General features: G+C 38.6%; 10 protein-coding genes and 3 long non-coding RNA genes across 37 annotated transcripts; 8 read left to right on the forward strand and 5 right to left on the reverse strand.

Annotated features, from left to right (window-relative positions):
• Positions 1–589: 589 nt before the first annotated feature.
• TNFAIP8L3 (TNF alpha induced protein 8 like 3) lies at positions 590–49,452 on the reverse strand. The gene is made up of 2 exons (XM_054837342.1): positions 49,160–49,452; positions 590–3,603 (listed from the first exon to the last, which is right to left on the reverse strand). Exons 1-2 carry the CDS (start codon positions 49,209–49,211, stop codon positions 3,041–3,043), a joined length of 615 nt encoding a protein of 204 aa, XP_054693317.1. The 5' UTR covers positions 49,212–49,452; the 3' UTR covers positions 590–3,040.
• Positions 49,453–84,886: 35,434 nt separating this feature from the next.
• On the reverse strand, positions 84,887–116,196 carry LOC129210935 (aromatase). Of its 2 annotated transcripts, none has more exons than XM_054837341.1 (10): positions 116,169–116,196; positions 100,209–100,376; positions 98,369–98,519; positions 95,661–95,815; positions 93,598–93,774; positions 92,752–92,866; positions 90,748–90,862; positions 89,941–90,103; positions 88,251–88,492; positions 84,887–85,347 (listed from the first exon to the last, which is right to left on the reverse strand). In XM_054837341.1, exons 2-10 carry the CDS (start codon positions 100,351–100,353, stop codon positions 85,096–85,098), a joined length of 1,515 nt encoding a protein of 504 aa, XP_054693316.1. In that variant the 5' UTR covers positions 100,354–100,376; positions 116,169–116,196; the 3' UTR covers positions 84,887–85,095. The 2 variants fall into 2 exon arrangements, with proteins under 2 accessions (XP_054693316.1, XP_054693315.1); XM_054837340.1 differs by lacking the exon at positions 116,169–116,196 and adding an exon at positions 107,549–107,604.
• Positions 116,197–123,289: 7,093 nt separating this feature from the next.
• GLDN (gliomedin) lies at positions 123,290–147,952 on the forward strand. Of its 5 annotated transcripts, XM_054837339.1 has the most exons (11): positions 123,290–123,308; positions 124,974–125,080; positions 130,420–130,471; positions 132,742–132,759; positions 133,847–133,954; positions 136,150–136,296; positions 136,991–137,116; positions 142,190–142,270; positions 142,352–142,477; positions 143,180–143,330; positions 146,741–147,952. In XM_054837339.1, the coding sequence occupies exons 2-11, from the start codon at positions 125,078–125,080 to the stop codon at positions 147,198–147,200; spliced, it is 1,272 nt and encodes a 423-aa protein (XP_054693314.1). In that variant the 5' UTR covers positions 123,290–123,308; positions 124,974–125,077; the 3' UTR covers positions 147,201–147,952. The 5 variants fall into 5 exon arrangements, with proteins under 5 accessions (XP_054693314.1, XP_054693312.1, XP_054693313.1 ...); XM_054837337.1 differs by lacking the exons at positions 123,290–123,308; positions 124,974–125,080 and adding an exon at positions 125,943–126,031; XM_054837338.1 differs by lacking the exons at positions 123,290–123,308; positions 124,974–125,080 and adding an exon at positions 126,005–126,025.
• A 1,406-nt stretch (positions 147,953–149,358) lies between these two features.
• On the reverse strand, positions 149,359–203,811 carry DMXL2 (Dmx like 2). 3 transcript variants are annotated; one of them, XM_054837320.1, is made up of 44 exons: positions 203,594–203,811; positions 194,668–194,793; positions 192,911–192,982; positions 192,148–192,226; positions 191,367–191,523; positions 190,312–190,378; positions 188,326–188,504; positions 187,433–187,616; positions 186,285–186,459; positions 185,298–185,531; positions 183,908–184,185; positions 183,073–183,766; positions 181,150–181,271; positions 180,013–180,102; positions 178,528–178,645; positions 177,688–177,807; positions 176,985–177,212; positions 174,552–176,231; positions 174,141–174,251; positions 173,204–173,373; positions 171,779–171,876; positions 171,463–171,628; positions 170,246–170,510; positions 168,418–169,514; positions 167,145–167,336; positions 165,462–165,538; positions 164,688–164,818; positions 163,768–164,016; positions 162,035–162,216; positions 161,549–161,679; positions 160,516–160,601; positions 160,078–160,279; positions 159,545–159,662; positions 158,676–158,738; positions 158,194–158,280; positions 157,992–158,113; positions 157,096–157,234; positions 156,432–156,492; positions 156,218–156,345; positions 154,568–154,645; positions 153,887–153,978; positions 153,242–153,294; positions 151,931–152,148; positions 149,359–150,820 (listed from the first exon to the last, which is right to left on the reverse strand). In XM_054837320.1, exons 1-44 carry the CDS (start codon positions 203,678–203,680, stop codon positions 150,611–150,613), a joined length of 9,216 nt encoding a protein of 3,071 aa, XP_054693295.1. In that variant the 5' UTR covers positions 203,681–203,811; the 3' UTR covers positions 149,359–150,610. The 3 variants fall into 3 exon arrangements, with proteins under 3 accessions (XP_054693295.1, XP_054693297.1, XP_054693296.1); XM_054837322.1 differs by lacking the exon at positions 203,594–203,811 and adding an exon at positions 203,372–203,426; XM_054837321.1 differs by lacking the exon at positions 158,676–158,738.
• Positions 161,435–175,987, forward strand: LOC129210940 (uncharacterized). Of its 2 annotated transcripts, XR_008578676.1 has the most exons (6): positions 161,435–161,500; positions 166,017–166,170; positions 167,432–167,499; positions 174,583–174,708; positions 174,849–174,997; positions 175,855–175,987. It is a non-coding gene; the product is annotated as an uncharacterized LOC129210940 (long non-coding RNA). The 2 variants fall into 2 exon arrangements; XR_008578675.1 differs by lacking the exon at positions 161,435–161,500 and having other exon boundaries at positions 165,752–166,170.
• Positions 203,812–203,986: 175 nt separating the features above from the next.
• LOC129210939 (uncharacterized) lies at positions 203,987–651,562 on the forward strand. Of its 2 annotated transcripts, XR_008578673.1 has the most exons (9): positions 203,987–204,127; positions 300,646–301,166; positions 336,891–336,978; positions 461,357–461,449; positions 477,429–477,581; positions 511,198–511,285; positions 607,554–607,665; positions 645,396–645,518; positions 651,127–651,562. It is a non-coding gene; the product is annotated as an uncharacterized LOC129210939 (long non-coding RNA). The 2 variants fall into 2 exon arrangements; XR_008578674.1 differs by lacking the exon at positions 645,396–645,518.
• Positions 651,563–651,821: 259 nt separating this feature from the next.
• SEMA6D (semaphorin 6D) lies at positions 651,822–877,002 on the forward strand. Of its 11 annotated transcripts, none has more exons than XM_054837325.1 (20): positions 651,822–651,891; positions 743,293–743,373; positions 862,047–862,203; positions 862,570–862,681; positions 863,281–863,341; positions 863,457–863,519; positions 863,610–863,711; positions 863,931–864,021; positions 864,299–864,418; positions 864,867–864,955; positions 865,738–865,955; positions 866,064–866,195; positions 866,392–866,547; positions 866,631–866,804; positions 867,553–867,693; positions 867,795–867,872; positions 868,680–868,771; positions 869,116–869,172; positions 870,984–871,151; positions 873,280–877,002. In XM_054837325.1, exons 3-20 carry the CDS (start codon positions 862,095–862,097, stop codon positions 874,581–874,583), a joined length of 3,267 nt encoding a protein of 1,088 aa, XP_054693300.1. In that variant the 5' UTR covers positions 651,822–651,891; positions 743,293–743,373; positions 862,047–862,094; the 3' UTR covers positions 874,584–877,002. The 11 variants fall into 11 exon arrangements, with proteins under 11 accessions (XP_054693300.1, XP_054693299.1, XP_054693304.1 ...); XM_054837324.1 differs by lacking the exon at positions 651,822–651,891 and adding an exon at positions 674,728–674,770; XM_054837327.1 differs by lacking the exons at positions 651,822–651,891; positions 743,293–743,373 and adding exons at positions 845,495–845,510; positions 860,305–860,520.
• Positions 877,003–1,004,233: 127,231 nt separating this feature from the next.
• On the forward strand, positions 1,004,234–1,012,851 carry SLC24A5 (solute carrier family 24 member 5). Of its 2 annotated transcripts, none has more exons than XM_054837560.1 (9): positions 1,004,234–1,004,352; positions 1,004,662–1,004,838; positions 1,006,193–1,006,276; positions 1,006,366–1,006,469; positions 1,006,790–1,006,890; positions 1,007,695–1,007,978; positions 1,008,718–1,008,924; positions 1,011,822–1,011,923; positions 1,012,481–1,012,851. In XM_054837560.1, exons 1-9 carry the CDS (start codon positions 1,004,235–1,004,237, stop codon positions 1,012,801–1,012,803), a joined length of 1,500 nt encoding a protein of 499 aa, XP_054693535.1. In that variant the 5' UTR covers position 1,004,234; the 3' UTR covers positions 1,012,804–1,012,851. The 2 variants fall into 2 exon arrangements, with proteins under 2 accessions (XP_054693535.1, XP_054693537.1); XM_054837562.1 differs by lacking the exon at positions 1,004,234–1,004,352 and adding an exon at positions 1,004,359–1,004,578.
• Positions 1,012,793–1,031,453, reverse strand: MYEF2 (myelin expression factor 2). Of its 2 annotated transcripts, XM_054837565.1 has the most exons (17): positions 1,031,139–1,031,453; positions 1,026,392–1,026,621; positions 1,025,128–1,025,180; positions 1,023,858–1,023,865; positions 1,023,655–1,023,748; positions 1,022,590–1,022,781; positions 1,021,759–1,021,912; positions 1,021,295–1,021,344; positions 1,021,147–1,021,210; positions 1,020,898–1,020,999; positions 1,020,648–1,020,698; positions 1,020,505–1,020,573; positions 1,020,122–1,020,220; positions 1,017,059–1,017,130; positions 1,015,676–1,015,884; positions 1,015,515–1,015,566; positions 1,012,793–1,013,698 (listed from the first exon to the last, which is right to left on the reverse strand). In XM_054837565.1, exons 1-17 carry the CDS (start codon positions 1,031,375–1,031,377, stop codon positions 1,013,535–1,013,537), a joined length of 1,902 nt encoding a protein of 633 aa, XP_054693540.1. In that variant the 5' UTR covers positions 1,031,378–1,031,453; the 3' UTR covers positions 1,012,793–1,013,534. The 2 variants fall into 2 exon arrangements, with proteins under 2 accessions (XP_054693540.1, XP_054693541.1); XM_054837566.1 differs by lacking the exon at positions 1,017,059–1,017,130.
• An 8,175-nt stretch (positions 1,031,454–1,039,628) lies between these two features.
• CTXN2 (cortexin 2) lies at positions 1,039,629–1,045,427 on the forward strand. 2 transcript variants are annotated; one of them, XM_054837564.1, is made up of 3 exons: positions 1,039,629–1,039,835; positions 1,042,625–1,042,677; positions 1,044,510–1,045,427. In XM_054837564.1, exon 3 carries the CDS (start codon positions 1,044,564–1,044,566, stop codon positions 1,044,810–1,044,812), a length of 249 nt encoding a protein of 82 aa, XP_054693539.1. In that variant the 5' UTR covers positions 1,039,629–1,039,835; positions 1,042,625–1,042,677; positions 1,044,510–1,044,563; the 3' UTR covers positions 1,044,813–1,045,427. The 2 variants fall into 2 exon arrangements, with proteins under 2 accessions (XP_054693539.1, XP_054693538.1); XM_054837563.1 differs by lacking the exon at positions 1,042,625–1,042,677 and having other exon boundaries at positions 1,039,633–1,039,835; positions 1,044,510–1,044,966.
• LOC129211038 (uncharacterized) lies at positions 1,040,993–1,050,658 on the reverse strand. Its single transcript, XR_008578723.1, has 4 exons — positions 1,050,561–1,050,658; positions 1,045,424–1,045,591; positions 1,043,414–1,043,480; positions 1,040,993–1,041,658 (listed from the first exon to the last, which is right to left on the reverse strand). It is a non-coding gene; the product is annotated as an uncharacterized LOC129211038 (long non-coding RNA).
• Positions 1,050,659–1,051,363: 705 nt separating this feature from the next.
• SLC12A1 (solute carrier family 12 member 1) lies at positions 1,051,364–1,098,680 on the forward strand. Of its 2 annotated transcripts, none has more exons than XM_054837559.1 (26): positions 1,051,364–1,051,792; positions 1,056,930–1,057,064; positions 1,057,280–1,057,355; positions 1,061,940–1,062,035; positions 1,063,426–1,063,565; positions 1,063,970–1,064,080; positions 1,065,012–1,065,123; positions 1,065,612–1,065,739; positions 1,068,682–1,068,766; positions 1,070,484–1,070,635; positions 1,072,267–1,072,374; positions 1,073,199–1,073,322; positions 1,074,251–1,074,352; positions 1,076,186–1,076,341; positions 1,078,046–1,078,145; positions 1,078,232–1,078,343; positions 1,082,237–1,082,377; positions 1,084,232–1,084,338; positions 1,085,214–1,085,296; positions 1,087,926–1,088,069; positions 1,090,024–1,090,155; positions 1,090,388–1,090,499; positions 1,092,885–1,092,971; positions 1,094,738–1,094,873; positions 1,097,141–1,097,208; positions 1,098,262–1,098,680. In XM_054837559.1, exons 1-26 carry the CDS (start codon positions 1,051,382–1,051,384, stop codon positions 1,098,395–1,098,397), a joined length of 3,294 nt encoding a protein of 1,097 aa, XP_054693534.1. In that variant the 5' UTR covers positions 1,051,364–1,051,381; the 3' UTR covers positions 1,098,398–1,098,680. The 2 variants fall into 2 exon arrangements, with proteins under 2 accessions (XP_054693534.1, XP_054693533.1); XM_054837558.1 differs by lacking the exon at positions 1,061,940–1,062,035 and adding an exon at positions 1,062,668–1,062,763.
• A 7,337-nt stretch (positions 1,098,681–1,106,017) lies between these two features.
• DUT (deoxyuridine triphosphatase) lies at positions 1,106,018–1,116,139 on the forward strand. 2 transcript variants are annotated; one of them, XM_054837511.1, is made up of 7 exons: positions 1,106,018–1,106,269; positions 1,106,833–1,106,995; positions 1,108,495–1,108,586; positions 1,109,719–1,109,763; positions 1,113,975–1,114,049; positions 1,115,021–1,115,091; positions 1,115,557–1,116,139. In XM_054837511.1, exons 2-7 carry the CDS (start codon positions 1,106,835–1,106,837, stop codon positions 1,115,611–1,115,613), a joined length of 501 nt encoding a protein of 166 aa, XP_054693486.1. In that variant the 5' UTR covers positions 1,106,018–1,106,269; positions 1,106,833–1,106,834; the 3' UTR covers positions 1,115,614–1,116,139. The 2 variants fall into 2 exon arrangements, with proteins under 2 accessions (XP_054693486.1, XP_054693485.1); XM_054837510.1 differs by lacking the exon at positions 1,106,018–1,106,269 and adding an exon at positions 1,106,331–1,106,439.
• The last annotated feature ends 24,244 nt before the right edge of the window (positions 1,116,140–1,140,383 follow it).

Below are 1,140,383 nucleotides of genomic sequence, written 5' to 3' on the forward strand. Positions count from 1 at the left end.
CAGGGATTTGAAATCTGTCAGGGATATGTCTTGTCTAACTTAAATCACATTTAGCTAAACCGAGCTAAATACATCATGGAACACTTGCAAGAAGGTGCTTGGTAGAGAGCTAGAGCTCAGCGTGTTCCATCTGCTCTGGCCCTGACACAGGCTGCCTGTCTGTCTTCTGAGCGCCACTCAGGCTGAGCCTGGGCTGAGGCTGGTACCTGAAGGCAAGAAGCTTGTGCCATTTCCTCCACCTGCCTCCTGACAGAGTTCCTGAGCGCACCACTAAACGCATTGAGCCAGCATCATTTGTTAGCTCAAGTGCTTGAGAACTTTCTGGAAAAACACACATTAAATTTGCTGCTGATGCATGTTTATGTTGCGTGTGTCTGATGCAACAGAAACATGGATTTCCGGTTTTCTTTTAAACCCTTAAACCGTCCATCTACCTACTTCCTACCTTCATAAAGTCTGGCCTTCAAAGATCACCAAGGTCGCAGAAGTTGAAGGTGACAAAACTTAGATTACACGAGTTCCCTACTCTTACTGCTTAATTTCAGTTTACATTGGATGGTAGAATAAATAAATCAAAAGGAAACAGAAATGGCAGTACTCACACATTTTTAATCCACAAATATGATAATACATCATATACTTAAGGTGACCTGAACATTGCCCATATTTTAGCAATGTTATTACATACCAAGCTACAAGTACAAAAGTAAACAATGAATATACAGGATATGCAAGTATGAGAAATACTTGAAAACATTCTCTTTCCTTAAGGCTACTCAGATTTATAAATAAAACAACAGATGTTCAGCTGGTGTGTCTAAAATACCAGAATCTGAATATTGATACTTGCAACACACAAAAAGAAAGTCACAGGTACAGGATATCCCTTTCCCTTGAATGTTGAATAATCTTTCCGGCTTTAAAAAAAGACCTTAAATTTGCTTGCCACAAGTGAAACAAACACACGAAATCTGACATGTGTGCACTGGGACAGGAGTGTTGGATACAATAAATACTGTTCAAAAGCATTAACTGACACATACGTGCTTGGGAAAAAACGCAGCTAAGGGTGCATATAAATATGGCTCTGCAAATGGCTGAACTTGCAACCCCAAATGTCGCTGTTTCACTACTGTGCTCTCTTGCAAAGGAATTGTCCACCTTCATTGCTACTAAATACACTTTTTATGGTTAAAGGAAATGGGGAACATTTACATCGTTACACACCGCTCTGGTAATGTCTTGTGCTGCCATTTTTACTGTGCTCCAAAATGAGTTCTGGGAACAAATAAAAATCCATCTAATGCAACCCAAGTGAATACGTGACCCGGGTATGTGTATTTGCAACTGTATAAAGGTGTGATAGCCAATTTTGTTGTTGCAAGAGAAACAATATAGTTATTCTGGGGTGAGGAAAGAGAAGAATAAAATTTCAGTTTTCTCTACTACCATAGTATTTAAGAGTTTACATGAGAAACATAATTTTTTCTTATCCAAAGTAATGAGTGATCAGCCCTGGAAGCTTTCCTTGGAGAGGAATGGCTTTCAAATAGATTTTCTCATCTTTGCCAATTTTCAGGTACATGCATCTCTCTATTATAATACATGTGATATGGAAGCTGTTACCTCCAGATAATGGGACTGTCCGCTATCTGTGTTAGCTATAAAAGGGGATGGTACATGACACTAAGTGTCGGTACATGGAGGTGAGTCTGGAGGATAAGACATAGAGGGCAAGGAGAGGAGAGATTTCCAAATGTAATTCCTTTACTTAGGGTCAGCCAGGGGCAAGGTTCTGCAAGTGGCAAGCTGGTGTATCTGCTCTGCTCCCGTTCTCTCTTAATCCCAACAAAAGTGTACAGAAACCAGTGTTTCTTTGCAAAATGTTTTCAGTTTGAAGACACCATATTTTGTTTAAAAAAGAAAAAAAAAAGTCACTGAAAACATTTTGAACAAAAAAATCATTCACGAAGCTTACCTGAGTCAGTAAGACTGTTCTCTTAAGACTACTGTGGATATACTACACTTGGATGGGGTTCCTTTTTTTTGGTCACACCTCTGTTTTACTGCAGGCACGAATTAACATCATGGCTGAGTATTTTGAGGATAGGGGATGTAAAAGTCGCTTTGTTGCTCCATTGGTGTCTTAGTCCTGCTGCTCTTCACAAGTGCAACTTCAAAATCTTCACAAAGAATATTTTGTTCTGCCAGGCAGAATAATAAGAGCACAAAGAGCAGCACAACCTTCAGCCTAAACTTGTCTGATGTCACCAAATACACAAACCCTGAGTGTAGGGAAACCGATCTACTACTGTATGTAGTTTTCTGGCTACCTTTGAGCTTGAACTGCTGAGCTGCTTTTCAAAATTGAAATGAAACATTCTCTCTGTTATTAGCAGGTATAGAACAGAACTCTAATGAAAATATTGCTTCACAGAGCAGTTCTTTAAATTTTCTCCCACTTCTACTCAGTTTGTTTTATTTGTTATTCCCCTATTAGACTGAAATACCGTGTAAAATCAGAGATGCCTTCTCATACTGATTCCTGATCCTTTCGAGAGGAGTGAGCTTAATCCATTGCAGCCCTGCTTTCTAAGCTTTTTCAGTTAGCGTGGAAATAATAAAGACGTACGCACCAAGGGCCTGGGGGTCAGTTCCGTGCGTTGCTCTTTTACCTTCACCTGTCCATTTTTACATAGCCATGCATTTGAGTTTGCTCTCTTTTCACATGTTCAGCCTTGAACACAAAGCTAGTAAGATCATGGTGTATAGCAATCTGTTTCTGAACAATATATATCAGCAGCCTTGTTCACTCCGCTCCTTGGAAAAGACTGAATTATCTGAACAAAACATTAAAATTGATAGCTTTCTCATTTCAGTTTTCCACTTCATCATGAGCCTGGTGAGCACTTTCTGGCCCCTGCCAGAGACTGGAGCAAGAGACTGGTAGGAAGGAAGCTCGCTTGCTCACCATGGCTCATGAAGGGTGGCCAGTTCTAGAGAGAAGTTTTTGGTTGGTTTCTTGGTTTTGAGCGTGGTTTCAAAGGATCTTCTCGTCGAGTAGTTTGTTGATGCCATCGCAGATCTTTTTGAGGTATGGCCGACAGTCCCCATCAAGACTGTACAGGGCAGTTAGAAACTCCACATCCGCAAAGTGATTGAAGACATGGTTGATGCGCCCGTGGGATCTCGGTGTCAGGTGTCGATCTACTAGTTCGTGCACAAGGTCTTTACATTCATTCAGAAGTTCTGCAAGAACATTTCTGTCAAAAGTGTATTCTACCTCGTAGAAACTGACAATTGTCATGGCAGTTTGGTTCAGCTTCTTCCTGAACTTGTCTACGATTTCCAGCTCTTCCTGGTTGAACTGATTATTTCGATAAAGGATCCCGATTTTTATTGCCACTTTAATCAGGTCTTTCATAATTTTATGGGCTTCCTTTTTGTTTCTTGTGTGTTCCTTTGTTACTTTGTACAGCTCATCAAAGATTTCACTGCTTGTGTCATCGATTAGCATGTTAGCCATGGTTTTGGTTGCCATTTTACTCAGGATCTTTTTCTGGGCTTGCAGGGCAAGATTCTTGGAACTGAAACAGTCAGGACCTGTTTGGGGGTAGACGAGAAGAGGGAAAATGTTACTTTTACTTGGTGAATAATTTTCACAATCAGTGAAGAAAAGTAGTACCTGTGCGCTTAACTGAGACACTGCATGTTTAACTGATCATTACATAGAGTCGTGATTGCAATAACGGGAACATTTCCAACACTATTTCCCGGTATCCTTGGGGCCTCAGACATCCGTGTCAGGTCTTGCTGTCACTGAGGGTTTTTGCTTACAAATTAAGAACAGAATATTCTGTCAGGGAGTACCTACGCTGGGTCTTTGCTAGTCTTTTAATTTTGAAGTTCAATATTAAAGCTTTTTTGGCAGAGAGATCTGTTGAGATGTTGTGCTCAAAACAATAAATAAGTAATCACAGGCAAGCAAAATGAGATAATGACGAATAAATACATGAACGTGACAGAATTATACTTCTGGTCATCAGGGGGCACTGCTGTTTCACGGTTAGACCAAGCAGCCTCTCCTGTAAGGGTTAATAAAGCAGATTCATAAACATGGATTTATTTTGCTTTAATCTCTAGTAATGATGCCTTTCCTGTTTGTGATCAATTTGCAAAATTCTAGAATGTGATTTTTTGTAAAATATTGGTGCTTCAGTGCATGCAGTTCCTGCCAGATGAAAATTCCTGAGCTATTTGCTCTACTCTTCTCAAATAAATATGTTGAATCTTTTACCCAGCTACGGAAGTTCCGCTCGGCATAGCACCTCAGCATGTGGCTGCTCCTGCTGAACTTTATCCAGTGAGCTTCTCTAATTATTGGTAGAGGTAAATTTGACCTTCCTCTGTTTTTCACATTAATGTTGGTTTTTAACTGACCAAAGTAAAGAGAGAGATTTCGTATGAAATGGTCATCCAGTTTAATACTCCAGCAGCGAAGTCTCTGTTGGATCGAAGGACATTTTATCGTTACGGTCCCTCATTTCCCTGGGGATTTGCTCATGCCAAGGAGATGCCCGTCTTTCCCTGCCAGCTGGGAGACCAGAGCCTTGGCTGGTGCGAGGGTGTGGAGGTAACCGTCTCCTTCACCAGCTGCTGGGGAATCAAACCACCGAGAGATTAAAAATAACAATAAAAATCAAAGCTTCCAGTGCCGATTTGATTTTGGAGCCTGAGTGGGTCCTAGGCTGGTTGGGTGAGCTCCGGCGGCCCTTTCCAGCCTTCAGCACACGAATGCTCAGCCGAGACAACCGTGCTGTCGCCCCGCTGCGCAGCCGTCAATCTGTCGGTGTTTGTGGCACAGTCTGATCTGCTCACATTGCCGTGGGTTCACCACAGCCTCTCCTTCCTCTCCGTACTCCCTGCATCCTCGTGTGAGGCAAAAGGGCTGCTGGGTGCCAGTGCTCGCTTCGAATAGTAACACTCTGAATTTAAACAGCCTTCTGTTTAAGTCCTGTTTTTCAAGTTAGCTAGAATATTAAAGTTGTCATCTTTCTTTGTGTGCTACAGCTGTACTACTGAGCAATATGAAAGAGTAACATTTAATTTCAACTGAATCACCACCTGGAGAAAATAATTCAATGTGCTTAAAAGAATTGCCTGTCATTTGGAGAGAAAATTGTGGGGCTGAGCTGCTGACGGGAGGAAACAGAAAAACTGTGATTTAATCTAGTAAATGATAAAACCAGGATGAAAGCATTCTTTCACTTAGCGGTACGTGGGTATATAAATAGTATCTGTGATGAATAATTATGTGCATTTGACACAGTAAAATGGAAGATTAATATTAGCGTCTGCTTCTGTAGTAAGCATTTGCTATTAATCAACTGGACGCAGTTGTTCAGTATCTGATCAAAAACTGAAAATAATTGCAGTAGATTTTCAGAATATTAATTTTACTAACGTTCCTGACACTTCAGCCTCCGTGTCATTGTCCCCAGGTGAGAGCCCAGCTGGGTCCTGCCGTGCTCAGCTCCCCGCTGCAGGGAGAGCTTTGCAGAACCGGTGCAATTCTGTGGCTCGAAGCAAATCCTGCAGTCGTGGCGCACAGAAAGAGGTGCCTAGCAAAGTACCGCGTCCTCCATCGCACGCCCCGTGTCTTTGGGTCACCAGCACATCTGTGGGAAAGCCAGGACCAGCACAACCACCAGCACATTCTCAAACATGCACGCAGCTGCCCTCCCGTCTATGTGATTTCTGAGAGCAAATATTGAATGCTAAATCAGCATGGAAAAGCTTCTAATAAACATCAGAAGTGAGGTTTGGCACAAAAAAAGTGGTTCTGGGGTATGTTCCTATATTCAAAGCCCTGGCTCTCATGCACAAAACTGAACAGAGTGTGATCTTCAAAGATGACACCCCGGGTTTGGTACCTCGAACAACAGTAACGCAGCTCCCAGCAGAAGGAGCAAGCTATGAAACGGGCACTGCAGCCAGGGAGCATCGGCTGAGTTTAACTCAACATTGAGGCTGGGATGTTTTTCCATGGCAAGTCCCACCTGTGGGATCTGCTATTAAACAGATGGGACTGAGCTCTGTCTCATCTTTCTAAAAATAAAATAAATTTGTTATTACATTGGAGCCGCTAGGCTTTTCTGTAGAAGCTGTATTCCCCTTTCCTCTACGTTCCTTTACCAAGCCCTAATGCTATATCCTACTCCTCCTCTCATATCTCTTAATCTCCTCTGTTCAAACCAGGACCCCAGTTCGATGCCTCCTGTTCCTGCTGCGGCCCCCTTCTTCACTTCATGCTCTGTCTCACCGTGGCATCTCTAGCACCTTGGCCGTACCAGCCACGAGTGCTCAGAGCCTTCAGAAACCAGGCAGGTCCAAATGCTTTGTGCGCACTCCTTTCCCCCGCCTCCTTCCACGATTTGTCCTGTGTATTGTAAAATCTGTTAAAGCTGGTAGTTAGTCTCGCCACCGCGACTGCCGCGCTCTCTCCCAGTCAACTGTACCCAACAGCCGAGGTCCCGGTGGGGAAGGGCTGCGTTCTGTGGGGACGCAGGACAAGCTCGTGCGTCTGCGGCATACCGCGGTGCTCTACGTTAAATACGGAAGCGGCAGCCTGCTGCCACAGTCTCTCCACCACGTCAGGAAAGCGCTGAGAAGCTCAGGTGGGAGGACAAGCGGCGCAGCCCAGCTGCACTACCAAGCTGCCAGCCCGGCTGCCGGCATCGACGCTCTGCAGAGCCTCAGCCCGTGGTCTCCAGCTGCCCGAGCGGCCGCCGGTGGGGGCACACAACGCGCGTGCGGTGGGGAGGAGGGACGCAACAGTCGTCAGCCCATTCGTGCAGCCTACCTGATGGCACGGGGGCTCTTTGCAAAGGGCTGTGCTCAGCTTTGCCTAAAATCAGGGGGTGCGCGGTTTTGCAGCAGTGTACGCTGGAAGGAGCGAGAACCCGCATTGATTGTTTGGATTCCTGCCTCCGAAATCACGTAATGCTCAGACTCCAAGGTGATGCCTTGCCTTTCAAAGATCACAAGTGGTTAGCCACATGATTAAACTCAGGCTTTCAGGGGAACTGCAGGTTTACTGTGGCAGTCTTTTCTTACTGCAGCACGTGGCTTGTTACACAAAATACATCTTCGCCTCCTACGTACAGCAAGTCTATTTTCTGCTTTCTTTCGTACAGCAAAACAAATCAGCAACAACATTATAGATGCTATTAGCTTTCAGGAACATTACAGCAAAGCTACAAAAGAAAAACCAACCTCTGAGCATACTTTTTGCAGGGTAATGATTAGCTTCCTTAATAGAAAGTCTGACATCTTAGTTTTTACTGAAGTAAGGACCAGTTCTGCCTCCAGATCTGCTCTCTTCCCTCTCTCTCTCAGTCATTTAAAGACTTGCGATGATAAAAGCTATTAAAAAAGCCCCATGTGATGGGATTAATCCCACAGCAACCTTCTATCCTTCAAAAAGTGCAACTCTTCCGACGTGTATTGCCAGAGCTGCGACACCGCAGAGGGAATGGCGCAGGCCCAGCTGCGGGGGGGACCGAGGGGAGAGGCTCCCCACGCCGGGGAGTCCCGTGGGCAGGGTGCCACACCGCTGCTCCCCACCAGTGACGGCCCAGCCTCTGGCACACGGTGCTGGACACGACAACGATGTCTCACATCCACTAAACTTAATAACAGGATTGCTTAATAACAGAGTTGCTTAATAACAGAAGTGTAGACAAAGTTTGGCAACTCTAGGGAGTGGACGTAAGAGTTTTGTATTTTAAGAGTTTTGGGGGCTAAAATGCAAGAGTGTCTGCAATATTCTTGAAATGCTTTGATTGCAGCTGGCTGTACCAAGTACAGAACGATTAGAACGAAATGCTCGGCAATACCGTTTTTATGTAAATGGCCATTCAGCCGCTCTGTACAAAACACAGGGCGGACCCAGTGAACCAGAACTCGCTCCCACTATGCCCAGGGGAGAGCATGGTCCATGTTTTCTGAAAGCAGTTAAGCGGATATGGAAACAACCCCCCCGAGGGCATGAATCCATTTCCCTCCCAGTTAGCCCCTTCTTAGCCAAAGCCTTACTAAAGTTCTGCCGCCGGGGTATTTTCTCCCCTGGCGAACGGCTGAAAGGCGCGTTGAAGCGAGCTCTGGTGGGAGCGCGGCTCCACAGGTAAAAGTAGACGGAGCAGGATTTAATCTGCAGAGTTTCTGTGTTTGTCCGGTGCGTTTATAATTGCATTAGCAGGCTTGCTTGGAGCGAAGGGATGCAAAGCGATTGCTTTGGCTTTGTCGCACCTGTGGAGCTCCAGCTGGCACTGGGAGTTGTTCCCGGTGCCTGCTGCAGCTGGTACGAGTTAATCAATTACCTCAACCACTGACTTCTTCACCTGGTCTAAAGTGAATCACGCCTGGAGCTGTGTGCCTTATTTCCCCCCTGCTTACTCTGTGAGTGTAACCCCAGCTCCCAGCAGCCGGTGGTGGGCCGTGTTTTCAAGCCGCTGCCAAGCAGTGCACGTGTGGGGGGCACAGAGCTGGCTTGAGAGCGTCTTGGGGAGCGGAGCTGCTGCACGTTAAAGGGTGAAGAGGCTGCAGGAGCCCGCTGCAGCCTGGCAGGACTGGGAGGTGATGGGGTCAGACAAGGCCCTTGCATCTGTGCTGCGGCTGAGCTGTAAGTAAGCAAAGGCCTGAATCTTAACTGCACAAGAGGGAAGTATTTAGGGAAGTAAAGATGATGAAGAGGCTGAAATATTTTTAATACTCCTGAATCCTCAATTTTCAAATGCAGCGCAGCCTCTGCAGCAAAAGCCAGGCTTTAAGGAGTCAGCAAAGCTGCTGGAAACGTGGGCAGCCCTCCAGCTGCGAGCCGCTGCTCAGGCTTGTGGGAGATGGATTAAGCCAAGGAACAGGCACGCTCTCAGAGGCTGCCACAGCGTCAGATAGCTGCGTCGTGAAAATTGTTGTAGGAATGTGCTGGTTTAATGATTTGTGTGACCCAGTTTGAAAGCATCTGTGTATTTTAACCTAGTGACATACCTGCCCCAGAGCCTGCGAATGCCAATGGGAAGGAAGGAGGCAGCCGTATCCTGAAGCTCGTGCAGGGGTTAAATGAGCAGTGGATAGCCGAACGGCTAACCCAGTGCTGCTGCTGGTGTTGATAATTTACTGGGCTGACAGCTTGTTTCATTATAACCTGCGGTTACCTGTAATGTCTCTTTTTCTTGTTATAAATAGCTTATAAAGTATAAATAACCTTTGAGGAAAATAAGAGTGGGAAACTTTCTTGAGCTGTTATGTAAAGCTATAAGGACAAGAAAAAACTAGTGCAGATTTGGAAAGGAGAACATAGAAAAACAAACAAAATCATCTCGTTGCTTAATTTGCAGTATTCGGCCAAAATGTTTGGAGGTAATGAGCTGCAAACTTGTGTGTTTTATTTATCCTTCAAGTATCACTTGCGTGCTATAAGATTGATTAGAAAAGTGAACCGCAGAACTCGGGCTTTCAAAATAGCTCTAAAAGCAGACGGGGGAAAAAAGCGCACTAAAAGCACTTCTCCTGTAGCGTTTTAGCACGGAGCAGCCAGGGAGCCAGCTCTAAGTGTGCGTTTTACTCTTGGACAGCTACGGGATCGCTGCTGAAGAAACATTAAGTGTTTCCAGTAACTTTAAGCCAAGAAATCCAATAGACCAGATGGAATATATCAGCTTTCAGGGAGGGCCAATTCAAACATGTGTAAGCACCAGGGGCCTAGTGCTCAAACTTTTAACACTTCTAAATTGTTTCTATGAACATAAAAGGGTTGCTCATTTCTGTAGTGGAACAGGAGATTACAGACTGATAATTATATGATCCTGGGAGAACGTACCGGTATCCAAACCTCTGAAGACAAAACTTGGATGTGTTGGAAATGGCAGCAGTGGCACTGTACAGAGGGAACACGACTGAATGGAAAAAAGAAAATTACTGTTTTTCCTTTCAGTGCGCTATACGAGCAGCAATCATGCTGCAAACAAGCACTGTCTGGGAATCTAGCGACTGGAGATTCCTCGTGATAGTCTTATTTCAGCAGCTGGCTTGTATTTGGCATTTATTTTACCAGTAATACGTTGTTGGTACGTACTGGAGCGTGCCTTTCAGTACCTGGCAGAGGTGGCGGTAGGCTGGGGAGCCACTTCTGTAAAGAGGAGCGACGCAGAGCGAGCGGTTAAACTGCTGTCCTCACCTCAGCAATGCCTCCAGAGATGACAACCAGGGGAGAGGAGCTCAGCTGTGGTTTCCATCAGCTCTGCTGGAGTTGCCAAGAAAGGGGCTGGCTGAGCTTTTCTCCTGCTACCCCTAGAAGCTGGCTGGGAATTGAACCACCCCGCTGTATTCCCCTCCCACGTGGAAGAGCAGTAGCTGGCACACGGTGTCTGGACAGCAGCACTGTCCCGTGGCCGAAAGCGGCCTGCGGTGTGGAAACCTTTGCTAGAGCTGCCTCGATTATTTGGCACAGCTGACACGGTGCTGTGATTTTGTATGGCTGCTATTTGACATCACAAATGACACGTTACGCTCTGGTCATACCCTGAAAACTCGCATCCAGCTTGTGAGGGAGGAACCTGCTCCCGGACAAAGAGGCTCAGTGAGGACCGTCCCCACGTGCTGTGCCAGAAGCCAGGCAGCGATGGCTTCGCTAGCGACCCAGCCCTCAGGTCCAGCCTGCCGAGCGCGAGCTTGGCATGCGCAAGCAGCGCAGCCACCTCTCTGAAGGTGGCTACCAAAGCTCTTCACTTTTTTGATCCGGTAACGTATATCAGAACCAAAATCTAAGCCAGGCTGCAGCACAGGGAACGGTAGCTTTGAAGAGTGATGTTCAAGTGTTCATCTGAAACTTTGCACCCCCTATTCTGTAGCGTGCAGGGAAGCTCTGTCAAGGCAGCAAACACATCGGGGTAACTTCTGGCAATCGGTGGTGAGTGTCACCAACGCAGAGCTTGCTTACGCAGCACCCCAGGGCACCCACCGGGAGTACAAACGAGGTTTTGCTCTTATTGGGAAGTGCTCAGGTGTTAGGGAAATAAGTCTGTCTGCCAGGAGCGATAGTAAAATACCACGTCATGGTGTTTGGCCTTGGTAAGCTTTGCTATACAACTAGAAGAGGTTTTGATAAACTGACCGCTGTATTTTATAAACAGGTTTCAAGTCTTTCAATGTCAGCTTGTTACGTTGATAGCAAGTGCACAAGGGACTGAATGTCCCTACCCCCAAAAATGCTGCTTCAACTCTGGTCGCCACCGGAAGGTAAAACGCTTGCACGCTGACTGCGAGGCTTTGATTTGCAATAGATGGAGCCATAACAGACCAGGCATTGCCCGGGCTGATCTTTAGGGAATGGCAATGCAGGAGGATTGGTTACTACCTCTTGTGATGACCTACTGATCCTGTTCCTGCATTTTGAGACAGATATTTATAATTATATTGGTGGGTTTTTCTTTAAATGCTAACCTTGGTCAGTAAAAGTCTTCTAGAGTGGAGAAGCATGCTGACATACCCAAAACGCTACAGCAGGATCCTGGGCAAACATGGATAGCTCACAGACCCCCGCAGATAGCGCTTTGGTGGCAACAGGGGACACCTTGAATTGGTTAGGAGTTTTTGGCCTTCAAACTGTCAGTGATTTCCCCCCGTCCCTCCCCCCAGTATATGCTATAGAGCAAATCCTGGGCAGTAGGCGTTGGAGAGTTTAACTTCAGTCTCTGAAACATTTTGTGTTTAATCTCCTTGGTCTTCTCCACAATTACCACATTTTTTTACACCTTCCTTTTAAAGACACTGCATTTAAAAAGAAGGTATCATGGTGAGTATGTAGCAAAACTGTCTAATTAGACAAATAATTATTATCTCTATAGGAAAATTATGCTTGTTTTAATGTCTGGCCATGTTATTTTCACCACAGGACAGTAAGGAGCTCTTTGATATGTGCTGAGGAACTGCTTATTGCTTAGATGGGACAGAGTCTCTGGGGGAGCATCAGACATACCATGAATGATAAAGCAATTATCTTGTTAGGGAAAAAAGCCTCAATAGTTTCTTTAAAAGGACTTGACCACCTTATTCTTCCACACAAAAGTAACAATTACCTAGAAAATAAAGGCTTTTCTTGCCAAAGTATTATCTGCCACTGAGACTGATAAGCCATGAGACATCATTCATCATTTTGTAGCTATCCTGTTTTTATACAGATGCAATTATTGTAGCAACTTCTCTTTGTAGATGATCTGTAGAGCTTGCTTGCAGTGCTACTTTATGATGTTTCCAAACTGATAGATTCTATTTTGAGCAAAAACTTGAAGGTGGGGGGGAAGAAATTGCAAGCACTGAATAATAGAAAATCTAGCCTGTGTTATCTAAGCATGGGAGATACAGGTACACATCCTGGGAGCCAGCAGCTAGAACCACCTCTCTTAAAGCTGCTGAGGCTTTCTGGCTTCAGTACATACAATCCTTCTTGCTCCAGGGAGGTAGTAACAACTCAGTCTCTCCCCTTGCCTCTTTAAAACAAACCACCCCCCCATACACACACAGAAACCAGAGCCAGGACAGACAGTACATGACTATATAGCAGGTTATATGTTATAGCTGTGCTTTAGAACTCACTCGCAGTGGCCCAGCAGCAACGCTCCTGGCTCAGCTTCTGGCTGATTTCCTGGTGTAGGTGGGGGATTGGGTGCCGGGGAGCAGCTATACCCTTTTTCTGATGTTTGAACACCGAAACGGATCCTGGGGGAGTTGAGTCCAAGTTCATGAATGACTTGGATTCTTGATCAGGATGTGTGAACTTTGCTGTGTATTCTTTCATCTGCCCCCCAGCAGGGTGAGGGCAAGAGAGGGGCTAGGGAGGCATTTCTGCTTTCCTGGGCTCAGTGCTTGGTAACGACCCCAGTCAATGCTCCCAGTTATCGGGGGGTGCGGATTTCCCCATGCTTCTGTAGCCCAAACGCTTTCTGTTCCTTCCACAGAAGTCTCTTTAGCACACAGGAGCCAGTCGTTCCCAGCAGGAACGTCGTAATACGCTGTTAGTAAAGCAAGGCCTGCCAATATCAACCCTAAATATTAAACGCAGCCTCCGTGCAATATGTGCTTTACACGGACAAAGTGTGGCTAAGAAACAGGCTATCGGGTACTGGTTTGCTGATTCTCCCCCCCCTTATTTCTCATCCCTTCAGGAAGAAAATTCCAAGGGTTTATTTTTGTGCCTTGAAGTTGCTTGTTGTTGCGGTACACTGCTGTTTCTCCAGAGATATAATGTCCTTGCCTTTTACATAGAGTAATTCTATTTTTGACTCTAATATATTAAGAATGGCATGAAAAATAACCATGTCTATGCTCTAGGGATGTACAAAATTCCATGAGAAAGCAAGCAATCGGCACCCCAAGGATAGCTGGTCTGAAGATGCTGTGAAACCTAAGATGGCATTTCTCTGTAGCTTAGCATAAGGCTGAAAGAAAATGGGGCAAAAAGTATTTCTGCTAAACCAGGTCAAGGTGAATAAACTTGCCAAAACCCCACGACAGGCTGCAGTTGCAGAAGGTGTTGAGCTGCCGCCGCCCAGGAGGGCTCCCCAGCTGCGCTGGGCTGAGCTCTGCCGTGGCCAGAGCGTGAGGACGGGGATTGGAAGCTCCGGCACCGCATCCCTGCAGAACTACACCGGGATCTCTGCAGAGCATGTGGGTCTTCTCTTCACCATCCCCCAGCACGCTGTTCAGATACACCCAAAATAGCCCACCTTGTCCCACGGAGCAGGGGTGATTGGAAGCAAAATTGCAATTCACTCTCCTGTGCTTCTGTCTTGTTTTTTAAAAGCAAAACCCCCTCCCGCTGACGGTACTACCTAGCCTTGTTGCCTGACATGCTCTGAGGCCACGGACACAGTGCCTGTGCCGGATGGGTAGGGGTAACACTGAGCAGTGTGTGTGTATAAAGGAGAAGAGGCCAAGGGAAGGGGGGGTGGAGGGGAAAGGTAGGCTGTTTAAGCTTGGAATTAATTTAAGTTAATAGCATCTGCATATTTAACAATTTTTTTAATGGACTATTGTTTTCCTACCCTGGTATCTGCTTGCTTGACCACTAGGTTTTGAATTAAGAACGCGATGGATAGGAGGGAAATAAAACAATGGCAGAGAACAGGTAGCTCTAGGAAAACATACTGTGGGTCCCTAAATAAAACACCAGAGGAGCTGTTAATTTTCCCAATGAATACCAGCCATGCTTCCAAACTCTGTTTAAACTAGAGAGGAAAATCAAATGAGGGGAAGATGAATAGTGGCAAGAAATGTCTGATAGCAGTTAACTCTCCCAAGCCAGGAGCAGACTAGACTGATCACAACATATTTAAAACTATTAGGAAAAGAAAGTTTAACTTTATGCACGGACTATTGTCTAATTTTATTCTTTGCTTGTTATGTTCTTTAGGGGAGTCAATTAATTAAAAAGTATTTTGAAGATGCTGGTTAGTGGTTACAATTCAGCTGCTAGTCACAAGGCTGTGGAAGATGAGGCTTGTGGGTTACAACACGTTGGGACCTGCTGTTTGGCAGTCAGCAAACAGGGACAGCTCTGGCTATGACACAGCTGGACCATGATGGGACTATCACTAAAGAAAACAAAGGGTGCCAAACCTGCCGCAACATGAGGGCTTGACAGGGCCATAAGGGAGTTTAAAGTGCAGCTCATCCTGTGACTGATTAATGATCTTAAACCCCAAAACAACCAACCAACAAAACAAAAAACCCCAAACCAAAACTCTTCATAGAAGAGATTCTGCAGGTGTAAAGTCAATTACTAACGATATATTCTTCTGAACCCTCACCTTGAGTCATGCCTAGTTATAATATTTTGTATGTCACAGCATCATTACTTACAAGGTATGTGGGTGCTACCTATGTCTGTGTTTTTATAACAGTTTTCACTTCCTACATGAATGCCAAGGCCTGGATTTATAAAGGCACTTAATATATTGCGAAGTGCAGTCCAAAATTTTAATTCCTAGTCTGAGAATATTCAGGAGGGGAAAAAAGGACTACAAAAATCTGGAAAAGTTACTGCAACTTGTGAAGTTTTTTGGGGTAAAGAAAACGCTCCCAATTAATCTGCCGCTTGCCATCCTAGTGGCCCTCCTGGCTGCAGAGCATCCCTTGCTCCCTTTCCCCGTGTCCCGCCCCAGCGTGCGGTGCCTCAGCACGTAGCTGCGCACCGCGTTCTGCTTGCGCCCCGCTGCAGGGCAGAGAGAGTATCAGCCTTTCTGACCCAGGTTTTAAACTATTTTGCTCCGCTTACCATAACAGGTTGCAGGACAGAGGTCCAGGCTCTGCCCGCGCAAACCTGGCAGTGAGGAGGTCATCGCCATTTGGAGCAGTCAGGTTTACTTCGCCCGGCTCCAATTAGCTGATGCTTTGAGCTGCGGCTTTACGGCACGGGCGCAATACCAGATGGGAACGTTGCTTGTGCAAGTCCATAAAAGACCCAAAGGCATCCTCCCTTTCTGAGTAAGAGCTGCTGATAACATCAGTGTCTGAATGGTGCCTGCTCTGGTTTCTTTTAACTCATTTGAAGTATTTTTCTTCTCTCTGCTAAAAGTTTAATGATTTCTTTAGATACTTCTAACAGACAGTCCCACTGTGGCCTTGCTGAAACAAAACCTGCTTGCTGTTTGATTATAACTATCAGAATTGACATTGTAGAAACCATCTTCAATGAGTTAGTTCAATGGTATAGTTATAAATGAACCAATGGTGTTACAAGTTTTAAAAAAACAATTTTATTTTTTTAAATGTCATCTGCTTATCCTGGCTGACAAGCAAATGAGTACATTCTTTTTCTTTGTAGTTTAGGGTTTTTTTCCCCCCTTTTTCAACAGAGAGCAGATTAAGCATGTGCTCTACTGAACTAGCTGCCCACGCACAAACACTGGTGCTCTGCGTATCTTTACGAGGAAAAATCTAAACTTAACGCGTCAATACTGTTGATCCAGAGTGAAATCAATGTCTTGTTTTCAGTCTGAAAGTGCTAGAAAAGTGTTTCTTAACAACTGCAAAGCTGAAACGGAGAATGCAAAAGACGAGTACTTAAAAAGAGAGTCTGCTTATGCCTGTTTGCTGTTCTTCCTAAAAGAGGACAACAGAACTAGAAGAGTCTCCATTTACTTATTGTTTTAAACAATGCTCTACTGTTTGCCTGGTTGTTTAAAAAAAAAAAAAAAATTTTTTTACAGTTGCAGAATATTAGGCTGTGTGGAATCCTTGACTTTTGTTTTGTGTTTTTTTTCTCCCCCCTGCCTCTAGAGAAGGATTAGCTGCTGGGGAGATGGCCAACCCAGATTCTAAATGGAAAACTCCTGACCTAAGGAAAAATTAACACTGGTCAATGCAGCTGGGATTCATTGTGCTTGCCATCTCTTACAAGTTTTTGTGCATCTGATAGGGGATTTATGGGTAGGAAGAAAGCACGTGTTGCCTCAGATGTGATCTATAACCCTGTTTTCCTTTAAGATGAAGCCTGATTTGGACTTTAATATATCCTGTGGGTGATCTGCTTTGCACTGTTCATCTGCAGTGTCAGGTCAAGCATCTGCTCAAGATGTACAAAACACTAAAAAAGGAGTATGTGAAGGCTTCCATCCCCACGAAAAAAGACACAGACTGGTACGTCTCCATCCCACATGAACCAGACCACCTGCTGCATTCTCCATAGCTGTTCTCTGAAGTACCGTCATAAAGACTGACCAGTGTTTACCTAGCATTTTCTTTAATAGAAAGGAATAATTTTTAAACCATGAAAACCTTAGTATAGCCTAATGAAAATATAAGCTGAGTCTTAGAGTAAGAGCAAAAGAGTTTTTCCTGTGGAAGGATACAAAACTCAGTAAGGTGGATTTGCAGGTCAATTCTGTTCCTCCTTGGTTCTAGATCTGCATGAATAACATCTGCCAAAAGTTACCGTGCCTCGTCGTCTTACAGTAATGAAAGAAAAAATCCTGAGGTTTTACTGGAAAAAGGGAGGAGAAACTAGATGACAAATGATGGTCTCCTTGTTATGGGTTTCAACTAAAGTGCCAAGCATGGTGTCAATACTTTCACAGGGATGGAACTGACCCAAGTGGCATAAGTAATATCTTGCAGTCAAAGCTCCTGCAGAGGATAAATGCTAATGAAGAGAATCTGGTTTTGTACTTGTATCTTGTTCGTTGCGTGTATACATACGGCAAAACATATCATGCCACGAGGAATATCCTGATAACAGGGACGCTTGCTCTGTCATCAGGGAGTCTCTAATAACAGTTTAACAGCAGTAGCCGTAACCACCCGCGGTGTAGAAGTTCACTGTAAGTGCAACTCTTTATTTCAGGAAAGCAGAAATGGAAAAGATGCTGGAAAAGTACTGAAAGGGTCAACACAGTTCTTAGGAGGTCTATCTCATTATTCTAAGGCATGTGAATAACAGCAATGTGTTTATACATATATATGTATGTGTCCTCATTATATGATATTGCAGCTATACAGAGTCAGGATTGAATTTGCAGAGGAAAAAATAAAAAAACCCCACTGCCTTTGTTACCTAAAGAAAACCCTGAAAGGACAAGCCTCAACGATAAACACAGATAAGCAGAATGTGCCATCCCTCCTGAGGTTTCAATTCTGTGAAATCTCCGAGAACATATGCACTGAGTTTTTGTGCTGATACCTACATGTGTGCTGAAAGCATCTGGCTGAATATCCAGGATAATGCAGAAATGTTACCTCTGAATGCAGCAGCCACGACAGTCTCTAGAGAGAGACTCCACATCAACTGACTCAGGCCCAGCCTGATGTTTAGAGAAAGAAATGTAGCGCAGCCCACGTGCTGTTATTGCCTCGCTGTTTCAGGTGCCAGCAAAACTGCTGCCTTTATATCTGGTTAATGGTAACAGAATAATAGACAATTCCACAGCTCTGCTATAAAAATAAAAATTGTGCCTGGGAACAAAGATTCATTCCACCAAAACAACTGTTGCTTCTGAAGGTAATTTGGTCAATTTTGCCACTTCTTAATCACGAGCATGAATTTTTAGCATTTGCGGTACATGCTGAAGAAACGGAGCCACCGGCATGCTACTTTTCCTTCTGGAGCCATTCTACGCATAGGCAGCTTCTCGTGGCTGATCAAGAAAGTTTCCAAAGGTGAGTTTAGACCCATCTGATCTCTCCCGGATTTGACGTCGTATTCAAAGAGCGAACACCCTGTGGAGCTTCCTCAGATGGTCTAGCAGTCACCTGAGGGGAAATACTGCTTAGTTTCCCCTTACTGCTTTGTAGGACTTGGTAAGTCCTTCCTTCCTAGAGACCTAATCTTGCATTTCTCAGTCCTGCTCTAAGGCTCTGCTGTGTTCAGTGCTCTTTCTGCCTGAAGAAGTGTGACTAAACTTACTTCTTGCTCAGCTCTCACCAGTCCCGTAGGAACAAACTGGATTCTGCCCAATCTCATGTTTCCCATTCAAGTTTTTCTATGATGGAGAAAAATGTTAATTCCTTTCTTGAAGAGGAACTTGAACAGTTCTGGTCTGTACTGCTGTGTGCAGGCAACCCACCAGAGAGAACTTTGTCAGGCAAGGATGGGCCAGGCCCCTTGGACCTCAATTCTGGTCCGCTTCCCTTTATCAGGAGGGTCTAACAATCCCTATCACGTGCTTGTCTAGAGAAATTACACTACTACGCTCGTGCATTTTGTAGGGTTCAACTTTTCCCGAACCAACATCTATCCGTAGTTCCTGCTCTGTGCTCCTGCAGTTGCCGTAGCGTAACCCAGGGCTGTTCACATCTAATTGTATAAACAATGAGCAGAAAGCAATCACTGCCGCAGAGAGCCTTCAATCTAATGATATATTTCTATGCTTTTAAATGGAGACTGGAGCCTTAAAAAGGAATGACTGTATACCTGCCATTCACTACTATTATTTCATATACCAAAATAATCTCAAGAGTTTCCTATGGGTTTGCACCACAAAGCCTAGAAACAATAATCCAGTGTTTGTGCTCTGAATACAGGTATTGCTATGTTGCTCATAGGGAATAAACTGTTAGCAGGAACATTTAAATAAAGTCCATCATCCAGTTGAATGATACTCTAAAATAAGTCATTTAACTTTTACTAAGTCATTATTAATTTAATGAAACTTCCCAGGATGATTTAAGCTGAAAGGAAATTTTGCAGTCCTCCCCATAGAGACATTGCACATTACGTGTTCAACGTGAAAGATCTGGAACAGGAGCCCTTTTGCTTATTCTTATTTCATTTTAATTAATGCCAATTTGAGCTGCTAGTGTTATGCTATTAAGCTCTGCACTACAATACATTTGAAGCTTCCCTTGGCAAAGCACTGAGCCGAAATTTAACTTGGCTGACCTCACCTTAGTGGAGCCGGTTTTGTTGCCAAACTCAAGGGCTGGCATGATTTTTTTCTTTTTTTTTTCTCCCCCTCCTCCCCAAGTCTATTCAAACAGTTTCTTCTGCAGCAATCTGTGCTCTTCCTCTGGGCTTGATGGTGTTGCTGAGGACCCCTTGGCACAGCGCTAACTAGTCAGGCTTGCCTTTGCCCTTGGGGTGAGCTCGCTCACCTGCCTTTCTGCAGCCCTGGCAGCATCGGGCTCTCTCCAGCTACAGGGATCTCAAGGTTTGTTGTAGGAGCGATGCTACCAGCATCTCCCCATCAGTCAGCTCTCTGTCCTTTCTTCAAGCCTAAAGGCTGAGGATGATTTACCACTCACTGATTTTCAGTATTCTCTCCCCAAATATTAAATGCTCCCATATGTACGGAGAACACACATGCGGAAGCTTTACCCTTCCAGGATGCTTCAATGCAAAATATGCTCGTGATAAAATGGCATTTCCCTACAGCAAATGGGCGCCGCGGTGAGCCTCTCAGACTGGCTTCCCGCTATGGGAAGTCTCATTAAGCGCAGCCCAGCGGTGCTAGTGTAATGTTGCATCAGTTGACACTTATTTGACTTTAATGTATGCAGAAATTGCTTGTGGAAAGCTTTTATTGAAGAAATAAAACTCTAAATGCCAGAACCCTGTCTCTTATATAGTGAGAGACTGCCTAGAAATCCAAGCAGTGTGTTAGAGCTTGCAAGATTTCTGACAAATAGAAACAGTGGCTAAAAAAAAGAAGTCAGCTGTCAACTGCCTACGTTGTGGTCCCATGTTCATGCTCGTGGTTGGCTGATGTATTTTATTCCTGGAACTCGCACATAGGATACATCCTAGGACAGTAACTGAAGAGGGATTTGTATCCAGTTACTTTTGGTTAACTGAGAATATTAATGCTATAAACACGAGTCTATAAATGTGATGATATGCCACAAGAATTTATTCAGGGCAACACTGATTTTCTTAATCTAGATAGCTGTAATAATTATACTGCTTTGTAAACTGGTCAGGCGGCAGCTGATAAATCTCATTAACGTCGTGATGGGTATAGTCCATAAAAATCTAGAGATGCTTGACAATTCTACAGCCATCTGCTTTATTTCTGAATAAAAACCAGACCAACAACATAAAAGCAATTTAGCAATTTCAATATTTAAAAAGTGTATAATTGAATGTCTTAATTTGGATATGCCTGTAATGGCTTCTTCTAGTGTCATTTAATTACTTATTTTACATTTACATATAAAAGATGTTTATTTTAAAAAGCAAACATTATCTAATACTTATAATGTAACGTATTGACAGAAGAATCATTGAAATTCTATGCATTTGGAGGCAGCGCTCTCCTTCGTTTTCTTTGGAAAGAGAAAGTTACAAAAATTTAAATAACTGGCCAAGATGATGTGGTAAGAAAAAGTTATCTAGATAACTTCTCAGATAAACCACAGAAAACAAAAGATTTAGAGAAAACACTTGCTCTTTTTTTCTTTACAAAGGTAAAGAAAACGGTACCTTGTGGAGGAGCGTTTGCTGTATGAGGATCTGCCTCTGAAATACCTGCAGACCCCAAGGCTGCGTATGAACAAGGAGATTTAGGACACCATTCTACCTCCGTTTGCATAGATCAAAATTCTTTTGCTATATTCAGTGTTTCATGAAAGAAAGTATTTACCGATATCAGTGATAATGGCTTAAATTGGTCATGCAACATTATGATGTCATGTATGATGACAGGGAGATTATTTTTCCAAAGATGCTTCCCTACCTTCCATGATGTACTCGGGTTTGACTCCAACCATTTCTCATCCAAACTTAATATCCAGCAGGTGCTCTTTCCTACTTCTTTTAGAGGGAACTTGCTTTTTAAAGGGGATGTATTCCAATCAACTGTATTTTTTTTGAGATTGCCTGCATCACATTTCTCGGACGGTGCAGACTATCTGGTGTTATCATTCTAATTTCCCACAGCTACCGTGCATTGCACGGTGGCTACTGCCTGAATTAATGTCCCGAATTCAAAACGTGTGTCTTTCTCATACTCCTGCTCTCATCCTCCAGACTGGGGACTGGATCAGTAAAAGCAGAGAAGGACTATGTTCTGATTTATTTTAGTTATGTTTATTTTTCACTATGACAACTTCTCAAACAGAGAAAAAGCTGAAATCTTACTATGTCAGTTCTTGCCTCATTCTTCCTTTTTTTTCTTCATAAAATAATTATGTAATTCATCTGGAATATGGGAATATAAATTACTTGTGTCAATGGCTAGATTTAGGAGTGACTTTTAATGGCGTTATCTTTGCTTGAGCTTCAGAAATGAAGAGACAAAAGGCATAGGTCACCAAAGTAGTAAATGAAAAAACAGCTTCAGAGATAGGAATGGAGAAATGTGTGCAGTAGATGATTTAAACCCCCCAAAGTTTTGAAATATTATAGGCTAATTCTACCAAGCTCTCATGATTTATAAGATCTCTGGAACTCTTATTTCTATGTTATTTCTTTGCTGTGATTCTTATCACATATGCTAGTTAATGTGTTTTTGTTAAATATGGGCAACTGTAATCACACTGTTCTTCAGGTCCTGCTTGTGTAATCTTTTCCCCTTTCTTTCTTATACAAGAAAAATGGACTTTCCTTTTCAAATAAAAACCTGTGCCAAAACCAGTTTAGACCTCTGCCAATGTCTAGTATGGTCCAAATGATCAGGGTATAGTTCTATGAAATTTTGATTTTATTTATTTTCCTGATTGTTTGTAGTTATTCATTTGACCTGGACAATCTACAACACATCTCTACTTGGGCGAGGCAAGATTAGATGGAGAGTGTTGAACAACACAGAGTGCATTAGCTGCCCTTTATTGGTTAACAGATGTTTTATATTGCATTAATAGCAGTATCTCCTGTTTTGTTCATCCTCTTTGCAAAACATACCTGGTTTATTTTCTTCAGCAGCAAAGGTGCAAGCTAACCGGACTCTTCCTTCCTCCCTCATTTCTACAGAATAATGTTCTTTCAAATATCTTGTTTTATAGTAATCATTCACTAGACACACAAATACTCCCCTGCTCTCCTCCCTGCTTCAGAATAGGTCTATCTGTGTGCTACTCAACATGCTAGCAGCAATGATGCAGGGCTGGAAAGTGTTCATCAAACACAGGACTACAACTGCGATACTGCGGCTTCAACTCCTCTTGCCCTAGGAATGAGTTGTGCTATCACTCTAGGGGCCAAGGAAAATCTGTGTGGCCAAGGATTGCTTTGGGTAATACTTGTTTAGCAGGAAAGTAGGGGGTAGTAGGAGGTTTCTCAATACGGTGTCTTTCATAAAAGAAGGTATCTTTCACTAGGACCTCCTTATGTCCTTTAAGCACTGCTTGCTTGGTTTCCTCAGGTAAGACATAGTGCCCTGCACAAAATCTAACAACGGGCTTTCTCTGCACTTTCGTGCCTCCGGAGCACCGACACGGCAAAGGAGCCGTTTGTTTTAGTGGTAAGTGATCCCTCCAGAAATGTTAGCATGGGAAACAGACCCAGAGATGCAACCCCCGGGACAGCACGGAACTACAGCACCGAATTCAGAAGGGTCATCGCTTCCCTTTCACAACTACATTTTTCTTTCTCCTGCAATATAAAGAGCGGTATTTTCCAGCAAAAGTGTTTTGTAATTATAGCAATTCCCAGAGCGTCAGTTAGTGCTCGCTGCTGCCATTTGCTGTGGTTTTGGACTTGCAGCTTAAGATGGCCACTGTTGGCTTCGTGTTTCAGACTTAATGTTTACTTGGGGAGGGGAAAATGCTTAGCTAAATTTTATGAGAACAGACATGTTTATGTGGAACCTTTAAAAGATTCAGTGGAAAAAGTTTCCTCTGATTCCTTGCAGAATTTGCAACATTACTTTGCAGCACAGTTAATTAATGAGTTCCAGCGAGTGAAGCTGTTTGGTTTGCTTTCCCTAATTGAGATGTACAGAAATGAGCTGAACGATCTAAGTGGTAAGTGGAGCAAAGTAACGCTTTTGAAGCCCAAACTAACTGCGAGAGGTTAGTTACACCAGCAAAGCCACCTCCGTGTGAAAATGTAAAATCCTCATCCTTTGAACAGGTACAATAATGAGTCTATTCTACTCAGTTAGTCCTGACTAACCCACTGAAGTGGGAAGGAAATGAATGAAAAGCCGTTTCTTTCTCCATCGCCAGCGAACAGCTCTCAAAACAGCGCTTTTCAGCGGTACCCTGATTAGAATGGCTGGCGGCTCAGGGGACTCCCAGTTGCCAGCCTTGGCACCTCGCTGATTTTCAGCACTATTTGTTACTTTTTTTAAACCCAAAGCAAGTTGAAACTAATCAAAACACACTTCTTTAACAGCCAGTGATTTCACAGCCAAGCCCCGCTTCAACTTATTCACGTAAATAGCTTTATCATTTTATATGGTATGTTCTGAGTAAAATGAACAGAGCTTAGTGTGAAATTGAATTGAAAAAAAATCTTTTTTTTTTTTCCTTCCCCTGTCATATCTTTCCAAATGTGTCCTAAATTTTTGCCTGCGCTAAGGTAACCTTGTTCGTGCAATCTGATGTTTAATAGCCATATTGAATAATATCCCAAAGATGAGTCAGAGCCTTGCTGAAATTTGCTCTGAAGTCATAGAAAAACATAACCCCTGAATCAAGAAGAATTTATGGTCTTTCCTATATCTCCTGTCCCAAGGTACAGATCCAGCCTCTGAAACTATCTGCTCGTCTTTAAAATAAGAAGCTAAATCCTCTGGTGGACACTGGCATAGCTCCACCTGCACCGATAAACTGCTACGGTTTTATACCAAGGGAGGGAGCGCTCCCCTCGTCAGATTTATTTTTAATCGATTGACGGAAGAACGATAATCACTCTGCACCTATAGAGACTTAAGACCGGACAAATATTACGGCTGTATCTACTTACATAATTGAGAACAGGGAAATCAAGGAATTATGGGCTATTCCTAGCATTAATATAAGCTGGAAATGTTCTTATTAAGCTATTTTGATGGAAAATGTTGTCTGGTTGAAATATTGTTGGAAATGCACGTATTTTTGATAAAATCCCACGAGATTTCCTGTCAGTGTCCCAGGTTGTCAGACAACCCTTTCTTCCCGTGTCTGCCACTTGCGTTAGCTTTGCTGCATAGCTTTTGGCTGAAAAAGCGAGTTGTTCCTGTTGTGCAATCGAGAACCCAGTGCTCTGCTCCTCTTCAGACTAACAGAGCTGCTGGCACTGACCTTGCTCCTGTAGACTGAATGTCCTTTTGGAAAAACAAACAACAACAAAACAAAAAACCCCCACCAAACCCCTGTGTGTCTGTATGTTCATAAATATGTATATACACACATAATTTTAAAATTTTCTCAGGAAATTTTTCATTCTTAATGACAACACAGCACCACTAGATTTTGCTGATCTTTCAGCAGTGTAAAGACTGCCTTTTAATCAGCTCTAATCTTGCATATGCTTATGTAGATTTCCCTAATGATAATGTAATTTCGTCTCTGCGACACCATAGGACTGACAGTAATAATTGTTTCAGCATTTGTTATTACCTACTGTCCAAAGCCTTTGTCATTTCATAGGATTCCAAATGCATTTATTGGGATACCCTACTTCTAAAATATACAATGGAAAAATTATTGTTGTCATAAAGTGCTCTAAATGTATGAAACGCAAAGGGAACAGCCCCATTTCTCACAAGCTCTGCAGGATTAAATCACATACTTTGGGAGAACTGTTGCTTATTAAGAAATTATTTATCAGTTGAATTATATCACTTCTAAATATATAAAGAGTTGGGATGGCTTCCAACAATAACTAAAGAAGCCAGCTGAGTGATGCTTTCCAATTAAAGCAGGCTGACTTTTTTTTTAACTTCTCAGTGTCCTGTGTTCTTTTTTCTGTTTTTCCATGATTCAAGTAGATGATGTATTAACCTCGTACAACTGAAGTCTCGCACGTCTCCTCTTTGGTATCCTTTCATTTGGTGGTGATCAGTAGGAGTCTCTCTGTAGGTACTCGCTACATGAAAGGTTTCTTTCTTGTCCATATAAGTGCTGCTGGTGATGCTCAAGTTTTTGCTTTTATTTAGGACCAGTTGTTATACAGACCTTCAAAGCTTATAACTTCTGATGGCTCATTTATATTCGTCTTGTTCGTTCTTTGATACTGACCGTGTTAAAAAACCTGCAGAAAACATTGACTTCCATGGTAGCGCCTATGCTGTTCATGTTATATAAGGAGATAGGTGTAACTCCATGACCTAATTTATTAGCAGGGGAATAAAGACAGAGTAATTGAAAATAAAAATTCCGAACAAGAAAATCCGCTAAACCATAAAACATTCCCTCTCCCACTTGTATTGGATGAAACTCAGATGTTTACAGAGAGGCTATGCACCACCGTTCATGTGCTATATAGCACTTGTACCATCTCTCTAGCACTCAGCCCAGATAAGTAAGACCTGGGTGGACATACCCAGACTAGAGCAGCCCATGAAATTTCTCCGAGATGTCAGTGAAAAAGGTAACTAGGAAAACATAGTCAATTATTTGTAAGCTTAAATTTACTATATAAACGTGCTCAACTGATGACAAGTAATCTTAAAAATGAAACAAAATATTGAAAAATCACTGCAGTGGACTATTGGGTGAGTGTTTATTCCTTGGCAGATCAGCCTTCCCATAGCTGGCTATAGTCATCGCTGCTGCAGAGTTCGCTTTGTTCTATGCTAAAGAAGTACGTCTGCTTCACAGTACATAGGGCCTGCCTTTATTGCTGGGGCTGGAAGTTTGCCACTCAAAGAACTGATCAGAATTTCTTATTTTTTCCAGCACTTTGGAATAGATAGCAAGCTCATTTGGGTATCCGGCATATTTGTTTAGCTCTGTTACCCGTTCATCTAGTTACCGATGATCAATTACAAGATTTAAATAAAGGTTTCTCCTCCGTTAGTGCTGGAAGATGAAACCAGATTGTGTTACTTGGAAAAATGATTTACAATGATGGAAATTATTCTTATACAGGACAGAAATAGCCCAACACAAGCGTATTCTGCAGTTGCCAGTTGAAACAGCAGCCTATTTTGTGCTACGCCTTTCACTGATTCATTTCTAGGGTTGCTCTCTAAAAAGAATCTACAGTTAGTGGGTCTGAACTGCTGCTTTCTGTCAAGTGGAAACCGAGTGGCTGTTCCGTAGCCTTTTTCCAAAAGCTCCTTTTGAAAGCCGAAACACTGGAGCACAGAGCTCTGCCAGAGCGCGCCACTGGGGAGGCAGGAATGCAGCCCTCGCTGTGTCTGTACGTCCCGCCAGCTCCTCCCCTTCTGCTACGACAATTCATATGCTGTAACAGCGGCTATCGCTGCTCATGCCGTATGTAGGAGTTTTAGCCAGAAGATTCATGAAGCCAAATCCATTTGTCACGCGTCCGCATCTCCCCCAGCCTCTGTCAGAACTTCCCTGAAACAATGTTCAACAGTACTCGGACTCACAGGCGGGGTGCAGCTTGACACAAGCTGCTTTCCTTCCTACAGAGTGGAATTACCCTGTCCTGCTGCTCCACGTGACCGTATATTAAGGGGCTGGCACTTACAGAATTATCTACTGTTTTCAATAAAGGCTTCTTTAGGTTGGTTTCAGGACCTCAAGTTTTCTGGGCACAGACCTACCTTCTAAACTGATGCTTTTAGGACATTGCGACCATCTCTGCGTGGGAGACAATACTTTGGTAGGTCTTACTGAGGCTGATAGAATTAAGGCAGTGGATGATGTGCCTTGAGTAGGGGGAGGACAGTTTCTGACTGTGTGCAGAATACTTCTGCTTTTCCTTCACATTGTATACGGGCAGCCAGAACCCTGGCTTTTCCCCGTGAATGCAGTTCTTACTCTAAAAGTCCTCAGGAGCAAGCCAGAAGAGAGGTAGTCTGAGGCATTACCCAAAGAGCGCTCACAAGACAGTGGATGAGTCTGTGATTATTATAGTTGAGCTGCTCGAACTCAGGTTTTCACGACTTAATCTCATAAGAGGTAATTTAAAGCCACTGTGCTAGGCACAGGTAGGGCTGTCTGTCCCTCAGGTAACATTCCTTACAATCAAACGAGGCGTTAGATTTGAGAATCGGCAACAAAACTCGCCATCTCGTTGAATTATACCACACTTTGCTACGTTTCCACAATGACGTTCAAAGGGCAATGGCCCACTAAAATACACATTTATGTACTTTAAACACATGCCCTTAAACAGATTTTTGTGGAACGTCCACCGTGCTTTTTAAAACCGTGTTCTCACAAGTCAGCAAGCTTCTGTAAAACTCTTACCAACCACGATCAACCATGGATAGTCTTTTATGGCTAGAACTGAAGATTTTTCTTAATACTATATTATCTGGGGGTAACGGAACACTAAAATAATCCCTGCAAAACTATTCAAATTGCTTGGGGCCAGCGTAAGCCCTTAGCAGTATTTGGACCTTAGGTCCTTACATTGAAGTGTATGTCATGGACATCTTTTTTACCCATGTGAATTTTACAGTCAGAGCTGGAATGGATAGAGGAAGGAGTGGGAGAAGGGAAAGCCTTATCACCCTTCCACCCCCAGTTCTGCTCAATTCATTCATTTTCTTCTGTGCTCGTGGCTGTACAACGTGTCTTCCCCACCCCGGTCAGGGCTGCATCCGACCCTGCCGATCGTACGCTTTAACCTTCCGCTGCCCCTTGGACAACAGCTCGTTATTCAGCTCACTTCCAAAACAGCACTTAGCTGCTCCACAAATGATCAGAGCTTCTCTTTTGGGTCACAGCCAGCGCGGCCTCTGTCAGGCTGTTTATTTACAATACATCTTAAAAGCCCTCTGACATCCCAATCAGTAGTAAAATGAAATAATCATTGATTTCTTACAAGATGTATCAATCTTGATACCATTATGGAGAGGAAGGAAAATAGAGGCTTGAGAAATAATCAGAGTAATAACTTTTGAATCTCCGTCTGGAAATAGCAACACACACGTAGACACACACACACATACACACAACTATACACATGTGGTTAACAAATAAGGATTTTAAACATATTTTCTACATTTTTATAATTTGAAAGCTCTCAAAGCATATTGAACACAAATATCTTTCAGTTTTTGATTGCAGAGTATATCCCGATTAATAAACCATCACCACATAGCATGTTTGCTCTTATAAATAGCCGCTAAAATGAAGGCTGTCCAACAGAGTGGAGATCTAGCCGGTTATTAATGCCAACACTTAGCACCTAGATCCCCTGTGAGAGCCGTTGCTCAGTGAGAACTGAGAAGTCCATTGCATTTGAGTTAGAAAGGTCTTTCTCTTTGGAAAAGACAAAGGAAAAGACACTGAAGCAATTTTTTCTTTTCCTCTCCAAGCAGAAGTTATGAAAATCCTCTCTATATAAAATTGTACAGAGAAAAAAAGGCCTTCACAGCAATCAGTTTCTGACGTATTTAAAATTCCCTTACTTGACTTAGTTAAAAAGTACTATTACTGCTACCACAAATTCGCTAGAAAGATAATGACAGATCTGTCCTGAGCTTCAAATAGCAGGCACTTGTTCATTGTTCTTTCATAATGAAATACCAAATTTTCACTTGTGTTTGGAAATCAAATGACAAAAATCCTTTGACTACAGCTACGTACAACAAAGGCACTAATTAGAAAATTCCCTGGCAAATGACAAAGCCAAAACATATTTTTGTTCAAGACCATGACGTTTAAACCTATTCAGGTAAATAAGAAATGCAGAAGACAAAGGATAATCAGATATATTTGTGTGACCTAAACATTTTTATTCCCAAATAATTTGTAGCAGATTCTTTTTATTTCCATATAAAAAGTATACTTTCAAATTTTCTAAAACTGCCCCCGAAGCATCTTTTACTTCCCACCTTCTCCTAAGCTGTAAACCTCTTCCTGCTGTATATGCTATCCATGTCAGAGAACAATTCCTTTCCCCCCCACCCCAAGTTATCCAATCACATTATCTCTGTCTGCACCCATCAGATTTCACACTCCAGCTGAGAATTTTCATTAAGGTCTGCAAAAGGACAGATTTTGGGACACAGCTAATCATGATTCCTTTATTCCACCCAAGTATTATAAAACATTCTGGGAAATGTAATTTTTCCAAAGCTTTTTGCCATTTGAACATTTTGATTTAGAACAAATCCTCAGTTCTTCAGTTGTGAATTGGATTGTACATTTAAATATAAACTTTATCTCTTCTCATCCTAGGAATCCCACTTCACGCATAGGCTAATTAGCTACAATTTAGAATGGAGTAGGAATGATTACTCTACTGTACTGCTGCTGTTTCTTAGCAACCGTGAAAGATATGGTGAAGGATGTGAGAGATCCAAATAACGTAATTTCTAGATTGAGAACTTCCACCTAGACTAACCTGCTAGTGGGATAGTAAATTAGTTTTAAATTTCCATTTGCCTACTTCAGTGCTATGTTCCTTGCAGGCTCTAACGGTGTGATTTTCACAGTCCAAGATGGCACTTAAGCATTTAAGTTCCGCAGAGCTGATAATACCTGCTAGCTACTCAAAAAACCTTCTAATTTTAATTAGAAAAATATTTTCCTGCTTCCTTCCCACATACTGACTTATGTCTAGCACTATCTCCTCACTTGATGGGAGTTTTACCAAAGTAAAACTGCAAGGTTAGCCCTTGCTTCAGTGTTAAATAATAAAATTTATTTTATTAATAGCAAAATTAGTAATTATGTTTTTCCCCATAATGCTAATAAGTATTTTGAGCATTTAAATTGCTTTACTGTAATCTGAAGATACTTATTTAATATATTAACCAATTTTACACTGCAAGACAAACAATGCTGTCACTGATTTTCAAAAATATTAATAGAATTTTAAAAACAGTCTGACGGCTGAAAGTCCAATAAAAAATCAAATTCCTTTAATACTTGCAGAATCTTTTTATGCCTTGCTATGTAGTCCTACTCTGCAATTGCTACTTGCATATGACATTGTCAATACTGCAAATTTAATTTTTACTCTGGAAGGGATGGAAGATTAGTCTCTACATGTATTTTGCTTTTTGAGTATGGGAATGTCTGAAATGGAAAACCACACAGCAGACTTCAAAGTACCAAAGTGAGGATAAAAATGAATTAATGGTTCAAAGTACCATGAAGCACGTAGTCAGATTTTGGTCTATGGATCTGAGACGCAGAATGTGCAGTCATGGGAGATATACGTGGTAACACTGTTTATTCTCACAGCTTCTGGGGCTGGGAAAGCCCCAGCTGGAAGGGATGGAGGTCTCTGCAGGTATGGATAGTCTCATGGCTAACCTGAGGGTCACAACCCCTACCAGGATGCAAAAGTCCCATGCCTTCACCTCCAGGGTGTAAGATTGCGCTGCAGCCTCTCATAGGAAATGCACCTGGCACAGAATGAGGGAAGAAGAGCAGTGCCAGGATGCACGGCAGTGGGCTGCTAGCCTTTCTGCACCGGGACCTTCCCAAGAGAGAGCCCGGGCTAGAGTGCCTTGCTGCTGCCTCACCCCTAGCACAAGGTGCTCCTCATCAGCAAATCACGGGCTTCACTGCCCACCTGCACCTGGTGCTTCAAGAGGAAGAGAGGTGGGAGGAGGTTGTTATCCACTGCAGGGGAGCGTGGAGGAGAAGGCAGTTGTGGAGAGCTGAAGTGTGGGATGCACAACTTGTAAGGTGGGTGTGTAGCTCCTTAGTACTGCTGGCATGCCCTCTGACTTGGGAGGTCTTGGGGCTGTTACTTGTTGGAGGCTGTGAGAAGTTTTTGTGCTGGTATTATAATGTACTTTGTTCTTCTTGTTTGGGCACGTGCTGTTGTGAGGGGTTGTGTACTAAGCTGGAAGGAGCCTTGGTCTGACTTGGTGGCCATTCTGTGCAGCCTACAACAGTATGCAGGGGCCTGCGTGGAAAATTTCTGCAACTAACTAGCTTTTTCATAGTGCTACAGAGTGCATGTAGGGAGTTTTGTGGTGCTTCTGTGGTGCTCCAGGAGCAGGCATGGGTGGAATGAGGGTTTCTCTAGGTGGTTACTACAGTTTTGTTTCTTTATGTCATGAAACTGAGAATGGATCCAACTGCTTGTGTAAGTTGTTGTTTTTTTTTTTTTCCCCTGTCCTGAAAGAAGCCAATCTAAGCATATGGAAATCTGAAGCTGTAATTTTTTTAGTCATAAACTTACAGTGGTGTCTGGCAGGGCACTTTGCAAAGTCCTGTATGAACCAAGGAGTCAACTCTGCTGGCACTATGTGCCATCAGTCTGTCTGATTGTGTATTTAAAGGACTCCTGTTTACTCTGTGACTTTAATATTAAGGCTAGTTTGGCAGCATCTGAATTCTTGTTTGATTAGGTTGTGTGGCTTCCTGTGTTGTGGTTTGTTTTGTTTGTCTTTTAAAGTAGAGATATTTTTTTTTTTTTAGTAGTCTGAAATAGAGAGGAAACTGTTGGGTTAACCAGTAGAAGCACAGTATGTGCTCCATGCTCAAGTGGTGTTCACAGAAATGGTTCCTGGGCATGCTGTTCTGTGATTTTTAACTGCTTTCTGTTGAGGTAGTTTATTCTCATCTAAGAGGCAGAGGAATGTTTAACTCCTTCAATATTCAAATGAATATCATCAAGGCTTGATTAGTTTATTTCTGGCAGCAGAATAGCTGAACATTATGCCAATTGCTTTCTGTAGTAGTCTTGTTCATGCATTGTATTTCAGTAATCTTGCTCTGATGTGCTTTCCTTGCATAGCCCAGAGTGACTTTGTAGCACTGACAGGAAAAAACCTACTTCCTCCTTGTCTCCATCATGCGATAAAACTTAAGAGAATCTTTCTGTTCACAAGTTCCAAACTTGCTACTCCTGTGGGCTGGCTTGCAGGTAAATGGCAGGCAAGACTATACTTGGTTTGGAGTCCTATGTCTGTAAGACAGCCTGCATCTCTTTCTTCTTCTGTAGTCTGGAGCTGAAGAGAACCTGTTTTCTTAGCCTTGCCATATTTTGAATTCATAAAAACTGAGTGAAAGATTTGGTGGTCCTGGCTATAGACTCAGCAGAGCAACTCAAGATCTGGTGCTCATGGTTTTCAGTTGAGAGACTACCTGGAAGGCTTCTCACCTCCCTTACTGTGCATGGAAACCAAAGCCTGTGGGAGGAAGGGTGAAGTGTCTTAAGTCTTTCCCTTACAGGTCAGGATGAGGCTGGGAGTCAGAGAGGACTCTGGAATACTCCATCTCTTAAGATGTGATGTAAAACCTACCAAACTTTGTTTCTTTTGCCCATTCTTGTAAGTGGAAAAAGTGGTTTTTTTTTTCCCCCCTTTCTTCTTCAGTCTGCTTGGACTTTTCCAGGATAAAGTTACAGCACTCTGAAGAAAGGAGTAAGGCTAACTATAATTCATAGCTTCTAACATGCCTCTTTTTTTGGTTAAAAATCAGATTCTTAAGATAGATGGTCTGTTTAGTCTATCTTGGGTCACTTTAGGAACAGTTCTACTTTTGTAAGACTCTTTTTTTTTTTTTTTTTTTCCTCGCTGCTATATATGGCTTTGTTACAACAAGATTAAAATAAAAAACCCCAGATGTTCAATGTATAAAATTACATTGTCAGGTTTGCCAGAAAGTGTATCTGCTCCTCAGCAACTGCTCTTGGCATTAATTTGCCTCCTGGCCTCACTGCGCTTTTAAGCTGTAAAACAACACGTCATCAGGCTGTAGGCTGGGAGTAGACGGTGTATTTTCAATTGAGCAGAAATCCACCTTCCTTTTTTCCAGGTGTAATTTACACGCCTAAAGTGCTTCTAGTGGGCATTAGGCAAGTTGCATTTACAACTATCTACAGGAGAGTTATATTTTAGTATTATTTAAGGAGGGGGTGAAGTTTGCCATTAGGTGTCAATAATGGCTCGTGGCTATATGATATGTAAATACAAGATACTATTGACAGACTTCCAGGTATAGTTTGCTGATGACTTAGACCAGCTCTTTGTGTGCTTTCAAGGCCAGCTGGCACAGGAGGTGGCTGCACCTGGCTTCTGGAGGAACATTAGCTTCCGGAGAGGCGAGAGCAGTCTATAGGGCAGTGCCTGCTGTAATGCCTGAGGTGGTGCTGGGAGGGATTAATCTGAACTGAATCTAGGGAGATGAGAATGGATCTGATAACATGAGATACAGGCAAGTGGTGCACCCTGATCTCATGGTTTAGCAAATCTATGGTTTTTCAGCTTGCTGCAGATGAGGGATAAGAATAACCAAGTGATTCTCTTTAATTTTTTCAGCTACATCTTTATGAGCCTCTGCAACTGACCTGTCTGCAGTTATGTTTTGGAAATCAATGTTTGTATTAAAAATCACCTGCAGCTTGGTGATTAGGTAACTGATGGATGAACAAGGCTCAGAAGCTCTAAAATTGCAGCCGGCAAAGGTTGTTTGGCTAATGTTAGGATCAGTGGGCTATCTAGGCAATCTACATGGGTATTAACTGAAGTAATGATGCTCTCCAGAAATACTGGAGCTTGTATCTAAAAGGCTATCGATGTTGAAAATGAGATGGAGTTAAGGACTGATTTTTTGGCAAAGGTTATTCTGTCTGCTCACCTAGAAAGCAAGGTTAGGCTACCAGTTTGGTTTGGTGTAGAAAATTGTTTACCTCACCGAACTAAGCTTTGATTTGCTGTATTGTTTCAGTATCATAGAAACATGAGGTTGAAGGAACAAACTTTATCACTAATCTAATCTATTCCTTTCTCTGAGATAAAACTAGCAGGCTAGAAGAGATACTTCTCTAATCTGTTCTTGAAGACCAACACCCCTTTGTAGCTTAATGCACTGCTTGGAACTCTTACATTTCAAAAGATTTTCCTAATGTCAGACTAAATCTCCCTGGCTGCAAATATGCTGAGTGCTTCTTGTTCTGTCTCCAGCAGGTATCGATCCCTGTGTGCATTAACTAACTTTAACAAACTTCTGGTATGTGTGTGTAAAAAAAAAAAAAAAAAAAAAAAAAAAAAAATTGTCCCGTAGTGATCTCATTTCTAGAATAAATAAACTGATTGTGAGAAGAAGAGAAGGAAAATAACATATCTGCCACAGCTGTTTTAATACTAAATTTTCAACCTGTGTTTCTACAGGCAAGATTGCTGGTAGAGCTCTATTCATGAAAGGCTATGCCTCAGATGGACCTGATTTTGGAGTTTGTTGTATTTCAGGCTGGGTTTCATCTGGCTTTCTAGAATTGGAGGTTTAGTGCCAGGTTACTAGATCTTGTCACCTTAGAACAGGATTCATTATTCCTTCTACTAAGGCGTTGCCTGAGATGAAGCAACAGAGGGCAGATGGTTTTAAAGCACAGATTCACACCCTAGACAGCCAGCTTCCTGCAGAAAAGTCTTAACAGACAGGATCAGAAAATGTCCATATTCCTTGGCCTGCACACAAGTGAGCTTGGCAGCAAGCAACCTCTTGAGAAGATTGTGGTGTAGGTGGGTTATGGGTTTTATAAAGTCCACACAGGCTGTTTAATGTGGAAGAACTGAAACTCAGGTTATGAAGAAAATAGTGACTCTATGTGCTGTGAGGAATACTTTTCACTCTGTGACTTGCAGTGGGTTTCTAAGGGAGACTGTGGTTTTAGACCATGGTGTGCGTATCACAGCCATGGAAGAAAGCCTGCGTCCTAACACTTGATCAGGATCTCTTTTTTTTGTGCTTGATCCCACCCCATATTTTGAAAGACTTGTATCAGGAGATATGCCAGCAGTCACGAGCACATTAATTCTGCCAAACTTCTTTTGTTCTGGTAAATTCTCTTTGGGTGAAAGGCTTTCCTCATTTCAGTCAGAGGCTCATGTATTAAAGGAAAGAGCAAAACAAAGCAACACCCAATAGTTTCAAACTGTGGGTTCTATTTTTATTCCAAACATGCTTTTACTGCCAGAGAGCTAGACAGTCAGAATTGGAAGCAAATGGAAAGATGGGGGGCAGGGGGAGGGAACATGAGTGTGTTCTCTTTAGCTGAACTGCTAAAAAATATGAATTTTCTACTTCAGTTTGTAACATTCCTTTACTGGCTTATACGCAGTAGCAGTGCTTATTGAAAAAAAAAAAAATAATTGCAATCATCTGTTTAAGATGACAAAAAGTCAAGTGTTAAGATAAATTAGTTCTCAAACTGCAGCCTTTTAACGAAATACTTCCAAAAGACCACACTGAATGCGTATGTATCTTTCATATTTAAGATGACACATTAACTGCAGAGGTGCAGCTTCTTTCTCAGGGATGGAAGTCTCTCATAATATACCTATTAAAGCACCTGTGGTGACCATGCACTGCATTGATATTAGTATTTATTAGGCTTTAAGAAAGCATCTTGGGGTTCTTACTGCACAAACTCATAGTGAAAGACATTCCTGACCTAAAAATAGTAAAGGTAAACAGACAAAGCAGACCAGGAGTGGGAGGAGAAATAGCCACAACTGAAGTACTTGCTTAAGGCTGTGATTAAGACCCTGCTGTCAGTCCAGTACTTCATCCATCAGATTTTGAAAGGATATCATATGGGAGGCTGCACAAAGAAATTAGACTGATATCTTTACAATATCCTTAAATTTCAAATCCTATTTACTTTGAAATTCAGGAAGATGTTACTTAACAGAAATCTAAAGTGGCAAAGTTGGTTTTAAACAATATACACAATAGATGCCTTTCTCAATGCATTAAATTGGTGGACAAACCATTAATATGGAAGTCCAGGCTTAATATGAATACAGTTTTGCTAGTACATATGACTACTGGGATGTTACATGAAGAAACGAATCCTGCTGCTTTTTAATGATGGAAAAACTGAAGAGAGAGGTGAAACCCTTGGAAAACCTTACTCAGATATTTTCTTTCCATCTTTTTCCAAATGAGTATGTGGAAACATGGTGAAGCTTCTTAAATACTACCATTTTCTGTTACTCTGCATGTATCCATGCCTGTGTACTCTGTTAGAACAGCTCTGAATTACATAAACCCTCAATCAGCATTCCATCTGACATATCTGGGCATATCCTAGGAGTAGCCTCCCTGTACCCGTTAACTGTAGCCATCTAGCATTCCCTCTGTAATGTCTGCTCTGCATGGGTAACTGGGCTATTGCAGAATCGGTCACCCTGCTTTCACTGGCTCAGGCAGTACAGTCCTGAGATTAATTTCTATTTGCTATTTCACTGTAAATTGTTTTAGGCAAGCTAGCTTCTGTTTCCCCCTCACTATTGTGAAGGGTGGGTGGGTGTATATATAAGCTCAAGTGAAAGTAACTTTAAGTACCAATTTTATATGTCTGCATCTATAAACATTTTTTTGTGTGTGTATCTGCTAAAAATGAAACAGAAAATCCCCAACAAGAGAACCTACTCCAACTCCTGGCACAATCCAGGTGTGCTACCCTCAAAGCCTGAGAAACAGCTGCAAAAAGTCAAGATGCAGATTTTTTTCCAGTGTAGCAGCAGCATTGTGTGCAGCTCTCCCTAGGGAGGCAGCTTCCCAGCCATGGTGCTCCCTAGGGGCAACTATGGGGTGGCAGAGATTGATTTATCTCAAATAAGAGTATGCAATTTTGATGGCACAAAAATGTCCCATAATATTCTTTTTTCCCCCGAGCTGTTATTCCACACTGTACCCCTCAAGAGTGTACACCTTCTATGACTTATTCTGGTCTTGATATTTGTTAAAAATATTTTAAACTTATCTTTAAAGATGCCTTACCTACTGATGTGTGTGCACATACCATTCATGGTAACAGGGCATGATCGTTACTAGAGTGAAAAACATGACCCAACAGGATAACGATTTCCATTCTGCAAAACACTGTTCTCTTTACTTACTAAGCTGTTTCTGATGTTCTGTGTATCCTTATGAAGGAAACTGCTTTTTATATTGTTTGTTGTATTTTTGCCTCTCTAGGGATAACGTCAAAGAACGTACTGGAGCCTAAGACTTGAAAGTATTTAGCTTTTCTTCTATATATAGCATTTCCTTACTTAAGGAAAATTACTTTCATCCACTTTACATATGTATAAAAAAGCTTAGTTATATTCAATCATATGCTGTTTGTATAAAAAAATTTCAGCCGAAAAAAAAAAGCTAGACCAAGGCAAGTTTCAAACCAAATGAATTCAAGTAGATAGCTGTAAAACTTTGAGCAACAAAATTGCTGTGAGTTTTATGAGCTTTATGATGTCATGTGTATTTTTATCACTTTGTCATGGTAAAGAAGCCACATTGCTTTAAAAGCAAGCTAAGTACTTATTTAAAGACTTGTTTTCAATCTCTGTAATAACATATGATGTGTAGAGCAGACAGAATTTGTATTTTAGTTATTGATGAAATGACTAAGCATAGGTATCAACTGTCCCTAAATTACAACCCCTATTAAGACGTGTAACTACTGCTTTAATGTCGATAAAAGTGAGGAAAGAAACAAAGTATTCCAGAATTTAACATAATGGCACACATGCTATCTGAATTTCCATCAAATGTGGCTATGGGGAAAAAGGAACTCTACATACATAGAAAAGCTGTTTGAGTAATGAGTATATAATCAAAAAACCTCTCCCAGTCTGTGGTTGCCTGCATTGGTTATTGGTATGTCTAGTCATGCTTTATTTCAGCACTCAGCCCAAGGTATTTCACATGCACCTTTCTACCGCCTTGTCATTGACTGCAGTAACTTCAAGGAAATTAAATTCTCTTCTATGAAAATATGGAAAACATTGAATAATGGTTCTCCCCGCCATCACCCTAAATTCTCTTCCTACACATCACTTGTCTCTGTCTTAATACTGCTCAGCTGTTGCTAAGGCAATATTTTCCTAGAGAAGTTCTAAAAGGTAAATACACAGAGCTCTAAGCAGTGCAAAAGCAACTGTTACTCATCTTCTGCACGTGGACGGGCAAGCATAGGCATGGCTCTTGGGGAATCTGAAAGCTGTACAGACATCTTGGCTGTAAAATCATGTAATACGAGCATGTCACGGCTGTGCTGCACCATGCAAACAGGGAAGGGCTGCAGCAGGGCAGAGCTGTGCTCTCCCTGTCTCTCTCCCTATCTCTTGGGCAGGACTGTGGGTCCTCTTGTGTTCTGGCAGATAGCACACAAGATTGTTGCTGACTGAGGACAAATGAGGTGGGTCTGTCATGTACAGGTAGCGATCCAGAGAGATGCTGTGGTGGAAAATGGGAACTCTGTTTCTAGCCGCCCTGGTGATGCAAGATGAAACCTAGCCGTTGGGGAGCTGCTGGCCCTGCAAAGGGCAGACTCAGCTCTGACTTGAGTTTGATTCAGCTCAGCCAGGTCAGTGGTGGAGTGGAAAGGTGGATGCAGGTGCTGTGTTGGTGTTCTGGTGAACCCGCACCCTCTTGGCAATTCCCCTGCTTCAAGTCCTTTCCCTAAAGCATCCCTTGGTGTATTTCTGTGCTCTCATCCTCGTCTCATTGGCAGAAGAACATTGCAAGAGACATTCTTGTCCTATGTGAAGAAGAGTTTAGTTTCCAGAAGCATCTCTCACCTTCACTGCCTCTTCGCAGCTGTTTAAAGCTCTGCTTGCTTTACAGAGGTTGCGTCTAGGAATCCTCTTACAATATATTTTAATTTAAAATTATGAGAATTTTTAAGAAAACATTGGTAAACTTGAGTGGCAGAGATCTGTATGCCATGGTTCATAGTGATACTTTGCAAAAGGGGCTAGGCCCTATTTTCCTTTATTCCTTGTAATTAAGCTGTGTCACTAGAAAGCAGTGTCCTACTCTGACCTCATTTGATCAGTGACAGTCACAGGCTGCTGTGTCTGGAGAGGAATGCAATTCTCCCCTGGAGCTGCTATTCAAGCCCAATGATTTTATCTTACGGGGGTGAGGATATACTGTTTCTCCAAGTAGATGTTTGTTCAGGAATGCATTCTGGAAATGACAGGGAGGCTCTTGTTATCTGTGGAGATGCTATTATGTTCTCACTTTCTGGCAAATATTGCGTCTACCTGCTTCGGTATGTCAAAATCAAATTAACTTTCCTGTTCTCAACATGCTTTACTAATCAAGATGACACCAATCTCATTTGCAAGCCCACTGTCTGTATTGTTTGTTTGCCAGAGGAGGCAGGTTTGTTCCTCTGGCGAGGCAAGTCTGTTTCTAATACCTCTAATTAGAAAGACAAGACAACATCTTACTCCCATCAGCTTTTCCTCTCATGAAATAGAACTTGACAGCATTTACTCACTTTCATAGTAGCAGAAATCATAAACCCAAGCATATTTGAGAAGAAATGAGTTAATTCTTCCAGTATTGATCTGATTCTTCTTGAGGCTTGCAAAAGAATATTATATTGGCTGTGGCACAGGGGAAATGAGAAGATCAGTTATATGCTAGAAAGATGTGGGTATCTGGAGAAGGAACACAAATTGTTAGCGTAAAAGTGAGGATGTGTAGAAAGAGAAAGAACCAAAAAAGATTCTAGAGGTTAGAAGATAGAGAATATAGCCAAAATCTTGGTATCTGCATTCCTGCAAGGGACTTGGCCTCTTTAGTAGCATGTGGCAGTCAAAGGGAGGGTGCAGGGAGGGCTTTTGACCTTCCTTGCCTTCTGGATGTGCCAGGCCTTTTTTCAAAGCATGAGGCGTTTCTGCATGTCCTCCTAGGGTGCAGTTCCTCTTGATGTAGTCAAAACATCCATTTTTACCAGCACAAGCTGTTGCATGTAGCAGCACAACATTGAAAGTGGCTATTTTCTGGCTCCTCATAACTATGCTTTTAAACACCTAGCAGTGAGTAAAATCAGCACAACTTTCTCTTGAACTTGAAGTGAATGGTACCAACTAGTATAAAAGAAGCCTAGTTCGCAGTTTGGAAATCAGCCTCAAAACTACAGGAGATACTTTGGTCTGGAGGATAAACAGATACCAGCTGATTAACAACTAAGTATTGGGACTGCTCTAAGCTCTCAGGCATCTGATTTAATCCAAATTTTAAAGTTAAATCATGGAATTATGGAGTACACTGGTATTCATCTGTCCTTAAGATGATTTGTTCTTGGCTTTCCATCAATTGTGTGACTTCTGTAAGGGGAAGTGATTTGTGGAGAAATGCCAGTGGTGACTGTTTTGGATGAATATACTGGTCTGGAGTATTTTGGGGGTGGGTTTTTTGTGTGTGTGTGTTGGTTTGGGGTTTTTTTTGAGAGGGACAGGGGCGCAGGCAAGAGTGAAATCTCAGCCATATCTGCCCCAAGGAGATACGGAAATATACTCTTAAAAACAAATACAGGCAAGAGATAAACCAGAGAGACCTCATAGCCAAGGACAGGCTAAACATACAGTAGAGATGAGGTTTAATCACTGAACAAAAACTTCCTCTTCTAGTTATATACAGCCTGGTATATTTAAAGGGCACCAGTTAGTCAAAGTTGGTAAGAATGGGGCAAACTGGCACTCTACAAAGTTTGTGGAAGTGGTCTCTACATATACTTAGGCTTGAACTTTTCATCCCATTCTTAAATCTGTAATCCAAGTCACTATATTTCCTCACTGATTCTTTATCATATTCTAAGAAATCCTGGACTGATTATTTTTGCATCTACTACTAAACATTTCTCCTAACAGTGGAGATCATTAATGAAATAATGGATCAAAATAGTGATGAGTATCAAAATAATGAGACACCAACTATAACTTGCTTTGAAGTGAACATGAATGTTGCTCTTGATACCTCTAACATACTTCCTTCTGACTTCTGGGAGTGAAGGGGAAATGATGCACACACAAAGTTAAAATTAAATGCAAGTAAACAAAACCCGTGGACATTCACCTGGCATAACACTATATGGCACAGGGGCTTTGTTAAAAAGATCATCTGAAAGATGGTGATCTTAGTTAAAAAATAACAACAAACCAGAACTAAAAACCCCCTCACTTTGAAAAGTCTCAAGAAACTTGTATTTGTTTGATCTGCATCTGTGAGTGATTTGATCATGTAAACTATGTGCTCTAAAAGTAAATGGAAAACTATTTGGAAAGGAAACAGTGACACAATAATAGTGTTAATATCTTTCTTCAAAGAGAAAGAGAGAAAATTTAGTTTTTCGTGTAATACAAGCTGTTTGGATAAACAAAGTTAATGCTGGAAGTGAGATGCTCATTGGTGGTAGTGTGGTATTCTGCTAATTTTTACTATTTGTGTTTCAGAAGATTACCTTTCATATTAAACGAGCACCACTAAGAAGACCAAATGGAATGTCTCTGTGGTGAAGTGGTGGTGTTTTTCTAATATCATAGACAGAAATAGTATTCTTGCTTTATTTTTTGTTGTTACATCACATTAGCCAAAACCTGTATCTGTACAGACAGACTGGTCTCTGTGTTCCTCTGTAGGAAGGCTAGACAGAACCAACTGATAAAACTACTTAAACCAGAATCCCTACCAAGGAGGGATTAGTGACTACTGGAAAGGGAGCAGAAGTCCCTTTGCTATCTTCTCAGCTCTTCTCATTAAAGATGGTGGCATCAAAGATCAGAAAAATCACTGGCTAGTAGCCAGTGTCTGAACTCAACTTGGCTTTTCAAGAAGTTGTTTAAGTATTGGGTATAAAGTCATAGTAATTGCAACACATTAGTCTCAATTTCCCATGAGTCTCCTTCAGTTAGACTTGTCGGCCCATAAGATCTCCTCCCATAATCTAACTGGCAGCGAGATTTCTGCAGACAAACAGCAAATAACACTTTTAATTGGGCAAGGCTCCAAACCCAGGTCTTGGCCTGAGGCAGCTGCCCTGAGAGAGGTCCACAAGCAGTCCAACAGCCTGGACAGCTGTGAGTGGTGTACCAGATGTCACAGTAATAGTGAAGAATCTCTGCACCCTGCTCTGGCTGCAGTGTCTATGTCTGTAAATAAACTGAGATGGAACCTGTTGTACATGCGTCGTATTGCCATCTGGATGCAAGCTGAATTCTTTCCCACACTCCAAATGTTGTTTAATTCATACTGGCCACTGCTACCCTCTGTCTCATGCCAGGACACTTTGTGGGAGGCTATCTGGCATGGGCTGAAATGGTGCCAGGAAGTATATTAATAGATAAACAGTTTACAGGATTGTGTACCACTGCTTGGGCCAGCAGCCAGATCCTGCTTAGTTTACTAGAAAAGACAGTGAGTGCTCTTAGAAAGTTACAGGGTTCTACTTTCTCTTGTCACCCCAAGGCTGATGCGGTGGGTAAAATGCAAATACAAAAGGCTTCTCAGGCAGGCCAGGTCTTCTGGAGCTCTTTCTCATCTATCTAGCCTCCTGTTTTCCACTTTTACCTTAGGTTTCTAGCCTTGTTCTTCCATTACCAACAAAATCAGGTGACCTACTATTACTACCATGACTTCTTAGCCTTTGGCGTAGATGAAAATAAAGGATAAAAGATTTATTTCTTCAAATGGCAAGCGTGAGGTTTTTGAGGAGATGTGCTCGTTGCCTCATACAGGTCATCCGCTATTGCCAAAATATCACATCCAATGGAACCCACTCTCATCCCAGGCCTTTAGGTGATGATTGCTGTGTGGCAGGATATTGCTTCATGTTCCTATCTATGAACTTCATCTGGTATCATAAATTCCTGCACCAAGGCTTGTCCATATCCACATATTAGGAAATGCAGAAGCTTTCTGTTTGCTGACTGCTAGCAGAATTGTAATTTCAGGTGGGAACAGCTCAGTTGGAGGCTATGGAGAGCCCCTTACAACCATCACTCACATAAGCATAAAATCAGCCTCCTCTCACCTGGCAAAGTTGTGGCTGGCTTCTGCGTGCTGTTTGTGTGTCTGGGTGGCACTAAAATACCCTTCCCTGAAAGAGAGTAGTTCTGATCAAAAAATATAAAATATTTATGCATTGAAATAGCAGGCACATGAAGGATGTTGTGTTATTGCTACCTGGAAGTCAGAGTCTGCTTTCCCCATGATAACGAGTCCTGAGGCCCCACATTTTCATACCATCCCCTCAAAAGTAGAAAGAAACTATCAAAGCTACTGAAAAGACTGTTACCTCATACACTGTCAGCTATTGTTGCTTAGCAGTCTCATCCACAGCTGCTGCTATTGCACAAGCAGGTGAGCTTGGGCTTCAATCCAGTGCTTCATGAAGTTCATATTTCTACTTGATTTTAAAAAACAGAAGCCTGAACAAGTTGACCTGTTCAACTGTCTCTTCTGCTTGTCCAAGTTTGTCTAGTCAACTTGACAAAAGTGGGATTATTTACAGTCTTTACTATCATCACAGCATGGTTATATTTTTTTGCCTTTCAAAGTTTTTACTTTTTTCAGTTGGACAAGGCTCCCAATCTGACAGCAACTGTGCTAAAGAGGGGTCTGTATGTGAATCAGCAGCCCAGGTGTTTCCTGCAGGGAATAATAAAGAGATTAAAAAAATAAATCCACCCAACCATGCTCTTGGCTCACATGCCTGCCCTAGCTGCTGCTCTTACAGGCAGTGGCTGCCTGCTCATCCTGAAGTGTCTCTTGCCCACTCGGTCTTGGCAGAGAAACTTGGACACGTGGTTGCCTCAGCTTGCAGTGTGATCCAAAAAGCTCTGTAAGGGTTGGAAGCATGGGTTCCCATGACATGCTAGTTCATGTCCGTTGTCCGTCCATATTTTTCAACTAGCTTTGTTTTTCCTTTGTTTTCTAGCAGAAAGGAAGGGGGAGCCCTTTAGTAGACAGGTGCTAGAAAGCCCTTCATTACAGAAGCATCCAGTAGTCTGCACCTTTCACTAAAAATAGTTTTGTGGGGTGTTTTTCTAGCTTCCATACTTATAACATCCTGTTATCTACCACTTCTGCTGGCATGTCTAAAGTCCAATAAGTATTATTGCATATCTGACTTGGACCTTTTTATGCTTTGTTAGATCAAAACCCTCTTTAAACAAACACACAATTATTCCCTGGGGTAAAGTATAGCTTTTGTCATGATAAACATTGTTCAAATAACCAGTGTGATACTGCAAAAAGTTATAAAATGCCTACTTGCACTTTATATCACATAAGCATGTTACTGATGCCTCAAATAATTGAGTTAAATATCTTACAGTACATTCTAATTCATTTTATATTTACAAGAATATATTAGCTCTTGAATGGCATTTAACTCTGTAAAACAGTGATTAAAATATGTAACAGGCTTAAAAGATTAATATCACAAAAGTACAGGCAGGTTATGTAGTATGACAAATAATCTGCAGAAAAAATTATTTGCTAAGCATTGCAAATCAAATAATATTACAGCTCCAGGAAATATTAGTCATGTCTGTCAGGGCTGTTTTACAACAGTGAATAATGTTGTAAAAAACCCCCTTGTTTGTTGTTTTTTATTAAGAATACATTTATTGTCTAGAGTTCAGATAACCCATCAAATAATTTTAAATGCATTAATATTTTTGTGCTAGGAGTTGCAGGGTACTATTGAAGACAATAATAAGACTCCCACTGCCTTATGGGTGCAAGCCTGGTGATAAGGTTGTCGTAATTTTATTCTCCCTGGCATCATACAAAGTTGTAGGATCAACAGTGTTGATGGTTTAAAAAAAAAAAACAACAAACCAAAACCATCCTGTCATCAGTTTAGAGCTCTACTTAAGAGTGCAAGCTGCTCTCTTTCCTGGGCCAAACGTATTTTGACTTCAGTGGGAGGAAAGCCAGAGAAGGGACCAGCAACAGTTTACTATCCAGGATACGTTAAACTTCATTAAAATAGTCTGTATTGTTTCAAAGACCATACAGGCAATTTAGCGTCTAGTTATCATATGCTAATAGTGTAACATAATAGTTCCATTAAAATAAACACGGAAGTCTATGTTCTGACTCAGTAGCTTGTAGAAGGGCTTGAATCAATATTGCATAAAAGCTCTATGGCCAAATTCCTGCCGAGGAACCTAGGACAAGGCACACCAAATGAAGGTCTACCGCCTTCTTTCTCTTGCATGCAGAATCTCTAAATCCACTGCAAAATAACTGCTGTTGGAGATGACCTGGATTTTTGTGAAATCTTACTCTGAAAGATGGCACAGAAGATCATGCTTTCATGTGGTAGGCTGCCTAGGAAAGAGCTGGGAAAAAGTAGTCTATTGCTCTACTGAAGAATTTTTTAAAAAACCAACCTCTCAATAGTTGGACATTAAAAAAAAAATGAGAACAATGTTCTATTTTTAAGATTACCTGTTCGGTTCTCAAAAGCTTATCTGTAGCACAGGAAAAGAAATGTGACTAGTTGCATGTACAATAAAACTCAAGAAATGTCACTGAGGGTAGCGCTAGTAAGCATGTAACTTGTTCCTTTTGCATTAAGAGATATAATTTTTTTCAAAATCATGAAGACCTGTTTAATGCTCTCAATAGGGGTATGTCTCATGAGTAACTTTTTGGGAGAAAAAAAAAAAAAAACAATGACTTTTTGACACTATAGACAACTCAAATGTGAAGCAGTAATGGATGGGTGTGAGGAGGCTGGTGGAAGCCAAGGCTCTGGAGCTGGATATTCTTGTGTACAGAGGTGTGGTGCTTTTTGTTGTTGGTTTTTGGTTTTTTTAAAGTATGCTAACATCTTACACTACTTGCATGTAAGGGGCTTTTTTTTTTTGCACCAGAGAAATATGAAGATGCTATCATGACAACACATTCAGAATAAATACAGAAAAAATACTTCTGCCTCCTTGGAGACTCAGCTTTAAGTGGGCTATTAAAGGAAATGAGGCTTCTGGGATCTCAGAGTAAGACTCCAGCTGGCTCTCGGAAGCCAAGCGTGTGTGCCAGATGGTGGGGGCGTATGAGGTAGCCTCCTGGTCCTGTGCATGTCCCTGTGATTCCCAGGAATGGCACGGGTGCTGTTCCATCGGGACAGAGCAAAAGGCCGAATAAGTATTGCAGGAGTAGTACAAACCCTTGAATGGGATGTGTTTTTAAACATCTGTATTGCATTAGCATCATGGAGCCCTAGTGATAAAGCAAACTGTATCATGCTGGGCTTGAACAATTGGGCAACCTAAGAAGTGGGCAATGGCTACAACGAGTTTTAACGGTGTAAGCTGAAGTTGCCACTTTACAAACTTGTAAGCGTGAAGACTGGTAATGAAAAGAGTAAGCTAAGCATTCAGGTTGGTGTCACTTTCAATACAGAATCCTAGCTGTTGTAAATTCAGTCGCCAAAGTCAGACGTTTGCTAGGACTCCATCCCAAATGCTCCTTCGAGGCATGCCGCTTGCCCTATGAACTGCAGGCAGAATGCCCCTGGTCCCTGGGATCTGTGTGGTGTGGCACCTATCTGAGCAAGGTGATGACTGAATCCCACACTATAACCCCTCAGCTTCTGTGCCCGCACCAGTGACTGACAGCGTGACTACTGAACACCCACGTACAGAGAGATACTGCGCTGTACATATGGCAGAGTACAGAAAAAAGACCAAATGAAATCTAGCAAAAATGTATTTTTTGGAATAGGATGGGGGATACAAACAGCAAGTAATTATCTAATGCAGAAAAGATGATTGCAACTGGTTAAGACAAAAGCACCAAATTTTCACTCTATTCCAAGTTTATTCTACTGCATAGGCATCTGCCACATATGGTCAAAATACCAGATTTTTCTTCTCTCTGATAGTACAAAGAAGGAATAGAGGAGAAGAGAATGATGAACATCAACTCTTGGCAGCTAGCAAGCGATGACATAAAAAGCACTTATGGCAATCTCTTAGTATAGTTATTTTTAATTTCTTTAAAAGAAAATCCTATTCAGTACAGGAGTAAGTTGTTGGCAGGAGCTATATTACATTAATTTGTCTATAAATGTAATGTTTGTAACTTGTGCTTCATGCACTGCTTTGAATATTTGGATGAAAAAGTATAGTTGTGGATGGTCTTCGTTAGTAAGTTCAGCCTAATGGAGCTTTAAGAATATAAAGATCTGTATGACCTGTTGCTAGTCTTATTTCATTCTCTAGATCTCAAGTAAGAAAATACAAAGCAACATATCAAGAGTAAACCCCCCTAATATTAAAAACTTAATTAGATTTAAGACTATGCTATAAAATCCTGGTCTGCTGGGAGACCAGGGAAGATAACTCCTATTTATGTTATGCCCTCCTACTACTGTTCATCACTGCTGTATTAATAGGACAGTTAAAATATTTCACAAAATATCTGGCATTTTTTTCATGTTGTCATTAAAATAGGTTGGTGTCGAAACCTTTCTTTTTGGGAGTATGTGGGTTGTCTGCTGGGATAAAGGACATGTCTAAATTGGACAGATCATGGTGAAAAAGATTTTTCTCAAAGATCTCGTAACATGGTAACTTTCTATTTGGGTTTATTATGAGCACTAGGACAATTTCAGATATCATTCCAATTGTACTTACTTGTGTCTGATGCCGGTTAAATGGCTTCAGAGAAAAGGTGCCTGTGACTTGCACCACAGGAAGTTGGAGGTCAAACAGGTCCCCTCCACTCCTAGTGTGAGTAATCACGCAGTGTCCATCACGTGCCAGCCGTGTGTGTGACACCACTGCAGCCTGCGCTGCTGATGGCAGGGTACCATCACCACCGGCTGAAGATGAGTTAGAAACCCAGAGATGTGCATGGGGAAGAGGGTGGCCTTGACCTGAGGGCAGTCCTCTGCGGACTGACAGTGGGACGCGTGCTGTGCTGGTAGAGCAAACCTACCCTCAAGTATGCTGGATTTCGTGCAAGTTTATTGTCCCTGTTTACTATTTGTGCAGGACAGCCTTTGATTACGGCACATCAGCGATGGTTTGTTTTGTGTAGGACACAGGAATGCAGAGACTTGGAAATGGCAGGAGAGTCTTTTATTTTTTTCTTCTGTGTCATCTAAGAACTATGCAAGCAGCTAGACAGCAGCATTTTAATGTTTTTTTGGTGACAAGTTAGGACTTGAAAACAAAAGCCTAGCAGCCTAAGGGCCCTGCATGCTGGCCTGTGAGGGGAGTCTCCCCTTCTGCACATGGGCTAAGTGCTGTGGTCCTGGAGTGATAGCAAAATAATTTTGCAGCCTCTGGATATATAAAGCACGATGCCTCAGATTCACGCCGATGCTGCTAGTGTAACCGGCTGTCACGTCATGGCTGAACACACTGTTTCGGTCAGCTCTCTCCCCTACCCCGGGCAGCCGGCTAGCCGGCGCAGAGCGGAGCCAGGGGCCGGGCCGCACCCCTCTTGCTCCCGCGGGGTGTCTCTGCCCGAGCAGCCGCCGGAGGAGCCGGTTGCCTCTCGCACCGCCGGCGGGGCGGTTGGCCGGGGCTCGCGCGGGGCGGTTGGCCGGGGCTCGCGCGGGGCGGTTGGCCGGGGCTCGCGCGGGGCGGTTGGCCGGGGCTCGCGCGGGGCGGTTGGCCGGGGCTCGCGCGGGGCGGTTGGCCGGGGCTCGCGCGGGGCGGTTGGCCGGGGCTCGCGCGGGGCGGTTGGGAACCGCTTGCCAGCCGCAAGACCGCGACGCCCTCTCCTCAGCGCCGACCCCCGCAGCCTGCCCTGCCCTGGAGCCACCGCGGAGGGGGAGACCCCTTCCTTCTCGCAGTCGCCCCCCGCCCCCTCGCTCGCGGGGCTAGGCGGCACCGGTCCGTCAGGCAGCAACCCCCCTTACCTGCGGGTGAGACCAGCTCGCCTTCGCTGAGCTCCCCGGAGTCCGAGTCCATGCTGCAGGTACCGGCGCCGGAGAGGGACCGAGGGGCAGCTCGGGGGGCGCAGCGTGCGGCTGGCCGCCGCTGGCAGGAGGAGTGCCCGGAGCCGGGGAGCGGGAGACGGGAGCGAGCGGCGAGCAGAGCCTGCTGCCTCCTCCTCTGTTCCCAGTCCCGGCGCTGGGTCCGCGCCACCACATGCAGCCACCTCGCTTAGTGCCATTGGCTGCAAAGGAGGAGTGGAGACGGGCGGGCTCCGGCGAGGGGAGGAGGGAGCGGGGGCGCGGCGGAGGAACGGTTTCTTCCCCGAGCCTGTTACACAAGTTCGTCTCGCAGCCGGTTGCATCTCCCCAGCCTCCTTGGTTTGGCCGCGGCCTCCGACTGGATGCTGCTGCGGGAAATGGGTCTATGGGGCTGCCCGGCGGTGGCTGGGGTGGCAGCCGGGGCCCGCGGCCGGAGAGCTGTGGCCTCCCTGCTCCGTGGAGGGCTCGAGGCCGCTCCTGAGGCAGAACTTAAGAGCACCAAAAGGGCTGAAATGACAGTCCTTTCTACTGGCTGCCGCCGTGTCTCCTGTTTACTTAGCCTTTTCCTTCTCTTGCGGGCATCTCCCCGACCTTCAGTCATCACCTTGTGTCTTTTCGCTAGCTGTCTCCCCTTAGTGATCAATTTCCTCAAAAATTAGTCATTAGAGTAGTGCAGGCCAACGGGGAAGCATCAGTTCGTATTGGATATTAGTGCCCAGAAGATTATTGGAGGAGTGAATTTTGCTGATGCTTGTTTGCATGTTATTCAGTGGCTCAGGGAGACTGCACTATTTGGTAAATGAAGAAGGTTGTTTTGAACTCTGAGTCTGAAAACTTTCACTTGAACACTGCAGACTTTTGCCTGTGTCCTCAGGCTACTACAGTCCTGAGCCATCCCTTAATTCAGATAGTTGAGGCCACCTGCTCACCTCTGGTGAGGTTAGGTAGATCTTTCTTTCCCTTTGCTTTTACTCCTTTCTACTTTTTCTTGCTGTTACAGACCAAAGATCGCTTTAATTCTAGCACAGAAATCCCAGGAAAGTTGTAGCAAAAATACTTTTCTAACTGGGAACCAAATGTCACCATAAACCAGACTTCATAGATCTGTCTGATCCTTAGATATGTCACATCCGAAGAGCCAGCCAGTGCCTTGAACTGATTACTGCAATCTCTAGCCAGACATTTATGCCTGTAGCTGTAGACCAAAGATATCTTTCTTTAATCTGTAACTCTCTCCCCCAAAGCCATGCAGATCCTCATGTTGCTGGAGAAAGCAATGCCTGGATGTTGCTTTAAAGCTGCATACATGAAGTTACTTATTGTCAGTCAGACTATGCCAAACACTCTTGACAAATGTGAAGACGTTCTCTGTTAGACTTTTTTTTTTAATGTCATTGTATACACTATATATATAAAAAGGATGCTTTCTAAACTTAAAAGGCCCTGTCAAGTTCTTTCTAGTGATGGCTTATCCCGTACAATGCTGAGTGTAAGAACTACAGTAGCAGGAATGAAGCTAGAGTTTGCCTTATGTTGTAGGGTGAATACTAGCATGCTCCCCTGCCTTCAAATCAGGTTGAGCCTGAAGAGATAGAATACCTCAAGCTTTCTGGCCCTGGGAATACACACACTGATATGCTGAATTTGGACAAAATTCTTCAACCTCTGCAGTGAAAAGTTAGGTGTTAAGTAATTTGGCATGTTGCTGTCATAATCTGGGCCTGTACCATTAAGACACTTTTGGTTTTTACTCTATGAAAACAAATTTAGACTTTTGTTTGTAATTGCTTTCATTAAATTTAATGATATTCCAAATACTGCAGATTATAACTCCATAAATTAGTACCATATAAGGAAAAAATCTAAATATAAGTTAATCTATGATTCAATTATGAGGAGCCAATGCAAAATCCAAATGTATGTACACACATTGCACAGACTAACAGAAGACCTGTTGAATCTACAAGCATGATATAAACAACAGATTAAGTCACAAAAGATAATCCCTGATGCCACACCAAGTACAGAATCTGAGAGCTGGAAAGAGTTTAGTCTTTCTGTTTTCATTTGTTTGCTTGTTACCAGCACAGATGCTAGTTAAAAACCCCTCCCCAGTAAGACTACAGCAGTTTGTCTGATAAGAATAGGTTTGAGTGCAATTAACTAATTTTCTGGACTATCTTTAATTGCTTGAAACTCTAAGGGTAATTTCTAACCTGGACAAATTCTAACTTTGTAATGACAATCATGGTAATTAGGTTAGCAAAACCCAAACTTTTTTTTTTTTTTTGCAGGGATGTGTGTACACTGGAACCCTTCCTGTTCCCCCAGCACCAAAGGGGCTGCCTGGTACAGTGTATTCTGGGTCACGTAATGAACTGATACAGTGCAGCTGGGCACATGCTTCCAAGGCAGTCTAGGCACTAGCCTTACCATATTTTCTGTGTGGGCTTTTTTCCTGAGTGCATAACCTATACTATAATTGCAATTAAATATTAAACTTTGAATAGTCACACTTCTCTACCACTGATCACAGTTAATTTGGTAAAAGGATATTTTTCATGATCCTCTGAAAGACAAAAGTATTGGTATGAATAGTTAAAAATGAATCCCACTTTTAATTCTTGTCAGTTTTTTTTATCCTTCTATAACCACAATAATGTTATGATGGAAATGGTGTAACTTAATCAATATTGTATTGCATCAGACTTGTGATATATATATATATAGGGCATTCTCATTACTATGCTGTAATTACTTTATATTCCACAGTAAATGCTGTTTCAAGATTACTTTCCCTCTTTATTGCTGCTAACTGTAAAGCAGTTATTAAAGTTTTCAGCTGTAACAGAATGAGCATATTGTTTCATTTCAAAACATATGGTTAGAATTCAGTTTTTTCCTTCTTAATGTTCTCTGCCCAGCGGACTCCAGCACTTGGTTTAACATGTGACCTGGAAAATTCCATATGCTTAGATCTCTGAACTTCATAGTTTCCACTTGTTACAACACTGGTGCAGAGAAAAACACAAAAGGTTTATTAACAGCAATATATATACTAGCCAGATGCATATTAAATGAAACTCCACATGAAGAAAGTTGACATTTCATGACTTATTTTTTTGCATTCAATACAAATAATGCAATTACATATTCATTGTTACAAGCTAAAGCTCTGTGACTGTTTCCTTTATTACTAGGGCAGATCTAAAGATTGTTGGGATATTTAGAAACTGGACCGTTGTTTTTCTCAAGGCTCAGTTAATACATTTGCCTGCAAATCTCTACAAATATGACTTACCGGGGAGCTGGTAACACAGCCGATTGGAACTGCCCCATGTATTGTGTGTATTCCCAGTCATGTGACACTGTCTGTAGCGGCTACATTGCTGTATGGCTCCTCCATTCACATTTCTACTGCATCTGGTCTTGATCTTCATTCCATATGGAACTTATCTGAAATCCTCCTTTGCCTCCTCATTGTATCTGAGGGCTGGAGATCTGCCTGTGAGAGCTTTTAAGATTCATGCTTTTTCACTGTTCTATCTGCAAATCACGCTTGCATATTCACATAAATACAATTTTATAATAATCTAAGTACTTAAGTAGCCCAGCTACCATAGCATCTAGGTATATTTATCCTTACAGGACTATTGTGAAATGAGGATAATAGTATTTCTCCCTTATAGGGAGAGGGAAATGAGGTACTGAGAAGCTGTGATTTAAAGTCAAATGTGAAGCACAGACTTTCATCTGTATCTCTTGAGCTGTACCTGAACTGTTAGTTTATCGATTTCTGCCAAATAAGATTGGCAAGCTGCCTCTGTGCTTTGCTACTCAAGCTTTCCTCCTTCAAACTGAGCCTTAAAGGCTATCCCAGGAAGCAGACTCTCTTTTCTTTCCATTATTAAATCTAACAGAACCCCCTCTGCACTACCAAGTTGGTGTCTGGCTTAGACTGCAAAGGCATGTGGGTAGGATTACATCTTCTTTTTGTTCTAAATGTAAAAGTGTAAGATGATATTTTTCCTCACAAATATTTTTTAACATAATTTAAATAAGTTCTACCCTAGGATGTACTAATATTGTTGCCTAATATTTTGCTTCACAATTTATGATATTATATATTTTTATATCCAAGTGCAATTGTTACTGAATGTATTAAACAGAGAAGCATCTCCCATAGGCTGATATGTACATCATGAAATGTACTGTAGCAGATTTTAGGGTTTTTTTCCACTTTCTTCCTGGTGTCAGTTTTCTTCATGAAATACATGTACGTACGCTATCCACGCCATTATTGGCAAAATGTGAATAACCAGTATCAAGGATCAGTAGATGCTCTGTCAATAACTTTGTGCCAGGAACTTAGATATTTACTGACGTCTGGAAGCCAGTCATCAGGCATATACATGCTTTGCATGCATTTTTAATACATTTTAGTTACAATAATGCATCTACTGGTGGTCTGTGAACATTCTTCATATTTGATTTAGAATTCAAACAATGAACAAGATGTTTGCATTATTTTATTTCTTACATGCCAGTAGATATTCAAAGATATAGATTTTTGTAGTATCTAATTTAAGCAATGCATGTACATCCTATGTTGGGACCATAAGTATGGAAGAGTATAGTATTTTCTGCCCCCCCCTTTTTTTTTTGTTAAGAAATGTAGGGCATCTGTTCCGAATACCTACCATAGTTTGGACGTATTTTTAGCCATTAGACTTGCTGAGTTGTGTTCTGTCTCTGTCTGGTGTTGACTTTTCCTAAAGAAGAGCTGAGGAAGCAGTTACAGACTGAGACTGCAGCCTGGTACTAGTGCTAGCCTATGCTGTGATGTTTTTGGAATATCAGATTTAAAGGTAGGACTGAGATTTAGGTTCAGTCACCTTGAGGAGCCTTGTAAAGTGCTCTTATGAGATTTTAATCCCAAATGGAATAAAATAGAAAAATAAAACAGGAGAATATTATACGCTTGTGCAACTTACATCATGGTGAACTGCATTACTCTTGGTAGGTTATCAGAAAGGATAATTTTGTCAGAAATTGATATTTGCACCTACTTAAATAGGCTGGGATTGTGGGTTTAATAGCACATGAAAAGTTTAATAACAGTAAGTAATCGGTCTGATCCAAATTCTAACTGCTCATACTAAGAAAGGAAGAAGGAACAATAAACATCTTTTCCCTTGAGCTGATACAACACTGAACAAGGGTGAAAACTTTTAAAGGAGGAGCAGTCAAACTGGGGAGGCAAGCTTGCTAATATGTATGCTTACAGACACAGGAAAACAGCACAGCCAGAGTAGTACCCGCTTTTTGTGTGTTTGGTTTTTTTGTGGTTTTGTTCATGTTGTCGTCCCCCTTCCCCCAAAAGCAGTATCTTATCCTGTTTCCTCTTACCTTATAGAAACAAGACTCCTGTGAGAACTGAATGACATAAATGTTCATGTCTATTTTTTGGCCATGAGGATGATGTTACTTTTTCCATTTACGTAGAGTAGGATTTTGCTTGTATAATAAGATTTGCTGTATTAAACTGTAATTTGAATTGTCTGGGTATCTAATAGTCTTGTACTGCTTTAGTGATATTTGTCTTTTTTTTTTTTTAAGATACTTTACCATTCTTTTTGGGATGATGATTGGTCCTGTGCTTAGGAGGATGCATATCTTGCAAACAAAGTATACAATTTGCTGTAGATTGGCACACTCTTGCATTCATAACTTTGCATTCTAAGCAATTAAATAAAAGCTACCTTCCCAAATTGAAAATGCACCTGTTAATTTGGTTGGAAAGTTCTTTTGAGGAAATTCTGTGTGGAAATTTTACTGGTTAGGCCATGACTGTCACTTGTTTTTATGAGCAGGGAGTCCAGCATTATTATTTTAAAGCCCTAATAAATTAGATACTTATTTTACTTGCAATTTTACATTTCATTACTGGTGGGATACCAATAATACTAAAATATAAGATTGATTAGCCAAAGCATGATCTTTGTTTCTGCTTTCTCTGTTCTGGAGTTGTGAAAATAAACTTAAAAGAATTTTCCTCAAGGGACCACTGTAAAATACAGGATAAAGCAGGGGATTGTCTTTTATTTTGTCCCCATTCTGATCTTGTCTAGAAAAAGGTAGGGGACAGCTACTGGTCAAAACCATTTTCCTGTTTGCCACTGTCTTTGGGAATTGTTTTTAATTCTTGTGGTGGTCACTGAAGTTACTTTAAAATGTCACATTCCTTACTTTCTATATGTTATTGAGTTAATCTCTTCATTATGAGAGTTGATCATCTGTTGGCTACATTTAAGTGACCATGTCTGAGATGCAAGTAAAATACAGGGAAATCAACAACAGATGCTGCTTGTTACTGAGTTGTGTTTCAGCAAGCTTTGAAACAGTTTTCTGCTTCTAGTTTGGAAGATGGGTCATCCTTGTTTTCATTGCTGATTTCAAATTATGTGTAGGAGGAGGATTCCACAACTTCATGCTACTCCTGAGAAAGCAGAGAAAATTTTGTTGCTAGGAAACTATGGAGGACCTATACTGTACTGTCTTTCCAGAATGTTTTATAGATGGTGTCAGTTGTTTCATTAGTGTTTCTAATCCTGTTCTTTATGCAAACATTCACACTTTTTCCTATAGTCACAATGTTTTTTACACACTTATGTATACTAGAAAACAATTCTGTGGTTATTTCTGTATTGTGTTCTTCTAGTTTTCAATGCACAAAAACCAACCCACCAAAACATTTCAGATTGTTGTGTTTTGAAGGCTAATATTTATTCACATGATAACGTTGCCTAGACATCATGAATTATTAGGATATGGTAGATCATGCTTTCCCACAAAAGGCAAATGCTGAGATCCACAGAGTTGTACATCTTACGTAGAATCTTAACACTGTTCAAAATTGATATTATCAGGAAAAGCCTTGAAGCATACAGTGTTTTGTAGCTGCCTAGGTTGCTCCTTTACACTGGGTGCTGTGACTCCCATTTTGCAGCCATAAGATGTATCCGCACATTGGGAACGTGACTGAATTAATGCTGTGGATTTCAGTCCAGGAGTGATGCACCTGTGACTGAAAGAGTGATTCAACAGCTGAGATCAGTCTTAGGATAGAGTTCCTGCTTAAAAAGTGTAGCACCCTTTGGACTAAAGGGAATCATAACCTCTGAGAGGTACTCATAGAGATAGAAAACAATTTTTTTGTGGAGCAATTCACTAACATCCACAGGCTTCGCTTAAATGGCAGAATGTTGATATACTTGTTTGTGGTTTCTGTAAGGCTTAATGTGATTTTCAGAACAGTATGGAAACATCCTCATCTGACATTGCGTGGGCATTACTTCATGGCCATTTCTAAGAGCATGGCAAAAGGCACTCTGCTACCCACCTATCTATAAATAACTAAATATCATCAACCCAGACATAAAATTGCATTTTATGGGTAGTCTTAGGAACATGCAACATAAGCAATTAGATTATATGTAGTCCTATAACAGTCCCAGTAAGGAGAATGAAATTACTTAGAAACGTGCTGTCCAGACCACTTCAGGTGAATTATTTCTCTTGCACACACTGAGGGACTCAGAGTACCTGTAAATACAATATATGAATGACTTGAATTCAACTCGGACAATATGAATTCATCTGTAGATCCTAGAGCCTTTGCTTTTGTATGACTAAATTTTTGGATTGTAGATCTTGGGTCCTCTTTGCAGCTGAAGTAGCTTTTAAAGGCCCTTTTAAATACTGGTGGAATTTTGAAGGAAACCAAAAATGTAAAGGACACTGATAAGTTTCCATAGTCCTTCAGTGATCTCTACAGACTACTTGCCATTGACAACCACTAAGGGAAACCTATCCCAGTACAAGATGTGGCCTTCGAGCCAGGATTTTTTGAAATAAAGCCCTTCCTGCAATCTTGATGGCTGTCTGTCTTTAGGCAGAATCCTGCGTTCAGCTGGCAACTCCTGTTTTTTCCCCAAAAGAAGAATTTGTGTAAAAACTTGAATAAGAATCTTACCAGTTCCCTGTCTTTGCCTGAATAACTTCTAATACAACTAGCTAGTTTCAAAAAGTTAGAAGAGGAAAGCATGTCTCAAAAATGATTCAGTTTCTACAAACTCTGAAAACTGGGTCTCCCCCCCTTTACTCAGCAACTCAACCGGTGTCCCTGCTAAAGGAAAAGCAGGGAAAACTCATTTGTTTGGCAACTGGCAGGATAGTTAACATGCATTAACTCAGATTTAGTTAGTGTATCACATGCTGTCACTTTTAGTAGGCCTTTTGGAAGGTAAATTGTAACTTACACTGGCGTGGGGAAGAAAATAGAAGTGACTTAAGTGCTGAAGGATCCACATCTACAGGAAAGAAGGTACATTAATTTCTGTGTGTATGGAACAACATATTTGAAAGTGGAGTTATATTTGTACTAGAGCAGAAAATCACTGTCGTGACTCAGTATGACCAATCCCATTTTTATTCTGACCAGGAGGCAGTTGATTGAGCAGGAGAAAAAAAACCCCACCAAAACCCAGAAGAAATCCATAATGATGAAAATTGTAATGAGATAAAATAGTAATATGCTTCAATCATTAACCTGGAGAGTCAGGCAGATCAAAAGACTACAAAATGCAGACAATCTAAAAATCATGGTGAGTGTGACTAAGTAAAATGTCTGATCTTTGAGACTATTGATTTTTTTCTTTTTGTTGATTTATGTCAGAAAGTCAAGTTATAAAGTGGTACAAGACATCTGGGGCTCCTCAACTCTGTAGAAGGGCCTGTTATCAGCTGGTAGATGAAATTAATGATGTGAGGAGAAAGGAGATTGGCCAGATTTTTCGAGGCAACATAGTATTCAGCTGGAGCTTGAACTAGTGCACAAATCATAGATGATGAAAATATTACATGAATAGGCATATTCTGTGGCATATTTACCTAATAGCAATTGATGGTATACTTTCAAGCCTTGCTGTGTAAGATTTAAAAAGCCAAGCAGAAACTACTTGTGATTTTTTTGAGGGTTTTTTGTCTTGTAAAAAATAGTACTGGTCATAAAGTGTAGAGAGAAATTATGATAAGGTTATTTCTTAAAGAAAAATGATTTCTGAAAGTATAGAAGACATTGAAAGACAAATGTAAAGTCTGTGCTGTGACGTGGATTGAATATGAAAAAACACATTTTTATCAAACTGTAAAGCAAACCTTTAGAGGCCTTTCAGTATACCACTATTTCACCTGTAAAATGATTCACTGTATCTAAAATCAATGGAGATTTTGAGAGTTCAGTAAAGCTTTCATTTCAGAGATGTAAAAGTGACACAAAGATGACTTAATGTTGTCCAAGTAGGACAACTGAAGTCCTTTTCCTCACACTTCATGTGTTATTCTGTGAGAGCACTGGGAGATATGATCTCTTAGTTTTCATGAATTTGATCAGCTGAGATAAGAAGGAATGGTTTGCTGGGTTGCATTATCATGTCATCATCTAGGTCAGTGGTGGTGAAGCAATAGGGAAGGTCTCAAAACAAGACTTGCTGGGAATTTGCTTGATATCAAGGCTTCTTCGAGTATAGAACTTATTGCTGTTGTGGCTTAACCCAGCAGGCAGCTAAAACAACATCACAGCCATTTGCTCACTGCCCCCCGCAGTGGGATGGGGGAGAGAATAATAAAAAAAAAAAAGGTAAAACTTGTGGGTTGAGATAGCTTAATATGACAGAAAAAGAAGAGAATAATAATAACAAAAGAATATACAAGTGATGCCCAGCACAATTGCTCACCACCTGCAGACCACTGATGCCTATCTAGCTCCTGAGCCACAGTCCAAACCCCTATCCAGCTTCCTCCAAGTTATATACTGAACATGATGCCATATGGTATGGACTATACCTTTGGTCAGTTTGGGTCAGCTGTCCCCTCCCAGTTTCTTGTGCACCACCAGCCTCCTTGCTGGTAAGAAGTTGAAAAGTCCTTGACTTAGTGTAAACATTGCCTAGCAACAACCAAAATATCACTGTGTTATCAACCTTATTGTCATCCTAAATCCAAAACATGGCACTGTACCTGCTACTAGGAAGAAAATTAACTCTTCCAGCTGAAACCAGGACAATTGTGAAGCCCTCAGTCTGGGAGAAACACTGCAGTCTCTTGCATTGGCACCTTCTTTGCAGTTATCAGCTGCATCTAGCTTGTGAATACTGGAGGAGCAGGCAGATTGAGTTGCCTGCATGTGGAATTTAGTGGACTATGCTCCCAGCTCATTTTGCACAATGGTGTAGCTGGGAGGGCAGGACACTGAATCAATCTCAACTCTGCACGTGTCCATGGCAGAGTGCATCCTAGGGAATGGTATTTGCTTAAAACTTGATGAATTCTCACAGCTTCAGTAGGTGAGACTGCTCTTGGGAGGGAGGTATTAGACTAGGACAAGTATTGTAAGACTAGTATTTGCTTATGAAAGTAGAAGAATTCTATCAGCTGTATTGACCACATACTTTGACAGAGAAATCTTGACTGCTGAATCTTGCTTGGGGAATTGTCTTCTCCTACTGATGTCTACGTGGGATGGGAAAAGAAGAGAAATATTTGTTTTTCTGCTGCTACAAGTGTGTGTATGAGGGAAGTGAAGACAACATGATTACTGTTTCTGCTACTTCAAGAAAAAGAAATCTTTATGTGCTTCCTGAAGGGAAGGAAAAATACCTTGAATTTCTGTCTTTCATCACTGTTCCATGCCAAAGAGCTAGAACAGTGTGTGGGATTTCAGGATAGAGCTGCAGTGGGAAACTTAACACTGATATGCTTAAAATCTCAAATTGCTTTCACTGCATGATAGACTCTACTCTTCCACTGCTTTATTTGTGAAAGTTGTACAAGGAAAAGGACCTGGAAGAAACAAGAATATACAATGCATAATATAGCGATGCCACATTTAACTAGCGTAATGTTTATGACTGCTAATCAGTCTGAACAGGCTGTAATAAGAAAAGTACTTAGGATCATAGGATAATTCAGGTTGGAAGGCATCTCAGGAGGTTAACCAGTCAAACCTTCTGCTCAAAGCAGAATTCTGCCAAAGGTTTGCCTTTGTTAAAGACAGAGGATATAACATTTGTCACTGGGGCGTGTTCTCCCTTGGTTTGTTATGCACCTGTAAAATAAATAAATAATAATTAAAAAATTAGCCTACAAGTTAAAGGCAGGGGACAATCACTTCCATCGTCTGCAAGGCAATTTAGTCAAAGATGACAACCTAGCCATTACTATAACAACTGTTTCTACCAAGCATCTTGTCAGATTAAAATTACAATGTCTCATGGATTTGAAGAGAATGCCAAATAAAGATCCAATCATAGGAGGGGCTGAGTATTTCTCATTTTCAGGCAAGCCGATAGAAGTGGAGGCTCAGCATCTCACAGGAAACACAGAGCACCACAAAGGGATTGGATTCTGACAGGGGAACTGAGTGCTGATGTGGAGGATGCTGATGTGGGATGATTTGATCAGCAGCATTTGGAGAAAAGCCCGAAGAAGAGACAGCACCATGTGTTTCAGAATGTGAGAATCCAAGCCTTCTTTCTCTGTGCATGGCTAAGAAGCCCAGTTCTTTACTGAGAACAAAAGTAAACCAACAGATTTCGGATAGTATCGTTGGGTAGGTTATATAATGCTTTCAGCTCTGTATCAACAGTTACAATGAGTAGCAAGCTGAGTCACTGCAGAGATTCATCATGCATATCACAAGCCCAAGGGCAGATCAACTGCTGCAGCAGGTGTTATAATGAAAGAATTTGAAAAATGATAAAAGCCATCACAAAGTCTACAAACTGAAATGCTGCAGGAGAACATCAGGGCACTAAAGCAAACATGCTATTACATTAGATAAAGAAATGTGATAAGGCTACCACCACTTTGAAGGGCAATGAACTGTGGCTGTATCCCATAATAAGAAATTGAGCAGAACAAACACCAATTCTATTAATGAGACCACATGTCCCTAAACGGAGTGTTCAGAGCTTTGTAAGAGTCAGCCAGGTACCATGAAGTTCTAACAGTGTACTGAGAATTTCAAAAGAAGACTCTAAAGTGGTTAGTAGCTGATCTCATTCTGGAGATAAAAATATCTTACCTGTGGTGAAACTGGGCTTGGCTACTCATGTTTTTACTGAAGGACAGTATTCTTTTTTCTATTGAGTTTTAGGAGTTTAAGACTTCTAACGAGCAGTGTTTAACACAGTGAAGGAGGCATGGAGCCTCTGGTGTTGCTGGTACTGCCTCACAGCATCATGCAGTAGAAATGAGGACTGATTCAAATATTCACAGTTGATGCACCATTGCAATCAAATTTTGATGTAAACTACTGGAACTGTTAGGAGAGGTGATTCCTAGTTAACTGATTATGTAACTTTAAAAAATATTTCCAAGTTAAGGATAGATTTAAGTGGTAGAAATGAAAATATAAGAAGTACAAAGACATATACAATTAGGACTACAGAGCATACAATATCATGCTGAACACTAGCCAAACCTACTTTGGGATAGCAGGTTCAGTTTCAGAAATGGACTTTTGTTTAAAGTGAGATGCTCTTAATATTGAGAAATACTATATGAAAAGGCAACCTGACAAAGCATTGGACAAAGCATATGTGGGTTGGATTTAAGCAGTCCATTTGTTGTATCCCTCTCACATGCTATGATAAAATGAATCCTGAAATATCTTGTGTAATGACTCATCTGATATTAAGATGTGTCAGTGTTCATAAACAATGCTGTTCATCTTCTGTGTATATGTGCATGTGTAAGAGGTGTAGGCGGAAGCTGAAGCTTTAGTTGTGATAACTCAGCCTTTATTCAATATTTCTCTTATTTCTGATTTATGAAAAAATTCTTTTCTTTCCTGTGTACTTAGGTGAAGTTTCCAGGGTTCAGTGAGGAGTGTAATATGTTTGTTTCCCAGAACAATCCTGAGATTGTCTTGGATATTTCACTGGTGAAAAAAAAAATCAACCTCCTGTCTCAGGCAGTGATCTGTCAGGTTTTTTTCCCCTCATTTTTTCACTCCCTTTCTTGGTAATCTACTCAAATTAATGAGGAAGTTTCACCTACCCTCTTCTCTGTCAGATTTTACATGATATTATTAAAGTGCTTTTGTAGGTAAATCTTAAGAGAAACATACCTTTTATGAATTTCATATTCTCAAAGTAAGTATTCTTATTTTATCTTGACAGACTATTTGATAAGTCATTGACCAATTAGGATACAATTCAGCATGTTTGTGCAAAAATCATGGGGGAAAAAAACAAATAGTTTTGACAGTGGTTTAGGTCTTGGTTGGTAAATAGGTGAAATAGTCTATTCAACTTTCCGGCGTGTTTTTTTCTTGTTAGGATTTGTTGTCATAACTTTTAGATTCTGTAATTTATAATCTATCAGCTGATAAAATCTCCTTGAATAAAGTATGAAAAAGGTGACTTGTCTTGTAGTAGGACTAAGTTCAGACAGTTCTCACTTTAAATTTTGTATTAGTGACTTGGAAGTTGCATACACTAAGTGTAGCCAGCAGATGGAGGCCTGTACTAGCTGCTTAAAATTGTACTTGTCTGGCTGTCCATGGCAGGCACACTGCAAACTGTCTGAAAGCTGTGGCAATTTTGATGCTTATTTCTTACAAAGTAAGAACCGATGTTTTAAAAGATGGACCCTATTTATAATTATTTGCACTATCTTGCCTTGCCAATGATGTATAGCTCCATTTGTAACTCTTAAACCTTTGTGGATGGTAATGGGGCTTAGAAACCAGGTGATCATTGCAAAGCCAGGATATACACACACACACATACATAAATATTTACTTGTGGGAGTGGAGAGAGGATGACTGCATTTCTTTTTAACATCATGAAAACTCAAAGGTCCATAATAGAAATGTATCTACCAGTCTTGATGCACTGCAATGGTACATGGGCTTTTCTGTCTCTTTTTGGTAATTGTTGACTGGTGTAATTCACCACACTAAATGAGGTTTCCTTATACACCGTATCAGGATATGGCTTGGTAACAGAGACAAGTTGACCTCATATCACTTGAAAAGGGTAGGCCTGCTTCTCCTCTCCTCTTACTCTCTGTAAGTGCTGGCATCTGCTTTTGCCATTATTGTCACATTGCTGTCCAATTTACCTGCCATCTCCTCCAAGAGCCAGTAAAGAGAGTTAAGCTGGCAGAAAAATAGCTTGCCCGAATAAAAGTGAATAGGTTTCTACTGATTTAGTTCCTTGAAAAGTTTAACATGAAATCACACAAGCATCAGTGAGAAAGGGGCAGGCATTTGTGATCAGGGTAAGGCAAAAGAAAGCAGGACCTCCTGTTTTAGTTTTCCATATGCATAAAATGTGCCATCATTATAGCTCAGAATTAATGATAGTTTATGAGGTTGCAGGAGCTCTATAAGTACATATACACCAGTTGTTGCAGTTCTCCTATAATGAAGGGTAACTGTTGACTGCAGACATTGTTCTGGAACTTCTCAAGAACTTGTTACACTTGGTCAAATAGACGCAGTACTTGTTGATATGATAATCCCTTCTTTTAAGGCATGCTCAATCTAGGACTTTCTCTTATATCTTTTTTGTTACCTGCTTACTCCTTGAATGGCTAAAGCAACTTCAATGTGAAAACTTACAGAAACTGTGGTAGCCTAAGCAGTGACAATAGCAGAGAGGGAGAGGCAGTTGTGCCAAGTGTTGGTATGTGAATGGGCCAAGGCTACCATTTTCTTTGCCAGTTTCCACTTTGTTCTGACCCCTTGCACTTCAGAGAATAGGAGCAGCAGCAACAGAGGCAAGCTATGTGTGATCCCCAAGTTTTTCCCTTTCTCTCCTCCACAGTGGGTCTGCTGGATTATCTCCCTGTTTCTTTTCAGCTGGTCAGCCATCCCAGCATGACTTTTCTCTGGCTGCCTACCATCTGCCTGTAGGCTCTCTTCTCCTTTTGTTCCTCTTTAACTCACTCATGTGAGGCACTGAGAGTCTACAGTGAAATGCTAAGCATGCACACTTCTTACTGGTGGTCAGGACAAATGATTGGTTGGAATCAGTTAAGAGAGTTAGCATCTAGAGACAAGGTATCATGACTTGTAAAAAGGACACACCAGCAACGATAGCTCATTTTAAGCCATGTTTTTCATAGTCTTGTAATGGTGTCCTAATGAATATTTATTGTTATTTATGAGACCCTATTTTCAGCAGTTGTGTATTATAGTAACAGCTGACAAAATGTTCATTTTGGTTTGTAATGAAATTGTCTCTGTTTTAGCTGTTTATTATGATGGGGATGTCACTCCCATACCATTGTGTCTGCCATTGTAACACAGCTGGATTATTGGCAGGCTAGCAAGTTTAAAGGCATATCTGATTAGTTTGTTTCTTGTCTGGATGAGGGTCTCTGAGTGGAAATGTTAACTCTTTGCACTGTGCATTTATCTTGTAGCAGAGGTGAACAAAGTCCAGTCAGGTTTGACAGGGTTTTTTAGCATAAGAGAACTCTTCCGAAACTTTCCAAGCTTTTACTTTTAGTAGCAGTCACTAAAATAAAATTCCTTTAGTAGAAGAAATACAAAAGAGCGTTCACTGATAAACTCCATTGAATTAGACTTCTATCAACTTTTAAATCAGTTGGAATAGACTATAATGTAAGTATTGCAGTAAGGAATTCTTGTTAGGTATGTGTCACATGAAAGCTGTGTGGCAAAGTGTAATTTAGTACATTATTTTGAACAATAACCAAGCCCTTGGGTCATGTGCCAGACTTTGTACTTCACCTTTCCTGTATCCCCGCTACACTGAACTGATGAGCGTAGAGGTGTTTGTAATAGAGAGGATTAACACTCATGCTGTACATACATGGTCCAAAGTTCTCAGTTGTCTCATACTCTTCCTCCTTTAGCCCCAACCAGTGTATTAATTCAGTGAACTTACAGGGCCTAGAATACATACCCTAATTTTATACTTGTTAAAAAAATGTATTTGAATCAAATAAAAGCTTTAAACTATTTTTGCTCCAGACATTTAAAAGTAACTTTCTATGTTTTCTTTCAATCATTTCAGACCTAAAAAAACCCCCAAAACAACAAAAAACTACCAACTAATTTTGGGTAAATCTTTCTTATATCAAAATACGTGTCCACAGAGAGTGTTCGTTAGTAATAGGTATTGTACTTGAAAGCCATACCCACTTTAAGCCAACATACTGTGTTGACTTTGCTGCCACATTTTTATCATATCTGACATAATAGTATAAAAGTATGTTTTTATCTTTTGGGGAACTGCTGATAGTGGCTCGAGGCTTTACAACACATAAACCAAGACCTAGTCAAAATGTTTTGTTATTGTTTTCCCTGACTTAAGTTTTAGTACAATTGATGTTAGTCTGGAAACCTTTTTGTACTGTGGGGATTTTTTTAACTATGAAACAAAAAAGCATGGAAACGCTCATTAGAGGCGAGTCTTCAATCTAAGTTTCTGCCAACAGAGACAACAGCTCTAAAGAAACCATTCTTTCCTTTGGGATTACTCTCTCCCTTTTTTCTCAAACAATGCTGTTCTGAGTATGCTCAGTTTAGGCAAATGACATTTTCAGATAAAAAGATACTTTATTAGAAATTAACAACTAGCTCTAACTTAATGCTCTGTGATGGATTAAACCATAAGGTTGTCTTCGCAGTGTTAATTTTGAAGCTTCAGACAAAAGCTGGTTTGGGTTCAATCTCAATTATGTAAACTGAAATTCATTGAAATTTGAGTGGAAAATAAATCTGGATGAGTGATTCAACCTTTGGTCAATCTCCCTCTCACTAAAAACTGAGGATAAATAGGGCTGATTTTGCTCTAGAAAAGTGTACTGCCATTGGGTTTTGGCTCTTAAAAACTTGGAATGATTTGGAGCTGGATCCCACTTGTTGTTCACAAATTCCAAGGACTTAACAGGGAGGAAAGGATCTAGTTGTTCTGTACAACGCAGACCATTAGGTATCTAAGTTTGTCACTGCAGTGCCTATTGCACTACATCTGGTTTCTTCTTACATCCTCAATTTAGAAATAGAAATTCAGCTGTTACCGTAATAAGAGAGCTGTGCTGGCATTTTAATTTTTAAAAAGCACATTCTGGAATACTTAAGTTAAAGCAGGAGCAATCTTTCAAAATGATTGTCCATGTTCCTATAAGAGTATGTAAAAAGTGTTAATAATTTAACACAGCAGACAAGAACAGATGTCCCATGGCAAAGTTTAAATAAAATTGGAAGAAATTAACACCCAGTTTGCTAACGCACAGCAATGGAAACTTTGTTCTACATATGGGGGCTCGAGCTTGGACGCCTACATCCCCTCCCCTTCATTATTGAACAAAGAAGAAAATAGGAACACAATAAAAATAGAAACATAGAAAAAGCTTAATCTATGTGTTCATTTTTATCCTGTAGCAGTTTCATTTGCTGATCCATTTTCTTTGCATAATTACTGATGAATTGAGCTCACCTTTAATCTCTGAAGCACAACTCTTAATTGCACGAATGCAATAAAGGCATGCAACATAATCCTAGTTCCAGAACATTGTTACTTTGATCTTTCCCTGAGCCATTATCTCATTAAAATTGTATCTCTATGAAGTTGTTTGTACTCAGCAAAATTTGAAAAATAGGAAGTTTAGAAAAATGATTTCAGGTTTGACCTGTCCTGTTTCAAGTAGAGATGAGGAAAACTAAGTATCAGACAATAAAGTCCACTGTATAGAGTTCCTGAAAATTTGTGAGTAGTTTTACACATGGTAGCTCTGTAAACTTACAGGTTTTTGCCTTTCTCACAGTTCAGAAACAAATTTATATACATATTTAATATCCAAATCTTTCTAGTTTGATATTGAACTTTCTCAGGTCAGCAATATCACAGCACAGTCCTTAAGACGAGATGCCACAAAAAGCCCTTTTTTTATGTGTAGATCTTTGCTAACTGGTTGACATTTTTATTTTGGTTTTTATACTATGTGTTATTCTGAAGAGACAATGAGCCAGTGACCACTCACAGGTGAGGGCTGTCTTTGAAATGCAGAAGAACTCTCACATACAAATGTTATTCTTTCATGTGAATGAACCAAATATATATTGCTAAATTATTCCCAACTGAGCAATTATTTTACTGCCCAGTAAGGACTGACAGTTGAATTATTATTTTTGGATTCTTTATCAAAGCGACTGAGTATCAGTCATTTTTAGGACTTGCAGAGTCAAGAAAGTGTGATTAATTTTGCTTATCAGAAGAAAGTTATTTACCTATAACAGCCCAGGATAACAATTTTACAGCTTGATCCACACTTTATGGATTGTCTAACTACATGTTAGTCTGAGAAGCTGGCATTTCTGCTGTGTTTGATAGGTGGGAAAATGCTGTGGTAACTTTGGTGTTGTGACTGACTAGCAAAGAAAATCTTCTAAGTAGATTATTCAGAATGCAATTTAAAGCTTTTTCTTCCTTTTAAAAAAAAAAATAGATTTTGGAAAGATTTTGTTCTTTCAACAAAGTTTATTTGAGTCTTACCCTTCAGTGTCTCAAAAACTATGATTGCTTTTGTGAGTGCCAAGCATTAGCTATTGTTCTCTCCCATTCAGAAATCAATGGATCAATTTAATCAATCAATTTAATCCTATGCTTCTGCTTCTCCTTTTCTAATAAAACCTAATTATAAAAAGATGTAATGCTGCTTTTATAGCAGTTGCATTAATTAGACTTTCTCCTGGATATAATTCTGAGCACTTCAGTGCTTTCAGTTTGATAATTCATTACATTCAAGCAGAGCTTGTGGGGCTATGTTTGCATCATTATGTATATTTTACCTTTACCACAAAGAAGTTTCAAATTTTACCCTTTCAGCACTGTTGAATATCTACCTGAAAAAAAGAATTCTTAGAAAGCTTGGTGTGTTGAGTTTTTGGATTATCTGGTCTTCATTTGTCCAGAAACTATCTGCAAATTTCCATTTGTGTGTCTGGTTGGAAGAAATAGATTCAAGGCCCTTCTTTCATTATGCCTGAGTGTTGGGGAAGCACTGTTTGAACAGGGCTTGGAAAAGGATGGATTCAGGCACCCTGAAAGATAGGTGCTGCAGCACTGACCTCTGTATCTTTCTATCCCAATGTGATTTACACCTTGAGTCTTTGGGGGACAGTGGTACTTTTGGCCATCAGGAAGTAATATTTGTGCTATCACTCTCCTTTGTAGCTAATGAAACTGCCCGACTCCCCCCAGTTCAGAACCATGGACAAAGCGTGCTCACACCTGCTTTCCAAATACCTTGTAGATATTAATGTAAAGAATAGGCAGTTAAGTTTACAGGTTTTCACCCAGTGATTTAGCGACGTGAATCCCAAGTCTAGAACAACCACCTACTGTATAATTCATACTAAATTTTTAAGTCCTATTCATTATTATTTTGTACTGATTTTATAGATTAATTTATAAGAGGATTTGAATGTGAATGTGTATTAGTCAAAGACCTGGGCAAGGAAAATATCCTCTTTTTACTTCTAGATGAAGTCCTACTGAAATATTAGTCTGCTCAGTGTATCATGTGCAAATGTCATTTGCACTGAATAAAGCGGCAGTATTTTGCCATTTATGGAGTATTGGAAATACAACAGGCAACTAAGTATTTATTGATCCACTGTCTAACCGTCAGAGACAACCTTAATATAAGCATAAAATGGCTCAAAGCATGATACAATTGTCAGCTTGTTTTTCTGGGAAAGAAAAAAAAAGTGCTGAAGCTTTATGGAGTAGTATATGTATATGGAGTACTGGGAAGAAAAGAGGTGTAATTAGTACAACCTTTAAACAATGATAATATGTACGCTTGATATTGTTTTATGGAGAACAATAGAAAAAAGATAAATTAGCCAGTAAATCTTCACAGCTGCAAGAGTTTTGGATGCTTACAGTGTCCTGTTTTCCTGGAATAACTAGACTGTGCTTAAAAAAAATAAAAATCTATATCATTTGGTAATATGGAGTTCTGAAAGAAGAAACATTTAAAAAAAAAAAAGTCATCAAACTTCCAGTAAAACATCAATACAATTTCAATGAGCCTTTAATTTCAATGAAACTGCACTGGTCTAATGGTTCAATTCCTCATGATCAGTAAAACTTGATGAATTTACCAACTATGTTTTAGTATTTGTCAGTTATGAAAAAAATGCAGTGTTTAGTGTTTGATGACAGGGTTATATTCCCCACTATTGAAACTCTCTTTGATTTTAGGGCAAAATACTTCTATATTATGACAGAAATACATTGACACAGGTGGCAAACAGAGAGAACCTATTAATGGCTATATACTTGTTTCAGCAAGTTTTTCTGTAGTCTAATCAATCAGTTTTGTGTATTTTACTGGTCTTGTCTACTGGATTGTATAGAATTTTACATCTAGTTTGAGTGAACCACATCTGAGAATTGTGAAATGTCACCTATTACTGGCTGCTGTGATGAGACAACTGTCTGAGGTTTGATGTGAGACAAAAGACTTTTGAACTGTCAAACAGAAGCTTTGATGAAAAACAAGGGGAAGGAGTAGAGTCTCTGAAAACTTCTCATCAAGAGACAGACTAGGACCATGCAGTCAAGAGAGGAGGGATTTTTTTTTTTTGAGACATTGTTCCAAAAGGACTCATAGGGGATGTCTTTAATAATTTTGAGAAAAGAACCTTTCACAACTTGCTGTGATGATATAACGGCTCTGACTTTGAGACCTGTACAATATGTCCTATATAATACCTGGTTTTAAGAACTACAGTGTCTGAAATGTCTAAGTGGTAAAAGGGAGAACTTTGATAAGAGGGGAAAGAGAACGCTCCACAAGATTTCCTAGTACTGTTGAAATCTAGCCATTGTCTGCCGGCTGCTAGCTGACTTGAACAAAGCAAAATAATACGTTATGTCCTAGCTATAGACCCTCAGGTTTCTGTGTGTCAACAGTATGTGTTAAGTGGGAAAAGATCCTGATTTCTGAGACTGTAGGTAGGAAAGAGAGAGGTGCATGCTTTTATGAAAAAAAAAAAAAAAAAAAAAAAAAAAAACCCCCAAAACCACAAAAACCAAGGACATCCTTATAGGACTTTTTGATTGCAAAAAATGTAAGTTACTACTGCTTGATTCTTCAGCTGCCTGCTATGCTGGAACCAATCTCATTTGATTAAGATAGTATTTCTGTTCTAGTTTTTATCATTAACAAGCATGGTAAAGCTGTTAAAAAAAAAATTAGAATAAAGCCATACTATTTCCAAAGCATATTATTTAACCTTTATTAATTTGGCATTGGGATGGCTTGTGAAGAGGACCTGTGTGTCCTAGTGATCCAGAGAGCAATGCCTGACCATTTTATAACTTGTAGTAAGGACTACCTTAGACAAGTCAACAACTAGCGAGAAGATGAAAATTAGACTGCTTGTTGCCAAAACTAACAGCTGAGTAACCCATTCCTGGAATAAACTACACTGTTGTCTGTTCCTCCAAGCAACATAGTAGTCATAGTGGAAACTTATTCAGGCTTTATAAGCAGTATTTGGCAGTGCAGGAAATATCTGCAACTTGATATGATGTTTTTTCATTGTTCCTGCACCCTGTCACTCACCAGTGTTCTTATTTTTACAAAACATACAGAGCTTGAGCTAAAGTGTGCAAAAGGGAAAAACTTCTTGTGCCTTCAGTGAGCTTCATGCAACTCCTATTGTAAACAGTATTTAATTATTAAGAACAAGGACCGTTAGAGATAGAATTTATGATCTCTGTTTGTTCTAGCAGAGGTAACTTCTAGTAAGCTTTTGCTTGTATTCAGGAATATGTTTCACATAACATTTTTTTCTCTCCTCAGCTAAAGACGATAACTAGTGCTTCCGTCTCTTTGCTGTGAACATACTGTGTTCGTGTAGGCATGGAGATGAAACATTAATTTGTATAAGAATTGTATTAAGTGGTCACTTTTTCCATGGAAATGTTGTGTTTGTGTTTTGGGTTTTTTTTGTTTTTTGTAAAATATAAGAGCATTTTTACTTCCCCCTCCCCCATGGTAAACATTTTGGAAAGCAGGAACATGACATACTGCTTTACTACTGAATGGCTTTCAATTCTTTCAGTTGTCATACTTGGTGTGTTCTGTGCATCATAACAGTGAAAGATAAGAAAACACTGATATCTGCTGATGTTACTACACCTGATTTCTAGTTTGGAAAGTTTCTCAAAAGCTTTAATGGCTTTAGAATCTCCTGTAGATTTATGCTAGACCATAGTAGTAGAATGATCTATAAAGATGAGGGTAAGAGTATCCTTTTCTAATGTTGTTCTGAAACAATTGTTGCTACTGATCTGCCTGAAATCAGGATGCAGAGTAGCTGAAAGACACTAATTAAAAAAATCTGATACCAAATATTAGTACACACACCCCCCCCAAAAAAAAAAAAAAAGTTGAATGTATTTATCCTGTGATGGCATGGTTACCAGGCTGACCAGATAAAGTAAAATAAACAAAATATGTCATGTACAACACATCAGTGCTGGGAGAAAATGAGCTTTGATGCAGAAAATGTTGTTGTGGTATATTTTTGCTTCCCTATTCTGGAAAAAAAAGAAAAAAGAGAATAATTTGGGACCATATGGGAGACTAACAAAATTGAGTGTCAACAATCCTCTCACATCTATTCCAGATGGTTTAGACTTTCCTTGGAACTGAATGTCTCATGTAAAATTAGCTCCCTGTTTATTCTCAGTTAATAACAGTTGCAAAGGTGAAGAGAAGATTAATCTAGGAGAAAAGACATGAGAACAGCAAGATGTCTTTCTTGTAAAATAGTTAATATTGAAAGATACAATTCCAGTGTATGAGCAGGAGGATATGACTGCTAATAAGCAGTTTGATTTACTACATGTATTCAAACATATGATGGCATGAAAAGAAAAGGAATCTGTCCTAATAAGGAAAAGCTTTGTCTCCTTTCAAAAGGAGGAAAAAAAAAAATATATATTCCTGACTAAAAGGAAAATTCCTGACTGGATTTGGGAACTTTGTGTGATTTCCCATGTTTTTTCCAGTTCTTGATGTCAAATGAACCTTTGTCTTTTACTTGGAGACCTTTATGAGCAGAGTTTGATAATCATGCAGATTTTTTTTCATAACTGCTGACTGAGATTTAGGATGAAATACTTGAACAGGCAGTACTGGACAATATGTACTGATAAAGAAATGCAGATTCATCTAACATTCCATCCTTACAGGCTAAAAAGGGATCCTACATGTGTCTTTGCACTATGCCTGTGGTAAATATTGTGATCCAATGTTACTTTTTTCCTTTTAAAATGAGTAACTCTTCAAAATCCATTTCAACAAACAATTCAAAGCATGTTCTACAGGTGGTTAGATCTATGGGTTTGAATTTGCATAACTGCTTTTACAATAAATTTTGCCTTGTACATAAGCTAGTTGAATTTTTGCTGCACAAATTAAAAAAAGGAACAAAACAAAAACAACAACAAAAAAACCAAAACAAAAGTTCTTAATTTCGTGCTATTCAAAAACTAGAGATTTCATTTCCTCTGACAGAGCAGCAACTGGAACTGAATGAGGTCCAGCATGCAATATTACCACCTTGGAGCAATGCAAAATCAGTCCTGCTCTTTGTTTCTTCTCCCCTCTCACGAATATTATGCATCAAAACTTTTAAAACTTCATATGAAATAATGTTACCTGTTTTGAATTTTCTGTATCTATCTGGCTTGTACTTCAATTACTTTTTTAAGGAAGAGTAAAAACCTGGCTTTTTTGAACTGTGGGGGGTTTTTTTGTATCTTTATGTATTTATTATATGCTGTTGGCAACCTTACTTATTTACACAATTTTAGATATCAAATGAAAATTCCAAAGTTTGAAAGCTGGTGATGAATAAAAGACATGATCATTTATGACCAAAAATTTGGAATTAAAGGTAGATTTGGGTTTTGCATGAGTAAATAAGGCTTCCTTTGTTTCAGGTACAACTATAGTTTCTCCAGTATCTTCTTCCAAAGGCTTAAAACTGCAGAATTGGAGCAAATAAGTGGAGACTTGCATTCAGCTTCAATTCTAGCTATGAAAATACCAAGACACTACTTCCTGGTGTGAAGGAGAGGTCTATAGGAAGATGTACTTGCCTAATAACATGGATATTGTGAGAAAATATCGCTACAGAGTTGAGTGAGAGCATAAGGCTTTCCGGTTGCAAAAGAGTAAACCCATCATATCCTTAATAAAAGTACTGGAAAAACCTCTTTTGGTTAAAATGGGAGCAGGATAAAGTCTGGTTAGGCTTTTGTATTGCTTTTTACTTTTTAAAATTAAATACAGCCAACATGTCTTAGATAATCTGGTTTGCCTGTTGTGAAGCAAAAATCTTTTTGCATCTTTAAAAACGTTTCTTGAGACCTTGCAGGTTTTTCCCACTGTTTTTGTGCAAAATTGAGTGGGAAAGTTCTGTTTTCCAAAAAGTATTTTTGTTGTGAGTGTCTTGACCAAGCATCCTGTGAAGTCTGATGGGATTTTGCCATTGACCGTAATGGGTAAATAAAAAGGTACAACCTTTTATATACATACACGCACTTAATACAATCACCACCCCATAAAAATTAGTCCTTTGATATTCTTTAATAATAACCTAACTATAGTTGTTGTGGACAGCTTTATATCTTGTGTACAAGCATTAGTCTACACAAAAATAGTTATTTTTGTGAGTCATTGTTCTAGGCCCAAAGATACTATGCCTGCTTGGCAAAAACATATTGCTGTTAATATATGAAACCTGCTTTGAAAAGTAATTTAAGCCAGTTTGCAATGATTGCTTCATTCTTTTTGTTTGTCTTTAAAAGGTATTTAATTCTAAAGAGATATTGGAGGCTGGGGATTTAAAATAGATCTGACAGAGCTTGTTCCCTATGTAATTTTAAAAATTCTTGATGTAGCTTCTTTTGTACAGGTAATTTTGAATGCACAACTGGCCTTCCTTTACAGTCTAGATTTATTATCTGATATTTTTACTACTGAGGGATTATTAAACTGAAGATTGTTTGGGAAGAGCATTGTCTAAGCATCGCTCTTGATGGCTATATTTCATCCACATGGTGCTCTGTCATCTTCTAGGGGATAACAGATGGGTTCAAGTGTCCATCCAGTTTGTTCTCAATAGAAGCAATTTCTTTTGCTCAGGAAGTTCAGTGGTTTAGATCTAGCTATCCCATTTTAGTCTTTGCTTCTATTTGGGGTTTGCAAAGACAGTTTCTCTCCCTGGTACGTGACTCCCTAAGAGCTGAATGGAAGACACAACAGTTCTGTTTGCTGAAAACAAATAGTTCTGTGGCACTGGTACTAGGAAAATCTGATTTTATTTCTTCAGCTTTATCTTGTTTAATGAAATGTGATCAGTTCATGTAAGAAGGCTCCATCACATGTCCATTAGACATATTCTGATGTGTGATTAAATAAAGAGGGTTTAGGGTGGGGTTTTTTGTTTGGTGTCCCTTCCCTGTGCCACCGCAGCCCCCCTTCCCCCCCCCCCCCCCGCCCACACACTTATAGCATTTCTCTCTTCTATCTTGCCACATGTTTTAGAAAACTTGTAGGATTGAAAATATTTTAAAAATTTTCTTCCCTTCCTCTTGATTTTTTTTAATGCAAAAGGTTTTTTTGGGAGAGAGCACAGAAATAAAAAGAATGTATTACTGTATAATCCTTATTTCTGGAGTATGCATAGATAAGTGTGGAAAGCTCATTTATAGTAGGTAAAAAAATTCCTTGTTTCTCCACTTCAGTATCCTCCTAGGTTACATACAAATGATGTGATGCTTCAGATTTCTTTTAATAACCTAGCAGGATCATCCTTAGTAAGGGGAAGGCAATTATTTCTCTTCATTAATCTTCTAAGTGTTTATTTTAAAGTAATCGGGTGATTGTATGCTTTAGTCTTGCATAGCTAATACACATCCGTTTCTGCATTTTCTGCAATACCAAAGCTCAAAATTATACTGAAGGATTAGGACATATCTGTGATCATATGGTGATTTCAGAAATGGCAATTAAGAGGTGTTAATTAAATTTTTAGTTTTTGTAGATATATGTTTTAAATGTTAAACAGAGATTAATATAGATGTCTAGCTATTAAAGGAACCTGTAAAAACGTGTCACTGAGCGTTAACCTCAAGTTAAATCTGAGAGTTGAAAAGGTTTAAATATTGGGGTTTTGATTGTTTTATCCACTGGAAATGAATTTGAAGCCAATACCAGGCATGAATGCCTTTATCTTAAATTTCAGAATCTGAACCCATTTTACATGCCAGTCTTAAATCTACTTTCTACTAGAAATTAGCTAGGCTTAAACAGAAAAGCTTGGGTTTTATTGAGTTTTATTTCTTCTCTCAGCAGACCGTTTCAGTGTAATTCAATAGAGAGGGGGGAAAATAAAGCTTGGTAAACTATCATGAATTCCATTGGAAATGGGCTTTACTCCTAAGGGCAACAAAACACCTTTTAAAATCTTCAAAATATGTATTTATTTCTTATCGTGTGTTCTTCTTGATGAACTCTATGGTTTCTTCCATTCACAATGCATTATAATGACTGGGAATGTTTTTGAGGATGGTTACTGGTGCATCGGTAACTCCCTGATTTTTAGAAATTCTCTGCTGCTAAATGAGAGGGCTAAGGAATGAGCTTGAGCACTAGACCTCTTGTTTACCTGTGCTGTAGTAATGTAGTCTGTCCCTTGGCTGTATTTTGTGGACTTTCAACTGGCCTTCTCCAGGACAGAGGGATAGTGTGATAAATACATCTCCTCCAGCATAAAGTATTGTTTTCTCCATTGTGCCAACAGTCTTTGCATCTTTCACATGATCTTGAATTTATCTCAAAGCATGCATTTAAACCCTTTAGTTTTGTGTAGTTTTATGCATTAAAAAAGTACTGCTTTGGAAGGCTGCAGTACAGCACTTGCATTATTTCAGACATTCGTAAGTGTGGGGAAAAAAAGAAATGAAAGGACTTAAATGCCATGTAGTATGTGGTCAAAGTCTCTGCTCTGGAAAGCTTCTCCCTTGATAAATCAGTTAAGCTGTTGTAGCTGTATTTTGTCATGTTACTGCAAAATGGATGGATAAGTAAACGAAAGGTTTCAGAATGCTATAGAAAAAGAATTTATTAGTGTAATGAAATAGCACAATGAAACTGCAGATAGGAAGTAGTTATAAGATACTAAACTACGTATTACAATAGAATGATCGCAAAAGAGAAACAAAACCAAAAAACCCCACAAACATTTGGACTTGGTGCACAAAACCAGATTGTGGCACAAAGTACAGCGTTAAGATTTTGGAATTAAAATACTATGAAAAATAATAATGGTAATGCTTTGCAGATGAGGTAAAGCATAAAATATCTTGTATAGCAGGCTGAAGGAAAACTGTTACTCTAGGATTTATGTTGTACACATGTACTGCTGATTTATTGCTAATCAATTAGAAGAAAAGATGTTTTTGCTATTAATTTTAAAATATATTTAGAATTATTTTTTCCTTGCTCTTGGGAGCTATTGTAACACTTAAACTTCTAAATCCCACTGGCTTTACGTGACGCTTCATTAGACTTGTTCAGAATACTGAAATGAACCCCTGTAAACCACATATTGTAAGTTCTAAAAAGGCTTGGCAAATGAGTGTCACACTTCAGTTTATTTTTTAACTTTTCAAACTGTGGACTAATATGTAAATAGTCATTGGACTCGCAAAGGCTCCATTGCAGCAATATTCATTAAGGGGTTTTACTCTGATCCAAGTCCAGTCTGTGGTATTTCATTTGAAAGACTATGATGTCACAAAGCCACCATGCTAATTAATCAGCCTCATCAGAAGCCAAATGCTGAAGCAGTGTTTTGGATTGTTTTAATCTCCTGTTGCTCTATTCATGCTCTATCCCTACAGGCTGTTCTACAGAGAACTCCTTGAATTCTCAGAAGACAATTGGGAATTTAATCATTTAATAAAAAAAATTAATGTGGAAATGGATTCATGTTAGCAGACTTCAAACAGAAAATTCAATAAGTGGTTTGAAATTTAAGTAGGTCCAATATTAGGCTTTAGGCTGCTCACAAATTGATGATCTGTAGCTTGACAACGTTAAAGAACATGGTGAACTTGGGCTTTCAATAGATTGTAATGTTTGGAGACTATTCCTGCACATCAATACTGCATACTTCATCATTGCCCCCTCTTTCACAAAATATGGTGGGTTGTAGGATATTTTTTTGGTTTGGTGGGGTGGTTTTTTTTGGTTTGGTGTTTTTGGAGTTGTTTTGGTTTTGTTTTGTTTGTTTGTTTTTTACAATTACCTGAACTTGGATTCTATTGTTAGTGGTAGCAGCTAAGTTGCAGAACCTTGGCAGCCTTAAAGTTGAGCTCCTCCACAGGGCTTTTGAGGATGAGCAATTTCCAAAGAGGACAGAGAGCACCCAGGAGAGAATACTCACTAAGGAGTATATCTTCTTTGTCTAGTCTGCATAAACTTCCTCATCTTGTGAATCACAAGCCTCACTATCTCATGCCAATGTTTTGTGCTAGTGTGCTGTATGAAAACCTTTTAACCCTATAAGATGTAGTTCCCCAAAACAATTCATCCTTTGTTGGGTCGTGATACAGTTCCCATGGTGCTTTTCAGAAATGATTGATGATAAATGACTCAAATGTAAGAGAATTTTAACAAGGTTTTGTATTTGCTAGATGACATTCTCCTATTATGGCAAAGAGTTCTACTGTGTAGCTGGAACTGAAAATGAGGAGCTGTCATTCCTTGATATAATTTGAAGTAGCTGTTCAACCAACCAACCAAAAAAAACTTGAGGTCGTTGCACTTGTTATTTTAAGCAGGATACTTGCCAGCAACAAAGGAAAACACAAGGTATAGAGTCAATAATTTACTGGTAACCTAGTTAATAACAAGCAAGCAATGATAAACCACAGCTGGTACATTTTAGCAAGCTGTATACATACCTCTTGAAGTGTTCTCTTTGCATCTTGATTATCTGTGGAGTCCCAAGGTTGATGGCTATTCTTCCCGAAGTGGAGTGTCTCAACAAGACGTTAGTGTCCCCAGTTCTGACAAGGAGGTGTTATTCCTGATGGTGTTCTCATCTTCTTCACGTATATGTTCCCTGGAGCCACACGTTCATGTTTGCGGTAACAGTTGGTTTACCTTCTCTTTTTTCTTTAGTCTGCAACTTTCTGCTATCTCTGAGTTTTACTGTACATTCTAACCAAAGTATTGTCATTTATTATCTATTTCCTGCTCTACTAACCTCTGTTTAAATTGTCAGATCCTATGATTTACAGAGTGTTAGAGAAATATTTACTGTATACATAATTTTATTTACACCATGCATACATCCTCATAGATGCAGACTCTGGCCATATAACCTAGCATAGGCACTTTAACTGGATTATGGTCCCAGTGTCTTGGGGTTTTGACCAAAGATGGTCATCTGAGTAAAGGGGCCCTCAGGCGATTGGTTCCTGACCTACCCAATAAGTTGTTTTTTACTGTAACATTTCTCTGGATTATGGATTTAGCAAGTCAGCTCTGTTTCAAAGACTTAATTAATACTCATAACATGCTTTGAGATCCTTAGGTGAAGTAATACAACAGATTTGATAATGTTTCTGTGGTACGAATTTATCTTTTTTGTATTATCCTTCATGGAAGAAGGAAGACAAGACCAATGAATATAGTTTCATTTGTATTTATACAGCTAAGCTGGTGAAATTTCATTTGAAAACATTTCACTTCACGTCAAACAGAAAAAGATCCACTTGCAGCTGCTTTAGTATTCATTCAGTAGCTGGATCTCATCCTTTTTTGCAAAATTTAATTATGTGCTTTCTGAAATGGAAGTAAGTGGCAATTTTCTTAATGCAGTTAGCACCATACATAATGTTATAATAATACTGATTTATACTCTTCTCATGTCTCTCTTGAACTATTGTTTAACACTGAAAAATATCTTCTAAGATTTGCTGGAATGAAAAAAGGTGAATATAAATACAAATATATATATAGGTGTTAGAAGGTGCAGTTTCTGAATATAGCTGTTTTGATCTATAATTACTTGCCAAGAATCTTTTAATGGCTGCTAAAAGGAGAATGAAATTCAACTCCATCTACATATCATTATAAGGTAAGGATAAATTTATAAAGCATTGAGTGAGAAGCTAATCAGCTCTTCTAAAACTAAAGAGGAATGATTGAAATCTGATGGGAGATATTTTCAGCTCTAATGAGGCTGTGTAATGGAGTTATGCACATTGTGCCAAACATATCCTTTTTTGCAGCTGAGTTGACTGGTCTTGATTTTGACCAGCAATTATTTAACAAATAAGGAGTTATTATGAAGACCTGCTCAATTCTTGGACTGATAAGTTCATAGCTACTGTAGAAGTGTGCTGAGGCTGCATGAAATATTGGGACCTGCATTACTCATTGAAGGATCAATACACAAAAATCAACTTTCCTTCAATGACTCTGTTTCATTGGAGATTCCTGTTCTACTGTGGACTATGGAAGAATGCCATAGAGGCACTAAATTAAATTAAAATACTTAATTATATTTAATATCACATAAAAATATCATATTAAGAGAAAGTGAGTTAGTATAAATGCTTCTAATTAAGCTGAATTATAATTAAAATACCAACAGAGCCTTACAATTTCCCAGAAATCATTTTGAAACTTACTAAGCAGGGCTCTATCAATCTTGATGCCAAATGATACAGATTCCACTCAAGTAGACTGGGAGAACACTTTTAGTTAAAAGGTGATCTTTGAAAATAATGTTCTAATGCCAGTACTAATTGGAATCATGCCAATAAATTCTGTCCGCATTATTGGTGATTAGTTTTCTTTCCACCTCTACACTTTCAATGACTCTAGAATGACTCCACCTCTTCCTAAAGCACTCTTTAATAACTGAATAAGACCACAGGAATCTGTTGGGTTTTAGCTTTTGTATATCAATAGGGACTGCGATAATACATAAGCTGTTGTTGCATGAATAAATTTTCTGTGTGTGCCATCTGCTGGGCCCTGCTCAGAGTGCAGTGTTAACTCATAGATGTTTTCAACTATGTTTGTACCTAAATAGTTATCTGCAGCTAGAGAGATGATAGCAAAAATATGAACAGCATAACATCTCATTTTATGAAAACAGTAGAGTTTTTTTCAGTGACTGTAGCTCACAATATATAATTCTAAACAATTCTGAATGATTTTTTTTTTTAAATAGTGATGCATTTGAATGGAATTATTACCCCAGTAGTGTAGATCTGTGGAATCAAATGCTTGTCTATATTGTAAAATTAAAGGTCTGTTTGAAACCATTGAGGTTACAACTGTATGCAAACCCAGGACTTTTATAGCTCTAACAGTCTTAACCTCTCAAGTCCTAGGTAACTGCTACTTTAAAATGAGTATGTCAGCAGCAAATTCCAATATTAGGTTAGAGAAGGATTTATTTCACCATAGATCAGAGAAGATTTGGTCCGATGTATTACATGTTATCCTCTATCCAATAGTAATACATTCCTTTCTGCTGTAAACTTTTTCAATTGGGATTTTCTTTTAAAGTTAAGAATTTAATTTAATGGGATATTAACTGAGGCTATAACACTGGATTGTATTACAGAATGCAGAAAGGGAACAATCTAATAAAATTGACAATTGTTTATTAATGTTTAAAATTACTAACAGAGCTTGTAAAATTCTAGGCTAAATGTTTTCACTGGGGGCGTCTTGTGGCCAGGTTACTGTCTGAAAAATCTATCCATTTGCAGCTATGTTAAAGACTTCTTGTGATTTTTATTTTTTTGTTTGTGTGGTTTGTGCCATTTACTACCTTCCAGTCTTCTGTCAGCCAACTACAAGAATTACCACTCTGAAAGCTTTCATCTGAAAGTGAAATAAATTAGTTATACAAGCTGAATTTGTTATGCCATCATTATACGTATAGAAAGAGATGAAATTTACTTTGAACTATGTAGTCAGTTTATTTCTTTGCTTTGTTTCATCTTTTATTACTTTAGATACATTTCTCACAGATAGCTGAGTCTTTTGTTTGTATCAAGACAAGCTTTTTTGACATCCACAAATCCCTAGTATCTTAAGAATCAGCAAAACCTACCTCTTCTCCCTTCTTTGAAAGCTTCAGTAAAGTGCATTCCTAGGCAAGCAGTCTTGTATGAACTTAAATGATTATTTCTGCTTTCTTGTTAAAAATCTTTGCAATACTATATCCTCCAAAATCAGTGAGAAATTTGAGTTTAGAACATCCCAGATCTCATCTTGGTATCTAATACTTTAATAATCAGTTCATGCATGCATACACTCTCATACATTTAAGTAATTTTTGTGATTCTCAGATTGGGAAAGCACAATGAAACATGATTTTTTTTTGTGCATACAACTTTTATTTGATTATTTTATTTTCTAACAACATCCACGTTTATGCACTGTGAGCAGCCCATAATCACAGTGATGTATAAAACATAATCTTCAAGTTTGGTCTGTGTTGATGTATTGAACGTTAATGGAATAGTCACTTGATGACAGTAGACTTGATGTGGTTTTAACAGTCACTTAAATTTTTACAGTACCTTGTAATAAAACACTTTAAATCAGAGCTCTGTTTTGTACAATGGCATATATACACTGAAAAGATTTAAACTGTTTATATCCACATTGCAAGCTTTGAAACACTGCTTCACCAATTGCAGTTCTCAAACATATGTGAGTATATGAGGAGAGGAAATAGATCTTGTTGTGCAAATATTCATGCAAATAGACCACTGCATAACAACCATAATAAAGATATAGAGAATGGGGCTCAGATTAACTAACAGCTCAGATAAATTAACAGGTCTGTTGTCCAAATGTGGACAAAATTAAGTACTGTAGAAATATGAGGACCAGAAGCACTGTGTGCAAAGCATATCAGAAAGAATATACTTAAAATACAATGGGAAATAATTCTGCAGGCTTGCTTCCAAAAAGTGAAAAATGAAACTGCTTTATCCCTTCCATAGAATAGTTATGGTAATCATTTTTCTGAAATTCTAGCCTACAAATTCAACAATATATGAAAAATGCATGCTGGTCTGATTTCTTTAATGTATTATATATCTACATGATTTTGTATAATTATTTCAAAATTTGAATGACAAAGGTAATTTATTAATTCCAACCTTGTGGAAAATTGCACTCAGGGAGACACCTATAATTATATGATGGAGAATCAGAGAGTAAATTATCGCTATAAAAATGTTTTTGTGTGTGAAATAAGGGAAGATGCATGCTGTGTATAAAAGTCATTTATTCCCAAGAAAAAAAGACCCTTCAGTGGATATCTTATTATAGTTCTCACACAAATGAGAAAAGCGTGTTCACTGAAGTACCCTTTTTGGTGTTTTACGATATAGAATGAGTAAGAATGGGATTTAATAAGGTTTTTGGTGGTTTTGGTTGGTTGGTTTTTTCTCCCAACAGCTCTAACAATTTCCTAGTTCCAAGGCTACAGAGAATGTAGAAATAGAGGTTACATTAGATATTCCAAAGGTTCATACCACTATGTCACTTCATGACTTAAAAAATAGAAGCCCTATTTCTATACATCTTCAAACACCCAATTTTGCCTGTATTTACAGGTGGTATGGGTTTGCACTTCACTATTGTAATTTTTTGGGTACCATGCAAATGCTATGGAGAAAGCTTTAAAAGTAACCTAGCCACAGTAAACTATTCTGCTTTCAAGTTTGATTTTTTTTTTAAATTACTCTAGAAAATTTGCATGCTGTTTTGAGAAATTACCTAAATGTACAGTTCTTCTTCTTGGCACCAGTCCCAACCTGACCTAATTTATTACCTTTGACTGGAACACACGTTTGTATTTGTTGAACACATGTTTATTTGTCGGGTTTATGCAGTTTTTGTATGCTATTGGATAGATCTTCCTCTGCTGTACCTGCACCTGAGAGCAGTGGTCTGAGGAAAGAGATTAATTAATCTAATTAATTAGATTTTTTTAAAGAAAGGACATAATACAGAAACAATTTTTTCTTTTTACAGTTTAAGTGACTTGGAAGGAAAAGGTTAATATAAAGTCTATTGTACATTGGTTGGTTGGCTTTATCAAGGCACTTTATCCAGAAAACCCCTTTCCTTGGGTTATACAGTATGAAAACTCGAACTTACTGAACACGGAAATTCTCTGTTAAGGAATGTTGTCAGTAAGCCAGGAACATCTTTTTCTTCTTGACCAAACTAAAACTCATCATTAGGCTAGTAGAGATATCAATGAATGTCAAGATTCTACAGATTTCATCAAGAAATTTTAGGTAGTTATATAGCTTTCCTGTTAAGGACTAAGTATAAAACTAAGCTTAATTTATAATTAAAATAAAAATCTGTGTATGCAAAAACCCTTGAAAAATTATTTCTAGAAATCTGCTTGTTACTTCAGAACTTTTCTCCTTTGCCACTATAAAACTCTGAGCTTTTACCCAATGAGACCTCCATCTTACCTTGAGTAGATGAGTGAAGCCCATTTTACTTTAAAAAAAAAAAAAAAGTCTACCTCTTGAGCCAGTGTTTCTCTTCTCTTGTTAAGTCAGTGGGTGTTGAAGCAAGATGCTTGAGAGCAGGATACAGCCCAGTGCTCTTTCAGGAGAAGCAGTAAGAGCTATATGGATAATTAAGGAGGGACTTTCTCCCCTACTGTGGTGTGGGAACGTGGGCAACAACTCCAAATCTTACATTCTGAAGTAGAATTGAGCAACTAAAACCAGATTGAAACAGGATTAGGTACTGCTTAGGCAGCTTAGAATTTGAACTTCTTCATTAAACTTAGGTGAGGTTGGAAATTTCTACAGTTAAATAGATGAGGTGGAGCTGTGAGCATGTGGGGGGTGTGTGTGTCCAGGTGTAATACTAGCAGTAATATTTCATATTAATTACCTCTTTCTCAGCTGCTCATTACTAAGATGTTTACAAATCCCGTGTAGCATACTCTGTAGCAGGATGCTGGTTTTTAAAAACATAGAACAGTTATCTCAACTGTCACATTACCTTGTACTCTGAAAATTACTACCATCAGGAAAATCTATCTGACACTGTCTTTGGTACCTGTTTAATATGATAGCAAAACATGGTAAAGAAAAATGTTTGAATGGCTTCTTGTACAAACATTTTTTTATAATTTATGTTTCCTAAATATTTTAAAGTGATTCATAGTATTAAAACCAACTTTAATATTATTCATTCAGATATTTTCAAAAACAGATAATGAGAGTTTTTGCCATAGTTAAATAGTGCTAGGTCCAACTTTGGGCAGGTGGGGGCAAGGAGCGGAACACACACGTAGTCCTGGGATTACATACACATCAGGCATGTTCTTTTGTTGACCCCCAAACCTCTGAACTTGCACTGTTTGAAAAGCAAGGCATAACTTCATCTGAACTTGGTGGTTTTAAAAAGTAGCCAGGAATCCTGCATATAGTGTGGCATCACCTAGCAACAGGACGGTTTTTTTAATTTTAGTCTTACTTTATTACATTGAAGTTGTGGCCAGAACCTGTTCTGCTGTGCAGGCAGAACAAGTTGTCATCTGAAGCCATAAGTGATCAAACAAAACGTTTTACTCTATCTCTTTACCTGGGAATGATGGGTATTTCTTAGTGGCTGAGAAAGCCCTGCAACTTTAATGCTGATGCTGATCCATTTTAGTCACCCTGATTTTTGTTTGTGTTTCTTCTTGGTGTGAAAACCATCTCCAGCAGAGGCTGCCTTTCTATTGGATGCATGGATAAGTCATTGTTTTTCTGAATGTTGTTAAGGCCTCTTCCTTTCATTGTCTGTACTCTGCACCTTCTCAGAAGAGTCACCAGAATTGCTTTCATCATTACCATGGCAATGAACTTTCCTACACAGCCCCGAGGGCCAAATCCAAATGGTTGGAAGTAGCGTGAAGGAACCTGTACAGAATAACACGAGGAATAAACTTTAAGACAAATTTTTCTTCATAAAAGTAGCCAAAATTGTGATGGAAACCAGTAGTAAATATATTCTGAAAAACTTGTGGAAAGAATCTCTTAGGAGCAATTACTTCTTTCCTTTACACTGAACAACCCTCCCACGCAAATCAGGCCAAAATACAGACACACCTACGGAATGTATGCCATTTTAAATGCTAAGATAGCCAGGAATGTAAAGTTGAATTCTGTGCCTGTATTTCAGTCTGTTCATCCTGTGAACAGAAAATCCAGGGATTTTACCACAAGCTGTGAAATGGAGTGAAGCTTTTGCTCTTCAATATATATTAAAGTTCATTAAAAACTTTTTCAGAAAATATTCATTGCAAAGCTCATAAATGTTGGAGATAGACTGATGCCTTGTCTAAAAATAATCATAAAGCCATACACCTACTACAATTGTCATTAAAAAGCTAATGTTCCTGAGAATTAATTTGTTATAAAATGTAATGTTGAAAATTTTATTTGATATCTAATAGAGAGATAACACTTATAGAATGATTGTCTCCTGTCCTGTCAACTAAAATGTGAAATACAGGATTCTTCTGTTGAAGAATGCACAACTAGTTTCTGCTACTTTTATTGACATTGAATAGATCACTTACCCAAAACAGTCCTAACAGCATGAATAGTTCTGTTAATGAGGTACAAAGGCATTTGTTATGATTATGAAAAAGTAAGTCTGGCTATAAATAAGTTATTTTTCTTCATCTGTCTAGCCGCCTTTTAAAAAAGAATGATATTAGCTCTATTCTGACTTCCTGTTTAACCCAAGAATAGAAAAGCTTGCTTTATGTTAAATTATCTAGAAAAAGTGTCATTTTTTTCTCATTTTAAGACAGAGAAAAATTTCTGTGTTTCAATTTTTTCAAATACACTGAGCAGTAATTTTTGAAAAATGATAGGTAAATACAAGTGTTTGTAATACAGAGCAAGTACAGCAGCTGGCAGTACACCACAATGGCAAATGCACAGCCTGGGAAAATGGATAAATGTTTAGATTCTAACAATGCCATCTTATCATAAATAATGGTGTGGGTTGCTGTTTACTTATGAGAACTGTGTGAAAATTGTGCCTGCTAGAATAATTACGTTGCAAAAGAATGCATCAAGTCAGATAGAAAATGTGTGCTTAAATATTGGGTCAAGGGGAAATATTTTTAGTAGCAAAGTGTACTTACAAGCAAGAAATCCATTTTGGTAGAAATACTTTGAATGAAAATAATGGGTGGTAAAATGGAAACTACTCACAGTGAGTAGTTATTTCAATAAACTTAATCACTAACTCTCTTGAATTTTCTATGACGACTTGGTTTCTTCTTGATGGTTTTAATACTGTGTGCAGAGTTTGCTATGCGTAATCAACCAGCAGTTTAGAAACATTAACCGTGTTGCTTAGTCCTCATTTGTGTGTGTGGCACACATGGTACTCCTAGATTTTTTTGATAGGAAAAGTGTAAAACTTAGAGGCTTGTTTCCTTGAACATTCATACCTTTTGTTTCTTTGTTTTCTTAATATTTCTTCAGCTGTTTTTATTAGTAAGCCCAATTTTGGTGTATTAAAGTAGGTCATCTATTTATTTCTTAAAAACTGAGATTACTGTCTGTGGATGCTTATGTATGCAGCTGCTAACATCTCAAAAGAAAAAAAAATTACCAGGTAATAAAACTATTTCCTAACTTTTTAGTTAAACAAATTGAGAACTATGACAGCTGTAGAAAACATTAACCCTTTAGCTTCAACCCTATTCAACCTTAACATTTGGCAAGCCACTAGAAAATGCATGAGAAAGCTTGCATACCAAGAAAATGTGTGTATCTATGATAACAAGGCTAACACTCTGCAGTTGAGATTTCTTTCATAGAATGCCATCCACTCTTGCATGGCTATGTATTCTAGAGATCTTTCTAATTCCCTCACAATAGTGCTAACCAAGCCTTACTATTTCATATTTTGTGCTCTCTGTCAAATGGGTAGCAGTATCTTCCACTTCCATCTGTGCTGGTTGAGTCAAATGTGCCGTAGAATCAGTCTATTTTCTTTCAATACAGTTTTAATCTCGCCGGGTGATTATTGCTGAACAAATATAATTTTGCAAAACAACTTGATTAATCAGTAATCAGAAAAGCAGAGCTCTAAATGAAAGTAAATAATCTGAAGGATGATTTACAATACTAGGGGATTACAGGTAGGAAAAAAGTTCACATTGTTTTTTGATACAGGACTCGGTAACGTAGACTAATGAAAATTCCGGTTCTTTTGGGAGTTAGAGTATAATTGAAATGCTGTGCTGAACTGGGACTGAATTACTCAACATCTGCAGTACTGAGTTGGTTAAAACTTAGGATTTTCATTTTGGTCTATAAAAGGTGTTTATTTTTACTTAGGAATTAAAAAAGAATAAAATGGGTGGTAGGTTCTCGGTCTCTCGGGAGTTACTATACTGCTTCACCTCTTCAGGGAATCCCCACATGGCCTCAGCTCTGTGTTGTACTGCTTGCATGGCTCTAGCTCCCTAAAGCCTCTTTGTTTTGTCCAGTGTTAGAGGATATAATGGGAACGATGTGTGTCTTTGACAAATTTAATCAGAAATTTTTAATCAAAATTAAAATGTCTGGGGAAAATGTTATCAATATAATTATTTTTTCAAGAGGCACTTTGATAGGAAAGTATGTGCCCAGTTTTAATAATAATAATAGTAATAATAGGATGTATAGCTAACTAGGCACTTAGACAATAAAAAAACCAGTCTTAAGGTCACAAAGTTCTTGATTAACATAAGAGGAAGATACATTGTCAATAAATAATACCCAATTTCCTATAATAAATAAGATAGAAAACTTACATTTTTCTCAAAATTTTCAAGAGAGAACTCATTTGGCTTTGGGAAGAATTCAAGCTTATGCATACGTCCAATATTGAGAATAATGTTTGTCCCCTTTTTCACAGGATAGCCATCAATTACATCATCTTGTAAGGCTTTTCGCATGATCAAGTCCACAACTGGCTGGTATCTCATGCTCTCATAAATGAAATTCTCCACGATTTTTAAGTTTGGCATGTCATCACTCTGTATGTCTCTGTCACCTTGAGGAATAAAACAGATGGTGAAGAAGTTGGTTATGAATTTAATAGCTTCATCATACAAATACCAAAACATTTCTGGAAGATTCTCAGTTCCTGAAATGGTAGGAAGGATCCAAGAGCTTCTAAGGAGTTTTATGTAGCCTTACATATTCAGGAAATCTGGTACATTGTTTATCACCATAAATCCTAGTTTATGAATTTATGATCTTCTCACTTCTTCTTAATACATTATGTGTCTTTGTTCTACTTTCTTGTTAATGATAAAACTCTAAAAGTCCTTCCCTGACTTTTGTATGACTGAGAACAAGAAGAAACAACAAATAAATTTTCTGAGAGCTGACAGCAAACAGAATCTGATAATAGTCTGCAGATGGGAGATAACTTTGTAGGGACCTTAAATTTTCACCAGGTGTTTGGGTTGGCTGGATGTACAGCTGGTCAGGCCCTGCTATGGCCTAACTGTTTAAGTTACCATGCGTAACGTTCTCCCAGCTTGATTCCTTCAGCAGCAGTATCGGCACCATGACATACTGCCAGTGGGAGCCTTATTTTAACTTTGAAGCCACAAGCAGTTCAAGGATTGCAGTGGTAGGCTTTCAAGATAAGACAGCTTTGCTACCCCAGTTGGTCACTTCCTTAAGGAAAAGGCAATAGTATTCTACTGCCTTAGAAATCAAGGCTTTGGGAAAGAAGTAGGCAAGATGAATAAGTGAGTACTCGATTGTCCTGAGGACAGTAAAATAAGGTTTATTAAAAACAGTAAGGGACTTGTTAATCACTTTCCAGTGTTTAACTGACCAGAAGTAAATGTTGAAAAAGAGTTAAATTAATTAATTAATTAAATTAATTAAATTAATTTCTGTATTCGTTCAGCGTCAGGCTTTGATGCCTAGAGAAAGCGAAGAATACGAATTTGGAATATCTTGATTGTGTTTTGAGTAGTTAGTAATTAATACTTAAGAGGAGACCAGTTTGGTATCAAAATGGATGACAGCAGAATATAATTTTAATTTTCTCTAATCTTTCCCTTCTGTAGTCATAGAGAAACTTAGGTTCTTTATATACACAGAGAAATATTGGTGATTAAAAGTATTTGAAATGAGTGTTCCCTTCTGCTATTTCAAGGTAAATGGAAAATAATTTCAATGGAACTTATGAAGTGAGTACTGATTTGCACTGCTGTTGCTAAGGAGTGAATATAGCACGTTCTTTCTAATAGATGGTCAATTCTGATGATTCCTATTTGAATTTATCTTACAAATTGCTCATCTTCTCTCATTTCATCTTGAATAAAATCTTTTACATATAATGGTAGTTCATAAATTTTACAGCAAATGCTTCTGTTAGAAGAAAACACTTAGCATTTTCAGCCTTGAAATAATTGAAATTAGATCACTGCTGAAACAAATTTATATTCTCACATCACTGACTTGGCAGCTCCTGCTTACCCATGACAGTTTCAATTTCTCTCATCATCTCCTCTTCCACTGTGGGGTGCTCTGCAATCAGTATTAGCATAAAGAAGAGAGTCACAGACAGAGTATCAGGAGCAGCAATCATCATTTCTAGCACACACTGGTTCACATTCTCGGCAGTCAGATCCCCTCTGTTCTGAAAAAAAAATTGAAAATTTTTTGGAAAATGTTGATTGTTGACCTCTGATGCCAAGAAAGGTCCTATAGCAGTAGAATGGGAAAGACATAAAACTTCTGTTTTAAACAAAAGTAAAAATCTTGACTGTCTTTCTCTCTCGTATACTAAATGGCATTTATTTTTTGTCTTTTGGAGAAAAGTGGAAAACTCATGTTTGATGGGTGTGTATTATCTTACAAAAAAGCAAGGGTTTGTTCTTAGCTCAGATTCTTATTGATTTATTGCCTTTCCTCACAGAGTTTCTGAGCTGTCAGAGATTATAAAAGATAGGATTTACATAACATTTGAAACCTTTGCAAAGAAAAGGTAACACATCAAGATAAGTACAGGGGTTAGGGAAAGACTGGAGGACATTCAGGGATAGATGCAAGAGTTTTAAGGATGTTGTTTAAGCCATGAAAAAAAATCAGACAAGCACCTATTGCCAAAAATGAACTACCCAATGTTTGAATTGCTGTTAGGGACTCCCTGGAGCACGCTAATTTGTATCCCTTTACGATGACATGACTTTCAGATAGATACATGAAGTTAAAGTTGCAAAGCCTGTGGTGTTAGTGACAGAAGAATGTCAGAAAAGTTGAAGTTAGCCGTATTTTGAGTACCTGTGCAAAAATCAACTGGGATGCAAAATCCATGTGTTCATCCAACTTTTCAACAGTGGAAAGCTTTTGTCGTTTCTGTTCTATTAAGATTTCCATTGCTCCTTTCAGATCCTTGCTGAAAACAGATGAAATCCAACATATTGATAAATATCTGCAGACTTTTAGTATATACTAACATATGATTAGAAATATAGAGATTATACCAATAAAACCATCTAGGAATGACAGAAATTAAATATTCCTAAGGGTGGTTATATGGTTCTCTGCAAAAGCAGTAATAGTAAGGGAAAGTGTTTTTTCTTATTATTTCTTATTAAATAATTGCTTGTTAATTTGGACTGAAATCTTATTCTCTTTCTATAGGATAGACTGAAAAGAATGAAAATATGTCTGTATATCCTATTAATGAATAGAGTTTTTAAAGATTTATTAACATTTCCAAAGAATTTGTGTATTTCCTTCTATTTTATACTGTATTTTATCAGTGAATAAAATGAACTTAGCGAACATGAGGGATAATTGTTAGAAAAATGTAGATAAATGTTAGAAAAATTGTACTAGCTTGAAGGTAGAGTTGATCTAATTTTTTCAGATTTAAATAGTAATACCATGTCAGCAGTTTGTATTTCAGTGGTGGAAAAAAGCAAAGTCCAACAGTTTTCATATTTTTATTTGGGATTTTCAATTAGCTATAGATTTGAAGGAAATTCTTTTTTAAAAGTATTTTGAAAAGTTTTTGAATGAAATTCTCAGGCTTTCCATTTGTGTTTGTTATTGCTGGGATAGAAAATTTGACCAGGTTTTTAGGGGTAAATGCATTTAAAATTTCAAACCTGGTAAAGTTCTCATTATTTATAACAATTTTTTTTTTTAGGCATTAGAAATAGCAAATGGTCCTTTTTGCCAACATTATCAGAAGAGTATCAGAAGTAGTCATATCCTGTGGTGGTTCTTTGCATTGCTTGAAATCCAGCAGTTTTTATATTTTTTTTTTTCAGTAGAAATTAATGAATAAATCTGTTTTAAAAGGATTGCTTTTGAAACATCAATATTTACCTGCAGGGGCTTTCTAGTAATAACTGGGCCACCATGGCTGTCTATTATTAGAATTACAGAATAAAGCACTAATCAGTGCCATAATAAAGCTGGCAATCAAATGTTAGGGAAGGTAAATCTTGTTTCTAGTTCATAAGAGTTGTCAATTACTTATGATGAACCTCCATCTTTCCCATAAAGCCTTTATGTTATATAGTACTATCAAAACAATTTATTACACATGCTTCATAAGTAGTATCAATCCGAATCCAAAATGAAGAAACTGATTGCCAGTTCTATTTATAGCCAGTCCTCTTTTGGCAGAAAACGGCAAATGAGATCATAAACAAAGAAGAGGCTTTTTGTATGTTTGCAGAGAGGAAGACGGCGAAACGTATGTTCTTATTTAGGAAAAAAACCCCACCAAAACCTTGAAATGGATTATCATGCTGAGCACCAAGTTTTAACTAACAAATGAGCTGTTGACTCAAAAATGCACATTGAGGGCACCCATAAATAGAATTATGCTCAGGGGTTACCTCTTCTGGGACGGTGCCATGAATGTAGACAGGTTTTCTTGTTTTGATGAACTGTAGCCTACTATTTGACTGTCCTGGACTAGAGAGCAAATGTAACTTCACCCCATGTGATGGCTTTTCCTTGTCTGTTTGAACTGAACCAGTGATTTCAATTCAGTTTCACAATTGTGCTGGCATTAACTAATATTTTGGCGAGTAAACTAGGACTCAATGGACAAGGGCTTTAAATGATCTGCTACGATCAGCCGCTTGTAGCAACAGTAGCAAATCTTGTTCTGTGGCTACCTTAGGTCTGCAGATAAGGGACTTCAGCCAGCCACCTTTGCAAGTTTCACAATTTACTTTCTAAAAGGCAGAGGAAAATATCAAGGAAGATCTCCTTCTTAGAAAGAATCTTATGCAAATGATTTGTAAAACTGATGATACTTACGCTGCCTCCTCATATTTCTTGCACAGCCAAGAAATCTTAAAAAAAATGTCGGGCTTTAATAAAAGTGCTTGCCAAGCATCAAAGTAGTTCTGAATCTTAAGTACAATGGTGCTTTCTGAAAATAAATGTTAACAAAAAGCAGTATAAAATATAAGCCTCAATAGTCAAATAACACAAATGCTTCAGAAAAAATAATAATATCCTGTTCCCTAGTCCAACTAAGTTAATGGGAATTTGATAAACAGTTGGTTTTAATATGATATTAATATGATAGATAGCATTAGGAAACATTTGTAGCACACTGCAGAAAATGTATAGATCTTTGTAAAAACTCTTGATAGCTAGCTAAAAAGAGATAGTTCTGTGTCAACCAGAGCCAAATAGTCTCCCACAGGAGAGTAGAAGCAGAAGTCTTGCAGCATATTGAGATGGGATAATTTATATATCATGATAATGTTATTTCTGTTATATAGTTTTGAGGATGAATAAATCACAGAAGACTTAAATTGTCTGGTGAACTTTTCAAGGCAATCATTTAGTTTGGTGGAACAATTTCTGGTTCTTACATGCATATAATATTGGGATTGTACCAACTCAGTGCATAAAAATCTCTTTAAACAGTCCTATTTATTAAGGTGTAACAAGCTAAATGTGTATTTTTTGTCATATAAAATTCTCTTTTATAACTAAAATCACTCATAAATCAATTTCAATTAAATATATGGTGGTGTAAGAGTCTGTTCTTGCTCTGTTTTCTGAAATAGAACTGCTAAGTGATGTCAATGATTTTTCTTTGGATATGCACTTTAGATCCATCATAAGGTATAACAATAAAGCTGTTAGTACCGTCCAAAGGGATCCTGAGAAAAAGCTTGTTAGATGTGTCAAGCATGATCCGTCTCATAAGATTCAACACATTAATGTTTCCTACTTCAGTGGTTACTTCCTCTAGTTTGTCCAGGTGATCAATTGTTGATTCAACACAAATTGCTATCATACGCACAAGACCAGGACCAGACAGAGCTGAAATATATGTGTGAAATGATCAAATCATTGATTAACTTTCATACCTTATTTATAACATCAATTGGCAATAATGGTGTCAATAAAATGTAAAACATTATCATGTGAGTGACTGGTATAAAATCATTCTGAAACTTACTGATTTATCATTTTTTGCAAGAAAAATGTAAGCATTTTGAGTTAAAATGGCAACAAACTCAAAGTCTAAACTTTCCTTGCATCCAGCCACTTTGCATCTGACACACATTTTATGCTAGGTTCATACCATGTTAAGAAAAAGTATTTGGCATCATTTGTGTTACCTTTCTGTGTGGGAGGCTATCCATATCCTCATCTGTATTACAGGTGCTGTGGATGTCCTGTCTCGTTCGCTTGCAATGACACTGAGCAGGGAAGATAGCTTGGGGATTCGTGGGAAGGATAACAGGAATTTCTGAAAACATCACTCCTGGGTGCTCTTAAACGGCATGGTAGCTTTGCAGTTAAGCTGCTGGCAACCTGTAGTGTCACTCTGGACATACTGAAGCCTAACCTGGCAGTATGCAATGTGTTAACCTGCTGTAGTCTGTCCACTTATGAACAGTGGAGATAGCATCATGATGGATTTATTGCATTTTAAGAATTCAAAAGCAGTGGTCAGCTCTGTTGCTATGTAATTCAGTCAGATTTTTGATAGGCTCCAACTGGGATAGATTCAGGTAATTTTTCAATGATTTTGGAAGTCTTGCCCTAAGTACTCTGTTTAAATTACTTTTCCATACAAGAATTGCTGTAATTGCCTCAAGGACATTACCAAATATACATTGAGAGGGATTGTGTGTTTGTAATCGCTGTCATAAACTACTGCAGTTGTAGCTGGTGAGAATCTTTTCTGAACTGTTGTCTGTTTGTGAGCAGTGATCACTCTTTCCTGCTAGCTTCCCCAATTACATACAGAGCATGGCATTATATGGTATGGAATATCCATCTGGCCAGTCTGGGTGAGCTGTTCTGGCTGTGCTCTCCCAGCTTCTTGTGCACTTGGCAGGGTGTGGGAAGCTGAAAAGTCCTTGACTTAGTGTAGACACTACAACTACCTAGCAACAACTGAAAACTTCAGTGTGTTATAAACATTATTCTCATACTGACTCCAAAACACAGCACTATACCAGCTACTAGAAAGAAAATTAACTTTATTGCAGCTGAAACCAGGACAACTGTGGAGCTTTCGGAACAAGTATAGCAGTTTTGTTAGGAAGGCTGTAAGATCATCAGAAGTAGCTAATTCTAATGGTATGCAAATACTGAAAACTTTCAATTTGTGGAAATAAGGTGAATCAAAAAATTGCAGACCCACAGAATAGTAACACTGGAGTTTGTTTATGTAATTTCCTATTTGATTTCAACCTAGTGATATTAATTACTTCAGTCTTTTTCTCTGTTACTACATTGATTCCTAGCATATTAAAGGGATTGATAAATAGTTCTACTGTGCAGATGATCTAAGTTAATTTTGAAATGAAAGCTTCCCCCCCTATTAGAACAAGACAGAAAAGTCTTTGAACTCAGTGTAGGCTGGGATGGGAACAGTGAACTATATAATTTATGGAAATGCCAGTTGAGCCAGTGTAAATGCTGGACTTGAAATGTAAAAACATGACTTGTGGGCATCATTTAATTTTGTTTTAATTGGATGAAATTAAGAATCTTCAAAACTACTTCAGGGCCATTTCAAATAATATACCAAGCAGGATAAGCGTGAAAGAACATGTACAATAAAATATTTCTATGGGATATATAGAGAGAACTGGTTTCTGTAGTTTTAAGTATGCAAAGGACAAACAGCACTTCAGAAAAGATAGACTGTGTGCTACATTGATACAGTGTACTAATGTACACTGACTTACCTTTGGTGAAAAAGGGTCGAATTTCTTTCCAGTGTGCTGGGTTGTTATTAAATATGATCCCATTTTCATACATGCCAATGCACTGTAATCCAAGCTTGCTCCCAAATCGAGACACGTAATGCCAATGTTTCATTACATGGAACACACTTGAGGATCTGGGAAAGAAAAAGGGGGAGAAAAAAGTCTAAAACAATAATACTGTTTCATAGATTGTATGTCAGAATAAAAATTCTGTATTTTATAGTTGCTTTGAAGTGCTGACTTGCAGTCTCAATTTAGCAGGAAGTACAATGCTTGACATTAAACATTGTTCCTTTTACATTATCAAAAAACTTGATGATAAATGCCTTCAGAATGTATATTAGAGCAATAATGTATTCAGATTTAAAACTATTTTTCAGCTAAAATGCAAATAGTTATCAAAAGATTTTAATCTGAATAGTACATACATAGAAACGTGTAGATATACAAGATACACTCAGGCAATGACCAATGTCAGATATTTCAGAAGATGAGGTGTAAAATATTTGATAGTTGATAATTTCATCATAATGTGTATTAAATTACAGCTATACTTTTGTAGCTATTTGGTCATTCCCAGACACATACAGAAAGCATAAACATACATGCATCATTTAAAAGTGCAGCATCATAATATGATGATATGTATGGGATAAATATTCCTAAATATAAATGTTAGGGAAATCCCTGATACGTTTAATTCTTTTTACAGTTGACAAGGTTTATTTACGTATGCTGGCGAATAGGTTGTGACCAGCATTACTGCTTTAAGATATAATTTCCTTTAGAGGGAGCAAGCACTTTAGAAATGTTGACATGATGAAAACCTGATCAAATGAAATCCAACAAAAAGAAGTAAAATCGGAACAGAGATTGAAATGAAACAATGTGCTACTTTAGCACGTAGCATACTCTACGGACCAAATCCCAGAATTCTTACATGGCTTAGTTTATTTTTTCAGTCAGGTAAAGTAAATGGAGCCTTTACTAGTGACTTCAGCTGACTTTCAGTTTTCAGTGTAGTTTTGCAATGAGCAAAGGTAAAGCTAACATTCAGATGCTATATGGTACAAAGAGACAAGCATGGATTAAGGATTGGCATAAAAAGAGAGGGGACTGTGTCTGCAGGTCCAATCTTCCAAAAAACTCAGCATATTCTCTCTGTCTGAATTTCCTTAAAGGTTTTTGGCATGTCAAGGAACAACATCTGTATTTTCATGAACACGAAACATGAATGTTGAATTTTGGCAGCTCTCCCCAGGAATGGAAAGGTGCAGGAGGCTCATTTTGTTTCCTTCCATTCCACACATCTACACAGGAGACACATAATAATGCTTTAAGGAAGGATTTTGACATATGACCTTATATAAGCAGATTTTCCTTATGAAACTGTTTAATGAGGTCCTCCAAAAGACAACATCTGTCATAGCCAAGACTGCAAGTCCTTCTCTAAGTGCATTAGCATCACAGTATGATTAGATTTGATGATAAAAATTTGGATGATATTGGTGGAAATAATATATTTTTTTACAGAATTCAGGTTATGTTTAGCTTTGCAGTGAATTTATGATCCACCGAAAACTTTATTCTACTTTTTAAAAAAAAAAAAAAAAAAAAACTATTTCTCTATGTACTGTCAATTGTTTTAAGCAAAAAATTTTTGAAGAAAAGCAATGCATTTTCTGTAAAGTCTGATGCAGCTGTGGAATTGTTTATCAGCACTCCTGATTTTTTTCTAATGAATTGTTAGTACAGAAAGTGGAAGGCAGCAATAAAAGTTCACGGCATTTTACGTTAACAAAACATAGCCCCTTAGCTGATATTTATAACACCTATGTAGGATAGGAATGTAAATAGTTTTCCTGTCATGATTACCTCTTTTTACAGCAGTAAAAAGACAGAGATGAAGCTGACTTGCTTTGTATGGCAAATCCTGTAATAGTCCTCTATACTATGTTATCTTTCAAAAGCTTTTACATAATGAAAGATGAGGTGGATTGATATTGCTAATAAAAAGGTTGTGATTCTTTATTGATTACACATGGTAAATGTTTTACTACTTTATTTTTTTTCATGGCATAACGCATAAGTATCCAGAAGATCCAATGTAAGAAGAAAGCAACCATGAAGTACAACTGGAGCTAATAAAATGATAGACTGCAGTTTAGCATTATGTTTAATACTGTGTATAATCTAAGTCTGTGAGTAATTCCATTAGAGTGGAATTACTCATAATCCTATAACTCTGCATTTGTTTAATTAACTTGCTGAATTGGAGCCATAATCTTCAACCATTACTCTCATTTTTAGGAGAAACAGAAGGACACAGGAAACTAAGATTTGGCTTCATCCTGCATTGCAGTCAGCCTAGGTTCCTGTATAGTGTGTAATCCTAATATTAAATGAAATAGTAAAAAAGATGGTAAACATTTTTTAGGATTGAGCCACAGTGCTTAATCTTCCTTTCCACAAAGAAAATGAGAGAATTCATGGAGACTTCAATAAAAGAGTCTATAAAGAAATGAAAGATTAGAAAAAATGTCAACAGCAGGAAGCAAAAAGGGTTTATGTTAGCATAACTTTTGAAAATAACTTCAATTCTACTTTAGAAAAAAAAAAGTAGCAAAGAGGTTTTAAAAATATGAAAAAACTTGTAATATTATTAATGACAGAAAATAAGGATTTACTTGCTAATTATATATGTTTCTTCACCGCTGATCCAAACTCTCACAAATTCTCCATATGTCTTATTGTAGTAGTTGCAGGCATTACCTACTCCCATCCAGAGAAATCTCCCATGTGAAATGAGGGGACCGATTCCCATACAGTATCCTGGCCCTAAGAAACAGGGTAAAAAAAGTTTGGTCTCAGCAGTGCTCGCTGACAAGAATATACCTCTGAACATTCAAAGGAACTTTTTAACATGACAGTCAAGGTCTGCATGGGGCAGGACATGTATACAATCAGATTCTGGAGTTCTGTCTAGAGAAACTTGCATCTACGTTGTTGAAGCCTCACTTAATATTTATAGAAGCCTATAGCCCATTGAATGTAAATACAACAAATGACATTCATACAAAGAAGCATCTTTGTACAACTTCAAACTGCTGCTTTGAGATTGCTTATGTTTGGAGGGACAATAGCTAGATATCAGAGAAAATAAATGATCTAGAAAAAGTGCATACAGTTTATTAATTTGTGATTTGAACAAATCCTTTGCATGAGTTTTGTGTTGAAGCGTCATAGTAACGCCTACAAAAGATAATATCCTTTTGATGTAATAAAATTAATTACATGTCTCAAGTCATTAATACTAGAGTGAGAAAACAGATATTTAAAGGATTTACTGCTGTGAACTTACAAAAACATGCTTAAGTAGGAGCTAAGAATGGATTAATATGCAGTTAGTCAACAAAGTTTGCAAATCCTTCCACTGTAACTCAGCACCAAATTTCCTTCTTACAAGAAAAAGCAGAAAGTGGAGACAGAAGGAGAGAATTTGCCTTTAATTACTTTTAAGAGGAAGTTTTCTTCTTCAGGGAAAGCTTAATTTCCCCTTTTGTCTGTAAAACATAAATTCTTCTCCATAAACCAAAGCAAATTAAGTACTTAGAAAACTTTTGTATACTCTTTAAAATTGTAAAAGTTGCTTATGGCTTCACTGTTTACTAATAGGAATTGCAAGAACCCAGATTATTTAAATACCCATAAACTTAAAGCATATTAATTTAGTTCTATCTTCTTGTTGATCCAATCCAGCATTCAAACAGAATGCATAACCTTCTGTGAATACTTTTCCCCTGTTCTCTAGCTTTCAAAGAGTTTTAGCATAGTGAAGGATGTTTGGCAAGGATCTTTTCTCAGAATTTCATTCAGGTGCCACTGCATTGGTTTAGAATTACTCCTTTCATACACGTTTGAGATGTGTATGCTGTTCTCATTCATGCAGTAGGTCATTGTCTTGCATCTAATGAAAAATAGGCTGATTCACTAATATCTACCATAAGCCTCCAAAACATTACAGAAGGGGGGCTCTGAAAGGGTAAGCATTTTATGTTGTTCTGTTCTGGAGGGTCTTCAGTGCCAAACATGGAGAGAAAAATTGGTATCCTACTAAAGTCTGAAAAATTTCCCACATAATAATTTGTTTCTAATAAAGACAATTTAGAAAGCTTTAAACTTAAAACATGTAAAAAGTAGAAGTTTATAATGCACATGAAAATATGAACATCTAGAGTTTGTAAAGTGGTATTATATCTTTCTAGCATATTCATAATAAACCAGAAAGCTAAATGTCATATATATATGTATATAGCAAAGACAGGTTAATTATGGAAATTTTGAGGTTGAATAGAGCCAGATTTCTTTTATCAGTTAAATTTAAAACTGTATTATTTACACTGACTCTTAGTAAATTTTGTTGGCATACAGTCATTATTCAGCATTACTTTCTCACTTAAATTTGAGAAACAAACAAAAAAATACTCTGACAGCTTTTAGGTAATACTATAGCTATGGTTAATTTACCTGGTATTGATGAAGTTTCTTCATGATTCCATATTAGAAACAGAAAACACATGAGGATGAGTATGGGCACTGTGGCCACTGGCACCATATCTGGTACAAGGCTGGTGATGTTGTAGTGCATCGGATTCAGAGTTTCCAGTACCATTTTTTCCAAGAGATTCTGCTTGGCTTTAGAGAGAGAGAAAAGGGAAAGAGGCAGAATTTTTCAAAGCTCACAGATCTATTCAGCTTTAGTCAGTACCTCTCAACCCGTTTGTAGGTCTTGTAAATGAGCAATTTAGCTCTTGAGGTAGCCTTATTTTATAATGAGAGTGACTGCCTGGACTGCTTGCCAGGACAAGCTACATCACAAGTCGAAACAGACATGCAGCAGACGTTCTTTTTGCTTGGAAATAACAAAGCTTTTCTGACCTTGATATTGAAGCATAGTTTTGGATACTTTGGCTGACAGACCTCTTATCTCTGACATTGACTTGGCTGGCCACTACTGAGGTTTACTCCTTGCAAATTTCTAACCAAAACACAAGAAATTAAACTTTCAGCATCTGTGGAAGCATTGAATGTGTTCACTCACAAGCTTTTATCTCTGTTCCTTAGCCTTTTTCCTTCCTGCATGCTTGTAGTGCCAGAGTCCCTGAATTTCCAGAATAACTATGTTAGTTTTTCATGATGCAGATAGTGTACCCCAGGTTTTTGTTTAAAACAATGTATTATATCTTTTTTATTGTCAATCTTTGAGTGTAGTATAATGCATTGCATTTCTTTATGGTTCTACTGCTAAATACTTTGGTATGGCATACACTATATTTTTCAAAGAGGATCATGGATTGTCTGGTACCATATTTTACCTCAGGCAGTAACCAGCACTTGGCACAGGAAAGAAAAACCAAGCAAATGGACAGGTCTGTTATGCATAGGGGGAGTAGAAGGCTTCCTTCAAAGTTGTGCGTGCTTTTGACTTCAGCATAAAATATGAGAGGTGATTGTACCTGGGAAGGAAGATGTTATTCTATGAATGAGAACTCACGTAACCACAGAAAAATACTACTTGTATCTGCACAGTAATTTACTAATAAAACACCTTCTTAATCCTGCTCTGACAATAATTAAGAATAGATATGATTTGTTCCTTCCTGCGACAATATTTCAAAACTGAAGGGTGTTTACTTAATAGGAAGCTTTTTCTTACTGTTTACTTTCAGCAAGTGCTTTCTCGCTTATCTTGTGCTTTGGCCTCACATTGAACTGATCTGAAGCAGTCTTATTTTCAGTCAAAGTGGCTCCTCAAGCTTTTAAAACAAACAATTGGTATTTCTTGTATCGAGAAGTTCTTTGCCTTATTTCAATGAGTATGATCCAAGCAAACTTCCAGGATTTGCATTTTTAATGCTTTTTTTATTGCAAAAGCCAATTGGACCATGAAAAATTCACCTTAAAGAATATTTCAGCTAAACTGCTTGTCCTGCTTGTTCCTATTGTATTCTTTAAGAATTGTCCATGAGGTAAATAACTCCTAATAAAAACTCAGCCAAGTAAATTTTGACAGTAAGTAGATACTGAATAGACTGAAGAAGTTTAGAAATGGAACTAAGCTAGAGTGCCGATTGTGCATGAAAGAAGCTTTCACTATTCTTGCTCATTTTGTCTTGAAATCTTCCATAGGTAATTTTCCTTTCCTTGCAGCTGGCTGAGGTATGTGTCTGATCAGAGGGATTTGCTGGTTCTGATTGTTACTTATATGGCAGAGGGGGGACGGGGTTGGGGTAAAAAAGCTTTTAAAATCAAATAGTGGGAGGAAAGAGACTTTTATTATAAGGAAGTGCTTTTGTAACAAAATACATGGATGTGTACAGGCTGCCTGACCTGGCAGTAATGTGGATCTTAACAGCCGGGAAAGCATCTGCCAGCAGAGGGCCCTTCAGATTACTCATCTTTAAATCTTGACTAAAAAGCACTGTGAGAGAATTCTGTTCTGTTAAACGTTTTCTTGCAAAAGGTGGTATGATGATTGATGACAGGGTCCACAGTAAAGAAAAAAGTCCACATATCTAAAGGACAACTGTGGTGACCCCTTTTATTCCAGTTAGAGCTTTCTACCTAATGACTGTGTCAGTAAAAGAGCAAATTATGTATCATGCTATAGAATTGGAGCTGAAAAAATCTGATAATTTTGAGAAGGAGCTCATAGAACTGCCTGAAAACTCTTGAAGAACCATTCCTGAGTGCTGGAATTCTTTCCTCTGTAGTGGTTCATCTGTCAGGAGAGACATGGGGGAAAAAAATCTACTTGTTACAAATCCCCAAACTTTAGTGACCAATATTAGCAGCATCTGAAGCAACTGACCTAGATTTAACTAAACAGTTTGGAAAAATAATTTTTTAAATAGACTGATTTCATACAAAAATAAATCTATTGGCTCATATTAGCCTAGTTAGTCTTTATTTTTCCAGAGAAAAAGGTGTAGTCTTCCTCTCTTTCTAGAAGCTGATTCTACATATTGCCTGTTTTCACTCAATTAAGATTGGTGGTTTCATGCAGACCGTAAAGGTTCAGCCTTCTACATGTAAGTATGCAGATAGCTTTTGTTGTGCACTTCACAACTAGAAGGCTAATGTCTAGCTAGGTTAAGTAGTGCTTTTCTTGTATTTGTTCTGTGAATGCTGAAGGTGCAATAGTCAAGGAGGACAGTGGCTCATAGTGTCTGTACTGGTGTTTTAGTTTGTATCAGGGGTATGCTTCGATAGCAAACCTTCAGATTATTCCCATTCCCATGATTCAGGACTTATCACAGAGCAATCTCAGAGCATGCAAACTGAGGTCTTTTTGAATGAAAATAAATCAGGTAATGGTACGCCAAAGCTATGTCTCATACACACCAGCTTTTAATGGGGATTTAAATAACAAAACCAGTTTAGATCTATATTGAAGTGAACTCCCAATAAATGTGTATAGTGTAGGGAGTGGATCAACACCAACTTTTGTTTTACGGATCTGCTCCAGTTGTACCGCAGAATTTGCCAATGTTGATATAGCCTAAAAGGAACAGAGTACCTTTTTGACAAATAAAATAGTTGTTTTTAATTAGTTTTAGGCACATACCTATCTTGCTGAATTGGGATTATAGCACTTAATGTAGGATGAGAACTGTCTCTGATGCTCAGCTGCATGTCAGATCTCTTTACTAGAACTCATGCTGAAAGAGTTCCATACAAGTGTTTTAACATTGTCTTTAAATTGTGGATTTTATTGCAAGGTCAGAAATGCTTTTCTCAGCTGTTGAATAAGAAGTTATATGTGGAACTACTATAAAATTAGTTGTATTTGGATGGAATCTATTGTAAGAACCACTAAAAAGACTTTTTTTAAACTCAAGAGTGCTTACCATTCCTTGTAAACTGAGCTCTACAATTATTCTGTAATCATCAGATCACATGTTTATTTAGCAGCACACTGGAAATTGGTCCCTGATATTCCATGGTCTCTTCTCATGCTGTAATTCTCTCAGGATGCAATGGGGATGTCACTGAGAGATTTCCGTCATAATTTATCGTTCACCTGATATTGTATTACTCTTGTTGTGACATTTTTTCCTTATTCATTTTTCACTTGCTCTGAATCTGTGCTTTAGTGATCTGATCCTTTGCTCCAGATGACATCTGTCTTATTATAGATGGTTTCATTTGCAGTTACGATGTGCAGAGCAGCCTTATTAAAGTTAGGTCTTTACATTACTCTACTTTTGAAAGCACTCTGGCTTGTTTAGGTCTGTTTCCTACTTTTAATTCAATCCTTTGCAACTCAAAAGAATGATAATTGTGGTAAAATGTGGACATTAGGGAATGAATACACTGCATATAGTTACCTTTTTTAGTCATTTCTAGAGATCGAGTCAGTGGGCTAGAATCTGTGTAGTCGTAGAGGTCTATCACATCTAATTACTATGGAAATGTATTCTAGCAATGTTGAATGATTATTATAGCCTTGTAGAATATCCTATACCGCTTGTTTACTATGAAATCTAATCTAAATGGCACTTATATATTTATCTGTTTTTTAGGTTAGAGGAGGAGGAAGGGGGAAGGCGGAGGTGACAGCTTTGAGCAGAAGCTTGGAAGCAGGAATTTAATAATGACCATCCTGGCAATCTAAAGGGGCTCTTGACAAGTATAGGAGGAGGTAGGAGCCTAATGTGTCAGAGAGCGAGACAGAAATGCAGAACATGTCCATGGTTTTTGTGGTGTTGAAAGAATATGTCTGTACTGTGAGATAAGAAAGATTGTTACGTTTGGTGCCTCTGCTATTATTAGCAATTGTGGTTTTCTTAATTTTAGTGAGCCTTCTTATGACAATGTTACCTTGTTTCACAGCTGAATAGGATCTATCCCTAGAGCATGTATCTGAATTTTTTAAGTTCTGTCGAGTGCCTTCAGTATCACTTCTAAAATGCTGTAAATGCAACTGTAAACAATACTTGGCTTTTCTTATCTGCCTCAGTGGCCATAGAACTCAATTTCCTGTCACCCCTCCCTACTCGAAGTGTACTGTAAATTTGCAGGGTGTAGAGAAATTTTGAGTTGCAGTACTATTGTAAATGCTGACATTCCTGTTGTTTGGAGTCTGTTTGGTCAATTAGTTTTCTGAGTATCTGCTAGTACTAGTATGTGTCTGGGACTTAACAGTCAATGCAGATTGAACTCATTGACAGAGAAACAAATACGTTAAAACCATCATCTATAAATGTAGGACTCTCTTTGAATATTACTATTTGTTTGGATAACTGTAGTAAACGCAATGACTCTTTTCTGTGCCTGTACATGGTGGTTGCAACCTTCATTTTGTGAACTTACCATCTTTGTGCCTGTTGTTCCAGGTCATCTACTTGAGATATCTTTTGGGTTAAATTAGAAGTTGTCACCTATCAAACGAGGTCATTTACTTAAACATTTAGGTATCATGGAGGAGCCATTTGAAGCCACTGTAATGACCTTGGAGCTGTAATTTCTGCAAGGTGATAGTCAAATAGATATCCTACAGGCTGCTCTTCTCCTTGTGATTTATGTAAATGAATCTTTTGGTACAATGGACCAGTAAGTCCTGCTTTTAAACGTTCCAAAGAAGTTACTGGATCCTTTTAGTGATCCTTAATGCCAAAGGTGTGATGTTGCTGACGTAGTAACCAAGTACTCACCAAGATGATAAATTATTGCTGAAATGGTTAAATGAGCTTTTTGTGTTGCTATTGATCATGGAGCTTAGTGAGCTTCCAAAATTAAAGTATTCATAATATACTGTCAGGTTGGTTTGGATGTTGTCTTTGGGACTACCCAGTGAAAATTCTGATATTCTGGAAGTCTTGATTCAAATGTATCCTTCTAGAAATTGCTAGTTACTTTAGATGTCTAAATAGATCTTCAGAGGATGAATATACACATCCTGAAAAATCACTTTCCACTAGAGTGTTAAGCCTTCAAAATAACTAGTCAGTTGTAAAACTACAATTGCCTGTAGTGAGCAAGACTTGGAGTGATAACCTGCTCTGTGTAACTAAAAATTTGGTAGTCATCTCTCTCCTTTCTGGCCAGTGTTCATACTATTTTCTTGTAGCTATTTATACAACATGGATGTGTGAGGCAAGGTACGCTATGTGCTTCCCAAATGACTGTACAATAAGGGTTTCTGCTTTCTGAACAATTTGTAATTATATGGTGATTTTTCTTTCAGAACAATAATGATCCAAAATTAGAATGTGGACTATGCCATCTTCTGAGGTTTTAATTGCAGTCTGATGTATGATTTGGGAAAATAACTCACCAGTTTTAGTACCTTTCACAAAAGGTCTTATTTTGTTGCTTAGGAACCAACATAATGTCCATGAAAAGTACTATCTACATTAGATGGTAAAAGGGTTTAATCTGAAACATACATCTTCTGAAGCAGAATAGGTATGTCAGTTCTTGTAAGACATCAAAAAGAGCTATGGAGATACACAAACTTCTGCAGTATTGCTAAGAATATATTTTACTGCCTGTCTACCTCAGAGTTTCCTTAAAACACCATAAGCTCCAATTAACTCAGAACTATCAAGAAAATTAGTTGTGGATAGACAACTGAAATTTCTAACACACTTTTTATCGGACTTCCTTGTTATGACTATGGCAAAGCAGACCTATGTGAGGAGGGTTTTCTGTATGTAGCTGATATCAGTTTGCTATTACTACTGGGTGGGTGGTTTTGTTTCTAATTTGGTAGATAGAAGTCAGCTCACTCTGCCATAATTATGTCTCTGCTGTAGTACTTTTATTGCTAGCAGGTACTTTGACCAACTTAAGCAAAAAGTTAGTTGACACAGAAGGGAACACTCTGCAAGAAATGTAAATTAAGTTTTTTACTTTTTTTCTGGCTATAAATACCAAGTATTCTATCAAAGTATGTAAATTAATCCTAAAGAAAATTTATTTAGATATTTGAAAAAAAACAAGACTAAGGAAGAATGCATGAGTTCTCAAATAATTGTTCCTGAAAATGACTTTATTAATCAAAAATAACTGTTAAGATGTAGTAGCTTAAAGAAAAATAGCATTTTTTCCACTGCAAGCACCAACTGAGAGAGATCGAGCTATGACAGAATATACAAATTATCTGGGTCAGTTCCAGCCTAGTTCTAACTGATCTTTTTTTAACGTCACTCCTAATCCATTTTTTCCTTGCTATGACAATGATGTTTGGAAATGTTGGCTTGTCCAAATTCACTCACTTTCCAACTAATTCTACATCATCAACAGTTGGCAGTGTCCATTCCATGCTACGTATTCTACCTTAACTTTGTCATGGTACACATCCTTGCATGAAAAGTAGTGCATGGAACAAAATCTACTTTAGAGTAGATAGAATGAAATCAGAGGCCACGGAACAGCGAGCAGGTTTGATTCTTTAATCAGTGGAGCCTGTATCTATAAAACCTAAAAAGTTTTAGTATTTCTTGATGTAATATAAACAGTTTGAAAGGTTGAAGAAGTGAACATTTTCTAAGGATGGCTATTCTGCCAGAACATTTTGCCATTTTTTAAAAAAAGTATTCTACAAAGTTTCAAAATATATAACAGTTATTGTTGTTTTAATACCAAGAATTTGGTTTAAGACCTGCAGATTTTCTACTAAAAAAACTAACCTCTATTTAGACAGTGACAACATATAATTTACACAAACTGAATTACAGTAATACAGATAAAAGCAGCTCCAGAAGGCATACTTCCTACTCAAAAACAAAATAAAAACCCATTTCTGTAATGTCCTTCTCATACTGTTTGAAGAAAAATGCTAGAATGAATTAAAAATTTACCTGTGTCCTCTTGTTACTTCTTGATTTTTACCGGCAAAGAGTGCTATCTTTGTTACTGATGTGCTCCTTTTAAAGATCTGAATAGGCTTTCTGGTGATCACTCTCTGTGGCATCTTTTATGCAGGTGCTTCTTGTTGCTAAGAGATCAGTTGCTTAGAGATGGAAGTTTGTTTTTTGTAATAGATCAGGGGCCATTGCTATTGAAAAGAAAAATTTGTAATTTTACCTCTACAGCTCAATGTATCTGCTGCAAAATAGCCAATGATAGAGATACACATGCCTAATACTGATTAGAATTGTAACTGGAGAATAAAACAGAAAAGTAAACAAAGTTTATAATTATGTTTAGCTCTGAATATCAAGGAAAGAGATTTGTCATTTAACTGGAGGTGCAACTGCAGAAATTATAGTAATTTTTTGCCTAGCATATCTAAGTATATTTTTAATTTCCAACAGAAAGAAAGAAAAGTGCAAAAGTTTTATTCTAAAATTGGGATGCACAAAGTTGTCGATAACCTTTTGTAAGAGACAATCCTGCATTGACCTTGGAGCAATCTTACCGACTATCCTATATATTGTTAAATATACTGTTTCCTTTATATTCCCAGTTGCTTCGATAACTCTTCAGAATTACTATACAAACTAAAGTCTGCTTTCTCTGCTTTATGATGCCTCTCTTTCGCTGTAGCCTTGAGCAACTTGAAGAAACTTAATTTATGAAAATCCAAATGTTTTCAAGAACTGCATTAAGCAATTACAGGAAACATTAAAATAATGACCAAAGATCTATAGGAAAAGGTGATGTTGTTATTAAAAGATGAGACTAACACAGAAGGATAAGGTACTTGTGCCTGTTACTTACTATTTTGAAATACCAACAGAAGTCTGAATTTTATCAATTTCTGATATGGGAAATCCTTAGCTGACTCAGCTGCCTCTTCTATAAATTTACCCCTATGAGTCCAAACTGGCTGTTTTGTGAAATCAGTCAAAATAATCTTTTTTTTGTTTAGTGCTCTCAAGTTTAGAAAATCCAGTCACTCAAGTCTGTTTTCAGCAAGGCTGTGTTATGTCCTCTGGCAGTAAGACACTATACATCCTTGTCTTTCACTGTCGGGCCACAAATATAAAAGATTCCCGTAAAATGTTTTCATTCTTCTGAATTCTCTCAAGGCTTTTAGCATTAGCATTTAAAAGGAATAAATAAAACAAATTAGAGCACTTTTAATAAGAAAACCCATCTAATTGGTAAAAGGGTCTTATATCTAAAGGACTGTGATCTCACTTGGAACAAAAGGTATTTAAGAGTTATGTACAATAGTTCTAGTGATGGAATATTTTTAACTTGGGGAAGGATGGAAGAGGCCTAGAATTTTATTGAATGTGAAATCTCTTTTGAGAACCCTTTCTTAAAGTAAGTAAATAAAGCAGACAGTTTGGGGAGAATAAGGACTGAATTCATGCGGAAATGTTTCTGGCATTACTGCAACCTCATTGAATATACACCAGAAGCCAACAAAATTTCAGTCTGAGAAGTGAACTCTTGTTATTTCTCCATGTGCACATATTCTTATATATCTATTTATTAAGCAGAGACTTATTTACAGTACAAGCAGAAATGGGCAGAATATTAGTGAACAATTCTATTGGGTCGTCCTGTATTTAGAGCTGATCACAATAATGGTTAAAACCTGTTGCATAATGTCTGATGTTCTGAAAGTGTTAATATTAGTTTGTTTTATTTCAAAAAGACATGATAGCTGGTTTTAATTTTTAAGCCTACCTAGAATTTTTGGGGGAAGTCATGCATTAATATTTTTTTGTTTTAACAAGCCAGCTGTATGTTTTTACTGTTTGTAGACTAGGGATACTTACATTCTGGAGGAGCTAGATTTTGAGGCTGGTTTTGGTCCATTTCATGGTATATTTCTTATAGATTGTTAATGTGGACAACTAATATGAATGGCCAGTTCTGAAGCAGATGGATAATTGTTCCATGGATACCAAATTAAGAAAGTTACCATAGAAAGTTTCCAGCTCTTTCACATGATTTGAAATGAGTTTACTGCATTTATTGTTGTTTTGGTTTCAGCTGCTGAGAATAACAGCTTATGCTGAACTTTGCTTACTAGCTTTCTCATGTTTTTCTTTGAGTTCCCCACATAATTTTATCAAAAATCAAACTCTGTATTTGTTGCCACTGCAAACGTATCATTGCTTTTGTGTTCTGCCTAAGATATAAAGGGAAGTTATGATACCTCAAACCCTTGTTGCAGCTGTCACGCACTGACTTTGGAGATGGTATATTGTTTTGTAAGTGTTAGGTCAGGCTGTGGTATTAGAGAGTAATATGGCTATTGGAAAAAGAGCTCTGGGAGGCATTACTTTAATTATTGCTGAATTGCAATTAAAACAAATATTAGCTTAATTTTGAAGCACCTATATCCATAGATATTCTTTATTATACATGCACGCGGTAAGAATAAACTGCTTAACTACTCATATTATTTTTAAAAGCCTCAGAATGAGGAGTTTGGTAAAATAAGAAGTTAATATAAGGAATGCAAAACCAACACAATTTCTTTCTTTGTCAGCATGTGTTGCTTGAGGTTTAGGGGAGTCCAAGAATGATCTGGCCAGTTTCCCACACAAACACGCTTTGATTTCTTGCTCCATGATCATTTATTTAATAAAAAGTACTGATTTCTAAAAATGAAAAATCTGGTAAAGTTTTTGTTGGGGCTCCTTCTTCTGTCACTGTTATGTATCTGCTTATTGAAACAAAGAATTTGTGCATAAATTGTAATTCGGGGCAAGAAGCCAATTGAATTGGTCGTGAGGAAGTCACGAAAGGGATTAAATAATGTGAAAATACTTGTTTATAGTTAAACTAGGTTTTGTCAAGACTGACTTCTGTGGGATATATCTTTAAATCAAATATTATTTCCATATACCAGAGAAAATGTATTTAAGTTCTTTCATGCCAAAGAATTCCTGGAACTTTGTATAATGCAACCAGAATGATTGGACTTGTTGTTCACTACAAAGATCTATGGTTGAATGCTACAAATTCTTCAGAGCCTGTGTAGGCATTCACTGAATTAACAAAGTTCTTTTTTATACCATTAAAAATAAGGCAGGTTTTTTTTCTAAATGTTTTACAATAGACTTTTGAGGAGAAAGGATGCAAAATGCTCCCTGTAGTACCATACAATATTTGAAATCACTCATCTTATGTTTTGTGCATGAATTTTTCTTATGCAGTGCCTTGGAAGGAGCTGGCCTATTTGGCTGTTCTAACATTATACTCAGTGCAGAGATGATCTCCTTTTTTGCCTCCCCAGCAAAGTTTTCTTAACGCTAATTAGAGTTTGGCTTCTCTAGATAATGCCATTTTAAAAAGATCAGCTAAGGGCTCCCATATCATGGGATTGGCTGAAATCCATTTATACTGCCTACAGTTTTTCTTTTACACCTAGCTTTAGAAGATCTGTATTGCTTGCAGTTCTAACACCAGGCTGATCTGGCTATTCTGTTTCTCAAATCTTCACAACTCGCTTTCTAGGGTACATTCCAAAACCCACAAACTTTAGAGGGTGTTGAAAAGTGTAACTTGGACTTGTCATTTGGTCTATTTCAACTAGACACAATGGATTTGTTGTGTGTGGTGATTGCTAGCCAGGTTTATAGAATCTGCCAATTGTAATAAAATAAAAGTAGTCCAACTTGTAAATTAAATAAACAAGGAACGGGCTGAATTCATGCTGTAATCCGCTCTTTCTGCTCTTTCCATCGAGGTCTAGATATTTCCATAACATCTAAGCCAAAACTGCTTTCTGACTTCTATGTTTCTATTTTGCATTTAAACAGGTTAGAAAAAAGCCCAGATCAGCCAAAAAAAGTCAGATAATATACATCTTCGTGTGTGTCTCCTTGAAGAATAAAACTAGTAGAAGAAACAATCCTTCTCGTTTTCTCTGCAATCCCTCAGATAGTCTGCATCCACTATGGCATGGAAAGACCACCATATTGGAATAAGAAGGCAATCCAGAATTTGTTCCCTTTCGCTCCCTGATCTAATGCAGTTGCTCTATACAGTGGTGGGTTCTGTGAAGCAAACACTTCTCCATGTGTGTGGTGATTGCATCATCCTAGAGTGGCCAACTTTTTTCTCAGATAATAGCTGCCCCTGTGTTAAGCAGAACATTGGGCTAGATGACCTACTGAGGGTCCATTTCAACCTTAATTTTTCTGTGATCATATTAATCTGATATCTTTCTGGCAGCATATCTGCTTCTCTGGTTCTAGTCCAACCTGTCTCAACCTTGTAGCAGTGGCTTGGAAATGAAGTGGTTTTTAGATCACATTTTTTCTGTCATCCATAATACAGGACTCTAATTAATCAAGAATTTTGACTACCATCCACTACTTGTTCCTCTTTAACTGACAAAGAGAAAATTTCTGCATAAGCGTACTGTAACACTGCTGAGCTTAGCAGCTAAATATTTGTGGTGGGTGCTACTCTGTTAATACTTTACACATAAAAATCAAAATATCTGAGTATTCTTCCATATGCTTCCACTAGCTACAGGATACTTCCCCAGAATCTCTGCTTGCTGAAAATTCTTTAGAAATGTTTAAAGAGTACCAAAAGAAAGAAAAGCTTTGGGAAAAACTCATTATACCATCAGGTACAAAAGAGTTGATAAGTGCCTCTTGAAATCCTCTCTGCCTATACTGCCTTGAGATAGATACGAGTCTATCTGATATTATCTGATACCTTTGGGGACTTGGGGTTTGGTATTTATGTTTTTGTTGTGGCTTTTTGGTTGATTTTGATTTTGATGGAAAGAGCTTTGTAAAGAAGTTCTATGCGGGCTTGAACACTCAGATCTCTTCAGTAATTTCTTCTATCTGTATGGAACAGATGCAGGAAAGCCAGTAAGCGGTATGGCTGAATGCAGCTTCTTTAGTAGCCATTTGTATACATGTTTTTATTTTCTTAAGAGCTGGTCTCACGTGGTGTTTGCATGCTCTGTGCTTTATTACAACCATTCTTTCCCTGAAAAATACATATGTGTACAGCTGCGCAGGAGACAGTGGGCTAGTTCAGCTTTTCTTTTGAGGGTCATTTTCACCTGTATCAAACCTGTATCACTTTGCTTAAAGGAGGACCTGCACACACCACATTGCAGTTTTGGTGAACAGATATTTTAGTTACCAATAAAAAGATGACATTCACTGTGGCATTGTATTAATACCAAAATGTTAACTGTTACTTCAGAATTGTCTACCTCAGCTGCTATTGCATGAACTGATTACTATTTTGGACTGTACTTTGGAATAGTTTGACTAGTTTTGAAAAGTATTTAAATATCTTACAACCCTTCTGTTAAGGGAGTAGTGATGGAAGTCTTTCAGAAATACTTGTAAAGAAAAAGTGGCTCTTTGCTTGGTAGTAGTTGTCTGTAGGAGGTGGTGATAAACCTATTGTCAGGCCTCCAAAAACATAAATACCTTTCTGAAGCTACAGTATAATGATAAGGAGGTGGTGAGTTGTTTCCCTAGTATTTGATCAGGGCAAGGTGCTAGTCCATGTAAAAATACCAGATTCTGACCTATGAAGGTTATACTGGTTTACTGTTTGACTATCAGATTAATGGATTCTTTTGTTTGAATGAGGAGATAATTTTGACATTTCTTCTAACTTTTGAGAGCTTGACTTTCAATAGTATTTTTTTATATTCCTCATGCTTATGGTGGTTAATGGCAAATTAGCTTTTTCTTAACACTAAACATATGTTGTAATTTAGAAAAGGCCAAAAATTAATGGAAAGCTTTTGAGGAGAAATGGTATGGTAGGAAAGAGAGAGGGGATGCATAATGGAAAGGTTATGCATTTGTACGTAATTACACCACTCTGGTGCCTGTCTACCATTTTTAAAGCATTTTGTTGCAGTACTCTTGCAAAACATAGGAAGGATGTGATAAAATATCTCTCTGTGCTAAGGCATATGTAGGGTATAATGCTGTTGGCTCTGTAGTTACAGTTTTCCCTATATTGAATATAAAAGGCTATATACTCAGAGGAGCACTAAAATGACAGTAAAGTTCAATGGAGTTTCTGCTTGAAATGATGGGATTTTAAGGTTATTATTCTTTATTTAATGATCAAAGGGGTCCTAGGGCTGAATGGATGTATTGGGCTTTGAGATCCTTGAAGAAAACAAAACAATAAAAAGGGGGGGGGGGAAGAGCATTGCAGGTTTATGATGCTATTGCTTTTTGAAATAGGCATTAGATAACTGTTTTTCAGCACTCTCCTCCTATTAAGAGAATTTAAATCTTGTAATAAAATTAAGCTGTATTTTCTTGGTGACTTCCCCCAGAACCCCTCTTCTTGTTCTGTCCACATCAGGTTGGTAGAACAGCAGTAAAAAACTCCTAATGAAAGTCAAAATGGAAGGAGTTAACAATATGGATATTTTTCTCCTATTAATCTGCCTGAACAAGTTCAGATCTTCAGACTATGGTAGACTACACTTGTTAATTCAAGAAGTACTGCTTATTTTGAAGATGGGGACAGTGTGTTCTTGTCACAGGCAGAAGCAGCTGTAATGAAGTATTATAAGAACAGGTCATGGATGTGCTATCCAAAACTAACTCTGTATTAAGTATCTGAGCATCTACAATTTCAGCTTGTTAGCTGTTCAACTTGTTTACGTTTTTTTTTCTTCTCCTGAATTGGTATTGCAGCTGGCAAGAAAAGGGAAGAGGTGTGTGAAGACTTCTTTGTCCTTGATGTGCAGGACTAGTGAGGACTATCTCAGATTTTCTCTCTTTGTCCTTGGATATAAGACTAATTTGAGAGTAGCTCTTTCAGGTGTGGGGAAAGGTGCTTTGAGACACAAACTGTTCCCTTGTCATGGAAAAATGTGCAGGCTATTCAGAGTAGTTTAGGACGAGTCTTCAGATTGCTATAGGCTTCTTTGACAGCTAAATACACTCTCTCTCTTTCTCTCTCTCTCTCTTTCTCCCTCTCTTTTTATCTCAAGTAAGCTCTGCTGCCACAGTTGAGTGACTAACTCTGCAAGTCTTGTGCAGCATTCTCTTATGTGAGGACTGCAATAAAAGTGATGGAGAACTTGAATGTACAGTCACAGAGCCACAGTACGTTCTGTTGAACTTTTAAACTACTTCCCCCATTTTTTCCATTTTAATTTCTTTGAAGTAGTATGTATGCTATACAAGTATTTCTTATTACTGCTTATAAGAACCTCATTTACTCAGGATTTTATCACACTGATTCAATGTTAATATTATATACTTTACATTGTAACCGCTTGAATGCCTGAGCAGTTCATGCCAGTAAATTGATTTGCTCTTTTGCACAACCTAAGGTTTAAAATAATTCTTAATCAGACAGTTGGGAAATGTAAGAGTTGAAAAATCTTTTATTAGAACTTTAATTTCTTATAGTCAACTTTTTAATTTATAAAATGGTAGGCATATATGTAAGAACATATATGATTAAAAGCTCATCTGTGTTACATGAATATAACTAAGCATATATATGTGGGCCCACTGCAATGGATGCAGCCTCCTTTTCTGTAATATGTAGTTTGAGTATATTTTTCTCAACCTGTTGGCAGGACTCAAGGGGTTCTGTCTGTCTTTGAGGGGAAGTTCCCAAAGAGATAACACACAGTGCTGCTAAGTATCTCTTTCTTCCATTATTAAGATTTTTTCCTTACTTCTAGAGGTTGTCTGTTGCTGCTTACCTCTTCAAAAGTTTAAATTGCAAAGCACTATTTTTGTTGCTCAAACTATTCCTACCTGATGGACTTGAGAAAAAACCTCCTCCCTTCCCAAACTCCTATTAGTTTATCCTAGAGAGAACTAAGAAGGCTAGGAGTATCTGCTTCTCTGAGCTTTCTTTGCAATGTAATTCCTTTTTCTTGGTCTGTTTTTAAAGGGGAAAGATAGGATTGCAGTCTTGAAGGAATACTGAGGTGTAGTTTCTTGCTCTTTGACCAGATAATTACTGTGTATTGGCCAGGTGCTGGCACTACTCTCCTACTCCTTGGCATCATTCCAGGTATGGTAGGATGCAATGGGTCCACTAAGGCTGCTGGACTTTCATGTTCTTCTTGTGGGGATGTCTTCAGCAGCTTGAATACACTTGCTCTTTATTGGTGGCCACTTTTAGAAAAATGCTCCAGTATACACTTAATTTTCCCAAGCAAATTTCTGTTATTCAGCCATTATAATGGGAACAGGAGTCCGCTGTACTTTTGTTGTATCACATAGAATTCTTTCTAATGGTCACTTGGATATATTGTGGGATGTTTCAGGCTTTTTTTAACATATAGGGATGCTTTCCATCAAAAGTTCAAAACAAAAATCTTAAACTTTTGCTAAAAGGAAAGTATAACCAAACCTCTGGTGCATATAATCCCAGCCAGTCAAAGCTATCATTCTAAGAGCGCTTACAGAGTGGAACATTTTCAGTGCTGAAGGAGCTACTGGCATTTCCTCGGTAGAATTAAAATACTCAATATAATACTTAAGTTTAGCTTGTAAAGAAGATACACAATAATCAAATGAAAATGCTACTAACCACTTTTAGTTGTTCTGAATCTTCTAAACCGCCTCTTCAAGTGCTGTTGGTTATTTTGCTAATCGTACCGATTTCTCTGTCAAGACAGCCTTGATTGCATAAGCTCTGAAGTGGACAGGGTTCAGAGAAGCCTCTCTGCACCTGCTTTCTAACCATCATACTGCTTGAAGGCATAGCAGGTCTCCAAAAGCATTTTCTGTGCACAGAACTTATTGCTTATATAAGAGGGTTTTCTGAAAAGAGGTTTTTATTTACTGTTATAAATTTGCCTGTACATCAGTCTGAGTTTTGAAGTATTTTGTGACTGATCAGTTTCTCATAAAATGCTGGTTTTTTCCATTTGTGCTGTTTTGGCAAATACAAGAAGCAAATGTTTTGTTTAGGCCCTCTCATGTAAGTGTTTGATGGAATATTATAACTTCATACCATACAACACAGTGCAATAATTCTAATTTTCTGCAGAAGAAGCTTCTGGCAAAGCCAAAATAGTTACATGTGATTATGTACCAAAAGAACCCAAATTGCCCTTTGGTTGTGAGCTCAGAATTCACAAGCTCTGAGGGAATCAAGCATGTGACCCAGAATATATCCCAAATGCTGTGATCTGTAAACATTATTTTAGACTTCAAAGTTATATGAGGTAAGTATGCTTAATCTGGGTCCTTTCTGATAAGCTATGAAATGCAAATAAAGCAGAAGTTATCATAGGCTGCACAGGTAAGACTTCTGAATCATCTGTAATTATGTTTATCAGCTAGTCCTACAAAGAAGATTTTATTGAAATATGTGCATAAACTAGCTTATGCAGGAACAATTCAAAATTTTCCAAGTGACAGTGTTAAAATAACCACACAATAATAAAACTGGAGGTACAGAGGAATCAAATACAAAGGATCAATGTCTGGGGCACTTCTTGTTTGTGGTGCAACTTCTTTTTCTTTCTTCAAGAAAATATCCTTGATAAAAGGCAAGGTATAAAAAAAGAGCTCAGGAAATTAAAAAGTGTGTTTCTGAGAGAAAAATAATTTTTCTTTAGGTTGTATTTATCATTGACACAAAGTTTCAAATCTTAATTTAGAAGTAAGAACGAAAGTGTAAAGAGTGTGTAATTGTATACCATAGTGACAAAAACTGTTGAAGAAGAAAAGGCAAGTTACCGATATGTTTCTGAGAATCATAAACTTACTTTGCAGTGATCTCCACTGAATTATTTCCTGAATGACCTACTAAGTGGCCGTTAAATTAGAAGAGATAATGGCAATGTATATGTAGAAATCAACATAAATTGTGTTGCTGTGCCAGTTGCCTTTATCCTGTAAATAAATCCTTAGTTTATAATCTTTTGTTAAACTTTAAATACATCTATTTTATATCTTGGTTGTTGAGATGCTGAACTAAGAATGGCAAATATACTTAGCTCTCTGGGTCCTCTTTTATGGAAACACTGAATAGCGTAGTATAGGTTACATAGCAAAAAAATGTTAGCTTAAGGCTAAAAGACCATATAGTAAAAAAGACTGTATAGCAGAAAAGTTCAAGCTAAGCTGCCTAAATATTCTGTTGCTGTTGTCTGTAATATAAAATGTACCTGCCAATACAACCTCTTACTGCTATCAAGAGTATTGTTAGATCTGATTATTACTCCCAACCTCTTCCTGCACCTGCAGAAGGTGTAGATGCTCAACACCTTTGAGACTGCAGTCCTATAGCATCCAGTCTGTCATGCACATTTGAAAGTCTGATAAAATTACTCTTTTCTCAAAAGTCTTTCTGACTTGATCTACTTGTTTAGAGAATTACTGGGTTTTTTTAAGTTATGGTTTGTGGCATTTCTTGTCCTTTGTGGTATCTTCAGATCTTTTAATGTGGAGAGAGGAACATAAATTCAGAGAGTGCAATCTGAGGGGGTTCTTCCCAGACGTGGAATGTGCCAAATTGCTTGCTTGTTGACGTGGGCTGTAGCTACAATGCCTGGAAAGGAACTAAGTATTCTGCCAGAGTGCCCCCTCCATCCTGTATTCCCAGAACAATTTGAATGTTGTGTCATAGCCATGTGCCATTTTGAGATCTGCACAGACTTGCACATTTTCTAATCTGCAAATTAAGACATACACAGCTCTGGAACAAAGGTGTTTGGGGGAAGGGGAGGGAATGTGCCCCTTCTTCCCCTTGGAAAAACCTCAGTGCCTTCCACGCTTTCTCCCTAAATAAGGCAAAATAGTCAAAACGCAGTTTCATATGTGTACATTCTATTACTGAGTTCCATGAGCAGCTTTCCTGAAAATTGTGCATCTAGATAATTTATATAAAAAACCCTACTTAAATTTAATCTAATAATTTTGAGGATGTGATTCATCTCGTTCTCAGGTAGAAGTCTGTGTGGTCACTTAATTTTCCTGCCTGTCTGTAAGAGGCACTGAGGTGTCATGGATAAGTTTATTTAAGTTTCCTCTTTACTTAATCCAGTGTAAGGGATTTTTATCCAGGTTATGGGTAGATAAGTAGTTGATAAATATTTGGTTACTAATGGAAACTATAACTTTTCTGGCTGAAGAAGATCCAATTCTAGATTATTAGTAGACTTTAAAGATGAAAATGGCAAGTTAAATTGTTTTAATATAGTTGTTTTTAATGTGATTCTAATGCATGATTTTACCACTATCTTTAATATAGTCTTTCAGTTCCTTTCAGTTCTCTCTGTGTCTTTGAAATTACAATGTGTTTTACTATCAGGACCTCAAATAATATGTTCTGTGGTTTTGACTTGAGTTCATGTATAATGCGTATAGTAATCTACCTAATATGGCTAGCAGTTTTCTTGTGAATGTTCTTCTCCATTTCTAAATTATCCCAGTGCAGTTGGTACATTTCTTTTGCAGCTTCTTTGTGGCTATTATTGTGTTCAGTTTTCTGAAAGTTGTAGATACCTGTAGTAAATTCATTACTTGAAATTTCTTCTGTATGATTTATCAAACAGATTATATAGTGCTATTTCTTTCTCTTGGCTTTATAAACAGTCTTTTGATGTGCATTTATGGTGTGTATAGTGATAAATTAATGTTAAAAGTGCTCAAATAAGCAAAAATAGTTTTAATTCCCTGTGAATCACAATGGTAAATAAAATGAATGACAGAAAGTTGCGGGGAAACAAGCTGGAATATTGTTTGTATTCAATAGTTTCTGAATGAAAATTACCAAGAGATACAGATAGTTTTAATCAGCTCTTTGTTAGATTGCACTGTGTGCAATACCAGCTGTTAAGAAGGATCAATGTACACCCAATATAATGTGGAGAGAAGGAGAAATCTGTGAAGTAGACAGGCAACCTTAATGCTGCTCTACTTTATATCCAGCTATTTTTCTTCCTCCAGTCTGGTATCCTTGGGCCACAGAGACATCTGCACTTTCTTCTTGGATGGATTCCTGGAAAGTGGATGATGTAAGAGAGTTCCCATAGTATACAAACAGAATTTTTCCTGTGTTGCTGGAATAACTTTACCAAAAATTTTCTTTGTTGTTTTGGGTGCCACTCGCAATATAGAGACAATTTAGACTTGATAATTTGTTTGATAAGGAACATTCGGTATTTAATTCCTGGCTTTTTTGGGGTAGTTGAAGAGTGTCCTCCTTTTCCTTTGATTCCTTCCTGAACTGCAGAATCCTTTGCAAAAAGCAAGGACTATTTTTCAAGGGTAGCTATCTGTGGATTTCTCCAATTCTATTAATTGCTTTCAGATTCCAATGGTGTTACAAAGATGTGATAGATCTGTCAAGCTGCTTATCATTTGTCATGTGTTTTGATCAGTTGCTTTTATTCCCATAGTTTAAATTATGAATGGGTATTTGCAGCCATGGTGTTTGAATTGTTCTGTTTGACTTTGCTCCTTCAGTCATCTTTCTCTATGATTCAGCTTTGATTCACCCCCCACCCCCAATATACATATGTGTGTATGTGTGTTGGAGGAATTCTGAGCAGTTTTCTGGGAAAATAGTCTTTAGCTGCCAGTGCCCTAATGATGCATCTCTAATGCATCTTTCTCCAAGATTATTGAATGTTCATTCAAAGACAATGAAACATTCTGCTGATGCCATTGAATAGTACTCTTTGTGCTGCTCTACTTGCATATATTTATGGGGTTTATTTTGAATTTTAAACACCAGCTTGGCTTACCTAGTAAGAAATTGTTTTTCATTGGTTCTTGATTTATGATTTATCATTAAGACTGGATATTCCAAAATAACAGCTGGTACATCCTTTGCTCTGCATAAATGTATTTATTCTTGCAACTCGGTATTACACAGGAATTTCCAGAAATCAGAGGTACTTCTTAAGGTATATGTTGCCGATTTCTTAAGAGGCTTTATATTGTGCCACTGAAATACGCAATGGAAACTTAAAGGGGTTTGGGGTATATCTCCAGCTTTTTCAGACAGTAATTTGTTAAGCATTAGCTACTAGCAATTCCAACTCTTTCCATGCAGAATTTTTATTTGTCTGTAAAATATTGCTTGAAATGATGTTACCCTATCTAATTAAATATTCCTATCATTAATTTCACTTATTCCAGTACTGTTCAATCTGTAACTCTTTTTTTTAAATTGGCTGCTGTTTTGGTAATACTATATGTTTGTTTAGGGCCCATCCATTCCTGCCACAGTATAGCAATGAAAAAATAATTCCACACACGTTTCTTCCTATTAATACCTTTCACCCCAGGTTGATATACAAAACTAATTGCATTAACCTTTCTGCGGTATTCTATAGGAGCAACCAAGGCTTCTTTGATGAAAAAAACCCACCTCCTCTGATTTAAAATGATCAGAATTATACTATTTTCTGTATATTTTATTTTCCTCTAATTCTTAAAAATATTATTTTCCTTGAAAAGCAAGCCTGTGTATCCAATGCACTATAATCTGTGTGGAATATATGTGCAGAAATGGAGTGGGTTGCATTCTGGTGTCTGTCACTGACACAAGCCTGAAGTAATTCTGTGGGGTGAGGTTAATCATGGAGTTTAGTGTAGTCTGAATCACTGTAAGTCTGCTATTGTAGCTGACCTACAGTTATTGCAAAGACATTTCAAACCTACGTATTCCATTTTTTCTGAACATGAATAGACTAGGACCTAATATGAAATTCAAAATCAAGCCTTTCTTTTTGCATGCAGTCAGAAGCCTTTTAGTGTTTTAAAGCTAAGCCTTTGCTATCGAAACAATGTTGGTTTCAGTGCTGATATTGAATTGCAACTGTGATTTGGATGGAGGAACTCTGCAGCTGCTCAGCTGCTAATGTGTCATGTGGTTTGAGCAGTGATAAGAGAGATGAAGAGAAAGGGCATTTATAGCTCTTACTGTGGCTTGCCTTCCTGAGTATATCCAGGCTGAACATAGAGTTGCAACAGTTGTGAGTATCAACTGTTAAAAGGAAACCACAAGAAACATACTGAAAAGCATTAACTGTTCATCAGTTTGAGAGTCCAAAGAATGATCTTCCCCTTCTACTTTTTATGTTTGAAGAGTAGAGTAGACTTGGAATCCTAAAACAAATATATTAAACTGTATTTCCTGAGAAAAAGGGGATTCAATAAAATCTGTCAGTTATCATGGTAGGTTATGATATCTTTAAAAGACCTCTTTTCACGTCAGTTCAGGAGAAGAGACTACCTTCTTTCTAATAGCATTTATACAGATTATAATCTGTATAATCTTTTAATGGCATCATCAGAGGAAGTTTTGTTATTTATCTTATATGAGCATCATCCTCAGCAACTCAGTCCATCTTTCAGCATTAGTTATCCATGAGAAAACAACACGCCAGTCTCCAGTGTGCATTATCACTGAGATAGCTGCCTAAATAGATGAGATTTCAGTAATAACAATTTTTGAAAAGTAAAACATCAGTGGCAGCATTAGTTAAGTGTGACACCATCTGAATACACTCAGCCTCAGAATAATCAAGTGATAGTCTTTATTATACACGTAGTGTGTAATTTGGATACAAAAATACCACTTGTGGTAATGCTATGTTTTATCTCCTAACAATTTATTTCAACTGTACAACTAAGCTAGAAATGTGAAAAGCATAAATGTGATAATGTATCTGCAGTTTGCACATTTATATTGAGAGTTTCTTTCTAGTTCCCATACAACTTTGGCAGATTTATGTCTTTGTATGTCATGCTTCACTGCATGTCTGACACGATGTACGTTTTTGTTAGGACATGCTTTAGAGAAACAAATTCTGAAATGACAGGAAATAATTGAAGTGCTGCTTGCTGGCATTATGCCTACCTGAAAAAAAGACTGATGGATATATGAGATAACAATTTTCTCACACTGGATTAGATTGCTACTGAGCATATTTTTTTTGTCCAGTTGGTAAGGAAATAGCAGTAAGGTTTCCAGAACTTAACAGCATTCCCAAGACTCCATTCTGCTTTGCTGATCACTAGTCTACCATTGGGACCTTTGATTTTCATCATGGAAAAGGAACAGAGCCATTAAGCATGAAGCTGCACTGCAGTTGATGACAAGTGCTGTATGGATGGACCAAAATTTCAGATGTGTTATATAGAGAGAGACAAGAGATCTAGACAGAGACATAGGATTACAGGACAGTAGCAGAGGATGAGAGGATATGGAGACATTTGGATGAAGTGCTGGTTATACAATATGGGGAGAGACAGTAGAAAGCTGGGAAAGGCATGTCCACAGCCCAGTAAGATGGCTGTTTCTGCCACTGGAGCAGCTAATAGGACTTTCTAAGCAGTCTAAGCTTGGGAACTCCTTTGCCACAAAACTGTGCTGTCAGCTGATTCCTGACTTTCAAAAATGGGGCAATTTCTTGACAGAGGTGAAACTCTGTGTCCTAGCAGAATAAGCACAGACTGCCATAGAATCTGTGGTATAAGTAGCAGCTTTGCAGCAATTAACAGCTTGGGGAGGAATCCCACAACTCTGCCAACTAAGCAGGTTCCGTACCACAGTCTTGGATAGGATGTTCATAGTGATCTAATGGCCCATTTTTTTTAATGAGCAATGTTCAATTTCTTTTTGATTATGATGCAGAGAAAATCCTGCAAGAATAGACAGATGGGGAAACAAGAGTGCTGCATTGCTTCTGTTGTACTCCAAATGGTAGCTCGTGATTATTATACTCTTTTTTTACTCAATCATTATGCTCTGAAATGGACAATAAAGATAAAGAATTGCTGTTTGTTATGCTATATGGTCTCTGGAGCGCAGTTCTATTTATGTTCTCAGAAAGAAATCTTTAGTTTGTTTTGATAGATACTTACTAGTTTTATTATAGCTATGAAATTATAAACTAGGCTTGCTTAAGATATAATGTCTCCTGGGAATTTCTATGCAAGGTCATATTTATCTTTTTTTTTTCCTTCACAAGATTAATACTATAAGCAAAACTCAAATATGCACTTCTATGATAAGCTAGGATATCAACTGCAGAGTAAACAATTATTCTTATAATCTTCATTGGCATCAGAAAGACTATTCACATATAAGTAGAATTTTGTGATAGCTTCAGAATAGCCTGCTAAGGCTCAAGGCTTCAGAAGTGATTTTTCTGGAGGTTTTTACATATTTGGTTTTGTTGTTATTCCTTAGAATGTCAATATTTTACTGGTGGAACACGTCCTAAGACTGTTCATTGTGCAAAAAGATATGCATATCTGTATGATGTTAGTAGTCTTACATAAAATAGATTATCTGCAACAATATGGTAAAGAGCTCAAGCAGTAATTTACAATTCAGTGAGGGGTTTTTTTTGTGTGTGTGTATATTTCATTGGAGGCTAATAGTGGGAATATAAACAGAATGAAATAATGAAGTTGCAGTTCTGTCAATGTTTGTGGTTTTGGGGTTTTTTGGGGGTTTTTATTAATAGCCAAATTAAATAGTGTCCTGGTTTCTGTAAATAGAAATTGAGGCATTAGATTCCTGATCTTGTTTTGAAAAATATAGAAAACTGAAAAACTCACTGTGATATGGCAGAAGTTGGGTAGAACAGATCTGAGGTAGTGTAACTGGTTCCTAGACTATAAAGTAGGAAGTATTTGCACGGGTTTTTTTTCCCCAAATCTGTCTGCTGTACAGGGTGAAAAAGGCATTTTGCATACGTTTGCAGTATGCATGAGCTACCAAAGACATCCCCGTTATTCTGTATTACAGTACACACGGGAGTAGACTTTAAAGATTGTGCAGTGATGGTACAGGGCACCCGTTCAGAATTTTGAGAAAGAGATTAGCATTGTTGGGTCAGGTCCAGAGGAGGGCTACAAAGATAGTGTAGAGGACTGGAGCACCTTTCCTATGAGGAAAGGCTGAGAGAGCTGGAGTTGTCCAGCCTGGAGAAGGGAAGGCTCTGCGGAGACCTTACTGCAGCCTTTCAAAACTTAAAGGGGGCTTATAAGAAAGATGGGGATAGACTTTTTAGCAGGGTCTGTAGTGCTAGGACAGGGGGGCAATGGTTTTAATCTAAAAGAGGGGTAGATTCAGACTAGATATTAGGATGAAATTTTTTACAGTGAGGGTGCTTGAGAGACTGGAAGTGGTTGCCCAGAGAAGTGGTAAATGCCCCATCCCTGGAAACATTCAAGGTCAGGTTGGACAGGTCTCTGAGCAACCTGATCTAGTTGAAGACGTCCCTGCTTATCGCAGCGGAGTTGGACTAGATCACCTTTAAAGGTCCCTTCAAACCCAAACCATTCTATGATTCTATGCTGGTGAGCCTTATACCTTTGGATGTATGATGATTTTCTTCTGTCTTGTCTGTCATTACAGGATGAGATGGAATGGTGTTTGTCCCCTCTACTTTCACCCTGCTCTACCTAAATGTATCATGACAGTTTCAAAGGGAGTCTCCAATGTGATGCCTGAGGACACCAATGGTTTTTGCAGTATTTTTTTTTTTATTTCAGAAAGATGAAAACTTTCATATGATGGAGTTATTTTCCTGTCTTGGCTTCTCTACTGTGTTTAACCAACTGCAGCAGAACCTCATATATTAAATTCAAATTTGATTTGACCTAATAGTTCAACCTTCAGTGCACTGTGTGATTAGTCTGAATTGCAGGTCAATGGCATAGTTAGAATGGAGACAAAATGTTGTACCTGATCAGCTGCAGAGATCTGCAGAGAACTGTCACTTTGACAAAGTTAGGATCAAGAACCCTGTCCTGTAGGAAACTTGGCAATTAAAAGCTGTGAATTTCTTGAGATCAATTTGAAGTAGTAACAATGTAAGAAAACACAACTGCTTTGTCTTTAACATGTCAGCTTTTAAAATAACTTTTCTAAAAAATGGCCTCAGTTTAACTTTTATATTCTTAATGAAGTCTTCATATTCAGTGAACTTCTGCTGTTCTTTACAACAGTGAAATTCTGGATAATTCATTTTCTTATCTTTACTAGGAATTAATTGGGAGCATTTTGTTATATTAAAGATATCCCATGTCACAGAGGGGTTAGCAGGAACAATTTTGGAAAAGTCCATGCTGGAACATCTAAGGTGACAGGTGAAGTGTTATTAGTGAATGACATATGTTCTTAAAACAGCAAAGTGCTTGTATGCAGAATGACAGTATATGTATAAGGGAGGGATTTTTACTATGCAGTATCATTTACTGCTTGCATCACAGCTTTGGGGAATGAAGTTAATGAAATCGATACTTGGAAAAAGTCATGTGCAATTTGAGTCCTTTAAAAGTATTCCGTGACTACAGGCAGAGGCAGCTGAAGGCTGTCCCTGGCATTCCCCTCTGGAAATGACTAACAGCAGCTTCCCCGTCCTGCCCGGCTTTGCTGGGAGGGTGCGACGTGTCCCGAGGTGCCAGGTCCAGGTGTGGGAGCGGGGCGGCCGCGGTCCCTGTGCTCGGCGGTGCTCCCTCCGCTCGCCCCCAGCCCCTGCCCCGTCTCTCCTCCGCCCTGCACCTTGTCCCTCCGCTCCGCACCCCGTCCCGCCGCCACTCCCCTCCGCCCAGCCACCGTCCCACGGCACCGAGGAGCATAAATCCCTCCCCGCCGACGGCGGTTCGTCCGTCCCCAGCCAGCCCGCGGTGATGGAAGCGGCGGGCGGCCGGGCGCTGCGGTGGCTGCTGGCCGCCGTCGGGCTGCTGTCGGCGCTCAGCGCCGCCGGGACGCTCTTCCTCTTGGCGCAGTGGCGGGAGCTGGGCGCGGCGCTGCGGGAGCTGGAGGCGGTGCGGCCCGCCGCGGCCAACGGTTCCTTGCGGGACCTGCTGGGCGCCGCTGGCCCCGGCCCGGTGACCCCCGCGGCCGCCCGCAGCAAGCGGAGCCGGCGCGGGGAGCGCGCCCGCGGACACGTGCGCGCCGAGAACGACGAGATGCTCATGATGATGACCTACTCCATGGTGCCGGTAGGGCGGAGGCGCCCGTCCCGGCGGGGCTGGGAGGCGGGCACCGTGTGCGGCTGCCTTCCGCGGGGCCCTGCCCGCGAAAGGTTCCTGCTGGGGCCGGCGCAGAGCCGAGTTCCGGGAGCTGGAGGTCTCGGGGATAGTCGGGCTAAGGCTTGTCCCACCTTCGGCCTGATGAGTCCCCTAGCCGTGCGATGCTGACGTTTTCATTTGCGCGGTGAGGTCTGGCCAGCTCTTGCTGCTGCAGAGTTTATGTTGTGCAAAAATACCAACTTGATGCTTTGAGTAGTATAATACCTAAGGAACTGTAGTTGCCCGCTGTCATCTGTAAATGCTGAGGATCTTTGAGTCGATGGGCTATATGGCTTACAGGTTATGATTGAACTTTTAAAATGATAGTCATGTAGACTAATAGAATGAAGATGTTTTTAAGTAGCATGGATTTAATGAAACTTCAAAAATTTAGTTGCAATAAAAAGTCAGCCTTCTGGCTGCTAAGGTTTCAGATTTTTAAATCTCTGCACCACTAACAGACACCCCCCCCCATGTGTTTTCTGTTCAGCATCTCAACATGAGGTACTGGACATTACTTTGCCATCGCATTGCTTTGAAATTCATCGTGTCCTTTCAGTAAGCTTTAAATTTGAGGTAGTATTTGATGGGTCAGAAGAGGAGAGCTATATGTCGTTTCTCTAGCAAAACTGCATAGATTTTTGCACTTCAGTGTAACGATTATCCTTGTTCAATAAGAACTGGGTTGAAAAATTATATTATAAAAATATAGTTGAAAAATTTTGAATAGATTGAAAAGCTTTTAAGTTCTGAGAAGAAATTCAAGAAAAATATTAATATTGAGGGAACCTGAGTGGAAATTCTGTCCCAGTAAGGATTGCAGGCCTAGGCCAATAAAAAAGCATAACTCAAGCTCTTACTGATGTAACTAATATTACTGGTTCAAAAAATTACTTGTAGAAAATACCCTTTCAGTAATGTTCTGCTGGCATTTTCATTAATAAGCTGTTGCAACGATGATTTTACACTGATAATGCCTCCATTAATATTAGACCTAATGAGATTGTAGAGCATAGGTGTTCATAGCATAGAATTTTGATAATGCAGTTGTTTGGGAGTTTAGAATAATTGATTTATTTATTTATTAGCTAAGGACATTTTAAGTCGTGTGCTTTGAATTTAGAATTTGCAGTACAAGACTTCTGCAATTCAAAGAATGTCTTTTTTTATTGAGAGGCAAAATGGAAAGATATTGGATATTCGATTCTAGTATCTAATTCACTTACCAAAGTAGCAACATTTTTTATTGGACCAGTGGCACGGTGTATATTTTAACAGCATGTGGAGAGACTGTTCACTTGTGCAGCTCCTCCATTTAAATCACTGCTGTGACCACTGCTATGTGTGATGCGCTTCATTTAAATGTATGTATCCTGCAGGGAGTTGCTTGGGGTAATTTGTGTGGTTTTGTTCTTACAAAATTTCCATCAAATATTTTTCATTCTGGCTGTTGCTCAGAAGAGTGTGTAACTGTGTGCAGACCCACTTGCTCAAGGGGAAAAAAGTCCTTAGAATAATTTTCAAGCACCCCCCTTCCACTCCTGCATTTCTGTATTTTGTATCTAATTCTCACTACTGTAATATGAAGACCTGAATACTTTTGTAGCATGTGACAAAGCTTACAGTTGGTGAGATGATCCCTACTACACTGGTGGGCCTGAGAACGATGTTCCAGCCTCTGTTCAATGTGGGCTCTGAATGGCAATTTGCCTGAGAAGGATCTCTCTTGTAGTGAAGGCACAGGTTTCTGCAGGTTGGCACTACAGGTGTCAATATCCTCCTGCTCTACCCAGCTGCTGGTTGGGGGAGATCTCTTGTGGCCAACACTCTTTGAAATGTGGTTCAAGAATCTTTGAAATAACTTTAGGCATCAAAAGTCATACTTTAATAGTATATTTTTGGTTTTGTGCTTTTTGTATATTTATTTATGGATTTGTAAATATATTTATTTTGTAAGAGAATAAAAATAGGAAATTGGCAAATCTGCTGCTGTAGAAAGGCTGATGAGATAGTCCAATAAGTTTGTGAGCAGTAAGTTTGAAAGAGATTTAAAACAGTGCAAGAAGTGGTGGCTTATGGATATCTAATTATCTGAGTAGTTGCTTCATAGTTTAGGTTGTCTTTTTTTTCCTTTTTTTCCCCCTTTCTTCATGAGAAAACTAAGCTTTTAGCATTTAAATAAAATACTGTTATCTGTAGCTTTTCTTCATGGAAAAGGTGATGCTGGTTGATTGGATGACTGGTGTACTCATCTTCCATAGTTAAGCTGGAGGTTCTGTTGTAGGCTATTTGCTGTAACACACTTCTTGAGTGGCATGTCTTTTAATTGTCACCTGAATTGCATTGATTGATAATTGCTACTAAGATAATTGGAGGGCACCAAAGCAAGTTGTAATCACTTCAGCAACCTCAACAAAACCATTTAGATTAAAATGCAGTTTGAATCAGAGCACACATGGGCAATGTGTGTTTCACAAATTACAGGGTAGAAGCCAAGTGTTTTTGAGGGGTGTGAGGGGAAAGAGAACAAACAAATTCTGATATTCAAAACCAGTTTGCACTTCTCAGCTGATTTAGATTGAGTCTAAAACTTCTAAATATAAGAGCTGTTCCAGTACAGTCTGGAATCCAGTAAATTCTCAGTATGTGTCTGACAGAATTGAAATCCATAGTCAAATGTAGTTTGGTTTTGCAGCAAAAAAATACTTGCCATCAAAATAATTGTCCTCTATTCGCATCTGTTAGATTTGTCACTTGAAGCTAATGATACATTAATTTTAAAAATATTGACAGCTGCAAACAACCTTGCTAGGATTAAACATCAGTCTGCCTTTCAGATTGACTTGCACTTGTTCTGTCTTTTGTGACTAGTGCATTCTATTATTTGCAAATAGAGTAACTGTACAAAGATGAATAAGTGTGCAACTCTGGGTAAATGTATTCATAAATTATCATATATTACACAGCCCTGAAATAATAATCTTTTTCTTTTCTAACTGTAAACATCAGACTTTCCCATAAAGAGTTGAAGCACTTCCAGCGCTCATGGTCATAATATTCTCATTTCTGTTGGATGAGTTGCAAAACATTTTAGAGTGGTGACTCTCAGCATGGAGGACGTGTAACATGAATGTTTGCCCAGCCAAAACCCATGTGTTTTGTAAAGATGAGTTTTTAATTGATAAAGTTTAGTCTACTGTAGATTAAAAGCATCTGTATGAATGTCTGTCTCAGCCTAGTTTTTATAAAGTCTGTCATTGTTAGGATGAAGTATTTTGAATGGATGAGGGTCCGTTCCAAATTTGCAGATCTTGGTTATTCTAAGATAAGAAATCGCTTACTTGGAACATAGGTCATCTTTCTCACTGGATATGTCACGTTGAACAGTATCCATCATTTGATATGAATATAAAATAAAATTGAATGTAATTTTTGTTGGCTTTTAATACTTTCCACTAATAAAATCAATGCATAGGCAACCACACATATTTTACAGTAATGTGTGAACTTTAATGCCTAGATGATGTATGGAGTTGTCTGCCCAATATTTTTTTCATATTTTCAGTAAGGTATAAAATGAGTATATTGAACTGATTCCTATGAGACAATCAGTGCCTGAAGAGTTGAATGGTGTCACAATGTTATGGTAGTTCTATATAGTTTATTCTTACAAGCACAGAGTGGACAGTTGTATCTTTGTTTTTGGAATTATTTCTGTGGGCAAAGTAAACTACATACTTTTATGACATGCACTGTTTTCAACTTTACTTTCTTTGCAATATTAGGTCCGAGTGATGGTGGATTTATGTAACAGCACAAAAGGGATATGCTTAACAGGTATGTTTATTGCCTTAAGCATTTTACCTATGTTAGGAATACAGAATTACAGTGTTTTCAAAGAACTTGAGGTCAATGACTGCGTCAAAAATCTATGCTATTTACTCTATCAGAATTCACATATCAATTGAGTTATTAATTTTAAAAAAAAGGTAATAGGTGTTACTTTGGGACTTATCTATAACTTCTTACTGTGAATGCTGGAATTTAAGGAGCTCAGTTGATGTTACTTGGAGCTATTTCTTTCCCATGTAATTTTCATAAGCAAATCTTAGGGATTTGAATGTTTAAAATACTGGTAGAGGTTTAGTCTTGGTATTTTTGTGTATGTCCCCACACTTCAGGGCTAACATGGGATGAACATTAAGGGTGTAGGAACTTGCTTCCATTGTTGTAACAGCTGTGGAGTAGTGGGACTTGAATGAGCAGTGTGTTTGTCTCCTTTGCCTTGGCCCATGGTAACAGGATGTTGAGTTTCACATGTTACCAGTGAGGAGTTGGAACAGCTGATGGCTGGGACAAGAGAAGATGTGAGAAGTTTCTATGTGATGTGGTGAAGAGAATGTCAGGTAGTAGCCAATTTAAGGGTTATGGTCCAGCTTTGAAGTCTGTAACAGACTGAGTCATTTGTTCTTTTTGGAAATGAGATGATTAGAAATAAGGCACTCTTATGAGTTTAAGAAAACACTTCACTTGCTGTCTGGTTTCTGTTTTCAGATGGCTGTAAGGTCCATTTGGCTCAACTGATTTCAACATAAATGAGAATTACCATAGTACACACAAATGTGAAATACTATTACTGAAGTTGTAGATCAGTTCTGACTGCAACTGAGGCTGAACCACAGACAAACTAAAAGTTTGTTTCTTTGGGCTCCAGACTTCAGAATTCATGCCACTTGGTGCCTTCTGCACCTTTTAGCTCTCGTGGCACTATTAAATTTTATCTCTATTACTGGCTTTCTCTGTTATAGGTCTCTGTGACAGTTGCTACTTTTCAAGCACATTTCTTATTTATCTTATGCTTATTATACAGGCATAATAAAGATCCTCAGTTTTTGAGGTGAGGAAGTAATTGAAAGCACTAATGGACATAACATTGTAGCATGGAAAAAATGGTCATTTACTGGAAAATTGGCAGAAAGATGTTAACTGATGTTACTGCCTGTACTGATTAAAAGGGATAATTGCTGTAATGGTATTATAAAATGGTTTTCACTTTACTCATAATGGTTTCTAATTAATGCTGAAAATTGTCATCTTTAGGGAAATCTAGTAATTACTGTTATTTTCTGTTGTAGAGAGTTTTGTTGAAACAAGACGGTGCTTTGTTGGCTGGATAAAAATGTTCATAGAAATAATTTGGTTCTTTGATTGCAACTACCACCTTTCTTTGTATTATCCTAGCCTGCTTTTCTTTTTTTTATGTGTATTTGGGATCACATAAGAAATCTTTTAATAGAAACATTTTCTGGTTTACTCTTGCTTTACTCTTGCCTGCTATGCTTTTTTCTCATTAAGGCCCTATACTTGAACTAAGAGAGAGACAGACAGATTTTATTGTATTACATGTTGCTAAATAACTGAAGCAAGTCCAATTGCTAATACCCCAACCAGGTTCTGTGGGGAGTTTGGTCCAGTCTAGAGAACAATTGAATGTGAAAATCCTGATTGTGATTTAGGCATGGTTAATAGGAATGGCAAGACTTTTCAATTTTTTTTCCTATTTAAATAGTCTGAATCCTGAACTGCAATGAAATTTCCCTGAAACAGAGAAGCATAGCATGTATTTTTAATGTATATTTTAAACAGGTTTTTTAATTGTGACAATCAGTATTGTAAAGCTATTCATCTTGTACTATAACAAGATCTTGGAGAACACTTATGTAAAGGAAATGTAATGATTGTTAGATGCCTTGCATCCATGGCCTTGTAAAGGCACCGAAGCCCCTGACAGTGAGATTACTTTGTAGAGGTCGTTGTTTGTTAAACCTTTATCAATGGAAATTTGCAAAAAGAAAAATTTATGTGGATATGTAATTGCTTTAAAGATACTCTTTCAGTAAGTCTGAGTTTTTGTTAATGCTCAAATAGTTATTTATAATACAAAGCTGTTAAATCCATAGGTGTTCATTTTGACATTTGAGGGGCTTTCCTTCCCTTTGACTGTTCTGATCTAATGTTAATTCAATTTGGAATTGCTTTTTGTTTTCTTGCTAGGTTAAACTCACTATTTCTTCTTTTTTGTGTTCTTTTGCTTGTTCTTGTTGTAGGCCCCCCAGGTCCCCCAGGTAAGATGCTTGAACAATTGCAGTAACGTTTTTCAGTAACTGAAACAGTTGCTGGTACGAAATGTTGAAATGTAGAAACGTACCTTTTATAGCATAGTCTTCCTCTCCTAATTAGAATGAGTGAGTGTTAAATGACTGCCTGCTTTTATAATTTTTGTATTTGGGTCAACTCTTGCCCCTTCTGAGAGGAGGAAGGTTTTAGACATTATACCTTTCTAGTGGAGGGAATAGAACAGTTTCACATTTCCCAAAACATACTTGATCAAAACCAGATGGAATTAAGAGTGTTTAAGTAGCATTTAGCTGAAGACATGAATGTGTATATATAAAAAAACCCTGAGTTAACTGATATTATAATTTATCACTAAAAACATCTCTTTAAAAAATGTTGGTTACTGATTCCACCCTCCCACCTCCCCCATAACTTTTCTTCCTTTCTTATTTAATTCTCTCTTTCTCCTCTCACTCATGTGGTTGCTAGGCTATAGGAATGGTTACTTGCTTTCTGTGCTTCTTTAGCTATGGGTCTACTTAGAGTAATTCGCTGTATCAGAAAAGTATGAGGTTCTTTTTGTTTGTGGGGGTTCAAATGGCGATGAAGAGGGAGTGATGCCTTCTGTATCAACCAGTCATGGTTTGGCACTGCAGTATTCTGGACAAAGTAGGTCAATGCTTTTCTTGTGTTAGATTAGTCCAGCCAATATCATAAGCAACATCAAAGCTCATGTGGCTTGTGAAACATGTTACAGTCGCTGTCAAATTCAGAAATAGGATGGGTTCCACTGTGTTTGTCCCGGAGGTGGAATCCAAAAGGCTGATCTGTGCTGGCTGTAATGCAAAATGTATGCAGTATGCATTTCAGTCAGTTTTCTTATGCTAAGGCTGGGGCAAACAAGCATCTTACCTTTAGGTTTGGTTTCATAGTGGTTTTTTTTTTTTTGTTAGTTGTGGGTGGCTTTTTTTGGTGGCTTTTTTTTTTTTTAGGAGGTTTCTCTATTGGCATGGAAAACATAATGGCCAATTAGTGGATTTTGTATGTCTAAGGAATTAACAGTGAAAATTCATTTATGCTGTTTGGTTTGCTCAGGGCCTCCTGGACTTGACGGACTGCCTGGCTACAATGGATCAGATGGAGTCCCAGGTATACCAGGACAAAAGGGAGAACCAGGAATAAATGGAAAAAGAGGGAAAATAGGTAATTTTTTTTTTGGTGATTGTTTAAAAAAGAAATCCTTTCTTCCTGTTATATTCAGATGTAGTTACTTTCAGACCTTTGTACAGGGAGAAGGGTTTCAATGTTTACAATAAAGTTGCATGCTACAGAATTGGGTAGCATTCATTGTCTTACATTAAGCTTTGGTAGATTATTTCAGACTTACTCCACAGTGAGGAAGATGGTATACATACACCATAGAATATTGCAAATTAAAGCTATTGAATGCATTTAATTGAATCTCAGTATTCTGAACTTGCTAGTAAATACTGTTACTGTAAGAATATTTCCATTCCCTCAGCTTGCCAATATAATGGCCCTTAGACGTCAGATATCTTGAGGAAAAAAAAAAAAAGAGAAAACCACAGTTTGGGGGTGAAAGTTGTAATATGTTACCACAGTTTTGGTTCCAGATTAATAACTACGGCAGGAGCAGTATATTTCCATAGTTTTCTTCTTTTCTATATTGTCCATTTAGGCTGGAAACTCTTGGTAGCTGCTTTTTTTTTTTTTGTGTCAGATAAATTTTGTAATGCAGTAAGGTCTCTAGGTACTATGTTAATGCAGCTGGCACAGAGCAGCTCTGCTAAATAGCCCGTGGGCTGTGTGTAGCCCGCAAGCAATTTTCCATGCTGGTCGAGGAGATTATTTGGCCTAACTTATTGATTTCACCATGACATGTTTCTGTTAAGAAAAGAGAGAACCAGCAGCAGAAGTGCTGTTGTCTCTTAGTGCCAAGCTCATCAGCACATAAGGAAATGGGACAGGGCAAATGCTGGCTATAGAGAACAGATCACTGCGCAGTAGCTGCAATGGCAGGTAGGCAGTTACTGTGCTCCGAGCCTGTAAACCACTGTGAAGTTGTAAAGCAGTAATTGGTTTATCCACTGATGTCTAGCTGATGCACAACAGCTATGTGCAAGCACTGATGGATAATTGGTGCCTTCAAGGCAGAGTGAGAAAGCAGCAGAATGTGCGTGGTAGGAGGGTAAGGAGACAAAAGGGCAACAGAGTGGTAGAATAAGGGGTAAAGAAGAGGAAGGGTATGTGGATGAGTGGACAGGCTGATGTTAGCAGGGTGGTATTTGTAGTGGCCCATCTGTTATTCTGGTTTGTGCACCTATCCATTTGGGCTTGCTGGCAGGTACAAGTGGAACAATTGTCCGCTATATCTTGAGGCGCTAACTGGTCTGTCACTTTAGTATCCTCAATGGATTTTTAAAATTGGAAATGAAAGTGAGAACCCGTCTTCAGAAAGTCAGGTGGCAATTGTGCCAAAGACACGTTTTGGATTTCACCCCAAAACTGTAATTCTATTTCTGATTTCACAAAATCAATTTAAATAGTAAAACTGTAAGTAGAAACCAAGCATTTTCTTCTCAAGTACTAACAAATGTAATTTATTTGAAACCTATGCCTGCAAGAGTACTGACATTTCTATTTGTACAACTGTACAACTTCTCTCCTACAGCAAGAAAATACTAACTGCCACAAAAGTAGAGGGTGCAAGGTTTTGATGTGTCAGTTGTACAAACACACCATTCTTTTCCTTATTGTGAAACTAAATCACACAGGGCAAAGGAAGATCTTGTTAAATATGCTACTTTACTACGCAATCAAGCGCAAAAAGTGTGTGGACTGATCATGCTTTTAACACGTGAAGAGGGAGGATTATAGCAGCCAAGTGAAAATGTTGCTAGATAGCTGTATCTGTGCTCTGTTGGGACAGTGGCAAATGTTATAAGTACAATGTGTGTTGTAATGTTAGTGCGTAATTACTTTAAGAAAAAGTCTAGAGGAACCATGAAAATGCCCTTCTTTAATACCTTACCAATGTGAAATAAATATTTTACTTCACATCTTTCCTTAGTATTCTACTTACCCAGAAATTCTCCAGCCAGTGTAACAAGGCCCAGGTCTGTATGTTTCATGTTCAAAACTCAGAGATCACTAGGTAAAGAATGTATTATTTGCACCAAATGGATTATATGCCATTTCCCTTCATATTAGGTTACAATGTTTTTTGAAATCAGAACAAATTACAGCTACCCAGTTAAATACAGGTGAAAAACACAACTAGAGTGAATATGGTTTGTGTTTAAAAAAAAAAAAAAAGTATTTATTAATGCTTAATACTGGAACAGTGTTCTTGATACTGAAATGCTTTTTATTTCCAGGTGTGCCAGGACCAAAAGGTGATCAAGGACAGAAAGGAGAACCTGGAGAAATGGGTTTACCTGGCAAGGATGGTATGCCAGGAGGAAAAGGTGCAAGAGGAGCAAAGGGTGAAAAGGGGGATGCAAACAATGATGTGGTATTAGAAGGTAGGAAGAAGTGCTCTTAGGAGCTCTCTTGCACTAGTGTACTTGACGTGAAAAAGACATACTCTGCTTCTGAAGCATGAATGTGATCAGCAAGAGTAGGACCAACCAGCATAACCACGTTATCCATAGTGAAGTTTGAGTATAGGTCTGCCCAGGAGATTATGTTCTCTTTTAGTGCAAATCTTCACAAAAACTTGCCTGCTTGAACTTTGGGTTGAGGGGTACGTGAATTCCACCCTTTCCACTACACTTCCAGACAGTGGGTTGATCTCCTACTCTTTCTTGCAGTGTAGTTTTATTTTTCTATTAGAAAAGGAGGGGCAGATTTCCACTCAGGAATACATGAAGCAGCCACAAATATAAGCTGTGTAAAATTATAGCACTGTAGCCTCTGAAATTGAGGCCTTAGAATACAGTAAGTAAAGGGCAACGGTGCTTTCTAACTGGCTAATGTGCCTGTAATCCAGATGGATATATTGCATTGATATCCTACAATTTGTGAAGTTCCATATGGCTCACCTAACAAACAGCATCCCAGTGAGTCTATCCCACCATATTTCTGTACACAGAAACCTCTTAAGAAGAGAGAGGCTGTTTTAGAGATCTCTCTGAGTCCATTGTGTGGACATGTACAGTTCTCTGCAGGTTGCCTGTTGCTTACAGGGCCTGTAGTTGTACTCTGTTTTGTACATAGGTGCAAAAGGTGAACGTGGACCACCAGGGCCCCCTGGACCACCTGGACCCCCAGGGCCTCCAGGAAAACGTAAAGATAAAGGTAAAGCACAGCTTCAGGAGAACATATACAGCAGCAAATGCACAGGTTAGTTCTTTCCACTGTTCCTTTTAGTATTATAAACAGGTTCAAGATTAAACCCATTGCTCTGACTCTCACAAAAGAGTAAGCATGTGTTTAATCAGTAGAACTGCGCAAACCTAATGCTGAGCATGGGCTTAGGTGTTTTGCTGACATATAATTTGGATAAGGCAGCAAGCTATCACCAGTATTATTAATCGTGCTATGCTAACGCTCAGGCAAAGTATTTCCACATGGTGTTTTCTGTTAGATGGATATATTTAGAAAGTAAGAGAAAAGCGGTTGAAATTTTTAGCTTTTAAATGCTGAATTTTAATTTTATGTGTAAATATAACACCTGTTAACTAGGCTACATTTCACTGTCCTACAAAATGAAATTGCCTAGTCATTGGCAGAACTTTTAAAAGCTGGAGGAACACAAAAGGATTCTCTGAGACTTTGTGTTCACTGTAATACGTAAGTTTTGGAGCAAGGTGACCTTGAGTTCTTTTCTTTTGTTGCTATTTATCATTATTGTATCCCAAATGACAGGTGGATCACGAGTGCCTTTTATTTCCTTTACTGTAGCTGTGTTGGTGAGATATATGGCTGACTCTAACACTCAGAAAGGACAAATTAAAGGCAGTAGATTCCCTTCAAACTGTGGCTGCAGGTTACACAGCAGATACTTATCTTTTGGTTCTAACATTATCCAGACTACCAGGTTATAGACCGTTTGCTGAAGTGTAGCAGCTGCTGTACTTTTTTTGTTTAGGTCACCGATTAGGGTGCTGACATAATTAAGAGTTTGCCATGACATCTCTCTGGTGTGATTTTCAAGTGTGCTGGATACCAGTAAATCCTTGTGGATTCAACTTGATATTGTGGCTTGTTGAAAAATTATGTCAGTATTTCATGTCACAACTTCTATTCATGTTTTAGAAGATCTTTTTCTCAACTAGGTTAAAGTTGTCTCTCATAAAATCCATGTGTGTGCGTGCATGTGCCTATGTGTGTGTTTTAATGAGTAAAGCGCTGCCTCTGCTGTGTGGAGCACACATGGAGAAAGCTAGTTGGCAGATATCTCCTCCTCCAGCAGCTGGCTGATTGGAAGTACTCTGCTGTCTCAAACGGTGTATTGTGTAAATACATTGACAGATATAGCGTACTAAGCGTATTTTCCCATGCCTGAAGTTTATATGGATTTAAATATACTAATGATAGCTAAATACTTTGTGGAAGAGAGTGTTAGTGTCAACGTCATACCAAAGACTATATTAATATTCTAAAAACCTATAATAAAGACATTTCTCACTATAGTTTTACAGATATTTATATTTATCATAGAAAAATTCCATTTTAAACTGGATTTTTCAGATAGGCTTGAATTTCTTTTTGCATGTTTGAGTGGGAATAGTTTCTAAGAGGTTAACAGGGACATTGAGACTCTCTGTGAAAGTATTTGCAACTTTTGTAATCAGCTGATTTTCAACAACATTGAAAAGAAAATGTAATCTCTGTGACCTTTGAGCTCTTTAATGTTCTAAACAATTCTGTTTTGAATTAAAAGTATTAAATGAGGGTTTGATTTTTCTAATGCTTTTCAGTGCCAGTTCAGGCTCATGGAGGGAGTGGGTGCAGTTGGGAAGCCTGGTGCTTGGAACTCAAGGATGTTCTTACTCATTTTGTTGTGAAAATCAGCAGCCATGTTTTAAAAGTGTTTCAAGATGGATGTCTGAAGTTGCTGGACATCTGAAAGTTTTGGCCAAAAATGTTATCATACATTCCTGAAAACTCCCTCTCTCAAAAAATCTGGTTTAGAGACTTGCATTTCAAATTGTTTCTGGATGAATGATTTGAAAGGAGAGCGCCTGGAAGAGGAAAGCCTTCTTTTTTTTTTTTTTTTTTTTTTTTTGGCCAGTGCAGAATTAGCAGTAGAAGATGAGAGGAGCTGGCAATTTGGATGCTCAGGAACATGGGTTCTACAAACACTATGGTATTGAGGTAACTGGAAAATTTTGGTTCAAGCAATTAGCTGATTATGGAGAGCAAAGAGAAGCTGGTGCAACAACAGCATTGTATTTCTACCTTACTCTAGCTTGAGAATGGAAGCAAACATTTGGTTTTGGATCTACACACTGTTTCGGATCTGGCTGTTCTTGTCTTTTACCCTGGATGGTATTGCATTCGAGATGGTTGTAGTTTTCAGTCACTGTTGCTAACCCTACAGTTCTGGGATGAATTTTCCTCCCAGCTGAGATGCCTGTTTTCAGGGAGGTCAGAGTGATCCTATTAAAGAATGGCAAAAGATGTCTCAGTTACTAATCTTTCATCTTGCTGGAAAAGAGAGTTATCTGTGATAGTGTTTGGTAAAGTAGGGTTTCTTTTGTAATTGGGAATGTAGTTTCTTGATAGGCATACCGAAAGGGAATAGCACAAGAATTTTGTGCAGCTATTAAGTGTGAAACAAGCAGAGCAATTTGCATGTGTCACCATTAATAGGGTGCTGTGCTATGCTTTTATGTCACCACCATTCTCCACAGTTTGCTGAGATGAAAAATCTTTTTTCATTATTATTATAAATGCTATTAACCAGAAAATATTTAATATTGGGTGGAACATATATCAATTATTTCCGCCTCTTATTTTTAATATAGCATGTAATTGTAACTGTAGTAGCATATAAGAACCTCAGTCAGGAGATTCTGGGTTTTGAAGTATCAGAACGGAGCCCAAAGAGCCTTCTTACAATGGAAAGTAGATAGCTGGAGCAGAAATCTCATCCTATTTGAAATTCAGAAATGCATGAACTGTTGTACAAGATATAATTGGACCATTTACTCAGGTAGCCTCTTCTCAAGTGTTGAAACAGACTGAAGTGCTTTGGAGGATAAGCTGATGGATTTCTGATGGATTTTAAATCCCGGTGTGTAAATGGTAGTTATACTCAAATAACTCTGCAAAGATGAGATCCTCCTCAATGAGCACTTACATTTTATGAGTCAGTAGGCTGTGAGATCTTATTACCAAAATTCAAAGAATAAAACAGCTTTTGTAATTAAATATTCGTGTCCCTTTGAAGAAAAAGAGAATACACATGCTGATTTACAACTGTAATTAACTTATTACATAAGAATACAAGAATAGTTGGTTTAAATTTTGAATCAGGTAAAACTTTATTTCTTTAAGAGAAGAGAATAATTAGTTGGAAGGTCAGGTATATTTTTTCTCAATGGTACCGTTAGCTAATTCTGAAAGAAACAAAACATCCCTGCTCCACGCTCCCTTGCTCCATCCTTCCCACCCTCCCTAGACAGACCAAATCAGTAGTTTTAATGTCTTTTAAACTCCATTAACTCTCAGTGAGAATATTTTATTATAGGAATCAGTAGGATATTTATCTTTTTTGATGGAAAGAAAGAAGTGAAAATTTCACATGAGTGTCTGATTGAAAACTGTCTTTTTAATCTTAGTTGCTTTCTGTTTCATGCAACTGAGTCCTCAGAAGATTGCAAATATTCTCAAATGCAAATAATGTGCTCAGCTTCATTACAAACACTGACCTGGTCCTTGACTATTCTATAGTCTTAGGTGAACTACTGTGTAGGGAACTGCTTGTTTGGTTAACTATCTATTAGACTCAGCCTAGGAAAATGAACTTGTGCATTGGAACTTACAATTTCTGCTGAGTGGGTTCATTTTTTGAGATATTTTGACAATATTTTAAGATCAGAGGCTGGAAAGGGATCGAGAGGGATTGGGTGATTCTAGCTATAGGCATTCATCTTCCCATGGTTGGACTGACTGTTTGTGCCTTACTTTGGAGATACACTGTGATCACTTACAAACTTTCAATGTCATATCACCAAATGTCCTAGATAAATGAGTGGGAGAAATATGTGTTGTTCTTTCTCTGTCTTGGAGTAGTTTCCTTCTGCATGAACAAAGAGAGGATGTAACCTAAAGGAGAAAACAACAATGCAGTATAATCTGTCCTTTCTTTCCTGAATGTCACGCTACCCTTTCAGCATTACTTTATAGTTATTTCATATTTTTATTATCTTTCTCATTTAAACTTCCATCACAGCCCTGTAAATCCCAGAAATATATTGGAAGGCAACAATGAAAATGCATATCCAAAAGAATTTTTAGCCTGCATGTCAGGCAGTGTGAAATGTGTAAAGAGATGAAAGTTAAGAATGGAATTATAAAACAAGGCTACAATGAAATCAGGGTATGTTCAGCAAAGAGCTGAGAACTGCTATCTGATTATTCAGTCTAAGCAAACTGAAATGTGTTGCATTGTTTTAAAGGCAGAAGAGGTATCTGGGCTTATAGAAAAAGGTCCATAAACAATTCATTTTGGCATTGTTTTAACAGTAAATGTTAAGAGAAAACCCAACTAGCTACTCTTTAAATTGTTGAGGGGTGGGGAAAAATGTTTCCAGGTGTTTGTTTCTAACGTGAACCATTTCTATGTGTGTAAGGAATATAGTGTGTAATTTCCCTTAGTCTTTCACATTGCTTCTTTAATGGCAGGGATGACTGACCTGCATTCTTATGTGCTCAGTGTATGTGTTAGTACTTTATTACTGTCTCAGGCACTAGTAGCACGAGCAAAACTTCCAGTGTTGCTTACAGAATACAACCCCTCTGATGGAGTATGTAGATTTGGGCATGAAGCTTTTGAGTTTAGTCATCACTCATTCCCAAGAAAGCATTTTTGGTATTAACTGCTAAATCAGCCAGCTGCCAGCTATCTTGGTTATCTAAAGTTATCTAAGGAAAGGGGCAACTCAGTCTTTCTAAGCAGCTAATCAGAAATTCACAGCTAAGGAATTAAATCTGTTGAGTGAAGTCAGCTACTTCTCAAAGTTGACTGTCTACCTGACAACTTTTAGGAAACAAACCAGCCCTGAACACTTCATTTCCTTGGCAGAAGTGAGAGCAAGTCTTTTTTTAATGTCATTTTTTGACCAGGCCAACCTAAGCTTTTTTCCCAGTTGTCATTCCTTTATTTTAGTGGAGTCACTGATATGCACATCTGTCACATCAAATATAGAAAAATGTCATGTTTTACCCTTTCTCTCTCAACTCTAGGCGAGACGTGTGCTGTACCGAATGATGATACCCTGGCTGGAAAAGCTGAAGACAGAACTCCTGGTCCTTCAAAAAAAGCTGGTAACCCTCTACAGAGCATGACTAACTGCTACTTACTGTTTTAATGTCACAGATAATGGACATGTGCTTTTTCTCTACTAGAATGTGTCATAACATCTGTGGGAAGCCCTGTTCACTTTGTCAGTGTACAGCAAACATTTGGAACTTGGATGCGGGAACCTGCAAATATAAGTGATGAAAGGATTTGGCTTACCATGCATTTTTCAGGTACATTAGTAGTAGTCACTAATCAAAAATAAGTTGCTATACTAATATTGCTTGCTTAATTCCTTTAACCTAAACTAATATTTCTAATCAAGTATGATGGGCTTTTCACCCACATCTTCTTCAGAATATTTTCCATATTACCTGTATAATATTTGACTATACATATGGTTAGACATTTGTAGTATCTTTAGACATTTTCAGAGTCAACATCAGATTTTGAAAATAGTTGAGGATTTTAGTTTTTTTTAACCAATTCAAGTTTAAATGCCTGTTGTTTATGCCTTTTTATTCTTTTCTTTCAACAGTTTCCTATGGCTGTACTTCCATAAATTGTAGCTAGGAGTTCTGCCTTTTCATTTAGCTAGGCATGAAAATGAATCAGATGCTGCATGAACTACATTTAGTGCAGGAAAAATTCCAGGACCTAAGTGGAAAAAGGAAATATTTTCTGTGTATTTACCAACTGTGTTCAGAATTAGGGTCAATCAGGTCAGTGGGAAGCAGGCCCTTGAACACCTCTATAGATGATTTTTTTTTTTTTTTTGGTGTTCATCTCTGGATTATCTTATGTTCCATCAAGTTGAATCACTGTTGAAAACATGAATACAGTTGTTGTCTGTCAGATTTTTGATTGAGATTGACTTTCAGAAGAGATTGAATTCTATGATAGTCCTTTTTTTTCATGTTTTCCCCTTCGTTCAGGAAACTCTATAAAAGAATATGAGAATTCCAATGCCTTGCTGAATGACAGCTACAGGATCATTAACATCACAGGATTCTTTCACGGATGTGGTCATGCAGTACAAAACAATCACCTGTACTATCAGAAGGGAGGAACCAATGTCATTCTGAAGTAAGTCAAACATAGTTGGCTTAAGACAAGTGATGTTGTGGAAGGAGGAGCAATGGGTTAAGTGTGGCAAAGATGAACCTCAGAAAAGCAGACTGCTTTCCTTGTGCCATTTCATGCTTCTCTTTGGTCCTATCTAGAATAGGAAGAATGGAGGAATGGTTCCAAATTCTTTTCAGAACAGAACAACTAATTCTTTCCCATCTATAATGAGAATGTGGGCCACTGGCCTTCCATCTGTGTGTGTGGCTGTGGGAGGAGAGAAACTGGGAGGGTAGTCTAGGTCCATTACTCTGCTGTGACAGTCAGTTCTTTAAGTGTTGTTCAGCTCTATGTCTAAGTGGTTAACTTGAGTAGTTACTACAGGATAGGACAACTGGGCCTCCAGATTAACAAGATGCCATGTGCAGAGCTGACAACAGATTTTTCTTTTGGCTGTCCTGGGGTCCAGCAGGTTTCTGTTATATATCACATTGCTGTGAGCATTCTTGCACTTGGACTCTTTGCTGTGTTCATAATTGCAAGAAAGATATCTGAACAGACTAAGGAATTTGGGGGTCAGGAAAAAGCAATTGATTTAAAAAAATAAGCTGTCCATCTTCCTGCATCAGAGTAAGAATTGGTTCAGCTGCAGTTTGGGGGACACAGATGAGTGATTATATGATTATAGCCCACTCGTGGAACTTGGCTTTCCAGAGCTGCTTGCTGGATGGATGCACATGCTTTGCTCTCAGATAGCGCTGTTCTTGGCTGGTAGGGGTTGAGTTAATGGTGCTAGTGCAGAGGAATGCAATAAGGCACCAGCTGAGGACATGGTGACCTGGTGAACTGCACATTCCATTGTGGAGGAGTGGCTCTGCTGTTTGATTTCCTTGTAATAAGAAGTTCCTACAACTCTTCTAATGCATCTCCCTGAATTGGAACTGGGAATTGCATCTCTATTTGTTGAGCTTCTACTGAGGGCAGAGGCAGACAATACAAATCAAACCCAAAATCTCTTCTTGTGGGAAGAGCCAAAGACAGTCCAAGGGCAAGGGAAAGATTGCATCTGCTTTCAAGTTCTCTTACATGACTCTGATGTTTGAGCCAAGAACATTACTATACTTTGATGTCTATTCCCAAGCAGGTGTGAGTGCTGTCTTCCTGTATTCATTTTGATGCCAAGGAATGTGAGCAAGCTGCTTGGATTCTGTAATACTTATTCTGCCAAAGACAAGCCCACTTTTTGGCAGCCTCCTTTCAATATCCTTAGGGCTTTTTGTTTACACATTTGTAAAAGACAATCTCTGTCTAAGCAATACACAGTGATAGGACAGAAGTTCCTCACTTTTGCATGGGTACAATTAATTGGGAAATGCCTTCACGTAGAGATGAACACAAGGTATTTGTGGAATTTCAAAACCTCTCTAAGAAGTTGCTGGGAGATGGCCTTTCTGGTCAGTTATTCACTCTAATTATTTACCTTCAGCACAGATAGGATGAGGCACTATGAAGTCTGTGACAGTGAAGTCCTTGATTTTGGGCTGCAGGAAAGCTTCTGGGAGTTTTTGTATTGATGTAGTAGAAAGAATAGGTGAGGGCCTGGTTGGTTCATTTTGCAAATGTTGAAAAAAAATACTGAAAAGGAGTTTCCAGTCATATTTAAAAGCTGGTAAAACTAGGTTTGTCTGACCTTTGGCAGGTTTTCTCATGGTCAGATCCCTGACGTTATGATTGCGTCAGTCTTTCTTCCTTTGTTTCATAACATGCTTTCCCATCTCTGTTATTTTTTGTTGACTTCGTTAATCTTAGAGATCAAAGAAGAGTTTGTAGCCTGAGTTCCCAGCAGTTGATGAAAATATTACACTATGTCTTGTCACTTACCTCAAGGTGCCAGAAGATTAAGGAATTTCTGAACCATTTGAAGTTCTAGGTTAGACCGTCCTTGATTCTTGACTGGGAGAGTGGAAGAGAACCTCAGGAGTGAAACATCACTTTTCTGCTTTCTTCAGGATTTTCACATAAAAAAGACGAAAAAGACAGGGTGTTCTGTGGTGTAGATATTGCACATTTCTAATGAATCTTGAGATGTTTTTAATCTTGCTGGCTTTTTAATAGAAAAAAACCCTGAAGAAAATATGCATTTTTATGTGATTATGCCTGCTAAGGGCTGTCCTCTAGTCCTTGCCCTTGCATGAGGTTATTTACAAACATGAAACAACTAACTGGGTTGACACACACATTTCTCTTAAATCTTCTTCAGCCTTGAAGCCTTTTTTTATCGCACATTCATGCTGCTGGAATACGGAGTTGCTGTAGACGTGAATTTTACAAAAGCTGAGGGGAATCATCTAGTTAGTCATTCTGGACATTTCTTAGGACTTTTTTCAGTATATGCTATCACTGCCGCCTCCACAGAAGAATTATCCTTCCAGTATTTTTTTCTTCTATTCTAAGTTCCTGGATCTGAAATGTTCCTGTCATTGAGCCTGTCTTTTCTGAAAACTTTTGTAACTGCAGCAGGTTCCTATATTGAGTAGTCTTTTTCCTCTATTTGAGGAATGGGGCTATACAGTTAGTTAGAAGTCAGACGATGAAATGCACTTCACTGCAGAAGGCATTACTTTAGCAAAGGCAGAGAGAGTATGCTTTATCCTTTAAAGCACTGTGTTATTCAGTGATTAAATGCTAACTGCAAATGTGTCTTGATAGTAGCTGATTACCCTCTTAAAGTAGTAGAGGAACTCAGTTTAGCTGTTCAATGCTGCTGTCCTCAGATTATCATCCTATTAAGGAATTTCAAGGAATAAAAACAATTTTCTACATCAGAGATGAGACATTCAGGCTGTCCTGTTGGAGGCTGGCATGAGGTCAGAATTTTGGCTCTGCAAAAGTAGAATTTTTATTCCTTTGATGCTTACTTGAGCGAATCACTGCATTATCTGAACTGTTGTCAAAGGAGGAACTCTAAGACTAGGTAAACCTGCCCAGAATTCATGCTGGTTTGGTCAATAACATTTTCTGCCTTTGGTTCCCACCTACTAGAAAGCAAACTTCAGTACAGACTTCACTTCACTAGTTTGGGCCTTCATCTGGTATCTAATTCTTTTTCATACCCATTCCTTTTAGTTGCTTCTTTCATCCTAGTGATAATAAAGCTCATAGACTAAATAAAGTAAAACCTACCAAAGCGAGTTCATGCTCTTGGGCGTCTTTTAGATTGGTTATTACTTTGGAATTTTCTCCTACTGTTTTGGAAGGTGCTTTGAGTGCAGTACTTCATCTTAAAAGACATCAGAATGGTCCTTGAATTCAAGTATTTTCAACAATGCTCCTATCAGTAATAGTGCATTCTGAATTGATTCAACCAACCAGTGTGTGTAAAAACAAATTCTTAACACAACATACTGAATACTTGCTTTATCTCATTTCAGACTTGGGCTTGATAAAGCATCGTTGGGCACACTGCTAATCGAAAATGCTTTATATCACGGTCGTAACTACCTCTTTTCTAACTCGAAGACATATTTCAACGTAGCAGTGGATGAGAAGGGTCTTTGGATTATATATGCCTCAAGCACTGATGAAAATATAATAGTAGCACATATTGATGAAGAGACGTTCTCAGTCATTCGACATATCAATACTACATACCCTAAGTCCAAGGCTGGTAATGCATTCATAGCATGTGGCATTATGTATGTTACTGATACTAAGGATACAACAGTAAGTTTTGCTTTTGATTTATTGAAAGAGAAGCAGATTGATGCGAGGTTTGAGTTACGGTCTTCACAGTCTGTTCTTGCTATGCTTTCATACAGTCTAAGAGATAAGAATTTGTATACATGGGAGAATGGGAGCTTAATGGTATACCCTGTATACTTTGGCAGATGAATATATTTTAAAATATCATGTATGGGAGCCGTGTTTGACTGAAGAGGTATTTTAAAGCTATATCATGTACACGTGGGGGTCTCTTGGTATAATTTTCTGTTCACTGATGGTGGTTTGTGAGTGTGCATAAAAGGGAGATCAGGCGTCTTTGTATAAAATCACTGCAGTTATACAGACCATTCTTGTCTTTTTAAAAGAATAGCTGTTCAATATTGCAGCTGGCACACAGTTAGCACAGACTTGTTTTTGTTTTTCCCCTGTTATTCAGCCGATAATTACATCTAATATACATTGATTATTCCATGGTCATGTGCTCAGCAGAGACTATTTATAACTTTCAGTTGCAATCATCTTATCTGCCATCATTTTCTAGTCAGTGATTATGGTCTAGTATAAATGGCTAAATACCGAACTTTTGTGTACAAATACCTTTGTCATTTTCACTTAATGCTTTCCACTGATTCTCTGTGAGCATTTTTTGGACAAAGATACAGAGCTGTTAAAAATAACAGGGATGGAAATAGCTGTTTAAACAGAAAAAAAGCAGGAAGCTTCAAATTTGACAAGTCCAGTGAACTGTTACATAATGAAAAGCAAAATCCAGCCCAAGTACAAGGAAAACGGGAATAATGGCATTATTAAATATTGCATATACATGAAATTGTGTTTAGTAAATGAAGCGTGGGAAGAAAAGTAATGAGGTATAAAATTGAAGCGATGTAAAATTTGCGATTAAAATTCCCTTTTTAACAGCATTTGAGTTGCTTGTGTTGCTGCAGACTCTTCTTTGTCCCTTATTGCCATGTAAACTATACCACTATAATTTATACACTATACTTAATTATTGAAAGGTACATTTCTAAAAAAGATTTTCCCTGTATTCATCTATACAAATCAAATCATAAAATGAAGGGTGTATTTTGCTGCTATTTTTAGAAAAATAAAATATCTGGAGTGGGAATGCACATATTCATCATGGTGCTTACTGACTTAATTTGCTGTTAATCTTAATTCAGAGATTGCCCACTCACATTCAAATTTGAGAGCCAGAGGTGAGAAATAATAGGAACTTTTTGACTTACATTTTGTTGTGGTATTTCAGATTGCTAAATTTAACATTGAAACATAAATTCCTACTGTTGCTTTATGTATCTGTATTCAAAATCCCACTCTCAGAAAACCCCTACCTGAATTTCTAAGCTGCCTGCGTATATTGGTAAAGTTCATGGAGCTCATCCAAATATTTAGAAGCAAAGTGTCACTTCAACAGCTCAGTGCACTTCAGGGTTTAATACCTATATGACATCCAGGCACCATCAATGGGATTAACGAACTTGGGAACATCTGTGCCTGCAGAACCTTGTCTAGCAAATGGGCTGGAAAAACACCTCTGCTGCAGCTGAGCTTCAGTGGGCAATACAGGGGTGATTGGGCCTGGGCTGTACCCTCTCTTCTCAGCATATTTGCTGGTTTCACTAAGGCCAGGATTCAGGCCGTGCATGCTGAGGAGAGAGATGCAGAGGGAAACAAAAAATTGTAATTAGTACTTTGAACTAGTATATACATCAAAACTTTTATACCAAGAGTTCTATCTATACCTATAAAGAGCATGAAACTTCAGTCCAGAGCTATGGTTTTGTGTATATGGGCTTCTTTTGACTTTCAGTTGTTTTTTTCATGGGTTTTTTGGGGGTTTTTTTGTTGTTGTTTTGAAAAAAAATGAATTATGGTACTAATAAAGTAGACTTTTTGGCTACAAAAAAACCCAACTCGGCAATATACTTGGGCAAATACTGTTCAAGCCAGATGTGACAGTTTCTAGATAATGCGCCTATCTTAAATCAGGTTAAATTTCTGAGTGTCGTTGTTGAACCACTCAGATCAATGTCTTGGAGGAGGGCCAGAAAATTCTGCCTCTTCTCAGTGACAGAACTAGGCTGTGTTTCTTGCAGCTGCCTTTGTTGGAGATGAAGAACTAAATTCTGTTAACCTTATGCTTTTCTAGGACAGCTGAAAATAAAATGTTAAATAGTTAATCCTTTTATCTCAGTACAGTCTGAGGTCAAGTTAAAGCTGGCTCAGGCAGTATCCAGTCAGTCCACTGGAGGTTTAGTTAAATCTGTATAAATATAAGGAAGAGTTCTGGAAGGGACTGTTCCATGAAATAAAAGTAATTTATTTAACTTACAAAGGGAAAACTAAACAATGGCATTTACTCTTCTTTCTTTTCATACTTCCCGTACTTCACAGCCTGCAATTTAAAATCACCTTTGGAGAAGGTGCTTTTAATTCTAGTATATTTTACAATACAGCACAGACATCAACATTTTCATTGGAGGAATAAGACAGTTTGTTAACATTTAAATATGCAGATATCTGTTCCCATCTCTTAAGAACATGTTTTTTGTTTACAACAGAAAAATACATCTGACAACAGTAGCTAATTATATTACAAGCAAACAATATCGAACTCTGCATAGTTTATACAATATACTGTGGTAATAATTGAATTACCAGATTTATCCACTAGTTACTAGCTGGCCACATAAAGCCTGACATTCATCTGAAATGCGGCATTATATGTTCCATTGGTATTCTCTTAACAGCTTCATTTAATGAAGTATTTTCTGGACAAATGAATTTCAAAACTAAAAGCTGACTAGAATAATGGATGTCTTCACTACAAACACTTAGTGCTTACAATACATTCCTAAAGTAAAGGCAGGTGTCCAATAGAAAATATAGCTGTCAGAAAGAAAGGAAAATGGTGTGCAAATTAAAAACCATCACATTTAAAAATGTGTTGATGTGCAAGTTACAGTGTAAACTGTGTATTAATACTAACTGGGAAAAAATTCTCAGCATAAAATGATACATGTCCCAGCACGTTCTCGATTGCACATATTCCATGGCATTTGCATCCATTACACCTTCAAATACACTGAGTATCCTTAATTAAAACTAAACTATTTTACAATAAGAAGTTGTTCACATGCTTGAATTAGTGGGAAAAATGGGAATAAAAATCACATCAGAAATGCTTACTGACTTGTAGAGCCACAGTGCTTGTTAAGTGACTGACGAATGTCAGAATCTTTACAATACACTTACTAAATGCAGCTTGTGGGTTACTGAGCAATAACCCCACCTATGACTGACTGTACTGAGTTTAATTCTTTGCTTTTACAATATAGTACATGCATTTCCACCTCAGTGATCCTTATGGGCATACTCAAAATACACCTGTTGTAAAAGTCTGGGTTTTTTTTTTATCTTTTTCCCCATAGTACTTAATGCTGCAGTTACTGCTTTGAAAGGAAGCATTCTGTTTCCTTTCTACAGTGCATATCACCATGATCTTTAGCTACTTAAAGGGACATTATATAAAACCAGGATTAGCTCACATAACGCTACAGAATGTTAAAAATGCCTGAAGGTACATTGAAAGCATTGGGAAGAACCCTCATTTTCAGCGTGCCATCTGCTCCACAGGAGAAGATACGGTTGCCTTGCACAGTTTCAATCTGGGTGACACCAGCACCAATATTTCTGAAGATGGACTGCTTAGCATGTTCATTTTTAAATGAATGAATTAAATTATAGCCAGTCAGTCTCCACACCTGTATCAAAAGAATGACAAAAGGAGATTAAAATTAGGATTTGTATTTTTTCCCTAATGTTTCATATTCCTGGCTGTTCTAAACCCTATTCAGCAAAGATAAAGGGTATTTTTTGTTGTCTGTTAGCAACAATTAGAAGTCCAAGAGTCTTGAGAGGCTCCTGATGATGCATAAGGCTACCTTAATGTGGACCAGCTGGTTGCTCACAGGCTGAAGCTGCCCTGTGTTACCTGATCAGTAGTGCCCCTCCCAGCTTCCCCCTCATGAAAGCTGCAGAAATGCACAGATTGCATTTTTAGCCAAGATGACTATTGTCAGTTTTCCAGCAGCTGGAAATGCCTTTCTACTAAGGAATGCTGCGGAGAGTAAGGTGCATAATGAATAAGCATGCAGAGTGGTAGCACAGCTGTCTGAGCTGTCTGTTGTGTCCTAGGTTGCAGGAGCTCTCATCAAGACCATGCCACGAAGTGTGTGGAGGCACAGAAAGCACCTATTAGTATGCAGCCCTGCTAAAAGGAAAGAAACCGTATTCTCCTTCTCTTTATCACATTCTTGTATTTCCTTCCTTTAGTATTCAGGAAATAAGGTCTTTAAAACAGGGACTGTATTTCTTGGGTTTTGTTTGTTCTTACTGCTATGATATCTCAGTAGCTGTCTGGGGCTACAGCATCAAGAAAAAAAACCAGAACTTGATGTTACAGAAACTTTACATGATGTTGAAGTTATTGAGCGCCCCCTGTATTACAAAGAGAAGTATCCAAAGGCAAAACCAGAACATTGTTAAGAGAGGAAAATAAAGCTAAGGTTTCAGAGTCATGTACTTAGCTTTATCCACTTAAAATTCAGTAACACAACTTTAAAGAGATTGTTTAATCTTCCTTAGCAGGGGAAAAACCCACCTTGCTTTAGAAGGATATTAGTACATTTAAGTTTACATTATAAATGCAAGGCAAGCATCCTATATATCAAATCTAGGTTTGGGTTTTTTGGGTTTGTTTTTGGTTTGTTACTGCATTCATCTGGCTATTTACAGCATGCTGATCAAGATATGTCAATACATTCCTTTAGCTAAATACTCTCCTATACAACTCAGATCCTCTGATACCTTACCTTCATGTTACCTTCTGCTGAGCCTGTAACAAAATAGTCCTCACATGGATCCAGTGCGAGGGCCTTAACAGCTGATTCATGTGCTTGGAAGGTGTAAAGGATTTGCCTCTGTCTGATGTCAAAGATGCAGATATATCCCTTCCTACCTCCAGAAATTAGCAGTTGATGTTTAGGTGCATACTGGAGTACTGTGGCACCGTGATCATGACAAGTGAAGGCTGAAGAAGAAGGATGTCAGAATTTCATAGATTTGAAACTGTAAGTAGCTTTCCATCTTAAAATGCATTTCTTCTATGAATTGTTACATGAATATTTTCTAACTCGACAGATGCATTCCTTCATATGGGTAATGCCATATCAGCTAACAGCTTTTTGCTCTCAAAAATATATATAGCTATATAGATCTAATAAACAAGAAAGCATGATATGCAGTCTAATTTATTGTAGAATACAGGAGCACACCTGAATTTAAAAATTTGACCATATTAAGTTCAATTAAATTCCTGAGTTAAAAAAAAAAATAGTGTAGCTGAACAAAAAATTTAAATATTAATTATCTTATAGATATGTATTATTATATTCTAATTTTCTAACCTATTGTTCATAGGAGCCCTAAGTCAATTTATTTAAAATGAGGCTGAACTGTGCGATCTGCTAGTTTTAAAATATGAATCTTGGAATGTACCTATTGATCACTCAAGTACTGCAGTTGTTTGCAGATGTTTATGATGGTTGAATTTGCTCTTTTAAAAGCCCAGAGCATTATGTTTGGCTTTGTATGTATTAACATAATCAAATTTTGGTTTAGTTCATTACATGAAGATGAAATTATTGAACTGGTCAAATGGACACAAACATCTTTTTAAGAATCCAGTCCAAGTGCTGAAAGACAAGGACAGCAGACAGAAGGAGTTGCTTCTACTATTATCTACAGTTGTCTTTTCCTCTATGCTTCAACAGAGTACTGGATGTATGAATTAAGTGCCAGTTTAAGTGAAAGCCTGCATACACATAAGAGTTCAAAATGCAGCCTTAAATAGTAGCTGTTAATTTTTTTCAGGACTGTATTCAGATATTTCAGGCTTTATTAATACTGTCACAAAGCTAGCTTTGTGTGTATGACCTTCTTTCTTCATACTTTTCTATACAGAGCAGGTTAACATCTTGCTAGAGATTATACATACCAGTTCTGGTGCATGCACACATTTAGACCAGTGCCCCAGTGCAAATTTTTCCCCTTACCCCAAATGCATACACATGCTATATTTCCGTACTCAATGAGAAGTGGAGGTTTTTCACTGCAGTACTTACCATGTATAAGACTGTTACCAGATGAAACCAAAGTGTCCCAGAGGCACACATTTCTGAGGGGGGCAAAAAAAAAAGTCGTTATGACCTGTTGCTAAGTGATTCCTGGGGTGACGTGACACAAAGTGTTCACATTTTATGTCAAAGTCTAGACAGGAGAGCTGAACAAGGAGCCCTTGACTCTCTGCAGTCACTTGAGAGCATATGTAAAGAGTTAAGAGCTTTAATTTTTTCTATGCTCTTTTATGTTTCTTAGTAGAACTATACTTTCTACCTTTAAGATGCATACTAATCCTAGGTTGTACCAAGAAATCATAGAAGTTGCTCTTTTCAGAGAAAAAGAATTATTTTGCCTTTGATGAACATATTTCTTCCCCCAGCAATAGCATCACATCAAACTAGTTGCATTTGGAGTACACCTTGAAAAAAATAGTTAACTGTTGACTACTCCTCACAAAAACTAAATTTGGGAAACAAGCGACTGAAGGAATGCTGTTCAGAGGAATCATCTGGCAAGTTCAAGCTGTAACAAAGCTTAGAACACTGAGCCTTAAAATGTCAGCCCCACATTAATGCACAAGAGCTAGCAAATTAATGGAGATGAATAGGTAGCTTTGGTGAAATTCCTCACTGTTTCTTTAAACACACCTGTTATCATTGGACTGTCCCGATGTCACAACTAGACTTGAAGAGGTTATAAATGCAAAGTCACTTGTGGTTTTACTGTGGCACTGCCAACTCTATTAAAAACAGAACAAACAAAAAAGATGCAATCTTATTAGCTGTAGTCTGCATCAAAAGTTACTATTGCTGTGATGTCACTGATAGCATAACACAAGCAGTCTTTTAAACAGTTTAAAAACTGACAGGCAATGCAGTTTGAAACCTCAAAGAATGGAACAATGGATTAAAAATCCACTATAAAATAAAATGATACTAAAACAAGAGAATTATAAAAAAAATCTACAATATAGTGTATCACAGCCTGATTTTCAAATTAAGCATGGTCTTCATGTACTGTTAAGAAGCAGTGAAAAGAATTGGAGAGGGTATTTTTACTAAGTCTTGGTGTTGTAATTAGTCAGCTCTGATTTTTAATTTAATCAAGGGTAATGCTGAAGTAGTATTTGTAATTACATTGCAACTTATGGTTATTGTACAGTTAGTTCTCCAAAGATGTATCACTGAAACGCTACAGTTGTTCTGATAAAGTATGCCAATTAAAAAGCATTAAAATTGAAAACATCTCAGTGAAACTCTTACACTCTTGGCCTGTCTGAAGTCTCAAAGACTTAACTTTCCTCTATAAAAAGAAATCTGTTTACTTACCAGATAGGGCTTAGGATTGGAGGTGGTTTGGTTTACTTGCCAAATACTTAGAAATCCTTCACCATCAGCAACACCACACTGCAAGGAACAAACTGCATTTATTAGCATAACGTACTGGTTACTGGATGCTTACTTCATGACAGTAAACAGCTGACTTCAGGAAAAAAAAAATCTGAAACACCAAATCATTGCCTGCACATTAAATATCAACAGCAATGACTATCAGGTACAAAAAAAAGTAATTTAGAAGCCAAGTGAGTTCAGTGCTGATTGTTTAATGATTATTTAATGATTGATGCTCTCCTACGTACCCTAACTCTTTTCTGGAAATGGAGGCTTTTTAAGTATGGAAACTTATCTTTCAAATCTTACTGTTAAATGTGAAAGCTTACAGAGGCATCGTTACTCCATGACTCTATCTGAAAATGCTCAGTAAAGAAAGATGCATGACACCATGCCATAAAAGCATGATAAGAATAATTATGGAAGGACTATACTATATCATGAATGGTAAAATGACTGAGTTATATTTGTTAACTAAAATACATAACAATTAATAATGTATATTCTATAAAGCATACCCTACACCTATAAGTATTTTACAAAATGTTTTTAGAAATATTTAGAATTATTTTTTATATTTTTCTCCTTTTCCTCAGGTTTCATGAGTCCTGCCTGAGTGACCTCCATCTGAAGCAGTTGAGACAACTAGTACATCTTAATTTCTTACTTAAAATTGATTCCCATGGGATGTTAAGATTGCAATATCTCAAAATATAATCAAACCACAAACTTTTTAAAGAAGTTTAAATGAGATTTTATGCTACCTGAAAATAGGTATGCTGGGACATACTTCATATTTCCAGCTATTTCTATCCTGTTGCTGACCTTTGTTTTATAGTTATCTTACAGACATGCCCAAACTCCTTGAATTAACTTTTTATGACTTTTAACTGTAATGAAGTTAAATAGTTTGTAAGTAAAACGTAGACAAGCCCTGTTAAAATAACAGAATAGACAACATGAAAAACTTGAAGAGGTGGGTATTCCTCACAATTTCTTTTTGTCCACTCTGTTTTCTGCACCTCACAGAGTCATTTTGTATGGCTCTCTTGTACTCTCTTTCTGCTGTCCGCTGTACTGGAGTATATGTACATTCCTCAACTAACAGGCTGTATTGTATGTATCTTCTAGGTAATGCATTCTGTCAAAACTTTATCTTGGCCAGAATACAAAGTGCGAAGCACTTCTTGAAGACCTGTGCCTAGATTGATACAAGTTTGCTTCTACAAAATAAGTAAGCTCAATATTTTTTTAAAATGTTTAATTTAAAGAAGTCACCACATGGGAACATAGACTTCAGAACAGGGAGAACAAAAAGTCTGAAAATGCGGCAAATGGATATGGGATAGCAGTGTGAAGCTGCCAGAAGAGAAAGGAGAGTAAGGGTCAGCATTTATTGCAAAGTTTCTATAAGCAGCCAGAATGAATGATATGATCTTGCTTATGCCATCATTCTAGGACGTCTTAACAGTTTTGTGTGTCACCTCTTTTAGATGTCACAGCACAACCAAATGTTTCTTTATGAATAAAACAAAATCAAAAAACCAAAAAAAAAACCAAGGGAAAAATCCTAAATGTTGTACTTACCTTATTGCCCTGGGAATTGAAATGCATTCTTGTAACCCTGGCATTCCCAGCCTGCCTGAAGCATACTAATTGCTGTGGCCTTGTCCACTCAAACATTCGAACACTACCATCTTGTGCTCCTGTAAGATCTAAGATTAAAAGATAGAGGTTCATTAATACTACAGTATTTCATAGAAAATTATCTACTCTGTACTAGTAAGTGTGATTCACTTACAATACTGATGGACTGGATGTGAAGCCATTCTCTTGACGTTATTCAGATTTCTTTTAATAAGCTTCATATAAAACAAATAAAAATAACTTTGAAAAAAGACACAAACACACTCTTCAATTTTGTTTATATTACTACATAGTGAGTGTCCCCCAGTTAAAAAAACTGTTAAGATAACATTATTTGCATCGAATTATGTTTAGTTGCAGTATAGTAATTAAAGCCTCTTTATGACAGTTTTCTTAGACATGAAAGTTCAAATAGTATTATCTTCTATTATATAAAGAACTTACACACATGCTGATGTGTATGCTTTTGATATTAGTCCCAACGCAAGAATTTAAAGTTTGGGATTGTTCTGGTTTTGGTGTTGGCTTTGTTTGTTTTGTTTTGTCCCCAGAAAGTCCAGCTCCTATCTCAAAGTTCCCACAAGAAAGAGAAAAACCTGATTGTCCTGTTATTTTCTATGTCTCAATAATTCTGTGCCACAATATACAAGAAAATGCTTAGTTTGGCCTTCTTTTTGGCCAGGTCTTGGTCATTGTAGGCCTTTTCTGTCAACATTGAATTAACAGTATGATGACTAATGCACACTAGGTCTCTCTATTAAATAATACACTAAAAAAAAGTAACAGTGTCCCGAGCTGCACGCAACAAGGCTACTTACCACACCAGCTCCAGTGCTAGTTTGACCACTGCCTAACCATGGCATAGATGAAGATGGTTGTATCTGACTCACTCCAAAAGATGGTGCAGTTGACTGAGTTAGTGTTGTGGTAGAACCACGAAAGTCAATATCATCAGAGCTGTAAAAGAACAGCAGTGTTCTGCTTTAAACTAATGTTTCTTTGCTACCAACACTGTTTGCTTATCTCATTGTCAAGAGCCTAATGGCAGTGGGTGGAGGAAGTGATTCTATAATGAGACTACAAATTGGAAATTGCTGCACTTACATTGTACAAATGCTTTCCACATGCTCCAAAACTATTGGTGTTTAACCTCAACAAATGATCCTAACTGTGGATAGACGCTGAGAATATAAGCTTCTCTTGAAGAATATTGTTGGAATATTCCTGACCTGCATGTCTATATATATATATGTATCTGTTCTGTGCAATGGAGTGTGGTACAGATGAGTGCTTGCTGCAGCTGATACGTTCACAGTTCTCACTCAGCACAATAATGGAGGAGACAGTGATTTAGACTGTTGCATTGTACAACTGGCATCAGCTATCCCAGCTAGCCTCATCACTGCAATGGTGCAACTGCAGTGTTTCTAAGGTAGCACCTCCTTTATTAGCTTAGGCACCATGGGATTTTACTTCACTGTGCAGTGTACGCATGCCCAAAATACTCAGACCCCTCAAAACCTTAGTTTCTCCATGTCTGAAACAGACAGTAATTATTCTTTTGCATTCCCTTACTTCTTTGTAAGGCACTCTGAAACCTGCTGAAGAAGAGTAACTGTTTTTTGTATGATCCACTTGCGCTTACAGAGGTATTATACACGCAGCCTCACAGTAAACCAATGCTCTTAATATAACCACAAAGAAACAATCCTACCTTTTAGACTCTCTGTCATATTCCTCCCCAATCCATATAAACGACTGAGCAGCCAGTAGAGCTGAAATATCAAGTTCTTGAACATCATGTGTAGATGCCAAAACAATGTCATTGCTGTTTGCCTATGCAGCACAAATAGAAAATTTATACTAACTATAATTAAGATCTTTTTATTGCACTTACTGTAGTATTTGAGGCTTACCTTATTAACTGCAAATGCCATTATCATGTCTGATTCTTTGTGAATGATTTTTGCTTTTCCTCCAGGGTAGCCAAGATCTGCTTCAACCTACAAAACATTTATGAGAAATTTCAATTAGTATGAAAATCCATTTTGTAGTGGTACATTCAGACTGCAAAAATCTATACAAAATTCATGCAAGAAAAGTTCAGTGGCCTCAGCATTGTTTAGGAAGCTAAACTTTAGACTTCTCATACTCTTTGGTGTTCTAGAAGCCAAAAGTTATATTTGAGTCTAAGAAACACAAAGTTGTGTGTGCAACACTATTTACAAGGTGTTCACTCATCCCAATTATCAGGACATCCAAAGTTAATTCACTGATTAAAAGCCTGCCACACAGACTACACAGAACATATAGCTTCTGTTAGTCAGGTTAGAGAAAGAAAAGCCAGTTCCACAGAACTTTTAAGAATGTGCTAGAGGTTTGGGAGAAGGGATACTACCTTGTTTTTGTGATCTTCTGCTACGCAGTTTTGTTTGACCTGCTCCACACGATCTTCTACAGACTACATAACATCACACAGTCACAAACACAAAACACATGCACAAACAAATATAAAAAAAGAATGAAACATTCCAAACTAGATTTTAAAGGCCACTCTGTCAGTAAATGATGACAAATGTATTTTTAACTTTTTATAAAAGGCACAGAAACTAAGACAGGAATCTAAACAAACTCACTTAAAATGTAATGCCTCCTAGATGAACACAAAATGTATGATATAGTAAATAAATGGAGGAGTAATACACACACAAACTCCATACTTACAGGAATTCTTAAAGATATTAAATAGTATACTTATTTCCCACGGTACTTATGTGTTGGTTTAAATTTTCAGTTAGAACTCATTACAGTTGTAACTGGTACAATTCGTAAAGCCCCATATTATATATTACTATATAATATTACTTTTATATGTATATAATACTCATGCATATATACATATACACAAAGTAATAGCTCATTTAAATTTCTTTTTCAATATGACACAAGAATATGATATGAATACTCAAATTTATTTACTCATTACAGTTATTGCAAATGTTCTGTTTCTTAATTAGGACAATATTCAAATACATAAAGGTAGGGTGAGATATGTCTTGTCTAAAAATATTTGGTTCAGTTGATATTTCAATAAACAACATGATGGTCATGTTGATTTTAAAAAAAATCCAAACACTGTTAAATGACAGAAAGGAAATTGAAATGCCAACGAAAAAAGGGAAAGAAAAATTAAAAGAAATACTGAAGAGACTGAGGAACAGTTATAATTTAGCTTTCTTTTAAAAATAAGTTACATCCTTTGTTTACCTCACTTTGCTTTCTTTTCTTTGTGAATATGTATCTTATGAAAGTCTCCTGAAGAAGTTCCTGCTTCACAAGAAAATGCCAGAGCCTTTTTGCTGGGAGAGCTGAATAATCCTTTGATCTGGATAAAACAGAAGAAGAAAGAAAAAAAAATAAAAAGAAAAAGCTTCAATGTAATTAAAAGTGGACCAAAAAAAATCTAAAGAAAGACTCTGAATGACTTTACATGAAATTCCAATTTGAAGAAAAAAAAACACAACCAAAGTTTAAGCTCTAATTCGTGCAAGGCAAATATCAAGAAATATTATTTTCCTTTCTTTCTGCAGCTGCGAAAGGTGCAGCAGAATAAGTAAAGGCTGCTGCAGGAGACAGCTGCATAAGAAGGAACAAAGGGACGTGGGCAAGTAGTTTCTGTAAAGCACTAGCTAGAACTAAGATCTAGCTAACCTTCATTTGGCTGTTTAACTTTAGGTGGAAATACTCTTTAGTATTTCTACGATCAAAGAATGTGTTTTTGCTAGGAAAAAAATACTTACTTGAATGGTGTGTTTTCAGGTTCAATCATTGCCTTATTGCGGAGAATAGCTGGGCCTGCACCTAAGCCAAGGTCGCTAGGATAAGTATTGATGTAGTTTGGTGGTGGGCCTTCAAACTGGTCCATTCTGTCTTGAAGAATCTGTTCCCAGTGTTCCAAATTTTTTATTACAGCAATGCCCAATGGTGATGTTACAGGCAGATCTAAACAGAAAAATTAATAAAGTAAGGCTTAGAGGAAAAAAAAAATCATTTAAGTTACAGTGTGTACAAAACCCCAGAATAATACAACTATAAAAAACAATCTTGAAAAGAAATGTACTTCTTAACAATTTTAAAAAATAATGTATTAAATTGTTTAAATTTAAAAATTAAAAAACAAAGTCTGACAGAAAGCCACTTTTACAGAAAACTAAAATGTAAAGCAGAATTTAACGTACCAGTGAATTCCAGACCAGCAATGGGAAAGAAGTTCTTAACATTGTGCAGAACTAATTTTACCATTGTCAGATGTAGAAGAGCCCAGCTGTACAAAAAGAATAGATTTAGTTATGTCAAAACAATGTTAATACAGTTATCTGCAGAATATTTTTCTCATTCTACCAAATACACAGCTTAGAAAACCAGTGTAGATGGTTCACTGAGGTTTACCAGATACATAAAGCTACTTATATATCAACTATGCAATGTAAGGGTGCCTCTGAGGGCACCTTGCTGTAACTGATAGTAGCCCCGTCTCTCTTTTACAAATCCCAGACTATTGTCCTCTTCCTCCAGATAAGAATGTGCATGTGTGAGCCTCTGCAAGACTGAGAATTAAGTACAAGCCCCCTGAAACACCTCCTGACATTCTCCATGAAATCATGATGAATACAGACAAGACATGGCTTGAGTTTGGCATTCATGGCAGAAGCTTTCACACCGAAAGAGTCTCACAGATAGTAAAGACACCAATCCTATACAGCATAGCCGTAAGGACTAATGAGAGACTTGAAGAACATGTAAGAGCCATCATTCTTCTCCATTGTTAAAATGCTGAGGTCATCCACTTTATTTCATATCTTGCAACATTTTATCTTTTAAGTGTTCTATTTAATCTGCCCCTTATTCAGAAACTAAAGATCATGATTGAATCGGTAGTTTAAAATGTCATTCTAGAGCTGGCATTGTGGTACCTCATGTTCTTTGTGTCTTAAAAAACAAAGATAGGGTTTTCCCCCCCCCCCTCCAAAAACCACAAACCACACAGCTTTGACCTCCTGATCCCATTTTTTAGGCAAGTAAATGGGGAACTGTTAACTGTGATGAGAATTTGTGACTTCTGTAATCCCATTGCCACAGTTAAGTCTATCCACAGTACTAAAATTGTTTGACTTCAACTGGATGGTGCAGAGGACCTGTATTTTCTTTAATTTGGAAGCAAAGGTAAGCACATGACATAATTATTCTAAAATAGTGGCAATTTCTGCTAACCTGTAAGAATTGGCATCTTTGTGTTCCTGGATCTGTACATCAGAGAGGAAAGCATCATCCTCTTCGTCATCACTGTGCATGCTTTCATCGGAATCATATATAACACCGCTGTCTGATAAAGGAAGAAATGGCTGCAAAACAATAAAAGTCTGCTATAAAAGCAATTTTCTGATGTCTTAATACTCAACTCTTACTTTAGTTATCACTGTCATAGAGTTTAAATGACAACAACTTAACCTATAAATGTTTCCCTAAAACATAAACAAGTAGCAAGGAGGAAAGTGTTAATCTTGATTATTGGCAAGAGACATGTTTTGAAAGTGAAGAGATAGACTTGTAGGCTCTTCACCTTTTATTACGAAGATAATATTCCACAGCTTACCATGAAGAGCACTCAACATTTTCACAGTATTTTTGTCATTTAAAACTTAACAGAGAAGAAATATGCTTTTATAACTATAACTTATATTTTCCATTTTAAATTACCTTTGCCATAAAATAGTCCCACATGCTAAGTTCTGGAGGAATAAATTTCTCCCTGTAAGAGGGTCTTTCTGCAGGTACAGGTGGTGGTACAGTGCTATCTTTTACTGGTCTTCCTGGCACTAGCATTCTCATATTAAACCGACGGCGATGTTTATCCATTTCTTCTGAGGGAAGAGGTGGTGCTAAATGCAGGTAATTTGGAAAGCTGATATTAATATTGCGTCTTTAGAAATGGCTACATTTTATAATTGAAGCAACTAAAACCATTGTTATTGGTACTAATTTCTACTGATTCAGAAATCAAAGCCAGTCTAAATAAAGTAAGTGTAATCATACAAAAAGTTCACTTATGATTAATTCAATAAATGTGGCATTTATACATTGGATGTATCATCAGAAATACAATTTATTATCTGGATTAAATTCTCAAGAGATGTAGCTTTTAAGTAAAAAGCTTTTAGCTGAAAAATTTCTCAGGAAATGAAGAAGTTTTGAGAAATAAAATAAATAAAATTTCACTAAACTGTAAACTGCACAAGTAACAGTAGTTATTCAAAATATAAGCCAAGGAACTCTTAAGATAGCAAAGAAAATTTGAATAGAGAGACAGGCTTTTTGACAACTGAAGTCTATTTTAAAGTGTTATGATTTAAAATGTCTTAATAGTTATCAAAATACTAATATGGAATATGTTTTTCCAAGTGTTACTGGCCAGGCAACATTGAAGATTACGCTTACTTTATTACAAAGGAGCTAGATATTTAAAAACTTTTTTTTTTAAAAAGCCACTACTAACATTCATCTACACTGCAAGTTTTTACAAACCTTCATTACCATCCTCTGAAACATCAGAAGCTGTAGCAGCTTGTAAGTTAAAGGAAAACAGAATACATCTCAAATGACGACATATATAAGTTATTCATATTAACATCTTGTGAAAATAACTGCCCTAAATGAGTTTAAGTTATTCCATGAATGACAAATATCTTTTGTGCATACTTATAATGGTGCATTGCCTTATTATTGTTTTGGTTTACATTTCAGATATGGAACATCTAATTTTTGTATAATTTTTGAGCCTATCGTCGTTTTGAAAGTCTGTGTGACATGATTTTCAGTATTGTTGCAGTGTGAAGTCTATGACAAATGGTTGTATTTGTCTCTAGAGCCTGAATTCAATCTCCACTTTTGCTTCTCCTCATGTGGTATATTAAGACATACTCATCTCTGCAAAATTCCTGGTCTTAGTTAGAGCTTACATGAACTATTCTTCTGACAGATCAAGTTGATATTTCTTCTCTGTGGTCTTGTGCAAGGTGAAATCATACCTTGCAGTAGAAATTGGTTTCAGAAATACTGTTTCCAAGTTACTGCAGTTGTTAAACAATAACATTCATCTCTCACGTAAAGAAAACCATAGGTATTAAACTGTCTAAAAAATAATGACTGAAAGTCCTGTGAAGTGTTATAAGTAAGCATCTAATAGTAATATTAGCAATATAATAACTGTACAATTTTTATGGCAAATTCAGAATGTGCTGGATGCCTTACAAAGGACAACTGCAAGACTAATCTTTTTCTGCTTTTTAATTAATGTAACAGTTTTCTTGCCAGTAGATACTTAAATTCTGCTTGCTTGGGTTTTGTCTTTAAAAGGAAGGAACTCTGGCCTACTAGCTTACTAAAACGTATAAAATGCAAATCATTAGTATGACTTTTAAAGAACAAAGTACCTGGAATATTTTCTGACTGCCTTCGAGGTTTTACAAGAAGTTTCACTCCTCCACCAAACACAGCAGCCCACATTCGACTGTTCAAAGGATGGGCTGCTAGTCGAAATAATTCATTACATGAATTGGTTGCAAGGGCGTGTATAAGGAGACTCAGGTAGACAGCTACAACAGCTTCACAAAGTAGGATGTTTAACTTTGGTTGATCTTCATCCTGAGCTGAACTTAAGAGATTTATAAGTGAACTCACACCTGCAAAGAGAAAAGAGGAAAAGTTCTATGTTAAATGAGTAGGACTACAAATGGAAAAAAAGGAAATGTTTCACCTCTACATTTTATGTTAAACATATACTGATAGTCAATACTTTTATTCAGATGAAACATACTATTAATATTTTTCTTAAAATCATAAAGATCAAAAATTTTAAAAACTGCCTTAGGTCTGGGACTTCTGCATTGTACTTCTCTGCAAATACAAGTTCAGCTTGCCTGTGAAATTCCTGCACTGTTTCCACAGTTGACCTCAAAATACTAAATTTATGCTAGTACATTGGAGTAGTTGTTTTGATAGCTATACCAAGTAATGCATAAATGTAAGACAGTACTGTAGAACAGCTAACAGAAATAGCTTTGCTAGGGGGTGAGGCAGACTGGAGGAAAATATTAAAGGATGACAAATTATCAGCTTATTGAATTTATCCTGAAGATCATGGTCTCTTCTTCAAGCAAGATGTTTGCCAGATAGAAAGTTTATTTGATACATGAAAAAGTTAAAGGCTGTTATTAATCTGAGAACTAAATCAAAAATATTTATCCATCATTGATCATCCATTGTTTCATCCATCATATTACAGGACAGTGAGATAATTTTGAAATGTGGAGCTGGTCCAGTGGTGCTAAAAGTAATATTATTTTTGTCTCACCAGGCCACTGAGCAGGAGATGAGTTTGGAGTTGCATGCTCTTCAATACTTTCAGTCCTCAGTCTGCGTCGATCACTCAAAAGCAGTCCTTGATAAACCATTCCTGTAAACTGATTTGCTTCTGTTTGACTGCTAAATACAAATTAATTTTTTTCTGATGAGAAAGGATTTTACAATATTTTTGTAATAAAGTACAGTATATACACATGCTTCTCATTTTAATCAGAAAATGCAACATTTAAAATTCTCTAAAACTAAGTCAGGATTTTTATAATTTCATGGTATACAAAATATTTTTATTAAACTTTAAATGCTTCCATGTGGCATTATCAATTTTAACGTGATGTGCATAACTCCAGATATAAAAAATATTTTTCAAAAATTTTAATAATATATTTGTTCCGAAAGACTTTTAAAAAAATGTTTTTACAGCATTCTTTTCCACTTCCAGTTTGGAATATAAACTGCCCGAAACCTGACTTCAGTTAGTCTCCAATGTTTCCCCTGCACCCCTATTCAGCAATGGATGTGCTGTGGAAAACAGCATTCAAATATTTTTCAGAAGCATCCAAAGTGAGAGTGACACCAGACTTACCTATTACTTATTGGAAAAATCTGAATGATTGGTGGTGTTATATCTGTGTAAAATTGATCTGGCATATCAAAGCTAGCAATGTGTAAACTGTATTATAAGTATTTATACCCATACGCAGATATTTAATACCTTACTCCAAATACTCCAAATGTAGGACTGTAAGAAAACTTCTGGTTTTACCTGTAGCTGTGGCTGTCACATAGTGCTTGATAAATGGATGCAGAAAGCGAAGCTGCTAAAGAATGAAGTGTGTACACCTAAAATAAAAAGAGCCAATAAACGATACATAAGTTACATATACAAGGTGAATAAACTACAATTCTTTCTAAACAGCATTGGAAATGTGTTATGCAGGAATGTTCTAGTTTTAAACCAAGTGCAGGAAATAGTAACTGAATGGTACTTTAAGTTAACATACAGGACTTTGAAAATCACAACTGCTTGTTCAAGATCATTTGGTTGCAGTCAAAACTTTCTAATCTTATGTCAAGATAATTAACCTTACTGTAATACAGAACTGTCTCAATGAATGAATATACTGATGGAGTGATTAAGTATGTTTTGTTATAATGAATTTGATAGAATGGTTCCTAGAAGCCGTATTATATTACACCACAGTTCAATGTAACAGTAGTTGCTCAATATGCAGAAAATACTGACGTTTGTGTAATCATTGTATGATTCTTTTATCTATAATCTCTTTTTTACCTCAGTTATGTGCTTATAAATTTCCAGAAGTCTCCAGGAGTAATAAGAATAATACTCTCTAACTGCCTCACAATGCAACAGAAACACTTCAGTTCTTAAACAGAAGAAATTGAAGGATTTCTTGGAATGCCCCGTGAAATCCAGAGTGTGAAGAAAATGGTGCTGTCAAACTGTTAAAAATGTAAACTTTTTTAAACCCACCCTGTGTTCATTTCCATCTTTACCTACCATCTTTCCCTTTAATCAAATGCTAGATGTAGGTTAAAGCTATGAGTTATCTAAATAGTTGTTTTACAGTTAGGAAGTGCCAGCTTTTTCTGAATTCTCTTTTAAAAGAAAATGCATGTGAAGTAGGAATTTTTAGAGTAAGAAAGATGCTTGTTGTAGCATAATGCAGGGTGGAAAAGGAGTCAACTGATACAAGAGAGAAAATGAGATGTAAATGAGCTTTTGGGTTACAGTTTTAGAAACTTAACTGCCTTGCAGTGGGACAACCCATTTAGTTTCCTAATTTTTCCCTACTTTCATTTAGTTAATAGAAATTCAAATTAATGAATATGAATAGATTTAAACATATAAAATAATGATTTAGCTTCTTACTAATTAACTGTGTCATAGTTTGAGGGTCTTTGGCTTTTTTTCCCTCCGTTTCCTGAATTTGAACAGAATTTATTCACCCCAGAGTATGGACGCAGATAAAGTAATTCACCACAATTCCTTAAAAACCAGTACACTTGAGGAAATTCACGCTAGACTAAGTTTTATAGTATCTATATTAATAGAAGGTCATAAAGTAACTTAGTTTCCTATCTCTACTTTCATTAATCTCCCTACAGGATTTGACCAGAATAATAATTAGTTAACTTACATGATCATGTTGTTTTAAGAGCCATGAATTCAGTGGTTTAGTGAACATTCACATTTGGAATGTTTTCTGGAGAATGACCAGAATTTGGATGAAAGGGAACTAACCAGATTCAAAAAGATGTCAGAAAGCAAGTGGTTAATTAGCATTTTCAGTTTGTTGCACTTAAGTCAGTATTGTGGGAAGGGTAAGTGTTGAAAAGTTGGCTCAAACACTGCATTTTATTTTTGCATGCTCACACCCCATTTTATAAAAAAATAATTTAGCACTTTCTGAAAGCTTTTCCTTACCTTGACATCTTCAATATTAGGATGTGGTGGTGATTTCATCTGCACAATAGTGTAAAGAATATCATGGATGTGGTTGTTTAAATACAGCACAGGATTAGCTATCACGGTTTTTGTGGATGCTATGCTTGCAGAAAGCAAAGGTAGTGTTGTGGGTAATGGAAGTGGAGACTGGAGTTGTTTTACAGTAGTTTCCTGTTTAAAAGAAAATATTGTATTTAAAATTATTGCTTTGAAAAAAAAAGGTTTTTAAAAAATTGATAATTTTACATCTTAAATTTTTTTTTCAGGGTTATTTATCCTCTTCCACAGCTGTCTCCTCAGTACAGAAAAGATTTTACTGTGTTTGATGTCAAAAGTAAGTTCTTATTTACTATAATAACATGGATCAGACCTGATAGTCAAGTTTGCTGGAACACTTTTTGATTTGCTGCAGGAAGAGTATTTTTATGTAGTTCATTAGGAAGTGTTGGGTTTGTCTATTAAGAAACACTAACTAAAAATGCACTTGCAGCAGCATGAGTTGACATAATACTCACTGGTCTGAGTTTAATAACAAAAGTTTCAAGTGGAAACGAATAGATTTTTTTAATTATTCTTAAAAATATGTGCTAAGCCTAGTACCACTAAAACAGTTGTTTACTGCTCCTATTTGAAATGTGAGACATCTAGGACTAGAGCAAGTTAAATGACTTGCCCAGTATCAAATTATCTGCTGTAGCTCAGGTTAGTCATTAATATTTCCTGGGGAAAAACAATCTCCTTTTGTATGAAATAAATGTAGAAAATGCCATAACATAGTAAAAGGGAGCATTACCCTGACTGACTTGTTATTACTTGTTGAGCCTTGCAGCGAAGATCCCTTGCATGATTTGCAGAGGTGTAGGGAATGAGATCTTGTCATATTTCAGTAACAGTGCATTTAATGTATTATATAGACACTCAGAATACTGTGATCAAAATTATAATTTCATTGGAAAACACATATATAATGCTGCAACTGTAATAGAAACAGCAACATTTATATTCCAGTTATATGTAGCTTAATCCTCAATGTCCTATAACAGATTCTTAAGAACCAAATAATCAGGATGTAAAAAAGCAGCACACGTAAATACCAAGTTCTTTCTCCAAGAACGTTTAAGTGATCTTGACCATTAGACTGGCAAAACATAAGAAGCATCTATCTATCTAGGCACAAACTTAGGCATTTGACAAAACTGACAGTCCTGAACTGTTCATGCTGGTGAATAGAAATTAGTTGAATTTGTTTTACCTGCTGTGACTCTTGCAGCAAGAACTTCAGTTCCATTCTTACAGAGGCTAAACCACCACCTTGTGCCCCATGAAGACTACAATAACTTAGAAAAACTCTTAGAAGAGCTTGGTTCTTCTGCAGCCACCACTTTCGTCTTTCAGCATGTTCTCGTTTTGCTTGTAATCTACGTCTTTCTATCTGGTGCCGTTCATACGAACCAATATCTGGCTTATCCGTAATATCATCATGATCAAGTAGATCCCCATTTACTTTGGTGTATGTTTTACAATAGTCTTTGCCCCCTGTGTCATGGTTGCATATTGCATGCATAGCAGCAATCTCTTTTTCAAGCCAGTTGTACAGCTGAAATCTGAGCTTTCCTCCATCTACTTCATAGCCTGTAGCCAAAGTCCTCAGTTCAGTCATAAGGATCTTTAAACAGGCTCTGAACTTCAGTTGTTCAGCAATAACATCAACCTCAGTGTCTCCTGCATCAGAAATCTCCCCATGTGGTGTTTGTGAGATGGTGTCTGAAGTTCTCTCATCATCTTCTCCATTCTTAGAATCAGATTTTGAGTTTTTCATCATTATACCAACATCCTTGTCCTCTTCATCTGACCCATTTTTGTCTTCACCCCAATCAAGAGTAAGGGGCTCATCATCAAATGTTACTGCTGGTTGGCTCCAGTCAAATTGTGCTGAAGATTCAACAGTGTTCTCCAAAGCAAAGGAAGTTGAAATTGGCTTTGACCAGTCTATATCACCACTTCCAGCACCATCCCTTAGGGCTTTAGAATCTGAAACACCAACCTGTATTGGAGGACTAGATGAATCTTTCTCTGCAGCTACAGTAGACTTTTTTCTTACTTTTGGAATTTTGGAAAGGACCTCGAGAGCTAGTACAGGGCAGCCTACTTTAAAATGAGCATTTGCAGTAGTGAAGAATAATTTTCTTTCTATAAGATTAATTTTATCAACAAAGCTTTTCTCAGTTTTTAGACCTAAGGTGGCCAGAGTCCCTTCTGGTGAGCTGAAGTATCTTCGGATGAGCAAAGGGTGAGTCCGAAGATAATTGTAGAAACTGAATACCACAGGATTGCACGACTTGACGATAACTAAGGAATTAAACAGATATGAAATCTATTGAAAATGGCTTTAAAATGGTATTATTCTGTTTTGTAGTATTTCCTGCATTACAGAGATTTGTCAAAAAACAAAGACAGTTTTGGGTGTAGTTGCCAAAACAAAATGAAAAAAATTACTTATTCCCCACAAAAAGATTAAAGGTATGAGCTGGATGAGATACTAAACTCCCTCATTTGCCTCACTCTTATATTCCACTCAGGTAAGCCTAAAAAAGCTGAGATGATCAGCCAGGTAGAGATTTCCCCAAGGGACAGAATGTGCCACAGAAACCTATTTAACCACCTGTCACTTAACATTCATCTTAGAAGAGACAGGATAAGAGATCCTGCTAGAACACTGCTAATCCCTAGAAGCAAGAATGACAATTTAAGTCCACTGGAATAAAGACTAGCCAGCATTCAGTGGTAGAGAGGCATTGTAGGGAAGTACCAAACAACAAAGGCCCTCCTGAGCTTATCTGGCAGCAGAACTAAGTTCAGTATTGGGGGTTTGAAGACAAGTCCTTGGAAGAAATGGGAAAAACTTTTTTTTTTTTTTTTAAGAAGTAGATGAAAGTGAGCAGGCCAGTACATAAGCCAATTAATGATTTCAGCATAATGGCATCTCAGGAGAAGGGACTGCGTACATACACAGAAAGTATTTCTCCTTCTCCACTTTGCCTTAATAAGTTTGTTCTATCAGACTAATGTTTTTCCCTTACCTGGGTTTTCATCATCGTCTTTAGGTGTTTGTTCCAATAACGTGTCCAGTGCTCTAGTGTAATCTTTCATTATCCAGTATGCAATGCTTCTCAGAAATGGATCAGAATGCAATTTAGTACAGCTGAACCCTGCTCCGTCCTTATGGCAACCCAAAATCTTTTCATAAAGAATGGAGGTGTATGTGACAGAGGTTTCAAACTCCGATTCATATAAACGAGCAATAACCATAGCCAACTGGATGTCTTCCATTTTCTCAAGGCACACCTACAATAAGAAGTGGGGAAAAGGTGGCTTTATGAGGGAAAGGTAGTTCTTTAAAATAAAAATGAAATAAATAGCAATATATGTTTACAGAACAGATAATTTTTGTTCTCATCATATCTGTTCTTTAAAGTATATATTTATCTTGGGGTCAGAAATGTGCTAAGTGATATATATCTAAGTAACATTTTCTTTCATGTTTGTAAAGAGGTGTACTTTCTTCTATTTCAGGAATTATGATATGCATAGCAGTACATCAGCATGTCAAAAATCAATATGGCAGCAGTAAAGATAAAGATGTTTATTCTACCTAGTAGAATAAACGTAACTCCCAACTTTTATGTTAATACACCCCTTGTAAGATATTCTTCACACTGTCTCATATGCAGAATTTCATCTCTGAGGGAAATTCTTTATGTTCTCAGGTAAAGACAAACATACTGCATAATAGGCAGGATAACTAAAACTTCTCTAATTCCCATTCTCTCCTGAGAGGAACTGCTTAGGTTATGATCCTGCTTACAGCTCTCACCTCCCTTGTGGCAGGCAACATCACAGCTCCACTAAAAAGGGATCCTAGGGCTGTTACAGAACTCTTCTTTTTTTTACTTAATGTTGTAACAATAGGTCATGCAGAATAGCTAGAGGCTGAACAGAGTGCTACAACTTAACTGTGCTGATCAAACAAAGTTTTGCCAGAAGGGTCATGACTGGTATTCCCAAGGGCGGTTCCACTGAGGACTGATGTATCAGAACAATTATTCTGGCCTTCAGATCAGCTTCCAAGCTGCTTTTCACAGTAGTGTGGAGGTAAATGGTATGTCTGCAGGGCACAAGGGGGTCATGTGTGGACATACCACACCATTTGTGCAAACATCAGCAGAGAACAGATGGTAAGGATACAGTTACATAGGTCAAATTAGAAACTGAAACTTAATTTCTCAAAAGTGGGTACCTCTATAGCATCTTTCAGTGAACCTGCTAGCAAGAAAAATGCAGCTGATTGTTCAAAGCGCTGTTTTCCCAACAAAGCAAAAGCGTTTTTTAAAGCAGCTTTGCGCCATCTATCTTCACTGAAGTTGTGGCTGAAAAAGGCAGTCATCTTTTCATCGTGCTGGGACCTACATAAAGAAATGCAATGTATACAACTAATTATTACATAACTTTAGCATACAATCACTTGAACAGCACCACTTTAAACTCTAATCTTGAATGAGTTCTGTTTTGCATTCCTGGTTCAATTAAGAAAACTTAAAGCTAGCAGAACTCACCTAAACAGACCCCACACCACTGCCTTTTTCTTCATAGCAAGGTAAAAAAGTGCAGCATCTAAGGCATCATTGTTCCTCTGGAAAGAAGCTTTTGCAACCTGTAGTAAACAAAACCTACTATTATTACTGAAAAAATAAAGGCTGCATTTAGCACAGTATCATATGCTCTCTGTCAGGAAGGATGGTCTAGGTGCCTATTATTTCTACAAAGCAACAGTAATTTATGTCAGAATGTTTTATTCATATGTGATGGCTCTCATTACATGGTAAATGTTCTTAAGAGTCAGAAAAACAGCACTGCTGCAGGTATTAACCCCTCTCAACCACAGCAGGACATTACAAATGTGCAAATAATCTTTTCTTTAAAAGAGTTACAGTAGGTGGTACTATTAGGTGAAATTCCTCTTGCAATCCATTATTTACATCAGCTAATACAAGCTTTTCTTTAATGAACGCTGTTTGGTTTTTGTATAGGACTCAAAGATGTAATTGTATGTGATTTGGAGTACTAGGATAATTAAGTTTTTCTCTTGGATTCTTTGAGTATCCTGTAACTTTTTTAATGTATTTTTACAACAGATGACTTGGAAATTTAGTAGACTAGTAAGTACTGGTGTTCCACAGACATTTCAGAGATGCATTATTTGTTGTACTTAGAAGTAAAAGCTAGTAATTATTCAAATCCATTAAACTTCAAGATACAAGAAAGGTGAATGAAGTTCTTATTAAAGCAGCATTTAAATCTCATTGGTAGCTATGGGAAACAGTTTTAGATATTATCTCAAAAATATATTGCATTTTATCTGCTATTAGACCTCCCATGAGAAAACTCTGCATGCAAATGAGATTTAGTGTTATTTTGGTTTTACATAATATATGTGCATATTTCTATAAAACTGTAATTTTGTGACTCTTCAGAAGAGTAAAACCTGCATTTATTTGCAGTTCAGATCTTTTATGTTCTATACTACTCCATTATAAATAATACAAAATTTGCAAAAAGACTCTTTATGTAGTTTTTATTGACTAATATTTTTAGATATTTATTTCTTAAATGAAACCCACTACTGAACACAAAGCATAATTCCATGTTTAATTTACAGATATATACTGTCTCATATACCTGAAAACAAGATTCTTCTTAAAATAGAGTACTTAATATGATCTTTAACATACTGTAAAATATGGGGGAGGGAAGTGCTTCAGAAATGGCTTTTCCCTAGATCAATGGTATTATATTTTACTACTGAATAATGAAATTTGTAACCCAGGACTGCTAAGGTCAGTTGGCATAGAAAGAACTAGTTCTGCAGGCTCCTGGCTAGGCTGGAGTACAAAGGAATCTGCTATACACAAGTCACCGTGCGTACCTGTTAAGGCATATCTAACAACAGGTAACTATAATTTGTAAGCAATAATAAGTACCTTCTCAATGCACCGTCGGAGTGTGTTGATATTCCTGACCCACCAACCAATACCCATAGCTCTTAGTTCAGACCACTGTGGGTCTCCCTTCTGGATAGCAGGAATCATATTGATCAACTCCTCCTCAGCCTCAGAATGAAAAGCCCATGCAAAATGGCAGGTGGATAGGCCTAAACAACAATGTAAGATAATAAAATTCAGAAGATTGAGACTTGTTAATAAGCAAATGGATTATGTCAGAGATGCAAGGTGGGATCTCCAACCCAAGAGCTAGGTAGATCTGAGAGAGGCTGTTTCCCTCAACAGGAAGTAGAGCTGCTAAAGGAACAGCTGAAATATCTTTTTGCTCACTAGGGATGTCCTCTCCTCAGTGCTTCTTCCATCATTTTTCAGTATCCCATTCATATCCGTACTAGAGTTATATGGTGAAAGACCGAAGGAAAAATATTCTGTTATTGCAGAGGCAGACCCATCTGGGCCAGAAACCTTTCTGTCTGCTGCTTAGGTGGTAACTGCTTTTCTTTCCTGCATTTCACAATAGCATTTGCTCAGATTGAGCAAGAGAAAAAACCTGCTGTGCTGAAAATAATAAAATAATCTTTAAGGTAAGATAAAGCCATGCTCATGTAAAGCAGTATCTTAATTTCTCCAGCAGAGACAATGAAATATATATACAAACTATATGCTATCTGGTTGGGCAACTTATGCCTCAAACTGAATGGGGCGGAATCTGTTCTAGAGCTATACTGTTTTTGCTCTTCACAGTGCATGCAGGGAAGCCTATACTAAGCCTTTGCAAAATAAAGGCCTTAATGGAATAGCTATAATCTGAAATGAATATGCAGGTAATAGAAATATTGTATTATAAATCAAACATAACCAGGTCCTGTCAGCTTAGGTGGATCAAATGAAAGAAATACTTCGCTTTATGAAATACCTTGGTGAAGCAGCTGAACTCGATACAGAGGTGGGAGTGATGTCAGAAGGCAAGTGTGCAAGCGCATAGCCAACAAATATCGTAAACCACATTCATCTAAGGTATCTCTTCCTGTGAAATATAAAATTTTGACTTTTGAACATGCAGATGACTACAAGAGGCACATATACAACTTATACATTCCTCTCACTGCATATGATGCTTCTAAATTTGCCGAGAACCTGAACTACAAGTTTTTTATTATGTATGAAATATAAGTAGAGATTTATATTAAGTGTTTTTCTTTCTTACTGTATCTAAGCTGAATAACTGATGCTAGCTTTCAGCTTTGTTATCCCAAAATACCCAAAGACTAAGTTTACCTTTGCTAAGAAGAACAGGAATGTTAATTTAATAACGTCAGTTACTAACCTGAGTAATTCTTATCTCTGTTCTCATCTAGTTCAGTGCTTGTCGTGGCCACAGTGTCTGCCAAAGCTACAAGAAACATCTGCTCCAGTCGAGTGAGGCCTGGCAGACTTGAGTGCATCAGGTGGCTTGAAAGAACACTAGCATGTTCTCGGCCAAAGTAAGTTGGACCGTACTGTGACAGATTAATAACTTTGGATTTAGTCTCCCTCTTTTCAGGCTCAAAATCAGTAAAGTCTTCAGTTGTAACAGGCTGAATCTGGAATAGATCTGAGTAGTGATCCTCTGTTTTTCTCTTAGCATGATCTTCAGAGCCCTGAGGTATTTTAGAAGTTTCTTCAGAAACATATGTGGCATCTTGATCTGCAGCAAGCAGCGCATACAGTGGCAGTGGGGGAATTGAGTCTATCTCTGTGTAGTCTCGAGTACCGTCTTTTCCAGCTGTGATGGTATCCTTTGCAGTACTACCACTTACACTAATGGTGCGAGAAAGGTGGCGTTTAGGACCAGTTCCTTCTCCAGCTTCTGTGTCTTTAACTATTGCCACTTCTCCTGCAATACATTTAACTAAATGCGATAGAATGGCTTTGGCTCGGCGAACTTTACCCAGATCCATAAGTTCTAATAACTGGGTTGGATGATACTGGGGTAGAGTAGGTGAAAGAACATGAGCAGCTTCAAAAAGGCCACCATCCTGAATGACAGTTGGAGTGCCAAAAACATCATCCACAATACCTGCCCCATCAATTACACTGGTCTTCTTTGCTATCAAGCTTGTTTTGTGTGGATCTTGTGTTGCTGAGTCTTCAGTAGTAAAAACATCGCTTTCTCCATCACCAAACTTGACAGCGTGTTTCCACTGGGCATAAACATGCATTTCACAGTCCATTCCCACTACCAGTATACCATCTCTCACCCAGGACAGAGAAACAGGCAGTGAAGGAGTGCCATCTACAGATGATACCAAATCAATTGATCTAAGCAACACCCACTTTGACTTTATACCTTGTTTTATGCTACCACCTAGTGGTAAAGTAATGACAGCTACTCCCTCTTTACTGCTAGTTTGATCTGTTACAATTCCTGAAAGTCTTCCGTACATGAAGATGTTGGCGCCAACTCCAACTGTCAATATATGCGAACCATCTTCTTTTGATACCCAGTCTAAATGCACCAAATGCTTGATACTGGGCACCAGGTATTCGTCTTTATTCAAAAAAGCGTCTGATTTACTGTAAACAAATAAATTACTATCTACACTGACCCTTGAATCAAGTACACTTCCAACCTTAACTAAATCATCCAGATGAATTGTCTGTTCCAAAACCCATTCTGATCCTCCTGTAGACTCACATTCAAGTATACAAACATGCATGGAAAATTCTTTGGAAACAAACCCATTATGCTGTACGGGTTGTTTGTATGCTACTGCAAGACGCCCTGTGTAAGAACAGCTAACGGCAACTGGCCTTCCTGCTATGCTCACTGTACTGCTGTTGTCTTCTCCTTCATCATTCATTAGAGGCCATTTTCTCCAATGATATGTTTCCCTTTCTTCATTTTTGCTGTTTAGGTCTGTCTCTACAGTACATCTCCAGAACCGCACTCTGTTGTCTGAACACGATGTTACTATCAAATAAGGTGCAAGGCAGACTGGGTATATTGATGAAGAACTCAGGTGACCTGAAGTTAGAACAAACATATTTACTTTTAGTAATATAAAGCAGAATGCCTGTATGAATAAGGCAGACATAACACTGTCTAACTACTGATAGAGAACTTTGCAACCTGGTATTATTTTTCTAATTTGGAGTTGGGGAAGGGCAAATGTATTAAGACTGATAACAGTCTTGCAGCTTGAACGTTACCAATTACCTGCTTTTCTGGTCGCTATTCAAAGAAGATAAGCTGGAACTGAACTAATTCAAAGAAAGGTTGTTAGAATAATGAAAGGAATACAAAGCCTTAATCAGATGAGATTAAAAAAGTTAAGATTAGGTTCATATAGCCTACCAAAATGAAACCTAAGAAGGGAGGAAAAAAAAAAGAAAAAAAGACAGGAGAAGATACAGAAAGACAGACAAACAGAAGTTATAACTGTATCAGGTAAAAAAAACCCACTATATACCCACCACGTTAATGCTGCTAAATGAACTGCATGTATAAATTGTTCATTAATAAATTAAGACTAGAAGTTAAGTTTCAAACTATTAGAGCAGTAAGCGTCAGGAACAGCTTTCCTGTGGGAACTTGACATATTTATGAAAGGGTAACATGATATGGACACAATGATTTGAGAGCGCCTTTTTAGCCCCGTGTTCCCTGTATCAGTAAATCAGAATGTGATAGGCTGAAAAGATACAATCCTGTAAGTTAGGAGGTAAGTTAGTGGACCAACTGGATAGAAAGAAAAAAAAAAAAAAAGGTTAAATTTACCCGCTGAAGGAGTTGCTCTTATTACTTCTACACCAACAGGGAGATCCAGAGGTTGGCTATACACAAGTCTGGAGCTCAGAATGAGTTTACTAGCAGTCTGAAGATTAGCAATTGATGAAGATCGTGGAATGGGACTTATGCTGGGTGATACATCTGGAGAAGAATCCACAGTCTTTTGCTCAGGTACACTAAGCTTATTCTCTGATGACGTAGCTTCAGCTGGTTTTGCTATGTATAAAAAAAATTGCCAACAGTGTTAAAAAAAATTGTTTATAAGTAAGGACAAGGCATGAATATTCTATGATCAGATTTATTTTTATTAGCAGTGCTTAAGTTACACAGAAAATATTTATTTGACATATGCAGGCTGTGTTAGTTTTATTGCATGCTGTGACCATTCATTTTAAGATACCCATAACATTCTGAAATACTGATAGTTTAAAATAAATAATCCAGTGCTTAAGTACATTACTCACCCTATCAACAATTTTTTATATTGCTATTGGTATAGAATGCAACTAACATTTGTACAGAATCTTATTGCTTCTCTTGCATTGATTAAGTTATTCTGAAGATTCCTCACTTTGAGGCTTTTGCTTAACAAAGGTGACACAATTTGTTTTAAAATAAACCACCAAGCTTTAAATTTTATTTTAAATAATATGAAAGAAAAGTCTGTCTAAAGAAAATTACAGTTACTCACCTAAACAGGCTTGCACAGATTTGAGATGAAGATGCCACATCTGAAGAACAGAGCAGCCATTACTATCTTTTTCAATTACTACTAGGTAGAACTTTTCTGAGAAAGGTGGTGGACGATACCCTGTAATTTAAACGTGTTATCACTATCATGAGTTTACATTCAACAGAAATAATTTTCAATAACAGACTCTCTAAAAATTACTGATACTAAAAAACCCTGGTTTACTCTTCAAAAGAGCAAACAAAATATTCAAACAGTACCATTAATAACATTTTCAAATCAACGTTTTGTTTGCTTATAGCTACAGAAGAATTACAAAAATAAAGAGACTGACTTACAGACAACCTGAGTATCAGTGGCAAATCTAATTTATTAGGTATATTTCCCTTCCCAGTCAGTTGGAACTATTTTGCTAGATTGTAAAGACTTTTCCACCTGTCTGCTTTCTTCCTTTTTATTTTAAAGCTTTAAGTCTACTACCAAATTCCCCAGTTACTTTCTGTTGTATTAACTTGGAAGTCGGATACATTTACCTTATCATCTGGAACTACATATTGATGCAGAAAATACACTTCTGTTTATATATAACATTTAGCGTTTTGAAAAATGGACTTTGTCGTATAAGTTAAAACGTTTCACTCTAAGCAAATTAGAATGCCTTTGTTTAATACCATTACCATGTAAACAACAATTCATGTGAGCAACATGAAACAGCCATTTTACTGAATCCTTTTTAATGAGAATCTGTAGAAAACTAGCATATGCTGACTAGATTTCAGTATTCTTTAAGAATATTTTTGGTACTTAACTTCATTCATATTAGTTATTTTTATGCTATACCTTGTGATGGCTGGAAAAATATCTCAGTTTCTTTCCCTTCCACATCTTCCTTATGTGGTTTGTATCCCAAAATGAAGTCTTCTTGAAAGACATGAAGCAATTGTGTGTTTGAGCCACACTGAAACATTAAGTAATAGTTATGCTTCCAGAACAGTATAGCAATGTTTTGTACTAATGCAATTATTTCTTTTGTGCAGTCTAGCTACTGATGAGGATCACTTTCTTTTATAATGTTGAAAATTATTTTAATGCATCAGAAAAACTAAACATTTTCCTCTTATATTAAGAACAGCATATTCTAGAACCTGTTGTTTGTATATTCAAATAATTTCACTGAGGTCTACCATGCTAGACAAATCCTGTAATAACAGTTTTGCTGCAGTTATTGACAGATGAATTAGTATCTGATTGGGTTTTATTTCTTTAGATCTGGAATGACAGTGGCAAAAAACACTTAGACTTCTATCCCTCTTCAGTGGAAGACATGTCTGCAGTGAATTGTTTGGGAAATCTAAAAAAGGAATGAATTACAGATTTTCCTTCTTTGGGATATCTCAACAGCTGTCCTTCCTGACAGCAACAGATTTCTTTGCAGTGCCTCCACCTCTCTATAAAGGAGGCTGCTGGCAGTAAAATCCTTTCCTGCAGTCAAGGAAAAGTATGTCCCCCAAAGACAGTGATGGCAAAGTTTTCATGTTGCAAAACACCCTCTTTTTCCAGAGCAACATGGAAAGAGAGTATTCCCTGTACTCATCTATAAAAATTCTAGAAAAGTATTTTGTAAATCTGAACTTAAAATCAAAGATCCGATGTGATTAATACTTAAAAGATGTGGAAATTTATTGACAAATAGAGAAATACTTCTTTATATATGTCAAAAACATCAAGATGTCTAATTAAGAAATGGTAAACCTACACTGTTTTCACAAGCTGCTTTCCTAACAGAAAACACCACTGGAACGTGTACGATCAAAATAACTGTGACTAAGAATAAAGTGTAATAATACTATCTCCTCATTGCTTGAATTGTATAGCTGTATTAGTTAACAGATAAAAAGTTGTCTTACAAGACATATATGGCTATGAGTCCTACATTTTGGAATACTTAGGTCTAGTTTTTAGGTTCGGTGTTTTTTTAATGTTGTTCATCTTTTTGTTTGGGTTGGGGGGGGATTGTGATACTTTTTTCCCCCCCTTTAAATTATGACAGTTTATAAACCAGTCTTTACTTAAGTTTTGTTTTCATCAAGATTTATGCTTAGAAAATGTTGTTACACTAACAACAGGCTTTGAGCTCCTAGCAGCTAAAATAAAGTTGTCTAAAATGTTCAAGGTATCTCAACATTCACAAAAATTTAAGGCAGTCATCATCACCATAGAGAAGTGTCATCTCTTTAACCTCTTTCCAATAGATTAGGTTAATTAACAGACAAAGCTAATAAACACCTTTATGTGATACCCTTAAAGAGTTAACCATTTATTTACTTTGTTTGTTATTGCATCAAGTTCAATAATGCATCCTGGTCGAGCAGTAGATTGCTGGCTCACAATGTTAAACACTTCCCCAATAAGTTTCTGAAACAGAGAAAAATGAGAAGAGTTAGTATATTTTTCCTTCAGACAGAAGGAAATTGCAGTCATTTACAATAAACTGATGCTTTAATTTTCCTTGTTGACATAAACCATAACAGACTTCGTCCTGTTGTCATTTTGGCACTATGAATAATGTGTTTATCAAGACATTTGCACTGTTATGAATCTGCAACTATTCATAGGGATAGCACACCAGTTTTTATGGAAACTAAATGCTGTTTATTTAAAGTTTTATCGTTTTATAACATAACTTAGTATCTGTACCTTGAGAAACTCAAAATATACTGCTTCACTTTTGTTTAAAGCTCCAGGTTTTGTCACAACACGTAAAAAAAATAAATCAGTACAGCTTATATATGAACTGAAGGCTCTATTGATTTTTTGCTGGAATGTTCACAATCGTTGCTCCTAGAACAGATTCCTCAGACTGATCTGAATACTGACAGGCTCTATCTTGCAGGATAGTTTATAAAATAACAGAAGAATGGAAAGAAAGATAGATGTGCTTCTTTATACAATAGCAGTGCAAGGCCAGGCTTTACTTTGCTTAAAGTCAAAGAAATAAAAAGAATAAAAAAATTGCTTATTAGAGAAAAACTAGGAGCTAATATTACCCTTAGCAATAACCTGCCAATTTCCTCCTATCCCACCATGTCTGTCCCTCCTCATATATAGATGTAATTTAGGTGGATATCGAAGTCTTGCTCTTCTGTCTTCACCCTCCCACTTGCTCTTGACTCCCCTCTTTTGTGAGAAGACAAAGAAAGAAATCCTGTTTTTCTTTTCCCTACCAGCTACAGGTTGGGGAAACTTGTCAGGGAAATTTTATTTCACTTTTAGTAGTAATAGCTGCATTTCTGTCTGCTAATGTTTACAGACAGGTGAAAAACATGTAATTATGCAAGGTAAGATCCTATACACGGCATGGCAAAAAACTATACAGAACTAAGTGAAGGCAAACCACTGGAAAAAAGTTATCTTAATTAGTTTTATTTTAATTCTTTCAAACCATTGCTACATAAAACTTACAGATGATTCAGGGTCAGATAATTCATCTAGAAGTTTTCGTGCATCTACGACAGCTTGATAGAGTCTCAGGTTTTTGCCATCAGATGCAACAAAGCAAGCACTAGCAGAGTTGCAGTATGTACCTAATAGAAAACACAAAAATTTCATGGTTAAAGAAAAAAATAGCAGTCAAATGGCATCGGACATGATACCATTACAAGCCACTTTTATCTGAATAGGTTTCTAACATAATTTTCATAAAGTACTGGAGCAAAAAACGTAAGTAAATGTGTGCATTAAAACACCATTATTTGAACTTTGAAATAACTCCTTTTCTGCTCATTTATATAACTGAAACTTCTCATAATCTAAGCAGAATACATAAGTGTTTACAAACATTGTTCACACATGCAAAAACCAGTACGTAGTACACCTAAGGGAACGCTGCTGTTCCCTAAAACGGTTATGTTCTCTTCACTGTCACCTCCAAGGAGGTGCTCAGAACTGCTAACTCTAGCTTGCCTAGGTTGTCAGAGACAATTTAGAGCAGGAGGATAAGGTAAACTGTTCAGAAAAGCTATATTAGCTATAGCTTTTTTCCTTGTTTACTGTTTCTTCTTTTATCCTCTTTGGATAAAATTAATCTCTATGAATGTTCCCTTCTACCCTCCAGTTAAAAGTGCAGATATAAAAGTGGAGGGAGAAATATATCTGCAGCAGTGAATAATATATGAAAAACTGTAAGAGAATGTCTTTTTTGCTTCTCTACAGTATATAGAACAGGCTTGACACAAGGTTTTCTATTCTGATATATGTTTTCCTCTTACATTATAAGAGGGAAGCAGAGAGTTATTTGTGTTTAGAAGACTGCGTGGGATTCAGACAGCACAGAATGTTACGATGAGAGCAGAGAAAATTGATTTATTTTGTTTTAAATCAAAGATATGTTATCTATTTATTATGCATATTTAGGATTTTTGAGGTTGTACAACATCTTTGATACCCATTTAATCACTGCAAAGGTCAGACTGGCCTTAGCATAATAAAATGACCTAGCATTATTGGTATAAAATTTAATGTTACTTCCACAGCACACATGACATTTTTAGTATTGTATACAGAGATGACAACTACTACAACAGCATCTTTATGCTAATTCAAAAATAAGTATCTGAGTGGTGGAATAGAGTAACATTTGTGGAGATAAGTTTCCTAATTGCAATAGAAAGCCCTAAAATTAAATACAAAAACTGAAGAATTGTCCTAGGTCGTTATACATCAGATGATATAATGCCTGACCTCTGAAAAAGTACTGCTTGCAGTTCTGTAAAGTAAACGTAGAATATTTTTAAAGAAAGAGACTGTGTTCTAACTGGGCTTTTGTAAACCACTGACAGCCTGAAGAATTTTGGTATTGTTTCAGGATCTTCTAAGCAGAGTTCTTAGCCAGCATGTTAAAAGATTTTGATAGTGTAAATTTTGGCTGAAAACCTTTCCCAATAATTCAGATGTTCAAGTGGTCCAAATACTAGTTCTGTTCAACCCACTGCCTCCTGCAGCTGTATGTGGCCAACAACCCAGATGCCTAAGTCATCAGAACACCTGCATTATTAATACCATGTCAATACAGAGAACACTCAGTGAAGCTGCCTAAAGCACTGAGGAAAGTGTCGTCTTGTTTTTTGTGAGAGTGATGATTGCTTACACAAAGAAGTTACTGAATGTCAGCTGATCCACAGTAACTACAGACACACTCAGATCAAATGAAATGTTTTGAAGTATCTTAGCCTCAAATGAAATAAAAATGCTTAATTTGTGTAATACAAAGAAATTGCTGAAAAGTTAATATAAATATACTCCAAATACAATAATAATTTATTTTAACAAATTAATTATATAACTCACAGTGTTAACTCTATATGGAAACATGCTAAGTATACTCACCAAGGCAATAGCTGGGAATAAGTGTTGGAAGCCAGGCTACGTTAGAGAAAGCGGACGTATGAAGAGAGTTAATTCGAGCCAATTCAGATACTCCTCCAGTGTATGACAGAGGTCCTATAGGATCTACACGCCACAGAATCAGCTCACTATAGATTGCATTTGGGTCATGGAATGTGCGGGTTGCTGCATTTTTAAGTTGCTGTCTAGAAGAACCTTTCACATGTTTAATAGGATCTGTTATTCTGTTTATCCTGTCAGAGTCCCAGGAACTGTCTGATTCAGGAGTTAATAGAGCATTATGATGGGAAGACGTTAGCAGTAACGGTAAAACAGAATGGCAAGCTAGATCATTGAGATGAAAACGATGACCGCAGTACCTAAATTTATGTGATACAGTTAGCACAGTAGTGAAAGCTGACTTATCAGCAAAAGTAACTGCCCACTGATTGAGAGAGCCATCTATATGTTTGGAAATCATCATTACTATGGGAGAAATTATATTCATGTTTGCGCTGTCCTGGGCAAAGCTTGGTCCTTTATTTGCTAGAGTTTTATCTGGGAAGTCCATTGTCTTCTGATGTACAGCATTACTGTCTTTTACAAAGGCAGGGCAAGCATACATCATAATATTCTTGCTAAGGGAACTAGCATCTCCTGATGGAAATGCAACAGGAATCCTAGAAGAAAATGAAACCTAAAAAAGAAAAAAAATTAGAATAAGTTTTAGCTGTTTCACAGGAAGTACTTTAAATTCATACTGATATTCAGATATAAAAGGACACAATGATTGTTGATTAAGATCATAAATAATAAAACTATTTCAAATATACAATACCTGAACTTGTCGAAAGATGCCTGGAGTGTATTCATCTAAATATTTCACATGCCACACCAAAAAGGTACCATCAATAGGATGGATAGTAAAAAGCATATCTGGATTTCTGTTCCATTCAGTTAGGAGCAACTCAATTTTCCGATCTAACAAAACTGTTGGAAGAGGCACGCGTGGGCCTGCTAGTAGAGATGTTTTGGGGCTTCCCTCTCTTTCTCCATCCTCATGTTCTGAAGAGCCTGTACCAGTCCCTGTCTCTGATTCTCTATCTATAGACAAGTCTGCAACAGAAATGAAATGTGACATTTTATCCATTGCAAACATTTCCCTATCAGTTTCTATTCAAAACAACACAATATTTTTTAATCTGCTAATAGTACTATCTGATAAGAACATTCATGCACATTGAGGGTAGAAACAACTTTGGTCTGTCTGTACAAAAATATGAGGCTCTGGCCTTTGACTATTGCTTCTAACTATGCAATACAAGTAGTAATGAATATAACCGTAAAAATCTAGATACTTAGAGTAATGCCCTGCCTAAGATTATTCTGGTCAACTACATAAACCCACATATTTTATATGATTGCTGGTTCTATATTAATGTGTTGGGGTTTTTTATGTAGAAGGTAATCATGAAATATATGGTATGTAATCATTGATGAAGTAGTATGTATTGCATGTTCAGTAAGAATTATCACACACTTAACTACTGCATTGGTAATCTAGATTTGAAGAATCTAAGTATTATAAATGACACAACGTATCATTGGTTTACTGTCACTAATTGGTCTTACTGGTTTCTGTAGACAGATTTTTATTTTTACACATTCTTACTGGCCAACTGACCCTCCCACAGCAATGTAAAGTGTTTCTGGTAAGATATGTTTTCCATCCTTAATTTCAAATATGTGTCTCGTTCCCTTGTGAACAGCTACAGCTGGCATCATCAGGTGAGCTAAGGTTTAACATATAAATCTTACCAGTACTGGAAACAGTGCAGTTGCATTAAAATGGAGCTATATCCAACCCTTCTTAAAGCTTGCCATAAATTAGTATGTCATTACTGACAATCAGATTGTAAGATGAATAGAAAGCAGGTTTTAGTCATAATTTCATAGCTCAGTGGAACATATCCAAAATGGAAATGAAAGACAAAAGCTACCTTTCTTTTCCACTGTGTGTATCACTATTGTGTTTCAACGAAGAGTACCTCATTGAATTTTTCATGCCTACAATTACAGCAGCCAAAATTCCAGTTGTAATTGTGTATTTATTTTAGATTAATGATAAAATGTTGGCACTTATAATTCTTGTGCTAAATAATTTCATTAATTATTGCATTAATGTACTTCAGAATAATTATTGTGCTACGTATCTCAATATTACTAACCATGATCTAATTTCATATGTAAACCTCTCTCTTTTTCTTCCATTTCTTCTTCCTCTTCAACCTCAACATCAAAATCTTGTTCTAGTTGTTGTTCTGAAATTTGTCTTAGATGCTCCATAAATACTTCAATAGAGGATGTAAAATTAAATTCTTTATTATTCAACCAGTGAACTACGAAGCCTCCATTTCCTTCATCTGTATTAAAAGCTGTTCCAGCCAAGACTGATGGAATATCTGTGGACATTTTTAAACACATAAAAAAGCTATATATTAAACTGATATATATATACACACACATATACACAGATTTCTTAAGTCATTTAACTTATTTTAAGTAGAACATAATTCGTGCTTGTAAGATTAGAAAAGGTAAGCTGCAGATCAAGTTTCTTCATGCAATTGTAATAAAGTAAAAATATCTTAACATCAATAAATTTACATGAAAATTTATTCTTATGTGAATGGTAAATGATATTCAACAGTTCTAATTGCTCAGCGTCATATGTTGCAGTGTGCTTGTACAGATTTTTAGGTAAGGCACATGATTGCTCTTTAATCTTCTCCTTGTTTAAAATATTCTACATTATTCTATAAAAAGCAGCTGGTTTTCTGCCAAAATATCTGGTACGGCTCTTTTTCATTCACTATATATTCTGTCGGATGCAAATACTCTATTCATCATATACCATATGCTCCCAAACCCCAATAATCAAATGCCAAACAGACCTGAAATTTAGGTTTGTTTTGATTTCTGATGTACAAAGATGAATTTAATTTGCCTTCAGAAGTGCTGAAGGTATTCAGAATAAATTCAGCCTTATTTGTCTTACAAAACTCTATGCCAAGTAACAGACTTGTGAAATAACAGTCTTCCTACAAATTCCCTGTATTCAATTAGGCAAAGCAAAGAATGTGCATCTCAGCTCCTTTTATTTTTTCATTTTGTGCAAATATATTATTACAGTTTAATAAATGGTTGTATTTCACCTGTATTAGGATTGATGCTTGCTGCTATATGGAAGTGACCAAGTGCATTTGCGTGATGTGAAATGTGACGCTGAACTTCATGAGTACCCTGTTGATCTGGCAGTACATCTGTGTGGGTAACAAGAACTGAAGATCTCCTTTGTCCTTTTCTCATGTTTTTCAAATGGTGAATTGTCTGGTATAGTGATAAAAAATAAATTAAGAAATACTAAAAACTGTAAGGTAAAAATTCACACTTACATAAAGCCTCAACATTTTTAACTTCCTTCTACCTAAGAGGTGAAGACTAATTTCAAAAGGATTATTTTAAATAGATTTCAACAGAGATTAGTAACGCTTATGTACTGGCGAAAGGCAAAGCTCTTCTAACAGTCTTCTGAAAGTTCCTTTAATACCTGCTTCAACAACAACACAGAAGTACAGACTATTTTGTGTAACATTCATAAACAAGATTACAACAATCTAAAAGCAGTATAATTTTATAATGAATTATTTTTGTGTAACTGAAAATTGCTGGGAGCACGTGGAGAGCACAACTGCTTCAACAGCCCAAAGCATACTTAGTTCCACTCTCCCTATTTGTTGGTGGTCATGATCTGCAAAAAGTAAAAACTTGGTCTGATTGTAAAAGTCTACAAATGAGTGGTGGGGTTTGTTCTGTTTTGTTTTCTTGGTTTTATATTGATAAGTTTTCTCTCACTGTAAACTTAATAGACTTGATATAACTGCCACTGAAATTTAAAGCCCCATAATCCCACCTTTTGGAAATGCAACTATCAAATCAGCTAATTAAAAATTAAAAGAGTTTATTTACTGCTTCTACTGTTTTTATAATTACAGACTTTCAGACCAAATCAGAATGAAACCATCACTTACTATTCCACATTAAATATTGTCTCTTCCCATCACTATTAGTTAGCTATACAAAAAGTAGATTGAGGTTTAAGAACATGGAGCTTGGATTCAGAGTTGCAAAGTCTCTGACTTCTTCAGTGTTTAGTAATAGACTTCAAAAAATGATATCAAATAATTCAGACTATTATGCTTATAAGAACTAGATAATACACATCATTAGAGTTCTACATCCTTTAAATATTTAAGTTTTAAAAATCTTGAAATAAATTGACAAAATAAGTATTTACTTGTACCTCTAGTGCATGCTGTATTTTGTCCTTCTGCTTTCCAGATTGAGAGATGGTGCTGCTAATGCTGGAAGTGCTAGTTTCACAGATCTGCTCACCAAGAAGAGTATCTTCTGGTAACAACGTCTCTGCCCACAGCCGACAGATGCCATCAAGACACGATGTGAGTAACACATTACAGACCAAACCCCTAAAAACAGACATATCAAGGTTACTACCCAATGCAATTAAATTAGCTATATGGACTCAGCAGAAATTAGGGGAGTATACAAGTATTTAGCAGTTATTGTTTCATCCAAATTTCTGTCTCTCTCTAACTGAAGATTTTATATCAGTAGTGATTTTTGGCACGCTGATAAACCCATAGATTATTGGCAAAAGTGCATGTGAACATGGAATGGTGATTATTTGATAAATGCAACAGCTTTTAGAAAACTGCAGTTATGAAACTGCCCAAACTATCTGACTTGCTGGACTACGTGAAGAATGCATACGTTTTACTAAATAATGAAAAATTAAATAGAACAACTAGTTAAATACCAGTATATACAACAAGGTGCAGAAAATAGCTTACTAAATGCTAGTAATTTAAACAAATATTTTATTTCCAATGTCATAGCAACATTTGGTGAAGACAAAGCCTTACATCCATGCTTCCTGGCATAACTTGAGAAGGCACTAAAGTTTAAACCATATTTTAAAATAAATCTCACCTATTAACATGCCTATCACTATTGTACTAGGTAATAAAGAAACTTATGGGAAGACGTTGATATGTTTTATTTCTTGAAAGTATAAGCAGAGAAATCTAATCATGTTCTTGATGGCCAAACTAAGTAGAGCGTTAAAAATAATACTTGGTCAAAGGCTTGTTTTTTTAAAAAAGAAAACTTTCGAACCTGGGCATGTACTTGCTAATGTTACGCCATGAAAATCCTGTCACTGCTCGAGGATGCGCCAAATAAACAAATGAGAAGTGGACAACCCCTGAATATTTTTTCTTTTCTTCATTCTCTTGGGGCAGAAGAGATGACTTCCAACCAGTCATAGGATACCAAACCTTTAAGAGGCAGTCATCCTAGGTAAAGCAATAAAAAAAACCATGGGGTTAGCTAGCTGTAACTCAAAATGTCACAAAAAGAAAATCTCAAATAATAAGGAAACTGCTGTTCCTGGTATCTTCCGTGAAAACTTGGTCTGTGGCCCAGAACTATCTGCAGTTTTTCAGACAACCTATTCTGAGACCACTTATTTCATTGATGGTCATCCTGGAATGAGTTACAGGACTGAAGAAATAATCTGCTGACAACACTCCACTCCCATAAGGAATTTTTCTTCCAGTCCAGTTGGCCCCCTACTTTCCTCTTAGTTCTCTATGCATTTTCTGCATAGCACATGTGCATGCTTAAATCCCTTGTCCATTTCCCTGCAAAGCCAGAAGTAGGCTGCACCCTACAATATTAAGATCATCAACAGTCAGTTTCTCCACTGACACAATTCATGCTGTAAGCCCCTGTTGGTTCCCACGTGCAGAAAGCCTGACTTTCGTGGAAAAGTACAGTGAGCACAGGCAGACAGTAGAGGAGCAGATGCATATTACAACCTTCCTCTCCACCAGCACAACCTATGCTGCCTTTCTGGTTTGAGTGGTTGGGTGCCACTGACATAATTAATTGAAATAAAACTGAATCACTGACACAACAATACTACAAATGCTGATAAGTGAGACTGGAGTATGACTATACTGATGTGAGCTAAGGACATTACTAGTACAACAGTACATTGTGCACAGCTGGATGCCACATCCCTGGATTTCAGGACTTGCTGCTGGAGTGGAGATACAGGATAAAGTAAATACATGAATAAATCACAAACCTCTGAGAGTGTAGAAAAAAGATAGTATTTCCTGACAAGCATCAAAAAGTACAGTATCTGACCACAGATTCTGCAAGAAGGAAGTCTGACAGGCAGCCCTGTTAAGAATTATGATCAAAGCTGTGTATTTCATGTAACAACTAATATAGAGCTGTCCTAGAGACAGAAAATGACTTCTGGAACCATCTGCTTCATCTACTTAGTCAAATTCTTAGCTATATAAAAGTATATTCATGGGAAATAGAAATATGGAATGAAGTAAATCTTTTGATAATTTTCTAACCACAATGTTTCTAAATGTAATATTTATTAAGGTGTTGCAAGTATGTTTTTAATCATAAAACAATGCAGATCATGATTTGGTTGTCTTTAGTAAGTGTAAGAATACAAAGGTTCCTAAAATTGATCTCATTGTTCAACCAACATTAAGTGCAAGCAATAAATGCTTACCTATCCAGACCTGAAAACCAAAGGGAATCACTCAAATGATAGGGTGACATTAAAGAGGATTATTAATTGAAAATTTAGCTTCAATAGCAATTTGACAAAAAATATGCCAAATGGAAATAGAAGTTAAGAACTGATAATTGAACCCAAATTTCACTAAATAGAAAATACTTTCTAATTTATCCGCTGAGGTGTGCATATTATACCAGTTTAAATGTGATGTGTTCTATAATAATGATGTAATATTTATCCTCATTATTTCCAACAGAAGTAGAAAAACATGTTTATGCATATCTGAAAGTTCATCTAGGTATACTTTATCTAAAAAAATATATATACACAAGTCTGTACCAATGTCGCTGCATTTCCAGGTTGATTCTCAAGTATTTAGTAAGAGTACACAGCTAAATTCATGAAATTACATGAAAATACAGCTGTATTTAACTTAGCTCAGACTACAATAGAGTATATGGTTCAGGACTATTCTGTATTACTTATTTACTTCTGTCAAACAAATGCAAAACTTTGCAAATGCTTATTTAATTATTCTTTTTTGTCCTTACCTTCCCAGCTGTTGCAAAGTATTCACCATCAGGAGACCATGCCATCAAATGTACTGATACTGCAGTCCTAAAGATCATGAGAATAAAGTTTTAAGTTGTAAGTAAAGTCTATTTATTCTACAGTATTACTCTATGTGTATTCAGTTAAGTATTCTTGTTCATTATTTAAATGAAATATATTAGTATTTTATAGTTGTTGCTTTAAGCATACTTTAGAAATAGCAGAAGCATGAAAACTATTTGCTACGATGAAACAAAATATTTAGTATTTTCACAGTTTTACAAAAAAAAAAGCCCATAAAATAAAGTGGTTTAAGTATGGCAAGCCTAGGCTAGATCTGATGATATCAGAGAAGTGAAGTTTGTCCCACCTGCTCCTCTACTCCCAGTGAAGCCAAGACAAATAGTAGGAAGAAACGAAGGTGAAGATCTTTTAGATAAGTTGTGATACTGTTTTTCTGTGACTACAGCTTATGGGTCAGCTGTCTAAAAGAGGAAAGCAGCCTATATAGTGCTTTGTGGGCACAAAATTGAAAATGGCTTCAAAATAGTCAAGACAAAACAGGTTCATAGGCAGCTGCTTCCCAAGTCTGCATCTATACATATATATGTGTGTGTGTGTGTATATATATATATTTAAATGGCTGATCATGAAGTACTTCCGTAACATGGATCTCAAATAGAACTGGGTAGAAAGAGTTTCAGGACCCTCTTCCTAAGATTTAGGAAGCAGCTCTCATCTTTATCTGCCTGCAACTGCTCCTCTGTTCAGTCTCATCCAATATCTCCGCACTGCTTTCAAAGATGAGAAAACAAGGACAATTTTGATATATTGCCAGTGCTACAGTTTGGGTAAGCCTTTGACTAGGTTATCTGGTGATAGGCCACTTGAAAAAGTGAGGAATTTTTATTTGGAGTAACTTACTTTATTTGAATTTTATAGTATTTTAAGCTGATTTAAAAGCACATTTTAAAATATGGTTTTGGAGAGAAGATAGGGTTGATATATGAGGTGGCATTGCAATTTGTCTTAAAATAAAAATTATCTCACTCACTTGCACTGCCACACACATTTCCAGTCATTTAGAACTGGGAGAACCTTATCATCTTTGAACTGATTGTCAGGATCATCATCTTCATCTTCCTCTACAATGTCACTAGATGGAGGGGCCCACAATTGCAAGAAGTCAGTTGCTGTCAACAGTCTGTTACCTGAAAGTGAGTAATATCACAGCTGTGAAACCAAGATGATGCACGTATGTTGAAAGATTAAGCCTGTCATCATATTTTGTTGAGAATTATTCAAAACAGGTTGAAAACTCAACTTTATATAGTCCTTTTAAAATATGATAAGCTATTCAATCATATTATACAGATGTTTTTATTAAAACATTTTGAATTTATAATATCTTTTAAGAAAGAACATAAAGGGTTTTTTGGTGACTTCAAATGATAAATTGTATTTAATAATGAATGTTGTATATGCTAAATAGCTATTCATATCTCAAATACATATTGTTAGACATCTTATAAATATCTGTGTCCGGGTACACTGCTGACCTTAATTGTGATAAAATTCTATTTAAATTATTATTAGTGGCAATTTAAGCCTGCTAGCAACTTAACATTCTCAAAATACGATCTTGCATAAGAGACTTAAACACTTGGCACAGCTTCTTCACAAATGATAACTGTAGCCTCACATTTTATGCAACACTGCCTGAGAACAGATAATCTAAAATTTCCATATTCATGCTCTCACTTTATTACAATAATTTGTGTTTAAGTTTCCCTAGCTACAGACGATGAACAAATATTTCACAAACTTCACATTACCTTGAGGATCCCATGCCAGGTTGTAAGTCATAGAACTGAGGAAGAATTGCCCAGTTTTAAGCCACTGACACTTTAGTTGCTGTAGTTAAAAAACAGTAAAGGATTAATTCTCACAGCAACAGCAAAATACAAAGGTATTGGTAATTTCTTGCTTTCTCTACAAAATTGCAATTAAGCCTGTTGCAAAAACATTCAGGACCCAGTGGTAGACTGCTGAACCTAGTTTTAATAATTTCTTTAATTGGTTTATAAAAATTAAATGCATCACAGAGTGCTCTGCGAACCAGATCTGGACCTGTCACACATACAAATATGTCTGTAGATTACTTTAAACTAGTTAGATCATACGTTTATAACAACATAAGGGATGGCAGCATAGGTGCAACAAAAATTGTGAAACCTGCTTGAGAACATACTTAATGTTAAAACAAGCTTGGGTACATGTATACAAGTCTAAGTCATATATCTGTACCACAGATCTGACAAGCTCTTCAAGTTAAAGAAACACCAACTTGTCACCTGTCATTCTAGTATGAGATTCAAGAACAAGATCTTGTGAAGTTAGGACAAGTGCAGTCCCCAGTTCGATTCATGCAGTGGAAGATTCTACCCATTCAATTTTATTATGGATGGTGGAAAACGTTTATCCATTAGTCTTTTGCGTGCCAGTGTAATATAATAATAATATACTAATAACTGGCAGACAGAATTTTGCCTCTTAGAAGACCCTAAATCAAATTACAATTGTGAAATACATACTTACACAATTTCTTTTATGAGAATTTATACCAAGCGGTTCAAAAATGCAAACAGCATTTCCATATGATGCTGCAATCTGGAAAAAAAAATTGAAGACACAAAATGTAAGGTTAGGAGATAAGTGTAACCACTCATTAGTATTCCAAAATAGCTAAAGAATTTCCAATACATCTTCCATGTGCCATTGTTCAAGAAAAGTGAAATTGATACAAATGTCATTAATTGTGTTATAGGTATACTTTCTTAAGGAAAGTGCATGTGTGTGTATATATACCTTACATACTTCTGAACAAGCCCATCTTTAAGATTTTTCACAATAAGTAGGGAAAGCATTTTGTTAAGTGGGATAAAGGCTGTCAATCTAATATATTCTTCTGGAGTAACTACTGTTAATGCTCATGTTCTGTCTACTTCATAGCTAACTAATAAATTAATTATTAGTGTCTGTGGGTCTCAGTGTGTTCCCAGATTCCATTTTGTACCACAAAATAATAATTATGAGAAAGAGGAGAAAATGTATTTCTAATTTGAACAGTTAAATACATTTTGAGGGGAGACAAATGGTAAACAGAAAAACTGAAGTACTTACACCACTGAACCCCTCAATTTCCTTCACCCACTTATTTCACAGAAGCCTCCATACACAAAATCATCTTTATTAGGAATTTATCTTGTCATGTTCCTAATACTCATATGCTTATGAGTACTTTTGACTATCTTTAAAATTCCTTTTTCCTCCTTAAAAAGATTTTTAAAAGAAAAACTGTTTAAGTTCTTCCCATTCAGGATCTGGTTTCCTCAATACAGATGTAAAAGTTTCACAACATTCATTATGAAATCTTATTTCCTCTTCAGGGGGAGGGGAGTGGGGGGAAGGTTGCAGCAACACACTCCCAAAGAAAAGAACAGACTGAGTTCAGAGTCCTGAATGCAGAACCACCCAGGGGTTCATGGTAGTCTTGCAGCTAGAATCTCTCTTCCAGTCCTACTGGGATGGCACTGCTGCAGTGCAGGGGTCTCACCAGCTAAACCTGCCTGAAGCCTAAGTAGGGCTTATCAGTACCGCAACCAATTTTTAACTAGCTACTATTAGTAGGCAGTGATAACTGACAAAGAAACTTTGCTCGGTGCACTACCATACCTCATAGAAAGTGTTTTTTTTCTCAGCAATCTAAACTGTCTCTTTAGCATTGTTTAGGGATTAAAAATAGAACCACATAGCCAGTCAAAGAGCCATGCAGTTATGACGGCTCATACTGTAGCACTTCTAAACACATTGAACATGCCTAAGCTTTTCTGAAAAATAAAGTATTTCTAATTCATTACTTTGCAGGACACACACACACGTGTGTGTACATATATGTATACATAAATGATTTATCCATGTCTTCTTTAGCTAGATGAAAGTATACAATAATGGAGACATTAACAATAATTTTAGTACCATTCCAGTTCTGATACTATACTGTAATTAATATATATTTCCACATTTTGAGAGACCTGTTATTGCAGGTCCTGGAAAGGAATAAAAACCATTGTTACAATATGCTTCCTGCTTCCCCTCCCCATACCCCTCCCCCCAAAAAAAAGGAAACAATTCTCTGACAAATGTTACTCAGAAAATTACAGATCAGTAAAAACTGATCTTTGTCATTAAATTAACTCATTAATACCATTAATGTATTATGATGCTGTTTAATTCTTTCAGTTAGAGTATTCAATTTTTTAAAAAATTCTGTACAAATTTATTAAAATCCTTACCCTGCCTTGTCGTTGGGAGCACTCCACACAACTGACCTGGATGTTTCCATGTTTAGCACCGGGAATAATTTGCACACATTCAAAGTCATTTGCCAGAATAACAATGTCACAACCAGAGCCATATGCCTGAAATATTTTAAAAAATAAATACAATTAAAATTTTATTTAAAAACCTAACTGAATCCTTATTAGCCGACTTCTGTTTTTGAGAGAGCTGTGAAAATCTCCATTGAAACAAGATGTTACTATGTAGCAGGTTTATTCCTCACACTTCAATAGCACCGAAGAAGTAACAAGTAAAAACAAAGTAGCAAAGGAGACCTTAAATCTACCAGGGTTGGCAAACAGAAACAGTTAAAAAAACCAAAACCAAACCCCAACCTATTCTAGAAATTAAGCTCTGTGTGTACTTTCACTTTTGTTTGTTTTGTGGTGGTTTTTTAGGTTTAAGTGTTTTTTTGTTTGTGGTTTTTGTTGTTGTTGTTTTGTTTGTTTGTTTTTTCCTCCCCTCACCCCCCCAATTCTTGTTGCCTCTTCGAGCAAGGCAGCCAAGAGCGTACTATTCAGGTGCACTTATTATTGAATTTGCATATAAATTTCATAAATATGCCCCCCCCTTCCCTCTTTTTTTCTTAAGAATATTAAATGATTCTTTTTTTATAACAATACAATTTCTGGGCTTTTCTGAGTTTTTAAGAAGTGCACTACAAGACTGTAAAAAAAAAAAGAAAAAAGATTCATCTTGGATATCTTGTGCAATATACCCTACGGTCTGAATAATTTCTTTAAGAATAAGTTATAGAACAATGATAGCTTGCAGCACTTTTTATCGGCAGGATAAATATGTGTATCTGCCTGCCAACCTTTCACCTGTCCTAGCATGCCAGAATATTCTAAAGAGTTTAATGACTCCGGATGATCTGTTCCACTGAACTCCGACAGTCAGGCATAGAAATCCCTCCCTAGCATCAATCTACCAATAAGCCTTTTTAAAGTAAACAGTTATAGCTAGAAGTCTCTTTCCTTAAAGGAGGTTTTCCACTGATTCCAATACAGCAGGCAGAAATTTTACAACAGCTGAATTAAGCAGAGAGTGCAAGTCCTCAACAGTTAATTTCAGATGGTACAAAATTACTTTGTCATTTTAACTTGTCCCCAGCTCCTTTCATAATAATTTCCAAATCATTGAGTCCTAGCCCTCTCCGTTGAGGTCAATCAGTTTAAAGGCTACCTGTATTATTTCTGAGAAGTGTATGAGAAGTTGCAAGTACTTCTGTAGATTTACAGAATCAGTGCCCATTGATGGGCATGCTAAGATAATGGTGCAAGATAACCACTGTAACTAGAATAGACAATTTAGGTCTCATGACCTTCTATGTCTACTTCTGATCCTCCTGGGAAGGTGCAACAAGTGAGAGTCTGAAGAAAAAGGCTTAATTTAGTGAAAGTACAGTCACTGTTAAAAACAAGAAAGGAACAGCAATACAAGCAGCAAAGCAGAAACTCAGGCCTCAGAAATTAACACACTGTACAACTGCACACACAAAAATGAAAACTGCGTTCAAAACATAGATTGTCTAAAAGATTTCCAAGGTCATATCACAAAAATAAAGTGACACAGTGTTGTCTGAGACCTCAAGCCCACAACCGTTGCTCTGGAAAGCCCTGAGGAACTGATACTGGAGTTACACAATGTAAGCAGGACAGGGAAAAAAACCCAACTGCTAAAAGGTTGTTAGAGGGAGATTATCTATGTAACAGAATATCCTAGCTCCTTGATGACTAGGCTATGCAATTATTAGACCCAGTCTGGAAGAGAATAAGTTATTATCAAAAAAGAATAGGATTATTTCCAGAAATTAAGAGAAAGAAAGTTAAGATTCTAAGTTCTGGCATTGAACAGAAAATCTTTTCTGTTGTTTTCCTATGTTTTATATTGGAATTTGTTGCAAAACAAACTGTGCCAGTGGTGTGGAATGCTGGACAGGCCAGCATGTGTTCACAAATAGGAAGGAAGATGGAGACAAGGATGTGAATGCCTGTAAGTATATGGGAAAATAAAAGCAGGTCCTCTTGTTCCAATAATTTATTCAGAATTCTAGTGCTAACAGGCAATTGATTCTCCTACCATTTGCTTCAAAGGGTGAAAATTAAAACAGCAAAAACCTGAAAGACTCACCTTTTTTCAACAGTCTGCCTCATAACTACTAATACGAACTACTAAAAGACATGATTTAAATTGTTATCTAATACAGTAAAAAAAGGTACTGATCCACCTCCAACAAGGACTTAAACCTTTTGGATACCCTATTTTTTCATTGTTGGTATTGATGACATGTAAATTTCAAACTAAATTAAACATAATTTATCACTAGTTGCAATAATGTTAGCAGGAGACATGGATGTGTGTCTCAGAAATGATATAGGCAAAGGAAAAAACTTTTCAACTTTAATTTCCTTATGCTTACTGTTCTTAAACATGCACAGCTTTATGTCTGTGTATAGTTGATAATGCATGAAACAGAAAATGTTTTATACTTGGGTATGTCTGCTGACACTGTGAGGCCAAAGAATTTAGTGTCTTCCTTTCTTAAACATTTTAGTTTCTCTTCTCTCTTGTCCCCTATCTGCACTTCTTATTATAGAAACAAAGCAGTATTTTCCTGGCTAATTGTACCATTTAGTATATTTTTACAAAGTTAAGTAGAAAGGTGGTTGTGAATTAAAAGGATGGTTTACAGTAGAAAGTTTTTTTCTTAAAGAATCAAGATGTAGAGATTTCTTTCCTAAATGAAATGATCTTATTGTCACTCATATCCTTCCTAGTCTTTGTGTTTGGCACTGCACCAACAAGTGACTCAGCACACCTAAGTGTCCTATGCCAACAGGAAGGATCTAGCCTGTTAGAGACCTTAGTCGGAACACATTCCCAACAGCAGGGTATCTGCCTTCAGCTATAGTTTCTTTGAGCAAATGCTGTCTCTTGGTTCTGGGGTGATTTTCTCAGTGTAGATATTTATTCTGAGAATGTGTCTCATTTCTTGAAAGTGCATCAAAGTATATTTACCTTGAATCTTAAATTTACTTTAAGAAGTACATTTATTATAACCCCACCCTTGAGAAAAGGTGTCCCCTCATTTTAAAACAAGTGTTCACTTTTTCACAATTATAGTCTCCAAATTTCTCAAAACAGAAAAGGTCAATATACTTTTCTGTACTGAAAGATATTTCCATATTTCACATTATACATCTAAATACAAATTTTCCATTTGATTACTTTTATGAGGCTTTTCTAATATACTCAATATATTAATGTGTTTACACTTGAACAGAACATATTTCTATTAAATCCTCTTTTCATTTTGTCCTTTCACTCCATAAGCTGGTAATGCAGTAGAAGCACCCTATGTTGGCAAAGAATAGGGAAGCATCATAATATTTAACATCAGTAGTTCCTTCTTAAGGATTCAGCTGACAACCACTTCAGGGAGGTCATTCATGCCACCACAGGTCTCTCCTGCCAGAATAACAGTGGCCACAATGTTTGTGGCAACAGACCAACGATCTGCATAGCCTGATAAAAGGAATGGAACATTGGTAAGCCATACAAAAAGGAAAGATGGAAAACAAGATGCTGAGATGCTGTAATGGATGAGAACAGCACAGAGGTCTTAGATAAATGCAATTATAAGCAGTCACTGAATAAAACAAGTGCAGTAAAACCCACCCACATGGAGTATATGCCAGCCTCCATTTCTAATGTCACTGATAGCTTCAAAGAGAAAATTAAATGGAGTTACAAAACTGCCAGAATGCAAGGATGACTTGCAGGATCCATAAGCAACTAATAAGCTGTAGTTTGCCGATGTCTGCTCTAACTGTCAAGATCTAGGACCACTGAAATGAACAATGACAAAGCTCTAATTGAACGCAGGAGCATCAGACAGAAGTAGGACATTGTGTCCTACTGTAAGAGTTTATGCTATATCCTTAATTTTCAGATAATACAAAAGCAGCATGTGCATCTCTTTTTCAGCTGCCCACGTTTTCCGGTTTGGTTCTCTGATTTTAATGTTGAGCACTGGAACTAACAGACAGAGAAACAATTATTCCTTCACGTTCTCATCTTGCTTTTTCTTTATATGACTATTTTTCTCTGTATAAAAAAAAAATGATTCTTCTCTTTCTGTAGCCTGGAACTCTTTACAAATTTGGCATAAGTGAAATAGACCAGAAGCGCCCAAGCTCCAGTGCGTACTATTAAGGGTAGAGAGGCATTTCAAGATGGCAAATGATGTGGAAGAAACAGAATCAGCCCACAGTGGTATTAAAAAAAGTAGTAGTAAATAAACATGTAAAATTACATAAATTAATTAAAATCTGGATTAATACCTGAATTAAAGCCTGTATTTGCCTTACAGTACTCCTCCAGCATAACCGCGCTTATCCTTAAGTTTCTGGCCATGGATAGTAAACATGTAATATGCAGAAATTCCTCCACCTTCCTATTAGCGATGAAGACACCTGAGTTCTGAAACATTTCCAAAATCTCATCAATGGACACAACATTTACACTTCCCCCATTCCCTGGCTAAGTACTAGTAGAATTTCATATGCTTAATGCAAACTAGCAAAATAACTGAAAAAAACCCACCCAACCCACTACTAGCCTGTAGGCTTTCCTAAATTGTCATATGAGATGAATTCATGATTAAATACATTTTTACATGTTTCCATTACAGAGCTTCAGAGAAAAAATAACATAGTAAGGATTCAGATGTTAAGTGTCTGTAATCTAGTTCACATAAATATGACACAGTGGAGAACATATATATCTATATAAGCAGGAATAAATAAATGGGAGGGATGTACAAATAAAGGTTTTAGTAATATTTCAAGAAGGATGAAGTAGATGAGAACCCTACACAGCAGAGAAAACCTATTCTCAGTTGCTATATCTTCTGAATGTAACAGTATGGATGAAGATTTTGCTGTTTTCAATGAGGTAAAAAAAGTTTACACGGGTGTGGGAGACTTTCATTTGCAAGAATTTCTGAAATTCACGACACACGCAGTTCCAGGCCAAGTGTCAGTACTGGCATAGAAGATGCTGAGAAGTTTGTCCTTTTCAAAAATTACAAATAATAAATTAAATTTTTTTCACTTCTATCAGAAAAGTTCTTATCTACAGACACCCCTAAAACCTGATATTCTGATTTTTTCATTAATAATGTTTAGAGTTCTATATTTTGTGCATTTAGTGATATCTCTTACAAGAAATATTCATTATCTTCTGTGACACTAGCCAGAGCTTGGATTTTTTTATACTTATAGAATCTAGCCTTTAAGTAATTGACATACCTATGGATTTTATTTTTTTTTTAAACCTAGACTGACCTTAGAAACAGCTACAATCTGTTCAGAGTTTCACAGAGGAAAAACAATCCTGAGCTTGGACAAAGGGCAGAAGTCATATAAACAGAATCAGAACAGCTTGTTGCCTTTATTTGAAACCATCTTATTCCACATCATGGAAAGTCAGGGTGGTAACACACATCCCACTCAGAGTCAGGGTCAGTGACTGAAATTGGCTCAGCGTAAAACAGCTGCTTAACAACAAAAGCTAAGGGAAATCAACCATGGTTTGAAAAACGCAGCTTACTACCTTTAAAAACTTATTAGCCGCCAGTTAGACTATGAGGTTCAAATAACATACCCTCCTTCTGTCTAGGCAGGGTGTGTGCTGTAAGGCCCTTCTGAATAAAGCTCAACTCTGGCCTTCTGTAAACTCATTTGTGAAACATAGTTAACAATATTTGCTGAAATAAGAACATGAAGCAACAGCAAGTTGAATAGTGCACAGAATTATTACCAGAAATGAAAAAAACGGAACTTCTGTCATTTAGTACTTAAACCCTTTGCTTACACAGTGTCCTTTTTGGAGCTCAAACGAAGTGGGGCTGAAGAGAAAACTGGTAGGCCTGGTAGAGAACAGCATTATGAAGCTATTTTTCTTCTAATCACCATTGAAACAATTTTTCCTGTGTATTACCCGCTCTACTAGACTGGGTGCAATACAGCTACAACATCAACAAGCCAGTTTGTTAACCAAACATCTCTGTGCTTCATCCCTTATTTGGGAAATGCTAGATATATGTCAGGATTGCTATGGGTAGGTGTGGGAGCATAGGGAGGAAAGAACACTGTGGGCATTTCAGATAAAGGACTGACAGAACCTTTGTAGCTGACCTACAGCAACTCTTTCTTTGGATTTATTTTGCTTTATGGAGTCACTAATACTTGGGTTTTTAGCAGGTAAAGAACAGTTATTTCTTTTCCCTTTCTTATTCTCAGAATAACTAGATGGCTTTCAGCAAACCTTTAAAAAAGTTGAGGCAGAACATGTTATCATCTTAGCTCTAGCTACACTGACTTGGAAATTAAAAACATACCATTATCCCTAGCAAGGAACAATGTAAACAAGCCAAGAGCAAACCTTAGAGGAAAAGAAGGATGAAGAACCTGAGAATTGCAGTGTCCCTAATCAGGTTGGAAGAAAATGTGTTCCTTCTCTCAGAATCCTAAGATTCCTGGAGTTAGGCATCTAAAGAAAGTTCATCTTAAGAGGATATTTCTCCTACTCAAAAAAAAAAAAAAAAAAGCTCCAGAACTATTAACTAGTAAATACATATATACATGTATTGAAGCCATTATTCTACTTTTAAATGGAGTAACTTGAACATGAGTGATTCATTTCTGCATGCAAAACCGCTGCATTTTCAAGTCCCTGTGATGAATCAGTTGTAGCAATTTTGAGCTAGTTCTCACACATTTTAAACAAATGCCCTAACATCAACCAAAACATAAGCAAGCACATGTGCACACACACAATGGCTCCTCTGCCACAGCCAAACTCCATATGGATTAATATAGTACAGCACATACTGTGTAGATCTCCCTTAACCTCTTGCCTTTTACTGCTCTGCTTCTGCTGTGTTGTGGAGGCTAATGGGTCTGGGGTCTTAAGAGCACGTCTACAGTCAGGCCATGTCACAAATACAGATCATCTCTTGCCTAAACTGCAAATGCTGCTTCAAGATCTGAGTTAAAGTTATGACTCCAAACAGCTTAATGGTTTGGGGGGACAAAGCTATGTCAATACAGTGTTACTGATGTTGACCATCAAATTCAAGGTTAGGCACTAACCTTGAGTGACACCTGCAGTGGATAGTAGACTATGATGCTACTGGGAGTCACACAGGTGACCAATTTCCTAAGAATCTGGATATAAGACCCCAAACTGTTTGCAAGCACATGTTTTTAACTGTACAGTTTACCAGAGGATCAAGGTCTAGAACAGCAGGAAGTAATACCACCAATACAGAGAAAGGAGAAAAAGGGAAGAAGAAGGTTACAACTGTGGAAGTCCAGAAGATACATTTATTAAAACATACTTATCCCTTCAGATCGTTCTTTATTGTGTTATAAAAAAATTGGATGCAGCAGCCAGAGAAGACAGCGACGTCTGTTATATGCAGTTCCATAATTAACATGCTACCAAATGATTCTGCATTTTTTTTTGTAAAATGTAACTTTTGTTCTTGCAAAATTCTTGCATAAACCATAATTATTCATTTTTATGTTATCAAAACTATTATAAGAATTAGCATAAAGTTGTCTTTCATAATACCAGTTGGCTGACTTTTCAAATTGTCACAGTACGAAGAAACACAGTAGAATATGAATAACTGTCAACTTATATAAATATCAAAAGTAACAGAGGTCCCTTTAATAGCAGTATGGCTGCATAGCAGCAGAACAAGGAAAATAAAGACAGACGTGGCACCTTTTATTTCTTAAGACTTTCACGCATTTATTACTGAAATTAGACATCTGTGATAATCTAAAGTAAGGTTTAAATGTTTGACAAGTCTGCTGACAGTTATCTTACACTAAAAATGATGCTCTGTATCATTTAACTTGGAATTGGTTTGTGCATGGGATATAATCTTGTAAATGTTAATACCAAATCTAATGAGACAATTTATTCCCAAATAATAACATACTGATTAGATGACAGTATGCAAAACACTGCAGCAGCTGATTATTCATTAAAATCAGAGAAGCATATCGTAAGCTAAAAAAGTGGAAATTGACATCAGAATAAACAAAAATAGCCCGTGGATGATAAATAGATTTTATTATATAAACTACTGGGCTCCTGAAATTTGCATAGTGTATCTCTTTCCATTTCTTGTCTCTTCCAGTTTAAGAGAACTATTTGACAAATTTGTGTTTTATTAACCACAGTAATTGAAGCCAAACACTCAGCAATAGCAGACAGTGCAATAGACTATTTCTCTTTGAAGGACGACCATGCACACACACACAAAAAGCACCCAGAAAAATCTGGGGATGCACAATATGGGGGTTTCCCTGGCTCCCTGCTCGAATTCAGAGGATCCGCGGGGCACTCGCCAGAGGTGACGGGTGCGTCCGCGGCGCTCAGGCTCCATCTGCAGCCGCAGCCCGGGAAGAGCGAGCAGCAAGACCCCTCCCGCAGGACGTAGCGGACGGCGACGCTCCGCGGCGGGGTCACGCCTGTCTGCTCCCGGCCCGTGCTGCCTGGGAGCACCTCGATGCCCCGGAGAAGCGCTCCCACCTCGCGTCACCCCACCCCACCTATAAATATGCCGGCTCTCACCCACTCGCCTTCACAGCGCCGAGGCCCCGCTCGTAATGCCCGCCAGTATTCCGGCCCAAGGCCCGCGAGCCACCCTGCCCGTACCCCCTCCGCCTCGCAGGTTAATTCCCCCCCAGCCCCTCCCACCGCTCTCCTCAGGCCTACAAAACACCCTCCCCTTCCCCCACCCCGCCCGGCTCAGCCCGGGCGCCCCCGCCTCTCCTCTGGTATCGCCAGCATTACCGTGAAGGGGATGTCCTCAACGCTGCCCACCGAGTAGCAGTTGTCCCCGGGGTTGACGGCGCCGGTGAGCACCTGGTGGAGATGCATGGCGGCCTTCCCCCCACCGCTCTCCTGGGGCCGGCAGCGCCGCGACCGCCGTCTCCGCTGGCACCGAGCGGACGAGACCCGGATGGCTCCGCGCTCCCGCCCGCCTCGCGGGCCGGAGCCCTGCGCGCTGCCGCCGCGAGCTCGCGCGCGAGGGAGGGGGGAGGGAGGGAGGAGGGAGGCGGCGCACGCGCTGGGCAGAGTCTGAATCAGGTGAGGCGCGCGCAGGCACCGCCTCTGCGCGAGCAGCGGCCGTTGTGCGCGCGCCCGCGAGGCAGCTAAAGGGCGGGGGGGGGGGGCAGACAGCCCAGCCGCGAGCCGGCAGCTCCTCACGAGCCGGCAGCCTGAGGCGGGCAGTGTGGCGGGGAAGAGGGGAGCGCTGGGTTTAAAAGAAATGGGAGGGACAGCTCAGGAGCCGTGGGATGCGGTGCGCTCGGCTGACGCCTCGAGGTGAGACGGTGGCAGGGCGCCTCACGGGGGCGGGAGGGAGGAGAAAGAGGAGTTGGGGGGATTTATCTGCTGCTGCAGCGTTCCGGCCGTGAGGCGGACTGGGGAGGCGTGTCTCCCAAATCAGGAGCGGTAAGTATGCGGAGAGGGAAGTGCCTCCCGTCGGAGGAGAGGCTGGGCGCTGCCTCGCTGGCTGGAAGTCCGCAGCTGCACCAGCGAGCCGCGCCAGCACAGCGGGCTGTGAGGGGGTGCCCTCAGCTGGCCAGGTGCTCTGTGCGCCCCAGGTGCGGGCAGTGGGCTGCCGGTCTCACACTTCGGCCTTTTATTAGTTATATATAGTGCTTCTGAGGATGGCTTGAGTTTTTTTCGTTAAGGATCCAGACGTTGGGTCATATCTCAAAGAGCTTAGGAAGCTGTTGAGACTCCCTGAGCGCCCCTCTGGCTGCCAGTGATACTGCCTACAGCGGGTACGTGGAGCCCGCCAGCAGCTGCTGACCAGCGTGCTGGCTGTGCAGCGCATATTTGATCCTTGAGGGCTTCATTTAGTTCTTGATTCGAGAACGGGGCCGTCATTCCAAGTCAGAACTGCTTTGTGTCAGGAGAAGGAGATGATGTTTCAGGGCTGTTCTAAATGTCCATTTACAGGAGATTGGTGAGAAAATTACCAGCACTTGGTACTAAAAGAACAGTATGAGGAGATGAGGCACTGCCTTGTTTGATTAAGGTGTTTAGTTGCATTTTATGCACATTGTGTGACTTCACAGAAAATATGGTGAGGTTTTTGCTGCTTTATTTGTAGTAGCTGTCAAACACAGTTGAAAACAAAAGCCTTTAAATGTACCTATCCTTTTCTGTCTCAGAGGTGTGAAGAAGGTTGGATCCTGAAAGTTGTTTGAAAGGGATACTAAACTCTGAACGGAAAAGGAAAAAAAAACACTCTCTATGTAGTGTGTCATGACACAAGGAGAATTCTCCATTTTCTTGTACTAGGTCAATACAGCAGTCTTGCAGTTGTACCACTGGTGCTAATGATAGAAGCTGCAAAGCTCAATCTTCATTATAGTTTATGGCAGTTTTGCCCCTCAGGACTGCAGGAGTCATCTTGCCTTTTACTGCTTCTTAGAAGTGTACATGTCTTACTGAATAAATGAGTTTACTCGAATGTAGAGGTAAAAGAAGATACAATCAAGTTACCTTTGAATGGAAAAAAAAAAAGTTGTCATCATAACACTTAAGGTTTTATCTACTCCCATGCTTGTTAAAGACAATCTCTTTTAAGGGGAACAGTATCTACAGCTGAAGTGAAAGGGGAAAAAAATGTTTTCATCTTCAGTTGACCTGATTATGTATGAAACAGCTATGAAATGTTCATATGCTTCCACTGATACTTATTATTCCATAACTTTTCTGATTGAAGGCTCTTCCACATTAAAAAAATGCTAACTTACAACTGATTTTTATTTTGGATAAGATTTTTTGAAATGCATGCAACAGGACTTAGAGGCAAAAACCATGTGATGGGTTTATCTGGGTTTTTTGTTGTGGGGTTTTTTTTTTAATGAGTGGAACAAAGTCCAACTAGTGCCTGAAAAGACAGCTAGCTGGCTTTTAAATTGGCACAGGCAGTCAATATTAAGTAGGATAAGAGAACAGTATGATCTAAAGGGAAAAAATTTCCTTTCTTAGATGTTGTAAAGCTATCTGGGTTTGATGGCAAAAAGTCTAAAGTAAAAGCAGAGTACCTGCAGGATCAGTTCAATCTTCCTGGGTAACAGACATGACGAGGGGGAGTTTTGGTTTTCAGCCCAGACTTCTCTTACCTAATCAGAATAAGACTGCCAGTAACTCTTGGGCATGCCAACTGTGAGAAAGACTTCCATCTTATTGCATGGGTTGGTGAGAAACTTTTCTGACTAGTATGGTACTTTAATTCTGCTGGGACTTTGCTGTGGGACTGAGAACGTGTGTTATCCTGAAGCAGGTAAAATTCCTCTTTGAAGTAAAAATAATGTCAAATTATGGGTTTAATAGTAAAATATTTGTGGCTGTGGAAACCTATAGATATGGCTAGCTCTGTGCACAGAGCTTTGAGCAAGAATCATTCTGCAAATATCTGCAGATAATGCCTTCACATTTTTTTGTGAAAACAAATATTTTCACCTGAATTTTGCTGACAGATTGTTTTATTTACCTTAATTGATCCTTCCTTATTAGTGATTTAAATACCTCATATTAAAGTAATTTTCAGTGCATGTATAGGTGATTTCTATGCCCAAGAGCATGAAGCAATCTCTCTCTGTCTCTGTCTCTCTCTCTCTCTCTCTCATATATGTATAAATAATAAAACCTAATTGAAAAACCCAGCAACCAAGGGGCCTTCATCTTAATTTTTCCTTTCATTCCTGATTATCTTGTTGCTTTGTTCAATTACTTTCTTTCCTTTTTAACACTAAGAAAAAGTACCTGCAGTACCTCTGCTGTATCTGTTTCCCCAGGAATTCCCTGCTTTGGCTTGAAGTTAATTTGAGTTCTGGGAGGGGAAGTTCTATTACCTCAGGAGAGTGGCTGCTGTATAGAAGGAAAAGGTTTATTTAATTTATGCTAATAAACTGCAGTTGGAGCTGCCTTAGGTGGAGTTTTAAGAATGTGTTAGGAATGCTGAGGGTACTTTGCTCCTGGCTCTGTCTAGCAGAATGGATTAGATGGCCTCTCAAGACCTTGTCTGCATCATGTATGAGGATGACTGTACTGGTGTGCCCTCTGTTTCTCCAACTACAGGGAAAGGGGAAAAAAACCCCAAACTATACATATTCAAAGGTTGAGACTTTCATCTCTTCTGATGCCTCCAAAAAGAAGGAGGCAAAGGAAAGAGGTCCAAATTTAGAAAACAGACACTGAACTACACAGATGCTATGGAGAAATAGCTTGGTTCCATTTGCTGTAGGAAGAAGTATTTTCACTTGGCAAAAGAAGGTGGTATTATACAAAATAATCAGAGGGAAATACCATGTTTTGATACAGAAACCATGATTATATATATATAAAAAATCTGACATTTTCTAGTTTTGCTTAGCGGTAAAATATAGGAGAAATTTTTGCTTTTGTCAAAAGGTGGAGTGTTTTATGGGAAGGGAGAAAAATCAAAAGACTTTGCTGTGAAACTTGCATAGGGAAGAAATCCTAAAGCACATGCAAAAGTGGTGTGCTGCACACAGCCTAGGGAAAGAAAGCAAGACTCATAGAAGACATCATGCAAGATAAATACCTACACTGGACTGCCTTTTATTTCAAAGGTGAAATGCTGCACTCCAGTCTTGGTATCTTGAAACCTGAAGAACACACCCTGTTTTGACCACTCTGTCAGTTTTCTGTGCTCCTGAAGGCCTTTACCTTTCCTCAGGAAACAGACATCTTCTAGGTATGATGCTTTTACAATTTTGTGAATATTTTCCTTGTGATCCATGATGACTGTCGCAAATCTTCACTGGGTTCTTGAATATATTGTATTTTTCCTTGAAGAAAAGCTAATTGCCTGTTTTTCTCTAGAACTCAAATTCAGCTGTTAACTTATCTTGGAGAAAATTATGTTCTTCAATCCATAAGATGTAACACCTGCTCTCTGCTATTAATTTCTGAAATGTACCTACCTTTGCAATTATTGGTAGAACAAGATTGTCCCCATAACGATCTTAATTTGCAAACTGTTGTGCACTGTGTATTTCTGTCAAAGACATTAATGGCATTCACCTGTGAAGGATGGTGGCTACTTCTTTCTCCTGAGAAGACCTTGCTACAGCACAATTTTTGTCTGGATATTTTTAAAATACCATGTTTGTAGAAACTGATGGTCTTGCTTCCCCAGAGGTATCTAAATGCTGCACACTTCTGGCAGTGCATCGGTGTCTAAACATTTCCCCTGTCTGGACCCTTACTGTCCTGTAATGACACACACTTTGAATTTTAAAGAATAAAAAAATAAAACCCAATAGCATTAAAAATTGCAGCGAAAATGAAACTTCAATGATTCTTTTAAACCACAATCAGGTATTTGTAGAGGAAAGAACTAATGATTAAAAATTCTAATCCATTAAATGGTTGAGTACGGAAAAGGACAGATAGTTTAAACAGCACAGAGTTGAGGCACCTAATTGAATGTGCTGATTTTTTCATGGCTAAGGTGGTGTCTATGTCTAGGAGTGCTATCTCTTAATTCTTTTCAGAAGCTTCAATGCTTTTGTTTTCTTGTCAGTCTGTCTAATCATGATGGAAGTTCCAGACTAGTTGAGGTTTTTTTGGGGCAGAGAGATAGGATTTTTCTAAGAAATGATGGAATAGTTTAGTGATTGTTCAGTTGTAAGTACTTAGATTCTGAGAAAGCAGAGACAGAATAAACATAAATTACTTCTAGTAGTGATATGTGGCATGATGTTGGACTTTAATGACATAGGATTAAGTATTAACTAGTTCCATTGCCTGAATTAATTCTGTGTGCTCTCTGCTAAATGCTTACACTATACAGAATTTCAGTGAAACTTTTAGTGAACAAATGTCTTTAGAATAATTTTCTGAGTGTCTGCATCCTAATATGTGGTAGGAGGCGATGTTGTAATATAAATATTTTTCTTCAGATGGAAGAATTACTACTTCGTACTCTTGCGGTTCTGATCATCTGTGTATCTTGCCTTTCTATATGTCTTTCAAGCATCTGGAAAATAGAATCCCTCCAGTGAAGTCACAAATGACCATGTGCAATTAATTCTAAGTTCATGCTCTTTAAATTCCACTCTAAAGGATGATTTAGTAGAATGACAAATGACTTTATTGTCAATTGCACACAAATAGCTTTCCTGACATATAAACAAGCACTCTGTATCAGACTGAGTGTTCTGATGGCACTAGGTGTATATGAAAGATGTTCTGGGAATTTCCTCTGCTCATCTTTTATTGAGGAAAAAATCCAAAACAAACTCGGATGCGTACTTAGTCGTATGGTGCTGCAGCAAAAATATCAATTCCGCATCTCTCAAAGGCGGACATTTCATCCTTAAGAAGGTAATGAAAGTTGTTGCATGGGGTTATTTAGAGTACAGACTCATACCTGGGAACTGGAGGACATCAGAAGATTCCTATTCTGATGACAGTGTTTTCAGGCACAAATCAGATCTTCAACACCAACCATTTTATAAGCAACACAGGAACAATTCTGCAGTGAAGTCTGAGGAAGACTTGAATGAAAAGCCCTTCAGGAGAGCTTAAGTAAAAATATTTTTGGACTGACATTTGAAAAGCTTGTCATCAGTTTAGGTTTATGTTGCTTTCTTAGTAGCTCTTGTACTGTGTATTTCTTCAGCTTCAAGGTGCCTTGTCACTAATACATACTGACTTTATAAGATAGCTATTATACTTCTAATAAAAAGAATCTGTAAGGGAATAATTTTTCTCTTGTGTTTATTTTCATTTTGCTTTCCATGTAGTACCCTTCTTGAATTTTACTGGCACTTATGTAGACTATTTATAAAACAACATGTACATCTGCGTGTTACATGCTGTGTCATTTTGCCTAACTTACATTCAGATACCTGTAGAAAGTATCCTAAACCAACATATTCTTAAGACTCACTGGCTTTTGGTAAGACCTTAACTACCCTAAGCCTATTGTAATATTATCTATGCTTCAAAAGATTGTAGTATGTGTTTTTAAGTTGTAAGTAAAACCAACCAAGCTTGTAACATTATAGCTGCCACTTTTCCTTCCCTTGAACTGCAGATGTAAATAAACTATGCAATCATTTATGAATTTAGCTGTTGAAAGTCTCTATGAATCTCTTATTTTCTTCTGCTTGCAATATTAAAATCCATTAAACACTATCTTTCAATCTAAAGGTATATTTGCATTTGGTGAGGTAGAAAAGCGGAAACAGTATCCACACTGTTTAATTTTTGTTCTTTATGTTCTCAGCAGAGTTTCTGAAGAGCGTATGTGAGCAACAGCTCATGTAGAGTACCTAGCTGGGTCTTTCCAACTGCCCTCTGGAACATCTTACTAGTTTCTTGACTATACAGGGAATATATTATGAAAAGAGGTGTGTAAAATAAGACAGAATTTGCCCCTTGTGCAGCATGTCACAGTTCAGTGTAATTGATGTACTGTGTGCCAATTGGTGGGGTTTAATTTGGTTTGGTAATTTTTTGAGGCTCTAATTATTAACTCTTAAGTACTCGTATCTGCAGCATAAACTTTGTGACCTTGTTGACACTCAAGCTGAACCATTGTTAATTAACCCAATGGCATCCTCTTATGTTGAGAACAATAGTGCAATGTATGGGCTGTGGCTTAGGCAGTATGAATGTGTTTACTGTGGGTAATTTGGGGACCACAATTATTTAAATTGCTTTATGCATTTCCAGTGAGCCTGTCAGGACAGATATGAATCATACAAAGTGAAGTAAAACAGTTAGCAATAGTCCTTCTTACTGACATAGCTCTGAGGCATCTCTCACCAACTCTGCTTAGTGATTAAATTTATTTTTAAAACTTGAGGGAGGTTTTCATGTCTAATTGACTTCTTAAAAGCTGGGAATACAGAACAGAGCACATAGTTAATAATAGCTGGGACTGTATGAGAGTCTGATATCCACACCCCCCCCCCCCCCCCCCCCATATCAATCAGAGTAAAAAGTTGAAAATGTAAAATCTCCATTTTTTAATAGTTTTTTCTTCCTTTCCCAAACACCTCCACTTCGGATGCCTTGCAGCCCTAAGAAGCAAAGAACTGATATGTTTCTCCAGCTGAAAACTGAATTCATTAGAATCCATTCCATTGAATATTACTCAGCTGGTTTTTATCCATTCTAAAATAGCCTTAGCGAAATAAACTTTAGGAGGTAGTAAGTAACAGTGACACCAATAAGCAGTCTTTTAGTGAGTTACATTTGAGTTACTGGCATTTTCTTAATAAAAGAAAGGTCAAAGTATAATTTTTAGTAATTTTTTTTTTTTTTTAAATAGAGGCATAAGCTCCTGTGTTCAGTGTCAATTGTGAATTGCCTGATTAGGAAAGGGACTGATAAATATTTGCTTGATGTTTGACTCAATGAGTTCTGATGGATGGGACTTCTAGATACTACTTCTGTATATGTACTAGTAGTTGAAATGGCAAGCGGAACGTTTACTCAGAGCACTTAGAGACTTAGAAAAATAGACTGGAACTTTACTTTGCTCTTTTGACAGCGGACATGTAAGGTCTTTAATATATGTCCTGGGGAGCTTGCAGTTGAAGTTGATATCTTGATTTATATTGTTTATATTTATATGGTTTGTTTATTTCGAAGTACTAAAACCCCCTGCAACTGGGTCCTCCAGACACCCTTTTTCACTGAGCCGATTTAGTCATAGAGTATTTTATCTAGAACTGTTGCTGTCCCAATTTCTTTTTCAGGAAGGCCAGAGGGTTGCCATCTTTGCTTGGGGGAGTTAGTGAGCCATAACTGCCATGGAGTTCATTGAACTTCAGCAGAGGTTTCTTGGTTTAACACCTGCTCATAATTTGTGTCCTCAGAAGAGCGTTTGAAAATTTCTTGCAGTAATACATAAAGAGCATTAATATTTAAGGTATATGCATTATATATTTGTAAATTATGTTCTAGAAGTGGCCTCTAAGGAGCATATCTCAAGAGCAAAGTGCTAGCTATGTATTCAGTTGCTAAAATAAATCATGCATCATGTAAGTTTTCTCAGAGGTAGCGGTAGGTTTAAGGATGACATGTGATCTTTGAAGCTCCATGGACCTCATAGTTTTGAACTGGTGACTGACTTCTGTGGGATTTGTATTACTCATAATAAATAACAAAAAACAAGTTACTATTGATAATAAACTAAATATATTTCCCAGAAGATTATACATGGAACTCAGTGCTTTGTACCTTCTCTCCAAAGAATATTTGAGGTCTGTGCAGGTTTCTAACCGTGCAGACCCTCAATGGAGAGACAGTTAAGGGTTGTTGATTCCTACGTCAACACATTGGTAAGGAATGCGTGGATTTTACTCTAGTCTTCAAACTGATCGGCAGAATGCTGCAGTATGTGTTAAAGTGAAATTATATTATAATGTAATATATTATAATAGCACTGAGAATCTCTAGGATTATTTTAGGATGTGAACTGTGTGTTCTGATCTTGCAGACAATTCTGAGATTGTAATAAAGATGTATGCTTATGAAAAACATCCTCTCAGTTCCTACAACTGCAAACAGGATATGAAAAATGAACTCAATGCTAGCCATGATTGATTATGCTATGCAAAGAATTCACTGAAAGTGCACTCTGGTTATCCAGTCATATACTTTATAAGTCAAGATAAAAGGTAAAATTTGGGCCTAAATAAATAAATAATTTTTGTCAGTGACTTGGTTGTGGGAAGAGTTCCAGGTTTTCTTTAATTTGTGTATATTTCTTCAAGGTTTTACTATGCTTTAGTAGCTTGTGCCCCATGCTCCCCTTTCCCCTCCAGTTTCCCTTTCCCTGTCATTTTTTTCCCCTTCCATCTACCCATACTCTTGAATTCCATAACTCAGTTTAATCAAATGCTGAAGTCCCTTGTGCATATTGTGGAAATTCTTGATATGGCAGAGAGGAGAGACTTTAATCAGGCCCCTGTTGATGGAAAAGCTGCAGTGAGAGGCTGACAGTTCATCTTGTTTGGCACAGGAGGAATATGGCTGTCAGTACCTTTGTTTAGGGTAAGGTAGTGATGGTGTTAGAGAAGCTTGATGTCATAAGGGACGTGGCAGGGCAGTAAGAATGGGACTGAGGAAGTGACAGCTTGTGGACAGGCTTTATTTGATCTACCACCCATGTAACACCCCATAGAAAAGGGGTCCTCTAGTGTTACCTGCCAAATGCACGTGGCAGCTGGTTTCTTGACCCGTCTCGGCTTCAGGTTCTTTTTGTGTCTGAATTAAAATGAACAAATTGGGGTTATCTGCTTTTGCCTGAAAAACAGAGGGAAATGTTAATTTTGTAGTTGTTGGAGTGATGAAAAAAGTAGCTGTTTATTGTGTACAATACAAGGAGAAGCTAGGATTAAATACTCATTACCATTGAGTTGAGTGGTATGTGCCAAACACCTCTGACAGCTCAGCAATGCGTACGGTGTTCTGAGGGTGTGCACAGGAGTAAATGAGTTAAATGGTGGTGATATTTGCCAGCAGCGTGATATGGAAATGCTGCCCACTGCATCACACAGATCTGCTACCATCTGTTCACAAAGGTTTGCTGCATTGAGAGGAGCAGAAAAATTGTATAATTTTCCTTATGTTAAAACTTGTGGAAAAACTTGGTTTTGTTTTTTCTCTGAATATTTATTTTCTCTGAATTTGGGTCAAGTCTCTTTATTCTTAATATTTTGAATTTTCCATGGATGTTATAAATTTAAGTAAAGGAGCCTTAGTAACATAAATAATATTTTCTTCTGTATCTGCTGAACATTGATTTTATCATTTGTTTTGTTTTGCTATTCCAGCAAATACATAAACCCAGCAATTAGGGTAGCAGGACAAGCAGTCTGTTATGTGGATCATATGGTATTTTTTAATATCTTATTGATAATGTACCCATAAGGGATCATTTCACAATGACCTCGTAGTCATAGTTATCAGTCTATATTTTGATTTTTATATTTAAGCAGATCAAATAAAATCATCACAACTGCTGCCACATTTGTTACTGATGGATGTTTGTCATTATTCTTGGCCAAACAACCTATTCAAAACAATTTATTTTTCATACAAACTGTGCAGCCCAAGTAAGGCTGTGGGGTGGTCTGTTTGTATAGGGTCTCAGACTACCAGCCTTTAGTATCAGATAGTATATTGTAAAGGTAAGGTCAGCTGGTCTTAAATACAAGTTTTTATTAAGAGGACCAGCTGTGTAATAGCAATTATGAGTAGGACCATTCAGCATCTTTGACAATTTTCCCATCTGCAAATAGCTGTTTGGACACCAGCTGTGCTTTATTACTGAACTGTACTAAAATATCTGATGTACAGCATGTGGGATCGGTAAGCGATATATTCTGATATTCATATTGTCTCCAGTTCTCTCTACCCCAACACCTCTTTGTGCCTCATTAACCTATTCTGGAGTCATCAACTTTCATTTAACTAAAGAATCTGGCAGTGTTTGCTGGTGGTGATCCTCTTTTAGGATCCCTGGAGCAGCAGACATCCATGCTGAACTTCTCTGTCTTCCAACTGCTTTTTACCAGTAGCACCACAGCACACCTCAGCTGTTGCTGCAAGTAGTGAGTTAGGTCAAGCTTGAATTTGGCCTGCTGTGTTGGGTTTGCGTGGCAAGGTTTTGGGGGGGGGGTGCTACAGGGGCGGCTTCTGTGAGAAGCTGCCAGAAGCTTCCCCTGTGTCTGACAGAGCCAATGCCAGCCGGCTCCAAGACGGACCCACCGCTGGCCAAGGCCAAGCCAATCAGCGCCTCTGTGATAACATATTTAAGAAGGGGAAAAAACAAGTTAGGGGAGCTTCTGCAGCCGGAGAGAGGGGTGAGAAGATGTAAGAAACTCTGCAGACACCAAGGTCAGTGCAGAAGGAGGGGGAGGAGGTGCTCCAGGCAGCAGAGCAGAGATCCCCCTGCAGCCCATGGAGGAAGGATGAGGGGGTGTAGAGATTCCACCTGCAGCCCATGGAGGACCCCACACTGGAGCAGGTGGAGGCACCTGAAGGAGGCTGTGGCCCCGTGGGAAGCCCATGCTGGAGCAAGCTCCTGGCAGGACCTGTGGACCCGTGGAGAGAGGAGCCCATGCCAGAGCAGGTTTGCTGGCAGGACTTGTGACCCCGTGGGTGACCCATGCTGGAGCAGTCTGCTCCTGAAGGTCTGTACCCCATGGGAAGGACTCACGCTGGAGAAGTTTGTGAAGGAGTGTCTCCTGTGAGAGGGACTCCATGCTGGAGCAGGGGAAGGATGAGAGGAGTCCTCCCCCTGAGGATGAAGAAGCAGCAGAAACAATGTGTGATGAACTGACCGTAACCCCCGTTCCCCATCCCCCTGTGCCGCTGAGGGTGGAGGAGGTTGAAGCCAGGAGTGAAGTTGAGCCCAGGAAGGTGGGAGGGGTGGGGGGAGGTGTTTTAAGATTTGATTTTATTTCTCATTCCTCTATTCTGTTTTGCTTAGTAATAAATTAGATTAATTTCCTATCTAAGTCCAGTCTGTTTTGCTTGTGACGATAATTAGTGAGTGATCACTCCCTGTCCTTATCTTGACCCATAAGCTTTTAATTATACTTTTTCTCCCCTGTCTAGTGAAGGGGGGGGAGTGATAGAGTGGCTTTGGTGGGCTAGACCCCAGCCAGGGTCTACCCACCACACCTGCTTTGTTTCAAAGATCCAAAGTAACACTGGCAGGCTCAACAGCAGCCAAGTGCTCTCCATTTGGTTCTTGAACTGGGTGCAGTGCCAGCACAAAGATTAATTATTCCTATTATGTCTTGGTCTGAAATAAATAAATAAACATTGAAAAGGAGAGATGGTTCAGCATTGCAAATGACTGGATTATTTGGTCCTGCCATGACCAAGAAATGCAGTAGATATAAATCAGCTACTTTGCAATCTAGTTAGTAATTTATTATAGTTTATACAGCTTAATTTGATGCTTGGGTGCTTAGACCTCTAGCACCAGTGTAAATTTGCCATCTGTGCAGTTGTACTAATGAAGTTAATTTACAGAGCTGGCTGTTGACCAGAATCCCTGTTCTGAAGAAAACACTGAAATGTTTTATTGAAAAAATATAAACCAGAACACCTATGAAGCAGGAATTAAAAAAACTGAAGGAAATGTTGAAGCAATAATTCTCTTAAGTATTTGGGAGTATCAGATACTGAGCTGCCTGAAGTGTGATTTCCCCACCACCACCTAAGGTGGGTAATTTGGGAAACCTGGGAGCTGATGCTGCAAAAGCTCCAGGAGTCCTTTCCAGTTCTGAGACTGAAAGTGACTCTAATAATTTATTTTTTTAATAGGGAAAAGAGGTGTGAGGATTTATGTATTTTGCTATATAGAGCTTAAGGGAATTATCCTGTTGCCTGTGCTTTCGTTCAGTCATTTTACAATTATGTTGACCTGGCTATACAATTTGTATTTTTTTGATGGTAAAAGACATATATGCCATATATAGGAATTGCCAATGCATTTAAAAAAAACATATCTAAAATATGGGTCCACTTCTAAACTTTGGTCTCTTGACTGCTCCAACTTCCAGGGAACAGAGTGGTTGAATGTTGCTGGCTTTTTCTCTCGTTTCCAGCTGAGAGAAACTGAACAGATGGGAGTGGGAGAAAAAATGACAAACTAGTGCAGACAGTGTGATTAATTTGTTGGGTTTTGTGTTTTGTTTTGTTTTTAATTTGGGAGGACAGCGCATGTACTGCAGAAAAGGCAGCAAAAATATACGAGTATGTTTTGAGTGTTGTTCATCCATGCCTGAAAAATTTCTCCACTTGCTATCTGGATATAGTGGGAAGGAAAATAATCTGTGCTACTATCTTTAGAAAGGTTGCATCCATAAGGTAATGCAACCACCAGCATTTCAGAACTCTGCCAGATGGTGTTGGCTATGAGAAAGTTCTGTGATTCATTTGGTAAAATGTTTGTCATGGCAACTGAGGAGATTCAGACTTGTTGTCCAGTCACTGGTAGAAACCACCATTGGTCTCACCAGTTGTGTCACTGGACATAAAGGAACCTTCTCATGATGCTACTTTTCAGTCTGGTTACTTTGCCCAATGAGATGCAATTGTAGATTTTTTTTTTTTTTTGCTTGTAGTTCCATCTGAGGGTTCAGCAGACCTTAAATTTGCTATCTCAAAAACCTGAAATATCTTCTCAAAAATATAAAAATTATTCACTAGATTTTTATTTACCTTGTGTTTATGGTAACCAATCAAAGGAGAAATGAGTTTCATTAAATTCTCTCCTGCCCATTTTGGAACAAGCAATAGGAAGATTCTCCCAGGAATGGGATATCTAGTAGAAAAAACAAAAAGGGGTAGGAGAAGGCTGGAACAATGCTGGAATCTTTTCTTCAAATAACTCTTTGGGGACAAGATCTGCAAGGTGGTATTCTGATGATCTATACTAGCAAAAAAAAATATACCTTTGTATAGCTTTGTCAGTTATGCTGTTCTCAAACATTTACTATTCAGTTTCTAGTTTAGTGTCCCAAAGTTCAAATCTGTCCCTCCTTGCTAGTAATTAGTAAGTAGCAATACTGTGCAATAGATCAGAATAATTTCCCAAGGAATACTCTGGTAGCTGCCTTTGAAAAATGATTAAGCATCCTCAGAGGCAATATCACATAACATGTTATGTTCCAGGAAGGACATATACTGACAGAATGGATGTCTAGAGAGACACAACAGAAGCCTTTCAGACTTTTTATAAGCTTTTATAAGTTAAAGAACATATCTCTGGGGTCATAGACGGTTGCAAACCAACTCCCCCCACCACCCCCCATAAAACTGGAAGAGTACAAAAACCATGGAATATCCAAGGCTATTACAATTTACATTGTCAGAATCACCTGTTTAGGAATAGGGCTTCCTATGTCAAGAAGTGATTATGGAAGAATTCTGCCTTCCTCAGTCTCAAGAGAGAGATAAGATCTTCAGCTTTCTCTAATAGTGCAAGTCAGGCTTTTAGCTCTGTTTTTTTGTTTGTTTGTTTTGGTTTTTGGTCCCGTCCCCCCCCCTGAATTGTGTGGGTTTTGCTGTGGAATTGACAGCTGCCAGAGAACTTTCAGTGACGAAGAAATTTTTCTGAATTTTTCCAGAATATCTTTCTTGATACTTATAATCAAGAAAAGTGTATTTAGAAAGAGCCTGTGCCAAAGAGGTATTTTGGATGTTAGTCAATGTACACCAGCACTGCTTTGCTGTCTTTAACAGATCTATATCTGCTTACACTATTTCAGGATGATTCTGAATCTCATTAAACTGCCAAAAAAAAAAAAAAAAAAAATTCCTTATGCGTACATAGGTATCTCTTCCTTTCAATAAAAACATGAAATACAGATTTTAATATCTAATGAAAAATGTAAGCATGGAGAAAAAATGCAAGATAACTTTGCTAGCTTGTCTGTGCTTTATTTTGACCAGACTGCTTCTGTTCATGTCATTTTGCCAGGTTTCTTGGAGTGATACATGCTGAATGTTAAAGCTGCATAGCACCAGGAAAAAGGAAGCAGTAACATACATGTATTGTGTACATATACACGGTATTGCCTACATATGACCCTATAGAATTGCATGTTAGATATCTGATGTTAAAATTAAATCACAGAATAGTAGAGGAAAGGGAAACAAATGTTCTATCTTCTATCAGTCAGCACAGAGTTTTCACAGAGGGAAGCCTTTATTAAGTAGTACATGATGAGTTTGGAATGATGTATGAAAGAACTGGAGCCACTGATGATGGTATAAAACTTTATACTGAGATGTACCGTTATTAGTGTAGCATTTTTGTATTCCTTACACTTAATGTATTCTAGCAGGATTGTGAAAAAGAAGTAGAAAATTTATTCTTTTTGAATAATAATTTTCAAGAATCAAGGGAATGGGTAATACTCTACTTTTTACTGACTAAAATATCAAAGAGAATAAAAATTAGAATTACTAATGAGAAAAGAAAGTGCTTAAATTGCAAGGATAAACTTGATCTCAGTAGTTTTAGATTTAAAGTGATGCTTTCACAGCTGATCCTTCCAATACAAAAATCAAAAGAACTATTTAGGTATTGCACTTAGAAGACTGAATATTGAATATTGTTCTGCTCTGGCAGAGACTATATCTTTTTTTATAGTGAAAACACTTTAAAAAGGTTGATTTTTGTCCTGAATGACTTATTGTTTGTACATCTCTTTTTAAGTGATTAGAAGGCTGACAACCTGACACTCAACAAACCCTTTCCCTAAACCTGATGAAAGAAAATCTTTTTAATTCATTTGCTTTATTCAGGCTCAAATAGAGCATTGCTTGTGGAAAGTTAATTCACTGGCAGCAAAAAAGGAACTAGTTTATAGAATCTCACCTCTAAACCTCACTTACAGATCAACCACACAGACACACAAAGCACACTGAAAAGTTCTTGTCAGTGCTGGATTTTAGTATCAATTGATTAAAAAATGATAACAAAGGATCTGTTGATTTTTACCATAGGAGCACATTGACTTTTTTGTTCTACTTGACACCAACTAATTAGGTTGGTCTGTTGTCAGAACGACTGCACAAAAACAGTTGCTTTCATGTATTGTTATTCTATGGCAGGATTTCGTTGCTTGCTAAATTGAATCCTATTCAGTTAGAGTTGAAGCAGAGATAGTATTGATTCTTGGGAAAACACGCAGAGCTCCTGAGATTCTCTACTCCCATTTATTCATCTGTTTAAATTTAACGCTGGTCAAAAATATATGGGTATTTTATGAAGGCTTGGGGCTAGCCAAAGCATGCTGAAGTATTTCCACCAGAAAATACATCTAAAGTGCAATGTAACTTGCTGCCTTTTTTTATAGAACATTAGTGACACCCAGTGGTTATATTCGGTTACAGACCAAGACACATTATAAAACTTATTCTAAGCCTTTTTTCCTTGGAAAAACTGGAGCTCAGAGAACCCATGGAAAAACTGTTTGAGGTCCAAGTGCCTTTGTCAGGTATATATTCTGCTTGCACTTTAGGCTCCCAGATTTGAATAAGCTTAAGTGAAGGCAACGAATTAAAAAAAAGACAACCCACTTCAAACCTGTTTTGAAATGGTTCTCGCTTTATCACAGACTTAATGAAAATAGGGAAAGTGGTGTTCTTGTGCTGTAAGGAATGTGCTCCTTTTTCTTCTTTCTTTCTTTCTTTTCCCTACCTCCCCTCTTTATTTCACATTTTAAAATGGCACACTATATGATTTATTCTTCTCTGCTGCTATGGCTTAGGTAACCCTGTACAGAAAGCTGAGTTTACTATTTTATACTACTGTCATTTCATTTTGTACTTTGCTTGTCTTGCTTGGACTTGATTTATTGTTTTGAAAATACATTTAATGATTGATTAATGTTGGCAAGGTGTTTTGAAATTATGGGTCATAAACTATTTATCTTTTTATTATGTCAACTCTTGCCTTATTCACAAGCAAAATCTGCTGCTGAAGTCAGCGAGAATTTTGTCCTACTAAGTTCCTTAGGATAATTTTTTTTTTTTAATTTTATTCAACCTGTATCAAAAGGTAGGTCTGAGCATTTGTCTAAAAACTGAGACTTGGGAATAAATCTCCTAGATATGTATGGTCCCAAGGGTAGTGATTCCAGCAGGGGACATGAAAGGACCAGACAACAAGACTTTATACCCCAGTGGCACAAAGTGCCTTTCTGGGCTTTAGAAAGTTGCAAGAAGAAAGGAAAAGATGAGTTGGGGGGGAAGTTAATCTAATGCATATAGAAACCTGTACAGCTAGGGGGTGATGTAAACCTTAAGCTTCATGTGGAAGATTTGGGTTCAGTTCCTTTTACACATACTTGGGCAAGTTGTATAGCTCTAAATGTCCGGTCTTCACCTGTAAAATGGTGATATCAGTGTGTATTGGGTTTGCATGGCAGGGTTTTGGTAGCGGGGGGTGCTACAGGGGCGGCTTCTGTGAGAAGCTGCCAGAAGCTTCCCCTGTGTCTGACAGAGCCAATGCCAGCCGGCTCCAAGACGGACCCACCGCTGGCCAAGGCCAAGCCAATCAGCGCCTCTGTGATAACATATTTAAGAAGGGGAAAAAACAAGTTAGGGGAGCTTCTGCAGCCGGAGAGAGGGGTGAGAAGATGTAAGAAACTCTGCAGACACCAAGGTCAGTGCAGAAGGAGGGGGAGGAGGTGCTCCAGGCAGCAGAGCAGAGATCCCCCTGCAGCCCATGGAGGAAGGATGAGGGGGTGTAGAGATTCCACCTGCAGCCCATGGAGGACCCCACACTGGAGCAGGTGGAGGCACCTGAAGGAGGCTGCGGCCCCGTGGGAAGCCCATGCTGGAGCAAGCTCCTGGCAGGACCTGTGGACCCGTGGAGAGAGGAGCCCATGCCAGAGCAGGTTTGCTGGCAGGACTTGTGACCCCGTGGGTGACCCATGCTGGAGCAGTCTGCTCCTGAAGGTCTGTACCCCATGGGAAGGACTCACGCTGGAGAAGTTTGTGAAGGAGTGTCTCCTGTGAGAGGGACTCCATGCTGGAGCAGGGGAAGGATGAGAGGAGTCCTCCCCCTGAGGATGAAGAAGCAGCAGAAACAATGTGTGATGAACTGACCGTAACCCCCATTCCCCATCCCCCTGTGCCGCTGAGGGTGGAGGAGGTTGAAGCCAGGAGTGAAGTTGAGCCCAGGAAGGTGGGAGGGGTGGGGGGAGGTGTTTTAAGATTTGATTTTATTTCTCATTCCTCTATTCTGTTTTGCTTAGTAATAAATTAGATTAATTTCCTATCTAAATCCAGTCTGTTTTGCTTGTGACGATAATTAGTGAGTGATCACTCCCTGTCCTTATCTTGACCCATAAGCTTTTAATTATACTTTTTCTCCCCTGTTTAGTGAAGGAGGGGGAGTGATAGAGTGGCTTTGGTGGGCACCTGGCCTCCAGCCAGGGTCAAACCCCCCACAGTGTTTCCGTGTTCTTGAGAATAAATATACTACAGCTTTGTGACAGTATCTTTTATGGGAGCCAGGCCAGTGCAGTATGCAGGTGCTTGATTTGGTGGACCTGAACTGTGCCTTCTCTTTCCCTGAGAAAGGAAAATGAATTTTTCACTGATAGGAAGGGAAAATAAAAAGGCTTTGTGGAGGAGAAAGCCTGTTGGCATTGATTTTAATCATGATAAAATCCTACTACTCTTAGGGAAGACTATAAGACCTCAAGACTTCCTTCAAAGGCAGGCATTGTTTACCAAGCATGGTAAACCCAGCAGTTTTTTATCTCCATTTTAGAAGGAAAGCTTAGCTAGGATGACATACAATCTTATTTCAGTGTCATTGCTTTTGTATGAATTTGTTCAAAACTTTTATGACCTTTATTTCTTAAAATGAAACATCCGTTTTTTTCTTGCCTGGCAGCATCTTTTCAGAAGATGCTAAGGGTAACCTGACAGGGAATGGCTGCACTTTTTCAGCATCTGTTTTCCAAAAGATGCTGTTATTGTGAAGGGGCTGATTTTGACTCTTGGAATGAGCAGCAAAATGAACTGACCATAAACCTGAAAATAGTCACTCAGCCCTCAAAGTTTGTCTCTTGAGCACGTAGCATCTGTGGCCCTTAGTGTCCATTTCTGTGTAATATCAATCAATTTAGAACAGGTAATATTTCCATTCAGATTGGCTAGTACTCTGCTTTATGATCGCAGAAGAGAATCTATGAAATTGAAATGAGACCAGTGTGGGATTGATTTTTCTTATATCTGTCTTACTCTATCAAGACTTGATCTGAAATATTCAAATAGCATGTTTTTTTCAGATGCATGCCTTTAACTACGGAATATATTTATCATATCTCCCAGAGAAATGAATAATACCATGAGGAGCTATTTAATCATGAGCATGGAGATTGCTCTGCAGATTGCTGTGCTCTGACAGTGCCAATCAAGATGGAATAAGAAAAATAATGCTGGGAAACAAGGTGTCACATTCATAGTTACTTACAAAACAGTAAGCATAGCCTGTACTTTCTAAACAACACAAGGAGAAATATGTACAGAAGGGAAGCAACAGCATCTGTTCTTATTAACTAAACTAAGCAATACAAAATTAAAATTATAACTTCTGGTTCTTTGCAATGTCTGATACATCTCACGCTGGGAGTCAGCCTTGTTGAGGAGACTGCAGTTAAGAATATTCTGAAGGAGAGTGAGTTATTTAACCCTCTTTTACATTTAAAGTACTGAGCATATATTCAGTTCAGCTATGAAGCTTGATAGACAGTCACAGACGGCCCCAAACCTCTAAAAACTCATTATCTTAAGCCTATTCTGTGTTTTAGCAGTTCTTACTGGTATAGTTGCACAATATATTTTGTTTTGCTGCCAGATGAAGTCAAGCTGGTATCAGTTGAACTTGTGAAGATGCAGCATGTATATGGTGTATGTGCGTTCCAGTGTGACAACATTAACATAGTTGTAATGAGGCATATTTCTTTCACATAGACATGGCCTTAGGCTACTAGCCTTTAGCTCATAAATATGGGGACTCTTATGCACAATGGGAATTTTAGTGGAAGAGATGGTGCTGTGTGGGAGCCTGCTTAAAGACTAGAGCTAAGTGAATGGAAGAAGATCAAGTGACAGATCAAGTGTAACAGTATGCCTGCACACCTCAGCAAGATGAAGCAGCAATGCTTCACAGTGACAGCTATAGGACTTTTGCTGCTCAGTGTGACATTTCTCAGTGTAACAAAGACAGTCTGTGTTCTGGTTGTCTACAAATCCCATCTGCTTTAGTGACAGGTCTTTCAAGGAAGGACTTTCTAAATGAAATATCTGCCTGTTGTTGTTCACTTGACATCACCAGAAGAACACATGGATATGTGGAAGCCCACCAGTTTTGTGGGCTTAAATGTTTAGCCTTATCCAGTGGTTGAGTACAGGTTTGTACCAAAAGAGTAGAGATGCAAGGCAGAGGTTGGGCTGGAGCACAGCTATTGGTTCAGGTAGTGTAGTTACGCCACTAATGACATTACATGGTTTGCTCTGGCTGATTGTGTGTGCACTTTGTAAGTTTAAGTCAGATTTTAATCTCTCTAAATAAGAGCTTTTCTCAAATCGTGACTGATAAGAAAAATGTCAATAAACTGACACGGGAATTTCTTCTGTTTTTGCATGAAAAACCTACAGCTGAGGACATATATTTAAAATTCTTGGCTAGGTTCAGCTATTTGGAAGAATGGAATGTGGATAAGAGAGACTTTAGGAGACTGAATCTGCACTCATGGAAGCCAATTGTAAGAAATACAGGAACATCAGTGTGAAGAGGAACAAGTGCTAGGAGGAGTAGGCATCTTCAACAGCACCTCTGCAACAGCCACTTTCTCTTTAAAGTAGAAACACATCTGAGCGGCATGGTTCAAGTAATTTTTATAAGGAGTTTGTGGGTTATTTCAAGAATTTGTCAGACTCTACCAGCTAGTCTTAGTCTTAACTAATGAACACTCAGAATATAGTTTTCAAGTCTTGTTATTTTTTTGGTGTACAAATCAGACATAGACACCAGCCAGCAGAGGATGATAAGGTTGGTACCAAGGATCCAATTTTCAAGCAGTTGTATTTTTTCTGTTGAGAAGTGTTTACAGTTTCTTGGCACTAGCAGGTGGATAAGGGAAATGGCTGAGGCAGTGTGGTGGTTTGTTTGGGGTTTATTGCCAAACTGTTCATTTTTGGATAGAGAGAATGTCTGAAAAATTTCGGTCCCAGGGTGTATGTTTCAAAAAATTATGTGTATGAGAAATATGGTATGTAAATAGAATGGGTGGAGTCGTTTTGCTGGGTTGGAGCCAATACAACCCAGTCTTTTTCAAGTTCACTTGAATTCTAAACAGCTCTTTGATTTGGTCTTGAATAGGATATTTGTTATTCCTAATGTTGGACGCAGGAGTTTCCAGTCCTTACTGCAGGACAAAGAAACACATATGTGCATGGAATGTGGTACTTCTATTTGAAACTATTTTTCTTATTACCCTTCTGAATTCAGAAGAGTAAGTCATACTATCAAAGGGCAAGTACAATAACAATTACACCATAGTAAAAGAGGAAGAATGAAAAGCACACAAATCTTGATCAACCTGTTGGCTCACATGTTTTAAAGCAAATATATGTTCATTATTAGAAGTTCATAGTTGCTGAAATTAATAATATTCAACATGAACAATTCAGGAAAAGAATGGGCTAAATTTAGCAAAGTATGTATTTATTACAAATAGCAGTAACTCTAATTTCAGATGAATAGAAACTATTTCCAAACATAATGGTGACTGCCAGAGACTGCTGAAGTATTTCTTTATATTTAATATATATTTCTCAAAATGCATCAGCATGATAGCTGAAAAATTACAGGTTTCTATATATTTTTAAGAAATAGTAGCATTTACAAAACACAGCAGTAAATTCAAGCTAAATATGCCTGTGACGAAATTGAAAATAAAAATCAACTTCAGGAGGTGAAGTAGTCCTTAAAAAAAAAACAAAACCCAACAAACAAACAAACAAACAAAAACCAAACAAAAAACCCCCCCAAAACCCAAAAAAAACCCAAACCAAAAACTCCCACCAAAACCAAAAAATTCCCAAACTGTTCATGAATAGACACTCTCCTACTGGAGTTAATTATTATGTAACAAGCCCTGCTGATGATTCTGAGTTTCTTCCATGCATGATATGGAAAAAAATATGAGATTTTAAATTTAGATTTAGACAGATGCATAGTCAGAGATTTACCTAGCATGGGAATACGAGTTGAGTGCACAGGTACTTTTGTGTAGAAAAATATTTCCAGATTTGAAACTGTAGCATATTCAGCAAAATGATGGCATTTGCAATTAAGGTAACATTTATAAATATTCTGCTATTACGTAACATATATTCAGCAAATAATTTGTCATATTTGTATTGTATTTTAAAATATTTACTGAAACTGTTGAAAAGCACTCATTGATAGGATAAATCCATTAATGTGAAAGAATTTATGGCACGTTCTAACACATTTTACAATGGTATGCATTTACATGGTATACAGCTCAGCAACTTTTTTATATTGGAGCTTGATCCAAAGCCTATTTAAAGAAAAAAAATTGATAGTCATTTGACAGGACAGTGTCTTCTATACTTTAATTTCTGGCATCACCCCAGAAATTATTAAAAGCTCTAAAAATATTGTTTTATGAAAGCTGTAACTGAAATAGAGTGTTTGAATTGAGTATTGTTTGAATGGAAGGGTTGCCACTATAACATTCCCTTGAAAAGATTCATACTTGTAATAGAGTGCTTATATGAGTCTGCTAAATGGATTAAACTGCTAATAACCGATGGATATTATGTCCTCCAAAAAAGAATCCTTGGAAAAAAGAGCCCAAGTCAAAGGAGATCACATGTTTTCTTTTGGTGGTCCCCTGGCCTTGCTTTAAGGTAAAACCCTTTGAGGCAGCCATCTACAGAAAATGTTCAGATTACTTGTGAGTGGATCTGTGCTATTTATGCAAGCTGAAAAAGATTAGTTTGAAGGAAAAGATATAGAAAATGGATTTTTTTTTTTATGACAAAACTCTGGAGCCATATATGGGAAGAAGTTATCAGAAAAAGCAAATCTGAAGTAAGGAAGCATTGAATTGAATTTTATTTTGTCTTTTTTTTAAGTGCTGTACATCATTGGTGGGCTCAGTAAACATGAAGAAAAAGGTTCATGAAAGTTCTTCTGCATTCAGTTCTTGCTGTAATAAGACAGCACAGCAACAAAAAGGATCTTGTTTTTGACAATCTCAAGAGAAGCTTGAGACATAGGATAGGGCAAACATGAAAGCTGCTGGATTGTTACTTCCCACTGAGCATAACCCACAAGATCTGGGTGGTACAGAATTGCAGTCATTCTTGATGCTTTGTTTCCATTTCCTTCCTCACCAGTGCTTACACTGGCTTCACACATTTAGGTGATCATTTCCTTGCTGAGCAATGACAAAGAAAGGACAATAATCAGTGTTGTTCATTTGAAGATGTTGCGCTTTTTTTTTTTTCTTGTGAAAATTGTTAGGTCAGTGTAGCTGACAGACATAGTCAGCACAGTGACTTATTGGGAAATGTAGGCAATGATTAGAGCAGTCACATTTCCCAGGTACTGCTCTAAGTATCCTTTTTTTTTCTTCTGTTGATTTGCATTTTGGTCAAAGATGTATGGCAGTTTAATGCATGCTGACAAAGCACTTAAAATGTTTAATAAATTTTGATTCCCAGAACAAAACTGTAGTGATTTCATTTGAAAAAGGAGACTGCCCTGAAAAGCAGCTATAACAATCTTTTGTGATTGCACTTTAAAGTGGCAGAAAATACTGGATTCTCTTATATTCTTTAAATTAAGACTGTAAAATTCTAACCTTCAAAGTGCTGCAGAGAAATCAGCCAGCTGGGATTCGCTCTGAAACAGCTCTGCTGAAGTATCCCCTACTCAGAGGTTTCTGTTTTTATCATTGGTTGTGCAGCTGTGTGTGAAACTTGCAAGGTAATTTGTTTCCTGATCCTCTCTGGTTTGGTTTCCTTTGCATATTTCTATTGATTTTATCTCAATATTCAGATCTTCTGCATTATTTTTTATGTTCCCCTACCTATTTCTTCTGGTTGTTTCTTGTATACAGTCACTTATATGTCCAAAATTCATCAGTTTGAAACTCATTCTTAAGAACCCTTGCTGAGATTGGAAAAGTAGTAATTGCAAAGATGCTAACTTTCTCTGATGTTCACAGAGACTTCTTGTGGTATTGCCTACGTGTTCTGGGTGGAGCTTGTCAGAAGGCAGTCGTCAGCACTGCTTACCATATGTGCCTTGTGTGGATCAGCAACTTGTAAGGGAAAACTAGTGATTCAGAAATAGTTTAAAATGTAATTTTGTAGTGTTTAATGGTTATTGCTAGACTACAAGCTTTTTCCTTTTAAGGCTTCTGGTGCAGAGATGCGGTATTTTAGCTGGTTTCAGCTGAACAGGATTGCTATGCTAAATACTAGTTGTCATTCATCTGAAGGGTCATAGTAGTCTGTAATAGAAAACTGTCAATGCGTGAACATGGGCTGATGCGTTGACATGAAATAGTCCATACTGTTTAGTTGTTAGCACGCTTGCTGCCATGGTTCATGCCAGCTGGCACTCACTCTGTGTTCACGGGGATAGCACAGGTAGGTGCTGTTCTCAATAGGCAGCACTGATAAAGCTTGGCAGCATGAATGCAGGCTGTGCCATGCTGAAGAGTACGGGTGGTTTTATATGCTAGCATCTTATAGACTGAATAATAGTTGGGGGACACAAAAAGATTTGAGGTCCCAAAGTGGGACAGTTTTGTTGGTTTTATAAATGGTTGCATTACAATAATATGTCCTATAGATGAAACATTATCCTAAATGGACAACTGTGCAAAATTCTTTTGCATTCTAATTCTGCTTATGGATGATCTGGTTTTAATGTCGATATGGGACAATTTTGCATCTGACCATCCAGATGCACTTGATTTGGATAAGGTTTTCAGGTTTATCCCCAGTCCAGAGACTGGGGATTATCACAAGACTTGTGTTGATCCAGCTTGAATTTGCGTCCATCTTTTTTTTTTTTTTTTTTTCCTGAGAAGCAGACAATATTGAGACTAGAGAAAGATGAACATTTTTGCATCATACTTGAAAGTGTTTGTCTCTTAGGGCCATAGGAGCAAGAGTTGTAGCAAGGTCCCTCTGCCCTTTTAACCTCCCAGCAACAAACCCGACAGATGGTGCCCTTTATCTCAGCTGGCTGCATACCAGCTACACATGGGTGCAAACCAAAGAATTTAAATTACTGTAGAGTTGGAAGGATAATACATAATTTTTTTCACAAGAGGAGACACAACACAGGAGGGTTTCTGAATCAGGCCTTGCTGATCAAAAGCAATTCTCAGGATTTCACAGAGTACTACTTTTCCATTTAATAAGATCTTATTTTTTTGACTTGCAAGTAGGCTACTGTTTCACAAAACTCATTACAGTTTGTTCTTTTCAGAAAATGTGTTCAATCATGATGCAATTTAGATAACTAAGCTGAAGACTGTCATCCTAAAGCGTATGATGTAGCTATTAAACAAAATAAATGCCACATTTAAGAAATTGCTTTTTGATGTGGTGTTTGTTCCTTGTCTGATTGTTCTTCTGATGACTTGAGTGGAATTTTGGTAATTGGTTCTTGGGAACACTGGATTGGTTTGAATCTGGATAGGTATCCAACCCAAATGCATCACTGTCTGTCAGTTGTATTTTGGCAGCAGATACTTCCAGCAGCATGGATATGTCTCAAAAAAATTAATTTCTGCATATGTATTTCCTCTGTATAGAGGTTTGTTTGCACACACTTACCCTAGAACCTCCATAATCAAATATGTTAGGGAAACCTCTTTGCAAAGTTAAACAGTGACATGAGTTATGCTAGTTGTGAAATATTTCTGCAGAGCAATGAATTCCACTAGTTCTTCATCTTAGTGGACAGTTTTCTCCAAATTAGCTTGGTTACTTGCTACACTGTTACTGGTTCCAACTATCAGTTTCTACCTAAAGCATTAATTTCAACATTTCCAGAAGCTAAAATTAGTTTATCTTGTACGTATCTATGTGTGGAAGTTTTTTATAAAATAATTGCATATTGACTCATTTTTTCCTCCACTTTGAGAAACGATGGGCTTCTAGAATTTTGTTCAAATATAGCATTCCTTCCCTCCTTTCTGAAGAAAGTGCCTGGAAGGAGACAATATGTGCATTAATCAGGAAAATTCAAGCATGATTATCTTAAAAGTTGTCATCAACTAAGAGTTTAACTGGTAACTGTTATAATCCCTTGACTGCAGATTGCAAGTCACTCACAAAAATGAAGCCCTTATCCAAAGTGAAATTTAATAAATTGAGGCAATGCAGTGGTCATTATAAAAGCACTGAGCTGTGTTTAGGTTAAAGTCTTGACCTCTCCCAGCAGGAGGAGTCAGAGAGGTATGTTATAATAATACTTCATCTTTATGCATTTTTTGATTGTGTAGTAGGATGGGATTTCCAGCAGAGGGAGAAGTATACTGAATTATTGGGAACTGAGCTATAATTTTGCAACCCCTAGTTTAGCAAAGCTATATGCAAAGCTGAAAATTCCCATTACTTTGCTTAGAAGACATACTTATCTGTTCTGACGGATGTTCTTTTGAAATGTCAATATATCTTCCTGCCAAATTTGTTACTAGTAATTTTTATATAATAATCATTTTGGTATTTTTAAAACATAATCAAATAGCTAAGTGCCTGTTTTATAGGTTTTCTTTCCACGTCCATGATAGTCTGGTCTAATAAGTTGCACTTTTCACTGATTGCAGTGATAGCTGTTCCTTAATTCTTAATTAAACTATGTTAAAATATGCTTTAAGGGACATATGTGTGATAACATTGTTTGTCATTATCAGAGTAATCTATGGATAACAGCTGTTTAAAAAAAAAATAAAAGAAAAAAGAGCGTACTCTTTTTTAGAACAGTGTGTCATTTGAAGAGAAATGTGAATGAAGAGTACAGCGTGCTCTGGATGAAGAGCAAATCCCTTGATGTGCCAAACTTGGTATATATGTTTTGTCATCACTGTTCTTCCTTTACTGGCCCCGAATCTGTTCTTTTCCTTGCCCCTTGCTCTGTACGGCACTTTAGCCATATGCTGAGTGCTGCTGATAGTGATTTGTTGGAAATGCATGATTTGAAGTATGTATTTTATTCTGTGGAGCTACTGTACGAAGTCTTTTAGGTGCTATTTTATGAAAGAGTAGTGTCATCCCAAAGACTTTTAAGCAATAGAACATTTTGTTGCAGAACATGATAAATTTTGATCACTGCTGTCTCAGCACTTTCAGCTTTGTTTTAAGAGACTCTCAGAGAGTGAGTGGTGGAGGTTGCTTAAGCTTTAGTGAGGCCACTTTTACTCTCTGTAACAAAATTAACCAATATGGAAATAATTATTCTGCAATAACTAAATACTCTGTCCTTCTTGTGAAAGTGGCCATGTTCAGCAGTGAAACTAACGGCACTGGGAATATTACTGGATAACTTGTCCTCAGAGACCAATTCATGTAAAACTGTCAAATTACACAATGTCAGTGCAAGGTATTGAAGAACACATTACAATGACAAATTAGAAGTGCAAGGTCCTTTGAATAATGTAGTTCCTGTGAAGGTGGAAATTCATTTGAGTGTAGCTCTTGGGACTTCACAGGCTATCTGGGATTTATGGATATGGCAGGTATTTTGCTTTTAGGGTCTGGGGGAGGGGAGCTGTAAGGCTCTTGTTTATATGAGATGGCAATATATCCCACTGCCTCCCTTCTGCAGGAAATTTGCATATAACAATTGTTTAGGTAATTCTTTAACTCACAGAACAAGAATTGGAAATTTAATTTATTGCAATAAGGAATTACTGCAGCTCTATTAGTAGAATCAATGATGTATAGAAAAGGACAGTTATAATTCTAAGCCTTTGCAGGGATATAGCCTGCTTTAGCTGACACTTAGTAGCACTGAGCAAGTATTGGATCTCTGTGAAAGGACACTGAAAACTTTCATAATAAAATGGTATTGGGAACTGGGTCTGAGCAAAATAAGATAAAAAGCTGGATACATGAAAGGATTTAGGATCCCATCCCAAATTGCAGTCCTTAAAAAAAACCTCATTTGCTTCCCAAGCCTGGAACAGCCTGCCAGACATCCAAAGGAATTCAATTTCATCAGTAATGTTTCTTAGGCACCCTTGGTCATGTGTTTGGTTCAGTGTTGTTGATAAAGCAAAGCAGTCTGGTGCCTAACTTCTGAGCCTAGTGGCAATCCATCATTTGGGCCTTTTGAGGCTTATGTCAAGATATGTTCTCAGAATATACGTAGCAGATCATGCTTCTCAGTGTCTCAGAAATATTTTCCTGGATAATAGTTTCCCTAGTGAGTTGGCATTTGCTACACACAAAACAAACTAGGATGAAACTATAGTGCTTTAGTGGAAGTTTAGGCTGTCAGTATCTGCAGTATGACGAATATAATGTACTTTGAAGAGTACAGACATGTCTATGTATGCTTAGGCAGCTTTTTAATTTGGGAAAGTACTCTTTGTCTGTTCCTTTCTCGAAGAAGATGAAACATTGTTGAATATTGTGAATTCGAGTCTTTATTAGCAAGTTTCAGGAGTTTTTCTGAAATGTTTGAGCAGTGTTTATGAAGGCTTTTTTTCCTTAGAAGTCTTCTGGAGTTTAGGAAGAAGTGCCTTTCTCAGAGGTTTAGAGGTGTGTAAAGTGATATGCTTGCTTTATAGAGATGAAGTGTTGGAGGTTTTGGGGAGTTTTTTGGTGTTTGTTTGTTGTTGTTGGCTTTTTTTTAAAAAAAAAAAAGCCTAGATTTCATAATAATGAGCAGAGATTTGCCTTAGCAACATTTAGTTTAGTTTAGTTGATTTTACTTGCTCACACATCTACCTCTATCACTAGAATTGAGTGAAACTCGGAACTTCAGATCTTCACCTGTGTTCTACTGAAATCATGTAAAATGGCCTCTTGCTTGTGACTATTTAATTACAAAGCTGTAATTCTGCTGTGGTTCATTTCACAGCAGACCTGGAGCATCAGAAGATTTAGCCTACTATGACCCAAGTTCTAAGGTTATTGCAAAACCTAAAAATGGGCCAACTTGCATGATTTCTTGCTTTATTATGAATATTTCATGATGAGCTGGTTTGGTTCACTGGTTAGCAAATGGGTTGACAAACAATCCGTGTGTTTTTACATTGGTGAGTTCATCACTGTGACATCTGCAGTGGTATTTGAAAATGTAAGATTATTTGCTGAAACTTGTCTGTGAATTTTTAAGTGCTTGTGCTTTTAGCAGTCTAAAGATATTGATGTAAATTGTTTCTCCGCTTTCATTTCTTGATAGTTTTATGAGCAAAAATGCAAGAGCATCTACTAGCCAAATGTCTCTGCTGAATTATGTAGTTCACAGTGATCCTAAACTCAGCAGCAATGAGGTTGACAGTTTGCTCCTTTGGAGAACTGTCAGCAATGCTGATGAGGCAGCAGCAGGATGCCTTGGCTAAACCATGTATCTCAGTGTGAAGGGTCCTTCAGCCTTCTCCTTTCCTCATGGGAAAAGGCACACTGAACAACATGACACTCTTAAGCAATATTTAGTAAGTGGACCAAGTGAGGGATAGACTATATCAGAGAAGCTTTAAACATTTACACATATACACAGAGTTAATTGAGACCTACCCCGATTATCACTCCAGGAAGTAGGTGCAGTCAAGCCTGGGGGATTGGACACTTGCTCTGACTCATCTCGGTTTAAGGTTATGTTGGCAGCTCAGCACCAATCTATAACTGTTTTACCTTGCACACTCTGCTTCTATGTGGTGATAGATGTATGCATACCAGCTCTGTACCCTTCCTCCTGTTTTGTGGGGTTTTTTGGTGTGGGGTTTTGTTTTTTTTTTTTGGGGGGGGGTGTTTGTTTTTGTTTTGTGTGGTTTTTTTTTTAATATCTAGGTGTCAGCACAGGCTGCTGATCAAATTAGTCCATGCTAGTATCAGTGGTACAACATTCCAGCAGTTTCAGGTATTGTCCTGTCACTTGTTAACCCAGAAATCCTACCAAGGCTCATTATGCTTAGTTTTAGCTTGCGTTGTCCTGTTGGCCATGGCTTGTTACGCTCAAGTCCTCTTTGCATTGTCCGGTCATCCATGGATCACTCAGTAATTCAACTCTTCATGCAGGCAAAACTGCTGTGACATCCTTTGTCAAACAGGAGCAATGTTAAGACTATGTGTAGATATAAGTAGAGGCATGTGGTTGTTTGGGCTGCATTTATTTTCACTGGAAGTAATTAGATACTAGCTTGTAGATTCTGTTGGCAAGACTGAGATCTTCAACCTTAAAGTAACATGTCTATATAGACGTTACTGAGGTAATTCTAGGAAATATGAGTAATTAGTCTCAACAATAGAAACTATATTTATGTAGAAATTATATGTAAATCAAACTTTTATTAAGATGAGGAAAAGATGGGAAAACACAAGAATTTATTTTAGTATAGTACCAGACCAGCAACATCTAAAGGTCAACTGGAGGATGTGTCCAGTAGCAAAATCCCTTTCTCTTTGAATTCTTATTTCAGACAGAAATATATTAGTTTATGTATTGAACCAGCTGAATATCACCTTCAATGTGTGGTCAGTTCATATTATTAATAAAAATGTTGTACAGATTTTTGCATTTTGTGTTCTGTGCTGCAACATTGATTTGCAATATCACTTGTGAAAAGTGGAGTTTTTGTTAGTGGACAAGTAAAAAAAAAAGATAGATGCAAAATTGCTTTAGTCAACAACAGTGTTGTTTCATTTAATTAACCTTTGGAACCCTGCTTAAAATTCTAGATAAATTTAAATATTTGACATAGTATTTTCATTCTTAAGCCATGCAGAATTTTTTTTTTCCTCCTTTGGCCAAAAATATTTGCTCCGTTCATGAATAGTTTTGACTGACTTGAAACTGGGTTTACCAGTGACTCTCTTCCTTTGTGCAGTGAGGTGTTTTTGCTGATTTCACTCAGCCTGCTCAGGAAGAAGGTAGACTCATGCATAGTCAAGCTTGGCTTAAATGCATCTTTGGCAAGGCAGTGCCCTTTAGGACCAGTCCGCACTAGTGTAATTTGAAAGGGAAAGTGAAACAAAAGGAGAAAAGAGTGAAATACAATCATTCTAGGAAAAAATAGGAGGAAAGGAAGCAAGTAAAGGGGAGATGCTATGTGCATTCAGCACTTTTTAGCATGCCTAGTGCTGCCTTAAATATTTGGTAGGCATTGCCAGGAAGTGGAAGTGGCCTGAATGCCTTGGTAATACTCAAAGAAGATAGATAGGCCTGTCTCTCTGAACACCTCTTTTCTTCTCTGACCTCTAAACTTCTATTTAAGCCTGGTCACTTCTGCCAGGGCTTGCTGAGCTCATCACTTGATCGCACACTCTTTCTCCCTCTCTTCCATTACAGCACATCTTCACTAAACCTAGAATAAAATCCTGCTTCATCTGGCTGTACTGAATGTGGTAGCATGCATGACAGGAACCGGTTATGTGTAAAGGTGTGATTGCATTGTCACTTTCTTACCCTAGCATGCTGTGGGAGTGAAAAATAGTGAGGTCATGGTAAGATTTTTATTTTCTTTGTCAGGCATTACCTGGTTTCCTCTGAACTTCCAATCCATTGTCATAACTGTTGTAATAACAATTATTGTCATTTAGTTAATTTGTTTAGTTTTACTGTATCCAGATTTGCAGTTGTGGCTGGGAATGCTGTTGTGCTTTCATTTTGCAAGTCTGCTTTTATATGTTTGGCTTTGCTTTTATTTCTTGCACAATATAGTACAATTTGCAGGTATTTCTGCCTACACTCATGCCGACTGTTGACCAATTAAACTCTGGTAGTTTTATTCTAGTTAGCATCTATACGGTATGTCATATTTCGTGTACTTCATCTGTACATCTAAATCTATATTGTAGTTTGACCTAGAATATTCTTAGGTTATTTGGCTGTTTAATACATGGAGAGATATACTTTCCACCTTGATCTGCTGTGAGTTACAGTACCTGGCATTTGCATTTTGAAGTCTTGGCTAAAAAGGCATAATAACATTTAACCAAATGTCCACCAGTCACATCAGATACTGCTCCGGAAAGGTTACATTTAGCCCTTGGTTTCTCTCTTATCAAGAGACACCAAGATCTCTGACATTGCCAGACTGCCTGACTGCCAATTGGCAGTGCAATCCTATCACCTCAATTCAAGTGAACTTCAATGTGCTTTGTTAATGCTTTGTGCGTTCCCTTCTATTTGAGTAACTGTTATGTAACTGAATTCACATACTGCAGCAATGAAACGCACCCACAGGCACCTCCTTTTAAAAATGCACGTTATAGTAATATATAGTAATTCTGTAAATAATCCCAGCAACAGTTTTCCCCCTCTACTAATCTCTCATTCCTGCTCTCCCAGTGGGAAAGTGGAGGGCTGCAGAATGGGGAAATGTGAATGGTTTCTTGGCCAATGTGGCTGGATGGAAGGGGCTGCCACACCAGCACCCTAGGCTGGCAGTTGAGCGTAAGAGAAGGCATTTAATGGACTCTCCTTGGCTAGAACAGACACTCCCCTGCTCCCTCTGGGGAAGGGCATGGCCTGGATGAAAGCAGTAAGGTCATGCTGGGCTAGAGGACCTTGTAAAGTCCATGTTATTTTGTTCAGGTCTTGTCCTCTGCTCTTGTGTGCTGAGTGATTCTAGGCAGGAGTGCATATGGACTGGAAAGTGCTTATGCCATGTGCTAATCTGGATCTATTATAAACAGCTTCTGGTCTGATTTTATTTGCATTTATGGGCAGTTGGAATCAAAAGAATCTGTTTTGGCATACATACAGCTGTGGTGATCACAACTTGTATTATTTTACCTGAATTCCCTTGAATTACAGCTATGTGGCAGCACAGGGCTCAAGGCAGGCTACATGCTATTTAACCAGTTTTAGTCCATTTTCTTGTGCTAATTCTGCACTTGCACTCAGGCACTTGGCTGTTGCAGAAACTGAACTCTAGGTATCTAGCATGTTACTACATGTGCTGGCTGTAGAATTAGCTCTATGCTAGCCAGGGATATCCTCTATGCTACAGGAATGCTCAGGGTTGAAAGAGTTGAGCACATTTCTAGCTGCTTTTTGCCATCTTGTGTAGGGTAAAACTCTTGGAAGCAAATTGAATCTTGTGCTCATGGGCTTTTGTTGCTGCTGTGAGCAGAACAACTTTCCTTAGCTTCAGTTCAGACTAGAGAAAGATTTTACAGTAAGAGAAAGGTAAGTTTTTCAATAGAATTACTTGGTCAAAATTTTAATGGGATAGTTCACTCTTGCATATAGCTGAATAGCTGTTAAAAGCTGGGAGGTATTACAGTATGGATGAAGTATTTTTGACTGTAAGAACTATGTTAGGGGCAGGCTATCAAGTTGTATTCCTCAAGAAAAAGATCAAGTTAATGAGGAGAAAAGCTAGGCATGATGTCAGTGATAAAAATGTGTTTGCTGGTGCAAAACTTTCTGTATCAGTTACTCTTGCAGGTTTTCTTTTCTTGTGTGTGCTGGATTACCTCTGCACATAGTTTCTTTCTGCAGTTTCTTCATATTAGGCTCAGAAGCTGTGAGCATATTGTACACAGGATAGAAGGAAGGAGATTTCAGGTAAGTTTAACATAAGAGAAACTTTTTTTTGGTGTTTCCATCACTGACCTAACACCTAACTTTTGGTTAGTGAGAAAATTATATCTAATCAGTCGTCTAATGCACTAGCTACCATGTGAAATTGTCCACACCTTGCATATGACAAGATAGACTAATCTAATTTACCTTTGAAGCAGTTGGCTATTGTGATTTAGGTAGAATTGTCTCTGGAGTAATAACTTACTCCCTGGTACTTGTTGCAAAATAAACTCCTATAGTTTCGTATTTTTGAGGGTGCCCACTGCTTGTTCAGCTGAGGGGAAATATCTTTAAATCAAATTTGATTGCTCTTTCTTACGTTTCTTAGCACTTAAAGAATAGAGGAGAAACAAGTGATAAGTGGAGGGAAAAATGTGTGAGAGAGATGAATAAAGATGATGAAAAATGAGAAGTTTGCTTATGACAAATGCATGGACTAGTTATGTCAGTGCTTCAGTTCATTTCTCACTGGCACCACAGAAAGAACAGGTCTCCAGTGGCCTTGACTTTTCTCTTGTGCTTATGTAAAGTTCATAGGCTGGATGCTTAACTAGTGTAAATCAGTATAGTGCTGCTGAAGACAGGAGGCATGGCTGAGGAACTGCTTCGGGAGGAATTATTTTGGTGCATATGTGGTGTAAGCAAGATGAAAATGACAATGTGTGCCTTTATTTAGCTCAAGTCCTTGAGCAAAGGGATGGCCAACAGATGAATAATGTTGCTAGTAGGGCCTTCAGCACTCCTTGGCCTGAAGGACAATCAAAGTGATCAGAAAAGCAGAAATGGGGAAGTAAGAAGCAGGCAATGAATGGGGTAGAATCACTAAGCAAGAAACACTTTGAAGGCAATCAATACCTTAAGGTAAATTACAGTTAATATAAAGGAGCTGTACCTTAGGAAAGTGGGAAATACCTGGCAGTTTACTGTGTTCTTAGTGTGATGGTATTGTCTCTCTGAAGCAGCTGGTCTTTTGCCTACGCAAGAGTTTGTAATGTTCCCCATACAATTATGTATCACAAACCAATTTTCATATAACAAGATCTACATTTCAAGTGCATCTGAAGGGCTAACTGTGCTGTTTGAATGTATTTAAATGATACTTCATCTATAATTTATGTACATCGGATTTGTAAGGTAAGTATTGATTACTATTCTATTGGATGTCAGTTCACTATCTCCAGAGATGCATGGAGCAAAGCAGAGAGCTGGTCCTTCTGTTAGAGCTCTATTAAGCTGTGATGATTTGCAGCCTTGCATACCATGGAAGCTGTGTAAAGTCATGGATCTTTGGACTAGAGCAAGCTGACCTGTGCAGCACGGAGTTTGGCCTCTCTGTGGAAACACTTTGCTGTTTCATTTCACATGTCATAGCCACACAGATCTGTAGGGGAACATTGCTCTGGAAACTCAGTTGTGGTACATACCTGTGTTACTCGAAGATTTTAAATGTGGGCAGCTATTCCTTGGAGGTATCAGAGTGCAGTATATCCCTATAGCAGCCTAGGCAGGTTTATGACCTGGATAAAAATCTATGGTTTTGGTTTTTTTTAAAGAATCATAGCACACACATCCTTTCCATTCGTCTTCCCTTGTTAGTGATAAGATGTGAGATCAACAGTCTTAGATTTTTTCTTCTTTTTTTCTTCAAAGACAGGAAAGGATAAACATCCTCAAGATAGCATTTGTTTAAAAACTTTTTTAAAGCTTATGTGTCTTTAACTGTTATTACTGCTTCTTATTACAGTAGTACTGCAAGGCTTATATGAATATCAGGGATCTAATGTGCAAAACTTTGTATAAACACAAAACGATACTCAGCTGATTAGCTTTAAAGAGTTTACTGTCTGGATAGAATTACAAGTTGACATTGTAGGTGCTCTTTCCCCTAAATAACACAAACCAGCCTGTTGCCAGCTGTATATAATCGATGTGCCCACTATATAGCCATGGCAGGCTACTGCAGTTACAGTTTTCTCTCCATTGTTCTGAGGATAGATCTAAGGAACAAGGTAAGCCTTGAGTGGTCAGGTGTGCCAAAAGTGGAAGGAGGTATTGTGATAGAAATTCTGGATGGTGCAGTAGTTTACCATGTCCCATTATGCCAGGGGCACAAAAATTTTGGATAGCATATTCATACCCTTTAACTAAACTAGATAGAGATCTCTGAACTATGTGAAGCAGGCTTCTTCTGCAGTGGGAAGTTGTGCAGGTGATGCAAGTTTACAGAGCTCAGCAGGACCTGTTACCTTGAGTGCAGTACTGCACTAATGTTCTCTTGTAGAGTGGTACTGAGCTATGCTATGCACAAGTACCTCACAAGTTCCTCACTGCTACAAGTCCATTAAGCAATTTCTCAGACTTAGCTTGGCAAGTAAGAAAAGCAGGTCGTCAGGTATTTGTGAGCAGTTTGTGCCTTTACATAGCTGAATTTTTAGTATCTGTAGTGCTGAGTCATGCAACTTGGTAGCTCAGTACAATCAAAGTTAATTTTGTTTTGCCTCCAGTCTTGACTGCCATCCTGAAAAGAAAGGTTGGATTAAAAAAATTTTTCAAAAAAATATCCAGAGGGAACAAATACCACTGATTAACTTAAGTGAATGAGCATCATTGCACTACCAAAATATACCTCTAAATTGGGTTCTCAGTGCAAGAAATCGAAGGGAAGGACCTTGACAATGACAGATATTTCTCTGTGTCGTTTATTTGCAGACAATGAAGTGGTTGAGGTTTTTTGAGTAATTTGTTTGTTTGTTTTTTGTTATGTTTTGTTTTGTTTTTCTTAAATACCTAAGGAAAGCCTGGGTATTTTTATTCATTTTTATTCACTTATTTATGCTTCAGATATTCAAAGTCAAGATGACTGTTGTTTAAAATGGAACAGAATCAGTGTAAGGAGCTGGGTGTAGGGAAAGAGGGGAAAATGCCTGTTTTCCTTTCATGCCATTTTTGATGTTCGGTTCCCAGATCATTCCCTGCAGCATGCTGGCTAGGACTGGTTTTGTGTTAAAGTTGCTGATCCTCTTCTGTACACCAGGCAGCAGAGCTCATGATCTGGCTTTCTTGGGTCTATTTGAGACCCAAGACTGCAACATTTAAGTTTGCAAATATTAGCCTGTGATATATGTACAGCTAGATAACATGTACACTCAGATCATACTTCTGTCAAAAAATATGTCATGAAACCTTCATAGAAAGAGCCCTAACTTTTTAACTTTGCTCATTTGGTGGCTTCCTAAGACAAAGACATAGTTCATTTCCGTGTTTCAGAAGGATTCTAGGCAAAGGGCAAGCATCCGGGTGTCTCATGTATCCTGACATTGGCATAGAGGACATTAAGTAAAAGAGGAAGGCTGTTTAGGCTATTATAGGGTTATGTACTAAGTCAAAATCTGGCTTCTGAGCTTATGTCCTTTACTGCATCTAGCCCTCCATCTCCTATAAACAGTAATTTATATGCACTGGGACTTGTTACAATTTCTTAATATTTAGTACCTTTTACCTTAGCTAAGAGACTACTGATTTTTTTTTTTTTTTCAGATAGGCCTTCTTTACATCAAATATCTTTTTTTTTTTTTTTTTTTTTTTTACCAGATATGACTGTAAATATATCTGTGTGATGATCAGAGGGCTGGAACACCTCTCCTATGAGGACAGGCTGAGAGAGTTGGGGTGGTTCAGCCTGGAGAAAAGAAGGCTCCAGGGAAACCTTATTGCAGCCTTCCAGTACTTGAAGGGGCCTACAAGAAAGCTGGAGAGGGTTTGTTTACAAGGGTATGGAGTGATAGGACAACAAGGGGTAATGGCCTTAAGGTGAAGGAGGGTAGATTTAGATTAGATGTTAGAAAGCAATTCTTTACTGTGAGGATGGTGAGGCATTGGAACAGGTTGCCCAGAGAAGTTGTGGATGCCCCACCCCTGGAAGTGTTCAGGTTGGATGGGACTTTGGGCAATGTGGTCTAATGAAGGGTGTTCCTGCCCATGGCAGGGGGGGTTGGAACTAGATGATCTTTAACATCCTTTCTAACCCAGGCCATTCTATGATTCTATAAACTAATCAACGATATAGAAATTTTTGTTTCTGGTACATTATACTGAAGTATTGCTGCTTGTTACTGTGATCAACAAAACCTTTATTTCATGCCTGAACAACGACTGGGACAACTCACATGAGAAAATGCTAACATAGTTCTCATTTGTTTGAGATTTGCCCTTGACTTTTTGTTGTACATCTACAGTCAGCATTCTCTGCTTTGAGGAACTCAGGCAAGTGGCTTGTAGAAATCAAAGTTAATTTTTTTTTTTCTCTTTCACACTAAGCTTTTGGGATAATATACCCTGTACTTGTAGAAATCCAGTGAAGAATTTCCCTTTTTGCCATATAAGTTTTATCTGCAGCCTACCTGAGCAAAGATGTATGTTGATAATTTCTGGTATTTCTGCACCAGTAAACACTCTAGTTAATGTTGCAAACAGACTTTCATTATAGCCCTCTTTTTATCCCCACCAACTACATTTTTGAAAAATTCTGCTGTCTCAAAACTGCTGTCATTAGTCTCAGCTCAAAAGTTTTCAGGAAGGTTTCAATTAGATGCAGTCAGCTATTATGCAAGTGGGAGGAGAATACAAAATTTCCATTACTTTTGTTTTGCACATAATAGCTTGAAAACAGTTACATATATACTTAAACTGTGGTGAAACATGATTTGCACATACAGAGCTGTTCATCCTTTCAAAGCTTAGAGTTGGATTTTCTTTCTTCCTATCATAATAATTAAAAACTAAACTAACCTAAAATCCTATCAACTTGTTTTTCCCATGTTTTGGAAGCATTGTTATAGAATGGCAAATGGTTTGTTTTTTCTGTTGTATGGGTGGATTAGAAAGGCATTCAGCTGTTTATCCAACAGACTGTATCTATTGATGATTTTAACTCTTGAGTATACTTTATCAGTGGACACAAAAAAGCACTTATGTTTTTGAATTTCATTTCAAGCAGTATTCCACTGCCAATTGAATGTATTTTTTGTCATGAAATCACATCAGTTTCAAAGAAACATCTCTTAATTCCCTCTCTCTTCAATAGTTTCATTTAAAAATTAAATTTTGTTCCAATATTTTTTGAAAATATTTATGCCACTTTATTTTTTTCGTGCTATCCCATGAAGTTAGTAGTATTGGGACAGGATATTGTATACCTTATTATGTTTTCCATGATTTCCTAACATGTCAGTAGTATTGGCACAGGAGAAAATATACCATTTTAGACTGTACTGGGATATACTATGTCCTGTTACTGACATTTCCTGACAGAGAAACAGACAAGCTGGTGTATTTTTTAATTTTTTTTTTAATTCTTATTGATAGCCATAGTTTAGCACTCACTGAAACATCCTGTAATTAAAATCAAGATCTCACATTTGTATTTGTAATTACAAAATCTGGTATTTTGACAACTGATGGAAAAACAGAAACTGAGCACTCCATGAACTGGAGGGAAAACTGTTTTCAAAACCTTTGTGTTAGGTCATAATCTAAAATTTTGCGACAACTATTTTTCAGAAAAGACTTTCATATTAAACTTTTAGTTTATTTCTGAAGTGGCATTTATTTTCCAGATTTACACTAGTTTGAGAAATCAACCTGTCAAATGTTTCCCTGCCTGTTACAGACAAGCACTGGGCTGTTTCTTCTTTTGCTTTAGGGCTATGAGAAGCAATGCTGTTGGTAGTTTCATGTAACTTATGTTCTATACAGCTTTTAGAGTTTCCTAATGAAATTTAACTCACAAAAATAAAATTGTACTTCATTAATACATTTAAAATTATGCCTTAGTGATCTATGACTTTCAAATGAGTCTGAATTTCAAGTAGAGCTAAACAGAAAGTGTTTTCCAGAGGCAGTATGTTTCTGTAGATTAGACAGTCCACAGCTTCACTGCTGAAATAGCTCCCACATGTTGGGATGGGAGCAGGTGTTTCTCTCTTCACTCAGAGCCACCCAGTTGACATCTGATTTCCAGATGCTCTAAATTACTACCTTATAACTATTTTGTGCAGTCCTGCTCATGTTCTTATCTTTTATTAGCTGGTTTTGGGATATATTAGTTTACTAAACTAATATATGTCCTGAAATATATCTGACAAAATATCTGACCAAAAAAAATGTGATGGATTTGAAATGCGCTCATGCACCTTTGTAAAATTATAGGATGCATATGACCAACTTTACATCAGGCTGCAACTCCGGAAACTTATTTCTGTGGCTACAAATGATTAGACTCATGGGGTGGGCATCTCAGCAGTGCTTATCTACAAGCTTTTAATTTCATCTGTGTGATCAGTACTGTTTAATTTTTCTCCTGATATCCTGTTACTTTTCTAGCTTTCACCTATGTTTGTCCTCTCGTATGTCCCTAATTTCCTTCAATATTCTTGACATCTACAGCAGGTGTCTTTGGCCTGAATGCTCCTCAACACCTGCTGCCTTCTTCCAGATTCCCTTTTAATAAGTATCTCAACTGCTACATATTGGGGGGAAGAAAGGTAATAGTCTACATGTTATGTGAAAAGTTGTGGGATTTTTGGTTTGGTAGATTTTTTGGGGGTTTGTTTGTTTGGTTTGTTTTTTGAGACAAGCTAATCTTCCAGTGAAAGAAAGAACAGATTCCTTTACTTTTTCTCATTTTCACTGCTTTGGGTTTTTTTCTGTGTGTATGTGGAAAAAACCCAATACTTTCATTTTTATCCTACTAAATAAATGGGCAATGACCAATGAGAAATGAGATAAGATGCAGAGAAAAACTCTTATTTTCTTCTGCAGGAATCAAATGTCACTATTATTTTGTGTTGTCTTGTTTAAGAAAAAAAGATGTAAAACATACAGATTTTTGAAATACCTTTTTCCTTTTATTGCAGTAGGTGAAGAAACAAAAGCCTGAAACATTGGTATTCTTCCATGCTTCACCAAAAAAAAAATTAGTTGTGTAACATTGGAAGGATTATACTACCCTGAGATTCTGAATATATAGTTGGTTCTCTGTGAAACTAAAAGATATATTAAAAAAAAAAAGTTACTGCAGTTTCTAGACATGGAAGTAATGTTGGTGTGTCAGTGATGGCCTAGGATTTAAGAAATGCAGTGTTCATAGGGACAGATAAAGTCTTTTATGGTACCAGCTAGAATATTTTCCTTTTGTGTCTGCCTCTTGTAACTGATCTAATAAAAGATAGCTTGTTATTACAAAGCTCATGTCTCTGGACTTAGGCCTTTTTCCAGGTTGTTTTTTTTTCCCACCACCCGCTATTATCAGTGGATTCAACAGATGTCATGAACCCTTTCTCTCGCAGCATTGTTTTTCAGAGAAAGAGCAATGATGACTACTGTTGATTTCAGTGAAAGCTGTGTATGTCCATCACCTCTGAAAAGCAGTTCTGTCCCAGGCTGATCACTTGAGAGTCCGGACCTCGTTCTCCTCAGTTTGAGAATTATTATGACATTTCTCTGTATCGAAAAGCTTCCATCTCAAAGGAAATCCCTCCCCCTCACCTGTGCTACCCTCAAGCTATGAATCTGCCTTTCTCAAATAGAGAATGGGGACAGTGAATCCCAAGGTAAACTTGATCTGAAATTAGTTGTAATGATAGATTTATACAAATAATTGCATCTCTTCTTCAGTTTAGGAGTTTTGACTTCTGGGGCCTTGGGCCTTGAGGGCCATATGCTTTTTGAAACTGGAGTATATACAGAAAAATATTTTTTTTACTTAAGAAATTGTTTTTACATTCTAGTAATTTTTTTTGTTTATTGAAATCTGCAAATGTGCTTTGAATAGTAAATCGCTATTGTGGGCCCAATCCCTTTTCTTTCAAAGTTAGCAGACATGAAATGTTAAGTAGTTTCAACAATCAATGATGAGGGAGAAACTTTAAGGGCCTGTTCCTAAGGGAACATTTTATGGTATACAGGCTTTTTCTTTAAAAAAAAAAAAAAAAAAAAAGGAGAGAGAAAAACAATAGTTTTAGAAAAAGTCAACCTCTCCTCCCCAAACCACAAGTTTCAGCATGCAAGTTGGCCAGGTGGAGATGGACACCTTTTATTTTTATCTGACTCAGCCAGCTCTACAGAAACCTTGTTACAGAATTTTTGGTGTCTCTTATTTTCTCACAGGGAATATTTCCATTCACAACAATATGACATGTGTCAGGTCTGGTATATGTATCATTGCATATGTTCCCTTTTATCTGTTAATAAACCAAGTTCCTGTTTGCCCTGGGAGAAAGTAAGTCTATGAATTTCACACCTTCACTGAAAAAGGTCAATGTAATATTTTTGATAGAGAAGTGCCAGAGTACAGTTGTAGAGACAAAAGGAATGGGAAAAGTATGGGAAATATCTGCTTCATAATAGTGCTGTGGTTTGAGCAATGTCTGACTGGTATCCATGTGCTAAATAAACAATTTGTCTCTTCAGAATGTCTGTAAAGGAGTAACATGGCTGATTTAGTTTGTGAAGCCACTGTGGTTGCTCTACCTTGTCAGCAGAATCCACATGGACATGTAATACTAGGTCATGAATGAAGACTGTTTTCTGAAGGGCCTTGAAGGAAAACAAAACAAAGGAAAAAAACCCAAGAGTGTTTGATTTGCACCCTTGGAAGGTCTAAGCTCTGTGAGATGTAATTTTAAAATATTTCCTATGTTTTCTTTTACGTAGTCTCAATACGTTAGGCTCAGCTAAACGAAGAACTAAATTAAAGCTGTCATTTCAGCTCATAAATAACAGATGTCTCACCCATTTAATTATTTATAGTCTTGAATCTTTCAAAAATGAAAATGGCTATACACATTTTTAATGTAGTTCTTGGTAATTTGCTGCATGAATGATAAGATTCCAGATAATCCCAGCACACAAACATGAAAAATAAAACTTTGACTGACTCGCTTATCTTATGTGACTGCTTCTTCAATCCCCTGTGACTTTTTTTAAATTAAAATTTAAGTGAAATCTAATCACAACAAAATGATGTTCATACACTTGCATTAATAATTTATCTGCTAGAGATCACAGTGCAGGTAGTATGGACATTAGAGATTCATTTGCTGCCTGAAAATCAATGCTTTCTCTTTTTGGTAAGATTCATCTTTTCATCTGTGTGAACTGTGTTTGGATGGATCACGAGCCTGAAATATTAATGTTGAAAGAAATTGAAACTGTGCCAACATTAAAAAACCAACACTCTGCCTGCCTGCCCCCCCCCCCCCCCAACCCCCACTCTCCTATATTCCTTAGTTAATGATAAAATTATGTCACTGGGCTTAATGACTTATTCTCTTTTTATGAACATAGCTAATCTAGTGAAAGATGAACTTATTGGGTTAACAAAGATTCACTGACAGAGCACACAAACCAAATACGCAGTGTGTGAACTGAAAGAGGAAACATATGCATGTGAATGCTGTGATTCATTTTGGAGAAAAGCAATCCCCCAAAAAACCCCACCTATTCCTCTGACGTCCTAAGCAGAACAATTTAAGTTCCTTTATGAGAAATAAAGCGAATCACTGACAGTCCTCACATAAGGAAAAAGTGTTTGGGTTGTCTGGAATCTATGCTATGTGGCCTAAGAATATTTTATTTTAGAGCTGAAGAGGTCAAATATCGTTCCTTGAGTGGAAGAAGGGCTCTTTTGAGGGGGTGGGTAAACTGAGAGAGGCAAAAACTCCAAAATATGATTATGAAGGAATCATATGTATGGTTAGAATAGCATTTGCAGAGCAACTATGGAAAAAAATACCAGTGGGAGTTAGCATCTTGGCAAGTTGCAGGCTGCCAAAAGGATTAGAACAATAACTAAAGAAATTGTATTGCTGTATGGTTCACAGTGTGTTCGGGAAGACAAAATCTGATTATACTCTTTTAGTAAACAGTAGCAATATCCAACACCTGATCATATAATTCTAGTTGAAGCAATCTTTGAGATCCAAATCTTTCAAAAATGCTTGAAGATCAAAATGATTCAATACAGAAGGCTTTGGTAGTTAAGGCAAAATGTTTTATACAAATAAAAAAGGAAACCTGACTCATTACACCAAATCTCTTCCAAAAAGAAATTACTTTTCTACTTCTACTCAGGTACAGCAGCATTTATTAGTTAGGCATTTGTTAACAACCTTTGCAGGCATAAATCAACATAGATCCTTTGAATTAATGGTGTTGCTGTAAATTGTAAAGTTTAAGTCCAGTGTTTTCAAATCAGGAACTGCTCCTTTGAGGGGTGAGAGACTGTACCTGTACTTGGCCTTGAAGGGCTGACTATGAGAAATAACCTGTACCTGCAGCATATTTAAAGGCAGGCATAACTATTTAGCAACTGTTGGGTTACTCTAAAGAGAATTAAAAAAGCACTGTAGCACTGTCTACCTTTTTGGTGGTTGTTCAGGTTAAACACTTTCATATTTGCCAGAAAGAATTGTGCAGTTGCAGTCTCTCATCATGATGCATCTAAGGAAGTGTCCTGAGAAGCTCTGCTTCCGAGGGGACTGTAATCTGTGTTTGTGGGAAGTGTCAGACAAGAAAGCCAGGGTGGAGCTGAGTGGACTTAAGCACCAATGTTTCTGTTGGTAGGAAGACGGGGCTGGACAGTTGGGGGCGGATGGGAAAACAGAACTGCTGTGGCCTTAGAGAAATGGGTAAGACATGTTTCCGACATGTTCCCGACATGTTCAGTAAGGACTTGGGCATATAGGACAGCCAAACTGGCCTCCTTGAGCATCAGAAGCTGCTAGCTATGTGACAGGGAAGAAAAGCAAAAGCAGCAGGCAGTTGGGTGACTACAAAAAATACAACCTGAGTGCTATGAGGAAGGGAGGATTGCCAAGGACAGGAGAAAGATGTCAAGTCAAGGAGCTGAGGAGAGCTGCTGGGCCTGGCTCATTGATGTAAAAGACAGCTTATGTGTTGCATATGAGTGACTGGAATTCCCACATTAACTGATTTAAGACTTCCTTGGTGCTTAATAAGCTGAAGTGATGTTGGTGAATGAATATATAAAAGCACTTTTATGCATGCCAGGTGACAGAGCCAGGAAAATCAATCTCTTGCAAACACCACCCATCCAAACTTGGCTTCCAGCTCTGTGTGTTTTGTAAATATTATGTCAACACAATACTGCATAACAAAGGAAAAAGAATATACTGGCATCCATTTTCTCAGCTGCAGGGAAATCTCGCTGGCTATTGTAATTGGAGAATGACAAATCAGGATTACGAACAGATTTCTGTTCTCAGTTTACACTTCGTAAGGACTGACAAAGGTAAGTAAAACAATGATTTAAAAAAATCTGACTTAAGTTGTGGCAGTGTCCCTTTAATGATGTTTTGCACCAGTGCAGAATTACATATTGCAGGTTTTTACTAGACACTGCCCTTTGCAAACTTTCTGGAAAATATTTTCCATCATTTTGACATTTCATTTAAAATGAAATATAGAAGATATTAGAAATTCATGTTCATGACAGGTATTATTTGTTTGACTTTGAAATATACAGAGAGCACACATTAATGCATGGTGACTGAAGTGTTACAGGGGTGTGCGTCTGCATATTCATGGGGCACTTCTTTACTCCACAAGAAAGCGTTGCAGAATCAGAAGAGGAGTGACCTTTTATAGTACTAAAAATCTGTGTGTGCAACAATGAATAATTTAAAAAAGGGCCAGCTGAAATGACCTTCTTCCCAATATATATACGTGTGTGTGTGTATAACCAAGAAAGAGAATGTTAGTTTTCCTTGCAAAGGTGCACAATTCCACAAGATTTTCTAAGTTGCTTTTGTTTACACATTCAGCACAGAAATTCTTATCCAAGCTGTTATATTCGTATAGGTATATCTATATTTTAGTTATAAGCCTAGGATATGTATTTAGGGTCTTGTACAAACATGCCTGCTATGAGCGCTGCTCCAGACAGGGAGAGCCAGGACCAGAGCACTGTCACTGTATTTGATCTGCAAATCAACTGAAGAGATTTCTCCTTTCCAGTCATCTTTTTGGAGTTCTACTTGAGGAATATGAAGGTGTTACATCTCAGGGCTGGAAAAGAGGTTACTGTAAGTTTATACTGAAGTATAAACTGAGTGCTAATAAGGTGGAAGTTCCTGTTGAATTTTATTTTTTTTTTAAATTCTTTGAGAAAGTTTATTTGATTAGGAGTCCTTTAACATGAGGCAAGTTTTATTTCCTTTGTACTAGAGAGAAAACAGGGACACTGAATGGGATTTTTTTTATTATTAAAATGTACATATGCAGATGTATGATCAGAGCAGTGAATAAGTTGTACAGTTGTTGAAGCCATTATGAGTGCAACAGAGTAGTGATTGACACCTCCTGTTTGTTGACCAGATAAAGATGATAGCCATTTGAATTTGAATTAACAGTTGCCTTCCTTTATGGTTTAACTGTTGTGTGAAGAACCACTCTTCATATTTTTTATGACCCGATCAGCTATTTTACAAATGCAACACACATTGCAGGTGTGATAAGGAAGGCATTTTAATCTCTCTCTCTCTCTTTTTTTTTCATATCAAACATTTCCTAAAGAATATATTATTACTGAGGAATGTTATTTTGATTTATACAAGTTCTGAGGTGGGCTTTGTCAACAATTTGTACTGAACCTTGGGCTCAACTGATTTCTATATTTAACACAGTCACAGACTTTACTATATATTGTAAAGCTTTCATACTTCTGATCTTGAGCTTGCACCTGTGGAGGGTGAAGTGTGCAACATAGCATCTGTAGAATTTATAAAACTGAGAGCTACTAAGTTGGAAGTTTGTTTATACAGATGGAAGAGCCACAAGCTTTCTTCCTTTGGTGAGGTGTTATTACTTTTACCTCCAGAAAGGCCTGAAACTCTGACCTATTGAAGGGGAAATTCTAACTGTAACTGATCAGTGCTGAAAAAACCCTTTTAATTCTGTTTCCCCTTAACTATCAACACTGGAACTTTGCTAGTTCCCCAACAGGTACAAGGTGGTGGTGTTTATATTGGGAATTGACTCAATCTGGTGACACTTCTTGTTCTTTGGTCCTAAAACTTCTATTTAGTTGTAGTGATTGCCATATGTTTAATGATGGCCAGGTTTCATTCTACTTTGCGTACCTGTGTTTCCCTGTGCAATCATTGCAAGTGCACATATCAGAAAATTACCTGTTCTAAGTCAATTATTAACTGCTTATGTGCAATCACTGAATTTATATGTGCAATTGTGCAGTTAGGCAATACTCAAGTTTTAGTAATGTATATAACTTGTTGGCGATGTGCAGCATAGCAAAGAGTGTATATATCTAATGAGAATAACTGATTATATCATTACAAGGATGTAAAATCCTTCTCTAACAGGATTAGTAAGTAGATATCTTTTTAATTGGGATATGCTTCAAATGGCTGATGTAGAAGGGACTGTACTGTACTGGTCTGCTTCCCAGTCTGACTTGTACCATCTGGAACTGATGTCTGTCTTTAGCCCTTACATCATATTTGTAGGGTCCCAGGAACTGCTGAATAAAACAAAGAGATTCAGTAGGGGAGAGACAACCTTACATATATGCATCTGTCTGAGATGTTGGTAGAAAGTCAAAGATAAAAAAATTTATCTCATCAGTGAATTTGCAACTAACATCCGTAGACTAAACCAGTTATTAAATCAATAATCCCTTCTCAGTCTGAAGTGCATAAAACTTGTGTGATTGTATTATTTTGTTCAAATTCAAATAAAATAATTTTCCAACTTCCTTTTGGCATTTTCTCCATAACTTCCAGTTACAATTGTTACAGACCTTACACTTTTGAATGCCAATGCTGGATTGTTTTCTTATGCAAAGTGATCTCTGATCAAGAGCAACTGATTATGTACTCTCTCCACATGCATCAGCACGTTGATTATGTGAAATCTCATGAAGAATTACAGTCAATGCCAATCACTGTCCAGCTGAAGGTCAAATTTTACATTCCTCTACTGATGTCATAGGTTTGTTTTCTATACTAATATATAAACCATGTAAGGAATCCTTGGATACATGTTCTTAACAAAATGTATTTATGCTTTCAACTAGTGTTTTAGCATACAAAAACAGAGCTCTGTTCTTTTTCAGCATGCTATTTCTAGAACGTTTATTGATACTGGAGCAAGGAAACACTAAGAGCAGCCCCAGGGTAAGGAATGTTTAAAACTGAAGAGTGATGCTTAGCTATTATGCCTGATTTGTGCAAAGTCTGCATGTGGGTGCTACAGAGGGGCATATCGATGCTCAGTGCAATTCCCATATTATTGGTCACATTCATTGTTGAATCTGCTTCTGCTATTTTAGCATCTGGATGGTGTCAGCATTGCAGATGATGCTTTGGGGTTTAGTGCTCTGAAAGTCCCAGGAGCACAGCCTGCTGGCTCCAAAGTGGAAAAAAAAAAAAAATATTCAACGTCCTTAGTCGGTGCTGTATCTTTTCCAATTTACTTAATTTACATTTGACGTATCTGATTAATTGCTACCTAGTCATTGCTTTATATTAGGGTCCCCTATGAGGCAGTCGTATATCTGGCAAATCTAGGCAATCAACAAACACTTTAATAAGTTTGATCAATAGAAGGGTATCTTTGAGATTAGACACCAGCTATGGAAATAGCTATGCAGCGTAGTAAGCCAGTCCTAATTCATGAAATGTTTGCCCAGTTAAGCTTGTAGTAAATATAAATCTGCAAGTCCAAAAAATGCAGAATAAACCTCCACCACTAAAATGAAAAGATACTAACAGTATTCATTTCATGTCAGGTCCCTGCACTTAAAGTGTCAAGGCCAGAGATTTTGAGAAGGCGGTTAAGTTATATCATATATGTGATGTCTACATGTAATTTGCAGACAGCTTATCTGATTTTGCTATCAGTTTTCAGAATGCAATATAAGTAGGAGATTAATTTTGCACTTTTTTTTTTTTTTAATAATACTATACTAACTCCACTGTGTCTACATGGTAGAAGTGCAATATTTTCCCTGGCGAAATAGATGTGTTTCTATTTTGCTTTCTGTCCTCAAGTACAGCTGTGTACAATGGGAAGCTCACTTAAAGGGCTAGCTGAAAACAATTTCCTAACAAGATTACATAAGGCTAAATCATCTGTACTCTAAATCATGTGTTTGTATAGGAACGTTCACATTGAAGGCACTGGATGCAAAAGGTAACAACCAGTTTTTGCAGTGGGGTATGATGAATTCAGCAGTTCAGAAAGTAGAGGTGAATAAAGATTGCTATTCATAGTACTGCCATGGTAGCCACACATCTCAGTCAGAAATGGAATTTTGTTTCAGCCTTTGTCTTCCTTAGATGAGATATATATGAAAGAGATTGAAATGACTCGAGTAGTATTTCACTAGCAGATCATTGCCATATGTTTTTGTGTTAGATGCTTTAACGTCGCTAATAAGGAAGAAGTTTGGAGTATTTGAAAGATTTCCTTTGAAATTGCTCTTAATGGAAGAATGGGATTTTATTACTTTTGTATTTTTAGGTAATTTTCACTATGTGCTGGAAGTAAACTTTCAAAGAAAGATAAAAGTAGAGAGGCTTTTTACATTTTGCTTATAATGAAACCTGAAATCCATCTGAAATCTGGTTCACTGCTGCTGTAATATACAGAAATCATAAGCTGGATTTTTTTTTTCCCCCACTCATGGTAGATTTTATTTCTTAGGATTCAAGTATGATTAGAGACCCAGTCATCGATTCCCTTTATTAGAAGGGAAAGTGGTGTATTGTGGGAGAGGTGGAATGTATCTGGAGGTATCCATTCATATTTGGTTATGCATGTTCACAGTACTTGTAATACACCAGTGGTGATGCTCTAATAAATATTTTTCCAACACTCAATAATGGAGGTGAATAGATATTTTGCTGAAAAGTCAATTTCATGAGGAAGGGACACTTCCTTACAAATTCTAGATATGCCAGGTCTTGTGGTGTTACTTAAAGGAGGACATGGTGAGAGAAATAGTTATGTATTTTTTATGGAACCAAAGTCTCCAGAAATATAGACTCTGTTCTGCTTTGGCAACCTTGGCTAGATTAATCCCAAAACTGTTTTCCTGCAGTTTTATAAGTAAATTAGGATTTTGCCAATTGAAAACATTTATACACGTATAGAGGTTTTTCCTGATGTGATAGATGCCAGTGTGATTCTTAGCATTGAACTGATTTTCAGTGAAGAATCCCTTTTCTTGTTAATATTTAATGCTGGTATGAAAGGAAGGCAGAAATAGTATTTCTCCTTTATTAACTTGTATAGTCAAATTGATGCTGTTCTAAGAAAGATGGCTTTTCTCATTTAATTTTTTTTATTTGCATAATTTAGATACAAAACTCAACATGGTAAAAAGTGTGATACCCTAGTGTGGTCTGTTTTGGGACTGCTCTGTCCAGTGTCAGTCAGCAGGACAATTCATATGTCTGTTCGGTCCAGGACTGGTAATTCAGGGTTATGGATTTCTTTCAGATTAACCGTTTCCAGGATTACACTGCACCTAGCCCCAGTATCATAGCTTCATGGTTTGAAACACTACTTTTAAATTCATAATCTTTGTATGGAGCCAGTACTGTTGAAATAATTATTTTCTTGATTGGGGAAATATCCACAGTCATAGCTGGAGGAACTCATATCTTTAGCAAAAACATAAAGAAGAAGAAGAAAAAAAAACCAGAGACACAAAGCATTAAAAAAAAAAAAAAGTTCATTATATGTTTCCATTTTAACTTGAATTGCACATACAATATTTGTGTTGTATCATATTCACATTCACTACAAAATCTAGTGCTCTACCTTGGCCAGAACAAATAAATATATTTTTCTAGGTGAGATTTTGCTAGATGTCCAGTGTTTTTCATTTTTAAATGCATGTAATAAAGTTTGTGGGAAAGTCACATGCTCTCAACTCTTACTATTTTCTTGGAGAGCTGAGAATATTCCTTAACTTTTGTAAGTGAGCCTGCCTGGCTAATAAGGTTGATCTGAGCAAGCTAGATTCATGATACCTCTGCATCCAGGTCTTTAAAAACTCCTCAGCAAGAATCTGCAGTCTCACCCTGAATGAATCTTTTCTGAGTACCCACCCAAAGCAAATGTACAGATTTTTAAGCAGCTCTGTGTTATCTGTGTCTAGCAAGTTCATTGTGTAGGACAGCATTCTCTTTTGTGTCCTCATGCAGTTAGTTTTGTTATTAAGCAATAACATGTGCAAACATGTTTCAGAACAATGTGCCAGACTTTGTCTATAGTTAATTTCTAAATGTCATTCAACAACATTTTTTATGTCTAGACATATTTGGGAGCAGATTAACTCTTATACCATCCAACTTGGTTGTGTAAGTTTTCTTTGGACCCCCTATGATGTTTGTTTATACTTTTCTACAGGATTAAGCAAGTAACAATAAAAATGTTAGGAAAAAAAAATCAAAATATAGAGGTAATAACAGCCTATGCATAATATGCCTGTAAGCAATTCAATAAAACAGTTGCATTGTTCAGAAAGTTATTTCATCAAAAATTATTGGAATTTAAAACTGCTGCTTCTGTACAGTAAATGAGCATGCATATAGCTTGTGACTTCAGAAGTGCACTCATCACTTATACTTAAAAGAAAGTTAGTGCTTATGGCAGATCAAAGGCTCCCATTGACTTTTTTGTATTATCCACAGAAGATGAGTAAGATGAGAAAAACTTCACTAGGTCAGACCAAAGATCTTTCTAGTCCAGCAGCAGATTTTTACAGAAAAAGTATAGAAAGACCCTTTTGAGGAAAGGGTCATTGTATATTCTTGCAACTTGTGCCAATCAATAATGTAAGGACTTCTAAGTCAAAAGTTATATCCTAACCATCGTATCAAATATCCAATGATAGACCTATCCTTCAGGAATTTGTCTAAATCTTTTTGAAGACATTTATAGTTTAGCCTTTGCAACACCTGTGGCACAGATGCAATTTTTCACAGTGCAGTTATGTGTTGTGTGAAGAAATATTTCTTTTGGTATTTTCTGTGCTTGTTACCTGATAATACAGCTACATAGTCCTCTTTGTGCTGCTTGTGCTCATTTCCTTGCACTGCTTCACTGTTAACCAGTCTGGCACTTGCAGGGGGAATAAATGTGGTTTTAGCTGCTGAACCAACAGTGCCTTCCATTTAAGCTTGACTTTCAGCATGGGAGAAGTCTCACTGAGCAACACTTCTTATAGATATACCTGTTGCTGCTGGATTGTGACATTAGTCTTCATCACGATTATTAAGGATGAAGATCTGAAAATTGTGAAAACAATGTCTGTGATTTGCATATTGATCATTATGCATAACTATATCTCATTAAAAATGCTAAGCTGCGTATTTGCACATAAACATTTTGTGATTATTATTCCCCTGGGTCACTTCATTTTGACTGGACAGGTATTCTTCTTAAGCACTGTTTCTTGCAGGTATGTGAGTTTTGCCTCCTGAGGCTTTAGGTCCCCTGAGGTTGCTTTCCCTCACAGGGAAACTTATTTATGGTTACAGTAGTTTTGATGAGTGTTAATGGTATATTTTATATGATGCTTTTCTTTTTTTATCCATAAAACATTTCAGGATAAATTGTTCATAGTTTCAAAGCTCCCTACCCTTCTCCCTCTGCCAGGAAGAGTAGGAGATGAGTCAGTATTTCTCAATAGCAGGTTTGTGTGAACCTGAGAATGAAAGAGAGAGGGTAATGTGTCTGATTCTAGTTCAGCTATTCTGGGCCACCATACAGATTCAAGCAGCCACACAAAATCCTAACTCAAGCCACTTTGGGTTTGACTCAAATCCTTCTAGAGAATGATTTCACAATGTAGATGACATTTAAAGTCATCTTAGTTCTTCCTCAGACTAACCTCCACCCATTCCATGATGTAACCTTCAGTTTGGCCCAGTGTCTCCACCTCAAGACAGGCGGATTCTAGGAATACCTACTTTACAAGTGAAAGCACTCAATATGTGCCAAGAATACTAATATTGAGAGGAGTTGCTATCTCAGTATTTAGCAAGAGGAGGATTATCCATTGAAACAGAAATGTAGATTGTTTTTTATAGGCTCATTGCTGGCTTTAGCATGAATGCCTGCTGCTGTACTTTTCAGAGAGAAGACCTCTGAGGATTCTTATTCCATTGTAGAGCATTAAAAGTGACCTGTAAGTGGGGGTCTAGAAAAATAATGCCATACCAGGAATATGTAGCAAATGCCCTAATTGACAAAGCAGTGTTCATCATAATAATTTAAAACTTTCAATAATTTTTTTTCCCATTCTTTGTGTCATATTGATATGCCCTTGCTTCTAATTCAAAAATGCTTCATTTCTAGCATTCTGTGGATAATACGTGATCGAAGATGTATACAGCCACTGACTTTTGGTATATATTGTTTAAAATTTCAGTTTCATCAAATCTATCTGTGGGTATTCTTTGGGGTTTTTTGTGGGGTTTTTTGGTGGTTTTATTTATTTATTCATTCATTCATTCCATAAATTACTCCATAATCCAGGCATTTTGAGAGATAGTTAAAGTTAACATATATATTACGTTTTGGAAAATAGCAGATAGGAACTGTATAGTACTATTGTGGCAGCATGGAACAAGGAGTGAATTAAAAATGAATTTAAAATTAGTTAATCACTCGGTAACTATGCTTTGCTAGTGGGTCATTTGAAATATTACTTATTTATTTCCATAATAATTTATTAATAAAAATGTTATTTATTTATGACAGATCCATGCATGTGCTAGGCAACTCACAAAATAAGGCTGATATTTACTAAGAAGAGCTTACATGCTTAGATGGGATAAAAATCTCATGGTGATAAATGGCAATGTATCACCTTTAAGTCCTGGATTTTGATGATGGAAAACTCTTGGAAAATGTAGGACAAATGTATTTTTTTCCCTAAACAACATAATGGATTTTTATTGATTTACTTTTGGGTTTCTGCTTTATCACTCTCTTTTTCTACTTGTTCTTATTTGATCTTTTCTGACATTTTCATAATATAATACTTGACTATCATCTTTACAGTATACATTGTGGGGGGCTTATGAAAGATGAGCAGTCATTTTTGTATTTGAAGCTAGAAATGCCTTAAAAAATTGCTAGATATTTTGATGAAAATTGAGTTCAAATGATATATCCAAAATATTGAATGATATATTCAAAATCTTACAACTTTGGGCAAAAATTAAAGAGCTAATGTATTGATATTCCTTTCTGTTCAAAACAAAAAGAAGTTTAAACACTGTGTCAGGTTTTTCCTGGTTTGGATGTGGTTTTTTGGTTTTGGTGGGGTTTTTTTTTTGGGGGGGGGGTGTACTATTGTTTATTTGGGGCAAAGGACTAGAAAAATGGAAGTAAATGCATATGATGTTGATTTCTTTTTATTTCAGTAAATAGTTTTCTTTTTTTATGCCAGCTTTGGTTCAGTGAAGAGAATGCTGTGAGAATATACTTGAACTTTACATATCTGTTGTTTTCAACTGATAAAAAGACTGGGACTGGTAAAATCAGACTTCCCTTCCTGTGGCTCAAGAAATACCCTGTAACATCAGATCTTTATCTTGATCTTTACAAAATTAATTTTTTATGCTTCAAAAATCCCATTAGGAGATGCTGGTTATTTCAAACTAAGGTTCTTAGAAAGAATGTAAGTTATTTTAGAAGCGTTTCTTAAATCTGCAGTACAGCTTTTGGTGAAATCAGAGGGAAATGATAGACACAGGGCAGACTAGTCAGTAGTTTTCCAGTTAGGATACTAAGATACAGGCTCTGGGATCAAATCATATTTTTTCTACCTTGTTTAAAAATGTTTAACCCAGGTCTCCACATTCCAGGCAAATCCGACAACTCTGAGGCTGAGGTCAGTTTCTGTGTTTATAGATGCACTGAAGGAATGATTCATCTGATCTACTCTAAATGTTTACTTTAGGATGAAATGAATTACTAGACTCCATTGACTTTTAACTAGATTTCTATTGATTCTGAAGGGACCCAAGGGTGAATAAGTCTATAGCCTATAACAGAATATTAAAGATATTCTTAGATAGCTTTAATGTGTGACCTGAAAGTCACAAACTGTGAGTTTTACTGTGTAAGAAACATGATGTATTTTAAATCATATAAATCTCCCATTTCCTTCAGGTAGGCACTCATGTAAGTATCCAGGGATGTATTGTATGCATTGAAACATCTTTAATTCAGGAGTGGCCACCTGATGACATATTGATTGAATCAAACCTTACTGTTTCATCCGTCCTATGACCTGCTTCCCAGTATCCTCTAGTCCTGCAATCCTTTTCCATAAGGTAACTGAAATCAAGGTTTTCATGACATGGACGTGCCTGTATGTTTGTAATATAACTGGAAAGCTTGTGCACCTTCATCTATGGAGTGACACAGTGCTTTCTTATATCCTGACAATGTGAGCTACCACATTTGGTCACATAATAGCATGGTCAATTGATGTGGTACCTTCACTTTACTCAGGACAGTTTATAGGAGATTTTGTGACTAGGTCTGGTAGGGAAACAATAGGCATTATTTTGATTTTGGAAGAGGCTGGAGGCTGGAGGTTGCTGAATCAGCATCAAACTGTCCTTTGCTAGATATGTATTCATAATATTGCATTTGTTTGCCCTGTTTTTCATCTGTCATTATGGACAATAGTTGTTATTTGTTTATTCAAATTGCATGATCAAACAAATTTAAGTCAACAGGATCTGCCTTTGTGGTTTTTTTTTTTTTTTTGGTCTTTCCTAAAGTTAAATTGATCAAGAACAAAAAAGATACACAGTTAAATGAAATCTTATTCTAAATGCTTTTGCAAATAGGTATTTGTTTCCCTGACCAAAGTGGTTGCCTGAAGCCCAAGCTAATCATAATCTGAAATAAAACAGTAGTTAGTTCCTTTCTTGCTGAGATGGGAATTCATTAATACTATTAATAGACTTTGCTGCATACTAACCTTACTCTAAAATTATAAACTCTTTTAAATGCTTTCCTTAACCCATGAATGCATGACACAATCTGACTTTAAAGGCATTCTAGTGAAAGAAAATTCTTGTTCACTAGATTATATCTTGTGAACAAGTGACTATAATAAATTGATGTATTGTATATTGTATGACTTTAAACATCTCTACCATTATAAAATGTGTTAGGACCCAAATGGAGAGAAAACAGTGTTAACAGAAAAAGAATAGACTCAGCAATGTCAGAGAAAGAAGCAATATGTATTCTGTGTAGATTTCTTAATATTTGACATAGATTTTGATTGTTTTCTGACACTTATGCAGCTTCTAGCCACCTCACATTATTTACAATGTAACACTTGATAGAGAATTTATATAATAAATGCAATTCATTTAATCATTGACTATGCTAATACCAAAACAAATCTACCTTACAACTCTGAATCGCAAACCCACTGGGATGTATCAATCTATCTCTGCCACAAATTCTCACAGAAAAGATGGACTTTGCAAAGTGCCTTGAATATTAATGAATCAAGCCCTGAATTATATAAAGCTAGAGCAATTGGAAATGAACATCATCCTTGACTGATATAAATCTGCTCAGCCTTAAAAGTCCATTCTCACCAAATAAGAGTTTGAGTCCCTGAACATGGTTTGTGACCTAACATCTCATCTGCTGCATAAAAAAATGAATGTCTTGCCCTCCTGATGCTAAGATGTACTTGTGTATCTTTTCCTGATAATTCCAGTCTTTAAACATTTATACGCAGGTCCAAATCATCTCATTTGGTCTAAAGACTGTGGAATCCTTGCATGGCAATTGCCAAAACCAAGAACTTGTTCTGGTTTTAAACAACACTGGGGAAGTTAAATAGAAAGATAGGGATTCACTGGTCTGGTGTGCTCCTACAGTGTGCTTCAGGGGAGAGTTTGGCATAGAAGGAAAAGAGAGGAAAAACTGCAGCTGCATAGGTCTTTTAAGGTACCAAAGAATAGCAAATGGAAAAGTACATAACAGATTTCTACCTCATCCTCATAAGATGTAAAAATCATTAAATGGCAGCATGATTCAGAATTCTCTGTTATCAAAGCATTCTTCTCTTTCATGTTGGTTCTGTGAACAGAAGTGTTCATTACTGCCAAAATGACAATGGTACCTTTAGACATAACAGGGCTATGTGATGAGCTTGACCAAAGTATGCACAGGGTGAAGGAAACCGCATCCCTCATTACGCACTGAATTTCACACTGCAGAGTTGTTTCCTGATGGTTTCTATCTTCCTTCTTACAATCAGCATAGGGTCATAAGGTTGTTTTTAGAGGTGGTAGTTTGTGAGAGGGATTCATCCTAGTCTTAGAAGAATTTATCTATATTTAAAAACAGCTATCTTAATAATAGTATATAGTTTACTGATGGTGTTCTTGCAGCCATCCTTTTTTCCTTGGTGGTTCATTTTTATGTTAGAATAACAGCCCTGTCTGACATGTAAATTAGATGCAAAGGAAGTAAAGCATAATTTCTGAATTCCTGACTGGCAAGAAGAGTGATAATGCAGTAGGTAAAGAAGTTTCGAGGGCTGTGACATTGAGAGTCTTCTGGGGCCTCTGTCAGTACTTTGCAGTGTTAGCTGACAGGAATGCAAATCTGATTGTCTTAGCCTTTGGTCCTGAATCTGGACAGAACTGGTGGTACGGGAGAATAAAAACAGCCAGCTTCTCTGTGGTTGAGTCATGATAGGATTAAAAAATCTTTGATCCTCCTGCTCTATATAGGGTTTTATATTGCATTCATTCTTGTTCAGTCTGAGTAAATAGAGGACATATACTCACATAGAACATAGACTCCTATCATGGATGACAAAAGTATCTGATAAGTAGATGTGTACTGCTAAAATGCAAGATGTAATTAAAACAAATCTGCCATCACTGAAGTTATACAAGTGCAAAATAGAAGCTGCTGATTTACTTTTTTTACATCATTCATGACCACCAGCTTGCTGTAACAAAGACAGGGGTAAGGGCCAGGATACAGGAAGATAGCATGTTAACAAAGACATTGCAAAAGCCTTTTTCAACCCCCCTTCATCTTTGCAAAGTGCGACTACAAGGCTGGGCTTTGTATTTTTTTTTAGGCAGGTAGGAAAATATTTTGTCAGCAGAGCGTAGAAGTGTTCAGTTGCCCAGTTATCATAAAATTGCCAAGTTGTTCTTTCTGGAAATTCTCTGCTTGTTTTTATCTGCAAGACATGTGTTTTGGACATTTCTGTCAGTGGTCACAAAATCCTGCGGTAACAAGCTCCTTCTCCCTCAAGGCACTCAGAGTTCACAGTAACAAATACCAGTGTAACTCCTCTGAAGACGCTTTTAGAGCTTCCTCCTTTTTAGGTCCTGTACAAGGATAGAAAACCAAAGAAAGCAAGCACTGCTTATCTTTCCTTTCTCACACAAATGAATGACATCTCTAATGTGAGCAGCAAAGGCAATGCTAAAATTATTACAGTTAATCAGTCATTCAATCAGTACTGAAGGAGAGAAGGCAATTCAGAGGAAAAGGAGAAAACAATGTGAGGCTGTCTAGGATGAGGACACATTGGTGGTTCATTGAATGATCTTACCTAAGAATCATATGTGTAGTGGAAATACACCCCACTACATGAGGGACTATCTGCAATTTTCCTGATCAGCAGTTCATCACATAAGGAAGCTGCTAGCTGTTACTGGTTGTTGTATAACCCCTTCAGATTTCCTGCTATGTTCCTTATCATTAATCTTTTGTATTATTATAAAATGAGTTGGTCAGCAAATAAGCTTTGTGGTAGCCTTTTTTTTTTTTTTAAAATAATTTTCTGTGATGTGCTTTTCCCTGACTAATCTGATATTACTGTTAGATTCGCTTTGCTACTGTTACAGGGCAGCTTGGAGCCCACAAGTAAAAAAACTCTTGTGGAAACTAAAAGTTACAGTTCCAGAGTACTATCACATCTCCTTTTGAGCTGAGTGGAAGTTTTGTGGATTTTTTTGTTGTTGTTTTGTTTAAGTTTAGAAATAATTGGTTTGATTTAAATCTTTTTTGTTTATATCACTTTGGTTCTTTCAGTTTGTGTGGTTCCCATTGAGATCTGACTGTGCAGTTTACTGGATCGTTACTGTTTTTATATGAATTCCTTTGTACTTGGCATATCCTAAGGGTACTCCCTCTCTGTAGGAAAGGAACACCCTACAGCATCACAAATGAGATTGCCATTTGCCACCAATTCTTGGATGACTTCCAGTATAGCTTTCTTATCTCAATAGAATTATTTTAGGCTCTGAATCCCAAAACTGAAGTGCCCAGGTAACTCTTTCTTTCAGGATACTGAAATAATAGCTCATTTAGGACTTTAAAATCTGAATCAAACAGTAATATTGTACATATAGATAAATGTCACTTACGTTATTTTTTCAGCAGGAGCCTAAATTCTGCTGAGGTCCTTATTCGTAGTGGCAGTTTCCCTTACTACATCTACACAGCCTGTTAATATGCCTGCCCATGTCTTTGATATCTGAAGTTTCATCCACTTTTAAACACATTATGTAGAAGTCTCCTTTTAAAAGAAGGGGGTGTGTGGTGGGGGTGGTGTCCCAGGAGGTCACAGAGTTTTTCAACATGCAGAGAGAGGATTATGCCTCCAGCTAACTGTCTCATGATGGAATTGCTTGGTCAAGCTTGAAGGGTCACTAAAGTCAGTGGCCTGGATGATCAACATCAGCTGGAGATGTGGCTGAATGGAATGTTTTACAATGCTGCTCTCTCCTGCAAAAATGAGAATGCAGCACATGGGTGTAGCTGAGCAGAAATCCTCTCTTCATTTCTAAATTGACTCTATTTTGTCCATTTGACTTCCTGAGTTAATTCATCCATTGCCTTTGTAACCTAAGTTCTTTCTGCTTTTAAGCCAGATATCATGTGCTGATGGTATTCCCCTTGCACCTCTGCAACAAGTCAGAATGTTAAGTGGGGAAATCAACTTTTTATGCTCATACCCCCTCTCTTTTCCACCCCTTTTATCCACTCCTAGTGGAGTGGATAAAATATTCAGAATATTCAGAAATATTCCAACACATGGCTAAGGACAAAATGTTAGAAGCTCTATGTATCTAGACAGTCATCCAATTTATGAAGGTAGTTCCTGCTTTCCACATTCTCGGTTTCTTCCCTCTGCTGCTTGGAGGTTGGACGACCTGTGTCATGAACTGTATTACACACTGGTGATCTTATTGGTAAGCATTAACCTTAGTCTTTTCTGGTAGTAAGACATCATCTATGCAATACTTCATAATGTGAAGTCAGCTCAGAGCTGTTCTGCAGACACCACTCAATTCATATTTATTTCAGAAACTAGATGTTATTTTTATAAACACAATTTAGACCAAGCTTTTGTAATGCTTGTTCTATATTTTGGAGCCTAATTCTTTGGCCATGTGAGTGTATTTCCTAGATAGTTCTATAATTATGTAATCAGGGTTTGGGAATGCCCTGCAAAAAAATGTGTCAACATATATAAAGGAAGAATGTTAGCTTATTTAAGTTTCACCAGAATCCTAGTAGTAGCTACAGGCAGAGGAAGAGTCTAGTATATAATCTGAAATTGCTTATGACCTTGTTGGGGGAAAGGGGAGAAGGCAAAAGAAAGTGCTTGTTTTTATTAGTTTACAAAAAACAGTCTAGTGTCTACCAAATTAATAACATAATTTCCAAACATCCATAAGATAAAAAAAAAAAAATTGAGCAATGAGACCTCTGATTTTTCTAGATTTTTTCCCCCCAGTGTGTCAGTGTCACCTTCAGTCACTGATTGCAGGAAAAATGCCAGATGCCCAGCAAGTAAATAATGTAGCTCAGGCTGTGACTGTTAATTACAATCAGTACTAAAGAATTTGGTGGAGATGATGATCTTTTCAACCCATGAGGAGAAAAAAAATAAAAGGTTTAGACAAAGAATGTTCAGATAAGGAGAATAAAAGACAAAATCCAAAGACTTTCATCTGTGAAAAATCATTGCAATGAACTTTTTATTATAAAGCACTGAGGGACAAGTGTTAAGGGGTAATTTCCTGAAGGACTGCTCCTGAACTCTAAATTCTTTATGCAGAAGATAGTGCTAAAAGGTAATAATTAATAATTTCCCTTTAAATCTTCCAGGCTTTGCACGAACAAGATTGAGCTGCATAACTCTTGTAGCTAAATCCCATGCAATGTTGAAAATGTAGATGATATCTCCATCAAAAAACTCGGTGCCATGGCAGAAATATTGGAGCCAGTCCCTGTGGGAAAATGGTAGTGATCTAATGGCTGTCAACTGCTATGAGATATTGCTCTCATTTTTGTGTCGTTGCATTACTCCCAGATTTTGGTTACTCTGCAATGTGGTTCATACTTTCTGTTTACTGAGTAGCATTACACAGGAAAATGAAAGTACACTAGTAAAGATATGATGGACCTTTGCTTGAGCAGAACCTTAACTATAGGGTAATCACATTAAGAATGACTGTTTCATGTGACTACCTGAAAGATTGATGTCATGTGACCTCAGAAATGCCAAAAAGCCATAAAACGAAACTGGGGACTTTACTATTATGAACTGTATTTTTTTTCCTTTTAAAGTGGTTGTTTTGTTTTTTACATTCTAAGACAAACATGCAATTTAATATTGTGATTAAAATGTCTGTAAGTAATGTTTCTGACATGTTACTGGCTGTCATCTGTACAGCGACTTTAGCAGAATAATGTAATGCTGGTTTTGTTTGTCAAATGTCTTATTCTGTTAGCAAAAGATAAACCTATTCTTTCCTGTTGCTGGAACTTCACTATCCCTTTGTACACATGAGGAAGGTGGTAGTGTCTCCAGACTGAAAACCTAGAGGTATGGACTTGTTCTCACAAAAAAGTCTTTGTATATTTTACTTTGTTGTTTGAATTAACACGGAGGAGTAATTGCAACTAGCTACTATTCATACATCTGTTTTTACAGATATGAATGCATACCTGGCTATTATGCAGTGCCTAATCTGGTTTTGTTAGGAAGGATCATTTGAAAAGCATGTGCCTTTTGTAAGGACTTTGAGGGGTTAAGCTGAACATTGCTTGTAAGCAGTCTAGGAGCTGCTGAGCTTCAATGTGATATGAATACATGTTTCAGAGGTGACTAAGGCAAAACAGATTAGAGCAGAGGTGCAGATCTAGAACAGCCTAGAAACTTTCTATTGTCTGGTGGAGATCTCTCATGCAACAAAGATTTAATTGGGAATGTCACTTTCAAGAAGAGATTGTTTTAAACTTCTTTAATATGTATGTATTAGACTTAGTAAAAACTGAATATTTGTGAGAATGATGGCTGTTTTTTCTGAACATACCATCCAGCTTTAGTATCACAGGCTACACCAGGGTGTAAGAAGTATAGGGGAATTACTCTTGACAACAACTGGCCATCCTTTCACAAGCAGAATCACATCTGTATAGTCTCTAGAGCTAAGTCGCAGAGCTGAGTAGCACTGTGTACAAAGATCAGAAAGCTGGAAGAGATAATACTTAAATTGGAGGCTGCTGTTTCCTTTACAGGAACAAAACTGTAGGGTTTTTGAACTTAATGAATTCAGATCTCCATCCCAGCAACAAAGTTATAGTAAATCTCAGATGTGGCGTTCCTGTGCCCTGTCATGAGATGGGGACAGTCCTCTGCAAATGATATATTTAGTCTTGTAAATTACATCACCAAATTAGCTGGAAAAGATTGTGCTACTTAAAAAATAGTGCACAGAGTTAATGGATATACAGGCTGAACTTTGGGTCCAGAGGATCTTAAAATCCCTACAAAATGTCAGCTTAATATTAGTGTCTAACTGCTAATTGCTTATTTAGTAGTGAAGTATAACCTTGATTATAGATTTCAGTATTTAAAATGACATAAATGCAAGAGAAATAATAATGGGGCTAGTAATGGTGACTAGACCAGATAACTCGCTAAGGGTAGACATCTTGTCTTGGCGTAGCAGTTAAAATGAGAACAAATTTCCTCACATCACCTCCCAAAACCTTCTTTCCTCTTTGAAACAATTATTAATTTTGTTTCCAGTTGCCATTACATTTCTAGATGTGTATTGTTCTCTTATTTGACATAATATAACTCATATTTATGAAGGAAATACATAATAAAGGTTATTTTTCATGGTCTTTAAGTATGCTAATCTGTTCAACCTTAGTGTATTCTTCTGCCTAGGTACTCACTTCACTTGTAGTATGTTTGAGCTTAGAGGGTTCTAGTTTGAACTGAATTTAATTGTGGTGCACAGCAATGACTTGAGTCTGTGTTGCTGTCCTTAGTGTGCATGGACAGGTGAAAAAGAACATAATAAGAAATTACTGCATATGTAGTGTTTGCATGGTTCCTTAGCTGCCTTCAAACAAAGCTTCTCATCCCATGAAGACTGACTGGCTTCATAGCTCTCTGTCCTTTTCTGCTTGGGATGCTGATAACTATTTTTTACTTTGCTGCTTAAGAGCTAGCGGTCAGCCAGAATTGGTCCATTTGCCATTGTGTGCTCTTGGAGCTGGCACACAGCTGACATTGCTTCATAAATTTAACAGCCACCAAAGGGTGGTCCACTGAGGTTCTGGAAGGTTTTGAAATAAAAGATTGAAGGGAAGCTGTTCTAGAGGTTGTTACAAAAGTGATGATTGAGTAGGGCACAGCACTAATGGGGCTGAGATTCTTGTACAAGAAAGTAAAGCTGGAACTCTAGTAGTCAAAGCACTGAGGTAATTGGTGACCCTCCATCCTACCCCTCATCTGTTTCTGCCAGAGTGCAGCTGCATGCTGCCCTTTACATGAAGCAGATTGCAGGGTACTAGAAGTTGGACCAAGATTCAAAGCTTTGACTATCACAGTGGAAAGCGTTGCCCTGAGTAGACATCCATTTGCTTCTTAAGTGGAATATGCAGTCTGCAAATTTGCATTTGTTCTTTTTTCCAGAGTTCTGGTCTGCAGACATGCTCTCTAATGAAGTGCCATGCGGTATGATGATAGCTTCTGGCACAGTAAGAGAAGAGAGAATTCAGATTGAAGTCATCAAGTAAAAGAAAACAATTTAGTAGAAAATCTTTAATGGCATTTTTTAATTCATTAGAAGGAAAACACTGTATCAGCACTTTTAAAATTGTATTTTTGAAAGGATGGTAGGAAACAGTCTACTATTACTTCTGCAGGTTCTTTCAGAGTAAAGAAAGAACCTCTCTGAGCAGATAAAAGAAGTGTATCTCCGTTGTCTAAAAGTTGTAAAAATATGGGGTTTAAATTTTACAATCAATTTCTCATGCAGTGTTTTGAACAGACAAGAAAGCTTGCAAAAGTAGCATGATTGGTTATGACTTCAAATCTTGAGGACCTGAGACACTGGCTAAAATACTCCTCTGTCTGGAGTTTTATCTGTCCTTTTGGTACCTCCTTCTTTCTTTTCCCTTTAGGCTCTTGTAGGACATCTGCTGAATCTAAGATATCATGTATTTATGAACTATTTAAAATATTTTAAAATAATTATATGTATGCAATGAAAATAATTCAGTCTGAATGTTCATCTCAAGAAAGTTCTGTCAGGTCTTCTGTTTGACAATTTTTCATACTCTGTTCAGAGAATATGTATGGGAAGGTATCCAGCTAATCTGCTCTGGTAAGATTCTGCTCCAGAAAGGAGCATCTTGATTTTGAAGACCTTATGACTTCACAAGCTCTGAAGGGTTCAGCTTCAGTTGGTATGCTTGAGGACCAGGTTGTACTTGGAGCCAAGAAAAAGCTGTAGAGCCATAAGGATTACTCTTCAGTCCTGGCACAACTGAAAACCAGAAGTTATTGCTTGCATTAGCCATACCATATCTGGCTCTTGCCATGTTCACCAGCTTTATCAGCCTAATAAAATGAGAATAAACTCACTCTGCTGCTCAACCATAGCAAGTTAGGCTTTCTGAAAATTCAAAGGTCGTGGTTTTTCATTGCTAGATGGGTAGCTAGTTCTCATTTATGCCTCTGAAAACCTCCTAAAAAGACCTTAGAGCATTTTCAGTTAGACTGCTCCAATATGTTACTTTAAATAAAGTAGAAGATTCAGGTAATGAGGGCTGTAAACCTGTGCAGAGATGCATGATGGTAATTTCAACATACCCACTGGCAGTTTGAGATTGCTTCTATCTTTACCTGTGTACTAAGCCTCATTTCTTTCATAAAAATTAGACCCGCAGATTCCCAATTTGTAGGAACTAAAATAACTAGCTTATGTAAAGTAAAATAACAAACAGCAACTTAATTGGTAATCACTTAGCTGAAGATTACTAATTGTTAATTGTTTTGGGGAAAAGTTTGTCACTGCTTAAAAGACTAATAAAATATAATTTAGAATTTTGAATCACAGGTTGTTTTGAAAAGTTGAACTAAAAATCAGAATATAGATTTGCAAAAAAAAAAAATTCCATTTTTTAAAGCATATCTCTTCTGTAGACAAGTACCCCAATAAAATGGGATTATATCAGTATGGTAAACATTAGAAAGTTTCTGTACTTGCAGAGTAGTGATTTCTGTTCTAAATGGCCAAGACCATTCCCATTGTGTTGAGTGTATTTTTACTTCTGAATTTCATTGTCCTACCTCAAGAATACCTGAAATTGCAGAGGTAAAGGCATTGAAATAAATGTTATTAAAGCACTTTCTGGGCTGCTGGTAAACTGGTTTACATGCAGTGGCTGTGGGGTAAAGTGAAACAGTAATTGACCCCATTGCCCTCTTCTGGTTATTCAAGGTGGAGTAATCTCAGGGGTGCCCCTTCATCTCTATACCATAGTGCCAGATGACTGCAGAGTAATTAAAAGGAATTCAGGTTTAGACTTATAAAGAAAGATTTGTCGCTAGCCACTGGATATCATTGGACTCAATAAAATCAACAAGCTTATAATTAGTCTGAATCATCTAACAGTAACCTAATTTAAAAATGCAAATAATAAAAACATCTACTATAACTTTAAAAAAGTCTTAAAATATTACAGATTCCAGTCACAGAAGAGAGTGCTGATCTTGAAAAGCTTGATGCCAATTATGTGCTTCACTGAATTAAAATGAACTCATGTTATTAATAAAGACTCAAATGATCTAGTCTGCTAGTCCAACCTTTCACCACCTCACACTTTCATTAGAAATGAACTTTTCAATTAAGAACTGTCTTCCAAAACTTGGTACTGAGTTCCAAAATTAAGTTTTCCAGACTGTGATTCAGTCACATTAACTTAAGTAATACAGAACTATCTTGTGAGATTTGACACTGTGACATGTAATTCTCTCATACTGCTTCATGGGTCCTTTCACATTAAGTGATCATCTTGTTCAGGCCATTGACAGTGAAAACTAGATCCAGCTGAGTGGTGAATTTTAGAAGAATAAGGCTCAGAAATAAGCCAGATATATACAAAGCATAACACCTATCAAAGGTAATACTGAAATCTGAAAATTGAAATGCAGCTGTCAGAGCTCTTCTGATGAGTGCCAGAAGCAATGGATAGAATGAAAAATACTAAAGAAAGCTTTGTCCTTTTTTTTTTTTTTGATATTTCAAAGAGCATTTTCTCATTGGAACCTTTTATTCTAATAATCCTTAAGGAAATCCCATTGATTAACTTGTAAATATTTGACATGTGAGACATTTTTGGACTTAGAGGGATGCTTGTGCTGTGTGGAAGACAAATGCAAATGCTGTGAGTGTTGACATGTTTTCACTTTTTACAAAATATTCTTTGGACTTAGCCTTTTTCACTTATTAATTAAAATTTTATCTTGGGTGCAGTTGGCTTCAGAACTCTTGAGAAAATAGGGGTTTTGGGGGACAGGTGGAGACAGGGTATTGGGTATTGGAGTGTGGGTACTAGGTTCAGAGGAATCCTGAGGCTGTGGGGAGTGAGTTCTAAAGACCACAATCTGGAAGCCACTTCATTCGTCAGAGTTCTCAGTGGGATGTAAAATTCCCCAAATAATTTTTCTTCACAGGAGAACCAAGCCAAAGCACAAGTCCATAAACAAGGACTGAAAGAGAATTGATTTTTCTACCTCTTCACTGAATTTTGATCAAGGACGAGAATGTAAACAATTATCCTTACAAAAAGTGTCCCGAATGGCCAAATGTCTCATTGAGTGCCTAGGACAAGAGCCTTCTAAAGCATCTCAGCATCAATAGTGTAGCAGATTGCTTTGGATTTGTTATTGTCCAGTAATAGACTGGAGACTGGAAGAGTCCCTCCAGTAACTTCCAGCTGTGGTGATGAAAATCCCTGGTAATATTATGACATCATTTGTAATATGTTTGGGAGTGGAAATTGTCCCCAATTTTTCTTAATGTGCACAGGATATTTAAAACATAAATAGTTTCTTTGAATGTTTTATTCTGCTCTTGCACCTGTGATGAACTTGAAAGCTTTTGTGAGTCAGATAATCCTTCTCCCACCCCTCCTTTTGCAGGTGTAATTAATTTCTTATTTGCTAATACATTTGCATGGTCTGCTGAACAATTACCTTCTCTATCCCTTACAACTCAATATTTTGGTCCTGAAAATACCTCCAGCTGCTGTAGCAACAATATTTGGCTTAATCTCTGTACTAGTGATACTAACATTTCTGGCAGGTAGGGCCTTGTGGAAAGTTGTGTGAGGCATGTCCACAGAGACCTTATTGCATCCTTCCAGTACCGAAAGGGGGCTACAGGAAAGATGGAGAGGGACTATTTACAGGGGTATGGAGTGACAGGACAAGGGGAAATGGGTTTAAACTAAGAAAGAGTAGATTTAGATTAGATATTAGAAAGAAATTCTTCTCTATGGGGGTGGTGAGACACTGGAACAGGCTGCCCAGAGAAGTTGTGGATGCCCCATCCCTGAAAGTGTTCAAGGCCAAGTTGAAAGGGGCTTTGGGCAACCTGGTCTAGTGGAGGGTGTCCCTGCCCATGGCAGGGGGCTTGGAACTAGATGGTCTTTAAGATCTCTTCCAATCCAAACCATTCTATGATTCTGTGATTCTTTCTTCTGACCCAAATGTTCTGGGCCTCGATCTGTCTTTTCCTCACCCTTCTCCAGTGTCTTTTTCATTCCTCAGGCTCTTCTTCCCAGTCTGTTTCCCTGAAGGACTGGTCCTCTTCCTTTATATTGGACTTTGAGAGCTGCCTCTTCCGTACTGCTTGGACTTAGTAATGAGAGTATTGAAACAGCAGAAAAACCTCTGGCCTTCGTTCAGACTATTAGACTCAGATTTGGCACTAAGCTGCAACTGCAGAGAATGACCTTCTCAGGCCCCTGGAGCATGTCCAGTACAGACAGAAAGGTTGAGAAGTACAGTAGCTGAAGTCCAGGAAGTACTGGCTGTGTGCAAACCATAAGGCTTGCAAGTTGGACGTTTTTGAGTGGCTTTTCATTGAGAGTGCAAAAGGCACAAGATTTCTACTAACTTGCAAGTCCTTGTTTTAAAGCATGGGATTTCTTAAAGAACGATCTTCAGAATTTTTTAACATTTGATTTCTGCTAGCCTTTTTCTTGGGAGCAGCTGCAGTATTTTGAATGAAATTTCCAGGAAAATTCAGGCCAAGGCAGACATATGACACAAATGATCAGAACTTTTTCACTGGTGTAAGTGACTGAAAACAGGATCTTTAGTTGGGACACTACTTCAGCCTTAATTCAATAATATTCTGTCAGGGAAAGTTTTTTCTGTCTTTCTATGGAGGTGTATATTTCTTAATTCTTCTACTTTTAATACCTATTCCTTAAAGCTTGTTATTTTATTAATCTTTGTCATTACTGTTTTAGTACTTCAGCAAACAAGCAGTGACATGAGAACACTTAACATTTGCAGTGAAGTCTAACCATAGATACATTACTCCACTGTAAGTGTATAACTTGTGTTCTTGCTAATGTTTGATACTATTCTTATGTAAAAGAACTAAAAATCCAAGTATAAGTGAATACATTTTTTGAATAAATTTAATCAATGATAAGAATAACATTTTGATTTCTTTGCACTGGAAGTAGATTGAACAACTTCATCTTTCCTAGCATCAGATAAAGGAAGTGAGAATTAAGGTGTACTGAACCTCTTTTTTTATCCCCTCTTGATTCTTCACAGATGTTTTAGCTCAAAGCTGTAGTTGTCAAATTCATGTCCTCTGAAGACATTAAATCAGCCTCAGAATGTTTGTAAGAATTCCATAACTGTAGACACCAGATCAGAGTCTCCTAACCAAGTACGTGGGTCTAAGAACTTACATTCGAAAGTGTTATTAAAAAGTTATGCTGATCTGAGTCATACTCCTCATTGTGTCACAAATTAAATTATTATACTCCTCTCATGGTTCCATATGAAACCCAGTAGAGGAAATTTAGTTATCAGTCCTTTTGAGTAAAAATGATTATTATGTGGGAAGAACTGAACTTAATTCTTAGATTCTTTGTAGAAAAATTGTTCATGTTTGCAAAACAGCAAAATTGATGTGGATCTTTGTGATATTTAACCAAGAATTGCCTTTTTCCCAGGTTCTTTCAACATAGAATTTTCCTGTTGTCTATTTTTCATTAAAAGCAGAAAGGCTGCCAATATTTTTCAGTTATTTCAGACAATGTGGAAGCTTATATTGGAGAAGATGTTTTGATCTGAATTTTAGGTTTGTTTATAGCACCTTGCTTCAGAATTGCCATTTTCATGCTTAGCAAGCTAGTTTGTCTAACACTACGTTAGAAATATTTCTAATGTAACGTTAATCCACTAAATATACAAGGAACCATGGAATTCTTATTATGCATGGAATTTCTTTTAGAGAGGTCCTGGATATCTGTTAGGCATTTAGAAAACTCTGTGCAATATTGTCCGTTGTTTCTGAAATGTTGTGAACACTTGAAATCACTCCTAGATACAGTTGCAATGTAAATATACGTGTACTAGTATACATGAATAGATTTTGCTTTTATGAATGGAGTGCTATGTTTTAAAGCCAATTGTATGCATACCTTAGGCATTCTGTAGGCTGACCTGCACTCTGCTGAAATGACCTTAACATAGGTAATAAAGTTTAGTGCAAGTGACTGAGCATTTCTCAACGTATCATCTGGCAAGTCATTGAACTATAGGAGGGCATGTATGGATTCTGTAATAGTTTGGTATTCTTGTACCAATAAAGAAATTGTTTTCCTAACTTTGTTTCCTTCTTAGAACACAGGCATGATTATTACAAGCCATCAAATATTTAATCTACAACTGTGCTATTTTTTTTTTCAATCTTTATATCCATGCAGGAATGAAAGTATTTTGAATTGATCCATCTCTGGGAAAAAATGTATACATATAACTTATTCTTCTTACACCCCACCCACCCCTCCTTTTTTGGCAAAAAGAAGAAAATAATTCTAAACTCATGGAAATGGTTTTGTACTCTACTTTGCAAAGTGTTCTCTGAGCCTGTAGAAAGCTATCATGTTTGTTTCTACTGTGATAAAAACAAGAGTATACCAAGCTGGTGTGGCATGTGTTGTTCCATGTGTGGCTGTGCAAAACATTCAGTGCTCTATCAGTGTGAAATATGTGAAACACTTTTAGGGAAAGATATTAAATGCAACAAGTTTCTAATTCCTGGTTATAAAGTTTTGAATTTTTTTCTTTTTTCTCTATAACCTTATTTGTCTTTCCCTGGACTTGGAATAACAAGAAGGACTGAGTAAGCACAAAGAATTTGGGGGCATAAGGACTGTAAAATCCTTCCATTTTTAAAGTACAAATTGAAGTTTTGGCAATGGGTCATGGGCCTCTATTCCTAGACACAGCCTTGAGTTTAGACAGGGCTGATAGTGATTAAGATCAGTAACACTTCTTGTCCTCATTTTGTGTAGAACCATCTAATGAAGAACAGATCACCCGGCATTAATTGACACTTGAAGTTTGACTGGGAAGTTTAGGAATGAATGGATGTGGAGGCTGACTGACCTCCCCATAGGGCCCATATAGTTGAGCTTTTTGGTTGGGTTGTATATTGAAGGCAAGGCACACACCTTGTCTACTCTATACTTCCTAAGTGGCTAAATGAAATGTCTTGTCCTCCAGACCTCATGATGGCATTAATTAAAATAAAAAAAAATTCATTGTTTGTCCAGTTATTAGCAAAATCTTGTTCCCCTGCTTTATTAGTTGTTAAATTATGATGACCATTCCCGAAAAGGGGATCTGTTTTATCCCGTATGCGTACTGGGTTTTCCTGTTATCAAAGTGTACCCTAACACCATTTTAAATGGAAGATAAAGACTGAAAAGGAAGCATTGTCCGTTATATTTTTTCCCCAACATCGTGGCATGGTTTTGTAAATGACTGAAGACATTTAGTGATATTTACCACACGTGGAAGAAGAAGTTGGACTTGGGGAAGGATGTTAACAGAGGATGGAGAGCACATAATCATCATAAACTGTTTCATAATTTAATGTTTGTCATTTAGGGGAGTCCATCATATAATTTAATGTCATGCAGACTGAAACAGTGAAAATGTGGCAGTCATCTTCATTAGTGTTTGAGCTTTAATAGCAAGAGGCTGTGCTGACAAATCCTAGATCTCCTAGGAAACTATAGTATGATTCAGTAAAGACTGTCATTCAGTGCAGTCTTGCTTATGGTCTGGTTTTTTTCTGTAGGAAAAACATGTGTCTGGGATGGCTGTGTGAATAAACCCCTTAAGAAAGGACATAGAATGTATTCTATGATTTATTTGCAATTACTTGTAATTAAAAACATTTATTGCAGCATTTACTATATCAAAGGCACTAAACAGAATTGTCTAGGGAAAACTTCATTATTTACAAAAGCTATTTTTGGAGAAGTTTATGGTCAACGACTTTTTTTTTTTTTTTCCTATAGCATTTATGTGAGAAATGAAAATTGGATGTAAAAATTCTAGTATGTCTGTTTTTTCTATCTTTGGCTTTTGACTGTTTAATCATAAAATGACATATGCATTTCTGCTTTTCAGTACATGCCTGAAAGATACAATGTCATGCAAAATGATGACTTGCCATAGCTGGCAGTGTAAAAAGGAGCATGTAAAGTTTGTAGCATCCCCCCTGCTTCCATAGGGAACTGCTTCTGCATACTTAGTTTTTCATTCTTCACTCATAACTCTGAACTGCCAGACTGATTATTTAAATTGTAACTGCCAGTTGATGGGCAGAAGGAAGTAAGTTTATGTGTCCATGTGAATTATTAAATAGCATACCAAGATGTTACCTCATGATATTCTAAACAATTGCCTGAAAATCATGTTGAAAATGGGTCTATTTGCAAGTTTGTAGACATCTATGAATGGTTATTGCTGATAAATTACAAAGAATAATTTACTTGATGAATTACACCTTTTTCTTAGTGAAATATCTTCTAAGACTTGTAGCTTTCTCAAAGTAAGATTATTATTTTTATTTAAGAGGTGTTTGTGTGATTTGAGCTGAGTATGGGTAGTTCCTTACTGCTGTTTTTGTTCTGAGATTGGATATTTATAGATGAAGCGTATATATTGCCATATAAGTTTGAATGGCTGTTTTGTGCAGGACAGGAAGGCCTACCTTTTATTGTGGTGTACGAGTGCACAGGCAAGTCACTCTGAGATAATTTTCTGTTGCTTTGCTATATGGCAAACACCCTTGTGCATGTTCATACCCTGATACACCCAACAGAAAACACAAGATAGATTGCATTTTTTCACTGAGGGATAAGCAGCCTCACCCTTTTATGAGCTAAAAACATGCACAGTTACCATGGAATAATTGATGAAACTTAGCTTTTTCTTCAGTGAAGCGTGCACATGCCTATTGTCTCTCTGATAAACTTGCTTCGCAGTGTAGTACTATCAAGCAGTTATGGAACCAATATGGGAAGGAAAAGTTTCTCCTTAATCTCTGTCAGAGGTTATTTATAGAGCTAAGGGGTATCAGTTCTGGATTTATTTTTGTAATGCCTTGAAGCATGAGGATGCATGCTTTTTATTCAGTTCTCACTAATAAACTTGTATTTCTCCTCATTATCTGTAGAAGTCTAACCTGTCTAGTTTCTGGTATGAATGTTTGAAAGAAGCAAATTAAAAATTCAGTTCCAGTGTTAATTCATGCTGATGAAACTCAATTAATGAATATTCATGTAAAGCAAATACAAGTAAGAAGTAATGTAGTCAAGACAAATGTATTTTAAATTTTTTTTTTTCTTTTTCCTTTTGCAGTATTTATTGTCTCTTTTAGAAATCCCAACAGAATGTATGACTTATCAGAAAATGGATGAATGAGTACCCTCTAGAGGCAGAGTTCAGCTGGGGAAAATTTCAAGTTATGGAGAACAGGTATCAGTGAACATAAACCATACTGCTGTGTAGAGAAGAGAGTTGGGATTACTCCAGGCTCACATAAATACATACAGTAAGTGCAGTTTGAAAGTTAAAGGGGCTCATTTGGGCAGAAAATCTTTGAATATTGTAGCTTTAAACAAAGTCATTTTCATAAGTATTGAATCTGAATCTCAAAGCAAACTTGATCTGCATAAAATTCAGCCAGAGAGTCTCCTAATAAGTTCAAAGTAAGGCTTAATGGAATTGTACCTTGATCCAGAAACCTTTGGCATTTTTGTGGCTAACAGTATTTTAGGAACTATATGGAATTAAAATAAAATCATTGCCAAGGAATTGAACAGTGAGAATTGTGGAATTCTTTGTTATTTGGGAACACTGAAAAACAGGTGTGAAAAATACGGCTGAGTTAAGCTAAGACAGGGATTACTCAGTGTGGGTTTTAGTTTTTAAAATTTATTTAAATAAAAAGAAATTAAACTTTTTTGGGGGGCCAGCTGAAAAATCAACTCAGGTCAGTTCTGTAAAGAAATATGAACATGACACATTTTGGTTGGAACAAGAAATATATTTAAAACCAAAAGATTATATTTAGAAATTTTAGAAATCAATCTTCAGCCTTGTTTTGAAATTTTCCTCTTTTAAATTCTTTGGACTGACACACACTTCTTCAGTCAAGTCACTGTCTACTGTGAGTGTTTCTTTTCCAAATTGGTTTAAGTCTGAACCAGGCTGAACTTTACAGTTAAACCTATGAATCTTTATGATATGAGCTCAATTTTCTGTAGCTAAAGACGTTTGTGGTTTTTCTTGATTGGCATATGTGAGGGGGCAGGTATATTGCTAATAAAAGTTGTACAAAAACTATGCCTTCTCTAGAGCTGTTATTCATACTCAACAGTACAGATCTATGCCTTTCGGCTTGAAAAGCAGTGGCCTATAACCTTGTACTCAGTCAATGGTCTAAAACAACTTTGTGGTCTGTGGTCTTTAAAACTTTTATTTTAAAACTCCAGTGGGACAAAACATCTATTTTCAGCCTCTTGAACACAGTGAACTCAGTCTCTGTTCTCTTTAACTGTTTTTCATCAGGGCTGTTGTGATATCAAACCAGTGAGAGCTCAATGAGATGTGATAAAGTTGCTGAGAGTAGAAAGTGCCAGTTTATTTGATTTTTTTGCAGTATTTCATATCAGAACACTCATTTGAAGGTCTAAGGGATGTTTGTTTTCCATTAGATGCTTGTGTTCTATTTATTTCCTGTGGGATACCTATTTGGTTTTTATAATCTATTTGCATCTGTTATAAAGTGATTATGTATTTAGGGTCTGATTCACGCCAGAGTAAATCAGTAATTATTCTAAAGGTGTCATTGACACTCTGCCAGTGTTAAACTGGCATGTGGTAAGAGTACCAAAAACCCTGTTCTGATAGGTACAGTGGATGATCTGCTGCTTTTTGTTACTGAAGAACCTCAGGCTTTTGTATTGACTTTGTAACAGTCAGATATGTTTGGAAAACTTTTTTTGCCTTGTGGTTACCTATTATAATTAAAAGATAGAGATAACAATGCAGATTATATCTCCTGTGTATGCTCTCCTGTGCAACAGCAACACTGTTAATGGTTTAGATACCTCTAGTGTACAAACATAGGGAGATGCTCTTATAAGGCAGATTTACCTTAGGGTGTCCATTAGCATTTCCCAAAGCAGTTTGTGTCCTTCCTTGTGTGACAGGAGAGATATCGATCAACTGCCTAGCAAGTTAAATGGTTGCAGCTTAATCATGTAAACTTATGCTTTCCCTGGGGATTGTGCGTTCTACTGCTGGGAGTCAATGCTGCAAGATTTCTGTACTCTTGACAGAGAAATCAGTGTCCTGATTTCTGCCAGTCTTCCAGCTGATTTTTCTATACTCTGTACTATAGAGCAGTAGACAATTATGGAATTCTTAAGAGATTTTGTTGCTATATATTTTCTTGCTGCTGTAACTCCTGTAGCCTATACAGGCTTGCCCTTCACCTATTTTATGTTAGCTGTTCTGAGAAGGGAGAGAACCTTCCTACTGCTAAATATGTTATCTGCACAGATGATCTATCTGTGATTTCTGAGGAAAAGTCAAATGAAAACATGTCAGCTTCTCTGTTCTGGAGAAATTATCCCACATTACCTTGGCAGTGCTAATAGTTTACAGTGTTCATGGTCTGTAATGGGCTGTTTCCCTTAAAGGGTTTTGACAGTTTTGCTGAACTTAACGTGTACTCAGCTAAGAGATGATCTTTCTTCACTACATCACTTGCCATTTGAATAGGTCACATTTTGATGACATGTGTTTGATTTCCTGACTGTGAAACTGCTGAATAAATCTTCCTTTATGCTTATATATATCTCAAAATATCCACTGTATTATTCCGAGGGCAAATGCCTTATTATTTGCTGCTGAAATCTATGTAAGAAAGAACACCTCCCTATATTTCTGAAATCCTTTGGTGACATCTGCCATGGTAACTTTACATCCAAAATGAATAATGCAATGGGAAGTGTTTTCATTCCATGGTCTTGTTGAACTGGAGTCTGGCTTTGTGTTAAGACAAAAAAGTGAAGACAGAGTGCTTGGGAGAGGTCTTCAATGGCTTTTTTAAGGTTATGCTATCATGGCTGAGGAAGTGAAAGATCTAATTGATGCATTGGCTTGTTTGACTGCATTATATTCAGGTCTGGAACTGAGCACTTGTTAATGCCATCAATATCAGGTCAAGCTGTACCGGTACCTCTACACCTCTCAAACACAGACCTCCTGAGACATTGCCTCTGAAACTGACTGTTCCTACAATGTAATCTTCCATTTACATATTGGAGGAAATAATATTTAGAAGAAAAAAACCAGCTCGTGCTCAATGGAACTTGCTTATGCTCTACTGACTAGTGGCATCATGATAGTATTTATAGGAATGCAAGGAAGAAATGTTCTTGCTAAGTTTTGCACTGCAGAATGATCTGGGGTTTTCTGCAGGTTTTGGATGTCTCTTACTGCTGTCTTCAGCTAGTAGGTGTTGGTTGTGACAGTGCAGGCCAGCACAATTAAGTGAAGAGCCATCAGCATCATAATGTCTGTTATTTTAACACCTGTGCACCCATACTAGGACCCCTGTATGGAGTTAGAGGCCTGTAAAAGTTTGTACAAAGAGAAAAAAGCAATATGAAAAAAATACATTTAAGAACAACTACTGTCGAGTAAAATTTGTCTAATGGTGGATATAAGGTTAATAGGCTGGCTTGTCACACAGTGTCGCATTTGAAGCCTCCTCCAGAGCTGCAGCAAAGTTGTCTGAAGGTGTCATGACAACACTAAGCTCCAGAGTGGTTCATTTTCTGTTTGCCATTTTGAAGATTATCTTAACTGGATGCCACCATGCTGTGAATGTATATGATCAAAAATAAGAAAAGGTAATGAATATTTTAATGCTCAAGGAAATGTTAATGAACAAGATAATGAAAAAGTTACAGAGAGGAAACTGTTTCCCTGAATTTGTATCTGAACTCCATGCATAGCTCTTTGGCTGTGTCATTGCTTATCCTCCAGCTGGCAAAGTTACTTGTGAATTGTAGTTCTTCGGTTTTGAAATGCATATAAAGTCCATATCCAAACTATTGTGTATGCAAGCAGAGCAGTAGAGCATATCAGCTCCATTGTCTGAGCATCTGACACTGCCCATAAAGTATCTTATGAATATGATGCTAATTCTATTCCACCTCTTGTTTGAACTTATGCAGGGGGATATTGTTAAATTGGGCCTTCAGCCATCAGTGCTCATGATTGAAAAATGGTAACAGACATTCTGTTTATCACTTGTAATACTTGTCCATATGCCATGTGTTAGGCATCAGGTGGAAGCATCCTTATTTCTCTGTATCATAGGAAGAAATACTGTGAATTTCAACCTGGCTATATTCAGAACCCACTGAGTACATTCTTTTGGCCAGAGGGTATCCCATTAAGCAGCATAAGGAAAGTCTCTGGCAATCACTGAAGACTTTTCTTGCTGTAATCCCTGCTGATCTTGGGAATCTGAGGTGGGAACTGAAACCAGATCTTCTTCCGGCTTTGCACAGTTCTGTGACAATGCCTCCAGGGCTGCTAATGTATTAGGGAAAAATTCTGCCAAGCTTTTCACAAAGTAACATTTTCCTTTATAAGTATACCAGCTGGTTTTAATGACAATTGTGAGATACTGTTGCAGAAAGTCAGGGTGGCAGAATCTTACTTTTTTCATGAGTGGCAGCTGAATAACTTCAATTCCAGCTACTTAGAAAGGAACCAGAAATGTCTAAAGCTAGAAAAGAATCAGAAAGTTTTTGCAGATAAATAAAGCACCTGACCTTCCCTTCCACTTTCCTCCATGACACCCCTAATGATCTGGTATTTGCTATGCTGGGCTGATCATCCCTGTGAGCTGATGGGTGAATTGTTTATCCATATGTCCATTCACAGTTCTGCAACTGTGTCAGCTTTGGCACATAAGTAGTCTTGATAGTGTCAGGTTATATGCTCCCTCCTGTTGGGATGTTTTATTCTATATCAGTCTAGCACTTCTGTAGTCATCTTGCTTTACCCTGTCAAATTACATTGGGAAAACTTTAAATGTGGCAAACATTAATTCATGGATGACACTGTTGGTTTTATTATGTGTTTCAGTTTCCACAATTGTCCTGCATCTGAGTGAATGGAATATTTTGATTCTGAAAACGACTAGTGACATTCATGTGTTTGTTTTCATTTCTTCTATGTTTTTGCCACAGCTCACCATTCTTTCGTAACAAAGCTGTCCCCCAGCTTGCTTTTTCATGTTTCAGATCACATAAAGGTGGTGACATTCAAGAGAGAGATAATACATTTGCTTGTTTTTCAGTTTACTAAATGCATCTACCAACATCTCAAGGTGCATAAATTTCAGTAAGTGAAAAAGATAACGGAGAATATTGAGCATATCAGGAACAGCGTTACAGCAATAGAGATCACAAAATCACTTGTACCGTAGCTAATGGGGTGCCCTCCAAATGTGCTGACAAAAGGGCTGTTTTAAGTTCTGCAGCAGTTGCGTTACCACAAGCCATCCTGACTGTGAAGTGACAGCCTCTGTAAACTCTACAGGCAAATGCTCAAAGTGCTAGGGCAAGCTATAGTTACCTACTGCAGTGACTTGCAGCTGCATCCATTGATTTCCTAGTGCACAAATGAGAGATGACATCAGATGAGCTTTGTGCCAGAGACTTGATTAAATTGGTTGCTGTGCCAGACAGAAAGGATTACAATGATGTTAGGGGTTCTAAGAAAACATGCAGCACAAAAGACTAGGCTGTACCTCTGTCAGCTGAACCTGACAGCATTGCTCTGTGAGAAAAACCTTTGAAGGTAAAGACTCTAGTTTGATGTACTTTGTTTACATTAACCTTATGGTTGTTTAAAATCTTTTTTTGGTGCTGCATATGTTTGGATAGAGCAATATGACTGACTTGTAATATTTCAGATCTTACACTGATTTAGCTTCTTATTACATATGCACAATACACCAAGCACACATTCCTTTCTAGGTACTGTAAATTAACTACAGTATATGAATCTCAGCGTGTAATATGATAGCATTTTATTCATGTTGGAAGTAATGATTGTATTATGTACTTCATGCCCAAAGACAAATAGCATGACTTCAGGCAACAGAAATTAACAGTATGAAACATTATTGTTTGTGATGTTGTTGATGTTTTAATTGCTGATCATTAATCTGTGTTCTTCAACTCCAGTGTTGGTGGAATTATAATTAGTCCAGTGTGTTTTGCTGAAATGTAGGAAACAATCAGTCTGCCACTAATGATAGGGCATGTGGGACTCCAAAACTGAGCATCAAGTCAGTACTTCTGTTCCACAGTGCATATATTTTTTTTTTATACTGATATTTCTGGAGAAAATTGTACTTATCGGGAGAATAACTTAAACTAAGGAAAACTTAGAGAACTTGAAATTCAATTTCAAAGAAAACCTTGCGTGTTTTATTTACTTCCATTTAAATGCTAATTACATAATGATGTAGTTACTGAATCATGGTACGATGGAAGAAAACTTTGGACATACATGTTTCTGGAAATGTAAATAATGTCATTGTAGTTGATCCTACGCGTGGCCTTCACTCTCTTGTACGTATGTTTGCCTAGTCAATTAGAAGTATGTATACTCCATTTATTGTGTAACTTTTTTTATTCAGGCAAAGATCAATTTCATCATAAATTGACACCCATATGATAATGCATGTGTACAAGTGCATTCATGAAACTTAAAAACTGTATATGTGTTTCAGGATTACTTACACTGTAGATCCAAATCTAGCTCTGCTCTTGGACCAAGTTCACTTTAAATTTAAGAATAATTTCTGTTCCTTTCTCAGTCTTTTATCTCAGAAAAAAAAGATGACTGATAATGCCAGTCAAAAAAACCTCCAAGCAACACTATATCATATTCTCTTGCATTAATGCAAGAGAAGTCGAAGAACTGCAAGCTAGTTGTACGCTTGTACAACTTGTTCAATGTGGCAGATGTTCACTAGAGTAAATATCTAAGGGTTATAAAGCAGCTTTTATGATTTTACATTGTCTGCAGTGGCAGGGCTTTGCCTCTGTGAGAAAGATGCTCCAGTGAACCAAGATACGACTGCAAACTTCCAAAATTAAGTTGATGTAAATTCAAGTATAGAAGATACTTATTGCATTTTCTGTCAGTTTAGCTGAAACCAACTGGAAACAAGTTTTAGTTAAACAAAAAGAAGAGCCCTTCTGAAGTGACTAATGAGTGTCCCACTGAGGGTTTTGCACACTATAACTACATTGGCTTTGAATGCATTTAGGTCACCCTTATACATTCCACTTTTAAAGAATCTATAATCTGATCTGGCTCTAGATGAAGTCAGTGAGATACTGTCACTACAAAAGAGAGGATTGAATCATTCTTTTAATGAAGCAGGGACTAGTTCTCATTTGGCATAAATCAGTGTTTAAATAATTTATTCTGGCTAAGTATCCATCCCCTTCTGTTTAAAGAATAAATGTATTTCCTAGTTAGCACTGATTCTGTAAAATTCCATTAACCTACTTTCTCCACTAAAAAAAAAAAATAAAATTCAGGTTTAGCACAGAAGCAAAGAAGAGTTTATTCAGAAATTATTTGGTATAATTCTAAAACCAGATGTGGTTTCCACACTAATCTCTATAATCAATGATGACATTCCTATTGCCAGCAGACAGCTGAATGTCAAGCTCTTAATGACTGAGTTTTCAACAAGGCTCCGTTTCAGCTCAGTTTCAGATGCAGTGGTACAGCAAAATTATGAAAGTTTCATGACTGAAGTACATATCTCACTATAGCATTGAATGTCACTTCACTTTGACCATCAGTCTAACTGTGCTAACATTAATGTATGATGAATAACCTGCATGTGTATGAGATTAAGAAATAGATGGTTTAAATTCTGGAATCTACTTTTATAAGATAGTTTAACTACCAAGCTTTAAGGTATGTTCATTTATGATTAGCACCTGGTTCTAAACCAATTTCTAGTAACATATTCTAAATGGGGGCACCTGCTTGGCTAGTGGAATATACCCAACTTTTAAACTTGAACTAAACTGAAGACAGGCTTATACATCTATCCATAAAGAGACAAATAATAATAATAAATCATGGTGACTTAAAACACTCCCAGAACATGGTAAATTTTAGAAAGGACGCTTAGCTTGGCTTTTCTCTGTTTCCAAGCAATGAAAGTTTTATAGCTGAAGTAAGATCATAAAATCATAGAATGGTTTGGGTTGGAAGGGACCTCCAAGACCATTTAGTCCAACTCCCCCTGCCATGGACAGGGTCACCCTCCAATAGATCAGGTTGCCCAAAGCCCCATCCAACCTGGTCTTGAACTCTTCCAGGGGTGAGGCATCCACAATGTCTCTGGCTAACCTGTTCCAGTGCTTCATCACCCTCACAGTAAAGAATTTTTTACCTAATATCTAATCTAAATCTTCTCTCTTTTAGTTTAAAACTATTACTCCTTGTCCTATCACTTCATGCCCTTGTAAACAGCCCCCCTCCAGCTTTCTAGTAGCCCCCATTAGGTACTGGAAGGCTGCAATAAAGGCTCCACAGAGCCTTCTCTTCTCCAGGCTGAAGAACCCCAACTCTCTCAGCCTGTCTTCATAGGAGAGGTGCTCCAGCCCTCTGATCATCTTCGTGGCCTCCTCTGGACTCACTCCAACACTTCCACATCCTTATTATGTTGAGGACCCTAGAGCTGAACACAATACTCCAGGTGGGGTCTCATGAGAGCAGAGTAGAGGGGCAGAATCACCTCCCTTTTCCTGCTGGTCACACTTCTCTTGATGCAGCCTGTACTACAGTTGACCTTCTGGGCTGCAAGCACACATTGCTGGGTCATGTTGAGCTTTTCATCAACCAACACCCCCTAGTCCTTCTCCTCATGTGCTGAATGAATTCAGTGAATACTCTAAAAATCCTCCAAAAGAAAGAGAATTCCTGCCACTTAAGAACCAGCTGTGTGATGAATTTTTATAATACTGATGACTCACAGAAACTCTCAGAAGGGATTTAGTTACAGACAAAGAATTTCATGTGTGAATTTGTTCAAATTCTGATATGTTCTGATGTTGAACTGTCAGAGAGTGTGGAATAAGTAGCATTGACTACTATGTGACATAGGAGTTGTTACAAGTTGCACATTGATGTTAATCCTTCCCAACTGTAAAGCAGGTTGAGACTGGGTAGCTCTTAAAATGAAAATTGATGTTGTAACAAACCTTGACAGATGTATGACTTTCACTGGTATTGTTAAGACAACACTCATTTCAATGATTCATTCAGTGTTATCATGCTGATCATAGGTCCTGCAGAACATCTGCACAACCTAATCAGAATTTCCTTCCTTGTTGAGTACATTTATTGTCTTTATGTGAGATTACCCAGCCCCCGAGTGCTGAGCAGTGGCATTTCTTGGCAGAATGTGCCATTGCTTTTAATAAGATACACTTCAAAGCTTTGTGCCACACCACACTAAACTGCACTCTAAAACAGAATAAATCCTTTCACTTTCATTTCTTTGCTTTTCATTCTTTACACCTTATCTTGGAAGCATTAAAGGCAACCAGTTTTTTGGCTTTCATGCCTGTCTGAAGGTGTAAGTACAACAATGCTGGTGCCAAAATGACTAAAGAATCAGAATCTCCCTGAATGGAGAAAGGGTGGGAGGGAAGCAGGAAAATGAGCAAAGAAGAAGATGAAAGAACAGCACTGAGAAAAAAAACCCTATTTCTTAATTACACTACGAACTTTCTCTTGCAAGTCTTGGATCTCACCCTAATTTAAGTAATTGGCATGTAGCAGTGTGATACAGATGGAATTCAGACACATTCTGTACTGGGCAAAGAGGGTTTAAATTTGCGTTTGCTAGCTAGCTTGCAAAAGAGCTCTCGTTTTGGGGGTTTTTTTTCTCTTTCATTGTGTGCAAAAGGAAGAGTGGGATTACATGGCTGTTAAGAAAGAGAAGTTACATGAATGCAAATATCTGTGTTCCTCTTTAGGCTCAGCTGCCTGAACAATTATGCTCACCATGCATTCAAAAGGAGTTTGAGCTCCTGCAGGAATGTCCCTATGATAAATCCTCAGAATATCTTAGAGACTATTTAGTTGTTTGGGGGAGTTTTTGTCTAGTCTGGAACCAGACAGGAGCTATAGCTATTGAGGGCTAATCTAAATCCATTTAAAATGACTGGAGTGACACTGGATGAAAATCTGGCCTCTTACTCTACTCTGCTTCTTTCTACTCAGTGAATTCTCATCAGTTTTGAGGTTTAAAATGTGAAGGATAATGGGTTTGCAAGACAATTTAGCTTCTATTGGTGGAGAAAAAGGAACATGTGCTAATCAAATGGATCACAAAGGCAAAGTACTTGCTGCTTCCCTACAGATCACAGCTCTCTAAGTCTGATCACCTGGTTCTGGAGACTCTCTTCACACATCCCTTGATCTTTGAGAATACCCAAGATTAGTTCAGTTCAGTTAAAAACAAGGTTGGCACAAGATACTGCCAATGCACTAGAGAAGCCACAAAAACCTGAATGGTTTGACTGAGGTTGATCCAGCTCCTATGCAGAACAGCTGTGTAAGCTCTAGCTGCCTGGAAATATCTGGAGAATGGGGAGTAAAATGAAATCACAAACTGCTACCAGGAAACCAATTCTCGCTATGATGTTTGAGACAAAACTTCAAGCTTCCAATGCAGATCCCAGCTCAGGAAGTACAAAGCTTGCACAAATCTCACTGATTTCAAAATAGACTGGGGGTTCTCAGCACAGCTGTGCATCAGGACATGCCCGTATAGATAGGTTTGAAAGAAAGGAGATTAGCTGCATTTGTTCTCTGTTTCCAGATCTGTAAATCTAGAATGGTAATAGGTCCTGTCTTTCTGTGAGGAAAAAATACTAGCTTCTAAGGGCCAGGGGACTGTATTATCTCTCAAGAAAATAAGTCTGTCTTCACAACAGAGAAAAGCCTGAGGAGTAATAAACAGAAATGGAATTCTTATTCAGAACACTAAGCGGTTTCTCTCAGGGCTTTATCATCCCCTAATTCTTTTGTTCACAGTCTGAGAATCACAGTGAGTGAGCCACACAGCAGCCATTAGGGAGGATGGAAAACCTTGACATTTCCGCCCCCCCCCCCCCCCCAAAAAAAAGGTCAGTTATCCTGACTGTTTCAGGTGTAGATGTGTTCCAATCACATGTAAATAAAATGCAACCAACGGTATGTCGGTGCTGGAATATGCAAAGATTACTCTGCAGTATTAGCTTTAATGTCTTTCTGATATTCATATGGATGTCATTGAAATGCCACTGATTAGCAGGCTGTGGTGGCTTTGAGTCTAAGTTTTGTAACGTGTTCTTGAGTATTTAGGTTTGAATTTTCTGCATGTACCAATTGAAGAGTTCAGAGCCTCAGAGAAGAGCTGATGTATATCTTGAACACTGATATTCAGAGGTGTCTGTATTCTAGTAACAAGGGCCTGTCTTCTGCAAATCAGTATGTCTGTGCTTGCATGGCACTTCAGTCCCATAAGGTTTCTCTCTGTGGTTGCTGCAGTCTGCCTAAATAGGTCAAAGAAGGACATTATGCTGTTAATTGGTGAAAAAGGTGTTTGAAGGCCTTCCTCTGCAGTGTTGTTTATCTTCAGTTCCTATGGGGCAATTATTATTCCAGAGGCAAACGTATACTTAGGTCATCTCTGCCCATGGGTTAAACACAAAAAATGTAATCAAAACCACTGGAGATTTTCCTGGTAAAAGAGGATCATTCTCATATGTGACAGTATCATTTTTCTTCACCTTTCTTTAGAGTTAATGACAATTGGAACACAATGAATCTTTTGAAATAGTAAGGAGTTTAAATATGGGCATGCTATGTCATTTCATCCTGTCACCCAAGCAGGGGGTGAAATGCCAGGAAGTGCACCAAGTCCTTCCCTTGTCAGTTCTTCTGTCTCTGTAAGTGAAGAAAACCTTAGCTTTCTCTTCTCCTCGTGAGTCAGTATCACTCTTTCTTTCTCTGAACATGTTGTTAGATCAAAGGTAGGGGTCATTGGATGGGAGAGCCACTACAGTGCAAGCTCAGCAATGGAGAAAAAGCACAGTAGCATGGCTTCCCTCTGCTCAGTGACCCATCTGCCAGAGGGGAGATCAAGAAACTTGACACATTTGTAGATGTACAAAGCTGTCACCCCTTCTCATTGGGAGCAGTAGCTCTGCTGGAACCTAGTGCAGCTAACCAGATGCTTTAATTAAAACTATGCTAATTTAACAAACTCCAGTTAAGAGGCAGAAAACTGTATGTAAATCATTATAAAGCTTATTTTCTCAGACACTATTCCTTACTAAATGTTTTCTAGACTTTTGTGGTGGAACAGAACCAATGGTGATTAGTGGTGGAGGTCATACATGCTCTGCATAAGTTAAACTTATTTCATAGGTGTAACTATTTATTAGAACTGCAGATAGGCCTAAACTTAATTTGGGTCAGTGAGACACAGACTCAGGTGTACTCTTAAATGTTTTTCTGGGCTGGAGCTGTATATACAACTGAGGTTTTCCTCCTAGTCATGCTGCACAGATTTTTGTAATTCTCTTAAAGGCATCCTGGGTTGGCTTGAACCGAGTTGAACATTTATAGGAAGTAGTTACTGACTCATTTGTAGTATGTTATTGCTGTGTGCCTTTGCTTGGACATCTACAGGTGTAAGTAAAGCTAATCTATTTAAAAGACACCATCTCTTATCATGTGTAAAGTGAGTGTATAACATTTTGTAGGGTGAGTTTATTAGGGTTTGGTGGGGGTTTTTTTTCTGTTTTGTTGCTTTTTTAAATATATATTTTAAACCCTACAGTTCTGAATATAAGCAGGAAGCTGTGAGATGAATAGATGGTGCTTTCTGTGCTTAAAGCTGCATTTCCTGTCATCCTTTCGTGTGTCTGACAGATCTGGTATTTTATGGGGGGAAAAGTTATAATTTTTTTAAAGTTAAGAAAATAAGTCCAATGAATCCTGCTAAAAGGCAGTCTCATGCTGTTGTCATTAATGGCTTCCCCTGAGAAACTGGCAAATTGATAAATTAAGCTTTCCCTCTGTGACAGCCTTTCACACACTCAAGATGTAGTCCTGCTTTCGTCTTCGGCAGCATTAAATCAATCTACTATAGAAATACTTTGCCTTGCTAGCTAGGTACAAAATAAATCTAGAGACTTGGTGCATCAGTTCACTATGTTTACCTCTAAGTCAATCTTTTGGCAATCACAAGAGGCTTAAATTTTGTATTTATGTTGAAATGCATCCCTAATTGAGATGTCTATACTGCTTCAAGCCTCTCTTCTTGAAAATCGATTAATACATATCACGCTAAAACACAGTCTTTTTATTAAGATTCAATTAAGGAAGATATAATGAGGGCAAACTACGTGAAACTTTTAGTATTATACACAGTAGATCTTGAAAGATAGATGCAAATCTCACTTTGAACCTGCTTTCATCTCGTAGTAGTAATAAAAAATACTGTATGGTTCCTGTACTAACAGGCAGCTCATAAATAAAAAAACTAAGCAAACTAAAATACCTTTCCATAAGCAAGAGATGGATTTTAGTTATGTCCCCTGTGAACATGGAAAACTGATATTTCTGTTTCAAACTTTTTTATAAAGGCTGATAACTTATTTCATGAACTATTACCAGACACTACCAAATCATTACCATTTGCCTGCATCTCCTTTTGTTTTTTAATCTCCTCCAACTGCAAAGAATTTTTGTAACAGATGTTTAGCCAAATTGTCTTTTATATAAATACCAAGAGGTAGCGTAGTTTCTCAGCATTGTATATGCTATGTTGCTTTAGTTTCTCAGGATTCTATGTGCTAACAGGAAATCTCTATTGTTTGAGGATAGCAGTAACAGCTGGTACTGACTGGTCTTAGTAGTCTGTTGGCCAGACTGATAAAAAATGTAGTAGATTTGCCTAAGCATTTGTCAAAAAGCTGAACTGAGGCTACAGTATTTAAGAAAGCTGAAAGTAGTGTAGTTGATTATGATGTCGTTAATGTTTTTAGGCAGAACATGGCTGAATTAAACACAGTTTTATATATTATAATCTGGTTTACAGTGTATGTATTATCAATGCAGGCTATAATTAAGTAGAATAAGAAATATCATGAAAAACTTAAAAAAAGAAAATAGGGTAGAAGAAAATTGCATAGGTCCTCCTTACAAAAAAAGAATCTTAAATTATGTAATTGTTGTGGTCTCAATGAATCTGACAGCATCTTTCTTGTTAAATGAAGGGCTCAATTGTTCAGCTCTTCACTATGCTTGTCCTGTCATATTTATAAAGGAAACTAACTTTTTTGTGTCACTTTAAAAAAGATAAATATGATCCTTCTTAGGAATTGAGTAAGATGACTTTTTGTTCCCCATTACTGTTGCTAAGTACTATTATTCTCAAAACACAAAATCTAAAGCAATTGGCAGAATGCCTTCATCTTTATTGATAAATACAATGCATAAAAACAGTGACTCATAACCAGAATAATACTGTTTGTGACAAGTGGTAATGCCAGGGAAATTTGAGCATTGAGATGAATCTTTTCATTTAACTATGTATGTGGCTTTCAGATTCTGTCTTGGCACAAGTTTGATCACTCTGGCCCTCTTTGCTAGTATGGTATGTCAATTTAGTCATATATTGAAATATTTGCAGCATCTAGATGACAACAGGAAAGCATGAGAAACTGAAGTCATATTTTAGCCCCTCAATCTTCATAGATTAATTACTGGCTTGTTTCAATAAGGGAAAGCATATGAGTAATAACTGACAGATCTCCCATCACCTCCATCTTTGCTATCATTCATTGCTGCTTCTAGCAAGTTCATTAACTTCTTTTAGTTCATTATCTTCTCCTTTCCTATGAATCCTTTAGCATTTTAGAAGCCATTAATACACAAAGGATCGCTCTTCTATGTTGGTAACCATGAGCTCTGTGCCAATCACAGGTGGCAATTATACATTATATTCAAGTCACCATTCAATTTCTGAGGTACAGAACTTGACTTTTAATTTAGGAAGTGAAAACCACAGACTTCATCTTCAGTGGAATAAAATACTCAGGAAAATCCTCATAATAATTTGATGTCTTACGAGCTGGTGGAGGCTGAGTAAATTCCAAGAGAGGGAAGGAAGGAGTTATGTTGGAGTGCTACCAGAAAGTTTTGTTATAGATTTTAGAAAATTTAACTAATTTACTCAGGCCCCAATTTGATATTGACCTATTGTTAGAACTCATTTTGACATATCTCCCAGTACCACAAGATTTGGGATCATTTTTAGAGAGATTAATTCAAGCTGTTTGTCTTCTGAAGAGATTATTTCAAATATGATTATGGAAGAGGGACACTTTCCAAGAACATGTGTGTGGCTGCAAAGACAGACGAAATCAGGATTTTGGAGTTCATCATTAAATAAAATTTCAGTTCTCAATTATAATTCCATTTATTTGTTGGATTTAGCTAGACAATAGTCCAAAAAAGAGGTCATTGGGCCTTCCTCCAGCAAGGCGCTTAAACACATTTGTAACTTTAAATACATGAGCAACTGGGTTCAAATCATGACCTTAAGTGTTTTGTTTGACTGGGGATCCATTGATTGCTTTTTGGCACCAATCTCGTTCTTTCTTTAAATGAAGTTAGTCAAGAAATTAGAAGCCTTAGTTCACTTCCTTGTTCAGAGAACAATGCCACATATAGGGCTTTGCTGATGGAGCTTTGGAAGGCTGAGCAAGACTTTTTTTATCTGAAAGAAAACAGCATTGTACATGGCTTCTGTTAATTAGTGCTTCATCTGGCCCCAACCATCATCCCATCAAGAATAACATAGTCATTTAATGTTCTTATTTTCAAATTCAGTACAGCACTTACTCCTTATCCTTTGAGACTTCCTGCAGAGTGTGGATAGCAATCAGTTCTTGTAAGTGTTTCTGGCTGCAGGTGTCAATAGTTTGTTTGATAACTGGGTCCAGGAAGTCATTTTGAGGCAGTGAGTGGCTCTTTACATTTGTAAAAATAATAGCAAAAATGGGCTGTTCTGTACAAGAGAGTGCCATCCTGCCTTGGCCATGTTCCAGATTGTCTGGGGCGGGGCTGCGGTGGTGAGTTATCTCAGGTCATATACAGCAGAGCTTCACGGAGATGAGGAACTATCTCCTATGTTACAGGAAAGGTCATGTAGCCTTCCTTCTGTTCCACATCTCACCACAATGTTGAAATAGCAGGTTTGTTTCAGCTCCTGAGCTCCACCCAGCTTCTACTCTGATAATCATTCCCATAATATCTCCTTTGGTGATTGTAGGGGGCATGATGTAGCTGCTATATTTGTGAAGATCTGCTTGCCTTCCTTTTTTGATATTCCCTCTTTACCTTCCTTTAAACAGCTTTAGTTAATTACCTAAATAGCCCATGTGAATCAGATTAGAGAATTTGAGAAACTTTCCATATGGCAGAATGTCTGGGTTTGTCTTCCAGTAAGATTAGACAGTTTTCCTCTGAATTCTCAATTTTCTGCAAAAAAACATATTTTAAAAAATCCTGGTCCACCTCAGGAATCTTATTTTCAAGAATCCAGCTAAATACAGAAAATTAAACTGAGTTTACATTATTGTTTTTCTTCACTTTCTTTCCTTTTAAGGTAGAATGTTAGTATTCCTCAGCTGCTGTGAGTATATACTGTTTTGTATCCCTTTGCTGCTGCCTCAGCAGCCCAGCATTGCTTTCTGCACAAGTGTGTAGGTGGAACCTATTGGTAGTGATGATTACACCACACACTAGACAGGGTGCAAGACCCTTGTGATAGAAGCAGAGTCAAATTGAAGGATTCATTTTTCTTTGCAGTATACATTGCTGAAGAAGAAAGGTTTTTTTTAGATCTCTTTCTGTTTTGGGATAGATATAGAAAAAATACAATACAGGACAAGTAAAGAACATTTTGCATTGGCAGAACATTAGAATGCTTTGTGTGTGACTTAATATGTCTTTGTTAGTTTTACCATTTCTGGTTCTGAAGCTAAGAATCAAAAAAAGCAGTGTCCTCAAGTTTCATTACAGGAAACTAATTTAATGACCATATATATATATAAAATAATCCTGTGATTATTCCCATTTTTCTGATAGAAGTGCATTTCTTGACAGAAACTACTCATGGCTGTCTCAAGGATCAGCAGGAAATGGATTTGAAGACATAGTATTTGGTCTCAGACACTAAGATGTCAATTGAAAGTCAGGAACCCTTGTGGGAAATGTATCCCAGAGGAAACTTGGAAATTCTGTAATAGCCAATCTTTGTTGCAGATTTCCTGATGAGAATATTTTCTGTTTAGATAGGGAAGATGGTTTCATTGGATTGCTGAAGAATGAGTATAAAGAAGTTTTCCCATGAGAAGGTCACATTTACCTCTTCGAAGTTAAACATATCATTAAAAGGTCTTGGCTGAATCAAGGCTTAAGGAACCCAGATCAGTGACTCCACTTTCACACCTGAATACTTATGAAGCAAAATGTGTGAGACTTCTGAAGCTTTATTCCTAATTTCTCCATTTGGTGGATTGGTTTGCAGATAAATAAATTCTTTTCTCTCTCTCTCTTTTTTTTTTTTTTAAAAATCTGGTAACATCCTCATTGGATATCCCCCCCACCCTGGCTTATTAATGCATTTATTTTTGTGTTTCAATTTATTTTTTATAGATCCAGAAGTGTTTGCCAAAAGTGTTTTCTTAAACAGATAAGTGGGAGGATACAGGACCTAAAGAAGCTGTGTTCACTGAATGTATTTTACAAATGAGTCAAAATAGCACATTTGGAAGACAAGATGGAAAGGGATCAGTGCATTATTGGCCTGAATGGGGACTTAGGCAGACAATAATTACAAATTGTAAAGAGTGGGAGGTAGAGGGCATTGGAACTTTATAATAAAGTTTGATAAGTTGTGTAAAATCATGGCTATAACCCTCTATTTCGGTCAGCAGCTCAGTCATGCTGGACTATGTGGATAATTACCTGCTTCATCAGGCTGTTTTCAGATGGATTGTACACACCTGCCTAAGTTGAAAGTTGGAAATGGTTGATTTTGGCTGGATGCAAGGAAAAACCTTTTCACTTTGAGGACAGTCAAGTATTGGGACAGGTTGCCTGGAAGACTGCATAGTCCCAGATTGTGTGGATTCCTCAGGGGATTTCAAAACTTGACTGGAAAAAGGCCTGGGTAACCTGGTTTGAGCTCATAGTTGACCCTGTTTTCAGCGGCAGATTGGACTACGGCCCTCCTGATGAGGTCCTTTCCAGTCTAAATAAGCCTGTGATACTGATGTTTTGCCTATGCTCACGGTGAAGATGATCTCAGACATGGTTACTTTTCACAAAAAATTTAAAGTCAAAGAAGGAACTCTCAAATCTTGACAAGTAAAATAGGATCATCTGAATTTGTATGCAGAGACCTTAACAAGTGCTTTTTCTTGAAATGTGTTCTGCAATGCCACTGGATCTGTTGAAATGTAGCCTATAAAATAATTGCTGAAACTACCCCAGCACTAAGCCAGAGGACTCAAGTTAGGTTCTAGTACTTACTCAGACGTGGGAAACATTTAAACTGAAGAGATTACTGGAGCTAAGATAATTGTCTTTGGGTAGTGAGATCTTAAGATACTCACAGAGGACTCCGCTAGGTAAGTGAAATTTCCCTGCAATTGCTTGCTTCCATTTGAGCATAGCCAAATCCCTGTTCTGTATGGGAAACTGGCTTGGGGTGGAAAGAAACAAAATAAATAAGAAAGAAAAAAAAATTGGTCTAAAAAAGCATCTTTGGATAAGTTTGATATTTATAAAAATTTTACTTTATTTATTTTCTGGTTGGTTGTGGGGGTGGAATGTAATTGCAGACATTTCAACAATAAGTTGCCATTTAGATTCTGGGTACTAGACCAGCCGTTCAGTCCCACTTCTGCACATCAAATCGGGTGTTAGAAGGGGGCAGTCAATGACATAAACCACTCTGGGCTCTTATGTAGAAGAAACGACAATGGAAAATATTTTTTCTTTTACCCCCTACTCCTCTTCCCTTCATGCTGACTGCTGAGAGGTTTTTAAAAGCCTATCACCATCATGAGCACATGGTTGGGTTTTACCCTTTATCAAGCACAGAGGGGGCAGGCCAGCCTTTTGAAATTTCTCAGCAGTCAGCAAGAATAAAGTGGGCATCCTAGTGGTAGGAGTAATTTTCAGCTTCCTGACAACAATTGGCAGAATGCTGGGAAAAGCTATTAAAAATGAGGTTCGATCACCAAAGTCTATTTTGGCCTATATTTAATGAGATGTGTCAGCTAGAATTTACAATAAGTGGCTAATTGTTAATAATAGACCTGTCTAAGACACTCTGTGACTTCAGCAGATCTGCACAATACAACCCCCATATGTTTGCTAGGTTTTTCTTTATTGGGTATCACGGGTCAACTTATCACTGTAGTGAAGGAACAGAATGTGACAGAACAAAGGCATTGTTAACTTTATAAAAGTTTACCCATTCAATAAGATATGATAAATAAATTACAACAAATAAGTTAAAAAATAAAAATGAAGATGTGACCTGAATGTAGCAGTGGCATTTCATCTCCCTTCCTAATTGTGCTCAGGAGCAAGGCAACAAGTCTGTGGAGAAGGATGTTTGCGTTTAAGGCACTGTGCAGCTTGGTTGCAAAGGGGTTTTTTTTGTTGGTCTGGGCAAGTTACTACATCTCTTTGTGCTTTAGTTTTATATCTGTAGAAGGGAATGACACTTCCTCACCTAGCAAAAGTGGAAGGTACATGCACACTGAAGTGACTGAGAGATAGTCACAAGATTCTATAAAAAGGATTTATGAATTAATACGAACAAATCTAAACCTCACTTAATCTTTTGAATACTACCGTTTTGAAGTCAGCTATGTCTATTAAATTAAACCATGCTCAAACTCCAGAAAAAAACCCCAAAAACATTTAAGAACATTTTGTGCCAACATGTTTGTAGCTTGCTTAAAACTTCAAGTTACAAAGTATCCCTCTGGCCCTCCAGGTACATTAGGCCAGTGCTCAATGCTCTGTCATCCCACTGTAATGTATGGGTGTAGAGGTAGCCAGGACTACTGCACTAAGGCAGTCTCCTGACTGCCACGTTCTCAGGAAATTTGCTGCCTGAGCTATTTAATGCTTCAAATTTGCTTCTAGAAGGTATCCAGAGCTTTGCTTTCCTTTCCTTCTGCCATTGTCCAGTTCAGTAAATTTTTCAGGGAGGCATGATATCTTTCATTAAACTAACTGATGTAGTTGAAGAAAGCAGAAAAACTTTAAGACATAAACATCTTTTTTTGGATTTGAAACAAACCAGGCCTTGCTTAAATCCCTTCACCATCATATAAAAAATGGCGATTGTTTCTGGCTTTGCTTCTTGACAATAATTTTTCTCTCATGAAAACAGAAACTACATATAAAGATTATCCACTTCCCAATTTTCTTTATCAGACTTTTGCTGTTTCTGATAATGAACAAAGCCAGGGAGACTGTTTTCCTCATATGTTTCCAAAATGCATTCCGAGAGTCTAGTGTAGCTTCTATAATCCCTTACATTGTAAGGAATCTTGGAAAATGTGTGAATGATCAATGTATATAGTGAGAATGATCAAATGCAAGCAACAAGAATTGATGTGAATGATGCACTTTATTTCTCATCTTAAAAAAAAAAAAAAATTGGAACTCTTTGTTGTAATGGTTGAAAAACTGATAGAAACTGTATACACTTTTTTAATGATACCTGGTGGAAACAAGGTTACTGGTAGGCACAAGTCTAGCATTGCCTATGTTGAGTAGGCACCCAGACATTAAGGATGCTAGAACATGACCTGCTGTGCGAATGGGCTTATGGTGGGTGTGCATGCTTGAATTGGAAAGTGAGCTTGGGAGATAGATGTCATATCCTTATAGAGAGCTGCACGTTGGAATGGGTCTTGTTAGTTGAGCATGAGGTCCAATATTTCAGTTGTTTTGTTTGTATGGAAGTGGTTTTTCTTGGTAGATTGGGTAATTGAGGACCAATAAGGTTTTATCCCTTCTTTCCACCTTCTCCAGCTACCAGTTTCCTCTTAAAGATGAAGAATTTATAAACATATGAATTGCAGAAGAAAGGAAAAAAATAAGACTTAGAAATTGAAACTGAATGGAAGGTGTCCAGTCTCGGAGCCAGTCTCCCTGAGTCTCACTTGTCAGCTGCTCTCACTGAGTCTAAATGTGTCCCTTTCTGTTGATTTCTCAGAGCATAATGAGATGGGACACAGATGCCTTATTGTGGTCTGCAGAATAAAGTAAAAGACATAGTAGCAGTGCTCCTTCTTTATCTGTTACTCTCCTTGCATGTGATATATTCTGAGGAATTTTTAATACTTTATTTACTTCCTTAATTTTAATTTATTTTATTATCACAGACACCACCTTTTCTCTCTTTCGCCCTTCTTTTCTCTAAGGAAAAAAAAAAAGAAGATTTTGAAAACATCTGAGTAAAATAATCAACCATCCTTCAGGATTAAAATGATAATATTAAATTTGGTTTCTTGGACTATCATCTTGGACTTGTGTATTAAGCATTTTATTTCTTATTGCAGAAACAAATATTTAGTTATTTATTCATGTACCACCTGTCTTTACAAAGTATTTTGTTAGCTTATTAATGTCATTAGAGGAAATATCCAGGAATACCTTACCATCTTTCTGAAAGCATCATTCTCAGCTTCACAATAAATATATTTTTGTAAAGCAGTCTAGATCTCATCCAAGATCACCTTACTTCTTCACTTCCTATGGCATATTTTATTCAATTTGCTCTCGGTTATCATGAAATGTCTGGAACCTCTGAAAGGTGGGAAGGTATTTCCCCTTTTTTTGGGAGAACAGGTTTGATAGATGGCAGTTTGCGGCAGGTAAAGGAGTCATACCAGGAAGCTGTATGCCCACAAATGAAGTAGAGGCAGCAGTGAGGAGCAGCCAGTGATCCCAGAGGAGACTGAGAGAACCTCCTCTGAATTAGAAGGGACTGGGCAGAGTTTTCTGCAACTTAATCACCGAGTTAACTGCAACCATACCTAAAGGGAAAGGATCCAGTAGGAAAGAAAGTTTTATCTGCCTTTCTAGTTATTTTGATATTTTGCTGCTTAAAATATTAATTCAATTAACTTGTAGTTCACTTTCTAAACTCTTTTTTCTTTTTTTTTTTTCTTTCTTTTAAAGTTTAAAAGAGTTGTAGGATTCTTTATTTGCTTGCTGTGTGAGAAAGGTCTACGTGAAGGCTCTGGCTTGTTTAATGCCTTCTGTCAGAAATACCTTCTTGGGAATCTAATGAACCTCTTAACTCCAAGAGCAGACAAATGAAACAATTCTAGCAAAGATAATGGTAGTCCTAAAGAGTTATATTTTTGTAACCTAGCCATTTTTAATGCAGATAGGCAGATGTTCCACAGGGATCTTGGTAGTTTTAGACCCTAATGACTAGATTTATTTTTCAGAAGATCTTTTGTTGTAATAGACTAGGTTATTTGTTGATTTAGCAGTCTGTTCAGCATCACGTCGTGTGGTAGTGAACTAAGCAAATGCATTTGAAATTCATTTAAATGATGTTGCCAGAACAAAGGTTATGTTGTCGGTATTTTGGTAAATTGTAATTTCTGGGATGAAATTTTTTTTTAAAGTTTGTTTCCTGGCAACTAGTGTTGTAACATGCCCCTGCATTGGTGACTAAGCTCATATTGGTTTTTAACTAATTGGAAAAATATTCTAGTGATGCATATGGAGGACATATCCATGGGGTCATTATGGCATAGGGATGAGTCATGAGTCATTAATACTAAGTGATGATAGTCTTCTGAGTTTTCCTTGTCAATTTTTGTCTTGAAGGAGGCAATAGCATACAGTATTCATACAGAAAAATTATTAAATAGAGAGTTTAGATGAGTTTTATTTTTAATTAGGACATTTTAGCATGGAGGATAATGTAAACGTCATTGACTTAAAGGAAAAGATAGTGATTCTCCCTGATAGTGATTTCAAAATGTGTAATCCTTGTATTGCTATCCAGTTATATGAAATTGGGGCACACATTTATTCTAAACTGCTGTGAAGTTGTGGAGGATATCTGGCTAATTTCCTAGTCAAGCATGATTGTGCCTTCAACAAATTTCACAGAACTAATTTAGCCTTCAAAGGCATGAGAGGTTAAAGCTAGGTCAACTGACATCCTTCTTGCACAACAACATGTCTTCAGTTAATTATGTTGCATCTAAATGTGTGTTCTGTGTTGTCATACTGACTAAACTAAGCCTAAAAATACTATAAAAGAAAAGATGTAATTGATGAAGATGAATGCACAGACTGCCAGCATGGCTTATTTAATAGCTTCTTCAAATGTACTAGTGAGAAGTTTCAGCTCAGAGCCTATTGTCCAACGCTGCAGCAGATCTGTCCTACAAGCAAAATCTTCGTGAGTGTTAATAAAGATAATGTTTTTCAGGCAAAGCTCTACTGACACATGTATGAAACCATTAGAATGTATCAATTCACCTTGAGTTAGACATCTACAATAAGAACTGTCTGCAGAATTACTTATTCATTATTTTATGACATCAAATAGATTATAGTGGGAATCATGGAGCTTTTTGTTAGTAATTAATCCAGTACATAGACAGTTCTAAACTATCACAATGCCACATCATTCAAATGATACAGTTGAGCCCTCTAGAAGTAGAAGGTAATGTAATAAATTACATCTAGGTGATGTAAGGAATGATGTAGTGAAATAAAAATATAGGTAATACTATACAGATATATACATAGAATATATAAAGACTTGTACTCTAGACTAATCTTGTGACACTATTGGTTTCTTCTTTGTATGAATCCTGTTCATACTAGTCTGAAGGGGCATAAATACTATAGTATCTACTCAAGAGCATCAGATTAACTGATCTTTCTATTCCTGTTTGTTCTTTAGGAAATATGCTTACAGCAATGATTAAGTCCTTGTTCAGGTTTGCACATGATATGCTTTCATACCAATAAAGTCAGCATGGGCCTGTAAGCCCTGCACAATTTCTGGTTATATAATTGTGCAACCTTATTGCAGCACAGCTGCATATTGTGGGACATGACTCCAGAACTCCTGCGCAGCTAATCCTATAATTCCACCTTTCTATGTTTGCCACCCTGCCTGTAGCTGTATCGTATGTACTGCATTGCCAGCAGTGGTCCTGCTAAGAATTGTTATCCATCTTTGCTTTTCAGATCTGCGCTATCATCCTAATGTCAGCCAGACGAGCATAGCTGCATCCTGGAGAAGTACCTGGAGCAAGCACTGCAAGGCATATGATTCAGCAACTGTGGTTTTCTCACCTGCAAACACACTGGACTATATTGCATTGATAAGATGAGATGAGTATGAATCAGAGGTGTGGGAATTTTCTAGCTAGATCTTGCTGCTGTGAAGAGCTAGAAATTTCTTGTCAGGGCTTCAGATACTCCTGGTTAGAGCCCCAAACAGAGAGTCACCTGCCTGCCTCAACCCTGTTTGCAAAGAAGGTGAATTTTTAGATACGAGGAAATGGAAAAAAAAAGCAAACCAAAATTGAGAAGTCCTGGAATGTAACTGTGGTGATGACCCATGAAAAAACTGGGGTGTCAGGCAACTCTGCATAGGATGCTGTTCCTCTGCGTATTCCTGGAATGAAGTTCAAAAGACTTGTTTAGCAGTGGGTCCAGGGTTGCCCTCACAACAGAAGACTTCGAGTAGCTGGAGCAACAGTTCAGTAAGTATTGCTTAAAATTTCTATTGTTTTATAGGACATTTCTGTATTAAGAACTCTTCTGGTGAATGACTGTTATGCAAGGAGAAATTCTGGCTTCTGAGGGAAAAATTAGCTCAGATTTAGAGCAGAAGCCATATGAGGGGTTTGTTCACAGGCTTCTAGCTATGCCCCTGCCAGGTGCTTGTCAAGATGGCTACCAGCTGTGGGGACTTAGGGCAAGAGCAGGGTATTTGGAAGTACTGGAGCTGTATTTCTAATTATATTGCATGGCCAGGTGTCCTTCAGTGGCTGATATTTTCCAAAAGTGTATTTCTTCTCACCTACTTAAAGTATCTGTGGATCAAAATAGAAGATTCTGGGAAAAAGTTAATTAGGCTAATTTTAACAAGTTATTATTTATTAATATTAATTAACCTAACATTATTTGGAACTTTTAGCTGAATGAAAGCTACTAACTTGCAGAGTTACTAGGTATTTGCTAGTGTGATTCAGTGGAAGCTGTGCTAAGTGCAGGCAGACTGTTCTTGCTGGTGCTCTTTGTAAACACATTCATGGACCACTGGAATATGTGTATCCTTGGTGGATCAGTCACTGTGGAAAAATACCAAGTGCTCTTAAAGAACCTTATCTTACTAAAATGTTTTCCTTCCTCTGCTTCCCATACTTCTATGGGAAGGTATCTAGGACATCAAAAGGCTAACCGAAGTTTTTTGCAAGTAAAAGACCTTTTAAAAAAAATCCAGATAGAAAATTAACCCCCAAATCTACATGAATTCAGACATTGATGGCATAGTAAATGTTCTCCTGCTCCCTGTGGCCTAGTGATTGTGCAAAAGGAGCAAGGATAGCATACCTGAGTGATAGAAATGAGAACTAGTGGCCTTGTAACACAGGCAGTGGGTGTGGAGACAAATGAGTTCTAACACTTCAAAAATGGGAGCTGAGGAAAGCTAAAGGCAAACATAAATAATAATAAATCTACTTAAAAAACCCCCAAACAATACTATATACCTCTTGCAAACTTCATAATTTGTTTTTCAAACTTTAAGAAGTGTCTTTTGTATGTGTAAAAGCATTCCATGGCTAATTTTAATGCACAAGAGGAAATTAATATTTCAACGTAAGTTAATGTCAGGTTGTAGCCTCCAAAACATCAATGTGAGTGCATGTTGCTGAATATAGGTGCAACCACAGCAAAGGAAGGGTACTTTATGTTGCGTCCTCTGTGCCCCATTTTTCTGTGTTTTGTCATATTATCCAAGGAGACAATTATGACATCCTGACAGAAACAAATGCCCGGTTTACAAGTGCCTAATCTGTAAATAACAGCTTTTGCAAATTATTCCCAGACAATTTGAATAACTGAGCAGTTTCCTAGCCACATAACTGCAATATGAGGAATTCCGGAATTAGTTTCATACTAAAACACTTCACTGTGATAGATGTATATTATTTTAAAGATAATTGGCAATAGGAGGCTTTGTCTTTGCAATTTAAAATAGGTGATCTTGTATTCTTTTAGATTTGAGGATTTATCTGACTTAAAATGTGCATTAATATTTTACTTGCTTTTAAAATCCTGGAGCATCTCCTGGGCAGAACAAGGCACAACTACCTCCAGAACAAACTGAAATATAATAATTTCTTCTTTCCTTTCAGAAAAAGGATTTCAATTTCTAGAAGGAACACATAGGGAGTGTTGTGGCATAATTATCCTAATTGGTGTAACACATAAAAAATTTTGCCATACTAAGTCAGCTATTTTAAGGTTGTATTTGTAACCTACCTTTTTTCTTTGGGTTGTTCAGGTATGTTAAAGTTATCTGTTAAGGTAGGCAGTTACAGGATTGACAAAGCCAGACATAAAAAGCAAGAAGTGTCAGACACTACTGTGTAATTGCCCTTACTGTCACAGAAACTGAACAAATTGGGGAATGAATTATACGAAACAGTTGTTAATTTGACTTGGCAAGTGTTATGTGGAAATACATCTTGCAAAATAGGTATTTTCTGGGTGGTCTTATGCATAATTTAACTATTTACATGCAAGTAGATGTTGTTTGAAATTCCATAGATACCATTCATTAGCAGCCACAAACAGATTACTATTGTGCATTAGCACATATTGAACTATTTTTAATTTAACAAAAGTATAAAACCATAAAATAATCTATTAAAAATATTTGTGCACACCTGTGTTTATATGTTTGATTAATGAAAAAGTCTAATGCTTTTCTTTTAAAGTCTCATAGACTAACCAAAGTAAAAGAGATACTTCCTCCTCCAGAGGTGCTTCTAGCACTCATTAGCACTAATATGAATGATATGTAAACATTGAGAGCTGAATGAACCCATCTCCCTGACAAGAGCAAATAGTATACAGAATGCCAGTGCCTCTGTTGACCTTTGCTTCTCTCCAGAAATGTAGCCTGTGCTTGAATTTTGTTTTGAGGTTGTGTCAACACAAAGAAGTGCAGGTGGAAAGCAAGTTAATGCACAGCATAATTACTTCAGTATCATAGAAGATGTGTGAAGTCATTGTCTGTTTTTCTGCTATACCTGCTCTGTGTCGTAGAAATGAACACATACGTATTTTTGGCTGATCTTTTTACTAAATATACAGATTAATTTGTTTTGTGCTTCAGTCCAAAAATAGCCCTGTAAAAAAGTTCTGATAACATAAGTTTTTTGAAACTGTCAAAACAAAGCTCTTATTTTGTTGTTTAGTTGTTTTTTCTCAAAATGTATTTTAACATTTATTACTATTTTAATTTTAATATTTAAATTTATTAAAATAACACAAATATTTATTTTTGGGTGAAATTAAATAGTCATTAAGTTTGTGTAACAGTTTGGTTCACTGAAAAATGTCTGTTTGGATAAACACACAACTTTTATATTAAAAAGAAACCCTCAAATTTTAGAAGTCATAGAGTTAAACAGTATAATAAGAGTAGATCATTGTACTATTCTGGCTTGTATCTTTGAAGACATCCCTGAAACATTGTAGATCAGCTACTTTAGTAAGTGACACCATGGAATTTTCTACATCTGCTGATATTTCTTCTGCCTGAATCATTGGCTTGAGCCAATGATTGAATAAGTGAGAAAGTGAAAATCTTGGATAGTTTAGATCAAGAACCTGCTTTGCCATTGTAGCAGGAGCTGCGTTAACAAGCTACAGATGCTGAGTTAATAAGTGTGTTCATTAAGCAGATGGGTGGTGGGAGTGGTTCTGCCTCTGTATAGGAAGCAAAGAGAGCCCTGGGAAAGACAGATCGCAACAAGGGTGTGCCTGATTGCATCGTTGGTACGTGGTACTACTTGGGATGGAGTAATTTACCAGCATGTAAGCTTTTTTTGAATGTTTTATTAAAATCTTATCTGTGTTTGGTTTTCATGTTGTAATGAGCGTAGTTTGGGGATGTATTTAGGAAACTGTGATAAAATAATTTGAAAACTCTAAAATGTTTCTCAGTGGAAAGACCAAGGACTTAAATGAGCCTAGAGGCTGAATGAGCCTTAAAATTGAAACAATGTATCTAATCTTAATTGAACTCCAGGGAGCTCTGGTAGAACAGATTTTAAGAGGAAACCCTACTGAAGAGAGTAGGGATGGTGAATTCTCATTTGCAACTGAAAGAGAACATGTTAAAAAAGTTCTAGGTGTTGTACCTTGTAAAAGCTCTCCTGCTAATCTCCAGAAGGTCTTCAGCCAGGTGATGAGTCTGAAGATGTGACTGGCTGCCTGAAACCAAAATGTAGGACTTGGGACCTGTAAGAAAGAATCTCTCTTCCTATGACCAATAGTTCCTACCATAAATTGGTGTGTGTCACTATTTCAAGTATCTGCCCATATAACTAAGAAATGATTGTGGTTTTGAAAGCTGAGTAGCATTTCTGTTTCATGTTGGACACTAAAAGCTTTTTATTTTTCTATCTTTGTGTCAGAACTCAGAAATATGATAGCACAAATCTAAGAAGTCATTTAATGGAGATGATCTGTTCAAATACAAACATCTATCACTATAACCTATTTTTCTTTGGTAGGCTTGACAAACTTTTTTTTCATCAAGGGAAAAAAGGTCACTGTGGCAGTACATTTGGTAGGGTCTGTAATAGTTTGTAGAAGCAGTTAAGAGAAATGCTTGAAAAAAATGGTAGGAAACTTATTGAAAGGTATTTACTGAAGTGTTACCATTCTTGAGGCACTGCAGGCAGCTTGTTCCAGGATCTTGATAAGTGGGAGGAAGCTGGTTATCTCTAACCCATGGACATTTGAAAGTATGTGCCTCAAGAAAGGCACATATATAAAAATTCCTGGGTTTTATTGCTTGATTGTTTTGTCACATAAAGGTTTTTTGTTTTGTTGGGGTTTTTCTGTTTTGGGGGTTTTTTGGGTTTTTTTAATGGGAAGGAACAATGCAGAGGCAGAATAAATGGTAGAAGGAAGACACAAGCACATCTTTCAGTAGTAGCATTGCTTTATAGTTAGCAGAAAATGCAAAATCTGTAATCGTGGTAATTATTTAAACTGAGAAGGAAGAAATAAATTTTGCCTTAAGAGACAGCAAATTTCTACCAAAGCATTCGTATTTTGCAAGCTCTTTAGATTGATGTCACTTTGTAATTTATTTGGCTACCACAAGTGATGAGTGAAGCATGGAATGTTTAGTCTGTATTTCCTGATAAAAGTCTTCCCAGGCAGGGAAGGGGCTTTCATTCATCCAAAGAAGGGATGTGATTTTTTAAAACCAAACAAAAAATGTAACTATCAGAACTCAAAGTGTTTGCTTTGATTTGTACATTGTAGTTCCAAATAAAAGACAAAGAACGGCTTTCTCTTTTATAGAGCAAATGGATTTGTAGAACAACAATATTTGTATCAACAGCATGCATTAAATAACCTTAGAGCAGTACTGTATTTCACGCTTTGAATAAGGAAATACAGGTTGGATTCCTTGACTGTGTTCTTAACTCCACTATTCATGTGGCTAAATGCAGTTAGTCACCTCTTTGCTAGTTTCTTCTTAATTCAGAATTGGCCAGTACTGTTCTTAAATTTATGCTGTTGCAAGGCACCAAATATTTTTGCATGATGCTTACTTATTAGATTCATGAGATTCACCTGACTAAATCAAAGATGGTAGAACAGTATACGGGTCTGACAGACTGAAACTGGTTGAGCCTCCCATAGAGAGAGATCTACCCTAAGAACAAGCCTTTTAATGAAAAATAATTTTCTGCTAACTTCAAGACTATAGGACAGCTTCTCTCAGATCATGTAAAACCAGTAATGCAAAATTTATATTCTGCTGTGGAGGGAGAAGTCATACGAATGCTTAGAAATAAGCACAGAGATTAAAAGATACCATCTCTGTAAACTATAATTTAAAGAGCTGCAAGCTGTGTTCTGTAATCAGTGAAATTATAGGCGCACAATTACTGTTTTCTTTATTAAAGCTTATATTTCAATGTACTGTTGCAAATCCATCTTGTACTCCAAACAGTAACAACAACTCATCCAACCTATCAGTACTCATCAGGACAGTATTCAAATTCAGTGCTGTCAAGGTCCTATGGCAGCTTTGTCTGGAAAGACATAAGGACAGGAGCCCTGCAGTGTAAGGGAGCAGGGAGGGAGTCTGTACTCTTCTGGAATGGCAAGTGCACGGGACCGGCTGAGAAGTCACAGAAAAAGTGGGACAGTGCAGAAATCACATTACAGTGTTCAGTGGTTATAAATGGAGACTGTTGTGGCAGGATGTGCAGACACAGTTATTCTTCAATTAGGCTGCAGGCATGCATCTTTTTCCAGGTCTACCTGAAGGGTTGGATATATTTGTTTTCATGGCACAGGTGGAGGAAGTGCCTTAATCTGCTGTAATCAGTGCCAGCTTCAGTAGCTCTAACCATTTTCAGTGGTACATTCAAAGAACTATATGGAGAAAAAAGTTATTGCACCTGGCTGATCATCACAGCCCTCTGCTGCCTCTTCAAAATTGCCTGCAAATCTTTCTATGGTTGTGCTCACAATGTGTTTCCACCAAAGTAAACTTAGCAGACACAGAGACTTTAACCTGTTTGATAAACTGGCTGACCTTACCTGAAGTAAATTAGACAGTTGTTCTGCTGCAAACTGGAAGCAAGTTTATTTGCTCCAGATACACCTGAGAGAGCAGTTCAGTTCACAACCTGAGGAAGTGTATTCCTAAGACAACTTCTTGAAGGACAAAAATCTATGTGGATCAAGCCTTAATATCCAGCACAAATTCTGCCTCAGACTTCTCACAGAAGAATGCCACTCTGGGTGGTGCTGAATAGTATACTACCTTTGAGGGAACTTAGCAAGATCAGAGAGGTTTTGTAATCACTGTCCCAGGCAATCCTTTACTATTGGTCAAGAGATAAGGTACTGAGGCACTTCGGGTAATTAGTTGCAAGATGTCCTGAGTTGAGCAACCAACAAACAAGACATTTAAGGTTAATGAATGCTTCTAAACACTTGGTGGTTTGTCTCCTCCAGAAAGACTGCAAGGCTTGCCAAAGACTGAGGCTGTTCCAGGATGCCTGGCATACACAGCACATGTGGTATTTCCCAAGAATGATGCACACCAGCAACTTGGACTAATGTTGCTTTTACCAAATGCCTATGTGGTTGGATTTTGTTAGCTGCAGTCTTTTAAAAATGCTTTTGAAAACCTGATCTACAGGAGTCAATTAGTGCTTTCAATTTCTCCCGCAGATATTAGTCACTGAATTGTTACTTTAAATTTCCAAACAGGCAACTTGCATTCATATGCTAACTAAATTAGGCGTTAAGGCATGAGAACATACCACTTCTTTCTGCATTGAACTTTCGGGCCTGAGAAATTCTAATGTGCACAAGAATATCTCGGAAGTGCTCCTAACCGCACCCGCTGGGAGAACGGTTAATCAGAGATTCAATCGGCAACAAGTTCTTCTGCCATCACCCTTTGCTTTAGAAGACTCATTTTAACAGGATGGTGGAAGAGTTCCGAGTGTAGTTAAATCTAAGATAAAGCCATATATATATATATTTTAAAGAATTATGCTACAGGTTTAAGGAATCCTAAAAAAGATCCAAATAATTTTACCAGTTTTATTATCGTTCTGCCCTCCAATCCAAATAATCATTTTTGCTTTAGAAAAATTTGTTTCTATTATGATGCAAATGAATGTAGATGTTTGCAGTGTTTGATAGTATTTATCAGTTGATGTACAGTGGGAAGCTTCTAGCTTGTGAATGGCAGCAGTAACAATACTTGGTGTGGCATCAAAGTGCTTGCTGAAGGACTATTATGATATAAATGCAGAATTTGAGATAAAGGGAAGAAGAAAATGCAGATGTGAGTTAAAAATACAGATAGGTTTGCTGCCCTGTCAAGTTTAGCATTGCTGAGTAAAAATGGCTTGCTTTTGCATAATATTCACTTGAAAAGTACGCATTTAGGCAAGTTTTGAAATTTTGGATGTAGTGATAAAGTGCTAGGATCTGTTATCTTGTTCCTGGTTTTGTAAGGATATATTTATTTCTTTGGAAACTACGTTTACACTTAGATGTTGCATTGTCATATTCCATCTCACATTATCTATTACCCTTGTTTGTACTTAAATTAATTTTGCTTGCAGTTTGTGGGATGGTGTTGGTGTTTCTAAATAGTCTGGAGGATGATCTAAATGAGGCTCCCAGAACCGATTAATTCAGACTGCTTACTTTAGCTGTGGAAACAACCCCACCTGATCCCAACTGTCCTGTATCCTAGAATTTAGGTCTGTTTCTCTAGAATGCAACTTGGTTTTTAAGGCTTTCCAAGCTCAGCCTATGTGAATGAAACCTGGTTGATATTTCATTTCATAACAATGCATTCCTCAAGTTCTGATTTTCTGCTTTGAAATGTTTCCATTGTTTCTCATCTTCTTTCATGAAAATTTTCAGATGATAATATTTCTAAAAGTACAATCTGGACCTGTTAAATTATATTTTTGATTTGTGTCAGAAGCATTTTAAAAGATCAGTATGTCATTCATGGTAGTTGCTTTGTGGTCAAGGCAAACATCTGTGCTTTGATTGTGTGCCTATGGAATCTTGTTTGTTTTGATCTTGAATCCTGAGGACATCCCCAAGAGCAAGCAGAAGTGTTGAATGCTAATGAGATTGAGGCCTTAAGTTAATGTCCTTCTCAAGCTCTGTCCTTAAAAATTGTTCTCGGGCTTTTTTGTTTTGTTCCTTGATTTGGTTGTTTCCTTCTCTCCAGCATTTCCTTTGCTCCTCTGTGGGTTTTTCTGTAGATGTAGGTTATTTTCTATTTTTCTTGTTCCTAATCATATACCATCCTTCTTATTTGACTTTATGAAACTGATTTCAGCTAGCTGCAGCATCTGAGGAACACATACATTCCTATTCACTACATGTAAATTATGTGCGCAGGTTGACATAATCAAATGCTCAAATAACAGAATCTCTTATGTAGTGCATATGTAACAATTCAGAAGCATAGGCATATAATATGATCTTTGGCTACCTGCTTTTGTCAGAATGGAGATAATTCAAGTTTGTTCCATTGTGACTGGTTTTAGGTAGAGGCACAAACAGAAAAACTTTTTCTACAAACAGCATTAGAAAAGTACTCAGTTCTGGTGATAGTCAAAGGTTATTGTAATGTATCTTTTTCTATTCAGCTGAAACAATTTGAGGAATGGAGAAAATGCTATACCATTGGAGATTTAATCTAGAGATACCTTAGTTACACTATATAATTTCTCCATGAGTGGAAAAATTGGTTTAATCCAGCAGAAAATGGTGAAACAATGAGTGATTGACAGCTGAATCTAGGCAGATTCAGGTTGGATGCTAAATACATATATAAGGTAGAGGGGGCTATTAACCATTGGAACAGGCAGTTGAAGCTTTGGGGTATGGTGGATATTCCATTGATATTCCCAAAGATTAAAAAACTTGCTTTAATCACATACAAGTTATTTGGCTCAGTGTAGGAATAACTGGGTGAGATTTAATGGTCTGTGATATACACGAGGTCAGCCTGTATGATCTAATGGTTTCTTCTGGCTTTAAATTCCGTGAAGGAGAGTTGTACAAATATATTGCTTCAAGTTCCTGTATATCAAAATAAAGTAACTTTTTATTCTGTGTTTGGTTCAAATTTGAAATGTTTTTGCTTTTTTTTTTAATCCATCTACTACAGGGGCAGCATTGCTCTCAGATTCATATATCTGTAAGATGTGTATTAAACATAGAAGTAGCCTGAGGTCAGTAGCTTTTGATATTTCTTTTGGGCCCTAGTGGTCCATACAGGAGGCATCTGAGACCTTAATAGACTTAACAGGCTTGACCCAAGCATGAAATGTAACTTTTGGCACCAAAGGCTTTACTAGCCAGTGTATCATATAGTTATAAACCTTTTGGTTCACTGCTTATTAACCTATCTATGGGATAAGAAGAGTTTGGGGGGTTTCACTCCCAATACAGTCCCCGTATTATCGAAAGGCCTAATTAATGAGTATATTTACAAATATGGAATAAGCGTTGATAAATTAAAATCATGCACCTTGTAAGGGTGGCTGATCCTTCTCCATTCTTTGCATTAGGAAGCAATAGGAAAGTTAAAATGGACGTCTACCCCTTCTTGCCAAACATAGTGTGCTGTTTGTCACTGAAAGGAAAAACAGTGACTCAAAATATGTCACCACTCAGGTTAAAATTGCTGTAAATTGTTTTTAAGTTTCTCCTCTTGTGTTACCCTGCCTTTTCTTACCTCAAAGTAGGCTATGAAATAACATTTGAATTGCTGCATTTGTACTTTCTCACCCCTTAGCACAGCTTACTTGTTACCTAACTAGATAAGGAAACATTTGCATTACTCTATTATAGCTGTATCGTTATAGTTACAGTAATATAGCTCATGTGAACATACTCTTCTGTATTATGAAGATGAATCCTGAACCCTTCTCAAAGGGAAACTCTGTCAGTATTAGTAATTTGGTATGTATGATTATGCCCATTTCATTATGAAAGTAAGTTTTGCTGAGTGATAAGTTTACTATATCTTTAGTGTTGCTGGCATCCTCATCAGTTCCGCACAGATATTTTGTCCAAGCAAAACATGAAGAACTATTCTAACTTATCTAGGGTTTCCAGGCATTTATTCAGAGTCTGATGTACCGTGATTTGTTGGAGCTAATGCAAAGAGGCAGGACAGCACCAGTGCAATAGTCTAATGCATCCTAGGTAGTTTAATTTTGATGTGCATATGCTATGTCATTAAATACTAGGATCAGATAACTCAGCCTGGGTAATCCTGTAGGAAACTGAATTGTGAGATTAATTCTTCTGCAGAGTGTAGATGGGGGGTTATTGTATATCTGTACTGGGCACAGGAGGGAGGTATTAGGAGGTTAATGATGCTCTAAAAATGCTCACCATGTTCATTCTGCAGAGCAGCTTTGATTTTCTGCACCGCTTTGATCTGAGGATCTCAGTCTAAAAGGTTAGATTTCTGCATGCAGATGTAAACCGAGTTAGGGTTACATTCAAGCTAACTTTACAATGAAGACATATTGTAAATCTCTTTTTATGACTCCTAATAAGAAGAAAAAACTAATTACATATACAGTCTGATTGGGAGACTGAGCTTCTATGTTATCCCACTGCACAGTTTCCCAAAGGGTTACTTTTTGGCTTGGGAAGTAGATAATATAATCTGCTGATAAGTAACAATTATAATGACGGTATTTTGATAGGGACATCTGACCGCTAGCAAATCTGACCTATGAACTAATGTCATAAAAGCTACCATTAAATACCTGCTGGTATTTATTTCTGTGATTAGTATCAAGTATGGGTGTGAACTAGTAATCTGGAGAGAAAATACTTCCTACATCCTTACCAAATTCTTGGTCAATCAAGTGGCCCCTAGCAAAATGGTCTTTAGCTACTTTTAGGTATGTTTTTTTTTTTTTTTTACTAACTTTCTCACTTTGAATGGAATAGACACTCTGACAAAATAATTGGTAGTAATTGTTGTACCAGTGTCAGTTTTAATAAACCATTCAAGTAGAAAATATTTTACAGATCCAGCCATTTCCTATGTGTCACCAGATAAAAATTTCACATCCTTCAGCACCTGGATCCTAAAGCTAGTACTTGTATTTTTCTTTCACGCTGTATTTTTTTCTTGTTAATAATAGAGCTGTCATTTCTAATAAAATATGAAACAACCATCCAGGGAAATAACACCAGTGATAGATAGAGCAGGCTGAAACACTAGACTGAGTGAACACAAATGCTCAATAGCTTGGAATATAATTCTGTCATTAAACGGAACCTGTAGAGGGACGAGGACTGAATGCACTGAGGTGAAAATGCTTTGCGCTTAGGAGACTGATTCAGCTTCTGTTGTGACTGTTCAGGCTGTTGGAGTCAGATCAGGCATCTGAGATTTGAGGGAGTGAAGGAAGAAGTGCTGTCAAAAATCAGGCAGGGTCAGAGTAACCAGAGGAAGAGCCCACAGAAACATGCACCAAAAATGGGTTCTTTTGTCAACATCTCTGCCAAAAGATTCCCTTTATTTGTTACCCACCTTATTGAAGAAAAGGATGTCAAGTCCAATTAGAATACTTGCACACAAAGGGATGGTGGGGAGCTCTATAGCTCTTATTTTTTTCTTTGATATTAGTAATTAAGATCTGAGGCAGAAGGAACAGTGTGGTAGAGACCTGCATGTCTGTATTCTGCTTGTAATAGATGTGACCTATGTAGGAAAGATTTCTTTTGCATGTGGATCCTGGAGGGAGTGTGTTTTCTCTCTCTTTCAGCTCTCCTTAGCAAGGTTTATCCAGGAACTCAAGATATATGCTGCCAGCCACCTGGCAAATTGTTTCTCCTCTCTGTGTTTGCTTCCTCCTTTCCAAAAATGGAAATGAACATGTTTCTTTTCTATTTTTACAAAACACTGTGACAGTTCTGGATGGGACAGTGCATTAGGAGACTTGAGTGTCACTGTTATTGTAAACAATGACATTTCTTTGTCCCCAAATATTGAAGGAAAGTAATTTTTGAGGGGATTCCAAGTGGATAAGAAAAGTAAAACTGCCTATTTAAATGATAATTATGCTCTTCTCATACTCCAAATAACAGCTAAAATGTCTGTGTTTTTCTCATTGAGCAGTCTGGTTGGCTAATGGACGATGTCTATTTGCAGTTAAAGCTATTGCAATGTTGACAATTAAGCATATACGTGGAACAGGGTAATCAGTATGAATGCAGTTTTATCACCAATGTTAATTATCTAATATTTTCTAGCTTACAATAATGTGAAAATTCCTTAGGCATAAATGAAAATGAACCCATCAGTTACAATTTTTCTCAAGATAATGGCTGACAGAACATTTGCTGCCCCGCAAAAAATGGAAGCAAGAGAAAAATTAACAAAATTAACAACTTCGTTGTTCAGGCTGTATAGTAAATAAATGTAGTCATATATTACATGATGTGCATTCTCATTTCCTTATGGGGAGAAATGTCCAAGTTGGTGACTGGAATTACTCATAGACATCTTCCTTTTCAAGTGGTTTGTATGTGCAGCCACTTCTAAAATTTCTAAAGAAAACACTTTTAAAAGCAGCAGAACAAATCCTGGTTTTGCATGTAGATTGTGAATGAGAGCAGAATTGATCTAAAAGCTATTGTCTGCTATAATAATTCTCAGAGATTCACTACATCAGTGCCTAGGAGAGTATGTGCTGCTTTATGTAGAAACAAGGCAAATACTCTCTGGCATGTCTCCTTTATATTCCTGAACAACTTGCCCTTTTCATTTTATTTCTCGTCAGCTGAGGACTAATCTCAGTTACAGTTATTCCAGTCAGACATTCTCAAATGACCTTTAAGTGCTGAGGATTATTTGTTAACCTCCATCCTCCAAACATGAATAAGCATCATCCCTAAGTTAACAGGGAGTGAAAGAAACCATGAATAAGCAATAATTTTCAGGAAAACTAATCTTGGCAGTCTTACAAGCCCTGTGATCAATTTTCATTTTGAAGCTTATCTTCAAATGAAAACTGGAAAGCACTAAATTACTCTCTTTTTTCAAAAAAAGAAAGTTGAGAGTAGCAATGACTTTTTAAAAGCATTCCAGAAACTTAGGGAACGCATAGCTATGGGCTTGCTGAGCTCCAAAGGAAAGTGTAGGACTGTATACACTATGTTGCATGATATAAAAGTTTGGATTTTAATTTTCATAGCTAGTCTTCCTTAAGTATTTAGGTTTCTTGAGCAAACTGCAGGAAATTGGCTTGCTCTCAACAAAAGCCTCAGGCAGTGAGTTCTTTCTGCTCCTCAAACTGATTTTAGGTACCTATGGTATCCTTTAGTTTTCCAGCTCATGAAACTTGCTGGACTGTGTTCTCTGTCTTGTAGGTTAGGGGGTTCAGGTTTATTAAAATGTTTCTTAATATTGACCTTGTATTGTTTAATATAATAGTACCCTATTTTTCTCCAACTGATTTTGGTCTAACACAATCTGTACTGAACTTAAAGAAATGTCTAACTATTTCTCCTCTGAGCAAGCATTAATTAACTAATCAACTTGTTATGGTTCTTAATTTACATAACTGGAAGCCCATTTAAGCTTTAGAGGGCTAGGATTTCAAAGTGCTTGATGTTAATTCAGTTTCTAAGTACAGTAACTTCTCGCTCAATTGCCAAAGTAGTAATATGGTACGATCTGTACATTTTGAGCATAGTAACAAAATAAAAATGGAGGTGGGCTTGAAGGAATTATGCTCTAATTAATTATTACGTTCATGTCTGTAAATTGTGGAAAGTGAGCCCCTGCAAAATAGAAGGAGGGCAAGGGCTTTCTGCATCCTGCCACCAATCCTGGTCCCTGGAAGATAATGTATTATCCTCACTAGAAGAATGCCAGCATGTGCTAAAGCTCACCAAGGAAATCTCATTTCCTTGCCATGGAAATGGATGCTGCTGCTTAACACAGTTTGAACATCCTAATTTTAATGGAGATACTGTCATTGTGTTATAGAACTGCATGGCCTTGGCAGAGCTCTGATGCTAAGGTTGCCTGACATGGAAATGGAGATTTGTTGAAGGTGTTCCTTGCAGTGTGTCTCACTGTGGAGCTTGATTGTTTTAATTCCTTTAATCAAAGTTTTAATCAAGTTATTGTGTGGCCACACTGTGGCTATAATTGCATATATGGATTTGTGTGTGACACATTAAAAATCTTGCAACAAAACCAACAATTTAAAATCTTCCTTTTCATAGAGGAATAGTCTTCTAGCTTTTTGCTGTTAAACAATTGGATGTAGTTGCTTGTAAGTATGTAACTGCTTAGGAAACATTGCTCCTTGGTTCTAGGGAAAGAAATAGAAAAAAATTACAGCTTGCATTAAGCATAGAAAACCAGCAAGTCAGGCAGAACTCTGACTTAAAAACGTTACAAACTTCCAAGTGAGTATGCTGATTGCTTACACGGTGTATGCTGAAGCTTTAATTACATTGTGTGATAAAAGAGCAATATAATGTGTTTATATTTTGTTTAACAACAAACTAGAATTCTTTCTCATAAGGTCTATATCTGAATAATCAGGCATTTCTGTAACGTGGCATTGTTATGCCTGCACATTTCACAAGACTGTGTTCCATTTTCTCTCATATTGAATATGATTGTATTTATACATGCATACATATATTTGATAATCAGGTTTGTTAGACACTTTTAAATGTCTGCCAAAACTAAATATTGCCTCCCAAGAATAGGATGTTTTGGCCCATAATCTTTTTCCTTTCCCTTACCTCATTCCATGTAATATAAAAGAAGTTCAGTCTAGTCTTTCTAATATTTATTCCATTTTCTTTTTTTTTAAAAAAAAGGAAGAACAAACCTCCCAAATTTGTTTCTGCTGTAAAACAGTATTAACAATTCAGTAGAATCAGAAAACACTCTCTGATCGAGTAAACTTTTCATTTTTAACTTTCATGTAAATTGACTCATCTACTGGACATGGAACAGCCTTAACAGATAATCTAGTTGATGTTCCTGTAAATATAGGCTTATTCCCCACAGAACATTTTCTTGTGTTTTATGCCTCCTACCTTTAAATATCTCAAACAGTGGACCACGCTTCCCTCAGAGACTAATTTACAGGCTTAAATATTTAGTAAACAAGTCAGTTGTGGTTATTAATTATTCTTAGTATTATTTGCACTGTGATAGGCAACAGAGCTGCTTCTGCTAGTCAATGTAAAAACGAAACAAAGAGATAGTCCTTGTTTCCCTGAGACAAGTGACCTCTGTAAATCAGTAGCTTTTTTCAATGGTGTGACTGATGCTCAGAAACAGAAGTGCTGTACTGGAAAGATCGTAGCAGACTCTGTGTAGGTCTATCTTGCTATTGTGAGTGAAGACCCTCTGCCTTCTCTGCTGTAACAGGTGCTGCCTGCAGATATTACTCCAGTTTGCCACACCATCTTTGCATATGATAAAATCATGGGTGGGTAGCTCTATGCAACAGTATGCAAGCCTTTCAGGTTTCTGGCACTCTTTTGAATTGTTTTCTCCCCAATATGTTGAATTGTCTTTTCCCACTCTTGTTTCTTTCCTGTAATATTGCTAGGTAACATGCCCATGGCTCCTATGTCAAAAACCTTCAAACTTTTAATTAAGTCAGAGATATTTCCAGCTAATTTCTTGACTCTGTTGCTTTGGAAGCTGCATGACTAGTATCACAGGTTTAAAAAACCCCAAAAACAAAACCAAAAGGAAACAAACCCCCGAACTCCAACAAACAAACTAAAAAACTCCAAACAAAACACACAAAAACCCCCCAAACCACACCAAACATACATAACTGTTTCTACATTTGAATAGTGTCAGGTACATTATAGTGCTATTTTTGGTTGTGGCCTCTGGACAATGATAGTATATAAATTACTTTGCTTAATATTAAGCTTGGAGAGGTTCTGATTTCCATCAGTGTCACTTGGCTAATTATGGGACATGATGGCCAAATGAAGGTAAATAAATATGATTTCTATTGATTAGTTAATATGATTTTATGAAGAGAAATAATGAACCGTTAGTTCTATACAGTGAGTTGCAGTTTTTATCAGAAACTACAAAGTTCAAAGGAGTTGAATTCATGTTGATTTGTTTGTAGGCAGATTGACGTTTCTTCTGTACAGATATCTGTTGCTTAAAGTGCAGAATTTTCCATTACATCAGGGTAAAAAAGCACTGAACAAAAGTAGCTTGGACTGTATTCTTTGAAAAACAGTTCCTTAATCCCTTTTTGAGTTTTCAGCTCATGTTTTAGTCACCAAAACAAATACACCGCTCAATGTTGTAGGCAATGATAACACCAGGGTAAACACAGGAAATGCTTTTATTAATATGATCTAAGCATTTAATTGCCTTCCTTGTAGTTTAATCTTATCTTTACACATTGAAGCAATGCTTATTGTACATTTCTGATCCTCAAAGGACAGCTTTTCATATGGCATTGTGGAATAAGACATTATCACCAGAAACCTGACAGGTCTGTAATGTTGCTTGTCAGCCGAGGGGCTAGAAAGTTTGCTGTAATTATGAAGGAGATGTACAAAAGATCATGGCTTGCAAAAGGCAATGCCGAATACCTTTTTATAATTAAAGAGAAGGGGTAAAGTCAAGATGTGCCATGAGTGCTGGGTTCCTATGAGAAATGAAGTGTCAGAATTCAATAAGCCCCAAAGCAAAGAGTTCACTTTCCAGATGATACATTTACAATCAGGTTAAAATTAAAGAAACAAAGCTTTAAATTCTGAGTGATAAAAGGACTCTAAGAAGTTTAATCCCACATTTTAGGAGCCATATTTATGATAAACCAATTATCTAGAGCAACAGTTCTTGTGTTGTTCAATTTAAACTTACTTTTTCAGATTACAACCACATCTCTGTTCTTGTATATGTAAAGAAACATAAACTGAACTAAGAAAGGAAGCTTGTTTGTTTGGAGTTTTTGTATGGTTTTTTGTTTGGGGTGGTTTTGGTTGTAGGGCTTTGGTTGGTTGGTTGGTTTTTTTACCGCCTATTTTAGTTTCCTCTCTTAAGGCAATTGATGGAACACCCGTAGCCCCTTCTCTGTTGCAGGTCCGGGTTAGGTTTTTGTTGCTTAAATGTGGGTAGTTAGGATTGGAGGTAGTCTAGTATTTCAGATCTAGCTTCATCTATGTTTAGCATGTTAATCTCAATCTTTTTCTGTCTATATCGGGAATATATCTCCTAATATATTTTAGAACTACGCTTGCATTTTTTTGTGGTAGCACCATACTAATGGCTGAATTTCAAAAGTCTTTGTGAGAGACTCCCATAATTACAGAATCTGTTGGGACTTCCTGTCATCCATATGATCTATTTCCATAAACATGGCCAGCATTTTATACCATTTTCCCTTTATTTTTACTACTTCTATTCCTTCTTTTAAAATGTGCTATAAAGCACTGTATGTTGTAGGGGACCCAGAAGAGAGACATGAAAATATGAGGAGACATAAATTATCACTCTGCTATTAGGCAGTACAGCTTGCCTTGGGATGTGCTACTATTTAGGCTGCTAAAGCCAAGAAGCCAGGCTATGTTGTTACACCCATGTATAAACTCTCTTAAAAGACTGTTCTGTTTCAATCTGCCTGGCAAATGGTAATATAGTAGGTAGCGTGAACACAACTACATGCATAAGTCCTGAATTAATATGCTATTATCCACAAAAGTAGTTAAATAACTAAATACAATTTCTCTCTCTCCTTCAAACTTTGATGAAATAAAATGTAAGTATTCATTTCAAATATTGTGAGCATATTTCTTTCAAAACATAATACCTTTCCCAATCCTCTAAGCACCATTTTGCGGTCTGTCTTCGAAATACTGTACTAGGCAGCTAAAAAAATCTTTTCATAGAATGTGAATTATGTATGTCCTGGCCTCTTCATCCATAATTTTCTCGCAAAGGCAAAATTGTATAGCATATTTGTTTTAACTAAAATCTGCTACAGGCCAATATCCTAAATTTAGACCACTGACATAGTATATTTTGACCATGTGTAACTAATTCATTTGACGTAGCAATAAACTTATATTGTCTCAGTACAGAGGCATGTCAGAGAAATTTCTGCAAGGCTTCTGATGTGTGACACTAAATTGCAGAGGGAATCTTGTTTTATCCTTCTGCTATTTTTAACAAATAGTTGAGAATTCGGATATCCTTTTCCATCTTGAATTTTCCAGGGATTATAGGCTTTAAAAGTAAATATAAAGTGCACAGATATCCTTTACATATTACTCTGTCTCCTTGTAGCTGTTGAAACTGGCTAAGTGTTCCCTCGTGTCATTTGTAAGACTAGCAATTTATTGGTTTATTTTGGACTATTCTCTAAATGGTGTACTACATTAATTTTTGCCAGCAGATCTGCAGTTGGACTCCCATTAACTTTCATAGAAGCAAACTATATGAATGAATGCAATTTTAATACCATATAGGCGTATTCCACTTTAACTTTCTCAAGGCCAGTTTCTCCTTTCTCAATTTCATGTGAGCATGGCACTGTTGCTTTTAGTGGAATCACTTCTGATTTTACAGTAGTTGAAAACAGACTTCAGGGTAGAATAATTGACTTGGTAACAATGTAAAACAATAAGCATCTGCTCCAGTCCTTTCTGTGTAGATTTATATATGATAAGGGTGAGCGCTTGGGAAAGGTGAAGACAGTACTAACATTATTGTGTGTGTTTTTCTATATGCCTTCTGCTTGGTTTTTGAACTTGAGGGGTCTATTGGGAAATTTAAGAACTCTTATCAATTACTCTAATAATAAATTCGTCAAGACATAGCTCTTGTAATACTTCGTTCTTGGTTTTGATTCAATTATTTTGACATTACTGAAATGAACCTAGAAATGTTTCTCCACTGGGGAATACAAAGGCAAAAAGAACAACATAATAAAGGAGTCATGCAGAAAGCTTTGTGAAGAGCCAAGTGATTCAAGAAACAGACAGGTGGAATGTTTCTCATTTCCTGCTGTCCCATCTCAATACACCTCAAGAAATGAACCGTATTTTACCATCAGCCTCTTCCATACAACTCTAGCAGTTTTGCTCTGATCAGTGATCCTTTGCCTTTTACTGAGCTGAGCATAAAGGATTTTGAAATGGGGTGAGGGAAAGAAAAGCTGAGGATTTCTTCAGGGACAAATCATTTTTAAAACACTCTGTAGCTTAGAGGATTACTGGATTTATCTGCTTTTCGTACCATTTGATGGAATGTAAAGAGATTTTACTGGAATGAAATAGGTATAATAATGTTAAGAGAAATGTGTATGTTTGGTCACTTCTGAATGTGGGGCTGAAAAGCTTTGCAACTTTTCATAATCTTAATACAATTAAATTGTATTAATGCTACTGTTATTAAGTATCAGTTCCTTGTATTCTGTCCTCTACTTTAGATCACAGCCTTAGTTCAAATCCTGAGTACCTTCATTTAACAGACACATGATACTTATGTGGGAATTAGTTTGCATAACAAAAACAATTATCTGTACTTGTTCTATCTCAGTGGAGAACTCTGAAACTTTTGCTGATGATCTGAAAGACTCCGTGGATGTTTAGATCATATTCTAGTTGTATTGTGCATGGTCCATTACAACTTGGCCTCTTGGAGGAAGGAAAATCTCTGCTCTAGCTCATCTGCATTTCCCATCTTTAGATTGTTGCATGATAACAGGGTATGATGGTACTGTAATTGTGTCACGGGCTTTTATTATGTTAGTGGCAGAATTTCATGCAGTAGTTTCATTTTGAATTATTTGTCCTACGTTTTCAATTGTCTTTTGTTGACTTTATTAGTTAGTTCTGACATAGGCCTGGACTGCTTTGGGCAAGGCTACTGTACTGCTGGCTTTCCTGGACATATCTTCCTTCTTGAAGTGAGAAATCCTGCTAGAATGTTTTTTTCAGTTTGACAATATTTGACGAGGATTTTTGAGAATCTCACAGTATGGTCCATGCTGGTTTTCTGTGGCAGTAGATTAGGAAAAGTCTGGAAACCTTGAAGTTGTCTAGTTTCTGCTCAAATGCCTTCTATTGTTAATGGACAGTAGCTGGTCTGCTCTGAGCACACCCTACAGACCTGCTGTCGCCTTGCTGCGAGTACACCCAGCAAAGCTGTTACTGTTGTGCTGAAGTGAGCTAACCCTGTGGTCTACCTGGGCTGCGTGTGCATGGTAGCTCTGTCATCCTAGATTCATAGCTTTCATTCAACATATACTGCATAATACATGAGCATGACTTTATGTCTAGGGCACTGTGAGTTATTTTATAAACAATTTTTGGTTCTAATGTGCCTTAAAGTGCACAGTTTCACGTATTACATAAAGCTAGTGACTTGCTGGATCCTGTAAAGTGTTAACCTGTATGGGAGAAAAGACAACACTCTTCTCAGGTTTGCTGTTATACTTACATTAGGGTATCTAATATAGTTATTTTATGCCTGAAGATAAATTATTTTTTTATCAGCATACTCTTAATTTTAATTTTTCAAATGAAATAAGAATATATTGGAAACAAACTTAAGATTTCCCACTAGCCTGACTTTATCTCTACAGGTAAGTTGGCCAGGGAAGAAATATCTTTGAATTAACAACCTTAATTGAAAAGATGATACTGTCAGGAGTCTCTAACATAGTGAAAAATCACAAAATTAATGACAAATTTATGTCTGTAGTGAAAAATGCTTCCAATCACAAACCTATTAAGTATAGCTTGGCACTTCTGTCAGGCTGTTCTGTGTAGGTTGGTTGGTTTGGGTTTGTTGGTGTGTTGGGGTTTGGTTGTTTGTTTGTTTTTTATACAGAGTTCAAGCACTGAGCTCTCAAAGAGATAAAATTCTTTCTCTTTTCTATGCACGTCATCTCCATATCAGGATAAGGTCAATTCAAAGACAGCCCAGGGGACCTTGCACTGTGGCTCTGTGTACGTAGAGCTGACCTATTGATAAACAGGAGAGTTTGGTGCTTAGATGGGCCAGTTTGTGGTGATACAAATATTTACTGAGAAGTGGAAATCAAAGCTATACATGAAGAGAGAGCTTTTATTTCTTTTGGAACTTGCTTCTTGTCTTCTTTTGGAAAACTCCATTAGAAGCTTTTCTTCCATGGAGTATACTGATGATGCAGTGGATAAGTCGGATCTGAGTGTACATCTAACCACTGGAGAAACTTATTGTGACTGACAGCTGAGAATTGTTAGAGTGATAGCAAGATATGGTTAGTGTTGTAACAAACCTACAGATCTGCAGCAAATGTAAATAAATACACTTAGGGAGCTGTTATTTCTTCACATATCCATTGTGAGAGGTGCACTTCGCTATTCACCGGTGTGAGGTGTGTGAAGATAACAGAAATCACTGCCAAGGGATGAGAGTAATCTGCTTTTCAGACAGGCAAAGCCTTCACATTTCCTGCTCAATATAAAGAGTAGGTACCCAACGGCCCTGTAGTTGAGACCATTAATACTTCATTCTAGTCATGTTCTGCAGTACATTACATCAGCGACTAAGTGAGTGAATGTAGTTGTATATTTTAGACTTGGCCAATTTCTGGCAAAGTAGCTTAATTCCATATAATTTTCTATTTGTTACTATTACTAATTTGTAATGGTTTTAATTATTTTTCAAATTAAATACAAATACAAATTTTCAAATATTGAAGCTGTTGGATTTTTTTTACGTTCCCTTGAGCCGTACACTTTCCCCAAACCAAATCCTGAGGTAGTAGTTTGCTAATAAGCTCTAATGCCTCTAGACATATCCATGCAATTGTTCCTCATTTTCCTCAAGATACATAGAGCTCCTTTCTTTGAGTAGGACACACTGGAAATAAATGACACATCTCTGTTGTGCCTTGCATGACATCTATCAGGCTGGTTCTATTGGATCAGTCTAATTTCATAGATAATTTCTGACCCACAGATGTGTAAGATCTATATAGCAAATTTGGAGAAATTTCTTTTCATATCCCTCTGATTTGCACTTTCAATCACTTTCTTCTTCCCAGTTATACTTGAAAAAATTAGGATGTTATAGAATCAGAAAGGTAAAGTCAGTTCCCTGACAGATACATAATTATTTTATGCAGGCTCGTTGTGTGTGTGCATGTGGTATAACTTTTTTTTCTCACTGTCTTGCTTCTCACAATGATTTTGATAAAGAAGGTAATTGCAGCCAACACTAAAGAGTCTATAAATTGTTCCAAAGCCAAATCTTGCTGTAAACGAGCTCGTAAGAAGTCAGGAGCTTTGTAGATTATTTCTGTCCTTAGATGTTTGGCTTAATGACTTGTTTCCAATGAACCATTACTTGTGCCTCTGGAGTTCCCATAGAGGAAATTAAGCATTAAATTTTAAGTGGTAATTTTTTTCATTTTCCACCTGCAATTCTAATTGCAACTTTCAAAGTTTGTTTCCAGTGAGAATGGAAACACAGGTTAAACCAGAAAAACTTAAAATTAATGCAACTAAGGATCTTAACTCAGCACTAAGGAGGAGTGGTTAGGACTGAAGCCTCCTGCCTAAAACCAAAAATTAAAACTTCTTTGAGAAGGAATTTTATGCAAGGGTAGCATTTAGAACTCCTTCAGTCCAGCTCAGAGACCAGTTTGCAGCACGCTAATCTAAGGATGAATCCTAACAGTAATCAATGAGGAGGAATTGATAGAGTCACGCTGGAAATCAGGTGCTATGTTGTGCTCCACTGCATATCTTTGACTTGGACCTTGGTATTTGCTTTCTGTCTCCTCTCAAGTTACTTCAGGAACAAGAGGGCAGCAGGCCTGTGCTGCGTGAATTGATCTAGGAGCAGCAGCCTTCTCTGGGCTGTTTTGTTTCCTGGGAGGGGACAGGAACTTGCTCTTGTGTTACATCCTGAATGTACCAAACCAGTGGGGTTCTAGAAGGGTTAAACTTGCTGCAATGTGTGTGATTGCATCCGTGGAAAAAAATGTCAGGAGTAGGTCTGAGTGGCAGAGCAGGGCTATAGTTTGTGACTGAGCATGCTGCTTGAATGTGCATTATGCTTTCATTGGTATATAAGTAGATTTACCAGTGTAAATTACATTAGGATCTGGTTTATTATCTTTCTCACCTGAGATTTCTTCCATTGTTATCACTCAACCAGTTATTCTCGCAGTAACACAGTTCTGTATAAATTATTTTAGGTTGGTTTTTTGTTGTTTGTTTGTTTGTTTCTTACAATGCTTTTGAGCCTTAACTGCTATATCAATAAGATATTTTGCTGACCCTGTACCAAAACAGTTTGGTCTTAGTAAGCTTCTTGAAGACCTGTGTACTACAGCAGGTCTGTAATGGTTAATGGTTGAGTTTGTTAGTTCTCATGATCTGTTACAAAAAGAATCCCTGTTTCTTTGTTCCTTGAAATGAAGATAAACCAGTTCTTGCTACACGGTGGTGTGATGTCAGGATGAGACGATATGCTGGATATTTTAAGTGAGACACTGAGATTTGTTAGGTTACTTTGTTTTGTTTGAGTCTAGAGGATGGGCAAGATGAAGCAGAGATAAGCAGTTCTAAATTCTACTGTTTGCAGTTAGATTCTGTCCTGCAAGAATGCATTTTGGTAGCAAGCACACCCTAATCTGTCATTCCATATGCACTGAACAGGAAACTGGCAATTTTCCTATGTATCTCACTTCAGGTTCACAGAGTACTTTGTAGATGATGGGTGATCCTCATAGCAGCTCTGTAAAACAGGAAATCAAAGGTGCCATTAGTCACATGTCAAGTGGGGAAGTAGGGCCCTGGGGCAACTGATGCTGCAACTGTGAGTTCCATCTAAAGCAGCCTGGCTGAGGTTGTACTTGTTGAGCTTTACCTTCTACAAAGTTCAGTGGTGCTTTTTTTTTTTTTCTCCTCTTCAAGGAAGTAGTGGTTTTCCATTTAATTTTGGTTTCTTTCTTCAGAGTTGGAGGCATTGGAAGGAAGACAAAAATTAAAAGCTAGTTGAAATAAAAGGAAACAAATAATTCAAGCTTTCTTCTGTGACTCTTCTGAGGATGAAATATGTTTGAGGCAGTTCAGGGGTGTAGGGAAAATAAGGGTCCTTTTAAAATCCAGTTTCAAAGTAATCACACTGTTTTTCTTTTTCCTTTCAATAAATCAGCATTATTCCAGCAAACTCTATGCTCCAAACAGTAGGACGCAATCTGCCTTTCCAGAGACATCTAGCAGTTCCCATCCAAGCCTGCACTGGTAAGGCTGCAAGCCCAAGCAATGAGTATTGCTGACGACTAGGCTAAGCGATTCTGTAGATGGAGATTGCTCAAGTAAAAGGAACGGAGATTCACCCTCCATGCCCCGTACACTGTGAGACCATTTGAGACGCTGGTATATCTCAATACTGGCCCAGGGTTCTTTTCTGATTGTTTCTTCTTTTGTTTCCTCCTGTATTAGGTACTGGAGAGGTAATTGAACAAGAGCAAATCTGTCTGAATACAGCATTAGATGCCCTGTTTATAAAAAGATTTTTCCTATTCTCTTTCTTGTTGCACCAATTTCTGGGAGTTTTTGGAAATCTGCAGTTAAAGTGAACTATGTTCACACTTACGGTGTTAATTTTACTATGCATGTCATGTTTGAAAATGTCAGCAGAAAAGACTGAATAATACTTGTTGCGTATAAATCTGAAGTACATAATTGCTCCAGCTGACATGTATGAATGCACTTTCATTATCGTGTCAAGAGGACACTTTGTGCTTGCAAATGAACAATGTTTGGGGTTGGCAATAAAATGGGAAGCACTTGCTTAAATAAAGTTTATTACAGCTTTTTAGAAAAATGTAATTATGAAGTGTTCATACTGAATGAGAACACTGGTTTTGAAGTGTTAAATTTAATATGAAAATGGAGTTATGGTTTAAAGGGGAAGATTACATGGTGTTCAGGGTTTACTAAAGTGAGCACAATACAAATGTGAAACAATGCTATTTGATTTCCATGCCCACAAAATATTCAGTGGGTATGTGAGCTGGTTCCACGAACTAGCCAAGGACTGGCAACCCCCTACACTTTCTTAAATCAGTCCACTTAATTTAGCGACCATAGGTGGAAATACATGTGTAAATGTAGAGACACAATCTGAGACTCCAAGGTAAAGTGTCTAATGCTGCAGTTAAATCTAACCAGCAATACTAACCTTTACCTGCAGAAAAGATTCTCTGGTTAAGAACTAAAAAAACCAAACCCACAACCAAAGAACCAAACAAATTCAAAACCACCAAAAAATGTTATTGAATAATGATGAAATGCAGTAGTACTAAAAGTTTCGTTCAGTATCCATATACTACCTTTTCTTACATGCAGGAAAACTGAGGAAGGGATAGCAAAGCAAGGACTGTTATACTGGGATGTTCGTTAAAAGTTGTTTGGAAATGTGTAGTATTCACTGGTGCTAATGGACCTCTGTCCTGCTGTGTGGCGCTCTGTACATATAACACATTACAGAGAACTAAATAGGGACTTGTGTATCTACCATCCAATAAATAAAATTATTTGAGTTCTAAACATAGTTTTCCAGCTTCATGGGGAATGCATCCAAAACTTCTGTAGATTTCAAGGCATTGGAGGTGGTACTCAAATTTATGAGCTGCTGGCTACCAGCCTTGTGCCTGGTCTATTTATTATACAGAACACAGGAGTTAGGCTATGATTCTGACTTGTGTGTTGCTCTTGGTTTAAATCAAGGACTGTTGAATTATGGTTTGCAATCTCTGGAGAAGCACTGGATGAGTCTCCTGTGTAATCTGTTAATGTCACCTCTGCTGTAGAGTTAGGCAGTGTAGGGGAATGTAGGATATGAAGCACCAGCTGGATGAAGCAAGTAGGAGAGGTGCTGGAGGGTTTACTCTCAGCTGGTGGTGGACATAGCAGTCAGCAGCAGCTGGCAGGACCTGGACATACACCCATCTGGGGGCTGGAGACAGAGTTTAGCCTGGGAAGCTGGAAAATATATTGATTCATCACCTCTACAAGGCACCCTCTGCCAGCAAGGCTGTGATGAAGCCTCTGGCATCAAATGAAAGCTGAAGCCCTGAGGGAGCACAGATGGCAGTATTATTTTTTCAGTGTGATGAATTCCCTCTTGTAGGTACTTTTTGCACACCCTCATGCTAGGAGGAGTGAATCTGATCCACACTGAGTTCAGGAGTTAACAGGAACTTGTTTAATGTCTTCTGCGATTATTCAGTATTTCTATTGTTGTGTAAAGATAAGCTACTACTCTCAAGAGCGTGCTCTCCAAATAAATTTCCCAATTCCATGTTTTCCTATGTTCTTTAAGAGATTTTCAGAAACTCCAGCTATGCTGCTGTGTTTAAAAGAATAGCAGTTGTCCCAGCAGTGAGGTAGATTTTGCACAAAAGAAGTAATAATTCAAGTCATATGAAAGCTTTACTGCCCATTTACAGAGAGAGTTTAGATATATTTCCCTGTAGCTCCTGTAATTTTGTTTGCATTTAAAAAAAAAGTGTAACTTTAGTGTGTCTCCTACTTGTCTACTACTTTTTTTTACTTTAGGAAATAAGAAAAATACAATAAAGCCAGTTTAAAAGTCTTTCTTCCTCTTTTGGACAGGAACTTCTCAATGAAATCTTGTCTGCTCCAGAACTTCCCTCTAATGTGCTTTCTCTGGTTTGATAACCTCGTGGAGGTTTAGAGATGCTCATATAAGTCTTTGCAGGCATAAGGGTTGCCGGAAAAGTGGCACTTGTAATATGAGTGCTGCCATTCAGTGAAGATTCTCATAAGAAAAGATTTCTTGTGATGTCCGTAGAATTGCATATCTGCCAATAGTCTCAAACATGTAGGGTATTGAGGAGTTCTAGAAAGGTAAGATGCCGTGTATAGCTGTATGGGGATCACCCTCTCAGTTTGAAGCTGTTAAACTAACAACGAAGAATTCTGGTTCCTATCTGTGTTTCTTTGTGCCTGCTGTTTCTTTCTGGCATGCCAAAATGTCATTCCCCAGTGAGAGCTGATGGTAGCAAATCAGGAAAATTTGTTTAAAATAACTTTAAAATTATTAATTTTTTTTTCATACTTAATTGCCTTTGCAACTAAAGAGAGGCAGTCCTCTCAGCTAACTTTATTTTCCTTGCTTAATCAAGCAGTGGATGCAGAGACAGAAAATACAATAATCACCTTAATGAAGGTTGGGGTTTGTTACTAAACATATAATCTTTTCCAAGATTAAGTATCTAACTTAAACTGGTTGAAACAAAGCTACGCAGCACTGGCGTGCTCTCTCCACTCTTAACTTGCATCGTATATGTGCAGTGCATTGTCCTTGAGATCTCGGATAATGTTTGTACTATGGGTTTCAAGCATAGTAATGAGAAGTAAAGATAGAGCCACACTTATGTCTCAGTATTATTGGTATTTTTGGAATAGATAGCACTTCTGTAAACTGCTGGGGTTTGTGTGCATTGCCAACTATTGCTTGCTAATTTAAATCAAAAGAGACAGTAGGATTGGCCTTTATTGATGTAGCAATTTCAGATGTGCTATTGTAAGTGTGAGGAACTGGTGCAAAAAAATTCTGTTGACCTCATCATGTTCCTATAGCCTGAAAGGAAAGCTGCCCCCACCCCCAAAATCTGGTTTTCAACTGCTAGACTACTTCTGTTGTTTTATTTTTAATGGATACGGTGGATAAACTTTTAGAAATAAAAAATTATCTTTCATGTGCATACAGATATACCTTCACATACTAATGACTGACTGGGATTTGCGCTGGTGTTGGTGTGAATGCTAGAGGAGGCACATTTGTCTCGGGGGGGGGGGGGGGGGGGAATTAAAAAATAATGGGGGGAGCCGAATTTCACTGGTTCTAAGTGTACAACAGTGGACTTGTGATAGCAGTCTGATGCTAAAGAGCGCCTGTATAAGTTTTTAAAATCATATGATAGACAACTGAGTTTTATTTTTTATTTAAGTAAGAATGAGGTGGTTTGTCTAGCATGAACTGAATGTGCCCCAGATTATATTTTAAAGTTTAATTTTGTTTTTTGTCAGAAGCAGGTCAAACACATATATTCATGGATCTAATGAGATGAGTAGTAATTCTATTGATTTTACTGAACTACAGATTTCTTCATCACATGTGGAGAATTCCTACAGTGGCAGAGAAAATGATGTTATTTTTTCAATAGCTATAAAATATCTTTGTGTTACTACATTTCTGGACACACCACAGGACTGGAAAGAATGTGATGTATCATTTGTTCACGTGATCTGGTTATGCTGAAACATACTGTTAGGTTTCTTACCATAGAACAGCAGTGTAGACTTGGAGAGGAGAAGTTCAGATTAACTTTACAGAGAAGTTGCATGTTGAACTAAATACCACTTTACATTGTGATTTTTATTTGCAACAATAACATGAATCCCGACCTTTTAAGACCACAAAGGACCTTTACATCTAGGCCAGCATTCTCCACAGCCTTATAGATAGACTTTACCTATTGGCACTTGTGGCTAGCTCAGTGGTTTGACTACAGCATACCTATTAGGGCTGAGTTATATCTGGAGGCAAAGGCTTTAACTGATAACTCATGTCATTCTTGGGTGAGGTAGACTAATGTCTAATCTTCCTGTGAAAATTTTGCACTTTTTTTTTAACTTTGACACCATTTTCCCTGCATGTGGTTTTATTATGTTGGTGCCTGTAACTTTAGGTAGTATCATACAGACCCTGGAATTCAGTGTTTATGTTGTTTACGTTTCTATAATTCTCACTTTTTGAGATTGTGACAGCAAATTACAGTGTAGCTTTAGCACTAGACAAACGGCAGACTCAGTGGTAAGTGTTTGGACTTAAGCCTTCATAGAAAACCCACAGTAGCTTTAGGTGGTGCCATTCTTTGTTTCTTAACAGACTGAGGAAAAAAAAACCAAACCAAATCTATTTCTATAAAAAGATTATTACACCATATGTGTTTGTACCAAAAGGCATAAAAGAACATGAACGTATAGCCTCACACTAGATATTGCCCTGTTGTGCACAGGAAAGATTCAAGACTACTCTATTGGAAATATAATAGAGAAAGAATGGCTGCAACACTAGATATTAGCTTAATTATTGTTTGTGTGTTTAATTTTTTTCATTATTAGCCCCTACTGTGCACTCTGCATTTGTGAGAAGAGTGAGAGATTCATGGGATCTTCCTACTAATGAAGAAAGATTACACTTCCTCAAAATTTAGTTAGTTTTCTGCACATACACTTGTATGGAAAATGAAAGGTATCACATACTGTTCCCCACTGACAGAAGACACACAATCTCTATAGACATGTAAATAATCTGTTTATTTCACCTGCAAGAACACATAGGAAAGTATAACAAAATTATAGGTGGTATGCTGTGTGGATTTAATTACAAATTGATTACGGGGTTGCAAAAGAGTTGTTCAATTCTTTATTCTTTTAAAGTGTTATTTTAGATTGTTTTAATAAGTTCTGTCATGACAAAAACAGATATGAAAATGTCAGTCATATCTCAGCTTTTTGCAAAGTCAAATGTGTTTTAAGGTGTTTTAAATGTGAATTCAGCACATTCCTATGCTTGCTCTCACCAATTCGTAATGTTTTAGATAAACCGAAGGAGAGGATGATAAAAAAAGGTTAAAATTAAAGTAGAACCAGTCATGTCCAAACAAGACTGCCTTGAGAAGGGAGCCAGGTAATTGCTATAGTTTCTTCTTAATTCTGTCTCGCATCCAAATTCCAGAGAGAATGAGACCACCGTAATGTCGTTGTTATAGTGTCCACCCTGGCAATTTGATCCCTGAGTAGCTTTTGTCCAGTACCAATGCAGAGTTTGTGCAAAAGGGGATATCTTTCTAATATGGGCTGAAGATGTGGAATAAATATTTTCCTGTGGTTTTTTTCTTTGGTTTTGGGTTGTTTTTTTGTTTTGTTTTGTCTGGGGTTTTTTTTGGGGGGTGGTGTTTCTTTTGTTTTAATTATTCAGGTCTTTTTTGATTAGTTGTTATTTGGCTGAAAATTGAAGAAATGAAACATGCCAGATTTCTGTTCCATCAAGAATATGAAACCATGTAGTTATCAGTTCAGCTTTTCACCATCAAACCACCACAGGAAGCCACTGATTTTAAAAGTGTTAAATTTTAAGATGATGATAAATCCTGTACTGACCAAGCAAAGTGAAGAAATACTTTAATTCCATATATTGGTTCTAATGTTACTCTGGTCAGATGTTTCACAGTTTATTTGTAACCCCAGTTAACCTTGAATATCAACTCCAATATTGCATCACTGGAAGATGTCAGCAGGCATGAAACATGGTGATAGTATTAAGTGAAAATTGAGCTGTGGAATTTGGGCAGAGTGGAGGAACAATGTGGGATGCGCAATGGTTATTGAGATGATCAGAGATAAAGTTAGGTATGAGGCATTAAAGTTTGCTTCAGTAATTGAACAATAAAGAGAGAAAGAGGAGAGAAATGTTTCCCAGATTTCAGCACTGCAGGAAAAGGAGAGGCAAGAGGAAGCAGGTCTACGTGACTGTGTGGATGGATGTAAATAAGGAGTTTTCAGCGTCAGTTTTGGTGTCTATAAACAGGTTGCCAATCATGAGGCTGATGTGCAAGCGGGTAATGTTTGAGATGTACAAGACTGAATAGGACTGGTGAAATATAGAAAGATATATTATTAATATAGAACACTCACTGTACTTTAAAACAACTCCTTGCAACTCCTGTGCAGATTCTCTTTGTTCTGTGCTACCTCTCTAAAGTTGTATCTTGTTTTGAAAGTATAATTGCCTCATTTGACTGTTATCACCAAACTGGCATAATGTGTTTCATAATGTGACATCAGTGACCGTACTGCCAAATTAGAGGGAGTCTGCTTTCCCTATGCCTTAAAGTAAAGGTTTGCATGGTGAACTCATGGCTCTCTGTAGATAGTTTTCTGACTCCCTGACCAGTGGCAATAATTCTCGGTGACAATACAATAATTCGTGATGTTAAAGATTTTGTACAGGAAACTAAGATTACACACTGGCATTTTGAAGCCCAAGGAGATAAAGATTTTAATTTTATTTTAATTTAATTTTATTTTCCCCATCATCTCACCAATTTCTGTCACTGTACTATGCATGGTACTCGTTAGAGAGGCCACCTGGCACGCTGAGAAGAAAGTAAAGGAACTTAGGACATACCTAAAATTGTGAGTGCTATCTATTCATGAAGATGATTATGATGTCTAGTGCAATTTATTCCCACCGTGCCTTAGCTTTTGGAAGATATGTTGACAGTACAAATCTGTGTTGAGGATTTTGATTTAGTAATTTATAATTTATAGAGTATTTGTGGAGCAGAAAGTTGCTTTTCTGGCAAACTAATTAAGAGAAACATCAGAGCGCTAGGAACACAAGAAAGAAAACAAGGAGAAGCTGAGAGGTGAATCTGAAGGCTCCTTTGTGAGCACTAACGTTTTGTTATGGTAAGTTTTATGGAAAATTGTATATTATCAAGGTGAAACATTAGATTCCATGGTAATCATAGGCAAATTTTGAAGAGTTTATTGTAAGGCAGTTTTCTGTTTTAAAACATGCAACATTTTATATCTAAATGGAGTATGGCAAATGCTCAGTCCATTTCTGATTTGGAATTTTGGGACAAAATATGCTTTTACTAACAAACACAGATTGATCAAAGCAAAAGAGTTTTGTGAAAACATATCAGAGCTGTTGAACTTCTGTCTCAATGCAGATTGCTTTCTGTCAGAAACCTGCATGGTTTTCTTGAGGTTTTGTGGAGTGCCAAATAGTCCAGGAATGTTCTTTGCTAATGGAATGGAAACCATTAACAGGAGAAAAATAAAAAAAAAAACCCAAATAACTCCAGTCTTTCTGAAATGAAAAGAGTTACAGTTTATGGAAAATGTCAGAAAAGTCCATTTCATATTCAACTAGCATAAGATCAAGTGTTGAATAATGTTGTGAATCAGAAAATCAGAGATCAGGCTTTTGATCTTTTGTTTATTTATATCTAGAAAAGATGCCCTCTGACTTCCAAACTCCTTACCATTTTCCTAACATTGTTTCATGTAATAATTTCTGTGGCATTTGGGCTCCTCACCTGTTCTCTGCTAACCTAGCTAGAATGATGATTTAAATTTGGTATATTGTGTTTGTTATTTCTGATTAGCTGGGATGTAATCACTCCTTGAACACATCTCATCAAGTGACTCGAGATTGAGTTGCATTTAGCTTGAACAGAGAATAAATCTGTATCTCCAATTTCACTCATTCACTTTGATCATTCTGTTCACCTGAATTCAGTAGTAGTTTGCCAGACTGAAGTATTCTTTCACTTTTGAGTCAAAGGCTGCTCAGCTCATACGGTGATGGAATAAAAATACCAAAGTCTGAAGTAGACATGGGTAGGAATTCTATATGTGTTCACCTCTGAAGTCCCTGGGGTCAGAAAAATGCTTACACTTAGTTGAAGTCATTTTCCCCCCTGTAGGTGTAGAGATCCAAAACTGTTACCTCAGTCTCGCCTCAAATTAACACTAGGAATGAAGCCTTTGACCCTTTATATGTGATTCAGCCTAATGCTTCGCAGTACATAGGGAGCTTTATTCAATCCTGTAAGGAAAAGACTTTAGTTTCTCGTGTCCCATGCCCAGTCAACAATATTTCCTTGTGGTGTAGTCATAGCCAAGCACTTATTAATAATCCTACTACTGGCTATAAGTACAAAAAACCAACTGAACAGTGCCAGGTAAATTTGGTTTACTTGGTACTTTATATTAATGAGGGTGCATAATGGCACAAACCTGTTAATGTTTGACTTGTATTGTTAGCTCTCTTCAGCACTGTGAAAATACTGCCTGATGTTGCATGTGTTTGTTTTAAAAGCATTTTGAAGTTCTAACTGTACAATGATGTTTATCCCTACTAAGGCTTTTGTGTATGAGACTGATTTGTTCTCACCAAATGAATGAACAATTATGTCCTCAAAAGAGGATTTAGAGAGAGATACAGTATTAAAGAAGATTGGAAATAGCACATCGGTAGTGAAGGATATTGAATTACACAAGTTGACTCCCAGAGTGTATTCCTGCATAATGATTTTGGCCATTACAGTGAAATAGTATATTAAGGGAATAAAAGATTGTCAATAAGGTATTTAATCCTCCACTGCTGAACCCAGAATACTTATATTTTACCTTTTAATAGCAAATAAGATACTTCACCTTATCAAACTGCAATAGGTTAGGAGAAAAACTCTGTTCCTTTAGTGTTGTATATCAGCCTTAGGGTGAAGGTGGGGTTAAATTCCTCTGTCTAATGCACATTTGTTCTCATTGTAAAGCTAATCTTGTAATTTCTCACCAGACTGGCAATCTTGGGAGAAATGAGCTAGTACTGAGGTTAAATTACTTCTCACCCTAAAGGAGGCAAAGGATATTCTTGGATGAATGGCTCAGCGTGACACGTTATAGATAACTAAGGTGTTGCATAATACCAAGTCTTGGCTTTTGGCTATGGAAAGAGCTTTAATCCCACTTCTAGTAGCATAACTGTCTGGAAAATAATAAGGCTTTTTGGAATAATTCAGTTTTACTGGTAGTCTTTAAAATCAGACTGTCCCATTTTATGTTGTCTGTTGATTACTGATCTCAGAATTTTCAGTGATGGCTGGAGCCATTAATGCAGTGACTTTCTGGCTGAAGGATGTAGTGTGTTGATTTTTTTGATGAAATGTGCAGTATACTGGAAGTTACTGGTTTTTGATTTATACAACAATAAGTGATAAAATCCCTTTTCTCAACAGAGCAATTGATCTAACATTTTTAAAGCCCTCACATGGATGCTTACAGATTTAAAGACAAGAAACCGTGTAATGCTTTCAGTGATTACTTTAAATTATTCGAATGAATCTAAGAAAATGTAGATAAAACCCACAAATTTGTTTAAAACAGATTTTGCAGTCTGTCTCTAGATTACTGTTTCTTGAAAGCACTGATTCTTCTTTTCTGAAACAGACTAAATTGTATTAAAGTATAGAGCCATAGATGGGGTTAAATAATAATAATCCTTGAATTACTTATTTAATGCCTATTACCCAATTACTTTTATCTTGTAGTAGATTATTTTTTCATTATTTTCACCTGGGCCATGTGAGAATAACAAGAAATTGCTAGCTCAGCAGAAAGCAAGGGTATTAAAATATGAGTGGTTATTAAAAGCCTTAAGAAAGGGAAGTATTTCAAGGAAAAGTCTGGATTAAAAGAAATTAGAGTGCCTATTAAAATTATTAAGATAACACAATTGTGGCTCCATAGTTCAAAAAGTCAAGTGTTTCTTGAGGGCAACATCCCTTCATTTGCCAGTAGTGCAGAATTAAGGGGAGAGATTCACTTTGCTCGGTGCTCTTTGATGTATCTGTGGAAAAATTGGATTAATTCAGCAGGTTTTTTGGACATGTTTTGGTTGGAGATGGAAGACATGGTGCTCAAAATGTCAGTGAATTTAATAGAGAGGCAAGATGAATGGTATACTTAACCAGTGAAATTATAACTTTATAAAATGGGCTGTAGGCTAGTAAGAAGGTCTTACACGGTAGTTGGCAATCACAGATAACAACTTTTGTATAAATGTATAGAAACATCAATTAAAAATAATGGTTTGAGGGATCAGGTAAATTAAGGAGCTGGAACATATCAATGTTGATTTTAATCTCTTGATTAGTGAATCACTTCTGGAAAATCCTTAACTGCAGATATATATTTAAGCTGATAGTATGATCTACAACTATATGTTGATCTGAGACTTTGATACTTATTAAGAAGTTGTAGAAAAAGTAAATACATTGAGGAATGTAGTGTTGAGATGAATTTTGGGGCCAGTAAGGGCCCAGGTGAAAATAAGAGTAATAAGGAACTGAATTTCTGTTAAAACCCAAATAATAATAATTGTACTGAAACGGCAGGAAATTCAGTGAACAAGATAAATAGAAGGCACTTCCAAGAGTGAACCTTACAGTTGCCCAGAAAAAAGACAGAACAACTTACTTTAGACAAGAGAAGAGCTCTCAGTATGAATTTTCAGCAGTAGGAAAGAAATGTCTTTAAAAGAAAAATGGCTGCTCAGTGTATGAGGAAAGAATGTGGTAGGTGAAAGACAGAGAGCTTTTCTGTCCCTTATCCCTTGGTGATCCGCCATTCCCACTGAGGAGAGAAGGGGAGAAAAAAGACAGGGAGGAGGGGAAGCCAGAGAAGGTAAAGGTCAACAACAGATGCATGATTTCTTTCTTTTTATGTATTGACTGACTATGACAGGATTTTCTCCATGATTTGTTTTGTAAAAATCTGTTTCATGATAGTAAATACTGCAATGGTAAATGTTAGAGTAAGTTCCAGTGCAAGTTACAAAATATCATTTACATTTCTGAAATAGGATCATTAACACACAATTTTCCAATCGTATTGAAAGAGTGAAGTAGACTGAGCTTGGGACTTCCAGTCCTTTTTGATTTTTTTAAATTTTTGTAAATATTTTATTTTAATCAGTGCTCTTTCTTTCTGTGTAGGGAAAAGCTGGCTTCTGTGACATCTGTTATAGGAGTGAAGCTATGAATTTCATCCATAACTTCCAACATCTGGGCTTTGTGTAGATGGGTGAGTAGACATCTGAGATAAATGCAGTTAAACTTATTCTTTCTTAATTCCTTTATCTAGGCCATCATACCTATTAATAGAAATGGTTGAAGGACAAATTTTTATTAGATATGGTCAAAGATAAACAATTATAGTAGGATGGTCTTAAAAGGTATTAATAGCAATGATCATAAATCTTGGGAAGGTCAAGAAATTATTATCATCAACAAGAATAGGTCTTATGGAGTTGAGGCCATCATTTGTGTTCTGATTGTTGTTTGTATCATTATGTACTATTAATATAAGGAAGTAAAAGCTCCTTTAGTAGAGTTTCTATCCATTCTGTGTCTTAGCTGCAGAAGTAGGTAACGTGAATAAGCTGCTCGAGTTCTATGTTATCAAACTAATAATCAATTTCATGCTACTTAATAAGGATCTTTTTATACAATTTGCTGGCCTTGTCATGGCATCCAAACACTTTTGTTCTCCTCCAGTTTTTGATAATTCAGGTGATGTTTCTGATTTCTGCCATCTGCGGAAGCAGCACTAGCAGCACAGGGAAATGATAGGGAACCCCCATCACAATGTCTTCAGATACAAGAAGGATCATTAAAGTTAAAACTCCTTCACACCTGCTTTGGATCCATCACCCCTTGAACTGCCTGATATGCTGATGGTGTGGGCAATCCAAATAGCTGCCTTACCCTGAGAGCCAGCAACTCCATTTCCAAAGGAGCCATGTTTTCAGAACAAATCTGTCTCTTGCTCTCTCTAATTTTCAAGAGATTCTTTGTGTCTGTCACTTCCCTGCTACATGTAGATTGTGTGTCAGGGGGCTGACACACAAAAGGCCTCAATCTCTTAAGAAGCTGCCACCAGAACACCTAATAGACTGTCAGTTTGAATGTTTAAACGAGACACAGCAAAGGAGGGAATAATGCTTTTAACAAAAGTGTGGTGGGTAGACTAGAAAAAAACCTCAGCCCCACTGACAAGGCAACTGGAAATGTAGTACTTGTGGTAGAAGGGAGATATTGATGAAGGCATGAGTAACAGGTGAAAAATGGTGCTTAGATTGGGGCTACTAACAGGAAATAGAGAAACATTTGTGGCTGTAGAGAGAAGCAGGTAGGAAATCAGGTTAGGATTAGAATTACATTAAGCAGATTGCCTTTTTGTAGGATGCAGTGTTGTCGTCTCCCCTTGTGATGATTGTTGTTTGAGCAGTATTTTAAAGCTACATCTGTGTATGTAATACAACTTTGTGGATAACTGAGCCCTGCAAATTCCTGTTTGTACATCTTGCAGATATTTTATGCCACTACAGGTAGCGGCATCTTCAAAACTATGCACATGGCATTATCTGGATTAGGGATTCAGAACTTCCTGTATGTCAGCAGCATCTCAGATTGCCTTGCTCATGATTGCAATGAGGAAGGTTAGAAATTGCAGGAAAAGTTTTGTTCTACTTTGTGCAAGTGATATATTTGACCATTGCCACTATGAAAGCATGTTTGCTTTGGTATATGTTCTTTTTCAGTAAGGCCTATTTGTTTAAAGCTGTGGAATCATAATTTAATCCTAATTTTTCGGTTGCCACATACGCCACTTTCTGCCCAGAAATTATAACCAAATACACTTTGATTTTTATTTCTTTTTTTAATGATTGTAACCATAATTAATTAACTCATACTCTGTGCAAATACAGTTTCACACAGCAGTGGATTTTTCTTGGACTCTATGTTTGACTGTTGGTCACTGGTACTAAGAAATTGGTTACATAAATTGCATGTTATCATTTCAGCTTTGTTGGCTGACAGACAGCAGTCAACAGTTACAAGCAGTGGAAAAGTGTTTCTACCATTAGTAGAAAACCACTGTTTAAAAAGAAATGAAAAGTGTGTGGAGGGGGGAAGGTTATCCTCCATGATCTATGGGTACAAACTTTTGTTCCTATGTTTATAGAAAAGTGTGGGGGGGTAAAAAGCATATACAGATCAGAACTACTTGATGTTGAGAATGTGCCACAATTAAATCATATATTGCTTCCTCTTTATATTTACCTTACCTATCTGATGTGGTGTTAACATTGAGAAAGGTATCTAAGCAATCTCTCCCATGTGATTTCTGCATCTCCCCATATCATAATTTGGTATCCAGTTCATTCATAGTATGGAGCAGTTAAAAAAATTTTCCAAATTTCATTGTGCAGGGATGAGTGCTCTATAGATAATTATATAGAAATTGAAATATTTAATTGTATAGAAAAATGCAATATTTAATCTGCATTTAAAAAGGAATATGTCAATACAGAAAGTTTTTAGAGGGTGGCGGTTCCAGAGCTGGAGCCTTATAACAGTCTTCTGGTATTTGTGGCATATTTGAAAGCCTAGTGGGTTTGAAAAATCTATGTGGGCTTCCTTTTTAAAAACTGCTTTGTGTAGTATTACTGAAAACTTATCTGAAGATTGTTTTCTTTCTTTACTGTTTTTTTATATGCATTTGTGAAGTGGAGAGAAATCTAAAATAATTGTTTCTTTAGTCAGAGTAAGGATTGATGAACAGTTCACGTCTTGAAAATTCAATTTGATGGTACCCAGTAGTTCCAAGATGTTCCTTCTTGCCAAGCTGGTAACTTTTGTGTGAATTAGCTTTACATTATTTTTATGATTTTTTTTTTATGGTAAGGTTTCTCTTATTTCATTATTTTACTCTATGAATATAGTCATGAGTGTGTCTTTACTTCTGAAAAATACATATATGCATATATTGTGATCCAAGATGTTTTATAGTATGTGTGAAATAACAGGGAAATATTAGAAATTTTAGAAATATTAGTTTATATTATTTATTATTCATTTATATATTATTATTATTAGTTTATATTATTTAGAAATATTAAGTTTGCATGAGAGCATATAAAGCAAACATTTGTGTTGCTGTAATGTCACATGATTTTTTTTAAATTTCTGTGTCTGATTTCTGTCTCATTATTTGGAAGCCTTTAAAATAACAGGAATTTCAACACACTAAATAATCCTGTAGGATAACCGCCAAAACTTATTTCTACACATGCTACCTCATTATAGCAGCTTTTTCTGATTCTGTTTTGAACGTGTTCACTCACAGGTAGTGCTATTACCTTTAACTCAGTTTAAATGTGCTAGGTACTGTCACAGTTACTACGATGGGCAGTGATCCTGGAAGCAGAAGGTATGCATGAATCTCAGACTTAATGCAAGAGTAGAGAAGCATGGCAGCCATTAGAATTACTGTTAATAAGCAAATATAAGATGATCTATGGAAAAAGAAAACCTTCCAGCATTTTTGTCTACTTTGAACTTTTAAACATTTTCCAGTGTGATGTTAATATTCAAAGTAAATATATCCAAACTGATAATTTCCTTTTCAGCTATCTACTTTCCCATTCTCTGTTCAGAGCAAGAAGTCTAATAAATTCCAGCATTTGCATTTTAGTGTATTAGATGGAAAATAATATGTAATTAAAATATACATATTATATTTTTGTATATAACTCTACAAGGAAAATGCAAGTTATCATCTGTACCTGTGCGGCTTCTGTAATGCCAAACATCAGTGGTGACCAAAGCCTACTTTGCAGTATCCCATCAAGCCATCATCTGGCTTAAGACAGGAGGCAGACACTGTGCTGGTAAAATAACTGCACTAGGTCTGTTCTTTCACTACTTGTTACCAGCATCAGAGAGGTCTGCATTGGCTCTAGAGAAAGTTTTAGTCTTCAAGAATCAATGCATTTCCTCAACTAGAGTAGTCCAGTGCAGCTACAGGAATGGAGGAAAAGTTGTTTTGTTGTGGCAATGGGTTTGTTGTTGAGAGACAAGACAGACAAGTCTGGATACAATAACGTTGCCCTGTTTACTGCTGTTTGCTGTTTATATGATTTGTTTTTAGAGCTTCAAGACTGAAGTGGCACGATGGGAATGCAGACAGAAGCTGTTGGTGGATGTGTTCTCTAATCACTTAAACTTACAAATGTAACCTAAAATCCTGGCAGGGTTCTTTCCTCTAACTTGGTTGCAGACAGGATTTCTGTACAGATGCAATATATGTTAGATCCTAAATATGTGTTTATTAAATGGAAAAATCCAGGTCATGCTCTATTCTGTGCTGTATCCCATTTTCTGGCTATCTAGTTCTGTAAAAAGATTTCTGTGCTTGGAACACTGTTTGGGCTGTGAGCACAGAACATGCATTGTGCACTTGAAAGGATTGTTTTCAGATGTGTGTACTACAGGGCAGCCATTTCAGAAAACATTTGACCTCAGGGGAAAAATTTCTAGAAAGTCAATTAGCATTCACCTGCCACCTCATGGAGTGGCTCTAAACTGTCAAACTTGTTTGAGTGTCTCTTTATACTGCTATGGTTTGATGTGTGCTGGAGAGGAAGAGCCACCCATGTTCTCAATAAATGGCATCACCGGTAGGTCTGCAGAGCTTCCAGTAGGTCCAAGCTTTAGGCTTTTGTCATGCATTCATTTTGGAAACTCTAACCAAAGCCCCTTCTGCTTTCTTCAAGAAAGATGGAAAGAAAAGAGGTCTGTTTCTCACTGAGGCAGTGAAATACCTTTCCAGTGCTTGGATTTATTCCATGATGATTTTCCATAGAAATTGGACTGTTTTTTCAAAAATGAGTGGCCCAAAAAAGAAGCCATTATAAGTCAGTCTCTGTCTCTCTCTTCATTCCTACCCCTGAATGCTTGATCCACTCATGCCTTTGGCTACCTGTTTTGCTGATAACTTGCCAATTAACAGGTGGCAAGTCCCATGTTGCTGGATGTTATTAAATAAACAGTTTTCCAGATGGCCATAATATTACATCTTTAAGTAAAAGTACACAAGCTTGGTGTCAGCATCTTATTTATGGAATGCTTTTGGCTCCTGAACTGCTTGTTGAAATTGTTGTAAGCCATTTGGTCACTGAGAAGTAATTGTGTATTACTGTAGACAACAAGCTGTTTGCATTAATTAGCAATCAAAGCATATTGCCAAATGGGGAATAACATGTCTTTGACATCTCTGCAGATCCTGGTAACTGAAGCAGTGCAAAGCCATGGATTCTCCTTTGCTGCATGTTTATAGTATGAACTTTCAGTCCATCTGCCCATATAGCCATCTGCAAAATCACTAGGGCAACAGCTGGTAGAAATACAATCAAGGGTTGGAGAAACAGCATATGAAGGTACAAGGGAGTTTGTAAAAAGACATTGTCTTTTGCAGTAAAAGTAGCTTTTTGTGAACATTTCACGCAGTTTCCAAAAAGGGAAACACTGTGGATGTTGTCTTGCTTGTAAGCACGCTCTTTTCACAAGTTAAGGAAGAGATGTAGTAAATGTGATCATAAGTAACTTGAACCAGCTTTAGGGAAACAAATAAAGCATGATAGAAGGTCATGTGTTCCTGTTTGCCTTTTTTTGTGTCTGATGACCAGTGAAATCTTTGTTGACAAAGTTTGTCATGATTTGTATGTTTCTAGGAAAAAAAAGAATATTAACTACATAGTACATCCATTTGTCTTTTAAAATCAAATTAAGGTGGCTTTAAGAATTATCTTCCTGGATCTATGCAAAATAAATGCGCATGTCACTGGGAACTGTCGTGCTGCTGTGGTGGTTTGGAGTAATTTTCTGTATGTGTTTTGTAGTGCGAGTGATAAGACCAATTCTGACTCCAGTGCTTTGAAATATTATGGCATTTTAAATTATTGAGTGAAAGAGAATTGAGTGCTAAAATAGTTTGGGGGCCTTTTAAATAGTTTGGGAACTGTGTTTTGTTGCAGTAGCTACCAGAAACCAGCTAGAACAGCAGCACACATATGAACCTAGGTGTGCACATTTGTACCTACCTGGTAAATGTGGTTATTTGAAATCCAGCTGTGCCTGTGTGATTTCTGCCTATTCTTTTGTGTTGTTTAGAGAGCAAAGACACAATGGGAGAGAGGAAGGAAAAATACATTCAAGTGCAGATCAGTGCTTCGCATTTCAACTTTTTTGAAGGAATGCATGTATTGGGAAATGCATGTATTCATTTATGCTATGCTTAAGAATTAAAAATATTTGCTATTAAAATTGCCAGGTTCTCTGAGTTATTAAGCACAATATAATGAACCCTTTGCAGAAAATAACTAGAATGTGATCTATGCCTGCAGAGGAAGCAAAAGAGCAAAACACATTAAAAAATAAATTAAGGTAATGCAAAATAACCTTAGTTCCACTGTAGAGAACTTTATAATTGCACTGATCTTGTTAAGCTGCTCTTACACATTCTGTGCAGAAGTACAGTATGATCATGTGTCATTCAAAATTAGGATCTTTCATATTTAGTGTTTCACACATGAATTTAGTGTGTGCAGGTAGGGACATTTCAATAGATTAAGGTATCTTCTAGGCTGGAACTCTTAACAGCTCCCATCAGGACTCTGGGGGTGTACTTTCATAGTGTTTCTGCGTTTTGGCTTGCCCCCCCCGCCCCAAGATGTACTGCTTGCTTTTTGTTTACTTTCAAATGGCAGTGACTGACGTAATCTTTCAGGATCTTATTCATGCCTGTAGGGTTATACTGGAGGCCAGGACTCCATTCTCTGCTCTAGTGGCTTGCAAGGGAGGGATATGACTGAATTGATTTTGGAATAACTAAAGAAATTTCTGTAACAGGATAAGCCAAGCTAAAGCATCTTCACCAAAAGGTACAAACTCAGCATAACTGTCCAATAAATAAATAACAAAAATTCTCCCTTGCTCTGCTGTCTTTCAGAACAGCCTCTCTTCTAGAATGTTTTTCAAAACTTCAGAGAATTCACAGGCCTTAGCTGTGTGTGGATTTAGTTACAGGTTCAAGACTTGTTACCCTTTCTTAGACAGCTTCTAGGGGAAACTGGTGCCCTGTGTACTCCCAGGGGCAAAAGGCAACTGTGAGCAGAGGAATAGTGTATGATGACGAAGAACATTTAATAGGGGATCATTTAGCAGGGGATTTTCTGCCAATAATGCATACATCTAAAGGAAGAACACAGATAGCTTTCTTGCCTGCTGAGGGAGATGTACAAAGCCATGTATACACCTGTGAAGTTGGACCAAAAGATAAATATGCACGTGAGAGGTAACAGAGTAGCTCATCGTCACAGTGGCTGCAAAATGATAGTAGTAGCTGACAGAAGTGGAAGGCACAAAGGGAGGAGACTGGAGTGGGAAGTGTGGGCAACTTGGATCTCGGTGCTGGCTGGGGGGCTATTGTGTTTGGAGGAGCTGGCATATCCAAGGCTGTCCTTGGATGTGAAGCAGTACGAAGACATTCGTTTACATGTATAGGTAGCCAAATCAAATTAGCAATCCTACCATGATACTACAGACATATATTCGCAAAGACAGGTTGAACTAAGAATGCCATGGTGCCTGGAAAAAAGCACCTCAATCTAGGGCTCAAAAAGAAGTGGGGTTTGGGGATTATTTTTTTTTTAATTGATTGTTTGTTTTTGTTATGTAAAAAATGTTTGCCTTTGATTATTTTGGAAAATGTGTTTAGACACTTTCAGAATGACTTTACTTTTTGTTTGAACGATGACATATGTTAAGATGGAAAAAAAGTGAAATAAATTGATTTTAAAATGCTCAGAAAGTAAGCAAACCAAACTTTTAACTTTGGTCAAAGCAGACGTTTCAGACTGTGTTTCACTAAATATATGACTTTCCTCTTTTTTCTAGAGGTGTGTTTGTTTGCATGAAGGCTGAGTTGTAAAGGGGGAAGGTGTGCCTAAGAATGAAGTTGAGGAGATGCTTTCAGCTTGCCTGGGTTTGCTTACTTGTCAGGAGCAAGTGTTGCTCTGTTACTGAACCTGTTAATTTCATTGTTATGCAGTTCTGCTTTTCCTCAAAAAAACCTCTATCAGATATATTTAGATGTCCTCTTGGATGAAAAGCCACAGAACTAGATAGGAGTGCCCCTGCTAACTCTTGCACTGTGAAGCGGGTGCAATGTTGCATTTGAAACTCGTATGATATTTTAATCTTATATCAGTGTTTTGATTTTATACTAATCTTCTTGGCATTGTTCCTCAGACATGAAGATTTTAGCCTTAAACAATTCATTCAGTAGTTGAGATAATTCATAAAACCAATGGCTGCATACTTTTGTTCCCCTTTAGTTTTTCTCTTGTCGCACTTCATTGCGGTGAAAACAATTTATTTGCTGCTCTTGCTAGGATACGTTGGTCTGGCAGTGGAAATAAGATGTCATTTTCAGTGTCTCATTTGATCATCAACATAGACAGCCATCAACAAAATATTTACATTTTTCAGTGATGATTATGGATGAGGATGCATAAATCAAGGATGCTTTTCATTTTATAAGCTAAATTGATAAAGAGGAATTGAATCTGATGTTTTGTTAGGGCTAGAAAGTACCAAAATTACTCTGTGAACTATAAGCATGGCAATAAACATTGGAAACAGTCAAAATCAAGGCCTTGTTCCCTTATATTAATTTATTTTCACTATTTTTCAGTTAATTCTCACTGGTACCTCCCATTGATGTTACGTGTAAAAGGAAGGTAAAGTGTACCAGCTGTCTTTATATCTAAAACAATACAAATTCTCCATGCTCCAGTAATTTTCCAAAAATTATTAAAATTAATTGTTAAAATAGTGGTGGTCTGCACCACTTGAGCACTGATGTGTGTTTGGTCTTGGTTTGAACTTTTTTTTTCTTATAATCTAAATTTCTGGATTGGGCACATTACTAAAGACTTGCTGATAGGCAAAGTTAACTCTGCTTTTAGTTTCCCAACATTTTTAAAAAGAGTTTAGACACTTTATATATTAGCTCTGTAATTTCCAGTAAGTCTTTTATGTGAGGTCTTCTTCCCTCCTAACTATTTTGAAAACTTTAAGACCAAATGGGTGTTTAGATGTATACTCTCCCAGACATTGAGTTACTAGAAACTTGTAAGAACTTTGGTGATTGCAATGGTATCTACTGCCTTTAAATTCTTATATATGCTTTTATAATTATTTCATGTGTTCTCACAGGTGTTCTAATAGCATCCTTAAAACCCTGGGCTCCTTTTTTAATGAGCTATGAAGACATAATTTCAGAATGGTCAAAAAATACATAACAAAAGAAACTTAAATACCATATATATTAGTCTAAAAAATTCTTTAGGGGTTATTCAGCTACTGTCTCCCATTCAGCAATCCTGTATGCACAGAAACAAACCAGCTGCCTCTCATAAGCCAGCTCAATTTTTTGTTTTCGTGATGGAAGTGCTTTCTGACAATAGAAAAGCAAAGTTTTCAAGCACAGATGTTCGTGTAATTGTGATACAGTACAGTAAACACAGAAAGTATGGAGTGGCCATCCATCGTTTGTCACACTAATCTGTTGGTCTTGCGGGAGGTGTAGAAAAACAAACCAAGCTGGGTAAAAGTAACTAATTCATTTTACACATTAGAAATTACATTAAAAAAAATTACTTTGTTGTTGTTTTAACCTATATTTTGATGCCCAAGTTGACAGTGTTGTGCAGAGAGATGGCTTGAACATAACAGCAGCTACTTGCTTCTGCTGATGGGAGAGCCCAATTAATGTAGTTACACTAGTGTTGAATCCATAAGCGATACGGGACATTATGCAATGTCTTACTCCAGTGTGACTTACTCCAGTAATTCCACTCAGGTGCTCTGTCAACTTTATATACTTATGCAGTGGGCTGAGACTTGTATGGCTTTGGAACAGCTTCATGGATGCAGATGTCTGTCTGCATAAATAGATCCCAGCTTTATTTCCTGAAGTTGTTTTAGTGTTTCTCAGGACAGGCTGTATGCTCCCAGATGCTCTAAAACTTATGCTTTAAGTCAGTATTGTTTTACAGCCCTTCTGAACAGAGATCCTTTTGTACACTGGCAAATTAAAAAGCAAGTACATGGGATCTGGATTTGAATTTGAGATTTCCTGGATCCAACTACATGGTAACACAGAGTGAGCAGAAAACTATATGTTTCTGCGAGTGACAGGCTTGTATACTGTGTGAGATGAAGTATTGAATTTTTTTCAGGCCAGTGAGCTTTTTCATTGATGGGAGGTGTGTGTGTGGAAAACCTGATGTTTTTTCTCTGATCACTTTTCACAAGAATAAAAAAACTCTTTTAATCAGATAAGGAGAAATGGTCTTTTTCAGTTTTGAAACCTTCTACGTTTGATGACATATACTAACTTAGAAAAATTGCTACAGAGCCAGAATGCCAGGATTTATCTGAAATTATGTAGAATTGGTTTCAATATGTTTTTTTTAAAATAAGAGATTATATAAAGGTTTCATTATCTTTAGCTAGGAGCGAGTTACTTCCCACTGCTGGTAATTGTATCTGGCAATTATTGTCAGGGAAATAAAAATTGCCTCCTGTGTCTTTTGGTCACAGCTATGTCTTCCAATATGCCCCCTTAACGTTTCCTTTTTTCAGTCAGAGCATGAAAACACTATGCATAGTATCAGTATGCCTAACATGCATCCGTTTTATAAAGTGTATCATTCATGAGCCACATAGAAACCCAAATTGTTGAAGGGTATAAACACAGAGAAAGCTAATATTCCTTAAGGAAAATAAAATTATTTTCATATAAGACAACTTCTGGCAGGCTACCTTCTGTCCTTCCTGCAGTAAAATAATGGCTTTTGTCACTTGTTTTTAGTTTCAAACTGGCGTGCTGGAAGTATCTATTTCAAAGATGAAGGAAAAGTAAGACAAAAAGAGATTGTTACTTTCCCCGAATCAGTTTGATTTCTGTCATTACAAAACAATACCTTTACAGAAGATGTCTTTCAAAACCAGCCAGCACTGACAGATAAGTTATAGCTGGTCTGATTATTCATGCAGATATCAGCAGGTTATTCCAAGAGGGCTTTATTTCATATTGTTAAAGCTATTCTCTAAAAGAAACAGTAATCTTTTTGATGAGCATGGGGAACAATTTCTTCAATACCAATCCAATTTATTTGGACCCTCTGATTGGTGCTTTCAGCTAGATCTCTAAGCACAATATTAATTATTCATTAAGGTACTTGAAAGGAGAATATTTGCATAGCCATACTGTCAAAATTGATGAGGCTTTGCATATGCACCATAGGAATATCTTTCAACCTAGTGCTAAAACTAGAGATGATACTAATAAAATTTTTTAAAAATTATCTAAAAAGCCAATAATTTGCACTTTCTCATAACCACAGCACATTTATTTTTATAGCACCCACATGTCCTATTGAGAGATCATGAAAATATTCTTCCTACAGCTGGTCATATGGGTATAGAATAAGAAAAAAAAAAAACCCACAACAAAAAACACCTCAAGAACATTTGTATAATAAAAGGTCATAATGGGGATAATAGTAAAAAGGAAGAAAGGTTTTGGGTGAGTGGGAGGAAAGAGTAAGCCTGTCATTTAATATACTTATATCCACTTGGAAACACACAGACTGGTTTTATGGGAAATGGTAGTGTTCCATCAATATATGTATAGGTGGGCAGAGGGTCATCTGGCTACTGAAAGATCGGGATGCTGCTCTTTATGTGTGCGTGTTAAGGTGCAGTTTACTTCTAAAAAGATAAATTAAAAAACCCAAACAAAACCTTCAAACATTTTAAAAAAATAGTAAAAATTTCTGAAAAGATGTCGGCAATCGGGAAAGCTGCAAAGTGGCTGTACTATGACTTGGCTGCAGTTCCCACAGCTCTTTTTCAGATGAGGGAACCAGGCCGGAACATGCTCGAGCTTTTAGTCTTATCTTATTCCTTTCTCCCAGACCTTGGGCTGTGCAGGGGAGAAGCTCTTACTTCACACCACATTGAAACAGAAAGGAGTGACTTGCCTGAGTCTCAAAGTATTTACGTTCACAGTAGCCTTGCTCAGTTACTCTATATGAAACACTGACTGATTCATACTTCCTAGCAGAGAAGGGAAGAATGTTCTGAGTTTTTGAGGAATGGTGTCATAAATTTTGGTAAACATTGAACTAGAATTGGTTGGTTTGCCAAAAAGCAGGCTTAGCAGCCTCTGAAGCAGACAGCTAAAACTCTCTGAGACAAGAGGCATTTTTACTCACAAGGATGTCATAACATTTGTAGAATCATCTTTCAGAATGTGCTGAGGGACATGCAGGAAAAGCCTGACCCCTTGCTAGCTACTACTAAAGGTATTCCTTTTGCTAAAGCAATGTGAGATTTTAGTTTTGTTGCTGAGCTGCCTTTACAGTTACTCTAAAGGAGTTGTACTGCATCTACCTTCCTGGGATCTGACAGCAAATAGTGTTCTGGTCTGTGACCTCGGAAATATCCTGTAGTCAAAGGGAGCATCATAATGGAGATGTGTTCCTTACGTGGCTTACTTCTGCATAAACCTTTATCTTTCAGAGACCCTCTTTCCATATTGATATGAACGGAAGTGGAAGTGATGCATGCATGACACGTTTGAGCCCCAAAGGTTATGTAGTTTTCCTTGTTCAGAATTAAAACACTGGAAACGTCAACAGTGGATCAAGAGCAGCATAGACCCTTTGTGATTTGTTACATATCCACAGCAACTGATATCTGCAGTTTTATTGAGAGTCTCAAGATATTGTGCTTTTAAATAAAACTAAAGGTCTGAACTATAAAATCACATGAATATGTGACTTTCTTGCTTATTTTTAAACAAGCTGAACTTCAAGCCTCATGATAAACCCTCATAATTATTAAAAGCAGAAGAGAGATTGTTTTAAAGTTTATGATTTTTAAGCCAATGCAGATAGATATAGATGGCTGTATTGCAGAAAAAGATTCTTTTACCTGCTTCTGTATGAATTTATATGCACCTCTATGAAGTGTAAACTTTTTTTACTGAAAACCAAAATTATACCAGAAGTCTTTTACTAAATATGAGATGAAAAGTAAGGAAATGTATGCACGATAACTTCAGTGTTTATGCACTATGAATTTATTTTAGAATCTTACTTCAGCCCCGTTTGAAAAATAGAGAATTTGCAATATTAAAACAATTCAAAAACTAGAATATATTACCACAACAATCTCGGGTCGGTTTTAGTACAATTCTATTGCATCTTAACATGTGTGGCTACACTAGAAAACTAATTTTAGTGCAGATCTATGGAGAAACCATTACCATATAAATCAGTTATGCTTTCATTATAAAAATGAACTAAATTAAACAGAAAATAATATGCTTCGGTAATGTTGTAGTTCAGAAGCAAACCCAGAAATTAAAGTAATTCCTAACTGCGTGCTACGGGGTTTTTAAACTCAGCTTTGTCATGTCTTGGGAATTGCAGAGCAAATATATTTGATGATGCATTGATGATGCAAAGTTTGGAAATTTCTTAATATGCCAAGATACAAAAGATCAGAGGCCAGATACTGCAGCAGGTCAACTTTCATTTCAAGTGTTCTTGCTTTTTTTATATGTCTCAAGTTTTCTGCTCATGGATGGAATTTGGATATTCGATTTGCATTGTAACTAAGGGCAATCCAGCATCCCAATCCCTTGAGAGCCTTTGAAAATATGATAATCTTATCTAAAATCTCATTTACTTTGTTTTTACCTTTAACAGTTCTATACACAATCGGAGTATTATTAAAATGCCCTTTAAAGTGAGCCTGACAATATTGGGATTCCAATTCGAAACAAGAGCTGAATATAATGGAAGACATTAGGAAAGAGAGGAGCTGACTGTAATGGATGTTAGAGAAGGTATACATACAATTCCTGTGCTAGAATTGGAAGGCACCTAACAATGGAATTGGAAAAATGCAGTGCTACATTATAAGAGAATATGAATTTCATCAGTATTCATAACATATACTGATATTCTATCAGTGAAACGCTGCTGTAAGCATCAGCCCATTTGCATGCAGAGCAATGCTCTCTTAAATAGGAAAATAAATGAGGAGTTAGTCCTGATATGGGAAATGTTTCAGACTATTTCCTTACATTAAAAATTCAGCAGGCTTGGTATGATTGCTGATTTCAAAATTTTTAAAGATATAACCATAAGATGAAGTAAGTAACCACAAATGAAATCAAAATAAGGAACTTTTGATAATCATTTGGGATTTCATCTGAATGCAGTACTAGACCTAGTATTAGTTGTTATACTGCATGTCCCCTCCGTTTCTCTTTTCTCTCAACATAAAGTCTTTATAAAACATGCCCTGCAAGGTCTTGCAAACAATCCAAAATGTCTTGGATTGCCTCTACTTGGGTTGGGCAGTTCAAACCGCATTTACCTCTCTGATCCACATTGATTAAAACGTACAAACCAGATGTATTTCTGTTGCTTGTACAGATCCTACTGGCTACACACCTATGCTTCCCTGAAAAGAAGCAATTTTCTTAGATATTTCTGCATCCTACTTTGTTTTTCTGTAGATTTTTTTGCGGCTAAAACTTACAGACATCTTGGAGTGTGTGCAGGCATATTAGGGTAAACTCATCCTTAGCTTTTTATTCAGTCAACACTTTAAGATTAACTGCCTATAGTTCAAGGCTCTGCTGATTAAGCTGTGGTTGCTAACACCTTCTAACAGTGTACTTCAAAATTCAAGCTGAGCTTAGCCTGCATGGTTGATTTCATCTATTAAAAGAGCTACAACCGCTACAATTGAAATTGAATCTGACATCAAAAGTCACCCAAATGCCCATTAGGTAATAGAAAAGTGTGAAACAAGTTTACCAGTGAGCGAAAGGCATATGGTTACATACAGATGCTACAGACCTATTCTTTAGCTTTAATAAAACGGTGTCTTAGGACAAAATCCACCACAAGTATCTACAGATGTATGTCTGTAATAATAGTGAGCAGCTATTTCAATGTTCCCATTTGCGGAACAGAAACATTTATAAAACTGGTATAAGTTAACAGAGAAAAGGAATTGGTACACTTTTGCATATTGTTCATTCCACTTAATAGAGTGCACCTAAAGGGTAGTAGATGAATTGAGGACATGAATATTATCCTTTAGCAAGATATTTTTTAGGAAATAATTCAGATTCTGTTGAGAATGTGTCTACTTTTTTAGTATGCTTTTTCCTTAGGAAGATTAAGTAGATAACTTTTTTTATTGATGAGGTTAATGATTGTGTATATGGAATTAAAGAGTTTTAAATTCTGTTATCAATCTAGGCAAGATAAGTATAATTTGACACGAGATTATTTGGGTATTTCTGTACAATTCTATCCTGTATCTCCAAAGCCTACACTCACACCTGGAACCCCAGAAGTGGAAATCTCCACATTTATGGAAATAATGTGAATGTTGGAACATCTCCATGTTTTACAGTTGTGGTTTGGTGAAATGTCAGTGTCCAGAAGAGTAAACATCCTGGATGAAGAGCTTGATCAGGATATTACTACTGGTTTAATTTGTCAGTATGAACCCTAGCCCCAGGTATGCTTCAAATCTAAATTCTCATTTAGGTCTAACTTTCTCTGGATCCATCTCCTTGACTTATCTGACATAACCGCCAAATGTGGCTCAAATGTTTAATGTTTAGAAGTACTTTGATTTGAGGAAAAAAACATGTGAAACTTTAGGAGGAAATACCTGCACTGAGCAGATTTCCTCTTTAAAACAATAAGATTTTCATTTAAATAAACCTGGAAGAAAATATGTCTGGGCAGCCTGTACTTTGCAATTTACACTAAGGATATAGTCGTCGTTATAATTAACAAATATTTAGTAACCAAAGATGAAAGAGTTAACCTCTGCAAATAGCATGGCATATTTTCAGATTTTTGGGACTTGCTGGAAAAAAATGAAAAGTTAAAACAGTTTAGTCTGCAGCTAGAACAGTCAGTGTTTCCTTACAGTTGACCTATACTTTCAAAACTACCCTATTTCTCCTTTCTCTTGGCAGAAGTTGAAGAAAACCACCCATTATTTAACTGAATGTTTAAGAGAGCTTGGTTGTGATCTTTTAAATGAGTTTCTTCATCAGAAGAATCTGACGGAGTTACATACTGAAGCATGTTCCCCTAATAACTTTGCATAATGGTGCTGTTATGATGGTCGCTGCTGCTGTCTGATTCTATCTTGATGTTTTTTCCAAAGCCAGCGCTGCTTTGGAACTTTCAGATAACATTTCCATGGCCAATTGACTTTATACCATGCTGCAGTATCAAGTTAAATAGGTTAATTATTTTCTGCGTTTATTGTTACTGCTTTACAACAAGTACTTATCAGTATTTGAACAGAAGGAACTTAAAAGACACAAACATGGCTAGAAGTCAAAATACGTCTGGCAAGGAGAGGATCTCCAGGAAGGGTTCTCTTGTTTGTAGTACTGACTGGTACTCCCAAATAGAATTTATCTAAAAGTTACCTCTTAATTCATGCTGCTCACTGTCTATTCACTTTGGTAGACATGCAGCATGATGGTGTTTCAAGAGACTATTTTACTGGTTCTCTGCAGTGGTTAGACAGTGTTAGCACTTCTACTATGTATACTTCTCTCCATGCTCCCTTTACAAGTATGCTACTAGGTAATGTTGCAACCTTTCTTTGTCAGGATCATTGCAACCTCCACGAGATTAGTTGCGTACTTTCCTTGGTTACAGGACTATTGGATTGTATAGATTTCGCAAGCCACTAATGCTGACGTAGGTTAATTTTTTAGCTGCTGTGGGAGATTATTTCCTATTCCTTCAATTCATTTTATTCAAGAAAAATGGTTATGATCTTACTGAGCTGCTGTAAATTAGAAGGCATTATGGAGAAACAAATAGGAATTAGAAACAGTTTAATGAGTTTAACAAGATGAGTTTACTGTTAAAATAGTACAACTCAAACGGGAATCATGTGTGCTGTGCATTTTGCAATACATATATATTCTCTTTTAAAATTGTGAGTTGAAATTAATGGATAATTACAAAAAGAGCGGGTTTTATATATATATGCAAATAGCTAGTTGGCATTTAGTTTATTGTCATTTATCATTAAAAGTCTCCCTGTAAAATATTTTGAGGTTTAGCTTTTCCAGTCTTTTCTATTGAAGCTGTTTGATGTTCTATGAATAACAATTTTTGGAGTCAGGTTTCCACTCACCTGCAGCACAGTTGAACTCCCTGAAAGTCTGCACTTCTCTCTGTGGTCCAATAAATATCTTATTAACCTCATCCTCTGAGAGATGGCAGATCTGGGTTTGGTTTCCAACATGAGAAGAAAGGAATCTTTATTTTGTGGGTTTTGGAATTATGGAAAATACAGAAAGGGGTTTGCAAAAGACCTGGCTGCCTAATGGATTTGGCCCTACAGGGAAGTTGGATGGTGGACAACCTAAGCTATGAATACTGTTCTGATCCTTTGGGTGGAAGAAACAATAAGCGACTTAGTATTGAGCAGCCTCAGGTGCTCTGTGCTTGTTCAGTGGCTGAAATTTAAGGGACTTTATTGGCAGAAACTGAAGTAAGTGTGCCTGCAGGGTCTAACATGGGTGTCAAGGGACTAAGTTCAGCTTTTGCACCTAAGTGCTACAGATGATGGTACAGAATGTCACTACTGTGATGCAATGTGATTAGTTGGTAGTGGAAAATTTTTCTAGGTTTATAGCACTTTGTCAGGATTTGGTGGGCACATTACTTTCAGGGGTTTTTTCCTGCATCTTGTCCTAATGCTTCACTTCTGAGTGTGGTATCTGAAAGTGCTGTTGTGGTGCCAGGAGACATTTTATTTCCAGATTCTGTGTTAACATTTCTGGAAATATATTCTGCTAAAGGCAGTAATTAACATACTCGGGCAATCTATTGCATGCATCAGCAAGCTGAAATGGTTTGCTGTATTCATTTCCCTGATTTAATGGGTCTGCCCCAAACCCCTGGAGGATGGTTAAAATAGCTGCCTTTTGATTCTGGCTCTCAGTATTACTCCTTAGTAGACTGACTTTGTGTATCAGTACTGCCTCCTCCTGGATGAATTTAATCTGAGGTAGAAGAAAGGCACATACACAGATAAGTAACGTTGGGAGAACCCAAGGTGTGTGACTGTACGTGGTAACGCATCAGCTGATTTACAGTCAATTACCTCCTCCCTTTCCAGACATGAAGAAGCTGTGTGAGAAGTAAGCCCACCCTCTCATTTTCTTTTGTAGTGTGAGAGCCTGTTCACAGGCATTAATAGATGTGCTTTACATCCATTCTTAGCTTAATCTGCACTTTCTTGTCCATGTATCCACATCGAGAAGCACATATCGATTACCGATGGTCTAAAAATTGCCCAGACAAAAGAAGTAATATTGTATTTATAAATACAACCACTTATAGACAATGTTTTCTGTCTCCTCATGCAGAATACATCCTGCATTGGGAATTCTGAGAAAAGTATGTGGGGTCTGAGTGGGAAACGGGGAACTTCAAAACAAACCTAACCAAGAAGCAAAATAGTTAATGCATAACAATCGTCTTAGTCTGTTTCTGTTCTAAATAAAAACGTTTTATCTTCATTTCTGGGTTCTTTGTAGCTTTACTAATGTTCTTTTGTATAATTTAGTATATTTCCCTTGCCTATAAAAATGTTACGATAAAGTCTCTGATTGTCCACGTATTACAGTGAAAAACGCAGAGGCACGATGTTATATTTTTACATTAACCACTTGCCTTAATGGTCCCCTCTCTGATCCTGCATTGGTTAATTTAAGACTGTGTTGCTAGTGAGACAGGAAATCCTGACCTGTCCTCTCCACCGTCTGTCTCTGGCTGCAGATTCCTGTCTACTTCCCTTGTTCTAGCGTTAGTATTTGTATGGCTGCTCAGTATGTCAAATCAGCACTCTGACAGATTTATTTTTTTTTTCTTATTTGATTTTTGGACTGACCACAGTCAGCTATGATGTTACATCCTGCATGACCTGTATTTAAGTAAGGGCTAAAATTTGTCTTCAACCCATCTACAGGAAATCTGCAGTTGCTTACACCTCATTCTTAATCTACAAGGCAGAGAGAAACCTCCAGGTAGTAGATATCAGCCTTAGTCAACAATCTTCCTCTCCTTCCTTGGTGGGCAGGTTTTAAAGGAAGTGACTCAAGGGGGGCAACCAGAAGGAGATGTAGAAATCTAACCTGGGTAAGACAGGCAAAGAGTTTTTAAAATGGAGAATGCTGGCAGAAAGGACAGCCTGGTTCTTTGTTAGAGATGAGGAATGCATCTCTGAGACTTCATAACTGAGATTAGTGACAAAATTGTGCTGTTGGTTCCTCAAGATTGTTTTTACAGTTCAAGTGCTGTGAAAGCTGGGCCCAATCTCCTAGTTGGAAAGTGCATGAAGCAACTCCACTCCAGAAATATGCCTGTGCCTGGCTGGCTGAGGGGATGATTCATCAAGGTTTGGGAAGCAGCCAGCCTTCATGAGCAGGAAGGACCCCTGTGGTGCACTAACCTGTGACAGTCTGAGTCACTCATTCTAAAAGAAGCAAGAAGAGATACCTTCTTTGCACTTTGCCTTGCTATCCTTCTCCTTTAAATGCAAAACAACATCAGTATCATAACCTCATGTGCTGTGTGAGCTTGGAGAAACTTAGTGTGACTGTGCTGAAACAGCATTCTGAACACATTAGCAGCAACGAATATATTTGGCAGTATACAAGCCCTGATTTGCAACTGAAAGTTGAATTTGTATCTTAAATGTATATTGCTAAGCTCTTTAATGACACGTGCTTACTCATCAAGAGGTTCTATTGTCTTGTGAGACTGTGATGCATCAACTGAGGACATGGCTGGATCTGTAACTCAGCTGTGCTGAGCTTGCTAAAATTATGTTGGTATAAATGAGAGGGGTGGCTTTCACTTGAGGGCAGTCACTTAGTATTCTCACTTCCGGTTTGGTCAGTAGAAGAAATTTTTCACTTTCATAGGAAAACTATGCTTAATAAATTCTCACAATAAATGAAAAATGAAATTTTAATCTCTGCTTCTTACTAAACCAGGTGCACTGAAGGATGATCTGGGTAATTAACAGTGTGTGATACCATGAGTAACACAAATTAAGCTTGCATCACTTTTAATTCTGCACAGAAGGAAGCCCTGATACAGAAGTACAGGATTGTTAAGAAAGTTTGAAGAAACAGTTCCTTTGCTGTTAAATTGCAACTTTTCATAAATCTGTTCTTTCAAAAAAAAAATTGCAAAAGTAAAAATCAAAAGCAGAAAGAACTTTGTGACTAAAAAGATAATCTTGCAGATTGGTCTATCAAACAATCTCTGCCAAGACACTGCATTGTGATAAGAGTCAGACTAACTATATGAAAGAAGCCAGAATTATCTTTTGTTAGAAAAATTAAAAGACAGCAGGGAAAGACAGACTTCTGTGTGGAGATCATTTATAAAGAGAATCTAAAATATTAGAGAAGAGAGTAGGGTAAGCAGAGTTCATGTTCAAACTGTCCTAACTTTTTGTTCCTCAGGGAACTGATGGTGCTGTTCATACTCTGCAAACAATGTTTGGCAATGAGAAAAATCTTGAAGAGCTACAATAGATCACATTACTTTGCAGAAGCTTGCAAATGTTGATAGAGTGTGCACAGGTTAGTTAAAGGGCTTAATGATGACTTCTTTAGCTCAGAGAAATTCCTTCATTAAATCAATGGACACCATTGTAGCAGGTAATGAACAGACTACCAGTCAGAATGTAAATGGGGCAGTTGTTAACTTTAAATTAGCACTTACGTCCAAAGTCAAATGTTGTGCCAGAAATTATTTTGTTGGAATTCTAAAGAAAAAACACTTTAGAAGTTGAATGAATGAAACCCAAGATTGGGGCGTTGGCTACCAAGAGTATAATGAAAGAACTATATGAGGAAGTAAAAAAAAAAAAAAAAAAGGAAATAAAATATTGTAATAGCATCCTATTGACTAAAAATATATATGGAAACAATTGATGAGATCATAACGGCACAGTCTTTGGAACAGAAAGGGACAAGACAATTGACAGAGAGTTTAAAGGCACTTTCAAGAGATAGGGAAGCTTCCACAAGAATATAGGAGCGATCTAGATGAGCCTATTCCACACTTCATTCTTTTAGCAAGGGTGAAAAGATCTTGAAAAGCTCATATATTGAGAATCAAAGGAGGAATAAAAGAAAAGTCTAACTTTGTGGGGAAGACCATTGTGGAAAGTATACCCCATCAATTATCTGAGTGCTGATTAGTGAACATCAGTTTTCACTTTTGCCTCTGAATTGTGTTGTCTTTGATAAAATGAAAGAGTAAAGGGCAACCTTCTGCCTTTTAAGCTAAGATGTCATAGGCTTTTTGTGTAGAAAAATTTGATATGTGCTTTGGCATCTAGTCTTTTTGGAAACCAACCATCAGCACTGTAAAATCCTTATTAGCAGCAAATCATTGGAGAAAGTACTCTTAATTACCTCCATCTCCACAAGTTACTACCATGATACTAGTTCCTTTTCAGCTGAGCTGCATTACAGAAGATATGAAGCTGGAAGATGAAGTATTTATATCTACTTGTTCTTAGAAAAAGACAAATTAGCTATAGATATTTTGCTACGTGTCTCTGCAGCATTTGATACAGACAGCCGTAGGTTCCTGCTATCCTGTCTCAGACATGTGACAAGAAAATGTCTTTCTCATTGTGTTGAATGTGAGTCCTTATAATAGACACGTTCATTGCCAGGATGCCTTAATGCTTAGTCTCTGATTTTTTATTTTTTTTTTAACCAATAGGGTTCTCTTCTTGCTTGGCTACAGATAAAAGATTAAACATTTTTTATGAAGTTTAACCTTCCTCCATATGATGCTCTGACTTCTAGAATAATACATTCTGGAACTATGGCTTGTATTACCTTGGAAGTCTCCCTGTGGTAGGAAAAAATGTTATTACTGATGGACTGGTAATGTCTTTGGCCACATGGATGTGGGCAACACACAGAAACATAAACATTTTCTGAACAACGTGATCATAACTTTGAAGAATGCTCTTTGCCATTAAGACATACAAACCTAATGTTTCCCTATAAATAATCAAAGAAACTTTTATATATATTTCTGTATAATCTTTTTTGTAATATTTGCATACAGACAATGTTTTAGGATTTATATGTAGTCAGGAGATATGGCATCTGTATGAAATCTATATTTACTATAAATTTAAGGTGTGCATCTGAACATCTCTTTCTGTGCATCAGTTGGTATATTTTCTTCATTCATATTAGGGAGGTATTTCAGTTGTGTGATCAAAATTTGCTGAACTGTGGTTTATAGCAGACAATTAACAGCTGTTAAATAGGATTATTGCAGGCTGTTATCTTCACATAGCGTCGATTCAAATGCTAATTTCACACAATTTACTGCTCATAAGGCCACCCTACTGCCAGGTACACTGTACTCATGATGAATGACAAAATATAACTGAAAAGAATATAACCTATTTAAAGTACGTATCAGTAGATTTTATGACCTTCTTTGCAGCTCCTTGACACAGGTAAGAGTTCAAGAGTGGAATGTTACATGTATGAGTAAGAGCTAGAGTCAGGCCTAGCCCAGCAGAGTTGTGAGAAAATGACGTTTCTTAGAGTTTCTTTGGCTGTGATTATAAATACAATTTTTGTGATGAAAGAAAAATCATGCTTTTCAGCCTGGTGGAATAAGAATCATCTTTGAGTTATGTGCGGTGTGTAAATGATGCACATCTGAAGAACTGTAGTTTAAAATTCAACATACATCTTTTTCTTGTGAAGTCAACTATCATTTCCTTCTATCAACCTTTTCCTCCTCTCATATTTCGGATATGGCCAACAGTAGATGCTACACTCTTTCCAGGTTAACTTCAGGATGCAATAATTTTTTAAGCTTTGCTGTTGGGACGATGTCATGGGAAGGTAATATTCCCCTTCCTGCCCTTTACCGTCTATTTCCAGTCAGCCTCTGGCTGGCAGTAGCAGTCATACATATTGATCCAATCTGACAGGAAAATAATGCCTCAGAAAGGCATTTTTGGTGAAGCAGGTTCTCACCTTGTTCTCTATGCAGCCACAAGGCAGTCAACAAGAACGTATAGTGGTTGGACACTGGGATTGCTGTTTTGGAACCATACAGGTTTAGACTGGCCCTTCAGAACCAGCTGGAAAGCTATGCCATTAAGCTGTGATTTCTCATTAAATTTTGTTTCATCTTTACAGATGGTATACGTGGTCCTTTGGTACCCACGCTAAGATCTCAGCAATTGTTCTTTGAATGCTTCTACACAAAGGAGTACTGGGTATTTTAAAGGAGCGTTTGCTAAGCTTATGCAGAAATATATAAACAATTCTTATTCTTACCTCTAATGCTTATGAAGGCAGCAAGATACTTCTTTTAAAAGGTATTTCTCTTAGGTTGGACTTCTGTGCTGTTGTCCCTGTTTGGTAAATTTCTACATTTATAGAGTAGTTAATACTGTCAAATGTCGCATGAGGAGGATTTTAACTACTCTCTGATTAGGAATGAAAGGAGGAAAGAAAAAAGTTTGCCTTGCACTTTCAGTTTTACTGTTGTCTCACAATGTCCGTGGGGAAAATTATCTTTCATATTTAAACAAACAAAAAAGTTTGTATAAAGTAATAAGCTTACTGCTACTACAGTGAAAGGCCATGTAATAAAATAGGATATGTTATATATTCTATTCAGCCTAATTCTTCTTCTGATTAGCAACTTGCAAGGTATGTATCAGATGTTCTATAGGTAAAGTTTAGACTTGGCTTTCTAAGTAAATCCTTGACAATAGTTATAGTAAATGAAAATATTAAACCGAATTTTATTTTCAATAGTCTTGTACAGCCCAGAGAACCACAAAACTACAGCAGTATTCTTTCATGTAATGCTTCTTGGATTCTTCCTAAGTTTTATTTAAGTGGGTAACAACAGGGGAAATTAAAGGCTTATCTCAATGCATAAAATAGTAATAAAAATTGAATGAAGTATCACTGGAAAGTGTCAGACATCTCCAGTTTAAATAAACGTAATCAATCACGTCAGCATGACATTTTCTTCACCACATAGGCAGCAATGGGTTGTTCTTAATTACATCCAGATTTGTAACTTAGGAGAATTAATGACTAAGGGATTAGAGTTGCTATTCAATACTCAGAAAGTCTTATTAGGATAAAGACTTTTTAAGATCTTGTTTTCATATGGGTCGAAATTTATTGTGATCTTGTGGCAGTGTGTCTTCTACTTGTATTACAGTGTTCATCCATTTTCAGTGCAATGGTAAAGTAAAACATATATTGCAGAGTAAAAAAACAGTTGTGTTAAAAAATTACTTTTAAGTAGTCTGTCATTTAGAGGATGTAAATAATCATGGTTTAGGATTGTACCACTTGTTAGGCACAAGAATTAGGTAAATTGTTATTAAACCAATAATTTTCTGATAAAGCCTGTTTTCTATTCATGAAATATCCAAAAGCAGGCTTTGATTTTGATTGTTTTGATTGCTTGTAATTTGAAAACCACTTTCTTCCTTCTGTGGATTGATTGTTAAGTATTTGCTTTATTTAGAAGCTACTTTTTATTTAAAACAAGTGACCAGTTTTCATAAGGCTCACTTATGTTTTGAACAAAAACTCACATCTGTACTCCTGACGAAGCAAACAAATCAAAGTTCAGGTAGAGCTGCATAAAAAATGTTTGGGAACTGACCAGAAGATTGGGGTCCCATTGACTTAGTAGTCTTTTAAATTCCAGCCTTTCTTAATGTGCAAGTCAGACTTTATTACTGGGATAGGCAGATAAGCTCTAGCAGCAAAGACTTGTAGAGAAAATACTGTATGCTTTAGCACCATAAAAGGCTCTAAAACCTTTTTGAACTAATGGAGAAAGTAATAAATACAAATCCACAAAACTTTAGCTGCCTCTTCAATCTGCAAGCAAAGACACCTTTCACTCAAACAAGTAATATAGATACAGTTTCAATAAGCTTATACTCAGTACTAGATACCGTGATTGCTAAGAGCTATGCCATAGGCAAAACAGGCAGGGTGTGAGGAAGTCATCTTTTGATCTTAGCACTAATCAGAACTGCAGCAATATGATTCTATCAGCATGAACTATAAGGCTAATTAGAAACATTACATTGTATGTGTTTGCTTTAGGTGATGTATGGCACAGTACGTTGTGAAAATACTGTAAGAGTATAGAGGCAGAGTGGAGGAACAATGGTGGCAGTGAGGGCATGAGACAAAGCTACTATAATTCTGGATTCATGCGTATTCTTTGACCCATGTAATTTTAAAAACAATAAAGGCTCTTGTTTAAATATGTGATTAATGGGAATGATTAGTGTTTTTCCTTTACTTGGAAATATCTATTTGAAAGTTGTCAGAACAGTGATTATTTCCATATACATGTTCATATGGGTTTGAAAAAAGACAGGGTCATGCTATTGTAATTTTAAAATTAGAAAACGTTCTTTGTTAGAGACACTAAACAGAATCCTTGAAAGAATGCATATTGCATGTTACAGTGATAGCTGGCAGAGGAAAGATTAAGCATGAAATTCTAACTCAGTTGACTTTACTGTCAGAGCTCCTGAGGATTTCAAGGTGGCCAAGATTTTAGTCTGCATACTTCAGAAGTGTCCTGAATCTCAGACTGTTATCACAAATTTAATAGTGGTATTCATATATCCTATTGATGAAGGAAAGCCAAAGACACCATCACTTCTATTTGTATTTGTGATTAAAGCATGTATTGTATAGATGAGTAATTACTGTGATTAATCAATTTATCTTTGTTTCATATACAAATGGTTCTTTTTCTGTGCACGGGAGAGAGTGCAGAATAGAAATTCAAAACAGAAGTGAAATTAAATAAAAAAGGACATGGTATGACTGAAATCATAGAAAAAGTACACCGTAATTTATGAGCAAAGCATCTCTGTGCCAAGTTCTGGGCCATTTGTATTGATATTCATGAATAAAGTGGAATTGATATGGCAGTATAACAATCATGTAATATACACGTTCGGGCTCATGCTTATTTTAGGAACAGCCGATAAAAATAATGGAGTAGTAAAAAAGGTTTTTTTTCTTGGTTAAAGAATTTTAGAATAAGAATATTTGTAAGTGGATTTGTCTGATTTTATGGTGTCTAGGGATGTTGGATAAGGTGGAAATATTTTGTTTAGGAAGAGTTTCCTCTTTACCAGAAATTGTTCTACAGAGCAAAACAAGAGGCATCTGCCACCAACAAGTTCAGAAAGTCTCATCAATGTTCTTTATTTATTGTATCCATGGCTTGTTACACCATGCACAGGTACACAGGCAGAAGTCTCTGTTCCTGTGTGATAACCACACACTGCGTATCCAGACTGTGGCCGTAGTTGCATTGTGCATCATTATACAGTCAAAATTGCAGTGTTCCTTCCCAGTGCTTTGGACGTTGTGTTCAGGACCATTGCATGCTGAAACCATGTAGTGTCTATTGGTACTGGAATAACTCAAGTGATTTTGCTTGTAAGCAAAGGAAGGTGTAACTGTGGAACTTGAAGCTGCAAAATTCTCTTTCACCAATTGTTTTTCATAAGCTATTTAATGTTAAAAAACCAGGGCTTTAAATCACTATAACTTTTAAAAATTGCTCAGAGATGTCTGTCTTCTGACCAATCCTTTAGCTTTTGAAAGCTTAAGCAGAAACCAGGTTTGAATTTGGACTACTAGCTATCATCTCATCAGAATTTAGTATCACTATCATAGCACAAAGAGAAATAATAGAACACCAAGAACTGAAAATAAAAAGAATGCACTGAAACAAGGGAAACATAATTAGTAAGTAGCACTGTGGATTTTTTTCTCCTTTCTGGATCCCTTCACACTCTGTAAAGCAAATGGCATATGAAAGGATCAGCAGTGATTCATATGGCATTGTATGTAGCTGGTTTGAGAGTGCTGGCTGATGTATTTGCTATTTGTGTAGTCAATAGACAGAGTTCTAGGAAGCTTCTAAAGTGATTAAGAGACAAAGAATGATTTGCCTTCTCACTAATGACAATCAGTGTCTTATGTAGCAGCTTCAGAGCTCAGGCAAATGGACTAATCTCATTCGTTCCTTTCAGAGTCTTAATATTAGGTTGTCCAGAAAGTATAAATTATTCTTATGCAGTAAGATCCTGGAAAAAATGAACTAAAATAAGTATTAAAATAACTTTGTTAATGTTAGAAATAGGCAAAAAAATATGAAAGTCCGGAGAGACTGGAAGTTCAGATGTCAGCACCAAAGGACAGAACAAAAATCCCAGTTCTGAATTCTTTCAAATTTTACAAAAATCTGGATCCAAATATTATGATTTGAACCAATCTTCAGCCAGCTGTACAATTGCTTAAATAACCAAGACCAGTCTAGAAATGAACGTCTGTTAAAAAGCCCCACAAAACAAACAAAAAACCCAAACCAAACGAACCCAAAACATTTCTTTTACTTCAGTGAAGCAGAAGTATTTGGTTATGATGTCTGTAAATTTTTAAAATTTTTAACTTTTAGTGTTTTTATATGAATTTTAAATTTTCTGATTTTCAGTGTATCAAATGTTACTACAGGTGGTAATTTTTTCCTATTTTGTCTAATTTGCATCTTTGTAACACTTGAAAGCTAATTCACTGCTTTTAGAGAAAGAGTGACAGGCAGAACAAATTATAGGCTTATTTTTCAAAGATAAAGCAGTTTTGAAAAATTTCACAGTAAGGAAAAAGGAGAGAAAAAATAAGTTTTAACTTTTGGTACATTCAATGAAACCTTTTGGGCAGATCTAGTCAGATAATCTTTGTTTAGTTGTTGCTTTTATGCCCTAGAAATCAGCTTGTCTCTGTGTCTTGGGAGAAAACTCACCCTCAAGTCTTTTTGTATGTCACTCTTGTTCCAGTAGGTGAAATAGCTTTTCGTACTTTCACATGCTTGTATTTCAGTCTTCTCAGAGCGGTTTATGAGAAGCAGAATCTGTGATAAGTAGTTGGCTGGTAAAAAATAAGAAAGGAAAGGCCTAAACCTTGCTTTGAATCTTGAAAACTTAGAAATGTCTCTGTCTCCCAATAGACTGTGCCAAAGCATCAATACTTTGCAAGTAATATTCTACTGCAGACCTCTTCTGAAATTAAAAAGTTATCTGAGGAAGATCAGTGTATTATTGGAAAAAAATATTTTAATAACTGAAACCTCAAAATTGCTTATGATTCAGGCTCAAATTGATAATTTATTAAAAAAATAAATAGATTTAGTAAATGATGGAATGTTCTTTTTTCTAAATGAAATGTTTTATTTTGGGAAAGTTGAAAGCGTTACAACTTTTGTGAAAGACTACAAATCTTTTTGTAGTGGAACTGACTTAAATTTCCCCAAAAGTGAGAATTAGGTAAGGAAAAATGGAAACGGGAGCTTTTATTATCTTAAACCTCATCAGAAGTTCTTCCCAAGAATAAAAAACCACAATGGTGTAGTCAGCCTGAACTTGTTTTTCTTCTAAAAGCCTGCAAGTTTCCTCGCTATTTTAGGGTGACCTGATTTTTCTATTTGTACGTGTAAAAGATGGGGATTCACCCCTGAAACTGAAAACTCATAATTGTAAAGTTCTCACCTTTGTGTGCCCTTGCCCTTTGTTAGGCCACTTGTTTGTCTGTCTGTGGGTCACAGGTGAGTTCCTCTAGAGCATGTGAAACCTTTCAGTGATGTTTTTTCCTTTGAGAAATTAATTATCTTCAAAGCTTCTTGGGATGTTGCCCTGTTCTGTCCAACTGGGAAAACACAGAACATAATCTGACAACTAATTTCCACAGCAAATTATGTGTCTGCTGATCTGCATTACATATTGGAGGGAGACTGCATGAGATTCTGCCCTTTAGGTGGATTGAACTTGTCGTTAATTCGTTGGGTTTTTTTTCTTTTGCTGCAGTGTAATGATAGACCTTGCCTAAAATGATGAAATGCTGGTTCCTGGCCAAAAATTTAAAGCGACATATGTGTATTTTCCACTAGGAAAGTTGATATTAGCTCATTAGCATCTTTCACAGCTGAAATAACACAGTGAGCCAATGTGAATCAAACGTTCCCAGGGGGCTAATTTCCTCCCACTGATTGGAGAGCGATGAAAACAAAGAATAAGAGGTCAGCCTGCATCTAATTTCAAAAAGTGCCCTATTGATGGGGAAAACATCTGAGATCAAAAGACCATCATCCAAGGGTAATCCATACTGATTCTGTTTGTGATAAACAGTGAAATCAACCATTATAATAATATTACTGTTCATTATTATAATGTATCTGATAATTTTCCTATATGGCCTTTTTTTGCACTCTACAAATATGGATTTTGTGTATTGTTACACTTTTATTGATAATTGAGTTGATGAACATCTTGGCAGTTCCTTTGCACCTGGACTGACAATATCCACCATCACCAGAGTCACAACTGTTGGGTTACCTGGCTAACACACACAGGGACTGTCCTCACATTTCAGGTTCCCAAACAGCTTTCTTCCTCCTAAAGCCCAGACCCTCTCTACCATACTGCATTTTTGGTATAGTTCCTCAGCTGCTCAAATGCCTCTGAAATCAGAAAAAAAAAAAAAAAGAAATTAAAGACTAAAATTCAGCACAACAGATGCACAATTGAACGTTGAGATGAATATAGCGTGGGCTCAGAAGTTAACTGTCATCACTCCCCATTGCATTTTTGTCTATTCCATGTGCTGTGCACCTGTGGCTTGCAGACAATGGATTTGATTGCACTATAGAAAACTGGCAGTCAAGTTAAAGCTGCTGCTGCCTGTTGTTCTGTCTTTGTTCTCTCCTGTGAGCTCTTTGCATGCTTTTCTCCTGTTTTGGTTGTTTGGGGTTTTTTTCTTATTTTCGTGCTACCTTTGTGTGGTTTTTTAATTATTATATTAATACCCTTTGCTGCTGCTTTTGAGATACTATAAATGTAGCAAGGAAAAAAACCATGGTTAAGTGAAGGCGTTGTAGAATGTAGATAAAAGAAAATAGATATTCAGCAATCTTTGAAGTACACCGAAATAGGATGAGTGTTGGAGTGACTTGAGACCATCAGGCAGTAGAAATGAATTAACAGCAGACTATCCCCTCCCCCCAGATCCTATCATCAAAATTAAGTGAACACCTGCACTAAATAACATTGAGCTGAACAAGCATGAATATTAAATTCTGATCTTGATTTACTGCTATGTTACTCCAGTTTTATGCTGGCATAAATTCCCTTTAAAGCAATAGAGTTACACGATTAGGAACTAGGAGTAATGTGGTTGTGAATCAAGTTGTTCAGGTTCTTCCCTGTGATGTTAAGTCTTGTTTTGCTTTGGAGTATCAATACAGGTGCCACTTTATGTCTTTTGTGATAGAACATGGTGCTAGACATGCACTGAGGACTGTATGATCTGTGAAAAATATTTTTTGTGAAATTTTCCATTGCTTTGTTTCACAAGACTTCACAATGTTTTCACAAGACTTTTTGGTTTCGTAGTGGCTTATCAGGACTAGAAGCACAATTTCTGTAACAGCTTATTACCAATTGACTTGCTCAATCCACTTGTCTCAGAAAATACCGTCTATGTGACATTTCCTGTGAAAGGGCTGGCCTGGTCCGTGTTGGGCACTGTGCCCTTATACAACCACTTGCGTAAAGTTTTTTGTGGACCATGCTACAGGATTGCAAAGGAACTTGCACAGAATTCAGTACAAAATTAAAACCATAGAGCATGAGGTGTATATGGAGAACTACTCCTGTAGCTCCCGTGTTTTTATTACGTTGTCTTCACAGATCCACCTGCTGCAGGTGTGCTCAGTGTCAAGTCCATGTGCAAAATGGACAGTGTGATCAGTGCTAAATGCTGACTAATGGAAGCATTGAAGTGTAAACAGCTGCCAGATAGTTCTACTTTGTAGGACTAGAACAAAATAATTGCCTCTTGCTTGACAAAGGCTCTTACTCAGCTTGACTAGGCTCAGTGTGCCTGAGAGCCCAGGATGCTCAGTAGGAAAGAAAAGCCCATCTTGGAAAATTGCACAATTCATCATTAGAATTGACAAAATAGTTCTTACAAAATAATTAGCCCAAACCTCCTCTAGAAACTCAAATCAGATGAGTCCAAGTTGTCATATCCAGCCTAGCCACTTGATCTGTGGTACACATTCTATTTTCCTATATTTTCTTCTCTATGATAGAGCTAGGTGTGTTTAAGGAGACAAGTGGTAAAAAATAGGGCTATGTGAATGATGCAAGCAGATAAAGAAAGAGGCATGCAGCTGCAAGTAAAACTGCTACAAGATAAATAAGCTGAGACCCTGACCTCAGTTCCCTGTTTCTTAGGGCTCAATCCAAGAGCTTTTAAAGACTTCCATGGACTTTAGTAGGCATTGGATTAAGCCCTTAATCCTTTATTTTAAAATTGCATTGACCTAGGTGGTTGTTTAGTTTTTCAGGAAATCAGTGTGATTTTTTTTTTATTTTTTTTCTTTTTCCTTCCAGGTGCTGGGTAAATAATTTCATCTTTTCAGGACTCTCAAGACTACCTTATCCTCTTACTGAGCTGTACATCAGTGGTTTCTCAATTTATATAGGTTTTTTGCTATCATGGGTAATTTATAACCAGATAATACTTTCTTAGTTCTGGGAAAGTATGTGTAATACATAGTCATCCTTGAAAGAAACCCTCATTTCCTTTTATAGTTTACTTTTCTGCTACAGTTTGTATTCTAAATTTATTTTTTGTGGAAAAATTTCATATATTATACTTTCTAGATTATTGAGCTAGCTGCCCTACTATTTATTCAAAAGTTGACCAATGAATTCTTGCTGTACTAGTCTGGGGAAATTTTTACTAAACCATCCTGTCAGTAGCATTGAGCTTTGTATTGATATTTCAGATGATAGCAGGCAGAATGTTGCAATAATCAGTCTGCCATGTCTCACTAATCTTCTGTTTGGTATTCCTGTTTTTCACACATACTACTTATTCTGTGTTAAGGTCTTCTGTCAGTGCCTGTTGTTTTATGAGACACAATAAGTTTGTAGGCTAAAAGATACTTTTCCCTCAGATGTTATCCTTGTCTCTACATAGGCAAATGTGTGCCCCTTGTTTCAAAGGCCTTGGAGTTCTCATTTTGATATACAGAAGGTGTCCTAGTAAGATGTAGGAATAAGGGATTGCAGTTTTTAATGTGGAAAATGCAGTGTGAGATTGGTAAAAGTGAATTGAAATTTCAAATTGAAAGTGGAAATAGCATCAGCTGAATAGAAAGTGTCAGAAAGTAAAAAAAAAAAAAAGACATTTTGTTTTGAATATTTTGAAACAAATTAAGATTTTGCTTGAAACAGATTTCGTTTCAAAACTAGGCTTCGAAAAAAGCTAAGTGTGTGAAAATAAAGTGTTACTTTCCTTTTTATTTTATTGTACGCGCGCGCACATGCAAATTTAAGGTATTCCCAACTTTCAATCGTTCTTCAGGCTTACTCTCGAGCTTTTTCAACACTTTCTCTAATAGGAGCATTCAGCAGGTGGCCCAGGTAAATCACCCTTAGCTATTCCTGCTATTGATTATTTAAGCTGTATCAAAAGGGATTAAGGACTTGTATCCAGATTTGTGCAAGGCAGCAAGCAGAAGAGTGGCAGAGTCACTGACCATGTTGTTAAGCCAGAAGATTGTTTATTTTCTAAATACCAACATGTTACCAAAGTGATAAATGTGAGCAGCAAACAATATGAAGACAATCTGTCCTCTAATGAATAGTGTAATGGGTACATAAACAACTGAAGAAAAAAAAATAAATTCTAAGCAGTGATATGTAGTCCCTGTCTACATGTGTGTACTAGTCAGCTGGATATCTGGGGGACTGTAGAGACTGCACACTTTCAAAGAGAACTTTTACTTGTTCTGGGTGTCCACCAGTTCTTTGTTCTGGTTGCCTTCTATATTTTTTATTTTTTTTTATTTGAGGCTGGTAGCTCTTCCATTTACTTCAGCACTTGCTTCTCATCCTCTGGCTGTTACAGTCCTTGCTTTAGTCCTCTTTAAGAAGTCTTAGATTAGGCAGTGGCAGCTTCTCAGCTCATAGTTGGGATTGTTTTGGGATCAGTAATAGATTGCTTATATTCACTGTTGTCTATACAGCTATGGGTTTCTTGTCAGGCAGTTAGGCCTTCATCTTCCAGTCTCATTGACTCTTATGGCTGTACTAGGGAGGAGCAAAGGCAAGATGATCTCCATATCCAAGCTGGGAACTGTAGCAGGAAAGTGTGTACATGAGTGCCTAGATCACTCATTAAACTTCCACATTCATGCCAGTATAGGATCATTCTGAGTTTGTGTCCAGATATTTTGTTTGTCTATGAGATTGGGGTTTGGAAGTAGTATTGGATTGTGTGGTTTTATAATTTTAATAACCAAGCAAAGGATATGGAATATAATGCTTACATAATCAAACTTCTGTTCTTGCCAAAATCAGTGTTTGTCTGAGTGCAGAATAGTAGGAAGTAGTTATAGAGTTCCTTTATGCATTAACAGAAATGTAATTGGGGTCATCTGTGTATCAGCAGTATTCTTTCACCTAGTGAATAATTATCTAAAAGTGGATTTGAAATGACCTAATTCTTTAACAAATACTGACTTTTCACATACTCAGTTATGTGCACTGGTCTGCAGTGGAAGTTTATCCTGGGTCTGGTAGTCATGAGCCAGCTGCTGATAGAGACTGCAGCAATCTGCCACAAAGGTGGGCATTTGTGCTTGAAATGTTACTCATAACCAAGGTATGATCAGAGTTAAAGCAGTAGCTGAAAGTTGGAAAGATGCCAGCTGGTGGGATTTTAATTGAGAAGTTGTTGAGCAGCTTTTGTTGCTACTCTTCATATGCTGTCTGTCTTGTCCGTAAATAAAGGGCCTTACTCCTTGGAGTTGTCAATCCTGAACATTTTCTAAGCACCAGTTTACACATAAACATTTTTTTTTCTCCTAAAGAAAGAGAAGTAGTGAACATAATGGGAACAGCATCGTTGCATAGCAAGTATTTAGCATTTTAATTTCAACAATGCTGATTTAATGAAAATTAGCTCATGCTGCTGGGAACTTTTTATAAGAGTGCCTCCTCCTTGACTGCAGGTGGGTTTCAACTTGCTAGTCTCAAAGCAGACACTAATATAGACTGTCAATTTCTAGTTAAAAGGAAATTGTTATCAGCCCCCTTGATACTTGCTGCCTGACAGATAAACTTCTTCCTCAAAAAGGTTAGCTATACATAACTAAGCAGTAAATACCCCAATGACATATCACAATGGTTTACAAAAAATAGTAAGAGAGGGGAAAGGCACGTACCCTACAATACATTGGAAATTATTTCTTTCTATTAATTTAGATCATGTGAATTTCAACCAATTTTCTGAAGCTTAAATTCACCTTACAGATTAAAAATGCTCTAACCTGCACTGCCAGTTAAGTGAGTGGAAGCTCCCCCTCATTTCCATTTTAGAAGGACTGGGTTGTAGTTTGGTGGCAGTGCACTCTACAGGTGATTTTTACCTTGGAGAGCAGTGTAAGACTTCCTTGTGCCATTGAGTTTCCCCAGATGTGCTATACCAGGCAATAGAAGCTGAGCAGATGAGTTGGAATGCTCTTTGCCTGCTGGCTGCTGCACATCTGAGACATAAGGCTTCTCTCTCTTGGGCTGGCAATGCAGGCTGCATGGGAGCAAAGCAGCCAGTGGAGGAATAGCTGATGATGCAGCTGTTGTGATGCTGACCCAACAATCATTAAGAATACTGTGGGAGAGATGCAGGCAGAGTGCTAGCAGGAAGTCTCTTACTTGTTGGTACTCTCATGCTGTCCAACCGTCTTGGATGAATTGATGTTGCTCTTAGGTCAAATTTAAGAATCCTAGCTTCTCAAGCTATAGGTAGGTAAAATAGGCTTCACTTTACCAGATGTACTGGAGGTGAATTACTTCTTTGGCTTCCTTTTCAAAACTAAAGATGACAGGGTAAATTCACTTGCAGCCTAACCTTGGTGACAGTATACTAATATTGAACTTGGTTGTGTGGCTTACAGTAGATTCTCAGAAGTATGCAACTGTAAGACATGGTCACTGTGAAACAAATATGTGTGTATGGACAAATCTTACACATGGACTTGCATGAACAAATTAGATTTACAGGTTTTACGTGACTTTCAAAAAGCCAGTGGCAAGTATATTTTATAAGGTGTATATATAGACATGAGACCTTCCTATAGTGTATATCAAATACCAAAACTAAAGTCTTCATGAATCATCTGTAGCTAGAGATAGACACATCACTGTTGATAATAAGACAGTGTTTTTCAAGTAGTGTTTTTATATTCTATATTTATTTAAATAGACTAACAGCTTCTAGGAACCAACAGCAATTTGGAGGCAACTGCAAAGATTTCTGGACCTGTAGTAGGTTCTATACTTCAGCCGTGGCAGTGAAGGCTTGCATCTGTGATTATCCTCTGCTCAGAGAATGAATAGTTAGTTCAGAGATTCCATGAACATCAGCAATGTCGTGATTTGACCTTAAGCCATTCCCTGTCCCATTCCCATTGCTGTAGTTGATTAGAAAATATAGGAAAGCCTTGTTGCTATAGTGTTTCCACCAAAGCACTAGAAATGTTGAAATTTGTCCCCAGAATGCCAGACACAGTTGTTTTTACAAATACAAGTGATGGTTTCATTGAGTCTCATCCATTCAGCTGGTAACTGATAACTCACAACTGCATTCAGGCTGGCAGTGCAAAACAGACCAAATGCCAGGATACTTCTGACAGGGAAAAGGGAAAAAAACTGGAGGAAATATGTCTGTTAAACACGTTCTTCAGTGAGACTGCTGCATATTTTTGATACATTATTTAAATGTCTCCTTGACAATGAAATAAAGTAAAAGTTAGAAAGCAGTGATTTTTTTGACAGTTGAAGGGCTTTTAGAGATATATTAAAAATTTTACCAGAATTACATCTTGTAGCTGATCAATGGCACGCAGCTGTGAAACAGTATATTGGAAGACACTAAAGGGACTGTTTAGTCCAAACAGAAACATTGGGTTATTTGTAAAATCTGTAACATGAACTTGCAGTTTTATGGACAAAATGTTTTTAAATAGTTGAAGTCTGCAACAAATCTTTCCTCTAATTTTTCAGATTACAATCTTCTAGTGATGGATAGCTGTCAGTAGTGTATGGGAGCACTATGTGTTCCAGGGAGTGATTAGACTTACATCATTAAGCATTTGGTGTAATTGGAATAGAACATAGACACAGGATAAATGTCTTCTGCTCTGAAAATAAGTATCTTAGCTTCTCATTAATGTTTATTGAAACTGATACTTCTAATGACAAAATGACTGAATGGATTTTTTAAAAACATTTTAAATGCTTTTTCATAGATGAGAAAAATAAACTTTTCCATGAAGGCAGGGTCTACTATGCCAAAGTCAGTTTGGGTAGAAATATTATTCAGCCCTTGAATAAATGGGTGCATGATAGAAATACCTGTTTGGCTGTAACTAATTACAGCGGTTCAGTTGGGTGCTTGCATTTTAATCACAAAATGCCCTCACAGGAGTAAAACCATGAACAGTAGGGAGTTTGCAGAAGTGAGCTAAGGGATGGTGTTCAGTTAGAGAATCTAGAAATGCAGTGATTCACCAACAGTTGATGGCTACCGTCTGTGACAAGAAAAAAAAAAAGCCAAAGAAATAATTCTGAAGCCATAACCATGCTAATATGAAAACAGAATTATCACTGACAGACTGTCTGCCATACTCAGCAACTGTGCAGGGAATCTGGGCTGAGCTCTTCATGTATCAAACAAAGGACAAAACTCTTGCAATGTTTTTGCGCAACTTCTTCCGTTTTCCATCCACTCTATGTCTGAGGAGTCTTTGATGTCAACGTGAATTGCTGAGAAGAATGAAAACACACAGGAAAGCTCATCTCATGGGGTAATCCTCCTAGTGAAGTTAAGGTAAAGTCTCAAATCCTGAAAATCCCACAAAAAAAAGCAAGAAACCAAGCCAGGACCCCATTTAGTCCTTTTAGTCCCAACTCGTTTTTTTCTTTGCTGGCGGGAAATTGTCCACTTTGAGAAGTACACGGTCTCACTGAGATGCTGTATGCAACTAATGTTTCAGTTCTATTCTAAATGTGTTCCGGGCTGCCCAAAGTATTTTATTTACATGGAATGCAGTAGGGTGCTGTTTTGCTATCCCTTAACATTGTAAAATCACATGTTGCTTTGTAAAAAATCAAAACCCAAAAGCTTTTTAGATATTTCAAATCTAGTGTTGTGGCATCTTCTGAAACTGTTTCAATTTCTTTGCTCAAAAATTGACTAGAATGTATTTGAGATGGTCATAGTCAAACTAGTTAGGACTAGAGACATGGCTAAAGTTAAGGTACGTGTGCTGCATGGGATAAAACTGAAGTGCATGCTTCCTGGTGATCCAGGCAGAACATCCACTGAAGTGAACCAGAGAAATGTCACATAAGTTAAGGCAGTAGGTTGCAATTTAGAGAAGGGAGTGCCTTGGTTTGACAAATCTGGAAAAAATATTGCTCTCAGCCTTGGAAACATTGGGTTTACCTAATACATCAGCAAAATTGCAAAATGAGTCTCTGTTGTGGTTTAACCCCAGCTGGCAACTAAGCACCACTGTGGTGGGTTGACCTTGGCTGGAGGCCAGGTGCCCACCAGAGCCGCTCTCTCACTCCCCTCATTCACTAAACAGGGGAGAAAAGGCATAACGAAATGCTTGTAGGTCAAGATAAGGACAGGGAGAGATCACTCACTAATTATCATCACGAGCAAAACAGACCGAACTTAGAGAGGGAATTCATCTAATTTATTACTAGGCAAAACAGAGTAGAGGAATGAGAAAATAAAATCAACTCTTAAAACACTTCCCCCCACCCCTCCCATCTTCCCGGGCTCAACTTCACTCCCGGCTTCAACCTTCCCCCCCCTCAGCGGCACAGGGGGACGGGGAGTGGGGGTTACGGTCAGTTCATCTCACGGTGTTTCTGCTGCTTCTTCATCCTCAGGGGGAGGACACCTCTCATCGTTCCCCTGCTCCAGCATGGAGTCCCTCTCACGGGGTGCAGACCTTCAGGAGCAAACTGCTCCAGCGTGGGCTTCCCACGGGCCGCAGCCTCCTTCAGGTGCCTCCACCTGCTCTGGCGTGGGGTCCTCCACGGGCTGCAGGTGGAATCGCTACACCCCCTCATCCTTCCTCCATGGGCTGCAGGGGGACAGCCTGCTTCACCATGGCCTTCACCACGGGCTGCAGGGGGATCTCTGCTCTGGCGCCTGGAGCTCCTCCTCCCCCTCCTTCTTCACTGACCTTGGTGTCTGTAGAGTTTCTTACATCTTCTCACTCCTCTCTCCGGCTGCAAAAGCAGTCTCTCTAAGTGTTTTTCTTCTTCTTAAATATGTTATCACAGAGGTGCTGATTGGCTTGGCCTTGGCCAGCGGCGGGCCCGTTTTAGAGCCGGCTGGCATTGGCTCTATCAGACACAGGGGGAGCTTCTAGCAGCTTCTCACAGAAGCCACCCCTGTAGCCCCCCCACTACCAAAACCTTGCCATGCAAACCCAACACAACCACACAGCTGCTCTCTCACTCCCCCACGGCAGGTTGGGCGAGAGAATCGGAAAGGTAGAAGTGAGAAAACTCGTGGGTTGAAATAAAGACGGTTTAATAGGTAAAGCAAAAGCCATGTGCACACAAGTGAAGCAAAGCAAGGTATTCATTCACCACTTCCCATCAGCAGCCAGATGTTCAGCCATTCCCAGGAAAGCAGGGCTCCATCATGCATAATGGTTACTTGGGAAAACAAACGCCATCACTCCGAATATCCCCGCTTCCTCCTCTTTCCCCCAGCTTTATATGCTGATCATGACATCGTATAGTATGGAATATCCCTCCGGTCAGTTGGGGTCAGCTGTCCCACCTGTGTCGCCTCCCAGCTCCTTGTTCACCCCCAGCCTTCTCGCTGGTGGGTGGTGCGAGAAGCAGAAAAGGCATTGACTCTGTGTAAGCACTGCTCAGCAGTAATGAAAACATCCTTGTGTTGCCAGCACTGTTTTCAGCACAAGTTCAAAACACAGCCCCATACTAGTTACTGTGAAGAAAATTAACTCTATCCCAGCCAAAACAAGCACAGCCTCCATTAACAAAACTGTTTGCTTTTATTTATAAAATGTGAACAAGTGTATGTGAAGAATATGAGACTATTAGAAGGTAAATTAAATAGGGAGAGGAAGTTAGGTTCATTTATAGGGAGCTCCAGGTTCATTTCCTACCACTTTGAAAATCTAAGTGGGTGACTTGAGGCAGTTTGCTAATCCAGTCACAGTGGGGATGAAAGCAATACCCTGTGTTGCTTTAGACCTCTAAGTTATCTGACTCAGATTCCCTATATTGTCAGTAGAAAGAGACAGGCTTCTGACAGTTCTTCTGTTCTCCTATTAGTAGAATAGTATTGATAGGGTTTTTTCTTCCATCCTTTGCTAATTATCATGGTAAGCTTTATGATAAATGTTGCTTCCTTGCCCTATGGATCCTTAATGTTTGCTATAAATTTTAGATGATACCGTAATAGCAGCAATGAAAATAGTTATTGGTTGGTAGAGCTTTTGCTGTATTTATATAGTTCCGTAGTATCAGCTATGATCAAACCAGAAATGTCTCTCAAGATTTAGTTCTTACCATGTCTTCAGCTGGGGATGTTGGTCATGCTCAGTTCTGTACTTAGCTGCATGTACATACCATAATCTTCAAGAGAGCACAGCAAGAAGAAAACATCACAGTTTTTCTTGCTTAGGACACTAGCAAGAGCTGAAACTTGATATTCACATGTTAACCTTTCTCCCCACCCCCCTTACTCAGTTTCAAGGTACAGGTTGTTAGGTAATTTAAGATCATATGGAGCTTTTGAAAAATGACTTTTAACCTGCCTAATAAGTTAGAATCTGATTTTGTCTAAAATGGCATTTCACAATGTCATAGTATTCCTGAGAGATTCACGTCTCACTGTAATGTTTTACATTAATACTTATGTTTTTCATAATTGTGGCACACTATTATATGCACTTCTGTGAAAGATCATAATTATATGGACAAATTCTCAATTAGCATAATTTTAGTTCAAAGTAATGTGAACTATACTCGTTGTCATCTATGTAAGATGGTTACCCATGAGGTGCTCATGCCCCTTACCCATATGACTACTATTTAGTGTCACCTATAGTTTTCTAATATCCTGTAATATTAGAAAGATCTTGTGGTAGAATAGAATTTAAATAATATATTCCTCTACTAGTGCAAGGAAACAAAGAATCTAATAATATTGGAAGAATGGACATTAGGAGGTTATATGCTCGTATAAAAGGCAGAAATATCTTTAAAACATTCCTCTCAGACCCTTGCTTGGCATTCTTATTTTCAAAAAAATCTGCTTTCTGACATTCTGTGGACTCCACAGGCACAGTCCTGCACTTCATTGTAATTCAGCATTAGAAAGTTTTCTAAAGTTTAAATATGACATGCAATATAAATTGATGACTTTTTGTCCTAGTCCCAGTGGACATGGGAACAGTATTAGCTTCCTGCATGTAATAGGCTCTAATTATATTTGAAGATTACTATCACCTCTCGCCTTAATCTTCTCTTCTCTGGACTAAGTTACACTGTTCTTTCGGTCTTTCTCTGTGACTCATTTTCTGGATCTCTGGTCATCTTTTTTAAGTCTTTCTTTTGTGCCATGTCTTCCTACAGAAATATGGAAAAACCAACTATAATATTTACAGATGAAATCTTAAAAGAAATCTTGACATTGCTACCTATCAGCAGTACTGTGCAAGAGGTGACAAGTATAAAGTATATAAGGAGGAATTTCTAGCAATGTATGCTTAACGTTCATGAGAGAGATTTGGGAAGTGAATCATGCACGCGATGTTAAGGATTTGTCTAAGAATTTGCACAACAAGAGTAAAATACTTCATCTGCTCTGTAATATGAAGTACCTTCTGAAAATGCACTTTGCATTCAAAAGAAATTATTTTCACTGAAAAAGTAGCCCATTTTTAAGCACAAGACTATCTTTTCTGAGTTAATTTTTTGTATCAAATGTAAGGTATTTAACTTTTGCATCTATTTCAAATGAAAAAGTAGCACTGTATTCATATTTCAACTGAGGTGCAATTTGAAGGTGCAAAGTCTTATGAGACCAAATACGTAAAACTGTTTCTGAGACATTCTGTGATCTGTGCACTGTGAATTTTATATTACTTGGTTGCTGTCACTCACTGTTTGTTTGCCCAATAGAAAATAAGTTTGTGGTCTCAGTTCAATGCCCAGGAGACAGATCTGTATTTCTGAAACTGTTACTCCAGTTGCTGAGATCTCTGTGAGTAGGTGGGCCATGCGAACTGAGCTAGTCTGTGGCTCCCAGGAGCAGTAATTCCTGGTAAGTGTAGATATGGATCAGCAGGGGACAGGGGGAAAAAAGTAAATGTTCTTTGGATAAACATAGTCTCTCTTCATGAGGATTTGTAATTTGGGAGTGTTCAAATACAGGAGATTGGTACCAGTACAGTGACACTGTCACATGAAGACTCAAGTGTTACAGAAGTGCTTAAGTGCTTTGTGAGGTTGAATTTGTATTGGCAGAAGGATCCATTAAGATACATATGTTTGTGAAGACTGTTCTTAACGATTTCTTAATGATTGTGTGAACCTCTCTGAACAGAAATTGTACGTATCATGGTAGCAGCTGATCATGAACATGGGACCTCGCAAAGCAAGACACCATACATGGTGCAGCAAGAAACAGTCTCATCTCAAAATGCAAACACTCTGAACACCTCAAAGGCTGAAAGAGGAAATTTAGAGCATAATGAAAGGCTAAATCCACACAGGGACTTGTATGTTCTTTTGCATGAAACCCTCACCTCGAGTAAGGAGTAGTAGGATTCATATGTGCAAGAAGAGACTGAATATAAAGCTTTAGGGAATGTAAAAGAGGAGCAGTGCTGTACTATGGAACAAAGCTTAGCTCTGGGCAAGGCAGAAGTGGCTAGCTATCTCTTCTTAGGTCTGAAACATGATATTTTTTCTAGAGTTAGATGGATAAAGTCAGTTCTCTCATTAAAAAAAACCCACCACACATACCAAGAAGGAAATTTCTAACTCCATTTTAGGAAACTGTCCATTGATACGAGTAGTCACTTGGAAAGGAATATTAGGCCAGGACTTGAATCTCAGTCTCCTCCAGTATGAGGGGGAGTGCCTTAATTGTGAAGTATTTTAGGATGGTATCCTTCAGTATCTTTTTTGAAACCAAGACTGTGGTGTTAATTCGATATTGTCTGCTTTGGGGGAGAGAGGAATAGGAAAAGAGAGAGGCTGAATCTATTAATTAAAACTGTCAGCTGGATGGCAGGAAACTCATATTTACGTTCCTACTCCCATTTATATATATATCTAATGTATTATACATTTATAATGTATGAAATTATGTATAATGAATATATAATGAATGTATGCACACAGCAACATGGGATTCAAAGAAACGCACGCAAAAGCTAATTGTCTGGTAGTTTTAGCATTTTTGTTAGCCTGCAAAAAATACAGGTGTTGCCTGCATTTCTCTTGGGGCTGGAGTCTCTGTGATCTGTAAAAGTCAACCTGCATGGCATCAGTTGGGAAGCAGCTGATTAATCACTGTGTGACCAGACTCATCTGTACCAGCTTGCTTTTTAAATCTGCTTGGCTATAGAAGGCATTCTAGGGTAGGATGACTTGACAGGGTCCCGCTTTGCAATGCGGACGCTCCTTGGGCAGTGCTTGGCCTGCTGGGAGACATGCAGCCAGCTGGGCAGTAGTCCTGAGGACATCTCAAATGGCCTATGGCAGCTTGCATTATTGGGAGGTGCGATAAAATTGTCTCAATGAGTTCTGAGGCACTTCAGATGTAGCCCTTGAAAACTCTGTAAGTTCACTGTTTAGTGACTATGGCACTGTTGTTGGGGGCAGGGGTTATATTTTTGGATAGGTATGAAATTGTTTACCTCCTGAGAAGTTTTAGTAAGGTATGTGGGCTGTTTTTCACAGGCAATCCAACAGGTTTTGTTTATGTTCCCAATAACCAAAAGGAGACATTGATGCTTCCACACTAAATCACTTCTGAGCCCGTGACAGCCGTTTTCTAGTTTTGAAATAATACAGCTAAAAACCGGTCATTGCTCACATACCATCTAATCTTTTCCCATTTGGCAAGAAGCAGAACCATTCTTTATTCCTTTTGAACCTTTTCTAATTCTGCAGGCTTTCACTTAATTTCAAAATGTGTAGATGGCTTTAAAATATTGCAAACTCATGTTCATTTAATTCCAGGACAAACAAGTTTGAAAAATTCATCTGCCTGCACTAATAGAATATAATCCCACGAATATAAATGTTGCTTTGCTTAGAAAATAGAACGGGCATGTAACATATCTAAACTAGGTTAGCTACTTAGTAAAAAAAAAACCCCTGTGCAATCTTGTAAGCTGTATGAAAATGAGAAATGCTGAACCAAGAAGCAATCTGTGTTCACACATCACGTTGTTCTTAATCACGTTAGTATCAAATATGCATTGATGATTTTTGTACTTAAAGCTGCTGCTGCTGTTTATTTTTCAATTTCTTCATTAACGCCAGATTCATACAGCATTAGGCAATAATTTGCTGAGGTACTGGCATATATTTTATTGCAAAAATGTAATCATGCTTGTCAATTATAAAACTGATTGCATTATATGTCCAAGTTACTTTTGCTTCATATCATTTAAAAGAAAAAGAGGGTCTTCAAATCTTCCTGCAGCAGAGTAGCTAAAAAAAAAAATGTTTAAATTATTCATTAGTCACACTAACATTAATAGCATCCAGTGATTGACGAAACTATGTCCTGTAACAATGTGCAATTGTTCGTTACTAAAAAGGATGCAATTCTGAGACATCCGTCACTTGATAAACAAAACTTTATTTGTGTGTCTTTAATCCATGTTTTCAAGTTTCTGCTCTGCTGAAACTCTTGCAATGTGATAAAAAGATTTTACTGTGTATGCTGGGAGTGATGCAGCCACTCCGAAGTGAGGGTCATTGACATGCCTGGTACGTCATTGTGCGTTATGCTGTGTTAGAAAATCCAGTTTATAAAATGTTTTAGGATATTTTCAGTTAATTCAGAAGATGATTTATCAGTTGTTCTTGTGCTACTGTACAAGGCTAACAAGAGGTGAACGTTGAAGCTTTGAGCTTTGTAATGTGAATTCTCAGGAGCGGCATGAGCATTCCCAGTGAAAAACTGGGAATTTTTACTTTGTGAGACTGAATCTCCTGGAAGGCACTTTCAAGGTTATCTACAAGACACCAGTTCTGAGCTCAGGTTTGAATATTGTTTGTAGCCAGGCCTCAGACTACAGCGTTCCTGGTTAGGTAGTGAGTGGGAACGAGGAAAGGGGTAGGTACAGCTAATGGGGGCATTGGAAAGGGAGAAGCAAGTACTGCTGGGGGAAGCCAGTGGTAGAAATAGTCCCTATTTAAATTTGCTGTCTTTATGCAGTAGATTAGTGGCTAAAGTGCAAGAGAACCTACATGTATGTGTATTTGATGTTTTGAATACATTATTGTGGTTTTTTCACCAAAGGGAAAAGCAGGCTGGGGAAGGAGTGAGAGAGAGACTGACCAAGTAAAAGAGCACGGCAGAGTACCTCAGCTGGAAGGGGCCAGAATTGGTGAGAAATCTCATGCTCTGAAGCTGGATAGAAAGTTTGCATGGCAGGTGAGCTGTATACCTGGACTTGGAGAGTGCAACACAGAGCAAAGATTCACAGTGTGAAACAGACAGGTAATATATGTTGGATGTGTCCCAAACCTTGTATGGCTCTAAATAGTCCTGTAAATGATTGCAGCTTAATTTACAAGGAAAACCCTTTATTAGGAGATATCTCAGTCCATGCTGCTATGTTCTAGACCTAGAAAAGCAGCTAGAAATGAAGTATGTGTCACCTTTCTAGGACTCAGCTATAGGTAACTTAGAACTTACGAACTGTATTTTCAATTGCAATTCTCTTTCTCAGAAGACAGTCAAGGAAGAATGGAGGAACAACTTAAACTTGTGAAAGTTTTGCAGAGAAGCATGTGGAGAGGACTTTTGCTCTGCTGACTTTTGGGTCAGCTGCAGACAAGTAGTTTGGCTACCTCTTCCTGAAGACTGAAAAAGGAAGAGCCAGTTATAAGTGAGTGGTTATTATACACATGTTTACACAAAGTGTGGAAATTATATGCTACTTGCAGTCTCATCTTTCCTACTGATAGCTTGCTCCTGGCAAAGCAGATGTTTCTCACAGGGTACTGCTTGGCTGTTTGTAAACAGCTTCTTTCAGAGACGTTCCCAAGAGCATTAACTTTGCTTGTATGCTGGTATCTTTCTCCACTAGTCCTTGTCACCTTTGGTGACCCTAACTGTCGCAAGCCTTATTTGAAAGTTGCATTTCTTCTGAATGCCTGTCTGGTTTAATTATTATAATTAGCTCTGCAGCATGATTTTATTTATAACTCTTTTAAATTATTTCTTGACATATCTATAGTAGTAATGTTTAGTAACTGGCAGTATCACTTTCACTACAACACCAACAGAAACACTTTCTTCTGGAAAAATGTTCAGTATACATTAGGAGGTAGCTGCTTTTGTGGACCTAAAGCAACAGAAAAATAAGGACGTGTCATATCATTATACCAAGACAGTGCAATTAAAGGGGGGAAAATTAAAATTTAAATACAATTTCATGAAACCTATTAAAATCCTTAGATATTTGGGAAGTAGAGTAGGACAGGATTGATTATTATTATTATTTAAATAAAATTTTGAAGTTTCTCTGTGTAGTGGGAATTCTAGGTTTTAGCTAACTTTAACAAGGAGATCTGGATTCTCTTCTAGTTTCATCACTTTTACAACATCCTGCTTAATGTCCTGCTTTCCTTCTGTCTGAAATCAGGATAATACCTCACTGTCTTGCTAGCACAGTGAGACGCTTACTGAGACAGTGAGATATTTTGCTAGGACAGTGAGCAATTTTTTAAATGGGACAAATTAAGCTCTGCAAGTACTTTGAACTTCTCATGTGGAAGCTCCTATTGCAATATGGGCATTGTTTTTCTGAGCAGGTGGGACAGTAGAAAACTAGTTGAATTTTGAAGCTCTTTAGCAAGGAAAACCAGTTCTTAACAACACCTTTACTATCAGCTACTAGTTATAAAACTTGGAACAATAGCCATAATATGGATTTGCTGTAGGACCCTTGACTTTAAGGGTGTATCAAATGATTCTAGCCTTCTGTTCTTGCTGTGTTTATAGTCTCAGAAATAATGGCCTCTGTATTGTTTCCCAAAGTCTATATTAGAACAAAGTGTAATAACATAGGTGCTCAATTCAGAAGGTGGTAAGGCATCAGTGCCTGCAGCATTATTCACAGTATGAACACTATATCTAGTGCTGACTAGATGCTACTATATCACCAAGTGACAGCAAACTTGCTGGACTACAGTTGATCTAAAACACCCTGAACAGAGTCCTACAGGAAAGCACAGGAAATTGTGGTTTGTGATTACTGTTAATCAAGTTTGGGTTAATGATGATCTATATAATTAGATGCAGTATCAGTTACTCTTAGGAGATCAAATATTTTTTTGTTTTTAAGCAGAACTACCTCAGGATAGTTACTGTTAACTATTGTAAGTTTTTGGCTTTTTTTCAGGATAGATTCTCACCATTACTGCGAGAACTGTCTGTCCCTTTAGAGCAATGCCCTCTGCTTAAAATTGTGTCTGATTCCTCCACATTGTTCCAGCATACATCAAAACTCCTTTTGAATATATGTATTTACTTTTTTGGGGGCCCATGAACAAGCCTGTACTATTTTCTAAAACATATATTAGGCTTTAGTTTCCAATGTGGCAAGAAGATATATTTGCTCCCGATTCCTAATTTAGTTCCTCAGTTGAGGGGTGCTGAAGAGAAACAAGTATCGGACCATGTAGAACCCAATCCCTTTCAGCATAGCTTGTTCATTGGGGATAAGGTAGAATCAAATCTAAATGATACAGGCCAAACCAATTCCTGACTGAAGTCCATTAAAATGACTTGAAACCTTGGACCCATGGGACAAGACATGGGATTCCCCATGGCTGGGGAATGAGGAAGCCATTAAGGAGAATTACAAGAAACGGTTGGAGGAGCTATAGGAATGTCTTATATAAGTTAATTGAATGAGGTTGTAGAAACCTTTTTCTTCTGTAGAAAAAATAAATACTCTAAAAAATGACATTTTTAATTTTCTTCAGTAAGAAGCAATTGTTTCTATGTGTGTGTCCCAGTAGTCCCAAAGTCTCTATAGACAGCCAGAAGATTTATATGTGAGTGAAACCCACTGCATCACACACAGGAGCCTGCGAAAGTACAGTAAACATCCTTCAAACAAATTCTCATGTGCCCTGACTACAAAGTAAATGAAAAGCAATACACAGGGTTGGAAAGAAACCACATTTCTAGGTTGGTTTCAATAGACTCTTAGTTTTCCCAGTGTATTAGTACTCACTCTGAGTCTGCTGCATCCTGCTTTCTCCCCCACAACACAGCTGAACTGCACTTTGTCTACCACTGTGACATTTTATGGAAAACCAACATATCAGGAAGGTTTATCTTTAAAACAGTAAAAATAATAACTCTTGGTACTTCTGTGGGGTCTGGTTAATTTAATCTCTTAAAATGTAGTCAATAGAGGCATAAAAATAACTGATTTCTCCCCACGCTAAAGAAGCAGGAAAGAAAGTGGATTAAAGCAGAGTCCAGGGTTAGTTTAAATATCCTGAGCCATACTGTGCAATTGATTTTTGAACAGAAATCCCCATTGAGCTCAGTGGGGATTGCTGCTTAAAAATCGATGGTGCAAAATGACACCCTCAGATTAAGATACAAAGATGGAGGCTTAATTGTGCATTCTTGTTGGGATACGTTCCCCCTATAGAGGGAGTTGCTGCTCTTTTCATTAAGCAATAAATAGTAAAACCTGGAGGAATTTTTGTGCAAGAGGGTTGTTATTCTAACGATATTCCTATTTCAAATCTTACCATCTATTATATTTCACTAGTTTAATTAAAACAGACACAGAGACATAACTCTTAGATTTTAGGTAATGAGAAGAATCTTTATCAGAAACTAGAGGGCACCGTTCAGGCAGAGGGAGTCATAAGAGTGTAGTACACGCTGTAGTACTCTACACAACTAATAGAGTGAGAAACAAACTAAGACTTTTTCTGTGGTGGTTTCTGCAATATGAGTCATTTCATACCCATTAATATATAATATAATATAATATATCTCGGATTCTGTAACAAGCAGCAATTACTTGGCCTGACTTCACAGATGGGGAAATAAAGCACGGCATCGCTGCATGACTTGCCCGTGTTCTCTCAGGAAGAGGGTGGCAGTGGTGGTGGCTGAGAACTGTGTCCCCTTCTCCAGAGGCAGTTACAAAACCCCCTGTCTTCTCCTTGGAGGAATGCATGGCTGGTTTTAAGAAGGACACTTTTCATGTAAGGAATGAAGATAGCCACAGAATACATTTTAGGAAAAGTTAATTGCAACTATTATTGTTAAAAAGATGATGAAAGACCTTTCTGAAAATTATACAATCAAAGAGGGGAAAAGAGGACGCGTTTGAAGAAAAAAGTTCCTGCAAATGGTTGTCAAGCAATGAGATAAAAGCCGACAGTAGAATTCCAGATAGAATTCTTATGACTTTTGCCTATTCTTATTTGACTGTGATTAAGGTAGCAGGAAGCAATGGTACTTTGAATTATTGCTGTAATTCATCTTATTGGTCCATAGGGCAAACAAAATCTTGGTGACTTTTATTTCCATACAAAACGCAGTTCTGGGCGTTACTCAGAAATCTGTTGTGATATTGTTAAGAAAAAAAAAAAGCTTACAGATGCTGAGACAAATTTTAACTTGAGGTTTGTCCTGCTGAAACAGACTGTGTAATCTAACTACTCCTGACTTTTAAAAAAATCCAAACCACTACATTCCTGAAAAGAAATTAAGACAGATTTGATGGGAATCATGCAGTTGTTATAATCTAGTGATGGACACTTTGAGATGTAACTTCACTGATTCTTGCATAGCCTAGTCAGATTTGCTCAGGAATTATTTCCATGAGAAATGTCAATCTTTTTTTCTTAAAAGAAAACATCTCACATGAAAAGATGTCTTTTTGTCTCTGGCTTCTACAACTTGAATGTAAAAACTCAAAATTTTTGTTTCCTGAAAAAAATAGGGGAAGAAAACAGTCATTTTTTTAAAGCAAAACAAAAAAGTAGGTATAGTCAAAATGAAGTGGTTGGGGTTTTTTATTTTTATTTCAGTCTTATCCATACTCTAATGCTTCAAAGCATCTGTAGGGTTCCTATGTTGTTTAATTTATTAATACTAATAAATACATGTCTAAGATTAATTTTTGCTCTGAGGACATGCTGGTGTTTCAAACTAGTACTTTTGTCTGAGATATGACTGTACTGCAGGGAGAAGTTTTTCTATTCTTTGGCTGTATGGTTTTGTTTATGCAATCCTATGTTTTGTATACATTGTTTTTAAGTAGTGATTGAAGAGGAACTCATTCAATGGGAAAAAATGGCTTCTTAACTATGTTTTTGACATTGGCTCTGATGCATCCTGGTTCAGCTTAAGTGAGGCAGCTATTATTTGGCAGGTCTGCATATAGCTCAGCAATGGCTGATGCAGCTGTGCCTGTCTGGCACATAGGTTTTAAATTTTGCAATTGGTGGCTGGCCAATAACAACCAGTTCTGTATGTTTTCTTGCAAATGGGTGGGAGGGAGTGACCCATGGTTGCTGTATATGCAAAGAACAAGCAACAATAGTAGGGCTGTAGCCATATTCACCCTACTGATGGCCTTCAGCATTATAGTGGAAGAGAAGATAAGTAGTCTGGGAATAGGCAGGTGTGAAGGTTGGAATACATGTCTGTTTTCTCTTAATTCCTCATGTAAAGGGTTGCAGTGTTTCTTAGGCTTTTAGCAGCTGACTGAAGAAACTGCAAGATATGATTGTATGTATGTGGGTTTTTTTAAGCATCACTGATTTTTCTAAGGTCTTTTGAAAAGCCAGTTGTTTTCCAGCCAGTTTCCTTACGAAATTGCACAAAATTTCAAGAACAGGAGACTTGTGTATTTTAGGAATTATAGGAGAAGAATCTGAAGAGTTCCAAGGCTATATTGTGATATTATCTACACAATGCATTCTAGATCTGGTGTTTAGGACTATGTAAGTCTGTTGGAGGCTGCTTTTGTCCGGACCAGGCCTTTAGCCATATGTTATTGCCATTATTGTATTTTTTCTGTGCTTCTGTAGGCAACATATTCTCCATTTCCTTTTCATCCTCTTAATACAACCATCTTTTCATCTTACCGAATATCTCATCAGAACATCATTCCTAACAGAAGCATGCAAAATGAAAAAGTAAAATATTATTTAAGTAAGGGATATTGGGCGGTTGCTTCCTCTCAGATGAGATGTGATGACTTGAAGCATGTGCCTGAGACTGCCTCAGTCCAAACATGAAGGTAGACTGTCAGTATATGCCAGAAGGAGGAGCACAACTGTGATGTTGCATGAAATCTTCATCAAGAAACTTGATGAGTTGTCTGTAAGAGGCAGAGAGTCAAAATCTAGGGATCTGGATGCTCCATCTGTCAGCTACAGTTTGTGTGTTAGAGGAAGACATATATTCTTTATGTTTCAAGTGTTGAGCAGTGATTAACTTTTTATTGTTATTTATTGCTGTCTTCAAGCATGGATCAGTGTTTGAAGGTGTGGTGTCTTTTTCTAAACCTTTGTTTTACCGGAGAGAAAAGTTCCTTTAGTGACTTCACTCTGCTTATGTTCATTTTCTTAGCCTTGCTGATGCTTATAAAAAGACATGAAGCTGTGAAAATGCTCTTTTTGAAGTTAATTCCATTCTGAGCCATCATGTCTTTTCAGGATCCTTGGCACTTGAGCCCCAGGTCACAGTGCAGAGATAAAAAATATGTATGTTCATAATTAGCTTATAAATAATGCAGTGTTCTCATTCAGACTTCATCCTTTCAGCATGCCCATGGATTATTGTTCTCTGTGCAGGTTAAATTTCTGAGCACTCTGTGGCCCAATTTTTCTACAAAGTGGTAGGTTAATTCTCCATTACAACACACTCAAAGCCCAAAGAATGCAGTGATGGGGAGTCTGGGTAGGCGTTATGTTTGGTTTTCATTTGTTTTTCTGTCAAGAATTTAACAGCTAAATGATATGGTGCTTGTCTTCAGGTATGGGTTTGTATAGCTGGAGTCTGAACTGTTGATGCAGTTAGGCTCATGCTTCACTCCTCTCTGATCTCAAAGGTTTTATCCTATAGATAGAACTAGATTGAGGTTGTTTGAGGCGGAGATGCGCTAATAGGTAGTTTAATAGAATAAAGAGCATGAAAGGGGTACAGAGTTCACATGAAATATTTGGACATAAAAATGAAAGCACCCTTCTTCCTTCTTCCCTGCAGTTTCTTGGTAAACAACCTCCAAAGCCTCTTAAAACACCTGAAAGGTTAGCCCATTTGAGGGGAAAAGAAAAAAAAAAAACCACCCAACATTTATTGAAAGAATACCTTTTCTTTGACAGATGTTTGCTACTCAGATTTAACAAACCAGAGTATTTTTAATGGCTACTGGCAATTTGCACAGGGAAAGAGAGAGTACATGAGAAAATTTGTCCTAATTACCAGTGTGCTTATATTTTAGTTGAAGAGGTGCTGCTATTGCTCACTGAACATGGATCATGCTGTCATTTTCAATGGGGGTTTCTGTGGCAAAAGGGCGCAGGGTCAGAAAAACTCCTTGATGAAAACACCTAGTTTTTTATTATGCATTCTCCCAAGGGCAAAGTGATTAGCAGGAGGGAGGAAAAAAGAAGAAATGTCCTATCAAAAGCAAGAACTTGTAATCTCTTCCTCTGCCTTCATTCCTCAATACCTCTCACATAATTCTACAGTGGCCTGTTCTCCCTGGAACTCAGTGTCACAGATATCCAGAAGCCATTCAGTAAATACAGGAGTCTTCCTCGTGCTCTAGTGTATTTAAAGAACAGACGACTACCATTGATAGGGGACTGAAAACTAGCAATACTTAAATGCCTTTTATTTTCCTTTTGTAGAGATAGAATGGTGTGAGATCTAGTCTAGAACAGGAATACCACTGCAGCCTCAGACCATTACTTAACATTGAAGAGTTACAGAGAGTGAGTGTGAAGAAATGTAAAACTTCTTGTTAAAATGGAGCGGGGTGGCGGGGGGATGTGACAGGGAAAGGATCCTATCAGCAATATTCTAGTCCTGTTTTATAAGTATCTGAAATAGAACAAATGGTGAAAAATAACCCATAGAATAGTTACCAAAGAATAGTTCGTGGTCAAAATTAAGGAAGTATTGGTTGAAATCCAGTCGCACACTGCGTTGGTTTGGTTTTACTCAGTAAAATGTGATGAATAATGATGTAATGAAAGACCTCAGTGATGGAACAGGGAGTAAGTTTATAAGATTTGCTGGAAGAAAACAATGGTGTAGAAGGAATAGCCAACATTTTGCAGGACAAGATTAACATTCAAAAGCATATTATTCAGTCAAAGAATAGTCTGAAAAGATAGGATGAAATTCAACAGGCATAAATGGTTCTGTGTTATCCCATTTACACAGAAGTAATGAGCAAGACAAATATAAGAGGAGAAACCACTGATTTAGGAGGATTTAAATTTTTTTTCCAGAAAAAAAAGACGGGATTATGAAAGTTTATAAACTGCTCAAGAATCAGGGGTCTTGTACTGTTGCAAAAAAAGATCAAACACAATTCTGGAATGAAAAGAGCATATCTAAACCACACATTTTACTAGCCTTGAATGAAGAGACTATAGCTATACTATACACATTACAAACCTTCTACTGTTCTCCAGTTTGAGGACAAGAAATTTCAGGAAAGATTTGAACAATCATTTATAGAGGGGCTAACGGGAAGCAAAATTTGCCTGAAAACATGAAATGTGAAGAAAGATTTCAAAATTTCAGAATGTTTTTAGGTTGAAGAGAAGTCTGAGGGGGGTGTGATTATAATTATGTACATAAAGATTATTGCAAAATGAGAAAGTTCATGTACGAGTCTGTAGTAACTATAATCTGTAATAGACTTAAATCACAGCAAGAAAGATCTTTAGGGAATGCTTTCTAAAGCAAAGATGATAATGTGCTGTTTGGGGAGTTTTGAAATTTCAGTTGTTGGAGTTCTCTAAGAAAGGGATGGGAAAGTGTTTTAGGAATGATAGAAGTATAACTGATCCTGCCTTGGGCAGTGCAGCGATCAGTGCTGTGCAGTGACCTCTCAAAGCCTCCTGGAGCTCTGTGCTTTTATGTGTTTTTATGTAATTGTACAGTGGAAAGAAGTGTTTTAGCCAGAGCAGCTCATCCATTTCTAAAAGACGATCTGCATTGTTCAGAAAGCATGTAAGTGTCCCATATTTCTGCTATCAGAATTACTAGCGAATGGTTCATTGCACTGTTCAGCATAATCATCTTTGTTTCTGATAAAACATTTCATCTCATAGTTCCTTTGAATTTATTATTATATGATGAAAGACTAGTTTGTGGCACAATTCCCAGATTAGACAGCCCTCAGTAATGGAATTCCTTGAATGTGTGAGTGACACTAACGTATTTGCTGTGTTTGTGTAAATATTCATAGGGAGATTTTTTTTTTGCGTTATCTAGTCTGCACACAGAGTATATTGTGTTTTTGCAGAGATTTCATAGGGATAAAGACTGAATGCTCATGCAGTAGTAAGTGATGGTGAATAAGAAATGGCAACCTTCCACATTCTTTGGTTTGATAGAAAATAAAAGAAAGAAAGAAAGAAAACTTCTTCATTGTTTCAGATTATTTGAGGGCCTTGGTTAAAGTTTATTTAATCTTTTAATTAAGTGACGAACTGCAAACATAAGACAAAAGGTTTCTGTTCTTTCACAGGGCGAATGCGTTCATTAATAAAATCTCCACCGTGGATTAAAGTAAATGCAAATACTGAATTGTTTAGTTGTATAGGGAGGCGTTCAAAGCAGAGTGAAATGAAACTCCTAGTTGAGGTATGGCCATTATTTACTATACAAAACTGCTTCAGATTGCATCATGGACAGGGTCCAGACCTTTCAGTCGTATCTGTTTCTGACCAGTTCATTGCGCTTGTATTTGAATTGAGGTTAAGGTTGCATGTGCATTCACAGGAAGTCCAGATTTTGGTTTGAAATATCTTAAGCAGTGAAAACTAAAGCTTTCCATCACAGTAGACTCTGATTTAAACCTCTCATCTTGAGACACATCAGATGATCAGGGAGGTTTTGGTGGCATAACGTAGTTAGGGGTTTTTTTTGTTGGTTTTTTTTGGGTTTTTTTTGCGAATTATGTGTTGTGTGTCCTGCTGATTATATGGGGGAAAAAACACTATTGGGAGACTTGTAATCTATATCAGATCAGTAGGGAGATGCCAACGTGCTCCTTATGTGCTCCATAGACCAAAGGTCAAATGTTGAACTCCTCTTGGCAGCATGAGTACTTTCCCTGGCTGAGATGGACTGATCATTTCACAGGATACCTAGTTTAGACAGAGTTAAGAACAGTGATATTAGAGGAGGGAAAAAAATAACAAAGCAATACTGGTTAGCCTTTGTGAACAGCAAATGTGGAATAACATGCTGATTCTCTCAGATGATATTTTGCTGTGGAGTTCTTTGATATGTCTTGTTTCCTTAATTGCACTTTTATATTTCTGAAAGGGCTTTCACAGATAGAAACCTCCATAGGAAGTTTATTTTCTTTGGCTATCCTCAAAGGCTCTTTCATCAATTTATTATCACAATAGCAAGATATGCACATACAGTAAATCAATGTAGGTTAACTTTTTAATAGGAAAGGCATTCTACGTTTCTGGCATCAGTCTGTATCTTCTTTCAATTATAATGTCTCTCACTGGGCTAAGCGTTTGTCTGGTAGGTGTGCGTATTGGCGACAACTTAATATTCAAAGGTCAAGCTGCAAAGATCTGGCCAGTGTGATGGCATCTTTGCTCTTTAATAATCAGATGGGATGTCTGTGATGTCTTGAAGTGCTCCTTCTAGGTGGCAGTGTACCACTGCAGTAGTTAATTGCCTGTTAGCTTCTTGGATCAATGTAAAAGAGAGATGTGAAGATTTTTCCAAAGTCTGTTTTCTTATTTCCTCCCAACACAGCTCTATTTGAGCACTTTCCTCTGATTTATCCAAGAATAACCTGAGTATGTGAGAGGAAACTTTAATACTCAATTTAGGTAGCTGCCTAGGAGTTTTCACCCTAGCTGTGGGTGGAGGAAAGCGGGAAATTTTGCCTTCCCTGCGCCAGAGGCTGATGATTATTCACCACACAGGGTCACTGAGAAGAGGTTCTGTAATTTCTCACCCTGAGGTGCCTTGGTGCTGTGCTTCCAGTGGAGTCAGTGATTCGATATAAATCTTCAGCTTTCTCCCATGGGTAGCTGAATTAGTTACTGATCTTTTCTGCAAATGTTTTGGAGCTAAGAGAACCTATATAGGCCTGCTTCCCTGACCACTCATTACTGGGTGGTTTTTTTGGGTTTTTTTGATTCTTCTCTCTTTCCCTCAGATATCAAATTGTGCCATGTGCAGCTACAGAGTCTTTGTTTGTTTGCAGCTGAGAAGCATGCTTACTTGCTGGACTTTTAGGACAGGCTTCACTAAACCACCCCTGACCTTAATGGCCATTAAGGAGGTTATGTTTTAATGCTCAGTCACATGCTATAGGAATAATTTGCATGGATGCAAATTTCCACCACTGTAGATGTTGTGTATAGTCTATGTCCAATGCTTGTATGTGGGGACATGAATGCACCCATTTTAGGTAGATATCCCCCCAAATGGTGTCACATATCTGTACTAGTGTATATAGGCCGTGAGGCTGACTTGTTTTCTAACACACTTCCCTAAGAATCTAAGAACTGTGGGATCCTAACACTGTAAGAATTCTCATCTCTTTCAGTTCTTGTCTTCTTGATGTGAACTTGAATATTGAAATAAGAAAAAAAAAATTAATGAAAGCAGTAAAAAATGTATCCTGGCCTTCCTCTCTTTAAAGATCTTCTTCTGTCACAGTCACAATTCCCAGAAGGCTGAGAACACTGCTTCTCACATCAACTTTCACGCTGTCAATTTTTTTTTTTTTTTTTGGCCATGGTCATGTCATAACATCCAGTGTCAATGTTAACATTGGTTTGGGAGAGTCCCAGTAGCTCACAGCTATTCTACCTCCCAGCAGAATCAAGGAGCTCAGAAGCACAAGAAATGAAGCACTGTGATTTGCTGATTTGGGGATTTATTTCACCACTTCAACATTATGGGGAAAAAAATAATAATTGCCTCAACACATTTTTCATTTTCCCCTTTTCACTGTCAGGATGCTTTGACATACCAAACAACTGGTCAATATCATAATAACAGTTCTTAACAGAATGCCTTTGAATGCCTTTCCATCTTAAATGACCATATCTTTCCAAATACCTGTGACTCAGGGGAGAAGGAGGAATTTGAAGTGAATCCAGTGTATTTATAAGGATGTGCTATACTTATAAAAATAAAGTAACTTTTGGTTATCACTGTGAAACTGATCAAGTACTTTCAGCAAAAGACTTCAGACACATCAGTGTACCTATGTGAAAGCTTTTGAAAAATTAAGGCTGATGTGTTGACAGATGTAATACCTCTAGCTTTTAATCCTTGGTTTCTTTTTTTTTCATTATGAGGGATTCCAGGACATGGGTAGCAGAAGATTAGGTTTATCCAGTAACAATATGAAATCTTGTAATCCCTTGAAAGTTAAAATCTTCCTTGGGCTGGAGAAGGAAACGCTTTATCAATATGTACAGCTAGTGGCCTCTTTAAAGGATAAAAAGCACATCTAGTTTGGGGAAAGAAAAGTTGTGTTTTATTGGCCTAAGGAATTTCAATTTTGAACCTGTGTCTTGATTCATGGAAAAGGCTTAGGTTCTTGTTCCTTTTTTCTCTCCATTAGGTATTATTTCAATTCAGGGGAATATATGGTTTTTTCATCATATATTGCTTCCCATTCATAGCTTGCTAAGAGCTTTACAAGGGTCAATGAATACTATTTAACCCTTCTGCCAGGCACTGACTGGCTGCAATGGGAGACTCTGGAAGTCCTCACTAAATAACAACCCACAAAGATATAAGCACCATCCAGAAACCTAGGAAATTGAATTTAATTGTCTCAGTGTTGTCTAAATGATACTTTTTCACTCACAAGTGATGAATTAATCAAATGAGCTTAAGCAAAAGGAACGTCTTTTGGAGTGCTGGAAACATGAGATCATGTCATGAAGAGCTGACACAAGACAAACACCCCACCCCAACAGCCAGTAGTCTCTCTTCTCCAGTTACTACACACTCATTGGTTGTCTCTGAGAGGGGTGTTGAGTCTCTGTGACCTCAAAAGGCTGGTGAGGGAGGTGGGACCAGACCCTGAATCAGCTGGAGCATGTAGGGAGAGCTAACCTGCATTCCTTCTCAGAGTGGAGCTCAAGCCAGCAGGACTGATGAGTCTCTAAAACAATGTTTCATGAGAGAGATGCTGTAATGAGGTAAAAGAACCTCAGACTGGCTGGGTCAGAGGAAAATAAAAGCTGCTTAAACAGCTTTCCTCCTACCTTCTCTCAGTGAGAGTCCTGTTCTCTGACATTTTGGGGTGATCCGCTTTCTATCCTAAGCTGGAAGCCTTTTGATGTCTGCCTGTAGTGCAACAAACTCCCCAAGAACCCCTGTGGGTCACTAGGGAAAGTATCTTTCTTTCAATCCCCTCAGTTTTGGCCATGTCTGGTCTTTATGGTACATTCTTACCACAGCCTTATTTACTGTATTCCCTACCTCTCTTCTCCGCCTGACCTGCTCTGTGCTCTAGAAGATCTCACAGTGGTCCAACATGCTGAATTTGTCTCTGGGAGGACATACCACATCCTTCCTCTCCCTCTCCTTTCTCAAGGGACAGCAGTCAGTTGAATGTGACTCTTGGTGACCAGCTTAACCTGTTTTTAATAGACCACACAATATTGATACTCTAAATGGCAAATAACCAAAAGGCATAGTGTACATCACCGGAGGCCTCTCCAGACTTTTTCTAAATTCTAGTATTTCTCATTAGCCACTGCCTCTTGTTGTGCCTCTCATTTTTCCCCTTGGTCCCTGTCAGATAAGTTGTTAACTGCTCCTGTTCCTGCTGGCTGTGCACCCTCTTGGCTGCTCCCACTGACTGCATTCATTGCTAGGTTCCCCCCTGCCGTTTTTGCTGTGAGCTGCTTCCAGTCATGCTCTCTGCGTGGCTCTGTCCATCGCTGGGAGGGCAGTCAGTCTGCTTTTCCACAGCACTCATCTGCTGACCCACAACTCGGTTGGCCCCTGAAGGTAGTTCAGTTCTTGTAGAAAAGTGCAGTGCGAAGCAGGAAATGTCCAGACTTCTCGTTGCAAAGCAGAGGCTTTCTGCATGGAGTCTTTCTGATAAATCCTGGGATCCTCGCCATAGTTTATTTGTCACGAAGTTGCAAGGTGCAGTATTAAATTCAACTGACTCCTTCCCATGAAACACATCTGGCAGCTTTGGGGTTTTATGCTTTGCACAATGTGATTACAAATGAAATCATTCATTCAAATTCACAGTTTAGATGTTTCTGACACAAATGCCTCCAAAATGTGGTATAGAAATAGGTAAGGAAAATGCTCCTGTTAGTACTGTTTTCTTTTGTTTCTGCTAAAAGTGTCAAAATGTGTCCTATCCACATCCTCAACCCTTTGGACTTGTTTTTCCTGCTAGCATCCTTCAGTAGAGACAGAAGTGATTTGTCCAATGAATAGAGTCAGTTAACAGCCAAATCCACAAGAGATACCACATCTTAAGACTTTTCAGCGTGTCTTTTTAACTGAAATACTTGGAGGCAGATCTCAGAAGCATTCAACATTTTAATCTGTATAGTAGAAAAATGTAACTAGCAACCATTGCTGCTGGGATCCAACAGCCACACTGTGTATAAAACAAGAACAGTCAGCCATCAATTGTTTGAGAGCAAAATACCTCCCTTTCTGCAGCACAGCACCATATCCCACGTGCCCACAGGCAACAGCCTGCTTATCTGCCTGTTGCTGTTGAAGCAACCTTTATTCTTTATAGAAACCTATATAGAAAATGCTCTGATAGCCTAATTTAGATCTGTTTGCTTTATTGATGTTATCCCATATGCTGACACTATTTATGCAAATGCAGAATGCTGACTGAATTAACTGAAGACTAATGGGGAATCCATTTTTTATGCATTTTTCCACTGAGTAAGAAAACATATATGCAGCTTGATTAGCGAAAAACTAGACTTAATTATTTTCTTTCTAAAATGTGTGGTCTCTTTTTAAAAATATAACTTTACATAACAGTTTCTGAGATAAGTTTCCATCTTAAAATGATCAAGACCAAAAAATAGTAGTACATTTTCTTGGCTTTGCTGTTTACTCAGTACTCAGCCATTGGGGTCAGGAGAGCCAAGGATGTGTAATCCCCTCCATGCAACAATTCCTCTCTTAATTTCTTATAAAGTTTAAACTGAGATTTTTCAGGAAAGCAGGTCAGTCTTAGCACCTTACTATTACAAACATATTTTCTAGAATAGAGGGATTAAAGTATTTACTTCAAACCTAAACTCACCGCAGCAATAAATTTATGTGCACATTAAAACTTAGTTCTCCTTATTCTTGTGGATAAGCATATGGTTACTTTGCTATAACAATGCCTCAGGCCCTGAACTTGCTACTGCATTTTGTGAGTTGAAAGTTTTTTTCACTGTAACTTTCTGAGGAACTAGGGCTTTGGAGAGAAAAAAAACCCCTTAAAAATCCCTTATAACTGGGCTCCTACAAATATAGGTGATGTATATTCTTTTTGGTGTAAGGAGATTCTAAAAGCTGTATAGATACAGTTGTATTTTTTGTATATGTATTTATCATTAAAGGAGCAATAGCTACAGACTGAGAGGTCAGAGAAAATGTCAGCTTACAAAGTGATAGAATTTCTCTCTGGAATCTGGAAGTTTTAATTTGCATCAGTATTCATTATAAGTGTGTGTATAAATACATTTATATGTTTTGGTTTTATGTTTGTCAAAGAAAACAATTCTTTTACTGAATTATAACTGAAATGGAAAAGTTTGGTGGTGTCCTAACACAAATTGCTGAATCTGTCCTTAGAAGTCAGTACTTTTATTTTTTTCCAATCCTGAGTGATTTTTGAGACATTTGGAAATATGAGCCTGATTAATACCTGTTGGAGTCAATAAGAGCCTTTCCAATAACTGCAGTGAGCACTGAAACAATTTCATTTGAATCTCTCTACTTTTCAGCCCATTGCTTCTTTTTTCAATTTAGTGATATAATCTTTCTCAGCTTAGGAAGTGTTACAGTAATAATGAGCCAAGCCTGCAAATGCTTATTTACATATATACCTTCAGACACGTGAACAGTTCTGCAGAGTTCTGGGGGTTATCTGTATGCATTAACATCAGTACATGCACTTTTATTTTTGAAGGATTGAGATCCTAAATACATAAGTGAATCAGGAGAAATTTATTTAGCAACTCCATTGCTTAGATTTCTTCTCTGAGATATGGTCCTAATGGCCAATTCAGAAGAAAATTTCTCAGATAATAACTAGGGAGAAAGGAACACCATACTGCACATCTAAATAAAATGAATTTGCCTAGTGAACCATTCCATGAATCCTCTGAACGTATTTGGAGCAAAACTGAAATTTCAGTATGAACTTCCTGAATCTTTTACCCTGTAAGGCTCTGCCACTTATATTTTTAAAGCTTTATAATTTTTTTTGTGGTTCTATCCTATGTGTTTGAAAAGAATAAACCACTAGGTATACTCCATAATTGCCTCAAAATATTGCTCTATCATTTAAAAAAATAGAAGAATATCTATAGCTCTCACTTCAGGTATTTTTGAATCCTCAAAAATTAGGAGTCATGGTGAGACTGCAACATATACTTGATCTTTACTTTTCTGGGTATGGATACAATACAATTGTTTGGGGTTTTTATGCACTGCCCTTCACATGGAAAAATTATCACCAGAAGAATGGCTTGAGGCTTAGCAGGACTGTGCTACTGACAATATCTCCAAATATATTGTCATCTCAAAATAAATCTTTTCTCCACTTCTTCTTCTGCCAGTCTGGAAATCATTGAGTTGTGTCACTGATTCTGGCCCTAGAACAAAAATTGTAATAAAAGATGTTGAAATTTCTATGGAATAATGATGTCTTTCTCCATCTTTGTCATTGTGATACTATAAACTATACTGCCAGAACCGCTATGCCTTGTGTACTGCTTGAAGTTCTGGCAAACTGGTATTTCCTTGTTTTCAGCTGCAGAGGAAACCCTTGCTTGCTTTAATTTCTTAATTTCTTGTTTCTCAACTGGGCATGCATGATATTATTTTAATATAGATAGTGTGCAATATATGTGTGCATATATATACACACACGTGCACATACTGACATGTATAGTCCTTATAGACCCAATTTCTCTGAAAGCTTCATTTCTCCTCTCAGATTTCCTGTGGTTTATTTTTCCCGTGTGTCTTTTGGGCAGGGAAGGACTCTTGTTATTTCTTTGCACACTGGTATACTTATGTGCTGGGTGGGTAATGACAACAACAATCCATCAGGTCTGTAGTGCAGAGATTTCTGTGCCAACTGCCAGCTTCACCATGTTCAGAAATCATGAGTCAAGCCCCAGAAAAAATTAGAATGGTTTTAAATATTACAATACTTCAGAAAAATTAGACATTTGTGGATCTCTTGCATTGCCTCTGTTTCTCGAGGTATTCAGTGTCGTGTTTTTGTAGCTGCTTCTTGGAACCAAGAGACTTAGCAACATTGTTCCCCAAGTCATTATTAATGATACTTGAGGTTATGTTATATTGATTCCCAACAGTGGAACTATGATGCAAGCATTGCTTACCGTGAACTGAAAATACTGCATGCCTTCCCCTCCTGGGGCCTGCCTTGTAATGTCCTATAATTGCTAGCCCCTGTTCAGCCAAGCGCGCAAGCACATGCTTCATTGCATTGTAGCTCTGCTTAAGTGTTCTCTCATTCAAGCAATTACTGCTACCGTTTAAAATCTTGGCTGTATTTTGGTAGCATACACGTTTTCTAGGCATTTTCCAAATATAGGTGAAAAGGATGTATATATGGCCTTCAAACACTGAAGTCATAAGGCCAAGATTCACAGTTTTCATGTTAAAAAATATTCTTGTCTTAGCTCAGTAGAATAAAGGCAGAGAGCTTTTTTTTCTTTTTTTTTTTTAATTATTTTGCCTTTTTGTAGTTTATCCTAAGCAAATGTTTGAGCATCTGAGACATTTCTATTTTTGGTGAGTAATAGTGTCAGTCTTTTTTGCTTCATTTGCTTTTCATGTAAGATTCTTGCCAGGCAAGAGCAAAATATTCAGGTCTCATTTACATTGAAAATTACTCTCTCATGGTTTAGGGGAAAAGATAGAGTTATTTTTTTCTGACAGGTGTTCTTTTGTTGATGATAGTACATGCAGCTATAAAGTGATGTTCTATAAGGCTTCAGTGCTTTCCGTAACTGCATAGCTAGTCTTTAAAGACTGCAAATGTTAAAGACCTCTTCTCCAGGAGAAAAAATATGAGGCTCTGTCTTTGGGGAAGAAAATGACCTGTGATAGCAGAGTACTTTGATTGCGCAAGTTCAAATCCTTGACAGATTCAATCATATTGGAAATGTATGAAGAAGCTATAGGTGAATTTTGTAACTTTTTCAGGCTGTGTGTCTAAAAATTCAGATGATTATCTGCTACTTCCTGGCCTGTAAGTCTCATGAGAGAAAACTTTAACTGGTTTCACCTCAGCTAGTAATGCAAGAGAATTAGGGTTTCATGTACTTTTTGAAGAGATTTCAATGACTGACTTTGACCAAAATAATTGAAAGTTTTCTAACAGTATTTTAAATCTTGAGCTGTTTCATATCTTGAGTGATGTTTGGTTTGATGGGCTTAAATTTTGAGTTTGGCACATTTATCTGTTCTTTCAGAACGACAGACATTTACATAATTCTTCGTATTCTTAAAACACCATCCTGCCACTGTAGAATTTTTTTCTTCAACAGAATTTCCAAAACTGAAAACTCTACAGAACAAACATATGAAAATATTCAGTGGTAGGAATGCATTCAAGTATCTTTTAGATGATTTTCCTCATGATCATTACAGCATGCTTCACAGCCTCTGGAGTTCTCAAGGGTGTGGTTTTTCCTGGTTGTCAGACCTACATACCAAGAACCAGAAAGCAGGAGACAACAAGGGGTAAGACAAGTTGAAGAACCCCCCCAGTGCACAGAGCTCATCAGGCAGTTCTGAAGCTCTGGAGAACATTGATTGGCATGTACATTGACTTTATGAGTGGGAAAGGTTTGATACTGAGTAACATAGAAAATGTCAGGGAGATCTCTGCCAAATGCAAATCCTTTGGGACTGGGAAAACAGGAGAGGAGATAGAACATGAAGCACTATCTTTATTTGTGCTTTAAAACTGTGAACTTTTGTCACTACCTATTGATTGTAGTGCTTTAAGTTCCCCTGTTGTGCTGTCATCAGCTGCTCACATCTTCCTGTATTATCCTGCTTGTCACATACATCGTTTCATCTCTTCTTGTACTTTTGTCATAAAAGCTACCATGAACTGGACTGAACATGAGCAGTGATCTTGCCAAGCTGTGTGCAGATGACAAGGCCAACTAGTGACAAGCTCTCTTGATTTGGTCCCTGTGCAACACTACTGAAGTTCTGTCTGGAGAAATTTATTGGATCTTAAAATGCTTGAACAGAGGTGATAAGCAGACAGTTGCATCTGGATCCATAAATTGTAAACAAACAATTTTTATTGGGTTCATAAAACTACCACCTTTATGTCAGCTGAAGAAGTAAGCTAATGTGCATTGCTGAAATTAAGAATGGGTAATGATGATTAAAAAAATTACAGTGACTAAGGCTTTGTAGTGATGTGAACTGCTTTGTCCTAGCACATGAAGGAAAATCTTATACCCCAAACTACAACCTTATCTACAACATGTTGTTTTTGAAAGAGAAATGATGTTGCAAATGGGTCTTATCAGCCACCACCAGGCTCCACCAACTTCCTTCATCTGTGTTTAAAAAAACAAAATAGCAAAAACTGAATTAACTCAGAAGCAAAGGGGGCTTCTCTCCTGTAAATGTACTAAAGGGTGGGACAAGGTGCACTTCCAGTGATTTGCAACACTAATCTCTGTTTCAACCATAAATATAATGTCCTTACCTCCTGAGGAACAGGTGCTTTGGACTGTCAGTGGTCTTCAGTGCAGAAGCAAAGGACATGTATGGGATATGAAATCAGATTCATCACACGTTCTATGGAACTATGGTATTTGTCTTACTCAACCTAGTACTTACGGTTTCACTGGGTGATCTGTAATGCCTGTTAAGTTACTGCATCCTTATTCACAGACAACATGTTAAGGTCACTGCATGCTTGGTATTTTCAGGTTTTCTCTGTGTATTGTTTGAAACATTTCCATGCTTTGTTGCTACATAATATATACTAGGAAATTATTAATGATCAGCTAGTTATGGCAAACAGTTGTTTTTTATGCATTATATTCTACCCTATCAATATATTTTATGATGTTCATGTTCTATTACTTCTCTCCAGCTGCTGCTATTGAGGAAAGTGGTACGGCCACTGCATTAAGCCCTTGGGGGAACACTGCAAAGTACTTGAGCAGCTGCAAAATGGAGTGGCATCCACAATACTCAGGCAGTCTTTCTATACATGGGTGACAGGCACTTAATAGATAAAGAGTCTTTAGATAAAATCCTAGAATGAACACTGATAGCTAACACATGGTGGTACTAAGGCAATAAAAAGGACCTGGCAGAATCTCACTGTTGGTTTCCAGTATTTTTATAACAGGCCACAAATGGAAGGTCTTCTGTGAGAGGATTTCACCTGTGGTAAATGTCTTTTCCCACAGTTTGTTCCCATTTTAGTGTCCTGTTTAGAAAGATGAAGTGACATCTTTGTAGAGTTTGATTTCAGGATGGACCAGGCTAGGAGACTGGTACTTACTCTTGTGTCTTCCTGACTGTTATTCTGAGACCTAACTGTTGACCCTTGAGACACTGATATATTTAATTGGATTGTGAAACACGACAGAAGATCATTTTTCAGGCTTTAATCTTGGGGAGTTTCCAATGCGTGTGCAGACAGAGTTGTAATTCTCAGTTGTTCCAGAGGCCTAACAGATTCTAAGATCATTAACATTATGTTCTTTACAGCACAGGGTTTGGCCATAAATTATGTTGGTGTGAGCTTGAATAGAACTTTATGAGCTGAATTCTGCTGAGGCCCTGAGACTTTGCGCTGTTACAGTTGTAAGCAAGGATGCAGGTACTAATTAAAAGGAGAAATTCCAACACCAGTGCAATTTTTCAATAGGTAGTTCAGTAGAATTAAAGCTCCCTCAAATTACTTTTTGCTATCATTCTGTTGTAAGGCACTATAAATTTATTTTTTAATATATTATATTTTTACTTCTGCTTAATTTTGTTTGCTTGTGAAATGATTTTAAGTCATGTGGCTTTTGGTGATACTATGCATTAGTAGAAAAATTTAGGCTCCTAGCTGTTCTGTGAAAAATAGATCATTCCTAGTCATGTTTAGTATTATTATTTCTCTCCTAAGGATGAAGTCTGATTTCAGATTGTTTTTTATAAAGGGTAAGGATTAGTGCCTCCTTATCAGTGTTGCCCATATCCTTGCTCTGTATACTTTATTATAACTGCTAGAAGGTGCTTCTCAAAGACTGAGTTCTGGAGCTGTAAAATCAGACTTCCAAAAGCTGAGGAAAATTGAAATGTCACTCGCTACATGGAGTTTTAGGAGTTAGACTAAGCATTTACCTCAACACAGACCATCCATTCTGATGCCTAGTTTAGAAACTTTCGAAATCAATTTAAAATCTTTTCTTTATAGGTTTCATATCCTTTCAATCTCTCTTTTTTTTTTTATTACTGAATTGCCATGGCCAGAGGGACCTTTGTGAAAGACATTGATTTGTTAGCTGCAGTGACTACTGTTCTTCCTTCTTCTGCTGTACCAGGCACCAAATGGGATGCAGAACTTCACAGTTTGCCAGATGCATTAGGCTGTTGTGCTGTTTGTCAGACAATTCCTCATATCCACAGAACTAGCAACACTCTTCAAGGCCAAATTAGATTTATGTGGAATGGTAGCTGAGCTAGCAGCATTATATACCTCTAAGTGACTGCGTTAATTAGCAACCAAAACATAAATAGTAGCATCTCTGCAAGGAGAATGCTGGCATGCTAACTACATCTGTGGCAAATCAAATTAAGAGAAATCCCATTATCTTGCTTGGGATTCTGCTTTCTACTGACCACATGTTTCAATGTTACTGCAGGCCAGCTACTGCAGAGATATTTCATTACTCTAATATGTTCTCTTAGAACAAAGCACAGAGGTATAAAAACTAAAACTAACCCCTAAGAATGCTACTAAGATTATTATTTACAGTTGAACTAGAGAAATGGATTGTGGTTTTTCCTCTCTGTATTGCTCAAGTGAGATGACAGTCACCAAAACACATGGTATGTTCATAATTTTAATGCTGTTTACATGCTGTCATCATGATAATACCAGTAAGATCTTTCAAAGAAAAATATTTTTAATAGTACTTATAACTTTGTCTTGCTCTGTGGCTTGGTTTTGGCAGTTTATGAACATTCTCATAGGACCTAGGTATATTCATCCACCTATGCATCTCTTATCTTTATAATCTTTCATGATATTCTGCAAAGAGTATAGAAACCTTTACATTTTCAGTTCTATAATTGAGATAAAAGCCTGAGAGTGAAGGACATGCACACAAATAGAAGCACATGTACAAATTTCTTACGTACAATAATCCTGGAGTCAGAGAAAATAAAAGCAAACAAGCATATATTTATGCCTTTGCACCTTTGCTAAGCTAGAATTGTTTGTTATATTTGGGTTGATGGGCAGGATCTGACAATTAAGTTGCATATTTAGCTAGGGTTTGACTTTGACATTTTCCAACAAAGGATAAGAGAATGAGATAGATTTTCAGTATGTAGTATTGCTATTTTAAACATTAAAGATAATGTGATTTTTTTTAAACATTCTAAATTCATTAGAGGCAAAATGTCCTCAGAGGGACATAAGCTCAGGTATCAAGTACTGTGCCTCACTAAATTTTAATTAGGAAAACCTGAAAATAAATCCTGTTGGGTTTTTTTGCAGCCCCTTTCCCCTTTTTGTTAAAGCTTTACCACTGAAAATGAGTCTGATATTTTTATATAAAACAGCAAGTGGTATAATTAAGGACTCTAGTAAACCAACCATATTATTTCAAATATTCTAAGTTTGCAAACTGCTGGGGATACCTTCTTCCACAGAACTTCAATTAAGTTAATGACATATACTTTAGCAATTCCCCTCTGTTCTGATCCAGATTTTAAACTATATTCACATGTGCTATCCTGGCTTTTCACCTCTTTCACTTTTAATTTGAAGGAGAAAAAATATAATGGTTTTAGAAGAGGAATATATTTATACATGAGAAAGCAGACCCTTTCAGCCGTCCTGGTATGGGCTGTGTACTGAACGAGTGTACTAGGTACTCTGTTTTGCTTCTGTCACTTCAACCCCAGTGCGGAGTCAAAGAGCAATGTTGAAAAAAATCTATCATCATGTTTCTCCTGCCATCATGAGTGTTATTCTACTTATTTACCTTTATTTAAAGGCAATATTTCATTTTCACAAAAATACCACATTGAGAACACTAAAACTCATAATACCTGAACAAAACCTCCAGACTTTTGGTGCCAGCTTTCAAGTCTGATTCTGAGGGATTATCCATTAAGAACAAGGAGGTATAATAGCCAGGAGTGTTTGCAAGCTGCTGGTATGCAGCAATCTCTTAGATACTTTGCTATGCTGAGTACTGCACCGTACATGTTATTCAATAGTGTCGTACGTGATACCATTGGAAACGAGCTCTTTTCTTACACTGAATATTTTGTTTCACTTCCTAGGTCCATTTGATATTTAACTTTTGCTTAGATTGCTTATGATAAATAAAAATGGCTGTTACCAACTGTACTGATTATAGCAATTTACCATCACCATTCTAAAAATGAAGAAGTGATCAGTACATGCTGTACCTCTCCAACTGCAGCTTTTGTCAGTGTGGTAAAATGAGTGTGTTCTGCCCCGCTGCATTCATCCCGAAGTGGTGTCTGAACGTCCCGCTCACAGGGCTGTTGGGCATTGCAGCCAAGGGGACTAATTTGATAAGAAATATCCAAGCGATGTGCTTTTGTGTCATGCAATTTGAAACCCTTCCTTTGCAGGGACAGCAAGCCAGGTTTTGGTTGTGGACAGTAACCATATACCACAGACAGTAGTTCTTTTAGTTATTTTGCAGGTTTTGGGCACGTATCCTCTGGTTCTGGAAATTTGCTACCATTCAGGTTTGTTTTGGGGTTTTTTTCTGTAGAACCTTTATTATTGACATGTTATTTCAGAGTCACCTCATACTGCTGTGGGAATATTCAGATGTTGTCTTCAATGAACACAGGTGCAAAAAGTAGATTTTCTTTAAGAATGGCAGGATGCCCTTTTTCTACCTTGATTATCTGTTGATTACAGCAACTCTCTGACAGGCTTTCTCCTTCCATTGTATTTAGAAAAGCTTTTATTGCTAGTTTTTCTGCCTGCAATAAGTTATTCCCTGAAATCTCTCACCTGCTTTAACAATTTTATATTTAACTTGCCAGATTTTAGGCTTTTTTCTTTTTTTGCCATTACAAATGATTTCTGCTTTTTGGATGAATGTTCTTTTACTGCTAATAATTCCCTTACTCTATTAAAATCTGCTAGCTTAATTTGGTAGTCCTTTCAGACTTTAACGCCTGATATACGTTTACTCTGAGACTCTAATACGGTATCTTTAAACAATGTCTGTGCTGTTTGCAAGAATTTTACTTTCAGATGTTCTCATTAAGGAGTCCCCTCTCTGTTATATAACTTTTAAAGGGCTGTAGTGACACAGATGCATATTTTTTTTTTCTTCTTTCTTTTGGCTTTTCCATCTGCAAGGATGCTGAATATGATGGCATTTAGTTGTCATTGCAGAGCTAATTTCCATAGTTAGTTGTGAACCATGGTTTTAACCTCATCATGGCTAAATCAAAAGCTATTTCTCCAAGACTTACACCTAATGGATCAGATTCTTCCTGTCATCAGTACCCCAGGCCCTCTAGACAGATGATGTGTTCTCTGGACCTTGTTTACTCTTTATGGAATATTTGAAAAAAAAAGGCAAAATCCATGCCCATCCTTTCATGGTTTTGGATGGGATGTTTCAAGAGAACGTTCTCAATCTGTGTGTGCTGAAGGTCAACTGAGGTCTATCCTCATCTCAAGCCCTGTTAAAAATTCATCTAAGCACAACACGCTTGTATCAGTTGCTTGACTATTACTAATGTCCCAACTAATCTCACGCGCTAAGCAAGATGCAAGGAACCAGCACCCTACCCGCCACATAGCCACTGCTAGGCCTGAATCACTCACACTTGCAGCAGGATGCTGCGAGCTGCACTGAAGCTGGGAAGCACATCTCCTTGCAGAGCTCCATGCCCAGAGAGAACCCTCGCAGAGGCTATAATCTCTGCTTCTGCAATAGTCAGAGTTCTGCCTGTGCCATGAGTTCTCAGTGCATGAATGTTCATTGACTGTGTGCTCTCCTGGGCTGGAGCAGAGGAAGTGTTCTCCTCGAAGTACCAAGGGGCTGAGGAGAGGGGAACCAGAAAGGTGTATATATTTAAAACAGATCTGTAATGCTTGCTTACATCAGATAATGTGCAGTCTTACGAAGCATTGCTGTAAGTACTAAAAATTATATTCAATATGATGTATGTGTATATATGCAGATTCAGAATAATCAGCCAGGTATCTACAGGAAACCCAGTTTCCCAAGACGAGCCATGAGTACTTTGTAAGTGGCAGGTGTCATAACCTTTGTGCATCTGAACTATGTAAAGGTTAATTATATTCTACTCCACTGCAACTATGGCTACATTCACGGGACTTTGTGCTTAATGCTGCTCTTTAACTAATGTGTCACTGTAGAGATAAATTATATTAATGCAGAACTGAGATTATTCACGTCAATTACAGTAAGTTATTATACTTCAAAAATAGAGATAGGAAAGATATTTGTTATAAATTATTATTAATATAGTACTTTTTGTTTTGCAAATATTTTGATAAATTGTCTTTATTTTCTGATAATGCATTTGGTGGGGTTTTTTTTACTATTTCTTTGCTTGTCTGGCCAGATAATTTTCAGCCTATGAGTTGTGATCAGTAAGCTTAAAGTATTTCTTATTTGCTATTTATCTTTCGTAATGTTATTTCTACAGTTAGAAGAGTAGAACTTTCCAACGATTGAATGAAATGCTTTTAACAAGACTTTTTGTGGGTATGGGCAAATTATTATGTGTACCCAGAGTTGTTTAAGTGTTGTTTGGTATTCATGTTATCCAACTGATTGGACCAAAATTAACACCTTTAAAATTAACTTTCAAACTGTTGGGGGTTTTTTTCTACATACCTTAGAAATTTTTGCTATACATTTTTAGGTTGACTCAGTCTAAAGAAAATGGTAGATCACATAGTCTGATTTCTTAAAGGCATAAACATTTCCTGCTGGTTTTCTGTATTCAATATGAGAGCTTGTTTCAAAAAGGAAGTTGGATGTACTTTTACAGATCTGGCTTTATCAGTTTGAAGTTGTGCATTATCACCTCTACGTTGAGATGACATCATCATGCAGAACACCCTGTGAATTTCCTTGTTAAAATCCTGTAGTAAGGTACTTATATTTGCCACTGCCCTTGGAAACTAGATAGGTGTGGTCACAAAATGAAGAGGTAGAAAAAATAAGTTTTTCCTTCAAAAGTGTTTTGGCTTGGCAGAATTAAGAGGCTCCTTGTAGACTTAAGTGCTGCACTTTGGTACTAAAACCTTGATGGGACCCTGCCAAATTAGAAGCTGCTGCTTTGACATGATCATGTATTAGCACAGGGCAAGAAAACACACAGAATCCAGACCTCTCCCATCACAGGGAACTATGTCGAATTGCTACCTTCGTAAATGTGTAAGCCCTGTCTTACCAAAAGCCTAGCAGTAGCATCAGAAGGCTACCTCAGAATCTCACTGCTCAGAAACAATCTTAGTGTTTACAGCCTAAATTTATTGTGGTTGATTTAATCCTATTTCTTGTTGTGCTAGTCTTGTCTATACTTAAAAATGTCATTTTCCCTCCTAGTGTCCAGGCTGTTTTGTCATTTCTAATAAAACAGGTTCTCCACTGCTCAGGTCATCCTAGAAGCACATCCCTGGGTGCAATCCAGCTTATCTTTCTACTTTAAGGGTGCTCAGAATTGTATACATTGTTTCCAGCTCAGATCTTGGTGGTGTCATTAAAGTTAGCTTTAATGATTCCCTATCTTTACTTAAAATTCTTCTGTTCATGCACCTGGGATTATAGTTGCCTTTCCCACGGCCAAGTCAGAATGCAGATAACACTTCATTTTTTTTGTTCCTATGTCCACTGTCATCAGCTTCAAAGGATGGAGTGCATAGTTTGTCGATTGCTTTGAGATCTTCAGATAAAAGGGAAAATGTGAGCAGAGTTTGTATTACAGCAGGACTTAAGGACAAAGCACTAGTGTTCCTGGAATCTTTTTTCCAAACAATGCAAATTACTATTCATCTTTCTTTTATTGTAGCAACTGTCTTAAAAAACCAAAAACCTACCTGTTTGAGAGTGTATTTTAGTGGCACAATATGGAAAATCAGGAAGGCAAAAGAGCAGCTACCTGTGGAGATAATAACCGTGATCAAAAGAAACTGTACTTGTAGCTAAGGCAGGTGCTATTATTAAGAGTATCTGTGGCTCTGCTTTCCAGAATATCTATACGTGCTTTTCCTTTAGGAAAGGTTCTCTTTTGGTCTTAGCCACTTCATTGATAATTACCAGGCATTCTGTTATGTGATGTGAAATATCAGAGCTCACTCCTGTGATCATGCTGCTACTACAAGTTCATTTGGACACTTATATTACCGCAGACTGGATCATCACTACTGTAAGTTTTCCTATATTAGGGAGAGATACATACATAGACATTGAACAAGCAGCATTGGTTAGCAGAGAGGCAGGGCCTTTGAGCATCTTTTCAGGGAGCAGCTAGTTCATGATTCCGTCCATTTATGATAGGGTCTTCTACCAAAATTTCTCTCTCTGTTTCTGTAGCTGCTTTGAAAGAGTTATTGTTGGTAAGGTCCTTAAGGGTTCATCGTGAATGAGAACGGGGGGCCGGGTCCAAGCCATCTAGTTAGTGCTAAAGAGATTAGCCCTCAGGCATGGTGAATCTGTACTTAGTTATCACACAGCTGCTGGCATTCCAAGTAGCTTGATATCAAACCCTGCACAAGCCATGGCACTTAGGAGAGCAGTAGCTCTCAGGACTCAGAGGTACAGGCTGGTGCTTCTGTTGCAATATTTCTGTTACTGCAGCTGCTGTGGGATCTAAACCAGAACGAAAACCAGACAAGAAACCTCTAATTGGAAGAGACTGCAGTTGCTTTCAGGGTACAAGATTTAGGCTACACTGGAGAACTGATAAGGTAGAATGATGCTGGTGTACTCTTGACCACACTGCAAGTCAAATAGTGCTACAAATTTTGTGTGCTGCTTTATGAGGCAGTTGTTCATTAGTCAGTAACCCTAAAGACCCACTGTTTTCCCTGGGACCCTGGAGTATGCTAAGGAGCAGTGGGTGGTTTTGCTCTTTAAGCATCATCAACAAAATATAGTAGCAGTAGTTACTTCAGGTGGAGCCCCAAAAGCTTTTTTTTCTGGACATGAAGCGTCACATCCAGCAACTTCTGTGTATACCAGGGCGCTTCTGAATCACAGAACCTTGTGAGTGCTACAGTTAAGGGAGGTTTCATTATTATGCATGGCAGTAGTTTGTATTGCTTTAGTTTAAAACATCTGTCTTTTTTGTCTGAACACTTGTGTTTGCTAATACACGAGGAATACGTCCTTCCAGTTTTTCTGTGGTACGTATTGTTCTTATTTTTATATATATATATATTATGTATATAGTTGCTAAAAATACAACCGGTTTAACTGTTAGAAAGAATCCTTTCCAAATGTTAATGAAACTGTTTCTTCTTTGATAAGAAGGTAGTTTTTGCGTGCGTGCACCTTGAAGATCATTAGGAAGCTGCTGCAGTAGTCAGATTTATTCATACCAAAGCGTAGACTTTTTGTGTAGTAATGTTTATGGACGGACTTAAACTCAGAACTTTCCCTGATTCTGTGGTTGGTTTTGTTACATTTCTTGCAGGGTGGTGGTGAGTGTTGCACTGCATGTTATGCCTCCAAACTTAACGGGGTTTGCCCCTCCAATTGCTTCATAGGCTAGTGGACTCCTCATAAGCAAAGAATTGGCTAGAAAGAGCGATGTTTCCCTGTCAGAAAGCTACAATGTCAAACAATATCAAACCCTTTAAGTGTTACTTTGCAAAGACACACCAGAGAGAATGAGGAACATGTAACAACACAGAACAAGGAAGTTGTCAAACTGATACGAATCTTAAGAACTGAAGTTCTTGCCTTACAATGGTACATAAAATCCACAAGATGTACTTTGCCCTGATTTTGGTTGTTATCTACACAGTCTAATTATGAAGGAGCCTGAATTCAGTGCTAACATGACAGCATGAGGAGAATCAGAATCGTCATTCATCCTATTGCCCTGAGGTAACAATTTTGACTTCAGCTTAGTTAGTCCTGCATCCTGTGGTGCAGGAACGGGTTTTTTCAGGATACCTTATGCCAATAGGTTTGGAGTTTCCTCTGCTGTTGTGCTAGAAACACATATTCCTGCTGATCTTTCTGAATGATTATAAACTATGCAGTCAATATAATGCAATATCACCATCTGAAATGTCCTGTATGAGATGAAGGTTGGATGCTATGAATCATTACAGGTCTGTGTATGGAGTAAGCATATGTATAGCCATAACATATTTAATTAGGTGATCTAAATCCCCGGTTCTCCCCTCTAAGTTTTCAAAAATGAATCCACACCTTTTCTGTAGTAGATCAAAACTCATTCACTTTGTTTTGATTTCACACCTGTCAGTTTAGGAGCAATGAAACAGATTTTTGCAAAGATGAGAAGAGGTTGAATGCAGTGAGTTGCTTCTGCTTTCACAAAAATATTAAACTGGCATATTCCCAGTGGACCAAATTCTGATCTTAACTGTTGTGGATTTCAACTAGTACACCACCATTAGTTCTCCTGGATTTACTCCTGTCTTTTACTGGTGTGCATGAGAAAGCTAGACCCTTTCTATATTAGATGTAACTCTGTCGTGGTTGTTTGTGCAATTTAAAATGGCTGAATGGCTGATGGCTCACCATTCATTTGCTGTATCAGGCAATCCAGGATTCTGTGGCATTCTAGTCACGATATGTAACAGAACCCCAAAGACAGATTATGCAGTCACAACGATGAAAATTGATTACTAAGCACTCAATGAGTCATCTGCCTCAGGAAGTAACTACTTCAATCTGTTATTGTCGATGTCCTGATGGGTCAACCAGGACGTGAAAAGGAATTTGCATTAAATTGATTTGAGTGTTTTTTCTGGAAATAACATCACTCAATCAAAGGAAACATTCAGACAGAGCTAGGGAGAACTGACTGAATTTGATTTGGGAAGGCAGAGCAGCAAGGGATGAACAGGCTGATTCAGATAAAAAATATAAATGGGATTTAGAGCACCATAAATCTCACATTACAAAACAAAGAGTTGGAACAATTGTTAACAATTTCTGCAATGCAGATCGGGCTGCACACTTTGGAAATCCTTTATTTGCTTATTGATCTGTGTGTGTACATATGTATATACACACATCACCCAGTTATGTGAATAGCATGTTTATGCAAATATTGTGCTTATATATGCACTCCCCATAACAAATTGCCATCAAGTAATATAGCAATATGGCCAGTTTCCAGTTATCTTGGATGATTTTGCTGTATTGAGCTCGTGTGAAAACTGGAGAGTGGAATGTTTCTCCTCAAATATTTTTTTCTTCTCAGAGCTGAAGACTTTCAGAATGAGCAGCCCACCACTCAATAAAATTCAATAAGTGATGAATCATACTGAAATGTCACTACCTTCTCATCAGTCTTAGTCTTAAAACAATTCATCCTCGCTCTCGTGCTTGTAGTATGGTGTGGGTGTGCTGGCATCTGAAATTGTACTGGGTTTCTGCTATCATGTTATTCCCAATAGCTTTGTATCTTCTTCCAAGATCATTACTTACATCATTTGAGAGTCCAATTAAAATCACATACTTTAAAGAACTCGCTCCTTACCATATACATCGTTTGTGAATTGTTCCCTTATTGATTTTTATACAGTCAGTCTTTATGTCCATTTCAATAAGTTTTACCTGAGTAATGATTTTGTGATTTGGCCTAAGAAATTACAGCAAGATCTTTAAAAAATAAATAAATTATTAGTGACTTGATTTGTTTCAGTTTTTGGCTTTCCACCATGAGGCATTTATAAAGCTGTGATAGCTGAGGGTGGATATTATTATAACTGTTTCAGAGAGTCAGACCTCTCAGAAATGTCTCAAGATGGAACCCTCAAAATTGTGGCATTCACAATCATTGTCACAGTTGAAACACACTGACTTTAATAAATGAGGCTTAACTCTGAAGCAGTGCAAGGGGGAAAAGGACAAAGATTGGAGAGGCATATGCTAACCCACTAGTGAAACCGTACAAGTGCCAGGATGTGCAAACACCAGCTCAGCGTGCTGGATACGGGATGAGCAAAATCTCTCAAAGAATGGAGGAAGGACCACAATCACAATTCTCTCTGTCTAATCTATAAATGTCATCTCCTCCTTTAGTGGACTTAGCCTTATCCTGCCTGTTTCAGACAGGCTCAAAGAAAGCAGAGAAACTGCCCTGTAAGAGAGGGAATTAGGGAGCTGCCAATTATTTCAAGCCAACAGCTCAAAAGACCAAAGTATATCACAGTTCTCATTAGAAACCTGAAAAGCACATAGAAGGTTTTGTTGTGTAAAAGGTTGTACCATCTGTATATGTTACATAATTAAATATCGAGGTTTTCCTGTCCGAGTCATGATGCATATACTGAATATATAGAAATGTGCGTTTTATTGAACAAACCTATGTTACTTTAGCAGTCAGGAGCCTAGGATGTAGCAAGAAGTGATTGTGCTATTGTGAGATAAACCCTCCAGCCATCATATTCACTATTTTTCTGACCAAAACCAAACATACCAATTGGAAAATTTGATGCCTTGATGGCACACGTTGCTATTGAATAAGGAAGAAAAAAGAAAGCATGAACTTAAATATCTTTTCTTGTGTTCTTGCTTTATTTCACTTATCATTTGTTCTGGTAATAGAATAAATATGCTACCTCTACCCTCCCCCGTTCCAAATACATGTGCTTATATTTCTCCTTCAGGCACTTAATTGGTTGATATTGATAAAGATGCAACATTAATAGATTCTTTATATTTTCTCCTGATTTACACATCTGTGAGATTGAGATTGAGTTCCAAGCATGTGCAAATGATGGAGAATTGGAGTTATGTGGTTTTGACAACACTGTGAACATATCCAAGAAGTAATTAAATATTTGGGGATAAATGGAAAGTAATTGTCAAGCTGCTTAAAATGTCTGGTGGGCCACTGATTACTGGGTAGTTCTGAAAAGACTAACATTGCCATTGTTAACTGCCATAGCTGCATTACTTCATTTCCCATAAACTATGACATGTTACATGAGCTGAAGTTCCTCTTTTTAATGGTGTATCCAAATAGCCAGTTCCACAGCGTCTATCAAACCTAAATAGTAGCCATGGCAGGAAGATCCTAGAGAAGGCTTCATAATTTCATTTTGTGCTAAGCGTTTTACCAATTTGTAACTGGAGACAGTGTCTGTCTGGCATTGCGTTACATATGTTAAAAACAGCCTGTGAGCTTAAGAGCCAAATCACTGTATTAACAGTATAATTAATAACCACTTTTGAAATCTTCACCTGCATGGAGTAAATTTGGAAAAACGTAGTAAAAGGAAATCGTAATGATTCTTTCCTACACTGGAGAGTCCAAAAGTGCATCTGCATTAGTGTTTCAGTTTGGCTTAGAAAAAGAATCTCCTGATTGTCCCCATTTAGCATGCTTTGGTTTGCACTGGAAGATGGCCATGGAGTGAACTCAGATTTCACTCCAATGAATCTGGACTGAAAAAGTGTTCCAGAAATGTACCTAATTCACTCCAACTGCTAATGAGCATTAAATCCATGGGACAAGACTAAACCTAGTCCAAAGTAAATCTCTGAAACATGTAATGCAACGTTGAATCCTGGGAACAGCTGTTTTGCTCTACAGAAGCACTTCTGCTGGCCTGCAGGACCTGCTGATTTAGATATATCATGAAGTTGCACAGTAACTTATGTCCCAGTTCATTAAAATCATTAAGCACATATCTAATGTTAACAGTTTTGATGTACAGGGGTTGCTGCTTTAGGTTCCTGGCAAGAATCAGAATGTACAGGAGGCAAAATGAAAAATGCTTGAATTTTAACAGAAAATGACAAGGAGTCAAGGCAGACAGTAATCTAAGGCTGAGCACAAGCTCCAAGATGGAACATAAGCATTGATCAGTTCCTATAAATAACATGGATGAGAGGCCTGAAGTACCTTGAACATAATAAGTAAAACTTTTAAATTATATCCCTGCTCTCAGAAAAAAAAAAAAAAAAAAAAAAAAGTCGATGAAGCCTCTTAATCCAAGAGGTAACATGATCAAAATGAATTTCAGGACAGCTAAGTCAGGGCGCAACATTACAAGTAGTTTGAGTCTGACAGACCGAAATGAAAGTAGGTCAAGCAGGATGGCTGTGGTACAGGGAAGGGAGGTTTGGACCTGGAATTTTGATTTTCCTGCAAGTATTTCCTGAGTTTAAAAATGCTGTTAAGGTTTAGTTTGGTTTGTGGGAGAATTTACAGCTACTCAAATACCCCTGTGAAAGCATTTTTTTCCCCTGCCTTTACCCAAGAGTTCTGATAGACAACAGGATGCTGTAAGAACTATGTGAGAGAGTAAGGAGACAGTGAAGGGCAGGCAGGCTCCGATTCCCTCCTCAGCTACAGTGACGGAAAATGAGATAACTTCTCAAAGTCAAGGAGGTGCACCTCTACCAGCGTAGTCTATGTGAGAAGCAATTCCAAACTGCCTTATAGTCTTGGAGTGCATGCTGTAAAGATCAGTTACCATCTGAAAATTGCAGTCTGCTCTTAGGTAAGACCAAAGTCCTGGAACAAGACAAAGGCAGCTAATAGCCTGTCTTTCCCCAAAACCACTGTGCTGCACTTACAGGTATAACAGAATAGAGGCCTTACGGTATTTTGTTTTAAATCAAACTCTTGTAACTCATTTACTCTGGAGCTCCTTTAAAATTCTATCCAGCCTGTACTTGTGGGAGCATAACTTAAATCATGCACCCCTGCCTGCACACTGTTATTGTGTCAAGCAGGCCAATTAATGCGATAGACTTTCTTAAGGAAGAGGGCATGAAACTTGCAGAGTAACAAATCTATCATGCAAGAATGGGTACTTCAAAATTATGCTCATTTGTATTTATAAGAATTGAGTTGCCCGTGTATAAATAAAGACTGCTAGCTGAAAATTGGACTGATAAATCATAAGAATTAATATTTTTATTTACCATTATTTTTAAAATAAGTAACTGGTTGGGTTAGTGGCTGGCTTCAAAGGAAGCAATTCTTCATTAAAAAAGAGCACTAAGGGTTATTCAGCATGTTCTTTGTGGAAAACATTCTTTCCCAGCTATCTAGACTGAGCCACAAATGAAATTATCCAGAAAAGTCTCGTGCAGCATCTCTGCAGTGATCCCGTCCCATTGAAGGGTCACAATTCTATTAGCATCAGAGTTAAAGAAATTGAAGAAAAGAGAAAATTTGTTTCTACCAAAATTTTAAGCACTGAACAAGTACAAATTGTGGCACTCAATATTGATATGAAGAGCTTGGTAAGGTTTAAACACTAAATTATTCAAAACAAATGAATTTATTGTTCCCTGATATAAGCAATGTAATTAGAAGAGCATAGCCATAACTTTGTAATGGCTAGAGTATGAGCTGGGATAGGATTACTGATTAATTTTAAATTATGTCATTTGAAGCCAGCAAATGGGGGTATTACTTTAAATGGTTTCTGAAATAAAACATGATTTAAATTCTGTCATTAAGTCTGCACAGGTGTTGTCCAGTCAAGTTAATAAAATCATCAACTAGCTGATGCCAATAAGTGAATTGTATTTGTAAGCAGGAAAAAAAAATGGGCTAGAGATATACATTAGGATGAAACAAACTATCGTAAATTTGCTTGTCCTCTTGCTTATGTAAGTACAGCCAACCTTTGAGTAGCAGACGTCCAGTAAGGGCAGGACAAGCATACACTGATGCTTTCCCATAATATTCTCTTAGTCTCCAACAATTTGTGTCTCTGGGCCTTCCTGAAACAGAAGTGTGTCTTTGATGGATACTTCTGCTAGTTTTAGTTATCTGCAGTGAGACTACTTGGAAAACAGAAATGGTCCTATGCTTGTCACATATAAAGGAGGAAGAAGAGAGCTGTCCAGAAACAAGGCAATCAAGTTAGGAATTTTTTTGGCAATTTTAGCTACAACCTCATCGTCTCTTTCAGAAAAACCCATAAGCAGCTCTGAATACGTGAAGCTGAAGTGACTAATAAATAGTCATGTCATAACATCTCTTAAGTTAAGCAGCAACTTCAAGATTCCAGATTTCCAGATTGCCACTTCCATCAGCAAACTAGGTTTTCATGGTCATAGAAACAAAACAAAATGAACTTAAATAACTGAAACAGTGAAGCTCAGTTTTCTGTATTTAGTCTGTAGATACCACGGCTAAGAGAAATAACTAATATTTCCATAAGGTGAGGAATGCTAAATGAGGCTGACCATATTTGAAAACCTAGATGAGAAATGTTTGCTTAGGACTCTCTGAGGTAAAAATCAATGATGACAGAGAGGCCACCATAGGAAAGGCGTATCAGTTATTCTGTGGCTGTCCACTGTCACCCAAAGTGCACACACTGTCCTAAGCACTAGCTAAGTAAAGCTTCTTGGTACCTGGACACACATCAGTACCACTGACTCATCAATCATCTGGAAGCATTGTAGCAGGACCTGCAGTACAACAGAGATGTCCGTAGAGTAAAAATACAGGAGTGAACTAATATTTTTTTTTTTATTTTCCTGTTAAGAAAAGCTCAGGAAACCATACCTGATGTACATTTATGGCTAGCCCGAAATGTCAATGCTTGAAGTTGACTTAAAGAGAAAATAAAATTCCTCTTCAGTTCACGCTCTTTAATTGCCAGGATTTCTGTCCTCATAGACAAATGTAAATCAATTCCCTTTTTCCAGATTGTATCTCATCTTATAGCATCTAGATTTCCCAAAGGCAAGCAGCAGCTTCCCTTAGAGAAAAGATAGTTCAAATGGTACTATTTTAGCATTGCCTGATGAAGCAAAGCTGTCCAATATTTTTCAACCATCGCAAGCAAAAACCAACCAGATTATTTCCATGTACTTATTTACGTTGTCTGTCTTGCTTTGAGAGCATCTCTGATGGGTTCCCCACAATTAGCAATGATTCCATTTTTTACTGATTCTCTTGAATTATTATTTTAATGGATTTTAAAAATTGTTTTGGTTTGGAAGGAGTCTTTTAAGTATTAATCAATATAAATTCCTCAAATTTAATGCAACTGTGTCCCACTGTACCTCTGGCAAAGAGTTTATCTTTCAAGACCTGAATGAGTGAAGTGTCAGTGACAGTTGCAGAAATTACAGGGCTGTGAAGTGTTTTACGGTTTTACATCGCTTTTTCTATCAAAGGGGAAAGTAAGGTGTCTGGAAAGAATTCAGGTCCAAAATCGATAGGTGAAATAAGAAAAGAACACCTGGATAACAGAAGACCCGAGAGAACAAAGCTAATACCCTAACTGCTAATAACTGATTTGTCAGTGCAACTAAAACTGTTTTCAGAAAGGATGAATATTGATGGGAAGACATAGGCAATGAAACATACTGCCCAGATTGTTTTGACCCCAAACCCCCCAATGTCTTTCAGCAGTACAGGCTAAACATTACTGAGAAGCCTTTGACTGTGTGTATTACACTCTACAGGATAGTGTTGCCTGTTAAAGTAGGTTGGAAAGTGTCTGAAAATGAGCTGTAAGAAGACTAAATTTTTATTTCTTTACTAACAACAAATAAAGTTTCCCTTGCACAGCTAACGTGTAAATCTGGTGTTTGTAGGAGCTGCTGTGGATATTCTGCACTAAATTTGGATGCAAAGTAAACAAATATGAATCACCTGCCATACCCTTTATTAGGGAATCAGCTTGAATGTTACAGGTGCTTCAGCCTGGTGTTCAGGTGCAATGAGAGAACCTAATATGTGCAGCTGACACACGCACTGACGTGAATTGAAAACCTGCCACCTGCAGAGTTCAGCTTTTTCTTGGCAGGAGGATTTAGGAGCATAAGAACACAGATGATGCCTCAGACCAAATTCTGGTTTATATTTCCCTTTCATTAGGCCAATATCAATTCTGGTTTATATTTACCTTTCATTAGGCCAATATCAGCTCAAAAAACTCAGGCAAATTATTATGAAATAGTTTACTCATTACCTCAGTCCCAAATAGCTGAAGTTTTTCTTATCAGTTACTCTAAGGCTCTTTTACAGACACATTAAAGTTGTCTGGGTTTTTTGCTATTATGTACTGAGTCACTCTCATGTTCATTGTCTGGTTTTTGTTTTTTTTTTTCCCTACCTTAATGCTGAATTATCAGGTTCAATATTATCTTATGTGTTCCAGAGGCTAAACATGCATTGTATCAAGTACTTTATTTTATCCTTTTTATAGATACTGTCTTTCGATTTTCTGTTTCAGTAGCTCATAGTTTTATAAATTTTTCAGTTCTGTTTCTCCAGGAGGAGGAAGTCTGAAGTTTTAGGCAAGCTAGTTTTGAAGTTATGTTCCCTAAAGTATGGGAAGGATTATCCAAAGCCTCATCATTATCTTACAGTATTGTATTTTTTTAATAACTGACCTGAGGCTGAAAACAGCTAACAATTGCCAAGTTACATGTAAGGAGACAGTTTAATCTACTGGGGAGGCGATTCCAAATTCAACAGGTCACAGTAATTTGCTGTTCATTGTTTCACAGAAAAACTATGAAAAAATTCTTGGAACTACAGAATCGGTCTTAAAGGTCACTTTGTACTTGAGCAAGTAGGGTAAAAAATTATAGATGAATTATGTTTTATAAAAGGTAATAAAGTAGTGCTTGGTACTGGCTTGATTTTACCAGAAATTTTTCATATTAAAAGCTGGAATATCTGGCTCTAGTAAAGATATGGAAGTATTTAATTTACTCTTTTCATACAGAATGAAGTCTGTGCATAGGTTTCTAATGCATTAATTGTATTGTTTTAGAATGATCCAGCAACTTTGGGGGAATACAGATATTCTAGTAAATGAACAAATAGCACAGGAATAGTAGTATTAATAGTGCCATGATAATGACAAAAGAAAAGGCAATATTCATTTGACCTTTCAGAAGAATTGGCTTAAATTGTATTCAAACCTTTCTTACATTAAGTTTTCCCTAACAATTGAGTCTTTTTTGCGTTAAGCGTCCACAGAGATGTCTGCATTTTCCACATCCCTTCAGCAATATTCTGTTCTGGAAACCATATTTTGAAAATAATGCTTTGCTAACAGTTACTGAGTCAGGGAGCAGAAAGTATACCAAAGGGCTTGACTAAGCAAAACTGCCCAGATGGTAAATACACTCTATTATTTTTTTAAGTAAAAGATTAAAATCTCCTGTTGATACTCTATAAAAAGAAAGAGACAAGTTTCTTGAATGATACAGGGGCACGTACTGCTAGGACAAGGAGTAATGGGTTTAAGCCGATGGAGGGGAGACTTAGATTAGATGTTATGAAGAAATTGTTTACTGTGAGGATGGTGAGGCACTGGAACAGGCTGCCCAGAGAAGCTGTGGATGCCCCATCCCTGGAAGTGTTCAAGGCCAGGTTGGATGGGGCTTTGGGCAACCTGGTCTTGTGGAGGGTGTCCCTGCCCATGGCAAGGGGGCTGGAACTAGATGGGCTTTAACCAACCCAGGCCATTCTGTGATTCTATGACACATTTCTGTGAAATACTCATTCCACCTGTGACTTTCAGGGCATACAGAGGTCATTTTCTATATAGAAGAGAGCTGTAAGAGGTCTGTAATAGGAAGAATTGAGATGTTAATGTCACTGCTCAGACTCATGGATACACAAAAGAAGATGCTCACATGTAGTGGGGTAAAAAAAAAAAAAAAGGAGAATAAAACATAAATGTTTTTTTAACAATTTAGGCATCTGCTTAAAAACCATCCTAAAATTGCCTTAATGTGGAATGATTGGCATTTTTCTGTGGTCTTATAATTATAATTTAAAGCTTTCTTATATATTGTCTGTCTGCCTTGCAATTTCATCATGAGCAAGGTTCAAAGGAGGCAAGGCTAGTTAAGCAAAATAGAATTTTGCCAAGGGAAGGCCGGTATAGTGTAGCTATATTTGAGGAGCGTTGATATTCAGTCAGAATATTGGGGGAGGTGAAATGGGGGCTTAAGTCAGTGTCCTATGCTGCTTATCTTAACCACATCAGTAAAAATGGTTTATCTGCTATTTATGAGCTTGCAGGGCTACTTCTTGCAATGATTAATGGAGAGCAGCTTATTCCCTTCCCCTTCCAGCCACTTGTTAAGCATCTGAGGCAGATGAGAGTAAGTTTCTGCAAAGATATGGCTCAGTAAATAACCTCACAGCTTTTGGCCCTTCAGGCTTAGAAATATTGTCTATGAGATTATAAGGTAATCTTAAAAATTAAATACTAATATTTAAGAGTTTTTGTTTTTATGAGGCCTGTGGCTGTACAGCCAGCCTACTTTCTCGGATTATACAGGTTCAGAATTTTCAAAATTATATTCTGGCTGTATGTTGTTACTCATGTTTTACTTTTGAACAGGAGTGCTTGTAGCATTCTCTAGATGGTTAATGAAAAGTCATTATTACATACGAATATCGAGAGTTCGGAAGCTTGCTGTCAACATCTGTATGGAGATAACGGTTATGTTGCTCTTAACATTAATTATTTGGCTATGTTTAATGCACAGGTTTGGATTTGCATAAATTTTGAAGGGATTGGTTTGTGCTGGCAAAATGGTAGAGCAAAGTTAGTCTAGATGTATTAAAATAAATGAAAATTCTGTTATGGCTGTACTTCCGCTTAATGATCTTAGTGTTAATAGAGTGCTATATCAAGTAATGCAACTTAAGTAATGAAATTAGAAAGCAAACTGGTCTTTCCTGGATGATTTCTTAAACATGCTTTCATTTCCCAGTTGCTTCAGCTCAGGTAGTTTATATCTATATAGACCTTGGGGGATGCTTTCCATTTCGGTGAAAAGGGTGTTTTGTTGCAATCAGAAGAGGCAGTAGGAAAAGGCAATGTACCAATGTAGCTAATCTGTCTCTTAGCAGATTTCTTCATGTAACATATGAGGTTGTCAAATCCCCTGTCATGCTTTGGGCTAAAGCAGTTAATAGTTGAGTCTAGACCTATTAAGGTGATGGGGGGTACACCGGATTTCACAGTGCGGCAGTATGAATCCTGAGGGGAGGGCTGGATTTCCAGAGATGCCCAGAGGATATGTTAAACAAAGAAGATGAATAAAGATATCAATATGTTGTTGGCAAGTCAAAGCCCCTTAGCTTTTGTGTTCATTGAAACTTCACAGAAAAATCTCGTTCTAAAGAAGCTCATGTTAACATTGTCTAACTCGGTAAAGGCAGAGTGTGTCCATAATCTGCAGGCTAGTGAGTCTATGACAAACAAGTGTGGTACCAATGCTTTACCTCCCTCTTTTTGGTTGCTGTATAATCAACGGGTATTTATGCAGGTTTGTGAGAGTGCGTTGATCATGTCTAGTAACAAGGTAATTTTGCTAAAGCAAAAGTCGGAGACAAACATTGCAAGTCAGTTAGCTCTACCATTCACAATATGGCTCTGATAAAACAAAAATAATTTAAAGTTCATCTACACCCTTATATTTTAATACAGCATTTTATTGTAGAAGTTATTGACGGAGTTTCAAGTAGCCGGTTAAAATCGAGAGAAAATATTTTTAGCTCTAGTGTGAGTCAATGCAGGGAAAAAATAGATGAGTGCAAAAACTTGCAAATGGGTGAGCTATCAGATGTTCCTGAGGTTTTCTCTTCTCTGTTAGCAGTAACAAATATTTTATCAAGCATTAGAATACCTCTTTAGCAACTCCTGGCAAAAAGTTCTCACTTTAATTTCTTTCTTGGAATAAAGGCAGACTAAAGATTATATGCAGTGGCAATATTAATATTGTTTATATGCCACAGATAAAAATAGACTCCAGTTTATGTTGGTGTATTTATGCATAGAAAGGATTGGGAAAATAGTTTGCCATCTTCTCCATTTATTTATTGAATAGCTATTGTAAGTACAGAGAAGATACATAATTTGATTGAAAATCAATGACTAAATTGCTGAATATTTTTGACAAAAGTTTAAAAATATCTATGGTTCTAAGGTTGTTGTCACATTACTTTAAAAATAGACAATTTTTTAATAGAATATAAATTCTCTTATTAAGGTTTTGATTTCTAGTTTTGAACCACATTTCAAAATGAAGTAAGTACTGTGTGTTTAAAGCCGTCTGCTGTGGTATTCCTGCTGCTAGAAATGATGGGGATATACAAATGAAATGTTGGAAAAGCATTGTTGAAACTATCTCTGTAATCTGGAATTCACAGAATGTGACATATTTCTCCTGAATTATTAGAAAATCTGTGCCATGAGAGAGGGTAATGGCATCTTTCAGATCTCTCTCTATTTTTGTCTTTGCTTTTAATCTAGCTTTGTTCTTCCAGAGCCTTTTAATGTCTTTATTTTCTTGTTGGTTATGAGATAACCCTGGAGTACAGTGGTACTGGGGGTGGGATTCATCTGGCCAAAAGCAGCTGTCCTAAATGAGCTAGTTGTCTAGATTGCCTTTATAGTCAATAGGTGCATTAGGGGCACGGTTTATCTCATTCGGAAGCAGACATCTAAAATAGGTCAGATGAACTGATCCTTTAAAACATGCAGATATTTCCAAGTTGTGCTGTAAAGAGATCCTGGTCTGATTAGCTTAACCATAGATGCCTGCCTGTCTAATGCAAAGTGAAATGAATCTTACCCCTGCTGCCCAGTGATAACTCTGGTATCTTACTCTATGAAACTCTCTTAAAATGAAATTCAGCCTAACGTGGATGGTCAGAACAAGCTATCTAGGGTGTATTGAATTGCAGGGGTTTACTTCTGGCCTTTTGCTAGAATATGAATTTCACTCCTCCTATCTTTTGGCTGGTGGTTGCTACACCTAGAAAAGGTTAATCCACATAGCTTAAGGTTATATTACCTTTAAGAGCTTATTTTTAAACTTTGCAAAGAAATGAGAAATACAGCGATATATTTATTTAGCAATGCATTCTTGTTATCCAAAAAGGATGAGGTACTCTTTCATTTTGTATTCTGTTCTGCACAGATTCTCAATTCTAATCTTCTCTGTGAAAAATGAGATCTCATATGAAGAAAGTGATTAAGTTGTGCTTTTCCTTCATTGTGCTGCCATCCCCTTTAAAATGCCAAAGATTTTTAATGGCATAAATTCCTTGATGCTTATTGTATAAGAATAGTAAAAATACCCAGCTGCAGTGCGATTTGGAGTTTTTCAAGACCTGACTATATACAGTCCAGAAGTATCATTGAACAGTCTTCATTAGAATCACTCAGCAGGCTGAACTTAGGCAACAGACTGTGATTCTTAAATCTTTTTCATCAGTTTAGGACTGTTAGTTTTTTTTAGCTCTCTTCTTTTGGCATCCATCTGTCAGTAACGTTCTCCTTCTGGCTAGCTGAAGTAAAGGACCGTTATCATTTCATAATATGCTAGGACAGAGGGGAAAATTGAGTCTTTAGTACTTATTTTTAATGTATCCTTCAAATCCTTAGTGTTTCTAATAGCCCTTACATCACATGCCAAAGGCATGTATCTTGAGTACTATAATGCAAAGATTATGGAAGTAAAGGGGAGGAACTGGAAGTTTTTACATATATCATAATATAGATAGACATGAGTTGTTCAGGAGGAAAGACAAAGGAAAGTTTGCCTTGTATATCAAAGGGTAGTTATTTAAAAACCAAAACAAAACACAGAAATTGAGGCAAGGAAATGAAGCTATTGGGGAGAAATAGATATAAGGATTAATTATGTAAGGATATTTAGTACACACTGCTCTGATGAGCAGAATGCAGCAAGAGAGAGATCCAGAGATTCCCATCAGGTCTCTTAGTATCTTATATTTCTAGTGATCGAAAGAATAATAAGCCAACGGTGCTGACAATACTGTTGTGCAGTAATGTGAGCCATGAGCTACCCACCTATCTGCTGGAAAGGAATCCAGGTGGCCCAATAGCTGCTTAAAATGTTTTGCTGACAGTTTTCAGACTTTCAGGAGTAAAGAAAGAGTTAAAGGGAAGCTCATGGATTGTGTTGTGACACAAGGTGAACAGGTGAAAATGCAAAAGTGAAAGGTGGAGTGCCTGACAAAGTTTATGAAATATTGATGTTTCTAATACAGAAGAGGACAGAGAGAGGTAAGAAAAAAAAATATTGGACTTAAAGAAGGGATACTTAATATCCTTAGGTTACTGATATGGGTATTGTGTCAGAGGAAGAGAAAAGACATTCAAGAGAACTGGCAGTTCCTGAGAGACTTTCTAGTAAGGCCACAGACACTAGCTATCCTTATGTGAAGGTCAGCTAAATCATGAACTCTTCAAGGACTTATGACTCAAGAAGGAGTTGTATAGAAAGTTGAAAGTAGGTCAAATTGCTAAGAATGACTGTCAAAGAGTTACAAAAGTATGTAGGGAAAATATGAGAAAGGTTAAGAAGAATAATGAACCAACCAACCAGGAGCATAAAATATTAGAAGAAAACACTCTGTATGCCAACAACCAAGAAATCAGTTACTGCACTGCTTAGCAGGGAAGGAGAGATAGTAGCAGACACTGCCCAGAAGGCTGAAATCTACTTTTTGCCTTGGTTTTAATCATGCAATCAAAACTAATATGAAAGAAGTCGTGATAGAACCTAACCTGATCTGTAGACCTTCTATCTAGTAGATATTTTCAAAATATTTAAGCCCACAGATATTTTCTCTAGGGCACTCGGAGCACCAATTAGAAAATCTTGGAGCCATTTGTAATTGTATATGGGAACTTAGAGAGGGTGAATGAGGTTCCAGAAGCCACATGTACAGCTCTAGAGCAACTGTAATTGAAGAGTAGTTATTAATGACTTTGCTGAATAGGAATCAGTGGGGCTTCCAGGCAGGCTGCACAGGGCACTTTTAAGGTTCAGCTGGACGGGGTGTTGGGCCATCTTGTCTAGACGGTGCTTTTGCCTACATGGAGCTTTTGCCAAGAAAGGTTGGACCAGATGATCCTTGAGGTCCCTTCCAACCTGGTATTCTATGATTCTGTGATAGTACATTTATTAAGTTTGCAGATGACACCAAGTGAGGATGAGCTTTCAAACTATCGCAGGATTGGTTGGCTCATTATAATGATGTTAACAAGCTAGAGAAACACTTCAAAAGAAACAAATAAAAGATATAATTAAATACAGTAAAGTGAAAAGTTCTCTTTTCTAGTAGAAATACCATTTAAGTGCAAGAGTGGCAGATTTGTAGAAGATCATCAGGCCTGTACTGACTGAGCATGAGTCAACCGTGTCATATGGTTGTGATAAATGTAAAGTTCGTATTGGGATGTATGAACAGGCAGCTGTATAAAAGGCAGATGAAGAATCTCTTTCACACTATTGAAGATGATCTGCTTGGCAGATATGGATGTTTATTCAACCTCTAGAAATTAGTGGTGTCATTCCCCCCCGCCCCCCATCCTTTCTGTGCTGGGTAAGATGATCCCTAGTAATGATCTTTGGAGAAGCTTTTTGCAGTGCTCCCTGTCTTTAAAGACTGCATAATTACAGATTAGCATCAGTCAGAAAGTAGCGTGTTTAAAGTGTGTTTGGGATGCCTGGTGTTGCTAACTTCGTGTCTCAGAGTTGTTCTTCCTTTCACCTCCTGATACAGCCTTTTCATTAAGTAACAAAAGTATATTTTTTTTTTTTGGTTTTTTTGTTAGATTGAATTGTGCTTTTGAAAAGAGAATGTGGAAGCAAGAAAAATATTCTTAGCTTGCAGGGAAAACTAGGAATTTTAGCCTAATCTTGAAAATAGAGCGCTTTGGAGCTCTTCAGATCTTTCAGCATCTTGGGACTCACCTATCTCTGGCTGCTGTTTGCTGGGTTTGTTACAAGGAGGCTTTTAGCAGGTGAATGCTGCCAATTTACACAGGCAGGCAGGGCATCATTTTGGTTTTATCAATATGGGTGTTGCTGTGTAAAAGCTTCTGTTCCTTTCAGAAACAAAACCCAGACTCAGTCCCAAAACTGTCATATTTCATGTTTTCTTGGTTCTTTAGGCTATTTTCGTTACAAAATTCCTCCAAAGATATTCTGTTATCAAAATTAAATTGCATTTGGTTGTCAACAGGTTAAATCCTGAGGGAGAAACACCAATTGAAAACAGTCTTGTTAAAGCACTGTAGTGGCTCTATACCGTATTTTCTGCTGATTTTACCTACAAGTCGTCAAATGACTTCTTTTATTGTTGTACCTAGCGAATGTTTTAAGTAAAAACCCCTGCCTTTATAGTGATTTTTTTTTTTTTAATTTAATTTGTGTTTATAACTTAACCCTTTAGAGCTCTTGCCCCAGGATGCATATTTTGCTCACAATTCTTTGACTGGCAGAGTGGTAAATGCAAGTGCTTTTCCATTGGAGCAAGACCAAATTACACTTTTATATATTTATTGTCCATCTTTTTTCAGTGGCATAGCTGAAATACAGACAAATATTGAATAAAAGATGTCTTCTGTAAGAATTCTAGTGAAGACTTCAGAATTAAAATAGCATTCTTGGCAACTGTCTTTTCCAGAAAACTATTTTGAGAATGAGTTACTGAGTGATAATTAGATATTGAAATGCACCCAGTTTCACATTTCAGTGCTCCTTTCCAATTAGAATGACATTAGAGTGAAAGTGTAGCTATATAATTGTATGAAGAATAGATCCAATTTTCTCAATGTCACTGCAATATCACCTTTCAGTAGTAACGGCACTGAATGATTACGCATATAATTTAGTAATAGTATTTTATCCATTTCACAGAGAGATTTTTTTAATTTATTTTTTTTTTAAGTGGACATGTGATCAGATTGTAAATGAGCATATTGAGGAGAGGCCATGCTATGTACAAATATGTTAGTGTTAGTGTTACTGCATCCTGAACCGCCGGGAGTAACGTGATACTGTGTTTGCTAACATGCAGCATTTGCAGGCAGAGTACCTCTTAACTGGCTTTTTAATGGTCAAAAAAGCAATTGCAAAAACCTCTTAACCCACAAGTTAAGGAATAGATCTTTACAATTTCTTTTTTGTCTGCTGCTGTGTGTAACTACAAAATGAACTCTGATACAGGTTTAGGATTAAATACTCCCATTAGCCTTGCTGGTTAGCAGGCATTTTGTATGCGTCCTTCCTTCTTGGTCTCTATCATTCCATCTTGCTGCAGAGCAAAGCGGGCTGCAAAATGGATAATCCCTGTGAGAAGGTAGTGCTATAGAACTCAAATCAATCATGCCAAATGCTACTAGAAATATTTCTTATAGGTCATGATCGGAAATTTATCCAGGAATTTGCATTTAAATGCTAGAAGCAGAATGTACAGAAATAAATATATTATGTTTAGGCTTTAAGATACATCCCTTAGGACTATGGGAAAACATGGAGCTCTTTTTAGTTTAACACCATCAATATTAGTACAGCAGTGCCTTGCACAATTGAAACTACATTATCAGATAGATTGGAGGCATCTGAGTGGGTTAAAGTTCATACAGTATGTTTGTTTAGGGGTATTTCCAAGATTTGGATCGTCAGGGATCTTTTGCTTTAACAGCTGGTACGAAAGCGTATTGAGATTTAATTTTGTGCCTAAACTTTTAGATAAGAGTTTTTCACATTTCTGTGATATTTATTCTCTTACTGGTCTCATCTACTTCTCATGCCTTCCTTTTAAATGCATAGATTTACTTAGGGCAGAAACAGTCTCTAATTATGTGCCTGCTAGTTTCTGGAATTGCCACGACCCATCTGACTATGCTCTATCTCAATGTTAATTCTTATTCTTATATTGGATCTCAAATGCCACTAAAATAAGTCAAGTGTGAAGGTTGCCCTGGCTGTACCCCAAATTTCTAAAATAATACTTTGGCCATCCTGCTTATGCTTTATTCATTCAAAACTTCCCTAAAGTCATATCCTGTGTTATCAGTGCAAAACAAATGGACCATTTCTGGTGGTATTTTGATATCCTAAACCAAATTTTAAATTAAAAAAAAAAAAAAAAAAAAAAAAGGACATCTTACAGTTTTAGGCAAGGACTTCAAAAAGTGGCTATTGCACATGTCTGGTAGTTTGTTTTGAAAGGCCTAAGCATGCCTAATGGGTCTTCTGTTGGTAAAATATGCTTGTAAATGATATCTCATTCTTTACTGTAATTATGAATGCAATAAACTAAGAGGATTCTGAAGGATGTTTTCAGAAAATAATAGTCCTTTTTGAGAAACTGAAATAATTAAAAGAAGATAATTCTTAGCTCTAGGGTGTAATGGATATATCACAAACAACAAAATTAGGGGAGGAAAGAAGACTGAATATATGTTTATAAAATACATTTTAAAAATCCAAGGAATTAAAATAAAAATTGACACTCCATTCTAACTACAGATGCTGTTGGTTCTTTTCACGATAGCAGGTTGAGAGCAAAAGATTATTGTCTAACCTGCATGACTTTTCCACCTTTACTATTGTTGACCAGTGATTTGCCTTTTCTATGTATCTGGTTTGGTTTTGGTTTTGGTTTTTTTTTGTTTTTTTTTTTAAATTGTGATCATTACAAAGACGAATTTAATGTAAGCAATTGGAAATAGCAGCAGGGTTCTGACATCATTAATGTTTTGTTTGCTTATCATATTGAGAAATAAAACATTTTCAAAGCACAGTGTACTCAAAGACTGCTATAAATTCCAAAAGAAAATATTTTGATGCCTGGAAATATTCCACCTTGGTGTCAGACAGAAACCTGGCGTATGATTGTGCCAAATTCATATTAAATGCCACAGAGTTACATACTTCAATTTTTATTTTTGTAGTCACTGAAAAATATTGATGGGGCCCTCTTAGAGATTCCTTTGGTTTGTGGGAATAAATTTGCAGTTTTTTCCAACTGGAGCAAGGCTGGTACCTCTAGCAGCATTTGCCTCTTTGGAAATGCTGTGTCAGAGGTGAGGACTTCAAACTGTGTCATTGTGTTGCTGCCAGAAGTAATTCTTGTACTTATCATTCTACACATCCTTGAACTTAGCAGCAAAAGGGACAGATGGCCAGTGATGGGGACTGACTGACTTAAACAAATTGAAACCTCTTAAGGCTATCTGTGTTGATTTGGTTTTTATTGTCATATTTTTTGTCATTTTGGATAGAGATAAGGAATGCAAACCAACTAGAATATACTGATGTATCGTGGGCCACTAGAGTAATGGATTTTACAGTACCTAAATTGTCCTTTATGTAACAAGGGATTTTCCCAGATAACACATAGGTGTGAGTGTGTTATCGTGCTTTGCACACTGCTTTTGTTGTTTGCCGGAGTTAATATGGGCTTGAAAATTCTATTCATCAGTATTTCCCCCCTCAGTGGAGCCTGTCCAAAGTGCTTTACCTTAATGTATTCTAAACATCTGCATTGAAATAATTTATTCATAGGCTGAAATCTCTAATCCCAGTTTGAGGTGCAGAAATGTTTACTTGGTCACTTATACTCTGTTAATCTGGGACAGTGACAGGCAGGTCACACAACGTTGTCCTTTTTCATACAACTTTTTGAACAATGGATTGTTAGTCATTTTATCAAAGAGCTAGAGGTAGCAGTCTGTGTAGATGTATTGAGAATCAGCTAATGGACAGAAAGTACCTGCTCCGACACATTAATTCCCTTCCCTGTCAGCCTGCATCATTGTAGAGTGTGCATGATGGGAAGCAAGGTCCCATCGCACTATGGCACCTGCTGCTTTTCCATCTGCCGAGCGCAATAGCTTCTTTGATTGCCCATTTTTCAGCCTAATGACTTTATTCCTTTTCTCTTTGTAAAGTTTCTACATTTTTATTGTTATTTTAATAGTCATGGTTTGTAGTGTTTTTTTTTTTAATTTCCTCCTCCCTAGTGGGCACTTAGAGTGTTGATAAAAGAATAACTAACAAAATAATATTCCAAACCTGTGCCCAAATTCTGTGTGCCCCAAGTGTTGTGTTTCATAATTTATTCTGATAAAGTTGTCATGGTGATAATGTCTCTTGAGAATGAGTGCCGTGTGCCTGGCTGATTACAGGAAACAGCTCAGATGGTATATAAACTGGTAAATATTGAACCCATGGGCAAGAACGTTAGCTGTATTGTGTCCATTTATTTATTTATTTAATGTAGCTCTGGTCAGCTTGATTATGGAAAGAGTGTGACAATTCATATTTTACTTTTGGTGCGCTTAAATTTATGAAGATGGGAGACAGTCTTTTGTTGGTTTTTTTTAATCCAGTGAAATAAATGTTGGCGGAGTTCCCTGAAATAGCCTTTGAATTCTGTCTAAAGCTGTTGATTTGGCTGGATTAGTCAAAGCAGCAGATCATTATTACATATTGAACATCTGTCAGAAATAGAACTTGCAATTAACAGATGCATCGTCTGTAAGTTGTGGCTTCATATTTGGTGTGAAAGAAGTACCTTTAGGATTTCTGACAAATGCTGATTTTGTTTATTTCAAATATGGAGATAAAAGCCACACTTTTAAATATAATTCTCTTCCATCATGGAGAAAACAGAATAATGTGTTTTTCATTCCAAACACTGATCATGTTAAAATCAAAGCATACTAGTGTACTCCTTGGAGTTCCTCTAGAAAAAAATCTTTTACTGGTGGAGTTCAAAATTACACACTCCAACAGGGAAATTTTAGATTCTGATATGCTTTTTTTTGGTGCCTTTGTTGTGTAGTGTAGTCTTTAGTCTGTATTTAAGAAACACCGGGTAATAGCATGTAATTTTTATACAAATATGCACTATTAGTTACTGGCAATATTTCAGTTCTTCCTTTATGTCTTTTCGCATAGTACTTTTGTTTATTTCTGTTAAGAGGTTTAGAAAGGCATCAACTATATTTAAGTGTTCTGGGTTTGGGGCTGGGGCTCTACCACACCTGACTTCCACTGGAGTTTTTAAAAATAGTTCTCACTTCTAAACTCTACGTATAGGATTTTTCCAATACTCCTAAAGAACTCGGTGAATGAGCTTTAAACAGTGCCCTTTAAACACCTTGTGAAAAACCTCTCCTTACAGATAGAAATTTAAGGCCTGGCAAACATATTTGAAGGATGTATGTAAATGTACTGATCAGCACGGTTTTGAACAAGATCCGTAACTTAGCCAAACCAAGATCAGATTATACAGGGACATGGAACTGGTTGGAGATTCCCCTGAGCAGATGGGAAGTGGTATTAGTGTAGCATTTTAACCAGTGTAGCATGCGTGTGCCAAGAAGAGAACTGCTGGCCAAATCCAGAGGAGCTGGTAGACTTGCAGGTGGTGAGAAGCAGCTTCTGAGAAGGCTTTTCAATAGCAACACACCATTTGCATTGGCAGGAATGTGCAGTCACTAGTTGTGGAGGGGAAGATGGGTCACTCAAGGACACATCTGATGGTAGACCCAGACCTACATCTGCTCTTTGTATGTGTGGAGCAAAACAGAGCAGACAAACAATTTTTCCAGGTAAGCCCTGTCTAGCAGGGCAGCATCAGGGACGCCAAAGACATGGCACTGAAGTCTTTCAAGTCATGTCGATATGAACACAGACTGCAGTACCGCATGATGGACATCTGTAAGAGGCAGCAGCTCCCAGTTTCTAATATGTGCTGAATTCCTAGGAAGGGTCTAAATCTAGATCTTTCTGCAACTTCTGTTAATAGGGACTCCTCTCCTGGTAAGCAATAACTTATTTGTTAATGGAAGATTAATACCGGAGGTCCTGACCCAGTCAGCATCTTGTTTAGCGTGGCTTCTTGCACGAGGTGCATACTGACAAAAGAGAGAGGGGTCTGGAATGCACAAAGTCAGCTGGTCACCATACTATTAGGGGGCCTGTGCATCTCTGTGCACAGTTTTGGTTATGTAGGTCGGATGTCCTGGACTTTAGCCACCTGCCATGCTGCTTCTCTGTGGCTGAGTGACTGAGATGTCACAGCAACCACAGTATTAAGTCACTGAGAAGTGCCTGCAGGAACACAAAACTGATGCAGAGCAGGAGGTGTCTACCCTTGAACTGAAATACCCCTACTGTGTTCAGGACTTGAAGCCACACAGTGCTTTAGGAGATAGATTTGTTTCCACACGACAGGTGGTATCAAGTGTACACATGCTCGTCATTCAGCGTGTGTCCCCACGTACTCCTTCACTCATCTGTTGCGTGCTTTGCGATACATTGAGGCGAGCCAGTTCCTTACTACTGTTATCACGGGCAATTCTGAAACCCTCTTCTAGGCATGGCTGCTGTTATACAGCACAGATGTATCGTACAATTAGCAGAGAGTGCCTTATGTATGACTATTTAGATCAACTGCAAATTCTTTGGCATGCTGTGGCAGGATTATACTGCAGAATTATGTGAGAAGATAATGAAGTAGAGAGGAGGAGCAAGGAACTGAACTCGGGAAATAGAATGCTTCTATGTGAGATGTGACTTCATAAAAGGAATGTGAGGGTTGGCCTTAAAAACTTCAAAGAATTGCTTTTTTTTCTTTCTACTACCCATCTTTTCCTTTGTTTTGAACATGGGTCTGAATAGATTCATTTGTTGACCACTGGCTCTGGCACTGGAAGAGATAGTTGGCAATTCCTATCTGCCCTTCACTGTGCAGGGCAGGATTTTATAGACCTCTCATATCCTTCAGTGTTGTCTCTTTCCCGTGCTGAAGAGGCACAGCCTGCTTTCAGTCATTCCTTGTTGATTCAGGAGACACATCTGACTGTACGTTTCAATTGCAAATTTGTAATCCCTGATTTGAAGAAGAGAAATGCAGTTCGGCACATCGTCATGGAAGGACCTGGCTGTCATTGCTGCAAGCTACATCTCTGTCGTGGAAGGCAGAGCTTCCCAGCCCTGCTGCCGGGAGCCTGAAGGGCTGATGCTCAGGCCCCCTGTTCTTTTGAGCCTTAGTTTATGTTTTGTTTAAATGAATAACTTTCCCTTTTTTTAACCAAAATATTGCCTTCTAATGGATATTTCACTTCTTGCTCTATGACAGAACTATTAATTTCTCCCTAGAAATCTGGAATTTCTATCTTGAAGATACTCCGCTTTTCAACAGTTCTTTCCTAACATTGGTCAGGTCAGTAATCCTTCCAGGACCTGTCAGGTTTTTCACACATTTGGAATTTAACCAAATCCCCTCATCTTTTAGCATTCAAGGGAAGTCATAGCTTCTGGCCTCCCAAGATGTCTGTCACATCTCCTATTGGACTAGGATTTTTCAGTAGGGCCAGGATTTCACCTATATCTATGAAAGAACAAATTGATTCACAGCCCTGAGCTCCTGCACCAGAGGGGAAAATTAACTGCTTCTGCAAGCCATCAAATTGTTATTAAAAAAAAAAAAAACCAAACCCACATGGAAACTTATTATAAAGTCAGTGTGAAAGTATTCAGTCCCTGACACTTCTCTGTTTCTTGTGAGAACTTGGAGTATATTTAGCTCTTTGACAAGGTTATACATTACACCTAAAAAGAAAGGGGAAGGAAACACTCCACACTGCAGACAAAGCCTAGAATTATCTTTAATAGGTGAAAGACAGCCGTGACCCCAGCTCAGTGCTGTGATGGAGAGCTGCCGGTGTGACAGCTCCTTTCTGCACTCTCAGATACAATGAGACAGATGGAAGCAGAGTGGCATTCTACTACTTCCCATTCTGCAGGAATCAGAGAGAGAGTCAAACTTGGAAAAAGCAGAATGAGACACTTTCAAGGTACTTTCAAGTAACTTGAAGCATTTGAATGGCTTGAGTTTCTATGTTATCTGAACACCATTGACAGGAAAATGAGAAAAAGGGGGAAAGCTTCTTTCTACAAATGATTCGGAATCCTGGAGCTCACATTTTTTATTTTTTTGTGCTCAGCTGAAAGTTTGAGAACAGCTCTGTACACATTTGTTCCAGGGAGAAAGGGGCGGGGGGTAAGAGTCACTGAAGATCCAGAAGCTGAATGCAGTAAAAATATACCAAGCCTATCTTCTTTCAGCCCTGAGTTCAGTGGCCCTCAAATAAGACCCCTTCCCAGCTCTCCCAGCCTTTAAATGCATTCTGTTAAAAGTCCTAACCAATAACTGTGCTCAGTAAAACTGAGCTGCCAAACAAGCTAGGCAAGAACACACCCCACCTGCCAAAACAAACCATTTGGATTTTTAAAGACCTGTGGCAACGTTAACATTTATGAGTGCTCAGGTAATGTGCTAATTACAAAGCCATGAAATCAGTTTGGAACAGTTTATTATTTAAAGATCTGTTGACGTTAAAAGCAGTGAAAAAGTTTTTGGGGTTTAAAATTATTTTTAAGCAAAAATTAAACGGCCCTGAACTTATATAAAACTGTGCATCAATCTGATGTGTATGTGATAATATACACCTAAGACATAGTTCGAGTGGCACCTCTCCTGTGGGTTGGTTTATGAGCTGAGGGTCTAGCCCTCTGTAGTTTAAACCCTTTGGTCTTGAAGCTCTTATTTGGTATTTGAATCAATTCGGTTGCTGTTGCAGCTTGCACACATTGTTCCCAGCAAGTTCTAGCAGGTTTTGAATCCCAGAGCAGATGTCCCTTTCCTCTAATAGGACATTTTGATTTTCAGTGGTCATAACAACAAAATGCCCTCCTTGGCCTTCTTGAAGAAAACCTCGATAGGAAAAGCATTTTAATTAAGAAAATATACTAATTAGCTACCACCTGAAGTGACGATAAGAGTTTCACTTCATTAGCGAGGCTGGGTGTGTTTGAAGAAACTCACCTGGCAACAAGGGGACTCATTTTTCAGGCTATTTTCAATATTTCTCTTCCTGCAGGGAGAAAGCAATCTTAATTAAAACCTGTGAAAAGCAGGGCATTTTTAGGTGGTAATTTACAGAAGTTTGAATAAGTCAAAAGAGGAAAAGACACCTTTTGGCAAATGGTGCATATAGATGTCTGCCAGCAAGCTTGCACTTAGCAACAGGAGCTTTTTATAAACCTGAGAGAGGCTGCTGTAGTGCTGGAACTGCAGGGTTCTTCTGAGATGAAGGCTGGGGTCAGGGGTGTTCATGAGCATGTGTCTCCTGACCCAGACAGGGCATTTAAGCCCTTCCATCCCGTACAATTTATAATACGCATTATTTGTGTGCCTGTCAAGAATAATCTGTGTGGCTACAAACCAGAATTTCATGGTCCCCTATGCAGTCTGTGCACCCATCTCAGGGTTATTCTGCCTATTTTCAGTATCTTTCTGCCTTTGCTACCTGTTTCTTCCCCCCGCCCCCCACCATTTTCAGAGATTCTTGAAAGATGGAGAAAAAAAGAAAAGTTTGTTTTCAGTATTTAGTGCTTGATTTTGTGGCCGTTGCTCTTTCAGTCTCTTGCGCTGACACATACAAACCCAGCCTCAGGCACAGCTCAAACACTCGCTATTCAACCATCATGCCTACAATGTGATCACGATGCAGTGTGATCTCATTCTGGGCTATTCTTTCATGTCAATAGCTCCATTTGGCGCCTGCCCCTAGATCAGCTTGAATTTTTTCACTTGTGTGGGTTTCAATGATTTGTGTTTGTGGGATTTCTCTTCCTCCCCCTTTTTGTCAATTAGACAGACTTGATTGTCCTCTCCAGCCAAATGGGCCCATTCAGGTGCATGATGGGGGACTTATGGTCCAAAGTTACCATGTTTTGACAAGCCTCACTGTTGGGTTAGAAGGACTGGCAGCCCTTTCAGGAGGCTTGTTAAGCAGCCTGATTGAAAATTTGCACTATATCGTTAATGCTGGATTAAGGGAGAGTCTTCACTGACTTCCTTTTGCAGATAATGAGGGAGGCACAGGCAAGTGCTGCTGGTCGGGTGGATGCTAAAGGTGGGCATTTAAGGGAAGACTTCTGAACTGACAAGACTGGAGTGCTCAGGAGTGGCTGAGTCAGATTTGACTGCAGGAGAACTAGAATTCCCCTGTGTTCTACCCTACTTAAACCACCTGCAAATCTTTTGATTTAATTGTTCTCTAATAGGACACAGTGATGTTGTAGTTATTTATCACAAACCTTTTCCTCTTTTCATCAGTATTACTTTAAAAATTAATAAAAACAGAGTTGGCTGCAGTTTAGATGTCTGGAAAAAAACATAAATAGGAACATCCTTATCATGTGGGTGACAACTGAGTCAGATTATTTTGGCAATGGTATTTATAGTAAATCTCTTCTCCTTAAATTGTTTAATTAATGCAAACACTGCAAACTGCTGGCCTGATATATTCTCTCCATTTAAAGAAGGGAAAAGGGGAATTTTTTTTTAAACATCAGTCAAATTAATTCAGATGCACAGACACTGAAGAAAAACTAGTGCTGACATTCCTGTATATATTCTGGATTCTGTCTTCAACAAATATCAGCTAGAGCCAAGTAGTGTGGCATATTGGCTCCTAGCCAGCCAACCTTCAATATTTTAAAATCAAGCCATGTATGCATTGTCTGACAGTAGTAGCATACAGCAACACACACCAAGCCCTAATCTTTCCTTCATGGTTCCTGTTGAGGGCACTTACATGATATTTATTGTAAGTGCAAAATCTTACCAGGTTGTAGAGTTGTTCTTGCTTCCAGAAATGTGTTGATGCTTAAACTTCACTACTGATCTGTATTTGAGTGTGATTTAAAAATATTATGCTAAACATTCATCTCTATTTGTAGCACAGAAACTGTAAAGAGTACTCTGAAAGATCCAATATTTAATATTATTAACATCCAAGTTGATGTCTTTCTCTTTTCTCTTTAAGTTCTCTCAAAGTAGACAAGTAGGCTTTTCCCATTTTCCATTTCTGAGAGGATTCCATGTGCACATACTTTTCCTTGTTTAAAGAAACAGGGCTGTCTACTGCAACCTGTCTCCCTCTCAACTGGGCATCAGGTCTGTAGTTTAGATGTGAGCCCAGAGAGTTGATTGTTTCCTGGTATGATGTGTCAAACGCACATTTTACAGGACACATAGATGCAAGGCAGCCGTGCCTGTTAAGTGTCCAATCAGTCTTATTCCAAGATACTCCATCTCAAGCACTTTAGATGTCCTTGCAAGATCAGGATAATATTCACTATGATATCCTGGGAACATAACTTACTAAACATTCACAATAACTAAAATACCTTGAAATGATGCATGTCAGTGATTCTTGGAAGAGCAGAGCCTGTACTTTGTTAAGTAGGCAAGTGCTGTGCCGCTTTACTTCCTTCAAAGGAAGCTGTTATGTACATCCCCATTGCTTAACAAGAATAAATAATAATTTTGCATAATTGCCTAAGTATTATTGACAGGACTGGTTAGATGATACACTATGCCCTTAAATCAGCTGTTTTCACTTAATGGGTAATTGAAATCTTTTACAGCCATAAAATACAAAGCCAGTTTGAAAAAAGCAAGTCACTGAATTTGCTTAGTCTCCACATGAATAATTTTGTTTCACTGAAAATAATACAGCTTTGCTGGAAGCTTATGTTGGAAGTTAGGAGAATATTAGCATAAATTGTCTGAAAAATCTCCCTGCTCTTAACCTTATTTCTTCTCTCTGTTCTTGCCATTTCCACATCTAAGCATAAACTAATATGAGCACAATTTTTCACTATATTAAGTGAAGCAAGGTTTATGAGGAAGGTCAATATCTTTTATTTATATAACTGATATAGTTATGGGAAAATCAGACAGACTTTTTGGCATACAGTTCCTCAGATCATTGGAGATGGTCTTGGGTTCCTGAAATCTGGTCTGTTTTCTTCTAAATATGTCTGTCTAATAAAAAGATATTAAATCTCCCTACATACCTTCTTTGTTTAGATCCTTAGACCATAGCAACAACATTATTATTTTAATACATCATAATTGTATATGAATAATACATTCTAGACAAATTATCTTCAGTTTTCTTGTCGAACATATTCTCTGAAAGCCAGAGAAACTAACAGAATTTATTCTCTTTCAGTGGAAAAACAATGCTGTGTGTTACCTAGATTCCTACCCAACTCTTTTCTCTAGCTAATGACCAGTCTATTTTCCTTTTCTGTGGGAGTCTTCAGAATTTAAATAAAATTTAAGTATCCATTCAGAAAAATCCTAGCTGGGGTGCCTTATGATTCTCCAGCTGGCCAAAACTGTAGGGTTTTATCTCTCATCTCATAAGATCATGGAATTATTTTGGTTGGAAAAGACCTTTAAGATCAAGTCCAACCATTAACCTAGCACTGCCAAGTCAGACTTTATGCCATATTGTATTGTGTCGCAAACCAAAACCCTGTCTGCATTCAGCCAAGATATATTAAAGCTGCAGGTGGCATTGTTTCTGAATGTTTTTTGTTCAGAGATTTCTTAAAGTTTCAACTAACGATGGTAAACAACAGTCAGAGATAATGTGCAGCAAGATTCCAAAAATGTCCAGTGCTTCTCAACTAAAGGGTGGCCAGAGGCAAACCTTGCTTGTCTCCATTGACACAGAGTTGTGCCTTAGGGGTTTTTGTGTCTCTCTGAGAACAACGACTTGGTCTAAAGGAGAAGCTACTCCACGTTTCCACCTCTGAGAGGATGTTCAAAGATAGAGAATAGTAAGTAGCCCAGTTAAAAACACAGGTATTACTAAATTCATAACTGCACTATCATTATAAAGTAATTATATAAAAAATTGAAGTACTTATGCATGTTTAAAGTAAGTTTTTCTTCTTGTTGCACATACATGCTGGAATAAGCATGGTGTAAGCAAAGTGGAATTAATTTTATAGGAAGCCAAGAACTACTTTGTCTGAAAGGGGTGGCACCTTATCACCTGAAACTGATTACTGCAGGGGTCATCATTTTGAGTTGAAGCTGGTGAAGGTGTCTGTATGGGAACAAGAGACAAGAGGAAAGGAGCTCCGTGTCTCAGATCCAAATTGTCAGAGACAGGAGCGGCTGTTCAGCTGGATGTCAAGATATCTTAACTGAATGTGCCAGCCGTGCACATCTTCTCCAACAGTAGTGCTGTGGTGGTTTACTTAGGTAAGATAAGATTTGTAGGGAGAAGGTGTATCATTTATTGAACCGGATTGCCTTGACATCTGCCCCCTTGTACTTTACACCGCCTCCCTTTATGTACAGCATCCTAGCTTGGAAACTCCTAATGTGAAAAATAAAAAAAATACATGGAGTGTGATGGCACAATAGAAAATGGGAAAGTATTTTTTGCCATAACAACTTACAATTATTGGAGGATTTTGACAAAGTCACCCCTCATCACTCTCCTTCCCTGCTTTCAGAGGATTTATCATTATCCCCCCCCCCATCCCCCCAAAAAAAAGAGTGGTTGGAAAGTAGAAAAGTAGAATTCCTCTTCTGAAAAGGAAAGTGAAAGAAAACTGGTGAAACTAGTGTAGTGCAAAAACTGAAATTTTGTTTTGGGATAAATTGAAATGATATTTTCATTCATTCTTATAAAAATTTTTCAGGAAATTCAAAACAATACTGTCTGATTCAACTTTTAAAACCACATTCGGTTATAAAATGTTGTGATAATAATGCTTCAATACTGTAGTATTAATCATAATACATTTTAATATATTTTAATGTTATTTAAATATCAGAAGACTGGACTTCTCTTAATGAAAAGTTTCAGTGATTTGCCAATATGATTCATGACAAACTCTTGTCATGATTCCAAAATTTTTTAACTTACTCTTTTGTGGAAAATCTTTCTGTGTAGAACTTTGACTACCTCTCTCTGCAATGTAATGGACTTCTTACTCCAAGTATTTTTGCAGCGTGTGCTAGTGAAATGGCTTGAGATATATTTGGGGTTTGTTTTCTTTTGGTTTGTTTTTTTGGTTGGTTGTTGGGGTTTTTTACATCTGTGGGGTTTGGGTTAGATCTAGTTTAAAGCCTAGAGAATACTGAAATTATATGGGCTGATTTTCAAATCCTTTTGCATTCAGCAGATTGCTGGTTAGATATTAGTTTTGTTTAGTTTGGTTTTAATTTTGACTCTGTCTGGTTTTAGATTAAATCTCTATATTTAAGATGTCTGCTGCATGCTCAGTGGTTAAGTTGTATGTGAGCTTCCAGGAACACTAAATCCTAATCCAGCAAAAGACATGAGGGCATTTAGAATTAAAACCAAGACCTTTAAGGAATCCAGAAAATACACTGATAATGTTGGACTTTGAAATAAGGCAGATATTTGACCCTAATTTTACCCCATTTCAGTCTACTATTTTTCCTCCTTTAAAGAGGTTTGCTAAGGTTTAGTGAAGGTATCTACCACAGGCTGTTTTATCATCAGTATTGTTCGTATAAGAGCAATGATTTGTTTTCTGATGTCACCATGTTGACTTTTGCTCTTGTCACAGAAATGCTCTAATCATGAAGTCTGACTAAGTGTGGTTTCAATAAAGAGACTTGCTAGTTCTTTGTCTAACAACACTTAGATCATTGGCTGTTGTAAAATGGTTGTGCTGGGACCTAAACCTCAGTGAAGAATGCCAAGTGGTTTTCTTTGTCTGGCTTTTTATCTAATCTGACATTTGCTAACTACCTTTATATGACAATAAGAAGAGTGGCTACCCAAGTGCTATACAATTACATTTTAAAGATTCTACTTTTTATGGTGACTGCTGAAATAAAACTCTCACAGGCAGATGCAGATATATGCTTTGCTATATTTGCCAAAGTCTTTTTATGATGGCAAGGTTACGGTAGTGTGAGCAGCTTCTTGGCGCTCCGTGAGAAGAGACTTGGTGTGTTCTCACCAAGTGTGCCCAGTGTGCATTACCTTCCTCCCATTGCTTCAAGCTTGCCATGGTAATTTCTATTTTTTCTTATACCTAAACCTAAAAGAAATAATGTGGTCATCTCAATGGCAGAGAAAGTGTCATTAAAATAAACACAATTATGACAGATATTGTATCAAAGTTCAGTATGCCAGGGAATTACAAAACATCTAGCTGCTAAATGTGTGTGAACTTCAGGACTTTATGCATCCTTTGAGGGCTCAGATATAAATACAGGATGCTTTTTATTCAAAAAGATGCAACTGGTTGGACTGATTCCTGTAAGTAGGATGCTGTAATTGGGACTTAGATTTAACTGGACAATGCCTCACTAAATTCTATAGGAGAGTATTTTCATGTTTGTAAGAACTGCCTGTGCTGTATAACCATATTATTTGGTGACTGACGGCATCAACTTGGTGAATCAGCTGGATGGTGATTCAGTTCAGGATCACTGCTAATCCACTGATTTTTATTGAACTCAATATCAATTTTGACCTTTGCTTATATCATCTAATTTCAGTTTAGTAAAAGTTTACAGTAGAGAACTGTAGCACTATATTAGATCTTAAGTTTTCTCCTTTTTCAAATCTTAAAAAAAACCTGTGAAAAATAGACAGAACCAGTTACTCTTCCAACATAGCAACTTGAATGAAATCTTCAAGTATCTAAACAAATGAAGTGAGGAATCTGAGCACTACTTGGATTTTTTGTCAAAGGTTATATAATTCGGTATAACTGGGTTATCAGATCAGAGACTTACTGTCCAAATCAAATGTGATAGAAAATGCCTTCTCTGGCCCTAGAGCTAAATCAGAAATGTTTACGCTGTTAGGAGTTTATGAGGGTTTTGGAGGGATGTAAATCAAGTTTACAAAACTTATTTCCTACTGTAATTACTTCATAGAAACAAATGATACAGTACTGCACCTAGGCAACAATGCCAAACTAACAGGGCAGAATAAAGCATGCAAAAGAGAATAACACATAAGAGATAAGTAGTCATAATTTGTTTGCAGGTTTTGTTTCATGATTCTGTAACGTATTTATCAGGAAAAAGCAGAGGGATTTCAAAGGAACTATTCCGGGCACTCCTCCAGAATTAAGTGCAGCTGTTTATGCCTTAAAGTCAATTATTTTTCGTGTTTGTTCTCTAAGCATTCATTATTTGTAGATGCCACAAAACAATCTATGAAGAACTGACAGAACAAACATTATTCCCTGTAGATTTTTTTAAAATATTCATCATATGCTTAAAGTTTGTATAAGGTAATTCTGTGAACTCAGCAGTACTGAAGGTGGAGAGGGCAGCAATGTGTGAATTTAAAGCCTTTTGGCACTATTAAAAATCAAAGTCTTATTTATTTTTAAAATCGCTTGGTTTATGTTTTCCCTTTCCTTCTGGCACATGTTACTGTTGGGATAAATATTAAAATATGGGCTGAGTTAGCATGAATATATTGCACTGTGATCCTTTTCAAAGTAATATTTCAAACGAGGATTTATCTCTGTCACTATAATGGTACTAATATTTTTGTCCATCTGATGCGGGCTTGCCTGCTGCTGGATCCTCACCTTGAGAATTTCGGTTGTAGCTTAATTATTAATAGAGGGCAGATGTGATTCTTAGCTACAATGAAAGAGAGTTTCAATGAAGAATGCTCACAGCAATCATTATGGTTTTCAATTTAGCATTGTGAGCTTTGGGTAGCCTGAGTAAAAGCCCAAGTCATCCTCATTTTTACAAACATTAATCTCAGAAAGTTGTGTTAGATTTATTGCCTGAAATATGTATAAAAATAGCTCAGATGGGTCCCGGTGGGTCCGTACCAGTTAAATAGAATGTACCAACCAAAAAACATTTCAGGTGCCACTAGATAACAAGTCTATATCGCAGCAGTACCTCTCCCTTCAGTGGTTCGAGCAGGATTTCCAGGACTGGTATATCATACCCTCAATATTGGATCTTGTAGGACCGGCTGACTGAATGATGCACATGACAAAAGCTCTCTGTTTTTGTTTCCTGCTGCCTCTAGTTCTGTAAAAGCAGAGAGAAACAGGGGGAATAAACAGTCTAGTTGTGCCTGTTAAAACGTACCACTCTTTGTACTAGGAGAAGAAATATGCAGATACAAGGACCAGAGCCACTAGTGGGACAAGAGCAGCTGTGGCATTGTACAAGAAAAGAAAAGAGGAGAGGGTAGTACAAGAATAAAACCAAAAAAGTTCATGGGGAGAGAAAGAAAAAATGTCCAGTAATAGAGAAACATGTGTAAGAGAACAAGGGGGACAGCAGGGAAAGACCTAGAAAAGACCTGTTTTCTGCTTGACTGCCCTTGTTTTGGATGCAGACTGCTTTCATACAATAAGACGCTGGCATTTAGAAATAGAGTTCAATAGGACTTAAAGGCAGCTTGTATTTGAAAAGCTTTAGCATGAGCCTAGTCCTTCTTTCCTATTCTAATTTTGATTATCCTGACGGAGAGCCTGGTCTTGCTTTTCATTTGGGTATGGGGCAAGCAGAAAATTTTTACTGGGTAATCAGTTCATCAGTAGCACTGAAGGCACCTGATTCAACTTGTATTTTCCAATGTAAATCAGGGAAGATGCAGATGAAATAAAATGAGTGTGAGAAGGGAGTAGTAAGAGCCTGGATCTTTTGCCCCTGTAGAGGCAAAGAATGGGAGTCAGTGTGCTCTTGCCCCGTGCATCTCTGCTAGTGCATAAACCCCCCCCCCCTTTTTTTTTTTTTTGAGAGAGATTGTTTCATATTCAACCCCCTTTCTCATCCTTTAAAGCTATATGTGATGACATCTTCAACCATAATTAACCTCATTCTCTTTCCATTTAAATCAAGGATATAACTTCAGTTCCATGTACAGTCTACCCTCTTTATGTCTAATAGCTGCAGATGGAAATAACAACCAATAAACTTACAATAAATCTTTTCTTATTCCAAAAAATCACAAGCCTCCAGTTTGCTCTCTCAATTGTATGATGCGTTAGTCTTCTGATTCTCTTTTTAAGGGAAGGTTGGGGTTTGCTTTTGAAAGGGTTAGCAAAAGGCTAAATTCCTTGCAAAGATCAATGTGCTGAGCCATACAATGGCCTATTGCAATGACTGACGCTGACCCAGGATATGTAGCACTGGTTCCCAATGCAAACTTTGCCATATCTTGCTACATTAGGCTCTGCTAGATAAGATGATATCTAGGACACATGTGCAAGATGCTTTATTTTGTATCTCTTACTATTAAACTAGATAAAACCAGAAAATGTAGCAAACTGCTAAATAAATGCAGATTGCATGTATTCTAGAGTATTACTCTGTTAGCCACCAGCATATTCAGCTTTGAAAATAAGCTGTTGCACTGGGATAGCAGCTAGCATCCATGGGAATTTTCTTGCTATTGAAACTGGCTTACTTATGTATTGATTAAAATAGTGCTTAAAATAGTGTTTAAGACATTTTGGAAAGATGAGTATTTAGAGGACAGGTTAGTAATTTAACCACCCAGCTTAGTCCTCTCTGTCCCTCACAACTTCCAAAGAAGATAAAGATTCCCATGATATACAAGTCTAAGAAATGTCATTACAGCATTGGCTAATATAAATTACTCGATGCAGCAATGTCAGTGTGAGAATGAGTGATTGCTCTGTAGACAAGTGTTTTCAGGACTCAAAGAGATGCTGGGGGCTGAAGCACCTGCAAAGTGATGGGTCGATTGAGTACTTAGATGCCAGTCTGAGTCTGGTATATACCCAGGAGTCAGAAATGATGTTGCTAGGTAAAGTGAAGTATGACAATAGCACTTGACCTTTGCAGACCAATGGTTAAATCCACTGGAAAGGGTACCATTTACTATAATAATTCTCATTAAAAACGTGTTTCTACTTTTCATCCACTATGAACATTAATGTGAGTGTAAAAATACAGCAAATTAGCACACAATTAAATGTAATTCAGAGCAGGGCCTGTGGGGAGGGCAGTGCTGCTACCTTCTCTCTACCTATAGGATGGAGTTAAATTTGAGTCCTGTTTTGATCTCATAACTATGAACCTATTACCTTTCATAAATGCTGGTTTCATTTAAAAGTAACAGCTTTTGAGGAAAAGAAAAAAGAAAAAACCCCACAAAAATACTATCAATTAATCCAACTGTTTGGTTGAAATAGTAGCTATGTTCATAGAATCATAGAATATCCTGAGTTGGAAGGGACCCATAAGGATCATCGAGTCCAACTCCTGGCTCCACACAGGACCATCCGAATCAGAGCATATGACTGAGAGCGTTCATGCAGCAGAAAAACTGATTTTGTTTTCTGACAACTTGGAAACACAGAGACTATGGGTGTAATTCTGCTTATGCTCTTGTCTCAAATAAGGTATAATCCAAATAGCTTCTATGAATCACATTCTGGCCTCAGTCCACTGAAACTGGAGATATTCAGCAATGTTAGAAGAGCAATTGCAGGTGTATGCTAGTGTAAGTGCAGAATTCAGCCAAGTGGATCAGTAGAACTACAAAAGAAAGTGTAAAAGTGATTAAAATCAGGTTCAGTGTGTAATGCAGTGTTCAGCTAAGCTCATCCCATAGTTTCTATACATAGTCCTGAGGTCCAAAGCACAAAGGATGATGCACAGGATGTCAAACTTAACTCTGAATTTCTTTGATTTGGCTGGCAGGTGTCATGATGACCTGAACATCATTTAAGCTGAAAAGAGGGAGGTTTGTTTATGTGAGTCTCTTGTGGCATTATTGTAGATTATATACAACATTCTACATGTGGAGCAATTTATCTATTTTTATAGAGGTGGTAACATTAATTTTAATGTTAGCCTTTGGTATGACACAGACTTTGTCTTCATTATTCTGAAATATTGTTTGGGAAAAAAAAAAAATAACCACAAATCCATTTATGTTTTCAATTTGCTTTGAACTATTTTTCAACAACTCAGGTCAAGACCTAATTTCTACAGCAATCTTCACTGTGTTTTATTGTTCACCAGCGACCTGTACATGATTAAGGAATCTATGAGGAAAATTCTCTTTTTATTCTTCCTATAACATCTCTTTTCCCAGTGTCCCACTTGCAGTATTTTCTTATTTTTTTAGCATGGGAGCTGGAATAAAATTTGAGGATTAAAAAGGGATGTTATAATTCAGAATTTGCAAGTTCATTTCAACTACCTCCTTTGTAACTTTGCATTTTTTAACTGTCATGGTTTAACCCCCGCTGGTAACTGAGCACCAGGCAGCCGCTTGCTCACCCTTCCCCCACCAGGGGATGAGGAGGAGAATGCAAAAAACCTTGTGGATTGAGATAAATACAGTTTAATAGGATAACAAAGGAAGAGAATAGTAACAGTAATAACAACAACAATAGTAAAATAAATAAAACAAGCAATGCACAAATGCAATTGTTTACCACATAGATTTATTTGGGTGTAGGTTATCAGAGGCTAGGACATGCCATCAAAAGAACACTTTTGGTAGTAGCAGTGTTTCAGGAATGCAGGAATCATAAGTAGTGGTTAAAGCAATTAATATATTTTGGACCCTATTTAAGAGGTTGTTAAGTCCTTGTGGGAAAAGGCATGCCAGTTTTGGCAAAGGCACTAGGCAAAGCAAGGAGGAAGCTGTGCCACATGCAGCCAGGAGCAAGGCACAATGATGCCTTAGGAATGATGGTGCTGGCTGAGACAGCGGGGAGACTCTTCATCACCCTCTGTTTTCCAAGCTCCCAAAGATTTTATATGTTTACAACTTCATGGAGTCAGAATCAGTTTTAGCAGTCTGTGGAACTGAGGCCTTTTTTTTTCTTCCCTCCCTTTCTGAGCTCTTGTTACCCAGTGGTCTTCAGCTAACTTCCATCACTTGCATATCTCAGAGGGCTTATGTTTCAAACAGTGCTCCCAGGCTGATACCTTCTCGAAATTGTGTCTAATGCAAAGGAGTTGGTACCAACACAGCATTTATCAAGGTTAAGATGAAAAATCCCTTCTTGGGATTTCTCTGAGAATACACCAGGTGGTGCCACAGATATTTGCTGAGACAACGTGTAATTACTTTTCTTGTTCTGCCAGAAAAGCTTTAAAAGGCCACATGAGTTCTGCTTTATCACTTCCCCCCCTCTTTTCACTCATACCGCCTGCAACTCACTTGGACTCTGTTCTGGAAATGTCTCTGTGCTCAGTGGATGTGACCCCAATTACTCCTCCTTGCTTTTTTTCTGCTTCTCTTCCCCTCCCTAAATGCAACTTGATTTTCTTATTTAGATTTACATTATGACTAAGAGAAATAAACCCATCCTTCCCAATAACTCGATACATGAATCTGCAATCTGCCATCTGATATGAAACATTTTAAGCTGTATAGAACTGCTCTGTATCTTGGTTAGCTAATCTGTTAATAGAACTGAGTGGACAAGGTTAAAAATAGATCCGCCTCTTAAAGCAACAATAGTTTCATTTTAAATGAAAAAGTAGTTTCTATTGATTCTGCTCTTATCATGCTGGAGCCTTCTGATTCTGTACATGTCTAAATTAATGCAGATAAAAGGTTCTTTTGAATAGTAATGTGTTCTCCACAGTTGCTCCTTGCCTAGCTGATCTTTGGTTGTCATGATGATCTTGTAGGGTCCCTGGCCAGTCTGCCGCTGCTCCTATGCAGTGAAATGTGAAATTGCAGTCTTCTGCACCAGGAGTGTGAATGGCTTGTACTAAAGCAAGCATTGGTGCGTGTAATGGCAATGGCCATGAAAAGGAAGTTTGCAGCAAATCTCCTCATGCACAAGGCATGGGTGAAGGCCATTATAGGGCTGATACTTGGAGTGAAGTTACAAGTTATGTGTAAAAAATATTTTGTCAGACTCAAGGTTGGAGCTGACAGTCATTCTCTTTTAGAAGTTCTTCACCAGATGGGGTGTAGGTCATGTTCATTGCTCACTCCTTGACTAGTGATCTAAATGATCAATTACATATTTTTAATAGTAAAATTGCGTGCATCTAGCCAACTATCTGTGACATCGTCTAATCCAAATGTCATCTATAACAGACTCACCATATGCAGAAATTATTTTAGGACAGAATTACCCTCAAATTGCAAAAGTATTTAGTAAGCACTGGTTTGGATTATCTTATCTAAATGTTATATGTCTCCAAATCATTCTTCTTGAGAAAGTTATTTAAGTTTCAAGATCATTTAAAGCTTCTGATAAATAGCACTCTGTGATGGCAGACAAGATCTGAAAAGACGACTGTCAAAGGGCCATTCTCTTAGCCGTCACAAACCATTTAAGCAAGTTCCCGTATTTCTACCGCTTTCTGGAACTTTACATCTTTTCAAAAAGTGTTTCAAATCAGAGAGAAAAAAAAAAAACAACCCAAATCCCTGCTTTTGACTTTGAATTGCATATTTTTAAGACCACAGTTTTGCTCAGCTAGTTGAGTTCTTAATAAAACTTCCCTGGTAGTCTTTGTGTATGGCATGAGAATAGTTGTATAGTGGTTTTTTCCTCCAGTCTTTTCCCTCTAACTCAGTTTTACTGAGTCCGTTTTTCTTGTGTTATTTACCCTTTTTCTGATCCTTTCCCAGCAATCCCTTCCAAATGGAGCTCAAACCAAGGACAGTTTACTTAGAAATCAAACCTTCAGACTCCTAGTGGTTTTTAACATTAGTTTAAATGAGCTCAAACATCCCTAACAAGAAATATTTTCAAGTGGCATGCAAGCCTTGTGTACTATTTGGCCTGGTGATGAGGACTAAAATAAAGTTTTGAGCCACCATTTAAAAAACTAGCCCTATAACCAAGTCTAGATTCAGCTACACTCAGGATAAGGGGCAGCTGGAGTCTCTGCTGCAGTAAAGAGTGCGAATTAATGGGTCTTAGTCCTGTAGTGAATCCATGCGTGCTTGTAAAAATATAAGCTTATAAACACATGTTGGTAGAAGAGAAGGAAAGAAGCTATTTATGTGCTTAGAATTACATGTGTACATAGCCACTGTGTGTAGCACAGAGGAGATGTCTGTACTGTATCAGTGGCACAGTATATTTGTTTTCCTTGATCTATCTGCTCATTTGGCTGACAGCACAAAGTTAAATACAGGAGTGGTGTTAGGAAAAGGGAGCTGACAACAGAAGAAATATTGAAAGAGAAGGAAGTAACTCTGGGGATGATACCAGTGTCCTTGAGATAAACTGTAGGTGAGATGATAATGTTTGAATGTGATGCTTAATGAAAAGAGATATAATATACACTACCTATTTTAGCATGGAGTATGAAGTTTGTTTAGAGAGGCAAAGAGAGTAAGAGCTGAATTTCTTGTCTCCTGTGCTGCTAGTATCTTTCTCAGATCATACAACCCAAACTAGTTCTTCAAGGAGCATTCCTTTGTCAGCAGAAGTCTCATCTCTCACCTGTCTTCAGGCAGTATCAGTCAGTATTCACCAAGAAATGCCAGTGACCAATCTCTGGGACAGATCTGTTAATATAGTGCAAAAGACTGGGTTCAAAAGAGCACCAAGGCATGAAACTCCGTTGCCAAGGTTTGGGGTTGGTAGCACTTCTCTAAGTGGAGTGTTCAGCAGGGCCGTGGGTCTGAGGCAGCGGCTTCTGTAGCATGTGTGTGCCAGAGATGCTCTCGTCTAAACTTGGGCAGAAGTGGCTAGGTATAGGCCTTTCAGAAGGATGTTGCACGTCCTTGTTCCCTGATTTTGTGTATATTTTCACAGAGAGCATGCCTATTTGGAAGGATTATTCTGAAATTCTGGATGAGGTTCTAGTCACAGGCAGTTGATTTTACTCCGTTAACACCATATAACAAAGTGAGATGCAACAGTTTAATCCAGAGAGAGATCAAATTAATGGAACATGCCACCTGGGATCCCACAAGGGATAATGGGAAGCTAGTGACCCTGTAACTACAGGAGGCTGCTGAAAAAGCCTAAGTAGAGGCCTCTGATATGAAAGGAGCACAACGTGAAGGACCTCAGGTGCAGCATCCCCTCAGTCCTTGCATACAGACATTATGTGCAGTCACAGTAGCAGCAGACACATTGCCACTGCATGTACACAGAGGGGACTCTGGAAATGGGACCTTTTATGTCTTGTCATAGGGAATTTGACTCAGAGGTACTGCTGCAATTATACAGACTCATAGCTTCTTCTTTTGTGAGTTTTCTTATCAGCTTATATGATCCCATTGCAGTATTTTCAATGGATTCTCCGTTTGCTCACAAGGCCAAGAGAAGAAAGGAGAAAACCTTCCTATTCCACACACACTGGTATGTAGATAAAGCCCCACATTCTTCGATCTGATTTTTAAAATTGGAATTTTGCTGCTGTTATAGTTTAGCCTCAGGCTGGTAATTTGGCACTTGCTTCAGTCACTGGGGTCCCTAATTGGAAAAAGTGCAGAACAGAAAAGAGAGTCAGGAGAGGAGGGGTGGGGATGGATCACATTTATACCAAATAACCAAGTCCCCCAGCACACAAATTCAACCAAACTTTAAATATCCATTTTTTTCCCCTGAAGAAAGTAGAAAAGAAACAAAGAGATTAGGCCCTGATGACAGAGCCTCTAGAAAAGTATAAAATCTAATAACACTGACTTTCCATCCAGCCTCTCACAAATGTGTCAGAGGAAAATGTCCCTTGCTAAATACAATGAAAGTTCAGTTGGGCAGGGTTATTTATTTTCTTTTTAACACTGCCCTTCCCACACATATAAGTATACTTGTTCTATCTGTGCACGTATCTACATAGATGATGTCACTGGAATACATAACTCACAGGAGCTCAGTGCAAAAACTAAAGAATTTTCTCAATTTTGGGCCAGTTTTCAAAGCTGAAAAAGAGCCACCCGGTGCCACCTACAAACTTTTTCTCTTGGTGTGGCCAGGAATGTAGGTGGATGTCACTAGGCTTAAACTTCTTTGGAAATTATTAGAAGGCTCTAAGGTTTCCTTTCAGCCTATGAAAGCTGTCTTGTGGAATAAAACACCCCTAGGAGCCCAGCATTGTGTGAACAGCACTTCTGGGATGCAAGGACTGAGGGCAGTCCTGCATCAATGATCTCTCACATTCTGCTCTTCAGATGAGAAGCCTTATGTGGGCTACTAAGGAGCTGTGGGCAAGCAGCCTCTCTGGAGACCTGCGTTGTTGTCCATGTTATTTTGGCTCTGAATTCCTCATCTTCCCAATTTTATGAAGCTGTTGCCATGGTGCAGGAACTGCATCTCTGTGGGTACATATGTATAGATGATACCCCTGCATCTGCATTAGTGAGGGGGGAAATTTGTCCTACAGCATTGCCCAGTGTAGGTTTAAGAGAATGTGTTAGTGTAGTAAATGGGATTTTTATAATATACTGTTGTAAGCAGATGGCTTTAGAATCCAAGTCTGTTGTATTTTTTGTTGTCTGTGTAAGTTTACTTAGAAACTTGTATTAATTGAAAGGAATGCTTTTACTCAGCTAGGAGTTATTGACCACTTTGACAAAAAATGTGCTCTTTACAAAGCTTAAATTACATAATTGTTCAAGAAGGACTAGTACCTCCCATGGCATCTTTAGAGGAAAGAGGCAGTTACTTTAATCAGGACTTCTGACGATGCTGATAACGATAATTCTTTTCTAATGTACTGATATAACTCTCAATTGTTTCATATTAAGCTGAGAAAACGGGAAGAGTTAGAAGATGGTACACATTTTAATAGAAGCAATAATTCTGCTTGAAGGGTTGTCTGAATGCTGTGCTGGGGAAATGAAACCAATAGATCCCATTTTACTGAATATAGCTGTGTAGGAAGAAAAGGTCATAGTCCTGGGCCTAATTCTGTTACTGTTTTAAAGTTGATGTTAGTATTTTTCAATTTATTTTATGGTTTTAAAATGAGGCGAAACATATAGATGTAATAATTACTATAAACTACAAAAGATTTTCTTGGTTTGGATCATATGGTATAAGCTTATTAGCCAGTGTGACTCAGCTGCCTTCTGCTGTCCTCAGTTACGTCAGTTTACACTGGGTAAAGGTCCAGCTCACACTATTTCTTTCCTGCTGATGATTATTTTGTGCTGATGGGCTATTAGCTATTATGGGCTACTCAGCTATCTAACACATGCTGCATTCATACCCAGAAGTCTTCCTAAGTGAGTAGTAACAAGTAACTGCCTTTGAATTTTCATGAGCTAAGCATCATGGGTCAGATTCTCATGTAGTCTAAGGTACCTCTAGATGCTGTGCTATAAAGTGGCCTTACTGTGGATATAAAATAGCCCTAGCCTTTTGAAGAATGATGCCACATGATTTCCCATAGCTCTTTCATTTACCATAAGCACTTCACAGTCTAATCCCATTTTCCTTTATATTGTTTCCTTTTGGGAAGTCTACATGGTGAAATCGTTAACACAGGCCTGTGGCTGGTAACCTCTGAACATCGGAGGAAAGTGATCCCTGCCAAACCTCATTAACACTGTTAGTAAATACTATGTCATCAGGTTGTCATCGCTGTTACAAAATCTGGACTTATTTTAGTGCTGTACCAACTAGTGATGATGTTTAATAAATGATACATTATTGGTCAAACTTCTAGTTGAGGAGATATATACAGCCTTTAGTGTCTTCTAGTGCTCTCCCCCTAATTAAAAAGGAGTCCAGAGCTCAATTACCATTTGTAGAAGATAAGAATTAAAAATACTGTAAAAACCTCAAACTATCATTATTTTCATGCAACTAAAAATCTGTCCAGCTTAGATAATTTGAAGTCATAGGTATGTAAAAATCATGACAGCCAATAACAGGAATGTTTTTGGCTGACAACACCCTGCTCTCTGGCATTGAAATATTTGCCTGTTTTCACTACATAGAACAATCTGAAAGGTTTAAGAGTTAATAGGGTTAATATACCTGGCATGGTGTACGTAATTCCTTAAGGAAGTTCTTCCTCTCCACTCATTCTGAAGTAGTGCTGCTGCATACCTTTCGCCATTTATAAGGCAGCGTTGTCTAATTGTTTTCCGTGTGAACAGAACTCAAGAACTGTTGGCTTCAAATCCCTTGTCTATTCTTAGCCCATTCTGAGTCTTGGGGAAAACTTAGTACCTCAGTTTTACCTCAGAAAAAGTAAGAATAACTAATTAGCCCAATTCACAAGGCTTTGCAAAAATTACTGTATACTTTAAAAAAAAAAAAATTACAATTTAATAGAAGTGCTAAGTGTTCTATAGTAGCATCTACAACAATGCTATAAGCTTCAGTAATAAAAAAAAGCAGATATTAGAACTTGTGTTTTCTATAAACTGAGATGGAGATTATTTTTTAAAAAATATTCCTGTATTTTTCTTTTGGGCTACTTTCTACCCCCATGGGGTTTATGCTCTACAAGTCTATAGTTATACATTACTCCATAGTTATACCACCTACTTTCCCAAGCTTTCTAGGAAACTCTAGTTGAAAAAAAAAAAAAATACCACTACCTTTTCTGTATCTGTTTCTGTGACTAAACAGAGGACTTCATTCTTCTGGAATATTAATCTACTTCATTTCATAAGCATCAAAATGAAATGAATATTTGCAAAGGTCAAGTTACAGTATATGGCAGGAAAAACATGCCAAAAACAATTAAAATTACTAGGGCTGTACAGGAAAGTCACACACACCACATATTGCTTACAGGTGCTCTGTGTGAAGCCCAGTCCAATAAATGTCAGTCCAGTTATTTACACTAGGAGAGTGCCAGTCATGTAAAAAGAAACAGAAGAACAGATGCTTTGTGAGAAACAAACCCAATACAAATAAACTCAAAACTGATTATAAAAAATTCACACTAAACAAGTATTAAAACGCATGTGAACTGCATTTGGGATTCTGCGAATGTTTTGTCTACATTTGGGATTCAGTGAATGATTTGTAAAGCAAAAGGCAAATATTTTTTAGTACTTTGTAAGTCTTTTGAAATCTTGCCTCTACATCTCTTTGAGTTTATTTTATTTTTAATTCCTCTGTCTTTCTCTCCATGTTCTTTGAACTTTGGTTTTTAAAAGGCCAAAATGTCCACAAAAGTATGGTGAAATTTAAGAATTTCATCGGAGAGGAGGAGTGTTGTTTTTTGGGGTTTTTCTTTAAGTGCTGAGGACTAAAGGTTTGGCTTTAGCATGTGTTTTGAAAAGCTTACACACCCCTGACTTTTTGCGAACTATGACTGGCTATAAAATCTGCTGAAAAAAGCAAGTTATGTGGGTTTAGTGTTTATTGTAAACATTTCATGGTTGAAGCTGTTATCACTGACGAGAGAGATCCAGGTTCATCAGCTACCCACGCTTTCCTTCCCTCTTGGCAAGTGTTTTTTGTATGTGCCACAGTCATAGCTGGAGAATCTAGCACAGGTTGAGAACTACTTGAGTATAAGAGTATTACATATTACTTGAGTTTAAGAGTTTGTGACTGTTAGATAAATGGTTACAGTGTCATGTCTTTTATTTTAATTGATGTTGTGCTTCCTATAAGCCAAAGATCTCATAAGAAACTATGGGTTCTTCACTGGTAATGTTTTTAGTAGTCCAATTTCATGCAAGGCACAACCACCTCCAGATATAGGCCTCCTAACTTGATCCAGTCTACAGTGCTGCTGGCTACTTCTGACCTACTGAGATTCCTGAAAAACTGGAATCAAATGCAGCTGAGCTGAACAAATTTTTAAAGGAAAGTTGGATGTGGATTTAATTCTTTTTTTCTTTTATCCAAAATAAATGTAGGAGCCCTAAAGGTTCTGGAATATGTAGACCTCAAGCTTGAAATTTTATACTCATAAAGACTAGTGCAGAGCAAGCAGCAGTAAAACTCACCAGATAAATTGTCTCAACTCTGAGCAGAGACACCACCCTTTTGGGTAAAAAGCTAATGTGTGTTCCTTGCTCATTTAAGCCCCTGCTTTTCTGCTGAAAGGGTCGACAAGGGATTCATTCCCACTAGCAGCTGGGCTGAAGCCACACATTCATTTCATATATGCCACTGAACAGATCTGTGATACTAATGATCTTCATACTCCATGAACTGGAGTTGGATCTGACCCTGTGACCAGGAGGTTAAAGGCTCCAAATCCAATTACCAAACCCCAGAGATACCCAGTCACTTTTGCTTAAACATGATGTCAGCACTGATGAAAACTATACTGAGCTATTGTATTCGGCCAGGTAGGCCAGCAACATGAAGGCGAGTTGCTAGGATATGCCCCTTTCAGACAGCATATTTCATTTCTACTCCTTTTCTAGACACTGCATTCATCTTTCTTCTGAAAGTAGTGTTGAGTAATTAAGAAGGATCCTGTGAACATAAAATATGCAATTCCATCCTTGGCACCATGCAAATGTTAAGTATTTGAAAATACTGGGTGATTTCCAAGTGAAAAATTGACTACTGCACACATTTATTCATGGCCTATCTACGACTGACATTTGATATTCAATACTCACGCTTAGCAGCTGGTTGATGGCACCTCTTGCCAGTCATCTTTTTGCTGGCGCTGCTGTTCTGTCACAGCTGAGAGTGACACATGCACACAGGCGAACAGTGGCTGACAAAATGTAAATGCACAGGGCAAGAACATGGACAGTTCTGCTTCTGAGTCATCCCTGGTGCCCTTCTTCCTCGTTCATGTAGCTGTGTGATGGCAAAGGCCCAGTTTATGTGCAAGACCTGAGTTGTAGGCAAGTTTTGCGATACAGGTGGGCAAGGAGGAGTTTTACTGGAACTAGACTTTGGCTGGCAATTTGGGAAGAGCAGAGGGGGTTAAATAAGGAAAAATAAGAAATTAAGGTTCAGCCATATTTTGCACACAGTTGGGGCTTTTCTTGAGGATCTTTTATAGACCTCTTTTGTTGTTATGATTGCCTGAGGGTTTTGGAGAGAAGGTTCCCTAAAATCAAATAATAAATGTGACCTTACAACTGTTATGACTGAGAAGAAAAATTGTGCAAAATCTTACTGGAGAGCCCAGAACTGAACACAGTACTCCAAATGAAGCCTCACCAGTGCCAAGTAGAGAGAAAGCATCGCCTCCCTTGACCTGCTGGCTGTGCTTTTCTGAATGCAGCCAGAATACTGTTGCAAACTTGCTGAAGGTGCACTCTGCCCCATCGTCCAGGGCATTAATGAAGATATTAGACAGTATTGGCCCCTGAGGGGGCCTTGCTTCCACATGGACTTTGATTGACTGATCACAAGCCTCTAGGCCTGGACATTCAGCCAGTTTTCAGTTGACTTTGGAATTGGAGAGGAATTGAACAAGTGTCTATTGGCTCATGTTAGCTCAGAGTTGAAGGTATTCAGAATCCAATAGCATTTTCCTTTTTCTCAAGGAGGGTTCTTTCTTTAACAAGATGACCTCTCCAGAAGACTATAAAACCAAGAAATAGTAAATTTCTGAACTGCTCTGAGAAATGTGTAATAAATGGCATTGCATTGCTGTTGAGCACTTTCTCTTTGCTGAGAGATACAACATAAATATCAATAATTATAATTTAACTACTGCTGTAAATAGTACTGTATTCAGTTTTGTTTTATAAAATAATTTTAGTCTCTGAGGACATAGGAACAATTTAAGTGTGTTTATGATATTACTGACCATTATTCTGAATGAATTAAGATAAAGGTCTATTCTTCCTTGAGTGAAAATCATTTGGCCAGTTTCTTATCCGGAAAGGTCTTGCAACTGTTGCTACTACTATATATGTTGTATGAAAAGAAAGAAGGACAAAGGAACATTATGTAGAAAGATACGATACAAAGAGAAAAAGGGTAGAGACCAGAAAGAAGGTGTGAAAAGAAGGCAATATTTAAAAAACTTTTTAGCTAAGGAGGGTGATATTTTCCCCCTGAACAAAGGCAGAAGCATAACACTCAGGATGTTTCATGTACTAGTGTTTTCAGAAAAAAGCTCCTTCACTGAATGAGCTCTGCTCCACTGCAAGTGTTTATTTCCACTGCCAATGGACAGCCTCATTTGGCAGATGAACACTACCAGTGGCTAAATACTGCTTTATTTCCTCCATTCCTTCACAACTGAGAACTACAGTGACTGCAGGTAACTAAAATATCAAAGAATGGCAGCTGCAGATATAATGTTAAATGAACTTCTTTCAAATTTATATCTTATTTATCTAAGTGCAAATCTGAAATATTTTACTGTGTTCAAGTCTTGCGAGTCGATGCTATTTTTCATATGCATTTCTTCACTTTGGTCTATGATTGCATAGACCAAGACAAACATAGAATCATAAAATCATACAATCATTTAGGTTGGAAAAGACCTTTAAGATCAGAGAGTCCAACTGTAAACCTAACCCTGCCAAGTCCACCACTAAACCATGTCCCTAAGTGCCACACCTACACCTCTTTTAAATATCTCGTGTTCCTACGAGTTGATCAAAGGCTCACATAGCAGCAAAATTGCAACAAATGTGTACACTGCTTGTCAGAATGGAGTGCTGTGTGATAGGAAAAGCTATTTTAAGCAAAGTAAATACATCTGAAATAAACTATCGCACCTTAGGAACTCTGTGATGGCTGTTTGGAGTGAATATTACACATAGAATAACCTATTCTTACTTAATTTATTCTGTTAAAAAAATAAAAAGCTCTCTTTTGAAAAGGCTCTTTTCTAGACAACCTAGAAGACAAAGTTGATCCTCTATTAATTATTTCCCAGGCAAAACTGGGACCAGATATGCATTTGCAGAAGAGAAAGGGATGAACTTCATATATTGTCTGCACGTATATATTTCCCACTGGGATAGATTTCAAACAAAACAATGAAGAAAAAGAAATATATATATTTGTTTTAAAGAGATAAATGAGGGTGGAGGCTAGAATGGGAGGTGAACATGTCTGAGCTTGGTTTCTTGTTTTGGGAGTTTAATGTTAGATACAGCCTAGAGACTCCTGGGGATTATAAAAAATTGAATTTTTGTGATGAAGGATTTTATGGCATTTCTGAAGTATGAAATGTTCTCAACCATTGCTGCAAGCTCAGGCAAGCTTAACATCACCTCCTCAGCATGATTGGCTATTTCATTATGCAATAGAGAAGAAGTGGAATTTGCTTAAGATTTAAAAAGAAAGCTTCATATGCAAGGGGTAATTTACTAGGATTTAAATGTCTCTAAAGGAAAGATTTAAATCTGTATAGGAAAATATAGGCACATTTTCTCTATTACCATTTCTAACTCTTCATGTATACACTGTAAATCTCAAGAGGAATATGTGCAGGACTTCATTCTGGAGAAATGTACACAGTAGGTTAGTATTTTACTTTTTGCCCATGAGGAAAAATGAAAAGGACACTGTTGCCTTCAAAAGGAATTGTGCTGAATTAATGACTTCAGTGTTCTTCCAAATACTGGTGCAAACAGTGAAAATAGAAAAATATATTTATTTGTTAGATGCCTTCTCTCTAAAGTATAATTTAAAAAAAAAAAATCAATAGTGCCAATGTTCAAACTTCCATCATCAAGTGCCAGCTCTTGTGCCCAACTCCATTTTAATCTGCATGTTGTGGGGCAGTCTCAGCAGGCAAGGCAAGTCTTAATGGGCAAACTGCTCCTGAGATCCATTAGATCTTTTGGGTTGCACTGTGTCTGTTCCAGGCACTTCCAATGAATCTGGTTTGACTAACCGCTACCGAGTACGGCTATCTACTGGTACAGAGAGAAGTACTGCAGTCAGTAACAGAGCCTCATGGTTACTCTAATTTACACCAGATGGACAGGCAAATACACAATTAGCCATGGATCAGGGAAGTACAAGTTTAGCCTAAAGATACTCTCATGCTGTTTATCCTTTGCTATTGCTTCCATTTCTGTACTGGAAAAGACTGGTTTGTGTTATTGGTAGCCTATGTACTTTGCCTTTACAACATATAAAGAAATACGCATTTGAATATGAATTTTCGTACTACTTCCTGGATTGCAGAGTCAAAACAGTCTCCTTTGGCATGTAGATTGCATGAGTTAGGGGGTCACCACTGTTCTTTGTGATAAAGTCATGCTGATGCACAATTAACAAACCTTTCATGCCCAGAACTTTAAACATGTAACAGGTTTACGTGATGAGATCACAGTAAAAGCCACAGCCCCTTTGGTGTGAAATATCAGCATTGGTTATATTAGCAATCCCAAACACAGGTATCTGAGAGTTTAAGAAAAGAAAGACTTCTGTTTGATTAGATGCACACAGAGAAAGGGATGATCTTAGCTGGAAACCAGGATGACTTAAATTGTCTGCAGATGTTGTGGGAACTTTCTGCAGATGATCGGTGATGCCAGATCCCTGAGTAGGGCAGGTATGACTTGCAGGCATAGCTTTTCATAGAAACATGGAATTGTTTAGGTTGGAGAAGACCTTTAAGATCGAGTCCAACTGTTAACCTAATGCTGCCAAGTCCACCACTAAACCATGTCCCTAAGTGCCACATCTACACATCTTTTAAATACCTCCAGGGATGGTGACTCCACCACTTCCCTGGGCAGCCTGTTCCAATGATTGACAGTCCTTTTAGTCAAGAAATTTTTCCTAATATCCTATCTAAACCTCCCCTGGTGCAACTTGAGGTCATTTCCTCTTGCCCTATCATTTGTTACTTGGGAGAAGAGACTGACACCCACCTGGCTACAACCTCCTTTCAGGTAGTTGTGGAGAGCGATAAGGTCTCCCCTCAGCCTTCCTTTCTCCAGGCTAAACAACCCCAGTTCCCTCAGCTGCTCCTCATAAGACTTGCTTCTAGACCTTCACCAGCTTCATTGCTCTTCTTTGGACATGCTCCAGCACCTCAATGTCTTTCTTGAAAGAATGTCTTTCAATTCAGCGTCTTTCTTTCTAGAGAAACATTGAATCGCTGTGAAATAAATGTAGGGGACTTGTGAGATTAAGATTTGAAACCAAGACTGAGAACGTCTTTTTTGTTAATATAAGCAGATTATTTTAGGGGAAAAGAAGGGTGGTTTAGTATGAAATAAAAACCTTGCAGAGGATGATGGAAAAGGCTACAGAATTAGCATAGAAAGCTCACTGAGAAATGAATCTGTAGCTTTTTCTAGTCCCTTCCTCTTCCCTCTTTTGTACACCTGGCTAATGAAAAAGGTTTCTTTTACTCTGTATGAACTGCGGGTTTTAAGGATGTTAATTAAAACTAGTGTTTTGATGCTATTGCACAGGCTACTTAATCAATTAGCTGTATTTGCAAAGCAGTTTTAAGGACTAATTACTGCCAAATAATGTGGGTTTCTTTTATTAACTTTCAGAAACGAAGGACGCCAAGAGGAGAGGAGCCTTGTGTCAGAGCTCAGCAGGCAGTTTCTGATCCTCTCTCATTCTGATTCAACAAGAGCAACCAGGTCAGAGTCCTGACACAGCAGCAGATTTCATGTAAAGCAGGGCAGTTACACACATAATAGCTATTAGGCTTTACGTTTGGAGGTGTGCTTTTTTTTTTTGTCTGTGTGGACTTGGCTTTTGGGTAGGTTAGATGAGACAGCCTGTTCACATTCCTGGGATCATTTGGTTCAGATACTTAAGCCTGTGGTCAGTCGTGTGTCTGATCTGCTGTGGGATCAGCACTCTGCACTAGCGAGGTGGTGGAGCAATGCTCACATGCTGGTGCTGTTGCCCAAGTGGACAAACAGGAGGATTCCTAAGAGGCTCAAAGTACACCATTCCCTGTTCCTCCCACTCAACACTGCTGTTCACCACCCATAGTGGTGACAGACCACAAGAAACAGATTTGACAGGCTCTAGTTATGGTCCATTTTCCTTTCTGGGAAAGGACAATAGAGTTTCATGGTGCATTAAATGCAAACTAATGCACATTGGAGTAGGAAGTATTATTTGTTTAGGTACTAATATCAACACTGCATGATGTCTGACATGAATGGTTTCTGGACAGTCAGGCTATTGAACCATCAACAGAAGTGTTAGAAGCAGAAGTATAATAAGAGTACTGGTGAAAATAATGGAGAAATTGCATGGTAGTTTGTGGCTAAGAGAGGAAAGAAAACCAGGAGACGTATAGTCTAGTCTTGGTTGAATAACATTTATTTGACTTATCCATACTACGCTCACAGAGTGTCTTTCTTGAAAGGAATAAAGTAGAGAGCTCCTAGGAATGTATATGGTGGGCGTCTTTGCAATATAAAGCAAGCAGCTACAGAGAGAAACATTTCAGATCTCAAGAGAGAAGGATGTTGTTATTGTCAGCAGTTCCATACTGTGAAGAGCAAGCAGTAATTCACCAAAGGAGGTATGTTCTTAAACACTTCCCTGAATAGAAATTAAATCATTACATTAAGGCCTAAAGATCCAATCCTGTATTTGGATTCAGCAGAAAGCTGAATAGTACTTTCAGTCCTAAATAGTTGTATTGACTTCAATGGGACTCTTTGGGAGATTTATTTCTAACTTTGGTATAAAAAAAATTGCAGGACTGGACTCCAAGCATGCGAGTGGGGCAGAATGAAGACATTATAATTGTTGTTGGTCCCCTGTTATTCTGGTGTCATCCACAATGGCATGTAGGAAAAGGGGAGGTTTTGGAGAAATCTTAGAAATAGAAAAAATAATTTAAAAGAATGTATTACAGATCTCCCTTTGTCTTCAGTATTATCTATGTAATAAAAAAAAAGGAATATAAAATTGAAGATAGTGTATTCACTTCTCTGCTAAAATATGTTACCTACATGCATAAGTACGTCTGTGTTTCTAGCTCAGGTTTTTAACCTTAACATGCAATTTCTTTTCTTTTGTGAGTTAGGAAGATTAATATCTCTTAGATCCATCTACTGTGCTTGCTAGCCTGTTACCTCTTTTAGAGCATAAAGGAATAAAAGCATAAAAAAATATGAAAAGAGCAATATACCTTGTGGTGGAAATTAAGGTTATGTGTTTACATGTCAATACAGTAAAGGTAGGAAGAACTATTCTAATTAATAGTGTAAAAACTCTCACAGACAGGTAATGGACTAGTTGCAGTGATCTATTACATCCCTTTGCACTATTCCAGCAGCACTAAAGAGCAACTACCTTTACAGAAACACCTGAGGATATCTTTTGAATGCTTGGGTTTTCCTATCCCCTAGACCTTTGCAGTCTTCAGCACAGTAAGTACATACAGGTATCCCCAGACATGTGGCTGGCATACTAGAATTTTAGGTAGCTGTAATTTTGAGCAACTGTGCCCCTTCTCTAAGTTTACCTTGTAGTCTCATTTTAGTAAATCATATCCAGATATGAAAACTGGATAATTTACTTCTGGAAACTTCTCATTTCAGTAATTCTACTGTTTTACATATGGAAGCCCTACTTAGTCCAAGTTTAGAACCCCCTGTTCTTCTATTCATTAATAGTATGCCTGGGGGTGCTGCCTTCTACATGAATATGAACTGTTTCCATTAATGGATATTGTGCATGACAGACAGTAATCAGCAAAAAAATGGTAACTTGAAGTGTTGGTGTTTCTGACATTGCAGTCTGCCTGGCTAAGCATAAACCCACTGCTTGTTTCACCTTAATTGTCCTCTTAAAGAATGACACATTCCCATTTTCATGAAATCCATGCATACCAGATTTCAACCTAAACCACACTTTTTCATACAGGTTACAAAGTCTTAGACACATACTCCCATTGACTACAGCAGTGTGAATTGTGCTCATCTTGGATTTAAGTGCTGCTATTTATAAAAGTCTTGGCACTAGATGTATCCTTCCTTTAAGACAGATGTGAAGCAAAAGTAGATGAATGGATCAGAGAGGGTGTAAAGAGAGGATAGTCCCACAGGCATATGAAAGGCTGGATACGAGGAAATGCACAAGAGACCCTTGCATTGAAACTCAGTTGGTCGTTCCCATCTTATACGAACTTTAAGAGTCCATAAAAACAAGGTTGATATTTGATCTCCTTTTAAATTAGTTTGCTTTGTGAAGGTATCATGCAATACCTTTGCTGAGTAGCATTTCAAAATCCTCAGTGTCTTGGATTTTATACTGCTCCTGGAAAATGAGTATTTAGAACTCTCTTTGTTTCTTTGGAAGCAAAAGGAGTTTTATGTATTTTCAAGTGCTGGTCATCTTTTTTCTCCCTCTGTTTGCTTTGTTTTTTTCTAATGATGATAATAACCATGGTGACTTCTGACAGATATGTTCACAGTAGTTTTTCTTCTCACTTTCTAACTAGAAAAATGAAGTTATTACCTTAGAGTAGGAAAGGGATCTTCCCCTGAATCCTGTTGACTAGAGTTCAAGCAGTAAAAACATTTTAAAGCCCTGAATGCTTTTAATGAAAAAAAAGGGACATGTTGACTTAACATTATGTTTGTAACAGACACTGTTTTGGAAGATATCTCAACTGAACATCATCCAGTGGAAAAATATTTGACAGGTTTTCCAACTTATTTCATGCTTTTGACCTTCCTCAGGGATGTTCCATAATGTCTAACATTTGAATTCTGACCCATTTGTTTGAACAAGTGTCCTTCCTTGGAATTTATTCAGTTAGATTTTTAATCTGGCAATAGTGAAGAGAAAAATCTTTTTAAAATGTCAGGAGATAATGTGATAGGAACAGTACCTGAAATTGCTCCTTAAGATATTTATTTTAAAAGCAGTGTCAACTTGACTAACAAGTAAATACAGAGTGGATGAGGTAAAAAAATTAAATATTTTGAATATTCGGTATAGCATTCTCAGCAGTCCATATGGTTAGCATTTGCCTGTCACTGAATTCATATGCAATAAAAACATAAGGAAGCCCAATGGCAAAAGACTCATCCTGAGATCAGATTAATAAAGACAGGATAGTTGGTAACAACTAGCTTATATCTAATCATAAGACATTTTATTCAGGAAAGGGAAAAAAATCCAGACACTTGCAATTCCCTATTTTCTTTGGTTTCTTTCTTCACAAAGTAACTTGATAAGAAACATGAAACTTTGGGTTCTGATTTCCTCTTCATAGAAAGCCAAAGACTTACTTTGGGAAGAGCTGAATTAATTGTTTGTGTCATTGCCTCACTGGAAAAGAATATGGTTTCTGATAATCTTGTCTTTAATAAAAATAAATTCTTAGTTACTATAGGTAGGAAAACTGGCACTGCAAGTCAAAGCCCAGATGATTTCACTTTATCTGCTTCTAATTGTTTCTACTAAGGTAGCATTAAAAATGTGAACTTGCAAACTGTTGGAATTTTGTTCCAACCTAACGAGCAGCATTAATAGCAGAGCCTCATTTGCATGATCACATGGCTACTGGCAATCTGCATCTTGGAAAACATGGACTCTTAGCAGCCCTAATTAACAGCAAAATGGAGCCGGAAATTAATTGGCATCAAACTAGATGGAGACTAGAACTTGGAGAATAGAACTGTCTTGCAGTCTGGTTCCTGATTCACAAATCTGTATGCACAGCAAATATTTCTTTGTTACCTAGATTAGAATAAGATTTCTACCTGCAGTGTGCATTTTTCTTATCTTTATTTTTTAGAACTTGTTAATAACTTTTTGATATTTAGTAACCTTTAAGCACAGCCACTAATGTTTTATATATTTGATTAAACAGTATGTTATAGCCATAACAGGAAAACTGGCTGGGACTATTTGCTCTTTGTTATTTCCTTAAGTTCTGTTTGGTGTTTTTTTTCTTTCTTGAATGTATGTTAACATTAAGTTCAAGGCAAGGAAAGAAGCGGGAAATATTGTGGTACAATAGTAATGAAGTTCAGATCAAAAAACTGTGACAATTTTAGCAGTTGATTATATATCTAAAGGCAGTGAAGATTAATCTTTATTGTTTACAGAGGCCAAAGATTTATCATGGAAGTGATGTTAATTGGCTCAAACTATTTTCTTGGGACATCTAGAATCTTACTTTCTAACAAACTAAATGCTTCAGAGGCCAAGAAATTTGTCATTTGGCATCTATTTGAAGTATAATTTCCATAGACTTGATTTGTAGCATTTAGATTGTGATGTGGTCTAACATCAGGCACTAGATGAATGCTTGCAGTCAAAAGAGCAAGGGTCTGAGGTTTAGGTGTTACTTTGAGCCAGTGATCAGCAAATCTAACTTGGTTTATGTTTGCTGGCTTTTGATATTTTTCAGATCCATCCATTCCCTAGCCACTTTGGTTGCTTACTGTCACTTCTAATGTAACCTATTAGCCCTGTTCTCACCACTGCAAAAAATTATATTTAGGAGACTGGCATCATTTAATTCAGAAGCAGTTTTAATAAAATTCCTAAAGTGCAACGTTTCTTTTCTGCTTCATAGAAAACCCTGATACTTTTGGGTTTCTTTATGCAAGCACAGTTTGAAATTTAGTAGGAAATGGAACTACTGGGAAATTAGTTGTAAAGATGGTAGTCTAATACAATCTTGTTTTAAAATTTATATTATTTCCAGTGATTAAGTAGAGTTTTAGCATTGCCTGGAGTGCTTCATTCATGGAGAATGATTGAGGAAGTAATTACAGTGAGCTACCTCTTTGACAGTGTCTGCAACCACTATAATTGTGCTACCTGATTAAAATTACATTTACATCCAAGAAAAAAGCTATAGATTGTAGGGAGGAAATACTACAACCCAATCCATATGTTTAGTATAATTTTATCCATGTTAAAAAAATATAGCCATTTATGTATAGTTCTATGAAATATCTCAATGTATTATCTCAATATATCAATATCTCAATATATTTCAACAGAGCTATTAGCTATACCACAATCCCGCCTGTTGTAAGAAAGGAGCTACTAGTTTGAAGCTTATTTTTAAGATGTTTCTCAGATTTTTTAGTCCATCTCATCATCATTAGAAAGCACTAATCTCTTGAAGAAGAGTCAGCTTTTGGGTAGCAGAAGGGAGAAAGGGAGTCAAGATCATTGAAACTAAAAGAAGCAATCCACAAAAATTCTGTAACTTTATCTTCCTCTGCTCACCTGAGCACTGAGAGATACTGCCTTCCTTTTTATTAGGGGCAGAACTAGTACTGATGGTGGTAAGACTCAGCAGTAATCACCCTTTATTTGAATACAGGGATTATTCAAGGCCCAAGAGCAGAGGGGCTTAGCAGGGGAATTGGTGTTCCCCTGCCAGGTTGGTTTGGTGCAGCCACACACTTGCTGAAGAAACAAATGTTACTTCACTCATTTATTTAAATATAAGCAAGCAGGTTTGGATCTAATTCTTGCTTCTGCATGAGAAATGCCTAACCTTATCTATATGTGGGCAAAATGGATATTAAAAAAAAAAAAAAAAAGAAAAAACCTTCTGGGATGTTGAATCATCCAGATTTTCTGTGACTGATGAAATCATCTCTTCCCCGAGCACAAGAACTCTGCTCTCTTGCTGCGTAAATGCTAGATGCAGCCAGGCACCATAATGCAACAATGGGCCATTAAATAAGGCACTTCTAAAAAGGTCATTTTTTTCCAAATCACTATGCTTTCACTGTGGAGAAAATTAATTATAATAAATACAGTGGCCATAAATTTGTTTTTATAACCCTATGTCTTCAATCTAGAATAAATTAGTCATCATCATAACAGGCTGTGATATTGAGATTTATGGTCTAACTGTATCCTCAGTGTTATTTCAGCATTACACCAGGAACGACTTTGATCTAAATGTCTATCCTATGAGTTACAGAAGGTGGGGGGGCCACCTTCTTCCTTTCCATTATTAATCTCACTGTATTGCCTCCATCTAGAAAAAAATCTGTCTTTTTACTGTGGTTGCTCTTACTCTTTCAGCATTCTTCCCACTGTGCTTGTGAACTTTTCCACTATGCCGTGTCATTTTGCCTTTAAGGTGAAGGCCCTATGATAAAAAATTCACATCCCTGAGCTTTCTCTACAAAGTAGTTCAGAAGTAGAAGTATGAGGTGCACTGTTGGACCATACATAGTTGAATTCTTCCTACCTGTCACCTGAAAGAATGTCAGTAGATTCAGTACTTCAGTGCTTGTTTGACAGAAATTTTTGTCCCCTTTTCTTGTATCAAAAAAGCTTTTTACTGATCTTCAAGAGCAGAAGGCAGAAGAAAGATGACCTTCTAACCTGCCTGAAAGCAAACTGCTTTGGACCACTTCGGATTATAGGTGTTAAATTCTCTATGTTTAGCCCTTGTTGTGACTCAGCACCTTGCAGAAGGGAGTCTTTCTACACACACAGGAAAGTAATGAGTGGTTCAGATAGTGGCAAGAAAAACTCAACTTTTTTTTTTTTCCAGAATGGATCGTTCTGGCTAGCTACTGCTATCCTTAGTGAGGAAGAGGATTTACTGTATATTTCCACTGCTTCCTTTTAAGTGCATCTGGTTAGAAAGCAGTATTTCCTATGAACATTTTCAAGAAGAATTGGTTTTTTTCATTATTTTATATTTTTAAAAAATTTAGTTTCTTAAACCAAGTTGGTTTTTTTTTAATTGGGAAATATCTTACAAAACAGAGTTGTTAAGATTTTCTTGTCCATAAAGAGGTTTGAATGGAAGCATTCTATTATCTCTGCTTCTAAAGCATCTGCTTTAATCTACGTTGGTATAGATCTGAACAGCAAAACAGATAATAGGAGAAAATTGCATTTGTACTATTATTATCAATTATATAATGCTAGCTGTCAATTTTGAACAACGTAAAAGAACTTATGGCAATCTGTCTCTAACGGCCCTAAGAAAGAGAAATTTGGTAGTTAAGAATACTGGGTGAAACTCTATAACAATAGTATGACCACTTTGAAGTCATTACAGTGAACTGCAGGAAAATTATTCCATTTTAGATTTCATAATCTGGGTACTACAGTAAGTGTGGATATTACAGAACAATCTTAAATACTTCTTTTTTGCTAATATCCAGATTTTCTGTATAAATCTGTCTTCTCAGCAAAGAATCAGTAGTGCTAAACATCCTTTTAATAATTAATGCACGATTACACCAAAGCAAAAACCATATAGATTTATAGGATTGTTTATTCTAACTTTATGGAAATACTGAGATGATTTATTTTTTCCTTCCTTTGAAAACTTGTGAAACAGTAGGAAGAGTATTTTTGTTTCATAACCTATTTAGCCCAGCCTGCACAACATGCCCAAATCAGCTCTAGCTGAGCATTTTGTTTAACACTTTTACTCTTCTTTCATGATTTTCCTGGGACCTTTGCCACTACATTGATTAATACGTCAGACCAAATGTTGTGAGTGAGACTTTTGCTACCTGAAGTGTGAGACATACTGGCACAAGTTGCAGAAATGAACTTTAAAGTTCACGTTGTTTATTAGGTTTTTTTGTGGAAGTGAAATAGCCAGATGTGGTGGTGGGAAAGACTCATTTGATAAAATTATCCTTCAACCAATGCTGGGCAAAAAGAAAACCTACAGATGAGACCTACTGCTAATATGAATGTTGAGCTTGTCACTGTAAGTCACACAGAACAAAAATCCAATGGGAAGAAGAATCTAAAGTACAGGACTGGCGTTAAGGTCTTTTAATTAAATGTAAAGATTTTTTTCCTCATGGGAAAGGATATAATTAGCTATTTTCTGACAACTCTTTGACCTGCAGATGCTTGCATCAGCAGAGATGTGCACTGAGAAGTACTAGTAGATTATAATTATGAGGTTTTGGGAACCATTAATTATTTATGTGACATCTTGTTTTCTAACTGCTGGGATAATAAGATGGTAAACAAGTTTCAGCATCTTATGTAATAATAAAGCCGTGGTTTAAATTGGTGGTCAAAATCCAGGGCTAGCTTGAGGAAAGCAGCTGACACATGTTCAGTCCACTGTTACCGTCCTTGCAACTGGTACCAACTGTACTCCAAATTAGAAAGCAACCAAAATGAATGTTATGGAGTAATGTAGTGAGGATATGTCTGCATTAACCTTAAGGAGGCCCTAATTAAAGGAATACGGCTGACGCATAACCCTTTATGCTCCTTCTAACTCCAGTAAAGTTAAATCAGAAGCAATTTTGATCCCTGAGCTTTGGGCACCCAAGTCACATTCTAATTCTATCTATTTCAGCAAGTAAGCCTGTTATGTCATTTCAAATTGGCATTCGATACGCTACATGCTAATCTCTTTAGTCTCTATGCTGTAGAGGCAACAGCTAGTGATGTAGGCAGGTGCCAAGAGCTAGATCCTCAGTTGGTGCATGTACCATAAAGCCAGCAGGGAACAGAATGTAGCTGAATAGGTGGAGAAACTAGGGACATGTCCCTCAGCATAACAGGACAGGGTGTTCTCCTTTTTAGGAAACAGAGATTTGCTATGAAACTCATTAATTTTACATATCTTCATGTGTATCCCATCTTAGTAGGTATCAGTAGCCATTTGGCCCCCAACATAACTACGGGGCTCCTACATTCATCCAGTGTGGATTCAGCTATTCTGAATTATTCTTGCAGGAACTGCTGTACAGGAGTGAAAAGCATTATAAAGATTTTGCTCTACAGAAATGAAAACTGTGTTTCATCATCTCAGAACTACTCACTTTTGAGACACAAGAAAGTACAGTACACTCAGAGAATGCCAAAAGGAGATGTATTCCAAAGCAGGATGTCTTCCAAGAAATCAGATGATTAATGTAGCAGAGGTTGCTGTTGATTCCTGTGTATGTTGGAAATGCTTTGAAATGAGCTAGATTTAAGCAGGTACACTAATGGTTTTATTCTAAGTGCTTGAAATAGGAGGTGTTTTGTTTACTGAATAAATTTACAGCTACTGTCATTTTAATCCTGAAAAATTGGTTTGGAAAAGGAACCTGGCCCTTCCGATGTGCGGATATACAGTGTGAAGATGCAATTACAGACTCCTCCTCCTTTCAGCAGGGATAATCTAAAAGTGAAGCCTCTTTTTGGAAGGCTGCTGAAGACAGAAGTTTTACAAGACAAATTTGTTATCTTGTTTTATTCTCAAATGCCTGGGAAAGGGTATTAGAAGTCTCCTCATCTGGATTCCCAATCTAATGAGAGGTTTCAAGCATTCATAATTAAAGTTTCTCTCTATCAAAAAAGAAAGAAAAAAAATGTAGCTGCCATTCAATCTCAAGTATAAAATTAAGCAAAACTACAGCTCTGAAGCTGCAGTGATAGACAACTGCTTAGCTGTTAGAGACATGCTACTCCAAAACAGAAGTCGACTGCCACATCGGTCAGTTTTTGCACAACTGCTGTCTGCTATATCTGCTTCTCTATGGGATCAGTAACTAGAGGCTAGTGGGGAAAAAAAAAAATTTCAAGGCTTTTACCTTCCCCTCACCTTTGCCTGTCCACAACTTTGGATTTTTATAGGGAAGCTATCCTATGGCTGTACTATTCTCTAGTAGTGAGCATGTTACAGGCAACCAAAATAGTAGTATTCAAATCGCGTAGTGAGAACAAATCTATGGATTTTTATGAGCAAACAAATTACTCAAGATATGCTTTTTGCCCAAATACAGAGATTAGTGCAAAACACATATGTATGCGGTTAAGGGATTGTTTTCAATCTCTGCCTAAGGGCCCAGATCGGCACATATTATCTGTGTATGGACATAACCTCCGTTTAATTTGAGAAAGAGCTGTGAAACAGATAACTTTTCAGTTAGATGACTTAGTTTTCATGCATTTGTACTACAGCAATCTTACAGTGTCTGTAAACTTAGGCTAAAGGAATAGGAAGATTAGTAGAAGCAGTTAACTTAGTACTATTGGCTTCTCTATGACCAGGTACAGAACAAAACAAAAAATTCACAAGTCTCTGCTGGGTATTGAGAATAATATATTTTCCTGGCAAAAGTGCCAGGACAAATAAGATCTTAATCTAAATTTGACGATTACATTAGCATTGTAAAACATTTAAAATATTACCTATATGTAATGTTCAAATGGTTTGCAACTCTTTCAGGTTAGGTTTTAATAGATATTCAAATGTGTAGTTTTTACTTGCACAAAAGGCAACCACAAGCAAATTCATGAACATTTGGCAAAAAGGCCAAGATTATCTTTTTCAAATATTCAGAGCATTCATTTAGTCCTAATTTCCATGAGACATTTCCTTAACCAATAAAGGACAAATTCTGAAATGTTGCATTCAAACATAGAACTTTAAATCACTATAGTCTGTTAATTATGTGTTCTTTGTTAGGTAACCTTGCAACCCTGGAAATTTCTTAAGTTTTCAGCGATATGTAGTGAAAATTGCCACACCGTTATGACCCACCATTTGAATGAATACTCATCCCTTGGGACCCTACAACCTCTTTAGTAGCCAAGGTGTTTCTAAATCTGCTGTGTCTGGACGGTTATTGATCACTGTATCTGCCTCCTGATTTATCAGGCATGCATTCATGCCTGCATCACATGCACATCTAATACCGTTTTTAGCCTACAAGCACTGCAGACTTGCTTCTTAGAACCAGTCTTACAGCTCTCTGAATTTGCTACTTGCTTAAACATATTCATCAAACTTCTTTAATAAGAACTGCCAAAGTTCTGTCTTCTAATTTATCTCCTTAAGAGGTCATGTGGCAGAAGGACATCGAACAGAAGCAAAGGAATATTTTAGTGATTTTTTTTTTTTTTTAAATGTAAAATCAGTTCCAGGACTGTGGAAAACAAAAGGCTACTGATCTCAGATCATTGCCATCTGAATTCTGAGTTTGAACTAAATTGTTAGGAGGCAGCCTTGCCAAATTGCTTTGTTGATCTTGCTTTTAAATTTCGTATAACCTCTGTGGCTTGAAGATGTGCTCTTTTTGCAAGGTAACAGCTGTCATTCAGGCAGTTGCTTGTTTCTGCCATGGAAATATCAAACTTCAGCTCTGACAGTGAGTAAAATAAGCATGATGCGAGCACTAAGGGTCTAATTTTCTAGCCTCATTCTTGACTAGGATGCTTGACTAGCAATATAACCAAGCACAAGAATGGGAACTCCTCAACCTTGTGGAGATTCCTTGAGGGGGGAGATTTTTTTTTGTCCAATAGACCATGCACATCCACAGAGGAGCCCTGTGAATGGTGTGCTGAAAGGATAAAAGAACGGCAAGATCTTCTTTAGGCTGCAGTATTAATCATAGAAACAAGAGAAGGTAATAATATCCCTTCCAGATACTAGCCCTCCCCCACAGTTATATGGTTGTGTGAAAGGGTGGACTCTTCAATACAGAGATTTAATTTTCTAACCTTGTTGCTGCATCAGGGAGCCAGCCAGCTTAGCTTTTTTTTTTTTTTTGTGAACAGAGAAGGTACCGGAACAGGTTCCGCTTTACAGTCAGTATCTTTTTTTGACTGTCAGGTCTTTGATAAGAATATTTGCAAAGCAACCAGAAAAATTAAAGTGCACTCTAATACTCTTTACTCATCATTAACTTCTGAAATATTGTTGTGCATTAATTTTAACAGTTACTTTACAAAACCATTTATGAAAAATCTTGGATGCCAGAAAATGATAAAATGTTGTTGGTGTTATACCAGAGCTTCCCTCAAACTGGTTCTTGGTGTGGAACAGCCTATTTCACTCCCTCATACAGCATCCACCCACAGTGCTTTTCTGCTAAAGGGAACAAACAGCTGGAAAACACGCTGTTACTCTGTTTAAAAATCAAGTTAAATTTAGCCAGTTGTCTATGCTCTCAGACAGCTTCAGCTTGAGAACAATAAGGATACAGTACAGGACTGATGCTGGGTTTGAGAAAAAATTTCAAAAGAAAAGAAGCGTTTATTTTTTAAGTGAGTATTTGTAGTAGCTTTCTAATTTTCCCCCTCAAATCATGCCTAGCAGCTGCTGGTACAATGGTAATAAACATATACATCAGCCATTTTGTTGATATACTTTAAAACGCTTTACAAATAGTAACACACTGTTATTCAGAAAACAGAGCCACAAAGAAGCTAAGTGATTTATCTAAAACCTCATTTCATTTCTGAAATATCATTGGCCTTTTCATTGCTATGCCTTTATTGACCACAACAACTTGTGGTCAAGCTGCACAATTTTGGCTTAAGTAAAATTCCATGTTGTATAGGGTCTGCCAGCATATACAAACTGCAGCACCTGTGACTGATGTATAGGGTCAAGAAAGGCCCTCTGTCTCATGTAAGTCTTTATCAGGACAGTAAAACTATGGGGGGGATGCAAGAAAAGCCAAGTGGACTGTGTATTTTACACCTGATGCCTGCTCTGGAAAAGGTCTGTGTATCAGCCTCATTTTAGGGCAATGTCTCCTCTTTTTTTCAGAGCTGGTGGTGTAATGTATATACTAAACAGTGTAGGCTGTTTGTGGGCAGGTGGGTTTTTTCACCCCACATTCTACTTACAATCAGGACATTTGCCAGAGAATTTGCCTTGATTGCAGAAGGCCTAAGAAAACAATAAATCTGAGCAATTCTTCAGTTGCCCTGAAGAGGATACTGCTCTTGGTGATTCTTAGAAGCCCTGTAAGTTAGTAGCTATATGTTTTAGAAGATTTACTCAGGCCAGAAAACTCCCAAATAGCCAAAGTAGCTAGTCATAGCACTAGAGAATCAGAATGAAGACAGTACACTGAGATATATCTAATTTCATTGGGGGGGGGAGGGAAGAAAAAAATGAAATAAATTAGTGCAATATTTAAACCAGAAAATCCCTATAATGACAAATGACAACCCTGTAGCCCGCAAAATCTGCTAATGAAGTGTATGCTGTGGTTGTTATTAAAGCTAAACTTATGATCCATAATTATCTAACCATTAAATGTAAGTGGGGGCTAAACTGGGTATCTGTGTCAGATGATATTTCGGTGCTGTCTGGACTGAGAAAATTACTCATCAAATTTGATTTTTGCTGCCTCCCTTCTCTGATGATCAGCCCCCCTGAGGAGTTTACAGGCATTTAGAAAGATTCCTTCCTTCCTCCCTCCCTTTGTGTCCTTTCTCTTCATTAATTACACTGTAAGCTTTCTTTAAGTTTAATTTGTAGACCTTTAAAAATGGCTTCTGTAGAATAGCTGTGCCGTGCTGAGGTGACTGACCACAGAGCAATTCCGCATTGCCAGAGAAGCATCCCTCCTACTTGTGTGTAATTATCCTTGTCCAGATGAAATTTCCTGAACCTATAGCAGCAATAGTGTAGTTCCCTCCATCAGTCAAGTTTGATTATATGGGTATTTTTGCCAAAGTTACATCAGCTAAAATAAAGTTAAGAAAAAGGCACATTCAACTGACAGAGTAGTTGGCACATTAGAGTTTCTTTTTGATTGATGTATGATAAATTTTTTGTTGTCAAGAAAATTGTTTACACCATTTGACTAATGGGATGGATGGTCTGTTTAGGAGAGAAAATAGACACATATGGCAATGGAAAAAAGCTCTTATTTTGTTGGATTACTGCCCGCATACCAACAAAATGCTGCATGTCTTTAGTTCCAGCCTCAATTGGCTTCCACTGTAGCCAACAAGAGTTGAAAATGGTGAAAGTAGTTATGGCAAGAATGGAGCATTACTCACTGAGACCGACAAACTGCATGAGTACTGTGCATTTTACCTTTATTCCTGCTCTTAGGCGGGGGTGAAGTAAGGTCAATGTATGTTCTGTTAATTCATGCATGGGTCCACAGCCGCTGATTTCTTTTTAGAAGCTACTTTTTTTTTTCTGCTGTTAGCAAATATCCCATTAGCAAAAAAGTCCAGAGCTGACCTTCAGATGATGAGGTTGCAAACGTAAAACCAAAACCCTCTTTCACCAATGTGTGAAAAAAGTGCCATATTAAATACTAATTGCATAATATGAAAGCACTTGCAAGTAACAGGATGGATAGATTTTCTAGGTAGCTCAGTGGTTTACTGGCCTGCTTACTCTAACAAAAATATTGGAAAATAGTGAGGTTTTTCCTCCCTGAATCAGGAAAAACATCAGAGGTTATAACTTGTATTACCTGGCTCAGTGGAAGTGCCAGCTCTTGGCTGATCTCAGCCTTCTTTTAGTAGGGCAAACAGGAGACTGGAGAGGTATCTCACCAATACGGTTATGTTCTGCTGCAGGCTTTTACCTGCTGAGACCTGAGATGGATTGAGAAGGACTCCCTCCACAGGTCACTTAACAGCAGGATAACAATTTTCAGCCAGAGCTAACTGGAGTAGCTCTGAGCAGGCAGCTTGGAGGAGAAACTATCTGCCTGCATTATGTTACACCCTTAAACCATTTGGATTTGTTCTCCAATTTCTGTATAGCAATCATCCAAATTACAGAGCAAAAGGTTTTGTGAATAATGTGAAAAGTACAGCCAGGATTCTTTTAAACATCTAACACTCAATAAAGTATTCATGCTTTCTGGAATGAAGTTGGGCCTCTATATATCATTGATCCTTTATTAATGATTTCATTTTAAATACTGCTATCCTGATTCACAAAGGAAGCATTTTCCGTTTTTTATCGCTCTTCTGTTAAATATCCAAAGGGAGAATTTTCTGCTTACAGAAAAAGTAATTTCACAGATGACCACAATTGCTGAGGGCCAGGTTCAGAAAATTATAATCTTCTCCCCTCTTTCTCTGAAAGTTCCTGTCCTTGTTCATTAGCCATACACAGCAAGAGATGAAGCAAGCTGTATGAAACATTGTAATTGGGTGTCTCCCACTGATGCCACATTAATATGTCATTACACTAATATCTTTTACTGACACACAGTTATGGTTTTCAGAACAGATCTGGAAACCTGACAAGCTGGATATTGTATTTTAAAAGACTAAAATGATTTATACATTTCTTATTTAAAAATTTCTTAACTTGCAGGGTGCCTTAAAATCTGGCTTAGACCCTACCATGTTATCGCATCACTATAGAGAGCAGGTTGCCAAAAATACATGTGGAGCAGTGGGGCATCATGGTAGTAATGCTAATGAGAAGTCCAAGCAAAAATAGTACAAAGACCTCATACTCTAAGCCTGGAAAGCAAGCACCCTATATTCCTTGAACGCGGGCTGTCTACAACGTAACTGCAACATGTACTGCATAGGTATGGACATGACTTCCTTTACATGAGGAGAATACTATTAGAGAAATTTCTCCTTAAAGTCATCAGGCAACACACACTCCTACATGAAGACATAACCCAAAATTCAAGCGCCTTGTGTTAGTCTGTTTGAAGCCTTTCTATCGGTCTTATGAACAAGTGGACCAGAGCTACAGTGTATGAACTGTGACTATGTTAGATTTTTTTTTTCCAGCATGGGAATGCTTGCTTTAAGTCTTATGTTTAGTCGGAAATGGTCTCACAGCAGGCAGTTCAAGGTTTATGCAAGTTGCTCCTTTCTCATAAACAAATCTCAATGGGAAAAGCATTCAAGATAGATTTTTGTCTTTTTTTTCTTTTTTAGATGAATGGCAAATGGAAAACCTCTTTTCAAGTGAATTTGGAGCATGGACACTGTCTTGGGGAGAAGAAAGAAAAAAGAGAGAACTGCAAAGAAAGTTTGAAGAGCCTTGTGCTCCTGAAGGGCTGCCTGCCCTTCCTTTTAGCGGCACATGAGGTGAGTTGTGTGTGAATGATTTTGGCGTATCTTTATGCTGAAGAGCTATGTGTCGCTTAGCAACATTTAGCAGTGTGTAAGCACATGGAAGTTGCCTTTGGTACTTTACATAGCTGTGTCTGCTCTCATCCCAGATTCTGTTAGTAAGATGAAAGGTCCTTCTATGAGTTGATACAGGATCAAGGTGTACAGTGAGAATGGTATAGAGATCAGAAGCTGAGCTCTTTCAAAGCTAAATGGGCCATAGAAAAGACTGCAAGCTAAACAAAATGCAGAGCTAGACTGAAAAACCATGTAAGTGTTCTCTCTCCTTTAAAGTATGAACTGTCTTCGCTGTTGCAACTGCAGCACTGTTTACTTTCATTTCCAGTGACAATAAGAATAAAAATCTATTTAAAGTGTTTAAGGGAGTAAATTGCACATTCAAAAGAAATATTTTTTTGTGAAGAGTAGCATAGACTGGTTATAAAAAGTAAATTGAGTGAACAGAAAACAGATTGAGAAACCAGGTACGAGCTATTCCACTCAGGAAATTTTATCCAGAGACCTGCAGCCTGAAAACATTTGTGTAACTTTAAATTTCTGTTCCAGAGTGTTATGAAGTATAAAGAGATTCTTAGGAGAGGACTTGTTGTCTAACATGGTTGATCTCACTGCATTTTATGCTTTGATGCAGTGCCTGTATGATCAGATTGACTAGCCTGAGGCTCGCTGTTGTAGCAAGTCTGATTTGACATTACAGTAATGTAAATCAGGAACAAGTCCATTCGAGACAGAGGTCTTAAAAAAATCCAGACCATAGTGTGCGAAGTTTATCTTCCCACTTCTGAGTGTTAGGAAATGCTCTGTGAAAGCAAGATCTCAGCGCCGCTGGAGAACAAGCAGAGAGTCTGAATTAACTTCTCTTATGGTGTGACATCCTTGAAGTTAAGGACCATTTCAACTGCGACACTTTTGTATTTCCTTAAATTTTATATTTTCTCTGGTGGCAGGAAGGTAAGAAGAGGCCCTGAGTGCTCTCAAGCCAACAATATAGTAATAATTTGGAGTTGTTCCCAAATCTAAGTCACTAAATCTAGCTTTAGGCTTGATAGCAACACAAGGAAGGTTCTGGGAAATACCTTAGGCAGCTGTAATTCAAAGAAACTCTAAGATACTCTGTATTATATATAGCACTGTGATGGCCCTTTGTAGTCTTAGGGAGCAGAGGAGTATAAGGATTTTAGGATGGCTGCCTTCTAATTATGGTGTGGTGTCCCATAGTAATCATAGTTTACATGAACCTGAGGACTGATGCTGGAGCATAAGCTTTTATATGTCTTCATTCATCCCATAGAAATTTAAAAAATCAAATGAACTTGTAATTCAAATGATGAAGAGAGCCAAAGAGATTATTACCAATGAGGCCAACTGCAACTAATATTGTATTAACCTTGCAAAATACAATTAACAAGTCTTTAACTTTAGGTAAGTATTAAAACTCTGAACTCAGCATTTAAGCTTTTTAAGCTTAGCACTTAAGTGTGTGCTTATTGTGAAGCCTCTGTGTTAGTTTTTTGTGACAGGGCTTAATATGCAAATCAAAGGTCTGTGAAATGGTACTGAAAAAAGATGTCCAGCATAACTGAAATGTAGCTGCAGATACTGTAGTTTGTTTTGCTTCGATTATAAACTCTCAGAGGTAGAGGGCCACTGTTTTATTCTTTATAAAACACCTGGCATGTGTGTTGTGTCCAGTTATGGTTCCTGTGCTCCATTATCATTTAAGAATTAAAAAAAAAAAAAAAATCATGTAAATAATGTAGCTCTGTAGAATTTGCCAATAGAAAAAGCAGCCAGTAAAACTTTTTTCCTGCTTTATATGATAATATATATGTTCTCTTTGCTATTTGGATATAAGAATTTTATAGGGGATATCATTACATATTTAACTGTGTGGATTCACTTCTGTGGTAAAGATGAAAAGCCAAAAAAAATTCTGATTTTTCTTTAATTTCAATCTCTTACTATGGCAGGAGATAATTACATTCTTACAAAATTAAAAGGGAAAATATTTTTATGTAATATTATTCAAGTTGATTCCAAGAAGAAAATTTGCCATTCCAGAATTAAAAATTTACAGTATGTATTGTCTTTCAGACAATTATCAAATATGTAAATTCCAAAGAGATGTTTGACCTGAACTTAGATCTGCTGCATGCATCAAGATTCATTCATTATAAACTAATTTAGGAACAACTAATTGGTGTTCAAGGCATTAATTTCTTTTTGTTGTTTAAATTCAGCTATTTCTGTCTATAGCATAATACATAAGAGGCAATGATCATTGCTTCTTAACTTTTTGTGCAAATAAATTACAAAATTAATTGCTGGTTACACTGAAATTAAGGAGATGTCAGTGTTTCAATTACAAACCTTTATTTTTGGAGGTTTATAAATCAGTTCTAAAAAGTTCTCTCCAAACACGAGAAATAAATTAATTAGCAGACATTGTCTTAGCTGACAAGCATGTTTGTTTACATCTTTAGTGATCTCAGGAGTCTTAACCATTTAACATTTCCTAAGTGCTTTGAGATCCTTGAAGGATGGACTCAATAAAGTGCAAAGTATTATTAGTATTCTGTTTAATTTCATGTTAACAATATATATGCCATTGGCTATTTAAGCCAATTGTGTTTGCTAGATCCCACAATGTATCTATTAGGAAATGTCTCATGGAAATTATTAAAGATTCAGTTGAGATCTGGTGATCGCTTACTTTGACAAGCAGAGGAACTGGCAAGCATCCTTTTAAGGAGCAAGATAAACCACTGCCTCCTTGGAGGAACAAAGAATGGGAAGACAGGATTGCTGTTATATGCACCATGAATTTGGAAAGCCTGGTTAAAAACAGAGGCATCTTTATAGATACCTAGAAGATAAATATATACCTCCGTACACAGATGGAGATGACACACACACGTATATAGTGTCCATCATTTAGACTAGATTCAAACCACTTAAGGAGGTGCCAGTTTCATATCATAATTAAGCTGCTGAATGGGGCTGTTTACTCCCTTTTTTCTCTCCTGTGCCTCCAACTGTGTTCCTAGGCATACTGTTACCTTGGTCTGAATTTGACATGATCATCCTTGCTGGTTCAGGGATGACAGGAAGCAGTTCATTTATTGGAGGGCAGGATTCATTTTCTACAGGTTTAGCTACCTGAACCAGCCCACCGTGGGGCCAGACAAGTACTGGAGCAGTCAGATGAACAGGAAAGGTGTGAAATTAGCTTAGTTCTAATGTCAGATTTTACTGTGGGTTTGGTTGTAGTCCCTCTGTATTTGGTTGTGGGAGCCAGACCCTTCCAAAAAGTAGGCAGGTCTCAGGCTGGTTGCAGGGCCCCTTCTTCACTGACTACAGAGGAAGAATAAGGTGAAAACACTTTTTTAACATAGCCTTCTCCATTTAGCACCTAAAGTTAGATCATTTTCATCTAGGATAAACCAAATCTTGCTTAAATGAAAAGTATGTATTTCCCTTGGGTTTTTTAGGACTTAAGTTAAAGAGGAATATGGCCATTTCTCTTGGGCTTTAAAGCCAAAAATAACATTTAAAATGTTCATCAAGTTTTCTCTGAAACCTATTTAAACATCTGAATAAAAGGAAGAAGATGTATTGTTATTTAGAGCTCCTTGGAGAAACTCCAAGCTTTAATTGCACTTCACTTTCATTTCAGTAAGAATGAATTTGAGTGAAAGTGTCTCTGTCCTGTGGTGCTCTTTCATTCCCCATCTTAGTTCCTGTGGAAACAGTGCACTGGTGCAGCCAAACTCAGCCAGGCGCCCTCCTGCTGTTGATTTAGACAACTCTTTTGGCTCCTAGCTGATTTTCTCTTGTTTTGAGAATAAATTAAAAGCACGTTTGAAAGAAGCAATGTCAATTTTTCTAATTATCTGAGACGCGGGGACAATAAATACCACACAACCTATTAAACAAATATATTCAAGAGAGTTCAGTTTATCCAGACAAATCAACTTTTTACAGGGAATCCAGTGGTTCTCTCTGAGATTTTCAGGCCAGATAATGTGTGCACACTGGATGCAACATGGTTGTTCTGGGTATGTTGGACCTACTGTTTGTGTACGTGCATGCAAAAATGACCTTGTTTCCTAAGAACTTGCTGAACACGTTCTCTGGAGTCCCTCGTGTGCATCAGCTAGCTCTCTGATATCTCCAGATGCCACAACAGCCAAAAATAAATAAATATAAAAACTTTTTTGTTTTCCTTTCAGAAATCATGAGTTGAAAGACAGTTCTGGAGTAACCCAGGCCTGTTTATCTTTTATATGGCTAATGAGAGGTGAACACTTTCTCTGTTTTACATCTAACCACACTTGCTGAGATCTATGGCAGCACACTTAAAACAGTTTCCATGGGAAGGCTGATGGCTGAGTTTATCTTAATTTATGCAACACTTGTTTTCTGAGCTCTACATGTGTTTTGATATAGTGTCAGGAGTTCTTCATCAGCTGAGTAAACGGAGTGCTTGATGTTTCTTGATGCTGTTCTTTTATTCCCAGGCCTGTTGCTACCAGATTTCCTCTTTTCTCCTACAAAGCATAGCAGATTTTCTACTATTTTCAATGTCTTCTGACATATGAGATTTCTTGAAATACAGCTGGTAATTGTATGTGCAGTTACTCACCATAATATCTGCTATTTTTTTTAGTTCTAAACTAAACACACGTTAGAATTTCCTCTGGTGAGACAGTCATGTTTGGGGAATGTTCATGGGATGCTGCATTTTTAAGGCTTACTTTTACTTTACTGATTCTTTTTTTTTTTTCTTTCCCCCCACTTTTGCTTACTGTTTAAGAGTTTTGGGGACAGATTGTTCAACCATTACGTAATTCTGGCAAAGTTAATGACTGTGTTCTTGAAAGTAAGAATGGAAGAACTGGAGAGTAAGTTGGATTGTGATAATGATGAGCCTGGTTGTTTAGTACATATAGGCCACTAAAACGTTGGCCTAAATTTAAACAGACATTAGGAACTGTGGGAACAGACTCTGGAGTCAGAGACTGTGTACTTCGTTATAGTGGATCCTAAATATATGTAAAAACTGCAAAGCAGGGGGAAATTGGACATATCTATATCTGTCATTTTAGCTTATATGAAGAAAGAAGGATTTATATCTTATAAAGAGTGAGATTCTCTTTTCTGAAATTAGTTCATAGCCCCAATTATACTGCATTTGAATTTCACACACTTAAAGCACTTTAAAAGTTTTAAAATCAAGTAAAGGACCTGATGAAAAAATCCATACTGGAAACTTTTGGCTGTTTCAGAAGCATAATCTTTTCTGTATCACTGATAAAAATCATAAACAATAAATTCTACCTCCCTAAATTTAAAAGAAAGTGGTATGATAAGTTATTGTTAAAGCTATAGGTAGTACACATTCTTACTGACAGTGACCTTTATAGTCAACCAAAAAAAAAAATAAAAGGCTCAATTCTTGTATTTATTTTCCTATGTTCTGTAAAAGTTCGGTGAGAAATCTTGCATCTTTCTGCCTGTTGGTATGAGATTGTAGACTTACATGTTTCATGAGAGTAGTAAAGGAATCCAGGGAATATTTCCCATGGTTTTTTAGGGCAGTGTAAATGAGCATGGGGAGTTACCAGGAATGGGGGAATTTCCTTGGGACTTATCTTTGGAGAGGAAGGAGCAATCTATGTTCATTGACCTCTAATTAGCTGGTTTTGTCCAAGGCAGGCTGGTTGGTCTGGTTGCTATTTGTATTTCTGAGCATCTCATCTGGACACAGTCTGCTCAGAGAAGTTTTTTGCATATTTTCATTGTGAGGAAGATAAAGCCTGCAGGCTGCAGGACTTATGATTATCATATTGGCAATTTTTAGTTTTTATTTTAAGCAGTATTGCTCAAGGTATTCTCACACATGTGAGGAAGTATTGATGCTATCGGACCTTAAATACTGTGTGTACAGTTCTCTGCTAACCTCACCCAGGAAAATGAAATCTGGTACAAAGAATGGCTACAGGAATTTGGAAGCCTGCCTTATGAAAAAAAGCTGAAAGCATCTTTGGACTAGGAAAACAAAAGCTGAAAGGGCTTAGATTGCTCTCCCTGACAGTCATGAAGGTTGAACGTGAAGCTCCTAATGAAATTCAATATACATGTCTTTGCATTGAGATGCTGTGAGACTACAGGCTAGCTTAGGTTTATGCAACTCCTAATTTTGCAGTTTGCTCATTACAGCTGAAAGAAAGCCTTCTAAGATGCACCCACACTGTCAGATCCTTTACAGAGATGTTAGTGTGCTGTCAAATTACGAAATATCTTCTGTATGCCTCACAAAATTTGAACTCAAATATATGAAGTGTCAATGTATATAGATCAGATATATTTGATTTTCATTGTGCAGTTGTTTTTCTATTATTTTTTTCTAGTTGCTCTACCTGCTTCAAAACTGGTAATCTCATTCTTGTTCTAACATTCCTAAAGCTTTCTCACTATTAAAACTTGTTTCTAAATGAGATGGGTTTGCTTAAGTTTTATATAAAAAAGATTTTTTTTTAAGTCATGTAATGCCTAATATTTTCATCACCTGTAAATGAAGAAAATTCATCTTTTTGCAAAATCTCAGTGTAGGACTACAAAACTGTAGATGACAGTTCTTTTATAAGCTCTCAATGTATTGTTCAGTTCATCTACATGCAGAGCTGGGGTAGTGGTATTCAAGAAGTATATGCGTGGGCTAATTGGATTTTCCATTTTGTATTACTTCATTGTTAAATATGTGCAGGCTTAAAAGATTCAGGGTAATAAAACTAGTATAATGCTACATGTATATGATTACCTCTGGCTTATCAATGACTTAATCCCAGAGTTAATGCCATTTATTTTTCAGATGTGAGAATGACCCATCATCTATGAAAATATTAAACTGACTCTCACAGTACAATATTGATTGGCAGAACTGGAAGCGTCCTTAAAGATTTTTTTTCCAGTTTGAAAATTAATGCAACAACATCTAGTTGTTTCTGGGTAATATATGGTTTTTCTCCTGTGACGTTGTCAGAACAACAGGGTGGGTGATGGTATAGAAAATATCTTTAAAGTTGTCTTTTTTGTTAAACCCTTTAGTAGCTGAACATTAACAGTAGTTAGGACTTAGGATTCTGTTGTCAGAGCACTGATTTGCCTGATTTCTCTCTCTTAATGACTACAAGATGTTAAGATGCTCAGCACATGCAGGAAAAAACACTAAATATAAAAAAGAAAAATAGACTAGGAGAATTAAGGTAGACTTAGAGATTCAGGTGCTTATTTCCACTGAAATTCAGTATCCCAGTGTTTGGACACCAAAATTCAGTAGAAACCTTTGAAACTGCTTTCTACCTTTTCAGTACTCCCCATTATGAAGGTAGTGGAAAGATTGGTACTGGATATCAGCATAACAAAGAATCTTATTCAGCAGTGAAAAATGAATGGAAAACTGTCAATATGAGAATAGAGCCATTTATTCTGGGTAAAAATTACAGTAGGGCAAAGAAATTGTTTCTGCCTCTAGCATTGTCTAACCAAACATTAGACCTGGAGTCTAGAAACAGACTTGCAGTATTTTCTGCAGCTTCCTGAGTCTTGTCTCCCTAATTTCTTCCTCTTTGAAGGGGAGTTGTTTACTAGTGGTATAATCATAGCTTTGTTTTACTGTGGTAAGGCTGTCAAGTAACACACCAGCAAGAGTCCAGAAAAATCCCCAAAAGGCCACCCAGAGCATTCGTGCAAGTAATCAACAGTGATAAATTTAGCATGAAACATTTGGCCATGTAAACTGCAGACTGAGAACAATGGATTTCTCCAGCTATGATAGGAGGGACTAGCTGCCCCCCTATCCACTAATTATCTGTGAAAATGAGGTTTGGGGGTTGCTAGCAGGATTAATTACTTTGCAACTGCTGCAAATTATGGTGATTTTGAGAAAGTAGCAGTCAAAGAAAATGTCTGTACATGTTTGTTTGCCAAAAATAGCACAGCCAAAACTTGGCCATGTTTTAAAGTTTCAAGCAAAATGTATCCTACCATTTCAGTATAGCTTGAATGCTGAACAGGCTGAAATAGCAATACAAACAGCCTGAGATAGTAAAAGCTCTTAGGAGACACTTGAAGATGTCAAAGCATCTCTCGTTTTCCCCACTAATTTTGTGTGCTTGTGGTAGACAGAGGCCATGACATGGAGCTGGTGTTTTGTCTATGCAGATGCGGTAGTCTTCCACCATTTCCTTGAGATGTGCTAATATGGGGAACAGAGCCAATGGGAGATGAACAGTGAAAATATTACAGAGATTTGCTTCTCAGGGCAGGTTTTTTATGAGAAAAGATAATGTGGGCACACATTCTGTTCTTATATGTGCTGGAAATTTTTTGAGATCGTAGAAAGAATAGAGATAGTATTAATGGTCTCATCGATTATAAATTTTACTCTATCAGTTGAAGCAAAAGCATAGTCATCCCATTTACTGGCTAGAATATGCAACTTCTCCGGAAGATATCTAGCTTTACTAATTCAGGAAAAGGGAAATACTAGAAACAGACCAAGAATTGTTCAGGTCTATATGGGCCTGCTCTTTTGTGGAGGCCGCTAGCCTATAGGTCCCTGCTGTCCGGTGGCAATTTCCAGGTTTTTCTCCTGGATGTGTATCATTGCATAATTATTCTAACTGCTTTTGGGAAAGATTTGTGCAAAGCGTACTCAGTCCTTTGTTTTATAGACAGTCATTATTACAAAATGAACATAGCCTCAGATATTTAGTAAAAGTATATTTTAAAAAACAATTAAACTTGAAGAAGACAAGATGACTGCAAATATTCATAGCTCCCTTAGCGATGATCTTGAAAAATTTCAGCAGTATATCTTTATATTACACTGTACAACCTTTGAGGCAGACATCTCCATCACATGCAGACCACAGTATATTAGCACAGTGAATTCTGCATTAATGACTTTCAAATAGTCCCCAGAACTCATGATATAGCTTGAGCTGTGGGAACAGTTTTCTGTAAGGCTTACTGCCAAATCTTTTGCTTTTGTTATTCTCTTATGAAACTGTGGCAATTTAGCACAAGCCTGTACTAAAAGCTCACATTTTATATACTCACGAAGTGCAAAAATCAATGCATGAGCAGGCAAAGAAAAATTAAAATGCTTGTAGTCTGCAAGAGGGCTACCTGCAAACCCATTTCATCAGTCTGGCTAAGTACCCCAAAGTCAGGAAGCTTATCTGATCCATCTAGATTTCTTGATGATGAAAATCTCACAAAAACAAAGGATTTCTGACACTTCATGATTTCAGTCACTCAGAAAATACCATGAGAAACACTTATGCTTCTTTCATATTGCATATTTTGCTGCCTGCAGACAAATCAGAAAATGAGAACACTGAACAACTCTCAAAAAAGTAACCTTTTTTAAAATCCCTAACATTTTTGCCTTGTGTCTAATGACAAAAATGAAGTAATTATGTTCCTGCTTTTGACACAGTCGACTGATCCCTGCTGAGAAAGAGTGTTCACACTTGCTTGCTTCAATAAGTAAGACATGAAAAGGATGTCAGGAACCAAATTCCAGCCAGGTGTAAATAGGTGTAATTCTACTGAGATTGAGGGAATTTTACCCCAGAGATTTTGAGAGCCTTTCACAGATGCAAATTAAGTGACCCTTCTGGTTCCACATTACAAATGTTTTGTAATGAAAGCAGAATTGGTATGAAACTTCATTATTACGGCAAAGCATTTCATACTGTGACAATGCAGCTCACTTCAACAGAATCAATGCAAGACATTGTCTAAATCAAATGGCAAACACACCTATTCCTGAGGGGGTTTCAACCCTGAGTTTCTCAACTGTGGGATGTTTCCTGATCTGCCTGCCTCCCAATAGGTCCTGAGCTTGTCAATACAAGTTTTTTGGCGTCCTGTCATTTTCCCAAGAGAGATTTAGTCTTTTGCATTCCAACTTTCCATATATACTGTGGTGTTTAAAGAAAGATTTTTCACAAGACATGCTCCAGTGAATAAATAAACAATGACCACACTCAAAGTGTACTCCAGTTCCAGAGGAATTATTGGTTCTGACTATGCTGTCCATGATGTAGGGAAATCTTTGGAACCTCTTCTATCTGAGAATCATTTGTTTACCTGTGCTTAGGTTTCTAATGCAGATCCTGGATTGCAGCAGGATAGAGAACCATAAGAAAAGTATTCATTCACACGTGGTATGCTCCTCTCCACTCATTACCCACCACAAAAGCAAATCCTGGAAACTAACTTCTTGTCCTTTTTCATAAGTGTCTCAGAATATGAAACATTTCTTAAAATGATCCACAATTCAGCTCAACAGATTATCAGCTAAAACAGTCCCCTCGAACTGAAACTAAGCTTTAAACAGAAAAAAGTTCCCAAATTGCATTTCCTTGAAATTGCGTTGCCATTTATGTGTCTCTGCAGGCATTTAATGGTAATAACTTAAAAATATTAACATTTTAATGATATTAAAATGGCAGAATAGCTTGGAGAACAATGCTAAAGCATCCAGAGTCATTGTTACATTTTTACTTTTCAAAGGAAGGTTTAAGCCAGATCCCAAAGTCAAAGAGCCAGAACACCTATGAAAAATGACTCATCGCATTGTGTCCCAAAATAAAGCAGCACGTACTTCATGCGTCCTGATAGAAGTGCATCCTGTAAATTTCCCAGACTAGATTTTTACGTGTACCTTTAAGTCAAAGAAGCACCTGAGCTACTATTTGCTGATCAAAACCAGAGCAAATCTCTGTTTGCAGTTCAGCCACCTCTAATAAGTGGAAGTTTAAAGGGCTTTTGAAAGACTGAACAAAGCACGTGTGGCTAAGACGGAGCACTTGTCAACTCCAGGGAATAATCCAACAGTTGCAAGCCAGAGTCAATCTGTTCCTTGCATGACGGCATAGATACAGCCACAAGCAAAGGCCATTCAATTTACTGAGAAATGTGGAGTCAGCTGTGACCAGATTCAGGGAAATGTGATCTTTTGTGTTTGAGGTACCTGCTAGAAAGAACTTGTGCCATGGCCATATTTAATGCTCCAGATGGCACAGTTTCTCATGAAATGGTGTTGCTACAAGCCCTTCACATTCATCCTGTGACAGACACATTGCTAGGTTATACATCTCCTTCAGTAATGTTTTCTTCAGCCAGAAAAAGGGAGTTTTTAAATGATGCTGAAACTATTAACAAAGAAAGCATAGATGACTATTTCCTATGTTTAATTATGTATAAAAATAATATTACCAAGAACAGATTGCAGAGACAGAAACTCTGGCATTCAGGCTTTGTAGAGCCTGTGTTGTTGTCCAGCTTTAATTCTGTGTACTTCCTCCTCGGGCACATTTTGATTTACGGTAATATTTTAACCACTGGACCTCAGCCACTCTTAGAGCAGTGAATATGAATAGTTGTTCAGTGCTTTGTTCTGTCCTCATGGCTGACAATGTGTCCAGACCCTGCTCTGGAGATAAAATTATTAATTCTCCTATGGGCTTTTTTATGATGCAGATCACCTCGCAAATAAAATTTCAGACCAAATGATTAAAGTTTGGCAGAGTTAAGTGGTATTTGAAAATGGGGTGTTAAAATGGGAAACATCAGCACACTTAACAGTAAGAGGCACTGCCATTCCCACCTGTGTTAAAATTCTGCCTTTGAAATGTATTTAAAGTGACTTCAACTATAGCTGGCTGTTTTGCCCATTCGAGGATAGGTCAGCAGGGGTAACGGAACAGCAGCAGTGTTTAAGGATTGCAAAGAACTAATGTCTAGGGATTGCTCTGAATCAAACTTAAAACTCACATACACATAAAAACATCTACCAGCTAATTCCTAGAGTATTTGGTGAGCTAAAAATGCATGTTTTCAAATGAGTTAGGGCTGGGAAAGTGGCTGTAAAACAGAAGTAATTGTCACACCTTTAAGAAGACACAGGCAGACATATCCTTTGCTGTGAATGCTCATTCAGTGTCATCAAAATGCAAACATATCTACTGTGACTGTGCATAATGAAGATGGTCTAAACATTATCAGTAGTATGTACAGGTGTGTACAATGCCAACTATGAAAAAAAAAATGTATGTTTCATACAAAGCTACATCAATAAATGGAGAGCTTTAGTGCTATGAAGTGAGCCTGCCTGTGTCTAGTCAGAGGAGGGAAGTTAATCCCCCGAATCCAGGGAGACTGTAGTTTAAAAACCAGCCTTCCAAAGTCTTGCTGTTAATGGTGCAGCCTAGACAGAGCACTTAGTTCTCCTGGCTCTTTGTCTGTGATAATTCACCTCCAGAGCAATATTATAGATCAGTCACTCTGAATCAATAATATTTGCATGCACTTATGTGTAGTTCATGCTAAGGAGGGTAAGCCAGAGCTAATCAAGCTGAAACATCATTTGTACACTTGGCAGCTCCCTGCTAACTTTGAACAGTCCAGTACATTAAAGCATAAGGATCAAAAGATCTAGAACTGAAATAGTGAGGACAGCTGATTTTTAAATGGAATGACTATAAAAGTCAAGTGCCTCATGAAAGCGTATGGGTTTCTACAAAGCTAAATGACAGATCTTACTAATACCCAAATGCAGGCAATAAATTACCCACAACCAGCCGATAGTTCTCAGATCTCTCTGACTAACAGCATCTGAACACCTCCCATGTATTTAAAAGCCAAAATAATTCTTTTTTCAGATCGTGTAGGAAGAACAGCTTGATGGATATCTATTATTTGTTTGATCACAAGTGAGAGCAAAGATCAGCCTCTATGCTAATCAGGATTTCCTAGTCTGTGAAGAGATTATTTTTCAGATCAGCTTGATTTATTTTATTTAAGATCCTCATATCAGGATACCAGATCCCTACCCCAAGCTGCACCTATATTTTGTTGCTCCTTGTAAAAACTGGCAGCATCAACAGTGCTTTGCATAAGGGCATCTCGTTAATGAAGTAAAATGCATATGCAGTTATACAGGTCCTAGATTTGGGGGGAGGGGAGATACATTCATTGTGTCTGCATTTATACATGGTACACTTAAAGAGCCTCTCCTTCTTATCACTTGCAGGTATTTATAACTTATTCGTACATAAACTATTTAACCCTTCTGAACCTAATATAAATTTGTTGTCTGTCTGTAGAGAACTCACAGGTTTATCTTTGTATTCCAGACCTATCTCATTCTGCTCAAAATAAAATTGGTCTGTTTTCCTAGCATTGACTTGTAGTTGTCTGGCCATCAGCTTGAACTGAACAGGACTAAACCAGAGCTTTTAATCTTTGTCTCCAAGCTACCTCTCTGTCATGTCCTTCTTTAATCACTATGGACACCACTGCAATCCCGCTTGTTAATTAGGCCAGTAACTGGAGTATCATATTTGTAATGCTTTATGGGTCCTCACAGAAACATCATATCTAAATCTTGCAAAGTTGTTTTTTTGTTTTTGTTTGGGTTTGTTTTGGGGTTTTTGTAGTTGTTGTTGGTTTGGGTTTTTTCCAAATCTTAGATACAGCCTCTCCAATCCTGCCCACACAGCTAAAATGTTCATCCAGAGACACTTCATCTCACATCTTGATTACTGCATTGCCAATGCATTTCACTCAGCCTATATCCTCCTAGAACATTGCTGCCAAGACTATTTTCCTAGCTCGTTGCTTTAACCATATCCTTGCAGGAGAAATGCAGGCAGTGGAGTTTAATTTGGGCAGCACAGAGTTCCCTTATATCTCATTTACACTAAGTAAATGAAGGTACCCTATTGTATTTAGCACTACTTGACTAGTTTCCTTCTCCTAACACACCCAGGACAGTTCGCATTCACTTCCCGCACCTCTAGCTTCCTTCTGCAGGCTGGTTCATGGTGGTTCATCCCTTGGGCTTTTTACATGAGCATCCAACGTGCTTTTCTCTGTTTTATACACAGACAACATGGCCAAAGGGATTTCACAGAGCTGCTTTGTTGTTCTGCTCAAATTTCTAAATTGCTATCACCTGTACAAAAAGAACATGTTGTTAGTGTATGATGCTGCCACTGATCATACCAACAAATATTACTTCCTGAGCATCTTCCTTCACTCTGCCTCTTCATCTCAACTCTTCTTAAACACAGATTGTGTGCTCCCTGAGGCAAAGACTATGTTTGAGACATGGTTAATGGAGTAGAGCAACTACCTGTGACTACTAACTGTAACAACAACAAAAAAACCCAACAATGTACAGGTATATATGTTCCTATTTTGGTGTTCTCTGACTCTGATATGCAAAATATGCAATCTATCATCACATGTATGACAAGCATTAGGTTTATGCGCCATCCAAACCCATCTGCTTCAGTAGTGTTTATAGAATAATGCTTCAGCATTTACACACCTGAAAAATTGAACATTTTCAACATGTATGCTTAGAGGATTGTGCTTACAACTCATGGATACAATACCCATGAATAATAAAGTGTGTGTTTGGACAGGTAGAGAGAAATTTGGAGGGAGAAGAAAACCTCTCTCTATTAGTATGTATACTAGTTCTCTATTTAATGTTTTCAGTATCAGATACAGTAATAGCAATGATTATCAATCTCAAGAAAACTTTTTTTCATTAAGGAGAGGAGAAAAGAGAGACAGAAAACTTAGATCTGTTGCCAGCATTCACTACAATCTTCAGCTAATCTGATCTGGGGAAAAATCCAAAATTAATACTGTCAAACTGAGCAGCAAATGTTGAAAAAGAATCAGGCACTGCAAGAAAATTGATGTGCCAATGAAAATTAGACAGGAAATTCTCACTAAATAAAACCCAGCAGATTACAGGGGCACAAAAAATTAGCTTAGATCATCTAGCCGGTTCATTTTTGTGTAACCATATTAATGGTTTTTTTTTCTTTTTTTACTTGTTATATATATATTTGTGTAGTAAAAAGAAATCTTCTGTATGCTATTTTAACCTTCTGCAAAACATCTCTTCTCTGTTCACTGGAGTCTCAGCCAGATTGGCTTCACCTTACTTGCGAGACTTTCTATGCTGTCTTCTAACTTGTCAGCACTCACTTCTCTTCAGCACCCATTGTTTGCCTTTGTATCTGGGTGTAGACAAAGAGGTTTCAGTTGATTGTTTGCAAGAATATGAAATAAATTTATATTCATCAGAGTAACGGGGTTCCATTTCCAGAGGCTAAGCCAAGGAACAACTGAATTTAGAAGCAGGCTTGTTTGCAGGGTGGCTGCAGCATCAGTCTGTGAGTGGTTATGCACAGCATAGGCACTTTTAGGGTATAGAGTATACGTTATCCCTAGATTGTTCAGACAAGAGCCCAAATACTGGAATGGCGTCTGCAGATTTGGAGATTCTTTTGCCAGCTACAGCTGCCGGGCCTCTCATTTAAGTTGTTAAAACAGATGTGATTAGGTCAAACATTTTTGGCCCAAAAGCTTCACAAATGTAATAATTTGAAAACCAGAAAAAGACTAATCTTCTGTGTCTTCTAACTCTTCTCATGTTTTCTCTTAGATAGCAGCTGCTGCTTTAAGTTGCACACGGCATTATTATTTTTGTTTCCCTGGTTTGACTAATTTCTTTTGGAAATAGATCTCTTAGCTTGTTTTTGGCAAGCAGAATTCTGGCCTGACTGTGGATTTTTCTCTCACTCACTCACGCATACTTTGCTTCCTTTGCTATTTTCTCAGCTTTTTAGCTGCTCCTCTGCCATACTTGCTACAAGCACAGGTGGCTCGTGCATTACCATCAGGCAGTATCTATGGACTAACTCTGTGCTGGTACCTATTTACTGACTATTAACATATTAAATAAAGGCATATTAAGAGATTATTTTGTTGTCAGGGATATGAAAAATAGCTAAAAAAAAATTATTTTCACCCTGTTTCTGTGTGTGTCCGCTAGAACTGTGAGAGGAAGACTGGAACTGTGGTTACTGGCTTTGAACTGAAGAAATACATTTGCTGTATGTAAGCCAAGATCCTTACCAGATGGCAAACCTTTCAGCTGAGATAGATTAGGATAGGTAAGCTGCAGTGTGCAAACTAACTATTGTACTGGCAAGTTTCTGAGCTTTCCTGTTCTGGTTTAACTGATCTCTTGTTTTCTTGGGATATGTATGAGTATGGGTTACAGTGGTGCAGATTTTGGTGTGCCTTGCCAACGATGGAGACAGGAATCCACACAGAATTGTGTACAATTTTCCCTTGGAGGCAGTGCAATGGAAGTTTTTCATCCGTGAGGAGGGACTGCGCCACTGCACCAGTAATTGCTTATCAGTGCAAGGGCATAGGGAGCTTTTCCTGGATACTCTGTCTTAAGTCCTTTACACATGTATTGTGCCAATAGCATCCTACTGTCTCTATTATCTGATAATTATTCAGAAGTTTCTCTTTAATGCCAGAAATTATTCCTCCATAGATTTAGCTACATGCCATTCTCTTCTTCCCAGGCCCATCACTCCATTCCACACAACTTAGAACAACCCTTAGACAAAACTTAACATGAAAAGAAAGTAGAAATCACTAGAGAAAATAATGTCTGTGTTTACAGTCAAAGGACTCCAAAGGAGCAAGAAACAAGTAAGAACCAAAGCCGGATCTCACTGGGATTCACAGAAAGGTTCACCACAATTCTCAATTCTTCTCTCTCCCTCTGGCTCTGGGTAGCAGCAAAGGCAAACATAGCAGGTTTTATTACAGCTGATTATTGTATTAAGCTGATACAACTCAATGGGTCTCATAAAAACAACAACCCCCTCCCCCCCAGGAACAGTATTTTGATTTTTAGAGAGTGGAGTCCCATCTGAGTTCTACTAATGTTTAAATGTTGCAAAAATTTGGGCTCAGATCTGAGTTTTTCATTTGGATGAGCCTGGAATAGCAAGTGAAAGAGATGGATGTAAAAACAAGGAACCTTGCAGCAGCTGTAGATACCCACAGAGTAATGCAGAACAAAGTGGGTTCTGAAAACTCTTTGCCAATCAGGCTCTGAAGTTGCTGTCAAGCTTGGAGAGTGGCAGGAAGAATGGATGGTACCAATACATTTTCTGTTCTTCATTACAAGATGTTTTCCTGAACTGATTACAACCTGGTGGAGCTCCTGGGTAAGTTAATGAATTTAGTAGGGTAGGAAGAATACTGGTGGGGGAGAGGCACAGTTTTTATGTATCCAACTTGAAATATCATAACAGATCTGATTTTCTCAGTCTGAGATTCAGGCCACTGAATCCAGAACAGAACTGGCTGGAAAAGCATATATTTTGCTTAAAGTGTTGTTTTGTGTTAAGCATGTACTTAACTGTTTTCCCAAACTGGTACTTCTCTCAGGTTTTATTAGCACTCTTAGCACCCTAAATAAGATTGGAATAAAGAAAGGAAGCAAAATTTCTCTGACATACGTCAGCTTAATGTCTGTCTTTTTCCCTGAAGAAAGTTATAATGTGGGGTTTTTTTTCAGATCTGCAGAGGAACTGAAGTGATACATGAGCACTTAGCAATAAACATTTTTAATGGAGACCCCTATCCCCAGCTTAATTTCTGCCCTCAGTCATATTGCATTAATCAATACTAGTGATGTTCCTAGCGGTTTCATTGCACCCTGTGAACAATTTTGCTGCTTGGAATTACAGAAACGTGCCGTGAGTGTATTTTGATACTGAGATTTAATAACAGGGGATCCAATATTGATTTTAATGGGAAATTGTTTGCGTATGCGTGCACACATCTGTCTTTTTCTGTGCACCAGTTTCCTGTGCACTGAGTAGTCATGCTCCAGTCCAGCACTTGTGACTGTTAAAATACTGAAAGATTATCAGAATTGGTACAAACCATGACAATAGTGATTTCAGGAAAGTGATTAACTGACTAATATGACCTTGCTTGACTGCAAATTACATACAAGTTCCCCAGATGTCACATTTAGTGTTACTCACACACATGCAATTTCTACTAAGCATTCTTGGCAGTGTGAGTATTCACAAAATTTATCTGTAACGCTATCTGTCAAACAATAGTATTATTCTTTGTTTGGATGGGTTTGGGTCTTAAATCTGGATTTCTGAAGCCAATATTACTAGTTACTCGCAATTCCTTTTCTGAATGAAATGTACCCATGTGTAAACAAGGAAGTGGAACCTTAAACAGGCAAATGAGATCTGCGGGCTTAGAATGGACTTTCTGCTAGTAATATTTACAATTATTCAAAATTGTATAGTTCATTTTGATTTTCAGTGAAATGTACTACTTCATCAACAGCCAGAAAGAGACATGTGTTATTCAAACCCATTTCAAGCTATTTTTAGATGTCTTACATCGGCTGTTAGGATTGCTGGGGAGGTCAGCCCCTGGGAACAGCCTTTGCATGTTGTTTTGCTTTCACCTAAACAGAGCAAAGGCATTGGGCTGTGCATGGGTCCTAACTTGTAGCTGAGCTCCATCAAAACACAAGTGAAAAGTAATTTCATAAAATCTCTAGAATCTATTTCAGTACTGTATTTCAGTGAGCACTTTAAGAGTTTTTTCTCAAATCACACTTCTAACTGCTAAAACAGCACAGAAATGTTTATGTGTACTTATTCACTACTTGTGGTTCAGGAAAAAATATGCTACTGACATTCACAGAAAATTCAGTCTAATTATTTCACAGGCTGATGAGTTGCAGTATTTAAGGAAAGGTTAGGAGTTCTTGAGTTTACATGTAGCCAAATTAAGGAAGAAAATTAAAGTGGTTGGTCAACTTTGATTTTTAATGGTTCATAAATTTCCAGGCTATAAACACACCTTTTTTTTCTTTATTTTTTTTTAAATTGAGAGCAGATTATTCCATGGCATATGGGATCTGAAGGTTCCCATGTGTGTTCTAAAAGTAACTTTCCTTTAAACTATGTACTTTTATTGGGACACTTCCATTCAGTCCTCCAAAGTCCTGCTCACCAATACACATCAGGTCAACACACCCTTTGAGCGTGTCAGGAAAATATCACTGCCTTTCTTTTCCCACTACATGATGACATGAGAGCAGACAAGGAGCACTGTACTGAAGCTGATGATCTTTCACAGGAGTATGGCCTTAGACCTGCTTTCTGTGTAGGTTAATAGAAACCTACTCCTGCAGGTAACTGGCTGTTTATATAAGAGGATTTTTTTGTTGTTATTTAGTAACAAAAACAGACATTTGAAAGCTATATCTGTATAAATTACTACAGACTGCTCCTATAAAAAGTACTTAAATTAAAATATAGCATGGATAACTATATTCTTTAATAGCAATACCTTACATTTATTAAACATGTTTCTAGTTACCAAACCTTTCTGTGACTTTTCTGAGCCATAAGCTTTCAGTAAAAAGGACTACAGCCATAATATATGTACCTCCATCATATGGATGAATTGTTTGTATTCAATTTAAAAACTATTCTAAAAATGATTGCACAATGAGGGTGCATAAATTGCTGGAGTTTGTAGTATCACACTACACATACGCAAGATTTGTAAAGGGGTTATATTCAATATTCATAAAATTAAAGAAAACCTTATTACATCACAGCAGCTCTACTACTATGAAGATAAAGACTGCTGTCTTGAGCAATATTTACAGATGCACCTTTGTACATAGATCGAGAGGATGAGATTAATCCATAGACTTTTGGGTAATACATAGCACAGACTGTCTTCCATGAAAGCAAATTCTGCCATTTTGCATGACGCATATAGAGCAAAACATACGCATCCCTGGGGTCTCAGGTAACACTTGCTCTGTATTTGCCGCTGTTTTGTTGTGGCAGCAGCAGGAGCTGCTACTGAGAGAGGTTTGAATATTGAGTATTGAGTTTGTCCATGCTGGAGAAACCAGAGGCTCGGGAGGGATAGTTGCCACCCAGACAGGACACAGCCAGGCTGTACATGCAGCCCTGGGTCTGGGTACCCAAGGCACCCAGATGGCTGATCACACAGACATGACCAGCATTTTATTGTAAGCTCTATAAAAATAAAGGAATTAAACTCTTCTCCACAACTCTTGTGAATGGCAAAAGGGCTAATGTGTCATTCTTGCAAGTGAATTTAGACCTAGGGAAACATCTTCCAACGATAAAGATAAGTAAGCACTAAAACCGGTTACCTGGGGGTATTGCAGGAAATGGAACATCAGAGGCTTTTAAGATCACATTGGACAAATGACTCTCAGGCACAGCAGAAGATGAGAGGATCCTGTGATTTGGCCTAGGGATGGGATTAGATCACTCTCAGTGTCTTTTGTAGTTTCTTTTCTGTGAGTTCTGGCCCAAGAAAGACAAGCTAGGGTACACCAGCTTGCATTGAGGGCCCATCTCCTCTCCCTTTCCTCTTCTTCACTCCCAGCTCTGCTAAATCAGCATCGGTTTAGTTGGACAGATGCGTATGTACACGTACACAAAAGGGGCAGAAAAGGATTTGGGCTCTCATGTTGTAAAACACAGCTCAGGGAAGTTAAGAGGAGAGCAGCATGCATAATGAGACCGATCATCAGGAGATGAAGCAAATTAGTACTGCTTTGCTTGAAACTCGAGTCAGCAGAGCAGATCCAGAGAGCAGTTGCTGGTCTGCTGCCAGCAGTAAAACAGGCCCCAGTCGGGGTCACCTTTTCTCCCCAGACCCAGAAGCATGTAGAAGAGATGGCCCTCTCCGGGAGCACAAGGAATCACAGAGCATCTGCTCTCCCCCATGCCATCTGGGCCGGGGAAGCGTAATCGGAGGCTGGAGCTGGCACATCAGCTGCTCCCAGCAGTGTCAGGTTGGTGAGGACATCACCACAGCCCTTCCTTCACCTCTGCAAAGCATCCCTGCCCTGTGCTGCGCAGTTACCCCTCCCTCCTCTGCCCACTGTTGCAGCAAGTTTGTGGACATTGGAGCACACAAGGCACAGTCAGAGGAGTGCTTCTGTTCCTACGGCATCTGCGTAAATCGTGGCTGCGCTGCAGGGCAGAGATGTGGTAAATGATAACCCGTGCAATCCCGCTTGGTTATCAGGCAGCCACTTGCTGCTCCAAGGCAGGCCCCAGCCTGGCTCAACTGGCCTTGTCAGGCATAACTGCTTCAGGAAAGATTTCCAGGCCCTCAGGTCATGTTGTATAAAAGTGCAAAAATCAGCTGCAAGATGACTCCTCAGGAGGTGAAACAGCCCTGGCAGGTGACACAGGCTCTGTGAGAGACTCAAAACATCGCAAAGCACCCCTCTCCCCCACCTGTGATGTGGAGTTCAGTCAGTGCCCCTCGGCACTTTCCTCAGGCTGAGGCGGACACTGCCTTTGAAGGACAGACTTTGCCCTCCCAAGCTGTATTCTGGAGGCGGGAAGGGCACTGCCTGCGCCACAGGCAGCTCCTGCTGCCCCAGCACCTCTGCTGGGCCACGATGGTGGCCGCTCTCTCTCTTCTGGAAGGTTCTCAGGGGCCCTTAGGCTCCATCAGGACAACATGGTGACTTGCGCCCCCATAATGTCAGGAAAGTGTGAGGTGCCGCAGGGGGTCCTGAGTCGAGCGAAGCACTGTTGCACCCGGAGGACACATCTCCTCCTGGCCTCTTCTCCTCAGAGGGTTGCCTGATGCAGAGCAGGCTTGAGGTGGCACACAGGCCTCCCCTCCCTGGCATCACCAGCGGGGCTTGGCAGTGTCCCTCCTGATCTGGTGGGGAAGGAATTAATTAAACCCTCCCTTTCCTCTGTCATAACAGCAGATCACAAAGAAATTCTCACAGTGCTGCGGCCATGCTGCATTGTGGCCTGTCCCTGTGCCCCCCAGCCCTGTGGCTTGGCTGTGCAGCACAGGCAGCCTTGTCCAGCAAGGACTGTGCCAGTTGTGTGTTTACCTGCAAGAGTTGGCCATCTCAGGACACCTAACGCAAACGAATAAGGTGTTTTAACAGCAGGAAGGGAAATTTGGGTCAAGGACACAGTGTTAAAGCCCAGAAGTTTGTGGGGGTTTCAGTGAATGAAGAACAGGCCAAATCTTCAGCAAAACAAACTGTGTGCATCTGTCCTCACACTGCTTCGTCACTACTTCAGCAGCATCTGATATGACAAAATACTGTGGAATAAGATGTCCTTGCAGCCTTGCCACCTGCACACTGATCATCCTTGGCATTTCACAAGCTCCAAATACCTCTAAATATTTAGGTACTTGCACAAAGTACTTCTAGAAATGAGCTTCTGCTATCATTGGCACTATCTACCAAAGCAGAATGGGAAAATTCAAAGTCTACACAGGTAAAATTCAAGTTATTAACCTACTGGTTAAGTTTCTTAGAATGAAGAGGAAGGGTGAATTACAGCTAATTCCTTTTTTTTGCAGCTATACCCTTGGCAATATAAGTATCTGCTGAACATCAGTATAAAAATCTATCCCAGTGAGGCCAGGCTGGGATGTTTCAGGATTTCATGCAAATTAAATGAATGTAATTCTTGGTGTGATGCTATTATCTCTAGTCCATTCTTTGTGTTATGTACCTTTTATTTTTCCTAGCAAATCCTACTATTGTTTAGTGTGAACTATTTTTCTTGCTATAATCTGAAGCGATGGCTACCTTGTACCTAATTTGTACATGGCTTTTGTCTCCCCCTTTTTCTTTCTTGATGCCAGGGGGTCTAACATGTGTCATGTTTGTTATCAATTTTTTTTAAAAAATCCCTCTTTCTTTTCACTCCCACAGCATGTAATTCCTATGACTGCTGTGTCATTCCTGTCCTTTAGGTGTCTTGGTAACAAAATCCAAGTGATTGTTTTTCTTGATGAACAGTAAATTCACAGACAGTTGAATATTGAGGAGGTCAAACTCCTACCAGTTTCAGACTGAATTCAGAAAATAGTTTAGGCCAGAAACTGATAAGCATATGGAAAAGCTGAAATGTTTTAAAAGTAGTATTTTTGGATTTTTGGTTTGGGTTTTTGTTTAAAAATTGACACAACTCAAAGTCTAAATAAAGCCTTAAATCACTGCAAAATATTTCATGTTAGGGCTAATGGAATGTTTTATAAGCACCACAAACAATTCTTCTACCCACCCTCATACCCAAAATGAGATATCAATTTGACTGAACTCCATTTTGGGGGGGAAAGTGCCATACATCAAAGCAAAACTGGAACTAGATGATCTTTGAGGTCCCTTCTAACCCAAACCGTTCTACGATTCTATGATTCTAAAACAGAAAAGTCAACTGTGCTTGTAATTCATGTTTGCCAGGTGTTGTGGCTGGGGAGAGGCGGTAAGTCTGTTTTACACCTCAAAGTACCTCCTTAGTCTGCCATTGTCTAGTGTGGTATTACCCAGAGACAGTTGGCCTCGTGTCACAGTTGGCCTCTCTTGCACAGTTATTTCCCTCTGCCTTTCTAGCTATTTTTCCCACACAGCTCTTGTTCTTTCACAGGTACTACTGGTGTCACTTTAATTTTGGTCAACATATTTATCAGTATAACACACCTGTCTTAAGGTCTGATAGATTGTGTAAGTCTATTAATACTGTGTTGCCAAATATACTGTACTGCTTGTCAGCAGTTTTGTATGTGTGAAGATGTTTACACTGGTGCAAAATCAGGATAAAATGAAACTAAGACTGTTAAAGTGGTCACTGTTTTAGTCTTTCTCTCCAGGTAAAGATCCTTAGTGGTGTAATATGGCTGCAATCCATTAGAGTCCAGCTACATGACTATTATGTTAAAGTATATTGAAGTCAGTGGAGTGATGCTGCTGTGCTCTGGCGGAGGATCTGGTCTGCTTTTTGCCATCATTTGCTCTGCTGAGCTGAGTAAATATGGCAATTTCTTGGATTGTCAGTAAAAAGGTCACTTATACTCCTCAATTCCTCCTCGTCCACTCTAATTCAATCATACAGTTCTAACTTTCAAACTTTTTATCTTTAGATTTGACTCTATGGCCAATGAAGGGAAAAAAAGGTCACTGGTACATGTAAAATGTGTACATGTGCACATGGAAAACAAAGGCATTGGTGTTTCTGCTGCCAGTAGCAAACACAGGATGCCGCTGCTGCCTTTGACTTCCTAGTCCAGATGCCTGTGGCCCATGTGTAGTCCAATAAAAAGCTGCCTTCAGATCAACACATAACTTGCAGACAAGACTAAACCTCATGTCTCTACATGGAGAGCCACACTGTCTCTCCAAGGCTCCTTGTATGAGATTCAGTTGCCTAAATATAGGTTTCTAGTTGTGTTTTATGAGCCCTAGATGGAGTTGTTTAGCCTCCAACTCATCCCAGAAATGTGTGGATTTCCCCTGGGTCTTATGCCATATCTGCTAGCTACATCCAGATGTTTTGATTACTCTAGGACATTTAAATGACACTTTTGTTTGAGTTTTTTTTGTCCTTGAATATTAAGTCTTATGTTTTTGCAGGTTTTGGTACAATGTCCCCTCACCTGTCTGTAATATTCCTATCATCCTCACAGCTGCCTACAATCATTCTTGCCCCTGACTTCAAAGCCCATATGTTCTGCAGCTGTCCCGCTGCATTTTCCTTCACTCTCTTTGCGCTCTGTACAGAGGCATATTCCATACAGAGTTGCAGGATACTTTGCAATCTACATCTGGAAGGTACAGAGGAGGAGCACGGCAGGGTTAATCCTTTTCCTCCAGTCCTTATTGAGCAATTAGGCCACTAAAAAAGATCTTGTTTACAGATACTCAAAGAGGCTGTAATTTACTAGGTCTTGTAATAAATTTACATCCATCAGGAGGTAGCCAGAGGCAAGTCTGGAGTTTTAGCAGTGGCTAATTTGCAGCTTCACTCTTGGGACAGGAACAGAATTTTAAAAGTTCCTAATAGTAAAGCAATTTGTTTAAATCCTTAGTCCCAAAAAATGAACACTTGCATTAAAAAAGCTGTCTAAAAGTGAAATTCCTCACTATAGGATCCATCCTTGATATAATTGGAATCATTAACAGAACTGATATAATTTACCCAGCATGCCTTTTTGTGGGTTGTGCCTTTAAATTTGGCAGAGACAAGCAGCTGCAGTTCTCAAAGGGTTGTTACAAAGCTGGTTTCAACACTGTTGCTCCTTTTTGGTAAGACTTTTTGGCTCTCGCTGTGAAATTTTCTATGTTTGGGGCAAAAGTTGATTCCTTCTCACATGGTATTCCTGTAAATACATGGCATACCAGGTACCAACTAATGAATGAGTTATAATTATCTGTGTACCTTTTACAGGAGGTAAATAGCGATGTTTTGTTATTGTGTTTTTAAGGCTTCATCTTGTAAAGCAGTCTTCTCTAGAATTACTATTTTGAATATCTTCTAGCAAATGCTGACTATGTATGGTGTGTCTTAATCCTGTGCACTTTCAGTAGAGGACCTCAAATTGATCTGTTGACTAGAAAGTGGATTTAGTGTCTGATTTGAAGCAGCTGCTTATTCAACTCTGGAACAAGAACAGTAATGACTGAAGGTTGTTATCAGTTGATTGTTTCTGAATGGTTTAAGTGAAATGAGGTTTTGGAGTATCAGTCAATTTTTCCATGTAACACTTGGCACCCTTGCTGGCCTTTGCTAGTGAAGTGTTCAATATACTATAGAAAAGGAACCTCTTAGCTCAGGTGTGAGGTATATCGGTAAGATAAGGATGTGGAGGGGGGAGCTATATTATTGTTGCTTTTATTGTATCTGTTGTTTCTATGCCTAAAGTCCTTTAGCAACCTCAAAGCATCACTCACAAAGACTACATTAACATAAGATATTTACAAACTGAAGAAACTCTGCTTCCAAAGTTGTTTTAGAAGTGTTGCCAATGGTGATACCTAAACAAGGAAGCAACCAGAAGAACAAGAAGCCCAGCTGATTTCAATTTAATTGAAAGTCCCACTGAAAAAGAGGTGGGGGCATAGCTGTTGAAGGGAAAAGGAAAAAATTGGTAGAAAAGCAATGATAGTTGTAAGCTGCTGTGAAACAACACAAACTAAAGAAAATTGCTTTTATATTTTTTTGGTTTGTTTGGGTAGTTTATTGGTTTTATAATGAATCACACAGAAATACAACAGAGAAAACAACAGCAAAGACCTGCAGTGAAATACTGTGGAGATTTATAATGTGGAAATGTGCAAGTGCTCAAATACATTGTCCTATTTTGATTGGAGGTTCATGGCTACAACCTGGCTTATCTCTTTACATCTTACACCAATGGATTTAAGTCTGCATAATACAAAAATGACTGTACGTTTTGCTTGAGCACACTTGCAATCCATCTTGTAAAATAAGAAAAAACCCCACCTTTCTCAGCTATGAGAATACTCAACAGTCTCGTTAATTTTCCCAAGTCTCCAGTGGGACATCGTTTTCTTTTATCTTCTTGCAAATAGCCTATAGAATCATATGCATCTTGTGCTGGTTTGGTATTGAGTGTGCTATAGTTATATATTATTTAACATTTTGGCCAAGTTTTGGTTTCATGAACAATTCATCTTCTGCTGTGCATTTCTGCCCTTGTGATTAATGAAGCTTACAAGCCTTTGATTGCAAAGTGCCCTGGGTTCTCTCCCTTACCTAATCCTGTTTAAGTGCATTTTGGTCTAATTTTTTCTAGTCTTTCCTTTGAGCTAATAATTCTTCTCACAGGTGCTGAATAATGTCTTCGTGTTACATATTGCCATACCAGTGTCCATAGGGAAGCTACAAAGCTCACTGATGCTGTCACACCCTGTATTTATTGTTAGGAATTCTGGTAATGCAAAGTGCCTGGGGCCGAAGGCGCTACAGCTTTTAGTTTATATTTACAGAGATTCTACTAGCTTTTCTGATTTATTGACTTTTGCGATCAGTTTGACAAATGAAGACATACTAAAACTAGAAATTATATTTGCAGTTTCATCATGAACCTTTGCTAGTGTTAGGGTGTTGTATAATAGGCTGTTGTTCAGCTATTCCCCAGTTTCCACAGGAGAAAATAATTAGTGTTTTAAGACTGACCTCATTCGGCTCTTTTTTAATGGACTATGAGAAATATATTTGCATAACTGTCACAGCTCAGAATTTTCAAAGGATTAGTCAGAATAAAATAGACTATGTCTGTATGAAATAACATCTACAGTGAGCCCTTCCTAACCTGTAAAGAATGGTGATGATGTGGGGCTGCTTTTTTTTTTTTTAAGTCCAGATGTGCTTTTTAGGGCTTTTTTTTTTGGTTGCGGGTGTGTGGGTTGGGTTTTTTTGTCTCCTTTTGATAGAGTTCCCCAGTTACCTGAGGCCCAATATGTTTGCTGCCATATAGATTTCCATGAGATTGTTGTTTAGGTTTCTCCCCTTCCAGAATGAAATATCAAGCTGGGGCTAAACTGTAAAAATAGTGTGTAAGCCCAATTAGGATAGATTTCAGCTAGGGCTTATTGGTTAAATGGTAGGAGAGACAGGTCCAGGGTGTACTTCTCTGGAGTGATCTTGTGCATCTCACTTAAAATGGATGAAACTACATTGATCTGTGCATATTGTGAACTAGGTCTGTGCTTTACCCTGACAGCTTCACACGTCTTGATGAGCTGGACTGTCTTCTCTGTGTGAATCGGCTGCAGAGAGCGAGGAGGAGTTCATCTTAATATCATTAGTTGTCAATGTCACTTTGCAGAGTACTAAAATGATAGGGAGTCATCCAGTGACAATTGCATACAATATGATGACCATGCTAAGCGTAGCACTTTGCTACTGCATGTTTTTTGCTTTCCATTCCTTGTTTTTATATCAACACAACACATGTACATGCAAACATGCCCACGCGTTCTTGCACGCACATGCAGTGTACACCTGTTTTATGAAGCTGTAGGAAAGCTACTCAATTGTGGTTTGAAAGTAGGTGGAAATGCATGCATCCACACAAGCATCTCTTAGGAAGATGGGAGTTGCAGCCTTTTCATTTTGTAAGTAAATTTTTACTCACTTTTTTTGAACATTAAAAAAAAAAAAAGAAACCCCATGCCACTGTGTGAGATGATGTTCAGAGCACCACAGACTGTTCTAATGGCTGATTTCAATAATAAAAGACAACAGTGGACTAAAAGGTGCAGTGCAGGAAGCTGAGACACACATTCCTTTCCCCAGAGGGTGTACTTAGCTTTGTGCCTTTGATCACTTGAGAACTATCATTAGAGTGCAAAATGGCAGGCACCGGGAAACATTACGGCAATTATAATGTGATAGTTAAAAAAAAAATCAAAAGTTTGAATTTATTTGAGTGTTTTCTCCCATGAAGCACTGTTCACAGCTGAAGTATAAGATGCTCTAATAGATAAAATATAGAAGCTCCAGTGGGACTACTCTTCAGATATTGACTCCCAAGTTAGCTCTGGTACAGAACAGTCTGTACAGAACAGACTATATTTACAAGTTCAATAAATCTAATCTGTGTATGCACTTTATCATTACTTACTATTTGTACTGCAGTAGCACCTGCAAGCCCTTGTTACTCAGCTAGATCCCACTGTGCTAAGAACTGTACAAACATGGAACAAAAACACCAACCAACCAAACAAAAAAAAACCCCAAAACCCCCATGCTATGGAACAAGAAAAGGCCCAGAAAGCCTTTACATAATGAGGCTGCAACATAGTTGTTGGCACTTGGAAAATCAAAGTATTTGTCTAATACTGTGCAAATCACTATACAAATATTGTTGTAGCTTATTATTACATACTGTTATAGAGTGGGTTTGTATTTTTATTTCTTAGCTCTTAAAGAACAGAGGAATTTAAATGGCAGTGTTTTCTAAAGTTTTTTAGTAGTGCCTTGGCAATACAGAGCCAGACTTTGCTTTGCTGTGACTTCAAAGAAACCACCTTTTCAGTCAGAGGAACTGCTGTTGGTTGGGGCAGCAGGCCAGATGAGTTAACATTTGTATACATTTCTGCTGTGGCCAAATCCTTGGACGTGAAGCTGCCAGCAAAGACAATTTCCACTTTCTCCTTCTCTAGAGGGCTAATAACTCTGTGGTGAATCGTGCCAATTCTAGCAACTAGGGGTATGTGTGTTTGGAGGTGTGAATGGGAACATGAGATAGAGATTTTCACGCAACTTCAAGCTTTAACTTCAGCATTCTGAAAACATATTGTATGGTGTTAAGTAAAAAGGCTAGGTTGCTAATAGAGCAAAATGCAAGACTAATGTAAAACAAGAGGACTGCAGACTCAGAGGTGCCTTGTGCTTTATATATAAACTGTCTAGATAAAACTGGTGCAGGTATGTAACTAATGCAGCAGTCTTGTGTCACCTGTATTGTCCTTGTCTGTAGTGCACAAGATCCAGTAATAAGAACAGCTTTTAAACATGCCTTCTACTACCTCATCACAAGCTGTATTGATTGTGCTCGCATCCTTAACATAAAATACAACAGATAAAGAGAGAATAAGCTAATTGGGAGGTGGGTGGGTGTTTGTTAAAGTTCCAATTGGACACGTATGGAACAAATCTTGTTGTAACGAAGCAAAAGAAAATATTTCAAACAAACCATCTTCTCATCCTCATCAACCAAAACAGGCTGCCCACACAGCCTTGGCATTTCAATTTTCTGCTCATTTTCTTTTGTTCGTATTGGATATGTTGCCTATTTTCCTTAGTTTGTAGATGTCTCACCGATAGGAGCTTGGAGACCAGCAAGCACAGCCCACTTTCAGAAATGGCAATTATAATGAAAAAGGAAAATGTAATAAAATTGTCTACTTGCCCTAGATTCTGCACATTATTCCATCGAGCCTGAATAAGAATTCTTTCTCCTTTTACTGGTCCCCCACCCTGCCTGCCCCTTTCTTTTTGCAGCCACTTAAGCATTATGGTGTTGGTGGCATGTATGGCTGTATAACACTTAATTCCTGGCTTACTTTACCTGACTGAGAAGAATTTCTGCTGTAGAAACAGTTAGCTGGAATGTCTTTGAGTAGTGGTATTCTGTTTGGGTGAAAGACCAGAGGGGTATGTAGTCATTTTTCCACTTTTGTTTTTTTGTGTTGACACTTCTAAATGGCAAATGCATGCAGTTGGTTGGTATATAATGAATTTTAAAAGAGCATATTTTACTGAGGAGAAGAAATCTAGAAAAGAGATCATTAATTGTGGAGGTATTATGCACATCTTACAAGCACCTGATAAAGAAGTAGGAGACTACTGTGTTTTCCAAAGCAATGGACTTTCCAAACCTCAATTGTAATGGCAAGACACTTGATTCTCTTGGCTTTGCTTACCGCCTTCTCTGAACGGGATATGATTCTGTTCTTTGCTTCTGGTAGTGGGAAGCTACATGTGCCCTAGGTTGTGAATGTCTCTTATTCATTTATTTGTGTATTTGTTCCCATTGCCCACAACTTCTGGATGTTTGCCTTTTACACATGAACTGTCTAAGATCCGCAGAGGTCTTTTAAACACTGAGCTTCTGTTTTGGTGTCTAACTTACCATATGCTTCAATGGGGAATTAATTGCCTTCATATCTTTATGGGCCTGGTACTAAATGATTTGCCCAAAGAGACATAGGAAAATATAGTGAGCTATTTCTTCAAGCTGTTATCTCCTAACTGAAGGACTGGATCACACTTCACCACTCACAGTATTATAATAAGTCTTAATTCATTAATGTTTTTGAAAGATCTTGTAAACCTCTTAGGAGCAGAGCTTTGTGAATACAAAATGCTATTTTATTCATGAACTTCTGAAACCTTTTGTACTTGGGATTTTTTTTTTTTAAAAGAGAGACAGAGAATGTAAGAGAAGGCAAAGTTGGACATGTGCATTCTCAGGATTTTCAATGTAATTAAGGAAAGGAAAAAGATAGTAGTAAAACACACAGTATTTTTCATGTGACAGAGGGTAACGGTGAAACTAGACTGGAAAAAAAGAGCTAAGGAAAAGCCATGCTGCAGTGTTACTTATACGAAAATCCAAGTTATTTCAATCTGAAGTATTTTCATGTAGATTGATTTTCGCCTACCAGCTTTTTATGGCCATGAGACCAAAGCATATGGCCAAAGCAGTCTGATAGTTTCCCTCAATCCAGAAAACATAACCTTTGCTATTTGCACCTTCTGTATTGGAATAATTGAAAGAAAAAGAGATAGAAGCTCAGGACTGCTGTTTTTGGAGTACCAGAAGAGGGCAAAATAAAGACAACCATGGGAAAAACCTGCAAAACCAGAGATTATAGAAAAACAGGAACCAATATCAAACATATCCACAATCTTTGGAAGGTGGAGAGGGCATAATCTGAAATCTTGGGAAAGATGGCTTTCCTCAGCATATCCTACTCATAACCTGCGCTTTGAAAACAGTTTCAGTTTTTCAAAAAACAAACTCCTAGGATACTTTCTGTAACACAAAAGGAGACTATAATAGCAGTACCAGCCCAGAATATACTGAGGTGATGCCCTTCCTGAACCACAGCAGGCTACAATATGAAGAATTCATAGGAAAGAATCATAAGTGCAAATGATGCTACCTTGATTCTTTAAAGATATTCATTCTTTAAATCTAATGGGCTATTCTTCAGTATATGGAACTGTGTGATGCAGACTGCTGCAGATTCTCAATTGGAGTACATCAACACTATCTGATTTCATGTGGGAATGCTCATTTGCAGTAACTGTAGATAGGGACTTCACTGTGCAGAGATGAAATTGTGGGATGAAATTCTACCCTGGAGTAATATTTTTCTACACTTTACATTTCAAGAGCCATCAAAAGAGAGTGAACAGTCATAGAGAAAAAAGCCAATCAGAAAAATCAGGTTCAGGTATGAACGCCCCCACCTCACACCCTAGCATTGGCTCATTCATATCTATTACCCTAAGGAAAACTGAGTCACTTCAAGGTCACTTCAGCACATGTAACATACAGACTCCAGATTAAATGCTGGATGGCAGTTTCAGACAAATTGGAGAATGTGCCAATCTGCCAATTGTGCCTTGTCCTTTTCCAAGTTTGGTGTCATTGAGAACAGTTTAGCTTAATTTATTAAAAGCTTTGAGATAGATCACATTGTAGTTTGCTTCCAAAGTTCCAGCACCCGCCTAGAGCGAGCTTCATGCCTGTGCTTGCCTCTTGGATTCACTTATGCCAACAAAGTTGAAGTTAATGTTGTCAGCATCATCATAGAATCAAAAGTAGAGGCAACACATCTTCGCTATACTTTGTAATTTAATCTCTGATGTCTATCAGACATCTCCCTGCATCACTAATCATAGAAAAAAAAAAAATGTTCCTGGTATTGCATGTGAATTATGGCTGCTTTGACTAATAGCCATAATGGCAGAAATAATTTTGACTGAGAAACAAGGTGCTTGTGGTGGGAGCTCTGCCAACATACCAAATCGAGCGGGAGGTCTGAGTGCAGCGTAAACTGGTGTTCCATATGCTCGAGAGACTTTTGGAATCAGCCCAGCCTACATATGTTTCTGTTGGCAAGCTCTTGAATAGAAAGGAAGATATTGTCCTCACCCTACCTAACATACCTCCCACTCATTTGAAATGCTCATTTGCAAATGGAGAGCATGCAAATCTGAGAATGATAATGGCACAAACCTAATCTTACTACAGCTGGATAGGAGAAAAAAAAAATCATTGAATAGATTTTAAACTAGAAAAGGTATTGATGTAAGACATTGGTAAAAAAACATCTGAGATGTTCTCCTATCCATGATCTGTGGAGCAGTAGAATAACTTTTGCTATTTTACTAAAGATCACAGACTTCACTAGCCAGTCCATGGAACTGTAGTTTGCTGGAAGATGCTCTGGTGAACAAAACACTCAAAACAATATCATCTTCCTCTGCTTATCTGATTGCCATGAAAAAGCTATAGTACAAAATGGTCAAAGTTAAGGTGAGAAAGAGGATAAAAAAAATACAGAGAGAGGATTTTAAGCATGTAGAAGAAAGGAAATGGGAGAGAAAGAATCCCTGAATAGAAGGATTTGGAGACATTAAGAAGCAGAGAGGTGAGTAGGGGGAGAAATGATGGATGAAGCTTATTAAGTAAACAGGTTCTCCACTGGGCTGCTGTAATTTGGCATCTACATCGTGAACCAGGTGTAACTGTTCTGTCCTCCTCCCTTTTGAAATTAATTCTCATGTCTCCCAATGTCATTCTTCCTTTTTTCTTCAGTATCACCATCCTCAGTTTTTTCACTTATGTGGATGCCAGGCACCACATAAATGTGTACTCTGGCCTTGCTCTGAAATTCTGCACTTTCCCCTTCACAGAGATAGAGTCTGCATGTAAAAGACCTGTGGGGACAATGGTGGGTAAAGCTTTAATGAGTAATGCTATCTTGACACAAGTGGCACAGATCAGCCACAGAAACATCCTAGATTAAATATTTTGCAAAGGAAGAACTGAGCTGGAATGGCATTTACTCCTTATCAATTCCTAGACAGTCCCCACTGGATGCTTTACCCTTCCAAATGTTTCTGAAATATTAGGTTGTGGCAAGTGATAGACAGCTCTTCTATGGGTCTGGCCCATCACATGCTTCTCTGACACTCATGGTGCAGGTGGCTGGGAAGGAAATAATGGCTATCCACTCTCTCCACAGATATTCCTATCGCTGACACATACCAAGAACTTGATTGCTTCTCCTCTGCTGCTGCCCTACAGCCTTGCTGATGATTTGCAAGGAGATGGTAGGAAGCTTTTCCAGTACATCTGATTTGCAACAGAAACCTTTCTGCTCTTGTAAATATGTTCTTTGAGGCTTTTCAATGCTGACCTCAAGACACTGAATGCGGTTGTATTTCCGCTTTCAGCAACGGTGTTCCCTGCCATAGAAAATTTTCATTATATGTTCTTACTTCCTGATTAGTCTTGTGCCTTGTACCCTTCACAATCCCCTTTCCCCTGCCTTCCTTACATGAGTGTAATTGCTGTTTGCTAAGAGTTTGACAGAGTAAAGTTTGAAGAATTTGGTTCCAAGTTCTCCTTAGTAGTCTTTCTCAAACCTTTAATTTACCCACCTCTTTCCTACATGTCTTTGCACTGATAGGTAGTTAAATAGCAAGAGTAGGAAGAGTTTTGCTGCATAGTTAATGCTTCAAGTTCACAAGCTTCCATTTTTTGATGGTAATTTTGGGTGAATTTAAATGAATGCCCTTTATTTCTGTTGAAAAGAACATCAAAATGTGTAATTTACTAAAAAAACCCAAAAACTCTGTTGTCTTTAAGACAGTGGATATTTTGAGAAAATCTTGTAGTACAGAATTTGATTAACATATGAAAAGAACCCCAACAGAGGGCAATTCCAATTATGAAAGGACTTCAAACACTGTTGTTATTGCAGGTCTAGTGAAACATGAATGTGTGATATATCTTCAGAACTAATGTGACCCACCACATCAGTTTCTTGGGCATAGCAGTAACTCAGCTATTTATCATTGCAGCTCTCCTATGAAATGCAGTTATCAGTATAGCATAAGTGGCAATGTAAGGCACAAAAAGATCAAGGGAGAGGTCTGTAAATATCATGAGTTTCCTTTAGATTTGGATGGTGTGGGGAATAAAGTGATCGTCCAGTCACTGCTGTAAACACACTATCTAGCCTTACCAATATGAATAGTTGTGGTGGAAGACTGATTCAGAGTAGTAACATTAAATGTGTATGTTGTATGTGCTTATGCCATTGGGCTCTGTGCCAGAAGTGCTCAGAGAGGGGGGTGCATTTTGTAAAACACCTTCAATAACACTTAAATTTTCTTTTAACAACTGGAATGAAATGGCCAAAGCTGCATTTACTTGAAACAACTCAAAAATAGTTGTTTAACTGTTTCTTGGGTGGGTTGTCTGTTTTTTTTTTTTTTCGGGGGGGGGGGAAAGGCTGATCATTTTTTTGGTGAAGAATTTTTTTTTAATCTATTTATTCAACCCTGCCATTGGATTGGAATAAAAGAAAAAGTTGGTGCAATTAAAATGGCTCTCAGAAAGCTGCTTCTGTGAGTTTACTGCAGTCAGCAGTGAATCTGGCTTTGAACTGTTTCTAGTGCAATTGCTGTTGCTTTGTTTGGATATATTTTTTTTCTTTTATACCTCTGTAACGTTTAGGAGTTGGAGAAATCTTGGGTTCTTGAGACTGGCCTCTTAATCATAAGATGAGAGTGTGTGTATATATATGCATATGTATACATACACACATGCACACACAGACATATATACATTAAGTCCTCCTACTCACCACTGCCTCTTCCCTCTTTACACTTTGCCCTTGTTTATCCTTTTCTTCAGAAAAACAAAAATTAAACCATTTGGAGCTTTATAACTATTCCACTCAAAAGCAGGCGGCTTTGGCCTGCTGTTCCTCCTCCTACCCACTGCCTGAGACTTCCCATTCTGGGAGTGAGACATGCAAACATATGTCACACAAAAGTGGCATAAATACCATATGCAAACAGATTCTTCTGTGTGGGTGGCAAGTACAAAACCCAGCTTCTGGCACCAAAAAACACCACCCCAGTCCTCTGGACAATTCTAAGGAAGAAAAATTGCATCAGGTGAGGGTAGCATCCAATAAAATGCAGTTCTGTCAGTTTTGCATCCTGAGTAAGACAGAGGGATTCCTGTGGAGTTTGGGGGTTTTCAAACTCCTGAACCATTGCTGAATTTCACAGGGTCTTCAAAACCAGTTCAAATCCATGCTATATTTTCCTTCTTCTTTCCCTGAACTTATAAACCCTTGTGGTTTCCAAGGACAATTCAATGTCAAAGGAAAAAACACTAGCTAATGGGAGAGCTTCATTGAATTGGGATGGAAGGGCAAACAAAAAAAGACACCCTAGGCTGGCACAAGTTTATGGCCTATGTATACATGGGATTTATACTGACAAGCAGACTTATCCCTTCTGGCATGAATCCCAGAAACCACAGTGGCTGGCAAGTCTGCCCAGAAATGGGTTGCACCAATAGCGTGAAATGCCTGTTCCCCCATCTCCTGGGGAGAGCTCAAAACATGATAACTGCTGAGTAACGGGATTTGGCTGCAGAAAGTAAAAATGATGCCCTCCCAAGGAAGATGGTGGGGGGATATTTGCAGTAGCAGATTCAAGCTGTCTAGTCTTTTTCTTAATTTGAAAGTTTTCCTCACTCTACTTTGCTGTTTTTCTCTATGAGCAATTTTCATCCTACCTGCTTATTGCTAATCTGTTTTCACACTTCCTGCCAACACCCCTGCCCCACCCCACCCGGTCTTCAGGCACCCTAAAGTCATAGCCTCTCCTGACCCTGACAACAGCCCTGCTGGGCATTAGCTTTGTACTCCACAACATCAGCAGGTTTAAAATGGATAAATCTTGTTGAGAATGGAAAACTTTATCATGACAGATTTCAGAGTATTTTTTTTTCTCCTTTCTTTCCATGTCCAAATGTATTGTCTGGGTTTATAGCTTCAAATTCCATGTTGATTTCTCAGGGCGTTAAATTTAAAAAACAAAAAAACCCCACCCCTGTACTAAACACTGCAATGGTTGCTAACAATTTTTTTTTTTATCCTCTTTTCAGTGAGATTAGGTAAAAATCACTTTAGAAGTAAAAGTGTGAAATATCATTTTAGTAAGAATATTCAAGTTAGATGTGACATTGTGCCTTCAATGACTATAGTGTCAGCACTCATACTAAAAGAGAGTATCAGGCAACCCCCTCCAGTACACAAAGTGCTAGACTTACTCAGTTGCTCTCACCTCAGTTGAAGTGCCTGCATCTTGCACTGCTTATCTGTAGCTTTGGATTCACTAGATATATGGGTTCAGGAGTAAGAGAAGTGCTGTCATGCTACGCTGCATCTGAGGCTCTCCGAGTGGACCCCTAAACTGAGCAAGACCTGTTTGAAAGATGTGTTTCTCTGGCAAGAAGGCAGCACTGGCGTCCTTCTTCTAGCACCTGGCTATGATTTTCCTCAATCTTTAATTTTGTCACTGTCTTTCTGTAAAAGTGCAGCAACCAGAGTAGCTTCTTATCAGAGGTGAATTTTACAGTGCCACTGATCCTCTTCTGTATGAACTGAGGATCAAGCTGCTTAGGTGTGCAGCTAGAGACTTTGAAGATTTGAATTGCAGACTCTTGCAACTAACATTTTTCTTTCTCCTTCCCCCACGCTCTTCCCACTGCCACAGGTATAACATTTCAAATATTTTTTTCATTAAATAATGTGTTGTTCTTACTTTGTTTAGACTGAAGAAAAATAGTGGGAGGTCTTTTGTCTTTGCTAGATTTTTTTAGTACTCAGTGATATTTCCAAAGTTCAGAAGATAACAAGAAGGTACAATTAATTCTTCCAGAATATGGACAGCTTGGAAATCTCCTGCTGCCCTCTGTCAAGCATGGCACTATGTATTCTATCTTTATTGCTGCCTTCTATTTCAGACCTATCACAGCTGCCTGCCTGCTCCTCTGCAACCACGTGAAGCAACTACAAGTTAAATGTTGCACAGGTGACAATCGTCTTTATTTAAAAGCTTTCAAGTCAGAGCACAGATGACATTTATTTGTAGGATATTAAGAAAAGATATCAGAATTGGGGTAGAGCATGAAGAGTAAGTCAATTTCATCTCAAATGCATAAAGAGACCTGTCTAATCAAGGGGTTGTCTATAGAATGAAAAATGCTGCATGGGGTGGGGGAAGCTGTTAACACTAGGCTGTGCTCCAGATTCTGTTCCTTTCACATAGTGCATACATACAGGCCTTTCAGCAGTTTTATGACTATGAATTTTAAATCTGTGGTCCAGTCCTATGTACTTGGAAAATGCTAGGGTTTTGTTTATTCTCACCTGTCTGCTCTCTTGGTACTCTTTGAACTTACCCGTTGCTAAGAGAAAATAAATTATTTATTTGTGAGCTTCAAGTATGCTGAAGTGAATGGAATCTATATGCAGAAAGTGTCTGAGAGTAGATATTTTCAGAAGAGGTAAAGCTGCTCAGTCAGTTGAAGTCATTCTTGATCCTGTTTTAGGTGATAAAGCAGACCTTAAACCATGTTGAGAGATGCTTACTTCCTAGAAATACTCATTTCGCTCCAAGCTTTTATAGTAAGTCTTGAGTAAAGGAATTGAGCTCTACTATTTCTACCTTGCTTTTTTTATCCATATATCATTACAGGTTTTGATTATTTTTATTTTTTTCCAAACTGATATGCATCTTGAATTTATTTTCACCTTTTGCTTATTTTCTTAAGCAGTTATCAAATACAGCACATCGTTTAAGTCACCTATATTATCTTTTGCCTGAATTGGATGACTTTGGCTCTTCAAATATCTAACATGATTACAAGTGCAGTTTGCTTCCAAGGACCACTGTTCATAAAGTTCCTGCTCTGGTGAATTTTGAAGCACACAAAATAATTCAAATCTAGTGAACAAACAAAAAAAAGGTCAGTTTATGTATGTCATAATCTCTCCTATGAGAAATTATTCCTGGCTGTGTGGAGATGAATGACAACATCCATGAAACTATTCCTCTGAAATTGAGGTAACTTCTCCAAAAGTAATAATTAGATGGTAGCTTTGTTGGGATTGACCTTTTTCTCTTCGGTAATGCAGTCAGGGGATATCTGGAAGAACTTGGCGTGCTAGCTGAATGTTCCAAAGCTGCCGAGTTTCACTTAGAGCTGTGAAAATACCAGAGGGAAGAGCTTCCATCTCCCATTATATTTTCATCAAGTTTTCAGATGCTCCTTGAGTTACGTCTTTCAAAATTTTATTTTTTTTATTTTGCTCTCACTAGTTCCGAATTTGTTCCATCATATAACTTGATGGTTGGAATGAGGTACAAGTCAGGTTTGCCGATGAACTCAGATTTGGAAATTGTGAGACTTGAGAGGAAAAATTGCAGTATAGAGATGAGGTGGGTGTTCCCGAATGGTAGGATGTTGGTCGCTAACCACTGTGCAGGTATCTGGGAATGCAAGCTGACAAACCAGTGAGAAACTGGGAGACTTGTTTCTGTTTGGGGAATTCTTTTTCTTCCTCCCTTCTTATGACTTTTTCTGATAATCAGTTTGGTGGGAACAGTAACATTTCCCCAACAGGACTGTTTTGTTTTATGGAGCTACAGGTTATTGCATGTCCTAGTCCTTATTATGAAGCTGATATTGTAAAATTATTACACAAGTTTAGCTCTAAGTGCCCCTTTCTAGTTTACCTTGGTTTTGAGGCAGTTTGTACTGTAAATTCTTGCCCTTAAATAACAGAACAAAGTCCTTGCTGTTTCAGCTGTTGAATCTTTTTATTCTTCTGTTTCTAGACCTAAACCATTTTGCTCCCTGGGTTAGAATCTAGGCTGCTTAATTTTCAAGCTACTTATCTTAATAGCATCCTTCCTAGGAGATGTATTTATTTCTCTTTAAAAACATATAGATCAGTTTATCTTTGTCAATATAGGATTATATAATGTCTACTTTCCCAAGAACATTAGTCCCAATTTTCCATCACATTATTTATTACACTTACTGTGACTGAGATGACAAGAATAAAATTGTACTGTTAAGCACTACACAAATAGAGAGTAGTGGGTGGTCCTTGCCCCAGTGACAATACTGTCCGTGTGCTGTATGGCTTATTCATTGCTCAGTATCAGCACGGAAAGGCATTCATGCCACGGGATATCTTGGAAGGGGAAAGATTATCACATAAATTGACTCTACTAGGCTATATTTTCTTAGGAAAATGTCTTCATTTTATCAGGCTTGAATAGCTTAGCTGCCAACATTAATTAGCTTCCAGGGGCTTCTTCCTATATTCCACAAACTATGGATAGGGTAGGATTAAGGAATACTTGTTTCTCTGTTGCTTCAAAGGATTCTGCATGTAAATGCAACATAATTCTTCTGTGGTAGGATTTCTACATTTGACTGCCTCATCAGCGTTAATTCTTGTAGTGCTCTGTGCATTGTTCAGCATATGTTAGGGGGTTGTGGGGTTTTTTGTTTGTTTTATCAATAGATGTCCTGAATTGCTCCAGCAATTCTTTCACTTTGATGGGCAACATTTTGCCATACAAGATTACCAAAGGGAACTAGGCAGTGGAGGATTGGTCAGGGGCAGTCTATTTGTTACCTTTTCAGTGATGAGTCAGAGGTACTTTTCCAACAAATCTTATCTACGTTCAGTTTGTTTGCTTTCGAATGCCATTTAATTTCACTTTTTCTTGTCTCTTTTTCTTAAGTACTTATGTCTCTACATCCGTGTTGTTTTAATTGGTGCTGTCTCTTTTGCTTTTCAAAAAGTTTTGTTGGTGGTTTTTGTTTTGGTTTTTTTCTTCTGGAATTATTACTTAGCCCTTTTGTATGCCTGATAGAATATAGATTGTGAATCTATTCCTATTCATATAAATTGCATTTGGATTCCAGTACATGCAATATTTGAAAACTTCTGAAATTTAGAAACCAATAGGTTTAGTTTGAATACACTGCACACACAAAACAAAAGGCATATTTAGTGCCTCCTCTTGAAGCCAGTGGTAGATTTTCTATTGATCTCAAGAGGAGCAGGAGCAAGCATTTAAATGCAATAATTTTGGGTAGCAGATTATGACAGAATATAGAACAAATGACAGGACTGCCATGGAATCATTGCTTAGCTTAAATTTCTAATGAGAAAATACATCAGAAAAACTGTTGTAAGTCTGAAATAATTGTGATCTTTGGGTTTTTGTTCTGTGTGTGTGTTTTTGTTTTAATATAAAGATCCTTGTGATTAAACCTGGTCTATCAGTGCATTATTGCATCTCCTGGCACCACTGAGCAAATAGGCTGACACAGCACAGCTCCCTGCTGACCTCCCAGTAACAGCTGATTGACTTTGCAAGGATTTTTCATTTCAGAAACATTTGCAATTTCCTGAAATGACTCCAAAGAATCACATCATCTTATTTCATATTCACGTTTGTTTGCATCAGCTATTTTGGGGATAGGAGAGGAGGGGATTAAATTGTTTCATATAAATAAGTTGGATGTATTTCATAACAGGCAATGTTCTGACCCTAGCACTATTGTTTCTCTACCCACCTACACTGAAATGAGATTTCATTGTGCTGTCACAGGTTACCTAGAATCCCACCCATTTTATTCATTTTGCTATGAAGAAGTAGCATTTTAACTCACTTTATGCCTATTATTAAGTATTAGCACAGCTGAGAATCAAAAATGATGAAGATGTGAATGTTCACAAGACAAACAATTGCAGTTATTACGAGTTGTCCACCCACAGGCTCAGCAGGTTCTGGAGCAATCAGCTAGGAAATGGAGTATTTCTGGTACACAATCTGCAGCTACTTTGGTTGCTTAGCTTCATTAGAAACTTGTTGAGAAAAGAAATGCAGTAAAAGGACTTTGCTGAGCCCCAGCCTGTTATAACCTATGAAAGACCTTAGAATTTCCCAAATCATGACTAGTTTGATATACTTTCTTCCTCTTTTTCCAGGGAACAAATTGTACAAGACCATGAAAAACACTTTATAATCTGCAATGGGCTTGGGCACAGAGGTGTCCAGTTCAAGTCACAGCTGTCTCTTTCTAAGTGAGAGCTTCCAGAGAAATCCGAAGCACGAGTAAATGCATGTGTGATTTTTTTTTTTTTTTTTTTCTTTATAGGGCAAACTCCACTCTGTTTATCTTCTAATCTCTCCATTGATTCTAATTATTTTTCAAGTTGTGGTTTTGTCCCATACCATGGCTATGATCTCAAAGATTGGTCAGTTTAAGGTATATTGAAAGAAAACCCAACATCACTGTTTCAGGGGGTATGAGACTTAAATAGAAGTTGGTTGCTGCTTCTGCCTCAGCAAGTGATTTCTGTTATCCCTTCCCTCAGTAATGCCACAAATGTAATCCTGGGAGAATTTAGCTAGCTTACATACATTGAATGGAAAATAATATGAGAGAGCATGATTGAGAAAGAGCTTTTTTTGCTTCTCCCTAATGACTCTTAAAATTGAGGCATCCTTGGGGATGTTTTCTCCTGTTCATCACTACAGGCAGTGAATCTTTTTTCTGATCTACTTATCTTTCTTTGGGTGACAAGAGACCTGTCAATTTAAAGGTGCATTTTCTAGCTATAGATGGACCTGTCATCTGACTAGAATTTCTCATGTTGGATTCGGCCTTTCAACCTGAATTTCCAAGCTGAAATAATAGATACGTCATAGTTATGAAATATGGTTGGAACTCCTCAGTTTCTGTAGATGTGAGTGCTGCTGGTAGCCTGGACATAAATGTTTCTTGCTGCAGAAATTCTAGAGGGCTGAGAAGTAGTATTCCATCCTTCATTTGTGGAACTAGCAATTTCTCGATGCCATATCCCATATAATTCCATGCAAAGCACTTGCCATTTGCAAACCTGACAGAAAGTTGGCCCCACACGATCATGGCAGTAAGGAGATCACAATGTCCGTGTACCTGGCTTGGCATGGAGGGACAAAGTTCACGCAGCAGACCGGAAGCAGAAATGAAAACCCGATGGCTTGCTCTAAGGATGGAATGAGACTTACTGCTTAGAGAGGAAATATAGGAGGACTTAAGCTGAAATGTCTTTGCATAAAGAAACCTGACTGTTTATCAGTTTAGAACCTAGCACAATAAATTCCTGCTGTGTACTATTCTTAGACCTGGACTATGACATATTACATTGTAGGCACTAAGAAAATGCAGGTGATAGTAGAACACTGTCTTCTAGTATTCAAAACAAGAAAATTATCTATGGCCATTATAATTATTTTGTATATTATACACATTGCCAGAAGTTATATAAGATATTTTAATAGTCTGGAGTCAGCTAGAGCATGAGAAGAGGCACTTTTAATTTATGATATTAAATCTTTTTTTATTCAGAGTCTATTAAAATTCATGGAATGTTGAAGACGAATCCTGGTGTGCTACAGGTCTGTTCTTACTCTCCCTGACCCCATGTGCCAGACTTAGGGAGCTGGAAAGATTCTCTCCAAAGTGAGCAGGTAAGGGAGCAAATTCTCTGCCCAGACAGTACCCAGATCTTCCCATCTCATAGTGAAGATGCAGAAATGAGAATGGACCTCAGCCTTCCCATTTACATCCAGGCAGCATCCTTTCCCTCACGTAAGCATAAGAGCTGCCTTGTTCAGAGCATGTGATTTGATAACATGGGACTTGGCAGCAGCACCAGCACTAGGAGTTCTTCACACCCCTACCAATGTTGCTTCATCCTCTCATCACACTGGCAGTATTTGCTGGACTGCGCCATTAACTGGAGAAGAGGGCAAGGATTTCATGGAGACCCAGATGGTCAAACCAATACATTTGGCAGGTGAATCAGAATTAATATGTGATTATCATTGTATTAAATCTCAGTAAATCCAGCTTCATGTCAGTTAAACTGACTTTAATTTCATTTTGGTAATGAGTTAGGCAAAAACTGAATTGATGCTTTTTCACATCTGAATGAAAGTCCATACAAGAGTTTGTGGGGGGAACACAATGAAAAAAACCCCAAAAAAACCCCAACTTCCCCCCCAAAAACCCAAACAGTTGTTGAAGGAGTTCTATGGGTAAATTGGACTAAGTCATCTGAGCATCCCCATGTGGATAAACTCAGTAACTTACATCATATCAGCTCATTAGCAGACCATTCCTGTGCTAGTAAGTTATACCCAACCTTACGTGCCACCATAATTGTTTGCCCTGTTGAAGGATAATAGTCTGTCTCTCCCTTCATAGCAGTCTCAGTGTCATTAAGGTCAGGGAGGCAATGATGGCACTGTCACTATCAGCTTTGCTTGGAGGCGCATGATGTGAATCTTACCTGACACAACTCTCCTAATAGCTTTGTTCTTGACAGTGATTTAAAGTTCAAACTGAGCTGGCACTGCAACTGTTCTCAGAGATGCTATTGCACCAAGGCTGAGTTGGAGGGGTGTCCTTGCACCATCCCCCCAGTACTTTAGTTTTAAAACCTAAGAGATTATTTTGCAGATTTAAGCTGTTTCCTAGAAATGGCATGGCTATTCTTTCAGTTGCATTTTGTAAAACTCTCTGCTCAATCTGTTTTCTTTATTCTGCTTCTATTTTGTGGTTTTACTGATGCTACAAGAACCCTATGAAATAATAATAGAGATGCAGACCTGTGATCTAACTAGCTAAATTGTAACCTTTCATTTGTAAACTCTGAGTACTAGATGCAGATTTTCCTGGTCAGATCTTCATATGTGGGTCTCTGGAAGCCAGTGGGATTACGCCGGTTTATACCAGGTGAGGATCCAGTCTTCTCTATTTGAGCTCTTCTTGATATGAGAGTTCACCTCAGTTGCCTGGTCACCTTTTTGGGTTTGGTTGGGGGGAGTTGTTTTCTTTTTTTTGTTGTTTTTAACACATAACTTCTTTATAAAAGATGCTTAGTTCATCCTTGTTAGGGCAAATGCAAAAAGCATCAGTAAACACAGCAAATAATTTACACTAATGAGGGAATGCTTATGTCTTCATTCTAAACAACCATTCAGAAGAGCTTTGCTGGGTAACCGTACTTGAAAGCCAAAGTCCGCTCATTATAGTGCAACTAATCAATGCAGCACATCTTATGATTGTTTTTTTCATAATCTCATGTCTAAAATCAATATTTCATAGTGCAAACAAGTGTGTTGTTTTGGTTTGGGTTTTTTAGTGTGCTATGTTGCAGTTTGGTCAAAAACAATGGCGTAATCTTAAAACCAGAGGGTTGACTCAATTTTACTAAAATAGAGGAACTGGATACAATCTTGAAAACTTAATGGTACTGGTAAAAGTACTGAATTAATAGCTAGGACACGAGAGCTACCTACCAGGATACATAGGAAATCTGGGTCAGAGGATGAGTAAGAATTGAGTAATGGAGAAAAACACTGAAATGTTAGTAATAAAAAAGCTTTTATAGGCAGGAATAGAAATGTGGAGTGTGTTGGGGACAGCTGGATCCTGTGTGCTCCAGTCACCCAAGTTCCAAAAGTGTAATAATTTCTGTGGCTAATTCTAAATACATTATCAACTCTGCATGCACACGTAGAGTGAAGCTCCAACCAAACAGAAGCACTGTTTCCACTGAGCAGCGGGCCAGAGGGGCTTGGGACCTCCTGAAGGTTTAGGAAGATGTTTTGGGATATCTTCCTGTACGTGACTGGCAAAAGGACTGGTGCATAGGGGGAGTAATTTTACACGTCAGGAGAATACAATCCACTGATTAGTCAGATTTTGTGACATCTGTCCAGGATGGAGCTGAAACAGGTCCTGAGACAGTGGACCGCTGAGAAGCAAAACATAAAGCATGGCCTATCCACTGTGGTGGACATGGTCTTAAGTCCCTTCAGGGTGAAACCAGGTCTCCCCTATCCTGGCAAGTGGTCTAACCATAGTGCCAATGAATGGAAAAGGAACAGGACCATCTCCTTCCCTGACTCCTACTCCATCTTTGTAAACAGGTTGTTTTCTGTGCTGGTGTGGCAAGAGGATTCAGGGCTTAGAATGCCAATTTGACACCAGTACCCCTCCAAGGCCGATATCTCTCTTTGTAGACAAGGCAAGATTTAAGACAAGCTCCTTCAAAGCTTATTGTCTGCTCTCAAGCTGTGTTCTGTAGTGGTGTGGGCTTTATGAATTCTACTCTTGTGTAAGTACCCTCTGGAATCATTGCACAGAGAAGCTATGCACATCATCTTGCTCAGATGTTTGTGTTACACCAGGGTCTAAAAGTATTAAGTATTGCCATAGCTGAAGTCTAACCCAGCCTTGTAATGTAAGTGTTCCTGCATTTATGATATAATATCCCAGAACCACAAATAATGGCCACAGCAAAAGAAAGTCTGAAAGAAATAAATTGGCCGGTAATTATTTATAGAGAAAGGCCAGCTGAATATTAATTGGAATCAATGGCAATTACTGTGCTAGGAAGAAACAAATTAAGATTAAATCAATTAAAGGTAATGCCTTGAAGGAAGGACAATGATATTTAATTTAAATTGGTTTAAAGGGTATTTCACACTCTTAAGTTGTTATTTCCAGTAAGACATTTTAAACATTTTACATTAAAAATTGAACTGAATTTTCGCCTCAAAGACAAAGAGTGAAAAGGAATATTGGCAGCTTTTTATTCCAGAAGATGGGTCAGGAATTACATGGAAACCACTTTATCTTAAGGTTCTTTGCAAGATTAAAAAAAACTAAGTGGTTTTGGAAAGGGAGGAAGGTGGGTGTCTAAATGGTAAATAACATACACTGTCTTAAATTGATATATTTTATATTCTGGACACCGTTTATTTTGTTTTTACTGTCCTTAAGTTGGCAATCCAAAAAAAAAAAAAAAAAACCGCATTTCATCAAAGGCCTGCTTGGTTTTTGTGGGTGGTTTTTTTAGTTTGCCTTTTTTTTTTTTTTTTTTTGCCTCTCATGAATGATCTCTTTAGGTACAGTATGTACCAAGGTCTATATAGTCTCTGCATTTTTAATTTGTTATACTTAGAGCTGGAGTTTCTAAAGTTACATAATATTTTTTTTGTTGGTGTTTAGCTTCTAAACATGGAAACCTGGAATACTAGTAGACAAAAATATTAATCTTTCATATTCTTTTTAAAAAGGCTGGGTGGAGATGGGGGGAGGAAGCAAGCTATGAACTAAGTTTTCCATGAGGTTTATAGTATGTCCTGAAAGAGAACCATGTCCTGTAATTGATCATGGGTATGACCAGCTCCAGTCTGGTTTTCAGCATATGGAAAAAAAAAAAGAAAAAGATATTTTCAAAATATATTAACTACTGCCATCCCATGGTCCCTTTGCAGAGATTTTAACACTACCTGCATAAGCAATATAGCATACTCCATATAGTGTGTCTACATCCATAATATGATCTCTTCCCCTGAGCTTTCTGCTTGTACAGATTGAAGGACTGGTCTTCTAGAAATAATTTCAAAGGAAATGTTTCCTGAATGGTATAGGGTGCATGTTGCTTAATATTTTGGGTTCTTTCTCTTTTAATGACAAACCTTCACTCTCATTCCATGAGGGACTATAAAACCAACCTTCCATTCTTTTATACATGGCTTAAAACTTTTTTTACACATATATGCATACAGCACTACTTTCTCCAGCCCCTGTGCTGAGGATGAACACATTGTTTGGAACAATCTATAGCGGATGCCTTAGTGTAAACTATACTGGTTGCAGAGGTTTGACATTGCCTGAAATTCTGATGGGAGAGGGAAGGGAGGAAACTCCCAGCAGAACTTGGTCTGGTTATAAGACCAGGAATTGCAGCAGCTCAACCTTCACTATAGGTTAAGGTGAGTACAGCTGATTGGAGGGCATCTTATACTACCCAGGGCTTTGCCAGATATGGCATTACATGGAGGACATTGGGAACCATTGTCCGAAGGCATGTCAAGTGCATCTTTATCAGACTTATTCTGCATAGTGCATCAATCTTCAGTAAGGTAGTGAGAGCAGTCATTTCACAGAAAAACTGTAATTGCAGATAACCTTTTTCTGAAGCTTTGCATATTCTCTGAAGAGTGCACATTTTTAATGTGTCAGGCCATCTGCTTGGGGCTTCCCAGCAGCTCAGGCTGCTTCATGGCTTGCATTACTTGAAGTTGTTTGTTATAATTTTGCAACTGTCTTGATGTCAGTGTCACACTATAGAGATTTAAAGTTACCTTTCTAGCGAGTTCTGTTATTTCTGATGTTGCCTTCCTTTGCTAGGAAGTTTCCTTCTCTGTGGAACCCCCACTCTCCCTGTCTCTATCTCACCTTAAACCCAGAGAGCCTTCAGCCAAGTATCACCACAGGGTCAAAGGAATACTGTGCATCCTTAACTGACAGATGCTTTGCCTAATGCAGACAAACTGGTGTTTGGGCTATTTGATCAGCTTCAAGACACAGACTGTGCAGATTAGTACCTTATAATTTGTTGTTTATAGCAGTGCAGCAACACTGTATTGGTTTTGGCTACATTCAGGAAAATGGTTTCCTTTTTTATTTGAGAAGGGGGAAGAAAAGCTCGTCACATTTTTTTTTTTTCTTTTTACTTTCCTCCTTTTAGATGAGCTTTAAAAAGATGCTACTTTTCATTTACTTTTCATACAAAGTTTTTTTTTTAGCTAGCTCTGCTTACATATGAAGAAATTAGTTTTGAAAGTTTGAAGGCAGTTTCCTTATTAATTCATGAAATAGAAATGCCATGAATACAGTTGGGAAAGTGACTACTAATTATGTTGTGCTTTGGGGTGAAATCTGTAGAATATCCAAATAAACAATTTAGACTTAAAGAAAGAATGCAGGCTAATTCTGGAGCTCAGAGCAGATTTTGTTCTGGTGCAATCTGTAAGAACTTCACTTAGTTCTTCTGTAGTAGTAAAAAATCTGGTCTTTTTGTAACATCGCATAGTTGGAGGCTTTCCATTTCACTTAAGCTAGACTTTCAGGGATGTAGGTGCCTAAACTTCATTGTTATTGTTGATTTAAGCATTGCTTAATTGCAAGCATATTGTGGTATGAAATCTGTGTGAAAATTGCAGTGACCTTTCTTTTAATAGGTTCAGCAAGGTGTTTATCAAACTTTCTCAGTAAGGAGCAATTAGATAACAAACCATTTCATAGAATAATCTGTCATAAAACTCTTATTGCTATAAGTATTGAAGATTTCCCCATACCTTTGATACAACATTTGCAATAGATTTGAATGGGGTTTGCATTTACTGTGTATAAGAAAAGTGATGTTTACTGCCTCCACAAGCCTCCAGAGAAACATTCTGTGTAGCTCTAATTCAAACTAGACCAGCTGGGCAGATAAATCATAATGTAAAAATACATCATTTCTATTAGAGTATTTCATAGAAATGAACAAAACTAAGTATGCTTCCCTTCGTGAGTTTCCCCTAAAAATGCTGAATTTACTATAATTAGTTTTGTTCTCTACAGAAACCGTCATTTAGTAGTAACACTATTAAACAAGTGAAATACAAATTACAAGTGACATTTATATGATCATAATCACTCCTTCCTGGCTGCCAGGAGTATTTTTTTCAGAGGAACCTGCATTTTTGCAGATGGCATGGAAAAAAAATGAAGCTTGCAGAACACACCATTATTCCTGCGAGGCCGTCAGTTCATTAGTTGAAGCAGCCAAGTCTTGACGAGCTGCAACTGATCAGCAAATGGGAAATGAGCAGGAGTATAAATTCCCAGCAAACTGAATCATTAACATTTGCTGCCTGCATCCTGGAAACACAGTAAATCAAAAGTGTCATGATATATCAAGACAAAATATCATTACTAATTGGGATTAATTTGCTGCTGTGGGATTGCCGACCTTTGCTGAAAGAAAAAGAAAAAAAAGACCAACAAAAAACCCCTGCTCGTTAACTCTTGTTACTTAATTTCTTTTTTTCTTTTTCTTTGAGGATGTAGTAAGATTTCAGGATTCAGGCTCTTCTAAAAAGTACCCTTTCTGTTGCATTTTTTTGTGTTGATGGACAATTAAGGTATTTTCAGTTAAAAAATAACCTTCTTGTGGATGTGTGTGTGTGGAGACAGTGTTAGATAACAAAGATGAAATTTTGTATAACCTTAAGCAATGTTAGATTGACTTTATTTTCAGTTGTGGAATGGAGGAAGATCCACTGTCAGCTTCATTGAGCACTTGTTAGCGTTTCCCAAAATGCTTGTTGATATTTCCAAAAGATTATGAAGAGCTCTCCTCTCAAAGCATGCTGCAGCTGCAAGCCAGCCTTCTGCCTCCCTTCCAAGTGACTGAAGCAGGGAGTCCCCCAGAGGGGCAGCTGAAGCCCGCCATGGTCTTCAACCAACTGCCACAAGAGGCCTGGGGAAACACTCACTGATGGACACAGTCCACTCACCAAAAAGCCAGTCCTCTCCCCCATTGTTTACTGATACACTGGTGTATGAAGTCATGATTTGGGGTTATTTTTAGCTCCTTTGTACTTATACAAGACAGACAAGCTTGGCCTTGAAGGGGAAAGATTGGATTAGACCAGGCTGATAGAAGTTGTGGAAGCATCTTACTTTTCTGAAAAGCTGAGCAAGGGGGTGTGATAGTCATGTGCGGACGAGGTGTTAGGCTGCCCAGTATATGCTAATTGCATAGGAGTATAGTTTGGGTCAAAAATTGGCCCAACCCAATTGACCTTCCTTTTGCATGCTCCATCCCTATGTATGGTAAGGAACTAGGAGCAGGAGAGGAAGAAAAGTGTGGCTAGAAACAGAACAGCATACCTGAGAATGGAGATCTCCTAACCCATCTACTACCGCCACTACATTTCAGATCCGTTTCCCTCCAGTTATCTCTGTTGGCCTACCTGCAAAAAAGAATTAAGGGATTGCTGCAGGCTTGACTGTTCAGATTTCCCACATCCCACTTTCCATCCTCATGCTCATATATCCAGCTCTGGTGCCATCCCTAAAAATGTTCTTATGCTAGTTCTTTCTGAGAAGGTGATGCATAGTCAGTTAAACTGACAAAATAATCCTCTTGCTCTTAACATCATTAGGTGTTTTGGTGCCTGTTTCAATGCAAAGTCACCATATGCTTGAATCCTTCCCTGCTGATGAGTTGCTCCCCAGATCTTCCTTAATATGTCCCCAAGCTCTCACCAAATTGTAGTTAAGCATCTATTTAGTCTGTCAGGTTTATGCATGTTCTTCATTAATTTCTGATGCTTGCCCCTTTATAATGATTTCTTGGCTCTCCTACACAGACTAAATCATTATGTCTCCGTAAATACAGGACAACATGAAGTTATTGTAGAGGTCCATGACTGTAATGGAAGTAGAGAATGGTACAGCTGTAACATTTCTCATGTGATTTAGGTTTCTAATCTTGTAACCCCCTTTTTACTGTCTCATAAACTATATAACACAAACGGGGTTTACCACTTTCATCCACTTCTTTTGGTCTGGGGTCATTAACCTGTGTTTATGTCCAAGAAAGAGGTCATTTTTTTCCTGCTATAAGCAACCTTCTCCTCCCCTCTTTTTTTTTTTTAATAAGTAGGAGGAGAAGGTGCATTGTATGCAGACATCAAACAGGCACATGATAAACTGACAACTGCAGGTTCTTGCGTTGCTGTAAGACAATATAACCGTTCTAGTAACATTGACTGTAATAATCTAAACATCCACACTGACACTAAAAAGGGAAGAGGACAATGGTCTAATAAATAATTAAGAGGAAAAAAAATCATTTGTTCTCTGCATTATGCTCAGAAATAAGCTCGTATTTCAGCTTGAGACATGTTACGACCAAAATTGATAGGCCAAGGTCAGTCTGAGTTTTGCACAGAGCTCTCCTTGAAATAATATTCTTTTGTTCACAGAAAGGGACTAAGCGTAGCTTTGGTGTAAGGCTAATGCCATAACCAGTGGGGCTTGTGTTAGCTAATGTCTGTGTAGGCTCTGACTTGTAATTATGTGGATGTCCTATATCATCACTATCTCCACAATGGTGTATGCAGGAAACAAAAGAACTGCTAGGCTGGAGAAGAGTTCTCCCATGGAAGAAGTCATATTGGGCCAGTACACATGCACTACGGTTTCTTGCAACTACTATAGAGGGGGAATGTTGGCTAGAAATGGAAAGAAATATATGAGAAATATGAGAAGGTACTATGACAATTTGAGGCCACTTATAGTATTTACCTCTTATTTGGCTGTACCTTCAAAGATTGCAAAAGATTTTGGAATGATGTGGGGTCTTTTTCAAGAATTCTGAAGTTGAGTTAGGCCATACTTATGTGATACATTCAGCCAGGAGAAAAAAAACCCAACCAACCAAACAAAAATCCCCCACATTTTTAGGAAAATAAAAGTCTACAAATTAAGTAAGGGGGCGGGGGGGGAAGCAACCTTCTCTGAAATTTGTTGCATATTTAACTGTGCTGTGAATTATATGTTGGGTATGCTGTGTGTTTGGATGACATTGCTGCTCACAGAAGGCAGTGAGCTTATCGATGTAGAAGACAAATATTAAGAAATCCTGTGCTTCTATCAGTGACTAAATGAAAACAAAACAAAACACAACAAAAAAAATCCCCTCATTATGAAGTACTGCATTATACTTATGGCCCAGATCTTGTGGCTCATTTGTTTAATATGTGTATAGGATGGCTTCAGATGCATGATAAACTACCAGCTTGCCTGCTGAGATCAAGCTGACTTTATTAACACCATCATTAAAAGCACATACACAGTATTCCATGAATTCAAAAGAAAGAAGCTGCTTTAATTAGTGCAACCGAGCTTAAAGTTCCAAGTACCTAACTTCAGATTCAGTCACCTGAAGTGTAACAGTATATCAAGAACAGTAAAATGACTTACATGAGATACACAGTCAAACCCTCCAGTGTGCCCTATGATGCTTTTGGGTTCAGATGCACGTAAATAGACACCTATGGATTAGAAAGAATTTCTTAAGTCTCCTCAGTTACAGTTTAACTGAACTGATAGTGTTTAATTACATGTAACACGGATTAAAGTGGATGATTTGTACCATGGTTGTGCCTTCCAGTTTTTCCTCTGGATCACTTAAAATATATATACGTATATGCATATGTATACATTCTCATTGTTTTGAGGAAGTAGGCTATTTAAAATCCTTGTCTGTCATGGACATTCTTCTTCCTTTCACCCAAGCATAGCTATTGACACAAATAATTACTTTTTCAACTGATTTCTGCCATATCAAGCAACAGTAGATGACAGCAGCTGAAAACTGCTCTAGGCTGGGAAGGGTTCTGGCATAGCAAAGCCTTATCTGTCTGCTCTCGCTTTGCCATACTTCAACTTTCAGAAGCTTAGCAATGGATAGATTCATTTTTCAGCATGATGTAGTCACCTTGCTTGTTTGAGCAGCTTGTCATAATGCCCCTAATATGTTAGGATGACTCTTGTTTGCAGAGTAGTTCTACTTGGACCCCTTCAGTCTATGTACTACCTGGATATTCTGGTCTTCAGACTCTGCATTTGCATCATCTTTCCTGTTGATCTCAGTGGCCTCTTGCAACTACCATTATTCACAGGCCAGGGGCTTTTTAAGTCAGTCAGAAATTAAGAATTTATAAACAAACGATCCTTCATGTGTTGGTTTAATGCATCTTCCTTTTCTAACCTGAAGCAGTGCAAAGTTTTACATTGACACCATTCTTGAAAGCTTCATCTCTCAAAATGAGCTGTCTGGTTCCTTGTTTTTAATAAATTGCTAAAAATGGATCAGGAAGTACTGTCTACTCTTAGTGTTCCATGCAGAGGTCTGGCCAGTTTTAATCAGGAATAGTAACCAGTGAGATATGCCATGTGAAAGTGAAGGAGAGTCACAGGGATGAACTCGGATAGACTTTTAACTACCTAGGAAATGTGTCTGTTTATATTTTTCATAAATGAAGAGAAACTCTACTTTGTCATTATGACCTTTGTTATTAAGGAAAAGAGCCCTATAAAAAACCATGGGAATCCAGCTAAATAAACTGAACATTGAAAAGTAACAATGAAAATGCAAGTATTGATGATTGCATAAGATAAATTGAAAGACAGAAACCATGGGGTTTTTTTCCTAATCCTTTGTTGTTAATAAACATTCATGTTTCTACCTATAAGAAGCTTTGGTAAATAGTTTTATCAACAAAATATAAAGATTTTTAAATCCTTGCTCTTTTAACAAAATGACAATGTAAGAAAATACAAAAGGGAAACTTCTCAGAGATTACCAGGTATGTGCATGCATTACAGTATGCAGACAGCAGCCTCCTAGAAATTGAATGAATTCACATTTAGGACTCAGCATATAACTGTGAACGATTATGTGGTTCTATATGGTAAAAATTATTTGGTGCCATATGCAGCATATATCTTGTCTCCTAGCAGAAGGGGAAAAGTCTGTCTTTTTTTCTCCATCACATGATGCAGAGGAAGCTGTGCAAAATTTCAAGTGTTTTCCTGAGCACCACAGTGAGTGCAGCACTGAGTTCCCCAGCTTACTTAAAGATGATGGAATAATTGGCTGAGTACAGAGGAAGACTCCACCGATAATTACATTCACTGAGCAGTGAGCATAAAATGCTTTTGATTTTCTTGGAATGTTTTCTGGAAAAATCTCTCTGAAAAACAAGGAAGAATTCAATCTCCTGCCTAAGATTTTTTCCCTTTGGTTTTTGTGCAGATGAAGAAATGTCAGCTTCCTTAGGAAGATTAGGGTTTGCCCTGCCCTCTGTTACTGGGTTGCGTATGACTCATTTTGTAAATTGTATTCAAAGGAAGGATTCTCCTGGCAATCATTTTGCACCTCCAGCTGTCACCACAAGTACTGTGGAGTCATTCATAAAACAGTTCATGAATGAATATAGGGGGATATCTTCTGTCCCCACATTCATAGCAAATGAGCACCAGGAAATGAAAGCAGGTTCATCTACTGAAACTTCCCAAAGGTTCCCCATGGTGGCATATTCCTTCTATTAGAAAAGAACCAATTCTTTTTTTCCTCTTTATTTACATAAGATGAAGTTTAATTCATAGAGGATATGAAGCTAGGGGCAAAATGAGTGTCTAAGTGTCAGAGTTGATCACATGTTTGTAAATGAATTTTTAATATATTTCAATAACTTTTAAGACTACTTCTGAATACAAGAATGCATTGTTGCACTCGGAAGCCCCATCTGAAAAGTACTGACTGCAAATGCCTGCTAAAAACCACACGTACTGAGTATTTGTCTGACTAGGCTCCTAGATCCAGAGTGTTGCGCTGGTAGATTGATTTTTGCACATTCTCAGCCAAACAAGTGGCTTGACCTTTCTAAGTGCATTTTCCTTCACTTCTCCATTTGGCATACTGTATAAATATATACACCAGTACTCTATATATACACACACATATATATGTATGTGTATATGCGTTTATGCACAGTACCTATTAGTATCTAAGTTGTTGTGTTATTTTATTTGCGATGTATCCTTACAGTCTTAAAGGATATTTCATTGGACTAGTTGAAACTCACTTGAAACCTTGCTTTCTTCCTGTGAAAATACAAAGATGCCATTCATTTTTCCATTGCTTTAGGTCAAAGCTACAACAGAGGAAAAGGGCAGGTGTTAACAAGAGGGAACGTGCTCCAGAGCAAGTAATTTTTTTTACAGTATCTTGTCACAATGCTTTCAACACAGCTATTGTTTCAAGCACAAAGCATTGCCAGGAAGATGCAAGAGATCTGATAATATGTTTTTGGTAGCACTTTTGTTTCTGCAGCTGTATTCCAATTGGAACATTTAAACGTTACAATCAGAAGTAGAAATATTCATTTTCTATAAAGTAATGAGAGGTAATTTTTTTATTGTTAACTACTGAAGGAGTGAGCTAACTTGTTGAAGACATTAGTAATTGCTGGCATTTAAAGCAAACTTCTAAAGTTTTGGCACTGGGTTGAAATTGCGAAGATTTTTAGAAGTAGGCAACTAATTTCATCAAAGCATTTTATGCACACACACACAGACAGTGCTTTCCTATTCAGCGAAGCACTTATGTATGTTAAATGAAATGCATGCTGAAGTGATGATAAGTATATTCTTTTGGTTTTAGGAAAACATAGTGGTGAAAAATGGTGAGGAGGTAGAATGAAGGGGATTTTGGTTGTTGGTTTGGTTTGCTGGTTTTTTTTACTTGTTTGTTGGGTGGGTGTGTGTGTTTTAGTTTGATAAGCAAGGTGGTTTCAAGCCTATAGGCAGTCAACTATATTAGATGAAACTCTTTGAAAAAATCAAATTATAGTTCAGCCTAAACAGCAAAGGCATTTCAGGTCCACATCTCCTGATTTTGAGTAGGAGTTGGCTGAGGGGCTGAATTACTTTGCTGATGTTTAGTCCATAACATAGTAGACTCTTCTGCATTTTGAAAGCTTTGCCTGGAATTTACATTTGCAAATCCTGTTGCACAAGGACTTTGCCAGCAAGTTTCCATTATGTCCAGCAATAACCATATGGCTAAGCCTTACACAATTAGGTGCAAGTTCATATGTTTTTCAACACTGTTATCTGAAGACCTGACATTTCTAATAACTTGTTCAGTGCCATAAGGTCAGGTAATTCTGGTGTTTAGGTAATACATACGGCTCTGTTTCTAAAGGGAAAAAAATCAGGTATGGCATGTTATTAATGGAGCTTCAGCATCCCTAAGTGCTGTGGCTTATCCTAGCAAAGCTGTTGCTGTTTCAGGACCTGCTGCTACTTGTGCTGTGGACCCTCCACTTGCTTTTTAAGCTTCTCTTTCACACTACGTATTGAGGTGAATAGTGGGCTTCAGTAAATTCTTATCCACTAGAAATTGAAGAGACTCCTGGCTTAGAAAAGTCACAGTTGTTTTACCATGTTTTTAACTGAATTTCATTCTCACTGGAGGCACCAAAGGGTGTCTCCTTTGGTTTTTCAAATGAAAACAAACAAAAAAATAAGAAAGGAAGATTAGACTAGCTAATCTGTCCATGGTTGCTGGTGAACATGAAAATATTCATGGTGAATGTACATTTTGAAATGTCAGCTACTTGAAATACTTTACGTATGATTTCAAACTTTTATTTGTATAATTCAGTGACTGTATAATTGGCTCATGATATTAATTTGTATTCATGTCTGATGTCTTGCCATTTAGTTCATTGTTGTCACTGATATCTCTAAGTAAAAAGCAGAAGCTCTGAGTGTAGATGGAAATATTCATTGTGCAGTAGAAGTACATTAATATTACCACAAAAATAGATATTAGCATTGCAGAAGATTCTCCTTCTCTTCAGAAAGTTTAGTGTTGTCCCATTCTTTTGTGTCTTTTTGTTCTATATTGTCCTTACATTAGGTAATAAGACCTCAAAATATTGTGATGGCCTTCAAATGGGATGTAATTTCATACACTACAGAAAATAGTATATGACAATTTTCTCTATATTTTGAGATACTCATATTACATTTCTGCCAACCATAGATCATTTGAGGGACAAATTGCTTTTGCAAATGTATTTAACACTGGATAATATAGACAAGAATGTACTTCTGTTACTCTCTTGGATATGTTTGATCATTCTATCAAATATACGAGCATGCATTTTAAATAGGGCAGAGTCCATAGAATAATTACCTGCTTTTGCAACAATATTGAACTTTCTTCAAAGTCTGGCTTGTGATAGCTACCCAGAACCAAATTAAGACAATTATCCAAGTTCTGAAATTAAAGTTCCTAGCTCAAGTGCTCAAGTAGCTTCACAGAAGTAGAATATTTTAAGTTACTGGTACTAGATGAGTAACTCTTTGGAGAAGAGCTTGTAGGGAAGGCAAGAACAATTCCAAGGGACCAAATATGCCCACACCCACCACTAGGTGCTGTCTGTGAAGAAAGTGGCTCCCAGTTTTTCCATAATGAATGCAAGGAAGGGCATCCAGGAGGGGAGAACTAGAGAATTACTGCTGATTTCTGCAGAAACAAGACATAAAAGGAAAAAACTTAACAGTTATTTCACATTTCCCAATGTGTCAGTGCTGTTAATGCAGAGAGGGCTGTTCTTCAGGCTTTAGAGCAGATAAATCATATATGATTGATAAAAGGGATTTATTTTTAATTTGTTAGAAGGGGTTTTTGTGCCCTGGTGTGCTTTTCATTGAATGTGTTAATTTTTCATTATCACTATATATGTAGCTCTGTTGTACCAAGAGGGAGTATTTTCTACTTTGATTTCTGAGCACATGGGAATGGACAATGATGCTGCTGTTAGTAAACGGGATGTTAAGGATCTGGGTTCCCCAAAGGTGATGTCATTAATGGTGTATCCCAATGGATACAATAGTGACTTGGAAAACCCCCTTCAACAGGGGACTGGTTCTGGCCGATGCTGCTGCACTGGTTGTGCTGTAATTCCAGACAGTCGTATCTGATGTGAATAAATCTCCCTTTATACCCACAGTCCTAGCAGTGTAGGCTGTTAGATATTTATAAATCTTTTATATTTCCCTGGTTAAATGTTCATGATCCAGTATCTTAAAGTAGTGTTCGTTTCTTGTGTTATTTCATTTTCAACATCTTCACAGGGAAGTGAATATTCCTTTTGTATCCATTTATCATGTTTGTAAGGTGATTCCCTTATCTCCCCTGTTCTCTGAGATAAGTATTTTAAAGTGTTGACTTACGCTTACAATTTTGGTCATTGGCTTGACTCAAGGCATGAAAAAGTTTTGATGTGCTGGGAGTCAGACTAAAACCTTAGAGCTTTATACAAACTCACAGTTGAGCTTAATATTTTGGCATATGCTTAAGTATGTTTTTAAGGTGTTTGGGGACGTATATTTAGAAGACGACCATTTCCTAAAGCCTACCAAGGCATGCAGCTAATGCTAAGCCACATGCCTTTGTTATGGTCAGCTCTGTAGTAACAATGTCTGTTCTCACTCATTTTTCACCATATTCTTTGTTGTCTGTCTTGGTGAAAAATGCATCAGGGACTCCAATGGAACCCACTCAGAACAGTTATCATCAATGGCGTCACAGCTGAACTGATAATTACAGTGGAGAACTCTGAACGTTTTAAATAGATATATGTTGCTATGAATTTAAAACTTGTATTTAGCTCTCGTAATTCCCTGAGCTTAGATTTTCTAATGAACTAACACTTAATGTAAAGGATAAATTCTCATCACAAAGCACAACTCATAACTGTTTAAGTTCAGTTTATGGTCTGTTGATTGGCTAAGGCTGAGTTAATTGAAAGTAATTATAAATAGACAATTTGCAAACCGTGAAAAAGAAAATCACAGCGAAAAATTAAGCCTCCATGGTACAATTCAATGACTCTTATGGTTGGAAAAAAGAAACTATAATGCAAACATAATTCCTCAGCTGCAACGTTCTTCCCACTATTATTATTTGAAAAATAAATTCAAACAGATACATCACTTTCTACTGAACAACAGGTCCTGTTGCCACTAAAGCTCACTTCCTTCCTTCCTAGACTTGCCCTAAATGGGATACCACACTCTGCACCCAAAACTACCACTGGAAAAACACAGATTTTATAAGAAATAAAAAAAATTATTTCAGTGTGACTGCATCTAGGGCTTATGTTCTTGTTTATTTCAGGTAACTTTTTGGAATTGCTTATTCAAATGGCAGAGTCTGTTTGGTTAGGAAAGGTGACGAGCACTCATCTCACAGTGCAAGCAGGCTCTGGGTTGTTCTTGAAGAGGCATTTGTCCATCATAGGATTGGGCAATTCAGAGGGAGCAAAGTTGAATGAGAGACGTGGCTTGGCACTGGTTTTGTGCCCAGCTTGAGAGACAGTAGGATCTGGTGGTTATGGTGCTACACTGGAAACCAGTGAATGTGCGGTCTGCTCTGAACCCAGGATGAGACCTGTTGCAAACTGCATAATTTCTCATTCCTTCCCCTTGTCTCAACCTGAAAGCTTTATTTTTTTTAAACTCATCATTAATGGGGCTGTCTTTGTCTTTTGCTATGATATTCTGATACCCATGGCTTGGATTTGGCTGGAGTCTCTGGGAATTGTGCAAAGTAAATAATGCTAGTGGAGAAGATGAAGAGAAGATGACTCTTGTTATCTTCTAGTTGTTTATAAACCTACAGACAGAGCCTCAGTGTGATAGAAACAAACAAACAAAAAAGTATAATTGTATGGGGCAAGTAATCCCCATACCATAAAGGCCTATCTAGATTCCAATACTCACTACAGAAAACAATTCATTATGTAGACATTTACTCTACAAAGTGATTTAAGGGAGCTTTCTACCCACTCAGCTTTTATGTTGACTATCAAAACATGAATATTGATTTTAATTACATAGGACTTCCATGAAATCTCATGGGCACTTGTATTACTACTTTCATCAAAAGCCATCATAAATAGAGAGAAATTTTATTAACAGTGACCACCTACCTGGATGTCTACAGCACTGCATAGTGTCATCTTTTTCCTACAACAAGGATAACTTCCAAATTCATCTATTAGCTTTGATATCACGCAGATCCCAAAGCACTGGCTTATATTGATGGCTGTTCCCAGAAACATCTTCTTCTAAAAGAAACAATATTATTCTACAAGAATAATATAAAAATCTAGGAGCATCTTTTTAAATGCTAGCCTATTAGTCTGACCTTAAAGAAAACAGCTTACATTCAGAAAAGCTCCCTCTGCATATCTGGAATTGCTAGAGATAGAATGAAAAACAATGCATTTTGCAGGCTATGAGACAGGGGGTTTTGCAGATGCATTTGGTTTATATCAGCAGCAAGCCCAGGGACACAGATATTCTGTAGGTGAGATCAGAGCTTTAATTGTAACTGCAGAATACTAATGGAGAACTTTGGGAAGATTTGCAACAGATCCTGAGTTCATGTGAAAGTATTATTTATAGGTTTCCACAACAGAGAGCTCTGCATCACCTTTCCCTTTGTAAAATGTATCCCTGTGTTCCTGACTTGCTATCTTTCCCCTGCTGTCCTCATATGCAAACAAATACAAGCTCCCCAGAAAAAGAATTTTGAACTTTTTAGACCCTGATCAAAACCACACTGTGTAAAATCAGTAAGTTGTATGTATAGCTTGAGAATTTAATTTCTTTTCATCTTTCTTCCTTCTTGCAGCCGGTGGAGGATATGTATAGCCCCTATGTCAACTAGTCATTTAAAGGCAAAAATCCAAATACTGCATTTCTGAATATTTCAAAAGCTTTCTATTATGGACATTCCAAAAAATGAATCTTACAAGTAAATTGCATGGTATGAGGAAATTGTGTAATTGCTGGAGTGTACCAAGACTGATTTTTCAGAAATGCAAATGCTTATCAAAGTCTGAGGATATTTGTATAAGTAAAAGTAAAAATAACGGAAGGAATCTCTCATAGATGATAATTTCATTAATATATTTACCATCTTTGCCTCTTTATGGAATAACTATTGTAAGTTGTTTCATTCAGGCTGGTTGAATTTAGTCTTCTGTTTCATCAAAGCTAGGCTGCTTTTTTATCTTCTGGTAAATATTGTGGCAAGTTCCTCTTTAACAAAGTTTCCTTGGGCAGCTGAAGTTCATGATGAATGGAGTGCCTAAACCTACCGATGTTTGTAATGTATAGCATAGACAATCATTACATGTAGAACTGGTCAAAAATATATTTGGACAGAAGAAATACTTTCTGCAAAACTAATATTTGCAACTTTTTTTTTTTTTTTGGGGGGGGGGGGAGGTAGCATTAATCATTTTGCCTGAAAATGGGGAGTATTTCACTAAGAGCACATTTCTGTTTCCTATGTTACTTTAGAACACGCTAACATTGCAATTAATCTGCACATGACACCTAACAGCAGCTGTGGTTTGTGTAACTCATTCTGGGATCCTGGTGTTGCTTGCTAGTTTACATCTTTCATGATCTACCAAGGTCTGTGCTTCAGCTAATTCATAGCGCATCTTGGGCCCCTAAGGGGGCATGTCTATGCAGCCATGTCAGCATGCTACTGAGCACTTGATTGAGGTTTACCATGCTGAACATGTACGTAACAAATAATCAAGAGCACACTGGCATAGTACTCAAGTATGGGAGAAATAAATTGAAAGAAAAAAAACCTGAGAGATGACTCAGCCATTTAGGCAATATGGGCCTAAGAATTGTCTGAACCATAGTCATTACTGCAGCACACTAAAAAATGCAATTTAACTGTAGTCTAATTTGAAAGGAAACGTCATGCAGTTCCAATCCACACAAAAGCAATCAGCATTTTGGTGTGGCTTTTTTGTTTGTTTGCTCCCCAGAACCTTCTACCCAAGAAAAATGTAGATGATTGAGCATTCTACCCAATTCAAGAGAAAAGCCGTACTAGAATGTTGAAATATACCATAATGCAGAAATTCTTAATTCAACCTCTGTAACAAACATATCCAAAATACGTATTGTTGAACAAGATATATGGCTGCCTTTGGCATTAGTTTGCATCACCAAAACATACATGTTTCAAGATGGAACTATTATTGTTATGAGAAATAAATGAGGACTTTGACAATATCTCACCTTTGTTAAAGTATATAGTGATGTACATTAAAGGATGATAGAGGCATTTTATACCATCTAGAGATTAAAAATGTAGGTTTAAAGCATCAACGTGCAAATAAAGCCATCTAATAGCAAGTAAAATGAGAAAGGTGATAAGAGTGTCATGATTCATGGCATGAGCCAACTGCATTATGAATGATCAATGAACATTATCATCAGAACAATGTCACATTCTTACAGTTACAGTGCATTGTAAATGCAAATATAATTGCTTTGTATATAATGAAATACAAAAGCCACATTTAAATAATAACATTAAGGTTGTGATCCAAACTGGCAAAACCTTCAATAGTCAGCTAAGCTGACATGATCTCATTCTTAACCTTTCCACTGCCGTCAGAACAGAAGTGGGTTTGGAGAAAGTTTGTTTATGAAACATCAGGATTTGCTGATGATACTGGAAATATGTGTTTGTTCATAGTAGATGGGAGGCCAAAACAAATAGATATAATTTCTTCTCCTCTATTTTGAGGTCATCTTATTGATTTTGCAGTTGCTTCTGTGTAGCTAAGAGAAGAGGCGATCCAAGTTATAATACAGTTTATAATGTGGGGGGAAGAAGAGACTGCAAGAATTACAGTGCAGTAACAGAACTAACAGTAAGAGAAATGGTAGCAGACACCAAATGTTGCTGTGTACATCCAGTGAGTTTCTTTGTTTCATTCTTCATACCAGTGCAGACATCATACTGCTAGAAACAGATAAAGTGATATTTCAATTTTTAGTCTATCACTTAAAGTGTGCAATGGTATACAGGAGTATATATACTCTATAATTCATTTCGTTCTGCCACATTACTCCAGTGGAGAGGCAGTAAGGCCTCATGTAAGTTTTCATGTCACCTCTTTAAAAAGCCATTGTACATGTTTCTAATATTAGCCAGTGTAAATAAACTACAACATAGAGAGGGAGATGCAATCAGCTGCACAGAGGCCAGGTGTATTCCATTCCTTTTGTTTAAGGAACATAAAGGAGCAAGGAAAAGAATGCGGATGAAATCTTGGCATCGGTGTAATCAACAGCAAAGCTGATTTTAACGGGATCAGGAATTTGTCTCAACAATCATTCCTGAATGGTACTCTCTTGTGATGGAGTTGCAACATAACTTTGCAAATGTTGATACTGTGGTTTTTTGCATTCCTCAAGTCATTGTGCATTCCTCTTTCCTGGTTTACCCTGGTATTTTGATATAAGCATAAATATCCCATTTAAAGGTAGAACTACATATTTCTTTTAGGAACTCTGGATACTATAATGGCTTACAGTTCCTGGGTTTCTTGACATAGCCAGTTATTATAAAAGGTCAGATTGCCTCAGCTAGTTGAGGACTGGCAGCTGCTGTATTCATAGCATTCAGCAGGAGAATAATGATGTCATACTTCAAAACATGTATTTTGACAGATTGTCCAGGAACTGTGGCATTACAAAGTTCCCATCTGCCATAAATGACTCCAAATACATAAATATCATAAGTTAGTCTCTACTTGTTGCTGTGGATTTTAATAGGAATGTTGTATCAAAATATTATTTTACATGTAAGTGTTTACAAGCCTAGTGAAGGGCCAAAACACTGAATTTATCAAGGATTCTCCCTAATCTTCTGTGCATAAGGGTCTTTAAAAATGAACAAGTTCTATTATCACCTGATACCGTAAGAGAGTCATCAGTGTAATTTTCATGTGCAGTCGGAAACCAGTAGAATGCTGCCTGTTAGAAATATGTTTAATAAAAAAGCAGAGCTGTGATGGCTGGGCTGCCTTTCATGGTATCATTGCAGTATGTTAAATTGTCTAAAAGTCTCCATTAAACTCTGCATGAAAACACTGGACCCTTTTTTTTTTTTTTATTAAAACTTATTGGATTTTCAGCATGTCAATGTCCAAGCTGGAAAAAGTAGTTAAGTTAGAGCAAGGTCTTGCATGAAGATAATACCTCTATCTATAAAGTACAAAGAACATTAAGACTGCATACAGTAATGAAATGCTTGACCCTTTTACTCCTACAGTTTCCTTAAGTTTATAATTCTAACATTAATAAGAGCGTTGTCATTACCAAGTACATTTTATCTCTAGGCAACTTTAGCTTGGTTTAGAATGTAGTCATAAAATATTAGAAAGTTTTCATTCCTATAACTGTGCTCTAATCGTGTGATTTACACATCTCTTAATATGCAATTTCTGTTAATAACACTTCCTTAAATTTGGAAGGTGTGATTCAAAGTTAGTTGTCCATGACGGGGATCTTGCGACGATAAGAGGTATGAAAGTTCCATAAATGCCTCAGTTACATATTCCAAAAAGACTGTGGGATGAAATTGGTAGGTATTTAAAAACCTGACATGGGTTAGGATTGTTTTATGGGACAAAGGCACCAGTTTCTATATCAGAATATTCTAGGAGGATCGGATTCTTCTAGGATGAAACTGTTGAGATACATAGATGTGAGTGTCAATGCTAGAGTTATACTTAAAGACTTAATAACCTACAGAGGATATAGTCAAGGTGTCCGTAAAAAGCAATTACTGCTGATAAATGAAAAAATAACAAGTCTCAGCATATAGAATCATTAGATCTACAAGATGCAAAGCATGGCACCAGAAAGATCTCCTGTGTTTTCAGGTCCTACCACTAGTCAGTCATGTCATGAAATCCATATGTGTATCAAGCTCTACCTTAAAACTAGTGAGGATTCCCATAATCCTGTTATTAGATTGCAATCTAATAGGTTTACTTTTTTTAGCAGTGTTAATCTCCAGTGTATTTACAGAATATTATTATTTCCTTATGTTTCTGATTTGCTAGGTTTTGGTTAAGCCCATGTAGACTTCTCTAAGCTAGCTCTACAACCAGAAGCAGAATAATTTCAGTAGTGTGAAGCCCCAAGTTATTACAGTTCTTCTGCTTTCAGTACCCAAGTGATCACAGTGTTGTGCCAAGATAGGTAATGTGTTTAATGTGGATGATTACACCTAATCAGAGTACATCTTTGTGAAACTTTGTGTGCTATAGATATTATTTATGTCATATTCTCCTTATAATGCACATCATCTGCAGGGGCGTTTTAGGCATTCAGGAACAGACTGTCATCCAGGAATCTCACAGTCAACTGTCCTGATCCTGAGTGAAACTAAACAGTTTCTGTCATACTTCTGGCTGATTCTTGCAGGAACCCAGGAGGATGCAGATTTTTACTCTGGCAATACAAACTGAAGGACAGATGCATAGACAGGCTGAGACATTAGGAATAGAAGCAAAAATAGCTAAGGAAATTATGCACAAATTAACTAAATTTTCTTTAGGGTTTTGAAAGAGACTTTTCAGAGAGCAATTGTATAAAAAATTTTATTTCAGATAAGAAGAGGAAATGTAGCAGAAAGACTAACCGTGGTAGAATTATGTTCAGCTTTTCAGAAGTTATATGACTAAAAACAAAAGTTCTTCATTCATACGTAATATACATCATGTGTCATCATATGTGATCTCTTTCACTCCTAATTGTATTGTGTGATAGATGTGTGTGTGGTGTACATATTGGGTTTGATTACTTCTATTGCACAGTGGCTGAGCTGCAGGCCCCAGTCAGGCAATTTCTGTTCATTTTTTTTTTTCTTTCTGTCAACACCTGTTTCTTTCTACCATTTCTTGCCTTCAAAGATGAAAACTTACATATAAAAAAATAGAAGTTAGGGAAGATAGAATTCAATCAACTCAGTAATTCCCAGTAGCAATAAAACATTTTTGTGATTGTTCTCTCTCTGATATGTACTTCTCACTTAACAAAGATTTTTGCCTGAGAACTTGCTTATCTTTAATAAAGGAGAGGAGAGGGCAGACTGTTCCCCTTCACACCTACTAATTTTCAGTGGCCCTCAGGGGTGAGCTTTGTGCAGTTCCCTGGACTCATAAGGAAAGGTCAACTTTCTGTGAAATCAGAAGACTCACAAAAACTGGGATTACAGTTGCACTAAGTGTAAGCTGTAAGAGGTGCACTTTTGTTACTCTTGTGATTTTGTAGCTTGTGACCAAAAGCCCCATATTTCTGCATGCTTTAGAATCTTATCTGAAACCCATTGGAAGAGCTGTAGGCATCTTGCTGTACCAAGTTCCTCTAGACACTGGCAGGTCACCTACATTTTGCCTCACATTTCATGCCATGTTATTTGTATGATGTGGATTTGATCCTTGGTACATTTATCTAGAAAGAGTTTATATGATAGCATTCTTTTTTTTCCTTTGACGTAAAGACCAAACACCGCAAAGGAAGCATGAGGCAATAATTTTTTTTTCTAGCAAATCCATGGCCAGGGAGGAAACATTTGACTGAATTTAGCATGTGCATCTTAGGAAGACAAAGCAATTTTCAAAGATTGTAGAAATGAGCTTTTATTTAGGATGTAGCTTCTGGGGATGTGTCTAAATGCAAGCTTACACCAACAATTCCATATCCTTTTTCACTGCTTCAGAGCAGTGCATCAAACATGTCTGCCACCTTCTCACCTGCACTAGAGAAACAGATATTGCTGATAGGTTTGTGGGTTGGGTTGGGGTTTTTTTTCCTATTCTACTCATATAGTTTATGTGTGTCATGCTTTACGGTATGTCCTAATGGTTGACTATGGAAGAATCAGTGCAGCAAGCTTTTAAATTATGTATAAACTGCAAAATTGGTCTATACAGCAAAAAGTGTGTGTAAGTGCACAAAGGCAGATATTTGCCATTGACTTCAGAAAGCTTAAACTTTTTTGTGGGTATGGTTTCTTTCAGGGGCTTTGGGTTTTTGTTTTTTGTTTGTTTGGGGGTTTTTGTTTGGTGTTTTTCGGGGGGGGGGGTTGTTTCATCATTGTTGCTTTTTCTTGGCTGGGGGTGAGCAGGAGTTCAGCACGGTGAGCTCAAAATGCCCCTGTAACAGAAAATGCGTTTCAAAATGTGTACCATGAGGAAGAGCATATTGATGCTTCTTCAGGAAAATGCATTTTTCTCCCATCACACACGATCCCCATTCTTCCTTGCTGCTTTTTCTGCTTCATTAGGATGACTTGGCTAGACTCCAAATAAGTTAGCTGTTTGCGGGGCTGGAGAATCCCAGACAGCAAAGTGCTGCAAGGGGAACTATTTGTGAGGTACCATTGGGTCTATCTTACCTTTCTCTGAACCTGTCACCTCCCACTCAAAGGCAGATATTGCAAATTGCCTATTAGTTTTCCCTTCACCATTTCATGCAATGATTCTCTCTCTCTCTTTTGTGTTGTTTTGTTTGTTTTGGTGTTGGGTTTGTGGGGTTGTTGGGGTTTTTTTTACATAGTCCTTGCTACTCAAATGCTGTTTTACTCCTTTCAAGAAGCATTGGGACGTTCTTATTCATCAGATGTTCCAGCACTAGAAATGTCCTTTCTCCCCAGGGCTGGAGGGGGAAAGGTCTTGATGCTGATGTGTGGAGGTACCTGAGAGAGGTAGAAGGGCTGTTCCTCAGTGTCAAATACTAAGGAGAAAAAAATTATTTTAACTATTTTAAGTTCCCTATAAGAGTAGTAGTGCTGCATTTCCACAAGAACCTGTGATTCAGATCGTAAATCTGTAGTACCACTTTATAAATCATTCACAAAATATGCACCATGATTCATTCCTTTCCTTATGGAGAGTATTATGAGAAAATATGAAATAAATGCATTTTTAATAGGGTCTGATAGCAGGAGCATTGTCTCTTCAGGAGAGAACAGAGTACCAAAATAAACCTCTGCTTCCCCATGTGTTAATTAAACTGGCCTACCTCCTTTGTCTCTACTTCCGTTCTAGCTGTTACACTGATAATCGGCTGCTGGGAATTGAAAATGAAATTGGAAGCTAGTGAATGTTGTGAGGGATAGAAGAAACCATGCGTTCACACATAGTGAAGTGAGAGAGGGAAAGAGATGCCATATTCATATTTTTTATAGTCTCTTATGAATTTTTTCTTCCTTTATTTTCCTCTTTTCTTCTTTATTACTATTCCGTATTACTATGAGACAGGCTGTTCTCCTGATGTTCTGGGTTCTGCTGGAATGAAGAGTTTTCACAAAGAAACCGGATTTTAAGCCTAGAGAGATTTGGGTGACTTAAAGTAAACATGACCTCAAAGTATTTACAAGATGTTTATCTAACCTCAGCCTATAAATCTCTCTAGCTTTTACCTATTGCTACCCAAGCTGTGTATTGTGAGCTGCTACACAGACTGTATCTTCTGCTTTATTTGCCTTGGAGTTGGTATCCTAAGGGTCATAGTTTTGTGAATGTGCTTGGGTGATCTAAATGTAATAAACTGCACCCACAGCTATTTATGGCCAAAACTTCCATGGTTTCAGAAATTCAGGCCCCAAAACCTGAGTCAGAGTCTGAAGTACTCTGTCCGTGATCCTGCGTCCCCTTGTGTGTGATGGTTATTTAAACTGAGATAAATTTCAGGTCATGAATCTATACCGTCATTCCATGACAGAGTGAGCGACTCTTATGTTAGAAAGAAATTCTTTACTGTTAGAGTGGTGAGGCACTAGCACAGGTTGCCCAGAGTGGTTGTGGAGGCCCCATCCCTGGAAGTGTTTAAGACCTGCTTGGATGAGGCTTTGGGCAATGTGGTCTAGTGGAGGGCGTCCCTGCCTGCAACAGGTGGGTTGGAACTAGATGATCTTTAAGGTCCCTTCCAACCCAAACCATTCTGTGATTCTATTCCTTGGCATTGTTATTCATCAGATACAAGGGTTGTATCTAAACAGCCATAATTTTGTATAATAGAACTGAAGTTAGTAAAGTAGTGAATTACCAGAGCCTCTACCTCTGAAACCCAGCTGTCTTTGGCATGTATCTAGAAACATAGAAGTATTATCTACTGACAGTATTCTATTTATTATTGCTATCTCTTCATTATGTCAATTATCGTCTGTATTACTCCATCAGATTGCTACATGCCTGACTCTGATATCACATGCTTTCATTATTACTTTTTGCAAAGTATTGAACTTCTAGGAAAAGAAATATTAAATTCTCCCATCCTGTGTTATTTGTGACTTAACTTCCATCCCACATTAAACAGCATTTTACATCCTAACACAGTCCCAAATCTGTATATTTAGTGCCTGATCTAAAGCCTGTTCAAACCCATGAAAGTCTCTGCAGAATTGGGATTCACATAAGGCCTTTAATGCTGCTAAAATATACTACCCGATTGAAGATGTCTCTGAGTGGTAATTACTGAGAAGGAATTGCAGTGACTGAAGGCTGGGCAGAAACACCTGGGGTTCATTTGGAGCTACTGGAATGTTCATTATTTATTGTGGGGAAGGTCTATACTCCCCAAGATACAGGCAGACTTAGATTTCTTGTTTGATGCAGTCTTTGAAATTGTATAGCAGATTTCTGTAAATGGATGAAGTTCTTAATTAAATGAGGAAAAGTATACTGCACTTGGCACAGTGACTGCTGTGCTGTTTTGTGAGCTGCTATATAGAATTGGTTTTATCCTTCCTCAGTTTTGATGCCAGTGTGTCTCAGGCATTTGCAAATAATTTTTCTGTCCCAAAAGTTTCTGAGAAGGAGAGAGAGGATTAGTGAGGTGAGGAGGTTGGTATCTGAGGGGATGCCGAACTGCTATGGAATCATAAGTAAGTACACAGACCAAATATTTCCTCAAAATAATCAGCACTGAAACAGTTAACAGCATGGGGAAGGGGGGACCTCAGGATTTCAGTTAAACAGCATTTGAGACAAACAGACTATTTTCTGCTTCCCAGGGCTATCATTTCAAGCAGTGTGCAGATTATGGAGGAGAAAGCTGAATGAGTTTACATGCAATTCATGTTTTTAAAGTTGCTCTTAGAGCGGCAGTATCTGGAATATGCCAAAAATAAATAAGCAGTTTTATAGAATGATTTTGTGGCAAGGAATGAATTTTGCCCACAAATTCCAGATGGACAGAATGCAGCACTACAACATGGTTAATCCTGGTTTCATTTGCAGTGTTGTCTCCATAGGCCCTGGGATTATGACACAGTGAGTACAAAAGACATTCTTCCATGGCACCGATTTTTCGTCACAGCTGTAAGATACTGGCTTTTATCGTCCTATACCCTGTGGCTTACAAATTAACTCAAAGGAACAGCTATGTAAACATTACAGTTGGAGACTGGGAATGAAGGGATAACCTTGTCAACCCTCTGTGAATGATTTACAGGGTGAGGCAACCTTTAGGAACTTGGGCTAGAAGGGAGTTCAGCCAGCCCAGTCACCTAACACTGTGACAAGGGCAGGTGCTGCTACACCTTCCCTTACAAAAGTTTTGGGAGCAAACTTTCCTTCCTGTCTGTGAGAGAGACTGCAAGACTGAATCGGGCATTGCAATAGCAAAAACCTGCCTTCAGGAAAGATGCCATCCAAATCCCTCGCTCCTTAGGATAAAGCCAATATTTTACATGGTTATCTTGAATTTGTCTCATCAACTTTGCAGAATCTGATTCATCTAAGTTTTTCCTAATTCTGAAGAGATTGATTGATAAAGCGCAGTAAATCTAAGTAGTAAGTAAAATAAATAATTAAATGTGAGGAAAATGCACAAATTCTCAAACAGCTGCAGCCATTGCCCCTTGTCTTTCCAGTGCAACAATTTATTTGCCTGACTGAGAAACCTGCCTTTGAATTCTAAAACAAGTTATAAGAAAGAGGTAAAAGACCTCTAAAACTGGTTTTAATTTCAAAATAGGTGAAAAGCTATTCAGTAAACTCCATTAGAAAACTGATGAAGCAGCTGCTTTGCACAATAGCAGGAATGACTAACTTGAGAAGATGGATGGTATAAGAGAAAACAAACAGTTACCTTATTTTAATCCTGAAGTCTATTTAGCCAAAGTAATTTAAGAACACTAGTCTTAAAAGACTAAAAAAATCCCTGGGAGGTAGCAATGAGTCCATTTTACAGAAGTTATGTCAAGAAGGAGCTAAGGAATTGTGCTGTTCTGTCAGTAAATAGAATTAACTGACAATTGAATTTAAGAGGAACTGGTTTGCAGATACTTATTTAATTCCTCAAAGTTACTCCTTACTGCTAGGCGTGGAGGGTTTTGGTTGCGTTTTTGTTTGTTTTTATTAAAGCTGACTATTTTTGGAGAAAGTATTTATTTTCACGGTGTTTTTGATTGTTTTTTTAATTTGTTTAGGTTGGGTTTTGGGGTTGGTTTGTTTGTTTTGGGTTTTTTAACCTCTCCCAAATTTTTGGAATCCCCTCCACTAAACTTTCCATAAGTGGTCTTTTTTTTTTTTTTTTAAAGAGGTTTTGTATATTCTTATATCTGACTTTTCCATTTCACTGAGACGTAAAGGGGAAAAAAAGAAGTTTTCCTTTTTAAGCACTTCTGTTTCACATCTTTGCATAAAATCAAAAGCAAAAATAGTAAAATTAGAATAAAGCATGTTCCACCCAGCCTACCCTGATGCAATTAATAATTAAGATCAAATGGCTTGTAAAATACCTACCAGCATGATTAAAATGCTATGAAAAGGTTGCTGTAAGAATAATTGCTTTTTGTTTAATGTAACCAAAAAACAAACCCATGGTTCAATATCTTTTGTGTTGTATGTTTTCTGTTTTTAAAATTAATGTGACATAAGGTATTCTTTATGCTAATGTTATAGCTCCTTGGATGAGTTTAACACCATTATCTTTTTTAATGAATAATTCATTCCCTGTTGAAAACTTAACTATATCATTTTTACAGTGTGTAAATGAAACTTTGAAGTGCAATTTAACTTTAAAGAACTTCAGATTGTAGAGAATTCTCGTAAACCACCAAAAAAGTGCTGCGCTAGTAATACTGCCTTGTCCTGAAGTGTAAGCACGTTATGTTGAGCGTGTTTGCAATTTTTAATTTTGTTGCTTCTTTTTAAAAAATCTCAGAAAGGATTCCTGGTTGGTTTTACTTTATTGGCATTTTTATACACTTTCAGTAATATCATCTTTTTGAAAATAAAAATTATTTATAAGCATAGCAAAGCTCATCTCCTCATTGTCCTTAACTATCGAGGAAGAACCACCATGGGAAGGTGGTAAAATGGGAGCAATACTCTTTTTCCCACACGATATCCTACCTTTCTTGTAAGAAAACCTCTAACAGTCAAAGTCCGTGGCACAAGTGAGAGGAAAGACAGATGGATCCTAGGGACTTTTCAGATTTTTTGTTTGTGTCTAATATTCTTTCCTACCTGAGCAGTTATGGGGTTATTTGACTTTCTGTAGTGATCCCTACATGTTAACTGTCACCTTGCGCTTTGTGATTCTGTGCAACTTCCCCATCTCCAGGAAAGCTGGGCTTCGAATCTAAACTTCTTTTCCTCCTTAAAAATGAGATCATTGGGTTTTAGTTAATGGGGGTATGGGAGAAACAAAATGGGGCTTGATATTACTGAAGAATGATCAACCAATTAGTCACGATATTGTAGTGACCCTGAAGGTTGGTCACAGTACCTGATAATTGATTTAAGGTTTTAGGAGGAACATTCTGTTAATAGGTCAGTTCCATACTGTCATCTTAATGTTGGAATATGCGTGTTCATGTTGGTGCATCACACTTCAATTTAATTACAGGTTTTGTGGATTTTATTGCATGTAAGTAAGGTCATATAAATTTTACAATTCTGATATCTGATGAAGAATTTTTCTGATCCATTGAGCTCTTTTTTTTGTTTTTGTTACATGACTGTATCTAAGGAAAGACAGTTAAATGGAATATTTATTTATATCTGTGTAACAATTACTTTTTTCCTGATGCTTATTGTCACCTGTAGTGAGAAATGATTGATTGCTGTGCTTTGATAATAACGTGACTGAATGCAGCACTGCAGGGCTGGGGGATCAGATATGAGTCCTCCTGGGTGAGGACGTAAATGATAAAACGGGACTATTTCAATAGAGGCATTTTCCATGCGCTAATTTCATGCTAAGCCATGCCTATTTTGAAAGTTTTCTGATATCTCTAAATCAACTCTGGAAGCTGGGAATGCATCTTACTGCATAAGTTGTTTTATTCTCAGTGGAAATAATGGCTTCTGGGTACCGGGGAGCAGCATGTGCTCCTTCTTCCTAGGGGAGCACATTATCAGCTTTATTTTTATTATGTCCTTGCAACAGATTTTCATTTTAGACATTTTAAGACTGAGAGCTGCAATATTTTATAAAGCCCCACTTAGCAAGTGTGTTTGTGCTTACTCTTTTTCTCTCTCCCCTCCCCCTTCTTCCTTTCAAGGTCTCAGAGCTTGCAAGTCAAAGGACTCTAAGGAATATTTATCTTAAGTCAGGGAAGAAACTGGCCAAAAAGCAAACAGCTGTACTTAATTATTTTATTTTATTTTATTTATTTATTTATTTATTTATTGTATTTCTTTTCCCTCTGTTAAGGTTTTCTGTATCTTTAACTGATGATGTCCTCAGAGAAAACAGGTGCATGTCCAGATCTGTATTCCTTTACTGCCCTGCCTGCACTTTCCCTAGGCAGGGAGTTCCTCGGACACTTTCCAGGACTCTGAATAGTACAAATATGCAGCACTGTTGTTCTCTGCTAAAGATAAATCATTTGTCAGGTACATTATCCACGGAAAAGAGTGAGATTGGGGCAGGAGGAGTATGAATCATAGCTCTTTGCAAAATATGCTATCCCTCTGAACATATCTGGCTGTGGACAGAAAACAGTATTTCTTCAAATGAAAAATAAATCCTGTAGTATTATAGGCTCCTAACAATGGCAATTCAGCAGTCTTGACTTGGCATCTGGATTGGTGATATTTTTATTTCCATGAGCTATCATTACTGAAAGCTTTGCACTTGTCCATCTGCACATTGTGAAACATGAACATTTCCATTTTCCTCTCAAATCAATCGTTTAATATAAGAAATGCTTTCTGTTTTTCTAACAACTTTGGATTGTAGAAAACATTGAAATAATCAATTTATCCTCCTTTTCAATCCAGAGTTCGTGCTCTTGTCTCCTCTTTTGTGTTCCTTTCTCTGTAAGTCAAATGAAATCCTTTGAAGTTGAGCACACAGAAAAGTTCGGGTTTTACTTTGAATAATACAAGCAGTGATCACCATCAACTATTACATAGGAGATTAGCTTTGTCATTAAGACGTATAATCCCTATAATACTCCTATTCGTCAGGTAACATTTAGATGAAGAAAATGCGTTCAATTTAGTCCATGGTCCTGGCAATTGTTATTAGAATGTTATATAGAACTCAGGTAGGCTGAGTGAGAAAATAATTAGCACACCATTTTTCTCTTTGGCATTATTTAGCTTAAGATGCTCAAATATAATTTACAATCACTCTTAAATAGCTGTGTTTTCATACAATTATTGTGCATTTGCTGGTCTCTAAGTTGTATTTGGGTCTCCCTATTCAGTGGATTTATTGATCTGTGAGGCATCTCAATATTTTCCTCAAACATAAGCTAAGGCAGTACAAATTTATGATTATATAATTCCTTATCTTCAGTTATTGTTTTGATACAAAAAATATGCATTCACTTAAAAATAAAGGTGACATGGTTGCTTTCTGCCAAAGAACTCTGCTTTAATATGGGCTATGTAATATCCTCCTGAAAACTGTAGCAGAATGGTGGTATTCAGTGAGTCAAGGTAAATGCATGTTGATGAAACACATGCACAGAAGGCAGGTTAATGTGAGCTACAGCAGCCAAACAGCAAGACTGTATATAAATTGTTCAGAACAAGATCTGAATTGAGGCACTGTGTAGCCTGGGTAGAAATGAGACTTTTGCATGTATGCTGCCCATCTATCCCTCATAACTTTTGAATTTGCTGGTCAGTTTTAACCAACTCTGAAGAAAGAGTCAAAATCTCAAAGGTCATTAAGTTCTTATATAGGCCCTGAAAATCAGCAGCAAAATAGAACAGGGAGATCCAAAGGATGTTTTCTCCAAAAGTGGCTGGCAGAATTCAGACATTGTAGGTTCTGCTTGGCAGCAGTCAGGTGGCGGCCGTGCTTATTTGTTTTATTGTACGCTCTGCACTCTGTGTATTGGCAAAAGTCTTGAGCAAGTTTGAACCCAGACCTGAACAACAGCAAAACAGTGTAGGGCTGTACATTGCACATAAGCAACCTGATAGTTTTACAAGGAATTTCTCCCAGCTTAAATCACCCTGGAGTTCCAATTAAGTGTGAAAGAATTGCGGGTAAGGAAGAGTGGTGCAACAATAGCAATCCTTGTGACTCAAAATCAACCTGGTTGAATCAAAACTCAGCACTGTTGATTGAGGCATAAGAGGGTTCTATAGAAGATATGAATTTGAGACTGATCTGAAGAACAGAGGGGAGAGAGATCATGTAATTTCATAAACACAGGTAACCAAAAATTGAGGAGACACACACATTTCAACCATCCCCTATACAGAAGTGATCATTCTGAAGTAGGAAGGGAAGGGAGGAGGAGCATCTGTTAAAATGGAAACAAAATAAGAAACTTATTCTCAGGATTTAGGGAGAGTGTAGAAGTTTCATATCTGGTGAGCAGCAAAGAAAAATAAAGTGTCAGTGTTGCCATTTTCCTCATATTTTTGTCTCATGGCTGCTGATGGTATATTGCTGTTTGACTGAATACCTTCTAGCTGAAAAGTGATCTTTCACTGTTGATTTATAAGGAGGAAAGTAATTGAAAAAAAGTTGGCAAGGTGACTCAGTGGATGGGGAGGGATTCATCTGTTATGCTCTGATGCAAGTCCTGGCAGAACTAGTTACATTATCATTATGTTTCTGGTGTCAAACAGCCAGTTTTCAGATTTTCTGACCCAACTGGTATTTTTATTTGTAGAGAGTTATATATGGCTTGTTGATTGAGTTCAACAGCAGGGAAGGCAGCGGTGATCAGTTTTGCCCAAACTGAGAATCATTGCAGTCAACGGGAATTTCTGCAAGAGGTTTCCAGGGACAATCTGCCAGCCAAAAGGCAAAGGCAGAACTTAATTATCATAAAAAATTGCAGCAAACCTAATTAAGCTAGGTTTGTGGAGAGAGATATTGGTTTTAACCACATGAATATCTATTATCTGCAGTCACTAAATATGCTTACAACACAGCCCTCTCTAGCAAATCATGCAGTACCTAGCTAAAATCTATAAGGATTCTCTCTCATGTGCCTCCATATGGTACAAGGTGTTTAATATTAATCCTTAAGACGGCAAGTTTTTGTGACACTTGAAAAATGCTCACATATGCTCATGGTGAGGACCAATATGGCTACAAACGATTTGTGCAGTGTGGATGACACAGCAATCTGCTCTCTCAAACAGTGGTTTTGCAACATAGAAAGATCAGAGAAGCATTTCCTGGGCAAATGCAGAATGCAAAATATTGTTCCTTCAGGAACTGGCATATAGCACACACTGAGAATCCCACATACCCTTCATCACAGGCTCTCTCTGCTAGAAAGGGAAGACAGTAAAATCCCACTGTAATATTTTCATTAAGGCAGATGACAAAAGAGACGATGTGAGCTCAGGCTAATCAGAGAAGACTCTATTGGTGTTGCACAGTCCCAACTAGACTCATCACTGAATGAAGAACTGATTCTTTTCTGCCCATTTTCCTTTTCCCCAGTGAAGATCAGAGCCCCATTGCTATGGGCTTTTCAGTCCTGAGGATTTTACAGATGTGGTAAAACTGGCTCCGTTCTTATGAGCTGTTCTATATTCTATTGTACACAGCCATGAGTCCTTCAAAGAGTGGTTGTCAGCCATTCTTGTGGTGGTTTTCCCAATATATTTGTACTGATCTAGAGAATTACAATCCTATAGCACCTGCCAGTTCATAGGATTCTGACATAGTGTAATATGGATAAAGATGGTCACTGGGGAAACTTTGCTACAGCCTAAATAACACCAAAGATGGAGATTGAGGGCAATAAAACTGAAATTTAAAGAGCTGCTAATTATTTCTGACTTCTGTTTTCCTTAGGACATTTGGAAAGGGGGGAGAGAGGAGAGCTGGAAAAGATAAGTCAACATCACGTTGACCTCATGATTTATAGTTTTTCACATGCATCTGTATTAATGGCTCTGAAAGCCATTGCCCTGTCTGGGAGTCACTAGAGGGCATCAGAGTCTGGTCCAGTCCTAGCAGATTTGCTATGCTGAGAGCTAGGAAGGAGGGGTACTAAAGCTAGCTAGTACTAAAATATTCATGTGACTTTCACAGGTTTTATAGGAGGATGTCTTAGGCTTTTCACATTAAGAAAATTTTCAAGGGTGATTGTTTTCTTCTTTTGTTACACACAACTTTTGGAGATGAGACTCTAAGTCATTCCCAGAGCTATTACTCTTGGCCAAAAAAACCAACAAAATTTTGTGGGCCTAGACTCAAAGAAAATGTTTACAAAGTGGTAATTACTGCTATGTGGTGAAGGAGCTGAAGCTAGCTATCATGTCACACAATGAAAATCCTTCTGTGCGTTGTAACTATGCAAATTGGAGTTAACAAGTCAGCATAGCCCTGTAAAAACTTCTAGTATCTTGAAGACAGGCAGTTTGGATCAAATTGCTTCTATAATAAAATATACATAATATGCTGACCAAATGAAAGATCTACATTGTTTACCCTCTCCCACATACATCGTTGTTTCATTATAAAGATTGCTACCATATCTTCATTCTTCCTTGTCCTCAGATATAAATTCCTATTAAAGACTTACTGAATTTTAATGAGCATATATTTTGCAGTACAGCATTAGAATTTACAGCACAGTTTACAGTATGATACAATTCTGACAATGTAGAGTTATTTCTTTGTAAAATGAACAGTCACATTAAAAAAAATCTTAGCCCCTTAATATAAAATCAGTGTATAAATGTGTGGATGTAGACATCTAAATACAAGATATTGTGTCTGCAGAGAAATATATCTGTCCAAGAGAGGAAGAACTAGAGGCCTTTTTATGGTCTGGCTCCTAAAAAGTCTTAGTACAGGATCATACTTAAAATAGTTCAGCTGGAAGGGACCTACAGTGATCACTTAGTCCAAATGCCTGACTGAATACTTCAGGGCTGACCGAAAGTTAAAGCATATTATTAAGGGCATTGTCCAAATGCCTCTTGAACACCGATAGGCATGTGGCATTGACTGCCTCTCCAGGAAGCCTGTTCCAGTGCTTAACTACCCTCTCAGTAAAGAAATATTTTCTAAAATCTAGTCTGATCCTCCCCTCATGCAGCTTTGAACCATTCCCATACATCCTGTCACTGGATACCAGGAAGAAGACATCAGCACCTCCCTGTCCTCTTCCCTTCCTCAGGAAGCTGCAGAGAGGACTGAGATCGTCCCTCAGCCTTCTTTTCTCCAAACTAGACAAAAGACAAGAAAAAACTTACAGGTGCTCCCAGTAAAAAGCTGCTATATGACAGCATATGTTTAATAAATCACTTGGTCATTTAAATACAGGAGGGGGAAAAAAGCTTATGAGATACAGCAGTGAGAGGCCTGTTACAAGTGTCACCAGAAGTCAGTTATACCTGCTGCTGAGAGCAAATCTGTCCTGTAGTGCTCAAGCTGAATGATGAGATAAGGTGATTTTAGCTTCCTGAAGGATTTTATCTCAACTGAACTCCACCATCTCTGTTAAGACTTTGCCTTAAATACAAGGCCAATATAAACTGCCACTGTCACATTGAAGACAATAGCTGTTAAAAAGGAATCAAAGACCAATTTTTTTAAATTTTTTTTTTTAAAGGAGCTCATGTCATTATATCTGTATTTGCCAAGTAGGAGACTGATATCACAATACAGGCAACCTATGAGGACACATGTGAAAGGCAGTAATTACAGGTTTTTTGAAGACTATCAGGAAAATACATGAAGTGGATGGCAGCCATAATGTTACTAAACATTATGGGCTTTTTTAAAGATACAGTTTTCTAAAAAACCCCACACAATCAACTTCTCAAACTTTAAGGCTAAAATACATGGAGTACAGAGAGAAAGTGGTGACCTTTTTGAGGTATATAAAATTCCAAAGAGATTTGAGAGGATAGATGCTACAAGATGATTTGAACTTGTGTCAAATACAAGAACAAGAGCCCTGAACTAAAGCCAAGAAAGGGTCAAATCCTAAAGGAACGTGAGTAGAGTGTGTCTGTGCACAGAGAATAGCTATGCTGTATTAAAAATAAGAACACGATACGAACAGCCATCGCAAGAAATAGGGTTAGGCAAATATCTAGGGAAAAAACATAATTGTGGGATGTAGCAATTAGCTCCAAACAATGCAGTGATGCTAAGAGGATCTGATGGCTGCTTCTGATTTCATAATTCCCTTGCAGTTTGTCTATTTAGATTAACTATATTTCTGTTAAGCAAGAACTACTCTTCCTGCTAGGCGACATTGCCATATGTGCAATACTGGAAGCAGCAATAGTATGTGTTTGTGCTGCTTAATAAAACATTCACCTTCATATGCATGCTACTGTTCAACAGAACCTATGTATGAGAAATCTCTCTATGCAGAATGTGTTCACAATTGCCACTCCTCAGATGCATTAATTGCTGCATTAGATTTCTTTATTGCAGCTTATTTAACTGAGGTTAAAAACCCCTGCAAATTCTCTACCCCACCCGTATTATGCTGAATGTAGGGAAGAAAACTAGGTAACTCCCTAGGTAACTAGAGAGCTCTTTACAAAGAACTCATTTCCAGTACGCTTCCAGTGACCTTAGAGTTTGTTTAACTTATAATATGATGGCTATCTCCTGTGTCACTCCTACTTCCTTCTTCAGTATCATAGGACCACAGTTCAACTGAACTTTGCCTCGTTTGCTGTCCCCATGTATGAAGTTAGAGATTCCTTCTCCTCATATTCTTCTTGAGATGTGCAAGGGCAGGTTGACAGACTACAGTCCACTTGAGTGCTTTGTTACCTTTGTAACAAATTGTTTATAACACCTATAACAAGTTAAAGTAATTATGAAGATCTCTCAAGAAACACTATAATTTCCAAAGACTGACTGTGCTAATAAAAACACTTTGCAAAACAAATTTCTTTTCAGGGCATAGACTGTCCAGTTTAATGATTAATTTGCACTAAACATCTCATTAATAGTACAGATTGTTTTGCCAATGCTTCTGAACAAATATAATTGGAAAATTTATCAAAAATTCCTTGATGTATTTAGTGCTGCAAAAGACAAATAGAGAAATTAATAGCAATATCTAATGATTTATTTGCATGTTGTGGTGTAGTCTTTTGTGATTGGGATCAGAGCTGTAGATCTGTATAGCTTGCCAGTTCCAGTAGTGGATTTTCTCCCAGCAATGTTTTACCATACCCCATGCTCCTATGTGAAACAACACTTGAACTCAATCTTAGAACTGAAAGATGTTGGTAAAACTCCCATTATCTTGAGGGATGCATAAGTAAGCTGAGTAAAGTGAACTGGTTAGTGCCCAGAGCAGAGCCCTGCTCCTCTAGTAATCTAGTTCAGGAGCCCAGCTCTGACCTGGCCAGCTGTCCAAGCTGTGCTTCTTGCCCTAAAATATGAAATGAGGAGCATCATGCACGCTGGAGTGCCACAGAGGTGGGGGCTAGGATGCTCACCAGAAATCAGAAGTGCTTCTGCATCTGTCCATTTAGATGTAACCAAGAAGCATGAAAAAGCTGACACTTTTTCTTTTCTCGTTTGTCATTGTTTCCAGAGTGCAACTTCCTCAGAGGAGAACTGACATTCCCTGTGTGAACCAGAGCAGGGAATTTAGAAAATTATGTTCTTTTCCTACTTTGTAGACTATATATAAGCAGGTAGCAATGTCTTTGGGTTGATTATATTCATTACTCTACTATTTGAAGAAATAATTGATTGAGGCTTTTAGATATCTGGTACCTTGCTGGAGTTTTGGGGAGGTGGGGTCGGAGGGGGAGATTGGTTTTTGGGTGGGTTTTTTTTTTTTATTTGGGAGTAGTTTTGTGAGTACTCAGCAGTGACTCTTTAGCCTGTAGTATTCGTATCTCATGAGCCAGCAATTAATACTCTTCCTGGATTGCAGAAATTTGAAAATTATTCCATCACAACCTCTAGCTTGCTTTAGTTGATGGTTTATATGGTTTCCGTGAACACTTCTACATGGAACTTTCAACCATTTTTCAGTGACTTTCCATGAAAATAAATTTTAGTTGCTGTTATAATGGGACAAAGCAAACACAGAAGTATCATGAACACAGCTGAGGAGAACTGTTAGCTGTCTTTGTAGAAAAATTATGCCAGCTTCATTCGTAGATACCTCTGTAGCTGGATGTGCTTTATTTTTCTCATTTTAAAGTACCAAACTTTTTAAGGAAATAAGCTTTGTAATAATAGTGTCCTTCTAAGTTTTAAAGATGGACATCTCCAAACCTTCTATGCCTACTATGAAATATATATCAATAAACTATTCCAATGCATGATTGTATATGTACTCACACAAATATATAAATCTATATATTTATATACATAAAGAGAAATGTGAACTGTGACTACCAACAAAATTAAAAAAAAAATCCATCTTATAAACAGAGGAATCCCTTTTAATTCTTAAAAAGACTGAAAAACAATGTTTTCAAATCCTTCATTTGCTCTGGTAACTAAAATGGATATTTTCATGTGTGTGTTTCAAATGCATATGTTCCACACTTCAGTAACCAATGTTACTTGTCAACTGTTAAAATTGCATTGTTTGGTGCCAGCCTGGAACATCCATGCCAATTTTAACAGCAACTTAATATTACTGTTTGATTTTTTTTAATTATTAATAATTTTTTATTTTTTTATTTTCAGAAACTAAAGTAAGTTTAGGTCATAACTCTTACACCCTATTTTGTACAGCTGAATAGCACACATAGTTTTATGTGGAAAGAGCTATTCATGAGCCCTAATTTGTATAAACATCTTAGAGTCTGAGATCTTTTCCTCTAGCTGGGTTTATTAGCTTAGGTGCAGTGTTACACTGATAAGGTGTTACATCAAAAGTCAGCTTGGTAAAAAGTAATGTAGGTACTTGTGCTCTGTGTTGAGTTACACACTACAGATGTGCCCCTAGAAGTTCTAGCGTCCAGCAAAAACCCTTGTGACCTTTGGAAGTGCCTGATTTCTGTTTGCTTTGGTTTCACATCTGCAAATAGGACTAAATATCTTTCTTTGCTGGCTTTTCTAGTTTATGTGTTTCAGGTTCTGTGGGATAGGTATGGTATCTTGGTACATAGCATACAGAACTCCAAAAGACAGCTATCCAGCTTGAGGTCACTGGCTACTATAGTAGGATGTATAATTTTACTCAATAATATACTTAAGAGAAAACAGTAATATTAAGACTTTTGCAGATTGTAACTCTTGGGAAATGTTCTAAAAATAACATGACAGCAATGGCACCAGTTAATCAAGTTGACCTGATATTTTGCAAAGCTGAAGATACACTTCATTATGCCAGAGGACTAATATAAACAGCCTATCTGTTAGTGCAGCCAGCTCAAAGTTCAGAGATTCCAGTTCTGAAGTGACAGCAGTGGGATTCAAGCACATCCAGAAGTGCAGTGTAAATAGAGGTGGATGCTTTGGGCTTACATTTTTTTAACTGTGTTTTTTAACTCAGAGGTAGATAATGTGATGAGAATGCATTCAAGCACCTTTCTTCTGGAGCTATTTAGGATCAGACATTAATCTTAAGAAGATATAAATCTTGTCCAGTAAGTTAGTCAAAATGTCATTTTCTCTTTGTGATCAGTATTAGAAATTTAGGAGATACCTGGGCTGTTAATAAATTTTCTGCACCTCCAACTGGACAGAGGAATAGGATCTCAGCTGCTGTATTAGGTTAACTACTGTAGAGAGCTTTACTAGTTACAAATGTATTATTCTGTATTCCCATTTGGCAACTAGTGCATCTATGCAATTTTCAGATCTTATTCTCCTTGCTAAAGAGCATTCCACATTGAACTTTACCTGCTAGCCAGAGGCCAGCATAGTAGCCTCTTACATCTTCAGCACCACAGCTTAGATATAGAACATGAAGATTCTAAAATCAACGGACTGTCAAAGCTGATGCATGTTAGATGAAGATCTAGCCTTGATGCATTTTCTGACATGGTTTTGACATGTCATTGGACAAATTTTCCAAGTAATTATATTTTGCAGTAGTTGTGCCATAAAGGTGCTGATGACTTTACAAAATAGCTTTTGAAGTTCAGGCATTATCAAAGCAATACTAGAACGACTTTGGCAAATTTATGGTGGTTTATGAACAAGCCAGTCTGTAGTTTTCCTCTTCAGCTAGAGTTTATGAGACCTTATATTGTGTGATATAGAAAGACAGTTTATCCTTAAATCTGCTTCTCACAAGAGCAGATGAGTCCGTATTTATGGATGGGTATATAACTAACTAGTATCCCTGTGTCAGGTTAGGAGTCAGAGACCATCTTAGTGGAATGCCAGAATAGCAACACAAAAAATTTAAGTAGAACCCTCTATCTTGCATGTCAGTAGTGAACTTAGAAACAGAAGTCACGTGGCTGCTTACAGATAAAAGAATACCTCTTGAGAACAGCAACCAATACAACACCAATCCAGGCTGAAGCATGGTATGAGGACAATAAGGGACCCCCTTTTCCTCAGGAAAGTCAGCCAGAAACAGAGAGAGGTCTCTGTTTGCATTAACAAGTCATTAAATACTGATCATCTAACAAAGACTTGTCCATAAAGTGTGTTCATCACTCAGTGACTGAACAAATAATAGTTAATAACAATAAGCTCCTTTCCTTGCTATTTCTAAGTAGCAGTATCAGATTAAAAAAAACAAACCCTGTCTCTTGAAAATCATAAATATACAAAAGAAAACCATTATCTTTAAACTGGAGAGATATTTTTCAGCGTTATCTTAGCTGGCGTTTCTCCAAGTCCTTCACATGATTGGCCTCTCTGAAAAAACAATAACCAAGAGGAGGTGGAGAGAATTCATTCTTTTGAGTAAAACCTAAAAAGGCACTTTTACTTAATTAGAAAAGAGGGAATAATTTTTCCCAAAAAGTAGCAGGTGTCTGGATTTTCTTTAATTTCATCATGCCACCTTCCATGCCTTGATTCTGCTCATTATAAAGATAGAGCTGAAATAGGAATTCAGTGATGACATTTTGGAGATGGACTTTAGTTCTGCTTTTGCAGTCAAGCTGTGTTTGCAAGGCTGAAATTCAATTTGCCTTGCATTTCCTACCAGTATAGGAAAAATAGTGTGAATTCTACATTTTAAAAAACAGGGAATCTTGAACTTAATTGAAATGGAGCGCCATGGGGATTGGCTTCCTCCAGCTTTTGGTGCTGTGACTGCAGGTTTTGCACGTGGTTAAATGACCACACATGAATTGCAGGGGTGAGTGGTCCTTCCAGGACAAATGGATGGCGTTGTAGACCATATTAATACTGTCCATGAAATACATGTTTTGTCATGTGTCTCTGGAGAATTGTGCTGATACCCTCCTTCATTATAGCAGTTACACTGACCCCAGTTGTGACTGTGGTTTTTTCCAGATGTTGATCTGGGAATATAGGACATAAGACAAGTACAAACATACTTAATATTATACCTTTGCTTAAATATGGCGGCACAAGTGAATTATATTATTAATGGGGAGGTGGAGAAAAATGCTGTACATCTTTTAGAGCTACAGTCAAGGCCTTCCAAAGAGACTGTGCATTATTATTGCTTTTGTTACATTTATCTCTCTGGCAGTGTCTTTTTCCAATTGACCAATATACACCTTTCATGTCCATCCTTACCATCCTTCTTATTCCTTTTAGTGAAATACACTCATTAAATCTTTACTTCAGGTGAATCTTTAAACTTATAGCATGAGGGGAAAGAGAGAATATTTCACAGTGGTATTTTATTGCACTTGTTCCTTAAAATGTTCAAGCCTGTAATATTGTTCAGCCTCCAGGTGTAGAACATGAACTCCTGAGGTTGAACAGAATGATTCACTTGTTTCACTATGAATTCAAAGTGGATATGAAGCATAAATCCCCTTTTTCCCTCTGTAATATAGTAGCCATGAACCACAATGTCACGCTGAGTCGATCATAATCTAACACTTCACGCCTCAGCCAACAACTTGATTTGTCAAGAGAACAGGCCTGCAAGCTGCCAATAGCATTGATTCCCATTGGAGAAGAAAGGATAATTAAGCCCTCAGTGAGCTAATTTCTTCTTTCTCTTATAAAAATAACATTTACTTTTATCTTTTAAGTAAATAGAAATGAAGAAATATTACATATGTATAGAATCAGTTAAGTGTTTACTTTCCCTAAATCGCTAGTATGAGTTTTTGTTTTAGTTTTCCATTTCCACCTGGTGAAACATGTCCCGGATCATTTTATTTCGCCATACAATGACACACTGTGCTACATCTCAATTAGGGAAACTGAAGTTACAATTAATTACATGCAATCTGCATGATAACTGGCCTGCAACAGGGTACCACCATTCCTGGGCACAAGTGTGAAGCTGTCTATCCGTGAGCTTGATGATGAGCATGAATAATCCTTGTGTTTTATTGGTATTCTAGTCCATTGCACCAAGGTAATAAACCAAATGTGCTTTGCGTCCTAAACATGGCTTGTGAGTCCTAAACATGCATGAAGGTCAGCACCCATGTTTCCCTTATGGAGGTGTGGTACATGAACAGATCGGGCTGTTATGAGCAAAATTTCCTGTTGTTTCCTGAGGAGAAAGGATGTCTTGATGCTTTGTTTGCACTGCTTGTGAATTTAGCCAACAAGTTGGAGGGCTTTTTTCCATGCAGGGACATACTGATACAAAGAAATATCATACTGGAATGCAGATATTATTTGACTATGCTTATGAATATTTCATTAAAATTGGATTTGGTTCTTGCATTTGTATCGCCAGCGTGCTTGGGAATGTATGAAACACTTACTAGTCCATGCACAGCCTGGATAAACCCATTGATCAGACTGTAATAGATCCTTCAACTACTTTTCATTGTAGCAGAGAGCAGCCAGTATTCATTCATCAGGGCCAAATCATTCCATCCTTCTTACTTGCTAAGTTTTGTGTTTGGCAACGCAACAGAAAAAGAGAAGCACAGACTTTCCAGTCCAATTTCCTATAATCATAACTAATATTGCAGAAGACTCCTACGCTACAGTTGTCCCTGCTTGCTCTAGTCACAAAGCACTCCCTAGCATCCTGAAACAAACTCTGCCCTTACAATAAATGATCAGACTAGCTGTCAAGATGGAAAACAGTTTCTTAACTTCAGTAATACAGAGCAATCTGCATCTCTTTCTTCCACGGCTCGTATGTAATGTAGCTGAAATACTCTCTGCTACAGTATTGTACGATGTTTCAGGGATGGATGTTTCCAAAAGCCTGCTGTGTCAGAGGGAAGGAACTGTTTGTGTCTTTGTCATCTCTGGGCATCACATAGTCCTAAGAGAAGAGAGGTAAAGTGTTCTTTGTATTTCTCCCAGCTCCTCTCCTAGCAGCAGAAAATATAGACCAAGAAAGCACCCTCATTTACAACCTTACAGCAAAGCCCAACTTACTAGCTTCAGCATGTGTTGTGGTTTAACCCCAGCTGGCAACTAAGCACCACACAGCTGCTTGCTCACTCTGACCTGGCAGGATGGGGGAGAGAATCAGAAAGGTAAAAGTGAGAAAACTCATGGGTTGAGATAAAGACAATTTAAAAAAAAAAAAGCAAAAGCAAAAGCCGTGTGTGCAAGCAAAACAAAGCAAGGTATTCATTCACCACTTCCCACGGGCAGGCAGGTGTTCAGCCATTCCCAGGAAAGCAGGGCTCCATCACACATTAACAGTTACTTGGGAAGACAAGCACCATCACTCTGAACATCCCCCCTTCTTCCTTCTTCCCCCAGCTTTATATGCTGAGCATGACATCATATAGTATGGAATATCCCTCTGGTCACTTGGGGTCAGCTGTCCCAGCTGTGTCCCCTCCCAGCTCCTTGTTCACCCCCAGCCTTCTTGCTGGTGGGTGGTGTGAGAAGCAGAAGAGGCATTGACTCTGTGTAAGCACTGCTCAGCAGTAACGAAAACATCCTTGTGTTACCAGCAGTGTTTTCGGTACAAGTCTAAAACATAGCCCCATACTAGCTACTGTGAAGAAAATTAAGGCAAAATCAGCATAGCATGGTTATTAACATTATTTCTGATGGTTTAGGGCTTAATCCTTTACTTCCTACTACACTGAAATTGGATATAGTCACAATATCACATAAATGAATAAGCTTTTGTCCTCCTAGTCATTTCTTGTTTCTTCCTACAACTGTATTTCTTAGCAGCCACTACCTGGTTTCCCTATTACATATTCTATAGTTGCTGGGATACATGCCATTCATAAGTCTCCTGAAACAAACTCTCTTTTGGCATTGATGAAGCTTAATGTGGTCCAGTTGTACTTGTCTTTTTCCAAGTATTTGCTTGGGTTGAATTGCTAAGATACCATGGCTCCACACCTTCTTTTCTTGTCCACTGGTACAGAATGCAAACAGCCTCTCAATACGGCTGCTTTTCCACTGATATGTTATCTATATTTCATTTTTTTCTTTAAAAATAAAAATTTTCCTCAGCAACCCAGCTGCTATTCAGATTAAGCTATATGCAAATCATGACTGGGAAGGGAATTTAAGTGGAAATGTATTTTGACATCTGTTTAAATTTTCTCAGATTTTGTTTGCGGCTAAAAACATTTTTGAAGTCTGTTAAAAAAATCTCCTTTAAGTGTCTGTGTTACTGAGGAAAAGCAACATAAGTTGATGAGAATTTATGAACTGTGACCACCATGTGTTTGACTGGTGTTTGGAAGCTATAAAGTATATTTGTGAATGCTATCTACATGTTGTCAAGTTAGGGTCACTTTATCCTTACAAAACAAATTTTCTAGCACCGTGTCCTTACTCTTTCTATCTGTGTGATGAGCGTGTTGTTTTGGAGAGGGTGGCCTCTTTAATATATAGTTATAAAGTACCTAAGACAGTCTGGCACTGATTTCTGAGTGGTCCTCAAAATGCTAGTGCATATATTGTGTATTGTCCAGCACAAGAGCTTAGTTCCCTGCTGGAAGTGGCTAGATCATTTTATATTATGAATAAATGATAATAGTATGGGATTGAACGACTTCACTTAGTCATCTACATAGAACATGCAATACCTAGATCAACCATAAACATTTGTCATTTTGAGCGATGTACAACATTGTCTGGAGATTACGTACATCAGAGAATGGGAGGAGGAAGAGAAGTCAAAATCCAAACATCTTAATTATTCCCAGTTATATTAAAATCTCCCTGGCAAACTCAGATTTATCCCTGTCTTCTGGTAGTCCTTGTAAGATCTTTGCAGTTCCTTCAGCAACTACGGAAATTAATTTTACTATAACATTAGTAATTTTCTCCAAATTGTGTAGTTACTACTGTAACTGAATAAATGCAAATGTAAAAATGAAAATATTCAATGGTAACCTATGACCGCAAATATACTAGTAATTTTGGTTTAGAAATAGATTTTGTTTTAACTCTCCTGCAACACCCATAGCATATTTCCCTCTTTGGTCTCACATGACACGTTTGAGCATTCAGAACCGGAGAGTCCACATTTCTTGTTTGTCAGGTTTGATTCTATTGTGTCAATAAAGACAATGTTGTCTGATGTTGTTCCATGACAACAAACTCTTGCAAAAAATATGATTTCAAACCACATGGTAGTTAATGTATACCATGCAGTATCTGTGAGATTGCTTACAGCAGATTTTTACCTCTTTATAGTTCTGCATGTAGGAGGCTTTGCGGCAGACAGAAAGAGGTAGCTTTGCAGCTGTTTATGGGAAGTGAGCAGCAGCTTAAGGGGATCTTGATTCCATTTGCTTCAGTAATGTCACCCTGGGTAAGCTACGGGAGGAGTAGCCCAAAACATGTTACAAAAAATTGCATCTGAGAACTGCGATTTCCATTTTGAGTCACTTTACAAAGGATCTGAATATCATGGTGGAAAATCTGATCCTTAGCAACTCTTAGAAGGTATTTTCAAGCAATATATACAAAGTATTTTGCACTAAAACCATCTTTTATGTATGAGTTGACAACTGCAAATGTTGGGTTTGTTTTTCATTTAGCTATCTCTGAATTTTAACTAAGGCAGAGATCAAAACACAGGTGAGTACTCCATAACTCTAGTAAAACAGCATTTAATACTAATCAAGTTCACATCTTGGATAAAGACATTTTGGTTCCCATAATTCATGCGTCTCTCCATAGAAAATAACAGGAACTTGGAAAGATGTGTTAGAATGGGGACAGAGGGTTTTCATCAAATGTGTTTTGCGGCTTGGCTTATTGTGTGTGTAATATCACAGACATTTTTAGGTTTTGTCTTCTGGGGAGAAGCTATATAAGTTTGTTCAGTGCAAAAGTTTAATAAACATTAGTATGCTAGAACAAATTTGAATTACATGGAAGTTACCCTTCAGTGTCTTTGCTTGTTTAATGTGGGTTTAGAAATTATGAAAATATCTGCATTCGCTCAAAGTATCATTTTAGCTAAAATGATATTTCTTCTTTTTCCCTCAAACACGACCACCAGCATTTTGTCATTTAGACAAAGGACAACATGGCATTCTATAACACAACATAACAATATAGTACACATCAATGACACCATATCGACTCCCGTGACATACATCTATAGCATTATTTAAACTTATTTTCACCTGGGAAAACCACTCTTAACTCACATAAAGGACTCCCAATAGACAAAGTGACAGTAAACCTGTAAAAGCTAAATATACTAGAAACTTGAACATCATATTATAAATAATAAGCTAGCTTGTTTGTATCTTACATCAGTTAGCAGTGGTTTTAATCACCAAGGAATGGAAAAGGGCATAGAGTACTGTGAATCTTCCCCTGGTCAGGCAGGGAACATACTTTAGCAAACAGCTAAGTGGATTTGTCTGAAAGATCATGGAAGTGCTGTAACTACAAATACAATGCTAACTTGGATAAGAGATTCTTTGGCTATGAGTATCATGTTTTTGAGTGAGCTCCAGAGAGGAAAGAATAACAGGCCAGAGAAGATACTATGTACCTGAAAAAGTAGAAAGAGTTAAAGCTGGGCATCCATGCCCAGATACACAGTTTCCAAGATTTTCACCATTTTATTTAGATTGCATTTGACTCTTGATTTATGGAGCCTTGAGCAAATATAGGAATACCAGCTAAAGTACTTCACAGAAGGGCCAAAAGCTGAGGAAGTTAGACCTTGGATTGCAGGGCTTGAACACAAAATGTGAATAGCAAATAACACTGCAATGACCAAAGGAGCTAAAGACACAATTCTGGCTGAGCAGTCTGGCCTTAATACAGCAAGACACTTAAACTCATGCTTATCTTTAAGCATGTGAGTAGTGCCATCAAGTTTAAGTAGTCACATGCTTGAATGCTTTGCTAGTTTGAGGCCGGAGTGCTCTGAACCTTGCACGATTAAGCCCTAAACCAGCGGCTTCTCTGTCAAAACTTTAATTCGTTTCTAAAGGCTCTCATCAATTCTTGCAATTCTTTATGCAATTGGATTTGGGGGGAATCTGCTTGAAGTAAGAATGAGTAAGAATTTGTAGGACTGGGCTGTCCAAGAAGAAGCAACACAATGTTTATATATAAAAACAATGCTGCATAACCAGTAACGGTTACAATTTTTCTTCAAAAGGTTCCTGCTGTCACCAAGCAATGTAGGCTTTGTTATTCACAACCATGATGAAAACAATAAGGAGAATTCATATTTAAAAAAAAAAAAAAAAAAAAAAGACATGAGGGGGGTTCTTCTGGTGGTTTGTTGTGGTTTTTTTTTCCAAGTCTGAACGTAAACACTATTATTTTTCTGATTCTTTGGGCTCTTACGACCTTGATTTTAATCCTGTTCATTTATTCTGCCATTGAATCAAAGGGAAGCTAGACCCTATTCTGTGTTGAAATATGATAGTCAGCAGTGCTATCTATTTATGATGACTCTTCGATCAAGTTTGATCACACTGGCCAAGTTTCACTGTTGATTTCAATAGGGTTAGGAGTTCCATACAAGTTTCATTCTATAGCTTTCTAAAATCAGAGCACAGTATATGCATGGAATAACTAGCTAAATCCTTTAGGAGGTTCCATTTGCAGTCTCTCCATTGCGTCTACAATTTTATTTACCTAGAGTAAGCTGGTTTTGCCTCTTAACATGCCTCTGTTCATTCTCTAAATTCTGGAAATCCCTGCAGTACTTCCTGATCTTCTCATGCAGAGTAAATGAAGTTGCTTTGTCTTAACAACAGTATGTCAATATTAATAAACATGTAGCAGAGGAGGAAAAGATGCCAGGGCAAGCCACCCCTAGACACAAGAGCAGAATTCCACCTTTGAGAGCTGGGACTGATCTTTAATAAGATGTCCTCACAAAGCTTATTCATGCCAGGATTATGGCCTGCACAGAGTGATGTATGGTCTTTAAAAATCTACCAGCCATCTACACTCCTGAGCACTCCTGAGACCCTATAGAATACAATTTCCTGGCATATTTTCATGATATTAATACCATGGAGTCAGTATCTCTGAAAATAAGCATTGTGGGCCTCTTTTCCCATAAAAACAGTCAAGATGATTTAACTATGTTCAAAGTTCCACGGAGGACAAGGAAGACATAAAAGTCACACATGGCCCATTTCCTAAACTTTGGAGCAGAAGAAGAGAGACTTTAAATTTAGACAGATAACAATGTTCTCAGTTCCTCTTTTAAATCTTGGTTTATTCCATAGATTCTGCTAGGTGAGTTTGGATTTGCATTGACGTAATTGAAAACAGAGTGTAGAATATAGGTGAAAGGAGGCAAAAAGGGATATGAAAGATGATTCTTAAGTATCTTTTAATAAGGCTCTAATGGAAGGGACTTTGGCTGAACCTTAGAAAGATTATAAGCACCTTCTGTCACAGGAGTATAGCTCTAATATGGCAAAGACTTTGATTCTGGAAGTTATAAATCACGTTAGTCCTTCAGCTCCTGTTTATGTGACTATTCTTTATTTACACAGCATGTGGAGTTTTTAATCTGTTTGGATTTTTCAAACAAGGGGGTGCATCAGGCACTAGAGCTACATTCATACATTTGTGAGAGAATTCTTACAGCCGTAAGAGTCAACTGCAACTTGTTTCTCTGTAATAACATAGATAAATATTGGTAGTAATCAGGGGTTTAGTTCAGTATCAAAATGTGAAGAGACTTCATTTTCAGCAAGATTAATTACAGTATTAATTCAATTAAAAGAACGTTGTGAACAGCTATTGACAATTTTTCCCTTCTCTCTATTAAATACGCTTGAATGGCAAGCCAGATTCTGCTCTCAAACCAGATTTATACCTGAATAACTCCATTGACATCCATGAAATTACTGCTCATTTGAATCAGAGCCAACAAGATCAAATAAAGATTAAAAGCTCTCTTACTAGCAGTTTTATCCTGTATTTGGTGAGCTTATTATTTTATTATGGCTCTATTATAGTAAGCTTGTTTGCCTATTTTATTTTTGGTTTGTGTGCTACAGAGCTAGGGCTGCCTTCCGTTTATCTCTCAGAATAATACCACCGCTGCCCAAGTCCACATACAGACTTGCTCCTGAAAGCAAATTTGCCACATAAAGTATTGCCATCAGAGGTCAGAACAAATACTGCAGATTCATTATTCTGCAAAGTATATGTGGCAAGAGATTACCTCATGGCCTGTGTTTGTACAGTGCTTAGTATACTAGCTCTGTATGCACAAATGGGGGTCCTAAAATTTGTCATAGTCTCCAGAATGACTGCTGATTGTCTAAGGAAAAAAATGCCTTGAATAAAAAAAGCACACATTTCCTAGATTGTAGTAGGGCTTTTGAAATCTGCAAACATGCTGAATTTTGAATCAGGGCAAAAGCCAGGTTTTCCATGAAATAAATCTATTTCATGTCAACGTTATGCAAAATGTTTCTCCCTTTTTCTACAAAAATAGTCAGCAGCCTTTATTTTTCCCTCAGAAATTTTTAGCAAAATATATATGAATCTGGAGGAGAGCAAGTTTGGCAAGGGTAGATTTGCCCAATAAAAACTTTTCTGGTGATTCAAAAGCTCAAGCAGTTTGAATGGTATATGTATAGAACAATCTGAAAGAGGATGTTTAGATATTTCTGGTGACGGTCAAGTGGCTGAAATGGGATGATGTTTCATAATGAATGGCTGCAAGTTTGCATGAGTTTAACTAAAAGGGCGGCTTATATTCTGGTAGTTCTATCCCTAAGACCCATGACTTCTTGTAATGCCATTATTTTTGTCAGGCTATTTTCTGCTTTGATGCAATGAATGATTGCTTTCTAAAGTTCCTTGAGAAAAGTACATGGTTTTCTTTCACAGTTAAATATGTTATACTATTTTCCTCAGACCAGGCATCTCCTTTAATCACATTTGAGAGACAACTGTATTTAAACCAGAGCATCCATATTGATGTTATGCCAACAGATATGTGAAGAAGCTCATCAGATTATCCTACTTTGGTTTTCACGATAAGGTATTACAGGCTACATAGTATCTTTCTGTTTTTCAAGGCAGCATAAAGAACGGAGAAAAAAAACTAAACAGAACTCCCCAATTACAATTTTTGTTGGGAGAGAAAAAAACAGTTGTAATTTAATGTGTTTTTAGAACTACATGCAGTCAGGTCTGGAAAGTGTTTGCGAAAGACAGACCTGGAAGAGAAAAGAAAATGCAACCAAACTTCACTGAGGGGATACAGTTCTTCAGCTGCATGAGGAACCCAGACAGTCATAGCTGGTAGACTGGGCAAAATCTTGGACAGAATTAGTCAAGGGTCTTAGTTATACAAATGAGAGGGGGAGAACAAAATTGTGAAAATAACTACACTTTTTTTCCCTAGATGACAAAATAGAAAAGTTACTGTTTCTATTGAAACACAGACCCCTACTGTGTTGGGTATAATGTGCTTGTATTAGCTTACCTGAATCTTTCAAAAATACAATGCAGTTTTGTGCAGCATTTGTGTAGCAGCCAAAAAATATTTTGAATTTTTCTATTCCTAGCATGCATAGCATTTCACTGAATAGAATAATCCGAAGAGGTATCACTGAAATACATCAAGTACTTTGATTTAATGCTAAAGTTCAAAATCATCTAGTTCCAGTCTCTACTTCTAGACATCATTGCCATCCATTCAAGTGAGGCAATATGATTTGGAGATGATACTGCCACCTTCTCAGTACATCATCTGATTTAGAACAAGTCCTTGAGGTTACAGTGCTGTTGATGTTGCATTTTCACTGATGTCTAATCTAATAGAAAGATCCATCCTACCATGGTTTTTTATTGGAGCTGCAGCTGGTGCATGCACCCAGTGTCATATTCCTGATAGAGACTCATGGATCTACAAGACTACTCTAAATTAAAAGTCACTTGTACATCTCTCCAGGACAATGAGAAAAGAAACAAAAATTCATGTAAAATGGAATGATTAAAAAAAAAAAAAGCTGATCCACCAGGGTCTGCACTCAGCAGCAAAAGTGTATGTTGACCTTAAGTCCACGACATATGGCATCAATTTTACATTGGTATAAAAGGGGTCAGAATCAGGTCCCAGTATATAACAGTGACATAGATTCATTTATGCAAGTTAAAGTTGGGTGTCCTCTAAAATTCTCACAAGAGCAAACTGAATAAGGAAGAGCCTGGGGAGATATTTATTTGATAGGATGTCAAAGTATAAATTTATCACCATTGACTGTGATACCGGAATGGGAGAGGAAAAAGCAGCTCCTTTTTCTACCACCCGCCCCGAGGCAGGAGCATTCTAATCCATTGCCTGCAATAAGGAGAGACCAGGCTTTGCACATAGTTAACTTGATGATGTTTTGATTGTCTAAAGGAAATAGCTTGTTTTGGAAACAGGCTCCAAGAGGCTATTAGCATTTTTAATTACATAGATTCTGTTTAATGCCACCCTATTTCCACTTCTCATTCTTCTCATCCTCTTTATTCCCTTGTGTGGAAATCACATCTCCTTCTGCTCAGATGCCTGGTTTGTGATTGTTAACTCTGCTACTACTGCCCAGAATTACTCTCTGTCCTTGCTCTAAATGTCTTCTAGTTTCTTCAAGGTTTGGTTGAACAAATACATGTCTGCGCAGTGCTTTCATCGAAATGATCTCACAACTCAGCCACATACATACAGATGCATTTATTTTCACTTTCTTCACCATTGTCATCTGCTGTCCAACTAACGTGGTCTCTCAGGAATGAAAATAAAACTCCTGGTTCATTTGTTTTATTCTAAACTTTTGGGCATGCTGTTTGTCCTAGTTCTCTGCTTTCTGTTTAGGCTGCCATTAATGTCCTGTCATTGTGATACCTCATTAGGATTCATTTTTTCAAGCATTGCAACAATGTTGGAAACCAGAAAACAAGGAAGAGTCATTCAGCATATATGGTTGATAAAGCTGCGTTGTTGACATCACTGAGAACTTACCAAATCAATTTAAGAAAAAGGGCAAAAGATTAGGAAAAAAATGGTATGGACTTTCTTCTACATTCTCAGTTCTCTTCGTGTCAGTGGGTATCTCTGAGATGTTTGCTGTCGTGTAGGCATGTTATAACAAGGAATATACCAAATGCTTCTGCAACTAGTAGAGAGGGATTTAGAGTACCACAGGGCACGTGTAGCAATGATGGGAATGGAGCGGGTAGCTGTGCAGTTGTGAACATGTCAGATGAAAACAGAGTTTCTTTTCCTCCCCATTTCCTCTCCAGGCACATGCCCTTCCAACAGGTCAGTGGTGCATTGCTTGCAGTGCATCTGAAAGAAGTACATGTGTCCTGGGTGCTATGTAGAGCTTTGTCTTCTCCTCTGCTTTGAGAGACCATATTCAATTGGGTTTGGATTGTGAGAGAAGCCATGTTCCCAAAATACCACTGATAGAGGGAGTTAGTTCTGAATAATGGGGAGAGATTTAAAAACAAACAAGTAAAAAAATCCCCAACCAAACAAAAAAAGCACTGTTTTTATCTTGTCTCTGCTGTGGTAAATCTTTAGTTGCATTAGTCAGTTATTGGAAATCAAAATAGTTGGTTGTTTCCCCAGTGTTTAAGATGCCAGCTACCAATGAAGGGCATTTTAGGGAAAGTGGCTAATAAAAGAACTGAAAACAGATCAAAGTGGTTAGATGGCAAGAGACAGACAACATACATGACTAGTGATGTTCAGACTGTACTGGGACACAGGTTGTTAACAGTCTGTAAGCATTTGGAAACTGCTGACATCCTTAGAATTAGCAGTCTAAATACCCAAACTCTTAATTTCATGATGAAGGAGTTCTATGAACATGGGTGGGGGGTGGGGGTGGTGTTGTGTATTTTTCTCGGAATTTTTTATTATTCTGGGGTGATCCTATTCTCAAAGTTTTCTGCAAAAGTGCTTGTGCTTCTCATGCGTTCAGTTTACCAACCTCATCAACAAAAGCTGAGAGGTATCAAACTGGGTAAATAGGCAGATGCAACTTAAACTGCCTTCTCTGTGAGCAACCCTGTCAGACTTCCCTTGCCAGCCTTCCCACAGAAGTACACCCCAGTGACACTGTGAGCTTGTGTGTTAATAATAGTCAAAGGAGAAGCCTTTGTTCATACCATAACTGGAAACAGATGTTAGCTGCAGACAGACAGAAAATGAGCAAGAACTGCTCTGCAAGCTGATAATTTGAAGGCTTAGTTTGCTATAGGCATTCATCTGTGTATTGATGGTGATCACTGATTCTGGTCCAATGTTTTACTTGATTTCTGATAATGCAAGGAGAATATGTCAGCATCTGAAAGTGCTTCCAAGCGGTCTTCCAGATGTGGAAATAAATTATGATTAAAATGGCCTGTTTTGATGCTGCAAAAAGCACCTCGAGCCATCCTACATTTCGTAAAGACTTTATTCATCCCGAGTTTGACAATGGAGGCAACATGAGTAAGGAAAAGAAAGGGAGGCAGCTCCATGAAATATTGAGTGTACTGGAATTAGATACCTGTAGTCACATCTAAAAGAAAACGTAAATGAGCATGAGCCTTCAGGAGTCTATTGTTTATAGTGCGTGCCTTATATTTAAAAGGTTCATTTAGATGCAGCAATGGGCCTGTTTTCTGGGTCTGTCTCAAGATGGCAGAGTAAGAATAATTACTCACTTCAAGAAAACAAATGCTATGCAAGAAGATTTCTAGAAGCAAAGGACAAGAATAATAGAAACAGCAGTTTGCCAGGATAAAAACAAACTTGTTCATCTGTATCTAATAAGATTGGTTTAAAATGATACTGTTTCAAATTATAAAGAACTCAAGTGAATACGTGCATACATCTGTTTTCTTTAAGGGGAAATTTGTGATTTAAAATATTCAAAATGCATTCCAAATCTGGATCCCAGGAGTCATTGGCACAAATCACAAAGCATTCGGAAATAGTAATGGGCAAAACTTGGAAGGCTTTCAGTTTGGTTTCAGTTCAGATAAGCCTGCAAGTCTGGAGGTTTGCAGTTGGTGCTGTTAAAAACTTCGCATTCGTGAAAGCTCTGATTCAGCAAAACACTGTATTCAGCAAGTACTTTGAGTTAAGCACAATTTTAATTATTTTGCTAAAAAGGAATAGGCTTTATCAGGTGTTGAAGAGTTTTTTTCCACTGCTGCCCAGGTTACAATGCATTGCAATCTGAAATATCTGTTTCCCTCTCATCTACATCATGAAAGAAATGTAGTTGGATAAAATATACGGATTTTGTTCATTTTTCATTTTTCATTTTATTTTGAGGGAAAAAAATTGCATTCAGGGTTGAATTCTGAAGGCAACTTGCAAAATGATGATACTCTGCAATATTGTAAGGGACCATCAAATATCATTGGATTGAAAGATCTGGGCCAGTGTTTTCTCCTTCATTGGTATGACTCTTATTGGTATTATTATTGGTATGACTCTTATTTTTATTGAAGTATTTCATCTATCTACACTCAAATCTGCCTTCTGCATGATGCAGTTTTAGGGTGCTACTGAGATATGGTCTGTTCTTTGTTGTTGTTATTAGTCTTTTTAAAGAAATCTGGTGGTAACAGTGGTTTAAATATGTTTGAAAAAAATTGTGCCCCTAGGTATCCTGCATTTGTAAACTCAGGAATAAAACTGTCAGTCAAATCACTAGGATATTTTTTTGGCCAAGAGTTGAATTTTCCTTCTTTCCTTGTTTTTAATGTTGGGTAGCTTTATTTAACCTTGAGACTTCAACTTGCTCTTTCAGATCTTGCTCTCTTCTGTGGTTTGTTGTGGTTTTTTTTCCTTCTGATTAATGTTTTCAAAAATAAGTCATGCAACATTGGTGTCGTAACAATTATGTCCTCTCACTTGTCATCTCAGTATAAAAATGTTGCTGCATCTGGGTGAAATTTAGCTCAATAAGCAAGTAATTTTAAAGCCTTCAAAGTGACTTAGTTCCTGACTTGGAGAGCACAAAGTATTTTCAGCATTTGTGCCAGTATAGTTTTTTAAAAACTTTATTAATAGTCAGGAGATATCTCTCTCCTGAGGAGTCAGTGTATTTTAGTTGTAAAATAAATATATATTCATCATCCTTCCTTTAATGGTAAATCTTTTAATTGGACTGTTTATTGAGTATCGTGGTTTTCTTTCTGAGACTAAAGAATGGCTATTAATGTAATACTTAGATTAAAATGTTTAAATATTTAAGATATTCTTCATCAGCATAAAAACTATTATTTTAATTCAGGTGCATCATTAGAAGAAAAATACTTCATGATACTGGAAAATACCATACACCCACAGGAACAATGTCTGCTTAATTACTAAAGAATAATCTCCATCTGGTAGATCTGTCTTCCCAGTTCATTCTAAAATAAGTCTCCAGATAATCTCTGAAACAGTCTCCTTAAACACACTAAGGTTTCTACGGTTATTAGTAGTAATTGTGTTGCATAACCAGGGGAATTTTATTTAGCATGGTGGAGGAAGCAATGCCATTATTAGTTGATTAGTGTGAACAATCTTTGACAATATGTAGTACCAGCTATGGTTTCAACCACTGACACCTCATTATTCTGATTGCAATTTGATTTGCAATGTTAAGAGGCAACAGGAAAAAAGCAATCATCCAAATCTACCTCTATCAGCCAAGAACAATAGGAGGGGGTGTGTGCACTTCACAGTATTCTAGAAATTTCCTTCCCACAAGAAAATAAAACCTACTAATTGACAGATGACTGATACTGTTTAGTAATTAGCACGCATGCTGTGACGTTTCTAACACACTTTATTGTATGTGGGCTTTGCTGTGTCAGGAATTGATAACAAGATTAGAAGTGTATATTATTGTATATGTTACATTCTCCTGAAGTATAAATTATTTAAAGCAAAAGTGGCAGATCTCAAGATGTTACAAATCATTCATTCTTTGATTTGGATTTAGCATTAAATTAAAGCAAAAATCTTTTGGGCCAAGCTCAGCACTCCGCATGGGAATGTGGGTGGCATAAACCCGACGAGCACTAACCTTATCTTGTGGTCATGGGGAGCAGACTTTCTCCCTGTGTCTTAGGGGACAGCAGTGACAGTAACAACAGGAATCTGTAGGGCACTGTGCAAATGGAAGGTATTTTAGTTCACTGGTATTTCTACTAGTATGTTCTCAGGAGTGATTCGCAGGTTATCATCTCTATTAGCAGAACATGATAAAAAAGGCTACTTGTATCTCCTCTGTGGAGGGAAACTGTCTCATAGAAAGAATGGGCCCAGGCTTCTGGTGACTCCAGCATGTGGCTCCTGCAGAAGGGTCAGCAGCTCCCAGAGGTGCTCCTGCGAGTGAGCTCACCTGCCCATGCGGGTGAGGTTATTCAAACACACGTGCATGTCGTCCGACTGTGGTTTCTTGGCTATTTAGGGCAAGGCTTTAATCCTGTGACATCGATAGGTTTGGTGTAGACACACTGTGTGGCACCAGTATCTTTCCCCATGGCATTTGAAAAAAGAAGTATAACAGTTTATGCTGGATACTTGTACTTATGTGTAAGCCCATGGGGCAGGGAGCTCTATGTTTTTCTTGGTTCATTATAGGCAATGTTTCTCACATTAGCTTTCCCCTTAGAAATCCCCTGGGCTGTAGAGGATGTAAAGTGACCTGTTTAGAGCTCAGTGCTCTAAAAGCTGTTCTGAGGTTTTCTTTTAACCCAGGATGACATTTCTGCAAAATGAAAATTCTCAAAAGTCATGCTAATTTTAGGACTACTTTAGTGATTAATAAACGACTCCAATGCTTGTCTTTCCTTCTTCAAAGAGCACTGATTTAAATGCTGTTTAATACTTGTTTAATGTGTTTGCCATCATTTAAACAAGTAATTAGAGCACGTGGTACAATCAGTAGCCAAGCAATTGACTCTTTATTAGAAATCTTGGGGGAAAAGGGGAATGAGGACAAAGTGCTTGTATTGCTGTCTGTACTAATTTGGACTTAAGAAAATTAGCATCTGTTCAACCTATACATATTGGCAGGAGCTACAACTGAGCTGGGAAACAGAGTGGTAACTTAGCATGAGAAGAGATACAGGAACTTTGTCTTCCACTAAGGACAAGGAGACTGTTAAAAGACATAATGTTAAAATGATAAAGCGTGCCTCAACTGTGAAAATTGTTTACTGGGCTAAATTCCCCTCTGTTGTGTAGCAGGAATGTCAAGGAATTCTGTTAAATTAAACAGACTCACTCTGCCCTGAGCTGCCAAAATAAGCCACAGCATCATTTGGATACATCTTGAAATCAGGTAGACCAAAGGCCCTGTTCTCACAAGCGTCTCCTGGATTCATCGGACACCTGTAGGCAGATCATCAAAGCTGTTGCAAGCAGCTGCCTGCCAACAGGCCTGAGTTGCATGCTGAGAGGCCAGGGTTTCTCTGAAAGCAGCATGCACTCTGTCACCTCTGATATCAAGCCAAACTGGATCCTGGCTGAAAACTGATGGTGGTTTTGCATATCCATTGTTGTTACAGAACTGTGTTGAGTAGAGGAGAAGGAAAGGAGCCTGTCAGTGACTTATTCTAGAAGCATCGAGAGTCTCCCCCGCCCCCCGCTGGCCTTTTTTCTACATCTTCAGGATGGTTAGATAATATTTCTGTCAATGGGACACTGTGTGACTGCTTTAGTTTATATTAAAAAAATGGTTTGAGTTCCACTGACAAACTTCATACAATAACCCAGGTTTCTTAATCATTTGGAGCTATTTTTATACTGTGAAAAATTTTTAAGAGTAGCATTTGTGACTGGCTGACAGTGACATACCCATATCCCTGTTCCCTGCTTCTTGTATTTATGGTTATAAATTCTGTTTTAGAAGAAGATACCCCACTCTGTGCATTTCTACAGGATTACTGCACTTCTCGGGTGGTAGAGTACTCTGGCTTCCAGCTTAATACTGCATAATGACACCTGAGGAGTACAGTAATCGCTCATTCACCACTGCCTGGTGTAGCTTATTGCTTAAATACAGTGTATGGATTTAGAAGAATGGAGAAAACAAAACCCGAGCGTGTCTGGGTCCAAACATATAATGCAGTTTACTGGTTGAAATTGATTCAACGCACTCGGATGATGGCACTTGAAAGGCAGCAGGAAGAGGCTCCCATCAATTTGACAGGCAGGAAAGCAAGTAAATGTGGCAGTTTCTGAACTCATGCTCTCCTGCAGATGAGCACAGCCATGCAATAAGGTCTGGGTGACTATCCTGGGACACTTGTGTGCCTCTGGAGTGCTGCAGAGCCCTGTGTACTGAACCCTGGAGGTTAAGTGTAAGTCTTGTAACAATCCTGGTTCTTTTTATTACATTTGAAGAATAGAAATGTAGATTTATTTTTTCTTTCTTTCAATGACATTGAATCCACTTGGGGTCATGCATCCCTTTTTGAAAACTGTTTTTTCTTTGTCGGTGCAGCTTTGCTAACATTTTTATGTTTTTACAATATTGTGGGCTTTAGGGACTCTGGGATTTTGCAAATGTGTACTGCTAGCTGCTGCAAGACAAGAGGGTTGTTTCAGAAAGAGTTTGCTTTCGCAGCTCAGGCCGGTAGAGTGACTTGAAGTGATTAGGCCAATTGCAATTAGAGACTCTGACACTGGAAGTAGTATAGTGACTGTTTAAAAAGAAAAAAAACCAACCACCACCACCACCCCCCCCTCAAAAAAAAAAAAAATCCCCCAAACCAAAGCTCTCAGCAAAATTTCAAGTGAACCGAAGTTCATTTATTGGTTTGGGTGGACCTCGAAACTATGTCAAGGTCTTTGGTTTGGGTTGAAACTAAGCCAAACAAGATTTTACTGTGCGATAACTCTGGCAGTCAGAAAAAATACACGTAGAGACAAACCTCCCATTGTGAGGCCACAACAACCCCCCCCCAAAAAAAAGCTGTATTTGGCTAAAGGCAAGAGCGTGACTTGCTGTAATTCCTCCTTTCCCCCAGCCCATTTCTGTGGCCGTAGCATTTGGGCCTGTTAGCAGCTTTGCTCTCTGCTCCTCGACACTGCCCCATGTTAGCAGCCAGCCTTCAAGGAAGTGGCCACGTTAGCCCTGGCCCAAGCTATAGCCACCTGTGAAGTACAGCACCCACTGATTTATGCCCCTGGGAGGCTGAGCAGGACTTGGGATGGCCATAGATTTCTGCTGACTTTGAGGATGAGTCAAATTTCACTGCCTGTGAGGTCAGTTTTTTTGCAGTTTTGATACTTTTTTCAGACTTTTTATTCTGTGCACATTTTATTACTACAACAGAAATCTGGGCGTGTAGTTGTATTTTTTGCTGGATTTGGGCATGTGTTCCCAGAAACCTGGTAATCAAAGCAATATGGATTTGGGAATGCAGAACATCAGAACTACCAAACATGCTCTGGAATAGAGAATTGTTACTGTATTGTTACATGTATCATTGCTTTTTTTTTTTTTTTTTTTTAATACAAACTACTCTTTTTGTTCAGCTATACAGTGCTTAATCAAATTAAGGGCAAAGGTGAAGTATTGATCACTCATTACTGATCATGTCATTTGCTGATGTTTCGTGAGAATTCAATTACGCATACTAATAAAGCCCACTTGCTATTAGCATGTTCAAGAGGATGTGAAAAAAGGTTCAGCATATTCATCTTTGGAAAGAATAACAAAATGTCTTATCATCAAGAAAGCCCACACTGCAGAGCAGGAGTCAGAGAATGCTACATTTTCTGTTTTGTATGTATAATAAATAGCTGGTTAGGTATGTTACAGCTGAAATGTGAAATGTCACTTTTTATTAATGAAATAGGTAGTGCAGAAGGAGTTATGAAGACTGACTCGCTGGGCGTCCTGAGAGCCTGGCCGTGGGTACTGCTTTTCAGAACAAGTATGATCCAATCGAGGGATGTGCACTGGCTGCAGAATTTGTGATTTGAGGGAAAACACAGGTTTAAACCTTGTGATGAAGAAAGGGAAGAACATAAAAAGAGCTCTTAAGTCAGAAATAAAGGATATAATTCACAGCCCATTGAAATCAGTGGGCATTATCTCATCTCAGTGGGCACTGGATTAGGCCTCAAAAGGGTTGAAGCAACATGGTGTTATTCAAGCAAATTTCCATTAGTAGCAGAGCATGAGAGCTGCAGTGTTCAAAATGAGAGTGCTTTGGAGCGAGCCAAGGCACAGACACCGCCATGTGATCTTGGTCAGAGTCTCCTTCAGTTCATCTTAGCTTGCTCAGAGTTCAGAATAAACCATGCCAGTTCTGACAAGACCCAGCATGGCCAGAGCACAGAGGTGGTCCTGCCCGACTGTTTCTCGGAAGTGAGAATGTCCAAAAGGATTCTCAGTCTTTAAAACCACATTTTATTAGAAAACTAAAGTGATACATGGCAACAGGGGAATTCTTTAAACAGAGACAACTCAGATGTGCTTGGTGAGACAGAGTCAATAAAAGGCTTGCAGGCAAACTTACCCTTAGCCTGCTCTGTCCTTGCCTGGGACAAAAGTGTGAGCCATTTCCTCCGTCTTTGTTTTTCAGCCTATCAACTTTCATTTTGTTTCTGGATTGCAAAAATGCTGCCATATCTTTGGAGAGACCTTTGCAGACCTTTGGATCCCTCAGGAAGTTTTGGTCTAACAAAGACTTCTTCAGGCACTCCTGGGGCTGTGTCCAGCAGTCCCTTCTGCATTTCCCGGGAGTAGTCTTAGTCTGTACTCATATTCAAGGTTTCTTGTGTATTAGTTCTTTCCCTTTCACAGCCTAGCCTGGCCTCTGCTCCAGAAGGATCTCCAAAAGCATGTATTCTCAATTGCTCTTCAGTAAGGTTTACTGCCATCCCTTCCTTCAGACAGGTCATCTTGACCCAGACTGTAACAGGGAGCAAAATTTAAATAGTTTGGTCTTTTTTTCTTCCCAGTCGGTCTTTTTAGCAGAATATACTTCATACAGTGACTAACTGTAGCTTGTGAACAAACAAATCACAAGCCTCAGACTAGGCTTTCCAGTAGATACCTATGTGAAGCATATGTTAGGTGACATGTAATATATGTGACAGGCAGTGGAGAAGTACAATACTGTGTTTCTGTATGCTCCTTGATGTGACATATCCTGTCAGCATAGGCATGTGCGTAAAGAGCCGTTTGTTAGTAGAACCCAGTAATGCGGTTTTCCTGTATTACAAATTACCTTGGTATTATGATGGGAAGCATAGAGCCATTCCCAACTTAGTTATAATCCCCCTTGATGTTCATTTCTGTATTGCAAGTGCTAATAGATTCCACACCCAGCTGTGTCATTACTAGGGTATCATTCGTATGGAAGTGTCTTGCCACAGGTGATCGATGCTGTTGATCCTAATGTCTTTCAAATGTTGAAGCTAAGGAAATGGAATATCTGTGAGAAATTAACTGAGGTGAAATTTCATTTGTTACAAGGTAGATTGTTTTCTGCTCTGGGTAAGTTTATGATGGTTGCAGTGTGTCTTTTATGCATACTGTATGTAAAAGCATACATACAGCATTGATACTGACCAACAGATTAATGCTAAGAGCAATAAAAAAAATACAGTTTCTCTTGGACCTGTTAAGTTGTGTCTGTGCCAGATCTGCCTGCAAGAAGTCTTCTGTAGCCAAATGCCGTCTCAAAGTAATGTGGGCAGCATTGTGTACCATTGCCTTTAGAGTCAGCAGAGCAGTCTTAGATTTACTTCTCAGTGTACTCATTTCAAAAGTGGTATTTCTGCGATTGGCACCAAGATAACAGAAACACAATTGCTTGCTGATGTCAAGACAGCATTCTTAGAAGAACTGCTATGATGAGATGGCAATCTGAGGAAAGAAAGATAATGTCAACAAGTTCGTTGGATCAGAGACCGGGCCAGGTCATGGAGTAATATACTAATCCTAATTACAATCTATGCCACTTTTTGATGAGTTAAAGTTGTCTGCTCTTGAATATGTCATCATATAGGGCATGCATGGCACACAGCTAAGATATTAAGCATGGTACACTTACATAGTTGGCACTGAAACTGAGGATGTACTTTGCTTATGTGAACTTGTAGATTTTCTTCCAGATCAGATAAAAACAAATGAGGAACAATCTTTTGAGGATGTGGGAAGGGAGAAATGAGTTTCACTAGGCTGCATCACTTTCTAAGAGAAAGGAAATAATGAGCTTAAACTGAAATAAATTATTTTTACAACTATCCTGGAGAAAATTTTCAAGTATGCGGAGGGAGTGCAGAGAGCCGAAGCTGCCAGCACTGTCAGTGTTCTGAGAGCTAATATGACTAAATGAGATCAGGTCCCACCTATCAGAGCATCAGGAAGGGTTCAGAGATTGCTTAAGATAAAACAAGTGGCAAAGAAATGAAGTACAGGAGCTTTCTTCTTTTGAGGTACAGTAGGCACACAAATCCCATTATTTTTCTAATAGCATTTTACACAGATCTTTCCTTCACCACTGTCCTGGTTCTGGCAAGGGTAGAGTTAATTTCACAAAGAGCCAGGACAGGTGAGCCAAGCTGGCCGGGGGCTATTCCATACCCTGTGACATCATGCTCACCATAAAGGGGGCCAGTCGGGCAGGGGGGGTTCGGTGTGGCTCTGGGACAGGCTGGGCGTCCGGTCGGTCGGTCGGATCGGTAAATTGTTCTTTGTTATCACCCATTGTGAATATCTGTTATCAGTACTGTTGTTGATTGTTTCCCTCTCCCTTGCTGTCCCAGTAACCTGCCCTTATCCCAACCCTCGAGGCTTTGCCGTTGTTTTTTTCGTTCTCCTCCCCAACCTGCCGGGGGAGGGGTGAGTGAGTAGTGCGTGGCACCCAGCTACCAGCTGGGGCTAAACCACGTCAACCACGTTGAAACTCATTTGAGCTGCTCACACTGTTCAAAAAATGCCCTCTTTGGTTGTCTTGGGTGGGACATCCATCTGATTTACTTTGCTGCATGCGAGTTAGTCAAAAGAATCAGGACAAATGGCTCTTGGTATTTCCTTGGTTTCTTCTCTGTACCTGATGCTATGTTTCTTTTAAAGGAGAGAGTTTAAAAAAAAAAAAAAAGAGGTTTCAGGTCTAAAAGTATGAGAAGAGAATCCACCGTTTCCCCTGTCTTTAATCATTCAGTGTGCTCATAAATATTTCACTGAAAAATAGGGAGAAATTAAGATTGTTTTACAGATGGGTTCAAGCATGTGTTAGGTATTCAAGAGGTTTCAAATGAGATCTAATACATTTAAACGCAATTTTATCCACGTCTTTCTGGTCTGCACCGTACAGCACATTGCCCTGTTCTTCATATGGCCTTATAGGTGAATTAGCAACCATAGAATAATTCTATATGACAAGGCGAAATGATTGGATCCTATGCAAATAGCATGATTTGCATTTCAGTAAGTTTCACAGGTTGTCTTGTACATAGAAACTTTCAGTTGCGAGTCTCAATGTATTTTTAGTCCTTGAAAACCCTTTGGTTACAGCTCAGATTTCCCTTTAAGTGGCAAAATGAGTGCAGTACATTCCGGTTGTGTGTGTAGTTTCCTTTCTTGGAGGACGTATCCTTGTCCTATAACTCAACTCTGCTTGCCAGGTCTAGACAAGATGGCTCTGTTGAAAAGCTGTCACTACAAATTGTCATTGACTTCAGTGGAGGGATGATTTTTTGTCATTTTCATAATGGAATTACAAAGATTTACAGAGTTGCACTGTTCTAGGAGACCCGATAGCTGGACTAGTGTCAGGTCCCTCCATGGGTATGCTCTGAGCTTTGTCACAGTTTTAATAATTGCCATAGTACTTTAAATTAGGATAGAGCACCATATTCCTGTGAAACCATGGAAAACATCTTGAGTTTCAGCTGATGCGTGCTGGTTATTCTTATTCAAATCCTTCCAGAGTGGGAAGGAAAATTTGCAGAGGATTGTGGTATCAGCCAGTTTTACATAGCTAGAAGATCTCTGTGCAAGAAATTAATGGTTTGTGTTAACAAGAGTTACCTAACATCAATTTATTTTAATTTTTCTTTTGGCAAGGAAAAGTGTAAGCAGTCCACAGAGCCAGCTGTAGGCACTCCTGATGTTGCTGGACTGTTTTGACCTCACTTAATTGCGTGTGGGTGAGAACAGAAATGTGTGGAGACAGCACATCCAGTGTTTGGTTTGTTCTGCTGCTTCTTTTAGGGTTCTTTACTGTTTTGCAGTGAAAAGGTCCCTTACTGACAAAAAATCTTTAGTTGCCAAAAAGACTTGGCATAGGAACTGATGAGCTGGTTGCCATACCTGCTCCTCTGAGATGGCTGGATCCCCTAGGAGCAACGGTGTAACTCAGTGAAGTCACATCAGCTGAGAACAGGACATGGCGTGTGACTTCAGTGCCCAGCATGGGGCAAGCCTTTCCTCCTTTCCTCCCTCGCTACAACAGAAGGCCCATGTGTCCCTAGAAAGCGTGCGCTTTTTCTTTCAATTACACTGCTCTGAAGTGTGGAGCTTCTTTTGAAGATAGTCCTAATCTGAGTGCTTTAGTACTGCCTGGTTTTGGGACAAAGTGCACACAGAAATGCGTTCCATTCAAAGTCAGGGGATGAGTTACCTCAGTAAAAACAAGGCACATAAGCGTTGCCACTTCCATGCCAGAAGCCTTTCAGAAATGCCTTCTTGTTATCTGTAGGCGTTGCCACTTGGTCTGCCATGGACAGAGCTGTCAAAAGCCTCAGAGGAACTCTATCAGCACCTTACCAGATTGTCTCAGGATTTCAGTGCTATCGGTTTTGATTAAAGCAGTGTCTTCTGCATTTATTTCCCTAAATGCTTTACTACCCAAAGTAATAAACATAGATAGATGTTCTGGACTTTCTTGTCAAGAACAAAAAAAAATCTGTACAATAAAAGTCCACCTTTTAAATAGAGAAACTGTAAAATAGCTCTACTTCCCAAGTATTATTTAATGGTAATGAAGAGAGCATAAGATGAGCTATATTGGAAAAGCAATAAAGGCCAAGTTGCTGTACATGACATCTAATTTCTGTATCAATTGATTTACCTGCTATTGATATACTACGGTATTTATGTACCCTGCCCCCAAAAATGAAACATTAGGTATGGCAAACTGCTCCTCCTTGCTGAACACCAGTGTAGTTAGAGTCTGTGCTTTTTTGATTACCTTGCTAATAGGATAGTCTAAGCAGCATCTTTTTCCCCTTAATCTGGGAATACCTATAAACAATTAGGGTCATTTGCATAGCTAGCTAAAAAGCCTGGAAGCACATGACAGTAGCTTTGTGGAGAAGCTGTGATAAACCTTGTATTCTGTGAGGGGACTGCATTTCAATTTGTGTGTGCATTTCGAGTAGGGTCCTCAAAAGCACTTGCTCTTGGCCTTGCCCTCACAGAGGTTGCTGCAAGTTGTTAGGTCACCACTAACAACCGCAAAACATCTTTCATCCTTCCCCTGTAAATGGCAGATAGGGAACTGCATGGCTGAGGAGAGTTTTGGTCCTGGGTCACTGGTGAAAACATGATTCAGGTCCTTTGGAACTGACAAGTCATTGCTGTGTGACGGCACTCTGGCAGGTTTTGGTCTCATTCTGTTATCTAATGCGTAGCAAAAGTTGACAAGAAATCCTGCTGAGTGCTACCAGGCAAGTTCTCCTCTTGGCAATCACAGCAAAGAAGCAGAGGTTGAAAAGGAGTGAGTGAGCACGAAGCTTAAATCTCTCTCTCTCTCTGCTAGATTATCACAAAGGTGAAGCCAAGGCATATTACTAGGCAGCATGAGGGCAGCCTGGTTTACTGATGAATCTGCTTTGCAAATTAACAGTGACATCTACTTATCACACTGTCCCACTGATATCCCTCACAGGTACCTTGGTCACTTGCTTTCTAAATGTAAGAAACTTTTTTTTTTTTTCCTCTCACATATTCCCACCTCTGTTACAACAGTACTCAAACTAATTTTTTCTATGAGTTGAAGTTGTATGCTCACAGCAGAGGCAGATACAGTTCTGGTTTAAATGAACAGCATGTCCAGTCACAGAACTTTGACTGTATCACATGGCAGAGAAGTACACAAAGTACAAACTGCTGCACTGGGCGGGGTAACTAAACCCCCTCAGCCTGCCGCAGCGTGTCCAGCATATTCCCGAAATCTGAATCAGGGTATATAACGATGATGTTCTAATCAAAACATACATACTGTTACAGCAAAGGTAGTGGTTGGTTCTAGATGGACCAAAAAGTAAGTATTTCAAAATACCAGCATGTAATTTGTCATCATTAATTTTGAAATCCATGTTCTAAAAGGGGGAAAGCAGGAAGCTCATGTTTCCTGAAGTCAGGAGGCCACTGAACCTAGTTCACTGTAAAAACTTCTACTCTGGCTTTCTAAATCAGCCTGTGAGATAGCTGATTAGACACTGTTACACTGGATCACATCCTCTTCACATGATTGTAAATTTTAGAAACTTACTTTTGGCTAATCAAAAACTTAAGGCTGCAGTAATGAGGGCTTCATTACAAAAGCACAGGTAGATTTTAGCACCGCCTACGCTGTTCAGCATCTGGCACTCACTGAGAAATTATAGGCTGTTGTGTTTAGATGTGTAGATGCTGTGCAATGTTTCATAGCTTACTAAGGATTTTTTTTTTTTTCAGTTCAGGAGAGCAAATATCTTACATTGGCTTGTTCTATCAAATTCAAGCTGACAGTCACTCCATAAGGAACATCCATATTTCCAATATATTTATGATAAAATGTTTCAGACACCACAACCAGAAAATGTAAAATAATTCAGTTAAAAGACAACACAAGTGGGAGGTGTTCCAGCTCTGTGCTGGCAAAGGTTACTGGCAATTATGTATGGACATGCACAGCTAGCAGTGCTGCTGTTCTAATAAAAGGATAAGAAAAGGCCTTTAAATAGCCTGCTATACTTGGATAACCTAAAAAGCTGTAAAAAAACAAAAAACAAAACCCAAAACATTTTTAGAAAAACAATGGATTGAAAATATCAAAGTGAAACACGTGACTGGTTCTGTGCAGAGGCCAAGACTTGGCGCAAGGAACACAAAGCAGCTTTCAGGGTGGCATTCAGCTTTTCTCATGCAGATTTTTTTCCTTATCTGGTGTAAAAATTGCAGACCTTGTCTGCTGTCTCCATACATCCTTTATTTCCTTGCCGGGTACCAGGTGGATCTCATCATGCCTTTACATACATCTTTCCTGCTCAGTGCTGCACTGAATTCCTGCTCCTGTACCTTCATTAGGTATGTTGACAAATATCACTAATTTACAAATGTTTAAAAAAAAAAAAAAAGGATATACTCAAAGCTGATCTGGACAACTATAAATCGTTCAAATTGGCTTTAATTACAGCTGTGTTTTCTAACAGAATAACCATTTTAATGTACTGTGTACTGTAGGTTCAGTTGTATTAGCATAACTTTAACCCTACAGGAATACGCAACACTTTTTTTTTTTCTTTTTTTTTTCCCTTTTTTTTTTTTAATATACCAATAGAGGGAGATACATAGCTCTGACTGTACGGATGTATTGAGGCAGCCCAGTATGTGTGTATGTGTAAGGCCGAGATCCACAAAGGCAACTAAAAAGGGTTGATTTCAATAAAAGCCCAGTGCCTAAATGCTATGGTAGCAACTAAATCATCTATAAAGCTTCTAATCCTGTACAGCACCTGAAAAGTTGTGAAAATCACAAGTGAGAAACAATGGGGGTTTGTGATGGTTTCAGAAAATTGTTACAAAGACGGTTTACGTATCCTTTTGCTATCAACAGCAGACATGCTTTGTGCTCTGTAGCATGTCATCAAATGCTTCAGTTAATTACTCACTAATTATAACACTGTTGAATGGCTACACTGTGGCAACCATATAATTATGGAGCATAAAGTACTGAGCAGTTGCGAGGCTGAGCATATTGACTGATTACAATAAATCCCCTGCTTATTGTTGATATTTTTCACCTGCTTAACAATTGTAATGTTTGCCTATCATACCCTTAAACTCAGAGCAAGATATGAAGTGTTAGTAGCACAAGTTAATTAAAGTTAAAAGCAGGTAAGCCGTGTTGAAATGGTAGTGTATGGTGACAAATGTATGTTGAAACACAAAACCTGGAAGTGGCCCTTCACAGCTGCCAGGGCACAGCATTCCTCTCACACCCACAGTACAACTCCTTCACTCAAAGAGGGAAAAGGAGAAAGGGCCCACTGATGTTTTACAAATACAGTGTGATGAGTCAAAATTTAAGGGCAGCTTACAGAGTCGGGGAGGGAGTTTAACTTCTGTGTGCTTCCAGGCTTCCAACATCACCAGGGGGAGAAGCCATCGAAAGAGCTGCTGGCAACGTTGCCAGCTAATGAGCCCTACAGGGACTCTCCTGGCACGTTGCGGCTGGCTGGAACACCATGTGCCCCCACTTTACCAGCAGGTTCCCCATCTCTGGCTGGCAGGAAGCAGATGATGCACAGCTGGCTCAGGTTATACTTCCCAAACAGTCCCTTACATCACAGGAAATGTCGAATAACCATTTTAGGGTAGTTGCCTAGGCTGGTTTATGCTTGCTGGTACAAAGTATAACTGAAGATCTGCACCTACCCTTTTTTATGTTTAAAGAAAGAAAAAAAATCCAGCCCTGGAACAAGATATTTTTCTCCTTGTGCTTTGCACAAATCATTTTTTCTGGCCCCTCAGAATACACTGATGTTCAGGATCTGGGAAAGTGTATACTAAGCTGTCACTGCCATTCATATTTTACACTGTAGCCAAGAACAAGATACAAAGCTGTTCAGCAAAACACACTAATTAATTAAAACTCAATGAAAGCCGTGCTTGCTCATGCTGCTACAAGTAGTTCTTTGTTCTCAGAATGGAATGGCGAAGCAGGAAATGTCTGATCAAAGAGTTTTCAACTTCATATTTAGGAAAGTGAGTCACTCAACACTTGTGCGGTTCTTCATTCACTAACAATGCCACCTGCCATATAAATATGCACTCAGAGGAAGGCTCAATGATTGTCATGTGCAGAATATCTAAGTGGTACACAGTCAACTTTTCACTCCCAAGGGAATGTGAAGTTCTTTCCACAGTGAAAAACCTTTCTTATAATGTACGCTAGTTCCTTCCCTGTGAATAGAGGTTGACTCTTGGAGTGGCCTTGCCTTTTCTCTATATTTAAGAGCTCTGAAAGTTGACAGGAAGACTACAGCATCTGTATGAGCTATTAGCGTAAAAGGACTGACAGTACACTTTGAAGCTTCTGTCTTTATTGTCAGTGTTCATTATCAAAAAGAATAAAATGTTTTAGCAAGATGTGATAAATTAGTGCCGTATGGAACACTGCAACAATTGGTGGGTCTGGATTTGGACTACACTAGGAAGATAATTGCTGGTGTAATTATACACAGTTCCAGACAGTGGTGTGTATGACCCATGGCCATTTTTATGCCCATACTAAAATGACTAAAATAATAAGCCAGTGATAGAATGTCACCCTGTTCTCCTTTCCAAATCCTCTTAGCATTGTTACAGCCGATAATGCATTTGCAGTCTGTACGTTTTTCTCAGGTTTTTTTGGAAATATTCCATTCCTCAGCCATCATATAAACTTCAGTGTGACAGCCTGGACCTGGAAGAGTTTCAGGACACAACAATTTACTGTTTTCAATGCCTGTTGAGAATGATAGACTGGTAGACTCTTCTGTGGATGATAAATGTAAAGTGCATGGATGTTTGCCAGTATGTTCAGTATATTTAAAAGAGCAGGTTACTAAAAAGAGGACTCCGAAGAGACAGCAAGACTCTTCACTCTTTATGCTTTATCCTACCACAGTTCTTTTTTTTTTTTTTTTTTAATTTATTTTGTGGGTGTGTGTCTGAATTCAGTTATGTAATTTGTATTGTTGCAGCTGGGCCTGATTCTGGCTAGCTGCTATGAATTCTCCAAGATATTCATGCAGCTTTGAGGTTTTTTCTCATTCAAGGCAGCATTTCCTTTGGAATTTCAAAGCAATTTGTTTTTAGGATAATTTTCTTATACTCATTTTCTTGACATCCAGAGAGTGGCACCAGAAAGTTTGACCCCTTTCTCTTCAGTATGTCTCTGAAAAATATGACTCATGGCTTTTAAGACTCCTTTTGTTTTGTGAAGATGTGCCCTTCCGAACATTGTCAAGATGAGGTCAGGTTATCAGCTGGGAAAAAGAGAGGATGAACAGGTTTACCATTCTTATGCCTTCAGATTTTGAGCACCTTTGAAAGGCTAATATGAATCTTGCTTCTCCTCGTCCAAACTGTTTTTGGTCTTTAGAAGCTCTTGCAAATGCAAGTCTTGGGCAGTTTCCTAGTTTTGGGAGCAGGAATTTGTAGGCAAAAAACATTCAGGCTTTGATGTTGCAGAATGAGGTGCAGGGAAATGTGTTTCAGATCATGGAACACAGGGGGAACTGCTGCATTGCCATCCCGCACAGACCCATTGGAGTGCTGGGGATAGTGCCTCCGTTTAGCACAAGGTCAAGTCACACTTGGAAAGCGCCACAGACCAGTATGGGGTCAGTCCAGTACTACTGCAATAAATAGGAGCTTTGTAATTTATTCCCATGTCTTAGCCTCACAACATGCAGTAAGAACAGTAGACCAAAACATTGCTTCTGATTCCTGTTCCATGAAATGTGGATATCAGTCAAGTGTTGTTATGAGCTCTGAAATGTTCAGTAGTCTGAACTTTTACTAATTGTACAATTCAGAGAAGAAGGCTGTTCTTGTCAAGAAAGGAGCCAGAGGCATATGTGATGTAAATCTGCAGTTCCATTGATTTCTGGAGAACCAAACAAGCTTGTACTACATCAAGAAATATGATGGGAAATGATCAACAAATGATGGGAAATGAATCATTTTAACCCCTAAAAAGCCATATTAGCATGCAAAAAATCTCAGTAAAACATATGTGAACCGTGAGCTCATAGATTTGAGCATATGGCTAAGGGTACCCGTGACATAGTTTAGACTCTAAATTATCTAGAAAATAAATGCATAAGAAAGGTGATGGGTAGTTCTGCTACGGGTGCTGGAAGTTCACTAGGGCCCCGCACTTCACTCAGGTCCTCCTCACACTGAAGGTGCAGTTCTAGGGAATGAGAGGAGCTAAAATAGAGGAATGTGGCTCTTTTCAGGTCATGGAAAGGACTGATTTTCTTTGTAAGACTTTTTCCTTTAACTGTGCCAAGGATCATTTGCTGATTTAAAAGAACATTTCCCTCTTTGAAAGGGAACAAACAGCAGCTCTGTTTCATCTGTATCAAGAGGTATAGCAGTGTGCAAGGGTAGCCAGGTGACAAATAGTCAGCCTGCGCCTGAGCACTCCCATTGTTAAATGCGCATGCGGAGCTGAACCCATGTCAGGAGCTGCAGAAAGCAAATGTTTGTTGCACATGCTCTGTTAGTCCCATTATTGGCTTTGTAATGAACAAGCAAAAAGGAGCTGGTTTGTGACATAGCTACTAACACTAACACACAGTGTCATTCATGAAGGAAATTTAATCTTGTGCTTGCAATTTAATTCAAAATTATCTATTAATCATTTTTTCCTCCCCAGATGTTGCCTTTGTACTGAATGCAACTGTATGCACTAGGCTCGGCAGGGCACATGGGCACAGGTAGTGAATGCGGGCAGCAGCCGAGCGGAAGCGGATGGTGCTGACCCTCCGGCATGCAGGGCTCAGTGCCGCACAGAGCTCTGCTGGCAGTTTCAGCAGCCAGCTTCTGTTATTCTTAACGCACTCATCTATCAAACAAGCTGATAATGTTGCAGGAAACTGTAGCTCTCCCAAGTCCATAGCTATAGCTTACCAAATGTGAATTAACTCACAGCTTTCCCCCAACCACCCCTCCCTGGGGGAGGGTGTCTGGCTCCTGACTGCTGGCGCTGTACAGCATTGGGCAGGGGACTCTCATGTCCAGGCAGGGGCACAGAGTTAATGAGCGCAGAGATATGAGCAGAGGTGGTTTTTTCAGGGTAGCAAGGTAAAGGTGGTACTGAGAAAAAGCACTTTTATGATTTTCCCTATCCCAGGCAGCCAGAATATGGGTTGATTTATCCCTGACCTAACAGACACGCTAGCCCTAGCACAGGGACAGACTTGTCTCCAAACTCACAGAAGCTGGCTAGGGCACCTCACCAGGGCTGAACTAGGTCCAGTGTGGAAATTCAAAGCCCAGCTTCACCTGCTGGGAGCTGTGCGCCACATGGAATCCAGCTTAGAGGTTTTTACCAGCTTTTGCCCACTTGTTGGGTGACTGAGGGGGGATAATGTTACAGTTAAAAAGCTCAAAACATATTTCCCCCCGCCCCCCCCAAAAAAAAGCTTTTCAACTTTCTTTTTTGGTGAATTACTTTTTATGAGAACACAAACCTCAGTTAACAAAAGAATAGTTAAACTGGGTGGGTTAGATGAAATAAACTAACTTTTTGCCTCAAACCAAGTGGTTTTTGATTTACCTGGAGTCTTACATTTTCCTTCAGAGAAGAAATGGCATAAAAGGAACTCTCAAATTGTTTTGCTTTGACCTGATCACATTTTTTTCAGCTTTTCCTTTCTTTTATTTTTGTTTTTTGTTCATATGTTTTCCTCTCCAGCGACTCTTCTCTTTCTTCAAAATCACTCTGTGTTTGTATTAGGCTTGTGCCTGGAGTTGGCACAGAGCAAGCAGAGCTGGTTCTTTGACCTGCATTAGGACTTTTTATGCCAAGGGTATTCTTTAATGAGACTTATGTTTGCCCGGTGACCCATCTGTGCTCACTGAGCTGGTACAACAGGGCCTTAGGGTGATGATGAAATAGGCATAGTATGCTATTCCACATCCTCAGCGACTTTTCACCATGTGCATGTCAGATAAAATCCAAACCCAACTCCCCTCTATCCTGAAATTCAGACAACAGAGCTACACTGCAATCATATAATTCTGGTTTTGCATTCTCCTTCGTAAAAAAGCAGGGAGACATACTTCCCTTTAAACTTATCTTCAGTTTGACACTCTAAAAATACTATTTGCTGACTTATGATAAAAGCTTCGGATTTGCTTCTGTCAGGAGGACCTAGGCTAATGACCAAAAGAGACATGAGAGAAATTGCTGTCATTCTGTGCAGTTTTCCTATTGTTCTTTAAATTTACAAATTATTTTTCACATTTCTACCAATGAAAACAATCTCAAACTGGTTGAGACACAACTATGTAAAGAACAGAGCCTCTTACAATAGGAAAGGGGGAAAAACATAATAGATGACTGGGCTGCCTTCTTTCATTTTTTGACCTTTAATTGAAAGATTGAAGATAAGTAGTTCCTGGGAGAAAGCAAAAGGCTGATTCACTTACCCTGTAGCTTTGAGTGAAAAAGCTTCCTGGAAGCCTTACTATATATTATGAATCATCCTCTTGTCATTCCAAGAAGTTCATAGCCAAGTAAAATGTTAGAAATGGATTGATAGTGGAGTGACTGGCAGTAGGGCCTAAGTGAGAGGTTAAAGTTCTCAAGATAATACATTCAGGCATCCCTCAGGACATTTTTGTAAAGCTGATGTTACTGACCTCAGGAATCCTTGTCTCACTGTATTAGGATTCACTGCTCTCTTAGAATAATGTCATTTTGAAAAGTTCACTTGTTTTATATGAAGTTTTAAAAATGAAGACTCTCTCAGTTTTCTTTCAAGGAAATCAGATGGAGTCGTCATCGCTTTATGCTTATGGGATTGTAGAACACGTGGGCTTGACTGATTATCGGTGTGCCATTTCAAACCCTGTAACGTAAATGAGAGTAGCTATAAAACGGGTTTGATCACAGTAAGCACAAAGGAATCAATTATTAAATCCTTGAGGGTGGTACAGTGTACTATGGGTGGAAGAGAACAAGCTTTTGCATCTTTCGAGGAGACAGAACAGGGGTAAGAGTATCAATTCTTCTTGGGATGGGGATCAAGTATTTCGCAGCGTGGCAAGAATTCAATTGACCTTGAAAGTACGTGAGCCCCTTATTCTTTTTCAGAACCACATCCTCTCAGGATGCTCATTAGGACATCTAATCCTCACTGTTGACTATAAGAGTTTGCTATATATTCTTTCTAAAATGCAACTGCTTCCCTTTTTTAAGATACATTTTTAATCAAGATGATAACTCAGTGACCATTTCTTAACCCAACTACCAAACAATTGAGTGCCAGAGAACAGATACTTTTACGGCCTCATCTAAGTGCAAATTAAGGAATGCTACATTTTCTATAGTTGTTCACTTTTAACCAAAGGAGAGGACAGGGAATGAACGCACTTTTTGCTCTGCTGTGTTCTCTTCCATCATGCACATTTGACCAATGTACAATCCTTTCAAATCTGCCCATGACCAGTCCCACTAGCCCTAGTGCTGTGCAATGAGAGATGAGGAAGAACTAGTGCATTGCTACCAGTTTATTCAAAGGGAAACAATACCCAGACATTTTAATGCCTTTCTTAAAGGCTTGGTACTTATGAGTGGCATAATGGTACAACTTCATTGACATGTTCCTAATTTACATAAGAGCTGAAACAGACTGTGAGACGTTTCTTAGATTGACTGAGCAGTAGCATTTAAAATTATTGCAGCTTGGATTCGAAACGAGCACTTCACTGGGGTGAATACGGTACTGAAGAGTGAAGGCTTCTATGCCTTTTTCTGCTGATATTGTTTAGCTGGAGACGGCTTTCTGCAAGACTGGATTACAGGGCAAGAGTGCATTGATTTGCATTCTGAAGGTTATCTTTCCAGTGGAAAAAGGCACAACAGTGTGTGTGGGTTTTTCCAAAGTGAAGATTTTGAGGAAAAATATATGCTAAAATAAAACTAGAGTTGAGGAGAAATAGCACTGTGTGGATTTCTAAACAGTGAACTTTAATACTGCAGGAGTGAGGGGTTTATATTCTGGTTGACTTTTTGTTGTTCCTACTTGTATGCTGGTATGCATCACAATAATGTATTTTCACCCTTGCATTTTGCTTTAGCCATTGACTCATTGACTTGTTTGTTGATAAAAGTCAGCTAAATGAATCCCAGGAGGGGATGACCAGATTTTTGATCACTAATGGTACAGTACCTCGGACCCCTCTATATAGAATGTCATTTGATTTTATTTCTATAGTGAAGAGTTAATATAATATTATCTAAAGTGCTTTTTAGGATTGATTTATATACTCCTACTTCAACATTAATTGGAAAGTATCTATTGTTATCTCTCTAAAGGTCAGCTTCTCCTCTGCTTGCTCACATGAGTAATGTAATTGATTGCAGTGCATCTGCTCATGAGAATAGGGAGATCCTGATTTGACGCCATGTTGAATGGCAATAGCTCCAGTAAGTCTGTATGTAGATATTGAACAATACAACTGCAGAGCAATTCATCTTATCTCATGCATATCTTAGTGTTGTTTCCTTACTTATTTTGTTTGGCTAGAACACTGTTAAGAATAAATTTAGGCCCTTTTGCAAATAATTTCCAAGTGTACTTGTAAGGACATAATCCTGGACAGCCTCAAATCCTTCATCACATGCTCTGTTGCTTGGTCACCATCTGCTTAGAGCAGGGCTGGACAAGTAGTTGGTTGGGTTTTTTTCCAGCTCTCGATACTTCCTTTACTGTGCTAGTTGTACTGTCACAGTAAGGTAACTTGGAAACGGCATTTCTCTATCGCTCAGCATTATGCATGTTGTGTTGTCAAACCTTGGAATTTCAGCTCAATAGAGAAGGACGATTAAGTTTGAAATTTTAAATATAGATATATAAAGAAGTATGCAAAAATATTTTTATTGGAACCAGGTCTTTACCTGTATCCAGACTTTCAAAAATCACTCCTATAATTCTGTCTCCCTGTCATTTTTCTGAAGTGAGTGACATCCATATGCTTGCTTTTGTTCAATTATTTTTGACAGTGTTTATTTCTGACATGTTAACCAATTGCTTGCAGTCACAATTCTCTCAAAGGACTGGAATTAACATTTTAATAAGATATAATCTGTTTCCATTCATAACTTTTGAGTTTTAAATTATAACACATATAATACTTTAGTGCTGAATCATTTGAGGGATTCTACGAAATATAGAGATAATTGAAATGAGGATTTAAACATGGATTATTGAAAGGAGGATTAAATTCAATCTGTGAACAGCTTGAAATGTTTAATGTTAATACAAACACAAAAATTCTGTCAGATTTAGAGTGCAGAGCCTGCTGTTCACTGCAAAGCAAGAAATAGATATATTTTCCTCTAGATTTCAAATACGTTATAACTGTAAAGGGGCAAAAGAAGACTTTATTCACAGATGTGCAACTATAGGAAAAATAAAGTTGAGGGGTTTAGGAAATCTCGTGCCAATTGATAGAGTTCCTTCAATTATACAAAAATAAGGCTAAAAGATACCTCAATATATCTTCTAGTCCATCTTCCTCCTCTAAAGCAAGATGTACAGGATACTTCTGCCAGTCCTGACACATGTTTATGTAACTTCATGCTCCTAACTTCCAATAGTAAGGCTTTTCCAGTCTCTCCGGACAAGCTATTCCCAAGATTTATTATCTTTCATATTAGGAAAAAAATCTTCCTCCTATAATTACCCACAATTACATGCCCTGTTCTTCTGGACCCAAACTTGATTTTGTTCCTCCTGGCAACAGTCATTTGTATGGTTCAAGACTGTAGTGTTCCTCAAATACCCTCTCCCCCCATCATTTCTGTCCTTGGGCAAGCCTACCCAGATTCCTTGTCGTAGATTGTGTTCCCTGTGGGGGTTTCTGGTATAATCCAGGTAGCGCTTGCTTTTTAATTTTTTTGGCTGCATGATACGGTTCACTCACACTCATTTTGTAATAGACTATCTGTCTTTTTTTGCTCTCCTCAGTCCTGCATTTCTGCCTCTGACTGTTCCTGCATAAGCAGGAACAAGTCATTATCTTTGGCCTTAATTAGTTTTATCATCTTTTTTTTCCATACCACTGCTGCAGTTAGTCAAAATCATTTTGATTTCTGTTCCCATTCTCTAGCATACCTGCAGGCCCTCCCTCTTTGGTGTCATGCAAGCTTAGAAAGCATCTCTCCTTGAGAAAACCTTGACTAGAACCAGACCCAGGATAGAGCTCACCTTCTTCCTTAGGTGGTTGTCTTCTTATCCTGTCATTGAAGGAAACAAGATTATTTTTGACACAATTTGTTCTTGCAAAATCCATGTCAGCTGTTACATACCTTCTTGTCATCTTCAGGTGCTTACAAATAATTTTATTACTTCCTTTTTTTCTTCCCTAAAAGCTAAAGTTAAGCTAGCAATCTGATAAATTTTTCCAGCTACTCTTTCCCTCCATTTTTTAGTATTAGGGCTGCATTTATCCTTCTAGTAAACCCTTCTATCTCCAAGTTCCTGTAGATAATCACTTCAGAGATTTCTTCAGCTTGTTCTGTGCATATTTTATGATGAAAATCATCAGGCCTAGACTGCTTGAAATCACCTTAATTGCCTAAATATTCTCTAACCTGTTCACTCCTCCTCTGAGATCTTATCGGTTTTTTGGGATATTTAATGCAGCAGACTCCTACTCATAGTTGACTTATTCCATTAGTTAAAAAGATGTAGACCCCTCTGCCAGGTCCCTGAACATAATGCAGTTTTGCTACAACAGGATTCTGCAGCAGCAATTTCATGTGCCCTACCGTAGCTCTCTAAAGAATCTCTAAGTTGCAGAGCGGAAGGTACCTTGGCTCCAGTGCAGCTGCAGCTGCACGGATCTGCCAGGCCATGGAGTGGCAGGCTTAGCCCAGCCACCGCTGCCACTGCAGCTCAGAGACAGCACTGGTGACAAGACTTCCCTGAAAGTCTGCTCTACTTGTACAGGCAATGCAGTCCTGGCAATGCTGTTACCTTGGAGGGGCTTTCATATGCCTCTGGATAGAAGTGGAATTTTTAACTTAGTTATGTTGCATTATTGCAGTTTCCTCCTGTAACCTGCCTAGTTAGTATCTGATCAGTCTATTAATCATGGATTCATGGCCAGTGGGGATGTGGAGAGGTATCCTAGCCAAATCCCTCTGCAGGGACAAAAATAAAAATTGGAGTATTTCTGGCAGGTGTTTGCCTTATCTATTCTTAAAAGATCTGCAAACCTTCTAAGTAGTTCTTTCAACATCTGACTGTCCTAATAGCTAGGAAGTGTTTGCTTGTATCATCTAAATAATTCTTGTTGCATTGTGAGGCTTTTATTTTTGATCCTGTCCTAGCCTAGTGGAAAAGTAGAGAAGTTCTTATCTTTGTCTCTGTGGCAATCATGTATGTACTGGCAGACTGCTGTTTCATGTCCAGGCAAGGTGGTTCTTCAATTTCCCGTGAAATATCTTTTAAACATGTTGGGGACAGAGAATAGGTTGTTCAGTTCTGGAGCTGGCAGAATATGAAATCATGTATTGATTCTGTTATTAACCTAAAATATATTTGATCAGCTTTTCTCAATTTTCACTGCACAATCCTCTATAATGCTATATTTTATTTTTTATTACATCTTTATATTATCACAGTTACAAGTTTAAACAGGATAGAAACAGAACCTATGGAAAAATCAAATATCAGAGCAAATATTTGATTTTTCTATAGTTTTCAGAAAGCAAAATTTATCCCTAGTGTGAGCAGACACAATTCTTTGGACTTAATGGGGATATGTGGAATTATCATGAATCTGAACTGGCTTTTCACTGCAATATTGGTTACTGTGTATGTGCAGCAGCCACAAATCACCTGCCAGTAATATTCAATGAAAATGTAAAGTATATAAGGACACGTATATGTGGTTCCATGGTAATTTTATTATAATAGAAATTAGACTGAGGCTGTTAGAGTAGTAATAGGTACCAGACTTCTGTTTACATAATTAATTAAACAAACTATATGCATAAACCAATCTGTAGGGCATCAGCATTGTAGGATTTTCCAGACTGTGGGTTAGATAAACTGTTTCATGTTTAACAAGACACATGTGAAGACTTCAAGCTGTGACTGCAAGACACAAGGTCAACCCCTTGTGGAACCAAAAGGAAGAAACAGGATAAACAGAGTTACATCTTGAAATTTATAAATTGATGGAGTGACTTGGGGGGAGGTAGAGAGGAAGAATAGTATCAAAACCCAAGATTATTCAGTGGAAGAAGTAAGAAATAATGATAATGAGAAACCTGGATTAACACCTTCTTATTAAAGATCAGATATTGATCCTTCACCCTGCGAAGGGTGAAACTTGAGTCCAGAAGGCTCAGCCAGAGGAGCTGAGGGCGTGCAGAATGATATTTGCATATGGTTTCATCATGCCACAGTTATAAAACTGAGCACTCTCAGTGGTATCAATGCCTTGCAGAAAACAGTATGCCTCTGAGAAAGAAAGAGGAAGAACACATAACAAAGGTAATGATGGTAGAATATGCTACATCAGCGTCAAATTTGCTAAGGTGTTGCATTTCACTTGGCATGAATTCTATACTGAGGCCAAATTCACTTTGAGAGCAAGTTCCTTCTCTGATACAGAAGGCAGAGTGAAACAATATACAACTATTATTTGTGTGTGCATAATATCTGTGCAAGTATAGTTTGTATTATATTTGACTTTCCATAGCTGCATGGCAGCCTGGCTATACCAGTACACACATGTGCAGAGTGCCTTGCCAGTTAATGCCTGGGCAAAGCATCTGAGGTGGTTTCTAATAAAAATCCATAACTCTCAGAATCATATGCTGCATGAAATCACATGCATTCCAAGGTGTTAAGGCTTAGCAGTAATGTTGGAATTAAAAATGAAAGGTATAAAAAAAGTTGTTCTCACATATAATTAAAGTGAAACTGGAGCTAATTTAAATACTTTTTGTGAAGAGTCAGCATTTGACTTTTTACAAGATACATGTCTTCATGGAGTGATTAGAATGTCTGTAACTTCTTGTTCTGAATTCTGAGTTTTCTTTCCCGTGTTTTCTCTCTGAGTAGTATCAGTCAGACTGTATGATGTGAATTGGATGTTTCTCTTAAAATACAGCATCTCAGGCAGATGCAAGAGATGGCATAAAAGATCTTAGCAATAACTAGCATATGCAAACTCTGCTGGGCCTGAATAGCAGGAGAAACTTATAAGATCCTTTTTGTGACACTATGCAGATAAGAGCATCCCAAAAAACTTGCACATGGGAGATCATCTTTGTGGGGAAAAGGACATAGCCATTGGCATATTTGAGATGATCGAAACCAATGACCAAATGCTTGTTAAAAGTTAGTTATTAATATTTATGCTGAGATTTTCAAAGGAGCCTAAGGGAAATGTATGCTCCTGACTCATTGAAATTCAGAAGGAGCTGAGTGCCTAACTCCCTTAGCTTCTGCTGAAAATCCCAGCCTTAATCTCTGTGTGACAATCTGATTTTGATGTTTTACAAACCATACTCCCAATAATAAGGATATGCTCAGGAAGGTGGGAGAATGCTGTGAGTGCTTATATTTAGTGCCTTTATTTTGACATAATTGTTTAAAGGACTTTAGATGAAAATTTGTAAAGTGAAGCCATTTCCAGCTGAAAGCCTCATACCACAGGCTTCAGTCTGTATTAGTGATGTAAACATATGCATTAAACTTTGTAATGGAATTTATGAAACTTAATGAGCAAATTTTTATTGTGCTCTAATATTATGTTGAAGCTGTTCTTCCTTCTTCGTTTTTCTTTGCCTACAGCTACAAATAAATTTGACATGCCATATTATTATGTTGTCCAAGTTCACTGTAAGTTTATAATGTTACCTAAAACCAGAGCCTTTATTTGAAATTGCTGGCAAAAGTGATTTCGCATCATGCCTTTCCCTCAGAATGATACATAAAATGTACCAAATCATTTGAAAAATAAGTTGATAGCATATTTTTTTATCGTATTTATTTCTAATGTTATTGCAACTGTGAGTCTTCAACTAACCAAGACAGCCCAGTCAGCTTATTTCTTCAAAGACTCACTGTAGCATTGTGAACAAATACAAACAGGTAATGGTAATTTAAAATATCAAATGGTTGCTTTTGGTCAAAGACACTAAGATCTATGCAACTATGCAAATTCAGTCCTTGGTTATACTCCTGCAATCCTACTGTCATCAAGCTGACTGCAGAATTGTAACCAAAAGAAAAAGTTTCACTCCTATTGATGTATCTGCGAGCCTGACTCCATGGTCCCAAACTATTTTATTTGTAAGGTACCCAAGAGTGGAAATAATTTAACATTTCAGCATGTGTTTCAGGTAATTGCCTTTCCAAAAACGAAGTAGCCCACAAAGTCCAGTTCTTTCTGCAGAACTGGAAATTTTGCCAAAGTCGTTACTGTTGAAACAGGTGGAGGATTCCTAGCTGCACCAGCAACCTCCACCTTTAGTAACTTGGCTTCTTCCACGTTACTGTTAGTATAAACTATCAGCTTAAACTGCAGGTGTGCTTGTAGACTCATAGAAATATACTGTAAAAACTAGACTGATTGCTAATCAGTGAACTATTGTAGTTAAGCTACGATGTGTTATAATACTAGAATAGGATCATTTCAGTCTTTCAAATGACAGACAGTATTTTCACGATGATGTTTCTTTTAGCTGAAAGCTGTGTTTTGAACCCCAAGAGCTGTAGCAAAGCAGAGGCAAAATACGTACAATTCACATTAACATTCTGTTAATGTTTAGAGATGTAAATTGTAAGGTAACTAACTATATAGATATAAACACTACACCCAGTGAGAGATGAACCACTTTAGCACTCTTCTTGTACGTGCTGCAGTAGAACAACGGGCCCTAACTCAGGCCCACTAACTCATGGCTCTAGTGCCAAGTATATGATAAATAATATTGGCAATAGCAATATCACGCTTCACTGTCCAGCTGAAACCAGAGGATTCCTTACTTGCTTAAAGAAATATTTACTGAAATAAACCTTAAAGTTAATCTTACTGTATGGCTGAAGAGCTCAATACCTCTCCCCCGGTATTCTTCTAGAGTACGTTCACTGAAGGCAATATGTTACTAGTATAGCTAAGGGTCCACTTGGCTCAGGCTTTCCAGGCATCCCAACCAAGGCTTTGTTTTAACGAGAAAGAATGCTGTGTGTTCTGGGGCTCAGAGCTCAATTAGCTGTGGGATTTTAATATTCTTATGCCTGATCAGGAGTCCAGGTAACAAGCAGAGCTGATTGAACTTCCTTCCATATGAAAATGTAGGAAAAAATAATTAAACTGAAGAAAAATGTCAACTTTTTTTGTTAACTCCAATGCTTCTCCCCCACCCTCTTTGGTTAATTATGAAGCTCTTCTTTTTTAAATTTGAAAGACAAAAAAAAACCCCTAATTATTCCACAATTTCATAGTTCTTCCTTCTTTCTTTTAAACAACTCTAGAAATGTTTTCTTTTAAACAGCTCTAGAAATGAAGCTTTTACTTCCTACTGTGATTTAAGTGTCTCTGCCCAAGGCATGAGAACACAAGATTTAATAGTGACCATAAACGATAACATTGGTTAACTTGGCTTCAGAAGCTTCTTTCAGCTCTTCCTGTTAAGAGAAAATCTTTGCTACTCAAAGATCACATAGTGAAATCTTAGCCCCACTGAAGGCTCTAGGAAACTCAGTTGCACTTAGTGGTAACAGAGTTTATAGTCTATTTTTATCATAAATGTGCCCCTCAAACTGTATCTGTGCAGGTTTGCTTTATAAACTTTTCAAAATCAAACTATTCAACAAGACATTATCCAAATTGTAAAGAACCTGTTAAGCATTGCCAATCCTGTTAACGTCATTGTGATGAACACAAGTGCAGTAGGCCTGACAACAGGCAACAGGGCAAACCTTCTCATCCTAAGCAATTCACAAAAGTGTAAAACAATCTTTTCATCTTTGTTTTGCAAGTGGAATGGCACCTTTGTCTTCAGAAACATGTAAACTGTCACTGCCTGAAACATCACGCTGAGCCTTGTCATGCCCGTTTATATGAGACTGATTGTGTAGTACTAATCTACAGGCTTTGAAACTGCTTCACTTGCTAAATCCAGTTGAAAACTGAAAAGTGCTTGATAAATCCTTGGAGTGCTTTAACTTTGAAGAATTCTTTTGCAACTGAGACAAACAGGATTAGTACATGTGGCCTCCCATAAGGGAGCTCTGGATCTCCCTTTCACTGACAGAGCACCCTTGCCATTTTTCCTCCCATTGACACCTCCTGATCAGAAAGGTAGAGAGATCAACAGGTTTGTAACAGCATCTTTTAGCCTGGCTCTAATAAAGTATCTGTTGAACTCTCTGTGTTACAAGACTGTGATTCAGACCTTTCTAATTTAGCTGTAAAGCCTGTTCTGGGCAACATTTTCTGATAGGAAAGTGTGCTGAAGTCAGTGGAACTCTTTCTAATCAATTCCAGTGGCTCTGGATCAGGTTATAAAATTTTGTCCTGTTGGGGTTTTTTTGTTTGTTTGTTTTGTGTTTTGGTGTTTTGGGTTGTGGGTTTTGTTTTGGATTTTTTTCCATTGAGTTTCCAGCTCCATCACTAAATATGTTCTACTATATATGAAAAAATACAGATAAACCAAAGCTTACATGATCACTGTAATTAAGGGTTTAGAGATTGTTTGGCTCTCATAAGTACTTTAAATGACTATTTTTAAAAAGAAACCTTACAAGCTGCTAAAGGCTAAGCAGTCTGTGTTCCATTTGCATGTATTTTCACCTATGTGCACAAATGGCTTTTACTCTCCTTTTACTGGGAGTACTGGCAACCACCCACCCTTGTTATTCAGAGGAGAAGCAGACTCTCCTCTGGCAGCTGAGACGTGTGAGCAGGATGGAAAAGCAAGGACTTTTACTCACCACTCCTTCCAAACGTGCATGTCATTGTGACCCAGTTTTTAAAAGCAATGGAGAACCATCCTGTATGCTGAACATTGTCCGCAGAGCTGAGAGGGATTTTGCTGTCAGGGAAAATGCCTGGCAGGTTACAGTGCCTGGAAATTTAGCTCATTCATTTTGGAAGTGTTTTAAGTCCATCAAAAAAGAATTCTGTGCTAGGATGTGAAAACACAAGTGACTGAATTGCACAAAAGCCCTGCTCAGCCTCTTCAATGCCTAGGGAGCCTTGGCACCTTTTGAAAGGCTGTCTGCCCATTTTGGTTGGGCTGAGCACTTGCTTCCCCCTGCAGCCATTCTGGAAAGACAGACAAGGTGTTCTTGCACTTGACTGTCCAAAATGAAGACACATGAGCACACAGCGACCATAATGAGTTCAGCTAGTGATAGCCCCTGGTGTGCAAAGGTTGTTCTGGTATTAGTGTGGTTGCTCCCAATCTTTATATAACATTGGAGCAGCTAAAAGCATTGCTCTGGGAAGTGTGAGATTATTCTCTATACCATCTTCAGGCTGAGGAATATCAAAGCCACATTGTCAAAGGAAACGCTACCAGCATCCACACTGTGGGCTCTGTCCAAAGTTGAGGCACCCTTCACCCCTCAGATGGGATCTGGGCCAGTGTATAGAAAGGTTTCATAAGATTAGGCCTGAAGAAACCAGGGGTAAATGAAGTGGGTATAGTTGGGCAGAACACTAACCATGCTGAGAATAGCTCAAGTACCAAAAGCAGTATAGCAATGATGCTTCTCAGCGAAGCTGTTTAATGCTGGTGAAGTGATGCACTGAAGACTCACAGGGAGTGAGCTCAGGTAGCCCTTTGTGGTACCATGCTGTATGGAATAGATATTCGTAGAGAAAGGCGAGACTTCTGAAACAATTTTCTATTTACTATTCCCTACTCCTTCACTTAGGTGTCTTGCACCTCACCTAGTCTTCTGTCTCCAGTGAGTTCCCTTCGTAACTGTGATTAGTGAATTCTTCTACCAGGGTTGAGTGCATTTGTATCTGGGCCTTAGTCTTCTGCTTGTGTCTTGGTTTCTAGCACACAGTGCTTTGTAAATAATGGCAAGTGCTTTGGCTTGCAATGTTTTTCAAATCATGTTTAGCACAGAGGAAAAGCATCTTTGACAGCTCTGCAAACTCAGTCTTGAGATACAATAGACTTACATTGCTGTAGTGTAAAAAGTTAATAGTGTACAGTTTAAAAACTGCCTACCTAGATAGTAACATGACAGGTTTTGAGCAGCTTTAAGCCTCTCTAATGTAAACATTACTAATACCAAAAAATTGTTATTTCAAGCTCTTTTTTTTTTTCTTTTTGTAAGGGGAAGCCCTGCAAAGATGGCAAATGTGTATCTTTTCTGTCACTTCATAGAAAAGCGGCAAAACATACAGAAGAAAAGCCTTTTTCTCTGGCTGATTTCCCAAATGTACTTTGAGTTACCAACCACATTTAAGAGGCTGCTGGAGCTTCTTTGTACAGTGAGAAAGTGCTGAAACAGAAAAAGCATTGAGCAGAATATGCAATGACTTTGTCACAATTATAGGCATCAAACACAGGGTTTTCAGACACAATCCTTTATCCTGCAGATGTTTCAGCTTAGTGTGTTGATCAGCACATTGCCCCAGAAAATTGCCTTACTGATCAAAAAGTGTCTGTGTGTACTCCCCTTGCACATATCTAGCGTGGTCTTTTCAGGACAACTACTAGTTTGAATATACAGGAGCTAGCAAAATTGTGGACAAGCAGTTGAAACATTCCACTGGTGCACCTTCACTCATTAGAAATGCTACATCTATAGTAAGCAAAAATATTCTCCATCACAAGTAACATTCAGCACTTAGGACGTGTATAGGAACGTAACTTTTGCCTCTTTGTTTAATGCTCTCCTTTGGGAAACAAATGCCTTTTGAGATATCAGAAAATGCAAGCTCAGTCATGGTAACATTTAGTTTTCCTTTCAACTTGCTGTATATAAAGTCTGCCAGTCAGTGAGATTTTTTTTTGGTACTGTAGACATGAGGCCAAATCCCTTCCTAGTATTATCTCTTTCACTTAGTTGAAGTCATGTCAAAAGAAAATTTAGTTTTATCTCTGTGTTGTCTTTTTTTTTCTAGAACTGTGGCCGCTATATGAAGTTGGCTAAGTGTTATTTGTTTCTGTGCCAGGATATATCTTTCCTTCTTCACCAAGGTGATCAGTGAATTTGTGCCTTTTCTTTGTCAGATACCCACCTTGTGCCATTTTGCATCTGAGTTTTGAAGATACCGAGGACCAGCTGCTCCTATGAACTTCACTGACAGCTGAAAGGACTCAAGAGTGAGAATCCATCTTATGGGTGAGCACTCAAAAATGGGGTTTCCATTATGTCCTTATAGTGATAAGACTTCAAACCACAGTCTGCTGCCTCCGTCATTCTAATGATTAAAGGCTGAACATTTGGATCTGGGTTCACTCACTTAGCTGTCTGGGCATTTACCTGAGACATCAGGTTGATTGTTCAATGCCCAGAAAGTCACAGCTATAGGGAAGGTTAGGTAGTGGCAGGCAGAATTGTCTATCAGAAGTACCTCTCTTCCTCATTCCCTACCCTCCTCCATGTTGACATCTCAGAATAGGGCCTAACATTAGTGAGAAGACTCTACTTTCATAGCGTGTCAGGGAAAACAGATTTGTGACAAGGAAGCGCAAGGAGGTACACAGGTTAGACCACCGCTTGTGGACCAGGGAACAGACACTTGTGGATCCTTCTCCCCAGTGTCCTCATCTAATGTTCTTCCAACCCAGCTAAGCCAAACCAAAAGGAAAAATAAGGAAGCCAAATATTTCTATGCCTTGCAAAAGGGAAGGGAAGAACAAAGTCTGATTCTTCAACCTGCTGTTTCATAGAGAAGCAACTTGTGGCCGTAATTCCATCTAGTGCTCACCTATTAGTTCTACAAAGCATTTGCACTTTTATTCAGCAATTGGGCTTGGTAAATCTGGCATTCTGCTGTGGACCAGAGGGGAAATTCATTAGAGAAATTGCAAGACTAAAGCCTTTGTACCTCAGAACAAGCCTTTGGTTTTTGTTAATCAGGTACGTTTGTCATTTACACTGATGATAAACATTTGACAAGTAATCAGCTCCAAGAGGAATATGATCTACTGCTGCAATCTAGGTTTGTACTATTAATAACAATAATGATGTTTGGCACCAGTATAGCCAGTGTAAGCAAAGGATAGAATAGAATTCCCAAGCTCTAGCTGGCTGCATGTGGTTTTCCATGTCCTGCTGAGAAAGGTTTGCAAAGGACAGGCCTGTTGGGAAAAAAGGACATGGAAAAACAAGAGCAGAAGGCTTGGTGCAAGTTTGTCATTGTGTTTGAGGATGGATCACTGGGTTTAATAGGATTTCTCCCATTTTATTTCTGTCAGATGGATTTAAGACTGAGCTGTTCAATGTAGTGCTGTGAAAGGGTTGAATTTTTGAAGAGAAATTTGAGTAGGATTCTGAATAAACTGTGTTGAAAATTTTGTCTTCAACTTTTTCTTGCAGAAAATTAAGCACTTGTTGAGGTGATGGTTGGTTTTTGGGGTTTTGTTGGTTGGGGTTTTTTTCTTTTCAAAGAAGGTGTTTGTTTTCCTTCAAAAATAAAGGAGATTTGGTTTCATTAAAAGAATGAAAACCTGCAAATGCTAAACATTTGTTTTGGTTGTAAAAACCCATCCCTTTCCCAGTAATCCAAGTTTAGCTGTTCAAACTTCCAGCATTTTCAGGGAGATGGGAAGGAAGATCCAAGAAAGGAATTTCCAGAAACATTTGGTATCTGTGCACATTTCAAGACCGTCACCCTGTCTTGGCTGTGTATGTGTTTTCCTCTATCACAAAACTGTCTTTTGTCCGAATATATAACTGTTTGCAGTAAAAATAATTCCCACCAGGTCCATTTCTGCACTTCTGGGTAGCTGTTACTTTTTTCTGTTAGTATACAAAGGATCAATACAGTTTCCTTTCTAACTCAGTTATTATGCAAAGAGTCCAGACAAGATTAAGAGCTGTTTGATTGACAGCAGAGCAACTTTGCCATTAAACAAATGTGAATCACTCACATACATGAGAGCCCTTATCCTACTGAACAGGGGCAGGTTTTCACTAACTCGTGCATTGGTGCAGTGTTTCTTTTTTATGGCTGATCGCTTAAGTAGTGCAGCTGAGACCTGCGTGGCCCTGCTAGTGGAACGTGATAGGTCTCAGAGGGCAGCAAAGGTTACATGCCATTTTGATGATTTTATTTGGTTTGATTCCTAGCTTTTCAAAGCTGGAGGCTAGCCCTTTTCTGAAATCTTTCTCATAGCTGCATCATCTCAAAGAACTGTCGCCAACATTTTATTCATATATTTACTTCTTTATAGAAGAACTGTTTTTCTTTCAGGTATACCTGTTTGAAATGAAAATACTATTTTTGTAATGCACTTGAGTGTTTTTCATTTTGCGCAAATACAAAGTTTGGACTCTGTTTTTCATCCTTTCTATTGCAACCTTTGTAATACATTTGATTGATAGATTTTATTACTATGGTTACTCCAATTCTATACAGCAGATTTCATTTGTGAGAGTAGTATCATGCTCTGTCCTCATTCAGCCTACTTTGTTTATTATCATTTATCATGGGTTTTTTTCCCACTGCTTTCCTTGAAAACAAGCTTGCCACAAAATAAGGAGCTTCTCATTTCTTTAAATCCCCTATGTCCTGTACTGCTACCTTACAGAGAGAAGAATCTTATGTACTGAAGTACCAAGAAATTTTACTGGCTGCAAGAGTTCAGAAATCAAAACCGTACAGAGAGCTTCCATCTTATTATGTGGCATTTTTTTCTGTTTTTTCTTTTCTCTTAATTTTTATTTGAAAAGAGATTTTGCAGGGCAAGTCACAGTGATTTACTTGCATGCTGCAGGCTGATTTAGGATGCTTATTCGATCAGTCTGCTTCTAATGACACTAGAAATACTGTAATGGATGGAACATTCCTGGCCTGTTCTAAATTGGATTAGATGGTTTACTAATGTAATACTGGCAAGCCAAATCAGCCTGTGATGCCATGGGGATTAATCTATAGGGAATATTTGATCTCTAATGCCCATGTGCTAGTTGAAGTGCAGGCATATCTTTTGATTTAATAAACCATTTTTATATTTCCCAACGGTACGTGTGTGTTTGAGCAGGATGAGCTAATTGGTAGAATTACCCTTTTTAAATGAAACTTCATAACTTGCTGCTAAATGGAAGAATACTAAGTACTTCAGTCTTAAAAGATTTGGCCGTTGTTTATGCAATTTCTTCTTAATAGCTTAAATGCTGAGGACCACACAAGGATTTGGTGTTCTCTGTTAAGAGACAAAACTAGCGATGCTGATATATCTTGTAAAATACTAATTGTTACTGAACTGAGAAGTCATAAAAGATATGTATCCTTGTAAGCCTAATATACTCGATCTGGTTTTATTCTGGTCATCACATGATTCTTTTAAAAATTAACCCTTGATATATACACATTTACAGATCAATGATCAAATAAATTATTGGTAAATAGGTTGAGAAAAAAGGAAAATCATACAGTGCCATGTTCTTGGGTGCCGCTTGTTAGCACTGTACTGTTTGCTGAGGTGTTCACTGCAGATGTGTCTAACCTTTGGCTGGCAGATGGCTTGTGCAGGTAGCAAACAGAGGCACACAGGGGGGAGAATAAGAGAACTGCAGAATTACAAAGCCAAAAATTCTACTCAGTTTAGGTGTGTGCATCTTCGTGTGCTCGTACTAATTGATAGTTTTCACTAAAATGAATTTTAAATTGCTGCATTATGCTCAAGTAACTTTGCTGTTAAATAAGTCATCCTATACCAGCTGCAATCTGCCGTAACTTTGTGATTGATTTTGATAGCAGCAGAGAAAGTCTTTTGGTGAAATTCATAAGTTAATGCATGTGTGTATATATATGTATGTATGTATGTTTCCCAGGTATAATTGCCTTAATTCGAATAGCCACGACGTAATGTACAGAGACTTGAAATAAAATCTTTCCCCTTCACTTTGCCCTCTGACTTAGGTGCTTCTATGGCTAATATTTCAAACTTCAGTACAGATTATATAAACATGAAACACTACCTACCACAATATGAAAATATGTAATTTTCCCCACCTAATTATGCATGCTGCACATCTAAGAGAGACACATCTTTTGCCTTCCCAGAACTGTGACAGATCCTAAATTGAATATTCTGACTAACACCTGGGTTTGACACCTTACTATATTCCACAACACAGCTAGGATTACAGGATTTCCAGTTATGTTTTGAAGTAAGTACTACATGGAAGCATATGTTTCTAACCTTCTAACATTCACAAAATATCAGACCATAAAATAATTGCATGCTAGTATATAGGAACAAGATTTTAGATCTTTTTAATGGTTTAAAGAATTTATTATTACTAATATTTCTGTCATTCCAAGTCTTTTCACGAGACTTTTACTTTTCATGAGTAAATCTAGTTGAAGAGTGCTTTAAGAAACAGTACTGTAAAACCAATAAGGTTCCTACAATTTTGCCTCAATCCCTTTACCAAGAAGCAGCATAAACAGAAATCGTGAGAGTATTCGCTAGTCTGTATCAGATGTTTTGGATGACTTATGCAATCTCTGTATAGCTAGATATTAAAATGTCAGTCAGTACAATCACCAGTACATCATTCTGCATTAGAGATTGTCTGTTCACCCACTGGGTTGCTGGTAGAGTGGGCTTTCAGGTATTTTGCTTCAAATGATAATCTAACAAATATATCAAACAAAGAAAATCAGACCAGCTTCTCGGCTGTTTTAGGTGGCAAGAGATGTTTGATCTGTTGACTGCCACTGAAACTTGTCCTTCCAAAAAAGTCTCCAAACTTTGCTATATCAGCTGAAGTATTCTTGCTTATTGGAGTTGTCTTATCCTTCATGAGACCAGTTGTCTTCAACTGACATTTAAAATAGAATATTTTTCACTGGTACTGAGTCGTCATGAGTTGTGTACCTCATTCCTTTAGTTTTTTTCAAAGTCTTGCCTCACTATAACATTCTGTATCTCTCTCTCTTACTTGGTGTGTAAGCCAAAATCTCACTATAGGATAGTCTGAGTGTATGAGGAGACATAATGTTAAGGACACGATTGTAGAGATTATTTACTGGGGCTAGGCTGGTCAATCATTACTTTTTTCCAGCAGGGAGCTTTCTGATAGACGTGGACAGCTGTTCTTTGACGTATGCTACTAGCTATAAAACTTTTCCAGCGATGGTAAGACACTTGTGGTAATAAATCAAGTTTGGGAAAACCGGCACGCGTTACTTGTTCTGTTTCTATGCTACTGACGTGAAAGGACACCTTTTCAAATATAATTGCTTGAATTGTACACAGGTATTTCCATGCAAGAACAGAGACTGAGTTTTGCATTTGACCAGAGCTTTACATTTGTTCGTGCATGAACACATGCTGACTGTTCTGTCTTGAGGAAGTATATCTGAGATTTTGATATACTGGAAATTTGACACTGAAGGATATATATCATATCTGACATGTGAGTGTTGCTGTTATGCTGTAAATTTTAGTAGAGTTAGTCAGTTTAGAAGAGGAGTGTAGTTAGAAATAAAGTTATTAGTTAACATTTAGAAAACATGCCAGATGAAATAAATGTGTTTGACTTAACTTTTGAATAATGAAGAACAGCCTAAGTAAAAGAAATGGAGTGATCATAGAATCATAGAATCTTTAAGATTGGAAAAGACCTCTAGGATCATCAAGTCCAACCGTCAACCCAAGACCATCATGTCTACTAGATGATGTCCCAAAGTGCCATGTCTACATGCTTTTTGAACACTTCCAGGGACAATGACTCCACCACCTCTCTGGGGAGCTTGTTCCAATGTCTGACCACCCTTTCAGTGAAGAAATTTTTCCTAATATCCAACCTAAACCTCCCCTGGAGCAATTTGAGGCCATTTCCTCTTGTCCTATCACTTGTTGCTTGGGAGAAGAGACCAATACCCACCTCACCACAACATCCTTTCAGGTAGTTGTAGAGAGCGATAAGGTCTCCCCTCAGCCTCCTCTTCTCCAGACTAAACAACCCCAGTTCCCTCAGCCGTTCCTCATAAGACTTGTGCTCCAGACCCTTCACCAGCTTTGTTGCCCTTCTCTGGACGTGCTCCAGCACCTCAGCGCCCTTCTTGTAGTGAGGGGCCCAAAACTGAACACAGTACTCAAGGTGCGACCTCACCAGAGCCAAGTACAGGGGGACGATCACTTCCCTACTCCTGCTGACCACACTATTCCTGATGCAAGTGATGTTATGCATTGGAATATCTAAATGTATTTTTGCCTATTGGTATACCTCTGCATAGTGCAAACGTACCTGATACTGAGACAGAGTAGAGGGTACACAGCCTTTGTATCATAACTATATGGACTCCCAGGAGTCTGGCTGGTTCTTGATATTTAAAATCTGGTGAAGAAAATTGAAAAACATACCTATATAATTTTTTATCCCATACACAGTGTTTATAAATGTTCAAAGAATGCATTTATTCGGTTCGTCGTGTAGTGATTTGCAAGTAATAATGACTGTGAATGGAACTGAAAATAACAGGGAGAAGTGCTAGAGTAGTTGCAAATGCCCCAATGACATTGAGACCTTGTGCAGTCAATTCAGTGACTGGTACACTTCGGTCTGTATCTAATAACTCCAAAAAGCTGTTATTTTGAGGGCATGTTTTACCACAACTTTAACTTCTGATCATCTAGGTTATGTCAAGCTCAAAATTAAAGATGGCAATGTTTTGGACAATGATAGAGACTTCTTACATTTCTGTTTTGAAACAATAATAATAGCAGTAGAAATAAAGATGTAGCCATTACACAGCTATCTGTATATAGAAGATATATACTTTGAATTTGGGATTCATTTCCCCGCATACTGTCTGAAACATTTTAAAGTCCCTGCTGTAAATCTGTCCCTGCTGTAAATCTATCCCTGCTATTTTCCGCAACTGGAAAATCATGAGAAAGCTGGCTTTGAAACCCTTTCTCACCAGTGTATGCATGTAAGATGTCTGAAATCTCTTCTAACTTTTCTCACTATCAAGCCATATAACTGCTTCCAAAGACACCTGACTTTACTGATGAAGAGCTGTAATAAATTGTTCCAATAAACATTTCTGGAAATGTTCTGATGACACTCCGAGCCACATAAAGGTAGAGTCAGTAAAGAGCAACAAACAAGCAGTACTTCACCATCACTATGATGCCAGCAAGATAAGCACACTGCTCCTGAGAATTTTATGGTATATGTTACCAATCATGCCCTGCCTTGCGCAAGAGAAGAAAAACTGTAGGATGATGATGATGACTTGGAACAGCACAAGAATAATATTCTGGTTTTGTATTCCACCACTTTGTACTCCTTGACTTTCAGAAGCGACCATTTCATAAAAGTCGTATTTGCTTTCCTTTGATTTACAATTATTGAAATTTTAATAAGGATTGTGCAGCAACTCCAGACATCACATATTGTCAGTGAGAAATTATAACTTTATTGCAGCACACACTGACAGCCAACTCATAAAAATGAATGACATTCTATATCATAACATCTCGTAGGCTGTTCAGCATGTTAATAGCTCAATTCATCTTTGTTTAGCATAATGAGGCAGACAGTGTACCAATATTCAACGTGAAAATGAAGATTAAGAAAATTTGAATCAAAGCAAGAAAGTAGCATTTAGCAGAGGTTCAGGCAACATTCAGATAAAAAGTTTCAATTAAAGTACTGTTAGGGAGCCTTTTATCACTGGAGCAAGGCTTTGTTACCAAAGACCTACGCTTACTACAAAAAATGTCTGTTTCCAGCTGTACTTGCCTTTTGAAATGCTACTTCTGAAAGGATCTGTAGTCATTCTCTTGTCCATATAGTACTTTTTTTTTTGGTAGACTCAATTGTGTAAGGTTAGATTGATTTATAACAAGCTATTTTTTCATAGTAGATCAAACTAAAAAAATTGAAGCAATATTTAGGAAAGGGAGTAGACATTTTTAGGACTAACTTAGATGATACTTTATGCTATTCTACAAACAGATAAAAATATTTAGAAGCCAACCTACAAACTGTTGGCATATAAAGCACTGATTACAGCATATAAGTGTCTCTGAAAAGGATATTCATAGATCTACTTCAGTTCCAAGAGATGCAGTTTCAACAGCAATATTTATGATACAGAAGTACTACTTAAAAATATGCTTAAATAAAAGAAAAACAAAACATCATGGCTGATAATGTCAGGTTGCATTACAAATTGATTTTTACTACTTTTATTAACAATTCCCAACGTACCTACCTAAACATGGACGAATCTGTCCATTTACTGTCCCAAATCTGGGAGTATTATTAATCAAAAACTCTGTAGTCACTGAGAGCCCTGATTAAGACACCACTGCAGACTCACTACAGTCGACTATGAACATATTTCTCCATAGTATGAACCTGAATCAACCAACTGTAACTATTTACATGAGTAAAATTATCCAGTAAAATTATGCAGCTGAAGATGCTGCTGCTGGCTTTAATTTTGGCGATGATGAACTCTCACTTTAGATTTGTAAGGACTCCTCCTTCAGCTCTAAACGTATCAGAATTAAATGAAATATAAAGTTTTTGAAAATTCCTAAACCAAAATATTTACTGTTTCTTTTTCAAAATACACATGCTTTGGAAACAGTTTATGGATCTCCATCATCTAGTGCAGTGCCTGAGCCAAATGTAGCTCCCTTGATGTGGAAATACATATTGTATCTGTTGGAAGGGAATGTGTCCCGTGATCTGGATAGAGCACAATAGATTGATATTCCTTCTTGGAACAGGATGGCAGGTTTGATCCTTTATCACTCTGGAGGGGTCTTTCAGTGGAGTCTCTGTGTGAAAAATGTCAGATCAGTAAAATGTTTCATCCATCTCCAAAATATTTGTGATTACCCAACTTAGTTTGGGGTCTACAGTAACCGGTGGTGAAGGTTCTCAGTGCACCAGGGCGACAGTCCCAGCCAGACTACCTGCTACAGAGAGCCCTTTGCTGTTGGAAGTGGCCACAGGTCCAGGACAAAGTGATTTTTTTATTTTTTCCAAATCCCAGTGATAAAGGGGATAACTTAATCTGCAGACTTGTTTTTTACCATTATTCAAACCAAAAAGTGATTTCTTCTGAGTGCTCCCATAACATCTGACACCTACAATGTAGTCAACTGAGGTACATGAAATAACAGTAACATCCTGGAAGCACTACTAAAGACACATCCAATTTTCAGCCAATTTAATTGAATTCTCTATCCTCGTTCCAAGTACAAAGAAATTAGCACTGTATGTTCCAGCTAAAAAAGACGATCCTAGTGATGTATGCTCTCTGTGGAGATCTGTCTACCCAAATTTAATGGTCCTCCTCTGTTTGTCTGAACTGCTTTGGCCACTGCTTTTTTCACCCTTTTGATTTTAAACTGTTATTCCTTCAGCATGCTTTTCAGTTCATGCCATTTGGGTTTTCTATCACTAACCAACTATTCATTCTGATTTGTTACCTAATGGCCTAAGCTGACTCCTGATTTGATTCTTCACTCATTAAGACTTTTCGTTATGGGTGATTTTGAAATGTATGCTGATGCTTTGGAACATCCACTCTTACAAAGGTTTAATAATTTGTTGAATCTCCTCAGTTTTTCACATTATGTTAATTTTCCTTCTTGCAAAATGGGCCATACATTAGAATTGGGTATGTTACTTAATCTTCATCACAGTAATATACTACTCTTTTTTTCCTTCACATTTGTTTCCTCATTGTGGATTAACTGAAGATTTCTCTCCCTTTCCTTGCTTTTCCCGTGGTATTTACCAGCTGCCCAGGGCTCAGTGGTGCTTTTAAATCAATAAGCATGGGGGATGTGTGTGTGTGTGTATATATGTGTGTGTATATATATATATGACCCTGCATGAAGACAGTTGTCAGAGCCAGCCAAAGCCCCCTCCCAGGTCCTTCGCTCTCCTTCTGGTTGTCTCCTCTATGTCTCCTTCCCTCAGCTGTACAGGATTCCTGCTTGCAGTTCCTTTCCCTTCATTCATTTGGTTCAATGTATTGTCAAGCACACAGTGGCCATATTGATATTTATTGCATTTTTTCATTAAATTAAGATTCACTTCTCTCTATTTCTGCAAACAAAAAAGATGAGACTACTTTGCTTTCTTTGGTGGTTTGCCTTAAGTACACTGTATCCATTCCTAAGGTTAATCAACCTTCTGCTGCATATTTCTTTTCACTCAAGGTCAGCTCCTAGCTTGCTAGAATATACCTGCAATTACTTTTAGAATTAAGAAAGCTTGGCTAGTCTGACTAAATGTAGTGAGTTTTAATCCAATCTATACCATTCCTTTTATTTCACTGGCAGTTGAGAAGGTGGTAGTGAAATAGCTTTTGCAGCAGCTTCATATATTTGATTTTATCGGTAAGTCTTAGTTCCCAGATCTGATTGCTCATTGGAAAAACTCAGAAGTAATTCTCTGAAGCTAGTGAGTTTAATTTATCCCTGTGTCATAAGTGAGTTCAGCTTAGGACTGGAGGTCTGATGCAGATAAGTACTACTTTAAAGGTTATCTGGCTTTCTCCAGGGTTTAGGAACTATAGCTGCAGTGAAGAGTAACTGGAATGCAACCACTGTCTGGCAATGTCATGGGAACCAACAAATTTATTGAAGGAGGTGCAGAGCTAGCTGTATACATCAGCTGATGACAGGTAGGGATTGTCTCCCAGGTGATGGAATCACTTCTTACACCTGCAATATGAATGTACCATATACTTCAGCAGATCACAGGCAGGGACTCTCTCCTTGGTTGATGAAATCAGCTCTCACTCTTGCAATACAAATATACCATATAGCGGAAATTATTTGGGCAAAACTAATACACATGGGAGGGCTTCATGTGCTTCATTTGAGGACGATTGCTTTGAATTTATGAGAGTTCAGTGATGTAAATCTGTTTCAGTCTCGGTAAAGTCGTATGGATTGTCTCATTTTGCACCAATTCACAGAGTTCAAACTTCTCAATTGGTAGTGTGCAGCCAAACAATCGCTCTACCTGATATGTCTGTTTTCCTGTTTGCCAAACTACTTTTTTCATGATCCAGGTATCTGTGACCTTTTCCTCTTTGCTTTGGATTTGGACTGGTTTATCAAATTTTGTTTTTCTATCTTCTGTTATTATTTAGCTAATACCATTTGTCTGAGGAATTATTACTGCAACTGCTGAATGCCTTTTGTAGCCAAAACACAAAGGTAACATTATTCATATACATCATTTGTGGTGTCACCTGCATGCAGAAACTACCCAGATATACTTTCCAGTCTTCACAGATCTTGAAAAGCAGTTCAGGTTTTGCATAATTATCTGAAGGATACTTATAGATAGATGGCTTCATATTCCTTTAAACCTAGTGAGTAAAGTAGAGTCAAGCTGCCATTGAATTTCTGGTGTCCGAAAGAGCATTCAGGGTGAAAACAGCAGCTTTCTGCACTTCCCCCCACCCCCCCGGTCAAATATATACCATACGTACTACTAAAGCTATTTGCAGGCAATACGGGCTTTTCAGTTTGGTCTTACATTTCAGTGTTTCAGTGTGCAAATATCTTATAGCTTTATGTCATCTTTTCTAGAAGAAAATCCTCCCACTTCTCTATATAGAGAAGGAAAGGCCTGAATTCCTGTACAATTTGTGTAGTCTGTTCCTGATTACTTGGGTTTAGTGCTATACTGTTTCCAGGTTGTTTTCTTCTTTGATACAACTTCTCAGAGGAATGGAGATTGACAAAGAATGGGAGAAATTAAACAGGCTTTTTATTAACAAAGCTTTTCAAGCACAGAGCCTGCTCTCAGCAGTTCAGCTCAGCATACAGAGGCAGAGAGTAAGAACCGATATCCTACAGAGAGTTGTTGTGCATCTCTTAAAGCACCAGTGCCCCCAACAAACTTTTGAAAAATCATCTGCAAAACAGTAGAAATTCAGACACATCATTAGTAGTATTCTTCTGTAATCTCAGCTTTGAGAACATACATCATGTGATTGGGAGGAAGCACTTGAGCCATCTGGGGTCAGGTCTGCCACTGGTAGTTGGAAGAGAAGAACTGGAGTGTTTAGGTAATAATTAATAGTCAAATAGATGGGATATAGTGGTGCACCAGATACCCTATTTTTTTGTGGAGAAGAAATAAGATAATGACTTTACCAGGATTTCAAAATGTCCACGCCAATACCTGGCATACTTGCTCGTGACCCATGTATGAAATACATTCAGCACTGGAGTAGATGGTCCTAGGAGTGAAATCTCCAGCATGGAGCTTCCAAGAACAGGCTAGAGGAGAATTTATCAGCAGTACTTTAGGCCAAATTCATCTTCCCTTCCAGAAGCAGTTGAATTAGTTGACCTCAGAAGGTCATTTCTAGCACCATTTTATGTCTTTCCATGGTTGTGTTCATTAAAGTATGTAACTGACTTTCGGGATCAGTAAGGATTGTCATTACCTTTCCTATCACTGATACTGTAGCTTTAGGTTAGGGGAACACTTCTTCATCCAAAACTTAACAATACCTTTTGCTACATAGCTTATAAAATCTGATATTCCATTTCTGTCTTTGAGCACAGTGAAAGATTTTTCAAGCTACACAGGACAGCATATAGGATCATCTCAAATTAGCCAGCCCCTTACATTTTAGTTATTTTTAGTGATCCACCAGGTTATTGCATTCATGGTTGAAGTGTGCATAAGAACAATGAATGATTTATACCAGTTGGAGTAATAGCCTTGAAACATTAGCAAGGATAATGTATGAAGCCATACGTCACTTACTTACTTTAACTCTCTTCTTAAAAAAAAAAAAAAAAGGAAAGAAAGCATCTAATAGAGCTATTTTATAAACTGTCCTTCATTGTGTCTGTAACCCTCCTTCCATCCATTCAAGGATATATTTCTAACTCATATTAGACACTTAATATTGTGCTGTTATCCTCAAAAGCATTGGACAAAACTTCAGTTGTGTACCTTACCATTGCCTTGTCTCTTTCTTCCTCTTTCTGTGAGGTCAAAGCTCTTCATGTTTCCATTAAAAAGAACATTTAAATACAGAGGAAATAGGATCTTCTATTTATTTTAAAGATACAATTTTATTTATTTAAGAAAAATCACAAAAACATTTGGCCATGGGTACATGCCGATCAAATATGTCTGTGCTTTAATACAGCATATCCAACAACAAAAAGGGAGGTATAGGATAGTTGCATAAAATCAGTAATAGATGTCCAAACTGAATGTATTTCCTGAAAGAATTTCAGGCTAATTTTCCTGATTTAAAAGCAGCTGGAATGGAACTGAGACCAACTCAATGAATGTCCTTGTCTGTCCATGTCCGTTTCCTCATGTGTAAAACAGAAATAATAATATTTTCCTTCCCAATATGGTGTTACAAATCTCAATTAACATGCTTTCATTGTCTCAGCAATAGCATGCTTTGTTCTGTTGGCCTAAATCCAATATAAAAGCTACACATGGGGAACAGCAGAATTGGACTCTATGGTATTATTAGAGTCCTAATAATCATAACTGCAATCATAGTTAATTTCACTTAGGAATTTAAATTTACAAAATAAAGATATGAAGTCACTATTGTCCACAATCTAAGAAGGGACAATGGGAGAAATGTGAGACTAAACGCTTGCTAAATTATTATCAATTAACAAATGCAAACTCCATCGTGTTGACAAAGCATTAGAGTAGCCTGGAACTATTAAATTATAGTCTTCAAAATGTTTGATAGGTAGACAAAGAAAAAGGCTTTTGTGTGTTAATGCAAAGAAATCTTATGCCGCCCTTTTAAAGATACAGTGAGCACAAGGGCACAATATACTGATCTTCAGATAGGAGTGTTGTTATAAGTCTAGTGTTGTAAAATATGTGCTTTTCATTCATGGCACATATTCAATGTTTCTTCCATATATTTCTAGAGCTAATTTGATTTAAATAACTATTATCTGAATGGAGCATGTCCTACAGACCAGAACAGAATGGATGTTAAATATTGACTTTTCAATTGGAAGGACATATCCATTATCCAACAGGAATTATCCTATCTTAAATGTACCTAAGAAAACAGAATCTAAAAGCTATAGAATTCCTCTTGAAAAGTAACGTTTACTGTATCAGTAATGCTCTTCTGACTCTGCTTTTTTTTTACTTCTGCTGCTGTCAACTATCTGATGTTAGATGCTCTCTTCCCATTATGGCTTATATAATGTCATAGTCTCATTTAAAATTGTTGTGCACAATAAACTGTTCTGATAATTGCTATTAAGGTTTTCTAGAGGTGGCATCACATTTTCTAATTTTCTGATACCAAAAAGATGTCCTTGAAATTTTTTTTTCCTCTTTTTATTTAAAAATTTATAGATTATATGGAACTTGCGTTACCTCAGTAATGAAAGTGCTAATCTATTTTCTTTCTTCTTTTTTAAAGAAAGTTTTCACATGGGACACTTTCAAACCTTGTTAAGCTAGTTCTTTATATCTACTAAATTCCTTCTTGGCATAGCAGACAGAATAGCAAAGGAGAGTGGAAGCCAGTGTTACAACTCCTCACATCCCGAGTTGTGTACAGCCCAAAGTAGGACAAATCACTGAGACCTAATTTATCATAACAGAAATAGACTGCTAGCCTGGTCGGAGGCCTATCAGACCCTACATCTGCTGGCTTCTGTCATTTCCAGTACGTGTCCATTTGCAGACAGTGAATTCAACTATTCCAGCTTTGTCCCTAGCTGTCTCTGTGTTGCAATGCATAGGGGACTCAACCAAGACCAAGGGTTATGTCCATTCTACGTATTTCCTGGCACAAACATATACATGTTTTAGTTTTGCTCCAGTTCTGGTTAATCTTTGGCTGAGGTGATGCTATTTCAACATCACAGTTCGCATTTAGTTCTGATTGGAGAAAAAAATAATGTCTGAGACCAGGTTTCAGCTGGATTTTGATTTGATTCCCAGACTCACTTCTGCTGTAACCACCCAGCTATTGTGTCCATCCTTCTTTCTCTGAACTAATAAATATTTATAAAATAAAAGATTGGCAGTTTTCCCATGTGGCTGATCAGGGTACATACATGGAATATTATCCCTGTTCTACATAATCCAAAGCAGTAGCATAGTCTGGGTCTCATCTGACTGTCTCAGCCACTCAGCTATTTACTATTTGGGTCTTTCCGGCTATTTTTTACGGGACGCACATTCCATACCCAACTTCGGAAATTGTTCTAGTGAAAATATAACCTAGCAAATATCCTTGACCAGGTTTAACCTTCAGCCACAACAGTGACTGAATATTCAGAAACCCCTCTGCTATTGCAAACTGCTGAGGACAGGCATGCCTTACATGATGAGTATAATTTTGTACCCTTGATAAATCCTTTCAGAAGTGCTTTCCTTAAAATCATTGTTTATATCCTACCTTGAATGGGCCTGAGGCTGTGACCTTCTGTTCAGAATCTTTTCTGGAAGAAATTAGAGACTGAAAAATCTAGGTTTGATGAAAAGATGTAGAGCTGAGTCACTTCAGCGAACTGATAGCACTCATGCTTAACAGTCATGTCCCCTGGCATCATATCAGCTTTAGTCAAGTTGGTGTGGGGAGAAGGGGAAGAACCCTTTGGGAGGACGAGTTTTGTAGTTACGTGAACCAGCAGCTATACTTCTGATATCTTAGATATCAGTTTTCAGCTTAGTGGAGCTGAAAGTTTTGGGGTTTTTTTTTTACAGCTTTCCACTCTATGTAGCTTCTTCCTAAGTCATAAAATCTGAGGTACTGTGATATTTAGCCTACTCATGTCCATATAGAGAGCTTATATCTGCACTATCCAATATAAAGGTGGATTTGCATGCCTCCTATTTAAGAAGACACTTGAGGATCCCCACAATAAGGGAGTATAAGAAGAATCATCCGTCGTGTTACTGCTTGAGAAGGTGTAATGCATTTCTTTCCTACATCCAGACATCTTTAAATGCTGATTATGTCTGATTGTCAGCGTGGCCTGTTGTAGCCACAGGTATTGGATCATAATTGAGAACATCCATCAGGTGTCTCTGAATTCTAGCACAGTACTACACCTGATCAAAATTAAAACTGGTAAAAAAAGAAAAATGTGATGGAGATGTTTCCCACTGGAAAGTGCAGATTTAAGTTTACTGGAGCATTTCAGAGTAATCTGTTTGCTTTATCAATATTTTTAATGGTAATAGCAAATCATAGCTTTAAAAACAATGTAAGTAATTTAATTTTTAGTTTGTGTAATAGAATATAATCAATTAAAAGCAAGATCAAAGCAATAATGAAATGAAAAGCATTATTGAGATGAACTGTTTCTACAAAATTATTTGACTTTTCTCTAAAACATTCTTCTAGAATATTTTAATTCTTGGGACCATCGATGTTTTTGACCTTTTTCAGATTCAACAAGAAAGGAAATTTCATAATAGTGATAGATATTTTGCAGAAATTGTACAGTTAAGATCTATGGTAAAGAGCTTTGTTAATATATTTTGAATGACAGTGAAAATTGTGGTGGAAATATCACAAAAAGAGTGAAGCTTTTCAGCACAGTTTGTGATTTTTATGAGTGGCTGCTTTGGGACCAGCTCACTTTCTATAGAGATTTAGCAGCTCTAAGGATGGATGTAAGGTTAGACAGAGGAATCACAGGACTAAGCCAGAGGCAGAAGCAGGAACTGAAGTCAGGGGCTGAACAGGCAGGAGTGGGAGTACAAGATGGATGCAAGAACTAATGCACAGGTGAATTGCAGCTTGAGCAGAAGGCAAGAACGGAGGTGGATTTGAATAGGTTTGTTCCTGTGTGGTGTCAGGAGGTGGGCGCTGCGGGAGCTTCCATGGCAAGAGCCATTATTCTGGCTCCTGCAATCACGACATCCAGCAACAGCAGGAGACAGTCTCTGAATGAACCTGTGTTGACTCCCATCATAGGAGAGTGTCCTTTTTTAGCAAATGTCCTTACATTAAAAGCTACTATGATAGACATGAAATAAATTAAAGGAATTAAGAGGCAGAGTTCCTAGGTTGGGCTACTCTTGATCTTGGAAAGGAAACGGACAAGTTCCTATTCCAGTAGCAGAATGCACTGGAAATAAATTTTAAATAATACTGTAGCAAATAGCAATGAAAAAAAAAAAAAAGTCCTGTAAGGTCACCTGCACTAAAACCCACTATCATAAAAAAAATGTGTTCCACATTTGTGAATAGTAACTCTGTGAAAAGTTTTGCTTTCCTATTCAGAAAAAGCAAGCAACAAGGAAAAGAATGATTCAAAACAACTGCATCCTTACAATTACTTGCAAAACAGTAAAGGATAATCTCAAGACTATTCATTTTGATGATTTTGCCTCTTTGCTAGATTCAGCTGGTTTAAACAAACTCAGGAAAAGGCAGTCATTAATATAAGTTCCTTGTTGATTTTTATGATATTTCTCCCAACGTGCTTGGGTAGTATTGCTAAAATAAACTGTACTTTCAGAAGGTGTCTGATCTCTTCTCCACACTCATCACAGAGCTCCAGAAGGAAAAATTACAGTACGTTTTACTTCAAATCCAATAACATATGTAACTTTGTAATCCACATTGAACTATTTTTACTAGCTAATATAGACACTTCCACCTAGCAACATAGCCAGGAGACCATGGGATTAACACAATTTGGAAAAAAAAGATCTGAACAGCTGGAAAGGGGAAACAGATCCTCACCCCAGGAGAGACTGTGGGACAAGAACTGATTTTTCAGGGACAGTGGAGAGAGGAAGAGAGTTATGCAGTGGCTGTGGCAATTTTCTTTTTTTTTTTTTTTTTTCAAAAAAAAACATTGCTGCATTTCAGTCTCTGTAAAGCAGAAGACTTTTTCAAAGTAGTTGCCGAAACTTTAATCTTGATTTGATTGTGCCTAGGTTTCTTTTATTTGTGAATATTCCAACATCCAGCCTTTGATGTTACCTTTGAGCACAGCCTTATCAGGTCCTGAAAATAGCTTCACAGATGAATTTTTTTTCTATTGTATTAGCCTGGTTTGAAAAGAACCTAATTGACCTGTTGTAATAATAGGTTTGACTTTAAAGTTTGATCCCAGCTTACAAGGGTTTGCATGTCTTGGTTCTGTCTTTTGAACACTTAATCAAGAGACATTTTTCAGCTTCTAAAAGGCTTTTAGCTCATCCACATGTATGGACAGTACCTAATGGACCCTTCCCATTTATTCACTAGTCTCCACAATTGTGAAATGTGATTCTTTTATGTTTTACAACTTCAAAATGCTTTCTATTTTTAGGCCAAAATGAAAAATCCATTTGTCTTATTTAGCTTTTTAAATATTTATTTTATGGTATTTTACATTCTTCGTGCTTTTGCCCTGGGGCATTTGTACAAAACATGCTTTAAAACATGCACAGGCTTGATTTGATTTTTGAGGCTGGCAACAGGAGTCAGGTTTCACTCCTTCTGAAACTGCAGGAAAATGATGGGGCCTTATTAAAGGGACTATTGCATTTACCTGGCAAGGAAAAGGTAAATGATATTGAAAAGAATGACCATGACAGGACTTTAAAAAGAATGGGCTGGATTCTTTTCTGGATCTCTACTGGGTCTGCCAGGTAAGAATCTGGCCCAATATTTTTTCTGTAGTCTGTAACTTGTGTGAGCCATGAAAAGTCAAGCCAACAGCATTTGTTGTCCATACAACTTACTGCCTCAATGGAGAAATATGATGATTTATTACTGCAAGGCAGAAATAGATTCTGTATTTGCAATGTCTCTCCCATTTCCACTCTATAGGCCAGCGTAATAGAACATGTCAGGTCAAAGGAGGGAAATTTTCTTTCCGGAGGAAGGCACTGATTCAACTGTTAAAGCCCAATTCTGCAGGTTGCACTCAAGTGCAGTGGTTCCTGCTCACTTAAACAGGCCTATTGATGAGAACTGGAGCTCTGCACTTTACAGACACTAAGCCGGATCTGAACAACCTGACTCCATGTTTATGCAGTCAAAATTCTCACATCAGTTAATGGGAATTGTGTGAGAACAAGAATTAGTAAAAAGTGAGGATGGCAGGATTTGGACCTGTACCAAACGCCTAGGAGAAGGCTGTGCTTCCTGCCCTCTCAGTTAGAAGTTGGGTGTTGTGAAACAGCCAGTAATGCCAAGACAGTTGGCAAGTGAGCAAGACAGAAATAATAGAATTAAAGGGGAGAAGGATTTTTTGCAATTAAAATTGCATGTACTGGCATTTCTACTATGTGGCAGAGATCCTGCACATTTTACTCCTGAGTAACAAAGAACAGAGCTGTGTATGTCACCATGGAAATGTAAATGGAGCTCCTTTGACAGAGAAATGTATGCCATTCCTTTTTGCTCAAATGAACTGTTAGTAGTGGGATGCAAGAGGAGAATGGGATGTCTGTTACAGAAAAGACATGAAAATGCAATTGTAGTACCTTATTCTCCATTCTGTTATATTTTATTAGGAGTTTAAAAAATACAAGGGGGGGGGGGGAAAGAGTGATTTTTTTTCCTAATTAATTAATACAGTATTTATAGCAGGCAGGATAAAATAGCAATGATCAAACGTGGCAAAGAGCGCAAAGGGGAAAGTATAGAGTTGTACGCTATGCTGCTTCTAGGTGGGCTATCTACCTGCTTATTTAAAAAAAAAAAAAAAAAAAGGCTGGCTATTTATGAATGAAAGGAAATTTGAAAAGGAATGGCCTGCTGTGTTACAACATTATGAAGTTAATTGGAGACATTTTTGTTTCATTTTTATGATCAACAGATGTTTGATGATTTCTGTTCTAATTCTGTCTGCGTCATTCTCTTCTTTCTTGGGGCATGGGTATGTGTAAAGTACAAGGGAAAAAAGATGAGCAGCAACCTATATTGGGAGGTCAAGAACTCATAACTTATCTAGTATTCTGAAGATACCTACTTAGATTTTTGCTATGTGCCACTTGGAACAGATAACTAGGTAAATAACATCAAATATTTTCTGTTTTCTGTGTTGTTGCTTCAACATATGCTTGGGCTTGATTCCACCAAATTCTTCTGAGTTCAACTCCCACAATGACTGTAAGAAGTGAGTCTCTAGTTCATATGTTTGGATATTTGAACTAGAAATGTTTTGGGAGATAAGCAAGGGAGATGGAGTTGCCAAGCTGGTTGCTCTAGAGTCAAAGCATAAAGGCAAAGAAAACAGAGAAAGATTTAAATCCAAACTCTTTATTTACTTTTTTACTCCCTCTGGAATCATGTTTTATAACTGTCATAAGATGAAATAACTTTAAACTCTACAGCAAGCCAATAAACTTTACAGTATCCTGTTTTCCTCTTAGGAATAAGGCCTTGGACAAGGTTTCTGCAGCTCAGAAAGGAAAAACTTTAATGGTATCTATTGTTCACTTAATTTTGCTTATTTTAATTTCTTTCAAACAGAAACCACCCAGTAGCTTCTTTAACCCATCTTCCTGATTGAAGTTAATTCATTCAGAGTAGCAATGATGCCCCACTCAGCTGACGTTTTTAATATGGAATCTTAAATATTCTCAGGGAAGTTTGTCATCAAGATATAGGGTGCTTATCATAAGTTACAGAAGAGATTTTTGAGCAAAGTTAATTGACCGATTAATGGCAATCACAAGCAACCTGAAGATTTTCTAATAACAGAAAAGGTCAGTAAATTAGTAATCACTTCTGAAAGATAACCATAAAGAGTGCCTAGTGACTAAATTGGCTTATTAAAATATGCTCAGGAGTGACCATTACCATACTCTTTATACATTATGAATTAAATTTCAATTTATTTTTTTTTTTAATTTGGAAGAAATTTATGTTTACGAAAATCAGGGAAAATGTAGTGCATTCGAACATAATGATAATCACATCATTTGTGTAGATTTTTTTTTCCCCCTGGAGTACGCTAAGCTGATGCTCTTTGTTTCCTTGGTACTAAAATGCAACTGGTTTTGAAATGAAAGTGACAGCAGTAGCAACACTTCACAGTAATTTGGGACAGAATGTACCCAGCTGACAGCGCAGGATCAGTTTAAGGAGACAGAATATTGTATGGCCAGAGTGAAAACAGTGTTGGGGAAAGGACCGTGGTAGATTGTGTCATCACTTTTCACAAGGTATCTATTTTTCCTTTAAAAATTAATGTTTTCTTTAAAGGTTGGCACTTCACATCTAGTATAATAGTCCTTTAGGATAACTTTAAGGTAGTTGTTTCCCAAGTACCTTCTGAAGGATCCACTACTACTCTCTCCTTTCTGACCACCATGTCTCACAGCCTAGATTTTGTTTTGATTCCTGCTAAATAATAGGATATCACTTGATGTGATAAGAGACTGCAGCTTCCCCTTCTATCTAGGTTCTACTTTGTACTCCTTGCTGTTGTCCTTTGGGCTTGTCTTGATGGAGAAGTTACATGAGGTTGGCTTGTCATGAAATGTTTAACTATATAGAAACTGCAGTACCATGCTATCTTCTTATATTGGCTTCAGCACATTGCTTGCCAATCAGTGCAAAGTTCTGCGCTGAGCTTAATATTCTGGGAAATGTTTCATGATACAAGTTTTTCTGGTCTGCTCCATATTCTGTTTTTCAGGGGTGACTCTGTTGGGTTTTTTCCCTACAGCATATTGTGATATGCTTATGGGGAAGAATAGAAATTCTGGAATGAGACAGAATCAAACAAACAAGTGATTTCCCTCACAAAATCCAGTAGTAGTTAGGAGGTGGGTTTTGACCTGGTATCTGGTAGCTGAAAGAAGTCCTGTGACCATGATGATTTCATGACCAGGTGGATTTGCTGTTGCAGCTTTGTAGGGATGAGGATGCTATGGGGGTGTGGTTATAACAGGAGAAGGAAGAGCAAGTAAGTAAATTTGAAGAGATACATTTGCAGGCCTTTATATGGAACAGTTATAATCAGCTGCTTTTAGAGTAAGTACACCCCAGTTATACTGGCATCCCAAGGGAGCTGCTTTGCCTTGCATTGTGCATGCCAAAATAAAGTATGCTCTTCATCTCAAGTTCTTTTTTATGACACCTACAGTTCAGCATAAAGCACACTACAAAATTAATAGCATTCTGCAGTAATTGTTCTCAACCCAAGGGGTTCAAACAACCCTGGATGCATATAACACCTTAAAATCTCTGTGCTGTTTGAAATGTCTCTGTAGCCTAATTTGGCTACTTAGCTCATAAAACCCCATCTTAACCCAAAACTGAACGAAATGAATAAATGAAACTGATAGCCAGTTTTAACATTGCTTTTCCTGTATCTGTGGCTGCAATAAACATGTTTTCTTTGCAATATAGTTGAATTTTTCACCCATCTGCCCCCACCGTGTGCTGAGTTTTGCAGTAGGAAGTAGAAGAGAGCTGGCATGCATTCAGGAATAGGGCAACAGGCTTGGGAAACAACTCAAGAAGAGGGATGTATAAGCAACAAGTGTGCCTTCTACTTCTAGGATTTGTTACTGCAAGGACATAAAACTTCACAGCATTAGGTTTATGGCACTTTTATGCTATCGCGAGTGACTGGAGAATGAGAGGATTAAAAGACAACAGGCAGAAGGAGAGCTGTAGCTTCTAACTCTTCCCAAAATGGTAATGAAGAGCTGGATACAGAAAAATGCGATTTACATTCCTCCCTGTGCAGTTGATAAGATAATGCAGTTCATTATATTTAATAATAGATCTCCTTCTGTTCCCTAGACTTTTACATGAGGATTTGGTGAACTGCGGCAATCCGCTTCAGCACGCCGAGTTTTCCGCCTGGAGGCGGGGGGCGCCGGCCGGGCCGCGGGCACCGCGGGAGCTGTCCAGGGGCTCGCGGGTGCTGGCCATCCCTCTGCAGGGAGGCGGCAGGGCCGGGTGGGAAACACGCGGGTAGGGACTTATTTCGTTCGTTGCTAACAGTATACAGTAAAAGTTTCTAATACGTCTTGCTGTGGCCTGCTGAAGGAGAGTTTTAGCACAGTTCTTCTTGTCTTCAGCTCTTTTTTTGCCAAAGCTTTTCTGCTTTGGCTCACCACTGAGGTCAGATTTGGATGTCTGATTTTCATTCCTTTTTTACTGAATCTCGTAGGTGCCCTCACTCTCTGGAAAGGACTGATTGTGCAGTTCGCCAAAGAGATAAATTAAACCTAGGGCCTCTAGTGCACACAGAAGCACCTGAAAAACACCAGTTTTAAAGGGGACATGACACTGGTTATATGAACTCAGTTCTGCCTGGAGTCTAAAAAGAACTTCTGGCTATCTAACAGCCTCTGAGGAGAGACAAGAAAATGAATCCATATGAGCCCAGAAATTGCTGTGGGTGCATAGATGCACGGATTTGTGATATAATACAGTGAGAAGACCATCAAAATAAAGTAGGAATGTGTTTTTTTGCTGCCTAGAACAGAGAGATGTTAAATGGTGTTTCTCCTGTTCCAGAAGGATTACTCGCATAGAAATAATATGCCAAAAATAGGGCTTAGGTTGAAAGGATTTTAAGGGTACCAAGGAAAAATCCATCCCCAGCTTTAGGTGAAATAAACCAGTAGTTTCGACATAGTTCCTGGACATTGATGTCATATCACAAACATAAATGGAATTTATACTAGTTGCATTTCAGCTGTCAGATTCACTAGGGAAAAAGTCACTCCCAAACTTAGTTAAGTGCCTGATCCAAAGTGGAGAGCTCTACTGAACCAGTGTGCGCATGGCGTGCAGGTCCCTATGGGCAATCTCACGCTACAGACTTTGACTGTGAATTTGCTCTGCATATAAAGAAAAATGGAGCTTTCAAGGCTGTCAGTCAGGCACCATTCATGAGGAAAGACTTTATTTCAGAAAAGGAGAAAGGAACCTTCCCTGAAAAGACTGGTTTGGAGAGACAAAAAGAGCAGCGAATTTTGTGCATTGTCTGCTAAGCAAGGATATAATAAATGAATCAATGCCATGGCTTTCTGTTAATTGTGGGGAAGGCATCATTATGAGATGAGTCTTAGCAAGGTTTGTGGATTTTTGAAAGTTAATTCCAGTAATGATGATATTCAAAAGAGATAGCAAGATCATTCCCTATATTTCAAAACAGCATTTTCAGCTAAATCTCAGTCTAGGCAGAGCAGGAAAAGGACACAGAGATGAAGAAGAAAATACAGAAATGGAAGAACTCAAGCTAACTCAAAATATGAAAGCTGTCTCTATCAATTTTGATAACAGGGCTCACGCAGACCTCTAAAGTCTCACAGCAAAAAGCAGTAGCATGAAATATATGAGGGTCCAGAACAGTAATGTCCTGGAGAAAAACTGTACAGCAGATTTTTCTAGTGAGCACTGAAGAAAAATTCTAACAGAATCTTTCTAATTTTCTAAAGATTACAGGTTTTGCCATGTTGGTAAACTGGACTTTCAGGACACCTGCTCTGTGTAGAATAGTTGCTATTGTTATTATTGTTGTTGTAATATTATAAATTGTTGTTGTAATAATAAGAAGAAGGAGAAAGGAGGAGAACAGCAGCAGCAGCAACAACAACAACAAACCTGAATTAGTAGTGCTGCTGAAGGTAGACCGAAAAGTTATACTATAATGAATAGAATTTTACTGGATGTTTTCTAGAACATCAGAAAAAAATCATGGATCAGATAAAAATTTCAATTTTCAAAACATCATGTTGCTTCAAAAATAGAGCACAAGTAATTTTCTCTTTGATCTGTTCTCCGATGGGGAATTCCCTACATATGTTGTCTGCCCATCAGCAGGATAAGATGCGGTACAGCACACAGCTCATTTCCCAACTTGTTCTTTCTTAGTACCAGAAACGTAATGTTGGGCACTAGGTTTGCAGGTGTAGACACATCTGTGAAAGACAACCTATTCTACATTTGGAAAGCTAGAAAATTCTCAGTGAAGTAGACAGCTAGAGAGCTTTTCATAGAATAATTATATGAAAAGGTTCCAATTCACCGAATCTTTTTTCCCATATGCGTGAACATCTGGAATAAGGAAGAGCTTTCTCTATGTGTACATATGTAACTAGACAAAATATTATACTGACTTCTGCCTACTAGAAATTGGTATCTCATTTGTTCTATTTAAATTCTCAAGGGATACACTACAGTCAAGAGCTGACAGATACCAAGGATCTACAAACATTTGTGGAGAAGAGCTGAACAAATGCTTAAAAATAATGAAACAAAGAAGTAAGACAGAAGTAAGAATAAACTCGGGACAGTTATATTGTTCAAATGAAGCAAGGTTGAGACACATGGCATTGGTAATATCCTGGTATGCCAGTGAGACACAATACACTGATTCTGTTCTGACTTACATCTGTATATATCTGAGATAATTTATAGCAATCGTTGAAGAATTCTAGATGTGCTTTTTGAGTAAGTTAGACAAGTATTTTCTGTGCTAATCACACTATAAAATTCTAAACCTTCCTATTACAAGTTATTAAAACCCCTCATATTTTTATAGTGCTATTCACAGACAGATGCTAAAGTTGCTACCTTTCACAGGTTTTCAAACTAATTTTCCTGTATAAAAAGGCTAGTGTACTGATTCACAGAGAATCACTAATAAAATAAAAAATACAGCACAGTATTCTTTTTTTGGTACCAGAACTGCATAGCAGTGCTCTTCACAAGAAGGTATTCTTATCTGATAAAAGATTCCACGGCTAAATTCATTCATAAATGAAGATTAAACAATTTTCTTGTATCTCTACTTCTTTCTGGAAGGATCATGGCAGCACTAATGAAGGTTAAGTAGACTGAGGAATGATTTGTAGAATATCTGTGGGAGATCTCAGATACTTGTAGCTTATAGAAAAAGCATTGTAGCACCTACCACATCATCTGTCATGTCAGGTGAAAAAAATCTTTTTTCAATTCTCCAGGCATTTCAAATATAATTATTCTAAATACAATGGGTGAAGAATCCTATTAGTTACAAGTCAAGTGTCCAAACCCATTCTTTTCTCTCCTTATGTTTATTATATTTGGCCGGTTTTTCACCATCACTTTTTAAAGGTACAATTTTGTTGAGTCCTATGTTGCAATAGTAATTGAAACTGGAGCCATAAGAACATGTAAGGCACACAGTGCCCCAAGTCAGACGGCTCTGCATGAGCAGACAGCATGCAAGGAGCCGTCCTCTGCTAAATGCGTGATCCAGGCCCAGTCTGCATCCTTTGGTGTTAAGATCAAGGCAGTGCTAGGACTCTCTTAGCAGACAAAGGAAAGTAAAAAGTTTTGACTTGTCCCTGTACCCATTCATGGACTTGTCCAAACATGGAACTGAGGAAGGGCATGTTGTGGATTGTAAAAGGATTTCAATAGATTTGGAGTCATCCTGTGAGAATTTATGGGACTGGGCATGTTGACCTTACTACAGACTGTATGATGAGTACAGTTAGCTTAGTAGTGAAATGTCTGCAATACCCACAGGAAGGAAATGAATAGCTCATGAGAGCCATCTCTTTGCAAAGACTTGAGTTGAAGGGTGATATCAAAACTATTAATTTTTCTATTTTTGCTGTGGCTGTGAACCTACAAAACTTGTTTTGTCCCATAATGGAAAAATCCCATGACAGACACTAACAAAAGCCTTGACTGTGGATGAAGGAAAGAGATTTACTTATTGCAGAAAAACAGCTATCAGGGAACCAGACTAAAACATGAGACTTGTTTGAATGTGCCTGAAGAAGTTAACCTTGCCTATGTTGCCATCAAGCTGGCAAGGCATAAGTACACTAGGCAAGCACGCATAATGCTTGCCAGACTCAGGAATCTGTGATTATACGCTTTATTTGCACTGCTAATGTATATTGCGTTTTGTTGTTTAAATTAATTTTCTGACCAGTATACACATCTCCCAAATGGGAGAATGCCACAAGTGCTTTAATTCAGGTGGATAGTGTGCACAGTTGTATGCAGGGTTTGACAGTTTCTCAGCAGTTCTGACATTTCTTCCCCAAAGAGACAAAAGGTCTGACAGCTGGGGATGAATGCAATCTGAAAACTCAGAAAGGAAGCATGTCCAGCTAACTGCATATCCATAATAGAGATGCATCTATTTTACGAGCTCTCTGTAGTGTGTGTCCAGACCTCATCCTGAGTGCTTATCTCCAAGCCCTAAATGGGGGAGGGAGGGCTAGTTGTGTTATACATGAGATTTTCATTAAATTAAAGAAAAGCCAATGTTTCTTTTGTCAAGAGCAGGAGTACTTCAACTCTAGAAATTATGGGCCCAAACTTCTAAGAGACTGACTGATGTCTATTCTTTTCACTGTTGGAAAGAAAGTCACAGACACCATACCAGTATCAACTGTTAGGTCAATTTGTGAAGGAAGACACACAAAACCAGTCAAAAAGGGCAGTCCAGCAAATTAAAATCACTGATGCCAAAACAAAATCCTTCAAGCTCAGATGCTAGGCAAAATAGTCACATTGGAAGGCAACATACCATAGCACTCATGCTACCTAACAGACAATTCAAGAGGAATCATATTAAAAACAGGAAAGAGATGCGTAGCAGAAAATAGAAATGTAGCAAAATATGAAAAAATGAAAGCCATATAGCACTACAACAAGAGTGAGAGTTTTAAACGCCAGTGCAGTCTCAGTGCTAACATATGGCTGTGAGAGCTGGAGCTACCCAAAGTGTAAAATCAGACACCCTAAAAAGCAAATGTCTATAAAAGATTCTGATTCTGGATAAATATACTTTTAACCAACATGAAGAGATGAGAAATCAAAATCACCAGCCAGCAGCTTATCTCCATCGGTAGATGCACAGTGTGCACTTCAGATGCCAGGACACAGACACTCACCCAGAGCTGTCAAATGCAAACTGACCAGTGTCACAAAAAAGAGGCCGTGCAAGAAAAGCCTTTGGAAAACCCATTAGCAAGCAGGATGCATTAGCAAGACACTCACAACTCTGTAGGGCACTTGGAAACAGCAGCAAATGGCAGAAGCAGAGAAGACTATTGCTGACCCATTCACTTACATTGGCAAGGAGGTATTAAGCCAGAGAATACAATCATTAAGAGCTACCACATCCTTAGGTCAAAATAGCAAATTTCTCAGTTAATTCCATTGAACAGAATCCTCTGCTAAAACTGAATGGCACTTGCAGCTAATTAAAGCAATCTAATAACGTCTGCATCATTTGTATAATTATTTTCTACAGAGAACAGAACTTGTCAGAAACCTCGAGATGCTTTAATAGTATACAGGAGGTTAGCAGATAAGGGCCGTGGGTTCAGTGTGTCCCCGTTTACTTGGTACATGTATCGTGAAATGCATTGCTCCTCATAGCTATGAGAGACTAGCAATCTATATGAAAAATACCAAATATGACCTTCCCTTTTCACTGTTTTGAAAGTTGGCAGGATAAGAGGACTCTGCTTAGTTCCTGCATGTTTCGGGAGAGAGAATGCCCGTCCTCCACTTGGAGAGCTCTGCTCTCATCATGGCTTCTGCAGGGCTGGCTCTTGGGGAAGCTGTGGCAGTCGGGTGGTGTATAGAGAAGACTGCTGCCTGCAGCAGGATGGATGCTATACCTACTACAGGTTTGGACACCTGGTCCCAGGTTACAGAGAGGATACATAGGCTGTAATCACAAAAGACAGCACTTTCTTTGAATTTGAGTGCCCTTCATCTCTGTACTCCAATGCATTTCCAGTTTCTTCTTTAGATGTACAGAAAGGTATCGGTACAAGGCTCAGTTGCTTTTAGAAGCCATGCTAACCAATTCTGCTTTGGAAGAATTTATTCTGTGAAGTAAATAAATAATTAAACCTGACAAACGTGTTTTTCAAAACTCTGAGGAGCTGCACATCGCCTGCTGGCACTTCTGAGTTTAGAGTGCTGCATATCGAATTGTTTCTGCTCTCCTGTATTTTGCTTCCCTTTCAAAAGCTTTTTCTACTGCAATTTGTAAAACATCTTGTGGGCAATCCTTCTGCTTGCAGCCTTGCCTGTCACATTGCTTTTCCTTCACAAATAGTATAAGGAAATAGAGAATGACTGTCTGGGATGATATAGGTTCTTTTGTTGCTATTACATATGGACAGACTTGTGTTGTAAACTGGTTACCACCTGTTTTCTTCTGAAAATGGAAAAGTAGTTTTCTTCATTCTTACAAAATACATGAAACATCTAATTAATTTTGTTCATATCCACTCATTTACATAATAAATCCTCATAAGATCACATCCCGAAATCTTAGTCAAAATTCTCAGTAATCCATTAAGACTTTGTGTGTGCTTAAAATTAGTATTTTCATTATTTGGAAAGTGGGGGGTTAGTGTCACATCGTGATTGTAAATCCAAGAAATTCTGCAAAGTATTCACACTCAGTTTTGGAGTGACATCACTATTGTATCACTGTGTATGTCCTCTGAGATCAAGTCTCCCAGAACATTTGCTTCTCAAATCTTATGACTTGAATGTTTGGTACCACTGTGTTGTTCCCCTTGCAGATGGGTTGGGCAGGATTGCTTCTAGTCCTTATACATGGTTTTCTTCCAGGGAATTTGGAGTCTGACAAAGGTTGCCCTGTAGAGACCGGGAGGGTGCACTCAACCTCTGGCTCTGCAAAATCAGTGGGATCTGTTGTAGAGGGACTGACGGCTTGTTGATAACTTTTGAATTCTGGAGTTTTCATTCTTTCACTCTCTATCTCCTAACAATGCACAAAACATGAGTAAATAAATTTGCTTCCTTCTGCCCCGTCAAAATATTATAAACTCTTTCTCTAGTGTCTCAATAAATTATTTATCAAACTGAGAGCTATAAGGCATTTGTGCCACAAACACCATTCTTACTGCATTTATTCTTTGATCAGGGAAGTATCAAGTCAACAGCATTCCTATTTTGATTCCACTGGGACAATGAACAGAATGGCCCTGGCAAGTGATTTAGCCCCAAAAGAAGTTGAGGCTTAATTAGAATTGAATTCAAACATTTCAAACTTTCTGTCCTTTCTCAAATCCTTGGCTTTTCATTTAGTTCTGTCAGTCAGTACTTCATTAGGTATGTTCTATTTCCCAGCATCTTGTCATTTATAATAATAGAATACATGGTCATGAATCTGCCTAGAGGAGGTTTAAATAAATCTGTGTACATTTATAAATTCAGGTGAATGTGTAATTCGTAATGTCTTTCACAGTTACATGATAAATAATTGTCATCGACTTCCCTCATTTTTAATTTCAGCGACAAAAGACTTGTTGCCATACATTTGAATAGCAGAGTAACAAGGCACAGCAGAATACAGATGTTTGTTGTGTTTTGTGTTGGGTTTTTTTATGTTGGATATGGAATAAATTTTTACACCTTGCTAAAAGCATTTCTCCATGGATTTTTTAAGGGGAAACTGAATTCTAATTGTGTAAAATATGATGTTTAATTATTCTCTTTAGTCAGTGGCATGCTGGGAATATGAGTCTGAGGGGTGCCGGCCAGAGGAAAGCCTTGAGGAAAGCCTTGAATGGGTGAGCTTTTTCATGTCCAAGGAAACTGGGTGGTGTTGGGAGCAGAGAGGACTGGCTCTGTCATCATTTGCCTGGGGCTGATAACACAGGGAAGTGAGCATCCTCTGGGCAGTGGTCTCTGTTGTAGGTTCTTTGGACTTCAAATGGAACTGGCAGTGCTTCGCACCTTGAAGGACCAAAGAGTAGCCTATGAACTGGAAATCAGACAATTTAGTTAATAATTGGTCACAAAGAAAGTAAAAATATGGGAGAAAAGCAGTTTGGCAGTCAAGGCCAAACACAGAGAGATGGAGTTTAACTGTTTATAGGATCCTCTCTAGGGACTGTGATGGATTATAGAGGAGGCCATATGTGACTGTTAAATTGGCTTCAACAAACCAAAATTATCTGTAGCAAAATTTGATTTTCCATTGAAAATCTATTCTTTTATCTAAAGCACTCAATTTTATTTTCAGATAGAACAAGTGGAAAATAAACTGTCAGTTTTAGAACAGAAAGCTGATTTTTTCAGAGAGTAACTCCTTCCTACATTTTTTTCTGAAACTATTAGTCTCCAATTAAAAAGATTGTCAATAATTAAATATAATCTAACAATTATGCCAATTCTCTTGTTCGTTTAAATTCTGAGGTGGTGCAGTACTGACTGGGTTTGAGTCTTACAACTCTTAAAAAAACTGCTTTGCAAAGAGCAGATAAGATGAGTTTGGTTCTTGCCAAGTGTGGTGGGTTGACCTTGGCTGGAGGCCAGGTGCCCACCAGAGCCGCTCTCTCACTCCCCTCATTCACTAAACAGGGGAGAAAAGGCATAACGAAATGCTTGTAGGTCGAGATAAGGACAGGGAGAGATCACTCGCTAGTTATCGTCACGAGCAAAACAGACCGAACTTAGAGAGGGAATTCATCTAATTTATTACTAGGCAAAACAGAGTAGAGGAATGAGAAAATAAAATCAACTCTTAAAACACCTCCCCCCACCCCTCCCATCTTCCCGGGCTCAACTTCACTCCCGGCTTCAACCTTCCCCCGCCTCAGTGGCACAGGGGGATGGGGAATGGGGGTTACGGTCAGTTCATCTCACGGTGTTTCTGCCGCTTCTTCATCCTCAGGGGGAGGACGCCTCTCATCGTTCCCCTGCTCCAGCATGGAGTCCCTCTCACGGGGTGCAGACCTTCAGGAGCAAACTGCTCCAGCGTGGGCTTCCCACGGGCCGCAGCCTCCTTCAGGTGCCTCCACCTGCTCCGGTGTGGGGTCCTCCACGGGCTGCAGGTGGAATCGCTACACCCCCTCATCCTTCCTCCATGGGCTGCAGGGGGACAGCCTGCTTCACCATGGCCTTCACCACGGGCTGCAGGGGGATCTCTGCTCTGGCGCCTGGAGCTCCTCCTCCCCCTCCTTCTTCACTGACCTTGGTGTCTGCAGAGTTTCTTACATCTTCTCACTCCTCTCTCTGGCTGCAAAAGCTCGCCCTCTCTAAGTGTTTTTCTTCTTCTTAAATATGTTATCACAGAGGCGCTGATTGGCTTGGCCTTGGCCAGCAGCAGGCCCGTCTTAGAGCCGGCTGGCATTGGCTCTATCAGACACAGGGGGAGCTTCTAGCAGCTTCTCACAGAAGCCACCCCTGTAGCCCCCCCGCCACCAAAACCTTGCCACACAAACCCAACACACCAAGTGACTTCTGTTTTCATCAAATTTTACCCCTGTTGGGGGTAAAAGGGCCTGTGGTTTTTAGCTTTATTAGCTCTAGTGGCTAATTCCCTGAGTTTTCCAGCCCACCCACTCCCTCTCCTTCTATGAGATTCTACATCTCAACATTCATTGTAGTGAATTCGTATTATTAATATTCTAACAGCTCAAACAAAGAAATAGGGCCGTATTGTGACAGCTACCAAGACAGTATGTGTCCCAGAGCCATGATGGTCTAAACAGTTTATCTGAAGGAGAAGCACACATGTGAGAGTAGTTCAATGCCAGAGATGCTTGGTAGATCAGTCTGGCTTCACTCTCGAACAAATCAGTCTTGCTCACTGAGTCCCTCCATTCCTGCCAAGAGAATCTGCACAGATCGTGACTTTGGCAGCCATCTTCTGAATTGCCAAGAAAATTAGGAAATGGATGCTAACTAGGGTATTGGAGTGCAAGTAAAGGCCTTTAATATCCCATAATATGTAGCTACCCTAAAGTAATTCCAACAAGGTAACTGGTTAATTGCATATTTCTAACTAAATACTCGTGTAATTTTAAAGGAGTATTTTTCCCAAGGTGGTCATAAATTGCAAAGATAGATAGCATTAGGCAATTATCATTTTGAAAAATAGATGTTGTCACCATTAAAAGTGGGTACTTAGGACATATAATAGTAGTGTCACATTCATCACAGCATCTAAGAGACAGGATGCTTAAATGCAGTGAGAAGGCTGTTAATGCAGAAAGGTTTTAAAACTGCCATCAGATCTCTTGTAGTCAATACTGGTGCTTTACATAAAAATTGCCTGCACTGATGATAAGGTAACTTGTCTGAGCTCAAATCATTGGAGAACAATCAAATATGATAAATGATTGCCAGGTGCTGCCATTTTCAAAGCAGAGACACAAACTTAAGATAATGGAGCTAAGACAATTCACAGAAACTTCAAGAGGGTGACCCCTTCAAGCATTGTGTGATTCTTGATACTCAGTCAATGTAAATGATACCTGATTTTTATAGGCACTAACAGGTTTATTTTCAGTACATCCAAAAACATCTGTCTACATGCAGTAGACACAATCTATACTGAAAAACAGCATATCTAACTCATCCATAATTATTATTTAGAATAGCTACACTCATTACGGAAACTCCCATAAAATATTATCAGACCATCTGTACTGAGCAATTGCTGCTGCTGTTAACTTTGCTCATGGTTGAGGGTGCTCAGCACTGTTGCAAATGATGCCTTAGAGAAGTTCAAATTCAACACATTAGCAGAGTAGGCATTTAAAGTGAAGTATAATTTTGATTTTATAATACAAAATTGTTATGAGTGTTGTATACTTTTATATTCATGAAATTTCCATGAGCTCACATGCAGCAGGGTGAAAATATACCTAATTTTTACAAAAAGAAAGGAAACACCTGTTTGGGGACCAATTATGAACTTCATAGAACTATCAGTCCTAATTACTAAATAGCTACAGGATTCTCATTTAAGCAAAATCAACCATACTTGAAAACTAAACTTAGAATGTAAATGATGCAATCATTCATAATTCATTCTGCCACAGTACACAAAAGCAGAGCCTACAGTAGGCTGTTTTTAAATCTTTTGTGCAAATTAATACAGCCAATACTAGATTTTAAAAAGCTGTTAAGGAGAAATAGGTCTTTTAAGGGTACTATTTTTTATCCAGCATTTTAAAACCAATCTTAAGCTTGAATGCATCTACTTTAAAAGAAAGACTTCACAGAAAAGGCAATATTGTAAGCAGTCTGTCTTTGAGGAGAATGATCTGCCTTTGCTGCTCAACAGAAATATTAGTGGCTTATTAAAGAATGTTGTATTACCATTTGCAAGACCCATACTTACTTGTAACTGGTAAGTTAAATCTTAAATCTGGCAGTAGATAATATCTACTGGCCATACATTAGTGGAATCAATGATCCAAGGTAATCCGAGGATAATTTCTCAGGCAAGCTAACTGAGGGCAAGACCTCAAGATCTCAAATACAGCTACAGCTCTCTTGGGGAAGAAGAGAAGACTCTCAATATCAATCCTTGATTTAGAGGTCTCAGCCTTTTTGCAGGCTAGAATGACCACACAAATTAGTTGTCCAAGCTCAGGCTGAGGTTTGCTGCTGTTACTCTTATCAATGGAAACTCATTATAACAACTGAATATTCATGTTTACGTCAGGTTTATCTGAAATATTTTTTTGTGCTCAAATAAATACCACCCTATTCACGCATAAATATTAAACCCACAGAAAGGTGGTTACTTGGTACAATACATTCCAAAGCAACAATTCTATGTTTTATAGTGTTATTCACTTATCATGTCCAAAGTTTAGCTGGAGCTGGGAAGTTTAATGTGTATGGTATTTTTGTGTACCAGGACTAAATACTTTGTAAGCCACTATTAATCCTATGAGTAGCTTGGGAAAGAATTTGCAGTAAAAAATATATTAATCAAATTTAGTCCTTCTTTCTGTTTGCAAATTGCTCGAACAGATTGTGAGAGCTTCTTATTTGTTTGCCATCATTTATTCTTTATCAAATATTATGGTGAGGAAAACTGAATCTACTGATTGATTGCAAAGTGTTTGTTGATGTTATATATATAAATATAATGTACTCCTGTACATATAATACTTTCATATGCCATCTGTGTGATCCATCATTTCAGAAAATATTATTAAATTCCCTGTGTCTTAACCTTTTTTCAATACAAAATGTTGCACTTCTCCAAAATTGCTTTCCACAGACATTGCTAGCAATAAAACTGTTTTTCTTGTGGATTCTACACTAGGTAACCACTTGGAGTCTGTTTACCTCACAGTGACAGTGTCCAGTCTAGGGTCCATCTCATCCATGCTGGGCTGGCAGCCTCAGTGGTCCATATGTTTACAGCACTCACAAGGATGACTGGATGTATACTATCCTGAAAAATGTCTTTGACATTAAAGCTGATCTAGGACCTTGTGTTTACTCTTGTTTACTCCTGATTGTACAGCTTAAGTCTGGTAATATCACGTATTGCTTCCGTATTTTTAATTTGCACTGGTAAATCACATTAAATGGGGCCTTCTTGCAGATGGTCCCTGTACAAGTACATCTTTGGTTGAAGATAAATGGTAACAAAGGAAGTTCCAGACTGCAGCAAACCATAGATTTTTGTCCCTCCTGTCATATTGAATACCTATATATTCACTCAAGCTTTTACTTGAAGTGAGGTTCGGGAAGAGTTGAATTCCCTAGAGGGTGTGCTGAGATTTTTAATTTAACTCTGATTACTTCAACAAACACAATGCATTTGCATTTGCAGGGAAGGAAAAGCAAAGCTCAAATGAAACTTAATCCTATATTTTTAAAATCTGCAAATTATTTGAACTCTCTTACTGGTCACTTTGGATTTCATTAAAGAATAATGCCATAAAAAAAATAGCAAGCCACAGTATTCCTTCATGATTTAAAAATGTAACATTACAGATAATCGAATGTAATTGTCCAGAGGTTCAAGGAAGTGTTTCTACAGACAATAATTTATATAACAAGAAAGAAAACCCCATTGTCCATTTAGAAGGGTTAAAGGTGAGGAAGTGGGAATATAAACTATGCTATGCAATCAAATTCTTGACATAATTGCATTTGGTTTTGTGTTTTGTGTGCAAAACCCACATAAAATCTTGTGTTCTAAGAGTAGTATTTACTTTAAAGAAATCTTTCTGCACGTGTATTAGAAAACATGAAAGAAACTATGTAAAAGTTCAAGCATTCAGCACATTTAACCATTTATGAGTTGTTTATTAATATTTTATTAACTGTTGCTCAAAAGAACAGGAAAAATGCTGCTCACCAATTCAGAGAAAGTAAGTGATCTTTAGTTTAATGATTTAACATATAAGCTTTACGAAATTATGAAACGTGCTGGTTGCTGTGGTACACATACATTTCTCTGATGGAATAGATGGGAAAGTAACACAATACACCTTGCATTCTTTTGCATTAACATTATCATTCCTTTTGAATCCTTTTGATTCTGTCTGACTTTTTTCTCCTACAGACTTAATTTCCTATCTACACTTTCTTACTGGGTAGTATTCTTTGCTCATAGTAAAAATGCATCCAGCAATTGAATTGCCCCTTTTTGAAAGTGAACAACCTTTTGATGCACTTTTTTAAAGTATCTGTTGCATTTACAGCAGATGAACTGCGATAGATTTTGAAAGACTGTGAAAAAATATTGCTATTTCTGCCAGCAGGAAGTGTTTCATGAATGCAAAAACTGTACAGAAAACAGAGCTCAAATGTTTACCACCTTGTATACAATAAAATATATATCATAACCTCTCCCTAATTTCTGTCTTATTCTACGGGATATTCACTTTCATGAACCATTCATAATAATAATAACTAAAACAAATAGTGGTTGTTATTTTGACTGTGATTGTTTTAAAATGTCAGGTAAGTGTAACAGATTGTGCTGTTTGTGTAGACTGAAACAAGTTCTCAGTAAGGGCATACCACCTAAGTTACTGAAACACATCAAATGATTTGTGTGACTAGAAAACTAAAATCTGATTGTAATCTAAAATATATAAAGTTGGTAGAAAAAAAATCAGAGAGTATGGCATGTAATAGTAAGGACATTTAAATGTATAGACAACTCAGAAGAGAAGAACCTGGGAATGTTACAGATGAATGTGTTAGCTAGGAAAGTCCAACGGCACACCTTTGACAATATGTACAGATCATCGAATTGAACTGAAGAAGATATAAGCATATCCTTAGCACATAAATGAAGATGAAAAATAGGGGTTGTATGGGTGAATCAGTTTGGGAGAAAAATGCTGGAAATAGCACGCAAACAGTAACAAGACATCATTAAAGTTCCTGATAGTTTTCTATTAAAAAGCCAGTTTGCCCCAAAACAGGCATTTCTATTTTTTAGCTGAAAATTTCAGTGGGTACAAATAGAACAATCCCAACAAGTACGTTTCAAAAGGAGAAAATGTTTCACTGGTGGAAAATCTGATCAGGACCAAAAGAAATTACAGAGGGCGTGAATGAAAAAATTCATCATCAAATGAGGATACTGTTACTGAATTTTGGTAGGGTTAAATGAGAAGCCTGAATCTTTTCCATAAAGATGTAGATATATGTATAAAATACCTACCACTAAAACTCATGGATGAACCAAAGATTGGGAGAACACTAACAATGAAGACAGGACATCCACACAAAAATAAAGTAAGTAGCCTGTAGAGCTGCTTTAAAGAAGTGCTTTCCGACAAGCAGATACAAAGTTACTCATCCTGGGATGCAGAAAGCTGGCCAAAATACCTAAGATGAGACCACATCTTTAGAAGACAGCAAACATATATATCCTTCAGATCAAAGTATGTCTTGAAGATATCCAAACAGGCTGTAAACAAGCCAACTCATCACTGCATAAACTAGAGCTATGGCAAAACAGAGTCCTAACCGATCTAATTTATCCTGCCAAGCACTTCGATAAAAACTACCTGGAGTATCTCTGTGATGCACTGCAGTCTATGATACTGATGTACTTATATATTTGTAGATATGACTTCCATATCTAGAAGAGGGGTTTTTTAATGATGGGTTGTGGTTGTTTACTAGACTTTCTTGAAGTTCTGTATAAGCTGCTCTCTTCCTCTAGGCAAGAAGATTGAAATAGGTAATTTTCATCTTCAGAAATCAACCTCAGTTTTCTGCTTCTGTCAAAACTTTGTCAAGGCCTGGAATCTGTACTGGGATTGTGGGTAACTACTGTTTTCTCTGTGTATGTATCCCTTTGCTTTGTACATGTAAAGTAGTCCACATACAGACACAGAAAAGGCTAATTTTTAACTATGTAGCCTAAAATATATTTGCCCCTATTTTCTCTGATTTCTGTGTAGAGTAGAACTATTGGCCTGCAATCATAATGCTAGCACCCAAGTTCTAATTCAGGGCTTCTGTTGTCTAACTTGTCAAAGTGTAGGTATTGCGTCTAACATGGTGAGTACCTTTGCTCTGAGATCTTAGCTGCCACTTCTTTCATGGTTTTCATCAGATAATATTAATGTTTGATGGGTTTATTTAGATGACATGAATCAGTTCGTGTCTGTGCTCATTTGGCTTTGCAATAACAATTGTAGAACAAAACATGTTTGTAGGCTTATTTACCTTTTAAAGATCGCTCAGTTCTTACAGGTATCAAATTCTTTTAAGTTTATCTCTTGAGAAATGCTTTTCCTTGTTGTCTAGTTCGCTAGGGTAGCTGATTTGTCTACTGCAATGGAGTGTTCTCCTTTTTAAAAGTTTGACAATAGACAATTTTGAGAATTTTCCTGGTACCTCTGCACTATCCTGTGGAATTTTGGCAAGAATCTTTTAAACTTTATGTCTAGGCAGGTTTTATTGTAAAACTGGTCATATATCAGCATTTAATATTTGGATTATTATTAAGTGACACTCTTTTAAAACAAGGCAGAGTAGTTAGTGGCCCTTTTACTGGTATTTTATGCCCTGAATATGAAATAAGTTTTGACTTCCAATTTCATACCCTTTTTTAATCTGAAGTATTATCACAAAAATAACAAGCTATTGTGTGTCATTATCTGCTTGGAAACAATTCTGCTATTAATGTCTAGTTACATTCTGCAATCTGAAGCAATTTCATGTGCATTCACTGAGCCTCATTCTCTAGGACTCTAAGTTTGGTATAATCAGAATAATATTTCATGGCAACTTTGCTTAAGGGTACATTATAGTAGTTAAAGGTAAATAAAATGTACATTAGGAAAGAATCAGACCTTTCAATTTTCTTTGAAAAGCTTTGTTATATTCCCTTTTTTAAAGATACTCTGTCTTCTGCTTACTTTACATATTTGGGTTAATGTTGCAACTCTAAGAACTACACAGTTCAGGGTTTTTTTAAATGAAAGCTGAGGGAATAGATATTTAAATTACAGGACTAAGAATTCTGCCATCCCCACATAAAAGTAAGGAGATACTAAAATTTTCTACTTACAGATTAGATCCTCTGTGGGACACCTGTTTCCTGGTTAAAGTAGAGGAGGTTTTGATTGGTTTGTACTATTATTAAGACAAATACACAGGTTCTAAAGCAATGCAAAAACAAGGTCAGCTACATTGTGCAGGAAGAAGATCACATCAAAACCAACATGCAGTGCAGAAAAGATAAAACAGTGCCATGAAAGAAGTTCAGGTAGCAGCACAGGGATGGAGACACAAAGCCTAAATCAGTGTATCTGCAGTAGAGAGAAAGAAAAAAAATGCTTACAAGAGATAGAGAGTCATGGGGCAAACCACTCCACTGCAATAACTAAAAAAAAAAAAAAAAAAAAAAAAAAAGAAGTTTAAACCAGCAGCACCTACAGTGCTTAAGAATATTGAGAATTCCAGGAAGCAAGAAGATATCTGCCATATGACCTTAACTGCTTCACAAACTCTTGATTTCTTGATTTAAATGCTCTGCAGGCAAAAAGGCTGCTATATTTACAGTTGAGCTATTAGATCACAAACCAATTCAATTGCAGCTGAATCATGGGACCAGCTGCAATATGAGCCCCAGAAATATTGATAATATTACAAATATTACACTAGAGGAATGTAGCTCAGAGCTGGTGATATACAGTATATGTACTCTGAGTCTTGTAAGCAAAACCAAGCTGTTAAGAAATCTGTGAAACAAGCAACATTATCTGTTGCAGCCTGTGACAGCTGACAGGCAGGAGTACCTTGCTGAGCAATAGCGTAGCATGAAAAAGAGCAATTTGCTCACCAAGTGCCATCAGAAATACTCCAAACTGAAAGAGGGAGGACAACAGCATCCCAGTATGATGGGGATCATTCACTCTTCCAGCAGTCCAGATAAAGCAATTGAAGAAGGAACGGGAATATCTTCAAAGAAAAGATGATGTTACATCTTCCGAAAGAAGCATAGTGTGGATCTGCCTCCGAACAGTGGTGACAAAGTTCTTTAGTAAACTAGAGATTGTCATTGGCTCAGAAACACTTAATAGTGAAGAATAATGTTGCTCATGAATAGCCTGGGAGGGCCTCTTTCCTGCTTTGCTAACATTCAGGAGTGACCATTTTGTGTTAAATTATACAAGCTCCCCTGTCACCTGACGAACGTTTCTTCATCCTGTGGTAAGTACCTCCAAAAATGAGTAACTATGGATGCTTCCAGGAAGCACTCTAGTTTACACTGAACTTAGTATAAACTGATAGAGATGTTTTGCTGGTGTTAAGATCAGAGCAGATAATAGTTTTATTTTAGGAAATGGAAAGGGCAAGGAAAAAGTTATGCAGTGCATCGAGTTACAGTGACTTCTAACTAAGAAGAGAAATAACACAAGGCTGAATGAAGAAAAGCTGGTGATAAGTTTCCCTACTATGGGCAGTCGATTTCTTTTTCCTCCAAACCCTAAGAAAGGTACGAAGAAAAGTATCACCACAAGAGTTAAAAGCACCTTAACACTCTGGGCTCAGTTTGTTTTCTTGTCAGTGATTTACATCCACATTCCTGTATGCAGGGCAAGTGTCATCCACGAGGCTGCAAAGCAGGGCTCCTCCAGCTTCTTGTGATGGAGCCCTGTTGAACTCCATGTGGAAATAAATGCTGGATGAGAAGTATGAGCAGGACTTCAGTCTGCTGGTTCTAACCTGAGAGAAGACTCTGATCTAATTCCTGCTCCAGTTAATGTTATTTGTACATACTGAAATAGTATTGGCAGGAAAATAATCTTCTCTTTCCTCTTCTTACGCCCCCAAATAGCTTACAACTTAGTAGTTCAACAATGAGAATTCAAATTCACTCAGGTAGAGAACAGAACGAGACCTGGATCTTCTACATGCGTCAAAATTTACCTTGCCTTTAAGATACTAAAAGAAGAAAGTGTGATGAAAATAACTCTGGCCCATTTGTAAATCTTATCCTGAAAATACCCCAAAAAACTATTCAGCAAAGCTAATCCAAATCTGTAACTATTTGAGGGTACTAAATGAAATTGCATCTTTGTTGAATTTAGTGCATGGAAAAAAAATGATTCACCCAGCTTTTATCTACAATTTTGTTTAAAGGGAACTAAGCATAAATTCCAGGCAATTTAATCACTGATATTATAAGACAGACACATGCTCACAACTTGAAACAGAGATATTCTCAAGCAGCAGCAGCAAGAGAGGGGGGAGCATTCTGTTTTCCAGTAATGAATGTTCAATTCAGATCGTTTATGGGACAGTAAGGGAAGTGCAAAGAGTATAGTGATTGACAGTAGAAAGAGATTTCCGCCCCATGCAGTCACGGTGTATTTCTGCAAAGGGGACTATAGGATACAAATACACAAGCTGACCTCCCTCCAGTACATTCAGACAAGAATTGTAATCAGAAAACTGAAGGTGCTACAGTCTAGTGAAATGCCCTGTTCAGACAACGTTACACTGCAGCGAAATGTGAATGATTTGTTGCCAAATGGGAACTTCAGCCAAAGATACCCTCGGTACCCTCAATGCCTTCTGCAGAGTCAGTGGGAATGGCAGCCAAGAGACGGGTGGTGATGGCAGAACAGAGAAAAGGGTCCTCTCTGGCAGTATGGGACCATCGCAACACACAGAAGTTTCTAACACAGCCTGTGCTGAAAGTGATGTGCTCCAAACAGGATTCAGTTTCCTTTCGGATGACTGTAGCGCCTGTGGTGGGTTGACCTTGTCTGGCCGCCAGCCATCCACCCAGCCGCTCTCCCACTCCCCTCCTCAAAAGGACAAGGGAGAAAATAAGATAGAAAATCTTGTGGGTCAAGATAAAGACAGGGAGATCACTTACAAAATACTGTCATGGGCAAAACAGACTTATTTGGGGAAAATTAGTTTAATTTCTTGTCAATTAAAAATAGAGTTGGATAGTGAGAAGCAAGGCCAAAAATACTTCTGTCCCCCACCCCCCAGCTCACTTCAGTGCCTCACCCCCCAACTCTTCTACCTCCTCCCCCTACCCCGAGCTTCTCTGATGGGCTCAGCTGGGGATGATGGGGAGCCAGCTGTGTCTGGCAGGAGCAGCCTCACCCTTTCCCTCTCCTCACAGAGGCTGCCCCTGCAGCCCCCCGCTAGCAAAACCTGGACCTGTAAACCCAGCACAGTCCAGAGGAGGAAGAGGAAGGCTGCACAGGGCAGCTGAGCATGGTAAGCAAAGCCAGCATCGAGGAGGGAGAGGTGCCAGGTGTGCGTGAGCGAGCAGGGCTCTACCCAGCCACAGCACCCACGCAAAGCGCTGCCACCATATCAAGCACAATCCTTCTAGCTGGGTCTGGTTCATGATAGCAATGACAAAGAAATGAAATGCGATTGCAAGACAGTGGCCGACAGTGAGTCCGTTCCCAAAACCAAAGAAAGAACAGGAAGAGTAGGAAGAAATGGGGTTTGGAAACTTGGAAGAAGCCACCAAGAAAAATTAAAGCAGCAACAATGCTGAGGGAAGTCCCCCACCACAAGTAATAACATAGTGACAGACCGAACCAGCACACGTGTTTTTACAGGAGAGAGTGCCCACACAGAGCGAGAAGGGCTGTGGAAAAGACTGTCCCTCAGGTGGGCTCTGGGCTGGCAGGCAGAGCTCAGCAGAACAGCGAATGACAACGGCTGCAGTGCTGCACCTGCACGGGCCACTGAGGTAAAAGGAAGGAGACAAGATTTTGGAGAAGATATTGGAAAGTCAGCCTCCCTGCTTATGGCTGGAAAGCAAGCCGCTGTTGCAGAATCTGAGTAACACGGTTGCCACCAGAGGACTTCCAGCAGAAAAAAAAATTAGTGTATATTAGCATCCTCATCCCTACACAAGTATCACTTTCCTCTCTAGCAATCCCCTTCCTTATTTGTAGAGGAACCTGTACCTGGAGAAGGATGTGATGATTTCCTTAGTACATTATGCTTGAAGATAAGCTGCAGAATAATTTCTCTTCTATATGCTTTAGCTTCCATTTATTTCCAAAGGGAATGTCTAAATTCTGAACTCAGAACTACCCAAATCATCAGTTTAGTGGCTTTTTTGTTTGTTTTTTTTTTTCTTCAGTCAAAAGGATAGTAAAACAAAGACATTCAGACTAGACATTATGTTGCACCTCCCAAAATATGAGATTTTAATAAACAATAGCTGCAAAAAATGAGCTTAAATTTGTATTTCAGTCTCAAATTTAAAGCCAACTATCTCTGATGTTGGCTGAGAAGGAAAGTGTTCTGAAAAGTCATTGTTGCAAAACGTGGAACGACACAAACCAAACCAAACGATTTCTGTTTCGCACCAAGGTCAAAACCTAGGGCTTTTGTTGATGAACTTGGACCCCACTGGGAGTGAACCTGACTTGTCTGCTCTAACTCTGTTGCAGGTGTTAAGAAGGAGCAGCGGCACTTCCCAGCCGGCAGTTCCTCGCCTGGACGGGACCTGCCACTCCTCGGGAGCCAGGTGAGCCGAGGGAAGCAACCCACGTTCACACGTAACGGGAAAGTTCGCCAGGATGCAAAGCAGGAAAAGTAAAACGATTTACTTTTCAGAGGAAAATCTCTGCTTGACGCCTTTCCCCGCAGCTAAGCCAAATGACTTCTTTATTGATTGCTGAAGAGCATTTGCAGTGTCGGCTGGAGCCGGGGCGGGAGCTCGCTCGGGCGGCTGCCGGATTCCCCGAGACGCGGCCGAGCAGCCCGTCAGGGCGCCCCGTTACGGCCGCTGCTCCCCAGCCCCGGGCGAGCAACCACCGGAGGAGCGGGACTGCGTTACAGCCGGGGGGGTGGCGCAAGGGACAAAGGCGGGGGGACAGGAGGAAGGAGAACAAGGAGAGGGGGCACGGAGGAGAGCGGGGATGAGGGAGCGAAAATAAACAGGCCGAACCCCCCCGAGCAGGGAGTGGAGGCGGGGGGGGGGGAGGCCCTGAGGCGGCACGGGGCGGGCGGGCAGGTGCGCGGGGCGGGCGGGGCCGCCCGGCGGACAATGGGGCGCGCGGGGCGGGGGCGGGAGCAGGTGCGGGGCGGGGCGGCGGGGCGGGGCGGGGGGGGTGAAGTGCGGCCGCACGGGGCGGGCCGCCAGCCGCTCGCCGCGGAGTTCGCTGTGCCGCCAGCCGCGCCCGGAGCTGTGCTTTCCCCTGCTGCAGCCCCGAGTAAGTCAGTCTGTCTGTCCGTCCTTCCTTCTCCTGGCCCCGCGGAGTTGCCTCTAGCCGCCCCCTCCCCGCGGTGCAGCTGCCCGGTGCGGAGCCGGGATGCCGGGCGCTGCGCGGAGCCGCGCGGGGCGGGTCTCGTCTCCCGCCCATTGTTTGTGGCGCCCCGAGGCTGAGGGGGGCGCTGGGGGTGAGGTGGGGCGGCTGCGAGCGTCTTCGTGGGTGTTTCCGTGGGTTTTTTCGCGAGACCCGAGCTGAAGGGCTGCTGCGGGTCCGGCCGGCGCCCGCCGCCGGTGGTACGTGTTTCGCCGCCGGGCGCTTCGTGCGTTTTCGAGCTCGGTGCTGCCGGGGCTGCTGTTGCTGTTAATTCTTCTCAGATGTTTCTACTTTCCAATTATTCCCTCAGCTGGAAGCTCAGCCCTTTCTACTCGGTGGGCTGAGGAAATATTTGTTTGTTTATTCCAAATGCTGTTATCCCCTCTCGGTTGCCTCAGAGCAGAGGCGGGCATGCTGTTAAAGGTCTCTCTCTCCGCAGCATTCATGAATCCCCTTTGCCATCATAAAGCATGTGCGTCTAGAGCAGAGTAAATCAGTGAGATGTGAGGCAAACGTATACTCTCTGACTGTGTCTTACTGAACCCAGGCACCTGCAAGCACCCTTTCCTCTTACAAGTCCGTGTCCTGATCATGTTGTTCACTGTGCCCACAAAGGAGTATTTCTTTAGCTGTGCAATGTAGCAACGATTCAAAATATGTCTCATGTAAGAACTGGCACAACTCATGACCCTAAACAGCTTGTGTGCATCGAGTGATGCTCTGTGTTAATCTCGGTGGACCCAACATACCTGGCTGCCTTGAATGCTTTTTGTTTGATGGTCCTTGATGCACTTACGAAGTGCGTCAGTCTGCTGAGGCTTAGAGTTTTCTAGTCCCCTGGAGCAACGCATTCTGTGAACACCTCTGTCTAACGTGGAGTTTCATTTCAAAGGGAAAATCCATGATACGGAACTAGTGTTGTGATTATGGAAAGTGATATGTAATTTCTTTGAAGAAAGAAGAAGAAATCTTGAAGTGATTTATAAAATGGAATATAAGATTTTGCAGAAATAAAATGTTTGCATTATCTATCATCAACATAGTCATTTAATCTTCTGTGCTGTAGAAGCAATTTGTTTTCATTTTCCATTTTTATTGCCCTGTCCATAACGGTTTTCTATTGATTGAATTCCTTTTCTTTCTTATCACTGTGGATGTTGATCCCTAATCCATTTCTTAACAGTATTTGTAACTACAGTTCAGTTTATGCCCTCATCTTAAGGAAAAGAAAAAAAAATCATATAAGCAGTGCCCTTATTAATTTCACAACTTTGAATTCATAGGAGTTATGCAATACTTATCCCTTTGTTTAATTTGTGTTTTCTTTCAAATGTTAATATAACTTGGCCCATTTCAGGCAAGTCTTGATTGAGAAGGTGAAATAAGAATGTATTGGCTGCCTTTAATGATCATTTTAGCTACTCCCATTGTGTGTTCTCCAATTACAATATGATGTGAGTTGTAAGTCTATACATCTCTTCTCCATCCTGGCTTCCTCCCTCCCCCCCTTATATTTTTCCTCTTCACCAAAATATTTAGTAATGAGCAAGCCCATTTTTCACATAACTCAAATTTGGTTAAATACGGCACTAAAATGCACGGGATTACTCTGTGGGTTTTTTCCTTCCCTAAAAAAAAAAAAAAAGAGTGAAGATGTGTGTATGGAAAGGTTTAATAGACAGTGGAGAACCAGAGATTTCTTTCTTTTGGAAAAGAACCCTTACCAATGTTTATTGAATTTGCTTGTCTGCATGAAGAAAAGAACTGTTGTTTTGTTATCTAGCAGCTGTAGGAAGATTGACAGCTACAAATTGCAAATCTATGAAGGATCTGTCCGTGACACAATTTTTAGTTCATTTAGATAGTTATCCTACACATCTTGTCATTTGCAAAATTATATAAACAAGATCAGTAAGTTTGTGGAGAAGATATAAATGCAGTGAATATACTGTAAAGATTTTGAAGCTCTTTGGGATAATTAGCAGAGCATCATCTTGCCTGAAATATGACATTAATACAGTTAATTTAAATTCAAATATAAACACGCCATTGTAAACATTTCACTGTAGAAAAGAAATACATATTTTGAAACATGCTAGCTCTGTCAGAAGAACATTAAGTGTAATGGTCTTTTTGTTAAGATAAAGAGAACATCATTGATGTCGTGGCGTGCTCTGCATTTTTAAACAGAATCTAATGAATTACAAACATTCATTATGCTACAGCAATTGCTGAAACTTCTCAGGACCCCAAAATAGAGAGTTATTTGTATACTGATACTCGCATGTTTTCTGATTATGGTTTGACTGTAAAACCAGAAATAAATAAAAAACTGTCATTCTGAAATGAATTCTCTGCTAGCTCAAAATCTTTTGTTCATCTATATCTTGTAAATATATGTTTAAATACTTCAGTGTGTTCAGGTTATGGAACTTTCTCTTGGGAAGTGTGGGAAAACTACAGGAGGGGGCTGGGAGCAGTGTTTGGGGGATCTTGGAAGAGTTAAGGGCATATAATCTGCTGTGGAAGGTCAGGCTTACGAAATGTCTGAGAAAGAAGATAGCTGAAATTTTCAGAGGTCAAAAAGAGCAATGTGCTAATTTTAAAGGACATCTTGTATAAATATTGCTTAACATGTCAAGATGCAAAAAAATTAAATATTTCTTGGTCTGTGTTTTTTATCTAAATGTTTACTTTAACAATTCACTGTTTCTTAAATATGATATTTGTAACAAAGTTACTGTTCTAATGCAGGTTCATTCCCTGTGGGCTCCGGAATGAGCCGGTGGAAGTGGGCTGTATTTATAGGCCCGAGCCAATTTACAACTTTTGAGTGCCTCAGTTCACGACTATTCCTGGCGCTGCATACTGTGGGCTGTCACTTTCCAAAGATGAATTTCTCTGAAGCATGTGGGTCTTTGGAGTTCAGTTTCATTTTACCTCCTATTTGGTTCCCACACGTGCATGGCAGAGGTGATGGTCATGGTCAGCAGACAGATGACATGGAGCTCATTGCTGCTGTTTGTGTTGACCACCAGCACTGTAGGCTGACATGCTTAGGCTGATTGGCTTGGGTCAGCACGGATAAAACTAGGTGGTTCCTTTGGGGATGTGGGTGGAGTAGGAGGCTGATATCCTCTGCTGTTCACCAAGAATAAGTACTGACAACTTATTACTGAACTTTGCTATTTACAACTGATTTGAATTTATTTTTAAATACTGTCTCTTAATCCTTTATCTTGAGAATTAATTCCTGCCGTGGCACTGTATTTTTAAATTAACTCAAACCCGAGTGGATTCAAAATGCAGGAGACTCTTTTGTAAATGACAGTGTTAATCCATGCTATGCTACAGCTACATTGATTATCCCTGATACTCCAGGTGATTCTTTTTGAATGAATTGCAGTGGGACTGAAGTGGAAATTGCAACGGAGTGTACATCTGCAGGAACTCTAGGTCATAAAACAAGTCCTAGGTTTGATCTGAAGTAATCAAGTATTGTTGATCCTTGAAGGAAGTGCTTAATGCTCATCTCTCTTCCAGGCAAGAAAGCAGTCAGTAAGGATGCCTGTTACACGGGGAGTGAGATTTTAATGGAGAAATGTCTGTGTCTCAAATTATGGTGATGTTGTGGATGATTTAATTGTGAGCTAATGTAAATGGTGTCTAGAAAACCAGACAAATCTTCAAAATGTAATTATAAATCAAAATAAGAGAACAGAAAGATGCAGTATTTTTGAAGGCTGATACCTGGCAGTGTTTCTGGGCTAGAAATAGATGTTATTCTATGAAAGAACTAGGGAGTTCTTTTTTCTGATGGTATAAAACACCTATTTCTTCCCTTGTAAGCTGAAGATCACTTGACTTTATCATACAATTCAGATGTTGAGACAAGCTTTCTTTGGCAAAGAAGAGTCATTGTATTTCTCAGTGTGTTCTGCTCCTGTGGCAGGCCTGCAAATGATGCTATTAGCCAAGGGACTGTTCCTTTAGCTCAAGTAGGAAAGATCTCCACTTGGAAGAGAGGCTTTTGAGTCCTTTCTTCCAGAGTAGGAGGAGTTCCTATCAGTTTTACAGTAGTATTTTTAAGCACTTCAATTATATATTCTTAACTTTGTTTCACTAATGGGAGCTCACCTTTCAGTCTCTCTGACCTTTTTCAGTGAGGTTAGCTTCCACTGAAGCCACCCTGCCTGTTCTGTTAGGTTGTAATTCCCTTTACAAAGTCAACTTTTGCCTTTCTTTATTCTGTCACTTCTGGTTTTGATCATCTTCCCTCAGTTCTCGGAAATATTTTGTATTCATTAATCCTTACCTTTCCCATTGATACACCACTTCTGTCTCCCTTAATCTATCCAAAGAAACCAATTCCTTCTACTCCAACTGCTTGGTTTCCTCACTAGCTCTTAGATCTCTTTACACCTACAACTTTTTCTCCCACTTCAAAGCTAGTCATGACAATGTGACAGCACACATTTTATTTCTCCAGCTGTAGCATGTATCTGTAACTCTAGTATTACGTTTCTGAACTTGAATTTTCATGCCGCTAACACTGCACATGAAGTTGTCCCCGTGAAGACAGTTCATCCTGACAAATAGTATTACTATGGAAATGGGTGATCCATCCATGTTCTGGAAAGCCAGCAGAATTGATGCTTAAGGACTTGCATTCTGTTTGTGTGAGAGCAGAACCATTGTACAGATCATCCAAGAGACATATGCAATCCTAATTTTCCTTGTTAAAAGTTTAGCTGACAAACTGCTGGTAGAATCTATTTGCTCCTAGAACAAAAAGAAGCGGTCTTCTTGAGTTAACAGCCTGTACCCCCTCTCCTTGCTAGTCTTCCAAGGCTCAGAATTCTCTCTTGATCTATTTCCTTCTACTGAGCTTAGGTTTTTTGTCTACAAAATGTATTATAAGGCTCTTTGTGAGAGCCTGGAGTAGAGAGTTCAGTTTTATTGCAGCTGCTCTAGAAAGGAATAGTCTATCCCTGCATTTTCTTCATGGATGGTAGCTTCTTGCTAGCTCATCATGGCAAATATTATTGTAGTTCCAATAGCAGCCAAATTTGCAAAATCTACTTTAAAAATGCTTTAACCACATTTATTTGTTGGTGTGGGGTAAGGAAGAGAGCGAGTTCTTCACATATAATGAGAATGCCCAGTACTGAGTCAGGCATAGCCAACCTGAAAATGTCAGGTTGTAAAGTTCAGCATTTTTGAATTGGGGTTGAGGTGGGAGAGACGCACTTATACATTGCCATTTCAAGCAAGTATTACTTTTTTCACTTTGCCATAATTCAAAGAACAGATGAATGAACCTGTCTAAGGCTGTAAAATTAAAAAGAAAAATCACCTTTGGAAGGAAGGGAAACCAACCATTTCACAAAGCAAAAGATCAAGATGGGACACTTCAGCTATAAATAAGAAATTACACAAACACTATTAGCATGAGAATGTGGGTTTATAGTGCAAAGTTTAATGAAGTGATAAGTCCCTTCTTATTTCTTAAAAAATAAATGGCCTTCTACAATGGGGTTACAGCATCGGTGGGTAAGGGAAGGGCAACTGATGTCATCTACCTGCACTTGTGCAAGGCATTTGACACTGTCCCGCACGACATTCTTGTCTCTAAATTGGAGAGACATGGATTCGATGGATGGACCACTTGGTGGATAAGGAATTGACTGGCTGGTTGCACTCAAAGAATTGTGGTCAACAGCTCAATGTCTAAGTGGAGAACGGTGACGAGTGGTGTTCCTCAGGGGTCAGTACCAGGACTGTCACTGTTCAACATCTTTGTCAGCAACAGGGACAGTGGGATCGAGTGCACCCTCAGCAAGTTTGCCAACGACACCAAGCTGTGTGGTGTGGTCAACACGCTGGAGGGAAGGGATGCCATCCAGAGGGACCTTGACAGGCTGGAGAGGTGGGCCCGTGCGAACCGCATGAAGTTCAACAAGGCCAAGTGCAAGGTCCTGCATGTGGGTTGGGGCCATCCCAAGCACGACTACAGGCTGGGCGGGGAATGGATTGAAAGCAGCCCTGAGGAGAAGGACTTGGGGGTATTGATTGATGAGAAGCTCAACATGAGCAGGCAGTGTGCGCTTGCAGCCCAGAAAGCCAACCGTGTCCTGGGCTGCATCAAAAGAAGTATGTGACCAGCAGGTCGAGGGAGGTGATCCTGCCCCTCTACTCCGCTCTTGTGAGACCCCCTGTGGAGTACTACATCCAGCTCTGGGGGCCCCAGTACAGGAGACACATCAAGCTGTTGGAGAGAGTCCAGAGGAGGGCCACAAAGCTGATCAGAGGGCTGGAGCACCTCTCTTATGAGGACAGGCTGAGAGAGTTGGGATTGTTCAGCCTGGAGAAAAGGCGGCTCCGGGGAGATCTAATTGCGGCTTACCAGTACCTGAAGGGGGCCTACAGGAAAGATGGTGAGGGACTGTTTATCAGGGAGTGTAGTGACAGGACAAGGGGTAATGGGTTTAAGCTGAAGGAGGGTCGATTTAGATGAGATGTTAAACAGAAATTCTTTACTGTGAGGGTGGTGAGGCACTGGAACAGGTTGCCCAGAGCGGTTGTGGAGGCCCCGTCCCTGGAAGTGTTTAAGACCAGGTTGGATGAGGCTTTGGGCAACCTGGTCTAGCGGAGGGTGTCCCTGCCCGCAGCAGGGGGTTGGAACTAGATGATCTTTGAGGTCCCTTCCAATCCAAATCATTCTATGATTCTATAAAAAGTGAAAAATACCAGGATATGAACAGTAGTCACAAAGTCAAGTATCCAAATTTTTTCAAAACAAGAACCTCTGTTCTCTAGACATCTCAAATTAGATCTTTCAATTCCATGATATTTAAAAAAAAATTGTGATATGCCCAGATCAAGAGATCCTTGAATTATCCAATATCCATCCTGGTCTGCATGTCACACACACCCCCCACCCACCCCCCCCAATTTACTGAATATTATTGTGACCCTGCTAGGAGATCAGAAGTTTTAATAGTCAAATCTATTTTCTTACTGTACTTCATAGCTTTTTCAATGATTTTTTTCAGAGTAGCAGTACCACCTGGGTTCCTATTGATACCTTGTAGCAGGTACAACTATTAAAGCTTCTGCAGGTTGGATCCTGCACTGTTGTGCTGGTTACTGAGGAACATGAAATTATTAGTCACATCTGTTAAGCTTGGATTGAGGGCCATTCTCTGCATTTCTATTGTAGAAACAAGATTAGACTTGGTTCTCTGAAGCAGCTTCTGATTGCATTTATCAGTGAAATCTTTCTTCAGTCTTCTGTCTCATTCACTGCAAACTTCTTAGCTTTTACTATCAAAAGCAAAAAGGTTGGGGATTGTATATAAACTTTTTTCTCTCCAGTGATTTGCTGTGCAAGTTTTTCTTATCTTTAGACAAGAGTAAGTAGGCTGAAACTACCAGCAGGCTTGTCACTCCCAGCTTGTGAATGCATAACTACAATATTTTTTTAAATATTGCTTTTATTTTGCTTTGTGTTAATACCTTCCTATGCTGTTAAAAGGTGAAGGGATTGTGTCTGCTTCCTTAGTCTGTGAGCAACATTTGAACTTTTGGATCACCAGGCAGGTTTGTACCACCTGAACTAATGGAACCGTTAAGGAAAATAGTTGGTTCTCCTTGAACTAGTTAGTGGAGAACATGGTACATACTTTGCCAGGTCTACCATTATTCTATCATTTTTCACCAGCAATCTTGGATCCTATTCAGATCTGGAAGAGTATTCAGATTCATTCATCAAAATTCTCATTCTGATGACTGGACATCTCTTTTTCCACACTTACATGTTCTTTGCCCTAGTGCCCCACAAATCTGACCTGGTTTCTCATTCCAGACTTTTCCACTACTCAACTTCATCATCCCAGTTTTGTTTTCCATTGCTAGGCTTCTTCTCTAGACATCTTGCCCAGTCACTGATTTCTTTGAACATTCCCTATCCTCCCCGCCTCCTATACAGGTTCACTGATTTCAGTATTTCTTTATTGCTCTCACTTTCACTTCCCACATGAGAGACAAGTGAGACAATCTCACTTGTCTGCTCTGTAGTATCCTTACTCCTATTCTATTCTGGTAGTGAGACAACTCTTGTTCCCATTTGAAAACTAACAAAACCACACTCTTTCTCCAAGTTACTTGAGGTTGTGAGTATAGAAGCTTTACCTACTCATTGCCTAGGTAGCCAAAGCTGTGCTGGTGCCACCAAATTAAAAAAAAAAAAAAATCTGGGGAGAGTTTTGCCATGTCCCTGAACATGTAAGATAAAATATGTTGAACACATGCTGATTTTCTAGAGAACACAGCTGTTAAACTCTAAACCCCTACAGAAAATTTCGCACACTTATAACGTAGACAAGCTTCTCTTCTTCCACATGAAGAATTTGTCATTTGGACACGTTAGAAATGTTATTGTTTCAATCAAATGTCAAGTTTTTCCACCAAGGCAGGAAAGCCTTCAGATTTTCTCAGGAAAACATGGTTTGTCCATGTTAAAGCATTCCCATTTTCTCTTAACAAACTATATATAGCAAACTGAAATTTTGATGAAGCATTTTATTGAAAAGGCATAAGAAAAAGCTTTTTCTTTCCCCTGTGTAAAATGTCAGCACAGTGACACTTGTGCAAAACGATACCTAGCCGTACTTACAACGACATCCTGTAATAGGAAGTGTTGGGCAGCCTTAGCTAGGCACACAGCTCCATCCTGCCTTTGACACATCACGAGCAGTCTGGAGTGGTTTTTGTTCTGTGTGCACATCCCCAGGACTGCTAGGATGTGCCTGCGCTTGCACTGTGCAGCACTGCATTGATACAAAAGCCAGTTAAGTAAGAAAAACAATGTGAATTAACACAAGCAGGGTGCTCTACTACTAGATCTCCTGCATACCGAGCAGTTCAAGAATTCCCACAAAAGTTCTGTACACAGTATACCTGTGAGCGTCTTTGAGGTTGGAGCTATATACTGTAAAGCAATTACATCTATGGATATACAGCTAGCATGTCTACAAATGTATGGGTGAGAGGGAGAATGTTGGCATCAGAGACTTCGGTAGCGCTCCAACTCAAGATGACTGCGTTACAATTGGAAGAGACATATATGTTGATGGATAGATGCAGAAAGTGAGAGAGATTGGTACGCATCTGCTTGAAAATAAGATGGAGTGAAGAAAAAATGCAGTTAAATCTTAAAGCACTGCAATCTGAGAAGTAACACTGTTCTGTAATCATTTTACCCTGTAGAAATGTTCACATACGTTGTTCAGCTCATTATCTGTGACCGTGGAGTTTCTGAAGATTAATTGCCAAATAGAGATTTACCTTCTTAGGTTTTCGATTGTTTTAAAAAAAAAAAGTTGTTTTACAATTTAATTTTGTATGTGATGAGAGGAAATACATCATTTTCATGGGGCTTTTTCCTTAAATTCTACTTTTACAGTTTAAATATTCTTGTGCATTATTTCAGTGTGCTGTAAGCATCTAACAGACATACTCTTTGAGAAATTGTTGAAAATGTTGTTACCACTTTGCTTTCTGGCAGACAGTCTATAATCCAGTTTGTCAAATGAATTTTCTTGATTGCCTTGCAGCATATGCAAAGTACTTAAAAATGTCATAATTACCTCTCTGAAGAGTTGGGGGGGGGCGGCGGGGGGAGAAAGACATAAAAGAAAACAGGCAAAAATTCAGCTTTCTATTCTTATGTAAGTATAAAGAAAATGGTACTGTTAAAGGCAGTACAAAAGATGTAACAGAAATGTTATAATGAGAGCAATCAAGTCCTTCAAAATGCTGGATAGTGGTTGTACTGTTGCGGGGGGGGGACACGACACACGACACCCACAGATTGCTGTGTAAAACATTGAACGTGTATTTGTTTTTATTCAGCAAGCTAAACTTAAACTATCAAATGTGCTTGCTGTCTGATTTTCACTTGAATATAAATATGAGTTGTCAGTTCTGCAGGACTGTGAAATATGGGGTGCTTGTTAAAGTTGATGGGTGTCCCTCTGCCTCTAAGATCAAAAATAACTTATTTTACTTCTACTGTGATATTTAATGTACTTTAACATGCACGTAAACAATTGTCATCTTTAGCTCTTTAGCATAATTTACAACTTATGCTTTGTTACCTAAACCGAAGCAGGGCAAAAATGTTTTTCTTATTTACTATTATGTTTCAGTTATAGCTGGTCTTAAGATATTGTTTCTTCTATGCTGACTTATATTCTTCTTACCAAAATCATGCTTATAACATTTGTCAGGAATCTGCAGAGGGCAAAGATACAAACTCTTAGCAAACAGACAGAATTTCACAGAGAAGTGAGAAAACACTTTGCAAGATTCATGGTATGAATTAAGCTGCTAGTTGATTAGCTTTTGCAGCTTTTTTTCCAACCACTCAAGAAAGGCCAATGTGTGGTACAATAAATCTAGAGATCTCAGAGGCTGATATTCCTGTATCTTAGCCTCTCGATTTCTAAAATGTCAGTAGTGCTTATAAATCAGAAGATTCTGCTTGGTATTCTGGGCACTGTGCCTTTGTAGCCAGGCTGGAGAGAGCACCATGGTTGTTGCCTTTTGGCTGAAGCCCCCCACGAATTGTCTGGAGAAAAAAATTCTCTTATGTGGGAAAAGACCTTCTCGGCCTGTTGCCAGGAGGTGTCACTACAGCTCAGGAGTAACTATTGTGTCCCTTGAGACACACTTTAATAGTTCCAAGGTTTCACGTAAGTGCTGGTGTCATCAGGTGCAATAATCCACTGCCCTTTATCATATGTCTGAAGAAGGAACGCTGAAATTGTGCAGTCTAGTAATTGATATATAGAAAAGTAAAGAGATGATGCTAGTATGTGCTAAATGTGTTGTGCCTCAAAAATACCCTTACTACATTGATACTGAAATAAGCATGCAATGTGATATGGGCACATCCTTCCTTTGGGGAATTTGTGCTTACACAGAGCTATCTGGTGCAGTCGTTTGTACTCCTTTGGTCCTATTCATCTCTCAGGGTTGTAGCAGAGTCTTGGCAATCACTGATCAAACATCTTACGCTAGAATTAGCATGGCAGGATACCTGTTGAAAACCAGGAGGATGAAAGTGTCAGTCTGAAGGAGAGATGGAGCTGTGAGTAAGTTTGGGAATTATATCCTTAAATGCTACTGGTACCACTCTTTCAAAACAATTTAAATCATTTATTTTAATGCATGATAAGCTTTTTATTCTCAATCAGTTTTGCACAGCATATTATATGTATCTTATACAGCCTGCTAATGAGCTGAAGACTTGTTAATTATATGTGTGTGGAACGGCATAGCTGTTGAATTATGCACATTATTTTTCTTTACGACGAAGCCTTCCTCTTAACTGTATCTATCCTGGTTGAAAATGTACACTTCAAGTTACTGTTACTAACTCCTCTACTGTCAGTGCATTACCATCAATCTTAGGATTTTGGTGGTATGAAGAGCCAATCTGAAAGCTGGAAGAGTTGGCTAGGCAATAAAAAAATATATACTGTTTAAAAGCAGCTTCCTGTGTCGCATAAAACAGCTGTTGGGAATTTTATATACCCTGAAATAAAAGGGGAAAAAAAGGTTTAATAAAGGAGTATAAAATCTGTAATGGTTCACTTCATTTTCTTTCTTCAGCTGTCTGGTTTGTAATTCATTAGTTTTCCTATTTCATATTGTCCTCTTGATGCGGACACACACACCCCAACCCTCAAAAGAACCCACACCCCAACACAAAAACCCCAAACAACCAAAACTGAAGTTATACATGTTATTTACAGCAAAATATTCTATTATACCAGATCAGTGTTGTAAGAATTAGATTCTAAGTAGAGATAGGTGCACTATTTTCTGAATTTATTACCCTTATACAGACTATAAAATGTAATGGTAAAGCTGGTCAGCTGTTTCTTACCTTAGATAATTCCAGAAAGCTACAAAAATTTGCAGTGCTGGTGATGCCAGTTACTTACTAAACAGCATGTTTAACGTAAAGTTGGTGTGTAGTACAGAATTTAAGTCATTGTGTGAAAATAAGATTTCAAAATCCCTGTGTCTTTTACTATGAATTATTCATATTAATGAATACCGATATCTAGCTCAGTATGTGTTGAATGGGGATGATGTTTAATTTACACGTGTGGAGGTCATTCTCATAGATCTAGGGGAAACATGGATGATGAAAGTGAGCTGGTATACCTTTGCTTTTATCAAGAGCTCTAACCTCCATTCATAATTACACTGTGAGGTTGCTATTAAAGTCTGGTTGTGTAGTGCTCTTTACTGTTCTGATCATACGCATATACTATAAGCGTATCTTTTTAAGCCTCTGTTGGTGAAAGATGTGCAAAAGAAGTGAAAACCTGCATGGAAAACTTGCAAAATTACATCAGTTGGATGCTAGGCGTCTCTATCGCTTCTTAGTCTCCCCTTGGTGCTTTCAAGTTTCGTTCTGACATTTAAAGTGGTGATTTTGATTTAGGAGCCTTAAGTGGATGGAGATCAGCTTATGTGAGCAGCTTTCTCAAGTCAGTATCGCACCACCTGTGTCAGAAGGTTCAAATGTTCTGGGGCTTGCTGCTTGAGTATGTGTTCCTTAAGGTGCACGTTGATTTGCTGTGCTCTGTCCTCTTCCCAAGTTGTGGGCCGTGGGATCTGACCCAGGCTGATGAAACACTCCTGCATTTCTGCAGTTGCTGTTGGAGAGCAGAGGTAGTTTAAACCAGGACTTCATAGTTTTCAGTGTGATAGAACTTGAACAATGGCATGATTGCAGCAGGACTGGTAGGCTGAAAGTCTGTCTGAACTGCTTTTCAGCAGTTCAATGCAAACATCGATTCTTTAAAAAAAAAAAATCTCAAAAACTGAAAAACCACAAAACCAAAGACACAAATAAACAAACAAACAAAAAAAACCACCCCACCAAGCCCAAAGAATATCCCAACAAAAAAACTTCTGTTTTCAGTTTAGAAAAAGTTGAGCTTTTTTCCCCTGAAGATAATCATGTAAAAGTGAAAGATTTGTGGAATAGTGGAAATAGGTAGTAAAAAGACATTTTGCTGAAGATTTCTGATACTTTGTGGGGGAGGGAGAAGGTAAGAAAAACAAAGCTCTAATAGTAATATTATATGTGTAATAAAAGGAACCACTGTTTTATTTGATATCTTGTATTTTTGTGTTTATCTGTTTAGATGAGGGAGTTGCATACGTCTAAAATAAGCAGAAGAAAGTCATTAGACCATCTTGATCGCAGGTCGTGGCTACATAAATCAGGATTATCTCCAACAAACAAAGTATTTGTAATATGGTCACTTGAAAACACAACCAGAAATTGTGTGTGCGCACACTCAGATCCCTGTTAGTGAACCTCAGACTGAGGGTCTTCTATGTTTTTCTCTAGTTATTGGGTATTTTTTGTGATTCATAAGCAACTTTAAAAAAAAAAAAAAAGCTGCAGTGTGTCATAGTATGTTCATCTTGGACACGTACTCATGGGGAGAGGAACAAGACCAAAGAAACAAAAAATCCTAAATCAGCTTGACGTCTTCTTCAGTCTGTCTTGTTGTTTATGCAGAGAGCATTCAAGAGATTTCATTTGTTGCGCTAACATCAGCTTGTTCCAAATAAGCCATGAAATGACTATTAGACAGATTATCAGCCTTAATGGATTATATGCATCTTTCATCTTAGGTGCTGCTGCAATATAAACACAATAACAATAATCAGCTTAGTTAAGTTCAAGCAGGTGGTCTAAAGGGAAAAGTGCATTTTTCCCTCCATCTTCAGCAGTGGAACATGTGATTATGTAGACAATAATTAGGGAAATTGCTTAGAAGCATTTTGAAATCTTATGTTCTAGGTAACCAGGGTTGGTTTATTTTTTTGGATATTCTTTTAACCTATTGATTTTATGACATGACGAACTTCAATTTTCTTATTTGCTTTGTAAAGGAGAGTGGTGTATCGTGGTAAAATGGTGGGTGAATTTCCTTTCCTAGCTAGTTGATGACCTTGCAGTCATTCAAGTTTTGTTGTTGAAAACAAATTCTATTTTTTTCCTTTCCCATACACAGTATTGATTTTTCTCTTCTTGCCTTTGAAACATGGTACCTTTGCAAGTAAAGAGACTCTATGACCACTTCCTTCCGTGGCTTGGAAACTGGTAGTAGCACCAGAGCTGAGCTGGTGGCTCTCAGCGGCTGCTTCATGTTCTCCCGTGGGTGGGCTGGCTGTGCAGAGCCGATGGGGTGCTGGGGGTTAATCAGACACATAACATCTTTGTGGGTAAGACTGAGGGCTAGGTCCAAAATAACTTTTAACCACTGCACGTTTCCCAGTAACTTGGCATTTGCCCTTCCATTGCAGACACGTTCAGTTTTCCTCAGGTTGCTAAATGTCTAAATTAGCTTGTTTCTTTGAAATAAATTACTTGCTTAACTGGCTACTTGTAGTAGTGAATGTATATGCCAAGTTCTTAAAGTGGTATTGATACTATACCAAATATTTTTATACCTGGAAATAACTGTAAAACCAAAAAAGGAAAACGGAGCTGTACAACTTCTTGTGGGGATTCAGGGATTGAATGAGTTGGTTTTGAGTGTTTCATTATAGGGCTTAATTAACTGCTTGCCAAACTTAGACTAATGTCAATTGTTCATAAACAATTCAAAGTACAATTTATTGTACTGCCTTGGAGAAAATTCATGTGACCAAGAAAGTGTCTGAGGTAAGCAATCATTTCTGTTGTCATTTAAAAATATTTTCCTTTCTGCAGAATTCCTTTGGGTGTTTTCTATGACTGGTATAGAACCATGATAGCTTTAATCTTGTCAAAAGGTATTGTTATTAAGAACATTTATGGCAAAATGCTATAATATATGTCTACAGAAGTAAATGTGTGAGAGGGGCACATTTTTAAGACTTTGAAATAAAGCCATAGGAGCTATGGCTAACTGGAGATTTTCAAAAAGCCCTTTTCTGTGTGGGTTTGATTTTTGTATTTGTTAGGGTTTTTTGTTGTGTGTTGGGGTTGGGGTTTTTTGTTTGGTTGTTTGGGGGTTTTTTAGCAATGGCTTAAACCTAGCTTAGAAAATGACACAGAAATCCCTTCACCTACAGATCAAAAAAAAATGAGAGGCGTGAGATGCTGTGGTAGAAAGCTCTGCTACAATTGACTGGATGAGTGTTCTGGGGCAGGGAATGGAGGAAGGAATTGGGAAGAGAAGGCAGCCTAAAAGGCTATTGCACAATCTCCATTGAAGCTGGTCTTTCCTGCATATGGCTAAACATTCCTTTTATTACCTTATGTGTTCCGAAGAAAGCTTGTGCAATTTGCATTTCTTGAATACTTGTTCTTCCTACATACAGATAATTTGTCTCCACGTTATGCGGCTTTGTTTGGGACAACACTTAGAAGACTGTTCAAATCTGAATATTAAACTCCCCACAAAATAAGTTTCAAAGTAGGAACCCAGGAAGAATGAATAGTATGTTACAAAAAGCCCCTTCCTATGCCTGAGGTCTCTATAGATGGCAACAAGATTATTTACTATGATATTATGAGCTAATTGATTGATTTCATCTGGCTGAGATGAAAGCACATTTAGGACAGTGCATCTTCAGACTTTTTGTCATGACCTTGTTTTTGATTCTTCTTTATGGATTGTCTAGATAGAGGTGTCAACATGGTGTTATATTGCAGAGAGCACCAATATTTAAGAAATGCAGGGGGAAAAAAATCTTTTTTCCTCATGCTGCGCCACAAATAAATTGCAAGCGGAATGAGCAAGAGACTGATTCCCCTTGAATTGTGGTTGAAGGTGGGCATTCCATCTTTCTGTCTCATGTAAATCCAATTTGGGTTTTTTTGAAAGTGAGATGCTATTTACCCTCATAAAAATCTGTACTAGCTTTCCTCATTGCAATAGGTTTTGCTTATAATAATGCACATCATACTGTATATTTTGCCACAGATTGATCTGCTGGGAACGGAGTGGGAACATACATTAGTGAGACAATGTAAAGATTTCACACTTCCGCCGCTTCTGTAGTGCTTGTGTTCGAGATAAATGACAGACTCCAGGACACCAATTCTGCTCCTCATTTGCACTTTCTCTAGGCACCAGGGAAAAGATTCGGAAGCCTAAACATAAATGCCTAATGCCATTTTAGATGCTTTGGGCACCCGAGACATCTGTCAGGGCTAGCAGGTGTGACAGACAACTTAATGCCTTCTTTAGCAGCAGTTGAAAGCCATGGTGGGATGCCCTCAGGCATCTGAAATAGCACTAGATGCCTGTGTTTAGGTACCTGCATTTCCTTAATGCTCTGTTGTAAAATCAAGTCAGTCAGGTAAAGATGATTTAAACAATTGCATAGGTATGTTTGTATTTAAGAAATTTCTTGGGATAATTTCGTAGTGGAAGTTAGTGATAAAAATTAGACTTAAGCTAAGTTTCCTTTTGTTTCAGTTTAAATTGCTTTAAAAATGGCTTGTCCTACAACCTCTAGGCAAATTTGCAGTTGTGCAACAAGTGAGGGCTTTGTTTTTTTAAATGATCAGTTAGAAAGCTCTAGATAATCACTCATATTAAAGTTGGTATATATCGAACTACTAAAGTTGCTGCTTGTAAGCTAGCTAGTGTCAAATTCACATCACTAGATTCAGGGAGATTTCCAGCAGTTTGGCTAGAAAATGATGGTTTTATCTGACTGGTGCCACTGTAGAGATAAGACTGTCATTTGTCCAGTGTGACGTTGTGACCGGGCAGAGCTGTTGACCAGGGTTACGTGTGGCAGCGATGCTATAGCACCAGCAGTGTCTTGCTTTGCTGTTAAGCGTGCCTTCACGTACCCAGACTGGCCCCTGCATGCTGCTGTGACCCTTCAGCTTTTACCGCAGACAAAAATGCAGGGATTGGGAGAACTGAGATTTGAGTTCTCTCTTGCAGCAGATGAGAAATAAGGAACCTGCCTCTCACCTCAAAGACTGTGCCTTGGACATGCCGTTAGTTTAGAAGCAACGGCAGCATTGCTTACAATGAGGCATTCAGTAGCCAGGTACTAAAGATATTTAAACAGATTCAATACATTCTAAATAACAGTCTTCTGGAAGTGGTAGTTACCCATTGAGCTCTATGATCAAAAAGAATTTTGAGTATTCCACTATTATATTATGTATTTACGTTCTCCGTAGTCAATGTATAGTTAAACAATAAGGCACAACAGGCTTTAATCCCTTTGAAATATAGTCCTGATGTCAGCGGCGTTGTTGGGAATGAGCTGCAGGGTGTGTTACTTTAACTACCTGAGTGGTACAGTGATCTCTTATGAATTCTCATTGCTATTATGAAATGGTAATATAAATAATTAAATAATAAAATCTTCAAGGAGTTGCTCTTCAATTTACAGAGATCTTAACAGAAGTTTGGCATCACTGATAGCTAGTAAGGAAAATTATATTTACGTGCTGCATTCTGAAGATGTTTGCTTCATACATATCAAGTCTAGCATGTGACATGGTCATAGCTACCAGAACTATCAAAACTTCAAAGTATATACACAACTGCAGCCAGTAGTCAAAGTAACTTTTTCTGTACATGCTATACATAAAACATTCTAAGTAAAGCCAAAAATAATATTATTTTTTTTTTAGAAAGATGGAAAACAAATTACATGAATGATCTTATTTTTTTAATAGCACTTGACATTTTCCAGTATGGAACATCTAGTTAAACAGTACATTGTTTGCTCCTCCTGTACTTTGTAATAAAAGTAGGAGCAGACTTCTTGTTTCTTTTTTTGTCTAATATGCAATCACAGTTAGTACAAGATGTTTTTATTTTAAAATATGGAAGTGTATGTATTCATAGGTTTTAACATCTGTTCTTTTCCAATTGTTTTCTTACCAGCTATTCTTAAATATTTCAGAGAAAACCCAAGGGCTTATTAAAATTTTAGTAAGAAATCTTATTTTTTTCAGGGCACACAAGATATTACCTCTAAAGAAATATTAGTGAATTACTTCTTTCCCTTGACTGTAATGATTTTATAATTATACTTTGTCATAAAGGAAATCCATACAGGTTCATTGTTTTTTTCTCTTTTCTGGGTGAAAGCTAGTCTTACTCTGGAATGTAGACAGATGGGAATAAGCATTGTAAGCATCAGTTACGATTATTTCTCTGCGAAAATTAGGGTTTTTTTAATCTTGATTTTATTTTGGGGATGAAAAAAGTCCATACGCATCCCACTGTGTTTTGGTCACTCTCTGTATAACGATAAACTGGAAAACAAGGACGCAGAGTACTTTCATAGGCTGGAAGTGATGACTGCAAAATTGACGTGGAAGAATAATGCTGTATTACGAGCTTTCACAATTAAGAAACAGGCAAGAATGTATTCATTTGTTATACGTTTGTTTTCTTATGGGGTAATATCTTGCCAGATATGTACTTGGGATGAGGCTTTTCTGTTAGGAGCACTGGGATCTTATTGTCATTTTTATTGTGGGGTTGAGCTGTTTCAAATAGTTCTTTTGATTGGTAATTTGCACGTGAATATAAAATATAGATGAAACTTTTGGTTTTTTCCATATAGTGTTGTTTCTGACATTTTAGCTTTTAGTGTTAAAAATCTCATTTTTGTCTTAGGATCGAGTTGCCTGTGTTTTGTGGTAGGCAAAGGAGGCTGGGGAAGGGGGTCCCCTTGTGGAACTGACTGGATAACATCTGTTACCAGCTGCGTGCGATCCTATGAATTCAGTTATTTCTCGTCCTGCTTTTGTACTCTAGGGCTCCAGCATTTCATAAACATGATTTAAACGAATAAAAGCAAAGTAGCCTGAAATACTGTGACTCTCATAAGTGTGAAGAATCCAAGATAGAAATATTAAATATAATGGCAAAGAGAAATGTCTAAAAATGTGCATTGCTAATCCGAAATAATTAAAATAGAACTACAAGTATGCCTTACCCTTGTCAGTAAGCAGCTGACTGAAGTCTAAGGATTTATGTCATCCTTAAATTTATTTATTTAAGCTCCGCTAGACATCCAATACTGTCTTGCTATTTATTTATTTAAACATCTAATCCTCTCAGAGTCCTACTAAACTCTTGGCTGCAAGTTTCTCCAGTAGCAAACTCCCCAAGTCAGTCATGCACTGTGCAAAATACTATCTTCCCTCAATTTTGCATTTTTGCCTTCCAATTTTCTGATATCTCTTCTTTACTCTGTGAGAAATGTCTGACTTAGCTTCTCTGCACAATTTATTGTTCTGCTTAGCTTTATTATATCAGATCTTGTGTATTCATCTCTTATGGAAACTACATATTCCTAGTCTTTAAAGCCTTCTTCCATGCCTCTAGTCATTTTCATTGCCCATCCCTGGACCTTCTCACTGTTTTCTAGTGTTGACTTGTATAATTGCATTATTATATTTTCATTGTTTATTCTATTTCTCTATGTACTAGTACTTTTTCCCCTGCATGTTTGCAGTTCAGATTGAAGCTAATGTGTAAGCAAGCCTATGCGGGAGATAATTCTAGCAAATGGCACTGAACCTCCTTTAAAAATTGGTTTTAAAAAACATCCGTAGCAAGCTCTGATGCCTTTCAGATCTTCCTTGCTCCGTCTTCCTTCTGACTTCAGCCAGGACGCAAAAGCATTACCCTCCAGTGCAAGAGCGGGGAGCTGACTCCTGACTCCTGGCCCCTGGGAGCGTTGCTGGCAAGTTCCCCCCGGTGCAGCATGGCAGCTGTAAGTAAACTGGTGCACTGCCTAGGAGCTGTCAAGAGGAATCTTTCTAATCTGGCTTCTCTGCTGCTTCCTGCTCATAAACCCATTGTGAGCTACCTCAAGGACTTGAAAGTATGGAAAACTGGCACAGGCCAAAAAAAAAAAAAAAAAAATAGTTTTTTCCTTGTTCGTATCTCTCTGCACTGGCTTAACTGCAGAGGTCGTGCAAGAGGAGAGCTGAATAACCCTGTTGACAACAGCTAGTTGTTAAAGCTTGCTTATATTGTCCAGCTGCAGCTAAAGAGCAGTCCACATTGTTCCTTCTGGAGTGCCTTGCCTTGTGTTTGAGCTTATTAATTGGCTATGCTACTTGGTGTTACAATTTACCATGTCTTCTATAGAGCCAGGGCAATTTGTTATGTCACTCTGCCTTCACCTCTTTTTGCTTTGGTAACCACACTCTGGGATACTTAGGAAGGGAAAGACCTAGTAGCACATGTACTGAGGGTCCGGATAGTAAACCAGAAAACTAGTTAGATCATTAAAACTGGTGATCATTAAAATCTGCGTGCTTTCCCCCACTGACTCAATTCACTGGTGGTTTTTTTTGGATTTTGTTTTGGTTTTCCTTCACTCTTTCCAGAACAGCAACATAACATCGGTTGGTCCTGATCCTTTGGTGTAGTTTAGACCTTTCAAATCCTCTCTGAGCTGCGTAAGGAGCAGAATTAATGCTTCTAAAACTTAAAATTCTTTGTGTCTCAGGATGAGAGAAGCCAGATAAGTGGCAGAATTTTATTATAGTGTCTGAGACCTGATTAAAGCCAGCCAAATCTGTGGCTGCAGAAACTCTTTGAGGGTAAGCAGTCAAATTAGTTTTATATGAACCTAAACCCATTTCAGTAAAGCGGAAGTGCTTTTTTGGTTTTTTTTTTTTGTAGCAATTGTGTGTAAAGTGAGTTCAAAATAATTACAAAAAATGGCCACTGTAGCATATATACTGATGCATGTCACATTAACCCTTTAAACCAGTTGAGGGCTATTAAAATTGTTCTCCACTTTCCAAATCTCATATATATTATTCAGGGAGGAAAAAAATGTAAAGGGCAGAAATTTATTAACTATAATTAGCCATAGCTTGCAGTGCTAGCTATTTGCTTTCTTTGAACAAGCCCTAATTCATTTACCCCACACATGACGATATTACAGATGCTGAAGAAACTTATGAGGAACTTGCATATTACTGAGTGCTTGAGTAGAGAGAGGGTTTGAAGCATTTAAAAGAGGAAATGTAAGAGGAGAAAGAAATTCCTGAGGATTTTTACAAATACGTGGGTACAAGCATCCTACACAATTCATCCTGTAGTGTTCTGATGTTGTTTAACTATAGAATGAATAACTTGGCACTCTTCCCAAGAGACATGAGAGTCTGTAAGAAATAATTCTTCTTATGGCATGACGCTGCCCTTTCTAAAATTGATTTTAAGATGCAAGATGCTATACTATACTATATTCCTGCTGTAATGTAAAAATATTAACTGTTGCATCTTCATATTTTGGCAGACGTACTGTTATTCAGCCGTTTCTTTGTATTCAGTATGTGTGCAGCTGTATACACAAACAAGAAAAATCTGATTACTGATTGTGAATAATATGCTACAGGCTTTCTTTTGAGTTTATCATTGCAATATTTATCGAAGTAGGGGACATATAAAAGTGCTGTCAGCCTTTGAGTATAAATCTTCCATACTATGAGTGAGTCTGAACTGTGTTTTATTTTGTACATGTATGTATACCTAGTACCAGGCTCATGGAGAAAAGGATGAAGGTCTTATTTTAAGCACAGAATAAACTCATGCTTCTTCCATATGGCAAGAATGGATGTTATGGGAGAAAAAGGAGCCATATTTGGAGTAGGAGAATAAATATTCTATTCTGCTAACTTAGTGCGCAGAACTGACATTTCTCATGACTACTTGACTCACCACACAAATGGTTTATGTGGTCTACAGGGCCTGCGTAACACATACACTCTGGTAACTGAGGGTGAAAATTCAATGATCAACAGACAACACCAAGGACTGCTTAGAAACGTCACTTTTGCATATGCAGGTCTTGCATTTTTATCAAACTTCCATAGTACTTTTTGATCTGCTAAAGAATTTAGATCCTAGACTAAAATATGGAAATTGTAGTCATGCACTTTGCATGCAATCAATAGGTGCTTTTCAACATTTCCTCTATTGCTGAAAGCAAGTGTGCAGTGTAACACAGTTCTAACCTCTCTGCTTGGAGATTACATTTTGTACAAGCTAGTAAGGAAGCACAGTCATAGAGGAAGGGAGCTGAATACAAAGAGGTTACAGGTGTATTATAAGGTCAGTGGTTATCTGTGCAAAGCACTGTATAGCATCTAGACTATTGCACACTTCGTGTCCTCCTTCAGGAGGAAATTATACGGTAAACATTTAGGTAATGTCTGAAGACAGCAGATCAAAGTCATTATTGACGTAAGCAGATACAATCCCACTGACACATCCATTGTGATCTGTAGTTCTGAGGCTCGGTATAAACTCTAAAAGGAGCTAACAAAGCCGGATGAGCAGAAAGCAGGATGGCATGTGAAATTGATTTTTGACAAGTGAAAAACTGCTCATACTGGAAGAACTTCGTGTACACATTGCTGCTTTCTCTTCACCCTCACGTACAGCAATGCTCCACCATCAGCTTGCTTTCAGGTGATAAATCATTTTGAGGTCTCATCTACTTACTGACTTCTGGTGTATGTGGAATAAGGTAGCAGAATCTATCCCTGGTAAACCTAATTATATCTCTCTGACTGTGAGAAATCATCTCTTTGTCTCAGAAAAGATTGCCTGTATCTAAGACAACCCTGTGAAGCTACAGAAAACCCGTGAGGGAGGGAAGAAAGAAGCTTGCATGCAGAAGCATAACGCTGCCATTTTAAGGAATTTGCCCATCCACTTAAGAAGGAAGGAGATGGGTACTGGTAAGTCTCAATGTTTGTGTCTCCTCCTTGCTCTCACAGTAACTTGGAAATATCCAGATATTGTCAGAAGTCTGTGACCAAATGTGCCTATTCCAAGGAAAGGTTCAGCAAATACGAATTTCGGGAAACTTTAGGTCTTCATTAAAAAAATACTTCACATGCCATAAATCACTTTAATTGTATTTGCTAAATAAATTCTATGCTATTCTATAGCATGTAATATAAAAATCAGAGCTGAGATCTTATCTTTAAGGAGAATGACAAAACTGACTTCAGTTGGGTCTTTTTTCACTCTGAATCTCTAGGGTATTAGAGAGGGAGAAAAATAGCTTCTAGGGAAGAAAAGCCCATACCCAAAGGCAGTACTGAATTTGGAGCTGGTGGTGATCCAGTCTTAGTGTTTTAACAATTGCTAGAGTTCTCTGATACTTTTTCTTCTGTGTTTTCTAGTGATATTTTTTCTTTTTCTAATTTGCCTTTGGCACTGTCAGTGCATTGTATCAAGTGTAGTCTGATGGAATTGTGTAACTTGCATGTTTGTTTATTGACTCAAATTAAAGTTGAGTGAAAATACAACTGCACAGATTAAAACATAGTATCTTAAATTATTAAAATGGAAGTTGGTTTTTTTTTTTTTAATCAAGAGGTAGCTTTGACTTATGCCTCTTCCCTATCTGTCAGTTGTCCTCATGCTCCCACTGTCAGTCATCACATGCATGATCTTTGGTCTACTATTGTGGAAGCAAATTATTACATTCTAGGGATAAAATGAACTGGTTAATATTGTCAAAACACTTTTTCAATTTCTCACATTATGTGCAAATTAAAAGAAATATTTTGCTGAGCACAGCTACTAATAGGAGCTATATTAATAATGAAAGATAATTTAACAGCATGACTGCGCAAGCAGAACAAGCCTTTGAGAAGGTCCGAACTTATGACTGTGACTGAATAAACCCATTAGTTCCTTACACATTTCTGTTCTCATTCCAGGCAATCAAAATGAAAATATGCAACCCTTTATTATGGGCAAGGAAGATGTGCTGTATTCAGAATATCACAGTACATACGTGGTTGCCTATAAAAAATCATGCAAACTGGGAACACCATATTTTTAGATCAAAAAAAAAAAAGCATGTATTCTGTGCTGGATGGTTTGCTTACAGAGCTCCCCTTCCTGATCATGTTTCAGGTGCATCATGCTGAAAATGTTTAACAAATCAGAGTAAATAATTAAAGATGAAGAAAAACATACCATCTTGCTGATTCTGATGCTCAATGGGGAAATGAATAAAACTACCGAAACATTACAGCTTTAGTTGATGAAACTACTCTTGCATTTTTTAAACGTGCTGGTATAACAATGGAGGAGTAGCTCAAATATACAAATATATGCTTGAGAGGTGCTGCTGTGATATATTCATATGCCACTTTTAAAGAAAAGTCTTTGTAGAGAAGTTCTGTCATTAGGCGATAGACCAGCAAGGGTAGATCTTGCTTAAAACCAAAAGAAGCGATGAATTGTTGGGGGCTGGATTTACCATGAACAAGTAAGGGTAGATAAAGGGACCTGTAGCTGGTTCCCTCATTCTTAGTTGTCTATTTCTGACCTGCTTTAACTGAACCAAGGTCCTAAATGACTTAAAACCACTGCATAGTTGGGGGCTGTGATGCTATTCTCTCTCCCAGCTATTTTCTCATAGTGTAACAAGGGGGAGAAGTCTAGCACAGCTCTTCCTTATTGCCGCTTATAGCAATTTTACAAATGAATGGGAAGTCCTCCCTTGAGCTCCCCTGCCACACCAATACTGAAATATCTGATAAAAGTAGTTGCCTGAATACTTGGTAGACATGAATAAATTTGATATGATGGGGAAAGAAAATAGAGAACAAGAAAGATTATTTTAAGGGGAGGAATGAGGTATAGGGGAGCAAAGGAGTCATAAGGAAAAGAGTAAAAAAAGTTTACAACTGAGGAAGAGAAGATAAGGTTATAATGGGGGCAGATGTACTTTTTAAAGAGATAGGAAGAATCCCACAGTGAAACTTGTAAAGTGAAGGAAGGAAAGAAAAAAGAGAAATTGAAAGAGGATGATCATTTAAGCCTCAAACTAATAACTTCTCAACCTCTCCCTCTAAAGCTTCCTTTTAATGTCAAGGAAATTAGAGAATACATCGAAAAGACTTGCTGTGAAAGTGGCTGACAGCAATCAGGAAATTCAGAGTTAATGCTGGCACTATCTCTACTAGCTATTGTACTGCTTTTTTACTGGGGTGGCTTACACTTGTTGTCCTAATCTTTAATACAAGATGTATTGTGCTTCCTATCAGACGCAGGACACAGTACTCAAATTGGTACACCAATTACTTCTCTTATCATTCCCCGTTTAGACTTTGCTTCAGGTACTTTTTAAATAAGAAATTCTGAAATCTTGAAATTAAACCTCTAGTTATTAGACATGATCCTTCAGACCTTGCGTAGGGAGTAACTCCTTTTCATTCTGTGTTTGATAGACACTTCCCCGCATATATAATAGAATGGCCCTGAATGAATTCATATATGCTTTCACCTCGGGGAGAACAACAAGGTTAGGTAGATGACTCTGAGTATGATCCTTTGTCTATTGACATTATTTTTAAACTTTTCTTCCTCCGGCTGTGGCAACGTGTACTAAATAAATGATAAGCATCATAGCTAACAAAGCGCGTGCTAACCATTCGAGCTACAGAGGGTACTTCCCAGGTAGTTGAGAGGGGGGTGTGTGTGTGTGAATTATTTATTTGGGGGAGGGGGCAGGCAGTTGATGCTTTTATCCTGTTGCCAGTTTTCTCAAACAACTGGTATTCAGGTATTCAGCAGTAGAGATGGATAGTATCTAGCAGTATCGTTAACTCAAGCTTATTTAAAAAGAAAAAAAAATTAAAAATCACTACAGTTCAGTATTACAGTGTGTCTGAACCATCAAGCTAAGTATCTTGATCCAAAAATGGGAGAAACTGCTGTTTTTCCAAGCAGCTGTATTGCTGATCCCTTAAGTCCTGTCACAGCAATGTGTCCTGGTAAGATTGGTAATGATAAAAGTGCTAATTTCTTCTCTGAGCAAACAGATATACTAACTGATGAAATACTCAGTAAGACTCTTTCACAGGCCAATTTTGTTGCTTGCTTCCAATAAACAGAAAATAAATAGTCAGGGACATAACCACATATAGCAAACCACTTTTGTTAAAGAAATAAAGTGGCTCAATTCCAGCTTAAACTGTAAAGAGAATATTATCTGTATGCAGGATGTGAGCGTCCTTATTTTTTTATGGGTGCCAAAGCAATTAGTGTAATTTGTTCGCTTGCCGCTTTCAGAGGGAAAGTAGAAGTTTCAGATGAAAGGACGATAGCTGTGTTGTCCTCGTTCTGAAGTTGCTCCATTAAACTGAGAGAAAGCCTGTCAGGAGGGTCACTCGGAGAAAGGAAGCACGTTGACCAGTTCAATCTTATGCTACTGGGAGAGCCAGATACGAAGATGGAGCTCTTTGTCATGCCTGAAATGACTCGGTCCAAGAGGATTGATTATTCCACAGGCTATGCCTTCCATGTTTTATGTTTTCTGCTGTAAATATTTATTACTCTCATATTTTGTTTGTTGTTTCTAAACATAATGAGTTTTTGTAGCGTAAGCAACCTCCCTGCTCTGCCAGCCCAAAAAGAGACAGTGAGTGCAAGGGAAGTGGCAGGAGAAACCCAGCATGCCTATGATGTGACACTTTGTCTAATACATTGCCATGTTATTCCTGCAGAAGTTTGCTAATTAGTCATTAAACTACAGTTATCCCTACAATCTTGTCCAAAATGTCACATGAATAACATTCATTCAGAACAAACAGACAAAGACGATTTTTTTCAAGCTGTCCGCATAATGTTGCATTATTTTATATGGTCCCTTTCAATCTCTGTGCATAGTACGTGCTGTTTTTAGCAAGTGGCATGAACTAGATTTTAAGTGGGGGAAAGAGTCCTAGGACTTAAGTGCTAGAATGACAGACCCGTGTGTGGCCACAGTTGCTATGTAACTTCGTATCCTTCAAGCGCTGATATATTTTACAGTCCTTGCTAGACTGGGTGCAAGATTTGGATGGGGAAGTCACTGCGAAAATACTCTGGGTCAAAAACTCTACCCTGGGTATGCATAGGTTAGAAAGAGATGGCATACGTTTTGCACTGTCTTCTGCTGTACCTTTAAAAAATGTTATTAAAATATTTTATACAGCACTGTAAACAAGTACTGCTTAGGAGGAAAGGGGACATATGTACCAGCCTCGTGACCTAGCTGCAGAGAGACTCAGGCTGTGTAGAGATTCAGTAGCAGATGCATGGTGCTACACTTAATGGAATTTCTCTTTCTGTTTTTAGTGCTATTTTTAACTGAATTAATAGCCAGTTAACTTGCTGCAAGCTACATTTGTAGTCTGCCCTGGGGGACAGACATTTGGAGAGCGCCCAGCATAACCTTTAGAGAGCTGTTAACTATTCTTAATTATTTGGCTGTTACTTAAAAATGTAAGACTTGCTAGACCACTGAAAACCAGCGGGCACCTCTATCTGACTGGGCGTGCAGTGGCCAGCCAGGAGGTGGTTCTCTCCGCAGACAGGTGACCAAGCCTCTGTCAGTGTGAACCAGCTCCAGCTTCACGGCCATTGTCAAAGAACTTCCCCGGTCATCTCAAGAAAGTCTTACATTTGTCACAGCTTTGTGTACCTCTTTTTCTGTGAGAAATTACGTTTGAAGTTCCTGTCTCCCAGTGTGAAGTTCAGCTGTTCCCTCAGTTGTGCCTTTACAGCGCTTGGCTGGGTGGCTACATTTTATGGGTTGAGAATGGAATAACTGCTCGTGTCTGGTTTTTGTTGGTTTTTTAAAACAAAAAAACCCCACACTACCAAAAACCAAACAAACAAAACCCAAAACCAGAAAAAACAACCCACCTCAAAAAATCCAAGCCATCCCCCTCGACTCTCATCAGCTGAGGTAGTTTTTAAGGGGGGTTCTGTATTGTATAGCAGCAAGCAAGTAGTTATTGTCTGCATATCCATTTTTTGTTTTTCAAAAAAGAATGTTGTAAAATGTTAAATGGTGCAGCGAAGAAGCATAGACCTATTTGAGGAGTGGAGAAAATACCTGCACTGAGAGATTTGATGAGCCAAGCCAGCACACTTCATCAAAAGTTCATTAGGAGATAACTTAAGATGTCTAAATTTGTTGTAGGCAGGAAAACAACACACAGAAAGCGTACCTTAATTCAATGAAGAAGCACAAAAAAAAGTTGACATCTGAAAGAGGACTTTTGTGTGTGTTTGGTTGGTGGCTTGTTTGGTTTTTTTAAATAGTGGATCTCGATAACTATTGAAACAAAATATTGACTGATGCAGTAAATTTTGTAGGTTCTGATGATGTTGATTTGGAAGCATATGCTTGAGAAAGTAATTGAAAATAGTGAAGGGATGTTATAATTAAAAAGAAAATCCTAGGCTTAGGTACACTACCTAAGGATTACTTTGTCATGGCCTTGTAGATCACAGTAGAAGAGCCATTATGTTACTCAAAATAAGACCTAGTTTAATTGAAAAGCAGCTATTTTGTTTATTAGACTCATAATTTAATTAAAGGAAGGTCAGATTTAAATAGCTAGTGGTCTTTCTGAGTGTAGACTTTTGTGAGATGAGTAGTAGTACCTCTTAAATGAAAATGAGTCATGAGAATGTGGAAGTCCTAAAATATGGGAAGACCTAAGTGGAATGACTATATAAACTATTTAATGTTCTCTTGGCCTTAGTTATTGAGCAATTGAGAAACATGTCGATAGCAGCCAGAAACTCTTACAGGAGAACCGATGTGATTGAGAAATTGAGACAGATCATCCTAGGGGCAAAGATGGAAAAATCAGCCACTGTTGAGAAGACGTGGGCATGATCAGGTTTATATGGGGAATGTTAATGTGAATGAAATTTTCTTTTTTACAGTAATATTTTGAAGATGATTCCACAAAACTTGGAGGAGTAAGAAACATATTTTTTTCTCTTCTCAGTCTTTTGTCAAGAGGAAACAGGATATTCGTGTCTTAAGTTTATCTGAGCAGCTGTCAAACAATTAAAATTCACAGACAATCTACAGACAAAAGCATTTTAATTGACTCCACGTTGCTGAGTTTGCAATGTAGTGATGTAGTTAGTGCAGTCAATGTTGACAACGTGCTTGGGCAGACAGTAGCTTGCCAGTTCTCTGCTTTCTTGCCTTGTGCTTTTTAGCAGTATCTCGTGGGTACAGCTATGTCAATAATGCCCACGTTTCATCTCCTGAAACAGCTGTTAGTTGCCGATATGCTCATTGTGAATCGCTGGAGATGTTAATGTTACTGTCAGCTGGTGGTCTCTTGCACACCGTGTCTTTCATCCAATGGTGGTGCCATGCTGGACAAATGCTCTCTTGCCTGCCCTTCCCTTCCAGGAAAGCTTTGGTCCAGCAATTCTGCTCATAAAAAGAACTTCGGTAGCTGAATTACATTTTGAGAGAGTCTCTCTGCTAATAGTATTTGTCTGAGAAAATTGAAACTGAAATTTTGTTTTCAAACCTAGCTTGTTCTTTCATTTTTGTTTGACCGATATTCAGGTGAGATAGTGGCCTCTTCATTTGATTTGACCTAAAGAAAAACATTGAGGGCAGCTGTAACTCACATTTTAAGACAAGTTGGATTCTAAAAACTTCTTATGTGAATGATTGACTGTTGTGGTAGGCAGGATCTTTATAGAGATTTTGAGATCTGCTATTGTGGAAAAATTCTGCATTTAATATGTAGTAGTATATGATGAAGTCAATATTTCTTGGTGCTCTCTATGCTAAATGTGGTGTCTGGTAGATAGACATTAGGCCGTATGATTTGCTCTTTTGAAGTTTCAGCATCACCTTCAACAAGAGCAAGATTAGGTCCTTTGTGCATAAGCATTTCACTATTTATCAAAAGGCTTGAGTAGTCATTTGGGCATCTGGCTTCAGCAAGTGGTTATGGAACGAGAGGCTTGCAATGTATTTCCAATATGTCTTTCCAAGGCAGAGTCAATTTGTCGTTAAATGACGTATTATGCTCTTTACACAATTACTTCTGGGCCTCAACCAACAGCCATTAAGTATGTGCAAAAGCTCCCATTGACTTTAATTAGGGCTGGCTTAGTTGCACACTGAAGAAGACTTAATTGCTGTCTGAAGCTAAGACATAACAGTGAGAGGTACTTTATAACTACCAGAGATAAACAGATACTATTAGAATGACTTTATCTGTATGTAAGTAGGAAGTACAATTGTCTGTATAATTCTTCATACTATTTCTATTACCTATTATTTAATAATAAATAAAATAAACTTGCATTTAAACTGTTGAGCAACTACACCATGACTGTACTTTAGTACAACATGAGCAATGCTGTCGTATTACCTGATTTTAATTTTTAGAGATGGAACCCAAAGGCTTTTTTCTTTTTTTTCTTTTGTTTTCGACTGTCTTTGTGTTAAATTTTTTTAAAAAGTAAAATGTATGTAGCTCCAGATACTCCTAAACGTGAACTTTTCATTACTTGCATTATTGCTTTTAATGACACTTTTTTTTTATTAGAAATGTTAAAGAATGGCAATAATTTGCAGTGAAATGGAAGAGACTGGTAATTCAGAGGAGTTCTCCGAGTACTCTGAACTAGGTTTGAGATATACCTTTTGGATACCATAAGGCCTTCCTCAATTAAATTTTATGAGGATGAGGAGACTTTTTCCACAGTATATGACAGTTGAACAGACTGTGGGGTCTTACGCATGTTAAATTCCTGATAACATTAATCAGAATTACATGTGCACGTTCTGAAATGAATAAACCAACTGATATTGCCTCAGATAGCTTTAGATTATTTCCACATTTTATACTCTCACAGAAATGCCTCAAACTTCTGTAAACAGAACCTGTTTCTCCAAAGTTTGCATTCATGTGGAATTGGATGCAACCAAGAAAGGAAAACTAGGTAGTGAATGCAAAGAATAGAGTAGCATGACCAAAGGAAAAAAGCAAGAAAAATTATTTTTGCTGCAGACTTATTAATGACTAAGCTCAGAGAGGGCATAAATCCACCAGTAAGAGAAATGGTGCAAAATGGGATTTTAAGCCCAAATTTTTAGATTAGTGGATGAGAAACTGGATGTGGGATTAAACTTGTATGTGACTTGATTTAGAGTTTTTGGTTGGTAATAATAGTTAGACTTTTGTCACTTGAGTCAAGAGGAGGATAGATATTTTTTTTCCCCTCTTGTTGGTTGAAAGGATCCAGAGCAGGGTATTTTATTTGTGACTTGTTGGGACAGGTATGGTAACCTCACCTCCAAGTGCCAAGAGGTATTCAGAGACCTATTCAACTCTTCAGAGGCCAGATATGGAAGAAGAGCGAGCTCCAAAGGTTGAACCGTAAGGTTCTTGTGAACAACACGCTGAAGAGAATTAGAGATGTAAAGAGATAATCAGGAGAAAACAGGGCCAAGGGAGGGAAGGATATTGAACAGTGTATGATCTGTGCTTTCAAGCCAGGTCTGAGCGTGAAACAGGAGGCTGGAATATTGACTGCTACTGAGCTTTTTGCTAGGAACTGTGTTATACTTCCAGGAAGAGCTGAGTGTATTAGAAGACAAAAGAGCAGGACAGGTGTGACCTATTGGGGAAGACGGTATGAGGAGGGCTGTGAGATTGAGGAGGAAGAGTTACTGGAGCGAAAGGGGGATAAAGTATGAAGAGTGAAAAACTTATGCCTTGTTGATAGGGAAGAGGTAGAAAGCAACAAAGGAAAATCAGCTTATATTTTGCATATACTCTCTGAAGAAATCATTAGATGCACAGCTAAAAGAAGGGAAAAAAGGTTACAAAAGCGAGAAGAAAGGTTTCAAAAGAAATAAGACAAAAATAGCATAGAGAAGTCTAGGATTACAAGCATATCATTCTGCCAGGGCAGACAATGAGAGTATTTTAGCTAGGAAGATGTCAGAGCTGAAGGGCGAAAACATTTATAGAAAAAGATGTCAAGTTGGTCAGTTCTTTCGTGCCAGGAAAGCCCACAGCCACGCATAATAGTAGAGAAAGCAGATGCTGTACATGAACTGGGCCTGTAGGTCCAGGCATTGCTTTTCTTAGGGAAAGAAGAGAGAGTTGTGGTTAGGAGTACAGCCTGGAGAAAATCAGAAGTTCACAGAAAGACTTGAAGAAAAAAGAGGAAAGAGAATTTTTGGAGCAGAAGAGAAGTCAGCATTGTGCATAAGCTGGAAGTCGTTGCACAGACAGGTATGAAACGGGACAACTGGGAAACATTTTGGATATTAAGAAAGACTTGGTAATTTTGTCAGAGCCCTTCCAATTTGGGGACAAGTTGCATGTTAACACATAGACCAAAAGAAATGAAATGTAAAATTTGAGTTGCTTTTATGGGACCAAAAAAGTAGTTGTGTGTTATAGTGAAGGTATATTTATTTAGTACCTTTTGGCTATATAGAATTGCTTTTGGACTGTTTTTAGGATTCTTCATAAAACAAAGACTTATTACATTTACTTGGCAACTGTGGAGTAAGGTAAAAATGAAATAAGCTGTGCTTAGGGGTTTCTTTTCTTGGGTTTTTTTTTTTTTTTTTCCTTTCAAACAGCCTTTGGCAGTTCTCCATCTTTTATTTTAAGCAGATTAGACTCTAAAAACAGTGATTACATTAAACATATTTGGAAACTTTTGATCATGTTTGGCTGTCATGACGTGTAGTTGGAAGTGTCCTGGAGTCCAGTGTTTGACCTAGTTCCCTGTAGGTTTAGCGAATGAGGTCTGCTGCCCGGGTTAGATGTGGCTGCAGTGGCAACTAAGGCACTGAGAGGTGGCACAGTTTCTCTTTCGTTGTGTGACGTGGAGAGCGCAATACTGAGGAGGGTCAATGAGAAGGGAACTGTACTGACTGAATTACTGCTGTTGAGCCTTGCAAACTAAAATAATAGAATTCTAAATAATAGTTAATTTTTGAAATGTCACTCTACTGGGATTTTAAACATGAATGGCTGCATTGATAGGACAAAAAAAAATTATTTCAGGTTTTTTGGGGGGGCTTACTGTGATATCTCAGAATGTTTTTATTCAGCCTCAAGGGAGTCTCATCAAATTTCCCTTTTTCCTTCTTTGTCCCTTTTCCAGTCATTGCAGATTCATGTTCTCTACTCAAAGCAGTTAGCAAGACTATAAACCATGGTTTATGCATGGGGAACGTGCCACTTTTTTTTTATTTTATTTTGTTGGGAGGAAAAAAAGTAATCTCCTTTCATTTGTTTCAGCAGTTCCTTAATTCTGTTCAGCTTTATTTGCTGACAGTAGTTTTGCGCGCTCTGCTCCTGGATGTGATACAGCAGTTCAGTTACACTTTTCCATGCCAATGACTGTAGCTGCTGGTTTCTGCACCCATCCGTGGGGCAGCATCACTCTGAAAAGGGAGCAGGTAGCCTCTTCCAGCAGTACCTGTCTGAAAGGTATTTGCATATTCCTGTTCACGCTCCTTTCTTTTCATGTATACAGATCACATCTTCTGTTTCCCTGTCACTCACAAGAACTTCCTGAATTATGAATTTGTTTGGACTACGCTTTATTTTTCTCCTTGAGAGTGCTGTCCACTTGTCCTAATGTAGTACTTTACTGCTGCAGTTTAACCCGGCAGGCAGCTCAACCAGCCACACAGCCATTTGCTCGCTCCCCCCGCCAGTGGGATGGGGGAAGAGAATCAAAAAATAGTAAACCTTGTGGGCTGAGATAAGATCAGTTTACTAGGACAGAAAAGGAAGGGAATAATAATGATAAAAGAACATACAAAACAAGTGATGCAGAGCACAATTGCTCACCAACTGCTGACCAATGCCCGGCTAGTTCCGAAGCCACAGCACTCCCTGGCCAACTCCCCCCAGTTGATATGCTGAGCATGACATCACATGGTATGGAATATCCCCTGGTCAGTTAGGGGCAGCTGTCCTGGCTGTGCCCGCTCCCAACTTCTTGTGCACCTCCTGCAGAAGGCTCGTGCCTCCTCGCTGGCAGGGCCCGGGAAGCTGAGAAGTCCTTGACTTAATCGTAAACACTGCTTAGCAACAACTAAACATCAGTGTGTTATCAACATTATTTTCATATTAAATCCCAAATACAGGACTGTACCAGTTCCTAGGAAGAAAATTAACTCGATCCCAGCTGAAACCAGGACAGTTAGTTAAAATATTGTCTGGCTGTCAATTCCAGACATTGGTTTTCCAGAGTAATGACCAGATTAGTCACTCTAATATCCAAAAGTACTATACAACCATTTCCACCTGTTATTTTAATGAAGAATTAAGATTTAAAGAGCTTTTGTTTAATTGCTGTGACTGACAGAGTTTTGTATATATAGTGTTCAAACTAATATGCTACCATTTCCAGGAGGTATAGTATTCAATAAATAAAAAGGTTCATATGCTGACCTGCCATCCTTGATGTTAAAACTGGAAAAATAAAGCGAATACTACCTTATAAAGGTAAACCAGTGTTTTCAGAGGAATAAAAGTAGCAGGCAAAGTATGTGCTAACGAGGAATTACCCGAAACATGGTGCTTGGTGGGTACTTCTCAGTGTTGCTACCCATGTCAAAGTATCTCTTTCTGTAGAGCTTTGGATTCCTTATTGAATTTTGAAATATTTTCCATCCTCAATAAACTTTATTCTAGGGCTATGACTTCTCTTTCTGGCAAACTTTGACTATTTCAGCATAGCTTAATTTTGGACACCTATGAGATTCTCCTGAAGGTTTCAATATCACTCTCCTTTTTATTGGAGTCTTTGCTCAAACCTCAGATAAGTTATACATTCTTCTGTTTCATTTGTCATCTTTACCTTCTGACTGAATAGAAATATTTCATCTCTGGTTTGTTGTGGGTTTTCCCCCATTGTATGCAAGACTCAGATTTTTATTTTATTTTTTTTACCAGACTTCCCCTGTCCTGCCTGTGTTGACTGAAGCCTATATACTGCAATGGCTGACTGCTGTCCAGACCTGACCGCTGTCAACCCCTATTTAAAGAAAGCATTCACTTAGCAAAGCAAGCTAGGAACTTCTTTGATGTTAAAAAGCGAAACTTTTGGCAAAGTGCTTTAGGTGAAGAGGTCACTGTTAAGCTGGAATTAAGCAAATGCTTTGTGATCATAAATGTGATCTATGGAGTTACTGGTTTTCTTTGGGTTGTTCCTGAGTCGCTTTCCAAACGCACTAAGGGCAGGCTCAGCATTACTGTTTGCTGCTTCGATGCAAATGCTCATCTTGCATTGGTAAAGTCAAACAGGATCAGTAGTTAGAATTGTTGGGAGAATGCAGCAAATCAGATTTCCAGTTTACTGTGGATTTAATTTGAATTAAATCTAAATAATCTTGCCTTTTTCTTATCTGCCTTAGCAGTTTGATTGTCTTTCAGCAACCTTTAAAAGTATTTTGTGCTTTCCTCTACCCATTTTACTTTGCTGTTAATTTTATTATTATTTTCAAGGCCTCTTTTGAAAAGTTTGTTGTTGCTGTAGAATTGTTTTACTCATGGGTATGTTCTTAAGTTGCACTTTTCCAGGGGAATCTATTTGTCTTCAAACAGAAATATAGCCTCCAATTTGTTTACAAAAGAGAGGAAAATACAATGAACACTTGAGATGTACATACCAGTGGTCAGTTATAAGGACATTTTTGTCAAAGTTGATTTGGTCTGTGCTTAAAAACAATAGTTTGTTTGTTGCTTGTGTATTAGAAATTCTAAAACCTGAGACTTCGGCAAATTGAAAAGCTGCCTGCGATAAGAAAGTAGGTAAAATTGAAGCTAACAGACTTCTGCATGGCTACAATATTTAAATAAAATTGCATTGAGTCTGTTATGCTCCATTCATTATGGCCTGAACCTTTAAATATTTGTGCCTATAAGTAACTGTTTGTTTGACTATTTTTGTCTGTATATTGGCAAGAAAAGATTCTTGCATATTACAAAAGCTTTACAGAATTGTGGTGCGGATCTTGTTACCTTTATCTAAAACTTTTAGTTCTCTGTTCTTTTAAAATATAACATAGTATGTGACCTAGCTTAACACGTGCTAATTGTTTTGGATTCTTGCATTCTTAAGGATTATCTTTTCCAGATACGAGTTACCATCCCTCACCCTGGAAAAGATTTATCACAGAACAAGTTCAAAACTTTGTAACTCAATCTTCTATACGCTTTGTTCTAGATGCTTAAAATGCAAGGGGCAAATATAATGGCAGGCTCACTAAATAATTGCCTCCAGCTCCTGAAGGAAATAATTCTGAAGACTATCGAACTAGAACAAGAATGGGATTGTAGGACTGAATGAACACTTCAGACAGCCTATAATTCAGAAAAGGTACCTGTGAGGAAGGAACAGATGTCATGAAAGGGAGGTGAAAAAACCCAAGGAGTGGTGGGAGTGTGCCACTGAGGAGCTAGGAGAGTGATGAAGTACTTGATTATACCAAAACATTTGAAGGTAGAGCTGTAGTATACCTTAGTAGCATAATGTCTCTATATGTATGCAGCCTTCATACTAAATATTATGTATCACCTATTAAAAGTGAGAGAGCTTATATAATGCCCAGTGGAAATCCATCTAGAAATTCAGGCAGTGAAGAAACAATCATCTGGAAATTGCCTGATCTAAGGGAGATTAAAGAAAAATGTTTTTTCAAAGGAATCGGGATTTGTTTTTCTCTCTACATAGGCCTATTATGCAGGAAAAGAGGTGAACCTCAGTTCCAATAAAGAGTAATAGTCAAGAAGGCTCACACTGGGCTCTTTCTCCTCACCCATTTATCTGCTGGCTGTAACCAGCTGAGCAATGAGTACACAACCAACAAAAAATGTTATCGGCCCAGGACTGTGAATGTTCAGAAACTGACACATTTATTAAAAAATGAAGAAAAGCACTGTCCTTGCAAGCATGCCAGTCACTTCTGGCCTTTAGAGTTTGAAAGGATAAAAGTAACTCATGGCAGTATTGATAGCTGGCTCACGTGGTACCTTAAATGCAAAAGTCTGAAAATCACGTTAGCGGTATCAGTCAGTACACTGTTACACCAATGTAGTGTAAAAGGGAGGTCTGATGTTGAAGGAGGAATGTGTGCAATTAGATTTCTGTTCAACAAGTCTCCCCTCCTGTAGATGTATTTTTCACCCCTCTGCTTTGGAGGGATGGGCAGAAGGGAGACTGTTACGCACTGCTGTCGTTATGCCAGATGATTCTGGGCACGTACACTAGGCTAACCCCGTCTCTCTTCTGTGTGCCTCGGAGTAGTTGCTGGGAGCTGCTTTGCCTCTCCAGGACCACCTGTAAAGCCCTTTCTTCTCAGTTCATGCCATTAGTGACATTGAAGACATTGGCGTTTTTATTGCGTCATTTGGCGATGAAGCAGCAGCTCAGAGTAACTGAGGGCCCTGTGGGTCTGAAAAATTTGGTATTGAGGAGACTGGAGGAAACTAAATTTCCTTCTCTGGTTTAGTTTTCTTTTGAGACCTAGCAAGAAGTGGATGGGGGAGGAAGGTTGGCGAGCAGTTAGGGGCAGGGAGAGATCACCTCGTTAGCTGGTTACATCTGAACGTTTTTGAGGGACAGTAGGTATGAAACCACATGTGGCTGTTGTTAAACAAGTATTTTCCTACATGGAACAATACTTCAGTGATATTCACCACTGAAATTACTGTCTGGATGTGTAAACCTGGATTTCTACAGAGGTTCTGCTCTGCTTTGTTCCATGTTTAGAATTTATTTTTATTATATAAATGGTAATAAACTAAACTAGAAGTAATGGCAAAAATGGATGGTAGGGAATATAATACAGTAGCAGTATGGAAACCTAACATTATTGCCAGTGTTTACCCTCCTGAGCTTTTGATGCTTTAAATGTGCAGCTTTATCATTGCATTAACATAGTTTTCTTACTTCATTCTGAAAAGAGTAGGGAAAAGTTGTCTATGTGCGTTAACATAAAGATAAATATTTAATGTTCTCCATTGAAATGGTTGCTGAAGGTATAGCACATTGTACTGAACTCCAGCCATATATTTCCATGGAAACTATCGATTTATATTGGGGGCTAGGAGGTGATGGTGGCATCTGTTTAAGAAATAATGTCCTTTTTTTGCACACAATTTATGCAGGTAACTTGAAATATGAGCTTGAATAACACGTATGTAAACGTGCCGAAAAACGTTGTATTCTTTTCCCCTCACAACATTCCAAGCAGGTAAAACTTAATCTTGCTTGTGTATCCCAAACTCATGTCAGTGGATTTTGGATGCTTAAAGTATGCAGGGTCAAATCCCCATTTCAGTATACATCTAAATACGAAAATATCAGTTATAATATTAACAGCCCTGACACTAATGGGTGCAAAAACATGACAGACAACAAATTTTCCTTCAGTCTTTTGGTTATATTCTATTTCTTTTAAATCCTATGACTTCATTTCAGGTTACTAATATATTGAAAATGATGGTCAGCATCTGTCTTGTCTCTTACTGCTAATCAAGTTGGACTTGCAAAAGCTTATATTATAAATAAAAAACTCTTGTCAGATCTGAATGGCATCCCTTCCCTCCAGCGTGTCAACCTCACCACGCAGCTTGGTATGGTTGGCAAAACAGAATAATATATTGCTGTGGTAGTATTTTATCAAAATGCAAGACTTGAAATCACTTTTGTTTAACAGATGAGTAAATAGTGCAGTAAATACCTCCACAAACTGTCATTAGGTGTAACTTATAAACCTGTGGCAGACAACTATCCTTACAGATTTTTTTAGCACCTTCCGTTTTCTATTAACAGACATGAACCTAGTAAACTGTAAAGAAGTTGAACTCTGAGGAAGGGGGAGGAAGCTGAAAATACTAAGATGCATATTTTGGGGGGGGGGTTGCCCCTAAGTAGTAATGTGAAATCTAATAAACAGTAAGAAACAGGAGACACTGTAGTAGTACAGTCAAGCTTCACAAGTCATGAGTAATCATCTCAAACACATTGATAGAAACCTTTATTCTTTGCAGTTCTCCAAGATATCTCAGTCTACACAATTCTTTAAGTGATTTTTTAATATGTTAGGGCACTGCTGACTGTCATACTGCGTGTCCATGCAAGGCCAGGAGGGAATGGGGGATGCTCTCCCCTGTAGTCTCGTGGCAGTTACCTAATCAAAGCTACTCTAGCCAACAGAAGTAAGCTCGCAACGGGCGAGACATGGCCAGTGAGGCGTCCTGCCCCGCACAACAGGAGCTCCCTTACAAGGTGAGATAACCCTTTCAGAGCTGCCCGTAACCCGCGGGGAGACTAGGTGCTGTCCTGCCTATCCCATGTTCCGTGGTGTGAGTGTAACAGGTGCCCAGGCTGGGATCTGGGAGGGGGACTGTGTGTGGTGGCAAGATCCCAACTGTCCAGACTAACTCTATTATGTGTAACCATAGAAGTAAAACTTGGCCGTGGCTGGAAACTTATAACAGTTTGTGCCCTCATTTTTTTACTGAGAGATTCATAGAATCATAGAATGGTTTGGGTTGGAAGGGACCTCAAAGATCATCTAGTTCCACCCCCCTGCCATGGACAGGGACACCCTGCAATGTAATCACTGCAATGTATCCTACGTTAAGATTTCCAGCTAAATAACGTTCATAAATACTGTTGGAATTGGTTCAGGGGCAGAATTGGTTGAGCAGTCAACAGTGAAAGGAGAGCCTTGTGCCATGAACCATGAGGGATGAAACTAAATGAAAGCAGTCCCTCAGGTTGCCAGCGTATGAATGGAATTACAGAAGCTGCAAAACAATATTTTTCAACGTAATTATCTTATTTACTTCCAGAGCACAGATTTCTAAGCAGAACTGAATTTAGACAAAATTATTTTTGTTTCTGTGGAAGCAGAGCTGTATTTTAATTTCTAAGAAAGCCAGATATATACTGGTATTGTGGAATCTTAAAGGCTACTTTTATAAAACTAACTACCACTAACACATGAGTATGTAATCTTTGAAGGCTGCATTTACTCAAATTAAAGAACAAATTACACACATCCAGAATTTTATTCAGTGCAGTTTTGATTGCTTTGGGATATTTATCTTTGGCAATAAGAGTAAAGTTGATCAGCATAGCCAAGAAACAACAGGTTTTTCAGTTTTATCAGCAGGAGAGCTTTGTTATGGGCAACAACTTTAAAAATTATCTCCGGAGGTGGGATTAATCTGGGGAAATGAAACTAGTTAAATGGAGATTTAATAAGGTTCAGGTAAATCAAAGACAGGAAATTATTTTATTCTTTCAGATTATGTAGCAGTTTTGCTCTTGTAATATAGAAATGGGAAGAAATATGACTCCTCATCTGAACAACCTTGTATTCTCTAAAAAGGTCTGGTTTTATATTGTGATGTATTAGTTAACAAAAGCAATCATGCAAAAAATAGAGTACATTAATGCTAGCCAGATAACTTCTTATTGTGTACAGCTGTACAGGAAGCAAATACAAAGTTAATGTTTAAATTTATCAGATATTTTCCATTAACTCTCTATTTAACAAATGATCAGCTATTGTACGTAATATCCAATCTCCAGAAGTCTTAATGATCGTGGATGTGCACAGTAAGAGATTAGCATAAAATTAGCACTGATGCAGCTATTAAAGAATCTAGAAAGATTCTGATATCCTGGTACATAAATTGGGATGCAGAAGATATCTAAGCTTTGTCAAAACCCCCAGGCTAGCTGAGTGGAAGCATACTTATGTTCCCCTGGGGTCTAGTCCCCATATTCCTACCCCCTGTTTATTACTTTGTACTAATCTTCACATTCAACAAAATAATTTATAAAGCTGTAGGGGACATGCTCCCAGCTGGTGCATCCTCTAGGATCAAACCTGAAAAAGGATGCATGTTGCTGAGCGAGTCCTGGGCACGGGATACTAAGTGTTTTCATATCCATATCTGCTTTTCTAGCACAATGCATGCGGTGGGGGGCAGCTGGGGGATGTCCTTGTTGGGGGATTTTTGTTTGTTTTGGTTTTTTAAACTTGCAACTTCATGCAACAATCACATTCTATATCATGCCAGATTATCTAATTATATTATGGCTTGATGTTGTCTGGTACTTGCTATAAATCTTTAAAATTTAAGAAGCAAACTAACTATTTTGTGATAACATCCTGTTTTCAGTGATTTCCCTTAACCCTGCTCTTGTCAGAGGGTCACACTGAATTGTAGGTCTTTTCCCTATTTCCTTACTCTACCAAAAGCTTCAATTTTTAAGATATCTAACGGGACTCTCAGGGAGCTAAGCATATTTTTAAAAGAATCTGTTAGCCCTGTAGGGAATATTGTCACCAAAATGAAATATTTCCAAGATGAAGCAAACTCTTTAAATAGTCTGAAATTAATTCTGAATCTTTTCAGCACCAGAGTTTGGGATGATGTGTTTTCTTTCATATTCCTCCCCCATCTCTTCAAACTGGCTCGTTTGTCCCTACTGGATACAACTTCCTGCTACTTGCAAAGCAGTAATTATCCTAATTACGCTTTAGCATTTAAAGCCATCTTCTGGAAGATGATTTACAAGAATTACATAAAAGAGATCTATATACAATGACATACTTGCTTGTTTGGCCTGAAGCGTTTTATGTTTTCCAGCTTAATCGGAATTCTTATGATGAGTAGAGAAGTTCTAATGAGTTTCTGCATGAGTCTGTGCCTGAATGTGTATTCAGAATTGTACTTGGCTAGTTTTTTCTCTATGAACAGCTGAGATGGTTAAGCAATCCTTTATTACTCTGATTTGCTGTAAGGTGTTTATTGTGACCACATGAGATCACAGTTGCCACCAGTGTGCAACAGTTTCCACTAGTTGAAAAGTTAGAAATGAGAAAATACTGAGTGGAAGCTAAAAATAGAATGAAGAACAATGGGCAAATTGATACACTGGTGTGAACCAACCTGTTCATCTTTTTTTCCAAGAGGAGAATTCAAAGAAAATATGAAAATGAGATCATCTACAAAAAACACTGAAGGATTTCTACCTCTGCTTTTTGATATCTCACAGGTGAAGCTTGGAACATAGATTCAGACCTCTTGGTGGTGGGAATGGAAACAGCTGTGTGATTTTTTTTTTTTTATTAAGACACTATGACAGCATTTGGTTCTTTCTATCTGTTTATCAGATATGGTTGTCAGAAGAGCTGAAAATGAGTGGTGGGGCAAGATATGGCAATGACTTGATTTATGCCCGTTTGGAGTTTTGTAGTCATCCTCAAGATTAGTCTCAATTTTGTTCTTCATAGGTATCTTGGAAAGTTGGCCATTGACACATAGGCAACATGCGTAGTAGACTGATACTCCACAATAACATAGCAATGAGAGTCATGACTCGGTGAGCTTGAATCAGTCCTGAAAAGCCCACAGGAACATTACAATATGCCTAATGATTTAAATTAGAAGCCCATTTCAAAACACTCCAGTCGTAAATAGAATGCTTTCAATGCAAAATGTTTTCCAAGTAATTTTCTAAGCTCCCAAACTATAATTCTTATAATATTTCTGAGGTACAGTGCTTATTATGGTGCAGTACTACAAGAAAAGGACAATGTTTAAAAGCTGATTACTCTTCAGAAGTCTAATATGAAAATTTAGAATGCATCCCAATGCCATTTTACTTATTACATCTCTATATACGCTACTAAGAGTATGAAGCATTAACATACAGTAGGTTAATATACATTTAAAACCGATGATAGAATCATTTGGGAGCTTTGCTTCTCATAGCTTTTGCCTCTGCCCCTAAAATAGTGATGGGGAAATGGTTCAGGACAGAAAGTCTGGTGGCTTCTTGTGGTAAGACTGTTATAACAGAAGTGGTTGTAATGAAGAGCAAAGTAATTGAATCATCTACTGTAACATATTCTACTCTCAAAATGTTGAGGTTATGATGATATGCAATCTAGTTCTATAAAACAGTTAAGTATTTTCTTTAGATGAAACAGGATACACTAAGCTGTTCCATTAAGTGAAATGCCCTCCTCAAAGGTCTTACTATGTGTTACTGCTAGCACTGGGGAATGGCTCATAAAAAAAAATAAAAGATTGGCTGATGCTCTCTTAAAATATAACTTTCTTTCAACCATATAATGCCTCAGTTTTTTCTCATTGCCTTTAATAGTGAAAAGGGCATTGCATCTAGTTTTTCACGTGATGCTTATCATCAAATATTAAACCTTTCTTACAGGGCAGATTTTTGAACAGGCATTTTAAGTGAATTTATAGAACTACAAAAATACTTTAGCTGCTGACCAAGCAACTGAAAACTTTCACCTACCTTTCAGTATTGGTTCAAATCCTTCCCGACTATGACCTTAAGTTACTGGATGGGGGCACTTCAGAAACCTTTAGGTGCTGAAGTTGTGGTCTTCACTGAGTTTGACAGCCAGATATTCCCACACCAGGTAAGGATCATACTACTAATTCTCTAATCACATTAATGCCTCTTAATAAAGAAAAGTCTGGAAAGTAATTCAGATGTAAGTGAGCATACAGATTTCACGGATATAGATTTCAAAACATGAGATGGCATCCATATGAGAGGCAAAATGTAAAAGGAGGACCTCTGTCTATAAGAAAACTTAGGAATGGAATGCTAAATTGATTTGGAAAAGGATTAGGTCCTCCAATTAGCATGCAATATTTTTCAAGTCAAATATGACCTCAGAAACTTAGCAACCAAATTGTTTTCCAATTCCTTGCTCTTTATCTTGCTTCAATGCTCATGTATATTATTTGCCTAGGGTGGGTCAAAGTGTCTTGTATAGTGGGAAAAAAAAATAGGCAAAAAGTAATGAATTAAGACTGAAGAAGATTGCATGGCTTAAAGCTTAGCTTAGTGGTCAGCATAATGGAAGGAGCAATGTGATATTGACTAACGCAAAGTAACACACACTAAAATAACTGCAGCTGCTCATAGAGATTACAGGCATGTAAAAAAAGGCCTAGGTATCTTTGTGGAAAGGTTAAATAGATATCCCTTTGAAGTAGAACATGGCGGTCAGGAAAGTTCATAAAGTTGGATAAGCCTAAGGAATGGGATTTTAGAAGATAAATCTGAAAATATTGTAATTCTCTGTTTGGAACCAATTGTTTACCACAGTTTTAAATGTTGTATTAGGTTCTGATCAGCCATTCTTAAAATGATGTTACAAAGAAGATAAGGATTGGTGGATTTCATTGTAGCAAAAAGCTTAGTAGGATTCAAGAAAGGATTAGACATTTCCTTTTAAAATAAGAACATCCATATTTACTACAAATGGGATAAAAACATTTGCAAGAAATATACCCTACAGCTGAAAGACTGAGAAGTCAGCCACTGACTGGAGGTAAATAGAAAGCAATTTCTCTTAGGACAGTTTCTTTGTTGTAGGATTTCTCTTGCATTTACTGAAGCTACTCTAGGAAGTAGCATTGTGGACAAAATATTAGTGGTGTTTAGCGTAGCAAAGGTTGTGTGTAACTCTCTCCCTCCAGTGTATGGAAGATGTACATCTGTGACAGTATTCATTGTGATGAAAAATACATTACCTTGACTGCAGATATCAAAGTTTACATTTAAAGAACAGAAAAATTCAAGCTTGCATTCTTTATTGTAGGGGATTATCAGGACAATCAAAGGAATTCAGAAAAGATCTCACATTTCCCAGTGGGCTTTGAGGTCTCTTGCTGAGGGTTTCAGTGTTACTAGCACTATAGTTGCACATAAATATTAGCAAAGAAAATTCAACAAAAAATAGTATGAATATGAAATCATACAATCTAGATCCTAGTAAGATTTTTTTAAAATTACACCTTTCATTTTTGTAAAGTTTTGCAGAAAATCTTTCCCCTTGTTTCTGTGCTTTGCCACCAATTTTATTTTTTTTAGATTTATTTTAAATTTTTGTATTTATAAAATTTAGGCAGCAGCAAAACTCAAGAGACAAACAAATGCTGTATTGATACTTTTTTTTTACTTGGAACTTTCAGAAATATTTATGCATTTAATTATTCTTATTGAACAAACTATTGAGACAAAGTTTTAAAACTTCTTTATTGTCCTGTGTTTTCCCCACAACCTAACCCCTCATTTTTTAAAGAGACAATTACTGAGTGTGAGCTCGTTTAGTGATGCATGGTTCATCTGCCTGGTCATGTCAGACTACACTTTGTACCCCAGGTGTCTCTCTGTCACCATGCCAGAGCAGTTCAGAGCCACAAGATTTGTTTGCGCTCCAAGTTCCGCTGGCAGAAAGAGCCCTCAGCCCTTCCCTGGACGTGCCAACCTCCACGCGTAGAGACCAGACTGGAGGAGAGGTGGGAAAGCACACATGTGGCTATTCCTAGGTGCTCCTTGGTCCCCATACAAACTTGATGTATTCCAACTTCAGGGTTGAGACCCAGCCAAAAAAGTGTCTTGCTCGCCTTGTGTTTCCACCCCAGCCCCCTTTCACTCAGTACATTTCGCCTAGAAGGTTCCTGCTGTAGAACAGGGAGCTTGTATTCCCATAACTAGTGTTTTCCTTCCCTTTTACAAAATCTTGCTGCATACGGAACCAGAAGGTGGGAAGAAGTGGCATCAGTGAACAGACTATTTCTGCTTGAAACTGTGTGAACCCATTAATAACTGGGCCTCAAAGAAGAAAGTGTAGATACTTTATTTGCTTACACTTTTCCTACTTTCTTCCTGTGACAAACTACCTGCATCAAAGTAGAGATTTTATCACTTAGCATTGCATATGGAGGGAGGGTGACTGCTTAAACAATCTTTTATAGTGTTTTTGTTTATAGTATTTATTCCTATTAAATGAGACCCCCTTTTTTTGCTGAATTAGCTTTCCTGGAAACAATAAGCAATACTTTCTGTCAATCAATTGGCAGGAGGTGTTATTTCCAAGAGTGCTGATTAAGCAACACATGGAACCAGATCCTAGGAATCACTTTAAAAAAAAAAAAAATCATTAAGAACACTTTATGAAGGTTCTTTTGGTGGGTTTGAGTTTTTAAATGAAACATGAGGGGAGGATACAAAGGATGGCAATGCTTGAAAGCATAAGAGAAATAAGATAGGAATTGAGTTGATTTAATTTTTCTTTTCAATTTACTCTTACCTTGTGCAAGTTCTTTTGTCTCAAAAGTTGAAATTTCCCGTTTCCCCCAGAAAGCTGTTTATGGATTCATATTGTTGCTTTTTCTTTTAACAATATTGTCTTTCTGGAAGTCTGTCAGCATCCTGATAATATCACAACTTGACACCCTACTAGAAATCAAGGATGCAGATTTTTTGTAACTTATTTTATTACATGCAAATACACAAGCCCCGTGGAAAAAGAGGCAGCTGCCAATACTACACAGGCACTCCTGTCTTCCAGAAATTTCAGTTCCCAACATTCAGTTTCCAGGAATTGCTTCCAAATATAGAGAACAACACAGAGAATAACTCTTCTATCTGCCACCAATTTTACATTAATAATAATAAAAAAACCGAACCAAACAAAACCAGCCATTTTTCTTTGTAGAAACTAAAAACTTGTTCACACTGTGGAAGAACTCAGACCTATGTATAATGTACTTTTTTAATTCCTTAAGACCGAAATTATGCTCAATGTGATATTAAATGACAGCTGTATGAAGTTGCGCTAGGAAATTGCATCTAAATGATTCAGTCTTGTAGCTAAGCTTATCTTCTTTCAAAGAAACGGGTAGGATCCTGATCTTACAAATTGCTTACTGCTTTGTGCCAACTACGTTTACCTCCTTACCTTTAAAAACACAGCCACGTGTTCTTGTGTTTGCCTTCACATTACACTCCTCAGACATACACCCACGTAAAGCATTTTATCACTCATTTTGGCTTCATGCCATAGCTGCTCAAATAGTTTGAAGTGCTGCTCCATGTTGGCACTGGTCTGTAATCAAGAAAACACTTGAAGGGAGCACAAACCAAGAATTCCCAGGGTGGGAGGGAGATTGTGGCTGTGCCAGGAGCAGGGGACAAGGCTCTCAGTGTGGCAAATTCGGGTTGGTGTTGAAAGCTCTCAGGGGAAGGCAAGATAAATGGAGATATCAGAATCTGCAGCAGGCAAAGGCCATTGAACATAACACCAAAAGAAAGCCTCTTCCACCATTTCTCTATTCTCAGAAATCAGAGGGGTTTGATTCCATGAACTGAGCAGCTGTAGCTGATGAGGCTGTGATTTTTTTTTTTGTGAGAGCAGGCTAAAAACTTGTCATAATCCATACCACATTTGTATTTATTTAGTAGTTTAATGGAGTGGGATAGGACATAAGACTTGCCAGGGTAGGGATGGAAATAGGAACTGTTTTCTCTTTAGCATCATGCTGAAGTGACTTATTGTAGGAGTAAAAATGTGCTGAGCTCTTTGAGGCTTGTGAAATTAAATGTGGTGAGGGCTTTTCTGAAGCTGAAGAGTTTGGAAAATATCAGATTTCTGAAGGTTTTATTTGGACATGGAAACCTTCCACTAAGTAGAGCCTTTAATAGCCAGGAGGGTGACTTCTCTGGAACTGTAAGTTCAGCATACCTGTAGCTGACCTGCAGGGGGGCTTGATACCAGCTGTGTTGAGAAGCACAGGGGTTTAGAACACTGATTTGTGAAGCATTGTGTAGCAGAGCTCCAGATAATGCAAATCCACAGGCCACAACCCCACCTGCTATTCACTCAAGGTGTAATTAGTATGAGTTTGGAAAATCAGCAGTGTATTAGACTTCAAAATGAGGTTGATATAGAGTATTGTCTGTCTATAAAATCAGAGGAAACAAGGAGCATCTTCTGCTGAATAAACATCTGAGGCTTTCATTTTCTGCACTTCTTACAATGTTAATGCCTTTTCCAGGTTTAAATTTGCAGTATCAAATATGTTGCAATTGCCAGAAGTCCAGGCTGTTAAAAAAGTAAATAAAATCAATAAAATACCATAAAATTATGAGTGAACAGGATTTTTTTTTTGAACGGGTTATATGTAATGACTACATTATTTACCCTTGCACAAGAAGACTTACACTGTTCATAGATGAATCATTTCTTTTTCTTTCCTTGGGGGAGAAGAACAATGGATGCTTATTTTTTGTGGAAAAATCAGAACTGTTTCTCGCTCCTTGGGTAAAGAAGAGCTAATGCCAGATTCATGACAGGTTTGGCCTTAAATGGATAAGGACCCTTGGCTTTTTATTGGGAACTGAGGGAGCCCAGAACTAGCCTCCAAACCAGGTCCTGATACTGAGTGATAGATGATTCTGTCTGAAGTGCCTGCAGCTTCTCCTCTGCATTCCCTGCAGCGACAGAGAACACATTAATTTTCTGTAAGTGTATTGCTGCAAATATGACTTTAATGTAATTCTCTGATGTTTGAGTAAAACCCTAATGTCTTCCAGTAATTCTCTTCTATAATCCCGTGTCACTGATGATTGTAGACAGTGACAAATGCCAGACCATGTCTGATTGCTGTTTTCTTTGTCTCCTGCCTCCAGTTACCTTACTGGGTTGGATAATACAATATTCCTTGTTAGGCTGCTCTAAGTTTATTATCCTTCATATAAAAGCAGTACAGGCGCTTGATGGATAGGCGTATCCAACAGTAGATCTAGAGAGCTGCTAACCACCAGGGAAGGGTAGACATGAACCTGGAGGCAGTGACCATTCCAGCTGAAGGTATAAATTAATGTGTACTTGTGGCTTAAATAGGCGTGTTTTTCCCCAAAACCATTACTTTGCAGAAGCTAACCTTTTTCCATTCCTTTCTTCTTTACATACTTGGTACGCAGATATCTTGGTATTGCTTTTCTGCTGCATCACCACGTTTCACTTCCTTTATTTACACTTTCCATTACTGAAATCCAGATCATGACCTATGTGCCTTTCTAGACTTTTGATGTCCCCTTGGTATCCAAAGTTGCCCTTGCATTTCTGTTCTTTCCTGTACATGTGTTTCAATCCTATGCTTTGTCTCCCTTTTATTCAGTGCCTGTCGCTGGCAAAGTAAATGTAGAGGAGGGGCAGATTTGCAATAAGGAAGTTTATCTGCTGTGTTTCTTTTATTTTTTTTAGCATCCCTGCTGGAGAAAAATACTCGAAAGTGCTGCATTTACGGCTTTAAACAGCGTCCCAGATACCAAGAGAACACTCCTGTAGTCACTGATTAGTCTCTACTAGCGTAATTGAATTTGGATTCGTAGGAAATTTTGAAGGCTTTCAGGAATGGTAGTTGGCATTAAATTACTTTGAACATTAGGAATACAAGCAAGTGCAGCTGACCATTTGCCATTATAAAAAGCCTCTATAAGTAGTACAGCATCTGAGAGGCACTACTTTGTGGAAACAACAACAACAAAAAAAAAAATTAAAGGGAACAGATTTTCAAATGCAATTGCCACTAATTTCTTAGCTGCTGGGCAGAAAAATAACTGGAACTAAATTTCTATATGATCTTACTTAAAATTTGAAGTCAGCAGGCACCATGAGTGTATTACTTCAGAGAATTTAATAATAAACACCTTTTTTGATTTTGACCAAAGAAAATAATTTATCTGGCTTAATAAAGAATGCCGTGCATTTTGCTGTCTGTGAAGAGGAAAGAGATACTGTTTAGTTACTGGCTTGTGAAGATTGGGTTTCTTTAATTATTAAAACAGTTTTGCTGTTGGTCTGTAGAATTCTCTGATTCTTCTGTGTGCAGATTGAGCTATCTAAAACAAATTGTTAATGTTGGGGTTTTTTCTATATTGAAGAGGACTCACTGAGTATGCCAAAGTGCATTTAACACATTTAAAAATTGATATTGTCAGAACACCCTTGTTCTCTGCTGGATAGACTTGCATGTTGCCGCACCTTTTCATTTCACATCCTGCTGTAGTTGTGTGATGAGGGAGACGAGAGGGGAAGCATATTGTTCAATGGGCCAAAAGATTTGTATGGAAGATAGCAGGAAAAGCTGAGTTGTCATGTTGCTGAGCTGAGGTGTAGTTCCCCATTAAAGTTGCTTCTAGTTTTTGCAGCAACTTTTTCCAGTAATGCTGCTTTCCCCCCCCTCCCCCCCTCACATCTCTTCTGACCTAAGAATAGGGGCGAGAGAGGGAATTCAGACCAATATTGCCACCAAGTCTATGGCTGTGGTGCCAGAAAAGATGTGGCAAGAAGAGAGCATCAGAGAATACAGAGGGCTAGATGTGCTCTAAAGATATTTAAAACCCTGAGAATGGGGTTCATGCTGTTGGGAGATGACATCTTTTCTGTCAACGGCAATCTCACACCCACACCCCAGAGACAGAGTCAGAAGGGAATACATGAAGGCAGAGCAGCCCTGAACATTGCCAGGTATCACAATGCTTTATGGTGTAAAACTGTTCATAACTCGGAATGCAGTAAAGACTGCAGCTCATTAAGAAAGTGAATGTTTAGAAAGAATGACACTGCTAATCAGATTTCTAGTAAGAAAGGAGTGTTCCCTTACTACTTGTACTGACAAAAGAGGATGCTGTCTCCTTTCCAGAATTCCTATGAATATTTCCAGCTTTATGGCTTCATATTTTAGGGATAGGTGGGGCTCTTATCTAGATAACCCTTTTTTTTTTTTTTCATTGAGAACAGTAGAACTGCAACTTGTTTTGTAAAAGGGAAATGTCTTTTTTTTTTTTTTTCTGTTCTTGTGATGTTTGTCTTGCCATTGTTTTTGTTGTATCACAGTGTCAGGAGATTAAAGAAGTCCATCACCTTGCTGTTTACTGTTATCCTAACAGTGGTCTTGATATCTCTGAATGCCTTTATAGACTGTTTTCTTGGCACAGGACTGCTCCCAGAAAAATGCAACAATCGTGCCATGGTTGAATACAGGTTTCAGTCCCTTAATTTCCATGAGCTGGCAAACAATAGCATTTTGCAAATTGAGATGCATAATTTAATTCAAAGCGTATCTTCTGTAGAATTGACATGTACTGTGTAAGTACTGAAGCTGATAATCTTTCAGAAGACACCTTTAGTGACTCTATGGATGTGTGTATTAATGCTGTCACCATTCTTCTACTGAATAGCATCATTTTATGTATGTAGTCCTATTGCTTTTAATTGAATAATTTTATGATTGGGGAGGGAAACAGCTTTCTTCAGAAGGAGTAAGATGGCAGCATCAAGAACATAGATTAAGCAATGGTGCTTCAGGGAGGAGCATTAGACCTTAATATTCATGTTATTGCCACTGAGATAAGTATCTTAAGCTAAATTCTCAAAGGCTTGCAAAGGGTTTAACCACACATGCCATTCAAATCAAGGGGAGTCACAGAGCTAAAACCCCATGTAATGTTTTGAGAATGTATCTCCTGGGTGTTAATTTCATCATCTAAAATATATAGCATAATGGGATAGTTGCTGCATGAATACAAAGTTTTAAGTCCCTCTAGGGGCTCTGCTAACAGCACAAACCATGAGAGTGTATCTGAGTTGTTTATGAACAGAAGCCGAGTCCCAAGAGTGATACACAGCTATAAATTCACTCCAGTCTCTGCCTATCTATTGTTATTTGTAATAACAGAGAGAGCAGTTTTCCTCTAAAACGACTTCCTTTAAGAGCTTTAACTGAGGAGCTCTGCTTGAAAATCAGTTCTGGTAGCTGAGGAGCTTTGCTGGATGAAAGACTTCATTTTCTCTATCAGTATTTTGTGTATTTTTTCACGTTTTCATTTTGTACTTAACATAGTTATTTAGTCCATTCACATAACTGTGCCACTTACTTGCAAATAACTTTAAGAATGTGTTTTATTTACTGGACCTTATTTGATAATAAATATTCTGTTAATCAAAGAATCATAGACTATGATGTTGGAAGGGACCTCGAGGATCATCTGGTCCAACCTTTAGCCGATTACCTGTTTTGTTAAAATGTACTATTAACACACAAGCTATAATGACATTTTTAAGAGACCTCTTTACACAACCAAAATGTTGTGTTGTGTGTTTTTTCACTAAGAAATAAGAGATGAAAAGCCCAATGAACTTTTGGACAGTTTGGTTGCTTCCTTTTCCTGACAGCAACCCCAGCTTAGGCCCAGTCAAAGCAAAGGAATAACATAGTGGAGAGGACAAATTTGATATTTAGCCTTAAAATTTTCTACAGCAAATTTCTGATAAGAGTTGTTATGAACACAGAACTTTATGTAAGATCTAATTTGTATTAAAATGATCAAATGTTGCTGTAGCTGTCATATAGTGACCTAAATAGTAGCATAGTATTATTTTGTGTTCTATACAGATATAAAAAAAATATATGTAGTCAGTGTGTGACAGAATGCATGAGTGCTGCTTAAATTCATAATGCTGGCTGGCAGGCACTGCTGTGCAGGAAAGAAAGCCATGGTTTACCTTGGGGCTGTGGACAGGGAGCGGGCAACACTAACCAGCTTTGTGACACATCAGATTGATAAATTAAAAAAACAAGGACTCTTAGTAGCAAAGAAAGCTTATAGTACTTGTGACAACACTGATATCTTGAGCTCCTCAGAGAAACAAACAGGATGTTTTACACATTGCTTCTGTCTTTGGTTAGTAAGAGGCCCTGATCTTTGTTCTTACCCTGTGCTGGTTTTGGCTGCTACCTGGAAGAATTTACTACTTCTTGCGTTTTACAATATTTTGGGGAGTTATAGTCCTGATGGGTATGTTTTACTTGATGCATATACAACACTGTGGACGCAGTCTTGTCCAGCATAATTCTTCTGATAAACCATTTGGATCACCAGCAGTTGCTCTCTTGCTCACTTTGTACCCTTTTTGTTTGCTCTTGCTTCGTTGTTTCCTTTCTTTGAAAGGTTACCGAGCAGTATTTTACACACGCTTTGGGTGTGTGAAGAGGTGTCTCCCCAAACAGTCAGAATCAGTACCTCTGGGATGGGAAGGACTGGCTCAGAGTTTCATATCTTTGAGAAGTGTAGCAGGTGAAGGATGAACCCTGAGGCTGCTGGGGCTGAAAAAGGCTGGGTGGCCATGCGTGACAGTCCTGCCTGCCAGAGGTCTGCCAGCCCCTGCCTGCTCGCTCCCGCTGCTGCGTGGGGCTATTTTAGGTTATCGGCCTGCAGAAGAGAATGAGGAGGGTAAATTCCCACTGTACGCTTTTTAAAAAAACCAAAACAAACAAAAACCATAAACAAAACCCAATCCAAACCCTACCAAATCTGCAGCATCTTTTGAATTCGTTAACTGGGCTCATACTGTTTTTTTGTTTGTTGGGGTTTTTTTAGCAAAGAAATATAGTCATTGAGGCCCTGTCATCAGGAAATATAAGAGAGGAGGCTTTAAATTCATTCTACATCAGCAGCAATAAGAAATTGGTGTGTTTTAGAATAGATATGACTGTGTGTGGACTTCAATTTCATCAATAGTAGAGTTTTTGGTAACATATCTCTGCAGTAATTCTTGAACTTCATTTAAGTTATGATTCTGTGAAGTTACTTGTTATCAAAACAAACTTTCTGTTACTGTGAAGCTGCATAGTAGGAAGCAACTCATAAACACTCCTGTTCATGTTTTCTGGCAGTTGGTTTTGAAAACTAACTGGAAAGGGTTCTGTTATCTCTGTGTTATTTCTTAAAGAAATGTTATTCCATTGAAATAAGCAAGTGGGCCTAAAATATGATCTTTTTAAGACCTTATTTTGGATTGCAGTGTTTAGTTTGATGGAGAGAGCTTTTTCTGAAGAGGCTTCTGGGATAGCACCACAGTTGAGTACATGGTGTAGATAGCAGCTCTTTTAAGAGGGTGACTTTATTGCACATGCAGCAGTGCTCTTTCTTTTTTTTTCCCTCCTATGAAGAACAAGGAATAGAAAAAGTATGAAAACAGTAATTGAAAAGGGCAAGTTGGCATAATACACATTGCAGTAAAAAATACATGCAGTGAAGTTTCATATTTATCGAGATATTCAGACTGTGCAAATCAGTAAAGTGAAAAGTGTGGCAGGTTTTTTCTTTAGTCTTTCAGACCAGAATCCTCCTTTGCAAATTCAAAGTGCTTAAGCAACCAGGACAGGAGCTATTCTTTATGTCTTGGCTCCATCTTACCTAAGATCTTACTTTTAAAAATTTTAGTTATTCAAAGGAAGCAGCTCAGACTATTCCATCACCAAAGATACAGTCAGCAAAAAAACCCATTCAAGTCAGCTGAAGTCTTCCCGTTCATTTCAGTGCTTGTTAGATTGGGTTGCATGGCACTTGGCATCTTGCCTTTATCAAACCCCAAAGGCAAGTAAACTTGTAGAAATCACATAATCTTTAAAAGTAATACTTATTTTCAGCTGTGCAGTATTTCTGCTAGTCAGTCTTAATGCTCTATTACTGTGTTCTTACCTGCTGGCTGTTGTAGAGGAAGCCTTGACTGGAGCCCACTATAGAATTTCTAAAATATATACGTCTTGAGTGAAGTCCAGCTCCTTCGTTCCTATGAAACTTACTTTATTTTTTGAAAAAATAAACTATGTGAGACTAAAAACCACTTATGGGTAATGATATTATGTTATAATACAAAATAATCAAAGAGTAAAGTTATCCTTGTTTTTTTCAGTAGCACCATGTTTGGATGAAAGCTGCGTATTTAACAAGAGAGTTAAGAAAGCTGCAGCCTCTCCTGGTACTGAAAGCACAGCAGATGAGAGAGCCTTCCCTGGCTGTGAGCACCCAGCCCCACCACTGCCTGCAGGCAAATGAAAGTCCCAGGTCTGTAGTGTGGGTTAGGAAGGAAGCAGCGTTTTGGCAAACCTGCATCTGGGCTATTCAGTATGGAATGGGCTTTAGCGGTCTTTTCTGTAACCATGAAAACCAGGTTTGTGCTTCTTCTTTAAAAATAAATAAATAACTCTTTCAACATCTTCAGGGCATGAGGGAGGAAGTTTCTGCTCAGTTCCTATAACTCCTGCAAAGTTTGGGAACTGGGCAAAGCAAATAAATTGCATCCTGGGCTTGATGACTGTAAGACCTGTGAAGCCAAAATTGTGCAATTGATGTGTGACACCAAGACTTCATCTCTTAAACCACTGTATTCAGATTTACTTCTCTTAATTTAGGCCATTAGCATAGTGAGAAAGGTTAAGCTGACTATTATGAATAGCAGATCTCAAGAACATGTGTTCCAAAGGCTATTTGAAAGTCTACAAAATGTGGCTTAAAGGAGCCAATTCATAAAATATTATTTGGTCTGTTTCCATGGGGTTCTTGAAGTATTTCCCACTGATAACCATTCTTTGTTTACAGTTTCTAAGACAGTTTTCACTCTCTTGGAGTTCTTCCACAGTCCTTTGTGCTCCTATTTTTAAATTAGCTTTTTATTTCTCCCCACCTTTTTTTTTTTTTTCTTGAAAGAAAATCTGGGAGGAGACAACAGGGAAAAGTTTGCATCTCTCAGCATACAGTGACCTTTGAAAAAAAAATCATGATTACTTTTAATTTAATTTTTTCAAATTTTGTTGGCTATTGCACGATAACCTTTGTTTTGCACAAACAATCTACTGTTTAGTTGGTTAATGAAAACTTCCAATAGAACTCAGTACAGTGACAGTGCAGTGATTGGCATGAAGCAGGAAATGAGATTGTACCGCAGAACTAAAAAGTAGCACAGCATTTGCCAGTATTCAGTCTTCTGGTACATCAAACCTAAAAAATATTGTTCTGCTCTACTGGTCATTTCTTTCACATGACATTAAAACATTAAAGAAGGTAAATGACTCTTCGTGATTTTTGTTTTTTTCTTGAACTGACATAGTAGTGCACATCATTAATAATGTTGATAAAGCTATAATCTAGGTGGATATATAAACAAAATGACAGAGGATTTTTTAGAAATATATCTAAACATAAGAGCTCATTTCTGCAACAGGAACTTGCTCTAAAAGTAAATAGTCTGAGGTATTTCTGTAATTTTGTAACTGACTGAATAGAAAAGTTATGTTTAAGGAAAATGATAGGATTTGTCCAGAAGTATATAAATAATGACTCATAGCATTCAGTGATCTCTGCGATATTTTTATCTCTACTTATACAATCTTTTTAATGTAAAGAAAGTCTCTAATGTGCGATTATACTTTGCATATAAAATACACAAAAAAAAATGCACATCTAAAATTTTTACTTTTAAAAGATCTCTTTTTGCCTTTTTTCTTAATGTTTACCAAAAGGCCACAGAAAGATTGATCCCAAATATGTTATTTCCTGCTTAAGTGTTGACTATTAGGACGTAATGTTATTAACCCAGGAGATATGTCTTGTGTGGTTGTCATCTGATATAAAGGCAGATAGTAGTTATACTTAGAAATGGCTGCCTGCCATTCTGTTTAAAAGAAGAAATTGTGTGATTTTTCTAAAGGGCTTAAAATCCACATTGAACCAACCTCTAAGGCTGGCAGCATCAGTATAGAAAAGAGAAACCAAGTAGGTTTATTTAACAGTTTAATCTGCCTAAAATATGTGTGTCCAATTGTCCATCCCCTTGGAATGAAAATGCTCAGAAAACAGGTTCTGAATTCATTCTGAGTTCATGATCGAGATTCTGCACATCCTTTAAAACCTTTTTAAGCTAAAAAATAGCAGGAATGAAAGCAACGTTTGATCTGATTAAAGATGGCAAAGGTTTAGATTTTCCCATGAAGAGTACTAGAGTCTACCCTGACTTGCTAACTAGTGTTCTATTTTCTCTCCTTTTATGCAGAAATGATCTCAAATATGCGTAAGAGGTGATAAAAAGTAAGTTTGTGATAAGGCAGGCATTTGGAGAGGACAAAATCTCAAGGTTTCTAGTATTAATATTTATACAGAATTGTCTCCCTTGCAATTTCTCTCAATTTTAAGATTTACTGCACTCTTTTTTTTTTTTTTTTTTTTTGCCTCCCTAGTTCTCCTGGAACAAAAGGAAAATCATTTTATTTGTCAGTGATCGTTTTCCCACATTGAACAGTATCTCACTCTGTGAAATTGTCATATTGAAATTAGATTCTAGCCTGAAAAATATGCAGTGAGAGCAAGCCTGGAAAAATCTATTTTTATACTTATTCTAATCAGTTAAAGAAGTATGACTTAATCTGTGATCCATTGATCGTAGGCAGCGCAGTCCATAAGCAACAAATTCACTGTATGATTGTGCTTACAAAAATTAACCCCATTTCTGCAAGTAAGCAAGCTCTGGTGGAAATGGAAGTAATCAATGAATAGTCAAAGCTTAAGCTAATCTTCACTTGACAGTAAATGAAGACTGTTGTATAAAATGATCCAAAGATTTTTGTTACATAGACTACAAAAACAGTGACTTGAAGTATGCCTACTGTTGAAATGTCTAGATAGTGCAATATTATGTGAGAATGAGAAAGAAAAGTCATAAGCTTAAAAATAATTCATTCTTACAGGACACTATTTGACTAAATGCTGATAACTTTCTGGTAAGTTTTTTTTTGATCTATAAGTTTTGGTTACGGTGCTCTATTGGTGTAGTAGTTTGGATACTTCACAATGCCGCTACATTAGCATTTCCGTTCAGAAGCACACTTTTGAAGTGAATCTGCCAGTCATCTCCGTGTGCTTTCATTTGCTGACAGAGCAGCTGTGAGTGCAAACTGAACGTCTTTTCCATGAAACTAACCAGAGGATGCACTGCTGGAGTAGACTTTATGCCTCCTAGCTTCTATTGGGCCATTAGTCCATGGAACCAGACTAGAATGACTCATGTAAAACAACCCAAAATATACAATATGTAGCTATTAAGTTCTCACCACAAACTTCAGTGTCTATAGCTCGAGTTTCCATGATTAGATTGTACTTTCTCTGATTTGGCTTCCATGACTCCAGGTGCACTGTAGATTTTTTTTTTTTCCATGGTTGTCTTCCTTCTTGGAACATGCAGACTACCAGGAAGGCTGTACTGAAAAAACAGCAGACGTAAATTCCCATGGCAGTGTCTGTGAATTGAATACTTAAGGTTTCTTATTTCTCTCTATATAAGGAATTTCTCTATTTATAAGGAATAAGTCAGAAAGTAGGCTTTTATCAGAAAAAAATTTGTTTTGATGAAAATTCAATTTAATAAACAGTTTTGCTGGATCTTTTTTAGCAATCCATTCAGTTATGTGTCAAGTTAGATGGTACTTAAATCCTGTAGTTTCATACTCATTGCACTAACAATAATAGAAAGACTCGGACTTCTGTAGAGTTTCCTTTAACTATCTGAATCTTACTGTGGAAAAAAATTATTTGCATGAATTGTCCTGATTTAGTCAGTTCCCTGGCTTTCATAATGGGGGCATATTTGGTTGCTTGGTTACTCATTTGAGATGACTGTATTTTAGATAATCATTGATGGAAATGTTACCCAGAAGGTGAGTGAGCAGCATGATGCAGATTTTCAACAGGCCACAAATGTAAAAATAAATCTATGCAAGCAGAAGAGGAATTGTAATAGATACCTGTAATTTACGTATTTGCTCACACTCACTGAACACATTTACACACCACTTGTATATGCCACTTTGTTGTTCTTGCATCCTTAATGTAAGAGAAAGTAGAAGTTACAGAATTGGGTGCTTTAGATCAGCAGGAATGGTGATAATGGATACCCTGTAAGATGTTGGCCCAGCAATGTGTGCTTGCAGCCCAGAAAGCCAACGATATCCTGGGCTGCATCAAAAGAAGTGTGACCAGCAGGTTGAGGGGGGTGATTCTGCACCTCTACTCTGCTCTCATGAGACCCCACCTGGAGTATTGCTCCCAGCTCTGGGGTCCCCAGTACAAGAAAGACACGGACCTGTTGGAGTAAGTCCAGAGGAGGCATTAAGATGATCAAAGGGCTGTAGCACCTCTCCTGTGAATGCAGGGTGAAAGAGTTGGGGATGTGCAGCCTGGGGAGCCACCTTATTGTGGCCTTCCAGTACCTAAAGGGGCCTACGAGAAAGCTGGAGGGGGACTGTTTACAAGGGCATGGAGTGATAGGACAAGGGGGAATGGCTTTAAACTGACGGAGAGTGGATTTAGATTAGGTAATAGGTAGAAATTCTTTACTGTGAGGATGGTGAGGCACTGGAACAGGCTGCCCAGAGAAGCTGTGGATGCCCCATCCCTGGAAGTGTTCAAGGCCAGGTTGGATGGGGCTTTGGGCAACCTGGTCTAGTGGAGGGTGTCCCCGCCCATGGCAGGGGGTTGGAACTAGATGGGCTTTAAGGTCCCTTCCAACCCAAACCATTCTGTGATTCTATGTTGAGAGGAGAAATCAAGAAGGCGCATGGAGAGATCAGACTCTTGTAGTTGATTAGAAATCTGTTCATTCTGAGGTTGCAGCAGCTCAACCAATCTTTATTTTGCAAGGAAAAGTTAATTTGTTTATAAAACATGAGGAGTGCAATCTTGAGTATGTGAAACAAAAGATTCATTAAAATGTTTCTGATGAGAGATGCCAGCTGTTTGACATGACATGGGGCAGCAGTTTAAGCCTGCTTAGAAGTGAAGTCATGCTGTATGATACAGTGACATGGAGTTTTTAAATATCTCCCATCGGTTGAATTCTTTTGATTATTTTTTTTAAATTCCAAATTTATTAAACACAGCTGCTAATTTTGTTGTTATGATGGAATTTCCACCGGGATGACTCAAAAGAATTAAGGAGAATGACACAGATGTTCCAGGTCATGTTTTAAACTGCTTCTATTCCATTAAACCTCAGAACACCAGTGTGGTCGGTGCTTACAATAGCGGCTTTTTCTCATAGGCCTGAGTGGATATTCAGACAGCAAAGGAAGCTTCTCTTTAGCTGAATGGAAGTGCTAGAAAAGACAAAGCATGACCAGAAGATGGAAAATTTAAAAGAAAACAAACTCAGAATAAATATGATTGCCTTTAAACCAATCTCAAAAGTTTTAGAAATATCTTCAGATATCTGTATCTGGCCCATTAAATGCCCACTAATATTTAAACATGTTAAACCTCAGATTATTTTAATCTGAAATTGATTTAATTTAATTAATTTTAATTTTTAAGCTGAGATACAGGTATCATTAACTTTTGCCCAGAAATACTTATCATTAATAACTGGAGAGTCAGAATGGCAATTTCCAATGCTTTCATGAGGGCTGACTGTTTATAGTAGGAGCTCTTATGTTTTCCATACAGATCTGAGTCTTACTGTGCTAAGCATTGTGACAATATATAGCATAAGATACTGTTCATTTGAAAGATTTTACCATGTTGTGAAAACTAAAGGCAATTTATAAGCACAATAAACAAAATTGATATAAAAGAGAGAATAGGATACAAATGCTTGTGGTTGTCAGCATTTTTAATTTTTTGAAGGGAGAGATGCCAAAGTGTGAGGAAGAACCCATCCATGACCAGAGGTTAGTATTCTGCAATATTTCCAGAAGATGAAAAAGCTTGTTTTCTTGCAATTCTAAGTATTCAAAAATATACATTATTCCCCAAATTATCAGAATTTTGCTGTTTCTTTCCCTCAAGATACAACTTGTTTGCGTTCCAGCTTTTGAGCTTTTAGGGTATACTCTGATTGTTTTCAAGCTGCTGTCTCATAACTATAACAGCTAATAGTTTCACATTTGGCTTTTTCTTGAGGGGTTTAGGATTTTATTTTTCTTTTTAAGAAAGCAGAGACTCTCATTTAATGACTTGTCTCCAGGATCTTGAGATTTCAAAAAAGAGCTAGATTCTGCAGACCTTGCAGTCAGAAACTGGAATTTAACAATACAGAGTCCAATTATCCCAAAATCCATGAAAAGATATTCTGGAAGAGGATGAAGAGTTGAATTCTGGGGATGGCCTTATGTAATATGATATATGATGTAACAGTATTAGATCAAAACTGGGATATATATTCCTTTGAGCACAAACTTCTTGAACTGTTGCTAATTCAGATGTGTACAGTTTGATTTTGTCACCCACTGGGACTAAGTGATTTCTCGTTAACAGTGTTTGGATAGTTTATGTCTGCATTCCATTTCAAGAAGGAATGAAAACAGAAGGTGGTATAAGTTGGAGTTGAATATAGCCAGCACAATTCATCATCTTCAAATGTGTCTGAATCTGACGTGCTTCTGTTACGATAATCTTTTTTCTTTCTTGTTTAAAACTACTTGTTTATAAACTACTTTCCTCGTCAGCATGCGATACCTTGTTTTCCTGTCAGTCTGTACCAAGTTAAGAAGAGCTTTCTGTCAAAAACACAAGTCTCTAGTCATTAGAAACCCTACTGCCATATAGCAGGCATTTAGTGTTTTAACTGCAATAGTACTTCTGCCTTATGGGTCTTTGTATTGATTTTCCTTGTGGGAAATTTAACCCCATCATTCAAGAGTAAATAGTGGAATCAGCTGTTTACAGAGTGAAAGAACAACTTTTCCAACATTAGAAAGGGCAGCATACATTGTGGCTGGCCTCCTCCTAGTTTTATTGATACAGTTTTGGAGAGCAGTGGCTTTTATGTGCAGATATCGGGTCCAGCAAATAGATGCACTTGTAAAGTCATTTTAACATGCGCTTTGCATTATTACATGAGCTTAAGTATAGATACTCTATTGGGTAGTGCTGCCACTGGGGCAGGTGACAGCCCTACTCCTAGGAAAGAGAGTTTGGTTATAACCGTCTGTGTATGGACAAAGTTAGTGTGTTCATCTTTACTCTTATTTATGATGCAAACTTCTGATGTGTAATTTCTAATCAGTTCTTGTTATCTTATTGTTATTACATAGCTAATCCAGCTCCACAAGCGAGATTTTTTTATTATTATTTTTATTTTTTTCCTTCTCCAAAATATTCGTGGGTTTTCTCTGTTTCTGATAGCAGCTGTAAAATCCTCATTGACCTTAGTAGAAGAAAAGGTGGACTAACATCAAGTGCTTGCTCTTTTCTAAATATACTGTCTTTATGCATCGGTAGAGTGGCAAACTTCTGCAGGGATATAATAGTGATAATCTGCTTACCAAATGAGGAGATATAGAGGACAGCAAATCTGAAATCACATTCTCCATCAAAATTCTGGTCTTGTGGCAAGATTCCTGATTTTGGCAAGTATCTGGAATTTTAAAGGGGGTCCTGAACCTTTTAGTTCAGCAAATTCCCACTGATTATGGTAGGGCTGCTCTTTGCTGGCCCTTCATAGAATTAGGTTGCTCTTATTTTGGTGTTTATGTATTGGACATTACCTGTACACAGGCTTCCAACTTTTAAATATTTTGCCTTTTTGTATTGCAGCAGAACATTCAACAGATATTTATTTTCCATACCAGTGTGGTAACAAACATATGCCATCACATTTTAGTAAGGGAACATTAGTATATTTATATAGAAGTGACATTAGATGGAGCAGTTTTGGTTTAGCAAAAGCACACTTCGCTTTTGCTTTAAACTCTTATCTGATTTTAAAGCCTGAATTTACCCATCATTCAAGTCATCATGGAAGAGACTTTACCTGGGATTTGAGTCCTTTGGGCTGTATAAAAATAGGATTATAGAACATCTGGCTGCACAGTAGGAATATTTCACTCTGAAGTACAAAAATAAAACTACAAAAGATAAAGAGCAAAACATTCCTGGCAAGAAATTATCCTTTTCTATGTTTCTTGTATCAGTCAAGCAGTAGCATCTTAGAGATGGAAGGCAAGGAGACAATAAAAGAAAAATGGACAGAATTAAAGAGCTACATCATATCATTAATACTTCGGCAGTTTTGACAGCCATGAGTAGCAATGAAAACCACTGCTGTTTCAAAGTCTCGGATCAATAGGGAACTCGTCAGGTCCTCAGTTCAAATTCACAGAAAATGAGCATCCCACACTGTTACTGGATGATAATGCAGTTAAGAGCAGAAAATTAAAATGATCAAATGTATTTATGAAATAGTCCTCAAATAATGTATTTTTGCAAGTCTATGACTAGAATTGAGAGGGGTTTAAAATAATTTTTTTTAAAAAAAAAGTCTGACTTTCAGGAGTCATTTGTTCACATCTTCTTTAGTAATTTTCTGTGTCTCAGTTCAAAACCCAAACAGAGCATGTACTGGAACTGAACAAATGTTTTTACTCTCTTATTTCTCTCTTTTGCTAATCACGAAGATATTGCAAAGATCTGTGATCTGCTGTATTTTCATTAACACCTTGTCAATTCAAGAGTAACTTGTCATGACAGTTGTTGATAGCATAAAATAGTAGCTAATGTCTTGGGTATTACTTAAATATTAGTTGTATGGCAATGGAGCAAAGAACCATGTTAATCATTACAAAAATCATTGCTTAATTTCAAGATAAAAAGCCTTATAAAAATAAGAAATATTTTAAACCTTTTAATTAAAGCCTTGAAATACCTATTTGAATTAAATGAGCTGTATTTTTACATCATGAATAAAAAAGTATTTACCAGTAGATGTATTAGATATACAAAGAGATAGCTAGATAATATATTTCATAATTAGGAAGGTATTTTGTGCCTCAGAGTTGCACAAAAATCTGGTCAAGAAAGATGAACCTGCAAATTAAATGTACTTAAGATAATACAGCCTAACAATATTATATAACAAAACCATTGGATATGCAATGATTTAAATAATTTAGTTTAAAAAATGAGCCAATTCAGTTGGGGGGGTGTGTGTGTCAAAAAACACACACACAAAAAAGTACCCTTTGTACTCTTAGATCTATGAAGCTGAGCTCAACAGCCCAGGCTGTAGACATGTTGGCTTGAGACATGAGATAATGCAGGGATTAGCTCCCCGGTATATGCTTTCTTGCCTGTTGGGATAACTATCACCACCTTTAGCTGGTACATGTATTTAAACTTCACATTGGTCATGATATTTCACTCGGTTTTCTGGCTGCTTCTGCTGTCCATATAGCAAAGAGAATGAAATGCTGTAACTCAATCTGATCACACATGGCAGCTCTTTTTGTTGTAGAAGTCTGTATTTTCTATGTTATGGTACTGCAAAAGTGCAGTATTAGATGACCATTTGCTTTGAGTTTGCTAATACTCCAGAGAATATGATCAATTATTACTTCTGGTTTTAAAGGCAAATTCTTCCGGAATCAGGTCCTCTCAGCATTTGTGCCTGTACAGTGCTGGCTGGTTTTACTGATTGTCTGCTTTGAATAAAGGGAGATTAGCAGGCGTGTTTATGTGGTGTTCTTCAGTGCCTTCATTTTTAGTAAGTGGGAAGCTAAAGCTGGGGTCTATCACGTTCCTCTGCTGTTTAATGTCCACTGTCTTCAGGGAAGGAGGAATGTGTTTTGCCATTTTGTGTTGACAGCACTAACATCTAATAAACATTTCAATTAAATAAGTTGAACCAGTCCTGTGTTTATCTGTTATATGGCTGATGACAAGCTTTTGGCTCACAACTGCTTTCGTTTGACAAAATGAGACCCACTGCCTTTAAGAACAGGAATCTCCAGTAGCTGATGTTCAGCTTTTCTGCACTGTTATGTTTGCTGCCTGCCAGCAACTGCCTGGGCATAATTCAGCCTAATAGGAAGGTCTGCCGAGAACATCAGCAGAACCAGTGTTCCTCTGTGCATAGCAATGCTTCAGTATTACAAAGTGAGACTTAGGCAAAATGTCTTGCTCATTTTAGGCAAGCCACCATTATTCCTAAAATAGATGGGCTCTTTTAGAATTATAAGGACATTTATGTAATTTCTTTCAAATTGTTTGACACCTTTACAGTATGTTAAAGACTTTCTAAGGAAAGACAATAATAATTTGTAATAGATGTAATACCTTCTTAGCAAATTTCCTTGCTATATATTTTAATTTTCCATGATGTTTCACCCACACTAGTTAGAGAGCAAAATCTAAAACTGCTGTTGTGATTTTAAATTCTTTTCAGTTGAAGTTGAAAAGGTAGATTTTTCTTCAATACTGAAAGATGGCAATTATCTTGAAACAAGGTTCAGACTGAATCTTGCTGATTATTACAGTGATCAGACTGCATTTTAATGCAAGCATAAAAGTTAGCATATTAGAACACTTATGTCTTAAAACACTCTAAATAAGAAACAGAAAGGTGCCAATTTTTTTAAGATGGGGAGTTTTGATTATTAAGCTTTTTCTTGTTAGAGGCAGTAGAAGTCTTAAATATTTAGTTATTGTACACGTTGGCCTGGATGTGTATGTGCAGATATGTATCACACCAGAAGGGTTTGTGATACATCCATACAGTGATTTTTGCTGTTTTTTTCACTTATTGTCTCTATATTAATTCTATATTAAATATCATTATAATCTTACCTGTTGTAGTACTAAGGACTTGTCTGCCAGGGAAAGCTCTATGGAACAGATGAAAGCACAGCCATTTCCCAGCTGAATGCTCTTGTACCAGTTTAGCTACTCTGTATGAAGGGTATTTACTGTACACAGAAAATTACATGGGATTATCATGCAAGTTGATAATTTACAGTGCGTGAAAATTATTCATTCCACATTAACTATTAGCTACTTAATATGGACAAGTTTTGGATTCTTTTTAGCTATTTATATTACAACAGCTGACAGAAGTCTAACTGGGATTGGTGTGCAAATGACCTAGATAACTGTGTAAAATTGTAGTAAACTCTGATCCTCACTCATAATTGCATTAAAGATAAATAAGTTGTAAAGATAGATGGGATATAAAGATACAAAATGACCTGTTCAGAGGTATACTGGAAGCATGTGAAATATCCAGTAATAGGATTTCGTGTTCTTGTAACGTAGTCCAGCGCTGTGGGCAGGTTCCTCTTTCCTCTAGATACAGACAATGCAGCATGGGCTTGTGTTGTGTACCCACAGCTTTTTGCAATGGCCTTCTGAAAAAATGAGCCTTGTGAAAGCATACTGTCTGCATACCCTTCTACCCTAGTAACTTCTGAACCAATGGGCCAATGTCAGTGAAATTACACAAAGAAGTGGAGAGCTTCAGGATAAGTTAGTTCTCAATTCTTCAGATGGGTAAAAGAGAGGCTCTGTGACACTGAGTGAAAAGCTAAGGAAGGAATTCCTACCCGAGACCGAGACCTCTGTTTCATAACTTATGGGAGGGATCAGTCAGCAGTTGCACCTTACCAGGCAGATAAAAGTTGAAGACACAAATCTGCAGAAAAACAAATTGCCTTAGCTGAATTGCTCAAAACTTCTCTTCATTTTTAAGCAAATTGAATGTATATATTATGGACTGTTTCAGCCAGATCCTTATGCAGCAGCAGCAAAGAAGCCTGGGCAAAGATGCATTTCAGGTGATGCAGGTCCAACTCTCTGTTATCTTGGGGTAGTGACCAGGGCACAGGCTGTACCATTGTAATGTTGCATGTAAGGAGAAGTTTCATCTTTTGGAGTCCATGACAACTCCAAGAAGGGAAACATGTAGCATGTAATAAAAAGGAAAAGGGCACATGGACTTACCTTGAAAATTACTCAAAAGCCAGGTAATCCACCCAAAATTATCAGTCCTGAAGCTCCCATTAAAACAGATGTATATAGCCTTCTAGAATGGAGATGCTGTTCCATATTCCTACAGAGAGGAAAAATTCCCATGATAAGGATATATTAAATAAGTGATCAGCACTGTGGTGAAGTGATCCTGGGACAAATTCTCACCAACATACTGAAGTGCAGTGGAGTTGAATGAACATTTTCTAGGAGAGATAATTTAGAGAACTATAAATTGGAACTGCTCAGTAAAATAACCAAGGAGACTCTTAATGCCCAACTTGTGTTCCTGTATTCATTTTTTCCAGTTTCCGTATTAATCTAGTTAAATGATTATCCCAAAGAACTCTTTTACTCACTTATAGGGAAAAATGTGTGTGACTAAGCAGGTAATAAAAACATGGACTCTGAAGTAGCTTCTTCATGACATCTAAATTATCATTAACAGCTCCACCATTTCTGTTTTAAGTATTTTTCAAGAAAGGCTTTAGCATCATATAACTGTGTTCAATTTATTTATTTCTATCCTCTGCTGTTATTTGCAATTAAATTCTAAAGAGAACAGACATTACTGTTCAAGGGCTGAGTGCTAATCTTGTATTTAAAAGGGTTTTTTTTCCTTGGCAATTGAGTAAGTTCAGCCAGATGTAGGATGCTGTAAAATTTCCAGGGCATTTACTCTATGTCATAGGTTTTGTATAACTCTGCTTTTATGGTTTTTAAACCTAGAAATGACATGTTTTACATCTAAGAAATTGCACAATTCAGGGATATACAGAATGCTAAAAAGATCTTGCTGCAAAGTTGAATACATGTTGCAGTACTGATACTGCAAGTTTGCCAAGTGTTGGGGAAAGATCTGCTTTTATATGAAGTGGGTATCTCAGTCTCTTGTATTATTCTTTCTAATCTCTTCATCAAAACTTTCTGTAGTCATACCAGTGCAATGCTTCCAGCCTGGCTGCGATAACCATCACGGTATATGTGTCTTCCACTGGTCATGTCAGAATCAGTTTATGAATATAGTTACTTCTCTTTCGTCTTTTGTAGAGGCACTATGTTATTATATCTGTGGCCATCCATAACTGTAAGCTGCTGTTTCTAGTTCAGTTGAAGTATCATTAACAGTTATTTTGGAAATGCCTAAAAAGTAGTAAATAAGATGATTCAATCTTTCCTGCAGCCCCTTTACAGTTACAGACTCTTAATCTAACATGGACCTGGGTGGAAAATTTTGAGGGAATTAAGTTTCTGCCAAGAAAGAATTTTTGTCACACACACCCCACCCCCTACCCCACCCCATTTCTAACCAACTTAGATCTGCTAATTTTAGAAGCATTCTGTGGTATTTGTCTGTCTCTTTCTTGAGGCTTTAGCTCTGCAGGGAGTTACTCAATAATAACCATTTCTGAATACTGATTGCAATCTAAACATTTTGCTTAACTTGGAGCATCCCTGAAAGAGTAGGAGCAAGCTATAGGCATCATTTACAGGGGGAGAGAAGACAGTGGTACCATCTTTTATTCTCTGCAGAAGAGAAAGGATGGCCTGGTAGCTTTGAAGTGAAGACAGTAATTTCTCAGAACATCTGGACTCCAGCATCTGATTCTGTGACTAAATGTTTTGTATGGAGACAAGAGTCTTTTAGAGGACAGCTGGAGGGGGGAAAAAAATAATAAAAAAAAAAAGCTCCATTCCTCTGTATTGTCCTAACATTAGGTCTCAGCTTGTTTCTAGGCCCTTTCCCAAGTCAGGCAATAAAGGAATTAAGATGGCTTTTCTCCATCCAGCATGCTTGCCCTGAGCACTAGCCTAAAGAAAATAATGGAAGGAGCCCTGTCTGCACTTCCAGTTTTATGAATGGCACCTAGGCTGTCATGGGAAGCTAGCAAGGCTCTGCCCTACATGCAATGCAAGGACACATCGCCATTCCCAGAAGTGTGTTTTAATTTCTGTGTCTCTGAACAGACCCATACTGGGACAATCCCAGCACAACTGGAACAGTCTGTGGGCTGCATTAGTTGCTTTGGGCTTGCTTTTAGTCCTGGAACTGAGGACTGTCAGGCCTGCTGACTGCCTGCAGGACATGTGAAAGTCGATGGCAGGTTAACAGCTCAGAGCTTTGCAGACCTTCTGCTGTGGTTGGCTAGCCCAGCTGCAGGGCAGCATTGTATTTAGAAGGGGTGCATGAGTATTCATGTGGAAACTCAGCTGATGTCTCTTCTCACAAATATTTATTCTTACTAATGTTGCTAATATTTATGAGAGATATTCTTGTTTAATTCATAAACATAATTGTAAATTGTGAGTGTAGAAATGTCAGCTGATAAAGCTCTCAGCTGAACATGTTTAGGTTGCAAGCAACCTTTTTTTTTCTTGTGAGGAGGTCAGATATGCCGTAATCCTGTTGTTTCAGAAGTGATGCCAGATCCCCAGATAATGTCTGCCCACATGAAATACAAGATGCATCAGAGCAGGATAACAACAAAGTGCAGCAGAGATAAAGAACTGAAGTGGTTTGAAAGGGATATCCAGTATCATTTTCTAAAAGACTAGATAACATTAGCTTCAAGCCAAACACGAAAGATAACAATCTTTTTTTAAGAGGTCACTATGTGTTTAACAGCTGATCAATTCACTACAATACAAAGAATTAGTAGGAGGAAATTAGGAAAAGTAGAGAAGCTTTGTTGACTAATCCATGTTCTTTTTGTGTGCCTTTCTAATTCAGTTCTCCATTTTATACTGCTCTTTACTGTTCTGTTACCTTTATTTCAATATCATTAATTCATTTTGATCTTGAGCACAGTTGGTTGCAAACTGCTGTCTCTGTTACAAATTGATTTGTCCTTTTAAAAAAAAGGGAGACAGACAGAAATGTCAAACTTGTTTCACAACAGAAACATTGCACGTAAGAGTTGGCTCCAACACAGTGTCCACCCAGTGGTTCTATGAATAAGTGTTTATAGATTGTACTGAGCTTTCTAGCCAACTCCTAGTGTCTCCTATAATTGCTACTGTAGGAAACAAAAATGTTCTTCTGCAAAACCAAAGTCTTCATTTGAGCTGTGTAAAGCTATTATTCTACTTTGTGTAGTTTGCTAAAGGACAATAAACTTACGTGTTTAAAGAATACAGAAATATGAGATTAATTCACTGCAGATTTCCTTCTACCTCCAGTGATGGTTGACAATAATGCTCTGGCTTACTTGACTTCTTTTAGGGCCCTTTCTTTTTTTTGGTGTTTTGGCGGGGGTTGGAAGGGGTGGTCCATATGTCGATCTTGGTATTTTCTGAGTTTGAGGTCATCTTTTCCTTTTTTTAAAAATATTCTGGGATTTTTTGGTGAAATTCTTGGTTTTACTCAAAAAAACTTGTTCCTCTCTGTGTCTATATGCATTCTTTCCACTGTTTCTCCTGTTGGTTAAAAAGGTAGAGGAGATTAGTTCAGAACAAATAGAAAAAATAATCAGAGAAAAAACATAACTATATTGACAAAAGTAAGCATTTGCAGTTGGCTAAGTAGTCAGGAACAGCTATAAAATGTCTATCTGAGCCATTAGAAGAATGTGCAAAGCACATACTTGTGTCTAGCATAGAGGATTGTGCAAGTGATGGGGTTTTTTTCATTTGCATTAAGCAGCTGCATGTGAATTGGTCCATATTGCTTTAGCTGATTGATATTAGTAATTGCCCTTTGAATGTATTGACATGGGACATACGCTAATTTTTTCACTAGCTCAAAGTTATAATCTCTGTAAGTAAAACAGTTACTAAATGGTACGCAGACAAGAGTCATTAAAAACTATGAAATATATGCTGCAGAAACTGGCATTATTCTACAGTGTTACTCTGCTACTGATTTTTAAATAAGATGTGTCCTATCTAAACACACAAAATGCTATACAGTAAAAAGAGGGGAAAAAATAAGGAAAAATTGTATACCACCTGCTGATGTGTGAATTGGATAGCAATGCAGGAAATGACATGTGTTAAATTGCTCTGATGATAGAAGGAAGAAAAGTTAGAAAGTAAATGATTTATTTTAAAACACTGAATTAGAACATAGCATGTGTTCAATTTGAAATACAAAAGCTGAATTTAATATAATATTGGCCACTGACATTTAAAGTTTGAACAAATGCAATGGTTCTAAAATTTAGACATGAATTAATACTCAAAGCATACTGCTATAATGGATGCAAAGGATTAAAGATTATACTTTATTAAATTTGAATCAGAATTTTGAAAGCCTTTCAGCCTAAAAGTCCGTTTGTGTAGGAGTATGTGTGCATGGATGAGTGTACTTGTACGTATGAAATACAATGAGATTTTTCTAAAGCTCCATGGATGGTGCACTTGTGTTTTCATATGCCAAGTGTTAGATATAGATCTTTAGATCTTTATGCTATACTTTTTATACACAAGAAAGGCAGAGTTTTAACTTTACCATTTGCATGTGCTATTCAGCACAAAAACTGGAAGGAGAATTCCAGAAGCTAATACTTGGACCTATACTCATTCATGTAATGTGATTCCCTCTATTTATATGATCCTTTAATTGAGACATATCGCTGTGTATCCAAAATGTCAAACTCCTATTTTATATTAGAAATATTAATTGCAAAACTTGGCAGCTTCTGATATCACATTACTAAAGGAGGCAGTCTTGGTTGTAGAAAAACCTCTCTTCAAAATCTGTTTGCTAAAAATTTGTTATGGTGAAATTTTAAGGGGGTTAGTGGGATGACACACAACAAAAACAAAAGTTTAAACCGGGACTTGCTTAGGAAGAATGCACTTAGTGGCCAGAAAGCCCCAAATATTCTTTCAAGAATGAGAGAAGCTTTATCTTAAAGGCTACTCTGACTTGGGTCTGAACTGAAGACTAGATCTAGTAAGAAATTAATAACAAACTTTGTAACAATGGGAAAAAAAATAGTAATCCATATGAAGATGTCGTGAAACAGAAAATTGAAAAGGAAAGTTAGAACTATCAGGAGAAAAGACATAGCTGATATAGCTACAAAAATGGGTAAATTAGGAACAAATCACATCCTAGCTGTAGTTTTGGCCTGTTAGTAGACAAGGGTGGCAAGATCACCAACAAAATGACAAAGTAAAGACTGAAGCGTGCATTTATTATTTATTTTCTGTACTGGGAAAGATGCAGGATAATGTGCTTCAATTAAATGAAGAAAGCAAATAGTTTGAACTCAGTTAGTAAGCAAGGAAAATATTAACCATCATTTAGGTCTAAACAATTTACACAACATCTGTGGATCTGCTATTTGAATGCTCTATCCAGTTCAGAGGTCCAAATTTTTAAGTGATGTTGACAAATCAAAGGTGCTGAAAAGAAAGATGAGGTGATTAAAGTGTTTCCTCTCCATGCGAAAGACTCTTTATTCTGTGTAGTTATTTCATCCAGGAGATAAAATAATAAGAAGAATCATCAGTTGGAAACTGAAACATAATAAATTCAAATGAGAAATCAAACACAAGGTGAACAGTGGTGCTGATTAACCTTGAATAAACCCAAGGGAGTGCAGAGGTTTTCCAGCTCTTGATAGACTGAGGTCAGGTCTAGGTGCCTTTTTGGAAGGTCACACACAAGATTTTAAGCTCAATACTGGAGCAACTAATGAAATGTAATGACCTGTGGTATACAAGAGGTCTCATGAATGCCTCTGACTTTAAAATGTTCAAATTTATTAATCTTGGAGGGGTGAGGGAAGTTGAAACTCTGTATTGGTCCCTATAAGACAGTGGGCCAAAGCCAAGAGCTCAGCCACGAGGCTGAAAGCCTGGTTATGCATGCTGTGTTTGAAGGGAGGCTGGCAGAGGGGCTTGGGGGATGGCAGCACAGGGGCAATGTTGTGCCAAGCTGGCGCTCCAAGGACAATAAGCAGCTGGCATTTTCTGGTGTGATCTTCAGAAGCCTTTCTCTTAGTGGCTGTCCCTCGGGGTAGCTCCTGCTCTCCTCCAACTGCAGCTCTCAGTATGCTGAGGGAGCTGCTCTTCTTATGCATAGTCAGTCGTGGAAAACTTTAAAACACATCTTCCAGCAACACATCATTTCCTGTGGTTGTCCTACTCATGAATTTTTCACGTTGCTCTGCCTTCTCTCTTGCACATTGCTAATCTCTGATCATGCTTCTTTCTCCTCTCTTATTCACTGGAGTCCAGCTTAACTTTAATGTAGAGACCAGCTTGCACTGCTGATCACTGTGCCTTTTTTTTTTTTTTTTGTCCTGAACTGTATGGAAAGACTAGGTCAAGTTGTTACTCTTGTGCTGGCTAGTTATGCTCCGTATGTGACATTCCTCTACAGCTGTTCCAATTATGCCACGTCTTACTTCATTCCTCAGACTGTGTGCGGAGCCAGATTTGCAATAGTCCCTTTTTCCTATGCCTTGTTTTATCCAGACAAGCAGATCTGCCCATCTTTTTAGATGGTAAGTACTGACATATCTGGAGCACTAGTAATCGGGGTTTTTACTGCTGTCAGCAGCTAGTATCATCTAACACTGTTGTGCTGTGCTCCCAGCAATAAGAAAATGAGGAAACCACAGAAATACAGCTGTGTTCCAAGTAACTTGTTTACTACTGTGTATAAACACACATGGGTTTTCTATTTAGATATGCTGTCTCTCTCTCCAGTATTCTCGTAGTTTCTACAGCACATCACAGGAAGAGCACTTTGAATTGTGTAAATAACACTGATTTTTCAGTTCTAGCACATGAAATGATCCAAAGTAAAGATTATTTCTGACAAATCAATATGTATATAAATATATTTTTGCAGGGTTTTTTTAACCCAAAATTAAATGTTTTGAGGCATTTGTACAAAAAAAGTTTGGAAATAAACAGGAATCTTTGACTGGATTCCAGTTCTTCTGGCAAAGTGGTAAAGAAGGTACTCTCCACCCCATTGAGCTGAGTGATTTGATGCTTAACCCACAAAACAGAAGGAAAATGTAGTCAAAGAGACTGTGAAATTCTATTTACACAGATACTGGAAGCAAGTTTGGGATGGGTAGGAGGGGGAATGAATTTTTTTTTTTCTTCTCCTTGGGAGCTTGTATCTGAGAAAGAAACATGGATTGATACTGAGAGAATGCTGTGCTGAGGAATGCATAGACCTCTAAGTATTGCACTCTTAGCATGAGAAAGTGTAAAGGCATTGTAGTAAACGGAAGGAAATGGTAAAGACATGGACGTATAAACAATTGAGAAGCAGGTATACCAAAACAGTAACAATAACAGTGCTGTCCCAGGGAGATGGAAAAGCAAACTGTAATTTTGATACCACCACAAAAATTATTGAAATATTGGCTCCGGAAACAGTGGTGGGTTTGGTTTTTTATAGGTTTTCTGAGTGGGGGGAGAGGGGAGGAAGTACAGAAAATACAAGAAGTTTGTGAATCATTCAAAGGTTAATGTGAGTCCTCTGGTTGTACTGATGCTTTGAAAAAGGTATTACATGTGGAGGCTTTTATTGAAAAGGTGATGAAGTTGTTGATTACCACAAAATGTCTGTGTTTCCTTTTGTTAGTAGTAGAACACATAGGGTCCTGCATCACAATACTCAGCTCAGGAGGGGGCCTGTGCATCTTAATTTTTTTAGTACTGCAATGATCCAGTCTGAGATAGCAATTCATGTTTAGCAATTCTGATTTAATTTACAAATCAGCTAGAATATAATTATTTTCTGATTATACTTTAGATTTTGTGATAAAAGATTGTTTTTGATGTTTACAGGAAGAGGAAAGACTCAGAACTTTTTCTAGTCAACATTTATTTCTAGAAAACTGATTTTTCTGCTAATGCAGAGTAGATGTTGAATTTTTCTGAGTTTTATTTATCCTAATATCAGAATTGATTCCAAGCTGAAGATAGGTAAGGGTTAATGGATTTCTTTTATTACAATTTTAAATCCTAATGCCTACACAATGGACTTCTCTTAATTTGTACTGATGACTGAAATTGCAAATTAGGTAGTAAATATGATTAGAAAAAACACAAAACTATGACTCATAAAGGTCAATGCATGCATAGACAGACACTGCATAAGATTTTGATATTTATTATAAAGCTACTGTATTAGCAAACATGTAAAATCGACTTAGAAGCCATCAGTTTAGCACCATGTTTCTACTTCGAGCAGTTGTTATATTCCTGTACCTCTACTAGTATGTATGTTGTGTGTTTTTTCTCTTGAATACTTGCCAGCAGTATCCCTGAGGGACACATTCAGCCTTATGGACTTTTTGTGTCATACAGGAAATATGGAAGACCAAGCATGCCTCCTGTGTGTTGGCAGCTCTCACCTATTTCCTTGTCCAGGCCTTTTACTGCCTGTGTCAGGAGTCTGAAAACTCCGCTGCTCTACCATGCAACTTCTCTCTCTATCACCATTGATTTCATATATTAAATATACGCAGTTCCTTTTTTTTTTTTTCAATTTGTAAATCTCATTAGGTCTGTGATAGTATGAGCAAGGCCACAAGCCTTGTCCTTTCAAAATGGCTGTACCAATTCAAAGCAGATGCTGTCTGTATCTCTGGGTCTTTGGAGGAACATGTATCCCTGGTGGCTGAATAGCACATTTATCTGCTAGGCAGGCATCATCAGACAAAATACTAGAACTCCCCCACTGGTTTCTCAGGAGTCAAAGGTAAAAGCACAGGCTTATTGTCTTATGAAAAGCCTGCATCTGCTGTGGTGTACCATGCATCAGTATTCCTGAGAAATCTTTATCAGAGGAGGTAAAGAACAGATGGATTTTCAGAGAAAGACACTTCTGAAGTATTCCTCTTCCAGGGCACAATTCCTCTCCTCACACTCTGATCCTACTTCTGTGCCTGTCCCAAACCATTCCTGGGGGCTGGTGCACGCTGCAGTGCTAGGAACTGTCATTGCAGCTCCTGCTTTGAAGCAGTAACCGCTGCTGGCACAAATTCTTGAAATAGCATAGACTCTTACAGCGTTAATTCATCACTGCAATCATATTCCACATGTTAGCCTGCAGAAATGAGAAATCACAACACTGGCAGATGTGTTCCCTCCTCAAAAACATGATTTTGTGCTCTCTTCTGGCTTAGTCTTGCCTATGATGCCAGGGTTGCAAATCCTGGAGTAGCAGATTCATATACTGACCCCGGAACTGATGGTGCTTCCCCAGCCTTGTACACCCTCTCTATCTGCTTACTCAGTCATGGCTGTCTTGAGGATGCCCACGTTCACCAAGAGCAGCGAGTTCCCTGTTGCACTTACAAGTGAACTGGTTTTGACAGCTATCACTGACAAAAAAATATGGAGGGATTGCTACAATGCAGCTTTTTTTTTTTTCCTTCTTTAAACTGTATTTATTGATAGAATCACAGTATGCAGGACAAGAGGCAGCAGTGTTGCTCCCCAGGGGTTTATTCATCTCAATACCTCTAATTCAGCAAAGTTCCCTGACCTGCAAGGTCTTAGGAGACTGTGAAGCCTCTCAAGCTGATGCTGGGTTTGGTGAAAAGCTGGTCCTGTCGCTGTGTGGACAGCTTTATATCTTTCTAATTACCAGTAGTAGAATATGTGTGTGGATAGTCACTCAAGAGTTAGGGCACAACTTGTAATTTCTGCAAGAGGTATTGACGGCATGCATGTAGCTTGGGGTCTTTGGCACATAAAATTCTGCAGTTGAAAATAGAAGTAGGTTGACAGAGGCATTGGTCTTGTATTTCACCCTTTGTGCTCTTGGGGGGGGGGCATGACCCCACCAAAAAAAAAAAAAAACAAAACAACAAACCACAACAACAAAGCACAACCAAGCGAAACCTTGGGGTAAGGCTTGCCAAATGTCTCTGAGTTCCAGTATAAGAGACTTGTGCATGTATATTTAAATAACAGCATGATAAAAGAGTAACTTGTCATTTTAAAGCTTTTCTTCAAGCAAGGAAAAGAGAGAGCCAATTTTAGGGAGATGATTCTTTTATAGCAATAAATATCTGAGTTACCTGAGGCACAAGTTTCCTGTGGTTTGGGTCACTGAAGAAATTTTAATTATACTGCTGAATTGGGTGCAGGTGTGAAGGTGCTGGCAGCTGGGGGCAGCTTCTGTGAGGACAGGGCGAGGCTGCCCCTGCTGGACACAGCCGGTTCCAGCTGGTTCCAACCAGCCCCACCACCCGCCACAGCTAAGCCCATCAGAGAAGCTGGTGGCGCTTCTGTGGAAATGTATTTAAGAGCAGGGAAAACACCACACAAGTGGTGAGGTGTGAGGAAAAAAGTGTGAGGAACAGCCTTGCCAGCACTCAGGTGAGAGAAAAAGCAGGTGGGGGAAGGTGGTTTAGTCTTTGTTTCTTACTATCCAACTATAATTAGCAATGAAGTAATTAATTTTCCCCAAGTTGAGTCTGTTCTGCCTGTGATGGTAAGTGATCTCCCTTATCTCAAACCATGAACCTTTCCATCTTGTTTTCTCCCCTGTCCTGTTGAGGTGGGGGATGAGGGGGGCAGCTGGACAAGGTCAACCCACCACAACTGTTTTGATGTAGGGCTCTAAAATGTTCTTTCCATCAAAATAAATCCATGGTTTCTGCTGACAGGCAAAGAGTGTTCAGGTTTTACAACTTAATTCAAAGCAATGCATGAGGAAAATAAGTACAACTGGAAAATCCTTATGTTTTGGGGTGAGGGATCACAAAGGGAATTGCTGTCTTGGCTAGTGTAGCTGCAGTTTGCACAGAGGAATTGTCATATTGGTTGCAGTCCTGGGGGGGAAATTGCTGTGTTTGGATCTAGGTCTGCTCTGTAAGAAATCAAACCACAGAGTGTCTGGGAATAGCACTGTCAGACAAGCATTTAACAACAGAACTAGCTTTTTTTCTGTGGCATACTTGAAATGGAGTCAGGGACTCCTAGAGATAAAAGCAAAAGCTGTTGCATCTGAAGAGCCACGTTTATGTGCACTAACATATCTTCTCTGTGAATTGGTGCTGAGGGAGGCTTGCAAGACACACTAATGGTTTCCTCCAGCACTCTCCCCTTCTCAAGCCAACTGAGTTCATTGGTCACTCTTCAGCGCAGAAGCTGAGAGGTGGCTTTACTCACAAGGATGAAATTCAACCGAATGGAAATGGAGGCCTCTCTTCACAGAGCCGAACTTAACCCTGCAGAAATAAGAACTTCACAGATAATGCCAAACTTCTTTGATTTTTCAGACTATACAATTGTTATAGAGAAGTAAAGTAGTTAAAAACTGAGGGATGAAACCAGCAAGCTATGGGCATAGCTATTACATAAAAAAGTAGTTAATAGTGTTGCTATGTGCATGAGATTCTTCCTAATGACTCAATAACCTAATCCCATATTTAATAAATATTTTTAAGATTATTACAATGTTGTTGTCACTTACATGCTTCTAATAGCTCCCCAGAAATAGGACAGCTAGTTAGATGAGCAGATATTCCTCAATTAGGCCGCAATTTCATATCACTATTAGAGCTTCTGTGTTGCAGATATTACATATGCAATTTAATCCATGGAACAGGGGAATGCCTAGTCTGCATGTGCTTCCTGTTGATTTGCATGGAAAAAACATAAGGATTAGAGAGAAAACTTTTGGAAATACTTTACCATTCACGCAAGCATCTCAAATTTCTTAATTTATGTATTCTTAATAGATAAACTTGATTAAAATTTTCAATGTAAGACTTTGAATCATATAAACAAGCTGATTTATTACGTACATATTTACATATTTTAGTGACAATGTCAGTGGGCAAAAATATCATCTACATTTGAATATGTTACTCTTAAAATAATGTTCATTTTCAAAAAAGAAGTGGAGTAGTAAGAGACATGGTGTTATAAGGTAGTAGATGCTAGAATACCTTTTATTTCAGTAATGCTAGCCTTTTCCTGTTCCCCTATTTAAAATGGTGGAATTAGATTACTAATGTCCCTCAAAGGATACTTAAACTAATCAGAAAACATCTGAAAGAGCTTCTTTCCTCCCAAAAGGACCTGATAGGGTTGTCTCATCTGCCATGTATTATTTGCAATAGCAGAAAAGCTTCTAGGACTACTTAACGAGAAAGGATAATGGAATCTTATATATTAATGGTCAAAGCCTGAGTAAGAGCTGATGCCCCCTAAAACAAGTTCTGAATATGTCCTTTGGGAAACATTTCCTGCACAGATGGTTTTTTTTTAAATGCATGAGGAAAATGTGCCAGGCAATACCACTTCCAACATTAAGGGGCTCACATGCACCTGTCAGGTAATAAAGGCTAAATCCTGAGACTTGGAGCATCCACAGCTTGTACCACTTTCACTAAAGGCAGAAGGTTTCATTCCAGCTAGATAACCAGATCTGATCTCCTTGTATATGATAAATCACTGCATTCCACTTGGTTACAGCAACATGAGTTTTAATAGGTTTCTTTAACTGAAATAAATTGCTAAACCATAACCAATCCAATTTGCTAGCGAATGCACTGCTCCTCCTTACAGTTTCTAATGGTTAACTTACGAATACAGCTCCCTTTTTCTTAACTTTAATTTGCCTTGTTTCATATTCTAGCAATTAGATCTTGTTGTCCCTTTCTTCATGGTATTAAAGAACCTCTTTGTAACAAGTATTCTCTTGATTATGGTCACTTCTCAATCTTCTTTTGTATAAACTTAACAGATAGAGCTGTTGGAGGCCTAAAACCTTCACTCCAGTCCTCAAAACATTTCTCTGGTTCTCTTTCTGATGAGTTAGGGTTTCTTAACAATGGATTCCTTCTCTTTAAGAGGAAAAATATCTAACTTTCAATACATAATTTTTTGAAAGCAGTCACCTCACTCCCACAGTATAGACTTACCAGAACTGATTATCATTTATGTATAATTTTCATCAGGGAATAGGGTATCAAAACCAAGAATACTTATTCTCATACTGGATGTTTTATGATGTTTGTTCAGTTCTATTCTTTTAAAACCATTTTTAGACCGCAAAAGAACATCAAGATAGCAAAATTAAGCACTCAAAAGCTAATAGATGCCGAAACAAAGGTTGCCTTGTCCTACTCTTCTTCCTCTCCTCCCCTCGTGCACACTTAAACCCTGCTGCTTCTCCTGGCACTAGCTGTCAACACTACCCTAGCTGTAGATCTGGCAGCCAGTTTTACCCAGGCCCCTCACAGGGTGTCCCCAAGAAGGCCTTTCAAGACATCTCAGTGTATATATCTTCAGATTATTTAGTTTCCAAAACCTAATGTATCTCCAATGATATTACACAAATAAGATCTTTCAAAGGTTTTTCATGTAGCCAGGCTTGCATTTTCTTAGGAACAACAAAAGGTACATCCTTAAATACAACTTTACTCAGATGTTCACTACACCAAAACTCTCAAGTCAATAATTGTTAGAAAATGTATTTATATTGTGGCATATTGAAGCAAAGTATTTTCAAAAAAATTCAGCTCTGAACATGAGCCCAGTATAGAAAATTTCTCCTGCTTTCCCAAATACAGGGAGTAATGTGTCAAAAACCTGGATCACTTGACCCTCCCAAACTAACAATCAGCTGCGTATTTGCAGATATAGAACCACAGGCAACAAGAGAATTTTAACACCTGTGAAGTTTAGCATTCTCCAAGTGAACTGACAGCTAAATGAGTTTTTTCAGACTAGGTGTAGACACCACAGTCCTTTATGTATTTTGTCATAAGCATCCTGAAAAAAATCTCAGACATTTACAGAATCAGCCTTGTAATGGAATTCTAGCTGAAAAAGTATGGGTGATTTTAGGTTTTTACAAACCACTTGGCTTCCCACAGCTTCTTAGTCATTCATTTTAATTTCATAGGACAGAGAAAGAATATTCTTCCCAAGGGAAACAGTTGATGGAGTCCCAGATGAAATACATAATTAGAACACCCATAACATATACAGCCTGCTGCTCTTTCACCATTTGTCTACTTCCAAATTGCAATTAGTTAGTAAAGTTATTTTCATTTTTAAAATATTTTCTACATCGTGGTATTAGATTTGTTCTTTCCCCTTTCTTTCATATAAGTTCTAGTACACTGTGGCAGTAGTAGGAGTTATCACGGAACATTTTAAGGAGTGATATCAAGCCATTAGTCCTTATATGCAAACAGCTAGAGTTGCAGAACAGTGACCAGGTTTGTAGTGCAGGACCAAAAAATCATGTAAAGATTCCAAGTTTTAGACAGGGATGTATTTTTATTAATTCTATCAATGTCTTATCCAGTCATTTCCATTACAAATAGGAGTTCTAAATAATTCCAAAATTATTAAGAATTAATATCTGAAAATTGATGAGTGAAATTATGTATTTTATTAGGGGTTTCAGAAAGTATGCTTTTCATTTACTTCTTTAAAACGTATATAACTAATGAAAAGGCTTTACTTGTCCCCTTACTGAATATAACAAATGAGCATCCCCTTACAGATGAAGTCAAGGAAAAGCAATTCTTGGCAGTAGAAATTGGGAAACAATGGAACTGTGCAGAATGCTTCCATTCTATGAAGCCCTCCATGTGTATGACATTAGGCTGCCCCATGCAGAAAGTCCTGTGATGATAAATATAGTTGCGAAGTATGTCCAAAACCATGCTCCTTTGTAATTTGCAGTAGCTGCTAAGATTTTTCTTTTGCAGTTTGTCCTTCAACCTTTCAATGATGGGCTAGGTGAAACATGGCAAACCTCTTTTTTTTTTTTTTTTTTTTTTTTCTTTCAAGTTTTGTTTCCCAGGTCAGCATGTGACACTTCATTTTCACTGCCTTGCATATACATCTGTTTCTCTGTGTAGCAAATCTCAAGATTTACATAAGTAGCTTTCAGCATTCTTGAAGCCACAACAATGTACAAATGTGTTGGAAACTGGTGAACTAAAAATTATATTTGACTGCCCTGTTGTGAATAAAGATTTAAAGGACTGAAAATGTTATTAATGATTTCAGTGTAGCGTCTTCACACTGAAATGATTACGATGATAAGTTGACCTGCTATATTTAAGTTTTGGTCCCTTATTTTTATTATAAGCTTCTCCTGAAGAAGTTTGAATCAGGAAGAATACAATAAAGCAGAGATGTAGTTTGTCTACTGAATTTACCTAGCAGGTAGTTCAAAGGTTTTCAGGAGAAAATCTGAATATGTATGGAGGTAAGACAAGGTGCAGGCTTTTGCTTAGAGCAAAATATAAGTGTCAGCAGAGTTTTAGAAAATATATATATATTTTCTCCTCTATTTTTTTCTTCAATGCTACCATCTTCTGTACAATCGCCACTAAACTGTGTTTTATTTTAATAAGAAAGGTAGCTTAGGATTCTAGGCTGAGTTTCCTAGCCTGATTGCAAATATATAGAGAGAAAGTCTAATAAAAATGAGTTTCAAGGTTCTCAGTTCTGGTCAGGTCCTGGTAGTTTATCCTGATGATTACCCTGTGATTGCCTAGTGTCATTTGAGAGGTCTGACCCATTTGCCACAATTGTGCTACAGCAGTGCGGGTTATGTGCTAGCCTTGGACTTAGCCTGTGATGAACCAGGATATGAGTGTGCATATACAGGTAATTTGGCTCATGTTGCAGCCTGAGATTTTCTGTATACCCCTTTGCTGCTTTGGTTGGGGCAGAAAGAGGAGGATCAGCCACTTCTATTGCTAGTGCTTTCTGTGTCCTCAACTGAACTGCAGTGCCTTCATCCATCTGCAAAAACAGAGCCAAGGTATCCTGTGGGGAGGAAACTGTTGTGAGATATCCCGGACTCCTCTAATGGTTTACTTGCATAAAGGGATTACTCAAGACACTTGATTCACACTTCATATTCGCACATGGAGAAAAAGAACCTTAAAACCATACAGGTGAAGATACAATGTAGCTACCATTAAAGCTTTCTTATTGGGGGAAATATCCACTGCTACCTGATCATGCCATTTGACTGTTTTCCTCCTGCCTTTCCAGCATCTATCTGTTGCTTTTTTTTGTCTGTTCTTTAGAAGGTTAATTTATGAGATGATGCCTTTAATGGTGCTCAGAAGGCATCTGTCACATATGGGACACTACTAGGTATAACACATAATGATGATAATCAGCCCCAGAACTTGATGTGATAGTAAATGTGAAGCCTGTAGATTCCCAGTTCCTCTAAAACCTGTCAGTTATCTTTAATCTTTAAGCAGAAGAGCTGAACTGTAAAAAGAGCTTCATGTGAAAGCTGCAGAACAGAGATGAATGCCTGGCTATTAAAATGAATAGGTGTCTAATATCCAAATTATTTCAAGGATATGAAAAAAAAACCCTGAAAAAAGAACTGTTTACAAGGCCATTTTAGCAAGATTCTCTTATTCAGAGTTGTGGTACTTTATCAGTGCCAAATATACTAAAGCTTTTGCAAATGTGACCCATATTATGATTTTGCTGGTAATTATTTTCAGTTATTTTTTAATTATACATAGTCCTTTACTTAAGCACTTTGTAAAAATAGAGATCTCTGACAAAACTGGAAGGGTACCAGTAAGAATAAATATATTGTTCTGCAAGTTCAGCCTTTATTGTAATGTGCAAACCATTGGATTAAAAGCAGTAAGTATCACAGGTCAACTGCACTCACTAATCACTGCTTCAACAAAAGAGATTGACTTTGTTGCTAGCTGGCTGCAGTAAGAATAGTAAATCACTTCATAGGCTTTACATTTATTCAGTTCACAGCTTGATCACTACTGTTTCACCTTTCCTCTGAAAAACAGTAATGCTCTTCACTTTGTCCAGGAAATAGAAATTGCTCATGGAATCTCCTATTTGTTTTAAGTGAATGAACAATACAGCTTATGCCCACTGGTTCCTGAAATGAAGCGCTGTCATAGCACAGTGGTTGCAATGAATATTAATATTGAGAATTGGGGAGTGGTGGTGGGTTGGTTGGTTGGGGTTTTTTGGTTGTTTTTTTGTTGGGTTTTTTTTTTTTGGTTTTTTTTAGACAGCTTCTTATAGATGATTGTGCTGCTTTATGCATTGCAGTTTCTGTACTTTGTTATCTGTGAAGACTGCCATAATATAACTTTGCAGGTAGAACTGCAGGCAAGCATCTTGTGAAAGACGAGCCTCGTGGGATGCTGATTGCATTACCATGCTAAAGAAAATTGCTGTAACAAAAATGTTTAGCCAAATCTCCGTAGAAAAGGGTAACATTCATTCAAATGCATATTTAAAGGGAATCTTCTGAAATGGAGGAAATACCTAAATATGCCTTTGAAATAGTGAAGTATGTAGACAGAAGGTGAAAAATAAGTGTTCATTGGCATACTATTTTGCTTTCAAGCTGTAGAGTTTTAATTTTATTAAGAATTAAAGTGATGCCCTAAATACTTATTGACACCAATATGTCTTTGTGCCAAAAATAAAAGTCTCTGTCTAGAGGCATGTTTGGAAAGATAGATTTGGAGGAAAAATTGTGCCTACAGCAAAGAACTGCCATGCTGGAACAGTGGGACAGTTTCTGCAGAGAGACATAGAGGTGCAGGCATATTCTTGCTGGAGCAAACACCTTTCTCCATTTACTTCATTGGTTCAGGCTCACGTCTTATAGAAGGAAAAGACTGCCTCAAACGTGAGCTATGTGCAGTTAGGTCTGTTCTGTAGCACCAAGTTTTGTAGCTGCTAGTACATCCTTTTGTAGCCAATCACGAGATAAAAATAAGTTTAAATGCTTTGCTTTGATTGTGGGTGTTTCTTCTCTAGCTCTTAACCTAATAATTTCTGAGTTATAGTTTCAATGTGATTATTATTGTCTAGTTATGTGATCTGTCTTGTAAAGAGGAAGAAATGGCTTTAATTCAGACGTATTCCAGCTCACAAAGTGGATTTTAGAAGGTGCTGAATCCTTGCCTGCATAAATATTTCAGATCCTGTTAACAGCGTAACATACTGCTATTCAACAAGGAAATCAAAGGTTTATGATAGTCCTTTGTAAATCAGTGGAAAGAAAAATGAAAGTACAACAAATACACTGTTAGTTTTGGAAACTCTGGCTTAAATTATGTCACACATACAGTTGCATTTAAATGAGTATGTTCTAGACATGCAATTAAGTTGGTTGTGGTGCAGCTAATGAAATACAAGGATTGGTTTTCACATACATTCTCCTGAGCATTCAAGCTTTAATATATTATTGTGCTTAAGGCAGGGGCTTGAAATACAGTGGGGGTAGGGGGGGGTTGTTATTGCCTGTTAGTCTCAAACATAGGAAAGCATAATATTGCTATAAAATGCTAAGAATATTTTGATACAGAGGTGATAAAAGAAAAGCATTTCAATTAGCTATTATTTTAAATGATAAATTGTAGCATATCACTCTTCTAAAATAAGCAAGTAACAGCCATTCATAAAAGTGTCATGCATCATTGTTATTGAGGTTTTTCATGCTTTTTGAAATCAGCATGCTCTTTACAATTAGCTCTCTAAACTCATTTTTTGAAAATATAGAGGCCCATCCTTTCAAAGTTAGGGTCACTGATTTTGATGTCACAAAACACCTTTTCAAGAGTTTTCCTTTGTAAAGAGGTTTCTCTGCCTTGATATTTTAGTGTAGTTCCAGGATCCTGACTGATTGGCCTATAAGTCACATTAAATTCATATATTAGGTAGTCAGAAGATCTGAACTTTGCATTCTTCTGAAATAGAAGCTAGGGAGAGATGACATCTAAACAAGCTGCATTATTTTGGAAAGGAATAATTCTTGGAGAACTGGTGACAGTTATGTTGTGGAAGAGACTACTAATACTTGAATAGAAAAGAATACAGCTTCAGATAGGTTCAGCTGTATCTGGCCTGGGCTATTAGCTGCTTCATGCTGACAGAAACAGCATAGCAGAGAACTTGGGCATTTTACTACATGTATCTGTAGTAGATGAACCAAATGCTGGAATCATTTTTTTGTGAGAATGAGTAAACATTTTTTATTTATATATCTAGATAGATAGATATGCTTATATTTAAATGGTTTTTAAGAACAATAGGGGACACAAGTGCATAGGATGCTTACAGGTGCGTTATAATGAATATTTAGACTGTGATTTCTACAGTTTCTCAGGGATCATGAATAACTCCAGCCTAATAACAGCATGCCCAAGGAAAGAAAAACATCCTTGGAGGACAGAGGCAGACCTGTGTATTCCTCTGATCTGTGGTCCTAGGGCGTAGGGGTGCTGAGGCAGAGAAGAGCTACTATGTGAAATCCTGTACCTCACTGATGTTGTGACTTTACAGGGGAATCCAGATATTCTCGTTTAAAGTCTGTCTCTGAAAACCACCCCTTTTTCCCTAGAGGGATAATAATTATAGCCAATAAAAACCTTTGTCTAAAGGGAAATGGGGGACTTACTACTCTCTGGGTGGGAAGAAAAAGTAATCTATAAAATGTTCCATGGAAGTGGCTTCCTATCTCTCTTCCAGGCCTTCAGAATATTCCAGTTTAATAATACCTATTATCTGCTTCTACTTCTTCATTTCTTCAACTAATGTGCATTGAAAATGTTCACTTATCCACCTGGGCTCAGTGGAGCTTTATACATCATATGTATTCCTGTTAAAGGCTGAACTTATTTTTATATTACTTCAGGTTTTCAATTAACCTTCCTTCCACGTATTTCGCAGCATTAAGAGCAGTTTAGTGTTAAAAAGAACTCACATCTCCTCACACCTCCTCTCCTCCCCCCATAAAACTTTAAAATGCAGCTTTTCTGTGCTGTATGAAACCTTGCGATATCTGAGTTACATAACCAGTTGATACTGGATTTACATTATTTGTAGGAAATGACACCAGCGGTAATTTTCCAGTGGTTTACTGTTAAATGTAGCTGGTGTTGCTACACTGAGCTGCATTCTTTCTTAGTAAAGCATGGACATCAATTTTATTCAAGGTGGATAGGTAGATGCAGCTTTTTAATGTATATGCATACATCTAAAGAAATAAAAATTATTATGACTTTGGAAAATTCTGTTAAATTCAATGTATTTACATGGAGATAAATGAAGAGTAGATTCATGAAGGAGAGCAAAAATGGTGAGAAATTCCATTCTAAAATCCTATATTTGGTGCTACTGGATTTCTTCTGTTGTGTCACACAAATATCTTAGACTAATCTGATGGATGAGTAGATTAATGAGTATTTTATGGTAATCCATTCAGACAAGTCAACTACAATAAGATGTAAAATTAAGCATTGGGTTCATAGCGAATTTTTAGGGTCAACCATTTGTTACTTTTTCTTATCTCTAAATTTTTGAAAGTGCTTGTCAATGTTTGGTCAAGATTAAGGTTTGCTAAGGCCTCTCTCTTGTGCTTGATACCATCAAGTAGTGACATACTACTTAGCAAGCTGAAGTCAAGGGTGACATCACAGGCACTTGTGATTTGCAATATACATTTCATCTGTAGGGAATCATCAGTGCTGTCCTCTCAGCTAATTGTTCCCCTCTGCATGCACATTTGGATGTCTCTCGTGAGTATCTTTCTTAAAGCTTTTTAACTTAGAATTTTGACTTTTTTCTCATTCTCACTCCTTTAGTCTCAACTCCTGACTTTGCCAAAACAGTGTAAAATTTCATCTGAATCATTAATAAGAAAATATCTTCATCCAAAAAAAATCTATTCTCAGCATCTTACAGTAGTTTACTTTCACTAAGCTTTCTGGACCATAACTGCTCATATTATCCCCAAGCTCTTCCTTGCTTCCCAGGACTATAAATATGCCTTGTATAAATCATAACATTAGCTTTCTCAGACATTGTATCAGTCATTTGTCTGCCAGTGCTTTGAGGGGCTTGCTGCTGCCTCTGCTCAAAACTGTATGTGCTGAAATCCTTCTGCATTACCAGAAGTGTGATAGGATAGCTATCATGCATATTCCTCTCCCTAGAATGGACTTGACCATGAGGAAAATGGAAATTTCAACCCAAATCATCAAATGTTCATGTCCTCACACTTAAGCATGTCCCATGAACATGAAATACTTCATATATTTTTCCTCAAAGTACAAATCGTAGGATTTTTCTGAGATAAAAAGCACAGTGGGACAAATATGCCTGTATCTTTTAGCCAGTTCAGGTGTCATGTCTGAATGTAAACTAGGTATTCAGACGCCTTTTAAGGATCTGCAATCATTTTTGAAGTGCTGCAGCTCCATGGTAAATTGAACTCATCCACATGTCAAGTTCTATTCATCTGACACCATGAGAGTTTTAAATAAAGACCCACTTATGACTTGGTCTAGCAAGGGTGAAAATGCCCAGCAACTTCGTTATTGTCTCTCCTCCCTTGGTCTTCTTGCACAAAAGCAAATGATATACCTGAATTGATTGAAGTCAGCATCTGCTTTCTCTCTGAATCTCTCAAAGCCATCAAGACCACTGTTCTTATAGATACTTTCTCTATTTGTTGCTTTGTGCAACGAGGCATTTCTGGCAGAAATCCTGTGACCTAGCCAACTTCCTCCATGGCACAGTCATTCTTTTTTCCCCCTCTCAGCTCTGTCAGATGCCTAGCTACTATAATTGAAATCTTCACCCACACTGCTAATCTCGTCTTCACCACCTTTGACTCATTCCTCAAAGCCTCTTCTCCTACCACAATTTCTTTCTCTGAGGAGGATCTTGACAATTTCTTCCCAGTGAAAACTGATAAATATATAATATTCATAACTCCTCCTTTCACTTATTGCTCTGTTCCTGAAACAGTCTTATAGCATGTCACGTTATAAAATTTTCCAACTGCTCCTCTTCTCTGCTCACCCACTTTATGCAGTGACCCCATCTTAGCCCTTTTTTCCTCCAATCTGTCTCTTCTTCCTCTTTCTTGCACAATTCAAGCTTGCCTTAGTCTTTCATTTCTTCAAAATGTCCCAGTGTTTACCCCACCTGCCCTTCTAATAAGCTGTCATCCCTGAATGCATGGAGTACACTACAGTCACTGCCATCTAATTCCCACTCTTTGTAATCAACAGGAACTGCTCAAACCAGTCTGTAATAACTTTCTCCAGTTGGAGAATCAGTACTCCACCTTCGACCATGTGAATCTATCAGGTGTTTCAATATATATTTAACTATGATAATCTTACTGTAATCCTTTCCTCTTTTGGCTTCCATGACACTATCCTTTCCTCTATGTGCTCTTTGGTGAATCTGCTTTATCATGTCTCCAGTTGCAGGAGTTTACAGGAAGGTCAGGTTTTTACTTCTCTCCTAGTTTATCCATGAGGTGACTCACATGAAAGCACATACTCAGCTACCATGTTAATGAGGCTGATAGGAACTACGTGGACCTCTGTACTTCTGGCCTGACTCTTCCTACCCAAACTAAAATCTAAGTCTGCTTCTGTGTAAATATTGAAGTGGTATCTCAAACCAACATCATTAAAACACTGGTCCTTACTCTTGCTGCAGAAGCCCTCTCGAGTTACTCTTTCTCATGATGTCTATTAACAACCTATCACCTCATCTGTCACCCAAATTCACTACCTGAGCATTGTCTTCAACTGAAATTTCTCTTTGCCACCTCAAATCCACCTGGCATGTAAAGTCTGACATGTGGTCTCTCCTAGCTATCCATACAGGCTCTTAGATTTCTTGCACTGTAAATTTGTTTTCTCAAATCTTGACAAACATAATCTTACCCAACTCAAATTATGCTGTTAGAAAACTCATTTTCCTAGGTTTCGGTTTGTTTGGTTGGGGTTTTTTTTGACCATATTACTTTCTGACCATAACACTCAGGTGATATTTGACTCTCCTTTTTCTCCTTTAGGCAGCTTATTTGTCCTTTCTCTACTCTGTCTCATCTCTTAGTCAGTATGACAACAGCAGCTTCAACCTCAGTTTGAGTCATGATGTTCATTCTATTTTTCAAGCCAGCACCTTCATGCTTTTTCCCATCAAAACTCTTCAGACACTTCTGCAAAACTGTTTCTTCAAATCTCTCCTCAAAACGTGCCTTTGCCAGGCCGCCTACAAAAAACACTGCTTGTCGTAATGGCTATTATCTTCTCTTTTTCCCCCTCTTATTTCATACTGATCTATTACCTTTTGTCCTTGCTATATAAATTCTAACAATTTTTTTTCCACTGTGCTTTTAGATAGGGTAATGCTGTGAAGTCCTGGTCCATGAGTAGAACTCAGAGGTGCTATGGTAAACAGCACTGAAGAGAACAGTAAAGGCCAGGAGGAATTGAAGTCATGGCTGTATCCCTGCAGAATGGGCCTGGCACACTATTCTAACAGTTAATATTTTTGGCAAAAACACAGATATGGAAACTATGTCTATGGCCAGATGTGCACACAGAGAGCTGCCAAAACAGAGTAGTATACACTGTAAGCTATGCTGTTTTCCCCAATAACGTATGCAGAGATGTTAGTCCTTACCTTGGAAAAAGTGACACACTGCATAAACTCTGGGATCTGTAGCTATGGTTCTGGGGTGATTTAAAGTATTGTGAACTGACGCTTAACCAGCTAAGTCATTCCCTCCAGCACCTTTTTGTTGTAATCTTCCTCCAAAGATATTAAAAATACAGAAACCTTGGCCAGGTTGTAGTTGATCTAATTTATAAAACATTTTCTGGGTATTAAAAGCTAGGGCAATGCACTAGTAGTCTTTAAATTGTGTTAAATATACTGTAAACTCCCAGAAAGAACCTTTCATTGAAGATTATTGTATGAAAATTTGAAGATTAAAGTGTCTTGATTAAAGACTAATGTGAAGTGTACTGGGAAATTGATGTATAAGGAGCTATATGGTATATTAATCGTGCAGTTTTCAAAACTGCCTGAGGGAATTAGACACCCAGTTCTCTTACATGTCTTTGAAAAATCTCACTCTAGGGAATTTGTTGTTATATAGTGAAAATGGTAATATTTTCATTGGGAGCTTGAGTAAAAGAAGAAAGGAGAGATGTGGAGACCCTCTGTATTCATCTAGGGCTTGATTTTAGCTCCTTACAGTTTTTTCCTCTTTTGAGTTTGCTCTGTTATTGTATAGAGGCAACTTGGATTTGAGTGCTACAAGTTCATAAAACTGGTCTGACCCAAGAACACTGCTCCACCTGCCTATGTATTTCTTGTCATCAATTCCATTTCTTCTTTGCTTTCACTTCAAGATAGTTTTCATGTTCTCCTAAACAGAAGTAATTTGAATAATTTTTAAAATAACCATGTAAACCTTAATGAAACAAATGTATACATGTACATATTTGTATTTATAGTATTATATGAATTAATTAAAAGTAAACAGCAAAAATAATTATATGTTATACATGTATTTTGTAAAATAATCCTTTTGCTGAAGTTTTTCTCAGTCATGTTTTTTGTATATAAATTTCAATACTTTAATGCAAGAAACATTCCACATATGGTAGAAATTAGAAGTTTGCTTGTCCCTGAAGTGCTGCAATACAAATAAGCTGTTAAATGCCAACTCTGAATGTTGTTTTTCAGATGTTAAGAGAGATAATCCTGTACTAAAACTATTAGGAGGCAAATTTATTTGAACTTCAAAACCTCTTTGATCTGAAAAGAAAATAAGCTGTGTATGAGTGTATGCTTCATTAATTTGGGGTTAGCCAATTGTGTGCATTTTGTTTGTTTGTTTTTTCCATGAGACATCTTTCTAATGCAGTTTATTAAAACTAATAATGCAATACACTGTTATTTTTCCTGGTAAAATCTGTTGCATTACTTTCATAAAAGGACAGTTTCTCTATAGAAAGTACCCTGTGGGAATCGATAGTCAGGTTCATGTGCGGGTGTGTCGCATTCAAATTATTTTAGCGGTCTTATCATTAAACCTGCAGTAGGCATTTATAAAGTAAGGCTTCCATGGGTAGTGGGAAAGTGTGATTAAAAATAATCATCTGTCTGATGAATATTTTCCTCTGACTTTTGGCAGGATCACTCATCTGAATTTGTGTCAGACTCTGCAGGAACACTGATGCCAGCAATTTAAGGATCTTCACATTCGGTCTCAGTGGTAAGGTCTAAAGTAAACCACATTAAAATATTACTGTTTTCTGTTACACTGAAACTGAATCTGTGTGAAAAATGAAGTATTTCCCCTTGACCAATGGGGAAGGATAGAGAGATATAAGAACATGTATTGATCTACAAGAGATTGAGTTTAGGAGACAAGTTCTGAGCAATTTTCATCAGATTAAAATGAGAAAGGCCATCTTTATTGTCCTCTCTACTAGTGTAACTGCTCTTACAAGGTTTGACATTGTACATTTTGAAGAATGTAACCATTTACAGAAGGATAGTGGGCAGGCTCCAAAGAGAAAGTAAAATGCACAAAAAGGAAATTCATTTGTTTCCTCTTGCTGAAAACTGAGCAATAAGTTGTAAAATTACAAATTATTTTCCCCTCTAATGCTATCTTTCTTGTAACTAGTCTGATTGGTCAAACCGTGAGTCAGATTCTCAAATACTGCTGTGGAGACCTTGTGAAGGGATGTAATCTATCTGCATCTTGAAGCTTGGAATTTCTGCTGCAGAGATAAATTCTCAGCTTTGCTAAAAGAGAAAAGGAAGAGGGAACAGCTAAGTCCCACCATACTTTTGTATCAGTTTGGAATACATTTTCTAGAAAACTGTAGTTGGGTAGTGTGGACTAGTTCTTTAGCAGGAAATCATGTTAGTGTGTAAATGTTCAGCTTTTTGGGGAAGAAAGATGTAATTTTTAGATTATAATATTGTCTGTGATGATATTTTGGTCAAAATTTTTCTCACTGTTATGCTACATACCCCATTAAGTATTTTGGGACCTGGGGAAGTAGGAGGCCAGGGGAGGCATACCACTGCATGCTATACTCCTACACTTAGCGTTGACTAGAGGCAGGATATAGGCAGCCCTTTGACCTCACCCTGTCCAGTCATGCTCATGCTGGTTTTAGATCACTGTGATACAGATGTCAAGTACCACCACTTCCAAGTCCTGCCAATTCCAGGCTACTGAAGTGTGGTTTTGTTTTTTTTTTAATTAGATTACACTGCAAAACCTAGAACTCTTCTAACATGGAAACAAAACCTGCATTCAGCATTCCTCTAGAAATTTATTGTCACTAACCAAGTAGTTCAATAAAATCTCTGCTTTGGTTTAAAGATGTATTCAACAACAATAGCATTCCTATCCAATCATGCTCTTTTCGTACAAAAATGAGCATCATAATGTGTTAGTATGAATCCTCAAGACAGGTTACATTTCATTATTGCTGGGTAACTTTTATAATGTTGGAATGTGTTCCTAATAAAGGACAGTATCTCCCTCAGAGCATACTGTACTAGTAATGCCCTTTATTAGATATAAAAGAATACAGCATTCATATCATGTTACTTTATCACATAACCAAGGTGCAGAACAACAAATTGTCAAGGCAGTTTTGTAAGGAAATAATATGAGCCTAATAACAGTGTTCTAAACTTTTCAAATTGTTGTTTGACACTACTAAATTCTGTACGCATGCTGTAAGTTGGAGAACTGAAAGTCAATGCTGTTCTGACAGACAGAATTCATGGAAGCTAGAAGTGACTGGTACTGAACTACTGGATCTTTTTCCCCTGGAAACAGAAGACACTAATGACCTAGTGAAGGAAAGCAAGAGCGCCTCATTTGTTGTGTCTTAACTAAGGCAAATGAAAAACCATTGTAAGTCATCCAAGGTCTAGCCCTGTGACAAAACTCCCATTCACTTCAGCAGGAGCAACTCGGGTAACAAACATTTAAGCACTAAGAAATATAACTGGTTATAGATAAAGTTCTTTAGAATCTAGGAGAAAAAATTGACCAACTATAAATACATACAGGGAGAGAGAGAGAGAGAAAGTTCCATATTTATGTTATCAGTAAATGTGTAGCATACGCCTAGGAAGGATTAATGACATTCAGGGCATACAGATGACCGGTTCACTTGTTCCACTGCTATGAACTCAAAAAATAGTTCAATATTCAGTACAATTAAAGGAAAAGTGTGTGCATATCCACATGTGTGTTAAAATGAGGAAAAAAGAGAGTGTTACTTCTTACAGCATTTCTTTAATTGACCATCCCTTCACACTTCAGCCTTTATATGTTTTTGTGTTAATACTTTATTATATTTTCTTGAGGCAAGAAAGGTTTTCAATGAGAAGTTGATGAATGTCCATATTAAATCGGATCCCCTTTTTTAATTAAGTTCATCTAAATTTAATTTTGCAATTTTACTTCAGTAAACTCATCTGACTCCAGATGTTGAATGTGCTTTTCCTATTCCTGCTTTCACATAATTGTACCTGTAAAAGATTTATGACTTAGAGAGGCATTTCTGAACACTTTTGAGTGTTTTCAGCATATGTTTCGTGGATGGCTAGTAACATGACCAGTTAGCATCCAAATATACTGCTCTGCACCCAGGCTTTCTTTTAATAGGATGTTACTTTTATTAGCTTGAACTTTAAATAAATAATCAGTTTAAAAGAAACACTGTCAAAGCATTTCAAATTATAGAGGGATATTGCATTGTACAGAAAGTGAAAGAGAAGTCTTCAGAAGCTACAGAATGCCATAAGAAAAAATATAACTAAGAATTACTCACTTTGATTAAAGAAAACCCCAAACGATTTGTGGTTTTTTGGGCCCCCTCCTTTAATTACAACCGTGGTGGTGAATTGTTTGGTGCTGTCAGCATGTTACTTGAACTTTGCAAACATGGGAAATATATACTTAAGTGCTTATTTCAAAATACTTTTACTAATTTTGCTAACATGAGCAATGACTTTGCAGATTAACTATTATCACATATTTTTCATATTCTGTCATGTCTTCTGGATCAGTGTGAATGGCTCTTATTTTAAGAATTACCCAGAATTTGCTCCTTAAATCTGGACATATCTAACAACGTTGTATGTGACACATATGGGGCATTGTATCATGAAGGCTCTGGTTCTCATCAAAGAAACAGATACCCCAATTAAGCTTTCAGACAATATTAAAAAGAAAATAGTCCAATTGTAAACAAGAAGATGGCTGTATTCTTTTTTCTTTCTTCAAAACAAAATCACTTTCAGACTTCTTGCTGATGGAAGCACTTTTGATATATTAATTTGAAATATTTATCCATGCAGTAAAGAAATCAAGTTTTGAACATTTGTGTCAATTCAAGGCTCGTAGGATGCAAACTGCTCTGGGCATGATTGGCAATCTGTCACTCCACATTTGTTTGGAGGTTTCTTCAGAACAAGTAGAATTACCAGTACCAAACATCAGTAATGCTAATATGAATCAACTTCTCTGTTTTCTTCTTTTATATTCCTACAAGCCTCCATAATATAACTTGGCACTTATTAAGGACTTCAAAGAGGTGGTGTTATTCCTGTGGTTCATGTGTTAGGAAAGGGGAGGAGTAAGTGACCCAGTAGGTCCTGTTTGCATGAGACATGTCAGTGTCAAGGAAGGTTGTAAGGCAGTGTCTTTAATGACTTTCTGTAGGCAGTGCAGGAAGTCAGTTGGGGGAACCTCCTCAGTCAGAGCAAGACCGTAAGCCCTGGAAATTTGGCTCTTCTTTTGTGCTCAGATCGTGTCTTTCTAGTGAAAGATGGCCTAATGAAAATCTCACTTCTGTGAGTTAGACTTATGTTCTCATAACATATTTTACTAACTTTATTCTAGTTCATCTGTTTCCTAAAAGGTCTTTTCTCCATTTGTCAATAGAGGGTGCAATTTTGCATCATTTTCATTTCCCCCATAATTCTTAGGGATGCTGGGTTAAAGTAACTGCAATACATAATGCAAAGCAAGTATACACTTATGAAAGTTTTAGCAAAGAGACTCAAGCAGCTTGTTTAATTTCTAGCAAAAGAAAGAAACATAACAATCCTCCATTGGATGAAGTGCTTCTGAGCTTTAAAGGCTTCATGTGGGAGTCTGGATGGGACCCAGAGAAGGAACCACTTTGAAATTACAAAATGACACAGTTTATGTTATTGTTAAATTGTCGAGATTTGCTATATATTTGCTGAGATGGTAACCATACAGGGTGTTTTCAAAGACACTAACTAGAGAAGGGTATGTTAAACCTCCAAAGTCTTAAGAATGCCTAATGACTGCCTGCCAATACAGCTGGATCCTGCTGGGTAATGGGGGAATGCCTACCATGTAAATATAAAGGGGGTTATTTAGGAGACCCAGTGAGCTGTGAATTATTGCCTAGGTTGTCACAAAAAAAAAAGGAAAATGAATTGTGAAAAGGAAAGAACGTGTACTGAGTTCTGAATAGCTTTGTGAGACTTTTTTTGAGATAGACGGAGAAACTTATATACGCTTTCTGCAAAAAGAGATATCTGTTTTATCAGATTGCAGATGTACCAGCCACCTAGATTACTGTGAAAAACCCATTAAAGAAACAAAACTAGGTTATTTTTATGCCTGATAAATGCATGAATCCGAAGAAAATAATATTTGTCTAATAACTGAATTTAAGATCTGTATTGATCCAGCTTCCACTGAAGTCAGTAGGAACATTTCCAATGGGACTTGGGCTGGACTCTTGGGGAGTTAAAGAGTTAAGAGCTGGATTGACAGGAGAGGTAGTAGGGAATACCTTCCAAGCCCAATTGTAATGTGCATCATTAGCACAAAGTAATTGAAATTATAAATTTGGAAATACTTTTTAAGAATTTGTCACTTAATGTGGTAAAGGTCATAATCTGAATCCCAAATGAATACTCTGAAAATCTATACTGTGTACTTCTATAAGGTAACATATACTCAAATATATACAAAAATGGGAAGAAATTATGAAGCTTACCTTTCTGTTCCCCACAGGCACTTCATCACAGACTGAGGCAAAAAATACCTGGGTAGTGGGATCTCAACAGTATGTTGTGTCTATTATAGTAAACTCATACAATCTCTGTATTTTCTGTTCCAGTATATAACAACAGGAACATACTTTCATCTTCTTATCTCTTTAAATGGAGTATGTGAGTTTATAAGTATGGTGGCAGAAAGAGCATAGGAAGTGAAAGTAACTGATGTCAGCTGAATTAGTTTTTACAGCTAGTTCCTTTAAGCAGATCTAGCTGGAAATATTATTGTATTCTTCAAAATTGTAAATGGCTTTTCAAATCAAAGCTTTTTTTAAAAAAAAATCCTACTTTCAGCAGAATAAATAAAATTTTATGCAAACAAACACTGAATAAAAATGGAAGACTAAGACCACAGGACTGCTAAGACCACAGAAAGGAGTATTTTTCGAGGGGTTGGCCTTATTTTTCAATAAAGAAGTTTGAGATTGTATTGCTGAAAGCAAACAGCTGAAATTAACAGGAAAAGTAAGTCTTTTTTCATCCACATTTGGAGGTGGACTAGAATTCTTCAGATCTCTCAGTAATTGTTGGTAAGGACTTTCACTGGTGAGCTGAGTGATTCTGAATTAAATGATTTGTTTTTCAATATGAATAAGATGTTATCAGTCAGCTTACATGTAATCAACTTAAATGCAGTTTTAGAAAGAGATGAACCATGTCAATGTAATTCCCAAGATGAGAAATGAATACCTGATGAACTTCATTCTCGTAAGATAAAAAATAATGCATTACTTTAGCTTTTTTTTTCCTGGTGATTCTGTTAAGTAGCAGTTGTGAGGTGGGTTCTTGTTACACAGAGAATATTCTCCATATAATAGATACACGTACTTACTTTTCTTGTACCATAATTCCATCAGTAGTGAAATATCCCAAACTATCTTAAAGGTTTTACCAATAGAACTCTTTCAGAACACTGAAAATAAATTGAAGATGACAAATTAGGCTAGCCAAAAAGGGAGATTGGGTTTTGAACAAAAACAGTGGTAGTCAAGTGTGAAGTATGGACACATACTTTCAACAATTGCCTTATTTTTGTTAGGTTTCACCTGACAGGTGAATGTGAAACAACAGTCTGAAAGTAAACCCCGCCCTAGAGACGAGGGAGATATTTATGGTACTAAGGCAAAGTGAGGTAGTAGAGAGGATTTGGTGTTAAGCTGAGTTGAATTTCCATCATATAGACTGTGAGATGACAGCACAGAGTCAATGAGATATCTTGGAAGGCACTGCAGTTGTTTGGGTGCCTTCCATGCAGTGTGGGTTAGTCCTTAACTGTAGTGTTAAGAGAAATATAAAAGAAATGGTGTTTGGGAAAGCATATAATATAAAGGTAGGTCAGTAAGAAATTCTGGAGGATGCTATGGTGCTCCATGTCTATGTTACATGTGCAAGAAGGACCTTTTCAAAAATGATTCCCCTTTTTACCATGGTCCAAGCTTATGGTTCACTGGATCTCTGTGATATGGAGTGATGTGATGTTACTGTATCCTATAAAAATGTAATAATTCTTCATTCATGAGAATTAATAATACACTGTACAATAAACTCATTAGCTTTTTTTTTTACTAAATGTTCATAGCTAAAGTGCAAACAATAAATAGTAATTTAAAAAAAACCAAAACAAAACCACAAACCCCTACTGGTCCTCCAATTGTATCTGCTACACGCTAGTGCAGAATTACTAATGAGAACATATTTAAGTATAAATAAATCTTTTATCCTCATTATAACTCCACTGTGTTCCTACAGTGAAGTCATCCACACAGAGCTGCTTATGGGTCGAAAGCCTCAATAGCGTCTTTTATTTATAATAAATATTGCATACTAATGTTAACAATGTCATTGTGTGATGTCTCAATAGAGGATTATGACTTCATGTAATCGGTTAGCTTGATGTCTTTTCTCTCCTGTAATGGAGTCAATTTTCCTTACAAAGGAGATGAGAATCACTTATTCATAAACCTTGTAACAAATATTCTGTGTACATAGTATGTTAATCCAATATTAAGGTAGCACAATGAAGCTCAAAACCAGGAAACAGAGTTAAAGTTCAGTGCTTAATCTTAATTTACCCCTGTTGGGTGCACTGAAATACATTTTAAAGTTAGAATTCCCCCAAAATAGTATTTGAAGTGTGAATTACTGCATTTTCAGGTGTAATTCCACATATAGGTATATGGAATATTCCTGAAATGACTACAAATAACATAATCATAAAAATGATTTTGTGGCACATAGCTAGTGCAAAGAGAGGATAAAATGTATTTATATTAATGAGCAAAGAGTAGAGCAATCTTCCATCATCTACCAGAGACAAACGGCATGTTGGGGAATAGTGGCCCATCTCAAACAGCACTTATGCACATGCTTAACCTCAATTATGGCATCAACAGGACTTCAGTACAATCTTAAACACCAGGGGGAAAAAGGAACTAATGCGTTGGCGTAAAGACTCATATTTATATAATAATGCAAAATATTAAGTAAACTATAGCACAGTCATTTTGATGCATGAATATAGATATCTTGTAATATTAACATAATACGATTGGATGCTTAGCTCCTGAACACCTTCAAAATAATTTATCTGAATGCTCATGAGAGAAGTTCAGGCTAAGATGAAAAGCATAAATCCACCTAACAGCTAACAAATAATTCACATAACTGTCTGAAGACATGTTCAGAATACAGGATTTTCTGATAACTAAAGGGCAGAATATTCCAGCTTTTGTAAAAATACCAGCTCTTATTAATGCAAGTTTGCAACTTAACATGAAAAATAAAATTAAGCAAGAGTTATCCTAAAACAAAACTTAAATAGAACTCAATCCTTTTTAATGGAATAGGACACCTCTGGTAGGAAACAGTTTCAGAACCAATGCTTTCATCCCAGTTTTTCAAATCTGTACAAAAAATACATTTCAATTTTTATCAGCCAGCGCAGGTACTGAAAATACATGGATACTTATGGAGAAAAAGAATGTGTGATATTTGAGAAAGAATTATTTCTCACTTAAACCTATGTCTATATTTTAATCAGAATATCACTTCTAACTGCAGTGTAATCCTGCCTGATTTGTCTGGAGATCTGCAATGTGCTAATATTTTTATCTGTTACAAATGTCATTCAAGAGCTATTATTTCATTTAGTAATTTTAAGAACTGTTAGCTAGATTTTCTTTTTTCTGCCAGTATAAATTTGGAGATATTCCACCTGTGTCAGCAGTCAACTTCACATTTACACCAATGTATTTGTAAAGGATTAAGTGTTTGACCTCTAGTCTATGTTTCCAAAGTGTAACTGCATATTCATAACTTTATTCGGAGTTTCCTTTTATTTTCTTTAGAGTACGTGCTAATTAGGAATAATTTTAAACCACAAAATTATGTGGATTGTGGGGGAATGAACAAAACAGCAGATGTGTGCACGACACCCTCTGGCTGAGAGAGATGATCGGTTTCTGTGTACACAAAGGAAATTGGTCAGGAATCACCTGATATTTTTGCCTGTAGTCACCGGGATGACATGAGCATAGGTTTGAAATGTGCGTGAAATGAGAGGAGCAATGAACAGATGTAGTTTCAGCTTGTTGTTGACAAGGTGGATGTCAACAGGGGCATTGTGCAATGCTTTTGGTGCTCAGGTGGTGTAGATGTGTTTACCTGTGGAATTTGTTACCTCTGTGGTCATAGTTCAGCTAAAAAAAAATCTAGATTTTGTTCAATTAACTCCAAAAAGATGGGCTTCTGTGTCTGTGCAGGGCTCACTGTAGGATTCATGGAGTCTTAAAAATTTCCATTACCTCTGACTTAATTTTGTGTTACTTCACTTCAGCAGGGACTATTCACCTGCTTACAGTCAAGCATGTTGTAAATATCTGCGGGATCAGAGCATTTGAACGTAGCACTTTGGGACACTACATTGTGCTCAGTGCAGGATGGGGTCAGGCATAACAGTATCTTGAGGTTTTGGCATGATGTAAATAAGAAAAATGTGAGGCTCTAAACTTCAGCTAGCTTTTGAATGATCTTAAATATATTTCTAAAACAGGAAAACCACTATTTTGATCTCACTTTCATTACATAAATTCTAAAGAGATTTTCCTTTGAACTTTACGAATATCTGCTGAAATCATGTAAAAGCCCAGCACAAAAGCTGCAGATTTTGAGAATTAAAAATGAGTGAAAACAGGGATTTTTACTGATACCGTATTTCCAGTTTATGGGATGCATTTCTAACTAGACTTCCACCTGTCATAACAAACAAGGGCTGAAACCTTCCCATCTGTGAGGGGATTCCCCATTTGTGCAGGTTCACTCTGGTCATCTTGGTGGACATGAAGAGCCTTGATGAAAAGGCCCGGAGCTCTTGCCCACGGGGTCTTGTCTCTGCTGGAGGTCTGTTTGGGATTGCCCCTTCCCACACTGCAGGACTGTGATATGTGCAGTAGCCATTCTGCCTGGCAGCAGCGTCAGTGCTGGGCTGAGATTACAGCCTGACCGCACAGCTTCTCTTCAGTGAAAGCCATGCATTAAAAGAGTCCTTGTAAACAGATAATTAACTTCATGTTTAATTATATGTCCAAAAAGTGTCTGAAAATTGATGTTCCAAAAATTAAAAATTGAAAACTAATTCAAATTTTTTAGCTGCTCTCACCACACTTATTAGGAAAATCCTCAAAAAAAATTCTCTTGAATAAATAAACATCCACTTACATAAATAAAGGAGCCATATTTAGATTCTAGTTCAACATCCAGGAGAAATTTGGCAAATCTAATGTTTTCAAATCAGTTTGGTATGTGTTATGAGAATAATGTCAGTGGAAAGGTTACCTTTTTTTATCTTTAAAAATGTAAAGGAGAAGGAAGAAAGTTGGCTTTGATAAACAGAAATGCAGTGCTTTAAATAGCTAGAGCAGTGATAAGGCAACGAGCTTCTAAATGAGGCGTGAATTTTTTTTCTTTTCAAACTCCAAATGAAAATTGTGTATTCACCAGAACAGCTTTAAATTTTGTGAAACAGGACAGCTGATATATTTTACAGTTTTGAGCAAGGAAGCAGAGAGTCTTGCCATAATGGAATATGTACTACATCCCTGCAAAGATGACAAATAACAATATCTAAAATGCTTTCACCTTGACCAAAGAAATTCTATAAGATAGAAGTAATTTTGATTTTGCCACAATAAAAGGACATCAGAATTTGGAGTTTGATAAAACTGTTCTGTTGGCTGGGAACTTTGCCTTTCAACTGTGTTTGATGTGATATTCGGTTCATTTTGCCAAAATATTTTATGTCAAGTATTGCTATTGAATCTTTTATGTTGCAGAGATTTTTGTCAACAGACACACAAGTATTGGGTTTTAAGTGGAGGTAATCACTGAACTTGGAGAAGAGAAACACTGGGGGAGTACTTCACTTATACAAACAAACCACCATGCAAGCTTCAACCATTTCTATAATTATTACACTGTTTTCAGAATAGTGTAGGTAAAACACAAAATCTGGCTTCCCCTCTGATCTCTATTCATGTTTAAGTCTTGTAGAACCTATTAGAAGAAACAGATAATTAGAATAGAAAAAGCTATATATTTGTTGCAGCTGCTGGTGTATCAAATCTTTTGAAGTCTACTTTAAGCAATTATATCTGAGCACTTCTTTTGGAAGCGTAAGAAATAACATAGAGCTTTCTAAGATACCATTGTTTTCTGACTCTTTCAATTCTTTGTAAATACTATATATTATTATTATTATTATCATAGATTAAATGTTAATCCGTTTTGCCTTCAAAAAACAAACCTTAAAAGGAAAAAGGATCCCCATATAACAAAGTAGTGCCCTGCCTTTTTTCCCTGTACCCTCCAACGTGTCCAAACCAGTCACATTTTTAAATAATATTTTTAATTGGGGTCCATGGTTTTATTTTACTATTTGATTTACATTGTAAATTTGGGCATCTCTTAAATGCAAAGGTAAATACATATTGCAAAGGTGTGGTTTGGTGTTTTGTTATTACTGTGTACTCAGGTGTATGTAATCACTGAGTGTAGATTAGCCCTGTAATGGGAGCTGCTAATAATTGTAGACATTTGGCAAGTGATCCCTTTCCATACCAGAGAGGAGAAGGAAGGGCCTACTTGTGCATGGAGTAATGTTTATCAGATACTACTGTGGTACTACTGAAACTCTAGCTTATCATTCTTAAAGCAGGATCTACCCTCCATCACCAAAAGCAGTGAGATGTGGTAGTCAACTGTGATTGGGATGTGGGAGAGAAAATCTGTGGCACAATCCAAGATAAGAAATAGATCATAGCCTGACAACAGGGTAGCTCTTGCTACCAGATGAAGCTATAGCTCATAATGAGCTTGTCCTCCTGAACCATAGAGGATAATGTATCTATGCAATTCTGGACTTCTTTCCCCATTCTGCAGAGCCCAGGTCCAACTGGGAGGCACTGGGGCATAAAAGGATGACTGCCATTTTCCATTGCTGACTTTTCAGTTAAAATTATTTGTCTTTGTGTTTCTTATTTTCCATAGTAATCATTACCATAACTTTGTGTCCAATGGCATTTGACTGTGAAAGTGACATCCACGCTAGGGAGTATGTCTAGAAAAGGAGCAATGTGACAACTGTTGCTAAAGTAGCATCTCATCCCTGATGGACTTGTAGCACTGTATCCCAAATAGGGACAAAAACTTACAACATGGACCAAAAAGTCAACATGCTCAGGCCTTGCAGTTTACCATGGTCAACTGCAGGCTATCCCTAGTTTGGTTTTTGAGTAAGGTGGTAAGTGGTCCTGTCTTCCTTAACACCTATCTGATCAGAAGGACCATGGATGGTTGAAGTGCAAGGTGAAATCCCAGCTGTTGTTTAGGAACTGGTGGCGGGGTACAACAAAGCATGCTGATGTTCGTTGCTTTTCTTTTGGTATGCTAACAACTCCTTCATAAAGCTGGTATGCATTAGAGGTGGCTTGGCAATGCAACACAAAAGTCCCAGTATGGATGTCACAAGTAATCTTTCTTCCCAGGTGATGAGAGTTTTACAGGAACTGCTGTAGTGTGGCCTGGCAGCACCCAGAAATACTAGTTTTCCCCACTACTCATTTTGGCTGCTGCTGTTCCTACTTCAGAGAAAGACCCCGACTCATCTGCCTCCCCACTGACAGGAGCTGTGGCTTGTGCGAGCCCTGAAGCTTAAAGAGTATTTCTTTTGAGGGAGCTACCCATGGATTTCTGCATCCTGCATCACTTTGTTGAGCAAAGAACGGCTGTTTGTGTGTCCTGTGTTAAACAGCAGAGGCTACGTATTTTTAAAATACTGGAGAAAAATAGTCCAGTTTACTACTCAGTCTTATAAGTATCTGTTTTGGGGACTGTACAAGGGTGGAAATTAGGAAGAGAATGCAGAAAATATCTGGTTATTTTCTTTACCCAGGAACATTTTCCTCCAGGTCCATGATGTGGTCTTCAAACACTTACTTTAGCCCAACTAGGGAGAATATGGGCTACAGGGGCACAGCATGTGGCCAAGGCTCCTTCAGTTGTCACTGCTGTGGAAGGAAACACTTGTGAATGTAAATCCCTGGATTCAAGTCTTGAGAAGCCAGGAAGGCCTGGGTCTTGCACCCTTGGGAGTCCACAGAAATCAAGGCTTGAGTCTATCACCAAGACCTGATATTGTTATTTTCATTTTTTGTCTGTATCATAACATGCAGATGTCCAGCAGATGCAGCAATGCCATGCTGGCATAGATAGGTAAGGAATATTCTTCTGAACAGAAGTCGAAACAGCTGCTCTGTAATGTCTTTGAGTTACCCTGAAATAAGAGCCAGAGAAAATGCAATGGGTCCCTTGCCTGTAAAGTCCTTCTGAGATTTTAACTTTGCGCACATCAAAAGGTTTTACTCTCCAAAAATTACTACTCAGTTAAGAAGAGGAAAGATGCCCTTTGCTACTTTTGCCTAGAGCCCAATATCTTCCGACATTCCGTAGCAGCTGTGGCAATGCTCTGCATAATGCAAAGAACATCTGGGCTGCCTGCGATTCTGGGAGAGAAGTGTCAAAAGTGTCAGAGACATCCTTGAGCAAAGAAGGATCTTCACTTTTATTACACAGAAGTGTCAAAAACAGCATTATTGAACATCAGGTTGCAATTTGGCACGCAGAATGTAAGTCTGAATAGATGTGACAAAACCCCTTCTAGGAAATTGCTACTTAACATTATTTTTTCATAGTTTCAAATTAGCATTTAAAGAAAAAGAACAAATGGGGAGCAGCTAGGTGTAACCCTGACGATGAAAGATCCTAGCATTCTTTTTTTGTGCTTGCTTCACAACCTCATTGCTGTCCACTGAGTGACTGAGATTGATTAAATCATTGTCATCATTAGTGAAATGGACTGCATTGATCCAGCCTCACTCACAAAGCCAGCCCGTGTGACGCAGCTGATCTGGCATAATTGAAAGTTCCAGCTCCAGAAGGTCACTGAGCTGGACTCAGGACACTAGTTATCATTTTATCATTGGAGCAGGGTCAACTTTCCTGATCAAATACGATGGCTTTGTGTCATACCTTTAATTGCTTTTTCATGGTTTGTGTAGGATAAACCCAGGCTTTCATATTTTGATTGAATTTTTATGGTGGACAGGAGATAATTATCACCTCTTTATGCTAATTTTTTTTAAACTCTGATTAGACCAAAATGTGGGATTGAGCTCTTGTTTCTTACTCAAGTACAATTATACTAAGAAAATCTTCAAATCAGGACAGCAAATGTCTTTAGATGAGGATAGCAGTGTGATACACATCATTAAGAATTTAATATACAAAGGAAAATATGGCAGTAGTTTAAAGTGTATTGGAACAGTGTTGAAGGCAAAGTTACCACACCTCTCTTTTCCCCCTTCCCCTCTTTGTCCATTTTCTGCTGTTCCCCTGGAGCTTGAGTGCTGCAGTCAAGATCTCAGGCTGAACCAAGTTTGAGAACGTGGAGTTAAGTAAACTCAAAGGTCATAGTCAGAGTACAGAGGAGTCACAAAAAACCATGCTGACAGGCATCAAGACTGGGTTGTCAACTTAGTAATGCCAAATATTTCACCTGAAACTCCTCTGAACAGGGTCCAATTCCTGATGAAAAGTTGTGCATTCAGGAAAATGGTCATCAAGCCATTTGCTTCATGCTTTAAGATGGGCATCAAAATCCCACATCATTTTCAAGACGTGGTTTATGTAAGCAGTGCAGTATGAATACACACATGTAAAAACTGTTTCTCAAAAAGAAAACAGTCAAACATTAAAGTGTTTGGAAAAAAATGTTTCTTTATACTTTACAGAATCCAGTGGTCAAAGCTAGGAGTTTAGGTAGGTCTTACAAGCTGTGTAATTGCTTTGTTGGCCCTTTGCTCACAGTGAAATTTGCAGCATATCTTTTATTTCTTTCCCTGTGTTTGCTGTTAAAAAGTCAGTATATCCCAATAGTTCCCATTGCTTCCCATTCCAAGTGCAGGTCAAAATGCCAGCTTTCTAACAGTGAATGTCATGTATAGTTTATCACAGAAAAAAGTACTCGATAAAAATCTCTGCAATAGTTTCTTCTTGCTTTGTTATTCAGATGAGGGGTTTTTTGTGTTTTGGGGATTTGTTGGTTGCTTGAGTTTTTTGGAAGCATGCCTTCTACCAGTGCTAAAGCCAGCAGAAAAGAAAAGGCACCAAAATGCTAGTGTACTGGTAAATAAGGTAAAGGACAGCTGTGGTGCTCTTGTGGGACACTGGTTTGACACAACCTTTTTGTAATGGATTAGTATACCTTAATTTCTGAATTGTTCAAATGTGATTTGTGGGGAAGGATTTCACAAAGCAAGCAGCATAGAATTGTTATGAGTTTGGTGATAGAACATTTTACATAATGAGGAACAAAACAGTGAGTTAAGACAGTTGGCTTATTGAAAGAGTATAAGACATGTAAAAAGCAAATAAATCTTTCTATACAGTTTTAAAAAAAATTTCGTCTTTGGACATATGCATAGAAATAGGCAGTAGACCTATATCAAATACCTAACTCTCTTTTCAATAATGAAGGTTTAATCTAGACCAAAGGGAAATGACAAGCCATAATGCAATGGTTCAGATTGTTTTATGTTTTGTAAGTCTTTCAAAAGTTTCATCCAAGCAGCTTTTAAAACAAAACTTGCAAAGGACAAATCCCACTGGGCTCCTATTTATAGTATCCTAATTTTCAAAGAAAGCAAATCAGGCAACAGTTTTTAACATGAATAATATTGCTCCCAGCATTCTGCCTGCAGCCCACACATTGTGTTTTTTGGCATGATCATGGCAATTAAAAAAAATAAACAGCTCTTTTTAATATTTTTTATACATAATCTATTACAGTCAACGCTGACACAGCTGGCAAAGAAACTCAGTGAAAGGTAAACATTCTGCTCAAAATGTAATATAACATATTGTTGTGTTTGGTTGTAATCTTCCTGAAAGAATATTTTAAAAGTAAGTTTCTTTTTTAAATTTTTTCACAGAATTTCTGATGTATTGGTATCTGATTAAAAAGTAATAAACTTTTAAAGAAATGACATGATACTCGATATTTCAGTCAAAAGCTTATTGAATTTTTAAAAATATTCTAACCAAAAATCAGGAAAGAAAATTAGGTATGATGTTTTATCTTTCAGCAGAATGTAATAGTCTGAGCTAGTAAAATCAATTTCTTTTAATAAAATTCTGTCAAAAGCAGGAAGTTACAAAATAAATTTCTTCAACTATTTAAAAGGAAGAAAACTTCTAACAGAATTAAGATTAGTTTGTGACTTGCTTCAGCAACAACAAAAAATTGTTTAATTCCTTGACTTAATTCCTATAACTATGTATGAAGTGAGATTGTGGAATGATATGTATTTCACCAGAGAAAACATGCGAAGATGTTTCTTTTAGATAAGGGCCATAGGCAGATAATTATTTGTCACATATGTCCAGAAGTCCTCAAGGTACTTTTATTTTCTTTTTTAAAATCATGACTTTGTGTGATTGCTTATGATTAAGGTGCTGCACTTCCAGCAGTTTATTCCCTTGGAGGCAAATGCAGAGGCAGCCAAGCAGAGCTGGGTGCATGCAGGATCCTGGTGCTCTCTGAGCCTCAAGAGGATCCTTAGCAATAGCCAGGTGGTGCCTATGTGTTGCAAAACTCACCTCTGCCTCAAAGTATGCTGGTGTTCACAGGACAACTTTATGGGAAGTGTGCATAAATAAACAAATGCAGAAAGAACTTAGTATAATAATCACTGTGGAAACTTGTGGACATATTATAGCTACATGCACTCCATATTGTGTGACAGCTCAGCAGTTATTGAAAATCCTGATTGATGTTTGCTGGCCTGACATGTAAGAATACAAGATGTGCTGGTTTGTACTAGCTGGGCAATGGAAGAGCTTTCTGTCCCTAGCCACTGAGTGTCCACTGTAAATGGTGTCCCTGTCAGCTTGCCTCTCACACTTCAATTACATTTGAAAGGAATTTTTTAAAAGATACAACGTTTCCTTTTACTGATTACCAGTACATCCTTGGTATTGGGGTGTTCCAGCTCCCAGTTGATTCTGTTTCTCTCAGACTGAATTATATAAAAAGGGCAGGTGTGCTGCAAAATAGGTATCTGCCCTTTTATAATCTAGTAAATAACCCTCTGGGTACAGAGTTGGAGTATATGGATTTGAGTTTACAAAAGCAACTGAATAGTCATTTTTAATGTGTATAACATGAGATGAAGAGAGGCATTTAAAGTTTAGAGCAGCCTTCAGTAGAGAGCAAAATTATCTGGTGAATCCTACTGTTGATCCTGGAATGTGTTTCAGATGTTAGGTGTGGACTTTATATCACCCTCAGGGCAGTTAATAACAGCTAAATGAACATTAACTCTGTCAAAGTCAGTGGAGTTCTATCAGTGTGAATCCAGAGGGATTGTTGTCTTTATGTCTCGTCGCAAAATAAGTTCAAAATAATGGTGCAGCGAAAGCAGTGTAATAGAAATGTTCTGAGGCCTGACTCTCCAGTCATTCTGATCTGTTACGCCAGCACAATTGTGACCCAGAACAACTGTGAACTAAACTTGTCCTCTCTGACTAGGACAAATATAATGCAAAAGATTTTGATGACATAGAGACTTTTTCTAGTGGAAATACCACAATTAAAAGAGGGAGAGAGCTTTTGGGGGGCAGGAGCTAATCCTGGAATTTTTGTCTAACTAGGCTTTTAACAACCTATCCGCTTTCTGTTCATGAAGATGATCATACCTGGCATCATATCATAAAAATAACAAAAGACTAGGAGCATGATATATTTCATGTGAAAATTTAGTTGCCCTAATCTGATCTTCATATAAGGAAAGAGGGGAAGCTTTTCCAGATTCAGGAGGTTTCAGTACAGGCTAAACTGTTAGAATATGAGTATTTGGGGGCATCCCACATCAAGTTTTCTATTAATTCCTTAATCTCAATAGATATGCCCCACACAGCTGTCCCAATGTGCATGTTGGTGGGTTTGAGAAGAGTCATATACTCCTCACTGGGGCCAATGTCTTGCTGTTCTTACTGAGTTTCAGGGCAAGCTCCTTGCCAAATGCAAAACCCAAACATGATGATTAAATAAAGTGGCCTATGCTGTTTCAATCAATTACACTATAAACCCTCCAGGATCAGAACAAATGAAAGTTTCATGTGCCCCTATCTACTATCAGCAGTACATTTGGGTTAGACTTTTGGAGCCATTGATAAATGTTCACTTGCTCTCTACTAGTGTTCTTAGCAGCCCATGTAGGCCGGTACACAGCAAAAGGTCATCTCTAGCTGGAATAGTCCTGATGAGCAGCAGATCATCACCCAAACCTCTTCCCTGAGACTTCCAGTTGAGCAAGTTGAAGCTCCCTGTGGGGCTGTTGGTGTGCACATGCCCATGATGGACAGCAGGCTCTGCATTTCCAGTCTGGCCCAAAGTCAATGGAAAAGGAAGTACAATGCTATGAAAGAATTTAAGTCTTTCGTGATATACAGCACTGTGATTATTATTATGGACCCTCTATTAGTCCCATGTAAAATGAAGTTGCTGATGTTAAACACAAAAATACCTGAGCTAATTTTATGTCCATTCGAAACAAAAGGGGTGGAGAGGGAAGAAAAAGGATCGATGTTTGCTTAATAGAAAAAGATAGCATCTGTAGGGAGAAAATTATAATTCTAAGTTTTTTAAGACTATTACAAAGAATAGAGAATAAAAATAGAGCTGGAAAAAGCAATAAAATCTATAAACATTAATTCATAGCATGCTTTTTTTAAAGTATATGACATTTTTTTCCACAAACCCACTAATAGGGTTCTAAATATGAGTGAGAATAGCAAATTGCTTTTTCCATCTCTGGGATCTATATCTTCACCTCTACACTTGAATAAAAACATTAACCAAGAGGCAGATATTTATTTCTTTTGTTTATGCTCAACTCCAGAAATTTTTCAGCTGAAATCAATAATTAAAATGTTTATTAGCCATTGTATGTGTTAGAAATGCAACTTTGTTAAACACAGATGTATATATATCTCTGATAACTGAGATATTTATGTCCAGATTTTTTATCCAAGTAACAGAATTTTGGAGGAGAGACAATGTATAGCTTCATATTTACTCGGTAGGTACCGTATTCACTAAGGAGATCCATACAATTTGCTATCTTTTAATTTTTCTTTACATAATAGAAAGCAGTAGTTGGTTCTTAAGAAGAAACAGATTCACATAGGGTTTATTTCAAGTGTTATAGCAAGCATGGGGTTTAATGTAAAAGCTTCTAAAAGATCACAGAAGAAATGTACTAAGTGATTGCAGGATGTAGAACTCATGGCACAACCGGAATTTCACTCTTCTGAATGAATATAAGTCTCTGTTTAATCAAAAACTACTTACAATACCTACCCGAGGTTACAAATGTAGTTTTATATATGCATATGGAGCAATACGACTTGGGTGTATATTTGAAAAGAGAAAATGAGACCTTAATATTAAAATATGTGGTTTAGCTTGTAATATCTCTACTATTGTCTATGTATTTCTCTACTGCTGTCCCCAGTGCTTAGGAAAAAGAAGTGTTATTTTAGAAATTTCGTAACGGTTTAGCTGAACACCTTCTCTGTGTCACATGTACAAGGTATCAGCACATGAACCGATTGTTTGAATGCATGTTTTGGATAGAAGAGGGATCATGTGCCCATACGCAGTAATCTGCCATAGAGGGGCAAAGGTTAAATAGACCCACACTTCTGTTCCTCCTCTTCCCGTGGCACTCTGGCCAGGAATGGTTTTATTGCTAAGAAATGAAGACATTGTTCCTGCTTGTTAGGCTCTTGGGATTATAACACTAAATATAGTGAAATAAGCCTAAAGCTTTTGGAAGCTGGGAAGCTTTTCTTCAGATATGCACAGAAATATAAATCTGTTTTTTATTTTTTTCAAAATTCTCTTAACAGTTCCACAATATCACTTACTTTGCTCTGATAGAACAAAATGCAGTTTCCTCTTTTTGCTCCCTTTGAGCGTCCCTAGCTCTGAAGTGGAGCTGCATGTCCAGCTGGCAAGGTGCTGACACAGGAGTGCTGCTGCTCCAGCAGGCTGCTGCTATCCTTTGCATTCAGCAGCAGTCCCTTAGTGAGAGTCAGTCAAGCTCTGCTGGGCTCTTCCTCCCAGCCACAGATCTAAATCCATGAAGCAAAATAGTTCAAAGTACTGTGTTACCCCCTTGCTCTTCTCTTTACACCAGTGGTGCTAGCTTGCAATACTTCATTCTTATGTGCGTCTCCCTTTTTCACTCCATAGCTTTTCTAATAAAATGCCTTAGATTAATGAACATGCGAAATGCTCCTCTTCTCTGAATCTCTTCTCAAAGCAACATCTGCTGCGATACCACAAGAAGTCACTTACGCCCAGGGACAGCAGGAGTTCTGTGACAGACAGAATGAAAGGTGGAGATTTTTGTTAAAACTTTCAGATGATTTTGGAATCATTAAACTGTGAAATAGCTATTTCATTAGCTTACAATTTTTTCTACAAATAAAATTTATTCCTCTTCATCACCCCCTGGTTTTGCTTCTCATAGCTATCTGTTGCATCTTGGTTTAGATGAAAAGTATCTTCTTGCTTACTGACCTAGCACAGTGAAGCCCATAGCAACATCCACATCGCTGCAAATAAGTCAGCCCCCACAAAGAAAGCATAGATAAGCAATACCCTTCTGACTGTGAACAGTCACCAGACATAGGTATTGTTCATACTGCAGTCCAGCATATTTCTTAGGAATTATATTCTGTGGACTGTACTTTAATATGCATTTCTTAGGATAAAGCTATTATCCTATAAGCCAAATTAATTCCACATTTAAAAAGGAAACTAATCATTTGGATTTAAACACTCTGTCCTGTGTTTGCAAAGCAGAGAAAATTGAGTCTAATAGGATACCCGTGATTATATATCTGGTGTAATAAACACTAACAAATTTCTAAGGGCTATCCAGAACTTACAGTAACGTACTCTCTATTATGTTCTCATTTATGGTGCTAATAATACAAACGTAATCCTTACAGCTCTGTGACACAGTGGGCTTCCTCTGAGTTGTGATCAGAACTGGGCCTTGTGTTGGTATTGATACTAACCTGCCAAAGTTTCTGACTGACAAGGAGCCCCTTCAAGTTTTGCAAAGACCGGAGAACTGAAGGTCTGCTGTACTGCAGTCAAAGGCACTTCAGTAGTCAATGGCTCCTTGTGGCAAGCAGTAATGGGTTAAATTTTGTATCCCTCAATTAGCTTCCGGTTAGATTTCGGTAAGCTTCTGGAAGGATAAGTTTTAAATTACGTGTATTTTGTTAGAAACTGAGCACGCCAAAATATGCCCTTCTCTTTGTTTTATTCGCTGTTGCAATTTGGAAATAAGTAGTGAAAATGTTGGCTATTCTGAGACTGATAAAGGATAAGTATCATGGAAGAACAAAGTTGTTATTTCTGTGTGTTTTTCATTTAATTGCCAAGAAGTTTAGCCAGAATGAAGAAAAAAAAAATCATATCCTATGGAGGCTGAGAGATGTGTCATTTTACATCCCCTCCTTTTTTGTCTCAGCTATAAAAAACAGGCTTAGTGTAGTGAGGGAAAGTGCATGGCTAGCAGACTCAGTTGTATTTTTCAGACTACTGGATACCTTGTATGCAGCCTGGCATACAAGCAAAAACATTGCAAAAAAAACCCCTAAACAAACAGACATGCTAACAATAATTCTCAGCTAAAGTAAGAAAGTATATCTGGTGAAACTACAAGATAGGAAGGATACCGAGCTCCTGCTCTGTCAGATGGAGAGAAGATGGGATTTGGATCTACCCTGGCTTTCCAGACTTGACTTGGAAAGTGCAATGCTGCGTGTGAAACAGCCAGTTTGCTGGTGCGTTCCCATGCCATAGTCCCTGTTGACACTATTCAAAAAGGAAGACATTTATTTAAATGAGAATAAGATAGGACCCCAGAAACATGGTCAAATCCCCCTATGTTTTAGTCTATCATCAATATCACAGGAACTCTTTAGGACAAGAAAGTTCTCTTTTTTTTTTTCCCCCCTTTTTTTTTTTTCCTCTTTTTTTTTTTTTTCCTGCCTCAGTACAAAGGTTAATCCTGAACATTGACGCCCAATTTTGAGATACCATAGTAGGGATTAGCTCCTTCCAGCCTAATTTTGTCTAGATTAGCCCACAGGGACCTCTGTGCCCATAGAGCTGGACTGCTTGCTTCTTGTCCAGCAAAACTGTTAAGTTTGCAGATTCTATGGGGGAGGTAGTCCTCATAGGGCACTGGTCAGAACTGGGACTTTTCCGTCTTACAGTAATACAAATAATACATTATGTTAGGAGGCTTTGAAAGAGAAATGTTTGACTCTGTTGAGCAAGTAATGATGTTTGATGTACCTCCAAGGTGGCAGTCAGTGGGTGAGCCTTGCAAAACTCAGCTGCTTCTCTCTCAGCAAGTTTCTGCCTTGTAAACAGTGCCTTTGTTTTCTGTCTGTGTGGGCTCTGATGCCTTAGATTTCCCTTTGATGTATGAATGAACCCAGTGCTTCAAAACAAAATTCAAACTAGAGCTGGAAAAGCATAGAGGGAGAGAAGAAAGATGGGAAAAGGAAAATGTAGTTTTGAATATCCACATTAATAAAGCCGGTGAAATGATCTGTGTTCAGATAGGATGATTGTGTACTTACTGTTTGTGACCATTTGGGGCAGTTGAGGCTTGTGGATATACTTGAGGTTGCACGAGGTGTTTTGTGTTCATTAGCACCTACATGTATGTGAGCAGTGACAACATAAAACGATAAAAATTATGACCACTGACTCAGTGACCACAAACAGTCTGATTTGCATTGACTATTTGACGTGTGCAGTTGTGCAGACAGTGCATGAATGGCAACAGTGAGCTGTCTGTAAGCACCTCAGAGGCAGAACTTTGTTTACACAAAGTGTCTATCAAATCACTCAATGCAGCAACTAATTCAGGTGAAAATAGTAATCTGGTCTTGGACAAACTGCAAGCAGACAAATGGGCCAAAGATTAGGCTGCTGTGACCTCTATATTGGGGGAGCAACCTGGCCTCTCCCAGCAGGGAGAGAGGGTGCTTTTTTCTTTGCACCTGTCCATCCAATGGTTCTTGATCTATAGGGATCCTTTAACTAATTATGGGGTTATCCCATATAGACATGGAAAAGAGGGGATATGCGCTCTCTTGCTATTGCATGTCTGCGTGAGAGAGAGATGAGGCCGTTTCCTGGGTTCAGGGTCTGGCGAGGCCGTGCAGGGCAGGCTGCCCTTCTCCTTTATGTCTCAGAGTTGTGAAACAGAGCCCCGCTAATACTGGCCCTAAGTTTGTCTAGTAAAGTTGTGTGCTATAAGTGGATCAGCCAGTTGGGAGTGGAACTGCAATCCTCAGGGAACCTTTCGTCAAATCTGGTTTGAGTTTCAAGTTGCAGTGAAATATGAAACAAGGTGGGTTTCATGCGGTTTCAGGTTTTGCTGAAAACCTTTCAACCAGCTCTAGTCAGTAGCTGTTGCTCTTTCAGTTTCCTCCCTCTAATGTGTCTCTGGTGTTTCTAGTTGACTGTGCCTCAGATTAAGTGCAGTTAGGAGAAGGGGTGGAAATAAAAGCCTCTAAATGTGACTCAGCACTCTGGGAATTGAGAAAGAGCATGGAGGACGCCCCTTCCTTGTTAAATTCTTCTTTTGGTCCCCCTTCTTGTGGAGTTTTACCAAAACTTCATTTTCGTATGGAGGTTTTTGGACTGCTTAGCTAACTGTGATAATAGCGCTACAGATCACCTCCTAACTGGCTGGGGCAAGTGGAAAAGGAGCCCTGCAGACTCTGTCTGGCAAGTGGACAGGAGACCTGGAGAAGCAGTTGGATTCCCAGCTGGCCCATGGTGCTCACAGCCGGGAAAGCAGTCTGCACGCTGCCTGCCGCAAAGCCGGGAGGCGAGGAGGTGCTCAACTTCCCAGCTGGCAAGGGGAGTGCGGTGCCTGGAGAAGTGGGCTGCTTTCAGTTTGGCTTCACAGGTTGAGCAAGAGGCCAAGAAATGAGGTTCAGTTCCCAGTAGCCTGTCTGGTTCTTGATTTGCTTCCTTTAGTTAAAAGAGGCAGAGAATACTGATGTTGTTTTGCCAGGCACAGGATTGAAGCTGAGTGGCATGGAAGAATAGAGACTTAAATAAGCACAGCTCGCTGTCTCCACTTGCTTTTGTCAGTTCGTGTAACAACCTTGCTGCCAGCAACCTTCCTTACTAAATGGAGGAAAAAACAGAGGTCACTGGGAGGTGATTGTGCACTTCTACGTTTGGTACTGAGGGTTGTTTTAAATTATTACAGAACCATTTATATCGGTAGAAACCCATCATTAGCCTAGCGTATCGATAGTTTAAATATTTAAGAAAAGATTAGTATTTAGTGATTCCTTCCCAAGTATATAGGAAAATATACTTAAGAGTTTGCCTGTTAAAAGGATATTTAAATATACCTCAGGTTTTTTATGTGCAGACAATTCAAGCTTCATCTTCCCCGAAAACATATTTGTAGTATTTTTTTTTTTAATATACAGTAGTTATGAGAACGACAACAATAGATCTTCTGTTAATATGTGGCTAGCTCCATTGTAAAACCTGATTTTTATTCTCTCCCCCTCCCCCCCACCCCATTGCCTGTAGTTACTGCTTTCAAATTTGCGGCCTGTTTTAAAAATTTTCCTGATTTCTGTGCCAGTCTTCACTGGAGTTTGTAATAACACACTGTAATTTAGGCAGCTCTCTGAAGTCCCAAGTGTAAAGTTATCTGTGTAGCGCTTCCATGATCAGAATCCAAGACAGCCCCATTTTCACTGAGTGCAGGATATTAACATTTTAAAATTACTTCAGATCCATGATTCAGTGAAAGCCAGTGGAACCTGAACTTCAGGGCTCTCTGCGCTGCAGGCAGTAACACATCTGTTACCTCACTTGTAACACACTGCTAATAGCCAAGACTGTGGCAGCACATACTTCAGCTGAGAAGCACCCAAAGCCTTTGGAAGGCGTGAGCAGCCTGGGCTGAAGTTTGTGCTGATACAGCTTCCCTCTTGGTATCTGAGTTGGCCAGTGAGTCTTATCCAGTGCATTCACAGGTGCAGCTTTCAGTACATGTCTGGTTCCACAGTAGAGACAGCATGAGTTGCTTTTGAGTTTTACTATAGATTTTTAGCAGATAAAATCCATACATGTACGTAGCCAGGGCTCTTTTTATATTTGAATGTCCTTTTGTAGTAGGCAAACTTTGAAACTAATCTCCCAGTCTCGTCACACCACAGCCAAATCCAGAGCTGTGAATGAACTCACAAATGAAGTGAATTAGTGGAGCACTCCAAATCTATCAGCACATCTTGGGAACCATGTGCATCTAAGGAAATGTCTCCTGGGTGCAACACAGGGTTCCATGAAGGTAATCCAAGCTAGTTCAGGTACTACAAGCAGTATGACCAGCTTTCTCTGGCAGTCCCCCTGGACTCATTAATTGCACTGTATCATGTTATCACTGGTCTGTGGGTCCTGAGTGGGCTACTGGGCCCTCATCTTGGGGGATGAGTCACTGGTGAGGAGCTGTGCATTTATTCATCAAACCCCAGTGTCTTGAAGCAGTTCATTATGGAAAGCTGCTCAACCAGCTAGCATCTTCTGAGCCATGGAGGGTTATTGCAGGGTGCCTCAAAATATAACACTCTATGTGGCTAAGCAGAAACAAAAGAAAGGTAATGACTCATGACTAAGTTATGGATAGAAGGCCCAGGAATAAGGATAAACCATAGTCCAAAACAGGTACTCTCAAGCCTTCACTGAACCTCATCAGTATATTTTTATTGAAACACACAACATCCATGAGGTTCATGAGCAACCTGCCCTTTCAAAGCACTTGTGGTCACCTTTTTTCAGGAGGGCAGCTTCAACGGCAATTGAGGAGAGAAGTATGCATTACCCTATATTCACTCCGGTGGGGGAAACCGGTGTCCTTGCAACACAAACACAGTGCAAGAGATTTCAAGGGAATTTGTTCACCAGGTTCCCACTTTGCACTTTAAGTTGGACTCCCCCATTCCTTTGGGGAAAATGGGTTTGTATAACTCGGCATGTTCTCAGTGCACAGTTCACCTGCATAAGGAAACGTCTATTTGGCCTGCCTTTACTGTCACAAAATTCCACTTTTTCCATAATCAGTTTTAATCATAGTATTTATAAGTTGGTTCATCTTACTTTTTTTTAACAACTGTTGATTGCCACATTATATAGGCAATAACCTATAAACCGGAATTGTTTTACACTCATAAAGGCTTAAAATAGCAAGTCTAATTTGTTTATAAAAAAGTGATAAAAAAAAGACAATGCCCCATGCTGAGACTTTGTACACCACCTTTCATTCTGGAGTACATCTTTATAGCTGTGTTATAAACCCCTCATAAATGGGTTTTGTAGTAAAAGTGCTGACACAACTTTAACTATATAATCTTGAGCAGCAGCAATGCAATAAAAGATCAAACTGTAATGCTAGAATATAAAGAAAGAATCACGATACACAAAAAAGAGCAAAAGGTTTTCAGAAGTAGTGGATCCTAATATGAAGATCCTACATAAGGACAAAAGAAATAATCCGACAAACTCTTAAACCAACCCTCAGAACATTTATCATTTGGCTTTTAGACTGCCTGCCCAAGAGGCACTGGGCTGTTGGTGTACACTGATCAGGTTCAAAGAACTGCTGAAGCTCAGCTCACTCTAGTGGGTTTCTGTTGTCCACTTCTGGCATGAACAGCTGACTATTCATGAACAATAGTTGGTTTGCACTGCACTAAGTAATCAGTAAACTAGGCATCTGAGAGAAATGTGCTCCTGTAAGGGGTCTTTAGTGAGACAAATCCAGTATAAGACATTCCTGCAGTAATGCAGGCTAGTGTCCATCCATGTTCTTGACAGCAGCTAAAACAGCATCCAAGTCAATAGCAGTTGTCTGTGTTATAAGAGAATCCTTCTGGGGTACCATATGCCAAACAAATTTTTACTACTGCCTCACATTTTTCAGATTAAAGGTCTGTTTGAATTGGCAAAGATCGTGATGAAAATTATGAGTTTAGCCAAAGAAAGATATATAGCAATTGCGTATTGTAATTGAAATGGCTGGGGGTCCCTTTTCAAAGCAGTCTGTGTCAAGTCACGTTGTTGTTGTTCAGCTTGGATGTACCTGTAATGTAGTGTACCTCATACAACTGAAAATCAATTTGTTCTCTCTCAAGTCTAAGCTACCTCTCAAATTAAGTCCTATAAAACATTTCAAATAGAACAAAGCAAGCAGGCTGAAATAATATTTCATCTTCTGAAATAAGGATTTGTCAAAGCCAGTTGCATTACATGTGGCCAAGGAGGACACTGCTCATTTGAAAGGCTATTGAGAATCTGAGAGATCATAAGTTCAAGTCCATCTGCTGCAGACTTCATGCATTACTAGCTATTACAGTAGCTTGACAATAATCTCAGCATCATCTTTTATTCCAGTCACAAAGGGCTGTCAAAAACCAAATAGTAAGAATTACTATAAACAGCAATGATTCAGTCTCAATGGCAATGGCTCTCTATATTCTAGCAATGTAATCTATTGCTCTACCCTTAAATTGGATATAGCATATGAAGTCCATCAGCCATGCAGAAAGTGAAAATGTATATTGTCAAGGCCTTTGCTGTCTGGGAAACTGCTGATGAAGAGTCACAAAAGGAGTTTTAAATGCCCTAGAAGAAATTCCAAGTAACATTACAGTCACAAATAGCAAATTTGACAACTCCCTCTGGACTAAGAAACTGCCTTCAAAAGTTTTATATTAGCTTCATGCATCATTGTTATAATTTATTAATGTACAATTTTCAGTTTTTTCAGACTGCATGGCTGGGGAATGGTAACTGTAACTTCTTTTTCATGATAAACAGCTGTTGAAAGATTTGCCAATATTCCCTCCTCTTATAATTCAAAAATGCATGCGTTGCTTTTCATATTTCTGTTTCCCCCAAAGCATAATAAGATACTATATTTATGATTTAATTGATGAAACCTGTTCTCTGTGGATATTACTACATTGTTTAGTTTGCTAATGTGCATATTTGTACCTAATCTATTAAAAATCAGATATCAGGGCTGCATTAGGCCATATACTGGGTGAAAGCCATCTTTAACGCTTTGGCTTTTTCAGTATTCAGTAATTCTCTGGCAATTCCTATTCATCTTTGATTACAATCTAAGGAGCTTGAAAGAAAGAGACAAAATTGATAGGCAGTAAAAATACAGAATTTTGAAAAGGTCACCTGCTAGCAGGATTAAAACTTCGATTCTACCTGCTCATTATAAAGAATGTACCAAACATGAAATGGCATAACATGAATCTGTTCTTCCAGCAGCAATTGGTTTATATGACTAGCAAATGCCATATACCATGCTTACAGCAGTCTCTGTGCAGAGAAGCTTTTGCCCTGGCTGGGTATTGAGTACACCAACAGCTGATGGACATGCTGTTTGAAGGAAGGATGTTTTAGATTGTCCAGCCCCTGTAGCTGCTTAAATTTGCAATGCAGGTCCGTTCCTACCCCCTACAAGTACAGTGTCTGTCTTGCTGTTTTGCGTCAGAGTTTCTTCATGACCCGTAAGACACTATTTCCAGTGCTCACAGTTGTATAGCATGTGCTTGATTTTTTTGTTCATCTCTGTTTAGCATGACAACTGAAAGGCCATGGTGTTGTTTCTATGAAATATGTTTGAATTATAGGATCCTTAATTTAATCATACAATAAAATTCAACACCCGGAGATATTTGCCACATTCCTTCAAAAGGAAAGCATTGTTCAGTTAGAGGCCTGACAAAAATACTTTAAAAGTTAATTAAATGTAATGATCTTAATATTTATTATAGGCTAATTCTTCATTTGATCTTAAGCAACCCTCAGGATAGAGTCAGGTAAATGGGAAGAGAGAAGTCATTAGGGAAAAACTTAGAATTTTCTATTAAATTTCCACCCAGAGTATTGTGAGAGGTAGATAGTGCACGTGTCAGATTATTCCCACTAAACTCAATGACAAAATTCTTGATTTTATTTCATCTTTTGTGTACCAGTTATTATGAACAATCTGGTTTTTAGTAACAGTTATTTGAAATCCTTATCTCTGTGCCTGAAATAGAGTGCTGTAACTGGCAATAGTTGATCCATGGTATAGTGTGATTTAGCTACTGATACAAAAAATATAACACTTTTCTGCTTCCCTGCATCACTGCACATAACACTTTCTGCTTCCTCTTGTGCCTCCCTCAAGGATGGATTCTTGTTTTATTCTTGCAACACCTTACTAGTGTAAGGAAGTTCAGGAGACAGCCCTGAGGATTCTGCATTACAAACCCTGTTTGTATACAAGCTCACGTTGCCCTTAAATATGGAACAAAGTTTATCTCTATTGGAGAAGTGCTAGAGAAGGCAGCTTCAAAAGATCATTGAAGGTGAAATGTAGTCACTGCATAAGGAAATATGCAGTGGGAATGTGTGTGAAATATGAAGAGGGTGGCAAGTATTTTTCATGACTTATGTGCTTGTTTTTAAATAGATTTCATTTCATGATATCATTACAAAAAAACTAGAGGTGGAACATCCTCCACTTTTGGGGTTTGACACTAAGTCATTGTTCTGTAAAAGCAGTTACTTAATATTCCTATCCCCAGGCTGTTCCAGCACATATCATTACAATGATACTGGAGAACAAAGATAGAAGTCATTTTGGCTTCTTTTCTGCCATAAATGAAACAATTCAAAATGTTTCAAAATGTTTGCCCGCTACCCTAGATCATCACAGTAACAGCAACTATCTTAATAATTAGCCAGGGACAGATAAACTAATGGCAGAAGCAAATGTTTGCTGTGTAGGCATTTAGGCAATGGTACTAGTAAGTTATGATAAAATAATGTTATGTTTTGTTTTCGTGGCACTGGCCTCAGGAATTGCTGTGCACCCTGCCACTCCATCCTCTACCTGCTCATTCATCCTAGTGCACTAGGTCTACTCATTTGGCATATACAGCCAACACATGCTGGCATTTCTGGCCAGAGTTCATGTTCTATTTACACTGACCCAAATTTGAGGTAATCCCGTTGATTTTACTGGCCCAACAGTGATTTAAACTGAATGAATCTTCCAGAAGTTTATCTTCACATCAGGGACTTGGCAATGTTGTAAAAAATCCTTAGAATTTATCTAGATGTTGCATCCATTAACGCTGTGTCAGGGACCCAGCAAGTTTTGGTTTTACTGAGAGATTAAAGTGAGTAAGTGGGAGAGAGAAAATACTATTTCAATTTTATTATGACTTCTTGGAGACTGTGTCTTTGGTGAGGACTACCCAAATCTGAACATAGCATGGAGATCATAAAGGGTTTTAATTGTGTCACTGTGAAGCATCCTAGTCAGAAACGGGATTCTTCTGACACTCCAGCTATGTAAGAAATCAGTATTTTTGTTTTCTTGAGGATATGGGTAAATCAGAGAGAAGCCAGTAAAGATGCACAACTGAATTAGGACAGTTTGGCGTTTTGTTTTCCACATGTTCTGGCTGTTTATTGTCTTGGATTTCCTCACTTCCTTTCTTTCTAGCATATGTTACTACTTTAGAGAGACAGGAAGCAGTCTGCTTTGATATGAGCTCCATTCTGTCTTTATTTTAGAAATTGCTACATCACCAGTGGTTACCAAAGAAATTAAGGCCATAATCTGTTCACAATTGCAAGTTAGGTAAAATGACTGAAATTATTCATGTAAAAGAAAGTGGGTTTGGCCCTATAATAAAGTAATAAAAAATAAAAGGAAGTGATAGGGAGATTCAGATATTTAGATGACCATCTGGAATTTTTATCTATAGGAGTAAAAAAAACCCAGTTGCATCAAATCTATTGTAGTGAAAATAGGATGAGAATCTGAGCTCAACTGACATGAATTCTGTAATCTGTTACTCCTTTACTGTTGAAGGAACATCTGACCCTGCCACCTTATTTTACCTCCCACCACCCTCCACCCACTTACCAAGTCAGGCAATGCATAGCTCACACCTCCACCTAACTGCAGATACAGAATATGTCAGGAATACCCTTAGTGCATTTCTGAAACCCTTTTGTTAAGTATCTGTCACTCTTTAATAAATGTATCCTTCTCTTATCATCGCAAATCAAATAATTAAGTGGAATAATTGGTATTGTGACAATGCTTTTATTTAAATATTTTAAAAAGATATTTAGTGCTTTAAAGTTCTCCTTTGGTTCACTCCATGTTCTTCTTCGCCCTCTCGCTAAAATCACTTTTGTTGCTTACTCTTCATTTATTTTCTTCTCATCTACAGTACTCGACCTCCTTACTGTCATCCTCATGTCTTCATCCACTTCACTTTGATGGTTACTGCTGCTCCATATAGACTGCCTGTGCTATGGGCCAAGTAGTCAGAGCTTCTACATTTTGGCAGTGTAAGTGTGCGTATTTACAGTGTGCTCCTTGGGAAGACCAGGATGAACTGTATTATTTGTCACAGGCAGAACTGGGCATCTTTTGATCAAAGGTTAGCTGGGTGTCCACCCTTACAGGGTATTTGAAAGCAGCGGAAGGATTTACATCAAACATGCAGGCACTCTCAAATAATAATAGTTGTAGGGGAGATGAGTTTTCTCAGACAATTCCTTCTTCCATTCAGCTTCTCAGTCCTGCCTGATTGAAGTCTAGCCACCCATATGGTATGAAGATGTCTGGCTGGGCATAGCTGCACACAGCTGGAAATTGGTTCATCTTTTCTCACCTACTTTCCAGAAGTTTCATGCTGATAATGAATAACCTGGGAAGAATCCTGGACCAGGTGAGGGCTTTGAAGGTCAAGAAACAGATGCTCAGGAGGAGCCCTCATTAAATACAAATGGAGCAAAACTTTTCAATTAATTAAATTAAAAACCCATATAAACATCAGGGACTAATTAATGGTGCAAGAAGCACAATAACTGCCTCTTTGCACATGTGACACAGAGTACAACCACACTGCTCACAGCATTATAGCCAAGATCCTATTCAATTAATCCAGCGTTCACTAGGAAGCCTTAGAATAGTCCCTGCTCTTAGATTTCCACATTAAGAATTTTATTTGTTTGGAGTAGGCAGCTGAACCTATATGCATCTTTGGGCCTTTTTTTAAGCTTTGTAGCAATCCTACAGACAAGATAGAGACTGACCATGCCACTGGTAGGAGGACTGGAGAGTGACTCACTGTTTTATTTCTAGTTTGGTAATGTATCATTTTTCCCCCACCTGCACTAGGGTGCCATTGCAAGCAGCTGAAATGATTGCCTGAATGAACAGGCTGATGTCAGATTTCCAGAGCTAATTCATGAAAATCTGCAGTGTAGTCTTGGTTCTGAGGCACGAATCATGCAAGAGAAAATATGATCTCTCTCTTAACAGAATGATTATTTGAAGAACTATGATCCAGAAAAGAATATCACCCAGTTACCCAGCTATAGGTCTGTCTTCGGTTACACCCCATGGTCTCCCCACCATGTAGGCAAAAAGCTGTGAGCCAGTAAGTGTGATTTCAAAAGCTGTATGATTTTAGAGCGCTTTGTTCCTTTCCCTGTGGTTTTATTCTAGGTGAGTGCACATGAGCAATTACAATTCTTTCTGCAGATAATTGGCATTAATGGTATTCTTAGTTGTAATTATGAAACAGCACTTTGACTGCTCGTACAATGGCTGTAGGTACAGTGGTGTCAAGAATCCTCTAATGTGGCTCTAAAGCAATTCTTTCAAGCTAAACTTTCATGATTGCTATGCCTTTACATCATTTTCCCATTTTCTACCCTGTAAAAGAAAAGGAAGCATCCACTGGACTGTGGTCTTAGTCATTCACAGAGTAAAAAATATTTGTTCATCTTAAATGAATGTAGCTCTTATATTGGTTTACAGTATACATTACTCTGACTGTAACTGCTTTACTACATTTCAAATGCCTATTTCAGTAGGTATGAATCACAGAAAGTACTGACAACTTGTTAGAATTGGGCCTATAAACAATGCTTTGGTTTTAACCAGGCCTTTGGAGGAGAAGATACAAATAATATAAAGTGAAAACCCTTTATATTTCTTTCTCAACTTACCCTGAATAATGCCCAAACTAATATCACTTCTTATTATTTCCAGTTGTTTTACACAAAGGCTGTTATATTTAAGGCCAGAATATGTGCAGCATATGTTAAGCTATTTATAGATTTACAATTACCTCATCAGACAGAATCAGGCAGATGGTAAACATTACTACTAGGCATAAGTACATTTAGAATCAGACATTTAAATAAATTCAGATCTGTCGCAAGCTTATTTAAAGGGTTTTATCTCTTAAGCCATTTGAGGTGTCTGGTTCTGCTGAGTATATTTGTATCACATTCAGATATCAGGCTGTATGACCAACAGCCTATAGATAGCTGTAGAAGTTGGATGACATTAATTCTTGTTTTTTGAACCTGACACAGGCAATTGAACTAGTAAGCCAAGTTAATTTGAGAATAAAGAGAATAAAACTTTTAGATTGAAAATGACAATGGCTGATTTCTTTTATGGTGTTGAAAGAATATACATGCTTCAGGGAACATCAATTGGTCTCTCTCTAAAGCTGAAAGACTTCATATAGAGATTAAAAAACTGACAAAGATACATGCCAGAAGGCCAAATTATAATCTTTCAACTTCAAAACCCCAGGCTATGGTGGCTTTTCACATGAATCTTACAGAAGAACAAAAATAAGAGTTCAAACTAGATCTGAGAATTGAGTGAGCACTTTAGTTGAATGTGATTAAAGTTCCTTCGGACTGTTTAAAAACATCTTTGGGTTCTTCAAAATTGTTATTTTTAGTCAATTTAAAATATATGTGCAGTTAAATGGTGTTGACAAATGAAACCAAGCAGTCAGAAGAGCAGAGTTTGTCATTTGAATTGAGCTACCTGGGTTTGGGGATTTTTTTTTTTTTTTAACTGTCAGGGCTCATTTTCTGCATTTCTCAAAAATTTCTCACCTGATGCACCGTGATACAAACCTGTTAACCTGTTTTTTCTTCAGATGGCAGGGAAAGAATGCAATGATCCAAATTCTCCCTTTTATTACCACAGTGCTGATCCAGAGCAATGCAATGAAAGCCAAAGCAATTCCTTCAGAACAGCTGCATTGTGGCTGGAAACAGAATTTGGTCTGAGGTCTCTTCAAGGCACAGTCTGGCCCAGGGGCCCAAAAATAGAAACCAGAAGAAATATGAAATAATGTATTGAGAAATCCAGTACTGGGAGAATGGAAAAAGGTTTGCACAACCTCCACAAAACAGTTCATGCAGGTGTGCTGTGTCCATCTGTGCTACCACAGATAGTCATCTTCGTCTGCCTCAGATAATATATTTCATGCTGGTAGCTGATCTGTAAAATGGCTATCCACTAGGATGTGCCCATGGGCTGGAAGTATACCCAAATGAACATTTAAATCTCCTGGCCTTTCTAGATACCTTCTAGGTTTTTCCAGTGCTGGACTTCACTGTTAAGTTCAGGATGTGCTCCACTCTCTGCTTGAGGGGGAATGCTTGTACTTGTCTTACTTCAAGTATTTTCTGGGAGTCTAGTTACTTTTCAAAAGGCCCTACTGGTATCCCAGAATTATTAGCCACAGAGTAATTCTGCATACCTAGAAGAAAAGTAACAGCGATGTATTTGCAACTGTTTCTGAAATGATTATTGTAATTTGCTATCATAATTGCCACATAACTGCTAGGGTATTGGATTTTTTTTTTCACTTTGCCATGTAACTGTATTCCAGAACCTAAGCTTTTTCTATAAGTCTAAACCTTTAGCTTTTACAGTTGAAAAGCAAATCTATGTGAATGTGTAAGAAGATAGTGAGCACTGTGGTGATTGTACAGGAGTTGGTTTGAGAAGGGTGATGAGAAAGAGGAGCATGACTGGAGCCACCGATCTGCGATGCAGCAGTCTCTGTATCTCTGCACCTTACTGTGGATACCTGCAGAACATTATCATTAACAATCATATAGAATCATAGAACAGTCCGGGTTGAAAGGGGCTTTGAAAGATCATCTGGTCCAACCTTTTGTGGGAAAGAGAGCCTAGATAAGATCTTCTAGCACCCTGTCCAATCACATCTTAAAAACCTCCAGTGGCAGGGACATTATCACGTGCTGGGCAGATTGTTCCCATGAATGATTGCTCTCACTATAAAAGATATATTTCTTATATCAAGATTAAATGTATTTGTATTATGTATTGATAAAAACTGCACTGGACACAAAGCCATCCTAGACACCCTGTGGACTTACACATTTAACACCAGATACATACTACCATCACTCTTTCTGCACATTATGAGACAGCAAACAAGGTATCTTTATTTGGTCCATGAGTGCGTTAAATCCTCCACAAAATTGAGTCTGAATACAAATAATCTTCATACTGCAGCAAGTGATAAATATAAATTGTTTGTCCAGCACTGTCATATCTATCAAACTCTATTGTTAAAAATACCAAGCAGAGTTAGTGTGGAACACACTAATGTATTTAGATGCTATGCTTGGTTCCATTAAAGGACTTGCAGGTCTGTCTTTGGATATATAGAATTGTCTGGGAGCTTTAAACCGTTTTATTCCATACAGCATTAACATGCTAAACCTAATCTCTGCTGCCAAAGATGAAGAGTGAACATAACTCTCTTATTGCAGGTGGCTCAATCCTCATTTCTTCTTGTTTGAAATTCACTCTGGTCTTATATGCTGTACTTTGAAACTTCCCCTTCTTCTTCCATTGCCTTTTTAATAACTGAATCCATATCAGGAGAGGCAAAAAACAAATTAATGAAACTTCTATAGATAAAAAAACCTAATAAGCTTACCTTCAAAAAAGCTGCCTGATAGCACAGATAAATCATGGAGAAATAGAAAGCATAGTGTAGTCTAGCTAATCATAAATGGATTAATACTGCATGTAGTCAAACCCTAAATATTTGGTTTAGTGATCACAGTAAAATGCAATTACTACTACTGCAGTTTGTTACTATAGAATCAATAGGATCACCGTGCTAATATGCAGAAAGCTTTGAGAGATGTAGTTTAGATGCTACGTTTTGTAGCAGCCAAGTTATTTCCTATAAGAATGCTGCTTTTCCTTTGCTGGTAAGGAAGATCTTGCTAAATAACTAAACTATCATTTCTTTCTTCATGTAAATATAATTTAGAAAAAGCTGGTCAGTAATACGTAGTCTTGCCTTAGTAGTCAAAATAATTGCTAAAAGTTAATAATTTAGGTCCTTGATGTGTTTAGCCTGTTTCTTATGAGTTGCTTTAATTTGTTTTTATATAGTTAAGAGCAGGCTACTTTGATCTGAGATTGTTCTATTTCATTCAGTATCTTTAACTTCTAATGAGTGTAATTTTAGTGATAAAAGTGGCTCCTAGCCAAAATGTTGTATCAAAGTCTTTATAAGGAAATAAAGGAATTCACTGTTTGTGAAGAGAGCTAATCTTAGGGGGGTTTATGAATCTGGAAGAGAAAAGGGGGAAGCTACTCTAGTTGTCAGTAAACTGGCAAGGGCTGTTTTATCTGAGCTTCTGAATAAGAACTCTGAAGAGTACAGAAAGGAAACTTTCTGTTTATAGATTCAGAAGTTTTCTGAGGAATTCAGAAAAACTATTCATGGAGAAATTGAAGGAAACATTTGTATTTTATCAAGTAATTATAAATACTTAGACTAGTGTGGTGTCTGGATTATATTCAATACAATATAGTTTTGAAGCGTCCAAAACCAGTAACTGTTTTCAAAGGAGTTCAGCTCACTTCTAGGTCCTTAAGTGAGTGGAAAGTTTGGAAATCTGGCCAGTGGTGTCACACTGAGAACTTCAAGTGGCTAAATGCTTTGAAAAGTCTGTCCTTAATCTTGTGCCAAATGGGAGGTGAGCCCTTTTGATAATTTGGCCCAGGGTTTTGTAGTTAAAAGTTTAGTTGCAAGTACATTTGGAAAAGTGGCCTTTAATGAATTTCATAAACTTATTTCCTAAGTTTTCTCTATTACCAAATGCAGTGAGGAGAACAGGAAATCTTCTCTAATGCTAAGATTTAAAACTATGGATGTTGAAAAAAAGTTGTGTTTCTTTTCAGTTTTTCTTACAAGATACACACTGGAAATGAACTGTTCCAGTGGGGGCAGCAGTAAGATGCTGTGGAATCATTTTCAAAAAGTGTACATTACTTTCTGAACTTCAAGGAAAACTACTTTTTTCACAATTATGCTGGCTCCATGCAGAGCATAAAGCATAAATCAGGAAAAGAGCTTGCATATTTCGTATGTCAGCTGCAAACATGTGCAAGAACAATTTACAGAAATTCTGGGACACGAAGCCAGAAAATATACCTTTTGCCTCCAGCAAAAGTGTTTGATTCTAAATGAAAATTGGTAAGAAGAAATGAAGGAACAAAAGAGCTACGAGCAATCTTTTCGCACTGTCTGCCACAGAATCTAGGGAAAGTCCCTGGAGATACAAAAAGATATTGCATATCTTTGCACTATGCACAGCCTTTTGGTTGTTGCTGCTGAAATTCTTGTTGCTATCTTTTTGCCAAAAAAGGTCTTGTACAGTAAAAGTGACTTACTGCTCCCCTACTCACCAAAAGTAAGATTGCTTGACGTTAGCAGAAGAAAGCTGGTGCTGTGCCATATAGGCGCCTCACATATGAATTACATTGTATGTATGTGATACAACATAGATGACACAATGCTAGCTTTGTGCTGAAAAATGTAACATGGCATCCACATCAATTTTTAGCAAAAAAAGCCTGATGCCATTTCATTTTCAAATGTAATAAGTCATTGTGCAGGTGCAAACCAAATGTTTTTAGTGATAAGCAAACCTGCCCTAGTTTTCAAGGCTGAATGGTAACTTTTAAGATTAACAGCAAGGCTATCTCCTGAATATATTTCTATTTATCTTGATATTTCACTGATGATATTGGAGTTATCAAAAAAGGGAAATATTCAGCCTGCCATAAGGAAAAATATGTGACAGGAACATGTCTTCCAACAGAGAGATTTCACAGCTGAGAAAAGTTGAGCACAGTTCCCAGAGGCATGGCTTCTTTTCAGAGGCCTGTAGACTATAAGACTACTGCTTCATGTCCCAGTAAGCTGCACATGCAGCAATAAATTTAGCCCTAGGATGGGTGATTCTGTTAATTGGGATTGGCAGGCACAATGGGGCTATGATCACAGTCACATTAAAATGATGCATACTGACTAGGCTGAAAAAACACCCACATTAGGACAACCCTCTAGTGACATTCCTCATTTTTAAGGATATCTGAGAGGACACCAGTAAATGTATTCCTATGTTTCCATCACAATTACTAAATAAGCTAATTAGAAATATTAAATGTAGGCTATTTGATTACTAGAGATTTAACAGCACCTGCAAATAATTGTATGAATAGAGGCATGTGTTAGCCTGTCATATGTATGCAGTAAACAGTAACCAGGAACTTTGCATGCAGTATGCAATCACTGAATTTTAACTGGAGAAGGAATTAACGGCTATATTTAAAATGGTCATCAAGGAAAACATAGACTGGTTTGGGAGCCCGTATTTTACATACTTTGTTCCATGAGGAAACCTGAAATGTCCTGATGGTTAGACATCAGGATAGGCTTCCACGTGAGAGTTTTTCCACTGCATTTTAATTTAAAACTCATGTTACTGGGTGACACCACAAGCAGATGTATCTGTAGAATTTCTGAAAGGGTGGAAATTGCAATAGCAAGGGCACAACTGTGTGCTGCTTCAGGAGAGGGGGAGGTGGAAGTCTTTGAAGCTAGCCTTGCCTGTGGAAACACTGCACATGAGGCCCACTCTGAGGCTCAAAGCAAACCACAGTTTGATATTTGAAAAATGCATGTTTCACTAAACAGAAATCCAAACTCTATACTAATACATCTTGCTCAAAAAAATACGATTCACAGAGATAAACAGATCAGTGCCATTTCAGCATTATTACTTGACAAGTGCAGAAATTTGCAGAGCAAGTGGTAAGTGATGGAAAGTTCTGCCTCTCTGGGAATCTGCATTACAGCAGGCCCCTTGCTGCATGATCACACAGTGACTCAACGTACTGCGCAATACTTGTTCTTACTCTTACTCCACTCTTTAAGGGAAAGGGTCAGCACCTTTTGTAACTTTCAGTTACCCATAAAATTAGTATTATGTGACCGTGGCAGCAACCAGGGCTTCGTGAACAGTCCACCACTGCACATCTGACTTTTCACACCATCTGATGAGCTGGCCACAAGATAGGCCCCAATGTCAGCTGGTACGTGCAGGTAGCCACAGCTGTACACTCTCACAGGGTACAGGTGTCATTCTGGGATTAAAGATGCGTCAGGGTAACAAGGCTGGCAGCTAAGGGTGTAGTGTGTACATAGCCTCAAAGGCCATCTGTCACCAAAGCTGTGCAGGACCCAGGATCCTTCAGCAGTCTCTCTGTCAAGCCCAGGCTCCTACAGTTCTTCCCACTCCAATGTGGCCACAAGCAGGGAAGGACCTTGGCTTCTGTAACACAACATGAATGTCCTAATGTTCTTTTTAGGATTGCAATTGCACCACAGAATCAATTAGACCGCATTGTAAATTAATCTTATGCCTAATTTCAAGCACATGAGTAATCCTGGTGAAGATTTAAGTGCTTTGCAGAACTGGGGTCTTAAAGAGGTTTGTTTTTCTGGGAAAGTTTCCGCTGTTTCATCTATGAAGTTAGCTAGATTCACTGATGTGAGAACAATGGAGCAACTATAACTTATTCCAAGTAAGGACAGCAGTGTATAGTGCACAATCACAATGTGATCTTTAAACACCAAAGTGATTATGTCAGGGGCTAAAAATCAAGATGTTCCCATCTCTCCCTCTCCCAAAGAAGATAATTCAAAAGAAGCTGAATGTTTTTGCTTCTGCCTTTCTCCAGGCTATGGCCAAGCATGAAAAATTTTAGCATAAAAGCTTTTCGAAGGTGTTTTAGAATGTGCGAAGTGACAAGGTAGAATGAAAGTGTTGTCTCAGCCTTAACTCTCAAGTCTTATTGAGTTACATCTTGAATTTCTTTTTAATTTCTGTTAACTATAAAGTGTCAATGTTAGAGCTTTAAATTTTAAATAAAATGTTTGGTTTGACATATTTAATAAGATCTCATATCAACAGCCTGTCTGAATTGTTAATAGTTACCATAGCAACTTCACAATTTTTCTCTCTATCATTATTTGCAGGCTTTGGTCACATCATTTTAAAAGTTTGGTTTCTGTGATAGCATAGCTTAGTTGCAAATTTATTCACACCATTCTTTTTTTTTAAAGGGCTACCCATTTCTTTCTCTCTTTAGAAGTGTCAAAGTTCCTAGCAGTTAAAAGCAAACTTGCTTTTAACTTGTAAAGGCAGTGGCTAAAATAGAGCTTGGGGACTAAGCGAGAAAAGAGCTGAGTTCATGGTTGATAACTAGCTAGCAGTTAACTTTGATAACCTTGAAAACATCCCAAGTTTGGACTGGCTGATTATCCGGTTTAGGCTTTAATGTCTGTAGATTTCAATTTTCCATCTATAAATAGTTAAGAAACGGATAACTCTTTGTATGCATAACTGTGTGGGTTTTTTTCCTCTCTGCTCACTGTTTTGTATGTTAAACTGGATATTTCATAGAAAAAAACCTGTCTTCTGTATGAAGGGACAGCACCCACTTCAGGTGGTCTTCACTTCAACCTCCTCTCTGGGTCCCTCTCTAGGTTCTCCATCTATCAGTCCAAGGTCCAACTACCCAAGATAACTTTGGGGGTTTTTTTCTCTCCATGACGTTTCATGGCAGTTGAGATAATTTTTGATACTTTTGTCACAGGTGATTGAAGGGGGGAGATTTTGCAATCATTAAAAACCACACTTGAAGCTGTTTTGCTAAACTACTGTTGCCTCAGGATAGTTGGTTTTTGTCATCTGAGAGACTTCCAGTTCGTTGACCTTTATGGCATGTGTCATAGTTAAGATTTCTTTATCTGAGTTTTTTTTTAAAAAAAAGGTGTAGGTGAAGGTGGTGGTTCTTTTGTTTTGATTTTTTTTTTTTTGGTGGGATATTATTGGTAGTCATAATGCATTGATTGAATAAGGAAGGGTTTAATAATTAATCTGTGAGATTCACAAATTTTTTTTTGGACACATGCCAACTGTGAATGGATGGCTGTAACTAAAAGGAAATATGTGAAGCAAATAAATGGCACAGTCAGTAAGCTTTGCTTGTTATTTCACCTCAAATGATCCTTTCTTTGGCTCTGTTCCACTCCTTGAGGTGACAGCACACTCAATCCCTTTAGTTCTTATATTTTTCAAACCCTACACGCCCCCAAATGTGTTAGTACTTACATCTAAGTAATAGAGCTCTATATACATACTGCTTCTAGTGTGTCCCACAAAATCCCTCTGTATTAATTTACTCTTGCCTTTTATTCTGTGTCCTTTCATCTATGCCTACCATCTTCTAATAATGACCTCAACATTCATCCACCTCTTATCTACTCCATCCACTTCTCTCCCAAATATTTTTGTGCTTTTAAACAAAATGATCACAACACAGATAAAGTCGTCAGCTCAGTCACATGGGCAATCTTATTCTAATGATCCAAGATTTTCTACACAGATTTGACTTAGCAATGTTTAACCATTTTTATAAGTAGCAATGTATGAAGTCCATAAATGGTTATAAATGCATCATATTTTCTTTTTAATTTTTCTCTACACATTTGTCTACATGGCAATCTCTTGTTTGTGAGTCTTAAGGTAGGATTAAATCTTTTAATAAGCAATTGCCTGGCACATTGTGTCTTCCCTGAGACACAGAATTAGTAAGAAATATAAATATTATCAAGGCACCTTCTCTGCTATATACAGTAGGAATTTTTTTTAAATGCTCCTAAGAGCATTTGAAGGCAACTCGAATGTCTTGCATTAAATGTTGTACCTGTTAGCACGTGTCACAATAAACTTTCATTGCCTAGCTGTTTTTTATTGGCCTCCCACTGACACATTAGACAAAACCAGAATGAGTCCCACTTTACCAAGATTATCAGGATTGAAAGAATAGTCAGGTACTGCCTCTTAGAAGGGTATGGTGCTGGACGGGAAAAAGCCGGAGCAACCTTGAGCTGCATTGCCTGTTGCTCGCTGATTCTGTTCCTCCCCTGGCAGAAGTCCATCTCAGCATCATTGCAATCTACCAGTGGGTGCTGCTATGGACACGGGCAGAAAAGAGCCAAGTGTGAGATAGAGAAAAGGCAAAGACAAAAAAAGGGAAACCCTTGACCGAAACAAAGAGCAAAAATGTGATGGGTGCTATGGGTACTAATGGAACAGCTCTACAATTTCAGTTTAAGTCCTGTCACAAACAAGGTTTTCTACTGCTCTTCCCAAAGTGTTGAAAAAAACTCTAGTCTTTAAATAGCTAAATGTTACATCTGCAAATCATCTGTGGAAATAATCCATCTGTATTTTAAAATGGAGAAGTATTACCCTCATATGTTTCAAGAGCTCAGGCTTTAAACTGTTTTACTCTACAGCTGTATTCTCCTAGTCCTCCAAAAGAACAGCCAAGAGTGAAATGAGACAAATGAACTCGAGTTTGGTTTGCATGTATTTTGTAAAGTGCTGCTCTGAGTGTAGACACGGAAGAGTATCTGAATATTTTAACAGATCTGATCTTCTTCCTGAATATCTTCATTCTTACAGCTGCTTTCCCTTTAAAATCCTCACATAGGAAATACTTTCCATGTCCTTTGAAATCTGTTTCCTTCTGCACCCTCACTTACAAGCCCTTTAAGGGATTTGTTGGTTAAAAGACTACTCAGTAATTACTTTTGTTGCTACAATACTGTGATAGATGAGACTGTATGTAGCTCCCATACAGATTTACCACAGAAAAGTACTGTATTCGAGGACATTTGAAGATGGTTTTCCGAGTGTAAAATCCCACAGAGCTCCATGTATCAAGTCTTGTAATTTCATGTCTTAAAATAGCTTTGACAAAAAAAAAAAATTGACGTAAATCAGCTGGCCTGCACCACACAGGACAGGACTATCAACAGTCTGTTCTCCCCTGCCCTCATGTAAAAATATAAAGACAGGGCTAGATTAGCAAGAGCAGTCTCAGCTGCAGACACTGGCTATGCAGAAGCCATAGAAATGGGCTGAGCAATTAGAGAGAGCTGCCTGGGAGCCACCAGTTGCCTTTAGCTGGCCCATGCCCCCATGCCAGTGGGCCCAGGTGGGGTGTGGCAGGCAGAGCCTCCGGGCACGCTTGGCCCGCTGCCCTTTCCCAAAAGCTACTGTGCCGTGCCAGCCCTGTTGTCCTATACAGTGTCACTGGCTAGATATGACATTTTGCACATGAGGTCACAGCAAAGTGCTGGGAGAACCTAATGGCAGTGGGATGGGTTTGTGGGGGTGGGTGGAAAGGGTGAGGATAGCCTGCGGATTGTCTCTTGTTTAGATCTGCCTGCATTGCAGTCATTTCTTTGAGTGATAAAGAGAAAAAAGTTCACATGTTGCAATTGCAACTCATCCATATATCCAAACTCCTCCATAATACTATCATCCCAGTGCCAGCAGCATCCAGGGCTTCCCAACGGTGACTTTGCAGGCAACAGTCGTTTAAATGCTAACATCTTGCTAGTGCTGGTGCTGCCTTTGGGCTTCTCTAACTTTTCCCCGGGGGACTAACCCAGTGCACAGCTAGTGCTGGATCTGAGGAGCTCAAACATGGTATGAAGCAATGTGTGCAGGTATGCAGGCATGCACGACCTACCAGCAGGCTGCACGGTGCGTCACAGCATGGCACAGCACTGGGTGCCTGCTGGCTGTGTCCGGACAGCTCTGCACCCGGCTCTGTGAACTGTCCCGAGGGCGTAGCTGTAGGGTCTCCACCATGCAGATGGGGCTGCCAGTTCCCGCTGCACTTCAGTCTATTTTGATCTGAAATTGATTAGTGGTTTGGTTTTGGGGGTTTTGTTTGTGTGGTTTTTTTCAAAAAAGTGTAGGAAATCAATTTGCAAATTAAGGTAAATCAAGCTGGCCTGCTACATTATCCATCATTTTGTGAATAAAGTGGACGTGTATTGATTTACATTGTATCTTCTGGTAGCTCTTGGCAACTCAAAACTCTATATGTGACTGGATAGTAGGTGTCCTGTTCTTGAGGACATAAGTTCTCCTTTAGGCTTTCATATCTTGTTGTGTTGTTGATTGCCTTCTGTCACATCCCTTCATGTTACATCAATTCCTGTGCCAATGTGGCTGAAGGTCAGCAAAATAATATTACATAGTGGTAAAACTAGAAGGCAAATACGCCTGTCTTTGGATGAAATATTGTGCCTACTTTCAGCTCAGATAGTGAACAGTCAATCCCAGTTTAAGGCAGATAGTTAGGATTCTGTTATCTGCTAAAAGTGGGTAATTTTCTCTAACCTTGAACCATCCATGGAAACTGAATACCTGTCCTCTCTAATTGGTGCACTGCAGATGTGGCCAGTAGTTTTGTACATTTTTTCCCCATCAGAAAAGGTAAAGGAAAAATAGCTACTGCATAACAATAATCATTCTACCTCCTATCCTCAGCTTCCTAGGAAGGGACTGAGCACATGTGCAGTACAGCCCAGGCAGTATGAAGAAGCCTTAGTGTAAAGGAGGGGAATCTATGCCTTTCTGCCAGCGAAAGAACAGGAAACGGGGCAGAACGGTTATCATAAATGCATGCTGGAAATGGAAAACAGTTTGCAATGATGCTTCCACCATTAGGCCACATTCAGGAGCAATCTATAACACAAAAGTCATTTTGGATGATTGCTTACTTCTTATTTTTGTGCTGTGTGTACATTAGCCAGAATTTTTAATGTGCGCGTGATGGGTTCTTTGGGGTTGGGTTGTTTTCTTTGTGCTCTTGCTTTGTTTTGGGGAGGGAAGGCATTTGCTTGTTTGTTTGGTGTGGCCAGGACTTTGAAGTAATGCAAACAAGTCTAATGGACTTGGTGGTAGTACACATAGGTCCCCATGGGGAGCCCCCTAGCCCAACAACATCTAACACCACGCCTTCAGGAGTCAGACTATTTTTTAAACTTAGTAAAATCTAATTTCAACCCTTTTTTCCCCTCAGCCAAAACAGACTTCACAGAAACCCCCTCACTCCACATGCAGTACCTTAGCCTTTATAGGAACCACCTGACCACTTCCCACCTTGATCTGATAATTGAAAAGAGCTGGCTGGCCCCAAGCCCTGTGGCTCTTTATGAGGCAGACCACCCCAATACACATGCCTTTTCCTCAAAACAACATACTGGTTTTGGAGGTAAAGAAACTTTTAAATGAAAGATGGCAAGCACTATAAAAAATACCAAGCTCCAAAAACATGTATGTATTTTTAGAAGCTGTAAGATCTTCAGATGTTTTTTGGAAAGCTGATATACACAGCATCTGTGTATATGCATCCATGTACGTACAGGCACAACTGCTTTACTACACTGGTCAGGTTCCTGTGAGGAAACATAAGGTAAAAAAAGCAGGAATTGTATAATCCTCCTGGTGTTTCAGACATATAGATGTGAATCTGCTCATCTCTTTCCATTTTGTACGTCGTGAAAGTGTTCAGAGAGAGTCCAAATGATGAAAATTTGATGACGTTTCCCACACATTCCCTCTGTTTCTGACTCTTTTTAGCACTGTCTTTCACAGCACCAATATGGATTGGGAATGCTGGTTTTAGGTCCTAAGAGCACAATGTCACCTTTCTTTTTTTAACCTAGTGATTTTCCCATTTCAGCCTTAGTGTTCTCCTCTTTGTATGGACTTTCATCCCTACAAGGGAGGAAAGAGAAGCAAGCTATAATTTCTGTATATGATTTGTAAAAAAGAAACATCCACAGTTAGAAAACTCAGAGGGTTCTGATCCTGGTAATACTCTTCTAGAATACCCAGGAATCCAAGAAAAGAACAGTTTTAACAAGGCCATTTGCTAAATCTAAGAAAAAAGAAAAGACAACTAAAAGAGAACATTGAAAAGTCAGTTAAAGTCAGTTCCAAAGCGCAAAGAAGATAGGAGGTCAGTAGTCAACAAAATGACATTTTGACTGTAAAGAGTCTTTATTGCACCTTGCTCCTGTATCACATGAGGAATGATAAGGGCTCTTTTTAGTGGGAATGTCATCTTTGCTTCTCTCTCTCTCCTTTTTTCACCTTGTTTTAAGTGCCTCTCTGCTGTGATTCTTCCATGGAGGGGCCTTGAGTTGTTCATGATTACTAGCTGATATAACTTTGCCTTGCATCATTTCTTTTATGGATTTTGAATCTAGAACACCTTTGAGGCTATGTGTGAAAATTGAAACATTTTTCCCATACTTGTTCCCCTTTTCCAGTAATCTAATATTGCATAAGGCCTTATGAAGGTATCACAGAGCAGACTTCGTCAAGGTGTCTGTATAACAGTAGTATTTGCTAAGAACAAACTTGTAAGACAGCAAGCAGGAATGTGACAGAAATCCCCAGATAACCCATACTGGGACATCGTGGTTCTTTTTGCTGGCAAAGTCAACAATAGCCAGTTGTTAGTTGTTCCTTTTTTTTTTTTTTCTTCCCCTAAAGGAAATTAAATGTAAAAGATATGTTAGCACAGCCTTAAAGCTGAGATTTAGACATGTTTTCCAGTGTTATGATTCCCACAGCAATTGTAATTTGACTTCACTGCACATTCTACTGTAAGGCATAAAAATTAACATCACACTGTATACAGCAGAATATATTACCATAGCACTCTGTGAAATACTGTAGCAATTTGAGAACAGCATTAGGTTGTGTCTACTCCAAGCTCTTGAATGAGTCTGTAACTTTAAGCATTAATATAGAAGTTATTTTGTTTTGACGTATGTTTATAGTCCACAGTCCCAGGTTAGCAAGGTTTTGTACTTGACATGTAACTTGCAGCACATGATTTTCAATTTTTGGTTTCTTAGGGATTACTCAAGTGCTTAAAATCACGTGCTAGCTTAACTACCACCTTCCTGAGACTAAGGCCATTTTTACTCAGGGGATATTTGAGCAGCTGCTTATATCTTTTGAATCTTTCACTTCTCAAACAAACATTCCTGTCCTTGGTGACACTTTTTTTATTATGTTTAAAAATTAATTTTAATAAAGCTTGAGGAAAAATGGTTCATTGTTTTTGAGAATGAGGTGAAGCAAAAAGGTCCCTTTTCTCATTATAAAAATTGCATGACTGTTATTGAACAACCCAAAAGCTACAGTGGTTGGGCTAGGAAGCCTAAATTTGGCAGGAAGACAGGTGTTTGGGGGAAGAGGTGCCTTCCACTGTTCCAGTAAAAATTTATTTTGCTTTGCTGAGCACTTGGAAACCATTGCTCACTCACACTTGGTAGTCCTTTAACAGCAGCCTTCTTTCTCTGCTGATGTTCCAAAAGCAAATGGGCTCCATGGCTAGTGAACGACGAGTCGATTAATGACTTAGGGAAAATATGATAAATTTATGTACTGGAAGAAGTAGAGATGCATATCATTGCACCCACTTTTACTACTTCTTCAGCTCTTCCTTCCACACTTAATCTACTGTGGCATCAAAACTTATGCTAAGTATGATTTTACACTATATAACCACACCTGGCATGTTGCTCCCACGGTATATATTATTGCAGAGTGACAGTTTCTTGAGATTTAAGCCACTACTGTACTGCTCTAACAGACTGAACTTAAAAGTACTTTTTTATTCTGCATCAGTAAACTGTGTGGTAACTCAGAAGCACAGATATGGTTGTACGCAGTTTGTAGACCAGTTAATGATTTTGTACTTGGTACGCAAGATATGGAAGCTCAGGTTTTTAGAGCAGAGCTTATTACTGCAGCATGTGGAGCCAGCTGGTGCTCTGCTGAGAGGACTGCTGGTTTCTGCATCTTTTATTGTCATGGAATACATACTGTAGCTAGAAACACCTCTGCCTGGACTAGCTTCATTTATTTTTTTGGCCTTTTCATCCTTGAAGTGTATGACTATCCTGGGGAATGTGCACATACAGCAACTAAGACAGCTGTACACGTAACACTTAGTTGTTAGTCATACTGTCTGTTTCTGGTAGTACCGGTAGTGACTGAGCCATGCCAGGCCAGCAGTCTCACTAATCCTCTAAAGGGTTTTCCTCTGCCTGTGTGACATGGATCAGCCTCCTGAGGCAGCATGATGCTCACAGCCTCGCTGGGACAGCCCATGGCCTCAGTGATTCTGAGGACACGGAGAGAGCACAGCCTTTGTGAAACCCACTGCCAGCTGTTTTGTGGTTATAACCTCACGTGGGCCTAGTTGCGAAGACCAAAGATGAAGGAAGGAGCACAAGTGTTTCTACAGAGAATGTTATTACTGTAGATTCAGGACCATAACCCCGAAAACACAAAGTGTGGAAATTGTTGGGTCTTGGAACAAGATGACATGAACTTTTTCCCTTTTGCAAAAGCAGCTTCCTCTGTAATGTTCACCAGAAAACAAATAATTGAAATATTTCTTCATACATTGTTTAGGAAATTAGAGCATTTAATATTAAAATAGTGAAGGGAAAAATTAACAGTTTTCAGTTAGATTTCTCCACAAAAATGAGGAGGAACAGGCAAAGGGTTTCAGCACCAGTATTTTAGTCCCCCAATGAAGCTATAGACTGCAGAGTTCATGAACAGATGAACAAATAGTGCTTTTCCACAATGGAATACAATGTTTTTGGAATTACAATAGCATATGAATTTAATATCTCTAAGAATAACACATTTTCATTACTGGGTGGATATAGAAAATGTGGGTTTTTCAGAAATGGCTGAGAACTTAACGTAGTAGAAAAGAACAGGCTCAGAAGGATGTTTGTAGAGCTACAGGAAGTTTCGTCTGGAGACTTCCCAGAGCTTGCTCCTGACAATAGTGGTAAATATGATATGATTAAATAGATGCCAGTTTGAACCCTGTTGAGGCTGATAAAGGTATATAATTATTGTGATTTGGGTTGTTCACAATCTTATCTGCAGCAGGCAACCCCCAGCCTCATGTGCCAAACATCTGTTTAAAGAGCCAGGTGCTCCAAGGGCTTCCAGTGCTCACTGCTGGGGATGAGCTGAGCACGTAATGAAAAGCTTTCCAAGGAAGCTCTTGCTGTGGCACCCATATAGCAAAGACAGGAAGGCTCTGGATTCTGCTCAGCTTTCTAGGGGACAAAATCAGACGAGGTAATTGTAGTCAGGCAAAATAGTTGTGGGTCCTTATGAAAATAGTTTACAGCTTTAAACTCATTTTTTCTAACTATTCTGCAGTCTCTTATATCTGCATCAACTGACAGAAAATTGTTCAATTACGACATCCTAGATGAGATTAGTAATCCAGTTCTGAAGTTGTTTTAAGCAAGGAGTTGCCACATGATCTAAGAAAAAAAAACCAACTGGTGACATTTATACTTTTATCATGGATTTTTGCACATTTCTGATGTTCAAATTATTGTTCCCCTTTCCAAACTAGTATCAGGAAATCATGACCAATAACATTACCCAAAAAGTCATGTGGAGTTAAAATTGCATCTCCACCATGTCTCAAGGAAAGCTAATGAACCAGAGTCTTTTGGCCATGTGCATCAGTTCTGTTACAAGCCAAAGTACTTGCAGGCATCTACTATTAATGTACTTCTGTGGGTTAGGTATTAAACTCAAGTAGTACCTCTGCATTGTGGGTTTGAGTCTTTTCTGTAGAAGCTTTTTTGACATCACTTCTAATTTGAAGGGATTCCATCTGGAAGATTTCTTCTAGCAGCATTTATACTGTAAGTCAATGTTTATTCTGTGGTGTGCTAAAATGCGTTGGTATATACAGATTTTTCTAATTTGTATTTCTTAGTAGTGTTGGAAGTGCAGTGAGTGGGGCAGACTAGGAATCATTAGATTTAGGGAGTCTTCAATATTCAGACCCCTGAATAAACAGCTGCACTCTTCAGCAGATTATTGTAATAATAAATACAGTTTTATGGAACATCTGTGCCCAAAGGCCTCTTCAAAAGCACATTTAAAATGTTAGTGTACTGCAATCTCTTCTGCTTCTCATCACATTGCTTTAGCTGAATTGGGAAAGAACTGCCCACAAAATAGTCCTGCCAATAATCAGAGTTTACAGGGACAATGGTAAGGTAAGAGAATAATGGATGAAATATATATGATTACAGAAAATTCTTGGTTTCCATCTAAACAACACTTTATCAATGTAAACTGTCCAAAAATATTGCTAATGTAGGCTTAAGGTTGCTATGTAATGCCCTTGCCTTGCTGAGAGCAGGACAGCTGGCTGGAGAGCAAGCAGGACAAGGGAACTGATCTTTCCCTTCTACTTGGCATTTCTGAGACTGCGTCCGGAATATTGCAGCTAGTTTTGGGGTGCCTGAGGACAGCAGAGAGTCCAATGGAGAGTCACTAAGACAGGTGCTGGAACATACAACGTATGAAGGAGCTAGGTTTGTTTAACCTGGAGAAGGGAAATCTCAGAGGGATATAATCAATCTTTCACTACCTAAAAAGGGGGTTACAGAAAAGATGGAGCCTGATCCTTCTTGGAAGTGCACAGTGAAAATACAAGAAGCTATAAATACAAGTTGCAACAAGAGAAATTTTAGTTGGACTTAAGGAACTAATTTTTCACAGTGAGAGCAGTGCAGCAGGGAGCAGGCTGCCCGGAGAGGCTGTAGAATCTCTGTGCTTGGAGGTTTTTAACACACAGCTGGACAAATCCTTGAGAAACACAATCCAACTTTGAAGTTAGACTTGCTTGGAACAAGAGTTTGGCCTAGATGATGATCTGCAGTGGTCCCTTCTAACCTCAATTTTTCTTTTCTGTATTTCAATTCAGTTAAGATACAAACTGACTCTCTTAGCTGTACCTTATCTGATGTTCCCTAAAGTGGCAAGACTCCCCACAAATTGGTCAATAAACGAAGTGTCAAAAATTAAACAAAAGGAAACAGCATGAATAATCACCATTGCATATGTTGTCTTGAATGCCTGTATTATCTGCACACAGTCCAGGGTTTTGTGTACCTAGCTGGGAGCTGTGTGACCAGAATATGAAGACTGAGGTATTCCTATCTTGAAGGAGTACACTTCAAGGTTGAGTCCATGGTGTCAGTAGAGGTGCACAGGATTTTTTTCACCAGGAGACTGGCCATGTTGGAGAATGGTTTCCCTTGGGCTTCGCAAAGGGAAAGGTGGAAGGCAGGATGAGACTGATGAGAGGATAACAGCCTGTGAGTCCAGGGTGATGTGAAGGGAGCAGGCTCGGCATTTGAGCATATGTAGTTCTGACTACCTGCAGCTGGGATTTGATTTAGTAAGGAGATGTTAGACTTTATTCCATAGTACTTCTGCTACATAGTACATGGTAAATGTTTATTAATTCCATAGTCTTATTCTAAATGTTATGATAGAGATTTAAGTAACAGGGAACAGTTAAGAAATATAATTCTTTATTGCCTTATGTCCAAGATTTAAGTTTAGAAGTACATGATACTCTGTGAGAACTTGTGGCACATTAAGGAGCCTTAACTCTGTTGTAATGATGATTTGGGGTAGTAAATATAAAAGAAAGATGTAGGGGGGTACTTCAAACCTATCGGTCATGCCCAACTTTATTCATACTGCTATCTCTTCTGCTGCTGTAAATTAGATTCTTTATAGTTTTATCATGCTTCAGATTGCACTTGTGCAGCTTTCTTCTATGCATATAAGGATGTAAATATTTCATTTTCTTTGAGACTTTGCTGCTGATTAACTACCTACCAGCTAATTTGTTTTAATCTTGACTTCTAAAAATATTTTATGGCAAGAATAGCTTGGTGGAATAGTGCAACCTATCAAAGTTTTTGGTTCATAGCAACATTTACTGACTTTTCATTACTATTTTTGTGCTACACCGACGTTAGTAACATAATCACAGAGCAAACTTAACATCACTAGAATAAACCATGCCAACCATCATACTTGAGAATGAGAATTAAAGAAGAATGCATATAATAAGAAGTGGTTTTCTAGCAATCAGTTTTAACTGACAGTAGGGGATGTTGCCTGCTTTCAAACGTCATGTCCAACAATGAAGTATAACATCAAAATATTTTGAAATTGTCATTGCTAAAATAAAGTATTTCTGATCAGCAGTGAAAGGTGTGCCTGCAATTCATGATGCATATGCCCAAGCTAGTATCAAGCTAACCAGATATAATGTAAACCCAAAAGGGGCTCCAAACCCAGCCAGGGATTTGTTCCACTGCTAAATATCTCCCTAAGGTGCCACAACACTATTGTTGGAAATGCCTGTACCCTAAGCAATGTCATATGTGGTTTGTTACATTAAGACCAGTTTACACAGTTTGTCGGGAAAAATAAAGATAAATATATTATGATAATGCATCTACATTGACAACATTTTTAATTGAGTGATGTTTGTTTTAATCAAAATATTCATGATTTGTGACGTCTTTGGGATTAAAAAAGGTAATCATAATTAAGGCTGGATGCACCAGATCCCAACTGATCATAACAGTATACCTTGTAACCTTACTGAAATAAATGCATAGGGCTCTCATTCTGGTCTGGTAGCCTTTGACACTGGCCTTGCACCAGGATAAATAGCTGCAGTGGCAGGGAGGTGGTAAGTTAGTCTCCCGGTATTTTTTGATGGACTGTAGTTATATAGGGCCATTAAATCAATTAGCTCAACAACCTCTAATTCACTGAAACATCCGTTACTTTACAACATAGCTAGGTGAAACTTTTGCTTAAAATGTTTAGTGTTCAGTTAGCTACTTGATCCCTAATAAACAGGGATCCCTATAGCTACCTAGGGATCCCTATTACCCTAATAAACAGTAAATCCCTAATAAAGTAATCACAATGCGGTATGCACAAGGAGGAAAAACACTGCCTTCATAAACACAGCAGAGAAAGAACCGAGATATCTAGAACTATTAGTCTGTGGAAGAATTTGGGGGATGTGGTGTTGGGTTTTCTTAAAAAACACAGCATGTCCCATGTGGCAGCCTGGCTTTTAGAAAGCAGTATTGTACCTTCCACCGCAGGATACAATATTTTCAAACATTCAGATGAAAGCAAACAGGGTCTGAGGATCTGCTGTCTCACTTACAAAATCAGCTATAGACATGTAGATAAGCTTGTGCTTAAATACGAAGGCATGCCTGCTGTCTCATTAAGTATAGCTAGTATAAGCACTGCATTAACAGACTAATGCACAGCAGAATGCCAAATGGAGTCTAATCAGAGTGGATTCCAATTTATAGAGGAGATGAGCCAGCAACTTGAGGTTGCCCTCATCAAAGAGTGCTGATATTGTCGTTAAATCTTATTTACTCATCTCTGACATTAAACTATAATCTGAACTATGTCGTTTTCTCTGTTTTTGTGAAGGGAATCAGATATGGTTTGAAGGTACTTACCAGTTTTAATTGTGCTTCCTTGCTGAAAACTGAGCTTATGAACCTCTGATCATAAAACAAAAAGCAGTGGCTCTAGGAACGGGTAAAGCTTTCTGCTTTAACTGCATAGTTAATGCACTATGTTGCAATTAACACAAGGTACATGTATGTGTGCACACTATTTACATATATTAAAAAGTATGCATGAAAAGGAAATGTCTATAAGCAGAGTGCTGGAAAGGACCAAAAATGCGACACCCATCTCAGACTTTATTTTTGTCCTGGTGTAGTATTGTCGGTCACCCAAATTTGTCAGTTCATAAATGGTCCCTGTACCCACAGCTACTGAGAGCACAGAATACCTCTTAATGGGTCACGACAGGCTGTCAGTTTTCCAGTAGGAAAACTTGATTAATCTCTTTTTACATGGCATATTATGTTTGCATTAGCATGAGCTGTTAGGCAGGCTATGTTGTTATTGCCCTCTTGAGCTATTACTCAACGATATATTTAGTGCATTTTACATGCAAACTTTTACGACTTGAGGTTTACCTTTCGTTGAAAAGGTCATGAGTTCATTTCCCAGTGAGAATGACTTTTCAACCCACTTACCTGAAATACAGTGTTGCCATTTTTAGCTGCACTGCCATGTTCATTCCACCGGAGAGAAAAACATCTTGGAAGAGCACTTAGAAATAAAACAAAGAGCTGACCTTATCATATTCTGCTTTGTAGGGGCTTACCTGGTATCTGTGTAAATGGTCCCTATAGCCACAGCTATTGAGAGCACAGAATACCTCCTAATGGGTCGCGACAGGCTGTCAAATTTCCAGTAGGATGCTAATTGATTATACAGCTTTCAGACTCACAATATGTTCATCCAAAGCCCAGCATTCTACCTTTTTGCATTGAATGCTTTTCAGCCACACCGTGCTGGTTTTTATGGTTTCAGAGCCAGAAAACAAATGGAGGTGCATTTCAGGATTTTTAAAAAGTATATATTATTTGAACTTAAATTATGTGTTTTTACAGTCAGCTACTGTGAAACTAATTATAAGGAATCTGTGTGCATTCAGTTCTGCTTCTTTAAACATGCAAATAGCTCCCTTGTCATTATTACGGTTCAGTGAATAGGAACAGGGGTAAGGAAAGAGTTCAGCTATTGATTTTTGTGGGGCAAGAACTTCACTACAGAGTTCTCACTTTTCTGACTTGGGTGGAAATTTTGTAAGACCATGACAGTAATTATTCTTATCTCTGCTACATCAGTAATGTTTAAACCTGGGCTTCAGGTTCCATAACTGCAAAATGGGGCGATGATCTATGCATCCTGCTGCGGAGGTCTTAGGAATGATGGGTGATTTTTGCATACGTGCTAGTGGTTACTACTCGGGTGAACAAGTTAAGCAGGATACTTAATTACTCAATGAGAAAAGGCAAACTTTTGTATTCTCTGACTAGCTATTTTTTCAGTAGTGTCATGCCAATGCTATCCCTCACTGTATACAATCAAAAGATGCTGCAAATTAAACACAATCATCATAGCAGCCACAATGAACTGAATTCAATTTGCATGTTTTACTGAGAATTTCTTCTGGGGATTTTTCTTTTCAGCAGCATCTAACTATCATTAATTCCACAGATCTGCTATGGACCGGAGTGCATGCAGAATTATTACTGGTCTCTAATAGGGGAGCAGGCAATGGGAACTAAAGCCTATCCCTGGCTGAGATCCCACACCACGGGTCTGGTCCCTCAGCTGACCCTATGCATTTTTCAAGTGTTGGGTTTTCCAGTGTGAATTTGTTCAAATCAGAATGGGAATTACTGACCCAGTAATACCCATTATTGGGAATTAATTGAGAAGCTTCAGTCATGCTAGAGAGAGAACTGGTACTGCAGAATATCCTGGTTTGCCTGCCTGGACAAAGCCTTTCATAAAAAAAAATGCATATATTTTAAAATCTCTCTCATCAGCTATGTATTTGTAGTGTTGGCTGTCACATTTCTTGTAGCACGAAAGGATGTGGCACCCGTATTTTCTCCATCAGGACGTAAAGAGCCTTCCCTGACCCTTTGCACAGGGAGGCAGAGAGCAGTGCAGAACTAGTGGTACCAGAACTAGCTGCCATAGCAGAGAGAAGCTGTCTAGTGTACCTGCTTGCAGGCCAAGGGACAAAAGAGCAGGTTGTCCTAGAAATTAAGGATTTGTAACTGGCTTGTTGATGGCTAACTACCAAAGTATACGAGCACAGGATGAGTTCTGATTTGAAATAGTATAGAAATATTACAGTATACACACACTTAAGGACTAGATTTCTTAGTGACCATTTTTTCTCTGCTTCAAGCTAAAGGAAAGTGAAAGCCTTGTGATAAAAATACAATATAGAACAATAGTTAAACCTGAATAATAAGACCCCGTGGTCTTTCCTGGAATCCATATTACTAAATGTTCTGAGCTTTGTCTTTTGCATCTGTTTACGTCAGCCCTGAGCTATTGCCTGAAGGAAGTCTGATGTGACATGACACAATGCAATGTTCATGTCACCTAGTAACGCACTTTGAAAGGGACTCTGATTTTTGGAATGTGTTATACTTGGAGATTATTAATTGCGATGCTTAGCTGCTGTATTGTTTTGCTGCTAGTCACAGCTGTAACAAAAGCATCCAAGATTTTATGACTAATACAGTTCAGCTTTAAATTTATACATTCTATAAATGCCATAATATTGTTATTTTAATCTGTAAATCAGGTTTGTCATGGGCTATACATTAAAAATGGCTCCTGTGTCCAATATCACTACTAGCAGCCCCAATTTTAGTTGATTTTAAAAGGACTCTTATGCCCTGAGCTCATCATATTCCTGACTTCCACAGAGCAGCCATGCTATGGAAGATCAAGAGGGAAAAATATTTCTGTTAGTGAAACATTTCTTCTTGGCAGGCATTGAAACTTAGCTGGATTTTCAGTTCTATCATTCCCGGGAACCAAGACATCAGTCTTCTTTTTTAAAGCTGAAATAAGTGGGAGTGGTGGGACCAGCCCAAGTAGTTCTGCGCTATTTCATGAAACTCCTTGAGCTCCTCCACAAGGAACTGTAAGGCTGGGGCCATGCCACAAGCATCCCCTTATGCTGGCCAGTTGCAACCCAGCTCCACTCTGAAAGGCCTAAGCCGAGCACTAAGCCCAGAGAAATTAGTTTTATTCTAAGGCTGGCAACAGGACCTCAGCATTGCGCTAACATTGGTATGAAGCCTTGAGACCAGAGCTGGCCTTAGTGCAGCCAGCCTACAGTGTAGAGAGCCTGGTCTGAACAGAGTGGCATTCAACAACAAAAAGAAAAAAAAAACCACCCTTGGTAATTTCATATGAACATGGGGCAGAGGAGAATCAAAAAGGGCAGTACAGGAGCCACATGACACAGAAACCTGCTGTGGCAGAGCTCATAGGCAGAGGATGAAAATTCACCCCCCACTTGTAGGAGCAAGGCCAAGGAGAAGAGATCTGGATACCAAAAGCAGGGAAGCAGGCCAGGGAACACAGGTTAGCTCAGATTTTACAAGCTGCCTTTAAGCGTTGGCACACACAGTGCAGCCACAGGTGGGCTGCCCAACCACAGCAGTTCCCAAGGTGAACAAGTTGGCTGTGTGCTGGGAGATGGGACCCGACAAACTATGACACTGGAGATCTGCAAGAGAGGATGCTGGCAGGAAAGACAACAAATGGGCAGGGGCAGTGTGAGGATGTGTGTTTGCTGGTATTTGATTTGTGTTGTCTGTCCTTAGAGAGTGTGACATCCAGGGGTTGCCGATAACACTTCTTGGTTCCTTGTTTTGGCCCATCATTATCTTGACACTGAGATCAAGCTAAAGAGCAGTAGTTTGAGGCTTCTTGACTTAGTCTGATGTCATTGTATCTGAGAAAGGCAATGGGAAACGTATCACAGTGTGTGATACCTGCACTGAAGGATCAGTACTACCAGAGCTGAGCAAGTGGCTAGTGTTCCTTTTTGCCCTCACATCTAGGTGAATATATCAATAGTTGAGTTTCTTTCATAAGTATTTTAAGATGCTCCTCAATTAATTTTGCATACTATCTGTTCAGAAGAGATTACTTACGAAAACAGGCTCATTCTTGGTGAGTTGGTGTGAATCAAAAGTATTGTTGCTCACAGGTATGAGCTGATCCTATATTTTCAAAACTTTGAGGGAGCCCTGAATTTTGGAAAACTTTAGTCTGTCTTTTTCATTTATTGATGCTACTCCTTTCCCTGTCTTGTCATTAAAGAGCAATTCCACATGGTCAGACCAGTGGCTTTACGTTGTTTGGGTTTTTTTAAAGGAAAAACATACTTTCCAGCTGCTGTTTTTTCAGATAAGAGTTATGCAAATGCCCTCACTCTCCTGCAAAAGGGGATATCAGGAAACAAAAATCAGTGTAATTTCCCTCGATTTCCCACGTTGTACATGGCCTTAGTTACTAGGGAAGAGTTCCACTTAGTTTGATTGTTCCTTCCCTAGAAGCACAAATAAGGTGTTTTGCAGTTGATACCATTCATTTGAGCAGTGAAGCTAATGCTGTTATTCAGGACAAGGGCCCTTCATCACTCGGGCTGAAGGAAGAGTCCTCAGACCCTGGTTCCTCTCCCACACATACTCAAAGCTGGGGCTGGGACAGCAGCAGCAGGACTCCCTGGCAAGGGCTGGCACCAGACCCCCAGGTGCTGCTGCCTGTGCCCATAAGTGTTTCAGTGAGAAGCAGTGGGCATGAGACCACCTTCCTTTCTGCAGGTCATATTAGTTATTTTCCATTCAGGCACTGTTTTCCTGGCTAAAGAAAAAAGTAGGTATTTCTTCCTATATAATTTTGTCGGTTTTCCAATTTAGATATAATTTCATCAGCATTGAATGCAAAAAAGTAGCACCTTTGGGGTAGCCTGTTACTGGGAATGAAACAAAACCCCTGTCCAATGCAGGACAGATTTATATGTTTCAAACTGGAAAAGAACCTGAGTTACCTCTTTGTAACACACTGAAAAATAAAAATCTGTGCATTTTCAGTAGCCTGCATTTGCAAAGGTTCTGATCATAAGATGTGATGGTAATAAAACAGATTGTGCCCTGCCTGTGCACCCAGTTCTCAAATGCTTTATGATTTTTTTGCCTTCTGATGCCAGCATTCCTTAACCTAGAAATCTTTCTCCTCCATCCAGATTTCAGAGCAGGATGTAAGACATCGTAGATACACTATTAACTCTATTTACATAATAATCTCTCCTTGAATGTTTGAGTAAGAAATGTGCAGATTTATTGTGTGGTAGTTACTGCAAAATTTTGAATGGGCACCTGTAGTGTTTGGCCAGAGAAGAGAGTGAGAGAGAGAGCATAAGTGCCAAAAACCCAAATGTGTGCATGCTGGCTCACAGTGTGAGGAAGCATGTAACCTGCTCTGCTCTGCTCTGTAGTCATTATGGTCAAAGCTTGTTCCCTTTGACTTAGGCATAACTAACAAGAGCAAAGTTTGGCCTCTGAACTGCAGAAACCTATGTGTGGTAGTCTTTTTAAAACCCTTTTCATATCTGTATTTGTGGATAATTTTGATATTTTAACACTGTGTATTTCTGTGCTCCATTACTGGAAGATGTGTCTGACCTTAGCCCTCTAATTGTGCAGTAATTAGCATCTAAATACCATGCAGAACTCCCTGCAAATCAACCAATTGGAATATTAATTCTTAATCTAAATATATCCTAAAAAAAATTGTAGAAGTGCAAATTCAGTCAGTAGAAAACTGTTTTCTCTGCATCTGGTATTGCTGTGCAATGGGGTAGTTTGTATTTTGAGTGTATCCATAGACACAGGAGAGTGTCTCTGAAACTGAGTGTGAGAGATCTGATGCCTTCCCCTAGTCTCATGGGTTTAGGCCCAGAGCCCCAGATAGTGTTATTCCATATATACACTCCAAGCAAGAAAATCAAAATGTGCATCAAGTCACATCTTAGATTCCATTATTATTGACAATAGCCATATGGCATATCACAAGTCTTTTTTTGATTTAGTAGAACAGTGGTAGTGGTAGTGATACATTTTATTTAGACAGCTTTGTAACAAGTCATAGTCACGATTACTAATCTCCCAGGATATATCCAAGTAAGGAGTAATTAAAACTAGGACTCCTCATCTCACAGACCGTGGAGAGGTTGGCATGTCCTTCCCACTACCTACCCAAGAGCTAGAGGAGCTCTCACCTGGTGGATGGCCCGGCTCTTCATTCAAAGAATACCATGTCTGCTTTATTTTAGTACCAGCGAGAAAAAAATTAATGATTTTATAAGCAGAGAATTTAAATTCAGCATTTTAGTTTTGATTTTTAAAAAGACAGACTTTTCAACTGTTTGGACTAAAACTATCAAAGATCTTGGAAAGGCAAGGACATGGGGAAAAAAAATTAGCCACAAAGGTGAGTCAACCTCAGAACAGATAGTGCCTAAGGGAATTTTCCACATTGAATGCAAGGTTAATTCAAAAATCTACACTTGAAAATTGAGAGAAAAAACTACAAATGTCACACTGTAAATAAGAATATGCTTTTCTATTTTGGGGACATGTTGCTGTTTTATCAGGAGGCACACCTAATATTCATTACCGTTTATGTAACACCCCCCCACAGCTGTGCAAATACATTGATCTATATGTACATTATGATAATCAGCAAGGTTTGGGAACTTTGGGAACTTTAATAATGTGATTGTATTTAATATATGCAAGACTGAAGTCTATGTCGTCAGTAGCAAAACATGAAATACTATATGAATTAAGAAAAATCCAATAACAAACAGCAGGATGCCCCATGCATACATATCACTGTTGTGGTTATGAGCAAATACAAGACTGTACATGATTAACCACGATTTATTCTTACTATAAACTCAGCAGACGGATGCAGAAGACATAGTATAATTGCATTCACATTTCCTCCCAGAGCTTAGAACCAATAAAAATATGGTAATTTTGTATAACTTAAGACACATTCTTTACCATTTTTAAATAAATAATAGGGTTTTAACATGCTTCCATTGTTTTGCTTTTTCAGTTTCTGAAATAAACTGTGTTTTGAATGCTGATATGTAATGAATTAGAAACAATATTACCTATAGGGACACTGATATTGTTGTAGAGAAAGATTTTCTGAATTAAACTTAGGAACATATAGGGGGTTTATTATATGCAGTCCCAGCTATTTTAACACTTTCTGTTTTATTCACTATTCAGAGTTTTGACTGCAATGGGTTTTTACATCACATTTTGCCATCTCCGGAAAGGATATTTTCAATTGCACAAAAGTGTCTCTGAATAAAGACAAAACAAATATCCAAGCCAAAATCAGCCTCCAGAGCTCAGAAAGTAGATAAAAATTTTGACAGTAATTAAAACTACGGAAACATCAATTGTCTCAGTGTTATTTTAAACTAAACGTTTCTACACAGAGTCCAAAAGTGTAATAAGAGTATATCTAAATATACAGTTAATTGCATCAAAATAGCACATCCATCTGTGAGCTTTGTTCTAAGCTTGCTGAGCGAGTTGGAAATACGGAATGTGATCTGCAAACCAAGCAAGTTACTAAGTAGCTGTGGAAAACTTATCTAAAGAAGTTGGTTTGCTGAAGTTTCCCATTGCAGTTCTCACTGCAGCCGTAATGAAGCAATTTCAGGACGGTTCTCAAATTCAACCTCTGCAACGTAAGTTGTTATATGAACTTGACCCTCTTCCCTCTCCTTTCCCCCTTCCAATTTCATTGAAGATTTTGTCTGCTAGGTAAGGTAAGCACCTCTTGAATATTCATTGCCGTGGCCCAGTGCAGATGAGAAACTTTCATCAGCCATCCATGTCTTTCTGCTGTGACAAAAAGGATCTCTTCACAAGGCACTAGTGTGAGCCTTCTGGAGTCCACAAAGTTACTTTTTTTGTTTGTGTTTGTGAACTGAGAATCCAAACAAATAAAATGGAATGTAGTTGCTGAATACTCAGATCTTTAGCTGGAGAAAGCCAGTTTTTGTCTTTGGTTTTCCAGTCTGATTAATCCTTTTATGAAACTGAAAGCTGCTAACCTCTGTAGCTGGATCACATGGCAGCGCTCTTTTGTCTGCCCCTCTAATGCCGCAGTGCACCTTCAGGAAAGCCTGTTCTTCAGGGAGGGTTAAAGCAGGTTGCCTCCACAGATCACTGTAATGTTATATTTTAATTACGGTTTCCAGTGCACTTCAGACACTCCAGCAGGACTGCCTAATTAAAAAGGTTGTTCAGCTTTCACATAGTATCAATCAACTAGTTCCTGAAAATGTCTTGATCTCATTTTCTGAGATTAAAGTATAAACGAAGGACACTTTGCTCCATTGTTACTAAACTAAAGCACTACCATCTGGTTTGCAAATGTGATATTAACATCTCTGGAAATGTCTGAGGCCCCAACTCAACAAAGCAGTAAGCACATGCTTACCTTTGAATATGTAAGTAGAACCATTTATTTCAAGGGAATCACATGCTTAAGGTTGAATGTATGCCTAGGCATTTTCTTTTAATCGGGATTTCATAGACTCGCTTTGAAATACAATACCAAACTTTTCAAAATAGACAACAGTGAACTAACCTATTCTGTAGCGTTAGGGAAATCATAGCTTAAATGGCTTAAATAAATTGAATATCCCCAATAGCTTGTATCATATAAGGCTCAGTAATAGTGGATGATAAGATAATGTAATTTTAATTCAAAAATCTTCCATAGTGTTTTATAGTTAAACTGTTAAAAAGGTAATTGCAAGTTATATACAGAAAGATGAGTGAAAGAAAATGGCTATAATTGAAAATAATTTTTATCCAGAATATATGATATCCAAACATTTACTTTTAATATCTATTTGAAACAGTGAAATCGTGTTGAGGATTGGTATTATACTAACACTCGAGTGATGTTTTAAGTAGATTCAAACTAGATTTGAGCTGAACTATAAAACTTACCTCTCCCTTTTCCCCTCCCCATTTGCTACATTATTTGGAAAATTCTTACTTGTGAAATAAAAAAAGGGATTATTTCCCCAAAATGTGGGAACAGTTTGTGGATTTGCCACTAGTCCCAAGAGGCAGTACACTGGATCCAAGGGTGTGTGATGATGCAGGAAATCAGTTTAGTTCTCGACACTCAGTTGCTGTAATGGGGAGTTAATGTGCACCTGCCCTTTTCCTGGCACAGGTCTCCCTCCACAGTGGACCTGCTGTGGTGAGTCAAAGCTTTGCCTGCTCTTCCCCAGCCACTGCCCCGTACCATGCAGGCCAGGAGAGGAGTGGCAGAGGCAGTGGCAAGAGTAGCAGCCTCCTGCAAGGACCACTCTTTCTTCCCACTGTAAAGCATTGCATGGAGAGCACATGCATTAGAGACAGATGGTGCTTGCTTTCTCTGCAGTGCCATCACTTGGCACTTTCAAAGGAGAATGTGATGGCTGCATGAATGCAAAACTGTGGATTTCAATACTAGCAACTCAAATTCACCCCTCTGCAAAGAGCAGGAGCAAGACCTCTTTCCCACTAACATACCACTTCAGTTCTGTTGTGATGGCATATGTGTGAGCTTAAGTGGTGCTCAGGGACAGATTTTACTCATAAAATCGTAAGTGGATTTCATTAAACCTATGTGGTCTTTAATATATCAGACATAGTTGAGCCTCGGGAGTTGAAAAAAAAAGAAAAGAGGAGAAAAAGATGTATTGGTTCATTCCCCTCTCCCCCAAACATGAATCATAGGTATTTCTAAATCAGCACTGAAAAATAAGCAAAATTAGAGTAAAAGCTGCATAAAAGCAAGGTGAAGTGGCCTTTCTAGGAAAAATAATAAGTTAATACATGTATGTTAGATGTGGTTTCAAATCAACGATAACATTTTTAAGCCTAATTAAAGAAATATGTAATCCTCCCTCTTTGGAGCCCTCAAGAAAAGCCAAAACGAGTCCATAACCACAAAAGGCTGAGAATTCAGTGAAGCAGAATAGAATATTGTCTTTAAGAGTTTCACTAGTTTTGAAAATAAATGTTTCATCATCCTTTTACCTCAAACACACTTTTTTCCTTTAAGTTACATTCATTTTTGATGTCTTGCAAACCTAAAGCAAAGGCCAAATGCATATAGCTTCCTTAGTTTTTGTCCTTGTTCTTTGAACAAGTTTTTACAGGCATAGCATATGTTTCCATATTACATTGGACTTAAAAAAAATTTAAAGAATTATTCCTATATTTAATGCATGGTTTTGAAAGGAGAGCTTTTTCTTATGAACACTGATATTTTATTAATGTTCTGCACATGAATATTGGAGAAAGTACTGGCAGCTGTAATGCGCTGAATAGCTAGTAACTATTTAAGTTAAAAAACTCTTCTGTGTTTCTACAGTGTGGTTATCTTGAAAAACCACGTAGTGGTAAAGCTTTGTGGATTAATGCCTTTGAATCAGCAAAGCTGCTTCAGATTAACAATTCTTTTAGTTGGTGCCATATTTTTTTATTCTATATAATAACAAACATGATTAGCGCAGAAGTACTATGCTCTCCATAACCTGTTTGTAATTGGGAGAATCTGCCATATGTATTCTACAGTCCAGCTCACAGTGAAGACTGAAGTGTAATTACAGTACAGGCAATCTCATCTCTAGTAATTACAGCTGTCACCATCGATCCAGTTAACCAGGATAGCTAACTCTGCTGAGCCAGAGTTGACAAAGCTTTCTGGCTAAACCTAGATTGCTATATGAGAGATCTTGTTGTGTTCTTGAGACTTTTTAATTGCCAAAACACTGGTTCTTGAAAAAGTAGATAGCAAATATTGCAGATTATGGATTAGGAAGCCACAAGCAAAATCTGATTTCAGTTCATTCTCAGGACTGAAATTTGTAAACGCAACTTGCAAGGCAAAAAATGAAAATGCAAACCAAACCCTTACATAAATAAGCTGGATGTAGAAAGGGGCAGGACTGCTTCTTGATGTACAGATCAGGGATGCACTGGTCCCCACAAGGGTATTACAGTGCAGAGTAAGAGGCATTGCCTGCCAGAGGGCATGTATGCGGTGGCCAGAGAGGGGTGGTACAGGGAGGCCCAAGTGTCTCAGGCCTGTAGCCTTGGGTCTTTTACAGCAAAGGTCTTTTACAGTTGAGCTGCAGTGCTGTGCCAGCATAGCTATACAGTTTCCAGTTTATGTTAGTCTTGCCTTAATCAACAGCATTGAAATGCAGGAGTGTGCCAGCTCAGCTAAGCATCAGACCCAGGATCTCTTGTGTCCTGCTGCAGCCCTCAGAGAAGATGTACATGCCTGTTTGATGCGACACCAACATAGAACCCTTCCAGCTTTGCTGTGCTGTGACTGAGAGCAGAGTCTGGTCTAATCCATGGACAGATACTACCTCTCTCTTCTCTCTCTCTCTGCACACTGATTTCTTAGAGATGATTTTAGGTACTCATCAGAAGTATGCCACCTCAATGCATGTCAGAGTCCTAAAGTGAGGTCTTAAGCTTGGACGGAAAATAAAACCCAGAAGACTTCTCGGTTCTGACCAGGAGAAGAAATATTCCCTCCTGGGCTGCCCCTTCAAAAGCAAATGAGTATTTTACAGAAGTTTAGTAACAAGAGTACAACTTCCTCCACTATACTGCAGTAGAATTGCTTCCGTTTTGTGCTATAACCCAAAGGCAGCTGAAAACTCCCCTATATGCAGCTTGACTAAGCCACTACTATAGATTCTGCTGTATTACAAACCACTTCCTTGCCACCTTCTCGATTGTTGGCACTCCAGATTTAGGACAAGATTGTGACACTTTGTGTAACTAAGTAAGACTTCCTTCACAGGTGTCTGTGGTGAGTTCACTGGGACAACTTGACGTATATAGTACTCTTCTGTGGGGTTAGACTAGATTTTCGGTAACGGAGAAGACTCACGTTCTTTTTGTCAGACACTTTTTCAAACCCAAACTGGACTGCTAAAATATGATGTAACTAGGCTGCCTGACTTTTTGTAAAAACAAGTCATGAAGATGTAAGTGAGCAACAAGATTTAATACTTGCTTCTTTCACAAGACTCCACAGTATTACTACGGTAGGCTAAAGGCTTCAGTGTTACATTTCTGTGCCTCTGGCTTTTTAGCAAAAAATACAGGTTTTGGAGGGGGTGTGTTCTGGTTTCAGAATTTTTCCTGGATTCCAAGAGTATGACTTCACAGAAGGTGTTGAACAAAACAGCAATTTACTGTTTTTCTCACACAGTTTTGTCTACATCTTACTTGACCTTAGCAACACTCCAAAATATGCAAAATGGCCATTATGCCAGTGTTAGCAATGAGAGTGACAACTGTAAACTGTGAAGCTGGAAAGTTCCAAAATAGTTCACCATCAGGCTTAACACGTATCAGGAAACAACTTCTTAAAATGTCACCAGGAGAAACCAGAAGAAAGTGGCAGATCTTACTAAAATTTCTTAACTGCATCCCAGACTGTAGTGATAGCAGGGCAAAAAGTGCTGTAGGTAGGCAGTCGTAATGATGCCTTAGAAAATTTTTTTGGAACACACTGGCTATGGAGAAATTCACCTTTCCATGAACAGACAAAGATATCAATTTATTCAGTGTGCTGTAAGAGAGAATGAATCCACACAACCAAAATCCATGGCATCTTTCGCTCCTCACTAAAGCAATATATGGGTACCTTATGTGCAATACTTTGCTTTTACTTGTATTTATAGCCCCACTGAAGAAAAAAGTCTATTGGATGTACTCACCACGGGACCATATATACTCCAGCATCTGAGCGGGATATAAAATTATCCACCAGATGCAGTGACTGGCTGTGCACTATGCATTCTTCTCTGTCTAATGTCAAAAAAAGTAAAATATAAAAAAAAGAGTTGTGAAGCCATGTCCCATCAATAATACAAGGCATTGTAAAGGGGCCATAAATTGAGAGGACAGCTGGTTGGTTTGGGCTTTGGTTTTGTTTTGTTTCTTTGGTGAACGTGTTTGTCCAAGAAAAATCCTTGCAGTGAATCAGTGTTGTGGTGGTAGCTGGTTTTTAAGAAATGTTTTTTAGCTTTTCTCTGAACAGCAAAACTAGCAGCTGGGTTTAATGAGTAGGTGTTTTAACGTCCATTCAAGTCTTTTAGGTTTTCTACATTTGCATATAGAAGACTTTTAATAAGAAGGACACCTTAGAGGTGTGTTCACTGTCACCTATAATCCGTGCAGTCTTTCCTTCCCCTGTTCAACCCTTTGCTGTATTGCTGCAGTATCTGTCAGTGGGTCTGGAAGTTTTTGGGGAACACTGATTAATCTTACTAGAGGAGGAGAATGGCAGCTGCTAAAGCATAGGAGCTAGTTCTGCTCCCATGGAAGTCAATGGTAAAACTCCCATTGACTAAAGCAGAAATTGAGGCATGCTTAGCACGACAGAATATCCTCTTCCAAATAGAAGAAACAGATGTATGAACTTAGTCCCTTTCTCAGATCACCGTACACAGCACAGTGACAGAATGGGTCAAAAAATCACATGTGAAGGATGCGACAACACAGAGCTGAACACGTGCTTATGTCATACTTTAACCACTGTCTCTTAGAGATCTCCAGAACAGGTCAAATCCAACTGGCTTTATTTCCTCTGCTTTAGGTTGTCTTTGTTTTACATGGGCTAACCCTGTTCAGTGATACGTTTTTCTCATACTTGAGTGTTTACATATGCACCTGCATCTTAGACTTTTTCAGGTACATTCACTGTTCTACATAATGTTAGTAGAGCACAGCTAGCACATTAAACTGCCTCTGCAATACCATGCTCCACTGTGCATGTTTTCTGGCTGTACAGTTTTGTATGCATATTTTATTAATATTCAGAATTAGATCTGTAAACATCTTAACAAATTCGGGGGGGGGGGGGGCAGAAGGAGGAAATGTGATCCAATATCTCTTTGTTCAGGTTTTGATTAGAGAAAAATTCTATGACTTTCCTTTCTCCCAAAATGTAGATCCATAGTCTCTGTGAAAAAATACTGTCTTTCCCTGTTCTGCACAGCTCATTAGCACTTCCCTCTATACACTTATTTCTGGTGCCATTTATTTCTTCTGATATCATATTATGCAAATGTAATACACAGCCTTACTGTATAAATAAGAAGCCTTCCTTAGCACGCACTTCTTTTTTCAAGCTCTACAAAGTGCATTTCACAAGCACAGTTGCTCTAAAACAATTGCACGAATTGGATAACGGATTAAAAATATGTGTGAGAAGAAAATCCCCAAACAGTTAATCTTAAATGTCACAGACTAAAGCAGTTTAATTTCATAAAATGGGACCCCATGTCCTGAAGGCTGGCCAGGAGAACCTTGGAACGTCTTATGTCAGGAGAGGTGAAAATCTTTGCATGTCTAATGGCAGATTTATGGCTAGACAAGCTCTAAGGAAGTCTGTGGTTGTTTTTTGTAATCCTAAACACAGCTGTTTTGTTAATTGGAAAGACCTTTTAATATAACTGAATGGTGGGTGCTTTTCAAGCAACCCAATTCAACAACTACATCCTTGCTTGAAAGCTGAAACAACAATGCTGCTTTTCCCAATAGTGTACATATTTGGAAACAATTGTTTGGGTTTATACATTTACCAGGATGTGTCAAGATCAGAGCTGGATTTTTCTGCTCGTGTCTAGCCTGGAAAAATATATTTAAATGTCAGTCTCAGCTGACGCAAAACATTTTGCCTGACCCGAGACAAAGAACTTTATTTTGTAAGAGGGTTATTTAGATTTTTTTCATCCCCAAAACCAAATGGGTCTGTCAGTTTCAAAATGCAATGTTGTTTTGGAACAATAAGTCAAAATATTTCACCTAGAAAATGTCAATGAATAACATTTATACTTCTCTGATTTTTCTCTTTTGGCCAAACTATTTTACAACATAATCTGACTTTCTGAGTAGTTTAATTCCCTCTGAAACTGAATATCTGTAAATTTTATGTACCCTGAAAACATTTTCAACCTCCTCTAGTTAACATGCAGGCACTGCTACAATTTGCATTAACTTCAGCATCACTCTACAAAGGCATGTCTTTAAGTCGTAAGGTCTCACCAGGCTGCCCACAGGGTATGACTGAGGGCAATTGTTAGAATAGCTTCTCTGCAGCCAGGCAGGATCAGGCCTAGGTTAGGATCTCTTGCTTTCAGAATGCATGTGCCGGCTTGCTCTGTGCCTCTGATCCTGTTATCTCCAGCCAAAGTTTTGTTTTCACTTGTATCTACACATACCTAGGGCCTTATCCTGGAAATTCTTGCTCATACCAGTAAATCTTATTGCCAGGAGATTCCCTTTGAAGGCAAGGCAACTGTTTCCAATATGGCCAGAAGTAGGTGCGGACAGGATCAGGCCTACAATCAATACACAAACACTTGTGCAGTCAAACATTGTATTTGTATATATTAATCACTTATAATGTTAAGGAAGTTGTGCTAGAAAAGCTTATTTTCCCTGAAGATTGTCAGCCTTAATAAGAACTAAGAAACTAGAACAAAGTCATCATGAATTCTAATGTATTTGAACATATGGCCCTAGGACCTGTTATTACCATATCAGTCAGATAAAGGAGTGGGAGAGTGGTTGCAACAGCACAGAAGGAAAAATGTTAACACAGCAAAAGCACTCTCTTAATTTTAAAGAAATAGTCTGTGAATTTAGTTTCCAACTTTAAGAAAGTCTTGTGGGTAGTATAAAGTTCTTACAATATTATTGTTGAAGCATTCCTTTTCTGTTTAAAATTGAGGTTTTTCTGTAAATCTACCTTCAGAGCAAATGAGGGTGTTTGAAATACTGTATTTGCTGGTTGTTCATGGTAGGCTAGGAGAGTAAGTAAAATAATCTCAAGCAGAGAGAGTGAATTCAGGTCAGAGTCCATTTCCAAGGCACATCTAAAAACCTAATCAGTTCATTTAGTCTCTGTCCTCCAGCTCTCAAATGTGTATCAGCATAGGCAAACATACAGTTCCCAGGTCTCCAAACAGCAATCAGCTGATCCTGCCAGTTGCACGTGTGTGTGAGGGAAATGTATGAAACCATTTAATAGTATGTATCTGGGGCAAGAACTGTACCTGATGTTGCTACGACCTTAATGCAAGGTTTAATCAGGTTTACCTGTAACTCAAGATCATCTAGAATTCCAGACCATCTTAGACACGTACAGTGTGACTTTTTTCTGTTAATTCATTGTAGGCATTATGGTATTTGCAGAATTTTTTGAGGAAGCAAAAAAGGCTTTCTAAATGCATTTGATAATTTTGTACAATTTGCCGTAAGTATGGATGCCTGGCAGCAGGTTAGTGAGTCAGGATAAGAGATCTGGTTGAGTTTCATGAATGCAGATGGTGCAGAGCCAGGATGGATGGTAGTCTTGTGATGAACTACTACCACCATGTTCCAAAGCATATTGCACCATCTGGATTGTGATCATTTGAAAATATCTTGGTTTATATTTCATTAAAACATTTCTAAAGCTTGACTTGAGTTTTATACCAATCTTTCTGCTAACTTTACAGTTGAGCAAATATAGAAACATTTGGATAATTGCTTTTAATACTTGCATTAGCTTCCATCAGCTTTTTCTAAAAAGGATTTTTCTTTGACAATATTCCAGTGTCTTCTGTCTTTCATTCCACAGATATCCACATAAATGAGTTTGCTCAAGATAGGTAGAATTTGTCCTGTGTAGAGGGCCATCACAAAGTCTGTATCATTTAAGTACCATGTTTGTTTTTGAAATAAACCTGAAATGACATCTAAATGCAGCTTAAGAGATGCACACGCTTAGAGATGGCCTTCTACACCCAGCTGTGTTTCATCCAACTTTTTAAGTAAAATTCAGGTAGAGCAGAGCAAAGACTGGGTTATTCCCTGATTCACTGGTAAAATTGAGAAACTTGGGGTAATCATTTTGACCGATGACAGTCTCTTTACATAAAGCATACAGTGGCAAAACAGGAATATTTAAGGGGCTTGTACCTATTGGGGAAGAGTGCATTTAGGGTATTAATATTAATAAATTAATATTAATAAAATCTAGTGATAAGACAATTACATTGTACAACCAAGAGCAGACAGCAAGCTGTGTGTTTTTAGTTGTTATCCTGTTATGACATTTTTTTAAGCATTCATACTGTAGCTTCTGCAAAAGAAAGGAGAGGATGAGGCAGGAACCTGGAAAGAGCTGAAGTAGGCCTTGCATTAGAGCTGATTATTCAACAGCTACAGCAGGAAGGAGAGGTGATTTGGTGGAGTCTGGTTCTGGGTTTGCCATGATTGCTGGGGACTGGCGTCTGGCACCACCCTGACTTTTCCAGTGTAGCCACACCTCTCCCTAGAGAACGTAACTTCCGTGCTGAAATATGCTTGTCCAGTCCGTCCTAGCTTTTGTCAACAGGATTTTCAGTCCTATCTTTTGTCAATGGATTTAGGTTTATGTAGTAAGGGATGTGATTTTAGTTTGGGAAAGGAAAATATGAGTTACGTTCTACTATGCTGAGGGTTACGCTGAATGGCTAAGCACTTTCTTCTGTTAAGATTTAGTCCAATAGGATTCACAACAGGCTGAAACCTTGCTCTAGGAAAGACCTTAGGGCTACAAGCCTGTCTTCTTGCTTGTGAGTCAATTTTGCAGTTAAATCTTAGTGCAATGGCCATTGGTTTTGTTGGGCTTTTTTTTCCTCTTTGGTGGCTGCTTTTGTAACATATATTTGTGCCTTCATAATGTTTTAAGGAAAATTTTCTTACTACCCCACAAAAAAAGCAGGCAGACACTTCTGTGGAATGTTGAATATGAACAAGCTTAATACAAAGACTAATTGTCACCTAGTCAAAAGAAAGGGATGGAAGCCTGTGCCTCCATGAAAATTTGTTAACACCTCTTGAGACTTGAATATCCCAAAGACCTGCTAAAAACTCACCACATACAAGTGTAGGACTATTTGCCGAAATGCTTTGCCAAAAGATTTTGAATTATGAATGAAGCAAAACAAGCTATAAACTGTTCACCGGCAGATCACAAACAGAATGAGAGGCTAAATTTGTGCACTATAAATTCACTATAATTTGTTTACTCAGCTTCAGCCAGTTTATAGGTTGTGCTGGAAATCTGCCAGGTCCTGGTACTGCTAAGGCTCAGTAATTCAAGAAGAAACCTCGTTACTGTTTATGATAAGAGGTTCTCAATACTCCTCATGATGGAAAGTCAAATGAAATGAAAGCAGATCTTGATATACTCCATGCTGAATTTCAATACTACTTGTGGGCAATTAGGTCAAAACATCATTATTGGACGTGTGCCACCAATGCAGCCTGTAGGCCAGGCTGAAGGGGTAGTATCATGTGTCACTCATGTCCGGAAAAGAATGATGATATCCACACAGAAGCCACAGAAGCAACAGCCTGATAACACGGAATGGACTGGGATGTTTCCTAGAAAATTATTACAGAGCCACATGACTCAAGAAAACTGTGATCAGAAACTGTTGAGAAATTTCCCTTTATGCCCTTGAATCATGCCTGGTTTCTGCACATGCTGGAGAACAGATTGCGGATAATGCAGCAGAGGGCAGCAATGGAAAATGACCCTTTGAGATTCCAAGCTCAGTGTATTTTGCAAACAATAAACAGGCACAGGGTAAATAAAACATAAAAAGACCAGACCAGAACCAACCCTAAATAGATCCTCTAGGAGTAATCCTACAAAAGCAGAACATACAGGCAATGGTACAATTTAGAAAATGTCAGGGTAAATATCCTTTTCTCCTTATTCTCAGCCTTAAGCAAATCTGCTGCTAAAAGAGTGGGGGTTTTTACTACATACGTCAGGAAAAGGGGTGCCACAAATCAAATTGCCTCTGGGGCACTTGGAAGCCCAGCAGTTCAGTATCATCCTATTGCATGAAAAATACCATGTGGAAAAGACCATTCATTTTCCATTGTCTAAGCAAGAGAAATTAAGAAAGTATATTCATAGCAATGAGGAACAGAAATTCAGTATTTAACCTCCTTGCACAGTAATAATTGAAGAGGGTGTTAACACAGATGACCAGCTGATGCAGCCTCTGTAGCTCTGGTGGTTTTAGTGGCCACTTGCTGAGGAGCAACCCCAGTTTTGTTGTTGTGCCCTTCAAATCCATTATTTTTAATGAGACAGTGTCCCTTGGTTAATTAAAATAAGTTTATTCTAACAATCTGATAAATTTCAATCTGATAAAGTTTCAGAAACACTCCTGTGTCTAAAACCCAGTTTTTTAGGGTTAAACAGTTTTCTGTGAGTCAGCTAAGAGTAATCTCCTGCTACAATCAGAGCTCTGGATAATGGCTATATTTCAGACATACATTATGTGCACTTTAAGCAGATAAGTGTTAGAAAACGAAGTTGAAATAGCCTTCTGTGAACTGTGCTAATACAGAATGGGAAGGATGGTCTAACTGTGAAACTTGAACAAAGGGGAAAAAGAGATCATTGGAAAAACTTAATTCTGAAATGGTAAGTGTGCATGAGGGACACAGGAAGACAGAATTATTACTATGTCCGAGCACTTCATGCCCTGCAGAAGCAAAGAGGGTAATTTGGATCCATTTTCATTTACCAATCATGCCTTTTGAAGTGATGGAGTTTGGCAAGGATGTTTATGACTTGTTTAACAATTACTAAATGAGCCTTTCTGTTTAAAAAAAAATCAAGCTGACTGTGAAACGGACTCACCTTACTCTCAGACATGACTGCTGTTTGATTGTATTAGATTAAATGATGTCTTGAGACTAGCATAGCGCTCAGAGAACTGTCATTTACAGTATTTAACATTTATTCAATGAACAAAGATTATGCTGATCTAGAAAACAGTAAGCAAAAAAAATCCTGGGTGATTATAAAGATAAGCGTACCAGTATTTGATTTGGAGAACTCTGATCTGTCTGCTCTGACATGCAGTAGAGATTTACACTTGTCTCCAAATGTTCTTTTGGAGATATTTACTGTACCTACAGCAGGCTTTGCTGAAACTGCAACCTGAAGGATACATGTAATGCGATTTGAAATCAATAAGACAACTCCAGTGCTTCATTTTAAAGATGAAACTTTATGAATTTTAAACAAATTCTAAGTAAAATGCACTCATGCTGTAAATATTGCATAAATTGTTCCCCAATTTTATCTTGATTGGATCGCAACTTGTTAGCATCAGTATTTCCTATCACATTTGTTTCATAACCATATGAATGACAGAGGCAAATGGTGCTTGTTAAATATATACATTGATTTTTTTTACCTTCTGTTGCTGCTTGAGGTAATCTTAAAATGTATGCCTCACCTTCAAATGTGACAGCTGTTTTGTTTTGTTTCTTTTTAAGAGCTTCAACCCATATTAGATTAGTCAGTCTTTGGTGTTATGCAGAAGCTGTCTGTATTTCAGGCTGCTAAAACAAAGCGTATTTTGTACTTAGCATATTAAAGTCAGCATATTAAAAAATCAAGCACAGTATCATCTTTACAATATAAAACGTGTGAATCATTTATACGTTTTTTGCTGTCAAATGATGTTTGACAATCATCAGATGATAATGAAATGTATAATTAATAATAAAAATGTCAACATCTGTTAGCTTGCTATTACAGACTGATTCTAAGTGTACTACTTGGAATATGTCATCATTAATTAATATTAAAGTCCTTTAAATATAATTTGTTTTCATTAGTTGCTAATTTAGGTAGGTACAAGGCATACAGAGGAGGTTCTATTTTTTCCCTTTGTAAATAACCAAATTTTAAAAATGCTTTTAAAACTGTTAAATTAATGTAAATGTCCTACTAGCAGATGAATCCAGTTAGATGAATGCTTTGTGTTTATCTGTGATTGACTCAGCCTTTGCCTTGCCTTAGCCTGTGCATGGGAGATCCACTGTCTGGGGGAGATGCTTGTTTGCCTGGCCTCCTGCCCACTAACCTCTTCAGTTGTTCTTTCTGCTTTCTTGCTGCCAAAGTAAAATACATTCATGTGCTCGTGCAATTCATAGCTGCAATATGCAGGCCCCTGACCTAATTTTATGCAGTTATACCATGCGTGTTTATAGCCATGAGACACACTCTTGCTCATTGAGGAGAAAAGGTTCTGAGGTCAGGCTCCCCTGGAGGCCTGATGGGCAAGATGGCTTCGATGAACAAAAAAATTCCCCCATGCATTGATACATACATACATACATATACATATATATGTATACATGCACTTATATATGAATGTACATGTGTATATTTAGTACATTAACACTTGCCAAGAGAAGTATTGGACACTTGGAAAATTGTATGGTGAACAAGCAGAGGCTGTTGTAGAGAAGAAATTCCCATTTCTTCTCTCATGCCATCTGTGGGGAAGGTCTCACCTATGGGGCAAACCCTGAGGGACTGCAGAAATGCAACTCTACAGCAAGTCTGCCTATCTTTTAGCATGCAAATTAAAGTCATCCTCCAGTAGTCTGAAAACACCCTGGGGATTTGCAGAGGCCAGCTGAAAGCTGCTAAGCTTCTCAGTAATGGGGGTGAAAACATCTGGCCATGGATGAAGATCTGGCAGAAACATCCCATTCTTCTGGTCACAGCTGAATTGGGAGGCATTTTGTCATTTTTGTGCTTGGAGTTTGTTGGTGGTGTGTGTACCTATAGTCTTTCTCTGCAAAGTTATTAAGTCTATTGAAAACAGCAGAAACAGCAGCTCAACACATAGATGTACTTCATTTTGCTTTATGAAACTGTTATCTAAATATTTGTAATAAATTATAATTGTTTTTAAATATTCCGTACATTTTTGCAACAGTGGATGTTGCAAATTTTCATAGGAACAATGCATACAGCAGAGATTGATTACATTCTTCTTGTCGTGCAAGTAAAGCTGTCCACAAAAAGTGCCCAGTTCTCCATTTTCCACCTGGGAAGGGCTTGAGCTAAAATAAGTGAGAAGCCGTGTTTTTTTCACATCCTTTTTCTCTTCATTAAATTCTTCATATACCATTCTAAGCAGCTCTGCTTTAATGAATGCAATAGAAAGCAACTATTGCTGGTTTAGTGGATTTATAATATAAAATTCACAAGTTAGAATTAACAGATTGTAAAAATACACTAATTATTATAATGAAGAAAAAAAGGAAAACCAGTGTTTATGCTGACCAGAGAGATAAGACAGCTTGCTTCAGTTCACAGTGATGTTAAGGAAATTAAAATCATCAGTGAGGTTTTGTCTGTAATTTAACAAGAAGAGCGATGCCATATTTCAATATGATCTGTAATTGTTCGGTCTCCTATAGTATCTTCTTTTTTGTGGCCTTTTTCCATCTGCAGCAGAAAGAGGCTGATACCTTCTAATATGAAACTTTTCAAGCTAACTCTTCATTCACTTTGATTGGCATGAATTTGGGTGTGCTCCCAGGTGTAGCTGAGCTGGCTGACCTGAGGGAGCAGTAACCTCCAGGAGAGGGAAAGTAATGACCAGTGGTATGGGCTGAGGGCACACATCTCTTCAGCCAGAAGGACTGGGACCTATATGTCTGTAAAATTCCTTCAGTTGAATGTATCAGTCCAAACGCCTGTGGCTGAAGTTAGGTGAGATGAATCACATCACTTGCATTTATCATTCATGTGAAGAGTGACTAATTTCTTCTAACATCACTGGGAGCTGCATGTACACAGCCAAGAGAAGTTTGAGGCCTAAGTAATTTGTAATAGCTTTTGAGAACATTAAAACAAAAAAACCCCAACAATGAAAACAAACAAAAGAAATGGATGCAACAAGCAGGTTGCTCTTAGGCTTTGTTTTAACATGAACAGCTTCTTTGTTGTATGATTTGTATGTGGCAGTAGGATGGAATAATATTTTCAGGCAGGCTGATGGTGTGTTATTAGCAGCAGGCCAGAGGTTTGGAGTTGGTTCCACTCCAGAAGTTTTTAATACTGGATCGTAATTCAGTCCTGGATATAAAGACTGCCTGATTCAATGATTATTGAAGCTATTTACTTTAATGACCTTTGGAGTGGATTTTTTATATGAAAATATGGAGAAGGATTTTTTTTTTTTTCCCCCACATTTAGTTTGGTTTCTTCCATCCTGATTTTTAAAAAAATCACAGTTCTGGGCACAGATTCTCTACTGCCTCCAGTGGTTTATTACAGCCTGCCTGCAAGAAGTTACTGTTTGCTCCAGGCTGCCAGTTGGACTGCTGTGGCAATGCCTCCCTCCTTCTTTTCAGCCAAAGCAAATCCTTGCTATGCAAAATGTGCAGACTTGAAGGGTTAGAGGTGGGAGGTGACTGTTGAAGAAGTTCAGCTGACTGATCAGAGTAAGCCATTACCTCCAGAACCAGAAATGTAAGGATGTCAATGTCTAAGTGAACAGACCAGATACTTACTGAGGATATGTGATTCTCCCTGTGCCAAACACAGTCCCTTTTCCCTTGGTTTCCTCCCTTCCATCACGTTATTCAAGCAGGAGTGGCTTGGTGTGCAGCAGTTGATGTTGGGATGGCTACTGTTCCATTATATGTGTGCTTTTCAAAAAAATGGAGAAACTAAGACTAAAATCTGTAAAATCTCTCGTATTGCTAAATATACTTTTGGCATATTTGATATATTACCCTTTAAACAGTTTAGCCAATAAAACATCCTCATTTCTAATGGAGATGAGCACCCTTTAGCTGACCACATACTTTATGCAGAGGAGATCAATAGTATTTACTGAATTGTGAAAACTGGATAAATACAGTATTCTACAGGCATATTGTGCTGGGACTGCACCCTCATACCACTGAAATAAAAATCAAAATATACTGATTTTAATGGGAACAACTTCTGGCCCTTGAGAAATATAAATAAGGACAAAGCCAAATTTCTTAGGTATTCTTCAAAGAATAAGTATTATAAAACATAACACTATAAAAGAAAAAAAAAGTAATAATATTTCTGCCACAACTGTATTATATTCTATAGCAAGTGGAATATACAAATGCAAATGAAGTATTTTCATTGGCCCGTGTATCCACTTTATCTCACACATACAAGAACTGCATATGCCTAATAATCTGTGCTTTCTTTGTATGAGAGAAACTGTGTATGGTCCAGCTTCTTTCTTGCAGAAGAGAATTTATCCATTGCACTTCCGCCACTATCATTACTACTTGTCTATCAAGTTCCCATCATGAAAAATGCAAGCAAAAGGGACTTTTATTTCTGCATTCTACCTACAGAACTCTGCATCCTCTATCCTTTCCCTAGTCCAGTTAAGATTGTTGTATTGACTATTGTTTATTCAGTGACTGAAATGTAAATAAATCACACTTTCCTTTTGTGCTGTTAATGGTTATAGTGCATCTTTGCAGAGAGTTTTAGCACTTTAGAAGCCAAGGAATAGTTTCTGTGCAGAAAGTGAAGCATTGCTCTTTGAGAATGTATCATTAGCAGTTTGAGGATATGTTATAAAGTATCCATGAGGTCTGAAGGAGAAAACCCATCACATGAGGGACTGTAACGAATATATCAGGTTTCATTTGTGGGTGTTTTGCAAACCACCTCAAATCTCCAGATTCCAGTGTCCTGGCAGTTCCAGAGTTTTTGTATGATTGTTTTATTTTTCTTTTCTGCCACCTCATACTGTTCCAAGATTGTTATTCTCTATTCTCATTCTCATATAACAAAAAAAGTTCAGTATTCAGATGGAATCAACCAAAAGCATGCTTTTACTAAGACTTCTCCAGTTTGTCAAACATTTTGCTAAGGAGACAGACATTCAGGTGGGTAGGGCAAAGTGGGCAGCCATGCCATTAAGAAATCTGCATTGCCTCTTTAATGTCACCTTTGATTAGTGTTTGTAAAATACAAGCCATTTGTAGTTCTATAGCTCTTCCCTGAACATACAGCGATTCCCATCCAATGCTGTAGAATAAAACATACCAATGGACTAGCAGCTAAAAGTAGTAATTTTGAGAATAGCTTCACCCTGCAGATCCTTCTTGTGAGATTTTCGGATCTGGCTTCCCTGGAGGCAGGTTTGCAGCATGATTGTCATTCTCCTGCTAGAAACTATGCAATATTAAAATAAAGGGACCCCTAAATGACCCACTCCCACTCTTGGAATGCCCCATCACCCTATGCCCTTCTCTCCCTCCCAAAGTAGATGTAGCTCATATATTTCTAATGCTGAATGTATTCAAATTGAAGACACCAATTTTCTAGGGCTTTTAGGAATTATCTCTGCTCTGAAAAGAGTCAGATCACATGCTTAAGTGGCAAAGGTTCAGCTATTTTGAGAGATGACACCAAGTCCTACAGAGAGGTGGATGTGAACGCAATCAGGCAAAGAATAGGTACATCAGCGAGGAATGCTAGTGCCAGGTAAAGTTTCTGTCTGGCATCAGCAATGTGTGTTGCCCTGGACTCAAGGAATGAATCTTAATTCATCTGGTAACTGGAAGACCCCTCTCTGATCAAATTTTGAAAACCACAATCCAGTAATAGCTGTATGGGTAGATGAGAGGTTGGATGTGCATTAAAATAAGATTTCCTGAGTGGTTTGATGTTTCATAACAAAAGCAGCAAGTGTAGCAAACCACATCAAACTTGTACAGCCGAACCAATTAAAAACATCAGCAAGTCATCTGTGTACTAAAGTCCCTAAAGGTTAGTGAGGTGAATTTTTTCCCCCTGGGCTTTAAGGACCACCACAAGTTGGAGGAAACTGGTCAATCTTCATAAACAGGACACACACTAAGAATATTTTCTGTACATCTAAGTGGGCATGGCAGCATGGAGCTGAAAGCAGAGGCAGGAATAAGGAGTAAAGAGTGCCAGTATTCATCATTGTGGATTTATTTATTGCTTTGCTAGGCCAATGCATGCCCTTCACGTGAAAGTGGTATTAACTGAGGGAAGTATTCATCATCTCCTTTGTTTGACATAAGATATGAATCTAGTCTAAAGACTGCTTAAAGGAAATTATTTTTGAGGATTAAGTAAAAAACCATCTTGGTTTGGTTTTCATCAAGGCTGCAGTTATGGCTGCAAATAGCTAAGTAGAATACCATTTAATTGGGCTGTAACTGGCAGCACATTATATTCCCCTAGCTCCAAAGCTGTGTCTTGGGCTACTTGCTTATGATTCAGTCACACGCACCTAGCTTATGATGGCTATTCAAAGATCAGATAAAGCAGCTAGCATCACTGTATTTTTTGAGTCTAAACTTTGTGATTACAGTTTTCCTGAGAGAGTAGTATTTTCTATGTAAAGTATACTTTACAATGTATTGGAATTTAACTACAAAGATATACACCTTCATAAGTACAGGCTATTAAAACAATTTACTAGTATGTCAACAAGTACCGATATGTACATAAAAACAGAATAATTTGGTTTGTTTTAATGCACTGAGCCAATCCAGCAGTGTACCGTCAAGTGCTATTGAGAATCACTTTGCACTAACAGGATGACATGACTAGAATCACATTCACTGCACATCTTAGTCCTATTGAATGATCCAGAGTTGAAATGAATGACTGACACTTTGTGAATAAAAGAATAAAGCGATTGTGCCATTCACACTGCACTGAGGGTGAAAATTTGCTTTCATTATATTGGGTATTAAGATTCACTAGAGTTCATTAACGTAGGTGGGAGAATGGGACTCAGTGAATAATTAACAATAACTCATTTATCAGGGAAATTTAGTTTTTCCGTCTGCTTGTAGAAAATCCATAAGCAGATCACAGCTGCTTCAGAAGTGTTTGCTATTCAAACCTATTTTAGAAATAGCTTTTTTTTTTTTCTTTCCAATTCTTAGCAGTTTGGATTGATTGTAATTTGCCTTTGCAGCTATAAGGTTCTTGTTAGCCATGTAGCATTGCTTAGCTATAGTTTGTCATATAGGTGCATGGTTATCTGTCTCCCTCCTAGTTGGATGTGTTTGCCTACTTTTCCAGAGCAAATATCAGCAAGTACACATGCAAATGTAAATTTTTTCTTCACCAGAATCTCTTCAATGACACCGCGAAGGCCATTTACCATGAATGCTGGTGCCAAAAAAATGTGGTTCCTTGAATTTCTATGAAATGTAAACAAAAATTTCTGGTGTACAAGTAAGTCAGTTTGAAATAATGATTATTTTTGCAATATTTCACTTTCTTTACTAGGTTGTATTGATGAGTATTCAAATTTGAAAGAAATTAGATAGACAAAGAAGCCAGTCATCAACAGTAAGTCTGACATGCAACATATGCAATAGATAGCAAACATCTGCATTACAGTTTGCAGTGCTTTGCTCCAAAAGGCATATTTTGAATACAGGGACCGTGATGATATTTTTCACAACACTTTTTTGTGTTTATGGCTCAACTGAAGTAATTTCGCCATTAAGTGCAGTGAGATCAGTATGTTACCCAATACAATTGACCGTTGTCCTTTGTAACGGCCCAGTGCAGAGCATTCTGCAGGCTTCCTCCTTCAAATGATGGGATCCCTCAGGCCACATATTTAGCTTTCCTCTAGTAGTAAGTGCCGGTATCTGGTTTGAGATCAGTGGATTAAAAGCTTTACAGGAGTGCTGAGAATTATTATCATCTTAGTTATCACTATTTTTCAGGAGTATTTCCCAGGAGTGCAGAAACTCTTGGCCTCTAGATTGCAGGGTCAGACAATGCTGAGTGCCTGACACTATAATAATGAGAAAATTCATTCAAATTGAAATAGCGGTAGCCTCCTACTAGTTCTGATAGCACTCAGGTAAAGGAAGAATGTCAGAGGATGCCTGTGGGAAGGGATCAATCTCTAATCAAAAGCCATCCAAAAAGTCAATAAAATTAATTTCTCATTCACAGCTGATAGGGGAAAAGGTGCGTTTACAGTAAAATAGAGATGCTGAATCTCATTAGCAAAAGAGCACACACCTTATACTTAAAAATATATAAAGCTCTCTTCGAATGCCTTTTTAGAGCTCATGTTGCCAATGGTTATGCCTTACCTCTTTTATGTGACAAACATGCCTGCACACCTGGCAAGTAGCGAGCTGTGCTCTTAGGCAGAAGTGGATTGGGTTACAAGGAGGGGGCAGTGCCAGGAAAGTCTCAGGAGGGATGTCTGAATTATATTTTAAGAAGAAAAGCTTCAAATGGAAAGTGTAACCCAATGCCTTCTAAATGTGGAGGCATGCTTAAAGAGCAGTGCTATTTGGTTTCTCTCTACTTTAGAGAAATTTAAATCCTCAGTAAATAAATCCTGCTCTTCAAGTACTGAACAAATGAAAATCACCTGATCAAAATTTAGAGAAGCTCCTGCTGCACTTTCCAAGAGCAGGAGGGATGGGGAAAGAGCCAAATGTGCTGAAGGAGAGCTAAAGCTCAGCCTTTAGCACCAGAGATTACAAGGAGTTTGTCCCTGAGTCAAACTCGGCAGAGCTGGGATAGCCTGGGTGTAAGCTGAGAGCAGAGCCTCACCTTCCTGGAGGAGGATCACAGCCAAAGCCAATGCACTTTCCCATAGTAGAAACAGCTACTTTCAGAATAAGAGTCTTTCTCACTTTGAAGCCTACACGCATGACAAGCATAGGCTTAGTAAAAATAGGCAAGGGGAGAAAGCTGGGAAAACAGAAAACTATTTGAAAATTCTTAAAGCACCTAATGTGTGTGGAAAAATTCTTTCATGCTCTTGTGCAGTTATGACCTCAGGTGTGAGCACAAACACATTCCACTGCAGTGGACGCTGTCAGCATGGGAGAGGAAATAAAACTGTTCCTGCTGATGAAATGCTCTTCTAAAACACTGCTGGCTGGGACGTGTTCTTATTTTTGCTTGAGTATGATCAGATCTGTGGTCAGGGAAATAGCAGGTATGTGGTAGGGCTCGCACAGAGCTGGTCAGCCTCTTTCAACAAACAGCTTGGTTTAGGATTTCTTTTTTTTTTCTGGAAAATGTCAGTCAAGCAAAAACAATCCCAGTCCAGCAATTCAGCTGTGCCTGTTCACTCTGAGGAGTCATTGGTGCAGAGACTCAAACCTGCATCATTGACACCAAAGGTGAATGCTCAAACTTGCTGGACTGTAGAATCCATCTCTTGTTAAGTTTAATGAATAATTAATTATTCCTACAAAATGGAACAGCTCAGGAGTGACAGAGAAATCCTCCTTTCAAGTGACCAGTTCCTAGTAGTTAGAATACATATGTGGGATGTAAAAAAGTTCAGGTTTTGAGTCCTTGCTTTGACCCATTTGGAGCAGACTTGAGACTATGAGGTGGAAAATCCTAACCGTGAAGCTTACTGAATAATTCATTGTCAGGCTTTTTCTCTGCTCTTTTAAACAAAACAAACAAACAAACAAAACCCCCAACAAACAAATCCTGAAGATGTGGTTCCTCCTCATATAGTAGAGGATCATTTGGAATCTCTCAAATATCTGACAGATAGAAAATCTTTTACAGTCCTCTTGTTCTAGGCAGGAGCACAAGTACATAGTTATACTAAGCACAAGTAAGTGCTTCAGGTGCAGGGTAGGAGGAACAAATGCAAGGTCCCATCTTGCAAAAAACATACATCTGGGATAAACTCAGCCTCATGTAGAGGGCTCAGAAAATGGTTTCTGTGCTATTTGCTTCATCTTTAAAGCCAAATAGGGGATTAACTTTTTCACAGCAAGATCTTTTCCCTCCATCTCATGCCCCATTTTACCTTCAATAGCAATCCTCTTCATTATTTTATCTGCTATCACTGTTTCAGGTGAAAGTAGTTGAGGATTAAAACTGGGAAAGACGATGCAGAAGTATATAACAGCACTACAAGGCACTCACAAACTAAACTTATTCTGCATCCTCTTATGGCCCTTAGAGACTATTGAAAGAGGGCCAAAAGAGATCCCACAAGAGAAAGGGGCCTTTAGTGTATTCTTCATGTTTCTCCCACCGATAATTTGGAAGAAATACAGTGTACTTTTGTATGCCCCCAAAGTAAAATTACAGTCAGCTGATGGAACTGTCTCAGCAGCAGCAACGAGAGTCAACTCAGAAAGGCAGGGTTTGTTGCCAAAAAACACAGATTGTTTATAATGAATATAAACAATTACACTGCTGACCAGATTCCCAGTACACTTCCATCCACAGAATATACAAAATACTGCTTTGGCACTGATCTCCCAAATATTTGCCATATATTGAGCATTTTCAATGAATGAAATTCAGTGGAAATGCAACAGAGGGAAATCCATACCACACTGTTCCCCTTCCCCAGAATTTTTTGTTCCACATACTTATTTTTGCCTTTCATATTATAATCCTACATAAGCAAAACACTTCTTGATCCACCATGATCTCTCCCTAATTCTTTGATCCCGTATTGATTTTTCTTGTCTTCTCATGTAACATGTTTAACATTGAGCACAGATAAGAAGACAAGGGGAGATGTTGTGGGAGCAGATAGGATCACATTGCAGCTTCCTCGGTCATGCTGATAAGTCTTGCCATTTTTCTTCTTACTTCTTTCTCTGTCACATCTCGGTGCAGATCTTGACAATGTGACCCGTCTTCCCAGAGCTGAGACCATATGTAAATTGGTGATAGTGCAGAAGAGAGGCTTTCCACTGCAACATCCACGCAAGTGGACTGAGCCTGGACACCACCAAGCATTAATCTGAAAGCAGAAAATTAAGAGGTTTCTAGTGCACTGTAAAAGTTAAACCCTCCTATGGGACAGTATTGGGGGAACAAAAGTATCCACAACAAAGAGAAGCATCTTGCAAAAGAAAACTCCTTTCAGAGGTCTAGTGATAGAAATATATTATGTATGATGTTAACACAGGTAATTTGCAAGAAAGGTCCATAAATCATCATTTCAATGGGTCATGAACTTCAAACTGTGCATTCAGCTCAGCAATTTCATTAGAGCAAAATAACCTTATTTCCATACGAAGAGCAGTCACAGTGCTAATTCTAAAGTAACAAATTGCTCTCTGTTTTAAAACGTATTAGTACTATCACTGACAGATATGGGGGGAGAAAAACCAAGAAAAGTTGGCCTTTCTGTTGTTGTCCACAGAGGGGAAGTTGAAGAATGATGAAGACGGTGGCCCACTCACTGCAATTTTCTCTTGTGTCAAAGGAATGTGTTTTGCTGGCAGAAGATAAGTTGCATTAATTATTACTGGAGTCAAAGGCAAACTCTATGTGTACCAGTTTGGAGCACAACTTCTATCAACTGCTTACAGATTTCAGTACTGTAGTTCCTGAATCATGTTGAGATGCGGACACCTATCAGTCAGTAATAGTCTGTACAATGTCAACTTGAAAAAATAATATTCCTTACCCATAAATGCCTCTGACAAAGTTTTATAAATAATAGACAAGTTGATGTTTCCCAGTTGCTCCGTGTGTAAAATAATCATAGAATCACACAGAATAGCTGAGGCTTGAAGATACCTCTGGACATTGTCTAGTCCAACCCCAATGCTCAGAGCTGGATCAGCCAGAACAGGCTGCCAAGGGACTGTATCCACCTGGGTTTTGAGCATCTCCAAGGATGGAGACTCCGCAACCTCTCTGGGCAACTTGTTCCAGTGTTTGACCATACTCACAATAAAAAAAGGTTTTTCCTTATGTTTAAATGGAATTTCTTGTATTTCTGTTTGTGCCCATTGCCTCTTTTCCTTGGGCATTGCTGAGGAGTCTGGCTTTGTTTTCTTTACATGCCCCTCATCAGGTAATTTATACATACCAGTAAGATCCCCCTGAACCTTCTCTTCTCCAGGCTGAACAAACCCAACTCTCTCCTTGTCTGGCAGATGCTCTGAGACCTTAATCATCTTCTCATTCCTTCACTGGACTCAGTCCAGTAGGTCTATGTCTTCCTTGTACTGGGGACCCCAGCACTGGATACAGCACTCCAGATATGGTCTCATCAGTAAAATACATCTGTTAACTACCATGTCCTTATACTGTATTCCCATATAGTCCCACATATCTTCCTTTTTTTTTTTTCCTTAGAAAACTGCTCTTATCTCCAGAACATTTTTCTTGTAAGAAACAAGAATTGGTGTAGCACAGTTACACAAAAGATAACTTTTCTCTGTGATTTGCTCAAACCACTCCCATCAACTTTATCATGGGTGTTAGGAAGATATCTGATGAGTGAGTTGTGGATTAAAGCTGCATCTGTCTTTCTGGAAAGCTGTATTCCTGATGCTGCCCCATCATCTTGCTGCTACCCCTCTCCTTGCCAACTTCCACCTGCCATCCCATTGGGGCTGGGCAGTCAGCAACAGGCCCTGAAGTTCTGACCTTCATCTCAGCTAAACTCACTCTTAATGTTGAAGAGGTTTCCCAGTTTTCAGTTTTATTGAGTGCAGACCCAGCTGTACACTTACCAAAGCTGACGACACTGACACTGACTTTATCAAAAACAGGACTGGGCATGTGATGATGTGATTAAAGTTTCAGGTGAAGATACAAACTCTCTTGAAAACAATGAACTGTCATACAATATTGAGTGCCAACCAATCAGTCAAGTTACTTTCTTGGGTTCCCTGTAAAACATATGGCCTTTGGTATAGCAAATATGAAAACTAATGATAAAGTATGATACATTTGAGTCTGGCCTTGAAAATCTGCAGCTACTGCAGCTGTGGGCGCCTTACACTATCTGCATCCTGTTTATAAACAGCCAGCACAAAAATGTCATTTTTCTGATTTGAAGCCATTTGCTGTAGCCAAATATGTATTTCATGATAACAAAAGTGTCTTAGCCAGTTAGAATTCATTTCTCTCCTCCTGCAAATAAACAGCAATCACCTCGCCCGTTGGTGGCAGTTGCTCAGTTTGTATATGCAGCTCCATCTCGCTCCTGCTATGAATATGCAGATCTCTCTACTCTCTTTAGTTTCTGAAGTGCTTCTGCTCACCCTGCTTGCTGTAGCTGGCATTTTTGAGCTCTTTGGGTGACAATACCACAGCTTATCACCCTTTGCTGAAGACAAAGATAACTTTAAAATGTATATTAAAGAAAAAAACAATACTATGCCACAAATGAAATAAAGCTGTGTGTTGAATTTTGTGTCTTGGCAAGGGATTTTCAGTGTTAAGAAAGAGCGGTAAGAAAACTCCTCTTGCAGATGGGTGGCTCTTATCTGTAAGGACCAGATCAGACGGTAACTTTGTCCCATGCCAATAAGCCTGGTGGAGTATGTCTCTGTAAACTGCGCCTGAGTAAGGCATTCTCAGAAACTAAGCTTGTTCAATGTATATGCCCAGGCTCTTGCTCTCAATATAATAGTGTGCCTTCACAGCACCAGCTGGTGCTATGCTTTCTATGTTGTTCTGGTTTATTTTTTAGTGAAAGATAGTTTAGCAGACTGCATTAAGTTCCGAAGCTTAAGTTCCAAAGTTTAAGTTCCAAAAAATACATTTGCGTTATTAAGAAAAAGCTGAAGCAACAACTCCTTGTAGGCTTATATGCAGGCTGCATGAGCAGGTTTGTGAAGGGTGTGTACATGCTGATCTTGCAGAGATTTACATCTGCGTGTAAGCTCTCCTCTAGTAGTCCCAGAGAAGCGGTTGTGAACCCACAATATCAGTTAACAAACCATTACTGTGGTTTAAGACATCACTGCTTTACTTTCCCCAGTTACCAGTCCAGTGTCACAAATTTCCCCTCATTTATTCAGCAGAATGGTCTCCAAGACTTCTCCCCGTTTTTCCTCTAAGCTGTCATGAATTTAAAACTACATTGGGTTTAAATAGTTTAAGCAGGTGGTTAAGCCAGCTGCCTGATTTTGTCCAGAGAGCACAGGGAAGAGGCACGTGATCCATTCTGCCGGCAGTTATGGGGCAGCAACGGTTGGCAGAGGGGTGGTAAAAAGCAGCTGGGCCTGGTAATGAGCATCAGCACGCAGAAGGGGATGCGTGTGCTCAGCCTGAGCACCTGGTCCTGCACCAGCCCTGGTGCTGGCAGACTCCTCTGCCCAAGCAGAACCCCAGCAGCTGCCTGGGACAGGTTTGGAAGTCCTCCGGCGTATCTCATCACAGGACTGGAAACTCTGGTCTCAATCAGGAAAACTGCTTAGATCATTAATACTTCCAGTCTACATCAGTGGGCCTTAAATGCATGTTCAAGGCTTAGCCACCTGCAGATGGAAGGGAACACGTCCAGGGAATTTAACTAAGCCACAGGACTTTGCACTGAAGCAGCTACTGAACGCTCACACGGTCCGCTCCATCCACTCCTTGGCGGGACACAGCGTCTGACAAGCAGGTGGTAACAAACAGCTTGAGGAAATCGCTGCATCTGCTTTGTTAAGTGAGCATGTGTCTGAGCCCTGAATCCATCTTTCAATCAAGCTTTTAATAGGAAAATGTAATCCTGAAAATTATATTTCTGAATGGGACCCAGTAAGGAATAGATGGAAACATAGGCATGGTTTAGAGTGAAATCAAACCAAAAAATCAGTCAAAATGCTGTAAAAAGTCACACGGTGCTGAAAGCAATCATAATTGTACCAGTCAATTATGAAACTGTAAGTTGAAGTTTGAAGCTGGTCAATCTCCTGTCTAGGAACAAGTCTGAGTCTAGCTTGAACAAAGAAAATCAGCAATAAACCAAGGAAAAATCACAGGGAGACATGGATCTAGTGTTTACATTGCCATCCCTTTCACTGGGCTATGACAAGAGAGAGACTAGAAAAAAACAAATTGTAAAATACAATCTTGCTATTCCCCTTTCAGGATTGATGAGTAATAAAAGCAATTAGCCAGAAATGTTTTTAAAACTTGTCAAATACATTATTTGACAAATATATTCATAAATCATGTATCTAGTCACAAACTGTGTGAGCTCTGAAAACCACCTCATCATTTTAAAAGAACTTGAAAATCTCATTTCATCCATTGATGAATCACCTGCCCGCATTAGCAATAAACTGGCACAAGCAAGACAGAGACATTTTTATCCTTCACATCATATGAAGTGCATTTCAGGACACTTAACACTTTGCTGAATTTGAGCAAAGGCACAAAAAGGCATGTGTGTGCATGTGTTTTGAGACAATAGATGCATACATGTAGGTTTGAGGCAATTCTCTGCATCTGTGCGAGCTCCCGCTCTGGTTTCTCTGCAGGGATTCTCCTCTGCATAGGGAGCTGTGGAGGCCCATAGGCACAGGCAAAGCTGAATCTCTCCTCTTGAGTGATCCCCAGCCAACCTGCAGCTTCTGAATTGGGAAAAGACCCACTTAGTTCTTTAGGCACGCAGCAAAAGAAATTATTATAGGTCAAACTTTACATTCTTATAAACAGCAACTTTAATCTTAAGTGGTCAGGTAGCTCCATGCAGGCAGCTCATGCAAAGAACCTGTGTCACCTCCAGTAACGCAAATGCTTCACCTTTAGATGAGCGTCCTTCCTCCACCCACCCGGATGGCACTTGTTGAGGTTGAGAAACTCATTGCCCTTTCATTCACCTCTCCCTCTCTTGCTGTAGGCCTTGACAACAGCTGAATTTGATAAAAGTGGGAAGAACTTTAAAATCCATACTTACTTGTTTGTGTAATTGCAAGAGTGTTTGTCCTTCACAGTTAACTGACAGTGGCTTTCAGACCTGGTGGACACTTCATCCGGGAACTATTTTTTGCCTCGTATAGTGCTCATGACAATGCATTGTCACTTAATTAGGCTGAAATTAAGTAAACGGATCAAGTCAGATTCTCCAAGGTTATGGACTCATGTCTGTGTGCTGGACTGTAGTAACTGGTTGCTTTGCACTGCCAAGGGATGTGAATTGTGTGCTTGGTTTGGTACCTACACAGCATGTACAGCCTTGAACTCCTGCGTGCTCCTCAGGGAGTCCCCAAGCTGTGGCCAAACCCAGCTTCACCAGGTACTTCTCCAAAAGAAAAGTTAAATTCCTTGCAGTCTAAAATACAGTCATTCATGATACATACCTGAATCATGGTCAGTTCGTGGTGCGTCTATTATCCATTATCAGTAAGCTGATTATACTTTTGTGTGCTTTTTTGGAATATACTCAGTGATATTTGCAGATGAGCTAGCTGGAAGTATGATGTTTTGGTGAGGGAGAAACAGTTCACAGGGATGCACTGGTTTTCACAAATATTTCAGCTGGAAAAGATTTGGATCAAGGAAGAAGGGAAAGAAAGGAGGAAAAAAGAAAAATATGTCCTTTATTCAAAACTAAATATCTGAAAGCATTGCTTTTGGTGCAGAGCTTAGTGGGAACCCACTACTAAGCCTGAGCAGTTGCTGCAAAATGCAAGTATTGCCTGCTGGATCATTGTCTCCGTTTCACAGACTGAGAATGTTAGGTCTCAGCTGAAAAAGGAACCCAAGTCTTCCCATCTTGAAGTCAAGGTACGCACTCTCTTGCTTTCTCCTGAGCATTGTTCTGGCTCATCTCTGTTAATTCACAAGAAGCTATACTATATATTAATAGACAACTTAGCCTTGGAATTTATTTTGCAGAAGATGTTGTTATTGCCTCATAAACATAGAGCTCCCTTAAATTGTCATCAAAATACATCATCATAAAATTACTGAAGCAATAGAAGAAAAAACCTACAGCACTGCTACACCAAATTCTGCTTCAAGTATTATGCTGCTTTTCTGTGAAATTCACTGGACTTGCAGGGATCTAACAATTTTGACATATTCTCTTACTAATATGGGTAGTCCAAAAGAAACGATGACACTTTTGGCAAAAGATGATTTAATTTCCATGGAACTATGGACCTCAGTCTAATAGGACCATCTTAGCTCTTTTTATATGCAGCCAGCGCTAACTGCTGGTCTTCACTACTTTGCACCTTAGATGATAGACATTTATTTCTGAGTAAAGTAGCTGTAATTTCTATCTGAGTAAAGCAAGGCTCTTGATTGTGGAAGCACTTTCCATGGGTGTTAATGACAAACCCAGGAGATACAGTTAGCCCATTTCAAGGAGGAGGGGAAATGAGACTTTGATTATTGTGATATGTACTGGGTGGATGTTAAAGGCTGTGTGACACTTTGCAGGAGAGGAAATTTTTGGTTTTGCCATGACGCCTCGTTTCACACACTCGGTGTGCAACATGCAACGCAAGCAGGGAGCCGGGCACATGCCGCAGGTGGAAGCATTTCCACAAGGCTTCCTGCACCTCACTTTGTGAAGGGTTTTGGGAGTCTCCCAGATGTGCAGACACAGATGATGTTATGATATGAGCACTGCAATTCTCGGTAAATAAACTGTTGGAAAATGGCAGTACCAAATTAAATGGCAGTAAAGCTTTTGTTGTTTCTGTTTTATGCAGGTTTTAAGACAGAATCTGTGATGAACTGCATTGTGTAAGCTTGCACCAAAATAAAGAGGGTAGCATGGCATATAAATAAGTTTAGCATTAGACTGGTATCTTTTTCAATTTATGACTCACTAACAGAGTTTTACAGAAATTTGATTACAGTTTTACTGCATGGAGGACTCTTTTGCATCTGTTTCACAGATATCCACCTTTTAAATTTTATTTAATTTGTATTGATTTTTCCTGCACTTTCATAAGCAGGCATCACACATCTGAGCACACACAAAAAATGATTACTTAAGTGATGATTTAAAAATAATGGATGTACATTAGCACATGAATGATTAATTCCTTTTTGTGAGTACAAGCATCCAGGCTATGGCTGAGTAAAATATTGATGGTACAGAGGAAATGAGCTGTTTCTTAATTTAGTTTTGTTCTGGTAATGTGTAACTAATGTTGTTTCCTTCTAGCAGTATGCATTTAGTGACCCTTTTAAATTTTAATACTTAGTGATAGCTAAACTAATAGCTTCATGGGACACATAAGAGGGGATTTTGAAAAGATGCAGATATAGTTTACATGCATTAATTTGAGACTCTGTAACACATTTAATACAAATAGGTACTACAGAAGAACCTTGATAAAGTCTCCACACACAGGCTGGCATTCCACTAGAAAGCTGAGGCTTTTTTTGCACAAGAGACATTGAAAGGTGGAGATTTCATTGTCAAATTAGTCTTGTGAGGCTGTGGCATATGAATCCCAGTTCATCAAGGCCTGATGCTCTTGTGATGCCCTTGAGAGTGTGGGGATTTGCAAGACTAGTACAAAATGAGAGCATGGCTTGCTCTTACCAACTGATGCTTGGGCATATGTTTACACTAAATGTAGGGGGACCTGGTCACTGAGATTAACCCTGTGCTGGAATCTTACAGCCCAAGTCAGAGATACCTACATTGTGGTTTCTCACTGTTCCTACAGCTGTTGAGGTGTTTCTGGCAGTTTTTGCCATGACTACAGCATCCTGAAGTGTTTTCCCACATATTTGCTGAGAATGCCACAGTGAGGAGAAAGGCGTTGAAAGACAAGCACTACTCATACGGTCCTGCCCACACCTTCATTGCAGACCATGCCAGGCCAGGCTCACCCAACCAAAACTTCAACCTGGTGCCTGGTCGAGCAGAGCAGTATGGGCTCAAAGTCAAATAGAAACGTTTTAAATACTCTGTAGATGTGGCTGGACAGCAACACATGTAAGGACACAGGTTATGGTAGAGCACAGCTACAGGCTTTGACGTTCTTAGATGGGAATACAACCTTGTTACTCAAGGTTGATATACAGACTGAATCACTGGCACTGCCTACCCACCGCCCATCTGTTAGAATGGCACTTTGCCCACAGACATGGTGACATGCCAGGTTTCATTTGAAGTAGGTGCCTTCTAACAATGGGTTTAGAAAGCAGCCTGTTGAAGACAGCAACTGACACTTCTTTCCTCAATAGGCTATTTTTGGAGTGGGAACACTTGCTGGCAGCAAGTGCAAAGGGCCTAAATCAGCTTCTGTTAGTCAGCTGCAAAAAAAATCTCATTTGCTACAGTAACAGAAGGTTTGGGCTAAAATAAAGTGATTGCTTCCATTTGCACTCGCTGGCCTCACATGGGTATGTTTACTGTGGCTACTTAATCCCACTTTACCAAACTGCATGGCAATTTGCAGGTGAGAAAAGAAAAGGAGGAAGGGGAACCGTGTATTGCTTTTCAGACAAGAAAGGGTGCTTTTTTGTTTAATTTTAAACCATGATCCTTTGATATTTTCCACTGCTGCAATGGATATTATATGGTAATCCTGCCAGGACATTTTATATGTGAGGAAGAGTTTGAGGGTTGGCTCCTTAGGATGACATTTGAAAAATATAGTTCACATTTTTTTCCTTTGGCAACTAAGAGAACAGAGGGATCTTCATGCAGTCCCAACAAAAATCAAAAGACTTTCTGTCATCAGGTCTTTTTGAAAGGGTTTTGAAGATCCTAGAGAAAAACATAGGCTTTGGCTCTGTCAAAAGTCCATGAAGGGGTGTAGATCAGAGAGTAAGTTAACGCACACAGTTCTCCCTGGTGACGTTCTGGATACAGGATGCCTGAAATGTGGGCAGGGTGTAAAACCACATGGCTTTAAGAGCAGCCCAGATGGCCAGCAACCCCAGGAACACATATACACGTGCTATCCTGATCCTTCTAGGAAGGATTTTCAATCTAAATTGTCAGCCTGACATCAGCACTATGACATTACTGATGGGCAGGAGTGATATATGATCTACCTTGCAGACAGCTACTCGCTTGGGTCTGTAGTAAGGAGTAATACGGCCTAACATCCCTCTTCTGACATGTCCAAAACTCACCTGAGGTTGAGTCCTGGCAACGTGTTGTAATGCAATGGGAGTCTGAGCTTGACCGTGGCTCTGACCTGCTCTCAAAAGCACCTGTCACCTGGCTGAGCATTGGAAGGTCTGTTTTCTCCCCCCCTCTGCCTCTACCATCTTCCCCCAACTCCACTCCCTTCTTCACAGCTCTGCCAGGACAAAGCGCTGTCCTACCTGGCAGTGCACTCCGAGCCTGGGGCAGTGCAGGGGGGCTTGCCAGGTGGCAGGGTGCCAGTTAAGCCTTTGCTTCATGCAGCTGGGTCCCCCCCGTACCACATACGGAGACTGTTTCTGTATGGTCTGGCTACACGAGGAGGTGGAGACCTTTCCATCCCTCTCCGTTTTAGTGTTGAGCTCTTGGCCTGATGCACATATATGGCTAATGATGACAGGGAGAGAAAGGACCAACTAGGCATAATCTGCCAGCATCCAAAGTACATATGAGCAAAATAAACAATCATTGAAATTCTTCTGAACACAGGAAGTTATTCAGGCAGCCTCTGAAGTACTCTGATAAAATAGCCAACTCTGAAACAGCTTTTGATAGGAAAGCTGTGAATAACCTGTAGTTATCTTTGGCTACTGGACAGTAGAGACTTTATTATAAAAGCATTTATTTGCTATAACATGGCTGCTAAAATCCTGGCACCTTGTTATGCAGCTAATTAAAAAAGGTCAAATCTATAAAGGGAGCTGGAAAACTTTGGCTGGAGCCACAAGTACTGTTTCTTCCATTGCTTCCCATATAGAGAACCACTTTTCATGCCCACCTCTTATCCACAAAGACACAGAAAAGAGGAGATCTGTAGCTAACAGCCACAACAGCTACGACTGCATCACTCCAAGCAGCAGAGGTAACAGAGCACCCGCAGCAGTCTCTGTGCTTTGCCAAGAATGGAGATGTCATGGCTTACTTTTTTTTTGAACCACGTCAGATAATAGTGTTGGCATTCCTACCTGAGCCTATTTTTCCAAGTCAAGCACTGTCCAGAGGATTTAGTAATAACTTGATGATCACTGGTTGCTTCTTTGTTGTGTATTTTTGCTATGTTAATTCTTCCAGTATGTGCTACAAATAGATTTTGTGGGACAGAATAGGTGCCACTGCTAATTTATGTTGCCTTGGATCTAAAGTGCTTTCTACACTTTTGACCCCCCCACACCCTTCTTCTAGACCAAGCCTCCTCCCTGACAGCTCCTTTGCATGACTGTTTCCTGCATGACTTGTCACAGACAATGGTATTTCCCTAGACTCCGTGGAGCTTTGCATCACTCAAGATTAGTGGGCTGACGTGCACAGTCATACAAGCAGCTGGCAGAATGTGATCAGTGAAACAACGTGGGGGTGAAATGGGCCACCTATCTCATTGTCACCTACTGTCACCTCAAAGTTGAAAATATGTCATCTTGCACTCACCAAAGAAAAGTAGTAAGATGTATCCCAGATCAGTAACATGACAGTGGCTCTCAGACATGGTGCACCATTTCAAATCTTAATAGGCAGGAAGAAGTAGCAGTAACTCCAAAGGATCAAAGCCACCTGGACTTACTTTTCCCTCTTTAGCTTTGCTAATGTAGCATATAGAGAATAATAATTGTTTGTACTCAGTCACCTTCTGTAAGTGGGAATTTTTCTTCTGCACTAACATGCAAAGTGCAGAACAGAGAAAACCAAACCTCTCATGGATGGCTCTGTTATGGCTATTCAGTAGAAAGGATTTTGCAGCCCACAGCTAGCATACAAGAAGGAACACCGAGGTTCACCAATGCTAGAAGTCATTTTTTTCAAACAAACCGTAATATTAGATAAGGCCATATGTGTGGAAAAATAATTAAAGATATTCACCTATGTCACAAGAACAAAATATCCTAGGCTAAAGTCAGAAACTGAGGTGCCAAGGGGCATACACTAAACAGAAACTCAAGTTAACATGCCAAAGGCAGCAACTGCTGTCATTACTGATTGTGTGTGGGCTATGAACTTTCTGTATGTGTCACAGAGGTAAAAGTAAATAGTTTGATTATGTTTCTTCAAACCTAGAGTGAGAATCTACCCTCTTGCTGGATAGGAATGCACTGGAGAAATCTGGTAAGGCATTATTTCAGAGTTCAAGCAGATACAAATTTACAAGCAGTTTGTTTGCCTGTCTATTTTTAGTGATTACTGGTATTAACTATTTTCTAAGCGCTCTCCCTACATCAGCCGCGAATAATGTCTGTCTGATCCTTTACAACTGTTTTACTGTCACCCAAATGAGGCAGGTTTTTGGCTCCTGAGTCAGTGTTAGGCTGGACAGCTGCTTAGCTGTGACAGCCCAAGGAGCTACCTCAGGCTTGCCCAAGGGAAATTCAGACTGTACTAAGAGTCATATTTAAGGCCTTAATCCATGGAGTTAAATTTGGTGGGACAGCGAAGGAGCAAGGTTTATGTGTGCCTGTGTGAGTCTATACATGCACGCATGCCTAATTGCTTGTCTTCTGTAATACTAAAACCTCCACAACTAAAAAATGTCATCAGCTAGTACCTGTGGACTCGCCTTCGTGTAGGATGTGATTGTTGGTACATGAAGCCAAGCTGATTCCTGTTGGATTTTATGGACTCTGGAATGAGTAATGTGATACTAATCTATAGATAAACTAATCTGCTGGTATTTATAACCAGTAAGCAATTGCCTCACTCCTTAACTGCAAGTTTTTGGATGTGACAGTTACAGTGGATAGTAGCTTTACTGTAGCTCTGAGCTGTTTGGGAACCTGTATGATTGGCTAAATTTCTAAGGGAATATTTGATTTACCTTAAAGAAAACATCAATCTTGTCTTTGGTCATTCTTACTGACAGGGAGTAATTTTTCTTCTGGGTCAGCACATAAAACACCTAAAGTCTGAGCCCAGTGAAGTAAATAAAAAGCTAAAATTATCATCTGTTCCCATCCTACATTATCTTGTAATTTACACATAAATAACAGTGAAATAATAGAATGTTTTCAGGCCTGTTCCTGTTCTGAAGGTCACTGGGTCTCCATAGGACAAGGGGGACTCATCACACAGAATCAATTACAGGATTAGATAATCCCCTAAAATGGGACTGAAAAATGATTTTGTGTAACAGAAGTTGCTATACATAATATAAATAGATAACATAAAGTGTCTTATCATCTTGTGATTATATGCCATGAACATAGATTTGTTACTAATATGTCTTTTCATCTGTCTATGCCTGAAAAAGGCAGCACATTTTACTACCAGTGAGGAAAAGTGTAGGTAAACACTGCGGATGGTGAATCTGTACTGACTGAGTAGCAGTATGACAAATGAAATTCTGAAAATTAAAATTGTAGGCTGTGAGGAAGATCGCCTATTAATCTTGGAAGTATGCCATTAAATCTAATTACAGTATTTTGTTGATATTACCTTAGATGTTTGAAATGAATTCCCCATCAAATGATAGGTGATGTGATATAATATACCTAACTGAAATTTTAGAGAAAATGGAGTTTTCTTGCTTTCAGTGATTCCTGAAGACATTTAAAGTGCTGAGGGGAGTCAGCAACACCTACCACCCTGTACCTGGTGCCCTAAGGGGGCACCATGGCAGTGCCTTCAGCTTGGCTTTCCTGTTCCCAGCTCTCTGCCCTATACAGCTGTCCCTCTCTGGGATTTTTTACAAGATTATTCTTTTGCAAGGACCAGGAATTAATCACATTTTACTATTGCAATGATCTTTGCAGGCAAGTGCCATGGCCAGAATTGTTGGCCTGAAAGAGTTGGTTTTTCAAAGTTAAGTTGATGGGGAACTTGCAGGCAGGAAAGACCAGTTTTACAAGACTGTGCCCAGTTATGTTTATTGCTTGAATCCCTTTTATTAGCTTTGACACACAGTCATCCAGATTTCACTCTAAGCACGTTTCAAGTAGTAAAATACACAGGACAACACATTACAAACATTGTGTCTATGTCTTTTCCATCTTTGCTGACGCAGGGTTCTCTCTGCCAGCCCCACAGCCTCAGCAGAGGAGGAATTTCTGGACTTCCACTGCCTCAGGTTCATCTGCGCAGGATCCCACATGATCCCTGCTGGCTGAGCCATGCAGTATACTGCCAAATGATAAAAAAAAGTATTTTTTTCCCAATTATTTTTATTAATTACTGGCACATCTCCTCTACCTCCCCAGAGGTAGATGGGGGAATCAGAGAACCAGCGTATTGAATTTCAGTCAGACTTTTGCCTAAGTAAGAACTAAGAGCAGCAATTAGATTTATCACTTACATATTCAATATAGAGATAGTGTTCTGTATACTTCTCAAGGTAAACTGATGTCAGATAATCATGGGTGGGCATGGAATAGCAGTGTGGACCCATTTCTTACACCAGCCAGAAAGAAAAATGACAAGAGTGGAAGCACATGCAGATGCTGATCCTATAGAGAGCCAGGATAAAGTTGTGAAGTTCGGACACTGTTAGCAGAAAATTATCACTATGCCTTCAAGCAACAGGCATACAACTTCAGATTTCTACACATCCCTCTAAATGAGGAGGCAGATTAGAAAGATATAAAAAAGAGAGAACAATGATGTAAATTGAAGTTTTGACAGTCAGAAATACTTTAAAAACAACTCTCAACACAGTACCCAAGAAGATGCTAAAAGAAAGTGTTGGAACTGTTTTGTATCTTCCTATATTTTACAAATGCTAATCACTTGAAAGTGCCTCCTATAATTTTCTGACAACTGACAAGGGTGAAAAGGGGGGTTCCACATCATTTGGAAAATATGAGAAAATTATTTTCTTTCCTTTAAGCATTATAAAGGACTACACTTACGTGCTACCTGAATTGGATATTATTTACAGGGATAAAATTACAATGTCTTTTCTTAAACTTACCACTCTTGATACAGTACTTGACTTATAACCAATTATTTGCCTGTATCAGCACAACACAGGCTTGTTATATTAGCAATTTGCTATTTTTAGTCTATTGGTGTAAATCATGAGCAACAATGTTCTGAAATGTCTCACTTCTGACTTGTGTTGATACTGCTGCAAGCTCGGGACTCAGAGCAGGAAAATGGTTGGCTCAGTTTTATTGTTTTGCCAGCCAAACACTGGGATTTTCACCTCTATTTCCCCAGGCAACGAGGTTTAGGGTGATTGAACAGAGGTAGGATCCAAATGCACTCCGGGCAGATTAAAGACCCATCTTCTTGGGATCTAAACCATGGGGGATGGGGGCGAATGAGTGGCTACAAATAGGGCAATAACTACAGTAAAGGTTCGTGGAGACTGGATGCTAAAGCCAGGAACAGTAGGCATCCATCTAACAGAGGTGAGCATTAGAAAACAGGTGATTCTGCATTGTGCAGGCTAACAGTGGAATACCGTAATGAGCTATCAGTTTCAGCTTATGTGGCTTTAACCTTCTTCTGGTGATGAGCTGTGAAGCATTATAGCTTGAGCTTCCTATTTATGTTCTTAAAAATCCAAAGGAGAGAATTCTTCACCAATCAATAGGGATGAAAAGCCTGCTTTTCTTGGAAATTGTTCTACATTTATTCACATACTATACATGCCTACCCTGCCCTGTGCAATGGCTCCCCAGATATTGAGAAGGCATGAAGGCACATAAAACCAAAGCTGTATGAAAATAACTTTTCTAGGTTGTTAATAGAAACTAATATTGTCAGGCAGACTAGTATTTACCCCTGCTATGGGAGCATTACTCATTGAATAGCACCTTAAATTGTCCAACTAATTTTATGCACTCATAATAAATAAATTTTATTCTCTTTTATTATCAAACATAATTACAGTCAAGGTAAGTCATAACATCCGCACTTTGCAACTTAGATTTAGGGACAGTGAATATAAAAACTCTGCATGTCTACTTCATTGGAAATTATATATCTGATCCATATTAAATTACCTACCAATTCCTCTATACAATGCCATGCAGTAGGCAGATATCTGTACGCACTGGTGAAATGTAGTGCTTCTTTTAGGAGGAAAAAAGAGAAGGGAGGGGGAAAATATTTAGCTAAAATATAATGACTCTTAGGATATAGCATCATCATCTCCTGGCACTACTGTGATTTGACCATCCTTCTGTAACTGACGTTTGCTGTTTTTATTGGAAGTGACATGGCTTAAATGAACATGTCCTCAAAATACAAGTTTCACATTTCGTTCAGAAGCCATCGTGTCCGTGCATTAGTGTGCTGAGTCACTGATTCAGCTCTGGCACAGGCAGAGGGAAACCATCAATACCATTTTCCTCAGCACTTGGTATTTCCTAGGGATGCACCATTTGAGCAAACTTCCTTGGGCAACCGTGCTCTGAAGGTGGTTTCCCAAACCTGCAAACTGCTGTGCACTGTGTGCACTTGCACTTTCTTACCAAATCACCATGGGGCTGAAGTAGTGATTTTAATGAATGGTTGTGTTTGCTGAAATCAATTCAGCCTTGGTGATAAACCCAATGGAGCCATTCAAGCAGAATGAAATGTCTGGTTTAAACACATATTAGTTTAGTATTATCCACATTTTTATGAAGCAAAACCTCAATTTGTTGTTCTAACAGATGGTGGATCTTTTATCTGTATGTAAATTTTGAATATTTTGCTTACATTTTCAAATTTGTGAACAAGTGTTGCTTAAGTCTGTAAAACACTTAAAGGGTGAAAAGTCCTTTAGACAATAGGAATAATCCATAAGCTATACCTATGAGACAGGGTGAGTGAGTGCTCTCATTACTGGCTAGTACACAGGGACAGTCTTGTCGTCACAGCCAAAGCTGGTCCTCAGGCATTCCTGGCTCTTGGGCTGACACTCAGTCCATTTTATTGTGCCTCTGTACTTTCAGATTCTGCTGATGTGTTTCTTTTACAAATCAATCATTCTAGGGGTAATTAACATTTAAAAGCCAGGTTTCTTTTAATTCCATTAGTATATTTGTGACAAGAAATGTGTTGGCAGAATCCAAAGGTTAAGAGTTACAATGAAGAACAAGTTTTAGGATAAATGAAAGTTAAGGCCTAAAATAGCCTGACAACACCCCATTAATCTGCACACTATTGGCACAATAATGGTCTGTTGTGTCAATGAGGATTTAAGAAGCTTTGCAGCACATGTTACTGATAGTTTATCATATCAATAGGAGCCTGCATATATTTGTGTTTAAAACCTGTGGCTGTGTAATTCCCTGACTGCACACATACTATAAGCGCACATACTTTAAATCCTTACATAAAGTGGTTTGTAGCCATGCAGCAAATTTCAAAACTGTAAGAAATTACCATATTTAAGTGTAGACACAAGATACCAGTCTTGGCTATATCAAGATCCTTCAGAATACTGTACTTCAAACTGAAACCCTTTGCCCTACAGGAATATGATCTGATTCTCAACATTGTCTCATCTGTCTAATTGAAGTAGAAGGAGATTTAAACCATATTAATCTCCCATCCTGATATATGGAAGCCTTGAGTCAGCTTGTGGCTGGGATATATGGTGGGGAAGAAAGGTCCCTTCTCACAAGCAGCCTCTCTCAGAGCAGAGGGGAGAGTGCAGCCACAGCCCAAGCAGATGCCACAGGCTGTGCCACGCCTCCCATGCCCCCCACTGCAGGGATAACCAAGCAGCATTGCTGAGTGATTTCTACATGCCAGTGACAAAAAGGATGTATTGAATGAAAATATGGGTGGCTCTTCTAGGACTGCAGTTTTTCTGGTTGGCACCACCATCAGGCATTTAAACACACAAGCAGCAAATCCCACGTTTGTAATGCCCTGGTGTGGGTAGCTTGCACCTAAGTACCGGTACCCTCTATAAATCCACACAACAGTGGGTCTGCTCCTTCCAGTGAGAAGGCCACAGAGCTGTTCTGTGAATCAAATCCTTCTCTTTGAGGCACTCTAAGCTTTTTTTGTCCTCAGGTTGCAATTTGATTCCTAACCAAGTGAGTAGTCTCTATCATGGCATTTTCATGCACTGTGCAAATTTTGATGATTTTCAGATTAAGGCTTTTCCTGAGAAAAAGAAAATCATGTCCTTACACCTTTAACCAGGCAGCAGCTCCTGGGGTGCAACATAGGCGTGCTGTGTTTTCTGTGAGGAAGCCCATAATGATCTCGCCTTTAGCCTGTCAGCACTAGGAAACATCAGAGACAGCCAGCCAAGGGACTGAGTTGCCAAAAACGTCCTATTCCCATGGCTGAGAGATTTTGTTGGCATCATCTCTAAAGAGAATTTACTATGGGCCAAATCCTGGCACCCTTGCTTAGATGAATCAGTTCTCAAGAGGCAACGCTCCTGCTGCGAATGATGCGTGCGTAAAAACCTGCAGAATCAGCCCAAAATACTGCTAGGGAGTTATCAAGCGCTGTGGGGAACGACCTGCCCAAGGACTTGCTGTGGAGGCAGTGCAGAGCTGAGGGGCAGGAATTTGGGAATTGCACGTGAATGACAGAGACGTTTCCCCAGCAGAAATCTCTAAATCATTTTTACTCAGAATTTTTCTGATTTCCGATAAAACAAGCACAGATGTTACAGTATGGCGAGTAATTTTTTTTTTCTTGTAGGGACATCCAAAATATTTTGTGGCACTTTAAGCCTTAATTAATTTATCTTTCATGTGAAGAAAAATGAATTAGTGACAGCTATTTCCTGGACTTCATTTCTGGGATTAAACCCTTTGTTTGTGGAGTATCTGAGGGGATGGTGGACAGGCACTTAAAAAGATGTCATTTCAAGGACATCCCCCCCCACCGCCCCCACCACACGCGAAGTACTCGTCTGCAAAATTGAGTCTCATTAGCCTGCAAAATTGCATTGCTCGCAATGACTTTTTCTTTCGAAGTAGAAATGAAAATTTCTGTATTAAGAAGCGAAGGTAGCGTCGGCGATGAACAAAACGCGTTCTTGATGGCTTCGTCCCAGCTGTTTACCTCCGCGGCTGCGGAGGCGGAATGGGCAGGGGGTTGGAGGCAGGGGGGCAGGTTTACCGAGGTGCTTTGGGAGGGGTAGAACTACAAGCGAAGTTTACCGGAGCTCCGCGCACGCAGCCACGGCCGGGCCCCTCGGCGGCAACCGCGGGCGGGGGGCCGCGCCCGGCGCTGCCCGCGGCGGGGGAGGGCGGAGGCGGGGGGCCGCGGCCGGGGCGGTGCCGCCCCCGCCCCGCCATGGCGCGGCTCGCCGCGGAGCTCCGCCGCCGGTGGGGGGCCGCGCTCCCGGGTGCGGTGAGAGCCGCGGTGGGGCCGGGCGCGGCAGCGGGAACCGAAAAGTTGGCCGCGACAGTGGCGGAGCGCGAGCCGGCTGCCGCCGCGGGCGCGGTGTTTGCGCGGAGGCGGGGGGTGGAGCGAGGCCGGGCGCGGCGGGACAGCGGGGCGGGCGAAAATAAATACATTAAAGGAAGGGGGGGGAAGGCAGGCGGGAAGGGGTGGGCTTTGCGGGGCGCGCCTCCCCCGCGTTGGCTCGGTACCGAGCGGAGCGCCAGGATGGGGCGCCCGGCGGGGGACAGCGGGCGGAGGAGGCAGCCCCGCCGGCGGGCGGCGGCTGTGGGCAGCGGCGCGGTGGCAGGTACGCGGGGCCGCGGCGGGTGCGCGGCGGCGCTGCCGAGCGGAGCGGGCGGCCGCTGTGGGAGCCGGCGCTGGCCGGAGAGGGGGGAGCCGAAGCGCAGCTGTTCGCTTTATCCCCAGCGAAATCGCCCCGGGGCGCTTAGGGTGAGTTTGGACTGGCGCTGGGTCGAGGGCTGAGCCGGCCCGGCCCCGGGGAATCGGCGCTGCCGGCGGGGCGGTGGCGCGGGCCCCCAGCGAGGCGTGATTTACGGGCTCCCCGGCAGCAGCCCGGCGCTGGGAGGCAGAGGGAGCTGTGTTTCAAGCTCCCCATCAATTATGGATGGCAACAAATACTAGAGTCAGTTCTGAATTATCCCCGTGCAGAGGCAAGGATAGCTCCGCTCCGTCGTCCTCGCCTCCTGGTGAAAACAATGCTCTGCTCAGGTGTAGAGCCGAGAAACTTTTTTTTTTTTTGGGGGGGGGGGGGAAGGAGGGAAGAGGGGGCGTTTCAGCACTGCAGAAACCGATACAGCAGCTTTCAGGGAGTAATTAGAAAGGGTTTAAAGCCTTCTTTATTATTTATAAGCGCTGGATGGAAATGAAAGGTCACACAGATATCTCTAGGTGGATATTATGCCTGTGTTTTAAGGGGTTGTGGGGTGGTTGTGCTGGGTTTTTTATGATTGTCATTGTGTTTTATCTTGTGAGTTGAAAAATGCCATTAAGTGTGCTTTAGGTTGACGTATTGAAAATACTGTAGTTCTGGTGGATATCCCACTTGTTAGCATTAATATAGCTAGTCTTAGATTAGTGTTTTTCTGCCAATCTTTGAGTTGTTTCTTCTGGTCAAGATTATATCTGTATCACAGGCGTTAATTTAAGCAAGATTCAGCCCTTAGTGTGTAAAGTAATATGTATTTATACGTGTGCGTGTGGCTTAGAATACATTTACTTCTGAGCATAGCAGCAGCAATGATGGTTCATAATGCTCACATATGTGGCGCTTGCTGTACAGATGGTATTGTAGCTTATCCGTGTACACACACACACACGCTTCACACGTAATGTGCAGGAATTACAGCAAACTTCCTCCAAAATACTGTTCAGTGCTCTGTAAAAGTATGGCATTTTTCCCCTGGTTATTTCCTTTGGGGAAAAACATGCATCTTTATTGGGATAGCTTTGTATTCTAAGTTTTTAGTTTTTCCTTAATAATTAATAATGTTTATTAATTCACTTAAATATTATTTGAAGGAACAGCTTCCTACTGTCTTAGAGGCTTTTACTGCTGGTCTGTTGCTCTCACATACAAATACTTTCACAGAGAATTTTCTGAGGTTCTCTCCTTTTTCCAAGTCCAACAGGAAGCTCATTGTAAAGCTTTGCAATCACTTTTGTGGCAAAAGAGAATAGATGTTTTTCCTGCTTTATTCACACTATAAAATTCTATGCTCCTCTTTAGTCTACTTAAGTTACTATTCAGTAAATTAAGCTGTACGTAATCATGTTTAATGTAGTAAGTGACAGGCATATTTTGTTATGTTGGCAGATATTGCATAAACATTTACTCTGGCTTAGATAAATAAAAATTGCCAGTTGAGTGCTCTGATTTCTTTTCTATATAATAATGAACTTTAACACTTTTATATTAACTAATATAAAACTCAGCTGTTTTAAAAACAGGAAGGAAAAGTTTGTAGTAAGAATTTATTAGCATTCTGAATTATGTAGCTCAGATTTGTTTTCAAAAGGACAGCCAAAAAATTATAATCCAGAGGCTCTGAACTGGTTTATTTAACCAGCTTCTCACTTTCATCTGCACCTTTAGTTAGAGTGAACAGCTACCTTCCTCCCTCATACCCTGCAGTCTGTCACTACCTGTTGTCATTTATGGTTGAGATGCAACAAAGATAACATCATTTTCTAAACGTGCTTTGTGTGATGCAGGAGTGTGTGCCAGGAATACAGTGATGGCCCTGTCAAAGCTCTACAAACCAGCTGTATGGCTGCGGGTTTTTCCCCCTAGCCTCTCGCGCCCTTTGAGCTGGACCATCTGAACGTTTCTGCATCTTTTGTATGGCTGATCTGAGCCAACTATTAGAGCAGATACTTTAGCCCTTGGAGCCACCGTAATGTTGATGTACACTTAATGAAGAGCACAGATTTAGATAGAATGCTTAATTATATATGCAATTAATTCTGACTAAATGGGTCTTTGATCTGATCGGTCCTGTCATATGAGATATGTGAAGGTAAAGAAAAGTACGTCATAGAAGCTCACTTCAAAGCGTATTTTAGGCATTTGTAATAACATATCTTCTGGTCTTACTACAGTCAGTCACACACAGATTGCAGCTCTTTATTTGTATGGGTTTTAAATTCTTTTAAAAACATCATTGCACTTAACACAAGATTCAGCATCCCTTGAAGTCAGGTGAAGCCCAGTTAGCTGTGCAGAACCTGTATAGAAATGTTGAAATGCTTTGGTTATGCTTCCTTCTGAAAAAAAGAAATTTGAAATCTGAAGTCAAGTGGAGATCATATGTGAATACGGTCAGTTCTCATCAAGTGTCATACAAGTGATATGACAGAGACTATTTTGGTTCTAGTCTGTAAGGCAAAGGAAACAGTTACATCAACAGCTTCTGTGCTCGTATAAGCTTATGTTGAGCTTACTTATGTTGCAGTCTGATATTTTTCAAGGAATAAGTTATGTGTTTGCTTACTGAACAGAGGCGGCAGTGATTGATTACATACTCATGTTAAACATACCTATAATTCCAGTTTGAAAAAAATCAGATATCTTTCCATTGGATAAAGTAATAATTTGGTCTGTGAGTAAGAAAAGATGGAAGGCATATTACTAGTGTTGGGTAGTACAAGTTATTTTCAGTTTTAGCAGCTCTGTATGTAATTAAAACAGTTCAAATGTTGCTTTCATCAAAACTGCTGTTACAACAGATGATCTTCTTTCGTACGCATCAGATAAGCTACTGCAGTTACTGTTAAAATCCATCTAAGCCATTTTATTAAGTTGTTACTTGTTCTGTGAATAGCTGCTAGCCTTGAGTTCAAAAGAAAGTAGGTTCTGATTTGTTCCCATGTCACATGGAAGAGTTGTGCAGTGGAAATCGTATTACTGCCCTGCCGATGCTGTTTTCTGGAGCTCTGTGTGTTGTCTGACATAGCCCGCTTTCTCTTGTTGTGCCTTGACAGTAATTACAGTACAGCTAATATCAGAAGTTTATTCACACAGGAAGAGTGTTGAATTGTCCCACTTCCAAAGTCAAATGTTTGTGTTAACCACAGAGACCAAATCTGTAGTGCACATATGAGTAGTGTTTATTTCCTTAACTTTTCTATTCCATTCGGCTATTGTTAACTAACCTAGATTAGCATTTTAACAACCCTGAAGTGAACTTCTGCCATTCTCCCTGCTTGGACAGTGTGTGTAGACCATCCATCATCCTGTCCTTGGCCACAACAGGCTACTGGCTCCATAACCATTTGGAGCTACACAGAAACCATCTGACTGTGAACAGCACAGCTGGCTACAGCAATTTTTTCTTCCGCACCACTGGCAGCATTGTCTGGCTATGGTAACTAAAGTTAACATCCAGAACGTGAAGTTTCTTTAGTTTTGGAACCCCAGCCCTGCTGCAGCTCAGAGGGCACACCTGCAGACAGGCTACAAAATGGCTGCGAGGAACAAGGCAACCTCTGGACTCTTTCTTTTCAAGGCTCCAGTTTGGGGACAGCAACCTGTTGTTTGGAGTGGGATTACATTAACTCCGTGCTTACTTGAGAGGAAGCTTGCTAGCTGAATCCTGCGCACTCTCAATGTGCAGATTGGGGTGTGCTTTGAAAGCCACCAGCTAAAGAAACAGAAGTTGCTGCTTTAACTTAGCCTCGCAAACTGCCAAAGAGCACAGAAAGAAATGGAGAATTTCGGCTGTGTGTTTCACACATTCTTGTAGAAGCCTTTTTAGTTCCACAGCGGAAACCATGTGATTTCACAGGATCTGTGCCCAGACTCTAATACTTGCTACAGATGCTTTCTTTGGTTTGTTTTGCAGATCTAGGAGTGCAGTAGGAAAGAAGTTGTTACTGGATTTATTGTTTTAATTCTGACATCTGCTATGAATGGCAGGTAACCAGCAGGTGAATGTACTTGTGGCTCTGTGCTAATTTTACTTGTTGAGATTTTTGCATAATTTAAATAAATTGGCCTAGCATGGCTGTCTGTCATGTGTGAGCCACAGCTTTCTTGCTAGAAGACAACCCTTGCTTTTAAGAGCAAAGGAGGTCAAGAGGGTGTTACCAGGCAGGGAGGGGCTGGGTGGAAGTGGAGGAGCAAAGACATGGTGGTGGAAGAGGAGGAGTAAGGAGCTCAAGCAAGCAACATTTGTTCTGTCCAGAATGGTTACAAACCTTGTAAATGAAATCAGTCCCTGGACAGCTTTGATTTATATTCTCGCACAGCTGATTGGCCTTGGTCTGCCTGACCTTGGTAACATTACAGAGGTCGTATTTGTACACAGATACTCTTCTTGCAAAAAGGTTTGTTGTTGCTGTTATTTTTTTTGACCGTTGAATCTAAGAGCCAAATTGTAGCCCTGGTTTCTAATTCGATAGGCATTGAATAAACACAGAATAAAAAGGATGGATCCTGTTCACCACAGTGGATAGCTTAAGAGATGGCAGATGGATACAGTCAGGCAGTGGCCTCTAGAAGCAGGAAAGCCGTGTTGGCCTGTGTAATCAGCAGCTGTGTTAGCGCACAAGCCGCATAAACGTAGCCGAGCTGCATGTTTCGGGGAAAGGGGACACGCTTGTAGGCATCAGAGGCAAAGAAGAGCTTTGAAGAGGGCTTGGGATGGGAATCGGGAGTTAATTGGCAGATGCGTGCTGGGGGGCTCTTCAAGTGCATGAGGGACAGCGGGGAGGCAAACACAGAGGTGCTTGTCTGGAAAGGTAACGAGTGAGCATCAGGGACCAGCATCACAGACTGGCTGCCCACCAGAGGTGGGAGTGAAACCTCAGAAGAGATGAGAGGTGATCAGCTGGTCACTCAGCTCAGCCATTACTGCAATAATAGGCTTTTTTTAACGTGAGCCACATAGTTCCTCTCTCTTATGCCAAATGGTCATGACAGCTGGGGGTCTGCTTTCCTGAGCAGCCGTAAGGTACCAGCTCACACCTCTGGGTCGGACCTTCCTCAGAGCTTTATTGTGGCATGAAACGAAAGGTATTTCCCTCAAGTGCTGCTGCCGTGCTTCCCAGGTGTGTTTGTGGGCGCTGGTGGTGGATAGGGGCTGCAGCAGCTAGGGCACCAACAGAAAGTGTTGCTGCTATTTCTGTGTACATCTGTCATGACAGATGCACTTTGGGGTCAAAAGAAAATTCTCATGTTTGTATTTCAAGCCCTTGTTTATATGTCCCTTCACTTGGGTACCCCCTTCCCACATTGTGTGAATACTTACGTGTCCTATTGGGCTGTGTGACCATCCTGTTTTGGGAAATGACAGAGAAGGAAAATGTGTATTTAACTCACAAAAACCTCAGTGTATAGTTAAGGCAACAGTATTAGAATTTTAGGTGATGTTTGAATGTAGCCCAGTGCTAGTGAGGGAGCTGCGACTCTGCCTGTCAGTGTAATGGTAGTTAAAACCAAGAAGAGCTGTAAGCAGTCTGTATGTTCCCCGAGCAATGTAGCACCCAGGTGCTAAGTATCAGAGTACTGCCTGGTGGGTCAGGGAGGCTCAGTGCCCTGTGGAACAGCTTGAACCAACTGAGCTGGAGAGGGCCCTCTGGCTTAGCGACAGTTGTCCAGGAGCCTGCATTGGCACCCCTTGCAAACACAGCTCTTTTGTGTATTGCCACCTGGAGACAGAGTGCTGAAGAGAAGGGTAAGGATAACAGAGGAAAAGTAGTGGTGTGAAAGCTGTCAACAGTGTGTGAACAATGTCCCCAGGTGTCTCATGAAAGGAGTAATAAGGGGGAAAAAATCATCTTGCAGAGTTGAATGGTTTCTTTCAATTTGCAAACTTCTGCTCTCAGTGACAGTTTCTTTAACCCAGCATGTGTTTATCAAAGATTAACACTGAAAAGCCAGTAATTTGTTTTTGCTCAGTAAATCATATTTTCTTCATAAAGTAAATGCTGTGTGGATATTTTTAGCATTAGGTAGTTTTTTTCCTTAATGATGACCTCAGACAAAAATAATCAAATCCCATGCTTTGGGGATTAATCTGATTCCCTGCAAGGGTTCGGATAGAATTTTTTTTGTCTTGTGTACCACTATACAGGTTTTAGTGTGAGAGTGGATTATGTCTTTTCCTTCCCCTACAGCATCAGGTTTTCATCCTCACCAAAGATATAACAAGCATCGCTTGTGATTGAACAGTAGTCTTATGTGGCAAACTATGCCAACACAAACCTAAATGTATTTGGTGCAGCTGTAGAGGAAAAATAGACCTGCAGACATACATAGTGTGTGGGTCAGATATGATTATTTAGTCACATTCTTACACTGGCCCAATATTACTAGTGATAACACAAGGATTTAGGGAAACATTACAATTGGAGATCTTGGGAGGCTGGTGTGGAGGAGAGAATGGGACAGGCTGTAATGTAAAGCTTTAAAGCCCTAAGTCTCATCCCCTAATTTGCCACAGATTTCCTTGTGACCTTGCTTCAAGCACTTGGAGTTTGTATGTTACTGATTGGAAATTTTTATTTTTTTTATTTACTTTTAAAGGTCACATCCATGGCTTCTCTGTGGCTCACTAGTCAAAATGCCAAAGTAGTGTGATGCAAGTACATCCCTGCCTTAACAGGGTGAATGTTATCATGTGGCAATGTAGCCAAAGTAAAAGACAAAGGGGAGGGAGAGCTGGTGCCCACCTTGGCTGTGTCCTGTTCGAAATGACTGCTGTGTGGGCTTTGCAGGTTGTGTTTGGCCTGTGGAAGGTGGGCAATTCTGTGATGCAGCGAATTCCCCAAACTGATGTGATGCAGCACAGGGACATGCCCAAGCTTGGGACTCAGAGCAGGATAGCCATGGCTGCACCATGGCAGCACCAATCCTGTCTCTAGCCCCAAACTGGCAATAGTATGGGCATGATTTAACCTAACTGCATTTATATTAGTTTAATAACTTCAGCAGATTGTAGGGCAAGGAATCAGCTGGATCAAATCCTGCATTAATACATGTGATTTTTAAATAAATAAAAATAAATTTCTCACCACTATCCCTCTGTGTTCTTGATAAGTCAGGTGCTCCCAGGAGACTCTCAGCACAGGTACCTCTAAAGACATACCTCTGCCCCCCTGACTGTCCCCAGGGTCTCACAGCATGAGCACCACTGTCTCTCCCTCTCCCCTGTGAGTATGTATGTACATACATTTACAAATAAATGCTCGGAGACTACAAAAGCAGTAAATGTAATAATGTGATCCAACTGTTCAGTGCTAGGCTAGAAAGAAGTGTTTTTCTGCCATTATGTGAAAATTTAGCGTGACTGGAACAGAGTCTGCATTTGATTAGGCAATTTAAGAAATGTAAGAGACTTCATACTGTAGGGCAGTGCAGCAAAACAATTGCTCGGAACATGTTCTAAAATTGGCTTGCCTTCACCATCAGACTTCCATGTGTTTCTGTATGACATCTCAAATGAAAATATGAGCAGTCACATGGCAAGTGACTGAATTTTGATATTATGGTAAATAAAGGCACCAGTTTAAACAATTATTCTAAATTCTGAGTAGCCTTTGAGATGGAAAAAACACAAAACCCTCCCTCTATTTACTTTCCAGCCTGGGAAAGACATTTCATAACATAGCCTTTCATTGGCGTAGTTAATCTTTAATGCTTAACAAGTTAATAGTAATCGTTAACTTTGAGCTCAGGCTTCCTCCAGGTTTTCATGCCTGCATTTTGTACGTGTGATTGATTGTGGCCAGGAAAGTGGCAGAGTACATGCTTTGCATATACAAATAGGTAACTGGGTGGCCAGCTACCAGATTTGTCCGTGCAGAAAACCCAAGAGTAGTTAAAAGCACATTGTTCCCCAGTCTCTATAGGCAGTATTCCTGTGGGCAAGGCTGGCTGACTGTTCCAGCTGCAAGAATGGCATACTGACAATACCAGCACAGTACTTGAGATGCTCTGATGTGTTTCTTGCCAGTTGATAGTCTTCTCCTGTCTCTCCCCTGGCATTTTCCAGCAGCCATTTACTTTCTCTTTGAAATGACAGCAGTGGCATCCAGCAGCAGCAGCTCAACCCAGCAGGCCCCATGCTCCAGCAAGGCACAGAGCTGAGATGCTGGAGGGGTGCTTATAGCACGGGAGAGCAGTGGGTGGGAAGAAGTCACTTTCTGGAGTGAGGTTGACCAGCCTGTTGAACAGCAGCTGTGCCCTCTCCACAGTGCAAATCCCTCTTTTACCTCAGCTGTCCTGCTGTTGGGGTGTATTCTTTCCCCCAAACCACCCTTCCATTTCAAACCATCCCATTCACTTCATCCTGTAGGCAAACCCTGACCTCCTGAGCTCCAGCCAGGTCTAAAATGGGCACTGCTTATCTTGGGAATCAGGGCTGGAACACTCCTCAAGATGAAGGCTGCTTTCTCCACTGCTGGGAGACAGCAGGGCTCACAGACAGGAGACCCAGGGGTGCTGCCAGCAATTCCCTATGGCTGTGGCATCAGCTGGACTTGTGCAAGTTGTGCTGGAGACCTTCATTGTGTCTTCACCTGCAAATACTGGTTTATACCTGTCCCAGAGCTGCCTTATCAGATGATGCCTGATGATGCTGAAATGAGTGGCAGTTTTGCTATGTAAATCACGTACTGTAGGCTTGCAGGAAGAATACTTACTTACTTTGCTTATGATGCTCACCCCAGCTAACCCTCCTAGAGGGAGGAAGAGGTAATACTTTGGTCTAGGTTTTAGGCTTTTGCTTGAGGCTAAGGGGGCCAGTTTGGTCGTTTCCAAACCTACATCCAAGCCAATAAGTACTACTGTAAGTAATTAATCTTTGCCATCATGGTTTAAGAGTTCTCTCTAGTTTTCAGGATGAAAGTATTTCAGACTAAAAAAGACTGTTGAAAAGCACCAGACACCTGTGAGACAGCCGTGAGCTGGAGGCACTCGGGAGTTCACCCTGATGAGCCCCAGCTGCTCCCCCCAGCAGGGTGGCATTGCTTTCCTTGGGTTGGGGTCAGGGCAGGAGCAGGAGCCTGTGTTGCCCATGGCCAAGAATTACTGGAGGATCAGTGCTGAGAGTATAGAACAAACCCTGAACATCACTATATTGACATTCTCTGCACCAGTCCTTGGGCACTTTCACAAATAAATTTAGTATTTCCTAGGGCAGTCTCAGTTGGACACGAGCAGCTTGAATTAATAAAATGCAGGCCTGCTGAAACGGTGAATCCAGAGCGCTGCTTAAGTTAAAGTACCTTGCACTTTATCACTGATGGCTCAACCCTGGCAAACTTTCAAGGGGAGCATGTCCTGCAGGAGCTTTGTAAAACAGAGCAGATTTGAGCATAGATGTGAACTGAAATCAAAGGTTGGTTTCAGCTGGAGGACTTTTGTATCACCCTGGTAAAGGAAGGTAGTTAACATTCACTCTCAAAAATTAACTTAAACATAATTGAAGCAATCACTTACAGTTTGCTCAGCATTTTATTTCCTTTCCTGCTGAAACTACCTTGTGTTCAAGTACATTTTTGATCACAGGAGAATTTAGCCCTCAAAGTGCATCTAATCAACCGCTAAACACTTGCATCGTTAAAAGTCACCCTATCCATTTTGCATTCTGTCAGCTCCTTCTAGAGCAAGAAGGGTGTGCTTTCTGTACCATTAAAAGCCTGCAAACAACTGAAGTGTAACTAGCAATACCATAAGCCAATTAAGATGAAAGCTGTGATACTCAGTGGTAGGGTTTCATCACTTTAATATTAAACTATCTTTTTTTACTTAGGCATAGATCAAGAGGTGTTAATGCAGAATCCTTAAAAGAAGTCAAGTATTATCTTAAAATAACAGACCTGTTATTTGCACTTTCATGCTCAATTAATATCACGGCTCCAAATATCCTAAATTTTTTCTTCAGAGCTGCAGATTTTAAAGTTGTTACAGAAAGCAAGGGTGGTTACATACTGCAAGTTTAAATTTGAGTGTACCTTTATAGGACAAAGTTTTTCTTTTATATTTATTCATACAAAATCATGCTGTAAGTTTCTAAAAGGGACTACAAGAATTAAGTATGTTTCTTTTATTATAACCACAAATATTTTCCTGTGTTATTTGATAATTAGCTGAAACAATCTGTCAGCAAACTACACAGTATGGATTTATCACATCATAGACAATCTCTGAGATTTGAATGTACAGTAAACCCCTGTGTCAGGCATTGCCTTCAGGAACTTTACTGAAGTCAGCCTTCATTAGACAAAACGCATTTTTACCAGAATGCTGTTTGAAAAAATGCTGGTCTTATATTTTGGCTTGGATGATACAAAAATGCTGCATTTTCATGTTTTGACTACCAAAACACACTTTGGCCTGGTTTCCCCCCCACACACATGTGGCTCTGCTCTAGAGTTATTTTGTTCTATGCATAGCAGGGATAAGGTGCTATTCTGAGTGAATATTCTGGTGCATCCATGGTTGCCAGTGCATGCATTTCTACAAGTCTAGGGCACCACTGAAGGCAGCCTGTACCACATTCGTCGAGTTTCTTCTAAATGTGTTCTGAATGTCTTCTAATGTTTCTTCTAAATTTCTTCTAAATGTCTTCTAAAAATCTTCTGAAAAGATTGACCTGCTTGACAACCCAAAATTCAGCAACAACCTACCTTTGTGTACTATGTACTAGTGAAGTGCAGCTCCTGCACCAGCACCTTACTGAGATACTCTTCTCTCTGCAGCTGGCTCTAGAAGTTGAACTTCTCCCACCTGGTAGCAGTTATCATCAGCAAGTAAACTCATGTGCAAATCCTTAGCCCCCTAAAGTAGAGTCATTGCCAACATACCTTTTAACTTCATGAAGCCCAGAATTTGAACTATACCCTTTTCAACTAGTGTTTTTCAACCTGCAGTTGGTGAACTATAAGTGATTTGTACATCAAAAGATAATCCCTGAGGCTGGAGTAAACAATATTTTTAACCTTTTTACATTAGCCCTTTGCATCCAATAAAAGGGTGGGGGGGAATGAGTAGGTGCTAAACACAAGTAGTTTCCATTCAGAGACTAACATAACATCTATTTGGTTGCAAGTGAAATCTATGACTTGCTCTAGCCCAGCCAACAGATCTTTGATGTTTGCGTAGTCTTCTGGTTAAAGGGCTTTGAAGCACTGATTTGGCCAACTGCTCGGAGCCCTGAAGCCACTGTGCAAGGATGTGCTGTGACCCTCACCAGGCGGTTGTCTTAAGGGCCAAGATGAGTTGCTGAGTGTTGCACGGGATTTGCTTTGTGCTGTCAGAAAGAGGAACTGAAGTCCAGCCGTAGGCCCCAACAAACTTGTTGAACATCTGTGAACAAGCAGCATTAAAGAATTTTTTTGTTTTGTTTTAATTTTTATCTTATTAGAGTGGCTCAAAATTTCAGAAGGTACCATCTCAGAAATGCACTGGTTATTGCATTTGCACTAATTAGTGCCCTCAGGGAGCCATTTGCATGCAGGAAGGAACAGAGGACAATGGGATTTCCTGATCTGCCAAAGTCTAGTCGCTTGGGATTGTGGGAGACCACATCTCATAAATTGACTAAGCTCAGCATATTACTAATCAATTCTGCCTGTCCCCCCTCAACATTATGGTTAGCACACACCTTCAGGCACAGAGGAGATCCTTGATCTCACCTAACAGCCTGATTTTGCCCTGTGTCTGGTGGAGAAGGAAGATGGTGCAGTCATTTAAGCCTTTTTGTGTTATGTGCCTGTTTTTCAGCTCTCGTTATTAAAACCCTTTTCTCCTCTGCCTCGCAAACTCCAAAAGTGAACTGACTTTTAGGATATATCTTTTGGTCTCACCTATCTTGAACTTCAGCCTGGATTTGCCATACCACACTCCTGTCTGCGCTTAGCATTTTGAGTAGTGTTTATTGTGTAAAGGAGAATTTTAAGGATTTTTTTTTTTTTTTTAGTGCATCAAAGATAGTGCATCAGTCTGGTTTGAAACTATTTGATGTGTTGCTTCTCTCCAGCTGACTGAATGCCCTCTCCTTTCCCCCCTCCTCTTTTACGTGGCAGTGCACGGAAAGATGATTGATGGAGTGTCACCAGTGCGTTGTCAAAGTCTGGAGTAGATTAATGGGCAAGAAACACCAGCCTGTTCCCCTTCACATGTGATTGTTTGAAGGAGGGCTCATATTTTAACAGAAATGATATCCTGCTTCTCTGGATTCCCCCAATCAGGAACTGAAGGATGGGATTCGTATCTGAGATTGAAAGGTGCCAGCCACAAAGAGCCAGTTTATTACTTGGGACAACTACCTGCCTTCCACTTGACCAACGGCACTTGCTCTGAGGCCTGTTGCAGTCAGGCTCCTCTCCTCTTTACTGGTGTGGACTTGTGCCCCCAGTTAACATTTATACCTCTATGTGTTTGTATTTGCAGACACAACTAGTTAGGCATAGACCAAATGGCCAGAAGATCTCTGATCTGTTACTGTCTTTTCCACCTGGGTGGCACTGGCCAGTTTGCCTGTGCTGGCCACGTGTGACCCAGAGCAGCTCAGATCCTTTGAAAAAGCTTTTTTGGTGTTTGGCCTTGGTCACAAATTCAGCCTTGATCTGCGTCTCAATTCCCCAGCTGCAAAACAGGGATAGCAATATGGTAATTTCCAAACATTGCACTTGCCGTGAATTGTTTCCTAGCAGAAATGCTAGGAATGCAATTTATAAGAGAAATTAATCAAAGACTGGTCTGAATCCTGGCTGGGGAAAAATAATCAGACCCAGAGTATGATTGTTTTCTGCATTTTCTTGAAGGTAGACATTGCCAGTATTTCATAATCAGCTATTCTGGTCCAAACAGATACTTCAGCCTTGTTATTTGTAGTCCCCAATAGTGGCCTCTATTGAACGGCTGAATGTGGCAAGAATTAAGTCTTTCACACCAGCCTATCTGTGTCGACCAGAAGCAAACACCTGGCTGTCATAAACCCCAGTTCCAAGGGCTAGATGGAGCCCATTCTTTCTGATTATGCAGGGAACAGCTGTTCTTCCAAGTATATTCTCTTTTCAGTGGTTCTGATCTCAAGCCTGTGTCCAACCAGCTAAAAGGTGCATTTAAATGTATCTTAAAGCAGGTGCCTTTTCATATGTAGATAGAAATCAGAGCTACTGTTCATTTTCTTGTAATATGTTAACAAGCAAAATGAGAAGAAATCTGCACTTTTTACCTGTTTGGTAAGAAGTGATTACCTGTGGTTTGCTGATCCAGTCCAGCTCTCTGTCCGCTTTTCTCTCTTGTCATGACAAAGGTCTGCACTTCATGCAGATGTAGACATTGTCTTTGATAGAGACTTGTGACAGGTGATGTTTAGTTAAAAGAGATTGTTGAACATAACTATTCCCACCATTTATGTTCCCAGAGTTCATCTCTGGAGTATGTTCAGGGGCTTGGAGGTTTTTTGAGGAAGACATAAATGTCAGTTTGTTTCTGCTCTGGATGGAATCTCTAGGGAGACGTATCCTGTGGTTTTACATTTACAAAACTTGTTTTAGGGAGTATGATATACCCCCTGAAATTTGAATCTACTTGAGAGAACTGGTACTCTCTTTGTTCACCTGGCATTTTGGTGATTTCCTTTTTGGTTTTGTGACTAGTTTTAGGTCACAATTGTTGTGGCCAATAAACAGCAAATTGCCTTTGAATCCAGAAGACAGTATCTTTGTAAGGCAGGTTACACTTAAGTTTTGTATTTGTTGCCCCAGTGAATAGACAGGATGCTAGAAGGAAAGAGAGGAAAAAAGAAACTTCCTAATGCGTGCCCATGCTTGATACTGGCAGAACTTGTTCAGTTTGCAGGCTGTGCGCATTTTGCAGCCAGGCCAGGGTCTCCTTGAGGAGAACGGGCCATGAACAGCCTCATCTTCTATGCTAACTAAAGCCTACATGGCTGGGAGAGCTTCTTGCTCTTTGGCAATTTGTACTCATTTGTTCTCCAAGAAAATGAGGCTTTAGGGAGGACTTTTACTAAGCACCTTACAGATGTTACTGTGCACTGACTCAATGTACAGTTTATGTGCCTCCCCTTTCTCTTCTTTCACTGGGACAGCAGTGGGTTGGATATTTGGAGCCTGCTTTTCTTGAAAAGACGACCAAAAAAAAAAAAGGATTGTGTAACCATTCATGATTTGTTACTGTGTCTGGGAGCCACTGTGCTGCAGGACTTTGCTCTAATGGTGCTTTCACAAGAAAGAACTAATTTGACTAACTTTATTAATTCCAGTTTGTTTTAAGTTTGCTGATGAGTAATTTAACGCAAGATGCTTCAGCTGAAGAGGCCATGTCAGGACAAGGAAGAGCAGAGGGAAAGTGCCAGGAATCATTAGTGTTTATTAACCACTGCACTCATCAATCTTGACTAAGAGCACAGCCCATTCGTTCTGGACTGGTGGACTGAGATACAGAAATATCATTAACACTGGAAAATGCTTCTTTTCAGGTCAGTCCGTAATGGACATGCATTCAGATGACACCCCCATCACCAAATATTATCAGCCTTTCCGTTGGTCTGTTCACAGTCCAGCCTGAACCTACAGAGCTCAGCAGCCTTGTGGAAGGAAGAAGCCCTGCCCCTAGCCAGCTGTAGTATCAATTAACAAATACAGTATTTTCATCCCCAGTAAACATTACTGAAAGGTTAAGTGTTGTTATGAAGGGTTTTTTTAATTGCTTTTCAAATTATTAAATGATTAATACTTACGTGCTTTGCTGGATCAGGCCCGGCACTTTGTACTGGCAACGTGCACATCTCACAGCAATTCTTGAAAGATTAAAATGGAAAGGATTCTATTTTTCTGTTTAGACAAAGACTTTAATAACCGATTTCAGCAACTGTGAGGCATTGAGCTGGTGACTCAAAGCTCTGACCTGTGAATTGGGGCTGAATGAATGCCTCCAGAAGGTTGGAGGAGGGAATAGTACTACATTTGCCAGGTTCCTAATGAGAAATATGACCCCTGCCCAGACCACTTGTGGTCATTAAGGATTGCATTTCGCTTTGAGATGTGTTTTCTTGCATCCTACCCAAATTGCAACTTGAGTAGTTACATTCTGCTCACTAAAATATCCCTGCGGTTTAATTGGAGAAGTTATGTTTCCCTTCCCCTCTTAAAAGCTTTGTTGTATAATGCTGTGGTGCTATCATAATATGTGCTGTATAATCTGTAGAGCACACACACATACAAAACCCCACCATCAGAGTCTCTGAAGTTGCTGGCTTTTTACAGTAACAAATAGAATTAGGGTGAAAGCGTCATCTGGGGAACCCAGTTCCACATTGAGTCTCCTGCCACCCTTGCGAAGCATGTCACAAGCACTGTCACATGGCAGAGGCAGCATTTTTGCATTTACTTTGCACATGTGTAAATCACTGCACAAGGCAAAGCATCAAGTATGTGGTCTTGGACATAAGGTCTTTCGCAATGAGCATGCTAGGCTTAGTATGATGATGGCACAGCCTGGAAACAAGCAATAATTTTAAAACGTGGCATGGATGTTCAGACAGATTGTGTGTGTCATGACTTTTTGTGGATAAGATTTAGGTATTTTATGGGGAAAGGGTTTTATTGGATGACATTCAGTGATAGAGGGGATGGAAAGAGATTGCAGTTTAATTAAAATTCTAATCCCAAGTTTGACAATTTTTCATGCCAGGTCAGCAGCCTGCATGTTCTGTTTGTGTTTCCCATGAATTAAATGGGCTGACAGTTGTCAGCTTCTTCAGAAAAGCCTGTAAATCCAGCTAAAAATTAGCAAACATCAATATGTTTCAGAGCAGCTTTGAGTAGGGATATGTCACGCAGCAGTTTTCCATCCATGTACATACAGGAGCCTTTCACAAGCACCAGTTTAGTCCACTGCTGCCAGTGCTCAAATACAAATGGAAAAAACGCTTTTCCTTCAGTAGGAAGTCACAGTTACTGTCCTGTGCTGCTGAAATCTCACTGGCATGTTCCTGTTTTCCAGGTAGTTAAACAGTGTTGCCACAAAGGTAGTACTCATCTTTCACCAGCCATGAGGCTTCCTCTGCTTTGTGCCTCCGTGATGCTAATGAGTCTGTCCCAGTGCCGAGCTGTCAGCTTCCCTGAAGATGAGGACCCTATTAATGTTGTTGACTACCACTGTAAGTAATCTGCAAATGGTGCTAACTGCTAGGGAAAAAGTTTTAATGTGGTTTTTTTTTTTCCTTGGGAAGTTTAAAAAAAAAAAAGTCTGTTTTCTTTCAAATCGAAATGTGTTTACTGGCTTTGTATCTTTAATAGAACAGTTAATCATTTTCTTAAAAAAGCAATCAGAAATACAGCAATAACTTCAGGAAAAAAGAACATTTGCTGACATTAGCCATCTTTTTCTCATTTAAATTCAAGACATTCCTCAAGGAATTTAGTTTAAACCCTTCTACACCTAGTATATACAGCTAATCAATGCCATATATTGATTCTTTAGCTCTATAATCCTGAGTGATGGTGTAGCCCATTTTTACTTGCAGATTCAAGGCAATATCCAGTATTTAGAGGACGCCCTTCAGGCAATGAATCTCAGCACAGACTGGACTTCCAACTGATGTTGAAAATTCGAGACACACTTTATATCGCTGGCAGGTAATTTTCCTCCACTCAGTTCATTAGATTAAAATTCTTTTCTCTTCTGGTTTTGCATTAATGTGTAAAATTCATTTAGAAAAATCTGCAGAATATGATAAAAATTAGAATTGGGGGAGGACTTCCCAGAGAAATATACCGTATCTATGGCCAGTGCATGAAAATTGGATTTGAAGGCTGCAGTTACTGTGGTTATGCTAAAACCAATGATCAAATACTCTTTTCCCTCTTTTATATTACTGCCCTGATAAAACCCTCTCCTGATCATTTTAAACTTCGACTGACACATCAGGGATGTAGGAAGTGAGGATAACACACTTGAATATTTACAGTCTGGATTAGTCTTCCACAGAATGGAAAGGCACAGATGGATAGCCGGACACTGTAGGTGCTGTCTAAGGACTACACCAATAAAAATCAAATCTGCCCCATGTTACCCCTGACCAACCTTCTCCGATTTGTATTAAACACCAAAAATCCATAAGCATTTCATAGAAGTTTCTGGTCTAACAAAACACTCTAAAAATAGATTTAGCTTATCAAAAATAAGGTCAAGGAATTAACGTATTTACTTGTGTCTTTTTACTCTTTGCAAACAGGGACCAAGTTTACACTGTAAACTTAAATGAAGTTCCAAAATCAGAAGTTACTCCAAGCAAGGTGAGTAGATAAAGAGGTGCTGGCAAGGGAGAGTTATTTTCTTTCGTTTTAATTTTTTTAAGATTTTTTTTTGTGGAAAAGAAACCAAATGTTTTTTTCTGGTTTGATTTAACAGAAATTAACATGGAGGTCAAGGCAGCAGGACAGAGAGAACTGTGCTATGAAAGGCAAACATAAAGTAAGTTTAGCACATACTCTATAGAAAAACAACACTAATATTTATTATATATGTGAAGTCTGTGATTAATGCATCGTACTCTCTTTTCAGGATGAATGCCATAACTTCATTAAAGTCTTTGTTCCAAGAAATGATGAGATGGTGTTTGTCTGTGGAACAAATGCATTTAACCCTATGTGCAGATACTATCGGGTAAGAATATTGAAAATGTCATTAATCTGTTCCTGGTTTTGCTTGCACTAATTATGCTATAGCAAATACATCCGGTGTGACTGGAGAGTGCTTCAAGGTGAAATAAAAACAGACAGAAGCCAATGTGCCGAATTAAGTTTTGTGGAAAACCACGTTACATTTTTGTGCCAGTGTACGAAATAGAAATGACACTATCACCCATTTATTTTTCTTCTCTAGCTGAATACCTTAGAGTATGATGGGGAGGAAATTAGTGGTTTGGCAAGATGCCCATTTGATGCCAGACAAACCAATGTCGCCCTCTTTGCTGGTAAGAACCTTTGCTTGTAATGACTCTAAATGATTAATGACACCAAAGGAGCCAGAGAGCTTTTAAAGCAAGCACAGGAAAGCTAAAGGTGTCATGGTGCCCCTGCTCTTAAATTTTTTAAAGGGCCTCCAAAGGATTAGAACCTGACCTGTTAATAAATAGGTTACAGCAATTTGGGGAAGAGTGGCAGTAAAGAAATGGAGAAAAGTACAGGCTAGTCAGAATTCTGTAGATTATTAAAGGCCTCTTAATATCACGTTTTCAACTTCCGTTTTAGATGGAAAATTGTATTCAGCAACAGTAGCAGATTTCCTGGCAAGTGATGCTGTTATTTATCGCAGCATGGGGGATGGATCTGCCCTAAGAACAATAAAGTATGACTCCAAATGGATAAAAGGTAATTTGGGGAAGTATTTTCCCATACACATGGCAAATGTAATTTCAGTGACACAGAGGATTCACAGCCAGCATGCTTTACACATATGCTACAATGTCAGCCTATATGCGGCTTTCAATATAGTAGGATTACTATGAAAAAGCAGTTTAATACAAATAAAGCAAAATTTTTGTTAAAAACATCAATGAATCTGCAGTAACAAAATACCTTAGCTGAAATGCAATTTCTGTGAGGCCTTTTTACAGTCTATTACCCTACATTAAAGACGTCAAGTTCACTTAAGCTCCAGTGCACCCATATTTGAACATCCTAAAGTATCTGGAATACCAGAGCTCATGTTAGCTGGTGTGGACCTGTGGAGGAGCCGCTAAGTCACACAGCGCAGTAGGTGTCGTATGCCAATTGAGTATTTCTTTGAAGTAACCTTCTCCTTTGCTCTTTCTTACAGAACCACACTTCCTCCATGCCATAGAATACGGGAACTATGTTTATTTCTTCTTCCGAGAAATTGCTGTAGAGCACAATAATTTAGGCAAGGTAGGTATCGTCACAGCAAGCTGTCAGGTAGCCAGGAGTCATAGCAGAATGAGATCATCCAAAAACAGCATCAGTAACAGCCACAGTTTACAATATGAAGTGGGGACTAGTACAAAGTTTGCACAGTTTTCCATCATTATAATTTACAGGGAGCAAAAAATAGAGAAATAGAGCAGTGCATTCTTCAACCAAAAGGTTGCTTCTGCTCTCTCTGCCTTGCTGTGAGACAAGCTCCCTACAGGTATCTCTTAGTACTGCTGTTGCCTTAGTGTTGCTGTTGCCTTAACACTTGTGGCAAGTAATGGAAAATCTGAGGGGTTTTTCATGCTTATTAAAGAAACAAAAGAAAACAACACAAAAGAATAGTTTCAAAGAAGTTTCTCTGATATCCCTGGATATTGAATAATTCAGTCATGCCAGTGCAGAGTATAATACTCATGCCTCACCATGGAAGGATATTCTATAATAAATTATTAAATCCTTTACACATGGTTAATTAAAGTCTTTAAATCTCACTAACAATATGATTTTAAAGGGGAAAAGGGTGGGGACAAGCTGCAGAGTTGCATTTGCTTGGTGATACATTAAAATGCCTGTGCACTGCAAGGTAAATACTACTTTCATCCTTTCTGTGCAGATAAATGGCAGCTTCCTGTTAACAGAATTATCTTTGGTGGTTTATTACCAGCACGGAAACAAACACTGTTTTCCTTGCCTCTCTTAAGCCTCTCTCCCTTTTCCTTTTTTTTTTTGTTTTTTTTGTTTGTTTTTGCCCTTCACAGGCTGTGTATTCCCGTGTGGCACGGATCTGCAAAAATGACATGGGGGGTTCCCAAAGAGTCCTGGAGAAACATTGGACATCCTTTCTGAAAGCTCGGCTCAACTGCTCAGTTCCTGGGGATTCTTTCTTCTACTTTGATGTTCTGCAGTCTATCACAGACATAATAGAAATCAATGGAGTCCCCACAGTTGTCGGTGTATTCACCACACAGCTTAACAGGTGAGAGATGAGCAACCTTACATCAAAGGTAGTTCTCTGGTTCTCTCTTACACTAAGATTGGTGCCATTGTAGTCTGAGTTCGTGCAACTATTCTTCTAATTTTACAGCATCCCTGGTTCAGCAGTGTGTGCTTTCAGCATGGATGATATTGAGAAAGTCTTCAAAGGGAGGTTTAAAGAACAAAAGACTCCTGACTCTGTTTGGACAGCTGTACCTGAAGACAAAGTACCAAAGCCAAGGTAAAAGGTTCTTACACATGATGCCATAATATTGTCCTTGTAAAGAGCTACCTTAAATCAGCTGCACTCTTCAGTGTCTTGTCGGATGAAAACCAAAGCAGAGCTTTACATTTCAGCTGTAAGGATGCTCATTAGCAGGCTGCCTTCTGTCATTAACTAAAATACCAAGAGGAAAACAATGTTGTTCTCCTTTCAGACCTGGCTGCTGTGCAAAACACGGCCTAGCAGAGGCTTACAAAACCTCCATTGATTTCCCAGACGAAACACTCTCCTTCATCAAATCTCATCCTTTGATGGATTCGGCCGTTCCTTCAGTCATTGAGGAGCCCTGGTTTACCAAAACACGTGTCAGGTATGACACCATTCAAATATAATGCATGTGAAAAAGAAAACAAGAAAACGCGCTGTTAATGATACGCCTTTTGGTCTTGATAGATACCGATTGACAGCAATTGCTGTAGACCACGCTGCTGGACCCTACCAGAACTACACAGTCATATTTGTTGGCTCCGAAGCAGGAGTAGTACTTAAGATCTTGGCAAAGACCAGGCCTTTTTCTTTGAATGACAGCGTATTACTGGAAGAGATTGAAGCCTATAATCAAGCAAAGTAAGTATTACCAGAACACCTGAGCTCTTCATCTAGCCCTTGGTACCTGGCTAAAAAAAAGTCACTGTAAACGAAACTCGACTCATTATCACCAACATCACCACTTGTTTGTCATTTCACAGTGTTCCTCATGTTGAATAACCTGAAAATATTTGGTCACTTGCCATTTTGCATGGGTTGAGTGAACAGCCTAATTCCACTCTGGTGACGTCAATGATACAGTCTAATTCTTCCGCAAATAGATACACTTCTTCCTGAATACGAAACGTCAGAACTATCTGCTGCTGTTAAAAAGGAATGATGTGAGCTTATCTCGAGGGTTTCTCAGGAGTGACCAATAATGTATAAACTCCATCTAATCATTTTAAACTTGTTTATTCTGGTGCAAAGGATTTGTGGATGGAAGCGTTCCAATTAGACCCTACAGGCGTCCAATACGACACTCCTGTTCTGCTCTGTCAAGATATTTATGCCGAGAGAATAAAGAAAATGGGTTTGGGTTTTTTTCCTACATAGTTCAGCGAAATTGTCACCTAGCTGTAAATAAGAGCCAGTAGCTGGCATTTGATAACCCATAGGTTTGTTTAGAAATCATTCAGCAAAGACTAGTAAGTTACATTTATATACATAAAAGGTCTCTTTTCAGTATCTACACAGACAATACATAAATAAAATGTTTGCAGTGTAAGCAAAGCACAAAGTACTACAGTTACTCAAATAATAGCCTCCCATTATTTTTGCTGAACAGGTGTAATGCTGAGAGCGAGGAGGACAGAAGAGTCATTTCCCTTCAGCTGGATAGAGACCACCATGCTCTGTTCGTGGCGTTCTCCAGCTGCGTCATTAGAATTCCTCTGAGTCGGTGTGAGCGTCACGGGTCATGTAAAAAGTACGGCCCCGTTCCTGAACTCCCCCTTAAAGGAAGGGCACCAACATCTCTTGGGAAGGAAGTAAAAAATGCATGATTTTTTGGGGTTTTTCTCTTGCAAGGGCATGTATTGCTTCACGAGACCCATACTGTGGCTGGTTAGACCACGAGGCATGCGGAAGAGTGACACCAGGCATGCTGTAAGTACTGCTTTTCAGATTAGCCCAACATCTCTACATATGCTTTATAGACCACATGAGCTCATATCCTGCGCCTGTTCCCTTGCACTCAATTAATAAATCTCCATGGTTTTAGGGATGGTTTTTCAGTGTACTGTATATGTAAGAGAACAGGATGCTAAAGTCTGACCTAATTCTGCAATCTCTAGGTGAAGACTTGCTTTCAGTGGGAGTTTTACATGTGTGTGGGAGGACAAGCAGACCTGTAGGAAGAGCAGTTGGAAGCAGGAAGGCAAGAAATTGCTGCCTGCAAACTTGAGCAGCTCGGAGAGGACACTACACAGTATCCCCTCCCAGGCAGGCTCACAGCCGGGGCACAGTCAATTGCAAATACGAAAGCACAAGATTCACAGTGGGAAAAGAGTAAGATTTTACCTCCACGCTGGAGCTGGGGTGATGCATATGCGTACCAAAGGCATTTTGCACAAATCAAGTCTGTAATATGCAGTGCATTAGCAGTGGTATCTTAAAAAGAGGCCTTTGTAGCAGGCCAGTGCAAACTTTAGCATAATTGGATAGTTGTATGTAAACCAAAGAGCACACCCAATTTAGAAGATATGATGAAGTTGCTGAAAAAAGGGATTTTTTTTTGCCTATTTCCTGGCATAAGCACATTATATAGAGTTTTAAAGCCTGGTTATAACTAACTTGCACATTTTTTAAAACAATTCTTCTGGGCCATCCACTCGCTCTTGTATATGTTTCCATTTGCTGCTTCCAGAAAAAGAAAATCACCATTTGTTTCCCTACTAATACTGTTAATTGCAGGTTCTCTTTGTTTGTTTCATACAACCACAGCACCGGAGGATACGTACAAGATGTCGAATACGGCAACACAGCGCAGCTTGGGGACTGCCATGGTAAGGCATAGTCATTGCTGCTCATCTATAATGTCTCAACAGTAGTCTGTGGCCATACCTCACTATGGACGTTAAATTTATGATGAGCTTTTCAGTAACATGATGAACACATCACCAGGCATTACTGTGGATGTTCACAAAGCTGAGCTTTTTGGTCCTGGGTGGCAGAGTTTTGTCTTTCCTTCACCAGTTTACAACTATTTGGGGTCTACAGCAAAGTATTGAAGAATTTAATTTTTGTGAGCAGTAATATTTTAGTTTTTATTTTTCATTACTCAGGTTTGAGATCTTTTGCTTTCTTTTTGTTGCTTTTTACTGATTACTTGTTCCTTTAATTCTTTTAGAAATTTTGCCTACTACAGCTACACCAGATTACAAAATATTTGGCGACCCAACATCTGGTTAGTTTTTTTTAATTTTTTTGAATTAATGACCTTTACTTTCCTTCAGTTCAGCATTTTCAGCCCTTTTTTCCTTCCTTTTGCACAGTTGGCAATCCTCCATTTCTGTGCTTTTACTCATGTTCCCACTGATGGTAAAGATAGTCAGACTCTTCTCACTCAGCACTTCACCCTGTGTAGCCGCATGTTAACAGCTCATTATTTATTGAGACATCTTTTATTAAAGAGCCTGATTAACATAGATGACATCTTCATGCACGAAAGTCCACTAAGCTTTACTCTTTATCCCCAGCCATGCATTTGTGAATGCCCCTATCGGTCATCTCTAGTAGATGAATGGCAGAATTTCATCATCTTCCTCCTTACCTCTCCTTTCCTCTTTTCCTTCTTTCCCAGCAAGCTTTTTGCACAAATACACATTTTCTATAATGTGTATTTTTATATTTTTGAAATGTTTTAAGTAGTTTGTGTTCATGAAAAAATTTAACATCACGAACCGTGTAGCTGAATGAGGACTTGTGTAGACAAAGGTGGCTTAGAAAAAACTTCATGCATTGTTGTCAGATGGACTTTCACATCCTTTTCTCCTTCAGTGATTTTTCTAATAGTGTTTTCACCGTCAGCCCCTGGTGTTCAGGGAGACACGACCCAGTGCACCTCTTTTGAACTCAGAAGCAGAACCTGTGTTGACTTCAACAGGAGCAAGACTTATTTTCCAGTCTTTGCTCCCGGAACTTGGTCTCTGCTTTCAAACCGAGGGCACCTTTCTGACTGACAAATATGAACATATTCCATTTGTATGTTAAATTTGTAAGAGTGCAACAAGAACAAGAACATTATTTCGTGTTTTGGTTTCTGATATTTGCACTTCTATAACTTGACGAGAACTAATGTTTGAGACAAATATTTACCCATAATGTAAGTTAGAGACTCACTTAGGAAAGCAAAACAGAACACAGCTGTGTTACATGGAAATGCTACCTTGCTTGCATGAGTGTTTATCAACTGAATTTTCAAAGTGATATTTTAGGACACAGATACAACTGAACCTTATTTTCAGGTCCTGAATGAGTGTGCTTTCAAAGTCATATTTCAAGCCATAGACATTCATGCCTAAACTTACTGGGACAGTGAACACAAAATACTTGAGTGTGCAAAGTAGACTTTGGATTGTAAACCCAGTTTGATGTGTTTCCTCCTCTTGTGTATTTTCATGTAGGCTATAGTGGTTCTGTTCAGCAAATGTACTACAGAGGAGCCAGAATCTATGCAACATTGTTCCTTAGGAACCATTACAAAATAGAGGTTAAAAACATCCCCACCTGTAGAAATGGCTCATTCAGCAGTTCCTGGTATACCATAGTATCACTAATGGAGCTGATCTGGTTTCTCAAGCGTAACCTGTCATGAGTGTGTATCTTTCCAAGTAACTTGTTTTTTTTCCGAAGATGTTTAAAAGGCAGCTGAGTATGTTGTCTCCAGTGAAGAATATAGCAATTAAGTAAAATAAGTTGTGCTTTTCACCTCCACCAGTTGCTTACTTTAACTTTTGCACTGCTTTCATGTTTGACTTCTCTGGCTTTTTGGCTAGCAGCTGTTGATATTTGAATGTATTTTTTTTGTACTTAAAGTTTTGAACCAATTGATTTTAATCAGCCCTCTGTACTGCTGCAGAGTGTAGGGGGTCACACTTTGCTTTGACATGTAATTCCCATTAACTGCTGTCTCCAGCTATAGCTTAGATGTGCCATGAAACAGTGAGGAAAGCCTGACTGTAATACACATTAATAAAAATTTGTTTGCCACCACAGACATGGAGTTCTCCTCAGCTTCCATTACCACAATGGCAAGTATCCCAGTTATATCACCTAAAGTGATTGGTTCCTGGAAACCTAAAGGGACTGGCTCTCGGAAATTTGTAGTTCAAGATGACCCAAACACTTCTGATTATTCTGATCCATTATCAGGTGTCCCAAAGGGTAAGGCCTTACTAGGGAATACATTGCAGCTGAATGGAAACCTGATAGTCTCAGCATTGTCTAAGGCTTAAATGTAACAGCCATGATTTTTGGGCTATATTTTACACCCATTTCCTGTGAATATGCAGACAGTGCAATCATGTTTTTCATACCTACTTATCTGGTGTACAAAGTGCTGCTTAGAGCTTATAATGGGAAACACAGATAATAAGCTCAGCCTTTTATTCCTGGAGTGGTCCAAAGCTCCCATTAAAATCAGTTGGAGTTCTAGGTGCATTAAAAAAAATTACATTCAAGACTTATCTGCACCTCTGGTGGTTGTTTTCAAATCAGGCTAGTTTGGGTAAGACTATTAGTCCTTGTGAATGGTTGCTTACAAGAGCTTAATGGGGTGGTTTTTTTCCATTTGGTTTGGGGGTGTTGGGTTTTTTTGGGAGGAGGTGGAGAGTGGGAATAGAAAACCACAGCTCCATGACAGATCCATGCCTTAAATAGGACATATCCCAAACTCTGCCTGCCTGCAGCATGTTTCTGAAGAACGGGGATCAGATCTGAGTAAGGATGTGCTGAAGTTTTATTCTGTGGGTACAAGCATCAGTTTACAGATGATCTCAGTACATAGACACACACAGGTTTCAAGCCAAGCACAAAAAGAAACATATTCTGCATGTAATTCATCTCCCTGTAGCCATTCTTTCAGCTAAGTGAACCTTTGATTAGGCTCGTACAGCAACAAAGACTTTAATTCAGTAGGACTATTGCAGTCAACCAAAGAATCTAGAAGCTTCCGATCCCATAACCAAAACTTACCACAAGTCTTCATCAGTACACAGAATAGCCAGGTGACAGACATGTTTGCACAATTCTGTATTTACTGAAAATCTCACCAGCCAAAAACCATTCGTGTTTTATTACCATTCACCAAAACATATCAGGTTTCCTATCAGCCATTATGGCAGTGCATTTGTCATTTTAATTTGGTTACAGTTATTTTCCATTTTGCTTTAAGTTTTTGTTATCATTTGCTCTTGATTCTGAATCACATTTTGTGTTACAGCTACTAGTGAACTTTACTCATGTTTTCTTTCTTCTTCTGCACAGTGCCATTAAAACCTATAACCCTGAACATTAACAATGTTCAAAGGCCTTGCCTCTAACAAAACTGAATCTGTTCCATCCCTCTTGCTCTTTGATTTTAACATCCCTTGGGATAGTTAACAGAATTACTTCCATTAAAAACTAACATTGTCTTAGCTGCAAGATGTCTGTGGTTGCTTTAAAAAAATCTCAAAAAACAAAGGGAGCTTCTTAATACACAAATAAAAAACTAATCCAGTATTCAATTTCTTGGTCTAAGCTAAGTTTTCTAAATTTTACCATTCTCTAATAACTTAACCTTGTGAGTTGTGGGGTTTTTTTAATATTATGCAAGTATTCGTGTTCATTATTGACTAAAAAAAAAAAGAAAAAATAGTGCTCTAATAGAATGACATAATCTTGAACTTCAAAAATTGTACACTTATATAATGCCAGCTGTGCCACTCCAAGGCTAGCAACCTATGGATGCATTAACTTACAAGTTTTGCACCGTATTACATTAATGCAGTTATAACAATGCAGTATGTACGTTATACAGTTTTACACAACATTTGCATAATGCTGTCTCTCTTTTGATACTGATTTATGAGTTGGGCAGAAAATGGAGAGAGAAATCCATCCATGAGTTCTTAATTGCTGTCTGGCCTAGTAGCACCTTCTAACCTCAATTTTCCAGCAGAAATCATTAATGTTAATAACATACAGGCCCCTATTTGTGAACCTTAAAGGAAATTTGGGGACAAATTAAACTGAACATAATATCAAGAGAGAAGCTTCGACAAGCATTCCTCGTTGTCAAAGAAAATGGACAGTCTTTATTTAGACCGATCAATGCTCACAGTCATTTTTATTTATAAAATTATTTGCATTCACCAGTGCTGCGGATCGCATGATCCAACTGAGTCACACTAACACTAGACACAGGGCACTTACAAACACTTAATAGACACTTCCTCGAGGGAGGCTGCCTTCTGAAACGTATCCGTATGAAGTACATGTAGATTTACGATATACTGCATGTCTTTTGCAGGTGTAAGGTGGGAAGTACAATCGGGAGAGTCCAACCAAATGGTACATATGAATGTCCTAATCACTTGTGTCTTTGCCGCTTTTGTCCTGGGAGCCTTTATTGCGGGAGTGGCTGTTTACTGTTACCGGGATATATTTGTACGGAAATCCAGAAAAATACACAAAGATGCAGAATCGGCTCAGTCCTGTACTGACTCCAGTGGGAGCTTTGCTAAACTGAATGGGCTGTTTGATAGTCCCGTCAAGGAATATCAACAAAACATTGATTCACCCAAACTTTACACAAACCTGTTGACTAGCAGAAAGGAGTTGCCACCAAACGGTGATACGAAGTCCATGATGATGGACCACAGGGGCCAGCCTCCAGAATTAGCTGCGCTTCCAACTCCTGAATCTACACCAGTTCTTCAACAAAAGACTCTGCAGGCTATGAAGAGTCAGTCGGACAAAGCGCATAGTAACCTCAATGCTTCACGAAAGGAAACCCCGCTGAAAAGCCCTCAGTTTTTTCCTTCCAGTCCTCCACCTCACTCTCCTCTAAGTCACGGACATATTCCTAGTGCTATCGTTCTGCCCAATGCCACCCATGATTACAATACGTCTTTCTCAAATTCTAATGCGCACAAGGCAGACAAAAAGATGCAACATATTGATCATCCACTTACAAAACCGTCCAGCAAAAGAGACCACAGGAGGTCTGTTGATTCCAGGAACACCCTGAATGATTTTCTGAAACACTTAAATGAAACTACTACTAATCCCAAAGCAATTATGGGAGATATTCAAGTGGCCCACCAGACTTTAATGCTGGATCCAATGGGAAATATGTCTGAGATCCCACCGAAGGTTCCCAACAGGGAGGCGTCTTTATACTCTCCTCCATCAACTCTTCCAAGAAACAGCCCCACAAAACGAGTGGATGTTCCTACCACTCCTGCAGTACCAATGACCTCTTTGGAAAGGCAGAGGGGTTATCACAAAAATTCTTCACAACGGCATTCAATATCTGCCCTTCCTAAAAACTTAAACTCACCAAATGGTGTTTTATTATCCAGACAGCCTAGTATTAATCGTGGGGGGTACATGCCTCCCACGGCAGGCACAAAGATGGACTACATGCAAGGGACGCCTGTCAGCGTTCACCTCCAGCCTTCCTTGTCCAGGCAAAGCAGTTACACGAGCAATGGCACCCTTCCTCGTACAGGAATAAAGCGGACACCCTCCTTAAAACCCGACGTGCCACCAAAACCCTCATTCGTTCCTCAAACAACTTCAGTCAGACCACTGAACAAATACAGTTACTAGGACATGGCTGTGCTAAAAATGAGTGTGGTGTTGACCTGTACAGGTTGTGGGATGATGTTGTGGTAGACACATAAGACAGAGACTCGCTTGTTGTTAAAGAGAACAAAGTGGCCAAAGAAACTGTCTTTACTTCAGCAACATCTGTGTCTTGCCACATGTAGCTATAGCAAGACTTCCTGTACTTGCTAAGAACAAACACAAAAAAAAAAAAAAAAAACAAAAAAAAACAAAGGAAAGTGCTGGTCATTACATTTCTTTTGTTTGGAGCTAAGGAGACATGTAGCACAACGGGGTGGGGGCTACTTTACTGTTCTAACTAGCTTAAAAAAAAGTTCTTGAGAAAAAAAAAATCAGTAAGCAAATACTTGAAAAATGGGTTCCATTTTAGACTGCCATTAAGCGTGGTCCTTCCCATTAAATGTGAACATTTTAATATGTATGCATTCACCTTGCCTCTTGCACAAATGTCAGAAAATGGTAATGTCTCAATGAATATCTGGGTTAATAATCAATTTGCTGGAATTCAGTCTCTGGCCCAACTGTAGCATTATTATTTTTTTCTCTCCATGTGTGTGGCATTTTGTTTGTGCCACAGATAAAGCTGTGCGTGTGTGTGGATGTGCGTGTGTACTGTACACACTAGGATGTACTTAGATTCCCATTGCATCTTCTATGCTATGGAATTGTTTACATTGAGCATGACTGAACAAACAGATGACTCTGCCTTCTGCAGCCCATTGGGTTCAGTTTGGAGACAGCTAAGGACGAACTGCGCATCTCTGCCAGCCTTCTGAATGATACCGCCTTGATGAAATAGTCTCCCAGTGAAAGAGTGCAGATATGTTTAATTCTTCATAACTCTGTTGTGCTGCTATTGATTCAGAGCTGTGCATTTCAAATCTAGTGTTTTGGGCTGGAACGGAGGAGTTTTACTGTGTTTCCACAGTGCCTCCATCCAGTACCTGGCCACTGTGAACTTGAGCCCCTGTACTTCTCATTGAGGGCAGCTAATAATCAATTCACTTGGCAAAGGCCTGTGCAACTGGAGAAGGTTACGTTTTTGTTGCATTTAATAATGCCCTACACGCTGATAGACTCTTTTCAATAAAAAGGAACCATTAATTGGCCTGGCAGAAGCAGTCTGTGAAAACTCAACAGTAGTGCAATCAATTTGTTTTTGTTGTGTAATGTAAGGGGTTTTTTTTTTTCCAAAGTCATGCAGGTAATGACAATATTCTGTAAATAATATGTGTGAGTTTACCTGAATCTGTGCATTTTGTGCCTTATTCATGCAAATGATAAAAGTACTAAAAAAATATGAATCTGTCAAGTGTTCTCACTATAGGACATATCTCCCGAGTGCCAGTTGTAAAACCTCTCAACAGCACCCCCCCCACAAAAAAAAAAAAAAGCTAAAAAGCAAGAATAATTAATGGTAACTAAAGGCAGCCTACAATCCAAGAAGACAGCAGCATTAAATCACCTTACCGTGATAAACATTCCACTCCAGCTCTCCGAAGGATCAAACAGTTATAATGTGAAATCAAATGAGGTTTCTAGGGTAATGGAACACCTGCTAAAGTTGTGTAAGCTATTTAGTAGGTTTTACAGTATCTACTTGCAGCTGATGTTCAACACAGATGGCTATTTTAGCTTGCGAACTACACACTACCACATTGTTTATTGAACATAACTATAGAAATAACTATGGCAGAGGAATATTCATGAATTAGCGGGACAAATAACTGCAGTGGGTTTCAGAGACGGTGGAGATTTATATTATGTGTTCAAAGGGGAGAAAAGGTTACTCACTGAAAACTGGATCTCTGTTACAGAACAAAGAATAGAAGTAGTCATTTTTTTTTTCTTGTAAAGCTGTAAGGGACATTTATTTCCTGAGACCTCTGGATCCAAAAAATCAATGATCTCTCTTCCTAAACACGTCTGTCTTGCAACTAAAACACTACAGATTAATAACTATTAAAAACGGACTCAGTTGTCAAAAGACACAAGCTGATCCGAATTCACTTTCTTTGCAAATATTAATTAATACAGACTTGTGTGAAACCGAAAGATAAATGTATGTGAACCCTGATAACCTCCTGTAACATTGTGCTGCCTTGTAGATGGTAATGTGAGTTCTCTCAGTATTTATGTTGAAATTTCTAACATTCAACCTAGTCCTTATTCTGTTTTAATTTAATAATAAAAGATGCTTTATCCATTTGTGCAAAGGTAAACGCAGATTGTATCTTTTTTAATGGTACGGCATAAAAAAAGTAACCCTTAAATGAAGCTGCTCTATACTATAGAGTACTTTAACATGTATAGATATCTTGTAAACTTGTATTGTGGATGTGTAAATAATACGTTCTTTGGGTTTTTAACACCGCATGTAAAGTCAAAATAAAATATTCCAATGTACTGCGTGGCTAATGTCATTATTAGTGAAGCCAGTGTTAGGTGCATTGTTGTTGGCGTTGCAATAGAGGAAAACTCTGCTTGCCTGTAATAGCTCTGTGAAGAAGGCACAGAGACATCCGCTCATCAGCCTGACAGAGGACTGGCGGGGTGACCGGCGAGACACATCGGTGTCTTTTCATTTTCATCGCAGCCACATGTTGACATGCATGTTCTTGAGGGAGAGTGAGTGTCTGCAGACAACTTTCAGCCTCCTGAGTTAAATATAAAACGTCAAACTAACTGGCATGCAGTGGGAGACGGTAGTACAGAGTCAGGGTTGCCCATATGGCACACCAAGAAGATGCACCAAATTTGCAAATACATCATATATGCCCATATGAAGCCTTTATTGGAGCTTGAGCCAAGTTTCAGCTAGGCTCTGGTTCCTGCAAACCTTTTTTGTTAAGGTTAGGAAAAAAACACAACCCATTTTTTTTTTGTGCAAATACAGTACAGTTGTGAAAAAAGTGTGTTCCTGCTAAAATGTAGTCTACAAAAAGATAGAGATCATTCCTGGCAAAATTAATTGCCAACTTTACATAGCAGGACATTCCTGAATACTTACTAATGCTTAATAATTGAAATTCACATTTCAGGCAGACAGTAAAGCCTAACAGAAATGTACATGCCATATATTCAGCACGTGCCAACATCACACGTAATTTTAAAATAATCAGGGTAATTCAGTATCAAAAAACAAATATATTTTAATTAAAAGCTGATTTTAGATAATGGGTAAAAATTATTTGTTATGAGATTATGCCATCAAGGTATTAATAATTTGAAATTACTGTGCATGTTACAACAATACAATGGCACCTACCTGTATTAAAAAAAAAAAAAAAATCTTCTAAAGGGAAAAGAATCATGGTGCTTAAAAATAAAAAAAAAAATCCTAAAACTATAATGGCTTATCCTGGTTTTGGCTGGGATAATTGTCTTCCTAGCAGCTGGTTAGTGCTGTGGTTTGGATTCAGGATGAGAATAATGTTGATAACACACTGATGGTTTAGTTGTTGCCAAGCAGTCAAGGACTTTTCAGCTTCTCATACTGCCCTGCCAATGGGGGGGGGGGGGGGGGGGGGGGGGGGGGTGCGCGCACACACGCACACGCACACACACAGCCAGGACAGCTGACCCAAACTGGCCACAGGACTGTTCCATCTCATATGATGTCACAGTCTGTATATAACTGAGGATTGGCTGGGAGGTGGCACAGCTCAGGAACTAGCTGAGCATCTGCTCCAGGTGGTGAGCAATTGTGCTGTGCGTCAATTGTTTTTTATATATTATTATCAGCATCATCATCTTCCTTTTCTGTCCTCTTAAACTGTCTTTATCTCAAACCATGAGTTTTCCCTTTTGTTTTCCAATTCTCTCCCCCCCATTCCACTTGGGGGTGGGGGGGTGGGCAGTCAGCAAGCAGCTGTGTGGTTGTTTTAGCTGCCAGCCAGGTTAAACCATGACATGGCTCAATATGTTGGGTTTGGTTTGTTTTGGGGTTGTTTTTTTTTCTCTAGTGCAGAAGCAAATTTAGATTTCTTTTTATTGATGTGGGTTTTTCCTTTGCATGTCACTATATATATAAAATGAAGAGTCAAACACATGGAGCTGTCATATGCTGCAAGCCAGTGATGCTTTGCCACTTTAACTATACCTTTGACATGAAAGCGTCAGCTGGTATGGCTAAAGGTGTTCCCTCTGTGAAGGGGCAGTACCTTTTGAAGCACACCTACTTGAATACTTTTCAGCCAGGCATTAAGGGTCATAATGAGAAATTACAAACAGTTAGTGACATCTATAAATGTGCATCTACAACACAAAAGATGGAATAATTTTATCCAGAAAATATCGGGATTTATTCTATCTATCTAAAAGGTGTCAAGTGACCATTTTCCGCAGGTACTTGTTTTTGTCTGCATTGAACCAGCTTTTGCTTAACTGGAGTGATGTGGTGGCTGGATGTGTCTAGCCAGACAATCGTCACTCCTGACATATACACCACCAGGCTACACAGTGGGTGCAAACACCACAGAATGCTATGAAAACAAATAGTCACCATTTCTGAGAAAAGTAAGTACAAGAACAACTCTCCCTTTCCTAACAGAGAGGGAATGGGGCAGCCAAAGGCTAACCAGCCGTAACAGCTACTTTACTTTTAAATTGCTTTGTCTTTAATGATGATGCCAAGGCAGCCACCTACAGACTCCCCATTCTGAAAGGGAACTGCAACAATAAGGAAAAGCTTAGCAAGACCAGAAATGAAGGCAATTTCAGTTTTTCTCCTCGGATGCTCTCCTGGGTCAATTGGTTGGTTTTTAAGCATCCTAAAGTCTTTGGTGAAGAACAATCTGTACCTACAGCGCTAGTTGATGCGTGTGTGAAGGGTGCTTGATGCTGGCGGGCAGGAATGTGCTTGCAAAGGGAGGTCCCCGGCCCAGAGCTGCGGAGAGGTGCACGCAGTCCTGGTGTGGGCATGTGAAGGCAGAGGAGAGGCTCCCGCTCAACTCTGGCTTCCTTTGTTTTTTCTAGGAAAAAAAAACCCCAAAACATCATTTTGAACAGAACACAGACAAAACAAAAAAAGGGCTGCTGGCCCATAGTAGTGAGATGATTGCAAGAAAACCAATTTGTAAAGCCGTGAGTAGTTATCCGTATGACTGTGCTGCCAGCACAAACCTATGGCCTTTTAAATTGGGGTCTTAAAGCAATCAGAGTAGTTACAAAAATCGGGATGCCGCTGTCTTAATGCCATCTTGCTAATGACTCACTCTGTGACCCTGGGAAGATTATGCAGGGTTTATTCAGTATAATGGATCCTCAGACGGCAGCATTCTTCGCTGGAGTATGTGCAGTTGGTCTGTTTGTAACGGGTTTTTTTTTTCCACTTATGAAGGTTTTCTTATTTTTTTTCCTTCTCCCTCTGTGATTCTGAGCACCAGCAAGGACATTTTGCAGGTAAATAAAGGGAAAGCAAAATCCCTTCCCATCTGGGAAAGGTTAGTATTTGCAGGAGTGGGGAGGAGTTGGCTGGTATTTCCCCAGGTGCCTATTAATTTCATGGGATGGAAAAATATTTTTTTAAAAATTGATCACGACAAAATACCTCATAAATGCAGCATCTGGACTTCAGCTGGGATGTGCAAGCTTTTCATATAAAAAGCAATACCAGGAGACCAACCTACCAAGACTGCATTTGTTCTTCAAATGTCATCATAGCACAGTATGAAAGAGCAAGAAACCAAAGGATTTGGAAGAAAAAGAAGGAGAAAAAAACAAACCCTCCATTAAATATTTAATTAGATTCAGCTTTGCTCAGAAAACTAGAGACTCTCACCATTTTATTCAATCATACTAAAGTGCAACTGGTATGAGGGCCTGACTCCGGACCAGCCATTGCTGCCTGCTTGCAGACATTTTTGTGGACATATTGCATTGGCCTGACACACATCTGAAATTATAATCTGTCCTGAACTCTCGTCTGAGAAACCAGTTCTACTCTGCCTGAAATGAAATTTATTGGAAGCTCTGATTTTATTAGTGCATTCTGAATTCATCCAACGACCTGATTTATGGTCTGCTTGCTTGCTATTTTTTCCTAGATTCCCCACAACTTTTCTGAGCTCTGCTCATTAAAATCGTAACTAGATCCAAGTCTGTGTCCTACAGTGAAGGCTGCTGACCAGAGCAGACATGCCAGAGGGTGACCATGTTTAGGTACAGTTTGAGAATTCGTTGGGCTGCAATGGTGATGCTGCATCCTCTCGGTCAGACTGGTGCCTCTGCCCTTCCTGTCAGCCAGGAAGAGTGTTGCTCAAGCTGCTGTAAGGGTAGGGAAGGAGAACAAAATCTACCATATGGACAAGCTGTCCTGACTGTTTTCAAGAATGGTCCCCATCTGTCAACAAAAAAGGAAGTTTACAACAGGAAAACTTGAATGGCCAAAAAAAAAAACCCCAAACAAGTCCTAAACTGACCTGCACACAGCTTGCTGTCCTTGTTTTGCAAATCACAGGCTGTTTTTCCAGGGCAGAGTCCCACTGACTTGCACAAAAATAAGCAAAGAATAACAGTTCTCCATAGTGGCCCTTCTGCAGGATCATACCTGGCTGTAATAGCTGTTTTGTAACTTTTTCCAGCAGCTGACCTTAAACGTTGGCAAAGGCAGACCATGAGCTAACCCCTTTGCTTCTGTAGCTGTATGACAGCCTTTAACATACGTCTATTCCTGCACAGAAATGGACGGCTGCCTAGTAAGAGAAGAAAGGTGGCAACTGGCTTTTAATTTGGGTCATTTTAAGCATAGGCTTAGTTCTCAAATCTTTGATTTACAATACTGGCCCCACATGAGCAAAAAATAATCAGAAGTAGATGAGAGCAGATGAATCATAAAAGCAATGCACAAGCTAGCTGTACCTTCCCTTTCTGCGCATTGAATATCTATCCGATTACTCTGATTTCCTCAAGAATACACGTTGGTCAATTAACAGCTTGAGATTTTTTTTGTTACGGACTAATGGCAAATTTTTATAATCAGGCCGTGCTGTATAACTGTGAATGGCTATTATTATTATACAGGTTATTGTGCCTGGCCAACGACTAGGTGAGCGAGCAGCGCTCCCAATATTAATGCTGTATGTGAGAATTGATTTCTATGAAAGCTTGTGCATGCAGCTCTGACATTCAGTCTCTGTCACTGTTAGTGTGGGTGAAATACTGACTCCATCGAATGAGATGGCAGAGCTGCATGGGTCCAGGCCTTCACCCTCAATCACTCAGACGTTCCCAGAAAGCAAATGCTAAGGAGGGTGAGCAAGGCCAAAGCAAAATGGGATGCACATCTGCAGGAAAGCATTTGCTATAACAGGATGCAGCCCCAAGATCATCTCTGGCCACGTTTGTTTTATAAGGAGATCAAGGCTTCAGAGTAAGAAAAATGCCTCTGTGGGACCGGTCTGCTTTTTCTGTTTTTGGAGGGTTTTCCAGCAGGTACTGCAATGGGAGCTAAACAGGCTTGCTTAGGCCAGCCAACATTTTATGTGTGGAGTCCTCTTGCCATCCCTGGACCATAGTGTGTGTGTGTTCGTGAGCTTGCCTGGTTTTAAATTCACTAGAAAAGCCCATAATATGTTACACCTAACTGGGATATAAGGCGCCAAATGCCAAGCTCCCAGGCACCAGACAAAAGCTCCATAAAGGCACCCACTGAGCACAGTGAGCTTATCCTGTGGGAGCTGCTTGTGCTGAAAGAAGCAGAAGAGGGTGTCTTGTGGTGTTTGTTTCACTCAAGTAAGGGGTATAAAAATATCAAAATCACAGAATCACAGAATGGCTGAGGTTGGAAGGGACCTCTAAAGATCATCTGGTCCAACCCCCTTGCTCAAGCAGGGCCACCTAGAGCTACTCAAGCATTCAGGAAATCATTGAGTTGAATTCGAACCCTGAACTGAAAGACAGTAAAAAGGATTACTCATCCTTAAAATCCTTGCTAGAAGAACTTTCAGATTAAGCAGGTCTTTTTTGCTTAAAGGTGAAGTCTTCCTTCTACCCAGACTGAGGTGAGTTTGGATATCCGACTACTATTTTTATTGCAGTACTTATTTCTTTTTGACAAGCACAGAGTGCACATCTCAAATAGTCCTTCACTGTTCAGATCCCAGAGGATATCAGCTGATCCTAACGCACAGCGTACCACTCTCCATGCGAGTCTTTCATCTGAAGTGACATCATGATCAAAGGCGAGGTTATATGGAGTGCAACACACTGTGAGAAAGTCACGTGATATTTCAGAGCTGCTTCATTACTGGGATGGATAGTTCAGAAAGTACTTGAAAATGACATTTTACTATACATGATATGTTCTATATTACAAGCATTCCTTGCTAGTTCCTGCAGCTTCAGTTAAACTGCAGTAGTTGGTAAAAGGTTGGATTTTCTCTTCCACAGGAACAAAACTCCAGGTAGAATTTCTCCCCATAGTCTGACGGAGGGGATATGCCTCAAAAGGCTCTAACTACGTAAGTTAGTTCAGGCTAGGAGGGACAAAATATCACATAGGACACAAAGCAAGATCAGTTGCGAAAAATACACTTTTTGTTCATGTTTCAGACTAAAACCGCTTAGAAACCTGTCATCTCAATTTGATGGGGGGAGAAAATGTTTGCCCTGAAACTGGTTGACAGAATGGACAGCTTTATGATGTTGGCTGCTAACAAAATCTTGCACAAATGCCACACAGTTAACAATGTCAGCAGTTTCTATCTAAATCCAGTGCTGGATTTTTTTTTTTTATACTCCTCCTTGTGTTCTCTAAAACATAGTTTCACTTGTCCTGCACAGGACAATAACTAATCTGTCTTGAAGACTCACTTTGGTATTCCAGTGCTCATCTGTTTTTTCACACAAAGTCCTTCCAGTGAAGGCCTCTCTCTGGCTGCTGCTTCATAGGATATTCTAGCCCCCTTCCCCTCCACTTCAGGTGCAAGCTCAAGTCAGGGTCAGAGGAGCCCAGCTTCAAGAAGTCAGACTGCACCTTTGTTATGCCACCCACTCTCACCTCCAAGCTCATCACAGCATGAATGAAGAATCACCTTCAGGGTGGTTCTCTATTAACTCTTTCCTGTTGAGCATGGGCTCCTCCAACCCATCAATATCACATGGGTGTTGACATATGTACCTCTGAAAATTTCCCCAGCTCTCCATCAAACACCCGTAAGTAGTTTGTCCATAACAGGGTCAGGGAGAGCACTGGGGAGACAGACCCACACCAAACCAGGAATCTCACAGCAAGTCTGGAACACCAATAGAAACCAGCAGGAGATACATGTCTGAATACCACTCATGCCTTTGAAAATCCCCTCAGCTGTTAGGCCCATTTAATCCTTACTCTCTGTTCAGACATTAACAGAGACGCCAGCTATGATGTGTGTCATTCACCCTGTAGGCACAGGGCAGAACCATGGCATCTCTGGAAAGCATACCAAATCCCTAATTCGAACCCGAATAAGCTACAGACACCAACTAGCTAATACCCCATGATGAAGACAGGGTTTCAACTGATAACCACAGACCTATGAAGTCCCTGAACTATCCAAAGTTGCAGAATGTGTTTCCATTTGGGGGTTATTTTCCTAGTTGGGCTGCTTTGCTGTTATGGCTGTTGTTTTAAAGTAAAGCAATTCTGGAATACTAATAAGTCTATGTGGATTTTTGTTCCCCAAGAATATTACAAAAATTGACATTAACTCAGTTTATGTCTGATTTAATAAATTTATGCCAGCCAACCAGCAATTTATTTTTTTTAATTAACCCTGGAGGTTAAATGGAAGTTTACTAAAATCAGAATATGTTAAAAGAATAATTTGTCCTGGCTTCTTTTAGGAAGTCTCTCTCTTACCCCAATAATCAGTTCAGCTGCAAAGAGATCAGTAAGGTCTTTCAATTCAATGAGTAGAAGGCATACATTAAAAAGTTGGTAACAAACCTGATAGACTGGAGATGATATTACAGTCTATTATGGGTTTTTTTGACACTAAATCTATCTGCTAAAAATTATTGAGAAAAGGTTACTGCCCATACACTAAAGTTGCCAAATGGAATAATTTGTTAGCGTTGCCTGAGAAGATTTCCTGGCATTTATCCACAAACACAAGTCTTGTCTGTTAAATCCTCATTACAGGAGAAACCAGACTTTTAATCCTGAAACCAAAAATAGCTTCAGAAGCCAACCATTGTTGGGTCTTCCCATCCCGTAAATGGACAAAGTAGGTCATCATTTCCTAGACTACAAAATCCCAGTGAAGAATCCTCCCCTTCCCCATAAGGAGACTCCCAGCCTAACAGCTCACCAGGTATGGTGTGCACAGCCCCAGACACTGCATACACTTCTTGGCCACTTTTTTTAGGCAGCTGTCTCCACGTAGCAACTGAGTTTTGTTAGCCCCAGGACTGGTCACTCAAGACAGTTCAGCACAGGTTACACTTGTGAGCAAAGACTAAATTCAAGGTCGTTTAGTGTCAGTCTCACTGAAGTTCATGGAACAGTATAAAACCCTCCAGTTATACTTTTTGGCTGTAATTATACTGGTAGTTTTAGATCATTAAATATAGCCATCATCATACTTCTATCAATCTCTTAAGCCAAACGTGCAGACTCACAAACAAAAGGAGTGAGTTTTTAAGAAAGCTGAACAGTAGCAGAACTCCATGACAGTGTCCATGGCAGTGCACCAGAGCTTAGCGACGCAGCTCCCAGCGGAGCAGCAAGTGTTTTTACATCCGTTGCAGGAGGCAGAGCTAATGTGCTAGAAGAATTTCATGCTGCAGAATCGCCTCCATGGATTTAAACCCTCAGAGAGAAATATCTTGGTTTATTCCCGTGATATTTCTGTAGAACAGAAATCACCTGGCAAATTACTTCTGGTCATGTTTGGCAGGTACTTACCAACAGTGGTTCAGTTCTCATCACAGTCTCAGTTTTCCTCAGTGGCCCCATTTTGTTCTTGTTAAGTAAACAAGACTAGCACTCAGAAAAGTGTTCAAAGTAAAGCACTTTATATTAGGTGCCTGACTGAAATAAGCATTTCAATTAGATTCATTAAGGAAGTTATTACTTGTTAATTGAATAGCAACAGACTGCTAAGGATCACTTATTGAGGTCTAATAAGTATGTAAGAGCGAAATCTACTCTTCATGTAATTCCATCAGCAATAAACTAGTGTAATTAGCTTCTTACTAACAAACTTAAATTGTGGGGAATGTTGAGGCAGATAATTGGCACTTAGGAAGATACCTATAGTAAGTTAGTGCAGTATCAATTAACATACTTATGAAATGTCAGTTTAAACTCTGAACAAATAGTTGATACCAATGAGCTGTGGGTTACTTGGTTAAATGCTATTTAAATGCTTAAACTTTCATATTCAGAAAAAATTAAACCAAGTCCTCTCACTGCTCTTTTTAAAAATTATTACATATGCCTGATTTCCAGGTGTATAACCTATGGATTACCTGCAATCATCATCAGTAAGGACTCTGGGGCGCTGGCTGTGCACGCTGACACGTGGGTGATTCAAGGACTTGTTTGCCCAGGCTGCTATCTGCTCAGGAGCCTGCTTGCTTCTGACCCCTCACTCCCTCACACCATGTGCAGGTTATTTAGCAACTTATTTTCACAGAATTGTACATTTAAAGAAGTGTGAGTCATCTGAGGACCAGCTAATCCCTAGTCCTTGTGCTTCAGCAGACATCTGAATCTGAGGGACCAAAGTGGTAACTTTTGCCCAGAGGTGACTCACAAAGATCACAGTAGCTCTGGGATTGATTCCTTCCCCAGGAGCTAGTACATATGATACCTTGATACGCCATTTGGACTCCATAACCAACCTGAGCTGCTGGAACAAGGTAAACATCAGTAATTGTCTGGTCAGGACAAGCAGCAACAGAACCAACCTTCATGCCTCTATTCCTGTGATCTTATCACAGCTCCATTTCTTCCTCCAAATATTCTCCAGATGTTCTGGAAAGGCTCTGCCTGCCTGTTTGAAATGGAAATCCCTCTGCTCTCTCTTTGACATAACATGCATTTTGGCTGCAGGAAATGAAACATTTTACAGCAGCACAGAGCTTGTGGAGGACTTCTGTTTGTGCACAGAGCCTGAGCCTTCGCGCCCGACAGAGGCCTTGGGAGCAGCGGTAGGAGAGGAATGTAAGAAACGCACACTTCAGGGAGCAGAGCCAGCCCTTGATGGCAGAAGGGACGGACTGGAGCTTCAGGGAAGGTGTTTGGAGAGGAGGCAGAGGCACAGAGGTGGGATGCTGCCAGGGCAAAAACCAGGCAGGAGAACTGAGGACAGCAGGCGAGAGTCCCCAGCTGGACACACCAGGGTCGGGGCAGACAAGGCAGAAGGGAAGGGGAATACAGGGCTGGGGTCTGAGCCTGGGAGAGAAGGACAGGAGGGTCAGGAAGCGGGAAGCTATTGGCAAGGGCAGTACTTGCCATTTTAAGGGTATCTGTGCAAACCAATTTTAGAAACTTCTATTTTAAAACAGGTTCACCCCTCCCCCTTCCCCACACACAGAAACACACTGATCCATCATGTGGAAATACTCCAGACTCATCTATTTAAAAAAATTGACAGCATATCCCTGTCAGCTAGGAGTGTGATTTTTTTTTCAGCTATGCCAGCAAAAGCCCTAATGTAGACACAGCTGTAATATGAGCGAAAGGGGGGAAAAAAGTTTCTTTTTGCCGATATAGCTTCTTTGGCTCAGGCAACTGATACAAGCTGTATTTTTTCAGGCTTTTTCCCGGTGTAAGCTTCTGCACTCTGAGTGACTGCACTCTCAGTGCAGCTATGCACTAGGTTCAAAAAAGGTGTCCACAAGGCCCTAAATTGCGTTGGAGAAAGCACAGCACCTACCACTGTGAAATCCTGTCAGTGCCTGGAGCTCGAGGTATGGATGCAATAAAAATACAAAATAATAACGAATTCAAAGCCCAACTTTCCTAAGCTCCTGAGTTAACGGCAGCCAAATCCTTCTCGCTTCCCCAACCTTTCTAACAAGCAGCTCCAACCCACTGCAGCGTTGCAGGTAATCAACGTCTGCTTAGAGTAAATCATATCTCAAAACTTAGAGCTGGCTCAGTGTCCAGAAAGCCCTGGGAATTTGAGAAGTATGGAAGGGACTTTTCTGTTCTGTTTGAATGGAACAAAACTTAAGCATTTGGGGGAAAGGCAATCTCAAATAATAAATAATGCAGAAACTCCAACATACCTTTTAAAGCTTCAGTCCCCTTATAATTTAATGTTTGAAATGCTATGCTATTCCTTCAGAAGCCTTTTCTCTCTCCACTGCTGATGATGGTCTGTCTTTCTTAGACACTTGAATAATGTCTGTCTTCCTCTTGTAACATCTTCTTTGACTACTCCTCATGCATAGTAATGCTAATAATCTCGCAGCTTTCAGCGACATTTTTCTTCCTTTAAATGAATGCCTGGTTTTATGCAGGGCTGTTTTGTTCAGCATCTTGTCTCCCGCATGCCTCTTTCACTGTACAGTGTACCTGTGTACATACAAATGTCTATTTACTGCTGCCCATTATGAGCTGTTCATGTTCCATTTAGCAGCATGCAGAAGAATCAGACTAATTGATTACCTATATTGTATAAATTGTAGCAAAGCATAAATAATGCAGTCAAGATGAGCTTGCTATTATGTTGGATATTTTACAAATATATATGTAAGCATAATCCCTCCCAAAAGAACTTATCCCATCATTAACTAGGGACCTTTTGCATGTGAAATGGACTTGATACCTGGCAAATTATACAGTGGATAATACTATGTGCAGTCATGTAGAAGGATATATTTTATATTACCTGACTGCCACTGAGTTTTACAGTTCTTTCCTCAGAGAAGATGAATTCAGATTCTATCACCTCCTAAATGTAATAATGTAAATACGGACAATAAGGTAAGTATTAAGCTCATTTGTCAAGGGAAACTAGGCCATTCATCTCAGGTCATGAAGCAAGAAAGGACAAGAAATGCAAATAGAATCCAAAATGTAACTGTTAGTCCAATCCTGTAACTGGTAGGGACCACACTAATGTGCTTTGTGCTTCTACGTTATTTTTAAGCACCTTCACAGTCATCATTAAATGTTAAAAGGATCTTGTATCTTTTGGAACGGGTGCAGTTGAAGATCCTGGCTGTGTCCAAAGCTTCCTGAAATAGAAATCCTCACGTGTAAATGGCCAATATAGGATTTCAAATGCATTTTATATAAATAATTCTGGTAGGAACCCTGGACTAAAATCATTCTGATGGCTTTGATACAAGTGCACAGTTGGTCTATGAACTTGCAGCCACTGCAAAGAGTAATCACATTAATCTGAACACTATTCCAACGGCAGCTGACAAAGAAATGAACACCAAACTAGTCAGCTCAGGCCCCTCCTGCTTATTTAACCAGTACTCCTGCTGCACTTAATATTATCACTATGGAATCCAGAGAGAACTCTTCTGCTTAAATCCAGTCCTGAAACAAAGTTGTATGCTGCATTCTCAGAAACAGTCACACACTATTAAACATAAGGAAATTATAAGCAAGAGCTTAGACTAAAGGTGAAACATGCAGACACCTTCAGAACATTGAACATGATTAGAGCAGATGCCATCATTCACTTTTCCTTTGAGTTGATTTTAACAAGTAAAGTGTTTTACTTGTCTTTGTTTACTGGGAGAACATAAATACTGCATGAACTGCATCTTTGTGCCAGCTAAGCTTTGTCTACAGGATGGCAGCTCGTTTTAACTATGCTTATACTTTCAAAGCGTTGAAAGCTCAGTGGTTGAGCAGGAACAACTTGGGATGCTATATACATGTGAAATGTGCTTTTCATTAAATAAGTACTTAAGAAAACGTTAAATGTCTCAGCCTGAGATTGCCCACAGATCTGCAGCACGGCTCAACAGGATCTATCTCCAACAAGTATTTCATGAAACACCTGAAGTGCTGTGGGAGCCTACATCCTAGTCTAAATAGCAGCTTCCTAAGGGATTTAGAGCCACCTTTCCCCTGCTAAAGAAAGATGGTAATAGACATCTAGGAAGAGGATCACAAAAGTAATCGGGTCTTTCTGAGGTGCTAATGCACTACTAGGCAATCCAGCAATACCCTGCCTAGGCCTTCTATGTGTTCCAGCTTCCATAATTTTGCCCACAGAAGCCCCTCTCACTTGCATGCCGAGCGGTTGCTCAGAGCCCTGCAGACTCCCTCCAAAGAGCCAGCTGCCTCGTACCTTGCTGTTGTAACACCATACCTCCCAGGCCTGGGATCCTGGTGGAGCCTTCCTGTCATGGGTTTATCGTACTCCAGAAAATACAGCATAGGCTGGCAGTGCTGTGTTAACACTTACAGTGTCTAAGAGCTTTGCAGGGCCACACAGCTAGTTTGGGGAAATTTTATAACTTCACACTTACTCTGGATGCCAGCACAGCTACAGCACTAGGTGGGCTCCTTGTGGATATTCTTGCAGAGCAAACATTGAGTGATGTTGCAGGGGAAGCATCTTGCAGTATTGTGTGCTATTTAGTGGGGAAAGAAAAAAGTCCTGTCCGTACTCTCCCACTAGGCAAGCATAGGGACTTTTGCCAATTCAGCATGAGCTGATCTAAACTTAACTGTTTCAATCTGCCTATGATGGGCTGGTTCTGCCTCCAAAGCTGTAAACTGGCTGGAAACCCATTGTTAGGACCTAGGGATTGAGAGGAAACTGAAACAGTTTCCACTGTTTTTGTGCAAAGCTGGAGCCTGGCTTGTGAAAGAAATGACAGCATAATATCAAAATGTATCTTTTGGTCAGCCCAAGGATGAAGTGCCCTGGGTGCTTCTGCCTTGCTTAAACATCCCAATTCTGATTTCCCATTTCACATGGAAGCAAAACAAGAAAATTATACGCCTAAGTGTGGTTGCTCTGTCTAATACAAACTGGGCTGTGCTCCACAGATTACTGAATGAAATATTAGCATCAAGTACCACCATGTGGTGTGCAACATCTGGGAAAAAAGTTATAGAGCGATTTTCATTATTTTTACAGGAGAAGAGAAAACTGCAAATGGTAGAAGGTATAAGAGAGCATTCTAACAGATTGTACGTTGTCGGGGACTCTCTTTCCAGCTGTGGCAAACCTGATAATAAAACACACAATCACCTCAAAGCTCAAACATCAGCAGAAACAAGGCAGCCCCCATGGAGAGCTTCCGTGCAAGACGGGCTTTCAAAATGGCAGCTCCCCACAGGTAAGAAGCAGTCTGGTTGGAGAAAGTCTGAAAACATTTAAAGGATCAAGGTATAGCCTTGAGTGAGATACTCCTGTTTTTGTTTCTTTGGGGGAGGTTTTCCTTGGTTTGTGCATTAAAGAGAGAGCAGACACTTTACTTATAAGAATATCCTCGATAAGCATATATTCTTAGGAGAATAAAGCAAAGATAATTAGAAAGCAAAAACAAAGGAGACAGGAGGAATTCTAGGGACAAAATGTTCTTGACTGGCTATGGAGAAAAAAAAATCAAGAGCTGCAAAACAGCAGCCCCTGTTATTTGCAAACACGTACCAAGGAGGCTGAGAATAGATCCAATGACAGCTGCAGCCTAATTGATAGGAGACTTGCCTAACAGGTTGTCAGACTGCTGCGTGGCTTCAGTCCAGGCCACGTTGCTGGAGGCGCAATGTTAGAAACACTGACAAACGTTTACTAAAAATAAATAAAAAAATATTCCAGGGCAAAGGGAAATATGGCTCCAAGTGACTACTTGCAAAATTGCATTAGATCTCTAGGAAAGAGGAAAGTAAACGGCAAAACGTGTGAGAGTCCCCCCAGGGCCTGCAGGACAGACGCAGGCAGCCTGCCAAGGCACTCCAGGATTGTGCTGCCTGTCAGGAGCATTGGCTCTGGGTGTGCTGAGAGCAGACCTCCACAGAGGCAACGAAAATAACTACCAGATCAGTAAAGAGCACAATCAAGAATGTTGAGTAGCTGCACAAGAAAATTATATTGGATGTATAGAGATGGATCTGTTTAATGGTAGGAAGGAAACCACAGGGGCAAGTCTTTGAACTCTTCTTTTACTTACCAGGAAAAGGATGTATGGCTTCCTTGACCAGTGGGGATGGGAAGCACTGTGAGAGAGCTGAAAGTGGCTTAGGTACAGCCCTCAGCCCATCCCATGCAACACGCTCACAGCCAGAGAGTCACATTCGGGATTCTTTGAATGTATTCAGCTACATGCTAGGACAGAAGGCTTGAAAGAATCTTTGGTCTTGAGCTCCCAAGTCAGCAATGCATCCAAGCAAGCTGCAGAGCAGACAGGTGAAGAAGAGAAAGCTAAAGCAGAGGGAGGGGGGAAAAAAAAAGGAAGCCATATGGATGAAAGCCTGTTAGGACTGTGAAGACTGCTTTCTTTGAAGGAGATCCAACCTTAGTAAAGCCGAGACTCTATGTGGGAGGGAAATAATCTTCTGAAGGTAACACCTAGCACTATAAGCAGCACATAGGGCAGGACTATTACTGTGCATGTGTGCACAGAGGGACCTTGAGCCATGGGTACACAGTCCCTCTGGATTTACTAGCACTACTAAACAGACAAGTAATAAAGTCAATGCCTGAAGAGAGCCCTTCCACAGGAAGGGGAACAGAGCAGAAAAAAACAGCGCTGGCTGAGCAGTCTTGTCTTCAGCTGCTCTCCAGCTCTCCTCGTTGGCTTAGGGTTGCTGCACTTGACACCCCTCTGTCAATCTCTGGTTAATAGTGAAGATGATCAGCAAAGTAACGCATTCAGAATTCATTCCTAAAAATACTTCATTAATTTCTATAGAAAGGAACTTCAGAACAAGCACTTTCTTTATTTGGTCATACCATGATATTCGTTTCTGTCTCTGAGAATGTCAAAAAAAGTTGTGAAATGTTTTTCAGAAATAAGCGAGTGATTTTACATAACAAATAAACTCATAAACCTCCCTGTCTTTGCATGCTGCAAAACAAAGGCAAAATGCACTGAGGAATCGTTTGCTGCTCTCTTCTTTATGGAAAAGTGACATTAGGTCTTTATGATCCCTGAATTAAAACTCAGAGGGCACTTTTTTTCCACAGCAATGTGCAGAGGTCTAACACAGGGCCACCATGAAAATTAATGGAGCAGCCACATGGCTAACAACTCTCTAGGGTACTTTCAATATATGCTCCTCAGCACGTAGCAAATCTGTGGGTAGATACAGGAGAACAAGAAAATTAATCACAAGCCAGGGCAGTCTGGATGAGGGGAGTTCTTCACAGCCAAGGGTGCTGCTACATGTGTGAGACACTGTCAGAAATGGGTTTCAGAAGTAGGTTTCTGCAGCATTCTCTGAAATCCCAGCCTGCTCATCACAACCTCCCCCTGAAGAGCAACTATTAGCAGCCACTTCTCCTTTATTAGATGAGTTCAGCATCACGGTTTCCAGTATGGGAAACAGGGAGTAACAAACAAGAAATTCAGAGCAAGGATCATGAAACAAAAAGTTACCAATAAAGGGAGCCAAAATTCTCAAGAGGCTTGTGCTTAGTGGATGGATGTGTACATACAAATATCCAGTTTATGCAAGCAGACAGATCAGAAGCCTTCTGATAACTACAGTAGGAGGTCAACCTATTTCCAAGCTTTAAAACCAAGCACCTCTGGACTGTGCACATTCTGAGAGTATCAAATTAAGAAAAATAAATCACTCAAAACTCTGCTACACATTCATAGCCCCGGATCTGGCTTAAACTATTAGTTACCCCATCTCCTATTAACTGTAATGAAAACCCAGTCCCTGGATTACGGGGAGTGTAAAATCCTGTTGAAGGTTAGCCTTCTTCATAAGGCCCAGTACTCAATACAGTTCAAGGTGCTGTGTGGGAGAAAAGGCTGTAGACAGAACCACTATTTTTGTATTGTTTATGAAATAAACTCACTGAAGAGCACACTTGCATCACGTTACTGCAAGAGTAGAATTATGGCTTGTGCTGGAAACTAAGCATCTCAATTTTTCATACAGAAATTTTTTGCCCCCTATAAAAGACCCCAACCCAAACTGGGTGAAATTTTGAAGCATGATCCTCTTATTGACTTTAATAGAAACAGGATTGAGCTCTATAATCAGCTTTTATTTAAGGCAGACATGCTCTTTTGTACTGTGTTTTTGTGAATTCACTAGACCTTAGAAAGCATTAACCTGTTTTGAATTCACAACACTGCTCCTTAAATAGTGGACTCTCACCCAAGAGACTCAGGACACTGAAACACTGACCTCCTGCATCCAGTGATTTTGATCATGAGTTTGCATCCCAGAACTGCAGGTCAGGTTTAGATCTCAGCTCAGTATACGAGTACATAGTGGGAGTGAGGAGTTATTTTCTAGGGCACATGAGTCAAATGTTCCATGCTGATAGAGAAAATGGTATGGTTACTGAATGTAAAGGAGTTGCTGCTTCTTTACTGCCAGCCCACTTCAGCAGAAACCTCTGTAGGAAATAATATAGAATCACTCTCTTACTGAGCAAACCACTGAAAGATCTTGCTTATTGACAGGGAGCGAGAGATGGGAGATAGCAGAGCACAGGAATATTCAAATGCAGTTTGGGCTTTTACAATAAAAACAACTTTCTGCTTTTCAATGGAACAAACTGTACTTAGTCCATTTCCCCAGACAGCAAAATCAGAATTTTTGAAATGCTATAAATTATTCATAACTTGCGTCTGTGTCATCCCAAGAAGCCCATCCAGCCACAGTGTTCAAATTTCAGAAACGATTTGAGCATGTCAGAAGGGGATCCAAAGCCCCACACACCAAGCTACCATAGTGAACATCAGCAAAGTGTATGTCTGAAAGCATTTCATCCCTTGCTGGAGCATAAATCTCAAAGGCTGCAGGCATCTTCAGCAGGGCTTCAGCACCCAAAATTGCGCAGCCATCTTCTGTATAGTTACTTAAACATTCACACACTCACCTGGGCTCCAGCTATGCTGCAACCAACAAGCATTTGATTCACCTTTCAGGTAAAGAAAAGTAGTTCCTACTCTGGTCTCAGTACTATGGTTTGTAATTCATTTATAATTCAAATTCAAGTGATTTGAGTTTCAGTTATCACTATTCAAGGCTGACATACAGCAGGCATTAGGACCATAGGTCAAGGCCATTTGTTGACCATTCCTGATGCTCTCCAACATAGCAACAGAATTGCTCAAGAACGTCCTCTTTGCAATTTGAGAACTGCAATCACCAACTGTGTTCCTTTAGCAGGGTCACACTTTCCTTCTGCTACAACAGTAAAACTCATCTCTGTGGGATACTATCCAGGGCAAGACTGTGCAAAGAACTCCCCAGAGCCACAGTGCCTTACATCCCCACCATCCGTGCCAAGCATATTTCTAGCATTAAAACCAAATCCCAGCACAGATGACAAGAGCAACAAAAAAACTGAATTCCCTACTATAAAAACCCTACACAGCCCTCTGTAGTCCAAGTGACTGTTTTGGGGAGGTAATACATGATACAATTAACTGTTTATGACAGGTAATGATTTCAGGCACTGCTTGGAGGTACATGGAGGAAGGGCAAGAAAGTGATAGAGCAGAGTACTGTTACTATATCCTACAACATCACTAGCACAACACTCTGCCTTTGTCCTTTAGCATTTTTCAGGATCAGCCTCTCAGGTTTTACTAAAAAACACTGACACTTTTTTTACAAAAAAAAGCCCAAATCAAGTCCCCACTCACCATCATAAACATTTCCAGGTACGCACACTTTCTTCTGCCACAGAGGAAGAAGCTCTGTACTACCAAGGACACCAAAAGAAGAGCCCCAGGTGCAGCCCCAACTACAAGGCACTCCAACCAGCAAGCCACCCTCTCCCCGCACCACTGCAATGGCATCAAAGACAACACTGGGCAGTGCTGGATCAGAGCGTTTCTTCATTCGTCTACAGTCCTGTATGCAATGATTAAAAGTTCTATATTGTCCATCAATATTTTGGCACTAACTGCAGGGCTGGAGTCAACAAGCTTTTGTTTGGCTGCTGTTCACCACTCCCCAGTTAGTGTTTTACTAACAGCTGTTTTGTTAAGAAAAAAATTTTTAATCTCTGTCAATTCAAATAAAGACCTTGCTAATCCTCAAAGCCATGGAAAACAGGCAGGTCACAACCATTTTAGGGTAACCTTTTACACTTTAATGCTACCAGGAAGTAATGCTTTACCTGAATTATCCAGCATTAAAACTCTTACTGTTCAAAATGTTCAGCTAGGAACTATCTTACTCACAGGTGCTGCAAAACCAGAGATTGCAGCTTTGCTGCAAAATTTCAAGTGCCACATAGGAAGCTATGTATTAAGCATATGTGCTAAACATCATTTTGTACAACTTAGGTCTCAAAAGACACACCTAACAGCCCATTAATGAACAAGTTGTTACTATTATTTACTGAAAGCAAACACTGTGATATGACACAAAGGGAGGTAAGATGTACTCCTTGACCCAGTAGGTTACAAAGATTCAATCATTTGGCTTCACTGAAGAACTCAAAAGGGCTAATGAAAAAATGACTGACACTTGCTGGAGACCATGCATGGAAAAATTCAGTGGCAAAGAGTGCCTTGGGAAGTTGTAAGGCTGTAAAAACAGAGATGCAACAATGATATTTCTGCTGTAACCTTCAATGCATAGTAATCATAACCAGTTAGACTTAACCTGATAAGAAATACAAGGCACTGGCTAAACAACAAGCCTGAAACTTCGTGAGAAGACAGATGAGCGCTTGCCGATCTGCCTGGTCCAGCTTGCTAGTTTTTAATCTCCTACACTTCTAAGCCTTTATGAAGGCCCAGGTTAACTGACTTTGAGAAGAGTGCTCATGATTTAGGCAGACATCAGTCTGTAGAAGAGCAGTACCAACCACCTAGTTCCCAACAGGATCACCAGCTATTGCTTTTGCTTGGCCTTGTTTCACGGGATCATCATATAAAGGAACAGCACAGAGGGTTAGCAAAGAAAAGATGACCAATAAATCGAGGTCCCTTCTGTATGGCCTTGGCAAAGTTCTCTGCCCCATGTGTGTTTTAGTCTCCCATTGGTAAACAAAAACAACACGATTATGGACCACCACTTTACCACATGAATACATTCCATCATTCTAGATTACAGCAGTAATTTACTATGTATAGTATGACAATTCAGTCATAACTCTCTGAAAATTATGACTATATTTCCCAGAAAGATTCCCAAAGAACAAAAACCTATTGAAATTATTTTCTCCACATGTGTCAATTCACTTAATCCTGTGTACAATTCAGCAAGCTTTAATCCTTCTGCATATTTCCAATTCAGCAATATCACCCTTTTAGCTACTGCATTTGCTCTTAATAGAAATCTTCCCCTGTGGTTCATTTATATTCAAGAGACTATTCAGGTCATCCAGTGCAAATATTTTTGGATCATTGGCATTGTCATTGTCCAGAATCATATTCACTCTATTTCCTCCATTCCCAGAATGAATTTACTAGGTATAGGATGCTGAAAAAAGCTCTTGTTCTCATTCGTCTCATATTTAACCAAAGAAGCAAAACAGAAAATAAATGAAGTCTGATTTGCATGAAATTGTGCATTCTGCGTCCTAGTGTTGAACAAGAGCACAAACATTCTTTGAGTTCTGTCATGTCTAGTTTCTATATTTAATTCCTCTTCTTGTCACGTTCTGTTGAATTAAGGGAATGATACAGTAAGGATTCCAAAACTTAATATTTGCCACTTTATCTGGCTACTAACCCCACCCTAATAATACTACCTTCCTTCTATCTGCAGATGCTGCGTTTGTCTCTCTCAGTACTTACAATCCTTAACAACCAAATCCAATCTGAACTGTTGAAAAATGCACAGAAAGAGGGAAAGGAGGGAAACACATCCTCCCTGTTGGCTTCCCAGCTGAAAGCAGCACTGCATTTGTATTTTGCAGCTCCTGCTTCAGAGGACATCGGTGCCCCTTTGCTCTTGGGTGCACTTTGATCCCCCAGGCTGAGCAGTGCCTTGCTCAGCCACTTCCAAACTCTGCTACAGAGATAGCCCCAGACAAGCCGGTCTCCAGGATCTGCCAAGTGACAGATCAAAGCCAGAAAATTGCTGTTGTTTCCAACACTCTTCCTGCATTTAACACTTTGTGCACTCCCCTCCAGGCACCCAGAGGCCTCTCTGGATCCTCCAAGTAAAACCTGAAGTCCTCTCGGTGGGAGAGGCAGCACCAAACAGACCCCTAAGGGGCCAACAATCAGACGATGTGCCAAGTTATATGAAATTAGCTCCCTTGTTTCTCTTAAAAGAGACAAAGGAAATGAAAGACAAGATCCAAGCAAGGCTGTGTGTACCCCCTATTCCTTATCTGGCCCCTTCTAGCCATTATAGTACTGGAAGCGCTGGAGCCTGCCTTTTAGAGCTCACTCAAGAAGTCAGTGGGAACCTTTCCAACAACTATGTGGCCTTGCTGAAAATTGCTGAGGTTTGGTCTGTGCTCCTTTAAGGCTGCAGCGAGAGTATGAGTGGTGGGACACAAGCTAAACTGAAACTGCTGTTAAAGGGCGGGGGGAGAGAGGGGGAATGACAACTGAATTATTTTCAAAGCTGAGAAAATAATAATTTAAAAAAACCTAAACCTTTCCAAGCTGTTTTTTCAACTTTAAAGAGCAGCTGCAGCTGGAGCGGTGCCAACTGTGCAGACTCACTCAGCAGACACAGGCTGAGCATCACAATAGTTTTCGGTATGGATGGTTTTAAGACCTGAGGAGTTGGAGGGTAGTCAATGTTGCCTTTTCCAGCCCTTTAACTCTCAAGATGCTGCTGTATTTTCAAACCCCTGGCGTAAAGACTCTTTCATGGTCCCAAGCGTGGGCTGAGGAATACCTACTGCCACAAGAAGCACAGGTTTAATCCTAGTACAGCCAGCTCAGCTCTTCATCTTGCACAGACAGATAACTTGAGCACTGCGCAATTCATTGAGCACAGGCTGTTCAGACACAGCATTAAAAATGGAGTGGAATGGCTTTACAGCACTTTTCTAAGTGTAGCAATTTGCTATAGCAGTCCTGGGCTAGACACTCCCCTTCTCTCTGTTCCTTTGTAACATGCTGGATGAGACCATTGCCATGTGGCAAATTTCTGTGACCTATCAGGATGAAAACAGCTGTATAAAGGTAAAATTACAGATAACCACAAATGCCTGCAATCTTCAGATAAAGGCAACACACAGAATACTACAACTTGCTTAAATAATATGCTTGTGATTTAAAAATGCAGCTTCTTTTCACCTGACACTGCTATTCAGATGGACAAACTTTATTCAAAGGCAATCTATTCTTGGGGGGGGGGGGGGTGTCCAAGGTTTTATTTTAAAAATACCTTGCTATGCTTGAGTGTCCTGATATCACAGCTCCTGGACTGAAAGAGGGGTTGCCTGGTACCACTGTCACCCTGGTGTGAGCAAGAATCCTCAAAAACAGCCATACGGGAGGAGCAGCACTGCAAGCCCTGCAGCTAGCACGGCCTTTAGCCGCAGAGGGATTTCAGGGGCGTGTTAATTAAGTCACTCCAAGCAAGGGTAGAGTGACATGATGCTGTGCTGGCACCCAAAGCCTCTTCCACCCTAGCGAACCAGGTATCACTACTACAAGTGCTGCTGGTCTGGTGTGGGCTTCAGTGAAGAGTTGATATATGTTTTCTTACTGCAGTCACACAAACAGGAATAGTATTTCCTCTGCTTGGAAGATGGTGTGGAAACCTCAGCTGCTTTTTCCAGATATGTAGGGAGGAGAGAGACAAGGAGGGGAGTATCTAGAGAGTTTGGCAGAAGTACAGTAAAAGAAAATAAAAGCAAGAGTAGAGTAAAGGAAGCGGGTGTCGAGGCCAAAAGAAGACTGAATGGCACAAACTTGCAAAGACAATGGTCAGTAAACTGAATCAGGTACTGTACGAGTCACTGAAAGGGGAGTGGGAATGTGTTCTAAAACAGTTTTGTGTGGTTAACACATGCAATGCAAGACCCTAAAAGAAGAGAGTCTTCTACAGGTGACATTATTTCCTGATTCCAAGGCAATCAGAAGAGTTCTGCTGGATAGGGCAGCAAGGAAGCAAAGAGGTTAGTAAAGACTGAACAAAGCAAAAGGGCAGTGGGGTGGAAGGAAGGAGATGGATGAGGAAGGGAATATTATTTTGAAGAGCAATACAGTACTTTGCTGGGTCACAGCCAGCCTCTGAATGCACCTTAAACTCTTACTTCCCATTTTCTCCCAGCTGGATAGACAATTGCCTGACTACAGAATTATATTAATCATTTTTATGTCTATGATCTCCAATGCCAGCACAGGAGTGCTGTTAGACAAAGCTATGTCTCACCATAGGCTACAAGAACAGAACAGGACCCCCTTCCCCTCCTGTATTTGAGATCAGTCTCTAAGAAAAGCACAGGAAACATCAGGAATTCCCAAGGATCGATGGGGTAAGATATTCCTATGATTTCAGGCATATATATTGTATTCCTTCCCCAAGCTTTTCATACGCAGCCTGATTTATTAGCCTTAGTCAGCGTTCTGTCTTGTAGATCTGCCAGAAAAGCACAGTGGGATGAAACATCTGGTAAATTTGCTCAAATTCTATTATGAAATATCTTCAATTCAAGTTTCAATGAAAAGTAAACAAGTCATTGTCTTTAAAAAGTGATTCACTTTGCTGTCAGAAAACACTGGCAATCAGCAGTAGGCATTAGTCCTCTTTTCAGGGCTGTCAAGGGAGAATAGCTCCAATTGTGAACCACTCTGGGCCAGGTAGAAGATCATGCAAATCATTGCTAGTTCAGTGAAATTTAACTTGTTCACCAATGTCTGCTGTCTCGTTGCTATGCAGTGACAGTTGCTTACATTTTAAGAGCACCCAGGGAATGCATAGAGAGCATGGGACACAGCAGGCTTGCATCTCCCCTGCAAGGCAGGGTGCTGCAGAGACTCCCAGTTCAGTCAGCACTGAACTGACTCCAGACCTGCGTGCAGTTTAGCAATGTATAGGTACAAGCCTTCTCAGAACTAGCTTGGGGATTTCTAACATAGTACAGCATGGTCCCTTGCAGATGTGACCAAGTGAGAAAACGCAAACTGTGGTGGTAAACAGGTACAGCCTGTTGAGCTACAGTCAAGAAAAGAATGCTCTGTATTATATTTCTCCATGCTGGCTCCAAACTTATGCAAATCCATTGGCCCAAAACTCCCACATTATCCTTCCATGTAGGCCAGGGGCCAGAGGCCATTATTTCAGTCTCTAAATTGGAACACCACCTATAGAGAAGCTGCTCTTAGTTTCTGCAGGTGAATTCCAGCCCTTCTCAATCGCTTGGGCTGTTTGTGGAGAGAGGTGAATGTCCCCCACCAAAGGACTCTTCAGCGGTAATTTAATTTCTACAGAAAGGCATTCCTCTCTTACCATCAGCAGCTTTAATAAGTGGATGTGCTGCAGGAAGAGAATCTATTGGTGGGTCAAACTGCAGCACTTGACTGTATTCATCCACAGGGGATATTTTTTAATTGGTGAGGAGCCCTTATAGAGCCATCTGACTTTCCTGCATACCTGTGGTGCATGGTATATTTGAGACAGATTTAGCTAGAAAAGGACAGATCAAAAAGACGGTGAACACTTTATAGATCATTACAGAAAACAGAACTGCACTAAGAACTAGTCCATCTGTGAAGTGGCAGATACATGCATTTAGGGCAGGTTGTGCACTGAATTATGGTATAGCAGAGAATATGCTTATCTGTGCAATCCACACAACACACTGCCTGCAGTCAACACATTCCTACATGCGCTGGCATGAGCCATTTGAAACTGATTTTCCATTTATACCAGTTCTCATGTTACACCATGCCAGGCTGCTGGAGCTTGGACACTGAATGAAGCAAATCCCTTCCACCCTTTTTGGCTCAGGGTGACTTCAGGACAACACAAAGTACTTGGAGTAAAACAAGATAAGACATAAAGTGAAAAACCAAAGCAATTAGAAGTGCCGTCAGAGTTGGAATTTCTCTGGGAATGTGTGATACAACTGGAGAAGGTTTAAAAAGTGCTGCAATTGGTAATGTGGCTGCCAGAGCAGGGAACTTTTCTTGGGCCAGGGCTAGTCCTGAAGATGACATTTTTCACAGTTCTCATTTAATCTGGGCAAAGAAGGCTGAGTGGAGAGAGGTAATACAGAGACAGGAGCAGAGCTGCAAAGACAAAAGATTAAAACATCTCAGAGACATGTTTAGAAACAGGGTCTGCAAAAGAGGCTTCTGGCAACAGAGAGAAATTTTGGACCAATCTAATAGCAAAGCACCAGTCTCAGTAGTGAGGGGTGCTTCTGAGAAAGCCATTTGAACCTGTCAGGCAGAGGAAGTCAGTCTGTCCAGACCAGACCTGATGGGGAGAGGGCAGTCCTCTTCTGTTGCAGGCAGGAGACAGAATATAAACTATCATGAAAAAAGAGACTGGAAGTGGAAAGGTGCAAGGAACTCATAGCTGGAGCTGACTGAAAAACTACACATCAAGCTATGGACAATGCCTATCATTTGGAGAAGAGGCACAAGAATGTCAAGGAGCTCATTTGAACGAGATCACAGCATGGAAATCACAGTAGTGCCAGAAATAGTGACATCAGCAATGAAAGAACCACCGCAGATAAAAAGTAAATGGGTAAAAACCCCTCCCATTTACCAAGCAGGTCCCTTTGCTAATCCCCACTGTGGGAGGATGTGAACTGCATGCTTGAATAAATAATGAACTGGGAAAGAAAGAATATGCAATAAATAGTACCGTGGAGAAAAGTGTACACCCCAGGGTAAAACATATGCCAAGGCCCTGGTCTCAACAGGGTGAACCAAATGTGGAGGTAGGGAACAGAGCAGCTGGGGGAGCTGTGCAGGGCAGGCTAACCGCTGGGCTGGCAGGCACTTCCAGAGCTCTGCCGGAAAGGAGAGACAAAAGCAGGGAGGAGGAGGAGGAGGGATGAGACAGATAACAAAGCCATTGCAGACTGTCTCTATGGGGAAGAGCCAGGACTGGAGGCACACTGGTCAGCCAGTACGCAAACCAGACAGAAACTTTTTAATTCTCCAGACAAGCGTGTAACTAAAGTCACTGCAAAGTTAACAGAAAATGGGATTAAAATATTACCCATTTCACATTCTAGTGAATTGTGTTTCAAATTAAGGGTTTTTCCCCACAAAAACATTTTCTTGTTTTCTATAAGAAAATACATAGCAACTGCTGCATCTAGCATCACACTGCACTTGAATAATGCATCCTGATCATCACTTTTGGAGGAGGCAGGACTCTATTTGAGCAGACACTAGCTCCCTACCAATGTGTAACACAGATAGAATGCACTTTTGAAATGTTAAAATTAAACAAAGGGTTATTGCCTTGTTCAAGATAACATAATTCCCCTCTGCCAAACAGTGCTAACAGAGCAGATCAGGTCTGTCACCTACTCACCCATTCTGATATGGCAAGGGACAGCTGCAATCACACTGCCCCAGGCAGTCTGCAGGAGCCTCCCTCTCTCTGTTCCTCTTCCTCACCTTTCTGCCCTGTTAGGAAGAAAAGGCCATGAGGTAAACCAGGAGAAAGAGTACAAGCTGTCAGAGGCCTCCTTCCCAGGGCTCCCAGAATTCACTGTGACCCAATGGATCAGCAGAAATCCAACCTCTTCCAGGCTCAGAGACTCCAGGAAAGAGCAGCAGGGAGAAGGAGATAGACACAGGGTGTGGAGCGAATAACTGTGAGAAGGTTGGGTCCAGTGGTGTGGATTTTTTCTGTGGTTCCTGTCGATGTGGAAGCTACCTCCTCACTCCAGTTGTCAGACTGGACTCTTGCAAGCTCCTTTTATTGCTTTGTCTGGCTGCTATCTCAACAGAACATTGTTTTCATTACTTCCCCTATAATGACAGTTTGTTCTAATCAATAAAGCTAACGAATGATCAAGAAAATACAGCAGAGAAGAGAGGAGAAAGCCCTTTTCTACTCTGAATGGACTTTGGCCATCATTGGCAGACTGCTCGGGAGCTCAGCCCCAGCCATGAGAAAGCAACCCCTCAGCCATCCCACACCTTCTACCCTATACTCTCCAGCTCCCTTCGTCATCCTCAGCTTGCACAAGCCTCTGGTATTGCGCTGCCATGAGTAGCAAAAAGATAAGTGGGAGGCAGGATAGAGAACAGAAGGGATGGGCAAGCTGTATTTACTTTCCTCTGTTCCTTGTAAAGCTATCATTGCCTTGCTCTTTGTCATTTTCCCCCTTTCCTCTATGACTTAGAAGCAGGAAGATTTGAACAAGAGGAAAAAAATATTTTAAAACACTTTAGGGATATAATCAATATAAATTAATGGATTTTTTCTTTTTTTTCCCCAGGGAAGCACAGGCTCCACACTTCCTTCTGTCTATTCTTGCAGCCCCAAGCCTTTTGTTCTCTGGCAAAAGCTCCCCATTGAAGTGCATGGCATTTTCTGGGCACTATATCTTCAGTATATTCTTTGCAGCAGTGTAATTTTTTTTGATAGTCACTTGAATAATCAGCAGTCAGTGTGAAAACACAGCATTGTACATTGACACCCCTAACCCCCAGGAAGCAGCAGAAGATGAAGAGGGAAGCCTGCAGTTCTTACTGGCCTCATTTTCTTTCCTTGAGAACTAGCTCTTTCTTTCCTACATACAAGTATCCCACACAGTTAAAGCCAGCCCTAGTTATCTATAGCCAGCTCTTGTTCCAATTCCTAATATCATACAACTGCAGTACAGGTGCTGTTTAGGCTAGTAAAGGAATAACATAGGCTTCTAAAGTTGCCCCAAAATGAGTTGTTTGCACACCAACTCTCTGTGTTCCTGAGCTGAACACCTCCTCTGATGTGGCAGTACTTAAAAAGAGCTGTAAAAATTTTTTATTTACAGATCTAAGTTAATTTGTTAACTGTTGACCACAAGGCTAGTAAAGCAGCTGGCTGGTTTAGGTCCTAACCTTTCAATACCAGGATGTATTTTATAAATAATTTAACAAGACAGAAGAAATTAAGGAAGGAAACATAGAGCCAAGTCTGAAGGAAGGAAAGACTGTTCTCTTATCACAGCTGAAACCATTTACTTTTGTTACATGTAGTTATATTATTTTTTAAGTACTCAGCTTTTTTAATGCTAATTCAAGCTTGCTGTTTCTTGCTGACAGCCAGCCATATGTGACCCCCTGTTCTTTATAAACATTACACACCATGCAAGAAGATTATGCGGTCACAGACAATGGGGTTTTTTCCTTCCTGTAAAACTTAATCCTGTCAGCTTTGTACCACTGGCTTGCTGTGTCCTCTGTCCCCTCCTGCTCTGAACTTCCAGTGTCAAGAGACTTAGACATAAAGGATTTTTCAGTCAGGAGTGTCTCTTACTGGAGGCTCCTTCTGCTTCCTTGTAATTTCAGGCTGTTGTTTCACCCTGTCCTCTTCCAAGAACACAGTTGCTGCCACCAAAAGTTAAAGTGAAAACCAGGAGAGGTGGTATTCTGACCTGAGACCATGTGATGGCCTTCAGAGGGCTTGTGGAAGTACTGTCATCCTGCTTTAGCCTTTCCTACCTCGTAAGCAGGAGCACTTTTGAAGCCCCCATATGATGCTTAATTAGCTGCATTGCTGGAAAGCATGCTTGTGGCCCACTGTGACAGCTTTTAAGAGAATATAGTCACAAAAAGAAGCCATAGTGGCATTTTTATCTCAGGAATTTCCAGCTTTGCTTTCGGGCAAAGTGGTGCAGTTAAATGATGGCTCTACAAGCACATATAGAGGCCTGAGCAGGAGAGACACTGAAGTACTCAGTGAAACAGGATGCTCAGAACTTCAGGCAAGACACTGCACACCAAGCAGAAGCTGACCCAGAAATCATAAGGATAAGGCTTAGGCTGAAACAGAGTGGTGAAACGAGGCCAAATGGGAGCTCTGTTTTACCATAGTCAATAGGTGCACTCTCAGACTCAAAGCAGAACATCTCAGGAGAGAGAGGAAGGAGAAGCAGCTTTTGTGAAATAAAACTCTAAAGGCAAATTGTGGGTTTGCCATGAAAGAATCTGGAGGAGTGACTCGGATAATTGCATTGCTCCAATTTCATTCATAGAGCAGCTAACCCCTAGGAACAAGGGCCACCATATGTCCTTAAGAGCAAGTGCTGTAGTTTAGCTTTAAAGATGATAGCAATTTCACTGAGGACAAGCACCACCAAGGGTCTACTGCTTGCTGAAACACTGCCAATCCTTCTGAAGGTGTTCCCTTTAGATATACAACGCACACCAAGCCTTCACTATTTCCTTTCTGTTAGGTTTGTTACTTGGCCTTGGAAAAGCCAAAAATGGATTGGAGTGTTTTGTGATTCAGCAGATTTAGAGGAATGAAGGCAATCCAGTGAGGTAAATCACTGGGAGAAAGGACACAGAAAGGAATGACTATGCAACTAAAAGGTATGAAACAGGTATTTGAGACAAGAGGTGGACAAGGAATTGCAGGAGTAAAGCTAAAAGAATAAAACTTGACTAGGAAAGGCTAAAAGGAATAGTGGAAAAAGATTTTCAAGGAATAAAGACAAATAAGAATTTTTCAAGTATATAAGAAGCAAAATGTCAGCAGGGCATCTAAGAGAGTGCCAGGGTTATTTAGTAATAGAGGAAAAAGATTGCAGAAAACTGAAATTAAGTCTTTACCAGGTGTTCATAAGGAAGGATGTAGGACTGAGGTAGGAGAATTACTTTTTCCACAAGGGGGGGAAAATACTCAAAGAACTCCAGGTCACAAGTAGAAAGAATAAATAAATTACAGCTCTGCATAGTATAGACAGTTCCCCCCTCTCCCCAGTCATAGATGAGGCAGGGAGGTCTCCTAAGAGTGAATTTTAAATATATTCTGTGAGAATCAGGAGCAGAAAAATGGGTTCCTATCACATTCATCCATTGCACTCATTTGTCCTACATGAGGCAGAAATCTATATAACCTCCCAGTCACAGGTACTGTGAGAGAAGAGATCATCCTCAAGAAACCATCCTTACACTATTTTAGTCTCTCTGATGCTGCAAGGGTCTCTCAGGGAAAGACAGGTTTTGTATGTGCACACAACAGCTCACAGCTGGTCCTGCTTCATAACCCAGAGCTGCTGTGGGAACAACCAACAGCTGAATCCCTTCTCCGTGTTCATAATTCAGGAAGGGATTTCTGGATGTTACAAGGTGGATGAAGCTCACCTACAAGTACAGTCAGTGACTTGCACTGGAGGCATTCACCAGGCAAATAATGAGCAGAATTGAGCTGCAAACAGAAAACCATGAGGAGCAAAGTGAGAAAGGGAGTAGCATCTCTGAAATGACAAAAGCTTCAGGCAAATGGTGGAACTTCATAATCAAAGTCTACCCAATGTTCTCATTCCTTTTTAATTTTTTTTTTTTTAATTTAAGGACAAGATGCACATAAGCACATGACAAGAAAAGGACCTCCTCATGTGTCCTCTCCTTGAAAGAGTTACAAAGTGCTATGGTTGATGTGCTTCTCATCTGGATGCTCGTCCCAAAGGCCAAACATTGCCAAATGGCTGTCAACAGTGTGCACTCTTTGAGCTGCCTACCCATTACCTTGTATTCAATCTCATACATTAGCTTTTGAAAACAAAACCTATGGGCATATGGTTGGAATCAATGTATTATAGAAGCTTGGGGAACACTGAAGTAATAATAATAAATTATTATGAAGTAACTATTATGGATGTATGTATGAAGTATTATTACTAAGAAGTAATAATAAAGAATGAAATAATAAATAAATATTGTCAGATGCTGATGCTTTCTCCTTAAAATGTTTTTGCTCAACTTGGCTTTTCTCTCTGCCATCTCTCCATGCTTCCTGTTAGAACACAAGGTGACCTTTCCATGCTTAATTACCCAAACAAAATACACAGAACATTAATGCCAAAAATGCATTTTACTAACTTTGCAGATGTTTGAAATAATCTAACCTAATTTCTTCTTTTTCAGGTTAGGGTGAATATGGTGTGAAATAACCAAAGAAAGTAAACAAGAGAAAGGAGGATGGACAAACACGTGTTGACAAATACAAGCTAAGAGATGGAGTCTGTGTGTGCATGCACATTAAACTGTTCCCCAGCAGAGTTTGACTCTATTCTGAAACAGACACTTGATGACAGTGCTTTGCCTTTATATGGCAATGTTCATGCGACCATCTCAAGACATCCCTCAAACAGTCACATGCAGCACAGTGTGGCAATCAGAAACTACCAGTATAATCATTTTACAGAAGAGTAAATTGCTTCATATGGTCTGGATGATTTATCCTCTTTCATCACAAAAAATCAGTGAAGAAGCTGGGAGTACAACATGGAAATCACTAATCATGAGGCTCTAATTATCATCTCTGCTCTACGGTCTTCACCCCTGCAGACTGCTAACACTGTGTGGTGGGAATTCCCCCGCTGCACACTCAGAGAAGATGTACTCCCTTCACCAGGAGCAGATGTCTGCTTGAACACTGCTCAGAGGACACATTCACTGATGCATCTTTGCTAGCAGGAACTGAAGCTCCAGCTGCTCACCTCACTACCTGCAATTTGTGGCACATTCAGCTGACCTCTGGTATTTGAGCATTTCACCTACTGCTCATGTGATAAGGCTATTTCATATGACTGGCAATTGAGCTGGCACAGGGGCAAATGGGGCTCCAAATCAATTTTTGCAAGAAGAAGTGAGACTGCAGGTACCCTGAAACCCAGCTGGACCCAACCTGCCTTCATGCCACACTTGAGTAGGAGAAATAGGAGCCATTGCCATGTCCCATCCACAGACTACTTGCAGAGCTCCCCTATGATCAGGTTTCTGAGGCAGGTATGTGCCTTGGGGCTTTCAGCTAGATGAAGTGTTAGATCACAGCTCAACACATCACGCAGATCTTCAAAGCAGGGGCCTAACAAATCTCTTCAATAGGCTGGAAGTACAGTAAACCTCAGGCACGCTGTGGAGGAGCTAAACTGTGGCAAAGAAAATGTTAAAACCCATTTCTATATGATGAGGCACTTAAGTAGTTCAGCCAATTAGACTGTTTGATTGGCTGACATTCCTAACACTATCATTTTGCACACAGGGTGCCTCATGCATGAATGAAGATGGTGTTCGAAGGCTTTTTCTCTTTGTCAATGCTTTTATGTTTCTTTGTGGAATAAGCAAGTTCATATTAATTTCCCTAGCGTTTTGACCATAAATGCTCTGGGCACCTAATAAATTAAATTACCATTTATTTAGTTACTGTTTGGTTATTTAAGAACTTAATAACATACATATGTAGTGACCTGAACTTGAATTACAGAATTCCTCATTTGCAGTTCAGCTATCAAGATAGAATAGCTCAGCTTCACTTCACAGCCCTTTAGCCTGGCGCCCAAATGGACACAGAAGCAATTAAGATCATTCAAATGGAGATACCCCCAGGGTGCCATATGCATTTAGAAAGAACAATTGAGAAATAAAAGGAACATTTAATACAGGATAAAAATGTCCCTTAGGCAAAGATTTCACTAGGTGCTAGAGTCGTGTGGGATAGTCCTTTTCCCGCACAAATGACACGATTCAGTCTTCAGCTCCCTATTGTGCAAACAGCCATAGAAGCATTTGTAAACCTGCCCTCTGTCCCGCATGCAAGAATTAAGATGCTGCAATTATACAAATAATTTCTCTTGTCTTTCACTAAATTACTACAAACATTTATAAAACATCCTTCACGGAAGACACTCATGCCACATCCAGAGGCAGGCAATCACCGTCTCTCTTTCCTGAATGACAAGAGGTATGGAAAGAACAGAGCATATTAGGAGTTGCCATTAGAGTTTTTATACTGAATTCGAACTAAGTTCATCTTCTCATTCCTAATGCAAACAAAGACATCTGCATTTACTTAAATCTCAGTCATTTCACAGGGGAATGTAATTTGGCCTAAGTGATGTACCCAAATTCCTAGAGAAGTTCTTGGGTTCACTTCCACACACAGGTGTACACAGACCTGCTCTATTTCTGCTCTGCATTGGCTGGGTAAGAGCCTCATATAATTTGGAGACCAGTTCACAGTGGTTTGATCTAGTATGTATCACCCAGCAGCAGCACTAGTTCTGTGAATCTCTGAGAGTGTGAAGTACCATGTACCAGCTAATGGCTTAACAGTCCACATGAACTACAACTTTCCTCTCTGACTGGAATAACAGTCTTGAAAAACTTAGTTGCTTCATGAGAATGTAATCACAGTCCTTGACATATTCACTGGAGCGATGCAGGACCTAAAGGTGATGATAAATCTCTCCTGATCAACCAATTTCAGATTAGCTACAGAGGTTTAAGAATAATTAGCCTGATTCATCTTTAAGTCAGTCCATTGCTATGTTGGTAAAAAAGCACTGGCTTCAATGCTACTGCCACCAGAGCTGGAACAAGGCAGAGCTCTTCTCTGGCATAAATCTGGAATAATACAGCATTCTGGGAGGACTAGTAAGGAAAAACATTCAGTCAGCAGGGCCAGGATTTAAATGGTCCTTGTTTGGGTCTCATGCTCTTTGAAGGGTCAGAACTCCACAGAATTGCAGGGGCAGAGAGGACCTCCAGAAATCACCTACTGCCCTCCCGCACGGTGGGACCAATGCACCTATGACACTCTTGACAGATGTTTGTCCAATCAGTTCAACAGCGGTCTAAGCCAGCCAAGGACTTGGTCCTTGACTTTATCTCAATCCCCAAGATAAGTGAGAAATCAGACATGTTTTCTGTATACACTGACATGTCAGAGAAATTAAAAACACAATGGATTTTCATATCAGACTGTTGAGGACTAATTACAACAGTGCTTTCCAGCAAACCAGTGATTGTAGGCTAATTTTCTGTTATGAAACAGAAACCAGGGTTAATGAGGCTAATTGTGTTTACCAGTGTTTCGAACAAAAAGGAAGCCAACTCAATTTTGAAGCGAGTTCTTTGTCAGGAACAAATTGAGGAAAATTGCTACAGTTGCATCAGCATTTCCTAAAATTGCTCAGTACCATGCTTGGGAAACTAACACTATAGAACACAAGCTAGTGGTACAGAAAATGAAGCTTATTAAACAGTAACTATATCAAGTTTCAAATGCATGGCTGTGTGACGTACAGTGATGGTTGAGCTGTTGAAAGCAATGCATCAGGGAGTCATTAATAAAGTGAGTGACCCTTGTTCCAGCTCTACAAAGAGAAAAAATTAAGAAATCAAGGTATGTAGCAATATCTGTCAGAAAAACAAAAGCTTCAAGTTCTATCTCTCATCCATGACTGATTAATTAATTACACAAGCTGGACTAGTAAAAAATGAACGCATTACTGCAAAGCAAAATTCACAAGCAGTGAGAAGTCCTTCAGAAAAGAAAATATTCTGTTTAGGCTCTCTTGCTACAAGCTGATAATCCTAGTAATTACTCAGAAGAATCGAGTGACTTCAGTGACAAAAGACATAAGCAATATCTGCAGCATAGTACAAGCAGCTGCTGCTGGGGAAGCCTTATCCCTGCCAAATACACCTCAGCATTAGTGCTCCGCTATTCCCTTCCCAGTCGCTGTTGAATCCCCAGCCAGGCCAAACGGCAATGCTTTGGTTTTGCGATGTAACCAACTGGAACTAAAATGCAGCCACATTCATTTGCACTCCAGACTGGTGCCCAAATCAAGCCAGCATGTGCTAGAAAGACTATGAAGGCTTTCAACTGAAAAACACACAGGCACAATGGCTGTGGTTTGACTTTACTGCAAAATCCTGGCTGTCTTGTTCCTCTGTGTGCCCAAGGCAGAAGCATCCTGGAATTTGCAGGAGGGCCTTATTCTGCTGCAAGGGAGAGCTTATGTGGAGAGATCTAAAGAAAATCTGCATCCATACATATGGCTGTCCAAAGAGAAGCTCCTTTGGAGAACAGTGAGTAAGAAAAAAATTATAGTGTGCCAGACAGCAAGGACAGCAAGCAAGAAAACAGACAAGCAGAAGAGGTCCTGTGGGGAAAAATACGGAGCTAAGGAAGGAAAGGAATTAATGTGATAATACATCAACATAAGAGAGAATAAAAAACATATGGAAGAAAGGGGGAAGCTAAAGATTAAGCATAAATAGGGAGTCATACTGGCTAAAAAAGGCAACAAAAAAGTGTCAATAAAGGTCACCGAGTCCTTCGCCTACATTTCCTATCAGAAAATCAGTTCTAGGAGAAAGGGGGTGAGGGGAAGCAAAGCGAGTCTCAAGATAGGAGTGGGGAGCACCTGGCTGAGATCTCAACTTTTGTAGTGAAAAACTGATTTGATGTCTTTCAGTTTAAAGTTACAGCCAGCGGCTACCCAGCTCCAGCAGCTCTCTGCTGATCTGGGGCCTTTTGCAGACTGTAATGTGTTCACTGGAATTGAAGCTTCCCTTTAGAAAAATTATGTCTGCAGCCCTTCTGGTTTGCCAAGATATAGCCTTCACTATGTAAATCAACGCTCTGCTGTCTTGTTGAATCTACAGCCTGAGGTATGAACATCTCCCATTCATCTTAATGGGATGTTAACCTCAAAGCCTCATTGTGACTCTCCGAATGCTAATGCTATATTAAACAAGTTGTTTAACATACAAATGCTGGGTTTAAGTTACTCACATTTGTACAAGAGAAATGGATCTGACTTTGATTTTGCATCTGAGGACCTACAGAAAAATAGTCTGAGCAAAACAAATACCTGAATTTCTGTCACTGGTCATCTCTGCAAATCAGTTTTATTTTGGTTTAGAGATGCAGGGAGGTGCTTAGGTTTGAACGACTACTGGTTTTCCCTATTTATCATCTCCAGGTAGGTAAGTGATTCTTCTGTTTGCTTTCAGAACTTGTATTCCCTCTCCCAAACCTGGTGTTAGTACTACTTGGGTTTACAAACCTTTCGAATCACTTTTCTGGGCCAGCCTCTGCCTTCTTTATTCATGTTCTCTGTCTGCTCTTGAGAATACCTCTCTAAGGACATGGAAGAAAGAGCTCAATGACGAGGCACAGTGGGACCATCAGAAGGCATCAAGTGCCGTTCGCTCTCATGTGCAGACTAACCATGCTGCTGCATAGACAGAGAGAGATCCAATGCTGCGAGGCCAGAGCAAGGCAAGCACTTCCTCTTGCAGTGCACCCAAGGGATGAAAACTCCAGGTTTCCAGAAGTGGCTGGTGGTTACCAACACTTCCATTGTTCAGCTTTCAAGAGGAATCACCTGAAAGATTGGAAATTGCTAATATCCTCCCTTTGAAAGCCTCACAATTAAGTAACCAGCATCTCTGGTCCCCAAGCTCCCCAGTAGCTCTAGGGAAACGTAGATAAGAGCCTTACCCAGAAATTGCAGTCATTCCCCCACATTTTGGCCTTGAATAAAGATCTCAGTACTGGGCTTACTACCAGAAGTGAATGAACATCCATCAAAAAATAGATCAAAAGACAAATGAAACTGCCTGCTCAGATGAAGCCCTTTTCAAAAAGTTACAAGGGGGAGGGGAGGACCATGTGAGAGGATTTAAAGAAATGTCTGTTGAAAGATAAAATAAGCAAGATACTGTGATGAAGAAAGCGAACAATGAAACAGAATCCAGTACAGACAGATCAAGTGAAAGAAAACCACATTACTATTTACAGTAAAGATCACTCGTCTAACATGTATAATTAGAAATTCACACACAAAGATAAAAGTGACCAGTGAATGCTGCTGTAATAAAAAATAATACAGCATTGTATATATTTAAAAAAAAAATCTAACACTCTCCAAAAATAGGGATAATGGGGCTCATTAATAGAGTCTTCATCTGAACTAAACAAGTTCCCTTTATTCACATTGTAATTTTTCCTAGCCTGCCAAAAGAAACCCTCATGGTATGTCATCACAGTGAACCCCCCCTGCCCCACACATCTGTCCCTAGCTGAAGTTTAGTTGCAGACAGGACAATGATACCCAAAGAAACCCACTCACATTTCAAAGACTTCCATTTTCACATGAGCTTGTGCTGCTTGGGCTATATCAGAAAATACAGTGCAGCACCTGGGTTTTTTCTCTTTGTGCGAAACAATGGCTCACGACACTTCTGCACTCCACTCAGTGCACATGCATATGTTTGGCTGAAATACAAATGTTCAGCGAATATGTGGGACAACACACTATAGTGGAAAATCTTGAAGTGCAAGGAATAGTGAGAGCAGGTATTAACATTTCAGTAAAATTTGGAAGGCTTAAAATACCTGCTTAGGAAAGTGTCTTTTTTTTTTCTTTCTTAAAAAAAAAATCCACCCACAAACAAAAAAGCCCGCAAAACCAAACAAACAAAAAACCCAAAACCAAAACAAAAAAAATAGCTTCCAGCAATGGAAGCAAATTCTTTTCTCTTGGTTATAATCTATTATTATTTGCATGCTAGTATCCCACACTGACACACAGCCAGAGGTGGTTGCTGTTTTGAACTTGTAATTGGTTAGAGAATCAGACTTCCATGCAAGTGACAAGTGCGAGGGTTTGTACCTAGCCAGAGTCCCAGGAGATGTATCAAAAATTGAACTGTGAAAGCAAGCAAATCTACAAAAGGGGGCATGGTCAGGTTGCAGCTATATTATCATAACACCAGAAAATTACAACATAGTATGTTATTTACTACTACTTCAAAATCTGATAATATACTAACAGTACCTTGTCCTTAATTAGGTATTCCCAAGGGCATTCATGACTGCTGATATTGCACCATTCAGTCTCTACAGAGTGAAATTCTTCTGGAAAGGCCATAACCTACTGAGCTGGATTGTTCCTGGTCTCTCTGGACTGTAAGCCTACCAGAAACAGTGTGATCTAGAAACCTGTCTCTGAGCAACCACCAACTCTTCCTGTTGTGTTACAAAGGATAATAAATATTATTACATTGCCCTACATTTATCCTTATTATGTCTCTTAGGTGTCATTTTATGCCACATGGAAAAACATTCATCGAGAAAAAGGATGGAAAACGAAGACAAGAGATAAAATACCTAGTCTATGGATTTTAGTTTGACTTTATCCCTTGAGCAGGTTGGGGGGGTGGGGGTTTAACATAAACAGCCAAGTGTTCTGCAGATTCATGTGTGGGGCAAGAGAGATGTCAGTGCTCAGCACCTTTGAAAAGTTAACTTAATAAGCTAGTTCGAGTCCTACAGATTCAGTATTTCAGACTTATTAAAGAAAAGTGTCAATAAGTTTCTTCTTCTTTTCTTCTTCTTAAGACAGTACTAATTTTAAACTAAACTTTTTTTCTGTTCCCCCAAAGTGGTAATTAATAATTGCATAATTAGTGGAAAGCAGAGGCAAACATAAGACAGGAACTGAAATCCAAAACCTTCCAAATATTATATATATATGCCTGTTATTTGTCTCTCATTAAATATACACTGCACCCCAGGCACACATTATTATTATTATTATTATTATTATTATTATTATTATTATTATTATTATTATTTACAAGCAGCCAGCCTAACATATATTCACTGAATTCACACTGTAAGAAAAAAAAAAAAGAGAGGAGAGAGAGGCAGACAGACAGAATATATCAGTGAGTCAGGAAAACAGCTATCTAATCTTGAATCAAACTTTTTTTTACTGGAAACAAAAAAAAATGAGTTCTTATCTTCCAAAACTGTTTACAGCATACTAGCAATTGTCAGCAACCTTCCTCCACAATAAGCCTTTATAAAAATTTTCTTCACCTCTGAAATTCTGTGAGCCATCTATGGTGAAGAAATGATAAGGACAAAGGACGATAAGCAGTATATGAAGAAGGGGTTGGCAGTTTTATACACTCTCCTAATGGAAGGGTTCTACAGAACTGAGTAGAAAATACCTGAAATTGCATATATGAACCAATAAATATCATAAAATCTAAATAGTAACATATGAAGAAAATGGGACTCATACTTTTCTTACTGAAGTCAATAATAGTTTTACCACCGACATCAGTAGGAACAGGACTGGGAGCAATAAATTACTACAGACACTCCTGAGAGAAGCATTCCCAGCAGTTGCCTGTAGTGGTTTGGATGAGCAGCTCTAAAAGACCTTATTCTTCCAAGTTACCTGCCCAATTACAGTATTTCACTGGGACAGGAAAAAAAAGCTCGAAGTCATTAAAATACCTATCTCTAAACAACAAAAATTAGATTCCCTTTACATTCTTCAGGCCAGAATAAAATATATATTTTAACAGAAAAATATTTCAGTCAAATTCACTTGTTAAAATTTTTTCATCATCATGCTGAAACATCTCCCCATGTTGTTCTGAATTTATGCATACAATGTGAGTTTAAATTAGCATATGATCAGTCACCAAAAATGTCAAGTGCATTATCAAGATTAGTCAAGTATGAAATACTACGGAGGAAAAAATATTTCAAAGAAGATGTAAACTGACCTAGTTTCACAGCCCGTTGTTCCAAATTATCACGATTTCACTAACGATTGTATTTGTTTCATCTTGTCGGAATGACTTGCAGCTTATGAAGCCCATTGATCTACTGGTGAGAATTAATTGTAGAACCCAGTGACTTCTGTCAAAGTAATATACTTAGTTAAAACCTTTCTGTTGTATATCTTTGTTGGTGTCTCCAAAATTAAAATTAAAAACTTAGCAAAAGCAGAACTCCCTAGGAATCTCAAAGCGTCAACTGGAATTTAACAATTCTTTCTCATTTTGTATTCTACACTAAACCCAAGGTCAGTTAACAAAATATATTCTGTGAATAAAAGCGTAATTATTGGTGTAATTTGCAGTACAAATGAAAGAAAATCATTACTGCCTAATTAACAGTACATATGTCAAGAATTAAGTAAGAAAATAGACTTAGAAATAAAATAATAATAATTTAAAAATCTAGAAGCTTTTTATCTTCTGCTCTGAACAGAAACCACAAGTCCTGTATGTTGCCTAATTTCTTTTATAAATAATTCACTCCAAATTGTGGACATTTTCCATAGCAGACATTTAAATCTCAAGAAGGCTTAGTGCACTAAATAAGAGGAACTTCATTAATCATTCTCTGTTCCTTGAAGCCAATTTTTAACTACGGCTTCTTGCTGAACATTTTTTTTACTTTAAAGTTCTGTATGAGAACTTTCAATAACATCTCCTCTAGGATGTCTGAGATCCTCTTAGATATTTTTCCTTTTTAAAAAATGAGTACTTTTTAACAGAACATTTCCAAAAATTCTTTACAATATAGTGGGATGCAATTCTAGTAAAGTCAGAGTGTTCTAATGGAGGCTGGACCCCACCCAGAGGGTTCACTTCTCAAGTCATTGCTATGCCAGTATTCCCAGCTGCATTGGTAGGAGCTTAAGAATGGGTATCTGGTTCAGTTCAGGATAGTCAAAGAAAGCACATTGGGAGCTGAATGGAGAAAGCAGCTTATTGTGCAGAGGTAGAATCAGTCACCCAAGCTCCACCCATCTGCTCTCTGCAAAGCGGCTTATTTTCAGTGTTGTTTCTCTACGTGCCCACATTGCGGTGCCTTACTTGGAGCTCCTGGTCAAGGTAGCACTACACTCAGCTATCAACAAACCACACATTCACTGGGGGTACAACTTCCAAAATTAAGGCAATTCAAATCACTGGCTTTTTCAAAACAAAAATAACAACAAAGCCACAGCTGTAAATTATGACACAAAGGACTAGTACAGGATAGATACAGATAAAGAAATGTGGTCTGTCAATAATGTCCTCATAGCAAAGAGAGTGTATTCAGGGTAAAGCATACAAATCTTCTCAATTTACAGGACCTGTCCAGAAACTGACATACTTCAAAACAAAACAAAACATAGTTTTCAACTACAGAAAAATAGTTAGGCAGATGATTTCTCTGACAACTTTCTTTTGTTTCAAGTATGAGAGAAGTTGTTTATATGTAGGGATATACAATTTTAAAATGAAGATTTCCCAGACACCCTAACATGAAGTTCTATACTAAGTTGATCTAATAAAAGCCACCACTTAGAGAGAGATATCACTATTACTAAGGTACAACAGCAAACAGGTGTTATCAAAGATATTTTTTTCCAATCAGTGTACAAGTGAGTTAAGGCTTGCTTTCCTATTGCATGTCCTAGGGAATCCACTGACACTGAGCACCATGGGGACCTGGAACACTATTATCGATTCCCCTGTGTGGGTCAATGTTTGGGGGGGTTCTATTTTTAGGTTCCCCACTCAACACCATCAAAAGCTTATATACAGAGTGTAAAGAAACCAGAGACAATAGAAAGCACAATATAACCATCAGTTCTGTAACAAAGCGAAGTCCATTTAAAACCACCCACCCAACTTTACCCTTACAGATGTGATATGCCACAAAGCAGGGGGACAGTGCAGACTGAGGGACAGCTTATTACAAACTGGTCTGAGGAGGCAATATTCCCTGGGTGAAACCACAGGGTGGCTGTGGATCATTAAAGCCTTGTCTAGAGATATTGAACTCTTCAGAGGACAGACACAGCATTAGGAATAATTAACTGCATTAACATTCACTACACTGCCAAGCATTGTTCATCCCCTAGTAAAATGAACTTTGCCTTGATTAGCGGCCACAATCAAGGAAAACATGTCTGAAATTTGCAGACAATCTTCATGCTTGAGGAGAGAGCACTGTCTTATTCTGCAGCACAAGTGCTGTATTATCCTTCACTTCTCCAGAAGAAGATGTCAGTATGAGACACACTATATGTGACAATTTAAATGCATGCCCTAGGGCTTAAATCGGCACAGTGCCAAAGTCTAGTGATACTCGCAATCACAGACAGGCTGACCTCAACTGCAAGACTCAGAAAATAGGCTACATTTCCTAAATTCTGAGCTGGACAAGGCCTCTTTATAAAAGGTCCCGGGAAGAAGCTGATTTCTTTTTTTAAATTGCATAGTCTGTCAACAACTTCTGAAAAGCTTGAAAATATACAGAAAATTCGTTTGCCTATATCAGTTGTTTTTCTTCTAATAAAAATTATATTGGTTAACAACTTTTTAGTTGTTTCTGTTAAAACAAGTTATAACTTGATAACGCACAGGTGATATGCTCAGATACCATGGAGCAGAGCAAGCACAAGAAAGGAAGTCAACTGCTAACCACCATTCGACCTTCTCCAAGGGGCTTTGGGGAGTGGGGATGGAAAGAGACATGTAGATGAGGCCTTCTGAGCAATTTAGGGGTGACCTTTACTGGCATTAATGGCAAACTCCCTGATTTCAGCAGAAGCCGGGGTTGCAATCACAGCATTTGAGTGCAGAGGGACGGAGGCCACAGCATTTGAGTGCAGAGGGACGGAGGCCCCTGAGCAGCAGCCCACCCCAGTGACTGGTACTCACCACTGCTGCAGTGCACTTTTTGTGCTGGGTGTTTGTTTGGTCTGCGGAGAGCTTCTCTACCAATGTAGCTACTGCAGTTAGGTATGCAATCTGGAGCAGTAGCAAAATGTCTCCCAACACAGAAACAGTGCTATATTGATAGAAAAAAATGGCCTTAAACCATCATCACAGCTCATTCTCCTCACATAAGCTCTTTAAGAGTGGGATCACCACGTAGACACACAGTGTTATCAAGGTGGTACAAGCCTCTTAGCACACTTACAGCTATGCAATTACTGCAATATGCTCCAGCTATTCTTACTCAAGAACCAGGTGGTGTCTTTCCAAAGCAAAGCCTTCCTAACTCAGCCAGACATCCATGTCACACTCTCAGATGGCTGTAATCAAATACTGCTCATTTTGATTTGCATTTTGAATGGAGCTTGGATAAACTCTCCCCTGTGTTTTCCTCATGTCTGTACTTGCCTGGACCTCAAAGAGGGGATCTATACCCACCCACGTTATTTCTGTCAGAGGCGTCGCATCACTTCCAACATACCAGTGAATGTGCCAATATCTCAATCCCATAGCCATTCCCACTGTGGGCTTTCCCTCTGCTGCTGTTTCATGGGTATTTGCAAGTTCTTGCTAAGGAATATGATCTGGGGCCAGCAGAAGAAAATTTCTCATCCTTAATCTGCTATTGTCAGCTCCTCATCTATGAAATAGGTACAACACAGGGAACCACACTGGAGAAGGGCTCTTTGCCTTGAAAACAACAGCTCTGGATACAAAACATAAACACGTAAAAGTCTGTGCACGTGTTTCAACATAGAGATGAAATCCACATAGAACTATACTTCAACCAGGCGCTAGAGGGGTTTGGAAATCAGAACTCAGCAACTGGAGCTTTCTGACTGTGTTCTGCTTTCACAAACCCCCAGAGCTGTTTCTCACATGTGTGCCCATCTCACCAGGCACTGCAGAGACTGGCATGCAATTCCATGTTCTGTACATTCCTCCCATGCAAACCTCTACCACAGTAGTCCTTGGCTGCGCAGCTATGTGAAATGCCTGTTACTGGAGGCTGGGTCCTACACAGCACAGCAATGCTACAAAGCCAAAGTGCTCAGCACCTTCCAGAAGAAAGGCATTACTATTCCAGTTTTTTAAGACACTGTTGGAGACAGGCTTGGCCACTTCCACGGGCATGCATGTCAGCTACTCTGAGACAAACGGGCTGCCTGCACTGCATTCCTTCTGTTCTCGCCAGCCTCTGTCTATCATCTGTTTTCCATTTCATTCCTTTACCTCCCATTCTTTAAAAGTATCTGTGGGGTTGAAAAGTATCCACTGGCTTTCTGGTTTCTGCTGCTGGAAGCAGAGTAATTTTTGTTACTTGTTCCAGGGAGCAGGCCAGAAGCAGCCAGCCAGGGACAGCATCAAGCCAAGAGGTGGGGTTTTAAGGGGTTCATGGGTTGTTTTTTTCCTTCTGGTAATCTCTGCCTCCTGCCTTGAGATTTTCCAAGCATACCCAGAGCCACTGGACCTGGCCGTGACGTGTGCTCGTGGTTAGGCCACAGTGTTCACGGTCACAGGCTGCTGCAAATCACTGAGCTGGGAACAACTCCCTCCTTCTTGCATTCACTGTTGCCCTGAATTCAGTTAAGAAATTTAATTGATTTTAATTAAAATAATGCAAACTCCTGTGTGATGCTCTCAATGTAGTCTAATAATAGCTTATTTAGATTTACTTCACACTTGTGTCCAATTGATTAAACCAAAATAAGCCATCTTCATGCTAGAATCAGTGCATAGGTTTAACCCAGAGCCGGTTTGTCCTTCCAAGTGTGTGCAATAACAAAGAGCGTACAAAGGCATGCAGTGAGTATTAGCCTGGACTGTGAAACACAACATTAATCTGTCACCCCCTGACCCTGCGCTGTATTGCCAATACGTCAAATATCTTCACTCTGCTTAGCCCAAGCACATTCCATGCACTGTGCTCTTTGTCAATAACCGTTCAAATAATTCTCTGCCAGTAAAAGTCACAACGTTTTCCTGCCCCCTCCAGCATCAGCAGAGTTTCTTAGCTCTTCATGAAAATTCAAATGAAAAATATCGACAAGTTTTCATTGCTTTTAAGCACACACAAAAAGCAACTCCATCTGCTTTTTCCCTTCTTTGCAAAGGGAACGCAATGCCTGTGGTTTTTAATTCCACCTTCATCTTCAAGTCAGACTTGAAAAACTGAGAACCTGTTTTTATGTGGGCTTTAGAACAATTTCAGAGCTTCTCAAGAACAGCTTAACTGAATTTTGACGGTCCTACATGTGAACTGTTTTGTGTGAGCTTTGAGATCCTTCAGCAGAGAAGAGGCTCTGCAGATGGACAACATTTGTCATTTGCACAATGTACACACAAACACAAAACTGTCAGAAAAGATCTCTTAACTGTAAGACAGGGCACTATTCACTTCTGAAGCACAGCCTGTCACAGCCATTCTTCAGCACACTCACTGCCTCCTACCAGAGTAAAAAAGCTAGCCTGGGTGGAAGGGGTGAGGTTAGCTTTCAGCATCTTTTGGCTAGAAAGTACTTTTTTTAATGTTAGTGAGCAAGACAGTTAATAGAGAAAGGAACTGGCATTGTTTGATACCTTTGCAGTGTGGGGAAACACAGCAGCAATGCCCTGGCGGGATCAAGCCTAGATCCTTGCATACGACATACCTCAGCAAGCCATAGATTGCAGAGGCATGTATCTCTGGGCAGCTGAATTACTACCTATGAATACTAGAAATTTTAAAAGGCAAATGAAGGAAGCGAAGTATGAGAATATCATCAGAGTAAATTATTTGGGAAGAGAGTTTTTATGAGTCTTTTGATGGTTTTGTTGTTTTGGGGAAAGAAGAAGGAACATGTCTGACCCTTTCTGGAAGTGCAATGAAACTCCTCATTCTCCACAGCCCCTTCCAAATGTAGTCCCATGTTATTTCTGGAACATTCTTCCAGAGGTATTTGGTTTTATTCCTTTTCTAGACCCAGTCCCATGACACATGTCTGCAAAGTCATGCTGACTTCAGTGGGACGTGGCAAGGGTGGGGGGAATGTGTACTATTAGACTTTACTCTGGGACAAAGATTCTTGTGAATTATTTGCTTGACTGACACTATATGTAATAATTTCTAAATCAATCATGCAAGTCATTCTGTTCCACAAAGAATTTGCAATTGTAGAGACATTAATTTCCTTAGACCTTTACCACTTCCCTTGTAAAGGGACTGCTTCTTTTCTCTGAATACTTAACTGCTCTTAGTCTTACAGTATGTTCATGGTATTACTAACTTCAAAGAGGAGGGAATAAAGTAATGGGGGAAAAGCCACAAGTTACACTTCCCTGCACCCCTTGAGTTTTTATATAACCTCTCTTAATTCCATCATCCTATTTCTCTCAGGAAGCTTCTTTTTGTTCTTTTGTACTTTTTTCCCCAAATAGAAAACCTCTGACAGCAGCTCAAGTGACTCTGCCTTGCATGCTGCCCTAGAGTTTCCAGCCCTGGAATAACTTCTGACTAGCCGTGATTTATCTGGCTGGTCAGAGGTTACTGTACACAGAAACGCAATTTCTTCCTCACACTCGCTCTATCCTTCTTTGGCAACTCCAGGTGTCATCAACAATCTGCTGCATGCCATTTTATGGCCTTTCCTCCAATATTTTATTCAACTGATACCCCTTTTGCTGAGCAACACTACTTAGAAAGGGCTAGAGCCCTTTTCTCTATACATGTTTAATTAGTGTAACTGCTGATTTATGTACTAAAGAGTTGAAAATTCATTCGCAATAGTTCTGTCCTTGCAATGCTGTCAGTGAGTTTCTTCAGCTTGACATTTGAAGAAAATATCTTTTTATTGCTGACTGCATTCAAGTCTGGAATGATGCTCGTCTCTGGAAATTAGAGTTCAAAATTACCGGGTTTCTCCATAGTTCCCAATTTTGAGTTACATTAAATACCATTAAGATTTTGCATTAAGCTTTCTGAGTTCTGTGCTTTGATGACCCACTTGAGCCTGGCAACTGACAATCTCAAAGTCTCCTTAATTCTGGCAAAATAAATGAATTTTCCCATGCTCCTTTTAAACAGAAAGCAGGAAACATGTACGAAATAAGCCTTTACTTTCTCTGCAAACCTGTCACTACACTGCTTCATCTCTTCTCCTGTTTTTTGATCCAGACCCCACAATAATCTACAGCAAAGCACCCAGATCAGATCATCACCTCCCTCCCATTGCTTGCTAGTTAAACCTGGTTGGGGGAAAGTCTGCAACACAGCTGAGTCTAGTCCAGAGCCAGAGAAAATACATGTAATTTTCTTTCTTTTTAATTACTTTTTTAGAATATTGGCAGTGACAAGGACAAATTATTGCCCTTTACTTCATCTTATTAGCTAATGGCAGTGCTACTCTTCCTGCTGTAAACTTTTGAAAATATTTCTATCACCAGCCCATGGTTTTAAAGATTAACAGGAACAGAGAAAACTAAAAGGACAAGAGACAACATAGGTTTCATTAAATAATTTTAATGAGGAAAGTCTTGAGGATTTTTAGATTATATAGAAGAAAGTTTCACCCACAAACACTGCTACTGTACTAGCTACTGTCTAGACCTGTGCTCCTGGAGAGAATGGGAATTTTTAGTTATCTTCAATGTGAACATTATCAGGCTCAGTATAGCCAAGAATGCAGCACTGATCTATGATCAAAAGGGCAGTTCAGAGTAAGAAAAGGCATTTCCTCCAAAGGAAGAAGATATAGCTTCCATTTTTCTTACTAGGTGCTCTATGGTACTCTAAAGCCTGATTTATGGCACTCAAGATTTACAGCATTCAAAACTCCTGTGTACCCAGGTACTTTTTTTTTTTTTTTAGTTCTTTTTTCCCATAGTGGAAATAAAACCAATGTTTGATTATCATCTGCAGCGAATCTACATGCCAACATTCATCAAATCAGGCCACTAGGTACACTGTTAGCTCGTTTTTAAAATGCATCCAACTTGGGCTGCCTAGTGCTTTCACCAAAGCAGATGCGCAATTACAGCTTTATAAGGCTAATTTTTAAGCACCAAGGACTGAAAATACTGGCCTAACAAAAAGTCAAGAATAATATCCCCTGTCAGTTAGAGCTAGCTGAATAAGAATGAAGGTGGCACAAAGAAGTCAGCCAGCGATCACATTAAAGAACATGATCCTGTTACAGGAGCATATGATGGGACAAACAGAAACGGGCTCTGAGTACTGCTAAACCACTGAAAAAACAATAGACAATTCTAGCACGGAATATTATTTTTTTAAAATATTTAAATTCAAGCAATTACTTTTCAGGCATGCTTTAATCTAACATGTAATTTACAAAATATCTTCCAAGACGACACACAGTTTTCTCTGAGTCTCCCTAGGAAAATAACAGAGATCAACCCACATAGTGGGTTGCAGTGGATTTTGCAGTGGATCAAAAGATCAAGAAAGAATATGAACAAAGGAAATGTTATAAAATTGATTAACTGCATAAGGCCCAACATTTACGTTAACTGTTTTAACTAAAGTAATATCAATGAACATATTCAGCAACAAGTCTACTCAGAAATATACATGAACAGCTTTCTATACCAAAAACTCCCAAGAGTGCAACTGATTGATAACCAGGGCTCTCGTTGCACGGTCACACTTCTGCTGCGGTTATTGTGGTGTCAAGGGGGATACAATGTCTTTTAGTAGATTAGCTGCAGACCCATACTATACTGATCGGTATCTTTATTACTAACTCTCATAGAAACTCTCGTCTAGCTTTTGCCCCTCTTCTTTCTCGCTGTTGTTTTTGGTTGTTAGCTTGAACACATGCAGCTCAGACTGCCTGAGGAACAGAGGGCAGTTCCGTACAACACACTATCCAAACTTTTTGCTATGTTCATAGATAATAACTTCAGATTAACATTAAGCGCATGATACATTGGCTCGCATTACATTACTTCAACTGTAGCATGTCACGTTATGTCAGCCAAGGTCAACATTCAGTGTGACATGATATGATCTAACACGATGCTGGGTTATTGCCTCCTGTGTTAGGAATCTCAGGCTAAGAAACAGAAATAGAACAAGCAGATGCACACAACAGATCACTTTATAATACTCCTGGGAAAAGGAATAATTATTAAATGCATTGCAAATTTTGCCAGTATCCTGCTTAGTTGATTCAGCTGGTCCTCCTAGCTACCACGATATGTCTTTCTTTTTTCTTCTTTTTTTTTTTTTTTTTAAAGACCCAAGGCTTGGCGAATCAGTCAGATTGGTACTTGGACCTCACCACAGGAGGAATTTCAAATAATTCAGCAGACTTCACAAGCTTTTATCACTCCACTAATACTTTCTGCTCTCCTAGACTTCAGAGACCTCTGTTTCATGAATAAGGTGAGACACAGTACTGAAAGTCCCAGAGGATCTTGATTCCACTGAGCAATGTAGGGTTTTGGCCTGCAGAGTGACAAGCCACAGGAAGGAAATGTTTAGCTGCTGTTCCGGGCTTGGTATGTATCAAAGAAGGATAAAACTTTAAAAGAACTGATAAGTCTTCTGGAGTTTTAACTTGTTTTCACACACTGTATAGCTTCCAAGTTACAAGCTCTGTTCCCTCCTCAGTTACACCCACAGAACTGCATCTGTGCTTTGAGGACAGAGTGAGACCAAAGTTAAACTCAGCCGTATGAGTCAAAGGGGCTGGTTCTATTCATGCAGTTCTGCTGTATGACTATAACATCCCTAATTTTATTCTTCGTGCCTACTATAACCATAGCTAATTGGTGCAGTGTAAGGATGGTAGTATTCAGCTTTACACACGCAAAAGCCAGCCAGATTCCCAGAGAATAAAGACAGGAAATTCTCATATTAGGCTAAACCTTTAGTTTTAAATTAGAAGTAATAAACTCTCATAAACTACAATAGACTTATCAGTGGCTGCTGAGATCATTTAGTATCTGGCAAAACAAAAAAGTAGAGCTTCAAGAGCCCATCCTGTCTCTGATATAACACAAGGATGTATCATTTTTAGAACAAAGGCTAAGCTAATCGCAGCTGACTTCACATTTCTCTATTTTCTGTTTGCCTTTGTAAAGATGAAGGTAATGTTTTTCTCTTTAGTATTCTGTGACAACAGAAAACACAAGCATTATTTTATTAACCTTTAAATGCAATTTGGTTTTTCTTTTTCCATTTCGGCTCTGGTGCTTTGATGTCTGAGTGACATTGGATATACCTTAAGGGCTCAAAAAAAAAGTTCAATAGGCTTCATAGCCTCAGCATAAAATACAGAAAAGGGAGAGAAAATAAATAAATAAGTACAAACACACATATTTCCCTCTTTTATGACTTTGAAAAGCTGCAGCTGTCATTTGGTTCCTCACTTTTTCCTCAGGGTAAAGATCATCCGATGAGATAGGAATGAGCATGGTAGAGTCCTTAGACTGGACGCAGAGAAGCTGATATTTTAACCTAGTCAGCTAGCATGGTAAAAAAAAAACCAACCACCCCACAACCAAACACAAACACAAAAAAAAGCCACCTCCAAAGCCCTTAGCTATATCCTCAGTTGTACCCAGAGAATTGTTCCCCAAACTCAGGGAACGCTGACATCAGCCTTTATCTGCACCAGCCACCTCCCATTTCTGTGTACTGTTCAGAATCCAGAAGAAATGGAATCTTCAACCTTGATTTTCCAAAATTGGGGCAATTTGTGTCAAAACTGACCCAAAACCAAAGCAAACATTGATTCAGGCCAGAAAAATCAATCCTTGGAGTAAAACATAAGGCACTGTTCATTATTTTGAGACACCTTCAGCACCACAGTACCAAACCTTAATCCTATATCTAACCCTATAATTACATCAAAACAACCTACCAGCACAGAAAACAGAACGTAGGCTGTTGACGGCAGCCTCTCCTAACGCTGCGAGCAATAAGCTGGATTCTTGACCCTTTTCGATATCCGAGTCCCTAGCAGAAATCCTAAAAAAATCCCCAAATTTTCAATTCAGAAGTGGGATTGACCATACAACAAAAGTCAAGATGAGACACTGGTCTCTACTAACATAAGTTTTCCTGAATTCTGTGACCTGTGCCTTGAAGGATAAAATGAGCTCTGCCACCCTAACCCTCAGCATAGCTCCTCATATAGGTAACAGACCTATAGCTTTTGCAAAAGACAGTATCAGGCATAACACCTGCACTTTTAACAGTTCCCCCACCTTCTGCAAGCTGGCACTGGAGGGCTCTTTACACAGCCAGTCTAGCAAAGATAAAAATGTCTATTGTTTTTTCTCAACTAACAGATCTTATGAAAACCTGCCCAAGGTTTTGAACAAACATAATATAGCTTGTTATTGTTCTGGATTAAGGCTTGACTAGCACGACTGTGAAGATGCCTCTTGGATCCTACCATGGCTGGGAGCTTTGTTTTATCGTCTGTATTCCTGCATTCAAAACAGAGCTTGTGTTTAGGGCATACTATTGCACCCACCTCCACAGAAAACAAGTAAATAAAAACTTGGATCATGTCCTGACAGTGGTAACTCAGTTCATTTTCACAGATAGCACAAGCTCCTGAAATGGGAATATCAGAGCAGCATAAGCCAGGATGACAGGTATCACTACAGAAGTGGCAAATCCCCACCACTTGACTTTTAAAACAAGGTTGCATCACTTAGTTCGAGATATGAAAAAGTTCAAATAAGTTTGAACTTTGGTTCAGAAATGAGGGCTCAAATTTGTACCAGATTACCTGATTGCACTGACCCTCGTTTTGCTTGTTTGTATTCTGCTCGGGGGGAAAAAAAAAAAACAAAACACTTAGATCCTGTCCTTATCAAAACAAACAGAGCCAAGTTACATATTGCTTGTACTACTCTGTCATTTGTCAGTGAGCAAAGGCAGAACGCAAAGCAGCAGGGTGATGTAGTGACTATAACTAATGTTGCTAAATATCACAACTTTTTTAGCAAGTCTGGCTTCTCTCTTTAGTAAACAAGAGGCAGCCACTGAACTTGGTGACAATAAAGAAAAATCTGCGGTGTCTTTCGCTGCCAGAATTATGGAAGATCCAGCATCAGTGAGTTATTCTGATTTAAGCTAAAGGCAATTCTCTTCTGAGAGCTGGTAGGTTCCCAAGTACTATATACCCAGGCAAAAGCTAATGTAAAGGACAGTTCAATTTCTTGCAAGGGATTATAGAGAGGAAATGGACATTTACATTTCAATCTCTCAATAATATTCACTGCAAGTCTTTGCTCTCTTGAAAATAAACCTGACAAACACTCCCCCCCCTCCCAAGGCTTCCACCAGATATAAGCAGGCTATGATTTTTAAAGAGCACACTGAACCTCTAGAAATGCTTTATAAAAATCTGGGCTACAAAATACTGTTCAGGAAAACCACAGAACTACAAGTACTCAGATTAAAGTATAAATGGAAAAAAGATCCAGTAAAGAAAAGCTGCAACAAAGAGGCAAAAGGGCCAAAAGCACTGGCCATCCAAAAGGGAAAAAATGCGGTGGTTATATTACTAGCACTGTTAATTGGGTAGGGCAGTGTCAGTACAGAAGTGAACAGGAACATCACAGTTAAGTGCCCGCCTGAACAATTTAGCATACTGAAAATATTAAAAATCCATTTCACTTTGAATTAAGAGCATTTTTTAACCTACAGAAGGTTTCAAGAAGGAATGAATAATCATTGTACACTTTGCCTGCAAATAGAATTTTTTGGCTCACACCACATACCCTAAATCTCTTTATTTTCTCATCTGTCAATCTTTATAATAAAAATTCCCATTCAAGCTGAATAGCTGTCTTCCAAGACCTCATCTGCTCATGGCATTGATTCCCCAATTGAAGCCAGACCTCTGCTGGAGATGTCATCTGCACACTAAACTGCAATGTCATATGCAAAAGATTATAAATTTACGCAGGAGACTGGAAGATGTTATAGATATATTTAAGGAACAGAAAATTTCTTTCCATGTAAATGCCCCAGGCAAACGGACAGTAAGTATAGAGGGATGCAGATCATATAAGCTAGTACATGCAGAAGAATTTCAAAATAGATTTGTTTTTCAAAACTACCATGGAAAATGAGCAATATTTAAATGAAGTGCTTGGTATAACATACCTCACTGCAGGCAAAATTTAAATTTGGGGTTTTAGGTTACAGGGAGAGAAAAGACAAGAAAAATAAGAGATAATATGTGATTCAGAGGGAGCTACTCTTGATGTCAATTTGGATGAAGTTATTGGCAAATACATAAAGATATTTTAGTCTTGTGGAAGTTGAGGTCCTATGCTGTCTTTCCAGTCACTAATTGTGCTAAGAAATTTTGATATTGGTTTGACTGATATTTGATATAATGATCTTCAAAGCAGTAAAAAACATTAAGTAAAAGCAGCATTGTCAGAGGATATGCTGCAAGGCAGTGACAACCTCCGGGTTATTTCACCTAATGAGGACCGTCCCATAGCAGTAACTAGCCTGTAAAGGGTTGCAACATTCTGATATTTCAAGAGAACCATCTTGCTGGCCTTGAAGTGGAAAAACAGAAGCAGTGCTGTGAACAAGTCTTAGATTGGTGAAGAGAGGGAGAGATGGGGGATTCCAAGAATTGGATTAGCTTTTACTGGAATCCTTTCATATCACCAGGATAGATGTATAAGCAAAAAACCCAGAAATTGGGTAAACTCTGCCAAGAAGCATCTTGCCCTAGTAGCAATCTGCACAGTAAACTTGACACTCCTGCTTCATCATACATTTTCCAATTCCAGTACCATTAAATAGTAATTGTTCTGCTCTACTTCCTGTTTTGAAAAATGCTGCTTTTTGCTCTGCCTTCATAACAGTCTCTTAAGTCATTTAAGTTTTAATACTCTCACAATGAATGGCTACAAGAGGGAAACCTTGCTGAACTGTATACATTTATTTCAGGACTTTGAAGATGCCATCATTTATATTATTTCATAATTATTGTAGCTGTCACTTCCAACTGCCTCATAATGCCTCCAAGAAAAAGGGAAGTATTAAAAAGAAAATTTTCAAAAGGATTAAAAGCTCATATTGTGGTTGCTGTATACAGCCAGCTACCACATTTAAGTGGCTAAAGAAAAAGCAGAGTTCTTTTAAGAGTGTGACCATGAATGACATTCTTATGGACGTCTGTGCCAGAACTGAGAACAGACCTTGCATCCACACCAGTGAAAGGAGCACCTTTAAAACTCAACTTACAACTGCTGTAAGGTAGGGAACAGCAATAACAGTTTGTAACATCCCCGTATTTTACCTGTGCAGCATACAGGTTCCTTATCCAAGTCCAAAATATTAAGCAAGGGTATGCAAATTCAGGTGAGGGCAATGCTTTTGTTTATAGAAAGCAAAATACATGTTGTATTCAGAGGTGGGAAAGGGAGAGGTAGGAGGTGCTAAGAAAATAACACAGTAAGACTGAGCAAGCAAGAGATAATTCTGATAAGATAGGGAAGCAAGAGAAACAGTAAGCATCCAGATAAGTAAGCAATCTTCCACAGTCACCTTAGTGTTCAAATATTCTCTATATGCTGTGTGTTTTGTACATTCTGGTGTTATAAAGCAGGCTCCCTGATCTATGGTACTTGCACTTTCCTACTGAACTCCACTGTGCATGTGAAGGAGTGCACTTATTTGCTGCACTTAATGAAACAAGGTTTTCGATAAACCCAATGCAGCAAAAAAATCAAAGAATCAGGCAGAGCAACAGGAGAGAAAATGCACCATGGCTGCATTATGCCCTCCGTACCCCTCTGGTTGCTCAGCCAGTGTTTCAGAAACATAAGCAGAGCAGAAACCAGCATACCAAAAGATTCTTCACTGTCATTGCATTCAGGAAGTTTATAACCACCCTGCGGCAATGCACTGATCATAACTGCTGCTTTGTAGCTGTTCTCTCCAAGCAATATTGGGCAATAAGCACACGTCAGTGTGGCTCATCTCCAGCAAGGGAGTGACCATCGGTCCACCCAGAGCAAGCTCTATGCCTAGCGACACACATACTGCTGACCTTGCCAGCAGTTTAAGCCCCCACTCACAAGTTCAACAAAGTCAAGCTGGACTTGCTGCCGAGAGGGCTGTTTCACCCACTTCAGCAGTGACATCTGATTGCTGGACTAACCACATGCATTTGACAAATAGCTGCCTGCTGCTCTGTTGTTCTCTCCCACCCTCTCCACTTCTGACTGGAGATTTTGCAGCATCCCAACCTGCAGATTTTAATAAAAAGGCAGAAATCCCCAAAGCCCTCTTTGGTGTGCTTCCTGCAGAGCCTGCAGCTCATCACTGGTGGGTCTGTAACACAAAGGGGGTTCACAAGCTATAGAGAAAGGTAAAAGATCTCTTATCACAGCTGCCCTGCAGTCAGCAGCAGGGTTGAAAACTGAAAAAGAGGACCCAGGAGCAGGACCTAAGGCTGCACAACCTGGAATAAGATGTGGGTATTTATTTGAAAGAACCTATAGACCAAAGAAAAGCGTAAATTCAGATTATCCTAGGTATTGCTTCAAATCTCAAAGGAATTAACAACAGTGCATGTGCAGAAACTCTCTGAACACTGCCGGAACATGTGATAAACACCTCAGAAGCTTCCACAATAGGGTAATTACCTCAAAATTGGGAAACCATGTCTTCAGCATGAAGGTCACTGACATTATGCCACCTTATTTTTTGCAGAGTGTTTTAAGAGCCTTTAGTAAGACTGAAAAGCTGGGTCACAGACTCTCACATCAGCATGTTCACACTCACCAAGACAAGGATGAGTTGCTAAAAGCCTGCACAGTGAAAACCTCTCTACCAAAAGGACATTCCCCTAGAGGCTGGGGATCCCTGCAGCTGCCCTTCCATCCTTCCGTCAGTCCATCTTTCCCTTAGCTCCTCAGTACTGCGTTTAGGTGGCTACAAGTAGGTGTTCTGGGAGAGAGTTATGAAGACCAGACTTCCACAGATGTAAGCAGAAGTCCCCAAAACAAACTGAGTTAATGACCATATACCTCTACAGTTTGGCATTCAGCAATTTCAGGCACATTTCTCCAGCATTCTCGTGTATTGGGTGTCTGTGTCCAGGTTTTGGTAGCAGGGGGCTGCAGGGGCCGCTTCTGTGAGGGCAGGGCAGGGCTGCTCCTGCCAGACACAGCTGATTCCAGCCAGTTCCAACTGGCCCCACCACCCGCTGCAGCTGAGCCCATCAGAGAAGCTGGTGGCACCTCTGTAGAAACCTATTTAAGAGCAGGGAAAAACCCACACAGGTGGCAAGGTGTGAGGAAAAAAGTGTCAGGAACAGCCTTGCCAGCACCCAGGTCAGGGAGGGAGGGAGGGAGGAGCAGCTGCAGGCACTGGAGCAGGGATTCCCCTGCAGAGCCCAGGCTGGAGCAGGTGTGTCCTGAGGGACTGCAGCCCAGGGAGGTTGGATTCTCACCAACTAACTCTATTTTAATTGGCAATAAATTAAACTAATTTTCCCCAAGTCAAGCGTGTTCTGCCTGTGAGGGTAACTGGTAAGTGATCTCCCTGTCTTTATCTCAACCCATGAGCTTTTACATCTTATTACTGAGGAGGGGAGTGAGACAGCAGCTGGCAGTCCAATATGACAACTCACCATACCATGTTTAGTAATTCCACAAGAAATAGTTAATATATTCCTGAGATAAAAATGTGGAGGTGTCATTATTCCCACCCAGAAATAAAGTTAATTTCAATCAGTTATTCCTGGAAAACCCAATTCTGTCAGTAGTGTTACAGCAAACGTGACCTCCCTGCATCTGTATGCTTCTTGATAACAGTAAAATATCAAGCTGAAAGAAAACAAAAAGATCTCCTAAGCAGCCAATTCAACTAAAAATGGTAAGAAGATAAAAGTGCAAGGAAATCCCTTGCTCTGATATCAAGGGACCTAAAATTAATTCAATGTTCATTTTATTCTAATTTCTAATTGCTAATAGTGTGTTTTTTCACCAGTATCTCCTAGTCATTTCAAATATAATCTCAGCCCTGGTTTTACAACAGAAGACTGCCCCAGTAAGCAATCTTACTCTCAGAGTGACTTGGACAATGGACATTCATTTGCAATTACAAGTCAAATTTAATTGCGAGAGACAAATCAGCAGAAAACACCTTCTAAAGGAATAACAATTTTGAAAAACGTATTTTTGTTTAGAAGACAGGCTGTTCTTGGACAGGCAAGACTTCCATAGGCCCTCCCACTCCCTGTGGGTCACTGGGGATGAGAGGAGGCCATGAGGCCCCTGATCTTACAGGGCAGAAGAAGTGGAAGAGGAAGGGCCCGGGGCTGTAGAACAGTCCTAAAGGGAAGGACTCGCTCTTCCCTGCCATTGCTGAGGTGGAAGGCAATGGCAACTGCTACAGAGAGGAGCTGCTCTTGCTGCAGTAAAACTGGTCCCCACCTTGCCACTCCCTTCCGTCCCTTTCCCGCATAGGCAGGCAGGGCTGCACAAGCCAAAACAGCCAATCATCATCATCTCATCCCCAGGCAGACCTGGCAGGCAGCTCCAGGATGATGAAGTAGGCAGTGGCCTGTTCTTCCAATGCCCAGAGCTGGCTCTGCTGTTTGCCTCTTGGAAAACAAGTGCAGACGCCTCAGTGTTAGCAATTTAAATGATGCAATACATGACACGTATCGGTCAGAAATAACCTAGCAATTGGATGCTTGCATGCCATACTGCAGATAAGCCAGTGCTGATAATACTTGAATTTTTATGTGTCTCAGATATTTGCCACAATGCCTATTTTGTTCTCTGCTCTTAAATCTGTATGTTGAGTTAGTCTTATCACTGATCGTGGGAAACCTGTGTGGACAGAGGCGATTTGCCAAATCCAGGAATAATGCAACTTGTGTCTGAAGATGCATTTTGCTGTTGTTTTTTTTTTTTATTAGTCTTGGAAGTTATGCAACAATATTAAAAACTAAGCATGGTAAGGTAGACTGGAGGAACAGACACAACCTGGATAATCCCCTTCACAAACTGGATTAAGAACTTGTCTCCACCACAAAGAATGTTAGCACAACATTTAAACACCATTCAGGGTTCTGACAGAAGGCAAGAAGTTCAGTGGAGCATTCACCACAAGTTGATTATGATAAACTGCAGTGTGAAGCACTGATGGCTGAACAGGAGAGCCAGGTGCTTTTGCAGGCAGAGCCACACTGCATAACATAGGGTAGGTAGCTCTTTCTTGCAATACCAGGCATGTCTGCACAGCACAAGGTGGAGCCAAGCAGAGAAACATGACTCAATCTCTGCACAACTCATTCACAGGTATCTTAGATCCTAAAAACAACAGTCATGTTAACATGATGCTCCTGCCTGGGCATGGCTAATCAGCCTTCCCAAGTATTGTGCAACATAGGTGTTCCACTGCCTGTTCCACAAGAACCACTCATACGAACAGATCTTCTTGTTCCCTTATTCTGCCTTGTTGGGTTAGGTCTGAAGCACCTTCAGAGAAAGTCCACTGGACTGTTTAAGTGTGCCAGGTCCCAGCCTCAGGACTACCAGCTGGATAAGCCAAACTAAAAAGGCAGCCAGGACCCCGACAGCACTTGAAGCAGAAGACGCTGGATGAGGGATTCTCAGTCTGAGTATGGTTAAAGTTACATGCCCCAGAAGTTATGAAAAAGTTGAAAATTATGCAATTGTAAAAAAGCATGAAAAACCTCAGATCTGCACATGAATGAACAATTATGCATCAGAGAAGCAGGTGGCTGAAGAAGTTTCTGTTGTGCTATATAACAAATGCTTGATTTCTGCTAGAGTAACCCACATAAAAATAAATAGCAGTTCCCTCAGGTCATATTTACTAGTGTTCCCACTTCAAATAAAACACCCACAACAGGTATTTTTGGAAACAAGTTATCTGTGTGTATTTGGTGTCCTACTAGTACTCCACACTTAGAAACCTTGGCAATACCTCCCAGTCAAACACAGTTACGTCTTACTGAGAGAAATTTTCTTAATGCAGGGCTTACTCATGCTTCATAGTCACATGGATTTGAATGGCATATTTATGTGAGTTAAGGTTTGCAAGAAAGGATCTTAAATGTGGTGATGGAGCAGTCACTATTTTCATACCTAATTAATTTAGAAAGGTGTATTTATGGATAGGATTAGACTACTATTAATATAGCAGATTGGCAATGAAAGCATATCTTTTAATTATCAAGGAGCTTTTGGATAGGATTTAGTCACCGTAGAAATTCTGTACTTTGATATATCGCATGCCGTCAGGGTGGTTTTTGCTTTTTCTTTGCCTAGGTCAATCAACTACATACCATGCCTCTAGCAAGAAGTAGCCATTGAACTGATCACTCCTTAAATTTCAATTCCTAGTCACACTTAATAACTGTCTATCCCCAAATCCCTGCAAGGGACAGGAGAGTATCACAGTGATACAGAGCTCACTCAATTTCTACGACACCGACTTGGGTACTGCTGGTGTTAGAAATGCTCCACTTTCAGATGGTGTGCCTACAAGCCCAGAGTACAGTTTAGGGAATATAAGATTAATTAAGGGAAATCTAGGGAACTGGGACTCTGCTTCTTATTCAGGCACTTTTTGCTTCTTTTTTTTTTTTTCCTTCTTTTTACTTCAAACATAAGTATCTGATATTTTTAAAGATACAGATAACAAGAAACTGAGAAAAGGGCATTATTGCTAGATGCACTCAATACTTATGCTTCAGGTGTTTCCTCAAATTCTACCAAAGAGATTTTGATTAATCTAGTCACATGCATGCACAACTTAGATTCAGCCCTTCCCAAAAGTAAGTAAATCTAATACTACACAGATTGCAGACAGTCTTTAATGCATCTTATCAAGCCTGCTTATTAGGAAAAGTGAGTGATCCTTCCATAATCCTGAACAGTAGACAATGCACTTTGGTGGGGAGAAGGAGGTGGCTTTGAACTGAATTTTCTCCCTACTGGTTTATAAGAAATCATATTTTAATTATTTAAAAATATCTATCAATTAAAGTAGAAACCACTGAATATCTTCTTCCAACATCGTAACAGTGACTTTGCTACAAAAAGGAACAGTGAGTCAAGCATGTCCAGGGAGCACTGGACTGTCTTCAGATAAGTTTGTTGGCGGCTTAAAGGCTCCTGAACATTATAATGTCAATACAGCTGTATTAGCTTGTTCACATTAATAAACACGTGTGCGGGAAGGTTTAAGTCTGCATGGCAAAGTAGTTCTGCCTATTTGGTTTCCAATGGGACATTGTTTTAGGCTCAATCCTGAAAGGAGATCAAAGTTGGTGAGAGCTTCAGTATAGGCGTTCAGTGCCTGCTGGTGGGCTGTGCTTCCAGCTGCTGTTGCAGAGAAAAGGCAACTTGCAAAGAATTGACACTGTATTTCATCGATGTCATTCATAATCCTTTTTAACAGATTAAAATTATGGGCTGTCTGGTTTTCAAACACAGCATCATCCAATTTGCATGGTCCAGGTCCTCTTCTGCAATGAATGATAGGCTCAGTAAGTGATATTTACCAGTCTGTCATGCCACTGCACTGCAGCTAATATGCACTGAACCTTCAGAAAGGCAGTGTGGAATTAATTCTCAGAAGCAAATCAACATTCATTTAACTCTTTTCCTATTTTACCGCTGCATCTCTGACTCCAGTGATTTCACATCAGGAGAAATAGGCAAACCCTTGAGCACTCTCAACAAACATCAAAATGTAAACCGCTAGAAATCTATAGGGAGACTGCCTAAGGCACCAAATGGCAGCCAGGAATTTAACTTTCACTGATGATCCATGATCCAGAAGTCAGCAAGCACAGGATAACTTTGCTGGCATTTTTATTTTTTAAAATCTCCCCCTGTGACCACTTACATGTGTCTACAATTTTGCATTGTAAACCCAAATGCCATTCTAAAACGTACACCCATACAAAGGCACACACTCACACATGTTACACAGATTCACAACATAGATCAAATGACTGGTTTTGCCTTCCAGGGGTTTCTACGTCCTTCAACTGCTGAAATTAACCCTGGTCCTTCAGTGCACTCAAGCCTCTAGTTTTACAACACTCCACAGCATCTAAGACAACACAACTATTTAGGTTCCTTAAAATACTGAGGTTTTAGAAAGACCACTTCAAAATCCACATCATAACCTTTCCTCATGACAATGTTAGGAACACAGGCAATACGTAACAAAGAAACCATCACAACTCATCTGATGTTGACGTCTGCCTGAAGGATCTGTGGATCCTGTATTGTGCTGAAAGTGACATTTATACAGATAAAAGTATGTCTTTAAGTTCTGCTTGTTTGTACACACACAGGTAATATATGCACTGTACTCCCACATACAGACTTCCCTGTGGAACCATACCATTATGAATATAACTGCCATTTCAATGTCAGTGGAGCCAGTTTCTTCCCTGCCATATGTAATACGCTGAGTCTAGTCCGAGGCATTGCCTGCAGCTGCCCTGAGCAGCAGGCTGTTGCCCTGAGTACCTGCAGCACCACCCTGATGCAGCCTAAGGTCTGGGAGTCACAAGGACGTTGCCATCCTGTCTGCAGGTAATTCCCCAAGCGGGCGGCAGGGGAGACGGGCATTGTGCTCCCCTATGCAATACAGATACCAGCATTTCCCACAGAAGGAAAATTTGTAAGCAATCTCTTAGAAATAATCAGTGCTTCATTTACATAATTTCAGAACACAATTGAGCCTGAATGCTCTGGCTCCCCAGCTCCAAGACTCCTGGCTCAGCGATGGCTCCAAGTGCTGCTGGGTTCCCCTTGCCCTGTCAGTCCCAGTGAGCCAACTAGGAGGAGCTCGAAGCCCCAGGAGCCATAAGAGAACAAGAAACCACAGAGCTTGGGAATCATGGTTCCTATGCTTCCAGTTGTGTGGCATGCTGCCCAGAAGCCCTCAAAGCACCCTTGGCATATGCCAGGTCTTCAGGGATCTCCAGAGGCATCCAGCATGTCAAGGCTATCCTAGAGCCACAGACCTCACAGCTAGCCAGGAGCCATGAAATCAGGCATGAAGCCTGTCAGAACCCATCCCATGTCTTTGCAGAAAGTCACTAAAACGGATGCTTTTGCAAAATATTTTTGTATCAATGAATCTGCCTTTTCTGATGGAAAACTGTTTTGTCAGAAAGTTCCCAGCTAGCTCCAGTCTGTAGATCCCTTAGGTTAAAAAATCAGTAGAGCTGCTACACAAACATCCAAACTTGTATAAAATTATTTCGATAATTAAAACTTGTGCAAAAAAATCAGACTTCTTTTGAAACATTCAGAATGCACAACTGCCCTGTAAATGAGATGCTAGACTGGACCTGAATTTCGTTCTCCACGATCACATTTGTGTGTTACCTGCTGCCCCACTGCACTCTAACATTTTTCTTTTCTTTGTCATGACTAGAAGTTCTCTGAGGTAGAGGCCTCATCCTGCTTAGTTCCTGACAAGCAGCTTGTGCAATCACGTAAGCAACAAGTTCATATCAGCAGCAACCCTGGCATTTTCTGTTTCAGAGGTGTGACCTCAGCAATATGTTTCCAGAGTGACTTTGTCCTTCAGTACCAAGCAGTTGCAAGAAAGTAACACTGCCTATAAAATTTAACAGTATTTTGCATGGAAAATACTCTCTTTTAAGTTTCACACAGAAAATTCTCTCACGTAAGGTTTTGGGCTCTTTTAAGGTACACTTAGAACAGGAGTCAAGAGAGATTGTTTTTATAAAATTAATTCCACCAATACAATATCTCACCCTAAAGGTGTTGCTTATTAAACGTGAAATGGATGGTTTCCTGTTGTCACCATCGCACTGTCATTGACTATATTTTGCATTTTTTCTATAAATGACACAGGCATTGAGGCAACATAAGGTAGGAAAACTCGCCCCCCCCCCCCCCCAGTTTTTTAAGTATGAGCGGGGAAGGACATTACCTTTTTGCTCCAATGAAAGCCTTATAAAAGGTCTAAGCAATATTTTCTAAGCCCTGATTTTTCCATAGAAAAAACATCTAATACTTTAAGTAACATCACAGGGTATTATCACAAAGCTTACCTAGCAAGCCCAAGCTACATAAACTAGCTGTAAAGCTTTTAATTTGTCTAAAGACATGATTAAGCTGGATCAAGCATACTCAGGTGTTACAACTCAAAGGAGTTTGGCAATTATTCTTTTGAGAAAATAGGAACTGCACTGACTAGTATCGCTTTTGTCTTAAGTGATCCGACACGCAGTACCTACTGCAGCAATAATTACTTTGGCCTAGGTTTTTAGAATTATTAGAATTTTAGAACAGAATAATTACCTTTTTAGAATTATTTTATTATTCTATTTTTAGAATTTTGGAATATTTGTCTTGCTTTATCTAAATTGCACACAACAAATGTTTGCCATGAACTCAAATCCATGCACATAATTACTGATCTTTTTTTATATGCGACTTATTCATGCACATTACCTGAAATTTGACTTCTGTTTCCAACTTCCTGCTGAATTAAACTGGAATAGCATCATTTGTTATGCCAAAATATTCATAGTTCAAAAAATGAGATTAGTTAGTATTTTATAGCCTCAGTCACCTCCTTCAGACAATTACTTCATGAACACAAAGACTGAGCTAATAAAAGCAGACAGACTTTGAAAAGTACTGCAGACTCTGAGCTAAAATCCACTGAAACAAGTCGCAGAAAATTCATTTGACTCCCAGAATTTCAGATGTGGACTCAGTAAATGACTTAGTAATGATACTGATATATAACCATAGCTTCCTATTCTTTTGGAATTTCATGTTAGCAGCTAGGTACAGTTTCCCAAGGTTTATTTTGATAAAAATCTTTCTCAATCCATTGGGACACAAAAGCGAACAGGGAATCTAATTGGCTGTGGCAGAACAGGATCCCAATAGTTTCAGATACTTTGTGGCCTGAATTTAGCTGAAGTCTCCAGCAAGACCTGAATAGCCACATTCTTGCTGCCATCTGACAGAAACTTCTAGCTTGGCATACACCGAGTGGTGCTCCTTGTTTTACAGTTCAGAGCAGGCTCTATATTATTTACTGTAAAGAACTGACAACAAACTAACCAGAACCTTTATATTACATGCACGGTGTGCTTTACCACAGGCAGCAAAAGCTGCTTTCAGAGTTCATCCTAAAGGACTGGCAATTGGCATCTGCAGAAAGCTACCATCTTTATATTTATTTCTCTTCTGACCTGATAATGAATTTTGTTTCTACTTTACATTTCAAGCCCTAATTTAAATATATTTGAAAGGTAAGCAGTACCCATATATTACACACATTGGTATTACACTACCTATATATTTAAGCACTAACTAGCTCCTGTCCTTATAGCTTTAATATCAAAAGATTAACTACTTTAACCATGGTTAAACAAACAGCTGACAAGTTGCAATCATTGCAGATTGTACAGCCTGACACAGTTTTCTCAAGTCCTTCCATTCCCTCACCTGTACCTTAAGGTGCCTCTTGTCACATCCTCGCTTAAGCTTGTACACCACCTGACAGTGGGGGTTATGGTCAAGAACCAGGGCTCTTTGCTACTGCTAGACTACAAAAAAAAAAAAAAAAGCAGCATTATATCGGGCTGATGTACAATATATGGAAAAGGATTTATAGTTTGTTGCTATTTTCATTTTATGCTGATTGATAAAGTTCTAGTCAACTGCAAAATCTTCTTAAGAAGCAACAGCTCAATGAAATGCTGAGTTGATTACTCATTAGAAAACCACAGAATCCCATTTGGTATGAAAAGAATACTTTTATGGATACAAATAAGGGGATCCTTCAAATCTTAGCCATAAAGAGAAACCTGGCCATATTCTGAGCTGTATCAAAACAATATTTGTAAAGTATGTAAGGATCATAGTCATAGTGTAAGTAAAAACTCCACTGATTCAAAATCGTACTTTTCAAATACTTAAACTGACCAAGTCTTCCAAAGAGTAAGACAAAACATGCAGCTACAACTCTGTTGGAAAAATAAATAAAACCCCAATCATTGTAGGTAAAGCCAGTAAAAAAAAAAAAAATGCTGCTAGCTGTGGTACCGCATAATGAAACGAAAAGATTATACTGTGTTAGAAGAATTAGGCTTCTTAATGATTCTAAAATCTATACAGCAGTATAGGTCTCACAGAGCTTTCCACTGAATTTAGTGACTGGAAAATTTGATCCCCCATTTAATTTGATTTAAAGCTCTGGAACCAAAGCATTTGTATGTGCAACTGTTTCCAACCTTTTATTTTGATCAGTTTTCAGCACTTGTTTCAACAGTACCTACTTCACAATTGCAATTCAGTCACTGACTTGTAAAAAGACGACATTTAATTAAAAATGCCAATATTAAAAGAGTACAAGAACAGTCCATTGAAAGTTACATTATTTGGGTCATTGGTGCCATTACAGATACTTTCCTGTTGTTATACGAGTTGCATGGAGCAACTTCATGCCTATGCATGGAAAACACAAATCAGCCATTTCTACTGATCAATGAAATAGGAGCAGATGTTTTCAAAGCAGCAGAAAATACAAAGGTGCACGTACAAATTGAGTTATCCTGGCCTACTGAGATCTATTGCTGCACAGTATGGGTTTGTTTTCTGAGAATTTGACAGCTGTTATACTGGCCAATACACATTCACTGCTGCAGTGTCCTGGATCTGTTTTCCTGAGTGAGAATTTGACAGCTGTACAATTATTTCTTGTGCAGAACAAGGAAATGCAATAATCATTGCCTTCATCTTGCTTTATGAAATTCAGTCTCAATACGATGCAACATAGCTGCTATCCTTCCACGTCAGCTCCTTGCTGGAACTGAAATTTGGCAATGAAAACAGAAAAGAAGATAGGCGTCAGGTTAACACAACAACAAAATCTTGTTAATTATCTGAAAGACTCGTTTTTTCCATCCAGGCAGAATAAGCTCAAGATGAGCTGCTTTTCTGGAAATGAGGCTGATGTAACCTCAGTCCAGTAGATTTCTCAGTGGTCTTAATGTTCCAATTAATTTTCTGATTCCCAGCTCTTTACTGGTAATGCCCCTAGAGACTGTTTGACCAAGAAATGTCTCTTTCCTGTTCCCCATGAATGGCTTTGCACCAATTCTTGGAACAACTACCAAAGTTTCTCTCTCAATCTTATAGTCCTTCACCTCTCCTCCTTCCATCCATTCTCCTCCATTTTCTTAATTCTCCAAAAAAAAAAAAAAAAAAAAAAAAAAAAAAAAAAGGCAATGGGGAAGAAGATATGTGTTGTTATCTTTCTGTCCTCTGCAGTGCCTACTCTCTTCCTCCCTGCCACCTCCTTAGAGCTTTCCTTTTACTCCGACTCAAGAGGAGCTGCATGTTGCAACTAGTGAAACTCTGGTGTGGTTAATGGCTGTGCCTAGGGCTCTGGGGAGAATAGAAGCTAAGACTGGCAGGAAGAGGGAAGCTGGATGCTTTTCAAGAAGCTGACTACCATTTTATTCATAACAGAGAAGAATTGATTATAGAGTAATCACCAGCTATGTGTCTTTTCCCAGGTCCAAAACTCCACACAAAAAATAGAACTGGATATTTGCATAGTGTTTCTAATCCACAGGTTTCATAATGAATACCATGACCCCTTCACTTGGGAGGAAAATCAAGTCACAGAAAGGTTAGATGATTTTCCCATACAGAAAGGGAAGGGCAGAGCCCTGGCTATGATCTTCCGGTTCCCAGTGTCGCAGTGACTCTGCAAGGTCCCTACAAGGCTCCTCTGCTCTTGACACCTCAGAACAAAAACCTCTGTAGCATAACCATGGTAGCACAAAGCTCCAACACAAGCTGAGCATCTTAGCCATCACCCCACTTCTTGGTGGGACTGGCAGCCCTTCCTGATGGGCAGCCTGTAGAATAGGGCTGAAATGCACAAGCCAGCTCAGACACCAGCAGCACAAATCAACAGTGAAGAAGGCAAAGCTAGCCAGGCTCCTCACTGCACTAACTCCAGCACCCCATCTGGGTTGCACTTTTTAGTCTGAAGTCTGCAGGGAACACACACCTAAGCACTGCACTGCTGGGGTGACACTGCTGCCTGCATGTCAAATAACCAGTTTCACGCCCATCCTGGTGAACGCACTGGCTGTAATACGGAGGTTTCCTAGATTTCCTGTTGGGAAAAAGATAAGAAACTGCAACAAACAAACAGATTTCCCAACTCACTAGGGTGACTTTTCTAAAGGATTATTCAGGATCTGTCGTCAATTTACTGCCTGCCTCTGTCTTAAATTGTGCATGATTACTTTGTTTAGTTTTGCTGACATTTGTGTTTTGTTTAAGGGTCTCTTTGTGCAATCTTTTGTGTCTGCTTTAAATAAACACTCTTCCTGTGCTTGTAGCAGCTTGCTTCGGTTCAGCAAGATGTCTATCACTTAATAACCAAATGAAAAGTTTAATCACCCAAAAGCTAGCTTTCAACCTGAAGTTAACAAAACAGAAAGCTAAGGGTGTTCCATATGCATTTTTCTCTCTATTTCTTCTGTTATCACATTTTCTAGTCCAAGCAAGTTTGGTGTTGTGTATTTAGTCCTGTAAATATCAGTTTAGCATGTGGAAACAGGCAGCATTTATTCTTACTTCACAGTCAGAATCAGTCCAATAAAGAAAAACAATTACTCATTGCAGTAAAATAGTTGTTTTCTGTTACTAATCACTGAGAATGTATGAAACAGAAAGAATATACGCTAATGGCTTGCTGAGCACATCAACTGCAGAAAATTGAGCAAGCATATCTGAGCAAAACATGACATGGAAACCAAACAGGAAAAATACAAGTCATGCCAAGGTGTCATTTTTACAAAGTGACTTTTTTAAAAAACCAGAGAGACAAGTTAATGTCCCAATATGGGACAATAAAGCTATGTTAAAAACACTTGCCATTAACAGCCATCTGGTCTCTGCAATTTGGGGGTAATTTTTATGTACAGCTGACAGCTTTGTATCATCTTTCCTCCTCCGTGAAGGATTGTCTCTGCCTCTAGTGTACAAAGCCTGAGAAGCAGGATCTGTCCATTATGTTGTGGCTCTCAATAAGCTTGTGCTACTAATAAACATGTAGCATTCTGCACTGGATTTCCAAACAGAAATCAAACATAGAATTTGGAAATATATTTTTATATATACGCTAATAATATTCCAGTTCTCTCTAATAATATTCTGCTCATGTCAGCATTGCCTGTAAAAATCAAGAGGCAAAGTATGCTCACTGCCCTTGACATATTGTGATGGTAAGACAAATCAAGACTGCTTTCTCACTATTCTCCGAGTACAAGGATAGATCTCTTCTTAAGCCTATCTTTCTTGATCAGAATGTCTCTGGTGTCCTTACGCCTTTTCCTCCTGTTTGAACTTGTCTCTTCAGAATATTTAGTAAATACAATTCATGTTCACACCTAAAGTAAAGCTACCTTCTTTTGTTTTGTTATGTGTTACAAGTCTTAAAATACACACATACAACAAACAGCAGGGTCACACTTCCCTCATTTGCAATCCTTGCAAAGAACACTTATGCAAGAAAAGTGCAGAGAAAACTAAAATTCTATTAACATTCAAATCATACTCTGACTACCATTTCCATTCCTCAGATCTGATATAATTTTAATATACATTAGGAATAAGACCAGAAAAAAAAAAAAAAGAAACTGGGGCAGCTAAAAGTGATTTGCCTATTGCCTTGTAGTGCTTCCTTCCATACACAAGAGATGGTGGTCAGGTTCTTACACCAAATCCAGATTAACCCCGTAACTATATCCCACCAACCAACCACCCTTTAAACACTGGCACTTTCATAGGGTATCTAACACTGGACTGCACAAATCAGTCAAAACCTCTTTGCTACAGTCACAAGCTGTTGATGGAGCTATACTCAACTTGATCCTATTCCATGTTTCAAACATCCCGAAGTTAAGGGGTTGGTTTTCATGCACTTGAACAACAAAGAGGACAATTTTCACAGTTATTCGGGGTCAAGTTACAAACATCTTCAGCTACCAAAGCCAAGCCTTGAGTATTGGTTCATCTGGACCTAGTGCCTTTTCCTCTCAAAGAAAACACTTCTGCTTAAATAAGTCCCTCAAGTAAGAATTTAGACTTGTATGTACACACGAGGTCTATTTTTGAACTGAATTTTCTTCAGCTTGTAGCGATCTACAAAATAGAATCCACATCATCATGCTGGTTTTGTTTCATGCCCTCAGCTTATACTTGGGTCTCATCCAAACCCAGAAGTATAACAATGGAAAGACGTGCAATTTTGACTTGAACTGGCTCCAGATCAGTATCAAGATCTAGTATTTTTCTTCTGTGTCATACCTGAACCTTGGTGAGATGACCTAAAAGGAAGTTTCAGGAGATAATTCTCCATGCAAACTGGGAGCCTGGTGTTCAACAACTGTGAAGCAGACACAGTATTACTGCCTGTCATATCACTGAGAAGATATATAGCTTAACTACAGCACACACCTTAGAACTGAACCTTTCTTCAGGTAGGTTTTTTGTTTCACTGTAAAAACAGTCATTCCTGTGGTACAATCCATCACAAATCTTGCCTCTGAATGGCATTGCAAAAGTACTGCAAATGCTTCTGAATCATGACGACATCACTCCATAAGGTCCTCTTTATGAGTATTTTACACTCCTAACTTTACATTCAGCTTATAAGAATCAACCTTACCAAGATCCAGTCATTTCAGGTAAGCCTTTATTCCCTTACCCCTTTGCTAATGGTTCTGCGGTAGCCAGTTTCATAGGGTGAGCTTATCATCACATCACTGCCTCTCAGCATGACATTCTGCAGTTCCCAAGTGCTCCTAAACCACATCCATCATTTAGTGTCCATGCTGGATTTCCTTAGCTCCTGCACTGTACGTTATTACAGGATTCCCAGCATTCCTCTGAAGTCTATCAATGTTTTCCCCATATGGCTGAGCCCCACATGAATTCCAGTTAATGGGACTGAGCACCATTACTGTAATTGCTCCATGCTCAGACATGGCAGGCATTGAGTTACACCATCTTCTGTTTAAGAATTGCAGGTGGTTTCAGCCCTGGTGCTTCCCCCCACCTAATCACTGGTGTAACATTGGCTTCTGTGGGGCCAATCCCACAGTCAGTGCTCACCTCCTTACCAATGAGCTGAATGCTAATTACCTTTGGCTCATCTGAATCTCATCTCTATATTACTGTGCTTGGGGTATCTGCCACAGGTGCTAAAGCATAAATCACATAATTGACATTTTGGTTTTTTCTGTCTCCTCTCAACCCCAATTTTTTTCAAATAGCTACTAAACTTACCTTAAGACTACCTTTCTCCATCTCATTTCCCTGCCTATCTTGTCTTTCGTGAATGTTATATCTTCCTATAGTTTTGTTTCCATTGAAACATTTTCATTCGGAACAAAAGGAAATTCGTGCTTTGCGTGTCTGGAAGCATAGAATAAGAATCATGCATGTGTTTCACATTAGACTGCTATGAATATTTATTTAGTCATTCATTCTAGCAATCCACATATCTTACTTCCTTAGGTCTCTTATTAACTATCCACTAGAACTGAAGGACTCACTACTTTTCACTGATGAAAATTACGTATTTTGTTTTAGTGTACCATTCAGTTCCTGTCTCCCACTCAAATCAGAAACATCAGAAACTATTTTTTACCAGATTTGCAGCACATGGAAAATTTCAAATGTCTTTGCAAAGCCCAAGATGGGGAGTACAGCTGGTACAGGCAAATCATTTAGATTTTGCAAAAAGCTTATCAGCTAAACTATGATTCTGCAGACCAAAACAGATCTGAAGTCCACTGAACCTAGACAGAATACTCTCTGCAGTTTCAGATAACTGACTCCTATTTGGCCCTTTTCTAGATAGCATTATAAGTGTATGAATGACTGAATCAGGTTAGAAAACTAACCTCAACCCACGTCTTCCCCCAGAATTAATCTCAGAGTTTACGTGTCTCTTTTTTCCTGATATTTCTTACTCTTCTCATCAGCTTCTTCCTGTGGGGCCTGCAAACACACTCCAGGAAAGAAGCTTGCCAGGATATAAGAGAAATCTCATGAGAAATTCTGTTGTTGGTTCATGTCCAGGAAAATTCTGCAGACTCAAGACATACAAGTAAATTTCTCCAAAGTGGGGAGACCATACCTGTGATATCTCTGATAACAGCAACAGTGATCACTTCCTGAAAGTTGCTCTTAATAGCCTCATTTGTCAGACTCTGCTTGGATGTGAAAACTTTATCTAAAATAATGAGTTTGTTTTGAATTCTACAGAGGGCTGCAGATAGCTCGCTTGGAATTTAAAGAAAATTAGAGGAAGAAAAGCCTTTACTGTTCCTCTTTCCCTTATTTTCTTGGGCATAAGACCCAGGTGTTTGTGGGTGTCGCAGAAACGGGTTGTTCTGCTTGGGCCCAAGTCTGTGGTTCCATGAACATTTCTTTAGCAACACCATTAATCTGATCAGTTGCTGCGCTAGGAAGAAGGCATGTCTGCTGAGACTGTGTATGGGGACAAACAAGGGTCTCAGAAGAACCACCACACTAAACAGGGAGCACTTCAGCATACTCAACCAGAAACTCCATAGTACAAGGAAAAAGGAAATGGAGAGGACAGGAAGGCACCTGAAATTCAGGAACGCTTTCCTAAGGACTGAAAATGAAGTTAAATACCTTTGTCTGCCTATGATCCACAGCTCAGAATTCTCTTAGAACACCAGAATACCATCTTCCATCCCAACAAGACCTACCTGAAAAAAGAGAAAAAGACCACCAACATTTAAATGGGCCATTACATAAATCTCCAACTAGGAACCATGTAGTAGACACTACCCATCCCCTCATGCTCTGTTACTTTGCCTAACAAATTAGGCCATACGCAGACACCCTTTCCAGATCCAGCTGTATCAGGGGTGAGGTTACTGCTCGCAGCTGCTGTTACTGCCCCGCCCCACCCCCCATCACCACCTTGGTTTACCTAAATTTGCAGATGATACTTGAGACCAATTAGAAAATATTCCCACAAACAGCTTGCTTACCCTGATCAAGAACTCTGCTGACTTCCTGAGTGCACAGACAGCATGCTCAGCAGAGAGCCCAGAACTCTCACTGCACACTATATGTGCTACAAACACCAGTCAAAATAGACTGCTCAGGGGAGACAGATGGAGAAATTCCACCGTCTGCTCCTGATTGCATCTAGTTAAGTCCTAGGCAGTGGACTGCTCTGATTTGGAACTTTCTAGATGTTTACAGTGCATTTCAAGCAGCTCAGGAATATCAGTACTAAAAACACGTTCATGGAACTGAGGCAGCTCCAGGGCCAGGTGGCAACTGAGCTGGATCAGAGTTTTTTGTTTTTATTTAAATCCAACTTTAGGCACTGACTCCTGTTACAAGGTGTATGATTTGGAACTAGATTTTATCTGCTCTACTTGGGTGAGAGAAATGCTTCCTTGTTCAGTATTCTTAAGCTAGTTGCATAAAATACATGCTAAATAATTCAGGAGGCTGATTTGTAAAAGATGAGGTCTTTACAAATAAGAAAGGCTAGAAATAGAATTCAGGGAAAACACTCCAGAGTCCCCTTTTTCTTCTGCTGTTGAGCCTCAAGTACTCTTTTTTTAATTATTACTATTCAAGGAAGAAAGGGATTTTCATTTCTGAGACAGGTACTAATCTTTCAGAACACATCCCTTGGACACACACACACACCTCAGTACACCATTAGATAGAAAAAATTGTGTTTGCCTGTGAAACATCTTCCTTGTATTCAGATGGTGATTTTTGCCCAGTTGCTAGCCCTAAGTGTAATCCATCATTTTACTTTCAGTGGTCATAACACAGCATTCCCACTCATATTAACATCTGCCCTAATGTCCACTGAAGGCACAGGAAAGTGACCATCCAATTTCAGCGGGGTGGGGAACCAAGCAGATAGCAAAGTGCTGTGCAGCTATTTGCTGACTAAATCCTAGCAGTTTGAAATACATAGTTTACTTCAGGGGCTAATTTTATACTGATTTTTGGAAGTTAAACCCTTGACACATTCAAAGGCAGACAACATATCCAGATCAAATAAATCACACAAAAGTTCTGATTTTTTAACTATAAACTAGTGTAGCCAAAGAGTTTGCTGAATAAAGACAAAAATGCCAGCCTTTTACACTCTCTTTTAACTTCTTTAAAATGACTTTTTGTTGGTTTATAGTGGGATAACCATTGAAGTTCACCAGGTCAGAGAACCATGTGAAGTTGCTGATGTAACCCTAACTACAGTAGCCCACGGTCACAAAGGCATAGTTTCAGCAACTGAAAGCAGTTTGTGTGCAATTCCTGGGGAGAAATTCATCACAGCTTCGCAGGCCCCCTGCTCTTGGGTGTCTGTTTGTAACCTGGATTTTTGCAAAGTATAGTACTCACATTTCAACAATAAAACTTCTAGAGGTAATTTGATTTTTACACTGCTAGCCAGCACTTCATTGCTAATACTTATGATGCATTACGTATTAGTTTGAGAACATTAGCACTCAGATAATTAACTCTTTTGCTGGGTGTCCGGTTTACACTCTTCAGTGAAAACACACTGCTCCCAGAGACATGCCTTGCATATAAGCAAATCTAATCCCTAAATCTCTTATGTGGTCAGTAAATTAAAATCTAGGTTGTAGCAGTTAAATTAATTCCCTTTTTCCTCTTTTTTTTTTTCTTCTTTTTTTGGCACTTTCTAGCAAAACAGTTCACATATAATCACTCAATGGCTGGAAAGTAGGCTTGGCAGAAGAAGCCGAGGCTCAGCATGGCTCCAGTCAAGACAAATGGCTGAATTATTGTGACGTTAGTAAACAGGTAATTAGTTTTGCATGTCATTGTTCACTACACCTCAAGCTCATTACCAAAGTCTTACAACACTCTCTTTAAAAATTCAGACCTGTTTGACCTGCTACCAGCTATAGTGCATTTCAAGCACTCACAGATAAAGTGCAATCTTGTCAAACTGAAGACACCTGCTCCCAGCAGGAACACTACTTATGAACTGCCAAGTCTTTTGTTACAATACCTTGAGATGCAATGATCTTTCCATCTGGAATAACCAGCATCGACTTGGCTGCAACCACTGTAAAGCAATCTTTGAATATTTATTACCACATGAATTACATACAGGTATAAAAGCAGGCTATACACAAATACAAAAAGGGAAAAGACTACTCATGGCGACTTTTGCTGTTTGCCACACAAGATTTTGAAATTAATTTTCTTTGGAAAGTGGCTCCTGGCAACAACTTTCAGTTCCTTTGTTTTCTACCACAAGGTCTGTCAGAGTGAAGCTTACCCCTATACGTAACTTATTTCACAGGTGATGAAATTAACACATCATATCTCCCCTTTCTGTTACTCTTGTGCTCAAATTTTATCAACTGTTGCTGATCACGGTGGATAATTCATGCTATGGATTAATCAAGCTCTGAGCTCTGTCGTTGTCCCTCCCCCACAGGCTCTGCTGCAGCCTAGTGTGGCACACTGCTTCAGGCTCCGCTCTGCCAATGCTGTTTAAAGCTGCCCCTGCTCCCTTTTTCATAAGCTTTGCAGAGGAGTGTATACTGAACTTCTCTCTTTGCTTAGGTTTTTGATTGACATAATTTCTTCAGCTATTGTTTCTCCTGGATAGTGGACTGTGTTCCTCACTTTACCTCTAGATTAACAGCCGTGTTTAATCTGTTTTGCTCCAAGAAAAGTGCTAGCACTGGGTAATTCTTCCCTTCTCATCTTTATTTTGGGAGGGTACAAGTGGTAATTTAAGCTAATTACATTTTAGTGCTGTGGTCATTAAAAATCCAGTAAAAGCACAGTCTCGGGCTTGGGTGAAGGTATCATAGAATTTAGGTTTATTTCTAACATTTTCTTTGCTTCAGCGCCTTCCACAAGGGAAATGAAAGGCCTGATTAGGAGCTCAGTGCTCCTCAGACTTCCAAAGACAGCTTAATTCAACAACACATTCCTTGCTATCTTCTCTGCCCTTAAGAGACCTCAGTGAGCAAAGTCCATTCTGTGGCACTTAATCATATATATGCAAATGTTGCATTTAGAATTTGGAGCCCACTGTGAGCCTATTTTTCTTGAGCTGTTATTTTAAAATGTGCTTTAAATCAATTTTGCAGTAAACATGGGGTATGTTTCAGTAACAACCATTTTTCTCCTGATTAGTAAATTACTGTTGTTTCCAATGTTTCATTCTAACTACTACTTGCTCAGAGTCACAGGAAAACAGAGCACTTAGTCAAGACAAACTTCCCTTTATTTCCATCTCAGCAAAGCAAGGTCTAGATTACTTTTGGAAAAACAGTTTTCAGCTGACAAAGTGAAAAATGTTGCATAACGGCAAACTTATAACATGGTAAGAAAGTTTTAATAGAAGGATTACTACTTTCTGTTGTAACTAGTTTAAAAGTCCTTTAAGACTTTCTGCTAAGAACAGACGATTATATTTGCAGTATTTATGTAATTTCTATTGGCTGGCTGTGTAATAATTTATGAAAGTTGTGACAGCACAGTGCTTAAATACAGATTAAACTATATTGAAAGAGGAAAATACAGCAAAATGCCAGTGTGCTACACAGAATACCAATCCCATGATCATCTAGAATTTTAAAACAATTCAGTTTGAAAATATAAATTGTGTTTTCCCAACCATTAGACAATCTTTCTCAAGCACATATTTTTCTGTGTGGGTATGTATTACATCTCTTTACATGATGTTATCTATGTTTCAGACCCCCATTATACAGGCTTAGGAAGACACAAGCAAGTCATTCGTATCATCCTCATCCTGAGACAACACATATCCTTAATGTTATATCATTGTGCATTCAGCATGGGCCATGTGTCTCAAAATTGTTATCAGTGCTATTTGTATGCATTTGTATTTGTAAGGCCGGGCAATCATAATGCAAGTCTTAGAGGAAGATGAAGGTTTTAACTTTCTAGTTCATGGCAGAACTATCCAAAACAACTTCAAACAGTCCATACAGAATGACTGTGATTGTATCAGGGTATTGCAGTGTGAAAAAAAGTGAAGCCTGTCCTATTGGATAGCTATATCACATCTCTTTTCAATGATGCTGCTCTCATCTGCAAGCCTGATAGACACTGGAAATAGGTTTCTCATTGAGAATTTGTATTTAGGCCAGTAATTGGAGACTAAGTTAGGTTTTACTTTGGTTTGAGGCTGTTTGGCATTGCTCAAGAATTTTGGTGTCCAGGAGATCAGTAAGCAGATCAGTGAATTGATCAAAAGTAAAAAAAAAATAAGTGCAGCTGATGACAAAGATTTCATATTTGTATACCTGTGGATGCACACAAAAATGTACATGCGAGCACATAAAACCTGTAAATCTGCCTTTTGCATTTGCAAAGTCCCCATTTTAATTAACATCAACTATAATCGTATGGTAAACTAGGCATAATAACAGTAATTAAGACCTTGGCCTCTTAAAACACATCAGACACACACAAAGGCAAAATCCAATTTGGAGAAATATATGGAGCATTCAAAGGTCGGTATTGAGATTCTATCTAGGATACCTAAACAAACAGGCGAATCAACCCTATTTAATAATGGAAGTGTTTTTCTTGAGATCTCAAGAGGATTTCCAATTATTCACAAATGGCTAACCGTGCGCTCCTTTCCCAGAATTATAAACGAGTCACCAGAAAATAGCAAGTTTGACAAAATTGTCCAACAGCCCATTAACTGTACAACTGTGCTAAATAGCCAGAGACAAGTCTAAATCTGCCAGAACCAGTGTCTCTCGAGCCTGCCAAGGGGATAGATATTTCAGCTGCAAAAAACATCCATTTGCAGCTTGCCACCATCTGGACCTTGCAAAGTAAGCAAGGGGTGGCACAACCCAGCTCAGGAATGGCCCTCTACTTCTTAGGAAAATCTGAAAAGGTCATACTGAAAAGTAGTCGGGCTTGCTTGAGTGAGATAGATATTTATATTGACAAAAAATTATTACCCGTGTTTCTTCAAAGTCTATTTGGTATGTAATTGTAAAGATTAACTAAACATATTGACAATTTTAGTTGTTTTCTGTTAAACCTAAGGACAAACAATTGGGATTTTTCACACGTACAGGCTTACAAATAAATTCACCTCACCTCATCTGACTTTAAGTTCATTCACCCAAATTACACAACATACAGATCCAACCAGATAATCTGGAAAGAGGCCTGTGAACAGTTATATGAAATTAGACTGGACACATGAGGAAGACCTAACGCAATGAACAAGGACATGACACAGTGGGGCAGCAAACTTTTACTCAGGTTTCAAAAAACCCATCACATCCATTGATGCTATAACTCATGTAAAACTGATCAGAGTAGGTCTAGTCTGTAACATGTTCCAGCTAGTAAATAAACTGAGCATATTTTTTAAAGTAAAAATTTTAAAACTCCACTGAAGCTTTTCAGAAAAGCATAACAAATTGATCACATAGTCTCTACTTCTTAAAGCATTTGTTTTCTACAAGCAAGGAAGGGGTAAAAACCCACCCCATAACCTTGGTTTTTTGAAGAAAATTTAATACTGCATGCTTTGAGTTAACGCAATATATTGGAGTGAAATTAAAAAAAAAAAGAGGACACAATGACTACAGCCTATATGAAGAAATATTACTATAAAGGAATTTTTACAAAAAAGCATGTTATTGAATATTTTTAGCAATGCACTTGTTCGCTTTACGACTATGAAGACAGGATTATGAGGCCATGCTTATCTCCTTTTTGTATGGGCTAAGTACAAATACTTCTTTAGATCAGTGGTGCACCCTTCAAGCATATTTCTCTGAAGCTTATCCTTTTTGCAATAGCCCTAGAGAAAACTAACATACAGAATATTGTTTTGAGGTTATGTTGCAGCAACAGGACACACTCTGGCTTGTAAGTCTGCAAATTGGTTTTTGTTCATCTAATGTAAGATGATTCATAATCAATTATCATTCTCATATCAAAGGCTCCCAGTTGTCTTCAAACCATCAGAGAAAGAGCCATTACCATCAGCAGCAGGCATGCTTAGACTTCTTTTAAGTCTTATGAAATCAACCTATTTCTACTTGTTATCTCCTGAAAAAGCAGAGTGTTCAGCTTCCTTTGAGACTCATACTTGACCCTGACACCAATGAAACAAGAAGAAATCCTACGGTTACACCTGAAGTTTCTACTCAAGCCATCAGACAAGTCCTACATAGTCTCCCCAGAGTTGAATACTATCAAACAACATCACTTATCTCTCCTCTGGAGGATGCATACATAAAAATGTGGGTCAGGCTTGCAAATTCAGGTTGTTAGCCATAGGAATATCATCTCAGGTTTATTTTCTTGAGCACCACAGAACTTTAAAGGCAATTCTTAAGACCCGAGGATGTTTCTGCATTTGCATTCACTTACTTACAAACTTGGACTATTGAGCATCCTTTAAATCACCTAAATTCATTAACCACTTCTCTGATGATGCCTTTCTAGCTCACTAACAAAATCTTAGATTCATAAAGTTTTCAGGAACCAAGTTCTAGATAAATCCACAGGGCTTCAAACTTTTGGAAGTGGGCCATGGCCTTAAAAAGGGCTAAGCACAAGATGCAATGCCAGGTGGTAGGCACTCACACAATGGCTAGTATACGTAGACTAATCCTTTTTGTGACTTTAAGAAGTATTTATTTATTTATTGGCAAACACTAAGCAGTGATTGAAAGGAACAGATATTGCCCTTTGGGCCTTTTGGCCTTCCTCTAAAGACATATTATCAATTTCTTTAATTATCACAGTGACAGGAAAACTTGGTGAAATATTTAAAAGGAGGATGGAGGAAAACATGTGTTTAGGTTCATTTAGGACCACTTGAAAACAGATTATTCTGAAGATGGAAAGAGAATCATTAGATATTTAAATAATTAATTTCAGCAAATCCATTAAATGGGAACCAGTATAACATTTTGACTGATTCAGCACAACCAGCTTTCACTGATCAGCTTCTAAATTGCTGTTTCTAAATTGCCACTTGCAGGAATTTTAGCATAGCAGTGTAAATCACTAGTCAGTCATGTGCCCCGTGTACCAGACAGAGAACTAAGATACAAACAGTCTGTTGACAGCCTGACTATGATAATTAGATAAAAATCATGCAAATGAATACAGAACTTCTATCATTTCCATCTCTGCGAGCAGCTCCACTGTTTATAAAATATTAAACCCTGGACATTTATTTTAGATAGTTAAGATTTACAGCAAATCTTCTGGCATATTGTTGAGCACTAATAGATTTCTGTAGCTGAAAAGCAGAAAGCATAATTTCTCGAGCTTCATTGTTTTGCTAGAAGATGAGAAAATTAGAAGCAATAGTCCGGTTAAGACTGCTTTTACCAGTGTCTTTATCAGAGCAACAAGGCAGGATGAGAAGCAGCTTTTGCTGGTTCAGATGAGCTGCATAAATTCTCTGCTACAGAGAGCATAAAGAGTCAAAAACAGGCAGTTGTGCAAGGTCAAAAGAACCAACTTCTTAAAAAATAGTCAACATTTCTCCATGCTTGATTTTTTTTATATATATGAAATATATTTGTAAAACATCTATTTTTATTTTTTTACATGTAAGTGATATCAGACATGTACTGCAATCTCAGCTCGGTCAAACTGAGTAAGGTTAAAGAAGGGAGCACCTCCCAAACACATTGCTGCTGTAAGCGCTCCACACAATCTGGTAAGCAGCACTTTTTTTGTCAACAATGTAACAGTTTAAAATGCATGGGGTTTGTGATGTTATGCTGAGAAACAAGCAGTTGTGATTCTTCTGTATGAGACATTATTTAACCTGCATCCCAGCAAATTGCTCGTCCCTGAAGTTGCAATTTTTCACACAAGCCATAAAGGCATTTCTGAGCCTTTAAGTTCAGACCCCAATTCACATGGTACATTGTGTGGGAAAAGAAGCTACACCTCCCCATTTCCTGCCAGGTCCCAGCTGACAGGTACTTTCTCTCTGACTACATTCTCCCAGTATTTTGAGTTTAACATTGTGTTTTTCCATTTTGATTTCTAGCACATTTTTTTGTTTTACTGTGTTCCACCAAAGAGTGCCCTAACTTGACAGAGCTGCTATAATCTATATATAGTTTGCATATTGATTCCTACAGTACTTTGAGATCCTTCAGATAGGTTATCACAATATAAGGTTCCTTCATCTGTCATTTAAGGTAACCTTTAAAAGAGAGTTCCATTCAGTCCAGATGTTTATCCAAACTGTTTTAAATCTCTGATGTCTGGAAATCCAGAAGGAACAGGTTTTTTGAGAGACTTTCAGTACCACTTAATACTAATTCAGACAAACTACCATATCATCCTGTCACTGTAATCACATGGGATGCTAAAAACGCCTACCATTTCTGTAGAACTTTATAAAGATGAATCACCACAACACACTCCTTTGCAGTATTATCCCCATTTTATTACTGAGGAAACTGGGTGTCTGATATTACATTATACCATTAAGTGACCTGTTCTTTCAATCTAAAAAGAATAGCAATGGAAGATGCAGAAACTATTACTGTAACTTTACCAGCTTTCGGTTGGTGAAATGCTGTTTAAATATTTAGATCCCACGAATTTGTGTACCATCATAACACACTGTTAAAAGAGCAGGCCACTGAATAATCAATGTGACACTCCATTTTGACTCTGCTGTGACTTAGCAGCAATATTTCAATTTATTGCAATTTTTATCATGGCAGAAAAGTCAGCTAAATGCAGAAATAAAAATGCATGTCACTGTTCACTATTTTCTCATGCAGCCTTGAATGTGCAAGCCTATCATTTAGGTAAGGCATCAACTTCCTGAAGTCAGAACAATTCCCCAAAGAAAAATATCAATGTATGTATCACAGACTGTAATATAGTACATTATTTAATCTATATAAATACTTCATAGTTCCTGGTTTCCATTAAAGGTTGGTGGAGTACAAAAATTTGGGGGTTGTTTTTGTTTTGGTGGGTTGTTTTGGGGGGTTTTGTGTTCTTTGAAAAATCCCAGCCTTCATGACTAATACCATGAGTACTGAAGAACCTTAGGGAAAACATTCTATGAAAAATATTTTTGTATCTCTATCAGAAATCTTAAGGACCTAAACCCAGAAAGATATTGTGTTAACTTTACTAATCACAGAAGCCAGAAAGAACAAACAAAAAAAGTGTTCAAAGGAACTAGACATGAACAGTGATGTTCAAATAACCACAGCTAATAACTATATTCACCCTTCGAGATTTATCTGCATGCACACATACTCCTGTTCCAGGAGGGTACGGGGACCTTTGAAGAATCAAGATAGAGAGGCTGAAGATAAGTCTTGCAGATTCTACTAGACAAATAAGTAAGTATTTTCCCCATTAAAGATAACTAGGAATTAATCCATAGTGATGTTTGTTCCTGCTTTCTAGTCTGAATCAGATCATGACAGACTGTAGCTAAACCTATGGAGTCCCACTACTGAGCATCTTCACACAGCTACACAGTGAGCAGATGCATCATTGCAATATTACTATAAGCCCAAGTTGGAGACCGGGCTCTCCAGCTCTGTTTTTGTTAGGGAATCATTAAGGTACCTAGAGGGGTTGGCTTTTGACAACTGTACTAACATGACAGGAGAGAGTTTCATCTTGTCAAGCACCTTTATACTCACCTCACCACCAAACAGGAAAATGAGTACCTCTCAGCTTCTTTTCTGTTCTGGAAGAGATACCAACAATCAGTCGATGTACAAGGAGGGGAAAAAAAAAAAAAAAAAAAAAAGCCTTGCAAACACAGAGCAAAGCAAACCCTCAAATGCTGCATACTGTACTGTGTTAACTTTGATGTCAATTCTTTGTGGCAGGATACATCCTCATGTGTAATGTGCTTTCTAGGCACAACACTAAAACTGGCCAGGGGTATTATTTCAATTTCTAGAGAGGGCAGTTGATATAGATGAGAATCAGTGCTGTTAGCAGAGGAGACAGTAGCACTGACCCACACATTTTAACAAGGATGTGTGCACATGCAGGATAATTATGGTAATTCACATCAAAGTTACATGCACAAGAGGTGTGGAACTGGGCAGATGATGGTAATTGAACATGAAGACTACAGCAGAACATTTTCATAGTGTGTTTGAAGACATTAGAATAAGAGGCTTTAAATAGCTGGATGGTGAGGGAGCTCCTATTTTAATCACCCTCCCAAGGATTCTACAGTCCATGTCTGAAGCCAAATTTCAAATCTATTACAGCCTAGATTGGGTTGCATTAGACAAAAATGCCTTCTATCCACAACTAGAGTATTGTTGTGTACCATTCAGCTTCCTAGCAGGGATGGCACTTGAATTTTGCGGTCTGAACTTGTGTCACTGTCACAAGTGTATTGCCATTTCCTGAAAGCATGAACAATGTATTTTGAATTTTGATCTTCTACACTATTATGAAGGAAGATGAGGTAGACATCCAAAATTGGGGCATTTCTTAGTTTCATCTAACAGAAGATAAGCTGTAGAGGACTACTATGGATCCTTTGCATCAGAAAAGTGTACTGTTCACATTCCTTTTGAGAAAAGATTTAGTATGTACAATACAATACCCTGATATAGGTATAGAGAACACACATGGGCCTCATTTTCCAATGCAACGGACAAATCTAAAGACGCAGTCTGATATCATTGCCAAGATAAGCAGCAGTTACTGGACAGCAGCCAGGCAGATAAAGCTATAGCATTATCTGAAGCAATATTGGTAGTGTCCCTTCTGGAACGGTGACTTTACCTACCACCAGTAGAGAAACACAGTAGATTCAATACCTCTCTAGCTGCTTCATGCACTGGAAGGCTGCTGTAATTGTGTAGCTATGAATCCCTCATGAAAAGGGAATCCCTGGGCAGAGTAAACTAATACAAGAGACATCAGACACCTGCTTCCATCTCTTCCTTGGCTGATTGGGCTTATTGCGAGTGGTCATGTGAGCATCTTCCCATCCCCTGTGTCTCTGTCCATTGCTTACACTCAGTCCTCTTGCAAGATACTGATTTAAACACCCAGCGATGAGGCACAGCAGCAGTTGCACTGTGTCTTTGCCAGAAGATGACCCTTATGAGAGGGTGCCCCAATAGCACAAGCGTGATGGACTTTCCCTTGAGACAAGGTAGAGATCTGACTTGATGTTTTAATGAAAAAGCAGCATAAGTTTAATAGTAGTTAATGTAGTTAGATATTTTTAAAAAAGAATCCTCGCTCCTCTCAGTATTTGCTAGAGCTAGTTCTCTTACTATTCTGATTTCTCCCACTGTTTTACTATTGCTCTGTTGGCTTTTTATCTTGCTGGAATAAATCTAAGCCTCTTTTTATTTAATTGCTCTTATTAGCATTCACATATTAATGCAACACATTTATTATTCAAGTTGATAACGTCTCTCTTCTAACAGTCTTCATTCAGAGAATGAAGATCTTAAGGAAATCAGAATGACATTGTTAGAAGTCAAAACATTACTTGATTTGTTTCCAGCTATTGTGGACCTTTTCAGGGTCCAACAACATTACATGTATTTGAACAGGAGTCAAAATGATGCATAGTTTTCTCAATACCCATTAACTGCTCTTCCTTACCAAGTTGTCAGTATGGCATTTCAGAGAGCCCTTCTCTACGTCCCTGCTTCTATCTTCAAACAGGCCTTAGAGTTTGGAAGTCTGAAAACAGAGTGGATTAAAATACAAGGAGAAAAACTGACCCAGAACCAAATGGAGAAGCCACGTTTCAAGCAAACGGAGAAAGAATAAGCCAGTCTGATGGAGGTGTCAAACAAACCCTGCCTCACATTTACACTGTAGAAAAGGAGAATGTTACCTTTAAAAAGGGAGTGGGAGGATCTTGCTTTTAATTTTCAGTTTCCCAAGCACACTGGAAACCCGGGAACTGGCCACCACATCCCATAGAACAGGGAGATGCTGCCACCTACAGGTGTGAGTGCCGGGAAGGCAGTCAGTCACAGCCGCCGGGTCCCCACTACGGGCAGAAAACAACACCGCAGTCAGAAAGGCCAGAAACCCGTAGTTACATGGTACTCGCCACAGTGACACTTCATCCTATTTCTTAATCTTCTTTCATTATTCCTATCGTTCAGAGAGTAATACAGACACATAAACCAGCGTCTTCTACATGGGGAAAAAAAAAAAAAGTCTTGCTTTGCAGTCTTTAGCACACAAAGATACGTACAAGCATACAAGACCTCTGAATCCTCACAGCATGACACTTCCACTCCCGTGATGCAAAGATTAAAGTTATCTTTGTAAATAAGTCCACATCCTGATCCAAGACCATCATATCAACATTCAGAGAAGTCAAAATACCTCACATGGCTTGCAAGTTATGGAAACTTGCGTTTTTAGCTTTATGACGCTTATTCTTAGTTCCATGAGAGGTTTATTAGTTCTTTATAACAAGAGCTCAAGAAAGGGTAAACTGAGAAAATATTTTAGAAGAGGCTTGAAATAATATAAAAAAAAGCTTGGCACAGTTGAGGAGGAAAGTAGTCCATTACCATGGTTCACACAAAACCAGGGGTTTGGCACGTAGCTACCATACTCAGGGAACACATTTGGAAGAACTCCATTTTACAGAGCTCTCAATGAAACGTGGAAAGTCTCACCTCTCAGGTCCAGACAGTTTACAAGTTTATATTCCCATGGCCATGCAATACTAGTAGTAAATACAAATCCAACAAAACAGGAAGTCTTGGGGAAAAAACAAACCTGTTCATTTGCTCAGAGCCTTTTTCTCTGAACAGTATATTTGACTTTTTTTTTTTTAAAATCAGAGTGCAAACACTGTATTATGTTTATTCAGTAATGCTCCCATCAGCATGCCAAACAGCACAACTTTTTGACTAGGAACACAGCAAACCTACAATGTCTGCCAAACTTTATTCCCTTAAGGCATTAGGGGGTCTCTTGAAAGTAGCTGTGCTTTGAACTTCCCCGACTCCTGTGGGCTCTGATTAACTGATATTTTACATAACACTAGCAACCATCACCACAGTGACAGAAAATAAAACAAGTAATCTACAAATGCAGAGGGCACCTTCTTCCCACATTGCCTGTTTCAAACTAACACAGCCAAATTAATCTGTTCTGTGTAAACAGTGATCGAGCTAGGACAGCCACTGGAGCTTGGTCTGCTACAACAGCCACATCTTGTGCTCCAAGTCTTCATTTTAAGAAGCAAACAAACCCAGACCTCTTCCTAATTTTTATGGGGGCAGAGAGACTCCTAAGGTTGAATGAGACCTACCCGAAAAAGCAACCTGGACTTTACAAGCACTCCAGAGACTAAGACTAACAGCATTATCAGCACTCCTGCAGGGAAGCAGACATGTGGAACAGCTTGTCTGCCTGCATGCTGAGCTGGGCAAGCAGCAGCCAGCTCTACTCCAAATCCTGCAGATGCTTAGAGCATCCTATAGACACTCCCTATGGGTGCATCCCCAGGACAGTCTGCACAAATGCCAGGACATCAGTTGTGCATCAATTTGCACTGTGCTCACCTTGTGTTTACTGGTTTCAGTTCACTACTGCAAAAACTGAAGTAACATTCAATAAAACACATTTCTTGTCCCACACTTCAGTGTACTCCTCTGTACACTGCTCATAAAAATATCTGACACCAATAGACAACTGCCATCCACGTGCAGCACACTAGAGATCTCCCTAGATGAAAGCATGTCATGCACCAACTTGAATATAGCACTAAGGCTTGTTTCTAATGGCTATAATAATTCACACCTGTATGGGACACAGAAGACTACCTAAAATACTGTGCTGGTTTTGGCTGGGATAGAGTTAATTTTCTTCATAGTAGCTAGTACAGGGCTATGTTTTGGATTTGTGCTGAAAACAGTCTTGATAATATAGAGATGTTTTTATTATTGCTGAGCAGTGCAGATCTGATTGCAGATCAGAAGATTCTAGGTTCAGCTCCAGGCTGGTCCAATGGTAATGGGTTATCTCAGTTGATTGTTCCCAGTCAGATACAGATTGATCTCCTTGTTCTCTCTTTCCCCTCTTCCCACTACCGCGCTTGACTAGTCTTCCCAAACAGGACTGTTGTGGTTTAACCCCAGCCAGCAGCTAAGCACCAGTCACTCACTCACACCCCACCCAGTGAGATGGGGGAGAGAATTGGAAGTGTAAAACTGAGAAAACTCATGGGTTGAGATAAAGACAATGTAAAAGGTGAAGCAAAAGCCACATGTGCAAGCAAAGCAAAACAAAGAATTCATTCCCCACTTCCTATCAGCAGACAAGCATTCAGCCATCTCCAGGAAAGCAGGGCTCCATCACACATAACAGTTACTTGGGAAGACCAACACCATCACTCTGAACATGTACCCCCCTTCCTCCTCCTTTCCCCAGTTTTATATGCTGAGCATGACATCGTGTAGTATGGAATATACCTTTGATCTGTTGGGGTCAGCTGTCCCAGCTGTGTCCTCTCCCAACTCCTTGTGCACCCCCAGCCTTTTTGCTGGTGGGGTAATGTGAAAAGCAGAAAAGGCCTTGACTCTGTGTAAGCACTGCTCAGCAATAGTGAGAACATCCTTGTGTTATCAACACTGTTTTCAGCACAAATCCAAAACACAGCCCCATACTAGCTACTATGAAGAAAATTAACTATCCCAGTCAAAACCAGCACAAATACATTCATGCTAGTGGGCTACACATGCATATTACACCTTGCCAGGCAAAGAGATTAAGCCTAAAGCAGTTGTGGGGGTTTTATACTCATACACAACCTTTATCTCACTGCATTTATCAAGATCCAGACAGATTCATCAGTGCTATTAATACACTAGAAAGGTGAATATATGCATTGTAATAGGGGAAAAACAGACACTTTGCTGATTCTCATCAAACTAATTACTGATGGGTGAACTCTGGATTGAGTGGGGCTGCCAGTTACATTGGCATGAAGTCAAAGAAGAATCAGGCTTGATGCACAGAAATATAACATGCTAAAATTTAGGATAACAAATTCTGCCTTTAAAAAGTCAGTCATAGTTTTCTTAATTTAAACTCACTTATACTGTGCTGGAACAAAACAGCAGCTTGCACATCAGCAATGCTGAAAACAGCTTACAGATGTGGGTAAGAAAATTCCTACTTGGATGCCATTCTTCTCATCTTGTCCAGCTGAGCAGAGGTGGAAAGTAGCTCTGCAAATGAAATGCAAGAAAATGAATCAATTCATCTCAGCAAATATAAAAATACAACACTATTACATTGGTCAGATTTTCCCCCATATGCAACAAGCAATACATTCTATTTTCAATCTAGAGGATTTATTTCCAATTATGGAAGACAAAATGAAAAAATACAGGTCCTGATATTGCAAGCAGCTCTATGCAGACAGACCACTGTGTCTGCATGAATCTCCTGCCAGAATTACAGTCAAAAAGTCTGACAAAGAGTAAAACCAGCTTCGACTTATTCTCAGTCTGAGCTGGGATGCCTGGGAGAAGACCATCTCAAAAGACATTCCTGTAAATTCACCTAGGTTTAGCTCTGCAGCAAAACAAAACAAACGCCCTGCAAAAACACAGCCCCTCCCAACTCCCCCTAAAAAGGGGATTTTCTTTTGCTCCCATTTCTACACACATAAGACAGACATAAGAATTCATCACTGGTCCAATTCATTGCAGTACATCACTGAGTGCTTTCATCCTTTATAACCAATTGTAGAAAGAAAATACCCTTGTTTGCTTCTTATGGCACCTACTGTAGCCAAAAATCAATTCCTCATGATCCTAGCAGCCAGTCAGTATGTGATCTTTTAAAGCTCCAAAGAGCTTAACCATTCTTGTTTTGTAAGTTCAGTGAGAGACACTAAAATATCAAAATGTCTTTATTCTGTCTATCATTTAGTACCATTTAATAATGAGACTCTCTAACTGTTGTTATTATACTAAAAGATGGCATTAGCATTTTTCCATGTAGTGATGTCCTGTCACTAAGAACTTACCACTCATCCCCAACTGAGAAGCAAACTGGATACCTTGATCATGACTGTCCAAGATTCAGTCTCCTCCTTACAGTTTGGCATCTTCTGAAGTACAAGGGAGACTGACACTTAAAATCAGAAAACCTCCATTCATCCAAACTTCAGAAGTGCAGTTAGGAAGTCTCAGCAGATAGTGAAGTTATTTTGAGAAGCAAAACTCAATCCAACCCTAAACTTTATGGAAATAAGAGTCTGTTGGAGTTGGGTGAGATCTACATCCAGAGACAGCCCTGAACTTCACAAGCACTGCAACAGCCCACAACACACACCACAACACACAGTATTAACCTCACATCTGTGGGGAGATGCACAGATGCACACATGCCAAGCTTGCCAGGTAGGAGCTACCTCAGCTCTGAAAGTTATCAAGATGCATTCAGGGAGGCTGCACCCAAGCTAAACAGCAGCTACTGGTGCTCTCATTGGACTGTCTGCACAGATACCAAGAAATCTGCTGCTGAAGAGTCAAGTCTTCAGTAACTAGAAAGTAGAGGAAGCGATACTATCTTGATTTAGATTGCTTCAATATTTAATCAGTACCAATTGGCTGTAAAAGTCTCATAGATAAATAGCCAGAATCTGGAAGCTTTGGATTTTAAGCTCTGGATGCAGCTGGGGGTGGGGGAAGTATTACTACATTCTTTTTCTTCATACTATCAGCTACTAAATTTGAGTATTCCTTGCCACTCACACGCAATGCATTTCTACTCATCCCTCCCCACTGTACAACTGGATCAAAGATGACTTATCTGAATTATCCCACCATTGTAATGGGGAATCTCTCTGTGCTGTATGTGCATTTTGCAATATGGCTCCAAGTTTTGATAGGTTTGTCCGTAATGCTCATGTCAGCTGATAAATGATTGAGTGCTTGGGGGAGAGGGAGTGGCATGAAGAGGGAGACTTACTGCTTTAATACTGAGGTTGTGTCTTGAGGCTTATACTGTCAGAAAGATTTTTCATTTTAGCAATATGAACAAAGTTAAAGCACTACCTTGCTACACTTTCAGTGGCCAAAACTAACACAGCAGATGAAGTCACAGCAATACAAAAGCACCTCTGCAGTGGTAAAAAGTGAAACTGCATTATTCACTTCATAGTTACATCAGTAAAATGGGGTAAACCAGCTCCTAATCTGCCCTTGGGTAGAAGGCAGGGAAGCAATACTGAGAAGTCTCCAGTTGGATCTGATAGGTCCCCAGGGGAAGACATCTGAGTCTTATCTTTAACTCAATTGAACCATAAAATGGGATAAAAGCAAACCTGAACAGAAGACAGATTCTGTATCTAAGCTGCTTGTTATGAAATTCTCTTACAAAATTTCAATATCAATTTGTGTGTCAATATTTTATAAAATAAAAAGAGCTAGAAGGAGGCAAAATAATGCAACTCAATTGGGATCAGAGAAAAACAGCTGCTAGAAATGAGATATTCTTCACTCAATTTCCACAGCACAATCTTCATTAAAGATTTTTGAAGAGTTTAAGGTTTTTGAAATCAGGTTCAGGTATATTATTATCAGTAGCTTGAGACTGATTAAAATCCTACTAATATTAGGAAAGAAAAATGATTTTACACAACCTTCCTAATCTCCTTGCATGAATCTGCTCAAGGTCTGGACTTCAGGGTCTTGATCATATGCATATCTCCTCAGGTACAATATTCCTGTTGGGGATCCAGTGGCAGGACGCATGGTCTAATATTGTCCCAGGTGCTCTCCCACACAGGTTAGATCTTGGATAGATCTTGCAGATTAGATCAAGGATATGCTATTTTCTCCCTCCATCTAAGAGGCAGAGTTGGGGTTTTCTGATTAACGCTCAATAGTGGCTTCCTCATCACTGCCCTTATGTCATCCACTAAGTGATCTTATTCTCAAATGTACTTAAGCACATGAAGCCAACTTTGCACAAAGAATTTAAATTAAATGAAGCTGTCTATCCCAGAATTTTTAATAATATTACTTTAGAGCTCCAAAATAAGAACTTAAGTCTATAGATGTATTTGAAAACACCCCCCAACAGCATAGCATTTCAAAAGAAAAAAAACCTGAAAGCAGTACTCAAGACACATGAGAATAACCTTTCCCCAATTACCCCTTTGAGGCAATACCTGGCGATGCTCTAATGAAGACTACCGCTTTGTTGACAAATTACCTGTATATCGTACAAGCCACATTAAGTTTTTCACTTTTTGTTCATACTGTTGAAAAGAAAACCTCTTCTGATGCACACAAATGAGAAGCAGAAGAATAAGCTAGCACAAACTCTGTCAATAAATACGCACTTTGAGAAATGGCTTCCTAGTTTATAGCAGATTTATAGTTCTTATCTCAAGTTTCCAAAGTTCATCTGAATCTCCAATACAGGGAATTTCAGTGTATCAGTAAATCTTTCAAGCCCTGAAGAAAACTCACTCAAAGAAGCAATGTCCCTTATCAGTGGAAGAAGTGATAAATCTGAAATAATATATAATTCATGATGACACATATCAAGACATTACAGCAAACACTGACACAAGACCTATTTATGACATTACTTTGCTAAGTGTATTCCCTACAGAACCATCTCCTCTCTTATTCTGAACCAAACACCTGTTTCGATAATGCACATCTCCTCAGAGCTGGGGAAAAAAAAGCAAATTTAATTCAGCAACCATTTCTCATGATAGAAAACTAGTGGCCCTCAGCCAGTAATGTATAAAAGCAAATGAAAATTTAAGCGCAGATCAAGAAGAAATGTGACACAGGATGGCTACTTTAAAAAAAATTTATGACCTCAGACATCAAGCTATCCATTGCCTAAAACATGCTAATATGAATGTTAAACTGTCCTTGGCTGAGGAACAAAGTTTTAGTTTGGTTCCTTCACAACAGCTTCCTCAGTCTTCAGGGTTTAATACATACTTGGATTCATGAGCTCTGAAGAAATGAAGTCTTCTCAAATCTTTCTAATACGATCCACGGAGTGAAGGGTCACAGACATCCTATTCAGGAGGCATTTACATTGCCACCTTGAAATTCAGAACCTGGAAATACTCTGCAAACATTAACTAGGACTTGCAACATTCTTGGGAGCAAGGCCACTACCAAACAAATTTGAGAAGTGCATTAAAATTTAGTGACAAGGTGACATGACTGGCATAACATATCACGAGTCACTATCACAATCCTTGAATAGTAAAAATAGCTCTTGAATAACTAAAATATCACTCAGCAAAACTACCAGGGATAATGTAGAGTTTGAAAAAAAAAAAAAAAAAAAAGCATGGGTATATAATGAGGTGGGGGGGGGAAGAGAAACTATTTCCTTGCCAAGTCCATTACTGCAGTTCACCTTTGAATTAAAATAAAGTCAAAAACCCCAAAGTAGCTTTGCTTGCACAGATGTTTCCTGAAGAACCCTGCATGATAGATGCCATCTTAAGACACAGATCAGGGAAGCATATGTTTCTCTAATCCTCCCCACACCATCAAACCTTGCTCAGGCATTAGGCAAACAACATACATACAACGGCTAGCAAATTAGAGTTAAAGAAGAAACTAAAAGTTAGCACAGATGTTGCACAGGAGTTTCACACTATTTCACCAATGATATTTTTTCTTCTGATCTTTTTAGGTGAGTCATACAGAATAATATAATTTCTAATGTTAACATATTTGGTCTGAATAGAGAAAATTATTCCAAGCCTCGCTGTGGTGCAGTCGAAGCAGCACTGTATTCCAAACCCACTGAAAAGCAGCAGATGTGCTGTTTACAAAGCTTGTTCAGACCAACCTGTGAGATACCAAGAAATGAGAAGGACAGGGAGTTTATGGACTGGACAGGATTACATTTTAATGAAATGGTTTCCAGTATTTTTTTTTTTTTAAAGGATGAAGAAAGTGCGACGATGGGTGTAGGCTGATAGAACAAAGAAACAGACATGCAGGCTAGAAAGGTTTACAGAGAATTCACACAAGGAGAAGAATAAAGCCAGTAATATATGTACTTGGGTAAACACTACAGTAGTTATATTGAAGCGGTGCAGCAGGTAGTGCTATGATGTCTACAAACAGGAGTGGAACAATAATTTTATGCATACATACATTTTTATATATATATACACACACACACATATATATATTTGTCCAGTTTAGTTAGGTTAAGGGCTGATTGAATCTGACAGTGTTTCTCATCCCTTCCGCCCCACCACAAAAAAACCTCACACCAAAGAAACCCACAACACATAAAGAAATGATTACCCAAAGTCGCACTGAAACACAAGTAGTCCAGCAATTCAGCATGCCTCATTCTACATCAAATTGCCATTGTGAAGGTGAATTTTCACCCATCTTCTTCCTGAAGGCACATGTAAAACAGTTTAATTCAGAAATCTGCATTCACTGAGCATTTCTGTTCCTCAGTGCCCTGGGCTACCTTGATTGCCTTTTGCAGTGAGGAATCAAAAGCTCTGTGACATCCACTGTAATCCAGTTCAGTGTCCTTTTAAGCTTAGTGAAAGCCTGGTCATTTCTGCCAGGCTATTGTGAAACCTCTCCTCTGACTAGCATGGGCCACATTTTTTTTTTTTTTTATTGTTGGGGGGGGGGGGGGAAAAAAATCAATGAAATTGACAGTTCTTTGTCATCTGAATACATCAACCTCAGAAAAAAAACTCGGCACGAAGTTTTGGTCATGTTATGGAAAATGAAAACATAATACATGCATGTCACTACAGTAAGAAACACCCTGCACCTTATTATGGCAACATAACCACACAACCCCATTCTCTTGATTGATATTACAAAATGAAGCTAGATATGAAGGGTCCTTACTGGACAAGATGGATGTTCTAGCATTCACAGACATGTAGTCAAGTTCAAGAGATCAGGTGGCTGAGGTCTAGGCACTGCTCATACCATGCACTGAAGGTTTCTCACTCAACTTTCCACCTGAAACCACCAGATCTTGTCTCCCCAGTTTATTACTTGCCTGCAGACAGTCTAGGGCTGGCAGTTTCAATCACCAACTGCTTTTCTGCATTTCAATTCAGTATTAATTGACATACGTAAACTAGACACAGCTATTAGGTGATCCAAACAGGGCCCTTAACCAGTCAAGTGATCCTGCTTTCCATCTTTATAATGGCCTCACAGACAAATGGTAAAAACAGTCCATTAGTAAGTGTGCTTCATTTAGATTCTGTGATAATGGAGGTTGTATAATAAAGCTAAGATAAGAAGAGGCTAAGACATATAGCAGCAATGAAACTGTCTACCTCATTCAGAAACAGAAAAATCTCTCAGCTAAGTATATCAGATAACTGTCTCTAAACCAAAAACATTTTCTGGTGCAGTTTTAACAGTAGACTGCAACTTCTACCCTTCCATTCCCAGGTGTTCACAGTTTTAAACTGGCACAAAATGACCTCATTGGTATAACCCATTCTACTTCTGTTGGTGAACCATGAATATAGGGGAACTTTAAACTGTAAAAACAAAAATCAGGCCAGTAAAACTTGCGTAACCAGCCCATAATCAAACTTAAGAGAGGAAGGAGAGGAACCTGCCCACATCTCCAGCTAATCTTTATGTGTCCCTGAAGAAATTCACCTTACCATCTTCTTCCTTAGTCAGCTGAGCGATAAAAGAATATAAAGTTGCTCTGTATTTGAGCTGCTTTATCATATTACGTATTTTAAATATGAAACCATGCATCAGCATATTACAGAATAGAAGGAGCTAGAAAAAAGGGAAGAAGTATTAATCTGGCATCTATAGGAACAGGGGATCAAGTAACAGATGGAAAGGGGAATAAACTCCAAACACTGGATAACCTTGTCTGTCACTAGCCTCAGAAGCACAACCTGCAATCAGAGGGTTCTGAACAGCAAAAAAATTTGCACTAACAAATACAGTTTCAATGGCAGCAATAATTTCGAGACAAGGACAACATCTAATTTTAGTGATTCTGTTCCTCTGAAGCATTATTCTATTCCTTCATCCTCTTTTCTTACAGAATAAAGAGAGTCCAGATAATCACCCAATAAATTACTCTTGTTCTTGAGAGGAGAAAAAAAAAAAGTAACTATTCTCTTGCCTTCCAGCAATAGAGGGTGGACTTCTTACATACATAGATGCGTCTAGTTTATTCCGTATGCATTCATGGATTGAAACCTTGGACATCTTTATTTTATAAACCAGTGAAATATCATAAAGAATGATTACTTAATGCCTTACTTTTAAACAACACCTTCCTTTTAAGGTTATGACAACAAATGACCTTTCCAGGATCTCCAAGGAAAACTAGAAGCGATGGAAAAGAAATTTCTCTGAAAGCTCTTATCACTGTTTATGACTGGAAGATCATCCTTTCATGCAAAGTGTCAGGTGGGAAAGGCTTGACAATTGAACACATGAAGTGTTGTCCACTAGTGTTTTTGAAAAGCCAGATAGGTTTTGCATAAGACAATAACATTACTGAGTTTCGAACTGGAATTTTTAAGGTCTTTGTCAAGAGATAGCATTCCCCATCTCTTTCTCTCCAAAAACCCCAACACATAAAAACCTCAGTATAATTTCGGTAAAATGAAAGAACATCACCACTGAAATCACTATGACAGATTTGAAATATAATGCTCTAAACCAGCTTAATTTTCAGCAAACATTGTGCAGATGCTACATAGATGACACATTTCTTACACCATCATAAAAATGATAAAAGGCCCACAATGGAGGTATTCAAACAAACAATAACAAGAGATCACCTTCACTAAAGACTAGGAAAGACTTTTCTTTCTTTGTACAGTTATTTACATGCAAGGGAATGCACTAAGAACCAATCTGATATGAAATAGTTTTGAGATAAGTACCACACTAAACTGTGCAAAGACATTAAAGCCATTTTTCTATAGCTTCACTAAAGTAAGATGCTTTTCTTTTTTCTTATTCACTTGCTTGTCCCTCTGATATAATAGAACTGCACTAATTCATGCTAACGACTGGGAGGCCGATTGCAAATTACCAGACCTTGCAAATTAGCAAGTAAGCAAACAAACACTATTAAAAAGTCCAGTCAAGGGTATCACAGCACATAATTTACTTTGTTCATTTATTTTTCGAAAGTGTAATTTAGTCTCCTAACACTTCAGCATGCCAGTGAGAGCGGCAGGCACAACAAGCACAAAAGCCCCCACCATCAACGTCTGTTTATTCTTTTTCACAAACTTTTCCACTCAGCCTGTTTGAAGAGCTAAGGCTGTGATCCTAGGCACATTCAGGAGAATAAAATCACAATGGTACCACTACTGTGCGCTGGAATGTGTACAAACATGATGCGCCTACACTGAACATCCACAGACAAGTAAGACACCTTCTAGTCCACAAGCAGACATCAGGTGCCCTGTTCAACCAACAGCAATCAGTATTTGTCACAAGCAATTAATTATGTGTAAAGCAGAAGTCACCACAAAGAGTTTAGACAAAACCATGTCAGTATAACTTATCTGTTGATTAATTCTGATGGTGACTAAGTCTATAAAAAGACTAAAAGGCCATTTGCAGATAATCTGCAGCAGGATGAACGAGGTAAATTCACAGTATCAACAGCTAGCTGCATCTCTCCTCTTCTGACAGCAGTATAACCATAAAGGTAGCTATAAACACTTTTCTGCATGCAGTTATCAAAACTGCAGAGAATAGGGGCAATACAAACGAGGGGGGTTGTGATATCTGTTGAGTTAGCAGTTTTGTAAGGCTGGAGAGATTTTCACAGTATGCATTTTGCATCAAGGATTTAATCTGTACATTTAATTCACGCAGTTTTGTTCTTATTTCTCCTCCCAGCAATCTGCTGGATTTTTTTAATATTAAGAAGCTATGACATATGGCGCAATTTCTGGGTTGATGTGTTTGTCAGCAAGATGGCTTGTACTGCTCAGCTCTGACTGCAGGCACATATATACTGTAGGCTAAAAATTTTAGCTGCATTAAGGCACTGCCATACCACCTCAGGACAAATGGAAAATCTTTCACTAGCTCTCCTGTAGATGGGATGAAGGAAAAAAGAGCAAGTTTTCTTCTCTTTTGGTAAATCTAATGGCTACAATAGCCCTCTTAGACATCTATTCTACATCTGGACACTGGAAGCCAGGCTGGTATAGATCAGCCCAGCAAGCAGCAAAATGGTGCTTTGCATTGAGGACCTCTGAATTGCAAGTTGGCTCTTTAGAGGCACTGCCCTCAACTTGTGTTGGAGCCCAGGGCTCAGCCTCTCCCCTGCCCTGCCTTTTGCAGCTAATTTGTTCCACAGCAAATTACTATTCTGCACACATCTTCTTTGTTAAAGGGCCACATTAACCTTTCTGCTTTTCTCCACTTCCAGCACGGAGCACCTCATTTGAAGTAGCCTACCGTGCACACTTTTCCTTTATACCTTTCTGTTCAGGGGCCCAGACCAAGACCCTGGCTGGTTTACAATTTCTTAGCCCATTCTAGGCAGGTGAAGAGCTTTCTTGTCTGCATTCCAGCTTCAGGAAAGGAAGCAAAAATAACTGAAGCCAAACTTTACTTGATTCTTTATTGTCTCCCTCATTGTTTTGGGTGGGGGGTTTTGCCTTGTATTCTCAACATGCTTTTTTTTCCTCTTTTGACCTTCCCAGTGTAAAAGAAAAGTTATTCTGCCATCTTAGAGCTTTCACAACACCCGTGCAACTCAACCTTGCCTGCCCTCTATAGTCCCTGTCAGAGCAGGCAACTCTTTCAGTCAACTTCCTACTGTTTGACTCAACTTTTTAAGCTCAGGGGAGCTGCCAGGAGCAATTGTAAGCCTTAGATATCCTGGTCCTGCTTGAGTCACACTGCAATCCTCTACTAGGGTACTGCATAGATGCTAAATGTGCTTTAACATCCATTTTTAGACGATAAATTTCGATAAGTGTTTCCTTTGTGTCTCCCTTTTCCTCCTCCTTAGATACTCCACCGCCTTTGGAGCGTGTAGCATTAAGATTCAAATTAAAGCATTTTAACACTGATTTTCACCACCTCCAGCAAAAAATAGCATCTGTAACCTGCCACCTCATGTCCACAAAGCAAATAAATCTGGAATTTGTAGCACCTGGACTGAGGTCCAACAAAACAGTACTAGGCATTGCCTCAAGTGAAGTGAAATGGTGGGTAGAGGTTAATCCCTCCATCAACCCAATCCAGTGAACTACTATAAATTCCCCTTTTTCCAAACTGAAAGTATGGCTAGGATAAAACTTACTGATGTGGCACTAGAAATCCTAAGCAAAATTACAACCCAGAAAGGTTTTCTTTATTTTCTCCTTTGGGTCTTTAGCCTAAAGTAACTTTTCTGCTGGATCAGATTGGGTTGTTTGTAGCTAGAAAAGCTCTTCCCTAATCTCATTATCCATGAAGTTTGATCACTTTTTCCCCTACTCTGAAGTAACTTACAACAAAGCAAAATTGGACAAATGCCAAGAAGTATAAAATATTAGTGTTACTTTGGATGAAAAACTCTCCAAGTTCTGTCAAACCCAGAACTTCAGCATCCTCCCCGAGAGACTGTGGAGCAGATCCTCACTGTTTATGTCCTTATAGATTTTTTTTTCTTATTGTTTAAGATTAAAATAAAATTTTCCTGAATAAGTTTTAAAATTCAGCTTCTCTGTCAGGACTTGCAAAACAGCTGTTTTCTGTTTAAAAAAAAAAGCAACAAAGTGCAAACCCTGTACATTCTAAGACTTTTTTGGGGCCTTCTGTGCCCAATGACATCTGCCTTCAAAGCCATTCCACTGTGAAGTGTCTCCTCCCTCAGTATCTAGTGGTGTATACTTAAAACAAGCTGCCACACATTTTCTATGACATGTCTTTTACAAACACATTCCTATACAGTTATCACTAAAGCCCTGCACACTTTCAAAACAAAACATTTCTACATGATTCTGTCAAAGAAAGTCTCTTGCTATAATCTTCCAGCAGTTGTTTCCTGTAGGTTGAAAATATTTCTGTCTCCTCTCTCCCATTATTTTGTCCTGCAACTCACTGTATTTTTACACCACCAGCAATACCACGAGGTACCAAAGCTGAACCCAGTTTTCAAGGTGAAAATATTCTCTTGCTTATATTTTGGTCACCTCAAAAAGAAAAGCCAAGAGTCATCGTCTTTTCCTGCACCTCTTCTGCAACATCCAGTCGCATCGCAGGGGCCCACGTTGGGAGCTGGCAGGAAAAGATCCCTAACCTACATGACACTTCATTCTCTGCAGCTTCAGGTAGATGTGAAACCTGATTTTGGTGTTCCTTGAGCTTTTAAACCTGCAAGCTTCTAGGCTTTCTTATTCCTCAGAAGCCTACCACATGTCAACAGATGAAGAGTGTTTTCTTCTTAAAACGCACCTAGGGACTCTACCTGGCAGCAAGGACTTTAGGAAAGAAATAGCATTGAGCTATACTTCCTACATCCCCATAGCCCTCTGAACTACTATTGTGTTTTCGTGCAGCTTCAAGGGGAAAACAGAACCTCTGGGAACTATGATAATATAAATTAATATCATCATCTATTTACTGTTCACAACATTTACAAATATATATTTATATAATCTTTTTTAAGTAAAATCCAATTAGGGATTCTACTTTATGAAGGGGAATTTAAATTACGAGCAGCAGCTTATGAACTTTGTTATCAGTAGGCAAAACAACAGAGACGTGCATTTCTGGAGAAAGTGTTAAAATTAGCATGGTTTATCATTCCAATTTAATTGGGCCAGATCCTTGCCTGGCATAACCTAATACAGCTGTACTGACTTAAATTAGTCTGTGGAAATGGGCATAGCTTCAGTTATTCCAATGCCAGAAGGGGTCCATTACGCATGTCTAAGTCAGTTCTTTTTTATGACACATGCCTGAGGAGGATACCTATTAATTCCTTCATCAAGCCCAATAAAATGTTCTTCTTATATTATCCTATAGTCTGGCTTGCATGTAAGGTGTACCAAAATCCGGTAAAACAGAAGGCTGATGCACTTCCCCAGTTTATACAGTGTACTGCTCACTGTGTCGAACACTCATGTCATGGAAGGTAAAAGAGGCAGTGAAGGCTCCCAGTCTAATCCTCCCTTTTCTCTCATAACGGTCCCTGTGATAGTCACACGTCTTCTGCCAGCCAGTCCTGAAGAGAGAAAATAGCAGTCTGCCACAAAAGGAGCCCTGACTGAACAAACCATGACTTCATTTCACCCCGCAGGCTGCCCAGCAGCAGTGTAGCTGTTGTGCAATTGTCTAGATTGCCTCTGAGGGGACTCTGTAATAGATATTCTTGTTTAGCCATTTCTGTAAAAAATCCCAGGCTTTGTTACACAGTTGGACTTCCTTTGAGAACTGGCAATTGACATCCCCTTGGAAGAAGCTGTGCTGCAAAGGGAAGCTGAGGATGCACAGCACCTTTAGCACCCTCAGCACTACAGCCAAGGCAGGGCAACTGCAGTGCAAAGGGCACAATTTCATTCAGCTCATACAGTAAATTGAGTCAGGTTTAAGGAGTGGGATTGTTATTTTTAGAACAGATGCTAGGATGATAGTGTAGGTCCTGCCTGTATGTTAAAGTCTGACCCTATGGGTCTCTCTTTGCAGCAGTATATTCATCCAAAATGATAAAAATACTGAAGTCAACCAGGGAAAGTTTTTAAAATATATATTGGATTCCTGATATCCTTGAGGAAATTATTTTAACCTTATATTGCTGAAAGTTCTCCCACAGTTATACTGCCAGAGCTCCTTTGTGGCATATAAGTTTATTAAAAAAAATGCCTGTTGCAGATTCTCTGATCAGAACCTAGTAATGCAAGTCAGAGGCTTCTGTTCAGCTGATTCAGTGATAGCTCTCTTCAGTAGGGAGAAATTACTTTTGTGTAAGAAGCAATACCCAGCTTGTTTCAAACCCCAGCCTCTGGCAAATCTGTCATAGCAGGAGACATTCCCTGTTTCTTTGACAGATTGGCCTGCGGCTGAAAGTTAATCTAACATGTCAGAAAAAGTACACAGTAGGTAAAGAAAAAAGCCAAAGCTAACTCTCTCAGCATTTTACATCAGGGCATATTTGAAAGAAACACTCATTTATAGACAGTAAAAATATTGCTCTAAGTCTTCAAATTAAAAGGAAAAAAAGGCATAAAGATATGCTAGCAATAAAAATAAGCTTAAAGAATGAATGGACCAGAATCTGTAACCTACACCAGAGATGAAAAAAAAACCTGCCACCAGCTAAGATCCAAGACTGCTCATTTTTGCTATTACAGATCCATTTTCTTTCTCCTTATCGCTCAGAGTACCAAGTTAATAACTGGTTTCAACTATCATGATGCATAAAAGCATGAATTTTGGCTACAAAAATCAAGTAAAAAAAAATTTTAAAAAATCACGCTTGCCAATGCTATCAATATGTAATTTTGTTGTTGTCATTATTCTATACATCACTCCACTCAGCAGCACAAGTTTGCCTCCGTTCCTCTATTCTTTCTTGCTGATAAGGTCCCTAAAGTTACATAAAGCATCATTCTTAGAAAAGCACAAACATAAACACACTGAAACTTTTACTTTAAACTGTACTCTAGATCTTAGGCAAAGTCAATAGGATTGCTGCTGGCTAGTACTAGTCTTAGAAAGCCAAACTGAGACAGAACTACATTCTCTGTGGGAAATGTAGTTTTGTCAAAAGTCTAAATGTATTGCAAGAATACTTCAATGACTGAACTCCCTTGACAAGTACTGAAGCAAGAATGTTTTATGCTATTTTGTTCTAGTGATTTGATTTTTCTGTTGTACCAAACTGTAAGATTATATTTATGATTTTACATTAGTAAAATGAAAATACTGGATGTCTCAAAAATTACTTTCCATTTAATTAAAACAAAAAAAAAAAACAACAAACTTAGAACTGGGGGGAGAGGGCTGGAGAGAGGAAGGGTCTGATATAGAATGAAAACACATTTAGCCGTGTGAGATTTTCCCAGGGGGTTGTATTTCCAGGCAACCACATCTAGACCATTAAAACAGCATGAAATACTGCATGCTTATTTCTATTCTAAACATGTAAGGAAAATTTCATAAGAACTACTCATGTTGCCAACTTTCTTAGGAAAAGCAACACTCCTGATTCAGGAGTGTCGATTCAGGAATGGCTAAAACTATGAGAAAGCAGTGTGATAATCTTTAATCTCTGTATCATTTTATAAACTGAAAAGAATACAAAGAATGAAGTGACTTACCAACCAGTCTGAAAGTTGTGTTAAGGCTCTGAATGCCCTTTCTCATTGTCACTTGAACCATTGTTTTCCACTTTCCAGGTCTTTAACTTACTATTCCAATGCCCTGACAGTTTTTCTCCTAATCCATTAATGCCAAAATAAGGGCAATTGTTAAAGCGAAGTGTGTTTTGTACCAGAAGTCATTTGACATCATTCAGTTATTTTTCATTCCCCTGTGCACTGCAATGGAAGGTCAGCCCATCTCTACAGCTCTGCTCCCTGCTGGACACTCCTGCACTACGGACAAAGCACAGTTCACATGCAATTTTTGTTCTTGGCACAAATCTTTATTCTGAAGCAACAGAAGCAGCAGACCTGGGCTATATCTGGAAGGAGGCAGCAGAGCCAAGCCAGGAGATGAAGTAGCCAAGACAGCAAAAGGCAGCAGGAAGTACAGGGAATATCTTGAGAGGAAGACACCACTCAAGCCCCTTTACTGCTTTTTCCACCCATGCACCTCCTGGCTTGGTGGCATTCCAAGTCCCTCCTGACCTCATGAGACAGAGTGGCTGCCTGCCCCACCACCTGTCCCTGATCCTTAGTCCTAGGTGAAAGAAAAACTAGAAAATTAAGAAAGTGAATCTAAAGCAAGAGCAACAGCAGAGTACTTTTGGCTCAAGCAAGCCTCGGAGGCCACTCCAGACCCCCCAGAGATGGGGAATCAGGCCAAGCTGGATGAGGAGGAACACTCAGGACAAATGCGTAACCTCCCTCTCCTGCAGGGCATCTTCTCTCCCAGCCAGGTCTATCAACCACAGCAACCTCTGCCCTGCCACCTTCTCACAGTGGCTCTGCAACAGTCAGTTGGGCACCTCCCACTGTGATTACAAGTCTCAAATAAGGATGGTAGTGGGGGAAAGGAGAAAGGAGCAAAGTTAAAAATGTTTGAGAACAAGAGTTTTACTGGTTTGTACAATGACTAAATAAATCCTGAATTGAATGCTTTCCAAATTCTGCTTAAGCACATCTTTTGTTTCTCTGAGGATGATTTCATGAATGGCTGAAAGCACCTTGAAAACATAAAACACTAAGCATTGTTCTTTTTATAATGTATGTTTTGAAAAATTGACTAGGCTCATATTAATCTAATAAATGGCAGCTTTCCAGCCTGATAGCTTCATAATGGGTATCTTGGCCTTTCGAGAGTCTTTTTTTTTTATCCCTCAGAGAGTATATATGTGCAATTGCATGGGAACTATCAGCCTCAGGAAGGAGGAAGTTCCACATCATGTTTTGCTGCTAGCAAGCTGCTTCTCCTAATGAATGCACCAATCTTCATCCTTCCCATTACAATTTTTCAGGAGAGTATGTGTCACAGCAGGCATGAAGGATCACATCTGCTTTTGTGTGTATTTTTTTTCCCCCCTGAAGTTTTGGGAGAAGCCACAACATACGAAGAAAAAAGATGTGAGATTTCTTCTTCAGATAAAGAGAGATAAATATGAATATTAAAAGTTATCCATCAATGCAGCTCCCATAATAGTCACAGAATGAGTTCCACTTACATAGCTTGTGAAAGTTGTTTCACATGATAAGTCCAAGCTTTAAGAGACAAAATTTCAGACTTTAATAGTACAGAAAGTCAGCTCCAGTTACTTTTTTAGATGAGTTCTCCTGTGGTGCACTCATAGCACTGCACTGACAAAGGATATGAATAAGCCTACATCATAGAGATGAGGGATTTCTGAAACTTCATTTTCTATGATTGATCAAAATAATCACTAAATACTTCATTCATACTCCAAGCATGACAGTTAATAATTTTGACAGTCATCAGCAAGCAACAGGATCATATTATCAGCTAATCATCACTACCAAACTTCAGCACACAAGTGAAAATACAGGTGTTGATACGGAGAGGACCAGACACTTCACACTAGGCTGAAGCCTTTGCTGATCTGCACGTGTATTCCTCACTGCAGTATACTGCAATAATATAGGTGGAAGCCACTGCAGGGACAAGCATGAAAGCTGTGTGAAGAACAGAGGTTTGGTTTCATGAAAGGTTGTGAGCTTTCAAATCTTTGGCTTTCTGCCAAATCTGAATGGCAATTTATGAAAGAGTTTCCTGTAAAATTATTACAACTCAATCTAAATGTCTGTTTTTCACTTCAGTTATATGCTGTACATGTGCAAAAAAAAAAAGCTTTAAAATGAAAACCTGCTTCCAATTTAGAAGGGGAGGGGAAAAAAAAAAAGAGAAAAAAAAACCCAAAGAAAATAACTTTCGTTTCCCAAAAGGTAAGATGGGAATGACATCACCAGAATTTTTTCTAATTTTCTTCCAAAACAACATCCCTAATCAGCCTAATTTGGCAAGACATTTTGGTTCATATGAAGCACTTACCCCAGGAAAACATCCTTCTGTTAGTGTTTTGGACTAGCTTTGGCAGGCTTACCACTCCACAGAAAGAAGGACTGATACACTACTGTAATGAACACTATGGCTGTTGGTTACTGAAGAGAAGAAACCACACGAGCTACATAAACCCAAATGAGCAAAAAGAAATTAAAACAAGACCCTTCATCTAGAAGTTCAGTCCAGTCATGATCTTGGCTGTGCAGCCCTCCTGCTCCACAGGGAGCTCCCAACCACCAAATCAGAGGAAAAGAGAAGTTGTTGGCCAGGGAGCTCTTCAGTATTCACGAATGCCATAACACAAGGGTGTCTCAAAGGAATAACCACTGAGTGCAGCCTCAAAACCTAGTATTTTTAAGCCTTAATCTTCTGCTTAGAAATGGACTACAGCCTCTGGCACTTTAAGAACAAGCTGTTATCATTTTACACATCAGATATACAACAGGCACAATCTAGTTACTGTGTCCCACTTCCCCATGTGAGGCAAAGGGTCTAAAACAAACTTCACAAAGGTCATCGTCCCTTCACTCCAGAATACCAGCTTCACAGAAACTGCTGCCAGCTACAAAAGCAAGTCAGATTGGCATCAACAGAAGAAAAAAATATTTCCCCTTAGGATACTGTTCCCAAACACTTCCAGCAAAAAATTTTTTCTTCTAAAATCTTCCTCTTGGGATGAAACAAGTCCAGAGCTTTGTCCCCTGTGTACTGGCATTTACAGCAAGAGCAGAGGAGCTCATATGAGGAGTCCTTTGACTCCATGAGAACAGTTGCAGTGCTGTCAGCACAGCACATGTGACTTTGCATGTGTCTGAGTAAGAAGGGAGCAACAGATGTGAAGAGAAGATCAATGCAATAGGGAAAGGATCCTGTTTCTAGTCTGAATACACAGAAGGTGTCACAGTGCAGCTTGCCCTCCGTCTCAACACTCCTTGATTTTGGTTTCTAACATCACAGGCTAAATCAATTTCCCCCTTCTGGACCAGAGTGGAGGAAAATCTTAAGTAAAATGTCTTTGTCATAAAGGATATTACTCCCCTGCAGTGCCAGATGGGTCCACAGACATGCAATTTATCCAATATCAGGAGGTGAATATGGGGTTAGCAAAACCATTTTCTCACTACTCTTAAGCCTTTTTTGCTTTTGCTATCCCAGGCTAAGGTTCATGATTTCAGGCTTTTCCTATATTGCAAGAATTAAAATCCTGAGCAAGTATACAGGACAGGAAGGGAGAAACGACACATGCTGAAGAATATTAACCTGAATTAGCTTTCAAAATTGAATCATTAAACAGAGCCCCTCTGCAAACACTATCAAAAGTAAAGTATTAATGAACTTGTGAACTTGATCAAATTAAAACAACTTTAATTCTGAATAAGTAGTTAACTAGATTTGCATGAGCTGAACAGCCCATAACTAGCAGAAGGCAAGCTGGTGAGAGGGCATCCAGAAGAAGTGGGGGAGGCTTCTCTACACACAGGGAGGGTGTCTTTGTTTAGGACACAGCATGGATCCGCACCACTCAGAACCTGCCCAGAGGAACCTGGCAGCTTTAGCATCACAGACACATGCCTCTAGAGAGAACAGAGCAGATGCCGACTGCAAACTGTCCCCTAAGACTCTGATAGCCACTGGCTTGGGCTGAAACAGGGAGTAGGCATCATTTCATCTGGATGGGGGGGGGGGGGCGAAGAAAAAAAAAATCGGGTAATCAGATGAGTTAAGCCAGTCAACATTACAGAGTTGTGATCCAGTCTTTAAGGCACACAAGCTGGATGTAGTCTCCACTTCAGGCAATTTAGAAAGAAAGAGGGAGTTTGTAGAACTTCATGACAGTTAGGAAGGAACAAGTAATTTAAGACCAGATCCCTCATTAAGTGTGATCTCTTCCTTAGCTGCACAATTCCCTCTCTATTCATAGAGTAGATAATTCCTTTGCTGAAGTGTGTTTTGTCCAACATTATTATTTTCCAGAATTTGCAGAAGACAGAACATGCATACATAAGGAAGCACAAAGCCTCAGCAGTATCAAAGAGCCTGCACTCATCTGTGCACAGGAAGAAACTGCACTGAATACTGGATGATATCAAGAACTGAAGAGAAAAAGAGGGAAGAGATGTTCCTTGGACTCCCACTACTGCAACAGGAATACATCATCTATACTGCTCCTACCCCAGCTCACCTTTCTGGATCCTTAGAGCCAAGTAGCTTAACACCTTTCCCAAGCAGAAAAGTAACAGTCTTTGCTGTCTAGAGAGTCTAAAAAGTTAAGGGGATAAAGTAAAACTATTCTTTGGTTTGAAAACTGCCACACCTAGGGAAATACCACCAGAGATACTGTGGGAAGACACCGCTGGGTCAGGCTTAGCTTCTGCCCACACCTGGAAGGTGTTTCTGCATATCTAAGGAGCAGATGTGTTGCTGTTAGAGAAAACACACATCCTGTGCAGGTAAATAGCACTCATCCGAATGAATTTCCTGCTCCTCATTGGCAGACAAAAGTGCATTTACCCCATTTATATTTTCACTGTTTTCCTGCAATTTTGGAAGAGCAGTAAAGATTTGGTGCATATCCTGTTTAAGCTCCATTGCTTGCAAGCAGTCAGAAGAACATCTGAAGTCTCCTGACTAATCCAGTCCAGTTTTGCCAAGTCATTACATGACAAAATTTAAATGCAGGGACACATGCTTCAGCCTTCCCTCCCCCATCACAGGCAGATATACCATTCACACACAATGACATGTTAAGGGGGAAGGACAGCAGAGAGAACATAGGTAGTAGCAGGCTACCCCAGCTAAAGAACCACATCTTTTGCCTACAGACCTCTTCCAAGTTATCCTAGGAAGCTGGCCAGATTAATTACCCTGGTAGACCACACACAGCCCATGGGTAAGGAGCCTTTGCCTTGAAAAACTGACTTGAATTATGAAACACTCTCTCTCGAAAGCATTGTCAAAGGTGTCAGGCTTGAAAAATAACACTGCACAACCCTACCTTCATTTGGTTGCTCTGTTTTGAGTTGTACGAATTTAGGATGCAGCCTGTTGCACCATGTCAGCAGACTGCAGTTGGAGGAGAAGTGCAGGGCTGTAGGAGGGGAATTACAAAACTCACCAGATCCTAGCCTGTTGGCTGGATGACTTCCAGAATACAGAGTCTGTTTTAATCACATTTATGCATTTCCCACTATACTTCAAATCTCCCTGCCAGGTCCACTTTTTATGAATGGGTAAGGTATTGAAACCAGCAAGAATCCTGCTTTTACAAGGTTCAAAAATGAGGAAATTCTTGTGAATCTCAAATCCTGCCAGGTAAGAGAAGCCAAGGGACCACACAATGCACACTGGATGGGGGCTGAGATTACTGTTAACTTGACAAGCTCCTGGGGAGCCAATATTTTGTCAGTCACACATGTCAGTGTTCATTTCTGGAAACATCCTTTGATTATCATACAGAAAGGACTATAATTTGACTGCAATGCAAAGTTGTGCTTTCTTTGGATATCTGAAGTGCTAAATGACCTTGCAAGTATCCAAAGCAGCACAGCTGTACTACCAGTGCCTTGCTATGGTAGTGATCATGTTTCTCTACAACCACACAGCCTATGGGCACCATCTGATTTGGTATGGGTTGGAGCTGCTTTGAGGCAAACCTCACCTGTTCCATTAGTTCACAGAACACTACATACACCCTGCGAAACACATGGATGTGGATTAGTTTGATCTGAAAGTGAATTCTTCCAAGATGCTAGACTGTGAAATGGAGTGACTGCATTCCCTCACATCAGCTCTGCTGCAGGAAGGCAGCTTCTAGAAGGGACAATAGCAAGTCTCTGCAGGGCAATGACATCTAAATTGCTGCAGCTGTTTGGGCACACAGAAGCCACAGCAGTCAGCCTTGTGTCAGTGAACAGCAATGGGTTTGATGACTCAGTAGTAGGCACTTCAGGCCACAGAGGGAGACTGAATACAGCCACCCCAAGAAAGAGAAGTATTAAACAAAACCAGGCAACTCTAGGGTCCAAGAAGCAGCTTGAACAAGAGGAGAAGATTTAGTCCAAGACAGTAACCTGTAAGTCTGCCATTAGTAAAAGGACTTAAACATCTTCCAAGCTTGCCGCCTTAGACATGGAAGAGGATTGCTGCTAGGGACATATGGACCACCCCAACTTTATTTTCCACACCCTCCAGGAATATTTTCCCCTTGTCTATCTGAATTCATTTTCCCAAGGTACTTGACAGTCTGACATAAGCTTGATATACTTAGTTTACTTCTTACTAATTACATAGCACCTCAGCAATTGATTGTACATTAGTCAAATAAATCCAGAAAGCTACCTCAGTAAGCAATTGTTTGCAGCAAACCAATAAGGAAAACTTTAAATCAATGTTTGTAATACTTTTCTCACTCGTGGTGAAATTGCAGGCAATTTAATTAAGACTATCTTGTTGAAAGCTGAGCAAAATCCTCTGCCAGAAAGGAAGCTTGAAGGTGGGCGGAAGAAAACACATGATATATGAGAAAGGCATTACTGGTCTTTTGGCTACCTATCATGAGAGGGTAGCAGGTGGTTCAGTGGAACAAAACTAAACTTCCTAGGGAAAGGAAGTTTTGTTTTCTAAAAACAAAAACTTTTTCCCATACCAGAAACATCCTCCAAGAAAGTTTTGCAAATGCAGTGAAAGCCCCTACTGTCTTCCTGACAGGGCAATGAAAGTCTTAAGTTGTCAAGGAGAGTCAGCAGAAGGCGGTCACCGCAGTGACTCTCAACTGTCTGGACTTGAGTTAAAATAGCCCCCTTCCATCTCAAAACTTGAGTCAAATTTGACAAAAGCTGAACAAAAGGCTCAACAAGTACAGATCCTCTCTGGAATAAGGGGAAGAAAACAAAACAAGCCAAAAAATCACCAAGCCAAAATGACAATAGAGAGATCAAGCAAAGCAAGATGAGGTTCAACTTCAACCCTGACAACAGTCAGGCGTGGCTGCTATCAACACTACACACCTTGAACAATACCTGATGCATTTGGCATCAACTTGCCACTCAATCACTTTCACTATCTTGAGTGAAAGATCCAGAAGGAATGAAGACGTAAGATTATTGAACTTCCGGTCACAGACAAAATGAAGAAATCTAGTAAAAGCACAACTGAGTACAACCGTTCTAAAATAAGCTAAAGATATGAGATTACATGGTTTGCTGTTGTTAAACATCCTTTTAAGAATTTAATAATTTTTTATATTCAGAAGTCACCATGAAATAAGAGCCATTTTCTTTAAATATATAATAATATATAGGCAAATCTCTCTCTTTGATATGGGATAATTTAGAAATAAGGCAGGCAGATGCATATGCAAGAAATTCTGATAGAAAAACACACCTTAATATTACTAAGAAATACACAAAATACGGACGTGGCTGTGCAACACACAGCTTCAGAGTTCCTCACAAAGCTCTGAATGAGCTCGACCACCAACTCCTCTGCATCACATTGCAGGATTAAGGTCTATTTTATAAATCTTTAAACAAAACAGCCTGTAGTATAATCTCAACCAGAACCAAGATGTAACCAAATTTAGGTTTTAATAGTACAAGCACTTTTTTAGGCAGGAAAAAAGGTACAGCTCAGTTATTCATTCCGACATGAGAGATATCACTACACATTAATAGTGGAACAAAGTGAAAGCATGATATATATCACCCCTGAGCTCTAGAATTGTAATCTCATAGTTAACACCTGAATCTACATTCGTTGTTTGAAACCATTTCTAATTCCACACTGTCTGGAGGGGTTAAAGCCATCTGAGCTCCTTTCAGAAATGGATACCAGCAGTGAGAACAAGTAGTTCCCTAGACTGCTTAGCCACTGATAGCTAATCTCTTGTTTCCTGCCTATTTCCCCCCTCATTCTCTCAAATCTAGGCTTCAGAGGATGCAAATGAATCAATTAACAGGCTTCAGTGCTGTTTTCTCCACATCGCATTAAAATAGTGGCACGTCAAGAACTTAAAAAGAAGTGTTGTGCAACAGAAAAAGGATCTTTATGCTCTATTGCTACAAGACTATCTGTCCAGCTCAGAATTAATTTCCACCTATTAAAATATTTGATATAGCATTAGAGATTATTTGAGAAAAAGACAAAGATGTTTATGAAACATTGCAGATTAAGCTGATGTTTTGAAAGAAAACACAGTAAGTGCTTCTAAGTAAATTACCATGTGTTTATACTGCTCAGTATGCAGCATTTCAGAGGGACAATTTGAAACATGCAAGAGAAAACAGAGCAGCATTTACATTGCTAGTCACTAAGCTTAATACCGAGCATGCATGGGTTTTCCATTTAAAAAAAAAAAAAAAAAAACAAAACAAATTAACCCCCCCCCCCACAAACCACACCAAACACAACAAAAGCTTTAGAACTACCTTCCCCTGCTTGGATACTCAAGTCTCCCTCACCACAGAGCAGTTCAGGGTTTTTCAAACTCAGGTAAGGCCTTGTAACAGAGTAAGACTGTTTCCTCAAACATACGCAGCTACTATGTAGGTAATGAAGTGCACTGGTACCACTTTGGCCTTTTGTTCAACTTCTTGTAAAGAAATAAATTTGTTCATACTGTAAATATTTACATAAGGTGCACATTCTGCAGGCAACAGAAACCAAACAAGGTAATTCTGCAATATGCAACTCACCAAGGCTGCACACACTTTCAAAGCAAAATTCCAAGAATACAATGTTTTTAATAGATTTAAAGATATCAACAGCCACTCAACTACTACAATTTCTATTACAAGGGAAAAGAAATGCAAATAAAGCAAAAGAATTACTTACCAATACTACTGCCTGCTTATATAAATTACCTTTAGGACCTAGAAAGGGTATTAGGCAAGTTCTGGCACATATCGACTGCCCTGGCCAACTGGGAATTAGCAACACTTAGTCATCCACAGCAAAAGCAGAACATTGGGGGTTTTTTCCAAAGGTAAAACCCACTATTTAAACAAACTACAGTCACATTTTAGGTAACAGTACTGCTGCTGCTACTTCTGCCATGAGTTTTCAATCAGTTCTTAGCCACAAAGCCCTGGTCCACCTAAGTTACAAATACAGATTGTACAGAATAGAGAGTGAAAGTGTGTGAGAGAGGGAGGGAGAGAGAGAATTAATTATAAATGCATCTAATTTGGCTATACTACAAGCTGCACATGTGGACTGAAAAGAGTCCACAGCCCATAGCGTGTAAGCTGTCACCAAATTGCATTTGCTAATAATTCATATCTGTAGCCAGCAAATTAAGCCAGCCAAAATGCCACCTACCCAGGTAGCTGTGCTGACTCCTTTTAGATATCAGTTAAACATGTACAGCTTGGTTTTGCTTAATATGGTTTCTCTTAAAGTTTTGACAGCTGGCTGAATGCTCTAGTAGTTTTTAGCCAAATTATTGCAAGGCTTCAATTTCCATCTTAAACCCTGCAGAGAGGTATGTAATCATATTATGCTAATAAATAACCAGTGCTTTCAAGGTCAAAGGGATCAAAAAATGTACTAATCAAAAATATAAAGAAAAAGTCTTAAGCAGACACAAGTTCTAATTTATTTCACATTGATGCTCAACACTGTTGGTCAAATAAATGCTGTTTTGCTTTCATTTCTGCCATTCATTTGATATCCTTAGGTATTGTCACCAACAGCAGGAGAACATCAGTTGTGATGAAACATTTGCTTTCTGAGAGCTCTTAAATTCCCCACTGTGCATTTGGGTATGGAAAGGTAAAGATATACCTGGAGCAAACAGAAACCTCATAAAAACATCATCTGTTTTACGTGCATAACCTTACTGTCTGTTGAAACAAGCTAGTTACCTGAGAACAAAATATTTAAGAGCATCTGGCTGTGATTGTTTCTCTTTCAAACAGAGTATTATGGTAGTAAGTATCATTTATACACATAGACAAATTGCTAGATCCACAATGACCTAGAAACTTAAGTATTTCATTAACAGAGTAGATTATGTCACTTCAGAACTCGATACAACATTAGAGCGTGGTTCTTTCTGCTGCAAACGCACTGGACCTATCACTTCAGTTAAGGGTAGATGTTCTCATAACGTCAGAGTCTGATACACGCATGTAGTATAAGATTCCATGCAACAGAGGATAGCAGTAATCCCACACTGGTCAGCTTATAAATCATACTATTGTCCAAATTTAAAAAAAAAAAAAAAAAAGCTTTGCTATCTCTATTCATCCAGTGTGGTTAAAGAGTCTATTTTTTTTACTACTTAGGCAAAAAAATTGAATAACTACAAATGTTCATAAGCACAGCTGCTGATTAATAACCACTCTGCTTGCACCTGAGATTTGTCTGTAGTTGGATACGGCTCCCAAGCATCTGGATCTCTATTGGCAGCTTTGAGATTAGGAACTAAAGGTCACCGAAATTTGGTTTGTAAAATTTTCTCTCATTAAATATTTTAATTATATAGCATAACAAATTCAGTGCAGGAGGAGAAAATCAAAGTAAGGTACTTGAATGCATGATTCTGATCATCTTTTTTATTCACTACGTATATTCTATCTCTATAAAAATATACATGTATAAGTGTCTATATCTATATAGATGTATCTATCATCAACATTGGTACGGAACTAAGAATTCAACTTTTTCCTTAAAAACTGTTAGCAATAATTAAATATCATTTGCACACTGCACTTGTATGCACTCCAGTAGGGAATGCAGAATGAGGCAACATGTGACAGCAGCAAGCTCTAGGGAGACAGGGTTACTCCACTAATAAATCCACCTGGACTTCAACAGATGCCATCTCCTGTCAAAACTATTAGAAAACACTTGATCATTTGTTCCGGTTTTGTTTGCCATGTACAGCATAATCAAGAAAATGATTTCTCAAGTAACACTTACTTTAGACATTACAATTTTTTACCCCTATACAGAACATTGACAATGTCCTCATTTTAAAGGCCACAGATATAGGAGGGAATTGCTAAACTCCTCCAGCCAGGCATTAGCAGAGCCAACTAACTATGCTCCTGGGTCCCATCCAGCAATGGTGCATTTGTTTATCACTCTCTGTGCTTTGCATGGTCACTGTCTCCAGGCAGCTGTGAATTATCCACCTGCACACACATACAGAACCACACAGCACATATCTGCATAGCAGTTGTATAACAAAACACAAGGAAACAGTGGGGCGAGCTGCCGAAAGGCAAGGAGAAAACAGATGAGCTCAGGAATAAACAAGATAATACATATGTGCCTGGAGCAAACACCAAAAGGCTACTACATGGTGCCGCTTCAGAGACCCACTTCCCACCATTCATTTGCCAACTGAAGGCTGCTAATAGTCCAAACCCTAGAAACCACAGCAGATGTAGAAAAGTCACAACGAATAGTATGAATTATTTTTTGCCCCCCTCCAAGTCATCACAAATCTTCAATACAGAAAACCTGCCATCTTATGAAAGTCAAAGTACACTAATTATGGTTACAGAAACATTCACCATACACTGTTGCATTACCTGTCATCTCTACTTTCACCACTGGATTTTAAAGACATTTGGCATGACTGCTCAACAAGATCTGGCTGAAGATCTTAACACACTCATTCTGCATGAGTACCAGCTGAACAGAAATTGCAGCCACAGCACTCAGCCAAGCATGAGTCACGCCCATCACACTGAGAGCTTGCTGCGTTGAAAAAGACAAGACTGCAATAACCTTGGGCCTTTAAGACAACAAATACTAATCACCAGCTGACACCAGCAAGTCCTGCTTTCTAGCAAAGTGCTTTCGTTTTTGTACATGTCATCTCAAGAATCATCACATTTTTAATTGCTGCATACATTGCAATGATGGTGCCAAGGACCCTTATCTTGAACTTGTAAATCACTGGTCTTGCTATGTAATAACATCACAAGGAGATGTTGTTAACTGTGGCTGAATACTATTCAAAATACACCTGTCATACAGAAAAATAATTTCAATTTTTTATATGAAGAAAAAAATTATTGAGAAAAAAAGAGGAAACTCTAGAACTGTATTGCTTCCATAATAATTTGTTATCTGATTATTTCTTGTTTGACTGCACCCACAACTGCCTATAAACATCACTGGGAAGTACAAGACAATGACTTGGGGAGAGGAGGGAATAACCTTCACTAATCTTTCCAACAGCTTTTAAAAATAACCCTTTTTCACCCCCTAGTTTTGCATAATCTATGTGGACATAAGTTATCTGAAAAATAGCTGTAGCCTTTAAACTCTCTAAAGCATAAGCTTGTATGTATTTCTTAATAGCAAAGGATACTACCTCATTTAACTAGTTTTTAGACCAACATACATTGATGCCAGCAAATATTACAAAGAGGGCAGATGATGCAGTCAGTGACATCAATGGGCATTAGGGAATTGTACAACATAAGGAAAGCACAAGTGCTCTATGATCAACAGTATGATCTAACCATAAACACCTGGATAAGGGATTCTCTCAACCCTGGGAAAAAAGTCACCAAAAAACCAAACCAAAACAAGAAACCAGCAAAGAACAGGGCAGCTGTTCTACATACGTATGAGACTCAGCTTGATTTATCACAAGACACCAGAGGAAGGTGGCATCAAAAACATGTAAAAACATAGCAAGAAACGGAAGAGGGTGGTTGGCCTCTGTTGCACAGATGCACAAGGTGTCATGCACTAGCTATGCAAGAAAAACATGCACAGAACACTCTGAAAGAACATGCAGCTCACAGATGATACACTAAGGGCATCCACATCACTGGGAAAATTATTCCCTGGTAGGTACCATTTCAGATTGATAACACAGCCAGCTATAAACCTCTCTCAGAATTAGATCTATCTTTTACTTCTCAATTCCAATACAAATAAAAATGCCACTGTTTTCTATCCCTATGACTGATGTGGGTTTCACATGGGTCCAACGCTCTACAAGACGTGACAAAGTGGGAAATATCTCTATCACTTTACAAATGTTTTGCATAGCTCTGCTTGACTGTTTGAGACAGTTAGCTTGCTGTAGGTAAGATCAAAGAGGGGTGTAGGAGGAATCTGACAGGAGAGAAAAACTATGACCTAGATGAGGAGCATCCCAACAAACATTCAAACTACAACAGACAGGCTATTAGCTGTGATGAAACAACCTGCCTGCAGCCAGCAGTTACATGGCTGCTTTTCCAAAGCTAAAGGAAGAGATACAAGATAAACAAACAAACAAACATAACGAAACATTGGTCTGTTAAAGGAAGGAATGAGCAGGGCCAACACACTGGCACTTTCAGAGCACACAGCAGTCAGCAACCAATCCAACCTGCAAGACCTGGAGTCAGCTGGTGTGCAAAAACCACAAAGAAAGGTCAAAGACGTAGTAAATGCACAAAGGCCCTTACTTTGATTACTTTTTACTGTTGAGTGAAGAAATAAATAAATGTTTTAGGTTTTGCATGGATAAGTCACTTTGTTTACCCTACTGGGAACAACTGCTCTAGCAACAGACAGCAAGACACCTAGGCAGATGAGAAAGATAGTTTCTGATACAATGCAAGAGCATGTTAGCACTACAGACAGCATCATAACAGAACATTAGCAACCAGGCTTGAGACCCAGAGGCAGTCCAGCCATGCAGAGCAGAGCTCAGCCACAGCCAGCTAATGTGAAATACTGCCCTCACGTACACCAAGACCAGGCTGTGCAAGCCAGTCCAACCCACCACATGTTCCATGAGCCAGTGAGGAAACAAACCATGGTTGTAGGCACCCAGTTGAGTCCTTGTAACTCTCCATACAAGCTGTCACAGAAAGGGGAGAGCAATGTTAATCTCATTTTACTCATTTCCAAGGAGGTGCAAGAAGCATACAGGTATTAACTGCTCTCTTCCCTACCTGCTTGCCTTCTGCAATGAAGAACACTTTATGCAATGACCACTTCATGCCTCTCTTTGCACAGAAGCAACATGATGACTTATCTGACCAATAGCATCAAAGACATCCTAGAAATCTCTAGAGTACTTCTCACCACAGTGCAAATTGATGCTGCCCAGGACAGTCAAATGTTTAGCCAGTTTTATTTGTATGCAAGGTTGCATAATACAAATTTTGTAAAACAAAGCGCTCTTCTTCCCCCCAAAAATATATATGAAGTTCTATTGGAATGCACTTCTTGCCATGTAGCTCCCTTACCGTGCTCTTTTCTGCTGATCCCAGGGCCAGAACAGTTCTGCTTTCCAGGTTCCAACCTCGTTTTTCTCTGAATGAGTATGGGAGTGAGCAGATCAACAAAAGACAATGCAGTGAAACCCTCTTTAGGAGGGATGAAGGTCAAAGGTTTGTGCGGCAGCAACTTTTCTGCTCCACCAGCAGCAGTAGAAACACTATGACATGTTCTGCATAGATAATGATTGGCGTTTATATCCATATACTCACATTTGCAAACACTGTCCTGGTAATATGATGAACACACACATGCAGTTCCTCTCAACAAACTATGCTTTGGAAGTTGTCTTCTCTGAAGAGCTGGAGGAATGCTGGTCTCCCAGTCCTCAGGCAGGCCATAAAACATAAGACTTACTGACAGCCTAAAAAAGCTCTGTTGTGATACTACACAACAGAGCCAGCTTCTTACAAGCTATTGCCAGCCCCATGTTGCAGGGAGATTTTTATGCTGTGAACTTAATAATGCAATAAAAGGCAGAGGATAGTTTTAGTTATAAGTATCAAAATACAAAATTCTACCACAGATAGTGCAGGGAAGATAAAGTCTCTTCTCACAGACTAGAAGTGACAGCTTTGCATTAGAAAGCAGCAGTAGATATTCAAAAGCTCCAGGAAAACCTGTAGTAAAGGCACCAAAAATCAAAGTGCAGCTGCTCTTTTTACTGTTTAAATCATTATATATTAGCAACAAATCTTGTTGTTGGCCAACACTCAGAAATGGCATATGGCCAATAAAAGGTTCAGTGGAGTTTTCCATCTGTCACTGAAATCAGCTATGGCTCCAGCTCATACATAGTAAGTTTAGTGTCATAATTATTTGTGTACTAGGCATCAACCATTCAGTCTAACATAATCATTTGATTACACAATTTGCTAAATATACTGCCCAAGCAAGGGACTACATAACCACATGACTGAAATGCATGAGATGTTATAGTATGTAACATTAGCACTAACAAGAGGTAAGCATGTGAATAGAGGGTGCTGTTTTGCCACAATAGGTTATGCAAATAGAAACACACCAATGTGTACATATCAAGAACATGTAACAAAGAGAGTAAGGGGCAACCATGCTTTTATTAAAATCAAAGTCAAATGAATGCAGGATAGCAAGTCAGTGAGTGGTCACCACACCTTTTTTTGTGCCCCTGCTTGTTCATTACAAATACTAAGCATATGGATTTATTTTGCTGTCTTCACTGTCCTGCCAGCACAAGAAGGCTGACAGACTAAGCTTTAAACTATTTTGTTTCACTATAGAGTCAGGAAATACCTTAGTAAGACCATTGTCTGAAGTTTTAAAAAATTCTTTCTACAGCATTTTCCATTAGTTTTTAGCAACTATGGAAGCAGCTATGATATTTTTTTTCTCCCTCCCCCCATAGCACTCCGGTGCCACGAATCTTGCACTGATAGGTCTTTAGGGCTGTATTTAGATCTGGATTTTCCAGACACTGGGATTTATATTTCAATCAGCCAAAAGTCACAGTCTGCTTGGCCCCAGATTTGGGTGCAGACACAAGCATATTTCTATTTTCTAGTTCAGTCAGAAAAATGTGTAACATTCCCAAATGCAGAACTTGAACAAAGAGAGGGGGCAAAAAGTATTCTAAACTGTGCTGGAAGTCAAAAGTAAGAACATTTTTGTTTGTGCAAGTTTGCAACAGTACTCTTTATCTTCCCTGAGCCTCACTGCTCTGCGTTTGCTCCAAGAGAACTGCCAAAATAGTTTAGAGCTACTGAATCTGACCTGTGGCTGGCTTTTAACATTTAGAACCTGGGAGGCTGGGAGCACAGTAAAGAGGGATGCAGGAGTTCACTGAAATTTTTCATAATATTTAATAATCCCTTTGTGGTTTGGTCAGAGCTGGCATAACTTCACAGCAATAAGTTGATTTGCAAAGAAATGGGCTCGCAGCTCTAACAGATGATAGCAGCTCACAAGAATAATTTTTTGCTGCAAACAAGGTCCTATCTGTAGCGCTGCGTTGCTCATCAGAACAGGGAAGAGAGCAAAAACATCTAAAAAAATCCAACAAAAAACAACAAAAACACAAAGCCACCACCAACAAAAAAACACTTCAAATAATGACAATAACTTAAGTGCCTAACTCAGATGCCTAAGCATTGCTTATTTTGATTAGCAGTGGATCCTTTGAGTATCCAAGACACTCACATGAGGCTAGCAGACATGGCAGTACCTATTTCAGGGATGATGCAGATGGAAAGCAGGTAGGATACCCTTGAGTATCCAAAGGTCAACTGCCCACAGTTATGGAACTAGACTGGAGTCTATAACACATTCAAATTTTTGGACAGCAGATATCCCATTAAGCAGGTCCAGTATTCAATATCTCAAAGAATTAAATTGAATATTTTTAAAACATGTTTAAATTTGCATAATTTTCTTTATTGCTTCTGTAAAATTCAAAGAAATATTTAAATCAGAAAGCACAGGAAAAAAAGCTTTTCCAAACAGGGCTTTTAAAAGCCTTGAGTCTTATAATGCCAGTTGTTTGCCCTATCTTGAAGGTTAGAGATTGTGCAAGGTATCTTACCAAGAGCATCAACTCATTAGACAGGCAGATTAAACTAGAAAAAAAATTCAAGGAAGTCCTTCAGGAAGAGACAGCTTTAAACAGATCCCAGAAAGTAACCAAAGAATACATAGTCCATGCTGTAAGGACAGTGTCCCTCACCTTGAATTAGAGACATCTTCAAAACTAGGAGATGTTAAACTGTGCAGAAGAATCAGGGTGGGCATGCTCAATAGTCAATTTGAAAGGGGGGGGAAAAGAAAAAACCACCACCACAAAAAACCTACACAAACACTTCATTTACAGAAAACATACATAAATACACTACTCCTTCCCACTCCCCGAATCAAAATAAGCATAGTAGGGAATTTAAAAAAAAAAGTAGCAGTTTCTACTATCTAGAAAATGACCAGTTCTAGGACAGCTGAATATTGCCAAATACTCTTCTACGCTTCACTCATCAGCAGAATTCAGGTCAGTGTCCCTAAATTCCAAGGGAACACAGATATACACATTCAACTCTTTTCTAGGATTCACTGCTTCTCTCCATGTTGACCAGAGGATTGTATTTGATCTCTCAAAGTTTCACAAGAAAACACAAGAACCCACCTAAAGCCGTTCCCTGATTCCAAGTGATTTTGCCTTGGCTTCAGTGGACATAAACACCAGAAAAGCACAATGAGAGGCTCCACACAGCCCCGCCTGAGCTCTTCGAACACTAACAAATAAAAATGTATTTCCAGCTAATGGAAATTAAATAGTTGGGGAAAGTGTGGAGATAGTTCACAAAGCTGAAGCTGTCACCACTGCTCCTCCTCAAACAGATGGGAAAATATGGTGGAAAAAATCTGACTATTTAACTACAAGTTTCCCACTGTAGCAGAGGAAATTTAGCAGCAGCAAACTCGAGAAAGGAAAAGGCTAGCTTTACATTTATAGTGGCCTTTGAACCAGCTATACTCATTCAGGTTGAGAGTGCAGAGAGTCAGGGGTGGACATAACAGATTAGAACCAAAGCTTCTGACAGCAGATCCACTGGGTTCACCAGTTGTCATCAACAGAGCGTCTATTCCATTTCACTTCCTTATTTCCCCACCATTTTTTTAATCCCTGCTGGTGGCTTCCAGCCTGTTATGCTGAATCAGCTATTCACTCAGTCAAGCTCTACCTGAGAAATCTTTGGCAGTGGATGGGAATGTCTAAAAATGATCCAGGTAAGCCAGGAATTGTTTGTAAAAAATGTTTATCAGTAAACCAGTCAGTACTGAAATTACTTTCTTGGAAAGCAGGAACAGAACAGCAGCTAGAGACCTGGCTGCCATTTCCATCCCCTGCTTACAAGCAGAACGGTCCATGGAAGAAGTCATGTAAACTTGCATATACTATGCACATCATCTCCACGGTTGCTGATTATGTTTATTAATGACAACTGACCACAAAAAAAAAAATGGTGCTTTCAGTGGCCAGAGAACAGATGCATAAGCTAGAAGCTTTTAAAATGAATGCGAAAACCCTAAATCATAGAGAGTTTATGATATGTGAGAATATGAGAAACCAGTTTTAGTGACATAAGGATATAATAATTGTTCTGTCCTGAGGGGGAAAAGTTTCAGCTCCATCACATCAGTTCCTCTGTCAGCACAACATGCTTCTTGTGAAAGATATGGAATGTCCATATATTCTGTGCTAGCAATTAAGACATCAATATGTTCATTTTTTAAGGTCTGATAAAAACTTAAAAGTTGCCTTAAAATATTAAAAACATTATATTCCAGCTTATACAGCAATGACAGAACTACTATTAAATGTGTGAGGTTTTAAATATTCTCCATTTCACAGTGAAGCTTTTTAAAGTTAGCATTGTAAACAATAATCAGTAGTAACTTACCAGCAGTTTATGCGAGCTTGGGCAAAGCTGTCCTCAGACAAAATACAAAGTGCATTTCTGGTGATGAGATATCTCATGAGGAAGCAGTGGGGGACTGCACCAAAGCTCTCTAAAGAGACACAGTTCTCAGAGTTTGCAAGACTTTTATGCTTCAGTTGTCTGCACTGCTCAGTTTGAGCAGTAATAGTTCTGTCATCTCCTCAACAGAAGCACACAATTGATTTTGTTCCTTCATCCTCATGTAAAGCTTACAGTGTTTCCAGAGGAAAGGCAGGCATCTGCACACATGTACAACTTATGTATCAGTCTGGATATACAGACTGATTACATTAACTCTACCCAAAGTATAAGCTGGGAGAACCAATTTATCAAGAAGTTCCAGCTGAATTTCAGCCAGTTTTCATAAACTCCGGTTTCAAAGAGCTGTCTATCTAGACCATCTTTCTGGCACGCAGCCACTCAGCTATGTTTTACCAGAAGTTTCTGCTCTTCAATTTGTTGGTCCCCCCACGCCTTCATTGCAGAAGGCACAACAGGCTTATGCTTCACTGTCTAGCCAAGCTGCCAAAGGCCCCTGCTCCAGCTCCTGAGAAAACTGTTCTCCACTCCTCCCTTTCCCCATCCTCAGCAAAAGCACAGCCAAAAAGCAACTAAGCTGGTTTTTTTTTTTTCCCTGCTGACCTCACCCCTAAGGCTGCACAGGGGTGAGGGGAGGAAGAGAGAATTTCCAGGCGTGTATCACAACATGCACAGAGTAACAAAAGGTTAGCATCACAGATACTGCACCAAAACCTGAAGGCACTTTAAAATGCAAGGAGCCTCCTCTAGACTGATGCACAGTAGCATAACCCAACATACACAAGTAGTATTTTGCAACACATTGTCTTTTAGCAATCAATTTTCTGAAACGGAGAAACATCCTCAAATCAACAACAGCTATTACATTGTAAATAACGTTAGTACATGCTGATGCTATCTGGTGAAACAACTTGGAGGCCTGTAAGATAGAATTAAATGTGTCTATTCTCTAGTATGTCAATAATAATTATTTTTCTAATGCTTGTTCAGTTATAGAAATACATGAAACAAAGCAATTGCATTGGAGAAAACATGATTTGATGTTGTTTATATACAGACACTTATGTACTGAGAGTTTGTTTTATCTCCTGAGATATCACTGAGGTTACAGAACTTGCAGGCAATAACCGTAAGAATAATATTATAATCATAAGAATAATAATTTCCATTTTATTTATGTAGAAAGTAAATTCCTAAGTATTTGCAAACTCAAGGTCAGCTGAAAGTTGCTGGAGCAGCTAGTCTGTTTCATTAGCAACACAGTGAAAAACAACAGCAAAACTTTAACAAACCCAGCAGACTCACTGAAACCACAGAGGCTGAGACACGCACCCTTCAACACACATTTTGACCTCCAAAACAGTTCAAGAGAAGTATGCTGAAAGGATGGCGGGCAGTGGATAGAGCCAAGCCTCAAGACAGCCAGAGCGAGAGCTAAAGTAAGAGAGTCATAGAAAACACAGACTTGCAAGAGTGTGAAAAACAAGCATATACTCCAGTGTAAGTACAAGCACAAGTGTTTGTTGAAGTGTCTGTGTCAACAGGAAGAGCAAAGAAAACAAGTGGAAGCAAAAGTCACTAAGAGGGACCAGACCTCCTTGGTGCACAAAACTGACAGGGAAAGACAAGCTTAGAAATTGCAGACAGGGAAGCAGTTTATTGCTCTTTGGTTCTCCTTTCTCCACAGAAACAAGACCTTGCATAGTTGGGGGTGGGGAACAAAAAAAAAAAAACCCCAAACAAACAAAAAACAACCCCACAACACTCCACAAGCTTTTATCAAAGACACATGTGACTCATTCATTGAGAGTATCTACTCTCCCATATGTTTTGTGGTGTATTTACCTGCCCCATTGACATAACACAGTATTAGAAATATAAGACGTGGATGTGTATTTGGTCTATACACAAACTGTTGGAGGGATGGAACAGAGCAACCTCAAGTGATCATGGTGGAATGCTACCATTATCCATAGGACTCTCCTCAGACCTTGACATTTTGCTCCATTCTTTGGCCATCCTGCATGCAAACGCCTGACTTACATGTTTGAAGCATGCTGGCTCTATGTGCAGAGCATCCACAATTTTCTATCCTTTTTAGACTACATGCAGCCTTCTGAGTTTCACAGCTGTTAAGATGTTCTAAAGGCACTGGGTATAAAGATACTGAACAAGAACTAAAGAAGCTTATCTACAGCATTATTACTGGCTAGCAACAGCCCTACTCTCCTGGTGTATATATAGGTGTATTTATATATAGGCAGGATATATAGGTGTATCTTGCTTTTGCACCAAGATTTTCTGATGTGATCAGTCTAGATAGTGAACCATCATCAGACCTTCAGTTTCATGATACCATAAGCACTGACATCTACAATACATTCCAGTTGTCTTAGGGAGGACTTTGAACCAAAAGAAAGCAGTTAACATGGAGGAACATTGAAATATTACTGGAGAAGTTCTTACTGACTTAAATCTTAAAAACATTTAATCTGGGACACGTTTCATTTTCAGTTTGAGAGCTTCCTTCGATGTCCTGAACAGATGATCAAACCACAACCACCCAGTAAGCAAGCTAAGACTATGAGAACTACTGCAGAGCTTTACCAGAGACAGTGGATGAAGTGAGAGAGGTCTTTGGGCCCAAAGATGGGAAGAGCAATTTTGTACGCTTGAATTACTGGGAAAATAGAAATGCCCAGGCACTAAAAAGAAGTTTCAATCTTCTCAACTAACAATAGTATACTCTCCTTTCAGCAGGTGTTCATTTGAGAACAAGCAAGCAAAAAGTCCTTCCAAGGAGTTTCTAGCTTTTTCGACATTGTGAGTAGCCCTACTTCAAGCTATGCCTTTATCAGGCTATGATCCACACTATCACAGGAAGTGACTTTACTCCTCAGCTTACATGAAAAATATTCCACATCTGCAATCCCCATGCAAAAAAGTGGCCTCAAACAACTCCCCACTATCACCTACCTCCCCTTGACTATGTAACCTGAATGTTTCCATGGCCTGCCTGCCAAAAATAACCCTGTCACTCAGTCTTAGTGACTAAAATACAGCTGGAGGCAGCCAGAGAGCACAACTGAAAAGCTGGAAGCTTCCTGCATTTATCTCATAGATGCATTAACACTGAAGCCTAATAATGCACCACCTAAAAACATGGACTGTTCACAGCTTAGAGTCAATAAAACCATTCACCACATATCAGAACACGAAGACCAAGAGTCCTAGAATAACTTTGACTTACACAAGCTTGTGCTGGCTACCACACACCATTCCTTCACAGCTCAGCAGCTTTCCTGGTTGTCACCAGGGACTGCAGTTGAGTTGTATCTTCCAGTGATCTTCAGAGCTATTCACAGCAAGAGCATATGGCTCTTGTGTACTTAAGGGAGCTAAGGGTCAGAAGTCAAATCCTTCCCTTTGACATTGTTCTAAAACCCATGAATTAACCTATCACCCCTTCCTCAAGTCATGAGATTAGCTTGAAAATAATATTGTCATGTGATTATTTGCCTCCAGCATTAGATGTTCAGATTCCCATTTTCAAGCTTTCTCTACAACTATTTATTTGAAAGAAAGAGAAAGCAAACTAAGATTCTTGTGTGGCTAATGTACGTCAAGCTGATGCTTTAAGAAAAACAGCAGCCATCATGAGAGTTGGCAACTCTCAAATCACTGGTTATGGAGGAAAGAATATTAAGCAGCTATCATCAATCTATCTAGATTCAGGAAGTGAGCCATGAAATGCTGACAAAGGGGAATATCTAGTCTGACAATGACGGTATATTTATCTTTTAAATGAAGAATAATGGAGTTACACTGAAGAGACTCATTTTAACTTTGCAACAGTGAAGTATTTATCTCATCACCTTAGGGTGATATCTGAGCACCTCAGGGTAAGAGAATTTATTCTACCAGCTCTTTTAGAGACCACCATTTTACACAGATAGTTACTCCAGCCTCCAAAGAAGCCACACAAGCAACACAAACAGAAGAAAGGGACTGTGGAAACTGACCTTCTGAACAGCGCTAACACAGCCTCCCATCGCAGCAGTAGCCTAGGTAATCAGTTCCCTTTTCATTCTCAGCTTCTGCTACATAGGGATAACACTAGATTATCACAAGAATGTTGGGGTTTGGAGGTTTTGGGGGGTTTTTTTGAGGATGAAAACCTCTTCACTTACTTTGTTTCTTAACACATTAGGCCTTCTGACTGGGAGCATAAATGGTGTATACATGCACAGACCATCACAGGAGAAAAGCACGGCTGTGCACAGGGTCCACATACTGGGACAGGAGCCATAACACTAGGGTACAGCTAATACCAAGCTGCACTCCTGTCAGCCCTGAGGCTGTCCAAGCACACTCATCCAAACCCAGACTAGGCTAATTTTCTACAGACCACTACCAAAAAACCCCAAAACCACAAGTAAAAGATGACACAGACGCTGAACTGCGATTTAAACTGTAGGTCATAGCTTAAGTTAGAAGAAAAATTGCAAGCGCATTTTTAATTAAGGAAGCCAGAGAAACACAGCATTCCTGTATAGGTATATACAACCACCTATACCTAAGCTAGATACAAATCCCTTACTAGGATCTCTACCTCCTTTTCCTTCCCCCAGTAAGACTGGGGCTCAACCCACACAAAATTTTTTTCTGTTGTTGTTTTAACCTAGTCACAGATTCATCATGCCATCCCCATATCTTTTCTATTTAAGGACTGGATCCTACCAACAAGGACTCACATTCCCCTTAAGTTCTGATAAACTCACCTGCTTTTTTTCCTCACTATCCATGTCCTATTTGCTGACACTATGAAGAAAAGGGGAGAGAAAAATCTCAAACAATACTAAGCAAGTTCACTGCTTATAGAAAAACGACTCTTCCTTGGATTCATACTGAAGTCCTACCCCACTCACAAGAAAATGAGTACCTGCTATGTGGAGACACAACAGCTGGTCCCAATGCATCTTTTCTCCCACCTGCCCCCTAAATAGCACCCACCTGGAGTCAGTCCTCTAGACAGCCCCACCTCCTTTTGTTTTAAGGGCCAGCAAAACAACTCCCTGTCCTTAACCGAATGGGGCGTTCACATGTATAGCAGCCAGTTCGCACCAGAATGTCATCACTGGGAGAGGAGCTACAGCTGCTGTAGTTTGATGCTACCATAGGAGCCATCTAGCACGTCCTCATGGGTGGCAGACCATTAGTGTTAGCAACCTGACTAGCAAACAGCTGCCCTGCTCTCTCCTTCAGAAGTTCTGAAAAATTTATTTATCTGTTTTTTTACTGCTAAGGAGAGTAGGGCTTTATCTTAACAGCTGCCAAAAAATGCAGCAGCATGCATTAAATCTGAACCATCAATTGACCCATCTCAGCTTTGCAGAATGCTGTCTTAGACTGAAACAGCCCAGACCAGGCAGCCAGCCACACTGAGGCCAAAACACACTGGCTGTCAGTATTTTCGCACTGGGTCAAGCATGCAGATACATAGCGCATGGTTCCTCATGCTGGGAGAGCATGGAGGTTTTTTTCTGTTTGTTACTCTCTCCAGGGGCATGCTTGGCAAGGAAGGTGTGAGGGCAGAAACCTCACTCACAACTTCTCAGGAAACTAAGTGGGCTTCAATCTTCAGTAAAATCAAAGCTCTGGCTTTGCTTCAGCTATGCACGGAGAGGGGGTGCCTATAGAAAGGAATTAGAGCTTGAGCACAGAGCAAAACCAGAGCATAGCAAAACCTTCAAATCCTGAAATCGCATGACTGAGCTTTCCTAACTACACAGCAAGCACGGTGCTGTACCAGAGAACTCATTCCCATCAGAACAGCAGGCTCGTAAGTAATTAAAGCAATAAAAAAAAGAGCACACCATCAAAAAAATATCTAAATTGAAATGAAGCAGCTGATATCAGAAAACCATGCTGAGGTTTTGAGATTAGGCAAACGATAAGCTGTAAGGAAGAGAGGCAGTGGCAAAGAAGCCGCTTACCTTGGTAACAAAACCCTTTCTGTTGACCTATGTAAGGAAAGAGCAACCAGTAATTTAGACAGGAAAATTTGTACTGTTTTACTCTGGTGGAAAGTGGGATTCAGAAGAAAATCCTTAAATCTTTCAAGACAAAAATGATTGATTTTTTTCCTGTAAAGCAGGAGAAGCAGCAGCTACCATAACTCTGCTGCAGTCTGCTTTTCAGAGAGCATGGAGAACTCATTTCTGAAAGTTAGTTGTCACCCCTAAAAATCTTGACGATTAAAATAGTTGTTGCTCTGATAAAAAGCATTTTGGGCCACAGAGGGGTCAGAAATAGGCAACAGCAATTGCTGCAGAATTTGTTGTTCCAGAAAATCAGTGCTCATATTCTAGTGGTGCCTGTACCATTCTGTTTGATTCAATCCAGAAGAAAAATATCTACTTTTTCATCTTATCTCATCTCCCGTATCCTAGAGAGGCTGATCGCATATTAGCCAAACACCACAGATGCAGGGAACAAGAAGAGTTTAGAGGAATTAGATGCCATGAAGCAAAACAATATTTTCCAGTTTGCACTTCTTTCTCACAAATATAAGCATCAGCCTTGCACCTAAGAAATTATTAGGAATAACACAGGCACCTCAAAATGTCATTTGGCATAACAGGGTTGAAAATGTTTATGGAGATATGTCTGTAAGTGATTCAATGGAAACACAATTCTCTTTCTTTCTGAGAAACCAGTGACTGGGGAGGAGCAGGGAGAATGACTTTACAAAACCATCTTTCTAAAAGACTGTATTTTACTATTTAATCCTCAATTATACGCATGACTTCGCTGTGGAAGGGTCACCAGACAAAGTTCAGTGAACTGGGTCTGAAGGGAGGGATTGTGTGGTAGGTCTCGGCTTTGCTCTGGCTGAATCGTTCACCTAAATAGCACGAACACCTCCTGCCCCAGCGAAGGACAAACCTGGTGTTCGCGCAGCCCAGCACAGTAATTCTGGTAGATCGGTGGGAATAAACAGAAATTGTCACAGCAGAAAAAAAAAGATATTAGGGAGTAAGCTTCAATTCACCTTCTGCCTCTCCAAACATTCACATGGCATCTGTGTAAGGTGGTCAGCAGCTTGCACCAGAAGCGCACTCGTGATGGCCAAACCCTTGCGCTCTGCCCACAAACACGCAGCGGGAGATAGCGACGGCCAAAGAGCGGCACACTGCCTGGCTCCTTGGACACGGTCCAGCCACGGGAGGTCCTGTCCGCAGCCTGAGGTGAAAACTACCCCCCGCCCCCCCTCCCGCCCAGACCCCTCACGCTGCCTGCGGAGCTCAGGGCGGCTGGGCTAGGCTGGCGGGACCAAGGGAGGGGGCAGAGCTGACCCCCGCCATGGCCCTGAGGGGGAGCGGACGGTGCCCACGAGGCGGGGGAGGGGGGGCACGGGCGCGGCCCTCACGTGACCCTCCCGGCCCTGGCTCGGGCTATCACCGCCGCGCGCTCACAGCCGCGCGGGGGCCGGAGAGATGCGAGCGGGCGCGCGGCGGCGCGCGGCGCGGATGGTGCTGCTGCTGGTGCTGCTGTCGCTGCCGGGCTGGCAGCCGCCGCGGGGGGCGCGGGCCCAGCGCCTCGCTGCAGACGCAGGTAGGGACCGGGCGGCGGGGCCGGGGAGCCGCTCGCCCGCTGTACGGCCCGGCACGGCCCGCGGGCGGCTCTGCTCCCGCACCTTCGCGAGCTGTGTTACCCCCCGGCCCAGGTGTGCAACGTTTTGGTGACATTGCTGCTGCAGCTTTATGGGTGTTGCTGCAGCAGTCATTGACCCTCACTGAAAAATAGATCCCTTTGAAAGGCAGAAATCCACTGAAACCAGGTATAGTTCTAATCCGCAGAACTCCGACAGCCTGAAAATGGAAAGGTAGGAGGATACGTAACACCTTTGTACTCAATTTTCAGAAAACAGGACGGGTTGTGTCCCTTCTTCATCGGAGTTTCCTGAAGGATTTTTTACACCGCAGGAGAGAAAGGATGGAGGAATCGTTATCTATTTCATAATTATACTTTACATGTTTTTGGCTGTGTCCATTGTGTGTGATGACTACTTCCTACCTTCTCTAGAGATCATCAGTGAATGTAAGTTAACACCTTGATCTTTTTCTCTTTAAAAAAGCTTCGAAGTTAGAGTGCTCTGGAGACAAAGTTCAGAGTCTCTGTGCATAGTTAGACTTATCAATACAATGTTTAACTGGAGACATGTATCAATATTCTATTGAAAAAACATACTCTGATTACATTCTGCACAGGCAGTCATTTAAAATTTGCTCTCCTTGTGCCTGGAGGGAAATCTGAAAAACTTCTTCAGTATTAACTAAACTGACAATACAATTTTGGAGTAACCAGTGATAATCCAGGTTATTAGTAAAAGAAAAAAAAAAAAAAAAAAAGAGGTGGGGGAACCAAACCAAGAATCCAAAACTTTCCCAATATTAAAGGACAGCAGTAAAGTACCTTGCTCAAGTTTCTGTATTTCTCCCAAAGTGGTGAACAAGCATCAGGATGAGCTACTGTTTACATACTAATGGTATGACACAGGAGGGAAAGGAACACCATGGTTACAACTGTTCTATGAAATTTAATCAACCTGTAATAATTCCCCTGGCTTCAGCAGACCACTGAATTAAAGAGATGGTCCTGGCTGGGAGTTCAGCTTTATTAAAAAATTTCCTAGGGAAACTCATCCCTGGACATTGGAAAACGTTCTCTAGACTATAACACTTACAGAAAATGTAAGCTTAAACATTGATGTAGAGCTGATATTTTTTTATTGATGATAAATAAGCATTTGTCAGACTTTTTCCATAGTTAGCCATATGTCCCTGTTCTTAGTGTGCAGAACTTGATCCACAGAGCAAGTTACAGTTCAGAAACAGTCAACTTACCAGAACAAAAAATCTCATTTCATTCAAGCAAGACACAGGCTCTTACACTGTCCATATGAAGTGAAAATTTGATTTTAAGATCGCAGCACTGGTTTGAATTTAACTAGTATTTCTGGTATGTGAAGACACAGTAGCATGGATTTCCCTGGAAGATAGACAGACTTGACATGGATCATGTAGCAATACCACTCTAGAGTCCAAGGAATTTCCCCACAATTATTACCCATATCGAACAGAGTTAAAGCCCGCATATGTATGTCCATTTACATTTTAAGATCATGCTCAAATCTCTTGCATTATCAGTACTTTTTTTCCTGGTATTTAAACCAATTTCTGTAATAGTTAGAAATAAATTAGCCCAATAAATGACGCTATGTTTTCAATATATTATTTTACCAATTTCAAATAAACGCATTAACTGTATGAAAGTAAGCAAAGTTCATTCTATTAAACGGTAGTAGCTTCTGACATTATACACTAATGCAAGTAATGGGTACAGACTACTGAAGTACTTATTTTTTTAAGCAATTCTTTTGCTCTATCCTCAGGCCTTGGCCTCTCTCAGGATGTTGCTGGAGCAACTTTTATGGCTGCTGGAAGCTCTGCTCCAGAGCTTGTCACTGCTTTTCTAGGTAAGAGACATATGTTTTGCCTCCTCAGAATCTAGAATTCTTTTCCTTGCATGCCAAACTGAAACGTACCAGAGTCACTTTCCTTATAGGAGTCTTCATGACAAGGGGAGATATCGGTGTCAGCACCATCCTTGGATCAGCAATCTATAATCTTCTTGGTATTTCTGCAGCTTGTGGGCTGTTTTCCAGCGTGGTATGTATCAACTTTGATAGTTCTGCTCCTAAGAGCCAAATGGTTATCCTTTCTGATTTGCCAACAAAAGCCAAGAGAGACTTACTATGACAACCGTCAAGTTTATTATTTAGTAGCAAAACCAGCATGTAATCATTTTAAGATAACTTGCTATGAAAGTTTTTAAAAACACTAACTTGTTAAATATCATACTTAAGTCATTCCTAAGAATCTTAAATTTTTACATAATATAGAAACAACATATTGATGCAGCATTTACAGCACTTAGTGAAAGTATTACAGACAAGTTTGAGAAAAGTAAATAAATCTGTGATCTGCAGGTTTCGAGGCTATCCTGTTGGCCGCTGTTTAGAGACTGTCTGGCATATACAATTAGTGTAGCGGCGGTCCTTGCGATGATATCTGACAACAGAATTTACTGGTAAGAGCACAAGTAGTGTTGAATTCATGTTGACTGGAGATTAGTGAGACAGTGTTTTGAAAAAGAAACAAACCAACCAACCCAAACCCCGAACTTCAAGTGGGCTGAACTGCCACTCCCTAACAGAAATTAACATCCCGTTGGCTTTAAAAAAAAGCTAGAAAGTCACAATGCTTGTAAAGATTATTACCTAAACATTCAAACCCTGTGTATTTATAAAGTCTGATCTGCATAGGTTTGTTTGTACAGACGTCACAATTTCTATCAGAACTGTTTTGGCATAGCAATTAAGTCTTCATAGTTTACTCCTTTTGAGCCTTTCCTTTAATAGCATCACTGTTAAGAAAAACATTTGTCTGCCAGAAGCACATGATAAGCTTCTGATGTTTTACCTCTCTTCTGTCAACGCAAACTCCTGTTACCTCAACAACTTAGTCAGGTCCAGCACTAAGTCTCTGAAGTTTCTAACTCAAAATAGCACATACTATCCCCTCTCTTTAACCATCACATGAAGACTCAATTTCGCAAACATCAGTAAGACGTTCAATCAGTAAGACCCCTGGAAAACATGCAGCTATACAGTACACAAGATTCTGCAGGGAAGGGGAATTAAACTGCTGAAAGACACAGACACGCATGAACTTCCATGACACCAGCCATACAACTGCCAATAGATGCTTTTGTGTGTTTTCCTTTTGCTACTCATGCAAGTTTTCTCTCTCCTTACGCCAGCCATTTTAACAAGTTCAAGAGTTGGGGGTTTTTTATATGAGAAGTTATGTAAAAATCTGTTTTTCATTCCAGGTATGAAAGCGCATCCTTATTATTGATATATGGGTGTTATATTCTGGTATTATGTTTTGACATTAAAATCAATCAATACCTCATGAAAAAGTTCAGTCCCTGCTGTACGTGTTTTACAAAAGCTATGGAAGAGAATGCTGAGCAGCAGCCACTGGTTGGATGGAGGGAAGAGAGTGGACCTCTAATTTGTCAACAGTCAAGAACAGACAGTGGAATTTTTCAAGATGAGCTGGACTACTCTCAACTTTCGACAAGCCTGCACGGGCTTGACGAAATCTCTGAAGGTATTATTACAGCTGTCTAGCACTCTGCATGCCTGTCTGCATCAGTTCTAATACAGAGTCAATTTTGATATATTAGTAAGATTTTGTTCACAAAAGAACTCCAGTATAGTATTTAAGTAAATCATTATTCTTCCCTGGAATGTAACATTAAGCAAAATCTGAGTGGTGGTATTTACATGAAGTTAGTTGCTAGAGGAGTGCTAGGATAGCTGCTCATTTGTGTCATATTAGAACAGCAGACTTCCATCAGTCTTTGCTGTGCATATCTGAAACTTCCCAGCCACGTTGCTTGTAAAATGCAATCAGTTGAAAAGACACATTGGTACCGTACTAATATTTACTGTTTTCTTACAACAATGGAAGGTTCATAGCCCCAAATATGCATTATATCAGAAGTAAAAGGAACAGCTATGATGTTGCCACAGATCATCAGTTTCCTCTTCACTTACGCAAAAACCAGCACTTGGTACTTACTCTTGGTAAACATTGTGTGTAAACCTTTATAGAAAAGTTCATTTTTCATCCACTTTATGTCACTAGAAGAGAACCAGTAATAAAGAATATTTGATTTCAGAGTTTTGTCCAGTGTGACGCAGGTACTGGGTAGGACCACAGCTAGAACTTGAGGAAGTATTTTTACCTTTTTTCAGTATCCTCACAAGTAGAGGCCAGTAATATGACTATGCTATGGATTCAAACTTAATGCTACAACCTAAAAGAGTTACTTTTTCTTCAACAGATCATCCAAGTGTCTTCACCATGCCTGAAGCAGATATGAAGAGAATTTTGTGGGTGTTATCCCTTCCTATTATTACGCTACTCTATTTGACTATACCAGATTGCAGAAGACAGTTTTGGAGGAACTGGTTCATGGTGACATTTTTAATTTCAGCAGCATGGATTTCTGCAATAACTTATGTTCTTGTATGGATGGTAACAATAGCAGGTAGGTACCTAAACTGCTGCTGCTATACAGAATCAACCCATCGAGAATCACTGAAAAAAGTTTTCTTCCTGTGATGAGTTCTCCTTCCCACAATTAACAGTCAATTTAGCAACATATACTTTGCTGTAAAAAAACCAAACCCAAAAACCCAGCAAAAACTTATGTTTGACTGCTTAGTTTTTGCCACCTTCTTCCACCTAATGAAAACCACTTCAGAGTTTAGCTGCTTCAGACTGCTTACCATCACATGATTGAGAATTTGTTTACATAGCTACAAAAAACAGCCTATATTTTAAAAGAGACAGTTTCATTAAACTGCTTCTTGAAGTGAAACAATTACACAGCAATGAACTTGTCAAGCTGAAGTCTGACAAACATGGAATCCACCAAGACTGAAATTAAAGGTTCGGGGTTACGTATAAGAGCCATTTTTTTTCTATACCTATATTTTTCTTAACACTATAGTAAGAGATTTGGCATTAACTGCCAAAAAAACCTCCCAAATTGTTGTACTATTTTATTTCAATTATAGCATCATGCATTTATTAAACATTCTCAGGTTGTGTGTACGTCTTACAAATCTGCATCATAAAGCGAAGCAGTAGAAGAATTGCATTTAAGTGAAAGAAGGGGTATGAACTTCTGTGTAAAAATATTCTCTTAAAAATATCTTAAGGTATTAAAGGTCTTCTCAATTCACTGTTTCTCCAGCCAGCTTGAGAAAAATCCAGTTTTTAATTTTAAGAACAAGCAGAAAACAAATCTCTAATCAAGAAAGAAATACTACAAAGCTTGCCATTTCCACATTATAGCTCGCTAATCCTACTCAAGTATTCTGCTAGTTCAGCATCCTAAACTTGTTTTCAACTTAAGTTCAATGAATAACTCCTTGTTCAATGCAGAAACAGACCTACACAAACCTTTGAGAAATTACTAGTAGATCACTGGATAAAACACCCACCAGGTTCACTCCTTGGTCAAATAATTTTCCACTTGTATCTAAAGAGCAAGGGTTTACTGTCTGAATGCTAGAAGCTTTTGAAACAGGATTAAAATGAAAGTTATTGCTGTTCTACTAGAGAAAGTACTAATTCATATGAAAGCAGGTACACTGGAGATTCAAACAGTGTGTTAGTTCACTTTGAAGCGTCAACACAAGCAGTATTGGGGTCTTTGGCCCACTACTTCTAGGTCAAATATGTTCTATTTACACATTAAACCACTAAAAATTACACATACATTATATTCAAGTCCAGGTTCTTTCATGAAGGGAGACTCAGATTCTATCATTGCATAAACAGCCTATCAGAATGTCACAAAAGTATCATAGCTGGGGACTAAATTTTGATGGTCAAGAACAAATCTAACTTAATACACCTTTTTGTTGCTAGCAAATAAAAAATGACTACTTATAGGAAGATATTGCTAGTGATACACAAAATTAACTAAAGGCTAGAAAAATAAGACCATTCTCTCTTTTATGGTCAGTTGCCAGAAAAAGTCCCTACAGATTAAATAGAGAATAGATTTATCTAATAAAAAGTAAATCAGATTCACCTGAGTTTAGTTTCTATCTTGTAACTTTTAGAGGGCTAGAAACTACACTTGGATACATAAGGCTGGTTCATTCTTACTTCACCTTGGTTTGCTTGCCACAAACCATGATTTTTCCAGCCTGGATAGTTTACAAAAGCTGATCTTTTTGGTCCCCCATCCTACAAATCTCTTACATTAGGAGTGATGGAAGAATAAATACCAGTACAAGTTCTCCAACAGGATCACGTTAGTCCCTCTGAACCAACAAATAGTTTGAAATATAAATTTACTGGGCTGACCTAGACTAAGCTGGTATGTACTAAGCAAGCACTGCTGACCTAGCTTACAGAGTACTGCCTCTTATTTTAAGGAAATTGTTCTTATTAATGTCCAAATACTGCAAGAAATAATTCAGATTTTAAAAAAAGAGATATTAAGATACCTTTCAGTGAACAAAAAAGTTTAAGACAAAGTAATTACTTAATAATTTGAGTTCAGGTATCAAATACTTTGGCATTATTGATGCTTGTGAGTGGTTCAATTGCTAAAACAGTTTTGAAGATTTGAATCCCTGTATTTTAAGTGAGAAATCAATATGCTTGCAGGACATGTGGGGCTAAAAAAAAGGTGGGGAAAAATAAGATGTTTAAGTAACAAAAAATTTTCTTAATTTAAACCAGTGTTTAGATAAAGAAACTCACACTTCTGAAGGATTACTTGCACTTGCAAGTCTCACAAAATTTCTGCATTTTGATTCTTCAAAATCCAACAAAAGAACTTTCTAATTGGAGTGAAATGCTAAAGCCATGTAGTTGACTGTACTGTAGTAACGATCATAATGAGCCTCCTCCCCAAGAAAATTTATGTGTTTTTTTCCTCCCCCTTCACAGAGGACAATTATAAGAGTTATTGCATCATGAGACTTTTGAGCACTAATAATGAGATGCCAAAAAAATACAGAAGACTATTATATTTTGTGGAAGTTAAGGCCGGGGGTGGGGAGAGGAGTAAATTGTTAGATATTTAAAACTTCTACTGTACCTGAAAGAAAAAAAAAATCTTAATTGGTATTGTCTTGACCACTGAGGACATTCTACTCAGGTCTTTGAGAAACTTGTTAAGATGGTTACTATACTACAATTCCTTTTTTATTTGACTGAAGAACAAAGACAGGATGATATTGTTGTTGTTAACTACTTCATGGTTCAGTCACTTCGTATTTAGTCAAGTTAGCTGACAGATTCCTTTTGAAATTACCGTATTATGACCGATCCTTTTTCCAGCAAAGTCCAAAGCAATTTCTTTGGATGAAACAAACTAAAAACATACTTGCATCTTTTACCATTATTTATCAACTACAGGTGAAACACTGGGAATTCCAGAATCAGTAATGGGTCTCTCATTACTAGCAGCAGGAACAAGCGTACCAGATACAGTTGCAAGTGTGCTGGTGGCTCAAAAAGGTAAAGATTTTAGTATTCACGCTCATTCCAATGGATGTGTTTAAAAGGTACTATGAAAAAAAAAAATTCTGGTCAACATTTCCAGAAATTCAAGGAGTAACTTCAAAATTTCGCTCCAGATTCTAAAGCTTAAGCTTACCAATAATAAATAAATAGCTTACCTGAAGAAGCTGTGGCTCAGAGATTTAAAAACTTCTCAAGAGTATCTCAGAGAAGTATTCTAGATTGGTTTGTTGTTGATCAAGTGTTACAGTTTTACTGGAAAACACAACTGTAGGTCTTGGTATTTTAAACATGACTGGATTTTGTAATAGCCTGTCTAGCTTATTTTAAGTGCAACTGCACAGATGCTGGTGATTTAGGGAGACTGTGGGGTTTTTTTAATGCTTGTAGTACCCAAAACCATGTTCTGTAGAATCTTGACTATAGTTCTTTCAATGAAAAGTCTGAAAAGGGTGCTCTGAGAAATTGAGGGCTGACAGTCTGTTCCTCCAAAACAGTTTGGCAATTTTGTACAATACAATTAAGCAGACTTATATGTATTTCTTCTTTCACAGGAAATGGAGATATGGCTATGTCTAACATTGTAGGATCCAACGTATTTGATATGCTCTGTTTGGGAATACCCTGGTTTATAAAAACCGCCTTCATAAATACATCAGGACCCATAGAAGTGAACAGCAGTGGTTTGACATACACAGCCATTTCTCTTATCTGTTCTGTGGTTTTTATTTTTCTAGCAGTTCACCTAAATGGCTGGAAAATAGATAAAAAATTGGGAGCAATTTGTCTTGTACTGTACTTAGTATTTACTATATTATCAATTTTATATGAACTTGGCATCATAGGGAACAATCCTACAAGGGTCTGTGGTAACTAATTTTAATCAGTGATTATACTGATGAAAAAAATAAAAGCAGGAGAGAAAGATCAGTTTCTTCATTTAGTCAAAATAAAATTAAAAAAACCCAACAAAACAACAAAACTCCCATTGGGCTCTAAATCTTATTTACAGAACTAAGTCATGTCATTAAAGTAATATTAAGTAGAACGAAAACATCACAGCCTAATTGGAGCCCTTTCTTTTAGAGTCAAGAATTACAGTATGACTACAATGCACATAGAAAACCAAAATTCTGAAAAAAGACATCTAGTTTTTACATTACAATGTTGATACACACTGGGGGGAGGGGGGGGAAAATCAGAAAACACTAAACAAATCCCACTATGCAATCTTGAGATTAACAGAGAAAATGGCTTATTTTATTAAAAACAGTATAACCATTCATTTAAACTGAATGACTAGAGACACTTGGCCTAATTTTCCAAAGGCACTGAGCATCCAAAGCTTCCATGGTCTATAGCGACCTGCAGGTGCTCAGTGCCTCTAAAAAAACCAACAAAAATCAGGCAAATTGTCTTTAAAAACCAAACATAGTAAGATTCAGTTAACAAGTATCACAGTATATTAAACACTATACTGTTAAAGGCTGGTGGGATTTAAAAGTTCCTTTTTACAGCTTTTGTAAGCATACAATGTTACTAAAAATGACTTACTAGGGTAGAGAAGCTAAACAGACATAGGAATGTTCCTGAACATACAGTTTTAAATTATGCATTGCGATCCAAGCGTACATCAATTTCTCTGCCACTGATTTTTATGCCGTTCATTATCCTACAGGCCTTTTCAGCAGATTCTGGTGAGTCAAATCTGACTGTTCCACAGCCCTTTGATTTTCCATTCTCCATTTTTATTTCTGCAAACATTACATGACCTGAATAAATAAGTTAAACAGCAGTTATTTCAAGCCTTCAGTGCACTAACTTAACTCATCAGAAGTTAAAAAAAGCATTTTAAAATATGGTCTAGAGTGACATGAAATTAGCACTTTCAGACTGATGGTATATTCATTCACTCATTCAGGGAAGGTGACACAGGCCAAAACAGCAGCGAAGAGTCCAAATTAAGATCCATTGTTTCAAACCTTTCCTTCACGCTAGCATAAGATGAAGTATGCCTGTATTTCACCTCAAGTTTGAAACAAAGTGCCCTATAAGGCTAAGGGAAAGTTTTGTGTTTCAGTTACCAACGCTGCCAGAAGTGCGACTACTGACAGGCGTTAAGTGAATTATAGCTCAGTCCAGTCCACCATGTTCATCACAGCAGCACACCACGCAATCACAACAGTGAAGTGATTTTGTAAAGAAGCTGCAGAGCAAAATTAGAACCTTTTAAACAATAAAGTTACCAGGTTAGGAGTGGTGGCAAAGTAGCATGCACTATTCAAGTCCTGCAGTGTCTTCTTCAGGTTGGACACTCAACTCATGAGACAACATTTTTATGTAGATGTCTTGGTACCTCAGAGAATGTTCAGTGCCTGGAGCTAATGAGTTTTTGCTTATGGTCTCTTGTAGCACACCACTCCTGAGCCCCCAAATGCCACTAGGAACAAGAAACCTTTCCCTAAAATAGATAACTTTTTATTCTTAAGTAGCATACAATAGAAGACTGGCCTTTCACTGAAAGAAACTGAACATACGGAGACATGGTCTTTATATTTCCTTATGATACTGGCGTGAATACAATCTGTTGCTTAAATATTTGCTTATAATTCTTAAAACCAATTCAACATAATTACTACATCTGTTAGTTGCCGAGTAGATAATGAAAATAATTCTGAACTATCTGAAAGCTGCCCAGTTGAGACTTCTAAAAACAGAGAATCTGTTTCACTGTCTCCTCCAGATACAAAAATGTGAAAATCTGAAAATTTTTCACAGATGAACTGAGACTTCTAATTTATATCAAATCTGCAAATAGGTGTATGAAGACTGTCTTAGGTATCAGTAGTATGTTTTGAATTATTTGTCTTTTCTGTCTCTCCAAAATAAGAAAAGCCATCCTGTAATTCAGTTAAAACTTTCCCTTCTGAAAGTGCGTTTTCAAAACAATTGTATATTTCTACACCCAACCTTCATTTTTCATTCACTTCTGTGAAAAGACTTTTCTGAATTAGATAAAAAGATTGGATATTTGTAGCAATCCTTTATCTTACATAAAAAGGGACTTTATTTCTTAACATAAAGGAGAAGCATTACAGCCTGCAAATATGCTAATCAGGATCATCTATTTGCATAAAAACAATCTGCCACTTTGGCAAAATTACTAACTCTGATTTGACGCAGCACCATTTCTGGAAGTAATGTATAACCTGGACATGTCCCTGCATGCATTTGTCTCAAAATAAATGCTACATTATATACTCTGTGTTGGCCAGAGGATACGTGATAACCTGCTCCAAAAAAAGAAAAAGCTCAAAGAGTAATTTTATTAATTGAATAGGTTAAAGTTTATAGCAGATGAGCACTCAGCGTCAACATAGCCCAGACTGTACCTTGGTCTCATATGTTATGTCATGCCTAAAAATTATTTATATAACTCAGGAAAGCTGGGGGAAGTAAGAAAGATTAGGCTCGCCAGACTCTTCTTCAGGATAAGGCAACAACCTTGTCTTCCTGTCCTTATCTAACAGAGGCCATATAACACATGAAGTCGATGGGGCTGAGCAGGGACAAAACTCATATACATACCGCATTGACTGAATTTCTCCTTTAGCTTCTGCCAGGTCAAGTCAAAAGGAAGCTAGAATAAAAAAAGCATTATGAATAACAAAATATTACAAAAAATACCAGCATGTAATCAAATGTGCACACAAAATAAGCTCATGGTTTCTATGTATTCAAATGCTTACATTTCTCACAAATATCTGGTTGCCTTTAGAGCCTAATCTCTCTCTCATGCCACTTCCCATCGGGCCAGGCACAAACCCTCGATCGATATCGATGTTCCTGTCCAGGCCTCCACCCATAGCTGGTCCCATTCGATCAAAACCAGAACTCATCCGATCCATCCCCATTCCCATTCCTCCAGCCATACTGTTCATACCACCCATTCCACCACCTACATAAAAGAAAAGAATAAAATAAAAATATCTTGTTAGTAATAAATACATAAGTATTTTGTAAAAAAAAAAAGTGTCAAGAGGAAAGTAACTTTAATAAAACATCTGTAATATAAAACATAACTTCATACATGCACAATGATTTATCTAGCAGCATGGCTAGTATTTTAAGGCAAAGTATTGGAAGATATAAAGTGTCAGTTCAAAAATAAAAGGAAAAACCAAACACCATCTAATGTAGTAAAATGTTGAACACAAGAATTAAGATTTAAAGGCTGTCCAGTTTAATTAATAAAAATATGATACCCTGTACTAAAGAGAGATCAAGTAAATAACTGTGGTAATGTCAAGATACAGATAATTTGACCATATACGCTATTGTTTATTTTGCTTCCTGCATTCACATTCAGCTTTACTTAATGCAGCCATACCCACACTTAATGACATAATCTTCTAGAGAAAGCATATTTTGCAGAGAACAGATGTTACTGCAAGTACTGTGAAGAGCATGGACTTTCCTATGATACATGCAATGAAATACATTAATGTATATTATATAAAGACCTAAGATCCTATTATAATCTTTCTGGATTCATAATTAAAAATTAATGTAAAGCAAAACTATCAAGATCATTCATGAGGGACCTTCTCTTTAAGCCTTATGCCTCTCAAGATTGCCACTAGCAAGATTTTAGTTTCTCATCTGCTCTAGTCTGAGGAACTCAGACATTTGCTGTAATACAAACTCCGTACTGGAGCTTTGCACAAAATTAAACTGAGTGATAATCTGAAATTCAAGGCTGATTTTTTATTTCAACAATGAGAGATTACTGAAGTTCAGCTTCATGACGTTCACACAAATAACTGTGCCCATTTGTCTTTTTTCTGCAACACAAGTTTACTTGAATCACTTCTCCCTCCAAACCAGAAGTTAAAACCATTTCAAAAACAAGATTAAGGGAAAGACTGTATTAGCAAGTTTTCCTCTGAACTTTTACCTCAACAGAACAGCTTTAAAAAACTATCAGACTCGCAGTCACATGCAACAGAATTCTACTACTTCCAACACTGGCAAGACACTACACTGCAACAAAATCCTCTGATACAGTTACGCATATACCGTATCATTACATTGCCTATGCATTTACATTCTATTGAAACAAGTTAACCTACTCATTCCAGATCTTACTGGGCCCATGCTAGGCGCTCCCATTCCTCCTGCAAAAACACCAATCATTGCACCACCTAAACAGAAAAAAATAATAGTGACATACACTGAAACCACCAGTTAGTGACAACAACAAAGCACAGACTATGAAGTGCACCAGTCTCAATGTTACCTAGCAATTCTTTTCTACAGAACACTTTAACCTGTGCCTTTATTATTCAAACTAAATAGGAAACATCTAGTAACATTAGTTCCTCCTCCTCTATTATGGGATTTAAGCTACTCTGACTTCTTTCTAGCTTTTCTCCCCACTGACAGTCTGCCAGCAGCACAAACTTCTTAAAACTAAATGAGCCATTTCCCACATTGGTAAGAACAGCCTCAAAACAGAAGGGTTCATCTTATTTGAACTTCATAGTACAGAAATGCCCCAGTGTCTCCCATTTTTAAGAAACCAATGCAAAAGCTAGCAGCAGCTCTCCTAGTGTCTTCCTTTACTGCATAGGAAGAGTGAATTGATAGACTTTGGTGGGGAAAAGGGAGAAAGGAAATCGATGCTTAATAAAAGATATTTGGCAGAACCATGCAATCTCCAGAATGGTATCAGAGACTGATTCTAGAGTGGGATAAAAATAATTCTTTTAATTGAAGTGCTAATATTCAGGAAAGTAATCCCCAGGGAGCTTCTAGAATTGTACAAACTCAACTAAATTTCTGTCACTGCAGAACAGAGTGGTACTGTCAGTTGCATTTTTCTTGCTTGATTTTCATACCTAGAACAAACAGGTCAGTTTTTACTTATGGCAAAATAGATCAATAGCTGTCATCTTTATGCTAGACACCATTGTTTTAATATCTTAAAAAGGTCACTGCTGAGTCTTCATTAGATTCGTTTTCTCCACACAGTTCAAAACAGCAACAATTGTTCCCTGCCAGTCTCTTGTGGGAAATATTTGTCTCCTTTCAGACAACATGCTATCATAGCCATACCAAGACCTCAAAAAATATGGACTACCCTGTTTAAAAAAAAACCTACCAGTTGTCAACACCAGCAGGATTACTCCCAGTACTTCAGCCAACAGTTTGTATACGAAGAAGATCTTAATAGTTATTCATTAGGCCAGAGAGGGTCTTGTAATAAAACACCAAGTCAAATTTTGAGATTGCTGTCAACATGAGTGTTTTTTGCGCCTTAAAATTGTGAAGAAAAAAAAATATACCCACTTTTCCAGAGCTAGAAAACCTTAGTTGTTTGTGAGTGCATCCCAGTTATACCCACTCTCTTATAAAAGGAAAAAGAGTCTCCTCAACAATCTAAGACGCACTTAAAAACCAAACAAAAAAAAACCCCACCAAAAACCCCACCAACCCACACCCAACCTGAAAGCTCAAATAATCCTAATAAGATTTCAGCTGTTTCTCACCTTAGAGACATCCTTTACCTGTACATTTTCCCCCAACGGCTTTTGACCAATAAAATTATATGCTTGGAGATGCTCTATGACACTACCTTTGATTTTTTCCCTGGATACTTCAAAATTTTGGCAATTTAAACAGCAACTCAAATGATTCTGCTGCAAATCAAACATCCTGATTTTCACTAATTGATGCCTTAGCCCAATCAAAAACTGTCTTAAGTTGCCCTCCTTGAAACTGGCAGGGTACTAAAGGCAAACGCACTCACAGCATTTCCTTTTAAGATACCATTAACCTAAATATTGTAACAGGAATACACTACGATCTTCCATGATTAAACACAATATCTATTAACTATTATATCTGTAAATCCCTACAATTTCCTTCCATTATTTAAGGGTAAGTTGGGAAACTCTCATCTTGGTTCTCAGAACAGTATTTAAATGGTGAGATTGCTGGATCTAGTTATAAGTTGAAGCTTGCTGGATCTAGTGAATGAATGACCCCCATGTCAGTTTCTCACAGTGGCCATGTTCATGCATTTCAAAACCAATGCCGTTACCAGAAGATTCAGAAATCCATTGCTTGTATGAACATTTATAACTGACATGGCTTTGGATTTTCCCCTCAGGAAACAGACGTTTATCCTATGTTGCAAGTAAACAGAAATCAAGTGTACACTTTCACTCTAAGAGATCAGTTGCAAGACATAAGGACTAACACAACTGACAAGCTTATTACATTATCACTTCTACAAAATTACCAGTGCTTAAAGAGAAGCATACAAGAGTTACCCTTTGTTATGACTTGCCCAAAAAAAAAAAAAAAAAAAAAAAAATTAAAGAATCAACTTTTAGACCAGATGAACTTTATGCTCTTAGCAGCACTTCTCTTTCACAGTGGTGAATTAAGGGAGGGGGAAAGGGACAAAAATGGGGAGGAGGGAAAAGAAAACCTGTCTCCGATAATGTGTTAATCCAGTTAACAGTATAGTAACAAAGTGCAAGAAGGCTCTACTGTTAAGTACTTCCAGGCCTCTTAAGATAAAAAAAAAAAATCTAATTTGAGAGAACCTAGAAGTAACAGAATTAACTCTGTCAACAAGACACGATCTATAAACAAAACAAAAGCTGGCTCAGTTACAGAAGAGGCAAATAAATCCCACTCCAAGCTGCTTGAGCTCACAAGGCAAGAAGAAAACCAATGGCACCAGATTGACCATTCCTATCCAATGCTCCCTGATTTGCAGTAAAAACAATTTCCCAGCATGCATTTGCGAAAGCATGCTCCTGGAAGTTACAAAGGTGGTACCTGGGCAGCTTGTTCAGGATTACCAGAAGCATATACTTTAATACCCAAAAGACCTAACTCAGAAAGTTAACAGCATGAAGCTAAATGCTTTCCTCAAATTGTTATTTTGTTTATATTTTACAGATTAAAAAAAAAAAAAAAAAACAACAAACCACGCCACACTTTAACCTCCATGCTAAGCAATGGCTATCATGAACACTCAGATTACATCTTTACAGTAATGACTAGGGAAGAGGGGACAGAGGAAGATGACCAAACTAAACCAGGTCTTTCCTTCTTCTAGTAAAACTCTTCTAATACTACGTTGCAATTTGCCACAGGAAATGTAACAGCTACCATACCCATCCTTCCAAAAGAATCTCCAAAACCACGGTTCAATGCCATGTCACTACGACCAAAATCTCTGTCCATGTTTCCTCCCATTCCACCACGGAACATTTCTGTAGAGAACAAAGCAAAAAACCAGAAATATCCTGTTATATACATCCAAACTGATGTTCATACAACACTTGTTTCACAGCTGCTTGTTTAAATAGAAGTGGATTTAATGCACAAGTCAGAGGCACCTATTAAATACTTAACTCCGACACTACTCCCTAAGCCTCCACTCACGCCACTGACTGTATTTCCTTTGAACTTATCTACATCACCCATACCTAAAGGAGAGGCTTTTAATAAATGAATATTGCAAACCAATAAGTGTATGGGAACAGTGTTCACCTACCTCCCATTCGGTTGACTCCAAATCCTCCCATATTAGGCATTCCTTCCATTCCACGAAATCCAGCAAGTCCTGTAAAATAAGGAAGAGCGTTTTCTATACAATATTAAAAAAATACTTAATGCAAAGAAATTCACTGCACGTACCGCCTCCCATTCTATTCATTCCGCCAAATCCTGGACCATCTATCCCCATACCTTTAAATCAAAAAGACAAACACCATTTAGAAGACAGATAACATCCTAACAGAGTTAAAAAAAGCAGGAACAGTTAACATCTCAAAAGCACACTACACAAGGCTTGCTTTGTCAAGAGAATGTCATTCTTCCAAACACAGAAATAACAATTTTAAACTTAAAGCTCTGTAAAACTTAAAAATGAAGAACAAAGATTTACCTCCTGGACCCATGCTCCCCATTCCACCACCCATGCTCAATTGTGTCGCACTAATGGGCTGTCCACCTGGTCCAAGTCCCATGCCAATGCCACCAAGACCACCTTGTAAACAAAATTAAGTATCACCAGAATAAAGATTTTCTTCGGTATCATAAAGAGACCACAGTAAGCAAAAGTACAACTAAACTGTTCCAAGACTCTACATCAACATATATTAAGTGCAAGGAGTAGAAAACAGTGCATACTCACGAGGTAATTGTGAAGTTTTGCTGTCTGCAACACGGAAATCTTCATGAGGAATTGATTTGTCATCCTGATAAAAAACAAGGATGTTATGCTATAGTCCTTTCAATGTTTTGGCAGATGTGTACGGTAGAAAGAAACGTAAGCAACTTACCATTTTTACATGCATGGGTCTATCAAACAGGAATTGTCCATTGAACATAGCTGAAGAAAGGCAAGTGAAGGAATCTAACTATAGAAGACAATTTAACTATTTCAGATGAATCACTGTAGTAACTTATTTTATTTCTGTACCACTTTTAGGAGTCTTATCTTTCCTTAACTAATCTTTAGAACATCAATTCAAAGGCCAGAAAAGACTATACAAGCTGTTAGGTATATAAAAGTTAGTTTCACACATGTCACATTCCCACATATTTTAATCTTCAACATTATCAGTAACACCTTTTCAGACCCCAGCAGTAAACTCAGTCACTATTAAAAATGTAATCTGCATAGTATTACACTCTAGTCCCTATATACCAGCTACAAGGCAAACGCCATTTTCAAAACTACACTAATCAGAAGCGATTAAAGACTAATACATATCTGATCAATTATTTTCAAAACCAAGGATACATATTGCTTGAACAGCTTCAATTGCTTGTTCAAAGGTAACTGTTCCCATTCCTCGACTCTTGCCATCTTTATCTTCTTTGATGTCCGCACGCTTTACAGTTCCAGCAATGCTGAATACCTCCTTCAGTTTCTTCCAACCAACTTTAAAGTCAAGCTTACACACAGAAATACATTAGTGATTTCAGTGCACATGTCTGTTTTGCCATTACATTTGGAAGAGATTTTCTGCACTGTTGCAACTCTTCAGCTTCACAAAATGCTTGATATATGTCAATAGCCAGGATTTTGTAATATATACACACTGCAACCAAGTCCAAAAATGTCAACTAAAAGCAACAATTTATACTACGTACACTTATTTTACTTTAATTAATACACTGACATTAAGAAATGGATGGGTTCTTGTCAAGAGCAGCTGGACTCCCACAAGTCCCCTTGCAGACATAGTAGTCTTTTATGCAAATAAAGAACTTATGAAGTTCCAACAAATATAACAGTTTAAGTTAGTCTACAATAACTAGCGAGATAAACTGAAGTGTATATTTAATTAAAAAAGAAATGCAATTCTAAATAGAAAGCAAAAAGATGCAGAAAATATTTTTTCGAATCAACAGATGACTGTGCAGTAATTAAAAGTGCATGTTAGCCTCAAGAGTTTAACATATCTTTCATGCCCAAAATCTGACTACATATCCAGGATTTTTAGTTGAATATACTAATTGTGAACTAATTTCCAATTTCTTCTTTATATTAAAATTGAACTGTGCAGGAAATATAACAAGTTTTACAAAGATCAAATAGTACAGTTATAAAATACAGTTTTAAACTTACATTAGCAACAAAGATAGTGGACCCAAGTCTGCCTGCCTGCAAGTTACTGATAACCTCAGGAGGAATGTTTGGATTATTGAGAATAGAAGGTGGTAAATTCATTATTCCAGGTGCCACATCAGCTCCATGTCCTCCTGGAAACTGTCCTCCTACACGCTGCAATGCCCTACGAGCATGTTCACCTTCAGGATCCTGAAACATGGGCAAAAATAAAACCAACTTAATCGTCAACAAGAGGACTGGCAACAAACAAAAAGGTACTATTTGAAATTCTACATAAACCCATCAAAATTATCAACTAATATCCTTGTCCATGTCAGAGGGATCAAGAACTGAATTAGCATGGAGACCTAATTCCCTCACCTCTAGAGGTGGGTCCTTTCAGATGAGGGTTGAGGCATATTGGCAAAGCACTTGTTGAAGAAGCGTGCACTGCCACTTCACATGCTGTACCTAGCCTATGGACAAGTAGAAAAGATTTCAATCTAAAGGACTGTCAGTCTAGCACCTTCTTCCAAGAATCGAATTAATTTAATTAGGTTTTTTTTATTTATTTATTAATACCATTATTAAAGTTGTAACAGGACAAAAAGAACTGCATCAGACACCGTCATATACTACAACACTACAATAGAAATGTTGACATTAATTTCTCCTTCCAGTCAGCACAAGTTCTCTACTTCCAGCCTGAATTTCGCACATATGTAATAGTCTGATACTCAGCTCATTATGCATCATATTTTGAAGCAAGTAAGCAATGTAAACATAGAATCATTTAGGTTGGAAAAGACCTGATGCCACCAAGGTAGGAATATGAAGTTAAAAGTTGTTCTAAAGAAAAATAGTATTAGATTACTTTTACTTTAGGATAGATTTTTTGTCAGTTCACTTGGCATAGTGTCAAGACCTTCTGCAAGCCAACAGGCACTTTAGCCCATTAAGAAAATGTCATAAAAAAATTAAACTGGAAATTACACAGCAAAGATGCTCAAAACACGGTATTGTCATCTCAGTAGTTATAGTATCTTCACTATTTCAAATTAAAAACAGCAGCAATAACCATACCTCTTTAATATTCAGGGGTCTTCCACTAAGATCATATTTGTTCATAGTTTCTAACGCTTTCTTAACAAATTCTTCATCTTTGAATTCAACCACACTTAGAGGGAACAAAACATTTAGAGTATTAAAATAAAGTTTAAAATGTCAAAATTAACAGAATGTTTGGATAGTAGTGTGTTTCTACACACATTGAAAAAGAAACTTACCCACAACCCTATATCCACGATGATTTGTCATCATATGTAAAGAGAAGAAAAGAAAATAAAAAGTCATCAGTTAGCACATACGATAGCACATTTAAGATTCCAGTTAAAGATCCCAGCTCACTGTTAAATAACTATTCAAGTTATTTTCAGCTTCAAAATTCATAACACATGATGTTTACTGGTAGCCAATCTGAATTTCTCCTACTTTCTCAACATACATACCTTTCAAATGCAAGAGAATACATTATCATTTATTCTATTTGAGCCAAACCAGAATTGGAAAAATGCCACACAGATCCATGTAAGGACAACTGGGGAGAGGAGGTGGGGGGAAAAGGGTGGAAAGAAAAAAAAAAACCCAAAAGCATAAGCAAAAACTAATCAAGACACTCATCGTGGTATTAAAGGCTGCCCACTGACTACAAAATTCAAATCTACCTACATCAAGTATACCAGTACAATGAACAAGGAGTCTGCACACCTCTTCGGTATTACTAGCATAATTGAGAAATTACTTTGTAAGAAAATAACCTTATTGACTGCACGAGAATCCTTCTAATAAAGCAAAGAGTTGAGGATTGCTTTAAGTAAAGCAAAGCTGACAGCATGTCTTAGTTTTAACAAGCATTAAAGAAAGTCATTTACAACAATTGATACAACCTCAGTTAAGACTCAAACCTGCGTTTTTCACGTTCTCACTGCAGGTTCAGAGCTAGTATTGGCCAAACTTTTGACTATTTTTAAGACAAAGGAGCTTTAACAATCTTCACTCTTAGTGCCTCATTGTGGCTACCAACCATCTCCATCCATTTAGTTTTAAGAAAGCAAATACATTAATCCAGTATTTAGAGTACCAACCCTGCAAAACTGTCAAATCAGGCACTTCAAACAGTATAATCTTAGCTAACATTTTATACTCATTGGCCCCAAGAAGAGAATACTACGCTAACAAAATTTAAATAAAATCAGTGGTTTATTGAACATCCTTTATATGAAACAGATTTGTACCAAAACAAAGATGTTTGCTAAAAAGAATTAAGTAAATGCCATTTGTTAACATTTACAGAAGTATGTTGTCCTTTACAGCCAGCTAGTTTGAGTTGCATGAAAGTGTCAAGACTACTTCTAATACAGAATCCTCAAGGCTATCTTAATGAAAATCAGTGTAAAAATGAAACTTACTTTCCAATAACTGGTATAGGTATTATACAAAAATAAAACTGCTGAGGAACTTTTAAACCTCTAGCAGATTGTTGCCCACGGCACTTACCCTTGATTTTCCTTCAGCATCCTTAAACAGCTCCACGTATGTAACCTCACCAACTACATAAGACATACAAAGGGAAAATACCAAGAGACAATGCATTTAAACACCAGTATCTTTCTTTACTGTGCCCCTGTGCGCAACTCTACAGAAAAGCACCTATTATTCACCAACAATCAAAACCAGACCAACATACCTCCTGTCAATGGCTATATAATTTAGCTAATTTTCAGAAATATGCAGCAGCCACATTCTCAAAAGCTAAGAACAAACAACTATATTTAACCTAATTCATACTACAGATCATATTTTGGCCAGTATGATATAGTTGGTGAACAAATTCAGATATACGGTCCCTTAACCTAACAAATGAAACGTCAACGTTCACTGGAAAGTGTTACATATATCATCCTACTCACAACACCTGTTTTAAGGTGACTTTCTACCTGAATGTCTTCAATCATAAGTTTGCCTTCAATAATAACCAAATTTACACATCAAATATTTCACAGCAAGCCACTCACTTTCTAAAGTAGGAAGTTTCAGTAAATAAACCAATCAAATAGTCACGTCACCTTACAACAGATAAACCAGCAGTTACGGGGGGGCGGGGGGGGGTTGGCATTTTTCACAGCCTAAAAGCCAAGTGTGCTTTGCATTACTTTTGAAGAATCAATTTTTTCAAGGAAAACACAAAACTAACTTTTGACATAATTCATATATTAGCATTATTTTACCCCAAACTTAAAATAAAACATTTGGGGTAGTAAGATTACTCTATCAGAACTGCAACAATAGTAACAAGCTTTAAATACAAATCTCCAGACAAACAGTCATGGCAGTAGTGACAATGCAGACAAAGTTAATTCCACAGCCAGATTCCACCAAAGAAATACAAAACAACTTTTGAAAGACATCCTTTATTATTCATGTTAACACACTAAATGTGTTGCTTAAATACAACAGCCCTTAAAAAAATCTACAAAGACTACAACTAGACAAAACACAATCTCTTTAAGAAGTCATGAGGTCATGCATATACTCTCTACTGTCACACTAGAATGGCAGAAGATTGTAAGCACTTCATTTACCCATCCTACCCTGCAATGCAATTGTCTCAGATGAAAGAGTGGGAAGGGAGATAGATGTACCAAGTAAAGGCCAACAAAAAAGAAAAAGTCAAATCAAATCTGTGTGGCTCAAAGGACATATACATTGTATTTAAGTTCTACCCCTTTCTATGTGAAGTGTATTATAAGGAATAAGTTACCTTTCTCTCTCATAAGATCTTTAATAGCTTGCCACTTCATGTCATATGGGATGTTGCTAATAAAAACTCTATTGCGATTAATAGTCTTCTTCTCTCCAGTGCCTGCATTCTTGTCCTTTGAATAGGGGTGGAATCTATTCTTGCTTCCAAGAGAAGGGATTGCCTTTGGTTTTGCAACATACTTCTCTTTCACAGGTGCTTTCTCTTCTTTTGCTGTCTCATCATTATCCCTACATTAACACAAACAAAAAACAACAAAAAATATTAGTCTTGTGTTGGATCATTAGACAATTATACCTCCTATATATATATAGCTGTATACCTCCTACGCTATTAGGACTTCTAGGATGTCAAATGCTGCTTTTCAAATTAGGAAAAATAAATTCATGTTACCAGTCTAATTCCAAAATACATTGCTTTATCTAGAACAAAAAATAATTTTATAATGGATTTATTCACTATTGTAAGTAAAGAAAGCACCTCTTGCAACTTCAGCTGCATTCCATTTCAATTACATCTGCCAAGACTCAGGAAGATGGTACTATGAAACTACTACAAATACCAACATACAACTCAGTTGAAAAATAAGCTACAGCATCCATGCTTTGGTGCTTCAATAATTTTGACATCAGACTCAACTAAGTTACACAATATTCACCATAGAAGCGAGAGCTGAAACAGTCTAACGTATGTAATAGCTTGGTATACTTCATTCAGTGTAAAAATAATATAGAAAAATCAACTCTAATAGGTTGTAAATCAATTTACATTTTATTTACCACATAAATAATTTTTATTTACAATTTGTGCCAGACTGCTTTTAGACAGAAATTAAAATTCAATTAAGAACAACGAATGCTCTTTCACTTTCATTGCTTAACACTACTAGAATTTGCTAAATGCATAGGAAATAGGTGTGTTAAGACATGCTCTGAATGTAAGGCTAATTAAGTCACCAGGTATTATCCGCTAGAAACAACAACAAAATAGACTTCTGGTGCTCAGTCTTTCAAAAATTTACTAATAGCAGCTGTCTCCTTTTAAAATCTTTTTATTTTTAGATGAAAAAGCAGAAAAATTTGCTTCCTTTCTTTTAAAGCAGCCCAAATCTCAACTTTGATAAAACTATACACTTTTAACAGAATTAGATGAAATATCCATAACTCTTCAGCACCCCGATAGTGTTACTATCACAGGGTGATTTAGCATGCTAACAGAGGATCAAGATGCCTGAATTGTTATTTTAAAAAAGGTGAACTGAAAGAATCTAGTGATAAAGTCACACAAATATGATACACTAAATAGATGCTACTTAGAGACATACACATCAATGTCTAGTTCAAATCTCATTGCAGTTAATGAGAAACTTAAAAAGTACTTTTACACAAAGGTTTATTTTAAAAAGCCGGCTTTAGCAACTGGAGTCAGAACAATTACAAGGAAATGTCCTACAGGTCTGTCAAAAGTGATTGTGAACCCTCCTTCTTAAATTACGTTACTATCTTTACCATTTTTCCCCACATTTCAGAAGGCTTAATTTTTACCTCATTTTGACACTTTGGAAGGTTTCTGGTGTAAAACTAACCAAAACAGGCATTTCAGTTTTACAACCACAACATATGGCAAGATCATGGATTTTGATTAACTGAAATTAGTATTTTCAGCTCTCTGCATAGTTATTAACAAAACAGTGAGTAAGTAGCAGTCTTGCACGCAAGAGCACATGCAAGTTAGCCTTTCATGAAGCTGAATGTATTATCCAATCAAGCTCGGGCACTTTTCGGGGACGAATCAATTCAAATACGTCCATATTTCTCCCATGACTTTTTCCCAAATTTTGAAGTACTCCTAAGACATGAACTTCACAGTCCTTGTGTTTACAAGTGGATTAGAAGAGGATTAACAACTGTGAAATGTGTGGACACTCCTCTGGGCTAAGTATTTGTAAAATTTAAAACGTTCAAAGTCAACAACACATTATCTGGTTCAAGCATCCTCCAGCTTCCCTCTGCATCATTCCTCCTCCACACCATCCTGTCTGTTGTGGCAATACAATTCCTGTGTGGCTGTGTAATAAAGTGAAATGGGGGGAACAATGCAGGGAACTGGAGGAAGAGGGGAGGGAAAGAGCAGAGTATCAGGTTTTCCAGTCAGATCAGCTCCTTCCAATGCAGTCCCATTTACAAATGCAAGACTCCCGCCCAATGAGACCCCTAGTAAAATCTGAGTTCTTCCTTAAGTTTTAGGATTAGAGCAATGGATTCTCTCTAGCCTTTTAAGCTCTTTCCTGCTTAAAGGATTACAAAACAGCCCCTGCATACTCAATGTAGTGCACAGGAAGAGCCAGGTCTCCAAATACAGAATCCACAGGCTCTACAAGACCTGGCTGTACAAACCAGTAGAGAGCACAGAAGACACAAGTCTGGCATAAACTCCTATATCTGGGAAAAAAAGAAGACACTTCACTTAGTGTGGGGATCACAGGTAGTCTCCTGAAAATAGATTAATTAAAGTAATCCTTCCTGCAAAACTCATCTGCCAAAACCAAGGGGCCAGTGAACAAGCTGGAGGCAGAGATCCTTCTGTGGATGTAGCTCTCGCCCTCCTCCTTGACATTCAAAGTGATGTCATGTTAGTCACCTATAGCCCACAGAAAAGACAGTCTCAGAAACCACGACTTGACATTTTCTTGGAGGAAAAAATATAGTACCCTTTACCTTCTGTATGAACTAATCATTTTATACATTTAATTAATACTTGTCTGTGAAATCACTAGCAGATTTCTAGGGTTGAGAGATGTCTACATTAATATCTTTAAAAAAAGCATGTCATTGATTAAAAAGAGCAATTTTTAACTTTTGAAAAATAATGCCTTTGAACTTCCATAAAGTTTTGGAAACAAAAGACAAGGTTTCCATATATAAACACAAAACTAGAAGTCTACAAAATAATAAGCACAAGAAATCAACATGAAAGCCTTAAAAGCTGTCTGGGTTTTGTTAAACAGACCTCTACTTCTCTGCTCACAAGTGTCAGTACAAATAAGATCAGCAGAGACAAAAATGCAAGAGGTCAACAACATACGATTCTAAAGCACATAGATCAGTTTAGCTTTGTTGCACTGAACACTTCCACTGCTCAATACAATAAACACACAAGTTGAGACCAGGATTCCTCTCCAGTTTAATCTGAGCGCTACGCAAACCTGGTTACTGAAATACTTTTTTTTAAGCAGTATGTTTCACCTGCACACTGACAGCTTAATCCTTTGTACACGTGTTCTGGGGAACACTGGAAACTGTATGTGAAGGAATAAGGTTTGAAACTCTGTTACCAAGAACTTTGTATTATTTTCAAACATAAAATTGTGATTTCTACCATGCAGAATGACTGGAATTTTTCATTTGCTTGTGATTAGTTTTGGAGGGAAAAGAGGAAAATTGCTGACAGAAGGAGGGATACAGAGAAATTAAGTCATTATTTTAACAGTAGCAACCCAAAAAAGGCAATAAAATGTTATATGCCTTAAAGGTGCAAGAGTCACAATCTTCCTGTAAAAATTCAATCATAATTTGTGTAGTTGGAAGCTGAGGGCCAGGCTCAGGAAAAAAAAAAAAAAAGCCAACACAAAACTGCTGTTTTATTGTAATGTGAAATTTATAACTTGTAAACTACTTGAATTTCACAGGGAGTCAAGTAAAGGCATGAAATATGCCTTTATTCCTACAGCTTTATATTGAACTTGATCCCACGTGCATTTTTTAAACGCAACAGTATCAGACCTGGGCTGCTTAGAACATGTCAAAACTTCACAGATCTGAACGGCTTTGAAGTACTGCAACAGTAGGTCTATTATAAATGTATTTTCCCAACAAGATATGAATAACATTAGAAGAGATATTGAAATTCCAATGATGAGAGGCCAAAATCTAGTTCATGTAAAGAATGATGACCCTCGAAGCCTGACATCAAGAACAACCAAACCCATAAAAGGTTATACATGGTATTGTTCTACAGAGCTGGTACACTACGTTCCTTTCAGACCTGCTTTATAAGGCACAGTTTACATATTCCATATATGTTAATGTTACTATTTAGAAGAAACGCTTGTGCATGTATGTGAGTTGTTTGTTTTTAAAAAGCAAATCGCTATAGGGCTCTTACCATTCTCACATAAACAAAGATTAGTTCCGAGTCTTTACAAAACATACCACTACAGAAAGAAACGTAAACAAAAGCGGAAACGATCCTGAACCCTTCTAGAACACATCCTGCGAGACCTGGCCTGACCAGAGCCCCTCACAGCTGCCCGGAGGCTCACAGCAGCGAGGCGGTCAGAGCTCAGCCTCCCGCCCGCGGGGGTGGTTTCACACCGCCAACACCTGCGGCCTCCCCGAGCACAGGCTCGACCCTGAGCGACCAGGAAACTTCACCTTCCCCCAGGCCACGGTCTCCACACTGCAGGAGCTTACCGGGCCGGGAGATATCTCCCTCGCTACCTCTCCGCCTCAGCCCCGGCCCCGGCCGCCTCTCGCCGCCCCCCGCCAGCCCACACCGGGGGCTCCGCGCTCGGGCCGAGCGGTGCCGGAGCGACTCCATCCCCCGGCGGGGGAGGAGCCCGGCGGGGCGGGGGGTAGGAGAGGGCCGGCCGCCTTCCCCCCCCCGCCGCGGCCTAGGCGGGCCCACCGCACCTCCGCGCTTCCCCGGCCGCGCTGCCTCCCTCCGCCCGCCCCGGTCCGGCACACACATTTTGACGCCATTAGCGCTGCCTCCGCCGCTCTCGGTTGCTGCTGCTGTCACTGCCACTGCCACTGCCACTGCCACTGCCGCCGCCGCCTCCTCATCCTGCGGCGGCTGTTGCTGCTGCTGCTGCTGTTGTTGTTGTGGCGGCGGCGGCGCCGGCTGGCTGGCGGCGGCAGCAGCAGCGTTCTCGGCTGCACGCTGCGGCGCAGCGGCCGCAGCCTCCGGCTTGTCGTTCTCCGCCATTTCGTGGCAGGGCCGCAGCCCCGCTACCGCTGGGTTTGAAAAGGGCCCGGAGTGCCTCGGCCTCGCCGCGCCGGGCCGGCCAAGTCTCGCGAGAACGGGGCTTGCGGCAGGGGGGAGGGGATGTGCCAGGAGGCTTTACGCGTTGCCATGGCGACGCCGGTGGGCTGCCGGGCCCGCGGCCGCTATGGCCGCCCCAGAGCCGCGGTGGGGGCTTCCCGCGCAGGAGAGGCGCAGCACAGCGCGGCCGCGTCCCAAGGGAACGGCCGCTCGGGTGTGTGACCCAGCGGCCCCGGCTCCGGGTGGGCACCCCCCGCCCGGAGCAGTGACTAAGCCTCAGGCGGTGCTGCCCACCTCTCACCGCTGGCAGCTCTACCCGAAGCTCGGGCCTACTCCCGAGTATCTCGTCATTCCCACCCCAGACAGGCTTTCTTCCTAAATGGCGCTACCTATGTGTGCAAATTCCCCTTATTAGAAACCAACCGCCTCTTGCGTGGCCAGTGATCCCCACCCAGAATAACTGCAGGCTAACTGAACCCCAAGACAAGCAATTGGCGGGAGCATGGGCACCTCACAAAAGCCAGCAGGCCTAGCACTGCAGGAGTAACGCCATTTTCATATCTGCAAAGCTGTAGGGTGCTAACAATAATTAAGCTACTGCACGTTTTCAGCTCTTCACGTTTACATTTCTAATAATACTGTCCACACCAGCAAATGGTTTCTTGACCCTTAATTTAATTGAGGACCATTGTGCCTATTGTTTGGGGACCATCTGCATTCTGAAGCAAGTCACCTCATCACTGCTTTCTCTCCTTCAGAAAATAGACTGTAACATAATTCAAATTTTATGCTGGGAATACTCAATGAATTAAGTCGCAAGCTCCTAAAACAAAACTTGCCTTTCATTTTTCCTATGTTTATAGTCTAGTCTCCTTGTTCCTTTCAAAAATCAGTATAGTCACCAGCAAAGTACTCCTCCTGTCCATAAGATGATGTATGGTCTTCTTCCAAACATCTCACTACCTCCAGCATTAAGATCCTCACAGTCATGAGGAAATGAAGGCTCCTGAATCCTGTGGACCCAAATCACCCCTTAACCTGTGTTGAGACAGCTTGCAGACCAAATCTATTTTACCTAGCCCTCTTAGGGGTGCTGGGACACTCTTCTAGTATTGGCTAAAAAGCTGCTTCAGTCCCAATTTCTCTCTATCATTTGGGGGGGGGATAGTTTTTAAGCAATATTTTTAAAAGAAAAAAGCAAAAAATTTCTGTCATTTAGACAAAGTTTAATCATTTCACTAACCACACATACCAAAGTATTTCTAAAGGGGTAACCAAATGGTATATCAACATCTGTTATATAAGGAAAACCATTCAGTCCTCTGCAGTGACTTTAGATCGGTGGCTTCTGGTTGCTGACCCACAGGAACCCATGCACTTCTTTCTTTTAAGAAAACCATAAATGAAGGTTAAGAAAAAGCTGAGCAGTACAGAGCCTCCATATCTCTATTGGAGTGTGTTTGTGGCAAGAGACAGTTAAGAATTACTGACCTGCACAACTGTGGGTTTTGGAAGTAAACTTCTTATGAACTGCTGAGACCCCCTTTTGTCCATCTGTCCTCATGATTGTCACACCAGGTGTTGGTAACACCTGAGATTTTGGAGAAAGCTCAAAGATACTATGAAATGACCTAATAACCTACATCCCTGATGAAGGTAGAAAGGCATGTCTAGAGGTCTGATAAGAGTGTAATAATTTCTGTTCACACATTAACCATAATTAGATAAATAGCTTGGTATTTGTGGTAATCATCATCCCTGAAATAGTTAATGTTTACTTGAAATTGCTGTCATTACATTTTACAGCTCTCACTTCTACAGGATGAAAGGAAGTGATTCTCAGGTTCAGGTTACTAAACCCTGTTACCAAACCTCTGTTCGATTGTGCTTTGCACAGAGCATCTGAAGTGCTGGAATCCTATACTCCCTAACCCAGTATTACGGCACCAAGCAGTTGACACTGAATTCCTATGCTCACAGGCCTATGGATGCTAGTAACAGTAAGAATTATTGACTTTCTTATGCACATTTTGCCTACTTGTTCCAAATAATCTACTGGCTATTTCAACTGCTACCTTCTCAAGCTTGTTTGCCTTTTTGGCCCACCATACACACAGTTTTGTACCAGTAAAATTAGTTGCCAATCAATGTGCTTTGTAATATATACTGATAACTGCACAATCTGTACAGTGATACACATCTATAAATGTACAGGTGTTTTGTACTAGAGTTGCAGAGGGGCATAGCTTAAAGCCTGTAGGAGTGCTACTAGCTTTGCCCTGTCCTCCTCGCACCACAGCTCCTATTTATAGCATTGTTTACCTCAGTTGCCTGTTTCAGGATTTTTATGGGAGTCTTGCATCCTTTTCTAAAAAATCTCACATATAATCACTCAGTATTTCTGTACTCGGTATTTCTGTCTTCAGAGAACAATAATAAAAATGAGAGAACAATGCCACGAAGAGCTGTTAGGGAGCTGGCGGGTAAATTTGGATTAAAAAGTGATTCTTTTGGTCTACAAAACTGCATTGAAAAAAGTTCAAGTTTTTTCCTAGGAAGATTTCTGTGTATAAAGCAACTGAAATAAAAATTAAAAAATCTACTCGGCATAGTAAGTGAAAAAAAGGGAAAACCAGTATCTTTCTATGCTTGTATTCATGCTGAGAAAGTCTCCTTTTTTACACACTACTGATCCCTCCTAAGAATATTTTAAAATAATCTTTTGATACACAGGCTTCCAACATCTCTTCTGCCTCTTACAGGAGACAGATGTGGTCTCTGAGGAATGTTCCTGTTAGAAGGGGATCCCTTATTTAATACAAAACTGTTAAAAGTGTTCTTGATCTGCTACCCTAACAAATTCCTCTCGTCATCCCCTAACATAAATAGTGTTTCTCAGTTACAGGTAGGGTGTACGGCATGATGGCTGTATATTCTTGGCAAGTGGAGAGTTGACAGCACTAATATAGTCAGGGAGTTGAGGATAATGGAGCGTTCTTGCATATGTATTTAAATATAAGCAACTGTAAAGGAACTACTCTTGGAAGTCTCTTGTACAAGTAGTAGTTATGGAGTTAACATAATTAAAGGTGTTGTAAGTATCAGCGTTCTTTTCAATACAGTAACTCTCCAGTAAATTCAAGTCTCAAGTCCTCACTGGCAAGTCATTGCTCTCAACTTGCTAATGACCAAATACGTATCACCATCCTTTCAGAAAGTATCATTTTAATTGGTCTTTGGTTTATCTCAACATTGTTTTTAATTTTTTTCCAGTTAAGTCATGATCAGTCCATCAATACTTTAATCAGATGGTACTTGTGAAAAAGTTCCAGCTTTTTGAAAGTCAGTTTGTACGGAACTTGAGAGAATGGGACTTCTGAGCCTCATACATTTCAAATCCATTGACTTTTTTTTTGTAAATGACTGTTTTCAGTCAGTTATTGTTCTCACCTATATGACACCGGCATGGTGAATGAGTTGCCTGTATTTCTTCTTGTTTTGTTTGCTATGGCACCTAACCATCACCCCGTCCCTTCTCCAGAAAGCCCCGAGTACAGCCGGAGAAGGGTTGCTTTAATAACAGATTTGCTTTGTAAATCATGTGACTTTTGCAGCTCATTTGAAGATCCCATTTTGCACGCAAGTATTTCCAAACTAGTCTGCCTTGCCTAAGGCTGCACCCAACCTACGCTGCTTTACTTTGTGCTAAAAAAAATTAACCCTACTCTGCAACTGATACCCTCTTTTTGCATACCTGTAATGGACCTGAAGTAAAGCAAATACTGTCTTCCCCAAACGCTCTCTTTGCAATTAAATGTTATCTTTCCAGTCTGAGAAAAGTGTTGTTGGTTTTTTTTAACTTTGGAAAACAAAATATTTTACACTTCAAAAGGGCAAACTAACAAATGCAACAGCCTGTCTGCCAGCAGGCATCTTCCACACTCACTGCAGCAGAGCATAGCCATTTCACAACTCGAGCCCTCCTAGTGCACAGACCTTCACACCTGCAGCTGTGGCGCTGATTGCTCCTTCATCGCTCCCATGTCCTTTCCACACCTCGCTAGTTTGCCTTCTCTGTCTTTCTTGCTCTCCCCCCGCCATCCCAAATAAGTCTTCAATAGCTCTAACTGGCTCAACCCCCCGACAAAAGGTTGTACAGATGCCTGCTACAGCAATGAAGCTGTGCACTGAGGCTTTTGTTCTGCGCATTGTGTATTTATAACCAGAAAAACTGTGCAGCATCCTGTGCCCACAACATGGGATCAGTCACAGAGGAGACCTGCTCTACTTGGTCTGCAGGGATCTAACCTCTTTTTCCTTCGCTTAAGGCTTAAATCTCCCTAATTCACATCAAAATTTTTCAGTGTTATGCAACTCTTGACCACAGCTTAAGAGCCTAAAACTTAATCACATATTTTTTACCCTTAAATAACACCAGACTTTTGATAACGCTTTTACTGGTCCTATATTGAAACAATTCACATTACCTTCTCTTCCCCCAGATCATTACTCTATCTGCTGAAGTTACAACAGAAAAAAATTGAGCAACCTGCTTGCATTTTGGTCCGTCCTTTGACAGTACATGTGGTCCTTAATGACAGGCTGAGTGCCCCTAATTTATCCACCACCTCTTTTTTCACAGTGCGGTGATGAACACCTACCTCTTGCAGCTCTGAAGAGAACGCATCCCACCTAAGACTGCAGAGGCCCTTTGCCCTCTCCCTCTTGACTGGGGCTTGCCCCAACCCTGAGGTGGAGCTGGGGACACTTGCCCGCCTCATGGACCAACTCTCCTGTCCCACTCACACCAGGTGGCACTGTTGGTTTTCACTGTATGCACACACTCTTCCACCTTCCCCAACACTAACGCTGATGTGTGCTGGACTTAAAAGCCATGATTTTCAATCTTCCACCACTTCTGAATTCCTAAACTTTTCCTATTTGAAGAGTGGGCCTATTCAGATATTTAACATGGGGAGACTGCTTTGTAGAACTTGTTTTTCTGCCTCATTCCTGGCAATCACCAGAGGAGTACCCTCGGACCCCCAGGACAGTAGACCACACGTTTAAGCCACTGGTGAAGTCAGTACCTAGTAAAAGCACAGCCTTTGGACAAGCACAAAGAGAGATTCAGATCTTTTAAGACTACAAAAAAACCCCATGGTAGAACAGAGGTGTTTATCCTTTTTAAAACATTAAATACTCTGAATTAAATTACATAAAATAATTCAAATTTGCAACTCTGATCAATACATAAATTAATATATAATCCTCCCTCTTTCACTGTGCCCCTCTATTACTGCTTTTATCTTCCCCATATACTACTGCCTTATGATGATGCATGTTCTCATAAACTTGCTTAGACTTGCTTAAATTTGCTTGAGAGGGGAGTTTCAACTTGATCTGTTTCTTCAGTGCACAATATTCTTCACTGACTCTACCCACATGAGCCCATTTTAAATTTCTAGCAGCTGAATGGAGAATCATTCATTTGTGAAGGAACACTCAAAGAGCTGTTTAAAGCTAAACTGAAAAGCAAGTTTCAATGGAGTTAGTTATCCCTCAAAATAGTTACCTTTTCTTGACACTTCTACCACTCAAAAGATCCTTAAACATCAAAAAGTATTAACCAGCTAATAGCTCTAAGAGTTCCCTATTGCCTTTCGCTCACTGGCACCCACTTGGCTTTAAGTGTCTTGCCCAACCTTAAATTAGGCCAGTTGAATTTGCAAGGTAAACGTACCGAATTACTAGATTATTGTAAAATCTTTCCGTTCAAGGGCTCTCCTTTGAGGACACACTTAACACTCCCTAAAATAAGGATCAAATCAACAGCAAATATGATCAAAGACAGATGGAAGTAATAGCTATTGTTCTGCTGAACACAAAGAAGATGGAGCCTGATAAAGAAATGGAAAGTGAAGAGTAGTGAACGCTCCATTTGCCCATGTATCCAGAATGGCCACACATACGCTGCTATCCCATATGCCTTATAAAAAAATCACTGTTCCTGTGCAGGAGCAAAACTAGTGACTTTCAAGTGAAAAACAATGAAATATGGGAAAAGATTAAGTCATTCCATCATTTCTCCATTTTAAAATATAACATCTTGAACAGAAACAGTGTTACTTGTCTGCTGACAACCAGTAGCTGAAGGAGACTCACTCCCTGTTACTGGCTGCCAGTTTCTTTTCCAGTTTCATTTCCATGAAGAGTGGATCTCCAACACATAAAAACAAAAATAGACTTTAAAATTGAACATGAGTGCCAGATTCCTAGAAATAATCACATGATTTCAGCAACCTCTGCCACACCATAGTACAAGAGGGGCAATTATTTAATAGTTAAAAAAAAAATCTCTTAACGTTCACTCCTACAAGAATAATGAGAGGAAAGGATGATGTATCTATAGGGAGGAAGATCCCACAACTAAACCTTTTCCAGGAAAAATGGCAATGAAAGATCCAGCGTCCATGCCCAAAATCTACCAGAAGAGGCAAGATGTACCCACTCAGAGGTTATGCATTTCTATAATCAATATTGCCGCTCATTCCCAGCTGGAGCAGACATAGTGGTCCTGGCTACTCCCAAGACCTACTTACAGTAAGGTTCTCCAAGTATAGCAATGCTCAACAATTAGTGGAAAAGGCTGGATTTATGTCACTCTTCCAAAACAGTTGTACTAGGTCAGGGGGCACCGTGAAATTCAGAGCCCTTGTGTGTTTGCTAATCCCAAAATCCCAAACCACAGCTGTTTCCCTCTAGTGAGGGACCTTCATGGGGCACCAAGTAAATCGGGGACAGGGCTAAAAAAGAAAAATAGAGCTCCTTAGGAACAGAAGAGGCTCCTTATATACATATTCTGAAAGCACAATCTTACACTATTTAAAACAACCTATTTATAAAGTCTTCATGGATCTTTAAATATGAGAGGCACTTCAAAAATTAGCTTGAATTATCATTTCAGCAACAGACATTGTTTACCACATGACTGACACTGCGACATTAGAAGATCAAACTAATAACCATTAGCAAGTGCATAGTTAACCATTAGTTCTAGTAGCAGGAGGACACATTTTTTTGAGACTACCCAGTGCTTCGAAGCCTGCTGCAGACACAGCAAAGGATCAGGCATTAAAATGGCAGGCAATGCAAAACCCTTTTCCCAGCTCGTATTAGGAAGAAAAAGGTTTAACCTATCCTACTGTTGTTGCATGTAGCAAGAAACGTGGAGTTTTAAAATTCTCTTCTACAGAACAAATTCTAGTAGCTCTACAGTAGCCTTAAAAAAATCTCACAATGTATGGCACTATGATACAGTCCCATTCCACTGAGCCACATGCATCTCTGCAGGGTGTATTCATCAGGGTGGCGTACAAAAATGGAATCACTATCATTTAAAACAGCTTTGCTGTTTATTAGTGCAATATACAGATCCTGCTTTGGGAGAAGAAATCCTCTTTCCTTATCCACCTTAAACACCTGCTGTTGTAGCAAATGGAAGCCTCTCTAATATACAACCAGCATCAGCTAAACATAGCTAATGAAAGGATAGAAAGTGAGGTCTAGGCTTCCGCACCAACAGCGGCTCCCAGCCATATGTCGCCACATGTTCTATGCTTTAATCGTTATTACGATTAAAGCTACAGGGAGGACCCGAGGCCACAGTGCAGATGCAGCCTAAGAGGCTTTTAGCTCACTCCGCAAAGCAACTCGGCAGCAGTGCGTAAAGCCCCGCTCGCTGATTGCACGGTGGCAGTTTCACGGCGAGCAGAACGGCACCGCTGCATCCAGCACGGCTCTACAGGTCCTGCTCCGCACCGGCGGCGGGGCTGCGCCCATCGGCAACGGCGCCCCGCCGCCGGCCGGTCCTGGGGCTTACGGCTCCGGCGGGCGGCAGCCCCCCTCCTGCGGGTACCGCAGCCCAGTCCTCCATCCTCTGCCTTAGAGGCCCCGTTACCCGGCCTGAGCGGCGGGGGAGCGGAGAGGAGGAGGGCCGCTCCCGCACCGCCCCGCAGCGGCCCGGGGCCGGGCCCTTACCGATGCGCCGCACGTAGTGTTTTACAGGAAGTTTCCACGCTCCTCAGTTTAATCCGTGCTAAGGGGGGTTGGAGAGGAGCGCGGCTGAATAGCGATGGAAGAGGGCGGGCGGGGAGGAGGAGGAGGCGGTAGCAGCAGCGGTCGTGTTTAATTTTTTAATTAGGGCAGTGTGAGCATCTCCCGGCGGGGCCGCATTGCCGGGCGGCGAGGGGAGCCCGGACGAGCCGCCCGGGACGCCGTCCCCCTGGGCCGGAGCCGTCGGGGCTCCAGCCTGGGCTTTCGACAGCTGGCGAACCGGGCCTGGAGCCGCGGAAAGCTCCGCACTCCGCCACCATGGGCAGCGCGGGCGCGGAGGACAAGGGTTCGTAGCGCGGGCGGCGCGGCGGGCCGGGGCGGGCGGGGAGGTGCGGCGGGGCTGACCTTGCGGCACCGCCCGGTCCGCACCTCCTGCGGGCGAGAGGCACCCCGGGGGGGTGCGGGCTGCCGGCCGAGGTGGGTAAACGCGTAAATCTGCCCTCCCAGGGAAGCAGGGCGATGAAAGTGAAGGCTATCCGTGCCATCCTACAGCAACAATTGCTTTGCAGGTGCTCCGTCTCTCACTGCCTCCATCCCTGGGGAAGCAGGCAACACTTTTCCACGTTCACAAGTTAAGGATGATGCTAGTGAAGGTTTCTGCCTCTCTATATTATCCAAATCTAGACCACATATATGAAATCACAGCACTGGAGCTCTTGTCCAATGGAGACTCCAGGCTTGTGTATTTACTAAGGAAAAAATCTCATCTCTGCAATTCACTGATTGTCTGAAGGTTGGAAATGTCACTGCCCGGCTGCTGCTTCTTTGCAGGGGAATACTATTTATGTGAAAAAGTGTTGCCTGTACCCCGAGTGCTGCAAAACCACCGTCTGTTTTTGCAGGGCTTTGCTATCCTTGCAGAACATTTAGCCATGCCTTCATTTGCTGGTCATCTATGCCCTGGCCTTCCTACCTTACACCTCCCTGTACGTTGTCTTAGAAACCTTCCCCTAAAGAGACAGTCATCTTCCCAGCAATTTAGAGAATACGGGCATGCAGTGTGCACATGAGCATGACAGGTTGGCTGTGTGGTCACAGAGCTGTTTTTGCAGCATTTCTGGCCATGTGCTGTTAACTCGGATAGCTCAGACCCTTTGGAGAATTCCAAATTCATGCTGATTTCTGTTTCATTAGGTCTTCTCCATTGCTAATTCACCCTACCACCTCCTATGCCCAATTCCTGCAATAAGCATTCCTGGAATACAGTTAGTCAAGTGCAAATGAGGTGCTTCTGAAATTCAGAGGATGCCTGCTTATGTCCCTAACCACACCAACACCTTTTCAAGTCAGGTTTGCTGTCACTCAAACACAAGCCCAGGACTGAAGCTATTTGAAGTACCTTCAGAATGACCAGATCCATGAACCAGCAGCTGGGCTGCAGACATCCAAGGGGAGAACAGATGGCAACTGATTTAGTCCATTTTGTACACACTATCGTTTATGAAGTGAGTTTTCACTATCGTTTATGAAGTGAGTTTTCAGGCACCTGAGGCTTAATCATGCCAAGAGGATGAATGCTCCCAGCTTGAGCAGATGTTAAAGGTACTCATTTCCAGTACTGAGCCATTACAAAAAAACCCTATGGGGGTTCTGTGAGGGAAGGACTGACACCCAAAATACAAGGAAGGTTATTGAGAAAGTCTTTATTTAACACTTACTGGCTACTTTCTTAATTTTCTCAGTATGTCTGAAAACATGAGGGTGAAGGCTAGGTCTGAAAAAAGTGACACACAGACACCAAAGAGCTGGGGCTGGGATCTTCGATCCACACCAAACATTAGCAGAGTTGGGCTGGTGATGCTGCTAGAATATTAAGAATTTCAACATCTTTCTTCCAGCTGCCTCAAAATACTTAGTGCCCATGGTGTTCCCCTTCACCCTCCATACGTGCAGCCAGCACCCCCAGCTCATACCTCTGTTCTCCTTACCTCAGTGGTCTATGTGCTAAGCTATTTTCCTCATTCCTGTTTTCTCTAGGACTCCGATTGTTTCTTCTGGTCCCACAAGGGTCTCCAGTGGCCTTTTACTTCACAGCAGATGTTAAGGAGCTTTTCTTTATGCCAGTGTTTTCATATGAGCAATGAGTCAAAGGATGAGTAGAGTCTTGACCTATAAAAAAAAGTCAAAAGAGATCAGTCTGAGGCCAGCCCCTACAAAATGACTCTGCAGATTCTAACTGATATAATGCCTGTCCCCATCATACTGCCCTAAAGGTTATCTTCAAGGTTTTTTGGATCCAGGCCACGTTAGTTAGTATTCACGGTCTGACTCACGACTTGACACATACACTGCAGCAAATAAAAGGATATCTGACTAACTGGGAGAGGACATCTAAACTGTATGCAGCACTAAAATGTGAAAACAATAGAAAGGCACTCAAGGTCAGTCTTGGTACCACAGTTTTGGGGATATATAATTAGAGCAAAATGTTCTGTGAACTTTAAGACTTCAATTAGAATTTCTGAAATTCAGGACAAGGAAGAGAGGAACACAAAGCTGCGTATCAGAGTTTCCCAGAACCAATTCCTCCCCAAACTAAATGCTCACTGTTTTCTCATGCAGCTGTTTCAGCCAAACTCTTGCCAAATAAGACCAAGATACCCATTTCTTACCACTCCATGTTTCAGTGTCAGTCAAGCTTTGCACAGAGATCTGTCCCATAATGTCCCCTGACAAGCACATAATGTACAAACAAATCCCACTAATTCCAGTGTATAACCTGCAAAATTAGTATGACTGGAAGTCATATTCTTCTCTGTGGTGAAGAAATATCACTTTAAGCACATACATATTTCTCTGGACTGAGCTCAAATGCAGGGTTCTCCATGCCCAGCCTATCCATAAGATTTCTCTCCTTGTCTTTCAAGATAGCAATATTTTTTGGGGGGTCTGGCTTTCCCAGGTAGCGTCTACATGAAATTTTCCCATATAAGCCTTTAATTTAATTTTGATAACCCAGTGTCCTAGGACTTTTGGAAGGTAATTTTTTTCCTTGACTGGCTCTTGTTCAAATCAACTGATTTGTGACATAAATTTGTGATATTGAACTTCCTGTGATTTTTTTTCCTACGCAAGGTCAAACTTAATAGAAAAATTGGAAGTATGCCCAATGAAAATCCGTACAGCAGGTGGGCTTTATCTACAATTTATTTTCAGAAAATATGATTGTTGTTGACATTACTTCTAATTCTCATACGCTATATCTAGTTCTTTTCCCCAACTTCACAGGAATTAAAACAGCATGACCCGAAGAGCAGAATATCATTCAAAACAAGGAAGGATCTCATACACAGCTCTATAGAGTAAACAGAATGTTGGTTGTTATGCTCTGGCAAATGTGTAAAGACTGTAATAGGAAACCGTATTATTTAATACCTACTATATTGAGGATTATTGCAAAAATAAGAGAGACTTGTGTCTTGTCCTTTTAATCCTTGTTTTTAAATTTTCATTTTTTAGGATATTAAAAAAATCCCACAAATTCTGAAGTGAGAAAGGAGACACCAAAGAAGAAAAAAGTTCTGTCCATTTCTCTCTTCTCAGGAATACCAAATCTTATTTTTTATTTTTTCTGTTGTTATGAATTGTAGACTGACTCAGGATATGGCTCCTTTCAGCCATGACTGCAGTACAGAGTAGAGATACTGGAGCTCCCTTTAAACTGGCTAGCGGCACAGGTACCAGAAGCAGTGTAGCCATGGCAGCACAGAGCTCTCAGTGGCCTAATTACTCTGCCAAGAAATAAATGGATACTGGGAATTCCCTGGGGGGAAAGACTGTTGAATTGTTAACAAAAAGAGTTTTCCCCTGAGGGGCGTTAGTTAAATAGGTGTTAACAAGAGCCAAAAAAACTCAAGCTCCAACCTTAGAATAAAAATGCCTTTGTCCTTTGGCACTTCTGATGTCCCAGTCCTTCCGACTCTCCTGCTGTCTATAGAGACAAAAGAAAGATGTGATTTAAATATCTGATGGAAAACCTAAAATAAAGCAAAACGATTCCCACCCCCCCACTAAAATCTATACATAAGATCTTCTTAAAAAGACAAAAATAAAAGTCTCTCCTGGCTTGAAACACACAGAGCTTTCCTGGTGGCAATGGCGGGGTGGAGATGCTCGAGCATTCTGCCTCCATAGGACATACGTAAGGGTCAGTCCCCTGAGCTCCATGAGGAGCACGTTCAGACCTGGTGTTTACTATGCCTGTAAAAATGGCAGGATATGTATGCATTTAATGGCAAGAGACCAAGGAGAAGAAACAGACAAAACTAAGATCTAGGGGAAGGGAATTTACTTCTGTTACCTCTTCTCCCACCAATCTTTCCTCATACACAAGAGCGGACGTGTATAGAGGAAGGTGAAGGGGCAATTTTGCCAATATGCTCGCTTTCTTACAAGCTGAAAATGCACACAGCATTTTTCTGAAAATGGAGCCCAAGACTTAACTAAAATTGCACACGCAATGTTTTATTTTACAAGTTGGATCTATTTATTTAGATTTATAAGCTAAATTACATGAGCCAAACCCACGTTATTTGGCTGCATCTCTCTTTGAGGTCAATGCGAGTTTAACTAGTCTAAGGACTGAGATGTAGAGCCATTTCAGAAACCATACTGGTTTCTCTAGCTGGAGACCTCCGTGAATATTGCCTAATCAGAATCTGTAGGCTTGTGCCCAGTCTGACAAAATGATGTTTGCAATAGCCATGTGCTGAAATTGCTCTGTTTTGAGGAGACAGAAAGCCAGAAAATTGTGAGTTTGCAGTCTCATAACAGAGGCTAGTAAGCGGATGGTGTGTAGAGGCTAAAAGTTGGAATTTTATCACATTAATTTAAATGTGAAAAAACAACAGGACACTACTAAAATCCAAGCTGGTTTTCATTTCCAAATGTTCATATGCTACAGCTCAGATATACACACTCCATTTAGACCTAACCAAACTGATTCTACTTTTCTATGCAGGCAAAGAAGCAATAGAGGTGAAAATCCCACAGAGGCACCAGGATGTGATGCCCAATGATGAGCAATAATTACTGCAGCAACACTTCAGCCAGCATGAGTGTCAACGAAATGTCTGCCTTCCCTCTGACTTTAGAGCAAAAAACTGGCTTTGCCTTTGTAGGGATTTTGTGTGTTTTCTTGGGACTTCTAATTATCAGATGCTTCAAAATCTTGCTAGACCCCTACAGTAGTATGCCTTCTTCTACGTGGGAAGATGAAGTTGAGGGGTTGGATAAAGGAACATTTGAATATGCTCTTGCATGAAAACTCACAGAATATCCTGCCTTAAATTTGATGTTGATTTCATTTTGGAAACCAACTGTTGTTACATTTGTTAAACATACCTGCATTTTGGAGATATGTTGGTCACATCCATTTTGTTAAATAAATATTTGTTGCAAACTCAAAAGGCACTTCATGTTTCTTTTATTTGAGGAACAGTAGAATGGTAGATAAGAAATGGTTAACAGCAAAGAAATACTACAATAAACAATTCACGAGAAAGTTAGCATGGCCAAAAAGTATTTTAAGAATCAGATGAAATCTGCCTCTTCAGAGGAGAATCTCATTTCTACTGTGTCTCATGACAGGCTGGAGAGAAAGGTGAAGAACAAAAGACAAGCACACGAATGGAGAATGCTTAAGTGGTAATTCCCTCCCCTTCTCTTCTGATACAACTTTCTGAAGCTCAGAGACTGTGCTTATACACTGAGAATACAAAAATGGAGGACAACAAGTGGTTGTGGCTCAGAGGAGGTGCCTGCAAGAGGCGTGTGTCCATGTTGCTGAGATGAGAGGAATAAGGCTTGGTCCACGCACTACCGATAATAAGGAATTAATGAGAAAGCTAAAGATCACAGCAATTGCTAACTCACCTCTCACCTTCCAAGAAAAGCAGGTGCTGTACTACTGACTGTTTATAAGGAAAGTGTACGTTGCTTCTCCTCTGTGAAACTTGATGTGGTCTTCTGCAAACAGTGCATAGTTCTATTCCTTCCTGCTCATATAAGAGTATTTTTTTTATAGGTCTCCCTCCTCCTACTCTACAGCAACAGAAAGTCAAACAGAATTAGTGGAAGGGAAACAAACATCATTAAGGAAATTTTTGATTCTATAAACATTCAGCAATACAAAATATATTACCTGCTCAGAACTCCAGTCTGAACCACCACCACCACCACCACCACAGTCCCAGTCCACCAGTGTCTCCCATATCATTAAAAATTTTAGGTGAAAAAGTAGATGTTAAGTAACTAATCTTACAGTCTAGCTGAATCGGTCAAGGCATGCCAATTTTTTAGTCCACTTGGTTACGGAAGATGATTCAGTTTAAACTGGAACTTAAACTGTCTGGTTAACAGCACCCAGCAGTAATTACACCAGCTTGGCAAGGCCAAAGCAGAGACGGTCGTGCTGCATACCCATTTGTACCCAGTCCCTGAAAGGGACAGGGGTCCAGAGCTGTTGGGAGATCTCTGTATTCTCAAGCCCCTTCCCACAGCTGGTTCTTCTCTTTGTGCTCCTACAACTGTGCACAGTGTATGATCTGGACTGTCAAACTGAAGAATTGGTCATAGGAGATCCTATCAAGGCAGAAGAACTAACAGTGTAAGTAGAGACTTAAAACTGGGTATTCAAGGTCACCCTCATATACACAGCTGTTTAGCAAGTGTGACAGTACTTGACAGAAATTCAATTCAGTTTTTAAGGTTGGCATCAGAATTTTAAGCACTGTCACTTTTGCTAAACAGCTCTGTTTGCAACGAAGAGCAAAGACAAGGAGGTCAGTTACAGCAGTTGGTTTCTTTTGCATGTATTCTGAAAAATACATATTGTCCCTTTTGCCCAATATACTAGGCAGAGGAAGCCGGTGGAACAGCAGAACTCAAGTGCCATTTGGAACATGAAATACTTGACTGTACAGGGAAGGACATGAATACCCTGTCTGAAGAATATAAGAGAGGAACAGACGACAGTAATCTACACTGGTCCATTTGAATTATAAACCAAACAATTTTGTGAATGTAAGAGCTTTTCAACTGCTTCAGATTCTGTATAAGAAAAAAATGCCAGAACCTCAGAGATTCAGTATATTGCATTTACCTAGTTTATTTAACCACAAAATCAAAGGTAGCTATCAGTACACTGATTCATGTGATCTGTTATTGCTGGATAGGATCGTCCACTGCAGAGACCTGACACTGCCATTCTTTTTACGTACACCTAATCAGCACAGCTGAGCTCTGTGCTGTCAGGTTAGAGTGCTGAAGGTACTTAAGTTATCTGGGTTAAATATAGTTCAGTTATCTCTAAACTACACAGCAAACATACCCAAAGAACCCCAATACTGTCTTACTACTTTTGTTCTTGACCCAATCTATTGCTGGAAGCAATTATCAAATTCCCTTATGATTACAAAGCTTCATCATTTCCCGCTTGCCCTGGTCTGCACCCCCAAAAGACAAGGGAGTTGGCCTTCCCAGCAAGAACACACAGAACATAATTTTTCAAAGGTTTTCCTTAAATATACAGAGCAAAACTTTGAACAGAGCTAGGAGCAAATGGTTCAAAACCGCACATAGGACAAGGGGACCCACCAATGACTGATCCCACTGACTTCACTGGAATCTCTTCTGCATAAAACATGCAGAGCAGAAGCCTGAACTCCTGTTATCTCCCTTACTATATATGCAGAACTGAAAAATAGATCACAATCTGTGCACAGAATCAGGCATAGCTGGGAGGGAAATGGAGATAACAAAAGTATTTTCAGCCCCCCTTAGAAATTTTGCAATACCATAAACCCAGTAATTGTAATGGATAGGTACATTTGCTGGTTAATAGTTAACAAGCTAGAATGCCTCTCTAAATCACCATCTAGAAATGTTTTGAAAGAGAGGGATTGGATGGTCTATTCAGCATATTAAGCAGGAGAAAACTCTGGCCAATAAGGCAGAGTCTGTATTGCCTCAAAGAGAGGGACACACTATATGCATGAATAAAAGAAGCAGATTGTCCTTCCCTACAACCACAGGATTGAATGGTAGGTTAAATTATCCTGAATAAGGTAAACTTGATTATTTATGCATAATGTAAAATACTAACCACAAAATTAATGGCAAATAACAGTTGAGAGACTTCTGGAAATACACTGTGAAAATCAAAGTATTATTTTCAAGAACAGCAGAAAGGTAAGAGGCTTTTCTTTTCCTAGCAAAATAGTAATATTATGGAAATAAGACAGTAAAATTACAGAATCATTTTACTTGGTAGCAAAAGTCTCATTGTCATCAAAGAATCAGGATTTCATTCAGTCATGGAGATGGAAACAAACCTAGTTTCATTGATCTTAATGACAAAAGATTTGGTTTTGCTCCTCCATGCCTGAAGATGAAACACTTCCTTACAACTTGAAAAGGCTGAAGGAAGCAGAATGCTATCTATGATCAGAAATGTGTAGTAGTAGTAGTAGTAGTAGTAGTAATAATGATAATGATATTGATCATCCAAACCCAGTAGAAGTAAAATAAACTAAATAAATATAACATGTTGCTGTGAGGCTTACAAAACATTAAGCAGAAAAACCAACGTAAATATGAGGGGGTTATAAAGTGGTATCATAGCAGAAAGGTGACATCAGATTATTACATATAGCTGATGGAAAAAGTGAGAAAATATGTTTTAGCTATATCTCATACTGAAGATGGAGGACATTTGATTATCAGCTCTTCAAATTATAATTTTGATATGCAATTTTAGAGAAAATTTACATTGCCAAGGATTGATGCAGTATTTTATCTTTCAGTACCAACGGGCCACGTGCATTTCACAAAATCACTGAGAAATTTAAATTGGAAAAAATCTCTGGAGGTCATCTAGTCCAACCTCTTGTGAAAGCACAGAACTTTAAAAAATGCCTCTAATGGGCTTATTTACCCAGATTTTCAGTTCATATATTCCTTTATGAGATATATTTTGTTTCTAAAACTTTCTGCTTTTACATACACTTGCAGAGTTTCAATGTCTAAGCATGGTCTGGTTTAGTCAGTTTGAACACACCAGGACTCCTACTGAATTAAACAAGTCTATACAGTCACACTCCCTTATCTCCTTAGAAGTATGCTTCAAGACATATGGATTGCTGCTGTTTCCACAGCTGATGTCAGGGCCATCTAGGCCACCCTGTAAGTTGCTGCAAAGGTACTTAACCCACTAACGGCCTTAAATATAAGTACCTCTTTTGTTCTTGGGGTTTTTGTTTGCTTGTTTGTGTTTTTTGAGGGGGTCTGTGTGGGAAAGCGGAGGTGGGAGGCAGATTATACAGCTATCATATGTTCACCTCTCTATGGGCTGCTGCTCAGAGGGACCTAGACAGGGTAGAGGAACGGGCCAACAGGAATCTCATGACATTCAACAAGGACAAATGCAAATCCTGCACCTCAGACAAACTAACCCCTGCACCATTCAGGCTGAGGCCTCACTGGCAGGGAGCAGCTCTCCTGGAAGGGACTTGGAGAGCAGCAGGCTACAGAGGAGTCAGCACCATGCCCTGGGAGCAGTGAAGCTGAACAGTGTCCTGGGCTGTGTTAACAGGACCACAGCCAGTAGATCAAGCAAAGCAATCACTCCCCTCTATTTAGCACTCATCAGACTGCACACCTGGAACCCAGTTTCTGTCTACCTGTCACCCCCAACTGCCCACAAGAAAGATGTTGATAAATTTGCATGTGTCTGATGGAGGGCCACCAAAATGGTGGAGCACGTGCCCTATAAGGAAACGGGGCTTGTTTAAACAAAAGAAGATAAGGCCTTAGGGAAACCTAACCAGCCCCCCCAATACTCTGACAAGGCAGAGCCTCACTCTTTACTGAGGTGCACAGCAGGAAAGTGAGAGATGATGGTCACAGAGTGACACGCAGAAGGTTCCAACTCCATATACAGCGGGGAAAAAAAAACCCCTATGAGGACAATTAAGTATTAGAATAGGCTGACAAGGCAGGTTGTGGAATCTGTCCTTGGAGGATGTCAAGACTTGACTGGTGAAAGCCCTAATTAACCTGATTTACATTCAATGTTCCCTCTGCTTTGAGTGGGAGGTTGGACTAGATAAGCTCCCAAGGTCCCTTCCAACCTGTGTGATTCTATGACTTGCTACAATTTCTTTTAAATCATTTTAAAGGGTGTTTTGAGTGTACAAATGTAAAATTGAGTGCAAAATTCTATGAACCTTCCAATGCCTAGGACTAACGATTGTTAATATTTCTCAATAATTACTTTATCATAGTTGTTTATTTCCTCCATTATAATTTAGGGAACTCAATGCTATTTTTTTGATCTGTTTCAATTGTCTATGTATTCCTTCATATTACATTAATTTTATTTACATAAAAAACGAACAATTTACTATATGTTGTCTGCTCATAAATTGTCACCATCCTGTAACTACTGAAAACTTAAAGCCTAGCTCTTGTAGTTAATTTAAAAAAATGTATTTGATTCAAGGTTTTTATGCAAATTTAATTCTAGACTATGAGAAATACACAAGGTATTATAACACTTAAGTGGAACATAAACAGTAAATGGACTTCATGGACTCTTGTGTCACATCCTTTGTACTGCGTACATTTTCACTGGCTTCAATTAAACATTGCATTATTAAAAGAAATACTATATTTGAAAATCAATTTTAGGTACTTAGAATCTGATCCAAAGCCCATTTTATATAGATGGTGTCATGAATCCTGATTTAGGATCCTGCTGACTATGCCAATTTGTCACAAATGGGTTATTTAGATCGATTAAAGAATCACCATTAAAGGTATTGGCAGAAGTGGTTTTAATATGATGTTGTAAAAGTGCAACTTAACAAAGTTCGATGGCAAGGTTCACTCTATTACGGTACGGCACAGTCATTTGAACAATGATTCAAAACTACCAAGACACAAATCAAAGTTACCAAGACAATATCAAAGTTACCATACCACAAGGTTATGCATGATATCGGTTGCTTACCAAAGATCTGCCATTGGTAAAAGGTCTCTCTGCCTCGAGGAGCAACCTTGAGAGGTGTCCCAGCCCAAGGGGAGATCATCACCATGCAGCCAGGCTGCTTAGCCGGGAGAGCTCAAAGAAGGCTCACTTAGGCTGTCATATTTATGGAATAAAGTGGTTGGCTTGCAGTCAAATTACATATAATGGAAAAGGTATGCATGAGACTCTCTGTACCCACAACTTTCTTTGTTCCTCTGATAAATGAGTCTTGGAAAAGTCACTTGCTATTCATGTGTTAATCGCATGATTGGTGTTCCAAACTCATATGCATCAATGCTCACTATGTCACTCTGCTCCTTTGTGGGTTTGCAGAGAACAGACTGAAACTAGAGGAGTTCTTGGCCCGTTTATAACTTAGGCCCTTACCTCCTTTGGAGCCTGTACCAAACTACTGCTAGTTTGGTTAAGGGGTCGAGTGCATCTGTCACAGGTGGAAACATCCCCACAAACTCTTAGACTCAACTATATTTTTATTCAACAAATCATAGGATGAAAGTCTCACGGACATTTGGTGAGGCAGGGAGAGCTTATGGTGGAAAATTTATCTAACTGTGCAAGTTAATAGAAATGTTTTATTTACATTTTTTTATGGCAGAAACACAGCGGACAACATTAGGAAGACTGCATAGAGATTTCAAGAAAAATTTCTCAGAGCTTCATTGCTCTACAAGCAAAGATTTCCTATGCAAAAGCACTAAACCCTTTGCTGTAGCTGCAACTAACTAGCTGCAGCCACAAAAGAGTAAACGGACCAGCGACCTAAGTCTACAGCATCCCTGAAGATGTCAATGAATAATTCGCCAAATGTATTCTTGGATCCAAATGCAAATCGCTTTCAAGTTAACATAATTAATGAAAGCCATGACAACAATGAAACATCCCAAGAGGATGTGGGCTCTGACCCACCACATTATGAAGAAACATCTTTTACTGATGAAGCACATAACAGAGTGAGAATCAGTTACAGACCAGGAAAAAGAGAATTATATGACAATTACCTTCAAAATGGGGAGAAAACAGAAGCTAGTTTACATCCCTATGATACTCACACTAAAATGTATTATCTACAAACTTTTGGCCATAACACAGTGGACCCAGTTCCAAAAATTGATTATTATAGAAACACTGGCAGCATCAGTGGGAATAAGCTCAGCAGACCAAGCTTATTAGAAATTCATGAACAACTGGCAAAGGTAAGTGGAAAGGAAAGATACAAAATCTTTCAATTCCATTTTTTAGGCTGTTAATTCTGTTTATTAATACAAGAAAGTCCTTAAATTCATGGACCTTGCCCAGGAGAGAAAGTACACGTAATCACTTACCATTATTTCTTTGGTAGCTGTAGTACGTAGTAGTACGTAGTACGTTTTCTGCCCTGTACCCTTGCTCAAAGCAAAGATTTTTATTAAAAGGTGATAGTAATACACTCGATTAGCAGAAAAACATAGCTTAATCTTGTCTAAAAGTTTAAAACTACTGAATGTCCTCTGTTTCACTTAAGAGTTAGGACAGCAGGTGGTGAATACAAATCCATAATTTAACCAAGCTACACAATTCACATTTATTCTAAACTTGAATTTAACCTCAATACATAACTAAGTTTCACAGATCCCTCTGTTGTATTCATTAATACATATATATCTATAAGTATTATTAAAAACATAAATGTCATAAATGCAATTTCATCTAATTGGAAATCCAAAGCATTACCTGTTTATGGCTGTAATAAACCATTCAAACAGCAAGAAAAAATCCAGAACAAGGGTGTTGAGGTTGAAAGTGTTTGCTCAGAAAAGGGATAGCAGACAACAGTTTTCAGGTACTGATTCAGTGAATGAATTTAGGTCTTCATGCTCATTATACCAATGAATTTGGAGAGAATCTGAAAAGCCTCTTGAATGACTACATAGAAAGCATTTATGAAAGAATAATTTGGCTAAATTCCCCCTAATCTATCACACAGAAGAGCTGTTTAGACTTTGCTCATGTAACAGATGGGACTATGTCTACGTAAAACACACTTATGGAGAGAACTACTGAACTGGATACAAGTGGCTAACCTGCCTTTGAAAGATTTTCTAGGGCTGTTTCTCCTCTCCCCTTCTGAGTGGACCTACTTTTGGTTAACACCATGTAGAAATTTACTATTGATACATATGACCAATGGATTTTATGGAAAAAAAATTCCTCTTAGCAGACTCCTCCTGTTTGCTCCATTTATTTTTTTCCAGCTAGGCACTACAGTAAATTAATAATGAAATACCAAAACATGCCCTTCTTTGTGACTTTTGTTACACTCTGTGGCTACTTGTCAGAAGAATATACATTGGTCAGGTATAATCTTTTGGGGTTTACAGTCAAAACTTCCACAGGAAAGAATTTGACAAGTTGATAATATTAAGTCTCAAATACCAGATTTTCACTAACTTCTGTGTTACTGCCTCAGATAGGTAGACAGGTGAAAAGCAGAGGAGAGATACAGGATACACCTACTTACAGAATTAAAATCAAACCTTTTTCGAGGTTCTTAATTGTGTACTTCAGGGCAGGGCTGAAAAGAGAGAGAGATCACCTCTATAGTTAAACTCAGACTACAAGTGTCAATATGCAGCAAACACCCCTATTCTTTTTCTGTGTCGGGTAATAGTGAAATGAGAAATCTCCAGAGAAAACATGATCTCATCACCATTCCACTTTTAGTTTACATACTTCTGAGGTCTGAATAATTTGGACAAGCATCTGATTTTTGGATGCTGGTCCAGATCTTGTTCAAACTCCAGCTCTCTGGAGATTCACCTGTGCTAAGGAAGATTAATAATAAAGTAATGAAAACAAGCAAAAAAATACCCATTAGGAAATTGGGACCTGATTCTTTAGGATCTTATTAGGACAGCTTCCTAGTTTTGGCCTGACTTATTTAAATTAAGGTCTCCACAGACCTGCATAAAATGGCTTACATAGAAAGGAGAAACAGGTTACCTGGGTCATCATTTATTTCCAAAAATGAATGCAAAGTGGATGTGAAAAGGGAAGAATATGAATTTGGTATCCCTACCCATTTCCCTATGTGTAAGCTGCTACTCAAGGAACTAAACACATTTCCATGCCCATAAGAAACTTCTGCTTACAGAAATAATTTACTTCAGTAGTGGCCAGAGAGGAGAAAAATAGTGTATCGGCTTTGAACATAATGCTGAATGAACATGTACTGAACAATAGCATATTAAGGGATTTTCAGTTTTGACCATTACCAGAAAATTCAAGTTTCTTGCTGTGGCATCTCTCAATGGTTGGTTTATATTAAACAAAATTAGATACATTTGCTTAGGGTTTTTTAAGGCTTTCACTTAGAGAAGATTTAAAAGAAGGCAGATTCCATACCACAATAAAATGAAGGAAAAATTGCTTCACAAGTTGGGACCATTAGGGAAGAGAAAAGAGCATCATCTAGCTTGGTCATTCCCAGACTTTTTCCAGTATCCACCTTACAGAAGGATATCTTATGCCTCTGAAAACAGGAAGGTGAATGTCAGAGGTAACGGGATTTTTGTTACACTAGCAACCCGCTGTGCCCTTATGTGAGTTGTAGCCCTTGTCTGGGAGCCACAGCACTGGAACAAACGACCTGCCATTAGCATGGCTGGAGTCTATTCCTGGCTGTCCCATGGACTCACTTTGTGACCTTGGACAAATCACTTTGGTCTACAGAGCTTATTCTGAAGAATAAACAAACACAAGGTCACCAGATAGCAGATTAGTAGGGAAGGGAATTAAGACAGTATGAAAAGGCTGAGCTCCCATCAGGAGGCAAAAGCAGTGTGTACAGCTGGATGGGGTGCCTATCCACCGGACCCAGTGTTCAGCAGGCTCTCTAGCCACCACTAAGCAGGGGATGAAGTGCCACTTTGAGTGTGTACCGGGGTTAGACTAATAGCCCAAGATACAGTTCTGGAGAAGATGCTTTATTCCTTTTTTCTTTAACACTAAAATCTGGGCTTACCACACCATACCCCAAGGCAATCCTGCCCCCTTCACCCCTAGCTTTTTTGAAACTCAAATTGTTGAAGACAACTGTCCCATCAAAGCCCATTGCCAGATTCTGATAAGAAGCGACATATGTTTGACTGCAGATTTCTAAACATCACATAAGCTTTCCCATTGTGCTTTGATGCTGAGCTTACCATCAGAAGATAAATATTAATATTTAATACACTTTAATATGTAATTTTTCAAATGTCAGAATGTAAGGCAGGCTAAAAGGAACTTCAAATGTCTAGTTCCCACACTGCTGGAGTCAAATGTGTGTCATCTTTTAGCAAGATGTGTCAGGTTTTGCACACATTAAGCCACAAAACGCCAATTAAATCCCTAAAAAATAGTCTAAGTGCTATTTCACAGCTGATGGCTGGTGATAATTACTTGGGCTTAATATTTACCCTACATAAGAAATCATCTAACCTTTCTTCATCTTGGCTATTCTCCACACTTGTTATGGAGACTTGATGAGCTCATCATCTTTATCCCCAGGAGAGGTGAAGGCTGAACTGCTCTGAAACAATGAAAGAAAAATGTTTGGGTTTGGTTTTTTATTTTTTAAAGCAGTTAACTTTTTATTTTGGTAGCTTTTCAAAATGTTCTGTCACTTTTATTCCACATCCTTAATGCATGAGTAGCACAGGTACAGCTGCTTGGTAAATAACCAATCATTCACTAAAGCATACCAATTTAAAATGCATTTATGGAAGGTTTAAGGCCATAATTTATGATAATGGCACAGAGAGCACAAATTAATTCAAAGTACATAGGAAACAACTTGTTTCAAGTACAAAGACTGAACTCTTTTTTTTTTTTTCTCTGAAATTCTAACCACTGTAGCAGAAAACCTTATATTATTCTGCTAATCTTCCTTAACTCACTTGAATCATTTACTGTATTTTGAGCAAACACATCCATTATTATTTTAGGGTAAGAATTGTCAAAATTATCTAAGTAACTCATGAGCTCAAAGTCATAGGCTTTCAATAGATCTTGTATTCCCATTTCACTTAGGGCCAAAAGGGCCATAGGCACCAAGTTTAATCCACGTCAAAATGTATTATCCGGTCACTTATTTCTCATTTGCGAGCACAATCCTGGATTTATTGTGTCAAAGACATTCTACAACCTTGCATCATAGTGGCTAGAGTCCCCATCCAGAAGGGGGGGAGTCCAAACATTAACATAAGCATCATACACCAGTTGGTCTTTATGTCTGGTTTTGTTTTGTTTGTTAGGCTTTTTTGAGTCCACAGACAAAATACAGAAACAGCCTTGAAGCTTATGCAAGATGAAAAAACTTTGTTTCACAGAATCACAGATGTTTCCCCTCCTCAACCTGTTTAGTTAAACTGGAAATTTCTTCATCCCCCTCCAAACCCTAAAAGCATCTTGATTCCTCTCCAGAAGTGACACACACTCCTGACCCTCTGCCAGGCTATGGTCCTTCCTGAAGGTCTTTACAGAGGACCCAGACCATACCTGGCAACAGTTAACCTAATGCCGACTCCTCGCAAAAGCAGTCAGAACTTTGTATAAAAAAAAATAATTAAAAGAAACAAAGCAGCAATGACAACAAGTATAAACCTCAGTACCATGACTAATTCCTATTCAAGCCACAAGAAACATATAATGATGTTAAATTGCCTCAAAGATTCTGGGGCAGAAGAGCTGAAAAGATAAATATAGATTTATGCCTGTAACTGGATGTGAACAGTCTAAAATTCTGGGCTATTTATTCTGGTTACATCACAAATATGGCAACTTCTAATCCTATCTACTATGTTTATACCACAGAAAGGATTATTCATTTACTGCATTATTTATTACATTTCACTGGTATATCTCTGACTGTTTTCAATAATACGTTATCCATTTGCTGCTGAAATTATGTTCATACTTTATCCAACAGAAAACACCAGAGTTCATCACATAACTTTGCCACGCAGCACTCAGCTAAGTCTTTTTTCACCAGTAAGCAATGCTCTACTGCATCTCACAAGTGAGATGCTCTACTAACATACCAATATAACATGTATTTTGAATACAGTTGACAATAAAAACAATTTAGTATCAGATAACAGTGTATTTACTCTGCTTAAGTGATTCTTTCATCTTTTCTCACTGTTAGCAAGCCCACCTTCTGATGCCTGGTGTGAGCAGAATATTGCACTCTACTCCAGAGACAGTAAAAGCTGATCTTCTTTTGAATTCCTTTATTCCATGTCTCTCTTGTGCAGCCAGGTGTCCTCTGCTTGGTACAAAAGTGTATTTGTTTTCTGTGTGATCTTTCAGAACATAGCTGTGAATACTGGCTCAGTCGAGAGAGTGGCTAATGGCGAAAGCACTGCTGGAGATGAGACAGCAGTCAGCAAGGAAGAAGAAAACAAAACAGGATTTGTCAAGTTTGGATGGGTGAAGGGTGTGCTGGTGAGAAACTTATCTCCATTTCTAAAAAAAAAATAAAACAAACTTTAAGATTAGTTCTGCAACACTAAGGTCTTTTAAGAAGTAAGAGAGGGAGGTGGACCTGAGGGATGTTTGAGGTGCTTTTTAAAAGCCTGCAATGCACACTATCACCCTTCTGGTTGTTAACGCTACTTTCAACGTTGCACTAATGCAGTATTTTTTTGTTTAAAACCTAGGTAAGATGTATGCTTAATATTTGGGGTGTGATGCTTTTTATTCGACTTTCCTGGATTGTAGGCCAAGCAGGAATTGGTATGTATCTTATTTAATATAATTTTCAACAGTGAAAGGGATAAAGAGGATAAACTATACATGATCATGATTAATATATAATCTGAGATGTGCATTTGCATGCTGAACTAAATAATGTTTTCAAATGCTTGCCAGGGTAAATGATGTTAATCCTCCAAACTATTGGAATTTTCCAGAGTTGCAGCCAAATTACTGCTTAGAGGCACAGATCTGTTAACTATGCATATGATCATCACATTTGAATATTTCTAAGCTTTGGTGAAATTTGTATTTAGATCCTGTAACAGATGTAAACTTCATGACTCGGGCCAATTTCTAATATGTGCATACAGAGTTAACCTTTAAGAGTTCACACATTGCTTATCTGTGAATCCCAAACCTTGTCATCTACATATTAAAAACAACACTTCTTCACACTTTTCTGCAAAGATGAAAACAGAACTGGAAGGAGGCCTCATCTCATCAGGATTTTATTTTTAACTATAGCACAGCACTAGATACTAGTGTACTATGAAACATTAAGTTTTAAAAACTCTGCTACAGCTTTCATATAAATTAACTAAGTACGCTTCATTGTGTGCTGTATCTTCGCTGCTTCATTGTGCAATTTAATTAATCCAAATCCCAGATCCCAGTCCCTGTGAGACTGGGCCCCAAGGCCTCCGTCCAGCATGTTGTTGAGTGTTCAGTGAAACCAGTGAGAGAGGAAAGGGCTCATAACACTGCAAGAATCTCCAGCAACTAGAAGCAGCTCAGTAAGGTGCAACGTATCCGTAGCTGTTGTGTGGTACAACTTCCTTTTTAGAGCTGCTGCTCTGGGGAAGCACAGAAATGTGAACTCCCGTGGCAGTGTCACTCTGTGTTATATCATCATACAATCTAGAATAATGGGACCCTAATCTTTGACTGGCACCCAGATGTCATAAAAAACAGCAATCCAAAGGGTGGATGGCAAGTATTCCAGTTTGGATTCTCACAGAATGGAAATACTAAGTAGACACAAGCTAGAGTCCAAACTCTGGCCTTGGGGCGACAACTCTCCTGGTCTTAGATAAAACTCAGTGCTCAAATTCAAATTGAATATAAATATCGATCACTTCTTTGTTAACAGAAGTGAAACTAAACACCTCCAAAATTTTGCATGGTTGAAGTCTCATTTCCAACAAAATATAGTAATTTCACAGAAGTTTCATTTGACCAAGACTGAGCTTTTAAAAAAGAGAAACAAATGAAATACTTATTAAGAAAAAATTCAGCCACAAACTTACAGACACACAAGTTAAAAAAAAAAAAAACCAACAATAAAAGTTCCAGAAGTAAGCGGAAGAACTTTACCTACTTTTGCAGTGCTCCATGCGTGGCTCTAGCACTGTGCCTGACAAAGGGGTGCTTGCTGATTTTATGATGCATACCAAATGAGAGCGTACAGCCCAGGGCACTCATAAGAGTATGCCTTGCCATGAAAATTCTGCATCTTAATATTGCCAAGACTTTGCTCTGGGGTTTCATGCAAAATTAGTTTTTAAGGGCAGTTTAGTAACTTATTGAGATCATCAAGAAGTATTACTTTGTTTTGAGGTGTGAGAATAGCCATAGGCAAGAGTAATTCATTTTAGAACAACTTACTTAGCAGCCATATGCCTGGTTTTCAATCTAAACTTTAATCAGATTTTAACATTAATTTGCACTGACATCAGTTACAGCCTTTCTGCTTTCACATTTAATTTTACCATTTTAATTCATTGATAAGCAGACTCTCCTTTCTTATGGTTTATTGCTCTGCTGTTGCTTTTTAAAATTGCATGTCTTATGTAAGGAGGTTAGTTTTACTTCTGAAAATGAGACCTCAAATTCCATTTGAATAATTTCTCAATGCATTTTCTGAATGTCTTATAAGCAATGAGCTTTAAGTCCCTAGCCAAGCTGCTTAAGGAGAACAGTGATAGAAGCTCATCATCACCAAGGCTCGGGGATTTCACTGGGTACTGCTACTAACATGGAAATTAAATGAGTCAGTTAAACCACCATCTGGGCACCATTTATATCCCCATCATTAGAGGGCCAAAGAGAGAAAACCCAATTATTTCCATATCCTTATAGGCTGTCTTGGGCAAAAGCTCTTACAGGGGAGAAAAATAATGTTCCTACAAGGTTCTCCGTTTATCATCAGCTTGGAAAAAAGAGACCGTATGGTCCTGACAAGGTTCCAGGTCCCAAACTTGTCTGGTATTTTCACCTAACATCTGGGGGCTCTCCGAAGTCTGTATTTGTACCTATACATGGAATGGTTAGCCAAAGGCAGGGAAAACCACCAAGTTTATGTTATCTGGCCCCAAATATTACAATTATGTTACATTACGTTATATTACAACGATGTTTAGGTTGAGTCATTTTATTTTATGCACTTTTCATCTTAAATGTTAAAATATTTTTTTTAAATAACACTAAAGCCTTTTCAAGCAGATATTACTCATTGAATTAGCAAAATATCTGACCCTATTTATCATATACATGTTAACAACATGAATTGTGAAATGCAATACGAAATTCTGGAAAAATACTCCTTGGGATGCACGTGCACTTACCAAATAATTTTAAAACTACTTTAAGAATAATGCGTCTAACTTAATTTAAGAGTAAACAGCTGATTAAAAGTCATATTCAGCCATGTCTCAGGCACAAAATTTGCATGGTTTAACAACATCCTTCTAGGTAACGGTAGATGACCAAAAGGAATGACCATTTGTATTTTTTTTTAATACAGACCAGCATACAAAATAGGTGCATGACTCATTATAGTAAGAGTTCAGAAATCAATAGGTAAACATGATTTATTAGAGGCTCAAACCACTTTAAATATCCCACACTATGCTATATATCATCTATCTCTCACACATTATATTGCTCTATCTTTAAGGATTGTGATAACATAGCTATAATTTAAGCAGCAAAGAACATTCATTCAGGGATTGGATGTCTATAACCATCCAGTATGAAGTCAGGAATCTGATCTGGAAGCCAAAAGGTAGAAATACAGCAGATAAATCATTACGTTTGTAGTAGTTCTAGCTGGATGTCATTTGTAGGATCCAAGTTTCAATTTGAATGAGCCCTGGTCAATAAATATTGCTACAAGCAATGTATAATCTTCAGTTCCACGCTGAAAACCTACGTACCTTACAGAAACAAGAGAGCTATTGCATAAGCATTAACAAGTTCAGATAAAAATAAGAATTGATTCCATGTTTGGCACCAAACTGTAATTGTTTCTTTTTTTTTTCCTAGTTTTTTTCCTCTCCTCTTATAGATAGAAATGGAAATAGAAGCAGTTGAGAGAAAAATGTCATATTATGTCTTCACCTGACTTGAAACAAGAAAGTATTCTGGAACTACAAAGCCAAACTCTTCTTGTTAGTGCCAGAAAATATAACAGAAGCAATGGCTGCAATTGTAGCTTGGGAGGTCCAGTTTGTATACGAAGAAAGACTTTTTCACTGGACCAGTAGCCTAGCCCTGGAACATGTAATCCAAAGAGGCTTGGGATCTTTGTCCATGGAGGTTTTCCAGACCCAGCTAGCCAAAGCCATCACTGATTTAATCCTGCGCTGGCAATAGTTCTGCTATGGCTGGGAGGCTGAGCTACAGACCTTCAGAAGTTACTTCCAACCAATGTTTCTATGATTCTAAATCATACTAGGCACCTCCTACTTATATAGTTTCTAGTTTCTAGCACAGTTTCACAAAGTTAACAGAAACCTGACTATATAGTCAAAGACTAGAAACAACTCAGATTTCAGAGTCTTACTCAAACTGAAACCCAGTTCACCTATAGCTAATGACCTACCACTGATCTTTAGATGTTTGATTATTCCTGTTTAATTATACAATTTTGTGATATCAGGGGAAAAAAAAGATTTTACGTTCTCTAAGATTATACATTACAGGTCACCTGTTAAAGTAAATAGCATCTAAAAAGCAGTATTTCCATTTTCAAATGTTTGTCTTGTGTTAGAGTAAAACTACTTTTTTGCAGGGAAAGAGGGGGATGAGGAGTGAGTGGGGAAGTGCAGCACTTGATAGCTTGACAAGTAATAATATAGAAGGCTTGCACTCAGGTCTTCTCTCTCTACCTGATAGACTCTTTGTCCTGGTGCACTATGAAACTACACAGTCAGTCTTTCTCTGATTCAATAATTTAACTGATGAAAGACAGCAGCATTCTTACAAGAGCTCTGGTTAATGCGTCGATCTCTTCACTTAAACAGCCAGGATGTATATTAAAGGCAGACATAAGTATCCATGCCAAGGGACACTTGTTTGCCCATTTCCTCCAGCCTTTGAAAATCATGAGAACTTCTGGCTAGGGTACTCCTGTCAGAAAGAATCACTGCTTGAAGACTGATGGGAATAATTTACTACCGTGACATGGACTCCTTGGAAATGTTCTGCAAACTGCAAGTGGTCAACAAACCATCTTTTCAGTTTATTGCTCTGATTCTGGCCTGAAAATTCAATTTAAAGAGAGAATAACTTGCAGGAATCGTGGAACACAAGTAAAATATTTTATCTTCTTATTACTGACAGGTCTTGGAGTAATCATAATTCTTCTCGCCACGATGGTAACCTCAATTACTGGGTTGTCAACTTCTGCGATAGCAACTAATGGGTTTGTCCGTGGAGGTAAAAATCATAGGGTTACTAATGCTTTCAAGCACAAAAAGGTCTTTATGTATTATTTTCATATGAGGCAAGCCAGAGGGACGATAAACCAAGTGGTACATCTAAAAGGACTAGAAGGTAACAATTCTAGCCACCTCTAATCACAATTTATGGCATGTTTGAGTTGTCACCTTTAATAAATCCCAGATTCCAGTTCAGTCCGTGAAGTACGTTTCAGATGTTCCTGCCTACTGCTGAGCGAGGGATGGCTTCTGGCTTTTCATGGAATTCTTCTGTTACCTTTCAGCAGGTCTTTCTTATTCAGAGCATTCCAGGTTGGACATCATTGGACAAACTGAGCATGAGGCATCTCTTCCTCTTATTTTAAAGACTAATGCAGATCAGTGGATATCTTCAGTTTAATACCTTCTTTATAAAACTCCTTACGTTTCAGCCACTCCTTGGAAGATGAGTAAATAATTTTGCTGCATGTCAGGTATTTTATGAAACAAAGTTTTAGTGCATTTCAGAGCCTTAAAGTTATAACTGGTCTGCTCTAACCTCTGTGGAAAACGGCAACTTCTTACTATGTCCTTTAAGCAGAACAGGTATTTGAATACACTTGAATATACTTTCTTTTTCGGATCTTTCAGGTCTTGGAATCATAGTTATTGGTCTGAGTGTAGTAGTAACAACATTAACAGGTATCTCCATGTCTGCCATTTGCACTAATGGAGTAGTAAGAGGAGGTAAGTGAATATGATCTCATGAAAAGTACAAAAATTTGCAGATTTGGATTAGAAAAAAAAATTGAATTAAGATAACTTTGTTGCAAGCAAAGCAATAACAAATAAATATATTTGGAGTGATCTCTCTCAATGGATCAACAGTAAATTAAAATGTATATAATCTTAAGCACTTCCTGACAGTAAGTATTAAGTGCCAGTGAGATGAGATGAAATAATTAACTGACAAACTAATAAGCTCCATTTATGGTGAATCGCAAAGAAGATTAAAGTTTTGCTGCATCACTATGCAGGAGCTGTAACAATGTACCACAGAATATGATATTTCACGTTAACATTGGGATAGATCCAAGTAAGTCAGAACCTGACTGGAAGTAAGGTTCTCTCTGTTCTATGTATCATGAAAAATTATTTGAAGGTCCAGTTTTGCATGCTAATATGCACTAAAAAGATTTCTGCAATAGAAAGGTATACAGAAAAGTCTGAAGGCAGAACCAGTACAAAGCACATTCCTGTTTTTAATGTGTCCTCTTTTAATATAGGGCAAATATTGATTATGTTTATTAGGCTAAAAGCCGAGATTCCTGCGATATTATTTACGTGAGAAAAATAAGCAAAACCTGAGCATTTAGTTGTGCTGAAATAATAATAATTTCTGTCTGCAGGTGGAGCATACTATCTTATCTCCAGAAGTCTAGGCCCAGAGTTTGGTGGATCTATAGGACTTATCTTTGCTTTTGCAAACGCAGTGGCAGTTGCTATGTATGTAGTTGGATTTGCCGAAACAGTTGTAGAACTTCTTAAGGTAAATGTAGATGTTTCACTTGTATGATTAAATTGGGGTTTTGGGGTTTTTTTTGTGGGGCTTTTTTGTTGTTTTGGTTTTGGAATTGTTTGTTTTGTATAATATATTTAAGTGGTGATACTTTTTAGCTGAGGCCATAGAGTGCTTCTCCATTATTTCTACCTTATGAATATATTTCATACTTTTCTCAACAAGAATCTCAAAATCAGAAGAGGAGCAGACATCTAATTAGACAGCCAAATAACCCCAACTACAAAGAGTCTGCTGGAACGTGAAATACAAACATTTGGTCTCACAAATCTCTGAAACTTTGACAGCTCACTGCTTTCTATTTCACCTTTTACCCAATCTCACCAGTTGGGCAGAGAAAGACTGGTTCTAATAACATTTCTTACTGCTTTCAGGAGAGTGATACACTGATGGTAGATGAGTCCAATGACATCAGAATAATAGGTACCATAACTGTTGTATGCCTTCTTGGCATCTCTGTTGCTGGCATGGAATGGGAAGCAAAGGTAAACCTTTAAAAGAACATAAAAGCAAGCAGTATATTAGACTACTGTACAGTATTTGTGTGTGAGGAATGCTATACAACAGGTGGAATTTTCAAAAGCATTGTTTCAGTTTATGCTTGATCTTTCTAAAAGCAATAGCAGTTTAATCATTACATTCAACGAATGCTCTTCCTTGAACACACATTTAAAAGGGAAGACGAAGCTTGTGTTCTGCAGACAGCTTGATTATATTGATTTTTATTATTCATGGCATCATTTAGAGCCTTGGGTAAATGCCCCTTTTGCCCTTATTTTTGATGCAGCTTGACAGAACAAACAGTAGTAAAAACAATATATAGTTTTATCACTGTACTCTCTCAAGCCCTGCTCAGCAGAAGAACTCTATTTGCTATCCATTCCTTAATCTCTAATGATTTCCGCTATTCCTTCACCTGTAAAAAAAAGTTCAAAATGGAAATTCAAATGGAAATACTTTAGAGGGTAGAATATGGCTACCAAAATCAGGTCCAGAATAGCACCCTTATTTTTACATTCTGCTGTGATGGAGACTAGAACTATTTGTAAAAGAGATCAGAAAAACAATTAGGTATTATAACCCTTGAAGTGACAACCCGCTGCAACTAAACAAATTTTATAACAATATAAAAATGTCTTATACTTGATATTAATGCATTAGCTGTTTTGTTTTGCCTTTTTTGTAGAGAAATGAACATAAAATTAAATTATAACTATATATTTCATAACCACCTTAGTAAAAACTATCTGCCATTGTCATTAGCTGATTCAGCTATCTTGATTCCTGATATTTTCAAGAACTACAGAAACTGGTAATCTGTCATTTGGAACATATACAGAGAACTTACTATATAGCCATCTCCACAGTCAATGAAAATTAAAATCATCAGGAAAATCTTTTTGTTTCTATTAATAGGCTCAAGTTATTCTTCTAGTTGTTCTCCTTGTTGCCATTGCAAACTTCTTTATTGGGACAGTCATTCCTACCAACAACGAAAAGAAGGCAAGAGGCTTTTTTAATTACCAAGGCAAGTAACCTTGCTATCTATCATAAAATAGTAAGTTTGCATTCTTTTTGGCTTCATACTGAGTTAAGGATTCCACTGAAAAAGGTCACAAGATCAGGATCTTCTGCCTGAGTTTAAGTAAGCTTGCAAACCAAGGGAATTTATTTCATCTTTGAGTCTGCCTGTCTGCTGCTGAAGCTGACAGCACCGTTAGCTGCAGCTTGAGTCATTTATATACCAGCAGAGCACAGACAAACTTTTCCATAGAGCTAAGTGCAAGTGCTGTAGTGACACTCCTGTCACTTCAATGTGGATCTGTAGCTCTGAGATGCAGACAAGCACATCCTACTGGGAACCAGACTAAGGAAATCAAATTCACTTGGCTTATGATATGAGACAAATTCAAACCCAGTCATCCGGATGGGAAAGACTAGCTTATTCACCTCCTTCATTAAGTACCTTTGGAATCAAATCCTGGTGGTATGTTTCATTTTCACCTATATTTGCAGCATCAATATTTGCAGAAAACTTTGGACCAGATTTCAGAAGTGGAGAAGGATTTTTCTCGGTGTTTGCCATTTTTTTCCCAGCTGCCACTGGCATTCTTGCAGGAGCCAATATCTCAGGAGATCTGAAAGTACGTATTTCATAAACTTCATAATAATAGCTGTAGGCTGAAAAAAAGAACAAGAAAACAAATTATGAATCAACACTGTATTCAGTTTTAAATCATGTCTTATTTTGGGAAGCAGAACTCTCACTTTTAAGTACCTGCTTTATTATTTTAAAACATCAGTTCACATTTTCTCTCATGATGCATTATGGGTATTTACACAAATTACTGCATTTAGATTCAGGTTGCTATATCATTTAAAAGCATGTTTCAGTAACCTGTTATAATATTAATGGTCCATTAGCAGCACATGACATAAGAGAAATTACATGTATAGCTCTTAGTGCTCTTCTTTTGCAAAATCTCCTAAAACATCATCCTAAAAATCAAACATGTAAAACTCATGTTTGTACTCACGAGAATCAGTGGAGACCGGCTTTTTCTATTCAGGGTTATAGCAAGGGCAGAGCAAACAGAGCATTTAATGAAAGCAAGTATGTCCCAATCCCATGTCACTACGGCTGCTCAAAGGAAAAGCTGCAGGTTTGCAGCTGTGACAAAAGAAAGGAGTCTGAAGAGAAAGGGAAAGGAGGTCCAATTGTCTTGCTGTGGCCATTCTGTCAGGTCCCCACTCTCCTCTTGCAGTATACCAGTTCTACAAGATGCTTTTTCCAGTATCTAAACACACTGGTAAATTAGAGAGAGGAATTTAGTTTTAACTTTGAGTGGCCTCTAGTTTTCATGACTTTGCACTGTGTATTTAATGCAAAGAGTGTTTAAAGCTAAACGCAAAGCTGAAGTAATTCAAAGCTCAGCAAAGCATTTGGTAAAGTGTCTCTAGTAAACATGGAGCAATGCAATACTTTGTAATGTTACCAGAAATTCAGAAACACACCAAAAGTATCCATAACTCAAGTCTTGCAATCTAATACTAAACAACAACCACCAAAAAACTAGCAAAAAAAAAAAAAGTCACTAAAAAGATGTGGCTCACACCTTGGTAATCCCAGCATGTCAAAAGAAGTTATTTGGCTTTATCATATAGACCCATTGTTATCATATAGATCCACTGTCTTGTATACCTTAAGGATTCAACCAAAGGTCTGTTATTTCTGTATTGGCACAGTAGTCACAGGTTCACCAGATCCTGACAGCCAATTCTGTTTCCCTTCCTCACACTGAGTTGCATGCCTCATCTCCTTTGTTTTCAGAGGACTGCTGAAAACCAAGCACAGAGAGAAATATATAGAAACTGAGCCACTAATAGCATCTATGAGATTCCATTTTTAATTAAAAAAACCCCAAAAATCATTGTACTTCTGTCCAGTGAGACTGAATCAGCCTCACACAATCTCCATCCTTTTAAAATAACTCTTTTGCCATATACAGTGTTCTCTATACATGGCAAGCTCCCAAAGCAGCAGCACTTCTATCATAAGCTATTGGAAATAGTCTGAGTGGACCAAGGGAAGCTGTTCTCCCGTTGTCTCTCTGCAATTGTTTCAGTCTGGCAATAAGTGGATTTCTATAACCAAGTCCTCCAGACTGCAGATTCCCCACTGAGCATGTTCAGATGCATTAGACAGGTCTAATTAAATTAACCAGCCTCTCCAGAAATCTACAAAACAAGCTAAGAAGTATTTACAAAAAGTGTAAAATTGACCAATCAAACTTTCTTTAGAATTTGTTGCAAACACCTATGTATGTGCTTCTGTAGCCGCTACACATTCAAGTAGCAGCCTAGTCCAAAGCCTACTTACAGAAACAGCTAGTCTTCCTAGTGACTTCAGTGGGGTTTGGAGCAGGCCCTAAAGTCCTGAGAGCATATTAAATATGTGTTTAATTATTGATAAAATTTAAAAGTGATAAAGCTGTAAGAAGCTTTAACCCTAAGATTTAATGTTACGGTGTTTAAGATTGCAGCAGAAGACTCCACAAAAACAATGACCTAAGACATGCACACCAGAACTGTATAAATTAAAGTTACCATGATCTGAGGGCAAAAGGTCTTATACAGCTGAAGTGACTTTACAATTATTTTTCAGCTCAGTAAATCCTTACCTCATTTAAAAATTATATTAATTATTAACACAGTTAAGTCATTCATCCATGTTTCACACCACGCTCCGAATTTGTATTTTGGGTTTATTCCCCCATGCAACGAGCATAGTTAAAGTACAAAAGTCTGTGGCTTAAAGTGCATTCCACACATCTTTGACTTAAAAAAACCCTCACTAAACCACCTTAAGATGACAACTCATAAAAAAGTCCTTCCTAGCATAAGCAAACACACACTAAACTGTAAGGCTGGCTAATATTAAAGTCCCTTTTAAAAACACAATGTATATTACAAATCTGTACTCTTACAGTTGCATGATCAAAGCCGAGATTGCTGTGAGCCAGTCTGTAAGCATTATAACCCAGCCCTATTAAATTATCTAAATTAAAAGTCAAAACAGTGAAAGGAAGTAGCCTGTTGCCACGACACAACTAACAATTACTCGCTGCTAATCACAAAAGTCTGGTATTCAGTACAGGGCGACTACCTGCATCTGTCTTACTGATTAACCAAAAATGGGCCCATCTGTCACCCACAGGAGCTTGATGGTTAGTTCAGTAACTGTTTACCCATTATATCATTAAACATTAAAATAAAGCCCATTGCAATGTAAAGAGAGTTCGGAGCTCCAGAAATGCAGAGCTTGGGACTCTCCTGCTGCTATAAACATGACCTCTGCTTCTGCAGAATATCCTTCACCGTGGCCAGGATAGCAGCACTGCACCATAGGACTGCTTCACTATCTACATGCCAGGACAGGAAATGTTGGTGCAGGTCTAAGTGATAAAAATCTACCCTCTAAAGGTATCTTCATATCACAACGTGGCAGGACTCCTTAGCATACAAATGCAATCAGACTGTAGCACACAAACTCATGATGTTTTTTGGGTCGCTGGTTTGTTTTAAGGATCCACAAGGTGCGATACCCAAAGGAACAATGCTGGCCATTCTGATTACGACAGTTGCTTACGTTGGCGTTGCAATATGTGCAGGCAAGTACAGAACCTCTGCTTCATGTCTTAATTTATACGGTTAAAAAGTTTGAAAGCCTGGTAAGCAAATGAACGATTAACCTCACTGCTTTGTCATCCTGTGGATTTATTATGTAAAGAGATAGTTGCTTTGATTTGACTGTATGTAAAAACAGTGGGGGAAAAAAAAGCAGCAATCAACAAACACAAGTCCTGGTTTGGCAGCTGGACTTTTGTATAACTTGTATGGATACTTTTGCATTTGATTTAGTGACAAAGACCACTGGCATATAGTATCTATGAGCACAGTAAAGATTAAAGGAACCTCTGATCAATCTGCTGATCTTTTGTTCCTCATTCACACTGAAATTTCACATGGCTTCTACTTGCTCTCTCTAGTCTTACTGAGCACTCATGAGTAACAGGGTAACACATTTTGTATGTTATATGTCAAAGACAGAAATCAATTGCCTGTCTTGAAGATGAACTACGTGTCTAGGTGCTCTACAATATTGGAATGTGAGGTAATAAAATGGATACAAGAGTAAAAAGAAGACCTGTACTGAAGCTGTGAACTGTGTTGGGGGAATAGGCAATTAAATTCTCATTACAAGGGTAAAATAAATCTCTGTTCAAGAAAAATGTTTTTTTTCTTTTTCTATTTTAATAGTACTATAAGAAAGAGCTTTGTAAACGACATTCTTATGAGCAAATACCTCAATAGTGCATGAAAGCCCTGCAGGGTACTCCCTTTTCTGGGAGATGAATCTCAAGTCTGCTTGACTTTTGTGGTTCTTGTACTTTATGCAAAAGGCAGAATATTTGAGTCAAGCTGCAGATCTGGTTATTGTATTATTTGGATCTAAATTTTCTTTGCAATTAAAGATGAGGTAGTCATTCTTCACTTTGTTATAAATCTGTGCTAATGCATTGTTCTCACAAGCAATAACTGTATTTCAACTTCAGAGCTGTCTACTTTTCAGTACAATACTTTTTCTTTTTCCTTGTGTTTGCATGTTGGTTTGCTAAATAGATAATGGTTACTTTGGGACTCTCAATAACAATGGTTTTGACATATTTGAAGATACCATATAAACTTACATTTTGGCTGCTAAAGATATTAACATCAGCACTCTAACTTAACTCCATATGTTTCTTCCCACTTCTGGTGGCAAGCAAAAGATGACAGCATAAATATTAATAAAAACAAAAACAAATAGGTAATTTCTCCTGTTTAAAGTTTTCTCACCATATTGGTATCAATAGGGCTATGACAATTTGAACAGCCGAGGATCTGGGTCTCTAAAGCAATTGTGTGTCCCTGTTAAAAATAAATAAATAAATAAATAAATAGAGTATGCCTAGATCTAAGACCCTCCCTGAGCTGTCTCCTTTGAATACTGGCACTTGTAAAAGTGGCCACAGGCAGACAATATACTTCTGAGTTAGTTAATTTATTGTTGATCTCTGTCTGGTTCTCTACTCCTAGAAATATGCTAGTACTCATTAGTCAACTGGCTGATTGTTTTAAAAGTAACAGAAGTAAATATTTGCTTACATGAGAAACTAAGCCACACTACAGGCAAGTAATCTCTGCCCCAAATTAAACATTGTTCTTTGGGATGAGACTAAGGCAGCAGCTGTACAAAATGTGTGCAGACTAAGAGACAAAGTGTGGCAAGAACATTCCTCCGATGTCACAAGGAAGGAAAATAATAATATATCGTTGTTTCCACAGCCTCCTGTGTTGTACGAGATGCTACTGGGAACATCAATGATACAGTTGTACCTGGAATGAGCTGCAATGGATCGTCTGCCTGCAGCCTAGGCTATGATTTTTCCAGATGTGCAAGTCAGCCATGTGATTATGGGCTGATGAATAATTTTCAGGTTTTAATGAGATAATATGTATAATCATAAGCAATACATGAATACATGTATACAAGTACAAACATGCAAAACTATTATTTACTGACAACTAACTGCAACAGGACATCCACTTTTATCTAAAAAAGTAAAAAAAAAACTATAGGAATAATCAAAGGTGAAAGTCCTCTGCATTCCACATTACCTTCATACTGCCCATCACCAGCCTTCCCAGCACCCTGGTAAGGTCTTTACCTCCTCTTTCAAAAAGTACCATGCAGCAGTGTATGTTGTAACATCTTCAAACTCAAAATCTAGACTTAACAAAGATCTCAGGAACTCCTGTTAGATGAGCAACTCATCTCCCTGCCCTTTACACATGGATGTGATTTTACCTCAGGGGTGCTGTGGTCATTGTTAAAGGTTTGTGCCACGGTACAAAAACTGGAGTTCTGACTTTTTATAAAAAGTATCCAAAAATAGTTGAGTGAAAAATCAAATGAGAAGTAATGGGGTCTTTCTCCTAGGCTAAAGAGAGACTGTCCACCATTTTTATTCTTCAAAATAAACCTCAGGCAAAGCATCAAAGTAAAGTAGTTCTTCTGCAGCCTGAGAACCACAGCTCCCAGATGTCTGTTCAGCCCCTGTGCTTCACAGCCCACAGGAGCAGCTCACCACCCACCTGCACCTGCTTTTCAACTAGCCATTTGTAGCTTTTAAAGTCACTTGCTTTTTTTCCCAGCTGGCTCTGCTAAATGACAGGGCTGGGTAACCACCTTAAAAGGGTTACGCTGTCCCTGTCACAGACTACTTTTCCTTCCTTTCTTGATCATTTGCCATCCTCACTCCCACCTCAGTTCAGCTGCCCCAACCCAGGGCAACTCTTAAAATCAGTGACCTCCCTATAGCCAAAGTTTCACTTCTTGCTTTTATCTTTGCCAGCCTAGAGTCAGAAAAAAATGTGTCTTCATTTGACAAATCTCCAGGATTAAGTGGTTTCTTTCCTGGAGTACTTCCAACATACCAAAAAGCATCTGGCAATCACATCTGTCCGCTTCATCTTTTAGTTTCCCAGTTTGGTGCTTCTCAACAATCCTTCTGCTTCAGTGGTCGCAGAGGCCAGTGCAGCCCCTCTGGGGGGACGCTGAGCGAGGCCTGACAGTGACCACCGTTACTGTGTGCAGCATTGCTGTGATGCCAGCACAATCAGGCATTTTCTATCTTTTAAAGCCATATTCAATCAAGGAAAAAAACCAAAAGAAACCAAAGTACCTCCAACAACATTTCGTACTTTGATGCCTTTTCCTGCCATTTCCTTTTTCCCTTCTTGCTACGAGCTGACTATTCACCCATCAAGTAGAGGCTGTTACTTATAGCAACCAGTTAGTAAAGGAGGTGAGAAAAATCTCACAGAATACTCATAGCCTCAGCAGACAGCTGAATACTTGTATAAAAATTTGGCTATTCCTCTGTTGCTTTTTACTAAAACAGGAACAATAGTATTTCCCTACTTCACAGTTGGTTTGTAGTATATTGAATTTAGAACTGTGAAAAGCAGACACACATAAAACCAGAGTATTTAAATGTGTCTGTGATCAAAAAGCATATCCAAATGCAAGCCTGGCTATTCTTTTTTTCTTCTTTTTTTCCTAAAGGTGATGAGCATGGTGTCTGGCTTTGGTCCTCTCATCACAGCTGGCATCTTTTCTGCTACTCTGTCATCAGCTCTAGCATCTCTTGTCAGCGCACCCAAAGTTTTCCAGGTAAAATTAAACTATCCATTTCCTTATGCTCTGTTTTACTTCAAAGACATAAAATTTAATTGACCTTTATATGCCAAATATGATATATATTTAAACAACACTGACACACGTGGGAGGAAGAGGCAGGGTAAACAGTATGTAAAAATGTTCTTCTACAGAAATAGGCAGGTCTTAGCACCTTCATACAAGAGTGATAACGTTCCTTTGGTCAGAGCTCAGCTTTGCTGCAGGAATGGGGGATACATACGTGCTTGTTATAGAGAGCTTCAAGGCTACTTTCAGGGCCACTTCTGTCTTCTTACAGAAAGCCACCCTGTAAGCACAGGAGTGCCAGGAACACGCAGGAGCCCTAAGGACCATAAGATTCAGGTGCTGGCAGGTGTGCTCAAACAGGCTGTCCAGAAGCTGTCTGGGCAGCAGCAATGTGGGACAGAATACAAACAGAAGGCACAGGACAGAAAGATAACCTGTACAACTTACACCAAGCCACTGATTTGTGCTTATTTCCTCCAAATTAGGCTCTATTTAGCTATTCAGCTAATCATCTTTAAAGCACTGAATAAGAATTAAATGCCTCAGATTCTGTTTTATACATATATATATTTTTTATATATAGTAGGATATATATATCCTGTTTTATATATAGTAGGATATGGGCTTATCACCTTATTTGAATGTTTATGTGTCATAGCAGTAGATGTACTTTAAGTACTAAGATTTAATTTTTGTTTAGCAAAAGCCTAACAAGCTGTCACCCACAGACAGTGAACTTCTGATGCAAGAAAGCACTGCTTAACAGAATTAATTTCTGATTTGTCTACCAGGCTCTTTGCAAGGACAATGTCTACAAAGGGCTCCACTTCTTTGCCAAGGGATACGGGAAAAACAATGAGCCCATCAGGGGATACGTTCTCACTTTCGTGATTGCTATGGCATTTATTTTGATTGGTTTGTATATCGTTACACAACTGCTATAATCTCATGTTCTGAAATTATATAAACTGATATTTTAATACAATTATTAGCTATGGTTAGAAAAATTTCCAGACAGGTAAGCTCTGACATAAGCCCAAGCACACCAAAAGCCCTGGTAGCACTTCCATTATTCTTAAAGAAGGCAGAAAGAAACCAACAGAGACTCTAGTAACATCTCAATGCCTCATTTTCAAAGATGCAGAGTAGGTGCAATTCCTGTTCAATCTGCTGGAAGAAGGCAGTGCTTAGAACTATATCAAATAAGGCAAAGTCACCAATTTCAAAAATGTTTTTCCCGTTTATATTGCATATAGCTCGGTGGTAATGCTGAGATAATTAAGAAACCTACTCTGCCAAGACTTCCCCACAGTCAGCCCCAAAGCAAATCCCAGTTTGCCAGCATTGGTGGTAGAAAATCACAGCTACCCTATTTAGAGGTGTGGGGATTTTTAAATTAGTTTTTCCAAGATTTGAAATTCAAACTGTGTGACACTAAGTACATGGGAAATTTAGTAGAGAGAATGAAGATTGCCATTTAAAAAGCAAAACAATAAGTTTTAACTATAAGTCTTTTGAGAAATGCATCTGTCCTCTCAATTATACATTTAAACTTCTGAAATTTACACCAGATCTACATCATTAAGGGCCAGTCTGTAGAACCAGAGTATCAAGTATAACCTTGCATAGCACATAATGTTATTAAAATCAGCATCAGCAGACACTACTAAATATGAATGAAGGTGTATCAAGGTGGCTTTAAATTAGTACCACAGGACAAAACCCAGGGTCTCCCTGGATGACGAATTCAGACAGTGTCCAGATTTAATGCATTGTCAGGAAAAAGCTATCCAACAATCTAGGAAACTGGTGCCTGTGTCTGACTTGTGTGTGTGTCTTCCAGCTGAACTGAATACCATTGCTCCCATCATCTCCAATTTCTTCCTGGCTTCCTACGCTTTGATTAATTTCTCCTGCTTTCATGCCTCATACGCAAAATCTCCAGGTGAGTCTGCATTCACCAGTGATTTAAACGCAGGCTTCATAGTCTGATCTCTGCAAGTTTTTGACTGTATGTCAGAAAGCTGCAGTACCTGTAAAATATCTAAGCTATGTGATCTGAGGATTTACAGCTCTCATTGAATGTGATGACATTTTATCTCCAAAATATAAAAATAATGGCTCTAGTCCTTACATTCCCTACAGTTGTACAGGATGAAAAACACTTTGGTGGATCCCAGTGGAACAGAACAGCTCCTCCTCAGGGCGTTTTTCCCCCTCACTATCACACAGCATGGGTGGATAAAAACCTATGCCAACTCTAGCCACATAAAGTAAGTAAGGTATACTGAGGAGCCATTATGCCCTTCTCCAAATCCACAGTGAAATTTACAGTAAAGTTCATAAGAACAGTAATTGCACTAGAAGTGATACTGCCTGGAAGGGGACATGTAGAACAAGTCCACCAAACAGTATCAGCACAGCTCTGCAGTGGCTAGTAGCAGAATTGTAAGGTGAAGCACAACGAGGTCCTGTTCAGGGGTAACTTTAGAGCCCCTCTCTACATTTGGGCAGCAAAGGAACATACTGGCTTTCAGGCTTGTGCATCGCCACAGCAGAATAATTCTCATTATCTTCATGAATGAAGGGGTGACACCTTAAGGACTATGATTTTGGCACGCAGGAAAGACAATTTCTTGCTGCTGTGAATCAATTATTCACTTCAAGGAGCGAGGAATACATTTTTGATTTCCAGTGTAAAGAAACTGCAGTAGTGACATAAATGCCTACATCAACTTCCTTCCTATAGATCTGCATGGTGCCATTTGTTCAGAGGGCAGAAAAGATGAGCGCTTCTGCTAATTACCTGCACAGCTGCACAAATGCAGGTCTGCTCTACGCAGCCTTGGAGCCGAGTAAAAATTACCTCTATAGACTTCATGTGCGGGCATCTCGCTCTACTCTGCCACTACTTAACATTTCAGACAAAACCACAGCCATTTTTCTTTTCTCACTTCCTCCAGTTAATTTCTGACAATTCACAGTGATAGATTATAATAATTGCAAGGCTGCAGGACAGCAAATTTCTTCACAGCAGGACCTTCCCACTCCCTCATTACAAAGATGATCCAAGATAGGGCTGCTCAGCCTCTTCTTGTATCTTTTCCCCTCTCCAAAGAGTCTGCTCTGTAGAACACCTGGCAGAGACCTGCACACCATGGAGGTTCACTGCTTGCCTCATCATTTTAATTGCTAGCAGGGGATGGATTCAGTACTGCAGCTGAAGAGCAGCAGGAATAATCTCTTTTTAAAGTCAATTGCAAATGATTTTATTTTTCTGCAGTGAGGCCAGGCAATTTCCAAGTTTAAGACAGGTGCACTTACAGTATTGGGATAGACTCTCCTCTCAGCAAGTGTTTAGCTCCCATTAATAAGTTCTATGTATATGCATCAAAAGGACATAGTAGCCAATTTCCTGGAGTTACAGGAAGAAAAAAAAAAATCTATTTTCAGTTCTGAAACAGTGAGCTTTAATTTGGCAGAAATACATATCAACAGAATGGCTACTCAAAGCCAAGCTGCACAAAGGAGTAGGAAAGGGTTTGTAGTAAAAGCCTTGTAAGACCCAGTACCCTATACATATAGAAATCTACATTAGCCAACACCTGAAAGTATCTGTTGATACTCACGATGCCTGAGAATTTGCACGTATCACTCCTACCCCTTCTGACTGAGCCTGAAACAAATTGCATACGGGTTTGTATGCACAAAATCAGTGGATCACCATTTGATCAATGTATTTTATGCTCTTCCAATTTCCTCGATTCTCTTTAAACAGGTTGGAGACCTGCATTCAGATATTATAACATGTGGGTGTCACTTTTTGGAGCGCTGTTGTGCTGTGGTGTCATGTTTGTCATCAACTGGTGGGCAGCTCTCATCACTTATGCCATTGAGCTCTTTCTATACATTTATGTAACATATAAGAAACCAGGTAAGGCCACAAACCACTACTATTTAATGTATATGTTATGTAGCCAGACTGGATTTTACAGGAATTAATTCTGCTTACAGAATTAGACACTACTTTTTCTCCAATAACTTTCTTTAGAGGGAACTCTAGAGCATTCCATTAAATCCCACTTAATATAATATAGATTAAGATGATAGTCTGGTGAATTTTTGCCTGTTTAACAATCACTTCAAGTACGGTTCAGGGCTTTGTGTAAACATTTCAGCACATCGGTTTATTCCCACTACATCTTTACTACATTTGGGCTTTTATTCATAATTTTTTCCATCCACACACAAAACCTTAACTGAATTTTGCTGTGCTCTTACCTGATTCATCTGGGGTCCTCACTCAAAATGTAAACCTGCTGCCCATTATATAACAAAAATGCAAGCTGAATTACTCATGAACTGATCATCCTCCAGCATCTCCTTACAATTCCTCAGGAAATCAAGAAAGATGGGCACACTTTACTGCTGGAAAAAACCTGCTTAGTAGCTCAGCGAATCACAGGAGCTGTCCTCAGAAATCTGTGTGCTAATACTATATAGCATCAGTACAAGACTAGACAGTCTGGTTATTCGTATCCAGGACAAAACTAAGCCAGGTCCAGATTTCAGTGCTAGCCATCTGAATTTTTTCTGCAGTAGAAAAAAATAATACAAATGAGAGGCAAGTTTCCAAGCAGATGTGCTTTCATTGCAGCTAGCTTGGGATAGCAACACCTGGTCTGAGCCTGTGTTACTCATTTCTGTGTATATTGCTGCATCGTTGTGTCCCCTCCCTGTCTGTGCTCTCATACCTACAGGGATGGCCTGTGGTTGTCTTCCCGTAAATATCATCAGCTGTAGGAGAACGCACCTGTCACAAGACCATTGTCAAAAGCATTTAAGGATTTCTACCTTTTCCTAGTATATTGCCAGTGTGCTTGCTGCAAAGTAGCAGCTTAAAGCTTGGTTAAATTCACTGAAAACACTGTACAAAAGCTACCTATCTCCCGCCCTCTAAGAGAATGACTTTTGTTCAGGACTTATTTACCAGCAACTGAAGGGTTGCAAAGACTAATATTCCTTAGAAAAGACGACCTCTGCACAAACCTCCACTTAGTTGCACCAGGTATTAGCTTTGTATCTTGGCATAACAGGACTTGATCTGCATGCATGTAGATCTCACAGTGTGGAAAGCTGTTTCTTACCTGCTTCCATCCACCAAACAGTTGCACAATAATGATAAAAGATGTATATGCCAAAATTGGTTTTGGAGAACAAGTTTTGACCTATACAGTAGAACAGAGCTAATTGGAGCTAGCAGTGTTCCTTCCTAAGGGTTTAATTTGAACTTCCTGAATTCTACACCAAATACATGACTCAGGGCTGTCCATTTTATACACAGAAGAAGGATACAAAGTTAATGGAAGAGGGAAGAAAACAGGTTTTAAGCAGAGAAAGAACATTCCCTACCATTTTTATATAAAGAATGAGATGATGTATTTGCATGTTTGTTTTTGCATCACACAAGCAAAACCTATTCTATTATGAAGCACAAAGAACAACAGCTCTGTATCTGTGAAGCATGAAAGAATACACCCTGCTTTGGCTCATAGACAACATGGTTGCTGACCTTTGCAACAGAACATAGAGAAAAGCCCATGGTTTAATATGCATTATTTATCTTTGTTATATGCAGAAGTAAATTGGGGCTCTTCTACACAGGCTCTTTACTATATGAATGCCTTAGACAGCGCTCTGGCATTAACTACAGTGGAAGATCACGTGAAAAACTTCAGGTAAGATTTCCAGCAAAGAGTAGAATGGCTTATTCTGAATAAGTACATCACCCAATTAAATACAACCTCTTTTCTCCTCCTAACAGACCCCAGTGCATAGCATTAACAGGAGCTCCTATGATCAGGCCTGCTCTGCTAGACATCACACATACTTTCACAAAGAACAACGGGCTATGCATCTGTTGCGAAGTGTACACGGTAAGGTCAGCTCATATAAATCTGAAAATTCAGCACCAGAGGGTGCTGCCGATCTCCATTACACATTCCACTCTCACTCAGCACACAATGTTCCCATTGGTGCTGGTGGGCGTCTGTGCAGACCATGAAAGAGATTTGCACTGAGAATGAATTTTGTCATAAGTCTTGACAAGAAAGCTATCGACTGATACAGAGCCTGCTGGTAAATGCCTCAATGAGATGCATTTCAGAGTTCATAGTAGATGGACCAAAAAATGATTTAAAAAAAAAAATAAAGCATTACAAGGAAAGATTTTTTTTTAAATGGACAGAGCAAGACTTTAAAAAAACCCCAAACACACCACCACCACAAAACCCCTTGAAGGATTATAGTGCAAGAGTTAAGTTACCCAGGCTCTATTTTCAGCTTTGTCATTGATTTGGAGTGTTGGGGTTTGGCAAGTAATTCAGCTCTCTTTGCAGTGGTTTCTCCAAAACTGTAACAATGCTAATTTGGAGGATAAACATGCTCTTCTGAGATCTAGAGAGATGAGCAAAGTATATTTCTAGTTATAAATACACAGGAAATGATGTATCTTAAAGGATGAAGATCTAGTCTCTCATTAAGACAGAACAAAAATAGATTGGTTTGTAGTGTAGAGGAGAAAATTTATTTTAAATATTACAACGACCTTTTAATTTTGAGAGGAAAAAAAACAGCTCATGGCACTAAATGGGGCTGCCGAATCTAACTAATAGAGTCAGTCCAGGCAAGATAATGTATTCCTCTACAGGAGCGTGGGAATAATTCGTTTGATGCTGCCACATTGCAAAAGGAGAGTAAAGAAGATCTATGTGTGATTCTTCCCAAATCAAATGAATCTATAAAGAGTGAATGGTCCTAATTCTTCACTACTGTAATTGTTAGCTTTCCCACTGCATTCAGTAAGCATAGAGTCAATCCCAACAAGATCCTGAGGATATGCAGCTTCCTAAAGTTGAGTTTCAGCAAGTTTTCTGAATTCTTAGGCATGTTTCTCTAATATAAATGCTTTCTATGGAGAACCGAGATTTCATTCCTGTCTATACAAAAAACTAAGTCTATTTTGCTAGTGAAAGCATTTTAATTGTTTTTTAAGTCATTATTTCTTCAACAACTTAAGCTAAATTTAATTTGGTTGGTAATAAAGTGTGACACAATGAACCTTTGTGATTTGCCAAATTGTGGTAAAAAGTGGATGATAAAATTCCTAGGGACCACGTTGAATAGCAGCCTACAATGTATAACAAATACAGCAAGATAATTTTAGCCATAAATGTTACGCCCAGCATATTTTGCCTCAAAAGCTGACATGCTGCTAGCTATGCATGAAGTTTTGAGACACCATGACAGACAGAACATCTTCCATTCCTTTTTCCCCAAGGGCAGCAAGAAACTTTCCAGGAACATACTGATAGAAAGTTCAGAGATAGGTAAAATAAACATGGCCACTGAACATAAAGATGATTTAAAAGTTATTTGGCTCTGAGGTTGTGGCTGCATGTTGACTTGAACAGTCCAAGTTTCTAGTAAAAAGGGCTATTCTTCTTTTACTCCCTGCCTTCATGTAAAATAGTTTTGCAAGGCTAGTCTTCAGTCTGCAAATTCACAGGACTCCTTGTACAATTGCACAAACATTAGCACTGATACAAAGGAGGAGTAAGGAAGGATACAGATAGGCTATCATCAGATAGAAGGGTGGGACTGTCCCCTTGGCCAGCAGAAACATAGTTTCACAACTGGCTTGCACAATATCTTCAGGTACTCTCCTTAGAGAGACTGGGAAGAAGGGTAAGACTTTTATTTCCTCCTCTCCTTACCCACAAGGGAACTTTAACCTTATTGTTCAAACTTCTTATTCCAAGCTCTTCACACTACTCTTCCAACAGCCAGAATCAAACTCTTATTAAGTTACACCCATTATATCCAAACAAACTCCAGCAAATTTACTATCACCCAAGAATGTAGCATGATCTCATTAAATATGACATGGACTCTCCCGTCCTTCCCCTTTTATGTCCCAAATAGCCATAAGGAGTTCAGAAACATATGCAAGGGACAACACTTGAGCGAGCATCAATGCAGCCTACTTCTGATCAGGTTAAAACTCACTTTTTGAATACAGATATATATATATAATACTAATGAAAAAGGCACAGACAGAAGCTGTGAAATGACCTGGCAGATTTCATATGTCACTTTTGTCTCAATGCTATTTTCTGTTTTTAGATGGAACTAGCTAGAAAAATTATTTTGAAGGCCTTGCCTCCTTTTCTAGCAGCCAATGCCAATTCACTGAAAGTAAATGTATTGCAGTTGTTTCTACATCTCTACAAATGTATAGTACATCCCCTTTTTCTTCCAGGAAGACAAAAAAAAGTTTCAGTAAGGCTGAAGCTTTGAAAGAAAGCCATTTTGGGTTTACATTCAAAAATCACCTTTTAGAAATTGATATTGAATTAAGTGATCCTTCCCACACATTTCATTTTGGAGAGAATTTCTTTCAGTTCGGGTTTTACACTGTTTTTGAATGGGAAATAAATTTTGAGCTTAAAGTATTTGCTATGGATAAAAAAATCTAAATCTCCCTCAGATCTATTTTAACCAGTTTCCCAGCTGAGCAGAAGAAGCTACCATATACTAACTTACTTTAAATGCGAAAGATTTAAATATTAATTTTGAAATACAATCTTCTGAGCATGAGTTTACCAAGCCTTCCTTGTTTTATATTATAGGAAACTTCTACCGATTTCTCTAGTTATTGGTTCCGTTGGAACCAAATTGCAACCTACCAGCATCCTCAAAAACATTAGAAATTTTAAAAAGCACAAAGGAATGACTTCTGCACAAAACGAAACTCTGCAGCAAACTTCAAAACACAGCAAAGTTCAAAAATATCTGTTTATAACAAACCAAACTGGTACCACTTCCCAAATTAGGCACACAGAAATACTCACTGGATTCCAAGTGCTTCCAAGCCAGGTCTGATGTTGCTGGACATGCTCCCACAGTTTACAGTTCTGCTCTTCTACTCTGCCTTCGAAAGTGAAGGCTGCCTGTCCAGCCCAATAACACTAAAACCAGAATTTGAGACTGGAGTGTCCCTCTCAGAGTTTTATCTTCACTGCAGAAGATCTGGATGACTGATTCAGCTTCCTAAAGATAACATGAAAGGGAATAAACAAAGCAAATCTTAAACTTAAGAGTACAGACTTTTTAAAATCAATTAAATTCCAGATACATGCTTCCCAAACTTATTTTCATCTTTCTAAAGGCCATGCTTGCAGTCTTGATCTTTTCCCTGGGCCTAATCTTTTGGGGACCTACTGCCATCTCATTCTCTGCTGTCAAGTCAGTGTATCGTGTCTTGTGACTTGGATATGTACGTGGATTTTGTCTCATTAAATTACCAGATGACCACTGGAAGAACCTAGTGACAAAGGCATTTGTATCTTTAATTGTACGGCAACAACCCTTTTCTCTTACTATTAGTAGATAGGAGCTTAACCATGTATGTTATTCAGATCTGCTGAGACTTGTTTACGTAGTCAAGTCAGGGAGGGACTTTATTCACTCTGAGATGCTTCATCATACCTTAGATATTTTTCTGAGATGTTACAATCCATACCAGTCCTTCTTTCTGTCAGAATCACTATATTTAAGTAGCATTAACAGCCTCAGCCCTCTCGAACAGAACGTGAATTATGTTAGCAGTGCAGTTCTTTTCAAAGAGCTGAATCTCTGTGGACCCTTTTTAGAAATGTATTTTTCCAACTCTCCATTTGCTCCCACAGCGGACTAGGTAACTCCTTCAAAATCACTGTGTGATGTATAATACAAAGCCTTCTTAATAATATTTTATTGTATCATGCAGGGACCACGCAAGCTGTGTGTTAAGGAGATGAACAGTGGCATGGCAAAAAAGCAGGCCTGGCTCACAAAGAACAAAAGAAAAGCCTTTTATGCAGCAGTGGCAGCTGACAGCTTCAGAGAAGGAGTCAAAAGCCTACTTCAAGTAAGCTTTTTGTTTACAGAACACATAGAAGAGTGTTACATCAAAGCATCCTTTATGTAAAGCATTACTGTTTACTTGTTAATAAGTCCTATGTATATATGGATAATGTTATAAACAGAAAGGGCATTCTAAGGGTACATGTATATTATATTACAACTTATTTCATAAAGAGATCTAGTTCTGGGCTATGGAATTATGTGACAAGGCAGATCGATTCTCTCCTAAATGAACAAGACACTATTATAAAAAAAAGAGAGGCATCTACAGGGCAACATATGAATGTCTATGCAGCCAACCCTTCATACACTTCAAATCAACTCTATTGTTTGGTATTATGCAGCATATTAAATATCTGAGAATATTTTTGCATTCATTGAAAACTGAATATGAGTAACATACATTTTCTGCAAATAGAAAGAAGGCTATCTAAATAAAAGAGTCTGTAATATTTTTCTATTACTCTAAGAATACAGCAGATCACTTCCAACAGTCCATTTAAAATGGCCTTAATGAAGGCATAGAGGCACTGTTTTCATACTTCCCATCTCTCTCTCACACACACATATATATGAATATTTAAATATACAGGTACTAAGGCAAAATATAGAGAAAATTCCCATCCTTTGCACAAAATACACTGCTGAAAAGACAGTGCAAACAGACAGTAAGGAATCAACTAAAATACTCTGGGTAACTAACCCACTGGTAGCCTACCAGGGCTCTTTGTACACTTGCTGAATGGACAGTACAATTGAGCAAGATAAAATATTATTAATAAAGACCCTTTTGTTCTATCAAAGCCTCACAAGGACGTGGGTTTATACGTTGTCTCAGTAGGAGATCCTTCTGATGTTTTTGAGAACCATTACAGTCTGATGATCTCTTTCTTTCCATTACTACTTAAATAGTATTTGACTTGCCAAAGTCCACAAATCATTCCCTTCCAGCAAACAGAAGGATAACCATATCATCATTATTGTGACCTAAGAATATCTGCATTTCTTTGCCAACCAATTATTTTTTTCAATGTAAGTAGTGCAGACGTATCAGTGCTACTAAAAAACCTACAAAGGTTCCAACGGGTTTTATCTATTTTCTTTTTACTAGTAGTAAAAATTGGCAAGTATAACAACTTGACAGGCTGGTGTATTTGTGGGTCTCCTCGTGAAGGTTCCAAATACATTCAGTATTTAGATTTCTATAAAAATTACGTTAGCTGAATCTAGATCTGACACCCTTACTTGTTCAGGTTTTAGCATCCAGGCCCAGTTTTGGAAGCAACCTAATATCTTGAAAAAACATTTGTTCTTCCTGTTTATAAACTGTAATTTTATCTATAAAGCATGCTCAGCTAATTTTGGATAATCTTTTAGGAAGAATGCAGAAAACAGAACAACAGTTTCTAAGTTCAAGGCAAAAAAATTATTCTTAAGAGGATATGCCTTCTCTGCATATCTGAGGTGTTTTAAGAGACTTCAGACCCCGTTCATCTATTGAGTATTCCAAAGCTGATGAAAGCTTTGTGCTATTATGTTAGAATGAGCATGCAAACAGTGCTTGAACTCTCTCTTGATTCCAAGTTATTGAACCATGTTAATGAAAGCATGTCAGAAGAAATGCAAATGAATGCTAATTTAGCAAAACTACATTTCTGTCATCTAAAATCATTTGTAGTTGGAATGATTTAGAGCTAATCATTCTGCTTTCTGCATGGATATGAGCATGAAGGACATTCATGAAATGCAATCTAGCGGTGTCTCCGGAATATTACTTCGGCTATCTTTTGCCATTACTTTTCATTTACAGTAAAAGCATCTGTGTGTACCTTCTGAAGCAGTGTTTTAATATTGTTAGGCCTCAGGCTTGGGTAGAATGAAACCAAACACCCTGGTGATTGGATTTAAGAAGGACTGGAGAAATGCCACTGCCACGCAAGTTGAAAACTATGTGGGCGTTATACAGTAAGTCACAGTTCAGTATCTCCTCTTTTACTCCTTTTAGACTAGATTAATATAGCATTTCCATACAGAATTTGACACGTAGAAACAATGTAAGAAAATACGTACGCATCTGGGTTCACACATGCTAGTTCTGTAACAGAAGTTTCTGCCCATTAAAAAAGGCTCCTTGGCTTCATGCACCTAGCAAGATCTGCTTGGCAAATATCTGGCACTGGCAGAGCTGATGCGGTTTGACAATGCTACACAAAGAAGCTGCACTGCTGTCAGCAGTGCTTTTGCAGAACTGTATTTTCCCATTTTTAGTGGGCAGGAGCTCAGAGAAAAACAACCCCAATATACATACTTAGGGAATAAGAGAACATCATGGAATTCTTCTATGTCTAGGAGACAGAGAAGCCTTGCCTCAAATCCCACGTGTGCCTAAGGCTCAGAAGCTCTGTGGGCTGGGATTTAGCTAGGAAACAGTCATTTAGAAACAGGCTTCTCAGATTCTTGCTCAAAATTCACCTCGAAGCTGAAGCAAGTTAAAGAACAACAAAACCCACCCCAGCATCATTATTTCCTTAGAGAAGGGAGAAAAAATTACCCAATGGCAACCTAGTTCCTAAAAAGTGTTGTCAGAAAGATGTACTTCAGGAATAGCCTATCTGTTCCAATGCCCAATGATACCCTTTCTTTAAGTGAGGGAAGAAAGTGGATAGTACCTTACTTAATCTTGGGCAATTCCTTCTGCAATTTTACCTAGAGCAGCCTGGTGCACAGCAGTAACACCTCCCTGTGAGCACTAACACTTTTACTGATCTGCTCAAAGTAGCTTTCCTCATTGACATGCATGATGCAAAAGGATATTTATTCTTATTATTATTTCTTTTCAGTGATGCCTTTGATTTTGAGCTTGGCATGATTATCGTCAGAATTAGCCAAGGATTTGATATATCTCATGTCCTCCAGGTTCAAGGTATGTGGTGACTCAACAGCTGAATATCTGTGCTGGTTACATGCTCGGCATGAGAAGGAATCTGATCAATGCTCTTAGAGTCACTGTCCAGTTTTAGAATGTCCTATGCCCGTAACTTCTACAGTTTCTCCTTGCTTCTACAGTTTCAATCCTGCCCAAAATCCTTGCTGAAGCACTGGCAGTGATGGAAGGTCAAGCCTCACACATTAAGGGGCTCTGCACACCAGAGAACTCAACTCCCAAAGCACTTCCAGCACAGGCACAGACTAAAGCAGTAAAATTATGCTGTTCCACAGCAACCAGCCACTCTGTGGCATGTTTTCTTCCTGCTCATGGCACATCTTGCTCCCTCTGCCTATGTGAGATCTCTGGGACTGGCAGCAATCAGGAAGCTGCAGTTTTGGTACCTTCTCTGTGGAACACTGAGGCTCAGAAAATTCCCACCCATGCAAAAATCTGGAACCCACAGGAAACATCAGTTCTCTTTTCCACCTTTTTGTTCATTCTTCCTTAGGTCAGCGGTGCATATCTCAGGGGGAAAGGGAAAACCTTTCACCATACCACAACCATTCAGGGAGACTTGCCATCTAGGTGGAAAAGGTAGAGGGAGACAGAGCATGCAGGCAGCTGCTCTGAACAAAGGGCTTCCAAGAGCCACATACAACGGTGGCCTTCATTTTTCTTTTTCCTCTTTAGGACACAGGTCTTACCAGTTCCTCAGGTACCCTGGGGAGGGAATGACTCCATATAAAAACCCTATCAGAACAATTCTCTAGGTTTTCAGTACAATAATTTTACCACTTCTTGTAAGTTTGTCCACTTGAACAGAGGTACAGCCTAAACCTGGACATTACTCCTAGCATCACTTGTCCTCCCCACCAGATAAATGTTTTGTGTTATAAATGAATTCGATAAAAGCTATAGACAAGGAACATAGGCATAAAAAGAATGGTGACTCTTTGCTGCCACCTGCTGTAAATCTGCCTCCAGCTTCTCCCCAGTTTCCCAGACACAGACTGCGCTCAGGACTGCTGGGGAGAACACCCAGAAAGGACGTAAGTACCTTAGCTAATTAAAACCAAAATTAACTCCCCATTAAAGAGGACGGATTCCAGGGTGAGGCAACCCTTAAAAGCAAATCACCTCTGAGAATTAAAAGGTGCCAGAGACTCCTTTAAGAAACACGGGTAGATGAATATTCACCCAGCAGACTGGCAGCTTGATGTGCGTGGAAAGGTACAGGGCAAAACTATGGGGACTTCAGAAAAAATTCCAAAGTAATCATGCTTTTTTTCTGCCCCCTGCTGATAACTGAAAGAGATCTGTCTGTCTCTTTGCTTGATCTAAAGTCAGAAACTAACTGCTCAGAAGACAGAGTCATTAGAACACCAGTGAAATTACAGCAAATACCAACTTTATATTCCTACAAACTAGCAAATGTTCTCCAAGTGTTAAAACACAAGGAATTAGAAAGAATTAGGAACATGGGGGAGAAAAGGAAAAGCCTCAAATACGCAGAAGTGTTTTGAAGCAGATACAAAGTCTCTGTAGTGGAATAAAAACATCATTGTATTCTATTATACTTGCTATGGCATTCTGCTTAATAGAGAAACAGAAATTTTAGTTCTGAGTAACCATTAAGTCAGTGACTATCATCATGTCTAATAATCAGAAGCACATGGCTGTCACGGATTCTAAAGTAAAAGAAATTATATTATTTTCTGTTGGCAACTGAGACTGCCAGAGCTAATAACGTCTAGCTACCGACAGCTTGACTGGGTTTTTTGGTTTTTTTAAACACAATGTCTTAAATGAATTTTCCTCAATCTCAGTTCATGTATTATTCAAGTAGAAGTTTTCCTTATGAAAAAAAGCTTTCTGCAGGCAAATGCCTGGATCATATTAATTAGTGCCTCACTGTACTATATTCCACAATAACACGTGATACCTTTTTCTCAGCAAAAGCCTAATATTGTTATGATTAAACTGTTCTTTTATATTACTGAAATTACAGAATTGCTTAGCTAAATCTTACATCTTTGCAGCAAATGGTGAAAAAATTAAAACATTAAAATATTTCAGCATTGAAATTGATTGCATACATATGATCACATACTGACCCTTACATATTTCTGAGAATCTCAAAGTCCGAAGCCATGTGACCTTGTTCTTAGAATAGGGACCCAAGGGCTAGAACTCAATACCTCAGCTTTCTCACTTTAGGAAAACAGCTTTCCTAATGCGTTTTCAAATTCTTGGGGAAAGAAATCAACCAGACAAATCCACAAAGATAACTCAATAAATAGTATCACATGTAAGTATAAAATACAGTAATACTGAATTTGATCTGGAAGAGGAAATTTGAGAGCAGCTGAGTAGCACTTCAGTACACACCACTGCTGTAGGCGTGGGCACCCTAAGTTAGGGCTTCCAGAGATGAATTAAGTGTCCTCCTCCCTAATGGTCTGCAAGGAAAAAGCATTTTAAAAGAGTTTTTCCTCTCAGCAGCTCTACGTTGCGTACAAAGTACCACAACAGCAATTACATCACTGCCATTATTTCAGTAAGTAATTTAATTTAAAATAGAAAGTGATGTGTTACCAGTTCCCTTACTTTTCCCAACATACAGAGGAATTAGAGAAGCTGGAGCAGGAGAGATTGGCACTGGAAGCTACCATTAAAGAAAATGATTTTGAAGAAGAAAAAAGTGGCATCTGTGGATTCTTCAAAAAAGCCAGCACACTCAATATCTCAAAACATGAAACAAAAAAGGGTAAGTTCCAAAATAACTTCTCCCTGACCCTCCAATGCATCACATTTTCATCAATATACAAACTGGACTCTGACTCCAAGGTGAAAACTCCTGAGCCACACAGAAGCCTCTGGAACAGGACCTACCCTGTGCAAACCTGTCTTGGTGGCCACAACCATGTAACACAGAATAGAGTGACCATCCTCTGCTGGTAGGACATGCTACCTCGTACAACACAACTAATTTTTTCCTCCCCTTGATTTGCTAGATTAGCAGCTCAGCTCAGCTCATGTTGAGTTCTACTTGTCAAAAATAGCACATGGTTATTGCAGTTTGAGGAATACAGAACAAGTTTTTTGTTTTGTTAGGGTTTTTTAGTAGGGTGTTTTCAGTTTTTAAACAGAGGCCTTTTTTTCTTCTCTTTAAAGAAAGCAGGAACATATGCACAATATTCAGGGAACAAGCAATCTCACTTTACTCAACGTACACACACACAAACCCAGTACCCAGCTGAAAAACAGGTAAAAATAGCACTACTGCTCTATATTCTAAGCATAATTTCATAAAAATGCACAAATGAGGGTGGTAAAAGTACTGAAAGTACATATACAGCATGCTGTCAAATAACTAATTAACACATAACTTAAATGTATAGGTGATGAAATCAAAATTACATTTCAGCTTTAGTAAAATGATGCAGAAATACAGACAGAATTAAAGGTCTCATTTCACAATTGCTAGGCTGTAATGATAATGACCCACCTGAAGCCATGCTTGTACGCAGACAAGTATTTTCAGAATTTTCACCTGCAGAGACTATTACAGCTGGCTGTGCCTGCAACTCCCACAGGTATCAAGAAGATCTACAGACTGAAAGCATAAAATGTCATTATTCTTTACTTGGCAGACTTCAGTTCATTTTGCAGGCTTCAGTAGAATATATTTTTATAACAAATACCACAAGAATGTGCATCCCTGTTTCAACTACCCTTTTACCCTTTTCAGTTTAGTTCAGAAAGGCATAAAGGAAATACATATTACACACTTCAGCTCTATATACAAGATAGATGATGTTAATAAATATCCCTCCCTCTCCATTTTGCTTATACATTCATCCTCCCCAGAGTTGTTGCATCTTCCAGCATAGATGCTAGAACTGTAGAGGAAAGCCAATAACTGCTTTACAACTGTCCTGTTCACACTCTAGAAATACAGGAAAAACAAACAAAGCATTTTCAGAACCTCGCAGATCAGAGCAAAACCTCTAAAGAAGCCTGTCTGCTCCGTTTAAAATACTGCTCTGACACCGTCTCTTTGAAATCATTGAAAGAGAAGCAGTAATAAAGCTACAGGCTTCAAAAGATGGAATGAGAGAAGGTATTGTTAGTACATAGGCAAGACTCGACCTTTTAAAGCTAGCCAAGCAAACAGCAAGAATCAAAGTTTATTTTTAATTAACAAGAACCCTCTCAAGCATAGGGAAGTTGCCATATACGCTTATGTTTTCTGCCTTCCAGTCTTAGCTTCGCCTGTGCTCTCACTGTACCCAGTTAGCTCTCTTTGTCCACCGTTACTGTGCATTTCAGAGAGCTCTGTATTTTACAACAGACAGCTGAACTTGTAAATGATGCAAAATGATGCCAATTACTTACAAAAATCTATCAGATATTTCCCAACTGCTTTTTAAGGCCCCAGTGAATTTTAGGTTAACTAAAAACATCCAGAGAACAAATAATCAGATAATCCTTTTCAAGATGTTATAATCTAGTGACAAAGTATTACACAAGCTTTGGTTTCTATGCGTACTGGTATACTAAAACCCAATAGCATCTGCACTGTATTTTCAGATTTAAAGTATAGAAATTATGTCAGAAAGTTCATTTTCCTGAAGCATTCTCTCCACTTGGCTCCCTAAAGCTCCTCATTGCATCACTTGTTAGAAATCCTTCAGTATTTTTTTTCTTTCTCATTACAGAGAGCACCATTAACACAATACAGTCAATGCATGTGGGTGAATTCAATCAGAAGCTGCTAGAAGCCAGCACTCAATTTAAAAAGAAGCAAGGAAAAGGAACAATTGACATTTGGTGGCTGTTCGATGATGGAGGTAAGGAATTTGAGTAAGAACCACAGGGAGAGAGATTTCTGTGTTACCAAATATAAAAACAGACTTGGGAACATGCACAAAACTGTTTTCTTTTAACATTACATAGTCAATTTTCTGTCTGGTTTAAGCGTTTTAAGATTAACTTACATCCAACACTGCCAAAGTGAAGGATGGAATTTTTACCACAGAATGCACTAATTTGTCCTTCCTGCAATTTTATATGTTCTTCCAGGTCTAACAATCCTAATTCCTTACATTCTAACTATCAGGAAGAAGTGGAAAAATTGCAAGTTAAGGATCTTCACTGGAGGAAAAGTCAATAGGATTGAAGAAGAAAAACTAGTGTAAATATAACTATATTCATCTCACTGTTTAAAGAGTTTGAATTGATGTTGAATATAATACATATCCAGCAGGAAGCTGGGAATTTCTCAGCACAACTGGTTTGTTGTATGGTGGGCAGCATGAAAAAAAAAAAAAAAGGTGTACTTGATAGAAAGGTGTTGAGCTTATGGCATAGCCCTCAAGGCTCAGTGTAAATGGTGATTACCAAAGGAAACTCACGTCCAGCAATTTTTCCCATTAATAGCTCATATTCCCTTCTCTGAGAAGTCTGCACACTGTAATGAGAATATAATTAGTTTTATGGGATTTACATGAGATTGTCCAGTTAGCAGTAAGTGAAATTGCACATGAAGCTTCTCATATGCAAATACCACAGACAGATAGCTCACATAAATGTGATTAACCATGGTAAAACGTAAAGAACTTAAAGAGCAAGTTAATCAAGTTTAAGATCAAGTTGATTAGATTTAGCTTTTTTAAAAAAAAGTCTCAATTTCATAATCATTGTTTGCCTTCAAGCAAGTGAAAGGTACTAATATAAACTTATTTTCATCATCACTGTATATAGGACCTTTCCTTCCAAAGCACTTTACACACTAGGGGCACTGCCATTTCACCACTGGTGGAAGCAGGCCAATTTGGGATCAAGAGCAGCAGCACCACATAGTGAGTTAAAACCAACATATCCAACCAAAACTCCTGTGGAAAACAAGTGAGATGGATGCAAGGACAGGAGTTAGAATTTAGCCAGCATGACTAGGATTATGACACAGTGCCTCAGAAAGATGGCTGCCACAGGGATGCTCCCTGAAGCTTTTGCTTTCACATAAAGCAAACTTTACTCCACTGTGGTACTGTCAGTTGTAAGGATTACCCTAAAGCTAACATACTTCTGTAGAAGAGATTCACAAGTGTTTGTACAAACTATTCTTATCATTTGGTTTAAAAAAAAAAAAAAAAAAAAAAAAGAGACTTACAGCTGCTCAAGGACCTGCAGGGAAGTGTTCTCAGCTCCCTGTCCAGAGTCTGCCCAAGCTCGGCTGTTCAGGACCGCAACCAGCTCCTGGATCTAGGCACTCAAGTCACCAAATTTCATTGAGAGGAAGTAGGAGGTTTTGACATCAAATGAGATTTGTCAAAATATGACAGATCTTCACAGAGGCAGTTCTGGCACCTGTATACACTGCTTGTCCTGCAACAGCCAGAGTGAACAGCATGGGTTAGTACAGTTGATAATGACCTAGTTTGTCTCCAAGAAAACAGTAAGTATATGTATTTCTACCTAAATACTAGCTTTCCTCAACAGCATACTCTACCCACCACATACAGAAGCCTTCAAAGAGACAAATCCAGATGCCAGATGGCTATTCCATTCCCTAGGTAGATCTAATACAACAACATCCAAGTACAATTTCATCCATTATATTTCCAATTCAGAAATTAAATTTATCTGGACTTTTGCTAACAGGTAATTCCTCAAATATTAAAACCTTTCCACAGAAGTTGAGACTTTGCTCTTTGTGATGTTCAAAACAAGGATTGCCCCAAGGGATGTCAAGATTTATATAAGCAGTATGTTCTTCTTATGTAAAAAGAGAACAAGTAAACTCTCAGGTCATAAGCAAATATGTATTTCAATCATGGTTTGCCCTAGGAACTTTCTGACCTTTTCAAATTCCAAAGCTTATATACTTAAAAAAAATAAGGTGGGAGAAAAAAAAAAAAAAAAAAAAAAAAAGAGATACAAGTTCCCAACCATGCTTCAACCAAAGGCAAAACTGATGTAAAACTCTCTAACCTCAGCACAAACACACAAAGCTATAAACTATTCCTCCTGCCAATTGGGGCAGAAAAGCAAAGTATTTTCAAAGACACTGTGTGAGTAGATAAATTTAAATTCATAAAAGATTCTTTAAGTATTGCACATGAACCTTCTGGACCAAGTTTTCACCAACACATACACTACCAGTGTTGTACATACTCCATGCACAGAATTCTGATAGTAAGAGAATAACAGAATCTTTCTCTAAGCATTGGAGAATTCTGTCCTACTGTATTTTTAATATTTTTCCTTTATAATTCAAGCCTTTACAAATACTTAAAGTACCATTTTTTCCCCAAATGTAAACACCCTTCCCTCTGTCTGCTATTCATTTCCATTTTTTGTGATTTTCATTGATGATCAGTTAAATGAATTATACTACAGCAATCACATCAATCCAGTTCTGTAATTGGAAACTGAAACACTAAAGCATTTTAAGTAATTTGTCATATAGTTAAAGATGATGAGACAACTGCGTTTGATATCTTAAGTCATTTATGAGTACTCTTTGATGCAAGTGCTCAGAAATACAATGATAAAATGTTCTCTCTTTTGTTTTCAGGATGGCTTCACTTCTAAGCAAATTCAGAATAAAATTCGCTGATATTAATATCATTTGTGATATCAATATAAAGCCCCACAAAGAGAGGTAAGAAACATTACCAAAATCCATTATTTAGCAGCCAGCCTTTATCAGGAGCTTGTTTCTTTTACGTTGAGCATTAAAAAAGAAACAAAACACACTACAAAGAATAACACTGTCACTTTATTGCAATCATTTTCTAAGTACATAGAGCAGGAAAAAGCAAAGAACCTATTAACAATCACAGCTCAAAGAGTCAAAACTATAGGCAGCCTTTTTCTTTATTCTGTAATGATAAGACTTAATTTTAATAAAGACCAATTAGACACCATACTTATGGGCCACTAAATTTAACAGGCATTTTATGATGGCTTTTCATATCTATTTACGTTGCAATAGACTTCCCTTTGACATATTATTCAGTCACAGTTTTCTTGTAACTCAGCATCTCTGCCACCTCAGCCTTCTGGGTTCTTCCATGAATTCATAACATTTTTCTGGCCAAACATAAGCATACTTCTGCTTTCCCATGAGGACAATATTATAATACTCCCCTAGCACTCAAATATAATGAAGGTTCAATGTTTTTAAAAGTGAATTTATCTACAGACTCAATGCTCTTAGGCAGAGGTTAGGAAGTTCGCAAAACAGTGCTCAGGAAGCTCCACATCCAATTGTATTAGCTAAAAAATCCCAAACAATTGTCAAGTCCTTGCTTTCTAAAACGTCTCTATAGAAATCACCTATTTCTTCTGCTTTATGTAGACAAAATATATGGCACATTGCTCAGGGAATAACTGAATCCTAACTTGATTCACAATATTGCTCTTGGTCTTAAAGATCCTCTGAGAACATTCTCACCTTGCTATGCTCTCTTCCATCCCATCCCTTACTCCCTTGGATAGGTCCATAGCTATTTCATAGTCAAAGGGCTCCCCTACTCCACCCAAAACCTTTCCTCTGAGTTCATGTGCAATCTCAGGTTAGTCTCTTAATCCTGTTGTATCCCATTTCTACACACACACACACAACTTTGCAAAAACAGTGTTAGATTCACCAGTGTTTCTACAGTGCATTGGAGATTTTGACTTAGGAAATGCAATTAAAGAATATAAGGATTTTATTACTAGATACCTAAAGTCACTTATTAGTGCCCTCTTGATCTCTCAGTTAATATTTTTAAATTATATAAAGAACTGTGCAGAATACTTATCTTTTTTTTCCAGTACTATGCAGTGATTTTACATAAATAAAAGCTATCCAAAAGAATTTGTATCTGGCATTTACATAAAAAGCAAACACATTTGCTGCATCAGCAGTATCTGAACACAACAAGTGAATATTGTGCCAGACACTTGCTAGACCACTGTATCTCTCTCCCAGCTGGCATCCAATTTGTTTCACTAATAATAAGATTATCATTATTTTACATACTGAAGCAGACACTAAGGATGTTGACAAACTCTCTGGCAACTTAGCAACACCAACATTAAACACTGCATGTCACAGCCTTTAACCCATCTCTTGACTTCCTGGCCATGTAGCAAAGTCCAACCTGTGTCCGGCCTCTTGCAGAAAATTCTCTGCAACTGTAATAGACCAAATGTAGTGTTTAATTATCCTCAAATAACCTTTTAATTACCCTCAAATAACCCCAACATACTGAAGTGGCACAGGTATAACTTGAGGCACAATGTAGCAAAGAATAGTTAAAGATTTTGCATGTTTTTCAGCTACAATTACAGTCAGTGGGGCCTGCCATACAGTGTCTGTGAAATAAGTTAGTGAGTTCATACCCTGCAGCAAGGCCTCCTTTGTAATTCCTGTTTCAGCTGGAAATTCTTTGAAGAGATGATTGAACCATATCGCCTCCATGAAAGCTGCAAAGATATAACAACTGCTGAAAAATTAAAGCGAGAGACTCCGTGGAAAATTACAGATGCAGAGCTGGAAGCATTCAAGGAGAAGGTAAAGCCTTGCCTACCTTTTTACATCTGTACCTTTTCTCTACACTCCAGATGTTTGAAGCGATTAGTAAGAAAATGTAAAATACCAGATACGGAATTGGAAACATGACATGTACAAACCTGTATTTGATATTTACAAATTGGATTTATATTGTAAACACTGCAGAGCTGTGTTATGATTGCATTATTCAGCACTCTGTAAGACCTTGGCACTTTCACACAGTATTTTCCAGGTTGATGAGAAGCTCTGCCCACATCAGAGCCAGCCAGATGAAAACCCCCTCTGAACCAGAAGCCACACAGCACTGCGCTAAGCCTGAGCTAATAAGATCTGCTGAGAGGTTTATTAAATGGCTCCACTGTTTTAGAGCTTGAACCTCTTAAAGAGTGCAGTTCCAAGCATTTACCACTTTGGGAAATTTAGAACTGAATCCAGACCCTACAACTGGCTCTAGGAATTTTTCCAAAGGCAAGATTTAACACAGATTCTTACCTCAATGGAAGAGTGAAGACTAAACCTGCCTACAATGCAGGAGCTCTCCCGCAGTTCAGAGGCACTCTAAAGCTGATGTTGGCTGATCCACTGGGTGAATTAGGCTTGCTCTTTAATTTAGTTGGAACATACCGTTTTAGCAATGAACCACCAGGCTTCATCAGGCCAGTGCCGAAAGGATACTGCAAACTCTTCCACTCTTAAGAGACAAGTTCTCCTGTAACTCACAGAGAATTAATCTGGCAATTTTATTTATGGTTCCTGTTGGATTAACCTGAGTGCACTGAGTTTAGTTATCTCCACTTTATAGTGCTGGTCACTTTCTCAGCAGAGCAAGGATTGTGAGCCGCTAGAGGTCACAGCCTGACATATTAACATAAGCTGAAATCAATGGTGATTTAAGATAACACACTATACTACTGACTGCAGCAGCTGGGAAGCAGACTGACTGCTCACTGTATTACCCTTTTCATAGATTTGATAAGCAGCAGAAAGTTATGGTAGTCAGCTGTGGGCAGAAAACTTTTGAAGTACTCTCAGCATAAATTATCAAAACTTGGGAGTCAGAGCTCTTAAAACATCTCGGTATAAAAGACAATAGGAATATAATCCCAGATATACACACTTGTGTGCAGAACCAACAGGAAAAAATACGTGATTGTGTTTGGTCTTGTCTAGGTCACAAACCAAGGAATGAGGAAGAAACCCATAGGTTGAAAGCAGTCAGCAATAGGAAAATGCCAAATCTTTCTATAAAATAAGAACAACAACAAAAAGTTTAGTTTACACACCTGGAAAGACAAGTCCCTTATCCTCAGAAGGCAGTTCTGGGAATTTTACGGAGGACATTAGAACACATTTAAAATTCAAGAGAGAAAAACCTGGCAGCACAGATAAAGGGTGATGATATAGGATGATAACAACTGGCTAAATTATGAGGATTCTTACCTATATAACATGTGTAAAAGAACAGCAAAATTTCAGTAAAGAAGGAAAATTTAAGGTCTGAATGGAGAAAAAACAGCTTTTTACCTTCTCCAGGGAAAGAGAGAACAATTTATAAAACTAGTTAAGATAGATCTATCTCCCATGCTGCAATCTCCCTGTACACAAACCTGCCCTGGTCTGTTATTCCCTATGACTTGTGTTAAGTTATAAAAACCTTGAGGACCTGAGCGTGACCATAAAGTAATCTTGGCTGAATATCACAGTAACAGCCATTTATGCAATTTGTAAAAGTCCACACAAATACACAATACCTAAAGCAGCTAAGTCTTATTCCAGGCTCCTGGTCTTTTGTTTAAGAGGTGCATTTCTGGCAAGGTGCTCATTTACATACTGGCATTCAGCCCTACCGGCATGGCAGCTGGATACTTACAAAACAGATGAATTAATATACTAACCGCTATCAAAAAAATAGCACAAAAGAGTCTCTGCACAGTTCCTATACTCCATAGCCAAAGAAATACTTAAAAACTGTGCCCGAGCCAGCTCTGGTACTGTGTCAGTACAAAAATAATTCCCATTCCCAGGAAATCTTACACAGTGGTGAACAACTCTGGCCTCCATGTAACTATACTAATCAAGAAGCATGGCTTAGCCTCATATTTTACTATCTCTATCACTCTGGCCCACAGAGCAGACATGGCTTTCAATGCTGCCAAAACAAGAGCAGAAAATCTTGCGGGCAATGGTTAGTGTAGAAAGCACCAGAACTGAGAATCGCTGACCTAACTGATTTTTTTTTTCTTTTGCGCCTGTTTTATTTTAATCAGAGTTACCGCCAAGTCCGTCTGAATGAACTCTTACAAGAGCATTCAAGGGCAGCCAACCTCATTGTCCTGTGAGTTGCAAGATTTTGGTTCTTAGAGAAAAACCTAATTTGTAAAGGGATTCTGGACTAGAAAGACAGAAACAGTTGTGTTAATTCATTGAGGGCAAAAATAATCCTTTAAGTATCTTTTGAAGGACTTGCATCTGGACTGATGGTTCTCTGGGACTATGAATCTTGCCTAGTAGTTTTTTACGGCTTAAAACAAAGCTGTACTCATGAAAATGTGTCAAAAATGTAATCTTCACATCCAAATCTACATGTTGAGTGTTACGCTTGCTTACTCACCTGCAGAAAATACAAATTTTCCTTTTTTTCCCCCCCAACTATTGACAACTCAAAGTTAGAGAAAGTATTCTTTTGGTTTGCACATAATAAATGGAGTTGTTAGCCAAGATCTGCTTGGAACTATGTAAAACACGTTACGGATGATGCAATTGCGTAAAGAAAAAGAAGCCACCAATAAAATTGCCAAAAAAAAAAAAAGCAAGCCATTTTCAGAATCAATTTTTTAGTTAGAGACACATTTTTTTATACACAGCTTCAATAAATTAGTTAGTATTTGTGATGCACAGGTAAACCCCTTTAGCTCTGTTAACTCAGTCTCCAAAAAAGGCGTGATCAGGTAATGTTTACCATAAATTGACCCATATTTTAAAAGTCCCATCTCACAATAATTACAGATCAGAAAATAAGCTGATGGACTGCAAAACTGTGCACGTACTATATTTTTATCCTTTTTAAAAATCATATTATGCATGGGGTTTATGACCCCGAAAATGCTTCTTTACCAGTTTAAGGTTACAATCACAAGCAGTCCATGTCCAGTGCAACTTGCCATGTTAACAGCACTGATCAGGTGAGCAAGAGTTAGCAAGATTATGGCCTACTGGTAGCTTTGTGTTTTATAAGATTAAAATAATTATGTAGTTAATTATGAACAGTCAGAGTTGTATATGAACAGTTGATATTTTCTACTTAATATTTAGTGAGATGCATGTTATCAGGGCTACCCCTGTCTTCATAACGTTAAGTTTATTTATTTATTTTTCTCTGTCTAAACAGGAGCCTCCCAGTAGCAAGAAAAGGAGTAGTCTCTGATTACCTGTATATGGCTTGGCTAGAAATTCTCTCCAAGAACCTTCCTCCAATCTTAATGGTCAGGGGCAACCACAAAAATGTACTGACTTTCTATTCTTAGAAAAACATCAGTGCCTAGAATATCCCTTGCTTGATTTCAACACCAACATTTTTAGTGGCAGTGATTTGTTAAAGACACTTATCTAATACAGATCTACAACTTAACTGACAGAAAATTTTTCAAAAATCCAAAGCAACACTGTGAAGAATTAGACAAAAAAAAAAAGTAAATGGTCCCTGCTGGTGTAACACTCCAGTATAGGCAAAAGAAGGAAAAAAAAATACTTAAAAAAAAAATATATATCAGATAATACAGCAAATATTGTGAACACACAAAGAAGAAATTCAACTGATTTTATAAGGTATTGAAAATGCTTTTGATATTTATCCTAGAGAGCCAAAATTAACCACTACAATCAAAAAAGCATTAAATCTATAAATAAATACTTCTTTCAAATTGCACTGTCATAGTTGCTAATAGACACCCAGGAAGATTACAATCAAATGCACCAACTTGGGAGAGAGAAAAAAACATGTATGGTATCCATCAGGTCAAAGCCATAAACTGATATAATGCAAGTAGAATACCTGTGATGCTGTTTAATTATAATAATACCAAATTAAGACAATTAAGACCTATGCCTACAGCAGATGCTTTTACCTAAATTGTTCTGCTAATTTATATTAATTCAAACGCTTCTAATTAACTGTCAAACAAAAAAGTTGCATATATAAAAATATGGACTCTATATGACAAGACTTGATAATGAATTTTCAAGCTCTGACATGGAATGAAATGTATGATTGCAATAATTAAATGTGGTAAGTAAATTTCACAAAGAAATTAGTTAAATACTAAATATTCTGACAATTTTTACTATAAATGTTAGGGCTAATACAATCTGACATTATACTTTGGGATAATATGTACAGTGATTTATGTGATTAGAAAACAACAAAAACTCCATTAGCTGAGTTGAAAGCCTTATTTTTTGATTTATATAAAATATTTCTCTTATTTTTAGACTTTCTAAATAATATTAATTATACTTTAACTTAAAATAAAGGAAATCCATTAAGTTGTGTAATTTTTCTATTTTCTATTCTGCAACATTATAGTACTTTATAATTGCAGCTGTCAATAAAAGCAGCCTCTCTTTTTAACAGGGAAAGCTATATCCTATGTGTAAGCATTATCTAATTTAAAGACCATTAAAGAACGCAGCTAATTTAATTACTGTAGTTCTGCAACTCCTTTGCAGAGATCAACTGAAATGTAAGGCCTAGAAAAGCCATGGGACCCTGAATTTCACTAAATGTTTATTTTAAGGCCAGCCTCAGCTTCCATCTTTGTTTGAATTATTAGAATTTAACTTGCAGAGGATCTACCACTCCATCTCCAAAAATTACAAATATTTGATATTCATATTTTTCCAAGTTCCAACAGCAGCAATTCAGCAGAACATGGTAATGTAGCCCAATAATCCATGTTTTATTTTCTCCATCTATTAAAGGCAGGATATGAAATACTGATATTTTCTCATAATGTTCTTCCTTCGCTCCTTCTTACACATTTATAACTAGGTTGAAGGATCATTTTGCAGTTTAACTGCATGACACAGATATTCGAGTTTCCTAGCTGTACCAGGCTTCCTGCTAGGCTCTGAGCAAACCAAAACTCACATTCTGCACCTGCAAAACAGGGAGATTATTCTCATCCTTCACAATGATGTTAGCAATGATACAGGAGTTTGTTACACACTGTCAGGTCCTTCCACTTTTGTAGAATTGCAATGGCCACCATCCTTTCCACCTCACTTCAGACACCAAACAGGTGTAATCTGACTGTGGTACCCAGAGAGTCAATACAAAGAAAACGAGCTTTTAGGGAGGCTCCACTTAGGCCTTCTGTGTGTTTCTTATCACAATGTACGGAAGGACCTGGGGGAATTACACACCTGCATTAAGCCCTTCCATTCTGTACATGAGTGGGGATTGTTTCCTAAATATTCCCAAGTACTGTAATTCTCAATCGACAGGGAACATCAACCCAAACCAATTTGGAGGACCTAAGCAGATCCAAAAAGAGAAGGAGCATAATATGAACCAGCAATGGCCCTTTCAATACTATTCACACTTCTCTCTCACAAATGCATCGCCGTGGGCATTGCAACAATAAATCCTAAGAGGTACGTTTCTAAATGAACAGCTATCAAAAACAACTAAGTACTAACATACACATCTCTCCAAAACTCCTTGCTTAGACTACAGTGATTAATTAGAAGATGTATCCACACAATGTTACGGGATTTATAACACAGCACAAACTCTAGGTGCAACAGTGCTTAACTACCTGAAAATGTTATTTCCACAAATTCACAAGTAATTTCAACACAGCAGTTTCCTAGAAGCTTCTATTTCTTGTTCCTCATCATGATTTCTGAAGTTAGAGAGCATACTAATTATGGACTACCTTAAATTACAACTTCAATTGCAAAATTTTGTTAGTCCACCTACCTTCTTTCCCCCTCTAACAGACACTTCCTCTTTTATATAAATCATAGAATCATAGAATAGTTTGGGTTGGAAGGGACCTCAAAGATCATCTAGTTCCAACCCCCCTGCTGCGGGCAGGGACACCCTCCACTAGACCAGGTTGCCCAAAGCCTCATCCAGCCTGGTCTTAAACACTTCCAGGGACGGGGCCTCCACAACCGCTCTGGGCAACCTGTTCCAGTGCCTCACCACCCTCACAGTAAAGAATTTCTTTCTAACATCTAATCTAAATCGACCCTCCTTCAGCTTAAACCCATTACCCCTTGTCCTGTCACTACACTCCCTGATAAACAGTCCCTCACCAGCTTTCCTGTAGGCCCCCTTCAGGTACTGGTAAGCCGCAATTAGATCTCCCTGGAGCCGCCTTTTCTCCAGGCTGAACAATCCCAACTCTCTCAGCCTGTCCTCATAGGAGAGGTGCTCCAGCCCTCCGATCAGCTTCGTGGCCCTCCTCTGGACTCTCTCCAACAGCTTGATGTGTCTCCTGTACTGGGGCCCCCAGAGCTGGATGCAGTACTCCACAGGGGGTCTCACAAGAGCGGAGTAGAGGGGCAGGATCACCTCCCTCGACCTGCTGGTCACATACTTCTTTTGATGCAGCCCAGGACACGGTTGGCTTTCTGGGCTGCAAGCGCACACTGCCGGCTCATGTTGAGCTTCTCATCAATCAATACCCCCGAGTCCTTCTCCTCAGGGCTGCTTTCAATCCATTCCCCGCCCAGCCTGTAGTCGTGCTTGGGATGGCCCCAACCCACATGCAGGACCTTGCACTTGGCCTTGTTGAACTTCATGCGGTTCGCACGGGCCCACCTCTCCAGCCTGTCAAGGTCCCTCTGGATGGCATCCCTTCCCTCCAGCATGTTGACCACACCACACAGCTTGGTGTCGTCGGCAAACTTGCTGAGGGTGCACTCGATCCCACTGTCCATGTCGCTGACAAAGATGTTGAACAGTGCCGGTCCCAGTACCAACCCCTGAGGGATGCCACACATCACCATTCTCCACTTGGACATGGAGCCGTTGATCACAACTCTTTGAGTGCGACCATCCAGCCAATTCCTTATCCACCAAGTGGTCCATCCATCAAATCCATGTCTCTCCAATTTAGAGACAAGGATGTCGTGTGGGACAGTGTCAAATGCCTTGCACAAGTGCAGGTAGATGACATCAGTTGCCCTTCCCTTATCCACCAACGCTGTAACCCCATCATAGAAGGCCACCAAGTTTGTCAGGCGTGATTTGCCCTTAGTGAAGCCGTGTTGGCTGTCACCATGCATCGCTCCTGAGCTTGGAGGAGGTGACCCTTGAATATTAGCCAGCTGTCCTGGGCCCCTCTTCCTTCCAGGGCTTTGTCCCATGGTATTCTACCAAGCAGATCTCTGAAGAGCCCAAAGTCTGCTCTCCTGAAGTCCAGGGTAGTGAGCTTGCTGTGCGCCCTCCTCGCTGCCCTGAGGATCCTGAATTCCACCATTTTGTGGTCACTGCAGCTAAGGCTGCCCTTGAGCTTGATGTCCCCTACCAGGCCCTCCTTATTGGTGAGAATAAGGTCCAGCATGGCACCTCTCCTCGTGGGCTCCTCTGTCACTTGGAGGAGAAAGTTGTCATCAACACATTCCAGGAACTTCCTGGATTGCTTGCGCTCAGCTGCATTGTCCCTCCAGCAGATGTCAGGGTGGTTGAAGTCCCCCATAAGGACCAGGGCTTGTGAGTGTGAGGCTGCTCCTATCTGCCTATAGAGGGCTCCATCTGCTCGGTCCCCTTGGTCAGGTGGCCTGTAGCAGACCCCCGCTATGATGTCCCCTGCCCCAGCCCTCCCTTTAATCCTGACCCATAGGCTCTCGGTCGCCTCCTCATCTATCCCCAGGTGGAGCTCCATGCACTCCAACTGGTCATTGACATAGAGGATGACGCCGCCTCCTCACCTGCCCTGCCCATCCTTCCTAAAGAGCCTGCACCCTTCCATCCCAACACTCCAGTCATAGGAGCTGTCCCACCACATCTCTGTAATGCCAATAAGGTCATAGCCTTTCAGGCACACACACGCCTGCAGCTCCTCTTGTTTATTCCCCATGCTCCGTGCGTTTGTGTAGAGGCATTTCAGTTGTGCCCCCGATGAGGCTGACTTATTGGCTGGGGTGGCTGGAGTTCATTTGATGTATCTTCCCAGTGTTACCCATTGGTTCCTGTTGCATCCGGAGCCCCCAGCTCGTCTCCTCTAGGCTTCGATGTTTTATGCATAAAACAACTGCTGAATTTTAATCACCATGTTAGTAACTGAATTCTAATTACAAGTTTGACATCTCTAGAAAAAATATGGTTCTAAAGCTGTCTAGCACATTTTGAGCTTATATCACCCTACCTACTCTGCAGGTTTATATAATCTAGGATTGATTTGATCAGCCATGACAAAAGCAAGCATAGATAAGGTGACCAGAGACATTAAAGTGTGAAAATACTGTTGCTATGAAGCAAGAACAAAGAATACTTTGAGTCTTCTTCAAAAGTCTAGGCATCCCGCACAGCTAAGCCTGTGCCTAAGGGTCTGTTAAAATGATCCACTACCGCTCCTCTCATCAGTGAATCTTATCTTTCCCTCCTAATGTTAGTGGAGCTCCAACAGGTATCACAGAAGGCATTTCAGCATAGTTCAGAGAATGCATTTTCCTTAAATCTTTTTACAACCACTGGCAAGTTGCCCATCTTGATGACATACCCCTAGGCCGTAGTGCTTAGGAATGGTAATAGGTGTCCCTACCTAGGGCTCCAGAAGAGCATTCTTCCAACCTGCCTTTCACTAGATTTTCAGTCCCCAACAGAGATTGGGGGGGTTGTTTGTTTGTTAATTTTACTTTTAAATCAGCAATCCAATAGTGCAAGTAGAAAAGCTACCTAACCAAAAAGGCATCACATTCTGAAGATAAACAGCTGCAAGCACTCAAGCCACGTTGTGCAAAAAGCATGCTGCTACCGTACTTCACACCCAAAGGAGTTCTCCACTTAATTATCATAATTACAAAGTACAAAGCTCCAGCCACTTGCATAGTAAATTTCACCAGTCTTAAACCTCTGCAATTTTCATTACATCTTTGAAAAGTCCTACCAAAAGCCTTCCTGTCTAGGCAAAATATGACAAACTGCCCTTCATTCTCAGAAACCCTGGACATTCCTCATCTTTTCCCTCAATTTCTATCAATCCACGTGGTATTTCAAGATCTTGTTTAAGGCAAAAGCAGTTTCAGCAACTGATTAGTAGTTTACAAGTAACAGACAGGGCAACAGGTAACATGAATTAGCACTTTAGTTGTAGATATGGGGCAAACAGCTATAGTGTTTTAGCTTTCACTGACTCATTTAACTCCCTATACCTGCTTGTCACCTCTCCTCTGGCATAGGAAAAATGGAACATGTAGCTGTGCCAGTGCAACAACAAATATGGCAAATTTTAGCTCACATTCTCCACAAATAACAAAAGCAATAAGCCACAGTCATGCCATTGCTGGAATTTCATCAGAGGAAATTCAGTTTCAAACAAAATAAAGCACTAAGGCTGTTCTGGAACAGAGTAAAAAGCAATGGCAAAATTCCACAGCTCTCCACACTGTACAGCAAAACACACGATCAAAAATAGAGCTTAATTATAAACAAACACCCTCACAGCAGCCTTTTAAATTACAAACCTTAATCACTATGAGAGAGACAGCTGTTCTAAGTGAGGCTGGGGTGGGGAATCTCTCTTTTAAAGCCACGATTTTCTTCTAATAAAAATGCTCATTCTAACACCAAAACTTCAGTGGGGAGAATGTTACAGATTATTATCCCTGAAAGAAGCTGTTTGTTCCTTCTCGTGTACAACAAAGCAGTTTCCACTCCTACTCTCAATCTAGGTAAAAGGCAGATAATTTCAGTTTATCTCACTATTTTTTTTTCAAAGTCAGGAGGAAATGCCCAATGGAAAGCAGCACTAATCAGCAATCAAGAATGCAGGAATGTTGACCAAGTGACTTTCTACAGAGCAAACAGCATGTTCCCAAGACCAGGGCAAACTTGCCCAGACTTTAAGCATAGCGGGTTTTTTCCATGTAAAGATCTAGAGAAAAAAAAGTTTCACTCAGCTGAGACCTTTCTCCCTGATAATATGTTTGGATGAGTGCTCCTATCTATTATTCATGAACTTTCAAGCTACCTTACAGGTAGTGTAGAACCCAGGCTGTCTCACGGAGCCAGGCCATTCAGAAAATTAGTCCTTTTCTACACTATAATGCAGGATGCAGTTGCAACCTCTATAAAGTTCTGCTTGTATAAATAACCATTTATAATTAGATATTCATTTGATGCAATGGAAATTCTTATAAACTTCAATTTGTGGATGGTTTATATCAGAAGTCATGAAATAGTCTAAGTAGCTTTTTCACATAGGTCTATGATACATACACATTCTCATTCAAACAGTGCATACTATTAAGACTGAAAGTGCTGAACAGCAACAAAAGAAACCCCAAATTGGGACATTCTTCAAAATATTTTCCACAAGTGGACTGCAAAGTGTAGCAATGGTTTCACTGCCATCTGGCTGCATTTGAGAAATGTAACAGCAAGGACACAATCACATACGCTTTGATCTTTAAAAAAAGAAAAGTCACAAAGAATGGTTGTTTGACAACATTTAGACTAGCAAACAGAACTCCAACAGTCTGCAGCTATTTTATACAGTGAAAAAAACATTCATCGGAGTGGTCAAGCACAAGTTTTACAACCATGAATCCAATGGGTACCCTTGTCGGCCCACAGCACAGAAAACTGTGGGGGGATTGAGGGACGTCTTTCATTGACAGGACAGCGAAAGAGGGCAGCGCATATCAAAATCAAAGATGGTGAAATCATGGAAGTGTTCTGCTCTGACTGAGCCAGAAGAACAAGGCAGGCGGAGCATTGATAGGTTTGCCTATCTACAGCCTCGACAAGGAGGGGAAGCAGTTGTTTTCCTTTCATAAGGCAAATGCTTCCATCATTGCATGACAATTTCTGAACGAGGACACCTGTTATTTGCAGAAGGAAGCAAGGCACGACTGCTGTGCGACTCGGACACGGGGCGGGGGGGGGAGCGCGGCCTCCCTGAGGGAGCTGTAATAGCCGAAGCCTGGGCACGACCGGACGCCTCCGCGCTCCTGCCCCAGCTCCCCTCGCAGCACGGCGACAGGGCCCACGCGCGGCCCTGGCTCCGCCTGCCGCCGGCCGTGCAGCAGCAATCGCGTCCCCCGGCAACGCTGCGCGCCCAGCGGGGTCCGCCCGCCGCTCCTCGGCACCGCCACTGTCGTGTCCCGCGGAGGCGCCCGGCGCTGGGCCGCTGGCGGAGGGGCTGCGCCGCGCCGCGTGGCAGGTAGACCCCGGGTAGGGGGAGAAGGGGGCGCCGGTGCCCTCCGCCTGCGCCCCACGAGCCTCTTCCCGCCGGACAGCGGCGGGGAGCGCCGGGCGGCCTGACGGCAGCACGCTCCCCACACGGCGGCGTCGTGATGCTGGGCCGGCGGCTCCTGCACCCTCGCGGGCGCAGTAAGAGGGTGGCCGGGGAGTTGGGGGAAGCATACAATGCCCAGCCGCACTGCGGAACTGCTCTGCCGCGGGCCCTACCCCTCGGGGGGCGCCCAGCTGCGACCAGGAGGGGCTACGGGGCATCGCGACCAGCGAGTCCCACCCGACACCGTGGGGCGGGAACCAGCCCCGCAAGGGGCCCCTCAGTGAGGGCTCGGGGAATTGGGTACTGAGGAGGAGCCGGGCGAGGCCATTCTCACCGGCGAGGGGTGGCGAGGGTGCACGGCGCAGAAAGCGTCTGGGGATGAAGCAATTTCCCCCTCTGTTTCCGCCTTCAGTGGGTCGTGCCGGTTTTCGCGGGCTTTTCCCTTTTCCCCTCACACGGGTCTCTCTCGCCTTCCCGTCCTCACTCAGCGATGCCCTTCTCCGAGGCCGTCCTGCAGCCATCCCCCAGCAAGAGGCAGAAGGGCTCGGTGCCCGGGGAGCCCACCGCACGGCTCCGCTTCACTAAGCTGTCCGAGAACGCCTCTGCCCCCTCCAGGGGCTCTGCTCGGGCAGCGGGCTACGATCTATACAGGTGAGGGTACCCCACCCATGCCACGCCCCGGTCCCGACCGGCCCAGCCCGGCCCGTTTCCTCTCAGGGAGAGGAGCTGCCGCTCCGCTCAGCGAGCCCCTTGGCTCGGGACTCCAGCGGCAGAGAGGGCCCTCACGAGGTAGGACCTCTTTCTGACCAGAGCCCCCCAGAGAGGCTTGCCAGCCCTGCAGAAGAGGAGGCCAGAGCTGGCCTGTTCGTTAGCTGCCTTGTGCTTCCATTCCTCTCCCTTCATTTCCAGAGATTTGTGGTCCAGTTGTGCGATGCAGCCGTTGGCCAAAAGTCAGGCTTGACACATCAGCCTGAGCGGCTGATGGTGCCAGCATTGACTAGGTGCCTTCCCATTGAAACGAAAAAATGGTAGTGTGCGGGCCCTCCCTGCCAGCGCTTGGGCTTTTCTTCTTTCCTCTTGGCTGTTGGGTGCTGCCTGCCAAAAGGAAGTTGTGGCAGCTTGATAATGCTCCTAGCTGGAAACCACGTGGGTTGCTGTATAGACTTAAGTTTTGGTTTGCTTAAACTGATAATAACCATTGTTCAAAGATTTTCACTATATTTGGGAGTATCTGCAGCTAGGCTTGTGGTTGCTTGCGTAGTGCTTCTGTGATCAAATACAATCACTAGTTATGTGTGAGCTCCACTCTGACCTCCTCTAGCTTCCCTTTTTTAGTGTTACTTAGAATAATCAGCCTTTTTCTTCCTTTGCCTGTCTGACTTCCTGAAACTTTGCTTCACTACACTTGACACTTTTCCTTTGTGTTTCTTTTGTCTTACCAAGTTTGGTTTTGTTCCAGTGGTGCACTGTACACCTGGAAAAAGTGTTTCATAAAAAACATTTCAGTGCTTCCCAGTGTTCAAAAATCAGTTCTTCACCAAGGCCAAGATACACTTGGCTTTAAAAAGTAGAACAGAACAGGATCACTTATGGTATTGTCACCACTGCCTTTCATTAAGCGTCCAGTTGGGTAGCTTCAGAAAGTTCTTAAAAATCTGTCTCATTTATAGTTCCCAACAGAATCATGTGAATCCTGAACTTCTGACCTGCTCAGAAAAGAACCATTGTTGCCTACATTTTAATTTAATGTATTATTATTATTGAATACAAGTAGTTCATCTGCTGTAGAATGCTTAATCAGAAGTGTGCTATTCCTAAAGTTTCTGGTTTTGCACAAAAATTGCACAACCCCATTCACGTAATGGTTATTTAAACTTGTATTTTTTGTCTATCTTACCAGTTTAAAAAACATTTAAAACTAGCAATCTTAAGACTATGCTGTTCAAACAACACTACTGAAATCTTAAGCTAGCACCATCAAAGTGGGAATATCTTGTGGTTTAGGATCTGCATTAGATTTTGCAAATCTGTAAATATTTCTTGTGTAAATTCCCACCAAGAATAATTCTGGGTAATCTTGTACCTTAAGTTACAGAGAAGAAAATGTTCAAAATATTCTATATAAACTAGTGTTTCTTTCTTCAATGTAGTGCCTATGACTGTGTGATACCACCCATGGAAAAGGCTGTAGTAAAAACAGACATTCAAATTGCACTTCCTTCTGGATGCTATGGCCGAGTAGGTAAGTAAACAGGCTATAAAAAGGCGGCAGAGTCATTGTAGAACAGGTTTGACACCATCTTCACATCTAGATTCTGCTTAAAGCTGTCAGAATTAGTCTACACACAAAAAAACCCCCCTGGTGTCACATGGCTGAGTGATTTATTAAGCCGTGTAATAGATGTTTCTTGTCAAATACATTTGAGGTTTCGTGTACATCAAACGGCGAAGATGATTAGCAAAAAATTTTCATAATCTACATGCAACTTTATAGGCCATGCAATAGTTCATTATTTCTCTGCAGTTTCAGAATTTGAATCACAAAGACCAATAGGTAATGGACACACAGAAAATACACCCCTGGATGTTTAAAAATTAACCCTGAAGTAAGCATACTAGTATAGTAGAATTTGACTACTTTTTGTGACAGAATACTTGCAAGAACCTGTGCAAGATACTTTGTTATGTTCTGCGCATTCTTTTTCTGAATTATGTATATTCTTAAAGTAAAAAAAGCAATAGCTTCTCCAGTGGAAGCACATGATCGGAGTTTGCTGTGTCCTTTCATCTAAAAGGAGAATGCAAGTGCATTTCTTTTATCGCAGGCAAAGAAAATTTTGAAGAGAGTAACATTTTAGCACCTCAAAGTAGGCTAAAGTAAGTAAAAAAAAAAAAACCCCAACAAACAATCAAACCCAACCCTGCACATCATTTAGTTTATTATCTGTGTATAATATTTCTTAGTAAATTGCTTGCCAACTGTTGTTTTCCATTGTAACTGGAATGGATTGACCTAATAGTCTTTTGAGATTATTCCAAACCAGTGGTAGCCACCAAAAATAAACCAAGATTAGATTGTCGTCTGCTCCAGCCACCTTCCTTGGAGAAACCTACTCTGCAATTGGTGATCTAAACAAGGATATGCTTATATCACTTAAAGATTGCAATTGTATTGTAGCCTGTGGCAGCTGTTATTTTGTTTAATATATACATTAACACTTACAGTAGTTCCTGTAAAGTCATGTTTATTTTAGAAAGACTGTGGAAACAGTTCTTGCTGCCATGGCTCTGTGCAAACACACTAACGTATAAATATTGTATAAGAGTTTTAAAATAAATAAATTTTACTTACAAAAAAACTTCTTGTTTTCTAGCACCACGTTCTGGTTTAGCTGCGAAACACTTCATAGATGTTGGTGGTAAGATTTTTGATCTTTTTACTGAGACTTTGTAAATCTTGATTGCAGAAATGCCTTAATTTCACATTGTAGTATGTGCAAATTAATAATGCTAGCTTCATTGGTAGTCTGGCAAAAGGAGGTAACTGGGAAATACCTTGGAGAACCAGTGAATCATAATTATTCTAAAACCTGCTGAATTATAAAAATATTACTGATATTTTAAAATAATAATCGTGTCGTACTTTTGTAGGCAATGCCTGGCATAGAAGTTATTTTTTGCTTTAGGCTTTTAAGATTATGTTTTACGTTCTGCTTTCTCCGTTTTGACTAAACATCTGTGTGTGATTCTTTTCATTCGAGTGTAAGATCAGAATGAATTAAATCAGTAATATACAGATACTCTTTCATGCAGAGACTGTATAGTAATGATATTCAAAAGGAATGATAGAAAGCACTGGAATGTGCCATTACTGTGGGTAGTTCTTTGCTTACAGAAGATTGCTTATTAGGATGAAAAGAGCTTTAGTTTACTCTTAGTGATGAAGATGTAACAAATTATGTAAAGCAAATGAAATTTAAACTCATAACTATACATTGACTTAAAAATTGAAGTCAATTAATTCAGTTTGAAACAGAAATAAAACTAAAATCCCACTTTCTACAAGTCTTTACAGGTGTTTTTGTTGTTGTTCAGTACTACCAACAGATTTGTTTTGAACAGCAGGATTTTTTTTAAAGTATTTTGAGCTTTTCTTTAATCTTGATTAGAAATTCGCAGATACCTCTCCAAAAACAATTATTATAAGCATATCTAGAATCAAAAGCCTTCACGAAAGCCTCACTGTCCATATCTCTATAACTGCAACATGAAGTAAATGTTGTTGAAAGTTCAATTCAAGTTTTGCCATGGGGCTGATGAGAGTACAGGCAGATTCCCTAAGTATTGTATTCTAAAATGGCATCTACATTGCACAGAAGTTCTCACCACTAAGATTACTGTGGAGTTACTCTGAGCACAGCTGTAACCACAGCAGTTTAACTAGCACTAAATACGTATTACATTGTTCTAATCTGGATGCTTTCCCAACAAGTGACATGCCAGAGTTCTGACAGAGTAAGACAGAATGTCAGACTGCCAATTCCAATGCATGATTTTTCCAGAAATTACTTAGATGATTTCCACTCAATACATGTAATTTAGAAAAGGGCCTTAGTGCTCTGCAATGTGTATAATTATTGCAACTTGCTGTTCTGGAATAATAGAATGCCACAATCTGTAGAACCATTACAAGGTGTTTATAGTTAAGCTTAGAAAATCACAGTGGTTTAGAGAGAGGGTTTTTTTCCCCCCCTCTAGTGAATAATACGAGTGATTAAAATTTTAAAGTGTTGCTGACTTCAGTTCAGCCACAGAAATACTCATCAGTCTTTTCCAACTTTAGTTACCAGACAGTTTTCAAATCCTAGAGAGCCAGTCTCAAGCAGTAGTAAAATAGGTGGTCAAAAGACTTTGGTATCTGTTCATAGAAGTATCTGTTTAGATGACAGCTTTTTCAACAAATACTTGTAAAATAAATTTTAGTGTCTATACATAAAGCTGGGATTGTGCTAATGCCATTGTTTAAAGGTCGGGGAAGCCATCTGACTAGATTCATTGTAAATCAGTATAGAGCCATTATAACGCTCCTTTACAGGGAAGGAAAAAAAAAAAGGTTTGGGGTATAAAAAGGGGCAGAAGTACTAAGTACTAATGTGCCATTAAAGTCCAGTTAATCCAATACAAGCTAAGCTTTAGATACGTTTTTTTTTTCTCTCCCAGAAAATAGCAGCAATGCCTGGTAGATCAAAAAGCTTCATTAGCGGTTAAGCACTAACCAATAGATCAAGTACAATTTTCGTCATTACGTAGAAATAAACTTGCTTTCTGTCAGGTATATGAAGGCAGAAAATTTAATTTAGAATGACTTTAAGTAGCACTAGTTGTTCTGTTCTATATATTTTCTTCAGATAATTCCAGCAAAAATGTGACATGCAAGAGTTTCTTGCGCCTATAAATCTAACCATACTACTTTAATTGGTACATTTTATACATATGAAAACATAATCTCCATTTAAATAGTATTAGTAATCTGTAGTAATCAGTTTTGAGTATTGTGTTATATCAGAGCAGAATACTGTATTATAACAGAAATAAAACTGGCCCTCATTGTGTTAAATTAGCAAATTCCATTATCAATTTCTAATGCATAGCAATATCTAACCCAGCATATGGTCTAGAAAAATGTCTTAGCTGTACAGAAACACTTGAGAATGGTTTGTCAAATTAAGCATTTATCCAAAGAGCTAACGATCTTTTTATATGCATTTATGAGCATATGTACATAATTTTATATGCCAAAAATGAATTCTGGCTTTCAGCTCTCCAGCTGATTTACTCACATGAACAAATACACCAAATTAAGGGGCAACTGACTTGAGAATTTGAGTGATGCTTACAATTATTTCTGCTGCCATTACAACTTTGTTGAATCTCTCTTTGTAATGCATGTGTGTAGCGTGGACTCAGCGTCCGCTGTTGTATAAAACAAAGCAAATTATTTGCATAGCACTCTTTAGCTAATGTTTTGTGTTGCCCCTGGTTTAGCAATTATGTAAGGGCTCTGGATTATCTGATATTTTAAAAAGGAGGAAGAAATAGTACTTTGCTAGGAGGCGGCAAAACGTTCATGTTTTGGTTTATAGTTCAGCCTTTTTTGCTTATACACTTCACACTTGTGCATAGGATTTGATTTTTAATATTTTAAGTATTGGATTGCAACATTGAACCGTGGTAGAAATTGTGCAAGCAAGCTCTGTGATCACCAATATAAGTGATGTACTGTAATTCTCAATTTAACTGATGTGTAGTTGACTTTCTGAAAGCTGGTCTAACCTAAACTAAATAAACAGTACAGAACCTATGCATGTAGCTTTGGTACATCAAGCTACCTGAATCAACTGAACTGAATGCTACATTCAAGAAGTTTTTAAGAATTTTTTTGATTGTGGAAAATGTTCATGCACAGCAACCCCTATGTTTTGTTCACTGTTACTTTTGACAGTGCTGTAATTTGGGTCTCTTTAAGCAATTGCATGCAGTTAAATACCAGTGAGTTACTTTGTGAACTGCATAGTTTTCTGAATTTTCAGAACTCAGGGGATACTCCCAGTGTTACTAGTACCTTAATTAGGAAGCTGTTCAGAAATGTGATTGGATTAACCTGTAACATTACAAAGGAAGGGCAGCTGTATACTTTTCTTCACACTAGAACTAGTGCAGAAATTGTGCAGTAACTATGGACCATATGTACTGCAATGTTTTCACACAGCTGAAGAAACTGAGATAAAACCCCTCAGTTTTCTGTTCTCTAAGTGTGTATGTAGTGGTTCAACATCAAAACTTCAAGGTATAGTCATACTATGATTTCCTCTGGTGTTTATAATCTCTAAAGGTAGTACCTTTATGTATGAGTCTGGGAATGACTTGGAATGACATGTAATTTTAGTATTTGAATTATTTGTGCAAGCAGGTTTCAAAATACATACTTTGGTTCACAAGGAAGCCAAAACTCCAGTTTTTCTGTTGGAAATATGCTTCCTGTATCAGTGAGAAAAACCCCAAATAAGCAGAATATCTATCAATACACATTAAAATAATCATAATGTCCTGAACTATGTAGTTAATAGAATTATATAAAAATATAACAGGAAGCTTGTTTTACAGTATTTACACTTGAATGTAGTTGAATGACAATCAATTCCTTAAAGCTTTAGTTCTGTTACCCTGCCTGAGATCTGTGTAAATCTATAGCTCTCAAATAAAATGTTAGAGTTAAGAACAGATTTCTGCCTGACACTCAAAGAGCTGAAGTTAACAGAACAAATGGAGCCTGAATTTGGTACAGCTGTCGTGATTTCAGATAGGGTATTGCAACTAAAATTAGTAGTACAGTGATGAAACATTTCTTGATACGTGATGGTGTTTTTCAGTTCTTTTTGCAAGATTGATTAGCATTTTCAGATATTTCAGTATTTTCATATATATTGTTTAATTGTGCATGAGTAGTATAAAGGATGTCAATATGAGATACTGCAATCATCTACTAATCTAAATCTTATCTAATCTACTTATCTAATATACCGACAACATTTATTAACTGAATATCCTTCTTAATTCTTCCTTATGACAGCTGGTGTTATTGATGAGGATTACAGGGGAAATGTTGGTGTGGTACTCTTCAACTTTGGCAAGGAGAATTTTGAAGGTAAGTGTTCAGCTTGACAGAGTCTGTTTTCAGCCATCTGACTGGAAATGAGAAATTAATTTTTCTTTAAAAGTCTATGAAGAGTTAGAATTAGCTGAGAACATTTTTCTTCTTACAATTAACAAAAACATGGAAACTTAAAAATATCGTGTCAAGGAAACACGAAAAGATTCCACTCCTAGCAGATTAGGCAGCATGCAAGAAAAACCAAAACCCACCCCCCGAAAAAACCCCAAACCACACCACCAGGAAACTAAAATAAACAAAAAACCCCTACTTAGCTAAGCTTTAGATTCACAAGCTGTACTGAAGCGCAACTTTGTATTAAGTTTCTTACTTGCTCTGCAAAATAAAAAAAAAAAAAAAAGATTTAGCTGAGTAGTATTTGAGATAAAAACTTCTTCAGGATCCGGGGAAACATGAGTAATAAAGGTATGATTTTTCCCTTAATCATGCTGTCTCCCTGCAAACAGTTTTAAGCCTCAGGGTTCAGTTACAATATTGTCAACGTTTTTGTGGCTTTTTCTGCAACTTCACAGTTTCTTACAGAAGCTCTGTGAACCAGATTGAGTACTAATCAGAAATTTTGTTTTCCTTTTATCAGTTTGGGTTTTTCCCCCTCCCCCCAGAGAAATCAGTTCCTGTGTTCACAAAAGGAGCCACATTATACATACAGCTGTCTCCATCTCTGCAGTATTTATGCATAATAACACTTAAGATGCCACAGTATGGCAGCAGGAATGAGGGGGAAATGCCTTGAGCTGGTAGTGCTGCTAAAACTTCACCTTAAAAGGACTAAGCACAAGTTTATCTTACCCTGTATTTTTCTGGGACTATTAACATCTGCTTAACTAAGCTTCAAATAAATGTTTACACGTTAGTACATTCTGATACTCTTGAAAGGGGATTGTCTAAACTTTACATTGTTCACTTTTTTTAAAGGAACTAATAATCTTTTAACTTCATCATAGTTAAAAAAGGGGATAGGATTGCCCAGCTCATCTGTGAACGCATTTATTATCCTGAGCTAGAAGAAGTTCAAGTAAGTTGCCGAAAGAAAATATTTCTGCTATTTTCAATAATTAATAGTTTAAGATATTTGTATATAAGCTGAATTTTATGGTACAGATAAATACTTCGCTTTAAAACTACTTTCAGTATTAAAACTGAAACAGTTTTATTCAGGTAGCAACAATACCTGAATAAAAATGTTGATGCTTTGCATGCATTTACATGGATTTTTTTTTTTTGTAGTTTTGTAGTTTTCAGAGTTAATAGGCACTTTAGAAACACTTCAATATATATTAGAAACAGTTGTCACACAATGTGGGATTTGTTTAAACTTGTATAAAAGGTATTCTAAAATGTCTCTTAAAATCTTTTGGTTTAGTTTCTCAATTATAGCTATTGTTACGAGTAAATGTACCTTCCTCTATGATATCTGTTGTATAGAAACAAAAGGCAAGTTAAGACACTAAACCAACTTACCATAATTGATGTCTTTCAGGCTCTAGATGATACAGAACGTGGTGAAGGTGGCTTTGGTTCTACTGGAAAGAACTGAAAATTATTTGAATATGCTTTCTCTTGGGTTGTTGTTGTTTGGGGTTTTTTTTTTTGTTACACTGTTTCTAAGTTATCATTTGAAGTAGAAGTGGGATTTTGGAGTACATAAAAATAAAGTTTTATTCTGACTTCTTTTTATCTGTCCTGTCTATTTTTACAGGCAGTGAATTCTTCTGTATTAATGGGAAATGTGTGTGACCGACTTGACTGATTAGTTTATGGCTATTTTTTCTTTTTAGCTCTCAGTCCTCGGTAATAAGAATTCATTGTTTATGTGCTGATTATACTCTAATAAATTAAAAAAAATAACTTAATGATTTGATTTTATTTTACTCACCTAAACTAATATGGTTGACTGTTCCCTTGCAAGTTTGTGTTAATCTTCTGAAAACTATCATCCATGTAGCTCAGTATTTCATACTGAGACCCTATTTCATGTAGAATTGGTGATAATACAGGTATTGATATGACTTCCCAGTCTAATCGGAATAAAGCAAAGATATTAAATATTGCATCTTCTACAACCTGTCAAAATACTTTTTTCTGTTCAAAGCTAAAGTTCTGTCTTTGATCCTTAGCTGATCCTCAAACCGATTTTTTCAACTATTAAAAAAGCAGGCAAGACAGTGTTTGAGCTAAATAACAGAACTCATTTGGAAATAACTTCTGTATAGTAAACAAATGCTATGAAATATGCTGTTGAAATATTTGTTGATAAATTCATTAATAAGCTACTGTATAGAAGAAAGATTCTGATTTATTGAAGCACTGCACAAATTGGGGTTTTTTTCCAGTTCTATTTTGACAAAATAACATAGAACTCTTTTGGAATCTGTCCCAAACCTGACTGTTTCTTTAAGTGTGTGAATCTCTTAAATTACTCAAAAGCTCTCAGGTGAAAGAACATGCATACAAGAGAAGAGACAAAAAAGAAAGAATCTGGAGTATTTTCCCACTTTACAGAAAAAGAATTAGAAAAGGCTCTGTGGCTCTCAAACATAATTTTTTTACCTGCAGCTGTCTGTATTCTTTTTTTACATTTTCTTATCTGAAAGGTCACAGGTATGAAATACTGTGCTTTAAGTAGTTTTTCAGTAGTGGAAAGGTAGGCTCTTTTGTAGGCCAAGATGTTCACAGCATTCTTCTCCTTGTCTCAGATGATAATAATCCTGTTGGTATTAGTTTCATGTCCTTGTGTAGGACGAACCATTTCTAGTGAAGTAGGTGCAAAATATTGCACATTTTATACATTTTACCCCCCCTTGCCCAGTGAGCTGGAAAATAAAGTGTAATATAACAGCATTCAGATTCCTTCAACCATAGGATAGTCATTAGATTGACTTGGCAGTGCTGAAACAATAAGTACATTCATCTTTGACTAGAGTCAAAGTCTTTCCCTCCATGTGCATTATATGCTTATCAGTCTTTTTTCCCCCCCTACACCTTTATCACAACACTGTACTTATATCTGTATACCCAGACCTTCATAAGCACAGTTACTATGCAAAAGCCTATTGTAAGGAAGAAGCACATCATACCAATGAAGTTTTAAATGAATTGGAAAAGCTGACACTAAGTTTATTCCATTCTGTAACCTCCTAAAAAGAAACTTCAATTACCAAAGGCTATTTAAAGATCTTAAAATAACAATGATCCTTCTGTGTAAAGCTGTTTCCTCTTACTGGACTGTAAGTTGAGAGCAAGTTTTGCTGCTCCTCTTTTCTTCCCTGATACAAGTCCTTTTTAAAAAAAAACTACAAGATGATCTCACTTAGAACAGCAACCCTCAAGGAAAAAGTTTAAGTTTTGTTGATATTTATAATTTGTTGCACCTGCTGGAAACTGATCTAATTTCCATTTTTGAAAGTAATACTAATACTCCAAATTCTGAGGTAAGAAGGAATAGTATTTGCTAGAAAAAGCACTCTCTCAGAACCTATCTTACACACTTGAGGAAGAAACATAGATTTACAAATCCATTCCTGCTCTAAGTTGTCAACAAACAGACCATTAAGTATCATTACCAAAAAGGGCTTACTTATTTTGAAAATTGGTATAGTTAAGTTCCTTTTCATCATTTCTCAATACTTACCTAGAGAAGCACATAATTTTAAGATTACTGCAAGGCTTTTCTCAGTAGGACCTTGGAAAAGTCAATGGAAATGCTTTCAGGCTCACCTCTATGCTGAACTCCTCCCTGTCCATCAAGCCATTACACTAGGGTAACAAATTCTGATAATTCCTTTTGTAGTGTTGGGGTTTGGCGTCAATATGAATAGCAAATCTGTAGAAGACAAATACTATCTTAAGTTGATACTTGCTACTGCAGACCAGGGCCTGTATTGAAACCTGTAGAAACTTCTTGTATTGGTAGTGAGTAGAGAGTTCTTAGAACAGTATTTGCTACTTTCTCGTTCAAACTATGCTGCCTACATCTCTCTTCCCTTTTTTCTTTTATATTTTTAAAAAGAAAGTCCCACAATTTTATTAACATGAAAAGTAATACCCTCCAAATTACTTTAACATTCGCTTTTTCCATTAATATTACCTATGCTACACATGTATTTTATCTTAGTATCTGGCAAACGTACACAGGAGGCACAGAATGGTATTTGTTGCAGAAGCTAGCTTTTGACTTCCCCCAGCTCTTGCTCATACAACTCACCCTCTCCCTATAAGCAACAGGAAGAATATAGACTGGCACTTCTTCAGCAAGGTTTAAATTTCCCACTTTGTAATGGTACATTTTAAGCTTTAATTAGCACACTTGATCCTCTTAAAAAATCAGAATGTTTAAAAATGTTTATATTAGCAAAAGTAAGACTGGGAAACGTTGATCTTGTTCATTACTTTATCTGAGATCTACCCTTCTGCCTAAATTCACTAGTTGTAAATGAGTTTTGTAATTCAATGAAAAACTGGATAAGTGTGTCATTGACTGAAGGACATGCTTGAGCAGGTAATCTCATGAGAAGCTAGATGCTAACATGTATAGGTCTTACTTTTGTCTGGACAGATTCTTGTCTCCAGAACTGTCACCGAGGTGTGATCCCCAGGGCTTACTATAGGTATGAAACCGAAGAGATGTAGAGCTCCAAAGCAAGCCCAAAGTATAATGCTATTTGAAAAAAAAAAAAAAAAATTAAAATTACATTAAATAAAAACGATGTTGGGCTGCTCTCCATTATCACTGAACAGGTTTGGACAAAGCTATTTAAGTTTAAACTGTCATCTACTGTTGTAGAAGAGACACATTATCTCCAAGAGGAGTTACCTAAAGCTTTGGGAGTGATCTTGTGGAACTTCGTCTGTCTAAATGTAATACAGAGCTTTTATAACGGAAAATAATTTGTTGGGAATTCTCATCTACAGCAGAAAATGGCTTTTTCCTGCAGGGAAAGAAGGGCACTACAAACTAACAATCTGCCTCCTTTCTTGTAGAAATGGATTTGACTTATTACAAATAGAGATCGAGAACATCTGGCCTTCAACCCCAGGTGAATTCGGAGGAGAATGCAAACTTCTGAATTCAGATGCCTGGCTCCAGATTCACCTCCATGGTTTGGGTTCTGTTTTGAGATGTGAAAGGGTCTTGTTTCCAGATTTGGACTGAAATACATACAACAACTTGTATTTCCTTACTGAGGCAGAAGCTGATAAGGGTCTTGAAGGAACACATGACCACTAGATGATTCCTACCATTTGAACTCTCCACTTACAGTCAAAAATCTTAAAAGAAAAATTATGGTAATGATAACATTGATCTTCAGGCCTTTTTTTGGTTCCCCAAAGTATTAACTTGGTCTTTAGTGGTTGTGAATTAAAGCACTGCTTCCTCCGTTCAGCTACTGTTACATTATTTTGTGGCACGTTAAGAATTTTTTGGATCTATTTAATGTCTTTTAGTAGCTGAGCCACTAGATGGCACTTAAAGTTTGCCTTCTCTTCCTCTTTTTTCCAGAGGTATTTTTCAAAGATATGTTCATCTATAATTAAGAGTTGATGAGTCCCATTGGGACTGTGTTGGCGGAAAGCAAGATGCTGCAATATTTGAGTGAAAGCAGGCAAAAGTATAACCATTAAAGGGGGAACAATGACTATAATTTAAATAAGATTTGGGTGGTTGCAGTGTTTGCATAATCCCTCCTGGCATGCAAGAGCAGTAGAGAAGCCTGTGGCTTTGCTCTCCTGCTGTGTTTCAACAAAAATGGAAAATTGTAATGAACAGCAACATTTTTCCTATCTTTCATATTCACTCTCTTCTTTCTCCCCCTTCCTCTATTCCTTTAAGTGGAACGCAGTCTACTTAAGGATTGCATTGTAATGAAAGTAGTGTATAGCTCAGTAAACTCTGCATTGGATTCTCCAAATCAGATGCCTCTCGCTGCAAGTTCAGGACATAAATTAAAACTCAGTTAATACGTGTTAACCCAGTAAAGGCAGGTGACATATAGGAACCTGAGTTACGTGAATTTTTGTTAAGGTTCCCTAGTTTCTCTTTTGGTTGCTACTCCGGTAACAGCACAGTCCAATGCTCTTGTATATGTCTTCACTCCCCCCACTCTTCTAATTTTTTAAAAAAATAACTATTATTGTATTTTGGCTTAAAGATAGTTAAACAAGTTTCGGTATTAAGTAAACTTCTATGACCCTGCCTATTTCCTGTCCTGTCAAACCTTTCCTTGTAAGAATAACAGTGTCCTTTTATTTGGTGGAGTGTAGCATGATGTTTTTGGCAGGCCCAACATTTTTGACTTGCATAAATTTGTGACCTCAAGTGCAAGAAAAGTGAATGCTTGCTTCAGTGCCTCATGGTTTCTGCCTAAAAAGAAAAGTGTCCACATCGCTAACCATTATAATTTCTGAAGGAAAATTATCAGCACACTTATTCCACCTGATTGCACATGACTGCACTTCCAAAGAAAAGAATCAGAAATAAAAATAAGTATTTTGCACCTAGTTATGTAAGGTACCAAAAGTCTGAAAAATATAGGGCAGACTGTACTGCCTTTCTGGTTTCTAGAATTGGCACACATGGCACTTCCCTCACTAACAGCTATTTGGCAATCTCCACCTCAGTAAGGATGTGATTCTGCAAAGTGTAAATTTGGGTCTGCTGCTGGGCAAAGAATGTCATTGCATGGTTAAAGGTTGCAGGATCAGATCTGAAGTGAATTAATGTAATTATTTTCCTAAACTTTCCCTCCATTAACTGTGTGGTTATTTAGCTCTTTGCCACTGAAGTGATGCTTTTCCCCTACTCTGTTAGAACACGGCAAGAAAGCCTTTTACCCTGCCAAGTCTGAAAACCTGACAGATTAATTTTATAATTTGAGAGCCCTCATCCAGAAAGTAACTACTGTATTTCAATATGTAAAGTATGCTTAAATAAACATGTGAGCTGTATATGCATACTTACTTGTTTCCCTTTAGACTTTGATGTTTTTTTCATTACGTCACAAAAATGTAATATTAATCATTGGCTTTTTAGAAAACATTTGTATAGTAACTTTTGTAGCAGAAATAAGAGGTTTGTATCAATTAATATTACTTATAGCCTTAACAATTAAAGTTGATATCCTTGAACTGAAGAAAGTTATCTTTTGACTACTGTTGATTACAGCAAAGGAATTTGTTTGTTTTTGTTTTGTAAAAGGAAAAAGAAAAAAGTGTCATGAATGTAGTATTTTTGGCTAGATTCTTTTAACACAAGTATTTTGTGGTTTATGGATTCCTAGTCTGAAAGGTTGTCTCCAAGTGTCCAAGACAAAATAACTATGTGTCCTAGTTGGAAGAAAACTTCCCCTTTCCTTTGCAGCTAAGCTGATTGTGCCATGTCTAGCAAGCAAGGCAGCGCGTAGTATCCAGTGCTGCCTTGCTAACACACCTCAGTCCTGACCACAACCTTCCTGCTTGCACTAGCTTGCACTCTGATCACTACCAAATTACAGGTACCCTTCCTTAGGGTGTAGGACGGCATCAAGGGGTCCCACTTGTCAGGTTTTCACAGCAGTGAACACATAACACCAGTCTCACTTTCCTACACTGTCATGTAGAAGTTACTGCTGGCAGTGAGCCAAACTGTCAGCATTACAGGTAATCCGAGCCATTTAAATTCTGCAAGAATATTTTTCTTCCATCCTATCCTATGACAGTGTATCATAGCAAAACATAGGCTGGCAGCAGCCAAAGAAAAGGAGGAGGTCTTTTGTTAGGCGGAAAGCTTGGTATTTTGGTCCTCCTCTTACCATTCTTCTCAACTTGCATTAAGGCATTAGCAATGTGAGAAAACTGAAAAAGGAGTTGTGACAATGCCAGGAAATCATGGATCCAGCAACAGAGAACTCATTGCCCTCCCTGGATGTGAAGAGGAGACGACAGCTGAGTCAGAATGGACTGAAAGCTCCCACTTCATCATCTTGGTAAGTTTTTTTGGTTTTGGGGTGGGGTTTTTTGGTGGGTTTGGTTTTGTTTGGTTGGTTTTTTTAATATTAACTGTATCAATTACACTAATAAAAATTCTCCAGGAAAAACTGCCTGGAAAACTGCTATCAAATGAAAAGCCAAACTGCTGCTTCAAGGAGGCAGCAAGGTACTGGTGTTTTTGTCAGAATGTCATTCCTCACCCAAGTGCAGCACTGTACATCTTGTTATCAGTTTCTAGCTAAGAGAGGCTTTAAGAGCACTTTTAAAGAGGGCTTTGCATTTCTGGAAGCATGGCATATGTTGTGTCCCACCCCAGGTCACCTGCACAGAGCCTCCACACTGCTGTTCGTAACTTTCTCAAATGCCAGCTGAGTAACACTGACTAATCGTCAAAACAGGCAAGCTTTCACCATTGTATCTTCAGCAGGCTGGGAAGTCTGCTGTGTGGAAGAAGTAGCCTCTGTTTGCATTTACTTTTTATTTATATGACCTTCAAGATGCTTAGCGTTTATGGCACAGCCTAGACTGAGTAGAGAAAACACAGCTTGGCCACTTCCTGAGTAGTTTGATTCCTATAGCAGGATTCTGGATTTTTTCAGTCCCGTCTGCTCCTGGGCACCTGCTTGCCAACAGGACCTGCCTATTTATTTTTACATCATTATTTTCTACCAGTAAAGTTGATTTTAAAACTATGAGAACCTACATTAATAATAACAACAAAAGATTGGACTCCACCTCTGTCCCCCTATCCTGAAGTTTGCTATTCAAATGTTCAGAACGTGTGTTGAAGGCATGGCTATGTATATATTAAAGCATGCAAATGATCACTGATGCCAGGATTGCATACAAGCTAAATGAAAAATTATTAGTCATCTGTAATTATTCCAAGAAATTTTGAGTAGCAGCCAAAATAACAGAACAGCTGGATGAGGGGAGGGATAGGGTCTGTTTAAGCTGGCACTCAGGCTAAAGAAATTCATGCAAAGCCACAGCCATGGTTGTCTGGAAGAGTCAGCTTTATCCCAGTGTTGGGCTGGTGTGCAAAAACATGCACTGATAAAGCAGCGTGCTAGCAACATCTGCCCAGCAAATGGGCTATTCTTCAGCTTCCATTATATTTGAGTTGTTGGAGAACACCAAATGCCTCTAGAGCCACAGATCAGAAAAAACAACATAACATTGAAATCAGGGCTGTCTGGCTGTGGGTGGACTGTTAATCATGACACTATGTTGCTGGTACTAACCCAGGTTAGGAATGATACTGGGATTTATTACAAATACTGTGACTGTGCAAATTGAGCAGATACAGAGAAAGCTAAGGCTTAACTCATATCTTATGATCCCTTAGGATCTCCCTGGATAGCACCTTTTCCCCTTACGCCTTTGCTCATTGATCTCTACCTTCTGGTTTGCCAAACTTTCACTTTCTAGGTGCACCATCAGCTAACAGGCAATGGTAGTTTTAAATAGGTAGTTGAAAGATTCACGTGAAACTTGCTCACTTCTAACGAACAATAGAGAAATAATTTAAGCTCTATTTAACTGGTGCAAAGGAAAAGTGCTTATAAATTAGGCATTAGAATAAAAATTAGACCTAAGGGCAAAACTCCTGGTTTAGTACTATAAAGCATAGGCCAATAATCCAGGGAAACCCCCTTTGTTACCACTCCATCATAGGTCTATTAAATTGCCTCTTCTACTGCTGCTTTATGATAAAATATATTACATAGTCTCACTGGCCTGTGCATGTTCCCGAAGTCTGGTGCTATTGCTAGCAAAGCTTTGTTACATTCCTACATTACACAGAACACTGTGCAAATGCTAAACAAAAGAAAATGACATCCAACTGCTAAGAAAGACATGTTGGGTATTCACATTTCACCCCTTTCCCCATAGCCAAAGTGGCAGTCAAACAAAGGCTTCTTCTGAATCCTTGCTCATTGTGTAAAGCACAACTCGATCACAATGCTAATCATGGCCTTCCATAGGTCTACAACTAATATTTTTAAAGTTATCCTGTATGGTAAATATAATTCTTAGTAGCTGAGAACTGTGAAACCAATACAGAATGCTCATTGTATGCTAAGGGTACTGGCATTGTTTTAAAACTCTCTCCTTAGTCAACTTCAACAGTTTATATGCACAAAGATCTTCAACAGAAGTCAGAGGATTGCATGTTTTAATAGCTATGGACCTATTTCATTCCCTCTGAAAAAAAAAAAAAAAAAGTTGGATTCATGTTTGTTAATGCCCAATACCCAAGGTCAAAAATCACATTCGTATAGTTGGCCAGAAGCATTTCCTTGCAAGAGATCAAAATGCCAGAAAGTTATGATTGACCAACAGTAGGTGCCCAAGGGATTTGAATGAAAACATTTGGAAGTCTTAAATCAATAGCTGTCAAGAATCTTCTATCTACAACTGCAGTTGGTTTTGGTAAACATCTGTTGAGTGTTTTTAATTCACCTAAAGAAAATATGTTGGAATTAATTTTTATAGGTTTCTGGGACACTAGATCACAAATTGCCAAAGAACTTTGGCACAATTAAAAGGAGTGAGAGTCAGACAGAACACTTCAAACACAAGTTGGGGCAAATTCTGAATGTTTGCCAAGTGAAATGCAATTGTTCAGGGTTTGTGCACTACTTACTACTGAAAAATGACAAAATCTGTCTAAGGAATAATTACTGAAAGAGGCAGCTGTGGGGTGGGACACATTTAGCCTCATATGATCTGTATACAAGAAGTGATTAATATAGAATTACATCTGAGATACTGTATAGTCATAAGACTCTGGGTCCTTCTCTCAGAGTTCATTTTCTCCATCAAAATGAAACATAGAATGCTTCTGTTATTTCACAGACTCAGAGTTATTCCTGAAGGCAAGAACTAGTCAGCTATGTCATAGTCTCCCCAGGGAAGCTGTGGAAACCCCTTTGGCTTGATGCAGACAAAGGAGGGAAAAAGCACACCACAAAGAACAATCCTGCATTGGCTGATGGGTTGAGTAGATGACCTAACGGGTCTTTTCCATCTATAATTTTATTCTGTGGCTTTGCTGAAGGCCCTGTTGACATCCACAGTGCTGTTGCTTTCCTGGAAGCTTTAATAAAGGTCTGGTTTGGAACTCAGAATAACTAATACCACTGAGCAAATAACTCTAGTATGGGGTGACAGGCAACAAGAATGCCAATGTGAACATGCCCCATCATGCTAGTTGGGTTTATTCTGCCCCTTAACACCAGAATTCCCTGAAACACTTGCAACAATACATAGTAACTGCAATGGATGTCAGCGTGCTGCTTACTTCAATGCAGAAGTGCATAACCACTTACTGTACCATTTACCCAAGATATTGTTTGGATTTATAAGCTCCCATGGCTGGTGTGAAGACTTTAGTTCATTAGGAGATGCAGGAATTCATCTAGAAATCCTCAGTCAGCAACAAACGTGTCAGTATTTCTTCTCTATTCTTCGCCTAGTCTGTTACTATCAGAAGCCTACTGCCTTTTTGCTACAGCACATCCTGCTGTTAAGATTGGTACAAGCTGACAAGAGCTACTTCATCACATTTGTTCTTCAGTTGAAAGACCAGGCTTTCTACTTCACCCTGTTGCCACTGGAGTTACTTCTGGGGCAAACACAGTTACAATTCTACCTCAAAGTACAGCAGGAAGATTCGCAATCTCTCTTGTCATCCAAAACTTGGGCAAAATGACAAGGCTTGATTCTCCACATGAGATACACCACAAGCCTCTAAGGCAGAACCAGCTTGTGAACAGTTTCTGTTGGTCCATAGAGCAGAGGTCTTCAGCTAGCAGTCAGGTTTCCAACAGTTTGCAAAGTCTGAAGATATTTTGCCAATACAGTAACTAAATGAAACATGGTAGAACATAGCCTAAGGCAACCCAGATCTGAATATAGAAATTTAGCCTGCGGAGGCATGGTGGTACCAGAGGAATATTCTGACTCAGCTGGAGCAATTTCTCAGATCTGAAAGAAACTTTGCCCAATGGGAACTCACAGCAGGTCACAGCTCTGTTTCTCATGAGGTTGGCTACATCTGGTCCCTTTTATGCAAGAGAAACACTTCATTAGGGCCCTATGTAACCTTCTGTTGGGCAATACTGGGCACTCCTGGTTTCATCAAATGATGAATCAGTGGGTCCCATTATTGCTTCATACAGTAAAGTTTTGGGTGGGTTCTTGGACAAGAATCTTGGTTCTGAAAGACATGTTTGATATGGTAGCCTTGGACACAGCTATACAATAATTCAAGCACTTCTTACAAAGTGTATGTGTTTGCTTACATCAATAAGCATAAAACTAAAGCCACCTCTTTTGCTATTGTATAAAATAAAAAACCCAGCACCATTATATCTCTTGGAATTCAGGGGGACCCACACACATAAACACACTTTGCTCTGTGGCTTAGGAAGGTATCTTAGATTCCAGACCTTTCCATCTGCTGCAGAACAGCCCTGAGGAGAAACCTCCAGAGCTGAATGCTGACTGTAAGGGGTCCACGCGGGCCAGTATCCCTGATATTTAGTGAATCAAACTGCAAAGGTATGCAAGGCAGAGCAGAATCTGGCACTTAGTAACAAATAAGTTGTATTTTTCAAAGCCATATTGGTATCTTTTTGAATGTTTCTTATGCCTTCAGCATGTTATTACTTGGCTTGACCACAATCCAGTTTTCTCTCTAATTTCTTGAGTGAATTTGAAGTTTGAATGCATGAGAAAGCATGAAGAAGCACTAGGCTGTTAAGTAAGTACTGAAGGTAGCTGCGATTTTAAAAAATACGGTGGGAGACTGCTGAAATTGGTGGCATTCAGACTGGGACTTAAGAGCAAAATTATTTTTGCAGTGAATGGAGAGAAATATTTTGAGTCTTAGGCTCAGATGTCATCCCTCTCCTTCCTTTAATCTGGACTGACATGGGCATGGTGGGCTGAGATTCTGGTAGCTACCCTTAATCCAGCAGTAGACTAAATCCAGCACAAGTGTAAGCGGAGACCAGGACTAAGACTTGCTTCTGCCACAAGTTAGGATAGTTTCTTTCACTCATTATCCCACAAAAATGAAATAATCTTTTTTAGTCACCTGTACTGGGTCCTGTAAAACTTCCAAGCGTGGAGTCAAAGGCACAGATAGGACATTTGGTCAGCACAAATCCTCTCTTAGATTTGTCATGTTTAAACCTAAAATAGTCATTAGTAAAACAGGTAATTGAACATAGTGTCAACTGAAAGCCCCATTTAAGCAATCAGTCTCTCATTACAGAGAAAAGTTCTTGGTGGAGAAATGGTTCTGTTTGTTCCCATTATTCCCTTAATGCAATATTGCTGCTATTTTGATCTCCAGAAATCACTAGAGGCTGTGGCTTCGCAGCTTTTTCTTTCCACTAAGTGCCTCACACAGATGACACACCCTAGCAGCGCTGGGCCTGAGCTTGGGAACATCAGCCTGTTCCAAAAACCATAGTTCCCACATAACTACATAATTCGCTGCTATTGAGTTACTGGGCTAGCCACAAATTGACTAATGTAATACTCACTAAGGATCAGGAGGTTGTAGCATGAGTGCTTAATTTCCAGGGGAGAGCGATTTGTCCTTTAGTGTCACAAACACTTTAATTATCAACACACAAATAAGTACTAAATCCCCATCTGGCAGCCATGCATAGTACAAAAGGGAAAGGGAATCTGCAACCTTTCACTTGCAGTGGTGTACCTAGACATTAGAGCCCTCTGCAATCTGTCAGTGAAGTTCGTAACACTGGTGCTTCCCCAGCTGTGGGGAACAGGCCAAGGACAGGAGAGCAGCTGGGACTGAGCACTGCAGAGCATTGCTTGCCTTAATGTGACTAAGGAGTATCATTCTCAGGTTGGATATTGTTCTCTCTCACTTGGTGTTTTCAGCCCGTAAACCAAACAGCAGCAATGATCAAAAGCTATTCCTTCCCCCTCCGCACATGCCTTATTGATAAATGAAGCTTTTCCTGAGAAATCATTTCAGTCTTAGAAAATTAGATTTTTAAGCTAGAAGGGTCTTTTGAATTACTCCATGAACTTAGGCTTCACATGACTCATTGCTTATTTCTTATAGTCTTTTAGCAACCAAACTGGTTCATAACCTGCAAAGCGAGACTTTACTCTAGCTATAACAACAGCTTAGACTAGAAGAAAACAGGACCTACTTACATCTTCTTGAGTAGCTCAAAATCCTGAACATAGTGATCATGTTTTCTTCACCAGACCAGTTCAACAATACTACAAATCCTTAGAAAGTAGAGGAATGAGAACTGGCTGTAATTATTGGCTGCAGATGTTTACACCAGCCAGTCTCCTGCTAACTACCTTTAATTGCCAGCGTCCTCCAGCACAGGAGAGCCACATAAACATTTGCAGCTGTTAACAGCCCTTTCTTGCTTATGCAATTTCCAAAGGTTATATAAAGATTTTTTTTTTACCAAGCAGGAAAGATTTGCACTACAAAATTTTAAAAACAACTGTTAGGTATCACGCTGAATATACCAGACAAATGACTGCAAAATAAAAACAAATTTGAATTCATTGATCGGAAACTTGCAGGGAGAGTTCACTGAAAGTCTGCCCACTCTCTGCTAGGGCTGCTATTCCTCTCTGTAACAATCTGCTTTCTGAAAGGTTTTTAAATGTTAAACAATAAAATCTAAGCTACAAAGTTATTTTACAGTAGATCATCCTTCTCTGGATATCGCAATACCAGCAATCTTTCTTAGTATTTGATTTGCACACTAATCAGTGAAGAATTTAGTCCTTCCATTGTTATTTCTCCAGCTAGCAGTTGTATTCACTACATTATTTTATCTTATTCATCTGAAAATGGTTATCATACTTCCATCTAGAATGACTTTATTTAGTCTTCAACTACAACTCCTCTTAGTGGTATCTGTAAACAAATGAATTAATTTTTGAAAAGGTAACTTTTAAACACCACTGGACTGCCACTCTGTGGGACAAAGAGATTTTTATTGCTCCAAGGAGTGAATAAATACATTCAGCTTCCCAAATCAGGTAGAGATGATAGGACCACAAGGGCTGCATGTACTTACTCTGGACTTCATAGAATATGTTTCTTTCTATTTAATGCCTCACTACCTCTCACTTTGCAATTACCTCTAAACTTCAGAGCTGCCAGCAAGATCTATATGCATATTGAGCATGCAGCTGCTCCAAATAAACCATTTAGTTATTTGAGCTCCTCAAGCTCCAAGTGCCATAAGCACAGCTCACCCTTTCCCACCCATGTATGTGGCATCCATAGATGTTAACTGTTTTCTGTCTTAATATCCTGAAGACCAGGTGAGACTAAAAAGTCAAATCAGGTCCCAGAGCAGATTGCAGACACAGGGTCATTTCCTGCCTCTCTGCAAAGGAGCACAAGCAAACGCCTTTTGTTTGGTGCATAATACTAGACTATGCAGTACTGAGAGTTATATTTCTATCCTTCCTGAAAAAGAAATTTGGCTTTATGCCACCTACTTCTTCTAACTCGAAGGGACCAGGTACTGTGGAAAAGTATGAAGGAATTCACATGCTAGGCTAGGTGGCATACTTTTGGGCACCATTTCATTTCTTAGAGCAATGCTTCTGATACCATGTAATGTCAGGAAGCAACCTGTGAAATCACTGTAAAAAGCAGAAAGAAACTCTGTGTATTCAAAGGAGCAAAATAGGAAATAAAAATAATGGATTGATCTTCAGAGTCCAATCTGAGAAGTATTTGGCTCTAAGTAAAAACCTCTGTGGTATCACAGTGCAAGGTGTTCAAAGGACTTTTTTTTTGTCTTTTTAAAGAGATATTTATAGCACTTTAGGTTAAAAAAAAAGTAAGAAACACATTCCTAATTAGCTTCTGTAATGAGGGGGGAGTGGAAAGGAACCCCTCATACAGCATTGATTGAAATTGTGTCAAGTGCTGTACAGTTGAACTTTTTCATGGTGACTATAAGCCATAAGCTAACTTTAATACTCACAGTTGCTTTCTCTGTATGTGTGCCTAAATGTCTTCTAGTAAAAGTGCAAAGCCACTGCTCAGCTTCAGCCAAACTGAACCAAGCAGTAAATGTCTAGCAGCTGCTGAGCTCATATATGCCTTTCAGGAAAGCCAACAGTGAAGGAGAGGTTGGATTAGTTGCCACCCAAATGAAAGGATGCAGCATGAGCTTCACCTGTATTAGACTGCAGCACATGGGAAAGAGCTGCTACTGATGCTCTGTCCATGTGGGGACTAAACCTAACTGAACCTTGGCTCTTCCTAGATATCAAAAAAATCCACACTAATGCCATGCCTTTAAGGTGCCAGACTGCTTACTTCAGATTTGAACTCCCACCCCATTATCAGTGTTGAAAGAACTCCAGATACCAGAAATCTCACAGTGCAGTTTAGAGATGAGCTCACCTGTGATCAGCGGGAGAACGACTGTAAAGTAGCTGTCAAAGAAAAAAGGCTGCTTGAAGCCAAAAATACAGAAAACCTTTTGGTCAGCTTAGCAAATGGTAAGATATGGGAGAGTTGGCAAAACATGAAGAAACTTGTGAAATAGCTGTTAAATAACAGCAATTTATGTCTTTAGCTCTGTTTTCTGGAATAAGATGCTGATCTTACTTGTTCATTTACTTAGGTAGATGAGAAAACATTGTCACCAGGGGTCATACGTGCTGGGGTGATGGGAAGGTATATGAGCAGGAAGCAATTACATAGTTGTAAAAGAGTTGGACAGAATATGACATAGCGTGCCAGGTCAAGCTAATGAACCTGCCTGAATTTATAGGTGGATAAAACATGTTAAGTTATGGGTCATTTGAGTTCTCAAGTGACAGGTCAGATCTGTGGAGTGGCGAGTATAGCATCATTATTGAAATAAGTGTTGGCAAGTATTATGAGTCTGCCCTTATGTTTAATAACATTTAATTTTATAAGCAGTTCTGGATGATATTAAGTAGCTGTTCAGTCAATTAAATGCACACAGAGAAGTGACTACGGAGGCTGGATTACTGGCACAGGGTCAAGGCACTCCTGGGCGGGTGGGACATCTCTCCATCCATAGAAATTTTTATTTGTTTGTTACTTACGCTCTGGCCCTCTGAGAGCTCAGGGCAAAACTCCACTGACCTATAAAGTTCTGTTTCTGTGCCAAAGTATCTTCGTCAGCCACTTCAGCTGCACAACACCTATCTCACACCCAGGCCTGTTGGGATTGCCAAAGTGATATTCTCAGCACATCTGTCTGAGCAAGACCCAGGCCCAGCTGAGGGAGCACCAGGGCCCTTCTCTGCTCTCTGCTTTCCTTTCTCCCACTGGAGCTGTGAATGGCTGTGCTGAGCATGGGTGAGATCCCAGGGGCACTTTGAGGATTCAGGGTAAAATCTTGTTCCAGTGAAATCAATGGGAGTTTTGCCGTTGACTTTGGTGGGGCCAGACTTCATTCATAAAGCGCTGACTGTTATAATAGATTTACCAGCCCCACAGGCATCCCATGCAGAAGTGTAATAGATCTAGCACTCTTGCTTCTAGAAATGAATCCCCCGGCTTGGGCCGAGGTCTGCAGAGAGCAGTTTCCAAGCCCTTTATCCGGGAAACCTACCACCCGGTACTCCACTGTAAGCCCGGTGCCGAGCGGGGCTGACTTATGCCTCCACCACAGGACAGGCATGCATGCCAGCCAACTCTGTGAAAAGCCAAAAGCCCCATGGAGGTGTGGCCGAGTGGCTCTGCATCGCAGCAAGCTGGTCCCTCGAGCAATAGTAGGGTGGACTTTCCCGGCTTGCACCATGGCCAAGCTGGCCCTCAGCAGCCTTGGCACAGAGATGGCACAAGCCACTGCCTGAGCCAGCGTCTGTGCAGGCGAAGGGATGAAGTCTGGCCTGTTACAGGGCAGGGAAACTGCTGCAGCGGCGAGCGCTGACCCTGTGCTACAGCTGCAGAGAGGGCTGTGGTCTGAGTGCTGCCTGCCATGTATACTGCCCTGGTAGGATGTTCACTTTATTTAAAAAGAAAAAAAGGAGAGAGAGGGAATTCTGCTCCATTGTCCTACCGCAAGTGGAAAAGGGCTGAACTAATTGAAACCAAACTCAGAACAGAAACTCCTCCCAGGCGGAGACATTTTTCTGTCAAGTTTCAGCCCTGGGAGAATTTTTACAGCTGAGCAATAAACTCTAGAAACAGAGGTTAAGGGCCTCACTAGCTCCAGGATTCTAATACAAGGAGCAGCGCAGAGCAATGGGCACTTTTTAATCTGTAGGAATGTGTCAGGCTGAGGGGAAGCTGGAGGTACCAGGGGAAGGAGGGGGTTAATCACCACAATTGCCTAACAAACATTTCCTAATATTGTCACTTTTTACCCACAAGTTACAATTTCTCTGTTACTATAGAGGCAAGATGTTGATACTGGATTCATTTTCTGGGTTTTATTCCTTTTTGTCATTTTTCCCATGAACTAATAAGCCACAGTGGATTTGAAAGTATGAGCAAATGTGAACACTATACAAAGCACTTTTATGTTCTATTGACATTTTCTTCCCACCCTAATAATTTAGAGCTGTTAACATAAAAAAAAAATTAAGATGATCATACTTCCCATCACTTTCATTTCCCAAGTTTATGAAGGAAGAATCATGAGTAATTTCCCATAGTTATTGTTTGCAGCACAACACATGGTCTCAATTACCAGGATAAGAAACATAGAGAGGGTATTGGTGAGGATAAATGATTTATCTGTGCAATTCACTCAAAATTCATTTTCCATGCCATAGTTTATATTACTCTGATCAACCACCATCTTTCTTATTTCACTTTATAAACATAATCCAACTATTCTGAGCAGGACCCTGGGTCACAAGAGATCAGTTTGCTGACATATCTTTGGAGCAGTGAAGCATATGCAGAGTGACCCTCCACCAAACCAACTTGCTGCTAAAGGTATTTACCCAGGAAGGGCAGATCTGGACAAGTCTAGACTAAAAGGACACAAAACAACTCTTGGCTTTCACTTTTGTTCTTATTTCCAAGGAAAGAAAAAGGGGCAACAACCAGTATCATGATCTATGCCCACATAGAACATAATTCTGTGCATTAATATGCATTTTCTTTCTGGCAGTTGGACGTACTTTGTTAGCCTTTACACTACTGTTGCCTTGAGGATGCTATTTCTGCATTAATGAAATGACTGGCTGCAGGCCTGTAGCTATCTCTCTGCATGTGAGCTCTGTCTCTGGAGCAGATGTACAAAAGCCTCGTGGTACGTGGCTCCTTCTGCACAAGCAGCAGACAAGTTCTATCGATGTGTGACTGACTGTGCTGAAGCAGTGTGTGCTATGAAGTGGCAACTTGAGCATCGATCACAGCAGCTCGGACGCGGCAGAATACCTAGTTATTATTTCAGGACTTTGTTGTTGCAGTAGATTTGAAGAGAGGGCTACTGCCTGGCTGGGATGAGCTGGTGGCACTGCTGAGACTCACGGCAAATAGTTTGGTTACTTACAGATTTTGCAGGGATGGGGGTTCAGCTGACAGTAAAACCAGCATTTCTTTCTCTTTTGCCCTGCCTTCCCATCTGGTGCTCAAAGCACAACGTTCAGCTGCTTCTCTCATAGGCCTGCTCCTGGTTAGATATCATGCAGGACAAGAGGTATTTAATGCTTAGGGGGCTGGTGGAGAGGTCCCCCTGTGTAAATCCTTTACCAATTCTCTATTTTTTTAAATGAATTCCAGGCTGGTCTGTGGGGAACTCCAGACTGTGCTGTTTGTTAGCACAAATGAGCCCAACACAAATAATTGTCTTTTTCACCAGAAGGTTGTGCAACTCCTGCCAGACTTGGCCTTCAACCTGGGCCTCGTGGTCACATTGGGACCCACAATTTCCTCCTGTGGTTTTATCTGTGCGGTCACTGTGGAGCAAAACCCACTCTTGTTCCCAGCATGTTTTGGGATATAGGAGTGTGTAGTAGACATATGTATGGGTGACATGATCTTTAATAAATTCGGTCTCCTAAATGACATAATCAAATTACAGGACAAATGCATAATGGACAAGCTCACACAGAACTGGCTTTGTCGAAGAGTGAACTTTTGAAATTCAGTTCTGCTTCCTGGTACACAGCATCTTGCCTTTGCTCTGAGCGCACGTGTAGCAGATATTTTTCAGCCTTTTTTTCTCCTTTCCTTTCATTGCTGGGTGTTGCTTTCAGTCTTAATCCATGCAATACAGGCATGATACATGATTTAAAAGTAAAGATCAGGTCTCCTCAGGACCTCTGCCCATCTCTCACCCAAGATTTGCCATGCCATACAGCAGCTCTCATGGTTGAGTCTCCACTTGGGATTTTCCAGCTCTGGCCTCATGGTCTATCATGCCATGGTTGTACCCCAAGTGTAAAAACTGTGCTGGTTGGCTCAGGAGTGTCAGCCAATGGGGAAGGCTTTGCATTAAGGCTGGTAGCCTTGTGGAGCTGTCTACCATGAGGGCAGATGGCTGTTGATTCACGTCAAAAAGTCTTTTTTGAGCAGCCGCCCTGCAGAGCCAGCGCTGCTGAGTTGCTCATTCCCTTTTTCTGCTCTCCCAGTTTCCTGTTGTTTCAGCTTTGCACTGATGTGAATACAGACTGACAGTGTGGTTCCCTTCATATTCCTCGTCTGCTCTGTGCTGGCACCTTCCTCCTCTCTTCCTGCCCATCCCTCCTATCACGTGTTTCTCAAAGCAGCAGCAACTTGTGCTATCACCTTCTTCTCTGGACTCAGCACTTATATTCCCAGTTCAGCTGTTCATATTTTGCCTGATAGTTGAAGCCAGCTCCTGCTCAAATATTTTCCATCTACAGTTTATGTTTGGCATAAAAAGAATCTCATGATCAAGGGGTTTAATGATGATATATATTTTTTTATTTAAAAAGACAAGTTTATGTCTGGAGATCCCTTTAAAGTGCCTGAATGAATCTAAAGAAATCTGTATGAAAAGTGTTTTCAGCTCTTTTTCATCTTTAAGGTATCTGTGCCGTGGCAGAGCTGGCAAGCCAAGACCCATAACCCTGTTGGGCAGCTTTAGGCTGGAGAACTGGCACCACATCGCTTTGAATCTCAGCAATTCAGGTAGGACGTCCATTTCCCCACCATGTGCTTGGATGTGAGCCATGTTTAAATGCAACATGGGGATGAGGACCATGGGTCTCATTCCCCTTTTCAGATTCCTTAGCTGAATTTACTCCTCAAAATGCAAACACGCAGTATGGACTGGATCTTTGTTGCATAAGCCAAACCTAAAGTCAATGCACTCCAGGCTTGGAAATTGCACATGCAACTTCAAATTAAGAGCTTGTGGAAGGCTAAATTATTTGGAGGATTCACTAGGGCAGCACAAGCCATGTCAGACTGACAGCTGGACATGCACGGCGTCATCTGTGGTGGAGGGAACACACCCTGCTGCTGGTGCAGCATCACAGGCATCTACTCAGTGCAGGGTTTTGGGCTCCCACCCTGTGAAGTAGTTCTTGTGTGGTTTGTTCTTGGGACTCACCTCTTTGCTCTAGCTGTTTTGTTTTTACGGTCAAAATTCAAAATCAAAGTGAAACTCAGCTAAAGTGCCAAGATTTCCTGGTTACAGGTTGAAACCAAGCAAAGAGTCCATGGTTTGTATGGTTTCAACCTAAAATCATAAACCATCTCTTATTCACCTAAAACTTGTTCCAAATTTACTCAAAACTTGGCCTAGATTTGCCTGAAACTTGGCGCAGGATTGCTTGAAACTGAGCCCAGCTTCAGAGAGAGGTTCATGAACCTCAACAAACCTGGCCTGAGCCTTGAGTTTGTAATGAAACCCAAAATCAGGGGAGTTTCACCTGGTTTGGGTTTGGTTATAGACATTTCTCACAGCTCTAGTATTTATTATGATTACAATAACAACACATTCAAACAGAGCTGCAAGCATACACACAGCATTGCAAAGTGAAAAAGTCCAGACGGCTTTCTACCTGTCTGAGCTTACTGGCTGAATATCGTACTGCACTATGGCTACAGTCAAACTTGGTCCCACATGGGCTGCTTAAAAAAAAATATTTCTCCTGGGTTGTCACAGAGAAAAAATAAAATCACCCTGAGGCACCTCACATAGGAATGATAGGAATAAAGAATCAACCTCCAAAGAAAACTAAGTGGTAGCCCTGTTTTCCTGGCTGGTTCATCCAGCAGCCTCAGAGACGAGCCGGGGAAGCTGGCAGAGCTCAGGTCCTGCTCACCAGCAGTGTCGCTTTTGATTATCTCCACACAGCCTGCTGACCTGGATACTTACCCAAAATCTTTTTTTTCCAGCAGAAAACTACCAGCCACTGTCACTCTGTCTTTTCCTTTTTTAAACTGGTGCTGCTGCATCTGCAGTGGCAACACCCTGTGTGGGGTACCTCTGGGGACAGCCATCCCAGGGGATGCGTGCTGGACCTTGCAGCCATGCCCTCGGCTTTCTGAAGAGTGCAGGGACCAGCCAGGGATCCACCAGGCTCCTTTTGGGACACGTTTTAGTGCAGAGGGGCAGTTCCCATGGCTTCGTGCCTGCCGGGGCTGCCACAGCTGATGAGCCCACGTGGCTCTTTGTCCTCCTCTCCAGGGACACCTTGGTCCTTTGGGGCTGCTCCTGGCAGAACGGCCATTGTCTATGGGCTCTCCCAAATCAAAACATCTGGTTCTCAGTTCCTGCCCTGTAAAAGAAGGATGACAAACACATCCCGACCTCACAAGGGTGTAGCGAGGCTCAACACGCGTGTCTGCGAGGCACTCGCAGCCCTGGGAGCCATAGAGAAGCTCATAAACAAACAAACCTGCAGATGTGAGAGCCGAGCCGTGGCGAGAGCTGGGCCGCCTATGAAGGAAGGGTCCAGCCCAAGAGAGGGAAGGAGAAAAACCCTTCCTGGGTACATAGCAAAGGTTTAGCACAGTGTGACTTTAGCCTGGAAGCACCAAGATATAGTTATCCGTCTACTCTCTTCAGAAAAACAAACATACATTTCTACATGGACATATGAACGTGTGTCTAAGCAGGTTGAGGACTCAGCTGTACACTAACAGGCAGCAATGGCACACACGGGACTGGCTGGCACCAACATGGGCTGCAGCCCGGCTTTGCCAGCATGCTCCTGCTGGCCCAGCAGCCCTGGCCTCCGCAGCCGCTTCCTGCCATCGCTGCACCATGCAGGGGCATGTTAGAAATAGAAAGGAGAGCCTGAAATACAAACCCAAACACTTTGGTGACCTCTCTGGCCTCAAGGTTCCACCGCTGAACTCAATGGGAAGCTCATAACTGAGGAGCTGGCTTAGGTGCGATATTCCTCAAAAGCATTTGTTACAAGGGTGTGAAATATTTGGCAAGTTTTAAGGACAGCAGTAGATTGCTGGAATTTGTCAGAGCTGAAGTCATCGGCATCTTCAAGGTTTTTGCCGCACAGGAAGATGGTCTCATCTTCGGGTGAACCAAAGCTCACAGCCCACTCCAGAGGGACCAGACGTTGTCCTCAAAGTCTCTCCAGGGGCACCAAGGACCTCAGTGAAGTTTGCGCCAAAGGCTGGAGCATCACAGAACCCTGCCGCTGACCACCTCCACCTTCCCAGCACCAGCAATGTCTCTGCCTCTGCTGAAAGCAGCGGTCATGCGTCCCCCTCTGTGGGGATGGCTGCTGGTTGCTGCAGCACCTGCGCGGGGACCTGCGAGTGACAACCCAGGAGAAGCGCACAGCACCAGGGCTGGTACAGGACCAGCATCTGCGAGTGAAGCAGAAGCCCCCTGCGTTGGGGGGGTTTTGGGCCACTGAACATCTGCAGCATTCTCCCCGCTCCTCTTTTCTTTCCCTCTTGCTACTACTGCACCTCTGCAATTATTTACATTTTCATTAGTGTAAATGATGGCATATTTTGCCCCAAATTACAGCTGTCTGCTTGTCCTGTCTTAAGTTTTCAGAGCATCCAGAACCTGTGTGATCCTGCAGGTTAATGTGATGCCCCAGGCCCACACTGCCCCTCCACACAGACATGTAACCACAGGAGCTCGCACAGAGGCTGCCTGGGTTTCTGCAGGCATCCAACACGCTTGGGCCACCGGCAACAACTAGAAGCTCTAGGATTTTCTGAACACAAGAGTTTTAGCTGAGTGTTACTCTGCCAAGACTGTGATAATATGAGGGTTTACTCCGGGTGAATATGCTGGTAGTACACTGCCAACCTGGATTTACTGGATTAACCTGCTGTACATCACATCTTGGCCCTAGCTGCTGGCCACTCCTGCAAGCACGAAGCCAACTAAAGCAGAAAAGCTTAAATACTTGCCCCAGGGAGAGGGTGAAGTAGGCAAGATCCTGGGCCCAGACGTCCCAGCTTTGGGAGGCTGTGTGTCCTGTTACCTCCCGTCCATACCTGGCACAGGACAGCTGGGGGGCACGGAGAGGGGTGAGCAGCTCCTGCAGCTCCACAGGAAGCCCTGGCCTCGTTGGCTGCTGAACTCTGGCTTCCCCTCTAGAACTGAAAATACAGGATTTTCTTGTCACAGCAGTGAAGTTGCAAGAAGAGAAGCCGTCTCCTCCTCGCCTGGTGCCTACTCAGAAAGTAGCAGCACTGCAGCACAACGTAAGCCGTTAACCTTGCTCATTTTGGCAGAAGCCGCCAGATCCGCAAGGGTACTGTGAGGCTTTAATGGTTCAAGTACAGCATTGGTTTAAAGGGGGAATCCTAACAATTCCTTCACAGCATGCGTCAATTTTTAGAAGTGGTGAGAAGGCTTTCACTATGCCAACGCCCCACCCCCAGCTCGGCCTAGAGCAGTGGGTTTGATGGAAGCTGCCTTGAACCACTTACCTGTTGTGGTGCTGCCGGCAGAGACCAGTGGTGCCCAACTTCAGTCCCAGGAAGGCGTAGGCAGCTGTTCAGCAACAGCCACGGCGTCTCGCTCTCCAAACAGCTCCGGCCAGTCTGCGCTGAGAAGCCTTGACCAGATTAGCTCTTCCGAAGCACAAAGCAGAACTTGAATCACAGCACTGAATATTTATCTTAGAGAAAACCTGAGCATGACCCTTTGGGACCTGCCGTTAGAAAGCAAACACTTCGGGTCCTTTGAAAGTCAGCTTAAAAGGGAGACTGTGGAAACAGTCGTGTTCTGCCAAAATACACGTCAGCTGTCAAGTTTACAAGATACTGTTACAACACACAACAAGAGAATGATTCGATATGTACAGTAACAAGCCATCTTTGTTAAACTCTGTTAACCAAAACTTACATTTATTATCCACGCATGCATCTATGCAGGGTCACATGCGCAATTGCAATGGAGGGAAACCACACTGTTATTTCAGAATAAGAATTAAAGATTTCACTATTTCCTTGAATTTGAAAAATATCCTTTAATTGCAAAAGGATACACATTCAGAAAGACCACTACTTCAGTCTGTCTAGTGCTTGGAGTCATTCTGGGATCCCACCATCAACTCGAATACAGGAAATTATTTTCAATCACACTGTAGGTTACAAACCACTTTTTCACACAATAATATGCAACCTTTGTGCTTCACTGAGACTCCAAGGAAACTGCAGAAATTCAAACTAATGTAAATAATTGTACACATACAGCAACTAAAACTGACATGCAAAAATGACATACCAGTTAAAGGGCACTGCTGCAAAGAGACAGATGAATCATTGGACATGACAGTGGACTTCTATGTGCAGATCAATACAGCAAGACTGGGCTTTCCATTTTTAAATCACTAAAAGAGATGCTGTGAAGACATCTTGTTTCTGCAGCAAAACAAAGGTGGTATGCAGAACTGTGCAGGCAACACTGGGGATGCTGGAAAACAACCCAGGAACCTTTGGCATGATAAGGTGTCACACAGCAGCTGAAACGCTAAACCAACTCTGCTGGACAGAGTCCTGACAGGTCTTTCTGAAATCATTCTTCTCAGTTCCTCTCAGTGTTTGAGGGCTGGAGAGAAAATACTCAAATCATACACATAACTGTAAACCACACAATCTTGCACACTGCCACTGGCACTAAAAATCACTCCCAACCTGCTGAAATGAGTGCCATTTACAACTGTAAAGTTCTGATTATATTTTGCCATAGTTACGCAACATGTGGAAAAAATACACTGTTCAACATTTTGGCACACTAATAAATAAAATCCAGACATGGTCTATTAAAAATATCAAAGTAACCCTGTGCACAAGCTCCTTTTTATATTTGTTATGCAGAAGAAATCAAAGAGAGCTGAAATCTAATTACAGAAGATAATACAATTTGGGGTGAATTATTACAGTCCATTTCC

The sequence above is a fragment of the Grus americana genome, chromosome 10, assembly GCF_028858705.1.
Source record: "Grus americana isolate bGruAme1 chromosome 10, bGruAme1.mat, whole genome shotgun sequence".
Classification (NCBI taxonomy): domain Eukaryota; kingdom Metazoa; phylum Chordata; class Aves; order Gruiformes; family Gruidae; genus Grus; species Grus americana.

Bases quoted from the DNA above. Each gene is read 5' to 3' on its own strand.
- CTXN2 (XM_054837564.1), top strand. From the start codon at position 1,044,564: ATGATGAGCAATAATTACTGCAGCAACACTTCAGCCAGCATGAGTGTC.
- LOC129210935 (XM_054837341.1), bottom strand. From the start codon at position 100,353: ATGGTACTGGAAACTCTGAATCCGATGCACTACAACATCACCAGCCTT. The intron at 95,816-98,368 runs GTAAATCCTTAT...TTTCTTTCCCAG, and splicing joins GAAACATATATAATTAGCAA to ATCCTCAAGTGTGTTCCATG. The intron at 85,348-88,250 runs GTAAGTTTTCTA...TATTCTGTACAG, and splicing joins TTGAAAATTTTGAGAAAAAT to GTTCCTTCACGCTACTTCCA.
- DUT (XM_054837510.1), top strand. From the start codon at position 1,106,403: ATGCTGGGCCGGCGGCTCCTGCACCCTCGCGGGCGCA. The intron at 1,106,440-1,106,832 runs GTAAGAGGGTGG...GTCCTCACTCAG, and splicing joins CCTGCACCCTCGCGGGCGCA to CGATGCCCTTCTCCGAGGCC. The intron at 1,115,092-1,115,556 runs GTAAGTTGCCGA...GATGTCTTTCAG, and splicing joins CTGAGCTAGAAGAAGTTCAA to GCTCTAGATGATACAGAACG.
- DMXL2 (XM_054837320.1), bottom strand. From the start codon at position 203,680: ATGCATCTCCACCAGGTGCTCACCGGCGCCGTCAACCCCGGGGACAAC. The intron at 188,505-190,311 runs GTAAGGACAAAA...TGCTTTACCTAG, and splicing joins ACTTTGCAACAGCTGGGAAG to GATGACTGCCTCTTAAAGGT. The intron at 165,539-167,144 runs GTAAGGAAAAGC...TTTTTATTTTAG, and splicing joins CTAATATTGAAGATGTCAAG to GTGTACACACTTCATTCTTT.
- MYEF2 (XM_054837565.1), bottom strand. From the start codon at position 1,031,377: ATGGCGGAGAACGACAAGCCGGAGGCTGCGGCCGCTGCGCCGCAGCGT. The intron at 1,021,211-1,021,294 runs GTAAGTTGCTTA...GTTTTTTATCAG, and splicing joins GACCCATGCATGTAAAAATG to GATGACAAATCAATTCCTCA. The intron at 1,020,221-1,020,504 runs GTAGGTGAACAC...TGTTCTCTACAG, and splicing joins TGGAGTCAACCGAATGGGAG to AAATGTTCCGTGGTGGAATG.
- SEMA6D (XM_054837325.1), top strand. From the start codon at position 862,095: ATGAGGCTTCCTCTGCTTTGTGCCTCCGTGATGCTAATGAGTCTGTCC. The intron at 862,204-862,569 runs GTAAGTAATCTG...TTTTACTTGCAG, and splicing joins TAATGTTGTTGACTACCACT to ATTCAAGGCAATATCCAGTA. The intron at 863,342-863,456 runs GTGAGTAGATAA...TTGATTTAACAG, and splicing joins CAGAAGTTACTCCAAGCAAG to AAATTAACATGGAGGTCAAG.
- GLDN (XM_054837335.1), top strand. From the start codon at position 126,251: ATGGAAGCGGCGGGCGGCCGGGCGCTGCGGTGGCTGCTGGCCGCCGTC. The intron at 126,566-130,419 runs GTAGGGCGGAGG...TTGCAATATTAG, and splicing joins TGACCTACTCCATGGTGCCG to GTCCGAGTGATGGTGGATTT. The intron at 142,478-143,179 runs GTACATTAGTAG...CCCTTCGTTCAG, and splicing joins GCTTACCATGCATTTTTCAG to GAAACTCTATAAAAGAATAT.
- SLC12A1 (XM_054837559.1), top strand. From the start codon at position 1,051,382: ATGTCAATGAATAATTCGCCAAATGTATTCTTGGATCCAAATGCAAAT. The intron at 1,057,065-1,057,279 runs GTGAGAAACTTA...TTTAAAACCTAG, and splicing joins GATGGGTGAAGGGTGTGCTG to GTAAGATGTATGCTTAATAT. The intron at 1,090,156-1,090,387 runs GTAAGGAATTTG...ATGTTCTTCCAG, and splicing joins GTGGCTGTTCGATGATGGAG to GTCTAACAATCCTAATTCCT.
- SLC24A5 (XM_054837560.1), top strand. From the start codon at position 1,004,235: ATGCGAGCGGGCGCGCGGCGGCGCGCGGCGCGGATGGTGCTGCTGCTG. The intron at 1,007,979-1,008,717 runs GTATTATTACAG...TTTCTTCAACAG, and splicing joins GCTTGACGAAATCTCTGAAG to ATCATCCAAGTGTCTTCACC. The intron at 1,008,925-1,011,821 runs GTAGGTACCTAA...TATCAACTACAG, and splicing joins ATGGATGGTAACAATAGCAG to GTGAAACACTGGGAATTCCA.
- TNFAIP8L3 (XM_054837342.1), bottom strand. From the start codon at position 49,211: ATGGACTCGGACTCCGGGGAGCTCAGCGAAGGCGAGCTGGTCTCACCC. The intron at 3,604-49,159 runs GTAAGGGGGGTT...ACCCCCAAACAG, and splicing joins CGAGCTGGTCTCACCCGCAG to GTCCTGACTGTTTCAGTTCC.